General features: G+C 46.5%; 1 protein-coding gene across 1 annotated transcript; it reads left to right on the forward strand.

Annotated features, from left to right (window-relative positions):
* Positions 1-205406: 205406 nt before the first annotated feature.
* On the forward strand, positions 205407-724679 carry LOC141259035 (vertebrate ancient opsin-like). Its single transcript, XM_073674447.1, has 4 exons — positions 205407-205933; positions 272311-272639; positions 462420-462653; positions 720268-724679. Exons 1-4 carry the CDS (start codon positions 205576-205578, stop codon positions 720553-720555), a joined length of 1209 nt encoding a protein of 402 aa, XP_073530548.1. The 5' UTR covers positions 205407-205575; the 3' UTR covers positions 720556-724679.
* The last annotated feature ends 377938 nt before the right edge of the window (positions 724680-1102617 follow it).

Genomic DNA, 1102617 nt, shown 5'->3' on the forward strand with positions numbered 1-1102617 from the left:
GCCCGGCAGCTATCAAATCACGTGGTCTAGCGTAGACTATCAGGGGGTTATCTCAGGTTGTATAAAAAATAAGGGGCTTGACAAGGCGCACTATTTTATGCTTGTATAGTGTATGGATAGAGATCAGCTCACTCCACCTAGAGATAGAAAAACAAAAAAAAAGTCTAAACTGATGTTGGTATAATACTTTCAGTGCTCAAGCAGAATGAAAATCGTAGTGCTAGTTTCAGTTTGTGAATACTAATTCAAAGATTCAAGTGGTCTAGGAAAGTGCTCCACCGCTTTCGTCACTCACTGTGACTTTGAATTGATTGATCTGAAAAATGCTGCAGTAACATCACCTTAATAACAATTTTTTTTAAATTTTTCTATTCTTCGCAAACATGGAAGGAAGGACTAAACTTGTCAGTGCTATTTTTGCAACTAAAACAAAATCCTTAATCCTAGGCAGAGTTACAGAAAATGTGCTTTCTTCATTGTAAGTAGGGCAAGCCATTATATTTTTACATTTTAAAGAAAGATCTCCATAATCCAGAAATTTAACTGCTAGGCCTTGTTGGAAGATACTCCAGAGATTAAATTGATAAAATTGATAGGGGGAGATAGATAAGAGAAGTGCCAGTGGCAGTTCCAAACTCAGTGTGATTGATCAGTGATATTGTACAGGGTAGCTAGAATCTGTACAGCTGCATTTGAACTACACTTTTTTTTTTCATTCTTCATGCACTAAAGAGCTGCAAGCCAACTAAAAAAACTAAACTCAGTGCTAGGCCACAGCCCCACTATCAGTATTGGGTCAGTATTCAGTCAGTATTTTTTCTCAGGAGTAGGAGACAAAACCAGGTGAGGAACAATCAGAGAAAAGGTATAATAGAAACAAGTCACCAATTCTGCATTTATCACCAACTACTGGTTTTGGCTCCCACTCCTGAGAAAAAATACTGACCGAATACTGACCAAATAAAATGTGTTTTAGCAATTATTATGCCATTCTTTTGTGGACAGGGGGATTATTGGTTTTAAAAATAATATAAAGAAAACCAAAATCCAGACATTTGGAACTGTCTAAATGTGTGCACGTCATAAACTACTTATTTTTTTTCACACCTGTTTTACAAGTCAAATTTTGCATCCATACACTCTATTCGAATACACAGTGGAAATTTGCAGTTGCTAGCTGTTTTGATCTACCTACCTAGCATGCTGTGATGCATTCTTTTTGGGAATGGGAAGATAATCGTTAAAAAAAAAAGCAAAAATTAGATTTACATTTCAAAAATCTGCTTGCACTCTTTGCAGTATGTGCGATTCGCAATAGATCCCCAAAAAAAGTTAAAATTCATTCAATTCAGATTTCAAAATATTTGATCATCTCTACAACAAGGTGCCAGTTGCAGAGGGTCAGATTTGTATCATTTAGTTTTATGGCTCTTTAACCCCTTCACCCCCAAGCCTGTTTTCAGCTTCATGAGCAGGCCAAATTTTACAGTTCTGACCAGTGTCACTTTATATGGTAATAACTCTGGAACGCTTAAACGGATTCCACGGATTATGAGACTGTTTTTTCATGACATATTGTACTGCATGATAGTGGTAAAATATGTTCAATATGACTTGCGTTTATTTGTGAAAAAATCTGAATTTTTTTTATTTAGAAGGGTTAAAAGTTGACCATCGATTTCTCTTTTTTCTAACAAAATTGACAAAACCATTTTTTTAGGGACTACATCACATTTGAAGTGACTTTGAGGGGCCTATATGACAGAAATAGCCAAAATTTAAACCTTTCTAAAAACTGCTCCCCTCAAAGTGCTCAAAACCATATTCAAGAAGTTTATTAACGCTTAACGTGCTTCACAGGAATTAATGGAATTTGGAAGGAAAAAATGAACAATTAACATTTTTTTTCACAAAAATTTAAATTTAGACCACATTTTTTTTATTTTCACAAGGGTACCAGGAGAAAATGGACCTAAAAATTTGTTGTGCAATTTCTCCTGAAGACACCGATACCCCATATGTGGAGGAAAACTACTGTTTGGGCACACGGCAGGGCTTGGAAGGAAAGGAGCACCGCTTGACTTTTTCAATGCAAAATTAACAAAACAATGCAAAACAGTAGAAGCTCCACACAAGTGATGCCATTTTGGAAACTAGACCCCTCAAGCAATGTATCTAGATGTGTAGTGTGCACATTGAACCCCCGGGTACTTCACATAAGTTTATAACTTAGAGCCATGAAAAAAAAAATCACGTTTTTCCCACAAAAAAATTCTTTTAGCCCCAATATTATTATTTTCACAAGAGTAACAAGAGAAATTGCACCATACAATTTGTACACCGATATACAATATGTGGGGGAAAACTACTGTTTGGGCTCGGAAGGGAAGGTGCACAGTTTGATTTTTTGAATGCAAAATTTGCTGAAATCATTAGCGGACACCATGTCACAATTGGAGCCTAAATAGTGTAAACCCCCACAAGTGACCCCATTTTGGAAACTAGACCCCAATGATACCCCATATGTGGTCGAAAACTACTTTTGAGGCACAGTGCAAAGCTCAAAAGGGAAGAAGCGCCATATTAGAGTTGAGATTTTGCTAGAATGGTTTGAGAATGCCATGTCACATTGGCAATCAGTGAATATGAATAGCGGTTGTGTGTATTAATGAATCAGTCCTTTTAATATTTTTGCCCTGTTATTGGCGCTCTGGTACCGCTATTAATATTCACTGATTGTCCCTTTCCCCCTGTTGGGGTGCGGTAGAGCTGCCTTTAATCTATTGTTCTTTCACCTGTGGGAGGAATTTAATTAGAATTACTACCCTGGTTTTCTAAGCTGCGCTGCCCTAACCCCTTCGGAACGCTGCCGGGGGTGTTGGTGAAGCTGGGCGTCCATCTCGGCGTTACATGCTACTAACCTGACCACTTGATCCACCACCGAGAGATCAGGATCTGTGAACGCCGCTGGAAATAGATGACAGCCACCAACAGAGCGGAGCTTGTGGAGCTTTACACTGGGGTTGTGCAGAGGTGCACAACTTCATAAGGTTAGTAGCCATCCCCACACCCCTCTAACAATTGCAATACTGAGTCACCCATTGCGCCTTGTTCTCTCCTCTCTTTACATGTCACATTGGCAAAGCCCCTGAGGTGCCAGATCAGCAAAAAAAACATAAGTTGCGTCATTTTACAAAGTAAACCTCTCAATGAATTCATCAAAGGGTGCAGTGAGCATGTTAACACCACATGTGCCTCACAGAAATTTATTCCGTTGGGCAGCGAAAAAAGAATAATTACATTTTTACCACTAAAATGTTGTTTTAGCCCCAATTTTTTTATTTGTTGTGTAATTTGTCCTGGGTAAAAATGGCACCAAAATTTGTCCCACAATTTCTGCTGAACGTGGAAATACCCCATATGTGGCTGTATAGTGCTGCTTAGCCACACGGCGAGACTCGGGAAGGATGGAGCACTATTTGCCTCCCGGACTGCTATTTGCATTCTGGAGTGCAGCTTTTCCTAGAATAGAATACCAAGCCTTTAAGTGCTAGAAGAGCAGAATATCTCCCTCAAGTGAACCTATTTTGGAGATTATATCCCTTTGGGAATTTATCTACAAGTGTAATGATGATTTTGACTCCATGGGTGTTTTCCAAAAACAAGCAGTAGTGGATGTTGCTGAGTAAAAAAATTGCAAATTTGGTATTGTGGTTCCCATACATTGTAGTGCCCAGTATGTTGTAGGGCCCAGTTTGTTATGCCCAGCTTGTGCCTCTGGAGACATGCACCTGTAAATTAATTGGTAAATTTAGTGGACTCTCATTGCTACAGAAATGCCAAACATGTGGACGCTAAATGTGGGGCTCAGAAGGGTGGGGGGCATTTGGATTTGGGAGTACAGAATTCTCAGGATTTCTTTTGGGGGGCGAGGAGCCATAGCACTTTTTCAGAGCCTTTGTACTACCAGTAATGTGGAAGCCCCCTATATTCCCGTTAACAGATGACGAACCTGAATGGGGAATTGTTTTTTTGTGGATTGAGTTTAAGCTTTAATTGGGAACATTTTGCATAATGTTTGGGATCACATTTATCCCGCGCTCTACACTGAGCACTTGTATCGGGGTTTCCATCTAAATCTCTGAATGACGTGATTCAGTTGAAACCCCCGAGGTATCCATTCACTAGAATGAGACAGCAGAGTTACACTGGACTCCGTCTGGCCTCTGTTCAGCGGTGTCCTTCTTTTCAGAGGTGCACAAAACTGTGGCCGATGGCACTTTTATGCACGCCTAAAAAGACAGACACTGCCGAATCATAGGCCAGAGAACTCCCACAGTGCTTCCACTTGCCTCATTATAGGGAACCTTCCATCTGAAATTTCAGAGATTTACACGGAAACTCCAGTGTGAGCGCTCAGCGTAGACCACATGATAAATGTGAGCCGAGCCATACTGCGATCTTTGGGAGGCAAAACAAATCAACAGCAGGTCAAGAATTGGTTTTTATTTATTTTTAATGCCATTCCTCATGCAGTATAAGTGGTTAGATAACTTTATACTTCAGGTCGGTGCGACTATAGCGATACCAGAAATAAATAGTTTTTTTTATGTTTGGCTGCTGTGACACACACATTTTTCCATATTTCTGTCGACAGAGTCATATGAGGGCTTGTTTTTTGTGGGATGATTTGATGTTTTTATTGGTAACATTTTTGGGCAAATGTTTTTGGGCAAATGACTTTTTTTGATCGCTTTGTATTCCGATTTTTGGGAGACAGAATGAACAAAAACCAGCAATTTAGGAATTGTTTTTTTTTTTATGCCATGTTGTAAAATTGATAAGGCTGCTTTATTCTTTAGATCAGGACAATACCAATTTTTTTATGTTTTGGCGCTTTTACACAATAAAAACTATTTTATGGAAAAAAATAATTATTTTTGCATCGCTTTATTCTGAGTTCTATAACTTTTTTATTTTTCAGCTGATGGAGCTGTACAGTCATGGCCAAAAGTATTGAGAATGAGACAAATAGTAATTTTTCCAAAGTTTACTGCTTCATTTTTTGTAATGGCAATTTGCATATACTCCTGAATGTCAAAGAGTGATCAGCTTAACAGCAATTACTGTACTTGCAAAGTCAATATTTGCCCAGAAAATGAACTTTAACCCCCAAAACACATTTCAACATCATTGCAGTCCTGCCTTAAAAGGAGCAGCTAACATCGTTTTAGTGATTGATCCATTAACACAGGTGTGGGTGTTGATGAGGACAGGGCTGGCGATCAGTCAGTCATGATTAAGTAAGAATGACATCACTGGACACTTTAAAAGGAGGCTGGTTCTTGGTATCATTGTTTCTCTTCAGTTAACCATGATTATCTCTAAAGAAACACGTGCAGCCATCATTGCACTGCACAAAAATGGCCTAACCGGGAAGAGTATCGCAGCTACAAAGATTGCACCTTAGTCAACAATCTATCGCATCATCAAGAACTTCAAGGAGAGAGCTTCCATTGTTGTCAAAAAGGTTCAAGGGCGCCCAAGAAAGACCAGCAAGCACCAGGACCGTATCTTAAAACTGTTTCAGCTGCGGGATTGGACTACCAGCAGTGCCGAGCTTGCTCAGGAATGGCAGCAGGCTGGTGTGAGTGCTTCTGCACGCACTGTGAGGCGGAGACTCTTTGAGCAAGGGCTGGTTTCAAGGAGGGCAGCAAAGAAGCCACTTCTCTCCAGAAAAAAGATCAGGGACCGACAGATATTCTGCAAAAGGTACAGGCAGTGGACTGCTGAGGACTGGGGCAAAGTCATTTTCTCTGATGAATCCCCTTTTCGATTGTTTGGGACATCTGGAAAACAGCTTATTCGGAGAAGAAGACGTGAGCGCTACCACCAGTCTTGTCTCATGCCAACTGTAAAGCATCCTGAAACCATTCATGTGTGGGGTTGCTTCTCAGCCAAGGGAATCGGCTCACTCACAGTCTTGCCTAAAAACACAGCCATGAATAAAGAATGGTACCAGAATGTCCTCCAAGAGCAACTTCTCTCAACCGTCCAAGAGCAGTTTGGCGCCCAACAATGCCTTTTCCAGCATGATGGAGCACCTTGCCATAAAGCAAAGGTGATAACTAAATGGCTCATGGAACAAAACATAGAGATTTTGGGTCCATGGCCTGGAAACTCCCCAGATCTTAATCCCATTGAGAACTTGTGGTCAATCATCAAGAGCATGCCAGGGAGAATTACAGAGGTCTTGAAGAAGAAGGGGCAACACTGCAAATATTGACTTGCTGCATTAACTCATTCTGTCAATATAACCTATTGGTACTCATAATATGATTGCAATTATATTTCTGTATGTGATATAAACATCAGACAAACACTAATAGAAACCAGAGGCCAGCAGATCATGTGAAAATATAATTTTGGTGTCATTCTCAATACTTTTGGCCATGACTGTATAGTGGCTTTTTTCCTGCAGGACAAGATGACATTTTCAGCTATACTATTTTTGTTTACATTCATCTTTTTGATTTTGTTTTATTTTACTTATTGTTCTGCGGTATGATGAAAAAGCATAGTTTTTTCCATATTTATTTTTATTTTTTTACGTTGTTCACTAAAGGGGTTAACTAGTGGGACAGTTTTATAGATCAGGTCGTTCCGGACGCGGCGATACCAAATATGTGTACTTTTTTTTCTTTTCTTTTTTCAAAAAAATATTTAAATAATGGGTATAATATATATATATATATATATATATATATATATATATATATATATATATATATATATTTATTATTTTCTTTAATATTTTTATTTGTACAATTTTTTTTTACTTTTTTTCCTTAGTCCCACTATGGGACTTTCGCTTTTTGCAGCCTGATCTCAGTTCTAAAGCATAGCAATATCAATTGCAGCATTTAGAGGGTTAAACTGCCGGAAGGCACCACTCCTGGCAGTGAGTGCCGGGTGTCAGCAGTCATGTGAGCTGAACACCCGGTGGCGATCGCACGTACTCTGCTTCTGTGTGCGCAAAATCGCCTGGACGTATGTGCTCTGTATCACAAACAACTTGACCTCTGACCCTGACCAATATTATTTATTGGGGAGACTCAGTTGACATTATCAGGAGGCACTTTTCTAGCACAATTATAGTGAGTGGGAAGTAGGTGAAACTGCTGCAATATTTTTTTTGGGTGGACTGTATTTTTTGCTAGATGTTACACTAATGGGTGAAATTATGTGAAATTACATTTACACAGTTTCATTTCTAAAAATCATGTATTTTAAGTGATAGTTCTGTTTTTGAAAATTTCTTTAATTTATTGCATAACACGGGATGATTTTTGTAACTCTTATTGAGAACTGGAAACCAGAAAAGGTAAGACTTTGTTGCAAGATAACATTTCATGCTCAGTTTAGTGTGTGTGCACTCCTGAAAAGTATAGTTCAGAGAATGTTGCAATCTGTCAGATGAAACAATGCGCAACGTAAAAGCACACATAGAGAACATAACCTCTAAGGAAGCACACATTTTGGTTTTATTCTCACATAGTTTGTTCTTTGTGTTGCATTACATTATTCTCACTTTTTTTGTAATGGACACTCACGCAAGCGGTAAAGGGCATCTAAAAATTGTAATTCATTAACATGTACAATAGAAGGTGATGTACTGACAATGAATCAATCCAGTCAAGTGGAAGTAGTTTGCTTCACACGAAACACTATCCAACAAAAGAGGGGTAAAGGTTATTTCAGCAATACTGAGAAGTAGGTGTAGCACCCTGAGGACTCGGCTGCTACAGGGGTATTACACCTCAAGCCAGAGGTATGGTATTCCACTCCCGGGTAAGGATGGAGTGTGGAACTGAGCTAGTAGGCTGCATGCACTACATACATCCCATTTCCGGGGGACAGAACAATGGTACTCCCACCAGTTTATGTGCAGGTACGACAGCGTCTGTCCCTGGCTGGAGTGGGAGGGGGGTGGAACATCCCAGTAGTGTAGGGGCAGATAGGGGGAGTAGTCTGGGTAAATGTAGGAGCTCATTGGGTGCTGGTCACCTGAGCTCACACATAGAGGGAGTATATAAGGTGGGCACCATCTTAGGACAGGGTCAGTCAGTCAGTCAGTCTGTGAGTCAGCAGTAACTCCAGGAGAGGAGAAGGAAGAGGGACCCAGAGGCGCAGTACAAGAGGGGACCCCAAGATCCCAGAATAAGGACAAAAGGGTGAAGGGTCGGCAAAAGGGTACCGGATCCCAAGCTGGCGGAGGCCAAAGCAAACCTTAGCCAGGAACCGGAGGTCGTGGGCAGGATCTGCCATGACCCTCACCAAATCCACCAGAATGGCACACCGAGCATAGGGTCAGGGAGCCCAGAGGAGGCTTGACCAACAAGAGACCCGAGGGAGCCGGACATAAGTGGATCCCTGGTGAGAACGGCCAGAGGAGGGGAGAGTCAGAAAGGAGCTCAGGACCACGCTCCAGAATTGCCCGGGAGTTGACCGAGTCCCGCACCTGGTGGACGCAGCACGGCTTGGGTGGTCACTGCTGTACAGAGTGACCCGAGCAACACCAGTGAGTAAAAACCCTGAAACTGCATTTCATGCCTCTGAGTCTCCTTGCTGCACCTTCACAACCACCATCCTCCACGTCTGACCCCCTGAGGCTATACCCCTCCCGTTGGGGGTTATACTACCACAGCTGCACACACACCACCAGCCTCAGCGGACCATCCTGCAGCGGCGGCCTTTTGACCGCAAATCAACGGGTGGCGTAGTCGACACTAAGAACATCTGCAAGGACTGCCGCACACGGAGTTTGACACCCTGGGCACGGACCGGGTCACAGCCACTCGGAGACTACAACCCCCATCTGATCCGGCTCCGGGTATCCCTAACAACATGGCCCAGGGGGCGCGTCATAGGTGCTTATCCTTTAGAGCACTTTCATGATGACACATTTTAGCACATTTCAGAGAGCACTAGAGAGCAAATTCTTATGTAAAGTAGACAGCCCTACATTACAGATGTCCTGCTTATATAGAGGAAGACTTGACTATTTTCACTTAAAAGCATCCAGGAAAAAGCTATCCACAATCTTCGTTGTATGTTCATAATACCAAGAAATGGTTATGTTCAAAACCTATAATTTATCGAAATCTATAATGTTACTAGGTTTTCTCAGAATATAATAAAGCAATATTGGTGTTCGGGTACCTTTTAAGGTTATAAAGATTTTTATTAATAACTTATTCAGTTCTACACTCAATTCAAGAATAAGCTCCAGGTAAAACTATTCTTCAAATGAATCATAATTTTTTTAGGGTGTCTTCAGATGCAGGTTAAAGGGGTGTCCCCTACTCAGACAACTCCTTCTCAATCAGTATGTTTCCCCCTCAGTAAAATAATAACACTTATACTCATCTCCGGTGCCGACACAATTTCAGTGGTGTTGGCACTCACTCTCCCCGGGATTGCGTTATATTGTTATGTCACGTGAGCCCTGTGCCCAATCAGCATTGGATTCACTTTCACCACCTTCAGATGAATCATGAATCAAGAGGAATTGAGTGGCCAGTCGCAGCTCTGATTACCTCTTGATGCCTGATTCATCCAAAGGTGGAGAGAGTAAAACCAGCGTTGATTGGCTGCAGGGATCATGTGACATAATGTGATGCAAGCCCTGGGAAAGCGAATGCCAACATCACTGGAACGGCAATGGCACTGGAGGGGATTATAAGTGGTATTGTTATTTTACCATAAGAAAAAAATATTTGTCAGCTCACCTATATGGCCATGTAGTTCCCAGTGTAGACCAGAGCCTTGCACGGACCTGGGCGGCGGAGCAGCGGTAATCAGAACACATGTAGAGGTAGAAGATCCAGCGATGGAAGCTGTGAGACTTGTTATAATAAAATATAGCTTTTATTGAACTATTTTAAAAGCAAATTCAATCCACTTATTAGCACACATTGATGTACATCAGGTACTAGTGATAGGACCTAAGCGTTTCAACCTGCGTCTTACTCATGGTCTAACTTCCTAGTAAATAAAGTAAAATTATATACCTTTGAGGGCGTAACCTCATAGCAATGTGATTGGCTAGACAAAAGGGATCATTAAAATCAAATTAAAACAACAACTGTACCTAAACACAACATAGCATGCAGAGACAAAAAAAGTGTACCTAGAATGAAAAAATGTGATCAGTATTGTATGGTTCGGTCCTGCCTAAGGCCCCTTGCACACGTTCAGCATTTGGTCAGTATTTTATATCAGTATTTGTAAGCCAAAATCAGGAGTGGAAAATAGAGGTAATAGAAACACGTCAACACTTCTGCATTTTTCACCCACTCCTGGTTTTGACTGACAAATACTGATAGAAAATACTGAACGTGTGAACGTGGCCTTGAGTTGAGTCCGTGCATGAAAATCCAATAGGACTCTGTTTAGTAATTTGCGTTTGTAATCCCCCTGTGGTAAGGTTTATACACCTTTTCTGTGCCGCAGAATCTAAAGCCACTCACATCCCCTTTGGGTATACTGGCGAAATGTTTGGAAACCACAGATGCGGATACTGCATCAGACAGATGTCGTCTGATGCATATCTTCAAAGGACCCGTGGTGCACCCGTCGTACTGTATTTTACACAGTGTGCATTCTATGAGATACACAACATTTGTTGCATTAAAACTTAGGAAATGGTGAATTAAAAAACTCAACAAATTTTGTCTTGATTGAAATTTATCTCTTTTTTGTATACGATAGCACGCTTTACAGCGATTAGCCCCACATCTAAAAAATATATAAATTTTATATTTAACCAAGTTTTTGTTTGGAAAAAGAGCCTGAATTACTGCAGAAAAGACTTGGGAATAATATAGAACCCAATGTGGGTGCTTTTTTGGCCACAAAACGAATGTCATTTTTTAATACCCGTTTTAATTTTTCATTCTGATTAAGGAGAGGTACATATTTTTTGACAATGGAAATAATGCTATTATACTGAGGACAATATTCAGTTGAAAAAGTCACCAGAGGGTTTTGGTTTTTAAAGGTTTTCTTATTTCGTAGTAGTGTTTTGCGATCGATATTAGAGACTGCTGCTTTTGCTTTAGTCAAAGACCAATCTAGATATCCCCTTCTGTGTAATCTTGCACAGATTTTTTGGTATTTTTGTTGGAAAGTTTTTTCATCTGAACAATTTTCTTCGGTCCTAACAAGGTGCAGGGCCTCTCTGGCAAAACCAGACCTCAATGTATATTCAAAAAAAAGAGATGAAGGCAGCACTCCAAAATCCAAAAAAGATTATGTGATTTATTGATACAAATTCATAATGACGACATTTAATTCCAATATGTGGAACTTTCTCAAGCAGTGAAATGATCAAGTGGATTATAAACAGGTGCATCAATTACATATACAACAATTAAAAATACAATAAATTCATTCAAAATTCCATATATAAAATACATGATTCTCTGACAGTTCATCCATATGTGTTTAGTAGGTCATATCAATTCAATAATATTGGGCAAACCAGTGCCTAAAATGCTGATATTATCTTACAAATTTTAATTATCAATTTATCCCACATGTGTAAATATTTAGGTATTATAATGACTCACCCCACTAACACCATCATTAGATCTACTGTATAACCTCGCAGAGTTCAGCATCTCTGCACTATTACTGTGCATGTCCGCAATCAGTGTAAAACAAGAGACTAATTTTCTTGCGTTCAGGCATATTAAAGCACTATCGCCATATTTTCGTGGATTTACTGTTTTGGTACCCGAATCAAACTTTTAATAGATGTTCGGCCATCACTACATCTAACAGATCAAATCATCATTTAAAATGAGAAGTACACTTATAATCAATATACAGGCACTTTTTTTTCCGAACAAAACAATTCATCATTTAAGAAAGAATTACACCTCCATTCAATAGGTTATCACTACAATTAATAATAGAATGGGTATAGAGATACAACCAAAGATGTTCTTATTTTCATAAGATATAAAAAATACATTATAGTAACATCTATAACAATAATGTAGATATATTCATATATTCAATCCCCATATTATTCATTAATAGTTCAACTTGACAAGGTCCATTGAGTGCTGGGATGAGTCATATTATTCAACACTAATCTGTGAAAATAAAAATAATAAAGTGAAAATTGTGAAAAAAAATAATAAAAATAAAAATATGAATAAAAAGTTTTTTTCTATACAATCAAATTAGAAGAGAGTAAATGCAAATGGAGTATATTTAATTATGTTATTCTATGTAGGTTGAAATCAACGTTAAGACCATTTGGTTTCAAGTAATTTAACTAGTATGTCCATTCTAGTTCTTTCTTTTTTTCAATTCTTTCTCTATCCCTCCCCCACTTCTAGGCATAGGGATATGATTACCCTATATACTCAAGTATAATCCGACCCGAGTATAAGCCGAGGTACCTAATTTTACCACAAAAAACTGGGAAAAATTATTGACTTGAATATAAGACTAAGTTGGGAAATGCAGTAGCTAATGGTAAATTTCCCCATCCTGGTAAGTATTGCCCACTCATCACCAATCCTGGTATGCATGGCCCCTTCATCCCCAATCCTGGCATGCATGGCCCACTCATCCCAATCCTGGTATGCATGGCCCCCCTCATCCCCAATCCTGGTATACATGGCCCCCCTTATCCCCAATTCTGGTATGTATGGCACCCTTCATCCCCAATCCTGGTATGTATGGCACCCCTCATCCCCCATTCCTGGTATGTACGGCACCCCTCATCCCCCAATCTTGGTATGCATGGCCCCCTTATCCCCCAATCCTGGTATGTATGGCACCCTTCATCCCCCAATCCTGGTATGTATGGCACCCCTCATCCCCCAATCCTGGTATGCATGGCCCCCTCATCCCCCAATCTTGGTATGCATGGCCTCCTCATCCCCTAATCCTGGTATGTATGACACCCCTCATCCCCCAATCCTGGTATGTATGGCCCCATCATTGCACACATAAAAAAATAAACACTTATATTCACCTTCCTTCCTCACCTCCACTCCAGCTCTGCATCCTGTTCTCCTGCTGCAGCTCATGTCAGCATCTGAGCAATGCATGGCATCACAGCCATGCGCTCTCAAACACTGATGTGAGCTGCTGTCGGTATATTCACTCCTCTCCACGCCGGGACTATGTGCATGGAGAGGAGCGAATATGCATTCTCTTTAGTAGCAGGCACTGTGAGCGCTCCTCTGCCCGCCACTAAAGAGAATGAATATTCCCTCTTCTCCACGTACATAGGAGTGGAGAAGAGGGAATATTAATTTATCTTTAGCAGCGGGCACAAGTGGTAGCTGCAGCAGCGGCTGCGCTGCGTGTGCCCCTCTCCTCCGCCACAACTCCCCCCCCCCCTGCTATCCACCAACGGAATCAAGTATATACCCGAGTATAAGCCATGGGGGGCTTTTTCAGCACAAAAAATGTGCTGAAAAATGCGGCTTATACTAGAATATATATGGTAATTATGCAAAAACCTAAGGTCTCTTTCTTTATGTCCCATTTCTGTAAAATTTTTAGATACTGGCTAACGCATTTTCTTTTTTTTGGATTGTGTATCCGTGATGATTAATTTTTGTTTTGAAATCCCAAGTAGTTTCCCCCCACATAAATTAGTTTACATTGGCATTGTAAAACATAAACGACATATTAGATATCACATGTCATGTAACGTTTGATATCATAATTTCTTGGAAATAGGATTTTAAATTAAAAAATTCTCCTTTCAATGTGAGAGTACAATTTATGCATGCCAAGCATGGAAAACTACCCGTGCGTTTACGTCCAATTAGAGTACTCTGTGTTGACGATCTAAAAGATCCAATGTCTGAATGTACCACTTTATCTTTTAAATTATTCTCTCTTCTATGAGAAAACAATGGAAAAGTACAAAACTCCGGAAAAGTATAAAACATAACATTTTCCTAGCATTGGCCAGTGCTTTTTTTTTTTTTCAATTTTTGTGATCTCATTGTTCTCTGCACTATATGTTGTTACAATGGGGATTCTTTTAGCATTCACAATGTTGTTATTCTTATCAAGTTAAATATCTCGACCTATTCCCTTGGCTTTATTCTCATATCTTTTTAATACATTATTAGGGTAATTTCTCTCCATGAACTTATTTGTCAATTAAGCAAACTCTGGTTGTATTGTAGATTCATCTGTAATTATTTTTCTAAGTCTCAAATACTGGCTATATGGTAGAGATTCTACGAGTCGCCTTGGGTTTTGACTCTCAAATTTAAGAATGTTGTTTTATCCATTGGTTTAGTATATAATGTGGTAGACTATGAACAAGAGTAAACTTAATATTCACATCCATTCCATTCAAAAAAGTTCCAAAGTCCAATAGATCAGGAAGTGATCCTTCCCATAGGTAGAAGATGTCGTCTATGTACCTCCACCACTTCAACACATATCTAAAGTGGTGGGATACATAGACGAGATCCTCCTCCAGTGACATCATCACCAAATTCCCATAAGAGGGTGCCATATTGGTGCCCATATTTGGAGCACCAATATTTAAGCTTAATAAGTCTGTAAAATGTCTGCAATGAAATTTCTAATGCAAACAAGTTGACATGGAAGGTTGGACATGGTTGGTTGACATGGAGGTTCAAAATCAGTTTAGTATCTCTTTGATAAGTTTACCACAAGGTCTAAATTTATCAAAGAGATGCTTATCTGATATTAAGATTAAATTACTAAGTAAAGGCTTGTCATTCAGTTCAGTTTCTCACGGTGAACTGCAGTTAACTCACTGAGCTCAGCGCAGCACGTGAGATTTTGTGAGTGGTGATCTAACTGAGGTCATCATAGTTCATAAGCCCACTCACTCCAGCTCATTCTCCACTGCTTTTTAGCATGAACAGTTGCATTATACCTTCGTTTGTGCTGAAGATCACGTCACACAGATGGACTATGGCGTGGGACAGTATGAATACTTTCCATTTCGGACAGGTGAGGAATATGGTTGGTTTTTACTTTTGTTTTTCTTACAGGGCACAATGGCTTCAGTGGATTAGGCCTTAAGGTGAGTATACATTTACTTTTTTATTTTTGTTTTTTTACAGGGGACAATGGCTTCAATAGAATAGGTGTTAAGGTGAGTATAACCATGTTTTTTATTTTTTAATAAATGTGTAAAACAAAGTATTGACTTTTATTTCAAATAAAGGATTGTATTCAGACTGTGAGTTTATTTCCAAACTTACTATGGGGTTAGTAATTGGGGGTGTCTTATCTCTCTCCATTACTAACCCCTGGGTTTCATGTCAGCTGCCAATACAAGGCTGACATGAACCCCAACCCTATTACCCCACTTGCCACCGCACCAGGGCAAGTGGGAAGAGCCGAGGCTAAGCGCCAGATTGGGCGCATCTTATTGATGCACGATTTCTGGGGTTGCTGAAGGCTTATGTTAGCCTCAGAGGGGGCCAGTATCCATTGTCCCTTCCATGGCTATTAAAATCAGCCCATAGCTGTCTGTTTATCTGGTTAAAATTTATAGGGGGAGCCTATGTAAAAAAAAATTCTGGGGTCACCCTGTAATCTAGCCAGTGAACTCTAATCAAACAGCTGTGAGCTGATATTAATAGCCAAGGAACATTTTTGGCTAATGGCCCCTTTCACTGGCTAGTAAAATCAGCCCCCAGTGGGCGGCTTTCCCTCTGCTGGTTATGAATAATCGGCGAGAGCCCATGCCATTTATTTTATTCTTCATTTTACACAGTGGGTGCTGAATGCAACTTCCATTATCGTCTCCAGCTCACGCTGATCTCAGTGCGAGCAGGGGATCATGATGAGAGCTGCCTTCAGAAGCCTGCGCCTGGGACCAGCGCGAACTGTACTGCTTTTCCCATGCGCCGATATGTGTCACACGGACGGCACACTGATGAGTCACACGGACATATGGACACATGGATACACGAATGTCACACGTATGCCACACGGATGTCACATACGTACGGCACATGGACCACGGATCTCACCAGTATCGGTTTCTGCTGTACAGGAATCACCAGGACGTGTGAAAGAGGCCTTACATGATATGTGCCAACTGTGTTATATCCAGTCCTATAAATTCCATTAAGATGACTTGAATAATATTTAGTAAGAAAATGATAAATAGTTATTCAAAAGGCACAGATACAAGGTCCTTTAGATGCAGGACACAGATAAATTCTTCCTCACACCAGATTAAACATGGCAAGGTGATATCTAAATCATAGAAGATTGAAACCGCTTACATGTATTTACAGCATGTGGAAAAAAGATAAAGTAAGCTAGTAATAAACGTGGCAATGTCCTCTAGATGGTATATGGATAACACTTTATAGTTTATTTTCCAGGAGGGCAATTCAGATAGAAGTCATAAAAGTACAGCAATACGTGAAGATATCTGCAGGAATAGCTGATAACAGGGAAAGTTTTCAAACTTACACCAGGAAAGCTACAGATACAGCAGCTAAAGTTGAAGTCTAATCAAACATTTTAAGTATCTTATCTGCAATTGGTGCTAACTTTTTTACACATGTACGTTTACAACTGAATTTTAGACACAGTACATAATAAAAGTGAAGTTTTATCCACAGATGATTTTCTTATACCCGTTATGACTACTATGGGACTTCATCTTTGTCAGTATACAGTGTTCAATGTCATAAATGGAGTGAAAACAGTGTTTTGAAGACATAATAAAAGTGCAAAACCATGTGCTTCACTTATATATGCTGCACTACTAAAGATCACATTACAAAACTGCGGCAACAATAGACTCTAGGACTGCCTTGCATTAGGTTGCCTGTCAGATTGTCAGTAACATAGTAATAGACTGCAATACAGAATTTTTGCAATGTTTTATATGAGCAATCAGAGAATTGTATGTTTAGAGTGCAAATTAATGTTTTAACATTGTTTATATTTTCTAGGTCTCTCCGTCCTGCAAATACGTGGGAGTCTGGGTCTTGAGATCACCCAAGCGACTATTCAGGAGGTGCAACGCAGAAGGTCAAAACGCTCAGTTTTTGCCTAACTAGACTTTCTATTGATCCCATCCATTACTCTACACAGGCACTCAGGAAGGAGCTGAGATCCTTTGCTTCCAAAGCTGTGGACTTTTGTGCAATAGCCTTTTGAGCAATTAGCCCAGACCCATATCGAGCTGCAGAACAATTACAGAGGTTGTCCAGGTTTATCACAAAAGTCTGTAGTCATGATCTGTGACTGATGGAATGCGATATGCATACTCCTGGCCACATTCCAACTAGACGTGCACAAACTCGCTCAATACAAATGAATTGAGCGAGAATGCACACATCTAGTCGGACTGTAGCTGGGAGTATATATATATTGCATACTTACAGTGACATGAACACTCGGTACTGCTGCCAGCACCAGAAAATCCTCACAATGTGCAGGGCGCACGATATGAGGATTCACAAGTCTGCAGTCATATATCTTATCAGAGAAATCTGCTTTTGTTCCTCCTGGACTGATCAGTCATTCTCAAAATTCTCAGTTCACAGGTAAAATCTGTGTTCAGTGAAGAAAAACTTTCCCATTACTGATATAAGAGATTGCAATTACTATTTATAAGATTTTATGTAGACAGTAGGAGGAGGAAGCAGCTAGATGCACAGCTCCTCCCTTCTGCTCCCTCCTCCTCCCTCCTCCTCCCCCCTTTCTTCTACAAAAAATCTTATAAAAACCGATTGCCATCTCATATCTAAGTAATGTAATAATCTGTCTTCACTGAATACAGAATTTACCCGTGAATTGAGAATTTTTAAAATGAATGGTGTGCCCTGGCAGAAAATAACGCAGATTTCTCTGATAAGATATATTACAAAGTTCCTTATTTTCATGTGTAGTATTGATTTATGAAATAAAAATTAAAGCGACAAATACTCTTTAAATGTTAAGCTAGACATTATTTTGGGGATTAATACATATAAATAGTTGATGCTTATAAAAACATCCTTCCCTTCAAATAGCTTGAAGTTCTCGGAGGGTGGTAACACATTACATACCAACTGCGGCAGTCAGGCAGTCGCGTCTTCGCCCTCTGTACTTTGTATTTGTGCCTCTGACCCATTAGTTAGCTGCTGCAGGTCCGGGCCTTGCCCTCGAATGGCACCTGATGGCCACCCTAATGGCCCAAGCCTATCCTCACCATCAGAGGTACTAATGAAGAAGAGGCAGCCACTTAGTTATATCCCTATAGGGTAAGCTTGCAAAATAGAAGGCTAAGAGGAGACTTAATAGTTGCCTACAAATATCTGATGAAACGTCACAGTGTAGAGCAGGGGTGGGGAATCTGTTTTCTGCCATTTGGATATTTATACCATCCTTTGGGGGCTGTACAAATTGCATGCTAACTCAACCCACAAAGTACGTCCTGATGCTAGCACTGGTGTCAGGACATAATCTTTCATTGCAATAGCCTCAGCTCACAGAGAAGAAGAAATTAATGGGCCGGCTGCCGACAAAATACAGCTGCCGGCACAAGCACTGTGGTCCCTGGGAATCTGCCCGGGGGGCTGGGATAAAAAGTCATCGAGGGTCGTAAATGCCCCCCGTGCCTGAGGTACCTCACCCCAGGTGTAGAGGGATCATCCTTATTCTCATTTGCACATGGAAGCATGAGAAGCAATGGAATGAAACTGAAAGGGAGAAGATACAGATTAGATATTAGAAAAAACTTTTTGACAGTGAGGGTGATCAATGAGTGGAACAGGCATCCATGAGAGGTGGTGAGTTCTCTTTCAATGGAAGTCTTCAAACAGAGGCTGAACACACATCTGTCTGAGTTCATTTAGTGAATTCTGCATTGAGCAGGGAGTTGGACACAATAAACCTGGAGGTCCCTTCCAACTCTAACATTCTATGATTCTAAGCACGGCCAGTGGTGTAGTGGGTTCACACCCACCTTCGTCACAGTAAGTTCAGTCCATGGACTCCGCTGACAAATTGGGACCCAGAGACCCCAAGTCTAATATTCAAGGTCTTGCATGAGGTACTGCGTTTTCATCATGAGCATCAAGACCAGCTGATAGAGACAATTAGTGGAGTGGCAACTCAGCTTGAGGATTTGTCCACCTCAGTTTCCACCCTGTCCCAAGCCTCAACCGTGACAAGTCATCCTTTCCTGAAGAATTGCCTACGATTCCAGTTTCTGATGCAGCAGCTAATCTCCAGCTTCCACTCCCATCCCGCTATGATGGAGACCCCAAGGAGAGTCAAGGCTTTATGAACCAGTGCAAAATCCACTTCACTCTTCACATTCATATTTTATTGGACCAAACCAGGACTTCATTTAAGGTCTCTCTCCTGTCTTGACAAGCTTGAAGGTCCAGAGACCCGCAGTTTAGGAAAGTTTCTGGAGATGTTCTGAGTGGTATTCTAGGTACCAGGCTACACCTCCTCAGTCACCTCATCCCTTTTGACTAAGACAAGGCGTAGGCACCTTGACTTATTATGCCTTATGTTTCTGTACACTAATTGCGGAGTTGGCTTGGAATGAAGAAGCCCTAGTGGCAACCTTCTGGCAAGGTCTGTCCGGTTGTATTAAGGATGAATTAGCAGGCAGAGATCTACCATCTTCCCTGGATGCCCTTATACACCTGGCTACTAGGATCAATCTCAGTTTCCATGAGAAAGCTCTGGAACAAGCTCATGTTTCTTCTCACACCACCCAGGCTGGCTCCAACCTTCCAGTACTCCTTGCTGCTGAAGCCACACCTCCTGCTATAGAGCCGATGCAAGTGGAGTGAGCCAAACTTTCTGTACAGGAGCGATAGCGGAGGTATAGAGAGAATGAGTGCATGTATCGTGGAGGCAAAAAAATTGTGTTCGTCAGTGCCCAGTAAGGCCAGGAAATTCCAGCACCTAGGGCTTGTTGAAAAGATGATGTCACAGGTGTGTCAGAAGTGACAGACAGTCGCCCTGCAGTTGGTTGCAGGAGATCTCTTCCTTTAGCATTACAGACATCTTCTTGAAGCTGTCTCTCTAGGACCCAGCAGCTGCTATCTTCCTAGGCCTGGGTGTATAAATACCTGCTATGTGCCAGAGGGAGGTGTCGGTGATTTTCACATTATCCCTTGTGAAGGCTTGAGCAAGAGCAGTACTTTTACCTCTCTGGTGCTAGACTACGTGTGTGCATTTGTCTGGAGTCGTCTAAAGCTAAGCGATTTTCAATTATTTGTCCCCCCTTGTTGTCTGTAGTGGTCAGTGGGGATCGACTAGTGCTCATCTCCTCCCTTCCCTAGCCAGGCCCCAACGCCAGGGAAAGACATGGCGAGGTACGCATGCAGCGATTGGTGAAGAACCAATATAGGGACGTTAGTGGAGACAGGGTGAGATTAGATCTACCTATGAGGTCTCCAAGCTCCCCTTTCCCTAGAGTCTTGGCTCCCTTTCCCTCTTCCCTTTGTGTTGCACTAAGTCTTTCCTTCACCTTGCGTGACATTATCACTTGTCCGAGCACCAGGTCTGTCTCTGGAGGTGAATGAGGCTCAGCAACAACATCAGCGGCTACAGGTCGCTAATGTGAGGGTCTCTGCAGGTAGGCCTGTCCAGCCTGAACCCAAGGTTGCCCCCCCCGGACAGGTTTTCAGGAGGTAGAGACAAGTTTTTTGTATTCAAGGAGGCCAGCAAACTGTATTTTAAACTTAATCTCTACTCCTCCAGAAATGAGGAACAATGGGTTGGAATTGTGATCTCTTTTCTACAGGGAGTTCCTCAATCATGGGTGTTTTCTTTGCAACAGGATTCAGTTTGTCTCCATTCTTTTGAGGTTTTTTTTTGGTCTCTTACCCTCATCTATGGTGACCCTGACTGAGTCGCCTTGGCTAAGTAAAGGCTACATCGCCTTCAGCAGAGGAATTGGTCAGTGGTGATGTAAAGTTCTGAATTCCATAGATGGGAAACGGATTCTAAATGGAAAGACTCAGCCCTTAGAAGCCAATTTTGTGAGGGTCTTTCTGAAAGGTTGAAAGATGCCTTGGCAGTTTATGAAACCCCTCAGTCCTTGGAGGCTGCCATGTCTTTGGCCATACGTCTTGATAGACGCCTTCGGGATAGACTGGTGAGGCCACCTTTCCCAGGGCCTTCTTGTCGGGGTTATGTACCTCTGCTGGGGGAGCGGTCTTGCGGTGAACCAGTACTGGGGGAGGTGAAGGAACCCATGCAGTTAGGAGGTGCCTTCATATCATACATTCCCACAGAGATTCACAAGAAAAAGGGTGTATTTTTTGTGGGGAAAAAGGGACATTTTATTGGGGCCTGTCCTTTACTTCATAAACAAAAGGAGACTCGATTAACTCTTGGTAGTCTGGAATTGGATAAGCAATGGATACATTTGTTGCCAACTTGCAGTTCCCGGTTTGTCCTGACAGCAGAGGTGGTGCTAGAGAGCAAAACCGAGAAAATGTCTGTGTTTGTTGACAGTGGTGTTGGAGTCAGCATGATTGATGCTGAATTTGCGAAAGCTCATGGCCTTGCTTGCTGTTCTTTAGCTAAGCCTATTTCCATCTTCGCCATTGACTCAGCGCTACTTGCACAGAAAGCATTTACTCAGATTGTACATAATGTAAAACTGAGGGTGGGGTCATTTTATTGTGAAATAATCCCATGCTATGTCCTGGAGATCATTGAATGGGGACATTACTGGCATGAAAACTGTTTAGATATTTTCCCTGCTACTGTCTCTATGGAAATATTACCTACTTTTCTGTCTGGTTTTGAGGACGTTTTTTCTGAGAGGGGTTGTCAGGAATAGCCTCCTCATCGTGCATATGACTGTTCTATTAACTTGACCACTGGAGCTAAACTACCGAAGTCCAGACTGTATAATCTTTCTGGCCCTGAGAGACAAGCCATGAAGGATTTAATTGCGGAAAGTCTGGAAAAGCGACACATTAGGCCCTCATCTTTGCTTGTGGCGGCTGGGTTCTTCTTTGTGAAGAAAAAGATGGTGGTCTACGTCCCTGTTTAGATTTCCGGGAATTAAATCAAATTACTATCCGAGACCCATACCCTCTTCCTCTGATTTGTTCAGCCAGGTTGTAGGAGTTAAGGTATTTTCCAAGTTGGATTTTAGGGGGGCCTACAATCTGGTAAGAATCAGAGAAGAGGGGAACGGAAAACAGTGTTCAATACCCCTGAAGGGCATTTCGAGAGTCTTATTATGCCTTTCGGTTTGATCAATGCACCTGCGGTATTCCAGCATTTCATAAATTATATTTTCCATCATTTGGTGGGGAGGTTTGTTGTGGTCTAAATGGATGATATTTTGGATTGCTCACCTGATTTTGAGACACATCGGGGGCATGTTAAACAGGTGATCCAGCTATTAAGGGATAAACTCTATGCCAAACTGGAAAAATGTGTTTTTGCCGTTCAGGAGGTGCAGTTTTTGGGGTATTTGTTGTCATCTTCGAGTTTTCGAATGGATCCGGAGAAGATCCGTGCAGTCCTTGATTGGGACCATCCCGAGAACTTGAAAGCTCTACAACATTTTTTGGGCTTTACTAATTTTTACCAGAAATTCATCCAAAATTACTCAGAAATTGTGAAACCCTTTACTGACATGACTAAGAAGGGGTCTGATTTTTTCAAATGGTCGGAGGCCTCCCTCCAGGCTTTTACTTCCTTAAATAATTATTTTGCCACTGCACCTATACTCAGTCAACCCGATGTTTCCCAGCCCTTTATTGTGGAGTTTGATGCATCGGATATGGGGTTGGGGCTGTGTTGTCTCAAGGTCTGTCCACTGGTAAATGACGTCCATGCGCCTTCTTTTCTAAAAAATTGTCTTCAGCTGAGAGAAACTATGACGTGGGTAATAGGGAACTTTTGGCGATCAAATTGGCATTCGAAGAATGGCGACATTGGTTGGAGGGGGCTGTCCCTCCTATTACTCTTATTACTGTCCATAAAACCTGTCATATCTCCAGTCAGCTAAACATCTCAACCCTACGCAAGCTAGATGGTCCCTATTTTTTTACTAGGTTCAACTTTGTTGTCACTTTTCGCCCATGGGTCAAAAATGTCAAGGCTGATGCTTTTTCCCAGAGCTTCCCTGGTGGTGGTGACCATGAGAGCCCTGCCCCTATATTATAGAAGGGGGTAATCATTTGGGCATTATATCCTGAACTGGAGGGTGAAGTGATGGAGGCTCAGAGGGACGCCCCTGCCTCCAGCCCTCCAGGAAGGTTATTTGTACCATCCAATCTGCGCCATAAGGTTATTAAAGAACATCATAACTCTGTGCTTGCTGGTCATCTAGGTGGTAAGGCAACCGGGGACCTCCTCTCTCGTCGTTTTTGGTGGCCGGGGTTGCATCGGAATGTGATTGAACACGCAGCTGCTTGTAGTATTTGCCCGTGTTCTAAGGTTTCGCATACCCGTACATCTGGTACTCTTCTTCCGCTACCAATCTATAGTAGGCCATGGACACACTTGTCCATGGATTTTATTACTGACCTACAGGTTTCTGCGGGAAAAATGGTGGTTTTGGTGGTTGTAATTAGGTTCAGTAAAATGGTTCACTTCGTCGCATTACCTTCACTTCCAAATGCCAAGACACTTGCTCAGGTGTTCATAAATGAGGCAATGAAGCTTCACGGGGTTCCCTCTGATGTGGTGTCAGTATGTCTGACAGAAAACGCTTGCCAGGTCCGGACCTGAATGTGAAAGACTTTGTGTGTGTAACATCCCTAGCGGCGTGCTGGCATGGCTTACCATCTCCCACCATGCAAGACCACCAACTAACCTATCAGTCCAGGCTGCACACTTTGCTCCATTACTTGCTGTGTGCATGTCTCTTGTCTGATTGCTTAAGGCGGCGGCGCTGTTGCTTCCTGTTTCTTAAAGTTACAGTGTGCGCAGTCCTAATGCGTCCCCAGCCTATTGCTGTGAGTCACTGGATACTTAAACACCCTCCACCTAGTAGGAGGTGCCTGAGCAACACTTTCTTTCAGTGTGTTCTGTGCAACTGAGTTGCCAGGTCCTGTCCTGTATCTTGTCTGTTTCTGCCACCCTGGGGGCTGAGTACCCAGGCTCGTTCCTGTATCTTGTTCCATGCTCAGTTCCTGTCTGAACAGTGTCCTAGCCCGTTACCTGTTTGTCTCTATATCCGATACTTTCCTTTTCCTGCAGTGATTGAACCTGCACCTAACTCCAACTCGTTGTCTCTGTACTTCTGTTTGTGAGTTTTGTGTTCACTCGTTACTTCATTTCAAGTACCTTGTGTGTATCTGGTTCTGCTTGTCCCGTTTCCCTGCCTCCATTTCTACCTCCTGTGCTCTAGCTATCTTCCTGTGTTTCCCAGTCTGTTCCATGTGAACAGAGCCCTGTCCTGTCTGCCTGCACCTTCTGCTCTGCGGTTACGCTCTGCTCTGCCTTGCTTGCCCTCCGCACCTGTGGTTTCGCTCTGCTCTGCTTGCCCTCCACACCAGCGGTTTCGCTCTGCTCTGGTTGCCCTCCGCACCTGCGGTTTTGCTCTGCTCTGCTTGCCCTCCGCACCTGTGGTTTCGTTCTGCTCTGCTTGCCCTCCGCACCTGCGGTTTCACTGTGCTCTGCTTGCCCTCCGGAACTGTGATTTCACTCTGCTTGTCCTCCGCACCTGTGGTTTCGCTCTGCTCTGCTTGTCCTCCGCACCTGCGGTTTTGCTCTGCTCTGCTTGTCCTCTGCACCTGCGGCTTCGCTCTGCTCTGTTTATCCTCCGCACCTGCGGCTTCACTCTGCTCTGCTTGTCCTCCACACCTGCGGTTTCGCTCTGCTCTGCTTGTCCTCTGCACCTGTGGTTTCGCTCTGCTCTGCTTGTCCTCTGCACCTACGGTTTCACTCTGCTCGTCCTCCGCACCTGCGGTTTCGCTCTGCTCTGCTTGTCCTCCGCACCTGCAGTTTTCGCTCTGCTCCGCTTGTCCACCACACCTGCGGCTCTGTTCCTGTATCCCAGTCTGAACTTGTCCCGATCCAGCCTGCATTCCTACTTGCCAGTATCTGTCTGTCTGCATACTGGCCGTGCCTGCCAGTACCCACCTGTCTGCATACCAGCCGTGCCTGCCAGTACCTGCCTGTCTGTATACCAGTCGTGCCTGCCAGTACCCACCTGTCTACATACCAGCCGTGCCTGCCAGTACCCACCTGTCTGCATACCAGCCGTGCCTGCCCATTCCTTCATTCTCCGGTGTGGGTCAACAGCTGTGACAGGGGTCTGACCTGGAGTAGCACCTGGGCCACCTCCCATGTCCCTCCTCAGACCACGGAGTCGATTAAGCCGGCGTGTGTTCGTGGTCGGATCTGGTGAGGCCCCTAGTCACGCCCCTCCAGGCACTCCTCGGTTCGTGGCCCAGTGGGACCACTAACCACGCTCACGTCAGTCAGTCCAGGTGTGAGCGTAACAGTTTGCTCAAGCCATGGTCCCCGTTGAGCCCCACGGCCCTTCACTCTCGGAGACATTTGAATCCTTGTCTGGTGAATACGTGCACCAAGGAAAAATTTTTTCTCAAGCTGAGGTCCAGGCGATTTACGCACCAGCCCAAATGGAGCTATCAGCACTCAGTCCTGCAGATCCACCACGGTACTATGGGGATCCAAAACAAAGCCGTGAGTTTGTGGAGCAATGCATGCTGCATTTCAAATTCTATGGACACTATTTTCCCACCGATCGGGTTAAAGTAGCATTTCTGATGTACTACCTAGTGGGTGATGCCTTGAATTGGATCACCCCCCAATGGGAAGCATAGGATCCTATCGTCTCTGACCTGCAGGCCTTCCTGGTGGCCTTTCTAATGGTCTTGGATGACCCTAACCCTGAAGCTTCTGCTAAAGCTTCCCTTCCCAATATCCTGGAGCAGTCCCGATGGGTGATGCGTGTAGGTAGCCCACCAGTTTCCCAGCCTGAAGAGGCTGCTGCCCACACAGAATCCACACAGGATGACAATGCTCCGCAGAACACTTCTTTTCCCAACCTCAAGAGGCAGTCCAGACGTGCAAGCTGTAGAGGTAAACCATCACGCCAGGTTCTGTCCTCCCAAAGACTTCCTGTTCCCCAGCCTGTAGAGGCAGCTATCGGCACAGAATCCATGAAGGATGACCATGTTCTTCAGGCAAAGCAGAGGCCGGAACTCAGTCACAAAATCGGATTGCGGTCCCGCTGCGGTTGTTTGGGACACCCTGACGGTCTTTGTCCAGCGAAGGTTGGAGAATCCCAAGACATTAGGCCTGTAGGAGAGGCTGCCCTTGGCATTAGTGTTTCCTCTCCACAGACGACCATGACTGTCTCCGTGGCAAGTGAAGGCCTCGGATTAACCGGAAGTTTCGGGCTTAAAGCCTTGAAGAGTCGGTGTCTGATTACCGTCCGTCAACTCCAGAATCCGGTTTGGGCATTGTCAGCGGAAGGACGAGCCCTACTCAGAAACAGTCAAAATATGTCTGTACAAGTTAAGCTCCAGATTGGAGCATTACACATGAAGAAGTTCACATTCCAGGTGCTGTCTGGTTTACCCACAGGTCGTCCAGAGCCGAGAGATCTAGTGCCCACTCTGGTCTGGAGATCCTGCATGGTGTTTCCTGTAGGACTGCTTGCTAAGGTACAAGGGGTGTCCAGTCCCCATATCTTCAGGACAGTCAGCAATGTCTTCTTCTTCTTCTTCACCAGATTTGCTAGTCGCTGACTCGCTGTGCGCTGAAGTCTCCGAAGGAAGGGAAGCGGAGGCAATGTCCCCACACAGTCTCGACGATTGTACCAATGATCTGGCTTCAGGTACCGCCCCGCCTCGCAGACGTGTCATCTCAGAAACAAGACTGAAGATGGTCCCAAAGCAAGGATCCTTCATCTCTAATTAATCTGGCAATAAGTCCATCAAGGCGGTGGCTACCTCCAAGTCTCTGCACCCCTCCAACCAGGCAGAGGACCTCTAGTTGTCTCCTGAATCCTCCGGGGTGCTACCTGATAACAAATGGAGAGAGACTATCCTACACCCTGTACCTGGTACTTCACCCACTTCATCCAGTAAGCTTGGCAAAGTGTACATCAAGGCGGTAGTTACCCCCGAGTCTCTGCACCCCTCCAACCCGGTGGAGGATCTCCAGTTGTCCCGTGAATCCTTTGGGGTGCTACCCGATAATAACAAATGGAGAGAGAATTTCCTGAGTCCCGTTCCTGGTACCTCGCCCACTTCATCTGATGCTGAGGATGGCTCAATGGGAGGAAGCATCCTAGTCACCAAGATGGTGAGACCAGTCTCATTCCCTCTAGTGGACAGAAGAGGTAATCTTCCTGAAGAGAAGGATCGGCCTCCAAATTCTCTGCAGAAAATCCTTGCAGGCTTGTAGAAGAGGGGGCGTAAAGTGGGGGGGTAGTGTAACATCACTGGCGGCGTGCTGACATGGCTTACCATCTCCCACCATGCAAGACCGCCAACTTACCTATCAGTCCAGGCTGCACACTTTGCTCCATTACTTGCTGTGTGCATGTCTCTTGTCTGATTGCTTAGGGCAGTGGCGCTGTTGCTTCTTATTTCTTAAAGTTACAGTGTGCTCAATCCAAATGCGTCCCCAGCCTATTGCTGTGAGTCACTGGATACTTAAACCACCTGGAGTACAATTGGAGGAACTCACGGGTATATGGTTGTACAGATCTAGCAGGTCAGGTAGTAGGTCTGGCCACTGATTTCTCTCCTCTAGTGGTAAGGTCTTCAGCAGGTCGATGACGATGTTATTCATCTTTTCACAGAGACCGTTGGTTTGGGGGTGGTACGGTGTAGTTCGGATCTTTTTACACCCATACAGATGGCAGAACTCTTTGAACAGTTCGGCTTCAAAGGCTGGACCTTGATCCATCAGCACCTGCTCCGGGTATCCATGGGGCCTGCAGAAGTATGCCTGAAACGTCTTCGCCACAGTTTCTGCCGTCAGATCCTTGACGGGGGCGACCACCAGGAACCGGGAGTAGTGATCCACCATGGTCAGGGCATAGGAATATCCTGACCTGCTGGGTGACAGCTTGACATGATCCAGGGCCCCGATCTCCAAAGGTCGAGTTGTCTTAATGGGTTGCAGGGGTGCCTTCTGGCTGCTGTAGTCTTTTCATCGGTCTCTCAATGGAACTGCGCATTCCTACCCAATAAAACCGACACTTCAGCAGGGTTTCTAGCTTATTCCAGCCAAAGTGCCCCGCCTGATCGTGGTAGGCTTCCAACACCATCTGGATGTCTGTCTTGGGCACCACTATCTGCCATACCATCTCATGGGTTTTGGAGTTGACGTAGCTCCGGCACAGCTTCTCAACATAGATGAACAGCCGGCTCTTCTCATTCCACAGCTGCTTGGCTTGTAGAGACGCGTCCCTCTCCAGGGAGGAACCTTCCTGGGTTATCAGCTCTTTGAGACGGCTGACAACCGGGTTGCTGTCCTGGGTCTCTTTCCAGCTGTGGTGAGGCAGGGGGTGTAACGTCTTACCGCGATGCCTCCTGGAGGCTCGTTGCTCGTGGACCACTCCATTCCGATGAAAGGCAGGTAGTTCAATCTCCTCCAAGTCATCCACTTCTTCTTCAGTGTCCGACTGGTGAGGCATCCTGGACAGGGCATCGGCGTTGACATTTTTGCGGCCTGCCCGGTTCTTAATGGTGAACTGGTAGTTTGACAGCTGAGCCATCCATCGTTGTTCCATGGCTTCTAGCTTGGCTGTTTCCAGATGAGTCAAGGGGTTATTATCAGTGAAGGCAGTGAACTTACTGGAGGCTAGGTAGTGCTTGAACCGCTCGGTAAACTCCAACTTGAAGCTGCTATAGTTCTCTGGGTTCCTCTCGGTCGGGCGGAGCTTCCTGCTTGCATAGGCGATCATCTTCTCTCGGCCATTCTGCTTCTGACTTAGTACAGCTCCTAGTCCTTCGTTGCTGGCATCAGTGTACAGCAGGAATGGTTGGCTGTAGTCAGGGTAGGCTAGGATCTTTTCGCCGGTCAGGATCCCCTTCATCACCTCGAAGGATTCAGCTTGCTCCTTACCCCACTGGAACTGGGGGATTCTGCCTCTCCCAGACTGTCCTACCAGGAGATCTTGCAAAGGCGCCGCTTTCTTGGTATAGTCCTTCACAAACCTCCGGTAATACCCGACTAGTCCCAGGAACTGACGTACCTCCTTGAGGCTCTTCGGCTCCTGCCATTTCTGGATGGCAGGCGTAGGTGTACAACAAGAAAAGCTGGCTGTAATCAGGGTAAGCCAGGATTTCTTCACCGGTTAGGACTTCCTTCATTGATGCAAAGGACTCAGTCTGCACTTTGCCCCACTGGAATGGGGGACTTTTTCCTCTTTTGAACTGTCCTACCAGGAGATCTTGTAGAGGTGCTACCTTTTTGGTATAGTCCTTTATGAACCTCCTGTAGCACCAGACCAGTCCCAGAAACTGACGTACTTCCTTGTTTTTCGGTTCAGGCCACTTCTGGATGGCAGTGACCTTCTCCGGGTCTGGTGCTACTCCCTCTGGACTAACGATGTACCCCAAGTACTGTACCTTTCACTTGAGCAGGTGGCACTTTGAGGGCTTCAGCTTCATCCCATACTGGGACAGCGACTCAAATACCTCCGCCAGTTGTCCTCATACGCTTTGGAGTACACTATCACGTCGTCCAGGTATAGTAGTACAGTTTCGAAGTTGCGGTGTCCCAGGCAGTACTCGATCAATCTTTGGAACGTTCCAGGGGCGTTGCAGAGTCCAAACGGCATTCTATTGAACTCGCAGAGTCCCATCGGGGTGGTGAAGGCCGTCTTCTCCCGATCCTCCTCAGCAACAGCTACTTGCCAGTACCCACTAGTGAGGTCAAGGGTGGAGAAGTAATTTGCAGACTTTAAGGCAGCCAGGGATTTCTCTATACGTGGTAAATGGTATGCATCTTTATGTGTAATGCGATTTACTTGTCTGCAATCCACACACATTCTCATGCTTCCGTCCTTTTTCTTGACTAGAACTAGGGGCGCTGCCCAGGGACTACAACTATCCCTTACTACCCCTGCCTTCTTCATGTCGTGCAACATCTCCTTCGCCTTCTGGTAGTGTGCTGGTGGTATAGGCCTGTAACGTTCTTTGATGGGTGGATGGTCACCTGTGGGGATATGGTGTTGAACCCCCTTAATCCTCCCAAAGTCAAGTGGGTGCTTACTGAATACCTGCGCATATTCCTGAACCACCCGGTGAACACCCTGGTTCTGATGGGCAGGTGTGGTGTCTATCCCAACATGGAGCTGTTGACACCAATCCTCCACCTGGGTTGCCGGGTCATTATCTTCCACTTCGTCTGGTGAAGTTAAGGACTCCGCCGTGTGTATGGAGTTGTTATTTACTGTGTACAGTTTGGCAACAGTGGCGTAGCGTGGTAATCTAACCTCGTCCTCCCCATAGTTTAGGAGGCGTACGGGCACCCTCCCATTGCGTACATCTACTACCCCTCTGGCAGTCAAGAGTGTAGGCCTATGCTCCGAGCTAAGGGACTCTACTACCGCTCGGTAGCTCTGTCCTCTGAGACCTATTGCTGCTCTGCACCAAATCAGCATTTCACTCATCGGGGGAATCACAATGGGTACTGGGTCTGTCACCCGTACATTACTAATTTCACCGCCTGTTAGCTTTACCTGTTGCTGGTACATAAGGGCTCGGATCTCTTTCTGAAGCGCCCTTCTCTGCCCTGGTCTGGCAGTGTCAGATATCTGTTGGAGCAAGAACACCACTTCTCCCAAACAATTACTAACAATATTTGTGCCAAGTACCATATACAAGTCTGTATCATCAGGATTAGTCTCTACTACAATTAGTCCCTGGTCCTTCAGTTCCACTCTTCCCACCTTTACTGCCACATCCTTAACCCCGACTAGGTTAAGGGGGAGGCCGTTTGAGGCATACACGAAAAGATTTGGATCTGGTGGGTGACGTTCGTATATGGACCAGAAACTTTTGTAGAGGACATCAGGCATGATGGTTACCTGAGATCCTGTGTCCAGCAGGGCAGGTGTCGCGATGCCGTCCAGCACGATGGACAGGAATGGTCTTCCTCCCACGAACCTGCGGTACCAGTTTGATGGGGTGTCGGCCCTCGGACCCAGGGTTTGCTCGTTTAAAGGACAACTCTGGACGGCGTGACCTGTCTTGTGGCAGCGGTGGCAGAGAGGGGCGTTGGTCACTGGTCCTCCCAGGGGGTGGCGTTGTCCTCCTCCTCCTTCTCATCCAGGGGACATCCTCAGGGCTGTCGGCTAGCAGGATCCTTCCTTCCTCCACGGGCTCTGTCCGCAGCTGCAGGGCACTCAGTACAGTGGTCAGGGTTTTGCTCAACTGACGCACTTCAGAGTGCAGGCTGTCCAGCTCACTAGGGGATGTTGCTGGAACCTTGGTTTCAGCAACCACCGGGGAAAAGGTGGATGCTGCAGGTACTGGGGTGGCTGCACCCTGGTAAAATTGGATAGCAGTTGTTTCCAGGGGCTGCAGTCCTTTTATAGCCATGTCCTTAAGGGTGTCAAAGGTGGCATCTGGATGATCCAGGGACCACCAACGCACAGTCCTGCTCTCCTCTTGAGACCTCAGTCACCAGATAAACTGTTCCTTCAGCATTTTATTTTCATTATCGATGCTGGTTGGACTAACCTGTTTCAGAGCTCGCAGGGCCCCTTGTAAACGCCATGCATAGTCCCGAACACTGTCCTCCAGTTGCTGAGAGCAGTTGTAGAACCTCATCCGGAGGTCTGTCTCAGTACGATTCTCAAAGACAGTCTGTAACTTTTTAAAGATTGCGGACACTGACTCCTGGTCTGCGGCCGACAAGGTTTCTACTTCTCGCTCCGCAGCACCAGTCAATTGTCTCAATACAACAGTGGCTCTTTGCTTGCCTGTCATAGAGTACATGTCCAATATACCACATATTTTCCTTTTAAATCCAGACAGGGTATCTGGTTTGCCGCTGTACTGGGGGAGCCACTTCGCTCCAGGGATGTACAGTGGGGCCATGGGTATGACAGGGGTTACAAGCCCTGCTGGTGGAGCGGCTGCTTCGGCCTGCTCGGCGCCGAGCGCGGGTTGATGATCAGGGCAGTTAAACGGTACTCTGGCGTTGTGCTGTTCTTCGGACATTCTGGCGCCCCCCTAGTGAACCGTGGCCTACCTTCTTTTCTTTTCTTCCGGTAGGAAGCAGCTCAGCAGGAGCTTGCGTCGCTTGCGTCCTACGTCAGAGCGCTCACCGGGGCTCCTTCCAGGACCTGGCGCTTCCTGGTTTGACGTCGAGGCGTGGGACGTGTCCGGGGCTTCGCGCACTTCAGCAGGTATGCCTCTCAGTTTCCCGTGGTTATGCCCTTCTTCCCCCTCGGCGGCACAACAATGGCGGCGATCTTCGCCACAGTTTAATACACAGTTCTGATTAAAGGCGCACAGTTCCCGGTGGCAACGGGCACTACACTACGTCGTTGCAGCGGGCACGGAATCCTGTTCGTCATGCCAGGAAGAGATGACGCGCCCAGGGGATGGGGACGACTCTGCGCCCGGGCCTTGTTGTTGCCTGACCTTGGGGGAAGTCGCGGTGGTCGGCTCCCAGGCCCGTACCCTGGGGTCACTCTTAAAAAGAAGGGGGGAAGTTATATGGGATAGGGAAATGTTCGTGACGCCACCTGTGGTGTCTGGTGAGGACCACCAGCGCTGCGACAGTCCTCTGAGGCCGGTGTTCAGGCAGCTTAGTTGGTGCGGCTCCCCACAGGTGGAGCAGGGCCTCAGGGCAGCGTAGGAGAAGAGATGCAGGACAGAGGGGACCCAGCCGGGTCAGAGGAAGGATAGAAGAATAGGCACGCACACCGGAGTTCACTTCAGTACCTTTACTGGTGGTGTTTCAGGCATGATCCAGGGCACTGTAGGGTGAAGGGTGCATATCAGGACTCTCCCCAGTGAGCGGGTGTGGGGCCTCCTGTTCCTTGCTCTTCCTTGATAAGTTTCTGGCCTGCCTGGAGCTAGGCCTAACTTGGTCTCTGTCTTGCACCTGCTGACCTGGTGGTAGGGCCTTCTGTTAGAGATCACACTCCCCGGTCTCCTGGGCCTCTGTGACTCCTGACGCTGGCATAACAGTCAGCTTTTGGTGTTCCTAGGACATATAGTTCGCCAGGGGTTCCGGTTGTTTCTGCTGGGCCTAAGGAATCCCTGCAGACGTGGACCCGGTGTCTGGTAAATGGTTTTGGGGTGAGCTAGTTAAGCTCCTCTGCCCCCTATGTTGCTCTCTTTCCACTTGTCTTCGGCCACGGCTCGGGGCCCTCGCTAGGCTTCACACGGGCAGTAGGCCTCGCTACTCTTCACCGCTCTTTCGGCGTCGGCATGCCTTAGGCTCACTAATCTGAGCTCACTGAGTCTGGACTGACCTGACAACCTCTCTGGCTGCAGCAGACTGACTGCCTAGCTCCACCTTCCCTATTTATATCCCTAACGGGCTCCCTCTGCTGGTCTGAGGTGGAAGGCTATGAGGGCCTCCTGTTGAGGAATCCGTCCATGCACCCCTCTGGGATCTGTGGCACCAATGCACAGCAGGGCGCCACAGTTTGTCCGTCACACGGATCACATATAATTGCGCTGAAAATATTGCCATTTCTGACCTCCATTACAATTTTGTTTCAGTGTGTCAGTGAAGTTATTGACACCGATTTGATGTTAAAAATAGTTACCTACAGGCCAGCTATTTAAAACTGTGGTATGTCCAGCACACGGATCACATATAATTGCGCTAAAAATATTGCCATTTCTGGCCACCATTAAAATTTTGTTGCAGTGTGTCAGTGAAGTTATTGACACTGATTTGCTGTTAAAAATAGTTACCTACAGGCCAAACACTGGTTTGTCTGTCACACGGATCACATATAATTGCGCTAAAAATATTTCCATTTCTCGCCTTCATTTATATTTTGTTGCACTGTGTCAGTGAACTGATTGACACGAGGTCGGCGCTGTTAAAAATAGTTACCTACAGGCCAGCTATTTGGAACTATGGTTTATATGTCACACGGATCACATATAAGTTTGCTCCAAATTCAACCATTTGTAGTAAGCGTGGAAGATACTGTCCCCCATTTAAAATGGGCAAGGCACGTGGCAAGGGACAGGGAACTGGACTTGATGGTGATGGTGCATGCAGAGGCTGAGGCCGTGGACAAGCTGAAATTGTGCCACAACAAACACCCACATCTTCTCACTCGACCTTCCTGTCCCAAATATTAGGGGACCGCAGAACACCACTATTGAACACAAAGCAGTGTCAGAAGGTTATTGGTTGGACAGCAGATAATGCTTCCAGTCACTTAGCCACCACCACCACCACCACCACCCTGTCTTCCACATGGTCAAGCCTCAGTAGTCGTGAGTCTGGACCGCATATTCCTCACCCTGATCATCCTTCCTCCTACCATGCCAAATGCCCAGAGACAACTGATCCCAAACTTGGACACTCCGAAGAACTGTTCACTTTTCCATTTATAGATTCTGGCCTCTCGCCTGGTCCACTTGAAGCGGTGCAAGAGGAGATCGCATGTACCGATGCCCAAATATTTGAGCAGCCACGGTCATACGAAGGCGACGGTGGAAAGTGTCACAAGAGGTGGACGATGATGAGACACAATTGCCAGAAAGTCAGGAGGAGGACCAGGATACGGAAGTGGAAGACGAGGTGGTGGATGATATAGTAACTGACCCAACCTGGCAGGAGGACATGCAGAGCGAGGACAGCAGCACACAGGGAGAGGGAGGCAGAGCACCCCAACAGGCAGGAAGAAGCAGTGTGGTGGCCGCAGACAGAAGGCGAGCAACCATTCCCCATAAACCCAACAGGACGGACGTTGCTAGTACAACTGTTAGGTCTTCCCGAATCTGGTTGTTTTTTAAAGACTCTGCCGATAACCCCAAAAAGGCCATTTGCACTACCTGTCAGGCCAGCATCAGCAGGGGTAGCAAAACTACCAGCCTGACCACCACCAGCATGATCTGGCACATGGCAGCAAAGCACCCAACTTTGTGGGCCAAATCCCAGGGTCCAGGAACAGTGTCTGCGGGTGACACCACTGCTTCTTACGCTGTTGTGCATGCGAAGATGCCTCCTGCCCTGCAACTGTCATTGCACACTTTCAACTAGCACCATCAGCAAGCAAGTCCATGTCCCAGCGCAGCATTCAGATATCCTTCACCCACTCCTTGGAACGCAAGGGCAAATACGCAGCCAACGCCCCACAGACCACACTACTAAATTCCCACATTTCGCGACTGCTTGCGCTCGAAATGTTGCCTTTTAGGCTCTTGGAGATGGAAGCCTTCTGCAATGTGATGGCGGTGACCATCCCTTGGTACTCGGTCCCCAGCCGCCACTACTTTTCCTGGTGTGCCGTCCCCACATTACACAAGCACGTGTCCCACAACATTAGGCGTGCCCTTAACGATGCAGTTACAGGAGAAGTCCACCTAACCACAGACACATGGACAAGTTCTTGTGGGCAGGGATGGTACATCTCACTGACACCACACTGGGTCAACAAAGTGGAAGCCGGGACACAGTCGAACCTTGGGACGGAACACATCCTCCCGATGCCGAGGATTGCGGGCCCTGGGTCAATCAGGGTTGCCCTCACAGTCTACAGCTCCTGCACCTCATCCTCCTCAGCCTCCTCCTCCTCTTCAGCCTCCATCTCCGAAATGAGCACATCAGTCACAAGCTGGAAGCACTGCAGCACTGCCTCGGCCAAGCGGCAACAGGCTGTGCTGAAGCTAATATGCTTAGGTGACAAACCGCACAATCCTGAAGAGTTGTAACTGACACCGCTGAACCTACAGCCAGGTATGGTCGTGTGTGACAATGGCTGGAACCCGGTGGCGGCTCTGAGGTGAGGCGAGCTCACACATGTACCATGCCTCATGGTACAGCGGTTTCTCAAAAGCTACCCGGAGCTGCTGGATCTTCTTGTCAAAGTATGCCACCTGTGTGCCCATTTTAGAAAGTCAGCTACAGCTTTCGCCACACTTCAGCAGCGTTTGCAGGTCTGGCTCACCGAGTGGTGTGTGATGTCCCCACGTGTTGGAACTCTACACTGCAGTTGTTGGGAAGGATTTGTGAGCAGAAGAGGGCAGTTGTTGACTACCAGCATCAACAAGGCCGTCGGTATTCAGTTCAGACTCCACACATGAGACCTCAGGAGTGGACATGGACGTCAGACATCTGTACCATCCTCCAAATCTTTGAGGACTCCACCAAGATGGTGAGCGGCGATGATGCCATAATTAGCATCACCATCCCGCTTCTCTGTCTTCTGAAATGCTCTCTGCTCACAATCAAAGAGGATGCATTGCAGGCGGAGCATGATGAGATGGAGCAAGGAACCATACAGGGTGATTACACACAGCAGAGCCTCATCTCTTCCCAGCGTGGATTGGGTGACAATGAGGAAGAGGAGGAAGGACAGGAGCTAGTTTCATGCGTTATATATGGTACTACCTGCAGTTGTGTTCAGCGCGGATGGCCTGAGGGCAGGGAGGAGGAGAGCATGGTCAGTCGTCCTCTTGGTGAGGACACGGAAGTCTTGCCTGTTACCAGTCTGGCATGCATAGCTGAGTTTATGTTACGCTGCCTTTCCCATGACCTTCGCGTTCTCAAAATTTTGGGTGACAGTCATTACTGGTTGGTGACACTTCTATACCCAAGCTACAAGGAGACCTTTATATCTCTTATTCCTGAGGCGGATAAGTCTACAAAAATGGGGCTGTTTCTGAAGGTCCTTGTTGCGGAACTATTAAAGAAATTCCCATCGGAAAATGCTGGCGGCAGAGGTCACAGTTCGTACAGCCGAGAGAGACACAATTTCAATCCAGCAGAGAAAGGGGAACACTGTCAAAGTTCTGGGAGAGTTTTCTCAGCCCCTCACATCGCTTAGGCCCTGAGGCACGGGGTACTCTCACAAGGAGTTCAAAGTTTGGGAAGATGCTGAGGGAGTACCTTGCCTACCGTACCAACGTCCTCCGTGATTCCTCTGTGCCTTAAAATTATTGAATATCCTAGCTGGACACGTGGAATGAACTGGCTCTTTACGCCTTGGAGGTCCTGGCCTGCCCTGCCGCTAGCATTTTATCAGAGCAGGTTTTTAGTGCCGCTTGTGGAATTATAACTGATAAGCGCATCTGCCTGTCAACTGAAAATGCTGACAGGCTGACTCTTATAAAAATGAACAAGGGCTGGACTGGGCCAGACTTCTCAACACCACCAAATGATAGCAGCGTAACATAAACTCAAATCCAGAGTCTTTTTTTGGGAGATGTATTCCCATGTACCTTTTCTCATCCACACATGGGTATACGCTTCCTGATTTTGACTATTTGCTCTTGTCCTCCTCCTTCTCCTCATCCTCATCCTCTTCCACATCACCAGGGTGGCCGTGGTCCGTGATGTAACACCAGCATAATTTTTTTTAAGGGTGTTTATGATGCCCGTAAAAAAAAATATGTATACAGTATGTTCATGTATACCCCCCAGGCATAAATGTTTGTCAGCCCATACTCTTAGTGCATGGGCATTACAAGTATAGGAGACCCGCTCCTTTCTAATGGGAATATTTTTTATGAGGACCTCCTAAACGTCTTTACCAAGATGCATTGGAGTGCCTCCCAATTTTTGCCAGCCCTTGCATTCACTGCATAGGCCAACCCTATGGGAGACCCACTTCCTAATAAGGGGAACCTTTTTTCATGAGGCCCTCTACGTCTCTCCCAAGGGGCATTGGAGTGCCTCCCAATTTTTGGCAACCCTTGCATTCACTGCATAGGCCAACACTATTTGAGACCCACTTCCTAATAATGGGAACATTGTTTTCAGGAGGCCCTCCTCTATGTCTCTGCCAGGGGTCATTGGAGTAGGTCCAAATTTTTGGCAGCCCTTGCATTCACTGCATAGGCAAACCGTATGGGAGACCCACTTACTAATAATGGGAACATTGTTTTCAGGAGGCCCTCCTCTAAGTCTCTGCAAAGGGGTTTTGGGGTGCGTCCAAATTTTCAAAGGGGTATTGGGGTGCATCCAAATTTTGGGCAGACCTGCCACTCACTGCATACACAATAACAGTATAGGAAACCCAATCTTTAGTAATGGGAACAAAAAAGCATAGCCGGCTGATAGCTCTCTAAGAAATGCGAGGGTCGACTGCTGGCCCTTTAAGAATAGTAAATGCCACCTGATGGCCCTATAAAAATAGACTTTGTGACTTTTAGAGTCCCTCCGTCATAAATGAAACAGGATGTGTCTGATCATGTCTCACACACCACATGGCCAGATAAGGTTATAAAATGTTAAAATGACATTTCCCAGTGAATGCATTTGTGACGGTTAAAAGCAATGCAAAAGTGCAAAAATGCATCAAAAACGCTATGTGTGAACATAGCCGAAGGTGTGGAGGAGTATTTTTGGTTATTTATTTTGCCTTATATACAAGTCATTGCCCTGGAAAGGATGTTCCTTAACATATTTCCCAGGAAAATCCATTTGGTTTTGCTTTTGTATGTTTTATTGTGAGTCCGTAAAAGTGGTGTAATACCTCTGCTAACGTTGTTGACAACAGTGACCTATGAGTCATAAATGCTTCCAGGGGTCTTCCCCGTGCTGTTCCCATGTTCTTTGAGCACTGTTCCCATCGATTTGGCCAATTTTTAGGCCTCTGCAGACCACCGGGGGGAGCCGCCTGAAAAATGCTTGAGTTACCCCTGACTTACATTGGGCTCATTGCTCAGGTCGAGCACCCAAGCATCCCAATTTGCTCGACCCGAGCATCGAGCACTCGAGCATTTTAGTGCTCGCCCATCACTACAATTGAGTATCTCTGGGGAGACCTGAAAATGGCTGTTCACCAACGTTCACCATCCAACCTGACGGAACTGGAGAGGATGTACAAGGAACAATGGCAGAGGATCCCCAAATCCAGGTGTGAAAAACTTGTAGTCTCATTCCCAAGAAGACTCATGGCTGCACTAGCTCAAAAGGGTGCTTCTACTCAATACTGAGCAAAGGGTCTGAATACTTATAACCATTTGATATTTCAGTTTTTCTTTTTTAATAAATTTGCAAAAATGTCTTCATTTCTGTTTTTTTCAGTCAAGATGGGGTGCAGAGTGTACTTTAATGAGAAAAAAATGAACTTTATAGAATTTACCAAATGGCTGCAATGAAACAAAGAGTGAAACATTTAAAGCGGTCTGAATACATTCTGTACCCACTGTATATGGGATCAGTGTGACGGACAAACCACAGTTTTAAATAGCTGGCCTGTAGGTACCTATTTTTAACATCGACCTCGTGTTAATAACTTTGCTGACACACTGCAACAAAATTTCAATGGAGTCCAGAAATGGCAGAATTTTCAACACAATTATATGTGATCCGTGTGACGGACAAACCACAGTTTTAAATAGATGGATTTTTAACACTGTAATATGGAAAGAGTCTGGCTGTATTCTGCAGTGCGAACAAGCAAATGGAGCAGAAAAACTGTGTTCTCTGGATTGTTTTTTAAGCAAATAATCAGGATTAAGATCCAAAAAAAAATATTCCTGGCCCCTGATACCTGAGGCTATTTCTAGAAATATATGTAAAAGCACCAGCAGCAGACAGAACTGGAACTCTTTTTATTAGAAAAGTAGAAAACAAACCATAAATACACATTACAAAGAACAAAAATGCAAAAACCCCAACAAATCACAACCCAAAGGAAACCCCAACAAGTCCAAAATTATAATGTCCAGTAAAACTAACAAAAGCAAAAATGTCCTGCAATGTTCATAGAATAAAAATTGTCCATTTCCCAAAACACCCCCCACCCCCACCCCAGCAAGGGAAGACCTTAACCTTTTTTTTTTTTTTTTAAACAACCAAAATATCCCCATTCCAACAGTCACTCACATTCATACCCATACACTTATACCTAACCCCCAAAAGAAAACAACAAACTGGTCCACTGCCAAAAACTTAAAGAAATAGGCCACCTGGCCGAAAACTTAATACACAGAAAAAACATTTTTTTTTTTTTACAGTATATATATATTTTATTTATTTATTTTATTTTTTTCCCCACTACCATTTTTTAACACCCAAGGTCCCACAAAAGTCTGTGGCCTTACCACAACAAGGTCCCACTAAAGTTTGTTGCCATTTAACACAAAAAGGTCCTTTTGCCTTTTCTGGCATCCCGCAGGATGTCCAATTTCTCACACAAAACCACCACAACCCCTGCCCCCCACCCAACCTAAACTAACCCCCCCACACGCTCAATATACATACATAATTTATAAACAATACACAACATAACATAACAGTAACAACAATACACAACATAACAATAACAATGTAACAACGACTAACCATATATACATGACATAGCAACTTAACCATAAGACTACTAACCATAAACCAAAAGATCAGACCCAAGTTCAGTGCTTGCAAGCCCCATATTCAGATTCTGATACCGTAAAACAAGAAACTACAAATGTGAGGGGAGCAGCCCACCACCAGGAAACTGGAGACTACAGAGGCTCTCACCCTAATCTAACACACAACACCCTATTCCTCTCTAATAAAGAAAAAGAAAAAACTGTCCCTACCACCCTACCAATCTTTCCCTACCTGTCCCTACCTGTCCCTCACTGACCCTCACTACCAACCTAATACTAACTACCTGTCCCTAAAGACTGTCCCTATCTGTCCCTCCCTGTCCCTACACATCTATCTGACCCTACAAATAAATATAAAATATAGAAAGGGACTAAACTAACCCTACACAGACACACATACCCTAACTCTCCCTAGGGCACACTAAATGAGAACCCCCTCAATAGAAGGGAAGCCCTCCCTGCACCCAGTGTCTCATACTCCAGCGAGCGCACTTTTGCCAGGTCACCCAGGATGTTCCTAATCACCTCTTCCCGGGGGAGGGCTTTCTGCTGAGTGGACACTAAACACCGTGCATTCCACGTGTAAAACCTAGTCACTAAGCTAACCCGAAACCCTTCTTTTGAAGATCTCCCACCACTCAGACTTACTGCTACAGAGACCCAAGAGAGGTACCTGGCTCTGAAGAAATTCCTCAAAGGATTGTCTTACATCCGCTTCTTCCAACAGGGACAAATTCAGCTTCCATAGGCCTCTCCCTATCCGGGGAGTCTCTGTGTCCTGTCCTGACAATAAAGCCAGGCTATTGAAATACATGTCTATGTTCATTACACATTCTTATGTATTGAACTTTGTTTGTTTGGTAACAGCACCATCTGCTGACCATTTAATTTAAACGTTTTAGTTTCAGTTTGCAATGTATTTTGGGAGTTTCTGAGGCATTCTGGGAATATTGCAATGCATTGTGGACTTGATATTATGACACTGCAGAAATACCAGCAGCCATTTCCTGCATTCTCTTGAAGAGGTATCAGACCACTCATCTGCTGTCTTATGCTCCTCAAACAGCCTGTCCTAAGCATAGTTGGTAAGTTACTATCTATGTGTTAGTATGCAGTGTAAGAGGTACAATGCACATTAGAAGTATGTTGATGTATTAAATAGGTGTCATCAGTTTGTATTACCTCATGTTACACTGTATTGCAGATTACCTGTATCTATGTATTGTACAGTATATGTTCTGAATACCTTGTTATTACATCCTATAGTTTCACCCTTTCCTGTCAAATCTACAATCAATAAAAGAAGGTTACAAGTTCACAGCCTCTCTTTTTCTTAAAGAAGACAGGGGGTTTAGCTATATGTCTCACTGCACACCGTGCTATCGTGTGAGGACAGAATAGTAAAACAACTGCTAAGAATAATCTCAGATGATCTGACTATATGAAGCCCGCCATTATCCACGTGGAGCCCGCAACGGATATCGCAGCTGTCTACTAACGGTCACATCATGTCTGAAGGACGAGCATCCTCTACCAAGACGAGATCACGAGTTGGTTCCTCAAAGGCATCATCCATCAGCAATGCCGCCGCCATCGCCCGCGCAAAAGCAGAAGCAGCGAAAGCACGAGCCACTTTTGCTGAGGAAGAGATCCAACTGAAACTACAGCGAGCATCCCTGGAGGCAGAACGAGCATCCCTGGATGCACAAAGAGCAATAGAAAAGGCACGCTTAGAAGCGACGTTAGAGAAGCTTGCTATCGAGAAAGAAACAGCAGCAGCCATAGCAGAAGCTGAAGCGTTAGAGGATGCCATATTTTCTGACAGCGAACACAGCAGACGCAGCAGTGTATTAGGTCCACAGCAAGACCCTTACGATTCATTGCAGCGCACTTCAGAGTACGTCCAGCAACATTCCAAAGCAGACGGCCACCCTGACCTAAAGCCGCAGGGAGTACATTTTGTCAACAAGACAAGCCAGCCCGATTATCCGGACCACCAGAAAGCCAGCTATCAGTTGCCCTGCCATGGACAAGAGAGTACATATAGGGGTAAGACTGAATACAATAATCTTTCTCCAGAGCAGAGGATCCAGAATCGGCTCCAACTTAGAGAGTCTCCCTTTGCCTCAGAAAGGTACTACACCAGTTGGATTAAACCAGAGACGTCTAACAGGTATGACCGCACAGCACACATGCACTCTGACAACACACCATCAACTGGTATCAACGCCAACCGATCTACAATAGACTTTGCCAAGTTCCTTGCTCGACATGAGTTGGTCACTAAGGGACTTGTAAAGTTCAGTGATCGCGCTGAAAATTACAGAGCGTGGCGAGCCTCCTTCCAAAACGCCATCAGAGAGATAGGTCTATCAAGTAGCGAAGAAATGGATCTCCTGGTAAAATGGCTAGGAAGTGAGTCTGCCGAGCACGCAAAGAGAATCAGAGACATTGATGTAAATTGTCCAGATGTCGGACTCAAAAGAATTTGGAATAGACTTGATGAATGCTACGACTCTGTAGAGGTTATAGAAAGTGCCTTGTTTAAGAGAGTAGAAGACTTTCCTAAAATAGCTAGCAAGGATTATTCAAAGCTTAGAGAGTTAGCTGACTTGCTAATGGAGTTGTATGTAGCAAAAACACAAGGGGCTCTTATGGGGTTGACATTTCTTGACACTGCTAGAGGTGTGAACCCCATAGTTCAAAAGCTCCCAGACAACTTGCAAGACAAGTGGCTTATGCATGGTTCTAGGTATAAACAAATTAACAATGTACCATTTCCTCCATTCAATGTGTTTGTAGATTTTGTCTCTGAACAAGCAAGAATTAGGAATGATCCTAGCTTTGATTTCACGCTGTCATGTGCCAGTACCTCTGTAAGTAAACCTCGTAGAGCAACTATAGAGGTCCACAAAACTAACGTTTCCTCCACAGGTTCTGTTCACAAAGAGTTCAGTTCCCGTCAAGGAGAAGATAAATCCAAGGACCCAAGCAGACAGTGTCCCCTACACTAGAAGCCACATTCCTTACTTAAGTGCAGAGCTTTCAGAGAAAAGCCATTGGAAGAACGGAAGGCATTCCTGAAGTAGAACCACACCTGCTACAAATGCTGTTCTTCAATATCCCACTTCGCCAGGGACTGTGAGGTTAGTGCAAAGTTTGTCGAATGTGACAGCGCTGGACATAATACAGCTCTACACCCTGGGCCACCAACAGGGACTCTGCCCCAAGTCCAAGAGCATAGAGGGGAGCTAAAGGAAATGAATACCGATGCTCCAGCAATTACTTCTAAGTGTACAGAAGTTTGCGGAAACCTTATAGGAGGCAAGTCCTGCTCTAAAATTTCCTTAGTGAGAGTTTACCCAGCAAACAGAAAAGACAAAGCTGTCAAAGTATACGCGATTTTAGACGATCAGAGTAACAAGTCGTTAGCAAAGTCTGCCTTCTTTGATAGCTTTAACGTCAGAGGACCCAGTGTCCCCTACTCTCTGAAGACTTGTGCCGGTATTGTAGAGACAGCTGGTAGAAGAGCAACAGGTTACGTAGTCGAGTCTTTAGATGGCAAAATGTGTCTGCCCTTGCCAACCATACTGGAATGTAATCAGATTCCCGACAACAGGTCTGAAATACCTACGCCTCAAGTAGCATCGCATCATCCTCATCTGAAGGGTATAGAACGCCTGATCCCCAACCTTGATTCAGAGGCTCAGATAGTCTTACTCCTTGGGAGAGATATCCTACAAATTCACAAGGCTAGACAGCAGATCAATGGCCCTCACAACGCTCCATATGCCCAGAGACTTGACCTAGGATGGGTCATCGTAGGAGAAGTATGTTTAGGAGGTGCTCACAAACCAACAACGGTCAACAGCATGCTTACCAGTACGCTTGAGAATGGACGTCCATCTCTCCTTCAACCGTGTGAAAATCACTTCTTCATAAAAGAACTACAGCAAGGCACTTCAGCACCTAGTATCCTAGCAAGTCGTGCCTATCATGATTGCATTTGGGATGGCGACCAAGATCACCTTGGGTGTACAGTCTTCTGCAAAACGAAAGAAGACAATCATACAGCAATGTCGTTTGAAGATAGACTGTTCCTAGAGATGATGGAGCTAGGAATGGTGCAGGACGAAAATAAGTGCTGGATTGCACCACTACCCTTCAAGCCTCGAAGACATGCCTAACAACAGAAAACAAGTTTATAAACGATTTATCTCCCTCAGGCACAGCTTCCCTAATAAACCAGAGATGAAGGACCATTTCTTTACCTTCATGGAGAAGATATTTAAGAACGGTCATGCTGAATTAGCACCTACACTTCAAGACTCCGAAGAGCGCTGGTACGGCCTTTGTTTGGAGTGTATCACCCGAAGAAGCCAGGTCAGATCCGGGTAGTATTTGATTCGAGTGTCAAGCATGAAGGTGTCTCATTGAATGATTTCTTGCTATCAGGCCCAGACCTAAACAACAAGCTCCTGGGAGTGCTTCTCCGTTTCCGTAGAGACTCTATCGCATTCACAGCAGACATTCAACAGATGTTTCATTGCTTCTTTGTAAAAGAAGAACACAGAAATTTCTTGAGGTTCCTGTGGTTCAAAGATAATGATTAGTGTTGAGCGAGCACTAAAATGCTCGGGTGCTCGAAGCTCGGGCCGAGCTCGCCGTGATACTCGGGTGCTCGACCCGAGCAACGAGCCCAATGTTAGTCTATGGGAGACTCGAGCATTTTTGCGGCGGCTCCCCCGGCAGTCTTTTAAAAGCCTAACAAGTGCCCAAAACGATAGTGACAGTGCTCAAATGACATGGGGACAGCATGGGGAACGCCCCAGGAAGCATTTCTGACCCCCAGGTCACTGCTGTCAACAACGTGGTCAGAGGTATTAAGCCACTTTTACAGGCTCACAATAAAACGTTCAAAAACGAAAGTGAAAGTGCTTTCCTGTGAAATATGTTAAGGATAGTGTTGAGCGATACCTTCCGATATCAGGAAATATCGTATCGGATTGGATCGGACCGATACCCAAAAAGTATCGGATATCGCCGATTCCGATACCGGAAACCAATGCCAGTCAATGGGACACAAATATCGGAATGAAAATAAACCCTTTCTTTCCTTGTAGGTTAATTCTACATGAATTAAAAGAACTAAGAATAATGTAGAATGTATTACGCGAAAAGCCTGCAATTCATCAGCGGCATACACCGGTACCCGACAATTTACAACAGAAAGAATAGAGCTTCACACATAGATTAGATAGATAGAAACATGTCAGTCACATATATATGAATTACAATGACAGTGTTGCTTACTGTACTTGTCATTTAGTGTAAAGGATTTATTTAAAAAAATAATTGTGTTTTCATGCACTGTCTCTTTAAAAAAGCCGGCCGGCAATTCAGCTGCAGTACCCGACAATTTATAACAGACAGAATAGAGCTTCACACATAGATTAGATAGATAGAAACATGTCAGTCACATATATAAGAAGTACAGTGACAGTGTTGCTTACTGTACTTGTCATTTAGTGTAAAGGATTTATTTAAAAATATAATAGTGCTTTCATGCACCGTCTCTTTAAAAAAGCCGGCCGGCAATTCAGCATCTGTACCCGACAATTTAGAATAGAAGGAATAGAGAATCATACATAGATTAGATAGATAGAAACATGTCAGTTACATATATATGAAGTACAGTGACAGTGTTGATTACTGTACTTGTCATTTAGTGTTAAAATAAAGGATTTATTTAAAAAAAAATTGGCGTGGGGTTCCCCTTAATTTTAGTCTCTAGCGGAGGTTAAGCAGACGGCTGGGGCAGATGTTTGAAGCCTGGGAAGGGGGTAATACCCACGGAGCTTCCCAGGCTACTAATATCAGCCCCCAGCTGAATACCTAGCCTTTACTAGCTATTAAAATGGGGGACCCCCTCAAAAAAATGATGTGGGGTCCCCCCTAATTTAATAGCTAGCAAAGGCTAGGCAGACAGCTGGGGGCTGATATTAATAGCCCAGGAAGGGTGCCATGAATATTGGCCCCCTCCCAGGCTAGAAACACCAGCCGTCAGCCGCCCCAGAAATGGCGCATCCATAGGATGCGCCAATTCTGGCACTTAGCCTCGCTCTTCCCACTGCCCTGTAGCGGTGGCAGTGGGGTAATAGGGTTGGGGTTGATGTCAGCTTATAATGCCAGCTGACATCAAGCCCAGGTTAGTAATGGAGAGGCGTCTATAAGACACCCCCATTACTAACCCCATAGTCAAAGTTAAAAAAAAAACACAAACACCAAGAATAAAGTCCTTTAATTGAAATAAACGCACAATTCTTTATTGTTCTAAATTAAACTCTACTTACCATCACGCCCATTCCAGCTGAAGCCAACGATCTCCTGCAATAAAAGAAAAATAATAAAGCCACCTCATCCTTACCTTTCCATGGTTCCCAGGACAGCTTCAGCTCTGCTACATCGAGATGACAGGCTGGACCGCAGCAGAACGCTGCCATCCAGCCTGTCATCCCGCAGACATTGAGAAGCGCAGGCATGCTTGCGCTCCTCAGTGTCTCTCTGTGACGGCATCCAGATGAGCCGAGTTCATGTCCAATGAACTCAGCTCACCTCATGCACGTCACTGACAGCGTGAGAGAATTCTCCTGCACTCAGCACTTCAGCGTGAGAATTTTCCCATGCTGTCAGTGACGTGCATGAGGTGAGCTGAGTTCATTGGACTTGACCTCACCTCATTCACGTCACTGACAGCGTGGGAAAATTCTCACGCTGAAGCGCTGAGTGCAGGAGAATTTTCCCACGCTGTCAGTGACGTGCATGAGGTGAGCCGAGTTCATTGGACATGACCTCGGCTCATCTTTATGCTGTCACAGAAAGACACTGAGGAGCGCAAGCATGCCTGCGCTTCTCAGTGTCTGCGGGATGACAGGCTGGATGGCAGCGTTCTGCTGCGTTCCAGCCTGTCATCTCGATGTAGCAGAGCTGAAGCTGTCGTGGGAACCATGGAAAGGTAAGGATGAGGTTGCTTATTATTTTTCTTTTATTGCAGGAAATCGTTGGCTTCAGCTGGAATGGGCGTGATGGTAAGTAGAGTTTAATTTAGAACAATAAAGAATTGTGTGTTTATTTCAATTAAAGGACTTTTTTCTGGGTGTTGTGTTTTTTTAAAATGCTTTACTAGAAATTCATGGTGGTCATGTCTAATATTGGCGTGACCCCATGAATTTCGGGCTTAGGGCCAGCTGATAATGCCAAGCTGGCCTTAACCCCTTTATTACCCAGTGAGCCACCGCACCAGGGCCCTGGATGAGTTGGGTACAGCGCCAGAATATGGCGCTTCTATGAACGCGCCATTTTCCGGGGTGGCTGCGGACTGAGGTCACCGGAGTGCATTCAGGCAGCGCAGCTCCGGAGACCTCCTTTACGGCACTGCTGTACCGTGGGAATTTCTCACGATACAGCAGGGCCGTAAAGGAGCTAACCGGAGCAGCGCTGCCTGAACTCCGGCGAACCCGCTTATGCAATGACGGGGCTGCTTTACGGCCCCATCATTCTAGCGGCAGCAGCGGTTCAGAGCGGTCACATTCTATGTGGCTGCTCTAAACTGGAGATCATCGTGGGACACTCGTGGACTACTATGGAGGGGTAAGGATAAGGTTGTGTTTTATTATTTTATATTTTATTACAGGAGATCGATGGCTTCGGGGAATTAGGTGTCTAGGTGAGTATAGGTGTAGTTTTTTATTTTTTACTTTATTTTAGGTGGTGATCGGTGGGGACAGGTAATGTATGAACTAATTTATTGTAGGCAACCACTGGCCACCAATGACATGTATTTAAAATTTATTGGGGACACAGTAGGGCAGTTTAAATAGCAAGATCAGGCTGATGGGAATTACTGCTCCCATCGAGCTGATCCTGCTGGCACGAGTGGACCGGGGACAGACATAGGCCGATGGGAGTAGTAGTGTCACATCGGCCTATGTCTGCCTGCACGCACACACCCACAGACACCGCACACACTCGCAGACATCGCACAGACACCGCACACACCCGCAGACATCGCACAGACACCGCACACACTCGCAGACATCGCACAGACACCGCAGACATCGCACAGACACCGCGCACACCCGCACACACCCGCACACATCGCACAGACACCGCACACACCCGCAGACATCGCACAGACACCCCGCACACACTCGCAGACACACGCACAGACACCCCACACACACTCGCAGACACGCGCACAGACACCGCACACACTCGCAGACATCGCACAGACACCGCAGACATCGCACAGACACCGCGCACACCCGCACACATCGCACAGACACCGCACACACCCGCAGACATCGCACAGACACCGCACACACCCGCAGACATCGCACAGACACCGCACACACCCGCAGACATCGCACAGACACCGCACACACTCGCAGACATCGCACAGACACCGCAGACATCGCACAGACACCGCGCACACCCGCACACACCCGCACACATCGCACAGACACCGCACACACCCGCAGACATCGCACAGACACCCCGCACACACTCGCAGACACACGCACAGACTCCCCACACACACTCGCAGACACGCGCACAGACACCGCACACACTCGCAGACATCGCACAGACACCGCAGACATCGCACAGACACCGCGCACACCCGCACACATCGCACAGACACCGCACACACCCGCAGACATCGCACAGACACCGCACACACCCGCAGACATCGCACAGACACCGCACACACTCGCAGACATCGCACAGACACCGCAGACATCGCACAGACACCGCGCACACCCACACACATCGCACAGACACCACACACACCCGCAGACATCGCACACACCCGCAGACATCGCACAGACACCCCGCACACACTCGCAGACACAAGCACAGACACCCCGCATACACTCGTAGACACACGCACAGACACCCCGCACACACTCGCAGACACACGCACAGACACCCACACACACCAATCATGACGGTCTGATCGTCTGGGAGGTGACGCTGTGCGGCCAGCCAATCACTGTAATGCCCACAAACAACATGGCTGCGGCATTACAGTGACTGGCTGGCAATCCCTGCATGTTCATTGGCTCTGTAAAGAGCGCCAAACATGCAGGGCGGAGACCCGAGCTCCCGCCCGAGTAACCCGGAAATGCTCGGTGCTCGTCGAACATCCCGAGTAGCGTGATGCTCGGGCGAGTACCGAGCAGTGTCAAGCATGTTCGCTCAACACTAATAATGATCCTTCCAAAGAGGTTACAGAATATCGTATGAAAGTACATATTTTCGGTAACAGTCCTCCTCCTGCAGTGGCCATGTACGCTTTGAGACGCGCCGCTCAAGAGGTAGAAGCAAAGTACGGGACAGATGCCAGACTCTTTGTAGAGAAGGATTTCTACGTGGATGATTGCTTGAAATCGATGTGCACAAATGAGACCGCGATTAGTCTTCTTAAAAGAGCTCAGGACATGCTCGCTCTATCTAACCTGAAGTTACACAAGATCGCTTCTAACAGCAAAGAATTGATGGAAGCCTTTCCTCCTGAAGATCGCTCAAATGACTTGAAAAATTTAGATCTAGGCATAAACTCCCCACCAATGCAACGGAGCCTCGGCCTATTATGGGACATAAAAGCGGATACTTTCACCTTCCAGGTTAGCAGAGAAGATAAACCCTTTACTCGCAGAGGAGTGCTATCGACCATAAGCAGTTTATATGACCCACTGGGGTTTGCGGCTCCTGTAACCATCGAGGGCAAGGCCATGTTAAGAGACCTCACCAAAGAGGTGTCAAACTGGGATACTCCTCTTCCCACGAAAGAGAAAACCAAGTGGATAGCTTGGAGGAACTCCCTCACAGCCTTATCAAGTCTTCGCATAGCACGCTCATATGTATCTGTACCTACTACCAAGATAAAGACACAAACACTTTGTGTGTACTCCGATGCTTCGATCAAAGCAATTGCTGCGGTAGCTTATTTAAAGACTATAGACACCAGTGGGCAATGCTTTGTAGGGTTCATTATGACCAGAGCAAAACTAACACCGCTCCGTGAACACACTGTACCACGCCTAGAACTTTGTGCTGCAGTGTTAGCAGTCGAGTTGGCCGAACTCGTCACCATGGAAATGAACTTGGAGATTAAAAATGTCGAGTTCTACACTGATAGCAAGATAGTGTTAGGGTACATCCATAATGAAGTGAGACGCTTCTATGTCTACGTCAACAACCGAGTGCTCAGGATCAGGAGGTCTACTTCACCCGAACAATGGAAATACGTACCTACACATTTCAACCCTACGGACCAGGCAACCAGATTCGTTGCTGCTAATCGCCTCAAAGACACAATTTGGTTTACAGGCCCCGACCTTTTGTATAGACCATTGGCCAGCATGTCAGAAACAGCCTTGTTTGAACTAGTAGATCCACATGCTGATATAGAAATACGCCATCAAGTGTCTGCCTTCCATACGGAGACTTTGAACCGCCACATGGAATCCCAGCGATTCAGTAGGTTCTCTACCTGGAGTTCACTCATTCGTGCCATTGCCTGCCTGACCCACATAGCTCAGTCATACAAGAAAACCTCATCAGCAAAAAAGAGAAACTGCTCAGGTTGGCACCATTGTAAACTCGTTCACACAGCTCTTGATCTAGAGCAGTCAAAAAATGTAATTATCCGAGCTGTTCAACATGAAAACTACGCCAAAGAAATTGACTGTGTAAACAACCAAAGAACAATGCCAAAGGATAGCGTTGTGAGGAAACTCAACCCAGTCGTTGACTGCAATGGTCTCTTGAGAATAGGAGGACGGCTTAAAGAAGCAAAAATAGATTCCGCGGAGAAACATCCCGTGATCGTTCCTGGACAACACCACATAGCTACTCTGCTTGTTCAACATTACCATGAGCAGACGAAGCACCAAGGTCGTACGTTCACAGAGGGAGCCATACGAGTAGCTGGATTGTGGATAGTTGGAGCCAAGAGATGTGTGTGCAGATTCATCTTTAACTGTGTTACTTGCAAGAAACTTCGTGGAATGGCACAAGTTCCAAAGATGGCAGATCTTCCATACGACTGACTTAGTACGGATCCGCCTTTCACCAACGTCGGCCTAGATGTGTTTGGTCCTTGGTCTGTGGTTGTCAGACAAACCAGAGGAAGCCACGCCAGTGGGAAACGATGGGCGATTATGTTCACTTATCTATCCATTAGAGCCGTCCACATAGAGGTAATCGAATCTATGGATACTTCATGCTTCATAAACGCTCTCCGGCGTTTCATTGCCATCAGAGGACCTGTCAAACATATTCGTTCTGACCGAGGCACAAACTTTGTCGGAGCAGTAAGAGAACTGCAACTCTCTTCCAACTTGGATGTGAATGACGTGGAAAGATACCTAAGTGTACAAGGGTGTACTTGGACTTTCAACCCACAGCATTCTTCACACATGGGAGGTGTGTGGGAGAGAATGATAGGTGTCGCAAGGAGAATCCTCGACTCGATCTTCTTACAAGAGGGATCTACAAGACTGACGCACGAAAGCTTGACAACTTTCATGGCAGAGGTGTCGGCCATCATAAATGCCAGACCATTAACTCCGATGTCCAATGATCCTGATGACCCAACTGTTCTCACCCCAGCCATGTTGCTTACCCAAAAGACCGAACCTAATTGCTCTCCACCCAGAGAATTTAATGTTAAAGACCGTTACAAGAGTCAATGGAGACAAGTACAGAATCTCTCCAATGCCTTTTGGGACAAGTGGAGGAAACAGTACCTTCCTACTCTGCAATAGTGTTGAGCCACCCCCGTAGTGTTCGAGTTCGGTTCGGTTCGTCGAACACCCGTGTGTTCGCCGAACTGTTCGTCGAACTGTTCGTCGAATACCTTCGAACACCGTTAAAACCAATGGCAGGCAAACAAAAACACATAGAAACACATAGAAAACACCTTCAAAGGTGTCCAAAAGCTGACAAACTGCTCAGAAGACACAACTAACACATGGAAAAGTGACAAGTACATATAGTCATGCGAAAAGAAAAGAGGTGGAGGAGTAAAAGGAGGGGGAGACACAAATATAGGCATGTCATGCCCTTCTAAAATCCAAAAAGTGAGAAGCCGACACGTTCAGTCCGCTCCTGCCCGTGCCACCTCCGTGTCGCCGGGTTTGTGCCAGAGCCGCGGTGAACCCTGACGGCCAGCCCCCCTCTCCCAATACTGGTGCCTGTCCGCTGGTGGGTCGAGCGAGCCCCCCTGTGGTAGAGGCAGCTCTAAGCTTTTTAATTTAAATTGTCTCTCTAATTTGAATGAATACACTTTAAATCCATTTACAAGGATCTATTGGAGGGCAAGTCTCATGCCAGCAGCCGCGTAATTCCAGCTCCAGTAGCGTCCACTAAAGCTGCTGCAGTTAAAAAGCTTTTATAAGGATCGAGCCCGGCTGTCCACCGCAAGGCATCCTACTGCCAGTCCCAGCCCCTATGCCTTGGGGTGCCTCCTGATGCTCTTCACTGAGTATCCCGTGGTCCTGAAGCATTTCCTTTGAAAAAATTAAGTGTCCAAACTACAGGTGGTGTAGCTTGCTTAACAGCCGGGATAATCCACTGACTAGCAGACACTGCTACTAGGCACAAAGTATTTCCTGGGCTAGATGCAGTTAAAAATTTGTAATTAGATACTCTCGTTGGATGCTGAGAAAGCATTCCATAGAGTCTCCTGGCACGCCATATATGATTCTCTTAAAAAGCTTGGGGTAGGGGTCTAGGGGACCCTTTTATAGCCAAAATCACGGCCCTGTATCACAATACATCACCTAGGCTGAAGATAAATGGAACTGTAGCACCCTGAGGGCTCGGTTGCTACAGAGGTATTGCACCTCACCCAGAGGTGTGATATCTCACTCTCAGGTAAGGATGGAGTGTGGATCAGGACCCGACACCTGCATGCATTACACCACATTGCCGTGGGGCAGGGCGACCAATATGCCTCTGAGATGGGCACGACAGTCCCTGTCCCTGGCTGGAATGGGGGGAGGGAACACTGAGGAAGGGGAACCCTGTAGTGCAGGAGCAGGGAGGAAGCAGTTCCTGGGTGCATTGAGAAGGGAGTATAAATGGTGGGCACCATCTTAGTTCAGTGCAGAGAAGTCTGAGCAGAAGTGGCAGGGAGCAGGGGCTCTGCATGAGCTCTGCTCCGGAGGCGGGCCTAGTAACAGAGGCCCAGGCCTGGAAGAGGGAGAAGGAAGGAAGAGGAGCGGAGAAGGCTCCAGGAACAAGGAATGAAGGGATCCCAGGGGTGCGGACGGGCGAGTCGCCACCGCACGCCCGAATCCACCTGCGTGGAGGGGTCAGGCCAAAGGGGGAGACCGGTCCCCGAAACTAGTGGAGGCAGGAAACGACCCTCAGCTAGAAACCGGAGGCTCTGACATTTTATGTGGCGCAGCCCCTCGCTACACCCACTAGGAAGGCACCACATAGGGTCAGGGAAACTGGCGCCAAGTTTACCAAGAGGAGGCCCGAGGCAGCCGGACAAAAGGGTTGGTAAGAAAGGCCAGACAAAGGACACACAAAGGGGGTCCTGTGAAGCGCTCCAAAGTTATCTGGGAGTTGTCTGAGCCCCTCACCTGGTGAGCACAGTACGACGTGGGCAGCCGTTACCTGCAGACGTGGTCTGGATAATAAGAACTGTGAGTAAAGGCCCTGGACTGCATCACTGACTCCGTGTCGTTACTGCTGCTGCCCTGCACCATCACCCCCATCCTCCGCATACACTGCCCTGAGGCTATACTCCTCCCATGGGGAGTTATGCTACGCTCTGCTGCACCCACAACACCAGCCTCAGCGGTCTGCCCTGCAGCGGCGGTTCACTCTGACCGCAATCCACGGGTGGCGTAGTCGGACATTTAAACATCAAAACCACATAAATAGTTCCGCCACTGGTTTGACCACCCTGAGCCACGGAACCGGGTCGCCGCCACGAAGAATACAACCACCAGCATCCACCAAAAAGGGTCCGGCTCAGGGTGTCCCAAGGCCCAGGGGGTGCATCAGAACATTTTCATCACCTTTCACAATCACCAATGGGACAAGGCAGGGATGTCCTCTGTCCCCTCTCTTATACATCCAAGTGACGGAGCACCTGCTCTCATCAATTCGCCATAACCCCAATATTAGGTGGATTGAGGTGGGAGGCACAGAGTACAAGTGCTCTCTATTTGCTGATGTCCTAGTATATATCACTCAATCACATATATCCATCCATGCTGTTATGGCTGAAATAGATCACTTTGTTACATGGTCAAATTTTAAAATCAATGCAGCGAAGTCTGAGGCCCTCGATGTCTCCCTCCCCAAATCCATATAGGATTCCATCCAGTCCAACTTTCCCTTTGCCTGGCCCTCACAGGGTATCAAATACTTAAGAATTCCTATTCATAGAGACCTCTCCCATCTATGTTATCTTAATTTTGGGCCCTTTATTGAACAACTCCATACAGACCACGGTTGGCAAGTTAGAACTGTAAGATTCACTACGTGAACCACTGGTGTTTTGTGGAAAAGCACATGTACACTGTGTTCCAAATTATTATGCAAAAAGTGTTTAGGAGTGATAAGGGAAGAATTTGTTTGTTTGTCAGTTAAACTCATTGATGGTGATGTGTGTCAGGGCTCTTTATATCACTGTAAGCAATTGCAGACACCTGTGCTAATTAGTTTGGCAGGTGTGTCCAATGAAAGGCAAGACTACTTAAAAAGGCTGTCTCACATTATTAAGCAGCCTACATTTTCTGCCAAAATGGGAAAGAAAAAGGATGTGTCGGCTGCTGAGAAGCAAGAAATTGTGGAGTGTTTAGGTCAAGGCATGACTACAATCAACATTGTGCGATGATCAGGATGAAGTGTCTTGGCAATCAAGAAGTATGTAGCTGATTCACAGTACACACGTGTGCGTGCTGATAAGGGCAAATTGAGGACTCTTTCCTACAGGCAATTACGTCAGGTTAAAAAAGCAGCGGCAAAAAAGCCTTGTCATAGCAGCAGACAAGTTTTTGAAGCTGCTGGTGCCTCCAACGTCCCCCGAACAACAAGATGCAGGGTCCTTCAGAGGTTTGCAGCTGTGCATACGCCATCCTGTCAACCTCCTCTATCTACTTCACACAAGCAGAAACGGCTCCAGTGGGCTAAACATTACATGAAGACTGATTTCAAAACTGTTTTGTTCACGGATGAGTGCCATGCAGCGCTCGATGGTCCAGATGGATGGAGTGGAGGATGGCTGGTTGATGGACACCCCACGCAAACACGGCTACAGCGCCAACAAGGAGGAGGTGGAGTAATGTTTTGGGCTGGAATCATGGGGAGAGAGATTGTCGGCCCCTTTAGGATCCCTGAAGGCGCTAAAGATGAACTCCATAATGTATATGGATTTTCTCAAACAGCACTTCCTGCCATGGTTCAAGAAGAAGAACCGTGTATTTCACAGCAAGATCATTTTTTTGCATGATAATGCACCATCTCATGCTGCACATAAAACATCTGCATCTCTGGCTGATATGGGCATAAAAGGGGACAAACTTATGGTGTGACCCCCATGCTCCCCTGACCTCTACCCCATTCAGAACCTCTGGAGCATCATCAACAGGAGTGTCTATGATGGCGGGAGGCAGATTACATCTAAGCAACACCTCTGGGAGGGTATTCTGTCCTCATGCAAAACAATTGAAGCAGAAACCATCCAAAACCTGACAAATTCAATGGACGAGAGAGTTCAGAAGCTCCTTTCGAACAAGGGGTCCTATGTGAAAATGTAACATCACCTAGAATAAAGTTTTGAGTTGAAAACTGTTTGATTTCAGTTTCTAATAACCTGCTATTGCTTATAATTTCAAAAATGACCATTTTTTTGGTCTTTATTAAAATGAAAAGGTTGATCGAAAAGTTTGGGGGATCTAAGAGTGTGGCAACCCAGTAGTCATGATTACTTCGAATTCTGACAATATGAGGGTCATGTTGCAGGTAGTGCAGCAAGAAGGCACTTATGTGTCTTGCGCATCTCGGAGCCCCAAAATTATTTTCCGGGCTAGATGCAGTTAAAAATTATTATTAATTTTAAATCTGGTGGAGCTTAGTATAGATGGCCTAATAGGATCAGTGCTGCACACTGCTACAAAGCCCAAATTATTTTCCAGCCAAGATACAGATAAACATGATTAGTAATTTTAAATCTGGTGGAGCTTATTATAGATGGCCTAATAGAATCAGTGCTGCACACTGCTACAAAGCCCAAATTATTTTCCAGCCAAGATACAGGTAAACATGATTAGTAATTTTAAATCTGGTGGAGCTTATTATAGATGGCCTAATAGAATCAGTGCTGCACACTGCTACAAAGCCCAAATTATTTTCCAGCCAAGATACAGATAAACATGATTAGTAATTTGAAAGCTTAAAACGGTTGGTAGGGTGATTTTAACCAATCATCAAGCTTTTACTCTCCCCAGGATGACACAGGGGTAGAAAAGTCATTTCGGATCCATGATTTGTTCATCTTTATGAACGTGAGTCTGTCTACATTATCAGTGGAGAGCCACGTGCGCTTATCTGTCAGCACACCACCAGCAGCGCTGAACACACGTTCAGACAGAACGCTGGCTGCGGGGCATGACAAGATCTCCAAGGCGTAAGTGGCTAGCTCCGGCCATTTATCCAGATTGGAATCCCAAAAAGAGCAAGGGTCCAGTGACACAGTCATGGCTTCAATGTTTACTTGGAGATACTCCTGTACCATCGTCTCTAGGCGTTGACTATGTGTCAGACTTCTTGTCTCCTGTGGCCTTGCAAAGGATGGGCTAAAAAAGTGGTGAAATGATTCCGCAAAATTGATGTTACCAGCAGATACTGTGGTTCTGTTACGGTTTGAGTGCTGAACACTTGACGGTCCCACGGTTGGCAAGTTGGAACTGTGAGATTCACTACGTGCACCACTGGTGTTTTGTGGAAAAGCACATGTAAGATTCTGCAACAGTCTCTGCTGATACTCCTGCATGCGTGCATCCCTTTCTATGGCAGGAATAATTTCGGCAAATTTACTTTTGTACCGGGGATCTAACAGTGAGGCAACCCAGTAGTCAGGATTATTTCTAATTCTCACAATTCGAGGGTCATGTTGCAGGTAGTGCAGCAAGAAGGCACTCATGTGTGTTGCGCATCCAGGAGCACCAAGTCCCTGTTGTGTTGGTGGCGAGGTAACAATCATGCTTCCTTCCTCTGTCCTCTCCCCCCAACCTTGCACAACAGAAATGTGATCAAGGTCTCCCTCATCTGATGAGTCTTCCATCAGTTCGTCCTCCACTTCTTCCTGGGCTCCTGCACCTTCCTCACTAGTTTGGCTGCTACCATGCGCCCTGGTAAAACCATCTCCCCCACCCTCACATGCCTGCCGCCTTGGTGCTGCCGACCGTCTGGACCTTGCAGATGTTAGCCCTTCCGCATACAACTCCTCCTCCTCTACTTCCTCCACCTCCTCTTGTGCCACCACCTGACTCCGAATTCTGTTTATCATGTGCTCCAGCATGTAAATCACCAGAATAGTCATGCTGATAATGGCATCGTCAGCACTAAACATCTTCGTCGCCATTTCAAAACTGTGCAGAAGGGTGCATAGGTCCCTGATCTGAGACCACTCCTCCAGCGTGATTTGCCCCACCTCTGGATCTCGTTGGCCCAGGCTATACGTCAGAACGTATTGCACCAGGGCTTGTCGGTGCTGCCACAGTCGCTGCAACATGTGCAGAGTTGAATTCCACCGGGTAGGCACATCGCATTTTAGCCGGTGAAGTGGCAGGCCCAACGACTTCTGTAGAGATGTAAGTCGCTGAGCTGCGGGATGCGAACGGCGGAAGTGAGCACACAGCGACCGTGCCCTCTGCAGAAGGCCATCTAGTCTGGGATAGTGGGCTAAAAATTGCTGGACAACCAGGTTCAACACGTGAGCCATACAAGGCACGTGTGTGACATTGCCCCGGCGAAGGGCCGCACCCAGGTTTGCAGCATTGTCGCACACGGCCTTCCCTGGTTTCAGGTCCAGTGGAGACAACCATTCATGAAATTGGTTCTCCAGAGCTGACCACAACTCCTCAGCTGTGTGACTCACATTTCCCAGACATTTCAAAGTAAAAACCGCCTGATGACGTTGAGCCCTACTGCCAGCATAGTAAGGAGGTGTGCAGGATCCCTTCTGCGCAGTTAGAAAGCTTGTGGCATGACCAGACAGGCTTTGGGTGCAGGTGGAAGACCGAGAGGAGGTTGAGGAGGCAGAAGCAGTGGAGGAACTTTGACATAAAGAGGATTGACGCACAACTCGTGGGGACGGCAAGACTTGGACAGCAGCCCCTTGTCCTGCTGTCACCATAGTTACCCAGTGCCCAGTCAGCGACATGTAACGCCCCTGTCCATGCCTACTCATCCAAGTGTCTGTGGTGAAATGCACCCTGTCACACACAGAGTTTCTCAAAGAAGCGGTGATGTTGTGTGCGACATGCTGGTGGAGCGCAGGCACACCTTTCTTTGAGAAGTAGTGCCGACTGGGCATCTGGTACTGGGGCACTGCGACGGACATAAGGTCTCGAAAATCCTCTGTGTCCACCAGGCGGAAAGGCAGCATTTCTGTAGCCAAGAGCTTGCAGATGGTGAAATTCAACCTCTTAGCTTTCTCATGGCTAGGAGGAAATGGTCTTTTACTTGTCCACATCTGAGGGACCGAGGGCTGGCTATTGTGCTTAGACGGGGTTGATAAGGGTGTCCCCGGCAAACTGCCGGTCTGTGAGGAAGATGCAGGTGGACATGTTAGGTTGCCTTGATCCAAAGGTGGTGCTATCGATGTCGGACAGCGCTCAACACCAGCTGGTGTTACCACCTCCAAAGAAAATGATGACCTGCCAATCACGCTGGCTGTTGCGGGTAAAGAGGTGGCAGGTCTGCGCCCCAAAACAGGTGTGACTGCTGTCCCCCCAGTCACAGAGGATGAAGAGGCCGCGGATGCACAAGATATGGCAGACGGTGGTTGGCCCGGCCGGCTAGGCCGCATTGTAGCACACTGAGCTTCCCACTGCAACTTATGCTTCATGTCCATGTGCCGGTTCATGCATGAAGTACTCAAACTATGTATTTTTTGGCCTCTACTTAGCTTTTGCTGACAAGTGTTACAGATAACACGAGTTGGGTCATCTTTATCGATCTGAAAAAATGCCCAGGCTATGCAAGGCTTAGCACCCATGCGACCTGAAGAGCCACCACGACTTGTGGTGAGAGGCAGAGTTGTGTTTGAGGATGCAGTTGTTGACATGCTTCCAGTACTACGTCTCTGTCCAGGAAGGCGCAACCTGACCTCGTCGTCACTAGCATCTTCCTCCACCTCCTCTGCTGACCTCATCTCTTGGCTGACTGTGGGTTGACAGTAAGTGGGATCTCCAACCTCATCATCATCACCCTGTGCGTTATCACACCCGTCGTCCTCAGAGCCAACCTGTTCCTGCCCTGACAAAAAACTAAAGTTGTCGCTCCAATCAGGTATTTGAGTCTCATCATCGTCTTCCTCATTGTCTCCACCAACTGGAGTTACAGTTTGGGAATGAGGGTCTACATTATGGTCAGAACCTTCTGCGTCTGGTCCTGGATCCGACTCATAAAGATTCTGGGCATCAGTGCAGATCATTTCCTCGTCTGGATTCACAGAAGCGCTGGAGTCGACCTCTGATTCCCAGGCTATAGTATGAGTAAACAGCTCTGCAGACTCAACCATCTGTTCTACCTCATACTCAGACGGGCAGCTGGAGATTTGGGAGCTGTGAGGAAGCAAGTGCGATTGGGGTGACACCTTTGAGGACTGGAGTATTTGTGATGTTGAAGTTGATGTGAAGGAGAGCCCACTTAAAGGAGAACTTGATATCCGTTGAAGCACCTGCTGTTTTTGTGCCTCATCTGGAATTTGTAGCGATTGGCGTGGCCGTAAGAAAGGGATCTTATCACATTGTCCGCTAAAAGAAGTAGACATTTTAGTTTGGCTGGAAGATGGTCTTTCTTCTGCAGATGTTACTGTTGCTTTAACACCTACCCCACGGACACAACCTTTTTTCCCCTTCCCAACACGCCTATTCCCCTTTCCACCAGCAGCAGGCCTTTTTCCACTCATTTTGGTGGTTAACTAATTCACAACTCTGGAGTTGTTTGCACAAAAAAACAATGGATGGGAACCGAGCAGAGCTGAGTGGCCAAACTGTGGTATTAGGCCAAAACTATTGGCTGGGTTAGATGGAGAAAAAAATTATATTCGATTTGCAACCTGATGGAGGTCAGTATAGATGGACTAATAGAACAAGTCCCACACACAGCTAGAAGCCCAAATATTTTTTCAGAGGTAGATGCAGAAAAAAATATATTCAGTTTGCAACCTGATGGAGGTCAGTATAGATGGACTAATAGAGAAAGTACCACACACTGCTAGAAGGCCAAATATTTTTTCAGAGCTAGATGCAGACAAAAAATTATTTTGAATTTGCAACCTGATGGAGGTCAGTATAGGTGGACTAATAGAACAAGTCCCACACACTGCTAGAAGGCCAAATATTTTTTCAGAGCTAGATGCAGAAAAAAATTATATTCAGTTTGCAACCTGATGGAGGTCAGTATAGATGGACTAATAGAACAAGTCCCACACACAGCTAGAAGCCCAAATATTTTTTCAGAGGTAGATGCAGAAAAAAATTATATTCAGTTTGCAACCTGATGGAGGTCAGTATAGATGTATTAATAGAACAAGTCCCACACACAGCTAGAAGCCCAATATTTTTTCAGAGGTAGATGCAGAAAAAAAAATATTTTTAATTTGCAACCTGATGGAGGTCAGTATAGATGGATTAATAGAGAAAGTCCCACACACTGCTAGAAGGCCAAATATTTTTTCAGAGCTAGATGCAGAAAAAAATTATATTCAGTTTGCAACCTGATGGAGGTCAGTATAGATGGACTAATAGAACCAGTCCCACACATAGCTAGAAGCCCAAATATTTTTTCAGAGGTAAATGCAGATAAAAATTATTTTTAATTTGCAACCTGATGGAGGTCAGTATAGATGGACTAATAGAGAAAGTCCCACACACTGCTAGAAGGCCAAATATTTTTTCAGAGCTAGATGCAGATAAAAATTATTTTTAATTTGCAACCTGATGGAGGTCAGTAGAGATGGACTAATAGAGAAAGTCCCACACACTACTAGAAGGCCAAATATTTTTTCAGAGCTAGATGCAGAAAAAAATTATATTCAGTTTGCAACCTGATGGAGGTCAGTATAGATAGACTAATAGAACAAGTCCCACACACAGCTAGAAGCCCAAATATTTTTTCAGAGGTAGATGCAGAAAAAAATTATATTCCGTTTGCAACCTGATGGAGGTCTGTATAGATGGATTAATAGAACAAGTCCCACACACAGCTAGAAGCCCAATATTTTTTCAGAGGTAGATGCAGAAAAAAAATATATTCAGTTTGCAACCTGATGGAGGTCTGTATAGATGGATTAATAGAACAAGTCCCACACACAGCTAGAAGCCCAATATTTTTTCAGAGGTAGATGCAGAAAAAAAATATATTCAGTTTGCAACCTGATGGAGGTCAGTATAGATGGACTAATAGAGAAAGTCCCACACACTGCTAGAAGGCCAAATATTTTTTCAGAGCTAGATGCAGAAAAAAATTATATTCAGTTTGCAACCTGATGGAGGTCAGTATAGATGGACTAATAGAACAAGTCTCACACACTGCTAGAAGCCCAAATATTTTTTCAGAGCTAGATGCAGAAAAAAATTATATTCAATTTGCAACCTGATGGAGGTCAGTATAGATGGACTAATAGAATGATGCTATGCCCAAAAGATTTTACTTCACTAGGTGCAGTAAAAAAATTGGTATTCTATACACAGGTGGTATATCTTGCAACACAGATAGGCTACTCCACTGACTAACACACTCTGCAATAGGCCAAAAAGGAATAGCTTTGCTAGATTCAGCCAAATGCTGTGAAAAAAACTTTCACAGCACTGGCACAGACCTGCCTGGCAAAAACTGATAGGAACTGATGTAACCTAGTCCTGAAAAGGACTGCAATTACAATTAGTCTTTACTCCCACAATCTATCTATTTAAGAGCACAGACCTGCCTGATAAAAGTCGTAGGAAATGCTGTAACCTAGTCCTTAAAAGGACTGCAATCACAACTATTCCCTACTCCCAAGCTATCTGTAGATTTGTGCGAAAATTGGCTTGAAATTAACAAGGTATAGCGCACACAGCAACAGCGGTGCCGTCTAACACGCAGCTGCAGCAGTGAGAAAATGGTGTCGACGGGGAAAATGGCTTGGTCTTATAGGGCAAGGACATGTGACATACACTGCCAATGACACATGCCCTTGCTTGTGTGAAAAACAGCAGTTCGCTCCGTGTGTGCGCTGCTGATAGGCTGACAGACTGCACCTCCCCACTGCAAATGCGGGAAAGAGAAAAAAAAATGGAGATCTTCATTATTCCTGCAGAGATCCATCCCCTGCCCCTCCCCCCACCCCGCTGTACACTCAAACTGCGTATTAACATTAATTTTCATCATTACTGAGAAAAAATCCAGTTATGATTTTGGTGCACGAACAGTTATCGAACATAACCTCGAACAGCCGAATTTTTCTCAAATCGTTCGTGTTCGCCGAACGGCTCGAACACCGCCCAAAACAGCTCGAATTTGAGATTGGCGAACAGTTCGAGTAGAACAACGCTCATCTCTACTCTGCAACCGAGGAGAAAGTGGCAAACCAGCAAGCCTAACCCCCAGCCCGGCGATGTAGTACTAATGAAGGACTGTCAGTCTCGAAGAAACGAATGGCCGTTAGGTCTCATTACCCAAACGTTCCCGAGTAAAGACAGAGTTGTACGTAAAGTTGAAGTTAAAACAGGGAAACAAGGCGAGGCAAAATTGTTCCTCAGGCCAGTAGTTGAACTCGTCCTCTTGTTCTCGTCTGATAAACTCAATAGTGACGTCGTTTGACGTCAAACGGGGAGTGTCCTGTCCTGACAGTAAAGCCAGGCTATTGAAATACATGTCTATGTTCATTACACATTCTTATGTATTGAACTTTGTTTGTTTGGTAACAGCACCATCTGCTGACCATTTAATGTAAACGTTTTAGTTTCAGGTTGCAATGTATTTTGGGAGTTTCTGAGGCATTCTGGGAATATTGCAATGCATTGTGGACTTGATATTATGACACTGCAGAAATACCAGCAGCCATTTCCTGCATTCTCTTGAAGAGGTATCAGACCACTCATCTGCTGTCTTATGCTCCTCAAACAGCCTGTCCTAAGCATAGTTGGTAAGTTACTATCTATGTGTACGTATGCAGTGTAAGAGGTACAATGCACATTAGAAGTATGTTGATGTATTAAATAGGTGTCATCAGTTTGTATTACCATCAGTTTGAATTCCACCTCAACAGCAGACACTGCAGAAGAGGTGGCTTCCTCCTTTAAAAAAAACCTATCTATCCTAGACCTACAACTACCCCTATGAAACGTGAAACCCCCGTGACCTGGGGTGTGCCGGATGTGGACACCCACCAGGCGAGCTTCGCTTGCTATGCTATTAAGAGTATTACTATCAAAAGCCAGCCTTCGGTCTCCGGGGCCTCCCCTATCACGGGATCTAGTTATAGTATTAAAGTCCCCACCGAAGACCACCTGCCGGCTTGTAAAAAGATAGGGCTTGATCATCAGGAAGAGACATTTACGGTCCCACTTTGACTGTGGACCATAGATGTTAATGAGCCGGAGCTCCTGTCCCCTCATGAAGACGTCAAGGACCAAGCACCTCCCCATTTCTACCTCGATCACCCGTCTGCATTCCACCGAAGCGGCCTTAAAAAGGACCGCTACCCCGCTATATGGCTCGGCCGCAAGAGACCAGTATGAGGGCCCGCACCTCCACTCCCTCCTTGCTTTGTAAATGGCCCCCATGTCCGTTAGTCTGGTCTCCTGCAAAAATAAAATGTCAGCCTCAACTCGGTTGAAAAAATCAAAGGCCATAAATCTGGCCACATCTGACTTTATACTGGCGACATTAATCGACGCCAGAGTCAACGAGGTAGGTTCCGCCATCATAGGTGATTGAGTTAGACGGCCTTCTTTTTGACCGTACCCCCCCCCCGATTTTTTGTGCTCACCTTCAGAGGAGGAGCTAGACTCTCCTCTTCAGTGACCCAGAGGTGTCCATAGCCCCCGATACCTCCTTCCCCGTACTGGGTTCCTCACCTCTGGACCCCGGGGCAGTCCCCCCCCAGAGGAAAGTGAGCCCCCCGGAGGATGGACCCCGCCGCTCCCTGAAGGCACCTCAGATGTTACAGCTGGTCCCTCACCCCCGACTTCCGACACAGCAGAGTCATCGAGGGCATGGAACCGGTTGGAGAGGGGGATCAGAGGGGAGCCGGTGAGCCCTTCCATAGGCACCTTCATGGCCAGTGGGGGGGCCTTAGATGTTTTTGCCCCTTTTCGGTTCCTCCTCCTCCGACTCTTACCGGCCTTACTGTCACCTGATTTTTTAGGCTGCTCCACCACCTCCTCGTCCAGACTTTCATACTGGGAGGAGTCATCAGAAGCAGCCACCTCCTCCCTCTCCATCCTCCTGATCTCCTCGTTCACTGCCTCCTCCCCCAGGGCTTCAGGGGCTCCGGTTGCCGCTTCTGGGGTGGGGACAGACATCACCACAGTCGCCTGAGGCTTATCCTGCCCCCTACCCCCACGGCACCTCACCTGTTGCCACTGGTGGGCAGATGTACTGGTCTTGCCTTCCCTCACTGGCCCCTCAGCTCCTCTCCCGCCCCCACCTCCAGCTCCAGCAGAGGATGCACCGCCGGGGACCCCCCCACGGCTCTCCCTCACCTGACCAGAGATGGTGTTAGAAACGGAGCGGGGGCAGCAGCAAGATGACGTACCCCGCCACACAAGGCACATTTCTGCAACTTGCAGCCCGCGCTGAAGTGGCGGGGATCACCGCACCTGTGGCAGACCTTCGGTTGCCCCTGGTAGAAGATCAGGATCCTGTCCCTCCCCAGAAATGCTGAGGAGGGGATGTGGGTGACAGTACCGCCTGAGACCTTCAACCTCATCATGAAGGTCCAGCCCCCTGACCAAATACCAAACTCGTCCCTGTTTTTCTTTGGGACGTCCGTGACCTCCCCATAGCGAGAAAGCCACGTCACAATGTCAATACCAGAGAGTGACTCTTTATTGGTTAGAACGGTCACTCTCTTTACTCCGTTTTGGCGAGACTCCGCCTGCACGGCACAGTCTCGCCAGCTGGGCTCCCCCTTCACCAGTTCAAAATTCGACCAGAAAAGCTCTAGGCCCTCCAGCCGAACAAAACTGATGTCGAAGATGGGGGTACCAAAAGGATGGATCAGGGCAAAGATGTCAGTCGCCCTGAAGTTCATCTTCAGGAGGAGCTTCACGACCCTTGCTCTTGGCAGGCACGCTTCACTGCCCCTCCACCGACGGACCACATTCCTCCTGGCCACCCCCTGCCCGGCTGTCGGAAGGGACCACACTGTCTCCCCCTCCCTTTTATCTTGGAAGGCGGCCAGGCCATGTCTATCCAGCCAAAAGGCCAGGTCCACCTCTCTTCCCTCTACCTCGATCGTCCGTTCTCCCTTCTTGAGGGCCTCCAGGAAAAGGCATCGCAAGTCAAAATCCCTGAGGTCCAGAGGTGAGGAAGCCCCCCGAGAAGACCCCGAGTCCCCGACTACAACCCCCGCAAAACTCTGGGGACCAGCAGCCGGGGGGGAAGATGGACCAGCTCTGTCCCCACTCCCCCCACTATCAACAGACATACCCACACTCGCATCCTCAGCCACATCCATACCCACAGGCACCCCACTCCCACTCACATGCACACTGGGGTCACAGTTTTTTTTTCTCCACACATTTTTTACCAGCAGTTTATTCTCCCGCATTACCACTGCCGCCACCTGCTGGCAGCACCTTCCCTGCCGGGGGGGTTTGGGAGCCAGGTGCTGCTACACCCCCTCTGTTGTCAGCCGCTGCCGTGGCACTACTGCTCCCAGCAGCTGCCAGCGCTAAGCCCCGCCCCTTTTCAGGCAGAGCCACACCCACTTGGGCTGGTATTGCCTCCGAGGCCACGCCACCCGCAACAGGCAGCACGGTGGGGGCCCCAGAGGCCACTCCCACCGGCGCCGTGGATGACAGGGAGGCCACGACCCTCACACCACGCAGCACAGTAGGGGCCCCAGAGGCCACTCCCATCGGCACCATGGGTGACAGGGAGGCCACGCCCCCCCGCACCCGGCAGCACAGTAGGGGCCCCAGAGGCCACTCCTACCAGCGCCGTGGACGGCACTGGAGGCCACGCCCCCAAAAACCGGCAGCTCCCGGACCCCCGAAGCTGACCCAGAACCGGGTCTACTCACAGGGGCCCCTGCACCAGCTCTCGGGGGCATAGCACCCCCTACCGTCACACCCTTCACCACAAAAAGCCTGGCCACCCCAGCTCCGGCGGCCGGCCCCAGGCTAGGCCACTCCCCCTCGGCACCCACCAGCGGTGGAGCCCCCCGCGCTGACCCATTACTGGGCCCCTGCGCAGGGGGCCCCGACCTCGCCGCAGATTTTGCGAGGGGAGCAAGCCCCACCTTACCCTTATGAGCCGCCTCTGCCGGAGCCGCAGGCCCCGCGCCCTTTACCTTACCAGGTGTCTGGGTCCCTAAAAGTGATCCAGACTTAGCGGATCTGTGTGTGAGGGACCCAGACACCCCAGCACACGCCGCCAGAGATGCGGCCCCGGCTGTCGGTGCGCCGCCGGCAGCGCAGGAGGCAGCGGCAGATGTACACTCCGCCCCCCGCACATCAGCAGGCGCACCAGGTGCCAGGCCAGACGCCCCTCTTACAGGGGATACAGCCCGAGCACCACCACTGATGACACCCACTGTCAGGCCGCCCTCCGCGCCATGCTCCATATCAGACACCTCTGACTCACTGCCTCCATTACCACAAACAGAGGCAGCGCTCTGCGTGCCATAGCTTATATTCTCCCTGCTCCCTCGCTGTGGACCCACAACAGAATCCAAGCCAGGGTGGGTTGCGGGTGCCGCACAACGGGACAGGGGGGCCCCAGAGAGGGGGACATACACAAACTTGTGTGCAACCGATGTTTTCCTCCTCTTTTTTCTTGCTTTTCTCTTCATCCCCCTCCCAGGTGCCTCATCCTCGCAGATCTCATCCCCGAATGCAAGCTGACCAAAACGTATCGGGGACTCGATCTTTTGGATCTGCTGCATAATGAGGCAGCCCCCCTCACTATTGCTACTCCCATCCTCCTCATCCTCCCCCTCACTCCCGCTGCCCTCTGAAGGGCTAAAATCAGACGGGAGAGCCATCTGCTCAGGGGCTATCCCGCTATGCGATGCCTGGAGATCACTTACCAGGCCACCAGGCAGTGGGTAGGGTGCAACCTCCTCTACGCATACCTCTTCCTCCTCCACCGCCTGGCCGGGGCCCTGCGACCCCTCCAGAGCCCGACCGGTCATGGCTCTGAACCGGTCATCGTTCTCCAGCTTCTCCCGAAAGGGTCCACTGCCCGCCAAGATGGTGCCTCTGCGGTCCTCCAGCTCTTGAATGGCCCGCTTGATCTTCCGGACCGCGGCGGATAGCTCAGGCTTCTTGCTGCCAGAGGCCCTCTCGGACCTCTCCTGAGCTACCCTCAACTCCCCCCAGAGGGAACTTAGCTTCCTTGAGGCATCATCATACTCGCAGAGGTGCGCATGGATATGGGAGGCATAGGTGATGGTTGTCTCTCTCGCCACATTGGTACCCCAATCAAGGGGCACCACTGCAGCACCTCTGCTGGTACTCGACCTACCTCTGGAGGGAGGCGCTGCCGCGGTCGTAGTCTCGGGGGTCCTCCGGGTCCTCATGCCGGCTCCCTTGCTGCCTTGGCCTGATTTTGCAGCCTTAGCCGAGTTAGTGTTCCTCCCACCCCCCGTCGACTTAGACCGGGAGGTGGGAGCCGGGGGCCCAGCCCCGGAGGCCAGTCCCACCACAAGCTTTCTTCCCTGAGAAGGGGGCAGACAAAAAGTCCCAGATGGAAAAAATTACCTCCCTTCCCAGGAGCTCTCTCCAAGCAGCACACTCAGCACACAGCTCACAGCAGGCTCCGCCTCCACCTCTTCCTGACTGGAGCTGCAACAGACTGAACTGGAATGGACACTCTTGCTATATGCACTGCAGTCTGCCACATACACTGCCTGCCTGCCTAGCACTGATATGGATGCAGCTGGATTAGTCCTCAGAAGGACTGTTAGTTGAGATGGATATGTGTAGAATATGTTGTGGTATACCTACACTAACTAAGAAACAAGCGAATCTCTCCCTACACTGCCTGATTCTGGAGTAGACTGTGACGAGCATGGCGGCGCCAGGTCTTATATAGCCCTGATGACGCTGTGCGGCCAGCCAATCACTGTAATGCCACAACCAACATGGCTGCGGCATTACAGTGTGTGGCAGACAATCTCTCCATGTTCATTGGCATTCTAAAGAGCGCCAAACATGCAGGGAGGTGACCCGAGTTCCCGCAGAGCAACCCTGGAAATACTCAGCGAGCGCCGAGCATCTTGAGCAGTGAGATGTTCGGGCGAGCACCAAGCAGTAGCGAGCATGCTCGCTCATCACTAGTGATTACAGGTGCAGGAGTACAGCAGACCTGAGTGTAATTAAAGAAGCACTCCCATCAAAGTTGTTATCCTCTTAATATATTGCAATCATCATATTATATAGCACAGTGTACTTACAATTGCTCATTGTGCCTGTCTACTCAGTTAATTCTTTTTTCCATCAGGTCTATGACATCACGTGATTAAAACTGACAAGCTAAATCCTTCTAAGTCTCCTTTTTTGCATGAGTCATCCGCTCTTTAACTCCTGACCCAGCTGATCCTCTACTCCCTCCTTCCAGAGATTTTCAGTTATGTAAAATTGTAGATCTAATGATGACTCATACAGGGAAAAGAGATTACCTGTTTCTACATAGAGTTTAGAAGGATTCAGTTAGTCTGTTTATTTTAATCAAGTGATGTGATAGACCTAATAGAAAAGAGAAGGATTAACAGGGTAGAAGGGCAAAATGAGCAATTGTAAGTACACAGAACTATATGATATGATGACTGCAATATATTCAGAGGATAAAAATTTTGATGGGAGTACTTTTCTGAGCCCTTCATGACCTTGGCCATATCCATACGTCCAGGTTGGTAGGTACTTACCGACCTTGGACTTATGGATACAGCAAATCCATCCAGAGAATTCTGCACTCCCAAATCCAAATGCTGCCCCTCCCTTCTGAGCCTAAGTGAGCCTAAACCACAGTTAGCATCCACATGTTTGGCATTTCTGTTGTGATGAGAGCCTGCCTAATTTATGGTTGCATGTCTCCAAAAGCACGAGTTGAACACAATGTACTGGTCACTACAACATACTGGTCACTACAACGCACTGGTCACTACAATGGCAGTTTGCAATTTTCACTCAGCAACATCCACTGCTGCTTATGTCTGGAAAACACCCATAGAGTTAAAATCATCACTACACCTGTATATAAATTCCTAAAGGGATATAATTTGCAAAATGGCGTCACTTGAGGGGGAATTCTGCCCTTCTAGCACTTAGGGGCTCTGTATATGGAGTCTGCAAACTATTCTAGAAAAATCTCTGCTGCAGGAGGCAAATAGCGCTACATTCCTCCCGAGTCTTGCAATGTGGCTAAGCAGTACTGTACAGCCACATATGGGGTATTGCTACATTCAGCAGAAATTGTGGGACACATTTTGATGCCATTTTTACCCATTCTCAGTATGAAAATGTAAAATCTGACACCCTCAAACCAGTCTAGCAAAATCTGTGCCAATATGGCACTACTTCTCTTCTGAGCCTTGCATTGTGCATCAAAAATAGTTTTTGACCACATTTGGGGTATCGGCACACTCAGGAGAAATTGCACAACAAAGTTTGGGGTTCATTTTCTGCTGCTATCCTCATGCAAGTGAAAAACAATTGGAGCTAAAGCAACATTTTTATGGGAAAAATATATTTTTCCATTTTTTCATTTTCACAGATCAACATTGTAAAATTTGGTGAAGCAACTGTGGATTCAAGGTGCTCACTACAAATTTAGATCAATTCCTTGAGCGGTCTAGTTACCAAAATGGGGTCACATGTGGAGGTTTTCTTCTGTTTAGGCACAACAAGGGCTCTCCAAATATGACATGACACCCGCAGACCATTTCACCAAAGTCTGTGTTCCAAAATGTCACTCCTTCCTTTCTGAGCCCTGCTGTGCACCCAAACAGAAGTTTTTTTCTACATAGGGGGTTTCTACGTTATGTGGAAAATTGCACAACAATTTTGGGGTCCATTTTCTTCTGTTATCCTTGTAAAAATAAGTAATATTGGGCTAAAAATATTTTTTGTGGGAAAAATGTGATTTTTTTATTTTCACGGCTCAATGGTATAAACTTCTGTGAAGCACCTGGGGGTTCAAGGTGCTCACCTTACATATAGATAAGTTCCCTGGGGGGTACAGTTTCCAGAATGGTGTCACTTGTGCAGGTTTCCACTGTTTAGGCACATCAGGGGCTCTGCAAACGCGACAGGATGTCAGCTAATTATTACAGCAAATTTTGCATTTAAAAAGTCAAATAGCACTCCTTCCCTTCTGAGCCCTGCTGTGTACCCAATCATTAGTTTTTCCCCACATATGGGGTATCCGTGTACTCAGGAAAAATTGCACAACAAATTGTATGGTGCAATTTTGCCTGTTACCCTTGTAAAATTGCAAAATTTTGGGGAAAAAAACATTTTTTGTAAAAATGTGATGGTGTTTTTTTTTTCACGGCTCAACATGGCTTTAAGGTGCTCACCACTAGTGTTGAGCCACCCCCGTAGTGTTCGAGTTCGGTTCGGTTCGTCGAACACCCGTGTGTTCGCCGAACTGTTCGTTGAACTGTTCGTCGAACACCTTCGAACACCATTAAAACCAATGGCAGGCAAACAAAAACACATAGAAACACATAGAAAACACCTTCAAAGGTGTCCAAAAGCTGACAAACTGCTCAGAAGACACAACTAACACATGGAAAAGTGACAAGTACATATAGTCATGCGAAAAGAAAAGAGGTGGAGGAGTAAAAGGAGGGGGAGACACAGATATAGGCATTTCATGCCCTTCTAAAATCCAAAAAGTGAGAAGCCGACACGTTCAGTCCGCTCCTGCCCGTGCCACCTCCGTGTCGCCGGGTTTGTGCCAGAGCCGCGGTGAACCCTGACGGCCAGCCCCCCTCTCCCAATACTGGTGCCTGTCCACTGGTGGGTCGAGCGAGCCCCCCTGTGGTGGAGGCAGCTCTAAGCTTTTTAATTTAAATTGTCTCTCTAATTTGAATGAATACACTTTAAATCCATTTACAAGGATCTATTGGAGGGCAAGTCTCATGCCAGCAGCCGCGTAATTCCAGCTCCAGTAGCGTCCACTAAAGCTGCTGCAGTTAAAAAGCTTTTATAAGGATCGAGCTCGGCTGTCCACCGCAAGGCATCCTACTGCCAGTCCCAGCCCCTATGCCTTGGGGTGCCTCCTGATGCTCTTCACTGAGTATCCCGTGGTCCCGAAGCATTTCCTTTGAAAAAATTAAGTGTCCAAACTACAGGTGGTGTAGCTTGCTTAATAGCCGGGATAATCCGCTGACTAGCAGACACTGCTACTAGGCACAAAGTATTTCCTGGGCTAGATGCAGTTAAAAATTTGTAATTAGATACTCTCGCTGGATGCTGAGAAAGCATTCCATAGAGTCTCCTGGCACGCCATATATGATTCTCTTAAAAAGCTTGGGGTAGGGGTCTAGGGGACCCTTTTATAGCCAAAATCACGGCCCTGTATCACAATACGTCACCTAGGCTGAAGATAAATGGAACTGTAGCACCCTGAGGGCTCGGTTGCTACAGAGGTATTGCACCTCACCCAGAGGTGTGATATCTCACTCTCAGGTAAGGATGGAGTGTGGATCAGGACCCCGACACCTGCATGCATTACACCACATTGCCGTGGGGCAGGGCGAGCAATATGCCCCTGAGATGGGCACGACAGTCACTGACCCTGGCTGGAGTGGGGGGAGGGAACACTGAGGAAGGGGAACCCTGTAGTGCAGGAGCAGGGAGGAAGCAGTTCCTGGGTGCATTGATAAGGGAGTATAAAAGGTGGGCACCATATTAGTTCAGTGCAGAGAAGTCTGAGCAGAAGTGACAGGGAGCAGGGGCTCTGCATGAGCTCTGCTCCGGAGGCGGGCCTAGTAACACAGGCCCAGGCCTGGAAGAGGGAGAAGGAAGGAAGAGGAGCGGAGAAGGCTCCAGGAACGAGGAACAAAGGGATCCCAGGGTTGCGGACGCACGCCCGAATCCACCTGCGTAGAGGGGTCAGGCCAAAGGGGGAGACCGGTCCCTGAAACTAGTGGAGGCGGGAAACGACCCTCAGCTAGAAACCGGAGGCTGTGACATTTTATGTGGCGCAGCCCCTCGCTACACCCGCTAGGAAGGCACCACATAGGGTCAGGGAAACTGGTGCCAAGTTTACCAAGAGGAGGCCCGAGGCAGCCGGACAGAAGCGTTGGTAAGAAAGGCCAGACAAAGGACACACAAAGGGGGTCCTGTGAAGCGCTCCAAAGTTATCTGGGAGTTGTCTGAGCCCCTCACCTGGTGAGCACAGTACGACGTGGGCAGCCGTTACCTGCAGACGTGGTCTGGATAATAAGAACTGTGAGTAAAGGCCCTGGACTGCATCACTGACACCGTGTCGTTACTGCTGCTGCCCTGTACCATCACCCCCATCCTCCGCATACACTGCCCTGAGGCTATACTCCTCCCGTGGGGAGTTATGCTACGCTCTGCTGCACCCACAACACCAGCCTCAGCGGTCTGCCCTGCAGCAGCGGTTCACTCTGACCGCAATCCACGGGTGGCGTAGTCGGACATTTAAACATCAAAACCACATAAATAGTTCCGCCACTGGTTTGACCACCCTGAGCCACGGAACCGGGTCGCCGCCACGAAAACTACAACCACCAGCATCCACCAAAAAGGGTCCGGCTCCGGGTGTCCCAAGGCCCAGGGGGTGCATCAGAACATTTTCATCACCTTTCACAATCACCAATGGGACAAGGCAGGGATGTCCTCTGTCCCCTCTCTTATACATCCTAGTGACGGAGCACCTGCTCTCATCAATTCGCCATAACCCCAATATTAGGTGGATTGAGGTGGGAGGCACCGAGTACAAGTGCTCTCTATTTGCTGATGATGTCCTAGTATATATCACTCAATCACATATATCCATCCATGCTGTTATGGCTGAAATAGATCACTTTGTTACATGGTCAAATTTTAAAATCAATGCAGCGAAGTCTGAGGCCCTCGATGTCTCCCTCCCCAAATCCATATAGGATTCCATCCAGTCCAACTTTCCCTTTGCCTGGCCCTCACAGGGTATCAAATACTTAGGAATTCCTATTCATAGAGACCTCTCCCATCTATGTTATCTTAATTTTGGGCCCTTTATTGAACAACTCCATACAGACCACGGTTGGCAAGTTAGAACTGTAAGATTCACTACGTGAACCACTGGTGTTTTGTGGAAAAGCACATGTACACTGTGTTCCAAATTATTATGCAAAAAGTGTTTAGGAGTGATAAGGGAAGAATTTGTTTGTTTGTCAGTTAAACTCATTGATGGTGATGTGTGTCAGGGCTCTTTATATCACTGTAAGCAATTGCAGACACCTGTGCTACTTAGTTTGGCAGGTGTGTCCAATGAAAGGCAAGACTACTTAAGAAGGCTGTCTCACATTATTAAGCAGCCTACATTTTCTGCCAAAATGGGAAAGAAAAAGGATGTGTCGGCTGCTGAGAAGCAAGAAATTGTGGAGTGTTTAGGTCAAGGCATGACTACAATCAACATTGTGCGATGATCAGGATGAAGTGTCTTGGCAATCAAGAAGTATGTAGCTGATTCACAGTACACACGTGTGCGTGCTGATAAGGGCAAATTGAGGACTCTTTCCTACAGGCAATTACGTCAGGTTAAGAGAGCAGCGGCAAAAAAGCCTTGTCATAGCAGCAGACAAGTTTTTGAAGCTGCTGGTGCCTCCAACGTCGCCCGAACAACAAGATGCAGGGTCCTTCAGAGGTTTGCAGCTGTGCATACGCCATCCTGTCGACCTCCTCTATCCACTTCACACAAGCAGAAACGGCTCCAGTGGGCCAAACATTACATGAAGACTGATTTCAAAACTGTTTTGTTCACGGATGAGTGCCGTGCAGCACTCGATGGTCCAGATGGATGGAGTGGAGGATGGCTGGTTGATGGACACCCCACGCAAACACGGCTACAGCGCCAACAAGGAGGAGGTGGAGTAATGTTTTGGGCTGGAATCATGGGGAGAGAGATTGTCGGCCCCTTTAGGATCCCTGAAGGCGCTAAAGATGAACTCCATAATGTATGTGGATTTTCTCAAACAGCACTTCCTGCCATGGTTCAAGAAGAAGAACCGTGTATTTCACAGCAAGATCATTTTTTTGCATGATAATGCACCATCTCATGCTGCACATAAAACATCTGCATCTCTGGCTGATATGGGTATAAAAGGGGACAAACTTATGGTGTGACCCCCATGCTCCCCTGACCTCTACCCCATTCAGAACCTCTGGAGCATCATCAAAAGGACTGTCTATGATGGCGGGAGGCAGTTCACATCTAAGCAACAGCTCTGGGAGGGTATTCTGTCCTCATGCAAAACAATTGAAGCAGAAACCATCCAAAACCTGACAAATTCAATGGACGAGAGAGTTCAGAAGATCCTTTCGAACAAGGGGTCCTATGTGAAAATGTAACATCACCTAGAATAAAGTTTTGAGTTGAAAACTGTTTGATTCCAGTTTCTAATAACATGCTAATGCTTATAATTTCAAAAATGACCATTTTTTTGGTCTTTATTAAAATGAAAAGGTTGATCGAAAAGTTTGGGGGATCTAAGAGTGTGGCAACCCAGTAGTCATGATTACTTCGAATTCTGACAATATGAGGGTCATGTTGCAGGTAGTGCAGCAAGAAGGCACTTATGTGTCTTGCGCATCTCGGAGCCCCAAAATTATTTTCCGGGCTAGATGCAGCTAAAAATTATTATTAATTTTAAATCTGGTGGAGCTTAGTATAGATGGCCTAATAGGATCAGTGCTGCACACTGCTACAAAGCCCAAATTATTTTCCAGTCAAGATACAGATAAACATGATTAGTAATTTTAAATCTGGTGGAGCTTATTATAGATGGCCTAATAGAATCAGTGCTGCACACTGCTACTGACGCGCCCCTGGGCCTGAGTCGCGCAGCGTTGCGCACGCGGGAGCCTACCCGGAGCCGGATCTGATAGGGGTAGTAGTCTCGTGCCCAGGGAGTCAAGCTGAGTGGCAGAGTTTAGCAGAAGATGGTACGGTGTTCGACTACGCCACCCGTTGAATGCGGCTATGAGGCCGCCGCTGCAGGGCAGACCGCTGAGGCCGGTGGTACGATTGTGCAGCGTAGATGGTATAACCCCCAACGGGAGGGGTATGGCCTCAGGGCAGCCGACGTGTTTGAAGGGGGTAGCAGAATAGCATGCAGGTAGCAGGAACCACTCAGAGACGGTGCGGTGTAGTTCAGGGTCTTTACTGATGACAAAGGTAGACCCTCCTGGAGTACTGGCTAGCGATCGGGGCCTGGTCAGTCCGTGAGCAGATGGGATCTCCCCTGGCCAGGCGGAGTTGTAGGCCTCCCCAACTAAATGTACTCTTCTGGCTACCTTGCTAGAGGCGGGTAAAAGTAGCCCACGTCCCTGAGTGTACCGTGTGGTGCTCACCCGTATGGCCGGTGACTCGGGGCCTTCTGGTAGCTTCCGCTCCACGACGGCGGTGCTGGTCCCTTACGTGTGACCGTGCCTTCGGGTTTCTTGGCCAGAGGACCTGAAATCCCCTGCCGGTCGGTTTCTGCTGCTGGGTAAGGATTAGTCCCCACAGCCTCGAACTCCGGGTCCGGTGAGAACTCTTCAATCAGGGCGAGCTCTACACCTTCCAGCCCCTGACTCCTTTTAGCACTGCTCCCACTGAGCTCCTGATCTTTCTTTCCTATAGCTGCTCCTCTCCAGACCAGACTATGTCTCTGTCTGGGACTCTTCTTCTCCTCTTTCTCCCCTAACCCTGCCTCAGCCCCAGTCTTATATAGGGGAAGTTCTTCCCCTCCCAGGACTGGGCAGGAGGTGTGGCATGCATAGGATTCCTGGCCAGGAGACCTCCCACCTGCTCTCAGATGTAATATTGCTATTACTGTGGAAACCAGACCCCTGGGGTGCCACACTACAAAGCCCAAATTATTTTCCAGCCAAGATACAGATAAACATGATTAGTAATTTGAAAGCTTAAAACGATTGGTAGGGTGATTTTAACCAATCATCAAGCTTTTACTCTCCCCAGGATGACACAGGGGTAGAAAAGTCGTTTCGGATCCATGATTTGTTCATCTTTATGAACGTGAGTCTGTCTACATTATCAGTGGAGAGCCGCGTGCGCTTATCTGTCAGCACACCACCAGCAGCGCTGAACACACGTTCAGAAAGAACGCTGGCTGCGGGGCATGACAAGATCTCCAAGGCGTAAGTGGCTAGCTCCGGCCATTTCTCCAGATTGGAAGCCCAAAAAGAGCAAGGGTCCAGTGACACAGTCATGGCTTCAATGTTTACTTGGAGATACTCCTGTACCATCGTCTCTAGGCGTTGACTATGTGTCAGACTTCTTGTCTCCTGTGGCCTTGCAAAGGATGGGCTAAAAAAGTGGTGAAATGATTCCGCAAAATTGATGTTACCAGCAGATACTGTGGTTCTGTTACGGTTTGAGTGCTGAACACTTGACGGTCCCACGGTTGGCAAGTTGGAACTGTGAGATTCACTACGTGCACCACTGGTGTTTTGTGGAAAAGCACATGTAAGATTCTGCAACAGTCTCTGCTGATACTCCTGCATGCGTGCATCCCTTTCTATGGCAGGAATAATTTCTGCAAATTTACTTTTGTACCGGGGATCTAACAGTGTGGCAACTCAGTAGTCAGGATTATTTCTAATTCTCACAAATCGAGGGTCATGTTGCAGGTAGTGCAGCAAGAAGGCACTCATGTGTGTTGCGCATCCAGGAGCACCAAGTCCCTGTTGTGTTGGTGGCGAGGTAACAATCATGCTTCCTTCCTCTGTCCTCTCCCCCCAACCTCGCACAACAGAAATGTGATCAAGGTCTCCCTCATCTGATGAGTCTTCCATCAGTTCGTCCTCCACTTCTTCCTGGGCTCCTGCACCTTCCTCACTAGTTTGGCTGCTACCATGCGCCCTGGTAAAACCATCTACCCCACCGTCACATGCCTGCCGCCTTGGTGCTGCCGACAGTCTGGACCTTGCAGATGTTAGCCCTTCCGCATACAACTCCTCCTCCTCTACTTCCTCCACCTCCTCTTGTGCCACCACCTGACTCCGAATTCTGTTTAACATGTGCTCCAGCATGTAAATCACCGCAATAGTCATGCTGATAATGGCATCGTCAGCACTAAACATCTTCGTCGCCATTTCAAAACTGTGCAGAAGGGTGCATAGGTCCCTGATCTGAGACCACTCCTCCAGCGTGATTTGCCCCACCTCTGGATCTCGTTGGCCCAGGCTATACGTCAGAACGTATTGCACCAGGGCTTGTCGGTGCTGCCACAGTCGCTGCAACATGTGCAGAGTTGAATTCCACCGGGTAGGCACATCGCATTTTAGCCGGTGAAGTGGCAGGCCCAACGACTTCTGTAGAGATGTAAGTCGCTGAGCTGCGGGATGCGAACGGCGGAAGTGAGCACACAGCGACCGTGCCCTCTGCAGAAGGCCATCTAGTCTGGGATAGTGGGCTAAAAATTGCTGGACAACCAGGTTCAACACGTGAGCCATACAAGGCACGTGTGTGACATTGCCCCGGCGAAGGGCCGCACCCAGGTTTGCAGCATTGTCGCACACGGCCTTCCCTGGTTTCAGGTCCAGTGGAGACAACCATTCATGAAATTGGTTCTCCAGAGCTGACCACAACTCCTCAGCTGTGTGACTCACATTTCCCAGACATTTCAAAGTAAAAACCGCCTGATGACGTTGAGCCCTACTGCCAGCATAGTAAGGAGGTGTGAAGGATCCCTTCTGCGCAATTAGAAAGCTTGTGGCATGACCAGACAGGCTTTGGGTGCAGGTGGAAGACCGAGAGGAGGTTGAGGAGGCAGAAGCAGTGGAGGAACTTTGACATAAAGAGGATTGACGCACAACTCGTGGGGACGGCAAGACTTGGACAGCAGCCCCTTGTCCTGCTGTCACCATAGTTACCCAGTGCCCAGTCAGCGACATGTAACGCCACTGTCCATGCCTACTCATCCAAGTGTCTGTGGTGAAATGCACCCTGTCACACACAGAGTTTCTCAAAGAAGCGGTGATGTTGTGTGCGACATGCTGGTGGAGCGCAGGCACACCTTTCTTTGAGAAGTAGTGCCGACTGGGCATCTGGTACTGGGGCACTGCGACGGACAAAAGGTCTCGAAAATCCTCTGTGTCCACCAGGCGGAAAGGCAGCATTTCTGTAGCCAAGAGCTTGCAGATGGTGAAATTCAACCTCTTAGCTTTCTCATGGCTTGGAGGAAATGGTCTTTTACTTGTCCACATCTGAGGGACCGAGGGCTGGCTATTGTGCTTAGACGGGGTTGATAAGGGTGTCCCCGCCAAACTGCCGGTCTGTGAGGAAGATGCAGGCGGACATGTTAGGTTGCCTTGATCCAAAGGTGGTGCTATCGATGTCGGACAGCGCTCAACACCAGCTGGTGTTACCACCTCCAAAGAAAATGATGACCTGCCAATCACGCTGGCTGTTGCGGGTAAAGAGGTGGCAGGTCTGCGCCCCAAAACAGGTGTGACTGCTGTCCCCCCAGTCACAGAGGATGAAGAGGCCGCGGATGCACAAGATATGGCAGACGGTGGTTGGCCCGGCCGGCTAGGCCGCATTGTAGCACACTGAGCTTCCCACTGCAACTTATGCTTCATGTCCATGTGCCGGTTCATGCATGAAGTACTCAAACTATGTATTTTTTGGCCTCTACTTAGCTTTTGCTGACAAATGTTACAGATAACATGAGTTGGGTCATCTTTATCGATCTGAAAAAATGCCCAAGCTATGCAAGGCTTAGCACCCATGCGACCTGAAGAGCCACCACGACTTGTGGTGAGAGGCAGAGTTGTGTTTGAAGATGCAGTTCACAACTCTGGAGTTGTTTGCACAAAAAAACAATGGATGGGAACCGAGCAGAGCTGAGTGGCCAAACTGTGGTATTAGGCCAAAACTATTGGCTGGGTTAGATGCAGAAAAAAATTATATTCAGTTTGCAACCTGATGGAGGTCAGTATAGATGGACTAATAGAACAAGTCCCACACACAGCTAGAAGGCCAAATATTTTTTCAGAGGTAGATGCAGATGAAAATTATTTTTAATTTGCAGCCTGATGGAGGTCAGTATAGATGGACTAATAGAGAAAGTCCCACACACTGCTAGAAGGCCAAATATTTTTTCAGAGCTAGATGCAGACAAAAAATTATTTTTAATTTGCAACCTGATGGAGGTCAGTATAGATGGACTAATAGAGAAAGTCCCACACACTGCTAGAAGGCCAAATATTTTTTCAGAGCTAGATGCAGAAAAAAATTATATTCAGTTTGCAACCTGATGGAGGTCAGTATAGATGGACTAATAAAACAAGTCCCACACACAGCTAGAAGCCCAAATATTTTTTCAGAGGTAGATGCAGAAAAAAATTATATTCAGTTAGCAACCTGATGGAGGTCTGTATAGATGGATTAATAGAACAAGTCCCACACACAGCTAGAAGCCCAAATATTTCTTCAGAGGTAGATGCAGAAAAAAATTATATTCAGTTTGCAACCTGATGGAGGTCTGTATAGATGGATTAATAGAACAAGTCCCACACACAGCTAGAAGCCCAATATTTTTTCAGAGGTAGATGCAGAAAAAAAATATATTCAGTTTGCAACCTGATGGAGGTCAGTATAGATGGACTAATAGAGAAAGTCCCACACACTGCTAGAAGGCCAAATATTTTTTCAGAGCTAGATGCAGATATAAATTATTTTTAATTTGCAACCTGATGGAGGTCAGTATAGATGGACTAATAGAGAAAGTCCCACACACTGCTAGAAGGCCAAATATTTTTTCAGAGCTAGATGCAGACAAAAAATTATTTTTAATTTGCAACCTGATGGAGGTCAGTATAGATGGACTAATAGAGAAAGTCCCACACACTGCTAGAAGGCCAAATATTTTTTTCAGAGCTAGATGCAGATATAAATTATTTTTAATTTGCAACCTGATGGAGGTCAGTATAGATGGACTAATAGAGAAAGTTCCACACACTGCTAGAAGGCCAAATATTTTTTCAGAGCTAGATGCAGAAAAAAATTATATTCAGTTTGCAACCTGATGGAGGTCAGTATAGATGGACTAATAGAACAAGTCCCACACACAGCTAGAAGGCCAAATATTTTTTCAGAGGTAGATGCAGATAAAAATTATTTTTAATTTGCAGCTTGATGGAGGTCAGTATAGATGGACGAATAGAGAAAGTCCCACACACTGCTAGAAGGCCAAATATTTTTTCAGAGCTAGATGCAGACAAAAAATTATTTTGAATTTGCAACCTGATGGAGGTCAGTATAGATGGACTAATAGAGAAAGTCCCACACACTGCTAGAGGGCCAAATATTTTTTCAGAGCTAGATGCAGACAAAAAATTATTTTGAATTTGCAACCTGATGGAGGTCAGTATAGATGGACTAATAGAGAAAGTCCCACACACTGCTAGAAGGCCAAATATTTTTCAGAGCTAGATGCAGATAAAAATTATTTTTAATTTGCAACCTGATGGAGGTCAGTATAGATGGACTAATAGAGAAAGTCCCACACACTGCTAGAAGGCCAAATATTTTTTCAGAGCTAGATGCAGAAAAAAATTATATTCAGTTTGCAACCTGATGGAGGTCAGTATAGATGGACTAATAGAACAAGTCCCACACACAGCTAGAAGCCCAAATATTTTTTCAGAGGTAGATGCAGAAAAAAATTATATTCAGTTTGCAACCTGACGGAGGTCTGTATAGATGGATTAATAGAACAAGTCCCACACACAGCTAGAAGCCCAAATATTTTTTCAGAGGTAGATGCAGAAAAAAATTATATTCAGTTTGCAACCTGATGGAGGTCAGTATAGATGGACTAATAGAGAAAGTCCCACACACTGCTAGAAGGCCAAATATTTTTTCAGAGCTAGATGCAGACAAAAAATTATTTTGAATTTGCAACCTGATGGAGGTCAGTATAGATGGACTAATAGAGAAAGTCCCACACACTGCTAGAAGGCCAAATATTTTTTCAGAGCTATATGCAGACAAAAAATTATTTTTAATTTGCAACCTGATGGAGGTCAGTATAGATGGACTAATAGAGAAAGTCCCACACACTGCTAGAAGGCCAAATATTTTTTCAGAGCTAGATGCAGATATAAATTATTTTTAATTTGCAACCTGATGGAGGTCAGTATAGATGGACTAATAGAGAAAGTCCCACACACTGCTAGAAGGCCAAATATTTTTTCAGAGCTAGATGCAGACAAAAAATTATTTTTAATTTGCAACCTGATGGAGGTCAGTATAGATGGACTAATAGAGAAAGTCCCACACACTGCTAGAAGGCCAAATATTTTTTCAGAGCTAGATGCAGATATAAATTATTTTTAATTTGCAACCTGATGGAGGTCAGTATAGATGGACTAATAGAGAAAGTCCCACACACTGCTAGAAGGCCAAATATTTTTTCAGAGCTAGATGCAGAAAAAAATTATATTCAGTTTGCAACCTGATGGAGGTCAGTATAGATGGACTAATAGAACAAGTCCCACACACAGCTAGAAGGCCAAATATTTTTTCAGAGGTAGATGCAGATAAAAATTATTTTTAATTTGCAGCCTGATGGAGGTCAGTATAGATGGACTAATAGAGAAAGTCCCACACACTGCTAGAAGGCCAAATATTTTTTCAGAGCTAGATGCAGACAAAAAATTATTTTGAATTTGCAACCTGATGGAGGTCAGTATAGATGGACTAATAGAGAAAGTCCCACACACTGCTAGAAGTCCAAATATTTTTTCAGAGCTAGATGCAGACAAAAATTTATTTTTAATTTGCAACCTGATGGAGGTCAGTATAGATGGACTAATAGAGAAAGTCCCACAGACTGCTAGAAGGCCAAATATTTTTTCAGAGCTAGATGCAGAAAAAAATTATATTCAATTTGCAACATGATGGAGGTCAGTATAGATGGACTAATAGAATGCTGCTATGCCCAAAAGATTTTACTTCACTAGGTGCAGTAAAAAAATTGATATTCTATACACAGGTGGTATATCTTGCAACACAGATAGGCTACTCCACTGACTAACACACTCTGCAATAGGCCAAAAAGGATTAGCTTTGCTAGATTCAGCCAAATGCTGTGAAAAAAACTTGCACAGCACTGGCACAGACCTGCCTGGCAAAAACTGATAGGAACTGATGTAACCTAGTCCTGAAAAGGACTGCAATTACAATTAGTCTTTACTCCCACAATCTATCTATTTAAGAGCACAGACCTGCCTGATAAAAGTCGTAGGAAATGCTGTAACCTAGTCCTTAAAAGGACTGCAATCACAACTATTCCCTATCTGTAGATTTGTGCGAAAATTGGCTTGAAATTTACAAGGTATACCGCACACAGCAACAGCGGTGCCGTCTAACACGCAGCTGCAGCAGTGAGAAAATGGTGGCGACGGGGAAAATGGCTTGGTCTTATAGGGCAAGGACATGTGACATACACTGCCAATGACACATGCCCTTGCTTGTGTGAAAAAAAGCACTTCGCTCCGTGTGTGCGCTGCTGATAGGCTGACAGATTGCACCTCCCCACTGTAAATGCGGGAAAGAGAAAAAAAAATGGAGATCTTCATTATTCCTGCAGAGATCCATCCCCTGCCCCTCCCCCCACCCCGCTGTACACTCAAACTGCGTATTAACATTAATTTTCATAATTACTGAGAAAAAATCCAGTTATGATTTTGGTGCACGAACAGTTATCGAACATAACCTCGAACAGCCGAATTTTTCTCAAATAGTTCGTGTTCGCCGAACGGCTCGAACACCGCCCAAAACAGCTCGAATTTGAGATTGGCGAACAGTTCGAGTCGAACAACGCTCATCTCTACTCACCACAAATCTAAATAAGTTCCTTGAGGGGCATAGTTTCCAAAATGGGGTCACTTGTGGGAGTTTTCTACTGTTTAGGCACATTCGTGGCTCTTCAAATGTGACATGACATCCGCTAATTATTTCAGCAAATTTTACATTCAAAAAGTCAAATGGCGCTCCTTCCTTTCCAAGCCCTGCCGTGCGCCCAAACAGTGGTTTTCCCCCATGTATTGGGTATCGCCGTGCTCAGAAGAAATTGCACAACAAGTTTTGTTGTCCATTCTCCCCTGTTACTCTTGTGAAAATAAAAAAATTGGGTCTAAAATAACATTTTTGTGAAAAAAAGTTAAATGTTTATATTTTCCTTCCACATTCCATTAATTTGTGTGAAGCACGTGAAGGGTTAATAAACGTCTTGATTGTAGTTTTGAGCATATTGAGGGGTGCAGTTTTTAGAATGGTGTCACTTTTGGGCATTTTATGTCATAAAGTCCCCTCAAAGTCACTTCAAATGTGATTTGGTCCCAAAAAAAATGGTTTTGTAAATTTTGTTGGAAAAATTAGAAATCGCTAGTCAACTTTAAACCCTTATAACTTCCTAACAAAAAAATTATATTTCAAAAATTTTGCTGATGTAAAGTAGACATGTGTGAAATTTTATTTATGAACTATTTTATGTGATATAACTCTCTGATTTAAGGGCATAAAAATTAAACGTTTGAAAACTTCAAAATTTTCTATATTATTTGCCAAATTTCCATTTTTTTACAAATAAACACAAGTTATATCGAAGAAATTTTACCACTATCATAAAGTACAATATGTCATGAAAAAACAATCTCAGAATCAGTGGGATCCGTTGAAGCGTTCCGGAGTTATTACCTCAAAGTAACACTGGTCAGAATTGTAAAAATTGGCCTGGTCATGAAGGTGAAAACAGGCTTGATGGGTGAAGGAGTTAACAACTTTCAGCATTTATCTCCAGCTGTCATTGTTGGGTAGAGGCAGTACAGCAGAGATGGCAGTACTTCACTTGTTTTGACAATGCTAATGTATATTTGGTTCTATCAATAAAGCTCATTTGAATTTGAAAGGAAAAATATTAGAATTGTTTGAAATGAGAATTAACTATGTAACTCTGCCCCTCCCCCTACACTGACTGCCAGAAATGAAACCTGAAAGGCCTTAGTTAATCACACTCAGATCTGCTCCACTCCAGCACATGTCATCACCCTGCAGTGAGCAGAGCAGACTGTTTGTCCCTATGTAGCACCCTGAGGATTCGGCTGCTACAGGAGTATTGCACCTCAACCCAGAGGTGTGATATTCCACTCCCGGGCAAGGATGGAGTGTGGAACTGAGCTCGGTAGGCTGCATGCACTACACACATCCCATTTCCGGGGAACAGGCCGACGGTACTCCCACTTAGAAATGTGCAGGTACGACCGAGTCTGTTCCTGGCTGGAGTGGGAGGGGGGTGGTACATCCCATGTAGTGTAGGGGCAGATAGGGGGAGCAGCCTGGGTAAAGATAGGAGCTCATTGGGTGCTGGTCACCTGAGCTCACACATAGAGGGTGTATATAAGGTGGGCACCAACTAAGATCAGGGTCAGATGCAGAGGATCAGATGCAGAGAGTCAGTCAGCTGCAGAGAACAAGTCAGGAGCAGAGGAGAGAAGAAAGACAAAGACCCAGAGTGAGAGAGGAGAAAAGAGAGAGACCCAGAGCACAGAAGAGAAGGACTCTGAGATCCCAACTAAAAGCACCGGGTGAAGAGTCGGCATCAGGGTACCGGAACCCAAGCTGGTGGGGGTAAAAACATTCCCCAGCCAGAGACCGGAGACCGTGGGCAGCGTCTGCCACGGTCACCCATCACATCCACCCCGAAGGCACACCACATGAAGGGTCAGGGAACCCAGGGCCAAGGGTGTCCCAACAGAAGGCCCGAGGGAGCTGGACCTAGGTGGATTACTGGTGGGGACGGCCAGAGAACGGGACAGAAAGAGAGCTCAGGGCCACGCTCCGGACTTGTTTGGGGGTTGGCTGGATCCAGGACCTGGTGGACGCAGCACGGCTCGGGTGGTCACTAGCAGCTGGAGTGACCAGTACAACATCTGCAGTAAGTAAACACCCTTAACTGCACAACCCGACTCTGTCTTCACTGCCGTCTGCACTACACCACCACAACCCCCATCCTCTGCGCCTGTCCCCTCTGAGGCTATACCCCTCCCGTTGGGGGTTATCCCACCAAGCTGCGCACCCACCATCAGCCTCAGCGGACCCTGCTGCAGCGGCGGCCACAGTGACCGCATCACAACGGGTGGCGTAGTCGACACAAAAGAACTCTTAATAACATCTGTAGGACTGCCACATAACACTGAGCTTGACGCCCTGGGCACGGGCCGGGTCACAGCCGCTCGGAGACTACAACCCCCCATCTGATCCGGTGCCGGGTATTCCCCTCAAAAAGGAATATGTCCCAGGGGGCGCGTCAACTTCATGTCTCACACTGAGCATGATCAAAGCTGTTGTTGGCTAGAGATGAGCGGTGTTCGAATCGAACTGTTCGCCAATTTCAAATTCAAGCTGTTTTGGGCGGTGTTCGAGTCGTTCGACGAACGCGAACGATTTGCAAAAAAATTCGGCTGTTCGAGGTTATGTTCGATAACTGTTCGTGCACCAAAAGCGTAACTGGATTTTTTCACATCATGCAGGGATTGTCTGCCACTCACTGTAATGTCACAGCCATGGTGGTTGTGGCATTACAGTGCTGGGAACAGTGCTCACAGTGAAACATGAAAAGCCGTCAATTCAACAGCGGCATACACCGGTACCCGACAATTTAGAACAGAAAGAATAGAGCATCACACATAGATTAGATAGATAGAAACATGTCAGTCACATATATAAGAAGTACAGTGACAGTGTTGGTTACTGTACTTGTCATTTAGTGTTAAAGGATTTATTGAAAAAATAATAGTGTTTTCATGCACCGTCTCTTTAAAAAAGCCAGCCGGCAATTCAGCATCGGTACCCAACAATTTAGAACAGAAAGAATAGAGCATCACACATAGATTAGATAGATAGAAACATGTCAGTCACATATATAATAAGTACAGTGACAGTGTTGGTTACTGTACTTGTCATTTAGTGTTAAAGGATTTATTAAAAATAATAATAGTGTTTTCATGCACAGTCTCTTTACATAAGCCGGCCGGCAATTCATCATCGGTAACCGACACTTTAGAACAGAAAAAATAGAGCATCACACATACATTAGATAGATAGAAACATGTCAGTCACATATATAATAAGTACAGTGACAGTGTTGGTTACTGTACTTGTCATTTAGTGTTAAAGGATTTATTAAAAATAATAATAGTGTTTTCATGCACCGTCTCTTTAAAAAAGCCGGCCGGCAATTCAGCATCGGTACCCGACAATTTAGAACAGAAAGAATAGAGCATCACACATAGATTAGATAGATAGAAACATGTCAGTCACATATATAATAAGTACAGTGATAGTGTTGATTACTGTACTTGTCATTTAGTGTTAAAATAAAGAATTTATTAAAAAAAAAAATTGGCGTGGGGTTCCCCGTAATTTTAGTCTCTAGCGGAGGTTAAGCAGACGGCTGGGGGCAGATGTTTGAAGCCTGGGAAGGGGGTAATACCCACAGAGCTTCCCAGGCTACTAATATTAGCCCCCAGCTGAATACCTAGCCTTTGCTAGCTATTAAAATGGTTGGACCCCCCAAAAAAATGACATGGGGTCCCCCCTATTTTAATAGCTAGCAAATGCTAGGCAGACAGCTGGAGGCTGATATTAATACCCCAGGAAGGGTGCCATGAATATTGGCCCCCTCCCAGGCTAGAAACACCAGTCATCAGCTGCCCTAGAAATGGCGCATCCATAGGATGCGCCAATTCTGTCACTTAGCCTCGCTCTTCCCACTGCCCTGTAGCGGTGGCAGTGGGGTAATAGGGCTGGGGTTGATGTCAGCTTATAATGCCAGCTGACATCAAGCCCAGGTTAGTAATGGAGAGGTGTCTATAAGACACCCCCATTACTAACCCCATAGTCAAAGTTAAAAAAAAACACAAACACCCAGAATAAAGTCTTTTAAGTGAAATAAGCACACAATTCTTTATTGTTCTAAATTAAACCATACTTACCATCATGCCCATTCCAGCTGAAGCCAATGTCTTCTGCAATAAAAGTAAAATAATAAACCAATCTCATCCTTACCTTTCCATGGTTCCCAGGATGGCTACAGCTCTGCTACATTCACATGACAGGCTGGATCGCAGCCGAAAGCTGCCATCCAGCTTGCCATGCCACAGACACTGAGAAGCGCAGGCATGCTTGCGCTCCTCAGTGTCTGGCTGTGACGGCAACCAGATGAGCCGAGTTCATGTACAATGAACTCGGCTCACCTCATGCACGTCACTGACAGCGTGGGAAAATTCTCCTGCGCTTGCGGTGAGCGTGAGAGAATTCTCCTGCGCTCACGGCAGGAGAATTTAGAACAATAAAGAATTGTGTGTTTATTTCAATTAAAGGACTTTATTCTGGGTGTTTGTGTTTTTTTTTTAACTTTGACTATGGGGTTAGTAATGGGGGTGTCTTATAGACGACTCTCCATTACTAACCTGGGCTTGATGTCAGCTAGCATTATAAACTGACATCAACCCCAGCCCTATTACCCCACTGCCACTGCTACAGGGCAGTGGGAAGAGCGAGGCTAAATGCCAGAATTGGCGCATCCTATGGATGTGCCATTTCTGGGGCAGCTGACGGCTGGTGTTTCTAGCCTGGGAAGGGGCCAATATTCATGGCACCCTTCCTGTGCAATTAATATCAGCCTCCAGCTGTCTGCCTAGCCTTTGCTAGCTATTAAAATAGGGGGGACCCCACGTCATTTTTTTGGGGTCCCCCATTTTAATAGCTAGTAAAGGCTAGGTATTCAGCTGGGGGCTGATATTAGTAGCCTGGGAAGCTCCGTGGGTATTACCCCCTTCCCAGGCTTCAAACATCTTCCCCAGCTGTCTGCTTAACCTCCGCTAGAGACGAAAATTACGGGGAACCCCACGCCAATTTTTTTTTTAATAAATCCTTTATTTTAACTCTAAATGAAAAGTACAGTAATCAACACTATCACTGTACTTATTATATATGTGACTGACATGTTTCTATCTATCTAATCTATGTGTGATGCTCTATTCTTTCTGTTCTAAATTGTCGGGTACCAATACTGAATTGCCGGCCGGCTTTTTTAAAAAGACGGTGCACGAAAACGCTATTATTTTTTTTAATAAATCCTTTAACACTAAATGACAAGTACAATAGCCAACACTGTCACTGCACTTCTTATATATGTGACTGACATGTTTCTATCTATGTGTGATGCTCTATTCTTTCTGTTCTAAATTGTCGGGTACTGATGCTGAATTGCTGGTCGACTTTTTTAAAGAGAGTGTCTTCTGAGCAGTTTGTCAGCTTTTGGACACCTTTGAAGGTGTTTTATATGTGTTTTTAGTTGCTTGCCATTGGTTTTAACGGTGTTCGACAGTGTTCTAAGGTGTTCAACGAACAGTTCCACGAACATCCCGGTGTTCGACAAAGCGAACCAAACCCGAACACTGCGGGGGTGGCTCAACACTATTGTTCACATGTGTTCATTTTTCTATAGAGTGCTGTCTGCCTATGATTATCAGTCTCAAGCTAGGGTCCTGTTCTTCACCCAAGAAAATTGGTCCAATTATGTTGATTAGAGTTTGATCAGAGTGGGGTCCATTTTACTTAGATGAGGAGAATAAAAAAGCTAAATTTCTCCATCTTCTACATTCTGTCAGTTTGTGAAAATTAGACCGCACCTGGATGTCATCTGAGCACGGTCCAATTTTTTTCACGGACCCAAAGATTTGAATGGCCGAGTGCAATTTGATTATCGGAGGCAAATTGTGCATGCTACGATTTGTTTCCTCGGACTACTCGATTAAAAAAGTTTTATTCTGCTTTGCAGCCACTATTACATTGTGTATCTGGTTCAGCGTAAAAAATTTAGTGACAGGTTCTCTTTAAATAAAACACTTACACTCTCTTTTCTTAATATACACTGCTCAACAAAATAAAGGGAACATTTAAACAACAGAATATAACTTCAAGTAAATCAAACTTCTGTGAAATCAAACTGTCCACTTAGGAAGCAACACTGATTGACAATCAATTTCACATGCTGTTGTGCAAAAGGAATAGACAATAGATGGAAATTATTAGCAATTATCAAGACACACTCAATAAAGGAGTGGCTCTGCAGGTGGGCACCACAGACCACATCTCAGTACCAATGCTTTCGGGCTGATGTTTTGGTCACTTTTGAATGTTGGTTGTGCTTTCACACTCGTGGTAGCATGAGACGGACTCTCAACCCACAGAAGTTGCTCATCCAGGATGGCACATCAATGCGAGCTGTGGCAAGAAGGTTTGCTGTGTCTGTCAGCGTAGTGTCCAGAGGCTGGAGGCGCTACCAGGAGACAGGCCAGTACAACAGGATTCGTGGAGGGGGCCGTAGGAGGGCAACAACCCAGCAGCAGGACCGCTACCTCTGCCTTTGTGCAAGGAGGAACAGGAGGAGCACTGCCAGAGCCCTGCAAAATGACTTTCAGCAGGCCACAAATGTGCATGTGTCTGCACAAACGGTTAGAAACCGACTCCATGAGGGTGATATGAGGGCCCGACGTCCACAGATGGGGGTTGTGCTCACAGCTAAACACCGTGCAGGACATTACATCAAAGTTGGATCAGCCTGTAGTGTGTTTTTCCACTTTAATTTTAGGGGTGACTCCAAATCCAGGCCTCCATTGGTTAATAAATTTGATTTCCATTGATGATTTTTGTGTGATTTTGTTGGCAGCACATTCAACTTTGTACAGAACAAAGTATTCTATGAGAATATTTCATTCATTCAGATCTAGGATGTGTTATTTGAGTGTTCCCTTTATTTTTTTGAGCAGTGTATTTACTAAATGGAAGGAAGAAGAATAAAAAAAACTCTTCATTTTATGCATATTAAAATCATCTCTAACATCACCGTCAAGGTTCAACATAGAACGTTTAGTGCTAGTTACATTGGATGAACTGCTACTTATATAGAGTGAGGTTGAATTTAGCAAGATAAAATCTGGAAAGAATGTACTGTAGAAATGAGCACATGTATTTAGTCAATGACATGAGATTATGCCAAGCTGTAATTAAAATACAAAATTCCCTTTTAGCAACTCGTTTGTTACATGCTATTTTTCAATTTTACATTCAGAATTAGCATTTTGATTGACACAATATTTGTATTTTTTAAATTAAACTCTCCCTATATGACCAATGTGTTACAGGCAGCTGGGTGGCTCAGTGGTACTTATTATTTATTATTATAGCGCCATTTATTCCATGGCGTTTTACATGTGAAAAGGGGTATACACATAATAAAAACAAGTACAATAATTTTAAACAATACAAGTCGCCGACTGGTACAGGAGGAGAGAGGAACCTGCCCGCAAGAGCTCACAGACTACAAGGGATGGGTGAGGATACATTAGGTGATTGAGGGTAGAGCTGGTCATGCAGCGGTATGGTGGAGCGAGAGTTATTGCAGGTTGTAGGCTTGTCAGAAGAGGTGAGTCTTCAAGTTCCTTTTAAAGGTTTCCATGGTAGGTGAGAGTCTGATATGTTGGGGTAAAGAGAGAGTTCCAGAGTAGGTTGGATGCACAGGAGAAATCTAGTATATGACCAACGACCAATGTAGAACAGGTAGTAGGGTGGCTCAGTGGTTAGCACTTTTGCTTTGCAGCGCTGAGGTCTTGGGTTCAAATCCCACCAAGGACAACATCTGCAAAGAGTTTGTATGTGCTTCCTGTGTTTGCCTTGGTTTCCTCTATGTACTTTGGTTTACTCCAATAGTCCAAAGACATACTGATAGGGAGTTTAGATTGTGAGCCCCATTGGGGACAGTGATGATAATGTATGTATATCGCTGTGGAATATGAAGGCGCTAAATAAGCAAAACATAATAGTAGTGTAACGCTATAATGGTGACACTGACCAAGCGACCTACAGTAATGGTGTTGTAACGTGGTCTATCACAATGTCTTGCCGGCATTTTGCTATTATAAGGATTTAGGTTATAAAACTGCAGATCTCTCAGTAACCTAGAAAAAGGGCAGCATTGGCAAAGGCCCAAAAAAGCATTTAATAGAGATTTAACGGGTTATTGCAGGATAGAGGGAGGGCACAATTGTCAATAATATATGAATAGGATAGTATTCATGTGAACTAGTAGAGTGAAAGAATAGATCAGAGAATGCATATAAAGAGCTGTGAGGCTCCATTAGTGGCAGCAGGCAAAATGTTACGTATACAGGGCAATGTGACCCCAAGAAGCAGCAGCTTGTAGGACAGATGGAGAGGAAAGCTGATTAAAGTTACAGACAACTGTTTATACTAGAATTTACATTCTTACAAGCTCCTTGCATAAAGTTAGAACTATGTATGGCAATTATTGTTCTGATTTGTTTATTTCCAATTATTACATTTTGGCTACAGTCATGTGTGGCAGATTTATTGTGGGTTTTGAATGATTAGATTAGAAAACCTCATTCATATAGTGCAGGGGGGGATAAAGTGGACAAATGATTTTTCTCGAGGGCTACGTGAGAGAACGTCACTGTTGTAGAAGGCTAAACTAATAGGCTGAAAATAATTCTGGTCACTATTAACCCCTATCCCGACATGAACCGCACATATATGATGCAAGTTGGAAACAGATGTATGGAGCGGGCTCACAATGTGAGGCTGCCCCATACTCGGCAGGTGATGGTTGTGTGTTACAGCCAGGGCCTACCTCTAACAAACTCTGCCTGTGATTGTTAACCTGGAAAGGCGCTTTAAATGTAATTCGCCTGCCCCCTGTCTCATACTCACCCACCTGCCTCTGCCATCATAGTTTTCCAGCGTCACTCCCAGGGCTTGTGATGTAGCTTCTGACTTACGGTCAGTCAGAAGTTGCACTCAAAAGATGGTGCCGTGGGACTGGAGTGGCACCAAAAAACCATGAGGATGCCAGAGGGTGAGTATATGACTGGGGACAGGTTTAAATTTAAGGCTAAGTGCCCACGATGCAGAAATGGTGCAGATTTTTTCCGCATCTCCCTGACAGGAAAAACGCATGTGGATTTTACATGCGTTTTTCCTGCCAGGTAGAAGCGTTTGTCAAGCGTTTTTGCATGCATTTCCGCATGCGGGTTATCAAGCGCTTTTCCAAGCGATTTTAGCATCACTTGGAAAAGTGCTTGACAACTTGGTCACACTATATAAATCCATGCAACCGGCATGGATTTATATAGTGTGACCAAGTTAATAGTTAAAAAAAAGAATAAAAATGGTAAAAAATAAAAAATAAACATTATACTTACCTTCCGATGGTCCCCAGTCTCCTGTACGATGCGTCCTGTGTCTTGTACAGCTCGCGATGGTCTAAAAGGACCTTTCATGACGATCATTACCGCCGATCAAAGTCTGTGTTTCCTGTGCTGTCACGCAAATGACAGCGCAGGAAACCAGGTAAATTCGGGTTCCCCATTCAAATTAATGGGTTCCATGTTTGGGTTCGGAGTTCGAGAACTTTCTGGTACCTGAACCTGAACTTTTAAAAACCTGTTCGGTTAGCCGAACCCGAACAGTGACGAGTTCGCCCGTCACTACCCAGGACATTCAATCTTTACACTGCAATTGCCTGTGCTCTTTGGGACTTCATACCGGCATCCAAAACACCAATTAGAGGGATTCACACTTGCTGGTAACTACTATCATTCACACATACATTGTGGTTTGGTCCAAACATGTGAAGTTTTATTGCTTTCATAAAAACTCTAGTGGTTACAAAACACAAAACAGCCTCTTCTGGGCACAAAGGTATAACAGAAAATGATCAGTTCATGCACCAGCAGGTAATGACTACCAGTCCTTTTCTCACTGCAGGCTAAACAACGCCAGAGTCTTTCCCAGAAAACAGTTCAGGTTCCACCCCAAGCTCAGTGTGCTTCAGATTCACTGGTTATTCACCAGTTCCAACACTTCTCAGACTTTGGTAAACTGTCCAACAGTAAGTATATGTGCACACGGTGTGTTTTTTAAGTATTTTTGATGCGGTAAATCCGCTCGGATTTGGCCCCAAAAACGCTTTGCAAACCTTATCCCAGCATTTCCTATGAGATTTTGCAAGATCTGTTCACATGATCAGGATTTTTCCTTACATAATTTCATGTGCGTTAAAAGAAGCAACATGTCCATTCTTTGTGTATTTTTGCCTGCGTTTTTCCTATACAATACATTGGAAAAAACGCATCAAAAAACCACAGGCAAAAATGCCTCTCTAACACCAGACTGTGCTCAGCTCCCTAGCTGACTGACAATTGAATTCCCAGCCTGGCTCTTTACATATAGCTTAACCCAAACCTATCTGGCTCTTTTATACCAGCCTGTGGCCGGGCTTCAAAGGAGACAGAGATTTTTTAATATATACAATACTGCTATGGTATTTCTGTATATACAGGTGCATCTCACTAAATTAGAATATCATCAAAAAGTTAATTTATTTCAGTTCTTCAATACAAAAACTAAAACTCATATATTATATAGAGTCATTACAAACAGAGTGATCTATTTCAAGTGTTTATTTCTGTTAATGTTGATGATTATGGATTAACTTTTTGATGATATTCTAATTTAGTGAGATGCGCCTGTAGCACAAGCAATCAGATAATCGCAGCTTCAAGTCCCCTAAGGCAGGGTTCCCCAACTCCAGTCCTCAAGGCCCACCAACAGGTCATGTTTTCAGGATTTCCTTAGTATTGCTCAGGTGATAATTACATCTCCTGCACAGGCAATAATTCAATCACCTGTGCAATACTAAGGAAATTCTGAAAACATAATCTGTTGGGGAGCCTTGAGGACTGGAGGTGGGGAACCCTGCCCTAAGGCGACTAACAAGTACACTGAAAAGTGGAAAAAAAAATAAAAAAACATAAAAGTTCAAATCACCCTCCTTTTCCCCAATTAAAAATAAAGAAAATAAAAAAGTACACATACAGTACAGACCAAAAGTTTGGACACACCTTCTCATTTAAAGATTTTTCTGTATTTTCATGACTATGAAAATTGTACATTCACACTGAAGGCATCAAAACTATGAATTAACACATGTGGAATTATATACTTAACAAAAAAGTGTGAAACAACTGAAAATATGTCTTATATTCTAGGTTCTTCAAAGTAGCCACCTTTTGCTTTGATGACTGCTTTGCACACTCTTGGCATTCTCTTAGCTTAGATTAGCTGGGTTTCCGTGAATATGCCAGAGTGCAAGAACTGCACCTGTCAAGTGCTTGGGAAAGCTGGGAGTTTATGTATGTTAGTGTATTTCCAAGAGCAGGCATGTTGCTGGCCTATCAAAACAGCAAGTGGGGAGGCAGGGTGGTGAGGGTGTGTGAATTGGCTGTGGGGTGCTCTTAGCTCATTGCCAGCCAAATGCAATAGGTGAATAGACAAGGGAGTGTGAGAAGTGTGCCCTACTTTCAGGGCATATCCGAATCACACAGCTTTGGTACATCAACACATATAACTGCTATTTTCAACACACACATCTTTGTAACATCAACACACATATCACCTATGCAGTATCAACACACAGCTGTGCTACATCAACACACACATAACTCTGCCAGGTCAGTGTGAGATGTGTGTCGGTTCACCAGAGTGATATATTTGTGTAACTCTGTATCCACACCAGTATAACACTGTACTTGTCATATATAGAACTGCTTCTTTACAAAAATGTCGCTGTTGTCTAACTATCGCTGTAAGACTTACTAAACAGTAGAGATGAGCGTTGTTCTACTCGAACTGTTCGCCAATCTCAAATTCGAGCTGTTTTGGGCGGTGTTCGAGCCGTTCGGCGAACACGAACAATTTGAGAAAAATTCGGCAGTTCGAGGTTATGTTCGATAACTGTTCGTGCACCAAAATCATAACTGGATTTTTTCTCAGTAATGATGAAAATTATTGTTAATACGCAGTTTGAGTGCACAGCGGGGTGGGGGGAGGGGCAGGGGATGGATCTCTGCAGGAACAATGAAGATCTCCATTTTTTTTTCTCTTTCCCGCATTTACAGTGGGGAGGTGCAATCCGTCAGCCTATCAGCAGCGCACACACGGAGCGAAGTGCTTTTTTTCACACAAGCAAGGGCATGTGTCATTGGCAGTGTATGTCACATGTCCTTTCCCTATAAGACCAAGCCATTTTCCCCGTCGCCACCATTTTCTCACTGCTGCAGCTGCGTGTTAGACGGCACCGCTGTTGCTGTGTGCGCTATACCTTGTTAATTTCAAGCCAATTTTCGCACAAATATACAGATAGCTTGGGAGTAGGGAATAGTTGTGATTGCAGTCCTTTTAAGGACTAGGTTACAGCATTTCCTACGACTTTTATCAGGCAGGTCTGTGCTCTTAAATAGATAGGTTGTGGGAGTAAAGACTAATTGTAATTGGAGTCCTTTTCAGGACTAGGTTACATCAGTTCCTATCAGTTTTTGCCAGGCAGGTCTGTGCCAGTGCTGTGCAAGTTTTTTTCACAGCATTTGGCTGAATCTAGCAAAGCTAATCCTTTTTGGCCTATTGCAGAGTGTGTTAGTCAGTGGAGTAGCCTATCTGTGTTGCAAGATATACCACCTGTGTATAGAATACCAATTTTTTTACTGCACCTAGTGAAGTAAAATCTTTTGGGCATAGCATCATTCTATTAGTCCATCTATACTGACCTCCATCAGGTTGCAAACTGAATCTAATTTTTTTCTGCATCTAGCTCTGAAAAAATATTGGGCTTCTAGCTGTGTGTGGGTCTTGTTCTATTAATCCATCTATACTGACCTCCATCAGGTTGCAAACTGAATATAATTTTTTTCTGCATCTAGCTCTGAAAAAATATTGGGCCTTCTAGCAGTGTGTGGGACTTGTTCTATTAGTCCACCTATACTGACCTCCATCAGGTTGCAAACTGAATATATTTTTTTCTGCATCTACCTCTGAAAAAATATTGGGCTTCTAGCTGTGTGTGGGACTTGTTGTATTAGTCCATCTATACTGACCTCCATCAGGTTGCAAACTGAATATAATTTTTTTCTGCATCTAGCTCTGAAAAAATATTGGGCTTCTAGCTGTGTGTGGGTCTTGTTCTATTAATCCATCTATACTGAACTCCATCAGGTTGCAAACTGAATATAATTTTTTTCTGCATCTAGCTCTGAAAAAATATTGGGCTTCTAGCTGTGTGTGGGTCTTGTTCTATTAATCCATCTATACTGACCTCCATCAGGTTGCAAACTGAATATAATTTTTTTCTGCATCTAGCTCTGAAAAAATATTGGGCCTTCTAGCAGTGTGTGGGACTTGTTCTATTAGTCCACCTATACTGACCTCCATCAGGTTGCAAACTGAATATATTTTTTTCTGCATCTACCTCTGAAAAAATATTGGGCTTCTAGCTGTGTGTGGGACTTGTTGTATTAGTCCATCTATACTGACCTCCATCAGGTTGCAAACTGAATATAATTTTCTTCTGCATCTAGCTCTGAAAAAATATTGGGCTTCTAGCTGTGTGTGGGTCTTGTTCTATTAATCCATCTATACTGACCTCCATCAGGTTGCAAACTGAATATAATTTTTTTCTGCATCTAGCTCTGAAAAAATATTGGGCCTTCTAGCAGTGTGTGGGACTTGTTCTATTAGTCCACCTATACTGACCTCCATCAGGTTGCAAACTGAATATATTTTTTTCTGCATCTACCTCTGAAAAAATATTGGGCTTCTAGCTGTGTGTGGGACTTGTTGTATTAGTCCATCTATACTGACCTCCATCAGGTTGCAAACTGAATATAATTTTTTTCTGCATCTAGCTCTGAAAAAATATTGGGCTTCTAGCTGTGTGTGGGTCTTGTTCTATTAATCCATCTATACTGACCTCCATCAGGTTGCAAACTGAATATATTTTTTTCTGCATCTACCTCTGAAAAAATATTGGGCTTCTAGCTGTGTGTGGGACTTGTTCTATTAGTCCATCTATACTGACCTCCATCAGGTTGCAAATTGAATATAATTTTTTTCTGCATCTAACCCAGCCAATAGTTTTGGCCTAATACCACAGTTTGGCCACTCAGCTCTGCTCGGTTACCATCCATTGTTTTTTTGTGCAAACAACTCCAGAGTTGTGAATTAGTTAACCACTAAAATGAGTGGAAAAAGGCCTGCTGCTGGTGGAAAGGGGAATGGGCGTGTTGGGAAGGGGAAAAAAGGTTGTGTCCGTGGGGTAGGTGTTAAAGCAACAGTAATATCTGCAGAAGAAAGACCATCTTCCAGCCAAACTAAAATGTCTACTTCTTTTAGCGGACAATGTGATAAGATCCCTTTCTTACGGCCACGCCAATCGCTACAAATTCCAGATGAGGCACAAAAACAGCAGGTGCTTCAACGGATATCAAGTGCTCCTTTAAGTGGGCTCTCCTCCACATCAACTTCAACATCACAAATACTCCAGTCCTCAAAGGTGTCACCCAAATCGCACTTGCTTCCTCACAGCTCGCAAATCTCCAGCTGCCCGTCTGAGTATGAGGTAGAACAGATGGTTGAGTCTGCAGAGCTGTTTACTCATACTATAGCCTGGGAATCAGAGGTTGACTCCAGCGCTTCTGTGAATCCAGACGAGGAAATGATCTGCACTGATGCCCAGAATCTTTATGAGTCGGATCCAGGACCAGACGCAGAAGGTTCTGACCATAATGTAGACCCTCATTCCCAAACTGTAACTCCTGTTGGTGGAGACAATGAGGAAGACGATGATAAGACTCAAATACCTGATTGGAGCGACAACTTTAGTTTTTTGTCAGGGCAGGAACAGGTTGGCTCTGAGGACGACGGGTGTGATAACACACAGGGTGATGATGATGAGGTTGGAGATCCCACTTACTGTCAACCCACAGTCAGCCAAGAGATGAGGTCAGCAGAGGAGGTGGAGGAAGATGCTAGTGACGACGAGGTCAGGTTGCGCCTTCCTGGACAGAGACGTAGTACTGGAAGCACGTCAACAACTGCATCCTCAAACACAACTCTGCCTCTCACCACAAGTCGTGGTGGCTCTTCAGGTCGCATGGGTGCTAAGCCTTGCATAGCCTGGGCATTTTTTCAGATCGATAAAGATGACCCAACTCGTGTTATCTGTAACATTTGTCAGCAAAAGCTAAGTAGAGGCCAAAAAATACAGAGTTTGAGTACTTCATGCATGAACCGGCACATGGACATGAAGCATAAGTTGCAGTGGGAAGCTCAGTGTGCTACAATGCGGCCTAGCCGGCCGGGCCAACCACCGTCTGCCATATCTTGTGCATCCGCGGCCTCTTCATCCTCTCTGACTGGGGGGACAGCAGTCACACCTGTTTTGGGGCGCAGACCTGCCACCTCTTTACCCGCAACAGCCAGCGTGATTGGCAGGTCATCATTTTCTTTGGAGGTGGGAACACCAGCTGGTGTTGAGCGCTGTCCGACATCGATAGCACCACCTTTGGATCAAGGCAACCTAACATGTCCGCCTGCATCTTCCTCACAGACAGGCAGTTTGCCGGGGACACCCTTATCAACCCCGTCTAAGCACAATAGCCAGCCCTCGGTCCCTCAGATGTGGACAAGTAAAAGACCATTTCCTCCTAGCCATGAGAAAGCTAAGAGGTTGAATTTCACCATCTGCAAGCTCTTGGCTACAGAAATGCTGCCTTTCCGCCTGGTGGACACAGAGGATTTTCGAGACCTTATGTCCGTCGCAGTGCCCCAGTACCAGATGCCCAGTCGGCACTACTTCTCAAAGAAAGGTGTGCCTGCGCTCCACCAGCATGTCACACACAACATCACCGCTTCTTTGAGAACCTCTGTGTGTGACAGGGTGCATTTCACCACAGACACTTGGACGAGTAGGCATGGACAGGGGCGTTACATGTCGCTGACTGGGCACTGGGTAACTATGGTGACAGCAGGACAAGGGGCTGCTGTCCAAGTCTTGCCGTCCCCACGAGTTGTGCGTCAATCCTCTTTATGTCAAAGTTCCTCCACTGCTTCTGCCTCCTCAACCTCCTCTCGGTCTTCCACCTGCACCCAAAGCCTGTCTGGTCATGCCACAAGCTTTCTAACTGCGCAGAAGAGATCCTGCACACCTCCTTACTATGCTGGCAGTAGGGCTCAACGTCATCAGGTGGTTTTTACATTGAAATGTCTGGGAAATGTGAGTCACACAGCTGAGGAGTTGTGGTCAGCTCTGGAGAACCAATTTCATGAATGGTTGTCTCCACTGGACCTGAAACCAGGGAAGGCCGTGTGCGACAATGCTGCAAACCTGGGTGCGGCCCTTCGCCGGGGCAATGTCACACACGTGCCTTGTATGGCTCACGTGTTGAACCTGGTTGTCCAGCAATTTTTAGCCCACTATCCCAGACTAGATGGCCTTCTGCAGAGGGCACGGTTGCTGTGTGCTCACTTCCGCCGTTCGCATCCCGCAGCTCAGCGACTTACATCTCTACAGAAGTCGTTGGGCCTGCCACTTCACCGGCTAAAATGCGATGTGCCTACCCGGTGGAATTCAACTCTGCAAATGTTGCAGCGACTGTGGCAGCACCGACAAGCCCTGGTGCAATACGTTCTGACGTATAGCCTGGGCCAACGAGATTCAGAGGTGGGGCAAATCACGCTGGAGGAGTGGTCTCAGATCAGGGACCTATGCACCCTTCTGCACAGTTTTGAAATGGCGACGAAGATGTTTAGTGCTGACGATGCCATTATCAGCATGACTATTCCGGTGATTTACATGCTGGAGCACATGTTAAACAGAATTCGGATTCAGGTGGTGGCACAAGAGGAGGTGGAGGAAGTAGAGGAGGAGGAGTTGTATGCCGAAGGGCTAACATCTGCAAGGTCCAGACGGTCGGCAGCACCAAGGCGGCAGGCATGTGAGGGTGGGGGAGATGGTTTTACCAGGGCGCATGGTAGCAGCCAAACTAGTGAGGAAGGTGCAGGAGCCCAGGAAGAAGTGGAGGACGAACTGATGGAAGACTCATCAGATGAGGGAGACCTTGATCACATTTCTGTTGTGCGAGGTTGGGGGGAGAGGACAGAGGAAGGAAGCATGATTGTTACCTCGCCACCAACACAACAGGGACTTGGTGCTCCTGGATGCGCAACACACATGAGTGCCTTCTTGCTGCACTACCTGCAACATGACCCTCGAATTGTGAGAATTAGAAATAATCCTGACTACTGGGTTGCCACACTGTTAGATCCCCGGTACAAAAGTAAATTTGCAGAAATTATTCCTGCCATAGAAAGGGATGCACGCATGCAGGAGTATCAGCAGAGACTGTTGCAGAATCTTACATGTGCTTTTCCACAAAATACCAGTGGTGCACGTAGTGAATCTCACAGTTCCAACTTGCCAACCGTGGGACCGTCAAGTGTTCAGCACTCAAACCGTAACAGAACCACAGTATCTGCTGGTAACATCAATTTTGCGGAATCATTTCACCACTTTTTTAGCCCATCCTTTGCAAGGCCACAGGAGACAAGAAGTCTGACACATAGTCAACGCCTAGAGACGATGGTACAGGAGTATCTCCAAGTAAACATTGAAGCCACGACTGTGTCACTGGACCCTTGCTCTTTTTGGGCTTCCAATCTGGATAAATGGCCGGAGCTAGCCACTTACGCCTTGGAGATCTTGTCATGCCCCGCAGCCAGCGTTCTGTCTGAACGTGTGTTCAGCGCTGCTGGTGGTGTGCTGACAGATAAGCGCACGCGGCTCTCCACTGATAATGTAGACAGACTCACGTTCATAAAGATGAACAAATCATGGATCCGAAACGACTTTTCTACCCCTGTGTCATCCTGGGGAGAGTAAAAGCTTGATGATTGGTTAAAATCACCCTACCAACCGTTTTAAGCTTTCAAATTACTAATCATGTTTATCTGTATCTTGACTGGAAAATAATTTGGGCTTTGTAGCAGTGTGCAGCACTGATCCTATTAGGCCATCTATAATAAGCTCCACCAGATTTAAAATTAAAAATAATTTTTAGCTGCATCTAGCCCGGAAAATAATTTTGGGGCTCCGAGATGCGCAAGACACATAAGTGCCTTCTTGCTGCACTACCTGCAGCATGACCCTCATATTGTCAGAATTCGAAGTAATCATGACTACTGGGTTGCCACACTCTTAGATCCCCCAAACTTTTCGATCAACCTTTTCATTTTAATAAAGACCAAAAAAATGGTCATTTTTGAAATTATAAGCATTAGCAGGTTGTTAGAAACTGAAATCAAACAGTTTTCAACTCAAAACTTTATTCTAGGTGATGTTACATTTTCACATAGGACCCCTTGTTCGAAAGGAGCTTCTGAACTCTCTCGTCCATTGAATTTGTCAGGTTTTGGATGGTTTCTGCTTCAATTGTTTTGCATGAGGACAGAATACCCTCCCAGAGCTGTTGCTTAGATGTGAACTGCCTCCCGCCATCATAGACACTCCTTTTAATGATGCTCCAAAGGTTCTGAATGGGGTAGAGGTCAGGGGAGCATGGGGGTCACACCATAAGTTTGTCCCCTTTTATGCCCATATCAGCCAGAGATGCAGATGTTTTATGTGCAGCATGAGATGGTGCATTATCATGCAGAAAAATGATCTTGCTGTGAAATACACGGTTCTTCTTCTTGAACCATGGCAGGAAGTGCTGTTTGAGAAAATCCACATACATTATGGAGTTCATCTTTAGCGCCTTCAGGGATCCTAAAGGGGCCGACAATCTCTCTCCCCATGATTCCAGCCCAAAACATTACTCCACCTCCTCCTTGTTGGCGCTGTAGCCGTGTTTGCGTGGGGTGTCCATCAACCAGCCATCCTCCACTCCATCCATCTGGACCATCGAGCGCTGCACGGCACTCATCCGTGAACAAAACTGTTTTGAAATCAGTCTTCATGTAATGTTTGGCCCACTGGAGCCGTTTCTGCTTGTGTGAAGTGGATAGAGGAGGTCGACAGGATGGCGTATGCACAGCTGCAAACCTCTGAAGGACCCTGCATCTTGTTGTTCGGGGGACGTTGGAGGCACAAGCAGCTTCAAAAACTTGTCTGCTGCTATGACAAGGCTTTTTGGCCGCTGCTCTTTCAACCTGACGTAATTGCCTGTAGGAAAGAGTCCTCAATTTGACCTTATCAGCATGCACACGTGTGTACTGTGAATCAGCTACATACTTCTTGATTGCCAAGACACTTCATCCTGATCATCGCACAATGTTGATTGTAGTCATGCCTTGACCTAAACACTCCACAATTTGTTGCTTCTCAGCAGCCGACACATCCTTTTTCTTTCCCATTTTGGCAGAAAATGTAGGCTGCTTAATAATGTGAGACAGCCTTCTTAAGTAGTCTTGCCTTTCATTGGACACACCTGCCAAACTAATTAGCACAGGTGTCTGCAATTGCTTACAGTGATATAAAGAGCCCTGACACACATCACCATCAATGAGTTTAACTGACAAACAAACAAATTCTTCCCTTATCACTCCTAAACACTTTTTGCATAATAATTTGGAACGCAGTGTACATGTGCTTTTCCACAAAACACCAGCGGTTCACGTAGTGAATCTTACAGTTCTAACTTGCCAACCGTGGTCTGTATGGAGTTGTTCAATAAAGGGCCCAAAATTAAGATAACATAGATGGGAGAGGTCTCTATGAATAGGAATTCCTAAGTATTTGATACCCTGTGAGGGACAGGCAAAGGGAAAGTTGGACTGGATGGAATCCTATATGGATTTGGGGAGGGAGACATCGAGGGCCTCAGACTTCGCTGCATTGATTTTAAAATTTGACCTTGTAACAAAGTGATCTATTTCAGCCATAACAGCAGGGATGGATATATGTGATTGAGTGATATATACTAGGACATCATCAGCAAATAGAGAGCACTTGTACTCGGTGCCTCCCACCTCAATCCACCTAATATTGGGGTTATGGCGAATTGATGAGAGCAGGTGCTCCGTCACTAGGATGTATAAGAGAGGGGACAGAGGACATCCCTGCCTTGTCCCATTGGTGATTGTGAAAGGTGATGAAAATGTTCTGACGCACCCCCTGGGCCTTGGGACACCCGGAGCCGGACCCTTTTTGGTGGATGCTGGTGGTTGTAGTCTTCGTGGCGGCGACCCGGTTCCGTGGCTCAGGGCGGTCAAACCAGTGGCGGAACTATTTATGTGGTTTTGATGTTTAAATGTCCGACTACGCCACCCGTGGATTGCGGTCAGAGTGAACCGCTGCTACAGGGCAGACCGCTGAGGCTGGTGTTGTGGGTGCAGCAGAGCGTAGCATAACTCCCCACGGGAGGAGTATAGCCTCAGGGCAGTGTATGCGGAGGATGGGGGTGATGGTGCAGGGCAGCAGCAGTAACGACACGGAGTCAGTGATGCAGTCCAGGGCCTTTACTCACAGTTCTTATTATCCAGACCACGTCTGCAGGTAACGGCTGCCCACGTCGTACTGTGCTCACCAGGTGAGGGGCTCAGACAACTCCCAGATAACTTTGGAGCACTTCACAGGACCCCCTTTGTGTGTCCTTTGTCTGGCCTTTCTTACCAACACTTCTGTCCGGCTGCCTCGGGCCTCCTCTTGGTAAACTTGGCGCCAGTTTCCCTGACCCTATGTGGTGCCTTCCTAGCGGGTGTAGCGAGGGGCTGCGCCACATAAAATGTCAGAGCCTCCGGTTTCTAGCTGAGGGTCGTTTCCTGCCTCCACTAGTTCGGGGACCGGTCTCCCCCTTTGGCCTGACCCCTCCACGCAGGTGGATTCGGGCGTGCGGTGGCGACTCGCCCGTCCGCACCCCTGGGATCCCTTCATTCCTCGTTCCTGGAGCCTTCTCCGCTCCTCTTCCTTCCTTCTCCCTCTTCCAGGCCTGGGCCTCTGTTACTAGGGCCGCCTCCGGAGCAGAGCTCATGCAGAGCCCCTGCTCCCTGCCACTTCTGCTCAGACTTCTCTGCACTGAACTAAGATGGTGCCCACCTTTTATACTCCCTTCTCAATGCACCCAGGAACTGCTTCCTCCCTGCTCCTGCACTACAGGGTTCCCCTTCCTCAGTGTTCCCTCCCCCCACTCCAGCCAGGGACAGGGACTGTCGTGCCCATCTCAGGGGCATATTGGTCGCCCTGCCCCACGGCAATGTGGTGTAATGCATGCAGGTGTCGGGTCCTGATCCACACTCCATCCTTACCTGAGAGTGAGATATCACACCTCTGGGTGAAGTGCAATACGTCTGTAGCAACCGAGCCCTCCGGGTGCTACAGTTCCATTTATCTTCAGCCTAGGTGACGTATTGCGATACAGGGCCGTGATTTTGGCTATAAAAGGGTCCCCTAGACCCCTACCCCAAGCTTTTTAAGAGAATCATATATGGCGTGCCAGGAGACTCTATGGAATGCTTTCTCAGCATCCAACGAGAGTATCTAATTACAAATTTTTAACTGCATCTAGCCCAGGAAATACTTTGTGCCTAGTAGCAGTGTCTGCTAGTCAGCGGATTATCCCGGCTGTTAAGCAAGCTGCACCACCTGTAGTTTAGACACTTAATTTTTTCAAAGGAAATGCTTCGGGACCATGGGATACTTAGTGAAGAGCATCAGGAGGCACCCCAAGGCATAGGGGCTGGGACTGGCAGTAGGATGCCTTGCGGTGGACAGCCGAGCTCGATCCTTATAAAAGCTTTTTAACTGCAGCAGCTTTAGTGGATGCTACTGGAGCTGGAATTACCGCGGCTGCTGGCATGAGACTTGCCCTCCAATAGATCCTTGTAAATGGATTTAAAGTGTATTCATTCAAATTAGAGAGACAATTTAAATTAAAAAGCTTAGAGCTGCCTCCACCACAGGGGGGCTCGCTCGACCCACCAGCGGACAGGCACCAGTATTGGGAGAGGGGGGCTGGCCGTCAGGGTTCACCGCGGCTCTGGCACAAACCCGGCGACACGGAGGTGGCACGGGCAGGAGCGGACTGGCCATGTCGGCTTCTCACTTTTTGGATTTTAGAAGGGCATGACATGCCTATATCTGTGTCTCCCCCTCCTTTTACTCCTCCACCTCTTTTATTTTCGCATGACTATATGTACTTGTCACTTTTCCATGTGTTAGTTATGTCTTCTGAGCAGTTTGTCAGCTTTTGGACACCTTTGAAGGTGTTTTCTATGTGTTTCTATGTGTTTTTGTTTGCCTGCCATTGGTTTTAACGGTGTTCGAAGGTGTTCGACGAACAGTTCGACGAACAGTTCGGCGAACACACGGGTGTTCGACGAACCGAACCGAACTCGAACACTACGGGGGTGGCTCAACACTACTAAACAGGTAAGTAAAGATACAAGGAGCCATGGCTATGACCACTGATAATATGTGCTGACTTTGTGAGGTTGAATTTTGTCTAATCAACGGATATGTGATTGCACTTTATGTAATCAAGATCTTTGGGGATGTTTTAATGTGCAACATCATTGTATATTTACTTACCCGTTTAGTAAGATTAACCCTCTATATACCTAGCAATCATTTTCTTCTTTTTTATTGTTTTTTTCTGGTTTATTTGCATTTTTCTGTCTTTATTGTTGGTGTATTTTTGATCAACCACCCATTCTGGTCCATCAATGTTTTTAATATTTGATCCATTTTAAATATATGAATACATTTTTTTTACTTTTCCAATTAAACTCCTTTGTTTTTTCTCCATGTTAATATCAACACACAGGACTCTGTAGCATCAACACAAACACAGTTCTGCAGCATCAACAAGCAACTCAACTTAAGGAGTATTCCTGTTTCAGACATTCATGCATATCCATGTGCCTGATAGATGCACCTGGCTTGAGGATAGGGATCCCTCTGAGTTTGGTCCCACCTCATGAGATGCCCGCTGGAAGTCGCATTTTGGTAATGATGAATGAATGACCTGCAAATGTATGCAGCTTTCTTCATTCACTGCTGAGGGAGCAGCGAAAACAGCCAACAACTGAGGAGAATCAAGAGTCGACGACCCCGGTTCTCCACATAGGTGTGGGTCCAGAAGTGAGACTCACATCTATAAGATAATTATGACATATGCTAAGATGGGAACACTCCTTGATATCGAGCTGTGAACACAAATTTTGAAAGATTTTAAATTTTATGAAAACCTCTGAGCATCACTATATTAACCTCCTACCAACCATATATCAGAGGTTGCACTATTCTGAAAAGCAGAGTTACATGGATAATACTAGCGTCTATAGTCTCCCAAGAACAGAGATACTGTAAAACTTGGTTAAAGAATTCCTGAGGGGTTTGAATTAAGAAGTATTGTAAATATTGACCCTTCGGATAGATGCACTCTTTAAACAGTGAGACAAATACAAATATAATGTGTCAGTGTCTTCAGGCCGTGTTATGACACATTATGTCAGTGTAAAAAGTGTCAATGTCACTATACAATTATTTTTCCATTGTCACTTCAATTTAAAGGGAGTCTGTCAGTCCAAACTGTCAGTATAAACTAAGCACGTAGCTTTGTAGGGGATATAGTCCCTATAAAAATCAGACCAATAGTGCTTTAATTACTGACTCCTTTCTTCAGAAATTTAAGTTTAATCAAATATGCTAATTAGGGTATTCGGTGCACCCTTGGCATGGCCAAGAGGCTAACCACTGAGCATGATGGCTAAGTGGTTATCACTGTTGCTTTGCAGCACTGGGGTCTTGGGTTGAAATCTCATCAAGGACAACATCTGCAAGGAGTTTGTATGTTCTTCCTGTGTTTGCGTGGGTTTCCTCTGGGTACTCCGGTTTCCTCCCACACTCCAAAAACATACTGATTGGAAATTTAGATTGTGAGCCACAATGGGGACAGTGATAATGATGTCTGTAAAGCACTGCAGAATATGATGGCGTTATATAAGTGAGTAAAACAATAATAATAATAAGTAATATATTACTCCACTAGTTTTGAATGCCTCCGCCTCCCTCACTGGTGACTGATAGTCATGCCTTGCCTGTTGTGATCACTGTTTGCACAGAAAGATCAGGCAAGTCAGCGCTCTAAATCACAAATTCCAGTTGAGAGGTGTAAGAAGCTAGCTAATGGTTATAGGAAGTGATTGATTGCAGTTATTTATTCCAAAGAGTGTGCAACCAAATATTAAGTTGAAGATACCAACAATCTTGCCGGCCCATTTTTGGTGTTTTTTGTGGAATTATGTAGAAATTTACCTTTTTTTCTGTTGTTTTTTTTGCGTTGTTCCAATACACACAAATTAAATAAACATGTGTAGAGCAAAAGGTGTGTAATTGCAATAATTTTCTGGGAGAAATACTTCATTTTCTGGAACAATTTCAAGGGTGCCAACACTTACGGTCATGACTGTATATAATGCTGATCTTTGGTAAACTCGGCTCTTGCAGCACATGATGTTAAAAACTGCTTTTACACTCTAAATATGCTGCTGGAAGACAGGCTTTTTCATACCATAGTGCTATGGCGAGATTGTGGAGGATACTGAAAAGGGTTTTGTGGGACGACACAGAGTTTGCAGCCAGAATACAATCTCATAGCTTCCAATTTTAATATATGAAAAACAAGGACACGATTTTCTTTTACACTAAGCCAGTACCCTAATCTCACCCAGTCCTTTATATGTAACCATCCAGAAATATTTCTCCTATTGAAGCCCATTAGTATTTATAAACAGCATCGTAACCCTTTCATGGCCCCGACAGTGCCCCCCCTTCCCTACACAGTTGATACGCTCACAGTGTCTTCCCCATACAGTATGATTCTCCCACAGGAGATTTCTCCCCCCACACTCTATGATGCCTCTACAATACATTCCCGCACACATAGTATGATGCCTACAAATTACATTCTCCCAGAAATCGTATAATACCCCCAAAGTCTCCAACACATAGTTTTATGCCTCCATGGTACATTCCCTCGCAGTCCCATACACAGTTTTATGCCCCCAGTGTCCACCACATACAGTATAATGCCCCCTAGAGCTCCATACACAGTATTGTGCTTTCCAGAGCCACCTATGCATAGCATGATGCTTCCACAGACACTCACACAGACAGTATGATGAACCCACAGCCACTACAGAAGTATGATGGACTCCATAGCAGGATGCCCTCTATGCTCACCACATGCAGTATGATGCCCCGTCAGTATTTTCACACAGCTTGATGTCTCCAAAGATCCCCACACACAAAGATGCCCTATCACACAACACACAGTGTGATGCCTATGTATAAACAACAAGCCAACTGACACAACCAAGTGTCAGCCATAGTACATCCAAAACCCCAAAACCACACAATATGATATAAAAATACATGGCAAGTGCAGTTAAGGCAAGAAACCCCCCCCTCAAAAAAAGCAGGGTAAACCATAACCAGTATTAATGACAGTTCAAAATCATAGTGAGAGCTGGTAATTATCAGTGGAAAACAGTCAGGAAAGATTGAGCTTACCAGAGTGGAAATACAGACTGATAGGTAAGGTGGATGATAATAGACCAGACGTACGTTTCGCATGTTTGATTACTGCTTTCTCAAGGGACTGTGTGACAAACTGTGGGACAGTATGATGGACCCACAGCCACTACACAAGTGTGATGGACCCCACAGTAGGATGCCCTCTATGCCCACCACATGCAGTGTGATGCCCTCAGTGTCCATCCAACACAGTATGATGCCCCATACAAATATTCGACTTGCCTGCCTGATCTGATTCTCTGCTGAGATGGAATCTGCTGCCAATGGTGTGACCTGAGAACATCACATGACCTGAAAGTCCTTGCAGGTCTCTAAATAGATTGAATGGTGAAGTTGGGATCTGATGTTACACTGCTCCCCCATTAGATGAATGTTTATCTGTGTCCTGAGGGCACATATTCTCAACCTCCCAGATCAGCTATCAATATTTGGGACTGTCCCACTTTATCTGGGTTGGTTGGGAGATATGTAATCTGTAGTGATGAGCGAGCACTAAAATGCTCGGGTACTCGTTGCTTGGGTCGAGCAAACTGGAAAACTCGGGTGCTCGACCCAAGCAACGAGCCCAATGTAAGTCTATGAGAGACCCGAGCATTTTTCAGGCGACTCCCCCCGGCGATCTGCAGAGGGCCTAAAAATTGCCCAAATCGATGGGAACAGTGCTCGAATGACATGGGAACAGCATGGGGAAGACCCCTGGAAACATCTCGTGGTCAGAGTATTACGACACTTTTATGGACTCACAATAAAACATGCAAAAACGATACCAAAAAGGATTTTCCTGGGAAATATGTTAAGGAACATCCTTTCCAGGGTAATGACTTGTATATAAAGCAAAATAAATATCCAAAAACAAAAATACTCCTGCACACCTTGGGCTATGTTCACACGTAGAGTTTTTGATGCACTTTTGCATTGCTTTCAACCAAGACAAATGCATTCACCAGGAAATATTATTTTAACATTTTACAACCTTATCTGGCCATGTGGTGTGTGACACATCATGAGACACATGCATACAGTGCTCAAAAGACATGGGAACAGCATGGGGAAGAACTCTGGAAACATCTCTGACTCCCAGGTCACTGCCTAAAAGTGTGCCCATCATAAGTGATCCTTGGTGCATGCGAAGATGCCTCCCGCCATGAACCTGTCGTTGCAGACTTGCAACAATCACCGTCCATGTCCTTGTCCCACTGCAGCATTGTAACGGGTCTGGGAGGCGGAACCTCTGAGCTACTATACAAGGGGGCGGTCCTTGTAAGGGAGCGGGTGGCGACCAGGGAAGACGGGCAGGCAGTCACAGCAGGTGACCGGGACAGTCTCTGGGTGAACGGGCTGGAGGTCACGGCAAGTGACCGGGGTAGTCTCTGGATGAACGGGCAGGAGGTCACGGCAAGTGACCGGGGCAGTCTCTGGATGAACGGGCAGGAGGTCACGGCAAGTGACCGGGGCAGTCTCTGGGTAAAGGGTAGGTACGACCTGTGATGGCTGAGCCTCCAGGTAGGCTAGCAGGCAGATGGTAGATGTGTGCTCCCAGGTGAGCAAGCGAGAGTCTCTGGATAAACGGGTGGTCACAGCATGTGACGGCGGAGCCTCCAGGTAGGCCAACAGACAGGCAGCAGATGAGCACTCCCAGGTGAGCGGGCAGGAGTCTCTGGAATGGCAGGTGGTCACAGCACGTGACGGCGGAGCCTCCAGGTAGGCCAACAGACAGGCAGCAGATGAGCGCTCCCAGGTGAGCGGGCAGGAGTCTCTGGAATGGCAGGTGGTCACAGCACGTGACGGCGGAGCCTCCAGGTAGGCTAGCAGGCAGGTAGCAGATGTGCGCTCCCAGGTGAGCGGGCAAGCTGGTCCATAGACAGACTGACAGGAGTAGGAAGGCAGACCGTCGGACCTCAGGCTAGCAAGCAGGTAGGAGGAATGTCAGGCAGGAAACAGACAGCAAACTGGCAGGTTTCTGGCAGGTAACTGGCAGGTAACTGGCAACGGGACCTGAGGGCTGAAGCAGAGTAGTGAACAGTGCAACAACATTGCTCGGGCACCTCCATTTTGGAGGAGGTGCCTTATATATGGTGAAGTCCTCCGGGGACTCCTTAGGACGGCGCGCGCGGCCCCTTTAAGAGGGAGGGAGCGCGCGCGCCCTAAGCACCGTGGCCGGGAGGGAGTGCACGCTGCCAGCAGAGCGGGAGGAGGACGCCGGGCTCGGAGCAGAGGGGTGAGGGGAACAGCGTCCCTGCCTAGCAGAGGGCAGGGACGCCGGCGCTACAGTACCCCCCCTTTAGGCCCCCCCTTTTTTAGGCCAGAGAGAAATTTAGCTAGGATGAGAGGGGCATGGATGTTCTCCCGGGGCTCCCACGTTCTCTCTTCAGGACCAAACCCCTTCCAATCTACTAGAAAAAAGGTCTTCCCTCTTACCCTTTTGGTGGCCAGAATGTTCTCTACCTCAAATTCGTTTTCAGCGGAAACCGGAGCAGGAGGCGTACCTGTAGACTTGGAAAAAGAGTTAAGTACCACAGGTTTGAGGAGAGATACATGGAAGGAGTTAGGGATCCGCAAGTTGGCCGGGAGTTTCAATTTATAGGCCACCGGGTTGATCTGACTGATGACCTCCAGAGGACCGATGAACCGAGGCCCTAACTTATAGGAAGGAATCTTGAGCTGGACATACTTGGACGAGAGCCAGACCTTATCCCCTGGACGGAATAGAGGAGGATCCAGACGTTTTTTGTCAGCATGTCTTTTCATACGCTCGGATGACAGAAGGAGTGCGGACCGGGTACTCTCCCATATGGAGGAAAATTTGTTAACAAGAGATTCCGCAGCCGGATTATCCACCGAGGTGGAGACGGGAAATGGGATCCGAGGATGCTGACCGAAGACAAGAAAAAACGGGGATTTGGAGGAAGATTCGCTCTCGTGATTGTTGTAAGAAAATTCGGCCCATGGCAGGAGATCCACCCAGTCTGAATGGTGGGCATTAACGAAGTGCCGGAGGTAACTGGTCAGGTTCTGATTGATCCGCTCCACTTGACCATTAGACTGTGGGTGGTAAGCGGAGGAGAAGTCCAGGGTGACGTCTAGCAGTTTACAAGTGGCTCTCCAGAAGTGTGAGGTGAACTGTACCCCACGATCCGACACGATGTGGAGGGGCAGGCCATGAAGACGGAAGATGTGGCGGATAAAGTCTTTAGCCAGCTCGGGTGCAGACGGGAGGCCTGGCAGGGGAACGAAATGAGCCATCTTGGAAAAGCGGTCAGCGACCACCCAAATGACCGTACAACCGGCAGAGACGGGGAGATCAGTTATAAAGTCCATTGCTATATGCTGCCAGGGGGCAGCAGGTACTGGGAGCGGAAGGAGGCGACCGGCTGGCAGATGTCTCGGAACTTTGTTGCGGGCGCAGGACACACAGGCAGAAACAAAGTCTATTACGTCCTTGTGCAGGGTAGGCCACCAGTAGTGCCGGGTAATAAGCTGGAGGGTCTTTTTCTGACCGGCGTGGCCAGCTAGTTTAGACGAGTGACCCCAGTGTAGGATCTTCTCCCGATCAGGTACTGATACGAACGTCTTACCAGGAGGGAGACGATTTAGACTCACGGGAGCCACCTGCATTACTCTGGCGGGATCGATGATGTGTTTCGGTTCTTCCTCGAGATCAGACACCAGAAAGGATCGGGACAAGGCGTCCGCCTTGATGTTTTTGTCAGCCGGGCGAAAATGAAGAATAAAATCAAAGCGAGCAAAAAACAAGGACCACCGAGCTTGGCGCGGGTTAAGTCTCTGGGCATGCTGGAGGTAAGCCAAGTTCTTGTGGTCAGTGTAAATTATTACCGGGTGAAGAGCCCCTTCGAGCAGGTAACGCCACTCCTCCAATGCCAGCTTGATGGCCAATAACTCTCGATCTCCTATGGAATAGTTGCGCTCAGAAGAGGAGAAGAGTTTGGAGAAGAAGCCACAAGTTACCATTCTCCCGGAAGATGATTTTTGGGTAAGTACCGCTCCGGCTCCAGAGGAGGAGGCGTCAACCTCCAGGAAGAACTGCTTGTTGCCATCTGGGCGATGCAGCACCGGGGCGGAAGAGAAGGCCTGTTTTAAGGAAAGAAAGGCCTCCTCTGGTTCGGGCGGCCACTCTCTGGGATTAGTGCCCTTACGGGTGAGCGCGGAAATTGGGGCAGTCCGGGAAGAGAAGTGCGGTATGAAGAGGCGGTAGTAGTTGGCGAAGCCCAGGAACCGCTGAATGGCCTTCAACCCCTCCGGTCGAGGCCATTTCTCGATGGCAGACAGTTTCTCTGGATCCATTCGTAGGCCGGTCTGAGAAATAATGTAGCCCAAAAACGGAAGCGAGGTCTGCTCAAAGAGGCACTTCTCATATTTAGCGAAGAGGTGATTCTGCCTGAACCTGAGCAGGACCTGACGAACGTCTCTCCGGTGAGTCTGGAGATCCAGAGAGAAGACCAAGATGTCGTCCAGGTACACCACTACGCAGGAGTAGAGAAGGTCCCGGAAGATGTCATTGACCAACTCTTGAAAGACGGCAGGAGCGTTACAGAGACCAAAGGGCATTACCAGATATTCATAGTGGCCGTCCCGGGTGTTGAATGCAGTCTTCCATTCATCCCCTTGATGGATACGGACCAGGTTGTACCCCCCACGGAGGTCCAGTTTGGTGAAGATTCTAGCCCCCCTCAGACGATCAAATAATTCTGGAATGAGCGGAAGGGGGTACTTATTCTTCACCGTGATCTGGTTAAGGCCTCTATAGTCTATACAGGGACGGAGAGAGCCGTCCTTCTTTTTTACGAAAAAGAAGCCTGCTCCCGCCGGGGAGGTAGATTTCCGGATGAATCCCCTGGCCAAATTCTCCTCAATATATTCGGACATCGACCGGGTCTCAGCAGCGGACAATGGGTAAATACGCCCACGGGGAGGCGTAGTACCGGGTAACAGGTCGATAGGACAGTCGTATGGTCTATGAGGGGGTAATGTCTCTGCCTCCTCTTTATTAAAGACATCAGCAAATGACCAATAGGGAATCGGAAGTCCAGGTAGATTAGTTGGGGTAGGAGAAGGACGGGCGGGATGAACAGGAACCAAACAAGTCTTATGACAGTCCTGTCCCCAGCGAAGGACTTCTCCGGTCTGCCAGTCAAGCACGGGTGCATGTCTCTGGAGCCAAGGTAGACCTAGTAAGAGGGCGTGAGAGAGTCCAGGCAGAACATGAAAAGAGATGCTCTCAGAATGCAGCATTCCCACCTGCAGAGTTATGGATTCGGTGATGAGTTGGATGGGACGTGGTAAGAGGCCCCCATCCACAGCAGCGACAGATAATGGTATAGCCAGAGGTTTGGTGGGAATGCGGTATTTTTCTACCAGGGCCTGTGAAATAAGATTCCCGGCCGCTCCAGAGTCAAGTTGGGCTAGTTCGAAATAACGATTCTCCCCGCAGATAATTGAGACTGACAGCAGCAGAGATGGAAAGGATTTATTCTTGTCTAGGTCGACCTCTCTGAGCGAACCTAGACACAGGCGTTTCCCGACCTCTCCGGGCAGGTACGGATCCGGTGCTCCTTACTGCCACAGTAGAAGCAGCTCCCCTCGGCACGGCGTAAGTCCTGACGGGTTTTGACCATCTTGGTCTGGTCGACCTGCATAAGCTCAGGAGAGTGTACCTGGGGAGAAACGGAGGGAGTGACGGGTTTCTGAAAAGTAGGAGCTAGACGTGGAAACCTCCTCTCACGGGTGACTTCTTTGGCACGCTCCTGGAACCGTAGGTCAATCCGGGTGGCAAGAGTTATTAGGTCATCGAGAGTGGTAGGAATGTCTCGACCGGCGAGTTCATCTTTAATACGGCCGGACAGACCCTCCCAGAAGACAGATACCAGAGCGTCGTTATCCCAGGCCAGCTCCGAGGCAAGGGTACGGAACCATATGGCATTTTGGCCCACGGTGAGACTTCCCTGACGGAGGCGTAGCAGAGATGATGCGGATGAGGTCTTCTGTCCAGGTTCGTCTCCCCGGTGAGATGGGACATGATGAAGGCAATTTTGGCCCGGTCGGAGTTAAACTGGTGGGACAGGAGTTAAAAGTGCAGGGTGCACTGATTTATAAAGCCCCGAGCCTGAGCGGAGTCGCCTCCGAAGCGAGGAGGTGCAGAAAGCCGGGGTCCGGGGTAGGATACCATAGTATTGGTGGGCAGCGGAGCTGCCGGATTGCGAGTCATGGCACTGGCGGTGGTTGCTGGTGGAGCAGTCAGAGTGTCCAGGCGAGAATTGACATTCCGCAGGTGACCCAGGATGGACTCCTGTTGGGACCTCTGACGGGACAGTTCATGACACAGGTCCGAGAGTGAGGGAGCTTGGGTGCCACCGGGTTCCATGGCCCGAGCAAACTGTAACGGGTCTGGGAGGCGGAACCTCTGAGCTACTATACAAGGGGGCGGTCCTTGTAAGGGAGCGGGTGGCGACCAGGGAAGACGGGCAGGCAGTCACAGCAGGTGACCGGGACAGTCTCTGGGTGAACGGGCTGGAGGTCACGGCAAGTGACCGGGGTAGTCTCTGGATGAACGGGCAGGAGGTCACGGCAAGTGACCGGGGCAGTCTCTGGATGAACGGACAGGAGGTCACGGCAAGTGACCGGGGCAGTCTCTGGGTAAAAGGTAGGTATGACCTGTGATGGCTGAGCCTCCAGGTAGGCTAGCAGGCAGATGGTAGATGTGTGCTCCCAGGTGAGCAAACGAGAGTCTCTGGATAAACGGGTGGTCACAGCATGTGACGGCGGAGCCTCCAGGTAGGCCAACAGACAGGCAGCAGATGAGCGCTCCCAGGTGAGCGGGCAGGAGTCTCTGGAATGGCAGGTGGTCACAGCACGTGACGGCGGAGCCTCCAGGTAGGCCAACAGACAGGCAGCAGATGAGCGCTCCCAGGTGAGCGGGCAGGAGTCTCTGGAATGGCAGGTGGTCACAGCACGTGAGCGGGCAAGCTGGTCCATAGACAGACTGACAGGAGTAGGAAGGCAGACCGTCGGACCTCAGGCTAGCAAGCAGGTAGGAGGAATGTCAGGCAGGAAACAGACAGCAAACTGGCAGGTTTCTGGCAGGTAACTGGCAGGTAACTGGCAACGGGACCTGAGGGCTGAAGCAGAGTAGTGAACAGTGCAACAACATTGCTCGGGCACCTCCATTTTGGAGGAGGTGCCTTATATATGGTGAAGTCCTCCGGCCATTGGCCGGGGACTCCTTAGGACGGCGCGCGCGCCCCCTAAGCACAGTGGCCGGGAAGGAGCGCGCGCTGCCAGCAGAGCGGGAGGAGGATGCCGGGCTCGGAGCAGAGGGGTGAGGGGAACAGCGTCCCTGCCTAGCAGAGGGCAGGGACGCCGGCGCTACAAGCATTCAGTTGTCCCTACCCCATTCCTTGGAATGCAAGCGCAAGTATGCAGGCAGCCACCCACCCAGGCTGCAATACTAAACTGCCAAATTTTTGACAGCTGCTTGCACTTGAAATGTGGCCTTTTAGGCTTGTGGAGGTGGAAGCTTTTCATAACCTCATGCCCGCGGCGTCCGGGTGTCCATACTCGGTCCCCAGCCGCCACAATATTTCCCGGTATCGCCTCCGCCTTCCACAAGCACGGGTCCCACAACATTACCCGTGCCCTCGCCAGTGCACTTACTGGGAAGGACCACCTAACCACAAACACGTGTACAGGTGAATGTGGCCAGGAACGGTAGGGAGCCAGTCCACAACTTTTTTTGCTAAGAGTTGTATTTAGCTCGGTGAAAGGACTGGCATAGATGAAAACCGTATCTACCCTGCGTGTCATTTCTCCCAGGAAGTCTTGTAATTGAGCTTGTTGCAGAAGCAATGGCAGCCCACCCAACATCAACTCGCACTTGTCGGTGGTGCTTTGACACACACACATCTTTCTTTGCGCATTTAATTTCTTGAATACAGAGTTGGACAATGGCCAGATCTGTAATGCGTTTTGAGAAATAACATGCATAAGCATATCCGATCCACATTAAAAAAGCAGCCATAGAGTGTCCGGGAACCTTCCCCCACACTTTTCTTAGCCAGGGCTGCTTTTCGGCAGGGTTGGACGGGCCCAACAGAGAACCGGAGACTCCTCCGGCGGGCCCTGGCTTCCTCTTCAGGAGAGTTCATGGTGCCGAGGTAAGGCTATGATGATGATAGAGGCCACCATCTGCTTAGTTTTCTGTCACTTGGAATGCAAGCGCAAGTAAACAGCCCGCCACCCACCCACAGGCCACAACACTAAACTGCCAGATTTCTGGGCAGCTCTTTGCACTTGAAATGTGGCCTTTTAAGCTCGTGGAGGTGGAAGCTTTTCACAACCTCATGCCGGCGGCAGCCGGGTGTCCATACTTGGTCCCCAGCCGCCACTATATCTACCGGTATCGCCTCCGCATTCCACAAGCACGGGTCCCACAACATTACCGATGCCCTCCCCAGTGCACTTACTGGGAAGGACTGCCTAACCACAAACACGTGGATAGGTGATGTGGCCAGGGATGGTACGGAGCCAGTCCACAACTTTTTTTGCTGAGAGTTGTATTCAGCTCGGTGAAAGGACTGGCATAGAGGGAAACCGTATCTACCCTGCGTGTCATTTCTCCCAGGAAGTCCTGTAATTGAGCTTGTTGCAGAAGCAATGGCAGCCCGTCCAACATCAACTCGCACTTGTCGGTGGTGCTTTGACACACACACATCTTTCTTTGCGCATTTAATTTATTGAATACAGAGTTGGACAATGGCCTGATCTGTAATACGGTTTTAGAAATAACATGCATAAGCATGGCCGATCCACATTAAAAAAGCAGTCAAAGAGTGTCCGGGAACCTTCCCCCACACTTTTCTTAGCCAGGGCTGCTTTTCGGCAGGGTTGGACAGGCCCACCAGAGAACCGGAGACTCCTCCAGTGGGCCATGGCTTCTCCTTCAGGAGAGTTCATAGTGCCGAGGTGAGGCCATGATGATGATAGAGTCCACCATCTGCTTAGTTTTATGTTACTTGGAATGCAAGTGCAAGTAGGCAGCCAGCCACCCACCCACCCACAGGCCACAACACTAAACTGCCAGATTTCTGGGCAGCTCTTTGCACTTGAAATATGGCCTTTAAAGCTCGTGGAGGCGGAAGCTTTTCACAACCTCATGCCGGCCGGGTGTCCATACTCGGTCCCCAGCCGCCACTATATTTCCCGGTATCGCCTCCGCCTTCCACAAGCACGGGTCCAACAACATTACCCGTGTCCTCCCCAGTGCACTTACTGGGAAGGACCGCCTAACCACAAACACGTGGACAGGTGAATGTGGCCAGGGATGGTACGGAGCCAGTCCACAACTTTTTTTGCTGAGAGTTGCATTCGGCTCGGTGAAAGGACTGGCATAGAGGGAAACCGTATCTACCCTGCGTGTCATTTCTCCCAGGAAGTCCTCTAAAGCAGGGTTCCCCAACTCCAGTCCTCAAGGCCCACCAACAGGTCATGTTTTCAGGATTTCCTTAGTATTGCACAGGTGATGTAACTATTGCCTGTGCAGGTGATGTAATTATCACCTGTGCAATACTAAGGAAATCCTGAAAACATGACCTGTTGGTGGGCCTTGAGGACTGGAGTTGGGGAACCCTGCTCTAAAGCTGCTTGCACTTGAAATGCGGCCTGAACATTACTGCTGGAACTTTTCTGTGGGAATCTGCTTGCCTCCTACCAGCCTGGAATATTTCCAGCAAACTATGGTATGACCCCATGGTATTAGCACTGCCCCCAGTACCAGTAGCGAAGCCATCCACAATTTCCTTCTCAGGAATTTTATTTGGTAGACTGAGTGGCTGCCCAAATACATTTTCTCACAAAGAAGCTGAAGATATAGCGGCAGTAGGTGCAAGTTTCTCCAGTCTGTTAGATATTAGAGGGTGAACGGCAGCACATTGGATCAGTGGTTAGCACTGAAGCCTTGCAGCGCTGGGATCCTGGGTTCAATTCCCAGCAAGGATAACATCTGCAAGGACTTTGTATGTTCTCCCCGTGTTTGCGTGCGTTTCCTCCTCAGTAAAAATAGAGTGTCCGGGAAACTTCCCACACACTTTTCTTAGCCAGGACTGCTTCTTGGCAGGGTTGGACGGTCCCACCAGAGAATCCTCTGGTGTGCCTTGGCTTCTACCTCAGAAGAGTTCATGATAGCACAAACTTTGCAGCTGCTATGGGGCTCTTGAGCGGGTGAGAAAGGTTATCCCTCAGAATCAAATCCTCTGGTGGGCACAATGTTTTTCAATCTGAAACAGCTTCTCAGTGGGAGTTGTATTTCACCACAGCCATATTCTTTAGCTCGGTGAAAGGACTGGCATAGAGGGAAACCGTATCTACCCCGGCTGTCATTTCTCTGTCACCAGGTTCCGTCCATTGTCACACACGACCATGCCTGGCTGTATGTTCAGCGGTGAGAGACACAGATCAGGCTGCTGTGTTACAGCTTTCAACAACTCTGCAGCGCTGGGCGGTTTGTCAATTAAGCATTAAGCATGTTATCTTCAGCACAGCCTGTTGGCGCTTGGCCAAGGCACTGCTGCAGTGCTGTTAGCTTGTGACTGATGTGGTCATTTCGGAGATGGAGGAGGAGGTGCATGAGCTGAACAATGTGATTACATTGAGGTTAAATTGGTGACGCTGTTTTTTATACTAAAGAAAGATCCTATTGTTTTGTTTTTTTTTACTCCTCCACACCTTGGGCTATGTTCACACGTAGAGTTTTTGATGCGTTTTTGCACTTTTGCATTGCTTTCAACCAAGACAAATGCATTCACCGGGAAATGTCATTTATGATGGAGGGACTCTGAAAGTCATAAAGCCTATTTTTATAGGGCCATCAGACGACCCTTACTATTCTTAAAAGGCCAGAAGTCGGCCCTCGTATTGCTAGAGAGCCATCAGCCGGCTATGCTTTGTTGTTCCCATTATTAACAAATGGGTCGCCTATACTGTTATTGCGTATCCAGTGACTGCAAGGGCTGCCAAAAATTTGGACGCAACCCAATACCCCTTTGAAGAGACATAGACGAGGGTCTCAGCAAAAAAAATGTTCCCATTATAAAGGAGCGGGTCTCCTACAGTGGTAATGCCCATGCTGTGACTGCAAGGGCTGCCAAAATTTGGGAAAAACCCCAATAAGAATTTAAAGACACATAGAGCAGGGCCACAGTAACAAGGTACGACATGTTCCCATTAGAAAGGAGAGGGTCTGCTATACATTTATAGGGTATGCAGTGAGTCCAACAGCTGACCAAATTTAGGAAAAACCCCACTAAGAAATTAAAGACACATAGAGCAGGGCCACAGTAACGACAAATTCCCATTAGAATTGAGAGAGTCTGCTATACAGTTATAGGGTATGCAGTGAGTCCAACGGCTGACCAATTTTAGGAAAAACCCCACTAAGAATTTAAAGACATATAGAGCAGGGTCACAGTAATGAGGTATGACATGTTCCCATTAGAAAGGAGAGGGTCTGCTATACAGTTATAGGGTATGCAGTTGTGGCACCCTGCTGTTCACAGGTACCACAGGACCCAAAAGGGTGCATGGATGGACTTCTCCACAAGAGGCCCCCGTTACAATCCAACACCTCCACCCTTCCACCTCATACCACCAGAGGGAGAACGTTAGGGATATATATATGGAGGGTGCAGCCAGGCAGTTCAGTCTCAGTCTGAGAGAGAGTGTGCTGCCACTGAAAGCAGTGAAGATGCAGCACGTCTGCTGCTGTATTGAGGGCCCTGAGTATGGCCGGAGGCAAAGAGGAGAGGAGAGAGGAGTTGAGGGGGCAGAGGAGCATCATAGGCTTGCCCCAAGACACGAACCGGACACCGGGTCCGCGCCTACAGGGTCCTTTATACCCAGTAGGGATCATCGGCATACCAGGAGGACTACAAGTCCCTGGTCGACCTGAAGCTAGACCCTTGACAGGACTAGGAACTACGAAGGCCTCGGCGTCCAGGGATAGTGGTTGCCAGAAAAAGGTCCTACTACCAAGCGACAGGTGAAGGAACAGCACGACACAGAAGCTAGGCCCAGTTGCAGGCTAGCCAGGAGCTTAGCGAGAGGGAGACACGGACCAGGAGGCCTCATACCCTCTCACTGGGGAGAAGTCCTGAAGTGCACCTTTCCTACCGATTACCCTGGACCGTACCTGACATCCGCACCAGTAAAGGTACCGAAGTGAATCCCCTGTCTCTGTCAGTTACTCCTGCTGCGCCATCTCTCCTGCACTACAAGTCCCAGTATCACCACCATTTGCACCTACACTGCCCCGGGGCCCCGCTCCGCCTGTGGGGAGCAGAAACATCCCAGCTGCCATCCCATCACCCCCGGAGGTCTGCAGCAGCGCCGGTAACTATTACCGGAAACCACCCATTTTTAAAGAGTGACCCAGAGTACGCGCCCAGGAGCCGACTGCCGTGACCTCCTAAACAAGGTAAAAGGCCCGGGTACTGAGTCCCCTATATTTCCCCTGGGTGAAATGGAGTCACGAACAGGATTTCGTGCCCGTTGCCACCGGGTACTGTGTGCCGTAATTGAACTGTGTTTTAACTGTGGTGAACATCGCCGCCATTACCGGATCGCCGCGCTGGAAGAAGAGGGGCTTAACCACGGAAATTGGAGAGGCGTGACTGTTGGAAGCGCGCGAAGCTCAAGCCGGAGCACCGGTTAACGCTCCTGATGCTCAACTCACGCCCGGCGCTGATCAGGCCGGAGCGGGCGCCCCACCAGCAGGGGTCGTGACTCCGTTAATACCCATGGCCCTGCCGTATATCCCTGGAGCAAAATGGCTTCCCCAGTATGACGGCAAACCAGACACCCTGTCTGGATTAAAAAGGAAAATATGCGGTGTACTGGATATGTACTCAATGACTGGTAAGCAGAGAGCCGCTGTTGTGCTGGGACAATTGACTGGTGCCGCAGAGCGGGAAGTTGAAACCTGGCCAGCCGCAGACCAGTAAACAGTATCCATTATCTTTAAGAGACTGCAAACTGTCTTTGAAAACCGCACTGAGACAAATCTCCGGATGAGGTTCTACCACTGTACCCAGAAACCTGAGGACAGTATCCGGGACTATGCCTGGCGCTTACAGGAAGCCCTGCGGGCCCTGAAACAGGTTAATCCAGCCAGCATACATGGTGAGGACAAAATGCTGACAGAACAGCTCATCCAGGGGTTGAGGTCCCAGGTGGAGAGCAGAACCGTACGGTGGTGGGCCTTAGATCATCCAAATGCCACCTTTGACACCCTGAAGGACATGGCTATTAAGGGTCTGCAGCCCCTGGAACCATCAGATACTGCTATCCAGCATTACCCACTGCTCCTTCATTAACGGCTGAAACAAAGATGCAAACAGTGCCCCCTAGCGAGCTTGACTGCCTACGCTCTGAAGTGTGTCAGCTAAGTAAAACCCTGACCACTGTCCTGAGCACCCTGCAGCTACAGGCAGAGCCCGAGACGGAAGGAAGGATCGTACTCGCCGGCAGTACTGAGGATGTCCCCTGGATGAGGAGAAGAAGGAGGACAATGCCACCCCGTGGGAGGACCAACGACCAACGTCGACCTCCAGGAGACTTCATCTGCTACCGTTGCCACAAGGCAGGCCACACCGCGCAGAACTGTCCTTTAAACTGGCAAACCCTGTGGCCAAGTGTCGACACCCAGGAGCAGATCAACCAGGCCCATCAAGCTGGTATGACCGGTTTGTAGGAGGAAGGCCTTTCCTGTCCATCATGCTGGATGGCATAGCAACACCTGCATTACTGGACACAGGCTCACAGGTAACCATCATACCTAATGTCCTCTACAAAAGGTACTGGTCCATAGATGAACTCCACCCACCAGCCCTGAACCTCTCTGTGTATGCCTCTAACGGCCTTCCTCTTAACCTAGTAGGGGTTAAGGACGTGACAGTGAAGGTGGGGAGAGTGGAACTAAAGGACCCAAGACTAATTGTCATAGAATCTAACCCTGGTGATACCAATCCGTATATGATACTTGGTACAAATATTGTTGGTAACTGTTTGGGAGAAGTGTTGTTTTTACTCCAACAGATTGCTGACACTGCCAAACCAGGGCAGAGAAAGGTGCTCCAGAAAGAAATTTGAGCCCTCCTGTACCAGCAACAGGTAAAGCTAACAGGTGGTGAGATTGGTAATGTACGGGTGACAGACCCGATACCCATTGTGATTCCCCCAATGAGTGAAATGCTGATTTGGTGTAGGGCAGCAATAGGTCTCAAGGGACAGAACTACCAGGCAGTAGTGGAGCCCATTAGCTCAGAGCACAGACCTACACTCTTAACTGCTAGAGGGGTAGTTGATGTACGCAATGGAAGGGTACCTGTACGTCTCCTAAATTGTGGGGAGGAGGAAGTTAAATTGCCAAGATACGCCACTGTTGCCAGATTGTATACTGTGAATGATGATGCCATACACACAGTGGAATCCTTGACCCCACCAGACACAGTGGAGGACAATGACTCCGAAGCTCAGCTGGAGAATTGGTGTCAACAGCTCCATGTTGGAACTGACGCCACTCTTGTCCATCAAAAGCATGGTGTTTACAGAGTGGTTCAGGAATATGAACAAGTGTTTAGTAAACACCCACTTGATTTTGGAAGGGTTAAAGGGGTACAACACCACATACCCACCGGTAACCATCCACCCATTAAGCAGCGTTACAGACGCATACCACCAGCACATTACCAAAAAGCCAAGGAAATGTTGCATGACATGAAAAGGGCAGGGGTAATAAGGGATAGCTGTAGCCCCTGGGCACCTCCCCTGGTCCTGGTCAGGAAAAAAGACGGTAGCATGAGGATGTGTGTAGATTATAGACAAATTAATCGAATAACACATAAAGATGCTTACCCTTTGCCCCGTATAGAGGAATTCCTGGCTGCACTAAAATCTGGCAATTACTTCTCTACATTGGATCTCACTAGCGGGTACTGGCAAGTCTCTGTTGCTGAGGAAGACCGGGAGAAGACAGTCTTCACCACCCCGATGGGACTGTGCGAATTCAACAGCATGCCGTTTGGACTCTGCAACGCACCCGGAACGTTCCAGAAGTTGATGGAGTGTTGCTTGGGACACCGGAACTTTGAGACAGTGCTGCTGTACCTAGATGACGTTATCGTGTACTCGAGGACGTATGAAGACCATCTAAAGCACCTGGCGGAGGTATTTGAAGCATTGTCCCAGTATGGGATGAAACTAAAACCTTCTAAATGCCACTTGCTCAAGCAGAATGTTCAGTACCTGGGACACGTAGTCAGCTCAGAGGGAGTAGCACCAGACCCGGAGAAGGTCACTGCCATCCAGAAGTGGCCTGAACCGAAAAACATCAAGGAAGTACGTCAGTTTCTGGGACTGGTCGGGTACTACAGGAGGTTCATAAAGGACTATACCAAAAAGGTAGCACCTCTACAAGATCTCCTGGTAGGACAGTCGAAAAGAGGAAAAAGTCCCCCATTCCAGTGGGGAAAAGAGCAGACTGAGTACTTTGCATCAATGAAGGAAGTCCTAACCGGTGAAGAAATCCTGGCTTACCCTGACTACAGGCAGTCCTTCCTGTTGTACACCTACGCCAGCAACGAGGGACTGGGAGCTGTGTTGTCCCAGAAGCAAAATGGCAGAGAAAAGGTAATTGCGTATGCCAGTAGGAAGCTTCGCCCTACTGAGAGGAACCCGGAGAATTACAGTTCCTTCAAGCTGGAGTTCCTGGCCTTGGTCTGGGCTATCACCGAAAGATTCAAGCATTACCTAGCCTCAACTAAATTTACAGCCTTTACTGACAATAATCCCTTGACACACCTGGAGACAGCCAGGTTGGGAGCCATGGAACAGCGTTGGGTGGCCAGACTGTCGAATTATCAGTTCACAATCAAGTACCGGGAAGGTCACAAGAACACCAATGCAGATGCCCTGTCAAGGATGCCCCACCAGTCAGACACTGAGGATGAAGTGGATTACCTAGAAGAAGTTGAATTACCTGCCTTCCACAGAAGCGGAGTGGTCCACGAGCAACACGCCTCCAGAAGATGTCATGGTAGGACGCCAAACCCTCTACCTCATCACAGCTGGAAGGAGACCCAGGACAGTGACCCGGTTGTCAGCCTCATCAAAAGACTGATAACCCAAGAAGGTTCTCACCTGGAGAAGGATGCTCCCCCACAAGCCAAACACCTGTGAAATGAGAGAAGCCGGCTGTTCATCTACAGAGAGAAGCTGTGCAGAAGGTATGTCAACCCCAAGACCCATGAAATGGTGTGGCAGATTGTTGTACCCAGGACAGATATCCAGAGGGTGTTAGAGGCCTACCACGATCAAGCAGGTCACTTTGGCTGGAAGAAGCTGGAAACCCTGCTGAAGGACTGGTTCTATTTGGTTGGAATGCGGAGTTCCATAGAAAGGTGGTGCCGGAATTCTGGGCCCTGTAGCCTCAGAAGGAAAGACTACGGCAGCCAGAAAGCACCCTTGAAGTCCATCAAAACTACCCAACCCCTGGAGATTGTCGCTCTGGATCACGTCAAACTGTCACCCAGCAGATCAGGCTAATCCTATGCCCTGACCATGGTGGATCACTATTCCCGGTTGCTGGTGGTAGCCCCTGTCAAGGATCTGAAAGCAGAAACTGCAGCAAGAACATTCCAAGCCTACTTCTGCAGACCCCATGGATATCCGGAAAAGGTGCTCACAGATCAAGGTCCTGCTTTTGAAGCTGAGCTATTCAAGGAATTCTGCCACCTGTATTGATGCAAGAAGATCCGGACTACGCCATATCATCCGCAAACCAACGGTATGTGCGAGAAAATGAACAACATCGTTATAGACCTGTTGAAAACCCTACCTTTGGAAGAAAGGAACCAGTGGCCAGAAAAGCTACCTGACCTGGTGGACTTGTATAACCACATACCCATGAGTTCTACAAATTGTACCCCAGCGTACCTTATGAGAGCAAGACCTGTAAAATTGCCCATGGACCAGGAGCTCGGAGTGGTAGAACCTGCTGCAGATACGTCCACTGAAGATTGGGACACAAGTCGGCAAGAGCAGTACAGGAAGGTACAGGCCTGTGTCGAAGACAGTCTAAACAAGGGTAAGACAGGAAGAGCAGTACAATAAACATGCACCAGCAGAACCCTTGGCACCTGGAGAGATAGTGCTAAAGTGGAAAAGAAGAGGTCACATGCTCGATGACCAGTGGGAAAGAGAGCCCTACACTGTGCTAAACTCCTGATTTGACAACAGTAAAACCTGCCTGATTAGTAAGGATGGAGGTAAGACAACCGCAACAGTCTCAAGAGACCACTTGAAAGTGTGCCCATTTCTACTGAAGACAACGGAGGAAGAAGTACCTCCTATAGCACCGGAAGAACCCAAGGAAGATGTGCTTCACACAGTTCTAGGAGATTTCTCTGCGGACTGGCCTCAACTTGATGGAGCAGTTATTATACCAGTAATACACTTCTATCAACCACAAGAAGAACCTGTGAGCACCCTAGAGGAACCTGCTCAGGAACAGGAAGAGTCCCCAGTCAGAGGAGGATCACTCATTGAAGCAGAGCCTGAAGGCCCAGTAATCAGTGTGTGGCGCCCCTGAGGGTTCAGTCGCCACAGGGGTAGTGCACCTCAGATAGAGGTGTGGTATCTCCTCTTCCAGGTAAGGATGGAGCATCTCTCAGGACCCCACTTCACCATTCAACACTACACCACTCCTGTCCTGAAGGGGGCCTAAATGCACCAGGGTGCTGCCCCGGCCCGGGATAGAGGAGATGGGGGGAACCAAAGATAGGGGGAACCATGTAGTGGGTGAGGGTGGAGGACACACTTTTAGGAAACACTTATTGTTTCATATTTAATCTACGGCCATCTTAAGTTCAAGGTCTTTGATTGTGATCTTCGTCTTAGATTGTGGTCTTCGTCTTGGAATGTGGTCGTCTGACAGTATCCAGCAAAAGTCTGCAGCTGACTGAAGATACACGGTCCTCGTACTCTGGCCTTGAGACGAGAAGCGGGTCAGAGTTAACCACTGTTTCTACCCGGTCAAGGTCCTGACCTAAGAAGGCCTTGGAGGGGAGCGGAGGAGATAGGCTCCACAGGCAAAAGGATCCCAGGGGGATACGGACAGAGCAGAGTCGCTACCTGTATTCTTTACTCTGGCCTAGTCAGAGGGATTCCTGCTGCAAGAGGGGTAACCGGCCCCCGATATCTGACTTTGTCACTTCAAGTCTCAGTCAGAAAAGCCCGGAGGCTTAGTGGATCCCAAGGGGATACGGACGGAGTGGCCTACACCACCTGTATCTCTTACACTGCGTTTATCCAGTGGGACCCGGCCTTACACCACGTTCGTACCACACACAGTCAGGAGGAGACTTAGTGGGAGAACTTGCCAAGGAGAGGAACACACACCAGATGGGTCTCGACAGGTGCTCCTGATCTACCTGGGAAGTGCTGGACTCCCTTCCCGATGGCCGCAGTACGCCGTGAGTAGCAGAGAGAAGCTTTGCGGCTGAAAGTTCATCCCAAGTGAGTAAAGACCCGGATGACTTCATACACTGTCTCAGCTCGTTATTTCCTGCGCGTCACTGCACACACCATTCCTCCTCACACTGTCCTGAGTAGTGTTGAGCCACCCCCGTAGTGTTCGAGTTCGGTTCGGTTCGTCGAACACCCGTGTGTTCGCCGAACTGTTCGTCGAACTGTTCGTCGAACACCTTCGAACACCGTTAAAACCAATGGCAGGCAAACAAAAACACATAGAAACACATAGAAAACACCTTCAAAGGTGTCCAAAAGCTGACAAACTGCTCAGAAGACATAACTAACACATGGAAAAGTGACAAGTACATATAGTCATGCGAAAATAAAAGAGGTGGAGGAGTAAAAGGAGGGGGAGACACAGATATAGGCATGTCATGCCCTTCTAAAATCCAAAAAGTGAGAAGCCGACACGGCCAGTCCGCTCCTGCCCGTGCCACCTCCGTGTCGCCGGGTTTGTGCCAGAGCCGCGGTGAACCCTGACGGCCAGCCCCCCTCTCCCAATACTGGTGCCTGTCCGCTGGTGGGTCGAGCAAGCCCCCCTGTGGTGGAGGCAGCTCTAAGCTTTTTAATTTAAATTGTCTCTCTAATTTGAATGAATACACTTTAAATCCATTTACAAGGATCTATTGGAGGGCAAGTCTCATGCCAGCAGCCGCGTAATTCCAGCTCCAGTAGCGTCCACTAAAGCTGCTGCAGTTAAAAAGCTTTTATAAGGATCGAGCTCGGCTGTCCACCGCAAGGCATCCTACTGCCAGTCCCAGCCCCTATGCCTTGGGGTGCCTCCTGATGCTCTTCACTAAGTATCCCATGGTCCCGAATCATTTCCTTTGAAAAAATTAAGTGTCTAAACTACAGGTGGTGTAGCTTGCTTAACAGCCGGGATAATCCGCTGACTAGCAGACACTGCTACTAGGCACAAAGTATTTCCTGGGCTAGATGCAGTTAAAAATTTGTAATTAGATACTCTCGTTGGATGCTGAGAAAGCATTCCATAGAGTCTCCTGGCACGCCATATATGATTCTCTTAAAAAGCTTGGGGTAGGGGTCTAGGGGACCCTTTTATAGCCAAAATCACGGCCCTGTATCGCAATACGTCACCTAGGCTGAAGATAAATGGAACTGTAGCACCCTGAGGGCTCGGTTGCTACAGACGTATTGCACCTCACCCAGAGGTGTGATATCTCACTCTCAGGTAAGGATGGAGTGTGGATCAGGACCCGACACCTGCATGCATTACACCACATTGCCGTGGGGCAGGGCGACCAATATGCCCCTGAGATGGGCACGACAGTCCCTGTCCCTGGCTGGAGTGGGGGGAGGGAACACTGAGGAAGGGGAACCCTGTAGTGCAGGAGCAGGGAGGAAGCAGTTCCTGGGTGCATTGAGAAGGGAGTATAAAAGGTGGGCACCATCTTAGTTCAGTGCAGAGAAGTCTGAGCAGAAGTGGCAGGGAGCAGGGGCTCTGCATGAGCTCTGCTCCGGAGGCGGGCCTAGTAACAGAGGCCCAGGCCTGGAAGAGGGAGAAGGAAGGAAGAGGAGCGGAGAAGGCTCCAGGAACGAGGAATGAAGGGATCCCAGGGGTGCGGACGGGCGAGTCGCCACCGCACGCCCGAATCCACCTGCGTGGAGGGGTCAGGCCAAAGGGGGAGACCGGTCCCCGAACTAGTGGAGGCAGGAAACGACCCTCAGCTAGAAACCGGAGGCTCTGACATTTTATGTGGCGCAGCCCCTCGCTACACCCGCTAGGAAGGCACCACATACGGTCAGGGAAACTGGCGCCAAGTTTACCAAGAGGAGGCCCGAGGCAGCCGGACAGAAGTGTTGGTAAGAAAGGCCAGACAAAGGACACACAAAGGGGGTCCTGTGAAGTGCTCCAAAGTTATCTGGGAGTTGTCTGAGCCCCTCACCTGGTGAGCACAGTACGACGTGGGCAGCCGTTACCTGCAGACGTGGTCTGGATAATAAGAACTGTGAGTAAAGGCCCTGGACTGCATCACTGACTCCGTGTCGTTACTGCTGCTGCCCTGCACCATCACCCCCATCCTCCGCATACACTGCCCTGAGGCTATACTCCTCCCGTGGGGAGTTATGCTACGCTCTGCTGCACCCACAACACCAGCCTCAGCGGTCTGCCCTGTAGCAGCGGTTCACTCTGACCGCAATCCACGGGTGGCGTAGTCGGACATTTAAACATCAAAACCACATAAATAGTTCTGCCACTGGTTTGACCGCCCTGAGCCACGGAACCGGGTCGCCGCCACGAAGACTACAACCACCAGCATCCACCAAAAAGGGTCCGGCTCCGGGTGTCCCAAGGCCCAGGGGGTGCGTCAGAACATTTTCATCACCTTTCACAATCACCAATGGGACAAGGCAGGGATGTCCTCTGTCCCCTCTCTTATACATCCTAGTGACGGAGCACCTGCTCTCATCAATTCGCCATAACCCCAATATTAGGTGGATTGAGGTGGGAGGCACCGAGTACAAGTGCTCTCTATTTGCTGATGATGTCCTAGTATATATCACTCAATCACATATATCCATCCCTGCTGTTATGGCTGAAATAGATCACTTTGTTACATGGTCAAATTTTAAAATCAATGCAGCGAAGTCTGAGGCCCTCGATGTCTCCCTCCCCAAATCCATATAGGATTCCATCCAGTCCAACTTTCCCTTTGCCTGTCCCTCACAGGGTATCAAATACTTAGGAATTCCTATTCATAGAGACCTCTCCCATCTATGTTATCTTAATTTTGGGCCCTTTATTGAACAACTCCATACAGACCACGGTTGGCAAGTTAGAACTGTAAGATTCACTACGTGAACCGCTGGTGTTTTGTGGAAAAGCACATGTACACTGCGTTCCAAATTATTATGCAAAAAGTGTTTAGGAGTGATAAGGGAAGAATTTGTTTGTTTGTCAGTTAAACTCATTGATGGTGATGTGTGTCAGGGCTCTTTATATCACTGTAAGCAATTGCAGACACCTGTGCTAATTAGTTTGGCAGGTGTGTCCAATGAAAGGCAAGACTACTTAAGAAGGCTCTCTCACATTATTAAGCAGCCTACATTTTCTGCCAAAATGGGAAAGAAAAAGGATGTGTCGGCTGCTGAGAAGCAACAAATTGTGGAGTGTTTAGGTCAAGGCATGACTACAATCAACATTGTGCGATGATCAGGATGAAGTGTCTTGGCAATCAAGAAGTATGTAGCTGATTCACAGTACACACGTGTGCGTGCTGATAAGGGCAAATTGAGGACTCTTTCCTACAGGCAATTACGTCAGGTTGAAAGAGCAGCGGCAAAAAAGCCTTGTCATAGCAGCAGACAAGTTTTTGAAGCTGCTTGTGCCTCCAACGTCCCCCGAACAACAAGATGCAGGGTCCTTCAGAGGTTTGCAGCTGTGCATACGCCATCCTGTCGACCTCCTCTATCCACTGCACACAAGCAGAAACGGCTCCAGTGGGCCAAACATTACATGAAGACTGATTTCAAAACAGTTTTGTTCACGGATGAGTGCCGTGCAGCGCTCGATGGTCCAGATGGATGGAGTGGAGGATGGCTGGTTGATGGACACCCCACGCAAACACGGCTACAGCGCCAACAAGGAGGAGGTGGAGTAATGTTTTGGGCTGGAATCATGGGGAGAGAGATTGTCGGCCCCTTTAGGATCCCTGAAGGCGCTAAAGATGAACTCCATAATGTATGTGGATTTTCTCAAACAGCACTTCCTGCCATGGTTCAAGAAGAAGAACCGTGTATTTCACAGCAAGATCATTTTTCTGCATGATAATGCACCATCTCATGCTGCACATAAAACATCTGCATCTCTGGCTGATATGGGCATAAAAGGGGACAAACTTATGGTGTGACCCCCATGCTCCCCTGACCTCTACCCCATTCAGAACCTTTGGAGCATCATTAAAAGGAGTGTCTATGATGGCGGGAGGCAGTTCACATCTAAGCAACAGCTCTGGGAGGGTATTCTGTCCTCATGCAAAACAATTGAAGCAGAAACCATCCAAAACCTGACAAATTCAATGGACGAGAGAGTTCAGAAGCTCCTTTCGAACGAGGGGTCCTATGTGAAAATGTAACATCACCTAGAATAAAGTTTTGAGTTGAAAACTGTTTGATTTCAGTTTCTAACAACCTGCTAATGCTTATAATTTCAAAAATGACCATTTTTTTGGTCTTTATTAAAATGAAAAGGTTGATCGAAAAGTTTGGGGGATCTAAGAGTGTGGCAACCCAGTAGTCATGATTACTTCGAATTCTGACAATATGAGGGTCATGCTGCAGGTAGTGCAGCAAGAAGGCACTTATGTGTCTTGCGCATCTCGGAGCCCCAAAATTATTTTCCGGGCTAGATGCAGCTAAAAATTATTTTTAATTTTAAATCTGGTGGAGCTTATTATAGATGGCCTAATAGGATCAGTGCTGCACACTGCTACAAAGCCCAAATTATTTTCCAGTCAAGATACAGATAAACATGATTAGTAATTTGAAAGCTTAAAACAGACAGAACGCTGGCTGCGGGGCATGACAAGATCTCCAAGGCGTAAGTGGCTAGCTCCGGCCATTTATCCAGATTGGAAGCCCAAAAAGAGCAAGGGTCCAGTGACACAGTCGTGGCTTCAATGTTTACTTGGAGATACTCCTGTACCATCGTCTCTAGGCGTTGACTATGTGTCAGACTTCTTGTCTCCTGTGGCCTTGCAAAGGATGGGCTAAAAAAGTGGTGAAATGATTCCGCAAAATTGATGTTACCAGCAGATACTGTGGTTCTGTTACGGTTTGAGTGCTGAACACTTGACGGTCCCACGGTTGGCAAGTTGGAACTGTGAGATTCACTACGTGCACCACTGGTATTTTGTGGAAAAGCACATGTAAGATTCTGCAACAGTCTCTGCTGATACTCCTGCATGCGTGCATCCCTTTCTATGGCAGGAATAATTTCTGCAAATTTACTTTTGTACCGGGGATCTAACAGTGTGGCAACCCAGTAGTCAGGATTATTTCTAATTCTCACAATTCGAGGGTCATGTTGCAGGTAGTGCAGCAAGAAGGCACTCATGTGTGTTGCGCATCCAGGAGCACCAAGTCCCTGTTGTGTTGGTGGCGAGGTAAGAATCATGCTTCCTTCCTCTGTCCTCTCCCCCCAACCTCGCACAACAGAAATGTGATCAAGGTCTCCCTCATCTGATGAGTCTTCCATCAGTTCGTCCTCCACTTCTTCCTGGGCTCCTGCACCTTCCTCACTAGTTTGGCTGCTACCATGCGCCCTGGTAAAACCATCTCCCCCACCCTCACATGCCTGCCGCCTTGGTGCTGCCGACCGTCTGGACCTTGCATATGTTAGCCCTTCCGCATACAACTCCTCCTCCTCTACTTCCTCCACCTCCTCTTGTGCCACCACCTGACTCCGAATTCTGTTTAACATGTGCTCCAGCATGTAAATCACCGGAATAGTCATGCTGATAATGGCATCGTCAGCACTAAACATCTTCGTCGCCATTTCAAAACTGTGCAGAAGGGTGCATAGGTCCCTGATCTGAGACCACTCCTCCAGCGTGATTTGCCCCACCTCTGAATCTCGTTGGCCCAGGCTATACGTCAGAACGTATTGCACCAGGGCTTGTCGGTGCTGCCACAGTCGCTGCAACATGTGCAGAGTTGAATTCCACCGGGTAGGCACATCGCATTTTAGCCGGTGAAGTGGCAGGCCCAACGACTTCTGTAGAGATGTAAGTCGCTGAGCTGCGGGATGCGAACGGCGGAAGTGAGCACACAGCGACCGTGCCCTCTGCAGAAGGCCATCTAGTCTGGGATAGTGGGCTAAAAATTGCTGGACAACCAGGTTCAACACGTGAGCCATACAAGGCACATGTGTGACATTGCCCCGGCGAAGGGCCGCACCCAGGTTTGCAGCATTGTCGCACACGGCCTTCCCTGGTTTCAGGTCCAGTGGAGACAACCATTCATGAAATTGGTTCTCCAGAGCTGACCACAACTCCTCAGCTGTGTGACTCACATTTCCCAGACATTTCAATGTAAAAACCGCCTGATGACGTTGAGCCCTACTGCCAGCATAGTAAGGAGGTGTGCAGGATCCCTTCTGCGCAGTTAGAAAGCTTGTGGCATGACCAGACAGGCTTTGGGTGCAGGTGGAAGAAGCAGTGGAGGAACTTTGACATAAAGAGGATTGACGCACAACTCGTGGGGACGGCAAGACTTGGACAGCAGCCCCTTGTCCTGCTGTCACCATAGTTACCCAGTGCCCAGTCAGCGACATGTAACGCCCCTGTCCATGCCTACTCATCCAAGTGTCTGTGGTGAAATGCACCCTGTCACACACAGAGTTTCTCAAAGAAGCGGTGATGTTGTGTGCGACATGCTGGTGGAGCGCAGGCACACCTTTCTTTGAGAAGTAGTGCCGACTGGGCATCTGGTACTGGGGCACTGCGACGGACATAAGGTCTCGAAAATCCTCTGTGTCCACCAGGCGGAAAGGCAGCATTTCTGTAGCCAAGAGCTTGCAGATGGTGAAATTCAACCTCTTAGCTTTCTCATGGCTAGGAGGAAATGGTCTTTTACTTGTCCACATCTGAGGGACCGAGGGCTGGCTATTGTGCTTAGACGGGGTTGATAAGGGTGTCCCCGGCAAACTGCCGGTCTGTGAGGAAGATGCAGGCGGACATGTTAGGTTTCCTTGATCCAAAGGTGGTGCTATCGATGTCGGACAGCGCTCAACACCAGCTGGTGTTCCCACCTCCAAAGAAAATGATGACCTGCCAATCACGCTGGCTGTTGCGCGTAAAGAGGTGGCAGGTCTGCGCCCCAAAACAGGTGTGACTGCTGTCCCCCCAGTCACAGAGGATGAAGAGGCCGCGGATGCACAAGATATGGCAGACGGTGGTTGGCCCGGCCGGCTAGGCCGCATTGTAGCACACTGAGCTTCCCACTGCAACTTATGCTTCATGTCCATGTGCCGGTTCATGCATGAAGTACTCAAACTATGTATTTTTTGGCCTCTACTTAGCTTTTGCTGACAAATGTTACAGATAACACGAGTTGGGTCATCTTTATCGATCTGAAAAAATGCCCAGGCTATGCAAGGCTTAGCACCCATGCGACCTGAAGAGCCACCACGACTTGTGGTGAGAGGCAGAGTTGTGTTTGAGGATGCAGTTGTTGACGTGGTTCCAGTACTACGTCTCTGTCCAGGAAGGCGCAACCTGACCTCGTCGTCACTAGCATCTTCCTCCACCTCCTCTGCTGACCTCATCTCTTGGCTGACTGTGGGTTGACAGTAAGTGGGATCTCCAACCTCATCATCATCACCCTGTGTATTATCACACCCGTCGTCCTCAGAGCCAACCTGTTCCTGCCCTGACAAAAAACTAAAGTTGTCGCTCCAATCAGGTATTTGAGTCTTATCATCGTCTTCCTCATTGTCTCCACCAACAGGAGTTACAGTTTGGGAATGAGGGTCTACATTATGGTCAGAACCTTCTGCGTCTGGTCCTGGATCCGACTCATAAAGATTCTGGGCATCAGTGCAGATCATTTCCTCGTCTGGATTCACAGAAGCGCTGGAGTCGACCTCTGATTCCCAGGCTATAGTATGAGTAAACAGCTCTGCAGACTCAACCACCTGTTCTACCTCATACTCAGACGGGCAGCTGGAGATTTGGGAGCTGTGAGGAAGCAAGTGCGATTTGGGTGACACCTTTGAGGACTGGAGTATTTGTGATGTTGAAGTTGATGTGGAGGAGAGCTCACTTAAAGGAGCACTTGATATCCGTTGAAGCACCTGCTGTTTTTGTGCCTCATCTGGAATTTGTAGCGATTGGCGTGGCCGTAAGAAAGGGATCTTATCACATTGTCCGCTAAAAGAAGTAGACATTTTAGTTTGGCTGGAAGATGGTCTTTCTTCTGCACCTACCCCACGGACACAACCTTTTTTCCCCTTCCCATCACGCCTATTCCCCTTTCCACCAGCAGCAGGCCTTTTTCCACTCATTTTGGTGGTTAACTAATTCACAACTCTGGAGTTGTTTGCACAAAAAAACAATGGATGGTAACCGAGCAGAGCTGAGTGGCCAAACTGTGGTATTAGGCCAAAACTATTGGCTGGGTTAGATGCAGAAAAAAATTATATTCAATTTGCAACCTGATGGAGGTCAGTATAGATGGACTAATACAACAAGTCCCACACACAGCTAGAAGCCCAATATTTTTTCAGAGGTAGATGCAGAAAAAAATATATTCAGTTTGCAACCTGATGGAGGTCAGTATAGATGGACTAATACAACAAGTCCCCCACACAGCTAGAAGCCCAAATATTTTTTCAGAGGTACTGTAGATGCAGATAAAAATTATTTTTAATTTGCAACCTGATGGAGGTCAGTATAGATGGACTAATAGAGAAAGTCCGACACACTACTAGAAGGCCAAATATTTTTTCAGAGCTAGATGCAGAAAAAAATTATATTCAGTTTGCAACCTGATGGAGGTCTGTATAGATGGATTAATAGAACAAGACCCACACACAGCTAGAAGCCCAATATTTTTTCAGAGGTAGATGCAGAAAAAAATATATTCAGTTTGCAACCTGATGGAGGTCAGTATAGATGGACTAATACAACAAGTCCCACACACAGCTAGAAGCCCAATATTTTTTCAGAGGTAGATGCAGAAAAAAATATATTCAGTTTGCAACCTGATGGAGGTCAGTATAGATGGACTAATACAACAAGTCCCACACACAGCTAGAAGCCCAATATTTTTTCAGAGATAGATGCAGAAAAAAATATATTCAGTTTGCAACCTGATGGAGGTCAGTATAGGTGGACTAATAGAACAAGTCCCACACACTGCTAGAAGGCCAAATATTTTTTCAGAGCTAGATGCAGAAAAAAATTATATTCAGTTTGCAACCTGATGGAGGTCAGTATAGATGGATTAATAGAACAAGACCCACACACAGCTAGAAGCCCAATATTTTTTCAGAGGTAGATGCAGAAAAAAATTATATTCAGTTTGCAACCTGATGGAGGTCAGTATAGATGGATTAATAGAACAAGACCCACACACAGCTAGAAGCCCAATATTTTTTCAGAGCTAGATGCAGAAAAAAATTATATTCAGTTTGCAACCTGATGGAGGTCAGTATAGATGGATTAATAGAACAAGACCCACACACAGCTAGAAGCCCAATATTTTTTCAGAGGTAGATGCAGAAAAAAATATATTCAGTTTGCAACCTGATGGAGGTCAGTATAGATGGACTAATACAACAAGTCCCACACACAGCTAGAAGCCCAATATTTTTTCAGAGGTAGATGCAGAAAAAAATATATTCAGTTTGCAACCTGATGGAGGTCAGTATAGATGGACTAATACAACAAGTCCCACACACAGCTAGAAGCCCAATATTTTTTCAGAGGTAGATGCAGAAAAAAATATATTCAGTTTGCAACCTGATGGAGGTCAGTATAGATGGACTAATACAACAAGTCCCACACACAGCTAGAAGCCCAAATATTTTTTCAGAGGTACTGTAGATGCAGATAAAAATTATTTTTAATTTGCAACCTGATGGAGGTCAGTATAGATGGACTAATAGAGAAAGTCCGACACACTACTAGAAGGCCAAATATTTTTTCAGAGCTAGATGCAGAAAAAAATTATATTCAGTTTGCAACCTGATGGAGGTCAGTATAGATGGATTAATAGAACAAGACCCACACACAGCTAGAAGCCCAATATTTTTTCAGAGGTAGATGCAGAAAAAAATATATTCAGTTTGCAACCTGATGGAGGTTAGTATAGATGGACTAATACAACAAGTCCCACACACAGCTAGAAGCCCAATATTTTTTCAGAGGTAGATGCAGAAAAAAATATATTCAGTTTGCAACCTGATGGAGGTCAGTATAGGTGGACTAATAGAACAAGTCCCACACACTGCTAGAAGCCCAATATTTTTTCAGAGGTAGATGCAGAAAAAAATTAGATTCAGTTTGCAACCTGATGGAGGTCAGTATAGATGGATTAATAGAACAAGACCCACACACAGCTAGAAGCCCAATATTTTTTCAGAGGTAGATGCAGAAAAAAATTATATTCAGTTTGCAACCTGATGGAGGTCAGTATAGATGGATTAATAGAACAAGACCCACACACAGCTAGAAGCCCAATATTTTTTCAGAGCTAGATGCAGAAAAAAATTAGATTCAGTTTGCAACCTGATGGAGGTCAGTATAGATGGATTAATAGAACAAGACCCACACACAGCTAGAAGCCCAATATTTTTTCAGAGCTAGATGCAGAAAAAAATTAGATTCAGTTTGCAACCTGATGGAGGTCAGTATAGATGGACTAATAGAATGATGCTATGCCCAAAAGATTTTACTTCACTAGGTGCAGTAAAAAAATTGTTATTCTATACACAGGTGGTATATCTTGCAACACAGATAGGCTACTCCACTGACTAACACACTCTGCAATAGGCCAAAAAGGATTAGCTTTGCTAGATTCAGCCAAATGCTGTGAAAAAAACTTGCACAGCACTGGCACAGACCTGCCTGGCAAAAACTGATAGGAACTGATGTAACCTAGTCCTGAAAAGGACTCCAATTACAATTAGTCTTTACTCCCACAACCTATCTATTTAAGAGCACAGACCTGCCTGATAAAAGTCGTAGGAAATGCTGTAACCTAGTCCTTAAAAGGACTGCAATCACAACTATTCCCTACTCCCAAGCTATCTGTATATTTGTGCGAAAATTGGCTTGAAATTAACAAGGTATAGCGCACACAGCAACAGCGGTGCCGTCTAACACGCAGCTGCAGCAGTGAGAAAATGGTGGCGACGGGGAAAATGGCTTGGTCTTATAGGGCAAGGACATGTGACATACACTGCCAATGACACATGCCCTTGCTTGTGTGAAAAAAAGCACTTCGCTCCGTGTGTGCGCTGCTGATAGGCTGACAGATTGCACCTCCCCACTGTAAATGCGGGAAAGAGAAAAAAAAATGGAGATCTTCATTGTTCCTGCAGAGATCCATCCCCTGCCCCTCCCCCCACCCCGCTGTACACTCAAACTGCGTATTAACATTAATTTTCATCATTACTGAGAAAAAATCCAGTTATGATTTTGGTGCACGAACAGTTATCGAACATAACCTCGAACAGCCGAATTTTTCTCAAATTGTTCGTGTTCGCCGAACGGCTCGAACACCGCCCAAAACAGCTCGAATTTGAGATTGGCGAACAGTTCGAGTAGAACAACGCTCATCTCTAGTCCTGAGGCCTGCTCCGCCTGCGGGGAGCCGTTCCATCCTAGCTGCCCGTAACACCGGACTTAGTGGACTGAAGCAGTGCTGGTGCCTATCACCGGAAACCGCAGGTGGCGTAGTCGAAATACCACTCTTACTTGAAAGCTCATTATATCTTTTTTTTTTGTGACAGCCCTGGGCACGGAATGGCTCTAGGCCATGACTGCATCCCCCTCGACCCCTACACCGACCCGGCTCCGAGTAACCCCATTTCCCAGGGAGGGCTAGAGCGTCACAAGTGCACTTGCCAGTCCCATAGAGATACTGAGGCAGTTTTATAATCTACCAGCACGTACACCTGATAGGTTAGCAGAGAGTGCATGCACAGACACCAGTATCACCCCAGTGTTACGAAGGTCCGCACGCAGCACACAAGGCCAAATCCCTGCCAGGTTTAGGGATTAAAATACAAAATGCCTAAAGTATAAATAGTTACCCAGTTGCGTATTGCCTATTGTTTATTGTGTAAACTGAAATTAATGTGTGCCTGTAGTTACCCATCAGGGTACAGAGACTTATAGGCTGAGGACTGTGAGCAGCCAAAAACTGTCCTTGTAAATAGTTGCACTCATCAAAAGTGCCCCTTATTTGACCACTGAACAAAAACCCGTTTGGTGTGGCCGAAGACGTGGTCCAACACCTGTATCACTTATGCCCTGTAGCCACGCCCAGGGCCTACATTGAGGGTTTTCAGGCGGGTCCCTCATGTTACTCATTTTACACTTTCTTCGGTGAAATTGACACCGGGTTACGGGACTTACTGTAACTTAATTGTTATTATTATTATAATTATTGTTATTGTTGTAACCTGTTACAAAATGCTTCAGTCCAGGAGTACTGAATTGTACTAGGGGGGAATGTGGCACCCTGCTGTTCACAGGTACCACAGGACCCAAAAGGGTGCATGGATGGGCTTCTCCACAAGAGGCCCTCGTTACAAACAAACACCTCCACCCTTCCACCTCATACCACCAGAGGGAGCCCGTGAGGGATATATATATGGAGGGTGGAGCCAGGCAGTTCAGTCTCAGTCTGAGAGAGAGTGTGCTGCCACTGAGAGCAGTGAAGAAGCAGCATGTCTGCTTCTGTATTGAGGGCCCCGAGTGTGGCCGGAGGCAAAGAGGAGAGGAGAGAGGAGAGTAGGGATCACCGGCATACCAGGAGGACTACAAGTCCCTGGCCAACCTGAAGCTAAACCCTTGACAGGTCTAGGATAGTGGTTGCCAGAAAAAGGTCCTACTACCAAGCGACAGGTGAAGGAACAGCACGACACAGAAGCTAGGCCCAGTTGCAGGCTTGCCAGGGGCTTAGAGAGAGGGAGACACGGACCATGAGGCCTTATACCCGCTCACTGGGGAGAAGTCCTGAAGTGCACCCTTCCTACCGAGTACCCTGGACCGTACCTGACATCTGCACCAGTAAAGGTACTGAAGTGAATCCCCTGTCTCTGTCAGTTACTCCTGCTGTGCCATCTCTCCTGCACTACAAGTCCCAGCATCTCCACCATTTGCACCTACACTGCCCCGGGGGCCCGCTCCGCCTGCGGGGAGCAGAAACATCCCAGCTGTCATCCCATCACCCCCCGGAGGTCTGCAGCAGCGCCAGTAACCATTACCGGAAACCACAGGTGGCGTCACGAGACAAACTGTACACTAAAACCCCTTTTTAAAGAGAGACCCAGAGTACGGGCCCGGGAGCCGACTGCCGTGACCTCCTAAACAAGGTAAAAGGCCCGGGTACCGAGTCCCCTATATTCCCCCTGGGTGACACACAGTGAGTCCAATGGCTGACCAATTTTAGGAAAAACCCCACTAAGAATTTAAAGACACACGGAGCAGGGCCACAGTAACAAGGTACGACATGTTCCCATTAGAAAGGAGAGGGTCTGCTCGTACAGTTATAGGGTATGCAGTGAGTCCAACGGCTGACCAATTTTAGGAAAAACCCCACTAAGAATTTAAAGACACATAGAGCAGGGCCACAGTGTTAGGAGGGCGGTTGCAGACAACTTTATTATAATGGAACGCAACCGACCCCGGGGTCCGCGATGCAGCCTAGTGGACTGCTGCCGAACACTTTCCGGGTGAAAAGGAAAGCAACCAACTTAAATGATAAACCCTTCCGTGTTACTGCACACAGGAATGGGTATAGCGGTTCGCTCTATCTCCGTTAACTGCACGGGAGATGCGCAACCGGGGAAGTAGCTGTAGCCCTGTTAACTACACAGGGACTACACTGGCGGCGCTAGGATGCGTGTGTGACTAAGCCGACGGGTACACGTGCCTCCAGCCGTCGTGCTACCAGACTGAAGGGTACTACTCCACGTGACTGACAGGCGATAGCTGTGGATAGGACGTCTGCAGGCTGCTCGGGGTGTTAGGCGACCCCTTTGGCAGAGCCAGACTGCTAGACGAAGCTACCTGCCTATTTCCACTACACCTGCCTATGGAAACTACGTGGACCACAGTCGTCCACACATCAGCATCACTGCTCAATGATCAGAGCGCGCCGCCATGTTTGTGGGCGGACCTTTTAAAGACTAAGCCCTGCCCACCGTCGCGCCATTGGTGACGCCACCCGTGGACCAATCAAGTGGTGCCAGGTCACCGGGTCAGGTGGTTGCCAAACCACCAATCACGGTCCGCCAGGTCACGGGCATGCTCAGTACCGAGAATCCTGGACTTAGGCTCCAACAGCCCTGTCTCCCTCCGCAACCTATGCTTAACATTGCTAGGCACAAATACCCAAGAGACAATCTGTACATCTCGTGGACCAGCTAGGCATTGGGGCTGACGACAATGCTGAGCAGCATCAGCCCCGGCTGGACCGGAATCAGAGACCACAGAATGTTCTGGACCCATTTTGAATCCAGCAACAGCTCGACACCTAACACACAGTAACAAGGTACGACATGTCCACATTAGAAAGGAGAGGGTCTGCTATACAATTATAGGGTATGCAGTGAGTCCAACAGCTGACCAATTTTAGGAAAAACCCCACTAAGAATTTAAAGACACACGGAGCAGGGCCACAGTAACAAGGTACGACATGTTCCCATTAATAATAATAATCTTTATTTATATAGCGCCAACATATTCTGCAGCGCTTTACAATTCAGAGGTTCATATACAACAGTCATAAGTAACATAGCTAAAGATAATACAATAATTACAGCAAAAATAATGACGACCCTGCTCGTAAGATCTTACAATCTACAAATCTACAATCTACATTACAAAGAAGAGAGTCTCCCATAGTGTTGGTGACGCACCCAGGGGGATATTGGGGGAAACTCGGTTCCCGGGCCTTGGCCTTCTGTGGGATGTCACAGCAGTCGGCTCCTGGGCCCGTACCCTGGTCTCACTCTTTAAAAGGGGTTTTGTTAACAGTTTTTGTCTCGTGACGCCACCTGTGGCACCCGGTAATGAGTACCGGCGCTGCTGCAGACCTCCGGCGGTGATGGGATGGCAGCTGGGATGTTTCTGCTCCCCACAAGCGGAGCGGGCCCCCGGGGCAGGGTTGATGCAGATGGTGATGCTGGGTGTTGTAGTGCAGGAGCCATAGCGTGGTGGAAATAACTGACAGAGCCAGTGGAGTGCAGTCATCCGAGTTTACTCATAGTTCTTTAAGGTTCCTTAGGTACACTGTCCAGGTGTCAGACTCCCGCGTCTCACTGCGTTTGCCAGGCAGGGGTTCAGCACTCCTTCAGGTATATTAGAAGCACTTAACGGGACCCCCTTTCTTTATGTTCCTTCCTTGACCGAGTTCCCGCGCTGGGTCTTCTCCCTCATGCCCTGCGCTTCCCCACACACAGTCCCGATTGGGTACGCTGAGATCCCTCTGGGCAACCTGGAGTTCCCGGACCTACTTGGTGTCCTTCACGGCGGCTAGGGTGAGGTTGTGGCAACTGCACCATGGAAGTGCAGAAGCCTCCGGTTTTTCCAGCCAAGACCTGGAATAACACGGCTGGTCCAGGGACCGGTTCCCTTCTTGCGGCCTGACCCCTCGGACTCTTGGCAGATTCGGGCGTACGGATGCCATCCTGCACTCACCGTACCCCCTGGTATCCCTTCTGTTACCGGAGCCTTCCTCCCTGACTCCCCTCTCACTCCTGGGCCTCTCTTAATAGGCCCCACTAAGGAGCAGAGCTCCTGAAGAGACTCTGCTCCCCTCCTCTCCTTACTACTCAATGACTGAACCCCTCTAACTAAGATGGCTTCCCTTTTTATATCTATTTTCCAAGTGCTCCTCTGTTCTACGTCCTCCACCCACACCCACTACTGGTTCCCCCTCTCTTTGGTTCACCCCACTCCAGCCAGGGACAGGGCAGCAGAAGAAGTGCATAATGCCCTTCCAGCCGGCCTGGAGTAGTGTAGTGTTGAGTGCAGGTGTTGGGGTCCCGGGTCAGTACTCCATCCTTACCTGAAAGAAGGAGATGCCACACCTCTTGGTGAGGTGCAGTACCTCTGTGGCGACTGAACCCTCAGGGGCGCCACATTGGCCTATGCAGTGAATTCTGCCAAAAATTTGGAGCCACTTCAATGACCCTTGGAAGAGATGTGGAGGAGGGGCACATAAAAAAATGTTCCCATTAGAAAAGAGCGGGCCTCCTATACTTGTAATGCCCATGCACTAAGTGTATAGGCTTACAAACATTTACCCCTGGGGGGTATACATGAACATACTGTATGAAAAAAAATGTTTTACGGGCATCATAAACACAAAATTATGTGGGTGTTGCATCACGAACCACGGTCACACTGTGATATGGTGGTGGAGGATGAGGTGAAGGAGGAGGACAAGAGCAAATAGCCAAAATCAGGAAGCGTGTACCGATGTGTGGATGTGAAAAGGTGCATGGGAATACACCTCCCAAGAAAAGACACTGGATTTGAGTTTATGTTACGCTGCTATCATTCGGTGGTGTTGAGAAGTCTGGCCCAATCCAACCCTTGTTCATTTTTATAAGAGTCAGCCTGTCACCATTTTCAGTTAACAGGCGGATGCGCTTATCTGTTATAATTCCACCAGCGGCACTAAAAACCCGCTCTGATAAAACGCTGGCGGCAGGGCAGACCAGGACCTCCAAGGCATAGAGAGCCAGTTCATTCCAGGTATCCAGCTTGGATACCCAATAATTATAAGGCACAGCGGAATCACGGAGGACGTTGGTACGGTCGGCAAGGTACTCCCTCAGTATCTTCCCAAACTTTGCACTCCTTGTGAGAGTACCCCGTGCCTCAGGACCTGTGCGATGGGAGGGTCTGAGAAAACTCTCCCAGAACTTTGATAGTGTTCCCCTGCCTCTGCTGGATTGAAGTTGTGTCTCTCTCGCCAGTACTCCTTGGTTGTCCAATGAAGTGTTCCCTCTGCCGCCAGCGTTTTCAGATGGGAATTTCTTTAATAGTTCCACAACAAGGGCCTTCTGGTACAGCCCCATTTTTGTAGACCTGTCCGCCTCAGGAATAAGAGATAGAAAGTTCTTCTTGTAGAGTGAGTCTAGAAGTGTCACCAACCAGTAATGACTGTCAGCCAAAATTTTGAGAATGCGAGGGTCATTGGAAAGGCCGCGTAACATAAACTCAGCCATGCGTGCCAGACTACTAACAGGCAAGACTTCCGTGTCCTCACCAAGAGAATGACTGACCATGCTCTCCTCCTCCTCCTTCTCCTCTCTGTCCTCTGGCCATCCACGCTGAACAGACGGTATGACAGCTGTGCAGGTAGTACCATCTATAGTGCTGAAACTAGCTCCTGTCCTTCCTCCTCCTCTTCCTCAGTGTCACCCAATCCATGTTGGGATGAGATAAGGCTTGGCTGTGTGTAATCACCCTGTATGGTTCCTTGCTCCATCTCATCGTGCTCCGACTGCAATGCATCCTCTTTGATTGTCAGCAGACAGTGTTTCAGAAGACAGAGAAGTGGGATGGTGACGCCAATTATGGCGTCATCGCCGCTCACCATCTTGGTAGAGTCCTCAAAGTTTTAGAGGATGGTACATATGTCTGACATCCATGTCCACTCCTGAGGTCTTATGTGTGGAGTCTGAACTGAATACCGACGGCCTTGTTGATGCTGGTACTCAACAACTGCCCTCTTCTGCTCACAAATCCTTTCCAACATCTGCAGTGTAGAGTTCCAATGCGTGGGGACATCACACACCAGTCTGTGAGCCGGAATCTGCAAACGCTGCTGAAACACTGCAAGGGCAGCGGAAGCTGTAGCTGACTTTCTAAAATGGGCACACAGGTGGCGTACTTTAACAAGCAGATCCGGCAGCTCTGGGTAGGATTTGAGAAACCGCTGAGCCACGAGGTTAAGCACATGGGCTAGGCATGGTACGTGTGTGTGAGCTCGCCTCGCCTCAGAGCCGCCACCAGGTTCCGGCCATTGTCACACACGACCATGCCTGGCTGTAGGTTAAGCGGTGTGAGCCACAGATCATCCTGCTCTTTCAGAGCTATCCAGAACTCTTCAGCATTGTGCGATTTTTCACCTAAGCATATTAGCTTCAGCACAGCCTGTTGCCGCTTGGCCAAGGCAGTGCAGCAGTGCTTCCAGCTTGTGACTGATGTAGTCATTTTGGAGATGGAGGCTGAAGAAGAGGAGGAGGCTGAGGAGGATGAGGTGCAGGAGCTGTAGACCGTGGGGGCAACCCTGATTGACCTAGGGCCCGCAATTCTTGGCGTCGGGAGGACGTGTTCCGTCCCAAGGTCTGACTGGGTCCCGGGCTTCCACTATATTAACCTAGTGTGCCGTCAGTGAGATGTACCGTCCCTGCCCACAAGCACTTGTCCACGTGTCCGTGGTTAGGTGGACTTTACCGATAACTGCGTTGTTGAGAGCACGGCTAATGTTTTGGGACACGTGCTTGTGTAATGCGGGGACAGCACACCGGGAGAAATAGTGGCGGCTGGGGACTGAGTACCGAGGGACGGCCGCCGCCATCAGGTTGCGGAATGCTTCCGTCTCCACGAGCATAAAAGGCAACATTTTGAGCGCAAGCAGTCATGAAATGTGAGAATTTAGAAGTGTGGCCTGTGGGGTGTTGGCTGCATATTTGCACTTGCGTTCCAAGGACCGGGGTATGGACAACTAGACGCTGCGCTGGGACCAGGACATGGACGTGCTTCCTGATGCTGCTACTTGAGAGTGTGCAACGACACGTTCAGGGCAGGAGGCGTCTACGCATGCACCATGGACAGGGGATTGTCTTGCATGCACAAAAGCGGAAGAAGCAATGGTGCCACCCGCAGACACTGTTCCTGGACCCTGGGGTTTGGCCCACAAAGTCGGGTGCTTTGCTGCCATGTGCCTGATCATGCTGGTGGTGGTCGGGCTGGTCGTTTTGCCACCCCTGCTGATGCTGGCCGGGCAGGTGGTGCAAATGGCCTTTTTGGGGTTATCGGCAGAGTCTTTAAAAAACAACCAGACTCGGGAAGACCTAACAGTTGTACTGGCAACTTCCTTCGTGTTGGTGTTACGGGGAACTGTTGCCTGCCTTCTGTCTGCGGCCACCACACTGCTTCTTCCTGCCTGTTGGGGTGCTCTGCCTCCCTCCCTCTGTGTGCTGCTGTCCTCGCCCTGCATGTTCTCCTGCCAGGTTGGGTCAGTTACTATATCATCCACCACCTCGTCTTCCACTTCCGCACCTTGGTCCTCCTTCTGACTTTCTGGTAATTGTGTCTCATCTTAGTCCACCTCTTGTGACACTTTCCTACCGTCGCCTTCATGTGACTGTGGCTGCTCAAATATTTGGGTATCGCTACACGCGATCTCCTCTTGCACCGCTTCAAGTGGACCGTGCTAGATGCCCGAGTCTATAAATGGAAAAGTGAACAGCTCTTCAGAGTGTCCAAGTGTGGGATCAGTTGTCTCTGGGTTCCTCTGGTGGGAGGAAGGAGGATCAGGGTGAGGAATATGCGGTCTTGACTCACGGCTACTGAGACTTGACCGTGTGGAAGACAGGGTGGTGGTGGTGGCTAAGTGACTGGAAGCATTATCCGCTATCCAACCAACAACCTTTTGACACTGCTCTGGGTTAAATAGTGGTGTGCTGCGGTCCCCTAGAAATTGGGACAGGAAGGTCAAGCGAGAAGATGTGGGTGTTTGTTGTGGCACAATTTCGACTTGCCCACGACCTTGTCCTCGGCCTCTGCATGCACCATTACCATCACGTCCAGTTCCCCGTCCCTTGCCAAGTGCCTTGCCCATTTTAAATGGAGGACAGTATCTTCCACGCTCACTACAAATGACTGAGTTTGGAGCGAACTTATATGTGTTCCGTGTGATGGAGAAAACAGAGTTTTAAATACCTGGCCTGTAGGAAAGTAGTTTGAACAGAAAATTGCGGTGAATTGCTTCACTCACACACTAAAGGAAATTTTTAATGGAGGCCAGAAATGGCTGTATTTTCTGACAACGTATATGTGATCCATGTGACGGAGAAAACAGAGTTTTAAATACCTGGCCTGTAGGTGAGTAGTTTGAACAGCAAACTGCAGTGAATTTCTTAACTGACACACTAAAGGAAATTTTTAATGGAGGCCAGAAATGGCAGTATTTTCTGACAACGTATATGTGATCCGTTTGACGGAGAAAACAGAGTTTTGAATAGTTGGATTTCTAGCGCTCTAATATGAAATGGACCTAGCTGTATTCTGCAGTGCCAACAAGCAAATGGCGCAGAAAAAAACTGTGTTCTCTGGATTGCTTTTTAAGCAAATAATGAGGATTAAGATCCAAAGAAAAGTATTCCTGGCCCCTGAGACCTGGCCTTTGTATAGAAATATCTAACAGCAGCAGAAGGCAGAATTGGATTGGAGCCTCTTGTGCTATATACACTGCCTGCCTATACACCCTGCCTGCCTGATATCTCTGCAGATGGATTAGTCCTCAGAAGGACTGTTTGTTAAGATGGATATGTGTAATGTACGGTTTTTCTCCCTGCACTACCTAATACACAATCAAATCTCTCCCTGACGCAGCAGCACCTCTCCCTACACTGTCTGATCCGGAGTGACTGTGACGAGCATAGCGGCGCCAGGTCTGATATAGACCTGAAGACACTGTGCGGCCAGCCAATCACTGTAATGCCCACAACCAACATGGCTACGGCATTACAGTGCATGGCAGGCAATCCCTGCATGTTCATTGGCTCTCTAAAGAGCGCCAAACATGCAGGGAGGGGACCCGAGTTCCCGCCCGAGCAACCCAAAAATACTCGGCGAGCGCCGAGCATCTCGAGCAGTGAGATGTTCGGGCGAGCACTGAGCAGTAGCGAGCATGCTCGCTCATCACTAGTAATCTTGCAATGTACAGTTTGACTCATGAAATGCTGAGTATATGACTCGCCCCCTGGGCCTAGTGTGGTTGTGTGTGGGATACCCGGAGCCGGGTCTCTGGGGGTTGTAGAATCCGTGGCGGTGACCCGGTCCCGTGGCTCACGGTGGTCAGGCCGATGGCGGTATTTTGTGGGGGTTTTAGGTTAACTGTCCGACTACGCCACCCGTGGATTGCGGTCAGCGCGGACCACCGCTGCAAGGCAGACCGCTGGGGCTGATGGTATGTGCAGCTGAGGTAGTGTGACTCCCCACGGGAAGAGTGGAGCCCCAGGGCAGTGTAGTTGATGGTGAGGGTGATAGTGCACAGGAGTCCCAGCACTAGTAGTGCTGGTGCGGCGATGAAGCAGTAACGACTCAGAGTCTTTGCAGTGCAGTTCAGTGTCTTTACTGGTGATATTAAGGCAGACCCTCCCAGGAGTATTGGCTAACATAAGGGGCCTGGTCAGTCTGCGAGCAAACAGGAGTTCCCCTGGCCAGGTGGAGTTGTAGGCCTCCGCGTCTATCTGCATTCTTTCTGGCTACCTTGCTGTAAGCGGGTAGAAGTAGCCCACGTCCCTGAGTATACCGTGTGGTGCTCACCCGTATGGCTGGTGACTTGGGGCCTTCTGTTAGCCTCCGCTCCTGGATGGTGGTGCTGGTCCCTTCCTTGTGACTGAGCCTCCAGGCTTCTATGGTCAGAGGACCTGGAATCCCCTGCCGGTGGTTTCTGCTGCTGGGTGGATATCAGTCCCCACAGCCTCGGACTCCGGTGTGCGGTTATCAGATTCTTCTGCCAGGGCGAGCTATATCTCTGCTTAGCTTCCAGCCCCTGGTCTTCTGCTCCTAGCTCCTACAGAGCTCCTGCTGTAACACTCCCTGTGTCTGCAACTGTCCCCTGGCTCTGACTGAACTCTCTAATCCCGCCCCAGACCCAGTTTATAAGGGCAGATTCCTCCCCTCCCAGGTCTGGGCAGGAAGCGTTGCATGCTTAGGGCTCCTGACCAGAGAAACCTCCCACTTGCTCTCAGACGTAATATTTCTATTACTGTGGCAACCAGACCCCTGGGGTGCCACATTCCCCCCTAGTGAATTTTAGTACTCCGGGACTAAACACAATTTTAAGAAAACACAAATACAGGGTATAAACAATGATACAACAACATATATACAAGAAGCTTTAGTCTTTAGAGGTCACGGCGTGTCCGTAACTGGGTGTCCATATCACCCAACAAGGTGAAGTCTTGTCACAAAGTAGGGGACCTGTCCAAAGCAAACCCCAAGCGTTGGCCCTGGGCGTGGCTGCAAGGCTGAGGCTAGCTACTTTGGGCCCCAAGGAGGCCACGCCAGACAGGTTTTTCTCTTCCGTGGCCATCTTCGCAAGAGGCACCAAGGTGCAACTATCTACATGTAGTTCCGGTTATTCAGCGTCCATAACCTGTCAGTCCAAATAAACCTGAAGGGTAACTAGAGAAACATAATTAATAAACAGGTAACAAAAACATAAACCATTTTCAACATTTGCAGTTTACAGGTATCACAGTTTAGATTCTCCAGCGAGCGGGCATTTGTCCTCTAGTGCTCCTGGTGGACCTACGTAACCCACTATCTGGTTCTGCACTACAGGGTGTAGGAGGTGTTACGGGCAGGCCTGGGAGCTTTCTGCGTACTCTTTGGCTTAATAGGGGCACGGCAGGCTCACTACTAGCAGAGAGTTGATTCTCCTGGGCTGCTGGTATGGATTCTTCTGCCTCCTGGGCCGGCTGCTCTTCTGACACTACCTGTTCTTCTGTAGGTCCTTGAGGGGCTGGCTGGAGAAAGGTGAGGACGGGCACCACGACTGCGTTGCTGATCCGAGTCCAGGACCGGGGAAAGTCTCCGAGTATGGTACTGATCATTTCTTCCCTTTCCTCTGCGGGTTGAGGGTTTTCTTGATCTTCTTCAGGGCTTTGCAGCTGCTCGGGACACTTCTTCAGGTGGTCTCTGGAGACAATGTCTGTGGTCTCTCCTCCATCCTTACTGATGATACATACTTTTGGGTTCTCATGACTTGAGGGCAGTACGGTGTACGGGTCCTTCTCCCACTGGTCGTCCAACTTGTGGAGCCGCCTCTTTCTCTTCAAGACCTGCTCTCCAGGTACCAGGGGAACAGCGGGAGCATACTGGTTATAAGCCTTCTCTTGCCTTTCTCTTGCTTGAGACAGACTTCGCTCGACGCTCTCCTGTACTTTCCGATACTGCTGCTGCCGTTCTGTATCCCAGTCCGCCTCTGGCGAGGTGTCCTCAGGTGTCAGGACTCCCATATCCAGGTCAATAGGCAGCTTACCAGGTCTTGCTCTCATTAGGTAAGCCGGGGTACAGTTGGTGGAGCCTATGGGGATGTGATTGTACAAGTCCACCAAATCAGGCAGTTTTTCAGGCCACAGACTGCGTTCTTCCAGGGGCAACGTTTTTAGCAAGTCTATCACCACCTGGTTCATTTTCTCACATAGTCCGTTGGTCTGAGGGTGATAGGGCGTTGTTCTTATCTTCCTGCAGCCATACAGATTGCAGAACTCCTGGAAGACCTCCGCTTCGAAGGCTGGTCCTTGGTCCGTCAGCACTTGCTCCGGATACCCGTGTGGATGGCAGAAGTGCAGCTGGAAGGCCCTGGCTGCTGTTTGGGCTGTTAAGTCCTTGACAGGGACCACCACTAGGAACCGGGAGTAGTGATCTACGATGGTGATGGCGTAGACGTACCCAGATTTGCTTGGAGCCAGTTTCACATGGTCCAGGGCTACCAGTTCCAGTGGCTGCCTGGTGATGATGGGCTGCAGGGGACTCTTCTGGCTGGCACGGTCCTTTCTTCTTAGATTGCATGGGCCACAGTCTCTGCACCACCTCTCGATGGCTCCTCTCATGCCTACCCAGTAGAACCGTTCACGCAACAAGAACTCCAGCTTTTTTCATCCGAAGTGTCCTGCTCCGTCGTGGTACGCCTCCAGAACCATAGCCGCGTCTCGTCTTGGGACCACTATCTGACAGGTCAGCTCATGTGTTCTAGAGTTGACCATTCTCCGGCACAGCTTCTCCTTGTAAAGAAACAGCCTGCTTTTCTCCTTCCACAGTTTCTTGGTCTCCTCCGGAGCGTCTGGATCAAGGCGGGCATCAGCCTGTGTCAGCATTTCCTTCACCAGACGGACTGCGGGATCGCTGTCTTGTGTCTCTGCCCAGCTGTAGTGGGGTAAGGGGTTGAACGTAGCAGAGCACCTGTCCCTCACACGGTGGGAATACAGGGTAATCCCATGGCGGTGGAACGCAGGGAGTTCGATTTCTTCCAGTTCTTCTGGATCTTCCCCTACGTCCGGTAAGTTTGGCATTCTGGACAGGGCATCCGCATTGGCATTTGAGCGTCCCGCCCGGTATTTGATGGTGAATTCATTGTTGGACAGGCAGGCCATCCATTTCTGCTCCAGGGCACCAAGTCTTGCAGTGTCCAGGTGTGTCAACGGGTTGTTATCCGTGTACACGGTGAACTTGGAAGAGGCAAGGTAATGCTTGAAACGTTCGGTCACTGCCCACACCACTGCCAGGAACTGTAGCTTGAATGAGCTATAATTCTCAGGGTTCCTCTCCGTGGGCCGTAGTTTTCGGCTGGCGTAAGCGATTACCTGTTCTTTCCCCTGCTGGATCTGGGACAGTACGGCTCCTAGCCCGATGTTGCTCACGTCCGTGTGGAAGATAAAGGGCTGGCTCTCATGACGCTCTATGTCCACAATAATCAGTCCTTGTGCCGCCAGTTCGACTTTACCGACCTTAATGGTCACCTCCTTGAATCCCACCTGCGGCACGGGCTGACCATTGCTGGCGATGATACTCAGGTCGTCATCTGGGTAGCGGGTTATGTCCGAGTCATTCCAGTACTGCTTAAAGAGCACGTACGGGATGGTAGTCACTTGTGACCCAGTGTCCAGTAGGGCACTCATAGGAATGCCATCCAGTACCACAGGCAAGACCGGACGTCCCCCTACGTATTTATCACGCCAGTTTGATGGGCCTGATGATCTTATGCCTGGGGGTTGGCCCTCTACCCCAGGTTGTGCCCGTTTAATTGACAGTACGTTGCCATGTGTCCGGGTTGATTGCAGCGGCGGCAGATGGGTTGTCCGTCCTCGTTGTATCTGTCGCTGGGTCTTCCTCTGGACGATGGGATCCTCCTCTGTCGGTGCCACGGGACGTCCTCCGGACTGGTGGCCAGCTTGATCCTTCCTGGAGGAGAGACCTGTAAAGACTGCACAGTTCGGGTTAGCGCGGCTACGCTTTTAGTTAGCTCTTGGACCTGATGGTGCAGGTCTGTAGCCGGGTTGTTGTCCAAAGCCTGCGCACCAGCTCCTGCAGGCTCCGCAGACAAGGGCGCCGCCTCTTGATGATAGGTAATAGCAGGGCGCCGGTGGGTTACAGCGCTACCCGGTGCTGGTTCTCTGAGCACCCGGATGGCCCTGCCTTTGAACTTTGCAAAGTTTAAACCAGGGTTCTGCAAGGCCATTGCACGTAACAGGGTTCGGTGGGCGTTGGACAGCAGACCCTCAATGAATTGCTCAGTTAACAGTTCATCTCCATTCCGCACACTGTCAGGGTCTGCCTGTTTAATGGCTCCCAGGGCCTCTTGCAAATTCAAAGCATAGTCTCTTATACTGTCTTGGGCCCGCTGCTTGCACCCTTAAAATTTCATTTTGATCTCTGCTGAGGTACGAGTATCAAAAGTGTCCCTCAGACGGGTTAAGATTTCTTTTACAGTCTCCTTGTCCTGGACTGACCAGGACTTTACTTCACGCTGGGCTGCCCCGGTTAGCTGGCCTACCAATATGCTCACTTTTTGTCCTTCTGTCAGGGGGTACACCTTAAACAGGCTGTACAGTCTCTCTTTAAAGTTGCTTAGGGTATGCGACTCCCCTGAGTACTGGGGCAGCCAGGCCGCTCCGGGGATATAGGGCATTGTAAATGGCATTACTGCGGCAGCGGCCGCGCTGGTGGTTGAGGGTCCCTCCGTGTCCGTCATCTTCCTCCCCCCTAGTTAAGTGTGGCCTACCTTCTGTGGTTTCTTCTCCGTAGGCCGCAGCTCCGCAGACGATCGTCAGGGTGGAGGACCTTGCGTTGCGCTCTGGTGACGTCAGCGTCGCTCCCTCTCCCTTCCAGGACCTTGCGCAGCGTCAGTGCGTAGGGCGGAGCTTCAGGTCTCGCGCGCTTTCGGCGTCCACGCCCCTCTTCTTCCCGCGCGGCGTCCTGAAGATGGCGTCCGATGGCGGGAAAACGACTGTGGATGGCGGGAAACCGACTGAAGATGGCGGGAACCGGCTGAAGATGGCGGGAAACGGCTCCGGATGGCGGGGACCTTCACCATGGCAGGTATGATAGAAGGCGCACAGTACCCGGTGGTTGCAGGCACGAGATCCTGCCGACTACGCCAAAGCTGACTCGCCCCCTGGGCCTAGTGTGGACGTGTGTGGGATACCTGGAGCCGGGTCTCTGGGGGTTGTAGAATCCGTGGAGGTGACCCGGTCCCGTGGCACAGGGTGGTCAGGCCGATGGCGGTATTTTGTGGGGATTTTAGGTTAATTGTCCGACTACGTCACCCGTGGATTGCGGTCAGCGCGGACCACCGCTGCAAGGCAGACCGCTGGGGCTGATGGTGTGTGCAGCTGAGGTAGTGTGACTCCCCACGGGAAGAGTGGAGCCCCAGGGCAGTGTAGTTGATGGTGAGGGTGATAGTGCACGGGAGTCCCAGCACTAGTAGTGCTGGTGCAGCGATGAAGCAGGAACGACTCAGAGTCTTTGCAGTGCAGTTCAGGGTCTTTACTGGTGATATTAAGGCAGACCCTCCCGGGAGTACTGGCTAACATAAGGGGCCTGGTCAGTCTGCGAGCAAACAGGAGTTCCCCTGGCCAGGTGGAGTTGTAGGCCTCCCCGTCTATCTGCACTCTTTCTGGCTACCTTGCTGTAAGCGGGTAGAAGTAGCCCACGTCCCTGAGTATACGGTGTGGTGCTCACCCGTATGGCTGGTGACTTGGGGCCTTCTGTTAGCCTCCGCTCCTGGATGGCGGTGCTGGTCCCTTCCTTGTGACTGAGCCTCCGGGCTTCTATGGCCAGAGGACCTGGAATCCCCTGCCGGCTGGTTTCTGCTGCTGGGTGGATATCAGTCCCCACAGCCTCGGACTCCGGTGTCCGGTTATCAGATTCTTCTGCCAGGGCGAGCTATATCTCTGCTTAGCTTCCAGCCCCTGGTCTTCTGCTCCTAGCTCCTACAGAGCTCCTGCTGTAACTCTCCCTGTGTCTGGAACTGTCCCCTGGTTCTGACTGAACTCTCTAATCTCACCCCAGACCCAGTTTATAAGGACAGATTCCTCCCCTCCCAGGTCTGGGCAGGAAGTGTTGCATGCTTAGGGCTCCTGACCAGAGAAACCTCCCACTTGCTCTCAGACGTAATATTTCTATTACTGTGGCAACCAGACCCCTGGGGTGCCACATATACAGAAAGGATTACAGTCATTATGTGATGAATTTGCAAATTAAATACACAATCATCAGTTCTAGATGATCTACAGTATCCCATGCTGTATATAGATTATATTGTTATACTCGGTGTCAAATCTTTCTTTAAAGAATCTACCAGCCTTAAGTGGGGGTATAAACTAAGCACATAGCCCCCTATAAAAATTGTACATTTACTTATGCAATTGCTGCTCTGTATGGCAGAAACTGAAGTTTAATCAAGTATGGTTAAGTAGTATAGTTGGTGTGAATCAATTTGCACTTCCCATTCCATCAGCCATGACAGTGGCCATGACATACAGTCATATGAAAAAGTTTGGGCACCCCTATTAATCTTAAGCTTAATGTTTTATAAAAATTGGTGTTTTTGCAACAGCTATTTCAGTTTGATATATGTAATAACTGTTGGACACAGTAATGTTTCTGCCTTGAAATGAGGTTTATTGTGCTAACAGAAAATGTGCAATCTGCATTCAAACAAAATTTGACCGGTGCATAAGTATGGGCACCCTTATCATTTTCTTGTTTTAAATACTCCTGCCTACTTTTTACTGACTTACTAAAGCACTTTATTTGGTTTTGTAACCTCATTGAGCTTTGAACTTTATAGCCAGGTGTGTGCAATCATGAGAAAAGCTACTTAAAGTGGCCACTTGCAAGTTGTTCTCCTGTTTGAATCTCCTCTGAAGAGTGGCATCATGGGCTCCTCAAAACAACTGTCAAATGATCTGAAAACAAAGATTATTCAACGTAGTTGTTCAGGGGAAGGATACAAAAAGCTGTCTCAGAGATTTAACCTGTCAGTTTCCACTGTGAGGAACATAGTAAGGAAATGGAAGAACATAGGGACAGTTCTTGTTAAGGCCAGAAGTGTCAGGACAAGAAAAACATCAGAAAGGCAGAGAAGAAGAATGGTGAGATCAGTCAAGGACAATCCTCAGACCACCTCCAGAGAGCTGCAGCATCAACTTGCTGCAGATGGTGTCACTGTGCATCGGTCAACTATACAACGCACTTTGCACAAGGAGAAGCTGTATGAGAGAGTGATGCGAAAGAAGCCGTTTCTGCAAGTACGCACAAACAGAGTCGGCTGAGGTATGCAAAAGCACATTTGAAGAAGCCTATTTCTTTTTGGAAGAAGGTCCTGTGGACTGATGAAACCAAGATTGAGTTGTTTGGTCATACAAAAAGGCGTTATGCATGGTGGCAAAAAAACACAGCATTCCAAGAAAAACACTTGCTACCCACAGTAAAATTTGGTGGAGGTTCCATCATGCTTTGGGGCTGTGTGGTCAATGCCGGCACTGGGAATCTTGTTAAAGTTGAGGGACGCATGGATTCCACTCAGTATCAGCAGATTCTTGGCAATAGTGTTCAAGAATCAGTGATAAAGTTGAAGTTACGCAGTGGATGGATCTTTCAGCAAGACAATGATCCAAAACACCGCTCCAAATCTACTCAGGCATTCATGCAGAGGAACAATTACAATGTTCTGGAATGGCCATCCCAGTCCCCAGACCTGAATATCATTGAACATCTGTGGGATCATTTGAAGAGGCTGTCCATGCTCGGCGACCATCAAACTTAACTGAACTGGAATTGTTTTGTAAAGAGGAATGGTCAAAAATACCTTCATCCAGGATCCAGGAACTCATTAAAAGCTACAAGAAGCGACTAGAGGCTGTTATTTTTACAAAAGGAGGATCTACTAAATATTAATGTCACTTTTCTGGTGAGGTGCCCATACTTATGCACCTGTCAAATTTTGTTTGAATGCAGATTGCACATTTTCTGTTAGTACAATAAACCTCATTTCAAGGCAGAAACATTACTGTATCCAACAGTTATTACATATATCAAACTGAAATAGCTGTTGCAAAAACACCAATTTTTATAAAACATTAAGCTTAAGATTAATAGGGTTGCCCAAACTTTTTCATATAAAAAATTGCAACTTAAAGGGGTTTTCCCACGAACAAAAGTTCATTTTAAAAATTGGTTGTGTCTGACCGTGTACGGAACATACCACAGCTCCTGGGCAGAGGAGGAAGCAAAAGACAATACAGATATTACAGGAGGGAATCACAGAGGATTCATTTTGTGAGGTAAAACATTTCACTGCCTGTTTTTAAAAAATATTTTACCTCACAAAATGAATCCTCTGTGATTCCCTCCTGTAATATCTGTATTGTCTTTTGCTTCCTCCTCTGCCCAGGAGCTGTGGTATGTTCCGTACACGGTCAAACACAACCAATTTTTAAAATGAACTTTTGTTCGTGGGAAAACCCCTTTAAGTTGCAATTTTTATAAGTGCTACATCCCTTACAAGGTTATGCACTTAGTTCATAATGTCATTTGGGGCTGACAGACTTGCATTAAGCTGTTCAGTGTGTGACAGCATGTGACTAGGGATGAGCGGACCCATGGAAGTTCGGGTTCTGGTACCCGACCAAACTTTAGTCCAAGAACAGTACAAGAACCATACCCGAACTTGAACCTGAACCGAAACCTCATTGAAATCAATAGGGACCCCAAGTTTGCAGCTGGAAATCTCTCTCTCTCTTCCCTCCTCTCTCTTTCCGGTATGAACCCAGAACTTTACAATTCAGGTTCGCTTAGCTCTACATGTGATGTACAAGTTGATGTTACTTCAGTGAACTGCTAATTTGCAAATATTAAATTTTTGGTTCATGTTTACAGTGTTATTCATAAAAAATGAAGTTATTCATGGTGTTTACTTAGTCATATTTGCTGATCACTGAGGGTCTTTTGTTGAGATTCCAGTGTGACGCTCACAGCCCTACCCTGGGAGATGGGGATACTCAGAGCCTGGTCTGATGTTTGGTGGGTTGTAGCCGTGGCCTGGACCCGTTCCGTGCCCAGGGCCGTCACATTAAAAAAAGGATGTAATGGGCTGACAGGGTTCGTGTTCATCGAGTGGTGAAATTGACTACGCCACCTGTGGTGTCTGGCAGGGGCGGACCTACCGCCCGTGCAGCCAGTTCATTGAACGGGGGCCCCGAGGGAGAGGGGGCCCCTCCAGCCTCCAGCAGGGCCGCCATCAGGGCATGACTGCCCTGACTCCAGCATGGGGCCCGGGCTGTCGGGGCCCCCTCAAAGCCCCTTTGGGGCCCCCACCTTGTACGTCTCCTCATGGGGCCCCCCCGCAGGACCCCCCCGCCGTCACATGACCGGAGATGTCCCTGCGCTCAGCATGGGCCCCCGACTCCATGCTGAGCGCAGGGACATCTCCGGTCATGTGACGGCGCCGGCACAATACTTACCCCTCCGCGTGCCTCCGCAGCGTCTTCCGCGTCCTCTGACTGTGACGTCTCAGGTCAGAGGGCGTGGTGATATGTTTACAGCGCGCGCGATCTCTCCTGAGCTGTCACAGCGGGAAGACGCTGGCGACGCAGTGGAGTCCGGATCAGCATCAGGTAAGAAGTGAGGTGAGTATTTGATTTTTTTTTTTATGTATGGGGGCATGGGGCATTAAATGGTGGGGGGAGAGTGGGTGTGACGTCCTGCATGGGGCATTATATGGGGGGGGGGTGACATACCGCATCGGGCATTATATGGTGGGGGGAGAGTGGGTGTGACGTCCTGCATGGGGCATTATATGGGGGGGGTGACATACCGCATGGGGCATTATATGGGGTGTGTGTGACATACTGCATGGGGCATTATATGGGGGGGTGACATACCGCATGGGGCATTATATGGTGGGGGGAGAGAGGGTGTGACGTCCTGCATGGGGCATTATATGGGGGGGTGACATACCGCATGGGGCATTATATGGGGTGTGTGTGACATACTGCATGGGGCATTATATGGGGGGTGACATACTGCATGGGGCATTATATGGTGGGGGGAGAGTGGGCGTGACATCCTGCATGGGGCATTATAAGAGGGAAAGGGGGGAAGTGACATACTGCATGGGGCATTATATGGGGGGGTGACATCCTGCATGGGGCATTATAAGAGGGGGAGGGGGGAGTTGACATCCTGCATGGGGCATTATAAGAGGGGAAGGGGGGAAGTGACATCCTGCATGGGGCATTATAAGAAGGGGAGGGGGGAATTGACATTCTGCATGGGGCATTATAAGGAGGGTGTGTGTGTGACATACTGCATGGGGCATTATAAGGAGGGGGGGTGTGACCTCCTGCATGGGGCATTATAAGGGAGGGGGTGGTCTGACATATTGCATGGGGCATTGAAAAGGGGGGAAGTGACATCCTGCAAGGGGCATTATATGGGGGGGTGACATCCTGCATGGGGCATTTTATGGGGGGTAGAGGTGACATCCTGCATAGGGCATTAAAAGGGGGGTGTCATCCTGCATGGGGCATTATAAGGGGGGAACACCCAGTATGGAGCGTTACATGGGGGCCAATATTCTGTATGGAGTGTTATATGGGGGACAGTATCCTGTATGGAGCGTTATATGGGGACAGTATCCTGTATGGAGCATTATATGGGGACCAGTATCCTGTATGGAGCATTATAAGGGGGTCAGTATCCTGTATAGAGCATTATATGGTGCCCATAGTACTGTATGGAGGACTATACTGTCCGGTCTGCACTGTGTGCTGTGAGGATTCGCCGGTTTCTGAGCTATTGTAGAATTTACAATAGATATCGCTCGTGTAATGGGGCATTATAAGGGGGGAACAGCCTGCATGGAGCGTTATATGGGGGCCAATATTCTGTATGGTGCGTTATATGGGGGTTAGTATTCTGTATCGAACCTTATATGGGGGACAGTATTCTGTATGGAGCGTTATATGGGGGCCAGTATTCTGTATGCAGTGTTATATGGGGACCAGTATCTTGTATGGAGCATTATATGGGGACCAGTATCCTGTACTGAGCATTATATGGGGACCAGTATCCTGTATGGAGCATTATATGGGGACCAGTATCCTGTATGGAGCGTTATATGGGGGCCAATATTCTGTATGGAGCGGAGGGGTAAGTATTGTGCCGGCGCCGTCACATGACCGGAGATGTCCCTGCGCTCAGCATGGGCCCCCGTCTCCATGCTAAGCGCAGGGACATCTCCGGTCATGTGACGGTGCCGGCACAATACTTACCCCTCCGCGTGCCTCCGCAGCGTCTTCCGCGTCCTCTGACTGTGACGTCTCAGGTCAGAGGGCGTGGTGATATGTTTACAGCGCGCGCGATCTCTCCTGAGCTGTCACAGCGGGAAGACGCTGGCGACGCAGTGGAGTCCGGATCAGCATCAGGTAAGAAGTGAGGTGAGTATTTGATTTTTTTTTTTATGTATGGGGGCATGGGGCATTAAATGGTGGGGGGAGAGTGGGTGTGACGTCCTGCATGGGGCATTATATGGGGGGGGTGACATACCGCATGGGGCATTATATGGTGGGGGGAGAGTGGGTGTGACGTCCTGCATGGGGCATTATATGGGGGGGTGACATACCGCATGGGGCATTATATGGGGTGTGTGTGACATACTGCATGGGGCATTATATGGGGGGGTGACATACCGCATGGGGCATTATATGGTGGGGGGAGAGAGGGTGTGACGTCCTGCATGGGGCATTATATGGGGGGGTGACATACCGCATGGGGCATTATATGGGGTGTGTGTGACATACTGCATGGGGCATTATATTGGGGGTGACATACTGCATGGGGCATTATATGGTGGGGGGAGAGTGGGCGTGACATCCTGCATGGGGCATTATAAGAGGGAAAGGGGGGAAGTGACATACTGCATGGGGCATTATATGGGGGGGTGACATCCTGCATGGGGCATTATAAGAGGGGGAGGGGGGAGTTGACATCCTGCATGGGGCATTATAAGAGGGGAAGGGGGGAAGTGACATCCTGCATGGGGTATTATAAGAAGGGGAGGGGGGAATTGACATTCTGCATGGGGCATTATAAGGAGGGTGTGTGTGTGACATACTGCAAGGGGCATTATAAGGAGGGGGGTGTGACCTCCTGCATGGGGCATTATAAGGGAGGGGGTGGTCTGACATACTGCATGGGGCATTGAAAAGGGGGGAAGTGACATCCTGCAAGGGGCATTATATGGGGGGGTGACATCCTGCATGGGGCATTTTATGGGGGGTAGAGGTGACATCCTGCATAGGGCATTAAAAGGGGGGTGTCATCCTGCATGGGGCATTATAAGGGGGAACACCCAGTATGGAGCGTTACATGGGGGCCAATATTCTGTATGGAGTGTTATATGGGGGACAGTATCCTGTATGGAGCGTTATATGGGGACCAGTATCCTGTATGGAGCATTATATGGGGACCAGTATCCTGTATGGAGCATTATAAGGGGGTCAGTATCCTGTATAGAGCATTATATGGTGCCCATAGTACTGTATGGAGGACTATACTGTCCGGTCTGCACTGTGTGCTGTGAGGATTCGCCGGTTTCTGAGCTATTGTAGAATTTACAATAGATATCGCTCGTGTAATGGGGCATTATAAGGGGGGAACAGCCTGCATGGAGCGTTATATGGGGGCCAATATTCTGTATGGAGCGTTATATGGGGGTTAGCATTCTGTATCGAACGTTATATGGGGGACAGTATTCTGTATGGAGCGTTATATGGGGGCCAGTATTCTGTATGCAGTGTTATATGGGGACCAGTATCCTGTATGGAGCATTATATGGGGACCAGTATCCTGTATTGAGCATTATATGGGGACCAGTATCCTGTATGGAGCACTATATGGGGACCAGTATCCTGTATGGAGCGTTATATGGGGGCCAATATTCTGTATGGAGCGTTATATGGGGGACAGTATTCTGTATGGAGCGTTATATGGGGGTCAGTAATCTGTATGGAGCGTTATATGGGGGCCAGTATTCTGTATGGCGCGTTATATGGGGGCCAGTATTCTGCATGGAGCGTTATATGGGGGCCAGTATTCTGTATGGAGCGTTATATGGGGGCCAGTATTCTGTATGGAGCTTTATATGGGGGTCAGTATTCGGTATGGAGCAATTTATGGGGGTCAGTGTTCTGTATGGAGCGTTATATGGGAGCCAGTATCCTGTATGGAGCTTTATATGGGGACCAGTATCCTGTATGGAGCATTATAAGGGGGTCAGTATCCTGTATGGAGCATTATATGGTGCCCATAATACTGAAAGACTATACTGTCCGGTCTGCACTGTGCGCTGTGAAGATTCGCCGGTTTCTGAGCTATTGTAGAATTTACAATAGATATCGCTCATGTCATGTAGTAAGTGAAATCCTTGGCCTTGTACTATATATATATATTTCTCCGCGGTATCTGTGCATCATGAATCATGGTATGTGTTAAAGGGGCCCACTGAAACTCTGTTGCCCAGGGCCCACAAAAACCTGGAGCCATCCCTGGGGGTAAGTATAACAAGTTTTATTTTTTTTAAATACAATTAATTAACTAGGAGTGGAGGGAATCAGAGATGCACGGGGGATGAGAGATGCACGGGGGGGGGGGGGCCTTCATGCCCCCTATAAAGGGCAGGGGGGGGGCCCAAAAAAATTCTTGCACAGGGGCCCACTACAGTCTGTGTCCGCCCCTGGTGTCTGGTGATGGCCACCAGCGCTGCGGCAGTCCTCTGAGGCAGGATGTAGTGGCAGCAGGAGATGGTGCTACTCCCCACAGGCGGAGCAGGGCCTCAGGGCTGAGAGGCGGATAGAGGGAGTTGTAGTGGAGGAGTTCTGGTGCTGTGCTGTGCGGTGCAAAAATAAAGAGACCAGAGACCATAGGGGTAGACTTCCAGGGTTTTTACTCACGGTAGAGCATGCAGCTGCAAGGCTTCTCCTAGCTCCTCGTGGGGTTCTGCGGCCACCAGGACCGGGGGTCCAACAACCTCCGAGTAATTCAGGTGCTTTAATCAGGACCCCGCACCAAAGTGTTCCTAGACTTCAAATTAAGTCCTCTCCTATCCGCGTGTGTAGAAAGGCCGGGTCTCCCTCTGGACTATGCACAGAACAAGGGTATGGGTGGCGACTATGCTCCGTTACCCGGTGGGATCCACTGAGTCTCCGGGCTTCTCCGACTGAGACATAGAGTAGCAAAGTCAGATATCGGGGGCCGGTACCCCTTTTGCAGCAGGAATCCCTCTGACTAAGCCAGAGTAGCGAGGACAGGTGGCATATACCGCTCCGTCTGCATCCCCCTGGGATCCTTTTGCAGTGGAGCTAGACTCCTCTGCTCCAGGCCTTCTTGGATAGGGACCTTGACTAGGTAGAGACAACCGTTAACTCTTGCCCGCTCCTCAACTCAAGGCCAAAGTACGAGGACCGTGTCCCCATCAACTGCAGGTTCACACAGAAAGCCTCGTTCAGTGATGAAGATTACAATCAAAAGACCATAAGCCCAAGATGGCTGTTTATTAAATATGAATTATTAAGTGTAACCTACATGTGCGTCCTTCTCCCTCACCCACTACATGGTTCCCTCTATCTTTTGGTTCCCCCATCTCCACTTATCCTGGAAGGGGCAGCACTGTAGTGCCTATTAGCCCCCTCTGCAGGTGGGAGAAGTGTAGTGTTGGATGCAGAGGTGTGGTCCTGACAGTTGCACCATCCTTACCTCAAAGGAGAGATACCACACCCCATTAAAAAGGTGCAGTATCCCTGTGTCGATCGAACCCTCAGGGGCGCCACATTCCCCCCTGGTAAAACACAGCATGTCCGCGGGCTGCAAAGAGAGCAAAACCTGGTACAGACTTTTTATATTTTTGGTATAACATTTGAACAATCTTCCCTTTATGGGAGGCACCTTTTCTTAAACGTTACAAACTGTAAATATTATAAAAGTATAAAAATATAAAACTATCAAGAGACATTATGCATGAAGACAGACGGGTTAAAGTGCAATGAAGAAGAGTCACTTCAGAAGTGCGAGGGACCTGTCCCAAACCCTCAACGTAGGCCCTGGGGTGGCTGCAGGGCATGAAGATCCCGAATTGGACCTCCAAGAGAGCCACGCCAGGCAGGTTTTTCTTCCGAGGTCTGAGGTAGAAGTATACGCGGTTTCACATAAAACCAATAGGGAGCACCTAAAGAGATGCAAACTATATACAAAAGAAGAGTCTGTTTACTGCAAGTCCGCAGGGACAAATGTCTCTAGAATCTGGGAAGAAAACATAATGGAATAACAATCAAAACATTAACAAAACAATTTAACTCTAGAGGTTACAGCCGCCGGGGCCGCTTAATCCATAGGTCCCCACCGGGGGAAAGGCTCATTCCTCCCGACGGAGGCTGGTCGGTCTTCCACTGTCAAGCACGAGGGGGCGTCGTTCCTGGATACCTTGTGAACATCCAGGACGTACCACCCCCGCACCCCGTGGTGGCGGGTGTACGTAACCAAGTCACCCGGGAAGAGGTTCCGACCAGGTTGTCCCTTTTTCAGCCGCGGCTCGACGTCCTGCCGGCTGATGAAGACGTCTTGCTCAAACTGGGGAGTCCTGATGAAGCCCCATCCTGCCTCGTGGTGGAAGCGGATGACTTGCCCTTGCTCCCGGGAGCTTGGACGGGCTGCCTCCTCCTGGCGGGCCCTGGACTTTGCAGCCTTGGCGCACACCTCGAGCCGCTCGCAGCGGACCTCTCTCTGCCATCGCTCCCGATCAAGCTGGAGGATTTGCTGCCAAAACAGCTCGCTCCTCCTCCGTGCTTCAGCCCGGGTCTCCCGGGGGAAGCCCATCAGGTCCCCCCCCTGGTTGTCCCAGGCCCACTCTTCAGCTGCCAGCCAGGTAACTGGAGGTGCTGGCAGCGGTGACAGCAGGGGCTGCTGCAGGTCCTCAGACAGTGCGGACCAGTCCGGGTTGGGGTCAGTGGATACCCCAGCAAACACGGGTTCCTCCGAGATGGGAGGCGGGAGGCAATGCAGGTCCCCTCCGATGGCGGAGGCCTCTAGCTCCGGGGCAAAGACCTGCTCCCAGGTGACCGCGCCAGGTAGCAGATACTCAGTCATGAGGTCCAGGAGGGGCATGGTGGGCTCAGCAGCCGGGACGGGGTCATCACACTCACCCGCTCCTGGGCTGCATGCGACCTCTGTTGCTTCATCCTGCCGAGCTACTACTCCTTGGCGGCGGACCCAGATCCGCTGCAGCATTTCTTCCCGCCATGCGGCGGACGCCGCTTGCTGGGCCTCAGCTACCCTTCGAGCAAGGTCCGGGGTTTCCTTAGGGAGAAAGTCAAGATCTCCCGGGGTCAGGGATATGCCAGCCTCCTCACCGACTGGAGAAGGACCTGGGCCGGGTTCGGAAGGCTCCAGTAGACTCCCCTCAGGAGCGTCCATGTCTTCTCCTGAGGATAGTAAGTCTCAGACTGTTATGGCCACACCTGTTGGTTTTCCCCGTTCCCTCCTCTTTTTGGGGCGGCTCCAGGGCGGTAAGCTGACAGGCACACCTTCGGACATCTCATCCGTTTTGACGGGCACTACCCCGCGGATAGTCTCTAATGGAAGGGGCGGTCTGCTCTTTTGGCACCATGGGGGAGCCTGGCCCACGATAGGAGGTGCTAGGAAACAGTCCTTTCTGCACATTATGGCGTCCGTTCTTCTTGGGCGGGCGCCATTTTAAGTGGAAAACGACAGTCTAAGGTAAAAGGCGCACCGCATCCGGTAGCAATGGGCAATTTCCTTCCGTTGCTGCGGGCACGCAATCCTGCCGACTACGCCAAGTAATGCGACACTCACAGCCCTACCCTGGGAGATGGGGATACTCAGAGCCGGGTCTGATGTTTGGTGGGTTGTAGCCGTGGCCTGGACCCGTTCCGTGCCCAGGGCTGTCACATTAAAAAAGGATGTAATGGGCTGACAGGGTTCGTGTTCATCGAGTGGTGAAATTGACTACGCCACCTGTGGTGTCTAGTGATGGCCACCAGCGCTGCGGCAGTCCTCTGAGGCGGGATGTAGTGGCAGCAGGAGATGGTGCTACTCCCCACAGGCGGAGCAGGGCCTCAGGGAAGGGAGGCGGATAGAGGGAGTTGTAGTGGAGGAGTTCTGGTGCTGTGCTGTGCGGTGCAGAAATAAAGAGACCGGAGGCCATAGGGGTAGACTTCCAGGGTTTTTACTCACGGTAGAGCATGCAGCTGCAAGGCTTCGCCCTGCTCCTCGTGGGGCTCTGCGGCCACCAGGACCGGGGGTCCGACAACCTCCGAGTAATTCAGGTGCTTTAATCAGAACCCACACCAAAGTGTTCCTAGACTTCAAATTAAGTCCTCTCCTATCCGCGTGTGTAGAAAGGCCGGGTCTCCCTCTGGAATATGCACAGAGCAAGGGTACGGGTGGCGACTCCGCTCCGTTACCCGGTGGGATCCACTGAGCCTCCGGGCTTCTCCGACTGAGACATAGAGTAACAAAGTCAGATATCGGGGGCCGGTACCCCTTTTGCAGCAGGAATCCCTCTGACTAAGCCAGAGTAGCGAGGGCAGGTGGCATATACCGCTCCGTCTGCATCCCCCTGGGATTCTTTTGCGGTGGAGCTAGACTCCTCTACTCCAGGCCTTCTTGGGTAGGGACCTTGACCAGGTAGAGACAACCGTTAACTCTTGCCCGCTCCTCGACTCAAGGCCAGAGTACGAGGACCGTGTCCCCATCAACTGCAGGTTCACACAGAAAGCCATGTTCAGTGATGAAGATCACAATCAAAAGACCATAAGCCCAAGATGGCTGTTAACTAAATATGAGTTAATAAGTGTAACCTACATGTGCGTCCTCCACCCTCACCCACTATATGGTTCCCTCTATCTTTTGGTTCCCCCATCTAAACTTATCCTGGAAGGGGCAGCACTGAAGTGCCTATTAGCCCCCTCTGCAGGTGGGAGAAGTGTAGTGTGGGATGCAGAGGTGTGATCCTGACAGTTGCACCGTCCTTACCTCAAAGGAGAGATACCACACCCCATTAAAGAGGTGCAGTATCCCTGTGGCGATCGAACCCTCAGGGGCGCCACACCAACCATTCTGAGATTGATACTCTGGAACCCATATCCCATATATAGAAGAACTTGATTTTTTCGAAATAATCCTTTAATAAATTATTTTGGAAAGTAATTTTAGTGGTCTGTTGGGTAATGGCTTAATGGCTTATAGTTCCCATCTGTGGGAAAGCATTGTAAGTGATCATAACTAGTGATGAGCGAGCATGCTCGCTACTGCTCGGTGCTTGCCCGAGCATCTCACTGCTCGAGATGCTCGGCGCTCACCGAGTATTTCCGGGTTGCTCGGACGGGAACTCGGGTCCCCTCCCTGCATGTTTGGCGCTCTTTAGAGAGCCAATGAACATGCAGGGATTGCCTGCCATGCACTGTAATGCCGTATCCATGTTGGTTGTGGGCATTACAGTGATTGGCTGGCCACACAGCGTCATCAGGTGTATATCAGATCTGGCGCCGCCATGCTCGTCACAGTCACTCCATATCAGACAGTGTAGGGAGGGGTGCTGCTGAGTGTTATGATCTGCTACAAGCACTAAGGAAAGACAGGAGATCTGTCCCTACAATAGAACTAAACTGGATCCCTACGATGTAACGGGGAACCTGATCCTGCGATCAGACCTGCTAAAGTCCTCAGCTAGTCTGTACGAAGACCTATAGATGCAAGGGAGGGATCCCTACAAGAACTAGGGACTGGGATAAAGTTGGACACCTCCTAGCAGAAATTGTAGCAGTAAAAGACAAACACACAACATAGAACATAGAGGTCAGAAGACCTAGCAAAACTAACAGAGAAAGGTAACAGAGCACCAAGCTAGCTCAAGAGTAGAAATTACAATGAAGTCCAGCAAGGCCAGGAGGGCGGAGCTGGATTAAATAGGCAAAAAAGGTCATGTGACCAGCAAACTAGAAAAAAAACAACAGGAGAGTTCTAACAGTACCCCCTCTTCTAAGAGGATCCTCCGGATCCCCTAGGCCCGGGCTTATCAGGAAACCTCCTGTGAAACGCTCTGACAAGTCTGGAAGCAGAAACATCATCCGCTATCACCCATGAGTTATCCTCGGGTCCGAAACCCTTCCAAGCGACGAGATACTGCAAACTCCCTCTATACCGACTAGAATGTAGGATGCGGGAAATTTCATATTCCCCGTCCTCCACCACCGGATGAACAGTGGCAGATGCGACACCAACCGACACATCAGCTCTTTTCAACAGAGAAACATGAAACACCGGATTAATCTTCCAGGAGGTAGGAACCTCCAACCTAACAGCAGATTGGTTAACTACCTGAAGCACCTTAAAGGGCCCTACAAACTTGGGACCCAATTTTTTAGAAGGAATCCTCAATCGCAGATTCTTAGAGGACAACCAAACCATGTCACCAATAGCAAACGAAACCTCTTGCCGTTTCCTATCAAAGTACCTCTTAGATTTTTTGTTAGCCTCCTGAAGATTATCACGCACATCCGTCCAAACTCTCTCCAAATCACTGGAAAAACTCTCCTCCTCAGGCACAGCCGATACAAATTTGGAGAATGACCCAAAAGACGGATGTGTCCCAGAACAGCAAAAAAAAAGCAAACACCCAGCAGAAGAGGATGTATGGTTGTTAAGAGCAAATTCAGCAAGTGGCAGAAACTCAGACCACCCCTCTTGATTGTCTGCCACAAAGCAATGCAAGAACTGCTCAACATCCTGGTTCTTTCTTTCTGTCTGGCCATTAGAATCAGGATGATATCCGGATGAAAACGACAAATGAACTCCCAACCTGTCACAAAAGGCACGCCAAAAACGAGCCACGAACTGAGGTCCCCTATCAAAAACAATGTCAGTAGGAACGCCATGTAGTCTGACAATTTCCTTGACAAAGGCCTTAGCGAGTGTCTTAGCGCAAGGCAGTTTGATGAAGGGAACCAAGTGACACATCTTGCTAAAACGGTCCACGACCACCCAGATGACCGTGAAACCTTCAGAGGGGGGAAGGTCAGTAATAAAGTCCATAGCCAGATGTGTCCAAGGTGCACTAGGAACCTCCAGAGGGCAAAGCAACCCCGCAGCAGGAGCATGCGAAGACTTAGATCTAGCACGCACAGTACATTGACGCACCCACTTAATGACTTCCTTCTGCCATCCAGGTCACCAAAAACTGCGACCCACAAGTCTCTTGGTCTCAGAAATTCCTGGATGACCTGCCAACCGAGACTCATGACACTCAACAAACAAATCTCTCCTAAAGGTCCTAGGCACAAACAACCTCCCATGGGGAGTGTTAGATGGGGCATTCTCCTGAGCTTTAAGAATCTCATCCTCCAAAACGGAGTCCAAAGCAGCAATCACAACACCTTCTTGTAAAATGCTCTCCTCCTCCTCCTCAGCACTGACCATGGGAGAAAAGCTGCGAGACAAAGCATCCGCTTTAACATTCTTGGTATCCGGGATGTAAGTAACGGAAAAATTAAACCGCGAGAAAAAAAGTGCCCACCTAGCCTGACGGGCATTCAAGCACTTGGCAGCATCAAGATAGATCAGATTTTTATGATCAGTGAAAACCTGAATGGGAAATTCAGCACCTTCCAAGAGATGACGCCAGTGTTCAAATGCGAGTTTAATAGCCAGCAATTCCCGATTACCAATATCGTAATTAAGTTCAGTCTCAGAAAATTTTTTTGAAAAAAAGGCACAGGGATGTACTCCATCCTTGCTTTCCTGAGACAACAGCGCACCGACCCCCACAGAAGAAGCATCAACCTCAACCAAAAACGGCTTAGTCACATCAGGCTGCATAAGGATGGGAGCAGAGGTGAACCTCTCCTTTAGAAACACAAAAGCTTCAATGGCCTCAGAAGTCCACTGAACCGCATTAGCACCTTTCCTGGTGAGATCGGTCAGCGGTTTGACAATAATAGATACATTTTTTATGAATTTTCTGTAATAACTGGCGAAACCCAAAAACCTCTGTATCGATTTCAAACCAATAGGCCTAGGCCATTCCTGCACAGCTTGAACTTTAACCGGGTCCATCTCAAAACCTTCACTGGAGATAATGTAACCCAAAAAACTAATTCTCTGTACAGCGAACTCACATTTCTCTAGCTTAGCAAAAAGCAAATTGTCCATTAATAACTGTAAAACGTCACGTACGCTCCGCCAATGAGACTCCAGATCAGGCGAATAAATCAGAATGTCATCCAAATACACAACCACATTTTTGCCAATCAAAGGTCTAAGGATGTCATTAATAAGATTCTGAAAAAATGCTGGAGCATTGGTAAGACCAAAAGGCATAACCAGATTCTCAAAATGACCCACAGGAGTGTTAAAAGCAGTCTTCCATTCATCACCCTCCTTCATGCGCAACAAATTGTATGCCCCCCGGAGATCAATTTTAGAGAACCACTTGGCCCCAACTAACTGGTTAAACAAATCAGGAATCAATGGCAGTGGGTAAGGATTGCGTACAGTAATTTTATTAATCTCACGAAAGTCCAGACAAGGACGTAAACCGCCATCTTTTTTTTTTTACAAAAAAAATCCAACAGCCACAGGAGACTTGGAAGGCCTAATGTGACCGGCGGCCAAGCTTGTCTGTATGTATTCCTCCAAAGCCTTTCTCTCAGGAATAGTAAGATTAAATAAACGACTTTTAGGAAGAGTCGCTCCAGGGACAAATTCAATGGTACAATCATAGTCTCTATGGGGAGGCAAAATTTGTGACTCCTCCTCAGAAAAAACTCTCCAAAAATCCTGAATAGGTACAGGTAATTCCCCTTTTTCCACCGCAGCAATACGTCCGTTACAACACTTGTCATAACATTTAGGGCTCCAGGACTTAATTTCATTGGTAGACCAATCCAGTACAGGATTGTGCAATTTTAACCAGGGCAACCCCAAAATTACTGGAGAAGGCAAATTATTTAATACTACCAAATCCAAATTCTCTTGATGAATACCATTAATAGTGAGGGGAAATTCACAGACCTTGTGAGTAACACTCTTCAAGGGAGAGCCATCAACAGAAACCACAGCAATAGGGGATGACAAAGGTTTAGGTTTTAATTTAAGTTTTTCCAAGAATCCCCCATCAATCACATTCAGAGTAGAACCACAATCCACAAATACCCGAAATTCAATTAATTCATCCTGAGCAGCGGTAGTAGCAGATAGGAATACTCCCTTAAAATTTAAACAGGCTATACGTGCATGACTGACCATTTTTTTTTCTTTGTTCATACGAAGCACACAGTTCTTAATGAAATGACCAGAATTTCCGCAATAGAAGCACAAACCTCCGGAAAGCCTGTGGTCTTTTTCCTGAGAGCAGGGTGCCATCGCCCCAATCTCCATCGGCTCTCCTTTGTCAGCACAGACCCTCTCAAGACTCGGAGCTGACATGGCAGAGGATTTACTCTCATTAACCCTTGCACGCAGTCTCCTGTCCACCCGTATAGCTAATTGCATTGCCTCCTGCAAGTTTCCAGGTGTGGGATAAACAATCAGCAAATCCTTTACCCTTTCACCTAGCCCTGCAAGAAACAAACTTTTCAAAGCTGAATCGTTCCACCCCACCAGGGCAGACCACCGACGGAAGTGAGAACAATATTTTTCCACATTACCTGATCCCTGCCTCAGATGTCTCAATTCAGACTCAGCAGATGAGACACGATCAGGATCATCGTACAACAAACCCAAAGCATAAAAAAAACTATCCACTGATCTAAAGCACGGATCACTAGGTTGGAGAGAAAAGGCCCATCCCTGAGGATCTTTGCGCAAAAGTGACATTATGAACCCTATGCGCTGTGATTCATCACCAGAGGATCTGGGTCTTAAACAAAAATACAATAAACAAGCATTTTTAAAAGAAAAAAAATCTTGTTGTTCACCAAAAAATAGATCAGGCAGACGTACCTTTGGCTCCACAAAATGTGCTCCAGAACAGCTACTCACGTGTTGTTGGAGCTCGGCCACCTCCAGAGAGAGTCCGTGCAAGCGTTGAGCCAAATCTTGAACCGAGACCATGATGGAAACTGGAGGTCTTTCCTTAGAGAAATTTTTTTTTAGGCTGGACTTACTGTTATGATCTGCTACAAGCACTAAGGAAAGACAGGAGATCTGTCCCTACAATAGAACTAAACTGGATCCCTACGATGTAACGGGGAACCTGATCCTGCGATCAGACCCGCTAAAGTCCTCAGCTAGTCTGTACGAAGACCTATAGATACAAGGGAGGGATCCCTACAAGAACTAGGGACTGGGATAAAGTTGGACACCTCCTAGCAGAAATTGTAGCAGTAAAAGACAAACACACAACATAGAACATAGAGGTCAGAAGACCTAGCAAAACTAACAGAGAAAGGTAACAGAGCACCAAGCTAGCTCAAGAGTAGAAATTACAATGAAGTCCAGCAAGGCCAGGAGGGCCGAGCTGGATTAAATAGGCAAAAAAGGTCATGTGACCAGCAAACTAGAAAAAAAACAACAGGAGAGTTCTAACACTGAGCTAGGGAGAGATTTGATTGTGTATTAGGTAGTATAGGGAGAAAAAACATACATTACACATATCCATCTTAACAAACAGTCCTTCTGAGGACTAATCCATCTGCAGAGATATCAGACAGGGTGTATAGGCAGGCAGTGTATATAGCAGACTGCAGTGCATATAGCACAAAAGGCTCCATTCCAATTCTGCCTTCTGCAGCTGTTAGATATTTCTATACAAAGGCCCAGGTCTCAGGGGCCAGGAATACTTATCATTGGATCTTAATCCTCATTATTTACTTAAAAAGCAATCCAGAGAACACTGTTTTTTCTGCGCCATTTGCTTGTTGGCACTGCAGAATACAGCCAGGTCCTTTCCATATTAGAGCGCTAGAAATCCAGGTACTTAAAACTCTGTTTTTTCCGTCACACGGATAACATATACGTTGTCAGAAAATACTGCCATTTCTGGCCTCCATTAAAAATTTCCTTTAGCGTGTCAGTGAAGCAATTCACCGCAGTTTGCTGTTCAAACTACTTACCTACAGGCCAGGTATTTAAAACTCAGTTTTCTCCGTCACAAGGATCACATATATGACGCGCCCCCTGGGCTGTGGAGTACTCGGTGGCGGGCCGGTCGTTGCTAGGGGAGATGTCACAATGGCGGTGACCCTGTCCGTGACCCAGGGTGGTCAATAAAAGGGGTTATATTTACAGGGGATTTATAGTTTTTATATATAGTTCGTGACGCCACCTGTGGTATGCGGCTATATGGAGCCGCCGCTGCGGAGCAGGTCCTGTGGAGCGGGTGTAAATGCAGCAGAGTTGGTTTAGCTCCAGGGCCGTGCTGAGTTGTTATGGATGTTGCAGTGTAGTGCAGGGGGTGATGGCGCAGCAGTAATTCATGGAGACAGAGGGGTGCAGTCTTCAGAGTTTACTCACAGTTGTTAAGTTCCTCAGGTTGCACTGTACAGATTACAGCCTCCCACGTCGCACTGCGTTCACCAGGCAGGGGTTCAGCAATCCCTCAGATAATTCAAGAGCGCTTAACGGGACCTCTTTCTATGTGCCTTTCTCAGCAGTCTTCCTGCTCTGGCTCTCACCCTCCTGCCCTGTGCCTCACAATCTGTGTCCCAAGCCGGTAGCCTCGGATCTTGTCGGGCGACCTGCATTCCCCTGGACCCTCTGTGGCCACCTTTTCGGCGATGTAATTGTGGCTGTGGCAACTGCACCCTGAAAGTACAGAAGCCTCCGGTTTCTAGCTGAGCCTTGTAGTTCTCCACTAGTTTAGGGGCCAGTCCCCTCTGCGGCTTGATCCTTCCACACCTGGTAGATTCAGGCGTACGAGTGGCCTCCAGCACTGCCCGTACCCCTAGGATCCCCTTGTTCCTCCTGGAGCCTTCTCTTCTGCTCCTCTCTCCTTCTCAGTCTTGGGCCTCTCGCTAGGCCAACCTCCTGAGCAGAGCTCCTGCTGAGCTCCTGCTCCCCTCAACTCCACTGACTGACTGGCTTGTCTTTCCAAGATGGTTCCCTCTTTTATATCACTTCCTTTCCTGTGCTCCCCTGAACTACGTCCTCCACCCACACCCACTACATGGTTCCACCCTCCAGCTAGGTACTAGGGACTGTGCTCTCCCTTAGGAGCAATCTCGCCCTGCCCCCACTGAAGTGGAATGTGTTGAATGCAGGTGTTAGGGTCCCGGGCAGTACTCCATCCTTACCTGAGAGTGAGATACCACACCTCTGGGTGAGATGCAGTACCTCTGTGGCGACTGAACCCGCAGGGGCGCCACATATACGTTGTCAGAAAATACTGCCATTTCTGGCCTCCATTAAAATTTCCTTTAGTGTGTCAGTGAAGAAATTCACTGCAGTTTTCTGTTCAAACTACTTACCTACAGGCCAGGTATTTAAAACTCTGTTTTCTCCGTCACACGGATCATATATACGTTGTCAGAAAATACTGACATTTCTGGCCTCCATTAAAAATTTCTTTAGTGTGTCAGTGAAGCAATTCACCGCAGTTTGCTGTTCAAACTACTTACCTACAGGCCAGGTATTTAAAACTCTGTTTTCTCCGTCACATGGATCACATATGTGGCACCCCTGCGGGGGATCACCACAGGATCCATAGGTGCAGGGGGAGATGTATGCTTGGGCACACACAACACCTTCCACCCCAGGTCTGAGGGGAGGAGTCAGTTTCCAGGGAGACAGCAAAGCTCCAGTTAGTCTGGAAAACGGGGGTGAAGGACTGATGAAAAAGAGAGCTGCGTTGTGAAGCACCCTAGAGAGAGGGACGGAGGCTAGAAGGAGAAAGAAAGAGATAAAACGATTATCCCTCTAGCTCACCCGGACACCGGAGTCCAAGATTGCTATTAATTTAAGAATAGCATAGAAAACCCGGACAGATCAGGAGGATCTATTCCCCCTGAAGAAGAAGGGGAAAGAGGTGTCAAACTTGACCAAGTATAGGACCAGGGGCTCAAAAAGAGAATTAGTAGCCCCAAGGAAAGGTCCTCATTGTCAGTTGTGGAGAAGGACCCCAAAGAAAGTCAAGGTGGCATGTTCAGCTTAAGGCAGGACTGACCCCAAACAATGCACACAGTGTTAGAGGAGGCCTCACAAATCCCCAAGGTGAATAACTCTACCTGCACCAAAAACCTGGTTACCCTCCTGAACTGTACTTGTTACCGGACATCAGTAAAAAAAGAAGGTATTGAAACAAAGACTTAATGTGTGTGTGTGTGCCTACTTTGTGATTATTGCCTATAGCGTTCGGACAAGCCGTATGCCGATCACCTCAGCGACCATTCACAGCGCTGGTAACCGATATTACCAGTTACCACAGGAGGTGTCACGACACAGTACTCCCATGATCCTAACCCACATCACTTCACTGACGGTCCAGGGCACGGAACCGGGAACCGACCAACCGTGATCCCCACGGAAGTAGCCCATCCATCCCGGTATCCGAGTACCCCTACCCTGTCGATGAACAGGATACCGGGCCTGGTAGAACAGAGTACTGTGTGCTTAAATTGGACTTTATTGAATGTTTGTGTACTGTAAAAAGGGCCGTCATTACTGCGCCATAGAGAAATTAAACTGCGTCACAGAGTGGGGAGAGAGTCGCGAGGGCGCAGCTAAAGGAGCGCGAGGATAGCCCCGTTTTTTTAGAGTCACCGGTTACCGAAGGAGTTGATCGTAGCGGCTGGCAACGGTTAACTAGGGGGGCACCGTCATGAGTGAAGCAAACAATATCCGAGACCTTCAGGGAGGGGATGCCCAAGACGCAGCAGCAGCCAGTTCCTCAGCTGGTGAGGGAGCCGCAGCATCTGGAGCGATGGCCCCGATAATGCCAATTGCCTTGTCGTATGTACCGGGAGCCAAGTGGTTACCGACGTATGAAGGTAAACCCGGTACCTTAGCAGCTTTCAAACGTAAAATGTGTGTGGTGCTGGACATGTATGCGATGACAGGAAAGCAGCGAGCTAGAAGCTGAGACTTGGACCGATGCTGATGGAGACTCTATTGAAAATGTGTTTGATAAGCTTAAAGCTGCTTTTGAAAAATGCCCACAGTCTGAACTAAGGATGCTATTCTACCAATGCAAGCAGAGACCGCAAGATACCACCAGAGACTTTGCCCTACGTTTACAAGTGGCACTCCGGTCCATAAAACAGGTAGATCCAGCAAGTGTGCAAGATGAAGATAAATTGCTTGCAGAACAGTTTATGAATGGGTTGAGATCAGACTTTCACTGTCAGCAGGTGCACATGACGCGCCCCCAGGGCCGTGGGGTACTCGGCAGCCGGGCCTCTATGGATGCCGGTGGGGGATATCACGGTGGCTGACCCGGTCCGTGGCCCAGGGCGGTCACCCAAAAGGGGAATTATTTATAGGGGATTTGGAAAGTTTGTGACGCCACGTGTGGAATGAGGCTAAAGGGAGCCGCCGCTGCGGAGCAGTCCTCTGAGGCAGATGTTAGGGCAGCTTATGATGGAACAGCTCCCCACAGGTGGAGCGGGCCTCAGGGCAGTATGGAGTAATAGATGGTGGTTCGGGTGAGAGATGACCAGGACGGTTCAGGGGAAATGACAGATACTCACATGGGGGTTCGCTTCGATACCTTTACTGGACTTGATGCAGGTATGGTCCAGGGTACTCGGTACGCAGGGTGCATTTCTGGACTCTCCCCAGTGAGCGGGTATTGGGCCTCCTGATCCATTGCTTCCACTTACTAAGCTTCTGACCTGCCTGGAGCTAGGCTTGGCTTAATTACTGTCTCTCTCTCTTGCACCTGCTGACCTGGTGGTAGGGCCTTCTCTTGGAGATCACTCTCCTTGGACGCTGGGGCCTCCATGACTCCTAGCCCTGGTACAATAGTCAGCGTTGGTCGACCTGGGACTTGTAGTCCTCCAGGTATCCGGTGGTCCCTACTGGGTATAAAGGGTCCCTGTAGGCGTGGACCCGGTGTCCGGTGTATGGTTCGGGGTGAGCCTGGTACGCACCTCTGCCCCCTCAACTCCTCTCTCCTTCCCTCTTTGCTGTCGGCCACACTCAGGGCCCTCACTAGGCTTCAACTCGTGCTGTAGGCCTTGGCTCGCCTAAGAACTGCAGCCAGCGTGCTGCCTCTTCACTGGTCTAAGTGCCAGCACACTCTCTGAACTAACTTCTGACTTCTCACAGAACTCACTGAGCTGCCTAGCTCCACCCTCCATATATATATCCCTATCAGGGCTCCCTCTGGTAGTCTGAGGTGGTAGGGTGGAGGTGTGTGAATGTGTGAGGGCCTCTTGTGAAGAAGTCCATCCATGCACCCTGCTGGGTTCTGTGGCACCTGTGCGCAGCAGGGCGCCACACACATGTGGGTCCTAGATCATCCAGACATGGATTTTAATACCTTAAAGGACCGTGCTATAACTGTACTACGAGACCCATTAACTGCAAAACCTGCAATTCCATCCTGGCAGGTTAATACCTCTAACATGAACTTAGAGCCTACCCCTAAATACTCTGTAGAAGCGGTAGGACAAGCTGTCGCACCCGAATCTGTTGATGGCCTACGTAATCAGGTGTTACAACTAACCAAAAACATGGACTACGTGTTAAAACTCTTGCAAGACAGACCGAAGGCAAGCACCAAGCAAAATCCAGTTAGCTGAATCCCCTGAGGATGTTCCGTGGATGAGGAGAAAGCTCATGTCGCCCGTGCAGGGGACCAACGCACCATTCCGACGCAGAGCCATGTCGCCCGTGGAGGGGATCAACAAGTTGCCCGTTCAGGGGACCAACGCACCATTCCAACGCAGAGCCACTAACCACATGGATTCTTCAGGACAACCTGTTTGCCTTTGTTGCAACAAACCGGGCCACTTTGCAAGAGGATGTCGTTTAAACCCGAGATTCCTGGGTCCCCGGGCCAATCCCCAAAAATAAAATGGCAGGGCCCATATGACTGGCGTAGTCGGTATGTGGGAGGCCGTCCATACCTCAACATTACGCTAAAAGGAATCCCCACATCGGCCCTATTGGACACTGGGTCACAAGTCACCACCATCCCACATATCCTTTACAAGCAATTTTGGTCTGATGCTGATCTTATCCCCCCAGACTCTAGTCTTGTCATTTTAGCAGCTAATGGTTGACCACTGAATCAGGTGGGGTTTAGAGAAGTGACAATAAAGCTGGGGAGGGTGGAGTTAAGGGACCAAGGGTTATGTATGGTAGAAGATGACCCCAATAACAAATATCCTTACATGGTGCTTGGTACTAATGTGATTGAAAACTGCCTTGAAGAAGTGCTGTTTTTACTCCAACAGATTACAGAGACTGCTGGCATTGGGCTGAGGAGAGTCCTTCAAAGAGAAATCCGTGCCTTAATTCACAAGCAACAGGTAAATCTGTCTTTGGGGGGGAGATTGGTAGTGCGCGGGTAACAGACCCGTTTCCCATTGTATTACCACCAAACAGTGAAATGATGATATGGTGTCGAGCAGCTATGGGTATCAGAAGAAAGGAATATCAGGCAGTTGTAGAACCAATATATTCAAAGCATAGACCTACACTGCTGACAGCTAGAGGGGTGGTGGATGTACCTAGGGGAAGAGTACTAATCTGTGTGTTGAATTGCGGGGAGGAAGAAGTGAAACTACCCCGGTATGCTACTGTAGCAAAGATGTACCTTGCAGTAATAACAACATACACACACTAGAGCCCTTGCCCCCGTAAAGTCAGGCGAAGGACAACAACCCCATGGGACAGCTGGAGGAGTGGTGTCAGCAGTTGCACATAGGGACAGATGCCACTCCCTACCACCAGAAGCAAGGAGTTTACCGGGTGGTACAAGAGTTTAGCCAAGTATTCAGTAAGCATCCATTAGATTTTGGGAGGATAAAAGGGGTACGCCATCACATACCCACAGGAGATCACCCCCTGATTAAAGTGAGACATAGACCCATCCCACCAAAACACTACCAGTGTGCTAAAGAGATGCTGCAGGACATGAAGGAGGCCGGGGTTATAAGAGATAGCTGTAGTTCCTGGGCGGCCCCCTTAGTCTTAGTCAGAAAAAAGGATGGCACTATGAGGATGTGTGTGGATTACAGGAAGGTCAATAAGATCACTCACAAAGATGCTTACCCGTTAACCCGGATAGGGGAGTCTCTTGCTGCATTAAAGACTCCTAAGTATTTCTCCACATTAGATCTCACTTGTGGGTATTGGCAGGTCTCCGTTGCAGAAGAAGACCGGGAGAAAACAGCATTCACAATACCAATGGGCCTATGCGAATTCAATAGCATGCCATTTGGGATATGCAATGCACCGGGGACGTTTCAGAGACTCTCGGAGTGCTGCCTGGGACACCGGAATTTTGAGACGGTACTTTTATACCTGGATGACATCATCGTGTATTCCAAAATCTATGAAGAACATCTGGAACACCTGGTAGAGGTATTTACAGCTCTAACAAAGTATGGAATGAAACTCAAACCATATAAATGTTATCTGCTGAAGCCAAAAGTCCAATACCTAGGGTATGTGGTCAGCGCGGATGGCGTAGCACCAGATCCGGAAAAAGTGACAGCTGTCCAGGACTGGCAGAGGCCGACCACTGTCAGAGAGGTACGTCAGTTCTTAGGTTTGGTTGGGTATTACAAAAGATTTATTAAGGGCTACACGAAGATGGCAACGCCCCTACAAGATCTTCTAGTAGGCCAAGCTAAGAAGAGAAGGTCTTCAGAGCCGCCGTTGGAATGGGGAAAGAAACAAGAAGACTCCTTCCAACAAATGAAACAGGCCCTGACCGGTGAGGAAATCTTGGCATACCCAGATTATAACCTGCCATTTGTCCTCTACATGGATGCAAATAATGTAGGCCTGGGAGCAGTACTGTCCCAAATACAAGAAAGCAAGGAAAGAGTAATTGCCTATGCCAGTAGAAGACTTCGACCTACTGAGAGGAACCCGGAAAATTACAGCTCTTTTAAGTTGGAGTTTCTGGCCTTGGTCTGGGCAGTCACGGAGAGGTTCAAGCATTACTTAGCAGCTTCAAAATTTACCATCTTTACGGACAACAATCCGCTAACACACTTGGATACTGCAAAACTTGGTGCATTGGACCAGCTCTGGATGGCCCAGCTATCGAGTTACGACTTTACCATCAAGTAGCGAGCAGGCCGTGGAAATGCAAATGCTGATGCCCTCTCCAGAAACCCTCAAGTACATTTGCAAGGGCTTGAAGAAGAAGCAGATGGCTTGGAGGAAATAGAACTTCCAGCTTTCCATAAAAGTAGAAAATGGAAAATGACAGAAACCCATATCTACCAGAACCGTCAGGATGTTGCACTAAACCCGCTGCCTCATTATGGATGGAAAGAGACCCAAGATAGTGATCCGGCAGTGAGCCTAGTGAAGAGGCTGGTAACCCAACCGGATTCCAAACTAGAGAAGAATGCTCCCCCAGAGGCCCAATACCTGTGGAAAGAAAGAAGCAGGTTATTTATCTATAAAAAACAATTGGGCAGACGGTATATCAATCCAAGGACACATGAAATGGTATGGCAAGTTGTGGTTCCAAAGAGAGACGTCCAAATGGTATTGGAAGCGTACCATAATGGAGCAGGACACTTTGGATGGAGAAAACTGGAAATACTGTTATGTGAGAGGTTTTATTGGATTGGCGTGGGGTCTTCCATAGAAAAATGGTGTAAAAATTGTGGCCCATGCTCATTAAGAAGAGGACATCGTAACAACCAGAAAGCACCACTCCAGCCTATCATAACCAAACAGCCCTTGGAATTAGTAGCCTTGGATCATGTCAAACTCACACCCAGTAGATCAGGCTATACTTATGCTCTTACCATGGTGGACCACTATTCCAGATTCCTAGTGGTAGCTCCTGTGAAGGACTTGACAGCTAAGACAGCAGCAAGAACCTTTCAAGCTTATTTCTGCAGGCCACATGGATATCCAGAACAGGTATTGACAGATCAGGGTCCTGCCTTTGAAGCGGAAATATTGCAAGAGTTCTGTAGCTTGTATGGATGCAAGAAAATTCGTACCACGCCTTACCATCCTCAAACTAACGGAATGTGCGAAAAAATGAATCACGTGGTAATAGAATTGCTGAAGACTCTACCCTTGGAAGAAAGAAAAAGATGGCCAGAGAAATTACCAGATCTGATTGACATCTATAACAACATCCCAGTAAGCTCAACTAATTGTACCCCGGCATACTTGATGAGAGCGAAACCAGGAAAATTGCCAGTGGACTTTGAAATGGGCATTGTAGTTCCTGAGGAAGACCCCTCAAGTGCAGATTGGGATACTAGAAGAACAGAACAATACAAGAAAATACAGGAGTGTGTTGAGAAAAGTCTAGCAAAATCCAGAGAAAGACAAGAAACCAATTTCAATAAAAACGAACAAGGAATCCCGTTAACCCCCGGAGAATTGGTTTTGAAAAGGAAAAGGAGACTTCATAAGCTAGATACTCAATGGGAAGAAGAACAATACACTGTATCACCATCCAATTTTGACAAGCAGAAAACCTGTCTAATCAGCAAGGATAACGGAAAAACAGCAGCAACAGTGTCCCGAGACCACTTAAAGAAGTGTCCTCAACCCTTACAACAAAAAGAATATATCCCTTGTCCCATACCAGAAGAAGAGATGCTAAGGACAATTAAGACAATCTTAGGAGAGTTACCCACAGATTGGCCCCAAATAGAAGGAGCATATTTAATTCCCATGTTGACATTCCCACAACCAGTAGAAGGATCAAGAGCAGAAGAACCACCTGCTGCAGCCGAGCTAGGGAATCCTGCAATCGGTGTACCTGCCATTCCCACTAGGGGAGAGGGAAGACACTCCGGCATACCTGTGCTACATAGACCAACACAAGAGTCAGTAAGTAGTGTTCGCTCCACGCCAGGCTTACGCACCAGTGGGATACCAGTTTTACGGAGGTCATCACGTATTCATTTTGGACACCCACCACTCAGATACAGGGAGTAAACCATAACAAGTGGGAAATGTAAATAGGTTCAAAAATGTAAATATGTCATTAAAGTCAGTATATAGAAGGGTGACGAGTAGACCAAAACAGGTTACACCAGGTACACAACATAAAAAAAGGGGTGAGTAGAGTGGGTGTAAGAAGCTGTCTAGGGACAGCAAAATCTTGGCCAATAGGTGACCCCAGGGCCGAAAGGCCTGCAGTGCTTATGACCGGTAGAGGCCCCTGCAGTACCTAGGACTCTTGTGCCAAGGCACACGTAGTAAATGTTTTATTGAGTATTGCGAATTATTAAGTCTATTTGAATATTTAAGCCTACAGAGACTTTACCTGTTTGGACGTCTGAAACTTTTGCAAATTTTTAAGAATGCACTGAAGCCACAGAATTGGTGGTAGCAAAAACACATTCCCTTTAACAGCCTGCAGCAGATCGACTAGCATTGTATGTACTGGTTATCCATTTTTCTCATTTTCCTTGGTTATTGTAAATTTTAATTTTGGGACTCTGTTCAAATTACAAATGTAAATGTTAATGTTATGTTATCTTTGTTAAAAAAAAAAATGTTTCAGTCCCGGAGGACTGAAGTTGACTAGGGGGGAATGTGGCACCCCTGTGGGGGATCACCACAAGATCCATAGGTGCAGGGGGAGATGTACGCTTGGGCACACACAACACCTTCCACCCCAGGTCTGAGGGGAGGAGTCAGTTTCCAGGGAGACAGCAAAGCGGCAGTTAGTCTGGAAAACGGAGGTGACGGAAGGATGAAAAAGAGAGCTGTGTTGTGAAGCACCCTAGAGAGAGGGACGGAGGCTAGAAGGAGAAAGAAAGAGATAAAACGATTATCCCTTTAGCTCACCCGGACACCGAAGTCCGAGATTGCTATTAATTTAGGAATAGCATAGAAAACCCGGACAGATCAGGAGGATCTATTCCCCCTGAAGAAGAAGGGGAAAGAGGTGCCAAACTTGACCAAGTATAGGACCAGGGGCTCAAAAAGAGAATTGGTAGCCCCAAGGAAAGGTCCTCATTGTCAGTTGTGGAGAAGGACCCCAAAGAAAGTCAAGGTGGCATGTTCAGCTTAAGGCAGGACTGACCCCAAACAACGCACACAGTGTTAGAGGAGGCCTCATAAATCCCCAAGGTGAATAACTCTACCTGCACCGAAAACCTGGTTACCCTCCTGAACTGTACTTGTTACCGAACATCAGTAAAAAAAGAAGGTATTGAAACAAAGACTTAAAGTGTGTGTGTGTGCCTACTTTGTGATTATTGCCTATAGCGTTCGGACAAGCCGTATGCCGATCACCTCAAAAACCATTCACAGCGCTGGTAACCGATATTACCAGTTACCACGGGAGGTGTCACGACACAGTACTCCCATCATCCTAACCCCCATCACTTCACTGAGGGTTCAGGGCACGGAACCGGGAACCGACCAACCGTGATCCCCACGGAAGTAGCCCATCCATCCCGGTATCCGAGTACCCCTACCCTGTCGACCGAATAACATATACGTTGTCAGAAAATACTGCCATTTCTGGCCTCCATTAAAAATTTCCTTTAGTGTGTCAGTGAAGCAATTCAGAGCAGTTTGCTGTTCAAACTACTTACCTACAGGCCAGGTATTTAAAACTCTGTTTTCTCCATGACACAGATCACATATAAGTTCGCTCCAAACTCAGTCATTTGTAGTGAGCGTGGAAGATACTGTCCTCCATTTAAAATGGGCAAGGCACGTGGCAAGGGATGGGGAACTGGACGTTATGGTAATGGTGCATACAGAGGCCGAGGACAAGGCCGTAGGCAAGCCAAAATTGTGCCACAACAAACACCCACATCTTCTCGCCTGACCTTCCTGTCCCAATTTCTAGGGGACCGCAGCACACCCCTATTGAACCCAGAGCAGTGTCAAAATGTTGTTGGTTGGATAGCGGATAATGCTTCCAGTCACTTAGCCACCACCACCACCACCCTGTCTTCCACACGGTCAAGTCTCAGTAGCCGCGAGTCTGGACTGCATATTCCTCACCCTGATCCTCCTTCCTCCCACGATGCCGAGTACCCAGAGACAACTGATCCCACACTTGGACACTCTGAAGAGCTGTTCACTTTTCCATTTATAGATTCGGGCCTCTCGCATGGTCCACTTGAAGAGGGGCAAGAGGAGATTGCGTGTAGTGATGCCCAAATATTTGAGCAGTCACAGTCACACGAAGGTGTCACAAGAGGTGGACGATGATGAAACACAATTGCCAGAAAGTCAGGAGGGGGACCAGGGTGCGGAAGTGGAAGACGAGGTAGTGGATGATATAGTAAATGACCCAACCTGGCAGGAGGACATGCAGAGCGAGGACAGCAGCACACAGGGTGAGGGAGGCAGAGCACCCCAACAAGCAGGAAGAAGCAGTGTGGTGGCTGCAGACAGAAGGCAGGCAACTGTTCCCCTTAACACCAACACGAAGGAAGTTGCCAGTACAACTGTTAGGTGTTCCCGAATCTGGTTGTTTTTTAAAGACTCTGCCAATAACCCCAAAAAGGCCATTTGCACCACCTGCCAGGCCAGCATCAGCAGGGGTGCCAAAACGACCCGCCTGACCACCATCAGCATGATCAGGCACATGGCAGCAAAGCACCCGACTTTGTGGGTCGAACCCCAGTGTCCAGGAACAGTGTCTGCAGGTGATACCATTGCTTCTTCCGCTGTTGTGCATGCAAGCCAATCCCCTGTCCACGGTGCATGCGAAGATGCCTCCTGCCCTGCACCTGTCATTGCACACTCTCAAGTAGCAGCATCAGGAAGCACGTCCATGTCCTTGTCCCAGCGCAGCGTTCAGTTGTCCATAACCCAGTCCTTGGAACGCAACCGCAAATATGCAGCCAACGCCCCACAGGCCACATTACTAAATTCTCACATTTCACGACTGCTCGCGCTCGAAATGTTGCCTTTTAAGCTCGTGGAGACGGAAGCATTCTGCAACCTGATGGCGGCGGCCGTCCCTCGGTACTCGGTCCCCAGCCGCCACTATTTCTCCCGGTGTGCCGTTCCCGCATTACACAACCACGTGTCCCAAAACATTAGCCATGCCCTCAACAACGCAGTTACCGGGAAAGTCCACCTAACCATGGACACGTGGACAAGTGCTTGTGGGCAGGGATGGTACATCTTGCTGACGGCACACTGGGTTAACATAGTGGAAGCCGGGACCCAGTTGGACCTTGGGACGGAACACGTCCTCCCGACGCCAAGGATTGCGGGCCCTAGGTCAATCAGGGTTGCCCCCACGGTCTACAGCTCCTGCACCTCATCCTCCTCAGCCTCCTTCTCTTCTTCAGCCTCAATCTCCGAAATGACCACATCAGTCACAAGCTGGAAGCACTGCAGCACTGCCTCAGCCAAGCGGCAACAGGCTGTGCTGAAGCTAATATGCTTAGGTGACAAACCGCACAATGCTGAAGAGTTGTGGACAGCTCTGAAAGAGCAATCAGATCTGTGGCTCACACCGCTGAACCTACAGACAGGCATGGTCGTGTGTGACAATGGCCGGAACCTGGTGGCGGCTCTGAGGCATGGTGAGCTCACACACGTACCAGGCCCATGTGCTTAACCTCGTGGTTCAGCGGTTTCTCAAATCCTACACGGACCTCCCCGATCTGCTTGTTAAAGTACGCCGCTTGTGTGCCCATTTTAGAAAGTCAGCTACAGCTTCCACCGCCCTTGCCGTGTTTCAGCAGCGTTTGCAGCTTCTGGCTCACAGACTGGTGTGTGATGTCCCCACGCATTGGAACTCTACACTGCAGATGTTGGGAAGGAATTGTGAGCAGAAGAGGGCAGTTGTTGAGTACCAGCATCAACAAAGCCGTTGGTATTCAGTTCAGACTCCACACATAAGACCTCAGGAGTGGACATGGATGTCAGACAACCTCATCTCATCCCAACGTGGTTTGGGTGGCAATGAGGAAGAGGAGGAGGAGGAGGAAGGACAGGAGAAAGTTTCATGCACTATAGACGGTTCTACCTGCACAGCTGTTACACCGTCTGTTCAGCGTGGATGGCCAGAGGACAGAGAGGAGGAGGTGGAGGAGGAGAGCATGGTCAATCATCCTCTTGGTGAGGACACGGAAGTCTTGCCTGCTAGTAGTCTGGCATGCATGGCTGAGTTTATGTTACGCTGCCTTTCCTATGTCCCTCACATTCTCAAAATTTTGGGTGACAGTCATTACTGGTTGGTGACACTTCTAGACCCACGCTACAAGGAGAAATTTATATCTCTTATTCCTGAGGCGGACAGGTGTGCAAAAATGGGACAGTACCAGAAGGCCCTTGTTGCGGAACTATTAAAAAAATTCCCATCTGAAAACGCTGGCGGCAGAGGGCACACATCGTTGGACAACCAAGGAGTACAGGCGAGAGAGACACAACTTCAATCCAGCAGAGGCAGGGGAACACTGTCAAAGTTCTGGGAGAGTTTTCTCAGACCCTACCATCGCACAGGCCCTGAGGCGTGGGGTACTTTCACAAGGAGTGCAAAGTTTGGGAAGATGCTGATTGAGTACCTTGCCGACCGTACCAACGTCCTCCGTGATTCCTCTGTGCGTCATAATTATTGGGTATCCAAGCTGGATACGTGGAATGAACTGGCTCTCTATGCCTTGGAGGTCCTGGCCTGCCCTGCCGCCAGCGTTTTATCAGAGCAGGTTTTTAGTGCCACTGGTGGAATTATAACTGATAGGTGAATCAGCCTGTCAACTGAAAATGCTGACAGGCTAACTCTTATAAAAATGAACAAGGGCTCGATTGGGCCTGACTTCTCAACACTATGAATGATAGCAGCATAACATAAACTCAAATCCAGTGTCTTTTCTTGGGAGGTGTATTCCCATGCACCTTTTCACACCCACACATGGGTATACACTTCCTGATTTTGGCTATTTGCTCTTGTCCTCCTCCTTCTCCTCATCCTCCACCACCATATCACCAGGGTGAAGTGGTCCGTGATGCAACACCCACATAATTTTTTTAAAGGGTGTTTATGATGCCCGTTAAATTTTTTTTTTTTATATAGTATGTTTATGTATACCCCCCAGGGGTAAATGTTTGTCAGCCCATACACTTAGTGCATGGGCATTACAAGTATAGGAGGCCCGCTACTTTCTAATGGGAACATTTTTCTATGAGGCCCTTCTCCACGTCTCTTCCAAGGGTAATTGAAGTGCCTCCAAATTTTTGGCAGCATTCACTGCATAGGCCAACACTTTGGGAGACTCTCTCCTTTCTAATGGGAACATGTCGTACCTTGTTACTGTGGCCCTGCTCTGTGTGTCTTTAAATTCTTAGTGGAGTTCTTCCTAAAATTGGTCAGCTGTTGGACTCACTGCATACCCTATAACTGTATAGCAGACCCTCTCTTTTCTAATGGGAACATGTCGTACCTTGTTACTGTGGCCCTGCTCTATGTGTCTTTAAATTCTTAGTGGGGTTTTTCCTAAAATTGGTCAACCGTTGGACTCACTGCATACAGTATAACTGTATAGCAGACTCTCTTCTTTCTAATGGGAACATGTCGTACCTTGTTACTGAGGCCCTGCTCTGTGTGTCTTTAAATTCTTAGTGGGGTTTTTCCTAAAATTGGTCAGCCGTTGCACTCACTGCATACCCTATAACTGTATAGGAGACCCTCTCCTTTGTAATGGGAACATGTCGTACCTTGTTCCTGTGGCCCTGCTCTGTGTGTCTTTAAATTCTTAGTGGGGTTTTTCCTAAAATTGGTCAGCCGTTGGACTCACTGCATACCCTATAACTGTATAGCGGACTCTTTCCTTTCTAATGGGAACATGTCGTGCCTTGTTACTGTGGCCCTGCTCCGTGTGTCTTTAAATTCTTAGTGGGGTTTTTACTAAAATTGGTCAGCCATTGGACTCACTGCATACCCTATAACTGTATAGCAAACCCTCTCCTTTCTAATGGGAACATGTCGTACCTTGTTACTGTGGCCCTGCTCTATGTGTCTTTAAATTCTTAGTGGGGTTTTTCCCAAATTTGCAGTCATAGCATGGGCAGTACGACTATAGGAGACCCGCTCTTTATAATGGGAAATTTTTTTTTACTGAGACCCTCCTCTATGTCTCTTCAAAGGGGTATTCGGTTGCGTCCAAATTTTTGGCAGCCCTTGCAGTCACTGGATAAGCAATAACAGTATTGGAGACCCACTTGTTAATAATGGGAACAACAAAGCATAGCCGGCTGATGGCTCTCTAACAATAGCTGTGGCCGACTTCTGGCCTTTTAAGAATAGTAAGGGCCATCTGATATCCCTATAAAAATAGGCTTTATGACTTTCAGAGTCCCTCCATCATAAATAAAACAGGATGTGTCTGATGATGTGGCACACACCACATTGCCAAATAAGGTTGTAAAATGTTAAAATTACATTTTCCGGTGAATGCATTTGTCTTAAAAAATAACGTAAAAAACTCCCAAATAATAGGATTTTTCTTTAGTATAAAAAACAGCGTCACCAATTTAACCTCAATGTAATCACATGGTACAGCTCATGCACCTCCTCCTCCATCTCCGAAATGACCACATCAGTCACAAGCTGACAGCACTGCAGCACTGCCTTGGCCAAGCGGCAACAGGCTGTGCTGAAGATAACATGCTTAATGCTTAATTGGCAAACCGCCCAGCGCTGCAGAGTTGTTGAAAGCTGTAACACAGCAGCTTGATCTGTGGCTCTCCTTGCTGAACATACAGCTAGGCATGGTCGTGTGTGACAATGGGCGGAACCTGGTGACTGAGAAATGATAGCCAGGGTAGATACGGTTTTCCTCTATGCCAGTCCTTTCACCGAGCTAAAGAATATAGCTGTGGTGAAATACAACTCCCACTGAGAAGCTGTTTCAGATTGAAAAACATTGTGCCCACCAGAGGATTTGATTCTGAGGGCTAACCTTTCTCACCTGCTCCAGAGCCCCATAGCAGCTGCAAAGTTAGTGCTATAATGAACTCTCCTGAGGTAGAAGTCAAGGCACACCAGAGGATTCTCAGGTAGGACCGTCCAACCCTGCTGAGAAGTAGTCCTGACTAAGAAAAGTGTGTGGGAATGTCCCGGACACTCTATCGCTGCTTTTTTACTGAGGAGGAAACACACGCAAACACGGGGAGAACATACAAAGTCATTGCAGATGTTGTCCTTGCTGGGATTTGAAACCAGGACCCCAGCGCTGCAAGGCTTCAGTGCTAACCACTGATCCAATGTGCTGCCGTTCACCCTCTAATATTTAACAGGCTGGAGAAACTTGCACCTTCTGCCACTCTATCTTCAGCTCCTTTGTGAGAAAATGTATTTGGGCAGCCATTCAGTCTACCAAATAAAATTACTGAGAAGGAAATTGGGGACGGCTTCGCTACTGGTACTGGGGGCAGTGCTAATACCATGGCGTCGTACCATAGTTTGCATTCCAGGTTGGTAGGAGGCAAGCAAATTCCCACTGAAAAGTACCAGCAGTAATGTTCAGGCCACATTTCAAGTGCAAGCAGCTTTAGAGTATGTAGCGTCGGCGTCCCTGCCTCCTGCTAGGCAGGGACGCTGTTCCCCTCACCTCTCTGCTCCGTGCCCGGCGGCTTCCTCCCGCTCTGCCTGCAGCGCCGTCTCTCCCCCGGTCACTGTGCTTAGGGCGCGCGCGTGCTCCCCCTCTCTTAAAGGGGCCGCGCGCGTCGCCCTAAGGAGTCCCCGGCCAATGGCCGGAGTATCCCTCCATATATAAGGCACCTCCTCCAAAATGGAGGTGCCCGAGCAATGTTGTTGCACTGTTCACTACTCTGCTTCAGCCCTCAGGTCCCGTTGCCAGTTACCTGCCAGTTACCTGCCAGTTACCTGCCAGTCTCCTGCCAGTTTGCTGCCTGATTCCTGCCTGTCATCCGCTTTCCTGCTTGCTAGCCTGAGGTCCGACGGTCTGCCTTCCGACACCTGTCAGTCTGTCTATGTTATGATCTGCTACAGAGACTAAGGAAAGAGAGGAGATCTGTCCCTACAATAGAACTAAACTAGATCCCTACGATGTAACGGGGAACCTGATCCTGCGATCAGACCCGCTAAAGTCCTCGGCTAGTCTGAACGCAGACCTATAGATGTGAGGGAGGGATCCCTACAAGATCTAGGGACTGGGAAAAGTTGGACACCTCCTAGCAGAAATAGTAGCAGTCAAAGACAAACACACAACAAAAAGGCATAGGGGTCAGAAGACCTAGCAAAACAGAGAACGGCAAAAGAGCAACAAGCTAGCTCAACAGTAGTAAATACAAATGAAGTCCAGCAAAGCCAGGAGGGCGGAACCGGATTAAATAGGCAAAATGGTCATGTGACCAGCAAACTAAAAAAAACTTAACAGGAGAGTTGTAACAGTACCCCCTCTTCTAAGAGGATCCTCCGGATCCCATAGGCCCAGGCTTACCAGGAAACCTCCTGTGAAACGCTCGGACAAGTCTGGGAGCAGAAACATCATCCGCCCTCACCCATGAGTTATCCTCAGGTCCGAAACCCTTCCAAGCGACGAGATACTGCAAACTCCCTCTATACCGTCTAGAATTTAGGATGCGGGAAATTTCATATTCCCCGTCCTCCACCACCGGAGGAACAGTGGCAGAGGCGTCACCATCCGACACATCAGCTTTTTTCAACAGAGAAACATGAAACACCGGATTAATCCTCCAGCACGTAGGAACCTCCAGCCTAACAGCAGATTGGTTAACTATCTGAAGTACCTTAAAGGGCCCTACGAACTTGGGACCCAATTTTTTAGAAGGAATCCTCAATCGCAGATTCTTAGAGGACAACCAAACCATGTCACCAACAGCAAACAAAACCTCTTGCCGTTTCCTATCGTACCTCTTAGATTTCTTGTTAGCCTCCTGAAGATTACCACACACATCCGTCCAAACTCTCTCCAAATCACCGGAAAAACTCTCCTCCTCAGGCACAGCCGAAACCAATTTGGAAAATGACCCAAAAGACGGATGTCTCCCAGAACAACAAAAAAAAGGCGAACACCCAGCAGAAGAGGATGTATGGTTGTTAAGAGCAAATTCAGCAAGTGTCAGAAACTCAGACCACCCCTCTTGATTGTCTGCCACAAAACAACGCAAGAACTGCTCAACATCCTGGTTCTTCCTTTCTGTCTGGCCATTAGACTCAGGATGATATCCGGATGAAAACGACAAATGAACTCCCAACCTATCACAAAAGGCACGCCAAAAACGAGCCACGAACTGAGGTCGCCTATCAGAAACAATGTCAGTAGGAACACCATGTAGTCTGACAATTTCCTTGACAAAGGCCTTGGCGAGTGTCTTAGCGCAAGGCAGTTTGATGAAGGGAACCAAGTGACACATCTTGCTAAAACGGTCCACGACCACCCAGATGACCGTGAAACCTTCAGAGGGAGGAAGGTCAGTAATAATGTCCATAGCCAGATGTGTCCAAGGTGCACTAGGAACCTCCAGAGGGCAAAGCAACCCCCCAGCAGGAGCATGCGAAGACTTGGATCTTGCACGCACAGTACATTGGCGCACCCACTTAATGACTTCCTTCTGCCATCCAGGCCACCAAAAACTGCGACCCACAAGTCTCTTGGTCTCAGAAATTCCTGGATGACCTGCCAACCGAGACTCATGACACTCAACAAACAAATCTCTCCTAAAGGTCCTAGGCACAAACAACCTCCCATGGGGAGTGTTAGATGGGGCATTCTCCTGTGCTTTAAGAATCTCATCCTCCAAAACGGAGTCCAAAGCAGCAATCACAACACCTTCTTGTAAAATGGTCTCCTCTTCCTCCTCAACACCGACCATGGGAGAAAAGCTGCGAGACAAAGCATCCGCTTTAACATTCTTGGTACCCGGGATGTAAGTAACGGAAAAATTAAACCGCGAGAAAAAAAGTGCCCACCTAGCCTGACGGGCATTCAAGCGCTTGGCAGCATCAAGATAGATCAGATTTTTATGATCAGTGAAAACCTGAATGGGAAATTCAGCACCTTCCAAGCGATGACGCCAGTGTTCAAATGCGAGTTTAATCGCCAGCAATTCCCGATTACCAATATCGTAATTAAGTTCAGTCTCGGCAAATTTTTTTGAAAAAAAGGCACAGGGATGTACTCCATCCTTGTTTTCCTGAGACAACACCGCACCAACCCCCACCGAAGAAGCATCAACCTCAACCAAAAACGGCTTAGTCACATCAGGCTGCATAAGGATGGGAGCAGAGGTGAACCTCTCCTTTAGAAACACAAAAGCTTCAATGGCCTCAGAAGTCCACTGAACCGCATTAGCACCTTTCCTGGTGAGATCGGTCAGCGGTTTGACAATAATAGAAAATTTTTTTATGAATTTTCTGTAATAATTGGCGAAACCCAAAAACCTCTGTATCGATTTCAAACCAATAGGCCTAGGCCATTCCTGCACAGCTTGAACTTTAACCGGGTTCATATCAAAACCTTCACTGGAGATAATGTAGCCCAAAAAACTAATTCTCTGTACAGCGAACTCACATTTCTCCAGCTTAGCAAAAAGCGAATTGTCCATTAATAACTGTAATACCTCACGTACGCTCCGCCAATGAGACTCCATATCCGGCGAATAAATCAAAATGTCATCCAAATACACAACCACATTTTTGCCGATTAAAGGTCTAAGGATATCATTAATAAGATTCTGAAAAAATGCTGGAGCATTGGTGAGACCAAAAGGCATAACCAGATTCTCAAAATGACCCACAGGAGTGTTAAAAGCAGTCTTCCATTCATCACCCTCCTTCATGCGCAACAAATTGTATGCCCCCCGGAGATCAATTTTAGAGAACCACTTGGCCCCCACTAACTGGTTAAATAAATCAGGAATCAATGGCAGTGGGTAAGGATTGCGTACAGTAATTTTATTAATCTCACGAAAGTCCAGACAAGGACGTAAACCGCCATCTTTTTTTTTTACAAAAAAAAATCCAACAGCCACAGGAGACATGGAAGGCCTAATGTGACCGGCGGCCAAGCTTGTCTGTATGTATTCTTCCAAAGCCTTTCTTTCAGGAATAGTAAGATTAAATAAACGACTCTTAGGAAGAGTCGCGCCAGGGACAAATTCAATGGTACAATCATAGTCTCTATGGGGAGGCAAAACCTGCGACTCCTCCTCAGAAAAAACTCTCCAAAAATCCTGAATAGGTACAGGCAATTCCCCTCTATCCACAGCAGCAATGTGCCCGTTACAACACTTGTCATAACACTTAGGGCTCCAGGACTTAATTTCATTGGTAGACCAATCCAGTACAGGATTGTGCAATTTTAACCAGGGTAACCCCAAAATTACTGGAGAAGGCAAATTATCCAATACCACCAAATTCAAATTCTCTTGATGAATACCATTAATAGTGAGGGGAAATTCACAGACCTTGTGAGTAACACTCTTCAAGGGAGAGCCATCGACAGAAACCACAGCAAAAGGGGATGACAAAGTTTTAGGTTCTAATCTAAGTTTTTCCAAGAATCCCCCATCAATCACATTCAGAGTAGATCCACAATCCACAAATACCCGAAATTCAATTAATTCATCCTGTGCAGCAGTAGTGGCAGATAGGAATACTCCCTTAGAATTTAAACAGGCAATACGAGCATGACTGACCATTTTTTTTTCTTTCTTCTTACGAAGCACACAGCTCTTAATAAAATGACCAGAATTTCCGCAATAGAAACACAAGCCTTCAGAAAGTCGGCGGTCTTTTTCCTGAGAGCGGGGTGCCATCGCCCCAATTTCCATCGGCTCTCCATTGTCAGCACAGAACCTCTCAGGACTCGAAGCTGACATAGCAGAGGATTTGCTCTCATTAACCCTTTCACGCAGTCTCCTGTCCACCCGTATAGCTAATTGCATTGCCTCCTGCAAGTTTCCAGGTGTGGGATAAGCAATCAGTAAATCCTTTACCCTTTCACATAGCCCTGCAAGAAACAAGCTTTTCAAAGCAGAATCGTTCCACCCCACCTGGGCAGACCACCGACGGAAGTGAGAACAATATTTTTCCACATTACCTGATCCCTGCCTCAAACGTCTTAATTCAGACTCAGCAGATGAGACACGATCAGGATCATCGTACAACAAACCCAAAGCAGAAAAAAAACTATCCACTGATCTAAAGCACGGATCACTAGGTTGGAGAGAGAAGGCCCATCCCTGAGGATCTTTGCGCAAAAGTGACATTATGATCCCTATGCGCTGTGATTCATCACCAGAGGATCCGGGTCTCAAACGAAAATATAATAGACAAGCATTTTTAAAAGAAAAAAAATCTTGTTGTTCGCCAAAAAATAGATCAGGCAGACGTACCTTAGGTTCCACAAAATGCGCTCCAGAACAGCTACTCACGTGTTGTTGGAGCTTGGTCACCTCCAGTGAGAGTCACTGCAAGCGTTGAGCCAAATCTTGCACCGAGACCATGATGGAAAACTGGAGGTCTTTCCTTAGAGAAATTTTTTTTTTTTTATGGCTAGACTTACTGTTATGATCTGCTACAGAGACTAAGGAAAGAGAGGAGATCTGTCCCTACAATAGAACTAAACTAGATCCCTACGATGTAACGGGGAACCTGATCCTGCGATCAGACCCGCTAAAGTCCTCGGCTAGTCTGAACGCAGACCTATAGATGTGAGGGAGGGATCCCTACAAGATCTAGGGACTGGGAAAAGTTGGACACCTCCTAGCAGAAATAGTAGCAGTCAAAGACAAACACACAACAAAAAGGCATAGGGGTCAGAAGACCTAGCAAAACTAACAGAGAACGGCAAAAGAGCAACAAGCTAGCTCAACAGTAGTAAATACAAATGAAGTCCAGCAAAGCCAGGAGGGCGGAGCCGGATTAAATAGGCAAAATGGTCATGTGACCAGCAAACTAAAAAAAACCTAACAGGAGAGTTGTAACAGTCTATGGACCAGCTTGCCCACTCACCTGGGAGCGCTCACCTGCTACCTGCCTGATAGCCTACCTGGAGGCTCCGCCGTCACGTGCTGTGACCACCTGCCAGTCCAGAGACTCTTGCCCGCTCACCTGGGAGCGCTCATCTGCTTCCTGCCTGTTAGCCTACCTAGAGGCTCCGCCGTCACGTGCTGTGACCACCTGCCAGTCCAGAGACTCTTGCCCGCTCACATGGGAGCGCTCATCTGCTACCTGCCTGTTAGCCTACCTAGAGGCTCCGCCGTCACGTGCTGTGACCACCTGCCAGTCCAGAGACTCTTGCCCGCTCACCTGGGAGCGCTCATCTGCTACCTGCCTGTTAGCCTACCTGGAGGCTCAGTCGTCACAGGTCGTACCTGCCCATTTACCCAGAGACTGCCCCGGTCACTTGCCGTGACCTCCTGCCCGTTTACCCAGAGACTGCCCCGGTCACTTGCCGTGACCTCCTGCCCGTTTACCCAGAGACTGTCCCGGTCACTTGCTGTGACCTCCTGCCCGTTTACCGAGAGACTGTCCCGGTCACTTGCCGTGACCTCCTGCCCGTTTGCCCAGAGACTGTCCCGGTCACCTGCTGTGACCGCCTGCCTGTCTTCCCTGGTCGCCACCCGCTTCCTTACAAGGACTGCCCCCTTGTATAAGTTGCTCAGAGGTTCCGCCTCCCAGACCCGTTACAGAGTACTTCCTTGGAGAAATGACCCGCAGGGTAGATACGGTTTCCCTCTATGCCAGTCCTTTCACCGAGCTAAATACAACTCTTAGCAAAAAAAGTTGTGGACTGGCTCCGTACCATCCCTGGCCACATTCACCTGTCCACGTGTTTGTGGTTTGGCGGTCCTTCCCAGTAAATGCACTGGGGAGGGCATGGGTAATGTTGTGGGACCCGTGCTTGTGGAAAAGTAATCTGGCACTCAGAAGACTCATGGGTTCTTTTATAATTTTTAATAAAGTAGTGCAGAAAATAAACAACAGACATTTCGGTCACATTAGACCTTCATCGGTGTACTACAAAAATAAAAAATGGCAGTAAGTATCATATAGACATTTGTGAACAATACAGATGAGACCAAACATGATCAAACCAAACAAATTTGTCATGGAAAGTACTTAAAGGGAGTACAACATGGGAAAATAGGATGGGAAGGGGAGGAGGATTAGGAGAGGGAATGGTGGCAGATCCTGAAATCTTATGGAAAGGAACCTACCAGTTCGCAGCAGTGGGTATATTAAAGCAGTAGTCTATTAGGTTCTGTTAGCTGTGGAGATAATAATAAAGGCATGAGTGCCATAACCTAGGCTTTTACTAGTGTGGAGAGTGAGGGGATTGTCCCTATGAAGTTACCTGTAGATATGTGGTAGCCGGACATGGTGTCCACCGTTTGTCAGGAGGTGCTATTAGGGACTGAGGACCTTATGGGTCTTAAGTAGGTAGTGGAGAGGGTTAAAGGTCACTCTCTGGGCTAATCATTGGTGGCAGTGGGATTAGAGCATGCATATTATAACCAGAATAGGACCTGGGAAGCGGAAGTAGCGTCATTTGACGTTCTTTAAGGTCCTACAACGAGAAGGGCCGGTCACGTGACCGGAAGTGACGCGCGAGTGCGTTCCACGCTGTGTTGTATGCGTTCCACTGCGTATGGGGAGCGCTGGAGACAGTTTGATAGGATGGAGGGATGTTATCCGGGATGTTATCAGGATAGGAGTCCAGGAGGGATGTTATCCTACCCTCCTGGACTCCTATCCTGATCCTATAACATTCCTCCAAAAAGTTGTGGACTGGCTCCGTACCGTCCCTGGCCACATTCACCTGTCCACGTGTTTGTGGTTAGGCGGTCGTTCCCAGTAAGTGCACTGGGGAGGGCACCGGTAATGTTGTGGGACCCATGCTTGTGGAAGGCGGAGGCGATACCGGGAAATATAGTGGCGGTTGGGGACCGAGTATAGACACCAGGCCGCCAGCGGCATGAGGTTATGAAAAGCTTCCGCCTCCACGAGCTTAAAAGGCCACATTTCAAGTGCAAGCAGCTGTCAAAAATTTGGCAGTATAGTATTGCAGCCTGTGGGTGGGTGGTTGCCTGCATACTTGCGCTTGCATTCCAAGGAATGGGTTAGGGACAATTGACCACTGCAGTGGGACAAGGATGTGGACGGTGATTGTTGCAAGTCTGCAACGACAGGTGTATGGCGGGAGGCATCTTCGCATGTGCCAAGGATCACTTATGATGGGTACAGTTTTAGGCAGTGACCTGGGAGTCAGGGATGCTTCCAAAGGTCTTCCCCATACTGTTCCCATGTCTTTTCAGCACTGTATGCATGTGTCTGATGATGTGCCACACACCACATGGCTAGATAAGGTTGTAAAATGTTAAAATGACATTTCCTGGTGAATGCATTTGTCATGGTTGAAAGCAATGCAAAAGTGCAAAAATGCATCAAAAACGCTACGTGTGAACATAGCCCAAGGTGTGGAGGAGTATTTTTGTTTTTGGTTATTTATTTTGCCTTATATACAAGTCATTACCCTGGAAAGGATGTTCCTTAACATATTTCCCAGGAAAATTCATTTTGGTTTAGTTTTTGTATGTTTTATTGTGAGTCCGCAAAAGTGGCGCAATACTCTGACCACGTTGTTGACAGCAGTGATCTGGGAATCAGAGATGCTTCCAGGGGTCTTCCCCATGCTGTTCCCATGTCATTTGTGCACTGTTCCCATCGATTTGGGCAATTTTTAGGCACTCTGCAGACCGCCGGGGGAAAGCCGCCTGACAAATGCTCGAGTTTCCCATAGACTTACATTGGGCTCGTTGCTCGGGACGAGCAGCCAAGTGTTCCAATTTGCTCCACCCAAAATATGAGTATTTTAGTGCTCGCTCATCACTAATCATAACCATTCTAATTGTCTTCCCTTCCCTATAAGTCATGGATCCTAAATGTGTAGGTTAAATGATAATGTAGCGCAAAAGCTGTACAGTAAAGATACAGCATTGTGCCAAAATCAATCTGGTGACTGCCCGTGTCTCTTTTACTTCCATGCAGAAATGGGGTCATCTATCAAAGGTGTATACACAGATATCTCAAAGGTAAAATCTGGTGTGTAGAAGGTCATCCATATGTTGACATATTGTGAATGTCTAACCACTGTTGTGGACCATGATGGCACAGTATGTTTTTTTTTTCAATCACAACATTCAGAGAGCCATAACTTTAAAATCTTTCCATCTACATGGATGTATTTATCATTGACACGATTTTTGGGGTACAAATAATGGATTGAAACTTGAAATTGCAACGGGGAAAACGTAATAATACTGCAGTTGTGGCTACACTGAGCAATACACCTTTCTGGGAGGATGTCATAAGACAGCCCTTATGATTTCTATTCTGCTTTCACAATAAGCTTTTGCACTATATAAAACTTTTTTTTTTTTAAAAAAAAGCTGCAATTCTGCCCTTGTTTGTTGACCAGTCTGATCAAACTCTATTACCCTGGGTCAGAGTGTGATCAGTTTGAGGACCCCTGGGTCAAAGTGTGACCAGGGTGAAGACCCCTGGGTCAGAGTGCAACAAGTCTGAGGACCTCTTGTTTATATTGCTGCTGGTTTAGGGCATAAAGAGTTTATAACACCATCTCTAATGGTCAAGACCAATGAAAGAGTTAAAGAACCATCTCTTTAGCAAAGGTGAATTTCAGTATCAGGTGAATAGAACGGGACATCATTGTATGTGCCTTAAATTACTTTCTGAACCAGTCATCTGACTGTTGCTCATCTGACTGTTGCAGCCAACCACTGGCCTCAGTGTTTAGGTGACCAGAAATTAGGATGACATTGCTTCCTGTCCAGACAGAGGAGTGGAGCAGTGCCTTGCATGTGTAGCTTACTGTATTTGTAAATAAATAAATAAATGAAAAAAAATGGCGTGGGGTCCCCCCTATTTTTAATAATCAGCCAAGGGAAAGCGGACAGCTGTGAGCTGGTCTTATTATGCTGGGAAAGGGCCAATATCCATGGAGCTTCCAGCCTATTAATATCAGCCCACATCTGTCTACTTTGCCTTTGCTGGTTATTAAAAATGGGGAGACCCAAAAAAAATGATGTTACACAGCTGACATCAACCACAAATACTATTACCCCGATTGCTACCTCACCAGGGCAATCGGGAAGAGCCAAGGCTAAGCGCCAGAATACATCATAAAAGAACATTCATGAGTAGAATCTTTGGCAACACAGATAAATACATATAAGCCTACATACAAGCTCAAAGTTAGTTAATTACCTTTTCTCGGTTATGACAAAGTTCTAAGATTTTGACTGCTTAAGGACCTCCATAGGGTTTAATCTGCCACTGCACAGGTGCAAAACATTGATGAACATCCTCTCACACACCTATCATTAATAAGAGGGTGGATATATAGTATTTTAACAACTTCATCTTCCTGACCAGGCCAATTTTTTCAATTCTGACCAGTGTCACTTTCTGAGGTAATAACTATGAAACTCTTCTGAGATTCTTTTTTCGTGACACATTGTACTTCATGTTAGTGGTAAATTTAGGTCAATATAATTTGCATTTATTTATGAAAATATCGAAAATGTGACAAAAAATTGTAGCAATTTACAAACTTTGAATTTTTATGCTCTTAAACCAGATAGTTATACCACACAAAATAGACAATAAATAACATTTACCACATGTACATCACATCACCATCATTTTTTTGTTAGTAAGTTAGAAGGGTTAAAAGTTTATCAGAAATTTCTCATTTTTCCAACAAAATTTACAAAACCATTTTTTAGGGACCACGTCCCTTTGATGTGATTTTGAAGACCCTAACACCCAAAAGTGACACCATTTTAAAAACTACACCCCTCAAATAATAATTATAATTAATATGTTAATATTAATATTGAGAATAATTAATTTCAGCCTATTGGTTTGGCCCTCCACAACAGTCATGGTCTCTCATGTGGCCCCTTGGGAAAATTAATCACCCACCCCTGCTCTGCGCTGGACACTTACATCAGGGATTCAGATGAAACCCTGAAGGATCAATTCACTATAATGAAGAAACATGGTCACTCTGAACTCCGTCTGGCCTCTATTCAGCGGTTCCCTTCTTTTCAGAGGTTCACAAAACTGTGGTCGACTGCACTTTTATGCACTCTTAAAAAGATGGTCATAGAACAGACAAGAGTCCACAGTGCCTCCATCTGCCTCATTGTAGGGAATCTTCCATAGTTATTTCCGTCTAAATCACATATTTCAGAGATTTACACAGAAACCCCGGTGTAAGTGCTCAGTGTGGAGTGCAGGATAAATGTTAGCTAAGCCATTCTACGATCTTTGGAAGGCAGAATGAACAAATAAACAGCAGGTGAAGAAGCGTTTCTGTTTATTTTTTACGCTGTTAGTTGTGTGGTATAAGTGATTAGATGACTTTATTCTTTGGGTTGGTGCGATTAAAGCGATATCTGATTTATATCAGGTTTTTATGATTGGCAACTGTCACACACTGGAAGACGCTTTTTATTACAAAAGCAAGTTTTTGTATCACCATATTTTGAGAGCTATAATTTCTCCATATTTCTGCTGACTGTCGTTCGAGGGTTGTGTTTTGTGGGACGAGTTGACATTTTTATTAGTACCAATTTCAGACACATTTTTTGATCGCGTTGTATTCCGATTTTTGGGAGGCTGAATTAACAAATCCAGCAATTTATGAATTGTTTGAATTTTTTATTATGCCATTCACCATGTGGTAAAAGTGATCAGGCAACTTTTTTCTTTGGGTCAGAACGATTACAGTGATACCAGGTTTATATAATTTCTTTTATGTTTTGCCACTTTTACACAATAAAAACTATTTTATAGAAAAAATAATAGTTTCTGCATTGCTATATTCTGAGAGCTATAACTTTTTTATTTCTCTGCTGATGGAGCTGAATGGCAGATTGTTTTGTTGCGGGACAAGATGGCGTTTTCAGCGATACCAATTTTATTTCCATTTGACCTTTTTGATTGCATTTTATTCCACTTTTTGCTGCGTGGTTTGAGGAAAAAGCATAGTTTTTTGCCAGGTTTTTTTACGGTGTTCCCTGAAAAGATTAACTAGTGTGACAGTTTTATAGGTCGGGTCGTTCCACACGCAGCAATACCAAATATGTGTACAATTTTTTTTACTTTTTTTTGTTATTTTGCTACTTTTTTTAAAAAATATTTTCACAATTTTATGGGACTTTAACTCTTTTTACTTTGATCGCTGGTAGCGCCTGTCAGTGATGCACTGTCAGAAGCCTCTTAGACCATTCTATGAGCATGGTCTTACAGGCTTGCCATAGCTGACTGACCTGGAGGTCGTCATGATGACCTCAGGTTGTCATGGCAACGATCGGGACCTCGCAATGACATCGCGAGAGCGCTGATGGGACAGAAAAAGGAATCTCCTCCCTCTCCCTGCCTTTTAAATGCTGCTATCAATATCGGGTGTGTCATTTAGGAGGTTAAATGGCCCGATGAGGGCTGGCACCGCTCCTGGCACTGACAGGCAGTTCTCGGCTTTAACTTAAGCTGAGCCCCCGGCAGCGATCGCGCCATATGGGTATGTCAAAGGTCGTGGAAAGGTTTAATGCACACAGTTAAAGCTTGTATGAGGTGCCAGTCAGAAACTTACAACTAATGCACCATGCTATTACTAAAAGTAGCACACCATGCTTCCATTACAAGTAGTGCACTGTGATTCCATGACAAGTAGTACGTCGTGATTCCGTGACAAGTAGTGCACCACGTTTCCATGACAAGTAGTGCCACATACTCCCATGACAAGTAGTGCACCAAGCTTCCATTACAAGTAGCGCACCACGCTTCCATGACAAGTAGTGCACCAAGCTTACATTACAAGTAGCGAACCACGCTTCCATGACAAGTAGTGCACCAAGCTTCCATTACAAGTAGTGAACACTCTTCCACTAGAATCAGTGCACCATGTATACATTACAAACAGTGCACCATGCTTCCATGACAAGTAGTGCCACATACTTCCATGACAAGTAGTGCACCATACTCCCGTGACAAGTAGTGCACAAAGCTTCCATGACTAGTGAACCATGCCTCCATTACAGGTAGTACACGAAAACTGCCATTAAAAGTAGTGCAACATGGTTCCATTGCAAGCAGTGCACCAAGTTGCCACCACTACAAGTAGTGCACCACGATTCAAGACAAGTAGGGCACCATGCTTCCATTACAAGTAGCGCACCACACTTCCATGACAAGTAGTGCACCAAGCTTACATTACAAGTAGCGCACCACGCTTCCATGACAAGTAGTACACGACGCTTCCATGACAAGTAGTGCACCAAGCTTCCATTACAAGTAGTGAACACTCTTCCACTAGAATCAGTGCACCATGTATACATTACAAACAGTGCACCACGCTTCCATGACAAGTAGTGCCACATACTTCCATGACAAGTAATGCACCATACTCCCGTGACAAGTAGTGCACAAAGATTCCATGACTAGTGAACCATGCCTCCATTACAGGTAGTACACCAAACTGCCATTAAAAGTAGTACAATATGGTTCCATTGCAAGCAGTGCACCAAGCTGCCACTACAAGTAGTGCACCACGATTCATGACAAGTAGTGCACCATGCTTCCATGGCGAGTAGTGCACCATGCTTCCATGACGAGTAGTGCACCAAGCTTCCATTACAAGTCATGCACAATGCTATCATTACAAGTTATGCACCATGCTTTCATTACAAGCCATGCACCATGCTTTCATTACAAGTAGTGAACCACAACTTCCATGACAAGTAGTGCACCATGCTTCCATGACAAGTAGCGTACCATGCTTCCATGACAAGTAGTGCACCATGCTTCCATTACAAGTAGTGCACCAAGCTTCCATGACAAGTAGTGCGTGAGGAGGTGGACCAGCTGCCATGTTCTCGCCTGAGACATCAATGCTACTGTGGTATAGACTATATAAGATATATTGTAATGTTATTGTAGGAAAGTAATGCAAGCTGTGTGTTAGAATGAAGGTGAAAGGTTAAGTCTGCCCAGCAACAGACTGCTAGGGGGCAGACAGAGTTAATAATGGGACTAGTCCATAGGGGAGGAGCTAGCCTGCATAAAAAGGTGATTGTGGTCTTGTTAGAACTGACTGTGTGCAGAGATCTGGATAGGAAAATAATTAGTGTGGTGTGAGCTGTCAGGCATAAGGTAGCAAGAACCATTAAAGAACTTTAGAAGAGACTGAGATCCAGTTCAACACGCAAGAGGGCGAAACCTATTAATGGAAGAATAAATGAAAGAAGTGAGTCCAGTTTTAGCCAGACATGGGGGCCCTGGGAAGGAAGGGTGCTGCCTAGCTGAGGACTCTGAAAAGGGAAGCTGCTCTATGAGTGGCCTTCGTAAGGAATCAGACACTGCTGTTTGGGTGCAGGGTTCACAGCGTATCATATTGACGTGTGTCCCTGCACCGGAAAAATGGAGGTTTATCTGATTTCCTCTGCTTGCTTACAATCCACATGTAAAGGGCTGTTGCCCAAAACCAATAAGAATGTACCTGTGTATGAGACAGAAGAAACCATGAAGTGTGATGCCTGTGGCCCTGTGTACTAAAGTGCACCTTGTTTTTATGAACGTGTCTGGAGTCCTTGTCCTGGAGCACAATGAACCTGGTGAGGAGTGGAACGGGACCGGCCTGAAGGTGAAGGTACTCATAATAACACTGCCATCATGCACACACATCCAGAACTCTCAATTTACTGTAGCGTGCCGGGGTGCTAAATATACAACACACCGAGCTGGGTTACAACTTCACCATGCTTCCATGAGAAATAGTGAACCATGATTCCAGACAAATAGTGAACCACGCTTCAATGACAAATAGTGAACCACGCTTTCATGACAAGTAGTGCACCTTGATTCCATGACAAGTAGTGCACCACGCTTCCAAGACAAGTAGTGCACCTTGATTCCATAACAAATAGTGCACCATGCTTTCATGACAAGTTGTGCACCATGCTTCCATAACTAATAGTGCACCAAGCTTCCATTACTAGTAATGCACCATGCTTCCATTACTAGTAGGGCACCATGCTTCCATTACTAGTAGTGCACTATGCTTCCATGACAAATTGTGCACCTTGATTCCATAACAAGTAGTGCACTAAGTTTCCATGACAAGTAGTGCACTAAGCTTCCATGACAAGTAATGCACCAAGCTTCCATGACAAGTAGTGCACCAAGCTTCCATGACAAGTAGTGCACTAAGCTTCCATGACAAGTAGTGCAACAAGCTTCCATGACAAGTAGTGCACCAAGCTTCCATGACAAGTAGTGCAACAAGCTTCCTTCCAGCCTATTGATCACGCTTCTGAACATTTGTCCAACCACCTGGAATTAAGGGTGCTTTAAAATAAATAATGATAACCCCAAATAGATGGATAGACTTTTAGAGTGCAAAATATGGACATATGTCAGACTCTTAGATAAATGATAATAGTTGCATTTTTAAAATGTATATTTTGGGTTATAGGGAACTGCACTGTCAGGTAATAGACTATTAGTTTCTTTGGAAAGTCCTCTTCCCACATTAAACAGTGTCTGTGTATAGGTTGTCTTTCCATTCTAGAATAACTTCTTTATCTGTCTATAAAATCTGTAAATCTTTATCTAATCAATATTGTTTTTGTTTAGTGTCTTTATGTATTTTGCACCAATAAATCACTTTCTCAGAATGTTAGGTATACAACTGGGCTAATGCTCTGCATTCTGGATATGATATCTGCGCAGACCAAGGATGTTACAGCCTTCTGCAGCTGATTCTCTGCTCTCAGGCATCAATGCTTGTTTTAGCTCTGCCCCCACTACTGAATGACAGCCCCCCTGAGAGCTGCTTGCCTCACCCCCTTTAAATCCAGTACACATAAAAAGTCAGAGCTGATCCAGCTGCCAAATGGCCACATGGTGGAGCCTTGCAGGCACTGTGCTCTCTTACGCAGATGCCTTTAACCCCTTAGAGCCCAAAACTCTAAAAAAAAAAATCCCACAGAAAAAAAGTAGAATATATGAGAGGCTGGTGTTTGTGTTGCACTGCATGCCACTGCCACAATATACATGGCTTACCCGAGTTTCAGTCCCAGCTGCAGTAACAGCAGCAGTGTTACCTGCAGAATCAACCATCACTATGGGACAGATCAGGCAAACTTGTCCCCAACTGGCCACCTGCTGGTAGCCGTGTCCCTTGGAATCATTGGAAGTTTGGGCTTCTTCAATAACTTGCTGGTACTTGTCCTCTTCTGCCAATACAAGGTCCTGCGGTCACCCATTAATATGCTCTTGATGAACATTTCCTTGAGTGACTTAATGGTCTGCATCCTGGGCACTCCATTCAGCTTTGCAGCAAGTACACAGGGACGCTGGCTCATTGGCAAGGCTGGCTGTATTTGGTATGGATTTGTCAATACACTTTTTGGTGAGTCTCATTTTTTTATTAATCTTTGTAGAATAATTATGCCGTGTTTTGCTGAGCTGTTGATTTTCTTATGTAGTTGAAGATTAAAGCGCAATGTGCTCAGTAGTTTGAAATATAAAATGTCAGGGCTACATTTGTCCATGAAAATGACAAGTTTATTAAGTTAATGATCTAGTTTCTTTCTATTTGCCATAAATTAAACTTGTTCTATGCATCTTCTAACACTTCCCTGAATCATGAGCATGCATGAGCCGGCAATGAGTTTTTCTGGAGTTTCTCTAAGTTTTTCCTACTATGCATTTAATGTACTAAAAACATAAGTAAAAGTAATAACTTGCAAATATAACATGATAAAAGTTTTCCCAAGTTATTATCAACATCTTGTACCTTCAGGGCTCATTCAGACATCTGTGATTTTTTTGTACAAAAATTTCATAAGTGTTTTTTATTAGTTTCATCAGACTTTCAACAGAGTTTGGTCACAGTCTCATAAATGTTTTTGTCTGATGAGAAAAAAAAGAAAGTTTCTTCACCTTCTCCTATCAGTTCATGAAAAACGCACAGCACTCGGCATCTGAGTACGGTTGGATTTTTTTCACAGACCCATAGACTTTCATTGGCGAGTTTGATCCGACCCTCAGATCAAAATACGACATGTCTCCGCGATTTTGCACTGACCTCTCGGTCCTCAAAAATCACAGATGTGACGAGCCCCATAGACTATCATAGGTATGAGGGCTTTCTGTGAAAACCATGGATAGCACTCGTACTCGAAAAACTGACTTATAAATGAGCCATAAGGCTAAGTTCTGCTGCATTTTACATTACCAGCAAAGTGTATGATATTTTAAGAAATTTCATGCACATGCCGCAAAGTATATCTGCAGCGGGTATCAATGCGCCGCCGGTATCACAGTGGGACCTCCGCTGTGTGAAGTCCGCAGCTGATCCGTTCCATTGGAATATAGCCTAAAGGGTAACACACATAGCAAAGATATGAACACAGAGCCTTAATGGCTTATTGCATACAGACCGCTAGGAAGTCAAGATTGTATCTTTGTGATGGAGAGATACCGGTGTAATACTCCATGTCATTACTTTTATCCACAAAGCAATTTAGAGGTGCAGTGTAAGCCTGACTCAGGGGGTTCAATATGTGCCCATAACAGGTAATGGGACCATATTACATGCCCATAGTAGAAATTCATTAATGAGACAAAATAATGACAAAATGATGTTTCACATGTTTGCAGAAAGTTATGGTGCAACTCTAAATATTTAGAAAGATAAAGAAGCAGAAGTAAGAGACTTATACAATGACGCAGACACCTTCCTTCAGGATGCATAGCACTGGATGGACGTGTAAATTTGACAGGAGCACAGTATGGCATTGTCAGAATGTGTCACTGGTAATCAGCAGAGTGTGTGAGCAGGCAGTGGTGTGACATTCACTTAGCTGCGTAGACACGGCCGGTTAATGGCAGGAGATCTGTAGTTTTAGCTGACAGTTTACAAACTTATAAAGCCGTAGACCCAAAATCCAAAAATTAATGGATTAAAGGGGTTTTCCGCTTTATCAACTCAGGACCTAAGCTAAAATGAAAACAGTGGATACTGATACTCCCCAACCACAGTGGTGCTGTTCCAGCGTCGTTGACATTACTGTTCCCAGGGGTGACGTGATATTGTTGTGCCACATGCCGGCAGCAGCCAATGAATGGTCATTCATCAAGAATCTGTCTTAGTGGATGTCCGCTCTAATGTAGTATTAAAGGCTGCAACCAAATGACGACCACTCATTGGCTGCAGCCGGCACGTGACACAAATGAGCGGCTACTTGCTAGTTGTAGTTCATCAATAGCCTGTCAGGGCTGACATCCACTCTGATTCAATAGTAAAGCCCGCAGCTGATGAACCGCCTGTCATTGGCAACAGCCATCACATCACCGCCCAGAAAAGAGGCGTCGACATTACCAAAAGACTAATTTTTTTGTAAAATCTAGTTTTTGCATCGCCATATTTTGAGAGCTATAATTTTTCCATATTTTGGTCGAGTCATGTGACGGCTTGTTCTTTGCGGGATGAGTTGATGTTTTTATTGGTGCCATTTTCAGGCACGTGACATTTTTTGATCGCTTTCTATTCCGATTTTTGGGAGACAGAATTAACAAAAACCAACAATTCAGGAATTGTTTTTTTTTTATTTTTTTTTTATTCTGTTCCACGTGTGGTAAAATTGATAAGGCAGCATTATTCTTCGGGTCAGTACGATTACAGCTTTACCACATTTATATTGTTTTTCTATGTTTTGCCGCTTTTACGCAATAAAAGCTATTTTATAGAAAAAAATATTTTTTTGCATCGCTTTATTCTGAGAGCTATAACTTTTTTATTTTTGGCTGATGGTACCATTTTTATTTATATTCATCTTTTTGATTGTGTGTTATTCCATTTTTGCTTGGCGGTATGATGATAAAGCATTGTTTTTTGCTTCGTTTTTTATTTTTATTTTTTACCGTGTTCACTAAAGGGTTTAACTAGTGGGACAGTTTTATAGGTCAGGTTGTTCCGGACACGGCGATAACAAATATGCGTACTTTTATTTTTCTGTTGTTTTTTTTTCACAATAATATTTATTGATGGGTAAATTATATTTTTATTTTTGGTGGATTATTTTTTTTATTTATTTTTTAATCTTTTTACAGTTTTTTTTTTTTTTTTTTAACACTTTTTTTTACTTTTATTCTTTGTCCCACTATGGGGCTTTCACTTTTTTATTCTGATCGCCTGTATAGCATAGGGATGGAGAACCCCATCCCTGTGCTATACAGGCTGTCAGCGCTGCAGATGCAGAAGATACTTTGGTCATACACTGTGCATGACCAAAGTATCTTCCTGCTGTCTGGTGACCCGGATGTTGTCATTGTGACGCCTCTACTCGAAAAGTCCTTTTGTTTAGCATGGGAGATGGGGGACTCAGAGTCGGGTCCTGTGATGGAGAGTTGGGGTGCAGCCGTGGCCCGGACCCGACCCGTGCTCAGGGCCGTCACATTAAAAAGAATGGTGTGGGCTTATCCGGGTTGAGTGGCTGATTTATGACTACGCCACCTGTGGCACCTGGTGAAGGCCACTAGCTCTGCTGCAGCCCGCTGAGGCATGGTGGTATGGCGGCCATAGTTATTACTACTCCCCACAGGCGGAGCAGGGCCTCAGGGCAGAGAGGCAGGATGGAGGGGGTAGTAGTAGAGGAGAACGGATGCCGCGTCACGCGGTGTGGCGCATAATAAACAGTCCGGAGGCCATAGGGGTGAACTTCCAAGGCTTTACTCACTTTAGAGTTGGCAGAAGGAAGGCAACTCCCTGCTCCCCGCGGAGTCCTGCGGTCACCAGGGACGGGGGTCCGACAACCTCCGAGTAAGTCCAGCGTTCAATCGGGACCCTACACCAGAGTGTTGCTGAACTACAGACCGAATCCTTTCATGTCCGTGTGTGTGCGAATAGGCCGGGTCTCCCTCTGAGCTCTTCTCAGAACAAGGGTACTGGTGGCAGCTCCGCTCCGTCCGATACCCGGTGGGATCCTCATAGCCTACCGGGCTTTCCTGACCAGGACATGGAGTAGCAAGGTAAGGTGTCGGGGGCCGGTACCCCTCTTGCAGCCGGACTCCCTCTGAGTATATCAGGTGGTGAGGACAGGTGGCGTACACTGCTCCGTCGGCATCCTCCCCGGGATCCATTTGCTGTGGAGCTACACTCCTAAGCTCCGGGCCTTCTTGGTCGTGGTCCTTGACCGGGTTGAGACATTCCCCGTCTACAACCTACCCCTCGTCCCAAGGCCGGGGTACGAGGGCTGTGTCCCCCAACCGATGTAGGCCCACACAGGGTCTGCGCTGAGGGAGGTCACAGTGCCAGACTTGACTACACCGTCAGTCAGAGAACGATTAAAGACCCAAAACCAAAGATGGCTTTTTATTAAATATGAATTTTAAAGTGTCACTAAATTGTGAGTCCTCCACCCTCACCCACTAACTGGTTCCCCTAACTCTTGGTTCCCCAGTCTCCCTGTAACCAGTAGGGTGGCACCTAGTGCATACTAGCCCCCTCTGGTGGAGAAATGTGGTGGATGCTAAGGAAGGGTACCGATCATCACACTGTTCTTACCTCAGAGGAGGAACACTACACTCCATTAAAGAAGTGCAGCATCCCTGTGGCGGTCGAACCCTCAGGGGTGCCACATTCCCCCCTGGTAAAACACAGCACATCCGCGGGCTGCAAAAGAGTAACACCTAGGAAATTTTTTAATATAAACATGAACTATCTTCCCTTTATGGGAGGCACATCTTCTTAAACGTTGCAAAACAGGTTATACAGTACAAAATTACAAAAGTATAAAAGTATAAAATTATAAAAGTGCTAGCATTTTCCAGAGACATTTTGTGCAACAGACTAGTTAAGGTGCAAAGATGCAGAGTCAGTTCAGAAGTGCAAGGGACCTGTCCCAAACTCTCAACGTGGGCCCTGGGGTGGCTGCAGGACATGAAGATCCCGAGTTGGACCTCCCAGAGAGCCACCCTGACAGGTTTTCCTTCTGAGGTCTTGAGGTAGAAATGTCTGCGGTTTTGTATAAAACCAATATGGAGCACCTAAAAAGATGCAAACTATTTACAAGTGAAAGAGTCTGTCTGCTGCCAGTCCGCAGGGACACATGTCTCAAGAAACCGGGATATAAGAAAATTAAAACTTAAATGTCAACATTTCAACTTTTAAACAAACTACAACAGCCGGGGCTGCCTAAACCTCGGGTTCCCTCCTGTGAAAAGGCTCGTTCCTCCCGACGGAGGCTGACCGGTCCCCTGAGGCCGAGCGCGAGGGGGCGTCACTCCCGGACACTTTGTGTACATCCAGGGCGTACCACCCCCACACCCCCTGGTGGCGAGAAAAGGTCACTGTATCGCCTGGGAAGAGGTTCCGACCAGGGAGTCCCTTCCTCAGACGCGGCTCACCGTCCCGCCGGCTGACGAACACGTCGTCCGGGTACTGGGGACTTCGGATGAACCCCCACCACGCCTCATGGTGGAAGCGGACGACTTGCCCTTCCACTCGGGGACTGGGACGGGTGGCCTCTTCCTGACGAGCCTGGGATTTGACAGCTTTGGCCCGTACTTCGAGGCGCTCGCAGCGGAGCTCCCGTTGACGTTGCTCCCAAGCGAGCTGGAATATTTGGTCTCTGCACCACTGGCTCCTCCTGTGCGCTTCAGCCCGGGTCTCCCAGGGAAAGACCATCAGGTCCCCCCCTGGTTGTCACAGGCCCACTCTTCAGCCTCCGGCCAGGTTACTGCTGGTGCGGGTAGCGGGGTCATCAAGGGTTGCTGCGGGTCCTCTGAAAGCGCGGACCAATCCGGGATGGAACCGGTGGATACCTCTGCAGCTTCAGGCACTTCAGGTTCAGGGTTAGGGCGGCATCGCAGGTCCCCACTCATAGCTGCCGCTTGTAGCTCCGGAGCCAAGGCCTGCTCCCAGGTGGCCGAGTGGGGTATTAGATATTCGGCCATGAGGTCCAGGATAGGGACGGTAGGCTCTGCAGGCGGGGCAGGGGTAGCACACTCACCCACCGCTGGGCCGCTCACGACCTCTGTCACTGCGTCTCCTTGTCCTGGGACTTCAACTCCTTGGCGGCGGGCCCGGACATGTAGCAACATCTCTTCCCGCCACGCAGCCGTCGCCGCCTCCTGGGCCTCTCTCTGTCTCCGCAAGAGACCCGGGGCTTCCTGCCGGAGAAATTCAAAATCTCCCGAGGTTAACACGCTGCCGCCTCGCTCTCTGCCGGGTGAAGGGCCTGAACCGGGTTCAGAAGGTCCGTTGGTTTGCTCTCCAGAAGCGTCCATGTCTGCCTCTGACGAATGCCAACCTCTGGCTGCAATGGCCGCACCTTGTTGCTTTTCTTCTTCCTCCTCTTTCGGGGCGGTTCCTGGGCGGCTTGTTGACAGGCCCGCCTTCGTTCAGCCCATCCTGTTTGACGGGCATTACCCTGCGGACAGTCTCTGATGGAAGGGGCAGTCCACATTTTTGGCGCCAAATGGGAGCCCAGCCCACAATGGAAGGTGTTCAAAGACAGTCTTTTCACAACATTATGGCGCCTGTTCTTCTTGGGCGGGCGCCATTTTAAGTGTAAAATAACAGTTCAAGGTGTAAGGCACACAGTACCCGGTAGCAATGGGTACTTCCTTCCTTTGCTGCGGGCACGAGATCCTGCCGACTACGCCAGGTTGTGACGTCTCTACTCGAAAAGCCCTTTTGTTTACCCTGGGAGATGGGGGACTCGGAGTCGGGTCCTGTGATGGAGAGTTGGGGTGCAGCCGTGTCCCGGACCCGACTTATCCGGGTTGAGTGGCTGATTTACGACTACGCCACATGTGGCACCTGGTGAAGGCCACCAGCGCCGCTGCAGTCCGCTGAGGCATGGTGGTATGGCGGCCATAGTTATTACTACTCCCCACAGGCGGAGCAGGGCCTCAGGGCAGAGAGGCAGGATGGAGGGGGTAGCAGTAGAGGAGAACGGATGCCGCGTCGCGCGGTGTGGCGCATAATAAACAGTTCCGGAGGCCATAGGGGTGAACATCCAAGGCTTTACTCACTTTAGAGTTGGCAGAAGGAAGGCGACTCCCTGCTCCCCGCAGAGTCCTGCGGTCACCAGGGACGGGGGTCCGACAACCTCCGAGTAAGTCCAGCATTCAATCGGGACCCTACACCAGAGTGTTCCTGAACTACAGACCGAATCCTTTCCTGTCCGTGTGTGTGCGAATAGGCCGGGTCTCCCTCTGAGCTCTTCTCAGAACAGGGGTACGGGTGGCTGCTCCACTCTGTCCGATACCCGGTGGGATCCTCAGGGCCTACCGGGCTTTCCTGACCAGGACATGGAGTAGCAAGGTCCGGTGTCGGGGGCCGGTACCCCTCTTGCAGCCGGACTCCCTCTGAATATATCAGGTGGTGAGGACAGGTGGCGTACACCGCTCCGTCTGCATCCTCCCCGGGATCCATTTGCTGTGGAGCTACACTCCTAAGCTCCGGGCCTTCTTGGTCGTGGTCCTTGACCGGGTTGAGACATTCCCCGTCTACAACCTACCCCTCGTCCCAAGGCCGGGGTACGAGGGCTGTGTCCCCCACCCGATGCAGGCCCACACAGGGTCTGCGCTGAGGGAGGTCACAGTGCCAGACTTGGCTACACCGTCAGTCAGAGAACGATCAAAGACCCAAAACCAAAGATGGCTTTTTATTAAATATGGATTTTAAATTGTCACAAAATTGTGAGTCCTCCACCCTCACCCACTAACTGGTTCCCCTAACTCTTGGTTCCCCAGTCTCCCTGTAACCAGTAGGGCAGCACCTAGTGCATACTAGCCCCCTCTGGTGGAGAAATGTGGTGTTGGATGCTAAGGAATGGTCCCGATCATCACACTGTTCTTACCTCAGAGGAGGAACACTACACTCCATTAAAGAAGTGCAGCATCCCTGTGGCGGTCGAACCCTCAGGGGCGCCACATTATGACGACATCGGGTCGTCATGGCAACATCCGGTTAGCCGCGGCAGACAGCGTTGGATGCTGGCAGGAGAGGTGAGTATCGCGATCACCTCCCCTTGCTACCGCAATGCTGCAATCGACTTCGATCGCAGCATTGCGGGGATTCATGTGCTGGGAGCTGTGCGGGACCGCTTCCTGCACATAGCACCGGGTGTCAGCTGTGATAAACCTGGCTCTAAGTCCCAGGGTGCAGGTACGTATTAGTATTTCATGAGCTTTTAAGGGGTTAAAGAACATCCTTTCCAGGTTAATGACTTGTATATAAGGCAAAATAAATAACCAAAAACAAAAATGCTCCTTCACACCTTGGGCTATGTTCACACATAGCGTTTTTGATCGTTTTTTTGCACTTTTGCACTGCTTTCAACCATGACAAATGCATTCACTGGGAAATGTCATTTTAACATTTTACAACCTTACCTGGCCATGTGGTGTGTGACACATCATCAGACACATGCATACCGTGCTGAAAAGACATGGGAACAGCATGGGGAAGACCCCTGGAAGCATCTCTGACTCCCAGGTCACTGCCTAAAAGTGTGCCCATCATAAGTGATCCTTGACGCATGCGAAGATGCCTCCCGCTATGCACCTGTCGTTCCAGACTTACAACAATCACTGTCCACGTCCTTATCCCAGCGCAGCGTTCAGTTCTCCCTACCCCATTCCTTGGAATGCAAGCGCAAGTATGCAGCCCACCACCCACCCACAGGCCGCAATAGTAACCTGCCACATTTCTGGGCAGCTGTTGCACTTGAAATGCGGCCTTTTAGGCTCGTGGATGCGGAAGTTGTCCACAACCTCATGGCGGCGTCTGGGTGTCCATACTCGGTCATCAGCCACCACTATTTCTCCCGGTGTCATCTGCACCTTCCACAATCACGGGTCTCACAACATTACCCGTGCCCTCCCCACTGGACTTCAGTGGGAAGGACCATCTAACCACAAACATGTGGACAGGTAAATATGGCCAGGGACGGTACATCTCATTAGAGCCAAGTCCACAGTAAAAAAGCAGCCATAAAGTGTCTGGGAATCTTCCTACACACTTTTTCTTAGCCAGGGCTGCTTCTCAGCAGGGTTGGACGGGCCCACCAGAAAACCCAAGACTCCTCCGGTGGGCCCTGGCTTCTCCTTCAGGAGAGTTCATAGTGCTGAGGTGAGGTTGTGATGATGATAGAGGCCACCATCTGCTTTGTTTTCTGTTACTTGAAATGCAAGTGCAAGTATGCAGCCTGCCAGCCACCCACCCACAGGCCACAATACTAAACTGCCACATTTCTGGACTGCTTGCTTGCTTGCACTTGAAATGTTTCCTTTTAGGCTCATGGAGGCAGAAGCTTTTCACAACCTCATGCCGGCGGCGGCAGGGTGTCCATACTCGGTCCCCAGCCGCCACTATTTCTCCTGTTATCGTCTCCGCCTTCCACAAGCGCGGGACCCAGAACATTACCCATGCCCTCCCCACTGCACTTACTGGGAAGGACCGCCTAACCACAAACATGTGGACAGTTGAATGGGGCCAGAGACGGTACAGAGCCAGTCCACAGTAAAACAACAGCCATAGAGTGTCCGGGAACCTTCCCACACACTTTTCTTAGCCAGGGCTGCTGCTTGGCAGGGTTGGACGGTCCCACCAGAGAATTCTCGGGTGGGCCCTGGCTTCTCCATCAGGAGAGTTCATGATAGTGCAAACTTTGTAGTTGCTATGGGGCTCTTGAGCAGGGGAGAAAGGTGGACCCTCAGAATCAAATCCTCTGGTGGGCCCAATGTTTTTCAGTCTGACACTGCTTCTCAGTGAGAGTTGCCTGGCTATATGTTCAGCGGTGAGAGCCACAGATCAGGCTGCTGTGTTACAGATTTCAACAACTCTGCAGCAGTGGGCAGTTTGTCACCTAAGCATTAAGCATGTTATCTTCAGCACAGCCTGTTGCCGCCTGGCCAAGGCAGTGCTGCAGTGCTTTGAGCATGTGACTGATGTGTTCATTTCGGAGATGGAGGCCGTACTGGAGGAGGAGGAGGTTCAGGAGCTGAACAATGTGATTACATTGAGGTTACATTGGCAAGTCTGAAGAAAGATCCTACTGTGTTTTTATTTATTTATTTTTTTTAACGTCTCTTCAAATGTGTATTGGAGTGCGTTCTAATTTTAGGCAGACCTTAAAATTGTTGCATATGCAATAACAGTATAGGAGACACACTCCTTAATATTGGGAAGGACAATTACAATAGATTCTATATTCTAGAATATTATAATAATCTTTTTATTTATATAGCGCAAACATGTTCCGCAGCACTTTACAATTCACAGACATTATCGGTTCTGTCCCCATTGGGGCTCACATTCTACATTCCCTATCAGTATGTCTTTGGAGTGTGGGAGGAAACTGGAGAACCCGGAGGAAACCCACGCAAACACAGGGAGAACATACAAACTCCTTGCAAATGTTGTCCTTGGTGGGATTTGAACCGAGGACCCAGCACTGCAAGGCTACAGTGCTAACCGTGCTGCCCATTAAGACAGTTTCTTATCTGAAATTCTTTTATGGGGGAGGTATCTCAGTATGGATAGCGTATTACACCGATCCAGCTAGGTATTATTGCCTTATACTGCGTTCTGCTGGTGCTGCCCATAAAAATTTTAAATCTATTCTATTCCCTATTGATAACACTGTCAGATACATTTAGAATAGGAACAGGTGCTCCTGCTAGGTGGTATCATCACCAGCTACAGATGAGTGTTCATTCTGGTCACATAAATATCTTCCACAGACCATAACTTTCTTTTTTTTTATTTCTTTGGCCTTATATACAAGTCATTAACCTGGAAAGAATGTTTCTTAACATTTTTTTCCACTTTACCTTGTTTTTTGTATGTTTTCTTTTTCAGTCCGCAAAAGTGGCGTACTACTCTGAAAACATTGTTCACAGATATGCTATTTGCCAGCGGCCAACTGAGAATAGGTTTGAACCCTCAACTGCAATATTTTAAATGAAGTGTAATATTTGACACACTTACAATAATTGCTGGATTATTAGGGCAGTTATATGGGATAACGTCTGATGGCCACGGTTTCAGACAGTCGCCTAATAGTATGGTATTTGTCAGTAACTAAGTGTCAACTGCTTCAACAAAACACAGGTGTCTGACTTTAAAAGGAGTGGAATATTTGGCACGCTCCACAAAATTTCTGTATTATTATGGCAGTCATATGGTTAACGTGCGTCTGATCATTGAAAAAGTTCCTCTGCTTCCACAATACAGTAATATGAATAAAACCAAAAAAAATGGCTGTATTCTGCAAACAAGCAAATGGAGCTGTAAAATGATGTACACCGACACACTGGTACAATTTATAAATGGTGGACAATATTTTCCATGTTCACTACAAATGTCTTGATTTGAACCACAGTTATATGTGATACGTCTAACAGAGAACCACGTTTTTAAATAGTAGGCCTGTAATTTACTAATATTATTCTACACAGAGACCTAGTGTGAATAGCTTCACCAACACACTGCAATGAAATGAAAATGGAAGAAATGTATGATTTTGGAACAGTCTTATAGGTGATATGTCTGACAGAGAACCACAGTTTTAAATAGCAGGTCTGTGATTTACTAATATTATTCTACACAGAGACCTTGTGTGAATAGCTTCACCGACACACTGCAACGAAATGAAAATGGAAGATATGTATGATTTTGGAACAGTCTTATAGGTGATATGTCAGACAGAGAACCACGGTTTTAAGTAGAAGGCCTGTAATTTACAAATACTATTCTTCACAGACACCTAGTGTAAATAGCATCATCGACACAATGCAACTGAATGGAAAAGGTGGCCAATATTTTCCACGTTCAGTTCAAATTTCTGGATTTTTGTCACTGAACTATGGAACAGATCTGGCTTTATTCTGCAGTGAGAACAAGCAAATGGAGCAGAAAAATGGTGTACTCTGGATTGCTTTTTAAGCAAATAACGCGGATTATTATAAAAAAAAATTGCCCTGGCCCCTGATATCTATGTCTACAAATATCTGTAACTATTACAGCAGCAGCAGATAGGATGTTCAATGGACTCTCTTATGCTGTATCATACACTGCAGTCTGCCACATACACTGCCTGCATAGCACTGATTATATGCAGCTGGATTAGTCCTCAGAAGGACTGTTAGTTCAGATCAGATGGATATATATATGTGTATATATACAGTACAGACCAAAAGTTTGGACACACCTTCTCATTTAAAGATTTTTCTGTATTTTCATGACTTTGAAAATTGTACATTCACACTGAAGGCATCAAAACTATGAATTAACACATGTGGAATTATATACTTAACAAAAAAGTGTGAAACAACTGAAAATATGTCTTATATTCTAGGTTCTTCAAAGTAGCCACCTTTTGCTTTGATGACTGCTTTGCACACTCTTGGCATTCTCTTGATGAGCTTCAAGAGGTAGTCACCGGAAATGGTTTTCACTTCACAGGTGTGCCCTGTCAGGTTATTAAGTGGGATTTCTTGCCTTATAAATGGGGTTGGGACAATCAGTTGTGTTGTGCAGAAGTCAGGTGGATACCCAGCTGATAGTCCTACTGAATAGACTGTTAGAATTTGTATTATGGCAAGAAAAAAGCAGCTAAGTAAAGAAAAACGAGTGGCCATCATTACTTTAAGAAATGAAGGTCAGTCAGTCTGAAAAATTAGGAAAACTTTGAAAGTGTCCCCAAGTGCAGTTGCAAAAACCATCAAGCTCTACAAAGAAACTGGCTCACATGAGGACTGCCCCAGGAAAGGAAGACCAAGAGTCACCTCTGCTTCTGAGGATAAGTTTATCCAAGTCACCAGCCTCAGAAATCGCAGGTTAACAGCAGCTCAGATTAGAGACCAGGTCAATGCCACACAGAGTTCTAGCAGCAGACACATCTCTACAACAACTGTTAAGAGGAGACTTTGTGCTGCAGGCCTTCATGGTAAAATAGCTGCTAGGAAACCACTGATAAGGACAGGCAACAAGCAGAAAAGACTTGTTTGGGCTAAAGAACGCAAGGAATGGACATTAGACCAGTGGAAATCTGTGCTTTGGTCTGATGAGTCCAAATTTGAGATCTTTGGTTCCAACCACCGTGTCTTTGTGCGACGCAGAAAAGGTGAACAGATGGACTCTACATGCCTGGTTCCCACCGTGAAGCATGGAGGAGGACGTGTGATGGTGTGGGGGGGCTTTGCTGGTGACACTGTTGCGGATTTATTCAAAATTGAAGGCATACTGAACCAGCATGGCTACTACAGCGTCTTGCAGCGGCATGCTATTCCATCCGGTTTGCGTTTAGTTGGACCATCATTTATTTTTCAACAGGACAATGACCCCAAACACACCTCCAGGCTGTGTAAGGGCTATTTGACCAAGAAGGAGAGTGATGGGGTGCTACGCCAGATGACCTGGCCACCACAGTCACCAGACCTGAACCCAATCGAGATGGTTTGGGGTGAGCTGGACCGCAGAGTGAAGGCAAAAGGGCCAACAAGTGCTAAGCATCTCTGGGAACTCCTTCAAGATTGTTGGAAGACCATTTCCAGTGACTACCTCTTGAAGCTCATCAAGAGAATGCCAAGAGTGTGCAAAGCAGTCATCAAAGCAAAAGGTGGCTACTTTGAAGAACCTAGAATATAAGACATATTTTCAGTTGTTTCACACTTTTTTGTTAAGTATATAATTCCACATGTGTTAATTCATAGTTTTGATGCCTTCGGTGTGAATGTACAATTTTCAAAGTCATGAAAATACAGAAAAATCTTTAAATGAGAAGGTGTGTCCAAACTTTTGGCCTGTACTGTATATATATATATATATATATATATATATATATATATATATATATATACAGTACAGACCAAAAGTTTGGACACACCTTCTCATTTAAATATTTTTCTGTATTTTCATGACTAAAAAAGTGTGAAACAACTGAAAATATGTTTTATATTCTAGGTTCTTCAGAGTAGCCACCTTTTGCTTTGATGACTGCTTTGCACACTCTTGGCATTCTCTTGATGAGCTTCAAGAGGTAGTCACTGGAAATGGTCTTCCAACAATCTTGAAGGAGTTCCCAGAGATGCTTAGCACTTGTTGGCCCTTTTGCCTTCACTCTGCGGTCCAGCTCACCCCAAACCATCTTGATTGGTTTCAGGTCTGGTGACTGTGGAGGCCAGGTCATCTGGCGTAGCACCCCATCACTCTCCTACTTGGTCAAATAGCCCTTACACAGCCTGGAGGTGTGTTTGGGGTCATTGTCCTGTTGAAAAATAAATGATGGTCCAACTAAACGCAAACCGGATGGAATAGCATGCTGCTGCAAGATGCTGTGGTAGCCATGCTGGTTCAATATGCCTTCAATTTTGAATAAATCCCCAACAGTGTCACCAGCAAAGCACCCCCACACCATCACACCTCCTCCTCCATGCTTCACGGGGGGAACCAGGCATGTAGAGTCCATCCGTTCACCTTTTATGCGTCGCACAAAGACACGGTGGTTGGAACCAAAGATCTCAAATTTGGACTCATTAGACCAAAGCACAGATTTCCACTGGTCTAATGTCCATTCCTTGTGTCTTTAGCCCAAACAAGTCTCTTCTGCTTGTTGCCTGTCCTTAGCAGTGGTTTCCCAGCAGCTATTTTACCATGAAGGCCAGCTGCACAAAGTCTCCTCTTAACAGTTGTTGTAGAGATGTGACTACTGCTAGAACTCGCTGTGGCATTGACCTGGTCTCTAATCTGAGCTGCTGTTAACCTGCGATTTCTGAGGCTGGTGACTCGGATAAACTTATCCTCAGAAGCAGAGGTGACTGCTTGGTCTTCCTTTCCTAGGGCGGTCCTCATGTGAGCCAGTTTCTTTGTAGCGCTTGATGGTTTTTGCAATTGCACTTGGGGGCACTTTCAAAGTTTGCCCAATTTTTCAGCTGACTGACCTTCATTTCTTAAAGTAATGATGGCCACTCGTTTTTCTTTACGTAGCTGCTTTTTTCTTGCCATAATACAAATTCTAACAGTCTATTCAGTAGGACTATCAGCTGTGTATCCACCTGACTTCTGCACAACACAACTGATGGTCCCAACCCCATTTATAAGGCAAGAAATCCCACTTATTAAACCTGATAGGGCACACCTGTGAAGTGAAAACCATTTCCGGTGACTACCTCTTGAAGCTCATCAAAAGAATGCCAAGAGTGTGCAAAGCAGTCATCAAAGCAAAAGGTGGCTACTTTGAAGAACCTAGAATATAAGACATATTTTCAGTTGTTTCACACTTTTTTGTTAAGTATATAATTCCACATGTGTTAATTCATAGTGTTGATGCCTTCAGTGTGAATGTACAATTTTCAAAGTCATGAAAATGCAGAAAAATCTTTAAATGAGAAGGTGTGTCCAAACCTTTGGTCTGTACTGTATATATATGTTGTGGAATACCTATACTAACAGGACGTTCAATGGACCCTCTTGTGCTGTATCATGCACTGCAGTCTGTCACATACCCTGCCTGCCTAACTCCTGCTATCACCACTGAATATATGTAGCTGGATTAGTCCTCAGAAGGACTGTTAAGATGGATATAGATATATGTTGTGGAATACCTATACTAACTATAAACAACAAATTTCTCCCTGACGCAGCAGCAGCTCTCCCTACTCTGCCTGTTTCCGGGGTAGACTGTGACGAGCATGGCGGCACCTGGTCTTATGTAGTCCTGATGACGCTGTGCGGCCAGCCAATCACTGTAATGGCCACAACCAACATGCCTACTGCATTACAGTGCATGGCATTCAATCCTTGCATGTTCATTGGCTCTCTAAAGAGCGCAAAACATTTCGGGAGGAGACCCGAGCTCCCGCCGAGCAACCCAGAAATACTCGTCGAGCCCCGAGCTTTTCGAGCACAGTGATGCTTGGGTGAGTACTGAGCAGTGGCGAGAACGTTTGCTCATCACTAGTCATCATTAATAGATTGTAAACTAGCATAGAGCCTCAACCCTAACTGGGCGACTGTTACCCTATAGGATCCTTATCTATGTGCAGTTATAATGCTAAGTGTCTACCCCCTAAATAATATTAGATGTTTGAGTGGCATTAGATCGGTATTTTGCACCAGTAAATAGCACCTGTATAGCACTACCCCCAATGTGCATTCTGAGGAGAATCTGTGTTTGGACTTTTCATTGTAACAGTAAGTTTGGACATTTTCTGTGATTTTAAATATCCTGAAAGTTTAAGGGACACAGCGCAGTGTGTCTATGTCCACTTTACATTAACCTCAGAGGGGGCAACAGTAAGGGGATAACGGATCTCTCACTACAATTTTTTGAATATTTTCACAATCCTTTATTATAAGTAGAGGCGAGCAGATCTTTTGAAATTCAAATTGACTGCAAAATTGACCCCAAAAAATAATTTTGTGGCAAATAAATTTGAAACTCAATACTGGAAAGCTTGTACACTACAGCAGAGAGAGATGACCCTGCTGACCATAAGAGCTTCCACTCTACAGGAGAGAGAGAGGACCATTCTGACCATAAGAGCTTACACTCTACAGGAGAGAGAGGACCCTGCTGACCATAAGAGCTTACGCTCTACAGGAGAGAGAGAGGACACCGCTGACCATAAGAGCTTACAGTCTACAGTAGAGAGAGAGGACACCGCTGACCATAAGAGCTTACACTCTACAGGAGAGAGAGAGGACACGGTTTACCATAGGGGCTTACACTCTACAGGAGAGAGTGAGAGGACCCCGCTGATCATAAGAGCTTACGCTCTACAGGAGAGAGAGAGGACACCGCTGACCATAAGAGCTTACATGCTATAGGCAAGTGAGAGAGAACCCTGCTGACCATAGGGGCCTGCACTTTACAGGAGAGAGAGCGAGGACCCCTCTGACAATAAGACATTACCCTCTACAGCAGAGAGACTTCCCAATGACTTTGTAGATAGAAACTCACTCTGCTGTACAAACTGGTCTCCACTGGGAACCGCTGATCTCTGATGGCCCACCTCTGTACAAGGTATGAATCTACTAGATATCATAGCTGTAGGGCATTTTGGGGAGGCCCATGTGGCAAAGCAAAATGACATTAGCCCGTTCCATGATACTTTAGCAATGTGAGAAATGGTGCTGGGCAAGTTTTCTTTTATTTTGCAAATCGCAAGGCGAATCTCAAATGTTTGAATTTGCGTTAAACTGCAAATTTCAGGAAATTCATCTCACATTCGGTCCTCCACAGTTCGATCCGCTAATCTGTAATCATCTGTAATTATAAATTATTTATATCATGGTGGAAATCTTGTCTATCCTGATCCTACAGAATGGAGCTGAACTATTAAAATCTAATGCTGGGATTAGTTTATATTCCCTTTTACTAAGCACTGTGATTCCTTTATGCCCACTGGTAATATGTATTCTTAGTTCTCACAGCTCTCACCATGCAGTGTTAGCAGTCTAGGGTTCAGGTCATAAAAAGTTCCTAGAGGGAGCTTGTCGGCTTTGTTGGGTTTGTTGGCTTTTGTTGCACTTGTGACTGACATCAGACTCTTGTGATATGAAGGTGGATGTTTTCATCCAGTGCCATAACATATACTGACATTTTCAAAATCCAGCAGGAATTATTGAGTTCCTACTGACTTCGGCATCCAGGAGAAGGTGAGCAATAATTGGCCCATGGCTCTCCAAGTTTATATCATCAATGCAGCACAGGATGAAAGGATTTATGTAGTACACATCATTCATGATAAGTCATCTGCAGGAAAAGTCATGCGCAATCCATATTGACCTATAGGTAAGTGTCTGTGTGAAAGATGAACAGAATGTCAGCACTGTACGCCCTGCCATAGAGCTTGATTCACCCTTTACTGACTGAAAAACTTGTGGAATCACATAGAAATGCAGAGCAAAACTATGATCATAATGTAAGCTGGGCTACATTTTCAATATATTTTCTGGTAATGCTTCCAATTAAAGATGAGCAGATTGTTTGAAATTCAAATTTGTCAGTTTACCCAAATTTTCCCCCCAAAAATCAATTTGCAGTGAAAAAATTTGCTGTGAATAGCAATACTGCAAAACCTTTAGTAGTCTGGAAAATAAGTGAATAACATTCTGAGATATACTGTATTAAGTCCATTTTTAGCTCTTTAAAAGCAAACACAGCCCTAATACTGTCCAAGTGACCTCAACGTATCTAACTAGGGGAAAACTGATAGTAACTGGTGGTAACCAACATTAGTATTCTGGTGGGTGTAATATTGGACTATTCCAATAAGCAAGTGCTAAAATATATTTTTTTACAACAGGCACACTGTGCAAGGCAGACAGATGTGTATATAATTCAGTATTGTGGAGATTTTTCTTTTGTTTAATGAAAAAAAATATGACTTGACCTCACGATGCAGGAAGAACAGATTCTGTGACATGCAAGCCATGATTTTAGGATATTTGTTTAGTAGTGAAATTAGGGCAGTGGGGTATTAATCTGCTCTCATTGTTAGCAGAGTTAGAAGAATTAAAAAAGTTATTAAAGGGAATCTGTCAGTAGGATCAACCCTCCTAAGCCGTCTATATGGGCATGTAGGTCATAGGAAGCTGAATATCATCATACAGGTGCATCTCAATAAATTAGATTATCATCAAAAAGTTAATTTATTTCAGTTCTTCAATGCAAAAGTGAAACTCGTATATTATACAGAGTCATTACAAACAGAGTGATCTATTTCAAGTGTTTATTTCTGTTAATGTTGATGATTATGGTTTACAGCCAATCAAAACACAACAGTCATTATCTCAGAAAATTAAAATAATTAACAAAAAACACCTGCAAAAGCTTCCTAAGCATTTAAAAAGGTCCCTTAGTCTGTTTCAGTAGGCTCCATAATCATGGGGAAGACTGCTGACTTGACAGATGTCCAGAAGGCAGTCATTGACACACTCCACAAGGTCCCAGAGTTCCAATTTGATTTGGAAATCAAGGTCCCAGAGCCTGCAGGAAGAGTGGAGAGGCCACAATCCAAGCTGCTTGAAGTCTAGTGCGAAGTTTCCACAATCAGTGATGGTTTGGGGAGCCATGTAATCGGCTGGTGTAGGTCCACTGTGTTTTATCAAGACCAAAGTCAGCACAGCAGTCTACCAGGAAATTTTAGAGCATTTCATGCTTCCCTCTGCCGACAAGCTTTTTGGAGATGGAAATTTCATTCTCCAGCAGGACTTGGCACCTGTCCACACTGCCAAAAGTACCAATACCTGGTTTAAAAACAACAGTATCAGTCTGCTTGATTGGCCATCAAACTCGCCTGACCATAACCTCATAGAGAATCTATGGGGTATTGTCAAGAGGAAGATTTAAAATTGTAAAGTGCTGCGGAATATGTTGGCACTATAAAAAGAAAAAATATTATTATTATTATGAGAGACACCAGACCCAACAACGCAGACGAGCTGAAGGCTGCTATCAAAGCAACCTGGGCTTCCATAACACCTCAGCAGTGCCACAGGCTGATCGCCTCCATGCCATGCCACATTGATGCAGTAATTGATGCAAAAGGAACCCCGACCAAATATTGAGGGCATTTACTGAACATACATTTCAGTAGGCCAACATTTCGGATTTTAAAAACATTTTTCAAGCTGTTGTTATAAAGTATTCTAATTTACTGAGATAATGACTTTTGTGTTTTCATTGGCTGTAAGCCATAGTCATCAAGATTAACAGAAATAAACACTTGAAATCGATCACTCTGTGTGTAATGATTCTATATAATAAATGAGTTTCACTTTTTGTATTGAAGAACTGAAATAAATTAACTTTTTGATGATATTCTAATTTAGTGAGATGCACCTGTACCTTCATGTCTTAGTCCAGAGAAATCCATGTTTTTCTTTTATGTAAATGAGCTGTTAAAGACTATGGGCCGGACACTGATCTCCCTGAGAATCTATCTTCAGAGCTTATCTATAATATAATCGTAGATACGTCCCTCTGTCCGAAGCCTTTATAGACTGCGCAAGCGCGACGCACCTGTGCAGTCTGGCTCCAGACAGAAGAATGCATCGAGCCATTACAGGTAAGAGGAGTGTATGGCATCAGAGATCGCGGAATGCGTAGGCACTGAACGCATACCGCGATCTCCGGCGCCGTACTTACTGTACATACTTACCTGACCAGGAGGAGTGCTGCCGTGGCGCCTCTGTTCTGGCCGGAGACCGGGCAGGAGTGCGGCGTCAGAATCGGTACATGCGCATTTGCAGTGTGTCTTCAGCAAAATGGCGCTGGGAAGCGCGGCATGGGCATGCGCATACTATGGCGCCACACTCCTCCCCCGGCCTCCGGCAAAACGGGACATAGAACTGGAGCACAGGGAAGAAAGGTGAGTATAAGTGTTTATTTTTTGTGTGTGTGCAGCATGATAGGGATGAGGGGTGCCATACATACCAGGCTAGGGATGAGGGGGTACCATGCATACCAGGATGAGGGATGGGGTACCATGCATACCAGGATATGGATGAGGGGGTGCCATGCTTACCAGGATGAGGGATGGGGTACCATGCATTCCAGGATAGAGGTGGGGTACCATGCATACCAGGATAGGGATGAAGGGTGCCATACATACCAGTATTGGGATGAGGGGTACCATGCATACCAGGATAGGGATGAGGGGGTGTCATGCATACCAGGAGAGGGATGATGGGTACCATACATACCAGGATAGGGATGAGGGGTACCATACATACCAGGATAAGGATGAGGGGTACCATGAATACCAGGATAAGGTTGAGGGGTGCCATGCATACCAAGATAGGAATGAGGGATGGGGTACCATGCATACCAGGATAGGGATGAGGGGTGCCATACATACCAGGATAGGGATGAGGGGTACCATGCATAACAGGATAGGGATGAGAGGTATCATACATACCAGGATACGGATGAGGGGTGCCATGCATACCAGGATAGGGTTTAGGGTGTACCATGCATACCAGGATGAGGGATGGGGTGCCATGCATACTAGGATTGGGGGATGAGGAGTGCCATGCATACCAGGGTTGAGGATGAGGGGGCCATGCATACCAGGATGAGGGATGGGGTGCCATGCACACCAGGATTGGGATAAGGGGTGCCATGCATACAACATTGGGAATGAGGGGTGCCATATATAACAGGATTGGGGATGAGGGGAGCCATACATACCAGGATAGGGATGAGGGGTACCATGCATACTAGGATAGGGATGAGGGGTACCAAGCATACCAGGATAGGATGGGGGCAGCACATAACAGAATGGGGGAACAGGATTGGGTAGCACAAATACCAGGATGGGGGGCCACAAATACCAGGATGGGAGTAGCACAAATACCAGGATGGGGGCAGCACAAATATGAGGATGGGGGGAGCACAAATACCAGGATGGGGGAAGCACAAATACCTGGATGGAGACAGCACAAATACCAGGATGGGGGGAGCACAAATACCAGGATGGGGGCAGCACATAACAGGATGGGGGCAGCACAAATACCAGGATGGGGACAGCACATAATAGGATGGGGGCAGCACATAACAGGATGGGGACAGCACAAATACCAGGATGGGGACAGCACATAATAGGATGGGGGCAGCACATAACTGGATGGGGTCAACACATAACAGGATGGGGGCAGCACATAACAGGATGTGAGCCGCACATAACAGGATGGGGACCATATACCAATAAAACTGCTCGCCACCGTAGAACGGGTTCAATAGCTAGTTATAAATAATAGAAGGCGATACCTGTGTGAGATATGTAACTAATACAGAGAAGTAGAACTGAACTTTGTCTCATAACAAACACTTTAGCTGCTGCAGCTATCACAGTTCTGCATTACTGCAGCAATATTTCAACCTTGTCTGAGATGGAAACTGATTCTGAGAGGAACCTGCAGATGTGTCAGGTATAATCACACACAGCTCTGCAGTGTGATCAAGAGAGCAGAGACCAGCCATTACACATTACACTGGTAACCATTACATATGTCACACTGGTAACACCCCCTTTCATTTATAATAAGCTCTGGAGGAAGATTCTCAGGGAGATCAGTGTCCGGCTCATAGCCTGCAACAGCTCATTAACATATAAGAAAAACTTGGATTTATCTGCAATAAAATATTGGATTGCAGATATCAAGGTGTCATTTTATTCAGCTTCTTATGAACTTCATGCCCATATAGACAGCTTAGAAGGGCTGATCCTACTGGCAAATCTCCTTTTAACCCCTTCACGACATATGACATATTTTTGGCATGTCCCTGACTTTGATGCTGGCTCACATGCCAAGCCCGAATGTTTCCCGGCACATGATGGCGGATTTAATCAGCCATCATGTGCCTTGATCAGCTGTGGACTATAGTCTAGCTGTAACAGTAAAACTAAAAAATCCTGAGCCTTACTTACATCTGTAATGCCTGGTCTGGCTTCTTTATAGTTCAGCATTCCTGATAGAACTAGGTTATTTCAAATAACTGTCTGACTTCATGTATTGCACAATCCCATCAAATAACTTTTATGACATTGATTTATACTATATGCTATTTTTCATCTATATTGCCTTTCATGTGAGTCATAATATTCCTGCCACTGCTGTAACAACCTCTACTAGTGATCCTTGTGATATAGAAGTTCCTGTCACATCTTTCGATACTTATTTTGTTTCTGTTCCTTATATACACTGCTAGAAAAAATAAAGGGAACACTTAAACAATAGAATATAACTCCATGTAAATCAAACTTCTGTGAAATCAAACTGTCCACTTAGGAAGTGTGACACCCCAGGGGTCTGGTTGCCACAGTGATAGAGATATTACGTCTGAGAGCAGGTGGGAGGTCTCTTGGTCAGGAATCCTATGCATGCCACACCTCCTGCCCAGTCCTGGGAGGGGAAGAACTTCCCCTATATAAACCTAGGGCTGAGGCAGGGTTAGTGAGTAGAGAAGAAGTAGAGACAGAGAAAAGAAGCAAATATAGGAACAGAACATCAGGAGCTCTGTGGGAGCAGTGTTACAAGGAGTCAGGGGCTGGCAGCTGCAGAGCTTGCCCTGACTGAGAAGATTTCTTACCGGACCCGGAGTCCGAGGCTGTGGGGACTAACTCCTACCCAGCAGCAGAATCCGTCAGGCAGGGGATTCCAGGTCCTCTGGCCAAGAAACCTGAAGGCACGGTCACACGCATGGGACCAGCACCGCCGTCGTGGAGCGGAAGCTACTAGAAGGCCCCGAGTCACCGGCCATACGGGTGAGCACCACACGGTACACTCAGGGACGTGGGCTACTTATACCCGCCTCTAGCAAGGTAGCCAGAAGAGTACAGTTAGTTTGGGAGGCCTACAACTCCGCCTGGCCAGGGGAGATCCCATCTGCTCAAGGACTGACCAGGCCCCAATCGCTAGCCAGTACTCCGGGAGGGTCTATCTTTGTCACCAGTAAAGACCCTGAACTACACCGTACCGTCTCCGAGTGGTTCCTGCTACCCCCATCATCCACGTCGGCTGCCCTGAGGCCATACCCCTCCCGTTGGGGGTTATACTATCACGCTGCACAATCCTACCACCGGCCTCAGCGGTCTGCCCTGCAGCAGCAGCTCCTTAGCTGTACTAAACGGGTGGCGTAGTCGTCCAACATCTACCGCTGATACATGGCCGCTCAGTTTGACTCCCTGGGCACGGACCGGGTCACCGCCACGAGACTACAACCCTCAACAGATTCGGCTCCGGGTAAGCTCCCGCGTGCGCAACGCAGCGCGACACAGGCCCAGGGGCGCGTCAGAAGCAACACTGATTGACAATCAATTTCACATGCTGTTGTGCAAATGGAATAGACAATAGATGGAAATTATTGGCAATTATCAAGACACCCTCAATAATGGAGTGGTTCTGCAAGTGAGGACCACAGACCACATCTCAGTACCAATGCTTTCTGGCTGATGTTTTGGTCACTTTTGAAAGTTGGTTGTGCTTTCACACTCGTTGTAGCGTGAGACGGACTCTACAACCCACAGAAGTTGCTCAGGTAGTGCAGCTCATCCAGGATGGCACATCAATGCGAGCTGTGGCAAGAAGGATTGCTGTGTCTGTCAGAGTATTATACAGAGGCTGGAGGCGCTACCAGGAGATAGGCCAGTACACCAGGAGATGTGGAGGGGGCTGTAGGAGGGCAACAACCCAGCAGCAGTACTGCTACCTCCGATTTTGTGCAAGGAGGAACAGGAGGAGCACTGCCAGAGCCCTGCAAAATGACCTCCAGCAGGCCACAAATGTGCATGTGTCTGCACAAACGGTTAGAAACCGACTCCATGAGGGTGGTATGAGGGCCCGATGTCCACAGATGGGGGTGGTGCTCACAGCCCAACAACGTGCATGACGCTTGGCATTTGCCACAGAACACCAGGATTGGTAAAGTCACCACTGGCGTCCTGTGCTCTTCACAGATGAAAGCAGGTTCACACTGAGCACATGTGACAGATGTGACAGAGTCTGGAGACGCCGTGGAGAGCGATCTGCTGCCTGCACATCCTTCAGCATGACCGGTTTGGCAGTGGGTCAGAAATGGTGTGGGGTGGCATTTCTTTGGAGGACCGCACAGTCCTCCATGTGCTCGCCAGAGGTAGTCTGACTGCCATTAGGTACCGAGATGAGATCCTCAGACCCCTTGTGAGACCACATACTGGTGCGATTGGCCCTGGGTTCCTCCTAATGCAGGAAAATGCCAGACCTCATGTGGCTGGAGTGTGTCAGCAGTTCCTGCAAGATGAAGGCATTGAAGCTATGAACTGGCACGCCCGTTCCCCAGACCTGAATCCGATTGAGCACATCTGGGACATCATGTCTCGCTCCATCCACCAACGTCACGTTGCACCACAGACTGTCCAGGAGTTGGCGGATGCTTTAGTCCAGGTCTGAGAGGAGATCCCACAGGAGACCATCCGCAACCTCAGTAGGAGCATGCCCAGGCATTGTAGGGAGGTCATACAGGAACGTGGAGGTCACACACAATACTGAGCCTCATTTTGACTTGTTTTAAGGACATTACATCAAAGTTTGATCAGCCTGTAGTGTGTTTTTCTACTTTATTTTGGGGGTGACTCCAAATCCAGGCCTCCATTGGTTAATAAATTTGATTTCCATTGATGATTTGATGTGATTTTGTTGTCAGCACATTCAACTTTGTACAGGACAAAGTATTCAATGAGAATATTTCATTCATTCAGATCTAGGATGTGTTATTTGAGTGTTCCCTTTATTTTTTTGAGCAGTGTATATAGTGTAATTATATATATATATATATATATATATATATATATATATATATATATATATATATATACACAGTATACAGTGGTGGCCAAAAGTATTGGCGCCCCTGCAATTCAGTCAGATAATACTCAGTTTCTTCCTGAAAATGATTGCAATCACAAATTCTTTGGTATTATTATCTTCATTTAATTTGCTTGCAAGGAAAAAACACAAAAGAGAATGAAGCAAAAATCAAATCATTGATCATTTCACACAAAACTCCAAAAATGGGCCAGACAAAAGTATTGGCACCCTCAGCCTAATACTTGGTTGCACAACCTTTAGCCAAAATAACTGCGAACAACCGCTTCCGGTAACCATCAATGAGTTTCTTACAATGCTCTGCTGGAATTGTAGATCATTCTTCTTTGGCAAACTGCTCCAGGTCACTGATATTTGAAGGGTGCCTTCTCCAAACTGCCATTTTGAGATCTCTCCACAGGTGTTCTATGGGATTCAGGTCTGGACTCATTGCTGGCCACCTTAAAAGTCTCCAGTGCTTTCTCTCAAACCATTTTATAGTGCTTTTGGAAGTGTGTTTTGGGTCATTGTCCTGCTGGAAGACCCATGACCTCTGAGGGAGACCCAGCTTTCTCACACTGGGCCCTACATTATGCTGCAAAATTTGTTGGTAGTCTTCAGACTTCATAATGCCATGCACACGGTCAAGCAGTCCAATGCCAGAGGCAGCAAAGCAACCCCAAAACATCAGGGAACCTCCGCCATGTTTGACTGTAGGGACCGTGTTCTTTTCTTTGAATGCCTCTTTTTTTTCCCTGTACACTCTATGTTGATGCTTTTTCCCAAAAAGCTCTACTTTTGTCTCATCTGACCAGAGAACATTCTTCCAAAACGTTTTAGGCTTTCTCAGGTAAGTTTTGGCAAACTCCAGCCTGGCTTTTTTATGTCTCGGGGTAAGAAGTGGGGTCTTCCTGGGTATCCTACCATACAGTCCCTTTTCATTCAGACGCCGACGGATAGTACGGGTTGACACTGTTGTACCCTTGGACTGAAGGGCAGCTTGAACTTGTTTGGATGTTAGTCGAGGTTCTTTATCCATCATCCGCACAATCTTGCGCTGAAATCTCTCGTCAATTTTTTTTTTTCCGCCCACATCTAGGCAGGTTAGCCACAGTGCCATGGGCTTTAAACTTCTTGATGACACTGCGCACGGAAGACACAGGAACATTCAGGTCTTTGGAGATGGACTTGTAGCCTTGAGATTGCTCATGCTTCCTCACAATTTGGTTTCTCAAGTCCTCAGACAGTTCTTTGGTCTTCTTTCTTTTCTCCATGCTCAATGTGGTACACACAGGGACACAGGACAGAGGTTGAGTCAACTTTAATCCATGTTAACTGGCTGCAAGTGTGATTTAGTTATTGCCAACACCTGTTAGGTGCCACAGGTAAGTTACAGGTGCTGTTAATTACACGAATTAGAGAAGCATCACATGATTTTTCAAACAGTGCCAATACTTTTGTCCACCCCCTTTTTTAGGTTTAGTGTGGAATTATATGGCTTTAGGACAATTCTTTTTGTGTTTTTTCATTGAAGACAAATTAAATGAAGATAATAATACCAAAGAATTTGTGATTGCAATCATTTTCAGGAACAAACTGAGTATTATCTGACAGAATTGCAGGGGCGCCAATACTTTTCGCCGCCACTGTATATAATTTATTCCTGGACAATATGATTTCCAGAAATGTGGAATATTAAAGGAGTATTCCAAGTCTTTATACACTTAGGTTAAATATTAGTGATGAGTGAGCACTAAAATGCTCGGGTACTCCTTGCTCGGGTCAAGCAAATTGGAATACTCGGGTGCTCGACCCGAGCAACGAGCCCAATGTAAGTCTATGGGAAAGTTGAGCATTTTTCAGGCGCCTCCCCCCGGCGGTCTGCAGAGGGCCTAAATATTTCCCAAATTGATGGGAACAGTGCTCAAATGACATGGGAACAGCATGGGGAAGACCCCTGGAAGCATTTCTGACTCCCAGATCACTGCTGTCAACAACGTTGTCAGAGTATTACGCCACTTTTAGTTGTCCCTACCCCATTCCTTGGAATGCAAGCGCAAGTATGCACGCAGCCACCCACCCACCCACAGGCTGCAATACTATACTGCCAAATTTTTGACAGCTGCTTTCACTTGAAATGTGGCCTTTTAGGCTCGTGGAGGTGGAAGCTTTTCATAACCTCATGCCGGCGGCGGCCAGGTGTCCATACTCGGTCCCCAGCCGCCACTATATTTCCCGGTTTCACCTCCGCCTTCCACAAGCACGGGTCCCACAACATTACCCGTGCCCTCCCCAGTGCACTTACTGGGAAGTACCGCCTAACCACAAACACGTGGACAGGTGAATGTGGCCGGGAACGGTACGGAGCCAGTCCACAACTTTTTTTGCTAAGAGTTGTATTTAGCTCGGTGAAACGACTGGCATAGAGGGAAACCGTATCTACCCTGCGTGTCATTTCTCCCTGGAAGTCCTGTAATTGAGCTTGTTGCAGAAGCAATGGCAGCCCGTCCAACATCAGCTTGCAATTTTTGGATGGAACTTTGACACACACACATCTTTCTTTGCGCATTTAATTTCTTGAATACAGAGTTGGACAATGGCCTGATCTGTAATGCGTTTTGAGAAATAACATGCCTAAGCATGGCCGATCCACATTAAAAAAGCAGCCATAGAGTGTCCGGGAACCTTCCCCCACACTTTTCTTAGCCAGGGCTGCTTTTCGGCAGGGTTGGACGGGCCCACCAGAGAACCGGAGACTCCTCCGGTGGGCCCTGGCTTCTCCTTCAGGAGAGTTCATAGTGCCAAGGTGAGGCCATGATGATGATAGAGGCCCCCACCTGCTTAGTTTTCTGTTACTTTGAATGCAAGTGCAAGTATGCAGCCAGCCACCCACCACCCACAGGCCGCAACACTAAACTGCCAGATTTCTGGGCAGCTCTTTCCACTTGAAATATGGCCTTTTAAGCTCGTGGAGGCGGAAGCTTTTCACAACCTCATGCCGGCGGCGACCGGATATCCATACTCGGTCCCCAGCCGCCATTATTTTTCCCGGTATTGTCTCTGCCTTCCACAAGCATGGGTCCCACAACATTACCCGTGCCCTCCGGAGTAGACTTACTCGGAAGGACCGCCTGACCACAAACACGTGGACAGGTGAATGTGGCCAGGGACGGTACGGAGCCAGTCCACAACTTTTTTTGCTGAGAGTTGTATTTAGCTCGGTGAAAGGACTGGCATATTGGGAAACCGTATCTACCCTGTGTAGGGCCGCACTAGTCATCATAATGGGGGATACTCGCTGCACCGGGTAAATTAAGCACACGTGCAATGTCCTTCCGGTATTTCACGATACGGCCGTTTATTAATATCATAAACCGCAGTTCACACAGTCCATCTTAGCTTATCACCGGCATGTTTACACACTTCACATCCGGGAGTCTCTCAAGTAGCAGACAGGCCCTAGTGGCCCAAGTGACAGCCTTCAGCAAGGTAATAAAATAGCAATGTTCATATCACAATGTCCATATAACAAAGTGTATTACCTTTGCCGGGTTTAGCTGCTGCAGTCCATTACTCTGCCACCACTGTGGTTTTGCGGCTTCCCAGGTAGGGGTCTCCAGTCGTCGTCCCGTCTAAGGCTACTGGAATGTTTCACTCACACCCATCCAGTCTGCGCCTTACCGAACTCTTCACCAAGCCTCTGCCTTCCAAGGCCACTGGCATCTACTCAAGATCCAGGCTCGACTTTTCAGGTACCAGGCTTCACTCCAAAGCCGCTGCCTTCCAAGGCCACTTGTATCTACACAAGATCCAGCCTCGATCTTTCAGGCTGCCAGGCTTCACTCGGCCTCTCTAGGCCTCACACGGTCGGTGTCCCACACACACGGGAACAGGCCTCATGCCTCTCTCACAGAACACACCTGTCTCCCATCAAGCAGGGTTTATATATGCATCCCGTGCACACACACACACACATACTGACAGGACCTTGCTGATGTCACAGTCTTGTGATCAGACAGACATTGTGTGCACGCCGGACCTGTGCTATGTCACAGTCATGTGACCAGTCACCTGAGGGGGAAGGTACATGGTCAGGTAAAACACATCCTGGACCATTACCGTAATGACAGCAAGTCGCTGCATTACATATCCCCCCCCTCTGTTCAAACTTGTAGGGTTGAACACATAATATACACAATCACTGTAACCCCCCAGTTCACATAGAGACCATGTACTTTACAATTGTGCTACTCAGCCCCTGGAACCTTAGTCAATGACATTAGCCCATTCCTTAGGGACCTACCATTTGTCACTGTCACTGGCTTCGTCAGGTCACCTTTCCGGGTCGTAACCTTGTCAGAGCTCCCCCGCTCCCAGCGGTCAGTCATACAGCAGTGTGACTCACATGCCCTGGTATCTAAGGTCCGGTTCGACTCCGTAATGTCCTGTCCTCTATTGGGTCGTTTGTATGGGCTGCTCAAACCTGAGTTACTGGAGGTCTCACTACCTCTAAACCCACGCCCATTACTCTCTTGAAAGGTCCCTAACTCCAGCTATAACTGTTCTGTTATTCAGGGGGCCCTTTCTCTGTTTGGTCTCATAATCTCTAGACAGCTGCCATCTACTGCTACTCAGATGATGCTGTCTATCCACTCGCAGTCTAGCGAGATTCAACTGTTCTACCTCTCGCAGGTAGGTCACTCGGTACTCCAACAGCATGCGCATATATTCCAGGCTTTCTTCTGTTCCTTCAGCGGAGAATGATACCATGCCGTCTTCGTCTGGTATCCAGTCCTGATGATCACATGGTCTGCTTACTTTCCCCACACCAGACTTTTTGACCATCATCTGCATGGCTCGACCATTTCTCCCAATGAGCTTCCTCACCAGAACATGAGGCACCCGGATGACCTCTTCACGCATACTGTGAGCTTTCCTCAACAACTCCAGTGGTCTAACGGCTTGCTACGTCTTCAACCGGAGAAACCGCTTCGTGCGAATACATCGCCAGTGCATGTCACTTAGGATAGCCACCCTCTTCACTGTGACTTCGGTCGTGGACAGGACCACCAGCTGTTTAGCTTCTGAGGTCAAGTACACCTTACAGGCTCCCACGGCCTTCTTAAACTCCTCATGCACGGACTCACTGGTGCATTCTTCCCTCAAATCCTCGGGTACATCTACGAGGCACTTGTACCGAGACTTTTTGGTCTCACCAGTGGTTTCCAGACGATCAACCAGCTCAGGTTTCAGGGACCACTGCTTTCCAGCATCTTCACCCTGTATGCTTCCCCTGAGCTGACTCACAGCTACAACTTCACAACTTTTCGTCTTGACCACCTCCACTTCACCTTTATCTTCCAACACCATACTCTTAGCTCTCCTCAGGACCACCTTCTCATGGTCTAAGGGAGTAAGTGCAACTTGTTTGCCTTTTCCCTTCTCCAAGGAGACCTCGTCCACCGCGTGACACTTTGCTAGGCGACCTTTGAGCTCTAAAACTTCTCCTTCCAGCTCAGTTACTCGCCTCTCAGCAGTCCATCTCTGAAGCTCTTCCTGCTTCAACTGCTCTTCCCGCAGCAGAGCTCTCTCAGACTTCTTCGTCTCCAATGCGCCCACTCGGCTCTCAATAGCCAGTCTCTCACGCTTCTCTTGCGTCCACTGGGCTTGTAGCAATTCCTTGAGCTGCTTGATCTCGGCTCCGACATCCACCGAATCCTCCGAGCCCACATCACTCGAGGAGGTATCTGCTTCATACCTCCCATCACCAGCGGTCAACTCCTGGCCCTGGTCTGTGGTTTTTCCGATTTACTCCTCCATCCTCTCTCGCTCAGCTTCCATCTTGCTGACTGTTTCCTTAAGGTATGTCTCCGCCTTTTGGAGAGTATCACAGGACATCTGTAGCTCCTTCACCTGAGCTTCCAGATCTAGGATCTTTCCCCGGAGGTCATCATTCTCCTCAAGGGCGTCTTGCAGGGTGGTCTCAACCACTTGGCGCACTTGCTCTGCACCCGCCTTATCCTCCTCTAGTTTTTCCTTCACCTTGAGGAGATCCTCATAATCTCTCTTACTCTGTTGCAGTTCCCTACTGTGTTCACCACACTCCTTCTTGGAGTCACACAGCTCCTGGTTGAGCTGTTTGCGCAGTCGTTCTAGGATTTGTTCGCACCCAGAAACACCATCCTGCCGCGCCTCCTTCTCAAGCTTCAACTGCAAAACTTCTTCCTTGATTTTGCGGCGGTCCTCCTTAATTGCGTAGAACATTTCCTTCCACTGGTTAATTTCCTCATTGCTTCCCTTTAGATCTCGCTGTAAGTTCTTCACAAGCTGGTGTATTTTCTGCTGTTCAGACTCCAGGATCAACTGGTCTGAGGACACGTTCCCCAGGTTTCCACATTGTTGCTGCACGTCACTCTGACACTGCTAGCTGATAGGCTCCAGCTCTCGGTCATGACTGGCCGCCTCCTCTTTCAGGGCTGTTAGATCCTTCTGACTCGGTACCGTACCGGAGGTTGCTACTGGCAACGTCACCTCCTCTTCTACCTCTAATGGAGGATCCACACTTGAAGCAAAGGCACACAGTACTACACTCTCTTTATTTTCATTTTCAGCCAAGTCTACAGGAGCAACCTTTTTGTGGCCCTTGCGCCGTCTACGAGATGGGGACTTTCTCACCTCGTCTAGCCCCTCCTGACTGACCTCTCCTTCTACTTTCGTAGTGTCACCGTCAGCTACGGGGTCTGTGTCACTCCCCATGTTGTTGTGGACTAACAGGTCACCTCCCACTTTGACGTCACCCCCTTCGACTGGAGCTACCCCGTTATCAACGGTCACATTGTCATTTTTAGGAGGTACCAACCCACCACCAGTAAATTTTTTTAATTTTCTATCCTCCACGCTGTTTTGAACAACCGCCCCTTTTTTAGACTCCGCCCCCTTTTTAACAACCACACCGGCAGGGGAATTTTTACAAGAAAAATCAATAATAGTCTTAGGACTCAGTTCACAACAGCTCTTACCACCTCCCCGGGCACTCTGGGACAACACTGGCGCCCCCGGAGAGTTCATAGAATGGTCCACTGCCGCCATTCCATATGGTGCCCACAGCTCCTGTGGTTCCTGCACCATGTCCAGTAGACGTTTCTCAAATACCTGCTCCGGTTTTAACAGGCACTTTAATCGCTCTAATCGCTCAATAGCTTCAGACTCAGTTGCTGCTCCTTTCACAGCCATTTTTATCTGCTCCTGCATTTCCTCAGGACGGTATTCACACACCGCTCTCCCCGGAAAAATCTTCGTGGCCCCGCCGAGCCACAGCAAAACCGGATTTGAGTGCGATGAGAATCTTCGCAACCCCGCCGAGTTGCAGCAAAAAACGGATTGGAGTGCGACGACAATCTTCGCAACCCCGCCGAGTTGCAGCAAAAACCGGATTTGAGTGCGACGACAATCTTCGCAACCCCGCTGAGTTGCAGCAAGATGCCTGTATCCACACTCGTCGTCCTGTGCCGTTGCCCCTAGCAACCGGCTGTCATTGCCGCTAGCAACCGGGCTGCAGTTGCCCGCATTCTCCACCATATGTAGGGCCGCACTAGTCATCATAATGGGGGATACTCGCTGCACCGGGTAAATTAAGCACACGTGCAATGTCCTTCCGGTATTTCACGATACGGCCGTTTATTAATATCATAAACCGCAGTTCACACAGTCCATCTTAGCTTATCACCGGCATGTTTACACACTTCACATCCGGGAGTCTCTCAAGTAGCAGACAGGCCCTAGTGGCCCAAGTGACAGCCTTCAGCAAGGTAATAAAATAGCAATGTTCATATCACAATGTCCATATAACAAAGTGTATTACCTTTGCCGGGTTTAGCTGCTGCAGTCCATTACTCCACCACCACTGTGGCTTTGCGGCTTCCCAGGTAGGGGTCTCCAGCCGTCGTCCCGTCTAAGGCTACTGGAATGTTTCACTCACACCCATCCAGTCTGCGCCTTACCGGACTCTTCACCAAGTCTCTGCCTTCCAAGGCCACTGGCATCTACACAAGATCCAGGCTCGACCTTTCAGGTACCAGGCTTCACTCCAAAGCCGCTGCCTTCCAAGGCCACTGGTATCTACACAAGATCCAGCCTCGATCTTTCAGGCTGCCAGGCTTCACTCGGCCTCTCTAGGCCTCACACGGTCGGTGTCCCACACACACACGGGAACAGGCCTCATGCCTCTCTCACAGAACACACCTGTCTCCCATCAAGCAGGGTGTAATGCACACGCCCGGGCTGAGCGGCGTGTACGTGTGATTCCACTGGACCGTGCCGGAGAGTGAATGCCTGGAGGGGCGTAACTAGGTGTTCACCCGATCCGACCAGGGTCGCACGACGGCATGCGACGCCAGTGCACCAAGGAGGAACTGAGCAGAGGGACCAGGTGCTACTCCAGGACAGACCCCGGACACGGCTGTTGACCCACACGGGGTAATACAGGAACAGACAGGTTAGGCTGGCACACAGACTGGTGGGTATAGGCAGGCACGAATGGTATGCAGGCAGGTGGGTATGCAGGCAGGGGGGTACAGGCAAGCACGGCTAGAGTGCAGACAGGGAGGCGCTAGCAGGTAGGAACACAGGCGAGATAGGACCCAGTACACACTGGGACTCAGGAACAGAACCACAGATGTGGCGGACAAACACAGCAGAGTGAGGCCGCCCAGAGAGGTGAGCGAGAGCAGGGCAGGACGAGACCGCCTAGAGCGGTGAGTGAGAGTAGAGCAGGACGAGGCCGCCTGGAGCGGTGAGCAAGAGTAGGGCAGGACGAGGCCGCCTGGAGCGGTGAGCAAGAGTAGAGCAGGACAAGGCCGCCTGGCGCGGTGAGCAAGAGTAGAGCAGGACAAGGCCACCTGGAGCGGTGAGCAAGAGTAGAGCAGGACAAGACCGCCTGGAGCGGTGAGCAAGAGTAGAGCAGGACAAGGCCGCCTGGAGCGGTGAGCAAGAGTAGAGCAGGACAAGGCCGCCTGGAGCGGTGAGCAAGAGTAGAGGAGGACAAGGCCGCCTGGAGCGGTGAGCAAGAGTAGAGCAGGACAAGACCGCCGGAGCGGTGAGCAAGAGCAGAGCAGGCTAGAGCCGCCGGAGCGGTGAGCAAAGGCAGAGCAGGCTAGAACCGCCGGAGCGGTGAGCAAAGGCAGAGCAGGCTAGATCCGCCGGAACGGTGAGCAAAGGCAGAGCAGGCTAGAACCGCCGGAGCGGTGAGCAAAGGCAGAGCAGGCTAGAACCGCCGAAGCGGTGAGCAAAGGCAGAGCAGGCGAGAACCGCCGGAGCGGTGAACAAAGGCAGAGCAGGCTAGAACCGCCGGAGCGGTGAGCAAGGCAGAGCAGGGGGGACAGGGCTCTGTTCACACGGAACAGACAGGAAGGGAAAGGCAGAACCAGATACCCACAGGGTACTTGCAGTGAAGTAGCGAGTGGACCACAAACTCACAAACGGGAGTACAGTGACAACGAGCAGGAGTTAGGTACGAGTTCAGACTCTGCAGAAAAAGGAAAGGTACGGACATAGAGAAACACGGGAAAACAGGCTAGAAGAGTATACTGACAAGAACAGACACAGTAGCAAGATACAGGAGGGGGTCTAGGAATGCAGCCCCTAGAAGGCGGGAGGAACAGGCCAGGAGCGTGTTCAGACAGGACAGACTAGATACAGGAGCGGGTCTAGGAATGCAGCCCCTAGAAGGCGGGAGGAACAGGCTAGGAGCGTGTTCAGACAGGACAGACAAGATACAGGAGCGGGTCTAGGTATGCGTCCCCTAGAAGGCGAGACGAACAGGCAAAGAGCGTGTTCAGACAGGCCTGGAAATACAGCCTCCAGGATAGGCAGACAAGAGAACACAGAAGGGGACCTGGCACATTCAGAGTGAAAGACCACACTGAATGAAACACAATGCTCAGGCAAGGGTTAATTGGAACAGCTGGGTTAAATACCAGGTGACAGACAGCAATAGGCTGAGGACGCACAAGGGGTGTGCCTGCAGCAGGTACAAAAAGCAGGAAGTGATCGGGTGCCGCCCTTAAGCAGCAGAAAGAGAAGCAAACAGACAGCATGGAGGGAAGCCAGAGAGACATTCTGGATTGGAGATCAAGTGCGCGCTCTTGCACAGTGGGAGATGGACCACTATGCAAAGATGCTGCCAGGTATGTTACAGTACCCCCCCCTTACGCCCCCTCTTCTTTTGGCCTGCCAGAATCTTCCGCAGGGAATTCGAGGGCCAATCCTTCATTTCAAGGAGATCACTTCCACTGTCCACCGGAAAAACTGGTCTCCTCTGGGTAGCTAGGATGCTACCTCCTATCCAGCCATCCTCAGCAACAGACGAAATGGGTGGAGTACCAGGAACAGCACACAAGGAAGTCTCTCTCCATATATTTTCAGGTGGCACCCCAGAGGGTACAGGAGACAACTGGAAGTCCTCCACCGGGTTGGAGGGGAGCAGAGACTTGGGGGTAATCTCTGCTTCGAGGTACATCTTGTCAAACTCACAGGAAGAAATAGATGGGTTATCAGGTACAGGGTGAGAAAAAGTCACTGTCTCTTTGTTATCTGATGGTATACCGGAGGATTCAGGAAACACCTGGAGGTCCTCCGCCGGGTCAGAAGAGTGCAGAGGCTCGGGGAAAACATCTGCTTCAGAGTACACTAGGTCGGACTCACTGGACGAAGCAGGCGAGGTATCGGGTGCCGAGTATAGGAAAGTCTCTGTCCATTCACCACCAGGTGGCACCCCGAAGGGTTCTGGAGACAACTGGAGGTCCTCCGCCTGGTCAGAGGGGTGTAGAGACTCATGGGTAACCTCTGCTTCAGAGTACATTAGGTCGGACTCACTGGACGAAGCAAGCGAGGTATCAGATCCAGGATATAGGAAAGTCTCTGTCCATTCACCACCAGGTGGCACCCCGAAGGGTTCTGGAGACAACTGGTGGTCCTCTGCCTGGTCGGAGGGGTGTAGAGACTCGGGATTAACCTCTGCTTCGGAGTACACTAGGTTGGACTCACTGGACGAAGTGAGCGAGGTATCAGGTACAGAGTATAGGAGAGTCTCTGTCCTTTCGCTACCAGGTAGCACCCCGAAGGGTTCTGGTGACAACTGGAGGTCCTCCGCCTGGTCGGAGGGGTGTAGAGACTCGGGAGTAACTACCACTTTGGGGTACCCATTGTCAGGCTCACAGGACGGATCGGACAAAGTATCGAGTACCGGGTGTAGAGCAGTCTCTCTCCATTTGTCATCGAGTGGTATCCCGGAGGATTCAGGAGGCAACAGGGGGTCCTCTGCCAGGTAGTAGAGGTGCACAGACTCGGAGGTAATCACAGCTTCGGAGCATCCTTGGACATGCACACTGGTTAAAGTGGGTGAAGTATCTGATGCCGGGTGCAGGAAGTTCTCCTGTGTGGAGTCTGGATGGGCAGTAGTCTCTTCGGGCAGGAGAACTGGTGCACTACCCACGCACATTACCCGTTGGGGCTTCTCCGGGATACAGAGAGATGAAGCTTCAGTAGGGACTTCAAGGTTGGGGTCAGGAGGTCTCAGGGAGGACAGACCCTGGCGTGACGGCTTGCCTCTACGTCTAGCACGTCTGGACTGCCTCTTGAGGTTGGGAGAAGTATTCCGGAGAGCGTAGTCACCCTGTGAGGACTCTGGGTGGGCAGTAGTCTCATTGGGCTGGAGGACTATTGCGCTACCCACACACATTACCCATCGGGGCTGCCCCGGGATATTGGGAAGTGAAGCTTCAGCAGGAGCCTCCGGGATAGGATCATCGAAGACCATTAGAAAGGCCACCAGGAAGGCCATTATGTCCAGGACGATAGGATCCTGTGTTTCCCATAGGGGGTTGATCCATTCCAAGGCATCACCCGCTAGGTTAGACATAATGAATCCCACCTTAACCCGATCGGTGAGAAAACAAAGAGGGTAGAACTTGAAGTGTAGCAAGCATTGCTCCACAAATGCACGACTCTGTCTTGGATCCCCATAGTACCGTGGCGGATCCGCAGGAACGAGTGCAGAAAGATCCATCTGGACGGGTGCGTAATTCACCTGGAACTCAGCTAAAGAAAAAAATAAATATATATTTTTTATTTATTTTTAATGCACGTATTCGCTGGAAAACGTCTCAGAGAGCGAAGGCAGTGGGGCTCAACGGGAACCATGGCCTGAGCATGCTGTAATGCACACGCCCGGGCTGAGCGGCGTGTGCGTGTGATTTCACTGGACCGTGCCGCAGAGTGAATGCCTGGAGGGGCGTAACTAGGTACTCACCCGATCCGACCAGGGTCGCACGACGGCATACGACGCCAGTGCACCAAGGAGGAACCGAGCAGAGGGACCTGGTGCTACTCCAGGACAGACCCTGGACACGGCTGTTGACCCACACAGGGGAATACAGAAACAGACAGGTTAGGCTGGCACACAGACTGGTGGGTATAGGCAGGCACGACTGGTATGCAGGCAGGCGGGTATGCAGGCAGGGGGGTACAGGCAAGCACGGCTAGAGTGCAGACAGGGAGGCGCTAGCAGGTAGGAACACAGGCGGGATAGGACCCAGTACACACTTGGACTCAGGAACAGAACCACAGATGTGGCGGACAAACACAGCAGAGTGAGGCCGCCCAGAGAGGTGAGCGAGAGCAGGGCAGGACGAGACCGCCTAGAGCGGTGAGTGAGAGTAGAGCAGGACGAGGCCGCCTGGAGCGGTGAGCAAGAGTAGAGAAGGACGAGGCCGCCTGGAGCGGTGAGCAAGAGTAGAGCAGGACAAGGCCGCCTGGCGCGGTGAGCAAGAGTAGAGCAGGACAAGGCCGCCTGGAGCAGTGAGCAAGAGTAGAGCAGGACAAGACCGCCTGGAGCGGTGAGCAAGAGTAGAGCAGGACAAGGCCGCCTGGAGCGGTGAGCAAGAGGAGAGCAGGACAAGGCCGCCTGGAGCGGGGAGCAAGAGTAGAGCAGGACAAGACCGCCGGAGCGGTGAGCAAGGGCAGAGCAGGCTAGAACCGCCGGAGCGGTGAGCAAAGGCAGAGCAGGCTAGAACCGCCGGAGCGGTGGGCAAAGGCAGAGCAGGCTAGAACCGCCGGAGCGGTGAGCAAAGGCAGAGCAGGCTAGAACCGCCGGAGCGGTGAGCAAGGCAGAGCAGGGGGGACAGGGCTCTGTTCACACGGAACAGACAGGAAGGGAAAGGCAGAACCAGATACCCACAGGGTACTTGCAGTGAAGTAGCGATTGGACCACAAACTCACAAACGGGAGTACAGTGACAACGAGCAGGAGTTAGGTACGAGTTCAGACTCTGCAGAAAAAGGAAAGGTATGGACATAGAGAAACACGGGAAAACAGGCTAGAAGAGTATACAGACAAGAACAGACACAGTAGCAAGATACAGGAGCGGGTCTAGGAATGCAGCCCCTAGAAGGCGGGAGGAACAGGCTAGGAGCGTGTTGAGACAGGACAGACAAGATACAGGAGCGGGTCTAGGTATGCGGCCCCTAGAAGGCGAGACGAACAGGCAAGGAGCGTGTTCAGACAGGCCTGGAAATACAGCCTCCAGGATAGGCAGACAAGAGAACACAGAAGGGGACCTGGTACATTCAGAGTGAAAGACCACACTGAATGAAACACAATGCTCAGGCAAGGGTTAAGTGGAGCAGCTGGGTTAAATACCAGGTGACAGACAGTAATAGGCTGAGGACGCACAAGGGGTGTGCCTGCAGCAGGTACAAAAAGCAGGAAGTGATCGGGCGCCGCCCTTAAGCAGCAGAAAGAGAAGCAAACAGAGAGCATGGAGGGAAGCCAGAGAGACATTCTGGATTGGAGATCAAGTGCGCGCTCTTACACAGTGGGAGATGGACCACTATGCAAAGACGCCGCCAGGTATGTTACACAGGGTTTATATAAGCATCCCGTGCACACACACACACATACTGACAGGACCTTGCTGATGTCACAGTCATGTGATCAGACAGACATTCTGTGCACGCAGGACCTGTGCTATGTCACAGTCATGTGACCAGTCACCTGAGGGGGAAGGTACATGGTCAGGTGAAACACATCCTGGACCATTACCGTAATGACAGCAAGTCGCTGCATTACACCTGCTTGTCATTTCTCCCAGGAAGTCCTGTAATTGAGCTTGTTGCAGAAGCAATGGCAGCCTGTCCAACATCAACTCGCAATTTTTGGATGGAGCTTTGACACACACACATCTTTCTTTGCGCATTTAATTTCTTGAATACAGAGTTGGACAATGGCCTGATCTGTAATGCGATTTGAGAAATAACATGCCTAAGCATGGCCGATCCACATTAAAAAAGCAGCCATAGAGTGTTCGGGAACCTCCCCACACTTTTCTGAGCCAGGGCTGCTTTTCGGCAGGGTTGGACGGGCCCACCAGGAGTCTCCGGTGGGCCCTGGATTCTCCTTCAGGAGAGTTCATAGTGCCGAGGTGAGGCCATGATGGTGATAGAGGCCACCATCTGCTTAGTTTTCTGTTACTTTGAATGCAAGTGCAAGTATGCAGCCAGCCATCCACCCACCCACAGGCCGCAACACTAAACTGCCAGATTTCTGGGCAGCTCTTTGCACTTGAAAAATGGCCTTTTAAGCTCGTGGAGGCGGAAGCTTTTCACAACCTCATGCCTGCGGCGGCCGGGTGTCCATACTCGGTCCCCAGCCGCCACTATATTTCCCGGTAACGCCTCCGCCTTCCACAAGCACGGGTCCCACAACATTACCTGTGCCCTCCCCAGTGCATTTACTGGGAAGGACCGCCTAACCACAAACACGTGGACAGATGAATGGGGCCAGGGATGGTACAGAGCCAGTCCACAATTTTTTTTGCTAAGAGTTGTATTTAGCTCGGTGAAAGGACTGGCATAGAGGGAAACCGTATCTACCCTGCGTGTCATTTCTCCCAGGAAGTCCTCTAAAGCTGCTTGCACTTAAAATGTGGCCTGAACATTACTGCTGGTACCTTTCTGTGGGAATTTGCTTGCCTCCTACCAGCCTGGAATATTTCCAGCCATGGTATTAGCACTGCCCCCAGTACCAGTAGCGAAGCCATCCCCAATTTCCTTCTCAGGAATTTTATTTGGTAGATTGAGTGCCTGCCCAAATGCATTTTCTCACAAAGGAGCTGAAGATAGAGTGGCAGTAGGTTCAAGTTTCTGCAGCCTGTTAGATATTAGAGGGTGAACGGCAGTACATTGGATCAGTGGTTAGCACTGAAGCCTTGCAGCGCTGGGATCCTGGGTTCAAATCCTAGCAAGGACAACATCTGCAAGGACTTTGTATGTTCTCTCCGTGTTTGCATGTGTTTCCTCCTCAGTAAAAAAGCAGCCATAGAGTGTCCAGGAACCTTCCCACACACTTTTCTTAGCCAGGACTGCTTCTCGGCAGGCTTAGACGGTCCCACCAGAGAATCCTCTGGTGTGCCTTGGCTTCTACCTCAGGAGAGTTCATGATAGCGCTAACTATGCAGCTGCTATGGGGCTCTTGAGCGGGTGAGAAAAGTTAGCCCTCAGAATCAAATCCTCTGGTGGGCACAATGTTTTTCAATCTGAAACAGCTTCTCAGTGGGAGTTGTATTTCACCACAGCCATATTCTTTAGCTGGTTGAAAGGACTGGCATAGAGGGAAACCGTATCTACCCCGGCTGTCATTTCTCCATCACCAGGTTCCGCCCATTGTCACACACGACCATGCCTGGCTGTATGTTCAGCGGAGAGAGACACAGATCAGGCTACTGTGTTACAGCTTTCAACAACTCTGCTGTGCGGTTTGTCAATTAAGCATTAAGCATGTTATCTTCAGCACAGCCTGTTGCCGCTTCGCCAAGGCAGTGCTGCAGTGCTGTCAGCTTGTGACTGATGTGGTCATTTCGGAGATGGAGGAGGAGGTGCATGAGCTGAACAATTTTATTACATTGAGGTTAAATCGGTGACTCTGTTTTTTATGCTAAAGAAAGATCCTAAAGTTTTGTTTTTTTACGTCATTTTTTAAGACAAATGCATTCACCGGGAAATGTCATTTTAACATTTTACAACCTTATCTGGCAATGTGGTGTGTGACACATTATCAGACACATCCTGTTTTATTTATGAGGGAGGGACTCTGAAAGTCACAAAGCCTATTTTTATAGGGACATCAGACTATTCTTAAAAGGCTAGCAGTCGGCCCTAGCTATTGTTAGAGAGTCATCAGCCAGCTATGCTTTGTTACTCCCATTACTAACAAGTGGGTCTCCTATACTGTTATTGCGTATCCAGTGACTGCAAGGGCTGCCAAAAATTTGGACGCAACCCAATACCCCTTTGAAGAGACATAGAGGAGGGTCTCAGTAAAAAAATGTTCCCATTACAAAGGAGCGGGTCTCCTATAGTGGTGATGCCCATGCTGTGACTGCAAGGGCTGCCAAAATTTGGGAAAAACCCCACTAAGAATTTAAAGACACATAGAGCAGGGCCACAGTAACAAGGTACGACATGTTCCCATTAGAAAGGAGAAGGTCTGCTATACAGTTATAGGTTATGCAGTGAGTCCAACGGCTGACCAAATTTATGAAAAACCCCACGAAGAATTTAAAGACACACAGAACAGGGCCACAGTAAAAAGGTACGACAAGTTCCCATTAGAAAGGAGAGGGTCTGCTATACAGTTATAGGGTATACAGTGAGTCCAACGGCTGACCAATTTTAGGAAAAACCCCACTAAGAATTTAAAGACACACAGAGCAGGGCCTCAGTAACAAGGTACAACATGTTCCCATTAGAAAGGAGAGGGTCTGCTATACTGTTATAGGGTATGCAGTGAGTCCAACAGCTGACCAATTTTAGGAAAAACCCCACTAAGAATTTAAAGACACATAGAGCAAGCCCACAGTAATGACAAATTACCATTAGAAAGGAGAGAGTCTCCCATAGTGTTGGCCTATGCAATGAATGCATGGACTGCCAAAAATTTGGAGGCACTTTAATTACCCTTGAAAGAGACGTGGAGGAGGACCTCATAAAAAAATGTTCCCATTAGAAAGGAGTAGGCCTCCTATACTTGTAATGCCCATGCACTAAGTGTATGGACTGACAAACATTTACCCCTGGGGGGTATACATGAACATACTGTATAAAAAAAAATTTTAACGGGCATCATAAACACCCTTTAAAAAAATTATGTGGGTGTTGCATCACGGACCACGGCCACCCTGGTGATATGGTGGTGGAGGATGAGGAGAAGGAGGAGGACAAGAGCAAATAGCCAAAATCAGGAAGCGTATACCCATGTGTGGGTATGAAAAGGTGCATGGGAATACACCTCCCAAGAAAAGACACTGGATTTGAGTTTATGTTACGCTGCTATCATTCAGTGGTGTTAAGAAGTCTGGCCCAATCCAGCCCTTGTTCATTTTTATAAGAGTTAGCCTGTCAGCATTTTCAGTTGACAGGCGGATGCGCTTATCTGTTATAATTCCACCAGCGTCACTAAAAACCCGCTCTGATAAAACGTTGGTGGCAGGGCAGGCGAGGACCTCCAAGGCATAGAGAGCCAGTTCATTCCACGTATACAGCTTGGATACCCAATAATTATAAGGCACAGCGGAATCACAGAGGACGTTGGTACCGTCGGTAAGGTACTCCCTCAGCTTCTTCCCAAACTTTGCACTCCTTGTGAGAGTACCCCGCGCCTCAGGGCCTGTGCGATGGGACGGTCTGAGAAAACTCTCCCAGAACTTTGACAGTGTTCCCATGCCTCTGCTGGATTGAAGTTGTGTATCTCTCACCTGTACTCCTTGGTTGTCCAAGGAAGTGTGCCCTCGGCCGCCAGCGTTTTCAGATGGGAATTTTTTTAATTGTTCCGCAACAAGGGCCTTCTGGTACAGCCCCATTTTAGACCTGTCTGCCTCAGGAATAAGAGATATAAAGTTCTCCTTGTAGTGTGGGTCTAGAAGTGTCACCAAGCAGTAATGACTGTCACCCAAAATTTTGAGAACTCGAGGGTCATGGGAAAGCCATGCATGCCAGACTACTAACAGGCAAGACTTCCGTGTCCTCACCAAGAGGATGACTAACCATGCTATCGTCCTCCTCCTCCTCTCTATCCTCTGGCCATCCACACTGAACAGACGGTATGACAGCTGTGCAGGTAGTACCGTCTATAGTGCATGAAACTAGCTCCTGTCTTTCCTCCTCCTCCTCCTCTTCCTCATTGTCACCCAATCCACGTTGGGATGAGATGAGGCTTGGCTGTGTGAAATCACCCTGTATGGTTCCTTGCTCCATCTCATTGTGCTCCGCCTGCAATGCATCCTCTTTGATTGTGAGCTGAGAGCGTTTCAGAAGACAGAGAAGCGGGATGGTGATCCTTATTATGGCGTCATTTCCGCTCACCATCTTGGTGGGGTCCTCAAAGTTTTGGAGGATGGTACATATGTCTGACATCCATGTCTACTCCTGAGGTCTTATGTGTGGAATCTGAACTGAATACAGATGGCCTTGTTGATGCTGGTAATCAACAACTGCCCTCTTCTGCTCACAAATCCTTCAAAACATCTGCAGTGTAGAGTTCCAACATGTGGGGACATCACACACCAGTCTGTGAGCCGGAAGCTGCAAACTCTGCTGAAACACTGCAAGGGCGGCGGAAGCTGTAGTTGACTTTCTAAAATGGGCACACAGGCGGCGTACTTTAACAAGCTGATCCGGCAGCTCCGGGTAGGATTTGAGAAACCACTGAGCCATGAGGTTAAGCACATGGGCCAGGCATGGTACGTGTGTGAGCTCTCCTCACCTCAGAGCCGCCACCAGGTTCCGACCATTGTCACACACGACCATGCCTGGCTGTAGGTTCAGTGGTGTGAACCACAGATCTGCCTGCTCTTTTAGAGCTGTCCACAACTCTTCAGCATTGTGCGGTTTTTCGCATAAGCATATTAGCTTCAGCACAGCCTGTTGCCGCTTGGCTGAGGCAGTGCTGCAGTGCTTCCAGCTTGTGACTGATGTGGTCATTTCAGAGATGGAGGCTGAAGAGGAGGATGAGGTGCAGGAGCTGTAGACCGTGGGGGCAACCCTGAGTGACCTAGGGCCCGCAATCCTTGGCGTTGGGAGGACGTGTTCCATCCCAAGGTCCGATTGGGTCCCAGCTTCCACTATGTAAACCCAGTGTGCCATCAGCGAGATGTACCATCCCTGCCCACAAGCACTTGTCCACGTGTCTGTGGTTAGGTTGACTTTACCGGTAACTTCGTTATTGAGAGCACGGCTAATGTTTAGGGACACGTGCTTGTGTAATGCGGGGACGGAACACCGGGAGAAATAGTGGCGGCTGGGGACCCAGTACCGAGGGACGACCGCCGCCATTAGGTTGCGGAATGCTTCCGTCTCCACGAGCCAAAAAGGCAACATTTTGAGCGCAAGCAGTCGTAAAATGTGAGAATTTAGTAGTGTGGCCTGTGGGGCGTTGGTTGCATATTTGCGCTTGCGTTCCAAGGATTGGGGTATGGACAACTGAACGCTGTGCTGGGACAAGGACATGGACGTGCTTCTTGTTGCTGCTACTTGAGAGTATGCAACGACAGGTGCAGGGCTGGAGGCATCTTCGCATGCACCATGGATAGGGGATTGGCTTGCATGCACAACAGCGGAAGAAGCAATTTTGCCACCCGCAGACACTGTTCCTGGACCCTGGGTGTTAAGGGGACGGTTGCAACACTTTATTAAGATGGAAAGAAACCGAACCCGGGGTCCGCGATGCAGCCTAGAAGACTGGGGTCGAACACCCACCAGGAAAAAATGTAAAACAACCAACTAAAGTATAAATCTCTCCAGTGTTACTACACACCGAGACGGGAACGGATTCGCACTATCTCTGTTAACTGCACGGGAGATGTGCGACAAATAATGTAGCCGTAGCTCTGTTGACTGCACAGAGACTACGCAGCAGGCGCTAGGAAGTGTGTGTGACTCACAGCGGAGTGTACGTGCTCCCAGCCGGTGTGTGACCGGCCTGCGGAGTAACTCTCCAAGTGGCTAACAGGCGGTGCCAGGGATACGGAACCCCCAGTCTGCTCGGGGTGTATAGCAACCCCCTTGCTGGAGCCAGACTGCCAAACGGGAACTACCTGCCTAAGCACATCTAAGCCTGCCTAAGCGACCTGTGCTAATCAGCCGAGCGAACTCTGGCATCGGCAGGTCACGGAGAGAGCAGCTAGGGAGCACGGGGAGCCCAAACAGACAAGTGTCCACACAAGAACACAACCTAAACGGAATGATCAGAGTGCACCGCCATGCTTGTGGTCGGGCAATTTAAAGACTAAACCCTGCCCACAGTCGCATTATTGGTCGCACTACTGATGACGTCACCCACGGCCAATCTGGCGGTATCGGGTCACCAAATCAGCTGACACCAAACCACCAATCGCGGACTGCCATGTCACAGGCATGCTCAGGGCAGTGCACCCTGGACTTAGGCTGTAGCAGCCCTGTTCCCCTCTGCAACCTATGCTTAACACTACTAGGAACAAAGACCTGAGAGACAGCTTATACATCTCATGCACTAGCTAGGCGCTGGGACTGACGGTGATGCTGAGTAGCATCTGCCCTGGCTGGACCATAATGGGAAACCTCAGAATCCACTGATGATTCTGATCCAGTTTCAGATCCAGCCGACACCTAACATTATCCCCCTCCACTTGACGCTCATATTCCTCAATGAGCAAAGGAGCATGAATGTGGTCCACCAGTTCCCAGGAGCAATCCTTATATCCTTGACCCCTCCAGTGTACCAGGTAATTTTTTTTTCCCATGAACCATCTTAGACCTCACAATCGCCTGTACCTCGAGATCATCACCACTGGTGTCTGAAGCAGGTTGGGATTCAGAGCATTTTGTCAGGCAAACGGGCTTAAGGAGAGACACATGAAAAGTGTCGTGAATCTTCAGGTGTCGTGGAAACTGTAAACGGTACACTACGGGGTTTACTTGGGCCAAAATTTTGAATGAGCCAATAAAACGGGGGGCAAACTTAGCAGATTCCCCGCATCCTCTGCTATTGCGAGCTACGAGCTACACCCTGTCGCCCGGAGAGAATACGGGGGCTGGACGGCGATGAATGTCAGCCGACTCTCTCATCTGATTCTTGGAAGCCAATATAGCATCCTGGCTATGGTCCCAAACCTCCCACGCCTCCATAGCCTAATCTCTGACCCCAGGTTTCACAGAGGAAACTGGCATAAGAACTGAGATGTTGGCCATTATTCAGAAGAAACGGAGTCTGACCTGTGGAGTCCGCCACTGCGTTGTTTAGAGCAAACTCTGCCCAAGGAAGCAATATCGCCCAATCATTATGGATGGCAGAAACTAAATGGCGCAAGTATGTCACAAGCGTCTGGTTAGTGCGCTCCACCAGACCATTGGTCTCCGGGTGATAGGCCGTAGAAAGATTCAGTTCAATGCTAAGCAAATTACACTCTGGGTCGGGAGCCGCGTGTTTGGAAATAGGTCTAGAGAATGAAGGTGCCTGCCGAAACCGAGGTCTGGAGACCTCCAGCTCTAACTTGCGTTCTGCATGACGCAAATCTATTCGGTTAGCGAGAGTGATTAACTCTTCCAGAGAGGTTGGAATCTCTCTGGTAGCTAGAGCATCTTTAATATACCCAGCCAGACCCTTCCAGAACACCGGGATTAGCGACCGCTCAGACCAATCCAATTCTGCCGCTAAGGTTCTGAACTGGATGGCATAGTGGCTGGCGGTGGCCGAACCCTGGACCAACTCTAGAAGCTTAAGAGCCGTATCATGCGTGACCTGAGGACCTAGGAAAAGACTCTTTAGGGCTCTAAGAAAGAGACCCGCATTGGCCACTACCGGGTCATTCCGCTCCCACAGAGGGGTAGCCCACTCCAAAGCCCTGTGAGAAAGTAACGGGATGACAAAACCCACTTTGGCCCTTTCGGAGGGGAACTGTGCCTCCATCATCTCTAACTGAATGGAGCACAGATTAATAAAACCTCTGCAGGATCTGCTGTTGCCATAAAATTTTTCCGGGAGAGCAAAACGGGGTAATGGGGCAATAGCAGCTGCCGCAGCATTCACCGCAGCTGTGTTAACAAGATTAGCCGCCTGTGAAGCTGCCTGGGTAGCTACTGCAGTGAGATCAGCAACCGGGACAGTTGTTCCAGAGTCCTAATTCTGGCATCAAGTTTCTGTATATAGCGCTGCAGTTGCTGGTTGTCAGCCATGTTCGGCTAGACCCTGGCGCTCTGATACCGTTAAGGGGACGGTTGCAACAGCTTTATTAAAATGGAAAGCAACCGAACCCGGGGTCCGCGATGCAGCCTAGAAGACTGCGGCCGAACACCCACCAGGAAAGAATGTAAAACAACCAACTTAAGTATAAATCCCTCCAGTGTTACTACACACCGGGACGGGAATGGATTCACACTATCTCCGTTAACTGCAAACAAATAACGTAGCCGTAGCTCTGTTGACTGCACAGAGACTACGCAGCAGGCGCTAGGAAGTGTGTGTGACTCAAGCCGGAGTGTACGTGCTCCCAGCCGGTGTGTGACCGGCCTGCGGAGTAACTCTCCAAGTGGCTAACAGGCGGTGCCAGGGATATGGAACCCGCAGTCTGCTCGGGGTGTATAGCAACCCCCTTGCTGGAGCCAGACTGCCAAACGGGAACTACCTGCCTAAGCACATCTAAGCCTGCCTAAGCGACCTGTGCTAATCAGCCGAGCAAACTCTGGCATTGGCAGGTCACGGAGAGAGCAGCAAGGGAGCATGTGGAGTCTGCCTAAGCGACCTGTGCTAATCAGCCGAGCGAACTCTGGCATCGGCAGGTCACAGAGAGAGCTGCTAGAGAGCACGTGGAGCCCAGACAAGCATCCACACAAGAACACAACCTAAACAGAATGATCAGAGCGCACCGCCATGCTTGTGGTCGGGCTATTTAAAGACTAAACCCTGCCCACAGTCGCATTATTGGTCGCACTACTGATGACGTCTCCCGCGGCCAATCAGGCGGTACCGGGTCACCGGATCAGCTGACACCAAACCACCAATCACGGTCCGCCATGTCACTGGCATGCTCAGTACAGTGCACCCTGGACTTAGGCTGTAGCAGCCCTGTTCCCCTCCACAACCTATGCTTAACACTACTAGGAACAAAGACCTGAGAGACAGCTTATACATCTCGTGCACTAGCTAGGTGCTGGGACTGATGGTAATGCTGAGCTGCATCTGCCCTGGCTGGACCAGTATGGGAGACCACAAAATCCACTGATGATTCTGACCCAATTTCAGATCTAGCCAATGCCTAACACTGGGGTTTGGCCCACAAAGTCAGGTGCTTTGCTGCCATGTGCCTGGTCAGGCTGGTCATTTTGCCGCTGATGCTGGCCTGGAAGGTGGTGCAAATGGCTTTTTTGGGGTTATCGGCAGAGTCTTTAAAAAACAACCAGACTCAGGAAGACCTAACAGTTGTACTTTGCAACTTCCTTTGTGTTGGTGTTACAGGGAACGGTTGCCTGCCTTCTGTTTGTGGCCACCACACTGATTCTTCCTGCCTGTTGGGGTGCTCTGCCTCCCTCCCCCTGTGTGCTGCTGTCCTCGCTCTGCATGTCCTCCTGCCAGGTTGGGTCAGTTACTATATCATCCACCACCTCGTCTTCCACTTCCACACCCTGGTCCTCCTCCTGACTTTCTGGCAATTGTGTCTCATCATCGTCCACCTCTTGTGACAATTTCCCACCGTCGCTTTTGTGTGACCGTGGCTGCTCAAATATTTGGGCATTGCTACACGCGAACTCCTCTTGCCCCTCTTCAAGTGGACCGGAGGAGAGGCCCGAATCTATAAATGAAAAAGTGAACAGCTCTTCAGAGTGTCCAAGTGTGGAATCAGTTGTCTCTGGGTACTCGGCATGGTGGGAGGAAGGAGGATCAGGGTGAGGAATATGCGGTCCAGACTCACGGCTACTGAGACTTGACCGTGTGGAAGACAGGGTGGTGGTGGTGGTGGCTAAGTGATTGGAAGCATTATCCGCTATCCTACCAACAACCTTTTGACACTGCTCTGGGTTCAATAGTGGTGTGCTCCGGTCCCCTAGAAATTGGGACAGGAAGGACAGGCGAGAAGATGTGGGTGTTTGTTGTGGCACAATTTCGGCTTGCCCACTGTCTTGTCCTCGGCCTCTGCATGCACCATCACCATCACGTCCAGTTCCCTGTCCCTTGCCACGTGCATTGCCCATTTTAAATGGAGGACAGTATCTTCCACGCTCACTACAAATGACTGCGTTTGGAGCGAACTTATTATATGTGATCCGTGTGATGGAGAAAACAGAGTTTTAAATACCTGGCCTGTAGGTAAGTAGTTGACCAGCAAACTGCTGTGAATTGCTTCACTGACACACTAAAGGAAATTTTTAATGGAGGCCAGAAATGGCAGTATTTTCTGACAACGTATATGTGATCCGTTTGACGAAGAAAACACGGTTTTAAATAGCTAAATTTCTAGCGCTGTAGTATGGAAAGGACCTGGCTGTATTCTGCAGTGCCAACAAGCAAATGGCGCAGAAAAACGGTGTTCTCTGGATTGCTTTTTAAGCCAATAATGAGGATTAAGATCCAAAGAAAAGTATTCCTGGCCCCTGAGACCCGGCCTTTGTATAGAAATATCTAACAACAGCAGAAGGCAGAATTGGAATGGAGCCTCTTGTGCTATATGCACTGCAGTCTGCTATATACACTGCCTGCCTATACACCCTGCCTGCCTGATATCTCTGCAGATGGATTAGTCCTCAGAAGGACTGTTTGTTAAGATGGATATGTGTAATGCACGGTTTTTCTCCCTACACTACCTAATACACAAGCAAATCTCTCCCTAACGCAGCAGCAGCTCTCCCTACACTGTCTGATCCGGAGTGACTGTGACGAGCATGGCGGCGCCAGGTCTGATATAGATCTGATGACGCTGTGCGGCCAGCCATTCACTGTAATGCCCACAACCAACATGGCTGCGGCATTACAGTGCATAGCAGTCAATCCCTGCATGTTCATTGGCTCTCTAAAGAGCGCCAAACATGCAGGGAGGGGACCCGAGATCTCGCCCGAGCAACCCGTAAATACTCGGCAAGCGCTGAGCATCTCGAGCAGTAGCAAGCATGCTCGCTCATCACTATTAAATATAAAAAAATTGTCTGAGTTTCAACCAGAAATCTTGAACGATTTTCATCGATATTGTCACCTGTGTGTCCGTATTTTACATCTGTGTGGCATATGTTTTTATACATCACTTTAAAATGTACATGATTAAATACTGTCTCCATGGTTAATATTGACAATGTATGCGTAAAAATATGGTTATTATATGGATGATCCATATGGGATCCAATTTGTTTTTTGCATGCCGATAGACTTTAATAGTTTAGTCTCATCTGAAATACAGAAGAAACTACTACATGCTGTGATTTATTTTTCACATATACAATTAGGTCCATATATATTTGGACAGAGACAACATTTTTCTAATTTTGGTTCTAGAGTTTACCACAATGAATTTTAAGCAAAACAATTCAGATGCAGTTGAAGTTCAGACTTTCAACTTTCATTTGAGCGTATCCACATTAAAATTGGATGAAGGGTTTAGGAGTTTCAGCTCCTTAACATGTGCCACCCTGTTTTTAAAGGGACCAAAAGTAATTGGACAGATTAAATAATTGTAAATAAAATGTTTATTTCTAGTACTTGGTTGAAAACCCTTTGTTGGCAATGACTGCCTGAAGTCTTGAACTCATGGACATCACCAGACGCTGTGTTTCCTCCTTTTTGATGCTCTGCCAGGCCTTCACTGCGGTGGTTTTCAGTTGCTGTTTGTTTGTGGGCCTTTCTGTCTGAAGTTTAGTCTTTAACAAGTGAAATGCATGCTCAGGTGACTGACTTGGCCATTCAAGAATATTCCACTTCTTTGCTTTAATAAACTCCTGGGATCTGAGCACACAGTATGGCTCTGAATACATCAAAATTCATTCGGCTGCTTCTGTCCTGTGTCACGTCATCAATAAACACTAGTGACCCAGTGCCACTGGCAGCCATGCATGCCCAAGCCATCACACTGCCTCCTCCGTGTTTTACAGATGATGTGGTATGCTTTGGATCGTGAGCTGTACCACTCCTTTGCCATACTTTTCTCTTTCCATCATTCTAGTAGGGGTTGATCTTGGTTTCATCTGCCAAAGAATGTTCTTCCAGTACTGTGCTGGCTTTTTTAGATGTTTTTTAGCAAAGTCCAGTCTAGCCTTTTTATTCTTGATGCTTATGAGTGGCTTGCACCGTGCAGTGAACCCTCTGTATTTGCTTTCATGCAGTCTTCTCTTTATGGTAGATTTGGATATTGATACGCCTACCTCCTGGAGAGTGTTGTCCACTTGGTTGGCTGTTATGAAGGGGTTTCTCTTCACTATGGAGATTATTCTGCGATCATCCACCACTGTTGTCTTCCGTGGGTGCCCAGGTCTTTTTGCATGGATGAGTTCACCAGTGCTTTCTTTCTTTCTCAGGATGCACCAAACTGTAGATTTTGCCACTCCTAATATTGTAGCAATTTCTCAGATGTTTTTTTTCTGTTTTTGCAGCTTAAGGATGGCTTGTTTCACCTGCATGGAGCGCTCCTTTGACCGCATGTTTACTTCACAGCAAAACCTTCCAAATGCAAGCACCACACCTCAAATCAACTCCAGGCCTTTTATCTGCTTTATTGAGAATGACATAACGAAGGGATTGCCCACACCTGTCCATTAAATAGCCTTGGAGTCAATTGTCCAATTACTTTTGGTCCCTTTGAAAACAGGGTGGCACATGTTAAGGAGCTGAAACGGCTAAACCCTTCATCCAATTTTAATGTGGATACCCTCAAATGAAAGCTGAAAGTCTGAACTTCAACTGCATCTGAATTGTTTTGCTTAAAATTCATTGTGGTAATGTCTAGAACCAAAATTAGAAAAATGTTCTCTCTGTCCAAATATATATGGACCTAACTGTAAATTTGGTCCGTGAAAAAAAGCACGCCAATTTGAGTAGTCTAATTGAATAACATTGTTCCTAGTATTATTCACGTGATGTCAGTTTAACAGATAGCACTCAGACCGAAAATATGGTCGTGTGAACTTACTTTTGTGCTACTGTGCTTATTGTACAGCAATATTGTTTCTTTGATCTTTCTGTGTACTTACTTTGGACAATTACCATTACATTTGTCTTTTACAAAAATGTTTATACTATTTTCAATTATAAATATGCCTTTAGTGTGGTACTTCATAGATTGGATTTCCATCGCAAAGCAATTGCACACAAGTATGAAGGGGTTGTCCCCTTTCAGAAAATCACTGTGCCTGGGCACAGTTTGCTAGTTTGCTACACAAAAAAAAAAATCCAATCAGACTTTACTCACTCTCAGTGGATCCAGCGCTGAGTCTCTGTTGATGCTTCTGGTGTCTATTATTGGCTGCAGCGCTGACATACTATAAACAGTGTGACAGCCAATCACTGAGCCCAGCTGTTCTGCCCATGTTCATGAAATTTCCGGCTCAGAGCCGCTGAGATTATTGACCAGAATTTTGAAAGTTGAAGAGGGGGATGATAAATGCAGGGAAAGAGACTTACTGTGTAGAAAGGCAAAATAAGCAATTGTAAGTACACAGTGCTATGTAACATGATGTTTGCAACATTTTAAGAGGACTCTGATGGGAGTGCTTCTTTAAAATCTGCAATCCTTTTCACTCATTCCCCTAATCTGATTTATAATTACATCAAAGTCCAACTTTTAATTGGTTATTAAATGGATTTTACAATACTCATATACAGTATTAATTATCTATCCTTTGGATAGTTTACCAATCTCATATCATTAGAGATCCAACACCTAGCACCCCCACCAATCTACAACTTGCAGTAAACCGTGTACAGAGCTTGAACACAGTGTAGTGGCTGCCAGTGGAGATCAAGGTAATTCTGGCTGTTGGACCCCTACTGATTGTAATGGGCTGGATGGTGGAACCACTGTGCTGTGGACCGAGGAGAGCCTGGAGTGGCGTGAGTAATCAAACATCCGACTCATCGCTAGAGTCCTTGATGGTGGGCTTAGACAGGGCTCCTGATGGATGCCAAGTGCTACTCCAGGACAGACCTCGGACACACAGCAACTGACCCCCAAAGGGGTAGGAAGCTGTAACGGCAGGTGCAGGCAGGTATGGCAGGTATACAGGCATGCACGGTGGGTGCGAGCAGGAACAGCAGGTATACTGACTGGCATGGCTGATATACGGGCAGGTAGGTGCTGGCAGACACGACTGGTATACAGACAGGCTGGTACTGGTAGGCACGGCTGATATGTATGCAAGTACTGGCAGACACGGGTTGCATACAGGTAGGTGCTGACAAACACGGCTGAAATACAAGCATGCAGGTCCTGTCAGACACGGCTGATGTACAGGCAGGGAGGCGTTGGCAGACATGGCTGATATATAGGCAGTCAGGTTTCTGGCGGGCATGACTGATGTACAGGCAGGCATGTACTGGCAGACATGGCTGGTATACAGGCAGGTAGGTACTGGTAGGCACGGCTGTTATGCAGGTAGGTACTAGCAGACACGACTCGTATACAGGTAGATGTTGGCGAACACGGATGATATACAGGCAGTCAGGTTTCTGGCGGGCAGGCAGGTACTGGCAGACACGGCTGGTATACAGGCAGGCAGATGCTGGTAGACACGGCTGATGTACAGACTAGCAAGCATTGGCAGACACAGCTGATATACAGGGAGGCAAGTGCTGGCGGGCATGGCTGATATACAGGTAGGCAGGTGCTGGCGGGCACAACTGGAATACAGGCAGGTGCTTGCCAGCACAGCTGATGTGCAGTCAGGCAAGTGCTGGTGGGAATGGCTGGAATACAGGGAAAAATGGAAAGTACGGACAGACATGTAGAGGACAGGTAAACTGACTAACAGGTACAGGGGACCTGATAGCTAGCAAGCATGCAGACTAGACTACTGACATAACACATTGCTCAGGCACCTCCCAACAGGTGAATGAACTTCTCGGCAAGTACAGGAGCAGATGGGAGACTGGAAAGCAGAGTAAAATGGGCCTCCTTAGAGAAGCAATCCACAACTACCCAGACGATGGTACATCCGACCGATTATGGAAGATTGGTAATGAAGTACATCGCGATGTGCTGCCAGGGAGCGAATGGTATGGGCAAGGGAAGTAGCCGGCCAGTCGGAAGCTGTTTTGGAGTCTTATTCAGGAAGACGAAGACAAAATCCACAATGTCTCTGCATAGGGACAGCCAACAATAATGCCGTGAGATAAGAAGAGCCATTTTCTTTAGTTCGGCATGACCAGCCAATTTAGAGGAGTGGCCCCAGTGAAGAATCCGCTTCCAGTCCGATTCAGCATCGAAGGTCTTTCCGGATGGGACCCGAGACATGTCTAGCAGAGTGACAGTAACCAGGAGTACCAAATAGTGTGTTGAGGCTCCTCCTCCTGGTCGGAAGACAGAAAGGACCTTGAAAGGGCACCCGCCTTGACGTTTTTGTCCGCCGACCGGAAAAAACTAAAATTGAAATGAGCGAAGAACAGAGACGACCTGGCTCGATGTGGATTTAGCCACTGTGCGGGCTGCAGATAGGCTAGCTTCTTGTGGTCAGTGTAAATGACCACCGGATGCATCTCTCTTTCAAGCAAAATTCGCCACTCCTCCAGAGCCAGTGTTATCGCCAACAGTTCTCTATCGTCTATCGAGTTGTAGTGTTCTGGAGCCGAGAAGATTTTGGAAAGATACTGCAGGTCACCATATAGCCAGAAGGATGCTTCTGGGTAAGGACGACTTCTACCCCAGAAGAAGATGCATCCACTTCCAAAAGGAATTGCTTCTTATTGTCTGGTTGGTGCAGCACCAGTGCGGAGGAAAAGGCCTGTTTTATGGAGACAAAGACGCTTTCAGCCTTTGGAGTCCATACCTTAGGGTTAGCCCCCTTGCAGATCAGGGCAGATATAGAAGCCATCCAAGAGGAGAAATGCGGAATGAACTGGCGATAATAATTAGCAAATACGAGAAATCACTGGATTTCTTTCAGGCTGTCGGGACGGGACCACATCAGGACAGTGGACACCTTCTTGGGATCCATCCTCAGACCGATCTCAGAGTTGATGTACCCAAGGAATGGAAGAGAGGTTTGAATTAAGACTCACTTCTCAAACTTGGCGTATAAACGATTCTTACTCAATCTCTGCAGAACCTGGCGAATATCCCTCCTGTGTGTGGGTAGATCGGGAAAGAACACCAAGATGTTGTCCATTAATTACCACACACATGTAGAGAAGGTCCTGGAAGATATCGTTCACCAGTTCTTGGAAGACTACTGGGGCATTACAGAGCCCAAACAGCATTACGCGATGCTCATTATGGCCATCGCGAGTGTTAAAGGCAGTGTTTCACTTGTCCCCCTGGTGTATTCGGATCAGTTTTGCCTGATCAGAAGCCAACTGGTTGTCAAGGGTTCAAAATCCAACATGCATTGGTTAATGAACCCTCGACATCGATCAAGATCACTGTCATAATGTAGTGGAGCTGACAGACGGGGTCCAGAAGCAGGAACATAGGAGGTAGACTGGAGGGTCACAGCCGAGGTTGCCGCAGCTTGGGGAGGAGCAGATGTCAGTGTGTCCTGGCGGGTGCTAATTGTCTGCAGATAAGAGATGATCTTGTCCTGCTAGTCTTTCTGGTGGGAGACTTCCTGGTACAGGTCGAAGATAGAAGATGATTGAGAGCCAGCGGATTCCATGGCCTGAGCAAACTGAAAATGGGCTGGGTGGTGTAACCACTGTGCCTTGGACCGAGAAGAGCCTGGGGAAGGTGTGACTAAGCAAACACCCAACTCTTCATTAGAGCCTCTGATGGTGGGGTTAGACTTGGCTCCAGATGGACGCCATGACAGACCTTGGACACAAGGCAGCGGACCCCCCAAATGGGCAGGAAGCTGTAATGGCAGGTGCAGGCAGGTATACAGGCGGGCACGGTGGGTGCAAGCAAGAACAGCAGGTATACTGACTGGCATGGCTGATACTGGCAAACTTGGCAGGCATGTGCTGGTGGTCATGGCAGATTTGCAGTCAGGCAGGTGTTGGCAGGCACAGTTGATATACAGGCAGGAAGGTGCTGGTGAGCATGACTTATGTACAGGAAGGCAGGTGTTGGCAGACATGACTGATATACAGGCAGGCAGGTACTGGCAGTCAAGGTTGATATACAGGCAGGAAGGTGCCATGGGGGGTGGAGCGTTCAGAGACGCCAACACTACATTTATCTGATATTGCACATCTATACTAAGGGTATGTCTTTATTATCAAGGTATTGGACAACACCTTTAAATCAGCTTAGAAATGGTAATGGTACAGGAGAAAAGAGATAAGGGTTACAAACTCTGTGATCAGATAAGCTCACTGACCACAACAGCAACAGCACTGGAGAGTAGGAGATTGTAACTGGAAAGCTACACTTTCTTCTTTATTATACACTATTTGTTCATTTTGGCAGTTTATAAAAAGTCCTTGAAAACCACTTACTGACTCAGTGGGCTATGAACTATGATACATAGCAGCTATAAAAGCTAAATGGTTCAAAATATAAAACCACTGTGAACTGAATTTGCACTGGCAATTTTGTAAGCATGTTTCTCCAATTACAAATGGACAGTTTTTTTCATTATTGGCTGAGAAAATAGTTCAGCAATAGTATTTTACAACTAATATGGCTGCTCTTCCCTTTGTCTTTTGGCAAACTATGGCCACCTCAATACGGAGAAAAAAAAACAAATAGTCAAAAATACAAAAAATAATTAACTGGGAAACATAACCTGGTGCCTTAAATGGTCACTGTCGATCCAACAAACTTTTCATAAAGTCCAAGCAAATAGAACAAACTTTGTAATATATCTTATATACTGTAACTATACTTACATGCCGCTTCTTCCCTGCCCTTTGTCTTCTGATCTCATCTTGCACAATGCAGAAATCTAGATTAGTCAGAACTTCCTGTAATATTTGACTCGCCCCCTGGGCCTTGGGGCACCCGGAACCGGGCTTCTGTACGATGCTGGGGGTAGTAGTGGCAACCCGATCCCGTGGCTCAGGGTGGTCAGACCAAATGGCGACAGTCTATTTATCAGTGTTTTGAATGTCCGACTACGCCACCCGTGGATTGCGGTCAGGGATGACCGCCGCTGCAAGGCAGACCGCTGAGGCTGGTGTTGGTGTGCAGCACAGGGATAGGATAACTCCCCATGGGAAGAGTGTAGCCTCAGGGCAATGTAGGTGGATGCTGGGGGTGATGGTGCAGGCACAGCATAAATCACACAGAGTCCAATGGTGCAGTTCAGGCTTTTTACTCACAGTTGATATCCAAGTCACTTCTGTCAGCAATGACTGCCCAAGCCGTGCTGCGTCCACCAGGTGAGGGGCTCAGTCAACCCCCAGGCAACTCAGGAGTGTGGCACAGGACCCCCTTCTATCCTTTCTCTGGCCTCTCGTGCCCCACCAGTGACCACGCTTCTGTCCGGCTGCCTCAGGCCTTCTCTGGTAAAACTTGGCGCCAGTTTCCCTGACCCTATATGGTGCCTTCCTAGCGGGTGTAGCAAGGGGTCGCACCAATAAATGATCACGACCTCCGGTTCTTGGCTGAGGGATGATTTACCTCCACCAACTTGGGAACCCGGTACCCTTCCACGGCCTGACCCTTCACCCGATATAACGCGGGCTTGCAACGGCTGCTGTCCGTTCTGCTCTCTTAGAGTCCCTTCTACCTTCTTGTTTCTGGAGCCTTTCTACTCCTCTGTCTCTCCTCTTTCCTTCCTTCTCCTTCTCTTCTTCTCCTCTCTGGCCCCGGCCTTTTCTCTAGGCCTGCCTTCTGAGCAGAGCTCCTACAGAGCCTCTGCTCCCTGTCACCTCTCTACTGTACTGACCACTGAACTAAGATGGCTCCCACCTTTTATCTGCTTCTCTGTGTCTGAGCTCAGGTGACCTGCACCCAATGAGCTCCTTCCTGTGCTCCAGAAACCGTCACCTACTGCTCCTACATCACTGGGTTCTCTCCCCCCTCCCCACTCCAGCCAGGGACATGGTCAGTTGTGCCTGCATAAATGGGAGCACCATCGAGCCTAGTCAGTCGTGCCTGCATAAATGGGAGCACCGTCGAGCTGTCCCCCGGAAATGGGGTGAGTGTGTGTATGCAGCTAACTGAGCCCCGGTCCACACTCCATCCTTACCTGGGAGTGTAATATCACACCTCTGGTTGAGGTGCAATACCCCTGTAGCAACCGAACCCTCGGGGCGCTACATATTAAAGGGGTTTTCCCATGAACAAAAGTTCACTTTAATCAATAGATCTTTGAATAATAATAAGTTCCACAATTAAATGTATTTAAATAAAATGTTCCTGTGCTGAGATAATCTCATAAATGTTCCCCTTTGTAATGTTTGTGTTTGACCTTGCAGGAACATGGTCTGATCATACCACTTCTTCTGGGCAGGGGAGGAAGCAATAGAGTATACCAACATTTCAGCAGGGGATCACAGCTGATTCTTTCTTTGAAGTAAAACATTGTTTAAGAACAGGCAGTGAAACGTTTTACCTAAAAAAAAGAATCAGCTGTAACCCTATGCTGTAATATCTGTGTACTCTTTTACTTCCTTCCCTGCCCAGGAGCCGTGGTATGATCAGATAATGTTCCTGCACGGTCAGACACAGCCATTACACAGTACACAGCAGGGGCACATTTATAAGATTATCTCAGCACAGGAACATTTTGTTTAAACACATCCACTTGTGAAAGTTATTATTATTCCAAGATCTATTAATTAAAATCAACTTTTGTTCGTGGGAAAACCCCTTTAAATAAATACTAAGGTGCAAATACACTAAGACTAAAGTGCAAACATATTTCATAGTACCATATGTCACTCCGTGTGAGTTGTTGTGCCTGAATAACACAAATAGAGGGAAAACTCGGCACTCAGAGGTTGAGTCGTAGAATAGCAAAAATATTTTAATTGGACAATCCACTTGCGCAAAATATTAACGTTGGTTGGTTAATAGTTTCCTAAAGAAAAGTGTAGCAAAACTTAATGGGTACCTGTCATTTTGGGGGACTGGTCATTTTTATCACTTGTTAATCGAATGCTGTAGTTTCAAAGCCTGTCACATAAAATGTATGTTTTCAAGACTTTTGTGGCCTGATTTATCAAATCTGATTCTGGCGTAAAAGCTTTGAAAAGTCAGAAAATGTAGGTGCAACTCAGAGTTGCACCCGAATAGTCTGTTTTTTTTTTTTCTATTCATTTCTTGCCAGTCTTATTCCACATTTGGTTCATTACTAGTGTTGAGCGATACCTTCCGATATCAGGAAATATCGTATCGGATTGGATCGGGCCGATACCCAAAAAGTATCGGATATCGCCGATTCCGATACCGGAAACCAATGCAAGTCAATGGGACACAAATATCGGAATGAAAATAAACCCTTTCTTTCCTTGTAGGTTAATTCTACATGAAGTAAAACAACTAAGAATAATGTAGAATGACATGAAAAGCCGGCAATTCATCAGCGGCATACACCGGTACCCGACAATTTACAACAGAAAGAATAGAGCATCACACATAGATTAGATAGATATAAACATGTCAGTCACATATATATGAAGTACAGTGACAGTGTTGCTTACTGTACTTGTCATTTAGTGTAAAGGATTTATTAAAAAAAATATTAGTGTTTTCGTGCACCGTCTCTTTAAAAATGCCGGCCGGCAATTCAGCAGCGGTACCCGACAATTTATAACAGACAGAATAGAGCTTCACACATAGATTAGATAGATAGAAACATGTCAGCCACATATATATGAAGTACAGTGACAGTGTTGCTTACTGTACTTGTCATTTAGTGTAAAGGATTTATTTAAAAAAATAATAGTGTTTTCATGCACCGTCTCTTTAAGAAAGCCGGCCGGCAATTCAGCATCTGTACCCGACAATTTAGAATAGAAAGAATAGAGAATCACACATAGATTAGATAGATAGAAACATGTCAGTCACATATATATGAAGTACAGTGACAGTGTTGCTTACTGTACTTGTCATTTAGTGTAAAGGATTTATTTAAAAAAATAATAGTGTTTTCATGCACCGTCTCTTTAAGAAAGCCGGCCGGCAATTCAGCATCTGTACCCGACAATTTAGAATAGAAAGAATAGAGAATCACACATAGATTAGATAGATAGAAACATGTCAGTCACATATATATGAAGTACAGTGACAGTGTTGATTACTGTACTTGTCATTTAGTGTAAAGGATTTATTTAAAAAAATAATAGTGTTTTCATGCACCGTCTCTTTAAGAAAGCCGGCCGGCAATTCAGCATCTGTACCCGACAATTTAGAATAGAAAGAATAGAGAATCACACATAGATTAGATAGATAGAAACATGTCAGTCACATATATATGAAGTACAGTGACAGTGTTGATTACTGTACTTGTCATTTAGTGTAAAGGATTTATTTAAAAAAATAATAGTGTTTTCATGCACCGTCTCTTTAAGAAAGCCGGCCGGCAATTCAGCATCTGTACCCGACAATTTAGAATAGAAAGAATAGAGAATCACACATAGATTAGATAGATAGAAACATGTCAGTCACATATATATGAAGTACAGTGACAGTGTTGATTACTGTACTTGTCATTTAGTGTAAAGGATTTATTTAAAAAAATAATAGTGTTTTCATGCACCGTCTCTTTAAGAAAGCCGGCCGGCAATTCAGCATCTGTACCCGACAATTTAGAATAGAAAGAATAGAGAATCACACATAGATTAGATAGATAGAAACATGTCAGTCACATATATATGAAGTACAGTGACAGTGTTGATTACTGTACTTGTCATTTAGTGTTAAAATAAAGGATTTATTTAAAAAAAAATTGGCGTGGGGTTCCCCTTAATTTTAGGCTCTAGCGGAGGTTAAGCAGACAGCTGGGGCAAATGTTTGAAGCCTGGGAAGGGGGTAATACCCACGGAGCTTCCCAGGCTACTAATATCAGCCCCCAGCTGAATACATAGCCTTTACTAGCTATTAAAATGGGGGAACCCCCCAAAAAAATAACGTGGGGTCCCCCCTAATTTAATAGCTAGCACAGGCTAGGCAGACAGCTGGGGGCTGATATTAATAGCCCAGGAAGGGTGCCATGAATATTGGCCCCCTCCCAGGCTAGAAACACCAGCCGTCAGCCGCCCCAGAAATGGCGCATCCATAGGATGCGCCAATTCTGGCACTTAGCCTCGCTCTTCCACGCTGCCCTGGTGCGGTGGCAGGGGGTAATAGGGTTGGGGTTGGTGTCAGCTTATAATGCCAGCTGACATCAAGCCCAGGTTAGTAATGGAGAGGCGTCTATAAGACACCCCCATTACTAACCCCATAGTCAAAGTTAAAAGAAAACACAAACACCCAGAATAAAGTCCTTTAATTGAAATAAAGACACAATTCTTTATTGTTCTAAATTAAGCCATACTTACCATCACGCCCATTCCAGCTGAAGCCAACGATCTCCTGCAATAAAAGAAAAATAATAAAGCAACCTCATCCTTACCTTTCCATGGCTCCCACGACGGCTCCAGCTCTGCTACATCGAGATGACAGGCTGGACCGCAGCAGAACGCTGCCATCCAGCCTGTCATCCCGCAGACACTGAGAAGCGCAGGCATACTTCCACTCCTCAGTGTCTGGCTGTGACGGCATCCAGATGAGCCGACAATGAACTCGGCTCACCTCATGTACGTCACTGACAGCGTGGGAGAATTCTCCTGCACTCAGCACTTCAGCGTGAGAATTTTCCCACGCTGTCAGTGACGTGCATGAGGTGAGGTCATGTCCAATGAACTCGGCGCACCTCATGCACGTCACTGACAGCGTGGGAAAATTCTCACGCTGAAGCGCTGAGTGCAGGAGAATTTTCCCACGCTGTCAGTGACGTGCATGAGGTGAGCTGAGTTCATTGGACATTACCTCCGCTCATCTGGATGCCGTCACAGCGAGACACTGAGGAGCGCAAGCATGCCTGCGCTTCTCAGTGTCTGCGGGATGACAGGCTGGATGGCAGCGTTCTGCTGCGGTCCAGCCTGTCATCTCGATGTAGCAGAGCTGAAGCTGTCCTGGGAACCATGGAAAGGTAAGGATGAGGTTGCTTTATTATTTTACTTTTATTGCAGGAGATCGTTGGCTTCAGCTGGAATGGGCGTGACTGTAAGTATGGTTTAATTTAGAACAATAAAGAATTGTGTCTTTATTTCAATTAAAGGACTTTTTTCTGGGTGTTTGTGTTTTTTTTAAATACTTTACTAGAAATTCATGGTGGTCATGTCTAATATTGGCGTGACCCCATGAATTTCGGGCTTAGGGCCAGCTGATAATGCCAAGCTGGCCTTAACCCCTTTATTACCCAGTGAGCCACCGCACCAGGGCCCTGGATGAGTTGGGTACAGCGCCAGAAGATGGCGCTTCTATGAACGCGCCATTTTCCGGGGCGGCTGCGGACTGCAATTTGCAGCGGGTGGGGCCCAGAAAGCTTGGGCCTCCCTGCGCTGCGGATTCCAGCCCCCAGCTGCCTTGTTGTACCTGGCTGGACACAAAAATAGGGCGAAGCCCCACGTATTTTTTTTTAAAATTATTTCATGAAATTCATGGAATAATTAAGAAAAAAAGGGCTTCCCTATATTGTTGTGTCCGGCTAGGTACAAATAGGCAGCTGGTGGTTGGGGGCAGCCCGTTCCTGCCTGCTGTACCTGACTGGACACAAATATAGTGCGAAGCCCCACATAATTTTTTTTTAATTATTTCATGAATTTCCTGAAATAATTTAAAAAAAATTGACGTGGGGCTTTGCACTATATTTGGGTCCAGCCAGGTACAGCAGGCAGGAACGGGCTGCCCCCAACCACCAGCTGCCTATTTGTACCTGGTTGGACACAACAATATAGGGAAGCCCTTTTTTTCTTAATTATTCCATGAATTTCATGAAATAATTAAAAAAAAAAAAAACGTGGAGCTTCTCCCTATTTTTGTGTCCAGCCAGGTACAACTAGGCAGCTGGGGGCTGGAATCTGCAGCGCAGGGAGGCCCAAGCTTTCTGCCCCCCGCTGAAAATTGCAGTCCGCAGCCGCCCCGGAAAATGGCGCGTTCATAGAAGCTGGATGCTGTACCTGGCTGGCATACAAAAATATGGCGAAGCCCACGTCAAAAGTTTTGGGAAAAATTAATTAAAAAATAAATAATAATTTAGGGACTGCATCTTTATTAACTCCTCAAATGTCATTTAGTGTTAAAATAATGGATTTATTTTAAAAAAAATGGCGTGGGATCCCCCATAATTTTAGTCTCTAGCGGAGGTTAAGCAGACGGCTGGGGCAGATGTTTGAAGCCTGGGAAGGGGGTAAAACCCACGGAGCTTCCCAGGCTACTAATATCAGCCCCCAGCTGAATACCTAGCCTTTACTAGCTATTAAAATGGGGGACCCCCCCAAAAAAAATGACGTGGGGTCCCCCCTATTTTAATAGCTAGCAAAGGCTAGGCAGACAGCTGGGGGCTGATATTAATAGCCCAGGAAGGGTGCCATGAATATTGGCCCCCTCCCAGGCTAGAAACACCAGTCGTCAGCCGCCCCAGAAATGGCGCATCCATAGGATGCGCCAACTCTGGCACTTAGCCTCGCTCTTCCACGCTGCCCTGGTGCGGTGGCAGGGGGTAATAGTGGTGGGGTTCATGTCAGCGCCAGCTGCCATGAAGCCCAGGTTAGTAATGATGGGCGTCTATAAGACACCCCCATTACTAACCTACAAAGTGTTAAAAAGAAAAAACACACTACACCCAGAAAAAAATAATTTATTTGAAATAAAACACACAATTTTATTTAATTCTTAGTTTACTAAAAATAATAGTTACCTGTCCACGTTCCTGCGCTGATCTCCCATGCACAGCTGTCACATCTGGAGATGGTGACAGCTGTGCATGGCTGCTGTAAGCTCACGCTGCCGGGAACACGTCCGCTCCCGGCAGCGGGAGCCACTGACTGAGGTCACCGGAGTGCATTCAGGCAGCGCAGCTCCGGAGACCTCCTTTACGGCACTGTTGTACCGTGGGAATTTCTCACGATACAGCAGGGCCGTAAAGGAGCTAACCGGAGCAGCGCTGCCTGAACTCCGGTGAACCCTTACGGCCCCGTCATTCTAGCGGCGGCAGCGGTTCAGAGCGGTCACATTCTATGTGGCTGCTCTGAACTGGAGATCTTCGTGGGACACTCGTGGACTGCTACGGAGGGGTAAGGATAAGGTTGTGGTTTATTATTTTATATTTTATTACAGGAGATCGATGGCTTCGGGGAATTAGGTGTCTTGGTGAGTTTAGGTGTAGTTTTTTATTTTTTACTTTATTTTAGGTGGCGATCGGCGGGGACAGGTAATGTATGAACTAATTTCTTTTAGGTAACCACTGGCCACCAATGACATGTATTTAACATTTATTGGGGACACAGTAGGGCAATTTAAATAGCAGGATCAGTCTGATGGGAACTACTGCTCCCATCCAGCTGATCCTGCTGGCAGGAGTGGACGGGGGACAGACATAGGCCGATGGGAGTAGTAGTGTCACATCGGCCTATGTCTGCCTGCACGCACACACACCGCACACACCCGCACACATCGCACAGACACCGCGCACACCCGCACAAACATCGCGCACACACCCCGCACACACACCAATCATGACCGGTCTGGGAGGTGAGGCTGACCTGTGCGGCCGTGGGAAAGTTCATGTGAGTTCATGCAGTCAAGCATGAACTCACATGAACCCTCTGAGGGCAACGCGGCAACTTCAAATGAACAGCTGATCGGCATCACCTGATACCTCAGCTGTTCATTTGAAATAACCGGCGGGAAAGCGCAGCACAGAACGGGAAAGCCGGCGGTGAAGTCTTTTCACTGCCGGCTTCCCCGCCCGGGTCCTTCACTCCCCGCTCCTTGGAGCTGCGCTCCCCGCCCGGTCCTAACTTACGATCGGGATGGGAGGTGGCGAGGGGAGCGGAGATCGGGGTGGGAGGCTGCGGGGAAGCAGTATGGGGCTGCGTGATTGTTTAAAAGCCGGCGGCTTTATACCGCCCGCCGGCTTTTAAACAATCAGGAGAATTCTCCCCCGCTGGGATGGCATTCTGATGACAGGCTGGATCGCGCTGCCATCCAACTTGTCATCCTTCACAGACACTGCAGAGCGCAGACATTATGGGAACTTCCGATTCCGGTATCCGATATTGTAAAAGTATCGGAATTAAGTATCGGAATTCCGATACCGCGAATATCGGCCGATACCCGATATTACAGTATCGGAATGCTCAACACTATTCATTACGTATTCCATTTGGTTCATATTTATTCTATACAAAGGGGGATAGGGATTTTTTTGCCCCTTACATTAGTCATCATTGGTCCAGTTAGGACTACTATACCATCGTGATTATATTGATGTCGATCTTTTTACTCAGACCTCTCCCATGCCGCTGTTTATATATTTTTTGTATATATTTGTTAATAATCTTAATTTATTTATATTTTATTTATTTACTTGTTTGCCCCTAATTTTTCTTTTTTTGGGGGTACACCACTTACAATATTGTTATTATGCCAACTGAGATCTTTTTGGTTTTATACATTATCAAATAGTGACCTGCAAAAAATGAAAAAATCAGCTCTATTTGATCAGGAATCTTACATATTTTCCAATAAGCTTGACTTTTATTTCTATAGTGCACATGACTGTAACTTAAAGAGATTGGCCACTACTTTTATATTGATGCCTATCCTTAGAATCAATATCATCAATATCTGATCAGTGAAGGTGGAACACCCGGCATCCCGCCCGATCACATGTTACTGAGTCCTTCTGGAAGTTCTCAGATGCTGCACAGCACAGAAGCTTTTTCAAAACTATCGTGGCCATGACTGAAAACTGCAGATCCACCCCTTATTCGGAGGAGGTGGCTTTACAATAATCGGCCACAGCTACTATAGAAATGACAGAGCTGCTGTGTTCCAGCAGCATCCGAGAACTTCTGTCAGTCACTGGTAACAACTGATAGGTGGAGATTTCGGGTGTTGCACCCCACCAAACAGATATTGAAAAGTAGTGGTCAACTGCTTTAATTATGTGCTTTATGTTCTCATGTGTTATATAATAATATATATATATATATATATATAAAATTCTATTTGCTAAATCTATAATAACTATTTCTCTTTTAAACCGTAGGAACTGTATCTTTGGTGTCGCTGGCCGTGTTGTCGTATGAGCGTTATAGCACAATGCTTAGGAGTACAGAAGCAGATCCAACAAACTACAGGAAGGCTTGGCTGGGAATCCTGGTGTCTTGGTCCTACTCACTGTTTTGGACTTTGCCTCCACTTTTTGGGTGGAGCAGCTATGGACCAGAAGGGCCAGGTACTACTTGTTCTGTGAACTGGCACTCACGTGATGCCACAAACACATCTTACATTGTGTGCCTTTTTATCTTTTGCCTGGCCCTGCCTTTCTTCATGATTGTGTACTGCTATGGAAGACTCCTGGTTGCCATCAGACAGGTAAGGTGAATTTTGAAATAAAATGTGGTCAGATTGTTGAGCCACACACTGCAATAACTGCTAAATGCATTTGATAAAATAGTTTATCTAAGGGCTTATTGGCATCATTAGTTCCTCCTGATCTTTTCATTTTAGTGCAAGCATTTATTTCATGGTTGCCCTTTTAATCCACTATAAAGAAGCTAGACCACCAGAAATCAGTTGCTTTGCATATGAGAAGAATATATGACTGTAAAACTAAAATGTAGGTGAGTTATTGACTAAAAGCGGACCTCTCAACACCTCTTGCAAACTGTTGTTCTCCCAAAATACAGGTGGCGAGCTAGATGGATTAAATCTGTCCTATCTTTAATGCAGTTTATGTTATTAATAGTTTTTCAGTTGAGAGAATTGAAAACTATTATTATTATTATTGATTTTAAAGCACCATTAATTCTCATACTGTATGTCAGGGACATCACCAGGGGATCACACAATATCCCACCACTTTGACAGGTTTGTAAGGATTTGTCAGGGATTCATGCACACACGATCCCGATTGCTCACTACGTAGCTATCGGCAAGCGACCAGTGAATGCGGTGAAATTGCAAAAAAAGTGCCATACCACAGATGTTTTTTTTTTTTGCCACGCTCACTGAATGCTAAAACTGACCATTCTTATTCTCCAGGTCATTACAAGTTCGTAGATACCAAACATGTACAGGTTCTTTTTTATTTAAGTGGTGAAAAAAAATTCCAAAGTTTGCTAAAAAAAAAAATGGCGGCATATTCCAAGACCCGTAGCGTCTCTATTTTTCGGGATCTGGGGCCGGGAGGGGGCTTTTTTTTTTGCACGCCGAGCTGAAGTTTTTATTAATGCCATATTGTGGTATATCCGATGTTTTAATCGCCCGTTATTGCATTTTATTGCAATGTTGCTGCGATCAAAAAACATAATTCTGGCGTTTAGAATTTTTTTATCGTTACGCAGTTTACGGATCGGATTAATTATTTTTTATATTGATAGATTTGGCGATTCTGAACGCGGAGATACCAAATATGTGTATGTGGGTTTTTTTTTTATTATTTTATTTTGAATGGGGCGAAAGGGGGGTGATTTAAACTTTTATATTTTTTTAATTTTTTTAAAAACATATTTTTTCACTTTTTGCATGCTTCTATAGTCTCCATAGGAGACTAGAAGTAGCAACTGTCTGATTGCCTCTGCTACATAGAGGTGATGAGCAGATCACCTCTATGTAGCAGAAATGCTCCTGTGCTATTAGCACTGACCACTAGGTGACGCTCATAGCGATCAGCACATGACAACCACTGGGGTCTGCTGCAGACCCAGGGTTGTCATGCCCACCCATCAGTGACGGGGTCACCGATGGGCGGGGTAAGTAACGGGCTTTCGGCGCGGCCATGTTAAATGCCGCTGTCAGAGATTGACATGTTAACGATTCCACCCGCGGCTGTTGCGGGCACATGTCAGCTGTAACAATCAGCTGACATGTGCTCAGTTCAGTGTGGGCTCAGTGCCGGAGCCCGTGCTGAACAGGGGGTGACAGCCTGGTGCGTACTAATATGCCCCAGACTGTAAAGTGGTTAATGTTTAAAGGGGTTGTCCAGTACTATTGATAATTGGCCAATGTATTTTTATGTTGAAAAGAAGTTTCTTTGTAATTACATTGCGCTGCTGTTACTGCTTGTGAGTGGCGCTATCGCTGGCCACTCAAAGGCATCACATGACCCCCCGCTGATGTCACGTCAAGTGGATGCTGGGCTGTGGGCGAGGTTACCTTGTGCGTCACACCCTGCATCCACCACACGCTTTCACAATGAATGGGGAGAGGGAAAGCACGTGGTGGATGCTGGGTGTGACACGCGGGGTAACCCCACCCACAGCCCATCACTTACCGTCGAGCGCAGCACTGAGTCACACCCTGCTGCAGCTGGAACTTGACTTGACATCAGCGGATGTCAGAGCCGGCTGCAGCCGGGGATCACGTGATGTAACAGCAGCGCAAGGTATTTACAAAGAAACTTTATTTCAACATAAAAATAAATTGGCACATTATCATTGGTACTGGACAACCCCTTTAAGGTTATCCTCTGTGTAATTTAATTGAGAGACATTCATTTTACCATGATGTTGGTCACTCTCAGCAAGATTGGTCTATATTTTTCAATACTATCTATCTCCCAGACAGTTCATTCTGCCAGTGTAAAACTGACAAGTCTAGTCATTGTAATGCATGTCTATTGCAATGCATTAGACCAGTAAACAGATAAATAAAAGTTGAAGTCCCATTGAGGGACTAAGTCAAAAAGTAAAGTTTAAAATTGTATAACTACACAGATATGCAAAATTTGGGTTTATGGATTTTTTTTCAAATTCAATCACTGATTCTTATGTTTTCTTATGCCCTGATTTAAACAAACATTTCTATTTTTAACAATCACTTATGGATTTTGCACAAAACACATGTAAAAGTATGTACAAGAGTGATGAACAAGAAAAATCTTTATTGCAGGCAAAAATATACACAATATTATTTATAAAAAAATTATTGAACATTCGTTCTACAACTTAATTATTGCGCCTTTTCCTTTTCTGTTCAATAGCTTCTCTTATAGAAGGCCTGCGGATCCTCTCTTTGAAGAATCCAGCAGTAGTCCCCCTTCCTGTTCACGTTCCATCTACCTTGGCATCATTGCCATCACATTGATATCTTGATGAAATCTTGCTCTTTGCTAACAGCACCAAGGTTTTCAGGAAAGTAGTCCAAATGGTAATGTAAAAAATGTAACTTCAAATTCATCAGACAACCCAAGGCTTTGAAACGTTTCATCATGTTCTCCACGATGGACTTAAATTTTGGATCTTTGTTTTTACCTAGAAATTTCTTCATGACTTCTTTAAAAGAATAACAAGTTCATTTCTCAACAGCTTTCATTTTTGTTTCGAACACGTCGTCCTTCATGAGTTTCCAAATATCTGGACCCACAACAATGCATTTCTACAGTTTTGCTTCTGACAACTCTCTTCTTCTTTCGGTAGAGTATTCACAAACTGCTTAATCAGTCAAGCTTAATGTGGAGTGGTAGCAGGAGAGCTTTAGTGGGATCAACTAAACTTTCCGCAACTATGTTCTCATTAGCCAACTTTTTTGCCTTCAGTGATGAGTCCTATCCCAGCTGTCCCATTCACATAAAAAGCATGGGTACTTCATGTATCTTCCCTGCTGCCCAAGGAGCAAAGAGAGTACTTTCAGTTCTCCACATATTGACCATTCTTGATCCTCATTGTCGAGTTTGTTGAGAGTAAATTCTAAATTCTCATAGCTTTCCTTCAAGTGCACAGGCTGCTCTACAGGCACTGAAGCATACTTACTGTCATTGTGCAGTAGCATAGCTTTCTCCACTCGCTCACATTGCACTCAATGTTAAATTTTTCCATCAGCCCAGGAACATGACTGCAATACACTAGAGAACCGTCTTGAGAAAAGTAAGGAAGGGATTCTTTTTCTCTACTTCTGCACCTTGAAAAACAAGTACCAGGAGCTAGCAGGTTCTTTTCCTTTAGTCTAGAGCCTAAAACGTCTGCAGAATGTTTGGTAAGGTCCAAGTCCCTGACTAAATCATTACATTCACGTTGTTAGAAATAGAACTTAATCCACCAAAACCACTAAATACTGGAAGGAATCATTGTAAGCACACCACCACACTTTTATAAACTCTATCTAAAAGAAAATTTGCTCCCCATAACAACGAATCACAGAGCAGCTTTCATTTCTTATACTGCTGAGGTAAAATGAAATATATGCTATGGACACCATCACACTCTTTGACAGAAAAGATTTTCTTAACCCAGATTCTGTAACATAGCGTCCATTAATTTGTAAACAATCTAATGACATCAAAATCATCCACCCAAGTTCACGCAAAGGGGTCAAAGTATTGTCCTAGAAAAAGCCTATGGAGTTGTAAAAAAATTGTATGTGATAGAATTCTTTTTGATTTTTACGGAGTCCAGTGATTGAAGGAATATAAGAATCACCTGTTACTTTTCAAACAATTTCACCATTGCAGACCTGTGTTATTTGTTCGCGGTTTAACAGTATACCATATAGGAGTGTCAATTGAAGATATTACATAAGGAATCATCCTTTATGAGGCCGACACTTTCTACCAGAACACATACCTAATACTACTTGGTCATCAAGGCATTGTTGTTGCTGTGTAAATTACTGACCCTGTAGTTGAATTTTAATGGCTTTACTTAAAATTGTTCCTGACAGCATGGATGTCACAAAAGTACATCATCACTTCCAAAGTCTCTTTTAACACTTCCTTGCTGAGTACCTGTTTTCCACTGGGAGATAAAAATGTATCTGGCACTTAGAATCTTGTTATGTTTAGGTTTCACTATTTTTCGACCTTTATTTGAAGGTTGTGATGACTGACAGCATACTAATAACAAAGCGATAAACTTACATTACATTTGAAAATTGCAAAGTCAGTAATGTGCTGTCTATGGGTTCAAACCTCTAAATTCATGCACTGACACTTAGGCTAAGTTTACACCATATACAAATGTGCTGTCCCTTAACTTTTTTCAAATGACTTATTTAATTTATTTTACTCACTTATACTGCACCATTAATTCCACAGCGCTTTACAGACATTATCAGCACTGTCCCCATTGGGGCTCACAATCTATATTCCCTATCAGTATGATTTTGGAGTGTAGGAGGAACCAGAGGAAACCCACACAGACACAGAGAGAACAATCATACTCCTTGCAGATGTTGTCCTTAATGAGATTTGAACCTAGGACCTCAGCGCTGCAAGGCTGCAGTGCAAACCACTGAGCCACGGTGCTGTCCAATTAAATTGGGTTAAGAACTATAACTTCTTAACATACCAGTTCAAAAAATTATTGCAATAAGCTAAATTTATAACTACAGGCTGCAATTAGTGATGAGCGAGCACTAAAATGCTCAATGTAAGTGTATGGGAAACTTGAGCATTTTTCAGGCGGCTCCCCCCGGCGGTCTGCAGAGGGCCTAAAAATTGCCCAAATCGATGGGAACAGTGCTCAAATGACATGGGAACAGCATGGGGAAGACCCCTGGAAGCATCTCTGACTCCCAGATCACTGCTGTCAACAACATTGTCAGAGTATTGCGCCACTTTTACGGACTCACAATAAAACATACAAAACCGAATCCAAAATGGATTTTCCTGGGAAATATGTTAAGCAACATCCTTTCCAGGGTAATGACTTGTATATAAGGCAAAATAAATAACCAAAAACAAAAATACTCCTCCACACCTTGGGCTATGTTCACACGTAGCGTTTTTGATGCGTTTTTGCACTTTTGCATTGCTTTCAACCAAGACAAATACATTCACCAGGAAATGTCATTTTAACATTTTACAACCTTATCTGGCCATGTGGTGTGTGACACATCATCAGACACATGCATACAGTGCTGAAAAGACATGGGAACAGCATGGGGAAGACCTCTGGAAGCATCTCTGACTCCCAGGTCACTGCCTAAAAGTGTGCCCATCATAAGTTATCCTTGGTGCATGCGCAGATGCCTCCCGCCATGCACCTGTCATTGTAGACTTGCAACAATCACCGTCCACGTCCTTGTCCCAGTGCAGCGTTCAGTTGTCCCTACCCGATTCCTTGGAATGCAAGCGCAAGTATGCAGCCAGCCACCCACCAACCCACAGGCTGCAATACTATACTGCCAAATTTTTGACAGCTGCTTACACTTGAAATGTGGCCTTTTAGGCTCGTGGAGGTGGAAGCTTTCCACAACCTCATGCCGGCGGCGGCTGGGTGTCCATACTCGGTCCCCAGCCGCCACACTTTTTCTCCCGGTGTCGGCTCCGCCTTCCACAAGCACGGGTCCCACAACATTACCCGTGCCGTCCCCAGTGCACTTACTGGGAAGGACCGCCTAACCACAAACACGTGGACAGGACAGGTCAATGTGGCCAGGGACGGTACAGAGCCAGTCCACAGCTTTTTTTTTGCTGAGTTGTATTTCACCACAGCCATATTCTTTAGATTGGTGAAAGGACTTGGGAAACCATATCTTCCCAGCTGTCATTTCTCCCAGGAAGTCCTCTAAAGCTGCTTTCACTTGAAATGTGGCCTTTTAGGCTCGTGGAGGCGGAAGCTTTTAATAACCTCATGCCGGCGGCGGCAGGGTGTCCATACTCAGTCCCCAGCTGCCACTGTTTCTCCCGGTGTCGTCTCCGCCTTCCACAAGCATGGGTCCCACAACATTACCCGTGCCCTCCCAAGTGCAAATACTGGGAAGGACCGCCTAACCACAAACACGTGGACAGGTGAATGTGGCCAGGGATGGTAGGGAGCCAGTTTACAGGTTTTTTTGCTGAGTTGTATTTCACCATAGCCATATTCTTTAGCTTGGTGAAAGGACTTGGGAAACCATATCTACCCAACTGTCATTTCTCCCAGGAAGTCCTCTAAAGCTGCTTGCACTTGAACAGTGGCCTTTTAGGCTCGTGGAGGTGGAAGCTTTTCATAACCTCATGCCGGCAGCGGCTGGGTGTCCATACTCGGTCCCCAGCTGCCACTGTTTCTCCTGGTGTCGTCTCCTCCTTCCACAAGCATGGGTCCCACAACATTACCGTGCCCTCCCTAGTGAACTCACTGGGAAAGACCGCCTAACCACAAACACGTGGACAGGTGAATATGGCCAGGGACGTTACGGAGCCAGTCTACAGCTTTTTTTGCTGAGTTGTATTTCACCACAGCCATATTCTTTAGCTTGGTGAAAGGACTTGGGAAACCATATCTACTCCAGCTGTGATTTCTCCCAGGAAGTCCTCTAAAGCTGCTTTCACTTGAAATGTGGTCTTTTAGGCTCGTGGAGGCGGAAGCTTTTCACAACCTCATGCCTCGTGTCCATACTCTGTCCCCAGCCGCCACTATTTCTCCCGGTGTTGTCTCCTCCTTCTACAGCGCGGGTCCCTGAACATTACTGCTGGTACTTTTCTGTGGGAATCTGCTTGCCTCCTACCAGCCTGGAATATTTCCAGTAAACTATGGTACGACGCCATGGTATTAGCACTGCCCCCAGTAGCAGTAGCGGAGCCTTTTCCCAATTTCCTTCTCTGGAATTTTATTTGGTAGACTGAGTGCCTGCCCAAATACATTAGTTTCTCACAAAGGAGCTGAAGATAGAGTGGCAGTAGGTGCAAATTTCTCCAGCCTGTTAGATATCAGAGGGTGAACGCCAGCACATTGGATCAGTAGTTAGCACTGAATCCTTGCAGCGCTGGGATCCTGGGTTCTTATCCCAGCAAGGACAACATCTTCAAGGATTTTGTATGTTCTCCCTGTGTTTGCATGGGTTTCCACCTCAGTAAAAAAACAGCCATAGAGTGTCCGGGAACCTTCCCACACACTTTCCTTAGCCAGGACTGCTTCTCGGCAGGGTTGGACGGTCACACCAGCGAATCCTCTGGTGTTCCCTGGCTTCTACAGTCATGGCCAAAAGTATTGAGAATGAGACAAATAGTAATTTTTCCAAAGTTTACTGCGTCATTCTTTGTAATGGCAATTTGCATATACTCCTGAATGTCAAAAAGTGATCAGCTTAACACCAATTACTGTACTTGCAAAGTCAATATTTGCCCAGAAAATGAACTTTAACCCCCAAAACACATTTCAACATCATTGCAGTCCTGCCTTAAAAGGAGCAGCTAACATGGTTTTAGTGATTGATCCATTAACACAGGTGTGGGCGTTGATGAGGACAGGGCTGGCGATCAATCAGTCATGATTAAGTAAGAATGACATCACTGGACACTTTAAAAGGAGGCTGGTTCTTGGTATCATTGTTTCTCTTCAGTTAACCATGGTTATCTCTAAAGAAACACGTGCAGCCGTCATTGCACTGCACAAAAATGGCCTAACAGGGAAGAGTATCGCAGCTACAAAGATTGCACCTCAGTCAACAATCTATCGCATCATCAAGAACTTCAAGGAGAGAGCTTCCATTGTTGTCAAAAAGGCTCCAGGGCGCCCAAGAAAGACCAGCAAGCGCCAGGACCGTATCTTAAAACTGTTTCAGCTGCGGGATCGGACTACCAGCAGTGCCGAGCTTGCTCAGGAATAGCAGCAGGCTGGTGTGAGTGCTTCTGCACACACTGTGAGGCGGAGACTCTTTGAGCAAGGGCTGGTTTCAAGGAGGGCAGCAAAGAAGCCACTTCTCTCCAGAAAAAACATCAGGGACTGACTGATATTCTGCAAAAGATACAGGGAGTGGACTGCTGAGGACTGGGGCAAAGTCATTTTCTCTGATGAATCCCCTTTTCGATTGTTTGAGACATCTGGAAAACAGCTTATTCGGAGAAGAAGAGGTGAGCGCTACCACCAGTCTTGTCTCATGCCAACTGTAAAGCATCCTGAAACCATTCATGTGTGGGGTTGCTTCTCAGCCAAGGGAATCGGCTCACTCACAGTCTTGCCTAAAAACACAGCCATGAATAAAGAATGGTACCAGAATGTCCTCCAAGAGCAACTTCTCCCAGCCGTCCAAGAGCAGTTTGGCGCCCAACAATGCATTTTCCAGCATGATGGAGCACCTTGCCATAAAGCAAAGGTGATAACTAAATGGCTCATGGAACAAAACATAGAGATTTTGGGTCCATGGCCTGGAAACTCCCCAGATGTTAATCCCATTGAGAACTTGTGGTCAATCATCAAGAGACGGGTGGACAAACAAAAACCAACAAATTCTGGCAAAATGCAAGCATTGATTATGCAAGAATGGACTGCTATCAGTCAGGATTTGGTCCAAAAGTTGATTGAGAGCATGCCAGGGAGAATTACAGATGTCTTGATGAAGAAGGGGCAACACTGCAAATATTGACTTGCTGCATTAACTCATTCTAACTGTCAATATAACCTATTGGTACTCATAATATGATTGCAATTATATTTCTGTATGTGATATAAACATCAGACAAACACTAATAAAAACCAGAGGCCAGCAGATCATGTGAAAATATAATTTTGGTGTCATTCTCAAAACTTTTGGCCATGACTGTACATCAGGAGAGTTCATGATAGCGCTAACTTTGCAGCTGCTATGGGGATCTTTAGCGGGGGAGAAAGGTGAGCCCTCAGAATCAAATCCTCTGGTGGGCCCAATGTTTTTCAATCTGAAAGAGCTTCTCAGTGGGAGTTGTATTTCACCACAGCCATATTCTTTAGCTCAGTGAAAGGACTGGTATAGAGGGAAACCGTATGTACTCCCGCTGTCATTTCTTCATCACCTCGTTCCGCCCATTGTCACACACGACCATGCCTGGCTGTATGTTCAGGGGTGAGATCCACAGATCAAGCTGCTGTGTTACAGCTTTCAACAACTCTGCAGCGCTGGGCGGTTTGTCACCTAAGCATTAAGCATGTTATCTTCAGCACAGCCTGTTGCCTCTTGGCCAAGGCAGTGCTGCAGTGCTTTCAGCTTGTGACTGATGTGGTCATTTCGGAGATGGAGGAGGAGGTGCAGGAGCTGAACAATGTGATTACATTGAGGTTACATTGGCGACTCTGTTTTTATACTAAAGAAAGATCCTACTGGGGGTTTTTTTTTACGTTATTTTTTAAAGCAAATGCATTCACCGGGAAATGTCATTTTAACATTTTACAACCTTATCTGGAAATGTGGTGAGTGAAAAATCATCAGACACATCCTGTTTCATTGATGATGGAGGGACTCTGAAAGACACATAGAGTAGGGCCACAGTAACGAGTACAACATGTTCCCATTAGAAAGGAGAGAGTCTGCTATACAGTTATAGGGTATGCAGTGAGTCCAACGGCTGACCAAATTTAGGAAAAACCCCACTAAGAAATTAAAGACACATAGAGCAGGGCCACAGTAACGACAAATTCCCATTAGAAAGGAGAGAGTCTGCTATACAGTTATAAGGTATGCAGTGAGTCCAACTGCTGACCAAATTTAGGAAAAACCCCACTAACAATTTAAAGAAACAGAGCAGGGCCACAGTAACGACAAATTCCCATTAGAAAGGAGAGAGTCTCCCATAGTGTTGGCCTATGCAGTGAATGCAAGGTCTGCCAAAAATTTGGAGGCACTTCAATGCCCCTTGTAAGAGACGTGGAGGAGGGCCTCATAAAAAAATGTTCCCATTAGGAAGGAGCAGGCCTCCTATACTTGTAATGCCCATGCACTAAGTATATGCGCTGACAAACATTTACCCCTGGGGGGTATGCATGAATATACTGTATAAAAAATTTTTTTTACGGGCATCATAAACACCCTTTAAAAAAATTATGTGGGTGTTGCATCACGGACCACGGTCACCCTGGTGATATGGTGGTGGAGGATGAGGAGAAGGAGGAGGACAAGAGCAAATAGCTAAAATCAGGAAGCATATATCCATGTGTGGGTGTGAAAAGGAGCATGGGAATACACCTCCCAAGAAAAGACACTGTATTTGAGTTTATGTTACGCTGCTATCATTCGGTGGTGTTGAGAAGTCTGGCCCAATCCAGCCCTTGTTCATTTTTATAAGAGTCAGCCTGTCAGCATTTTCAGTTGACAAGCGGATGCGCTTATGAGGTATAATTCCACCAGTGGCACTAAAAACCCGCTCTGATAAAACGCTGGTGGCAGGGCAGGCCAGGACCTCCAAGGCATAGAGAGCCAGTTCATTCCACGTATCCAGCTTGGATACCCAATAATTATAAGGCACAGCGGAATCACGGAGGATGTTGGTACGGTCAGCAAGGTACTCCCTCAGGATCTTCCCAAACTTTGCACTCCTTGTGAGAGTACCCCGCACCTCAGGGCTTGTGCGATGAGAGGGGCTGAGAAAATTCTCCCAGAACTTTGAAAGTGTTATCCTGCCTCTGCTGGATTGAAGTTGTGTCTCTCTCGCCTGTACTCCTTGTTAGTCCAAGGAAGTGTGCCCTCTGCCGCCAGCGTTTTCAGATGGGAATTTTTTTAATAGTTCCGCAACAAGGGCCTTCTGGTACAGCCCCATTTTTGTACACCTGTCTGCCTTAGGAATAAGAGATATAAAGTTCTCCTTGTAGCGTGGGTCTAGAAGTGTCACCAACCAGTAATGACTGTCACCCAAAATTTTGAGAACGCGAGGGTCATGGGAAAGGCAGCGTAACATAAACTCAGCCATGTGTGCCAGACTACTAACAGGCAAGACTTCTGTGTCCTCACCAAGAGGATGACTGACCATGCTCTCCTCCTCCTCTTCCTCTCTGTCCTCTGGCCATCCATGGTGAACAGACGGTATGACAGCTGTGCAGGTAGTACCATCTATAGTGCATGAAACTAGCTCCTGTCATTACTCCTCCTCCTCTTCCTCATTGTCACCCAATCCACGTTGGGATGAGATGAGGCTTGGCTGTGTGTAATCACCCTGTATGGTTCCTTGCTCCATCTCATCATGCTCCGCCTGCAATGCATCCTCTTTGATTGTGAGCTGAGAGCGTTTCAGAAGACAGAGAAGCGGGATGGTGACGCTAATTATGGCATCATCGCCACTCACCATCTTGGTGGTGTCCTCAAAGTTTTGGAGGATGGTACATATGTCTGACATCCATGTCCACTCCTGAGGTCTTATGTGTGGAGTCTGACCTGAATATCGACGGCCTTGTTGATGCTGGTACTCAACAACTGCCCTCTTCTGCTCACAAATCCTTCCCAACATCTGCAGTGTAGAGTTCCAATGCGTGGGGACATCACACACCAGTCTGTGAGCCGGAAGCTGCAAACGCTGCTGAAACACGGCAAGGGCGGCGGAAGGTGTAGCTGACTTTCTAAAATGGGCCACAGGCGGCGTACTTTAACAAGCAGATCTGGCAGCTCTGGGTAGGATTTGAGAAACCACTGAACCACGAGGTTAAGCACATGGGCCAGGCATGATACATGTGTGTGAGCTCGCCTCACCTCAGAGCCGCCACCAGGTTCTGGCCATTGTCACACACGACCATGCCTGGCTGTAGGTTCAGCGGTGTCAGCCACAGATCTCCTGCTCTTTCAGAGTTGTTCACAACTCTTCAGCATTGTGCGGTTTGTCACCAAAGCATATGAGCTTCAACACAGCCAGTTGCCGCTTGTCCGAGGCAGTGCTGCAGTGCTTCCAGCTTGTGACTAATGTGTTCATTTTGGAGATGGAAACTGAAGAGGAGGACGAGTCTAAGGAGGATGAGGTGCAGGAGCTGTAGACCGTGGGAGCAACCCTGATTGACCTAGGGCCCGCAATCCTTGGTGTCGGGAGGACGTGTTCCGTCCCAAGGTCCGACTGGGTCCCGGCTTCGACTATGTTAACCCAGTGTGCCATCAGCGAGATGTACCGTCCCTTCCCACAAGTACTTGTCCACGTGTCCGTGGTTAGGTGGATTTTCCAGGTAACTGCGTTGTTGAGGGCACGGCTAATGTTTTGGGACACATGCTTGTGTAATGTGGGGACGGCACACCGGGAGAAATAGTGGCGGATGGGGACCTCCTGCCAGGTTGGGTCAGTTACTATATCATCCACCACCTCGTCTTCCACTTCCGCACCATGGTCCTCCTCCTGACTTTCTGGCAATTATGTCTCATCATCGTCCACCTCTTGTGACACTTTCCCACTGTCGCCTTCGTGTGACCATGTCTGCTCAAATATTTGGCATCGCTACATGCAATCTCGTCTTGCCCCTCTTAAAGTGGACCGGGCAAGAGGCCCGAGTCTATAAATGGAAAAGTGAACATCTCTTCAGAGTGTCCAAGTGTGGGATCAGTTGTCTCCGGGCACTCGGCATGGTGGGAGGAAGGAGGATCAGGGTGAGGAATATGCGGTCTAGACTCAAGGCTACTGAGACTTGACTGTGTGGAAGACAGGGTGGTGGTGATGGTGGTGGCTAAGTGACTGGAAGCATTATCCGCTATCCAACTAACAACCTTTTGACACTGCTCTGGGTTCAATAGTGGTGTGCTGCGGTCCCCTAGGAATTGGGACAGGAAGGTCAGGCGAGAAGATGTGGGTGTTTGTTGTGGCACAATTTCAGCTTGCCCACGGCCTTGTCCTCGGCCTCTGCATGCACCATCATGTCCAGTTCCCCGTCCCTTGCCACGTGTTTTGCCCATTTTAAATGGAGGACAGTATCTCCCACGCTCACTACAAATGACTGAGTTTGGAGCAAACTTATATGTGATCCGTGTGACGGAGAAAACCGAGTTTTAAATACCTGGCCTGTACGTAAGTAGTTTGAACAGCAAACTGGTGTGAATTGCTTCACTCACACACTAAAGGAAATTTTTAATGGAAGCCAGAAATGGCAGTATTTTCTGACAACGTATATGTGATCCGTGTGATGGAGAAAACAGAGTTTTAAATACCTGGCCTGTAGGTAAGTAGTTTGAACAGCAAACTGGTGTGAATTACTTCAGTGACACACTGAAGGAAATTTTTAATGGAGGCGAGAAATGGCTGTATTTTCTGACAACGTATATGTGATCCGTGTGATGGCGAAAACAGAGTTTTAAATACCTGGCCTGTAGGTAAGTAGTTTGAACAGCAAACTGGTGTGAATTACTTCACTGACACACTAAAGGAAATTTTTAATGGAGGCGAGAAATGGCAGTATTTTCTGACAACGTATATGTGATCCCCTGTGAGGGAGAAAGCAGAGTTTTAAATACCTGGCCTGTAGGTAAGTAGTTTGAACAGCAAACTGGTGTGAATTGCTTCACTGACACACTGAAGGAAATTTTTAATGGAGGCCAGAAATGGCAGTATTTTCTGACAACGTATATGTGATCCATTTGACGGAGAAAACACAGTTTTACATAGCTGGATTTCTTGCACTGTAATATGGAAAGGACCTGTCTGTATTCTACAGTGCCAACAAACAAATGGCGCAGAAAAATGGTGTTCTCTGGATTGCTTTTTAAGCAAATAATGAGGATTAAGATCCAAAAAAAAGTATTCCCGGCCCTTGAGACCTAGGCCTTTGTATAGAAATATCTAACAGCAGCAGAAGGCAGAATTAGAATGGAGCCTCTTGTGCTATATGCACTTCAGTCTGCTACATACCCTACCTGCCTGCCTATATACACTGCCTGCCTGATATCTCTGCAGATGGATTAGTTAGTCCTCAAAAGGACTGTTTGTTAAGATGGATATGTGTAATGTACGGTTTTTCTCCCTACGCTACCTAATACACAAACAAATCTCTCCCTGACGCAGCAGCACCTCTTCCTACTCTGCCTGATTCCGGAGTGACTGTGACAAGCACACCGGCGCCAGGTCTGATATAGACCTGATGGCGCTGTGCGGCCAGCCAATCACTGTAATGCCACAACCACCATGGCTGCGGCATTACAATGAGTGGCAGGCAATCCCTGCTTGTTGATTGGCGCTCTAAAGAGCATCAAATATGCAGGGAGGGCATCCGAGCTCCCGCCGAAAAACCCCGGAAATACTCGGCAAGCGCCGAGCATCTCGAGCAGTGAGATGCTCGGGCGAGCACCGAGCAGTAGCGAGCATGCTCGCTCATCACTAGCTGCAATCCATATGTTCTCACCAGCATTGGACACATTAGGTGGACACTAAGGTGCGCTATGACGAGTACAGTATTTTCCGGCGTATAAGACGACTTTTTAACCCTGAAAATCTTCTCCAAAGTCAGGAGTCATATTATACGCCGGGTGTCAACTTATAGGGCGTATACCCTTATAGTCCGAATGTTGGGGGAGGAGGGTGTATATATATATATATATGATGTGTGGGGTGTGGGGGGAGCGGTAGCCGCGGAGGAGCGTGGCACAGGAGGCAGCAGCCACCTGCTGCAGCCTACACTGCCCCCGCTGCTAGAGAAAATGAATATTCACTGCTCCCCACACCCATGGGGCATGGGGAGAACGGAATATTCATGCTCATTAATAGCGGCACGCAGTGTTGCCGCAGCACGGCTCCTGCTGCTGCCGGAATCGCCTGTGCCCGCTGTTAAAGGGCATGAATATTCAACCTCTCTCCACGCCCATGGGCACACGAGATTGCCCGGCAGCAGCAGGAGCCACTCTGCTGCTACTCTATGTGCCTGCTATTAAGGAGCATGAAGTCACTGCTCCCCGCGCACACTGTCCCGGCGTGGGGAGCAGTGACTTCCGGCAGCTGATCTCTCCTTGTGAGCCGCGCATGGTAGTGACGCCATGCTCGGCTCACATGGAGAGATCAGTGCGGTCAGGCAGGACACAGTGCTGGAGGAGAAAAGAAAGGTGTGTAGGAGTGTTTCTTTTTATGTGCAGCATGATGGGGATTAGGGGGACTATGCATACCAAAATAAGGATGAGGGGGCATACATAGGATAAAGGTGAGGGGGCCATACATACCAGAATAAGGCTGAGGGGGGCATACATAGCAGGATAAAGATGAGGGGGCCATACATACCAGAATAAGGATGAGGGGCCATACATACCAGGATAAGGATGAGGGGTGCCTTGCATACCAAGATAGGGATGAGGTGTGCCATGCATACCAGGACAAGGATGAGGGGTGCCATGTATACCAGGACAGGGATGAGGGGTGCCATGCATACCAGGATAGGGATGAGGGGTGCCATGCATACCAGGACAGGGATGAGGGGTGCCATGCATACCAGGACAGGGATGAGGGGTGCCATGCATACCAGACAGGGATGAGGGGTTCCATGCATACCAGGATGGGGATTGCTGTGCCATGCATACCAGGATAGGGATTAGGGGTGCCATGCATACCAGGATAGGGATGAGGGGTGCCATGCATACCAGGACAGGGATGAGGGGTGCCATGCAAACCAGGACAGGGATGAGGGGTGCCATGCATACCAGGACAGGGATGAGGGGTGCCATTCATACCAGGACAGGGATGAGGGGTGCCATGCATACCAGGATAGGGATTGCTGTGCCATGCATACCAGGATAGGGATTAGAGGTGCCATGCATACCAGGATAGGGATGAGGGGTGCCATGCATACCAGGATAGGGATGAAGGGTGCCATGCATACCAGGACAGGGATGAGGGGTGCCATACATACCAAGATAGGGATGAGGGGTGCCATGCATACCAGGATAAGGATGAGGGGTGCTATGCGTACCAGGATGGAGGGGTTCCATGCATACCAGGATGGAGAGATGCCAAGCATACCAGGATGGGGATAGGGGCCACGTATAAAAGGAAGGGGGGGGCATATATACCAAGGTGGGGGATATTGTCAGAATTGGGGGACATTACCCCTATACCAGTGTCAGCAGAAGACCCCCTCCCCCTTAAAAGTGCATCGTGAACACATTTTTTTCTTAAATTTTTTTTCTATGTTCCTCCTCTAAAACCTAGGTGCGTCTTATGGTCCGGTGCATCTTATAGTCCGAAAAATATGGTATTTATGGTAATTTATAAGCCCTCCCTGTCTCCAAGACTATTAGAGCGGTAGCACATCCCTCTGGCCCGCCCTTGTATCCTATTACTGGTACCTCCTTCTCTGCCTCTCTGATCTCGCTCCTGAGGACTGCAGTGACGAGGTGAGGGGGCGCCTCACCGGGAAAATGTAAGTGAAGCAAGCTGCAGGCGTCCGGGAAGCCCGAGGTATGGAAAAAAGAGAAAAAGCGGTGCTGAGCCCAGAAAAACACGCCTCTTTCACTCGTCTGGCCTGCCCTTGTATTACCTCCTTCTCTTCCTCTCAGATCTCGCTCCTGAGGACTGCAGTGAAGCGGCGCAGGCACGCATGTGCGAGATCTGAGAGGCATAGAAGGAGGTAATACAAGGGCGGGCCAGACGAGTGAAAGAGGTATTTTTTTCTGGGTACAGCACCGCTCTTTCTCTTTTTTCCATACCTCGGGCGTCCCGGATGCGTGCAGCTTGGTTCACTTACACTTTCCCGTTGAGGCGCCCCCTCACCTCGTCACTGCAGTCCTCAGGAGCGAGATCAGAGAGGCAGAGAAGGAGGTACCGGTAATAGGATAAAAGGGCTTGCCAGAGGGATGTGCTACCGCTCTGATAGTCTTGGAGACAGGGAGAGCTGGGCAGGCAGGGAGAGCTGACCAATCCAAGCAGAATTTGTATACAAGAACCAGCCAATCGCCGGTAAGGTTCATCACTTTAAAATTACCATATTGAAATCAAATCTGATTTTTTTTTTATTTTTACTGTATGTGCGTTAGAAGAGGGGTAGTCTTATACGGCGAGTATATCCCAAACTCTATATTTAGACTGGAAAAGTTGGGGGTCATCTTATACACCCAGTCGTCTTATACTCCGGAAAATACGGTATGTAACAACAATATGTAGACATAGGAGTTTTTTTTTAATAATCATAATTGAAAACTTTTTATATTTTATGAGCTTTAACAGAGAAACACTATATGGGCAAAACTACAGGGACATATTTACTATGACATCCCATTCTAAATCAATAAGTATTAATATCGAATTGGTTACAGTTTTCACTCTTTCAGAAGGCTGTCTAGAAGATTTTGAAGTGTGTGTCTAGTTATTTTTGCCCATTCATCCAGCAGAACATTTGTGAGGTCACTAATGTTGGATACGAAGTCCTGGCTTGCAATCCCCATTCTACTTCATCCCAAATATGTGGGGTGGGTGGATGTTAGGGCTACGTGTAGCCAGTCATGATCTACACCAGGGATGCACAACATTTTTTGGTCTGAGGGCCACAATATCATACGAAAGCAAACCCAGGGGTCACAAAAAAAAGGAAATAGGTACTTACATGAATACATCACCAAAACCACTGTCAGTGCATGGATACATCACAAGAACCAAGCTTTGAATATTTGAGGAAGATTTTGACAGTTTCTTCAAAGTTATTGCTTCAAAAAATCAGTGTCAACAAACTCTCACTTGCACTGAGTTTTTGGAGCAGAAACTCTTCAAATTCGCCTCATAATCTCAAAACTCCAAGTGAAAACATCACCAGAATACCCATCAGTACATGTATGCAGCATGAGAATCAACATAATTTCATGGTTCTATCATCAGAAACACCATCAGTACATGAATGCAGTACTAGAACCACTGTCAGTACATGACTCCATCACCAGAACCACAGTAAGTACTTGAATAAAACACCTGAACCATCATTGGTACATGTTTGCAACACCAAGCTTAGTAAAAATTACAGTGTCATCATATTGCTCCTGAATAAAAATATTTGCCCTACTCTGAGCACCTTAATAAACAATTGCCCCCTCCCACACATACGCACTGCTGCCAATACAGGCTGGGTATGTCTTAGTCAAAATTACGGTGTAGGGAAACCTTGTGTATCGAGAATCAATGATCAGTAACTACTGATGGTCATACACTAAGTATTATTATTAAAAGATAATACAATATTCTATTGAACCCCAAATTCTATGTATCTACTTGCATTAATGACATTTGCACCTTTTATGTCTAGCTTTTGGTGTTTTTTGCATGTTTTCATTTGCACCTAATTCTTTGTTTCATTTTCCCATTTTTTAAAAGCTATTTTATGTGTTCACCATTTTAGGTCCCTTGCACATGTCCATTTTTTGTGCCCGTATGCAGTTTGTTTTTTAAGGACCGCAAATACGGACACACGCACACCCATTGCATTAAATGGTGGTGCGCACATGTCATGTTTTTCACACGGACCGTGTGTCTATGTGAAAAAAACGCAGACATGTCAGTTTTTTACCAGGACTATGGACAAAAAATGTGCCGCACACATGCACACTGATGACACATGGATGACATCCGTGTGTGATCAGTGTGACGTGTACCGGCGCCTAGGAAAAGCCGTACAGTCTGTGCTGTTTCCAGGTGTCAGGTGCTGATGGCAGCTCTTCTCATTGTCGCCTGGTCTCCTTAAGATCAGCGCGACCAGGTGACAATGATGGGAGTTGTATTCAGCACCCGCCGTATACATCGTGTATTAAATAAATAACTTAAAAAAATGGCTTGGGCTCCCGTGTAATTTTCATAAACGGAAAGCTGACTGCTGGGGGCTGATGTTAAAAATCTGGGAAAGGGGCCCATAGCCCTAAATGTTACCAGGCTATTATTAACAGGTCATAGCTGTTTGGTTAGCCTTTATTGGTTAGTTTACATGGAGACCCCAGAAAAAAAATGATGTAGGGGACGCCAGATTATTAACATCAGCCCTCAGTAGTCGGCTTTCCCTGTTTTTGAAATTAGTCGGAAGACCACGCCATTTTTTTTTTATTATTTATTTTAAAAAACACAAAGCACTTATTAAACAGCCACTGACATATCTATCTATCTATTTATCTATCTATAACTGTAAGGCAGCGCTAGTCATCATACTGGGGGATACTCGCTGCACCGGGACAACTAAAGCACACCAGCCACGTTTTTCCAGTTTTCACACTCCAGCAGTTTATTATACATCATAACTGCTATAACCGAGTCCAACTCAGTGGCTCGCCGACATATTACACATCCAGCCTTTGCCTTCCAGGACTCTTGCCTTCCAAGCCTCTGGCCCTCCAAGGCTACTGGGATCACTTACATCTAAGGGTCCAGCCTCCGCCTTTCAGGCTTCACCAGGCTTCAATAGGCCTCACTAGGCCTCACACTCTAGCGGTGTCCCACACGGGAACAGGCCTCACGCCTTACACACCCTGTCTCAAAACTCCAAGGGGTTTATATATCTTCCAATGCACACAGGACCTGTGCTGATGTCACAGTCATGTGATCAGACATTCTGTGTGCACAGGACCTGTGCTATGTCACAGTCATGTGACCAGTCACCTGAGGGGGAGGTACATGGTCAGCCAAAACACATTCTGGACCATTACCGTAATGCCGCAAGTCGCTGCATTACATATCCCTCCCTCTGTTCAAACTTGTGGGGTTGAACACATGATATACACAATCACCCACAGTTCACACCAAGACCATGTACTTGACAACTGCGCTGCTCAGCCCCTGGAACATTAGTCAATGACATTAGCCCATTCCTTAGGGACCTACCAACTGTCATTGTCACTGACTTCCTCAAGTCACATTTCCGGGTCGTAACTTTGTCAGACCTCACCCGCTCCCAGTGGTCAGTCGTAACCTAGTCAGACCTCCCCCGCTCCCAGCGGTCAGTCGTAACCTTGTCAGACCTCCCCCGTTCCCAGCGGTCAATACAGCAGTGTGACTCACATGCCCTGGTATCTAAGGTCTGGTTTGACTCCGTACTGTCCAGTCCTCTATTGGGTCATTTGTATAGGCCACTCAGACCTGAGTTACTGGAGGTCTCACTACCTCTAAACCCACACCCACTACTCTCAGGACATCTTGAAAGGTCCCTAACTTCAGCTGTAGCTGTGCTGTTATTTAGGGGGCCCTTTCTCTGTCTGGTCTCACAATTTCTAGACGGCTGCCACCTTCTGCCGCTCAGGCGATTCTGTCTTTCCACTTGCAGTCTAGCGAGATTCAACTGTTCTACCTCTCGCAGGTAGGTCACTCGGTACTCCATCAGCATGCGTATATATGTAAGACTTTCTTCCGTTCCTGCAGCGGAGAATGACACCATGCCGTCTTCATCTGGTATCCAGTCCTGTCGATCACCTGGACTGCTTACTCTCATCACACCAGAGCTTTTCTCATAAGCTCCAGTTGTCTAACGGCTTGTTCCGTCTTCAACCGGAGAAACCGCTTTGTGCGAATATATCGCCAGTGCATGTCACTTAGGATAGCCACCCTCTTCACTGTGACTTCGGTTGTGGACAGGACCACCAGCTTCTGAGGTCGAGTACACCTTACAGGCTCCCACGGCCTTCTTAAATACTTCATGCACGGACTCACTGGTGCATTCTTCTCTCAAATCCTCGGGTACATCTATGAGGCATTTTTACCGAGACATTTCTGTCTCACCAGTGGTTTCCAGATGATCAACCAGCTCAGGTTTCAGGGACAACTGACTTTCAGCTTCTTCACCCTGTATGCTTCCCCTGAGCTGACTCACAGCTACAACTTCAAGAATTTTCATCTTGACCACTTCCAATTCATATTTATCTTCTGTTAACACTCTCTTAGCTCTCCTCAGGTCCACCTTCTCATGGTATAAGGGAGTGAGTGCAACTTGTTTGCCCTTTTCCTTCTCCAAGGAGGCCTCGTTCACTGAGTGATACTTTGCCAGGCGACTTTTGAGCTTGAAAACTTCTTCCTCTAGTTCAGCTACTCGCCTCTCAGCAGCCCATCTCTGAAGCTCTTCCTGCTTCAGCTGCTCCTTTAACAGTAGAGTTCTCTCAGACCTCTCTGTCTCCAATGCGCCCACTCGGCTCTCAACAGCCAGTCTCTCAAGCTTCTCTTGCTTCAAATGGGCTTGTAGCGACTCCTTGAGCTCCTTGATCTCGGCTCCTACATCCACGAATCATCCGAGCTTGCATAATTCGAGTAGGTATTTTTTATATACCTCCCATCTCCAGTGGCCAACTCCTGGCCCTGGTCTGTGGCTTCTCCGATAGACTCCTCCATCTTTTTCCGCTCAGCTTCCATCTTGCTGATTCTTTCCTTAAGGCACGTCTCTGCCCTCTGGAGATTATCACAGAACATCTGCAGCTCCTTTACCTGAGCTTCCAGACCTAGGGTCTTTCTTTTGAGATCACCATTTTTATCACGGGTGTCCTGCAGAGTGGTCTCAACCACTTGGCGCATGTGCTCTGCATTCGCCTTATCAACTTCTAGTTTTTCTTTAACCGTGAGGAGATCCTCATAGTCTCTCTTAATTTGTTGCAATTCCCCACTGTGTTCACCATATTCCTTCTTGGATTCACAGAGCTCCTGGTTGACCTGTTCGCGCAGTCGTTCTAGGTTTTGTTCACACCCAGAAACTTCATCCTGCAGCGCTTCCTTCTCAAGCTTCAACTGCAAAACCTCCTCCTTGGTTTTGCGGCGGTCTTCCTTAATTTCCTGGAACATTTTCTTCCAATGATTAATTTCCTCGTTGCTTCCCTCCAGGTCTCGCTGTAAGTTCCTCACAACCTGGTATATTTTCTGCCGTTCAGACTCCAGGCTCCGCTGGTCTGAGGACATGTCCTCCAGGTTTTCCCATAGTTGCTGCACGTCACTCTGACACTGCTGCCTGATAGGCTCCAGCTCTTGGTCGTGACTGGCCACCTCCTCTTTCAGATCCTGATCCTTCTGTCTCAGTACTGTACCGGAGGTTGCTACTGGCAATGTCACCTCCTCTTCTGCCTCTAAAGGAGGATCCACACTTGAAACAAAGGCACACAGTACTACATTTTCTTTATTTTCACTTTCAGCAAAGACTAGAGGAGCAACCTTTTTGTGGCCCTTGCGCCGTCGACGACGAGAGGGGGACTCTCCCCCCTCGTCTTGCCCATCCTGACTGACCCCTCTTTCTACTTTCATAGTATCACTGTCAGCTACGGGGTCTGCGTCACTCCCCATGGTTTTGTGGACTAACAGGTCACCTCCCACTTTGACGTCAACCCCTTCTACTGGAGCTACCCCGTTATCAACGGTCAAATCGTCATTTTTAAGCGGTACCAACCCACAACCAGTAACAAATTTTGGTTTTCTATACTCCACGCTCTTGTGAAAATCCACCCCCTTTTGAGAGTCCGCCCCCTTTTGGACACCCACACCTGTAGGGGGAATTTTACAAAAAAAATCAACAATAGTCTTAGGACCCAGTTCACAACATATCTTACTACCTCCCTGGGCACTCTGGGATAGCACTGGTGCCACAGGAGAACTCAAGGAATGGTCTGCTACCGCCATTCTGTAAAGGCCCCACAGTTCCTGCCCTTCCTGTACCAAGACCTGTTGTCGTTTCTCAAATGCCTGCTGTGAGTCCTGTTGTCGTTTCTCAAATGCCTGCTGCAAGTCCTGTTGTCGTTTCTCAAATGCCAGCTGTTGCTTCTCAAATGCCTGCTGCTGCGATTTTAACAGGCACTTTAATCGTTCAACAGCTTCAGTCTCATCTGCTGCTCCCTTCACAGCCATTTTTATCAGCTCCTGCATTTCTTCAGGACGCTCCATTTTGCTGCAGAACATTTGCAGCTGGACATTTAACCACTTCTCCATTCCGTCTGGGAATACTGCTCCATTCATAGCCATCGCGGTACATTATTCACACTAGACACTTCACCGCTTTCCCCGGAAAAATTTTCGTGGCCCCGCCGAGCCACAGCAAACCAGGTTTGAGTGCGAAGACAATTTTCGTAACCCCGCCAAGTTACAGCAAACCAGGTTTGAGTGCGAGGACAATTTTCGTAACCCCGCCGAGTTACAGCCAGATGCTTTAATTTTCGTGACCCCACCGAGCCACAGCAAACAAGGTTTGAGTGCGAAGACAACTTTCGTAAACCCGCCGAGTTACAGCAAGATGCTTTAATTTTCGTGACCCTGCCGAGTCACAGCAAGATGCTTGTATCCACACTCGTCGTCCTGTGCCGTTGCCCCTAGATACCGGGCTGCAGTTGCCCCTAGCAACCGGGCTGCAGTTGCCCCTAGCAACCGGGCTGCGGTTGCCCGCATTCTCCAACCACATGTAAGGCAGCTCTAGTCATCATACTGGGGGATACTTGCTGCACCGGGTCAACTAAAGCACACCAGCCACGTTTTTCCAGTTTTCACACTCCAGCAGTTTATTATACATCATAACTGCTATAACTGAGTCCAACTCAGTGGCTCGCCGACATATTACATATAATGTCCAGGAGCCCTTTCAAGTGGCAGACAGGCCCACTTGGCTCCAGTTACAGCCCCCAGCAAAGTCACTTATAGAAATGTCCACATCAAGCAGTGTTTTTACCTTTGCCGGGTTTTAGCTGCTTCAGACTTGTTCTGCCACCACTGTGCCTTTACGGCTTCCCAGATGAGGGTCTCCAGCCCTTATTCCTTCAAAGGCTACTGGTATGTGGTCTCATCTCACATCCAGCCTTTGCCTTCCAGGACTCTTGCCTTCCAAGCCTCTGGCCCTCCAAGGCTACTGGGATCACTTACACCTAAGGGTCCAGCCTCCGCCTTTCAGGCTTCACCAGGCTTCAATAGGCCTCACTAGGCCTCACACTCTAGCGGTGTCCCACAAGGGAACAGGCCTCACGCCTTACACACCCTGTCTCAAAACTTCCAGGGGTTTATATATCTTCCAAAGCACACAGGACCTGTGCTGATGTCACAGTCATGTGATCAGACATTCTGTGTGCACAGGACCTGTGCTATGTCACAGTCATGTGACCAGTCACCTGAGGGGGAGGTACATGGTCAGCCAAAACACATCCTGGACCATTACCGTAATGCCGCAAGTCGCTGCATTACAATACGTATCTATCATCTATCTATCATGTTTCTCATCGCTATCTACACGACTGTTCAAAAGTTTGGGGTCATTTAGAAATGTCATTATTTTTGAAAGAAAAGCACATTTTTTTTCAATGAAGCTAACATTAAATGAATCAGAAATACACTCTATACATTGTTAATGTGGTAAATGACTATTCTAGCTGCAAACGTCTTGTTTTTATTGCAATATCTACATAGGTGTATAGAGGCCCATTTTCAACAACCACCACTCCAGTGTTTTAATGGTACATTGTGTTTGCTAACTGTGGAAGAAGGCTAATGGATGTTTAGAAAACCCTAGAAAACCCTTACATAGTTACATAGTTTATAAGACCGAAAAAAGACAAGCGTCCATCCAGTTCAGCCTATTTCTTGTGCCCTGCAGCTATTCTGCAGCGTTGATCCAGGGGAAGGCCAAAAAAACCCATGCGGTATAGGCAAATTTACATCATTGAGGAAAAATTCACTTCCCGACTCCAATCTGGCAGTCAGATTAAATCCCTGGATTAATTAACTATCACTAAGCATAAGATGTAATTTTATTGTTCTCAAGAAAGGTGTCCAGGCCTCTCTTGAACTCATTAAGTGAGTTGGACATCACCACTTCCTCTCCCAGAGAGTTCCAGAGTCTCACGGCTCTGACCGTAAAGAATCCCCTTCTATGCTGGTGCAGGAACCTCCTTTCCTCCAGACGCATAGTGTGCCCCCTCGTTTTTGTCACCATCCTTGGTATAAGCAGGTTATGGGAGAGATCTCTGTACTGCCCCCTGATGTATTTATACATGTTTATGAGGTCTCCCCTAAGCCTTCTCTTTTCCAATGTAAATAGGCCTAATTTTGACAACCTCTCTGGGTATTCTAGTCCCTCCATTCCCTTTATTACCTTAGTCGCCCTCCTTTGTACCCTCTCTAGCTCCAATATGTCTTTCCTGAGCACCGGAGCCCAGAACTGTGCACAATATTCTAAGTGCGGCCTTACCAGCGCTTTATACAGAGGAAGAACAATGTTCTCATCATATGCCCCTATTCCTCTTCTGATGCATGCCATGACTCTATTTGCCTGACACTGGGCACTCCAATTTAATTTGCTGTTAACCAAGACGCCCAGGTCCTTCTCCATGTCAGATTTCCCCAACGGTTTCCCATTTAATATGTATGGGTGACTGCTGTTTTTCTTTCCCATGTGCATGACCTTACATTTATCGGCATTGATCCCCATTTGCCATTTTTTGGCCCAACTCCCCAATTTATCTAAATCCTCCTGTAGCTGTGCCCTATCCTCATCTGTATTAACTACTTTACAAAGTTTAGTATCATCTGCAAATATTGCTATTTTACTCTGCAACCCTTCTACTAGATCATTAATAAATATATTAAATAATATAGGGCCCAAGACAGACCCTTGAGGCACCCCGCTAGTAACCCTGACACACCCTGAGCTTACTCCATTGATAACCACCCTCTGCTTTCTATCACTCAGCCAGCTATTTACCCACTTGCACACATTATCCCCCAGACCAAGCATTCTCATTTTATATACCAACCTTTTGTGTGGCACGGTATCAAACGCTTTGGAGAAGTCAAGGTATAGAACATCCTCAGACTCTCCCCAGTCCAGCTGTGAGCTCACCTCCTCATAGAAGGCGATCAGGTTTGTTTGGCAGGAGCGATCCCTCATGAATCCATGTTGATATGGAGTTAGACAGTTATTATCATTAAGATATTCTACAATAGCATCTCTAAGAAATCCTTCAAACTATTTACCCACAACAGACGTTAAGCTTACTGGTCTATAGTTCCCAGGGTCACTTTTAGACCCCTTTTTGAATATTGGTACCACATTTGCTTGGCGCCAGTCTAGTGGGACAGTCCCTGTCCATAAAGAGTGCTTGAATATAAGATACAGCGGTCTGTCTATCACATTACTTAATTCTTTTAGTACCCGGGGGTGTATGCCATCTGGGCCTGGTAACTTGTCTATTTTGATATTATTTAGGCGTTTCTGAACTTCCTCCTGGGTTAGGTGGGTGATATTTAGCGGAGGGTTTACTTTATCACTCTGCATTTCCTCCGATAAATTGTTTTCTTTTGTGAAAACATTGGAGAAGAAGCTATTGAGTAGGTTTGCTTTACCCTCATCGCCCTCTATGATTTTACCCAGGTTATTTTTCAATGGGCCAACTCCATCAGTTTTAATCCTTTTACTGTTTATATAGTTAAAGAACAGTTTGGGATTCGTTTTACTTTCCTTGGCAATTAGTCTCTCTGTTTCCTCTTTTGCTATTCTTATTTGTTTCTTACAGATTTTGTTTTTTTCCCTATAAGATATTAGCGCTTCCTCGCTGCCTTCTTGTTTAATTTTACCGAAAGCCCTTTTTTTGTTTTTCATTGCCCTCTTGACTTCCTTATTTAGCCACATTGGCTTCCTCCTATTCCTAGCCCTTTTATTCCCATAAGGTATGTATATAACCCTTGCACAAGCATGTTAGCCCAGCTGAAAACGGTTTGGCTGATTTGAGAAGCTATAAAATTGACTTTCCTTTGAGCTAGTTGAGAATCTGGAGCATTACATTCGTTTGTTCTGTGAAACTCTCAAAATGGCCAGAAAAAGAGAACTTTCATGTGAAACTCGACAGTCTATTCTTGTTCTTAGAAATGAAGGCTATTCCATGCGAGAAATTGCCAAGAAACTGGAGATTTCCTACAACGGTGTATACTACTCCCTTCAGAGGAGAGCACAAACAGGCTCTAACCAGAGTTGAAAGAGAAGTGGGATGCCCCACTGCACAACTGAGCAACAAGACTAGTACATTAGAGTCTCTAGTTTGAGAAACTGACGCCTCACAGCCCTCAACTGGCAGCTTCGTATAATAGTACACGCAAAACGCCAGTGTCAACATCTACAGTGAAGAGGCGACTCCGGGATGCTGGCCGTCAGTGCAAAGTAGCAAAGAAAAAGCCATATCTGAGACTGGCTAATAAAAAGAAAAGATTAATATGGCAAAAGAACACAGACATTGGACAGAGGAAGGTGGGAAAAAAAGTTTTATGGACAGACAAAGCAAAGTTTGAGGTGTTTGGATCACACAGAAGAACATATGTGAGATGCAGAACAACTGAAAAGATGCTGGAAGAATGCCTGACGCCATCTGTCAAGCATGGTGGAGGTAATATGATGGTCTGGGGTTGCTTTGGTTCTGGTAAAGTGGGAGATTTGTACAAGGTAAATGGGATTTTGAATAAGGAAGGCTATCACTCCATTTTGCAACACCATGCCATACCCTGTGGACAGCGCTTGATTGGAGCCAATTTCATCCTACAACAGGACAATGACCCAAAGCACACCTCCAAATTATGCATGAACTATTTAGGGAAGAAGCAGGCAGCTGGTATTCTGTCTGTAATGGAGTGGCCAGCGCAGTCACCAGATCTCAACCCCATTGAGCTGTTGTGGGAGCAGCTTGACCGTATGGTACGCAAAAAGTGCCCATCAAGCCAATCCAACTTGTGGGAGGGGCTTAAGGAAGCAAGGGGTGAAATTTCTCAAGATTACCTCAGCAAATTAACAGCTAGAATGTCAAAGGTCTGCAATGCTGTAATTGCTTCAAAGGGAGCATTCTTTGATGAAAGCAAAGTTTGAAGGAGAAAATTATTCTTTCAAATAAAAATCATTATTTCTAACCTTGTCAATGTCTGGACTATATTTTCTAATCATTTTGCAGCTCATTTGATAAATAAAAGTATGAGTTTTCATGGAAAACACAGAATTGTCTGATTGACCCCAAACTTTTGAATGATAGTGTATATTTTTGAACATCTCATCTTTAATACCTAACACTGTAATTTCTATTCTGCATTTCATTCCATACATGTCACACTGACAGCACACAAACACACGGATAAGGACAGCACACGGATGTCACACTCACATACGTACACACAGATGGCACACTGACATGGACCACTGATTCCACCAGTACAATTTTTTCTTCTACAGGAATCACCAAGGTGTGTGAAGGAGGCCTTAGATGAAGTTTTTGTTTTACAGAGGTATTGAAAAAATAAAACTTTTTAATAAGTAGGAAAATTTGGGTCAAATATGCTTCATTTCCCATCTATCTTCCTATTTATATGCACCAGCTATTTTGTACAAATTTTGCAGTATTTAACGAAATATGTGACTTTTTTCTTCAAAAACGTACAAAATAGGTCAAAGTCAAAAATGAAAACAAAGCAAAAACAAAAAGCATTTTTTTTAAATTGTGTACAAAAATCATGAACCGCGTGTGCCCTTTGAAGAATTGGATGCAATAAAACTTCACCCAATACCACAAAACAAAAAAAGAAAATTGTGTTATGAGAGAATGCAAATTCTGAATCTGGCCCCAAGAGATTATTAACAAGAAGCATCTTTTCACATCATCACTTTCTCATTTATTGGTTGCAATTCCTAAAATTGTCATGTGGTGTCACCTGTGAATAACTGTCCTATATTTTACTGAGCTGTATACATTTCTGATCTTGCATTTCACTTAGAAGCAATATAAATAGCGATTTAATTGGTTTTATATGAAAAATGTTTGACGTGAAAATTAGGAAACAAAAGCCTTTGTAATCTGTATCTATTTGGTTTATACATTTTTGCGCAACTGTAGGAGCTATTTTATGAGCTAAAGTTTTAGATATAGAAATATCATCCTTTGCAGTAATTCAACAGCTTATACATAATAGTTGTGTAGTAATATCAGTGCAGTAGGCAGCATTAACATTTTTTGTGCTTTATGGGTCATGTTATCTAAAGGGTGTCTGTCAGCACAGAATGATGACTGTTCAAACCATGGCGTGGCCAAACACAAAGGGCTCATGCTCATGTGCGAGGAAAATGGAAGAGTGCAATTATTATTATTATTTATTATTATAGCGCCATTTATTCCATGGCACTTTACATGTGAAAAGGGGTATACATAGCAAAAACAAGTACAATAATCCTGAACACAATGTGACAGCGACTGGTACAGGAGGAGTGAGGACCCTGCCCGCGAGGGCTCACAATCTACAAGGGATGGGTGAGGATACATTAGGTCAGGGTAGAGGTGGTCATGCAGCGGTGGTTACTGCAGGTTATAGGCTTGTCGGAAGAGGTGGGTCTTCAGGCTCCTTTTGAAGGTTTCCACGGTCGACGAGAGTCTGATGTGTTGGGGTAGAGCGTTCCAGAGTAGGGGGGAAGCACGAGAGAAATCTTGCATGCGATTGTGGGAGGAGGAGATAAGAGGGGAGTAGAGAAGGAGATCTTGTGAGGATCGGAGGTTGCGTGCGGGTATGTAACGGGAGACTAGGTCAGAGATATATGGAGGAGACAGGTTGTGAATGGCTTTGTATGCCATGGTTAGGGTTTTGAACTGGATTCTCTGAGGAATGGGGAGCCAGTGAAGAGATTGACAGAGAGGAGAGTCTGGAGAATAGCGGGGGGACAGGTGGATTAGTCGAGCAGCAGAGTTTAGGATAGATTGGAGGGGTGCAAGAGTGGTAGAAGGGAGGCCACAGAGCAGGAGGTTGCAGTAGTCGAGGCGGGAGATGATGAGGGCGTGCACTAGTGGTTTTGCAGATTCATGGCTGAGGAATGTGCGGATCCGGGAGATATTTTTGAGTTGCAGTCGGCAGGAAGTGGAAAGGGCTTGGATATGTGGTTTGAAGGAGAGATCAGAGTCCAGGGTTACTCCAAGGCAGCGAGCTTGAGGGACTGGGGAGAGTGGAAAGCCATTGACATGGATAGATAGGTCAGTTGGGGGGGTTGAATGAGATGGCGGAAAGATGATGAATTCTGTTTTGTCCATGTTAAGTTTTAGAAATCTAGCAGAGAAGAAGGATGAAATAGCGGACAGACATTGTGGGATTTTGGTTAGTAGGGAGAAGATATCGGGTCCAGAGAGGTAGATCTGTGTGTCATCAGCATAGAGGTGATAATGAAAGCCATGAGACTCTATGAGCTGTCCCAGGCCTAAGGTGTAGATGGAGAAGAGCAGAGGTCCTAGGACTGAACCTTGGGGGACACCGACAGATAGGGGGCGAGATGAGGAGGTGGTGCGTGAGTGGGAGACACTGAATGTCTTGTCTGTTAGGTATGAGGAGATCCAGGACAGGGCTATGTCTGTGATGCCGAGAGATGAGAGAGTTTGTAGTAAGAGGGAATGGTCCACTGTTTCGAAGGCAGATGACAGGTCTAGGATTAGGAGGACGGAGTAGTGTCGCTTAGATTTGGCAGTTAGTAGGTCGTTGGTGACTTTAGTCAGTGCAGTTTCAGTAGAATGGTGCGGTCAGAAACCAGATTGTAGGCTGTCGAAGAGGGAGCAGGAGGAGAGGTGGGAGGACAGTTCAGAATGGACGTGTTGTTCCAGTAGTTTTGAGGCATAGGGGAGAAGTGATATGGGGCGATAGCTAGTCCGAGAGGATGGGTCAAGGGAGGGCTTTTTGAGGATGGGTGTGATTGAGGCATGTTTGAAGCATGAGGGGAAGACACCAGTTGTTAGTGACAGGTTAAAGAGGTAGGCTAGGGTTGGGATGAAGATAGTGGTAAGGTTTGGGATGAGGTGGGATGGGATTGGGTCAAGTTCACAGGTGGTGAGGTGTGATTTGGAGAGTAAAGAGGAAAGTTGATCTTCCGTAATGGTGGAGAAGGTGGGTTTGGAGGAGGAGGGTTGAGTAGGTGTGGGGAGGGGCTGTGGGGGCTTTAGGCAAAAGCTTTGTCTGATGGTGTCAATCTTCTGCTTGAAGAATGAGGCAAAGTCTTCGGCTGAAATAAGAGGAGAAGGAGGAGGCACTGGGGGACGGAGGAGAGAATTGAAGGTGTTGAATAGTTGTTTGGGGTTGTGAGACAGGGAGGATATGAGGGATGCGAAGTATGTTTGTTTTGCTGCAGTGAATGAAGACTTAAAGGTAGTGAGGGATTGTTTGAATGCAATGAAGTGCTCATTGGAGTGGGACTTTTTCCGTCTATGCTTGGCTACCCTGGAGGCCCGTCGCAGTTCTTTAGTTAGGCTGGTGTGCCAGGGTTGTCTGTTGATTGTGCGAGCTTTGGTATGTGTGAGGGGGGCGACCGAATCGAGAGCTGCAGCTGTTGTGGTGTTGTATAAAGTGGCAGCAACATCTGCATCATGTAAGGAACTAATGTCTGTAAGAGGGAGAAGGGATTCAGAGAGTGAGTGTAGGTCATGGTGTCTGAGATTTCTGCGAGGGTGTGCAAGTTTGTGGAGTGGAGATTGTTGACCTGGAGAGGAGAGGGAAGAGAATGTAAGTAGGTTGTGGTCAGAGAGAGGGAGAGGTGAGTTAGAGAGGTTAGATAGGGAACAGAGGCGGGTGAAGATGAGGTCCAGCGTGTGGCCATCTTTGTGGGTGGGTGTGGAAGACCACTGAGTAAGACCGAAGGAGGAAGTGAGGGATAGAAGCTTAGAGGCAGCTGAGAGGGAAGTGTCAATGGGGATGTTAAAGTCACCCATGAGGATAGTGGGGATGTCAACGGAGAGGAAATGAAGTAGCCAAGTGGTGAAGTGGTCAAAGAAAGTGGTGGTTGATCCTGGGGGGCGGTAGATGACAGCCAGTTGGAGGTTGGATGGGGAGTAGATGCGCATGCAGTGCATTTCAAAAGAGAGGAGAGTAATTGAGGGTGGCAGTGGGATATGGGTGAAGATCTTTCTTTCTTTCACTTCTCACATCGAATCACTTGCTCGTTCATATCATCTACACCTCAAAAATATCTCAAGAATCAGGACTTTTCTCACCTTTGACTTGGCAAAAACTCTTACTGTAGCTCTTATTCATTCTCGTCTTGACTATTGCAACGCTCTACTAATCGGTCTCCCTCTTACTAAACTCTCCACTCTCCAATCCGTCCTTAACGCAGCAGCCAGGATCATATTCCTTGCCAACCGCTACACTGATGCCTCTTCCCTGTGCCAGTCATTGCATTGGTTGCCCATCCAATATAGAGTTCAATTTAAACTTATCACGCTTACCCACAAAGCGCTCCATGCTTCAGTACCCCCCTACATCTCCTCTTTTGCCTCAGTCTACCACCCTACTCGTGCCCTCCGTTCTGCAAATGACTTAAAACTAAAATCCTCCATAATCCGAACTTCCCACTCCCGTCTCAAAGATTTCTCGCGTGCTGCGCCAGTTCTTTGGAATGCACTACCCAGGACAGTTTGATTAATTCCCAATACCCACAGTTTCAAGCGAACCCTAAAAACACATTTCTTTAGACTGGCGTATCGCCTAAACACACTCTGTTCGTCCCAGTTTTCCCCCATATTAAAATCTTCTTCAACTTCAGGTTCATACCAACCATGCACTTAATAGCCTCTGTCAGGACTGTACACATACTGGCTGGCGACCAGTCCATGTATTATTATTTATCCTATTTAGTATATCAAGGCTGCATTATACAATATATGTACTTTTTACCTTTTGTGTCTCCCCCATTTCCTCATAGACTGTAAGCTTGCGAGCAGGGCCCTCACTCCTTTCGATATGAGATATGCTTATTCTGTATTGTCTGTATATGTCCCCCCTAAAATTTGTAAAGTGCTGCAGAATATGTTGGCGCTATAAAAATAAAAACTATTATTATTATTATTGAAGGAGCAGTTATCTGAGAGGAGGAAACCTATTCCTCCACCGTGCTTGCCGGTGGGGCGGGGGGTATGGGAGAGGTGGAATCCGCCATACGAAAGTGCAGCAGGAGAGGCCGTGTCAGAGGGGGTGAGCCAGGTTTCAGTGATGCCGAGGAAGGAAAGTTTGTTAGTGATGAAGAGGTCGTGAATGTAGGAAAGTTTGTTGCAGACAGAGCGAGCGTTCCATAGAGCTCCTGTTAGTGGGACTGGGGATTGCACTCGGACCAATGTTATTCAATGTTAATCAATGAGTGCCATCTGATTTTCATGCACCCATCTCCTTGAAACCCGGCAATTCATCAGCCCTGTACAGTTACAACACAGTGGTACCCGACAATTTAGAATAGCAAGAATAGATCTACACACATACAATAGTTAGTAATAAAGATGTCAGCCGCATATATAATTAGTACAGTGACTGATTTGGTTAATGTACATGTAATGTACTGTAAAATGAAAGAATTTTTTTTAAAAATGGCGTGGGGTCCCCCGTAATTTTATACTCTAGCAGAGGTTAAGAAGACAGATGGGACAGATGTTTTTAGTCTGGGAAGGGAGTAATGCCCACAGAGCTTCCCAGGCTACTAATATCAGCCCCCAGCTGAATACTTAGTCTTTACTGGCTCTTAAAATGGGGACCTCCCCAAAAAAAATTGCGTTGGGTCCCCCTATTTAAACAGCAAGCAAAGGCTATGAAGACTGCTGGGGGCTGATATTAATAGCCTAGGAAGGGGCCATGAATATTGGCCCCCTCCGAGGCTACATACACCAGCCCTCAGCCGCCCCAGAAATAGCTTATCCATAGGATGCGCCAATTCTGGCACTTAGCCTCACTCTGCCCACTGCCCTGTAGCGGTGGCAAGTGGTGTTACAGCTGACATCAAGGCCAGGTTAGTAATGGAGAGGTGTCTATAAGATGTCCCCATTACAAACCCCATAGTGGAAGTGAAATGTGAAATAAATACACCCACACCGTGAATAAAATATTTTATTTGAAATAAACACACAGACTCCTTTAATATTCTAAATTAAACCCTACCGCCCATTCCATCTGAATCCAATGTCACCTGTAATAAAAATAAAATAATAAACCAACCTCATCCTTACCTTTCCAACGTGAATAACAGAATCCATGTGTCCCGAGATGGCTCCAGCTCTGCTACATCTAGATGGCAGGCTGCATAGTAGCTTAACGTGACCATCCAGTCTGCCATCCTACAGAGACACTGAGCAGCGCAAGCATGCTCGCGCTCCTCAATGACTCACTGTGATGGCATCAAGATGAGATGAGTTCATGTCAACGCAGTTCCCCTCATTGACGTCAGCATGAGCGTGGGAAATTTCCCATGCTCGCGCTGACGTCAATAAGGTGAATTGAATTCATTTGACATGAACTCAACGCTTATGTGCCTGGTTAACTGAGTACCCTATGTAATTTTCATGCACTATTACTATTTATTTACTGCAGCGTATTTGCTCATTTTGTTTTTATCTTAGATTTTGTCTGTTTAGTGGCTAGTGTGAACAGGCGCCTACATGCTGCATGCATACCAATTTATATTCCAGTTCATCTCCTAAGGTTCATGTGCCTTGTGTGCAGAATTCTGTGGTTGATACTTTATTTCAGTTCCAGTTTCAGGAGATGGTACTGGAGCAGCTGGGAATTCAGGGGCCATGTCGGCTGGGTGACCTTGTTTAACATTCAGCTTTGAATTTTTGAATTTGGTGATGGATTCTGTTACTTCTGTCACTCCTCTATTATCTGTTTTGTTGTTTTTGGGTCCTTATTACTTTATACATTGTTTTTCTGCATATGAAGTCTTCAAGAGGATTTCCCATCATAGAAATATCCACCGTATATGCCATGAATGTCTGAAAAAAATACATTCCACCAAAAAAGCTAGAGATGCCATATTTAGACTAAGCTTAATTATATAATATAATTATTATATATTTTAATTTGTTCTTGGCTTTTGATAAATGACTAAAAATCATAGACTGGTACAGAGGGAAGAAGACCCTGCCCTTACGGGCTTGCATTCTACAGGATGGTAAGGGAGACAATAGGTTGGGGGGTTGCAGCAGCTCTGGTGGTGGTGATGCGGCAGCGTGGTCATTGCAGGCTGTAAACTTTCTTGAAGACATGGATTTTCAGGTTCCACCTGAAGGATCCGAATGTGGCGGATAATCGGACATGTTGAGGCACAGAATTCCAGAGGATGGGGGATATTCGGGAGAAGTCTTGGAGGCGATTGGGTGGGGAACAAATAAGTGTAGAGGAGAGGAGGTGGTCTTGGGAGTTCCGGAGATTACGTGAGGGAATATATTGGGAGATTAGTTCAGAGATGTATGGAGGAGAAAGGTTATGGATGGTGTGAGAGAAAAGAATCCATTTTGAGTATGTGGTATCCATCTTATCTTGTAACTTCTGTATAATGGTGATCAAGTAACACTGATGGGCAGTGAGGTTTCACATTTCTATTCTCTCCCCTTATGGTTACTATTGGTTCATGGGTCAGAGGGAACTATTCCTTTGTCTCTGGCCCTATTTAAAGTGCCACATGTGTTAATAAAGCATAAGTCTTTTCTAGTACACCATACAAGGCTGTTCTGTATTGATTTCCCGAGTGCTCGTAAAACAAATCTTATTAATTTGGAGTTCGGAAGGCATAAAAGAGAGCGTATTTCGCTCACAATGGCTTTGTAGGTCAGTGTTAGTAGTTTGAACTGGATACGCTGGGCAATTGGGAGCCAGTGAAGAGATTTTCAAAGGGGGGTAGCAGAGGAGTAGCGAGGCAAGAGATGAACTAGTCATACAGCAGAGTTAAGGATGGACTGGAGGGGAGCGAGAGTGTTAGCAGGTAGGCCACAGAGGAGGATGTAGTAGTCCAGGTGGGAGATGATGAGGATATGTACAAGCAGTTTAGTAGATTGAGTGTTGTGGAAAGGACGGATTCTAGAAATATTTTTGAGCTGGAGGCGACAGGAGGTGGTGAGGGCTTGTATGTGTGGTTTGAAGGACAGGGCAGAGTTGAGGGTTACGCCAAGGCAGCAGATTTCTGGTACAGAGGGAAGAGTGATGTTATTTATTGAGATATATAGATCAGATTTGTCCACATTGAGTTTGAGAAAGCGAGAGAAGAAGAAGGAGGAGGTTATGTCTGATTGACATGCTGGGATTCTGGACAGCAGAGAGGTGACGTCTGGGCCAGAGAAGTAGATCTGAGTGTCATGGGCATACAGGTGGTACTGGAAACCATGGGACTTTTTGAGCTGTCCCAGGCCAAGGGTATAGATGGAGAAGAGTAGGGACCCTAGGACAGAGTCTTGAGGGACTCCAACAGAGAGAGGGTGGGATGAGGAAGGAGTGGGAGATGCTAAATGTGTAGTTGGAAAGGTATGAGGAGATCCAGGAAAGGGTAAGATCTTTGACACCAAAGGAAGAGAGGATCTGTAGTAGGAGGCAGTGGTCAACTGTGTCAAAGGCAGAGGACAGGTCTAGAAGGAGGAGTATGGAGAATTGTCTGTTAGCTTTGGCTGTAAGTAAGTCATTAGTCATTTTGGTAAGGGCAGTTTCGGTGGAATAATAGGGACAGAAGCCAGATTGTTGGTCGTTAGAGAGAGTTAGATGAGAGGTGAGAGGAGAGTTCAGTGTGAACATGTTGCTCAAGGAGTTTGGAGGCGAATGGGAGCAACGATATGGGGCGATAGCTGGACAAAGAGCTTGGGTCGAGGGATGGCTTTTTGAGGATGGGCGTGTTTGAAAGCTGAGGGAAAGGTACTAGAAGTTATTGATAGGTTGAAGAGATGGGTTAGGGATGAGATGACTGTAGGGGTGAGGTTGGGGAGGAGGTGGGATGGGATGGGGTCAAGTGCGCAAGTGGTGAGGTGTGATTTGGAAAAGAGACGAGTAAGCTCTCCTTCAGTGATGTTGGAGAGGGAGGTTATAGGGAAGGGCAGTGGTCTGAAAAACAAAGGGGTTGTGGTGGTCAGACAATGAAGTTTTGCCTTGATCAGTCTTGTTTTTGAAGTGTGTGACAAAGTCCTCAGTAGCAATAAGGGAGGTTGGAGGGGGCAGTGGAGGGCAGAGGAGGGAGTTAAAAGTGTTGAATAGTTGTTTGGGGTTGTAGGATAAGGAAGATATGAGGGTTGTGAAGTAGGCCTGTTTAATGAAGGTGAGGGATGATTTGAATGTGAGTGTTGCTTGTTTGAATGCAGTGAAGTCATCTTGCGAGGGTGTTTTCTTCCAATGCTGCTCTGCAACCCTGGACGCTTGCCGAAGCTCTTTAGTGAGGTTATTGTGTCAGAGTTTTCTATTGATTCATCGCACTCTGCCATGCACAAGATGGGCGACTGAATCAACAGCTGATGATATCGTGGCATTGTAGAAAGCTTTGGCGCTGTCTGGGTCGTGGAGTGAAGATATGGAAGTCAGTGGTAGAACAGAATCAGAGAGTCTGTGAGTGTCTAGATGTGCAAGGTTTCCAGCTAGTTGCTGGACATGGGTGACAGGTGAGGAGGACAGGGATGAGAAGTGAGGAAGGGGAAGTAAGGGGGGAAATTGAGAGGTTAGATAGGGAGCCGAGTCAGGTGAAGATAAGGTCCAGTGTATGTCCGTCTGTGTGAGTGGCTGAGGAGGACGGACCACAGAGTGAGTCCAAAAGATGAAGTGAGTGACAGGAGTTTGGAGGCTGCTGACTGGTGTGTGTCTGTGGGGATGTTGAAATCGCCCATGATGATCGTGGGAATGTCATCAGAGAGAAAATGAGGAAGCCAGGTGGAGAATTGGTCAATAAAAGGAGTGACTGGGCCCGGAGGTCTGTATATGACAGCCACTTGGAGGTTGGAGGGAGAGTAGATGCGGACAGAGTGAACTTCAAAAGAAGGGAGAAATAGGGAGGGTAGAAGTGGGATTGGGTTAAAGGTGCAGCTGGTAGAAAGGAGAATACCCACTCCTCCGCCATGTCTGTTTCCAGGGCGAGGAGTGTGGGTGACGTGCAAGCCACCGTAACACAGTGCAGCAGGAGAGGCAGTGTCGGAGGGTGTCAGCCATGTTTCAGTGATGCCCAGGAACAAGAGATTACGAGAGGTAAAGAGGTCATGAATAACATGTAGCTTATTGCAAACAGAGCGGGCGTTCCAGAGTGCTCAAGAGAGAGGGAGCAGGGGATGGGCGTCAACGGCACAGGTTTAACGTAGGAGAGATAGTGGTAGTTTGTATTTGGTTGGGAGCGATTGGGGGGGGGGTTTAGTGAGGGGTGTAAGCTGTGGGGGTACAGGATTGGGAGATATGTCACCAGCAGTGAGAAGAAGCAGAGAGAGGGAGAGCAGGTGGGAGGAGAGTGGGAAGCTTGTTTTATGTTTGAGTAGGATGGATCTAAAGTTGCGGAGCAGGTGTAAAAAAATACTTATTTCTGTATATTTTTCTATCGAGGACTTCTTATCAGATGTGATTGATCAAAGTATTAATATCACAATATTCTTATATAGAAAATGTATCGATTTATTCTCGGATTGTCCCTTAAAAAGAATGATTGCAGAAGGTACATAAAATAGTTAAATAGTTACAGAGTGATTGTCCATTTGTCCATAATTAGCTTAATAATTGCGATTCACCCATCTTTTCCTGGGATCCTGGATTGTAGACTGCATCTGTCTGTGTCCAGCACGTGTGTCAGGATGACACCATGTGTCCGGGTAAAGGACGTCTCCTTGGACCTACATCAGCAGCTGTTTTCTTCACACATAGATTCTAGTCCTGTATCCTGCAAAATGGCAAGAGCCCCCCTGTCTCTAACATGAGATTATATATAGGCCGGTCATATAGCACCTGTTCTTCTGCATATGGTACTGAACTAAAAATACTCAAATAGCGCATGTCATCTAGAAACCCTAGCACGATGGCTGATGCAATCTTATGCAATGTATGGAACAGAATTCAGAATTAAGAATAAAATGAATATCCGTTATTAATATTTAACAGCAGGTCAGCAGATGAGGTCAGGTGGGGAGGTAAGAGGGAAGGAGAGATGCTTATTTGGTTTGGGGGTGCTGGGGCTAAGCGATAGCGAAGAAGAGTGAGGATTAATGGAGCAAAAACTGTAAAGGCATAATATGTAAGTATAATGAAAGTTTAAGTTTGAGTAAGAAAGAGAAGTTAAGTGCAATTAGTAAATAGTTACTCGTATCTTCTTGTCACTTCTGGCCCATTTCTGAAGATTAGTTAAGAGACATACTTATGAGACAGACCACGGTGAATATCCGTTATTAATATTTAAGAATTCCCCTTTTTGAGGATGACAGACATCAACTGAAATCCTCAAAGTAGATAGGTTCATCATTAGGATAACAGGATAATTTTTCTTTCCTTCTTCCTTGGCAATATCATTTAATGTCAATAATAATAATAATAATATTAATAATATTAATAATAATATCAATATCGGATTATTGTTATATGTATCTAAATCGAAGTATTCACGGGTCCAGTCGTCATCATCTGATGTCATCGGGTCTTCGTCTCGTCTTCTTCTTGGTTCTTTTAAAACACAGTCTTTAGACGAAAACTCATTTGAAATAAACTATAGCATGTAGATATTGTACAGTCCATATTTGTATTCAATATTGATCAGTCCATAAACTGTGCTCTTTATTAGAAAGATCATGTGTCAATTGATAAGAAAACAAAGTCCATGGATGAAATGTAACTTTAATATTTGTGCAGTGTCACCTGGACTTACGTTGGATTGTCTTTGGATAATTCTGGAATCCTCCGTGTCATCCGCACTGGTCTCGTGTCACTTTTGGAACAGATGTGAAGTCTTTGGTCAGCAAAGCAAGGGTTAACTTGACACTTCTCTGCTTTATATTGCACCATAACCGGTACTCAGTCCTTAATGTACAGGACACATATGTCAGGCTGGCAGAATTCTGACACTCCTTCATTATTCACCAGCTTTCATGTGATAAGAAACCATTGGAACGTGATGAAACTTGAACACAACCCAGTTCATTTAGGATCATCGTCCTCTACGATCGTGGTTATCAGTGGTGTGAATGTATTGTAATTGACAGAGTCTATTATAACACTCAGCATTCACAACATCTTTACCTTCTGAGATTTCCGGATATCGGTTGCTTCTTCTTGTAACTTTTGAGAGTCTCTTTGATTTATAAATATAAAAAGTCTTTATTAAGATAGAATTCATAATTGCGATGTCTTGATTGAAGTCTTCATTCCCTAATCTGATACAAAATCTGGCAATTTTCCTAACTTATAGTATCACAGCGTAGCATAGCAATCAATAATATCCATCTAATTATTATCAAAATATTAAAATACATTATGTTTGTAATAATAAACAATAATAGATAGTAATTCATTATTAATCAAGTTCTTCATGTGATAGAATATTTTTATGTCATAGGTGTAATTACCTTTTCCAACCCATAGGTGTCAGTGTGTTTTGAAACAAGTGTTTATATTTTTATTAAACCAATAATACCAAAGAATGTATACTCATGAACCAAAATGAATAAATATATGAATGAATGAATGCAAGAATGATTTGTTGTGTTTACTCAGAAAATTGAAACATTTTCCTCTTATATTGGAACCATATCATTATATTTAATGAAGCAATATTCTTGTACTAGACATTACTTTATTAAATATTAATGTGTTTTCTCAATTGAGATAATAAACTGAAATAAAATCAAAAAATGAGAATGAAAAATGAAAAAAATAAGAAGAAAGTAAGAATAAAATGTAAAAATAAAAAATAAAATTAAGACTAAAAATAAGAATAATAATTAAAATAAGGCCTTTATATGTTAGTGACAAATGCAGAGTAATTATATTCTCCATAAAAATACCCTTATATTTCCATTTATCTGGATGATTTCATATTTGTCATAACCTTGTATTACCAAAAATGATTAAATTATGCAACTTTGCATGTAATACCCTTCTTAATTATACCATTGTACCTTATTAACCCCTTTACCCCCCCAGGATGGTTTGCACGTTAATGACCAGGCCAATTTTTACAATTCTGACCACTGTCACTTTATGAGGTAATTACTCTGAAACGCTGATTCTGAGATTGTTTTTTCGTGACATATTGTACTTCATGATAGTGGTAAAATTTCTTCGATATCACTTGCGTTTATTTGTGAAAAAATTGGAAATTTTGCAAAAATTTAGAAAATTTCACAATTGAATTTTTATTCCATTAAATCAGAAAGATATATTACACAAAATAGTTAATAAATAACATTTCCCACATGTCTACTTTACATCAGCACAATTTTGGAACCAAATTTTTTTTTAGTAGGGAGCTATAAGGGTTAAAAGTTGATCAGCGATTTCTCATTTTTCCAACAAAATTTACAAAACATTTTTTTAGGGACCACATCACATTTGAACTGACTTTGAGGGGCCTTTATGAAAGAAAATACCCAAAAATGACACCATTCTAAAAATGCACCCCTCAAGGTGCTCAAAACCACATTCAAGAAGTTTATTAACCCTTCACGTGCTTCACAGGAATTTTTGGAATGGGGAAGAAAAAAATGAACATTTAACTTTTTTCACAAAAATGTTACTTTAGATCCCAATTTTTTTTATTTTTGCAGAGGTAACAGGAAAAAATGGACCCCAAAATTTGTTGTGCAATTTCCCCTGAGAACGCAGATACCCCATACGTGGGGAAAAACACTGTTTGGGCGCACAGCAGGGCTCAGAAGGGAAGGAGCGCCATTTGACTTTTTGAATGTAAAATTTGCTTGAATAATTAGCGGACGCCATGTTGCGTTTGGAGAGCCCCTGATGTGCCCAAACAGTGGAAATCCCCCACAAGTGACACCACTTTGGAAACTAGACCCCTCAGGGAACATATCTAGATGTGTGGTGAGCATCTTGAACCCCCAGGTGCTTCACAGAAGTTTATAACATGGAGCCGTGAAAATAAAATTTTCACATTTTTCCCACAAAAGTGTTTTTCAGCCCCCAGTTTTGCATTTTCATAAGTGTAACAGGAGAAATTGCACCATGCAACTTGTTGTGCAATCTCTCCTGAGTAAGCCGATACACCATATGTGGGGGAAAACCACTGTTTGGGCGCACGGCAGGGTTTGGAATGGAAGGAGCGCCATTTGACTTTTTGAATGTAAAATTTGCTTGAATAATCAGCGGACGCCATGTTGCGTTTGGAGAGCTCCTGATGTGCCTAAACAGTGGAAACCTCCCACAAGTGACACCATTTTGGAAACTAGACCCCTCAAAGACCCCTCAGGGAACTTATCTAGATGTATGGTGAGCATCTTGAACCCCCAGGTGCTTCACAGAAGTTTATAACATGGAGCTGTGAAAATAAAATTTTCACATTTTTCCCACAAAAATGTTTTTCAGCCCCCAGTTTTCCATTTTCATAAGGGTAACAGGAGAAATTTCACCATGCAACTTGTTGTGCGATCTCTCCTGAGTAAGCCGATATGCCATATGTGGGGGAAAACCACTGTTTGGGCGCACGGCAGGGTTCGGAATAGAAGGAGCGCCATTTGACTTTTTGAATGTAAAATTTGCTTGAGTAATTAGCAGATATGCCCATGATGTGCCTAAACAGTGGAAACCCCCACAAGTGACACCATTTTGGAAACTAGACCCCTGAGGGAACTTATCTAGATGTGTGGTGAACACCCTTACCCCCTAGGTGCTTCACAGAAGTTTAGAACATGAAGCCGTGAAAATAAACAAAATCTAACTTTTTCCACAAAAATGATCTTTTTGTCCCAATTTTTTTAGTTTCACAATGGTAAGAGGAGAAAATAGAACCTAAAAACTGTTGTGCAATTTCTCCTGAGTACGCCAATACCCCATATGTGGGGAAAATACACTGTTTGGGCGCACGTCAGGGTTCAGAAGGGAATGAGCACTGTGTGACTTTTTGAACGCAAAATTGCCTGGAATCAAGAGTGGACGCCATGTCGCATTTCAGGAGCCCCTGATGTGCCGAAATAGTGGAAACCCCCCACAAGTGACCCCATTTTGGAAACTAGACCCCTCAAGAATTTTATCAAGGGGTATAGTGTACATTTTGAACCCAAAGCTACGACAGAATTTGATAACATTAGATCAACATATTGAATAAGTTGTCATTAGTCTAGAGCGCAATTGCTCGCTACTTGAGTTTGCATCGGGTACTCGGCTATGCACCAAGTATCGCGGGTGCTCGAATGACATGCTCGAGTCCCCGCCCCGCATGTTTCACGGTTGTTAGACACCCAAAAAAAACATGCGGGGATCGCTCGTGCATGGCAGGTGATCCCAGCAACGTTTTTTTTGGCCGCAAAGCATATGGGGCAGAGACTCGAGCATGTCACTCGAGCACCCGCGATACTCAGTGCATACCCGAGTACCCGATGCAAACTCAAGTAGCGAGCACTTGCGCTCAACACTGGTCGCCATATTGTCATCATTTTTTTTTCTTTACTTTTGAAAAAAACCCAACCCTAGCCCCAACCCTAATACAACCCCAACCCTAACCCTAGCCCAACCCTAACCCTAGCACAACCGTAACCCTAGAGTTTATTTTTTTACACCATTCCTCGCATGGTATAAGTGATTAGACTACTTTATTCTTCGGGTCGGTGTGATTACAGCAATACCAGATTCATATCGGGTTTTTATGACTGACAGCTGTTACACACTATAAGACGCTTTTTTTGCAAAGACTTGTGTTTGCATCACCATATTTTGAGAGCTCTAATTTTTCCAGATTTTGGCCGACAGAGTCACGTGATGGATTGATTTTTTGCGGGACTAGTTGACGTTTTTATTGGTACCATTTTCGGGCACGTGACATCTTTTGATCGCTTTCTATTCTGATTTTTGGGAGGCAGAATAAACAAAAACCAACAATTCAGGAATTGTTTTTTTGCGGGTTATTTTATGCCATTACACGTGTGGTAAAATTCATAATGCAGCGTTATTCTTCGGGTCAGTGCATTTACAGCGGTACCTCATTTATATAGTTTTTTTATGTTTTGCCGCTATTACATAATAAAAATGATTTTCTACACAAAAATATTTTTTTGTATCGCTTTATTCTGAGAGCTATAATTTTTTTTTTTTTTGGACAACGGAGCTGTGTGGTGGCTTGTTTTTTGCGGGACGAGATGACGTTTTTAGCGGTATGATTTTTATTTACATTCGTCTTTATGATCGCGTGTTATTCCATTTTTTGTTTGGCGGTATGATGATAAAGCATTGTTTTTTGCTTCGTTATTTTTTTTACCGTGTTCACTAAAAGGGTTAACTAGTGGGATAGTTTTATAGGTCAGGTCGTTCCGGACGCGGCGATACTAAATATGTGTACTTTTATTGGTTTAATTTTTTTCATAATAAATATTATGGGTTCAATATATTTTTATTTTTTGGCGATTATTTTTTATTTATTTTTTTTTTTTTTTACAATTTTTTTTAATTTTTTTTTCACTTTTCTACTTTTTTTTTTTACTTTTACACATTGTTCCACTATGGGACTTTCACTTTTTGCAGCCTGATCGGCTGCATTGCATAGAGAGCAGCAGCTCTCTTTGTCATGCAGCCTGTCAGCGCTGCACACAGGGGAGACATTACTTTGGTCGCACACTGTGCAAGACCAAAGGAACGTCCTGCCTCCTGGTGACCCGGATGTTGTCATGACGACATCGGGTCGTCATGGCAACATCCAGAAGCCGCCACAGACATCGCTGGACGCCGGCAGGAGAGGTGAGTATACCGATCACCTCCCCCCTTGCCACAGCAATGCTGCGATCGCAGAATTGCGGGGGTTAATGTGCCGGGAGCGGTGTGGGATCACTCCCAGCACATAGCACCGGGTGTCAGCTGTGACAATCAGCTGACACCCGGTGGCAATCGCCCCGTACCGCTTGTGTGCGGGCGCAATCGCAGCGCGCGTAATAATACGTAGCTGGTCCATAAGTCCCAGGGCACAGCTACGTACCATTACTGACAAGGTCGGAAAGGGGTTAATATTTTCTTCATTAAAATGTGTGAAAAATAAGTATTGATCAAAAGTGATTATGTAATCAGGGTAAAAAAACACTTTTTCCCCCTTTAATACCAAAAAATATTATTTTATAAAATAATTTATGTATCAGAACCAAATTAAAAATAATTATTCTTCTATAGATATTTTGCATACATTTCATATCAATGTGTAGCATAGATTTGTCTGAAGAGGTGTGTACCTATTTAGGTAACCATTAAAAAATAATAACCTTGAATACTAAAAAATATAATTTGGAAAAAATATTCTAAATGTAAATTTGCTTTATAAACCATTTTGATGTGTGGTTGCCCTTATCCACTATTAGCTAAATCAAGAAATAATAATTACTAAAGAAATATTGAAATATATACAGTACAGACCAGATTTTTCTGTATTTTCATGACTTTGAAAACTGTACATTCACAGTGAAGGCATCAAAACTATGAATTAACACATGTGGAATTATATACTTAACGAAAAAGTGTGAAACAACTGAAAATATGCCTTATATTCTAGGTTCTTCAAAGTAGCCATCTTTTGCTTTGATGACTGCTTTGCACACTCTTGGCATTCTCTTGAACATGGCTGTTCAAATATTTGGCCATCGCTACATGGGATCTCCTCTTCCACCACTTCAAGCGGAGCAGGCGAGGGGCCCAAATATGGAAATGGACCAGTGAACAGCTCTTCAGAGTTTCCAACTGTGGGATCAGTTGCTGTCTGACGACACTCGGCATGGTGGGAGGAAGGAGCATCAGGGTGAGGAGGAGTATGCGGTCGAGACTCACGGCTACTAAGACTTGACCGTGTGGAAGACAGACCGGAGGTGGTGGTGCCCAGGTGACTGGAAGTATTATCTGCTATCCAATTAATAACCTGTTCACACTGATCAGTTAGCAATACTGGTCTTGTTGTGTGCTTCCCTAGTAATTCGGTCAAGAACTGGGAGTGAGAAGATGTGGCTGTTGGTTGTGGCACATTTTCACCTTGGCCACGGCCCCGTCCTCTGCATGCACCATCACCAGAACGTCCAGTTCCACGTCCCTTGCCACGTACCTTGCCCATTGTAAATGAAGTAAAATAGCTTACACTCGCACTATCAATGGCAAAAGGGTAATAAAAAGGAGATTTGAACTGTGGAAGAGGAAAACCACAGTTCTATTTCTCTGGCCTACACCAGAATCTTTTAAACAGATATATTTGTGTCTGAACAGTCAGCGAGACACTCAAACAGTTTTTTTTATGTAAAAAATGCAAAAAGGTCGATTACACCCAGATTTGAACCGTGGAAGAGGAAAACCACAGTTCTAGTTCTCTGGCCTACACCAGAATCTTTTAAACAGATATATTTGTATCTGAACAGTCAGCGAGACACTCAAACTAGTTTTTTTTATGGAAAAAAGGCAAAAAGGTGGATAACACCCAGATTTGAACCGTGGAAGAGGAAAACCACAGTAATAATTTCCTGGCATATACCAGACTTTTTTAAATAGATATATTTGTGTCTGAACAGTCAGCGAGATACTCAAACTGTTTTCTTTATGTAAAAAAGGTAAAAAGGTGGATAACACCCAGATTTGAACCGTGGAAGAAGAAAACCACAGTTCTAGTTTTCTGGCCTACACCAGAATCTTTTAAACAGATATATTTGTGTCTGAACAGTCAGCGAGTCACTCAAACTGTTTTTTTTAATGGAAAAAAGGTGGATAACACCCAGATTTGAACCGTGGAAGAGGAAAACCACAGTTCTAATTTCCTGGCATATACCAGACTTCTTTAAATAGATATATTTGTGTCTGAACAGTCACCGAGATACTCAAACTGTTTTTTTTTATGGAAAAAAGGCAAAAAGGTGGATTACACCCAGATTTGAACTGTGGAAGAGGAAAACCACAGTTCTAATTTCTATGGCCTACATCAGAATCTTTTAAACAGATATATTTGTGTCTGAACAGTCAGCGAGACACTCAAACTGTTTTTTTTTTATGGAAAAAAGGCAAAAAGGTGGATTACACCCAGATTTGAACCGTGGAAGAGGAAAACCACAGTTCTAGTTCTCTGGCCTACAACAGAATCTTTTCAACAGATATATTTGTGTCTGAACAGTCAGCGAGACCTTCAAACTTTTTTTTTTTATGTAAAAAAGGCAAAAAGGTGGATTACACCCAGATTTGAACTGTGGAAGAGGAAAACCACAGTTCTAATTTCTATGGCCTACATCAGAATCTTTTAAACAGATATATTTGTGTCTGAACAGTCAGCGAGACACTCAAACTGTTTTTTTTTTTATGGAAAAAAGGCAAAAAGGTGGATTACACCCAGATTTGAACCGTGGAAGAGGAAAACCACAGTTCTAGTTCTCTGGCCTACAACAGAATCTTTTCAACAGATATATTTGTGTCTGAACAGTCAGCGAGACCTTCAAACTTTTTTTTTTTATGTAAAAAAGGCAAAAAGGTGGATTACACCCAGATTTGAACTGAGGAAGAGGAAAACCACAGTTCTAATTTCTATGGCCTACACTAGAATCTTTTAAACAGATATATTTGTGTCTGAACAGTCATCGATACACTCAAACTGTTTTTTTTTTTATGTAAAAATGGCAAAAAGGTGGATTACACCCAGATTTGACCCGTGGAAGAGGAAAACCACGTTCTAGTTCTCTGGCCTACACCAGAATCTTTTAAACAGATATATTTGTGCCTGAACAGTCAGCGAGACACTCAAACTGTTTTTTTTTATGGAAAAAAGGCAAAGAGGTGGATAACACCCAGATTTGAGCCGTGGAAGAGGAAAACCACAGTAATAATTTCCTGGAGTATACCAGACTTTTTTAAATAGATATATTTGTGTCTGAACAGTCACCGAGACACTCAAACTGTTTTTTTTTAAGGAAAAAAGGCAAAAAAGTGGATAATACAGAGATTTGAACAGTGGAACTGCAAAACCACAGTTCTAGTTATCTGGCCGAAACCAGACTCTTTTAAACAGATATATTTGTGTCTGAACACTCTCAGACACACTCAATTTTTTTTGGGGGGGGAAATACCAAAAGGTTAATAAGACGGGTATTTGTACAGTCTGACTGAGGAAAAAAAAAAGAGGATTTAGATGAAAAAAAAGGATTTTTCCTGGCCCCTGAGACCTGGGGCTAAGTCTAGCAATTTGAGCAGCAGCAGCACACAGGACTGTAATGCAGTGTTTGTTGGTATAACCACTGCGTCTCCTATAATGCCTGCCTGCCTGCCTGATATTTGGGATGGATATTAGTCCTCAGAAGGACTGTTTGTTTGATTTTGCAGAGACCCTACACTACCTATTTCACAGTATAAATCTCTCCCTAGCTCAGCAGCACTCTCCCTACACTGTCTGATGATGTTATATAAAGTGGCAGCAACATTTAAATCATGTAAGGAACTTATGTTTGTAAGAGGGATTCAGAGAGTGAGTGTAGTTCAAGGTGTTTGATATTTCTGCGAGAGTGTGCAAGTTTGTGAAGTGGGGATTGTGCACCTGGAGAGGAGAGGGAAGCTTGTTCTTTCATCACTCATATGTATGTCAGAAAATCCTGGGTCCAGTTGCTTTAGTTCAAGACAATCTGCAAATGACTGAATCAGTATAACAGTAATTTTGACTAGGGGTGAACAAGCTTTTGCATGCCACTGTAATTTTGTATTTAAAATAATTGATGACATAATCAATAATTATTAATATGAAATTAACAATCACACATTTCCTTGAAGTTTAAAGTTATAAAACACCCCCTTCATTTCGACTACTCCTGTTATCTACATAGTGGATAAGTCTTTATTTTCTAACGCAATTATTCTAGTGCGTAGTTTCTCAATAAACTTGTGAACAGAATGTAACCTTTCTCATTCAGCTGAATGATTTGTAAGCGTGTTCTTTTATCACTCATATGTATGTCAGAAAATCCTGGGTCCAGTTGCTTTAGTTCAAGACAATCTGCAAATGACTGAATCAGTAGTGTTCATCAGAGTTAAGATTACTTCTATAGACAGATGATGAAAACAACACTTAACCTGAGGTCAGAGTTTCCATTTCTGTTCTTGAGAGACAATAATTTATAGCCTTTCTTGTACTACCAATAGAGAAATATAATGAACAGTAGAGTTTTATCCACTGAAACTGCTATTCAATGTCTCGATGAATTAAATGTTCACGGGATAATCTATGTTTCTAGCACATTTTCTCTGTAATGGTTTTCTGCTTCCTCATTCATTCTGCTTACTCCTGTATTGTCTCTTTTTAAACCACTCTGCTATTTTAGTAAATTCCATTCCAAACACTTATTGTAGAGATTTTTGTGTTAATGAAAAACAAAATGTTATATTTTCATTTTTTTTTTGTCCTTTGTTCTATAAATAACGTCTTTTTCATTTAGGTCTTTTTTTTTTACTTTGGAAGTTACAAGAACTTAGCATCCATGTCATTTTATATCAGGTTACCAGGTTTAGTTCCCAATGCCTATGGAAAAGCCACCATCTAGGGACCAACTGCCCCAATAGCAGTGTTCTACTCAACCAGCAAAGTTCCAGATGAACATGGAACAGTAATAGGCAGGGGCTCTCATACAATAAGGCTAGATTCACATTAAAGGGAATCTGTCAAGTAAAATAATGCTATTAACCTGAATATATGGGGTTAATATTCAGGGTAATAGCGTTCTGGCCACGTGTGGCGGCCCCCTGAGAGCCCTGCTGCCGGGAGGAAATGAACTTTGTTGCAGTCAAAGAGGTGGCACCGGCGTAGTTTCAGTCACCGCTCTGTATATAGAGAGCGGTGGCTGTAACCGCTCCCCCGACACTGACTGACAGCAGGCTCAGCATTAGAGCTGACTGTCAGTCAGTGTCGGGGGCGCAGGTTACAGCAGCAAAAGCAACGTGTTCAATGTCTTCAGGAATCTGATTCACTTTCCTAGTATTAGGAAATGCTTCAACTTTTTTGACAGATCTGCCAAGAAAAAACGAGACAAAAATGCAGGAAATACTTTACGTGTGCCCTTAAATACGGTTTTTCTTCGTTTTACAACTTAAAAAATAAATATGTATGGCAAATAAAAAATAGGCTGGAGACACCATATGCTGAGAGCCATATTTTTTCTTTTCTTCAGTCGATAGAGTAGTACCGTGTTCAAAATAATAGCAGTGTGTTGAAAAGCATGAGTAAGCACAAAATCTTTATACTAGCTTTTATTTCCTTGCATTGGGAACATTGCACACTGTTCTCTAGTTCAAAACATGAAGAGAAATGTATATAATATTTAACTACTCTACAGAAAAGAACAAAAAATGAACATTTGGCTGTTCTAAAAAAAATAGCAGTGTCTGCATTTGACTTTAAAAACTCACAATGTGTACTCTCTTTTTTTGAGGATTTAGCATTCCTGTGATTCACTAACCTAACATTTAGTTGTTTACCAACAGTTTTTTAGAACTGCTTCACATCTATGTTTCATAGAGTCAACCAACTTCTGACTAGAGATGAGCGTTGTTCTACTCGAACTGTTCGCCAATCTCAAATTCGAGCTGTTTTGGGCGGTGTTCGAGCCGGTCGGCGAACACGAACAATTTGAGAAAAATTCGGCTGTTCGAGGTTATGTTCGATAACTGTTCGTGCACCAAAATCATAACTGGATTTTTTCTCAGTAATGATGAAAATTAATGTTAATACGCAGTTTGAGTGTACAGCGGGGCGGGGGGAGGGGCAGGGGATGGATCTCTGCAGGAACAATGAAGATCTCCATTTTTTTTTCTCTTTCCCGCATTTGCAGTGGGGAGGTGCAATCTGTCAGCCTATCAGCAGCGCACACACGGAGCGAAGTGCTTTTTTTCACACAAGCAAGGGCATGTGTGATTGGCAGTGTATGTCACATGTCCTTGCCCTATAAGACCAAGCCATTTTCCCCGTCGCCACCATTTTCTCACTGCTGCAGCTGCGTGTTAGACGGCACCGCTGTTGCTGTGTGCGCTATACCTTGTTAATTTCAAGCCAATTTTCGCACAAATATACAGATAGCTTGGGAGTAGGGAATAGTTGTGATTGCAGTCCTTTTAAGGACTAGGTTACAGCATTTCCTACGACTTTTATCAGGCAGGTCTGTGCTCTTAAATAGATAGATTGTGGGAGTAAAGACTAATTGTAATTGGAGTCCTTTTCAGGACTAGGTTACATCAGTTCCTATCAGTTTTTGCCAGGCAGGTCTGTGCCAGTGCTGTGCAAGTTTTTTTCACAGCATTTGGCTGAATCTAGCAAAGCTAATCCTTTTTGGCCTATTGCAGAGTGTGTTAGTCAGTGGAGTAGCCTATCTGTGTTGCAAGATATACCACCTGTGTATAGAATACCAATTTTTTTACTGCACCTAGTGAAGTAAAATCTTTTGGGCATAGCATCATTCTATTAGTCCATCTATACTGACCTCCATCAGGTTGCAAACTGAATATAATTTTTTTCTGCATCTAGCTCTGAAAAAATATTTGGGCTTCTAGCAGTGTGTGGGACTTGGTCTATTAGTCCATCTATACTGACCTCCATCAGGTTGCAAATTAAAAATAATTTTTTTCTTCATTTAGCTCTGAAAAAATATTTGGGCTTCTAGCAGTGTGTGGGACTTGTTCTATTAGTCCTTCTATACTGACGTCCAGCAGGTTGCAAATTGAATATAATTTTTTTCTGCATCTAGCTCTGAAAAAATATTTGGGCTTCTAGCGGTGTGTGGGACTTGGTCTATTAGTCCATCTATACTGACCTCCATCAGGTTGCAAATTAAAAATAATTTTTTTCTGCATCTAGCTCTGAAAAAATATTTGGGCTTCTAGCAGTGTGTGGGACTTGGTCTATTAGTCCATCTATACTGACCTCCATCAGGTTGCAAATTAAAAATAATTTTTTTCTGCATCTAGCTCTGAAAAAATATTTGGGCTTCTAGCAGTGTGTGGGACTTGGTCTATTAGTCCATCTATACTGACCTCCATCAGGTTGCAAATTAAAAATAATTTTTTTCTTCATTTAGCTCTGAAAAAATATTTGGGCTTCTAGCGGTGTGTGGGACTTGGTCTATTAGTCCATCTATACTGACCTCCATCAGGTTGCAAATTAAAAATAATTTTTTTCTGCATCTAGCTCTGAAAAAATATTTGGGCTTCTAGCGGTGTGTGGGACTTGGTCTATTAGTCCATCTATACTGACCTCCATCAGGTTGCAAATTAAAAATAATTTTTTTCTGCATCTAGCTCTGAAAAAATATTTGGGCTTCTAGCAGTGTGTGGGACTTGGTCTATTAGTCCATCTATACTGACCTCCATCAGGTTGCAAATTGAATAAAAAAATTTTCTGCATCTAGCTCTGAAAAAATATTTGGGCTTCTAGCGGTGTGTGGGACTTGGTCTATTAGTCCATCTATACTGACCTCCATCAGGTTGCAAATTAAAAATAATTTTTTTCTGCATCTAACCCAGCCAATAGTTTTGGCCTAATACCACAGTTTGGCCACTCAGCTCTGCTCGGTTACCATCCATTGTTTTTTTGTGCAAACAACTCCAGAGTTGTGAATTAGTTAACCACCAAAATGAGTGGAAAAAGGCCTGCTGCTGGTGGAAAGGGGAATAGGCGTGTTGGGAAGGGGAAAAAAGGTTGTGTCCGTGGGGTAGGTGCAGAAGAAAGACCATCTTCCAGCCAAACTAAAATGTCTACTTCTTTTAGCGGACAATGTGATAAGATCCCTTTCTTACGGCCACGCCAATCGCTACAAATTCCAGATGAGGCACAAAAACAGCAGGTGCTTCAACGGATATCAAGTGCTCCTTTAAGTGGGCTCTCCTCCACATCAACTTCAACATCACAAATACTCCAGTCCTCAAAGGTGTCACCCAAATCGCACTTGCTTCCTCACAGCTCCCAAATCTCCAGCTGCCCGTCTGAGTATGAGGTAGAACAGATGGTTGAGTCTGCAGAGCTGTTTACTCATACTATAGCCTGGGAATCAGAGGTCCACTCCAGCGCTTCTGTGAATCCAGACGAGGAAATGATCTGCACTGATGCCCAGAATCTTTATGAGTCGGATCCAGGACCAGACGCAGAAGGTTCTGACCATAATGTAGACCCTCATTCCCAAACTGTAACTCCTGTTGGTGGAGACAATGAGGAAGACGATGATAAGACTCAAATACCTGATTGGAGCGACAACTTTAGTTTTTTGTCAGGGCAGGAACAGGTTGGCTCTGAGGACGACGGGTGTGATAACGCACAGGGTGATGATGATGAGGTCGGAGATCCCACTTACTGTCAACCCACAGTCAGCCAAGAGATGAGGTCAGCAGAGGAGGTGGAGGAAGATGCTAGTGACGACGAGGTCAGGTTGCGCCTTCCTGGACAGAGACGTAGTACTGGAAGCACGTCAACAACTGCATCCTCAAACACAACTCTGCCTCTCACCACAAGTCGTGGTGGCTCTTCAGGTCGCATGGGTGCTAAGCCTTGCATAGCCTGGGCATTTTTTCAGATCGATAAAGATGACCCAACTCGTGTTATCTGTAACATTTGTCAGCAAAAGCTAAGTAGAGGCCAAAAAATACATAGTTTGAGTACTTCATGCATGAACCGGCACATGGACATGAAGCATAAGTTGCAGTGGGAAGCTCAGTGTGCTACAATGCGGTCTAGCCGGCCGGGCCAACCACCGTCTGCCATATCTTGTGCATCCGCGGCCTCTTCATCCTCTGTGACTGGGGGGACAGCAGTCACACCTGTTTTGGAGCGCAGACCTGCCACCTCTTTACCCGCAACAGCCAGCGTGATTGGCAGGTCATCATTTTCTTTGGAGGTGGTAACACCAGCTGGTCTTGAGCGCTGTCCGACATCGATAGCACCACCTTTGGATCAAGGCAACCTAACATGTCCGCCTGCATCTTCCTCACAGACCGGCAGTTTGCCGGGGACACCCTTATCAACCCTGTCTAAGCACAATAGCCAGCCCTCGGTCCCTCAGATGTGGACAAGAAAAAGACCATTTCCTCCTAGCCATGAGAAAGCTAAGAGGTTGAATTTCACCATCTGCAAGCTCTTGGCTACAGAAATGCTGCCTTTCCGCCTGGTGGACACAGAGGATTTTCGAGACCTTATGTCCGTCGCAGTGCCCCAGTACCAGATGCCCAGTCGGCACTACTTCTCAAAGAAAGGTGTGCCTGCGCTCCACCAGCATGTCGCACACAACATCACCGCTTCTTTGAGAAACTCTGTGTGTGACAGGGTGCATTTCACCACAGACACTTGGACGAGTAGGCATGGACAGGGGCGTTACATGTCGCTGACTGGGCACTGGGTAACTATGGTGACAGCAGGACAAGGGGCTGCTGTCCAAGTCTTGCCGTCCCCACGAGTTGTGCGTCAATCCTCTTTATGTCATTTTTCCTCCACTGCTTCTGCCTCCTCAACCTCCTCTCGGTCTTCCACCTGCACCCAAAGCCTGTCTGGTCATGCCACAAGCTTTCTAACTGCGCAGAAGGGATCCTGCACACCTCCTTACTATGCTGGCAGTAGGGCTCAACGTCATCAGGCGGTTTTTACATTGAAATGTCTGGGAAATGTGAGTCACACAGCTGAGGAGTTGTGGTCAGCTCTGGAGAACCAATTTCATGAATGGTTGTCTCCACTGGACCTGAAACCAGGGAAGGCCGTGTGCGACAATGCTGCAAACCTGGGTGCGGCCCTTCGCCGGGGCAATGTCACACACGTGCCTTGTATGGCTCACGTGTTGAACCTGGTTGTCCAGCAATTTTTAGCCCACTATCCCAGACTAGATGGCCTTTTGCAGAGGGCACGGTCGCTGTGTGCTCACTTCCGCCGTTCGCATCCCGCAGCTCAGCGACTTACATCTCTACAGAAGTCGTTGGGCCTGCCACTTCACCGGCTAAAATGCGATGTGCCTACCCGGTGGAATTCAACTCTGCACATGTTGCAGCGACTGTGGCAGCACCGACAAGCCCTGGTGCAATACGTTCTGACGTATAGCCTGGGCCAACGAGATTCAGAGGTGGGGCAAATCACGCTGGAGGAGTGGTCTCAGATCAGGGACCTATGCACCCTTCTGCACAGTTTTGAAATGGCGACGAAGATGTTTAGTGCTGACGATGCCATTATCAGCATGACTATTCTGGTGATTTACATGCTGGAGCACATGTTAAACAGAATTCGGAGTCAGGTGGTGGCACAAGAGGAGGTGGAGGAAGTAGAGGAGGAGGAGTTGTATGCGGAAGGGCTAACATCTGCAAGGTCCAGACGGTCGGCAGCACCAGGGTGGCAGGCATGTGAGGGTGGGGGAGATGATTTTACCAGGGCGCATGGTAGCAGCCAAACTAGTGAGGAAGGTGCAGGAGCCCAGGAAGAAGTGGAGGACGAACTGATGGAAGACTCATCAGATGAGGGAGACCTTGATCACATTTCTGTTGTGCGAGGTTGGGGGGAGAGGACAGAGGAAGGAAGCATGATTGTTACCTCGCCACCAACACAACAGGGACTTGGTGCTCCTGGATGCGCAACACACATGAGTGCCTTCTTGCTGCACTACCTGCAACATGACCCTCGAATTGTGAGAATTAGAAATAATCCTGACTAATGGGTTGCCACACTGTTAGATCCCCGGTACAAAAGTAAATTTGCAGAAATTATTCCTGCCATAGAAAGGGATGCACGCATGCAGGAGTATCAGCAGAGACTGTTGCAGAATCTTACATGTGCTTTTCCACAAAATACCAGTGGTGCACGTAGTGAATCTCACAGTTCCAACTTGCCAACCGTGGGACCGTCAAGTGTTCAGCACTCAAACCGTAACAGAACCACAGTATCTGCTGGTAACATCAATTTTGCGGAATCATTTCACCACTTTTTTAGCCCATCCTTTGCAAGGCCACAGGAGACAAGAAGTCTGACACATAGTCAACGCCTAGAGACGATGGTACAGGAGTATCTCCAAGTAAACATTGAAGCCACGACTGTGTCACTGGACCCTTGCTCTTTTTGGGCTTCCAATCTGGATAAATGGCCGGAGCTAGCCACTTACGCCTTGGAGATCTTGTCATGCCCCGCAGCCAGCGTTCTGTCTGAACGTGTGTTCAGCGCTGCTGGTGGTGTGCTGACAGATAAGCGCACGCGGCTCTCCACTGATAATGTAGACAGACTCACGTTCATAAAGATGAACAAATCATGGATCCGAAACGACTTTTCTACCCCTGTGTCATCCTGGGGAGAGTAAAAGCTTGATGATTGGTTAAAATCACCCTACCAACCGTTTTAAGCTTTCAAATTACTAATCATGTTTATCTGTATCTTGACTGGAAAATAATTTGGGCTTTGTAGCAGTGTGCAGCACTGATCCTATTAGGCCATCTATAATAAGCTTCACCAGATTTAAAATTAAAAATAATTTTTAGCTGCATCTAGCCCGGAAAATAATTTTGGGGCTCCGAGATGCGCAAGACACATAAGTGCCTTCTTGCTGCACTACCTGCAGCATGACCCTCATATTGTCAGAATTCGAAGTAATCATGACTACTGGGTTGCCACACTCTTAGATCCCCCAAACTTTTCGATCAACCTTTTCATTTTAATAAAGACCAAAAAAATGGTCATTTTTGAAATTATAAGCATTAGCAGGTTGTTAGAAACTGAAATCAAACAGTTTTCAACTCAAAACTTTATTCTAGGTGATGTTACATTTTCACATAGGACCCCTTGTTCGAAAGGAGCTTCTGAACTCTCTCGTCCATTGAATTTGTCAGGTTTTGGATGGTTTCTGCTTCAATTGTTTTGCATGAGGACAGAATACCCTCCCAGAGCTGTTGCTTAGATGTGAACTGCCTCCCGCCATCATAGACACTCCTTTTAATGATGCTCCAAAGGTTCTGAATGGGGTAGAGGTCAGGGGAGCATGGGGGTCACACCATAAGTTTGTCCCCTTTTATGCCCATATCAGCCAGAGATGCAGATGTTTTATGTGCAGCATGAGATGGTGCATTATCATGCAGAAAAATGATCTTGCTGTGAAATACACGGTTCTTCTTCTTGAACCATGGCAGGAAGTGCTGTTTGAGAAAATCCACATACATTATGGAGTTCATCTTTAGCGCCTTCAGGGATCCTAAAGGGGCCGACAATCTCTCTCCCCATGATTCCAGCCCAAAACATTACTCCACCTCCTCCTTGTTGGCGCTGTAGCCGTGTTTGCGTGGGGTGTCCATCAACCAGCCATCCTCCACTCCATTCATCTGGACCATCGAGCGCTGCACGGCACTCATCCGTGAACAAAACAGTTTTGAAATCAGTCTTCATGTAATGTTTGGCCCACTGGAGCCGTTTCTGCTTGTGTGAAGTGGATAGAGGAGGTCGACAGGATGGCGTATGCACAGCTGCAAACCTCTGAAGAACCCTGCATCTTGTTGTTCGGGGGACGTTGGAGGCACAAGCAGCTTCAAAAACTTGTCTGCTGCTATGACAAGGCTTTTTTGCCGCTGCTCTTTCAACCTGACGTAATTGCCTGTAGGAAAGAGTCCTCAATTTGCCCTTATCAGCACGCACACGTGTGTACTGTGAATCAGCTACATACTTCTTGATTGCCAAGACACTTCATCCTGATCATCGCACAATGTTGATTGTAGTCATGCCTTGACCTAAACACTCCACAATTTGTTGCTTCTCAGCAGCCGACACATCCTTTTTCTTTCCCATTTTGGCAGAAAATGTAGGCTGCTTAATAATGTGAGAGAGCCTTCTTAAGTAGTCTTGCCTTTCATTGGACACACCTGCCAAACTAATTAGCACAGGTGTCTGCAATTGCTTACAGTGATATAAAGAGCCCTGACACACATCACCATCAATGAGTTTAACTGACAAACAAACAAATTCTTCCCTTATCACTCCTAAACACTTTTTGCATAATAATTTGGAACGCGGTGTACATGTGCTTTTCCACAAAACACCAGTGGTTCACGTAGTGAATCTTACAGTTCTAACTTGCCAACCGTGGTCTGTATGGAATTGTTCAATAAAGGGCCCAAAATTAAGATAACATAGATGGGAGAGGTCTCTATGAATAGGAATTCCTAAGTATTTGATACCCTGTGAGGGCCAGGCAAAGGGAAAGTTGGACTGGATGGAATCCTATATGGATTTAGGGAGGGAGACATCGAGGGCCTCAGACTTCGCTGCATTGATTTTAAAATTTTACCATGTAACAAAGTGATCTATTTCAGCCATAACAGCAGGGATGGATATATGTGATTGAGTGATATATACTAGGACATCATCAGCAAATAGAGAGCACTTGTACTCGGTGCCTCCCACCTCAATCCACCTAATATTGGAGTTATGGCGAATTGATGAGAGCAGGTGCTCCGTCACTAGGATGTATAAGAGAGGGGACAGAGGACATCCCTGCCTTGTCCCATTGGTGATTGTGAAAGGTGATGAAAATGTTCTGACGCACCCCCTGGGCCTTGGGACACCCGGAGCCGGACCCTTTTTGGTGGATGCTGGTGGTTGTAGTCTTCGTGGCGGCGATCCGGTTCCGTGGCTCAGGGCGGTCAAACCAGTGGCGGAACTATTTATGTGGTTTTGATGTTTAAATGTCCGACTACGCCACCCGTGGATTGCGGTCAGAGTGAACCGCCGCTACAGGGCAGACCGCTAAGGCTGGTGTTGTGGGTGCAGCAGAGCGTAGCATAACTCCCCACGGGAGGAGTATAGCCTCAGGGCAGTGTATGCGGAGGATGGGGGTGATGGTGCAGGGCAGCAGCAGTAACGACACGGAGTCAGTGATGCAGTTCAGGGCCTTTACTCACAGTTCTTATTATCCAGACCACGTCTGCAGGTAACGGCTGCCCACGTCGTACTGTGCTCACCAGGTGAGGGGCTCAGACAACTCCCAGATAACTTTGGAGCGCTTCACAGGACCCCCTTTGTGTGTCCTTTGTCTGGCCTTTCTTACCAACACTTCTGTCCGGCTGCCTCGGGCCTCCTCTTGGTAAACTTGGCGCCAGTTTCCCTGACCCTATGTGGTGCCTTCCTAGCGGGTGGAGCAAGGGGCTGCGCCACATAAAATGTCAGAGCCTCCGGTTTCTAGCTGAGGGTCGTTTCCTGCCTCCACTAGTTCGGGGACCGGTCTCCCCCTTTGGCCTGACCCCTCCACGCAGGTGGATTCGGGCGTGCGGTGGCGACTCGCCCGTCCGCACCCCTGGGATCCCTTCATTCCTTGTTCCTGGAGCCTTCTCCGCTCCTCTTCCTTCCTTCTCCCTCTTGCAGGCCTGGGCCTCTGTTACTAGGCCCGCCTCCGGAGCAGAGCTCATGCAGAGCCCCTGCTCCCTGCCACTTCTGCTCAGACTTCTCTGCACTGAACTAAGATGGTGCCCACCTTTTATACTCCCTTCTCAATGCACCCAGGAACTGCTTCCTCCCTGCTCCTGCACTGCAGGGTTCCCCTTCCTCAGTGTTCCCTCCCCCCACTCCAGCCAGGGACAGGGACTGTCGTGCCCATCTCAGGGGCATATTGGTCGCCCTGCCCCACGGCAATGTGGTGTAATGCATGCAGGTGTCGGGTCCTGATCCACACTCCATCCTTATCTGAGAGTGAGATATCACACCTCTGGGTGAGGTGCAATACGTCTGTAGCAACCGAGCCCTCGGTGCTACAGTTCCATTTATCTTCAGCCTAGGTGACGTATTGTGATACAGGGCCGTGATTTTGGCTATAAAAGGGTCCCCTAGACCCCTACCCCAAGCTTTTTAAGAGAATCATATATGGCGTGCCAGGAGACTCTATGGAATGCTTTCTCAGCATCCAACGAGAGTATCTACTTACAAATTTTTAACTGCATCTAGCCCAGGAAATACTTTGTGCCTAGTAGCAGTGTCTGCTAGTCAGCGGATTATCCCGGCTGTTAAGCAAGCTACACCACCTGTAGTTTGGACACTTAATTTTTTCAAAGGAAATGCTTCGGGACCACGGGATACTTAGTGAAGAGCATCAGGAGGCACCCCAAGGCATAGGGGCTGGGACTGGCACTAGGATGCCTTGCGGTGGACAGCCGAGCTCGATCCTTATAAAAGCTTTTAACTGCAGCAGCTTTAGTGGACGCTACTGGAGCTGGAATTACGCGGCTGCTGGCATGAGACTTGCCCTCCAATAGATCCTTGTAAATGGATTTAAAGTGTATTCATTCAAATTAGAGGGACAATTTAAATTAAAAAGCTTAGAGCTGCCTCCACCACAGGGGGGCTCTCTCGACCCACCAGCGGACAGGCACCAGTATTGGGAGAGGGGGGCTCGCCGTCAGGGTTCACCGCGGCTCTGGCACAAACCCGGCGACACGGAGGTGGCACGGGCAGGAGCGGACTGGCCGTCTCGGCTTCTCACTTTTTGGATTTTAGAAGGGCATGACATGCCTATATCTGTGTCTCCCCCTCCTTTTACTCCTCCACCTCTTTTCTTTTCGCATGACTATATGTACTTGTCACTTTTCCATGTGTTAGTTGTGTCTTCTGAGCAGTTTGTCAGCTTTTGGACACCTTTGAAGGTGTTTTCTATGTGTTTCTATGTGTTTTTGTTTGCCTGCCATTGGTTTTAACGGTGTTCGAAGGTGTTCGACGAACAGTTCGACGAACAGTTCGGCGAACACACGGGTGTTCGACGAACCGAACCGAACTCGAACACTACGGGGGTGGCTCAACACTACTTCTGACACCTGTCAACTGTTATTCCAGTCCAGGATGCTTTGACTACATCCCACAATTTTTTGGCATTTGTTGGCTTTGCCTCTGAATCGGCATCTTTCATGTCACCCCACAAGTGTTCTATCGGATTAAGGTCTGGGGATTGGACAGGCCACTCCATAACCTCAATTTTGTTGGACTGGAACCAACATTTTGCTCATTTACTGGTGTTTTTAGGGTCATTGTCTTGTTGAAACACTCATTTCAAGGGCATATACCCTTCAGCTTAAGGCAACATTACCTCTTCAAGTATTTTAATATATACAAACTGGTCCATGATCCCTGGTATGGGGTAAATAGGTCTGGCACCATAGTAAGAGAAACATGCCCATTTCATGATGCTTGCAACACCATGCTTCACTGTCTCCAGAGTGTACAGTGGCTTGATTGCAGAGTTTGGTGGTTGTCTGATGAACTGTTTGCTGCCCTTGGACCTAAAAAGAACAATTTTACTTTCATCAGTCCACAAAATGTTTTTTTATTTCTCTTTAGGCCAGTTGATGTCTTTGGCAAATTGTATCCGCTTCAGTACATGTGTTTTTTTTTTTAACAATGGGACTTTGCGGGAATGTCTTGCTAAGAGATTAGCTTCGCACAGGCGTCTTCTAACTGTCCAACTGTTTTTTTCAACAATGGGACTTTGCGGGAATGTCTTGCTAAGAGATTAGCTTCACACAGGCATCTTCTAACTGTCACAGTACTCACAGGTAACTTGAGACTGTCTTTGGTCATCATGGAGCTGATCATTGGCTGAGCCTTTGCCATTCTTCGATCCATTCGAATGGTAGTCTTCCATTTTTTTCCACATCTTCCTGGTTTTGCATTCAATTTTAAAAGCATTGGAGATCATTTTAGCTGAACAGCCTATCATTGTATGCACTTCTGTATAAATTTTACCCTCTCTAATCAACTTATTAATCAAAGTACGCTGTTCTTCTGAACAATGTCTTGAACACTACATGTGCTGGCTTCACCCTTAAATAAGGGCCACCTGTTTCACACCTGTTTCTTCACAGAATGATTGACCTCACTAATTGAACTCCACACTGCTATTATTTTGAACATACCCCCTTTCAATTAATTATTCAAATATCCAGACTCAAGAACATGTAGATCATGAATGCTGAGTCTGTTGATTTTTTTAGAATCTACTGCACCAACTAGTAAATTGTTTGACATGTGGTAATATAATTTATACCAAAAACAGTGATTAATCTGGTTAGTCATATGGGACTGCTATTATGTTAAACACTACTGTATGAGGGATTGTTTTTTGTAGGGCAATGTGAAGTTATACTATAATTGGCTACCATTTCGGCCCATTCGACTTTCTGGTTTCTTTTTATTATTATTTTTTTTTGGAGGTGGAATGACCAAAAAAACATAGATTCTAATATTCTAGATTATGACATTCTAGATTGTGAACCCTCGCGGGCAGGGTCCTCTGGCCTCCTGTACCAGTCGGCGACTTGTTTTTGTTCAAACTATTGTACTTGTTGTTTGTTACGTATATCCCTTTTTCCCATGTAAAGGGCCATGGAATTAATGGCGCTATAATTATAAATAGTAATAATTATGATTTTTTTTTTGCCTTTTTCAGTGTATGAGATAATTATTTTTTATATTACGCACATAGTAATAGTAAATTTTTTTTAATTTAAGAATATGCTTTTTAGAATTGGAGAAAAGGGTAGTGATTTAAACTTTCATTTGTAATATATTTTTTAATGTTTTTCAAATTTCTAAGTAGTCACGGGGAACTTGAACTGCGATCATTTGATCTACACCATAAAATGAAATACACTAAAATTGCAGTGTTTGGTAAATTGAACTCCTATTAAGGCTGGGAGTAACAGAAGAAGTAACATGGCATACACGTTGGCCTTCAGTAGGCCACAGCAATCGTGACCACCTACTGGCACCCCTGTTAAATCAATGGGTGTCAAAAGCAACTGACCCGCTTTCATAATGTCTTCAATACCTGATTGACAGCGGTATCTAAGAGGTTATACCTGAAGCAGTCACTCTCAGATGAGAGCTGTATAGCACTGCTGGCACTTGTGCTATATGGCGTGAGCCAAAGGGTTATATAAACCGTACAGCTCGGGGACACTCTGGCCGAGGGTTGTTAACGTGTCTCTAAACACTACAGAAAAGGGTATCTGCCTGGGTGTGTATGTTGTTACCTTTTTTAGACTTGACTATATACTTATATTGCCAAGCACTGAGGCTAAAGGAAATATGATCGCTTGACAAATATTACTTGGGACATATAGTGGAGATCATTGGATGAGGAATGCTGGGGTCAAGGATTATGGACTTTTTGGGTTTCTCATTTTGTGGACCTTGGTGTCCATTGAGCATGATGGAATTTTAGATATGTATGTCTTGCATTGTCTCGGCCAGATATTTATCTTGTATATTTATTTTCTATTTTTAATTATATATTCAATAAAAGTTAATTTTTATGATTAAAACACCTGCTGAGTTGTTTCAATCGCATTTTTTTCTTTGTTGTATATCTATGGTTAAGCGATTCACCCGTATTTATGTCATTAGGTGCAAGCCATGGAGCTTTGATTATTATTGAAATATGCACTGGGAAGTGTCATTTTACAACTTTATCTGGCCATCTCTGACTCCCAGGTCACTGCTTAAAAGTGTGCCAATCATAAGTGATCCTTGGCGCATGCGAAGATGCCTCCCGCCATGCACCTGTCATTGCAGACTTGCAACAATCACCGTCCACGTCCTTGTCCCAGTGCAGCATTCAGTTGTCCCTACCCCATTCCTTGGAATGCAAGCGCAAGTACGCAGCCAGCCACCCACATGCTGCAATACTATACTGCTAAATTTTTGACAGCTGCTTGAACTTGAAATGTGGCCTTTTAGGCTCGTGGAGGCGGAAGCTGTCCACAATCTTATGTCGTCTCCGCCTTCCACAAGCATGAGTCCCACAACATTACCCGTGCCCTCCCCAGTGCACTTATTGGGAAGGACCACCTAACCACAAACACGTGGACAGGTGAATTTGGCCAGGGATGGTACGGAGCCAGTCCACAGGTTTTTTTGCTGAGAGTGTAATTTCACCACAGCCATATTCTTTAGCTTGGTGTAAGGACTTGGGAAACCACATCTACCCAGCTGTCATTTCTCCCAGGAAGTCCTCTAAAGCTGCTTTCACTTTAAATGTGGCCTTTTAGGCTCGTGGAGGCAGAAGCTTTTCATAACCTCATGCCGGCGTTGGCTAGATGTCCATACTCGGTCCCCAGCCGCCACTATTTCTCCCAGTATCGTCTCCACCTTCCACAAGCACGGGTCCCACAACATTACCTGTGCCCTCCCCAATGCACTTACTGGGAAGGATTGCCTATCCACAAACACGTGGACAGGTGAATTTGGCCAGGGACGGTACGGAGCCAGTCCACAGCTTTTTTTGCTGAGAGTTGTATTTCACCACAGCTATATTCTTTAGCTCGGTGAAAGGACTGGCATAGAGGGAAACCGCATCTACTCTGGGTGCCATTTCTCCTAGGAAGTCCTCTAATACAGCTTGTTGCAGAAGCTATGTCAGCCCATCCAACATCAACTCTCACTTGTCGGTGGTGCTTTGACACACAAACATCTTTCTTTGCGAATTTAATTTCATGACTACAGAGTTAGGCAATGGCCTGATCTGCAATGTGGTTTGAGAAATAACATGCATAAGCACGTCCAATCCACATTAAAAAGGCAGCCATAGAGTGTACAGGAATCTTCCCCCACACTTTTCTTAGCCAGAGCTGCTTCTCGGCAGGGATGGACAGACCCATCAGAAAACCGGAGACTCCTTCCGGTGGGCCCTGGCTTCTCCTTCAGGAGAGTTCATAGTGCCGAGGTGAGGCCATGATGATGATAGAGACCACCATCTGCTTAGTTTTCTGTTACTTGGAATGCAAGCGCAAGTATGCAGCCAGCCAGCCACCCACCCACAGGCCGCAATACTAAACTGCCAGATTTCTGGGCAGCTGCTTGCACTTGAAATGTGGCCTCATGGCTCGTGTCCATACTCGGTCCCCAGCCGTCACTATTTCTCCCAGTGTTGTCTCCGCCTCCTACAAGCGCGGGTCCCTGAACATTACTGCTGGTACTTTTCAGTGGGAATTTGCTTGCCTCCTACCAACCTGGAATATTTCCAGTAAATTATGGTACGACGCCATGATATTAGCACAGCCCCCAGTGCCGATAATGAAGCCATCCCCAATTTCCTTCTCAGGAATATTATTTGGTAGACTGAGTGGCTGCCCAAATACATTAGTTTCTCACAAAGGAACTGAAGATAGAATGGCAGTAGGTGCAAGTTTCTCCAGCCTGTTAGATATTAGAGGGTGAACGGCAGCACGTTGGATCAGTGGTTAGCACTGAAGCCTTGCAGCTCTGGGATCTTGGGTTCAAATCCCATCAAGGACAACATCTGCAAGGACTTTGTATGTTCTCCCTGTGTTTGCATGTGTTTCCACCTCAGTAAAAAAGCAGCCATAGAGTGATGTGGTAATTTCGGAGATGGAGGAGGAGGTGCATGAGCTGAACAATGTGATTACAATGAGATTAAATTGGTGATTCTGTTTTTTATACTAAAGAAAGATCCTATTGTTTTATTACATAATTTTTTAAGACAAATGCATTCACCGGAAAATTTCATTTTAACATTTTACAACAAGTGGGTCTCCTATACTGTTACTGCGTATGCAGTGACAGCAAGGGCTGCCAAAAAATCAGATGCAACCCAATACCCCTTTGAAGAGACATAGAGGAGGGTCTCAGTAAACAAAATGTTCCCATTTTAAAGGAGCGGGTTTCCTATAGTGGTAATGCCCATGCTGTGACTTCAAGGGATGCCAAAATTTGGGAAAAACCCCACTAACAATTTAAAGACACATAGAGCAGGGCCACAGTAACAAGTACGACATGTTCCTATTAGAAAGGAGAGTGTCTGCTATACAGTTATAGGGTATGCAGTGAGTCCAACGGCTGACCAAATTTGGGAAAAACCCCACTAACAATTTAAAGACACGTAGAGCAGGGCCACAGTAATGACAATTTCCCAATAGGGTCTCCCATACTGTTGGCCTATGCAGTGAATGCAAGGCCTGCCAAAAATTGGGGGGCACTCCAATGCTGCTTGGAAGAGACTTAGAGAGTCTCATAAAATAATGTTCCCATTAGAAAGGAGCGGGTCTCCTATACTTGTAATGCCCTTGCACTAAGTGTATGGGCTGACAAATATTTACCCCTGGGGGGTATACATGAACATAGTGTATACATTTTTTTACGAGCATCATAAACACCCTTTAAAAAAATTATGTGGGTGTTGCATCACGGACCACGGTCACCCTGGTGATTTGGTGGTGAAGGATGAGAATGAGGAGAAGGAGGAGGACAAGAGTAAATAGCCAAAATCAGGAAGCGTATACCCATGTGTGGGTGTGAAGAGGTGCATGGGTATACCTCCTAAGAAAATACACTGGATTTGAGTTTATGTTACGCTGCCTGCTATCTTTCGGTGGTGTTGAGAAGTCTGGCCCAATCCAACCCTTGTTAATTTTTATAAGAGTCAGCATGTCAACATTTTCAGTTGTCAGGCGGATGAGCTTATCAGTTATAATTCCACCAGTGGCACTAAAAACCCGCTCTGATAAAACGCTAGTGGCTGGGCAGCCCAGGACCTCCAAGGCACAGAGAGCCAGTTCATTCCAAGTATCCAGCTTGGATACCCAATAATTATAAGGAACAGCGGAATCACGGAGGACGTTGGTATGATCGGCAAGGTACTGTCTCAGCATCTTCCCAAATTTTGCACTCCTTGTGAGAGTACCCCACACCTCAGGGCCTGTGCGATGGGAGAGTCTGAGAAAACTGTCCCAGAACTTTGACAGTGTTTCCCTGCCTCTGCTGGATTGTATTTGCGTCTCTCTCGCCTGTACTCCTTGGTTGTCCAACGAACTGTGACCTCTGCCGCCAGTGTTTTCAGATAGGAATATTTTTAATAGTTCCGCAACAAAGGCCTTCTGGTACTGCCCCATTTTTGTAGACCTGTCCGCATCAGGAATAAGAGATATAAAGTTATCCTTGTAGCGTGGGTCTAGAAGTGTCACCAACCAGTAATGACTGTCACTCAAAATTTTGAGAACGCGAGGGTCATGGGAAAGGCAGCGTAACATAAACTCCGCCATGTGTGCCAGAATGCTAACAGGCAAGACTTCCGTGTCCTCACCAAGAGGATGACTGACCATGCTCTCCTCCTCCTCTCTGTCCTCTGGCCATCCACGTTGAACAGACGGTATGACAGTTGTGCAGGTAGTACTGTCTATAGCGCATGAAACTAGCTCCTGTTCTTCCTCCTCTTTCTCATTGTCACCTAATCCACGTTGGGATGAGAAGAGGCTTGGCTGTGTGTATTCACCCTGTATGGTTCCTTGCTCCATCTCTTCGTGCTCCGCCTGCAATGCATACTCTTTGATTGTGAGCAGAGAGCGTTTCAGAAGACAGAGAAGCGGGATGGTGATGCTAATTATGGCATCATGGCCGCTTACCATCTTGGTAGAGTCCCCAAAGTTTTGTAGGATGTTACATATGTCTGACATCCATGTCCACGTCTAAGGTCTTATGTGTGGAGTCTGAACTGAATACCAACGGCCTTGTTGATGCTGGTACTCAACAACTGCCTTCTTCTGCTCACAAATTCTTCCCAACATCCGCAGTGTAGACTTCCAACGCGTCAGGACATCACACACCAGTCTGTGAGCTGGAAGCTGCAAACGCTGCTGAAGCACGGCAAGGGCGGCGGAAGTTGTAGGCGACTTTCTAAAATAGGCAAACAGGCAGCGTACTTTAACAAGCCGATCTGGCAGCTCCGGGTAGGATTTGAGAAACCGCTGAACCACGAAGTTAAGCACATGGACCAGGCATGATACGTGTGTGAGCTCGCCTCGCATCAGAGCCCACACCAGGTTCCGGCAATTGTCACACATGACCATGCCTGGCTGTAGATTCAGTGGTGTGAGCCACAGATCTGCCTGCTCTTTCAGAGCTGTCCACAACGCTTCAGCATTGTGCGGTTTGTCACCTAAGAATATTAGCTTCAGCACAGCCTGTTGCCGCTTGGCCGAGGCAGTGCTGCAGTGCTTCCAGCTTGTGACTGATGTGGTCATTTCGGAGATGGAGGCTGAGGAAGATGAGGTGCAGGAGCTGTAGACTGTGGTGGCAACCGTGATTGACCTAGGGCCCGCAATCCTTGGCGTTGGGAGGACGTGTTCCGTCCCAAGGTCCGACTGGGTCCTGGCTTTCACTATGTTAACCCAGTGTGCCGTCAGCGGCCCACGAGCACTTGTCCACGTGTCCTTGGTTAGGTCGACTTTCCCGGTAACTATGTTGTTGAGGGCACGGCCAATGTTTTGGGACACGTGCTTGTGTAATGCGGGGACAGCACACCGTGAGAAATAGTGGCGGCTGGGGACCGAGTACCGAGGGACGGGCGCTGCCATCAGGTTGCGGAATGCTTCCGTCTCCACGAGCCTAAAAGGCAACCTTTCGAGCGCAAGCAGTCGTAAAATGTGGGAATTTAGTACTGTGGACTGTGGTGCGTTGGCTGCGTATTTACACTTGCGTTCCAAGGACTGAGTTATGGACAACTGAACGCTGCTCTGGGACAAGGACGTGGACATGCTTCCTGATACTGCTACTTGAGAGTGTGCAACGACACGTGCAGGGCAGGAGGCATCTTCGCATGCACCATGGACAGGGGGTTGGCTTGCATGCACAACAGCAGAAAAAGCAATGGTGCCACCCACAGACACTGTTCCTGGACCCTGGGGTTCGGCCCACAAATTCGGGTGCTTTGCTGCCATGTGCCTGATCATGCTGGTGGTGGTCAGGCTGGTCATTTTGCCACCCCTGCTGATGTTGGCCAGGCAGGTGGTGCAGATGGCCTTTTTGGGTTTAACGGCAGAGTCTTTAAAAAACAACCAGACTCAGGAAGACCTAACAGTTGTACTGGCAACTTCCTTCGTGTTGGTGTTACGGGGAACGGTTGCCCGCCTTCTTTCTGCGGCCACCACACTGCTTCTTCCTGCCTGTTGGGGTGCTCTGCTTCCCTCCCCGTGTGCTGCTCTCTTCGCTCTGCATGTCCTTCTGCCAGGTTGGGTCAGTTACTATATCATCCACCACCTCGTCTTCCACTTCCGCACTCTAGTCCTCCTCCTGACTTTCTGACAATTGTGTCTCATCATCGTCCACCTTTTGTGACACTTTCCCACCGTCGCCTTCATGTGACTGTGGCTGCTCAAATATTTGTGCATTGTTACATGTGATCTCCTCTTGCCTTGCTTCAAGTGGACCGGGCGAGAGGCCCGAATCTATAAATGGAAAAGTGAACAGCTCTTCGGAGTGTCCAAGTGTGGGATCAGTTGTCTCTAGGCACTCGGCATGGTAGGAGGAAGGAACTTCAGGGTGAGGAACATGCGGTCCAGACTCACAGCTGCTGAGACTTGACCGTGTGGAAGACAGGGTGGTGGTGGTGGTGGTGGCTAAGTGACTGGAAGCATTATCTGCTATCCAACTAATAACCTTTTCACACTGCTATGTGTTCAATAGTGGTGTTCTGCGGTCCCCTATTAATTGGGACAGGAAGGTCGAGCGAGAAGATGTGGGTGTTTGTTGTGGCACAATTCCAGCTTGCCCATGGCCTCGGCCTCTGCATGCACCATCATCACCTTCACGTCCAGTTCCCCGTTTCTTGCCACGTGCCTTGCCCATTTTAAATGGAGGACAATATCTTCCACGCTCACAATAAATGACTGAATTTGGAGCGAACTTATATGTGATCGTGTGACGGTTTAACCACAGTTTTAAATACCTTGTCTATAGGTAACTATTTTGAACAGCAAACTGGTGTCAATTGCTTCACTTACACAAATTTTTAATGGAGGTCAGAAATGGCAGTATTTTCTGAAAACGTATATGTGATCCGTGTGATGGAGAAAACACAGTTTTAAATACCTGGCCTGTAGGTAACTATTTTGAACAGCAAACTTGTGTCAAAAACTTTGCTGACACATTGAAATTTTTTTTTAATGGAGACCAGAAATGGCAGTATTTTCTGAAAACGTATATGTGATCCGTGTGACGGAGAAAACACAGTTTTAAATACCTGGCCGGTAGGTAACTATTTTGAACAGCAAACTGGTGTCAATTGCTTCACTGACACACTGAAATTTTTTTAATGGAGGCCAGAAATGGCAGTAGTTTCAGAGGAATTATATTTGATCCGTGTGACGGACAAACTAGTTTTAAATAGCTGGATTTTTAGCCAACAAGCAAATGGTGCAGAAAAACTGTGTTCTCTGGATTGCTTTTTAATCAAATAATAAGGATGAAGATTAAAAAAAATAATATTTCTGGCCCCTTAGACCTGGGCCTATTTCTAGAAATATCTAACAGCTGCAGCAGCAGACAGAACTGGAATGGAGTCTCTTGTCCTATGTGCACTGCAGTCTGCTATTGCTTGCCTATATACACTGCCTGTCTGATATCTCTGCAGATGGATTAGTCCTCAGAAGGACTGTTTGTTGAGATGGATATGTGTCTCTAATATAGTTTGGTACACCTACACTAACCATAAACAAGCAAATCTCTCCCTAGCTCAGCAGCACCTCTCCCTACACTGTCTGATTCCAGAGTGACTGTGACGAGCATGGCGGCGCTAGGTCTAATATAGACCTGATGACTCTGTGAGGCCAGTCAATCACTGTAATGCCACAACCAGCATGGCTACAGCATTACAGTGAGTGGCAGGCAATTCCTGCATGTTCATTGGCACTCTAAAGAGCGCCAAACATGCAGGGAGGAGACCCGAAGTGAAATGCTCGGGCAAGCACCGAGCAGTAGCGAACATGCTCGCTCATCACTACTGTGCTGTCCTGTACTACTGTGAAGACTGTGAAATGCTGTGCTGCTAAGGAAACTGTACTGTTTGTCACTGGAGCCTGTTGCTCATAAGACTTAACTTGCACTGGCTGTGCGGTTTCTTATTAAATGCTACTGTTCTACCGTTTAAGAGGACTCTTGCCAAGTGTGTCTGGTCAGCAAGTGAAACAACCTTTTTGTCTGTGCCTGAGGGTCAATACCCCTGTGTGACTGAGAGAAGCTGCAGCATATGGTCTATGGTCGCCAGAGTAATAGTTCCCCCAGGATTCCAAAGAATTCATTGTAGCCTGTCTCACCCCTATCTGAACCTAGCGGCATGCGTGTAACATTGGTGGCCCGTACAGGGAGTCCTGAGTGGGAATTAGCATGTAGAGGGAGAAGAGGAAAAGTGTCTGGAAAAAGACAGCGGCACAGCACCTCAGCTCAACTCTGCTACACCATTTAAAAGGGGACCAGTCCTAAAGAAAACTCACTAGCAGCAATGGATGTGGAAATACAAATGGACAGAATTAGTGAGCTGCTGCTTCAGTTAGCCTTGAGAACAGTAGCAGAACATATAAAGATGTCAGAAGAACAGATTTCTAAAGCACACAACCGCAGGCAACTGTTAGCTGACATTAATGCAAAAATGGATGAGCTGGGGGAGAAAGAAGCTGAAGACGTCATGGGGACATTCCTCCGGGAGCTAACACAGATTCTAACCAGGTTGAAGTTGGAGGACGGAGGGGCGGCACCAATTGCCAAAAGCGGGAATATCCATCCACAGACAGAACTACAGGAATTGAAAGAACAATTCAAAGCTTTTACAACAACCCTGCAGGAATCGACCAAAACCTCTGAATGGGTGATAGATAATTCAGGGAGACAGTCCTCTTTTGCACCATAAATCACCATAAGGAAAGAATTGAAGATCCTGGAACAGATTGGAGAGTGTGAACAGAAAGAGAAACAGTCGTATTGGAACTTATTGCACCAGATCGATTCAGGCTTACAGAAAGGCTACCGGCCAGATGATATCAGTGAGGGGGTGGTGAAAGCAATCAGCCCAGGACTGAACCTCCATAGTATGCTAGAAATGAAGTGTCAATTCACCTTGCAACAGCTGAAGATGATTTTAAAAGGGCACTATAAAGAAGAGAGTACTTCAGAATTGTTACACTGACTCATTAACCTCTCACAGAAAAATAATGAATCACCCCAAAGTTTCTTGTTCAGAGCAATTAAACTGAAAGATAGACTGTTGTTTGCAAACGGAGATGTAGAAGCGGAAGAAAAGTTTGATGCTGGACTAGTCCAGAAGAAGTTCTTGAGATCATTGGGAATGGGGTTAATCAGCAAAGACATCAAATTGCAACTGAAACAGTACCTAGAAGATCCTGGCATTCTGGATGAAGTCCTAATTGAAAAAAGGAATGAGGCAGCTACAGTGGTGGCCAAAAGTATTGGCACCCCTGCAATTCTTTCAGATAATACTCAGTTTCTTCCTGAAAATGATTGCAATCACAAATTCTTTGGTATTATTATCTTCATTTAATTTGTCTTCAATGAAAAAACACAAAAAGAATTGTCCTAAAGCCAAATTGGATACAATTCCACACCAAACCTAAAAAAGGGGGTGGACAAAAGTATTGGCACTGTTTGAAAAAATCATGTGATGCTTCTCTAATTCATGTAATTAACAGCACCTGTAACTTACCTGTGGCACCTAACTGGTGTTGGCAATAACTAAATCACACTTGCAGCCAGCTAACATGGATTAAAGTTGACTCAACCTCTGTCCTGTGTCCTTGTGTGTACCACATTGAGCATGGAGAAAAGAAAGAAGACCAAAGAACTGTCTGAGGACTTGAAAAACCAAATTGTGAGGAAGCATGAGCAATCTCAAGGCTACAAGTCCATCTCCAAAGACCTGAATGTTCCTGTGTCTTCCGTGCGCAGTGTCATCAAGAAGTTTAAAGCCCATGGCACTGTGGTTAACCTCCCTAGATGTGAACGGAAAAGAAAAATTGACGAGAGATTTCAACGCAAGATTGTGTGGATGGTGGATAAAGAACCTCGACTAACATCCAAACAAGTTCAAGCTGCCCTGCCGTCCGAGGGTTCAACAGTGTCAACCCGTACTATCCGTCGGCGTCTGAATGAAAAGGGACTGTATGGTAGGATACCCAGGAAGACCCCACTTCTTACCCCGAGACATAAAAAAGCCAGGCTGGAGTTTGCCAAAACTTACCTGAGAAAGCCTAAAACGTTTTGGAAGAATGTTCTCTGGTCAGATGAGACAAAAGTAGAGCTTTTAGGGAAAAAGCATCAACATAGAGTGTACAGGAAAAAAAAGAGGCATTCAAAGAAAAGAACACGGTCCCTACAGTCAAACATGGCGGAGGTTCCCTGATGTTTTGGGGTTGCTTTGCTGCCTCTGGCACTGGACTGCTTGACCGTGTGCATGGCATTATGAAGTCTGAAGACTACCAACAAATTTTGCAGCATAATGTAGGGCCCAGTGTGAGAAAGCTGGGTCTCCCTCAGAGGTCATGGGTCTTCCAGCAGGACAAGGAACCAAAACACACTTCCAAAAGCACTATAAAATGGTTTGAGAGAAAGCACTGGAGACTTCTAAGGTGGCCAGCAATGAGTCCAGACCTGAATCCCATAGAACACCTGTGGAGAGATCTTAAAATGGCAGTTTGGAGAAGGCACCCTTCAAATATCAGGGACCTGGAGCAGTTTGCCAAAGAAGAATGGTCTACACTTCCAGCAGAGCATTGTAAGAAACTCATTGATGGTTACCGGAAGCGGTTGTTCGCAATTATTTTAGCTAAAGGTTGTGCAACCAAGTATTAGGCTGAGGGTGCCAATACTTTTGTCCAGCCCATTTTTGGAGTTTTGTGTGAAATGATCAATGATTTGATTTTTGCTTCATTCTCTTTTGTGTTTTTTCCTTGCAAGCAAATTAAATGAAGATAATAATACCAAAGAATTTGTGATTGCAATCATTTTCAGGAAGAAACTGAGTATTATCTGACTGAATTGCAGGGGTGCCAATACTTTTGGCCACCACTGTAGTTTGGAGTCACAGAGCGAACAGAAGTTAAAGAAAGGCTCTGCTCCTAAAATCACCAAAATGAGTCAGCGGAAGTTGGAGACCCCCAGTGGCCAGTCTGAAGATCATCATGGAGACCCTCCAGTTCCACCTCCGAGAGGGAACCTTAAATCACCAACAAAAGAGAGAACCGCCAGCGCTGACTGGGAGGAAGTAATAGGAGAACTGCAAGCCGAGTTGATTAAGGTGAAAAAGTTGATTCGTTCTAGGCCAGAACCTGTATCTCTCAGACCCAGGAGCGGGTTCCAAAACAGAAGATACCCGGCTTGTGAAGCGTGTCGTTCATCAAATCAGAGTACAGTGTGTGTCCACTGTCTAAGATGTTGTGAGGAAAGACATTATGCCAAGGAATGCCAATGGTCACAGTAGTTTGCGTTAAAAGACAGGAGGTTACCAGTGTGGGGCGACTGGTAACCGTGACACGGAGGAGGCCCCAGAAGCAAATACAAATCTCACCAAACCCCAGAACGGCGCATGAGGTAAAACAGCTGCATCAGTACTATCCCCAAGTGTGTTACCATCTACAACAGCTGCAAGAGAGACAGGGGCATCAGATACTTAATGCCCAGTGTGGAGGTCAAAAGATGAACTTCTGGGAAGAGGATTCCACGGTCAGTAAAGATAGCCTCATCAGCCTAATCGGTGAAAGCTGCTTTATACAGTGCCAGCTAGATGGACTCCTAGTAAAAGCATTGTTTGACACAGGAGCCCAAGCTAGCCTTTCAAATGAAGAATGGAGAAGGCGCTACCTGCCCCATACCTGCCTTCAGTCGCTAAAAGAACTCTTAGGACCAGTGGAACTCCACGGCAAAGCTGTCAACCTGACCGAAATTCCTTCGTAGGCTGGTTGGAAGTGACTTTCCAACTGAGGGCCACGAAGAACAGCAACACCATTGAGCTCTTGGTATCTTTTCTCGTGACCAGTGATCAGAATGTGGCAGAGGATCCTATCCTGGGTTATAATGTAATCAGTGAGGTCATCACGAAACATAAGTCAGGGACACTGGTGGTGGATGCAATTGCAACATCGCTTGCCATACCCAAAGCCGTGACGAAAAATGTGATTCATAGAGTAAAGAAAGCACAGAATACAATGGACCTAAAATAAGTCAAGGTAGGCTGGCGCCCAGCCATCATCCTTGCAAAGCAAATGGTGGGAATGAGGTGTGGAGTCCTAGTAGAACTGGGAAGAAAAGTCCAGAAAAGACTGGATCCAAAGACTGTGTTAGGTTACATTGAAACTGTTAAAAAGGTGTATTCAGCCAGTGTGAGACCCACCCAGGGGTCTTCCGTGAATTCAGTCTCCCCACCAAGGAACAGGAGTTGCCCAGGGCAAGAAATTGCACGACCCTCCTCAGAGTCCTGGGATCCACCAGTACCCCTGGAACACTTGTGTGCTGAAGATTGAGCGGTAGCAAAACAGATGCTGAGAGAAGATCATCATGCATTCTCCAAAGATGACTCTAATATAGGCTGTATCCCGCTGTTGCAGTTGAAAATCAATTTGAAAGACACGACCCTAGTAACCAGAAGTTAAATGTCTGTGCCGAAACCATTACACCATTTAGTGAAAGAGTATTTACAAGACCTAATCAACAGTGGTTGGGTCCAAAAGTTGAAGTCGTCTTGTTCCTCTCCTATTGTTTGTGTTAGGAAGAAGGACGGTACATTGAGACTCTGCTGTGATTACCGGGAACTAAACCAAAAGTCAGTACCTGATCAGCACCCGATACCAAACATCCAAGATACGCTGGATAGCCTATCAGGAAGTACCTGGTTCTCTGTCCTCGATTAGGGTAAAGCATACTATCAAGGGTTTGTTGAAGAGTCTAGTAGACCTTTGACAGCATTTATCACACTGTGGGGATTATATGAGTGGATCCGCATACCGTTTGGGCTCAGTTCAGCTCCGGCAGAATTCCAGAGGAGCATGGAGACATGTTTAGAAGGATTGAAGGATGATATCTGCCAGCCGTACTTGGATGACAATGTGGTACACAGCAAAACCTTCCGGGAGCATCTTGAACACGTGAGGACCATACTCCAGCAGTATCAACAACATGGCATTAAGTTGATTCCAAAGAAGTGTGAACTGTTCAAAAGGCAAGTCCGATTCGTAGGGAAAATTGTGTTCAGATAAGGATATACCATGGACCCAGCAGAAATCGCTCCGGTACTGGCCTTTAAAGACAAGGGGCCCTCTACTATCGGGAAGTTGACGCAGATCTTGGGATTCCTCTCCTACTATCGTACTTACGTTCGGGACTTCTCCAGGATTGTCACCCCGCTACACCTCCTCTTGGGGACAACGACAGAGTCAACAACACACATGGAGAAAAAGAAGAACACGGGTAGGACCAGGCTGAAAAGAAACAACGCATTTTCATCCCAACAGCCCATTCTCTAGACAGCAGATCACCAGAAGGTGTTGGAAGAACTAGTAGATAACCTGGTAAAACCCCCCATCTTGGGATATCCTGATTTCAATTTACCATTTGTTCCTCATTGTGACGCTTCTCAAGTTGGACTGGGAGCTACCCTGTATCAGCATCAAGATGGAAAATTGAGAGTCATCGGTTATGGTTCTAGAACATTTAAAGATGCTGAGAAGAATTACCATCTTCATTCTGGAAAATTGGAGTTCCTGGCACTGAAATGGGCTATCTGTGAATGATTTAGAGATTATCTCTATTACAGCAAAGAGCTTGAGGTATACACTGACAACAACCCTTTGACCTATGTCCTCACTACAGCCAAACTGAATGCAACGGGTCAAAGATGGGTCGCTGAACTAGCTGACGTCATTTTCAGTATCAAGTACAGGCCGGGAAAATGCAATGCGGATGCTGATGGATTGTCGAGAATGCCACTAGAGCCTGAGGAGTTCATGCAAGAATGCTCAGAGGAAGTCAGTCTGGAAGCAATTGAGAGCACTACCCAAGCAGTACAAGCTTATTAGGAGGAAGACACATCATTGTGGTGTCCGTTGACGGTGGAAACTACCATAAGAGCGAGAGAATAAGATCACCCACCGTCTATTCAACAACTACCAAAAGTAAAAATCCATAGAGCACAACGGGAAGATCAGATAATTGGCAGAATACTACTTTATGTGAACCAAAATTGGTTGCCAAGTAAACGGGAGAAAGATAATGACTCACCAGCAGTATCTGTTTTAGTTAAAGAATGGATGAAAATGGTATCCTGTATTGTAAAGGACAAAACCGGCAGTTGGTACTACCCAGAGTATTCCGTAGGTTGGTCTTCAAAGAACTCCATAAAAACATGGGACACCTGGGAGTGGAAACACAACAAATTTGATCCGTGAACGTTTCTTCTGGCCGTACATGCAGAGAGATATTGAGAGGTACGTGACCAGGGAGTGTGGGTGTCTGAAAGATAAACGTCCCAACACATCAACCCGGGCACCTATGGGCAACATCTAAACTACGTATCTGTTTGAGATGGTCTCAATAGACTTTCTACATCTCGAGACGTGCAAGGGTGGTTACAAATACATCTTGGTGGTGATGGGCCATTTTACTCGACTTGCTCGAGCATATGCCACCACCAATAAATCGGGTCGAACAGCGGCAGAGAATATCTTCAATGATTTTGCTTTGAGGTTTGGGTTCCCTACGAGCTTACACCACGACCAAGGAAGAGAATTTGAGAACCAGCTCTTTGCCAAGCTAGGAAAGTACTGTAGAATTCAGAGATCCCACACAACGCCCTATCACCCAGAGGGTAATGGACAAGTGGAACGTTTTAACCGGACATTATTGTCGATGTTGCGCACTTTGACAGCTGATGAGAAGAAAGACTGGAAGAGTTCTATGTCAAAAGTGGTGCATGCCTATAACTGTACAAAGAGCAATGCATCGGGTTACTCACTCTTCTTCCTATTGTATGGACAATCGCCAAGACTGCCAATCGACATCATGATCGATACTCCAGTGTCAGGGACTTACAGAACGTATCCGGAGTATGTTCGGACATGGAAAGAACGGATGGCAGAGGCATACAACATAGCATCCAAACTGTTTACGCAAGAACAGAGCAAGAGTAAGGAGTACTGTGATCAAAAATGTTATGGAGCCGAATTGGCACCAGGAAGCCGGGTGCTAGTCAAGAACGTATATGAGAAAGGCGGTTCAGGAAAACTTTGTTCGTACTGGGAAGACAAGGTGTATGTGGTCGTAAGGAGGAAAGCCCAGTGTATGAAATCCGTTTGGAAATGGGAGACAAGAAAACCAGAATAGTCCATCGGAATTTACTACTACCCTGTGATTATCTTCCACCACAACAAGACATGCCAGAAGTAGGCCGACATCATCCTAGATCGACTAAGGGACCACCACAGACTGAAGCTTCAGAGGTAGATAGTGACCTGGAAAGTTCAGATGAAGAAGAACACACCATCGTATTTCTCGGACCGGCAAGGAGAGGAAAGTACCAACCTCAGGAGAGTGAACTAAGTCCCGAGGCTCCAGAGTTTGTACCAAGGAGTACAGATGAAGTCCAATTCAGATCTGATGATCGAACACTGGTCCCAGAAGAGACTGATCAACATTCAGGAGGAGCGGAATTACCAGACCGTGCTGACACAGGCGATTCAGGAGAAGTACAGGAACTTACAGTGGCATCTCCAAGAGCATCTGAGGAAGCACAGGAAATGAGTGTGGCGGAAGAAACTCCTGTAACCAAAGAACCCGTGGTATCTGAGGAACAACCCACCAGGAGGATGTCGACTCAAGAAGTGAGGAGGCCCATGATGCTGATGTACGAGAAACTTGGTGAACCAAGTCAAGTGCCAAGGACTGTCAACTGGAAACAGATATCTATGCCTAAGGACCAGGTAAGCCCACTGGAGTGGTATTCACCACCGAGAGGCAGTATGGAAGATGTTGCCTGGAGGAAAGACTTGTTTTCATGCTTTGATTTTCCTTAGAAAACTTTGTAGAAACAAAGAACTGTTAAGGCCTAGTGAGAGAGAAAGCTGGTTGAAGATGTATGAAAAGCTCCAACTGAAGAAACGCTGATTGTGTTATTTGTGTTAATTGTTTATTTCTTACAGGAGTACTACAAGAAAAAGGTCGTAGAATAGGTTGTTATAAATGTTTATAAATGTTATGCCAATTTGACAATGCCAATTTGTATATTAAGGTACTCAACTTTCACCACTGTCTCAGAATTGGTAAGATTGGCCAATTAAGAAGAATATCGAGGACCACATTCAAAAAGGGGGGAAGAGTGTGACATGCAGAAGTAGTGCTGTTTCTTCAAAAGCATCCAGCAAGTATTAGAAATAACACAAGCACAGGAGACAGGAAGTGTGATGCTTCAGAAGCATCCAGCAACTAGAGGCATTAACACAGTCACAGGAGACAGGGAGTGCCTTAGCAGAGCCCCTGGGGGATTGTGGGGAACTTGTTATTATAGTCTGGCTGGAGCCGAAGAGAAGGATGGTGTATGTGATCTGTATCTCACGGAACAGCCCCTGCAAGTGAAAATGATTCCAGTCATGAGTAAAGCTAAGCACAAGTCACGTAGAGTTCCTGAACTAGCAGTGCAGAATATTGTCAGGCAGAAAGATAAGGACTGGAGGACTGGAAGAAATGGTGTCACAGGGATCATCTCCCTCAGCAAAACCTCCCCCCTCCTCCATCTCACTGTGCTGTAAAGAATGCTGTGTTCAATAATGTGCCTGTGCATTAGAACTGTGCTTTCCTGTACTACTGGGAAGACTGTGAACTGCTGTCCTGCTAAGGAAACTGTACTGTTTGGCACTGGAGCCTGTTGCTCATAAGACTTTACTTGCACTGGCTGTGCGGCTTCTTATTAAATGCTACTGTTCTACCGTTTCTGAGGACTCTTGTCAAGTGTGTGTGGTCAGCAAGTGAAACAACCTTTTTGTCTGTGCCTGAGGGTCAATACCCCTGTGTACCTGAGAGAAGCTGCAGCATATGGTCTATGGTCGCACTGAGTAATGGTTCCCCCAGGATTCCAAAGAATTTATGTAACCTGTCTCGCCTCTATCTGAACCTAGCTGCATGCGTGTAACAAAACCAAAGTTCTTTAGGAAGTAAATGCTTCAGGACATGCTGGAATCTTTTGTCCTAAAGTGTCTTTTTTGTATCTTTTCGGTTGTTTCCTGTAGGGATAAGCGGACCCATAGAAGTTCAGGTTCGTCAGGTTCGACCGAACTTTAGCTCAAAGTTTGGTTCGGGTACCAGAAGTTGATCTGAACTTGACCCTGGAGCTCATATAAGTCAAGGAGGACCCGTACTTTGGTGATGTAAAATGGTCATAGTAAGAGCTAGGGGGCTAAAAATAGAATTAGACTTACCGGTAATTTGGTTTCTAAGACCCTACATGACAGCCTCCCCATCCTAATTAGGGACAGGAAACACAAGAGCTTAAATAGCCCCCTCCCCGATACCATCCACAGTGTTTTCAAAGGACCACACAGTATGAATGCTCTAAATATTTTATTAACACTAAGGATTTTTTCATCAATAAGGAAAGGGCGGGAATTACCCGTGCTGTTGTGGAGGGTCTTAGAAACCGAATTACCGGTAAGTCTAATTCTATTTTCTTCAATCCCCTCCATGACAGCACACCTGGAGTAATACCAAAGAATGAATCTTAGGGAGGGACAACAGCCTGAAGCACTGTCCTTCCAAATGTTAGGTCTTTATTTGACATTACATCTAATCTATAATGCTTAGCAAAGGTATGGACAAACGACCACATAGCTGCCCTGCAGATCTGCTCGATGGATGCACTAGCCTTTTCAGCCCAAGAGACAGATATAGCTCTAGTGGAATGAGCTTTCAAGGATTCTGGAGGAGGCAAATCCTGAATTATGTATGTTTCACAAATCGCTTTTTTAATCCAATTTGCTAGCGTATTTTTTGCAATTTTCTTCCCCTTTGTTGGGGCCTCCATATTGAACAAATAAGTTCTGATCCTTCCTCCAAATTTCAGTCTGACTTAAGTAGTGGATTATAGTCCTTCTTATGTCCAATGCATGGAATTCTTCTTCCTTGCTATTTGATGGATTTTGGCAAAAGGACGGGAGAATTATGGGCTGAGACATATGAAAATCAGACGACACCTCGGGAAGAAAAGAAGGTTCCAACTGGAGGATGATCCTGTCCTCCAAAATACGACAATAAGGTTTTCTAATGGAAAGGGCTTGGATTTCACCCACTCTCCTGGCTGTAGTCAGAGCTATAAGCAATGCTGCTTTCCATTACAATTTGTCTATGTGTGCCTCAGCTATTGGCTCGAAAGGATGCATAGCTAAGCCTCTAAGAACTATATTGAGATCCCAAGGTAGAATTATTTTAGCTCTTGTTGGATTTATCCGAGAAGGAGCTGACATGAATCTCCTAATCCCCCTGTTCTGGGCCAAATCAGTATCAAAATAGGAGCTTAAAGCCAAGACTTGGACCTTAAGTGTGCTTGGTCTCAATCCTTTAGACAGACCATTCTGCAGGAAATCCAAGATTCTGGCCATGTCCGGCCTAAAGGGATCTAATGGACCAGGTTCATACCATAGTTTGAAAGCTTTCCAGATTTTTTCATAGATGGAATTTGTGACCTGTTTTTTGCTTTTCTGCAGTGTATGGATCACCTCAACTGAGAAGTCTCTGGCTCTTAAGATGGTGGTCTCAGAAGCCAAGCTGCTAAAGACAAATTTTGAGGAACCGGATGGTAGATCGGGCACTGATGCTGCAGATCATGGATTTGAAGAAGCATCAACGGATCCTCCATTTTTAGATTGTTCAATGTTCCGAACCATGCTCTTTTCGGCTTCATCGGAGCTATAAGAAACGTCTTGAGTCTTTCGAACCTGATCTTCTGTAAGGTCCTTGGCAGCAACGGAATCGGGGGAAAAGCATATGCGTGTCCAACTTCCCAAAGGTGAGCGAATGCATCTATCCCTACTGCTGAATCCTCGGGGCACAAGGAGAAAAAAGCTCTTACTTTTGCGTTTTTGTGGTTCGCAAACAAATCCACTTCTGGATATCCCCACTTTTGTACAATCATATGAAATATCTTTGAGTTCAGACTCTACTCCCCTGGATGAATGTCTTTCCTGCTCAATAGATCTGCCTGATAGTTGTCGGATCCCCTCAGATGCAGAGCCGACAAGGATAGTAGATAATGCTCCTCCCAGTGGAACATCCTTTCTGAGATCATTTGCAATTTCCAGTTTTTTGTACTTCCCTGATGTCTCAAGTGGGCTACAGTTGTCATATTGTCCGAGTAGACCCTGACATGTCACTCCAGAAGTAGAGAATTGGCTGCCCATAGGGTTTCTTCCACCGCTTTCAACTCTCTTAGGTTCGAGGATTGTTCTGCGATTTCTTGTGACCAGATTCCTTGAAAGGCCACGTGGGAGACTACAGCTCCCCATCTCCTTTTGCTTACATCTGTTTTGACCGATATCAAGGGAAGTTGAATCCAGGTCGAACCTTTCTCCAGATTTCCCGGACAGACTCACCACCTTAAAGATGCTTTTACCTTCTCTGGCAGATGAATCTTGCTGGTGAGGGAACTTGGAGATCAGTCCCAACGGGAAAGGACTTAGTTTTAAAGGACCCTCGAATGCGCTTGAGTCCAAGGTACACCTTGAATAGATGAGGCCATGGTCCCGAGGACAGACATGGCGAATTTTATTGAGACTCTTCTCCGGTTCTTCAGGGCATAAACTTTCGATCTTAACTGAACTTGTTTCTGTTTTGGAAAAAAAGAGGCTTGCTGCTGAGAGTCGAGGAGAATTCCCAAGAAGGTCTTCCTGGTGGAGGGAATCAGATCTGACTTCTTGTAATTTATGAGCCATCCCAATGATTCCAGAATCCGGAGGGTCATCTGAAGGTCTTTTTCCAAACTTGGAACTAAGGGAGCCATTACCAAAAAATCGTCTAAATAGGGGACAATGCTGATATTTCGCCTTCTTAGACAAGCTACCACCTCTGCCATGAGCTTTGTGAGTAAACGGGGTGCCGATGAAATTCCGAAGGGGAGTAAATTGAACTTAAAATGGAGCACCCTTTGATTCTGACTTACGGCAAATCTGAGGAATTTCCTGTAGGCCGGGTGAATTGGCACATGGTAGTATTCCTCTTACAGGTCTATTGTTGCCATGACAAATCCTTCCCCAATCAGCGGGATCGTGGACCTTATTTACTCCATCTTGAACCTTCTGTATTTCACATATTGGTTGAGATGTTTTAGATTGAGGATTATCCTGTAGGAACCTGAAACCTTTTTCAACAGAAACACTCGAGAATAATGACCTTTTCCTTGTTCCACGCGAGGCACTGGTAATATAACTTCCGAATCTTGTAGATTCTGAAGACCTGTCATTAGGATCTTCTGTAATCTTTCAGAAGGTAAGGACGTTACTTCTACCCTTCTTGGAGGGTAGGTAGCAAAGTCTATTTCGGCTCCTACTGCCACCATGTCTAGGATCTTCCTGTCCATAGATATCAGCTGCCATTGTGGAAGAAAGCTTGCAATCCTACCTCCTACCTTCTTGGCATCATTGTCTGTCTTGCCTTGAACTTCGAAAGATATTCTTCCCTCTTCCCCCTTTTGGGTAACTCCAGCAACCGGTTTTACCCTTGCCTCTATAATGAAATGTTTGCTGCTGTTGCTGCTGAGGGGGAAGAAATGGTCTCTTTCTGAAGTTCCTTGAAATCTTCGGCTCTGGTAGAGATTTCTTCTTGTCAGATGCTTTCTCCAACAGCTAGTCCAAGACTGCCCCAAACATATACTCTTCTTTAAACGGGATGAAACAAAGCTTAGACTTTGATGCATTGTCCCCACTTCCACATCTTCAACCATAGAGCTCTTCTTGTGGAATTAGATAAGGCTGCCGATCTTGCCGCAATCTTGATAGACTCCGCTGAGACATCAGCTAGGAATCCAGTGGCTTTTTGTAGCAAAGGAAGAGATGCAAGGAGGTCCTCCCGAGGAGTACCCTTCCAGAGATGTTCTTCTAATTGTTATAGCCAGAGGAACATGGAACGTGCCACACAAGTCGAAGCGATACTCGTCTTCAGGGAAGCCACCAATGTTTCCCATGTCTTCCTCAGCAGACTGTACATCTTCCTATCCATTGGATCCTTCAGCTGGGAAGAGTCTTCAAAGGGAAGGGTTGTCTTCTTCGCTACCCTTGCCACTTGCACATCCACTTTCCGAATTTCCGTCCATAGTTTATGACTAGCCCAGGGGATGGGGATGACTCGGTACCCGGGCCTTTGCCTGGCCTTGGGGATGTCGCGGTGGTCGGCTCCTGGGCCCATACCCTGGGGACAGCTTTTAAAAGGGGATTGTTTGTTAATTTTCTGAAAGTTCGTGATGCCACCTGTGGTTTCTGGTAAGAATCACCAGCGCTGCGGCAGTCCACTGAGGCCGGTGATACGGCAGCTCGATAGTATAGCTCCCCACAGGTGAAGCTAGGCCTCAAGGCAGCGTACGGAGAGGGGGATGCAGGACAGGCGAGACCCGGGGACGGACACGGTAGTCACTTCAGTACCTTTTACTGATGGAAATTCAGGCACATCCTGGAGCACTGTAGGGTGAAGGGTGCATATCAGGATCCTCCCCAATGAGTGGGTGTAGGGCCTCCTGTTTCTTGCCTCTGCATAGTAAGTTTCTGACCTGCCTGGAGCTAGGCCTAACTTTATCTCTGTCCTGCACCGGCTGACGTTGTGGTAGGGCCTTTTCTTGGAGTGTACGCTTCCAGCTTACGGGGCCTATGTATCTCCTGGCTCTGTTACGTATCAGCTCTCTGGTGAACCTGGGACCTGTAGTTCTCCAGGGATTCCGGTTATGCCTTACTGGGTTGTAGAGATCCCGGTAAGCTCGGACCCGGTGTCCGCTAAAGGCTTTGGGGTGAGCTGGTTAAGCTCCTCTGCCCCCTATGTACTAACTCCACTCGCCTTCGGCCTACTCGGGCCCTCACTTGGCTATACACACTAATGGCAGCTCGCCGCGCTTCACCGATCTTATGGTTTCGCCACATCTAAAGCTCCCTATTCTGAGCTACAACTGAGTCTGGACTGTGCTCCACTGCAGCTGATTCCTCTCAGGTACGTTTACTGCAGGAACTCTCTCAACAGACTTGACTCTCTGTCGACTCCAGACTAACTGCTGCCTAGCTCCACCTTCCCTATTTATATCCCTAACGGGCTCGCTCTGCTGGTCTGAGGTGGAAGGTGGAGATGTGTGAATGTTTATGGGGGCCTCTTGTGGAGGAATCCGGTAATACACCCTTCTAGGATCTGTGGTACCGAGCGCAGCTGGGCGCCACATTCCCCCCTAGCAAAGCTCAGCACTCCCGGGCTGAAGTACATTTTAAAACAACAATAGTAAAACATGAACAATACAATAACAATCTTCCCTTTGTGGGAGGCACATTTCTAAAACATTGCATAACAATATAAACAAATACAAAGCGTGCTCAGAATTCAAGTCTCTTGTGGTGAGGTTCCCAGACAGGTAGAGTACTTGGTGGTTTTGAGGGACCTGTCCCAAACCCTCAACGTAGGCCCTGGGGTGGTTGCAGGGCATGGAGATCCCGTGTTGGACCTCAAGGAGAGCCACTCCAGACAGGTTTTCCTTCTGAGGTCACCTAAAGGGGCACTGCAGGGAATGCAATTATATACAAAAAGCAGTTTTTGGGCTGCACATAGTCCTCAGCCACAAAGTTCTTAGGTAAACAATAAAGGAAGTCATTAGGCAAAGTGTCCATAAGAAAGCAAACACAAAGTAATATACATATGCTAATGCACAATGTAATACAATTCAATTTAATACCCCAGGGGTAACTATCTACATTTGTCAGAGTTTAGCTATCTTACTGATTATATCTGACAGGGGGTTTACCTCGCGTGCTACGTGTTGATCTGCGTAGTGCGGTGGTCTGTGTGGTAACAGAGTCTGTATTGTCAGTTACCCTACCAGTTCTACGTGTGACTAAGTTGTAAAACTGCCTTAACCTCTCTCTGGGACTGGCATGTGTACCATTGGCTGGGCCCTCTAGCTCTTCTCCTGCCGGGGATCCTTCGTCCAGGGATTCTTCTTGAGCTGGCTCTTCTGCAGCACTAGGCTCTTCTGCAGCACTTACAGGTTCAACTTGCTGTGGAGGGTTTTCTGGCTGTTCGAAGAATTGGAGTGTTGGAATGATTACTGCTCCTCCTATTTGCGGCCAATCTGCCGGGAAGTCTCCTAAATCAGTATGTATTACTGCTTCTTCAGGTTCCTCCGGTACAGTGAGAGGCACTCCTTCTTGGGGTTTTAGTAGGTCTGGACACAACTTTAGGTGGTCCCTGGACACTGTTGCAGACGTTCTCCCTCCATCTCGACTAATTAAGCAGGTCTTATTATTATTATCAAATCTTGAATTCAACACAGTGTAGGTTTCTTTTTCCCACTGGTCATCAAGTTTATGATTTCGTCTTTTCCTTTTTAATACTACTTCACCAGGTGTGAAGGGTTCTGCGGGCGCACTTTTGTTGTAGTGGGTGTAGCATCGGCGTCTCTGCCCCCTGCTAGGCAGAGACCCTGTTCCCCTCACCTCTCTGCTCCGTGCTCGGCGTCCTCCTCCAGCGCTGCTGGCTGCGCGCGCTGCTTCCCAGGCACCGTGCTTAGGGCGCGCGCGCGCTCCCTCTCTCTTAAAGGGGCCGTCCCCGGCCAATTGCCGGAGGATCTCCCATATATAAGGCACCTCCTCCAAAATGGAGGTGCCCGAGCAAAGTTGTTTGCACTGTGTCTTCCTGTGCTTCAGCCCTCAGGTCCCGCTGCTAGCTTGACTTCTCGTCTTGCCTGCCAGCCTGTTATCCGCCAGTTACCTGCCTGTTACCTGCCTTGTCTGTCAGACCGCTCACCTGGGAGCGTCCACCAGTTACCTACCTGTCACCTGCCTCGTCTGTCAGACCGCTCACCTGGGAGCGTCCACCAGTTACCTGCCTGTCACCTGCCTCGTCTGTCAGATCGCTCACCTGGGAGCGTCCACCAGTTACCTGCCTGTTACCTGCTGTCTCCATCAGCCCGCTCACCTGGGAGCGCCCGCCAGTTACCTGTCAGGTATCTGCCTCGTCTGTTTGCCCGCTCTCCTGGGAGCACCTGCTTGTTTTCTGCCAGCCTGCCTGGAGATCCCCGTCACTTGCCGTGACCACCAGCCTGTCTACCCTGAGACTGTCCCCGTCACTTGCCGTGACCACCTGCCTGTCTACCCAGAGACTGTCCCCGTCACTTGCCGTGACCACCTGCCTGTCTACCCAGAGACTGTCCCCGTCACTTGCCGTGACCACCTGCCTGTCTACCCAGAGACTGTCCCCGTCACTTGCCGTGACCACCTGCCTGCTTACCCAGAGACTGTCCCCGTCACTTGCTGTGGCTACCTACTTGCCTTCCCTGGGAGTCACCCGCTTCCTTACAAGGACTTCCCCTTTGTATTGCAGCTCAGAGGTTCCACCTCACGGCCCCGCTACAGTTTGCTCGGGCCATGGAACCCGGTGGCACCCAAGCTCCCTCACTCTCGGACCTATGCCATGAACTATCCCGTCAGAGGTCCCAACAGGAGTCCTTCCTGAGTCACCTGCATAGTGTTAACTCCCGCCTGGACACACTGACTGCCTCATCGGGAGCTGCTTCCACTCGCACAACTACTACCCCGGCAGCGTCGCTGCCCATCAATACCATGGCATCCCTTCCCGGTCCCCGCCTTTCCGCCCCACCTCGTTTTGGTGGAGACCCCGGCCTGGCACGGGGCTTCATTAACCAGTGCACCCTGCACTTCCAACTTTTGGCACACCAGTTCACCACTGACCGGGCCAAGGTGGCCTTCATCATGTCCCATCTCACGGGGGAGGCACTGGCCTGGCTAAATCCTCTATGGGAGAGAGGAGACCCCCTGGTGTCCAACTTGCCAGCCTTTCTCACGGCTTTCCGGAAAGTCTTCGACGAACCAGGACGAAAGACCTCTTCTGTCTCCTCTCTGCTACGCCTCCGCCAAGGGAGTCTCACCATGGGCCAATATGCCATACGGTTCCGTACCCTTGCATCCAAGCTTGCCTGGGATAACGAGGCCCTGGTGTCCATCTTCTGGGAGGGCCTCTCTGGCCGGATTAAAGATGAACTTGCCGGTCGGGACATTCCAACCACCCTGGATGACTTGGTGACACTTGCCACCCGGATTGACATCTGGTTCCAGGAGCGTACCAAAGAGGTCACCCGTGAGAGGAAGTTTCCCCGCCTTGCTCCTACTTTCCAGAGACCCGTCTCTTCATCTGTAACTCCCCGGGCGCACTCGCCAGAGCCCATGCAGGTCGACCAGACCAAGATGGTCAAAACCCGTCAAGAGTCACGCCGTGCCGAGGGGAGCTGTTTCTACTGTGGCAGTAAGGAGCACCGGATCCGTTCCTGCCCAGAAAGGCCGGGAAACGCCTGTGTCTAGGATCGCTCAGAGAGGTCGTCCTAGACAAGAGTAAACCCTCTCCATCTCTGATGCTGTCAGTCTCTATCATCTGCAGAGAGAACCGTTACTTTGAACTAGCTCAACTTGATTCTGGAGATGCCGGAAATCTCATTTCTCAGTCCCTGGTAGAGAAATACCGCATTCCCACTAAACCTCTGGCTGAACCCTTATCTGTCGCCTCCGTGGATGGGGGCCTCTTACCGCAAACCATCCAACTCATCACCGAACCCATAACTCTGCAGGTGGGAATGCTGCACTCTGAGAGCATCTTCTTCCATGTTCTACCTGGACTCTCTCACGCCCTTTTGTTAGGCCTACCTTGGCTCCAGAGACATGCACCCGTGCTGAATTGGCAGACCGGAGAAGTCCTACGCTGGGGGCAGGACTGCCATAAGACTTGTTTAGTTCCTGTTCGTCCTGCTCGTCCCTCTCCTTCTCCAGCCAATCTACCCGGCCTACCGGTCCCTTATTGGTCTTATGCTGATGTTTTCAACAAGAAAGAAGCAGAGACATTACCCCCTCATAGACCATAAGATTGCCCAATCGACCTGGTACCCGGCGCTACTCCACCCCGTGGGCGTATTTACCCGTTGGCCGCTGCCGAGACCCAGGCCATGTATGAATATATCGAGGAAAATGTGGCCCGGGGATTTATCCGGAAATCTACCTCCCCGGCGGGAGCAGGCTTCTTCTTCGTTAAAAAAAAGGATGGTTCACTCCGTCCCTGTATTGACTATAGATTTCTTAACCGGATCACGGTGAAGAATAAATACCCCCTTCCGCTCATTCCTGAATTATTTGACCGTCTGAGGGGTGCCAGAATCTTCACCAAGCTGGATCTCCGTGGGGCGTATAGCCTGGTCCGTATATGTCGGGGGGATGAATGGAAGACGGCATTCAACACCCGGGACGGCCACTATGAATACCTCGTACTGCCCTTCGGCCACTGTAATGCTCCCGCCGTCTTTCAAGAGTTGGTCAATGACATCTTCCGTGACCTTCTCTACTCCTGCGTGGTGGTGTACCTGGACGACATCTTGATCTTCTCTCCGGATCTTCCCACACACCGGAGGGACGTTCGTCAAGTCCTGCTCAGGCTCAGGCAAAACCACCTCTACGCAATATTTGAGAAGTGCCTCTTTGAGCAGACCTCGCTTCCATTTCTGGGCTACATCATCTCCCAGACCGGCCTACGTATGGATCCTGAGAAACTTTCTGCCATCCTGAAGTGGCCCCAACCGGAGGGGTTGAAGGCTATTCAGCGGTTCCTGGGCTTCGCCAACTACTACCGCCTCTTCATTCCGCACTTCTCTTCCCGGACTGCCCCTTTCTCTGCGCTCACCCGTAAGGGCGCTAGTCCCAAAGAATAGCCGCCCGAGGCAGAGGAGGCCTTCCTTTCTTTGAAACAAGCTTTCTCCTCCGCTTCTGTGCTGCACCGTCCAGACTGCAACGAACAATTCTTCTTAGAAGTAGATGCTTCCTCCTCTGGAGCCGGAGCGGTACTCACCCAAAAGTCGTCATCCGGGAGAATGGTAACCTGCGGCTTCTTCTCCAAACTCTTCTCCTCGTCTGAGCGCAATTATTCTATAGGAGACTGAGAATTGTTAGTCGTTCAGTTGGCACTGGAGAAGTGGCGTTACTTGCTCGAGGGGGCTCTTCATCCGGTAATAATTTATACGGACCACAAAAACTTGGCTTACCTCCAGAGTGCCCAAAGACTTAACCCGCGCCAGGCCCGGTGGTCCTTGTTCTTCGCCCGCTTTGATTTCATTCTTTATTTCCGCCCGGCAGACAAAAATATCAAAGCCGATGCCTTGTCCCGATCCTTTCTGTCCTCCGATCTTGAGGAGGAGCCAAAGCACATCATCGACCCCGCCAAGGTAATGCAGGTGGCCCCCGTGGATCTGAATCGTCTTCCACCCGGTAAGACGTTCGTGACAGTACCTGATCGTGAGAAGGTTCTGCACTGGGGACATACGTCTAAGCTAGCCGGCCATGCTGGCCAAAAGAAGACCCTCCAGCTTATTACCCGGCATTACTGGTGGCCTACCCTGCGCAAGGAGGTAATAGACTTTGTCTCGGCCTGTGCGTCCTGCACTCGCAACAAGGTTCCTAGACATCTACCAGCCGGCCGCCTTCTGCCTCTTCCCATACCTGCTGCCGCGTGGCAGCATATAGCCATGGACTTTATAACGGATCTCCCTGTCTCTGCTGGTTGTACGGTCATTTGGGTGGTCGCTGACCGCTTCTCTAAGATGGCTCACTTCATTCCCCGGCCGGGTCTTCCGTCTGCATCTGAGTTGGCTAAGGACTTTATTCATCATATTTTCCGTCTCCATGGTCTTCCTCTCCACATCGTGTCCGATCGAGGGGTCCAGTTCACCTCGCTTCTGGACAGCCACGTGTAAACTGCTGGGGGTCACCTTGGACTTCTCTTCTGCTTATCACCCACAGTCCAATGGTCAAGTAGAGCGGATCAACCAAATTTTAACCAGTTACCTCCGGCACTTTGTTAATGCCCACCATTCCGACTGGGTGGATCTTTTACCGTGGGCCGAATTCTCCTATAATAATCACGAGAGTGAATCCTATTCCAAATCCCCGTTTTTTACAGTCTACGGTCAAAATCCCCGGATCCCGTTTCCCGTCTCCACCTCCGTGGACAACCCGGCCGCTTAGTCTCTTGTTAGCAAATTCTCCTCCATTTGGGAGAGTACCAGATCCACACTTTTTCAGTCCTCCGAGCGGATGAAGAAACAGGCTGACAAAAGACGTCTGGATACGCCCCAATTCCGTCCTGGAGATAAAGTCTGGCTCTCGTCCAAATTTGTCCGGCTCAAGATTCCTTCCTACAAGTTAGGGCCCCGGTTCATCGGCCCACTGGAAGTTATCAAGCAAATCAACTCGGTGGCCTATAAATTGAAACTCCCGGCCAACTTGCGGATGCCCAGCTCCTTCCATGTATCTCTCCTCAAACCCGTGGTACTTAACTCTTTTTCCAAGTCTACAGGTACGCCTCCTGCTCCGGTCTCCGCTGAAGATGAGTTTGAGGTAGAGAGCATTCTGGCCATCAAGAGGGTAAGAGGAAAGACCTTTTTTCTAGTGGATTGGAAGGGGTTTGGTCCTGAGGAGAGAACATGGGAGCCCCGGGAGAACATCCATGCCCCGCTCATCCTTGATAAATTTCTCTCTGGCCTAAGAAAGGGGGGGCCTAAAGGGGGGGATACTGCAGCATCGGCGTCTCTGCCCCCTGCTAGGCAGAGACGCCGTTCCCCTCACCTCTCTGCTCTGTGCTCGGCATCCTCCTCGCGCGCTGCTTCCCAGGCACTGTGCTTAGGGCGCGCGCGCGCTCCCTCTCTCTTAAAGGGGCCGCGCGCGCCGTAATAAGGAGTCCCCGGCCAATTGTCGGAGGATCTCCCATATATAAGGCACCTCCTCCAAAATGGAGGTGCCCGAGCAAAGTTGTTTGCACTGTGTCTTCCTGTGCTTCAGCCCTCAGGTCCCGCTGCTAGCCTGACTTCTCGTCTTGCCTGCCAGCCTGTTATCCGCCAGTTACCTGCCTGTTACCTGCCTTGTCTGTCAGACCGCTCACCTGGGAGCGTCCACCAGTTACCTACCTGTCACCTGCCTCGTCTGTCAGACCGCTCACCTGGGAGCGTCCACCAGTTACCTGCCTGTTACCTGCTGTCTCCGTCAGCCCGCTCACCTGGGAGCGCCCGCCAGTTACCTGTCAGGTATCTGCCTCGTCTGTTTGCCCGCTCTCCTGGGAGTACCTGCTTGCTTTCTGCCAGCCTGCCTGGAAATCCCCGTCACTTGCTGTGACCACCTGCCTGTCTACCCAGAGACTGTCCCCGTCACTTGCCGTGACCACCTGCCTGTCTACCCAGAGACTGTCCCCGTCACTTGCCGTGACCACCTGCCTGTCTACCCAGAGACTGTCCCCGTCACTTGCCGTGACCACCTGCCTGTCTACCCAGAGACTGTCCCCGTCACTTGCCGTGACCACCTGCCTGCTTACCCAGAGACTGTCCCCGTCACTTGCTGTGGCTACCTGCTTGCCTTCCCTGGGAGTCACCCGCTTCCTTACAAGGACTTCCCCTTTGTATTGCAGCTCAGAGGTTCCACCTCCCGGCCCCGTTACAGTGGGCCTCCTGCTTATCTCTCACCCGAGTGAGACTGTCCTCGACACAGGCCTGTACCCTCCTGTACTTCTCCTGTCTGGTCGTGTCCCAGTCCTCAGTGGTCATATCAGCTTCAGGCTCAACAACACCAAGCTCCAAATCCATGGGCAGCTTTCCTGGCCTCGCCCGCATGAGATATGCAGGAGTGCAATTGGTGGAACTTACTGGTATATGATTATACCGATCTACTAGGTCAGGTAGTAGGTCTGGCCACTGATTTCTCTCCTCAAGTGGTATGGTCTTTAGCAGGTTGATGATGATGTTATTCATCTTCTCACAGAGACCATTAGTTTGTGGGTGGTACGGTGTAGTTCTTATCTTCTTACACCCGTAGAGATGGCAGAACTCCTTGAACAACTCAGCCTCAAAGGCCGGGCCTTGGTCCATCAGCACCTGCTCAGGATAACCATGGGGTCTACAGAAATATGCTTGGAATGTCTTTGCTGCTGTCTCTGCCGTCAGGTCCTTGACGGGGGCGACCACCAGGAAACATGAGTAGTGATCCACCATGGTCAGAGCCTAAGAGTATCCTGACCTGCTGGGGGACAGCTTGACATGGTTCAGGGCCACAATCACCAGGGGTCGAGTCGTCTTGATGGGTTGCAGGGGTGCCTTCTGGCTGCTGTAGTCTTTTCTTCTAAGGCTACAGGGTCCACAGTCTCGGCATCACCGCTCAATGGAGCTGCGCATTCCTACCCAGTAGAATCAACACTTCAGCAGGGTCTCTAGCTTTTTCCTGCCAAAGTGCCCCGCCTGATCGTGGTAGGCCTCCAAAACCATTTGGATGTCTGTCTTGGGGACCACTATCTGCCATACCATCTCATGGGGTTTTGGATTGACGTACCTCCGGCACAGCTTCTCACGGTAGATCAACAGCCGGCTTCTCTCGTTCCACAGCTGCTTTGCTTGCAGAGACGCTTCTTATTCCAGGGAGGAACCTTCTTGGGTTATCAGCTCCTTAATGCGGATGACAACCGGGTCACTGTCCATCATTGTTCCAGTGCCCCTAGCTTAGCTGTTTCAAGATGGATCAAGGGGTTGTTATCAGTGAAGGCAGTGAACTTGCTGGAGGCTAGATAGTGCTTGAACCTTTCAGTGATGGCCCAGACCAAGGCCAGGAACTCCAACTTAAAACTGCTATAGTTCTCTGGGTTCCTCTCGGTCGGGCGGAGCTTCATACTTGCATATGCGATCACTTTCTCTTGGCCATTCTGCTTCTGACTTAGGACAGCTCCCAGCTTTTCGTTGCTGGCATCTGTATACCGCAGGAACGGTTGGCTGTAGTCAGGGTAGGCTAGGATCTCATCACCCGTCAGGATCTCCTTCATCTCCTGAAACGACTCGGCTTGCTCCCTACCCCAGTGGAATGGGGGATTTCTGCCTTTGGGGGACTGCCCTACCAGGAGGTCTTGCACAGGAGCTGCTTTCTTGGTGTAGTCTTTTACAAACCTCCGGTAGTATCCTACTAGTCCCAAGAACTGACGCACTTCCTTGAGGTTCTTCGGCTCCGGCCACTTCTGGATGGCATTGACCTTCTCCGAGTCTGGTGCTACCCCTTCCAGATTGACAATGTGCCCCAGGTACTGTACCTTTCTCTTAAGCAGGTGGCACTTTGAGGGCTTCAATTTCATCCCGTACCGGGGCAGTGACTCAAATACGTCTGCCTCAAGTGCTTCAAGTGGTCCTCGTACGTCTTGGAGTACACTATCACATCATCCAGGTAAAGTAACACAGTCTCGAAGTTGCGGTGTCCCAGGCAGCACTCCATCAATCTCTGGAATGTTCCGGGGGCATTGCAGAGTCCAAATGGCATACTATTGAACTCGCAGAGTCCCATCGGGGTGGTGAAGGCCATCTTCTCCCGATCCTCCTCAGCCACAGCTACTTGCCAGTACCCACAAGTGAGGTCAAGGGTGGAAAAGTAATTTGCAGACTTTAAGGCAGCTAGGGACTCCTCTATGCGTGGTAAAGGGTATGCATCTTTATGTGTAATGCGATTTACTTGTCGGTAATCTACACACATTCTCATGCTCCAGTCCTTTTTCCTAACTAGCACTAGGGGAGCTGCCCAGGGACTACAACTATCCCTTACTACCCCCGCCTTCTTCATGTTGTGCAACAACTCCTTAGCCTTCTGGTAGTGTGCTGGTGGTATAGGCCTGTAATGTTCTTTGATGGTTGGATGGTCACCTGTGGGGATATGGTGTTGAACCCCCTTAATCCTCCCGAAGTCAAGTGGATGTTTACTGAACACCTGCGCGTATTCTTGAACCACCTGGTGTACCCCCTGTTTCTGATGGGCAGGAGTGGTGTCTGTCCCCACATGGAGCTGTTGACACCAATCCTCCACCTGGGTTGCCGGGTCATTATCCTCCACTTCGTCTGGTGAGGCTAAGGACTCCGCTGTGTGAATGCAGTTGTTATTTACAGCATGTAATTTGGCAACAGTGGCATAATGTGGCAATCTGACCTCATCTTCCCCACAGTTGAGAAGTCGGACAGGCACCCTCCCATGGCGTACATCTACCACTCCTCTGGCGGTTAAGAGCATGGGTCTGTGCTCTGAGCAAAGGGGTTCTAATACCGCCTGGTAGCTCTGTCCTCTAAGACCTATGGCAGCACTACACCGGATAAGCATTTCACTCATTGGGGGGATCACAATGGGTATGGGGTCCATCACCCGCACATTACCGATTTCACCGTCTGTTAACCTTACTTGCTGTTGGTACATCAGGACTCGGATCTCCTTCTGCAGCGCCCTCCTCTGTCCTGGTCTGGCAGTGTCAGCTATCTGTTGGAGCAAGAACACAACTTCTCCCAAACAGTTACCAACAATGTTAGTGCCTAGTACCATATACGGATTGGTATCATCAGGATTAGTCTCCACTACAATTAGCCCCTGGTCCTTCAGCTCCATTCTCCCCACCTTTACAGTCACATTCTTAACCCCGATTAGGTTAAGGGGGAGTCCATTTGAGGCATATACAGAAAGGTTTGGAGCTGGCGGACTTAGGTCGTCCATGGACCAGAACCTCCTGTAGAGGACATCAGGCATTATGGTTACCTGAGATCCTGTGTCCAGCAGGGGGTGCGTCGGGATGCCGTCCAGCACAGTGGACAGGAAAGGTCTTCCTCCGACGAAACTGTTGTACCAGTCTGAAGGGCCTCTGGAATTTACTCCTGGGTGTCGGCCTTCGGCCCCAGGGTTTTCTCGTTTGAAGGACAATTCTGGGTGGTGTGTCCAGTCTTGCGGCAGCGGTAGCAGGTATGGTCCTTCTGTGGACGGCGCTGGTCACTGATCCTTGTAGAGGGTGGTGTTGTCCTCCTCCTCCTTCGCATCCAGGGGACATCCTCAGGGCTATCGGCTAACAGGATTTTCCCTTCTTCCTCGGGTTCCGTCCGCAGCTTCAGAGCACTCAGCACAGTGGTCAGGGTTTTGCTCAACTGGCGCACTTCAGAGTGCAAACTGTCCAGCTCTCTAAGGGACGTTGCTGGAACCTTGGCTTCAGCAGCTACTGGAGAAAAGGTGGGTGTAGCAGGCTCTGGGGTAGCCCCACCCTGGTAACATTGGATAGCATTTGTTTCCAGGGGCTGCAGTCCTTTTATAGCCATGTCCTTAAGATTGTCAAAGGTGGCATCTGGATGATCCAAGGACCACCAACGTACAGTCCTGCTCTCCTCTGGAGACCTAAGTGCCCGGACAAACTGTTCCTTCAGCATTTTGTTCTCATTTTCGATGCTGGTTGGTCTAACCTGTTTCAGAGCCCGCAGGGCCCCTTGTAGACGCCAGGCATAGTCCCGAACATTGTCCTCCGGCTGTTGGGAACAGTTGTAGAACCTCATCCAGAGGTCCGCCTCAGTATGATCCTCAGAAACAGTCTGTAGCTTTTTAAAGATTGCGGACAGGACTCCTGGTCTGCGGCCGACCATGTTTCCACTTCCCGTTCCGCAGCACCAGTCAGTTGTCCTAATACAACAGCGGCTCTTTGCTTGCCTGTCATAGAGTACATGTCCAAGATACCGCATATCTTCCGTTTGAATCCAGACAGGGTATCTGGTTTGCCGTTGTACTGGGGGAGCCACTTTGCTCCAGGAATGTATGGTAGAGTTATGGGAATGACAGGAGTTACCGGCGCTGCTGGTGGAGCGGCCGCTTCGGCCTGCTCGGCGTCGGGCGCGGGTTGAGCATCAGGGCCGTTAACCGGTATTCCGGCGTTGTGCTGTTCGTCGGACATTCTGGCGCCCCCCTAGCGAACCGTGGCCTACCTTCTTTTCTTTTCTTCCGGTAGGTCGCTGCTCCGCAGGTGACGGTCATCTTCAGGACCTTGCGTCGCTTGCATCCTACGTCAGAGCGTTCAGCGACGCTCCTTACAGGACCTGGCGCCTCTTGGTTTGACGTCGAAGCGTGGGGCGTGTCCGGGGCTTCACACGCTTTTGCAGGTACGCCCCTAAGTTTCCTGCAGTTACGCCCTTCTTCATGCTCGGCGGCCCAATAATGGCGCAAGCAAGCGACGCAAGGTCCTGAAGATGACCGTCACCTGCGGAGCAGCAACCTACCAGAGAAAAGAGAAGAAGGTAGGCCACGGTTCGCTAGGGGGGCACCAGAATTTCCGACGAACAGCACAACGCCGGAATACCAGTTAACAACTGAATGAACATCCTCCGAGCCCGGTGATTCCATAATTTTTGCCAGGGATTGTACAGGTGAACTTATCTAACTCACAGCAATCTCAGGACTACTAATAGGTCGGCATCACTATGGTTCCCAACTATGTTCTACTTCAGGCCTCTCCCAGCTTCCCACAAAGCTGTACTCCCAGGATAATGCTTTTGCTAGTTTCTTGTAGGATTCTTGGTTGATAGAACTTGTTTTCTGCATGCCTGAGGTTCATTTGAGTTGTAACTATAGGCACTCTGATAAACTAGGCCTCAACAGCTCCTTGTATAGCTGAAGCTCCTTCTTGAACTTCTAACTAATTGCTAACAATTTCTTTACAAAGAACTCCTGCTGCTAGCAATAGTTTTACAGTACACTGATTAAATCAATGCAACAGTTGAGAAATACATCACATAACACAATACAACTACTATATGATCTTCAGATATGACACATCCATCATAAGACGTTCCCTAAAATGTTGAGAGAAAAAAATATTGTCATATTTGTGTCTGGGAAGGATTACACTGCCATTTCTAAGACAGAGAGAGAAAGGACCACTCTGACCATAAGAGCTTACACTCTACAGAAGAGAGAGACTAAGGCTGGGGTCACACCAACATACAGTCATGGCCAAAAGTTTTGAGAATGACACCAAAATTATATTTTCACATGATCTGTTGGCCTCTGGTTTTTATTAGTGTTTGTCTGATGTTTATATCACATACAGAAATATAATTGCAATCATATTATTAGTACCAATAGGTTATATTGACAGTTAGAATGAGGTAATGCAGCAAGTCAATATTTGCAGTGTTGCCCCTTCTTCTTCAAGACCTCTGTAATTCTCCCTGGCATGCTCTCAATCAACTCAAATCCTGACTGATAGCAGTCCATTCTTGCATAATCAATGCTTGCATTTTGCCAGAATTTGTTGGTTTTTGTTTGTCCACCCGTCTCTTGATGATTGACCACAAGTTCTCAATGGGATTAAGATCTGGGGAGTTTCCAGGCCATGGACCCAAAATCTCTATGTTTTGTTCCATGAGCCATTTAGTTATCACCTTTGCTTTATGGCAAGGTGCTCCATCATGCTGGAAAATGCATTGTTGGGCGCCAAACTGCTCTTGGACGGTTGGGAGAAGTTGCTCTTGGAGGACATTCTGGTACCATTCTTTATTCATGGCTGTGTTTTTAGGCAAGACTGTGAGTGAGCCGATTCCCTTGGCTGAGAAGCAACCCCACACATGAATGGTTTCAGGATGCTTTACAGTTGGCATGAGACAAGACTGGTGGTAGCGCTCACCTCTTCTTCTCCGAATAAACTGTTTTCCAGATGTCCCAAACAATCGAAAAGGGGATTCATCAGAGAAAATGACTTTGCCCCAGTCCTCAGCAGTCCACTGCCTGTACCTTTTGCAGAATATCAGTCAGTCCCTGATGTTTTTTCTGGAGAGAAGTGGCTTCTTTGCTGCCCTCCTTGAAACCAGCCCTTGTTCAAAGAGTGTCCGCCTCACAGTGCGTGCAGAAGCACTCACACCAGCCTGCTGCCATTCCTGAGCAAGCTCGGCACTGCTGGTAGTCCGATCCCGCAGCTGAAACAGTTTTAAGATACGGTCCTGACGCTTGCTGGTCTTTCTTGGGCGCCCTGGAGCCTTTTTGACAACAATGGAAGCTCTCTCCTTGAAGTTCTTAATGATGCGATAGATTGTTGACTGAGGTGCAATCTTTGTAGCTGCGATACTCTTCCCTGTTAGGCCATTTTTGTGCAGTGCAATGACGGCTGCACGTGTTTCTTTAGAGATAACCATGGTTAACTGAAGAGAAACAATGATACCAAGAACCAGCCTCCTTTTAAAGTGTCCAGTGATGTCATTCTTACTTAATCATGACTGATTGATCGCCAGCCCTGTCCTCATCAACACCCACACCTGTGTTAATGGATCAATCACTAAAACGATGTTAGCTGCTCCTTTTAAGGCAGGACTGCAATTATGTTGAAATGTGTTTTGGGGGTTAAAGTTCATTTTCTGGGCAAATATTGACTTTGCAAGTACAGTAATTGCTGGTAAGCTGATCACTTTTTGACATTCAGGAGTATATGCAAATTGCCATTACAAAAAATGAAGCAGTAAACTTTGGAAAAATTACTATTTGTCTCATTCTCAATACTTTTGGCCATGACTATATAACACAGCCGAGTGCTATGCAATAAAACATTGCATCGCATTCGGCCCAGTGTTATACTATGGGACAGCTCACATCTGCGATTATTTTCTTTGCCGATTCGGCATGAGAGAACAATCGCAGCAGGGCATTATGGGGTGGGCCATATGGCCATGAAAAATAATGCTTACCTGCTCTCTGATGCTTCTGTAGTGTGTGAAATGCTGCCGGGCGAGTTTTTTTTTTTGCGAACGTTGAATTGAAATGCTCGAATTTGCATGAAACTGTGAATTTCAGGAAATTTGACTAGAACTCAGTCCTCCACAAAATGATCCCCTCAGCTAGCCCTTAGGTGAAGTTCCCAAGATGAGTTTTTGGTGCATTTTGAGCAGAAAAAATTCAGTCTTACTATTTTAGCAAAGTAGATGGGATATATAGAAATCTCATGCCCACTGTCCTTTTTTTACGCTCCGTAAACTGCGTTATTGAAATCTGTAACATGTCAATTTCTGCTGCGACTATGTTTTATGTGTGGATTTTCCCTTTAGAATTGCATTGGATGCAGAAAACCTGCAAATAAAAAGATGGATATGCGTATTTCGTTAGTTTGTCAATGCCAAATACCAGGAAGTTTAAAACACAAAGCAGCTTTATTTAAAAAGACATAAAAACCACAGCATGAAAAAATACGGTAAAAATGCATGTAAAAAACAAACAAACTGCAGTCTAAGGCTATGTGCCCACGATGCAGAAATGAAGCAGAAAATTTCTGCAGCATTTCTGCATCTCCCTGGCAGAAAAAACGCATGCAGATTGTGCATGCGTTTTTCCTGCAGAATACATGCGGATTCACATGCGTATCCATGAGTTAACCCATGTGTTTCCGCATGCGGACTGACAAGCACTTTCCAGGCGATAGCATCACTTGGAAAGTGCTTGACAATTAGGTCACACTGTATAAATCCATGCAACCGGCATGGATTTATACAGTGCGACCGTAAAAATAAAAAAAATAAAGCTATACTCACCCCCGATGCACCGGCGTGTGCTGCAGCGCTCGTCCTGGCTTCTTCCGGGTTGCCGGGCTATCGCGAGACAGCCTGCGGTCACATGACCGCGACGTCATCTCAGATCCTGGAAGGAGAAGCGCTGCCGGCAAGCAGAGAGAAGCCGCCGGACAGGTAAATATAACTTTATTTTTTATTTTATTCTTTTTTTTACAGGTACAATGGTACCCAGGTCTGGATGAGAGTCTCCTCTCCTCCAGAACTGGGTACCATCCGCACATTGAGATGCATGATATCCGCTTGTACAAATGCACAGACGTGGATATTATGCGTCTCAATGCAATTCAATCGTGGCGCTTCCGCAAAATTAATGAACATGCTGCGGATTTATGAGCGCTGCAGAAACGCTGCGGAAAAATCCGCAGCATGTGCATTGAGATTGCGGAATGCCATTGGGGACCATGGGGTGCGGATTACCATGCGCTTTTGATGCGTTTCCGCTGCGGAAATTCCGCAGCGGAAACGCATGGAAAACGCATCGTGTGCACGCAGCCTAAAGATATGTGCCCACGATGCAGATTTTAATCAGGAATTTCCTGAGTGTTTTTTCCTCTTCCTGGCAGAAAAAACGCATGTTGATTTTACATACGTTTTTTTCTGCCAGGGAAAAGCGTTTTTTTAAGCGATTTTGAGCATCACTTGGAAAAGGGCTTGACAAGTTGGTCACACAATATAAATCCATGCAACCGGCATGTATTTATATTGTGTGACCGAGATTTCTGCTTAAAATACTGCACCTATAGTAAAAAAAAAAAAAGAATTATAAAGTAAAAAAATATATATATATGTTCATACACACCTCTCTGGCGGCCCCGGTCTGCTCCCGGCGGCGTCCTCTCTCCTCGGCGGCCCGCGGTGTTCTGCCAGGACCTGCCGTGACGTCATTTAGTCAACTGATGGTCACACGGCCATCACCTGACCGCTGACGTCAGCGGTCGCGTGACCATCAGCTGACTAAATTACGTCACTGCAGGTCCTGGCAGAACACCGCGGGCCGCCGAGGAGAGAGAACGCCGCTGGGAGCAGACCGGGGGCCGGCGGAGAGGTACGTATGTGTTTTTTTTTTATTTTTTACTTTAGAATTTTTTAACTTGCAGGTACCATGGTACCCGGGTTGGAGGAGAGTCTTCTCTTCTCTAGACCCGGGAACAATCCGTGCATTGAACATGCATAACATCCGCATGTATACATGTATACATGCGGATGTTATGCAGTTCAATGCAAGTCAATGGCGGCGAAATCGCACAATAAATAGTTGTGCTGTGGATTTTCCCGCAATGATAATATGGCAGACATCTTAACAAGCGATTTTAATGCGTTTCCGCAGCGGAAATACCGCCGCGGAAACGCATTAAATCCGCACTGTGGGTACACAGCCTAGCACACAATGAAAAAAATGCAAGTAACCTAATTTACCTAATAGGTGCAGAAATGCTGTAAAAAATGTGCAACATGAAAAACTCACCAAATTCTGATTGTGGGAACTGAACCTGAATCTTAGAAGTGGACAGGTTAGCAAACAATTTCCAAGAACACATCAATGACTCTTCCAGCAAGCAGAGACGTTGATAACTATGATGAATTGATACAGAAAGTCGAATAGAAATTTGAATAAGTTTAATTACTAAATGAATAAGCTTAGCTTTATAATGACTAGAAATAAGAAGTTAACAAATTGCTCATTTATTGAAATTCTATTGCTTGTATTTTCCTTCATTTCTATTTTTTGCCGACTTCTCTTGCTGATATTTATAATTCTGAACAACCCAGATGAAAAATGAGCAGCATTATGTTCAGCTAAATATATTAATCAGCATTCTATATAACCTTGAAAACCAGCAGGGAATGAAAGTTAGTCACTGGAGAGAAATATGAGCAAAAATGAACTGCCTGTCGTGTCCGTGCCTGCCATAGTATTGTCATTCATTTGATTTGTTAGAATCTCTTTCTTCATTAACTGGACAAACTTTGTTTTTTTGTGCTTCTGTTTTTTTCTCCCTTTCTTCCAAGAGCCATATCTTTTGTCTCCATATTAGTGATGAGAGAGCATGCTCGCTACTGCTCGGTGCTCGCCTGAACATCTCACTGCTCGAGAAGCTCGGCGCTGGCAAAGTATTTCCCGGGTTGCTCGGCGGGAGCTCGGGTTCCCTCCCTGCATGTTTGGCGCTCTTTACAGAGCCAATGAACATGCAGGGATTGCCTGCCACTCACTGTAATGCCGTAATGCCGTAGCCATGTTGGTTGTGGCATTACAGTGATTGGCAGCACAGCGTCATCGGGTCTATATCAGACCTGGCGCCGCCGTGCTCGTCACAGTCACTCCGGAATCAGACAGTGTAGGGAGAGGTGCTGCTGAACTAGGGAGAGATTTACTTGCTTCTAGATAGTGCAGGTGTACCAAACTATATTAGAGACACATATCCATTTCAACAAACAGTTCTTCTGAGGACTAATCCATCTGCAGAGATATCAGGCAGGCAGTGTATATAGGCAGGCTGGCAGGGTATATAGCAGACTGCAGTGCACATAGCACAAGAGGCTCCATTCCAGTTTTGTCTGCTGCTGCTGTTAGATATTTCTAGAAATAGGCCCAGGTCTCAGGGGCCAGGAATAATTTTTTTTTGGATCTTAATCCTCATTATTTGCTTAAAAAGCAATCCAGAGAACACAGTTTTTCTGTGCCATTTGCTTGTTGGCACTGCAGAATACAACCAGGTCCTTTCCATATTACAGCACTAAAAATCCAGCTATTTAAAGCTGTGGTTTGTCCGTCAGACGGATCACATATAATTGCGCTGAAAATACTGCCATTTCTGGCCTCCATTAAAAATTTGTTTCAGTGTGTCAGAGAAGCAATTGACACCAGTTTGCTGTTCAAAATAGTTACCTACAGGCCAGGTATTTAAAACTATGTTTTCTCTGTCACACGGATCACATATACGTTCTCAGAAGATACTGCCATTTCTGACCTCCATTAAAAATATGTTTCAGTGTGTCAGTGAAGCAATTGACACCAGTTTGCTGTTCAAAATAGTTACCTACAGACCAGGTATTTAAAACTGTGTTTTCTCTGTCAAACGGATCACATATACGTTTTCAGAAAATACTGCCATTTCTGACCTCCATTAAAAATTTGTTTCAGTGTGTCAGTGAAGCAATTCACACCAGTTTGCTGTTCAAAATAGTTACCTACAGGCAAGGTATTTAAAACTATGGTTTGTCCGTCACACGGATCACATATAAGTTAGCTCTAAATTCAGTCATTTGTAGTGAGTGTGGAAGATATTGTCCTCCATTTAAAATGGGAAAGGCACGTGGCAAGGGACTTGGAACTGGACGTGATGGTGATGATAGTGCATGCAGAGTCCGAGGACAAGGCCGTGGGCAAGCTGAAATTGTGCCACAACAAACACCCACATCTTCTCGCTCGACCTTCCTGTCCCAATTAATAGGAGACCGCAGAACACCACTACTGAACACAGAGCAGTGTGAAAAGGTTATTGGTTGGATAGCAGATAATGCTTCAAGTCACTTAGCCACCACCACCTTGTCTTCCATATGGTCAAGTCTCAATGCTGTGAGTCTGGACCGCATATTCCTCACCCTGAACCTCCTTCCTCCCACCATGCCGAGTGCACCAGAGACAAATGATACCACACTTGGACACTCTGAAGAGCTGTTCACTTTTCCATTTATAGATTCGGGCCTCTCGCCCGGTACACTTGAAGCGGGGCAAGAGGAGATCACATGTAGTGATGCCCAAATAGTTGAGCAGCCACGGTCACATGAAGGCGATGGTGGGAAAGTGTCACAAGAGGTGGAAGATGATGAGACACAATTGCCAGAAAGTAAGGAGGAGGACCAGAGTGCGGAAATGGAAGACGAAATGGTGGATGATATAGTAACTGATCCAACCTGGCAGGAGTACATGCAGAGCGAGGACAGCAGCACACAGGGGGAGGGAGGCAGGGCACCCCAACAGGCAGGAAGAAGCAGTGTGGTGGCCGCAGAAAGAAGGCAGGCAACCGTTCCCCGTAACACCAACACGAAGGAAGTTGCCAGTAGCACTGTTAGGTCTTCCCGAGTCTGGTTGTTTTTTAAAGACTCTGCCGATAACCCCAAAAAGGCCATTTGCACCACCTGCTAGGCCAGCATCAGCAGGGGTGGCAAAACAACCAGCCTGACCACCATCAGCATGATCAGGCACATGGCAGCAAAGCATCCGACTTTGTGGGCTGTACCCCAGGGTCCAGGAACAGTGTCTGCGGGTGGCACCACTGCTTCTTCCGCTGTTGTGCATGCAAGCCAATCCCCTGTCCATGGTGCATGCGAAGATTCCTCCTGCCTTGCACCTGTCATTGCACACTCTCAAGTAGCACCATCAGGAAGCACATCCACATCATTGTTCCAGCGCAGAGTTCAGTTGTCCATACCCCAGTCCTTGGAGCGCAAGCGAAAATACGCAGCCAACGCCCCACAGGCCACACTACTATATTCCCGCATTTCGCGACTGCTTGCGCTAGAAATGTTGCCTTTTAGGCTCGTGGAGATGGAAGCATTCGCAACCTGATGGAGGTGGCTGTTCCTCGGTAATCAGTCCCCAGCCGCCACTATTTCTCCCGGTGTGCCGTCCCCGCATTACACAAGCATGTGTCCCAAAACATTAGCCGTGCCTTCAACAACGCACCTAACCACGGACATGTGGACAAGTGCTTGTGGGCTGGGATGGTACATCTCGTTGACGGCACACTGAGATAGCATAGTGGAAACCGGGACACAATCGGACCTTGGGACGGAACACGTCCTCCCGATGCCAAAGATTGCGGGCCCTAGGTCAATCAGGGTTGCCCCCACAGTCTACAGCTCCTGCACCTCATCCTCTTCAGCCTCCACCTCCTCTTCAGCCTCCATCTCTGAAATGACCACATCAGTCACAAGCTGGAAGCACTGCAGCACTGCCTCGGCCAAGCGGCAACAGGCTGTGCTGAAGCTAATATGCTTAGGTGACAAACCGCACAATCCTGAAGAGCTATAGACAGCGCTGAAAGAGCAGGCAGATCTGTGGCTCACACCCATGAACCTGCAGCCAGGCATGGTCGTGTGTGACAATGGCCGGAACATGGTGACGGCTCTGAGGCGAAGCGAGCTCACACACGTACCATGCCTGGCCCATGTGCTTAACCTCATGGTTCAGCAGTTCCTCAAATTCTACCCAGAGCTGCTGGATCTGCTTGTTAAAGTACGCCGCCTGTGTGCCCATTTTAGAAAGTTACCTACAGCTTCCATCGCCCTTGCCGTGTTTCAGCAGTGTTTGCAGCTTACGGCTCACAGACTGGTGTGTGATGTCCCGAAGCGTTGGAACTCTACACTGCAGATGTTGGGAAGGATTTGTGATCAGAAGAGGGCAGTTGTTGAGAACCAGCATCAACAAGGCCGTCGGTATTCAGTTCAGACTCCACACATAAGACCTCAGGAGTGGACATGGATGTCATATGTACATCCTCCAAAACTTTGAGAACTCCACCAAGATGGTGAGCGGCGATGATGCCATAATTAGCATCACCATCCCGCTTCTCTGTCTTCTGAAACGCTCTCTGCTCACAATCAAAGAGGATGCACTGCAGGCGGAGCACGGTGAGATGGAGCAAGTAACCATACAGGGTGATTACACACAGCCCAGCCTCATCTTATCTCAACGTGGATTGGGTGACAATGAGGAAGAGGAGGAGGAGGAGGAAGGACAGGAGCTAGTTTCATGGGCTATAGACGGTACTACCTGCACATCTGTCATACCGTCTGTTCAGCGTGGATGGCCAGAGGACAGAGAGGAGGAGAAGGAGAGCATGGTCAGTCATCCTCTTGGTGAGGACACGGAAGTCTTGCCTGTTAGCAATCTGGCATGCATGGCTGAGTTTATGTTACGCTGCCTTTCCCATGACTCTCGCATTCTCAAAATTTTGGGTAACAGTCATTACTGGTTGGTGACACTTCTAGACCCACGCTACAAGGAGAACTTTATATTTCTTATTCCTGAGGCGGACAAGTCTACAAAAATGGGGCAGTACCAGAAGGCCCTTTGCCGAACTATTAAAAAAATTCCCATCTGAAAAGCTGGAGGCAGAGGTCAGAGTTCGTGAGATATCTACTCCAGCTGTCATTTCTCCCTGGAAGTCCTCTAAAGCTGCTTTCACTTGAAATGTGGCCTTTTAGGCTCATGGAGGCGGAAGCTTTTCATAACCTCATGCGGGCGGCGGCCGGGTGTCCATACTCGGTTCCCAGCCAAAACTGTTTCTCCCGGTGTCGTTTCCGTCTTCCACAAGCACGGGTCCCACAACATTACCCGTGACCTCCCCCGTGCACTTACTGGGAAGGACCACCTAACCACAAACACGTGGACTGGTGAATGTGGCCAGGGACGGTACGGAGCCAGTCCACAGCTTTTTTTGCTGAGTTGTATTTCACCACAGCCATATTCTTTAGCTTGGTGAAAGGACTTGGGAAACCATATCTACCCAGCTTTCATTTCTCCCAGAAAGTCCTCTAAAGTTGCGTTCTCTTGAAATGTGGCCTTTTAGGCTCGTGGAGGTGGAAGCTTTTCATAACCTAGAAAGAGTCTGCTATACAGTTATAGGGTATGCAGTGAGTCCAACGGCTGACCAAAATTAGGAAAAACCCCACTAAGAAATTAAAGACACATAGAGCAGGGCCACAGTAACGACAAATTCCCATTAGAAAGGAGAGAGTCTGCTATACAGTTATAGGGTATGCAGTGAGTCCAACGGCTGACCAAATTTAGGAAAAACCCCACTAAGAAATTAAAGACACATAGAGCAGGGCCACAGTAACAAGTATGACATGTTCCCATTAGAAAGGAGAGGGTCTGCTATATAGTTATAGGGTATGCAGTGAGTCTAACGGCTGACCAAATTTAGGAAAAACCCCACTAAGAATTTAAAGACACATAGAGCAGGGCCACAGTGACAAGTATGACATGTTCCCATTAGAAAGGAGAGGGTCTGCTATACAGTTACAGGGTATTTAGTGAGTCCAACGGCTGTCAAAATTTAGGAAAAACCCCACTAAGAAATTAAAGACACATAGAGCGGGCCACAGTAACGTCAAATTCCCATTAGAAAGGAGAGAGTCTCCCATAGTGTTGGCCTATGCAGTGAATGCAAGGGCTGCTAAAAATTTGGAGGCACTTCAATGCCCCTTGCAAGAGACATGGAGGTCAGAGGGCCTCCTCAAAACAATGTTCCCATTATTAGGAAGTGGGTCTCCCATAGTGTTGGCCTATGCAGTGTATGCAAGGGTTGCCAAAAATTTGGAGGCACTCCAATGCCCCTGGTAAGAGACGTGGAGGAGGGCCTCATAAAAAAATGTTCCCATTAAAAAGGAGCGGGCCTCCTATACTTGTAATGCCCATGCATTAAGTGTATGGGCTGACAAACATTTACCCCTGGGGGGTATATATGAACATACTGTATAAAAATTTTTTTTATGTGCATCATAAACACCCTTTAAAAAAATTATGTGGGTGTTGTATCACGGACCACGGTCACCCTGTTGATATTGATGGTGGAGGATGAGGAGAAGTAAGAGGACAAGAGCATATAGCCAAAATCAGGAAGCGTACACCCATGTCTGGGTGTGAAAAGGTGCATGGGAATATACCTCCCAAGAAAAGACACTGGATTTGAGTTTATGTTACGCTGCCATCATTTGGTGGTGTTGAGAAGTCTGGCCCAATCCAGCCCTTGTTCATTTTTATAAGAGTCAGCCTGTCAGCATTTTCAGTTGACATGCGGATGCGCTTATCAGTTATAATTCCACCAGCGGCACTAAAAACCCGCTCTGATAAAATGCTGGCGGCATGTCAGGCCAGGACCTCCAAGGCATAGAGAGCCAGTTCATTCCACGCGTCCAGCTTAGATACCCAATAATTTTAAGGCACAGAGGAATCACGGAGGACTTTGGTACGGTCGGCAAGGTTCTCCCTCAGCATCTTCCCAAACTTTGCACTCCTTGTGAGAGTACCCTGCGCATCAGGGCCTGTGTGATGGGAGGGGCTGAGAAAACTCTCCCAAAACTTTGACAGTGTTCCCCTGCCTCTGCTGGATTGAAGTTGTGTCTCTCTTGCCTGTACTCCTTGGTTGTCCAACGAAGTGTGCCCTCTGCCGCCAGCGTTTTCAGATGGGAATTTTTTTAATAGTTCTGAAACAAGAACCTTTTGGTACAGCCCCATTTTTGTAGACCTGTCCGCCTCAGGAATAAGAGATATAAAGTTATCCTTGTAGCGTGGGTCTAAAAGTGTCACCAACCAATAATAACTGTCACCCAAAATTTTGAGAACGCGAGGGTCATGGGAAAAGCAGAGTAACATAAAGTCAGCTATGCGTGCCACTACTAACAGGCAAGAATTCCGTGTCCTCACCAAGAGGATGACTGATCATGCTCTCCTCCTCGTCTCTGTCCTCTGGCCTTCCACGCTGAACAGACGGTATGACAGCTGTGCAGGTAGTACCGGCTATAGCGCATGAAACTAGCTCCTGTCCTTCCTCCTCCTCTTCTTCCTCATTGTCACCCAATCCACGTTGGGATGAGATGAGGCTGGGCTGTGTGTAATCACCCTGTATGGATCCTTGATCCATCTCATCGTGCTCCGCTTGCAATGCATCCTCTTTGATTGTGAGCAGAGAGCATTTCAGAAGACAGAGAAGCGGGATGGTGATGCTAATTAAGGTGTCATCGCCGCTCACCATCTTGGTGGAGTCCTCAAAGTTTTGGAGGATGGTACATATGACTGACATCCATGTCCACTCCTGAGGTCTTATGTGTGGAGTCTGAACTGAATACCGACAGTCTTGTTGATGCTGGTGCTTAACAACGGCCCTCTTCTGCTCACAAATGCTTCCCAACATCTGCAGTTTACAGTTCCAACACATGGGTACATCACACACCAGTCTGTGAGCCGGAAGCTGCCAACGCTGCTGAAACACGGCAAGGGCGAATGAAGCTGTAACTGACTTTCTAAAATGGGCACACAGGCGGCGTACTTTAACAAGCAGATCTGGCAGCTCCAGGTAGGATTTGAGAAACCACTGAACCACGAGGTTAAGCTCATGGGTCAGGCATGGTACGTGTGTGAGCTCACCTCGCCTCAGAGCCTCCACCAGGTTCCAGCCATTGTCACACACGACCATGCCTGGCTGTAGGTTCAGCAGTGTGAGTCACAGATCTGCCTGCTCTTTCAGAGCTGTCCACAACTCTTCAGCATATTACGGTTTGTCACCTAAGCATATTAGCTTCAGCACAGCCTGTTGCCGCTTGGCCAAGGCAGCGCTGCAGTGCTTCCAGCTTGTGACTGATGTGGTCATTTCGGAGATGGAGGCTGAAAAGGAGGAGGCTGAGGAGTATGAGGTGCAGGAGCTGTGGACCGTGGGGGCAACTCTGATTGACCTAGGGCCCGCAATCCTTGCGTCGGGAGGACGTGTTCCGTCCCAAGATCTGACTGAGTCCCGGCTTCCACTATGTTAACCCAGTGTTCCGTCAGCTAGATGTACCATCCCTGCCTACAAGCAGTTGTCCACGTGTCCGTGGTTAGGTGGACTTTCCCGGTAACTGCGTTGTTGAGGGCATGGCTAATGTTTTGGGACACGTGCTTGTGTAATGCGGGGATGGCACACCGGGAGAAATAGTGGCGGCTGGGGACCGAGTACCGAGGGACGGCCGCCGCCATCAGGTTGCGAAATGCTTCAGTCTCCACAAGCCTAAAAGGCAACATTTCGAGCGCAATCAGTCGTAAAATGTGAGAATTTAGTAGTGTGGCCTGTTGGCTGCATATTTGCTCTTGCGTTCCAAGGACTGGGGTATGGACAACTGAACGCTGCGCTGGGACCAGGACATGGACGTGCTTCCTGATGCTGCTACTTGAGAGTGTGCAATAACAGGTGCAGGGCAGGAGGCATCTTCGCATGCACCATGGACAGGGGAAGCATGCACAACAGCGGAAGAAGCAATGGTGCCACCTGCAGACACTGTTCCTGGACCCTGGGATTGGGCCCACAAAGTCGGGTGCTTTGCTGCCATGTGCCTTATCATTTTGGTAGTGGTCAGGCTGGTCGTTTTGCCACCCCTCATGATGCTGGCAAGGCAGGTGGTGCAAATGGCCTTTTTGAGGTTATCGGCAAAGTCTTTAAAAAACAACCAGACTCGGGAAGACCTAACAGTTGTACTGGCAACTTCCTTCGTGTTGGTGTTACGGGGAATGGTTGCCTGCCTTCTGCCTTCTGTCTGCAGCCACCACACTGCTTCTTCCTGCCTGTTGGGGTGCTCTGCCTCCCTTCCCCTGTGTGCTGCTGTCCTCGCTCTGCATGTCCTCCTGCCAGGTTGGGTCAGTTACTATATCATCCACCACCTTGTCTTCCACTTCCGCACCCTGGTCTTCCTCCTGACTTTCTGGCAATTGTGTCTCATCATCGTCCACCTCTTGTGACACTTTCCCACCGTCGCCTTCTTGTGACTGTGGCTTCTCAAATATTTGGGCATCGCTACACGCGATCTTCTCTTGCCCCGCTTCAAGTGGACCGGGCGAGAGGCCCGAATCTATAAATGGAAAAGTGAACAGGTCTTCAGAGTGTCCAAGTGTGGGATCAGTTGTCTCCGGGCACTTGGCATGGTGGGAGGAAGGAGGATCATGGTGAGGAATATGCGGTCGAGACTCACGGCTACTGAGGAAGAAAGGGTGGGGGTGATAGTGGTGGCTAAGTGACTGGAAGCATTATCCGCTATCCAGCCCACAACCTTTTGACACTGCTCTGAGTTCAATAGTGGTGTGCTGCAGTCCCCTAGGAATTGGGACAGGAAGGTCGGGCGAGAAGATGTGGGTGTTTGTTGTGGCACAATTTCAGCTTGCCCACGGCCTTGTCCTCGGACTCTGCATGCACCATCACGTCCAGTTCCCTGTCCCTTGCCACGTCCCTTGCCCATTTTAAATGGAGGACAGTATCTTCCAAGCTCACTACAAATGACTGAGTTTGGAGCGAACTTATATGTGATCCGTGTCACGGAGAAAACAGAGTTTTAAATAACTGGCCTGTAGGTAGCTAGTTTGAACAGCAAACTGGTGTGAATTGCTTCACTGACACACTGAAAGAAACTTTTAATGGAGGCCAGAAATGGCAGTATTTTCTGACAAAGTATGTGTGATCCATGTGACGGAGAAAACACAGTTTTAAATAGTTGGATTTCTAGCACTGTAATATGGAAGGTACCTGGCTGTTTTATGCAGTGCCAACAAGCAAATGGCACAGAAAAACTGTGTTCTCTGTATTGCTTTTAAGCAAATAATGAGGATTAAGATCCAAAAGAAAGTATTCCTGGCCCCTTAAACCTGGTCCTTTGTATAGAAATATCTAACAGCAGCAGAAGGCAGAATTGGAATGGAGCCTCTTGTGCACTGCAGTCTGATATATACACTGCCTGCCTATATACCCAGCCTGCCTGATATCTCTGCAGATGAATTAGTTATTCCTCAAAAGGACTCTTTGTTAAGATGGATATGTGTAATGTACGGTTTTTCTCCCTACACTACCTAATACACAAGCAAATCTCTCCCTGACACAGCAGCACCTCTCCCTACACTGTCTGATTCCGGAGTGACTGTGACGAGCACAGCGGCGCCAGGTCTGATATAGACCTGATGACTCTGTGCGGCCATCCAATTACTGTAATGCCACAACCACCATGGCTGCGGCATTACAATGAGTGGCAGGAAATCACTGCATGTTGATTCGCGCTCATCACTAATAATAAACTCTTATATCTATAAATGTCATATCTCTTCACATGTAATGTTCAGACGGTTAGATAATGTACATGGTCATAAACAAGAATTCAAAAATAACAAAGAAGGAAAATGTGTGGCTCTCACCCATTTCACTGGTATGCATTTCTCAGGGATAGTTGTCCATGTTCATCATTTTTTTTTCCTGGACTATTCTGTCCTGTTGTTCCCCGGTAATGGCTCCTGTCCTTACAAGCACAGTACCCAAGTATACCTTCAACTTAGTCCAATAAAACCGTCCCAACGCGTTTTTTTCTACTTTTGGAGAAGTCATCATGGGAGTTTGTTAGGCATTTGGGAAGGCACTGGTATTATATAGAAAATAAGTGACTCCGTGCAGAAAAGTTGCAAAAGTGCTTAAAAACACCTAAAGAGCTTCCTCACAGTGGTGAGCGATCTCTCATAGTGGTGCAGAGTGCGTCCACCACTCTTTCCAGCAAAAAAGTCAGTGTAGAGCTTGTATAACAGTGTCAATTTGGTGTTACCTCTAAATAACTCAACACACCGCCATTAATGTTTAAAAACCCTGGAAACAAAAGTGAGAACATCCCTGAGTGAAAATGGCTAAATTGTGCCCAAAGTGACAATATTTTGTGTAGCCACCATTATTTTCAGTCACTGCCTTAACTCTCATGGCCATGAAGTTCACTAGAGCTTCACAGGTTGCCACTGCAATTCTCTTCCTCTCCTCCATGACAACATCACAGAACTGGTGGATGTTAGAGACCTTGCGCTCCTCCAACTTCCGTTTAAGGATGTCCCACAGATGCTCAATAGGATTTAGGTCTGGAAACCTGATTGGCCAATCCAGCACCTTTACCCTTAGTTTCTTTAGCAAGGCAGTGGCATTTTAGCTGGCATTTTCATGACAGTTTATTACAGCTCTGCCAAAATGGGCAAAGACAGAGCAGGATGGGGGTGTAGCCAAAGCATGACACCTCAGCTTGTTTAATTCATGATGAACTGTGGCATTTCCTATGCAAGAAATCTTACCCCAGTCAGTGACTGGAGTAAGGTTTGTGGTGAGGCACACAGAGGCACACATCACTCATCAGACATGGGCCTCTTAATGAATCAGGAGCATCTGACTCCTATATGACCCATCATCAAGACTGGTGAGAAAATCGCTGGTCTTGATGAATCGGGGCCAGAATTTGGAAAAAGAAAAACTGGAGAAAATTAAGGATACAAGTCATATAATGGACAGAAACAGTGTTATTCCTTGTGAACACATTTCCTCACAGCCTGGAATTTCACTGTTTGTTTTTTTGTTTTTTTAGGGTTTCCATCAGTTTGTGTAAAGAACATGCCTACACCTGTGAACATTTGGTGTTCTTTTTTATTGTAAAGCAAACAACAAATATGACAAAATAACTAAAAACTTCAGTTTGCATAACTATTCACCCCCCTAAAGTCAGTACTTTGCAGAGCCTCTTTTTGTGGCAATTACAGCTGCAAGTCCCTTTGGATAAGTCTCCATGAGCTTTCCACATCTTGCCACTTGGATTTTTGCCCATTCTTCAATGCAAAACTGCTCCAGCTCCTTCAAGTTACATGGTTTCCTCTGGTGAACCGCAATCTTCAAGTCTGACCACAGATTCTGCATTTGGATTAAGGTCTAGACTTTGCCTAGGCCGCTCCAAAACATTTACATGTTTCCCCTTAAACCACTCAAGTGTTGCTTTAGCAGTATGCTTTGGGTCATTGTCTTGGGTTATTGTCTTGTTAGAAAGTGAACCTATGTCCCAATCTCAAAACTCACTGAAACAGGTTTTGCTTAAGAATATCCCTGTATTTCACACCATCCATCTTCATTTCAACTCTGACCTTTTTACCTGTCCTTACTCCTAAAAAACATCCCCACAGCATGATGCTGCCACCACCATGTTTCACTGTGGGGATGATGTTCTTAGGGTGATGAGCTGTATTGGTTTGGCACAGGATATAGCATTTACTTTGGTGGCCAAAAAGTTCAATTTTGGTCTCATCTGACCACAGCACCTTCCGCCATACATTTGGGGAGTCTCCCACAAGTCTTTTGGCAAACTCAAAATGAACATTAGAATTTTTGTGTGTAAGTAAAGTTCTTTTTGCCCACTATTCCATAAAGGCCACCTCTATGGAGTGTACGACTTATTCTGGTCATACGTGTAGCGGTGTCCAAAGAACACCGCAAGGCAGGATTCAAGTACGGCATAGCAGATAACTTCCTAGTTTTTCTCCCTCCAACAGCTAACACCAAGAACAGAGGAGAAGGTGACTAGTCCAAAAGCAAAACCCAGAGGGGAGCATGGTCTCTTAAGGCCACAGTGTCATTCAATGTCCTGTAAGAGCTGACCCATGGGCGTACCCACCGTGGGGCAGGGGGGGCAGCTGCCCCCCCTAGAAGCAGGCACGCAAGGCGCACACCAGGGCCGGCGTCAGCACCCGGCGCACCCGGGCAAATGCCGGGGCCCTGAGCAGGCGGGGGGGCCCTCACCGTCAGCGCCCGCTCCCCCCCGCTTGCTCAGGGCCCCGGCACCCGCCACAATACTTACCCCTCCCCATGCCTCCGCAGCAGCTCCTGCATCCTCCGTGGCTGCTGCACTGTGACGTCTCAGGTCAGAGGGTGCAGTGACGTCTTTACGCCGCGCTCTCTCCTGAGCAGTCACAACGCAAATCGGAATGAGGCCGGCGATGCTGGAGTCTGGAGCAGCGGCAGCATGTGAGACGTGAGGTGAGTATTTGATTGTTTTTTATTATTATATTGCGGCCTGTGGCAATATAAGGGAGGGGGGTGAGGTGGGGGTGTGTGACATCCTGCATGGGGCATTATAAGGGGGGGTGACATCCTGCATGAGGCATTATAAGGGGGGGTGTGACATCCAGCATGGGGAATTATAAGGGGGGGGGTGACATCCTGCATGGGGCATTATAAGGGGGGGGGTGACATCCTGCATGGGGTATTATAAGGGGTGTGTGTGTGACATCCTGCATGGGGCATTATAAGGGAGGGGGTATGTGTGTGACATCCTGCATGGGGCATTATAAGGGAGGGGGGGTGTGACATCCTGCATGGGGCATTATAAGGGAGGGGGAGTGACATCCTGCATGGGGCATTATAAGGAAGGGGGGGTGTCATCCTGCATGGGGCATTATAAGGTGGGGTGACATCCTACATGGGGCATTATATGGGGGGGAACAGCCTGCATGGGGAATTATGTGGGGGGAACAGCCTGCGTGGGGCATTATGTGGGGGGAACAGCCTGCATGAAGCATTATGTGTGAGGAACAGCCTGCATGGAGCGTTATATGGGGGCCAGTATTCTGTATGGAGCGTTATATAGGGGCCAGTATTCTGTATGGAACGTTATATGGGGGCCAGTATCCTGCATGGAGCGTTATATGGGGGCCAGTATCCTGCATGGAGCATTATATGGGGGCCAGTATTATGCATGGAGCGTTATATGGGGGCCAATATTCCGTATGGAGCGTTATATGGGGGCCAGTATCCTGTATGGAGTGTTATATGGGGGCCAGTATTCCGTATGGAGCGTTATATGGGGGCCAGTATTCTGTAGGGAGCATTTTATGGGGACCAGTATCCTGTATGGAGCGTTATATGGGGGCCAGTATTCTGTATGGAGCGATATATGGGGGCCAGTATTCTGTATGGAGCATTATATGGGGGCCAGTATCCTGTATGGAGCGTTATATGTGAGCCAGTTTTCTGTATGGAGCGTTATATGGGAGCCAGTATCCTGCATGGAGCATTATATGGGGGCCAGTATCCTGCCTGGAGCATTATATGGGGGCCAGTATCCTGTATGGAGCATTATATGGGAGCCAGTATTCTGTATGGAGCGTTATATGGGGGCCAGTATTCTGTACGGAGCATTATATGGGGACCAGTATCCTGTATGGGGCATTTTATGGCGGCCAGTATACTGTATGGAGTGATTCACCGGTTTCTGAGCTATTGTGGAATTTACAATAGATATCACTCATGTAATGTAAGAAGTGAAATCTTTGCATTGTACTATATATATATTTCTCTTTGGTATCTGTGACCATGGCTTGCCCCCCCCCTCTAGTTTGATCCTGGATACGTCCATGAGCTGACCCCCTACATATGGACAGGTACTCCAGTCTCTGCTTGGAAACTCTACACCTCCTTCATGGTTACCTTTGGTCTCTGCTCTGCCTCTCTGATTAATGCCTTCCTTGCCTGAGCCGAGAATTTTGGTGGGCGGCCATCTCTTGGCAGGATTGTTGTGGTACAATGCTCTTTCCACGTGATGATAATGAATTTGATGGTGCTTTGGGGGTCATCAGAGATTGGGATTTTTTTTTTAACCTTGACTTCTCAACAACTTTGTCCGTGACTTGGTTAGTGGTGCCTCTTGTCTAATGGTGTTGCAGCCTCTATGGCCTTTCAGAAAAGGTGTGTGCATATACTGACAAACCATGTGACACTTAGATTGTACACAGGTGGACTTCCTTTCACTCAGCATGTGACTTATGAAGGTAATTGCTTGCACCAGAAATTTTTAGGGGCGTCATCGCAAAAGAGGTGAATACATATGCACATGCCAATTTTTAGTTACTTGATCCCATGAATTTAATTTATGCCTATATTTTTCACACTTCACCAATTTACACTGTTTAGTATTTAAACACAGGCTGTAATGTAACAAAATAGATAAAAAGCCAAGGGGGGAATACTTTTGCAATATACTGTACACTGTAATTCTTCTCCTTCTCACCAATCTTTCAATGTTCTGCCATTTTTATTTTTTTTTAAAGAATAAAAATCCTGTGACAAACACTCTGTGCAAATGTATCTCCATCTGTTTACTTTTAGCTTCATTTCTAGGTTTAGTGCTCAGAAACACATGGGCTGGGAGCAGTATTTACTCTGTAATATGAAGTATTTTTTAAGGTTTTGAGTGAATATTAAATACTTCTATTACAATCAGTGGCATAGATTAAAATATGAAGCAAAGGAACTTCACAGATCTTTTTTAAGTAAGGGATTAGACTGTGTTTGTTTAAAGTTTTAAGGCTTATCCCTTTGCAACAAGTGTCTGAATGGTCCCCCGCCATGAGCACAAGCCTACTGAACCTCATTTTGTGCGAGTTCAGACTGCAGGAGGTGCAAAGTCAGCTCAGCTTGGTATATTACTAGAGAAGGTTTATGGCATACAGCCGCTTAGCTCAAAACCATTTGGAAGAATAGTCACCTCAAATAACGCTGCTGCCAGCAAGGTCCAATCTTATTATAATGTGTGCCCTGGAGACGTTAACACATTCTTCATATAAGTATTTTTTATCCATTCATTGTCCAAATCTAATTTCTCCATTTCTTCTATGGTTATGTATTTTTGCATGTTTTGTATGATATTTATATAAAATAATCTCAAGTATTAATAGAAAATAATGTCTGTCAATGTGACTGAATGCTCTGGAAACTGCTCCTTTGTCAGATTAGTAGAGCTTGAACTATCTATATATATACTGTATATATAAGCAAATGTTAAAAAAAGCCAATTAATAGAAGTTGTGTCCTAATGACATTTAGACCCATATCTATGGTTTATATGAGAGTTATCACATGCTTGATTTTGTTTAATGCATGTAGAGAACCTATAACAACTCCTTTATCAGCTAAAGGCATTGTCGTATGAAAGCAACTCCATTCCATGTCCTTTTTTTAAGCACATCATTATCATAGAATAATGTCACCCCATGGGATCACCAACTAATAATCAAAGCAAAAGGCTACTTCTAAGGGGGAAACCATAACATTCCAAACATAGGGTAAAATTGTATGTTTCGGTTTAAATGTTATTGCTGCCATATTTGTGTACCCCAATGTTGCCTATATTATTTGGTGTAGGTCTCATGTTGTAAAAGGCTGGCAGTGTTGGCAGTCTCTATATGTATCCCTGTTTTCTTGGTTCCCAGATTGTAGGTGATAAGCTTTAGAAAGGATTACAAAGAGCCCTACTGTAGGTGGTACATTGCTCCAGAATGTTGGTAGGAAGGGGCAGAAGTGTAAAACCACCTTCACACAGCTGTGTGACACAACTTAGTGCTGACCTTTTTTTATTTTGGCCAGAGCACTAGCCCATAGAATTTTATTGATTCATACGCACATCAGTTTTAATAATGGAGCTATGTCTCCGGCGGTCCATGAGACTCGGAGCAATTTCTATTCTCATCCATTTTACAGATCAGACTCGGACATTAAAGTCTATGGAGATCCGGGTGAAACGAGGGACACGTGGGAAACATACTTTGTACTTCAGAGTTGCATCCTAGTTTCAACGGAAGCAACTAGGATACAACTATGAGAAAAAAATGAGTCCATTTCTCTTGGATGATAACACTCACATGAATATGTGAATGTAGCCTAAATCTGAGAAGATCTTGATACAGGTTTGAGCACATTACTTTAACCCACTACTGGTTCTCCCGCCACTCACTTATACTCAGGCAAGCGACCAATCTCCTCAGCTCTGCAAAGACCTCTGTAAAAAAATAAAAAACAATTTCATGTTTGCGACTTCCATAGTCTTCAGGCTCCTTCACCTCTACACAGAGGGATACACAAAGTCCTCACTACTGACCAGGCCTCTGCTTAATTGCAGCACAAATTCTCAGTATTTGAGGACCTCAGATTTCGAGCACCTCACTCAGTATCTACACATTGCCCCAGATTGGTGCCAAACCATCTACTGATAAGAGTTCTCTAGCATATCACCACAATTCCTAGCCAGCAACATTTTCTTCTTGGGTTAGCTAATTTTCCATACATCTGCTTAGACTGTAACCATGAGGATTCATATTCCTTGTCCTATAATATTAGTGGAAAGAAAGAAGGCATAATGGAAAAATGTTCATCACTTGTCTCAGTCACAGCAGGATGATGTTACCTCTGACAGTGATGTAGTAGAGGCGAGAGAGCCTTTAAGAGAACTCTTACATGATGCTTCAAAGATGGAGAGAGACTGCCATCTGCTCGCCAGACACAGTCAAACGGAACCAACATATACAAGAGAAGATGAAGGGAGAGCAGATTTAGATGCTGGACCCGGTCAGGTGACTTCCAAGAAGGAGTTCCAGGAGATAAGAGGCCAGCGTACCAAGCCTGAGGCGTTTTTGGCTCCAAGCAGCAGAGAGGATCAGATGTGCTGAGAAGCCCCGCGTGGCGGGCCTAAGCCAGAGGCCTGTGAGGTGCCACAGCCGGGTGCCGGTGGAAGAGCTCCGGATCCCTTACAGATGTGACCCAAGTGCTGTGCCTGCTGAGAAGACAAGGAACCTGCTTGCGGTGCTGAGTGAGTTCACGGAACCAGACGTCGCCCGCCGACAGACCAGGTCTGGACCCCCCTACCCAAGGCTTGAGAGATTGCCTCCAACAGTCAAGCAGACAGGAGTTGAGAGACGGCTGCCCCAGGAAAGTCACGCCAGTGAAGGCAGAGGAGCTGCATACGTGAACAGGGCCGTCACTGCTACTGTTCACTCACGGTACTGGGGCCAATTGGGTTTAGGTACTCAGGTTGGGAGGGGAATGGTTGGGGCTAAAGAAGCTCAACGTGATCTAATTGAACTTGTCCGGAAAAGACTTTCGGCCTAGCGGGAATAACCGGTGACCTCCGCTAGGGCCATATGCAGAGTTAAAGAACTCACGTGGAGTCTCCCATGATTTAGCGCAATACATCACTTTGAGATTATTCGTATTTTGCTAACATTTCAAATTACTGTTCATTACCCTTTTTGCCAATCCCTTGTTCAGAATACCTATTATATATATATAAACTGTTTATATTAATCTCTGACTGTTCTCGCCTTGTGTCTCTGTGCGTTGCATTCCGGCACCTGCATTACAGTGACACATCAGATTTTGTTCTGCTCAGTTCACACCCAATTGCAACCAGGTGAAGTTGTAGGCCTTCCCTCTGCGCTAATGTCTTTGGCCCTGCTGCTTCAAGCTATTCTGCGGCCCTCATCCCTGAGTAAAACGTCTTTTTCCTCACCCGTATGGCAGGCAACTCGGGCCTTCCTTAAGTGTTGCTCCCACGTGGCGGTGCTGGGCCCTATGGTGCTGCTGTGTCGCCGGGAGTCTGGTGGGGCCAGGAGACCTGCCCTCCAGATTCTGCTGCTGGGCCTTCAGTGCCTCACAACCACGGACTCCGGTGTCCGGTTCCTTTTCGCTTCTCTCCTCTGGGGCGAGCTTGTTCACAGCTCCCTTCCCCAGGTCCTTCCTCATCGCTCCTTGTCTCCAACTCTTCTCAACTCACTCTTACTAACCCAGCCTCCAGACTCCAGTTTGAAGGGAAGGAGCTCCCCTTTCCGGTCTGGAGCCAGGAAAGTGTTGTATGCTGGTAAACCTGATTAGGGGACCCCTCCATGCTTCCAGGCATGGCATCACCCCTTTGTGAGGGAGGCAATGCCACTGTGGCAACCGGACCCCTGGGGTGCCACATGAGCAAGACCTGGGAGGTGATGTCATCAGAGGAGAAGGGTGTTAGCTTTATTAATTGATTGCATAGACAACATGCGGGTGAAGGATCCTCCAAGGTAAAATCTTCGTCATCTGTGGTCATCTCTAGAACAGGTTATACCTCATGTGCTGTTGGTGGAGGAAGCTCAAAAGCTCTGATTGTAGTGGTGGCAAGTCATGTATGTGGTGCATTTGTGTGACTGTTCTTTTGCATGTTGCTGCCAGACGATTCTTTGGCATTTTACAGGTTTGCAGGAGAAAAATTAGCCATGCACATCCCAAATTGCATAGACTAAGAACTAAGGCTTTTCATCAGCAAATGAAGAAACATCACCTGCTTTATTTGGAAAAGCAAACCAGTCAGCAATTAGAGAAAGCCTCAGGTTGTCATCACACTCACCAATGACAAGAACTATCCAAGTTTTCTATGGTTGCAATGTCAAAGAGGGTATTCAACACAGCTGGTGGCTTTATCACACAAAAGCAGACCAGGTTATACTCAACAACCATAGAAAACATTACATTTGTCAAAATGAATCTGGCATGGCTTTCATTCACTTATGCCTGATACAAATGATTAGATCAGACAAACCATTTGTCTGTCTATCTCTTGTCATCTACATTGATCTGCTTCTTCCAGTGATAATTGTCTACGAAAAAATGGGCATCTACTCCCTGTCTATCACGTCACCTATACTGCCACTGCTAGAGCTGTTTGCTGTCTCAACACTGCCACATATCTCCTTGCCTGCCCAGTCATATTATTTACTTGAGTTCTTGTTGCCACTGCCACTAGACTCCTGAGCTTGTCAAGTGTGTTGTTTAGGTATATTATATTGGTGCTCAAAAGTTTACCCTCTTCAAAGTACACAAACATGGAACTGCTCCCAAAATATTAATTTTATAATATATATAATTTTCTCATGACTTGTTGACCCGACATTGATTTTTCACTTTGAAAACAGTCAATTTGTTACTGGTCCCAACTAAAGAGCTTGAAAAGAAGCCAATGTAATTGTTTAGTCATTTTGAGAATAGCAAACTTGTCAAAAGTAGATCCAAAAATAGATTTTTTTTTGACTATTGGTTGAGAAGCCATTTCTTCTTAACTTTCAAAACAGCACACCTGTTTCTGCTCCATAAATAAAGGGATAATTTTTGTGAAAAGCTATCACTTCCTCATGTAGCCAAGAACAAAGCTTTTGATACACTCCAAACAGAAATAATTTTCCCACCACTCTTTGTGAAAGCTACTGCTATTTCCGTTTGCACCACCTCTTTATAAACAACAGGCATTTTCCCTAAAGAGGGATAATTTAAGGACAAATTTTACAATTTAAGAAGCTTAAAAAGTCTGTTAGTGCAATATGTTATTAAACAGGTTGTTGGTTACGACTGGTTACGATCTGTTTACCTATACCCAGTTGTGTTTGCATTAAAAAGTTTGAAAGAAGTTTAATATAGTCCTAAAACCTCTCAGTGGTATGCACAATTTCCAGGTAATTAGTGACTAGCAATATTAAGTTTTGCAGCAAATCGAATTTTTAGGAAAATTCGTCAAACTTGGGGAATTTGATTTTCAAATATTTTATCATATCTACTGAGAGGAATAATTTTTGCGCTGTATGACCATGTGCTATGCTATTAAATGGTCTGTTGCGCTCACTTTGACACTACTAAAGCTGTTTGTGTTAAAGAGCTTTGAGGTTGGATATAGTCCTAAGAGATCTTAGAGTGTTACTGTCACGGTTCCACCCCTCACTGTGTCTTGGATGCAGTTACTGACAGCTCAGCCGTCCAATCTTGTACAGGGGCGTGCTGGAGCTGTAAGTACTGTGATTGACAGCTCTACCATCCCATCTGGTGCAGGGGCGTGCAATAGCGGTCATTGTGGTGATTGACAGCTCGGCTGTCTAATCTAAGACTGGAAGGCACTGGCTATCTTCAGGTGTTCCTTATCCCAGTTGAATGCCTGGCTACTTAACTGAGCTGTTTCCCCCAGATCTCTGCCAGACGTACATTCATTTAGTGTGTGGTTTGTTCTCTGTGCCTTGAGTTCTGTTTATTGATCTTCTGTTCCCTGACCTTGGACCTTGTTCTGACCATCTGTCTGTTTAACCCCTTCTGCTCCGCTCTGATCTGCTTTCCTCCTGGTATTCTGATCTATGGAACGTTACCTGACTACGCCTTTGCCTCTTCCCTCTGTTTGACGTACACTCCTGGCTTTGGCTTCGGACTTCTTGACTACCCCGTCTCACGGCCTGGCCATAAAAGTGACTCCGCGTCAGTTACCCACATCTTATAAGGGCAGTTGTTGGCTTTGAAGTATTGTGATTTGTGTTGAATCAAGTTGCTACAAAACACATTTTTGTGAAAAATGTGTCTAGGTTCCATCCATTTTATTGTAAAGACTTGTGTTTTTATTTGCTCTTAGTGAATAGTTTCTATTGAGTGATACATAACTTCAAGTTTCAAGTTAGTGCTCAGCTTTAGGCTATGTGCCCACGATGCAGAAATGAAGCAGAAAATTTCTGCAGCATTTCTGCATCTCCCTGGCAGAAAAAACGCATTCAGATTGTGCATGCGTTTTTCCTGCAGAATACATGCGGATTCACATGCGTATCCACATGCGTTAACGCATGTGTTTCCGCATGCGGACTGACAAGCACTTTCCAGGCGAAAGCATCACTTGGAAAGTGCTTGACAACTAGGTCACACTGTATAAATCCATGCAAACGGCATGGATTTATACAGTGTGACCGTAAAAATAAAAAATATAAAGCTATACTTACCTCCGATGTCGCCGCGTGTGCTGTCGTGCTCCTTCCTGGTTCCTTCCTGGCTTGCCAGCATCTCGCGAGACAGGCTGCGGTCACATGACCGCGACGTCATCTCAGGTCCTGGAAGGAGAAGAGCTGCAGGGGACAGGTGAATATAAACTTTATTTATTATTTTATTCTTTTTTTTACAGGTACAATGGTACCCAGGTCTGGATGAGAGTCTTCTCTCCTCCACACCCGGGTACCATCCGCACATTGAACCGCATATAATCCGCGTGTACAAATGTACAGACACGGATTCTATGCGTCTCAATGCAAGTCAATGACGGCGCTTCCGCAAAATTAATGAACATGCTGCGGATTTATGAGCGCTGCAGAAACGCTGCGGAAAAATCCGCAGCATGTGCATTGACATTGCGGAATGCCATTGGGGACAATGGGGTGCAGATTACCATGCGTTTTTGATGCGTTTCCGCTACGGAAAGTCCGCAGCAGAAACGCATGAAAAACGCATCGTGTGCACGCAGCCTTAGGATTGAACTGAGAATTCGCAGGAAGCACGTGCAGCCGAAATGCTATATATCTGATTAGCATTCCTATCTGAAGCAGTACTGCATAATATGAAGGCAATTAGTAAATACACACCATGATAAATGTATCTACTTTCTACTATTGTTTTACTGCAGATGTATTGTGTCCAAGGCCAGATGATGTTGCTGCATTTGTTAGGCTATGTGCCCACGATGCAGAAATGAAGCAGAAAATTTCTGCAGCATTTCTGCATCTCCCTGGCAGAAAAAACGCATGCAGATTGTGCATGCGTTTTTCCTGCAGAATACATGCGGAATACATGCGGATTCACATGCGTTTCCGCATGCAGATTGACAAGCGCTTTCCATGCGATTAGCATCACTTGGAAAGTGCTTGACAATTAGGTCACACTATGTAAATCCATGCAAACAGCATGGATTTATATAGTGTGACGGTAAAACAATGCTTAAAATAAAGCTATACTCACCCCCGATGTCCCGGCGTGTGCTGCAGCGCTCGTTCCTGTCTGGTTCCCGGCTGCCGGCATATCACGAGACACAGCGGCGAAGGGCCTGCGGTCACATGACTGTGACGTCACCGAAGGTACTTCAGCGCTGCCGGCATGCCGAGAGAAGACGTTGGACAGGTGAGTATAAACTTTATTTTTTATTTTATTCTTTTTTTACAGGTACAATGGTACCCAGGTCTGGATGAGAGTCTCCTCTCCTCCAGAACTGGGTACCATCCGCACATAGAGACGCATAGAATCCGCTTGTACAAATGTACAGACGCGCATTCTATGCGTCTCAATGCAAGTCAATGGCGGCGCTTCCGCTGCGCTTCCGCAAAATTAATGAACATGCTGCGGATTTATGAGCGCTGCTGAAACGCTGCAGAAAAATCCGCAGCATGTGCATTGACATTGCGGAATGCCATTGGGGACCATGGGGTGTGGATTACCATGCGTTTTTGATGCGTTTCCGCTGCGGAAATTCCGCAGCATAAACACATGAAAAATGCATCGTGTGCACGCAGCCTTATAAGGATGATTAAATCATTCTGACCTTTGCTGCACAATGATGACATTATACATTGTGTATTGTTGACAAGCGTTCCCATGTAGTTTTTTTCATAATTAATTTCCATTCACATTTCCATTAAATGTATAAAGTTCAAAACTTTACCTATACCCAGAATACAAATATACCAAGCAGCTCCCTTTTACTTTTCTATCCAAGTTCAGCTTCAAGTCTTGGAAATATTGTTCCTTTCCTTTCTATCCAGCCACTATTTAACAATCCATTTTGGTTCTTGGTATCGTATTTAAAATCAACTATCAATCAGTCATGAGTTTTGGACTAACCTGCTATGTAATATCATAAAGGAGATGTCATATCTATAATTGAGCCTTACCCTCATTGCACTAAATACAAATATAGTTTTCAAAGTATTACCTTTTCCCATATTTGACAATTCCATGGCTTTTCATGGCTTTTTCCCGCTTATGACATTGATTTACTGCACTGCAAAAAAATGGTGTTATGACTGTGCAAAAGGTTTTCAGCATGTCAAGTTTTACTCACTTATGACCTGAACAGCGGCCAGGGTTTAAAGGGAACCTGTCGCCAGTTTTTTCATGTCTGAACTAAGAATAGCACCTTAATCAGTGCCTGTGTTGCATTCCATAAAGGGGTATATAACCCCCTGACTCCCCCTCTATATCCTCCAAAAACCTTTTGAAATTCTCCCGCTCTCTATGTAGGTCAGATAGGCATCCTTCCTGAGGCGTCTATCCCTCATCCCAGCTTCTGATCGCCATCCTCCTGCTCTGATTAACTTGGATGGCGCCTCCTGCATCATCCACATAGCAGGGCAAAATCTCGCGCCTGGACAGACATTGCCGGCTCGTGCCGGCGCACTTTATTCTGCCATACTGTGGGCAGAGCCTAAAACATAAGGGCATATGCAAAGATTTCATCTGGCTATATGAGATGATGCAAAATACGTTATACACGTCTATCAGTGCAGGATGATGGCGATCAGAAGCCGGAAGGAGGCATAGATCCCTCAGCAAGGACACCTATCGGGCCGGACTGTTTACATAGTGTGGGAGAGTTTCAAAAGGTTTTTGGTGGTATACAGGGGAAGTCAGGGGGTTATATACCCCCTATAGAATGCACCACAAGTGCTGATTAATGTGCTAGTCTTAGTTCAGACCACTAGGACATCTAAGCATTTTCACAGACGAATAAAGAGGAATCAAGAAAATTAGTCTTTCTCTTTTTTAAAAAAATTACATGACATTGGCACCAGTTTAAAGCTATGTGCGAACGATCAGGATTTGAAGCAGAAATTTCCTGAGCATTTCTGCATCTCCTTGGCAGGAAAAATGCTGCAGAAATTCCACGCGGTTTTGGTGCATTTTTTGGTGCGTTTTTTGAAGCATTTTTGTACATCAATGAATGCTTTTTTGGAGCTAAATAAAGTTATTTGGTGGCACATTGCTTAAACCCTTGGATTACCTTCAGAACTGGGGTGAGTATATTGTTAATTTAAATGATTAAAGAATGTGTCTGACAAAAGAGCTAGGTGTCAGCTGATCCAATACACCCAATCTTCATTAGCATTTTTATTTATGTAATTTATGTGGCAGCTGTGAGCTGCTATTTTTAGCCTGGGAAGGTGCCATTTGCAAACATGGTCCCTGGCTATAATTAACAGCTCACAGCTGGTTCACAGCCGCTTCGTCCCCCGATCAGTACTTAACAGTGCTTTGGACACAGCTTATTTTTGTTGCGTCCAAAACGCGGTGTTCTGAAGCTGCACTTTTGATGTCGGTAAATGTGAATCCACTGCATATAATGACACTTCAATCGGTCAAGATCTGCAGTGGAGACTAGCGTGTCCGCTACAGAAATTGACATGTTGCGGGTGAGTTTGGGTACGTGGCCATGGTCAGGAGTCGCTGCAGGTTTGATGGTGCGTGTTTATACAGTGTCAAACCCGCAGCGTCTAGATGTTACAGCATAGTGGATGGGATCTCTAGAAATCCCATGTCCACTATGCGTGAATCAGAGGCTGCGAATCACCTGTGAACACTGACATGCAGCGCATCTTTCAGGACCACAGCATGTCAAATTCTCTTGCAGAGTCACTTATCTCCGCAACAGAAATTTGATCACTAGAAAGTATACAATGCGGTAACTCCGCATGGTTTGCATGTGGATTTACCTGTGTTCAATAGAATGTAACAAAAATATGCGTCCAAAGCGCTGCTACATCTGGATCATGGGCACAGAGCCTAAATTTTTTTTAAAAAAATGGTGTGTGCTCCTGCGTTATTTTTATAACCAGCAGAGGGAAAGTCGACCGCTGGGAGCTGATATTAGTAGCCAAGGAAGAGGCCATTAGCCAACAATGTTCCCTGGTTATTAATATCAGCCCACAGCTGTTTGTTTAACCTTTACTGGCTAGATTACAGGGGACACCAGAAACGCCACGTGGGAGCGACACTTAAGGAAGGCCCGAGCTGCCTGACACACAGGTGAGGAAAAAGACGTTTTACTTAGGGACGAGGGCCGGAGCATAGCTTCAAGCAGCAGGGCCAAAGAGATTAGTGCAGAGGGAAGGCCTACAACTTCACCTGGCAAGGTGGATCCCCAACTTGCTCCCAGGCCGCCCGGACCTCTACTACCAGCTAGTACCCGTGCCCCTGTCTGCCTAACAAACCGCAAGTAAAGATAAGAGGAAACCGCCATGAAGCTGTGGACTGGTGATTATCTGCGCCATCACCTGCATTACGCCGCACCAACAACATCTTCCTCATAAAATCACCATCTACTGCCCTGAAGCTAAGCTCCGCCTGTGGAGCGCTGATCCAACTCTGCTGCATCACCATCAGCTCCAGAGGATCTGCACCGCAGCGGCGGCCCCATATAGCCGCAGACCACAGGTGGCGTCACGAATATTATCTCTATAAAAACTTTATTCCCCTTTTCTTTTCCCTTTAATTGACCGCCCTGGGCCATGGACCGGGTCACTGCCACCGTGACATCCCCAGCACCGACCGGCCTGGCTACTGAGTACCCCACGGTCCCGTCAGTAAAGCTCTTCAGAATGTTTCCACGGGGAGGTCACGTGAGCGATCAACTGATTGCTCAATTGTCCGCAGGTCCTGGCTGCACCGTAAACTGCTGGGAGCCAGCGCGCTCCCTGCAGTATGCCGCTGGCTGCCGGGAGGAGAGGATCGTCGGGGACTAGGAGGACACCGGGGGCAGCGGACAGGTGAGTATGAAGTTTTATATTTTTACTTTTTTTTTTCTTTTTTTAACCGCTTGGTAGCCGGCTTGGTTGAGGAGAACTACTGTTCCCCCATCCAACCCCCCGCCCCAGCCACGCCGCTCTCGCTGTTATCAGCGGGAGCGGCGGTCAGATGAGAGGAGTAGTAGTCCTCCTCTCCCGACCTGGGTACCACCCGCACTGCGTTTCCGCCACAGATTCACGCCTGTTGGCTTTAATTGAAACACAGCAAATCCACAGGTATAAATATTATACCTGCGGTTTTGCTGCTGTTCAATTCAAGTCAATGGGTACTAATTCACGGCGGAAACACTCGACCAATAGCCATGCTACGTTTTTTTCCACAATGGTAATGCTGAGCGGAATCTTCCGCATCATGTGCACAGCATATCAGGATTACCATTGCTATAGCTGGCAGACATATTAACAAGCATTTTTGAAGCGTTTCTGCAGCAGTAAAAACGCAGCGAAAACTACAAAGCCTAAATATTAAATAAATTACTAAATAAATAAGTAACAGAGGTGGCCAACCATTTAAATAAATCATTTTGTATGCTATATAATATTTCAAGGTCGTTTCATCTGTTCTATCAGTTTGTTTTTCTGAGGATTCTGCTTTTGAAAAAGATCGCCCATTTGATACCTCTGTTAAGGTATTACATATTTGTTTCTATAGTCCATTTCCATCCAATAAATTAGAGCTGCTCCTCTGCCATTCTTTGCATACAATGGAGAATATGGGTATGTATTGATCACTACTATTGTTAACAGAAATTCTAAAATGTGCACAGCACAGGTTTATTGTTTCTCTCTATAAAGCACAGCTTTTATGCACATAATTCATTTTATACTTTTATATGGAAAAATGGCTAAATAAAATCTGTACATTTTGAATACCAAAATAGCTTTCATTCTTTTAACAATGTATTGGAAATGGAAATTTTACAATAAAGTCATAAATAGTCATTTCACATAAGTACATTTTCTTTCTGGTTTTGAACTAGAACCCCTAGTATGTATACGTCCTTGAGTCATCCTCTGTAAGTTTTAAACATTCTGATCAGCGATTTCATTCTTTAACCTATTTCCCTATTTCTGGGAATGAAGGATGAAATCTTCTAGGATTACTTTTTTAAGGAGTGTAAATAATTTGGGACTTTGTGAATGAACCTTAACCGCTTAGCAATACTTAACATATATTATCTGATGTGCATCACATGTCCTATTGTGACTTCATGATGGATATGAATGTCATACTAATCACATAGTACAGTTACTGTACTGGTGCGATCAGCTGGAAATTAATTGATATATATAGCTGGGATCCTGCTGTTATTAGTTTAGCTTAACCCCTTCTATGCCACTATAAATTTTGACAGCTGCACTTGAGAAGTTTAACAGAGGGAGAGCCTTGTCATAGCAGCAGACAAGTTTTTGAAGCTGCTGGTGCCTCCAACGTCCCCCGAACAACAAGATGCAGGGTCCTTCAGAGGTTTGCAGCTGTGCGTAAGCCATCCTGTCGACCTCCTCTATCCACTGTACACAAGCAGAAACGGCTCCAGTGGGCCAAACAATACATGAAGACTGACTTCAAAACTGTTTTGTTCACCGATGAGTGCCGTGCAACGCTCGATGGTCCAGATGGATGGAGTGGAGGATGGCTGGTTGATGGACACCCCATGCAAACACGGCTACGGCGCCAACAAGGAGGAGGTGGAGTAATGTTTTGGGCTGGAATCATGGGGAGAGAGATTGTCGGCCCCTTTAGGATCCCTGAAGGGGTAAAGATGAACTCCATAATGTATGTGGAGTTTCTCAAACAGCACTTCCTGCCATGGTTCAAGAAGAAGAACCGTGTATTCCGCAGCAAAATCATTTTCATGCATGATAATGCACCGTCTCATTCTGCACATAACACATCTGCATCTCTGGCTGATATGGGCATAAAAGGGGACAAACTTATAGTGTGACCCCCATGCTCCCCTGACCTCAACCCCATTGAGAACCTCTGGAGCATCATCAAAAGGAGTGTCTATGATGGCGGGAGGCAGTTCACATCTAAGCAACAGCTCTGGGAGGGTATTCTGTCCTCATGCAAAACAATTGAAGCAGAAACCATCCAAAACCTGACAAATTCAATGGACGAGAGAGTTCAGAAGCTCCTTTCGAACAAGGGGTCCTATGTGCAAATGTAACATCATCTAGAATAAAGGTTTGAGTTGAAAACTGTTTGATTTCAGTTTCTAATAACCTGCTAATGCTTATAATTTCAAAAATGACCATTTTTTTGTTCTTTATTAAAATGAAAAGGTTCCTGCATTCGTCAATACCTTTTTATGGCAGGAATTATTTCGGCAAATATACTTTTGTACCGGGGATCTAAGAGTGTGGCAACCCAGTAGTCAGGATTATTTCGAATTCTGACAATCTGAAGGTCACGTTGCAGGTAGTGCAGCAAGAAGGCACTCATGTGTCTTGCGTATCTATGAGCCCCAAAATTATTTTCTGGGCTAGATGCAGCTAAAAATTATTATTAATTTGAAAGCTGGTGGAGTTTAGTATAGATGGCCTAATAGAATCAGTACTGCAAACTGCTACAAGGCCCAAATTATTTTCCAGCCAAGATACAGATAAACATGATTAGTAATTTTAAATCTGGTGGAGTTTAGTATAGATGGCCTAATAGAATCAGTACTTCACACTGCTACAAGGCCCAAATTATTTTCCAGCCAAGATACAGATAAACATGATTAGTAATTTGAAAGCTTAAAACATTTGGTGAGGTGATTTTAACAAATAATCAAGCTTTTACTCTCCCCAGGATGACACAGGGGTAGAAAAGTAATTTCGGATCCATGATTTGTTTATCTTTATGAACGTGAGTCTATCTACATTATCAGTGGAGAGCCGCGTGCGCTTATCTGTGAGCACACCACCAGCAGCGCTGAATACACGTTCTGACAGAACGCTGGCTGCGGGGCATGACAAGATCTCCAAGGCGTAAGTCGCGAGCTCCGGCCATTTATCCATATTGGAAACCCAAAAAGAGCAAGGGTCCAGTCACACAGTCATGGCTTCAATGTTTACTTGGAGATACTCCTGTACCATCGTCTCTAGGCGTTGACTATGTGTCAGACTTCTTGTCTCCTGTGGCATTGCAAAGGATGGGCTAAAAAAGTGGTGAAATGATTCCAGCAAAATTGATGTTACCAGCAGATACTGTGTTTCTGTTACGTTATGAGTGCTGAACACTCGACGGTCCCACGGTTGGCAAGTTGGAACTGTGAGATTCACTACGTGCACCACTGGTGTTTTGTGGAAAAGCACATGTAAGATTCTGCAACAGTCTCTGCTGATACTCCTGCATGCGTGCATCTCTTTCTATGGCAGGAATAATTTCTGCAAATTTACTTTTGTACCGGGGATCTAACAGTGTGGCAACCCAGTTGTCAGGATAATTTCTAATTCTCACAATTCGAGGGTCATGTTGCAGGTAGTGCAGCAAGAAGGCACTCATGTGTCTTGCGCATCCAGGAGCACAAAGTCCCTGTTGTGTTGGTGGCGAGGTAACAATCATGCTTCCTTCCTCTGCCCTCTCCCTCCAACCTCGCACAACAGAAATGTGATCAAGGTCTCCCTCATCTGATGAGTCTTCCATCAGTTCGTCCTCCACTTCTTCCTGGGCTCCTGCACCTTCCTCACTAGTTTGGCTGCTACCATGCGCCCTGGTAAAACCATCTCCCCCACCCTCACATGCCTGCCGCCTTGGTGCTGCCGACCGTCTGGACTGTGCAGATGTTAGCCCTTCCGCATACAACTCCTCCTCCTCTACTTCCTCCACCTCCTCTTGTGCCACCACCTGACTCCGAATTCTGTTTAACATGAGCTCCAGCATGTAAATCACTGGAATAGTCATGCTGATAATGGCATTGTCAGCACTAAACATCTTCGTCGCCATTTCAAAACTGTGCAGAAGGGTGCATAGGTCCATGGTCTGAGACCACTCCTCCAGCGTGATTTGCCTCACCTCTGGATCTCATTGGCCCAGGCTATACGTCAGAACGTATTGCACCAGGGCTTGTCGGTTCTGCCACAGTCGCTGCAACATGTGCAGAGTTGAATTCCACCGGGTAGGCACATCGCATTTTAGCCGGTGAAGTGGCAGGCCCAACGACTTCTGTAGAGATGTAAGTCGCTGAGCTGCGGGATGCGAATGGCGGAAGTGAGCACACAGCGACCGTGCCCTCTGCAGAAGGCCATCTAGTCCTGGATAGTGGGCTAAAAATTGCTGGACAACCAGGTTCAACACGTGAGCCATACAAGGCATGTGTGTGACATTGCCCCGGCGAATGGCCGCACCCAGGTTTGCAGCATTGTCGCACACGGCCTTCCCTGGTTTCAGGTCCAGTGGAGACAACCATTCATGAAACTGGTTCTCCAGAGCTGACCACAACTCCTCAGCTGTGTGACACACATTTCCCAGACATTTCAAAGTAAAAACTGCCTGATGACGTTGAGCCCTGCTGCCAGCATAGTAAGGAGGTGTGCAGGATCCCTTCTGCGCAGTTAGAAAGCTTGTGGCATGACCAGACATGCTTTGGGTGCAGGTGGAGGACCGAGAGGAGGTTGAGGAGGCAGAAGCAGTGTAGGATTGACGCACAACTCGTGGGGACGGCAAGATTTGTCCTGCTGTCACCATAGTTACCCAGTGCCCAGTCAGCGACATGTAACGCCCCTATCCATGCCTACTCGTCCAAGTGTGTGTGGTGAAATGCACCCTGTCACACACAGAGTTTCTCAAAGAAGCGGTGATGTTGTGTGCGACATGCTGGTGGAGCGCAGGCACACCTTTCTTTGAGAAGTAGTGCCGACTGGGCATCTGGTACTGGGGCACTGCGACGGACATAAGGTCTCGAAAATGCTCTTTGTCCACCAGGCGGAAAGGCAGCATTTCTGTAGCCAAGAGCTTGCAGATGGTAAAATTCAACCTCTTAGCTTTCTCATGGCTAGGAGGAAATGGTCTTTTACTTTTCCACATCTGAGGGACCGAGGGCTGGCTGTTGTGCTTAGACGGGGTGGAGAAGGGTGTCCCCGGCAAACTGCCGGTCTGTGAGGAAGATGCAGGTGGACATGTTAGGTTGCCTTGATCCAAAGGTGGTGCTATCGATGTCGGACAGCGCTTAACACCAGCTGGTGTTTCCACCTCCAAAGAAAATGATGACCTGCCAATCACGCTGGCTGTTGCGGGTAAAGAGGTGGCAGGTCTGCGTCCCAAAACAGGTGTGACTGCTGTCCCCCCAGTCACAGCAGATGAAGAGGCCGCAGATGCACAAGATGTGGCAGACGGTGGCTGGCCCGGCCGGCTAGGCCGCATTGTAGCACAATGAGCTTCCCACTGCAACTTATGCTTCATATCCATGTGCCGGTTCATGCATGAAGTACTCAAACTATGTATTTTTTGGCCTCTACTTAGCTTTTGCTGACAAATGTTACAGATAACACGAGTTGGGTCATCCTTATTGATCTGAAAAAATGCCCAGGCTATGCAAGGCTTAGCACCCATGCGACCTGAAGAGCCACCACGACTTGTGGTCAGAGGCAGAGTTGTGTTTGAGGATGCAGTTGTTGACGTGCTTCCAGTACTACGTCTCTGTCCTGGAAGGCGCAACCTGACCTCGTCGTCACTAGCATCCTCCTCCACCTCCTCTGCTGACCTCATCGACTGGCTGAGTGTGGGTTGACAGTAAGTGGGATCTCCAACCTCGTCATCATCACCCTGTGTGTTATCACACCCGTCGTCCTCAGAGCAAACCTCTTCCTGCCCTGACAAAAAACTCAAGTTGTCGCTCCAATCAGGTATTTGAGTCTCATCATCATCTTCCTCATTGTCTCCACCAACAGGAGTTACAGTTTGGGAACGAGGATGGGAACCGAGCAGAGCTGAGTGGCCAAACTGTGGTATTAGCCCAAAAGTAATGGCTAGGTTAGATGCAGATAAAAATTATTTTGAATTTGCAACCTGGTGGAGGTTAGTATAGATGGACTAATAGAACAAGTCCCACACACTGCAACAAGCCTAAATATTTTTTCAGAGCTAGATGCAGATAAAAATTATATTGAATTTGCAACCTGGTGGAGGTTAGAATAGATGGACTAATAGAACAAGTCCCACACACTGCTACAAGCCTAAATATTTTTTCAGAGCTAGATGCAGATAAAAATTATATTGAATTTGCAACCTGGTGGAGGTTAGTATAGATGTACTAATAGAACAAGTCCCACACACTGCTACAAGCCGAAATATTTTTTCAGAGCTAGATGCAGATAAAAATTCTATTGAATTTGCAACCTGGTGGAGGTTAGTATAGATGGACTAATAGAACAAGTCCCACATACTGCTACAAGCCGAAATATTTTTTCAGAGCTAGATGCAGATAAAAATTATATTGAATTTGCAACCTGGTGGAGGTTAGTATAGATGGACTAATAGAACAAGTCCCACACACTGCTACAAGCCGAAATATTTTTTTAGAGCTAGATGCAGATAAAAATTATATTGAATTTGCAACCTGGTGGAGGTTAGTATAGATGGACTAATAGAACAAGTCCCACACACTGCTACAAGCCGAAATATTTTTTCAGAGCTAGATGCAGATAAAAATTATATTGAATTTGCAACCTGGTGGAGGTTAGTATTGATGGACTAATAGAAAAATTCCCACACACTGCTACAAGCCGAAATATTTTTTCAGAGCTAGATGCAGATAAAAATTATATTGAATTTGCAACCTGGTGGAGGTTAGTATAGATGGACTAATAGAACAAGTCCCACACACTGCTACAAGCCGAAATATTTTTTTAGAGCTAGATGCAGATAAAAATTATATTGAATTTGCAACCTGGTGGAGGTTAGTATAGATGGACTAATAGAACAAGTCCCACACATTGCTACAAGCCGAAATATTTTTTCAGAGCTAGATGCAGATAAAAATTATATTGAATTTGCAACCTGGTGGAGGTTAGTATAGATGGACTAATAGAAAAATTCCCACACACTGCTACAAGCCGAAATATTTTTTCAGAGCTAGATGCAGATAAAAATTATATTGAATTTGCAACCTGGTGGAGGTTAGTATAGATGGACTAATAGAACAAGTCCCACAAACTGCTACAAGCCGAAATATTTTTTCAGAGCTAGATGCAGATAAAAATTATATTGAATTTGCATCCTCGTGGAGGTTAGTATAGATGGACTAATAGAACAAGTCCCACACACTGCTGCAAGCCAAAATATTTTTTCAGAACTAGATGCAGATAAAAATTATATTGAATTTGCATCCTGGTGGAGGTTAGTATAGATGTACTAATAGAACAAGTCCCACACACTGCTACAAGCCGAAATATTTTTTCAGAGCTAGATGCAGATAAAAATTATATTGAATTTGCAACCTGGTGGAGGTTAGTATAGATGGACTAATAGAACAAGTCCCACACACTGCTACATGCCAAAATATTTTTTCAGAGCTAGATGCAGATAAAAATTATATTGAATTTGCAACCTGGTGGAGGTTAGTATAGATGGACTAATAGAACAAGTCCCACACACTGCTACAAGCCGAAATATTTTTTTAAGAGCTAGATGCAGATAAAAATTATATTGAATTTGCAACCTGGTGGAGGTTAGTATAGATGGACTAATAGAACAAGTCCCACACACTGCTACAAGCCGAAATATTTTTTCAAAGCTAGATGCAGATAAAAATTATTTTGAATTTGCAACCTGGTGGAGGTTTGTATAGATGGACTAATAGAATGATGCTATGCCCAAAAGGTTTTACTTGGCTAGGTGCAGTAAAAAAAATTGTATTATATACACAGATGGTGTAGCTTGCAACACAGATAGGCTACTGCACTGACTAACACACACTGCAAGAGGCCAAAAAGGATTTGCTTAGCTAGATTTAGTCAAATGCTGTGAAAAAAACATGCACAGCACTGGTACAGACCTGCCTGGCAAAAAGTGATAGGAACTGATGTAACCTAGCCCTCAAAAGGACTGCAATTACAATTAGTCTTTACTCCCAACCTATCTATTTTTAAGAGCACAGACCTGCCTGATAAAAGTGATAGGAACTGATGCAACCTAGCCCTCAAAAGGACTGCAATTACAATTAGTCTTTACTCCCAACCTATCTATTTAAGAGCACAGACCTGCCTGATAAAAGTCGTAGGAAATGATGTAAACTAGTCCTCAAAAGGACTGCAATCACAACTATTCCCTACTCCCAAGCTATCTGTAGATTTGTGCAAAAATTGGCTTGAAATTAACGCTGAAATTATAGCGCACACAGCAACAGCAGTGCCGTCTAACACGCAGCTGCAGCAGTGAGAAAATGGTGGCGACGGGGAAAATGGCTGGGTCTTATAGGGCAAGGACATGTGACATACACTGCCAATGACACATGCCCTTGCTTGTGTGAAAAAAAGCAGTTCGCTCCGTGTGTGCGCTGCTGATAGGCTGACAGATTGCACCTCCCTACTGTAAATGCGGGAAAGAGAAAAAAAAATGGAGATCTTCATTATTTCTGCAGAGATCTATGCCCTGCCTCTCCCCCACCCCGCTGTACACTCAAACTGCGTATTAACATTAATTTTCAGCATTACTGAGAAAAAATCCAGTTATGATTTTGGTACACGAACAGTTATCGAACATAACCTCGAACAGCCGAATTTTTTTCAAATTGTTCGTGTTCGCCGAATGGCTCGAACACCGCCCAAAACAGCTCGAATTTGAGATTGGCGAACAGTTCGAGTCGAACACCGCTCATCTCTAATAAACACCCTTTCCAAAATCCTAGTTTTCTCAATAAATAAACTTTTTAATCTAGAAAACACAAAGGCCCTTTCAAAAAGAAACATATTTGGTATTGCTGCATGCATAACACTATCAATATTTATTCTGGGAAAACTTTGCTACATAAGAACCCATGTTATAAATATACAAGAAAAGTAGCTCACAAAAACATACCTAAAAAGGTCAAGTTAAAAGGATTTTCCAGGTTTCAGAGCAAAGTCTGCAGTCACTCTGTGATTGCAGATTTCTGGATCGTGACAGATTGCAGTGCGCACGTTATTATGATTCCCCGGTATTGCAAGCAATCGGTCACATGACCTCATGTATGAGATTTGCATACATTTGGTAACATGCTGACTAGTCTCTTCTGTCTTTTCTCAATAAGAGACAAGCTGAAGGTGCCTAGTCGGCACATGACTGCATGAAGACAAGTAGCATGCATACAGTCATGTGACCGATTGCTCAATTTGGCAATAGTGGGGAATTGTTACAGCGTGCGCACCACAAACTGTCATGATTCAGAAGTTTGCAGTCACATAGAATGACTGCAAACTTTTCTCTTAAACCTGGACAATCCCTGTAAATGTTATATATGGAAATTTCTAAAATGTAATGATTTTGCATCATGGTTTGAATTCTTGGCAGCGGTAGCTATAAAACCTAAAATTTGTGTTTACCATCAGTGATAGAGTTACAAAGTGAAGAAACCTTGATTGAGGGGATTAAGGTAAGAATGATTTGTAGTGGGGAATTTACATTGGGGATACTAAGGAACATAGTAATAGATCTAGGCGCATATTGTTTATAAATGTGTAAAAGTGAAGCAATCAGAAAGTGACCTAAACCTTAAATCAGGGTTTTGTGTTTATGTATTTTTTATTTTGGCAATGTATTATTTTTCCATGTCACAGTCTTTATTAAAAAACAAAATTAGTAATCTTGATTTTTTAGACTCATAATTTCTGCCCTTTCAGAAAAAGTGTTCAGCAGGCTCATTATCTGCAGAGGCAGGATTTCAATGACAGGTAACGCCTCTATACCCAGCTGGTAACAAAGGATCCACCAATCACAGCAGGTAATGTCACAGCTCCCCTGCTCTCCTCCCTTCACAATGACCTTTGACCAGGCTCATTACATATCTCAATACAAAAGATAGAGTTAGAGTCTATTCATTCTGGCTAATATATATGATATCTGAAACAAAAGGAAGTGTGAAAACTACAAGATTTAATACTCGCATAAAAAGAACTTTATTTATAAATCATTAAAATATCATATAGATAAATACATAGTATAAAGTGAGGCCTCCTTGTATTCTTGGCACCCACCCTCTTGTGGTCCCTGCACCATCTGTGACACTATCTTTTGGGGTAAGCGACTATTGTTCTATGAATGCTATGTACGCTGGAAGCTAATATTGAACATTAGACTGTGTTGATACTATCCCAATTTTATCTGTGTCACATCCATTTAAACACCTTACCCCTTATCATTCTTATGTATCCTTATATTTCACTCCTCTCCTATTGTTTGATTTGATGTTAGGATGATCTAGGCACGTTCATATGTTGCCCTAGGTGATTGGTATATGTCTTCACATTTTTGGGCTGGAGACCTAATGGGGTTTTTTTGATCCGCATGTCTGCACTTTATACTATGTATTTATCTATATGATATTTTAATGATTTATAAATAAAGTTCTTTTTATGCCTGTACACTCGTTTCTCCTCTAGTTTTGTATTGCTCTATTTGAGTTGGCAACATGGATTTGGGGTGTGGATCATTTTTTCCACACCACTTCTCCATACTCTCTAATATGTAGGTTGCTGTGTTTTTCAAGATTTAATACTGATTATGATATAGCAAAAAAAACATTGCCAACATTAAAAAAAATACATGTAACACAAAAACCTGATTTTAACAATAGTTTATTTTTCAATAAAAACTTCCAATTAAAGGGAAGCATTTATTAATTACATTTTTAACTTTTTTTTCATTACAACATATATATCTGAAATATCGAAATGGATGTACTTTTAAAGCAGCGTATTCCAGTTTTATAAAGTGGCTTGCATAAATCTCCTTACGAGTGTGATCCAAGTCCTCACTGTGTGGTTGATCTTTTACAATCAAGAGGAAGTCCTATGCAGAAGGCCATGTCTATATAGCCTACTAGAAGCTTTAGCCCCGTGAAATGTCATTTAGAGCTCTTTTTAGCAACTGACAGCTTTTTTTAGTAATATTTTTTTGGTCTGGTACACTTATACTGTTAGTTTTCATACTGAATATACAGTATCTCTCTTATTCCTTCCAGGTGCCATAGTTGAAAACTAGTTTTTCCCAAGAAATAATTTTGATGGCCAGATTGACTCTGATGTATCTTTTTCTAGTGCCCGTTTGCCGGCACATAGAAAGCCTAGTAATATTAACCTGTCTCAGTTTTATAAGGATATAATTACTTTTTCTACACTTTTTGTGCTTTACAGTGCTCACTGTATGGGTTCATTAATTGTATTTTTTGACTGCTTAGACTTTTATGACACCAAATAAATTTTTTAAAGGAAGGAAAGGGGAAGTGATATATATTTTTTTACTTTACACTTTATTTTTTAGTCCTCCGGCTCTTAAACAGACTATTGAGCAGAGGAAATAAATATTATCGATCGGAACAAGCTCTGGGCACTGCTGTTAGGGTTTGGTGCTAGCTGTATAACACAGCTGTTACCAGCCATGTGTAGAGCGTGCGAATCAAGGCAGAATTGCTGTGATTATAGGCGGTACTGCATGACTCTTTACTACACCCGCACTGCCCAGATGGCTCTTGGTGAACAATTTTTCACAGTCTTCTTTTTATAAATAATATTGAAATCCATCATTTTCAATGAGATATTTAAAAGCATATTACTTCTTAAAGGTTCGCTTTACAAGCCTGTACATTTTCTTAGTGTTCCAATATCACAAAAGATTTGCTTGTAGTGCTCTCCACCTTGTAATCAGTGTACGAAAAGGACTGCTGACCATTACTGTTTCAAGTCTTTATTGTTTAGCACAGGAGCATTATAGTAGAATAAATCAGAACATCTTCATATAGATGATATGTTCCAGTTCAGTCACAAAGTATTTCGACTAAATTTTGCAAAATAAGAATGTAGCTTGTGGGCATTTGTTTGAATTAAACATAATCTGAATTATGAAATAGGTATTAGATGCACGAACGATCCTCTTTTTTGTAACATAGTATATATGTTCCTGTACTTCTATATTTACTTCCTTTGTTTCATTCCTCTGATCTGGATTTCTTTGCGTCTCTTGCAATCTGTTTTTGACATTGCTACGCTGTGAGGTCTTTGACTATTGCATTCTTTATTCTCTTTTTTACCTTGTTCAGCTTCCCACACAAGGCTGCGCTTCAAGTGATATCATATTTATTTTTCAATTTGAAAGGCAGATATCAACTTGTAAGGGGAATTGATTCTCCCTTATGATATTCCAAGCTTTATATTTGATAAATACCCAAATATCCCAACACTTTGTGCTGTATATATTAAGATAACCCATAAAGAGCGGTTCTCCAATTGCACACACTAGTTATACCATTAATAGGCAATATTATGTCATTTGTGCATGGACCCATAAGAATAGACTCTAGTTACAAGTGTTTGGCTTTAAAGTCCGCTCCAAATAGGGAAGACTTTTGTTGTCTTGTTGGGGTCCATTATCGTCTTCGACTCTAGACCCACTAGTGGATCCTTTGGTTATCTGGTATCCATTCTGGTGCTGTATTTGTTTTTTTCTGGCTTATTTTGGATTCTTGGTGGATATTAGGTGGCAAGGGCAATGGATATTAGGTGGCAAGGACAATTGTCAGGAAATATTAAAAATCTTGGCAGTCTCTCCCTCCAAACTCTTCACTCCCCCCCCCTCCCATATACCATTTGTCAAAGGAGAAGAGCTGGCCATCTAAAAAGGCTGCCTCTATGCAAATGGCAGGGTACAAAAGAAGTGACATAATTACCATACCAAATAGAGCTCCTGGTAACAGAGACATGAGATAACAAGTAAAGACACAGATTGAAAGGGATAAGAAACAACTCGTTAAGGCTTCAAAGGGAATCTACCTCACTCCGTACAATAGCCAGGACACTCCCAGCTGCACATTAGGCAGATGTTTCGGCACCAAAATGAAGTATGGAATATCGGAAGTTCTATAATTCCGATTGTGATGGGACACATATTTTTAGTGGTGGGACCAACTAAGGAACAGATGCATATTTTTCCGTATCTGTGCGCCCCACCGGTGAGCTGTAACGCAAGAGTACAAACATAACGGACGACAGTCATGTCATGTTTGGTCTCTAAAGAAAGGTAAAATCGCAATAAAAAATATGGTATTACTTGCTAACTTCTGCGATCATCGAGCAAGGAGAGATAACTGAAATTAGAGATTTAATAAAACTGTGAAGGGCGGAGACCAGCCCACGTGAGGTCACCACAGGGGGGGTGTGGGCAGGGCCCCTCCTTAGGCATAAAAGATCAATCTGGGAGATACATATTTGTGTAAGCAGGGGTCACATTCTATAATGGTCCATTGGAGTGCTGCGCTCCAGCTAAACTGCATAGTCTCTCTGATCTATTTAGTAAGTTTGTTCTATTAATCCCTTTTATTTTGTGTAACTGTATATGCTGTATTGTTTTGTCCCCCTGTTTCTTCTGTTCTGTAATCGCTCCTCCCCCGAAGCCACATGCTACCTATAAAGCGTCCAATCAGGCCTGTATTGTATTTTAAAACTGATTGGTGGTGGCAGCGAATAATCTTTCTTGGGTTATCGTGATTCTAGCAGTGATCGTACGAGGGTGTATACATATATTCCATGCGTTGGAAGGGGGTGTGATTGCCAGGCGCTCACTGTTAGCTTGCCGATAACTACCTAGTCAGAATCAGAACAGCCTGCAGCCCCCGGTATTGATCGTCAGCCAATCGTGCAGTTGTCCAGACGATAGGGGCACAATCGTGATTGTGTGCGAATCCCTGACAACAATGATTACAATGTCCTGTTAGTTTCCTCAGACTCGTGATTGTGTATAACTCTGGTTACATTATCTCTCTCATTCTTCTCAATCAGATCTGGGTAAATAGTCATACATTTAGCATTTATTTATCAATCCGAAACATTTTGTATAAATAATAGTAAACTGTACGTCCTACCTGCATAGGGCACTGTGGGAAGGTGTAGCCTTAAAGGGGTATTCCCATTTCCAAGATCCTATTCCAATATGTAGTAGGAATAATAATAATATTAATATTATTAATAATAATAATAATAATAATATTATTATTATATACCTCCAATTAGAAATATAGTAAAGTTTTTCTGATTCCCTATGTCTCTTTCCTAATGTGCAGGCGTTGCAGGATTGTAGGTATCCATGGTTATGTCTACTAGCAACTAGCTAAATCTCAGTATATGAGTGGTCATAACCATGGATACATAAGTAAGGTCCAGCAGTGGCTGCACATGAGGAAAGAGACATGGAGAATCAGAAAAATTATACTACATTTCTAATTTTAGGTATTTGTCAATATTTTAATATAACACATACTATATATTGGGATAGGATCTTGGAGATGGGAATACCCCTTTAAGGTGCAATAGATGTGCTGATTTTTCCCGGTAACAACTAGAATTGATCGATTATATACAAGTTGGTCACTGCTCGTTTACTAGTCTATTTACGCAGGATGATAATTACTTATGGCAACAGAACAATCATTAATATAATTTTTCTGTCCCCATATAACATCATGTTATTAGCAGCATATTCCCTGCTTACATTGGGTGATGTGCTGCTGATAATGATGATTTTCATTCCATGCATAATCTATGTTAGCATTAGTGCTGCAGCCAGCACGTCAGACAGAACACGTGATAAGGATCTGCCCTTTGCACCAACATGACATTCCGCACCCCCTCAGGGACACTAAGGTCAGATTGGTACAGTTCAACACAGACACCCCCTATCCACACGGGTACAGGAAGGTACCGGGAGTGAGAAGAGGTGGCCCACTCAGTCACTGATGTGGCACCACACTCGCTCACACCCATGACAGGCTGAGAGGCCCCTCTCACTTACTCCAGTGAAACAGAACCCTGTCAGCCTGGTAGAGCTGCCATCAGTTGCTATTAAATATAATTCCTGCTAGCGGACCGGGGGATTATATCGGGCCAGGAATCAGCCCCGGGAGCGTGTTCGTTGGACCGAACAATGGACGTGACAATTCGTGGATCAAGATAAGAGCAGCCCAAGGTTAAATTATATATTTAATCGCCTTAAGGGCACACTAGACAATACATTATATACATAAGGGTTATACATACATAATGGTCGGGGATGCAAACACTATAGTAGTGGTACAAAAGACATAAGCAGATAGTAAGAGTCAGTTACCAGTCAGATGGAAGGCCTGGCTTGCGGGGGAGGGGCTGCCACATGGGAGGCTTGTGGTCCCCTTTCTTGTGGACATGATGTGTCGTCGCGACCTCCCAGGAAAAAGACACTAGGCTCTAGCTGTAGGAGCTCTTAACCTCTCTGGGTCACTCCCCTTACTGCCCCCTTGGCTGGACCTAAATCTCCACCCCTGGCCTCTCTCAGCTATAAGCTCCAAAAACTAAAATGGGCTATATTTCCTTAATGGATGGTCGTAGGGAGCCGGTTCTGGTGTCGTCGGATCCACCAGGGCCCCTGCTACGCGTGGAGACCAAACACAGTGGCCCCAAAAGGCTGTGCTGTGTATCTACCTATCCCTATGCACTAGACTGTGCTGGAGGCCAGGGTGACTTTCCTCATGTTCGTGTGATTCCAAAAATCTAAAAAATGTATTTGGTGTATCCAAATACACCATGACGATGGCTTGACACCTCCAATCCCAGAGATGGTGAGAGTTTTCCCTGGTATCAAATCCTGGGGTGACACCAGTTCAGGCTGCACAAGAGTCATCTCAGCACCGGTGTCTCGCAGTCCCATGGCCCTGGCGTGACCTATGGTAATGCTCTGAAGGCTGTCAATGGACTTCCCACCACCCCTCTCACACACAAAACAGGGGATGGTTTCTGGGACGGGGACGGGCCCTTCTGGCGCTGGGGACACATGGCTTTGAAGTGGACCGGTTGTCTGTAAAGGTGACACAGTAGGGGTTCCCCTACCTGCGTGGAGAGTAGTGATGAGCGAGCACTAAAATGCTCAGGTACTCGTTGCTCGAGTCGAGCAAATTGGAATGCTTGAGTGTTTGGTCCGAGCAACGAGCCCAATGTAAGTCTATGGGAAACTCGAGCATTTTTCCTGCAAAGGACCTAAAAATTGCTCAAATCGATAGGAACAGTGCTCAAATGACATGGGAACAGAATGGAGAAGAACCTTGGAAGCATCTGACTCCCAGGTCACTGCTGTCAACAATGTTCTCAGAGTATTACGCCACTTTTACGGACTCATAATAAAACATACAAAAACAAAACCAAAATGGATTTTCCTGGGAAAAATGTTAAAGAACATCGTTACCAGGGTAATGACTTGTATATAAGACAAAATAAATAACCAAAAACAAAAATGCTCCTCCACACCTTGGGCTATGTTCACATGTAGCGTTTTTGATGCGTTTTTGCACTTTTGCATTGCTTTCAACGGTGAAAAATACATTCAACGATTAAATGTCATTTTAACATTTTACTACCTTACCTTGCCATGAGGTATGTGAGAAATGATCAGACACATCCTGTTTCATTTATGAAGACGGAACTCTGAAAGTCACAAAGACTATTTTTATAGGGTCATGAGGCGGCACTTACTATTTTTTTCCCTGGCTGAAGTGGGGGGAACCCAAAGGTAGGGGGAACCAGTAGTGGGTGTGGGTGGAGGAAGCAGTTTAGGGGAGCACCATAGAAGGAGGTATATAAAGGAAAGCCATCTTAGGTGGCAAGAGAGATCAGTCAAATCAGTGAGTGAGGACAGTCAGTCTGGGAGCAGAGTCTCCTCAGGAGCTCTGCTCCACAAGTGGGTCCTAGTGCTAGAGGCCCAGGAGGGGAGCAGAGGAGGAAGGCTCCGTTCTGTTAAAGGGATCCAGGGGGTACGGCGAGTGCAGGACGGCACCTGTACACCCCAAATCTGTCAGAAGACAGAGGGATCGTAGGCCACAAGAAGGGGACCGGCCCCTGGACCAGCCGTGTTGCTCCAGGTCTCAGCTGGAAAAACCGGAGGCTTCTGGCTTTCATAGTCTAGTTGCCAAAGCCTCATTCTAGCCACCGTGAGGGTCAAGCCGGTCCGGGAACTCCAGTTAGACAGGAGGGACTTCAGAGCACCCGAGCGGGACTGAGAGTGGGGAAGCGCAGGGCAGGAGGGAGAAGACCCAGCGTGAAGACGGTCTAGAGAGGAACACAAGAAAGCGGGGTTCCGTCAGGTGCTCCTAAATTACCTGAGGAAGAGCTGAACCCCCATTCTGGTGAACGCAGCACGACGTGGGAGGCTGTAAGCTGGACAGTACAACCTGAGGAACTTAACAACTGTGAGTAAAGACTCGGATGATTGCACCGCAATGCCTCCGTCCATTATTTCAGCTGCGCCATCTTCCCCCCTGCACTACAATGCCCAGCGCAACCAACAACACACCTACACTGCCCTGGAGCTAGCTCTTCCTGTGGAGAGCCACACCATCCCTGCTGCAGTAACATCAGCATTCCACAGGTGGCGTCACAAACTATTCCAAAACCCAAAACCCCTTCCTTTTTGTTGACCGCCCTGGGCCACGGACCGGGCCAGCCACCGTGATATCCCCCACCAGCATCCACCGGCCCGGCTGCCGAGTACCCCACTGCCCCGGGGGCGCGTCATCTCCATTATAAAAGAGTGGGTCTCCTATACTGTTATTGCACATGCAGTGACTGCAAGGGCTGCCAAAAATTGGGACGCACTCCAATACCCCTTTGAAGAGACATAGAAGAGGGCCTCAGTAAAAAAAATGTTCTCATTATAAAGGAGTGGGTCTCCTATAATGGTAATGCCCATGCAGTGACTGCAAGGGCTGCCAAAATTTGAGAAAAACCCCAATAACAATTTAGTACACATAGAGGTGGGCCTCAGTAACGACATGTTCCTTGAAAGGAGCGGTTATGCTATCCAGTTATAGGATATGCAGTGAGTACAACGGCTGCCAAAAATTTGGAGGAACTCCAATGCCCCTTGCAAGAGACGTATAGGTCAGAGGGCCTCCTGAAAACAATGTTCCGGTTAATATGAAGTGGGTCTCCCATATTGTTTGCCTATGCAGTGAATGCGACGGCTGCCAAAAACTTGGAAGAACTCCAATGCCCCTTGCAAGAGACGTAGATATAGTGGTATGGTAGATATGGTGATGGAGGATGAGGATGAGGAGAAGGAGCACAAGAGCAAATAGACAAAATCAGGAAGCGTTTACCCATGTCTGGGTGTGAAGGCAGAGGTGCAAGGGAATAAAGTTAGACCTCCCAAAAAAGACACTGTATTTGAGTTTGTTACACTGCTATCATTCGGTAGTGTTGAGAAGTCTGGCCCAATCCAGCCCTTGTTCATTTTTATAAGAGTCAGCCTGTCAGCATTTTCAGGTGACAGGCGGATGCGCTTCTCAGTTATAATTCCACCAGTGGAACTAAAAACCCACTCTGACAAAACGGTAGTGGCAGGGAAGGCCAGGACTTCCAAGGCGCAGAGAGATATTTCATGCCATGTGTCCAGCTTGGATACCCAATAATTTTAAGGCACAGAGGAATCACGGAGGACGGACGTTGGTACTGTCGGCAAAGTACTCCCTCAGCATCTTCCGAAACTTTTCCCTCCTTGTGAGAGTACCCCACCCCTCAGTGCCTGTGCGATGGGAGGGTCTACATTGACAGTGTTTGTGCATTTGTGTCTCTCTTGCCTGTACTCCTTGGTTGTCCAACAAACTGTGACCTCTGCCGCCAGAGTTGGGATGAGATGAGGCTGGGCTGTGTGGAATCATCCTGTATGGTTCCTTGTTCCATCTCATCGTGTTGAGCCTGCAATGCATCCTCTTTAATTGTGAGCAGAGCATTTCAGAAGACAGAGAAGAGGAATGGTGATGCTAATTATGGCGTCATCGCCGCTCACCATCTTGGTGGAGTCCTCAAAGTTTTGGAGGATGGTACATATGTCTGACATCCATGTCCACTCCTGACGTCTTATGTGTGGAGTCTGACCTGAATACCGACGGCCTTGTTGATGCTGGTAGTCAACAACTGCCCTCTTCTGATCACAAATCCTTCCCAACATCTGCAATATGGAATTCCAACGTGTGGGGACATCGCACACCAGTCGGTGAGCTGGAAGCTGCTAATGCTGCTGAAGCACGGCAAGAGCGGCAGAAGCTGTGTCTGACTTTCTAAAATGGGCACACACGCGGCATATTTGACAAGCAGATTCGGCAGATCTGGGTAGGTTTTGAGACACCGCTGAACCATGAGGTTAATCAAATGGGCCAGGCATGGTACGTGTGTTTGCTCGCCTCGCTTCAGAGCCACCACCAGGTTCAAGGCCATTGTCACATGAAAATGTCTGGCTGTAGGGTCTGCGGTGTCAGCCTGCTCTTTCAGAGCTGTCCACAACTCTTCAGCATTGTGCGGCTTGTTACCTAAGCATATTACTTCAGCAAAGCCTGTTGTCGCTTGGCCGAGGCAGTGCGGCAGTGTTTCCAGCTTGTGACTGATGTGGTCATTTCAGAAATGGAGGCTGAAGAGGAAGAGGATGAGGTGCAGGAGCTGTAGACTGTGGGGGAAACCCTGATTGACCTAGGGCCCGCTATCCTTGGCATTGGGAGGATGTGTTCCATGCCAAGGTCGGACTGGGACCCGGCTTCCACTATATTAACACAGTATGCCGTCAGCAAGATGTACCATCCCTGCCCACAAGCACTTGTGCACATGTCCGTGGTTAGGTGGACCTTCCCGGTAACTGCGTTGTTGAGAGCATGGCTAATATTGTGGGACACGTGGTCGTGTAGTGCAGGAACGGAACACCAGGAGAAATAGTGGCGGCTGGGGACCGAGTACCGCCATCAGGTTGCGGAAGGCTTCCATCTCCACGAGCCTAAAAGGCAACATTTCAAGCGCAGGCATTCGCGAAATGTGTGAATTTAGTAGTGTGGCTTGTGGGGCGCTGGCTGCGTATTAGTGCTTGCGTTCAAAGGACTGGGGTAGGGACAACTGAGCGCTGCGCTGAGACAAGGACGTGGACATGCTTGCTGATGGTGCTAGGTGAGAGTGTGCAACCACACGTGCAGGGCGGGAGGCATCTTGGCATGCGCCATGCACAGGGGATTAGTGTGCACGCACAACAGCGGAAGAGCCAGTGGTGTCACCCGCAGACACTGTTTCTGGACCCTTGGGTTCGGCCCACAAAGTCGAGTGCTTTGCTGCCATGTGCCTGATCATGCTGGTGGTGGTCAGGCTGCTAGCTTTACTACCCCTGCTGATGCTGGCCTGGCAGGTGGTGCAAATGGCCTTTTTGGGGTTATCTGCAGAGTCTTTAAAAAACAACCAGACTCTGGATGACCTAACAGTTATACTGGCAACTTCCGTCTTGTTGGCGTTACGGGGAGCGCTTTCCCACCTTGAGTCTGCGGCCACCACACTGCTTCTTCTTGCCTGTTGTGGTGCTATGCCTCCCTCCCCCTGTGTGCTGCTGTCCTCGCTTTGTATGTCTCCCTGCCAGGTTGGGTTAGTTACTATATCATCCAACACCTCGTCTTCCACTTCCGCACACTGGTCCTCCTTCTGACTTTCTGGCAATTGAGTCTCCATATCATCCACCTCTTGTGACAGTAATTGCATTTTCCCACCATTGCCTTCGTGTGACTGTGGCTGCTCAAATATTTTGGCATCGCTACAAGCATTCTCCTCTTCACCCGCTTGAAGCTGGCTGGGCGAGAGGCCCGAATCTATACATGGAAAAGAGAACAGCTCTTCTGAGTGTCCTAGTGTGGGAACAGATGTCTCCGGGCACTCGGCATGGTGAGAGGAAGGAGGATCAGGGTGAGGAATATATGGTCCTGTCTCACTGCTACTGAGACTTGACCGTGTGAAAGACAGGGTGGTGGTGGCAAAGTGACTGGAAGCATTATCTGCTATCCAACCAACAACCTTTTGACACTGCTCTGCGTTCAATAGTGGTGTTCTGCGGTCTCCTAGTAATTGGGACAGGAAGGTTGAGCGACAAGGGTGTTTGTTGTGGCACAATTTCAGCTTGCCCATGGCCATGGCCTCTGCATGCACCATCACCATCACGTCCACTTCCCCATCCCTTGCCACGCACCTTGCCCATTTTAAATGGAGGACAATATTTTCCACGTTCACTACAAATGGCTGGATTTGAACTGCAGTTATATGTGATACGTCTGACGGACAACCACTGTTTTAAATAGCGGGCCTTTAGGTTACTATTCTTCACAGCAACCTCGTGTGAATAGCTTGACTGATACACTGCAGCAAAATGTAAATGGAAGCCAGAATTGCCGATTTTGGAACGCAGTTATATGTGATACGTTTGACGGAGGACCACGGTTTTAAATTGCAGGCCTGTAGTTTACTAATACTATTCTTCACAGCGACCTCGTTTGAATAGCTTCGCTGACACAATGCAACAAAATGTAAATGGAAGCCAGAAATGGCTGATTTTGGAACACAGTTATATGCGATCCATGGTTTTTTCGTCAAACGTTTTTAAATTGCAGGCCTGTATTTTACTAATACCACTCTTCACAGTGACCTCGCTTGAATAGCTTGACCGACACACTGCAACAAAATGGAAATGGAGGCCAATATTTTCCACACTCACTACAAATTTCTGGATTTTTATCGCTGTAATATGGAAAAGATCTGTCTGTATTCTGCAGTGCTAACAAGCAAATGGAGCAGAAAAATTGTGTACTCTGGTTTGCTTTTTAAGCAAATAATCAGGATTAAGATCAAAAAATTAGCCCTGGCCCCTGATATCTGGGGCTATGTCTACAAATATCTGTCACATCAGCAGCAGACAGAACGTGCAATGAACCCTCTTGTGCTGTATCATGCACTGCAGTCTGCCACATACACTGCCTGCCTAACTCCTGCTATCACCACTGAATATACGCAGCTGGATTAGTCCTCAGAAGGACTATTAGTTCATATAGATAGAGAGATAGATATATATATATATATCTACAGTATATCTGTATGTATGTATATATGTATGTTGTGGTATACCTATACTAACTGTAAACAAGCAAATCTCTCCCTGACTTAGCAGAAGCTCTCCCTACTCTGCCTGTTTCCGGGGTAGACTGTGACGAGCATAGCGTCACCAGGTCTTATATAGACCTGATGACACTGTGCAGCCAGCCAATCACTGTAATGCCCACAACCAACATGGCTACGGCATTACAGTGCATGGAAAGCAATCCCTGCATGTTCATGCAGGGTGGGGACCCGAGCTCCCGCCCAAGCAACCTGGAAATACTCACCGAGCGCCGAGCTTGTCGAGCACCGTAGTTGTGGCGAGGGGCTGCTGCTGTGCTCCCACACCCTGACTCCCCACAAAGAGTAAATAATGTTCAGTCTGTCTTATAGTTTGTGTGTACTGAATAACACTCACAGTTTTCCTTGAGAGTCCCATCTGCTCCAGGGTTCTAACCTCAGCTGCAGGCTGACAATTAAGCACAGACTCTTGCTCCTTTTTCAACAGAATAACTTTGCTTAACTCTTCCAGTTCAGTTTCAGTCACAGCACATTGGGATACAGCAGTCACAGTTTCAATAGCAGATACAGTGCAGCACATGTTCTGTTGTTCATCCTGAGCTCTCCCTGCACTGTTACCTCAGGCTCTGTAATACCTTCCTCTTCCAATACAGTTTTCATGCTTCCTGACCCACTATTCTGCTGATTCAGCATCCCACTGAACAAAGTGGCAGATGTCCGCATACTTTATATCCTACCCTTTGGCGTGCTTCTCGTACTTTCTCAGACTCCTGGTCTAGCTTGTTCATTCTCTCTCTGCAGCAATGTTGACTTTCAGCCATAAGGCTCTGAACTTCTCTTCAATTACACGTCCTGCACAAGCTTGAACATTACAACTTCTTCCACTCTATTCCCCTATCTGACTAAACCAGGAAGTACTCCTTCTATTTATAACTTCACCCCCCTTCCCAACTGGGAAAACCCCTGGACCCAACAACTACAACTCTACCTACTCCTAACACTGCAGTGCTCCCTATTTTCTACTGAGCCCCCGGTATCTAGCTAACCTTATCTTATTCCTACACTTGTATCTTATTCTTTCCTTATATTACCTTATTATAGCACATTAACACACATTTTAAATATTACACATGCACCCATTTTGTCAGGGATTTATCCAGAGCGTGCACAGGCGTTTGCACACTCTTACATATCAGCCTACAGGCAAAACCAACCAGTTCATGATCACTTTGGTAGCCTGGCTTCCATACTTTATATCCTGTGACATTCTCATTTTAATCATGGGGGAACCCACTCTCTGCATCTACTCATCATCTTCTTTCTCTAATCTCCCATCTCGGCTTTTCACAGTTTGCTAACTCTCCTACACATGAAGACGGTAATTCACTGATCCCGGTTTTCCTCTGTCTTTGCTAAGTGTACAACTTTCCTAACTCCCCTCTCCCGGTTTCTGACCACAACTTTCTTTCTTTGTCACAAACTGTCACTGTCTCAGGACACTCCCATGTACCCCACATACAGAAATCTATGTGCCATCTTAAAACTAGTTTCTTTCTTCCCTGCACAGAGAGTGAGCCTGCACAGATAACACAATGAAGTGACATCATTGCACGGCCTGTATGAAGGCGCTTATGTTTTGGACAGTAGCCTAACTGGCGGAGAGTGGTGGCATAGAAGCCTATGCCTGCCCACTGCTCTACTATAGGGATCAACCATTTTGGTGTGATTTGATGCCTAAAGGGGTGGTCCAAAGACCAAACATTCCTATTTATTTAGTGCTATAATCTAAACTATTTTCTAATATATTCTAATATGCTTGCATTAAAAAATCTCTGCTATTCCCTAACTGCACTAACAGCTATTTTATTTTTTTCTCTACTTCCTGAGTGATGGGGGCAGAGGCTGTAGGCACTACCACAGCCCCTCCCTAAAATGAATCCTAATTAGTGACACTCGATTCAGTGGCTGGGCTAGTCCCTCCTCTGTCCCTATATGCTGTGCACTGTGTGATGTGCACAATCACAGCGCGTGCTCTGTGTTGCTAGCTCAGATCAGCAGTGATGAGCTAGCAACACAGAAAAGAGCACACTGTCAAAGCGTGGTGTTAAGGCACCTGGCGTGCAGAGAAGAGCGCCATCTCTGCAAGTGGCATCACTTATGGGGGCGGTGCTGTTATCTGCACGCCGCCAGGTATTCTTACACTGCACTCTGACAGTGCACTCTCCTACAGTATATGTTGCCGATATCACTGCTGATCTGAGTCGGCAACTGATTATGTTTCATTTCAGGGAGGTAGCAGGGAGGGGCTGTGGCAGTGCCTGCAGCCTCTGCTCCCTTATGACTAGTGTTGAGCGATACCTTCCGATATCGGGAAATATCGGATCGGATTGTATCGGACCGATAACGAAAAAGTATCGGATATCGCCGATTCCGATACCGGAAACCAATGCAAGTCAATGGGACAGAAATATCGGAATGAAAATAAACCCTTTCTTTCCTTGTAGGTTAGTTCTACATGAAGGAAAACAACTAAGAATAATGTAGCATGTATTGGGGGAGGTGGGGGCGACAATAAAGGCATAGAGGTTTAGCCCAATCAAATGGAATAGCAGGAATTAATATTTTTTTTAAGACGTTCTGAGTTACGGAAATATTGACTATGTTAAGTATTTTTATATTTTGTCAGATATTTATGTTTCACTACTTCCATGCTCTTCACCTTCTTTTTTACTTCTCCCACACTTTCTCCTTCATCATCCTCAGCATCTTTTTCATCCACTTCTTCTTCACCTTCTTCATCTTCTTCTTCTTCACCTTCTTCGTATTATTCTTTTTTTTTACATTCTTCATATTCTACTTCTTCATCTTCTTCATATTCTTCTTCTTCATCATATTCTTATTTGTGACAGGCATTCCTGTAGTTGTTATCTATAAAAGGTTGGACATTACACCTTTCGTTCTGCCCGTCACAAAAGATTTACAACAGGATTTGTCCGCGTTCAGTTTGGCCTGCAGCAGCAGGTCTTTTCCAGGGGCACCACGAGGAGGAACGGACTCACCCCCATACACTGCTTAGTCATCTTCTGCTTATAATTTAGATATTATCTTTTGCTCTGATTTTTAGTCTTATGCTTAATGTTCTTCCGCTTTTTGTTCTGCAGCTTCTTGTATTTCTGCTTCTTGGTTTTCTGTCTCTTGTTCTTCTGTATCTTAGTGCGTGTCTTCTCTTCTTTGTCCTCTTGGTCAACTTCTTCAGGGTCATCTTCTTGGTCTTCTTCGGGGTGGTCTTCAGGGTCGTCGTCTTCGGGGGTCATCGTCTTCGGGGTCCTCGTCTTCGTCGGGTTGGTCTTCTGGGTCCTCGTCTTCGGGGTCCTCGTCTTCTTCGGGGTGGTCTTCAGGGTCCTCGTCTTCAGGGTCGTCGTCTTCGGGGTCCTCATCTTCTTCGGGTTGGTCTTCAGGGTCCTCGTCTTCAGGGTCCTCGTCAGGGAGATCCAGAGTGGTTACCAAGAACCATTTCAAAAAGCTTGAACTTGGAAATGTAGCAGAAGGTACAAGAAGGCTGAGGAACTACCGAGGACCAGCTGACGGTACTGGAACCCGGATGGGTAGCAGAAGGTACAAGAGCCAATGGAACTACCGAGGACCAGCCGATGGTACTGGAACTCGGCTACTAAGCAGGAGGTACCTGTGCCAGAAAGCACTACCAAGGACCAGCAGACGTTGGTGGAACTTGGATACCGAGAAGGAGGCACCTAATCCAAAGGCACTGCCGAGAACCAGCTGACGGTACTGGAACCCGGATGGGTAGCAGAAGGTACCCATGTACAAAAAAGTTTCAAGGCCGCGAGCCGGCCGCAGTTACCAAAACCCACAGTCCTACAGGGGATGCTTGTCCTATTGGCACTATGGAACCAGCCTTCATTGCCAGATCCCACAGCCCACATAGGAGTCACCTAAATTGCAGGCACCATAGAGTCGGCTAACCCGACCGCAACACGACAGGACAACGCATTGGAGGCAAAGTGACGTTGACACTACCCGGAAACTGCTGGCGTGCTGGAACCAGGCTGGGCAGGAGGGAGTACCCGTGCCAAAGACACTGCAGAGAACCAGCTGACGGTACTGGAACCCGGATGGGTAGTAGAAGGTACAAGAGCAAATGGAACTACCGAGGACCAGCTGACGCTACTGGAACCCGGATGGGTAGCAGAAGGTACAAGAGCAAATGGAACTACCGAGGACCAGCTGACGGTACTGGAACCCGGATGGGTAGCAGAAGGTACAAGAGCCAATGGAACTGCCGAAGACCAGCTGACAGTACTGGAACTCGGTTACTAAGCAGGAGGTACCTGTGCCAGAAAGCACTACCAAGGACCAGCAGACGTTGGTGGAACTTGGATACCGAGAAGAAGGCACCTAATCCAAAGGCACTGCCGAGAACCAGCGGACGGTACTGGAACCCGGATGAGTAGTAGAAGGTATAAGAGCAAATGGAACTACCGAGAACCAGCTGACGGTACTGGAACCCGGATGGGTAGCAGAAGGTACCCATGTAAAAAAAAGTTTCAAGGCCGCGAGCCGGCCGCAGTTACCAAAACCCACAGTCCTACAGGGGGTGCTTGTCCTATTAGCACTATGGAACCAGCCTTCATTGCCAGATCCCGCAGCCCACATAGGAGTCACCTAAACTGCAGGCACCATAGAGTCGGCTAACCTGACCGCAACACGACAGGACAACGCATTGGAGGCAAAGTGACGTTGACACTACCCGGAAACAGCTGGCGTGCTGGAACCAGGCTGGGCAGGAGGGAGTACCCGTGCCAAAGACACTGCTAGGAAACAGCTGGCGGTGCTGGAACCCAGGGTAAATACTAAAAACAGAGTGGAGCCAGAGGCGTAATTGGAGCAACTTTAAAATCTGTAGTAGTATGAATGTGGACAGAGCAGGAGAATTTGCCGAACACACAGCTGGGGAACAGCTGACGTTACTGAACCCCAATAACACTGGAGCAAGCGTTGACTGTGCAGACGGCACTTCTGAGCAGCAACTAGCGGTATTGGAGCACAGGGTAAATACTAAAAACAGAGGAACCAGAGGTGTAATTGGAGCAAGTTTTAAATCAGTAGTACAGTGGATGTGGACAAAGCAGGAGAATTTGCCGGACACACAGCTGGGGAACAGCTGACGTTACTGAACCCCAATAACACTGGAGCAAGCGTTGACTGTGCAGACGGCACTTCTGAGCAGCAATTAGCGGTATTGGAGCCCAGGGTAAATACTAAAAACAGAAGAACCAGAGGTGTAACTGGAGCAAGTTTTAAATCAGTAGTACAGTGGATGTGGACAAAGGAGGAGAATTTGCCAGACACTCAGCTGGAGAACAGCTGACGTTACTGAACCCCAATAACACTGGAGCAAGCGTTGACTGTGCAGACGGCACTTCTGAGCAGCAACTAGCGGTATTGGAGCCCAGGGTAAATACTAAAAACAGAGGAACCAGAGGTGTAATTGGAGCAAGTTTTAAATCAGTAGTACAGTGGATGTGGACAAAGCAGGAGAATTTGCCGGACACACAGCTGGGGAACAGCTGACGTTACTGAACCCCAATAACACTGGAGCAAGCGTTGACTGTGCAGACGGCACTTCTGAGCAGCAACTAGCGGTATTGGAGCCCAGGGTAAATACTAAAAACAGAGGAACCAGAGGTGTAATTGGAGCAAGTTTTAAATCAGTAGTACAGTGGATGTGAACAAAGCAGGAGAAACTGCCGTCCGCATAGCAGAGGAACAGCTGACGTTACTGAACCCCAATAACACGGCAGCAAGTGTTGACTGTGCAGACGGCACTTCCGAGCGCCAACTGGCGGTGTTGGAGCTCAGGGATAATATTGAAAGCAGAGGAGCCAGAGGTGTAATTGGAGCAACTTTAAAATCTGTAGTAGTGAGAATGTGGACAGAGCAGGAGAAATTGCCGTCCGCACAGCAGGGGAACAGCTGACGTTACTGAACCCCAATAACACGGCAGCAAGTGTTGACTGTGCAGACGGCATTTCCGAGCGCCAACTGGCGGTGTTGGAGCTCAGGGATAATACTGAAAACAGAGGAGCCAGAGGTGTAATTGGAGCAACTTTAAAATCTGTAGTAGTGAGAATGTGGACAGAGCAGGAGAAATTGCCGTCCGCACAGCAGGGGAACAGCTGACGTTACTGAACCCCAATAACACGGCAGCAAGTGTTGACTGTGCAGACGGCACTTCCGAGCGCCAACTGGCGGTGTTGGAGCTCAGGGATAATACTGAAAACAGAGGAGCCAGAGGTGTAATTGGAGCAAGTTTTACATCAGTAGTACAGTGGATGTGGACAAAGCAGGAGAATTTGCCGGACACACAGCTGGGGAACAGCTGACGTTACTGAACCCCAATAACACTCGAGCAAGCGTTGACTGTGCAGACGGCACTTCTGAGCAGCAACTAGCGGTATTGGAGCCCAGGGTAAATACTAAAAACAGAGGAACCAGAGGTGTAATTGGAGCAAGTTTTAAATCAGTAGTACAGTGGATGTGGACAAAGCAGGAGAAATTGCCGTCCGCACAGCAGGGGAACAGCTGACGTTACTGAACCCCAATAACACGGCAGCAAGTGTTGATTGTGCAGACGGCACTTCCGAGCGCCAACTGGCGGTGTTGGAGCTCAGGGATAATACTGAAAACAGAGGAGCCAGAGGTGTAATTGGAGCAACTTTAAAATCTGTAGTAGTGAGAATGTGGACAGAGCAGGAGAAATTGCCGTCCGCACAGCAGGGGAACAGCTGACGTTACTGAACCCCAATAACACGGCAGCAATTGTTGACTTTGCAGACGGCACTTCCGAGCGCCAACTGGCGGTGTTGGAGCTCAGGGATAATACTGAAAACAGAGGAGCCAGAGGTGTAATTGGAGCAACTTTAAAATCTGTAGTAGTGAGAATGTGGACAGAGCAGGAGAAATTGCCATCCGCACAGCAGGGGAACAGCTGACGTTACTGAACCCCAATAACACGGCAGCAAGTGTTGACTGTGCAGATGGCACTTCCGAGCGCCAACTGGCGGTGTTGGAGCTCAGGGATAATACTGAAAACAGAGGAACCAGAGGTGTAATTGGAGCAACTTTAAAATCTGTAGTGGTGAGAATGTGGACAGAGCAGGAGAAATTGCCGTCCGCACAGCAGGGGAACAGCTGACGTTACTGAACCCCAATAACACGGCAGCAAGTGCTGACTTTGCAGACGGCACTTCCGAGCGCCAACTGGCAGTGTTGGAGCTCAGGGATAATACTGAAAACAGAGGAGCCAGAGGTGTAATTGGAGCAACTTTAAAATCTGTAGTAGTGAGAATGTGGACAGAGCAGGAGAAATTGCCGTCCGCACAGCAGGGGAACAGCTGACGTTACTGAACCCCAATAACACGGCAGCAAGTGTTGACTGTGCAGACGGCACTTCCGATCGCCAACTGGCGGTGTTGGAGCTCAGGGATAATACTGAAAACAGAGGAGTCAGAGGTGTAATTGGAGCAAGTTTTAAATCAGTAGTACAGTGGATGTGGACAAAGCAGGAGAATTTGCCGGACACACAGCTGGGGAACAGCTGACGTTACTGAACCCCAATAACACTGGAGCAAGCGTTGACAGTGCAGACGGCACTTCTGAGCAGCAACTAGCGCTATTGGAGCCCAGGGTAAATGCTAAAAACAGAGGAACCAGAGGTGTAATTGGAGCAAGTTTTAAATCAGTAGTACAGTGGATGTGGACAAAGCAGGAGAAATTGCCGTCCGCACAGCAGGGGAACAGCTGACCTTACTGAACCCCAATAACACGGCAGCAAGTGTTGACTGTGCAGACGGCACTTCCGAGCGCCAACTGGCGGTGTTGGAGCTCAGGGATAATACTGAAAACAGAGGAGCCAGAGGAGTAATTGGAGCAACTTTAAAATCTGTAGTAGTGAGAATGTGGACAGAGCAGGAGAAATTGCCGTCCGCACAGCAGGGGAACAGCTGACGTTACTGAACCCCAATAACACGGCAGCAAGTGTTGACTTTGCAGACGGCACTTCCGAGCGCCAACTGGCGGTGTTGGAGCTCAGGGATAATACTGAAAACAGAGGAGCCAGAGGTGTAATTGGAGCAACTTTAAAATCTGTAGTAGTGAGAATGTGGACAGAGCAGGAGAAATTGCCGTCCGCACAGCAGGGGAAGAGCTGACTTTACTGAACCCCAATAACACGGCAGCAAGTGTTGACTGTGCAGACGGCACTTCCGAGCGCCAACTGGCGGTGTTGGAGCTCAGGGATAATACTGAAAACAGAGGAACCAGAGGTGTAATTGGAGCAACTTTAAAATCTGTAGTGGTGAGAATGTAGACAGAGCAGGAGAAATTGCCGTCCGCACAGCAGGGGAACAGCTGACGTTACTGAACCCCAATAGCACGGCAGCAAGTGTTGACTGTGCAGACGGCACTTCTGAGCGCCAACTGGCGGTGTTGGAGCTCAGGGATAATACTGAAAACAGAGGAGCCAGAGGTGTAATTGGAGCAACTTTAAAATCTGTAGTAGTGATAATGTGGACAGAGCAGGAGAAATTGCCGTCCACACAGCAGGGGAACAGCTGACGTTACTGAACCCCAATAACACGGCAGCAAGTGCTGACTTTGCAGACGGCTCTTCCGAGCGCCAACTGGCAGTGTTGGAGCTCAGGGATAATACTGAAAACAGAGGAGCCAGAGGTGTAATTGGAGCAACTTTAAAATCTGTAGTAGTGAGAATGTGGACAGAGCAGGAGAAATTGCCGTCCACACAGCAGGGGAACAGCTGACGTTACTGAACCCCAATAACACGGCAGCAAGTGTTGACTGTGCAGACGGCACTTCCGACCGCCAACTGGCGGTGTTGGAGCTCAGGGATAATACTGAAAACAGAGGAGTCAGAGGTGTAATTGGAGCAAGTTTTTAATCAGTAGTACAGTGGATGTGGACAAAGCAGGAGAATTTGCCGGACACACAGCTGGGGAACAGCTGACGTTACTGAACCCCAATAACACTGGAGCAAGCGTTGACAGTGCAGACGGCACTTCTGAGCAGCAACTAGCGCTATTGGAGCCCAGGGTAAATACTAAAAACAGAGGAACCAGAGGTGTAATTGGAGCAAGTTTTAAATCAGTAGTACAGTGGATGTGGACAAAGCAGGAGAAATTGCCGTCCGCACAGCAGGGGAACAGCTGACGTTACTGAACCCCAATAACACGGCAGCAAGTGTTGACTGTGCAGACGGCACTTCCAAGCGCCAACTGGCGGTGTTGGAGCTCAGGGATAATACTGAAAACAGAGGAGCCAGAGGAGTAATTGGAGCAACTTTAAAATCTGTAGTAGTGAGAATGTGGACAGAGCAGGAGAAATTGCCGTCCGCACAGCAGGGGAACAGCTGACGTTACTGAACCCCAATAACACGGCAGCAAGTGTTGACTGTGCAGACGGCACTTCCGAGCGCCAACTGGCGGTGTTGGAGCTCAGGGATAATACTGAAAACAGAGGAGCCAGAGGTGTAATTGGAGCAACTTTAAAATCTGTAGTAGTGAGAATGTGGACAGAGCAGGAGAAATTGCCGTCCGCACAGCAGGGGAACAGCTGACGTTACTGAACCCCAATAACACGGCAGCAAGTGTTGACTGTGCAGACGGCACTTCCGAGCGCCAACTGGCGGTGTTGGAGCTCATGGATTACAGTTCAGGTGGTAGAAACATGAACACAACAGGAGACCTGGATACTGTTGCCAACCAATTATTTATTCTGGAAGAGGACTGGCAAATTCATGAGAGATCCAGGCCTTGTTCATTTTGAGAAAAGTAAGCCGGTCAACGTTATCGGAGGATAGTCGCATGCGACGGTCTGTTAGTACACCACCTGCGGCACTAAAGACGCGTTCCGATAATACACTAGCAGCAGGGCAAACTAGCACCTCCAATGCATACTGACTAAGCTCTGGCCATGTATCCAGCTTACAGACCCAAAACTTGAAGGGAGAAGAGCCGTCTGGGAGTACACTAAGAGCGCAAGACATGTAGTCTGTCACCATCTGACGGAAACGTTGCCTCCTGCTGACTGGAGCCGTCTGTGATGGTGTAGACATTTGTGGCGGCGGGGACACAAAACTTTGCCACATTTCGGCCATACTGGTCTTGCCTTGTGCTGAGGCGCTGCTTCTGCTCCCTCTTTGTGCAGAGCTTCCTCCACTGCCTCGACGCACTGAGCTGCTTTGTAAAGCACTAGCAGCACTGCTCTCGGTTGGAATGGAGAACATGATGGAATGCACCAGTGCGTCTTGGTACTCCCGCATTTTACGCTCCCGGTTCAACGGTGTTATGAGGTTTTGTAAGTTGTCCCGGTAGCGAGGATCTAGGAGGGTGGACACCCAATAATCAGCCGTGTTGAGAATGTGGGCGATGCGGCGGTCGTTTCTCAGGCACTGCAGCATGAAATCAACCATGTGCTGCAGACTGCCAACTGGCCAAGAAACGCTGTCCCCTGCTTGAGGCGTGATCTCTGCCTGCTCTGCATCACCCCACCCTCGCTCTAGATACTGACTACTAGACATTGTGTACCTCCCTCCTCTGGACAGATGTCTTCCTCATCCATTGACTCCTCCTCATGCTCCTCACAAAGTGTCCCCTGCCTAGGCCTTTGTGAGGAACCACGTTGCGCAGACTGTAGAGAAGCAGATGGCATTTGTGACTCCTCATCCTCCACCTCTTCCAAAACCTCGTCCCTTAGTGCTTGCAGTGTTTTTTCAAGCAGGCAGATAAGGGGGATAGTCATGCTGACTAGTGCATCATCTGCACTCGCCATCCGCGTGGAATAATCGAAGGCACGCAAAACGTGGCAAATGTCCTTCATAGAGGCCCACTCAGTGGTGGTGAAGTGTGAACGGCGCGCACTGCGACTTGTTTGCGCCTGCTGCAGCTGGTACTCCATTACTGCTGCCTGCTGCTCACACAACCTCTCCAACATATGTAACGTTGAATTCCACCTGGTGGGTAGGTCACATATGATGCGATGTTCCGGAAGACGTAATCGGCGCTGCAGAGCTGCAATGCGTGATCTTGTGTTGCTGGAACGCCGCAAGTGAGCGCACTCTATGCAGACCTTGTGAAGCAGTGCATCAAGATCCGGATAGTCCCTCAAAAAACTCTGCACGACCAAGTTGAGCACATGTGCCAGACATGGGATGTGAGTGAGGCTGCCTAGGCCCAGAGCTGCCACCAGATTTCGGCCATTGTCACACACTGCCATGCCTGGCTGGAGATTCGCTGGCACAAACCACACGTCGCTCTGCTGCTTGATGGCATTCCAGAGCTCCTGCGCTGTGTGGCTTCGATTCCCCAAAGAAATAAATTTTAATACGGCCTGTTGACGTTTGGCCACGGCTGTGCTCATATCGGTCATCATAACAGGTAACCGTTCACGGGTCGATGTGGAGGTAGACCGTGACGGCTCCTGCAGCGCTGATTCAGAGGAACTGGAGTATGAGGAGGAGTCAATGTGTACAGACTGGATTCCTGCAATCCTTGGAGTTGGCAGAACACGTACAGCGCCACTCTCAAGATCTGTACCCGGCTCCACAACATTTACCCAATGGGCAGTGAGGGAAAGGTATCATCCCTGTCAATGCTTACTGGTCCACGCATCGGTGGTCAGGTGGACCTTGCTACTAACGGCGTTTTGTAGCGCATGTTTAATTTTTCCCTCCACATGATGTTGCAGGGCAGGGACGGCTTGCCTGCTGAAATAAAAGCGGCTGGGCACGTTGTATTGTGGGACTGCCAATGCCATAAAGTTACGGAATGTGTCAGTCTCCACCAGCCTGAATGATAGCATTTCAAGGGCCAGTAGTTTAGCAATGCCAGCATTCAGAGCCTGTGCTCGGGGGTGGTTTGCCGAGTATGGGTGCCTTTTCTCCCATGCCTGTGCTAACGATGGCTGTAGACTGGCCTGGGAGTGTGAGGATGACTGGGAAAGTGGTGCTGTGGGTGGAATTACACTGTGTCTCTGTACAACAGTGTGAGCTGGAGGAAGAGGCTACAACACGAGCTGAAGAGGTGGTAGGTGGCGCTGTAGGTTGGCCTAGGTCTTCAGTGTGTTTTTGTAACTCCACCACGTGCTTGGTCCGCACATGTTTCCACATATTTGTGGTATTGAGGTTGCTGACACTTTTCCCTCTTTTCACCTTCTGATTACACAGCTTGCATTTGACAAAGCAAATGTCATCTGCAACTGTGTCAAAAAAGGACCAGGCACTACAAGTCTTGGGAGCGCCCGCTTTGGATTTTGGAAGAGCCATGCTCCTAATGGGTGCCGAAGTGGAGGCTACAGGCAACCAAGTCTGCCCTCTCCCTCTCCCTCCTTTTTGGGCTGTTCGGGGAATCTCTTCCTCAGAGCTGCTCCCACCACCTTCCTGTCCCTCACGCCATGATGGGTCAAGGACCTCATCATCTACACCACCCTCTTCAAACAACTGCTTCTCCTGGGTAGTCTCGACAGCACAGTACGCACCAGAAAGTGACACCTGAGTCTCATCATCAGATGCGTACTGAGGTGTGCTGCTGACCATAGGCACTGGCCCACCCGCCTCTTCAGATTCAGAGAGACAAAACGGATGCGCATCACTGCATACTACCTCTTCTTCAAATTCTCGAATTCTGCTTGGCTGGCCCCCCTCTTTCCAAGCCAAGAGATTCAGAGAACAGAAGTAGAGATGGCTCCTGTCCAGGGCTCTCTGACTGCCTGGGCAATTTGGCAGGTGGTGAAGAGACAGATGGGTGCTCTTCAGTGCTCAGGACCTGAGAGGATCTGGAACTAATTGAAGTCGATGCGTTAGCTGCCATCCATCCGACAATGGCTTCAATTTGGTCCTCCCGCAGCAGTGGGGTACGGCTAGCTCCTACAAAGCTGCGCATAAAGGACTGTTCCCTGGTAAAACTGGGGGATGCTGAGTCACTGGTGCCCGCAGCAGGCACAGAATCCCCACGTCCTCTCCCTGCAGGCACAGAATCCTCAAGTCCTCTCCCTGCAGAAACTCCACGCCCACGCCCACGCCCACGACCACATGCCTTACTCCCTGCCTTCTTCATCCTGGTAGACTGATAAAGATAGGCAGAAAAGTACTAAGGGCTTAGTGTGCTTATTCCTAAACAGCTGCTAACAGGTATAAGAAACACTAATTTTATAAAGTGTGGACTAGACTTTAATATGAGCTAATGTGGCCTACACAACTGTAAAGTGGAGTGTTTGGTGAACTTTATTTAGTTTTTTTTTGTCACAAAAAGACACTGGATGTGCCTAAAGATGTAATACCGATAGTATCCCAAACTTTTTGTAGCTATTACAATGTAGGAAGGTAACCTACAATGCAACAGATGAGGCTACAAAAAATAGGCTAATACTAATCTGGCTGGGGCTGCAGGGCCCAATGCTGCAGAAAGGCTCCTCTAACTACTCCTATATAGTGTGTTTGGAACCAATTTAGCTGAATACGGATGGAACCACCACACTAATAGGAGAAATCAGGAAAAATTATGAATTGTCAAAAAAGGACAATGTATGAGGCAGTGACACACACTGAGTGTACTACAACCAGATGTGGCTGAAGTGTAGCACCCTGAGGATTCGGCTGCTACAGGGGTATTGCACCTCAAGCCAGAGGTGTGATATTCCACTCCCGGGTAAGGATGGAGTGTGGAACTGAGCTCAGTAGGCTGCATACACTACATACATCCCATTTCCGGGGGACAGATCAACGGTACTCCCACCAGTTTATGTGCAGGTACGATAGTGTCTGTCCCTGGCTGGAGTGGGAGGGGGGTGGAACATCCCAGTAGTGTAGGGGCAGATAGGGGGAGCAGTCTGGGTAATGCTAGGAGCTCATTGGGAGCTGGTCACCTGAGCTCACACATAGAGGGAGTATATAAGGTGGGAACCATCTTAGATCAGGGTCAGACAGGCAGACAGTTACTAGTCAGTCTGTTGTAGAGGGTCAAGCAGTCCTGGAAGAAGAGAGAGAGGAGTCAGAAGGACCCAGAGGGGAAGAAGAGGGAACCCCAAGAGCCCAAATACAAGCAACAGGGTGAAGGGTTGGCACAAGGGTACCGGATCCCAAGCTGGTGGAGGGCACTAATCCTCAGCCAGAGACCGGAGGTTGTGGGCAGGATCTGCCACGACCCCCCCACTAAATCCACCAGGAAGGCAGACCAAGTATAGGGTCAGGGAACCCAGAAGAGGTGTACCCACCAAGAGACCCGAGGGAGCCGGACATAGGTGGATCCCTGGTGGGGAAGGCCAGAGAAAAGGAACGTCAGAAAGGGAGCTCAGGATCACGCTCCAGAATTACCTGGGGGTTGGCCGAGTCCAGGACCTGGTGGACGCAGCACGGCTCGGGCGGTCACTCAAGGCCGGAGTGACCAGAACAACAGCAGTAAGTAAACACCCTGAACTGCACAGCCCGACTCTGAGTCTTAATACCATCCTCACTGCACCACCACAACCACCACCCTCTACAACTGATCCCCTGAGGCTATACCCCTCCCGTTGGGGGTTATACTACCAGAAGCTGCACACACACCACCAGCCTCAGCGGACCCTGCTGCAGCGGCGGCCGTATTGACCGCAAATCAACGGGTGGCGTAGTCGACACTAAAGAACATCCAGCAACATCTGTAGGACTGCCACACACTGAGCTTGACACCCTGGGCACGGACCGGGTCACCGCCACTCGGAGACTACAACCCCCATCTGATCCGGCTCCGGGTATCCCCCAAACAACACTGGCCCAGGGGGCGCGTCAGAAGCACACACTACAGGGTGAGCTGCACTCACACACACAGACCTTGCAGACAGCGGTGAACAGTACAGATGCAGAGCACTGTGCACTAGCGCTGCAAGACCAAAAAAATTTCTCTATCTACTCCTATATAGTGTGTTTGGAACCAATTTAGCTGAATACGGATGGAACCACCACACTAATAGGAGATATCAGGAAAAATTATGAATTGGCAAAAAAGGACAATGTATGAGGCAGTGACTAGAGATGAGCGTTGTTCTACTCGAACTGTTCGCCAATCTCAAATTCGAGCTGTTTTGGGCGGTGTTCGAGCCGGTCGGCGAACACGAACAATTTGAGAAAAATTCGGCTGTTCGAGGTTATGTTCGATAACTGTTCGTGCACCAAAATCATAACTGGATTTTTTCTCAGTAATGATGAAAATTAATGTTAATACGCAGTTTGAGTGTACAGCGGGGCGGGGGGAGGGGCAGGGGATGGATCTCTGCAGGAACAATGAAGATCTCCATTTTTTTTTCTCTTTCCCGCATTTGCAGTGGGGAGGTGCAATCTGTCAACCTATCAGCAGCGCACACACGGAGCGAAGTGCTTTTTTTCACACAAGCAAGGGCATGTGTGATTGGCAGTGTATGTCACATGTCCTTGCCCTATAAGACCAAGCCATTTTTCCCGTCGCCACCATTTTCTCACTGCTGCAGCTGCGTGTTAGACGGCACCGCTGTTGCTGTGTGCGCTATACCTTGTTAATTTCAAGCCAATTTTCGCACAAATATACAGATAGCTTGGGAGTAGGGAATAGTTGTGATTGCAGTCCTTTTAAGGACTAGGTTACAGCATTTCCTACGACTTTTATCAGGCAGGTCTGTACTCTTAAATAGATAGATTGTGGGAGTAAAGACTAATTGTAATTGGAGTCCTTTTCAGGACTAGGTTACATCAGTTCCTATCAGTTTTTGCCAGGCAGGTCTGTGCCAGTGCTGTGCAAGTTTTTTTCACAGCATTTGGCTGAATCTAGCAAAGCTAATCCTTTTTGGCCTATTGCAGAGTGTGTTAGTCAGTGGAGTAGCCTATCTGTGTTGCAAGATATACCACCTGTGTATAGAATACCAATTTTTTTACTGCACCTAGTGAAGTAAAATCTTTTGGGCATAGCATCATTCTATTAGTCCATCTATACTGACCTCCATCAGGTTGCAAACTGAATATAATTTTTTTCTGCATCTAGCTCTGAAAAAATATTTGGGCTTCTAGCAGTGTGTGGGACTTGGTCTATAAGTCCATCTATACTGACCTCCATCAGGTTGCAAATTAAAAATAATTTTTTTCTTCATTTAGCTCTGAAAAAATATTTGGGCTTCTAGCAGTGTGTGGGACTTGTTCTATTAGTCCTTCTATACTGACCTCCAGCAGGTTGCAAATTGAATATCATTTTTTTCTGCATCTAGCTCTGAAAAAATATTTGGGCTTCTAGCGGTGTGTGGGACTTGGTCTATTAGTCCATCTATACTGACCTCCATCAGGTTGCAAATTAAAAATAATTTTTTTCTGCATCTAGCTCTGAAAAAATATTTGGGCTTCTAGCAGTGTGTGGGACTTGGTCTATTAGTCCATCTATACTGACCTCCATGAGGTTGCAAATTAAAAATAATTTTTTTCTTCATTTATCTCTGAAAAAATATTTGGGCTTCTAGCAGCGTGTGGGACTTGTTCTATTAGTCCATCTATACTGACCTCCATCAGGTTGCAAATTAAAAATATTTTTTTTCTGCATCTAGCTCTGAAAAAATATTTGGGCTTCTAGCAGTGTGTGGGACTTGGTCTATTAGTCCATCTATACTGACCTCCATCAGGTTGCAAATTGAATAAAAAAATTTTCTGCATCTAGCTCTGAAAAAATATTTGGGCTTCTAGCGGTGTGTGGGACTTGGTCTATTAGTCCATCTATACTGACCTCCATCAGGTTGCAAATTAAAAATAATTTTTTTCTGCATCTAGCTCTGAAAAAATATTTGGGCTTCTAGCAGTGTGTGGGACTTGGTCTATTAGTCCATCTATACTGACCTCCATCAGGTTGCAAATTAAAAATAATTTTTTTCTTCATTTAGCTCTGAAAAAATATTTGGGCTTCTAGCAGTGTGTGGGACTTGTTCTATTAGTCCTTCTATACTGACGTCCAGCAGGTTGCAAATTGAATATAATTTTTTTCTGCATCTAGCTCTGAAAAAATATTTGGGCTTCTAGCGGTGTGTGGGACTTGGTCTATTAGTCCATCTATACTGACCTCCATCAGGTTGCAAATTAAAAATAATTTTTTTCTGCATCTAGCTCTGAAAAAATATTTGGGCTTCTAGCAGTGTGTGGGACTTGGTCTATTAGTCCATCTATACTGACCTCCATCAGGTTGCAAATTAAAAATAATTTTTTTCTGCATCTAGCTCTGAAAAAATATTTGGGCTTCTAGCAGTGTGTGGGACTTGGTCTATTAGTCCATGTATACTGACCTCCATCAGGTTGCAAATTAAAAATAATTTTTTTCTTCATTTAGCTCTGAAAAAATATTTGGGCTTCTAGCAGTGTGTGGGACTTGTTCTATTAGTCCTTCTATACTGACCTCCATCAGGTTGCAAATTGAATATAATTTTTTTCTGCATCTAGCTCTGAAAAAATATTTGGGCTTCTAGCCGTGTGTGGGACTTGGTCTATTAGTCCATCTATACTGACCTCCATCAGGTTGCAAATTAAAAATAATTTTTTTCTGCATCTAGCTCTGAAAAAATATTTGGCCTTCTAGCAGTGTGTGGGACTTTCTCTATTAGTCCATCTATACTGACCTCCATCAGGTTGCAAATTAAAAATAATTTTTTTCTGCATCTAGCTCTGAAAAAATATTTGGGCTTCTAGCGGTGTGTGGGACTTGGTCTATTAGTCCATCTATACTGACCTCCATCAGGTTGCAAATTAAAAATAATTTTTTTCTGCATCTAGCTCTGAAAAAATATTTGGGCTTCTAGCAGTGTGTGGGACTTGGTCTATTAGTCCATCTATACTGACCTCCATCAGGTTGCAAATTGAATAAAAAAATTTTCTGCATCTAGCTCTGAAAAAATATTTGGGCTTCTAGTGGTGTGTGGGACTTGGTCTATTAGTCCATCTATACTGACCTCCATCAGGTTGCAAATTAAAAATAATTTTTTTCTGCATCTAGCTCTGAAAAAATATTTGGGCTTCTAGCAGTGTGTGGGACTTGGTCTATTAGTCCATCTATACTGACCTCCATCAGGTTGCAAATTAAAAATAATTTTTTTCTGCATCTAGCTCTGAAAAAATATTTGGGCTTCTAGCGGTGTGTGGGACTTGGTCTATTAGTCCATCTATACTGACCTCCATCAGGTTGCAAATTAAAAATAATTTTTTTCTGCATCTAGCTCTGAAAAAATATTTGGGCTTCTAGCAGTGTGTGGGACTTGGTCTATTAGTCCATCTATACTGACCTCCATCAGGTTGCAAATTAAAAATAATTTTTTTCTGCATCTAGCTCTGAAAAAATATTTGGGCTTCTAGCGGTGTGTGGGACTTGGTCTATTAGTCCATCTATACTGACCTCCATCAGGTTGCAAATTAAAAATAATTTTTTTCTGCATCTAGCTCTGAAAAAATATTTGGGCTTCTAGCAGTGTGTGGGACTTGGTCTATTAGTCCATCTATACTGACCTCCATCAGGTTGCAAATTGAATAAAAAAATTTTCTGCATCTAGCTCTGAAAAAATATTTGGGCTTCTAGCGGTGTGTGGGACTTGGTCTATTAGTCCATCTATACTGACCTCCATCAGGTTGCAAATTAAAAATAATTTTTTTCTGCATCTAGCTCTGAAAAAATATTTGGGCTTCTAGCAGTGTGTGGGACTTGGTCTATTAGTCCATCTATACTGACCTCCATCAGGTTGCAAATTAAAAATAATTTTTTTCTGCATCTAGCTCTGAAAAAATATTTGGGCTTCTAGCGGTGTGTGGGACTTGGTCTATTAGTCCATCTATACTGACCTCCATCAGGTTGCAAATTAAAAATAATTTTTTTCTGCATCTAGCTCTGAAAAAATATTTGGGCTTCTAGCAGTGTGTGGGACTTGGTCTATTAGTCCATCTATACTGACCTCCATCAGGTTGCAAATTGAATAAAAAAAATTTCTGCATCTAGCTCTGAAAAAATATTTGGGCTTCTAGCGGTGTGTGGGACTTGGTCTATTAGTCCATCTATACTGACCTCCATCAGGTTGCAAATTAAAAATATTTTTTTTTCTGCATCTAACCCAGCCAATAGTTTTGGCCTAATACCACAGTTTGGCCACTCAGCTCTGCTCGGTTACCATCCATTGTTTTTTTGTGCAAACAACTCCAGAGTTGTGAATTAGTTAACCACCAAAATGAGTGGAAAAAGGCCTGCTGCTGGTGGAAAGGGGAATAGGCGTGTTGGGAAGGGGAAAAAAGGTTGTGTCCGTGGGGTAGGTGCAGAAGAAAGACCATCTTCCAGCCAAACTAAAATGTCTACTTCTTTTAGCGGACAATGTGATAAGATCCCTTTCTTACGGCCACGCCAATCGCTACAAATTCCAGATGAGGCACAAAAACAGCAGGTGCTTCAACGGATATCAAGTGCTCCTTTAAGTGGGCTCTCCTCCACATCAACTTCAACATCACAAATACTCCAGTCCTCAAAGGTGTCACCCAAATCGCACTTGCTTCCTCACAGCTCCCAAATCTCCAGCTGCCCGTCTGAGTATGAGGTAGAACAGATGGTTGAGTCTGCAGAGCTGTTTACTCATACTATAGCCTGGGAATCAGAGGTCGACTCCAGCGCTTCTGTGAATCCAGACGAGGAAATGATCTGCACTGATGCCCAGAATCTTTATGAGTCGGATCCAGGACCAGACGCAGAAGGTTCTGACCATAATGTAGACCCTCATTCCCAAACTGTAACTCCTGTTGGTGGAGACAATGAGGAAGACGATGATAAGACTCAAATACCTGATTGGAGCGACAACTTTAGTTTTTTGTCAGGGCAGGAACAGGTTGGCTCTGAGGACGACGGGTGTGATAACGCACAGGGTGATGATGATGAGGTCGGAGATCCCACTTACTGTCAACCCACAGTCAGCCAAGAGATGAGGTCAGCAGAGGAGGTGGAGGAAGATGCTAGTGACGACGAGGTCAGGTTGCGCCTTCCTGGACAGAGACGTAGTACTGGAAGCACGTCAACAACTGCATCCTCAAACACAACTCTGCCTCTCACCACAAGTCGTGGTGGCTCTTCAGGTCGCATGGGTGCTAAGCCTTGCATAGCCTGGGCATTTTTTCAGATCGATAAAGATGACCCAACTCGTGTTATCTGTAACATTTGTCAGCAAAAGCTAAGTAGAGGCCAAAAAATACATAGTTTGAGTACTTCATGCATGAACCGGCACATGGACATGAAGCATAAGTTGCAGTGGGAAGCTCAGTGTGCTACAATGCGGTCTAGCCGGCCGGGCCAACCACCGTCTGCCATATCTTGTGCATCCGCGGCCTCTTCATCCTCTGTGACTGGGGGGACAGCAGTCACACCTGTTTTGGGGCGCAGACCTGCCACCTCTTTACCCGCAACAGCCAGCGTGATTGGCAGGTCATCATTTTCTTTGGAGGTGGTAACACCAGCTGGTCTTGAGCGCTGTCCGACATCGATAGCACCACCTTTGGATCAAGGCAACCTAACATGTCCGCCTGCATCTTCCTCACAGACCGGCAGTTTGCCGGGGACACCCTTATCAACCCCGTCTAAGCACAATAGCCAGCCCTCGGTCCCTCAGATGTGGACAAGTAAAAGACCATTTCCTCCTAGCCATGAGAAAGCTAAGAGGTTGAATTTCACCATCTGCAAGCTCTTGGCTACAGAAATGCTGCCTTTCCGCCTGGTGGACACAGAGGATTTTCGAGACCTTATGTCCGTCGCAGTGCCCCAGTACCAGATGCCCAGTCGGCACTACTTCTCAAAGAAAGGTGTGCCTGCGCTCCACCAGCATGTCGCACACAACATCACCGCTTCTTTGAGAAACTCTGTGTGTGACAGGGTGCATTTCACCACAGACACTTGGACGAGTAGGCATGGACAGGGGCGTTACATGTCGCTGACTGGGCACTGGGTAACTATGGTGACAGCAGGACAAGGGGTTGCTGTCCAAGTCTTGCCGTCCCCACGAGTTGTGCGTCAATCCTCTTTATGTAATTTTTCCTCCACTGCTTCTGCCTCCTCAACCTCCTCTCGGTCTTCCACCTGCACCCAAAGCCTGTCTGGTCATGCCACAAGCTTTCTAACTGCGCAGAAGGGATCCTGCACACCTCCTTACTATGCTGGCAGTAGGGCTCAACGTCATCAGGTGGTTTTTACATTGAAATGTCTGGGAAATGTGAGTCACACAGCTGAGGAGTTGTGGTCAGCTCTGGAGAACCAATTTCATGAATGGTTGTCTCCACTGGACCTGAAACCAGGGAAGGCCGTGTGCGACAATGCTGCAAACCTGGGTGCGGCCCTTCGCCGGGGCAATGTCACACACGTGCCTTGTATGGCTCACGTGTTGAACCTGGTTGTCCAGCAATTTTTAGCCCACTATCCCAGACTAGATGGCCTTCTGCAGAGGGCACGGTCGCTGTGTGCTCACTTCCGCCGTTCGCATCCCGCAGCTCAGCGACTTACATCTCTACAGAAGTCGTTGGGCCTGCCACTTCACCGGCTAAAATGCGATGTGCCTACCCGGTGGAATTCAACTCTGCACATGTTGCAGCGACTGTGGCAGCACCGACAAGCCCTGGTGCAATACGTTCTGACGTATAGCCTGGGCCAACGAGATTCAGAGGTGGGGCAAATCACGCTGGAGGAGTGGTCTCAGATCAGGGACCTATGCACCCTTCTGCACAGTTTTGAAATGGCGACGAAGATGTTTAGTGCTGACGATGCCATTATCAGCATGACTATTCCGGTGATTTACATGCTGGAGCACATGTTAAACAGAATTCGGAGTCAGGTGGTGGCACAAGAGGAGGTGGAGGAAGTAGAGGAGGAGGAGTTGTATGCGGAAGGGCTAACATCTGCAAGGTCCAGACGGTCGGCAGCACCAGGGCGGCAGGCATGTGAGGGTGGGGGAGATGATTTTACCAGGGCGCATGGTAGCAGCCAAACTAGTGAGGAAGGTGCAGGAGCCCAGGAAGAAGTGGAGGACGAACTGATGGAAGACTCATCAGATGAGGTTGACCTTGATCACATTTCTGTTGTGCGAGGTTGGGGGGAGAGGACAGAGGAAGGAAGCATGATTGTTACCTCGCCACCAACACAACAGGGACTTGGTGCTCCTGGATGCGCAACACACATGAGTGCCTTCTTGCTGCACTACCTGCAACATGACCCTCGAATTGTGAGAATTAGAAATAATCCTGACTACTGGGTTGCCACACTGTTAGATCCCCGGTACAAAAGTAAATTTGCAGAAATTATTCCTGCCATAGAAAGGGATGCACGCATGCAGGAGTATCAGCAGAGACTGTTGCAGAATCTTACATGTGCTTTTCCACAAAATACCAGTGGTGCACGTAGTGAATCTCACAGTTCCAATTTGCCAACCGTGGTCTGTATGGAATTGTTCAATAAAGGGCCCAAAATTAAGATAACATAGATGGGAGAGGTCTCTATGAATAGGAATTCCTAAGTATTTGATACCCTGTGAGGGCCAGGCAAAGGGAAAGTTGGACTGGATGGAATCCTATATGGATTTAGGGAGGGAGACATCGAGGGCCTCAGACTTCGCTGCATTGATTTTAAAATTTTACCATGTAACAAAGTGATCTATTTCAGCCATGACAGCAGGGATGGATATATGTGATTGAGTGATATATACTAGGACATCATCAGCAAATAGAGAGCACTTGTACTCGGTGCCTCCCACCTCAATCCACCTAATATTGGGGTTATGGCGAATTGATGAGAGCAGGTGCTCCGTCACTAGGATGTATAAGAGAGGGGACAGAGGACATCCCTGCCTTGTCCCATTGGTGATTGTGAAAGGTGATGAAAATGTTCTGACGCACCCCCTGGGCCTTGGGACACCCGGAGCCGGACCCTTTTTGGTGGATGCTGGTGGTTGTAGTCTTCGTGGCGGCGATCCGGTTCCGTGGCTCAGGGCGGTCAAACCAGTGGCGGAACTATTTATGTGGTTTTGATGTTTAAATGTCCGACTACGCCACCCGTGGATTGCGGTCAGAGTGAACCGCCGCTACAGGGCAGACCGCTAAGGCTGGTGTTGTGGGTGCAGCAGAGCGTAGCATAACTCCCCACGGGAGGAGTATAGCCTCAGGGCAGTGTATGCGGAGGATGGGGGTGATGGTGCAGGGCAGCAGCAGTAACGACACGGAGTCAGTGATGCAGTTCAGGGCCTTTACTCACAGTTCTTATTATCCAGACCACGTCTGCAGGTAACGGCTGCCCACGTCGTACTGTGCTCACCAGGTGAGGGGCTCAGACAACTCCCAGATAACTTTGGAGCGCTTCACAGGACCCCCTTTGTGTGTCCTTTGTCTGGCCTTTCTTACCAACACTACTGTCCGGCTGCCTCGGGCCTCCTCTTGGTAAACTTGGCGCCAGTTTCCCTGATCCTATGTAGTGCCTTCCTAGCGGGTGGAGCAAGGGGCTGCGCCACATAAAATGTCAGAGCCTCCGGTTTCTAGCTGAGGGTCGTTTCCTGCCTCCACTAGTTCGGGGACCGGTCTCCCCCTTTGGCCTGACCCCTCCACGCAGGTGGATTCGGGCGTGCGGTGGCGACTCGCCCGTCCGCACCCCTGGGATCCCTTCATTCCTCGTTCCTGGAGCCTTCTCCGCTCCTCTTCCTTCCTTCTCCCTCTTGCAGGCCTGGGCCTCTGTTACTAGGCCCGCCTCCGGAGCAGAGCTCATGCAGAGCCCCTGCTCCCTGCCACTTCTGCTCAGACTTCTCTGCACTGAACTAAGATGGTGCCCACCTTTTATACTCCCTTCTCAATGCACCCAGGAACTGCTTCCTCCCTGCTCCTGCACTGCAGGGTTCCCCTTCCTCAGTGTTCCCTCCCCCCACTCCAGCCAGGGACAGGGACTGTCGTGCCCATCTCAGGGGCATATTGGTCGCCCTGCCCCATGGCAATGTGGTGTAATGCATGCAGGTGTCGGGTCCTGATCCACACTCCATCCTTATCTGAGAGTGAGATATCACACCTCTGGGTGAGGTGCAATACGTCTGTAGCAACCGAGCCCTCGGTGCTACAGTTCCATTTATCTTCAGCCTAGGTGACGTATTGTGATACAGGGCCGTGATTTTGGCTATAAAAGGGTCCCCTAGACCCCTACCCCAAGCTTTTTAAGAGAATCATATATGGCGTGCCAGGAGACTCTATGAAATGCTTTCTCAGCATCCAACGAGAGTATCTACTTACAAATTTTTAACTGCATCTAGCCCAGGAAATACTTTGTGCCTAGTAGCAGTGTCTGCTAGTCAGCGGATTATCCCGGCTGTTAAGCAAGCTACACCACCTGTAGTTTGGACACTTAATTTTTTCAAAGGAAATGCTTCGGGACCACGGGATACTTAGTGAAGAGCATCAGGAGGCACCCCAAGGCATAGGGGCTGGGACTGGCACTAGGATGCCTTGCGGTGGACAGCCGAGCTCGATCCTTATAAAAGCTTTTTAACTGCAGCAGCTTTAGTGGACGCTACTGGAGCTGGAATTATGCGGCTGCTGGCATGAGACTTGCCCTCCAATAGATCCTTGTAAATGGATTTAAAGTGTATTCATTCAAATTAGAGGGACAATTTAAATTAAAAAGCTTAGAGCTGCCTCCACCACAGGGGGGCTCTCTCGACCCACCAGCAGACAGGCACCAGTATTGGGAGAGGGGGGCTGGCCGTCAGGGTTCACCGCGGCTCTGGCACAAACCCGGCGACACGGAGGTGGCACGGGCAGGAGCGGACTGGCCGTCTCGGCTTCTCACTTTTTGGATTATAGAAGGGCATGACATGCCTATATCTGTGTCTCCCCCTCCTTTTACTCCTCCACCTCTTTTCTTTTCGCATGACTATATGTACTTGTCACTTTTCCATGTGTTAGTTGTGTCTTCTGAGCAGTTTGTCAGCTTTTGGACACCTTTGAAGGTGTTTTCTATGTGTTTCTATGTGTTTTTGTTTGCCTGCCATTGGTTTTAACGGTGTTCGAAGGTGTTCGACGAACAGTTCGACGAACAGTTCGGCGAACACACGGGTGTTCGACGAACCGAACCGAACTCGAACACTACGGGGGTGGCTCAACACTAGCAGTGACACACACTGAGTGCACTACAACAAGACGTGGCTGAAGTACACACTACAGGGTGAGCTGCACTCACACACACAGACCTTGCAGACAGCGGTGAACAGTACAGATGCAGAGCACTGTGCACTAGCGCTGCAAGACCAAAAAAATTTCTCTATCTACTCCTATATAGTGTGTTTGGAACCAATTTAGCTGAATACAGATGGAACCACCACACTAATAGGAGATATCAGGAAAAATTATGTATTGGCAAAAAAGGACACTGTATGAGGCAGTGACACACACTGAGTGCACTACAACCAGATGTGGTTGAAGCACACACTACAGGGTGAGCTGCACTCACACACAGAGACCTTGCAGAAAGCGGTGAACAGCACAGAGAACTGTGCACTAGCACTGCAAGGCACAGCGATTTATAAAGTAGCTTGGGTAAAGCAGAATAGACCAAATAGGTAGCTAAAACTGTCCCTCAGAACAACAGCGTCCTATCCCTAACTGAATTCACAGCAGAGTGAGCTCAAAATGGCGGCGGCGGCTTTTATAGTGCATCATGACATCATTTCAGCAGTCAATCACAGCCATGCCATTAGTTAAGATGCCTACATGCCTAACAGGATGTGCCCACACTTCTTAGGATCCTCATTGGCTGAATAAAATGAAAATGGCTCATTGCATTATGGGAACTTCCGATTCCGGTATACGATATTGCAAGAGTATCGGAATTAAGTATCGGAATTCCGATACCGCGAATATCGGCCGATACCCGATATTTCAGTATCGGAATGCTCAACACTACTTATGACGCTTCATTTGAGCATCCCAGCATGCAGAGGGATTCTCAAACAAAGCATCATCACACAAGAAGTAGGGAAAAAAATACAGTAGCTGTTAGTGTAGTTAGGGAATTTTTAATGCAAGCATATTAGAAATTAGGTTAGTTAAGGCATTAAATAGTTAGGGACTTGGATAAAAATTTCTTTGGCCTTCAAATCACCCCTTTAATCAGTTCTAATTGTAGTTCACCTGGAGATCTGGGACCTCAGGCCAGAATCCTATGCACAGGATCTTCGGTACAAGGAGTGTTAGGCTATGTGCCCACGATGCAGAAATGCTGCATATTTTTTCCGCTTCTCCCTGGCAGGAAAAAACATGTGGATTTTACATGCGTTTTTCCTGCCAGGTAGAAGCGTTTGTCAAGCGTTTTTGCATGCATTTCTGCATGCGGGTTATCAAGCGCTTTTCCAAGCGATTTTAGCATCACTTGGAAAAGTGCTTGACAGCTTGATCACACTATACAGTATAAATCCTTGCAACCGGCATGGATTTATATAGTGTGACCAAGTAATAGCTAAAAAAAAAGAGTAAGAATGGTAAAAAATAAAAAACAAACATTATACTTACCTTCCGATGGCCCTCGGTCTCCTTCTCCGCTCCGTCCGGTGTGTTGGGCGGCTCGCGGTTGTGTAAAAGGACCTGCCATGACGTCATTGATTCATGTGACAGGTCACACGACTGCAGCGTCAGCGGTCGCGTGACCTGTCACATGACTAAATGACGTCATGTCAGGTCTTCACACCTCCGCGAGCCGTACAAGAGACCGGACGGAGCGGAGAAGGAGACCGAGGGCCATCGGAAGGTAAGTATAATCTTTATTTTTTATTTTAAATTCTATTTTTTACAGGTACCATGGTACCCGGGTCTGGAGGAGAGTCTCCTCCAGACCTGGGTACCGTCCGCACATTGAATGGCTTCATATCCGCATGTGCACATGTAGTGATGTGGATATCAAGCGTTTCAATGCAAGTCAATGACGGCAATTACGCTGCATGTCCGCAAAATTAATGGACATGCTGCGTATTTTTCCGCAATGATAATCCGCAGCGGAAATTTCCGCAGCATGTGCACAGCACATGCGGATTATCATTGGGGATCATGGGGCACGTATTACCAAGCGTTTTTTAAGCGTTTTCGCTGCGGAAATTCCGCGGCAAAAACGCTTGAAAAACGCATAGTGGGCACACAACCTTACATCACTGCTATTTTTTTTTTCTTTCACAATTGTGCCCTTCCTATTCTACGCCCTTTCAAGTGACCACCACTTTTTGCTGTCCTATCTAGATTTCCTTACACAAGACATTATTGAAACTATGCAGGACACTGTTATGCTCTTATGTCCTCTGTAGATTCTTCTACACAGGGGAGACCTGTGTATATTTAAGTAATTTTTCAGGTTCTTCTTTAACCTGACAGACATTTAGAAGCAGAAACAAAGATAATGAAGTCTATTTGTAGATAATATCACACATTAAAGAGCGATAAGAGGACAGTACTGTCAGATGAACACTTTTCTATTGCCCAGAACAGGGCTGTAAAAAAAATGAAGACACAAGGTATAATATATAAAAAATTGAATATATCAAGTGATATTAAAAAGCTAATCAGAACAAATAATCCCCCATATGAAGAGACAGAGTTGCAAACTTTACTTTTTATTTTTTCTGCACAGCTAATCAAAAAATCAGACATTTTTTATGGACACCATCGAAAACCATTGTAAATCATTATGATTATAAGTAGTGTTGAGCGATACCTTCCGATATCAGGAAATATCGTATCGGATTGGATCGGGCCGATACCCAAAAAGTATCGGATATCGCCGATTCCGATACCGGAAACCAATGCAAGTCAATGGGACACAAATATCGGAATGAAAATAAACCCTTTCTTTCCTTGTAGGTTAATTCTACATGAAGTAAAACAACTAAGAATAATGTAGAATGACATGAAAAGCCGGCAATTCATCAGCGGCATACACCGGTACCCGACAATTTACAACAGAAAGAATAGAGCTTCACACATAGATTAGATAGATAGAAACATGTCAGTCACATATATATGAAGTACAGTGACAGTGTTGCTTACTGTACTTGTCATTTAGTGTAAAGGATTTATTAAAAAAAATATTAGTGTTTTCGTGCACCGTCTCTTTAAAAAAGCCGGCCGGCAATTCAGCAGCGGTACCCGACAATTTATAACAGACAGAATAGAGAATCACACATAGATTAGATAGATAGAAACATGTCAGTCACATATATATGAAGTACAGTGACAGTGTTGCTTACTGTACTTGTCATTTAGTGTAAAGGATTTATTTAAAAAAATAATAGTGTTTTCATGCACCGTCTCTTTAAGAAAGCCGGCCGGCAATTCAGCATCTGTACCCGACAATTTAGAACAGAAAGAATAGAGAATCACACATAGATTAGATAGATAGAAACATGTCAGTCACATATATATGAAGTACAGTGACAGTGTTGATTACTGTACTTGTCATTTAGTGTTAAAATAAAGGATTTATTTAAAAAAAAATTGGCGTGGGGTTCCCCTTAATTTTAGGCTCTAGCGGAGGTTAAGCAGACAGCTGGGGCAAATGTTTGAAGCCTGGGAAGGGGGTAATACCCACGGAGCTTCCCAGGCTACTAATATCAGCCCCCAGCTGAATACCTAGCCTTTACTAGCTATTAAAATGGGGGAACCCCCCCAAAAAAATAACGTGGGGTCCCCCCTAATTTAATAGCTAGCACAGGCTAGGCAGACAGCTGGGGGCTGATATTAATAGCCCAGGAAGGGTGCCATGAATATTGGCCCCCTCCCAGGCTAGAAACACCAGCCGTCAGCCGCCCCAGAAATGGCGCATCCATAGGATGCGCCAATTCTGGCACTTAGCCTCGCTCTTCCACGCTGCCCTGGTGCGGTGGCAGGGGGTAATAGGGTTGGGGTTGATGTCAGCTTATAATGCCAGCTGACATCAAGCCCAGGTTAGTAATGGAGAGGCGTCTATAAGACACCTCCATTACTAACCCCATAGTCAAAGTTAAAAGAAAACACAAACACCCAGAGTAAAGTCCTTTAATTGAAATAAAGACACAATTCTTTATTGTTCTAAATTAAACCATACTTACCATCACGCCCATTCCAGCTGAAGCCAACGATCTCCTGCAATAAAAGAAAAATAATAAAGCAACCTCATACTTACCTTTCGATGGTTCCCAGGACAGCTCCAGCTCTGCTACATCGAGATGACAGGCTGGACCGCAGCAGAAAGCTGCCATCCAGCCTGTCATCCCGCAGACACTGAGAAGCGCAGGCATGCTTGCGCTCCTCAGTGTCTCTCTGTGACGTCATCCAGATGAGCCGAGTTCATGTCCAATGAACTCAGCTCACCTCATGCACGTCACTGACAGCGTGGGAAAGTTCTCCTGCACTCAGCGCTTCAGCGTGAGAATTCTCCCACGCTGTCAGTGACATACATGAGGTGAGGTCATGTCCAATGAACTCAGCTCACCTCATGCACGTCACTGACAGTGTGGGAAAATTCTCACGCTGAAGTGCTGAGTGCAGGAGAATTTTCCCACGCTGTCAGTGACGTACATGAGGTGAGCTGAGTTCATTGGACATGACCTCGGCTCATCTGGATGCCGTCACAGCCAGACACTGAGGAGTGGAAGTATGCCTGCGCTTCTCAGTGTCTGCGGGATGACAGGATGGATGGCAGCGTTCTGCTGCGGTCCAGCCTGTCATCTCGATGTAGCAGAGCTGAAGCTGTCGTGGGAGCCATGGAAAGGTAAGGATGATGTTGCTTTATTATTTTACTTTTATTGCAGGAGATCGTTGGCTTCAGCTGGAATGGGCGTGACGGTAAGTATGGTTTAATTTAGAACAATAAAGAATTGTGTGTTTATTTCAATTAAAGGACTTTTTTCTGGGTGTTGTGTTTTTTTAAATACTTTACTAGAAATTCATGGTGGTCATGTCTAATATTGGCGTGACCCCATGAATTTTGGGCTTAGGGCCAGCTGATAATGCCAAGCTGGCCTTAACCCCTTTATTACCCAGTGAGCCACCGAACCAGGGCCCTGGATGAGTTGGGTACAGCGCCAGAAGATGGCGCTTCTATGAACGCGCCATTTTCTGGGGCGGCTGCGGACTGCAATTTGCAGTGGGGGTGGCCCAGAAAGCTTGGGTCTCCCTGCGCTGCGGATTCCAGCCCCCAGCTGCCTAGTTGTATCTGGCTGGGCACAAAAATAGGGCGAAGCCCCACGCATTTTTTTTTTAAATTATTTCATGAAATTCATGGAATAATTAAGAAAAAAAGGGCTTCCCTATATTGTTGTGTCCAACCAGGTACAAATAGGCAGCTGGTGGTTGGGGGCAGCCCATTCCTGCCTGCTGTACCTGGCTGGACACAAATATAGTGCGAAGCCCCACGTCAATTTTTTTTTAATTATTTCATGAAATAATTTTTTTAAAAAAGGGCTTCCCTATATTGTTGTGTCCGGCCAGGTACAAATAGGCAGCTGGTGGTTGGGGGCAGCCTGTTCCTGCCTGCTGTACCTGGCTGGACACAAATATAGGGCGAAGCCCCACGTCAATTTTTTTTTAAATAAATCCTTTATTTTAACACTAAATGACATTTGAGGAGTTAATAAAGATGCAGTCCCTAAATTATTATTTATTTTTTAATTAATTTTTCCCAAAACTTTTGACGTGGGCTTCGCCATATTTTTGTATGCCAGCCAGGTACAGCATCCAGCTTCTATGAACGCGCCATTTTCCGGGGTGGCTGCGGACTGCAATTTTCAGCAGGGGGGGGGGGGGCAGAAAGCTTGGGCCTCCCTGCGCTGCAGATTCCATCCCCCAGCTGCCTAGTTGTACCTGGCTGGACACAAAAATAGGGAGAAGCTTCACGTATTTTTTTTTTTTAATTATTTCATGAAATTCATGAAATAATTAAGAAAAAAAGGGCTTCCCTATATTGTTGTGTCCAACCAGGTACAAATAGGCAGCTGGTGGTTGGGGGCAGCCCGTTCCTGCCTGCTGTACCTGGCTGGACACAAATATAGTGCGAAGCCCCACGTCAATTTTTTTTAAATCATTTCAGGAAATTCATGAAATAATTAAAAAAAATTGATGTGGGGCTTCGCCCTATATTTGTGTCCAGTCAGGTACAGCAGGCAGGAACGGACTGCCCCCAACCACCAGCTGCCTATTTGTACCTAGCCGGACACAACAATATAGGGAAGCCCTTTTTTTCTTAATTATTCCATGAATTTCATGAATTTAAAAAAAAAAAACGTGGAGCTTCGCCCTATTTTTGTGTCCAGCCAGGTACAACTAGGCAGCTGGGGGCTGGAATCTGCAGCGCAGGGAGGCCCAAGCTTTCTGGGCCCCACCCGCTGCAAATTGCAGTCCGCAGCCGCCCCGGAAAATGGCGCGTTCATAGAAGTGCCATCTTCTGGCGCTGTACCCAACTCATCCAGGGCCCTGGTGCGGTGGCTCACTGGGTAATAAAGGGGTTAAGGCCAGCTTGGCATTATCAGCTGGCCCTAAGCCCGAAATTCATGGGGTCACGCCAATATTAGACATGACCACCATGAATTTCTAGTAAAGTATTTAAAAAAAACACAAACACCCAGAAAAAAGTCCTTTAATTGAAATAAACACACAATTCTTTATTGTTCTAAATTAAACCATACTTACCATCACGCCCATTCCAGCTGAAGCCAACGATCTCCTGCAATAAAAGAAAAATAATAAAGCAACCTCATCCTTACCTTTCCATGGCTCCCACGACGGCTCCAGCTCTGCTACATCGAGATGACAGGCTGGACCGCAGCAGAACGCTGCCATCCAGCCTGTCATCCCGCAGACACTGAGAAGCGCAGGCATACTTCCACTCCTCAGTGTCTGGCTGTGACGGCACCCAGATGAGCCGACAATGAACTCGGCTCACCTCATGTACGTCACTGACAGCGTGGGAGAATTCTCCTGCACTCAGCACTTCAGCGTGAGAATTTTCCCACGCTGTCAGTGACGTGCATGAGGTGAGGTCATGTCCAATGAACTCGGCGCACCTCATGCACGTCACTGACAGCGTGGGAGAATTCTCACGCTGAAGCGCTGAGTGCAGGAGAATTTTCCCACGCTGTCAGTGACGTGCATGAGGTGAGCTGAGTTCATTGGACATGACCTCGGCTCATCTGGATGCCGTCACAGCGAGACACTGAGGAGCGCAAGCATGCCTGCGCTTCTCAGTGTCTGCGGGATGACAGGCTGGATGGCAGCGTTCTGCTGCGGTCCAGCCTGTCATCTCGATGTAGCAGAGCTGAAGCTGTCCTGGGAACCATGGAAAGGTAAGGATGAGGTTGCTTTATTATTTTACTTTTATTGCAGGAGATCGTTGGCTTCAGCTGGAATGGGCGTGACTGTAAGTATGGTTTAATTTAGAACCATAAAGAATTGTGTCTTTATTTCAATTAAAGGACTTTTTTCTGGGTGTTTGTGTTTTTTTTAAATACTTTACTAGAAATTCATGGCGGTCATGTCTAATATTGGCGTGACCCCATGAATTTCGGGCTTAGGGCCAGCTGATAATGCCAAGCTGGCCTTAACCCCTTTATTACCTAGTGAGCCACCGCACCAGGGCCCTGGATGAGTTGGGTACAGCGCCAGAAGATGGCGCTTCTATGAACGCGCCATTTTCCGGGGCGGCTGCGGACTGCAATTTGCAGCGGGTGGGGCCCAGAAAGCTTGGGTCTCCCTGCGCTGCAGATTCCAGCCCCCAGCTGCCTAGTTGTACCTGGCTGGACACAAAAATAGGGCGAAGCGCCACACATTTTTTTTTTTAATTATTTCATGAAATTCATGGAATAATTAAGAAAAAAAGGGCTTCCCTATATTGTTGTGTCCGGCTAGGTACAAATAGGCAGCTGGTGGTTGGGTGCAGCCCGTTCCTGCCTGCTGTACCTGGCTGGACACAAATATAGTGCGAAGCCCCACGTCAATTTTTTTTTAATTATTTCATGAAATAATTTAAAAAAAAAGGGCTTCCCTATATTGTTGTGTCCGGCCAGGTACAAATAGGCAGCTGGTGGTTGGGGGCAGCCCGTTCCTGCCTGCTGTACCTGACTGGACACAAATATAGGGCGAAGCCCCACATAATTTTTTTTTAATTATTTCATGAATTTCCTGAAATAATTAAAAAAAAATTGACGTGGGGCTTCACACTATATTTGTGTCCAGCCAGGTACAGCAGGCAGGAACGGGCTGCCCCCAACCACCAGCTGCCTATTTGTACCTGGCCAGACACAACAATATAGGGAAGCCCTTTTTTTCTTAATTATTCCATGAATTTCATGAAATAATTAAAAAAAAAAAAACGTGGAGCTTCTCCCTATTTTTGTGTCCAGCCAGGTACAACTAGGCAGCTGGGGGATGGAATCTGCAGCGCAGGGAGGCCCAAGCTTTCTGCCCCCCCCCCGCTGAAAATTGCAGTCCGCGGCCGCCCCGGAAAATGGCGCGTTCATAGAAGCTGGATGCTGTACCTGGCTGGCATACAAAAATATGGCGAAGCCCACGTCAAAAGTTTTGGGAAAAATTTATTAAAAAATAAATAATAATTTAGGGACTGCATCTTTATTAAGTCCTCAAATGTCATTTAGTGTTAAAATAAAGGATTTATTTTAAAAAAAAATGGCGTGGGATCCCCCATAATTTTAGTCTCTAGCGGAGGTTAAGCAGACGGCTGGTGCAGATGTTTGAAGCCTGGGAAGGGGGTAAAACCCACGGAGCTTCCCAGGCTACTAATATCAGCCCCCAGCTGAATACCTAGCCTTTACTAGCTATTAAAATGGGGGACCCCCCCAAAAAAAATGACGTGGGGTCCCCCCTATTTTAATAGCTAGCAAAGGCTAGGCAGACAGCTGGGGGCTGATATTAATAGCTCAGGAAGGGTGCCATGAATATTGGCCCCCTCCCAGGCTAGAAACACCAGCCGTCAGCCGCCCCAGAAATGGCGCATCCATAGGATGCGCCAATTCTGGCACTTAGCCTCGCTCTTCCACGCTGCCCTGGTACGGTGGCAGGGGGTAATAGTGGTGGGGTTCATGTCAGCGCCAGCTGCCATGAAGCCCAGGTTAGTAATGATGGGTGTCTATAAGACACCCCCATTACTAACCTACAAAGTGTTAAAAAGAAAAAACACACTACACCCAGAAAAAAATAATTTATTTGAAATAAAACACCATTTTATTTAATTCTTAGTTTACTAAAAAAAAATAGTTACCTGTCCACGTTCCTGCGCTGATCTCCCATGCACAGCTGTCACATCTGGAGATGGTGACAGCTGTGCATGGCTGCTGTAAGCTCACGCTGCCGGGAACACATCCGCTCCCGGCAGCGGGAGCCACTGACTGAGGTTACCGGAGTGCATTCAGGCAGCGCAGCTCCGGAGACCTCCTTTACGGCAGTGCTGTACCGTGGGAATTTCTCACGATACAGCAGTGCCGTAAAGCAGCTAACCGGAGCAGCGCTGCCTTAACTCTGGTGAACCCTTACGGCCCCGTCATTCTAGCGGCGGCAGCGGTTCAGAGCGGTCACATTCTATGTGGCTGCTCTGAACTGGAGATCTTCGTGGGACACTCGTGGACTGCTACGGAGGGGTAAGGATAAGGTTGTGGTTTATTATTTTATATTTTATTACAGGAGATCGATGGCTTCGGGGAATTAGGTGTCTAGGTGAGTATAGGTGTAGTTTTTTATTTTTTACTTTATTTTAGGTGGCGATCGGCGGGGACAGGTAATGTATGAACTAATTTCTTTTAGGTAACCACTGGCCACCAATGACATGTATCTAACATTTATTGGGGACACAGTAGGGCAATTTATATAGCAGGATCAGGCTGATGGGAACTACTGCTCCCATCGAGCTGATCCTGCTGGCACGAGTGGACGGGGGACAGACATAGGCCGATGGGAGTAGTAGTGTCACATCGGCCTATGTCTGCCTGCACGCACACACACCCCGCACACACACACACCCCGCACACACACACCCCGCACACACTAATCATGACGGGTCTGGGAGGAGTGGCTGACCTGTGCGGCCGTGGGAAAGTTCATGTGAGTTCATGCAATGCAGTCAAGCATGAACTCACATGAACCCTCTGAGGGCACCGCGGCTACTTCAAATGAACAGCTGATGGGCATCACCTGATACCTCAGCTGTTCATTTGAAATAACCGGCGGGAAAGCGCAGCACAGAACGGGAAAGCCGGCGGTGAAGTCTTTTCACTGCCGGCTTCCCCGCCCGGGTCCTTCGCTCCTTGGTGCTGCGCTCCCCGCCCGGTCCTAACTTACGATCGGGATGGGAGGTGGCGAGGGGAGCGGAGGATCGGGGTGGGAGGCTGCGGGGAAGCAGTATGGGGCTGTGTGATTGTTTAAAAGCCGGCGGCTTTTTACCGCCCGCCGGCTTTTAAACAATCAGGAGAATTCTCCCACGCTGGGATGGCATTCTGATGACAAGCTGGATCGCAGCTGAGCGCTGCCATCCAGCTTGTCATCCTTCACAGACACTGCAGAGCGCAGGCATTATGGGAACTTCCGATTCCGGTATTCGATATTATAAAAGTATCGGAATTAAGTATCGGAATTCCGATACAGTGAATATCGGCCGATACCCGATATTTCAGTATCGGAATGCTCAACACTAATTATAAGTGATCCATATCTACAGCCCATATTTCTGATTTGAAGGCATTAGTTGCATTCTCTGTAAACTGTAAATTGATGATAATTACATTCAAAATCTGTATAAGCTTCTTAAGCTTCAAAAAAATCACGGACACCTTACATTTTTTTTATGGACTGGGCAAAAAAGTGTCCTATTTTTACAGACTGTCCTGGAATTTCTGTACGGTTGGCGACCCTGGATCAAATTAAAATAAATGTATATTTAATATAATTAGAAATCTAAGTGATCCCACTGTGAGAATATTTAGGCCACATGAACCGTGTGTATTTTACATTCTGTTTTTTTTGTGCTGAAAATCTGCTGTTTTAACTGTTCAGGCAAATTAAATGTGATTTCATGAAAACTCATGCCTACTTTGCATTTAAAGATTCTTTTGAACTGTGCATTTTAGGTGTTTTTTTCCTATTTATCTTCTATGGGAAGTTTAAAAAAAACAAATGTACATGTTCAGTTGCATTTTTAATTGCAGAATCAAAGTTTTTCTGTAAAAAAAAAAAAAAAACACAATAAAAAATACTGCTTCAAATCTGCCCCAAAACTCATCAAATAATAGAAAAAATGCATAAAAAAACAGGAAAACGCTGTGATCAGAGAAGATTGTTTTTGCTTATTACACAGGTCTACAAAAAAATATTTTTTGTAATCATCGCAGTTGACATTGTACTTTACTGAATCATTTTTTGTTCTGATTTCAAAAATGTATATAGTTTTTCTGTAGCAGGTATAGTTTCCACGAAGCAGCATCATTATTATAAGGTATAGGAACTATACTGGCGACACTAAGGAAACAGTAATCTACATATCAGAAAAAAATACTTGACCTTACAAAACAGTTTTTATTGAACCAAAATTTCACATGCAAAATAGAAACCAAAATATGAGCAAAAATTAAAAGTGCTTGACATTAGACTGAGGTTGGTACGATTTTTCAGGGTTGTCCCTATATAACATCCAACTGTAATCTGCCATCATTGAGTCATTCCAAAAACCCTGGTAGCGCTGCTCCATTACTTTAATGTCCTGGTGAAACCGCTCGCCTTGTTCATCGCTTACATCCCCAAGATTTAGAGGGAAGAAATCTAAATGTCAATGCAAAAAGTGCATTTTCAGAGACATGCGACATTCAAGACACTGGCATGCATTTAGCAGTTCGTCAACACCTTCAACATATTCTGGAGATTTATTTTTTCCTAAGAAGTTTTCACAGATCCACTTGAAGCTTTTCCAAGCTCTCAATTCCTTATTTAGAGTTCCTTCAAACACATCATCTCTCATAAGCTCTCTGATGTGAGGACCAACAAATACCCCTTCCTTCACTTTTGCTGGTGAAATTCTGGAGAATTTCTGTGAAATGTACTGGAACCCTTGTGAATTTGTCTTTGCCATGGCTTTCACAAAGTTTTTAATCAATCCCAACTTTTTATGTAGTGAAGGAAGAAAGATTTTTGTTGGAGCAACTAAAGGATTATGCTATACATTGCGTCTACCTGGAGCATAGATATTTCTCTGTCCCCAATCAATGTCGAACATAATGCTCTACTGTATTTCTACTGTCCCATAAACACAAGAAGCAGACCAATCACTTTCAAATCTCCACTGATATTCCATTGATAATGCTTATATTGTATAGCATCCAAAACAACTGACAGATTTTCATAACTTTCCTTTAGATGACATGAGTGAGCAATAGAGAGTGATGGTTTCATACTTCCATTGTGAAGCAACAGTGCTTTCAAACTTTTCTGGAATGAATCAATAAACAATCGACAATCTGCAACAAAATACTCTTGATTCAATTCTTCAAAGAGGCCATTGTTACAGTACACCATTGGTTTATCAACTGTGAAAAATTGTGTTACAGTTATTTCTGTTTTGGTAATAACACACTTTGACATCATCATGAAGAAGATTCTTCTGTTTCAACCTAGATGCAAGACGTTCAGCTTTATCTTTTGACAATGACAGGTCTCTGATGAGATCATTTAATTCATGTTGAGTAAAGCATTCTGGCTGCTCAGCTGCTCCATCAGGTACATACTCATCTTGACTTGAGGTCTCCATGCTTTTGCTAGTAGCTTCAGCTCCATATTCTACTTCAATTTCCTCCAATCCAGACAACGGTGGTACAGGAACTGGCAAGGTATCATCATGTGGAACTGGCCTAATCGCAGATTCAAGTTCAGGGTAATTAATCTTATGTTTGTTCTTTGTAGAAAAGCCCTTCAGTTTGACAAAACAAAACTAGCTGTCATCACTATAATTTTTGGTTTCTCTCCAAATCATGGGAACAGCAAATGGCATAGCCACTTTCCTGATATTCAACCAGTCACAAAGACCATTTGAACAACTTGAGCATATCACATGAGGGGCTCAGCTTTTGTCTTGATCACCAGGTGGACAGTTATAGTACATCTAGTACATCATTTTAATATTATGAGTGATTGAACGTACTTGGCCCTTTGGTATAAAAGAACCACATACATAGCAGAATCTGTCTGGATGATTTATACATTGTCGGGGCATTTTTCTCCTTTAAATCAGATCAAACAGTAGAGTAAGTTCAGTTCAATGGTGGTGACAAACTCAAAAAAAAAAATGCGATGAGCCTGTATGTAGATATTTCCCCAGAGATGACAGAGGCAGCTTGTATTTAGAACTGATTTTACTGGAGGTAATCTGTTAGATAACTATATACAGGTGTGAGGTAAACAGGTCAGCCTATTGCTTACAGATGAACACTTGCAGACAGGCAGTTTCTCAGTGTGATATTGGCTGCTTTCAGGTTCTCTCTCTGTGGAGACCCTCACTCAGTTACACCTCAGTGTAAGAGGCCTGTAGAGGTCTGTCTCCTGTCACAGTCTCACATACCAGTCCTTGCTGCCATCACCATCCTTTTCTGACTGACTCAAATCTTACCACCTCATAACAGTTAGCTCCTCCCATAACATGTGACTTTCCGAGAAGCAGTCATTGGCTGACTGCACTGTCAATACTCCTTCCCATAAAACTCACTAAAAACGTTACTGATGTTGTCCCTGAAAGAAAATTCACAATTAAGTATGACAAGCAAAGAAATGGGAATAACAGAGAAAAACCACATACAATGAAAATGTAGAAATAACGTAATAGCAAAAATGCTTCTATATCAGAAACTTTATGTGATAGACCAAAACTAAGCATATTTTTGGAATCCGCACATCAAACGCCATAAAACAGACATATTACCTTTGTTGATGATTTTTTTGTGTTGACCAGTGTTATGTGAACACGGCATTATACATACCTAAATTGTTCAGGAAAGGGGCATGGGTCGCACTGCAAGAGGTTAAATGAATTTGTCACATATAGTGTTAGAAAAGTATAAGAAATGATTTAATATCTGTAAATTTCATGTGTAAGAAACTTCTAATGCTCTCTTGTATCCTGCAGGTAAGTGGAGTCACGAAAGTAGCAGCTCGTACCCGGGAACAAAGAGTTCTTATCATGGTGATTGTGATGGTTATTTGCTTTCTTCTCTGCTGGCTGCCCTATGGAATAATGGCTTTGATTGCCACATTTGGAAGACCTGGACTCATAACCCCTTCTGCTAGTATTATCCCTTCCATTCTTGCAAAGAGCAGCACTGTATACAACCCCATCATCTACATCTTCCTCAATAAACAGGTAAGTAATGCAACTGAACAGAAATTAACATTCTTCAGTATATTACAGTCATGGCCAAAAGTATTGAGAAAGACACCAAAATTATATTTTCACATGATCTGCTGGCCTCTGGTTTTTATTAGTGTTTGTCTGATGTTTATATCACATACAGAAATATAATTGCAATCATATTATGAGTACCAATAGGTTATATTGACAGTTAGAATGAGTTAATGCAGCAAGTCAATATTTGCAGTGTTGCCCCTTCTTCTTCAAGACCTCTGTAATTCTCCCTGGCATGCTCTCAATCAACTTTTGGATCAAATCCTGACTGATAGCAGTCCATTCTTGCATAATCAATGCTTGCATTTTGCCAGAATTTGTTGGTTTTTGTTTGTCCACCCGTCTCTTGATGATTGACCACAAGTTCTCAATGGGATTAAGATCTGGGGAGTTTCCAGGCCATGGACCCAAAATCTCTATGTTTTGTTCCATGAGCCATTTAGTTATCACCTTTGCTTTATGGCAAGGTGCTCCATCATGCTGGAAAAGGCATTGTTGGGCGCCAAACTGCTCTTGGACTGTTGGGAGAAGTTGCTCTTGGAGGACATTCTGGTACCATTCTTTATTCATGGCTGTGTTTTTAGGCAAGACTGTGAGTGAGCCGATTCCCTTGGCTGAGAAGCAACCCCACACATGAATGGTTTCAGGATGCTTTACAGTTGGCATGACACAAGACTGGTGGTAGCGCTCACCTCTTCTTCTCCGAATAAGCTGTTTTCCAGATGTCCCAAACAATCGAAAAGGGGATTCATCAGAGAAAATGACTTTGCCCCAGTCCTCAGCAGTCCACTCCCTGTACCTTTTGCAGAATATCAGTCGGTCCCTGATGTTTTTTCTGGAGAGAAGTGGCTTCTTTGCTTCCCTCCTTGAATCCAGCCCTTGCTCAAAGAGTCTCCGCCTCACAGTGCGTGCAGAAGCACTCACACCAGCCTGCTGCCATTCCTGAGCGAGCTCGGCACTGCTGGTAGTCCGATCCCGCAGCTGAAACAGTTTTAAGATACGGTCCTGGCGCTTGCTGGTCTTTCTTGGGCGCCCTGGAGCCTTTTTGACAACAATAGAAGCTCTCTCCTTGAAGTTCTTGATGATGTGATAGATTGTTGACTGAGGTGCAATCTTTGTAGCTGCGATACTCTTCCCTGTTAGGCCATTTTTGTGCAGTGCAATGATGGCTGCACGTGTTTCTTTAGAGATAACCATGGTTAACTGAAGAGAAACAATGATACCAAGAACCAGCCTCCTTTTAAAGTGTCAAGTGATGTCATTCTTACTTAATCATGACTGATTGATCGCCAGCCCTGTCCTCATCAACACCCACACCTGTGTTAATAGATCAATCACTAAAACGATGTTAGCTACTCCTTTTAAGGCAGGACTGCAATGATGTTGAAATGTGTTTTGGGGGTCAAAGTTCATTTTCTGGGCAAATATTGACTTTGCAAGTACAGTAATTGCTGTTAAGCTGATCACTCTTTGACATTCAGGAGTATATGCAAATTGCCATTACAAAAAATGAAGCAGTAAACTTTGGAAAAATTACTATTTGTCTCATTCTCAATACTTTTGGCCATGACTGTATATCTATTTAGAATATCTATTTAATCTATTTTTTATGTTTCAATTTAATGACCACTTTCACTATTAAAGCATGTAGTACCGTACTAAGAATTTATGTGTTCCGAAATAATTTCTTCAAAGGGGGAAAGATATTGTCCACTAAACATGAACAGCTTGCAAAGTTTTGTGAATAGGCTGATATATCAATAAACTACCTGTCTATGGCTATTCCCTCAAGTTATTAAATTATGGTGGGCAGTGCAAGTTAAAGATAGACAAGTGCAAATGGAAATGACTGTATTTTCGGTTCAACTGCGATCTGGCAAAATATCGGATCACACTCAGACCAATGGTATTCTATGGGGACGTGCACATACTTCATTTTTTTTCTCTGGACCGAGTCTGTTTGAGGAAAAATTGTAATATGAACGATTGCATCTGTAAATTGGATAACCATGCAAGTCAATGGGTCAGTCAAAAAAGTCAAACTGCACTCGGATGACATCTGACTGTAGTCCAATTTAAACAGATTGACAGAATGGAGAATTTTTTTTTTCACCTTTTCCACATCCGAGAAAATTTGATTACACTCTGATCAGAGTGTGATTAGCATAATCGGCCCGATTCTCTCGGATGATAGAAAATACGGTTGTGTGACCCTAGGCAAAGAGGTAAGAATTCCCAACTCGTAACGTAATCTTCTAGAGTAAAGTACAGCACTTATGATGCTCGTCAGAATGCTTTTATTAAGAAATCATTGATTAATCCAGAAATAGCTTATATTTTCTTGAATCCAATGTGTTTTTACAGGGGTCCAGTGAAAGAATACTTGAAAACACCACCAACATTTCAGTCCTCCCAGATCTTTATCATGGTGGTATTCTGTCAGCAAGAGATGAAGAAAATAAACCCATGCATCCAGCACTTATGAGTATGGGTTTTAGGGGAGCTGGTTGCTTTTCTTTATTTCTTGGCTGCAGTGATGCTAAAATACTGAACAAACCATTTCATATTAAAAAGTTTGATTTGCAGTGCCACAACATGTATTTGTCCTTCTAGTTATTGTATAAGTGCTCCTACATAGACCAATACAGAGAGAACTACTTCATATATAACCATGTGTTTGTCACAGACAGGTCCTCCTCTGCCTCCGTGATGTGTGTGTGACTATAACGCATCAATGCCAGTCTACAGCTCAATCTCACACTCACCCCTCACTCAGGCTACAGATTGAGCGCAAAACATACCGCTAACCAGTCCATACACTCAAGGCGAGCAATTCTGCCATCACTTATCGAAATGGCAATAAGTCACTATTTCACACATAGAACATGCTCACAGCACACAGGCCATATACAGGTCACATGTACACGCTATCATTTAATCTCTACACAGATACTTAGGTTCTTTAGGGCAACAAAGCAAAACTATTAAAAAAATGTGGAGTGCTTATTGTATAAAAAAATAAGGAAAGTTATTTGTCTCCTCCCAGATACATGGGTAGAAAGTGTACACTTGTGAGACTGTAAGAAGAACAGTCCATTGTTTAATTACATGCCAGCATTGGGGTTAATAATAATAATAAATTCCCCTCCTTGCTGGGTCTACCCATGGGAAGGGTGCTTAATTGCTCATGCATACCACATGTACATTACCCTCCTTGCTGGGTCTACCCATGGGGAGGGTGCTTCATTGCTCATGCATACCACATATACATTCCCCTCCTTCCTGGGTCTACCCATGGAGAGGGTGCTTCATTGCTCATGCATACCACATGTACATTCCCCTCCTTCCTGGGTCTACCCATGGGGAGGGTGCTTCATTGCTCATGCATACCACATGTACATCAGCCATCCAATATGAGATGTAAAAATTGACATAAAGTGTGCAAGAAAGGCATTTCTGTGACAATAATACCTTCATATCTCATATCACATTGTGTTGATCTTTTAGATAGTAAACACCATTTATGAAATTTTCACAGAAGCTCTAACATTTATATTAAAAGAGTCACCTCAGCAATATCTCTTGTAGCTATAGTCCCCAAAGCAAGATCCAAATAGAAGGAAGAAAGGAGACACAGGTAGGAAATCTCACCTGCGGCTGCCTTAATCCATCCTTTAGTTCCTCCTGTTTGGGTTGCTTTGCCAACGGGTCCGAGGCTGCTGGATATGCCCACATTCTCCATCAACTGACATTGAAATTTCTATTGCAAGCAAAACATCCGTCTGACTCTTCACAGGTATTTTGAATAAAAGGAAAATTTATGTAGAATAAAATTACAATTAAAAGAGATACAGTAGATACGGGACCCCTATGAATATGAGAGAGGGATCTGACGTGTTGCAAAATGGTGCAGTATTTAAATCAAAATTCTGGCTTACAGTTTTATGGTAGTAAAGAAACACAATTTAGCAACTCACATTAAAGGGATATCCTTCTTTTAGAAAATATTGGTCCCCAGTCACAGTTTATTATTAAAAAAAAAAAAACACTCTTTAGTCACCCCCTCTGGGGTCCAACGCCAAATCTCTGTTGCTGCTCTTGATGTTGGGTTTTGGCTATTGCGCTGATGTAATGTCTACAGCACAGCAACAAATCAATGAGGCATTTCATCTACATGGGCAGAGCGTCTGAGCTCACTGACTGGCCGCCTTGCTGTCAAGGTGATGTAAGCCCCACGGCCAATTTTGAACACCACGAGCATTGACAGGAACTCAACGGTGGACCCAAGGAGGATGAGTAAAACACAGGTTTTTTTTGTGGGAGGGACTCTTGGAAATTGTAACTTGCATATATCCAACATTTATACAGTTTAGTTACTATATTTTATAAATGTCCCAAATCATATTAGCACATTAAGTTTTATTTTTGTGTCCTTTGAAATTGGTTCAATTTGACAATGTGGCCTTAGACCAGAAAAGGTTGTTCATCGCTGGTGTGGAGCCATTTGCTTTCACTAAATTTGAACTTTGAATTACCAAAGTAAAGAGAGATGTGTAAGTAGTCAGAGGTAGAAGTCATAAAAATTCTGTTACTAACAGGCAGGTTTAGGGAGAAATTTACACATCACAGAGATCAGCAGACATTGGAAATTCTCAGTAGAAGATATACAGTTGTGCTCAAAAGTTTACATACCCCGGCAGAATTTTTGCTTTCTTGGCCTTGTTTCAGAGAATATGAATGATAACAAAAAAACTTTTTCTCCACTCATGGTTATTGGTTGGGTGAAGCCATTTATTGTCAAACTACTGTGTTTTCTCTTTTTAAATCTTAATGACAATCAAAAACATCCAAATGACCCTAATCAAAAGTTCACATACCCCTTATGTTCTTAATACTGTGTATTGCCCCCTCTAACATCAATGACAGCTTGAAGTCTTTTGTGGTAGTTGTGGATGAGGTTATTTATTTTCTCAGATGGTAAAGCTGCCCATTCTGCTTGGCAAAAAGCCTCCAGTTCCTGTAAATTCCTGGGTTGTCTAGCATGAACTGCGCGCTTGAGATCGCCCCAGAGTGGCTCAATGATATTGAGGTCAGGAGACTGAGATGGCCACTCCAGAACCTTCACTTTGTTCTGCTGTAGCCAATGATAGGTCGACTTGGCCTTGTGTTTTGGATCGTTGTCATGCTGGAGCGTACAAGTACGTCCCATGCGCGGCTTCTGGGCTGATTTACCCCCATATTTGCTGATAACGTTCTGCATTCATCTTTCCTTCAACTTTTACCAAGTTTCCTGTGCCTTTCTAGCTCACACATCCCCAAAACATCAGTGATCCACCTCCATGCTTTACAGTAGGAATGGTGTTCCTTTCATCATAGGCCTTGTTGATCTCTCTACAAATGTAATGTTTATGGTTGTGGCCAAAAAGTTCAATTTTGGGCTCATCACTCCAAATTACCTTGTTCCAGAAGTTTTGAGGCTTGTCTCTGAGCTGTTTGGCATATTGTAGGCGAGATACTTTGTGGCTTTCTTCTGTCAACTCGACTATGCAGCCCATTTTTCTTCAAGTGCCTCCTTATTGTGCATCTTGAAACAGCCACACTGCTAGTTTTCAGAGAGTCCTGAATTTCAGCTGATGTTATTTGTGGGTTTTTCTTTCCATCCCGAGCAATTTTCTTGGCAGTTGTGGCCGAATTTTTTGTTGGTTTACCTGACCATGATTTGGTTTTTACAGAGCCCTTGATTTTCCATTTGTTAATCACAGTTTGAATGCTGCTGACCGGCATTATCAATTTCATAGATATCTTTTTGTATCCCTTTCCTGAGTTATACAGTTCAACTAACTTTTCCCATAGATTCATTGACAATTCTTTTGCTTTCCCCATGACTCACAATCCAGAAATGTCAGTGGCTGGATGAAAGATGCAAGAGTCTGTCTGGATCCCAGAAACTCACTCACCTTTTATGCACACACACTGATTACAAGCAAACAGGTCACAGGTGAGGATGTTACCTTTAGTAGCCATTCAAACCCATTTGTGTTAAATTCTGTGCATGTTATCAGGCCAAAATAACCAGGGTATGTGAACTTTTGATCAGGGTCATTTGGATGTTTTTGGTTGTCATTAAGGTTTAAAAAGAGAAAACACAGTAGTTTGACAATAAATTGCTTTACCCAACCAATAACCATGAGTGGAGAAGGTTTTTTTGCTATCATTCATATTCTCTGAAATAAGGCCAAGAAAGCAAAAATTCTGCCGGGGTATGTAAAATTTTGAGCACAACTGTAAGTATTAGAAATAACTAACATTTCTATACAAGAAAACAAACCTGCATTAAAGCTGCCTCACTTCACTACACTGTTGGATCATCTTCTGTCTATAGTACAGAATCTTTGTATTAGAGAAGTACAGTAGTTTTATTGTACAAGCAGCATCAGTGTCATGAACATCATAAACAATCATGATCACAATGGAGAGAAATTCTATAGCTGCCACCTTATTTTTGAGCTTAGTACTCATGCACGATGAACAGTGAAGCCGTTCAACCTCATTGTACCACTGATGACTATTGCACAGGTAAATGTATTTGGTAGGGCCGGGATAAGGGGTAGGCAGGGAAGGCATTTGCCCAGAATGCCACCTCCTCCCTACTTAAGACAGGCGCACTTTTAAAAAAAAAATTGCTGAATGTCTTCGTCCGCCCGGCACCTTCCTCTGGCTGCAGAATTTCAGCACAGTGACAGCCGAGCCACAAGCACGGAAGTGCACAAAGCTTGGTTCAACTACTCTTGGTTCTGGTCACATATTCATGTACTTATTGTAGCGTCGGCGTCCCTGCCTCCTGCTAGGCAGGGACGCCGTTTCCCCCACCTCTCCGCTCCGTGCCCGGCGGCTTCCTCCCGCTCTGCTGGCAGTGCGCGCTGCTTCCCGGCCTCTGTGCTTAGGGCGCGCGCGCGCTCCCCCTCTTGTAAAGGGGCCGCGCGCGCCGTCCTAAGGAGTCCCCGGCCAATGGCCGGAGGACCTCACCATATATAAGGCACCTCATCCAAAATGGAGGTGCCCGAGCAATGATGTTGCAAAGCCTTTCAACTCTGCTTCAGCCCTCAGGTCCCGTTACCAGATACCTGCCAGTTACCTGCCAGATCTCTGCTTGATTCCTACCCAATTCCTGTCTATCTGCTTGCATTCCTGCGGTCCGACAGTCTGCCTACCAACACCTGTCAGTCTGTCTATGGATCTGCCTGCCCGCTCACCTGGGAGCGCTCACCTGCTACCTGCCTGCTAGCCTACCTGGAGGCTCAGCCGTCACTTGCCGTGACCACCTGCCTGTCCAGAGACTCTTGCCCGCTCACCTGGGAGCGTTCACCTGCTACCTGCCTGCTAGCCTACCTGGAGGCTCTGCCGTCACTTGCCGTGACCACCTGCCTGTCCAGTGACTCTTGACCGCTCACCTGGGAGCGCTCACCTGCTACCTGCCTGCTAGCCTACCTGGAGGCTCAGCCGTCACTTGCCGTAACCACCTGCCTGTCCAGAGACTCTTGCCCGCTCACCTGGGAGCGCTCACCTGCTACCTGCCTGCTAGCCTACCTGGAGGCTCTGCTATCACTTGCCGTGACCACCTGCCTGTCTAGAGACTCTTATCCTGCTGTCACTTGCCATGACCACCTGCCTGTCTAGAGACTCTTACCCTGCTGTCACTTGCCGTGACCATCTACCTGTCAAGAGACTGTCCCCGTCACTTGCCGTGACCTCCTGCCCTTCTACCCAGAGACTGTCCCTGTCACTTGCTGTGACTACCTGCCCGCCTTCCCTGGGAGCCACCCGCTTCCTTACAAGGACTTCCCCTTTGTATAGTTGCTCAGAGGTTCCACCTCCCAGACCCATTACAGTTTGCTCGGGCCATGGAACCCGGTGGCACCCAAGCTCCCTCGCTCTCGGACCTATGTCATGAACTTTCCCGTAAGAGGTCCCAACAGGACTCCATCCTGAGTCACCTGCGTAGTGTTAACTCCCGCCTGGACACATTGACTGCCTCATCGGGAGCGGACTCCACTCGCACACTTACTATCCTGGCGCCGCCGCTGCCCGTCAATACCATGGCATCTCTTCCCGGTCCCCGCCTCTCCGCCCCGCCTCGTTTTGGCGGAGATCCCGGCCAGGCACGGGGCTTCATTAACCAGTGCACTCTGCACTTCGAACTGTTGGCACCCCAGTTTTCCACCAACCGAGCCAAAGTAGCCTTCATCATGTCCCATCTCACGGGGGAGGCGCTGGCTTGGCTAAATCCTCTATGGGAGAGAGGAGACCCCCTGGTGTCCAACCTGCCAGCCTTTCTCACGGCTTTCCGGAAAGTTTTCGACGAACCGGGACGGAAGACCTCATCCGCCTCATCCCTGCTACGCCTCCGTCAAGGAAGTCTCACCGTGGGCCAATATGCCATACGGTTCCGTACCCTTGCCTCGGAGCTTGCCTGGGATAACGACGCCCTGGTGTCCGTCTTCTGGGAAGGTCTGTCCGGCCGTATTAAAGATGAACTCGCCTGTCGGGACATTCCTACCACTCTCGACGACTTAATAACACTTGCTACCCGGATTGACATCCGGTTCCAGGAGCGCACCAAAGAGGTCACCCGTGAGAGGAGGTTTCCACGCCTTGCCCCTACCTTCCAGAAACCCGTCACTTCCTCCGTTACTCCTCAGGCGCACTCACCCGAGCCTATGCAGGTTGACCAGACCAAGATGGTCAAAACCCATCAAGAATTACGCCGTGCCGAGGGGAGCTGCTTCTACTGTGGCAGTAAGGAGCACCGGATCTGTTCCTGCCCGGAGAGATTGGGAAACGCCTGTGTCTAGGATCGCTCAGAGAGGTCGTCCTAGACAAGAGTAAACCCTCTCCATCTCTGATGCTGTTGGTCTCTATCATCTGCGGGGAGAACCGTTATTTTGAATTGGCTCAACTTGACTCTGGAGCTGCCGGAAATCTCATTTCTCAGTCCCTGGTAGAGAAATACCGCATTCCCACCAAACCTCTGGCTGTACCCTTATCTGTCGCCGCCGTGGATGGGGGCCTCTTACCACATCCCATCCAACTCATCACCGAATCCATAACTCTGCAGGTGGGAATGCTGCACTCTGAGAGCATCTTCTTCCATGTTCTGCCTGGACTCTCTCAAGCCCTCTTGCTAGGCCTACCTTGGCTTCAGAAACATGCACCCGTGCTTGATTGGCAGACCGGAGAAGTCCTTTGCTGGGGACAGGACTGCCATAAGACTTGTTTAGTTCCCGTTCATCCTGCCCGTCCTTCTCCTACCCCAGCCAATCTACCCGGCCTACCGGTTCCCTATTGGTCTTATGCGGACGTCTTTAATAAAAAAGAAGCAGAAACATTACCCCCTCATAGACCATACGACTGCCCAATCGACCTGGTACCCAGCGCTATTCCTCCCCGTGGGCGTATTTACCCTTTGTTCGCTGCTGACACCCTTTCCATGTCTGAATATATTGAGGAGAATCTGGCCCGGGGATTTATCCGGAAATCTACCTCCCCGGCGGGAGCAGGCTTCTTCTTCGTCAAAAAGAAGGACGGCTCACTCCGTCCCTGTATTGACTATAGAGGCCTTAACCAGATCACGGTGAAGAATAAATACCCCTTCCGCTCATTCCTGAATTATTTGACCGTCTAAGGGGGGCTAGAATCTTCACCAAGCTGGACCTCCGTGGGGCGTATAACCTGGTCCGTATCCGTCAGGGGGATGAATGGAAGACGGCATTCAACACCCGGGACGGCCACTATGAATACCTTGTAATGCCCTTCAGTCTCTGTAACGCTCCCGCCGTCTTTCAAGAGTTGGTCAATGACATCTTCCGTGACCTTCTCTACTCCTGCGTGGTGGTGTACCTGGACGACATCTTGGTCTTCTCTCCGGATCTCCTCACTCACCGGAAGGACGTTCGTCAGGTCCTACTCAGGCTCAGGCAGAACCACCTCTACGCTAAATATGAGAAGTGCCTCTTTGAGCAGACCTCGCCTCCATTTCTGGGCTACTTAATCTCTCAGACCAGCCTACGAATGGATCCTGAGAAACTGTCTGCCATCCAGAAATGGCCCCGACCAGAGGGGTTGAAAGCTATTCAGCGGTTCCTGGGCTTCGCCAACTACTACCGCCTCTTCATTCCGCACTTCTCTTCCCGGACTGCCCCTATCTCGGTGCTCACCTGTAAGGGCGCTAATCCCAGAGAATGGCCGCCCGAAGCAGAGGAAGCATTCCTTTCCTTAAAACAAGCTTTTTCCTCCACCCCTGTGCTGCATCGTCTGGACGGCAACAAACAATTCTTCCTAGAAGTCGACGCTTCCTCCTCCGGAGCCGGAGCGGTACTCACCCAAAAGTCGTCTTCCGGAAAAATGGTAACCTGCGGCTTCTTCTCCAAACTCTTCTCCTCTTCTGAGCACAATTATTCTATAGGAGACCGAGAATTGTTGGCCATTAAGCTGGCGTTACCTGCTCGAGGGGGCTCTTCACCTGGTAATAATTTACACGGACCACAAGAACTTGGCTTAACTCCAGAGTGCCCAGAGACTTAACCCGCGCCAAGCCCGGTGGTCCTTGTTCTTCGCCCGCTTTAATTTCATTCTTCATTTTCGCCCGGCTGACAAAAACATCAAAGCTGATGCCTTGTCCCGATCCTTTTTGGTCTCTGATCTTGAGGAGGAGCCTAAACACATCATCGACCCCGCCAAAGTAATGCAGGTGGCCCCCGTGAATCTAAATCGTCTTCCACCCGGTAAGACGTTCGTAACTGTACCTGATCGTGAGAAGGTTCTACACTGGGGACACTCGTCCAAGCTAGCTGGCCACGCTGGTCAGAAAAAGACCCTCCAGCTTATTACCCGGCATTACTGGTGGCCTACCCTGCACAAGGACGTAATAGACTTTGTTTCAGCCTGTGTGTCCTGCGCCCGCAACAAGGTTCCGAGACATCTGCCAGCCGGTCGTCTCCTTCCTCTTCCTGTACCTGCTGCCCCATGGCAGCATATAGCTATGGACTTTATAACGGACCTCCCTGTATCTGCCGGTTGTACGGTCATTTGGGTGGTCGCTGACCTCTTTTCCAAAATGGCTCACTTTATTCCCCTGCCGGGTCTCCCGTCTGCATCAGAGTTAGCTAAAGGCTTTATCCATCATGTCTTCCGTCTTCATGGTCTTCCTCTCCACATCGTATCCGACCGAGGGGTTCAGTTCACCTCTCGCTTTTGGCGAGCCATGTGTAAACTGCTGGGGGTCACCTTGGACTTTTCTTCTGCTTATCACCCACAGTCCAATGGCCAAGTAGAACAGATCAACCAAATTTTAACCAGTTTGCTCCGACACTTTGTTAATGCTCACCATTCCGACTGGGTGGATCTTTTACCGTGGGCCAAATTTTCCTACAATAATCACGAGAGCGAATCTTCCTCCAAATCCCCATTTTTGTAGTCTTCGGTCAGCATCCTCGGATCCCGTTTCCCGTCTCCACCTCGGTGGACAATCCGGCTGCGGAATCTCTCGTTAACGAATTTTCCTCCATTTGGGAAAGTACCAGATCCGCACTTCTTCAGTCATCCGAGCGGATGAAAAAACAGGCTGATAAAAGACGTCTGGATCCACCACAATTCCGTCCTGGAGATAAGGTCTGGCTCTCGTCCAAATATGTCCGGCTCAAGATTCCTTCCTACAAGTTAGGGCCTCAGTTCATCGGTCCACTGGAAGTTATCAAACAAATCAACCCGGTGGCCTATAAATTGAAACTCCCGGCCAATTTGCGGATTCCTAACTCCTTCCATGTATCTCTACTCAAACCCGTGGTACTTAACTCTTTTTCCAAGTCTACAGGTATGCCTCCTGCTCCGGTTTCCGCTGAAAACGAGTTTGAGGTAGAGAACATTCTGGCCACCAAAAGGGTAAGAGGAAAGTCCTTTTTATCTAGTGGATTGGAAGGGGTTTGGTCCTGAGGAGAGAACATGGGAGTCCTGGGAGAACATCCATGCCCCTCTCATCCTTGATAAATTTCTCTCTGGCCAAAAAAAGGGGGGGCCTAAAGGGGGGGGTACTGTAGCGTCGGCGTCCCTGCCTCCTACTAGGCAGGGACGCCGTTTCCCTCACCTCTCCGCTCCGTGCCCGGCGGCTTCCTGCCGCTCTGCTGGCAAGATTATCTGCTTGATTCCTACCCGATTCCTGTCTTTCTGCTTGCATTCCTGCGGTCCGACAGTCTGCCTACCAACACCTGTCAGTCTGTCTATGGATCTGCCTGCCCGCTCACCTGGGAGTGCTCACCTGCTACCTGCCTGCTAGCCTACCTGGAGGCTCAGCCGTCACTTGCCGTGAGCACCTGCCTGTCAAGAGACTCTTGCCCGCTCACCTGGGAGCGTTCACCTGCTACCTGCCTGCTAGCCTACCTGGAGGCTTTGCCGTCACTTGCCGTGACCACCTGCCTGTCCAGAGACTCTTGACCGCTCACCTGGGAGTGCTCACCTGCTACCTGCCTGCTAGCCTACCTGGAGGCTCAGCCATCACTTGCCGTGACCACCTGCCTGTCCAGAGACTCTTGCCCGCTCACCTGGGAGCGCTCACCTGCTACCTGCCTGCTAGCCTACCTGGAGGCTCTGCTGTCACTTGCCGTGACCACCTGCCTGTCTAGAGACTCTTATCCTGCTGTCACTTGCCGTGACCACCTGCCTGTCTAGAGACTCTTACCCTGCTGTCACTTGCCGTGACCATCCGCCTGTCAAGAGACTGTCCCCGTCACTTGCCGTGACCTCCTGCCCTTCTACCCAGAGACTGTCCCTGTCACTTGCTGTGACTACCTGCCCGCCTTCCCTGGGAGCCACCCGCTTCCTTACAAGGACTTCCCCTTTGTATAGTTGCTCAGAGGTTCCACCTCCCAGACCCGTTACAGTTATGATGGTTGTTGTGACATATTCACGTACTAATGGTGGGTCTGTTGATGTATTCATGTATTGATTGTGGATCTAGTGATGAATTCATGTACTGGTGGTGGTTCTGGTGACATATTCATGTACTGATGGTGATTCTGGTGACATATTCATGTACTGATAGTGGCTCTGGTGATGTATGATTGGCTTCATTGGCTTCAAATGATTGGCTTCATTTGCCTAGGGCACTAAAATAGCTTGTCCCGGCTCTGGTATTTGGTATCTCCAAGTCTGTAAAAACCCGATATATCAAAATATAAGATTAATAATCTGTAAACGTAAATTAAAGAAAATAATGCAATAAGAAATGATAAAAACATTGTATCTACTCTAAAATTAAACTTAGCAGTAGTACATAAAACTAAAAGTAAAAGTTATGGCACTTGGAAGAAGGGGCAGAAATAAACAACAATTCAAAAAATTTGACCTGCCGCTAAACGGTAAAATTTCATTAATTACTCACCAAGTGAAATATTGGAAAGAATGACTTTCTTCCACAGTAAAATGAGTGATGGTAATAGTGATCCATGATTTCACCATACCAAAATTTCACTGGAGAGGCCAAAGCTAAAAATGACAGTGAATATCCACGGAATGTGGGAAATGAGTTCGAGTCAGCCACAATACCAAAAATCACAGGTTGTCTCAGGTTAAGTAACTTAAGTTTTTAATAAGTCAACAAAGTGGTGGACAGGGACAGAAGCCTCTGTGCAAGATCAGTATACTGTATGGGCCCTTTGCGGTCCAATAGCTCATCATAATGCACAATTCCATCTGCTTTGGATGTGGAAATGGGCCCCCTTTACCTCTGGGGCCCTTTGCTACTGCACAGGTTGCACCAATGGTATGTCCGCCCCTGAGTCAATCTGCAAAAGAGTTGTAGAAAATTATTCACTGGTCACCATCTACCGAGTTAAAAATCTTTAGATATTGTTGGTTGGTCACAGTTTAAAATTAGTGTTGAGCCACCCCCGTAGTGTTCGAGTTCGGTTCGGTTCGTCGAACACCCGTGTGTTCGCCGAACTGTTCGTCGAACTGTTCGTCGAACACCTTCGAACACCGTTAAAACCAATGGCAGGCAAACAAAAACACATAGAAACACATAGAAAACACCTTCAAAGGTGTCCAAAAGCTGACAAACTGCTCAGAAGACATAACTAACACATGGAAAAGTGACAAGTACATATAGTCATGCGAAAATAAAAGAGGTGGAGGAGTAAAAGGAGGGGGAGACACAGATATAGGCATGTCATGCCCTTCTAAAATCCAAAAAGTGAGAAGCCGACACGGCCAGTCCGTTCCTGCCCGTGCCACCTCCGTGTCGCCGGGTTTGTGCCAGAGCCGCGGTGGACCCTGACGGCCAGCCCCCCTCTCCTAATACTGGTGCCTGTCCGCTGGTGGGTCGAGCCCCCCGCGGTGGGGGGGGAGTAACATCTGCAGAAGAAAGACCATCTTCCAGCCAAACTAACATGTCGACTTCTTTTCGTGGACAATGTGATACGATCCCTTTGTTACGGACACGCCCATCTCTACAAATTCCAGATGAGGCACAAAAACAGCAGGTGCTTCAGCGGATATCAAGTGCTCCTTCAAGTGGGCTCTCCTCCACCTCAACTTCAACATCACAAATACTCCAGTCCTCAGAGGTGTCACCCCAATCGCACTTGCTTCCTCACAGCTCCCAAGTCTCCAGCTGCCCGTCTGAGTATGGGGTAACACAGATGGTTGAGTCTGCACAGCTGTTTACTCATACTATAGCCTGGGAAACGGAGGTCTGCTCCAGAGCTTCTGTTAATCCAGACGAGGAAATGATCTGCACTGATGCCCAGAATCTTTATAAGTCGTATCCAGGACCAGATGAAGAAGGTTCTGAGCATAATGTAGACCCTCATTCCCAAACTGTAACTCCTGTTGGTGGAGACAATGATGAAGACGATGATGAGACTCAAATACCTGATTGGAGCGACAACTTGACTTTTCGGTCAGGGCAGGAAGAGGTTGGCTTTGAGGACGACGGGTGTGATAACACACAGGGTGATGATGACAAGGTTGGAGATCCCACTTACTGTCAACCCACAGTCAGCCAGTCGATGAGGTCACCCGGACCTTTGCCTGGCCTTTGGGATGTCGCGGTGGTCGGCTCCCTGGCCCGTACCCTGGGGTCACTCTTTAAAAGGGTGGATAATTGTTAATTTTATAAGAGTTTGTGACACCACCTGTGGTATCTGGTGAGAAGCACCAGCGCTGCAGCAGTCCACTGAGGCCCGTGATAAGGCAGCTCGATGGTATAGCTCCCCACAGGTGGAGCTAGGTCTCAGGGCAGCGTATGCAGGGGGAATGCAGGACAGGCGAGACCCAGCTGGGTCAGAGCAAGAACGGAAACGGACACGGTAGTCACTTCAGTACCTTTTACTGGAGGAAATTCAGGCACATCCTGGAGCACTGTAGGGTGAAGGGTGCATATCAGGATCCTCCCCAATGAGCGGGTGTAGGGCCTCCTGTTTCTTGCCTCTGCGCAGTAAGTTTCTGACCTGCCTGGAGCTAGGCCTAACTTTGTCTCTGTCCTGCGCTGGCTGACCTTGTGGTAGGGCCTTCTCTTGAAGTTCACGCTCCCAGTATGCGGGGCCTAAGCGTCTCCTGGCTCTGTTACGTATCAGCACCTTAGCGATCCTGGGACTTGTAGTTCTCCAGGGATTCCGGTTATGCCTTACTGGGTCATAGAGATCCCGGTAAGCTCGGATCCGGTGTCCGGTAAATGCTTCGGGGTGAGCTGGTTAAGCTCCTCTGCCCCTTATGTACTAACTCGCCACTCGCCTTCGGCCTACTCGGGCCCTCAATAGGCTATACACACTAACGGCAGCTTGCCACACTTCACCGATCTTATGACGCCGGCACACCTTAAGCTCTATCTGGGCTCCCTGAATCTAGCTAGCAGGAGCCTCGTGCTCCACTGCTGAACTATTAACTGAGTTCTCTAGACTAGACTGAGCTCCACTGCAGACTGACCTCTCTTAGGCTTCTCTACTGCAGGAACTCTTCAGAGGAACTGAACTGCCTAGCTCCACCTTCCCTATTTATATCCCTAACGGGCTCCCTCTGCTGGTCTGAGGTGGAAGGTGGAGATGTGTGAATGTTTATGGGGGCCTCTTGTGGAGGATTCCATCAATACACTCTTCTAGGATCTGTGATACCAAGCGCAGCGGGGCGTCACAGATGCTATTGACGACGAGGTTAGGTTGCGCCTTCCTGGACAGAGACGGAGTACTGGAAGCACGTCAACAACTGCATCCTCAACCACAACTCCGCCTCTGACCACAAGTCGTAGTGGCTCTTCAGGTCGCATGGGCCTTGCATAGCCTGGGCATTTATTCAGATCGATAAGGATGACCCAACTCGTGTTATCTGTAATATTTGTCACCAAAAGCAAAGTAGAGGCCAAAAAATCCATAGTTTGAGTACTTCATGCATGTACCGTCACATGGATATGAAGCATAAGTTGCAGTGGGAAGCTCACTGTGCTACAATGCGGCCTAGCAGGCTGGGCCAACCACCGTCTGCCCCATCTTGTGCATCCGCGTCCTCTTCATCCTCTGTGACTGGGGGGACAGCAGTCACACCTGTTTTGGGGCGCAGACCTGCCACCTCTTTACCCGCAACAGCCAGCGTGATTGGCAGGTCATCATTTTCTTTGGAGGTGGGAACACCAGCTGGTGTTGAGCGCTGTCCGACATCGATAGCACCACCTTTGGATCAAGGCAACCTAACATGTCCGCCTGCATCTTCCTCACAGACCGGGAGTTTGCCGGGGACACCCTTATCAACCCCGTCTAAGCACAATAGCCAGCCCTCGGTCCCTCAGATGTGGACAAGTAAAAGACCATTTCCTCCTAGCCATGAGAAAGCTAAGAGGTTGAATTTCACCATCTGCAAGCTCTTGGCTACAGAAATGCTGCCTTTCCGCCTGGTGGACACAGAGGATTTTCGAGACCTTATGTCCGTCGCAGTGCCCCAGTACCAGATGCCCAGTCGGCACTACTTCTCAAAGAAAGGTGTGCCTGCGCTCCACCAGCATGTCGCACACAACATCACCGCTTCTTTGAGAAACTCTGTGTGTGACAGGGTGCATTTCACCACAGACACTTGGACGAGTAGGCATGGACAGGGGCGTTACATGTCGCTGACAGGGCACTGGGTAACTATGGTGACAGCAGGACAAGGGGCTGCTGTCCAAGTCTTGCCGTCCCCGCGAGTTGTACGTCAATCCTCTTTATCTAGAAGTTCCTCCACTGCTTCTGCCTCCTCAACCTCCTCTCGGTCCTCCACCTGCACCCAAAGCCTGTCTGGTAATGCCACCTGCTTTCTAACTGCGCACCTCCTTACTATGCTGGCAGCAGGGCTCAACGGCATCAGTGTTTACTTTGAAATGTCTGGGAAATGTGAGTCACACAGCTGAGGACTTGTGGTCAGCTCTGGAGACCCAGTTTCATGAATGGTTGTCTCCACTGGACCTGCAACCAGGGAAGGCCGTGTGCGACAATGCTGCAAACCTGGGTGCGGCCCTTCGCCGGGGCAATGTTACACACGTGCCTTGTATGGCTCACGTGTTGAACCTGGTTGTCCATAAATTTTTAGCCCACTATCCCGGACTAGATGGCCTTCTGCAGAGGGCACGGTCGCTGTGTGCTCACTTCCGCCGTTCGCATCCCGCAGCTCAACGACTTACATCTCTACAGAAGTCGTTGGGCCTGCCAGTTCACCGGCTGAAATGCGATGTGCCGACACGGTGGAATTCAACTCTGCACATGTTGCAGCGACTGTGGCAGCACCGACAAGCCCTGGTGCAATAGTTTCTGACATATAGCCTGGGCCAACGAGATCCAGAGGTGGGGCAAATCACACAGCAGGAGTGGTCTCAGATCAGGGACCTATGAAGTTGACGCGCCCCCTGGGCCATGGGGTACCCGGAGCCGGGCCGGTAGACGCTGGGGGTTGTAGTCACTGTGGCGGTGACCCGGTCCGTGACCCAGGGCGGTCAATCCAACGGTAATTTGTATATATGGATTTTATAATGTCCGACTACGCCACCTGTGGAGTGCGGCCAAAGGGGCCGCCGCTGCGGAACAGTCCTCTGAAGCTGGTGGTTTTGCTGCAATGGTATTATTACTCACCACAGGAAGAGTGTAGCTTCAGGGCAGTGTGGGTGGATGATGGTGGCTGTAGTGCAGGGAGTCAGTAATGAACACAGAGTCCGTGTGATGCAGTCCCAAGATCTTTACTCACAGTTGTTGCAGTCCAGATTACAGGTACCAGAGCTATCTCACCCGTCGTGCTGTGCGTACTCAGTGAGGGACTCAGTCCACCCCCAGATAGCTCCGGAGTACTTAGCAGGACCCCCTTCTGTGTGTCCTTTCTCTGGCCTTCTCCCTGCACCTCACACCCAGTGACACTTCTATCCGGTATCCTCGGGCCTTGGCGGGCGACTTGTGTTCCGTCCCCTGGGTCCTATGTGGCTACCTTCTTAGTGAGACTGGTGTGGACTTTTGCCTGCAGTACATGAAATGCTGCAGCCTCCGGTTTCTAGTTGAGCCTTGCTGTTTCTCCTCTAGTTGAGGGACCGGTTCCCCTTATCTGGCCTGACCCCTCTACCTCCTGATAGCAGCGGGAGTACAGGTGGCCTTCTGCACGGCCCGTAGCCCTAGGGTCCCTTCGGTTCCTGGAGCCTTCCTGCTCCCACTCCTCTCTTCTCTCCTTCAGTCCTGGGCCTCCCAGGCTAGGCCTGCCTCCGGAGCAGAGCTCATGCCGAGCCTCTGCTCCTGTCACTTTTCCTCCTCTGACTGGCTTGCTCTTTCTAAGATGGCTTCCTATTTATACTCTCCCTGTCATGTGCTCCCCTAAGCTGCTCCCCTAAGCACCCACTACATAGGATCCTCCCACCAGCTAGGGACCTGGGACTGTGCTCTCCCTTAGGAGCAATCTCGCCCTAACCCCACTGCGGGTATGTGTTGGATGCAGGTGTTAGGGTCCCGAGCCATACGCCTTCCTTACCTGAGGGTGAGATACCACACTTCTGGGTGAGATGCAGTAACTCTGTGGTGACTGCACCCTCAGGGGCGCCACACACCTTTCTGCACAGTTTTGAAATGGCGACGAAGATGTTTAGTGCTGACGACGATGCCATTATCAGCATAACTATTCCGGTGATTTACATGCTGGAGCACACATTAAACAGAATTCAGAGTCAGGTGGTCGGACAAGAGGAGGTGGAGGAAGTAGAGGAGGAGTCGTATGCGGAAGGGATAACATCTCCAAGGTCCAGACGGTTGGCAGCACCAAGGAGGCAGGCATGGGAGGGTGGGGGAGAGGGATTAAACAGGGCGCATGGTAGCAGCCAAACTGTTGAGGAAGGTGCAGGAGCCAAGGAAGAAGTGGAGGATGAACTGGCGATGGGCATGGAAGACTCATCAGATGAGGGAGACCTTGATCACATTTCTGTTGTGCGAGGTTGGGGGGAGAGGGCAGAGGAAAGAAGCATGATTCTTACCTCGCTACCAACACAACAAGGACTTGGTCCTCCTGGATGCGCAAGACACATGAGTGCCTTCTTGCTGCACTACCTGCAACATGACCCTCAGATTGCAGAATTCGAAGTAATCTCGACTACTGGGTTGCCACACTCTTAGATCCCCGGTACAAAAGTAAATTTGCCGAAATAATTCCTGCCATAAAAAGGGATTGACGCATGCAGGAGTATCTGCAGACGCTGTTGCAGAATCTTACATGTGCTTTTCCACAAAACACCAGTGGTGCACGAAGTGAATCTCACAGTTCTAACTTGCCAACCGCGGGACTGTCGAGTCTTCATCACTCAAACCGTAACAGTAACACAGTATCTGCTGGTAACAGCAATTTTGTGAAATCGTTTCACCACTTTTTTAGACCATCCTTTGCAAGGCCACAGGAGACAAGAAGTCTGACACATAGTCAATGCCTAGAGAGGATGGTGCAGGAGTATCTCCAAGTGAACATCGAAGCCATGACTGTGTCACTGGACCCTTGCTCATTTTGGTATTCCAATCTGGAAAAATGGCCGGAGCTCGCCACTCACGCCTTGGAGATCTTGTCATGCCCTGCAGCCAGTGTTCTCTCTGAACGTGTGTTCAGCGCTGCTGATGGTGTGCTGACAGATAAGCGCACGCGGCTGTCCACTGAGAATGTAGACAGACTCACGTTCATAAAGATGAACAAATCATGGATTCGCAAGGACTTTTCTAATCCTGTGTTATCCTTGGGAGGCTAAAAGCTTGAGGATTTGGTAATATCACCTCACCAACCGTTTTAAGCAACTGTGGGGCAATTGATGCCACTTAACCCTAGAACGCATGACCATAAAAATCTACACTTTCATATACCTGGGGCCTTTTAGGCCCGTGTGCAAATAACATTGAATAACTCAAACTCAAATGACAAACAACTATATACATGAAGAATACCTAGAGTTTCAAAATTCTAACTAAAGTAATCTTGCAGAAAATAGAAAACAATTAACAGGGCGGGACTGCGAGGCCCCAGGTATGCGTTCTAGGGTTAAGTGGTGTCTGCGCCACAATTTTGGGAAAAAATGGAAACTCTTTTTGGAGTCCCCTTGCTGTGTCTTACGTGACGTTGGCATCGTCAATTCCAGGTGGGTTGGGTCGCCCCCGCCCCCTCTTAACTGTAAGAAACTACATACACTATGGCTTGGGGTAACACAGATGATTGAGTCTGAAGAGCTGTTTACTCAGAGGTCTGCTCCAAATCTTCAGTGTCTGCTAGTCAGCGTAGAATTTTTAACTGCATCTAGCCTAGGCAATACTTTGGGCATAGTAGCCCAGCTGCGAAGCAAGCTGCACCGCCTGTGTATCTAATAAGAATTTTTAAATGCATCTAGCCTAGGCAGACTGTGGGGACCCCCAACCAAACCCAGACGCTCAGCCCCCCTACCGCCCCCCTTTCCTTGACAATACAATAATGTAACTCTTACAACTGGATGGGTGAGGATCGGTCACAGCTTTATTAACTCTTTATACTCATTCCATTAGAAAGACATTTTATTTCTAAAATAATTCAGCTTGTTGCAGCATGCCCTGGGTCTCCACTCCGGCAACTTGGCCAACAAGTGTAACTCTCCAACATGTCCTTTCTATTTCCAGGCCACGGAGGATCCTGCGTACTCGTATGCAGGACTCTGACCCCCACCCATCACTCTTAACGCTTGTTCCACTCCGTCCTGGTGTCCTGACAGGAATATGTCCAGTCCAATATCCATTAAGTGAACACCGTCGGGCCGTATGAGGCCTGCTTTATCTCCTTCCAGTTGTCGGTGTCGTACCACTACACCGCCTCTGTCTCTTCTAAATTTTGCCATCCGAATATTTATTACCCGCCTTGTCCGTTCGATGGCCGTGATGTCTCGCGCACCTTGCCATACCGCTATCGGCACAATCTCTGACCATACTATAGCTAGTTTTGTGAAAAATTCTCTGAAGCGCTCAGTGTCTAGTTTCATTATTGCCATTAGTTATGCGCTCTTGTGATGACCTAGGTTGTTTCCCCCGGCCTGTATAACTAAGATGACCAGACATCTTGCCTCTCTCCCTACCTTGATTACCTCCATTAGTACCTGTGGCCATAGCAGGCCTCTAATACCTCTCCAGTTGAAATATGTGTTATGAAACTCTAATTTCCTCCCGCCTGGGCGGACTTTCGCCCTTTAATCTGCCCAATATATATACGAGTGGCCTATCACCCACACTGTTGGCTTAGCGTCACCTGTAAAAGAAACAAACCACGTTAGGATAACAAGTCCGGTCTTATGTATCTTGCCAAACACGTGGATCACCATCTCTCTATCCTCTGAACTTCCGTTTCTGACAGTCCTGCTCTTGCTGCTTCTGTGGCCGCGCCTATGCGGAATGAGTGTGTCCCGTAATCTTTGGGGTGGTTCCCTGCCGATGTTATGCATTTATTAAATATAGCTTGGAACTGGTATCTTGATAATGGCGTCCCATCAATGTGTGATAGGAACAAATTACTTTGTGATCTGATGGTTAGATATGGTTTTACTATTGTTACCCGACTCAGTGTACCGTTTGTGGGTTGTAGAAGTACCCAAGTGCCCCTGCCCGCTGGAACCATTTTCGATTTGTGTATGCGTAGACGTATTGCATTATTGCCTATGACTACGTCCTGGTGTAATAAGCCTCCACTGGTGCTAACTTTGGATTGAGGGACTAATTCGCTTATGCATAGCGCCCCGAAGAAGGCGATCACAAATGCAGTAGACAGTAGTGTTGCTTCAAATTGTGAGTGTCATGTTAATGGTGTTAGGGATATGATGTGAGAAATCAGTTTTAGTGACACGGGACGGGACGTCTACACTCCTGACTTGGCTGACCCCTTTTCCACCCTTTTATGGATTGTCTGATGATGAATCTTTGTCACATCTCCCCAATTCAGTAGTTGGAAGTGAAATGCTACTCCGGTCAGACACCGCTGCGCTGACGCCCCTGATATGCCCCTCATCATTAGCTGGTGGAGAAATTCTATGGTGACTTGTGATCTGGCTTGTTCACATTGGTCAACCTGTCTGCCTGCTACTAGTCGTGTCCACTCTTCCCATGCCTTACCGTATGCTTGCCACGTCGACGGGGAAACTGACGCTCTGATTAATGGCATCAACTATTCGCCACTAGATCCCATAGGGAAGGTGGGCAACTGTTGTCCCGATGGGTGGGCATTGTGGAAGAGCTCTGTGAAAATCTGCCAATTGAATTGTTATAAAGCGTTAGCAGCAGCTTTAGACCCCTCAGCATAGTGGCTAGCGCGGACCCATACATTGTGTTTTAGGCACAGGAATGCTAGCCTGGGTAGTAGGCCTAGCACTGGGAGAGACGATGATGCCATCTTATTAATGCAGTGCGCTAAGCTGGTGTTTTTTGTTATGAAGCGTATATTTTTGTAAGCCAGGAGCGCGCCCCATATTTCTATTGCTACCACTATTGGGAAGAAAAATTATTTTCAGGGCTAGATGCAGCGAAAAATTATTATTAATTGAAAAGCTGGTGGAGCTTGGTATAGATGGCCTAATACAATGAGACCCACACACTGCTAGAAGGCCAAATATTTTTTCAGAGTTAGATGCAGAAGAAAATTATATTCAGTTTGCAACCTGATGGAGGTCAGTATAGATGGACTAATACAACAAGTCCCACACACAGCTAGAAGCCCAATATTTTTTCAGAGGTAGATGCAGAAAAAAATATATTCAGTTTGCAACCTGATGGAGGTCTGTATAGATGGATTAATAGAACAAGTCCCACACACAGCTAGAAGCCCAATATTTTTTCAGAGGTAGATGCAGAAAAAAATATATTCAGTTTGCAACCTGATGGAGGTCTGTATAGATGGATTAATAGAACAAGTCCCACACACAGCTAGAAGCCCAATATTTTTTCAGAGGTAGATGCAGAAAAAAATATATTCAGTTTGCAACCTGATGGAGGTCTGTATAGATGGATTAATAGAACAAGTCCCACACACAGCTAGAAGCCCAATATTTTTCAGCGCTAGATGCAGAAAAAAATATATTCAGTTTGCAACCTGATGGAGGTCAGTATAGATGGACTAATAGAATGATGCTATGCCCAAAAGATTTTACTTCACTAGGTGCAGTAAAAAAATTGGTATTCTATACACAGGTGGTATATCTTGCAACACAGATAGGCTACTCCACTGACTAACACACTCTGCAATAGGCCAAAAAGGATTAGCTTTGCTAGATTCAGCCAAATGCTGTGAAAAAAATTTGCACAGCACTGGCACAGACCTGCCTGGCAAAAACTGATAGGAACTGATGTAACCTAGTCCTGAAAAGGACTCCAATTACAATTAGTCTTTACTCCCACAATCTATCTATTTAAGAGCACAGACCTGCCTGATAAAAGTCGTAGGAAATGCTGTAACCTAGTCCTTAAAAGGACTGCAATCACAACTATTCCCTACTCCCAAGCTATCTGTAGATTTGTGCGAAAATTGGCTTGAAATTAACAAGGTATAGCGCACACAGCAACAGCGGTGCCGTCTAACACGCAGCTGCAGCAGTGAGAAAATGGTGGCGACGGGGAAAATGGCTTGGTCTTATAGGGCAAGGACATGTGACATACACTGCCAATGACACATGCCCTTGCTTGTGTGAAAAAAAGCACTTCGCTCCGTGTGTGCTCTGCTGATAGGCTGACAGATTACACCTCCCCACTGCAAATGCGGGAAAGAGAAAAAAAAATGGAGATCTTCATTGTTCCTGCAGAGATCCATCCCCTGCCTCTCCCCCCACCCCGCTGTACACTCAAACTGCGTATTAACATTAATTTTCATCATTACTGAGAAAATATCCAGTTATGATTTTGGTGCACGAACAGTTATCGAACATAACCTCGAACAGCCGAATTTTTCTCAAATTGTTCGTGTTCGCCGAACGGCTCGAACACCGCCCAAAACAGCTCGAATTTGAGATTGGCGAACAGTTCGAGTAGAACAACGCTCATCTCTATTTAAAATAACCTAATATCTCCTTGACAAAAAATGTTTTCTGGTTATTTACACCACAGTTTGTACCTGCTATACAGGCTTTGAAACAAAACATGTGCAGCAGTGTAACATACAGTTGATTACTGGAGAACCTGAGTTTCAAATATCTTATAATTAAAGCTCATTATTTTGATGAAGAAATATTGCACAGGTCCATGTTGATGGTAATTATCTTTTATTCTCTTAATTAACTCTAATAAACTGTTAGGATGGTCACAGGGGAATTGATGTACTGTACGCCAGGCATCACTGATTAGCTTGACTTGGGATTTACCTAGGAGGGTTTTCTATTTTCCTTTCCTATTGGGAATGATTAGTTTTTTCATTAAAACTCTGTTACTGATTAACGATATTCCCTTTTGCATGGTTTAAAAAGCACACTTTTAAATCAACTGTTCAGGCATTCTAAGAGTATTAATTATAAAGTCTCCAAATTTCTGTATACATCCAAATATTTATTTCTCTTTTAGTTTTCATGGGTCCTTAAACATTTTTTTCTAAAAAGTTTGAGTTAAAGAGGAACACAGCTCATGTACTTTAGTAAAAAATTGCATTTGATGCAATTTATCTCTTAGTCTATCCTACTGGAAACAAATGAATTTCTTGGTGTTACCATATTCCTTGCAAAGAGGTGTTTCGCCAGCTTCTCCTATCAAACAGTCCAATAGAGAGGAGATGATGAAAAGCTGCACTCACCATTTATGTAAAAATAAGAGTCCTTTATTTCATATTTGGATAAAATGAATGGAAAGCAGGGAGTGCGTGGAGGAGGTGGACGACACCTTGTGGGCACTGCAGGATTTTAAACCTTTAAGGCGTAATGTGTTACTAATGGTTTTCTTGGTGACTGTGGTCCCAGCTGCCTTGAGATCATTAACAAGATCCCCAAATGTAGTTTTAGGCTGATCTCTCACCTTCCTCATGATCAAGGATACCCTACAAGGTGAGATTTTGCATGGTGCCCCAGATGGATGTCGATTGACAGTCATTTTGTATTTCTTCCATTTTCTTACTATTACACCAACAGTTGTCTCCTTCTCACCCAGCATCTTACTTATGGTTTTGCAGCCCATTCCAGCTTTGTGCAGATATATGATCTTGTCCCTGACATCCTTAGAAAGCTCTTTGGTTTTGCCCATGTTGTAGAGGTTAGAGTCTGACTGATTGATTGAGTCTGTGGACAGGAGTCTTTTATACAGGTGACCATGTAAGACAGCTGTCTTTAATGCAGGTAACGAGTTGATTAGGAGTGTTTAACTGGTCTATAGGAGCCAGAACTCATAATGGTTTGTAGGGGATCAAATACGTATTTCCCACTGCAAAATGCAAATAAATTTATCTAATTTATACAATGTGATTTTCTTGATTTTTTTTTTGGATATTCTATCTCTCAATATTAAAATTAACCTACCCTTAAAATTATAGACTGTTCATGTCTTTGTCAGTGGGCAAACTTACAAAAACAGCAAGGGACCAAATACTTATTTCCCCCACTGCATACCTGGTGTGTCTGAGAGGGAATCGTCGGCTAAATTCATTTCTACTTGTGAGGCTTATCAGGAGCAGTACTTCTCCCTCTCTGGAGCTTGAGGCCATGTGCATATTTGGAGTCATCTAAAGCTAAGCAATTTCCCCTTGTTTTGTCTTCCCTTGTTGTCTATAGTGTTTAGTGGAGGTTGACTAGTGCTAATCTCCTTCCATCCGCAACCATACGCTAGGGAAAGTAGGGCGAGGCAAGCGTGCAGCGATTGCTGAAGAGGCAATGTAGGGATCGTAGTTGAGACAGGGTGACGGTAGACCAGACTAGGAGGTCTCCACTTCCCCCTTTCCCTAGTGTCTGGGCTCCCTTTCCCTTTGTCCTCTGTGTTTCACTAACACCTTGTGTGACATTTTTATGCAGATACCTGCAGATTTGCTCCGGACAGTGTGAACTTATCCTTAGGGTCAATGCACAATTGTAATGCTAATTTTGTGCACAAAATTGCTTGTGTAATACAATACAGGCTAAGTATATGACAATCTAACCACCTTATTTACATGATGCCAAATCTTTCTGCTCAAAAACTGGCCTGTGATGTAGTTTTTATAATGAAACTATCATCGGGAAAACGATATTTGCCTGCAACCCTAGAGCTAATATGTAAGTAAATACCATTCAAATATGCCACAGCCCAACTACAGTCTAACAAAATTAGTTACACTATGCATGAAATCAGCTCTGCTATGCATGAAATCAGCTCTGCTATACACACTGAGATGTTCCTCACACACACATCCAGGTATGTGACTGATAACATGACATGAAAGGTCCTTCAACTAATCAGAACTTGCAGGTACACAGAGCAAGCTCTTTAGTGCATGCTTGACCTGAAAAGTGAGAAGGGGCCTTGGGAGGAGGCGGAGGACTACAATTAAATTACATTCCCACGATCAGTATTTGGTGAGTTTTTGACGTTGCAGAATTTCTGCACCTATTCTGTAAATTAGGTTACTTGCGTTTTTCATTGCGTTTTTGTATGCATTTTCATTTCATTTTTGACACTGCATTTTTTGCCTCTTGTTGGTGTGTCATGCTTTAAATAAATGTAACACAGATGTCGGGATGCAACACACAGAGATCACAAGGCAGAAGCAGTCAGGGATTGATACAACTCAAATTATATACAGCAATGACTTTAAACAATTAGTGTTAGTAACAAGGCAAATCAATAGTAGAACTAATAACAGTAATCTTGGAATAGCAAAGAAAGTCTTTCACTAATTAATGGTAATGTTCTTTTCACAGAGGTGGTGTGCCCAGTTGTGGGAGTCACCACGTAAGTTCTGTATCCCGATATGGCCCTAGCGGGGGTCACTGGGATTTCCTGCTAGGCCACAAATCTCTCTCTGATGTAGTCTATCAAAGCCCATTGTGTTAGAACTCTCCTGTTAGGTTTTTTCAATCTTGCTGGTCACATGACCTTTTTTGCCTCTTTAATCCTGCTCCGCCCTCCTGGCCTTGCTGGACTTCATTGTAATTTCTACTCTTAAGTTAGCCTGGTGCTTAGCTACCTTTCTCAGTCAGTTTAGCTAGGTCTTCGGACCTTTATGTTCTATGTTGTGTGTTTGTCTTTTACTGCTACAATTTCTGCTAGGAGGTGTCCAACTTTATCCCAGTCCCTAGTTCTTGTAGGGATCCCTCCCTTGCATCTATAGGTCTTCGTACAGACTAGCCGAGGAATTTAGCGGGTCTGATCGCAGGATCAGGTTCCCCGTTACATCGTAGGGATCTAGCTTAGTTCTATTGTAGGGACAGATCTCCTTTCTTTCCTTAGTGCTTGTAGCAGATCATAACAGTAAGTCCAGCCCAAAAATATCTCTAAGGAAAGACTTCCAGTTTCCATCATGGTGTCGGTTCAGGATTTGGCTCAACGCCTGCAGGGACTCTCTCTGGAGGTGGCCGAGCTCCAACAACACGTGAGTAGCTGTTCTGGAGCACATTTTGTGGAGCCAAAGGTACGTTTGCCTGATTTATTTTTTGGTGATCAAGAAGAATTTTTTTCCTTTAAAAATGCTTGTTTGTTGTATTTTCGTTTGAGACCCAGATCCTCTGGTGATGAATCACAGCGCATAGGGTTCATAATGTCACTTTTGCGCAAAGAACCTCAGGGATGGGCCTTTTCTCTCCAACCTAGTGATCCATGCTTTAGATCAGTGGATAGTTTTTTTTCTGCTTTGGGTTTGTTGTATGATGATCCTGATCGTGTCTCATCAGCTGAGACTGAATTGAGACGTTTGAGGCAGGGATCAGGTAATGTGGAAAAATATTGTTCTCACTTCTGTCGGTGGTCTGCCCAGGTGGGGTGGAACGATTCAGCTTTGAAAAGTTTGTTTCTTGCGGGGCTAGGTGAAAGGGTTAAGGATTTGCTGATTGCTTATCCCACACCTGGAAACTTGCAGGAGGTAATGCAATTAGCTGTACGGGTGGACAGGAGACTGCGTGCAAGGGTTAATGAGAGTAAATCCTCTGCCATGTCAGCTCCGAGTCTTGAGAGGGTCTGTACTGACTTTGGAGAGCCGATGGAGATTGGGGCGATGGCACCCCGCTCTCAGGAAAAAGACCGTAGATCTTCTGAAGGTTTGTGCTTTTATTGTGGGAAATCTGACCATTTTATTAAGAACTGTGTGCTTCATATGAACAAAGAAAAAAAAAAGTCAGTTACGCCCGTATTGCCTGTTTAAATACTAAGGGGGTATTTCTTTCTGCTACTACTGCTGCTCAGGAAGAATTAATTGAATTTCGGGTATTTGTGGATTGTGGTTCTACTCTGAATGTGATTGATGGGGGATTATTGGAAAAACTTAAATTAAAACCCAAACCTTTGTCATCCCCTATTGCTGTGGTTTCTGTCGATGGCTCCCTCTTGAAGAGTGTTACTCACAAGGTCTGTGAATTTCCCCTCACTATTAATGGTATTCACCAAGAAAATTTGGATTTGGTAGTATTAAATAATTTGCCTTCTCCAGTAATTTTGGGGTTACCCTGGTTAAAATTGCACAATCCTGTACTGGATTGGTCTACCAATGAAATTAAGTCCTGGAGCCCTAAGTGTTATGACAAGTGTTGTAACGGACGTATTGCTGCGGTGGAAAAAGGGGAATTACCTGTACCTATTCAGGATTTTTGGAGAGTTTTTTCTGAGGAGGAGTTACAAATTTTGCCTCCCCATAGAGACTATGATTGTACCATTGAATTTGTCCCTGGAGCGACTCTTCCTAAAAGTCGTTTATTTAATCTTACTATTCCTGAGAGAAAGGCTTTGGAGGAATACATACAGACAAGCTTGGCCGCCGATCACATTAGGCCTTCCAAGTCTCCTGTGGCTGTTGGATTTTTTTTTGTTTAAAAAAAGGACGGCGGTTTACGTCCTTGTCTGGATTTTCGTGAGATTAATAAAATTACTGTACGCAATCCTTACCCACTGCCATTGATTCCTGATTTGTTTAACCAGTTAGTGGGGGCCAAGTGGTTCTCTAAAATTGATCTCCGGGGGGCATACAATTTGTGGCGCATGAAGGAGGGTGATGAATGGAAGACTGCTTTTAACACTCCTGTGGGTCATTTTGAGAACCTGGTTATGCCTTTTGGTCTTACCAATGCTCCAGCATTTTTTCAGAATCTTATTAATGACATCCTTAGACCTTTGATCGGCAAAAATGTGGTTGTGTATTTGGATGACATTTTGATTTATTCACCGGATCTGGAGTCTCATTGGCAGAGCGTACGTGAGGAATTACAGTTATTAATTGACAATTCGCTTTTTGCTAAGCTGGAGAAATGTGAGTTCGCTGTACAGAGAATTAGTTTTTTGGGCTACATTATCTCCAGTGAGGGCTTTGAGATGGACCCTGTGAAGGTTCAGGCGGTTCAGGAATGGCCTAGGCCTATTGGTTTGAAATCGATACAGAGGTTTTTGGGTTTCGCCAATTATTACAGAAAATTCATTAAAAAATTTTCTATTATTGTCAAACCACTGACCGATCTCACCAGGAAAGGTGCTAATGCGGTTCAGTGGACTACTGAGGCCATTGAAGCTTTTGTGTTTCTAAAGGAGAGGTTCAGCTCTGCTCCCATCCTTATGCAGCCTGATGTGACTAAGCCGTTTTTGGTTGAGGTTGATGCTTCTTCGGTGGGGGTCGGTGCGGTGTTGTCTCAGAAAAACAAGGATGGAGTACATCCCTGTGCTTTTTTTTTAAAAAAATTTTTTGAGACTGAACTTAATTACGATATTGGTAATCGGGAATTGCTGGCTATTAAACTCGCATTTGAACACTGGCGTCATCTCTTGGAAGGTGCTGAATTTCCCATTCAGGTTTTCACTGATCATAAAAATCTGATCTATCTTGATGCTGCCAAGCGCTTGAATGCCCGTCAGGCTAGGTGGGCACTTTTTTTCTCGCGGTTTAATTTTTCCGTTACTTACATCCCGGGTACCAAGAATGTTAAAGCTGATGCTTTGTCTCGCAGCTTTTCTCCCATAGTCGGTGCTGAGGAGGAGGGGAGCATTTTACAAGAAGGTGTTGTGATTGCTGCATTGGACTCCGTTTTGGAAGATGAGATTCTTAAAGCACAGGAGAATGCCCCATTTAACACTCCCCATGGGAGGTTGTTTGTGCCAAGGACCTTTAGGAGAGATTTGTTTGTTGAGTGTCATGAGTCTTGGTTGGCAGGTCATCCAGGAATTTCTGAGACCAAGAGACTTGTGGGTCGCAGTTTTTGGTGGCCTGGATAGCAGAATGAGGTCATTAAGTGGGTGCGTCAATGTACGGTGTGTGCTAGATCTAAGTCTTCACATACTCCTGCAGCGGGGTTGCTTTGCCCTCTGGAGGTTCCTAGTGCACCTTGGACACATCTGGCTATGGACTTTATTACTGACCTTCCCCCCTCTGAGGGTTTCACAGTCATCTGGGTGGTCGTGGACCGTTTTAGCAAGATGTGTCACTTGGTTCCTTTCATCAAACTGCCCTGCGCTAAGACACTCGCTAAGGCCTTTGTCAAGGAAATTGTCAGACTACATGGCGTTCCTACTGACATTGTTTCGGATAGGGGACCTCAGTTCGTGGCTCGTTTTTGGCGTGTTTTTTGTGACAGGTTGGGAGTTCATTTGTCGTTTTCATCCGGATATCATCCTGAGTCTAATGGCCAGACAGAAAGGAAGAATCAGGATGTTGAACAGTTCTTGCGTTGTTTTGTGGCAGACAATCAGGAGGGGTGGTCTGAGTTTCTGCCACTTGCTGAGTTTGCTCTTAACAACCATACATCCTCTTCTGCTGGTTGTTCGCCTTTTTTTTGTTGTTCTGGGAGACATCCCTCTTTTGGGTCATTCTCCAAATTGGTATCGGCTGTGCCTGAGGAGGAGAGTTTTTCCGGTGATTTGTAGAGAGTTTGGACGGATGTGCGTGGTAATCTTCAGGAGGCTAACAAAAAATCTAAGAGGTACTTTGATAGGAAACGGCAAGAGGTTTTGTTTGCTCTTGGTGACATGGTTTGGTTGTCCTCTAAGAATCTGCGGTTGAGGATTCCTTCTAAAAAATTGGGTCCCAAGTTTGTAGGGCCCTTTAAGGTGCTTCAGGTAGTTAACCAATCTGCTGTTAGGTTGGAGGTTCCTACTCCTGGAAGATTAATCCGGTGTTTCATGTTTCTCTGTTGAAAAGAGCTTATGTGTCGGATAGAGACGCCTCTGCCACTGTTCCTCCGGTGGTGGAGGACGGGGAATACGAAATTTCCCACATCCTAAATTCTAGACGGTATAGAGGGAGTTTGCAGTATCTCGTCGCTTGGAAGGGTTTTGGACCCGAGGATAACTCATGGGTGAGGGCGGATGATGTTTCTGCTTCCAGACTTGTCAGAGCGTTTCACAAGAGGTTTCCTGATAAGCCTGGGCCTAGGGGATCCGAAGGATCCTCATAGAAGAGGGGGTACTGTTAGAACTCTCCTGTTAGGTGTTTTCTATCTTGCTGGTCACATGACTTTTTTTGCCTATTTAATCCTGCTCCACCCTCCTGGCCTTGCTGGACTTCATTGTAATTTCTACTCTTAAGTTAGCCTGGTGCTTAGTTACCTTTCTCAGTCGGTTTAGCTAGGTCTTCGGACCTTTATGTTCTATGTTGTGTGTTTGTCTTTTATTGCTACAATTTCTGCAAGGAGGTGTCCAACTTTATCCCAGTCCCTAGTTCTTGTAGGGATCCCTCCCTTGCATCTATAGGTCTTCGTACAGACTAGCCGAGGACTTTAGCGGGTCTGATCGCAGGATCAGGTTCCCCGTTACATCGTAGGGATCTAGCTTAGTTCTATTGTAGGGACAGATCTCCTTTCTTTCCTTAGTGCTTGTAGCAGATCATAACACATTGAGCCTCCCATGCACCAACCTGAAATCCTAGTCCCAGCCGACCCCGGTACCGTAGGAGATAGCTGGAAGTAACTGCCCTGCTCACTCACGCTCTTCCTCCGCAATCGCATGTGTGACTCTCCTGTCGTAGTCTTCTCAGCTTGACTGTCAGCTTGGAGTGGAGAGGATTAGGCCTCGGCTCTTGACAGGCGATGCCGGGCCTTGGAGGCTTAACCAGCGCAGGGCGCTGATCCTGGTTCTAACCAGCATAGACAGAACTTGGAGTTCTCCTGTGGAGGATCTAGACTTTGCCATGGGGTGACCGGCACCTGGGTGGTACAGACTTCCCACTGAGGCCTGTCACACTGCACTCAGCGACGTCGCTGGAGCACGTCTGCCCCGCTCTCTTGCTTGGCACCAAATCCTCCTGTGCCGCAGGGCTTTTATATCAAGGAAGTCCTTCCAGTGGGTTACCTGATCAGGTCCAGCACCCGAAGTCACTCCACCTGCAAATCTTCCAGCACAATTTGGTTCCACATGATTTCACCTGGCTAGCAGATGGCAGTCTTTCCTCACTAATGCATCCTGCAAGGGTTCTTCAGGGAATCCACTGCTACTTGTTACATAAAGCTGCTTTGTTTTTGAAACCTCCTGGCATTTGACATTCTTAGGATTCCGCTGCAGAAATGCACTAAAGCACATGTGCGTTTTTTACCAGTGAATTTTCCGCATCTAATGCAAGTCTATGAAGAAATTCTGCACAGAAAACTGCCCGCAAGACACACTGAAATGCTGCAGATTGGAAAAACACACCCCAGGTCAGTTTACACAGCATAAAAAAGAAGCACAGTGGACATGAGATTTCTATAAGTCTCATCCACTTTGCTGGTACTGTGAAACGCTGCATTTTCGCAGCAGCGAAAATACGCAGCATCAAGAATGCAATGAAAGATCATTGTGGGCACACAGCCTAAATAACTGTGCAGATTTGACCTGTTAAAATTAGAACTCCCACAGGTCATATCCATGGACTACAACAGAACAGTAAAGGCTTGGCATGGCATTTTGGTGGAAATGGCAACTAAAGCATGTGGCCAACATGTAAATCTTGGGAAAACCCCTTCTATCACTGTTTATTTGATGGTGATCATGATGATAGATCTTTCAGAGATGTTAGAAATCTCTGTAGTTAAATCTGTATATTGTTCCAGATTCATATAAAGATAATAGCTCATAGTGATGCTCTTAGTTTGTGCAATTGCTAGTTTGGAATGTTGAAGAATCACATGATCCTTGAATTGACTTTTAATATACAGTATGATAGTACAGCAAGTAAATAAAAGTATATTCTTTATTATAGATCCGACTTACAAAGCCATTATTATCGTTAGTAGTTGGTAACTTTCTTTCTTCAGCTTTCCTCATCACATATTCATCTCTTACTACTTAATTCTTTTTCATCATTCTTGATACATGGTGATTTAACATTGCATCATGCTAATAACACCAAATTGTACTCAACGTCTAATAATCAATACTGATGTCATCAATAAAGCATAGCTCAACCACAGAATTAAATTTATACTAATGTACTAAATACACTCTAAAATAATGCAAGAGTGATTCAAACAATGAACAGGTCACACTAAGACAAACGGGAAAACAAACCACCGCTCAAAACAGGTAAGAGCAGTAGCAGAGTAAGCAAAGGAAGCAAGGCAAGTAAACATTATACACTGGGATGGAAAACAGTCCTGTAACATAATATCCAGCCAAACTGTCGCAGCCAAAGGGGTAGAGAAGTAATACAAACAATAACTCACCCTTAAGAACCTAAAAAGTGGTGTGTCCCCTGTACCACCTTGGCATTTAGATGTTACAGCAATGTTTTCCTTGTGAGCTTATTGCTTTTTGTCTGTGCAAACAAAGGAAGTTGGCATGCATAATAAACTGGCAAGAAAAACAGTGCTATTGCATATGAAACCTAAGTGTCACAGGGGACAGGACACTTTTTAGGTTCCTTAGGATAATTTACTGTTTGTATTGCTTCACTGCCCCTTTGGCTGCTAAATTTGGCTAGATGTTACAGGATTGTTTTTCTAGCCAGTTTATTATTCTGTCTTGCTAATTTGTTTGCTCACTCTGCTAGTGCTGTATTCCAATTTGTCTTTGTGATACATTCTGTTAATTATTTGAATCATTTTTGCATTATTTAAATAAATTTGTGAGGCAGCAACAACATGGATGTGGTTATAGTGCAGCACTGAGCAGTGTAGCTGTGATTCCAGAAATGGGGTGGGATTAGACACTTCCTAGAAAGCGGCAGGGCGATATGTGCTTCCTGATTTTCTCTCTCCTTCTGCTCCTCATTCCTCCTCCACTCTCTCAGTTAACTTTAACAGGTAGCTGTAATCTGATCCCTCATTGAGCTGGAAATCTGTCTTCATTTTAGCAGGTTTTCATATTCAATTATTAGCTTAGGAGCCATGGGAGGTGAGGAAGAATGTTTCTTTACATAACACAAAGTTTCCAATATTCACTGGTACTTGAGTCATGTAAAGCTTTTTGAAAGGACAATGGTAATTTCATTTATTTAATTCATTGTGGTGAAATATTAGACATTTTCTAGAATGTCTGCATTTCACACTTTACCACTAACAGATTAACTATCTGATGCAATTATGTGGATATTGCACCAGTGTGCATTTATTTAATCTATAATGATTGCAAACAAATGCATAGAATCAAGCACACTGTCATTAAAACACTAGTAGTTTTATGGGATGCACTGCAGAACTAAGGCCATGGCCCCACTATCAGTATTTGGTCAGTATTCGGTCAGTATTTTTTCTCAGGAGTGGGAGCCAAAACCAGGTGAGGAACAATCAGAGAAAAGGTATAGAAACAAGTCACCAATTCTGCATTTATCTCTTGGTTTTGCCTCCCACTCCTGGGAAAAAAATCCCGACCGAATACTGACCAAATACTGATAGTGGGGCCGGAGCCTAAGGGACATTAAACATATCATTAACATAGTATGCTACTAGAAATGATTGAATTTTTTGAAAATCAAATTTGTTTCGAGAATTTTTTTTGCCACAAAAATCAGCACTGCAATTGCCCGGAAAAGATGTGTTTAACGCTCGGAGGTCTCTTAGAATTGTATTGAACCCATTACAAGCTCTTTAATGCAAACACAGCCGATTATAAGCAAAAGCATGGTAAGTGTGTTTTCACTTTCATGACCAGGCCAAATTTTTCAAATATGACATGTTACTTTATGTGTTAATGACTCTGTAATGCTTCCATGTACATGTATGTATTTTATGTGATTCTGAGAATGTTTTTTCATTACACACTGTACTTTATGTTAGTGGTAAATTTAAGTCAATATGATTTGCATTTGTCTTTGAAAATATCAAAAATCAGACAAAAATGTAGAAAAATTTGGAATCTTTGAACTCTTAATTCTTATGTCCTTAAAACAGATAGTCATTAGTGATGAGCGAGCATGCTCGCTACTGCTTGGTGCTCGCCTGAGCATCTGACTGCTTGAGATGCTCAGCGTTCGCAGAGTATTTCTGGGGTTGCTCGGCGGGAGCTCCGGACCCCACCCTGCATGTTTGGCGCTCTTTAGAGTGCCAATCAACATGCAGGGATTGTCTGCCACACACTGTAATGCCGCAGCCATGTTGGTTGTAACATTACAGTGATTGGCTAGATGCACAGCACCACCAGGTCTATATCAGACCTGGCACCGCCGTAATCATCACAGTCTACTCTGCAATCAGGCAGTGTAGGGAGAGGTGCTGCTGAGCTAGGAGGAGATTTGGTTGTTTATTAGTTAGTGTAGGCATTCTACAAGATTCTCTACATATCCATCTCAACTAACAGACTGTCTGAAGACTAATCCAGCTGCAGAGATCAGTGCTAGGCAGGCAGGCAGGCAGGGTATATAGCAGACTGCAGTGCACATAGCAAGAGGGTCCATTCCAGTTCAGTCTGCTGGTGCTTTTACAGATATTTGTAGAAATAGCCCCAGGTACTAGGGGCTATTAATCCTGATTATGTGCTTAAAAAGCAATCCAGAGAACACTGTTATTCTGCGCCATTTGCTTGTTGGCACTGCAGAATACAATCAGGTTCTTTCCATATTACAGCACTAAAAATCCAGCTATTTAAAACTGTGGTTTGTCCGTCACACGGATCACATATAATTGTGCTGAAAATATTGCCATTTCTGGCCTCCATTGAAATTTTGTTGCACTGTGTCAGTGAACTTATTGACACGAGGTCGGCGCTGTTAAAAATAGTTACCTACAGGCCAGCTATTTAAAACTATGGTTTGTCCCTCACACGGATCACATATAATTTCGCTCCAAATTCAGCCATTTGTACTGAGCGTGGAAGATATTGTCCTCCATTTAAAATGGGCAAGGCACGTGGCAAGGGACAGGGAACTGGACGTGATGGTGATGGCACATGTAGAGGCCGAGGCTGTGGGCAAGCTGAAATTGTGCCACAACACCCACATCTTCTCGCTAGACCTTCCTGTCCCAATTAATAGGGGACCGGTGAACACCACTATTGAACACAGAGCAGTGTGAAAAGGTTATTGGTTGGATAGTAGATAATGCTTCCAGTCACTTTGCCACCACCACCACCACCCTGTCTTCCACACGGTCAAGTCTCAGTAGCCATGAGTCTGGACAGCATATTCCTCACCCTGATCCTCCTTCTTCCCACCATGCCGAGTGCCCAGAGACAACTGATCCCACACTTGGACACTCTGAAGAGCTGTTCACTTTTCCATTTATAGATTCGGGCCTCTCGCCTGGTCCACTTGAAGCGGGGCAAGAGGAGATCGCATGTAGCGATGCCCAAATGTTTGAGCAGCCACTGTCATATGAAGGCGACGGTGGGAAAGTGTCACAGGAGGTGGACGATAATGAGACACAATTGCCAGAAAGTCAGGAGGAGGACCAGGGTGCGGAAGTGGAAGACGAGGTGGTGGATGATATAGTAACTGACCCAACCTGGCAGGAGGATCAGCCACATGGCAGCATAGAACCCGATTTTGTGGGCCGAACCCCAGGGTCCAGGAACTGTGTCTGCGGGTGACACCACTTCTTCTTCCACTGTTGTGCGTACTAGCCAATCCCCTGTCCGTAGTGCATGCGAAGATGCCTTCTGCCCTGCACCTGTCGTTGCACACTCTCAAATAGCACCATCAGCAAGCACGTCCTTGTCCCAGCGCAGTGTTCAGTTGTCCATAGCCCAGTCCTTGGAATGCAAGTGCAAATACGCCGCCAATGCCCCACAGGCCACACTATTAAATTCCCACATTTCGCGACTGCTTGCACTCGAAGTGTTGCCTTTTAGGCTCGTAGAGACAGAAGATTTCTACAACCTGATGGTGGCGGCTGTCCCTCGGTACTCGGTCCCCAGCCATCACTATTTCTCCCGGTGTGCCATCCCCACATTACACAAGCACGTGTACCACAACATTAGCCATGCCCTCAACTGGGAAAATCCACCTAACTACGGACACGTGAACAAGTGCTTGTGGGCAGGGAGTGTACATCTCACTGACGGCACACTGGGTTAACACAGTGAAAGCTGGGACCCAGTCGGACCTTGGGATAGAACACATCCTCCCGACGCCGAGGAATGCGGGCCCTAGGTCAATCAGGGTTGCCCTCACAGTCTACAGCTCCTGCACCTCATCCTCCTCAGCCTCCTCCTCCTCTTCAGCCTCCATCTCTGAAATGACCACATCAGTCACAAGCTGGCAGCACTGCAGCACTACCTCAGCCAAGTGGTAACAGGCTGTGCTGAAGCTAATATACTTAGGTGACAAACCGCAGAATGCTGAAGTGTTGTGGACAGCTCTGAAAGAGCAGGCAGATCTGTGGCTCACACCCCTGAACCTACAGTCAGGTATGGTCGTTTGTCACAATGGCTGGAAACTGGTGGCGGCTCTGAGGCGAGGCAAGCTCACACATGTACCATGCCTGGCCCATGTGCTTAATCTCGTGGTTCAGCGGTTTCTCAAATCCTACCCGGAGCTGCCAGATCTGCTTGTCAAAGTATGCCACCTGGGTGCCCATTTTAGAAAGTCAGCTACAGCTTCCGCCGCCCTTGCCGTGCTTCAGCAGCATTTGAAGCTTCTGGGTCACAAACTGGTGTGTGATGTCCCCACACGTTGGAACTCTACACTGTAGATGTTGGGAAGGATTTGCGAGAAGAGGGCAGTTGTTGACTACCAGCATCAACAAGGCCGTCGATATTCAGTTCAGACTCCACACATAAGACCTCAGGAGAGAACATGGATGTCAGACATCTGTACCATCCTCCAAAACTTTAAGGACTCCACCAAAATGGTGAGTGGCGATGACGCCATAATTAAAGTCACCATCCCGCTTCTCTGTCTTCTGAAATGCTCTCTGTCCACAATCAAAGAGGATGCATTGCAGGCAGAGCATGATGAGATGGAGCAAGGAACCATACAGGGTGATTACACACAGCCCAGCCTCATCTCATCCCAATGTGGATTGGGTGACAATGACGAAGAGGAGGAGGAGGAGGAGGAAGAACAGGAGCTAGTTTCATGTGCTATAGACAGTACTACTTGCACAACTATCATACCGTCTGTTCAACAAGGATGGCCTGAGGAGGAGAGCATGATCAGTCATCCTCTTGGTGAGGAACGCATGACTGAGTTTGTTACGCTGCCTTTCCTGTGACCCTTGCTTTCTCAAAATTTTGGGTGACAGTCATTACTGGTTGGAGACACTTCTAGATCCATGCTACAAGGAGAACTTTATATCTCTTATTCCTGAGGCGGACAGGTCTACAAAAATGGGGCAGTACCAGAAGGCTGTTGTTGCGGAACTATTAAAAAAATTCCCATTTGAAAACACTGGTGGCAGAGGTCACAGTTCGTTGGACAAACAAGGAGCATAGGCGAGAGAGACACAAATGCTATCCAGCAGAGGCAGGGGAACACTGTCAAAGTTCTGGGAGAGTTTTCTCAGCCTCTCCCATTGCACAGGCCCTGAGGCGTGGGATACTCTCAAGAGGAGTGCAAAGTTTGGGAAGATGCTGAGGGAGTACCTTGCCAACTGTACCAACGTCCTCCGTGATTCCTCTGTGCCTTATAATTATTGGGTATCCAAGCTGGACGCGTGGAATGAACTGGCTCTCTATGCCTCGGAGGCCCTGGCCTGCCCTACCACTAGCGTTTTATCAGAGCAGATTTTTATTTCTGCTGGTGGAATTATAACTGATAAGCGCATCCGCCTGTCAACTGAAAATGCTGACAGGCAGACTCTTATAAAAATGAACAAGGGCTGAATTGGGCCAGACTTCTCAACACCACCGAATGATAGCAGTGTAACATAAACTCAAATCCAGTGTCTTTTTTTGGGAGGTGTATTCTCATGCACCTTTTCACACCCATGCATGAGTATATACTTCCTGATTTTGGCTATTTGCTCTTGTCCTCCTCCTTCTCCTCATCCTCCACCACAATATCATCAGGGTGACCGTGGTCCGTGATGCAACACCCACATAATTTTTTTAAAGGGTGTTTATGATGGCCGTAAAAAAAAAAAAAATTATACAGTATGTACAGTCATGGCCAAAAGTTTTGAGAATGACACCAAAATTATATTTTCACATGATCTGCTGGCCTCTGGTTTTTATTAGTGTTTGTCTGATGTTTATATCACATACAGAAATATAATTGCAATCATATTATGAGTACCAATAGGTTATATTGACAGTTAGAATGAGTTAATGCAGCAAGTCAATATTTGCAGTGTTGCCCCTTCTTCTTCAAGACCTCTGTAATTCTCCCTGGCATGCTCTCAATCAGCTTTTGGACCAAATCCTGACTGATAGCAGTCCATTCTTGCATAATCAATGCTTGCATTTTGCCAGAATTTGTTGGTTTTTGTTTGTCCACCCGTCTCTTGATGATTGACCACAAGTTCTCAATGGGATTAAGATCTGGGGAGTTTCCAGGCCATGGACCCAAAATCTCTATGTTTTGTTCCATGAGCCATTTAGTTATCACCTTTGCTTTATGGCAAGGTGCTCCATCATGCTGGAAAAGGCATTGTTGGGCGCCAAACTGCTCTTGGACGGTTGGGAGAAGTTGCTCTTGGAGGACATTCTGGTACCATTCTTTATTCATGGCTGTGTTTTTAGGCAAGACTGTGAGTTAGCCGATTCCCTTGGCTGAGAAGCAACCCCACACATGAATGGTTTCAGGATGCTTTACAGTTAGCATGAGACAAGACTGGTGGTAGCGCTCACCTCTTCTTCTCCGAATAAGCTGTTTTCCAGATGTCCCAAACAATCGAAAAGGGGATTCATCAGAGAAAATGACTTTGCCCCAGTCCTCAGCAGTCCACTCCCTGTACCTTTTGTAGAATATCAGTCGGTCCCTGATGTTTTTTCTGGAGAGAAGTGGCTTCTTTGCTGCCCTCCTTGAAACCAGCCCTTGCTCAAAGAGTCTCCGCCTCACAGTGCGTGCAGAAGCACTCACACCAGCCTGCTGCCATTCCTGAGCAAGCTCGGCACTGCTGGTAGTCCGATCCCGCAGCTGAAACAGTTTTAAGATACGGTCCTGGCGCTTGCTGGTCTTTCTTGGGCGCCCTGGAGCCTTTTTGACAACAATGGAAGCTCTCTCCTTGAAGTTCTTGATGATGCGATAGATTGTTGACTGAGGTGCAATCTTTGTAGCTGTGATACTCTTCCCTGTTAGGCCATTTTTGTGCAGTGCAATGATGGCTGCACGTGTTTCTTTAGAGATAACCATGGTTAACTGAAGAGAAACAATGATACCAAGAACCAGCCTCCTTTTAAAGTGTCCAGTGATGTCATTCTTACTTAATCATGACTGATTGATCGCCAGCCCTGTCCTCATCAACACCCACACCTGTGTTAATGGATCAATCACTAAAACGATGTTAGCTGCTCCTTTTAAGGCAGGACTGCAATGATGTTGAAATGTGTTTTGGGGGTTAAAGTTCATTTTCTGGGCAAATATTGACTTTGCAAGTACAGTAATTGCTGTTAAGCTGATCACTCTTTGACATTCAGGAGTATATGCAAATTGCCATTACAAAAAATGAAGCAGTAAACTTTGGAAAAATTACTATTTGTCTCATTCTCAATACTTTTGGCCATGACTGTATACCCCCCAGGGGTAAATGTTTGTCAGCCCATACACTTAGTGCATGGGCATTACAAGTATAGGAGACCCGCTCCTTTCTAATGGGAACATTTTTTTATGAGGCCCTCCTCCACGTCTTTTCCAAGGTGCATTGGAGTGCCTCCCAATTTTTGGCAACCCTTGCATTCACTGCATAGGAAAACACAATGTGAGACCCACTTCCTAATAATGGGAACATTGTTTTCAGGAGGCCCTACTCTAAGTCTCTTCAATGGGGCATTAAGGTGCGTCCAAATTTTTTTTAGAAGACCTGCCTCTCACTGCATACGCAATAATAGTATAGGAGACCCTCTATTTAGTAATGGGAACAACAAAGCATAGCCAGGTGATGGCTCTCTAAGAATAGCGAGGGCCGACTACTGGCCCTTTAAGAATAGTAAAGGACGCCTGATGGCCCTATAAAAATAGGCTTTATGACTTTCAGAGTCCCTTCTTCATAAATGAAACAGGATGTGTCTGATGATATCTCACACACCACATGGCCAGATAAGGTTGTAAAATGTTAAAATGACATTTCCCAGTGAATGCATTTGTCACAGATGAAAGCAATGCAAATGTGCAAAAATGCATAAAAAACGCTATGTGTGAACATAGCCCAAGGTGTGGAGGAGAATTTTTGGTTATTTATTTTGCATTGTATACAAGTCATTACCCTGGTAAGGATGTTCCTTAACATTTTTCCCAGGAAAATCCATTTTGGTTTTGTTTTTGTATGTTTTATTGTGAGTCCGTAAAAGTGGTGTAATACCTCTGACAATGTTGTTGACAACATTGACCTGGGAGTCAGAAATGCTTCCAGGAGTCTTCCCCATGCTGTTCCCATGTCATTTGAGCACTATTCCCATCGATTTGGGAAATTTTTAGGCCCTCTGCAGACCGCCGGGGAAGCCGCCTGAAAAATGCTCGAGTTTCCCATAGACTTACATTTGGGCTCGTTGCTCGGGTTGAGGACCGGAGCATTTCAATTTTCTCAACCCGAGTATCGAGCACCCGAGCATTTTAGTGCTTGCCTATCACTAATAGTCATACATCACAAAATAGTTAATAAATAATATTTATCATATGTCTACTTTATATCAGCATAATTTTTTAAGTGTATTTTTTTCTTAGGATGTTAGAAGGGTTAAAGGTTTATGCTGTAGATTTAAAGGGTCCTCTCCCCCTCTGTACCAGTCTGTTACTGTTAGTTGTTTACTCTACTTCTATATTATATGTGTAAAGCCTCTACACATGTACAGCACATTAGAATTAAGGGTGCTTCAAAAATAATAATAATAATGTATGGTTGCTTTAAAATAAAAAAGCTAGTTAGTTTCACACCCCATGGTATAATAAAAGACTATTAAAAGTGTGCAAAGAAAAAAAAAACAGATTTAGCTCATGGCTTGTCCTTCTCACAAGCCAGAAAGCACATTTTCTCAGACAATCCTTGGTTACAATTTTTTTTTTTTTCAGTAGTAAAATTAGTACTGAGGAGGTGTAAACTGCCCTCCTTGTTTGGAATGTGTCATGAATGAAAAATAAAATGGTTTTATTAAGGTTTTTATATCCGAGATGCAAGTACCTTCAACAGTCTTGCTAATATGAGTCAAAGTTGTTAATATAGTTGCTGCAAATGGAATTCTAACTCCCACACGCTTATACAGTAGGTATAATGGTCAGATGAGTTCTGTTAGTGCAGTGTGTAATATACACCAGCTACTATTTCAGCTGGATGTGCATCTGAGGATGCTCATTTACCTGAAATGTTGTGCGACACAGAGAACCTCAGGCTCCCTGCAACACAATTCACACTGATGGCCAATCAGACCTGACGTGGGCAGGTGGCGCGTTGCAGTAACATCATACGTTCTCCATAGCAGGCATACCTATGTCAGCTGCCAGCCAGCATCTGTGACAGCTACAGAAGAAGATGCCACGTGACACAGAAGCAGAAGAAGATGAGTAGAATTTTTTTTTATGCATTAGAGAACAGCGGGAGCTGGGGGCACATATATATCAGGATGGAACCCAGGATGGAGGACATATGTACCAGAATGCTGGACATATATACTAGGAAAAGGCCCAGGATGGTGGGGATGTAAATCAGGATGGGGGACATATATACCAGGATGGGGGACATATATGCCAGGAAGGGGTCCAGGTTGGTGGGGATGTAAACCAAGATGGGGGACATATATATCCAGGATGGGGGACATACAGTACAGACCAAAAGTTTGGACGCACCTTCTCATTTAAAGATTTTTCTGTATTTTCATGACTATGAAAATTGTACATTCACACTGAAGGCATCAAAACTATGAATTAACACATGTGGAACTATATACTTAACAAAAAAGTGTGAAACAACTGAAAATATGTCTTATATTATAGGTTCTTCAAAGTAGCCACCTTTTGCTTTGATGACTGCTTTGCACACTCTTGGTATTCTCTTGATGAGCTTCAAGAGGTAGTCACCGGAAATAATTTTCACTTCAAGCTGTCATTGATGTTAGATGGGGCAATACACGGTATTAAGATCTGGGGTATGTGAACTTTTGATCAGGGTCATTTGGATGTTTTGGTTGTCATTTAAAAAGAGAAAACACAGTAGTTTGATCATAAACGTCTTCACCCGACCAATAACTATGAGTGGAGAAAAAGTTTTTTGTTATCATTCAAATTCTCTGAAAACAAGGCCAGGAAATAATAATAATAATAATTTTTATTTATATAGCGCCAACATATTCCGCAGCACTTTAAAACTCAGTGGGGACATGTACAGATAATAAATTCAATACAAGGTAAAACAGTTTAAACAGGTACATTAGGAGTGAGGGTCCTGCTCGCAAGCTTACATTCTACAAGGAAATGGGGGGGACACAATAGGTGAAAAGTGCTTGTTATTTCAGGTCTGGCAATTATAATAAATAGGGATTTTCATATAAAGCTGCATACTCCGGTCATCAGCCCGTATGTTTAAGTGCAATACTCAAGTATCGAGTGCAGTCATCTTGTGCATGGAGGGTGTGGAGACAGATGAATAGTAGGGAGCAGATTCTGAATAATATTTAGAAGGAGGGAACAGAGGAAAGTTAGTTTACTGGGTAGTTAAGGTGGTAGGCTTATTTAAAGAGATTGGTTTTTAAAGCGCGCTTGAAGGCATGGGGGCTAGGCATCAGTCGGATCGCCTGGGGTAGAGCATTCCAGGAAAGGAAAAATTCTGCCGGGGTATGTAAACTTTTGAGCACAACTGTACCTGGAAGAGGCCCAGGATGGGGGACATGACTACATAATAGAGGGGCAACTGTATGTCCTTATAGGATTTAAAAAGCATCAAGGGCCCAGACATCTGACCAGCATGCAATGGATGGGGAGCAAATTTTGCATCGGGCCCTATCAGATTCTGGTTACGCCACTGCTCAGATGAAATAGATTCTATGTATGCTGACCACCTTTTGCCTGCAAATGTATTACCACCAAGAATGTCTAGATTAGTAGCAGCATTAATGGATTATATGGTGTTAAAACAATATGAGAGGCACTATATGGTTGTGAAGGTAATAATAATGTTAAAAAAGTCCAAAAATATTGCAATACTGTAATATGTATTATAAAATCAGAAAAAATCTTAAATTTAAGTTGAAAAATACAGAACAGACAAATAATAATTAGAAATAGCAAAAAGGTCCAAAGTAAAGAAAAATTTTAATCAAAATGACTTCATTTTTTACATATTATCTCTTGTACATCTACCCTAAAGGGGAAATTTTTAGCCATTGGAATGCAGCAATGCAAGAGCAAATAAAAAGATGACTCCATTCTGAAGGCTCCAAATATTTGCATTCTAAAAAATAATAAAATAAGTAGTCCATTTGTATAGTGCATAGAAAATCCTGCAATAAACAGTGGAATTGGTCATAGAAGCCTCTCATATCAACAAACTCTAATTGTATATAAAGAGTGGGGTAGCCTGTAGCAGGAAAAAAACGTAATTGGTTTTGGATTTTAAATGAAATAAAAAAATAGTATTACAGTATATTTCTGAAACACAAAATTCAATATTGGATTAACTTGGAATCTAGTTTTGGCTGCTTTATAATGAATAGCTCAAGTTAAAACTTTACAAAGCAAACTTCTGTGCAGCACATACAATAATTTGATTCAATCCTCAACACCACATGAGACCAACCTCAACACCACATTTTTCAATATTCAGTTTAAATATTTCATACCTTCTGAGAAGAAAGCACAATTTAATGATGTTCATATATGGGGCCAGATTAAGGCTGGTGGAGGCCCCTGGGAAAAAAAATCTAATGGGGACCCGCCTTAGTTTCACATTTTGTAAGGGTAATAAATGCTTACAAAAATACAAATTTTCAAAATATACAAACAATTAATGTAGACTGCTTCTGCCCTTCTCCAAAGCCCAATTAGTCTCCAAGTCTTTCTCTGTACAATTTTTTTCCTGGGCATGTGTTGTCCTACTCCTTTTATCTCACCACATGTGCAGTTAGAAGACCATAAACTTGGGAGCACATCACTAAATCAGCCATTCTCACTCTCACAAAGCTCTAGAGTCCGCACTGGTCTGCTCTCAATAATATAGACTTTGCTAACTGGTTGGCCCTCAGCAATGACATGTTGGGGTATGGATCCCTGATTAAAACTTTAAACTGGTGGAAAACATGCAAATAATAGTGCTTTATCCTATCAGTCACAGGCTAGTTTCACACGACCGTATATCAGGTGAAGATCACCTGATGAAGACAGCCTGCGTGCGGTCGAAACGCATTGTGGATTATACAAGGATTTCTAATAAAAGGTCTCAATTGACCATTTACCCCTGTCTTATTCAGCGGTTTTTTATCCCCATCCATCACCCTAGTGCTTAAGATCACTGGCATATTCGCATCTCTGTCCTATGTTTTGTCAGATCCCACTTGGACCGAAAATATGTTATTTGCACGAGCGCACGTACTGTGGAGTAGAAAACGTAGAATGGAGTAGGAGTGGTTGGGGAGAATCAGAGCTCAAAACAGTCTCCTAAATCAATTCAGACCTCAAATTGTGTCATTCCTATTTTCCTCCATCTTGTCGTTAGTCCTTCTCTGTGTCATATTGTCAACTGCAACTTTGGCTCACCGTGAAATTTCAGACCCAGTTTTATAACCTGATTGAACATTTCTATGGACAGAGCTATCTTTAGCTCCCTAATGTTTGTGACATGCAATTTTCTGTGCTGTAGCTGTGGATTGTGTCTCCTTTCAAAGTAAGTGGAGCATATAATTTCTGTATTCTGTCTATGACAGATCCTCTTATTGGTCACCCAAGAGCTATCTGCTGACACGCAAATCCTGCATCCGGAACATCACATTATCAAGCTATTGTTGTACATGATCTATGTCTTAGGCACATATTAGCTTATTCTATCACAGATATGCAGTTTGTACAACCATTCGCTTACACATTGTTACACCACTAATAGTCCCTTGAATTAAAGTAAAGAAAATGGAGACACAGACAGCTGTAACTTTATGATTATCATGACAAATCTTGAGTTTTTACAAAAATTTTATCCTACAGATCTTCACTGCTTCTCCTTTTTATTTCTTTCCCCTTTTTTTTCTTTTTTTTTTTTTTTTCTTTCTTTATGTGCATACATTTGCATTTCTTGCCTGAGGAAGGGACCTAAGGTGTCCCGAAAGCTTGCCTTGTAACATCATTTATTTCATTTTGTTAACCATTAAAAGGTATCATAACTACAAGATTATCTTGATTTTCCCACTGAGAGCAATCTTTTTTCAACTGGCTAACAGGGTACCAAACCCCCTTTTTTTCTCTTAGATATATATATATATATATATATATATATATATATATATATATATGCACACAATTGCTTCTCACTAAATTAGATATCATCGAAAAGTTAATTTATTTCAGTTCTTCAATACAAAAAGTGAAACTCAGTATATAGAGTCATTTCAAACAGAGTGATCTATTTCAAGTGTTTATTTCTGTTAATGTTGATGATTATGGCTTACAGCCAATGAAAGCACCAAAGTCATTATCTCAGTAAATTGGAATAATAAACAAAAAACACCTGCAAAGGCTTCCTATGTATTTACAAAGATCCCTTAGTCTGTTTCAGTAGTCTCCACAATCATGGGGAAGACTGCTGACTTGACAGATGTCCAGAAGGCAGTCATTGACACACTCCACAAGGAGGGTAAGTCACAAAAGGTCATTGCTAAAGAAGCTGGCTGTTCACAGAGTTCTGTATTCAAGCATATTAATGGAAAGTTGAGTGGAAGGAAAAAGTGTGGTAGAAAAAGGTGCACAAGCAACCGGGATAACCACAGCCTTGAAAGGATTGTTAAGAAAACGCCATTCAAAAATTTGGGGGAGATTCACAAGGAGTGGACTGCTGCTGGAGTCATTGCTTCAAGAGCCACCACACACAGACGTATCCAGGACATGGGCTACAAGTGTCGCATTCCTTGTGTCAAGCCACTCATGACCAATAGACAACGCCAGAAGCTTCTTACCTGGGCCAAGGAGAAAAAGACCTGGCCTGTTGCTCAGTGGTCCAAGGTGTTATTTTCAGATGAAAGTAAATTTTGTATTTCATTTGGAAATCAAGGTCCCAGAGTCTGGAGGAAGAGTGGAGTAGCACACAATGAAAGCTGCTTGAGGTCTAGTGTGAAGTTTCCACAATCAGTGATGGTTTGGGGAGCCAAGTCATCTGCTGGTGTAGGTCCACTGTGTTTTATCAAGACCAAAGTCAGCGCAGCCGTCTACCAGGAAGTTTAGAGCACTTCATGCTTCCCTCTGCCAACAAGCTTTTTGGAGATGGAAATTTCATTCTCCAGCAGGATTTGGCACTTGTCCACGCTGTCAAAAGTACCAATACCAGGTTTACAAACAACAGTATCACTGTGCTTGATTGGCCATCAAACTCGCCTGACCTTAACCCCATAGAGAATCTATGGGGTATTATCAAGAGGAAGATGGGAGACACCAGACCCCACAATGCAGATGAGCTGAAGGCTGCTATCAAAGCAACCTGGGCTTCCATAACACCTCAGCAGTGCCACAGACTGATCGCCTCCATGCCACGCCGCATTGATGTGGTAATTGATGCAAAAGGAGCCCCGACCAAGTATTGAGTGCATTTACTGAACATACATTTCAGTAGGCCAACATTTTGGATTTTAAAATCATTTTTCAAACTGGTGTTGTAAAGTATTCTAATATACTGAGATAATGACTTATGAGTTTTCATTGGCTGTAAGCTATAATCATAAACATTAACAGAAATAAACACTTGAAATAGATCACTTTGTTCCTAATGATTCTATATAGAATGAGTTTCACTTTTTGTACTGAAATAAATTAACATTTTGATGATATTCTAATTTAGTGAGAAGCACTTGTTTATACATCATGTATTACATTAGAACTTTATATTAAAAATTGTCATTTCAGACCGTCGTTCGGAATTAGCTTAGACAATGTTATAAAATGAATTGCAGAATAACAACTGCCATTTACATACATCCCTATGTAGAAACTGATGAATTGACTCAAACTACTGCACCACTCTTCATAGCTCAGATAAATTTACAGCAAGGCAATCACTAGAAAGTTTTTCTTTTCTTGGATGAAACTGCTGCATATGTAAAATAACAAGTTCCATTTCAAAAAGACACCCTCCTCACAACCCAGCACATGCCATTAAGAAGACTTCCTTTCTGCCTGCCGACAAGTAGCTGTAACCAGCTACTTACATTTTACGTGGGGTTAGATAAAATGTTCCCTTAAAGAGTATACATCATGAAAAATTACCCCTGAGTTTTTTCATTTAAGATTTAACATGTGGAAAAAAATAAACCAAATTCTCGATATATGTAGTTAAAAATCATTAAGGAAAGGGCTTTTGTGACATGCAGAAGTAGTGCTGTTGCTTCAGAAGCATCCAGCAACTAGAGGGGTTAACACAGTCACCGGAGACAGGGAGTATTGTAGCAGAGCCCCATGGGGATTGTGGGGAAGTTGTTTACTGTCTGGCTAGAGCCAAAGAGAAAGGTGGTGTATGATCTGCTTCTCACAGAAGGCAAAGGAACAGAATTCAGCTCAGGATGGAAGCTAAACACAGGTCAGATAGACTCCCTGAACTAACAGTGCAGAGTATTATTGGGCAGAAAAATAAGGACTGGAAGGGATCCTGTTATAGGGATCATCTCCCTCATCAAACCCTCCCCCCTCCATCTCCATGCAGGATAAAGAATTCTGTTTACTATTGATTCCTTGTGAAGGAAAAGCCTGTGGTTGTGTATGCATAGAAGTGTGCTGCTAAGAGATGTAATCTGTGCTGAATTATGCTACTGAAGAGACTGACGTTACTGTGCCTGCTTTATTAACCTGTACTGTAATGAAGATTGTTGCTGTGATATCCCTGAATTGCACTCGCCATGCTTCAGATTAAATTCCACTGTTAAAGACTCTTGTCAGATGTCTCTGGTCAGCAACTGAATCTATCGTGTACCTGAGAGAAGCTGCAGCCTATGGTCCCTGAGTGACGGTTCCCCCAGGATTCCAACGAATTCATGAAACCCATCTCACCCTATCTGAACCTAGCGGCGTGCGTGTAATAATGGTAGCCCGTACGGGGAATCCTGAGCAGGAATTAGCGTGTAGAGGAAGAATGTCTAGAAAAACATGGCACAGCACCTCAATTCAACTATGCTACAGCAGTTAAAGGGGACCAGCCCTAAAGGAAACTCACGAGCAGCAATGGATGTGGAAATACAAATGGACTGAATTAGTGAGCTGCTTCTTCAGTTAACCTGTGAAGAATTGAGAACAGTAGCAGAGCATATAAAGATGTCAGAAGAACAGATTTCTAAAGTACACAACCGCAGGCAACTGTTAGCTGCCATTAATGCAAAAATGGATGAGCTGGGTGAGAAAGAAGCTGAAGACATCATGGGGACGTTCCTCCAGGAGCTAACAGTTTCTAACCAGGTTGAAGTTGGAGGAGGGAGGGGCGGCACCAATTACTATAAGCGGGAATCTCCGTTCGCAGACAGAACTACAGGAATTGAAAGAGCAATTCAAAGCCCTAACAACAGCCCTGCAGGAATTGACCAAAACCTCTGCTCGGGTGACAGACTCAGACAGAACCTTTAACCTGCTCAGGTTAGATAAATCAGGAAGACAGTCCTCTCTAACACCACAAATCGCCATAAGGAAAGAATTCAAGATCCTGGAACAGATTGGAGAGTGTGAACAGAAAGAGAAACTGTCTTATATGAACTTGTTGCACCAGATCAATGGAGGCTTACAGAAAGGCTACCAGCCAGATGAGATCGTTGAGGGGGTGGTGAAAGCGATCAGCCCAGGACTGAACTTCCATAGTATGGTAGAAATGAAGTGTCAATTGACCTTGCAACAGCTGAAGATGATTTTAAAAGAGCACTATAAAGAAGAGAGTACTTCAGAATTGTTCCACCAACTCATTAACCACTCACAGAAAAATAATGAATCACCCAAAAGTTTCTTGTTCAGAGCAATTGAACTGAAGGTTAGACTGTTGTTTGCATCCAGAGATGTAGAAGCGGAGGAGAAGTTTGATGCTGGACTAGTCCAGAAGAAGTTCTTGAGATCATTGGAAATGGGTTTAATCAGCAGTGGCATCAAGTTGCAGCTGAAACAGTACCTACAAGATCCTGGCATTCTGGATGAAGTCCTAATTGAAAAAATGAATGAGGCAGCCAGTTAGGAGTCAGAGAGCGAACAGAAGTTAAAGAAAGACTCTGCTCCTAAAATCACCAAAATGAGTCAGCTGAAGTTGGAGACCCCCAGTGGCCAGACCAAAGATCATCAAGGAGACCCTCCAGTGCCATCTCCTAGAGGGAACCTTAAATCATCAGCAAAAGAGAGGACCACTAGTGCTGACTGGGAGGAAGTAATAGGAGAACTGAGAGCCGAGTTGATTGAGGTGAAAAAGTTGATTAGTTCCAGACCAGAACCTGTATCCCTCTGACCCAGGAATGGGTTTCAAAACAAAAGCTACCTGACTTGTGATGCGTGCCATTCATAAAATCAGAGTACGGTGTGTGTCCACTGTGTAAGATGTGGTGAGGAAGGACATTATGCCAATGGTCACGGTCGTTTGGGTTAGATAGGAGGTTGCCAGTGCGGGGCGACTGGTAACCGCGACACGGAGGAGGCCCCAGAAGCAAATCCAAATCTCACCAAACCCCAGAACGGTGCATGAGGTAAAACTGCTGTGTCAGTACTATCCCAAAGTGTGTTCCCATCTACAGCAGCTGCAAGAGAGAGAGGGACATCAGTTACTTAATGCCCAGTGCGGAGGTCAAACTATGTACTCATGGGAGGAGGATTCCTCAGTCAGTAAAGATAGCCTCATCAGCCTAACCGGTGAAAGGTGCTTTATACAGTGCCAGCTAGATGAACTCTTGGTAAAAGCACTGTGGAACACAGGAGCCCAAGCGAGCCTTTTAAAAGAAGAATGGAAAAGGCGCTACCTGCCACATACCTGCCTTCGGTCGCTAAAAACTCATAGGACCAATGGAACTCCACGGCAAAGCTGTCAACTAGACCGAAATCCGTTTCATAGACTGGGTGGAAGTGACTTTCCAACTGAGGGAAACGAAGAACAACAACACCATTGAGCGAAACCATCATCCCTGCAAACCAAATGGTGGGGGTGAGGTGTGGCGTCCGGGTAGAACCAGGAAGAAAAGTCCAGAAAAGACTGTTCGTGCCAAAAGACTCCTCAGAACTTCCGGAAGGCCTAGTTCAAGGTGAGACTGTGCTTACGATTCCTACTGGTGGGTTTGTTCGAGTGACAGTACTGGTGATGAATACTACGAAACACGAAATTAGACTGGATCCAAAGACTGTTAGGTCACATTGAAACCATTAAAACAGTATATCCAACCAGTGTGAGACCCGCCCAAGGGTCTACCCTGAATTCAGTCTCCCCACCAAGGAACAGGAGTTGCCCAGGGGAGAAAATTACACGACCCACCTCAGTGTTCTGGGATCCCCAGTATCCCTGGAACACTTGTGTGCTGAAGATATAGAAATAGCAAAACAGATGCTGAGAGAAGAGTGTCTTGCATTCTCTAAAGATGACTCTAATATAGGCTGTATCCAGTCAATGCAATTGACTATCAATTTGAAAGACATGACCCCAGTAACCAGAAGTTACATGTCTGTGCCGAAACCATTACACCGTGAAGTGAAAGAGTATTTACAAGATCTAATCAACAGAGGTTGGGTCCAAAAGTCAAAGTCGTCTTATTCCTCTCCTATTGTTTGTGTTAGGAAGAAGGACGATACGTTGATCCTTTGCTGTGATTACCGGAAACTAAACTGAAAGTCAATACCTAATCGGCACCCGATACCAAAGATTCAAGATATGCTGGATAGCCTATCAGGAAGTACCTGGTTCTCTGTCCTCGATCAGGGTAAAGCATATCATCAAGGGTTTGTTGAAGAGTTCAGTAGACCCTTGACAGCATTCATCACACTGTGGGGGTTATATGAGTGGATCCGCATATTGTTTGGGCTCAGTTCAGCTCCAGCAGAATTTCAGAGGAGCTTGGAGACCTGTTTGGAAGGATTGAGGGACGATATCTGCCAGCCGTACTTGGATGACAATGTGGTACACAGCAAAACCTTCCGGGAGCATGTTGAATACGTGAGGACCGTATTACAGTGGTATCAAGAACATGGAGTTAAGTTGACCCCAAAGAAGTGTGAACTGTTCAAAAGGCAAGTCCAATTTCTAGGGAAAATTGTGTCTGGAGAAGGATATACCATGGACCCAGCAGAAATCGCTCCAGTACTGGCCTTAAAAGACAAGCGACCCTCTGATGTTGGGAAGTTGAAGCAGATGTTAGGATTCCTCTCTTACTATTGTACTTACATTTGGAACTTCTCTAGGATTGCTGCCCCGCTATACCTCCTGTTGGGGATGACAACAGAGTCAACAACACCCACGGAGAATCAGAAGAATGCGGGTAGGACCGGGCTTAAAAGAAACAACGCCATTTCGTCCCAACAGCCCATTCTCTGGACAGCAGACCACCAGGTGGTATTGGAAGAACAAGTAGACTACCTGGTAAAACCACCCATCTTGGGATATCCTGATTTCAACTTACCATTTGTTCTTCATTGTGATGCTTCTCAAGTTGGACTGTGAGCTGTCCTGTATCAGCATCAAAATGGAAAAATGAGAGTCATCGGTTACGGTTCTAGAACGTTGACAGACGCCGAGAAGAATTACCATCTACATTCCGGAAAATTGGAATTCCTGGCATTGAATCTGTGAATGATTTAGAGATTATCTCTACTACAGTAAAGAGTTTGAGGTATACACTGTCAGCAACCCTTTAACCCATGTCCTTACTACAGCCAAACTGAATGGAATGGGTCAGAGATGGGTCACTGAACTAGCTGACTTCAATTTCAGCATCAGTACAGGCCAGGAAAATGCAATGCGGATGCTGATGGATTGTCGAGAATGCTACTAGAGCCTGAAGAGTTCATGCAAGAATTCTCAGAGGAAGTCAGTCTGGAAGCAATTGAGAGCACTACCCAAGCAGTGCAACCTTATCAAGAGGAAGATACACCATTGTGGTATCCGTTGACGGTGGAAACCACCATAAAATCTAGAGAACAAGATCACCCCCTGTCCATTCAACAACTACCAAAATGAAGAATCCATAGAGCACAACGGAAAGATCAGATAATTGGTAGAATGCTACTTTATGTTGACCAAAATTGGTTTCCAAGTAAACGGGAGAGAGATAATGAGTCACCATCAGTATCTGTTTTAGTTAAAGAATGGACGAAGCTCTACCTCAGTGAAGGCGGTATCCTGTATCGTAAAGGAGGACAAAACTGGCAGTTGGTACTACCAGAGTATTCCGTAGGTTGGTCTTCAAAGAACTCCATGAAAACGTGGGACACCTGGGAGTGGAAAGGACAACAAACTTGATCCGTGAACGTTTCTTCTGGCCGTACATGCAGAGAGATATTGAGAGGTACGTGACCAGGGAGTGTGGGTGTCTGAAGGATAAACGTCCCAACACATCAACCCGGGTACCTATGGGCAACATCTAAACTGCGTATCCGTTTGAGATGGTTTCAATAGACTTTCTACATCTCGAGACGTGCAAGGGTGGTTAGGAATACATTTTGGTGGTGATGGACCATTTTACTCGATTTGCTCAAGCATATGCCACCACCAATAAATCTGGTCGAACAGCGGCAGAGAAGATCTTCAATGGTTTTGCTTTGAGGTTTGGGTTCCCTACGAACTTACACCACGACCAAGGAAGAGAATTTGAGAACCAGCTCTTTGCCAAGCAAGGAAAGTACTTTAGAATTCAGAGATCCCACACAACGCCCTATCACCCAGAGGGTAATGGACAAGTGGAATGTTTTAACCGGACATTATTGTCGATGTTGTGCGCTTTGACAGCTGATGAGAAGAAAGACTGGAAGAGTTCTCTGTCAAAAGTGGTACATGCCTATAACTGTACAAAGAGCGATGCAACGGGTTTCTCACCCTTCTTCCTATTGTATGGACGATCGCCAAGACTGCCAATCGGCATCATGTTCGATACTCCGGTTTCAGAGACTTACAGAACGTATCCAGATTACGTTCAGAAATGGAAGGATCAGATGGCAGAGGCATACAACATAGCGTCCAAACTGGTTACGCAAGGACCGAGCAAGAGTAAGGAGTACTATGATCAAAAATGTTATGGAGCAGAATTGGCACAGGGAAGCCGGGTGCTAGTGAAGAACGTACGTAAGAAAGGCAGTCCAGGGAAACTTTATTCGTACTGGGAAGACAACGTGTATTTGGTCGTAAGGAGTAAAGCTGATAACAACCCAGTGTATGAAATCCGATTGGAAATGGGAGACAAGAAAACCAGAATAGTCCATCGGAATTTACTACTACCCTGTGATTATCTCCCACCACAACAAGACTTCCCAGAAGTAGACCGACATTGTCCGAGATCGACTAAGGGACCACCACAGACTGAAGCTCCGGAGGTAAATAGTGAACCTTGAAAGTTCCGATGAAGAAGAACACACCGTTGTATTTCTCGGATCGGCAAGGAGAGGGATGTACCATCAGGAGAGTGAACTAACTCCAAAGGCTCCAGAGTTTGTACCAAGAAGTACAGATGAAGTCCAATTCAGATCTGATGATCGAACACCGGTCCCTGAAGAGACCGATTTACATTCAGGAGGAGCGGAATTACCAGACCGTGCAGAAACAGGCGATTCAGGAGAAGTACAGAAACTTACAGAGGCAGCTCCAAGAGCAGCTGAGGAAACACAGGAAATGAGTGTAGTGGAAGAATCTCCTGTAACCGAAGAACCCGTGGTATCTGAGGAACTACCCACCAGGAAGATGTCGACTCGAAAAGTGAGGAGGCCCGTGTTGCTGACATATGAGACACTTGGTGACCCGAATCAAGTGCCAAGGACTGTCGACTGCAAACGGGTATCTCTGCCTACCAGGTAAGCCCTCTGGAGTGGTATTCACCACTGAGAGGCAGTATGGAAGATGTTGCCTACTGGAAAGACTTTTTTTCATGCTTTGATTTTCCTTAAAAGACTTTGTAGAAACAAAGAACTGTTAAAGCCTAGTGAGAGAGAGCTGGTTGAAGACGTACGAAAAGCTCCAGCTAAAGAGATGCTGATTGTTTTAATTGTGTTAATTGTTTATTTCTTACAGGCGTCCTACAAGAAAAAGGTCATAAGAATATGTTATCAATGGTTATGAACGTTATACCAATTTGACAATGCCAATCTGTATATATACTTATTCAAGTTTCACCATTGTCTCAGAATTGGTCAGATTGACCAATTAAGACGAATGTTGAGGACGACATCCAAAAAGAAGGGAAGAGTGTGCATGCAGAAGTAGTGCTGTTTCTTCAGAAGCATCCAGCAACTAGAAGGGTTAACACAGTCACAGGAGACAGGGAGTGTTTTAGCAGAGCCCCAGGGGGATTGTGGGAAAGTTGTTTACTATCTGGCTAGAGCCAAAGAGAAAGGTGGTGTATGATCTGCATCTCACAGAAGGCAAGGGAACAGAATTCAGGTCAGGAGGGAAGCTAAACACAGGTCAGATAGACTCCCTGAACTAACAGTGCAGAGTATTATCGGGCAGAAAGATAAGGACTGGAAGGAATCCTGTCATAGGGATCATCTCCCTCATCAAACCCTCCACCCCTCCATCTCCATGCAGGATAAAGAATGCTGTTTACTATTGAGTCCTTGTGAAGGAAAAGCCTGTGGTTGTGTATGCATGGAAGTGTGCTGCTAAGAGATCAGATCTGTGCTGAATTATGGTACTGAAGAGACTGACATTACGATGCCTGCTTTATTAACCTGTACTGTAATGAAGATCGCCGTGCTTCAGATTAAATTCCACTGTTAAAGACTCTTGTCTGATGTGTCTAGTCAGCAACTGAATCTATCGTGTGCCTGAGAGAAGCTGCAGCCTATGGTAACCCTGAGTGATGGTTACCCCAGAATTCCAACAAATTCATGAAACCCGTCTCGCCCTATCTGAACCTAGCGGCGTGTGTGTAACACTTTTAATATTCTGATAAAAGATATGCAAATTAATCCAACTACCAGTAAAAAGTAGTTGTAATTTCCTGACATTCTTAGTGGTATTAAGTCGCTCCATGGCACGGAAGTGACGTATCTGCTCTGAGTTTCGTGGTCTTGGGGACACACTACTGCTTTACTAGAAAATTTTTCCCTGTCGCTCCTCAGCTTCTCTATTTATCATTGTCACAATAGTCTGTGCTGCGAAAACGCTCCGATCATAGCAAAGACCAGTATGATAGTGATAGAAAAGCTGAAGAGTGTCAGGGACAACTGTAATAATATACTTCCTGCTGGTGAAGAGCGGCTGAGCATCAGTGAGCTTATTTCCCATAAAATGGAGTCACAAATATGGTAACAGGTCCTGGTCTCTCTCTTCACTTAAACAGTGAGATTTTGCAAGTTTTTGTGAGATCTCACACTATTTAGTGAGGAGAGAGACCAGGAAGTGTTATCTTACGCTCAGCTCCCAGGAAACCTGCTCCACCTTATTTGAAGACCACTTACCACTCCAACGCCCTTCATCAGCAGAAAATTTATATTATTGCAATATTTCTTGCCACTCTGCAGCTTCACTATATACCTATCCCAATGGTCTTCGCTATGATTGTGTAAGGAGATGAATATATTGGCCAGTGGTCCTCCTTGAAGAACACATACTATATATAGTGAAGTTGTGTAATGTGACTAATGTCAATAATGACTTGTGTTAATTGTAGCGCCCCGAGGGTTCGGCCGCTACAGGGGTATTGCACCTCTGCCAGAGGTGTGGTATTCCACTCCCAGGTAAGGATGGAGTATGGACCAGGGCTCAGTTAGCTGCATACAGCACACACACCCCATTTCCGAGGGACAGCTCAATGGTGCTCCCACTAGACAGAAGTGCAGGCACGACCGACTATGTCCCTGTCTGGAGTGGGGAGGGGGGTGGAACACCCAGTGCTCTAGGGGCAGATAGGGGTTGGTTCCTGAGCGTAGGAAGGAGCCCATTGGTTGCTGGTCACCTGGGCTCATGGTCAGAGGGAGGTATAAAAGGTGGGCACCATCTTAGTTCATGGTTCTGTCCAGAGAGGAGAAGACAGGGAGCAGAGGCTCTGTAGGAGCTCTGCTCAGAGGCAGGCCTAGAGAAAAGGCTGGAGCCTGAGAGGAGAAGGAGAAGTGAGCCTGGAGAAGAGGCCAAGGGAAGGAGGAGAAGACAGAACAGAAAAGGAGAAGAAGAGACAGAAACAGAAGGGCTCAGGAACAAGAAGGTGGAAGGGACCCTAAGAACCCACGAGAATCCAGGGTGCAGGGTCAGGCAGATTAAGGGTACCGGATCCCAAGTTGGTGGAGGAGAAACAACCCTCAGCCAAAGACCGGAGGTTGTGACCATTTATTGGTGCAGCACCTCATCAAACCTGCTAGGAAGGCACCATATAGGACAGCGGAGAACGGGGCCCAAGTTTACCCGCGCAAGTCTGTGGCAGCTAGATAAAAGTGGGTCACTGGTGAGGCAGGCCAGAGAAAGGATTGAAGGGGGTCCTGTGCCATGCTCCTGAACTGCCTGGGGGTTGACCGAGCCCCTCACCTGGTGGACACTGCACGGCTTGGGTGGTCACTGCTTGCGCAGAAGTGACCCGGAGCACCTGAACTGTGAGTAAAAGACATTGGACTGCAGTACGTTGTCTGTGTGCTCTTTTGCTCCTCCAGCACTAACGGTACTGGGACTCCCACCACCATCACTCCCACCATCCACTACACTGCCCTGGTGCTGCACTCTTCCCATGGGGAGTCACACCATCCCAGCTGCATCCATCATCGGCCCCAGCGGTCTGCCCTGCAGCGGCGGTTCCTAATAACCGCAATCCACGGGTGGCGTAGTCGGACATTATCTAAAACATCTAAAAGACTGCCACTGGTCTGACCACCCTGAGCCACGGGACCGGGTCACCACTACTACCCCCATCGTCTCCCTATTGCCCGGTTCCGGGTGCCCCACGGCCCAGGGAGCGAGTCATTAATGATGATAATGTTGTGTGCTGCCTGACAGTAGGGAAAGCCAGAGTTAATGTTTGGGACCAGCCCAGAGCGGCATGGGTTAAGCTGAAGGGACGAGACAGGTCCTTTTAAAATGTTAGAAAAGGGCCCAGTGTGTGTAAAGAAAAGACCTAAGGTCTAGTGTGAGCAGTGCCACATGACGTGGGTGTCCCTAATGAGAGAGGAGATAGAGACAGAGGATAGCTAGATCCTGAGCAGAGAAGTTGAAGAGAAGTGACTGAAGGAACAGAATAATCGATCAGAGATGGGTCCTGGGTCAGGATGCCTTGCAGTATGGCCTAGCGTTTACAACTTAGAGAGGTAACGGGCCTAACGGGACAGATTATGTAAAACGAAAAGAATGACCTGGGCGGGAATTCTAGAGCATCAGAGACAAAAGATGTACTAATCCAGTTCTCTGTGTGCTTTACTAAGCTGTTAGCAAGCAGTCACCACTCTAATGATGTCACCATTTGTGAGGAGCTGGCCTTTTTCTAAGACTATTGGACCAATGCACGTAGAACAGAGTCCGCGGCTCTAAGAGAAGCAGACTATTTCAGCACGGAGCACTGGTTACATCAATCTTATTGTTGTGTTTTATTAGTGTTTTGCTTGCTCGTCCGTTTAAGTGCACTAATTTCACTTGGCAAGTGATCAGCTTCAGGAATCAATGTTTACATTCTATGACAGTAAGCAGAGAAAGACATGCAGGACCTTATGCATTCTTAAGGCCAGATCCAAGATTGATAATAAAGGAAAGCCATCATTATTTCATTAATCTCATAAGTATCTCAGGGGCCTCAAGTCATTGTTCTAACAGCCATTAGTCCCATTGTGTTTATGGGGAAAGTAGAGCCAGAGGAGCTGTCACCACAGGGGGTCTCACATGCAGTCCCATGTGATGGGCTTGTGGAATACTGTTCATTCTTTCAGTTAAAAGCAAATATTTATGGGGGAGGGTGTGAACACTTCTGCCCATTCACGAGGCTGATCCCAGTTAGGGATAAAAAGAAGCCACATGTTTAGTCAGGGAGTTGGTGGAATGACATCAAAGGGTTAGGATCTAGGCTAAGGTCCTGGAGCCCCATGTATGGATGGCCTATGTAGTTTGGAGATCGGTTGCTGTATAAACGTGCTACAGTTGTAGGATCTGTTGTCTGGATTTGATGAACTTTCTTAAGGACTATTGCTACTGGATGCCTGTGCTTCTATCATTTTATCTGTCTTCTGGAGGAGCATGGAATGTGAATACAGAATATACTGGCTGGAGATATGAAATCTGTGGGCCAACCAAAAGTTGGGAGACAGTGAGTATCGCCTGGTACAAAGGCAGTGGAACTACCGCCCCTGGAGCTGTTGTAAAACCTTATGTAAGGAATAAAATATTGTTGCATCGTTAAGCTGCCTAGGTGATTATTACAACCACAACCTCAGATCTTCACACAATTCTGCAAAAGCATAGTAAATTACACAATAGCGCTGGTTTAGACCCCTTTCATGCAGCGGTACAGAAAAAAATGGTACCGGTATCTTCAGTGTTTTGGATCAGTTTGCCATCAGTGAGCCATTCGTGTGCCATCTGTTTTTTTCCGGTATGCTTAAGAGAAATCAATTCCAAAGCTTCTCCTATACTTTGCAATGTTAAACACGTACAGTAAACGGATGATACACGGATGACACACAGATTCTATCTGTGTGCTGTATGTGTTTTACATGGTCCCATAGACTTGTATTGGCCATTGTCATCCATGCTTCTGATAAAAACGGACATGTCTCCTTGTGGTTTGCATGGACACATAGTGTGCAGCACCATAGATTATAATGGCTATGTGAGGAATCAGTGAAAAAAATGGATGCTACACATACTGCTAACATGAACATGTGAAGGGGGCCTTAGGCAAAGAACAAGATCTTCCTCTTTCACTGCAGTAGGATCTACAGAGCATTGTGGGATCCAGCTCTGCATGCTGGGGTCGCACAACCCAGGCCTGACTTTTGCTAGAAAGTTGATTCCATTCGGGGGGTATTAGGGTTACCTCTAACAACTTTTATTAATAGGTGATAGAATAATCTCCAATTTTGGACCTGGCCATCCTTTTATTAAATACAGAGGGCAGCCTAAGATTGGTGACAGTTATTCTTTAGGCACACAATATGTCAATAAATTATCTGATTTTAACTGTGCATTTCACCCTTTGCAATGCATAGAGTGAAATCCACAGTATGCGGTGACATAACCAACCAAAATCAACAAGTTTTTAAACCATAAAACAGTTGTTATTTTTCAGCCTTTCCTAATTTACACTGGTAAATAATTGTCATTACTAGAGGATCACAACAATAATTTGCCAAGCTATATACAGCGGGTATGGAAACTATTCAGACGCCTTTAAAATTTTTACTCTTTGTTTCATTGCAGCCATTTGGTAAATTCTAAACTTCATTTTTTTCTCATTAAAGCACACTCTGCACCTCATCTTGACTGAAAAAAATAGAAATGTAGAAATTTTTGCAAATTTATTAAAAAAGAAAAACTGAAATATCACATGGTCATAAGTATTCAGACCCTTTGCTCAGTATTGAGTAGAAGCACCCTTTTGAACTAGTACAGCCATGAGTCTTCTTGGGAATGATGCAACAAGTTTTTCACACCTGGATTTGGGGATCCTCTGCCATTCTTCCTTGCAGATTCTCTCCTGTTCCGTCAGGTTTGATGGTGAACGTTGTTGGACAGCCATTTTCAGGTCTCTTCAGAGATGCTCATTTGGGTTTAGGTCAGGGCTCTGGCTGGGCTTGTCACAGAGTTGTTCTGAAGCCACTCCTTTGTTATTTTAGCTGTGTGCTTAGGGTCTGAGGTCCAGAGCTCTCTGGAAGAGGTTTTCATCCACGATATCTCTGTACTTGGCTGCATTCATGTTTCCTTCAATTGCAACCAGTCATCCTGTCCCTGCAGCTGAAAAACACCCCCATAGCATGATTCTGCCACCACCATGTTTCACTGTTGGGATTGTATTGGGCAGGTGATGAGCAGTGCCTGTTTTTCTCCACACATACCGCTTAGAATTATCACCAAAAAGTTCTATCTTCGTCTCTTCAGACCAGAGAATCTTATTTCTCATAGTCTGGGAGTCCTTCATGTGTTTTTCAGCAAACTCTATGCAGGCTTTCATATGTCTTGCACTGAGGAGAGGCTTCCGTCGGACCACTCTGCCCTAAATGGCCTGGTGGAGGGCTGCAGTGATAGTTGACTTTGTGGAACTTTCTCCCATCTCCCTACTGCATTTCTGAAGCTCAGCCACCGTGATCTTGAGGTTCTTCTTCACCAAGGCTCTTCTCCCACGATTGCTCAGTTTGGCTGGACGGCCAGGTCTAGGAAGACTTCTAGTAGTCCCAAACTTCTTCCATTTAAGGATTATGGAGGCCACTGTGCTCTTAGGAGCCTTGAGTAATGCAAAAAATCTTTTATAACCTTGGCCACATCTGTGCCTTGCCACAATTCTATCTCTGAACTCTTTGGGCAGTTCCTTTGAGCTCATGATTCTCATTTGGTCGGACATGCACTGTGAGCTGTGAGGTCTTATTATAGACAGGTGTGTGCCTTTCCAAATCAAGTCCTATCAGTTTAATTAAACACAGCTGGAATCCAATGAAAGAGTAGAACCATCTCAAGTAGGATCATAAGGAAATGGACAGCATGTGACTTAAATATGAGTGTCTGAGCAAAGGGTCTGAATACTTATGACCATGTGATAATTCAGTTTTTCTTTTTTAATAAATTTGCAAAAAAATTTTTTTTCAGTCAAGATGGGTTGCAGAGTGTACTTTAATGAGAAAAAATGAACTTTTTAGAATTTACCAAATGGCTGCAATGAAACAAAGAGTGAAAAGTTTAAAGGGGTCTGAATACTTTCCATACCCACTGTAAATTGCTATTTACTGTACAAAAAGTAGAACAGGACTTTTCAAACTTTTTATACTTAAAGCCTTGTGTGGTGATGCCATGTCCTTACGAGCAAATAAATTCTGTACTAGAGTGCAGCACCCATATTAGCTCTAGCAGCAGCAATCAGCTACCACTATGCCGCACAGATATACCCCTGGCAGCACCAAACACCACAGTGTAGTGCAAAATAACTTAGTAGTAGTGCCGAGCATATACTCAACAACACCAAATACCATTTTGCAGCACAAACAATTTCGACAGCAGTGCATTTGCATTTCATACATTTTTATAATCATTATACAATTATATCATCAAGTTTATATACAGTTTATATATTTTTTGCAATATTTATAGTGTTGACCCTTATTTTTCAAGACGTCTGCCCTTCGCCCTGGCCGCTGGATATCAGCTTCTGGGTCAGATCCTGACTAATGAAACTCATTGTTTAATCTGTGCTTGGATTTTGCTTGTCTACCTGCTTTTTTGAGGACAGACCACAGGTTTTCAATTCAGTTGAGATCTGGGGAGTTTTCCGTCCATGAACTCAAAGCACATTGTAATCCATCATACTGGAAAAACAATTGTTCATCACCAAATTGCTCCTGGATTGTTGGGAGCAGTTGCTCTTGGGAGGATATTTACATACCATTCTTTATTCATAGCAATGCTCTAGTCAAAAGTGCAAGTGAGCCCACTCCCTTGGTTGAACACAAACTCCACATATAAATAGTTTCAGGATGCTTTACTGTTGGCATGGCACAGTACTTATGGTAGTGCCCACCTTTTTCTTCTCCTAGCAATCATTCTTCCAGATGTCCCAAACCATCTAAAGGTGGCTTCATCAGAAAAAATAACTTGACCCCAGTTCTCTACAGTCGAATCCATGTAGCTCATGCAGAATGTCAGTCTGTCCTTTATGCTTTTCTTAGAGAGAAGTGGCTTCTTTGCTGCCCTTCTTCACACCTGGCCAGCCTACAGAAGACTTAACCTCAATGTGTGTACACTGATACCTGCCGACTGCCATTCCTGTGCAAGGTTTGTACTGATGTTGGACCAATCCTGTAGCTGGATCCTCTTTAGGAAATGGTCCTGGCACTTTTGGACTTTTGTGTGCACCCTCAATCCTTCACATAGCAATTGAACATCTCTTTTTTGAAATTCTTGAAGATTCGATAATTGGTTAATTTAAGGGCAATCTTACAAGCAGCAATGTCCTTGCCTGTAAAGCCATTTTGATGCCAAGTGATGATGAAGTGTTTCTTTGTAGTTAATCATGGTTAACAAAGGAAGACAATGTTTTTATGTTGGGTGAGCTGGTCTTTTTTCTATTTTTCAATGTTTTTATGTACCAGTCCCCTGTTAAGCCAACAAATCTGCTCTCATAATTAAAAGAGCATGCCAAACTGATATCAGCTGCTTTGTCCTCGTTAAAACTTTCTTCTGAGCTAACAAAAAGGTCACTCAAAAGATGTAAGCAGGTAATTTTGTAACAATGCTAAAATTCAATGGAAATTGATTTCTCGTGTTAATTTAATTGTTGTTAAGTGTTGTTATTGTTGGTAAGTGTTAAGTTAATTTCCATGGCAAGGAATTACTTTTTAAGTTTATACGAAAGTGTCATTATAAAAAGTGAAATAGGAAAATCTGTGAAAATTAAAATTTGTGTCATTCTTAATATATATATATATATATATATATATATATATATATATATACTCTAGAGAATAGCAGTGATATTAGCCCTCCAGTACTATCCTTTTCTCAGCCTGGCGGTGTGTCTGCAGACACCTCTCCCCCACCACATTCCATCCTCTATTCAGATTGCAGGGCACCATTTATCAGTCAGAGGAATCTTCTGCTGCTTTACTGGTCTTGTAGGTGAGCAAGATCTTTTCACTTTCCCCCTGTTGGCTTTGTTGGCATCTGCTCTGCAGAAACTAGATGGACCCCATCTTTTTTTAGGAAGCATGGGGCCCCATTGGCAGACACATTTTGAGAATGACCTCGGCACTCAAAACCATCAATTTATCAATTTCTGAAAAAATTTATTGCAGTCACAAAACAAACGTTTCGGACTAAACATATGGCCTTCATCAGTGTGGTCTACAAAACGAAAAAAAACATAATCAAAATTAAAAATAAAGTAAATAAAGTATATTACATTACAAAATTGGTGTCATACGTAAATATCTCATATTCATTTCAGAGAGACTACCTTTATATTGGTTATAAAAGAGACATACCAGACTGCTCAAGATCGAGTATGTAGGGGGAGAACGGGCGATGTGCCTCTAGGAATGTGCATCAGTAACCTATGGATATATGTGAAATGGCCCAATTAGATAAAAGTGGTGATCAAACGGTCAAGAGACAGGGGGATTGTGCTGGACAGCATATACCTGTGTATCCATGTGCTGAGGTCCTGACACTAGAACGTGGTATCCACCACTGGTTCAATGTGTTCCCAGTGTGTGTCATCCCTCTGCACTGTTTAAATGCATAAGAGGGTGGGACTAGTGAATCTGTGGGCCAATGATGTGTAATCACTATGGTGGGGGTGGCGCTCTAACATGAATGGTGGCATCTCATTGGTGGGGCCGGGGTGAGCTGTCCTGCAGTGTAGTGCGATGCGTATAGGTCCTTCTGGCCGTGACGTCACCGGATGTGACGTACGGCTCGTGCGTACCAGGAAGTCCTCAGAGCTCTGGGCGTGCATTCCATTGTCCCGGAAGTGCGCACCGTGTGCGTTCCACAGGCCTAAAAGGAGGTGGATCTATATCATGTGATAGTCTGCGTACCAAGGTCCCAGAAGTGCGCGCTCTGTGGCCAAAGGTGTGCACTCCAAGGGCTGTGAGATGGATATTCTATGTGATGGCCAAGTGATGAATCCATAGTGAATGTCCCACAGTTCAGTACGTTATCTGTAACACAAAATGAGTAGTCATAAACAAGCACATTTCTAAAAGTAATACACAGTCAACTGTTGTTGTAGCACATTTTGTATATTTCAGAATCTAAAATGAAAAATGTTTAAATATGAAAGCTCGGGCTTCCAATATAGTAACCTAAGGGGAAGAGGGTGGGAAAATCACGATTAAATAAAGGAAAGCAGGTCATAGTCTCTATTTAGACCTTTAGAGGCGAGAGATTGTAGTTCATGTATCCAATACGCCTCCCGACGTTTTAGGAGGCGTATCCGGTCACCACCCCTCCGTGGTGCGAGTGCCTGCTCTAAGACTTGAAACTTCAGTTGGGAGACATGGTATCCCGCTGTATTAAAATGGAAAGGCATGGGTAGTAATAAATTCTTGCATCTTATAGTAGACTTGTGTTTTGATATCCTGTCCCTAATGGGCTGGGTAGTTTCCCCTACATATACTAAGCCACAAGGGCATTTAATCAGGTATACTACAAAAGGTGTATCACAAGTAAAGACATTTTTAATTTGGTATTTCTTGCCTGACTGTGGATGATGTACAAGATCTCCCCTCAGTACATTGTTACACTGTCTACACTGGAGGCAGGGGAATGTTCCTGTTCTAGGATTCTGCAAGAATCTCTGTTGAGGTCCTAGTTTAGAGCTGCCAATATCGGCCCATACTAGAGAATCTCTCAGATTCGCTGGTCGTTTAAAGCAGGGTAAAAAAGGCGTTTGGAAGGTAGAGATGTCGGGATAGCCGGTCCCTAATATGTTCCAGTGCCTGCGTATGGCTTTATGGAGTATATATGTATGCGTAGGGATGAAACGTGTGCACAAATGGAATACGGTCCTTGGTGGAAATTCATTCGGTTCGGGATTCTGTTTGTTGATGGTCAAGAATGGCCGGGGGATAACCCCTCTCTAGGAATTTCGCTCTCATTTTGTGGGCTCTTAATTGCCTTAATTCCTTATTGGTGACTATTCTGTCAACTCTTTTGAGTTGTGATTTAGGGATGGAACATTTCATGGCCTTCGGGTGACTACTAGTGAAATGTAACAGACTATTGCGATCAGTCGGTTTCGTGAATAAGTCTGTGGATAGGACACCATATTCGTCCTTAATCACCATGGTGTCGAGAAAGCTTACTCGATATGTGTCATCAGTCATGGTAAAATTAAGGCCAGACCATGCTGAATTAATGTTGGAGAAGAACTCAATTAGAGAATCCCTGGGCCCACCCCATATGCAAAAGATGTCATCAATAAATCTCTTCCACATAATGGAATATCTCTGGAACAGAGGATGAGGGTAGATGATCTCATTCTCAAAAGCTGCCATATAGCAGTTTGCATAGGGGGGGGTGCCACATTCAATCCCATAGCGGTCCCTTTTACCTGAAGGTAATAAGTGTCCTGAAAAAGGAAAAAGATTTTTGTGAGCACTAATGTTAAGATGTCCATACAGAGGTCCGTGACTCTGGGATCTGTTTCTGAATGTATCAGTAGTCGTCGGACCGTGTCTATTCCTTGTTCGTGAGGTATGGAGGTATATAAATTTTTTACATCAAATTATACTAAAGTAGCTCCAGGAGGAACCTGTCCAATGTCGTTCAGTGCTGTCAAAAACAAAAAGGCCCGGTATCTAAGAGATAAGATGGGCTATGTTGAGTTAATAGTGTGAGGATTTTCTCCAAAAAGATAGAAAGTGGTGACAGTAATGAGTCAGTGAAGGCTACTATGGGTCTCCCGGGTGGTCGTTCTAGGCTTTTATGTATTTTTGGTAAAACATAAAAAACGGGGGTGATTGAATGTTTCTTGATTAAAAATTTACTTGTTTTGATATCTATGACTTCTGCTAGGAGGTACCGTTGAACTGTAGTTTGTATTAATGAGCTCAAATGTGGGGTGGGGTCATTAGGTAGTGGTCGATAGGTGGTGTTATCCCCTAATTGACGTTCTATTTCCCCAATGTAGTCGGTTTTATTCATCACTACAAGGGCTCCCCCGTTGTCGGCTGGCTTTATTATTAATGATTTATTGTCCCTAAGTTCTCTCAAGGCTTGTTGATCGAGTGGTGACAAGTTTTGTTGGTAATGTAGCTTGCCTCTCTCGCTATCTGAGCGGAGTTTTTGAAATGCACTATCAATAAAGCCAATAAATGTCTCTAATGCGTGAGTGCCGTGTGGTGGTCTATAAGGGCTTTTGTTCCTTAATCCTAGACTCTCTGCAGAAATGACTGTATTGGTATCTGTTTGGTGTCTATCATTAATAACCCCAGGTTTGGGTTCCTGGTACGCACGTGCCGTACGTCACATCCGGTGACGTCACGGCCAGAAGGACCTATGTGCATCGCACTACACTGCAGGACAGCTCACCCCGGCCCCACCAATGAGATACCACCATTCATGTTAGAGCGCCACCCCCACCATAGTGATTACACATCATTGGCCCACAGATTCACTAGTCCCACCCTCTTATGCATTTAAACAGTGCAGAGGGATGACACACACTGGGACCACATTGAACCAGTGGTGGATACCGCGTTCTAGCGTCAGGACCCCAGCACATGGATACACAGGTATATGCTGTCCAGCACAATCCCCCTGTCTCTTGACCGTTTGATCACCACTTTTATCTAGTAGGGCCATTTCACATATATCCATAGGTTACTGATGCACATTCCTAGAGGCACATCGCCCGTTCTCCCCCTACATACTCGATCTTGAGCAGTCTGGTATGTCTCTTTTATAACCAATATAAAGGTAGTCTCTCTGTAATGAATATGAGATATTTATGTATGACACCAATTTTGTAATGTAATATACTTTATTTACTTTATTTTTAATTTTGATTGTTTTTTTTTTCGTTTTGTAGACCACACTGATGAAGGCCATATGTTTAGGCCGAAAAGTTTGTTTTGTGATTGCAATAAATTTTTTCAAAAATTGATAAATTGATGGTTTTGAGTGCCGAGGTTATTCTCAAAAAGTATCTGGTTTTGGACCCTACTCGTGCACCTTTCCAGTAGTGCGGTGGTTTTTCTTTAGTCCATTGGCAGACGCAGACAGAAAAGAGCTTTTGTGCAATAACAATATATTGACCCTTAGCTCATCGCATTGCACAATTTCACCTGCTTTGGTCGTGCCAATGGTCCACCTTACCTCTTAGACCCCTGTGCAGCCACACAGGTTGCACCAGTAGTATGTCCGCCCTTGTGGGGCACCATACAGCAGTACCAGCTCTATTCCTCTAATGGCAGCTTTGGTTACAAGTAACAAAAAAACTACTGCTTCAGAAACTTTTACCATAAAACTGCTTTCTGAGAATCATAATAATAAAAGAATCATACTGCAAAAAAGTACATTAATGTTTATTTCTAGTCTGATTGACGATCAGGTAGGTTTTTTTTTTATGTTTTATTTTTGCCTTTTTTTGCATTAGTAGAGGGTAACAGATACTAATGTTTACCCATACCCCTTACCTTTATTTATATTAATTCACATCCCTTGATTGCACTTGATGAACATATGTATTTTTTTATCTGTACTAACAATGTAACTGGATTGTACTTTTTTTTTTGCAGTCAGTCTTGGTCGAAGACTAATATTTTTCAAGACGCGTCTTTACACTAGGCAATCAAGACCTTTAAAGTTCAAACCGAAAAGGCAAAACGACAAGCTAATTATCCAAAATCAGAATATGTACTGGATATGGTAGAATATGACAAGAATGTATAAGATTCAGATGACTACATTAGTGTCATGACAACAGCATTCAAAAAATACTAAATTCAATATAATTATGATTCAACTAATAATAATTCAACTAGTTCTTTGGAAGTTTCCATTCGAAAAATGCTTCACAGTAAGATATATCCAGAAAGTTGTACAGAGGCCCATGAAGTTGCACCATATATTGTTCTTTGTAGCAAAGTAATAGTTATTCTCACAAAGGAAATAGCTCTATAGGCAATGGACACAGCTCACCTCCTCCCTCTCCCTACCCAGTAAAATCTGCAGTGCTCGTAGAGCATTCCTAGAAAACTCTCCTATAAAAGTCAGAGCATATCAAATGTGGTGTACAATTCCTATGACGGCTGTAAATCGTATCTCTAGATTTTGTTAACAGATACTCAGACAAGGTAGCCTCCCCCATAATCATGTACTGTAAATAAACAGAAAAGAAAATACAATCAGAAAATTAAATGAAATTAAATATGTATGCATCAATAACTGTAGTTTGAATTATTAAAGTGAACCTCAGAAAAGGAATATTTGTGGATGATACTGGTTAACAATATAATAGATCCAAGTCCAGACAAGTGGCAATGGCGGTTTCGATATTCCTTTTTCATTGACAAATAAGTCATTGTATGGGGTTTTATTTACTTTCACAATTAAACTACCCAAAATGCTCCATATTGTTAACAATTACATTGTTAACCAGCAGCGCTGATCATCCAAAAATCTTCCTTTTCTGTGTTTCTTCAGTCTGATGACCCGCTTTCGCCCTGCCAGCTACCTTGGATGTCAGATCTCTTCCTATACGCACATGTAGGAAGAGACCTGTTGATCTAGGGCAGCGGGCGGGGAGAAGCCACTGGAGATCCACCTGTCAGACTAGTCTCCAGTGTGACTGGGTATCCAGCGTCTATTAAAGTATGTTTTCCTCTAAAGCGCCACAAGGTTTCTGAGTTAAACATATCTGGCTGAGTTCATACAGCCAGTGTCTGATACATGCTGCCCACTGATTGGACAACATGTATAAGGTGTCAGGTTCACTTTAAGGAAAATAATGGTGATACATTGCCTTTAAATCTAGAAAATACTGTATGCCCACTATGTGTATTTTACAACATTAGACATCATATACTGAAGTATTTTAGTGTCTCAAATACTTCTAAAACTAAGTTGTTCTTATTCTATTCTGATTTATGATGACAAATATGAATTTCTGCTCTTAGGAATTACTCAGACCTCTAAAAAGTGACCTTCATGCAGTATAATAAATATCCTGTGTAGGCAATGATAAGAGAGCACATCTTTCATGTCTTTATTTTTAAATTGCCTTAAAAACAAAACATTTCTCCTGCATATCTTTCACTATTCTTTCCCAAATCTGATGTTTTTTCTCCAGAAGCCAAGATCCCAAAGAACAGTTGATTAAAAGCAATAATTATCAAGATTGCTGGAACAGAGCTGTCTTCTGAGTAACTTGAGTCCTGGGGTTTGTAAATGAAATGAAATTCTGCTGAAGAATTATGATGACCCAAATTCATGCTGTACTACGTATCAGCCAATATTTAAAGTGGCAGATTTTAGATAGTGGGATGAAACAAATTTCACTGACCACTAATGTTTTTTTTATACATGTCCTATTTATTTTAAATTACTCTATTTAATGACAGCAAATCACAATACAAGACATAGCAACTAAATTGCTGCTCATCTTCCCACTTTGCTTGTTGTAAAAAGGGCTCAGCAGGGGGCACATCAGGGTGGTAATTGCTCAGGGGCAGATTCATAGGGAGAGAGGAAGATCTCTAATGCCTGACATTCACTCACAAGTCCCTATGCATTCCCATTTTATTATTTCGTGCAAGTATTCAAAGAGGAGCCCTAATCAATATGTCTTATTCACCACAAATACAATACGGCTGAATTAGAATAATTGTATCTCAGTGGGAGAAAGCAACATTATTTTTATTAAAAGTAATTTCAGAAATACAATAAGTGAAATGTTTTCTGTTGAAACGTTACCTTTTAACCCTATAAGCCATACAGAAAAAACAATTAAAAATATACAATTCATATCTCTTTTGATACCTCTGTGATTATGTTATATCAGTCGTGCTTTATATTAGAAGTGTTTGTCATATCCTCCATATACATTATTGCTTAATATATGATATATACAGTTTGAAATAAAAGTTCAACGCTCTTGATTATTTTACATGTCAGCAGGATCAGAGCTTGAGAATGGCTCAGGCATTTTCCCTGGCATTCAATGCCAGTATAGGGGTTATCCACTCTATGATGCCCTGGGTAGTTAAATAATGGACTAGGGCAGAAAATTAAAGTTTTGCACCAGGTGACAGAAAGCCCTGTTATGCCTGTATGGTGGCACCAGTTTTAAAGAAGCGCTCCCATCAAAGTTTTTATCCTCTTAACATATAATATATGTTATACAGTGGGGAAAATAAGTATTTGATACACTGCCGATTTTGCAAGTTTTCCCACCTACAAAGAATAAAGAGGTCTGTAATTTTTATCGTAGGTACACTTCACCTGTGAGAGACAGAATCTTAAAAAAAAATCCAGAAAATCACATTGTATGAATTTTACATAATTAATTTGCATTTCATTACATGAATTAAGTATTTGATACAATAGAAAAACAGAACTTAATATGTGGTACAGAAACCTTTGTTTGCAATTACAGAGATCAGACGTTTCCTGTAGTTCTTGACCAGGTTTGCACACACTGCAGCAGGGATTTTGGCCTACTCTTCCATACAGATCTTCTCCAGATCTTTCAGGTTTCGCGGCTGTCGTTGGGCAACATTGAGTTTCACCTCCCTCCAAATATTTTCTTTTGGGTTCGGGTCTGGAGACTGGCTAAGCCACTCCAGGACCTTGAAATGCTTCTTACGGAGCCACTCCTTAGTTGCCCTGGCTGTGTGTTTTCAGTCATTGTCATGCTGGAAGACCTAGCCACGACCCATCTTCAATGCTCTTACTGAGGGAAGGAGGTTGGTGGTCAAAATCTCACAATACATGACTCCATCCATCCTCCCTTCAATACGGTGGAGTCGTCCTGTCCCCTTTGCAGAAAAGCACTCCCAAAGTATGATGTTACCTCCACCATACTTCACAGTTGGGACGGTGTTCTTGGGGTTGTACTCATCCTTATTCTTCAAACACGGCAAGTGTAGTTGATACCCAAAAGTTCTATTTTGGTCTCATCTGACCATATGACCTTCTCCCATGCCTCCTCTGGATCATCCAGATGGTCATTTGTGAACTTCAAATGGGCCTCATCATGTGCTGGCATGAGCAGGGGGACCTTGCGTGCCCTGCAGGACTTTAATACATGATGGCGTACTGTGTTACTAATGGTAATGTTTGAGAATGTAGTCCAAGCTCTCTTCAGGTCATTTTTTTTCCATCCCTGCATTCCCATCAGTGGCATAACTAGGGGGACAGATGGGCCATGTGCCATGTTTTGCAGTTAGCTGGAAAGGAAGAAGAATTGTTAAGGAGACCATTTGGTTTGTCTCTGTCAGCAGTAATCAGTTTACTTCTTCAACAGCTGTAGGTGCTTTGTGTGTTGGATGGCTGCAGCCATGATAAGATGATTTGCAGCAGCCTTCCTTGCTCCTCATCAGTTGTGTCTAAACTGGACTTCCAGGGTTTACCCTGGAAGGGTGTGAATGAGTGACTACCTGGTTTTCACTAGAGCCTCTGGTGGTGAGAATAGGCTTGGCTGCAGGTAGTCACCAGGTGTCACTCCAGGGCAGTCGGGGATCTGCAGCAGCTGACCCATGGGTCAAAGCAAAAAAGCGGAGCATGGATGGGTGAAGACAGAAGCATAATCAGGCGGTCCAAGGTCGGTGCAGGCAGTACGGGTTCACAAAACTAAGCCAAAATCAGGTGTGGAGAGGTCATACAGAAAGGGTAAACAATGCGGGTCAGTAACAGGAGACATGAGACAAAAACACTAGTCTGAACGCTGGCAATGGACAGGAACAGGAGCTTAAGTTCAGGCAGGAAACAGGAGGAGGAGCAGCCTAATATAGCCCCTGCTTGGCTGGGGAACCCAAACCCTGCAGGACACAGCAGGGTTGAATTCCTGCAGGACCTATCCGTGCCTCCCTTAGGATGGGGTTGTTTATAAATGGGAGTGCTTTCTTTTTAACATGGAGGCAGGGTGTACATAGAAATCATGGGGTCCCATAGCAGAATATTATTTTCCCCAAAAAAATAAAAACAAAAATGAAACATCTGTTGGGGTCACAGAAGAGCATATCTCACAACTTTCCAGCCTTTACATAGTAATTTTCCTCCTGGTGAAGTTCTAGATTCCTCTTTCATTGCCCCCATAAATTATGTGTCCCCCAAATACAGTATGATACCCCCATGGTGAATTCCTCCGGATTAGCCTCCACATGCACAGTATAATAACCCTACTGTACCCCACTTAAACTCTCAAGGCAAAGTATGGTGACCCCCAACACAGTATGATCCCCAACTGTAACCCTCACACAGCCCTCCATGTAGTATAAAGGGCCTATATACTGTATAATGGCCCACACTAGCCCTCCAAAGAGTATGATGGACCCCACACAAACCTTCTCACTGTATAATGTGCCCCACATAATTCTCCATATTGTATAATGCACTCCACATGGTTCTCCATATAGTATAATGCGCTGCCCATGGTCCTCCATATAATATAATTCACTCCCCATGGTCCTCCATATAATAAAATGTTCTCCTCATGGTCCTCCATATAATAAAATGCTCTCCACATGGTCCTCCATATAATATAATGCACTCCCCATGGTCCTCCATATAATAAAATGCTCTCCTCATGGTCCTCCATATAATATAATGCACTCCCCATGGTCCTCCATATAATATAGTATAATGCACACCCCATAGTCCTCCACATAGTCCTCCACATAGTATAATATGCCCCATAATCCTCCATATAGGATAATGCACTCCCCATAATTTTCCATACAGTATAATGCAGCCCCCACAGAATATAAAGCAGCCCCCATAGAGTATAATGCAACCCCCATAGGGTAAAATGCAGCCCTCATATAGTATAATGCACCCCACAGTCCTCTAGTATTATGGGCAGCACGTATTCACTGATTTAAAAAAAATAAATACAATACTTACCTCTCCTCCCCGTTCCACCGCTGCTCCGGTTTCTGCAGTGCATCTCAGCAGCTCCACTGCCTGACAGTGTGGCGCACGATGAATTGACATCATCGTGCTCGCTGTGTCAGATGCAGAGGGGGAATGATGGGAGAGGGAGTGTCAATGATGCTCCCTCCTCCATCATTGCTTTCAACTGTATCGGCGTCTGCAGATACAATTGAATGTGAAGTGGCGCTGACTGACCGTAGGGGGGCCAGTGTGGGGTGGGCTGGCACTGAGCCCCCCCATAGCAGTCGTGTGGTCAGTGGTACGCCACTGTGTGGAGGAGACTGAAGGGAAGGGGGTGGTGTCATTTCTCCTGCAGCTGCAGAAATGTGGAGCCAACTGTAACACATACCCGTACACTCCATAGAGAAGGCGCATCTAATGTATTACAGTCTTTGCCTTCTCACTCGCTATATATGCTGAATAAGTGCTGAAGAAGTGCTGTATATATAGCTGTTAGGAAGGAACATAATCTGCTGGGTCTAAGGAGAACCAGTTAGTCCTGCTATGCAGCTAGGAGGCTCTATTTACTCTGTAACTAGGGCAAATATACCAGCGCCAGTTACAGTGGAAATCAAGTTTAAAAAAAGTATTTACATGTTGAATTGCCCCCCAAAGGTCCTTATGGGGGGCACAATATATGAAACCAAGGAAAAATCAATAAATAAAAAAATGTAAAAAGTATTAGGTAATAATTAAATAAAAAGACATTAGTAATCCAAATAGATGTTACTAGCCCAACCCTGGTGAAAAAAATAACATATCAAATATACAAAAATATGTTACAAAAAAATTAGGACTAATGAATATTTTTTTGGTACGCTATTTGTTAACCTACAGTCTGAATATATTGAGGTCACTACTTGGCAAGAGAGGCCACAGCAGGAAGTTGACACCATTTAATCTTGACAATTAATTTTTAAATATGTGAAAGTGACTGGAACACATCTTCTTATGCACCACAATCACCTGCTGATACAAGGAGGTAAAGATGACAACTATTGCCCAGTGTTGGCTCATTGATGTCTTCCTTTAAGCGTTTAAAAGCATTGTCCCAGTTACAGAAGTTTGTCTTTGACTAAACCCTCATTTAGTCGTCTTTGAAACACATTCTGTACATGGACCATTATGTACAGCCTGACAGTGGGTCTACTGACCCAAACTCAAATGCCTCAAACAGGACTGTGCAAAAGTTTTAGGCAGGTGTGGAAAAAAATGCTTAAAATATGAATGCTTTCAAAAATAGAAATGTTGATAGTTTATTTTTATCAATTAGAAAAATGCAAAATTAATGAATAAAAGGGAAATCTAAATGAAATCAATATTTTGTGTGACCGCCCTTTGCCTTCAAACTTTCAATTCTTCTAGATACACTTGTACACAGTTTTCTAAGGAACTTGGCAGGGAGGTTGTTTCAAACATCTTAGAGAATTAACCACATATTTTTTGTGTAAGTAGGCTTGCACAAATTCTTCTGCCTCTTCATATAATCTCACAAATATTTAAAGATGTTCAGATCAGGGATTTGTGGGGGCCATATCATCACTTCCACAACTCCCTGTGAAGAAAGTTCTTAATAACATTGGCTGTATATTTGGTGTTGTTATCCTACTGCAGAACTAATTTGGAGCCAATCAGATGCCTCTCTAATGGTATTATATGATGGATACGTATCTCAATAAATCGTCAATCTTTGCCAAATTCCCAACTCCATATGTTTAAATGAGGCCACGAATTTCAAAGGAATCTTGGCAATGCTACAATATTGCCTGCAGAAACTGATTATTGTATCGCTCTCCAGTTCTGCGACAAACAAACTGTCTCAAAGTTTGACTCATCAGTCTAGAGCAACCCAGTACCTATGTTTTCATGCATAGTTGAGGCATTTGGCCTTGTTTCCATATCATAGGTATGATTTTGGAGGTAATTCTTCCATGAAGATCAATTTTGGCCACACTTCTCAGTACAGTACATGGGTATAACACTATGGATAATACTGGTTGCTGCCATTTCTGACATGATGACACTACCAGACATCTGCCAGTTTTGAACGGAAGTAAACATTATATGCCTTTCATCTGCTGCACTAAGTTTCCCTGGCTGACCACTAATTATACGGTCCTCAATGTTTCCCATTTCTATTTTTGGTGTCCTTAATGCTGTGAAATACAGGCAAATATTTATCCACCATGCAATACCAGCAAAGAGGCGTCTGCTTGTCTCAAATTTATTTTGCAGCAGGACAACAACTCCAAATATACAGTCAATTTCATTAAGAACTATCTTCTGAGTAAAAAAGAACAAAGAGTTTTCGAAGTGATGATATGGTCCCCACAGAGCCCTGATCTCAACATCATCAAGTCTGTGTGGGAATACAAGAATATACAAAAACCTTTGCACAAGCCTACATCCACAGAATATCTGTGGCTTGTTCTCCAAGATGTTTGGAACAACCTCCATGCGAGTTCCTTCAAAAACAGTGTGCAAGTTTAACTAGAAGAATTGATGGTTTGATGCTGTTTGGAAGACAAAGTGTGCTCGCAAGAAATATTGATTCGATTCAGATTTCCCTATTAGTGATGAGCGAACATTCTCGGTGATACTCAGATATCACTTGAGCATATGGGTGCTTGGATGTGCTCGGCACTCGACGAGCATTGTCTGGTGCTGGGATGTAGTGCTCGAATCCCCGCCCGCATGTTTGGTGCCTTTTACACAGCCAAAAACATGTGGGGATTGCCTGCCAGTCACCGTAATGCTGTAGCCATCTTGGTAGTGGCATTACTGTGATTGGCTGACCAAATTATCTCTAGGCTCGGCATACTGACGCCGTTACACAGCTCAGGGACAGTTCTGAATGGAGGGAGAGAGAAGTTGTCCAGGCCTGTGTGCACAGTTTCAGTAATCAGAGTCCTCTAGTGGGGATACTGTTGCTGAATGACCTTACCAAAAGTCCTTTTAAGGGCTAACCATGTGTTTTCCCGTTTCTTTTCAATACATCCTGCATTTAGCCTAGGGACAGCTGCTGGAGCAGGGCGAATGGCTGAATACAGCCTGCATGCAAGGCTTAGGGCTTTGCAGTCTATTTCTAAATATATAGCTGCTGCAGGTGACCACATTTTTTTTTTTGTGAAAAAAATGACAGTGTTGTCCTCCATACAGTTTAACCTGCTTTGTGTTAAATTACCATGATTTTAAACAAAAAAAAAACGCTTTGCCTGTTGTAGGTGACAAAATCTATATTTTTTTGTGAAAAAATTTACTATATTGTCATCCATACTATTTAACCGGCTTTGTGTTAAATTACAGTGGCTTTAAACTAAAAAAAAAATGTTTTGCATGCCGCAAATGACTAAATTTTTTTTATTAAAATTTTTTTTTTTTCAGTTAATCATGGAAACTTGGTTTCCAGAGACCTAGCAATTAGAAAATGCATAAGGTGTGTGGTAAGGGCCAGGGAAGTGAAAGTGTTGATGGTGCACGCAGACACCAAGAATGGGAGGCAGGTGCGACTGCACCTGTTGCTGGAGCACAATAAACACACCCATTCATGACACATAGGTTCCTGTCTCACTTTGCTGGGAGGCACAGGTCATCACTTCTGAAGCCAGACCGATGCAAATAGGTAGTCGGTTGGATAGCAGATAAAGCTTCCAGCATGCTTGGCAGCACCACCCAGTCTTCCACACAGTTCAATCTCACTAGCTAAGAGTCTGGATCACTTAATCCTCAACCTAATCCTCTTTATTCCCACTATGTCGAGTCCCAGGAGACCAGTGATCCCACACTAGGTCACTCCGAGGAGCTCTTTACATCATTATTTCTTAATTGTGGCCTCCCGCTCTGCATGTTCCACGAAGGACAAAAGGACATGCTGTTTAGTGATGCAAAAAACTTAGAGCAGCCACGGTAACAAGAAGATGATGGTGGGAAACTGAAAATTTTGTCTAAGGAGGTAGATGATGATGAGACACAATTGCCAATAAGTCATGTTGTTAAGTCACCAAGTCAGGAGGACCAGGGTGCGGCGGTGGAAGATGAGGTGGTGGATGACAAAGTCATTGACACAACCGGAGAAGCTGGCATGCAAAGCGAGGACAGCAGTGTGGAGGGGGAGGGATCAGAAGCACCGAAACAGGCAGGTAGAGGCAGTGGGGTGACCAGAGGGAGAAGGTGGGCAACTTTTCCGCAGAGCACCGACACTCGTGAATTTCTCTGTCAAAGAGTTAGGTGTCCCACAATCTGGAAATTTTAAAGAGAGTTATGAGACAAAAAAATGTTAATTTGCAACCTGTGACATGCCAAGATCAGCAGGGCCCTGACCAATGAGAGCTCAACGACCACCAGCATGATCATCTAAGCACCCAACTCGGTGGCACGAACTCCTGGGTTTACAATTTGTGCCAGCGGGTGACACCACTTACTCTTCCCCTGTGCTCAGTATTTGCCAATCCCCTGTCCATGACACTGGCTCAGATACCTCCCACCCTGCACCTGTCCTTGCACATTCTGAGGCACCATCATCAGGCACTTCCAAATCCTTGTCCCAGCACAGCTTTCAGCTGTCCCTACTCCAGGCCTTGAAATGAAAATGAAAGTTAGAGCCACCCACCTACAGGCTCAAATGCTAAAAATGTATGCAGGCTGCTTGCCGTGAAAATGTTGCAGCTTAGGCTTGTGGACACACAGGATTATTGCCGACTCATGGCGTCAGACATCCCTCGGTACTCAGTCCCCAGTGGCCACTTTTTCTCCCAGTGTGGCATCCCCACTTTGTACCAGCTTGTGTCCGGGAACATCACCCGTGCCCTTACCAATGCAGTTACTGGGATGGTCCACTTAATGACCGACATGTGGACAAGCGCTTGTGGCCAGGGATGCTACATTTTCCTGACGGTACACTGGGAGGCCGGGGTTGAGTCTGACCCTGGAACGGTACATGTGTTACCGATGCTGAGGATCGCTGGCCCTACTTCTATCAGTGTTTCCTTCACCTCCTACACCAGTTCTTGCACCCCCTCATGCTTCTCCTCATCCTCCATCTCCGATTTGTCATCCCAGACTACATTGTCCACATCAGCCAGAAGCTGGAAGCTCTGCAGCACTGGCTCAGCGAAACGGCAACAGGCTCTGCTGAAGCTAATTTGTCTAGGAGACAAACAGCACACCGCCGCAGAGTTGTTGAAAGGAATAACAGACCAGACAGATCTGTGGCTCTCGCCATTGAACCTACAACCAGGCATGGCTGTGTGTGATAATGGCCCTAACCAAGTGGTGGCTGTGAAGCTTGGCAAGCTCACACACATACCATGCTTGACCCGCGTGCTTAACTTAGTGGTTCAGCGGTTTATGAAAACCTACCCAGATTTGCCAGAGTTACTTGTCAAGCTACGCCGTGTGAGTGCCCATTTCCACAAGTCAGCCATAGCTTCCACCGCTCTGGCAGTAATGCAGCAACGCACGCAAGTGCCAGCTCACTGACCGGTGTATGACATGACCACCTACTCCTGTGCAGCACATGCTGGCAAGGCTTTGTGAGAGGCAGAAGTCAGTTGTGGAATACGAGCTCCAATATGCCCGATGGTATTCTATTCAGCCTCTGCACATAACAACTGAAGAGTGGGCATGGATGTCTGTAATTTGTGTGGTTCTTCAAGACTTTGAGGACTCCACAAAGATGGTGGGTGGCAATGATGCCATAATGAGCACTACAATCTCACTTCTGTGCCTACTTAAACATTTGCTTCTGACAATTAAAAATGAAGCTTTGCATGCGGACCAGGTGGAGATGGAGGAAGACATGAGACAGTGAGATACTACCCAGCCCAGCCTCATCTCACCTGCTCAGCGTGGATTGGGTAAGAATGAGGAGATAAAGGCTAAGGAAGAGGAGGAGGAACATGTGCTGGATGACCTCATCCTGTCTCTCCTACGTGGATGGGCTGAGGAGGGGAATGAGGAGGAAAATATGGAGGAGCAAATGAAGAGTCGTCATCATGGTGCAGACAGGGAAGTGTCGGCTGTAGGGACCTTGGAAGACTTTATGTACTGCTTCCTTTCCCATGACCCTCATGTTACATTCATCTTGGCCAAAAAGATGACTGGTTGTTCACCCTGCTAGACCCATGCTACAAAGAGAACCTTGCAGCTCAGCTTCCTGAGGCGAAGAGGTCTACTAAAATAGTGCTATACCAGAAGGCAATTGTGGAAAATGTGTTGAAAAAATTCCCATCAGATAACGCCAGAAGCAGGCCGTAACCTTCCTTGCCCAATCAAGGAGGAGAGGTGAGGGAGACACACACCAGGTGCAGCAGAGGCAGAGGTACACTATCAAAGGCCTGGGTCAATTTCATGACACCCTCCCAACATCCAGTTTTTAAAGGTGGTCAAGCAATACCTGGCCAACCAAACAGTGTACTCCCTAATTCCTCTGAGACATTCAGCTATTGGGTCTTAAAGCTGGACACCTGGCATGATCTGTCTGCCTATGCCTTGGAGGAGTTCTGCTGCCCTGTCTCTAGCATCTTGTCTGAGCGAGTTTTTAATGCTGTCAAGCAGGTCATAACAGATAGACACTTTTGGCTGTCAACAGAACATGCTGACAGTCTCACTCTAATAAAAATGAACAAAGCCTGAATTAGCCTTAAATTTTCCACACCACCAGATGACAGCAGTACATAAAGTGTTTTTAATCCTCAATATTTAAATGAGGCCCTCCAATTGGTGCCTTCAGGGGACTTTGGATGACCCTGCTTGTAAGTTTTGTCTGGCTTTGCACTGTTTGTAGAGCCTTTATGAGTGTAGGAGTACCACAACTACACTTTGTTTACAATATTTGAATGAGGCACTACAGTTGGTGCCTTCAAGGGTCGATGGATGACCCTGCTTGTAATTTTTGGCTGGTTTTGCACTGTGTCTAGGAGTACCACTACATGACAATTTGAACAGAATGTGTATGAGGCTCTCCTTTATATCTAATACATCGTGTATCTGAGTCTTTCTTCCATCTAATTTTCGACAGTTGTTGCTTCATAAATTACACTGAAATTTCCAATTTTTTAATAAAAATTTAAATTTTGGCTTACTTAAATTTTATTATTTTTTTTAATGTTGTCTTATATACAAGTCATTATGCAGGAAATAATGTTTCTTATAATTTTTTTTCTTGTAAACTCCAATATCTCATTGATTTTGAATGTCTTATTGTCAGTCCTTAAAGTGGAATAAACGTGTGACACCATTGTTCTCTGTAGCGATCTTGGAGTCAGAGATGCTTCCAGGAGTCTTCCCCATGTTGTTCTCTTTCCATTCAGCACTTTTTCCATCCATTTCAAAATTTTCACTGCCACCCCAGACCTCCTTGTAGGGTCTGTCGGAAAAATGCTTGGATTTCCCATTGACTCCCATTATACTCTTTACGCAAAACAAGAATCTGAGCATTAGGAATTGCTCAGTTCGAGTAACGATCATCCGAGCATTTTAGTGCTTGCTCATCACTATTCCCTATTATTCATTCACTTTGTATTTTGTTAATTAATAAAACAAATACTATAAGCTATTAACGCTTCTAGTTTTTTAAAGCTTTCTTACTTTGCAGCAGTTTTTCCACTCCTTCCTAAAATATTTGCACAGTACTGAATATGCATTTGAGAATATCAAGATTTGGTCAGGAGATCCATTGCCAGCCGTGTTCAGACCTTGTTTCATGGACATTTGAATAAGACTGTAAGCTGCCAGAATGATATATTGACTGTCATTTCTATTTATGACCACTCATTAAGGTTTCCATTCATCCAATTTTAATGAATATGTGATCATATACACTGCTCAAAAAATTAAAGGGAACACTGAAATAACACATCCTAGATCTGAATGAATGAAATATTCTCATTGAATACTTTGTTCTGTACAAAGTTGAATGTGCTGCCAACAAAATCACACCAAAATCATCAATGGAAATCAAATTTATTAACCAGTGGAGGCCTGGATTTGGAGTCACCCCCAAAATTAAAGTGGAAAAACACACGACAGACTGATCCAACTTTGATGTAATGTCCTTAAAACAAGTCAAAATGAGGCTCAGTATTGTGTGTGGCCTCCACGTGCCTGTATGACCTCCCTACAATGCCTGGGCATGCTCCTGATGAGGTTGCGGATGGTCTCCTGTAGGATCTCCTCCCAGACCTGGACTAAAGCATCCGCCAACTCCTGGACAGTCTGTGGTGCACCTCTGGCGAGCACATGGAGGGCTGTGCGGCCTTCCAAAGAAATGCCACAGAACACCAGGATTGGCAAAGTCGCCACTGGCGCCCTGTGCTCTTCACAGATGAAAGCAGGTTCACACTGAGCACATGTGACAGACGTGACAGAGTCTGGAGACACCGTTGAGATCGATCTGCTGCCTGCAACCTTCTTCAGCATGACCGGTTTGGCAGTGGGACAGTAATGGTGTGAGGTGGCATTTCTTTGGAGGGCCGCACAGCCCTCCATGTGCTCGCCTGAGGTAGCCTGACTGCCATTAGGTACCGAGATGAGATCCTCAGACCCCTTGTGAGACAATATGCTGGTGCAGTTGGCCCTGGGTTCCTCCTAATGCAGGACAATGCCAGACCTCATGTGGCTGGAGTGTGTCAGCAGTTCCCTCAAGATGAAGGCATTGAAGCTATGGACTGGCCCGCCCGTTCCCCAGACCTGAATCCGAATGAGCACATCTGGGACATCATGTCTCGCTCCATCCACCAACGTCACATTGTAGGGAGGTCATACAGGCACGTGGAGGCCACACACAATACTGAGCCTCATTTTGACTTGTTTTAAGGACATTACATCAAAGTTGGATCAGCCTGTAGTGTGTTTTTCCACTTTAATTTTGGGGGTGACTCCAAATCCAGGCCTTTATTAGTTAATAAATTTGATTTCCATTGATGATTTTGGTGTGATTTTGTTGTCAGCACATTCAACTTTGTACAGAACAAAGTATTCAATGGGAATATTTCATTCATTCAGATCTAGGATGTGTTATTTGAGTGTTCCCTTTAATTTTTTGAGCAGTGTACTTCACTGTGGGCTTGATTCATCAAGACCGGCATTGTTCACCGATTTCAGGATCAGTAGCAGGGGATGAATGGTATGCCTCTCCGTGTGTAGCCCACCACAAATCCTACTGCAGCCCCAGCAGATGTAATATTTGTGGCATAGCGAATGTTGTCGCTCGCCATAAATTTGACGAGCAGTCGGCGGCTCTCCCCCTTCCTGTTACAGTTCTGCTCATTTCAGCGGAGCTGGGAGAAATTAGCATCAAGATGGCAAAAATCACAAAATTTAGGTGCAGCTCTGAGATGAGCCTAACTTTTGCAAATATTCAAAGCTTTTATGACCGAATTCTGACATGAAAGCTTTCCTGAATCGGGTCCTGTGTGCACAATTATTAGGCAATTTGTATTTTTGATTATTGATTTTATTATTGAACTACTACAGTGCTTTCAGTCAATCCAAATGGTTAATAAACCTTAAACCTAAATATTTAAGAAAGTAAAAGTGAGGTTTTGTCCTTCTTGGGGTTCGCTCGCATCAGCGTATTAAAAATCGCTCCAATGTTCCTCCCGAAAAGTTGGACGAGTGGAAGTCATATAGTTTACCTTTTATCATGCGAGTGCTGTGCGAGTGTGCATTTATTTTCTCGCCTAACATCCGTATGCAATCCATATGCAATGCATTTTTAACATCATCTTTTAGATAGATATCTTGCAGATGTATAATTTCACAAGCCCCCTACATATTATAAACATGCACCCCTTAGTGCCTTTCATGTGGAGTTTTTTCTCCAGCTATTTAGGCTTGTTTAACCTAATAAAGAAATGAAAACAATTACGTGGGGTCCCCTATATTTTATGAAACAGGCAAAGGAAAAGCAGACCTCTGTGAGCTGACATTATCAGGCTGGGAAAATCCATTGTATTTGAGCCTTTCCCAGCCTAATAGGACTAGCCCGCAGCCACTCCAGGAGTGGTGCATGATATTATATGTGCCAATTCTGGTGCTTTGCCTTCTCTCTTCCCAATTTCCCTGGTGCTTTGGAAATCGGAGTAATCTGATTACTAACCCAGTAATAAAAAAAAAAACTCACAAAACAATACTTTATCTGAATAAATATTCCCCGACACTTGCCCTGGTTCACCAATTTATTAAAAAAAAAAAAACATGCAGGTCCGACGTAGTCCAGGGAATCCAACATAGTCCATCGAATTTGACTTAGTCCACAAATGGAAACCTGAAAAACATAAAAAGAGAGAAATAAAAACAAGACACTGTCTCCTTTACCAATTTATTAGAAAATAAGATTCCCACGCAGGTCCGACGTAGTCAACATCCCTCGATGTTCCACAATTCCGTTTTTAAAAGCCTATGAAAACTCGTTCTGTGTCTCCATAGGCTTTTAGCAGCAGCCAGTCCTGGCTCACTCTGTATTCCGTGAAACCCAGCATCTCAGAACAGCGGTGATATCAGTAACAATAATGCTCATCAGAGTCGCCGAATCACCCTCATCTCAATTGTTTATTTTCATCTGCTATAGCAAGAATAATAACCAAACACACAATGTACAAAAATACATTTATGACATTAAAAAAAAACATCAGTGACCAATAAAGTTGCCCTTCTTATTAATAACTAGTGTTGAGCCACCCCCGTAGTGTTCGGGTTCGGTTTGGTTCGTCGAACACTGTCGAACACCGTTAAAACCAATGGCAGGCAAACAAAAACACATAGAAACACATAGAAAACACCTTCAAAGGTGTCCAAAAGCTGACAAACTGCTCAGAAGACACAACTAACACATGGAAAAGTGACAAGTACATATAGTCATGCGAAAAGAAAAGAGGTGGAGGAGTAAAAGGAGGGGGGGACACAAATATAGGCATGTCATGCCCTTCTAAAATCAAGAAAGGCTGGAGTAAAAATTTAAAATCAGCCTATCAACACCCAGACGTCGTGACAAGAAAATTAAAAAAATAAATATCTTTAGGTAGAATGAAGGTTCCATTCAGAACACTTTCCTTACAAGACGTAGTGGTATCCCCGTTGTGAGTTGTGCCAAAAACGGAACCCAATACATTCGGACTAATCCACCATTTGTCATATCCAAGGGGCAGGTCAGTAAACGACAACATCGACATGGAACCAAGTACAGTAGTATATACTGTACATCCTTTGACAAGGCAATCAGGCGGATCAAGAAGTTGGGAAGGGTCACCCTAATGGCCAAACAGACATTGATGCGGCGTTCCGGTTACTTACTAGCTGTGCCTCCGAATAGTGTCCACCTATTGGGCTGCTTCTGGGAAGGAGCATACTATATAGATCGCTGTTTGCCCATGGGGTGGTCCAGATCCTGCTCACTATTTGAGGCGTTTAGTTGCTTCCTCAAATGGGTTGTAATGGACATTTCTAAGGGGGCACATATTATCCATTACCTCGACAACTTCTTATGCCTGGGCCCAAAAGATTCGCCACAGTGTGAATACACGCGGTAGTCCACCTGTGAGAAGGAGAGAGCTGGAGGGAGAGCGGACACCACAGAGCCAAAGGGTTAGATGGAGAATGGAAGAAGGAAAGAGGGCAAGGGAGGTAAGGGAGTACAGTGGAAGGCCGACCTGAGCTCCCCCACGTTCCTGCTGGGCGGGGAACAGCCCTGGGAAGAAAAGCCGCTTGCGCATCCCTTTGAGGTTACGGGCGCGAGCGGGCAGAGGGACTACGCTGGAGTGCGAAGCCGACACGGCCAGTCCGTGTCTGCCCGTGCGACCTCCGTGTCGCCGGGTTTGTGCCAGAGCTGCGGTGGACCCTGACGGCCAGCCCCCCTCTCCCAATACTGGTGCCTGTCCGCTGGTGGGTCGAGCCCCCCCGCGGTGGGTGGGGGGTAACATCTGCAGAAGAAAGACCATCTTTCAGCCAAACTAAGATGTCTTCTTCTTTTCGTGGACAATGTGATACGATCCCTTTCTTACGTACACGCCCATCGCTACAAATGAGATGAGCTACAAAAACAGCAGGTGCTTCAACGGATATCAAGTGCTCCTTCAAGTGGGCTCTCCTCCACCTCAACTTCAACATCACAAATACTCCAGTCCTCAGAGGTGTCACCGCAAACGCACTTGCCTCCTCACAGCTCCCAAGTCTTCAGCTGCCCGTCTGAGTATGGGGTAACACAGATGGTTGAGTCTGCCCAGCTGTTTTCTCATACTATAGCCTGGGAAACGGAGGTTTGCTCCAGAGCTTCTGTTAATCCAAACGAGGAAATGATCTGCACTGATGCCCAGAATCTTTATGAGTCGGATCCAGGACCAGATGAAGAAGGTTCTGAGCATAATGTAGACCCTCGTTCCCAAACTGTAACTCCTGTTGGTGGAGACAATGATGAAGACGATGATGAGACTCAAATACCTGATTGGAGCGAAAACTTGACTTTTCGGTCAGGGCAGGAAGAGGTTGACTGTGAGAACGATGGGTGTGAGAGCACACAGGGTGATGATGACGAGGTTGGAGATCCCACTTACTGTCAACCCACAGTCAGCCAGTCGATGAGGTCAGCAGAGGAGGTAGAGGAGGATGCTATTGACGACGAGGTTAGGTTGCGCCTTCCTGGACAGAGACGGAGCACTGGAAGCACGTCAACAACTTCATCCTCAACCACAACTCAGCCTCTGACCACAAGTCGTGGTGGCTCTTCAGATCGCATGGGCTCTAAGCCTTGCATAGCCTGGGCATTTTTTCAGATCGATAAGGATGACCCAACTCATGTTATCTGTAATATTTGTCACCAAAAGCTAAGTAGAGGCCAAAAAATCCATAGTTTGAGTACTTCATTCATGAACCGTCACATTGATATGAAGCAAAATTGCAGTGGGAAGCTCACTGTCCTACAATGCGGCCTAGCGGGCCGGGCCAACCACCGTCTGCCCCATCTTGTGCATCCGCGACCTCTTCATCCTCTGTGACTGGGGGGACGGAAGTCACACATGTTTTTGGACGCAGACCTGCCACCTCTTTACCCGCAACAGCCTGTGTGATTGGCAGGTCATCATTTCATTTGGAAGTGGAAACACCAGCTGGTGTTGAGCGCTCTCCAACATCGAGAGCACCACCTTTGGATCAAGGCAACCTAACTTTTCTGCCTGCATCTTCCTCACTGACCGGCAGTTTGCCGGGGACACCCTACTCAACCCCGTCTAAGCACAACAGCCAACCCTCGGTCCCTCAGATGTGGACAAGTAAAAGACCATTTCCTCCTAGCCATGAGAAAGCTAAGAGGTTGAATTTCACCATCTGCAAGCTGTTGGCTACAGAAATGCTGCCTTTCCGCCTGGTGGACACAGAGGATTTTCGAGACCTTATGTCCGTCGCAGTGCCCCAGTACCAGATGTCCAGTCGGCACTACTTCTCAAAGAAAGGTGTGCCTGCGCTACACCAGCATGTCGCACACAACATCACCGCTTCTTTGAGAAACTCTGTGTGTGACAGGGTGCATTTCACCACAGACACTTGGATGAGTAGGCATGGACAGGGGCGTTACATGTCGCTGACTGGGCACTGGGTAACTATGGTGACAGCAGGACAAGGGGCTGCTGTCCAAGTCTTGCCATCCCCAAGAGTTGTGCGTCAATCCTCTTTATCTAGAAGTCCCTCCACTGCTTCTGCCTCCTCAACCTCCTCTCGGCCCTCCACCTGCACCCAAAGCCTGTCTGGTAATGCCACCCGCTTTCTAACTGCGCAGAAGGAATCCTGCACACCTCCTTACTATGCTGGCAGCAGGGCTCAACGGCATCAGGCGGTGTTTACCTTGAAATGTCTGGGAAATATGAGTCACACAGCTGAGGAGTTGTGGTCAGCTCTGGAGACCCAGTTTCATGAATGGTTGTCTCCACTGGACCTGCAACCAGGGAAGGCGGTGTGCGGCAATGCTGCAAACCTGGGTGCGGCCCTTCGCCGGGGCAATGTCACACACGTGCCTTGTATGGCTCACGTGTTAAACCTGGTTGTCCAGCAATTTTTAGCCCACTATCCTGGACTAGATGGCTTTCTGCAGAGGGCACGGTCGCTGTGTGCTCACTTCCGCCATTCGCATCCCGCAGCTCAACGACATACATCTCTACAGAAGTCGTTGGGCCTGCCAGTTCACCGGCTGAAATGCGATGTGCCGACACGGTGGAATTCAACTCTGCACATGTTGCAGCGACTGTGGCAGCACCGACAAGCCCTGGTGAAATACGTTCTGATGTATAGCCTGGGCCAACGAGATCCAGAGGTGGGGCAAATCACGCTGCAGGAGTAGTCTCAGATCAGGGACCTATGCACCCTTCTGCACAGTTTTGAAATGGCGACGAAGATGTTTAGTGCTGACGATGCCATTATCAGCATGACTATTCCGGTGATTTACATGCTGGAGCACACGTTAAACAGAATTTGGAGTCAGGTGGTGGGACAAGAGGAGGTGGAGGAAGTAGAGGAGGAGTCGTATGCGGAAGAGATAACATCTCCAAGGTCCAGACGGTCGGCAGCACCAATGCGGCAGGCATGGGAGGGTGGGGGAGAGGGATTAACCACGGCGCATGGTAGCAGCCAAACTGTTGAGGGAGGTGCAGGAGCCGAGGAAGAATTGGAGGACGAACTGGCGATGGGCATGGAAGGCTCATCAGATGAGGGAGACCTTGATCACATTTCTGTTGTGCGAGGTTGGGGGGAGAGGGCAGAGGAAGGAAGCATGATTCTTACCTCGCTACCAACATAACAAGGACTTGGTGCTCCTGGATGCGCAAGACACATGAGTGCCTTCTTGCTGCACTACCTGCAACATGACCCTCGGATTGTCAGAATTCGAAGTAATCCCCACTACTGGGTTGCCACACTCTTAGATCCCCGGTACAAAAGTAAATTTGCCAAAATAATTCCTGCCATAGAAAGGGATTCACGCATGCAGGAGTATCAGCAGAGGCAGTTGCAGAATCTTACATGTGCCTTTCCACAAAACACCAGTGGTGCACGTAGTGAATCTCACAGTTCTAACTTGCCAACCATGGGACTGTCGACTCTTCATCACTCAAACCGTAACAGTAACACAGTATCTGCTGATAACAGCAATTTTGTGGAATCGTTTCACCACTTTTTTAGACCATCCTTTTCAAGGCCACAGGAGACAAGAAGTCTGACACATAGTCAACGCCTAGAGAGGATGGTACAGGAGTATCTCCAAGTGAACATCGAAGCCATGACTCTGTCACTGGACCCTTGCTCATTTTGGGCTTCTAATCTGGAAAAATGTCCGGAGCTCGCCACTCACGCCTTGGAGATCTTGTCATGCCCTGCAGCCAGCGCTCTCTCTGAACGTGTGTTCAGTGCTGCTGGTGGTGTGCTGACAGATAAGTGCACGCGGCTGTCCACTGAGAATGTAGACAGACTCACGATAATAAAGATGAACAAATCATGGATCCGCCAGGACTTTTCTACCCTTGTGTCATCCTGGGGAGACTAAAAGCTTGAAGATTTGGTAAAATCACCTCACCAACCGTTTTAAGCAACTCTGGGGCAATTGATGCCACTTAAGTGGTGTCTGTGACACAATTTTTGGAAAAAATGGAGACTCCTTTTGGAGTCCCCTTGCTGTGTTTTACGTGACGTTGGCATCGTCAATTCCAGGTGGGTTGGGTCGCTCCCACCCCCCCTTTTAACCGTAAGAAACTACATACACTATGGCTTGCGGTAACACAGATGGTTGAGTCTGAAGAGCTGTTTACTCAGAGGTCTGCTCCAAAGCTTCAGTGTCTGCTAGTTAGCGTAGTAGCCCAGCTCTGAAGCAAGCTACACCACCTGTGTATCTAATAAGAATTTTTAACTGCATCTAGCCTAGGCAGACTGTGGGGACCCCCAACCAAACCCAGACGCTCAGCCCCCCTACCGCCCCATTTCCTTGACAATACAATAATGTAACTCTTACAACTGGATGGGTGAGGATCGGTCACAGCTTTATTAACTCTTTATACTCATTCCATTAGAAAGGCATTTTATTTCTAAAATAATTCAGCTTGTTGCAGCATGCCCTGTGTCTCCACACCGGCAAGTTGGGCAACAAGTGTAACTCTCCAACATGTCCTTTCTATTTCCAGGCCACGGAGGATCCTGCGTACTCGTATGCAGGACTCTGACCCCCATCCATCACTCTTAACACTTGTTCCACTCCGTCCTGGAGTCCTGACAGGAATATGTCCAGTCCAATATCCATTAAGTGTACACCGTCGGGCCGTATGAGGCCTGCTTTATCTCCTTCCAGTTGTCAGTGTTGTATCACTACACCGCCTCTGTCTCTTCTAAATTTTGCCATCCGGATATTTATTACCCGCCTTGTCCGTTCGATGGCCGTGATGTCTCGCGTACCTTGCCATACCGCTATCGGCACAATCTCTGACCATACTATAGTTAGTTTTGTGAAAAATTCTCTGAAGCGCTCAGTGTCTAGTTTCATTATTGCCATTAGTTATGCGCTCTTGTGATGACCTAGGTTGTTTCCCCCGGCCTGTATAACTAAGATGACCGGACCTCTTGCCTCTCTCCCTACCTTGATTACCTCCATTAGTACCTGTGGCCATTGCAGGCCTCTAATACCTCTCCAGTTGAAATATGTGTTATGAAACTCTAATTTCCTCCCGCCTGGGCGGACTTTCGCCCTTTTTTCTGCCCAATATATATACAAGTGGCCTATCACCCACACTGTTGGCTTAGCGTCACCTGTAAAAGAAACAAACCACGTTAGGATAACAAGTCCGGTCTTATGTATCTCGCCAAACACGTGGATCGCCATCTCCCTATCCTCTGAACTTCCGTTGCTGACAGTCGTGCTCTTGCTGCTTCCGTGGCCGCGCCTATGCGGAATGAGTGTGTCCCGTAATCTTTGGGGTGGTTCCCTGCCGATGTTAATCATTTATTAAATATAGCTTGGAACTGCTATCTTGATAATGGCGTTCCATCAATGTGTGATAGGAAGAAATTACTTTCTCATGGTTATATATGTTTTTACTATTGTTACCCAACTCAGTGTACCGTTTGTGGGTTGTAGAAGTACCCAAGTGCCCCTGCCCGCTGGAACCGTTTTCGATTTGCGTATGAGTAGACGTATTGCATTATTGGCTATGACTACGTCCTGGTGTAATAAGCCTCCACTGGTGGTAATTTTGGATTGAGTGACTAATTTGCTTATGCATAGCGCCCCGAAGAAAGCGATCGCAAATGCAGTAGACAGTAGTGTTGCTTCAAATTGTGAATGTCATGTTAATGGTGTTAGGGATATGATGTGAGAAATCAGTTTTAGTGACACGGGACGGGACGTCTACACTCCTGACTTGGCTGACCCCTTTTCCACCCTTTTATGGATTGTCTGATGATGAACCTCTTTGTCACATCTCCCCAATTCAGTAGTTGGAAGTGAAATGCTACTCCGGTCAGACACCGCTGCGCTGATGCCCTTGATATGCCCCTCATCATTAGCTGGTGGAGAAATTCTATGGTGACTTGTAATCTGGCTTGTTCACATTGGTCAACCCGTCTGCTTGCTACTAGTCGTGTCCACTCTTCCAATGCCTTACCGTATGCTTGCCACGTCGACGGGGCAACTGACGCTCTAATTAATGGCATCAACTATTCGCCACTAGATCCCATAGGGAGGGTGGGCAACTGTTGCCCGATGGGTGGGCGTTGGGGAGGAGCTCTGTGAAAATCTGCCAATTGAATTGTGATAAATCGTTAGCAGCAGCGTTAGACCCCTCAGCATCGTGGCTAGCGCGGACCCATACATTGTGTTTTAGGCACAGGAATTATAGCCGGCGTAGTAGGCCTAGCACTGGGAGAGACGATGATGCCATCTTATTAATGCAGTGTGCTAGGCTGGTGTTTTTTGTTATGAAGCGTATATTTTTGTTAGCCAGGCGCGCGCCCCATATTTCTATTGCTACCACTATTGGGAAGAAAAATTATTTTCCGAGCAAGATGCAGCTAAAAATTATTATTAATTTCAAAGCTGGTGGAGCTTGGTATAGATGGCCTAATACAATGAGTACAACACACTGCTACTATGCCCAAAATTATTTTCCGGGCTACATGCAGCTAAAAATTATTATTAATTTCAAAGCTGCTGGAGCTTGGTATAGATGGCCTAATACAATGAGTACCACACACTGCTACTATGCCCAAAATTATTTTCCGGGGAAGATGCAGCTAAAAATTATTATTAATTTCAAAGCTGGTGGAGCTTGGTATAGATGGCCTAATACAATGAGTACCTCACACTGCTACTATGCCCAAAATAATTTTCCGGGCTAGATGCAGCTAAAAATTATTATTAATTTCAAAGCTGGTGGAGCTTGGTATAGATGGCCTAATACAATGAGTACCACACACTGCTACTATGCCTAAAATTATTTTCCGGGCTAGATGCAGCTTAAAATTATTATTAATTTCAAAGCTGGTGGAGCTTAGTATAGATGGCCTAATAGAATGAGTACCACACACTGCTACAGGCCCAAAATTATTTTCCAGGCAAGATGCAGCTAAAAATTATTAGTAATTTGAAAGCTGGTGGAGCTTAGTATAGATAGTCTAATAGAATGAGTACCACACACTGCTACTATGCCCAAAATTATTTTACAGGCAAGATACAGCTAAAAATTATTAGTAATTTGAAAGCTGGTGGAGCTTAGTATAGATGGCCTAATAGAATGAGTACCACACGCTGCTAATATGCCCAAAATTATTTTCCAGGCAAGATGCAGCTAAAAATTATTAGTAATTTGAAAGCTGGTGGAGCTTAGTATAGATGGCCTAATAGAATTAGTACCACACACTGATAATATGCCCAAAAGGTTTTACTTGGCTAGGTGCAGTAAAAAATTTGTATTACATACACAGGTGGTGTAGCTTGCAACACAGAAAGGCTGCTCCACTGACTAACACACACTGCTAATATGCCCAAAAGGTTTTACTTGGCTAGGTGCAGTAAAAAATTTGTATTACATACACAGGTGGTGTAGCTTGCAACACAGATAGGCTACTCCACTGACTAACACACACTGCATGAGGCCCAAAAGGATTTGCTTAGCTAGATTTAGCCAAATGCTGTGAAAAACACTTGCACAGCACTAAAACAGACCTGCCTGGCAAAAAGTGATAGGAACTGATGTAACCTAGCCCTTAAAAGGGCTGCAATTACAACTAGTCACTACTCCCAACCTATCTGTCTATTTAAGAGCACAGACCTGCCTGCTAATAGTTGTAGGAAATGCTGTAACCTAGCCCTCAAAAGGGCTGCAATTAGAACTAGTCCCTACTCCCAAGCTATCTGTCTATTTCAGATAAAATTCGCTTGCAATTCACACAGTTATACTGTATAGCGCGCACACACAGCAGCGGTGCCGTCTAACACTCAGCTGCAGCAGTGAGAAAATGGTGGCGACAGGGAAAATGGCTGGGTCTTATAGGGCAAGGACATGTGACATACACTGCCAATGACACATGCCCTTGCTTGTGTGAAAAAAAGCACTTAGCTCAGTGTGTGCGCTGCTGATAGGCTGACAGACTGCACCTCCCCACTGTAAATGCGGGAAAGAGAAAAAAAAATGGAGATCTTCATTATTTCTGCAGAGATCCATCCCATGCCCCTATCCCTGCCCCTCTGTACACTCAAACTGTGTATTAACATTGATTATCAGCATTACTGTGAAAACATCCAGTTATGATTTTGGTGCACGTACAGTAATCGAACATAACCTCGAACAGCCGGATTTTTTTCAAATCGTTCGGGTTCGTCGAACGGCTCGAACACCGCCCAAAACAGCTCGAATTTGAGATTGGCGAACAGTTCGATTCGAACACTGCTCATCTCTATTAATAACAGTCATAAGTATTCCATCCATAGAGTCTGTCAGCTTCTTAATCTGTTGACAATCAACTGTTTTGGCAGCACCAACCACAGCCCCCCAGACACTGATCAGAGAGATGGACTGTTTTCTTTCACCATAAATCTCCCATTTAAGAGAGGCCCACAAGTTCTCTATAGTGTTTAGGTCAGGTGAGAAAAGGGCCACGTCATTATTCTTTCAAGTTCTTTTCTGGCAGCAAAGCTGTGGAGACTTCGATGCATACAATGCAGCATTGTCCTTCATAAAAATAATGCTTTTTTTAAAGATGCAACCTTTTTTTTCCTGTAGCACTGCTTAAAGAAAGTGTTTTCTAAAAACTGGCAGTAAGTTTGGGAGTTGATTTTGAGTCCGTATTACACCCGAAGAAGGTCCAACTAGTTCATCTTTAGTAATACCAGTCCATAGCAGTATCCACTTCCACATTGCTGGTGTCTCAGTCAGAGTAAAGGTCTGTGCCCGTTACCGATCTTAGCAATTTTTAAGAGTGCTGAATCCCTCTGTAAGACTTGTAACAATTTTTGACTTTTCAGAGTCAACTAAATTTCTTTTTTGGGACTATTTTGCCGAAGGAAAACAAGCTGCCTTAGAAGGACTTTCTCACATGATCGAATAAATCGGACAAGTCCCCAATGTACACTATGGGACAATGCACATCTGAAATTATTTTCTCATGCCAATTCTGCATTCAAAAACAATTGCAGCATGCTGCGAATGGCTGTGAAAATCGGATCGCACGCACCCATCCAAGTCTATGAGTGCGTGTGAAACATCGGACTGCACTCGGATGTCACTTTCTCCATCTTCTTCGCACCTGTGGTGCAATTCTCTCATGCTAGAGGATCGGAGCACAGAGCACTGACACTCTGCTCACGCTCACAGCAGGGTTTGAGCTGAGTGTTATTAGCATATCGCATCCCAGGCTCTCACATCGAATGATATACGCTAGTGTGACTCCAGCCTAATTCTGCACACCTTGATAAAGGGTGTTGATCTCCTTTATCCACACCCTCCCTCATTATACAAACACGTCCCCTGATCTTCTTTATCCAAAAGTATTCAAGTTTATAGTGTTCTCTCGAAGGCCGACTTGATTGCCAACAATTCACGATTACTAATATCGTAGTTTCTCTTGGCAAATGAAAATTTTCATGAAAAGTAGGCACACATGTGGAGGTAAGTGACAGATGGTGTATCTTTTTTTAAGCTGTTCTAACTTCAACCTCTGAGACATCATTCTTCACTATAAAAGTACACACTAGTTCTGGCCGATTCAGCATAAGGTCAGATGAGAAACATTTATTTAATTCCGTGAAGGCATAAACTGCTTGAGCATTCCAAATAACCACATCAGCCTTTTCTTAGTCCACTCAGTTAATGTTTTGGAAACCTTGGAAAATGTTTTAAGAATTTTACAATAATAGTTAGCGAATGCTAAAAAATGGTGCAAAGCTTTCAGAGATTTGGGTTACACCTAACTCTTATTAGCTTGGATCTTTCCTGGATCTACAGGTGCATCTCACTAAATTAGAATATCATCGAAAAGTTAATTTATTTCAGTTCTTCAATACAAAAAGTGAAACTCATATTATATAGAGTCATTACAAAAGAGTTGTCTATTTCAAGTGTTTATATCTGTTAATGTTGATGATTATGGCTTACAGCCAATGAAAACATAAAAGTCATTAGCTCAGTAAAGTAACAAAAAACACCTGCAAAGGCTTTCTAAGCATTTATAAAGGTCATTTAGTCTGTTTCAGTAGGCTCCACAATCATGGGGAAGACTGCTGACTTGACAGATGTCCAGAAGGCAGTCATTGACACACTCCACAAGGTCCCAGAGTTCCAATTTTCATTTGGAAATCAAGGTCCCAGAGTCTGGAGGAAGAGTGGAGAGGCCACAATCCAAGCTGCTTAAGGTCTAGTGTGAAGTTTCCACAATCAGTGATGGTTTGGGGAGCCATGTCATCTACTGGTGTAGGTCCACTGTGTTTTATGAAGACCAAAGTCAGCGCAGCCGTCTACCAGGAAATTTTAGAGCACTTCACACTTCCCTCTGCCGGCAAGCTTTTTGGAGATGGAAATTTCATTCTCCATCAGGACTTGGCACCTGTCCACACTGCCAAAAGTACAAAAAATCTGCATTAAAAACAACAGTATCACTGTGCTTGATTGGCAGCAAACTCGCCTGTCCTTATCCCCATAGAGAATCTATGGAGTATTGTCAAGAGGAAGATGAGAGACACCTGACCCAAAAATGCAGACAAGCTGAAGGCTGCTATCAAAGCAACCTGGGCTTCCATAACACCCCAGCAGTGCCACAGGCTGATCGCCTCCATGCCATGCCGCATTGATGTAGTAATTGATGCAAAAGGAGCCCCGACCAAGTATTGAGTGCATTTACTGAACATACATATCAGTAGTACAGTGTCCATTTTAAGACATGTTCAGATATCAAAATCAAACAACAAAATTATGTCAGTTTTAGGCTAAATACCTGTCCGAGAACTGATTTTGATAAGTGACTTTGACAAGTGATTTTTACAAGTAACTTTTACAACTGTAATAATAATAAAAAAGTCACTGTTCACTGATGGGACTTGAACCCAAAGCACTACATCTAGAAGCCAGTGCTCTAACCATTGAGCTAGAAACTCAGTTGATGAATTCTAGGCGTTCTATTTGGTTATGGGATTTTCAGTGCAAACCTGTCTGAAACTGATAGGGACTTTCAGAAATATCTCCTCCAAGCCAAATTTAAAGGATGTTTGATTTTGATGTGTGAGTCTGATGTGTGACTTTCTTTAAACATCAGAAACACAATGACTTTTAGTCACCCTGAATATTTTCATGGTTGATCTCATAAGACAAGAAAAGCTACAAGTTGCTATCACTTGAATGGATAGCTCAATGATAAGGCATCAGTCTCTGAAGCTACAGTGTCTGGGTTCAAATAGAACTAGGAATATTATTTTTTTTTAAATAATGCCTATTTAGCACACAAACTCACTTGTCAAAGTCACCTATCAAAGTCACCTATCAAAGTCACTAGCCAAAGTCACTTGTCAGAGTCACTTGTCAAAATCACTTATCAAAATCAGTTCTCAGACAGGGTATTTAGCCTCAAACTGACATCATTCTGATGTTTCATTTTCATATCTGATCATGTCCTAAAATGGACACTGTACAGTAGGTCAACATTTCAGATTTTAAAAACATTTCTCAAGCTGTTGTTTATTTATTTTACTCACTTATATAGCACCATTAATTCCACAGCAGTTTACAGACATTATAGGCACTGTCCCCATTGGGCCTCACAATCTAAATTCCCTATCAGTATGCCTTTGGAGTGTGGGAGGAAACCCACGCAAAAATAGGGAGAACGTAAAAACTCCTTGCAGATGTTGTCCTTGGTGGCATTTGAAACCAGGACCCCAGCGCTGTAAGATTGCTGTGCTAAGCACTGAGCCACCGTGCTATAAAGTATTCTAGCTTACTGAGATAATGATTTTTGTGTTTTCATTGGCTATAAGCCATAATCATCAACATTAACAGAAGTAAACACTTGATCACTCTGTTTGTAATGACTCTAATATAATATATGAGTTTCACTTTTTGTATTGAGGAACTAAAATAAATTAACTTTTTGATGATATTTTAATTTAGTGAGATGCACCTGTATTTGGAAACCTGTGGCAGACAATATATACCCCAGTAAGTTTACTTCCTGAACCAGTGAAACAAATTTTTCAAATTTAGCACATACGGAATTGTTTCGGGGTCTTTGACGTACAGTGCATGTCCAATGTGTGACTCATAGATGAATAAACCAAGATGGCATAGATAGGCAACCACATATCGACCACTTATATCTATGACTATGTCATTGACAAAATTTTAAAAATTAACTGGGGCATTACTTAAAGAAGCACTCCCATCAAAACTTTCAGCCTCCTAATATATTGCAATCATCATATTATATAGCACTAGGTACTTAAAATTGCTCATTTTGCTTTTTCTACCCAGTAAATTCTTCTATTTTGTCTGCTCTATGTAGAAACAGGAAGTCTCTAGTCCCTGCATTTATCATCCCCCTCTTCAACTCCTGATCCAGCTTCTCCCCCCTCCTCCCTGACAGGGACTTTTGCTGTGATTCATGACTCATACAGGGAAAATTGACCTCCTGTTTCTACATACTTAGAAGGATTCAGCTAGTCAGTTTTTAATCATGTGATGTCATAGACCTAATGGAAAAGAAAAAAATTAACTTGGTAGAAAGTCAAAATGAGCAATTGTAAGTACATAGTGCTATATAATATGTAATGTTATGATTGGAATATATTAAGAGGATAAAACATTTGATGGGAGTGCTTCTTTAACCCAAAAGGCATCACAATACACTCATATTGCCTCTCTGTTGGCTGCGTGAGAGGTGCCAGACTGTATAAGCCTCCTCACCTGACGTGCTTAGCATGTCACCCTCCGCAAGGAGAAACCTTACTTCTTGGATACGGTCAGACACCTCTCACCCAGCCAAACCAGAACTCACACTTTGCACTGACGAGGGGCAATACCCCGAAACACAGTGTCTGCAAATTGAGTTTCTGGTCTTGGCTTTTATCCTAAGTCATGTGACAAGGCTCGTTAAAGGGTCAATATTGACTTTTAGGATTGATACTTCCAATAGGTGGCACTAGAGTTCAAGTTCTCTTCCTCTCTGAAGAGACAATTTGCATATTTCCCAGAGGAGCATTGCGGCTTGAAAAGTCTCCTCACCTGATGTGCTTAGCATGTTGTTCTCCGCAAGGAGAAACGTTATTTCTTAGATACGGTCAGACACCTCTCACCCAGCCAAACCAGAACTCACACTTTGCACTGACGAGGGGCAGTACCCTGAAACACAGTGTCTGCAAATTGAGTTTCTGGTCTTGGCTTTTATCCTAAGCCATGTGACAAGGGTCAATATTGACTTTTAGGATTGCTACCTCAAATAGGTGGCACTAGAGTTCAAGCTCTCTTTCTCTCTGAAGAGACAATTTGCTCCATTTGATCACAATTTTTTCTTAGTGTGGACTAGTGACTAATGGAGTCCAAACTGTTTATAGTTTGTTTTCTAACCATTTCCAACCTGTTGAGCATTAACAACTCTTCTTTTGACCTTGAACCCCAACTCTACTGACTTTGGTTTTGGCTGACTTCTTGGTGTTTGACACTGGCTATTCTTTGGACTATGGTTTTGTTTCCTGATTCTGTCTGTGGTTCGGTCCCTGAGTTACTGACCCAGCTAGTTTTACTACTCTCGCCTCATACTCACTCCTCTGGCCAGCAGGTAATCTGTGTATGCATCCCAGGGTCTCTCTTTAAATGTCCAGATCTCTGTATAAGGGTTAACTTATGAAGGCCAGGTTTCCATGTGTGTCACCTGCTGGATGGAATAGCTACTGTCAAGTCTGCCTCAGGTTGCATTTTTGAACTACCGGCCTCTGAAAGACTTTATAGAATAACTGGCCAAAATGAATTGCTTCCAATCAAAAGCAAGGCCTGGCCCAATCAGTACAGGATCTTGAAGAATGGTTCAAATGTCAGAAAGCCATTTAGACCACTGCAACAGCTACCCTCCCAATTCCCAAACCAAAGGTTTAACCTTCCTAACCAATTTACAAGTGATCGTAATGACTTTCTTCTTTGGGAAAAGTGTCCCTTGTAATTCAGACTCTGCCCACAATCATCTGGTTCAGTATCAGTATGTAGAACTCATTATATTCCTACTGTAAATTGATGCCAAGACTTGAGCCTTCTCACTATCCAAGATGTGTCAGAACTCTCCAAAGTGGACTCATTCTTTACGGCCCTATGGCTCCTGTATATGACCTTGACCATGTAGTAGTAGCGAAAAGCAAAATATTTTCCCTTTGCTAAGGGTAATGCATTGCTGAAAAGTATTGTACTGAGTTTCGGCATTACAATGACCAGTACTTTCACCATCATTTTATTACTGGACTTTCTGAGTTAATCAAGGACATGTTAATACATGTCCATGGCAATCCATTTTGATAGGCAGATGCATGAACATAGACAGGAACGCACTGCTGCCTTGCACCTTTACCTAAGACTTGTGTACCTTCTACATTTGCTGAGAATTTCATGCAGATCTAACTGACACCCATTAGGTTGTGTCACATAAAGTGCAAATGGTCAAAAGATGAACGTTTGCAACTTTGACAAAATGTGAAATCAGGGGCCTGATCAAGATAACCACCACCATAAAAGCTCCAGTGTCTAGGTGGGCCCAGCGATGCCCACCTAAAATGATGGTTAAAAGATTGTCAATAGTGTTGAGCGAGCATGCTCGACACTGCTCGGTACTCGCCCGAGCATCACGCTACTTGGGATGTTCGGCGAGCACCGAGCATTTTCCGGGTTACTCGGACGGGAGCTCGGGTCTCCGCCCTGCATGTTTGGCGCTCTTTACAGAGCCAATGAACATGCAGGGATCGCCAGCCAGTCACTGTAATGCTACAGCCATGTTGGTTGTGGGCATTACAGTGATTGGCTGGCCGCACAGCGTCACCTCGAGTATTTAAAACCGGGCGCCGCCATCTTGGACACAGTCGCTCCGGATTAGACAGTGTAGGGACAGCGCTGCTGATTTAGGGAGAGATATAAACTGCGAAATAGTTAGTGTAGGGTCTGTAAAGGCTGCCAGAACAAACAAACAGTCCTTTTCAGGACTAATATCCATCCCAGATACCAGGCAGGCAGGCTGTATAGGAGACACAGTGGTTATACCAGCAAACGCTGCATTACAGTCCTGTGTGCTCCTGTTGCTGAAATTGCTGGACTTAGCACCAGGTGTCGGGGGCCAGAAAAAATCCTTTTTTTTTCATCTAAATCCTCCTTTTTTCCTCCTTCACACTGTACAAATACCCGTCTTATTAACCTTTTGGTGTGCCCCACCCCCCCAAAAAAAAGCGTGTCTCTGATTTTTCAGACACAAATATAACTGTTGAAAATAGTCTGGTGTAGGCTAGAGAAACAGAAGTGTTGTTTTCCACTTCCATGGTTCAGACCTCTGTATTATCCATTTTGGGCCATTTGTATCTAAAAAAAAAAACAGTTTGAGTGTGTCGCTCACTGTTCAGCCGCAAATATCTCTATTTAAAAAAGTCTGGTATACCCCAGTAAAAAATAACTGTGGTTTTGCCATCCCACGGTAAAAAATCTCTATTATTCAGCTTTTGGTAATTTTTTCCGTAAAGAAAAACAGTAGTGTCTCCTGACTGTTGTGACACAAAAATATATCTGTTGAAAATAGTCTTGTGTAGGCCCGACATCCCACAACCAACAGCCACATCTTCTCGCTCCCACTTCTTGACCGAATTACTAGGGAAGCACAGAACAACACCAGTATTGAGAACTGATCAGTGTGAACAGGTTATTAATTGGATAGCAGATAATACTTCCAGTTACCTGGGCACCACCACCTCCGGTCTGCCTTCCACACGGTCAACTCTTAGTAGCCGTGAGTCTCGACCGCATACTCCTCCTCACCCTGATGCTCCTTCCTCCCACCATGCCGAGTGTCGTCAGACAGCAAGTGATCCCACACTTGGACACTCTGAAGAGCTGTTCACTGGTCCATTTCCATATTTGGGCCCCTCGCCTGATACGCTTGAAGTGGTGGAAGAGGAGATCCCATGTTGCAATGCCCAAATATTTGAACAGCCACGGCCACAGGAAGTCGACGTTGGCAATCTGTCACAAGAGGTGGACGATGACGAGACACAATTGCCAGGAAGTGAGGAGGAGGATCTTGGTGCGCAAGTGGAAGAGGAGGAGGTGGTGGATGATCTAGTAACTGACCCAACGTGGAAGGAGGACATGCAGAGTGAGACCAGCAGCACACAGGGGGAGGGAGGCAGAGTACCCCAACAGGCAGGAAGAAGCAGTGTGGTGGCCGCAGACAGAAGGCAGGCAACCGTTCCCCATAACACCAACACGAGGGAAGTTGCCAGTACAAGCGGTAGGTCTTCCAGAGTCTGGAATTTTTTTAAAGACTCTGCTGATAACCCCAAAAAGGCCATATGTTCCACCTGCCATGCCAGCATCAGCAGGGGTGACAAAACTACCAGCCTGACCACCACCAGCATGATCAGGCACATGGCAGCAAAGCACCCGACTTTGTGGGGCGAAACCCAGGGTCCACGACCAGTGTCAGCGGGTGTCACCACTGCTTCTTCCACTGTGGTGCATGCAATAGAACCCCCTGTTGTGTGTGCAAGGCAATCCCCTGTCCATACTGCATGTAAAGATGCCCCCTCCTCTCAGTCTTCACTTGTTATGGCAGTTTCTCAAGAAACAGCATCAAATTCCACGTCCACGTCCCACCGCAGCGTTCAATTGTCCATATCCCAGACCTTTGAATGAAAGCAGAAATTCGCAGCTAACGCCCCACAGGCCACAGTCCTAAATTTGCACATTTCACGACTGCTTGCGTTGGAAATGCTGCCTTTTAGGCTGGTGGAGACGGAATCCTTCCGCAATCTTATGGCGGTGGCCGTCCCTCAGTACTCGGTCCCCAGCCGACACTATTTTGCCCGGTGTGCCATCCTCGCACTACACAAGCACGTGTCCCAAAGCATCTGCCGTGTCCTCAACAACGCAGTTACTGGGAGAGTCCACCTGACAACGGACACGTGGACAAGTGCGTGTGGCCAGGGACGGTACATCTCTCTGACGGCACACTGGGTAAACATAGTGGAAGCCGGGACCCAGTCGGACCTTGGGACGGAACACATCCTCCCCACACCGAGGATTGCGGGCCCTATGTCAGTCAGAGTTGCCCCCACAGTGTACAGCTCCTGCGCATCCTCCTCCTCCTCCTCCTCCTCATGTTCAGCCTCCATCTCAGATATCACCACATCAGTTACAAGCTGGAAGCATTGCAGTACTGCCTCTGCCAAGCAGCAACAGGCTGTGCTGAAACTCATAAGCTTAGGTGATAAACCTCACACTGCTTGTGGACAGCTGTGAAAGAGCAGACAGATCTGTGGCTGAGACCGCTGAACCTACATCCCGGCATGGTCGTGTGTGACAATGGCCGTAACCTGGTGGCGGCTCTGAGGCGAGGTGAGATCACACACGTACCATGCCTGTGCTTAACCTCGTGGTTCAGCGGTTTCTTAAATTGTACTGTAGAACGAGCTAAAAAGCTTGTAACAGAACTTCAACATGACGTTTCAAGGATGGAGCGAGACTGCCATCTACTGGCCAGAGACAGTCAAGCGGAACCAAAATACACAAAGGAAGTTGCAGGCAGGAGAGATTCAGAGGCTGGACCCGATCAGGTGACTTCCAGGAAGGAGTTCAGAGAGATAAGAGGCCAGCGCGCCAAACCTGAGGGGTCTTTGGCGCCAAGCAGCAGAGAGGAGCAGACGTGCTCCCTGCGTCCTGAGAAACCCCGTGTGACAGGCCAAATCCAGAGGCCTGAGAGGTGCTCCAGCCGGGCACCGGTAAAAGAGCTCCGGATCGAGTTGTGACTCGAGTGCTGTGCCTGCTGAGGATACTAGGTACCTGATCGCTGTGCTGAGTGAGTTCGCGGAACCCGATGTCGGCCGCCGACAGACGAGGCCTGGACCCCCCTATCCAAGGCTCGAGAGACTGCCCCCAACAGCCAAGCAGAGAGGAGCTGCATACGTGAGCAGGGCCGTCACTTCCACTGCTCACCCACGGTACCGGGGACAATTGGGTTTAAGTACTCAGGTTGGGAGGGGGACGGTTGGGGCTAAAGTAGCACAACGTGATTTAATTGAATTCATCCGGAAAGAGACTCACGGCCTAGCGGGAATAACCGGTGACCCCCGCTAGGGCCAAATTCACGGTTAAAGAACTTGTGTGGTGCTTCTCATGCTTGAGGGCATCACCTTACTTTAAGAGACTGCGCCTTATTTTAAGAGACTGCACCTTACTTTAAGAGACTGCGCCTTATTTTAAGAGACTGCGCCTTATTTTGAGGAATTTCGTATTTTTCTGATATTTCAAACCACTGTTCATTACCCTTGTTGCTAATCCCTTGTTTCAGTATACCTGTTGTATAAAACTGTTTACAAACATTTCTGACTGTTCTCGCCTTGTGTCTCTGTGCGTTGCATTCCGGCACCTGCATTACATTTGGCGTAGTCGGCAGGATGCAACATTCAGACGCAGAGATGGCGGATCAGTCTATGGCTGGGTCCGGCCGGAGCCATATACCCCTGGGGGCTATGCTCAGCCATCTTCCCAAGTTTACAGGGGATGGCATGTCACTTTGGGACTGGGCAGAAAGACTGAGAAGTATGCTACGTATGTATCCCCTTGACCCTCTAGCCCAGGCGGAGTTGGCCCTCCTAACCCTTGATGGAGAGGCCCGACAGACTGTGATGTACCGCCCACCTGGGGACCGTGACACCGTGGATAAAGTGATAAAAATTCTAGAGGACATGCACGGTGACACTACAGATTTGGGACACTTGCGCTTACGGTTGTTTCAGCGGGTCCAAGGGGAAAATGAGACAGTAAATCAGTATGTTAATGCATTACAGGAAGTGACGGCCCATATCACTAAGAAAACTCGAGATGGGAACCGAGGACTGGGACCATTGGATGAGGTGTTGCGTGACCAACTGATTGCTGGCTTGAAAGACCCTTCCCTGAGGCAGATCCTGAAGGAGCGGCTGCGATTGAGCCCTGATATGGGCTTCCTGGAGGTAGGGGCTGAAGCTAGAGTCCTGGAGAGAGAAGTTCCTGTTCTCAAAGCCACAGTTAGAAGTCATGAGGCAATTGCTCCTGGATTCACCAACCAAGAGCCTGATTGGGTATGGGAAATACGTCAGGAAATTCGAGACATTCGGGGTGAGCTGAATTCTATTAGGAAGACTCCTACTGCCCCCTTGCCGACGGACCGTACTGCTCAACGCGGACGGAGACCAGAACGAGAAAGACGTTCCTATCCGGCCCCAGCACGACATGTACCCGACCTATCGGCAGAACGAGGACCGGAGTGCTGGACCTGCGGAGGTAGGGGGCATATCTCCAAAGACTGTCCCAACCGAGAAAGGAGGAGGAGGGGACAGCCGTTAAACTAAAATGCCCCACGGTTGTGGAGCATACCGTGGGGTCTCGAGCTTCAGAGAGTAGAAGAGGGAGCTCTGAAGACATTGTCTCCGAGAGGCCCATTATCTGGGCTGAATTCAATGGGCAGCGGATCCGTTGTTTGATGGACACCGGGTCTCAAGTGACCACTATGCCTGAGACGTACTTCCAAAGTCACTTTCCTGAAGTCGTTCGTTCCTGCCGGGAACCCACTGTCAAACTGGTGGCGGCTAATCAACTACCTATCCCAGTAGCGGGAGTAGTATGGATGTCTGTGCGGGCATGTGGAAAGGACCTCGGTTGAAAAGGGATTGTACTGACCACCGGGCCCGGAGGCGATGGGCCCATTGTAACCCTGGGCATGAATGTGCTGAAAGAAGTCGGACAGTTCCTGGCTGAGGGCTGTAGCAAAAACAACTGGACCCGCGCCACTCGAGACCCAGCTAAAAAGAGAGTGTTCCAGCACCTCGTGCGGGTCAGTCAGATTCAAAAGTTGCCCACTACCTCCCAGTACCTTGGTAAGGTATCGATACCGCCCGAAGCCACAATAACACTGCCGGTGGGACAGACTGTACTCACTTTGCCGGTGCTGGCACATGTGTCCTTAGAGGGCGTGGACATTCAAGTTGAACCAATGGAGGGAGAAGAAGCGCCCTCTGGACTCCTGATTGCTCGAACTCTGGCCACCGTGCGGCACGGTCGAGTACCCGTGCGCTGCATCAATTTAAGTGGCACCAGTTTACAGTTGTTGCCCCGACAAGAGGTGGCGCGAGTGTGCGTAATGCCGGAGGCCCTTACTAGAGCTGACGCTATAGGGCTGGCACCTGTGGAAGGAAAGCCATGGACCCTAGAGGTGTCCCTCAATAGCCAGGAACATGGAAGAGAACCGTTGGCTGGACGCCACCTCCTGGAAGAAATGGAAGCTAACCTGGCTGAGTTTTCTGCTGGACAAGTGAGGCAGATCGAACAACTTCTACAGCGATATCAGGGAGTGTTTGCACAGCATGAAGATGATTTCGGGTGCACTCGGGACATTCAGCACGAAATACCCACCGGAAATACTGCTCCCATCCGAGAGAGATATCGGCAGATCCCGCCTCAAATGTACCAGGAGGTGAAAGAGCTATTGGCCCACATGTTGCGGAACGGTGTGATCCGTGAAAGCCAGAGCCCCTGGGCGGCTCCGATCGTGCTGGTCCGAAAGAAGGACGGTACCCTGAGATTCTGCGTAGACTATCGGAAGCTGAATGCCTGTACAGTACGGGACTCCTATCCACTCCCCCGAATCGAAGAGTCTCTATCTGCACTAGGGAGCGCCAAATTCTTCTCCTCCCTCGACCTGGCCAGTGGCTATTGGCAGGTCCCAGTAGCTGAGAAGGATCGTCCGAAGACAGCTTTTGTTCTCCCTATGGGCCTGTTTGAGTTCAATCGAATGCCGTTCGGACTAACAAATGCGCCAGGAACCTTCCAACGGCTGATAGAGAGATGCTTGGGGGACCTCAACTTTGAAGCCACTTTAATATATCTGGACGATATAATTATCTATTCCGCAACGTTTGAGGATCATCTCCGCCGATTGGAACAAGTGTTAGAACGGCTACAAAGGCACGGCCTGAAAATTAAGCCTCGTAAGTGTCGTCTCTTCAAACGAGAAATTGAATATCTGGGGCACACTGTGTCCAGTGCAGGGGTGCACCCCACTGCGGAGAAAGTAGCTGCCGTGCAGAAGTGGCCCACGCCCGCCAATCTAAGGGAACTAAGGGCATTTCTGGGGCTCGCTGGATACTACCGCAGATTCATTAAAGACTTCGCTAAGATTGCGAACCCGCTCAATGAATTGCTGAGAGGAACAGCCGGGGGAGCCAAGCGGCAGCCCATTCAGTGGGGCCCACGACAAGAAGAGGCATTCCGAGCATTGAAAATGGCGCTAACAGATGCCCCGATTCTGGCCTACGCTGACTTTTCGCAGCCGTTCATGTTGTACACTGATGGAAGCTTGCATGGGCTGGGAGCAGTGCTGGCTCAAGTACAAGGAGGGAAAGAGCGAGTGATCGCGTATGCCAGCAGGTCACTCCGAGATACGGAGAAGAATCCGGACAACTACAGTTCGTTTAAGCTGGAGCTACTGGCACTGGTGTGGGCCATGACCGAGAAGTTTGCTGAGTACCTGTCAGGGTCAGAAGTGCAAGTGCGGACAGATAACAACCCTTTGGCCCACTTGGAGAACGCCAAACTGGGCGCGTTAGAACAGCGGTGGGTCGCAAGGATGTCCAAATTCCAGTATAAAATCGCCTATCGGTCCAAGGCCCTGAACACACATGCAGATGCCCTGTCCCGGGTCACTCAGGCGGGGCCGAAGAAGGACAGAGATGAGGAGCTCGAAGGCGACGAGATCCCGGATTTCAGCCAGTTCGCCGCTGCTGTGGTCGACGCCCAAGAGACCAGAGGGGAGCCGAGGCCCACTCAGATTCTGGGACGTTCAAGAGACGAATGGATACATCTGCAGCAATCCGACCCGGAGCTAGCAAAGTTGAGAGAATGGGTCGCCCTTAATCAGAGACCCGACCAGGAAACCAGAGCCGCTTCACTTCCAACTACCCTACAAATCCTAGGCCAGTGGGAGAGGCTCCTCCTGAAGGATGGCTTGCTATGCCGAAGAATCCAGCTGCCTCGAGAGTTTGATGTTACCTGGCAAGTGGTAGTTCCAGGAGCACTAGTAACACAGCTAGCCCAAGAAGCTCATAGAAGAGGTGCTCACTTCGGAGTAGAAAAGACCTTCCGGTGGTTGCAACGGCTGGTGTATTGGCCTCAACTGCGACAAGAAGTCGAGGGGGTCTGCCGAACATGTCGCCAGTGTGAGTTGAACAAGCCCCCGGAGCAAAGAGCTCCCATTCAGACCATCCGAACTTCTGCCCCCTTGGAAGTCTTGATGATTGACTACTTGATGGTAGGAACTTCATACAACGGTTATGGACACTGTTTAGTCATGACTGATCACTTCACCAAGTTTGCAGTAGTGACGCCCACTAAAGATCAGACGGCAGAAGCCGCAGCCAAGGCCATCTGTCAAGATTTCATCCGGATTTATGGGTGCCCGAAGCGAATACATTCTGACCAGGGGGCCTGCTTCCAAGGACGAGTGATGGATGAGCTATACCGCATCTATGGGATCGACCGTTCCCGGACAACGCCCTACCACCCGCAAGGGAACGGGGCTTGCGAGCGCTTTAACCGAACCCTGTTGCAAATGTTGCGAACACTGGAAGCGGACAAAAAGATGAAGTGGCCCGAATTCGTGTCCGAGCTGGTGTGGGTGTATAATAATCGAGTTCATGCAACCACCGGCTACACCCCCTACATGTTGCTGTTTGGAAGAAGTGGCCGAGAAATCACCGAACTGGAGCTAGACTCAGAAGACCCCGGTCCGGGCAGTAGCCCAAGTACCTGGATTCGAGAACACCAGCGTCGACTCCATACCGTGAGAAGACTGGTTGCTCAGAAGTTTCAGGAAGTAGAGCATGCAGTTCGGCCCCCGACCACAGGTGGATCGCTTCAGCCAGGAGACCGAGTGCTGGTGAGGGCTAAACGATTTGGGAGTAAGCTGGACCATCGTTGGGAGGCAATACCATATCGGGTGGTGAAGAAGGTTCACCCAGACAACCCCATCTACGAGGTTAGGCCCGAAGGGGATGACACCGCGACATCCAGGGTGTTGCACCGTAATATGTTGCGACCTTGCTCCTCTGAAGCAGAAGTCTGTAACAGGGCTGGGCCCTCAGACGTGTTGGCTGAAGTGCCACATACAGGAACCTTGGGGGATGAAGAAGGGTGGGCCACAATGCAGTTGGGCCCGTCAGAACCGTTGGTGCCACTCCCGAGTGGAAGTCAGAATGAGTCAGGAAATGATTTGCAATCCCCAGTAGTTGATTCCTCGGATCTCCCGGAGTCTCCTCCGCAAGAAGAGCCCCGCAGAACTGAGCGGGCTAATGCCGGAATTCCTCCTAACCGGTATGCTCAGGAAGAGTTTATCTGGTCTCGAATCCAACAGAAAATGCAGGAGTGTGCCCAACTCCTGTCTGAGCTTGCACTGCGTGGAAGGAGACATCAATTCTGCGAGGAGTCCACTCGCCCGAGGACTGGCGAGCAAAAAGGAGGGAGGAATGTAGAACGAGCTAAAAAGCTTGTAACAGAACTTCAACATGACGTTTCAAGGATGGAGCGAGACTGCCATCTACTGGCCAGAGACAGTCAAGCGGAACCAAAATACACAAAGGAAGTTGCAGGCAGGAGAGATTCAGAGGCTGGACCCGATCAGGTGACTTCCAGGAAGGAGTTCAGAGAGATAAGAGGCCAGCGCGCCAAACCTGAGGGGTCTTTGGCGCCAAGCAGCAGAGAGGAGCAGACGTGCTCCCTGCGTCCTGAGAAACCCCGTATGACAGGCCAAATCCAGAGGCCTGAGAGGTGCTCCAGCCGGGCACCGGTAAAAGAGCTCCGGATCCCTCACAGTTGTGACTCGAGTGCTGTGCCTGCTGAGGATACTAGGAACCTGATCGCTGTGCTGAGTGAGTTTGCGGAACCCGACGTCGGCCGCCGACAGACGAGGCCTGGACCCCCCTATCCAAGGCTCGAGAGACTGCCCCCAACAGCCAAGCAGAGAGGAGCTGCATACGTGAGCAGGGCCGTCACTTCCACTGCTCACCCACCGGGGACAATTGGGTTTAAGTACTCAGGTTGGGAGGGGGACGGTTGGGGCTAAAGTAGCACAACGTGATTTAATTGAATTCATCCGGAAAGAGACTCACGGCCTAGCGGGAATAACCGGTGACCCCCGCTAGGGCCAAATTCACGGTTAAAGAACTTGTGTGGTGCTTCTCATGCTTGAGGGCATCACCTTACTTTAAGAGACTGCACCTTATTTTAAGAGACTGCGCCTTACTTTAAGAGACTGCGCCTTATTTTAAGAGACTGCGCCTTATTTTGAGAAATTTCGTATTTTTCTGATATTTCAAACCACTGTTCATTACCCTTGTTGCTAATCCCTTGTTTCAGTATACCTGTTGTATAAAACTGTTTACAAACATTTCTGACTGTTCTCGCCTTGTGTCTCTGTGCGTTGCATTCCGGCACCTGCATTACAGTACCCCGAGTTGCCAGATCTGCTCGTGAAAGTACGCCGTCTGTCAGCTCATTTTCGCAAGTCGGCTACAGCTTCTGCCGCCCTTGCAGTGTTGCAGCAGCGTTTGCAGCTTCCGGCACACCGACTTGTGTGTGATGTCCCCACACGTTGGAACTCTACCCTCCACATGTTGCAAAGGATTTGTGAGCAGAAGAGAGCAGTTGTGGAGTACCAGCTGCAACAAGGCCGTCGATATTCAGGTCAGACTCCACACATAAGACCTCAGGAGTGGATCTGGATGTCTGACATATGTACCATCCTGACAAACTTTGAGGAGGCCACCAAGATGGTGAGTGGCGATGACGCCATCATTTGTGTCAGCATCCCACTTGTCTGTCTTTTGCAACGCTCTCTGCAGAGAATTAAAGAGGAGGCATTGCAGTCAGAGTATGATGAGATGGATCAAGAAGCCGTAGCGGGCGATTACACACAGCCCAGCCTCATCTCATCCCAACGTGCATTGGGGGACAATGAGGGAGAGGAGGAGGAGGAGGAGGAAGAACAGGAGCTGCTATCATGCATTGTAGACGGTAGTACCTGTACAAGTGTCATACCGTCGGTTCAGCGTGGGTGGCCTGAGGACAGGGGGGAGGAGGAATAGGAGGAGGAGGAGGAGGAGGAGAGCATGGTAAGTCGTCATCTTGGTGAGGACATGGAAATCTTGCCCGTTACCAGTCTGGCACGCATGGCTGACTTTATGTTACGCTGCCTTAACCGTAACCCTCGCGTTGTCAAAATGTTGGGTGACAGTCATTACTGGTTGGTGACACTTGTAGACCCCCGCTACAAGGAGAACTTTCACTCTCTTATTCCTGAGGTGGAGAGGGCTACAAAAATGGGGCAGTACCAGAAGGCCCTTGCTGCAGAACTCTTAAAAAAATTCCCATCTGAACACGCTAGCGGCAGAGGTCACAGTTCGTTGCCCAACCAAGGCGTACAGGCGAGAGAGATGCAACTCCAATCCAGCAGAGGCAGGGGAACACTGTCAACGTTCTGGGCCAGTTTTCTGACACCCGCCCAGCTTACAGGCCCTCAGGCGCGGGGTACTCTCACAAGGAGTGGAAAGTTTCAAAAGATGGTGAGGGAGTACCTTGCCAACCGTACCAGCGTCCTCCGTGATTCCTCTGTGCCTTTTAATTATTGGTTATCCAAGCTGGACACTTGGAATGAACTCGCTCTGTACGCCTTGGAGGTCCTGGCCTGCCCTGCCGCTAGCGTGTTATCGGAGCGTATTTTTGGTGCTGCTGGGGGAATTATAACTGATAAGCACACTCGCCTGTCAACTGACAATGCTGACAAGCTGACCCTTATCAAAATGAACAAGGGCTGGATTGGGCCAGACTTCTCATCACCACCAAATGACAGCAGAGTAACATAAAGTCAAATCCACTGTGTTATTTCGGGAGGTGTATTCACATGCACCGCTTCACACCCACACATGGGTATACGCTTCCTCGTTTCGGCTGTTTTATCTTCTTCTCCGTATCCTCAGCCTCCACCACCACTGTACCACCAGGGTGCCAGCATTGCAAGTTCCTCCGTCCTAATTTTTGGCAGCTTTTGCTTGCAAGGCATGAGCAAATACTATGGGAGACCCACTCCCCAATAATGGGACTTATGTTTGTAATATGCTGTACTGCATGGCTCTTGTAAGGGGCATTGCAAGTTGCTCCGTCCTAATTTTTGGCAACTTTTGCTTGCAAGGCATAAGCAAATACAATGGGAGACCCACTCCCCAATAAGGTGACTTATGTTTGTAATATGCTGTACTGCATGGCTCTTGTAAGGGGCATTGCAAGTTGCTCCATCCTAATTTTTGGCAGCTTTTGCTTGCAAGGCATAAGCAAATACTATGGGAGACCCACTCCCCAATAATGGGACTTATGTTTGTAATATGCTATACTGCATGGCTCTTGTAAGGGGCATTGCAAGTTGCTCCGTCCTAATTTTTGGCAACTTTTGCTTGCAAGGCATAAGCAAATACTATGGGAGACCCACTCCCCAATAATGGGACTTATGTTTGTAATATGCTGTACTGCATGGCTCTTGTAAGGGGCATTGCAAGTTGCTCCATCCTAATTTTTGGCAGCTTTTGCTTGCAAGGCATAAGCAAATACTATGGGAGACCCACTCCCCAATAATGGGACTTATGTTTGTAATATGCTGTACTGCATGGCTCTTGTAAGGGGCATTGCAAGTTGCTCCATCCTAATTTTTGGCAGCTTTTGCTTGCAAGGCATAAGCAAATACTATGGGAGACCCACTCCCCAATAATGGGACTTATGTTTGTAATATGCTGTACTGCATGGCTCTTGCAAGGGGCATTGCAAGTTGCTCCGTCCTAATTTTTGGCAGCTTTTGCTTGCAAGGCATAAGCAAATACTATGGGACACGCACTCCCCAATAATGGGACTTATGTTTGTAATATGCTGTACTGCATGGCTCTTGTAAGGGGCATTGCAAGTTGCTCCGTCCTAATTTTTGGCAGCTTTTGCTTGCAAGGCATAAGCAAATACTATGGGACACCCACTCCCCAATAATGGGACTTATGTTTGTAATATGCTGTACTGCATGGCTCTTGTAAGGGGCATTGCAAGTTGCTCCATCCTAATTTTTGGCAGCTTTTGCTTGCAAGGCATAAGCAAATACTATGGGAGACCCACTCCCCAATAATGGGACTTATGTTTGTAATATGCTGTACTGCATGGCTCTTGCAAGGGGCATTGCAAGTTGCTCCGTCCTAATTTTTGGCAGCTTTTGCTTGCAAGGCATAAGCAAATACTATGGGACACGCACTCCCCAATAATGGGACTTATGTTTGTAATATGCTGTACTGCATGGCTCTTGTAAGGGGCATTGCAAGTTGCTCCGTCCTAATTTTTGGCAGCTTTTGCTTGCAAGGCATAAGCAAATACTATGGGACACCCACTCCCCAATAATGGGACTTATGTTTGTAATATGCTGTACTGCATGGCTCTTGTAAGGGGCATTGCAAGTTGCTCCGTCCTAATTTTTGGCAGCTTTTGCTTGGAAAGCATAAGCAAATACTATGGGAGACCCACTCCCCAATAATGGGACTTATGTTTTTAATATGCTGTACTGCATGGCTCTTGTAAGGGGCATTGCAAGTTGCTCCGTCCTAATTTTTGGCAGCTTTTGCTTGCAAGGCATAAGCAAATACTATGGGACACTCAATCCCCAATAATGGGACTTATGTTTGTAATATGCTGTACTGCATGGCTCTTGTAAGGGGCATTGCAAGTTGCTCAGTCCTAATTTTTGGCAGCTTTTGCTTGCAAGGCATAAGCAAATACTATGGGAGACCCACTCCCCAATAATGGGACTTATGTTTGTAATATGCTGTACTGCATGGCTCTTGTAAGGGGCATTGCAAGTTGCTCCGTCCTAATTTTTGGCAGCTTTTGCTTGCAAGGCATAAGCAAATACTATGGGAGACCCACTCCCCAATAATGGGACTTATGTTTGTAATATGCTGTACTGCATGGCTCTTGTAAGGGGCATTGCAAGTTGCTCCATCCTAATTTTTGGCAGCTTTTGCTTGCAAGGCATAAGCAAATACTATGGGAGACCCACTCCCCAATAATGGGACTTATGTTTGTAATATGCTGTACTGCATGGCTCTTGTAAGGGGCATTGCAAGTTGCTCCGTCCTAATTTTTGGCAGCTTTTGCTTGCAAGGCATAAGCAAATACTATGGGACACGCACTCCCCAATAATGGGACTTATGTTTGTAATATGCTGTACTGCATGGCTCTTGTAAGGGGCATTGCAAGTTGCTCCGTCCTAATTTTTGGCAGCTTTTGCTTGCAAGGCATAAGCAAATACTATGGGACACCCACTCCCCAATAATGGGACTTATGTTTGTAATATGCTGTACTGCATGGCTCTTGTAAGGGGCATTGCAAGTTGCTCCATCCTAATTTTTGGCAGCTTTTGCTTGCAAGGCATAAGCAAATACTATGGGAGACCCACTCCCCAATAATGGGACTTATGTTTGTAATATGCTGTACTGCATGGCTCTTGCAAGGGGCATTGCAAGTTGCTCCGTCCTAATTTTTGGCAGCTTTTGCTTGCAAGGCATAAGCAAATACTATGGGACACGCACTCCCCAATAATGGGACTTATGTTTGTAATATGCTGTACTGCATGGCTCTTGTAAGGGGCATTGCAAGTTGCTCCGTCCTAATTTTTGGCAGCTTTTGCTTGCAAGGCATAAGCAAATACTATGGGACACCCACTCCCCAATAATGGGACTTATGTTTGTAATATGCTGTACTGCATGGCTCTTGTAAGGGGCATTGCAAGTTGCTCCGTCCTAATTTTTGGCAGCTTTTGCTTGGAAAGCATAAGCAAATACTATGGGAGACCCACTCCCCAATAATGGGACTTATGTTTTTAATATGCTGTACTGCATGGCTCTTGTAAGGGGCATTGCAAGTTGCTCCGTCCTAATTTTTGGCAGCTTTTGCTTGCAAGGCATAAGCAAATACTATGGGACACTCAATCCCCAATAATGGGACTTATGTTTGTAATATGCTGTACTGCATGGCTCTTGTAAGGGGCATTGCAAGTTGCTCAGTCCTAATTTTTGGCAGCTTTTGCTTGCAAGGCATAAGCAAATACTATGGGAGACCCACTCCCCAATAATGGGACTTATGTTTGTAATATGCTGTACTGCATGGCTCTTGTAAGGGGCATTGCAAGTTGCTCCGTCCTAATTTTTGGCAGCTTTTGCTTGCAAGGCATAAGCAAATACTATGGGAGACCCACTCCCCAATAATGGGACTTATGTTTGTAATATGCTGTACTGCATGGCTCTTGTAAGGGGCATTGCAAGTTGCTCTGTCCTAATTTTTGGCAGCTTTTGCTTGCAAGGCATAAGCAAATACTATGGGACACCCACTCCCCAATAATGGGACTTATGTTTGTAATATGCTGTACTGCATGGCTCTTGTAAGGGGCATTGCAAGTTGCTCTGTCCTAATTTTTGGCAGCTTTTGCTTGGAAAGCATAAGCAAATACTATGGGAGACCCACTCCCCAATAATGGGACTTATGTTTGTAATATGCTGTTCTGCATGGCTCTTGTAAGGGGCATTGCAAGTTGCTCCGTCCTAATTTTTGGCAGCTTTTGCTGGCAAGGCATAAGCAAATGCTCTGGGACACCCACTCCCCAATAATGGGACTTATGTTTGTAATATGCTGTACTGCATGGCTCTTGTAAGGGGCATTGCAAGTTGCTCCATCCTAATTTTTGGCAGCTTTTGCTTGCAAGGCATAAGCAAATACTATGGGACACCCACTCCCCAATAATGGGACTTATGTTTGTAATATGCTGTACTGCATGTGACGCGCCCCCTGGGCCGTGTGTACACGTGTGTGGGATACCCGGAGCCGGGTCTCTGGGGTCTGTAGTCTCCGTGGCGGTGACCCGGTCCCGTGGCTCAGGCTGGTCAAACCAGTGGCAGTCTTTCTTAGGTTTTGAGGTTAATTGTCCGACTGCGCCACCCGTGGATTGCGGTCAGGGAGTACCACCGCTGCGAGGCAGACCGCTGAGGCTGGTGTTGTGTGCGCAGCAGAGAATGGGAGGAGTATAGCCTCAGGGCAGTGAGTGTGGATGATGGGGGTGATGGTGCACGAGCGCAGCAGGAATGACTCAGAGTCTTTGCAGTGCAGTTCAGGGTCTTTACTGATGATTATAAGGTAGACCCTCCCGGGAGTATTGGCTAGCATAAGAGGCCTGGTCAGTCTGTGAGCAAGCAGGAGTTCCCCTGGCCAGGTGGAGGTGTAGGCCTCCCCGTCTGTCTGCACTCTTCCTGGCTACCTTGCTGTAAGCGGGTAGAAGTAGCCCACGTCCCTGAGTGTACCGTGTAGTGCTCACCCGTATGGCTGGTGACTTGGGGCCTTCTGTTAGCCTCCGCTCCACGACGGCGGTGCTGATCCCTTGCTTGTGACTGAGCCTCCGGGCTTCTATGGCCAGAGGACCTGAAATCCCCTGCCGGCTGGTTTCTGCTGCTGGATATATAAGTCCTCACAGCCTCAGACTCCTGTGTCCGATTCCTATTGTCTTCTGCCAGGGCGAGCTCTGCTCACCTTCCAGCCCCTGGTCTTCAGCTCCTAGCTCGTACAGAGCTCCTTGCTGTTCCTTTCCATTGCTCTCACTCTGACTCTGACTGTTCTCTGTTCTCTGACTCACTCAACCCCGCCCCAGATCCAGTTTATAAGGGCAGAATTCTCCCCTCCCAGGACTGGAGCAGGAGGATGTTGCATGTTTAAGGGATCCTGACCAGGAAACCTCCCACTTGCTCTCCGACGTAATATCTCTATTACTGTGGTGACCAGACCCCTGGGGTGCCACACATGGCTCTTGTAAGGGGCATTGCAGTTCCTCATAATTTTTGAAAAGCCTTCCATTCACTGCTTAGGCCAACAGTGCACAGGAGACCCAGTTGCTATAAATGGAAAAAAAGGTTTAGTTAACGCCCTCTGACCTCCATGTCATTTCCAAGGGGCATTTTTGGTAGGCATTGCACTCACTGTATGCCCTATAACTGTGTAGCCGAACCGCTCCTTTTGTTACAGAAACATATCCTACAAGACATATCTGGTTGCCTGGCCTGATATTGATGTGAATGGTCCCTGTTCCTCCTGCTCTTTCTCCTTTGCCACTACCTCATCCATCAGTTATCACCTGAAGCTTTGTTTTAACGGGAGTCATAGAACTTGGATAGTAGCAGGAAACATCCAGCAATCCTCGGAGGAGGTAAGATATGCGCCAAAACGCTGACCACCTCAGGCCTAGCCGCTTCTACATACATGCGCTTGCATTACAACAAAACAAAGCAGATGCTAACTTCTATCATCCTCATCATGCTCCTCACCTTGGCACTCTCAACTCCCCTGATGGAGAAGCCAGGGCCCACCGGAGGAGTCTGATAGTCCGGTGGGCTCTGCCAATGCTGCCCTAAAGCAGGCCAGGCTAAGAAAAGTGTGGGAAAGGTTACCGGGACAAATAGGGGTTGCTGGGGACCGAGTAACGACACCCGGCCACCCCCTGGAGGCTGGGGAGCAAGCGGGGACACCCGGCCACCAGGCGGCTGGGGACTGAGTATGGATACCAGGCCGCCGACACAGCCATGGCGTGGTGGCCAGATTCCGCCTCCACATGCCTAAAAGGCCCAATTTAAAGTGCAAGCAAGCAAGCAGTATGGTATTGCAGCCTGGGGGTGGGTGGGTGGTAGGCTGCATACTTGCGCTTGCATTGCAAGGAATGGGAGAGGTACAATTGAACACTGCCCTGGGACAAGGACTTGAATGGGGATAGTTGCAAGTCTGCAACGACAGGTGCAAGGTGGGAGGCATCTTCGCATGTACCATGAACAAGGGTTTGGCATGCACACACTGCAGCGGAATAGGCTCTCCTTCCCACTAAATGCACTGGGGAGGGCACAGGTAATGTTTTGGTATACGCGCTTAATCTTATGTATAAGGCACACCAGGACAAATAGGGGCGGCTGGGGACTGAGTATGGATACCTCGCTGCGGAAGCAGCCATGAGGTAGTGGCCAGCTTCGGCCTCCTCCAAACTAAAAGGCCCCATTTCAAGTGCAAGCTAGCAGTATGGAATTGCAGTCTGGGGGTGGGTGGGTGGCAGGCTGCACACTTACACTTGCATTAAAAGAAAACATAGCAGATGCTAACTTCTGTCATCATCATCATGCTCCTCACCTTGTCACTCTCAACTCCACCGATGGAGAAGTCAGGGACCACCGGAGGAGTCTGTTTCTCTGGTGGGCTCGTCCAATGCTGCCTAAAGCAGGCCGGGATAAGAAAAGTGTGTGGGGGGATGTTCCAAGGAGAAATAGGGGCGGCTGGGGACCGTTTATGGACACCCGGCTGCCCCCAGGCGGCTGGGGACCGTGTGTGGACACCCGGCCGCGGGGCGGCTGGGGACCGAGTATGGACACCTGGCCGCCGGGCGGCTGGGGACTGAGTATGGATTCCAGGCCGCCAACACAGCCATGACGTGGTGGCCAGATTCTGCCTCCACATGCCTAAAAGGCCCAATTTCAAGTTCAAGAAAGCAAGCAGTATGGTATTGCAGCCTAGGGGTGGGTGGGTGGCAGGCTGCATACTTGCACTTGTATTGCAAGGAATGGGGGAGGTACAATTGAACAATGCCCTGGGACTAGAACTTGCACGGGGATAGTTGCAAGTCTGCATCTTCTGATGCGGCAAGGATCACTTATGATGGGCACACTTTTATGCAGTGACCTGGGTGTCAGAGATGCTTCCATGGGTCTGCACCATGCTGTTCCCATGTCTTTTCAGCACTGTATGCATGTGTCACATAGCACATGGCCAGATAAGGTTGTAAAATGTTAAAATGACATTTCCCGGTGAATGCATTTGTCACGGTTGAAAGCAATACAAAAGTGCAAAAACGCATAAAAAATGCTACTTGTGAACATAGCCCAAGGTGTGGAGGAGTATTTTTGTTTTTGGTTATTTTTTTTACCTTATACACAAGTCTTTACCCTGGAAAGGATGTTCCTTAACATATTTCACAGGAAAACAGGTTCAGTTTCGTTTTTGAACATTTTATTGTGAGCCCGTAAAAGTGGCTTAATACCTCTGACCACGTTGTTGACAGCAGTGACCTGGGGGTCAGAAATGCTTCCTGGGGCGATCCCCATGCTGTCCCCATGTCATTTGAGCACTGTCACTATCGTTTTGGGCACTTGTTAGGCTTTTAAAAGACTGCCGGGGGTGCCACCGCAAAAATGCTCGAGTCTCCCATAGACTAACATTGGGCTCGTTGCTCGGGTCGAGCACCCGAGTATCACGGCGAGCTCGGCCCGAGCTTCGACCACCCAAGCATTTTAGTGCTCGCTCAACACTAATTGTCAACCCTTCAAAATTAAATGTTCTATATTCCTGCATGAATTTGACCTAAAACTACATCAGATTTTCACACAAGTTCTAAAAGTAAATGCAGAGAACTGATGAAGATACGACAAGCAAGCAGGAGGCAATAATTTTGTAGAATCAAAGGAAAACTCGTGTGCACCTCCGGTGGTGCTTGATAGTTTGGAAATATGGAATAATTCAAATTATTCCATATTTCCAAAGTTTGATTTAAAACGACATCACATTTTCACTCATCCTATTAGTCTAATATTTTAGAATCAATTAATTTGGTTCTCATCTATTATCATTTTTTAAAATGAGAAAAATTATTCAATATCATATGTATGTGAGGATGGATTACAGCAGTCAAGACTAGAGATGAGCGGTGTTCGACTAGAACTGTTCGCCAATCTCAAATTCGAGCTGTTTTGGGCGGTGTTCGAGTTGTTCGACGAACCCGAACGATTTGCAAAAAATTCGGCTGTTCGAGGTTATGTTCGATAACTGTTCGTGCACCAAAAGCGTGTCCTGCATGTCTGGCGCTATTTAGAGCACCAATCATGCAGGGATTGTCTGCCACTCACTGTAATGCCACAGCCATGGTGGTTGTGGCATTACAGTGATTGCCCAAATCGATGGGAACAGTGCCAACAGTGAAACATGAAAAGCCGGCAATTCAGCAGCGGCATACACCTGTACCCGACAATTTAGAACCGAAAGAATAGAGCTTCACACATAGATTAGATAGATATAAACATGTCAGCCACATATATACGAAGTACAGTGAAAGTGCTGCTTACTGTACTTGTCATTTAGCGTAAAGGATTTATCAAAAAAAATAATAGTGTTTTCATGCACCGTCTCTTTAAAAAAGCCGGCCGGCAATTCAGCAGCGGTACCCGACAATTTATAACAGACAGAATAGAGCTTCACACATAGATTAGATAGATAGAAACATGTCAGTCACATATATATGAAGTACAGTGATAGTGTTGGTTACTGTACTTGTCATTTAGTATTAAAATAAAGGATTTATTATTAAAAAAATTGGCGTGGGGTTCCCCTTAATTTTAGGCTCTAGCGGAGGTTAAGCAGACGGCTGGGGCAGATGTTTGAAGCCTGGGAAGGGGGTAATACCCACGGAGCTTCCCAGGCTACTAATATCAGCCCCCAGCTGAATACATAGCCTTTACTAGCTATTAAAATGGGGGACCCCCCAAAAAAAATGACGTGGGGTCCCCCCTAATTTAATAGCTAGCAAAGGCTAGGCAGACAGCTGGGGGCTGATATTAATAGCCCAGGAAGGGAGCCATGAATATTGGCCCCCTCCCAGGCTAGAAACACCAGCCGTCAGCCGCCCCAGAAATGGCGCATTCATAGGATGCGCCAATTCTGGCACTTAGCCTCGCTCTTCCACGCTGCCCTGGTGCGGTGGCAGGGGGTAATAGGGTTGGGGTTGATGTCAGCTTATAATGCCAGCTGACATCAAGCCCAGGTTAGTAATGGAGAGGCGTCCATAAGACACCCCCATTACTAACCCCATAGTCAAAGTTAAAAAAAACACAAACACCCAGAATAAAGTCCTTTAATTGAAATAAAGACACAATCCTTTATTGTTCTAAATTAAACCATACTTACCGTCACGCCCATTCCAGCTGAAGCCAACGATCTCCTGCAATAAAAGAAAAATAATAAAGCAACCTCATCCTTACCTTTCCATGGTTCCCACGACAGCTTCAGCTCTGCTACATCGAGATGACAGGCTGGACCGCAGCAGAACGCTGCCATCCAGCCTCTCATCCCGCAGACACTGAGAAGCGCAGGCTTGCTTGCGCTGCTCAGCGTCTCTCTGTGACGACATCCAGATGAGCCGAGTTCATGTCCAATGAACTCGGCTCACCTCATGCACGTCACTGACAGCGTGGGAAAATTCTCACGCTGAAGCGGTGAGTGCAGGAGAATTCTCCCACGCTGTCAGTGACGTGCATAAGGTGAGCTGATGTCCAATGAACTCAGCTCACCTCCTGCACGTCACTGACAGCGTGGGAGAATTCTCCTGCACTCAGCCCTTCAGCGTGAGAATTCTCCCACGCTGAAGCGCTGAGTGCAGGAGAATTTTCCCACGCTGTCAGTGACGTACATAAGGTGAGCTCATGTCCAATGAACTCAGCTCACCTCCTGCACGTCACTGACAGCGTGGGAGAATTCTCCTGCACTCAGCGCTTCAGTGTGAGAATTCTCCCACGCTGAAGCGCTGAGTGCAGGAGAATTTTCCCACGCTGTCAGTGACGTGCATGAGGTGAGCCGAGTTCATTGGACATTAACTCGGCTCATCTGGATGCCCTCACAGAGAGACACTGTGGAGCGCAAGCAAGCCTGCGCTTCTCAGTGTCTGCGGGATGAGAGGCTGGATGGCAGCGTTCTGCTGCGGTCCAGCCTGTCATCTCGATGTAGCAGAGCTGATGCTGTCATGGGAACCATGGAAAGGTAAGGATGATGTTGCTTTATTATTTTTCTTTTATTTCAGGAGATCGTTGGCTTCAGCTGGAATGGGCATGATGGTAAGTATGGTTTAATTTAGAACAATAAAGAATTGTGTGTTTATTTCAATTAAAGGACTTTTTTCTGGGTGTTGTGTTTTTTTTAAATACTTTACTAGAAATTCATGGTGGTCATGTCTAATATTGGCGTGACCCCATGAATTTCGGGCTTAGGGCCAGCTGATAATGCCAAGCTGGCCCTAACCCCTTTATTACCCAGTGAGCCACCGCATCAGGGCCCTGGATGAGTTGGGTACAGCGCCAGAAGATGGCGCTTCTATGAACGCGCCATTTTCCGGGGTGGCTGCGGACTGCAATTTGCAGCGGGGGTGGCCCAGAAAGCTTGGGCCTCCCTGCGCTGCGGATTCCAGCCCCCAGCTGCCTAGTTGTACCTGGCTGGACACAAAAACAGGGCGAAGCCCCACGTCAATTTTCTTTAAATTATTTCATGAAATAATTAAGAAAAAAAGGGCTTCCCTATATTGTTGTGTCCGGCCAGGTACAAATAGGCAGCTGGTGGTTGGGGGCAGCCCGTTCCTGCCTGCTGTACCTGGCTGGACACAAATATAGTGCGAAGCCCCACGTCAATTTTTTTTAAATTATTTCATGAATTTCCTGAAATAATTTAAAAAAATTGAAGTGGGGCTTCGCACTATATTTGTGTCCAGCCAAGTACAGCAGGCAGGAACGGGCTGCCCCCATCCACCAGCTGCCTATTTGTACCTGGCCGGACACAACAATATAGGGAAGCCCTTTTTTTCTTAATTATTTCATGAATTTCATGAAATAATTAAAAAAAATTGAAGTGGGGCTTCACACTATATTTGTGTCCAGCCAGGTACAGCAGGCAGGAACGGGCTGCCCCCAACCACCAGCTGCCTATTTGTACCTGGCCGGACACAACAATATAGGGAAGCCCTTTTTTTCTTAATTATTTCATGAAATAATTTAAAGAAAATTGACGTGGGGCTTCGCCCTGTTTTTGTGTCCAGCCCAAGCTTTCTGGGCCACCCCCGCTGCAAATTGCAGTCCGCAGCCACCCCGGAAAATGGCGCGTTCATAGAAGCGCCATCTTCTGGCGCTGTACCCAACTCATCCAGGGCCCTGGTGCGGTGGCTCACTGGGTAATAAAGGGGTTAGGGCCAGCTTGGTATTATCAGCTGGCCCCAAGCCCAAAATTCATGGGGTCACGCCAGTATTAGACATGACCGCCATGAATTTCTAGTAAAGTATTTAAAAAAAACACAACACCCAGAATAAAGTCCTTTAATTGAAATAAAGACACAATTCTTTATTGTTCTAAATTAAACCATACTTACCATCACACCCATTCCAGCTGAAGCCAACGATCTCCTGCAATAAAAGAAAAATAATAAACCAACCTCATCCTTACCTTTCCATGGTTCCCATGACAGCTTCAGCTCTGCTACATCGAGATGACTGGCTGGACCGCAGCAGAACGCTGCCATCCAGTCTGTCATCCCGCAGACACTGAGAAGCGCAGGCATGCTTGCGCTCCTCACTGTCTCGCTGTGACGGCATCCAGATGAGCCGAGGTCATGTCCAATGAACTCGGCTCACCTCATGCACGTCACTGACAGCGTGGGAAAATTCTCACGCTGAAGTGCTGAGTGCAGGAGAATTCTCCCACGCTGTCAGTGATGTGCATGAGGTGAGCTCATGTCCAATGAACTCAGCTCACCTCCTGCACGTCACTGACAGCGTGGGAAAATTCTCCTGCAATCAGCGCTTCAGCGTGAGAATTTTCCCACGCTGTCAGTGACGTGCATGAGGTGAGCCGAGTTCATTGGACATGAACTCGGCTCATCTGGATGTCGTCACAGAGAGACGCTGAGCAGCGCAAGCAAGCCTGCGCTTCTCAGTGTCTGCGGGATGACAGACTGGATGGCAGCGTTCTGCTGCGGTCCAGCCTGTCATCTCGATGTAGCAGAGCTGAAGCTGTCGTGGGAACCATGGAAAGGTAAGGATGAGGTTGCTTTATTATTTTTCTTTTATTGCAGGAGATCGTTGGCTTCAGCTGGAATGGGCGTGATGGTAAGTATGGTTTAATTTAGAACAATAAAGGCTTGTGTCTTTATTTCAATTAAAGGACTTTATTCTGGGTGTTTGTGTTTTTTTTAACTTTGACTATGGGGTTAGTAATGGGGGTGTCTTATAGACGCCTCTCCATTACTAACCTGGGCTTGATGTCAGCTGGCATTATAAGCTGACATCAACCCCAACCCTATTACCCCCTGCCACCGCACCAGGGCAGCGTGGAAGAGCGAGGCTAAGTGCCAGAATTGGCGCATCCTATGAATGCGCCATTTCTGGGGCGGCTGACGGCTCGTGTTTCTAGCCTGGGAGGGGGCCAATATTCATGGCTCCCTTCCTGGGCTATTAATATCAGCCCCCAGCTGTCTGCCTAGCCTTTGCTAGCTATTAAATTAGGGGGGACCCCACGTCATTTTTTTTGGGGGGTCCCCCATTTTAATAGCTAGTAAAGGCTATGTATTCAGCTGGGGGCTGATATTAGTAGCCTGGGAAGCTCCGTGGGTATTACCCCCTTCCCAGGCTTCAAACATCTGCCCCAGCCGTCTGCTTAACCTCCGCTAGAGCCTAAAATTAAGGGGAACCCCACGCCAATTTTTTTAATAATAAATCCTTTATTTTAATACTAAATGACAAGTACAGTAACCAACACTATCACTGTACTTCATATATATGTGACTGACATGTTTCTATCTATCTAATCTATGTGTGATGCTCTATCTTTCTGTTCTAAATTGTCGGGTACCGCTGCTGAATTGCCGGCCGGCTTTTTTAAAGAGACAGTGCATGAAAACACTATTATTTTTTTAAATAAATCCTTTACACTAAATGACAAGTACAGTAAGCAACACTATCACTGTACTTATTATATATGTGACTGACATGTTTCTATCTATCTAATCTATGTGTGAAGCTCTATTCTGTCTGTTATAAATTGTCGGGTACAGATGCTGAATTGCCGGCCGGCTTTTTTAAAGAGACGGTGCATGAAAACACTAATATTTTTTTTAATAAATCCTTTACACTAAATGACAAGTGCAGTAACCAACACTGTCACTGTGCTTCTTATATGTGTGACTGACATGTTTCTATCTATCTAATCTATGTGTGATGCTCTATTCCTTCTTGTCTAAATTGTCGGGTACCGGTGTATGCCGCTGCTGAATTTGCCGGCCGGCTTTTTTAAAGAGAGTGTCTTCTGAGCAGTTTGTCAGCTTTTGGACACCTTTGAAGGTGTTTTCTATGTGTTTCTATGTGTTTTTGTTTGCCTGCCATTGGTTTTAACGGTGTTCGACGGTGTTCTAAGGTGTTCGACGAACAGTTCGACGAACAGTTCCTCGAACATCCCGGTGTTCGACGAACCGAACCGAACCCGAACACTACGGGGGTGGCTCAACACTAGTCAAGACCAGGATCAAGTCGAGTCAAAATTAGGATATCAGCAGATTTAAAAAGTAATATGTATAAGGTGAATAACCAAAATACTGGCAGCTCACAGCAGATTGCTGGGAGTTTAAATTGGGTGTGGTGCCACATAGGACACAGAATTACACCTGATGTCAAACAGGCAATCCCTTCAAGTGTCACAACTGTCTAACAGCCGTGACACTTGCAGCTGCAGCGACACTAACATAAATGCTGAGCACGCCGCAAATACTCGGCGAGCACCCGAAAGGATTAACAATACATACTCGCTCATCACTGATCAGCACTCAAACCCATTTTTGTCTGGGCAACATCTTGAGCCCCAGCAAGCCAGTATTCCTAGCTGGACAGCACCTTCATAGCCCAGTAATATTGTCAGTACTGCCTCCTCCCACACTTGCCTGGCTAGTGACAGAGACTGACAGGCACGGATCTAAGAAATGTAATCCTAATTCCTAATCACTTACCTTATATATTATTCAGTACTAGAGCTTTGCCACTTTAAGCATTATTGATTCATTGTTCAAGTTACTTGGATTTGATATTTTTAACTTTATGAAAACTGTAAAACATTATTTTCCCAACAGTACCTTTTCCTAACCTTATGGCCAGACTTGTCGTAGGCTGGCCTTCGGGGACTGTCATAGTTGCTGTCTTTGTATTTCAGGAAACAGCAAACAGCAGAGAAGACAATTTACCAATAATAACTAATTTTGTTTACTTTGCTTCCTACAACCCCATGACTTCTTTATATAATTCATAAATGCACTGGCAGTAGAGAATAAAATTATACATGATCCCAATGCAGAAAGAGCAAAATGAACTACTAGGCATTTTTGATTTTCTGATGGAGTTGTACTGGCTGATGCCTACTGAATTCTAGGTTGGTATCAATTATTCACATTTAGAGCTCGATTCATTAAGACTGGATTTGCAAACGTCAGTCTTTATATGGGGCATGCAGAAATAAGATATGCCTAATTCAATAAGAGGTGCACACCATTTAGTGAATTAGGTGCATACTATCACTGACATTAGCCTCCGTGCTCGTCACTAGAAATGTTACTCCACAGAAAAGAAGGAAGGCTGAATGAACTTCAACTTTTGAAATGCATCACCCTGGACTGGACGCTGTTTGGTGTAAGTTACGCCCCGTGCATCACCTAAAGTGCAGCACGTAGGTGTACTGCAGTGAATTAGACCAGAATTTAATATGATGTATACAGACTGCACCTTGTCATCTACCATCATTGCGCTCTAATCGTAATATCTATTTATCTGTTCTTCCTACAGGTATGTCACCCAGCTTTTCCATCCTATGATAATCATAAAATCTCCTGCTTCTTGTATTTACTTGGTACATTTTTAAACTGTTCACTGCACTACCCCCCTCCCCAATTTTCTTTGACCTCCTTGTTTACTCTGCCTGTGATATTTCTGTATCTGTCTCAGCTCTAATTATCTGATTAAGATGGGCACAGGCCCCTTCTCTCTGTTTCACACCTTAATGCATTTGTTAGCATATATATTGTGAGCAGTATGTCTGCATGATGTAGTCTGCCCCGTGCATCACCTAAAGTGCAGCACTTAAGTGTACTACAATGAATTAGACCAGAATTGAACCAGAAGGGAACTGAAGGGAACTGGATACTTAGTCACAGTAAACAATGTCTAAAGCCCAGACTAAGGGAAGATATAGGAGAGGGAGAAGAGGGGGTCAAGTCCATGTGGGTAGAGATAGAGGGGGTAAAAAATAATAATAAAATATTACTAGGGGTCTGCTATAAGCCACCCAATATAACAGAGGAGAATGAGAATCTGCTATTAGGACAATTAGACAAAGTAGCAAAACATAATGAAGTGATTGTTATGGGGGACTTCAACTACCCGGATATTAACTGGGAAACAGAAACCTGTAGATCTCAAAAAGGAAAAAGGTTCTTGACAAATATTAAGGATAATTATCTCTCCCAACTAGTGCAGGAACCAACGAGAGGGAAGGCCGTGTTGGACTTAATATTGACTAATAGGCCTGATAGAATAACTGAGGTACAGATAGGGGGGCACCTAGGTAATAGCGATCATAATATTATCAATTTCGAAATGCCCTTCAGTAGGGTTATCAATAAGGGAACAACAAAAACATTAGACTTTAGGAGGGCGAAGTTTGATCAGCTGAAAGAAAACCTTCAACTTATAGACTGGGACAAAGTTCTTAATCAAAGGACTATGAATAGTAAATGGGAAACCTTCAAAAGAATTCTGAATACTCAGAGCGAGAGGTATATACCGTATGGGAATAAAAGGGCCTGAAATAAGAGGAAACCAATATGGTTGAACAAGAACGTAAAAGGGGCGTTAAATAGCAAAAAAGAGGCATTCAAGAGATTAAAACAGGAAAACAGTAAGGAGGCACTAATGTGTTACAAGGAAAAAACGAGAACCTGTAAAAAACAAATAAAAATAGCGAAGGAGGAAACAGAGAGACATATTGCTAGGGAAAGTAGATCAAATCCCAAACTGTTCTTTACGTATATAAATAGTAAAAGGATTAAATCGGATAATATTGGACCGATAAAAAGTGATGAAGGCAAAATCATAGAGAAAGATGAGGATAAAGGTAATCTATTAAATAATTTTTTTTCGACAACTTTCACAAAGGAAATAGAACTAACAGGCGAAATGAGAAGTGACAAGCTTAATCCTCCACTAAGTATGACTGATCTAACCCAAGTTGGGGTACAGAAACGACTCAGTAACATTAAAATAAACAAATCACCAGGACCTGATGGCATACACCCACGGGTACTAAGGGAACTAAGTAATGTGATAGACCGTTATATCTTATATTTAAGGACTCTGTTGAGACTGGGTCTGTGCCACTTGATTGGCGACAGGCGAATGTAGTGCCAATATTCAAAAAGGGAGCGAAAAGTGACGCCGGAAACTATCGGCCGGTGAGTCTGACGTCCGTTGTGGGCAAAATTTTTGAGAGTTTCATTAAAGAGGCAATTACGGAGCATCTTGATGCTAATAATCTATTAACCCCGAACCAACATGGATTCATGAGGAATCGCTCCAACCAAACAAACCTGATTGACTTCTACGAGGAGGTTAGCTCTCGACTAGATCAGGGGGAACCAGTGGATGTCGTGTATCTCGACTTCTCAAAAGCGTTCGATAGCGTGCCACATAATAGGTTGGTATACAAAATGAGATTGATAGGTCTGGGGGGAAATGTCTGCAAGTGGGTAGCTAACTGGCTAAAGGATAGAAGGCAGAGGGTGGTTATAAATGAAATATACTCAGATTGGGTAAGCGTCATTAGTGGGGTACCACAGGGGTCTGTACTAGGCCCAATGTTATTTAATATCTTTATTAACGACATAGTCAATGGGATAAATAGTAAAATATCAATATTTGCAGATGACACAAAGTTATGTAAAACAATTAATACAAAAGAGGACAGTGCAGACCTACAGAGGGATTTGGATAAGCTGGGTAGGTGGAGCATTAAATGGCAAATGAGGTTTAACGAGGAGAAATGTAAGGTCATACATATGGGAAGGAAAAATGGAAGTCACCAGTACTCACTGAATGGGAAATTATTGGGGAATTCAGAGATGGAGAAGGACTTGGGCATCTTGATTGATAGCAAACTAAATTGGAGTGCCCAAAGTCAGGCCGCTGCTGTAAGGGCAAACAGGGTAATGGGATGTATCAGAAGAGGTATAGCTGCAAAGGATGAGAACATTGTTCTTCCACTGTACAAAGCACTGGTCAGACCACACTTGGAATACTGTGCTCAGTTATGGGCCCCAATATATAGAAAGGATATAAATGAGCTTGAAAAGGTACAAAGAAGGGCAACAAAATTAATAAAGGGAATGGAGGGACTGCAATACCCAGAGAGGTTGGCAAAACTAGGACTATTCAGCCTGGAAAAGAGAAGGTTGAGGGGGGACATAATAAATGTGTACAAATATGTTAGGGGACAGTATAGAGATCTTGCCCGGGATTTGTTCAAAAGGAGGGATATTACGGTAACAAGAGGGCATTCACTAAGACTGGAAGAGAAAAGGTTTCAGCACCAGCATAGGAAGGGGTTCTTTACGGTAAGAGCAGTGAGAATATGGAATTCACTGAGTGAGGAGACGGTAATGTCGGATTCACTAAACCAGTTCAAGCGGGGACTGGATGCATTTCTAGATACCAGGCAGATTTCAGCATATACTTAAAAATAGAATAAAATAGTATGTTGATACAGGGATTTATTCTGACTGCTGGTTTCAGAGTCGGGAGGGAATTTTTCCTCAGGTGAAGATTGGCTAAATCATTTGGGGTTTTTGCCCTCCTCTGGATCAACTTTAGGAATAGCAAAATTAACAGGTCGAACTTGATGGACGCAAGTCTTTATTCGGCTTTACAAACTATGTTACTATGTTAATGTTTCAGTTTGTCTTCAATCTCACCCTACTCACATCGCACATCTACTCCCCCTCCAACCTTCAACTGGCTGTCATTTTCCAGCCCCCAGGGCTAGCCACCGCCTTTTTTGACCACTTCACCAACTGGCTACTTCATTTCCTTTCTTAAGTAAAATGCAAACTCTTTATTGCACATATCAGAAACATATAAAAACCATTTAAAAAGAGAGTGTCATACAAAGGCAAACTATCCCAATAGGTCATATAGAAGCAGAAATGATCACTTATATATAGTAAATTTACATACAGAGGACAAATTCCAAGTCAGCCAGTTGCTCCAGATAATAGAATTATGGTGAACTAAAATCCTACCAAAGAAATAAATAAACCTGACAGAAGAGGAAACCAATATTTGAGGACAGAATGCCTGCTAGATGTCCCTGTATGAATGATATACAAAAAACAGAATGGATATTTTATTCCCACATCATATACATAAAAGCTACAGAATACCCAATGATGTAATACTTGACTGCCAGTATCTATAAACATGTATAGAAAAAGCCTATATAGCAAACAAAATAGTATATGGTATATACTTGGTAGCCACCAGCGTTGATGAACTGGTCAGGGTATGATCACAAATTAATCCAAAGATAGAGACAAGACCTGCAAAATAAGGTGAAATTGTCACCAGAATATAAGACCTGGATAGTAGCCAAAAGGAGCACCCCTAAAGGTCCAGGTATTATATTCTGGTGACAATTTCACCTTATTTTGCAGGTCTTGTCTCTATCTTTGGATTAATTTGTGATCATACCCTGACTAGCTTATCAACGCTGGTGGCTGCCATGTATATACCATATACTATTTGGTTTATAGGCTTTATCTATACATGTTTATAGATACTGGCAGTCAAGTTTATTAGGCTATGTCATTAGGCCATGTCATGTCACGCAGCACGTCATCTCTTTTCTTCTTAAGCACATAGCCCGGAGGTGTGCTTTGGGTCATTTTCCTGTTGCAACACAAATGATGGTCACACTAAGTGGAAACTTGATCGGATTTCATGTAGAGAATGTTGTGGTAGCCATGCTGGGTAAGTGTGGCACCCAACAACATCCCACTCCCTATCGCAGTATTCGGCTTTTATTTTGTTAGTCAACCCCATACTATTAGATGTGTGCTGCACTTACATAGTGCTATTCAGCCCACCTAACCTATTAATATGGACATGACCAATAGTCTGTAAGCTAAACATTGTGTACTAAATGTATCTTTATGACTGTTACCCTATACAAGTTGTATCCTTAGTCACTATGTGCCAATAGCGGTGCAGCACAAATCTGTACAACTATCGCACAAAAAAAGCCATCTGGTTGTAGTAGTAAATTAACCCAGTGGCCATAATTTGCCAAAATTACACTTATTTTCATTTTATTAATATATAGGGTGGAATTGATACATTTTACTTTGGATTCGTTATTTATAAGTTGGCCATGTTCAGACGTTCCGTATTTGGCCAGCATTTTACATCAGTATTTCTAAGCCAAAACCAGCAGTGGGAGAAAAATCCAGGAGTGGTGCACATGTTTCTATTAGACTTTTCTTTTGACTGTTCCACTGATTTTGTCTTATAAATACTGATGGAAAATACTGACTAAATAATGAACCTGTGAACTTGGCCTAACGATGCAAATTGAACCAAATTTATTTAACCTCTTAGTTTAACCTTGCTGTTCTGTTCGGGTCTACTATATACTTATAATGTTCAGGTCATTTTTGACCAGACCTATTAAAGTCTTGATTTTTAGCTAATTTAAGTGTTTTATTTGAATACCCGTTGCATTATTATACTGTATGTGAACATGGTTGTTCATAAACTAATGAAAAATTAAATCAAAAACTTAATTTTTATTTTTTTTGTATCAAAAAATGTTACATGGCCTTATTGCAATATTCATGCATATTGCATATTTGCACATAAAAAAAACTATTCTTTATATAACTGTAAACTATAACTAATAACATCAAACTGTATGTAAGTACCGGTATATTTTTTTCAAAAAATAAAAAAATAAAAAAAATAAATAGAAAGTTCAGTTTTTTTCTATATAAAATGGTAAATAAGGTTCATGGTGCTAAATTTACTGTTTGCATTTGTCACATGTATAATTTACATGTCTTTTGCATAAATACTTTGCAGAACTGCAACATATCCCATTTGTTTTGTGATTACTTGATGTTGGACAGAAGGCGCATCGTTTCCGTTTTAGGCTGGTTGCATTGCTGGTGGAGGCCGTGGGTATCGTACCAGTGCCGGTGGAAGCCGTTGGTTCACTTTCATTAGCATGCTGTTCAATCCTGTGGACAATGGCTGCTGCTCCATCATCTCTTGGTGTTACTTTTCTTTCTTCGATATATGGGCTAACCAGTGATTTTCCCAACTCCTCTATAAAAATTCTTCTTTTATATAGTTTATTTTTGTTCCAATTTGGGTGTATTTCACGCCATAACACGAATGCATTGTATGCCGACACATCAAGAATGTTGTAAAAAACAACCATTGGCCATCGATTTGTTTTGCGTTTACAGGTGTAAGTGCCTATGAGTTGATCTAGAGTATCAACTGCCGCTTTTGTTACATTGTAATGTAAAATCATGTCCGGCTTTCTGTCTTCTCGATTACTGATTGCACTATCATGGTGCATTGTGCTCATCAGAATGACCTGTTTGTGTTTTTTGGGAACGTAAGAAACTACCGTTTTATTGTATCCTTAGTAAAAATAAAACATAGAACTATAAAAGTCTCTCTTACTGAGGATACCTTGCGGCAGTTCTGGCTTATTTTTTCTAACAGTACCCAGCATGGTCATTTTTCTTTTCAGCAACATCTGCCCCAGTTGGAATGATGTGAAAAAATTGTCGCATGTAACATTTTGTCCTTTGAGTCCGTGTGTCAAATCAAAAACTACTCGCATACCTTGATTTTTTTTCAGCTTTCTCCAGTGTTTTTTCCAATGTATACCTGAGTGTTTACAGCATATGAACTTTTGCTGTCGCAGAGTCCATATTTTGATGCCATACTTTGCAGGCTTACCTGGAATATACTGTCTGAACGGGCACCTACCTCTGAATGACACCAGTTGTTCATCTACAGTCACATTTTCACTAGTATTATAAAATGTTGGTAAAATCTCTACCCATTTATTCCACAAATCTCTAATAGGGGCAAGTTTGTCTGTGGCTTCATTTACAATGTGGAATCTTGACAACTGAATTGAACTATTTCTATAGGAACAGCAGGGTACATAAGATACAGCGAAAAAATTTTGCACATAACTATACTGGAAGCGAATCCATCTGCTGTATTGTAATTTGAAAATGTATGTATGTGTAAATCTGCATGGACCAAAAGGACCTAGATAAATTGATAAATAGTAGTAGATGCAATATATAGTCCAAATTGAGATTATAACTCCTTTATTTCACTCAAAAAATGGCTGGAGATTAGTATAAAAGGCTATCTGTCATTTTTGACCGAACAGTACAAGTGTAAAAAAAAATGTGTAGCAAAAAGTAAACAAAAAAAAAAATACCCATAATAAGAACCCCTCAAATGAGGAAAAGTCAATTAATCACAAGTTTCAGAACCGCATAATGAACATTTTAAAAAATATCAAATTTCAAATTTGATAATTTTTGACTGAACAGAACAGCAGGGTTAAAAAAAATTGTACTTGGTCACTGTCGTGTCACTTTATGTGATTGTTGAAATATTACAGAGTTACTTATTCCTATTTCTTGTAAAAATATGTGAAATTTGACAAAATTTAAAAAATGTTGTAATTTTCAAACTTTCAAATGTTTACACCTAGGGATAATCGTACATGTTCGTTGATATTCGGATATCACTCGACTATCTGGGTGCTCGGATGTGCTTGGCACTTGACGAGCATTTGCTGGTTCTCGGATTTGACGCTCGAATCCCCGCCCCGCATGTTTGGCGCCTGTTAAACAGCCAATAAACAAGCGGGGATTGCCTGCAAGTCACTGTAATGCTGTAGCAATCTTCGTAGGGGCATTACTGTGATTGGCTGGCCGCATTACATCATCAGGGGTTATAAAAGGACAGGCGTCGCCATGCTCTGCACACTGATGCCATTGCGCAGCTGAGGGACAGTTGTGTTTGGAGGGAGTGAGCATTTATCCAGGCTTGTGTGTGCACAGTTTAATCTGAGTCCTCTAGTGTTGATACTGGTGGTGATATTGAACCATCATACTAACAGTCCTTCTAAGGGTTAATCCCGTGCTTTGCTGTTTGTACCAGATACATTCTGCATTTAACATAGGGACTTTTGCAGGAGCATGGAGAGTGCAGAATACAACCTCTGGCAAAAATTATGGAATCACTGGGTTCGGAGGATGTTCATTCAGTTGTTTAATGTTGTTGAAAAAAAGCAGATCACAGACATGGCACAAAACTAAAGTCATTTCAATTGGCAACTTTAGGGCTTTAAGAAACACTAAAAGAAATCAAGATTAAAAATGTGGTACTCAGTAAGGGTAATTTTTTTCAGACCAAGCAGAGGGAAAAAATTATGGAATCACTCAATTCTGAGGAAAAAATTATGGAATCATGAAAAACAAACACACAAAAGAACACTCCAATACATCACTAGTATTTTGTTGCACCACCACTGGCTTTAATAATAGCTTGCAGTCTCTGAGGCATGGACTTAATGAGTGACAAACAGTACTCTTCATCAATCTGGCTCCAACTTTCTCTGATTGCTGTTGCCAGATCAGCTTTGCAGGTTGGAGCCTTATCATGGACCATTTTCTTCAACTTCCAACAAAGATTTTCAATTCGATTGAGATCCGGACTATTTGCAGGCCATGACATTGACCTTATGTGTCTTCTTTCAAGGAATGTTTTCATAGTTGTTTTTGCTCTATGGCAGGATGCATTATCATCTTGAAAAATGATGTCATCATCCCCAAACATCCTTTCAATTGATGGGATAAGAAAACTGTCCAAAATATCAATGTAAACTTGGGCATTTATTGAAGATGTAATGACAGCCATCTCCCCAGTGCCTTTACCTGACATGCAGCCCCATATCATCAATGACTGTGGAAATTTGCATGCTCTCTTCATGCAGTCATCTTTATAAATCTCATTGGAACGGCACCAAACAAAAGTTCCAGCATCATAACCTGGCCCAATGCTGATTCGCGATTCATCAATGAATATGACTTTTATCCAGTCATCCACAGTCCACGATTGCTTTTCCTTAGCCCATTGTAACCTTGCTTTTTTCTGTTTAGGTGTTGATGGCTTATGTTTAGCTTTTCTGTAAGTAAATCCCATTTCCTTTAGGCGATTTCTTACAGTTCGGTCACAGACATTGACTCCAGTTTCCTCCCATTCGTTCCTCATTTGTTTTGTTGTGCATTTCCTGTTTTGGAGACATATTGCATTAAGTTTCTGGTCTTGACGCTTTGATGTCTTCCTTGGTCTACCAGTATGTTTGCCTTTAACAACCTTCCCATGTTGTTTGTATTTGGTCCAGATTTTAGACACAGCTGACTATGCACAACCAACATCATTTGCAACATTGCGTGATGATTTATCTTCTTTTAAGAGTTTGATAATCCTCTCCTTTGTTTTAATTGACATCTCTCATGTTGGAGCCACGATTCATGTCAGTCCACTTGGTGCAACAGCTCTCCAAGGTGTGATCACTCCTTTTTAGATGCAGACTAACGAGCAGATCTAATTTGATGCAGGTGTTACTTTTGGAAATTAAAATTTACAGGGTGATTCCATAATTGTTTCCTCAGAATTGAGTGATTCCATAATTTTTTCCCTCTGCTTGGTCTGAAAAAAATTACCCTTACTGACTACCACATTTTCAAACTTGATTTCTTTTAGTGTTTCTTAAAGCCCTAAAGTTGCCATTTGAAATGACTTTAGTTTTGTGCCATGTCTGTGATCTGCTTTTTTTCAACAACATTAAACAACTGAATGAACATCCTCCAAGCCCGGTGATTCCATAATTTTTGCCGGGGGTTGTACAGCCTCTAGGCAGGGCTTAGGGCTTTGCAGTCCGTTACTAAATATATAGTTTTCTGGATTCAATTAGTCTTCCCATCCATAGAGTATTTTGTGCTTTGTGTTACATTACGGTGGTATTAAACTCAGAAAAAACACTTTGCCTGCTGCATGTGACCAATTTTTTTTTTTTTATTAAAAATAAACTTGGTCTCCAGAGACTTAGCAGTTAGAACACGTGTAAGGCATGTGGTAAGGGAAGGGGAAGTGGAAGTGCTGATGATGGTGCACTCAGATGCCGAGGACGTGGGGCAGGTGCAACTACACCTATTGCTGGAGCATAAGAATCACGCCCATCCACAACACATAACCTTCTGCTCCACTTTGCAGGGAGGCACAATACACCACTTCTGAAGCCACAACAGTGCGAATATTTGGTCGGTTGGATAGCAGATAATGCTTCCAGCATGCTTGCCAGCACCACCCAGTCTTCCACACGGTCCAGTCTCACTCGCCAAGAGCCTGGATCACTTAATCCTCACCCTGATCCTTCTCCCTCCCACCATGTTGAGTCCCAGGAGACCAGTGGTCCCACACTAAGACACTACGAAGAGCTTTTTACAACATTAGTTCTTGATTGTGGAATCTCACCCTGCATGTTCCAAAAGGGACATGAGGAGATGCTGTTTAGTGATGTACAAAACTTAGAGCAGCCGTGCCCATAACAAGATGATGGTGGGGAATGGCAAATTTTGTCTAAGGAGGTAGATGATTGATAATGAGACACAGTTGCTGATAAGTCAGGTTGTTGTTAAGTCACCAAGTCAGGATGACCATGTACGGCGATAAAAGACGAGGTGGTGGATGACAAAGTCGCCAACCTAACCAGGAAAGCGGGCATGCAGAGCAAGGCCAGCAGTGCTGATTGGGAGGGATTGGCAGCACTAAAAAAGGCAGTGGGGTAACCAGAGGGAGAAGGCATCCAACTGTTCTGGAGAGCTCAGACACATGAATTTAACTGTCAAACAGTTAGGTGTTCGACAGTCTGGGACTTTTTTAAAGAGAGTTCTGAGACCAAAAAAAAATGGTCATTTGCAACCTGTGCCATGCAAAAGTCAACAGGGGCCTGACCACTAAGAACCTAACCTTTCACTAGCATGATCAGGCACATGTCATCTAAGCACCGATTCGTTGGGCGGAACACATTTGGTGCCAGTGGATGACACCACTGTCTTTTCCCCTTTGCTAGTTGTTTCCCAATCCCCTGTCCATGACACTGGCACAGATGCCTCCCACCCTGCACCTGTCCATGCACATTCTGAGGCACCATCATCAGTCACTAACAAAAACTTGTTCCAGCACAGCATTCAACTTTCCCTACCCCAGGCTTTGGAACGAAAAAGAAAGTTCCCATCCACTCACCCACAGGCCCAATTGCTAAATGGGCACATTTCCAGGCTACTTGCTGTGGAAATGTTGCCGTTTAGGCTTGTAGACACGGAGGATTTCCACCGACTCATGTCGGCAGCTGTCCCTTGGTACTCAGTCCCCAGCCACCACTTTTTTCCCAATGTGGCATTCCCGCTTTGTGCAGGAACATAACCCATTCCCTTACCCCCGCAATTACTGGGATTGTACACTTAAAGACCGACACATGGACAAGCGTTTGTGGCCAGGGATGCTACATTTCCCTGACCACACACTGAGTGACAATTGTGGAGGCTGTAGCCTAGTCCAACCCTGGCATGGCACATTTGCTGACGCCGAAGATTGCTAGCACTACTTCGATCAGGGTTTCCTCCACCTCCTACACCAGTTTCTGCACTCCCTCCTGCTCCTACTCATCCTCCATCTCTGATTTGTCATCCAGATCAGCAGGAAGCTGGAAGCTCTGTAGCACTGCCTTAGCGAAGCAGCAACATGTTTGGCTGCAACAAACTTGTCTAGGAGAAAAACTGCACAACGCGTCAGAGTTATTGTAAGGAATAATGGACCAGACAGATCTGTGGCACTCGCTCCTGAACCTCCAACCAGGCATGGTCGTGTGTGAAAATGGAAATAAACTGGTGGTGGCTGTGAAGCTTGGCAAGCTCACACACATACCATGCTTGGCCCACATATTCAACTTGGTGGTTCAGCAGTTTCTAAAAATCTACCCAGATTGGCCAGAGCTTCTGGTCAAGGTATGCCATGTCAGCGCCCATTTTCGCAAGTCGGCTACAGCTGTCGCCGCTCTAGCAGTGCTGCAGCAGCATATGCAAGTGTCAGATCACTGACTGGTGTGCGACGTCACCACGTGCTGGAACTCCACACTATATATGCTGGCAGAGTTTTATGAGCAGCAGAGGTCAGTTGTCAAATGCCAGCTCCAACATGACAGTCGGTATTTTGATCAGCCTCCGCATATAACAACTGAAGAGTGGGCATGGATGTCTGACATTTGTGCGGTTCTCCAAGACAAAGATCGTGAGCAGTGATGACGCCATAAAAGCTGCACTCCTCTCATTAGTCAAAACTGCTGTCAAGAAGTTTGTGTTAACTCATGTGAAGGACCTGAAGGGTTAACAAAGTGGAATGAATGGAATTAACCCCTTAATGACCGGGCCAAATTTTTTAAATCTGACATGTCACGTTATGTAGTAATAACTCTGGAATGCTTCAACATATCCCATTGATTTTGAGAATGTTTTTTCGTGACACATTATACTTTATGATAATGGTAAATTTAGATTGATATGTTTTGTGTTTATTTATAAAACTATCAAAAAATGTAACATAAATTACAAAAAATTAGCAATTTTCAAACTTTGAAGGATTTTCCCTTTAATCCGGATAGTCTTACCACACAAAAACATTAATAAATAACATTTCCCTCATGTCGTTTTACATCAGCACCATTTGTAAAATGTTTGTTTATTTTGTTAACATTTTAGAAGGTTTAAACATGTAGCAGCAATTTTTCATTTTTTCAAAAGGAAATTTACAAAACATATTTAGGAACCTATTCAGTTTTGAAATGACTTTGGTGTTATGATCTTCAACAAGTACTAAGGAAAGATAAGGGAAAACTGTCCCTACAGTAAGACTAAGCTGAATCCCTACGATGTAGCGGGCAGCCTGTTCCTAGCGAACAGACCCGCCTAAGTCCTCGGCTAGTCTGAACGAAGACGTATAGCATAAGGGGAGTGGTCCCTAAAAGAACTAAGGACTGGAACAAAAATGGGATACCTCCTAAACAGAGAAGTTGTTGCAGAACACAAAAAAGACAAACAGACAAAAAGGTACTAGAGGTCCCAGAAGGACCAAGCGAACTGACAGAGAAAGGCACAGAAGCACCTGGCTAGAGAAACAGACAAACACTAAAGTCCAGCACAGTCAAAAGGGCGGAGCTGGAATTTAAAGGCAGGTGGTCACATGACCGCAAAACACAAGAAGGAAAAAAAACAAACAGGAGGGTTCTAACAGTACCCCCTCTTTTATGAGGATCTTCCGGATCCTCCAGGCCCAGGCCTGTCCGGAAACCTCCTGTGGAAAGCTCTAACAAACCTAGGAGCAGAGACATCATTCGTCCTTACCCAGGAGTTATCTTCGGGACCGAAACCCTTCCAGGAGACAAGATACTGTAATCTCCCTCTATGCCATCTAGAATTCAAGATATGAGAAATTTCATATTTGCCGTCTTCCACCACAGGAGGAACTGTGACAGTGGAATCCCTATCTGATATATCAGCGTTTTTTAACAAGGAAACATGAAACACAGGATTAATTTTCCAGGAAGGAGGGACATCCAATCTAACCGCAGACGGGTTAACAACCTGAAGCACTTTAAATGGACCCACAAACTTAAGACCCAGTTTTTTAGAGGGAATCCTCAACCGCAGGTTCTTTGAGGACAACCAAACCATGTCACCCACAGTTAACAAAACCTTACGTTTCCTGTCAAAATACTTCTGGACTTCTTATTAGCCTCTTGAAGGTTGCAACATACATTAGTCCAAACCCTCTCCAAATCACCGGAAAAATTCTCCTCCTCCGGCACCGCCGACCCCAATTTGGAGAACGAACCAAAAGACGGATGTCTCCCAGTACAACAAAAAAAAGGAGAACACCCAGCAGAGGAGGATGTATGATTGTTAAGAGCAAATTCTGCGAGAGGCAGAAACTCAGACCACACCTCTTGATTGTCTGCCACAAAACAACGCAAAAACTGTTCAACATCCTGGTTCTTTCTTTCAGTCTGTCCATTAGACTCAGGATGATACCCAGACGAAAATGACAAATGGACTCCCAACCTGTCACAAAAAGCATGCCAAAAGCGAGCCACAAACTGAGGTCCTCTATCAGAAAAAATATCCGTGGGAACGCCATGAAGCTTGACAATCTCCTTAACAAACGCCTTAGCGAGTGTCTTGGCGCAGGGCAACTTAATGAATGGAACCAAATGACACATCTTACTAAAACGGTCCACGACCACCCAGATGACAGTAAAACCCTCGGACACAGGAAGATCAGTAATAAAATCCATTGTGAGATGCGTCCAAGGCGCACTAGAAACCTCCAGAGGGCAAAGCAACCCCGCAGCAGGAGTATGTGAAGCCTTTAGCCTAGCACACACAATACATTGACACACCCACTTGATGACTTCCTTCTGCCATCCAGGCCACCAAAAACTGCGACTGATAAGTCTATTAGTCTCCGAAATTCCTGGATGACCTGCCAACCGAGACTCATGACACTCCACAAACAAATCTCTCTTAAAGGCTCTAGGCACAAACAACCTCCCATGGGGAGTGTTAGATGGAGCATCATCTTGAGCTTTCAGAATCCCATTCTCCAAAACGGAGTCCAATGCCGCCACCACAACTCCTTTGTGTAAAATGCTCTCCTCCTCCTCGGCACCGACCGTAGGAGAGAAGCTGCGAGATAAAACATCAGCTTTAACATTCTTAGTACCAGGGATATAGGTAACAGAAAAATGAAACTGAGAAAAAAAAAGTGCCCACCTTGCTTGACGGGCATTCAAGCGCTTGGCAGCATCCAGATAGATCAAATTCTTATGATCTGTGAACACCTGAATAGGAAATCTAGTGCCTTCCAAAAAATGACGCCAATGTTCAAACGCGAGTTTAATAGCCAGCAACTCCCGATTTCCAACATCATAATTCAGTTCGGTTTCCGAAATTTTTTTCAAAAAGAAGGCACAAGGATGTACTCCATCCTTGTTCTCCTGAGACAAAACTGCTCCGACCCCCACCGATGAAGCATCGACCTCGACCAAAAAAGGCTTGGTCTCATCAGGCTGCCTAAGGATAGGGGCAGAACTGAACCTCTCTTTGAGATACTCAAATGCTTCAATGGCCTCAGTAGTCCACTGGACCGTATTCGCACCTTTTCTGGTGAGATCGGTCAGAGGCTTAACAATTACGATAAAATTCTTAATGCATTTCCTGTAACAATTGGCAAAACCCAAGAAGAAAAAACAAACAAACAGGAGGGTTCTAACATTTGGGGTTCCTATATATTGGAAACCCACAAAAATGATTCCATTTTAAAAACAGTGCCCCTCAATGTATTCAAGATTGCTTTCAGGTAGTTTATTAACCCTTCAGGTGCTTATCAGGAATTAATGCAAAGTGACATAACAGGAATGAGAATTTATTTTTGCCACCTAAATGTTTCTAAATTCTGAGCAGGCCGCTATGGCTGGAAGACTTTAAGGCCGCGATTTAGCCATGAATTGTCATGGCAAACATCAGGACCACACGATCAAGATCTCAGGGTGCCAATGGGGTTAAAGAGCCCCACACTCTATTAACCATCTAAATGCTGTAGTCAATATTGACAGAAGTATTTAAGAGGTTAAACAGCTATGGTTGGTGCCAACACAGCAATAGTGTACAGATGATAGCTGCGGGATTGTGACCCGTCAGAGGATGGTAGTCTCTTATATCGCAGGTCAGTTTTAAGTCATATTGGAGGTCATTAAGAGGTTAAAACTTACATTTTTCCACTAAAACATTGCTATCATTCAAACAGGCCACCATTACTGCCAATCCTGAAGAGCATTACTTGGCCTCTGGATGGCATGATATCCATTTGGGACTACACTATTGCAATTGCAGGGTGTCAAATAGTTAAAGAGGGGGCTCCCTTGCTCTGTTAACTATCTACAGTATTACATTGCATGTCTCTTCACAGTGGGAAATTCATCACTGCTCACTAGTGATGGGCAAGCACTAAAATGCTCGGGTGCTCAATGCTCGGGTCAAGCAAATTGGAATGCTCGGGTGCTTGACCTGAGCAATGAGCCCAATGTAAGTCTATGGGAAACTTGAGCATTTTTCAGGCGGCTCCCCCCGGCCTAAAAATTTCCCAAATCGATGGGAACAGTGCTCAAATGACATGGGAACAGCATGGGGAAGACGCCTGGAAGCATTTCTGACTCTCAGGTCAACGCTGTCAACAACATTGTCAGAGGTATTATGCCACTTTTACGGACTCACAATAGAACATACAAAAACAAAACCAAAATGGATTTTCCTGGGAAATATGTTAAGGAACATCCTTTCCAGTTTAATGACTTGTATATAAGGCAAAATAAATATACAAAAACAAAATTGCTCCTCCACACTTTGGGCTATGTTCACACGTAGCATTTTTGATGCATTGTTGCACTTTTGCATTACTTTCAACCAAGACAAATGCATTCACTGGTAAATGTAATTTTAAAATTTTATAACCTTATCTGGCCATGTGGTGTGTGACACATCGTCCGACATATCCTATTTCATTTATGATGGAGGGACTCTGAAAGTCACAAAGCCTATTTTTATAGGGCCATCAGGCAGCCCTTACCATTGTTAAAGGGCCAGCAGGCGGCCCTCGCTATTGTTAGAGAGCCATCAGTCGGCTATGCTTTGTTGTTCCTATTATTAACGACTGGGTCTCCTATACTGTTATTGCGTATGCAGTGACTGCAAGGGCTGCCAAAAATTTGGAGGCACTCCAATGCCCCTTGCAAGAGAAGTAGAGGTCAGAGAGCCTCCTAAAAACAATGCTCCCATTATTAGGAAGTGGGTCTCCCATAGTGTTTGCCTATGCAGTGGTGATATGGTAGATATGGTGGTGAATGATATGGTGATGGAGGATGAGGAGAATGAGGAGGACAAGAGCAAATAGACAAAATCAGAAAGCGTATACCCATATGTAGGTGTGAAGAGGTGCATGCGAATAGACCTCCCAAAAACCGTCACTGGATTTGAGTTACGCTGCTATCATTTGGTGGTGTTAAGAAGTCTGGTCCAATCCAGCACTTGTTCATTTTTCTAAGAGTCAAGCCTGTCAGCATTTTCAGTTGACAGGCGGATGCGCCTATCGGTTATAATTCCACCGGTGGCACTAAAAACCCGCTCTGACAAAACGCTAGCGGCATGGCAGGCCAGGATCTCCAAGGCGCAGAGAGCCAGTTCATTCCACGTGTCCAGCTTGGATATCCAGTAATTATAAGGCACAGAGGAATCTCAGAGGACGCTGGTACGGTCGGCAAGGTACTCCCTCACCATCTTTCCCAACTTTGCACTCCTTGTGAGAGTACCCCGCGCCTCAGGGCCTGTAATATGGGAGGGTCTGAGAAAACTGTCCCAGAATTTTGACAGTGTTCCCTTGCCTCTGCTGGATTAGAGTTGTGCCTCTCTCGCCTGTACTCCTTGGTTGTCCAATGAACTGTGACCTCTGCCGCCAGCGTTTTCAGATGGGAATTTTTTTAATAATTCCGCAACAAGGGCCTTCTGCTACTGCCCCATTTTAGTAGACCTGTCTGCCTCGGGAATAAGAGATAGAAACTTCTCCTTGTAGCGTGGGTCTAGAAGTGTCACCAACCAGTAATGACTGTCACCCAAAATTTGGAGAATGCGAGGGTCACAAGAAAGGCAGCGTAAGATAAACTCAGCTATGCGTGCCAGACAGCTAACAGGCAAGACTTCCGTGTCCTCACCAAGAGGATGACTAACCTTGCTCTCCTCCTCCTCCTACTCCTCCTCCGTGTCCTCAGGCCATCCACCCTGCACAGACGGTATAACAGTTGTGCAGGTAGTACCGTCTATAGCGCATGAAATTAGCTCCTCCTCCTCATCCTCTTCCTCATTGTCACCCAATCTACGTTGGGATGAGATGAGGCTGGACTGTGTGTAATCATCCTGTATGGTTCCTTTCTCCATCTCATCATGCTCCGCTTGCAATGCATCCTCTTTGATAGTGAGCAAAGAGCGTTTCAGAAGACAGAGAAGCGGGATGGTGACACTAGTTATGGCGTCATCGCCGCTCACCATCTTGGTGGAGTCCTCAAAGTTTTGGTGGATGGTACATATGTCTGACATCCATGACCACTCCTGAGGTCTTATGTGTGGAGTCTGAACTGAACACCAACGGCCTTGTTGATGCTGGTACGCAACAACTGCCCTCTTCTGCTTACAAATCCTTCCCAACATTTGCAATGTAGAGTTCCAATGCGTGGGGACATCACACAGCAGTCGGTGAGCCGGAAGCTGCAAACGCTACTGAAACACGGCAAGGGCGGCAGAAGCTGAAGGTGACTTTCTAAAATGGACACACAGGCGGCATACTTTGACAAGCAGATCTGGCAGCTGCTGGTAGGCTTTGAGAAACCGCTGAACCACGTGGTTAAGCACAAGGGCCAGGCATGGTATGTGTTTGAGCTCGCCTCGCCTCAGAGCCGCCACTGGGTTCTGGCCATTGTCACACACGACCATGCCTGGCTGTAAATTCAGCGGTGTCAGCCACAGATCTGCCTGCTCTTTCAGAGCTGTCCACAACTCTTCAGCGTTGTGTGGTTTGTCACCTAAGCATATTAGCTTCAGCACAGCCTGTTGCCGCTTGACCGAGGCAGTGCTGCAGTGCTTCCAGCTTGCGACTGATGTGGTAATTTCGTAGATGGATGCTGAAGAGGAGGAGGTGTAGGAGCTGTAGAATGTGGGGGCAACCCTGATTGACCCAGTGCCCGCAATCCTCGGCGTCGGGAGGACGTGTTCCGTCCCAAGGTTCGACTTGGTCCCGGCTTCCACTATGTTAATCCAGTGTGCCATCAGCGAGATGTACCATCCCTGCCCACAAGCACTTGTCCTCGTGTCCGTGGTTAGGTGGACTTTCCCAGTAACTGCATTGTTGAGGGCATGGCTAATATTGTGGGACATGTGCTCGTGTAATGCGGGGACTGCACACCTGGAGAAATTGTGGCGGCTGGAGACTGAGTACCGAGGGACGGCCACCGCTATCAAGTTGTGGAAAGCTTCCGTCTCCATGAGCCTAAAAGGCGACATTTCGAGCGCAAGCAGTTGCAAAATGTGTGAATTTAGTAGTGAGGCCTGTGGGGCGTTGGCTGTGTATTTGCGCTTGTGGTCCAAGGACTGGGGTAGGGACATTTGAACGCTGCTCTAGGACAAGGACGTGGACGTGCTTGCTGATGGTGCTATTTGAGAGTGTGCAACGACAGGTGCAGGGCAGGAGGCATCTTCGCATGCGCCATGGACAGAGGATTGGCTTTCATGCACAACAGCGGAAGAAGCAGTGGTGCCACCCGCAGACACTGTTCCTGGACCCTGGGATTCGGTCCACAAAGTCGGGTGCTTTGCTGCCATGTGCCTGATCATGCTGGTGGTGGTCAGGCTAGTCGTTTTGCCACCCTTACTGATGCTGGCCTGGCAGGTGGTTCAAATGGCCTTTTTGGGGTTATCGGCAGAGTCTTTAAAAAACAACCAGACTCGGGAAGACCTAACAGTTGTACTGGCAACTTCCTTCGTGTTGGTGTTACGGGGAACGGTTGCCTGCCTTCTTTCTGTGGCCACCACACTGCTTCTTCCTGCCTGTTGCTGTGCTACATCTCCCTCCCCCTGTGTGCTGCTGTCCTCGCTCTGTATGTCCCCCTGCTGCCAGATTGGGTCAGTTACTATATCATCCACCACCTCGTCTTCCTCTTCCACACCCTGGTCCTCCTCCTTCCTTTCTGGCAATTGTGTGTCATTATCGTCCACCTCTTGTGACAGTTTTCCACCATCACCTTCGTGTGACCGTGGCTGCCACAAGAGATCTACTCTTGTCCTGCTTCAAGTGGACCGGGCGAGAGGCCTGATCTATAAATTGAAAAGTGAACAGCTCTTCGCAGTGTCCAAGTGTGGGATCAGTTGTCTCCGGGCACTCTGCATGGTCGGAGGAAGGAGGATCAGGGTGAGAAATATGCGGTCCAGACTCACAGCTACTGAGACTTGACCATGTGGAAGACAGGGTGGTGGTGGTGGTGGCTAAGTGACTGGAAGCATTATCCGCTATCCAACCAATAACCTTTTCACACTGCTCTGTGTTCAATAGTGGAGTTCTGCGGTCCGCTATTAATTGGGACAGCAAAGTCGAACGAGAAGATGTGGGTGTTTGTTGTGGCACAATTTCAGCTAGCGCACGGCCTCGGCCTTGTCATCTGCATGCACCATCATCACCATCACGTCCACTTCCCCGTCCCTTGCCATGCACCTTGACCATTTTAAATGGAGGACAATATTTTCCACGCTCAGTACAAATGGCTGGATTTGAACCGCAGTGTTATGTGATACGTGTGACGGAAAACCAGTTTTAAATAGCTGGCCTGTAGGTAACTATTTTTAACAGTGACCTCATGTCAATAACTTTGGTGACACACTGCAACAAAATTTCAATGGAAGCCAGAAATGGCAGAAATTTCAGCGCAATTATATGTGATCCGTGTAACGGGCAAACCACAATTTTAAATAGCTGGCCTGTAGGTAACTATTTTTAACAGCGACCTTGTGTCAATAACTTTGCTGACAAACTGCAAAAAAATTTCAATGGAGGCCAGAAATGGCAGAATTTTCAGCGCAATTATATATGATCCGTGTGACGGGCAAACCACAGTTTTAAATAGATGGATTTTTAGCGCTGTAATATGGAAAGGATCTGGCTGTATTCTGCAGTGCCAAAAAGCAAATGGAGCAGAAAAATGGTGTTCTCTGGATTGCTTTTTAAGCAAATAATCAGGATAAAGATCCAAAAAAAATTATTCATCTCCCCTGATACCTGGGGCTATTTCTAGAAATATCTGTAAAAGCACCAGCAGACAGAACTGGAATGGACCCTCCTGCTATATGCACTGCAGTCTGCCACATACACTGCCTGCCTGCCTAGCACTGATATCTATGCAGTTGGATTAGTTCTCAGAAGGACTGTTAGTTGAGATTGATATGTATAGAATATGTTATGGAATACCTACACTAACTAAGAAACAAGCAAATCTCTCTCTAGCTCAGCAGCACCTCTCCCTACACTGCCTGATTGCGGAGTAGACTGTGACGAGCATGGTGGCGCCAGGTCTGATATAGACCTGATGACGCTGTGCGGCCAGCCAATCACTGTAATGCGACAACCAACATGGCTGCGGCATTACAGTGTGTGGCAGAAAATCCCTACATGTTCATTGGCACTCTGAAGAGCGCTAAACATGCAGGGAGGGGACCCGAGCTCCCGACAAGCAACCCCAGAAATACTCGGCGAGCGCCGAGCATCTCGAGCAGTAAGATGCTCGGGCGAGCACCGAGCATTTCGAGCATGCTCGCTCATCACTACTGCTCACTTTACATTTACAGAACTCAAGCAGTGGGAGGTCTGCTGTATACATAACATGGGAGACACCAAGACTGCTGTATACAAATCACATTGGAGATGCTGGGGCAGGAGCATATAAATCAAAAAGGAGATGCTATCACTACTGTATACATCACAAAGGAGACAGTGGGGCTGAAGCATTTACATTAAATAGGAGACACGGGCTGGAGCATATACATCACATAGGAGAAACTGAGGCTGAAGCATATACATCACATAAGAGAAACTGAGACTGCTTTATATACATCACATAGGATACACTTATACTGCCGTATACACATTGTCACGATTCCTCCGCTCAGTGAGTGATTGTTTTGCTGTCTTATGAAAACTGGGCCATGCTGAGTTGTAAGTGTTTGGATTGACAGCTCGGCTGTCCAAACTTCTGAAAGGCTTGCTGAGCTGTCGGTGCTTTGATTGACCTGTCCAATCTGGGACTGGGAGGTGTGGGACTTTCTCCAGGTGTTCTCTGTTCTTGAGATTGCCCAAGCTATTTAACGGAGCTGTTTGCCTCTGATCCCTGCCAGACGTAGTTTGTGCTTCCTGGTGAGTGTTTGCCTGATTTTGTTGTTCTGAGTTCTGATCTTCCAGTGCCAGATCTTTGGACCATGCTCTAACTATCCCTTTGTCTTGTCCTTTTGCTTTGATCCGCTATCTCCTGGTGTTTTGACCCTGGACTGTGACCTGACTTATGCCTTTGTCTTTTCCCTTGGTTTTCTACGTGCTCTCTTGCTACTGACCCCGGAACGTCTGACTTCTCTGCTCACTGTCTGTCAATGAGTAGTGACTAGCGTCACACACATCACAAAGAAGGGGCTGAAGAATATACATCAAATAGGAGACATTGGGGCTGAAGCATATACATTACATTGGAGGCAATGGGGTTGGAGCATGTACAGGTGCATCTCACTAAATTAGAATATCATCAAAAGGTTAATTTATTTCAGTTCTTCAATACAAAAAGTGAAACTCATATATTATATAGAATCATTACAAACAGAGAGATCTATTTCAAGTGTTTATTTGTATTAATGTTGATGATTATGGCTTATAGCCAATGAAAACACAATAGTCATTATCTCGCTAAATTAGAATAATTAACAAAAAACACCTGCAAAGGCTTCCTAAGTGTTTAAAAAAGGCTCTTAGTCTGTTTCAGTAGGCTCCACAATCATGGGGAAGACCGCTGACTTGACAGATGTCCAGAAGGCAGTCATTGACACACTCCACAAGGTCCCAGAGTTCCAATTCTCATTTGGAAATCAAGGTCCCAGAGTCTGGAGGAAGAGTGGAGAGGCACACAATCCAAGCTGCTTGAGGTCTAGTGTGAAGTTTCCACAATCAGTAATGGTTTGGGGAGCCGTGTCATCTGCTGGTGTAGGTCCACTGAGTTTTTTCAAGACCAAAATCAGCGCAGCCATCTACCAGCTAATTTTAGAGCACTTGATGCTTCCCTCTGACGACAAGCTTTTTGGAGTTGGAGATTTCATTCTCCAGCAGGACTTGGCACCTGTCCATACTGCCAAAAGTACCAATACCTGGTTTAAAAACAACAATATAACTGTGCTTGATTGGCCAGCAAACTCGCCTGACCTTAACCCCATAGAGAATCTATGGGGTATTGTCAAAGGGAAGATGAGAGATACCAGACCCAACAATGCAGACGAGCTGAAGGCTGCTATCAAAGCAACCTGGGCTTCCATAACACCTCAGCAGTGCCACAGCCTGATCGCCTCCATGCCACGCCACATTGATGCAGTAATTGATGCAAAAGGAGCCCCGACCAAGTATTGAGTGCATTTACTGAACATACATTTCAGTAGTACAGTGTCCATTTTAAGACATGTTCAGATATCAAAATCAAACATCAAAATTATGTCAGTTTTAGGCTAAATACCTGCATTTACTGAACGTACATTTCAGCAGGCCAACATTTCGGATTTTAAAAACATTTTTTAAGCTGGTGTTATGAAGTATTCTAATTTACTGAGATAATGACTTTTGTGTTTTCATTGGCTGTGAGCCAAAATCATCAACATTAACAGAAATAAACACTTGAAATAGATCACTCTGCTTGTAATGACTCTATATAATATATGATTTTCACTTTTTGTATTGAAGAACTGAAATAAATTAACCTTTTGATGATATTCTAATTTAGTGAGATGAACCTGTACATCATCAGGAGACGCTGAGATTGCTGTATATATATCATATAGGAGACTCTGGGACTGCAGCATATACATCATATAGGAGACACTGGGGCTGCAGAATATACATCACATAGGAGACAATGATGGTGGAGCATGCACGTCACAATAGACATTGGAGCTGGAGCACATACCTCACAGAAAATATTGGGCTGATGCATAAAGTATATCACATGAGACATTGGGCTGGAGCATATATCACAGGAGACAGTGGGGCAGGAGCATGTACATCACAGGAGACATGAGGGCTGCTGCTGCTGCTTCAGTCTTCATTTGTGTGATGGGAATGCATCATGCGCTAGCTCCGCCTCCATAGTATGTCGTGACACTGGCACTGGCCAGCATCAGGACGTGATGTGTTCAGTAATGAACGCTGTGTGTGCATGCTCGCAGTACAAGAAGAAACTAAAGCGACGGCCACCGGCAAGACGTGGCTGTCGATCTGCGCACTGCCAGCCTGAGCACTGCGGTCCCTGGGAATCTACCTGGGGGCCGAAAGAAAATTCATTGCGGGCATGAAATGGTCCGCAGGCCAGAGGTTCCCCGTCCCTGCCTTACAAATACAATAATTTTCTGAGATGTCACCATCCAACAGACACACACCAAGCCTAGAAATCCGAATTTATCATACAGAAAAGTCTTGTACACTTTGATTTATGTTGGACCGAATGTTAGAATGTGAAACCTAAACATGGTTGGACTTGAAAGGTGCTGCTTAGAGGCAGAGCAATCAGCATGAAATAGAAGCAGAGATCATGCAGATTGTGCCATCAATGTGTCCACACATCTTTGATACAATGTACTGTATTATCCCATAAAGATCACTATATCATTTCTTTTACAAAAACCCAGGATTTGGTTTTCATTTAACTTTCATCCTTTGGCTTGAATCTACTTATAACGTATGGGAAAATTCAAGACTATAAAGATGTAAGGTTTGCCTTATCTGTGTTATTCAGCTTATTTTCTGATATATTGTTTTTATCAAAGCAGTTGGCAGTTTTTTTTGCTTTATACACAGAACTCTTACAAATATAGTAGTACTTTCAATTAAGCTGAAAGCATGGATCCAAGAAAACAGCATATAAAGAAAAGCAGGCTAACAATGATGTTATGGATTATCCAATGCTGCTTTTTCAAAGAAACTATTATAATGATTGTTCATACTATTAATAGTGATGGGCGAGCACTAAAATGCTTGGGTACTTGTTGTTCGAGTCGAGCAAATTGGAATACTCGGGTGCTCGATCCGAGCAACGAGCCCAATGTAAGTCTATGGGAAACTAGAGCATTTTTCTGGCGGGCCCCCTGCCCACGGCTGTCTGCAGAGGCCCTAAAAATTGCCCAAATTGATGGGAACAGTGCTGAAATTACATGGGAACAGCATGGGGTAGAGCCCTGGAAGCATCTCTGACTCCCAGGTCACTGCTGTCAGCAATGATGTGAGAGTATTACGCCACTTTTAAGCACTCACAATAAAACATATAAAAACGAAACCAAAATGGATTTTCCTTGGAAAAATGTTAAGGAACATCCTTTCCAGGGTAATGACTTGTATCTTGTATGGTAAAAATAAATAACCAAAAATAAAAATGCTCCTCCACACCTTGGGCTATGTTCACACGTAGTGTTTTTGATGCGTTTTTGCACTTTTGCATTGCTTTCAACGGGGAAAAATGCATTCAACCGGAAATGTAATTTTAACATTTTACTACGTTATCTGGCCATGTGGTGAGTGAGACATGATCAGACACATTCATACAGTGCTGAAAAGACATGGGAACAGCATGGGGAAGATCCCTGGAAGCAACTCTAACTCCCAGGTCACTGCTGAAAACTGTGGTCATCAGACGTGATCCTATATTACTGCGGTAATAATACAGACATTTTTGGCAATGTGACAAATATTAAATTCCCTTTAAAATGGGCAAGGTGTGTGTCAAGGGACGGGGAAGTGGACATTATGGTGATGATTGTAGCATCGGCGTCTCTGCCCCTTGACAGGCAGAGACGCCATCCCCCTTACCGCCGCGCTCCTGGCCCGGCGTCTTCCGGCTCTACTGCTGCTGCTGCCAGCGCGCGCAGCTTCCCGGGCACTGTGCTTAGGGCGCGCGCTCCCTCCCTCTTAGAGAGGCCGTGCGCGCCGTCCTAAGGAGTCCCCGGCCAATGGCTGGAGGACCTCCCATATAAAAGGCACCTCCTCCAAAATGGAGGTGCCCGTGCAAGGTTGTAGCTCAGTGTACTAACTCTGCTTCAGCAGGTCCCACCGCTAGTCTGACTACCAGTCCAGTCCGCCAGCCTGACTACCAGTCCAGTCCGCCAGCCTGACTACCAGTCCAGTCCACCAACCTGACTACCAGTCCAGTCCGCCAGCCTGACTACCAGTCCAGCCCGATAGTCTGCTTACAGCCCAGCCCGCCAGTCTGTCTATGGGCTTGGCCAGTCCGCTTATCCGGAGCCTTTGCCTGCTACCTGTCTCCGCCAGCCAAGTACATTCTCCAGCCCGATGGTCTGCCTACGGTCCAAACCCGCCAGTCTGTCTATGGGCCAGGCTTGCCTGCCTACCCGGAGAACGTACCAGTTACCTGCCGTGCCTACCAGCCAGTCTACCTTGAGGTTCCTGCCAGTTACCTGTGGTTTCTGCCAGTCCGTCTACCCGGATCACCCGTCAGCCTGCCTGCCATGATCATCTGCTGTACCGGTCAGTCCCTGCCTTCTGACCCGTGGGAGTCACCTGCTCTCATACAAGGACTGGTCCAGAGTAGCACCTGGTCCCTCTGCTCGGTCCTTCCTTGGTTCACGGAGTCGATTGAGCTGCCTTGCGACCTTGGTCAGTCCGAGTTGATACCTAGTTACGCCCCTCTGGTCCCTCCTTGCAGAAGGTGCTGTACCGTCCGGATTGCAACAAACAGTTCTTTCTGGAGGTTCATGCCTCCTCTTCCGGAGCCGGAGCGGTGCTCACCCAGAAATCTCCGTCCGGGAGAATGGTAACCTGCGGCTTCTTCTCCAAGCTGTTCTCCTCATCCGAGCGCAACTACTCCATAGGAGACCGAGAACTGCTAGCCATCAAATTAGCGCTGGAGGAGTGGCGTTACCTGTTGGAGGGGGCTCTGCACCCGGTGGTCATCTACACTGACCACAAAAACCTGTCATATCTACAAAATGCCCAAAGACTCAATCCGCATCAGGCTCGGTGGTCTTTGTTCTTCGCCCGCTTCAACTTTACCGCCCTGCGGACAAGAACGTTAAAGCCGACGCTTTGTCCCGATCCTTCCTGTCTTCTGATCAAGAGGAGGAGCCTATGCATATCATCGATCCCTCCAAAGTGATGAATGTGGCTCCCTTGGACCTGTCTCGTCTCCCACCCTGTAAGACATTTGTAGCAGTTCCGGATTGTAAGAAGGTTCTTCACTGGGATCATTCATCTAAATTAGCCGGCCATGCTGGCCAGAAGAAGACCTTTCTGCTCATTAACCGGCATTACTGTGGCCTTCCCTGCGCAAGGATGTTGTGGACTTCGTCACGGCCTGTTCATCCTGTGCCCGCAACAAGGTTCCCAGACATCTTCCAGCCGGCCATCTCCTGCCTCTTCCCGTACCTGTTGCCCTGTGGCAACACATTGCTATGGACTTTATTACTGATCTCCCTGTTTCTGCCCGTTGTACTGTCATTTGGGTGGTCGCTGACTGCTTTTCTAAAATGGCCCACTTTATTCCTTTGCCTGGTCTCCCATCTGCATCTGTTCTGACTAAGGACTTCATCCATCACATCTTTCGTCTCCACTGCCTACCCCTCCACATTGCGTCTGATCGAGGGGTCCAGTTCACTTCGCGCTTCTGGAGAGCTACGTGTAAACTGCTGGATGTCTCCATGGATTTCTCCTCTGCTTATCATCCTCAGTCCAATGGCCAAGTGGAACGTATCAACCAGATCCTTACCAGCTTCCTCCGGCAATTCGTCAACGATCACCATACCAATTGGGTAGAGCTCCTACCATGGGCCGAGTTCTCCTATAACAACTATGAGAGCGAACCTTCTTCCAAGTCCCCGTTCTTTGTAGTCTACGGTCAACACCCCCAGATTCTGTTTCCCGTCTCCGCTTCAGTGGACAATCCTGCCGTGGAGTCTCTGGTCAGCGAATTTTCCACCATATGGGAGGACACTAGATCCGCACTTCTTCAATCCTCCGAGCGGATGAAGAGACATGCCGACAAGAGACGTCTGGACCCACCTCAATTCCATCCGGGAGACAAGGTTTGGCTCTCCTCCAAACATGTTCGTCTCAAAATACCCTCCTATAAGTTGGGTCTACGGTTCATCGGTCCATTTGAAGTCCTCAAGCAATTCAATCCAGTGGCCTATAAGTAAAAACTCCCGGCCACCTTACGGATTCCCAACTCCTTCCACGTATCTCTCCTGAAACCAGTTGTTCTTAATTCTTTTTCCGACGATCCAGGTACCTCCCCAGCTCCGGTCTCCACTGAGGATGTCTATGAGGTAGAGAACATTCTGGCCACCAAGAGGGTAAGAGGAAAAACCTTTTTTCTGGTGGATTGGAAGGGGTTAGTCCCAGAGGAGAGAACTTGGGAACCCAGGGAGAACATCCACCCCCCGCTTCTTCTTAAAAAATTTTTTTCAGGCCTAAAAAAGAGGGGGCGTAAAGGGGGGGATACTGCAGCATCGGCGTCTCTGCCCCCTGACAGGCAGAGATGCTGTAAGCCTTACCGCCGTGCTCCTGGCCCGGCGTCTTCTGGCTCCCTTGCTGCTGCTGCTGCCGGCGCGCACAGCTTCCCGGGCACTGTGCTTAGGTGGCGCGCGCGCGCTACCTCAATCTTAAAGGGGCCGCGCGCGCCATCCTAAGGAGTCCCCGGCCAATGGCCGGAGGACTTCCCATATAAAAGGCACTTCCTCCAAAATGGAGGTGCCCGTGCAAGGTTGTAGCTCAGTCTACTAACTCTGCTTCAGCCCTCAGGTCCCACTGCTAGTCTGACTACCAGTCCAGTCAACCAGCCTGACTACCAGTCCAGTCCGCCAGCCTGACTACCAGTTCAGTCCACCAGGCTGACTACCAGTCCAGTCCGCCAGCCTGACTACCAGTCCAGCCCGACAGTCTGCTTACAGCCCAGACCGCCAGTCTGCCTATGGGCTTGGCCAGTCCGCTTATCCAGAGCCTTTGCCTGCTACCTGTCTCCGCCAGCCAAGTACACTCTCCAGCCCAACGGTCTGCCTACGGGCCAAACCCGCCAGTCTGTCTATGGGCCAGGCTTGCCTGCCTACCCGGAGAACGTACCAGTTACCTGCCGTGCCTACCAGCCAGCCTACCTTGAGGTTCCTGCCAGTTATCTGTGGTGTCTGCCAGTCCGTCTACCCGGATCACCTGTCAGCCTGCCTGCCGTGCTCATCTGCTATACCGGTCAGTCCCTGCCTTCTGACCCGTGGGAGTCACCTGCTCTCATACAAGGACTGGTCCAGAGTAGCACCTGGTCCCTCTGCTCGGTCCTTCCCTGGTTCACAGAGTCGATTGAGCTGCCGTGCGACCTTGGTCAGTCCGAGTTGATACCTAGTTACGCCCCTCTGGTCCCTCCTTGCACCGCAGCACAGAGGTTTCACCACCCGGATCCATAACAATGATGATAGTGCACACAGAGGCCGTGGGCAAGATGAAACTGTGCCTGCTGAGGGAGCACAACAAACACCCACATTATGTCGAACTACCTTCCTGTCCCAATTTCTAAGGGGCCACGGAACACCACTATTGAAGCCAGAGCAGTGTGAAAAGGTTGTTGGTTGGTTAGCATATAAAGCTTCCAGTCAGTATGCCACCACTACCACCCTGTGTTCCACATGGTCCAGTCTCAGTGGCTGTGAGTCTGGCCCACATTATTATTACTTTATCGCCATTTATTCCATGGCACTTTAAATGTGAAAAAGGGGTATACATCGCAAAAACAATTACAATAATCTTGAACAAAAATGTGACAGCGACTGGTACAGGAGAGGAGAGGAGAGGACCCTGCTCGCGAGGGCTCACAGTCTACAAGGGATGGGTGAGGATACAGTAGGTGAGGATAGGGCTGGTCGTGCAGCGGTATGGTGGTGCGAAGGTTACTGCAGGTTGTACGCAGGTGCTATTAGAAGGTTTCAACAGTAGACGAGAGTCGGAAATGGTGGGGTAAAGAGTTCCAGAGAAAGGGGGATGCACGGGAGAAATCTTGTATGCGATTGTGGGAAGAGGGGAGTAGAGTAGAAGATCTTGTGAGTATCGGAGGTTGCGTGCAGCTAAGTACCGGGAGACTAGGTCACGGATGTATGGAGGAGACAGGTTGTGGATGGCTTTGCCTGCCAAGGTTAGGGTTTTGAACTGGAGTCTCTGGGCAATGGGGAGCCAGTGAAGGGATTGACAGAGAGGAAAAGCCAGGGAATAGCGAGGGGACAAGTGGATTAGTAGGGCAACAGAGTTTAGGATAGATTGGAGGAATGCGAGAGTGTTAGAAGGGTGGCCACAGAGCAGGAAGTTGCAGTCGTCAAGACGGGAGATGATGAGGGCGTGCACTAGTGTTTTGTAGATTCGTGGTTGAGGAATGTGCGGATCAGCTAGGGGCTGATGTTAGTAGCCTGGGAAGCTCCATGGGTATTACCCTCTTCTCAGGCTAAAAACATCTGCTCCAGCTGTCCGCTTTCCCTCTGCTAGTTAATAAAATCACGGGGGACCCCACGCCATTTTTTTTCCAGAAATTTACTTATTTATTAATAAATGACATAAACAGTAAGGTACACATGCAAAGCACTGATTATACAGTACAGACCAAAAGTTTGGACACACCTTCTCATTTAAAGATTTTTCTTATTTTCATGACTATGAAAATTGTACATTCACACTGAAAGCATCAAAACTATGAATTAACACATGTGGAATTATATACTTAACAAAAAAATGTGAAACAACTGAAAATATGTCTTATATTCTAGGTTCTTCAAAGTAGCCACCTTTTGCTTTGATGACTGCTTTGCACACTGTTGATGAGCTTCAAGAGGTAGTCACCGGAAATGGTCTTCCAACAATCTTGAAGGAGTTCCCAGAGATGCTTAGCACTTGTTGGCCCTTTTGCCTTCACTCTGCGGTCCAGCTCACCCCAAACCATCTTGATTGGGTTCAGGTCTGGTGACTGTGGAGGCCAGGTCATCTGGCGTAGCACCCCATCACTCTCCTTCTTGGTTACATAGCCCTTACACAGCCTGGAGGTGTGTTTGGGGTCATTGTCCTGTTGAAAAATAAATGATGGTCCAACTAAACGCAGACTGGATGGAATAGCATGCCGCTGCAAGATGCTGTGGTAGCCATGCTGGTTCAGTATGCCTTCAAGTTTGAATAAATCCCCAACAGTGTCACCAGCAAAGCACCCCCACACCATCACACCTCCTCCTCCATGCTTCACGGTGGGAACCAGGCATGTAGAGTCCATCCATTCACCTTTTCTGAGTCGCACAAAGACACGGTGGTTGGAACCAAAGATCTCAAATTTGGACTCATCAGACCAAAGCCCAGATTTCCACTGGTCTAATGTCCATTCCTTGTGTTCTTTAGCCCAAACATGTCTCTTCTGCTTGTTGCCTGTCCTTAGCAGTGGTTTCCTAGCAGCTATTTTACCATGAAGGCCTGCTGCACAAAGTCTCCTCTTAACAGTTGTTGTAGAGATGTGTCTGCTGCTAGAACTCTGTGTGGCATTGACCTGGTCTCTAATCTGAGCTGCTGTTAACCTGCGATTTCTGAGGCTGGTGACTCGAATAAACTTATCCTCAGAAGCAGAGGTGACTCTTGGTCTTCCTTTCCTGGTTCGGTCCTCATGTGAGCTAGTTTCTTTGTAGCGCTTGATGGTTTTTGCAACTGCACTTGGGGACACTTTCAAAGTTTTCCCAATTTTTTGCACTGACCAACCTTCATTTCTTAAAGTAATGATGGCCACTCGTTTTCCTTTACTTAGCTGCTTTTTTCTTGCCATAATACAAATTCTAACAGTCTATTCAGTAGGACTATCAGCTGTGTATCCACCAGACTTCTGCACAACACAACTGATGGTCCCAACCCCATTTATAAGGCAAGAAATCCCACTCATTAAACCTGACAGAGCACACCTGTGAAGTGAAAACCATTTCCGGTGACTACCTCTTGAAGCTCATCAAGGGAATGCCAAGAGTGTGCAAAGCAGTCATCAAAGCAAAAGGTGGCTACTTTGAAGAACCTAGAATATAAGACATATTTTCAGTTGTTTCACAATTTTTTGTTAAGTATATTATTCCACATGTGTTAATTCATAGTTTTGATGCCTTCAGTGTGAATGTACAATTTTCATAGTCATGAAAATACAGAAAAATCTTTAAATGAGAAGGTATGTCCAAACTTTTGGTCTGTACTGTATATATCACATATTTATATCTGTCTATCTATTATCTATATATCTAGCTATCCATATATCTGTCTATCGATCTATTATCTATTTATCTATCTATCCATATATCTATCCATCTATCTATCCATATATCTATTATATATCTATCAGTATATCCATATATCTAACTATTATCTATCTATAAATCTATTTATCTTTCCATATATCTATCCATATATCTATCGATCTATTATCTATTTATCTATCTATTATCTATCCATATATCTATCTATCCATATATCTATTATCTATCTATATATCTATCCATATATCTATTATCTATCTATCCATATATCTATTAATCTATTTATCTATCTATCCATATATATTATCTATCTATCTATCTATCCATCTATTATCTATTTATCTATCTATTATCTATCCATATATCTATCTATACATATATCTGTTATCTATCTATCTATCTATCTATCTATCTAAAAAGAAAGCACAGCAGCACTCCATTATGGCCAAAATACATAAAGACAATAAAAACGTTTGATTTAAACTGTGTTATTAGTCAATGAACTTTACTTACAAAAAACGGAGGTTCTTAGCGCATAAATTGGTCAATTCATGTGTGCCCATCAACTGCTGCAAGGTGACCTCCCATCTGATGGGTACTACTCTGCCTACGTGCCTCTCTTGGACTACAAGCCTATAACTCTGGACAGAACATGTCACTTCTGGGCTGAAACACCTACAATTTAAATGGGCTGGTAGAGTAGAATATACATCACCTGCTGGTTAAATGGGGGGAGTGCAAGGTCAAACAGGAGGCAGTTACCACCTCATATAGTAATATGTAAAAAGAACTGACCAAGAAAGGCATGTAGGCCTGAGGTAGACTGAGGTCCGTGTTCGGGGTTTGGTACTGTTCTGGTTACCGAACCCGAATTTTTAATAAACTGTTCGGCGTTCGGCTCAATTAGCCGAACCCGAACAGTCACGGGTTCGCCCATCACTACTTCTGAATAGAGTCAGTCAGAGTGGAGAGAAAAAGAGTGAAAGTGCTGGAAGGGGCCAGTTCAGGGCCAGTGGGCTGAGGGTCATTCAGGTAACAGAGCAACCTGAAAGGAACAGATAACAGCAGCAGAAAGCAGTATTGGGATGGCAGCGACAACATTCAGTGGGACATGCTTTAACTTCTGTGGCCTACGGCTGGAACAGGGTATGGAGGAGCCTACCTTGATTTCGTCTCCCAAGGGGAGAGCAGACGGGTATTCACAGAGACAAGCCAGGACAAAGTCCTGGGAAGCTGCGGTGCCAGGCGAGACATCCCTGGGGCAGGAAGGGCCATTAGAGCAAGGGATAACGCAGGTGACCAAAGCAGTAAATGCCAGGTTACACTGTGCTGTACCTATGATCAAGTCTGCACTGAGCCTACAGAATAAAGTTGAACTATTTAAAATGAATCAAGAGTCTGGAGTGAACTGTGTCATCGAGCCCAGATCTGGGACTGTGGGACAGATGGAGCCTCATAGAGCAAAAGTGAGTGTTGTACACTACACACAAACCACACAACAGATAGGACATTATCTTTTATTTGTGAGGAGCCAGGTTGAGGGAGAACAGCAGCCCCTCGCCCATGACTACTGCCCTGTGCACCTTACAGTTACACACACTACGTTCTATTCTCACAAGGGACTTAGGGGCCCCCTGTTCTAAAGATAACATCAGCAAGTGTCTCAGCAGCTGAAGAAGTCAGAAGTCATAGATCATCTATTCTGTGAATTGGTGATAAATGTTTTTAATGGAGCAACCCCTTTTAATTTACCTAACACATTTATTTGCAAAAAATGAATAAATACTAAATATTGAGTAGTTTGTTTTAGAAAATAGAGAACTGATATTAATTTCTATCCTATGCTGGATTCCTGCAATTTCTGAGCAGGAGTCTTACACATGGGGCTTTTTATGTTGTATAAATAGGTCCAAATTATGTATTAAGGAATAAGGGGCTTAAACCAAATGACAGTGCATTATTTGTACTGTCATGTGTTAGGCAAGGAGCAGAGGTAGAGCTCTGATGCACACATTAGTACATAATGTGCTGTCATGGCTTATTCTGCACAGCGCATGCACTGACGTGTGGATGAGCGCTCTGTCTCTGCTCCCTGCCTGACACATGACACTACATATTATGCACTTTCATGGTATGCTCTGCAGTGGATTGTAGCCTGTATTTGCTGCTTCTTTATGACATGTTCAGGAGAATTGAGGGAGCTATGACTGCAAACTTTTCTTCATGTTAATACAGTCATTGAGTATTCCTGCCTTGCTTAAAGTCTCAGAGGGCTGGATGCTTCAACAGAAAACAGGTGTAATAATTATGCAGTGCAAAGATAAAGATAAGACTAGTACACCTCACTTTACCGCACATGCAACAAATTCTGCCAAAGCTAAATAATGATGACGCGCCCCCTGGGCCTGTGCTGTGCAGGGGGATACCCGGAGCCGGATCGCTGGGGGTTGTAGTTCTCCGTGGCGGTGACCCGGTCCGTGCCCAGGGCGGTCAAACCAGTGGCAGTCTATAGGTAAGAACAATGTCCGACTACGCCACCCGTGGATTGCGGTCAGTGGGGACCGCCGCTGCCCTGCCGACCGCTGAGGCTGATGTTGTTTGCGCAGCCGAGTATGGGATAACTCCCCACGGGAGAAGTATTGCCTCAGGGCAGCTAAGGTGGATGATGGGAGTGATGGTGTGAGCGTCCCAGTAGTAATGGTGCTAGTGCGGCAAGGAATCACAGAGACGTGTGGTGCAGTTCAGGGCCTTTACTGATGGTATAAAGCAGACCCTCCCGGGAGTACTGGTTAGCAGTAGGGGCCTGGTCAGTCTGTGAGCAAGCAGGATCTCCCCTGGCCAGGTGGAGTTGTAGGCCTCCCCGACTATCTGCACTCTTTCCTGGCTACCTTGCTCTATGCGGGTAGAAGTAGCCCACGTCCCTGAGTATACCGTGTGGTGCTCACCCGTATGGCCGGTGACTTGGGGCCTTCCGTTAGCCTCCGCTTCACGATGGCGGTGCTGGTCCCTTGCTTGTGACCGTGCCTTCGGGTTTCTAAGGCCAGAGGACATGGAATCCCCTGCCGGTTGGATTCTGCTGCTGGACCTGGATGTCCCCACAGCCTCGGACTCCGTGTCCGGGTTAGTGTCTTCAGCCAAGGCGAGCTCTCTAGCTTCCAGCCTCTGGCACTCGCTCCTGCTCCTACAGAGCTCCTGGTTCTCACTTTCCCTCTCCAGGCTCTGACTGCTCTGCTTGTTCTGCAGGCTCTGTCTAACCTAATCCCGCCCCAGACCCAGTTTATAAGGGCAGATTCCTCCCCTCCCAGGTCTGGGCGGGCAGTGTTGCATGCTTAGGGCTCCTGACCAGAGAAACCTCCCACTTGCTCTCAGACATAATATCTATATTACTGTGGCAACCAGACCCCTGGGGTGTCACATTCCCCCCTAGTAAATTTTAGTACTCTGGGACTAAACACATTTTTTAAAGAAACATAAATACAAGGTATAACAATAACACAATAACATATTTACAAGAAGCTTTAGTTCTTTAAAGGTCACGGCGTGTCCGCAACCGGGTGTCCATATCACCCAAGGTGAAGCTTTAAGCAAAGTAGGGGACCTGTCCAAAGCAAACCCCTTGCGTTGTCCTTGGGCGTGGCTGCAAGGCTGGAGCTAGCTACTTTGGGCCGCAAGTAGGCCACGCCAGACAGGTTTTCTCTTCCGCGGCCGTCTTCACAAGAGGCACCAAGGTGCAACTATCTACAAAACTGTTCCGGTTATCCAGTGTCCATAACCTGTTAGTCCAAATAAATCTGCAGGGTAACTGAGAAACACAATTAATAACAGGCAACAAACATAAACCATAAACAGTTAAACAGATAAATTCACAGTGCATTAGTCTAGATTTTCCAGCGAGCGGGCATCTGACCTCTAGTGACTCTAGTGGACCTACGGAGCTCACTAACTGGTCCTGCACTACAGGGTGTAGGAGGTGTTATGGGTAAGCTGGGCAGCTGTCTGCGCACTCTTTGGCTCACTAGGGGCACGGCAGGCTCAATACTAGCAGAGGGTTGATTCTCCTGTGCTGCTGGTGTGGATTCTTCTGCTTCCTGGGCCGGCTGCTCTTCCAGCTCTACCTGGTCTTCTGTAGGCACTTGAAGGGCTGGCTGGAGAAAGGTGAGGACGGGCACCACGATAGCGTTGTTTACTTGCGTCCAGGACCGGGGAAAGTCTCCGAGTACGGTGGTGATCATTTCCTCCTTTTCCTCTACGGGTTGAGGGTCTTCTTGATCTTCATCCGTGCTTTGCAACTTCTCGGGGCACTTTTTCAGGTGGTCTCTGGAGACAGTGGCTGTGGTCTCTCCTCCATCCTTGCTGATGACGTACACCTTTGGGTTATTGTGGCTTGAGGGCAGTACGGTGTACGGGTCCTTTTCCCACTGGTCGTCCAACTTATGGAGCCGCCTTTTTCTTTTCAAGACCTGCTCTCCAGGTACCAGGGGAACAGCGGGAGCATGTTGGTTATAAGTCCTCTCCTGCCTTTCTCTTGATTGACAGAGACTTCGCTCGACGCTCTCCTGTACTTTCCGGTACTGCTGCTGCCGTTCTGTGTCCCAGTCTGTCTCTGGCGAGGTGTCCTCGGGTATCAGGACTCCCATATCCAGGTCGACAGGCAGCTTACCAGGTCTTGATCTCATTAGGTAAGCCGGGGTACAGTTGGTGGAACCTACCGGGATGTGGTTATACAGGTCCACCAGATCAGGCAGTTTCTCAGGCCACAGACTGCGTTCTTCCAGGGGCAATGTTTTTAGCAGATCTATCACCACCCGGTTCATCTTCTCGCAGAGTCCATTGGTTTGGGGGTGATAGGGCGTTGTTCTTATCTTCTTGCAGCCATACAGGTTGCAGAACTCCTGGAAGACCTCCGCTTCGAAGGCTGGCCCTTGGTCCGTCAGCACTTGGTCCGGGTACCCGTGTGGGCGGCAGAAGTGCAGCTGGAAGGCTCTAGCTGCTGTTTGTGCTGTTAAGTCTTTGACGGGGACCACTACTAGGAATCGGGAGTAGTGATCCACGATGGTTAGGGAGTAGACATACCCGCTTCTGCTTGGAGCCAGTTTAACATGGTCCAGAGCGACCAGTTCCAGCGGCTGCCTGGTGATGATGGGCTGCAGGGGAGTCCTCTGGCTGGCACGGTCCCTTCTTCTTAGATTGCACGGGCCACAGTCTCTACACCACCTCTCAATGGCTCCTCTCATGCCTATCCAGTAGAACCGTTCACGCAGCAGGAACTCCAGCTTCTTCCATCCGAAGTGCCCGGCTCCATTGTGGTAGGCCTCCAGCACCATAGCCGCGTCCCGTCTCGGTACCACCACCTGCCAGATCAGCTCATGTGTCCGGGAATTGACCATTCTGCGGCACAACTTCTCCTTGTAGAGGAACAGTCTGCTCTTCTCCGTCCACAGTTGCTTGGTCTCTTCCGGAGCGTCTGGGTCTAGGCGGGCGTCAGCCTGGGTCAGCATCTCCTTCACCAGACAGACTGCGGGGTCACTGTCTTGCGTCTCCGCCCAGTTGTAGTGGGGTAAGGGGTTGAACGTAGCGGGTCGCTGGCCCCTCACACGGTGGGAATACTGGGTAATCCCATGACGGTGAAACGCAGGGAGTTTTTTCTCTTCCAATTCTTCTGGATCCTCCCCTTCATCCGGTAGGTTTGGCATTCTGGACAGGGCGTCCGCGTTGGTATTGGAGCGTCCTGCCCGGTATTTGATTGTGAACTCAAAATTGGACAGGCGGGCCATCCATCTCTGCTCCAGGGCACCCAGTCTTGCAGTGTCCAGGTGTGTCAACGGGTTGTTGTCCGTGTACACGGTGAACCTGGAAGAGGCAAGGTAATGCTTGAAACGTTCGGTTACGGCCCACACCACTGCCAGGAACTCGAGCTTGAACGAGCTGTAATTCTCAGGGTTTCTTTCCGTGGGTCACAGTTTTCGGCTGGCGTAAGCAATTACCCGTTCTCTCCCCTGCTGGATCTGGGACAGTACGGCTCCTAGCCTGATGTTGCTTGCATCCGTGTAGAGGATAAAGGGCTGGCTGTAATCAGGGTACGCCAGGATTTCATCCCCCGTGAGGGCCATCTTCAGCTGGCGGAAGGACTCCTCTTCCAGCTTTTCCCATTTGAAGGGTGGCTTCTGGTTTTTGGCCTTCCTGGACTGGCCTATCAGGAGGTCCTGCATAGGAGCTGCCTTCTTGGTAAAACCGGGAATGAATCTTCGGTAGTAGCCTACCAACCCGAGGAACTGCCGCACTTCCTTTATGCTGGATGGTCTTGGCCAGTCCTTAATCACGGTGATCTTGTCAGGGTCGGGGGCTACTCCGTCAGCACTCACCACGTGTCCCAGGTATTGTACCTTTGGCTTCAGTAGATGACACTTTGAGGGTTTTACCTTTAGGCCATAGTTTGCCAGGGCTTCAAACACTTCTGCCAGGTGTTCCAGATGGTCCTCATAGGTCTTGGAATAGACGATGACGTCGTCCAGGTATAGTAGGACCGTCTCGAAGTTCCGGTGTCCCAGACAGCATTCCATCAACCGTTGGAAGGTTCCTGGTGCGTTGCAGAGCCCGAACGGCATACAGTTAAATTCGCTGAGTCCCATCGGGGTGGTGAATGCGGTTTTCTCCCGGTCCGCCTCTGCTACAGGAACCTGCCAGTACCCGCTAGTGAGATCCAAAGTAGAGAAGAAGTTAGCAGGTTTTAATGCAGCTAAGGACTCTTCTATCGTTGGTAACTGGTACGCATCTTTGTGTGTGATACGGTTGACCTTCCTGTAGTCTACACACATTCTCATGGTGTTGTCTTTCTTTTTCACTAAGACTAGTGGAGCTGCCCAGGGGCTACAGCTGTCCCTAATTACCCCAGCCTCCTTCATGTCTTTTAGCATCCCCTTGGCGTGTTGATAGTGTTCAGGGGGTACGGGTCGATATCTCTCCTTTATGGGAGGATGGTCTCCCGTTGGGATGTGATGTTCTACCCCCTTTACTCGCCCAAAGTCTAGCAGGTGTTTACTAAACACTCTCTCATACTCTTGAACTACCCGATAGACTCCCTGTTTTTGGTGTGAGGGAGTGGAGTCAGTACCCAAATGCAGTTGCTGACACCAGTCCTCCATTGGTTTCTTAGAGCCGTTACCTTCCTCCGGTTGAGATGGAGGCAAGGGTTTCACGGCCTGTACAGAGTTCTGGTTGATGGTGAACAATTTGGCTGGCGTGGCATACCGGGGCAGGTATACTTCTCTCTCCCCGATATTGATGATGCGGACGGGCACCCTCCCATGGCGTACATCGACCACCCCCCGTGCTGTCAAAATGGTGGGCCTACTGTCTGAGTAGATGGGTTCTACCATTGCTTGGTAGTCTCTACCTCTTAGACCAATAGCTGCCCGGCACCAAATCATCATCTCACTTTTTGGGGGCATGGCAATTGGGAACGGGTCACACATTCTCACGCTACCTATCTCACCACCAGATAGTTCCACCTGTTGCCGTTTCATCAGTGCCCGGATCTCTTTTTGGAGCACACGTTGCTGGCTGGAACTGGCGTTCTTAGCAACCTGCTGCAAAGTAAGAATCACCTCTGCAAGACAGTTTTCAATTACGTTAGTACCTAGGGTGATTTTTGGGTGACTCTTGCGACGGTCATTGTCCACAATGATAAGTCCTTGTGCCGGCTGTTCAACTTTACCGACCTTGATGGTCATTTCCTTAAATCCTATCTGTGGCACGGGCTGACCATTGCTGGCAATAATGCTCAGGTCGTCATCTGGGTAGCGGGTTATGTCCGAGTCATTCCAGTACTGCTTGAAGAGCACGTACGGGATGGTGGTGACCTGTGACCCGGTGTCTAGTAAGGCACTCATAGGAATGCCATCCAGTACCACAGGCAAGACCGGACGTCCCCCTACGTATTTGTCACACCAGTTTGATGGGCCTGATGATCTTATGCCTGGGGGTTGGCCCTCTACCCCAGGTTGTGCCCGTTTAAATGACAGTACCTTGCCATATGTCCGGGTTGATTGCAGCGGCGGCAGATTGGTCGTCCGTCCTCGTTGTACCGGTCGCTGGGTCTTCCTCTGGCCGGTGGGGTCCTCCTCAGTCGGTGCCACGGGACGTCCTCCGGTCCGGATGCCAGCTGGATCTTTTCTGGAGAAGAGACCTGTAAAGACTGCACAGTTCTGGTTAGCGCGGCAACACTCTTAGTCAGCTCTTGGACCTAATGGTGCAGGTCTGTTGCCGGGTCATTGTTCAAAGCCTGCGCATCAGCTCCCACAGGCCCTGCAGACAAGGGCACCTCGTCCTGGTGATAAGTGATAGCAGGGCGCCTGTGGGTCACAGCGCCACCTGGTGCTGGTTCTCGGAGCACCCGGATGGCTCTGTCCTTGAACTGTGCAAAGTCCAGGTCAGGGTCCTGTAAGGCCATTGCCCGCAACTGGGTTCGGTGGGCATTGCACAGTAGACCCTCTATAAATTGTTCGGTCAACAGCTTGTCTTCATTTCCCACGCTGCCAGGGTCTGCCTGCTTAATGGCTCTCAGGACCTCTTGTAGGTTTAGAGCATAGTCTCTTATACTTTCATGTGCCCGTGGTTTGCACCCATAAAATCTTAGTTTTATCTCGGCTGAGGTGCGGGTGTCAAACGTGTCTTTCAGCCGGGCTAGTATCTCTCTGACAGTCCTCTTCTTCCCAGGTGACCAGGACTTTACCTCCCTTTGGGCTGCCCCGATTAGCTGGGCCACCAGGATGCTCACTTTTTGCTCTTCCGTGAGGGGGTATACCTGGAAGAGGCTATCAAGTCTTTCCCTAAAGTCACTCAGGGTATGTGACTCCCCTGAGTACTGGGGTAGCCAGGTTGCCCCCGGGATATAGGGCATGGTGAAAGGCATGACCGCAGCTGCAGTTGCGCTGGCGGCCGGTGTGGCGGTGGAGCTCCCCTCGGTGTCCGACATCCTTCTTCCCCCCTAGTGGACCGTGGCCTACCTTACGATGCTCTTCTTCCGTAGGTCGCGGCTCCCCAGTCGATCGTCGGGGTTGAGGACCTGGCGTCGCGCTCCGATGACGTCAGCATCGCTCTTCCTTCCTTCCAGGACCTTACGCAGCGTCGGAGCGTGGGGCGGAGCGTGGGGCGGAGCTTCAAATCTCGCGCGCTTTCGGCATCCACGCCCCTCTTCTTCCTGCGCGGCGTCCCAAAGATGGCGTCCGAAGGCGGGAAGCAGCTGCGGATGGCGGGAAGGCAGAAGACGGCGGGAAATGGTCCAAGATGGCGTCCGATGGCGGGAAACAGCTCTGGACGGCGGGAAACTTCACCACAGGTAAGTATAAAAGTCTTTTTCAGGCACGCAGTACCCGGTGGTTGCGGGCACGAAATCCTGCCGACTACGCCAAAGTTGACGCGCCCCCTGGGCCTGTGCTGTGCAGGGGGATACCTGGAGCCGGATCGCTGGGGGTTGTAGTTCTCCGTGGCGGTGACCCGGTCCGTGCCCAGGGCAGTCAAACCAGTGGCAGTCTATAGGTAAGAACAATGTCCGACTACGCCACCCGTGGATTGCGGTCAGTGGGGACCGCCGCTGCGCTGCCAACCGCTGAGGCTGATGTTGTTTGCGCAGCCGAGTATGGGATAACTCCCCATGGGAGAAGTATTGCCTCAGGGCAGCTAAGGTGGATGATGGGAGTGATGGTGTGAGCGTCCCAGTAGTAATGGTGCTGGTGCAGCAAGGAATCACAGAGACGTGTGGTGCAGTTCAGGGCCTTTACTGATGGTATAAAGCAGACCCTCCCGGGAGTACTGGTTAGCAGTAGGGGCCTGGTCAGTCTGTGAGCAAGCAGGATCTCCCCTGGCCAGATGGAGTTGTAGGCCTCCCCGACTATCTGCACTCGTTCCTGGCTACCTTGCTCTATGCGGGTAGAAGTAGCCCACGTCCCTGAGTATACCGTGTGGTGCTCACCCGTATGGCCGGTGACTTGGGGCCTTCCGTTAGCCTCCGCTTCACGATGGCGGTGCTGGTCCCTTGCTTGTGACCGTGCCTTCGGGTTTCTAAGGCCAGAGGACATGGAATCCCCTGCCGGTTGGATTCTGCTGCTGGACCTGGATGTCCCCACAGCCTCGGACTCCGTGTCCGGGTTAGTGTCTTCAGCCAAGGCGAGCTCTCTAGCTTCCAGCCTCTGGCACTCGCTCCTGCTCCTACAGAGCTCCTGGTTCCCACTTTCCCTCTCCAGGCTCTGACTGCTCTGCTTGTTCTGCAGGCTCTGTCTAACCTAATCCCGCCCCAGACCCAGTTTATAAGGGCAGATTCCTCCCCTCCCAGGTCTGGGCGGGCAGTGTTGCATGCTTAGGGCTCCTGACCAGAGAAACCTCCCACTTGCTCTCAGACATAATATCTCTATTACTGTGGCAACCAGACCCCTGGAGTGTCACAATGACATATTCTGGCCTGTTAGGACTGCATACTCTTCAGGATATTTGGACTGCCCACATGACTCTTTCTAAGTAATTAACATACAGAATTCACTTCTTTAGAACATTTTATACTTAAAGGAAATCTGTCAGTAGTAACAATGAGTGAATCCGTGGATGTTCGGGTTTGCTGTGTTCGGCCGAATTAGAGTTTAAAGTTTAATTCGGTATTCGACCTTTACCATGAACTTGACCATGAATCGTCATAGTAAGGGCTAGGGGGCTGCTAAAGGAAGCTAAATGGGGGTAAGAGCAGGACAATTGCCTTGCAAATAAATGTGGGTAGAGAAGTGACTTAAAATAACAGAATAAAAAATTATAATCTTGAGCAAGGAGGTGGAAGTCCATAAAGAGGTTGAGGTTGAGGAGGAGGTGGAGGTGACTTTGTAGGTGGAAGAGATGTAGGAGGAGGAGGTAGCCAACACTGTCTGTTTTTTGGGGGGGTTTTCATTGATATTTTTGGGGGTACTCTGAAAATAGACAGCGTAATTATCTATTGGCCACTTTCTTTCTGTATACAGACCGTGTAATACTCTGCACTTTTTTGGAGTGAGACCAAAGAGGAAATCATAAAATAGGGGTCGTGGCCGTATTGCTGCTGGTGGTGTAGCTGTTGCAGGGAGAGAGAGGTCATGGTCGATCTATGCCTACTACACGCCCAAATGAAACAACTTCCTCTGGTGCAAGCAGGTGATAGGACATTCACAAACATTGTGGACAAAATCAGGTGTGCACTGCGCAATGCCAGCAGTGTAAAGGTTCATATGACTACTGAAACATGGAACAATAAGCATGGGCAGGGACGTTATATCTCTCTAACTGTCCACTGGGTAAATGTTGTGTCTGGGCCTTAGGCAGAAACCATTTTGGTGCATGTCCTACCACCACAGAGGATTGCTGAATTTTTTTTTATGTTTCTCTGTAAATGTTGCTGACGCGCCCCCTGGGGCCGTGTGGTACTCGGTGCCGGGCCAGTCGGTGCTAGGGATGTCACGGTGGCAGTGACCCGGTCCATGGCCCAGGGCGGTCAATTAAAGGAAAAGTAAAAGAGGAATAAAGTTTTTAGGATAATGTTCGTGACGCCACCCGTGGTATGTAGCTATATGGGGCCGCCGCTGTGGTGCAGATCCGCTGGAGCTGATGGTGACGCAGCAGAGTTGGTTCAGCTCTCCACGGGCAGAGCTTAGCTTCAGGGCAGTATATGGTGATTTTATGAGGTAGATGTTGTCGGTGCAGTGTAGTGCAGGGCAGGTTAGGCAGTAATTAGTCAAGGACACAGTGGGGTGCAGTCTTCAGGTTTTTCTCACAGTTCTTAAGTTCTCCAAGTTACAGTTACCAGTGTGTAACCGCTCACGTCGTCCTGTGTCCTCCGGGGTAGTGATCCAGCAAACTCTCAGGTATCTCAGGAGCACTTGGACGGGACCCCATTCTATGTACCTTTCCAGGTCGTCTCACTGCCCTGACTCTCACCCTCCTGCCCTGCGCCTCACACCCAGTGTCCCAAGCCAGTGGCTGCGGGCCTTGTCAGGTGACATCCTCTTAGTCCCCTTGGTCCTCTATGGCCACCTTTTCGGCGATTAGGTGTGGAGTGTGGCGGCGGCACCTGTAATGCTGCAGCCTCGTTTTTGCTAGCTGAGACCTAAAGTACTCCACTAGGCTGGGGCTGGTCCCCTACTGCGACCTGATCCCTCCACGTCTGCATGAATTCGGGCGCACGGGTGGCCTCTGCACTCGCCGTGCCCCTGGGATCCCCTCTGTCTCTGGAGCCTTTCCTCACTGCTCCTGTCTTCTTTCCTCACTTTCCTCCTGGGCCTCTCTCACTAGGCCCAACTCCTATCTTTCTTTCCTTGCTCTCCTGAGCGGAGCTCCTCCTGAGCTCCCAACTCCCAACTGACTCTCCTCTGAACAACCTCTCTAGAACTTTCTACCCTCCTTTTTATACTCTTACCCTCTGTGCTCCACTGATCTTCTTCCTCCTCCCACCTCTTCTACCTAGTTCCACACTCCAGCTAGGGACCAGGGACTGTTCTCTCCCTTAGGAGCAATCTCGCCCTTCCCTACTGAAGTGGAGTGTATTGGATGTGGGTGTGTGGGTCCCGGGTAGTACTTCGTCCTTATCTGAGAGTGGGGTACCACACCTCTGGGTTAGATGCAGTACCTCTGTGGCAACTGGACCCGCAGGGACGCTACATTGCCTCCTACTCCGCTTCCTCCTATGCCTCCTCATCCTGTCAGCGTAACACCCGCACCACCAACTTCAGCACAGCCAGGGGTAAACTACAGGCTGTTCTGAAACTCTTCCACGTTTGTGAAAAATCCCACACTATGCAGGAGCTGTGGAAGGGGATGAAAGAAAAGACAGATGTGTGGTTGGTGCCACTAAACCTCAAGGCCGGCCTGGTGGTGTGCGATAACGGTCGAAATCTCATAGCAGCCCTGGCAAAGCCAGTTTAACACACATCCCTTGCCTGGTGCATGTGCTGAATTTGGTGGTGCAGAGCTTCCTTAAAAGTTACACAGATATGTCAGAGCTGCTGCTGAAAGTGCAGGCCGTCTGTGAGCATTTTCGGCATTCTCACCCTGATCCTGCTCGCCTGTCTGCACTGAAGCTCCACTTCTGCCTTCCGGCTCACAGCCTCATATGCGACATACACACAAGGTGGAACTCCACTCCACCTTGCACCTGCTGGAGAGACTGTATGAGCAGCAGCCGGCGATACTGGAGCTTGAGCTGCAGCACGCACGGGTGAGTCGCTCTGTGGAACAACACCACTTCACAACCAACGAGTGGGCCTCCATGCAGGATGTGTGTGCCGTGTTGCGCTGCTTCGAGTACTCCATGAACAAGGCCAGCGCTGATGACGACATCATTGTTACTATCTCACTTCTATGCCTCCTAGAAAAACAAAGCTTCATGCGATGATGGATGAGGTGGTAACACAGGAGGAAAAGTTGGAGGAATAGGGACCAGTCAAACCATTATCAGGCCAGGTGTCCACACATGTCTTGGAGGATGGGTTCCTGTACCAACAGCGGCCAGATACACAAATGTCCAGCCAGGGGAAATTTTTGGAGGATGAGGAGGATTTGAAGGTAGAGGTGGAGGATTTGAATGTGGAGGAGGTGGAGGAGGAGGATGAACTGTGTTTACAGCAGGGTGGCATTCAAATAAGCTCACAGGCATCACTGTAGTGTGGCTGGAGGGATACAGAGGACTCAGACAATACACTTCCCACGAAGGACAGCTTGTCGTTGCCACTGAACAGCCTGGCACACATGAGGCAATGCATGCTGCTGTGCCTGTGCCATGACTGCCGAGTTGCACGGCCTGTTACAAGTGCTGATTACTGGGTGACTACCCTGCTGGATCCCCACTACGAGCACAATGTGCCATACTTACTGACGTCACTAGGGTGTGATTGAAAAATGCGGGAATACATGCGCACGCTGGTAGATGCACTACTGACAGTGGGGGCTCAGTGGAAGCACAAGGCACAGGAGGAGGAAGTCACCAACGCAACTAGGGCACCAGTACCACCTCAGAAGGGAGGGTTAGCATGACAGAAAAGTGGAAAACCTTACTCAGCACGTCTTAACATCCAGCACCACCATCTGATATGGTCCATATTAACAGGAGGCAGAGTTTAGGTTATGCCTGTGTAGCAACACAATAGGATAGACACAAAAAAAATGCAACTGAGCCTGCCAGTTCCTGTACAGACTAGATATCCTGACGGCACTAGTCCCTTTGGAAGTGCATTGAGGTGAAGGGTACATTGCTGGAAAAGGAAGAAAAAAAAAAAAAAAACTCTTTAAATCTCTTAGTTTGCGAGTGTGAACGAGCTGCGTGTGTTCGGAGCGTAAGTGCGAACGAAAGTAACTGTGTGACTTGTTTTTCAGTGAAGAGGTATTTGGGAATCCTGCAGAAAATACCTGTGTGAATTGCGTTTGCGAGTGTGAACGAGCTGCGTGTGTCCGGAGCATAAATGCGAACGAAAGTAAGTGTGTGACTTGTTTTTCAGTGACTTTGGATTCAGGGAGTTTGGAAGGGAGGACTTAGGACTGAATTGCTGACTGTATTTCATTCTTTCTTTACTTTACTTTTTACTTAATTAATCCACCTGACCTACTTATCTGATTCCCCCGTCCATACTTGATACTTAACTGATCCCCCGCCGATATCTAATTGATACACTTGCACATCCCTAATTGATCCCCGTCCATACACCTATATATAAATAATTGTGTTTTGTACTTGTATATATATACTGACTGTATCCCCATATTTAGAATGACGTCCATTTTGGCCGGAGCCGTGCAGTGTACATCTTGCGCAATGTATGCATTCCGTGAGCAACCGCTCGAGGATCCATACTGCTGCGAGAGATGTGAGCATATCGTGCACTTGGAAGCCCAAATTCTGGATCTAAGTGCTCAGATAGCGGTACTGAGGAGCATCGACAACATGGAACGGAGTTTGCTGCTCACCGAGCAGACACTCAATGGGTCAATACAGTGGGTGGAGCATAGAGGGGAAGTGCAGGCTGAACAGGCAGGGAGCTGGATAACAGTTAGGAGGGATAGAGGGAAGAAGTATAGGAAGGCTGGTTCAGAACCGGCATTATTGGAGCACGACAGATCCTCTGACCGCCGGGGGAGTGTATGCTCCAGTAATGAGGGGGAGGGGGGAAGTGTAGGGCAGGCAAGACAGGTTCTGGTAGTGGGTGACTCTATTATTAGGGGGACAGACAGGGCAATCTGTCACAAAGACCGGGATCGCCGAACGGTGTGCTGCCTCCCTGGCGCTCGAGTCCGGCACATCGCGGATCGGGTTGACAGGTTACTGGGTGGGGCTGGCGAAGACCCAGCGGTCATGGTCCACATCGGCACCAATGACAAAGTGAGTGGTAGATGGAGGGTCCTTAAAAATGATTTCAGGGACCTAGGTAGGAAGCTTAGGGAAGGACCTCCAAGGTAGTTTTCTCAGAAATACTACCAATCCCGCGAGCCACACAGGAGCGCCAACGGGAAGTTAGGGAGGTGAGTAAGTGGCTAAAGAGTTGGTGCAAGGCAGAAGGGTTTATGTTCATGGAGAACTGGGCCGACTTCGCGGTCGGCTACAGGCTCTACCGTAGGGACGGGCTGCACCTCAATGGGGAGGGTGCAGCGGTGCTGGGGAAGAAGATGGCTAATAGGTTGGAGGAGTTTTTAAACTAGAGACGGGGGGGGGAAACCAAGGAAATAGGTGGGATGTGAGGCAAGCAAGGGGGAAGGGGAGAAGTGAATATAATGAGGGTGGAGAGGGGGGTGTGGATAGTACAGTTAGATCGTTAGAGAAGAATAGGATGCTAAATAACCCCAAAGTTTTATCTTGCATGCTGACCAACGCAAGAAGCCTGACCAATAAGGCGGATGAGCTGCAGGCGCTTATATCGGAGGAGAGGTATGATATCGTAGGTATAACAGAGACTTGGCTAGACGATAGCTACGACTGGGCGGTAAATTTATTAGATTATAGTTTATTTAGAAGGGACCGGAAACAGGGGAAAGGCGGAGGAGTCTGCTTATATGTAAAGTCATGTCTAAAACCCAGACTAAGGGAAGATATAGGAGAGGGAGAAGAGGGGGTCGAGTCCATGTGGGTAGAGATAGAGGGAACTAAAAATAATAATAAAATATTACTGGGGGTCTGCTATAAGCCACCAAATATAACAGAGGAGAATGAGAATCTGCTATTAGGACAAATAGACAAAGTAGCAAAACATAATGAAGTGATTGTAATGGGGGATTTCAACTACCCGGATATTGACTGGGAAACAGAAACCTGTAGATCTCAGAAAGTAAAAAGGTTCTTGACAAATATTAAGGATAATTATCTCTCCCAACTAGTGCAGGAACCAACGAGAGGGAAGGCAGTGTTGGACTTAATATTGACTAATAGGCCTGATAGAATAACTGAGGTACAGATAGGGGGGCACCTAGGTAATAGCGACCATAATATTATCGTCTTCAAAATGCCCTTTAGTAGGGTTATCAATAAGGGAACAACAAAAACATTAAACTTTAGGAGGGCGAAGTTTGATCAGCTGAAAAAAAGCCTTCAACTTATTGACTGGGACAAAGTTCTTAATCAAAGGAATATGAATAGTAAATGGGAAACCTTCAAAAGAATTCTGAATACTCAGTGCGAGAGATATATACCGTATGGGAATAAAAGGGCCAGAAATAAGAGGAAACCAATATGGTTGAACAAGAACGTAAAAGGGGCGTTAAATAGCAAAAAAGAGGCATTCAAGAGATTAAAACAGGAAAACAGTAAGGAGGCACTAATGTGTTACAAGGAAAAAACGAGAACCTGCAAAAAACAAATAAAAATAGCGAAGGAGAAAACAGAGAAACGTATTGCTAGGGAAAGTAAATCAAATCCCAAACTGTTCTTTACGTATATAAATAGTAAAAGGATTAAATCGGATAATATTGGACCGATAAAAAGTGAGGAAGGCAAAATCATAGAGAAAGATCAGGATAAAGCTAATCTATTAAATCATTTTTTTTCGACAACTTTCACAAAGGAAAGAGAACTAACAGGAGAAATGAGAAGTGACAAGCTTAATCCTCCACTAAGTATGACTAATCTAACCCAAGCTGGGGTACAGAAACGCCTCAGTAACATTAAAATAAACAAATCACCAGGACCTGATGGCATACACCCACGGGTACTAAGGGAACTAAGTAATGTGATAGACAGACCGTTATATCTTATATTTAAGGACTCTGTTGAGACTGGGTCTGTGCCACTTGATTGGCGACAGGCGAATGTAGTGCCAATATTCAAAAAGGGAGCGAAAGTGACGCCGGAAACTATCGGCCGGTGAGTCTGACGTCCGTGTGGGCAAAATTTTTGAAAGCTTCATTAAAGAGGCAATTACGGAGCATTGATGCTAATAATCTTTTAATCCTGAACCAACATGGATTCATGAGGAATCGCTCCTGCCAAACAAACCTGATTGACTTCTACGAGGAGGTTAGCTCTCGAGTAGATCAGGGGGAACCAGTGGATGTCGTGTATCTCGACTTCTCAAAAGCGTTCGATAGCGTGCCACATAATAGGTTGGTATACAAAATGAGAATGATGGGGCTGGGGGAAAATGTCTGCAAGTGGGTAGCTAACTGGCTAAAGGATAGAAGGCAGAGGGTGGTTATAAATGGAATATACTCAGATTGGGTAAGCGTCACTAGTGGGGTACCACAGGGGTCTGTACTAGGCCCAATGTTATTTAATATCTTTATTAACGACATAGTCAACGGGATAAATAGTAAAATATCAATATTTGCAGATGACACAAAGTTATGTAAAACAATTAATACAAAAGAGGACAGTGCAGACCTACAGAGGGATTTGGATAAGCTGGGTAGGTGGAGCATTAAATGGCAAATGAGGTTTAACGAGGAGAAATGTAAGGTCATACATATGGGAAGGAAAAATGGAAGTCACCAGTACTCACTGAATGGGAAATAATTGGGGAATTCAGAGATGGAGAAGGACTTGGGCATCTTGATTGATAGCAAACTAAATTGGAGTGCCCAAAGTCAGGCCGCTGCTGTAAGGGCAAACAGGGTAATGGGATGTATCAGAAGAGGTATAGCTGCAAAGGATGATAACATTGTTCTTCCACTGTACAAAGCACTGGTCAGACCACACTTGGAATACTGTGCTCAGTTATGGGCCCCAATATATAGAAAGGATATAAATGAGCTTGAAAAGGTACAAAGGAGGGCAACAAAATTAATAAAGGGAATGGAGGGACTGCAATACCCAGAGAGGTTGGCAAAACTAGGACTATTCAGCCTGGAAAAGAGAAGGTTGAGGGGGGACATAATAAATGTGTACAAATATGTTAGGGGACAGTATAGAGATCTTGCCCGGGATTTGTTCAAAAGGAGGGATATTACGGTAACAAGGGGGCATTCACTAAGACTGGAAGAGAAAAGGTTTCAGCACCAGCATAGGAAGGGGTTCTTTACGGTAAGAGCAGTGAGAATATGGAATTCACTGAGTGAGGAGACGGTAATGTCAAATTCACTACACCACTTCAAGCGGGGACTGGATGCATTTCTAGATACCAGGCAGATTTCAGCATATACTTAAAAATAAAATAAAATAGTAGGTTGATACAGGGATTTATTCTGACTGCTGGTTTCAGAGTCGGGAGGGAATTTTTCCTCAGGTGAAGATTGGCTAAATCATTTGGGGTTTTTGCCCTCCTCTGGATCAACTTTAGCAATTACAGAACTAACAGGTCGAACTTGATGGACGCAAGTCTTTATTCGGCTTTACAAACTATGTTACTATGTTACTATGTTAGTGGTGACTGCCGGTCGAGAAATAGCCCTAACTGCGGAACTATTAGATGGCAACTTGGACCGAAACTCCCTAAAAGGTCTTAGAGTTGCTTCATTTTCCTCCTAAAGAACCAGAAGGCAGAGCTGAGTGTGAATTAAGTACAAGAGGAGAAGTGTGGTGATCGAAGGAAAAAACTCAATGTGAGTAAAATAAATAACGAAATACGAAACAACAAATAAACAATTACGCTTACCAGATATACAGCCTACTTACTAAAGTTAAACAGAAGAGAAGTGCAAAGTATAGCAAAGAAACAATCAAGCTCACAGACTGGCTCCAAACATCAGTACAATATCAGAAAATCTAAATCAATCTTTCACCAGCAGGAAACATCCGCTGGGGCACAGAATATAGAGCTGTATCCAAAAGGTGATAAGTGGACAAACGAAAACACCTGTACTAAACTACACAGACTGCAGCCAGAAAATGGAACCCAAACACCCAGGCAAAAGGTGTGTCTCCTGTGGCTTGGCAGAAAGAGAAGCCGGCCACAAAACAAGCTCAACACCATGTTTCAACAACATGGTGGAAGAGTACCTGTTCACACGTCTCCACAAATTGAGTGATGGGTCTGGCCCATTTAACCTCTGGATCTCCAAAGTAGACACATGGCCTGAACTTGCCCTTCACGGCAGGATATGTGACCACAGGCAGGCGCATGTCCACAGCCAATGTGGGCAAGCTCACATTCATTAAAATGAACCAGGTGTGGATCACACAGGACTTGTCCATACCTTTGGCTGAATTGAGAAGTATACCAGCCGCACCCAGCCAGTCCATCACAGTTTGTTTGTTTTATTTTCCATTCACAATGTTTTGGGGCCTCCCCTAAATTAAAATAAAACCACAAAAAAAGAAAAAAAGTGTGTTTTGCAGAGTACACCCTCACAGGCTGCTTTGTAGAGTACTCCCACAAAGGCTTTATTTAGAGTACTCCCACAGAGGCTTAATTTAGAGTACTCCAAAGGAGACGCGTGCAGAGTACACACACAAGTTTTTTGGCACAGTATTCCCACAGACACGGTTGCAGAGTGGAAAGTTTTGTTTTTACACACAGTATGCCCACAGACATGGGTGAAGAGTATATTGATTTTTTAGGCTCACAACTTGTACAGACATGGCTGCAGAGTACACAGAGGCTTAAAGACACAGTGCTCTCACAGGGAGGGTTGCATAGTACACACAAAGGCTTTTTGTCACAGTACACACATAAGTCTTAAAGTCACAGTACTCCCACAGGCAGGGGTATAAAGTACACACAGAGGCTTTTTGGCACATTACACACAGAGACAGGTTTGCAGAGGTTTGCACATTACACACAGAGGCTTAAAGACACAGTGCTACCATAGACAGGGGTAGAGAGTACACACAGAGACTTCTTGGCACAGTACTCAGAGAGACAGGGTTGCGGAGTACACACAGGGGCTTAAAGGCACAGTACTCGCAGAGGCAGAATTACAGACTGCACACAGAGACTTTTTGGCACAGTACTCCCAGAGGCAGGGTTGCAGAGTACACACAGACGCTTAAAGGAACAGTATTCCCACACGCAGGGGTGTAGAGTACACACAGAGGCTTAAAGTCAGTTATTTTAAACAACTCCTACAGATACAGCGGTAGAGTAAAATTATTTTTTAGACGCACTACTCTCAAAGAAACAACTGCAGAGTAGAATTATTTTTTTGGCACACTATGTAACAGACTAGGTGATGGAACCACTGTGTCAAGACCTGAGGAGAGCCTAGAGGGGTGTGACTAAGCTCCGCACCAAGGCTGACCCCCGATACAACTCATGGTGCCGTGGCCCGAGAGGAGCCCAGGAAGGCGAGACCAGGTGTTACACCAGGACTGATTCTGGGTACACAGCAGCTGACCCCCAGGGGACTGGTAGCTGGAACGACCCAGTAGGAGAGTACAGCTGATACAGACTGACATGACAGTGTAGCGCCCCGAGGGTTCGGCCGCTACAGGGGTATTGCACCTCAGACCAGAGGTGTGATATTCCACTCCCAGGTAAGGATGGAGTATGGACCAGGGCTCAGTTAGCTGCATACAGCACACACACCCCATTTCCGAGGGACAGCTCAACGGTGCTCCCACTAGACAGAAGTGCAGGCACGACCGACTATGTCCCTGCCTGGAGTGGGGAGGAGGGTGGAACACCCAGTGCTGTAGGGGCAGATAGGGGTTGGTTCCTGAGCATAGGAAGGAGCCCATTGGTTGCTGGTCACCTGGGCTCATGGTCAGAGGGAGGTATAAAAGATGGGCACCATCTTAGATCTAGGTTCGTTCGTTCGTTCGTTCAGTCAGAGGAGAAGACCGGGAGTGGAGGCTCTGTAGGAGCTCCACTCAGGAGCGGGCCTAGAGAGAGGCCGGAGAAGAGAGAGAGAGGAGGTGAAAGGGAGCTATGATTAAGTCTCATCCCAGCTCCACGAGAAAGGAACAGAAAGGAACAGAGAAAGAGAAGGAGAGACAGAGAAACAGAAGGGCTCAGGAACAAGAAGGTGGAAGGGACCCTAAGAACCCACGAGAATCCAGGGTGAAGGGTCAGGCAGATTAAGGGTACCGGATCCCAAGTTGGTGGAGGAGAAACTACCCTCAGCCAAAGACCGGTCGTCGTGATCATCTATTGGTGCGACACCTCATCAAACCTGCTAGGAAGGCGCCATATAGGACAGCGGAGGACGGGGCCCACGTTTAACCGCACAAGTCCGCGGCAGCTGGACAAAAGTGGGTCACTGGTGAGGCAGGCCAGAGAAAGGATTAAAGGGGGTCCTGTGCCATGCTCCTGAACTGCCTGGGAGTTGACCGAGCCCCACACCTGGTGGACGCAGCACGGCTCGGGCGGTCACTGCTGACAGAAGTGACCCGGAACAAATGAACTGTGAGTAAAGACCCTGGACTGTAACTTGCTGTTTGTGTGCTCCTTCGCGCCTCCAGCACTACCGGTACTGGGACTCTCACCACCATCACTCCCAACATCCACTACACTGCCCTGGGGCCGCACTCTTCCCGTGGGGAGTCACACCATTCCAGCTGCACACGTCATCGGCCCCGGCGGACTGCCTTGCAGCGGTGGTTCCTAATAACCGCAATCCACGGGTGGCATAGTCGGACATTATCTGAAGCACGTAGCAGACTACCATTGGTCTGACCACCCTGAGCCGCGGGACCGGGCCGCCACTACTACCCCCAACGTCTCCCTATTGCCCAGATCCGCGTGCCCCACGGCCCAGGGGGCGAGTCAACAGCAACACAGGAACCACAGATGAATAAGGGTCCTGATGATACACAGACTGGCAAGACTGATGCAGGCGGATCTGGCTGATATACAGACTGGCACGGCAAGTGCTGAGGAGTCTGGCTGACATGCAGATTGGTATGGCAGGTGCAGGCGGGTCTGAAAGGTATACTGATGGGCACTGCTGGTGTGGACGTGACTGGCAGATATACAGGCAGCAGGCAGGCGGGCATGGCTGATAAACAAGCAGACAGTTGCTGGCAGGCACTGCTGATATACAGGCAGACAGGTGAGCTGGAAGATATAACTGTAACACAGGCAAGCACGGCAGACATGGATATACAGGGCAGGTATACTGAAATACGAGTACTGGGGACCTGAGAACTAGCAAGCATGTTTGGAAACAGACTAACAATGTTGCACAGGCACCTCCACGCATATGCAGGTCCCTTAAATAATAAGTGTCTCCCAGCCATTGGCTACGGACACTTAACAATGTCACGCGTGACCCCTTTAAGAAGGAGGGAGCGTGCGTGCCCTTAGCACAATGCCCGGGGATCTGCATGGTGTGTGTGCACCCTGAACAGCAGGAGAAGAGAAAGGAGATGAAAGTTCTGCATGGGGGATGTGGCAGTAAGTGAGTCAGCATCTCCGCCGGGGGAGGCAGAGTGCAGAGACTCCGGCACTACGCACTACTCGTATAGACACAGCAGTAGAATAAAATTGTTTTTTTGGCTTATAAATGGGAAAGAGACTGAGAGCTGCATAGTAGAATTATTTTTTATACACATTACTCGCACAAAGATGGCTGCACAGTAGAATTAGTTTTTTGGCACAATACTCGTATAGACACAGCAGTAAAGTTAAAATTATTATTTTAACCCACAAATGGGAAAGAGACGGCTGCATAGTAGAATTATTTTTTAGGCACACTACTCTTCTAGACATAGCGGTAGAATAAAATTATTTTTTTGGCACACAAATGGGAAAGAGATGGCTGCAGAGTAGAATTATTTTTTAGGCACACTACTCATACAGACACAGCTGCAAAGTACACAGAGGCTTTTTGGAACAGTACCTCCACAGACAGAGGTGCAGCGTATTGTAATGCAGCGGCTTACTGCATTGCTAGAATGTCCAGGGGGTGTGCTCTAGCTGACCATTTACCTCCCCCTCAGGTGACTGATCACGTGACTGTGACATCATCACAGGTCCTGTGTGCACAAAAGGATATATAAACCCTGGTAGTTTTGAAACAGGGAGAGAAAGAGTGGCCTGGTGAGGCCTAGAGAGAGAGGCCTGGTGAAGCCTGAAAGGCAGAGGCTGGATCCCCCTGTGTTTAGGATACCAGTTGTTAGAACCTTGCTCTTAGGTTTTTTCCTTTGCTGGTCACATGACCTTGTTGGCCTATTTAATCCTGCTCCGCCCTTCTGGCTTTGCTGGACTTCATTGTATAACTACTTTCTAGCTAGCCTGTGCTCTGTATCTAACTCTGTTAGTTTGCTTGGTCTACGGACCTCAGTGTTCTATATATTTTGTTTGTTTGTCTGTCTGCTACTATTTCTGTTGGAGGTGTCCCATTTTCCTCCCAGTCCTTAGTACTTGTAGGGATTCCTTCCCCACATCTATAGGTCTCCGTACAGACTAGCTTAGGACTTTAGCAGGTCTGATCGCAGGATCAGGTCCCCTGTTACATCGTAGGGATAAAGCTGAGTTCTATCGTAGGGACAGATCTCCTCTCTTTCCTTAGCTCTGGTAGCAGAACATAACAGTCAGTCCAGCCTGCAAATTCTCTAAGGAAAGATTTTTCTGTTCCATCATGGTGTCGGTTCAGGATTTGGCTCATCGCCTGCAGGGACTCTCTCTGGAGGTGGCCGAGCTCCGTCAGCACGTGAGTAACTGTCCTGGAGCACATTTCTTGGAGCCTAAGGTATGTTTGCCGGATTTATTTTTTGGTGAACACCGAGAATTTTTTTCATTTAAAAATGCTTGCTTATTGTATTTTCGTTTGAGACCCAAGTCCTCTGGGGATGAATCCCAGCGCATAGGGTTCATAATGTCACTTTTGCGCAAAGAGCCTCAGGAGTGGGCCTTTTCTTTGCAACCTAGTGATACATGCTTCAGATCAGTGGATAGTTTTTTTTCTGCTTTGGGGCTATTATATGATGATCCTGACTGTGTCGCATCAGCTGAGACTGAGTTGAGACGTTTGAAACAGGGATCAGGTAATGTGGAAAAATATTGTACTCATTTCCGTCGTTGGTCTACTCAAACAGGGTGGAACGATTCTGCTCTGAAAAGTCTATTTCTTGCTGGGCTCAATGAAAGGGTTAAAGACCTGCTAATTGCTTATCCTACACCTGAAGATTTGCAACAGGCTATGCAATTAGCTATACGGGTGGATAGGAGACTGCGTGCAAGGGTTAATGAGAGCAAATCCTCTGCTATGTCAGTTTCTGGTTATGAGAATGTGTGTACTAACAGTGGTGAACCGATGGAGATTGGATCGGTGGCACCTCGCTCTCAAGAAAAAGATCGCAGATTTTCTGAAGGCTTGTGTTTCTATTGCGGAAAATCTGGTCATTTGATTAAAGGCTGTGAGCTTCGTATGAAGAAAGAAAAAAAATGGTCAGTCATGCCCGTATTGCCTGTTTAAATTCCAAGGGTGTATTTTTAGCTGCTTCCACGATTGCTCAGGAAAAATTAATGGAATTTCGGGTGTTTGTTGATTGTGGGTCTACTCTGAATGTAATTGATGGGGGATTCTTGGAAAGACTCAATTTAAAACCCGAACCTTTATCATCCCCCATTGCTGTGGTTTCTGTGGATGGTTCCCCTTTGAAGAATATTACTCTCAAGGTCTGTGAATTTCCTCTCACTATTAATGGTGTTCACCATGAGAAATTGGATTTGGTAGTTTTGAATAACTTGCCTTCTCCAGTAATATTGGGATTGCCCTGGTTAAAATTTCACAATCCTGTACTGGATTGGTCTACCAGTGAAATTAAATCCTGGAGCCATAAATGTTATGACAAGTGTTGTAACGGGCTTATTGCAGCTTTGGATAGGGGAGAATTGCCTGTTCCTATTCAGGATTTTTGGAGAGTTTTTTCTGAGAAGGAATCGCAGGTTTTGCCTCCCCATAGAGACTATGATTGTTCTATTGAATTTGTCCCTGGAGCGACTCTTCCTAAAAGTCGTTTATTTAACCTTACTATTCCTGAGAGGAAAGCTTTGGAGGAATACATACAGACAAGTTTGGCCGCCGGTCACATTGGGCCCTCTAAGTCTCCTGTGGCGGTTGGATTTTTTTTTGTAAAAAAAAAGGACGGCGGTTTACGTCCTTGTCTGGATTTTCATGAGATTAACAAAATTACTGTACGCAATCCTTACCCACTGCCATTGATTCCTGATCTGTTTAACCAGTTAATGGGGGCCAAGTGGTTCTCTAAAATTAACCTTAAGGGGGCATACAATCTGTTGCGCATGAAGGAGGGTGACGAATGGAAGACTGCTTTTAACACTCCTGTGGGTCATTTTGAGAATCTGGTTATGCCTTTTGGTCTTACTAATGCTCCTGCATTTTTTCAGAATCTTATTAATGACATCCTTAGACCTTTGATCGGCAAAAATGTGGTTGTGTATTTGGATGACATTTTGATTTATTCGCCGGATCTGGAGTCTCATTGGCGGAGCGTACGTGAGGTATTACAGTTGTTAAAGGACAATTCGCTTTTTGCTAAGCTGGAGAAATGTGAGTTCGCTGTACAGAGAATTAGTTTTTTGGGTTACATTATCTCCAGCGAAGGTTTTGAGATGGACCCGGTTAAAGTTCAAGCTGTACAGGAATGGCCTAGGCCTATTGGTTTGAAATCGATACAGAGGTTTTTAGGTTTCGCCAATTATTACAGAAAATTCATAAAAAAATTTTCTAGTATTGTCAAACCTCTGACCGATCTCACCAGGAAAGGTGCTGATGCGGTTCAGTGGTCTTCTGAGGCCATTGAAGCTTTTGTGTATCTCAAGGAGAGGTTCACCTCTGCTCCCATCCTTATGCAGCCTGATGTGACTAAGCCGTTTTTGGTTGAGGTTGATGCTTCCTCTGTGGGGGTTGGCGAAGTATTGTCTCAGGATAACGTGGATGGATTACATCCCTGTGCCTTTTTTTCAAAAAAATTTTCGGAGACTGAACTGAATTGCGATATTGGTAATCGGGAATTATTGGCTATTAAACTCGCATTTGAACACTGGCGCCACTTCTTGGAAGGTGCGGAATTTCCCGTTCAGGTTCTTACGGATCATAAAAATCTGATTTATCTTGATGCTGCCAAGCGCCTGAATGCCCGTCAGGCTAGGTGGGCTCTGTTTTTCTCGCGGTTTAATTTCTCCGTTACTTACATCCCTGGTACTAAGAATGTTAAGGCGGATGCCTTGTCTCGCAGTTTTTCTCCCATAGTCGGTGCTGAGAAAGAGGAGAACATTTTACAAGAAGGTGTTGTGATAGCTGCTTTGGACTCCGTTTTGGAAGATGAGATTCTTAAAGCACAGGAGAATGCTCCATCTAACACTCCTCATGGGAGGTTGTTTGTGCCTGGGACCTTTAGGAGAGATTTGTTTGTTGAGTGTCACGAATCTCGGTTGGCAGGTCATCCCGGAATCTCTGAGACCAAGAGACTGGTGGGTCGCAGTTTTTGGTGGCCTGGATGGCAGAAGGAAGTCATTAAGTGGGTGCGTCAATGTACTATATGTGCTAGATCTAAGTCCTCACATACTCCTGCTGCGGGGTTGCTTTGTCCTTTGGAGGTTCCCAGTGCTCCTTGGACACATTTGGCTATGGACTTTATAACTGACCTTCCCCCCTCTGAGGGTTTTACTGTCATCTGGGTGGTCGTGGACCGTTTTAGCAAGATGTGTCACTTGGTTCCCTTCGTCAAACTGCCCTGCGCTAAAACTCTCGCTAAGGCCTTTGTCAAGGAAATTGTCAGACTTCATGGCGTTCCTACTGACATTGTTTCTGATAGGGGTCCTCAGTTCGTGGCTCGTTTTTGGCGTGCCTTTTGTGACAGGTTGGGAGTTCATTTGTCGTTCTCGTCCGGATATCATCCTGAATCTAATGGCCAGACAGAAAGGAAAAACCAGGATGTTGAGCAGTTCTTGCGTTGTTTTGTGGCAGACAATCAAGAGGGGTGGTCTGAGTTTCTGCCACTTGCTGAATTTGCTCTGAACAATCATACATCTTCTTCTGCTGGTTGTTCGCCTTTTTTTTGTTGTTCTGGGAGACATCCGTCGTTTGGGTCGTTCTCCAAGTTGGGATCTGCCGTGCCTGAGGAGGATAATTTTTCCGGTGATTTGGAGAGAGTTTGGACGGATGTGCGTGGTAATCTTCAGGAGGCCAACAGAAAATCTAAAGACTACTTTGATAGGAAACGACAGGAGGTTTTGTTCGCTGTTGGTGACATGGTTTGGTTGTCCTCTAGGAATCTGCGGTTGAGGATTCCTTCTAAGAAATTGGGTCCCAAGTTTGTAGGGCCCTTTAAGGTGCTTCAGGTTGTCAACCAATCTGCTGATAGGTTGGAGGTTCCTACCTCCTGGAGAATTAATCCGGTATTTCATGTCTCTCTGTTAAAAAAAGCTGTTGTGTCGGATGGTGACGCCTCTGCCTCTGTTCCTCCGGTGGTGGAGGACGGGGAATATGAAATTTCTCGCATCCTTAACTCTAGACGGTATAGAGGTAGTTTGCAGTATCTTGTGGCCTGGAAAGGTTTCGGACCCGAGGATAACTCTTGGGTGAGGTCAGATGATGTTTCCGCGTCCAGACTTATCAGAGCGTTTCACAGGAGATTTCCTGATAAGCCTGGTCCTAGGGGATCCGGAGGATCCTCTTAGAAGGGGGGGTACTGTTAGAACCTTGCTCTTAGGTTTTTTCCTTTGCTGGTCACATGACCTTGTTGGCCTATTAAATCCTGCTCCGCCCTTCTGGCTTTGCTGGACTTCATTGTATAACTACTTTCTAGCTAGCCTGTGCTCTGTATCTAACTCTGTTAGTTTGCTTGGTCTACGGACCTCAGTGTTCTATATATTTTGTTTGTTTGTCTGTCTGCTACTATTTCTGTTAGGAGGTGTCCCATTTTCCTCCCAGTCCTTAGTACTTTTAGGGATTCCTTCCCCACATCTATAGGTCTCCGTACAGACTAGCTTAGGACTTTAGCAGGTCTGATCGCAGGATCAGGTCCCCTGTTACATCGTAGGGATAAAGCTGAGTTCTATTGTAGGGACAGATCTCCTCTCTTTCCTTAGCTCTGGTAGCAGAACATAACACCAGTAGCCTTGGAGGGCAAGAGGCCTGGTCCCTGTGTGGGACTCCACTAGCCTGGAAGGCAGAGGCTGGATCTCCTGTGTTTGATATACTGGTAGCCTTGGAAGGTACGTGGCCATCTGGGAAGCCTTAAAGCCACAGCTGTGGCAGAATCGAGCTGACTGAAGCAGCTACGACCCAGCAAAGGTAAAAACGCTGCTTGATGTGGACATTGATATTGTTACCTTGCTGAAGGCTGTATCTGGAGCCAAGTGGGCATGTCTGTCACTAGAAAGGCTCTGGGATATTATGAGTAACATTTCGGCGCGCCACTGAGATGGACTATGTTATGAGCGGTTTATGAGATGTAATAAACTGCTGTACTGTGAATACCGGAAAAACGTTGCATGTGTGCTTGACCCAGTGAAGCGAGTGCCCCCAGCGTGATGAATAGCCCTACCTTACAGTATACACAGAGGTTTAAAGACACAGTACTCCCACAGGCAGGTTGCAGAGCACACACATAGGCTTCAAGGCACAGCATTCCCACAGGTGGAGTTGCAGAGTACACACAGAAGCTTAAAGGCACAGAACTCCCATAGGCGAGGTTGCAGAGAACACACAGAGGCTTAAAGGCAGAGTACTCCCACAGGTGGGGGTGCAGTGTACACACAGGCTTAAAAGCACAGCACTCCCACAGATATGGGTGCAGAGTACACACAGTAGCTTTTTGACACAGTACTCCCACATATGTGGGTGCAGAGCGCACACTCTGGCTTTTTGGCACAGTACTCCCACTGAGACACGTCCAGAGTACACAAAGAGGTTTTTTTTGCAGAGTGCTTAGTCTAATTCTGTCCCTACACTAATCAGAGCAGAATGGCTGTGAAACTCGTGATCCGGCATTTATACAGGTCAGGTCACGTGGAGCGCCGGCCAATCACAGCTATGCCAATACTTGGCATGGCTGTGATGGCTCAGAAAGTGCCAAAAGCCTAAAAACTTATTGATTGGCTGCTCCTAGCCTTTTAACAATCTTTATTAGGCATTCGAACCCAAACAGTAAACCGTAAATCCTGTTAAAAGTCCTTGTTCAGGGTTTAATACAGTTCATTCATCCCTAGTCAGTAGGGTGAACCCTCCTAAGCCGTCTATATGGCCATGAAGGTCATAGGAAGCTGAATAAAATGACACATTGATATCTGTGATCTGATATCTTATTCCAGAGAAAGCTACATTTTTCTTATATGTAAATTAACTGTTCCAGCCTATGGGCCGGACACTGATCTGCATGAGAATCTGCCTCCAGAGCTCATTTTAAATGATTTGGGGAGTTACCAGTGTGACACATGTAATGGCCACTCTCTGCTCTCCTCATCTCCTTGCAGAGCTGTGTGTGATTATACCTGACACATCTGCAAGTTCCTCTCAGCTTCAGCCACAATCTCACAGGCAGACAGAGATGCAATACAGCAGAGCTTTAAGAGCTGCAACTGCTAATATGATTGCTATGAGGCAAAGTTCTGTTTTACTGTACCGTGTTAGTTACATGTCTCACACTGGTAGAACCCCCTTTCATTTATAATAAGCTCTGGAGGCAGATTCTCAGGGAGATCTGTGTCCAGCCCATAGATCTTAATAGCTCATTTACATATAAGAAAAACATGCATTTTTTTTAAATTAGACATTGGATTGCATATATTAAGGTATCATTTTATTTAGCTTCCTATGACCTACATGCCCATATAGATGGCCTTAGTAGGATCAACCCTCCCAAGCCATGTTCACACGTTCAGTATATGGTCAGTGTTTTAAATCAGTATTTGTAAGCCAAAAAACAGTGTGGAACAACCAGAGGAAAAGTATATTAGAAACATGTCACTACTTTTGCAATTTACATCCACTCTTGGTTTTGGCTTACAAAAACTGATGTAATTGTCTAATGAAGTTAGCCTTCTTTTGAGTAATATTGACAAAAAAGAATTCCCATATGAGTAAGTTGGAGAGTGATTTTAATGAATCCTATTCCTTGTCTCAGTGGGAAAATAGTCTAAGGCTGTGTGCCCACTATGCGTTTTTTAAGCCTTTCCGCAGCTGCAGTTCCACTGCAGAAACGCTTAAAAACGCTTGTTAGAAGGCCTGCCATGTTCCCCAATGATAATCCACATGTGCTGTGCACATGCTGCGGAAATTTCCGCTGATGATTATCACTAGAGATGAGCGGTGTTCGACTCGAACTGTTCGCCAGTCTCAAATTCGAGCTGTTTTGGGCGGTGTTCGAGTCGTTCGACGAACTTCAACGATTTGCAAAAAATTTGGCTGTTCGAGGTTATGTTCGATAACTGTTCGTGCACCAAAAGCGTAACTGGATTTTTTCACAGTAATACTGTTAATCAATGTTAATAGACAGTTTCAGTGTAGAGTGGGCAGGGGGAGGGGCATGGGATGGATCTCTGCAGAAATAATGCCAATCTCAATTTTTTTTTTCTTTCCCGCAGTGGGGCGGTGCAGTCTGTCAGCCTATCAGCAGCGCACACACGCAACGAAGTGCTTTTTTTTCACAAAAGCAAGGGCATGTGTCATTGGCTGTGTATGTCACATGTCCTTGCCCTATAAGACGTAGCCATTTTCCCCGTCGCCACCATTTTCTCACTGCTGCAGCTGAGTGTTAGACGGCACTACTGCTGTGGGCGCTATACAGTATAACTGTGTGAATTGCGAGCGAATTTCCAGTTACATAGAGAGATAGGTTTAGGGAGTAGGGACTAGTACTAATTGCAGCCCTTTTAAGGGCTAGGTTACAGCAGTTCAAAGCACTTTTTGCCAGGCATGTCTGTGCCAGTGCTGTGCAAGTGTTTTTCACAGCATTTGGCGAAATGTAGCTCAGCCAATCCTTTTGGGCCTGTAGCAGTGTCTGGTAGTCAGTGGAGTAGCCCATCTGAAGCAAGCTACACCACCTGTGTATCTAATAACAATTTTTTACTACATCTAACCCAGTAAATCCTTTTGGGCCTAGTAGCAGTGTCTGGTAGTCAGCGGAGTAGCCCACCTGTGAAGGAAACTACACCGCCTGTGTATCTAATTCTAATTTTTTACTCCATCTAACCCAGGAAATTTTTTTGGGCCTAGTAGCAGTGTCTGGTAGTCAGCGGAGTAGCCCACCTGTGAAGGAAGCTACACCGCCTGTGTATCTAATTCTAATTTTTTTTACTGCATCTAATCCAGGAAATCTTTTTGGGCCTAGTAGCAGTGTCTCGTAGTCAGCGGAGTAGCCCACCTGTGAAGGAAGCTACACCGCCTGTGTATCTAATTCAAATTTTTTACTGCATCTAACTCAGGAAATCCTTTTGGGTCTAGTAGCAGTGTCTAGTAGTCAGTGGAGTAGCCCATCTGAAGCAAGCTACACCACCTTTGTATCTAATAACAATTTTTTACTGCATCTAACCCAGTAAATCCTTTTGGGCCTAGTAGCAGTGTCTGGTAGTCAGCGGGTAGCCCACCTGTGAAGGAAACTACACCGCCTGTGTATCTAATTCTAATTTTTTACTGCATCTAACCCAGGAAATCTTTTTGGGCCTAGTAGCAGTGTCTGGTAGTCAGCGGAGTAGCCCACCTGTGAAGAAAGCTACACCGCCTGTGTATCTAATTCTAATTTTTTTTACTGCATCTAATCCAGGAAATCTTTTTGGCCTAGTAGCAGTGTCTCGTAGTCAGCGGAGTAGCCCACCTGTGAAGGAAGCTACACCGCCTGTGTATCTAATTCTAATTTTTTACTGCTTCTAACTCAGGAAATCCTTTTGGGCCTAGTAGCAGTGTCTCGTAGTCAGTGGAGTAGCCCATCTGAAGCAAGCTACACCACCTGTGTATCTAATAACAATTTTTTACTGCATCTAACCCAGTAAATCCTTTTGGGCCTAGTAGCAGTGTCTGGTAGTCAGCGGAGTAGCCCACCTGTGAAGGAAACTACACCGCCTGTGTATCTAATTCTAATTTTTTACTGCATCTAACCCAGGAAATCTTTTTGGGCCTAGTAGCAGTGTCTGGTAGTCAGCGGAGTAGTCCACCTGTGATGGAAGCTACACCGCCTGTGTATCTAATTCTAATTTTTTTTACTGCATCTAATCCAGGAAATCTTTTTGGGCCTAGTAGCAGTGTCTCGTAGTCAGCGGAGTAGCCCAACTGTGAAGGAAGCTACACCGCCTGTGTATGTAATTCTAATTTTTTACTGCATCTAACCCAGGAAATCTTTTTGGGCCTAGTAGCAGTGTCTGGTAGTCAGCGGAGTAGCCCACCTGTGAAGGAAGCTACACCGCCTGTGTATCTAATTCTAATTTTTTACTGCATCTAACCCAGGAAATAGTTTTGGGCCTAGTAGCAGTGTCTGGTAGTCAGTGGAGTAGCCCATCTGAAGCAAGCTACACCACCTGTGTATCTAATAACAATTTTTTACTGCATCTAACCCAGTAAATCCTTTTCGGCATAGTAGCAGTGTCTCGTAGTCAGCGGAGTAGTTCACCTGTGAAGGAAGCTACACCGCCTGTGTATCTAATTCTAATTTTTTACTGCAGCTAACCCAGGAAATAGTTTTGGGCCTAGTAGCAGTGTCTGGTAGTCAGTGGAGTAGCCCATCTGAAGCAAGCTACACCACCTGTGTATCTACTAACTATTTTTTACTGCATCTAAACCAGGAAATCCTTTTGGGCATAGTGGCAGGTTCTCGTAGTCAGCGGAGTAGTTCACCTGTGAAGGAAGCTACACCGCCTGTGTATCTAATTCTAATTTTTTACTGCATCTAACTCAGGAAATCCTTTTGGGCCTAGTAGCAGTGTCTGGTAGTCAGTGGAGTAGCCCATCTGAAGCAAGCTACACCACCTGTGTATCTAATAACAATTTTTTACTGCATCTAACCCAGGAAATCCTTTTGGGCCTAGTAGCAGTGTCTGGTAGTCAGCGGAGTAGCCCACCTGTGAAGGAAACTACACCGCCTGTGTATCTAATTCTAATTTTTTACTGCATCTAACCCAGGAAATCTTTTTGGGCCTAGTAGCAGTGTCTGGTAGTCAGCGGAGTAGCCCACCTGTGAAGGAAGCTACACCGCCTGTGTATCTAATTCTAATTTTTTTTACTGCATCTAATCCAGGAAATCTTTTTGGGCCTAGTAGCAGTGTCTCGTAGTCAGCGGAGTAGCCCACTTGTGAAGGAAGCTACACCGCCTGTGTATCTAATTCTAATTTTTTACTGCATCTAACCCAGGAAATAGTTTTGGGCCTAGTAGCAGTGTCTCGTAGTCAGTGGAGTAGCCCATCTGAAGCAAGCTACACCACCTGTGTATCTAATAACAATTTTTTACTGCATCTAACCCAGTAAATCCTTTTGGGCCTAGTAGCAGTGTCTGGTAGTCAGCGGAGTAGCCCACCTGTGATGGAAACTACACCGCCTGTGTATCTAATTCTATTTTTTTACTGCATCTAACCCAGGAAATCTTTTTGGGCCTAGTAGCAGTGTCTGGTAGTCAGCGGAGTAGTCCACCTGTGAAGGAAGCTACACCGCCTGTATCTAATTCAAATTTTTTTTACTGCATCTAACCCAGGAAATCTTTTTGGGCCTAGTAGCAGTGTCTGGTAGTCAGCGGAGTAGCCCACCTGTGAAGGAAGCTATACCGCCTGTGTATCTAATTCTAATTTTTTACTGCATCTAACCCAGGAAATAGTTTTGGGCCTAGTAGCAGTGTCTGGTAGTCAGTGGAGTAGCCCATCTGAAGCAAGCTACACCACCTGTGTATCTAATTCTAATTTTTTACTGCATCTAACCCAGTAAATCCTTTTGGGCATAGTAGCAGTGTCTCGTAGTCAGCGGAGTAGTTCACCCGTGAAGGAAGCTACACCGCCTGTGTATCTAATTCTAATTTTTTACTGCATCTAACCCAGGAAATCCTTTTGGGCCTAGTTGCAGTGTCTGGTAGTCAGTGGAGTAGCCCATCTGAAGCAAGCTACACCACCTGTGTATCTAATAACAATTTTTTACTGCATCTAACCCAGTAAATCCTTTTGGGCATAGTAGCAGTGTCTGGTAGTCAACGGAGTAGCCCACCTGTGAAGGAAGCTACACCGCCTGTGTATCTAATTCTAATTTTTTACTGCATCTAACTCAGGAAATCTTTTTGGGCCTAGTAGCAGTGTCTGGTAGTCAGCGGAGTAGCCCACCTGTGAAGGAAGCTACACCGCCTGTGTATCTAATTCAAATTTTTTACTGCATCTAACTCAGGAAATCCTTTTGGGCCTAGTAGCAGTGTCTGGTAGTCAGTGGAGTAGCCCATCTGAAGCAAGCTACACCACCTGTGTATCTAATAACAATTTTTTACTGCATCTAACCCAGGAAATCCTTTTGGGCCTAGTAGCAGTGTCTGGTAGTCAGCGGAGTAGCCCACCTGTGAAGGAAACTACACCGGCTGTGTATCTAATTCTAATTTTTTACTGCATCTAACCCAGGAAATCTTTTCGGGCCTAGTAGCAGTGTCTGGTAGTCAGCGGAGTAACCCACCTGTGAAGGAAGCTACACCGCCTGTGTATCTAATTCAAATTTTTTTTACTGCATCTAATCCAGGAAATCTTTTTGGGCCTAGTAGCAGTGTCTCGTAGTCAGCGGAGTAGCCCACCTGTGAAGAAAGCTACACCACCTGTGTATCTAATTCTAATTTTTTACTGCATCTAACCCAGGAAATCTTTTTGGGCCTAGTAGCAGTGTCTGGTAGTCAGCGGAGTAGCCCACCTGTGAAGGAAGCTACACCGCCTGTGTATCTAATTCTAATTTTTTTTACTGCATCTAATCCAGGAAATATTTATGGGCCTAGTAGCAGTGTCTCGTATTCAGCGGAGTAGCCCACCTGTGAAGGAAGCTCCACCGCCTGTGTATCTAATTCTAATTTTTTACTGCATCTAACCCAGGAAATCTTTTTGGACCTAGTAGCAGTGTCTCGTAGTCAACGGAGTACCCACCTGTGAAAAAAGCTACACCGCCTGTGTATCTAATTCTAATTTTTTACTGCATCTAACCCAGGAAATCTTTTTGGACCTAGTAGCAGTGTCTCGTAGTCAACGGACTACCCACCTGTGAAAAAAGCTACACCGCCTGTGTATCTAATTCTAATTTTTTACTGCATCTAACTCAGGAAATCTTTTTGGGCCTAGTAGCAGTGTCTGGTAGTCAGCGGAGTAGCCCACCTGTGAAGGAAGCTGGACCGCCTGTGTATCTAATTCTAATTTTTTGCTGCATCTAACTCAGGAAATCCTTTTGGGCCTAGTAGCAGTGTCTGGTAGTCAGTGGGGTAGCCCATCTGAATCAAGCTACACCACCTGTGTATCTAATAACAATTTTTTACTGCATCTAACCCAGGAAATCCTTTTGGGCCTAGTAGCAGTGTCTGTTAGTCAGCGGAGTAGCCCACCTGTGAAGGAAACTGCACTGCCTGTGTATCTAATTCTAATTTTTTACTGCATCTAACCCAGGAAATCTTTTTGGGCCTAGTAGCAGTGTCTGGTAGTCAGCGGAGTAGCCCACCTGTGAAGGAAGCTACACCGCCTGTGTATCTAATTCAAATTTTTTTTACTGCATCTAATCCAGAAAATCTTTTTGGGCCTAGTAGCAGTGTCTCGTAGTCAACGGAGTAGCCCACCTGTGAAGAAAGCTACACCGCCTGTGTATCTAATTCTAATTTTTTACTGCATGTAACCCAGGAAATCTTTTTGGGCCTAGTAGCAGTGTCTGGTAGTCAGCGGAGTAGCCCACCTGTGAAGGAAGCTACACCGCCTGTGTATCTAATTCTAATTTTTTTTACTGCATCTAATCCAGGAAATATTTATGGGCCTAGTAGCAGTGTCTCGTAGTCAACGGAGTAGCCCACCTGTGAAGGAAGCTCCACCGCCTGTGTATCTAATTCTAATTTTTTACTGCATCTAACCCAGGAAATCTTTTTGGACCTAGTAGCAGTGTCTCGTAGTCAGCGGAGTAGCCCACCTGTGAAGAAAGCTACACCTCTTGTGTATCTAATTCTAATTTTTTACTGCATCTAACCCAGGAAATCGTTTTGGGCCTAGTAGCAGTGTCTCGTAGTCACTGGAGTAGCCCTGCTGTGAAGCAAGCTATACCACCTGTGTATCTAATAAAATTGTTTTACTGCATCTAACCCAGCCACTCTTTTTGGGCTAGTACCACAATTTAGCCACTCAGCTCTGCTCGGTTTCCATCCATTGTTTTTTGTGCAAATAACTACAGAGTTGCCAATTAGTTAACCACCAAAATGAGTGGCAAAAGGCCTGCTGCTGGTGGAAAGGGGAATAGGCATGTTGGAAAGGGAAAAAAGGTTGTGTCCGTGGGGTAGGTGGTAAAGCAACAGTAACATCTGCAGAAGAAAGACCATCTTCCAGCCAAACTAAGATGTCTACTTCTTTTCGTGGACAATGTGATATGATCCCTTTCTTACGGACACGCCCATCGCTACAAATTCCAGATGAGGCACAAAAACAGCAGGTGCTTTAACGGATATCAAGTGCTCCTTCAAGTGGGCTCTCCTCCACCTCAACTTCAACATCACAAATACTCCAGTCCTCAGAGGTGTCACCCCAATCGCACTAGCTTCCTCACAGCTCCCAAGTCTCCAGCTGCCCATCTGAGTATGGGGTAACACAGATGGTTGAGTCTGCAGAGCTGTTTACTCATGCTATAGCCTGGGAATCAGAGGTCTGCTCCAGAGCTTCTGTGAATCCAGACGAGGAAATGATCTGCACTGATGCCCAGAATGTTTATGAGTCGGATCCAGGCCCAGATGAAGAAGGTTCTGAGCATAATGTAGACCCTCGTTCCCAAACTGTAACTCTTGTTGGTTGAGACAATGAGGAAGACGATGATGAGACTTAGATACCTGATTGGAGCGACAACTTGACTTTTCGGTCAGGGCAGGAAGAGGTTGGCTCTAAAGAAGACGGATGTGAGAACACACAGGGTGATGATGACGAGGTTGGAGATCCCACTTACTGTCAACCACAGTCAGCCAGTCGATGAGGTCAGCAGAGGAGGTGGAGGAGGATGCTAGTGACAACGAGGTTAGGTTGCGCCTTCCTGGACAGAGACGGAGTACTGGGAGCACGTCAACAACTGCATCCTCAACCACAACTCTGCCTCTGACCACAAGTCGTGGTGGCTGTAGAGATCGCATGGGCTCTAAGCCTTGCATAGCCTGGGCATTTTTTGAGATCGCAAAGGATGACCCAACTCATGTTATCTGTAACATTTGTCACCAAAGGCTAAGTAGAGGCCAAAAATCCATAGTTTGAGTACTTCATGCATGAACCGTCACATGGATATGAAGCATAAGTTGCAGTGGGAAGCTCACTGTGCTACAATGCGGCCTAGCGGGCCGGGCCAACCACCGTCTGCCCCATATTGTGCATCCACAGCCTCTTCATCCTCTGTGACTGGGGGGACAGCAGTCACACATGTTTTTGGACTCAGACCTGCCAGTGTGATTGGCAGGTCATCAGTTCATTTGGAAGTGGAAACACCTGCTGCTGTTGAGCGCTCTCCGACATCGAGAGCACCACATTTGGATCAAGGCAACATAACATGTCCGCCTGCATCTTCCTCACAGACCGGCAGTTTGCCGGGGACACCCTACTCAACCCTGTCTAAGCACAACAGCCAGCCCTCGGTCCCTCAGATGTGGACAAGTAAAAGACCATTTCCTCCTAGCCATGACAAAGCTAAGAGATTGAATTTCACCTTCTGCAAGCTGTTGGCTACAGAAATGCTGCCTTTCCACCTGGTGGACACAGAGGATTTTCGAGACCTTATGTCCGTCGCAGTGCCCCAGTACCAGATGCCCAGTCGCCACTACTTCTCAAAGAAAGCTGTGCCTGCGCTACACCAGCATGTCGCACACAACATCACCGCTTCCTTGAGAAACTCTGTGCGTGACAGACTCTTGGACGAGTAGGCATGGACAGGGGCATTACATGTCGCTGACTGGGCACTGGGTAACTATGGTGACAGCAGGACATGGGGCTGCTGTCCAAGTTTTGCCGTCCCCACGAGTTGTGCATCAATCCTCTTTATCTAGAAGTTCCTCCACTGCTTCTGCTTCCTCAACCTCCTGTCCGTCCTCCACCTGCACCCAAAGCCTGTCTGGTAATGCCACCTGCGTTCTAACTGCACAGAAGGAATCCTGCACACCTCCTTACTATGGCAGCAGGGCTCAATTGCATCAGGCGGTGTTTACTTTGAAATGTCTGGGAAATGTGAGTCACACAGCTGAGGAGTTATGGTCAGCTCTGGAGACCCAGTTTCATGAATGGTTGTCTCCACTGAACCTGCAGCCAGGGAAGGCCGTGTGTGACAATGCTGCAAACCTGGGTGCGGCCCTTCGCCGGGGCAATGTCACACACGTGCCTTGTATGACTCACGTGTTGAACCTGGTTGTCCAGCAATTTTTAGCCCACTATCCCGGACTAGATGGCCTTCTGCAGAGGGCACGGTCGCTGTGTGCTCACTTCTGCAGTTCGCATCCCGCAGCTCAACGACTTACATCTCTACAGAAGTCGTTCGGCCTGCCAGTTCACCAGCTGAAATGTGATGTGCCGGCACAATGGAATTCAACTCTGCACATGTTGCAGCGACTGTGGCAGCACCGATGAACCCTGGTGCAATACGTTATGACATATAGCCTGGGCCAACGAGATCCAGAGGTGGGGCAAATCACGCTGCAGGAGTAGTCTCAGATCAGGGATCTATGCACCCTTCTGCACAGTTTTGAAATGACGACGAAGATGTTTAGTGCTGACGATGCCATTATCAGCATGACTATTCCGGTCATTTACATGCTGGAGCACACTTTAAACAGTATTCGGAGTCAGGTGGTGGGAAAAGAGGAGGGGGAGGAAGAACAGGAGGAGTCGTATGCGGAAGGGATAACATCTCCAAGGTCCAGACGGTCGGCAGCACCAAGGCGGCATGCATGGGAGGGTGGGGGGAGAGGGATTAACGAGGGAGCATGGTAGCAGCCAAACTGTTGAGGAAGGTGCAGGACCGAGGAAGAAGTGGATGATGAACTGTCGATGGGCATGGAAGACTCATCAGATGAGGGAGACCTTGATCACATTTCTGTTGTGCGAGGTTGGGGGGAGAGGGCAGAGGAAGGAAGCATGATTCTTACCTCGCTACCAACACAACAAGGACTTGGTCCTCCTGGATGCTCAAGACACATGAGTCCCTTCTTGCTGCACTACCTGCAACATGACCCTCGGACTGTCAGAATTCGAAGTAATCCCCACTACTGGGTTGACACACTCTTAGATCCCCATACAAAAGTAAATTTGCCGAAATAATTCCTGCCATAGAAAGGGATTCACGCATGCAGGAGTATCAGCAGAGGCTGTTACAGAATCTTACATCTGCTTTTCCACAAAACACCAGTGGTGCACGTAGTGAATCTCACAGTTCTAACTTGCCAACCGTGCGACTGTTGAGTCTTCATCACTCAAACCATAACAGTACCACCTTATCTGCTGGTAGCAGCAATTTTGTGGAATCGTTTCACCAATTTTTTAGACCATCCTTTGCAAGGCCACAGGAGACAAGAAGTCTGACTCATAGTCAACGCCTAGAGAGGATGGTACAGGAGTATCTCCAAGTGAACATCGAAGCCATGACTGTGTCACTGGACCCTTGCTCATTTTGGGATTCCAATCTGGAAAAATGGCCTGAGCTCACCACTCACACCTTGGAGATCTTGTCATGCCCCGCAGCCAGCGTTCTCTCTGAACGTGTGTTCAGCGCTGCTTGTGGTGTGCTGACAGATAAGCGCACGTGGCTGTCCACTGACAATGTAGACAGACTCACGTTCATAAAGATGAACAAATCATGGATCCGCAAGGACTTTTCTACCCCTGTGTCATCCTGGGGAGACTAAAAGCTTGAGGATTTTGGAAAATCACCTCACCAACCATTTTAAGCAACTCTGGGGCAATTGATGCCACTTAAGTGGTGTCTGTGCCACAATTTTTGGAAAAAATGGAGACTCTTTTTGGAGTCCCCTTGCTGTGTTTTACATGATGTTGGCATCGTCAATTCCAGGTGGGTTCGGGTCGCCCCCCCCCCTTTTAACCGTAAGAAACTGCATACACTATGGCTTGGGGTAAGACAGATGGTTGAGTCTGCAGAGCTGCTTACTCATACTATAGCCTGGGAATCAGAGGTCTGCTCTAAAGCTTCAGTGTCTGCTAGTCAGCGTAGTAGCCCAGCTGTGAAGCAAGCTACACCGCCTGTGTATCTAATAACAATTTTTTACTGCATCTAACCCAGGCAATACTTTGGGCCTAGTAGCAGTGTCTGCTAGTCAGCGGAGTAGCCCAGCTGTTAAGCAAGCTACACCGCCTGTAGATCTAATTACAAATTTTTAACTTCATCTAGCCCAGGCAATACTTTGGGCCTAGTAGCAGTGTCTGCTAGTCAGCGGAGTAGCCCAGCTGTTAAGCAAGCTACACCGCCTGTAGATCTAATTACAAATTTTTAACTGCATCCAACCCAGGCAATACTTTGGGCCTAGTAGCAGTGTCTGCTAGTCAGCGGAGTAGCCCAGCTGTTAAGCAAGCTACACCGCCTGTAGATCTAATTACAAATTTTTAACTGCATCTAACCCAGGCAATACTTTGGTCTTAGTAGCAGTGTCTGCTAGTCAGCGGAGTAGCCCAGCTGTTAAGCAAGCTACACCACCTGTGCTTTGGACACTTAATTTTTTCAAAGGAAATGCTTCGAGCCCCCGGGACTCTCAGTTAAGAGCATCGGGGAGGCGCCCCAAGGCAAAGGGGCTGGGACTGGCGGTAGCATGCCTTGCGGCGGACCGCCAAGTTCGATCCTTATAAAAGCTTTTTAACTGCAGCAGCTTTAGTGGACACTACTGGAGCTGGAATTACTGCTGCTGCTGGCACCAGGCTTGCCCTCCAATAGATCCTTGTAAAAGGATTTAAAGTGCACTCATTCAAATTACAGAGCCAATTTAAATTACAGAGCTTAGACCTGCCTCCACCGCGGGGGGTCTCAACCCACCAGTGGACAGGCACCAGTATTGGGAGAGGGGGGCTGGCCGTCAGGGTGCACCGCGGCTCTGGCACAAACCCGGCGACACGGAGGTCGCACGGGCAGGAACGGCCTGGGCGTGTCGGCATCGCACTCCAGCGTAGTCCCTCTGCTCGCTCGCGCCCGTAACCTCAAAGGGATGCGCAAGCAGCTATTCTTCCCAGGGCTGTTCCCAGCCCAGCAGGAACGTGGGGGGCTCAGGTCGGCCTTCCACCATACTCCCTTACCTCCCTCGCACTCTTTCCTTCTTCCGTTCTCCATCTAACCCCTCAGCTCTGTGGTGTCCGCTTTCCCTTCAGCTCTCTCCTTCTCACACTCACAGGTGGACTACCGCGTGTATTCACACTGTGGCGAATCTTTTGGGCCCAGGCATAAGAAGTCATCGAGGTAATGGATAATATGTGCCCCCTTAGAAACGTCCATGATGACCCATTCGAGGAAGCAACTAAACGCCTCAAATAGTGAGCAGGATATGGAGCACCCCATGGGAAAACAGCGATCTATATAGTATGCTCCTTCCCAGAAGCAGCCCAATAGGCAGACACTATTCGGAGGCACAGGTAGTAAGTAACCAGAATGCCCCCTCAATGTCAGTTTTGGCCATTAGGGTGTCCCTTCCCAACTTCTTGACCCGCCTGATTGCCTTGTCAAAGGATGTACAGTATATACTACTGTACTTGGTTCCGCGTTGATGTTGTCATTTACTGACCTGCCCCTTGGATATGACAAATGGTGGATTAGTCCGAATGTATTGGGTTCCGTTTTTGGCATGACTACCAACGGGGATACCACTACATCTTGTAAGGAAAGTGTTCTGAATGGAGCCGCCATTCTACCTAAAGATATTTATTTTTTTAATTTTCTTGTCACGACGTCTGGGTGTTGGTAGGCTGATTTTAGATTTTTACTCCAGCCTTTCTTGATTTTAGAAGGGCATGACATGCCTATATCTGTGTCTCCCCCTCCTTTTACTCCTCCACCTCTTTTCTTTTCACATGACTATATGTACTTGTCACTTTTCCATGTGTTAGTTGTGTCTTCTGAGCAGTTTGTCAGCTTTGGACACCTTTGAAGGTGTTTTCTTTGTGTTTTCTATGTTTTTCTATGTGTTTTTGTTTGCCTGCCATTGGTTTTAACGGTGTTCGACGGTGTTCGACGAACCGTTCGATGAACCGTTTGGCAAACATGCCGGCGTTTGACGAACCGAACCCGAACACTACAGGGGTGGCTCAACACTAATTATCATTGCCGAAAAATCTGCAGCACTACCAATTATTTTGCGGGATCGTGGCGTTTTCGCCGCCATTGACTTGCATTGGACCGCATGACATCCGCATCACTGCATCTGTAGATGCGGATTCCATGCGTTTCAATGTGCGGATGGTACCTGGGTTTGGAGAAGAGGAGACTTCTAGCTATGCATCCTCGCTTGCCGGCAGCTCGCGATAGTCTAAAAAGGACCTTCCATGACGTCATTTAGTCATGTGACGGGTAACGCGACCGCTGACGTCGGAAGGTAAGTATCATATATATTTTTAATTTTATTCTTTTTTTTCCAGGTACTATGGTACCCTGGTCAGGAGGAGAGTCTCCTCTTGTCCAAACCCGGGTACCATTCTTTTACGGTCACACTATATAAATCCATGCCGGTTGTATGGATTTATATAGTGTGACCAAGTTGTCAAGCACTTTTCAAGTGATGCTAAAATGGCTTGGAAAGCGCTTGACAACCCGCATGCGGAAATGCAAGCAAACACACTTCACTTCCGCTTGTCCCTGGCAGGAAAAACGCATATAAGATCCGCATGCGTTTTTTCTGCCAGGGAGATGCAGAAACGCTCAGGAAAAATCCGGAGCATTTCTGCATCGTGAGCACATAGCCTAAAATACACTTACGCTTCAAATGTAGCCATGTCTCTTCATGAATCACACTATAAGTTATTCTCTAGGTGGTACTATACCCCTGTAAGACTTGCCCATATGGCTCCAGGTCAGTCTCCCTTATGTTGGAGAAATTGTGGATATAATGGGGACTTATTTCATGTCTATTGGAAATGTCCACAAATTAGAAAACTATGGAGTCAAATCTCCAAATTTATTAACAAAATACTTAAAAGAAATTTAGAAATCACTCCACAAATGGCTCTTCTCTCACTCAATATGGAAAACTTGGACCCCTCAGTTAGATCCAACTTGATTTATATCTTCTTGGTGGTGAAAATTTTGATTAGGTTCCTTCCCCTACTTAAAACTAGATAAAAATTATAATCTTTGTAAAACTATCTTACTTGGTTCTGTTTTAAAATGCCATGAAATAACTATTCATACATTTTTATTTTCTGTTTCTATTGTTAAATGTATTGTTTTTTTCTTTAATGTATCACACTTATTACTGTTTTAAATATGACTTTAATCTGAGTTCTCCAATCTTCCCACTCCCTTATTTTTCTCCTGTTCTCCCTTCTTAATAAATATTTACTCCCCCCCTTTTTTTTCTTAATCTTCCTCCCTTCCTTTTCCTCCCTCTAAATATTCTTTAAAATTCAACAAAAACATTGAAACACAAATACTGATGTAAAATACTGACCAAATACTGAACGTGTGAAGGTAGCCTCACAGATTACATTTAACTACTGCAAGGAAAGAAGGAAAGAACATGTGGTGAGATATTCTCATTAATTGGTAAAAGTGAAACTATATTCAGCCTCACTTGAGGAAACTTAGGAAAAAAATTGCATAAAACTACAGTGTACATTGAAATAAGTAACAACCCAGCATGAAGTAAGCTACCAATACAGTAAAAGCAGCCATAATTTTATCATGTACAGTAAGTCACTGAATATGTATGTAGAGGATTTTCAGCTCTGTGTCAGACAGCTTAACACAGAAGTTTTAATCAATTGTAGTCCAGGTCTTTAGATAAGATACTAACCGATTGTCAAGTTTTAAAAAAAGTACCTATTGAGGTTATATAAGATATGCCATGATCCTGCCGGTCCTTTTTCAAACTTACTTGAGAATGAAAGTTTGTCAGAACATTTACAGAACTGAAAAAAGTATAATAAGACCAAGAAGAACATAATGTATTACTGGGTCATAGTTTTTGGCAGCAGGTAGTTAGGCCAGTGGGAATCGTAATCCTTTAAATGTATCACTTTCGTCTTCTGTTGCTCTGTAACTTTGGCTTAAGGAGAAATGACTTTCAGATATTCTTAAAAATACGTTTAAATTGATTCAGTTCTTTAACCGGTTCAGGACCGCCCACTGTACATAAACGTCGGCGCTGCCCTGGCTCTGTGCAGCGCCGACGTTTAAAAACGGTGGGTGGTCCCGCAGCGCTCAGGACCCCCAGGGTGGTCGGCGATCGGGACCCCCCACATACCTCAGGAGCGGCGGGGATCCCGGTGCTGTGACCTTTGACATCATTGAGACCTGATTGGCTCAGGTCTCGATGATGTCAGCGTCACACCAGCCAATCAGAGAGATCACCAGGGAAGTTTGTTTTAGCTACAAACTTTCCCGGGCGATCTGCCTGATAAATACACTGTTTCTCCTCCGATCTCAGTGAGAGAGCAGAGGAGAAACAGTGTGACAAGAGCTGTGTCAGCCTTGCCACTGTGAAAGTAAAAAAAAAAAAATAAAATAAAAAAGAAAGTAAGAGTTAGGGTTAGTGAGTCTGTCAGATCAGTCAGTCCTGTCAGATCAGTCCTGTCAGATCTGTCAGTCAGTCAGTCCTGTCAGATCTATCAGTCAGTCAGTCCTGTCAGATCTATCAGTCAGTCAGTCCTGTCAGATCAGTCAGTCAGTCCTGTCAGATCTATCAGTCAGTCAGTCCTGTCAGATCAGTCAGTCCTGTCAGATCTGTCAGTCAGTCAGTCCTGTCAGATCTGTCAGTCAGTCAGTCCTGTCAGATCTGTCAGTCAGTCAGTCCTGTCAGATCTGTCCAGTCAGTCAGTCCTGTCAGATCAGTCCAGTCAGTCAGTCCTGTCAGATCAGTCCAGTCAGTCAGTCCTGTCAGATCTGTCAGTCAGTCAGTCCTGTCAGTCAGTCAGTCCTGTCAGATCAGTCAGTCAGTCCTGTCAGATCAGTCAGTCCTGTCAGGTCAGTCAGTCCTGTCAGATCAGTCCCGTCCGTTCAGTCCGGTCCGTTCAGTCCAGTCAAAAAATCTAAAAATAAAATGGCCCGTCAGACTTATACCGCAGAGGAGGTGTATGCCCTGCTGTGTTCTGACACTGATGACAGCGCAATCTCAGATGGAGATGTGGATTTTGAGGGCTTTAGTAGCGGCGACACTGAGAGCTCAGAAATGAGCAGTGATTCTGGTCCATCCTCAAGCCCAAGGACCAGTACAACAATAGGGGCAAATAGCGCTACTGGAGAAACGTCTCCAAATCAGGGAACACTGCCCAGTACAAGCGCTGTCCCTGCTACTAGTGAATTGGCGCACGCTGTAACGGGTCTGGGAGGCGGAACCTCTGAGCTACTATACAAGGGGGCGGTCCTTGTAAGGGAGCGGGTGGCGACCAGGCAGGCAGTCACAGCAGGTGACCGGGACAGTCTCTAGAAGAACGGGCAGGAGGTCACGGCAAGTGACCGGGGCAGTCTCTGGATGAACGGGCAGATGGTCACGGCAAGTGACCGGGGCAGTCTCTGGGTGAACGGGCAGATGGTCACGGCAAGTGACCGGGGCAGTCACTGGGTGAACGGGCAGATGGTCACGGCAAGTGACCGGGGCAGTCTCTGGGTAAAGGGTTGGTACGACCTGTGGCGGCTGATGGTAGACGTGAGCTCCCAGGTGAGCAGGCGAGAGTCTCTGGATAAACGGGTGGTCACAGCATGTGATGGCGGAGCCTCCAGGAAGACCAACAGACAGGCGGCAGATGAGCGCTCCCAGGTGAGCGGGCAGAAGTCTCTGGACAGGCGGGTGGTCACAGCACGTGACGGCAGAGCCTCCAGGTAGGCTTGCAGACAGGCAGCAGATGAGCGCTCCCAGGTGAGCGGGCAGGAGTCACTGGACAGGCAGGTGGTCACAGCACGTGACGGCAGAGCCTCCAGGTAGGCTAGCAGGCAGGTAGCAGATGTGCGCTCCCAGGTGAGCGGGCAAGCTGGTCCATAGACAGACTGACAAGAGTTGGAAGGCAGACCGTCGGACCTCAGGCAAGCAGGCAGGTAGTTGATGTGCGCTCCCAGGTGAGCGGGCAAGCTGGTCCTTAGACAGACTGACAGGAGTAGTAAGGCAGACCGTCGGACCTCAGGCTAGCAGGCAGGTAGCAGAATATCAGGCAGGAATAAGACAGCAAGCTGGCAGGAATCTGGCAGGTATCTGGCAGGTAACTGGCAACGGGACCTGAGGGCTGAAGCAGAGTAGTGAACAGTGCAACAACATTGCTCGGGCACCTCCATTTTGGAGGAGGTGCCTTATATATGGTGAAGTCCTCCGGCCATTGGCCGGGGACTCCTTAGGACGGCGCGCGCGGCCCCTTTAAGAGGGAGGGAGAGCGCGCGCGCGCGCCCTAAGCACAGTGGCCAGGAAGGAGCGCGCGCTGCCAGCAGAGCGGGAGGAGGACGCCGGGCACGGAGCAGAGAGGTGAGGGGAACAGCGTCCCTGCCTAGCAGAGGGCAGGGACGCCGGCGCTACAGTACCCCCCCCTTTAGGCCCCCCCTTTTTTAGGCCAGACAGAAATTTAGCAAGGATGAGCGGGGCATGGATGTTCTCCCGGGGCTCCCACGTTCTCTCCTCAGGACCAAACCCCTTCCAATCTACTAGAAAAAAGGTCTTTCCTCTTACCCTTTTGGTGGCAAGAATGTTCTCTACCTCAAACTCGTCCTCAGCAGAAACCGGAGCAGGAGGCGTACCTGTAGACTTGGAAAAAGAGTTAAGTACCACAGGTTTGAGGAGAGATACATGGAAGGAGTTAGGGATCCGTAAGTTGGCCGGGAGTTTCAATTTATAGGCCACCGGGTTGATCTGACTGATGACCTCCAGAGGACCGATGAACCGAGGCCCTAACTTGTAAGAAGGTATCTTGAGTCGGACATATTTAGATGAGAGCCAGACTTTATCTCCAGGACGAAATTGTGGAGGATCCAGGCGTTTTTTGTCAGCGTGTCTTTTCATCCGTTCGGACGACTGAAGGAGTGCGGATCGGGTACTCTCCCAAATGGAGGAAAATTTGCTAACGAGAGATTCCGCAGCCGGGTTGTCCACAGAGGTGGAGACAGGAAAAGGAATCCGAGGATGCTGACCGAAGACTACAAAAAACGGGGATTTGGAGGAGGATTCGCTCTCGTGATTGTTATAAGAGAACTCGGCCCATGGTAGGAGATCCACCCAGTCTGAATGATGGCATTAACGAAGTGCCGGAGGTAACTGGTCAGGTTCTGATTGATCCGCTCCACTTGACCATTGGACTGTGGGTGGTAAGCGGAAGAGAAGTCCAGGGTGACGTCTAGCAGTTTACAAGTGGCTCTCCAGAAGCGTGAGGTGAACTGTACCCCACGATCCGACACGATATGGAGGGGCAGGCCATGAAGACGAAAGATGTGACGAATAAAGTCTTTAGCTAGCTCGGGTGCAGACGGGAGGCCTGGCAGGGGAACGAAATGAGCCATCTTGGAGAAGCGGTCAGCGACCACCCAAATGACCGTACAACCGGCAGAGACTGGGAGGTCAGTTATAAAGTCCATTGCTATATGCTGCCAGGGGGCAGCAGGTACAGAAAGCGGAAGGAGGCGACCGGCTGGCAGATGTCTCGGAACCTTGTTGCGGGCGCAGGACACACAGGCAGAAACAAAGTCTATTACGTCCTTGTGCAGGGTAGGCCACCAGTAGTGCCGGGTAATAAGCTGGAGGGTCTTTTTCTGACCGGCGTGGCCAGCCAGTTTAGACGAGTGACCCCAGTGAAGGATCTTCTCCCGATCAGGTACTGATACGAACGTCTTTCCGGGAGGGAGACGATTTAGACTCACGGGAGCCACCTGCATTACTCTGGCGGGATCGATGATGTGTTTCGGATCTTCCTCGAGATCAGACACCAAAAAGGATCGAGACAAGGCGTCCGCCTTGACGTTTTTGTCAGCCGGGCGAAAATGAAGAACAAAATCAAAGCGAGCAAAAAACAAGGACCACCGGGCTTGGCGCGGGTTAAGTCTCTGGGCATGCTGGAGGTAAGCCAAGTTCTTGTGGTCAGTGTAAATTATTACCGGGTGAAGAGCCCCCTCGAGCAGGTAACGCCACTCCTCCAATGCCAGTTTGATGGCCAATAACTCTCGGTCTCCTATGGAATAATTGCGCTCTGAGGAGGAGAAGAGTTTAGAGAAGAAGCCGCAAGTTACCATCCTCCCGGAAGATGATTTTTGAGTAAGTACCGCTCCGGCTCCAGAGGAGGAGGCGTCAACTTCCAGGAAGAACTGCTTGTTGCCGTCCGGGCGATGCAGCACCGGGGCGGAAGAGAAGGCCTGTTTTAAGGAAAGAAAGGCCTCCTCTGCTTCGGGCGGCCACTCTTTGGGATTAGTACCCTTACGGGTGAGCGCGGAAATTGGGGCAGTCCGGGAAGAGAAGTGCGGTATGAAGAGGCGGTAGTAGTTGGCGAAGCCCAGGAACCGCTGAATGGCCTTCAACCCCTCCGGTCGAGGCCATTTCTCGATGGCAGACAGTTTCTCTGGATCCATTCGTAGGCCGGTCTGAGAAATAATGTAGCCCAAAAACGGAAGCGAGGTCTGCTCAAAGAGGCACTTCTCATATTTAGCGAAGAGGTGATTCTGCCTGAGCCTGAGCAGGACCTGACGAACGTCCCTCCGGTGAGTCTGGAGATCCGGAGAGAAGACCAAGATGTCGTCCAGGTACACCACTACGCAGGAGTAGAGAAGGTCCCGGAAGATGTCATTGACCAACTCTTGAAAGACGGCAGGAGCGTTACAGAGACCAAAGGGCATTACCAGATATTCATAGTGGCCGTCCCGGGTGTTGAATGCCGTCTTCCATTCATCCCCCTGACGGATACGAACCAGGTTGTACGCCCCACGGAGGTCCAGTTTGGTGAAGATTCTAGCCCCCCTCAGACGATCAAATAACTCCGGAATGAGCGGAAGGGGGTACTTATTCTTCACCGTGATCTGGTTAAGGCCTCTATAGTCTATACAGGGACGGAGAGAGCCGTCCTTCTTTTTGACGAAAAAGAAGCCTGCTCCCGCCGGGGAGGTAGATTTCCGGATGAATCCCCTGGCCAGATTCTCCTCAATATATTCGGACATCGACCGGGTCTCAGCAGCGGATAATGGATAAATACGTCCACGGGGAGGAGTAGTACCAGGTAACAGGTCGATAGGGCAGTCGTATGGTCTATGAGGGGGTAGTGTCTCTGCCTCCTTTTTATTAAAGACATCAGCATAAGACCAATAAGGAATCGGAAGTCCAGGTAGATTAGCTGGGGTAGGAGAAGGACGGACGGGATGGACGGGAACCAGACAGGTCTTATGGCAGTCCTGTCCCCAGCGAAGGACTTCTCCGGTCTGCCAGTCAAGCACGGGTGCATGTCTCTGGAGCCAAGGTAGACCTAGCAAGAGGGCGTGAGAGAGTCCACGCAGAACATGAAAGGAGATACTCTCAGAATGCAGCATTCCCACCTGCAGAGTAATGGATTCGGTGATGAGTTGGATGGGGCGTGGTAAGAGACCCCCATCCACGGCAGCAACAGACAAGGGTACAGCCAGAGGTTTGGTGGGGATGCGGTATTTCTCTATCAGGGACTGTGAAATAAGATTCCCGGCTGCTCCAGAGTCAAGTTGGGCTAGTTCGAAATAACGGTTCTCCCCGCAGACGATTGAGACTGACAGCAGCAGAGATGGAGAGGATTTATTCTTGTCTAGGTCGACCTCTCTGAGCGAACCTAGACACAGGCGTTTCCCGACCTCTCCGGGCAGGCACGGATCCGGTGCTCCTTACTGCCACAGTAGAAGCAGCTCCCCTCGGCACGGCGTAAGTCCTGACGGGTTTTGACCATCTTGGTCTGGTCGACCTGCATAGGCTCAGGAGAGTGTACCTGGGGAGAGACTGATTTCTGAAAAGTAGGAGCTAGACGTGGAAACCTCCTCTCACGGGTGACCTCTTTGGCACGCTCCTGGAACCGTAGGTCAATCCGGGTGGCAAGAGTTATTAGGTCATCGAGAGTGGTAGGAATGTCCCGACCGGCAAGTTCATCTTTAATACGGCCGGACAGACCCTCCCAGAAGACGGATACCAGAGCGTCGTTATCCCAGGCCAGCTCCGAGGCAAGGGTACGGAACCGTATGGCATATTGGCCCACGGTGAGACTTCCCTGACGGAGGCGTAGCAGTGATGATGCGGATGAGGTCTTCCGTCCGGGTTCGTCGAAGACTTTCCGGAAAGCCATGAGAAAGGCAGGCAAGTCGGACACCAGGGGGTCTCCTCTCTCCCATAGAGGATTTAGCCAGGCCAGGGCCTCCCCGGTGAGATGGGACATGATGAAGGCAATTTTGGCCCGGTCGGAGTTAAACTGGTGGGACAGGAGTTCAAAGTGCAGGGTGCACTGATTTATGAAGCCCCGAGCCTGAGCGGAGTCGCCTCCGAAGCGAGGAGGTGCAGAAAGCCGGGGTCCGGGGTAGGATACCATGGTATTAGTGGACAGCGGAGCTGCCGGATTGCGAGTCATGGCACTGGCGGAGGTTGCTGGCGGAGCAGTCAGAGTGTCCAGGCGAGAATTGACATTCCGCAGGTGACCCAGGATGGACTCCTGTTGGGACCTCTGACGGGACAGTTCATGACACAGGTCCGAGAGCGAGGGAGCTTGGGTGCCACCGGGTTCCATGGCCCGAGCAAACTGTAACGGGTCTGGGAGGCGGAACCTCTGAGCTACTATACAAGGGGGTGGTCCTTGTAAGGGAGCGGGTGGCGACCAGGCAGGCAGTCACAGCAGGTGACCGGGACAGTCTCTAGAAGAACGGGCAGGAGGTCACGGCAAGTGACCGGGGCAGTCTCTGGATGAACGGGCAGATGGTCACGGCAAGTGACCGGGGCAGTCTCTGGGTGAACGGGCAGATGGTCACGGCAAGTGACCGGGGCAGTCTCTGGGTGAACGGGCAGATGGTCACGGCAAGTGACCGGGGCAGTCTCTGGGTAAAGGGTTGGTACGACCTGTGGCGGCTGATGGTAGACGTGAGCTCCCAGGTGAGCAGGCGAGAGTCTCTGGATAAACGGGTGGTCACAGCATGTGACGGCGGAGCCTCCAGGAAGACCAACAGACAGGCGGCAGATGAGCGCTCCCAGGTGAGCGGGCAGAAGTCTCTGGACAGGCGGGTGGTCACAGCACGTGACGGCAGAGCCTCCAGGTAGGCTTGCAGACAGGCAGCAGATGAGCGCTCCCAGGTGAGCGGGCAGGAGTCACTGGACAGGCAGGTGGTCACAGCACGTGACGGCAGAGCCTCCAGGTAGGCTAGCAGGCAGGTAGCAGATGTGCGCTCCCAGGTGAGCGGGCAAGCTGGTCCATAGACAGACTGACAAGAGTTGGAAGGCAGACCGTCGGACCTCAGGCAAGCAGGCAGGTAGTTGATGTGCGCTCCCAGGTGAGCGGGCAAGCTGGTCCTTAGACAGACTGACAGGAGTAGTAAGGCAGACCGTCGGACCTCAGGCTAGCAGGCAGGTAGCAGAATATCAGGCAGGAATAAGACAGCAAGCTGGCAGGAATCTGGCAGGTATCTGGCAGGTAACTGGCAACGGGACCTGAGGGCTGAAGCAGAGTAGTGAACAGTGCAACAACATTGCTCGGGCACCTCCATTTTGGAGGAGGTGCCTTATATATGGTGAAGTCCTCCGGCCATTGGCCGGGGACTCCTTAGGACGGCGCGCGCGGCCCCTTTAAGAGGGAGGGAGAGCGCGCGCGCGCCCTAAGCACAGTGGCCGGGAAGGAGCGCGCGCTGCCAGCAGAGCGGGAGGAGGACGCCGGGCACGGAGCAGAGAGGTGAGGGGAACAGCGTCCCTGCCTAGCAGAGGGCAGGGACGCCGGCGCTACACACGCCAGTGTACAAGGGGCTTTGCCACATGATCTAGCATTTCCCAGATGGGAGGCTTCGGATTCGGCTGCTCCATTCAGCCCTGATTTCAACGCCACTCCTGGTATAAATGTGGAGGTGGAAGATTTTGGACCAATTCATTTTTTTAATTTGTTTTTTACAGACAGCTTGCTAGAGCATATTGTCGTGCAAACAAATTTATATGCATCCCAATTCATAAGCCAGAATCCCCGATCTTACTATGTTAGGGCAAATTTATGGACACCAACTAATGTCCTTGAAATAAAAAAATTTTTAGGACTTACATTTGCCATGGGGCTTGTTAAAAAACCGAGCATTCGAACCTACTGGTCCAACCACCCTGTTCAAGCCACCCCTATGTTTTCAGTCATTCTGCCTAGGACCCGTTATGAAATGCTCATGCGGTTTTGGCATTTTAACGACAATAGTCAATGCCTGCCCAGAAATGCCCCAGAACATGACAGGTTATATAAAATTAGACCCATCATTGAAAATTTGTCAGAAAAATTCTTAAGCCTCTACACCCCAACACAAAATATTTCTATAGATGAGTCCCTTGTAAAATTCAAAGGAAGACTGCACCTCAAGCAATTTATCCCATCTAAAAGGGCAAGGTTTGGAATAAAGATCTATAAAATGTGCGAAAGTTCAACCGGATACACATCCGCTTTCCGCATATATGAGGGGAAAGATAGCCAACTAAACCCACCAGGATGTCCTACTTATCTGGGGACATCTGCAAAAATTGTTTGGGAGCTGATAAGTCCATTTTTTCAAAAAGGCTACAATCTATATGTGGACAATTATTACACCAGCATACCCCTATTTAAAAGTCTGGTTGAACACAACATCGGGGCTTGTGGGACCATCCGTAAAAACCGTCAGGGGTTTCCACAACCATTGGTCAACCAAAAGTTCCAAAAGGGGCAGTCAGGGGCTGTACGCAACGGAGAGCTGCTTGCCCTGAAATATAGGGATAAGAGGGATATTTTTGTCCTCAGCTCGATCCACACAGATGCCACATGGGCCACTGTAGAACTAGGATCCACCACTCCGAAGCAAAAACCTGTGTCAGTCATTGACTACAACAAACATATGGGGGGTGTGGACCTTGCAGACCAGGTTCTACAGCCATACCAGGTATCAAGAAAGTCCTATACCTGGTATAAAACGTTGGTTATCTATTTGTTTCAGGTGGCCACATACAATTCTTTTGTGTTGTACAAAAAAGCAGGAAATTCAGATCCTTTTCTTGATTATCAAGAAAAGGTAATTGAAAATCTTGTCTTTCAAAGTGTTAGCCCCGCTCATCCATTAGAATCTGAGGATGTGAAAAGACTCACTGAGCGACATTTTATTGCACTTATTCCAGCAACGGAAACAAGAAGGAACCCCCAGAAAAGATGTCGTGTATGTACTAAGAGAGGAATGAGGCGTGATACCCGCTACTATTGCCCACAATGCCCATCATTGCCAGCCTTATGCGTCACTGACTGCTTTAAAATCTACCACACAGAACCACGTTTTTAAACTGTAAAAATGTATCCCAATTTGTCATTCAAACATTTGGTTCATTTAGTGAATGACATATTCGAGTAGAGCTCACTTAATTTCCAGGGGGGGTTCTCCAGAATCTAAACCTTCCATTGCGTGCTTGTTTCTGGAAATCATCCATCGAGTTAAAATGGTCACTAAACCCATAGATGAATTCCCAGAGGGGTGTCATTTCCAAAATGGGGTCACTTCAGGGGGGATTCTTTAGCTCTGGTACTCTGAAAAGTGCCAGAACAGCATAATCCCCCCTGAAGTGACCCCATTATGGAAATGACACCTCTGTGGGAATTCATCTATGGGTTTAGTGACCATTTACCTACTTATTTTCCCACCACTAGATTAATTTATACAGAGGAGTAGATTGTAAAATTCGGTCACTTGTTGTGGGTTTCCTCTGTTTAGGCACCTCAGGGGCTCTCCAAATGCAACATGGCGTCCGCTATCGATTCCAGTCAAATTTCCATTCCAAAAGTCAAATAGCGCTCCTTACCTTCCGAGCCATGCCGTGCGCCCAAACAGTGGCTTTGCACCACATATGGGGTATCAGCGTGCTCAGGAGAAATTGCACAACACATTTTGGGGTCCATTTTTTCTGGCTGCCCTTGTGAAAATTAAAAATTTGAGGCTAAAGTAGCAGTTTTGTGTTAAAAATGTGTTTTTTTATTTTCACCCTTCAACATTATAAAATTGTGTGAAGCCCCTGGGGGTTCAAGGTGCTCACCACACATCTAGATAAGTTCCTTGAGGGGTCTAGTTTCCAAAATGGGGTGACTTGTTGGGGGTTTCCTCTGTTTAGGCACCTCAGGGGCTCTCCAAATGCAACATGGCGTCCGCTATCGATTCCAGTCAAATTTCCATTCCAAAAGTCAAATGGCGCTCCTTACCTTCCGAGCCATGCCGTGCGCCCAAACAGTGGCTTTGCACCACATATGGGGTATCAGCGTGCTCAGGAGAAATTGCACAACACATTTTGGGGTCCATTTTTTCTGGCTGCCCTTGTGAAAATTAAAAATTTGAGGCTAAAGTAGCAGTTTTGTGATAAAAATGTGTTTTTTTATTTTCACCCTTCAACATTATAAAATTGTGTGAAGCCCCTGGGGGTTCAAGGTGCTCACCACACATCTAGATAAGTTCCTTGACTGGTCTAGTTTCCAAAATGGGGTGACTTGTTGGGGGTTTCCTCTGTTTAGGCACCTCAGGGGCTCTCCAAATGCAACATGGCGTCCGCTATCGATTCCAGTAAAATTTCCATTCCAAAAGTCAAATGGCGCTCCTTACCTTCCGAGCCATGCCGTGCGCCCAAACAGTGGCTTTGCACCACATATGGGGTATCAGCGTGCTCAGGAGAAATTGCACAACACATTTTGGGGTCCATTTTTTCTGGCTGCCCTTGTGAAAATTAAAAATTTGAGGCTAAATTAGCAGTTTTGTGAAAAAAAGTTAAATGTTCATTGTTTTCTTCCACATTCCAAAAATTCCTGTGAAGCACCTGAAGGGTTAATAAACTTCTTGAATGTGGTTTTGAGCACCTTGAGGGGTGCAGTTTTTAGAATGGTATCACTTTTGGGTATTTTCTGTCATAAAGGCTCCTCAAAGTCACTTCAAATAAGATGTGGTCCCTAAAAAAATGTTTTTGTAAATTTTGTTGTAAAAATGAGAAATCGCTGGTCAACTTTTAACCCTTATAGCTTCCTAACAGAAAAAAATTTTGGTTCCAAAATTGTGCTGATGTGAAGTATACATGTGGGAAATGTTATTCATTAACTATTTTGTGTGACATATCTCTCTGATTAAAGGACATGAAAATTCAAAGTTTGAAAATTGCAAAATTTTCAAAATTTTCGCCAAATTTCTGATTTTTTCACAAATAAACGCAAGTGATATCGAAGAAATTTTACCACTATCATGAAGTACAATATGTCACAAAAAAACATTCTCAGAATCAGGGGGATCCGTTGAAGCGTTCCAGAGTAATTACCTCATAAAGTGACAGTGGTCAGAATTGAAAAAATTGGCCCGGTCACGAAGGCAAAAACAGGCTCTGGCGCGAAGTGGTTAAAACAATAAAAATCTATATATTTCTAGTTCTGAAGCAAAGGACTAAATCACTGGATGAATGGAAACAAAATAAAGTTATAATGAAAAAAAAGTAATATTTAAAAATAAATAAAACTTACCCGAAAATCTAATAGTAGTCATGTATATATTAAATAATATTACAATAGCCCAGACAATGATAGGCTGTTCTGCTAAAATGATCTCCAATGTTTTAAAATGGAAAGCAAAACCAGAGAGACGTGGAAGAAAACGGAAGACTACCATTCGAATGGATCGAAGAATAGCCAGAATGGCAAAGGCTCAGCCAATGATCAGCTCCAGGATAATCAAAGACAGTCTCAAGTTACCTGTGAGTACTGTCACAGTTAGAAGATGCCTGTGTGAAGCTAATCTCTTAGCAAGAAGTCCCCGCAAAGTCCCACTGTTAAAAAAAGACATGTACTGAAGCGGATACAATTTACAAAAGAACACATCAACTGGCCTAAAGAGAAAAGGAGAAACAGTTTGTGGACTGCTAAGAGTAAAATTGTTCTTTTTGGGTCCAAGGGCCACAGACAGTTCATCAGATGACCCCCAACTCTGCATTCAAGCCACAGCACACTCTGAAGATAGTGAAGCATGGTGGTGCAAGCATCATGATATGGGCATGTTTCTCTTACTATGGTGCCAGACCTATTTACCGCATACCAGGGATCATGGACCAGTTTGCATCTATTAAAATACTTCAAGAGGTCATGTTGCCTTACGCTGAAGAGGATATGCCGTTGAAATGGATGTTTCAACAAGACAACGACCCTAAACACACCAGTAAATAAACAAATCCTTGGTCCCGATCCAACAAAATTGAAGTTATGGAGTGGCCAGCCCAATCCCTGGACCTTAATCTGATAGAACACTTGTAGGGTGACATCAAAAATGTTGTTTCTGAGGGAAAGCCAATGAATGCCAAAAAATTGTGGGATGTAGTCAAAGCTTCCTGGGCTGGAATAACAGTTCATAGGTGCCAGAAGTTGCTTGACTCTATGCAACATAGATGTGAAGCAGTTCTAAAAAACTGTGGGTATACAACTAAATATTAGGTTAGTAATTCACAGGAATGCTAAATCCTCAAAAAAGAGTACATATTGTGAGTTTGTAAAGACAAATGCAGACACTGCTATTTTTTAGAACTGCCCAATGTTCATTTTTTGCTATTTTCTGTAAAAACTGTAGTAGTTAGAAATGATATACATCTCTCTTCATGTTTTGAATTAGAAAACAATGTGCAATGTTCCCAATGCATGGAAATAAAAACTAGTATAAAGATTTTGTGCTTAACTCATGTTTTTGAACACACTGCCATTATTTTGAACACTACTGTATAATCAGCTTAACAATTAAGCAAAATTTATCACACCATATGAGCCATTTAACTCCTTAATGCCCGCCAATATGAATTTTTTACTGACCTGAGGAGTAAGAGAATAAGAGAGTATCGCTACCCGATAGGCAAAACTACAGTGGGTGTCAGCTTTATAGTGTAGCTGACATCCTTCTACATCGGCCACAAATGCTGTTAGTATAAATCATGACTGTTTAATCCCCTAGATGCTGCTGTCAATAGTGACAGAGGCATCTACAGTATACATCTATATTCAGTACAGCTTACTGCTGTGAGTTCTTTACAAAACTTATCACATAGAGTTGACTGCACTCCAGATTAACGCAAACCTGGAAAAGCAGTTCTGAGTAGCAAAATGAACAATTCCAGCCATCACAATATTGGTGAGTTAATTAATTGTCTGACCAAATATAGCAGGATAATTTTCAAATTGATAATTTTGTGGAGCCCCCGAATGAAGGTGTAAATATCCAAATGGCCCTTGGCAGAAAAAAGGCTTCCCACCCCTGTTGTAATGTATGAGGATGCACACAGTTACGTTCTGGTTTTCATTACAGTAAAAAGAGTTAATATGCTAGCGTTATGAAAGTCTTAGGGCCGGATTCATCAAGCAGTTCATTCCACTATTGTATGACAAATAAAACCATAGCTAAATTAGTTGCACAAAATTTGCTACTTTTGGAATTTTTTGTGGCATCTCTATTAACTCTTTGAAAAGTGGATAGAGTACACTCCTGATTTGGGAACACACCTTTTCCTGGCACATGACAGCTAAAAGAGTCACCAAATTCATTGAAGCATAAGTCTGTTAATTAATTTGGGAAATCTTTGTCAAGTGCACCTTTTATGAGGGCCTACTAATTGCAAGAGGTGTCCAGGATGTCAAGGTGAGGATGTTGGCCGCAAAAGTGAAGAGCCACTGACCACATTGGGCACTGGACAAGGGCAGCATAAATCTATTTTTTTTCAACTCTGTAGCATACCTATTTTTCTGGATATCACAGAAAAGGAACTAGGACAATTAATCCGTTGGGAATCTGTGCATTTGCCCTGGAAGCAGTTCCTTGAAAACTCTCCAAAAATAATCAGTCAAAGACTTTAAGGTCATCACTCATCATCTTTGCAATTTGATTTAGCTAATTTAATGGTGTATTTTTTTCTAATTTCACAATTTTTTCATGTAATTCACCCTTTCTTGTATAAAAATAAGATATGAGATTACTGTGTTGGTCTTTCAAAGGTATTGTTTTATTTTAAAGTGTTTCCGCTTGAGAATACCTCACAATAAACCAAGAGTAGGCTGATTGCTCAGGGTTCTGGCAGTGGGATTCTTTGCCAGCTGTTAAAACCATTCGTTGCCAATAGGGTAAGTATCTAGTGTTCATTTTTTTAGCAGCAACACTAAAGCTCTATTTACACGGATTGACCGGTGGCACAATACGACTGCTGATTGGTAAATTTTTACTTATTAGTAGTGTTGAGCCACCCTGGTAGTGTTCGGGTTCGGTTCGTCGAACACCGGGATGTTCGAGGAACTGTTCGTCGAACACCTTAGAACACCGTCGAACACCGTTAAAACCAATGGCAGGCAAACAAAAACACATAGAAACACATAGAAAACACCTTCAAAGGTGTCCAAAAGCTGACAAACTGCTCAGAAGACACTCTCTTTAAAAATGCCGGCCGGCAATTCAGCAGCGGCATACACCGGTACCCGACAATTTAGAACAGAAAGAATAAAGCATCACACATAGATTAGATAGATAGAAACATGTCAGTCACATATATAAGAAGTACAGTGACAGTGTTGCTTACTGTACTTGTCATTTAGTGTTAAAGGATTTATTTAAAAAAATAATAGTGTTTTCATGCACCGTCTCTTTAAAAAAAACGGCCGGCAATTCAGCATCGGTACCCGACAATTTATAACAGAAAGAATAGAGCATCACATATAGATTAGATAGATAGAAACATGTCAGTCACATATATAAGAAGTACAGTGATAGTGTTGATTACTGTACTTGTCATTTAGTGTTAAAATAAAGGATTTATTAAAAAAAAAATTGGCGTGGGGTTCCCCGTAATTTTAGTCTCTAGCGGAGGTTAAGCAGACGGCTGGGGCAGATGTTTGAAGCCTGGGAAGGGGGTAATACCCACGGAGCTTCCCAGGCTACTAATATCAGCCCCCAGCTGAATACCTAGCCTTTACTAGCTATTAATTAACCCTTAAGGACCAGAGCTTTTTCCGTTTTTGCTTTTTCGTTTTTTGCTCCCCTTGTTCCCAGAGCCATAGCGTTTTTATTTTTTGGTCAATATGGCCATGTGAGGGCTTATTTTTTGCGGGACGAGTTGTACTTTTCAACGCCATTACTAGTTTTACCATATCGTGTACGGGAAAACGGGAAAAAAATTCCAAGTGCGGTAAAATTGCAAAAAAAGTGCAATACCACAGTTGTTTTATTTTATTTTTTTACCACGTTCACTGAATGCTAAAACTGACCGACCATTCTTATTCTCCAGGTCATTATGAGTTCGTAGACACCAAACATGTATAGGTTCTTTTATATTTAAGTGGTGAAAAAAAATTCCATTTTCCGAGACCTGTAGCGTCTCCATTTTTCGGGATCTGGGGCTGGGTGAGGGCTTATTTTTTGCGAGCCGGGCTGTAGTTTTTATTGATAACATTTTGGGGTAGATCCGATGTTTTGATCGCCCGTTATTGCATTTTATTGCAATTTTGCGGCGACCAAAAAATGTAATTGTGGCGTTTAGAATTTTTTTCTCGTTACGCCGTTTACTGATCGGATTAATTCTTTTTTAAAATTGATAGATCGGGCGATTCTGAACTCGGCGATACCAAATATGTCTATGTAGGTTTTTTTTATATATATTTTATTTTGAATGGGGCGAAAGGGGGGTGATTTAAACTTTTATATTTTTTTAATTTTTTTAATATTTTTAAAAACGTTTTTTTTTCACTTGTTGCTTGCTTCAATAGTGTCCATAGGAGACTAGAAGCAGCAACTATCCGATCGGCTCTGCTACATACAGGGGACGAGCTCATAGCGACCAGATCATGACAACCACAGGCGTCTGCTGCAGACCCTGGGTTGTCATGCCCACCCATCGGTGACCCGCGATCACGTGACGGGGTCGCCGATGGGCGGGGCTTATGACGCGCTACCCGGAAGCGCTCGTTAAATGCCGCTGTCGGAGATTGACAGCGGCATTTAACATGTTAACAGCCGCGGGTGGATCGCGATTCCACCCGTGGCTGTTGCGGGCACATGTCAGCTGTAAGAATCAGCTGACATGTGCTCGGTTCAGTGAGGGCTCAGCGCAGCAGCCCTCACTGAACGGGGGGTACGCAAATGTGCGTACTAATAAGGCATGGGTTGCAAAGGGGTTAAAATAGGGGACCCCCAAAAGAATGACGTGGGGTCCCCCCTATTTTAATAGCTAGCAAAGGCTAGGCAGACAGCTGGGGGCTGATATTAATAGCCCAGGAAGGGTGCCATGAATATTGACCCCTCCCAGGCTAGAAACACCAGCCGTCAGCCGCCCCAGCCGTCAGCCGCATCCATAGGATGCGCCAATTCTGGCACTTAGCCTCACTCTTCCCACTGCCCTGTAGCGGTGGCAGTGGGGTAATATGGCTGGGGTTGATGTCAGCTTATAATGCCAGGTTAGTAATGGAGAGGCGTCTATAAGACACCCCCATTACTAACCCCATAGTCAAAGTTAAAAAAAACACAAACACCCAGAGTAAAGTCCTTTAATTGAAATAAACACACAATTCTTTATTGTTCTAAATTAAACCACACTTACCATCACGCCCATTCCAGCTGAAGCCAATGTCTTCTGCAATAAAAGTAAAATAATAAAGCAACATCATCCTTACCTTTCCATGGTTCCCACGACAGCTTCAGCTCTGCTACATTCACATGACAGGCTGGATCGCAGCCGAAAGCTGCCATCCAGCTTGCCATGCCACAGACACTGAGAAGCGCAGGCATGCTTGTGCTCCTCAGTGTCTCGCTGTGACGGCATAAAGATGAGCCGAGGTCATGTCCAATGAACTCAGCTCACCTCATGCACGTCACTGACAGCGTGGGAAAATTCTCCTGCGCTTGCAGTCAGCGTGAGAGAATTCTCCTGCTGAAGCGCTGAGCGCAGGAGAATTTTCCCACGCTGTCAGTGACGTGCATGAGGTTTTTTTAATAAATCCTTTATTTTAACACTAAATGACAAGTACAGTAATCAACACTATCACTGTACTTCTTATATATGTGACTGACATGTTTCTATCTATCTAATCTATGTGTGATGCTCTATTCTTTCCGTTCTAAATTGTCGGGTACCGATGCTGAATTGCCGGCCGGCTTTTTTAAAGAGACGGTGCATGAAAACACTAATATTTTTTTTAATAAATCCTTTAACGCTAAATGACAAGTACAGTAACCAACACTGTCACTGTACTTCTTATATATGTGACTGACATGTTTCTATCTATCTAATCTATGTGTGATACTCTATTCTTTCTGTTCTAAATTGTCGGGTACCAGTGTATGCCGCTGCTGAATTGCCGGCTTTTCATGTTTCACTGTGAGCACTGTTCCCATCGATTTGGGCAACCACTGTAATGCCACAACCACCATGGCTGTGGCATTACAGTGAGTGGCAGACAATCCCTGCATGATTGGTGCTCTAAATAGCGCCAGACATGCAGGACACGCTTTTGGTGCACGAACAGTTATCGAACATAACCTCAAACAGCCAAATTTTTTGCAAATCGTTCGCATTCGTCGAACGACTCGAACACCGCCCAAAACAGCTCGAATTTGAGATTGGCGAACAGTTCTAGTCGAACACCGCTCATCTCTACTTATCAGCAGTCGTTTAAATGCCAGTTTACACAGGCACACCAAAGTAAATGATGTGCACTGAGTGATCTATACTACATCGCTCAGTGCACATAGGCTGCTATAACTCTTGATATTGACTTTTAGGATTGCTACATTCAATAGGTAGTGCCAGAGTTCAAGTCCTCTTTCTTCTGAAGAGGCTATTTGCATTTTTAAATTCTCAGAGGAGCATTGAATTGACTGTAAGTCTCCTTACACCAGCTTGGTTCTCTCCATAAGGAGAAACGTCTCCCCTTAGATCCCTAGTCATAGGTCTCTCACTCAGCCAAATTAAATTTCCTGCCTTGCACTGAGGAGGGGAAACATCCTGCAACATGTGTGTGCAAATGGAGTGTCTGGTTTGGCTTCTGATCCTAAGTCATGAGGCAAGGCTCATTAAAGAGTCAATACTGACTTTTAGAATTGCTACATCTGATAGGTGACAGTAGATATCACGTACTCTTCCTTCTGAAAAGGCTATTTGCATATTTAAATTCCCGTGTTGGAAAAAAATTAATTTCATGTAATTTCTTTGAAGTGATTGTGATGGAATATGCTCCGAACTAGGCACTGTCTAATCAAAAGAATGCAAACAGTCACTTCTTGAAATAACACTTTCAAAATGTTTCAAAAACGTTTTAACACAGCTTCAGGTAACGAAAAACGCCACCAAAATCCCCCCAAAGAAGGAACATTTCCTGAAGCAGTTGCCAGTTTAAAACCTCAATCTGCATATGTGTGCACATAGGCTAAAATGGACAATTTGGCAATGCTAAATGGGGATGCGACAGTGGCATTCTATGGAGTAAGAAATAAATGAAGTCTAATAGTTTTTTTTGGTATCCTATTCATTGATAAAAATAAATATCTGTTTTTCACTTTGACTGAAAACTGGAGCATCAGAAAGGAATCTGATCAATGAGCTCTATTGTATTGTTACTCAGCTGTGTCCCATGACTGGCCAGTCAGCTGTCAGCATGTTAAAGAAGCTTCAAAATGTTTATGAGCAGCCTTTTTGATAATAGTAAGAAATTAGAAAGTTATTAAAAGAAAATGAAAAATAAATGTAATAAAAAAAATACTGTTCTATGTATTTATCAGCAAATATTTTATAATTAATATTAGTGACTCTGTATGATTGCGAATATATTGTGCTCTTTAAACAAGTTTTACCTTGTAAATATTTCATAACTTTTTGGTTTCAATGGTTATTATTAAATTTAAATGTATACATAGGGAAGAAAGAGGGAGAGGAAAGTTAAGGAAAAATGGAAGGAGAATTTATTAGTGGGGGGATAAGGTAAGGTGGTTGGAAGGGAGGCAAAGGAAAGAAAGGAGAACTTATATAACAAGTTCAAAGTTTCATAACTTTTTAATCTAACTGCCAGGACACCCACCAATCCTGATAATAAAGGGGATGAAGCGTTTCATCTAAATGAGGCTTTTTTGTAGTTCCATGCATAGCAAGTGTCTGAGATCATGGCCATTCAGCGAAAAAAAAATTGTGAAGGGGATGCAGCGCTAAGCCAGCATTAGAGGCCCATCATAATTGGCAGGGGTCCCTGCAGTCAGGTCAGAACTGCTACTCACCAGAAATCAATGACATATCTTATAGAATGGGCATATTTTTTATCCAAGCTAAAAGTTTTTCAGCTAAAGAAATAGAGATCATATCTCATTAGACTGCCATTCACTGGTGTACACCACCATAATTATGTCCAGTATAAAATGGGAAGGGAAAAGAGGAAAAGATGTGAATGGAAAATAAAATGTGACGTTTATTGAAAATTGCACTTAAAATGAATAAATTTGTGCAAAACGTGCATTAATAAATGCATGCAGGGTCACCATTTATCAAATAGTGACCCAAAAAAAAATAAATGTAAGCTATGTTCTGCACCTGATATCCAATTTGTATAGTCTGACACTGCCTGTTGTGATGCTCAATTAGGGATCATACTTTAATATATATACAGTACAGACCAAAAGTTTGGACACACCTTCTCATTTAAAGATTTTTCTGTATTTTCTTGACTATGAAAATTGTACATTCAAACTGAAGGCATCAAAACTATGAATTAACAAATGTGGAATTATATACTTAACAAAAAAGTGTGCAACAGCTGAAAATATGTCTTATATTCTAGGTTCTTCAAAGTAGCCACCTTTTGCTTTGATGACTGCTTTGCACACTCTTGGCAATCTCTTGATGAGCTTCAAGAGGTAGTCACCGGAAATGGTATTCCAACAATCTTGAAGGAGTTCCCAGAGATACTTAGCACTTATTGGCCCTTTTGCCTTCACTCTGTGGTGTGGCCCAGCTCACCCAAACCATCTCGATTGGGTTCAGGTCTGGTGACTGTGGAGGCCAGGTAATCTGGCGCAGCACCCCATCACTCTCCTTCTTGGTCAAATAGCCCTTACACAGCCTGGAGGTGTGCTTGGGGTCATTGTCCTGTTGAAAAATAAATGATGGTCCAACTAAACGCAAACCGGATGGAATAGCTTGCCGCTGCAAGATGCTGTGGTAGCCATGCTGGTTCAGTGTGCCTTCAATTTTGAATAAATCCCCAACAGTGTCACCAGCAAAGCACCCCCATACCATCACACCTCCTCCTCCATGCTTCACAGTGGGAACCAGGCATGTAGAGTCCATCCGTTCACCTTTTCTGCGTCGCACAAAGACACGGTGGTTGTAACCAAAGATCTCAAATTTGGACTCATCAGACCAAAGCAAAGATTTCCACTGGTCTAATGTCCATTCCTTGTGTTCTTTAGCCCAAACAAGTCTCTTCTGCTTGTTGCCTGTCCTTAGCAATGGTTTCCTAGCAGCTATTTTACCATGAAGGCCTGCTGCACAAAGTCTCCTCCTAACAGTTGTTGTAGAGATGTGTCTGCTGCTAGAACTCTGTGTGGCATTGACCTGGTCTCTAATTTGAGCTGCTGTTAAACTGCGATTTCTGAGGCTGGTGACTCGGATAAACTTATCCTCAGAAGCAGAGGTGACTCTTGGTCTTCCTTTCCTGGGGCGGTCCTCGTGTGAGCCAGTTTCTTTGTAGCGCTTGATGGTTTTTGCAACTGCACTTGGGGACACATTCAAAGTTTGCCCAATTTTTCGGACTGACTGACCTTCATTTCTTAAAGTAATGATGGCCACTCATTTTTCTTTACTTAGCTGCTTTTTTCTTGCCATAATACAAATTCTAACAGTCTATTCAGTAGAACTATCAGCTGTGTATCCACCAGAGTTCTGCACAACACAACTGATGGACCCAACCCCATTTATAAGGGAAGAAATCCCACTTATTAAACCTGACAGGGCACACCTGTGAAGTGAAAACCATTTCTGGTGACTACCTCTTGAAGCTCATCAAGAGAATGCCAAGAGTGTGCAAAGCAGTCATCAAAGCAAAAGGTGGCTACTTTGAAGAACCTAGAATATAAGACATATTTTCAGTTGTTTCACACTTTTTTGTTAAGTATATAATTCCACATGTGTTAATTCATAGTTTTAATGCCTTCAGTGTGAATGTACAATTTTCATAGTCATGAAAATGCAGAAAAATCTTTAAATGAGAAGGTGTGTCCAAACTTTTGGTCTGTACTTATATGTGTGCTCATGATCATGCTTAAAGTGTTGAACTCTGTGATTAAACGGTAAATGCTTTAACAGTTCACACCATCAAACCATAAATTTATGTTAGCACAGATTAAAGAGACTGACAGATTAATAGTGTAAAGAGTGGTCTCGGGATGGTATTCCCTAGCCTCACAATTTATCTTCAATCCCTCTCCTATGTATGCGATCGGTACGCCCGGCCGCACATGAATAGCTGGGCTGATGCCTGGACGTGCTTAATCATAAATCTCCGGGATAGCTCACATATGAGATTGCAGGGTCAGCATGCTGACCACAAGACCAAGACCACAAGACAGTCAATCACTGTACAGTACTGTAATGATTGTAGGTAAGTTAGATAATGCAGTCTCTAAGGTACCGCACACATGAGACTGCGGTCAGCATGCTAAACCACGCTAAGATCACAGAGCACCTGATCATTGCACGTGTGCTGTATGGATCACAAGCTAGCCAGAGCTTCAAAATCATTCATCCTCCAAATAGATATCATAATGCATAATTTCTATTTCATTTCACTCAATGAGACAAGAGTAATAACATTTGTAAATATGTCACTTTTCTCTTAGCTTTAACAGAAAGAACTTGATGAGTAGAGATGAGCGTTGTTCGACTCGAACTGTTCGCCAATCTCAAATTCGAGCTGTTTTGGGCGGTGTTCGAGCCGTTCGGAGAACATGAACGATTTGAAAAAAATTTGTCTGTTCGAGGTTATGTTCGATAACTGTTCGTGCACCAAAATCATAACTGGATTTTTTCTCAAGAATGCTGAAAATTAATGTTAATACGCAGTTTGAGTGTACAGTGGGGCGGGGGGAGGGGCAGGGGATGGATCTCTGCAGGAATAATGAAGATCTCCATTTTTTTTTCTCTTTCCCGCATTTACAGTGGGGAGGTGCAATCTGTCAGCCTATCAGCAGCGCACACACGGAGCGAACTGCTTTTTTTCACACAAGCAAGAGCATGTGTCATTGGCAGTGTATGTCACATGTCCTTGCCCTATAAGACCCAGCCATTTTCCCCGTCGCCACCATTTTCTCACTGCTGCAGCTGCATGTTAGACAGCACCGCTGTTGCTGTGTGCGCTATACCTTGTTAATTTAAAGCCAATTTTCGCACAAATCTACAGATAGCTGGGAGTAGGGAATAGTTGTGATTGCAGTCCTTTTAAGGACTAGGTTACAGCATTTCCTACGACTTTTATCAGGCAGGTATTGGCTCTTAAATAGATAGGTTGGGAGTAAAGACTAATTGTAATTGCAGTCCTTTTCAGGACTAAGTTACATCAGTTCCTATCAGTTTTTTCCAGGCAGGTCTGTGCCAGTGCTGTGCAAGTTTTTTTCACAGCATTTGGCTAAATCTAGCAAAGCTAATCCTTTTCGGCCTATTGCAGAGTGTGTTAGTCAGTGGAGTAGCCTATCTGTGTTGCAAGCTACACCACCTGTATATAGAATACCAATTTTTTTACTGCACCTAGTGAAGTAAAACCTTTTGGGCATAGCATCATTCTATTAGTCCATCTATACTGACCTCCATCAGGTTGCAAATTGAATATAATTTTTTTCTGCATCTAGCTCTGAAAAAATATTTGTGCTTCTAGCAGTGTGTGGGACTTGGTCTATTAGTCCATCTATACTGACCTCCATCAGGTTGCAAATTGAATATAATTTTTTTCTGCATCTAGCGCTGAAAAAATATTTGTGCTTCTAGCAGTGTGTGGTACTTGTTCTATTAGTCCATCTATACTGACCTCCATCAGGTTGCAAATTGAATATAATTTTTTTCTACATCTAGCTCTGAAAAAAATTTGGGCTTCTAGCAGTGTGTGGGACTTGTTCTATTAGTCCATCTATACTGACCTCCATCAGGTTGCAAATTCAATATAATTTTTTCTACATCTATCTCTGAAAAAAATTTGGGCTTCTAACAGTGTGTGGGAATTGGTCTATTAGTCCATCTATACTGACCTCCATCAGGTTGCAAATTGAATATAATTTTTTTCTGCATCTAGCTCTGAAAAAATATTTGTGCTTCTAGCAGTGTGTGGGACTTGGTCTATTAGTCCATCTATACTGACCTCCATCAGGTTGCAAATTGAATATAATTTTTTTCTGCATCTAGCTCTGAAAAAATATCTGTGCTTCTAGCAGTGTGTGGGACTTGTTCTATTAGTCCATCTATACTGACCTCCATCAGGTTGCAAATTGAATATAATTTTTTTATACATCTAGCTCTGAAAAAAATTTAGGCTTCTAGCAGTGTGTGGGACTTGTTCTATTAGTCCATCTATACTGACCTCCATCAGGTTGCAAATTCAATATAATTTTTTTCTACAACTAGCTCTGAAAAAAAATTGGGCTTCTAACAGTTTGTGGGACTTGGTCTATTAGTCCATCTATACTGACCTCCATCAGGTTGCAAATTGAATATAATTTTTTCTGCATCTAGCTCTGAAAAAATATTTGGGCTTCTAGCAGTGTGTGGGACTTGGTCTATTAGTCCATCTATACTAACCTCCACCAGGTTGCAAATTAAAAATAATTTTTATCTGCATCTACCTCTGAAAAAATATTTGTGCTTCTAGCAGTGTGTGGGACTTGTTCTATTAGTCCATCTATACTGACCTCCATCAGGTTGCAAATTGAATATGATTTTTTTCTACATCTAGCTCTAAAAAAAATTTGGGCTTCTAGCAGTGTGTGGGACTTGGTCTATTAGTCCATCTATACTGACCTCCATCAGGTTGCAAATTGAATATAATTTTTTTCTGCATCTAGCTCTGAAAAAATATTTGGGCTTCTAGCAGTGTGTGGGACTTGGTCTATTTGTCCATCTATAATGACCTCCACCAGGTTGCAAATTAAAAATAATTTTTATCTGCATCTACCTCTGAAAAAATATTTAGGCTTCTAGCAGTGTGTGGGCCTTGTTCTATTAGTCCATCTATACTGACCTCCATCAGGTTGCAAATTGAATATAATTTTTTTCTGCATCTAGCTCTGAAAAAATATTTGTGCTTCTAGCAGTGTGTGGGATTTGGTCTATTAGTCCATCTATACTGACCTCCATCAGGTTGCAAATTGAATATATTTTTTTTCTGCATCTAGCTCTGAAAAAATATTTGGGCTTCTAGCAGTGTGTGGGACTTGGTCTATTAATCCATCTATAAGGACCTCCATCAGGTTGCAAATTGAATATAATTTTTTCTGCATCTAGCTCTGAAAAAATATTTGGGCTTCTAGCAGTGTGTGGGACTTGGTCTATTTGTCCATCTATAATGACCTCCACCAGGTTGCAAATTAAAAATAATTTTTATCTGCATCTACCTCTGGAAAAATATTTAGGCTTCTAGCAGTGTGTGGGACTTGTTCTATTAGTCCATCTATACTGACCTCCATCAGGTTGCAAATTGAATATAATTTTTTTCTGCATCTAGCTCTGAAAAAATATTTGGGCTTCTAGCAGTGTGTGGGACTTGGTCTATTAGTCCATCTATACTGACCTCCATCAGGTTGCAAATTGAATATAATTTTTTTCTACATCTAGCTCTGAAAAATATTTGTGCTTCTAGCAGTGTGTGGGACTTGTTCTATTAGTCCATCTATACTGACCTCCATCAGGTTGCAAATTGAATATAATTTTTTTCTACATCTAGCTCTGAAAAAAATTTGGGCTTCTAGCAGTGTGTGGGACTTGTTATCTAAGTCCATCTATACTGACCTCCATCAGGTTGCAAATTGAATATAATTTTTTTCTACATCTAGCTCTGAAAAAAATTTGGGCTTCTAGCAGTGTGTGGAACTTGTTCTATTAGTCCATCTATACTGACCTCCATCAGGTTGGAAATTGAATATAATTTTTTTCTACATCTAGCTCTGAAAAAAATTTGGGCTTCTAGCAGTGTGTGGGACTTGGTCTATTAGTCCATCTATACTGACCTCCATCAGGTTGCAAATTGAATATAATTTTTTTCTGCATCTAGCTCTGAAAAAATATTTGGGCTTCTAGCAGTGTGTGGGACTTGGTCTATTAGTCCATCTATACTGACCTCCATCAGGTTGCAAATTGAATATAATTTTTTTCTGCATCTAGCTCTGAAAAAATATTTGGGCTTCTAGCAGTGTGTGGGACTTGGTCTATTAGTCCATATATACTGACCTCCATCAGGTTGCAAATTGAATATAATTTTTTCTGCATCTAGCTCTGAAAAAATATTTGGGCTTCTAGCAGTGTGTGGGAATTGGTCTATTAGTCCATCTATACTAACCTCCACCAGGTTGCAAATTAAAAATAATTTTTATCTGCATCTACCTCTGAAAAAATATTTGTGCTTCTAGCAGTGTGTGGGACTTGTTCTATTAGTCCATCTATACTGACCTCCATCAGGTTGCAAATTGAATATAATTTTTTCTGCATCTAGCTCTTAAAAAATATTTGTGCTTCTAGCAGTGTGTGGGACTTGGTCTATTAGTCCATCTATACTGACCTCCACCAGGTTGCAAATTGAATATAATTTTTTTCTGCATCTAGCTCTGAAAAAATATTTGGGCTTCTAGCAGTGTGTGGGACTTGTTCTATTAGTCCATCTATACTGATCTCCATCAGGTTGCAAATTGAATATAATTTTTTTCTGCATCTAACCCAGCCAATAGTTTTGGCCTAATACCACAGTTTGGCCACTCAGCTCTGCTTGGTTCCCATCCATTGTTTTTTTGTGCAAACAACTCCAGAGTTGTGAATTAGTTAACCACCAAAATGAGTGGAAAAAGGCCTGCTGCTGGTGGAAAGGGGAATAGGCGTGTTGGGAAGTGGAAAAAAGGTTGTGTCCGTGGGGTAGGTGTTAAAGCAACAGTAACATCTGCAGAAGAAAGACCATCTTCCAGCAAAACTAAAATGTCTACTTCTTTTAGCGGACAATGTGATAAGATCCCTTTCTTTCAGCCACGCCAATCGCTACAAATTCCAGATGAGGCACAAAAACAGCAGGTGCTACAACGGATATCAAGTGCTCCTTTAAGTGGGCTCTCCTCCACATCAACTTCAACATCACAAATACTCCAGTCCTCAGAGGTGTCACCCTAATCGCACTTGCTTCCTCACAGCTCCCAAATCTCCAGCTGCCCAACTGAGTATGAGGTAGAACAGATGGTTGAGTCTGCAGAGCTGTTTACTCATACTATAGCCTGGGAATCAGAGGTCGGCTCCAGCGCTTCTGTGAATCCAGACGAGAAAATGATCTGCACTGATGCCCAGAATCTTTATGAGTCGGATCCAGGACCAGACGCAGAAGGTTCTGACCATAATGTAGACCCTCATTCCCAAACTGTAACTCCTGTGGGTGGAGACAATGAGGAAGACGATGATGAGACTCAAATACCTGATTGGAGCGACAACTTTAGTTTTTTGTCAGGGCAGGAACAGGTTGGCTCTGAGGACGACGGGTGTGATAACACACAGGGTGATGATGATGAGGTTGGAGATCCCACTTACTGTCAACCCACAGTCAGCCAAGAGATGAGGTCAGCAGAGGAGGTGGAGGAGGATGCTAGTGACGACGAGGTCAGGTTGCACCTTCCTGGAAAGAGACGTAGTACTGGAAGCACGTCAATGACTGCATCCTCAAACACAACTCTGCCTCTGACCACAAGTCGTGGTGGCTCTTCAGGTCGCATGGGTGCTAAGCCTTGCATAGCCTGGGCATTTTTTCAGATCGATAAAGATGACACAACTCGTGTTATCTGTAACATTTGTCAGCAAAAGCTAAGTAGAGGCCAAAAAATACATAGTTTGAGTACTTCATGCATGAACCGGCACATGGACATGAAGCATAAGTTGCAGTGGGAAGCTCACTGTGCTACAATGCGGCCTAGCCGGCCGGGCCTACCACCGTCTGCCCCATCTTGTGCATCTGCGGCCTCTTCATCCTCTGTGACTGGGGGGACAGCAGTCACACCTGTTTTGGGACGCAGACCTGCCACCTCTTTACCCGCAACAGCCAGCGTGATTGGCAGGTCATCATTTTCTTTGGAGGTGGTAACACCAGCTGGTGTTGAGCGCTGTCCGACATCGATAGCACCACCTTTGGATCAAGGCAACCTAACATGTCCGCCTGCAAGTAAAAACCATTTCCTCCTAGCCATGAGAAAGCTAAGAGGTTGAATTTCACCATCTCCAAGCTCTTGGCTACAGAAATGCTGCCTTTCCGCCTGGTGGACACAGAGGATTTTGGAGACCTTATGTCCGTCGCAGTGCCCCAGTACCAGATGCCCAGTCGGCACTACTTCTCAAAGAAAGGTGTGCCTGCGCTCCACCAGCATGTCGCACAGAACATCACCGCTTCTTTGAGAAACTCTGTGTGTGACAGGGTGCATTTCAACACAGACACTTGGACAAGTAGGCATGGACAGGGGCGTTACATGTCGCTGACTGGGCACTGGGTAACTATGGTGACAGCAGGACAAGGGGCTGCTGTCCAAGTCTTGCCGTCCCCACGAGTTGTGCGTCAATCCTCTTTATCTCAAAGTTCCTCCACTGCTTCTGCCTCCTCAACCTCCTCTCGGTCCTCCACCTGCACCCAAAGCCTGTCTGATCATGCCACAAGCTTTCTAACTGCGCAAAAGGGATCCTGCACACCTCCTTACTATGCTGGCAGTAGGGCTCAACGTCATCAGGCGGTTTTTACTTTGAAATGTCTGGGAAATGTGAGTCACACAGCTGAGTAGTTGTGGTCAGCTCTGGAGAACCAATTTCATGAATGGTTGTCTCCACTGGACCTGAAACCAGGGAAGGCCGTGTGCGACAATACTGCAAACCTGGGTGCGGCCCTTCGCCGGGGCAATGTCACACACGTGCCTTGTATGGCTCACGTGTTGAACCTGGTTGTCCAGCAATTTTTAGCCCACTTTCCCAGACTAGATGGCCTTCTGCAGAGGGCACGGTTGCTGTGTGCTCACTTCCGCCGTTCGCATCCCGCAGCTCAGCGACTTACATCTCTACAGAAGTCGTTGGGCCTGCCACTTCACCGGCTAAAATGCGATGTGCCTACCCGGTGGAATTCAACTCTGCACATGTTGCAGCGACTGTGGCAGCACCGACAAGCCCTGGTGCAATACGTTCTGACGTATAGCCTGGGCCAACGAGATCCAGAGGTGGGGCAAATCACGCTGGAGGAGTGGTCTCAGATCAGGGACCTATGCACCCTTCTGCACAGTTTTGAAATGGCGACGAAGATGTTTAGTGCTAAACCATTTTAAGGTTTAAAATTACTAATCATGTTTATCTGTATCTTGTCTGGAAAGTAATTTGGGCTTTGTAGCAGTGTGCAAAACTGATTCTATTAGGCCATCTATACTAAGCTCCACCAGATTTAAAATTACTAATCATGTTTATCTGTATCTTGGCTGGAAAATAATTTGGGCATTGTAGCAATGTGCAGTACTGATTCTATTAGGCCATCTATACTAAGCTCCACCAGATTTAAAATTACTAATCATGTTTATCTGCATCTTGGCTGGAAAATAATTTGAGCTTTGTAGCAGTGTGCAGTACTGATTCTATTAGGCCATCTATACTAAGCTCCACCAGATTTAAAATTAATAATAATTTTTAGCTGCATCTAGCCTGGAAAATAATTTTGGGGCTCCGAGATGCGCAAGACACATAAGTGCCTTCTTGCTGCACTACCTGCAACATGACCCTAAGATTGTCAGAATTCGAAGTAATCCTGACTACTGGGTTGCCACACTCTTAGATCCCCCACACTCTTCGATCAACCTTTTCATTTTAATAAAGACCAAAAAAATGGTCATTTTTGAAATTATAAGCATTAGCAGGTTATTAGAAACTGAAATCAAACAGTTTTCAACTCAAAATTTATTCTAGGTTATGTTACATTTGCACATAGGACCCCTTGTTCGAAAGGAGCTTCTGAACTCTCTCATCGATTAAATTTGTCAGGTTTTGGATGGTTTCTGCTTCAATTGTTTTGCATGAGGACAGAATACCCTCCCAGAGCTGTTGCTTAGATGTGAACTGCCTCCCGCCATCATAGACACTCCTTTTGATTATGTTCCAGAGGTTCTGAATGGGGTAGAGGTCAGGGGAGCATGGGGGTCACACCATAAGTTTGTCCCCTTTTATGCCCATATCAGCCAGAGATGCAGATGTGTTATGTGCAGCATGAGACGGTGCATTATCATGCATGAAAATGATGTTGCTGTGGAATACACGGTTCTTCTTCTTGAACCATGGCAGGAAGTGCTGTTTGAGAAACTCCACATACATTATAGAGTTCATCTTTACCCCTTCAGGGATCCTAAAGGGGCCGACAATCTCTCTCCCCATGATTCCAGCCCAAAACATTACTCCACTTCCTCCTTGTTGGCGCTGTAGCCGTGTTTGCGTGGGGTGTCCATCAACCAGCCATCCTCCTCTCCATCCATCTGGACCATCCAGCGTTGCACGGCACTCATCCGTGAACAAAACAGTTTTGAAGTCAGTCTTCATGTATTGTTTGGCCCACTGGAGCCGTTTCTGCTTGTGTGCAGTGGATAGAGGAGGTCGACAGGATGGCGTACGCACAGCTGCAAACCTCTGAAGGACTCTGCATCTTGTTGTTCGGGGGACGTTGGAGGCACCAGCAGCTTCAAAAACTTGTCTGCTGCTATGACAAGGCTTTTTTGCCGCTGCTCTTTTAACCTGACGTAATTGCCTGTAGGAAAGAGTCCTCAATTTGCCCTTATCAGCACGCACACGTGTGTACTGTGAATCAGCTACATACTTCTTGATTGCCAAGACACTTCATCCTGATCATCGCACAATGTTGATTGTAGTCATGCCTTGACCTAAACACTCCACAATTTGTTGCTTCTCAGCAGCCGACACATCCTTTTTCTTTCCCATTTTGGCAGAAAATGTAGGCTGCTTAATAATGTGGGACAGCCTTCTTAAGTAGTCTTGCCGTTCATTGGACACACCTGCCAAACTAATTCGCACAGGTGTCTGCAATTGCTTACAGTGATATAAAGAGCCCTGACACACATCACCATCAATGAGTTTAACTGACAAACAAACAAATTCTTCCCTTATCACTCCTAAACACTTTTTGCATAATAATTTGGAACACAGTGTACATGTGCTTTTCCACAAAACACCAGTGGTTCACGTAGTGAATCTTACAGTTCTAACTTGCCAACCGTGGTCTGTATGGAGTTGTTCAATAAAGGGCCCAAAATTAAGATAACATAGACGGGAGACGTCTCTATGAATAGGAATTCCTAAGTATTTGATACCCTGTGAGGGCCAGGCAAAGGGAAAGTTGGACTGGATGTAATCCTGTATGGATTTGGGGAGGGGGACATCGAGGGCCTCAGACTTCGCTGCATTGATTTTAAAATTTGACCATGTAACAAAGTGATCTATTTCAGCCATAACAGCAGGGATGGATATATGTGATTGAGTGATATATACTAGGACATCATCTGCAAATAGAGAGCACTTGTACTCGGTGCCTCCCACCACTATCCACCTAATATTGGGGTTATGGCGAATTGATGAGAGCAGGTGCTCCGTCACTAGGATGTATAAGAGAGGGGACAGAGGACATCCCTGCCTTGTCCCATTGGTGATTATTAAAGGGGATGAAAATGTTCTGACGCGCCCCCTGGGCCTTGGGACACCCGGAGCCGGACCCGTTTTGGTGGATGCTGGTGGTTGTAGTCTACGTGGCGGCGACCCGGTTCCGTGGCTCAGTGCGGTCAAACCAGTGGTGGAATTATTTATGTGGTTTTGATGTTTAAATGTCTGACTACGCCACCCGTGGATTGCGGTCAGAGTGAACCGCCGCTGCAGGGCAGACCGCTGACGCTGGTGTTGTGGGTGCAGCAGAGCGTAGTATAACTCCCCACGGGAGGAGTATAGCCTCAGGGCAGTGTATGCGGAGGATGGGGGTGATGGTGCAGGCAGCATCAGTAACGACACGGAGTCAGTGATGCAGTCCAGGGCCTTTACTCACAGTTCTTATTATCCAGACCACTTCTGCAGGTAACGGCTGCCCACGTCGTACTGTGCTCACCACGTGAGGGGCTCAGACAACTCCCAGATAACTTTGGAGCACTTCACAGGACCCCCTTTGTGTGTCCTTTGTCTGGCCTTTCTTACCAACCCTTCTGTCCGGCTGCCTCGGGCCTCCTCTTGGTAAACTTGGCGCCAGTTTCCCTGACCCTATGTGGTGCCTTCCTAGCAGGTGTAGCGAGGGACTGTGCCACATAAAATGTCACAGCCTCCGGTTTCTAGCTGAGGGTCGTTTCCCACCTCTACTAGTTTCGAGGACCGGTCTCCCCCTTTGGCCTGACCCCTCCACGCAGGTGGATTTGGGCGTGCGGTGGCGACTCGCCCGTCCGCACCCCTGGGATCCCTTCGTTCCTCGTTCCTGGAGCCTTCTCCGCTCCTCTTCCTTCCTTCTCCCTCTTGCAGGCCTGGGCCTCTGTTACTAGGCCCGCCTCCGGCGCAGAGCTCATGCAGAGCCCCTGCTCCCTGTCACTTCTGCTCAGACTTCTCTGCACTGAACTAAGATGGTGCCCACCTTTTATACTCCCTTCTCAATGCACCCAGGAACTGCTTCCTCCCTGCTCCTGCACTACAGGGTTCCCCTTCCTCAGTTTTCCCTCCCCCCACTCCAGCCAGGGACAGGGACTGTCGTGCCCATCTCAGGGGCATATTAGTCGCCCTGCCCCATGGCAATGTGGTGTGATGCATGCAGGTGTCGGGTCCTGATCCACACTCCATCCTTACCTGAGAGTGAGATATCACACCTCTGGGTGAGGTGCAATACCTCTGTAGCAACCGAGCCCTCAGGGTGCTACAGTTCCATCTATCTTCAGCCTAGGTGACGTATTGCGATACAGGGCCGTGATTTTGGCTATAAAAGGGTCCCCTAGACCCCTACCCCAAGCTTTTGAAGAGAATAATATATGGCGTGCCAGGAGACTCTATGGAATGCTTTCTCAGCATCCAACGAGAGTATCTAATTACAAATTTTTAACTGCATCTAGCCAAGGAAATACTTTGTGCCTAGTAGCAGTGTCTGCTAGTCAGTGGATTATCCCGGCTGTTAAGCAAGCTACACCACCTGTAGTTTGGACACTTAATTTTTTCAAAGGAAATGCTTCGGGACCATGGGATACTCAGTGAAGAGCATCAGGAGGCACCCGAAGGCATAGGGGCTGGGACTGGTGGTAGGACGCCTTGCGGTGGACAGCCGAGCTCGATCCTTATAAAAGCTTTTTAACTGCAGCAGCTTTAGTGGACGCTAATGGAGCTGGAATTACGCGGCTGCTGGCATGAGACTTGCCCTCCAATAGATCCTTGTAAAAGGATTTAAAGTGTATTCATTCAAATTAGAGAGACAATTTAAATTAAAAAGCTTAGAGCTGCCTCCACCACAGGGGGGCTCGCTCGACTCACCAGCGGACAGGCACCAGTATTGGGAGAGGGGGGGCTGGCCGTCAGGGTCCACCGTGGCTCTGGCACAAACCCGGCGACACGGAGGTGGCACGGGCAGGAACGGACTGGCCGTGTCGGCTTCTCACTTTTTGGATTTTAGAAGGGCATGACATGCCTATATCTGTGTCTCCCCCTCCTTTTACTCCTCCACCTCTTTTCTTTTCGCATGACTATATGTACTTGTCACTTTTCCATGTGTTAGTTATGTCTTCTGAGCAGTTTGTCAGCTTTTGGACACCTTTGAAGGTGTTTTCTATGTGTTTCTATGTGTTTTTGTTTGCCTGCCATTGGTTTTAACGGTGTTCGAAGGTGTTCGACGAACAGTGCGACGAACAGTTCGGCGAATACACGGGTGTTCGACTAACCGAACCAAACACGAACACTACGGGGGTGGCTCAACACTATTGATGAGCACTGACATTAGCTTGATTTGATTGTCTTGTGATATTATATCTATGATGACTCGTACAGCACACGGCATCTCATCTTAGTCTATTACTCTTTATTATTGTTATTATTATTATTTATTATTATAGTGCCATTTATTCCACGGCACTTTACATGTGAAAAAGGGGTATACATACAAGAACAATTACAATAATCTTGAACACAATGTGACAGCGACTGGTACAGGAGGAGCGAGGTCCCTGCCCGCGAGGGCTCCCCACAAGGGATGGGTGAGGATACAGTAGGTGAGGGTAGAGCTGGTCGTGCAGCGGTGTGGTGGATCAGTGGTTACTGCAGGTTGCAGGCTTGTTGGGAGAGGTGGGTCTTCAGGCTCCTTTTGAAGGTTTCCACGGTAGGCGAGAGTCTGACGTGTAGGGGTAGAGAGTTCCAGAGTAGGGGAGAAGCACGGGAGAAACCTTGTATGCGATTGTGGGAGGAGGAGATAAGATGGGAGTAGAGAAGGAGATCTTGAGAGGATCGGAGGTTGCGTGCCGGTATGTAACGGGAGACTAGGTCAGAGATATATGGAGGAGATAGGTTGTGAATTGCTTTGTATGTCATGGTTAGGGTTTTGAACTGGAGTCTCTGAGCAATGGGGAGCCAGTGAAGAGATTGACAGAGAGGAGAGGCCGGGGAGTAGCGAGGGGACAGGTAGATTAGTCGGGCAGCAGAGTTTAGGATGGATTGGAGGGGTGCAAGAGTGTTGGAAGGGAGGCCACAGAGCAGGAGGTTGCAGTAGTCAAGGAGGGAGATGATGAGGGCGTGCACTAGTGTTTTTGCAGATTCATGGTTGAGGAATGTGCGGATCCGGGAGGTATTTTTGAGTTGGGGTTGGCAGGAAGTGGAAACGGCTTGGATATGTGGTTTGAAGGAGAGTTCAGAGTCCAGGGTTACCCCAAGGCAGTGAGCTTGATGGACTGGGGAGAGTGAACAGCCATTGACATTGATAGATAGGTCAGTTGGGGGGGTGAATGCAATGGCGGAAAGATGATGAATTCTGTTTTGTCCATGTTAAGTTTTAGAAATCTAGCAGAGAAGAACGATGAAATAGCAGAAAGACATTGTGGGGTTTTGGTTAGTAAGGAGGTGATATTGGGTCCAGAGAGGTAGATCTGTGTGTCATCAGCATAGAGGTGATAATGAAAGCCATGAGACTCTATGTGCCGTCCCAGGATGAAGTTGTAGATGGACAAGAGCAGGGGTCATAGAACTGAACCTTGAGGGACACCGACAGATAGAGGGCGAGATGAGGAGGTGGTGTGTGAGTGGGAGACACTGAATGTCCTGTCTGTTAGATATGAGGAGATCCAGGATAGGGCCAAGTCTGTGATGCCGAGAGATGAGAGAGTTTGTAGTAAGAGGGAATGGTCCACTGTGTCGAAAGCAGATGACAGGTCTAGGAGGAGGATAGAGTAGTGTCGCTTAGATTTGGCAGTTAGTAGGTCGTTGGTGACTTTAGTCAGTGCAGTTTCAGTAGAATGGTGAGGTCGGAAACCAGATTGTAGGCGGTCGAAGAGGGAGCAGGAGGAGAGGTGGGAGGACAGCTCAGAATGGACATGTTGTTTCAGTAGTTTTGAGGCATAGGGGAGAAGTGATATTGGGCGATAGCTAGTCAGAGAGGATGGGTCAAGGGAGGAATTTTTAAGGATGGGTGTGATTGAGGAATGTTTGAAGCATGAGGGGAAGACACCAGTTGTTAATGACAGTTTGAAGAGGTGGGCTAGGACTGGGATGAAGATAGTGGTAAGGTTTGGGATGAGGTGGGACGGGATTGGGTCAAGTTTACAGGAGGTGAGGTGTGATTTGGAGAGTAAAGAGGAAAGTTGTTCTTCCGTAATGGTGGAGAAGGTGCTTTTGGAGGAGGAGGGTTGAGTAGGTGTGGGGAGGGGCTGTGGGGGCTTTAGGCAAAAGCTTTGTCTGATGGTGTCAATTTTCTGCTTGAAGAATGAGGCAAAGTCTTCCGCTGAAATAAAAGGAGAGGGAGGAGGCACAGGGGGACGGAGGAGAGAATTGAAGGTGTAGAATAGTTGTTTGGGGTTGTGAGACAGGGAGGATATGAGAGATGCGAAGTATGTTTGTTTTGCTGCAGTGATTGTGGACTTGAAGGTAGTGAGGGACTCTTTGAATTCGATGAAGTGCTCATTGGAGTGGGACCTTTTCCATCTACGCTCAGCAACCCTGGTGGCCCGTTGCAGTTCTTTAGTTAGGCTGGCGTGCCAGGGTTGTCAGTTGATTGTGCGAGCTTTGGTATGTGTGAGGGGGACGACCGAATCAAGAGCTGCAGCTGTTATGGTGTTGTATAAAGTGGCAGCAACATCAGCATCATGTAAGGAACTAATGTCTGTAAGAGGGAGAAGGGATTCAGAGAGTGAGTGTAGGTCAAGGTGTTTGAGATTTCTGCGAGGGTATGCAAGTTTGTGGAGTGGGGATTGTTGCCCTGGAGAGGAGAGGGTGGAGAATGTAAGTAGGTTGTGGTCAGAGAGAGGGAGAGGTGAGTTAGAGAGGTCAGATAGGGAACAGAGGTGGGTGAAGATGAGGTCCAGTGTGTGGCTGTCTTTGTGGGTGGGTGTGGAAGACCACTGAGTAAGACCGAAGGAGGCAGTGAGGGTTTAGAAGCTTAGAGGCAGCTGATAGGGAAGTGTCAATGGGGATGTTAAAGTCGCCCATGAGGATAGTGGGAATGTCAACGGAGAGGAAATGAAGTAGCCAAGTGGTGAACTGGTCAAAGAAAGTGGTGGTTGATCCTGGGGGGCGGTAAATGACAGCCAGTTGGAGGTTGGAGGGGGAGAAGATGAGAACGCAGTGCACTTCAAAAGAGGGGAGAGTAATTGAGGGTGGCAGTGGGATAAGGGTGAAGGAGCAGTTATCTGAGAGAAGGAAACCTATTCCTCCACCGTGCTTGCTGGTGGAGTATGGGAAAGGTGGAATCCGCCATACGAAAGTGCAGCAGGAGAGGCTGTGTCAGAGGGGGTGAGCCAGGTTTCAGTAATGCCGAGGAAGGAAACTTGTTAGTGTTGAAGAGGTTGTGAATGTAGGAAAGTTTGTTGCAGACGGAGCGAGCATTCTATAGAGCTCCTGTTAGAGGGACTGGGGAAGTGGGGGCTGGGCGGATGGGCATAAGGTTAGCAGGGTTACGAGAGTTTGGGATAGATCGTGGGTAGGAGGTGGAAGTGATTGTAGGGATGTGGTGAGGAGGGTCGGGATGTGGAGAGATGTCGCCGGCAGTGAGGAGGAGCAGAGAAAGCGTTAGTAGGTGTGAGCAGGAGAGGGCATGAGGTGGCTGTCTGTGTTTGGAGACAAAGAATTGTATGTTGAGGAATATCTCTGAGGAGGAGGTGAGATAGGTGGGGAGAATGGAGGGAGAGATGAAGAGTTCATTACTTGGTGTAGGGATTAGGGGTGGTGGGAAAAAGTTAATGATTAAGTGGGTGAGAGTGAAAACAAACACAAACATTGTTTACTGTGACTTAGTATCCAGTTACCTTCAGTTCACTTCAGGTTCAATTAAAGGTTAATTCATAGATCTCACACTTAAGCAATTAACACTTAAGGTGATGGACACAGACTAAAGTCTAACAGACTCCAGGCCCACAATATATTTGTAACAGAATGCATTCAGCTGTGAACCAGAGTGGAGTGGTCTGTGCTCATCTTGATCAGCTGATTAAGGCTGATACAGATGCTGGATAGTGAAAGGCTAAGTAAACAAGGTCATAAATGAAAGTGGGGAGTAGCAGGTGTAACATGAAGAATGTACCATTAGTAAATAGGAGCAGAGAGTTATAGAGAAGTCTGCAAGGAATTCACGATCGGAAAGCTGAGTCACGTACCATTAGTAAATAGTAGCAGAGAGGTATAGAGAAGTCTGCATGGAAGTCAGGATGGGAAAGCTGAGTCACGTACCTGTAAGAGGAATTGATAAACAGAGATGCTGATTAGAGTGCGGTGGTGGCAGAGAAGGTACAGTCTGCATGCATCATATTATTCAGGATTAATTCATATTTCTCACACTTAAGCAATGGACACTTAAGGTGATGGACACAGACTAAAGTCTAACAGACACCTAGGCCACAATATATTTGTAACAGAATGCATTCAGCTGTGAACCAGAGGGGAGTGGTCTGTGCTCATCTTGATCAGCTGATTAAGGCTGAACCATATGCTGGATAGTCAAAGGCTAAGTAAACAAGGTCATAAATGAAAGTGAGGGGTAGCAGGTGTAAATTGAAGAACGTACCATTAGTAAATAGGAGCAGAGAGGAATAGAGAAGTCTGCATGGAAGTCAGGATTAGAGATGAGCGTTGTTCGACTCGAACTGTTCGCCAATCTCAAATTCGAGCTGTTTTGGGCCGCGTTCGAGCCGTTCGGCGAACACGAACGATTTGAAAAAAATTCGGCTGTTCGAGGTTATGTTCGATAACTGTTCGTGCACCAAAATCATAACTGGATTTTTTCTCAGTAATGCTGAAAATTAATGTTAATACGCAGTTTGAGTGTACAGCGGGGCGGGGGGAGGGGCAGGCGATGGATCTCTGCAGGAATAATGAAGATCTCCATTTTTTTTTTCTCTTTCCCGCATTTACAGTGGGGAGGTGCAATCTGACAGCCTATCAGCAGAGCACACACGGAGCGAACTGCTTTTTTTCACACAAGCAAGGGCATGTGTCATTGGCAGTGTATGTCACATGTCCTTGCCCTATAAGACCCAGCCATTTTCCCCGTCGCCACCATTTTCTCACTGCTGCAGCTGCGTGTTAGACGGCACCGCTGTTGCTGTGTGCGCTATACCTTGTTAATTTCAAGCCAATTTTCGCACAAATCTACAGAAAGCTTGGGAGTAGGGAATAGTTGTGATTGCAGTCCTTTTAAGGACTAGGTTACAGCATTTCCTACGACTTTTATCAGGCAGGTCTGTGCTCTTAAATAGATAGGTTGGGAGTAAAGACTAATTGTAATTGCAGTCCTTTTCAGGACTAAGTTACATCAGTTCTTATCAGTTTTTGCCAGGCAGGTCTGTGCCAGTGCTGTGCAAGTTTTTTTCACAGCATTTGGCTAAATCTAGCAAAGCTAATCCTTTTTGGCCTATTGCAGAGTGTGTTAGTCAGTGGAGTAGCCTATCTGTGTTGCAAGCTACACCACCTGTGTATAGAATACCAATTTTTTTACTGCACCTAGTGAAGTAAAACCTTTTGGGCATAGCATCATTCTATTAGTCCATCTATACTGACCTCCATCAGGTTGCAAATTGAATATAATTTTTTTCTGCATCTAGCTCTGAAAAAATATTTGGCCTTCTAGCAGTGTGTGGGACTTGTTCTATTAGTCCATCTATACTGACCTCCATCAGGTTGCAAATTAAAAATAATTTTTATCTGCATCTAGCTCTGAAAAAATATTTGCCCTTCTAGCAGTGTGTGGGACTTGGTCTATTAGTCCATCTATACTGACCTCCATCAGGTTGCAAATTAAAAATAATTTTTATCTGCATCTAGCTCTGAAAAAATATTTGGGCTTCTAGCAGTGTGTGGGACTTGGTCTATTAGTCCATCTATACTGACCTCCATCAGGTTGCAAATTGAATATAATTTTTATCTGCATCTAGCTCTGAAAAAATATTTGGGCTTCTAGCAGTGTGTGGGACTTGTTCTATTAGTCTATCTATACTGACCTCCATCAGGTTGCAAATTAAAAATAATTTTTTGTCTGCATCTAGCTCTGAAAAAATATTTGCCCTTCTAGCAGTGTGTGGGACTTGTTCTATCGGTTCATCTATACTGACCTCCATCAGGTTGCAAATTAAAAATAATTTTTATCTGCATCTAGCTCTGAAAAAATATTTGGCCTTCTAGCAGTGTGTGGGACTTGTTCTATTAGTCCATCTATACTGACCTCCGTCAGGTTGCAAATTAAAAATAATTTTTATCTGCATCTAGCTCTGAAAAAATATTTGGCCTTCTAGCAGTGTGTGGGACTTGTTCTATTAGTCCATCTATACTGACCTCCATCAGGTTGCAAATTAAAAATAATTTTTATCTACATCTAGCTCTGAAAAAATATTTGGGCTTCTAGCAGTGTGTGGGACTTGGTCTATTAGTCCATCTATACTGACCTCCATCAGGTTGCAAATTGAATATAATTTTTTTCTGCATCTAGCTCTGAAAAAATATTTGGGCTTCTAGCAGTGTGTGGGACTTGTTCTATTAGTCCATCTATACTGACCTCCATCAGGTTGCAAATTAAAAATAATTTTTATCTGCATCTAGCTCTGAAAAAATATTTGGGCTTCTAGCAGTGTGTGGGACTTGGTCTATTAGTCCATCTATACTGACCTCCATCAGGTTGCAAATTGAATATAATTTTTTTCTGCATCTAGCTCTGAAAAAATATTTGGGCTTCTAGCAGTGTGTGGGACTTGTTCTATTAGTCCATCTATACTGACCTCCATCAGGTTGCAAATTAAAAATAATTTTTATCTGCATCTAGCTCTGAAAAAATATTTGCCCTTCTAGCAGTGTGTGGGACTTGTTCTATTAGGCCATCAATACTGACCTCCATCAGGTTGCAAATTAAAAATAATTTTTATCTGCATCTAGCTCTGAAAAAATATTTGGCCTTCTAGCAGTGTGTGGGACTTGGTCTATTAGTCCATCTATACTGACCTCCATCAGGTTGCAAATTGAATATAATTTTTTTCTGCATCTAGCTCTGAAAAATATTTGGGCTTCTAGCAGTGTGTGGGACTTGTTCTATTAGTCCATCTATACTGACCTCCATCAGGTTGCAAATTGAATATAATTTTTATCTGCATCTAACCCAGACGATAGTTTTGGCCTAATACCACAGTTTAGCCACTCAGCTCTGATCAGTTCCCATCCATTGTTTTTTTGTGCAAACAACTCCAGAGTTGTGAATTAGTTAACCACCAAAATGAGTGGAAAAAGGCCTGCTGCTGGTGGAAAGGGGAATAGGCGTGTTGGGAAGGGGAAAAAAGGTTTGTCCGTGGGGTAGGTGTTAAAGCAACAGTAACATCTTCAGAAGAAAGACCATATTTCAGCCAAACTAAAATGTCTACTTCTTTTAGCGGACAATGTGATAAGATCCCTTTCTTACGGCCACGCCAATCGCTACAAATTCCAGATGAGGCACAAAAACAGCAGGTGCTTCAATGCATATCAAGTGCTCCTTTAAGTGGGCTCTCCTCCACATCAACTTCAACATCACAAATACTCCAGTCCTCAGAGGTGTCACCCCAATCGCACTTGCTTCCTCACAGCTCCCAAATCTCCAGCTGCTCGTCTGAGTATGAGGTAGAACAGATGGTTGAGTCTGCAGAGCTGTTTACTCATACTATAGCCTGGGAATCAGAGGTCGGCTCCAGCTCTTCTGTGAATCCAGACGAGAAGATGATCTGCACTGATGCCCAGAATCTTTATGAGTCGGATCCAGGACCAGACGCAGAAGGTTCTGAACATAATGTAGACCCTCATTCCCAAACTGTAACTCCTGTTGGTGGAGACAATGAGGAAGACGATGATGAGACTCAAATACCTGATTGGAGCGACAACTTTAGTTTTTTGTCAGGGCAGGAACAGGTTGGCTCTGAGGACGACGGGTGTGATAACACACAGGGTGATGATGATGAGGTTGGAGATCCCACTTACTGTCAACCCACAGTCAGCCAAGAGATGAGGTCAGCAGGGGAGGTGGAGGAGGATGCCAGTGACGACGAGGTCAGGTTGCGCCTTCCTGGACAGAGACGTAGTACTGGAAGCACGTCAACAACTGCATCCTCAAACACAACTCTGCCTCTGACCACAAGTCGTGGTGGCTCTTCAGGTCGCATGGGTGCTAAGCCTTGCATAGCCTGAACATTTTTTCAGATCGATAAAGATGACCCAACTCGTGTTATCTGTAACATTTGTCAACAAAAGCTAAGTAGAGGCCAAAAAATACATAGTATGAGTACTTCATGCATGAACCGGCACATGGACATGAAGCATAAGTTGCAGTGGGAAGCTCACTGTGCTACAATGCGGCCTAGCCGGCCGGGCCAACCGCCCTCTGCCCCATCTTGTGCATCTGCGGCCTCTTCATCCTCTGTGACTGGGGGGACAGCAGTCACACCTGCTTTGGGACGCAGACCTGCCACCTCTTTACCCGCAACAGCCAGCGTGATTGGCAGGTCATCATTTTCTTTGGAGGTGGTAACACCAGCTGGTGTTGAGCGCTGTCCGACATCGATAGCACCACCTTTGGATCAAGGCAACCTAACATGTCCGCCTGCATCTTCCTCACAGACCGGCAGTTTGCCGGGGACACCCTACTCAACCCCGTCTAAGCACAACAGCCAGCCCTCGGTCCCTCAGATGTGGACAAGTAAAAGACAATTTCCTCCTAGCCATGAGAAAGCTAAGAGGTTGAATTTCACCATCTGCAAGCTCTTGGCTACAGAAATGCTGCCTTTCCGCCTGGTGGACACAGAGGATTTTCGAGACCTTATGTCCGTCGCAGTGCCCCAGTACCAGATGCCCAGTCGGCACTACTTCTCAAAGAAAGGTGTGCCTGCGCTCCACCAGCATGTCGCACACAACATCACCGCTTCTTTGAGAAACTCTGTGTGTGACAGGGTGCATTTCACCACAGACACTTGGACGAGTAGGCATGGACAGGGGCGTTACATGTCGCTGACTGGGCACTGGGTAACTATGGTGACAGCAGGACAAGGGGCTGCTGTCCAAGTCTTGCCGTCCCCACGAGTTGTGCGTCAATCCTCTTTATCTCAAAGTTCCTCCACTGCTTCTGCCTCCTCAACCTCCTCTCGGTCCTCCACCTGCACCCAAAGCCTGTCTGGTCATGCCACAAGCTTTCTAACTGTGCAGAAGGGATCCTGCACACCTCCTTACTATGCTGGCAGTAGGGCTCAACGTCATCAGGAGGTTTTTACTTTGAAATGTCTGGGAAATGTGAGTCAGACAGCTGAGGAGTTGTGGCCAGCTCTGGAGAACCAATTTCATGAATGGTCGTCTCCACTGGACCTGAAACCAGGGAAGGCCGTGTGAGACAATGCTGCAAACCTGGGTGCGGCCCTTCGCCGGGTCAATGTCACACACGTGCCTTGTATGGCTCAAGTGTTGAACCTGGTTGTCCAGCAATTTTTAGCCCACTATCCAGGACTAGATGGCCTTCTGCAGAGGGCACGGTCGCTGTGTGCTCACTTCCGCCGTTCGCATTCCGCTGCTCGGCGACTTACATCTCTACAGAAGTCGTTGGGCCTGCCACTTCACCGGCTAAAATGCGATGTGCCTACCCGGTGGAATTCAACTCTGCACATGTTGCAGCGACTGTGGCAGCACTGACAAGCCCTGGTGCAATACGTTCTGACGTATAGCCTGGGCCAACGAGATCCAGAGGTGGGGCAAATCACGCTGGAGGAGTGATCTCATCAGGGACCTATGCACCCTTCTGCACAGTTTTGAAATGGCGACGAAGATGTTTAGTGCTGACGATGCCATTATCAGCATGACTATTCCGGTGATTTACATGCTGGAGCACATGTTAAACAGAATTCGGAGTCAGGTGGTGGCACAAGAGGAGGTGGAGGAAGTAGAGGAGGAGGAGTTGTATGCGGAAGGGCTAACATCTGCAAGGTCCAGACGGTCGGCAGCACCAAGGCGGCAGGCATGTGAGGGTGGGGGAGATGGTTTTACCAGGGCGCATGGTAGCAGCCAAACTAGTGAGGAAGGTGCAGGAGCCCAGGAAGAAGTGGAGGACGAACTGATGAAAGACTCATCAGATGAGGGAGACCTTGATCACATTTCTGTTGTGCGAGGTTGGGGGGAGAGGACAGAGGAAGGAAGCATGATTGTTACCTCGCCACCAACACAACAGGGACTTGGTGCTCCTGGATGCGCAAGACACATGAGTGCCTTCTTGCTGCACTACCTGCAACATGACCCTCGAATTGTGAGAATTAGAAATAATCCTGACTACTGGGTTGCCACACTGTTAGTTCCCCGGTACAAAAGTAAATTTGCAGAAATTATTCCTGCCATAGAAAGGGATGCACGCATGCAGGAGTATCAGCAGAGACTGTTACAGAATCTTACATGTGCTTTTCCACAAAACACCAGTGGTGCACGTAGTGAATCTCACAGTTCCAACTTGCCAACCGTGGGACCGTCGAGTGTTCAGCACTCAAACCGTAACAGAAACACAGTATCTGCTGGTAACATCAATTTTGCGGAATCATTTCACCACTTTTTTAGCCCATCCTTTGCAAGGCCACAGGAGACAAGAAGTCTGACACATAGTCAACGTCTAGAGTATCTCCAAGTAAACATTGAAGCCATGACTGTGTCACTGGACCCTTGCTCTTTTTGGGCTTCCAATCTGGATAAATGGCCGGAGCTCGCCACTTACGCCTTGGAGATCTTGTCATGCCCTGCAGCCAGCGTTCTGTCTGAACTTGTGTTCAGCGCTGCTGGTGGTGTGCTGACAGATAAGCGCACGCGGCTCTCCACTGATAATGTAGACAGACTCACGTTCATAAAGATGAACAAATCATGGATCCAAAACGACTTTTCTACCCCTGTGTCATCCTGGGGAGAGTAAAAGCTTGATGATTGGTTAAAATCACCTCACCAACCGTTTTAAGCTTTCAAATTACTAATCATGTTTATCTGTATCTGGGCTGGAAAATAATTTGGGCTTTGTAGCATTGTGCAGTACTGATTCTATTAGGCCATCTATACTAAGCTCCACCAGATTTAAAATTACTAATCATGTTTATCTGTATCTTGGCTGGAAAATAATTTGGGCTTTGTAGCAGTGTGCAGTACTGATTCTATTAGGCCATCTATACTAAGCTCCACCAGATTTAAAATTACTAATCATGTTTATCTGTATCTTGGCTGGAAAATAATTTGGGCTTTGTAGCAGTGTGCAGTACTGATTCTATTAGGCCATCTATACTAAGCTCCACCAGATTTAAAATTACTAATCATGTTTATCTGTATCTTGGCTGGAAAATAATTTGGGCTTTGTAGCAGTGTGCAGTACTGATTCTATTAGGCCATCTATACTAAGCTCCACCAGATTTAAAATTAATAATAATTTTTAGCTGCATCTAGCCTGGAAAATAATTTTGGGGCTCCGAGATGCGCAAGACACATAAGTGCCTTCTTGCTGCACTACCTGCAACATGACCGTCAGATTGTCAGAATTCGAAGTAATCCTGACTACTGGGTTGCCACACTCTTAGATCCCCCACACTCTTCGATCAACCTTTTCATTTTAATAAAGACCAAAAATATGGTCATTTTTGAAATTATAAGCATTAGCAGGTTATTAGAAACTGAAATCAAACAGTTTTCAACTCAAAACTTTATTCTAGGTTATGTTACATTTGCACATAGGACCCCTTGTTCGAAAGGAGCTTCTGAACTCTCTCATCGATTAAATTTGTCAGGTTTTGGATGGTTTCTGCTTCAATTGTTTTGCATGAGGACAGAATACCCTCCCAGAGCTGTTGCTTAGATGTGAACTGCCTCCCGCCATCATAGACACTTCTTTTGATGATGTTCCAGAGGTTCTGAATGGGGTAGAGGTCAGGGGAGCATGGGGGTCACACCATAAGTTTGTCCCTTTTATGCCCATATCAGCCAGAGATGCAGATGTGTTATGTGCAGCATGAGACGGTGCATTATCATGCATGAAAATGATGTTGCTGTGGAATACACGGTTCTTCTTCTTGAACCATGTCAGGAAGTGCTATTTGAGAAACTCCACATACATTATGGAGTTCATCTTTACCCCTTCAGGGATCCTAAAGGGGCCGACAATCTCTCTCCCCATGATTGCAGCCCAAAACATTACTCAACCTCCTCCTTGTTGGTGCTGTAGCCGTGTTTGTGTGGGGTGTCCATCAACCAGCCATCCTCCACTCCATCCATCTGGACCATCGAGCGTTGCACGGCACTCATCCGTGAACAAAACAGTTTTGAAGTCAGTCTTCATGTATTGTTTGGCCCAGGCAGGAACGGACTGGCCATGTCAGCTTCTCACTTTTTGGATTTTAGAAGGGCATGACATGCCTATATCTGTGTCTCCCCCTCCTTTTACTCCTCCACCTCTTTTCTTTTCGCATGACTATATGTACTTGTCACTTTTCCATGTGTTAGTTATGTCTTCTGAGCAGTTTGTCAGCTTTTGGACACCTTTGAAGGTCTTTTCTATGTGTTTCTATGTGTTTTTGTTTGCCTGCCATTGGTTTTAACGGTGTTCGAAGGTGTTCGACGAACAGTTCGACGAACAGTTCAGCAAACACAAGGGTGTTCGACGAACCAAACCGAACTCGAACACTACGGGGGTGGCTCAACACTAGTCAGGATGGGAAAGCTGAGTCATGTACCATTAGTAAATAGGAGCAGAGAGGTAAAGAGAAGTCTGCATGGAAGTCAGGATGGGAAAGCTGGAAAGCTGAATCACGTACCTGTAAGAGGAATTGATAAACAGAGATGCTGATTAGAGTGCAGTGGTGGCAGGGAAGGTGCAGTCTGCCTGCATCATATTATTCAGGATTAATTTATATTTATCACACTTAAGCAATGGACACTTAATGTGATGGACACAGACTAAAGTCTAACAGACTCCTGGCCCGCAATATATTTGTAACAGAGTGCATTCAGCTGTGAACCAGAGGGGAGTGGTCTGTGCTCATCTTGATCAGCTGATTAAGGCTGAACCAGATGCTGGATAGTCAAAGGCTAAGGAAACAAGGTCATAAATGAAAGTGGGGGGTAGCTGGTGTAACTTGAAGAATGTACCATTAGTAAATCGAAGCAGAGGGGTATAGAGAAGTCTGCATGGAAGTCAGGATGGGAAAGCTGAGTCATGTACCATTGGTAAATAGGAGCAGAGAGGTATAGAGAAGTCTGCATGGAAGTCAGGATGGGAAAGTTGAGTCACGTAACTGTAAGAGGAATTGATAAACAGAGATGCTGATTAGAGTGCGGTGGTGGCAGGGAAGGTACAGTCTGCATGCATCATATTATTCAGGATTAATTCATATTTCTCACACTTAAGCAATGGACACTTAAGGTCATGGACACAGACTAAAGTATAACAGACTCCTAGCCCAAAATATATTTGTAACAGAATGCATTCATCTGTGAAGCAGAGGGAAGAGGTCTCTGCTCATCTTGATCAGCTGATTAAGGCTGAACCAGATGCTGGATAGTCAAAGGCTATGTAAACAAGGTCATAAATGAAAGTGAGGGGTAGCTGGTGTAACTTGAAGAGCGTACCATTAGTAAATAGGAGCAGAGATTTATAGAGAAGTCTGTATGGAAGTCAGGATGGGAAAGCTGAGTCTCATATCATTAGTAAATATGAGCAGAGAGGTATAGAGAAGTCTGCATGGAAGTCAGGATGGGAAAGCTGAGTCACGTACCATTAGTACATAGTTGCAGAGAGGTATAGAGAAGTCTGCATGGAAGTGACGATGGGAAAGCTAAGTCACATACCATTAGTAAATAGGAGCAGAGAGGTATAGAGGAATCTGCATGGAAGTCAGGATGGGAAAGCTGGAAAGCTGAGTCACGCACCTGTAAGAGGAATTGATAAACAGAGATGCTGATTAGAGTGTGGTGGTGGCAGGGAAGGTAAAGTCTGCATGCATCATATTATTCAGGATTAATTCATTTTTCTCACACTTAAGCAATGGACACTTAAGGTGATGGACACAGACTAAAGTCTAACAGACACCTGGCCCACAATATATTTGTAACAGAATGCATTCAGCTGTGAACCAGAGGAGAGTGGTCTGTGCTCATCTTGATCAACTGATTAAGGCTGAACCAGATGCTGGATAGTCAAAGGCTAAGTAAACAAGGTCATAAATGAAAGTGGGGGGTAGCTGGTGTAACTTGAAGAACGCACCATTAGTAAATAGGAGCAGAGAAGTATAGAGAAGTCTGCATGGAAGTCAGGATGGGAAAGCTGAGTCGCGTACCATTAGTAAATAGGAGCAGAGTGGTATAGAGAAGTCTGCATGGAAGTCACGATGGGAAAGCTAAGTCACGTACCATTAGTAAATAGGAGCAGAGAGGTATAGAGAAGTCTGCATGGAAGTCACAATGGGAAAGCTGAGTCACGTACCTGTAAGAGGAATAGATAAACAGAGATGCTGATTAGAGTGTGGTGGTGGCAGGGAAGGTACAGTCTGCATGCATCATATTATTCAGGATTATTTCATATTTCTCACACTTAAACAATGGACACTTAAGGTGATAGACACAGACTAAAGTCTAACAGACTCCTGGCCCACAATATATTTGTAACAGAATGCATTCAGCTGTGAACCAGAGGGGAGTGGTCTGTGCTTATCTTGATCAGCTGATTAAGGCTGAACCAGATGCTGGATAGTCAAAGGCTAAGTAAACAAGGTCATAAATGAAAGTGGGGGTAGCTGGTGTAACTTGAAGACTGTACCATTAGTAAATAGGAGCAGAGAGGTATAGAGAAGTCTGCATGAAAGTCAGGATGGGAAAGCTGAGTCACATACCATTAGTAAATAAGAGCAGAGAGGTATAGAGAAGTCTGCATGGAAGTCAGGATGGGAAAGCTGAGTCACGTACCTCTAAGAGGAATTGATAAATAGAGATGCTGATTAGAGTGCGGTGGTGGCAGGGAAGGTACAGTCTGCATGCATCATATTATTCAGGATTAATTCATATTTCTCACACTTAAGCAATGGACACTTAAGGTGATGGACACAGACTAAAGTCTAACAGATTCCTGGCCCACAATATATTTCTAACAGAATGCATTCAGCTGTGAACCAGAGGGAAGTGGTCTGTGCTCATCTTGATCAGCTGATTAAGGCTGAACCAGATGCTGGATAGTCAAAGGTTAAGTAAGCAAGGTCATAAATGAAAGTGGGGGGTAGCTGGTGTAACTTGAAGAACGTACCATTAGTAAATAGGAGCAGATAGGTATAGAGAAGTCTGCATGGATGTCACGATGGGAAAGCTGGAAAGCTGAGTCACATACCTGTAAGAGGAATTGATAAACAGAGATGCTGATTAGAGTGCGGTGGTGGCAGGAAAGGTACAGTCTGCATGCATCATATTATTCAGGATTAATTCATATTTCTCACACTTAAGCAATGGACACTTAAGGTGATGGACACAGACTAAAGTCTAACAGACTCCTGGCCCACAATATATTTGTAACAGAATGCATTCAGCTGTGAACCAGAGGGGAGTGGTCTGTGCTCATCTTGATCAGCTGGTTAAGGCTTTACTAGATGCTGGATAGCCAAAGGCTAAGTAAACAAGGTCATAAATGAAAGTGGGGGGTAGCTGGTGTAAATTGAAGAACGTACCATTAGTAAATAGGAGCAGAGAGGTTTAGAGAAGTCTGCATGGAAGTCAGGATGGGAAAGCTGAGTCACATACCATTAGTAAATAGGAGGAGAGAGGTATAGAGAAGTCTGCATGGAAGTCACGATGGGAAAGCTGAGTCACGTACCTCTAAGAGGAATTGATAAATAGAGATGCTGATTAGAGTGCGGTGGTGGCAGGGAAGGTACAGTCTGCATGCATCATATTATTCAGGATTAATTCATATTTCTCACACTTAAGCAATGGACACTTAAGGTGATGGACACAGACTAAAGTCTAACAGATTCCTGGCCCACAATATATTTCTAACAGAATGCATTCAGCTGTGAACCAGAGGGAAGTGGTCTGTGCTCATCTTGATCAGCTGATTAAGGCTGAACCAGATGCTGGATAGTCAAAGGTTAAGTAAGCAAGGTCATAAATGAAAGTGGGGGGTAGCTGGTGTAACTTGAAGAACGTACCATTAGTAAATAGGAGCAGATAGGTATAGAGAAGTCTGCATGAATGTCACGATGGGAAAGCTGGAAAGCTGAGTCACATACCTGTAAGAGGAATTGATAAACAGAGATGCTGATTAGAGTGCGGTGGTGGCAGGAAAGGTACAGTCTGCTTGCATCATATTATTCAGGATTAATTCATATTTCTCACACTTAAGCAATGGACACTTAAGGTGATGGACACAGACTAAAGTCTAACAGACTCCTGGCCCACAATATATTTGTAACAGAATGCATTCAGCTGTGAACCAGAGGGGAGTGGTCTGTGCTCATCTTGATCAGCTGGTTAAGGCTTTACTAGATGCTGGATAGCCAAAGGCTAAGTAAACAAGGTCATAAATGAAAGTGGGGGGTAGCTGGTGTAAATTGAAGAACGTACCATTAGTAAATAGGAGCAGAGAGGTTTAGAGAAGTCTGCATGGAAGTCAGGATGGGAAAGCTGAGTCACATACCATTAGTAAATAGGAGGAGAGAGGTATAGAGAAGTCTGCATGGAAGTCACGATGGGAAAGCTGAGTCACGTACCTGTAAGAGGAATAGATAAACAGAGATGGTGATTAGAGTGCGGTGGTGGCAGGGAAGGTACAGTCTGCATGCATCATATTATTCAGGATTAGTTCATATTTCTCACACTTAAGCAATGGACACTTAAGGTGATGGACACAGACTAGTCTTTGAAATTAATGGCTATTTCTGAATACCTTCTCTTGACTCTGTGATAAAGTGATGGTGATAATTGTTTTTTTTTCTGTTTCTATTGTCATTACTCAGTAGAGGATCTTCTGTAGATGATGCAAAGTCAACATAAATCAGGTCAATAGGTAGGAGTAACAGAGCCTGTAGTCTGATATGTTGTGTTATATAGAACAAAATAAATACAAGACTTGATCACTTCTCTAAAGCCAGGATGAGTTGCTGTTTCCATCAGACCATTGTTTGGATAAATGAGAAATTCATTCTTTAATTATGTAAACAGATTTTCCACTGTTTTTGTATTTTGTAAAATTACGCTTAACGGAAATGGACCCCTTCAATGATATTTTTTTACTTAAAGAGGATATGTCACCAGGTCAAAAGTGGCCATTATTTCAGATTATTTTTGCTTTGTTTTTAAATTTATAATACAGTCCCATAGATACGGACCTTTTTATTTTGTGCTTATTTTTATGGTCTGTAACAAGTGGGTGTTGCTCATGGGGTAATAATGCAGAGCAGCCTGAGGCCTCATTCACACATCCATGCTACACGTACGTCTTGTATCCGATATTTTGAACTTACCTATTATAGTCTATGGTGCTATTCACATGTCAATGTCTTTTCACGCACTGTGTGTCCGTATAAAACTCATGGATACAAGTCCGTTTTTTTTCTTATATCACGGATGAAAAGGGACAATGCAAGTCTAATGCGTACAGCATATGGATGGCATCAGTGTACAATCCATGTGCAGTAAGTATTTAACATATGAAGTAAGTATTAAAAAGTATAGGAGAGTTAATCCATCCATGAAAAACACTGATGACACACTGATGATAAAAACGAACACACAGACCGTACACTGATGGTAAAAACGGACACTGATGACACACTGATGCAAAACACTAAAGACACCAGTACCATTTTTTTACATACGTGTTTAACCCCTTCACAAACTTGGCATTTTCTGTTTTTGCGTTTTAATTTTTTGCTTCCCTGCTTCCTGGAGCCATAACTCTTTTATTTTTCATTCAATATGGGCGTGTGAGAGCTTGTTTTTTGCGGGACAAGTTGTACTTTTGAACGGTACCATTGGTTTTACCATATAGTGTACTGGAACACAGGAAAAAAATTTAAAGTGTGGTGAAATTTCAAAAAAAAAGTGCAGTTCCACAATTACTTTTTTTTTTTTTTTTTTTTACCATGTTCACTAAATGCTAAAATTGACCTGCCATTATGATTCTCCAGGGCATTACTCAATTCGCAAATAAAATATTACCTATACATGTCGATTATTTAAGTGGTGAAAACAAAATTCCAAAGTTTGTAAAAAAAAAATGGCGCCATTTTCCGAGACCTGTAGCATCTCTGTTTTTCGGGATCTGGGGCTTGTGTGAGGGCTTATTTTTTGCGCACCAAGCTGTTGTTTTTTCTATACCAATCACGTGTATTTTTTATTTACTTTATTGATTTATTTTGAATGTGACAAAAGATGGGTGATTTGAAATTCTTTTTATTATTTTTTTTACATTTTTTAAAACATTTTTTTAAACTTTTTACTGGCTTCAATAGGAGAATTGAAGCTGCGATCATCCGATCGCTTGTGCTACACATAGCAGGGCTAGCAGAAATTATCATCTACTATGAACAACAGAGATTTCTTGTGGCATGTGCACTTTAAATGGATGCGTTTTGGGGTAAAAAAAAAATTCTCTTTGATTTTATTAGAAAAAACTTTGCACTGCCGGGCTTTTACATGCTTTTTTTTTTTAAGTTCATTGCCAGCTGCAGAATGAGTCAACTAAGATCAATTAATGAACCACTTCTGAGAGTGTTTGTAAGTCATGATTTACCTGTCTTTGTGTGAACCATTCTATGCTGATTTATGACCACAGACCACATTAAAGTTCAGCAGAACTTTGGTGCTATCATAAATCAGCTGACAGGAGCTTAGAAAAAGACCGATAAAAGCAGCTTGTAAAACCATTCCATTCACAATTGTAGGCGCTAAGATCTTTCTAAACATAAACTTTTCATAGAGAACTTCCTTAACTTTTTCACAAAACATATGTGTCCAAGTTCATTTCCACATTTGGATATATACTATACTTAGAAGTGTTTAGGTAAATCTATTAATAGTAGTAATAGTGATTATTAGCACTGTTGCTTTACAGTACAGGGATCTGACCAAGGACAACTCCATGTAGTTTGTATATGCTCCTTGTGCTTGTGCGAGCTTCCTACTCACAGTCCAATGGCATACTGATAGGGAATGTAGATTGTGAGCTCTATTTGTAATGTCTGTAAAGTGCTGGTGTATATAGGTAAGCACAATAAATAAATATCTGAGAAGGACACAAAAATTTGCTGTGGAATTTAAGTAAAACCGATAGATAACAATTAGGCTTTATTTCAGGCCAAAAGCTTTTCCTTTGAATAATGCATGTTGCTAAATTAGCCAATTTTATAAGGGGGAATTAGAGATGAATGGATCGGTCCATGGAGGATTGAGCTTGAGCCGGATTTCTTGAAATTCGTGGTTTCATGCAAATTCAAACATTTGGAGATTTGATTTGTTGTTCTAAAAAAAACATGTCCCGTACCATTTCCCACACTGCTGAAGCAATAGAGAGCAGGCTAATATTATTTTGCATTGCCATGCAGTACTGGCATAATGGCCTGCAGCTATGATATCTAGCGGATTTCATACCCTGTACAGTGGTGGTCGGTACCTGGGACATCACAGATCAGTGGTTCTCAGTGGAGCACAGTTAGTAGAGTTGTTTACTATCTCCAAAGTTTAAGTGTATCTCTCTTCTGTAGTATGTAAGCTCTTATGGTCAGCAAAGTCCTCCTCTCTCTTCTGTAGAGTGTTAGCTCTTAGGGTCAGCAGCGTCCTCTCTGTTTCCTTTAGAGGGTAAGCTCTTATAGTCAGCAGCATCCTCTCTCTCTCCTGTAAAGTGTAAGTTCTTATGGTCAGCAGGGTCCACTCTCTCCTGTAGACTGTAAGCTCTTATGGTCAGCAGGACCCGCTCTCTCCTGTTGAGTGTAAGCTCTTATGGTCAGCAAGGTCCTCTCTTTCTCTCCTGTAAATTGTAAGCTCTTATGGTCAGTGAGGTTCCTCTTCTCTCTCATGTAGAGTGTGAGCTCTTATGATCAGCAGGGTCCTCTCACTCTTTCCGGTAGAGTGTGAGCTCTTATGGTCAGCAGGATCCTCTCTCCTGTAAAGTGTGAGCTCTTATGTTCAGCAGGGTCCTCTCTCTCTCCTGTAGAGTGTGAGCTATTATGATCTCTTGTCTCCCCCATGTGTATTTTCCAAGGAATTACAAGCTTTCTGCATAGTGATTTTTTTGGGGGGAAAATTTAATGAAGTCAGCGAATTGGAATTCTCACCTCTAGTATTAGATAAGATTTTCTTTACTCTATAAAATGTTTTTTTTTCTTTACTGTAGATGTATGTTGTTTATTGTTACAAATAAAACCGTATCACTGGCGAGAGTACTCCCTCTCAGTTTATGTTTTAGAAAGTAGAATTTTTCCTGTGATTATATGATTGACCAGTTTTATGCATGGAAATGTACAACAATATCAAATACTAGATGTATTGACTGTGAATATTTAAGATAAATCTATAACAGTTCTCTTTTCTTTCTTCAGTTTCACAGATGCTTCATCGCCCTTCTTCATTGTAATAGTGCACCCCAATGTTCCAGTACTAAACTTTCATCAAAATCTACCAAGATTTGTTTGGCTACACGTAAACTACCAGATAACGTCACAATCAATGCTGCTTCCTCTAAACATCGTACCTCAGAAGAGGAAAATACTCAAGTCAACAATACAGAAACAAAGCAGGTCACCAGCTGCCAAAGCGACACTAGTCACCAAATGTGTACAGTGCCACAAAGTCCAACTGTGACTCTAGTAGTTCAATATATGGAATGATGCTTATCTTTCACGTAAAGCCAGGAGGACCCTGTGGGGCAGAGAAAGCTGTATCAATGTTTCCAGACATAAGTACAGTACCATACAGGTCAAAATCTGTTGAAGAAAACCCATCAGTTCTTCTGACATGTCTATTCTAGTAAATGCCTGTGTTTTTCCTTTTTTTCTTAGAACCCTGCGTGGTGCTGTTCCTATATTATTTACCAGAAATATCAACATAAATTCACAATTGCGTGTTACTAGTTGAGGTGTCTGAGTGTTACACACCTATCCTGGTTATCGCAGTCTCTGCTCCCTTCAACTCGATCCTCTGCCCTCTGTTGTTCTTCATGTTGGGTTTTGCAGGTTGCCTGTCTTAACTCAGTGACTTTATCTCCCAAAATCTTTTACAGCTCATTAGGGACACACTTGTGTCTTAGGATTGAGTTTCAAGACTTTAGTTTGGTGTACTCCACTTTCTGTGCACACTGTACTTAAAGAAGCACTCCTCTCATCAAAGTTTTTATCCTTTTAATATATTGCAATCATGATATCATACAGCATTGTGTACTTACAATTGCTCATTTTGCCTTTATATCCAGTTAATTCTCTTTTCTCTGCTCTATGTAGAAACAGGAAGTCTCTTGTCGCTGCATTTATCATTCTCCTTTTAAACTCCTGACCCAGCTGCTCCCTCCTCCCTACTGCCAGGGACTTTTGCATTGACTTATGACTCATAGAGGGAAAAGAGACTTCCTGTTTCTACATAGAGCTTAGAAGGATTCAGCTAGTCAGTTTTTAATCACGTGATTTCATAGATCTAATGGAAAAGAGAAGAATTAGCTGAGTAGAAGGGCAAAAGAGCAATTGTAAGTACACAGTGCAATATAATATGATTACTGCAATATATTAAGAGGTTAAAATTTTTGATGGGAGCGCTTCTTTATCCTGCTTCAATCCCTGCTGACTTTCACTTTATCTGTCCTGCTGCTCTGTGTGTGCCATTTCCTTACTCCCCACATGCCCCACTGCCAGCTTCCCTCTATGTCAGGGGTCCATGTACCCACCCGGATCTGGGGATTAGTGGGTCCACTTCGCAAAGTAAGCCTGACACTTAGTACATACTCCCAACTGGCAGCACTGATTGGACAGTGTCAGAGTGTGTAGTAACATACCCCTTCAGGAGGGGCCATGGTAACACCCAGTTGTCAGTTTATTGTCAAGAATTATAGAAGAAACAGTGAAATGAATGATGCACATTTTTACTAAAACAGACAAGTCAAAATTGATCACAGGTCATCTTTAATATATATTTGCCTATTTCTGTACATATATGCATGTACATGTCAAAATTCTACTGCAGCTCTTGGTTAAGTTCCCACAATGAGTTTTTTATGCTGTGAGTTTTCACTTACAGTTCCATCAAAGTGGATTGGATTGATAGAAACCTCATGCCCGTTGTACTTTTTATTTACGCTGCTTATCTGACCTGCGGTGAAATTTTTCAAATCTACAACATGTCTTTTCCTTGCTTTGTTGCAGGTTGGCTATGTTGTATGTGAGAATTTTCCACAGAGAATTGCATTACATGTGGAAACGTTACTGAAACACATTGAAAAAGTATTCAATCCGTACATGTGTGGCACCCCTGCGGGGGATTACCACAGGATCCATAGGTACAGGGGGAGATGTGCACTTGGGCACACACAACACCTTCCACCCCAGGTCTGAGGGGAGGAGTCAGTTTCCAGGGAGACAGCAAAGCCGCAGTTAGTCTAGAGACGGGTGAAGGAGGAGAGTCAGAGAGCTGTTGGCTGAGGACCAGTTAAGCCCTGAACTAGGAAACAGGTCTGTGTTGTGAAGCGCCCTAGAGAGAGGGACGGAGGCTAGAAGGAGAAAGAAAGAGATAAAACTATTATCCCTTTAGCTCACCCGGACACCGGAGTCCGAGATTGCTATTAATTCAGGAATAGCATAGAAAACCCGGACAGATCAGGAGGATCTACTCCCCCTGAAGAAGAAGGGGAAAGAGTTGCCAAATTTGACCAAGTATAGGACCAGGGGCCCAGAAAGAGAATTGGTAGCCCCAAGGAAAGGTCCTCATTGTCAGTTGTGGAGAAGGACCCCAAAGAAAGTAAAAGGTGGCAGGCTCAGCTTAAGGCAGGACTGATCCCAAACAATGCACACAGTATTAGAGGAGGCCTCACAAATCCCCAAGGTGAATAACTCTACCTGCACCGAAAACCTGGTTACCCTCCTGAACTGTACCTGTTACCGAACATCAGTAAAAGACAGGTACTGAAACAAAGACTTAATGTGTGTGTGTGCCTACTTTGACATTACTGCTTATAGCGTTCGTACAAGCCGTATGCCGATCACCTCAGCAACCATACACAGCGCTGGTAACCGATTTTACCAGTTACCACAAGAGGCGTCAGGACACAATACTCCCATCATCCTCACCCCCATCCCTTTACTGACGGTCCAGGGCACGGAACCGGGAACCGACCAACCGTGATCCCCACAGAAATAACCCATCCATCCCGGTATCCGAGTACCCCTACCCCTGTCGACCAATTCACATCATTGTATCAATAAAGTTTTGTCAAAACCAACAACCAGGAAGTATATAAAAAAACAGCTTTATTTAAAATCTGACATACCAAAAAGAGTCAAAAACTTCAGAGTCAAAAGCGCGATAAAAACGCAGGTAACCTAATTTAGCAGAAATGCTGCAGAACATCTTCAACCACAAAAACTCACCAAATACTCATTGTGGGAACATAGCCTTAACTATAACCATTCATCAGGATTACGCAAGTTGAAATAAAGGTATGGCCATAATGGCACTGTTATGCTGATTCAATAGGTACCTTCAGTAAAGCCTGGTTGTTTAATCATCATTAGAAGTTTTGATTTTCTAACCTTCCAGTGCATTGGGGCTGAACTTTGGGTAGGGCCTCTGGTGTCTGTATCTTCTTCCTGTTTTAAATTTTGCACCAGAGCCGTCCTAGCTGCGTGCGACGCTTTCGCAGATTGATCTAGCAGCAGGCTTCACTAAAATGACGCTGGTGGAGGCACATGTGCAGATTGACCTCTCCATGGTCTTCAGAAAAATGGATGTTATTGAGATCTAAATCTGCGTATGGGCTGCCACCAGCTCAGTTTTCCTGAAGACTGCCAAGAGATGAATCAACCCAAGCACCGCCCATGGCTAGAGCGGCGCAAAATTTAAAACAGGAAGAAGATACAGATACCAGAGGCAGCAGAGGGGTTGGGGCGGAGCCGAAGACCCAGTCCCGCCCTAATGCACTGAAAGCTTAGAAAACCAAAGCTTCTAATGATAATTAAACAAAAACCAGGCTATGGATTTCTTCGCTGAAGATATCTAGTAAATCAGTATGACAGCACCATTATGGATATATCTTTAATTTAACATGCATATTACTGATGACAGGGTCTCTTTAAGAGGCTTTTAGTCTAAGAAGGTAATTTCAGGTCTAGTTTTTGTAGGATTAGAGTCTACAGTATATCTCGCTTTCACTGCATGATTTTACCTACTTTGGGGCCTTCTATTAAGTACACCAAAGTATATGACATTGATAGCTAATGACTAAATACAAATGTAGAAGTGCTGATTTTTATCACAAAACTGGATTTGCCATCTGATAAAAGCCATAGCAATATCATAGCATGTTCTATGTGGCTGACGTTATGCCAACTACACCATCTTCAATCAGAAAGTTATCAAGATGAACAAAAAAACTCTAAAGAATAGAATAATGAGTGTGATTCTCCTAAAAACAAGTCTGTTACATTGGAAAACATTTTGTATGTGTTTGTTTTATTGTATACAATGCCCCAGCCAATATACAATGCCGAGGAAATCAAGAACACAATATATTGCATTGCTTGTAGAAGTCTAATAAATTTAGAATATTAAATACATTTTAGAAAATAAAGCTAATAAAAATTGTAAATTTCCGCCAATCTATTTTTGATAGGATGTCGTAGAGTTGTCACCTGTACAGAAAATGTGTTTGTTTGCCTAGAAGTCTATATGGAATGTGAAAATTTGTCCTAAAAACATGCAAAGATAACAATGCCTGTATTTATATATTTGTTCTCAGAAGTTATATGCAAAATGATTCCTTGTCTTTGTATGTAAAGTACTGACATGCATATGAATGTAGTTTATATGTCTTTGTTTCTGATTTCTTGTGGTCACACCTCAAAATATTTAAATGTTACACAAGCACATTATTTTGTGGCTAATTTTCTTAAAGGGGCTTTCCACTACTATGAAATTGATTACCCAACCTTACATGGGTCCTCAATATTAGATTGTTGGGCGACTAACATTCGGCACCCACTCTGGCTTCCCTATCAGCTGGTATCAGTCCGGCAGTGGCAAGATGTAAACTGTAAATGGAGTGGAACAGCACAGCTCCATGACACTGTGTAGTGGCTGCTCCGAGGTGCTGAAGTTCAGCTTCTCTACAAATGCATTGGGAGATGAATACTGAATCCTGATATTCATGAGCATTTGGCTCTTTTTTCGCTATCTCCAGGACAAGGGCAACTCATGAATATTTAAAGGGAATATGTTCTGAGGGCAGCATGGTGTAAGGACATAAATTCTGATTCCAGAGATGTGTCACTTACTGGGCTAATCTGACTATCTGACTAGCTGCCTCATGCTTGCTGGTCCAACCACGCCCCCACCACTGATTAGTAGCTGTCTGCTAACTCTTCAGCAGAGAAAACTGTGATTTTGTCACAACTGTTGCACCCAGTAAACTAAGTGATATATTGTTGGAATCAGAATCTGAGCTCCTACATCATGCTGCTGTCAGTTACATAGCAAACACCTGATGACAGATTAACTTTGGGACTCTGAAGCGTGCAAAAATTATTGAGAGCACTCCAGTTCTTGGCTCCCACAGAGCCGAGAACTGGTGATGGGGATTTTATGAAAATGGTGATTTTATGACAAAATGGTAATTTTATGACATGTTCAGCAGGACATCCAGTATGAAATGGAATCAGGATCTATTTATGGTGGCCTTATATAGACAGCATAAGCCTAGTGACAGATTCTCTTTAACGTAAACAAAATACTAGGCAACAATAAAACTTTTTATGAAGTACTCAACATTAACATCCAGACTGGCTGTTTGGATTGAGAATTAGAGATGAGCGGAACGTTTGAAATTTTAATTTGCTGACATTTCTGAATTTTCCCCCAAAAATTGATTTGCTTATTCATCATAAATCACGTAAGTAAAAAAATCTCTAATTGCAGTATATAACACTATGAATTCCCCTTGAAGTCTATTGAACACATTTTGAGCTTTGCAATCTAAACATAGTCTTTTTTAAAGTCCACATTACCTTAATCTATCCTATTTAAGCACACACAGCAGTTTCAGATTTTATAGGCTATTTATATTGTATAAATGGTGCAAAAAGTATTTCTTTATGGAGGAAGATGCAGGCCTTACTGTTATTTATACACAGATTGTGAGATCTGGAGAGCAAAGAGCAGTCATTACAAATCACACTGGTAACTGCCCCTTTCATGTAAACTAATCTCTGGAGGCAGAATCTCATGAAGATCAGTGTCTGGCCCATAACCTGTAACAGCTCATTTATATATAAGAAAAACATGGATTTCTCTGGAATAAGACATCAGATCACAGATATCAAGGTATAATTTTATTCAGCATTCTATGACCTGAGTGCCCATATAGACGGCTTAGGAGGGTTAATCCTACTGACAGTTATCTTTTAAAGAATTAGAACACAGCAGGAAAAGAGATGTGTGGCAGTTTAGCCAGCTACATAAGCCCTTACAACCAAGCAGTACTACAGTATAGGTAACATGAAGGACAAGGAGAAGATGCATAGCTGAGTGTTATCCTTCAGCACTGGCAGCAGCAGAATGGTGTAGAAGATAATCAATGCCTGTCAGGCAGATAGACAGATGGTATAGGGGATTTAATCATTGGTATCAGCCATCACTGCATGAAAGTCTGCACTGATCCAGGCCTGATTAATTTTGACAAATTTTAGGTTTTCTTTGCCTGTGGCAGATAGCGTGGTCTTCTTTGGTGTGGCAAATCCACTGATCACACTGAATACCCTGTCTCACCTGACACTGGAGGCTGAACACAACAGTACACCCATAACAAACTGGGCCAGTTGATGCTATTGGTTTAATTTGTTATACCAGAAGTCCATGGGATCAGGGCTCAGGATATATGCCTGAGAAAAGACACAGTCTTTGTATGACTGAACCTAGCTGTTAGGCCTGTGTGTGTTTGTGTTTGCAGACGCACACTAGATTATTGCAATAGCAAATAAAACATCTTGTCCATTTTGCCAAATATATTGTAAGTGTTGCTACTGCTGCCTTGGCTACTTGGAGTAGTCAAGTAACCTAGTGATGCTACAGACTCAGGAATGTGGTGTCTGTATGGATCGCAGGGAGGTCTACTGGTCGGTCGTACAACACCAGACATTTGCTCTGCAAAAGTTGTGATGGTTGTTTGTCATGGTGAGTGTTGTCGTCATCATCATCTTCACTCTGACTATCTGCCTCATCCCCTGCCTACCCAAGTCTATATACCCCTCCGCATCTACTGGCTGATGATCATCCTCCTCCTCTTCCTTCCTCCTGTTTAAAATCCTGCAACAATTGACATGGACCTTGATGGCCCCAAACAGGCACAGGACAGTTCTTAACACGTTCAAATTGGAGTTCTTCCTGAATCCCCTCTAGCATGCTGGTGAGTGTTTTTCCAGGATAAATTTTAGCACAATAACATCTCTCATTCCCCCATGTCCCTACTGACAAATTTTATTGCCTCCTCAAAGAGATTCAGTATGCAACACGCATCTCTCATTAGCTGCTAATGTCGAATCTTAAAGTCCCCCGTGGCCCGGTTTGACTGCTGCATGATTTAGTCTTTCACCACTTAATGCTGTTTGTACAAATACTACAAAATATAGAGAGTTGAAATCCAGCAGGTTGCAAGATCACAAACAAGGTAGTGCTCTAGCAGTCCATTTTTTTTGCAAGAAAGGGTGGGTGTGCTTTGCCACATTAGACTTATTGAAATGACAATTTTCTGGCCATAGCTTCCACCTTCCTCAAGAGTACATATTTATGAAAGAAATCTTGTACTATTAATTATAGGATGTGAGCCATGCATGGAGAGTGAGTTATTTTGTCTGACCATAAGGCAGATAGAATGTTCCAGGCATTGTCGCTCAAGACAATTACAAGTTATAATTCATGGAGAACCAGCCAGAAGGCAAATTATGCACAGTAGCAACTCGTCCACCGTATGGCTTTTCCACTACATTTTTTCAAGCTGTAAAACTGCTTGTTAGCACTTAGTCTTGCATGAGTGAAAAGAAAACGGTTGGTGTATGGTATCAATTATGTGCCTTGTGGCTGTTGGGGAAGAGGGGGAAAAGTCATACAGATATGTGTCTAGCACAATGTCTAGCACAATTTCTAGCTTACAGCTTAATATTCAGGTGGCCTGCCCAGCAATCCCACAGGGACTGGCATTCAAAATTCCCTCAGTCAATACTAAAGGGCCCGGCTGCACCATGCAAAAAAATATGAAACAAAGTACAACAAAAAAAAGATGAAAAAGATGTAAAAAATGCATGATGTATTGGTCGATATTTTGGCTAAAAAAAGCAAGCTTTAGACCCACTAGCTCCACCCCAGACAAAAAATATACCATATATTCAATATTTAAAAATAAATGTTATGAAAAGAGGAACTCTATTTAAAATCTATTTCAGCAGCCCTTTGTGGTTGTAAAAAAATAATTTTAAAATGTAAACAATAGACATATCTTTCCTTTTCTTTAGCATTTTCCCCCATATCAGCAAAAAAAAAATATATAAAAATGAGATAAAAATAACACCCGATGTTTAGTGAAAAAGAGATAAAAATAGTTTGAATAATTGAAATTGAGAACATTTTAGAGCTCATAAAACCGCATGTATGAAAAAACATGTAAATGTGCCTAGTCATGAACTGGTTAATAATATATGCCATTTGTATAGTGAGATCTGGCAACCATATTGCAGTAGACAAATGTGTTGCTGTTTCTTTACTGCTGCAGAGAATTCTGTGGTCCCAGTTGCCTGGTGAGGTTTACTAATATTGTGTTTCCCATTGCAACTGATGACCAGCTGAGTATAGTTTTCCAAATGCAAAACTTGTACGTTGAGGTAGAGGTAAACACAGGAACACTGTCTCTTTAAATCTTCTGTGGTTTATTAGGAGCACTGCATAAACCATGGCAGTGTTAGTAAAGCAAACACAGTCTTCCTGGCCGAAGAAGAAAAACAAAGCATAACGAATGTCACAGTCCTTGTTGCTATGGGAAACCACTCGCTTCAGGAACAAAACAACCCAAGATTTAGCTTTCCTTAACATGAACACCACAGCTCCAGAGCTTTCACCTCCAGGCCCTCCCCACACCAAATACTCCAAAAGGCTGGGATTTTATCCTCTGAGTTCCTCCCTTTCTACAGGTGTTTAATCACCTTAGCACTAAAGATGGCTGATTAATCCCTTTCTATACTTCGTGTGCTGGAACACTTTTTCTACATTTGTATTACTGGAGCTAACAATCTCAGTGCTACATATCTCCCTTCCAGTACTTTGCCAGTGACTTTATCACAATGTTCACACAATAACAATATACAAAAAACGATGGCACTAATTCATTAAGGGTGCTTTCATATTGCTTTCAGGCACCGTCTTAGTGTCTGTCTCCAGTAGACATATACACCCAAAAATGATGCACGTCAGAGCACACGTTTGCTCTGTCAGCACCATCATAGTCTATGGCCCTGTCGGCGCATACTTTATGTCCAAATCCCATTTTGCGGGGGGTTCGGACGTAAGCCTGACAGGATCAATGAATGGGTGCCTGAACGGAGTGTGAAATCACCTTAAGCAGTTTAAATCAGAAATCTGGTGTAAAACTGCTTTAATTGTCGCAAAATATTTGGGTAGCACGAAATTGTGCAAATATTTTATTGACTTTTTTGCCTGTTCCAGACAGTTTTGCCAACTTTTTTGAAAAATTAGTAGACCTGGGGTGGGACAAGGAATGACCAAATCCGTCAAAAGTCATCATAATTATGACAGAAATGTACAACAGCGTTGGTTGGCTAACATTTCTGGCAGAGACGCATGCATTTTAATGCATTTGACTCATCTCCCTTCAGCGCTCCCTACATTAGGCCTGGCATACAAAAAGCAATGTCTTAATGAATCGGGGCCTATATGTCTGTCATATACTGTACAGTCAAAGCCTTATGCACCAGTAGTATACTGCTACATAGCATAAGCGGCAGGTGTGTTTCAGGAGCACACATTAGTGTTGAGCGAATTTGTTCGGCGAATGTTCGAAAGTTTCAAATTCGGCATGAATATAGCACATTCGGATTCGTGATCGCAAAGGCGAGCAAATTTTCTTAAAATCGGAAAAGTTTTGACGAATTTGCATGGGACCGCGAATACAGAGCAACTACGGCGTTTTGTTAGCATAGTGCAAGTGTATGATGAGTGGTGGCATGTGCCAGGTGAGTGTGGGGGCTGTGGAGAGCTAAGAACAGATCAGATCAGCGGCGCACAGTTTTTTTTTTTTTTTACTGTGGGCGGTAACTTTAACTGAGGAAAGCGCGGCCAGCCAACCATAGCGCAGGAAGCATCTACACTGTCCAGACATAAGGGCTTCTGCAATTGGCTGCAGAAATCACATGTCCTCTCAATATAAAAAGTGGCCATGTTCCCTCAGCGCCATTATATCCATGTCACTGCTGGAGACTGAAGAAGCTCAGTGTTCTCCTGTGTAATGAGAGATATTAGCTAGATAGATGGGCGCTTGTGTGGTAGTCAGATAGTGTAGATAATTCCTGGCCTGTGTACCTCTGCAACCGCTGGTGCAGCACATTTTTGGTGTTCTTGTGCAAGTACTGAGATTGTGATATGAACAGAGGGCCCATGCCATACAATAGTGCTGTGCACCGCTGGTATAGAGCTCCATGTCTCAGTATACCTTGAATCTTTTTTTGCACTTGCTAATGTGATCAAGCAAGCGCAGTGCACCTTTTCATTTAATGGGGTAGAAATTGTGCTCTGCACAGTCTGCGGAGCTTGTTATTGCAGAGCACAAAATCTGTTTTTGTTTCTGTACCTATTGTGATATTGAAAGTTGTGTGCACTAAAGTTTTTTTTTGTGTCCGATACTATTTTAGTGGAGTTGAACTTCAGGTGGTTTCAGAGTAAAAAAATAAATTTTTTCTCTAACTACGCCCAGTCCAAAAAATATTTTTTCCTGTGCCAAAAGTCATACAGTGCTATAAGCCAGCTACTACGTCAGTGGCGATCAAATTCATCTTGTACGCACAGTTAAACCTATATATATTTTTGGTTGGCAGGCAGAGTCCACCAAAGGTTTTTTACTGTGGCAAAGCTGATCCAGTCTGCTAAAAGGCAGATCCTATTTTAGTGGCGTTGAACTTGTCATGGTTTTGTTAAGGTAGAATGTATATTATAGAAAATCAATTAGTTTCTTTTAGTAGATTACCTAATCAGTGTGAATCAATATAGAGATGATGGAATAATCTATGTGTATGTGACGCGCCCCTGGGCCTGCTGTGTCGCGCAGCGTCTCGCGCACGGGGGCTTACCCGGAACCGGATCAGATGAGGGTTGTAGTCTCCGAGTGGCGGGGACCCGGTCCGTGCCCAGGGAGTCAAACTCAGTGTGTGGCAGTCTTGATAGGTGTTATTTGAGTGTCGACTATGCCACCCGTTGATTTGCAGCTATGGAGCTGCCGCTGCAGGGCAGACCGCTGAGGCCGGTGTAGAATTGTGCAGCGTGATAGTATAACCCCCAACGGGAGAGGTATGGCCTCAGGGCAGCCGACGTGGAAGATGGGGGTAGCAGGAACCACTCAGAGACGGTGCGGTGTAATTCAGGGTCTTTACTGGTAACAACGATAGACCCTCCCGGAGCACTTGCTAGCGAACGGGGCCTGGTCAGTCCTTGAGCAGATGGGATCTCCCCTGGCCAGGCGGAGTTGTAGGCCTCCCAAACTGACTGTACTCTTCTGGCTACCTTGCTAGAAGCGGATATAAGTAGCCCACGTCCCTGAGTGTGCCGTGTGGTGCTCACCCGTATGGCCGGTGACTCGGGGCCTTCTAATGGCTTCCGCTCCACGATGGCGGTGCTGGTCCCACGCGTGTGACCTTGCCTTCGGGTTTCTGGGCCTGAGGACCTGAAATCCCCTGCCGGTCGGCTTCTGCTGCTGGGTAAGAGTTAGTCCCCACAGCCTCGGACGCCGGGTCCGGTAAGAAAGCTTCTCAGTCAGGGCGAGCTCTGCAGCTGCCAGCCCCTGACTCGTAGTAGTATTGCTCCCACTGAGCTTCTGCTGTTTCTTCCTATGACTGTTTCTCGTCTCTACTCTCCTTGACTCCTAACCCTGCCTCAGCCCCGGGTTTATATAGGGGAAGTTCTTCCCCTCCCAAGACTGGGCAGGAGGTGTGGCATGCACAGGATCCCTGACCAAAGGACCTCCCACCTGCTCTCAGACATAACATTACATTACTGTGGGAAACCAGACCCCTGGGGTGCCACATTCCCCCCTAGTGAAATTTAGTACTCCGGGACTAAACATATTTTAGAAAAACATAACAAGATATAACAACAATAACAGTACAATAAGAAGAAACACATAAAGGTGGTCACGGCATGTCTGTAACCGGGTGCAGCCTTTGAAGAAAAGCAAGGTGTCCATTTCACCAAAACAGGGAGACGTAACCAGGTAGGGGTTTGTCCTGCCCCGAGTCCTTAACAGTCTTTAGTCCATCCTGGGTTACGCTCCAACTATGTACAAGGGATTCCCGGTAAATCCACCAAGGACTCCTACAAATAACTAGAAACACAAAATTATACACAAGCAACAATACACAGGTAAACATAAATAAAACAATTTATACACTTCAAATCCTCCAACGTGCGGGTAACTGGCCTCTAGTGGCCCTAGTGGACCTACGGAGCTGACTGTCTAGCCCTGAACTACAGGGTGTAGGAGCTGTCAAGGGTAAACTGGGCAGCTGTCTACCGGCTCTTTGGCTCACTAGGGATATGGCAGGCTCACTGCAAGCAGAGGGTTGATCCTCCTGGTCTGCTGGTGTGGGGTCTTCTGCCTCCTGGACCGGCTGTTCTTCCAGCTCTACCTGTTGCTCCGTAGGTGCTTGGGATGCTGGTTGGAGGAAGGTGAGTACGGGTACCACAACTGCACCATTGACTTGAGTCCAAGACCGAGGGAAGTCCCCGAGCACAGTACTAACCATATCTTCCCTTTCCTCTACGGGTCGATGGTCTTCTTGTTCCTCTTCAGGGTTCCTCAGTTGTTCGGGACACTTTTTCAGGTGGTCCCGGGATACAATGGCTGTGGTTTCCCCTCCGTCTTTACTGATGGTACAAACCTTCGGGTTCTCGTGGCTTGAGGGCAGTACGGTGTACGGGTCCTTCTCCCACTGGTCGTCCAACTTGTGGAGCCGTCTCTTCCTCTTCAAGACCTGCTCTCCAGGTACCAGGGGAACAGCGGGAGCATACTGGTTGTAAGTTTTCTCTTGTCTTTCCCTAGCCTGACAGAGACTTCGCTCCACGCTCTCCTGTACTCTCCGGTACTGCTGCTGCCTCTCTGTGTCCCAGTCTGCTTCTGGTGAAGTGTCCTCGGGTGTCAGGACTCCCATTTCCAGGTCAACAGGTAACTTACCAGGTCTTGCCCTCATTAGGTAAGCCGGGGTACAGTTGGTGGAACCTACCGGGATGTGGTTGTATAGGTCCACCAGATCGGGCAGCTTCTCAGGCCACAGACTGCGTTCTTCCAGGGGCAACGTTTTCAGAAGATCCATTACCACCTGGTTCATTTTCTCACAAAGTCCATTAGTTTGCGGATGATAGGGTGTCGTCCTTATCTTCCGGCAGCCATACAGAGTGCAGAATTCTTGGAAGACCTCCGCTTCAAAGGCAGGTCCCTGGTCTGTCAACACTTGGTCCGGGTACCCGTGTGGACGGCAGAAATGCTGCTGGAAGGCTCTCGCTGCTGTTCGAGCTGTTAAGTCCTTGACGGGGGCGACAACCAAGAACCGGGAGTAGTGATCCACGATGGTTAGTGCGTAGACGTAGCCACTTCTGCTTGGGGTCAGTTTTACATGATCCAAGGCTACCAGTTCCAACGGCTGCCGGGTGACGATGGACTGCAGGGGAGTCTTCTGGCTGGCACGGTCCTTCCTTCTTAGGTTGCACGGTCCACAGTCTCTGCACCACTTCTCAATGGTTCCCCTCATGCCTACCCAGTGGAATCGCTCGCGCAGCAGGAACTCCAGCTTCTTCCACCCGAAGTGTCCAGCTCCGTCGTGGTATGCCTCCATCACCATGGCTGCGTCTCTTCGTGGCACCACTACTTGCCAGAGTAGTTCATGCGTCTGGGAGTTAACCATTCTGCGGCACAACTTCCCCTTGTAAAGGAACAGTCGACTCCTCTCTGCCCATAGTTGTTTGGCTTCCTCCGGAGCGTCTGGTTCAAGGCAAGCCACCGGGCGAGTCAGCATCTCCTTCACCAGTCGGACGGCAGGGTCGCTGTCTTGCGTTTCCGCCCAGTTGTAGTGAGGTAAGGGGTTCAACGTAGCAGCTTGCTTACTCCTTACCCGGTGGGAATACTGGATAGTCCCATGACGGTGGAACGCAGGGAGTTCAACTTCTTCCAGTCCCTCCGGATCTTCTCCTTCGTCCGGCAGGTTGGGCATCCTGGACAGGGCGTCCGCGTTGGTATTGGAGCGTCCGGCCCGGTATTTGATTGTGAACTCGTAGTTGGACAGACGGGCCATCCACCTCTGCTCCAGGGCACCGAGTCTTGCCGTGTCCAGGTGTGTCAACGGGTTGTTATCCGTGTACACGGTGAACCGGGAAGAAGCGAGGTAATGCTTAAAGCGCTCGGTGACTGCCCATACTACGGCCAGGAACTCTAGCTTAAATGAGCTGTAATTCTCGGGGTTCCTTTCGGTGGGTCGCAGCTTTCGGCTGGCGTAGGCGATTACTCGTTCCTTCCCTTGCTGGATCTGGGACAGTACGGCTCCTAGCCCGATGTTACTGGCGTCGGTGTAGAGGATAAAGGGCTGGCTATAATCCGGGTACGCCAGGATTTCGTCCCCCGTGAGGGCCATCTTCAGCTGGCGGAAGGACTCTTCTTCCAGCTCCTCCCATTTGAAGGGCGGCTTCTGGTTCTTGGCCTTCCGGGACTGGCCTATCAGGAGGTCCTGCATAGGTGCTGCCTTTTTGGTGAAACCGGGAATAAACCTTCGGTAGTAGCCTACCAACCCGAGGAACTGCCGCACTTCTTTTACGCTGGAGGGGCTTGGCCATTCCTTAATTGCGGTGATCTTATCAGGGTCGGGAGCCACTCCGTCAGCGCTCACCACGTGTCCCAGGTACTGCACCTTTGGTTTCAGGAGGTGACACTTGGAGGGTTTCACCTTTAGGCCGTAACTCGCCAGAGCTTCGAACACTTCTGCCAGGTGTTTCAGGTGGTCCTCATACGTCTTGGAATATACGATGACATCGTCCAGGTACAACAGGACCGTCTCGAAGTTTCAGTGGCCCAGACAACACTCCATTAGTCGTTGGAAGGTTCCTGGTGCGTTGCAGAGTCCGAACGGCATGCAGGTGAACTCGCTAAGTCCCATCGGGGTGGTGAATGCGGTCTTCTCCCGGTCCGCCTCTGCTACAGGAACCTGCCAGTACCCGCTAGTGAGATCCAAGGTAGAGAAGAAGTTAGCAGATCTTAAAGCAGCCAATGACTCCTCTATCCTTGGTAAGGGGTACGCATCCTTGTGTGTGATACGGTTGATTTTCCGGTAATCTACACACATCCTCATGGTGTTGTCTTTTTTTCTGACTAAGACTAGTGGAGCTGCCCAGGGGCTACAGCTATCCCTGATCACCCCAGCCTCCTTCATGTCTCTAAGCATCCCCTTGGCGTGTTGGTAGTGTGCAGGGGGTACGGGTCGATACCTCTCTTTTATGGGAGGATGGTCTCCCGTGGGGATGTGGTGTTCTACCCCCTTGACTCGCCCGAAGTCTAACGGGTGTTTACTAAACACTCTCTCGTACTCTTGAACCACCCGATAGACTCCCTGTTTCTGATGTGAGGGAGTGGAATCAGTACCCAAATGTAGTTGCTGACACCAGTCCTCCATTGTTTTCTTAGAGCCGTTACCTTCCTCCGGGTGAGATGGAGGCAAGGGTTCCACAGATTGTATAGCATTTTGGTTAATGGTATATAATTTGGCTAGCGTGGCATACCGGGGCAGGTACACTTCCCTCTTCCCGATATTGATTATGCGAACGGGCACCCTCCCATGGCGTACATTAACCACCCCCCGTGCTGTCAAGATGGTGGGCCTACTGTCTGAGTAAACTGGTTCTACCATTGCCTGGTAATCTCTACCTCTCAGACCAATAGCTGCCCGGCACCAAATCATCATTTCACTTTTTGGGGGCATGGCAATAGGAAAAGGGTCACACATTCTTACGCTACCAATCTCACCGCCGGAGAGTTCCACCTGTTGCCGTCGCATCAGTGCCCGGATCTCTTTCTGGAGCACCCGCTGCTCGCCGGAGCTGGCGTTCTTGGCAACCTGCTGTAAAAGGAAAATCACCTCTGCAAGACAATTTTCAATTACATTAGTTCCTAGCGTTATCTTTGGGTGACTCTCGTGTTTGTCAATGTCTACAATAATCAGTCCCTGTGCTGCTAGTTCGACTCTACCAATTTTAATGGTCGCCTCTTTAAATCCGATCTGTGGCACGGGCTGACCATTGCTGGCGATGATACTCAAGTCGTCGTCAGGGTAGCGGGTTATATCCGAGTCATTCCAGTACTGCTTGAAGAGCACGTACGGGATGGTGGTGACCTGTGACCCGGTGTCCAGTAGGGCACTCATAGGGATGCCATCCAGTACCACAGGCAAGACTGGACGTCCTCCGACATATTTGTCGCGCCAGTTCGATGGGCCTGGTGATCTTTTTCCTGGGGGTTGGCCCTCTACCCCCAGGTTGTGCCAGTTTAAAGGACAGTACCTTGCCATATGTCCGGGTTGATTGCAGCGGCGGCAGATGGGTCGTCCGTCCTCGTTGTACCGGTCACTGGGTCTTCCTCTGGCCGGTGGGGTCCTCCTTGGTCGACACCACGGGATGTTCTCCGGTCCGGATGCCAGCTGGATCTTCCCTGGAGTGGAAGCCTGTAAAGACTGCACAGTTCGGGTTAACGCAGCAACGCTTTTAGCTAGCTCTTGGACCTGATGGTGCAGGTCTGGAGCCGGGTCATTGTTCAAAGCCTGCGCATCAGCCCCTACAGGCCCTGCCGACAAGGGCGCCGCCTCCTGGTGGTAAGTGATAGCTGGGCGCCTGTGGGTCACAACGCCATCCGGTGCCGGTTCTCGGAGCACCCGGATGGCTCTGTCCTTGAACTGTGCAAATCCCAGATGAGGGTCCTGTAGGGCCATTGCCCGCAACTGGGTTTGGTGGGCATTGCAATGTAAACCCTCTATAAATTGTTCAGTCAACAGCCTGTCCTCGTCTCCCACGCCGTCAGGGTCGGTCTGCTTAACGGCTCTCAGGGCCTCTTGTAGGTTCAGGGCATAGTCCCTTATACTCTCATGGGCCCGCTGTTTGCACCCGTAGAATCTAAGCTTGATCTCGGCTGAGGTGCGGGTATCAAAGGTGTCCCTCAGCCGGGTTAGTATCCCTGCGACAGTCCTCCCCCCAGGTGGCCAGGACTTTACCTCCCTTCGGGCTGCTCCGGTTAATTGGGCCACCAGGATGCTCACTTTTTGCTCCTCTGTGAGGGGGTACACCTGGAAGAGGCTATCCAGCCTTTCTCTAAAGTCCTGCAGGGTATGTGACTCCCCTGAGTACTGGGGTAGCCAGGCTGCCCCCGGGATATAGGGCATGGTGAAAGGCATGACCGCGACAGCGGTGGCGCTGGCGGGGGTTGAAGCGGTGAAGCTCTCCTCCGTATCCGACATCCTTCTCCCCCCTAGTGGACCGTGGCCTACCTTGCGATGATCCTCTTCCGTAGGCCGCGGCTCCGCAGTGGATCGTCAGGGTTGAGGACCTTCCGTCGCGCTCCGGTGACGTCGGCGTCTGCTGGGCTCCTTCCAGGACCTTACGCAACGTCCGGACGTGAGGCGGGGCTTCAGTTCTTGCGGGCTTTTCGGAGTACACGCCCCTCTTCTTCCCGCGCGGCGTCCTCAAGATGGCGTCCAACGGCGGGAAAACTCCACGGATGGCGGGAAGAAGGCTGAAGATGGCGCCGGATGGCGGGAATCTTCACAGATGGCGGGAAGAAGGCTGAAAATGGCGCCGGATGGCGGGAATCTTCACCGATGGCGGGAAAACTTCACGAATGGTAAGTTTTAAAAGTCTCTTTTTCAGGCACGCAGTACCCGGTGGTTGCGGGCACGAAATCCTGCCGACTACGCCAAAGTTGACGCGCCCCTGGGCCTGCTGTGTCGCGCAGCGTCTCACGCACGGGGGCTTACCCGGAACCGGATCAGATGAGGGTTGTAGTCTCCGAGTGGCGGGGACCCGGTCCGTGCCCAGGGAGTCAAACTCAGTGTGTGGCAGTCTTGATAGGTGTTATTTGAGTGTCGACTACGCCACCCGTTGATTTGCAGCTATGGAGCTGCCGCTGCAGGGCAGACCGCTGAGGCCGGTGTAGAATTGTGCAGCGTGATAATATAACCCCCAACGGGAGGGGTATGGCCTCAGGGCAGCCGACGTGGAAGATGGGGGTAGCAGGAACCACTCAGAGACGGTGCGGTGTAATTCAGGGTCTTTACTGGTAACAACGATAGACCCTCCCGGAGTACTTGCTAGCGAACGGGGCCTGGTCAGTCCTTGAGCAGATGGGATCTCCCCTGGCCAGGCGGAGTTGTAGGCCTCCCAAACTGACTGTACTCTTCTGGCTACCTTGCTAGAAGCGGATATAAGTAGCCCACGTCCCTGAGTGTGCCGTGTGGTGCTCACCCGTATGGCCGGTGACTCGGGGCCTTCTAATGGCTTCCGCTCCACGATGGCGGTGCTGGTCCCACGCGTGTGACCTTGCCTTCGGGTTTCTGGGCCTGAGGACCTGAAATCCCCTGCCGGTCGGCTTCTGCTGCTGGGTAAGAGTTAGTCCCCACAGCCTCGGACGCCGGGTCCGGTAAGAAAGCTTCTCAGTCAGGGCGAGCTCTGCAGCTGCCAGCCCCTGACTCGTAGTAGTATTGCTCCCACTGAGCTTCTGCTGTTTCTTCCTATGACTGTTTCTCGTCTCTACTCTCCTTGACTCCTAACCCTGCCTCAGCCCCGGGTTTATATAGGGGAAGTTCTTCCCCTCCCAAGACTGGGCAGGAGGTGTGGCATGCACAGGATCCCTGACCAAAGGACCTCCCACCTGCTCTCAGACATAACATTACATTACTGTGGGAAACCAGACCCCTGGGGTGCCACATATGTATGTATGCAAATGTGTATATGCACATGGATTATGTTAATAGTTAATGAATATATAGCTAACATCTTCTGTTCTAATTTGTAGACACGAACAACTAAATGATTTCCTGGGAATGACGTATGCATATGCATGGCTGATAACAGAGAGATTCATGTCGAGTTGGCAAAGATGGCACTGAGAGACAAACTCACCCCTCCCATCGGAATTCCTAAAGGGTTACTAAGGTCAAAAGATACATGGATGAACAAATTACAGCGTGCCGAGTTATCAGAAAAGAGCGAGAAATTTTACTAATCTCACCTAGAAGGAGAATACTATATAACCCCATGTCTACGAAATAAAGCATGTCATTTGCGTGGTTCAGTCACTGAGTGAAGTTTTTCAACCAAATTAGCAGACTTGGTTAATTAGCTTCTCTGCATGTGACGCGCCCCCTGGGACGTGGGGTACTCGGTGCCGGGCCGGTCGTTGCTATGGGAGATGTCACAGTGGCGGTGACCCGGTCCGTGACCCAGGGCGGTCATGCAATAAGGGATTTTTATAGGAGATTATGTACAAAGTTCGTGACGCCACCTGTGGTATGCGGCTAAGGGAACTGCCGCTGCGGAGCAGGTCCTCTGGAGCTGATGTTACTGCAGCAGGGATGGTGTGGCTCTCCACAGGTAGAGCTTAGCTCCAGGGCAGTGTAGAAGTTATGGGTTATGCTGGGCGTTGTAGTTCAGGGGTTGATGGCGCAGCAATAATCACAGAGACAATGAAGTGCAGTCCTCAGGGTCTTTACTCACGGTTGTTGCAGTCCAAGTTACAGGTACTACAGTAACTTCCCTCGTCGTGCTGCACTTACTCAGGGAGGGGTTCAGTCCACCCTCAGATATCTCCGGAGTACTTAGCAGGACCACTTTCTGTGTCCTCTCTCTGGCCGTCTCCCTGCACCTCATACCTAGTGTCCCAATCCGGTACCTGCGGGCCTTGTCGGGCGACGTCTGTTCCGTCCCCTGGGTCCTCTATAGCTGCCTTCTTGGTGAGACTGATATGGACTGTTGGCTGCAGGACTTGAAATACTGCAGCCTCCAGTTTCTAGTTGAGACATAAAGTACTCTGCTAGTTGAGGGACCGGTCCCCTTTGTGTGGCCTGACCCCTCCACCTCCTGGTAGATTCGGGCGTACGGGTGGCCTCCAGCACTGCCCGTACCCCTGGGGTCCCTTCTTCCATTCCTGGAGCCCTTCTTGCTCCCTCTCCTCTTTCTTCAGTCCTGGGCCTCTCCTCAGGCCCTCTGCCTGAGTAGAGCTCCTGCAGAGCCCTGCTCCACTCCTCTCATTGTATACTGTTCTCTCTCTCTCTCCTCAGACTGAACTCACTTTCTAAGATGGCTTCCCTTTTTATACCTTCCTCTCATGTGCTCCCCTATGCTACTTCCTCCACCCACACCCACTACATAGTTCCTGTCAATCAGCTAGGCACCCGGGACTGTGCTCTCCCTTAGGAGCAATCTCGTCCGACCCCCACTGCGGGTATGTGTTGGATGCAGGTGTTAGGGTCCTGAGCTGTACTCCTTCCTTACCTGAGAGTGAGATACCACACCTCTGGGTGAGATGCAGTACATCTGTGGCGACCGAACCCTCAGGGGCGCCACACACCCACCTGGTAAAACACAGCACGTCGCGGGCTGGAATAGAGTAAAAACAGGGTACGTTACAGACATGCAAAATTTTAGATGCATCACATAGAAGATCATAAACATAACATTTCTTCCCTTTGTGGGAGGCACATTACCTCAATGTAACTGGTTTCTTTATCAAAACATTATAAGACTTTTTAAATAAAATTTTTCTTTACACTTATACAACATTTCTTCACCTAAAACATTTTTCATATAAAACATTCTTTAACAGGTCACAGCACGATCTGCAACCGCGTGTCCTTTTTCCCTATTAAGGTGCAAACTAGCAAACATGAGCATGAGGGACCCGTCCGAAAACCCTCAACGTAGGCCCTGGGCGTGGCTGCAGGGCATAGGTGATCCAGGTGTTGGACCATGTCTTTGGCGACGCCAAACGGGTTTTTGTTCTGAGGTCAGCTTTGTATATATAAAACCAATAAGGGGCACTTTAAGAAGTGCAATTATATACAATGGAAAGTTTTTAGGGAGATCACCGTCCTCTACCCTAATGTCTCTATACCCTTACCGGGTAACTAAAGGCATATATCATTTTTAGTTCACACAGAAACAAATTTTAAATTGTAAACTTTCCTGTACCCTTACGGGTAACTATTTACAGTTTCCACTCACTCTGACTCAGTGGTGGTGACCCCGCCGAGGGTATACCTGGTTCTTGCCGACTGACCCAGCCGGGTCATCAGCCTCAGGCTGCAGGGGCATGTCCTCCTCCTCGACCACACGATACACATGGAGGGCATATCACCCACGTTCCCCATGGTGCCTGGTGTAGGTGACACGGTCACCAGGGTAGAGGTTTCGGTCGGGATGGTGCTGTTCCAGGTGGGGCTCAACATCCCGCCGATTGACAAAGATGTCTCTGTCGAACTGCGGATCACGGATAAAGCCCCATCCGGCTTCCAGATTGAACTTTACTATTAGTCCCTCCGCACGGGGACTAGGCCGGATGGACTCCGTTTGACTGACGTGGGCTTTGGCGGCCTTGTTCCTGGCCTTCATCTGTTCCCAGCGCACCCACCGGGTGTGCCGTTCTTTTGCCAGCTGCAGGAGCTCCTGTCTGCAGTACTCCTCCCTCTGCAGAGCTTGAGCTTGGGTCTCCTGCGTGAACCCCATCAGGTACCCCCCCGGTTGTCCCACCTAAATTCTTCTCCTCCTTGGCGAACAGCCGGGGGTGCTGGTGCGGGGTCTTGAGGGAGTTGTTGCTGATCCTCATACCTTGCGGACGAGTCAAAAGAGGGCACTCTGTACACCCACTCGGGTGCCGGGGCTGGCGGTTCTGGGAGGGAGCCGAGCAGCAGGTCCGCAGAGTCGGCCCCCGGGGTTGGAGGTTCCGGGCTCAGGAGTTGCTCCAGGGCGTACGCGGCCGGGGACGGAGGGTACTGCAGGAGGCCCAGGAGCTGGTCGGCGCTTTCAGCGCCCGGGACAGGGGAACTTCTACCTGCTCCTGTACTGCACGCGGTCTCCTGGTGCTCATCGGGCTCTGCCGGGGCTGGGGCACCGCTGGTGACACACAGCGCTGGCTGCCGCCGGGCCGTGATCTTCACCAGCAGCTCCTCCTTCCATCGTGCGACCGCCGCTTGCTGGGCCTTCTCCACACGCTGGCTCATCTCTTGCACCTCAGCCTGGAGGAATTCGGCATCCTCCGGGGACAGCTTTGTTATCGCTCCCTCCAGGGTGAGTGGGGGCACTTGCTGCTGCAGGCCAAAGGCAGAGGCTTGGTCCTCGCTTCCGTCCATGCTGGCCGCCGGGTGCGGTCTGTCTAGACTGGTTAAGACCACACCCTGTTTCCACTGCTTTTCTCCTCCTCCTCTCCCCTTTCAGGGGTGGTTCCTTGGCAGCCTGTTGTCGGTCACTCCTTGGAGAGGCCCCCCCACTTTGAGAGACACATCTACACACATGGTCACTGTTGCTTGGGGCGGGCCTCGCTTTTGGCGCCATTCTGGGACCCAGCCCACTATGGGAGGTGATTCCTTGTTGTCTCTGAGTACGCACATTATGGCGCCCATTCTTCTGGGGCGGGCGCCAAATTCAGTGAAGAAAAACAGTTCAAACACGGCACACAGTACCCGGTGATAACGGGCACGAAATCCTGTTTGTGACGCCAAAGATGACGCGCCCCCTGGGCCGTGGGATACTCGGTGCCGGGCCGGTCGTTGCTATGGGAGATGTCACAGTGGCGGTGACCCGGTCCGTGACCCAGGGCCATCATTCAATAGGAGATTTTTATAGGGGATTATATACAAAGTTCGTGATGCCACCTGTGGTATGCGGCTAAGGGAACCGCCGCTGCGGAGCAGGTCCTCTGGAGCTGATGTTACTGCAGCAGGGATGGTGTGGCTCTCCATAGGTAGAGCTTAGTTCCAGGGCAGTGTAGAAGTTATGGGTTATGCTGGGTGTTGTAGTGCAGGGGTTGATGGCTCAGCAATAATCACAGAGACAATGAAGTGCAGTCCTCAGGGTCTTTACTCACGGTTGTTGCAGTCCAAGTTACAGGTACCACAGTAACTTCCCTCGTCGTGCTGTGCTTACTCAGGGAGGGGTTCAGTCCACCCTCAGATATCTCTGGAGTACTTAGCAGGACCCCTTTCTGTGTCCTCTCTCTGGCTGTCTCCCTGCACCTCATACCTAGTGTCCCAATCCGGTACCTGCGGGCCTTGTCGGGCGACGTCTGTTCCGTCCCCTGGGTCCTCTATAGCTACCTTCTTGGTGAGACTGATATGGACTGTTGGCTGCAGGACTTGAAATACTGCAGCCTCCGGTTTCTAGTTGAGACATAAAGTACTCTGCTAGTTGAGGGACCGGTCCCCTTTGTGTGGCCTGACCCCTCCACCTCCCGGTAGATTCGGGCGTACGAGTGGCCTCCAGCACTGCCCGTACCCCTGGGGTCCCTTCTTCCATTCCTGGAGCCCTTCTTGCTCCCTCTCCTCTTTCTTCAGTCCTGGGCCTCTCCTCAGGCCCTCTGCCTGAGCAGAGCTCCTGCAGAGCCCTGCTACACTCCTCTCACTGTAGACTGTTCTCTCTCTCTCTCCTCAGACTGAACTCACTTTCTAAGATGGCTTCCCTTTTATACCTTCCTCTCATGTGCTCCCCTATGCTACTTCCTCCACCCACACCCACTACATAGTTCCTGCCCGCCAGCTAGGGACCCGGGACTGTGCTCTCCCTTAGGAGCAATCTCGCCCTAACCCCACTGCGGGTATGTGTTGGATGCAGGTGTTAGGGTCCTGAGCTGTACTCCTTCCTTACCTGAGAGTGAGATACCACACCTCTGGGTGAGATGCAGTACCTCTGTGGCGACCGAACCCTCAGGGGCGCCACACATGCACTCGGACATCTTTCATTTGGAGGAGAGCAGTTACCTAGTGTATCTTAAATTGGTGAAACCTTCACAGTTTCACAGTAAAAAAAAAAAAAAAGCTTCTCTTACTAGGCCCAGTCCAAAAAATATATTTTCCTGTGCCAAAAGTCATACGGTGCTATAAACCAGCTACTACGTCAATGACAGTCAAAGTCAGCTGGACGCAGAGCTTTTGCAGAGTAACCCCAAAATATTTTTTGCTCAGAGTAAAGTGATACATCTGGCTAAATCTGAGTTTGTCATACTGGCCTCATCCACATTCAGAAAAAAAATTTCTTCTGTTCCTAAAGTAATACAGCAGGTGACATCTCAGATTGAAATTGTTTGGAGAATATCTCGTAGGTTTTATCGGCCTCATGCACACTAACAAATTTCTTTTGTCTGTTGTAACGTTATACCGCAGGCCATATCTTACATTGTCATTTAGTGTCGCTGAAATTCAGGTGTGTGCTGAGCTATTGCGCGGAAAAAAGCCATATTGTTCTTTAGGTAATTGCATGCTCCTTCCACTGTATCTAACCAACATGAGTGGGAAAAAGAGAGGGCGTGGTGGAAGGTGGAATAGGCTTGGTGTTCAAGATGTATGTGGGGTAAGTGGTAATGTTAGTAAAAGCACTAGTGAACCAACAACCAAACAGGTCCTATTTAAAGACAACTGACATCTTATGTTAGTGGATGGCCTACTGCACTCCCTTCCTTTGGCAGCCGCACAGCGATACGCCTAGTTGGTAAGGCCCAGAAAGAGCAGGTGCCCCAGTGGATGGCAAGCTCTGCTTCCAGTGCCCTCTCCTCTTCTTCCTCCACCTCAACATCACACGTAGTACAATCCACAGAGGTGGCCCGCAATTACCCATGCTCCCTCCCCCACGTCACAACTGGCCAACTGACTTTAGCGAACCACAGATGAACAAGTTTGTAGAACTCTTTACCCATTCTACACCATGGGCATCAGAAGTGTACTCCAAACAGTCACAGAGTCAAGGGGAGGAAAGCATCTGCACTGATGCCCAAATTTTTTTTAGCATGGATTCAGGGCAGGACGAAGTAGGGTCCGAGCAGGTTCCTGACCCTCGTCACCAGACGTTAACCACAGGGGAGGGAGGTGATCCCGATGAGACTCAGATACATGAGGCTCATGCAGACTGTACTGTGCTATCAGGGCAACAAGAGGAGAGGGGTCAATCTGCGGTCGAGGAATGGGATAACACATTGGATGATGGTTGAAGATCCTACTTCGTGTGAACCCAGAGTCACGCAGCTGAGTAGCTCATCTGAGGAGAAGGAAAACGAGGAGGTTACATTTCACCCTACGGCGCAGACACGGAGTGATGCAAGCGCGAGGAGCACTGCATCCTTAGCCACAACCGTGGCTGTAGCCAGCAGCGGTCACGGGTCTTCAGTTCGCAGGGGCAGCAAGGGTTGCCTAGCATGGGCCTTTTTTGTCACTACAAAGGATGAGCCAACTCACGTTATCTTAAAACTTTGCGATAAAAAACTCAGTAGAGGAAAAAACTGCAATAACTTGACTACTACATGCATGAACGTTCACATGCTCGAACAACATTCTTTACGCTGAGAATCTTATTGCGCTGAAATGGGGACCAGCGCACCTCAACAACCATCAGCTGCTGCATCAAACGCATCCGCTGCTTCTTCCTCCTCCTCTGTTACCGTGCCAAGTATTGTCACGCAGGTCTCCCATCGCAGAAACTCGGGTTCTTTAACCGCTTCAGTCAGGCTGAGTGACAGCCCGTCACCTGTAATGGAAGCGGACACGCCTGCTGTGTTTGTTTCATCGAGCATATCGCATGTTTCTCAATCCACCTTAACATCGGCACCTCACTCACGCTCCACCAGGTTTTCCGGTTCACCATACTCCGCCCTCTCTCAGCAACTTAACCAGCCTTCGGTCCTGCAGTTGTGGTCACGTAAAAGATTGTTTCACCCTACGCATGACAAAGCTAAGAGGTTGAACTCCACCATCTCCAAACTGTTGGCCACGGAAATGCTGCCTTTCCACCTGGTAGATACAGACGGTTTCCGAAAACTGATGGCTGTCGCAGTCCCCTATACCAGTTGCCCAGTCGCCATTACTTCTCTAAGAAAGCTGTGCCTGCACTACATTAGCATGTCGCAGACAACATCACCCATTCCTTGTCTAAATCTACGTGTGACAGGGTGCATTTCACCACAGACACCTGAACGAGTAAGCATGGCCAAGGGCGTTACATCTCTTTGACTGGGCACTGGGTGACTTTGGTGGCTGTGGGGGCAGGTGGGAAGGGGCTGCTCCACAAATCTTGGAATCTCCAAGGCTTGAAGAAGAAACTTCTGTATTCCCCACTTCCTCCACTGATTCTGCGTCCTCCACCTCCTCTTGGGCCTCCACCTGTGCACTCAACCTCTGCTTTAACGAGACACGCATTCAAAGGGTGCGGAGCGAATACACACCACCTCCGTACTGCACATTCAGGGCTCACCGTAATCAGGCAGTCTTCAAATTAATATTTGCATGGATTGCTTGTGACGCAACGGCATTATGTACCTCAATCCCCCGAGAAATTGCAGTGGAAGCACTCTCATATCATCTGAAAAAATATAGTGATTATACGGAAGACCTATGTACATTTATTATACAAGTGGTCAATTTTCTTATGACATGTAATTATTTTTCTTTTGATGGCCAATATTATTTACAATCGAGAGGCGTGTCAATGGGTGCTAAACACTCTCCATCATTAGCCAATCTAGTTATGGCCTATTGGGAGGAAGGTTATCTTTACAGTACTGATAATCCTTTTACCAAACACCTGGTTTGGTATGGCAGGTACATAGATGACCTACTGTTCGTTTGGTCGGGCGATGTGTCTGCCATACCCGACTTTGTGCAATATTTAGATGTCAATCATTGCAATCTGACATTTACGCATAGGGTTGAAATTTCTGCCATTTCATTTTTGGATTTGAATTTGCGGGGCATTCCAGATCAACACATATTGACTAGTACTTACTGTAAACCACAGTCTGGAAATACTATTTTGCATGCAAGTAGTAGTCATCCGCCCCATACTATCAAAACATTACCTGTGGGTGAATTTACACGTGTTGCAAGGAACTGCAATGATGAAAACACTCTATCTACAGAACTTACACATACATGGTCCAAACTTTCAGAAAGGGGGTATCCTAAATGGACCCTGAGTAGAGCCAAACATATAATAAAACACAAGAGACACCAAAATTTGGGACCACGTATTGTTCACAATAATTCTAATAGTCTAGTCCTGTCATTGCAGTATAGCCCTCAATTTAATATAATCAAATCTATTTTTTTCAAACACATATCCATTTTGTATGAGGATGCAACTTTATCTAAAATTTTACAATCCAATTGCTCTGTAGTAGCAAGGAGAGGTGTCACTATTGGTAACATCGTTTCACCTTCTTTTTTCTCCTCTAATAATTTAAAAAGTAATACTTGGCTAAATTACTCTGGTTTCTATAAGTGCGGCCAAAATAGATGTCGGACATGCAAATATACATCAGCTACTAAAGAATTTTTCAATTATAACCACACAGAAACTTTCAAAATCAAAGGACACATAAATTGTAACAGCACGAATGTGGTTTATATAATTCTATGCAAAATTTGTGATCTTATATATGTGGGTTGCACAACAAGAAATCTTAAAGTTCGCATTTCAGAACATTTAACTGATATATCTTCTCTTTCTAGTACCAACCGTAATATTTCACATGCCTCTAGGCATTTTATTCAATTTCACCAGAGATCGTGCAGTTCTCTACAGGTCATTGGTATAGAGAGGGTTAAACCTGCACATCGAGGAGGAGATTCCAGACACCGTTTACTCACCAGAGAAGCATTCTGGATTTACAACCTTGGATCCCGTTTCCCAGACGGACTCAATGCACGCCGTGAAATCATGTTTCATTATTGATTCTACTTCATGTTTCTGTCAGTTTATTTTATTCATTTCATGTAACATTCTATGTTAAAATGAATTTTATCTCTTTTTTTGTTCTTTCTCTCCATAATGGTTTTATTGTTTTTTCCATTTTATGTGATTGGCTCACACTAATTATGCACCCTATTCACACTCTCATGTGACCAAGCATATCGATCTGATTGGTTGTTATTGGATATAATACTATAGAGTGTCATATGCATGTTAGCTTTGACAAAGAACACAGCTCTGTGTTCGAAACGCGTTGCGTTTTTTCTATGTGAGATTCCCCGATGTAATTTGGAAATTTTTAAACTGCGTGGATTTGCTTCAATAAATATTTGCACTTTTGGAAGCTGGTTTCTTCAACTTTTTTTTCATTCAAATTAATATGCCTTGGAGATCTCAGTCATACAGGTGAAGCGCTGTCGGCAGCTCTCCAGGCTCAGTTTGAGCAATGGCTGTCTTTGCTGAATCTAGAGCCAGGGAAGGCAATGTGCCATAACGGTGCAAACCTGTTAGCGGCCCTAGGCCAAGGCAAGCTTGCACAAGTGCCTTGAATGGCTCACGTCCTCAACCTGGTGGTACAGCGATTTCTCTGCCACTATCCTGGCCTGGATGAGCTGCTTCACAAAGTACGGAAGCTGTGTGCGCACTTCTGCCGATGGCACCCCTCAGGTCATCGACTTGATCGATACAGAGGTCTTTGTCCGTGCCAGTTAACAGGTTGATCTGCGATGTGCCGACGCGGTGGAATTCCACTCTGCACATGTTGCATCAATTGTGCCAGCAGCAACGAGCTCTGACGCAGTATGTCATGACGTATAGCTTGGGGCAACGCAGTACGGACTTGGGGCATATCACGTTTGCGGAGTGGGAACAGATTAAGGACCTCTGCACTCTTCTGCACGATTTTGAAATGGCTACTAAACTGGTTAGCGCTGACGATGCCGTCATCAGCATCACTATTCTGGTCATATAGATGCTGGAGCAAACTTTGAATAACCTGCAGCATGAGGTGATGGCCCCAGAAGAAGAGGAGGATGGGGAAGGGATACTGTGTCACCCCAGGCCTGGATGCCACAAACTTGTAAGGCTGTGTCTGAGAGCAGGAGGGAAGTTCTCTGGTCATGGACCATTTGCATGCAGCACCTCCTGTCCCAGGCCAGTAGGGGGAGCAGGCTGCCCCTATAAAAACTGGTACTGAGGGCAGGGTTAGAGAGACCAGGACCCACTTCTGAAGTATCCAGAAGGGTTCCAAGAAGAGAGGGACAGGTCAGTCGCAGCTGAGGAGTCCAGGAGGCAAAGTAGGAGCAGAAAGCCAGGGACAGAGGCGACGAGAGCCGGTCCTGGCAGAGAGAAACTACATACCGGACACTGGGGTCCAAGGCTGTCAGGGTTGCAAGCCCTGCAGCAGAAAACCAACCCGCAAGGGATTTCAGGTCCCTTGGCCAAGAAGCCTGGAGGTTCCGCCACACAGAGGGACCGGTATAGCACGGAGAAGCTACAGGTTCCTAAGGCCCGAGTCGCAAGCCATACAGGCGTAGTACACGGCAAGCTCAGGGACGTGGGCTATCATACCACTAAAGGGGGAGATAGTCAGCAAGGGCAGAGAGAGAACGGTAGGCCTACCCACTCACCCTGACCAGTGGAGCTCACCCGAATGCCCTCAGACACCCAGGTCCATTCCTACCCTGTACTCCTGTTGGGTCTATGATAAGATCAGTAAAAGACCCTGGACTGCATTATTGGACTCTGTGTGGTTACTGCTGCGCTTGCACCATCACCCCCAGCATCCTATCACACTACCCTGAGGCTACACTCCTCCCGTGGGGAGTTGTACTATTCCCTGCTGCATCTCCAACACCAGCCTCAGCAGTCTGCCTTGCAGCGGTGGTCCTCCCTGACCGCAATCCACAGGTGGCGTAGTCGGACATTACCTAAAACACATCATAGACTACCACTGGTCTGACCACCCTCAGCCACGGGACCGGGTCGCCATTACTACTCCCAGCATTGCCCTGAAGTCCAGTCTCGAGTGCCCCACGGCCCAGGGGGCGAGTCAGTTTTGGCGTAGTCGGCAGGATGTCCCGTGGCGTCGACAGAGGAGGATCCCGCCATTCAGAGGGAGGGCCACCGACCGCTACGCTGAGGATGGACAGCCGATTTGCCGCCGTTGCAGTCAGCCAGGACACATAGCAAGGTACTTTAAATGGGTCCGACCTGGGACAGAGGGCCAACCCCCAGGCATAAGGTCATCAGGCCCGTCTAATTGGCGTGATAAGTATGTGGGAGGACGCCCGGTCTTACCCGTAGTGCTGGACGGTATCCCCATGAGTGCACTGCTGGACACCGGGTCTCAAGTGACTACCATCCCCTACATACTTTTCAAGCGGTACTGGAGTGACGCTGACATAACCCGCTACCCAGACGATGACTTAAGCATCATTGCCAGCAATGGCCAACCCGTGCCGCAGGTGGGGTTCAGAGAGATGACCATCAAGATTGGTAAGGTGGAACTGCCTGCACAGGGAGTGATCATTGTGGACATTGACCGTCGTGAGAGTCACCCTAAAATAACTGTGGGTACTAATATAATTGAAAACTGTCTTTCAGAAGTAATTGTGATTTTACAGCAGGTGGCGATGAATGCGAGCTCCAGACAAAAGAGGGTCCTCCAGAAAGAGATAAGAGCCCTGATGAGACGGCAGCAGGTAGAACTGTCTGGTGGTGAGATCGGTAGCGTAAGAATGAGTGACCCATTCCCCATTTCCATGCCTCCCAAAAGTGAAATGATGATCTGGTGTCGGACTGCAATTGGGCTGAGAGGCAGAGATTACCAAGCCATGGTAGAACCCGTGTACTCAGACAGCAGGCCCACCATTTTGACAGCCCGGGTGGTGGTTGATGTATGTCATGGGAGGGTGCCTGTTCGCATTCTCAACATTGGGGAGAGGGAGGTACACCTACCCAGGTACGCTACACTTGCCAAACTGTTTGCTGTTGAGCACAAAGCTATCAGGGCCGTGGAACCGTTGCCTCCATCTCCTCAGGCGGAGGGTAATGGCTCCCAGAAACAAAAGGAGGACTGGTGCCAGAAACTCCATGTGGGTGCTGACTCCACTCCCCTGCACCAAAAACAAGGAGTCTACTGGGTGGTTCAGGAGTACGAGAGAATTTTTAGTAAGCACCCGCTAGACTTCGGCAGAGTAAAAGGGATAGAACACCATATCCCCACGGGGAGCCACCCACCAATAAAAGAGAGACACAGGCCTGTACCCACAGCACATTATCAGAACGCCAAGGGTATGCTGAGAGAAATGAAAGAAGCTGGGGTCATTAGAGATAGCTGTAGCCCCTGGGCAGCTCCCTTAGTTTTGGTAAAAAAGAAAGACGGTACCATGAGAATGTGCGTGGACTATAGACAAATCAATCGTATCACCCATAAAGATGCGTACCCGTTACCTAGGATAGAGGAGTCTTTAGCAGCTCTAAAATCAGCTAATTTCTTCTCTACTTTGGACCTTACTAGCGGGTACTGGCAGGTTCCTGTGGCAGAGGCTGACAAGGAGAAGACCGCCTTCACCACCCCAATGGGACTGAGCGAGTTCAACTGTATGCCCTTCGGGCTCTGCAATGCACCAGGGACCTTCCAGAGGCTGATGGAATGCTGTCTAGGGCACCGAAACTTCGAGACGGTCCTCCTTTACCTGGACGGCGTGATCATCTATTCGAAGACTTACGAGGACCATCTAAAGCACCTGGCCAAGGTGTTCGAAGCCCTGGCAGGCTACGGCCTGAAAGTGAAGCCTTCAAAGTGCCACCTGTTAAAACCGAAGGTCCAATACCTAGGACATGTGGTGAGTGCAGAGGGAGTAGCCCCCGACCCCGACAAAGTTACAGCCATCAAGAGCTGGCCAAGCCCCTCTAACATCAAGGAAGTGAGGCAATTCCTCGGGTTGGTAGGCTACTACCGAAGGTTCATCCTCAGATTCACTAAGATGGCAGCCCCTATGCAGGACCTCCTGATAGGGCAATCTAAATCCAGAAGTCACAAACCACCCTTCAAGTGGGACAAGCCGGAAGAGGGGTCTTTCCGCCAGTTGAAGATGGCCCTCACGGGGGAAGAGATACTAGCCTACCCCGATTATGACCAGCCTTTTATCCTGCACACAGATGCCAGTAATGTGGGGCTGGGAGCCGTACTGTCACAGAACCAACAGGGCAGAGAAAAGGTGATCGCGTATGCCAGCCGGAAGCTGAGGCCCACTGAAAGAAACCCGGAGAATTACAGCTCCTTCAAGCTAGAATTCTTGGCAGTGGTGTGGGCCGTCACAGAACGGTTTAAGCATTACCTGGCCTCCGCAAAGTTCACCGTGTACACGGACAACAACCAGTTGACACATCTGGACAATGCAAGACTAGGTGCCCTAGAACAGCGGTGGATGGCCCGGCTATCCAATTATGACTTCACAATCAAATACCGGGCAGGCAGAACCAATGCCAACGCAGACGCCCTATCAAGAATGCCCCACCTACCTGAAGGAGAAGACGACTCGGAAGAGCTGGAGGAAATAGAGCTCCCTGCTTTCCACCGGTATGGGGCCACTCAGCTTTCTCACCGGGTAAGAGACAAGGACTTAATCACCGTCATGTTCAATCCCTTACCCCACCACGGCTGGGCTGAAACGCAAGATAGCGACCCTGCAATACGCCTGGTGAAAGACATGTTAACCCAGGAAGACGCTAGCCCTGGCCCGGACGCTCCAGAGGAAGCCAAGCAGATATGGAAGGAGAAAAGCAGGCTATTCCTCTACGAGGGTAAGCTGTGCAGAAGGCTTGTCAACCACGGGACGCACGAGCTGACCTGGCAGATAGTGGTCCCAAGGCGAGATGCAGCAATGGTCCTGGAGGCCTACCATGACAGAGCGGGACACTTCGGGTGGAAGAAACTGGAGTTCCTACTGAGAGAGCGGTTCTACTGGGTCGGCATGAGAAGGGCCATCGAGAAGTGGAGCAGGGACTGCGGCCCATGCCACCTCAGAAGGAAGGACTGTACCAGCCAGCAGACACCCTTGAGGCCCATCGTCACCAGGCAGCCTCTTGAGCTGGTAGCTCTGGACCATGTGAAATTGGCTCCAAGCTGGTCGGGCTACGTCTATGCCCTGACAATTGTGGACCATTACTCCCGGTTTCTGGTAGTGGTTCCTGTTAAAGACCTGACAGCCCAAACTGCGGCCAGAGCCTTCCAGCAACACTTCTGCCGTCCACATGGGTATCCGGAACAGGTCTTGACAGATCAAGGTCCGACGTTTGAGGCTGAAGTATTCCAGGAGTTCTGCAACCTCTACGGCTGTAGGAAGATTCGGACAACGCCTTACCACCCGCAAACCAACGGGCTGTGTGAGAAAATGAACAATATCATCATCGACCTCCTCAAGACGTTACCCCTGGAAGAACGCAGCCTGTGGCCGGAGAAGCTGCCAGATCTGATTGACTTGTACAACCATATCCCGGTGAATGCTACAAATTGCACCCCGGCTTACCTGATGCGAGCAAGACTAGGTAAGCTGCCGATCGACCTGGAAATGGGAGTCCTGACACCTGAGGACACCTCCCCAGACGCGGACTTGGATACGGAACGGTGGCTACAGTACAAGAAGGTACAGGAGAGTGTGGAGAGGAGTCTGGCTCAAGCGAGAGAAAAGCAAGAGAGACTCTTCAACCAACACGCCCCTGCTGGTCCCCTGGAACCTGGTGAGCAGGTCCTGAAGAGGAAGAGAAGGCTTCACAAGCTGGATGACCAGTGGGAGAGAGACCTGTACACAGTGCTGCAGTCCGACCATGACAACCCGAAGGTATGTGTGATTACCAAGGATGAAGGAGAAACCACTAGCACCGTCTCCAGAGACCACCTAAAACGGTGCCCCGGGCTACTACAGAGTCAAAGTGAAGATCAAGATGACCTTGAACCCGCAGAGGACAAGGAAGAGATGATCAGCACAGTTCTCGGAGAGTTCCCCCAGACCTGGACTCAGATAAATGGCGCAATAGTGGTACCCGTCCTACACTTCCTTCAGCCTACCCAGCAGGAGCCTACAGGAGGACAGGAAGAACCAGAAGAGCAAGAGGCCCCAGAGGCAGAAGAACCCAAGCCAGCAGCCCAGGAGAGTCAACCCTCTGCTGACAGTGAGCCTGCCATGCCTGTGGTAAGCCAAAGGACCCGCAGACAGCTGCCTGCCCTACCTGTACACCCAGCTAGTATCTGTACCCTCAATGATAGTGGGGAAAGCCAGGTTAGACCACCACCAGACAGTGGGCTACGGAGGTCAACCCGGAGCACTAGGGGTCAAATGCCAGCTCACTGGAAGATCTAAATGTAAAATTTATATATTTAATGTGTTATGTTTGTGCCCTGGTTATTAATACTGTTTTCCAGTTTTTTATAGTGACAAATGGACTAAAAGGTTATGAACTTTGAGTAACCGGGACTTCCTTGTAAATATGTTCGGAGCCTAACCAAAGGAAAGAATAAAGACTGTCAAGGACTCGGGGCAAGGACAGACCCCCACCTGGTTAAGGCTCCCGTTGTGTTGGTGAAATGGACACCCGGTCACGGATCATACTGTGACCCTCTTCTTTTGTTGGTGATATGGACACCCGGTCACAGGCCATACTGTGACCTAAAGAACTCAATATGTGGTGTTGTTTGTTGTTTTCTTCTCTGTTATGTTTATGTTATAATTTATACCCTGTATCATGTTTCTTGTTTAGTCCCGGAGTACTAAGCTTTCCTACGGGGGAATGTGTCACCCCAGGCCTGGATGCCACAAACTTGTAAGGCTGTGTCTGAGAGCAGGAGGGAAGTTCTCTGGTCATGGACCATTTGCATGCAGCACCTCCTGTCCCAGGCCAGTAGGGGGAGCAGGCTGCCCCTATAAAAACTGGTACTGAGGGCAGGGTTAGAGAGACCAGGACCCACTTCTGAAGTATCCAGAAGGGTTCCAAGAAGAGAGGGACAGGTCAGCCGCAGCTGAGGAGTCCAGGAGGCAAAGTAGGAGCAGAAAGCCAGGGACAGAGGCGACGAGAGCCGGTCCTGGCAGAGAGAAACTACATACCGGACACTGGGGTCCAAGGCTGTCAGGGTTGCAAGCCCTGCAGCAGAAAACCAACCCGCAAGGGATTTCAGGTCCCTTGGCTAAGAAGCCTGGAGGTTCCGCCACACAGAGGGACCGGTACAGCACGGAGAAGCTACAGGTACCTAAGGCCCAAGTCGCAAGCCATACAGGCATAGTACACGGCAAGCTCAGGGACGTGGGCTATCATACCACTAAAGGGGGAGATAGTCAGCAAGGGCAGAGAGAGAACAGTAGGCCTACCCACTCACCCTGACCAGTGGAGCTCGCCCGAATGCCCTCAGACACCCAGGTCCATTCCTACCCTGTACTCCTGTTGGGTCTATGATAAGATCAGTAAAAGACCCTGGACTGCATTATTGGACTCTGTGTGGTTACTGCTGCGCTTGCACCATCACCCCCAGCATCCTATCACACTGCCCTGAGGCTACACTCCTCCCGTGGGGAGTTGTACTATTCCCTGCTGCATCCCCAACACCAGCCTCAGTGGTCTGCCTTGCAGCGGCGGTCCTCCCTGACCGCAATCCACGGGTGGCGTAGTCGGACATTACCTAAAACACATCATAGACTACCACTGGTCTGACCACCCTGAGCCACGGGACCGGGTCGCCACTACTACTCCCAGCATTGCCCTGAAGTCTGGTCTCGAGTGCCCCACGGCCCAGGGGGCGAGTCAATACCAATGTCTCAAATTTCCAAACTGTCGTCACACAGGCGGATGCCAAGTGACAGTGGATTACAGAGATCGAGGGGGTTTGGTGATACCAGGCAAACTGTTAGTGAAGGTGCAAGAGCTGAGGAACTAATGGAGAAGGAAGAGGTGATGGGCGAGCAGCTGTCAGAGGATGAAGAGGATAATCATCCTCTCTTGTTTGAACGTGGTTGGCAGGAGGGGACGGAGGAAACAAGCATCAGTGTTACGCAGCCCACAATACAGCCTGGCTTTGGACCTCCTGGAAGAGCCCGACATATGAGTGCCTTCTTGATGTACTGCAAAATGATCCTCGTATAGTTAGGATTCGAAATAATGCTAACTACTGGGTTGCCACGTTATAAGAGTCAATTTTGCCAGATGCGTCCCACCCTGGAAAGGGACCCGCTAATGTTGGAGTATCGAAACAAGCTTTCAAGCAACCTTAATAGAGGTTTTCCCCAAGATAACAGTGAGGCACACAGTGTGCATCGCAGCTGTAGTCTTTCAACCTCCGGCACGTCAGTTCGTCAACGCCAAAACATTAGCAGCAGCAGCAGAGTACGTGGCAGACACAATTTCTGGGAGTCCTTTCGCACATTTTTTGCACCAGTTCGTGCACCAGCACAACAGAGTAAAAGTCTGACATGTGGTGAACGACTCGAGAGGGTGGTAGAGGTGTATCTAGAGCTCAATATCAATACCATCAGGGAGGGTTTGGACCCTTTTACATTTTGGTCTTCAAAAATGGATCATGCCCGGCAACCAGCATTCTCTCTGAACGTGCTTTCAGCGCTGCTGGTAGTGTCTTGACGGATAAGCGCACTCGGCTGTCCCCTGAAAGTGTAGACCGCTTAACTTTCATCAAGATGAACAATTCATGGATCTCCAAGGACTTTTGCACCCCAATTGCAGACTGTACAGAGTAGGCGATGTTGTCGTTTTGAGTGTGCTGCATTGATCTCTTGAAATTACAGTCTGTGATATGGCTTCTGTGCCTGCTCTTGCTGCTGCTACTACTGCAGATTTTAGGCCCTAATTTTGGTAAATGTGGAGAATTCTGATTGCGTCTCCATCCATTGGGTTGGCTGTAGAGGGATAGGTTTGGGTCTGCGTTAAACTACTTGTAGTCTGATGACATTGATGCCACTTAGGTGAAGTTAGGCCCTCATTTAGGACAATGTGAACACTCCTGGTTTGGTCTCCATCTCCTGCGTTGGCTGTATTGGAGGAGATGTGGGTCTCATTTCTACTGTAGTAAAATTGCTGTATTGGAGGAGATGTGGGTCTCATTTCTACTGTAGTGAAATTGATTACACTATGCTGGAGTCTGCCACTAATTTTTAGAAATGTGGGGAATGCTGAATGGGTCTCCATCCATTGGGTTGACTGTAGTGGAAAAGGTTTTGGTCTCCATGCATTTAAATCGTTATGCTGTAGTGAAATTGAGAATTTGGTGCAGATATTGTTCTCCCCAAAGGAGTACACAAATAAGATAAACTCTAAATTGATTTTCAATAAACAACCATCAGATGCCCCATCAAACACATCTGTGCTTCTTCCTCCTCCTCTGTTACCGTGCCAAGTTGTGTCATGCAGGTGTCCGACAGAACCTGCTGTGCACCCTCTGCAGTTAGGCTGTGTGACAGCCCGTCAGCTGTAAGTGAAACGGACAAGCCTGCTGAGTTTGCCTCTCTGAGCACATCACACATTTCTCAATCCACCGTAACATCTCCGCCTGCACCTCACTCACGGTCTATCGGTTTGTCCATTTCACCGTACTCTGCCCATTCTCAGCACTGCAGCCAGACCTCAGTGTTGTGGTTATGTAAAAGATTGTTTCATCCTACACAGGACAAAGCTAAGAGGTTGAACTCCACCATCTCCAATCTGTTGGGGTAGCATCGGCGTCTCTGCCTCCTGCCGGGCAGAGACGCCGTTCCCCTCACTGCCACAGCCTTGGTCCGGCGTCTTCCGGCTCCCGTCCTGCAGCTACTGTGGAGCGCACTGCGCGCAGTTTCCTGGGTGCTGTGCTTAGGGTCCGCGCTCCCTCCCTCTTAAAGGGGCCACGCGCGCCGTCCTAAAAAGTCCCCGGCCAATGGCTGGAGGACTTCCCTTATTTAAAGCACCTCCTCCAATTTGGAGGTGCCTGTGCAATGGCTGTTGTTCCGTGTGCCAACACTTGCTTCAGCCCTCAGGTCCCGCTGCCTGTCAGTCCTGCCCGCCAGTCTGCGTGTCAGTCCTGCCCACCAGTCTGCCTGTCAGTCCTGCTCGCCAGTCTGCTTGCCAGTTACCTTCCGTGCTCACCAGCCTGCTTACCTGGAAGCACCTGTCTGTTTCCTGTTGTGCCCGCCAGCCTGCTTACCTGGAAGCACCTGTCTGTTACCTGTTGTGCCCGTCTGCCTGCCTATCTGGAGCACCTGCCTGTTACCTGTCGTGCCCGCTAGGTTGTCTACCCGGACCACCCGTCAGCCTTCCAGCCGTGCTCATTCGCTGTACCAGTCAGTTCCTGCCATCTGACCCGTGGGAGTCACCTGCTCTCACACAAGGTCGGTCCCAGAGTAGCACCTGGTCGCTCTGCTCGGTCCCTCCCTGGTTCACGGAGTCGATTGAGCCGCCGTGCGACCTTGGTCAGGCCGAGTACTTACTTAGTCATGCCCCTCTGGTCCCTCCTTGCACTGAAGCACAGAGGTTCCACCACCCGGACCCCTAACAGTTGGCCACAGAAATGGTGGTCTTAGGCCCTATTTTTTTAAATGTAAACACTTCCGATTGAGTCAGCATCTCCTGGGTTGGCTGTAGTGGGACAGGTATGGGTCTGCATTAAACTACTTGTAGTCTGATGACATTGATGCCGCTTCGGCGGTGTTAGGTCCTCATTTAGGGCAATGTGAACACTCCTGGTTAGGGTCCTCTCTCCTGTTGTACCAGCCGGTGACCCCTTTAGACATGTAAAGCTCAACTGAATAAATGTCGCTGTCACAGTAATAATAATTATAGTACTTGTACTCTGGGTCAATTGGCACTTCCCTGGTATCTATACCTAATTTGATGTGTTTTGGCAGCTTTTGGTCCTGTTTCTAGGTGTTGTATATGCATTTTTTTGGTCCTCCCATTGACTCCTATGGGATTCGGAATTGTTCGACGAACATTTGGCGAATATCAATTTGTTCGGCAAACTTTTCCGAGCCGAACATTGAAATATTCGCTCATGCCTAACACATAGCATTGTGGAGCTGTAATGAACAGTGATGCCCTGGACAGTGCTGATCTCCTAGTACACTTCTCTGTGAAATGTTTTGGGCTGAACAGTGAAGGCTCCAAGGTCAGATTATCTTAATAGAGCCATCTAAATTATTTCTAACTCCAGAGGCATTTGACATGAAGATGAAAATAATTGTTTCTTCCCTGCTGTGCTTTAAACATTTGCCAAACACATTTGGACAGCTTTGAAAATATTTGCAAGCTCATGATAATTATGGGTGATTTTAACTTCTGAAATATAACACCAGTCAGGACATTGAACTTGTGCAGAGCTATGAGTCCTCGTAAGAGACCTTTTCCACTATTTCAATCTAATAGTAGAATGCACCCCTTCATATAATAACAATAGCCCCCCAATGTAATTAATTACATGACTAGAAAGGCTGCAAAGCCTAGAACTCATGCTCCTGGCAGCTGTTCATCTCATCTGGCCAAAAAGGTTGCTGTTCGGATGTACTCCTGCTAGGTTTTACTATACCCACGTGCTCTTGTTATATCCCCTCTTTCTGATGAAGATAATAGAGTCTCATGTGGCGATCCTGACATGCACAGCTGTTTGCTCTCTTACTGAATGAATTTGCAAATTATATTGCAATATGGTAGCATAAAAAGGACTATGTAGTGCATAGTAATAATAAAAGTTGCTCACACAGCTGCTATCCATATTGTATACTATGTATTATTGTGGACAGCATGGTATTTTTATAATGACTCAGCTTACTTCATGGATTTGCAGGAGCAGAAGTTCCCGCCAAGGTTGATCCTTCTATAAATATTTAGGGCCAAAATAGAAGATTTTAGTATAGACTCCTAGATGGTTTATGGCCATCTAAACTGACTACTTGAACAACATATGGCAGCCTAAACTGTGAAGCCATGGACCGTTAAATTGTTTAGCCTCTATCTGCATAATGTGCGAGACTGCACTCCGTGTTAATAGACGTCAAGGATCACGTCTTTGTAACTGAGCTTCCTATCAGGAAGTGGTGCCGAACCCCGAATTAACCACCTGTCTTTCCTCCTGATTTCTATTTCTGTGTGTGTGTATAAAGTGTACCTGTGTATGCCTCTGAGTATGCCTGTATGTAAAAGCAAGCCAAAGTGTGTGTGTGTATTCAAGTGTATATATCTGTTAGACTGGTGTGGATATGTGTGTGGGTGAAAGTATATTTTTATGTAAAAAATGATTCATTTATTTGCTCCTTATTTACTTAATTTGCAACTTAGTTTAGATGGCGAACTCAACATCTATTAAGTTCTTTGTGACAAAGCTAATATATGTCTTAATAACCCAGCCCCATTTTTTCAAATCCGACATGTGTTCCAATGATTCTATTTATTTTTTTTATTTTGACACACCCTGTACACTTTATTACTTTTAATTTAGGTCTACATAATTTGTATTTATTTATGAAAATATTGTATATTTAAGAAAAAAATAGAAATATCAGCAATAATAAAACTTTTAATGTTTATACCATTAAACCAGATAGTCATAAAAGTCATAAACTAATAATTGATAAATTACCTTTTTTGTGTGTCTATTTTACATCAGCATCACTTTTCAAGTGTCCTTTTATTTTGTAAGGATTAGGGATGCACGGAACCGTGGAATTTGGGGTTCGTCGGATTCAGCCAAACTTTAGTCCAAAGTTCGGTTTGGGTACCAAAACTTGATACGAACTTAACCCAGGACCCGAACCCCTTCAAGCAAATGTGGATAGGGAAATACTTAGAATAATATAGAATATAAAAATTAATAATCTTGAACCAGGAGGTGAAGGTCCAAGTGGAGGAGTGGAGCAGTGCCTTGCGTGTGTAGTTTACTATACTTGTTAATAAATAAATGAAAAAACGACGTGGCGTCCCAGCTATTTTTAATAACCAGCCAAGGCAAAGCAGGCAGCTGCGAGCTGGTCTTATTATGCTGGGAAAAGGACAATATCCATGGACCTTCCCAGCATATTAGTATCAGTCCCTAGCTGTCTGCTTTGCCTTTGCTGGTTATTAAAAATCAGGGGACCCCCAGAAAATTTAGGTGGGGTCCTCCCTATTTTTAATAACCAGCTCCGGTAAAGCAGACAACTGAGGACTGATATTAAAAGTCTGGGAAGGTCCATGGATATTTGCCCCTTCCCAGCCAAATAGGACCAGCCCTCAGTTGCCCAAGAAATGGTGCATCCATTAGATACACCGAGTCTGGCGATTAGACTCAACTGTTTCTGACTGCCCTGGTACAGTGGCAATCGAGGTAATAGTTCTTGGGGTTGATGTCCACTGTGTAATGTCCGCTGGCATCAAGCCCAGGGGTCAATATTAACCCCGTATTTAAAAATAAAAAGACACACACACACAGGAAAAAAAAAGTTTATTTGAATAAAGACTCCCCCACACATTTTCTGGTTTACCCATTTATTATTAAAATATAATCCCAGCAGCTCTGACATATCCCTGTCCTCCTCACCTGTCACCCATGTCCATAAACTAGTGCACACCTGCAGAAACCTTGCACTACTAGACACTCACACACTCTCTTACTCTATTCTACCACTGGCATTTATATCTTCACTCCACGACACAGATAGTGCTACTGCTTTCTACAATGCCACTCTCGCATCAGCTATTGATGAGGTCACCCATCTCATGCATGGCAGAGTACGTTGATTCAATAGACAACCCTGGCACAATAATCTTACTAAAACGTTTCGGCAAGTGACCCGGGTTGTGGCGCGACGTTGAAAGAAAACAGATTCGAATGATGACTTCACAGATTCAAACAAGCAACACTCACATTCAAATCAGTCCTCACCTCTGCTAAACAGAAATACTTTACAGCCCTTATGTTGTCCTTATCCTACAAACCCAATCAGTTATTCAACACTAGTGATCAGCGAGCATGCTCGCTACTGCGAGGTGCTCGCCCGAGCATCTCACTGCTCGAGATGCTCGACGCTCGCCTAGTATTTCCGGAGTGGCTCGGCGGGAGCTCGTGTCACCTCCCTGATGTTTGGCGCTCCTTAGAGCACCAATCAACATGCAGGGATTGTCTGCCACACACTGTAATGCCGGAGCCAAGTTGCTTGTGGCATTACAGTGATTGGCTGGCCGCACAGCATCATCAGGTCTATATCAGACCTGGTGCCGCCATGCTCGTCACAGTCACTCCGGAATCAGACAGTGTAGGGAGAGCTGCTGCTGAGCTAGGGAGAGATTTGCTTGTTTCTAGTTAGTGTAGGTATACCAGACTATAATAGAGACACATATCCATCTCAACTAACAGTCCTTCTGAGGACTAATCCATCTGCACAAATATCAGTGCTAGGCAGGCAGGCAGGGTATATAGTAGACTGCAGTGCACATAGCAAGAGGGTCCATTCCAATTCTGTCTGCTGGTGCTTTTACAGATATTTGTAGAAATAGGCCCATGTATCAGGGGCCAGGAATAATTTTTTCTATCTTAATCCTGATTATTTGCTTAAAAAGCAATCCAGAGAACACTGCTTATCTGCGCCATTTGCTTGTTGGCACTGCAGAATACAGCCAGATCATTTCCATATTACAGTGTTAAAAATCCAACTATTTAAAACTGTGGTTTGTCCATCACACGAATCACATATAATTACGCTGAAAATTCTGCCATTTCTGGCCTCCATTAAAATTTTGTTTCAATGTGCCAGTGAAGTTATTGACACCAGTTTTCTGTTAAAAATAGTTACCTACAGGCCAGCTATTTAAAACTGTAGTTTGTCCGTCACACGGATCATATATAATTGCGCTGAAAATATTGCCATTTCTGGCCTCCATTAAAATTTTGTTTCAGTGTGTGAGTGAACTTATTGATACGAGGTCGGCGCTGTTAAAAATAGTTACCTACAGGCCAGCTATTTAAAACTGGTTTGTCCGACACACGGATCACATATAAGTTCGCTCCAAATTCAGCCATTTGTAGTGAACGTGGAAGAAATTGTCCTCCATTTAAAATGGGCAAGGCACGTGGCAAGGGACGGGGAACTAGACGTGATGGTGACGGTGATAGTGCATGCAGAGGCCGAGGCCGTCGGCAAGCTGAAATTGTGCCACAGCAAACACCCACATCTTCTCGCTCGACCTTCCTGTCCCAATTAATAAGGGAACGCAGTACACCAGTATTGAACACAGAGCAGTGTGAAAAGGCTATTGGTTGGATAGCAGATAATGCTTCCAGTCACTTAGCCACCACCACCACCCTGTCTTCCACACGATCAAGTCTCAGTAGCCGTGAGTCTGGACCGCATATTCCTCACCCTGATCCTCCTTCCTCCCACCATGCCAAGTGCCCAGAGACAACTGATCCCACACTTGGACACTCTGAAGAGCTATCCACTTTTCCATTTATAGATTCGGGCCTCTCGCCCGGTCCACTTGAAGCGGGGCAAGAGGAGATCGTGTGTAGCGATGCCCAAATATTTGAGCAGCCACTGTCACACAAAGGCGACGGTGGGAAAGTGTCACAAGAGGTGGATTATGATGAGACAATTGCCAGAAAGTCAGGAGGAGGACCAGGGTGCGGAAGTGGAAGACGAGATGGTGGATGATATAGTAACTGACCCAACCTGGCAGGAGGACATGCAGAGCAAGGACAGCAGCACACAGGGGGAGGGAGGCAGAGCACCCCAACAGGCAGGAAGAAGCAGTGTGGTGGCCGCAGACAGAAGGCAGGCAACCATTCCCCGTAACACCAACACGACGGAAGTTGCCATACTTCACGAGTATGGTTGTTTTTTACAGACTCTGCCGATAACTCCAAAAAGGCCATTTGCACCACCTGCCAGGCCAGCATCAGCAGGGGTGGCAAAACGACCAGTCTGCCCACCACCAGCATGATCAGGCACATGGCAGCAAAGCACCCGACTTTGTGGGCCAAACCCCAGGGTCCAGGAACAGTGTCTGCAGATGGCACCATTGCTCCTTCCGCTGTTGTGCATGGAAGCCAATCCCCTGTCCAAGGTGCATGCGAAGATGCCTCCTGCCCTGCAACTGTCGTTGCGCACTCTCAAGAAGCAGCATCAGGAAGCACGTCCATGTCCTTGTCCCAGCGCAGCGTTCAGTTGTCTATACCCCAGTCCTTGGAACGCAAACACAAATATGCAGCCAACGCCCCACAGGCCACACTACTAAATTCTCACATTTCTTGACTGCTTGCGCTCAAAATGTTGCTTTTTAGGCTTGTGGACACGGAAACCTTCCGCAACCTGATGGCGGCGGCCGTCCCTCAGTACTCGGTCCCCAGCCGCCACTATTTCTCCCGGTGTGCCGTCCCCGCATTACACAAGCTGGTGTCCCAAAACATTAGCTGAGCCCTCAACAACACATTTACCGGGAAAGTCCACCAAACCACGGACACGTGGACAAGTGCTTGTGGGCAGGGACGGTACATCTCGCTGAAGGCACACTGGGTTAACATAGTGGAAGCCGGGACCCAGTCGAACCTTGGGACTGAACAGGTCCTCCCGACGCCAAGGATTGCGGGCCCTAGGTCAATCAGGGTTGTCCCCACGGTCTACAGCTCCTACACCTCATCCTCCTCAGTCTCCATCTCCGAAATGACCACATCAGTTACAGGCTGGAAGCACTGCAGCACTGTCTCGACCAAGCAGCAACAGGCTGTGCTGAAGCTAATATGCTTAGGTGACAAACCACACAATGCTGAAGAGTTATGGACAGCTCTGAAAGAGCAGTCAGATCTGTGGCTCACACCGCTGAACCTACAGCCAGGCATGGTCATGTGTGACATTGGCCGGAACCTGGTGGCAGCTCTGAGGTGAGGCGAGCTCACACACGTACCATGCCTGGCCCATGTGCTTAACCTTGAGGTTCAGAGGTTTCCGGATCTGCTTGTTAAAGTACGCCACCTGTGTGCCCATTTTAGAAAGTCAGCTACAGCTTCCGCCGCACTTGCTGTGTTTCAGCAGCGTTTGCAGCTCCTGGCTAACAAACTGGTGTGTGATGTCCCCAGGCATTGGAACTCTACACTGCAGATGTTGGGAAGGATTTGTGAGCAGAAGAGGGCAGTTGTTGAGTACCAGCATCAACAAGGCCGTCGGTATTCAATTCAGACTCCTCACATAAGACCTCAGGAGTGGACATGGATGTCAGACATATGTACCATCCTACAAAACTTTGAGGACTCCACCAAGATGGAGAGCGGCGATGACGCCAAAATTAGCATCACCATCCCGCTTCTCTGTCTTCTGAAATGCTCTCTGCTCACAATCAAAGAGGATGCATTGCAGGCAGAGCACGATGAGATGGAGCAAGGAACCATACAGGGTGATGACACACAGCCAAGCCTCATCTCATCCCAATGTGGATTGGGTGACAATGAGGAAGAGGAGGAGGAGGAAGGACAGGAGCTAGTTTCATGCACTATAGACGGTACTACCTGCACAGCTGTCATACCGTCTGTTCAGCGTGGATGGCCAGAGGACAGAGAGGAGGAAGAGGAGGAGAGCATGGTCAGTCTTCCTCTTGGTGAGGACACGGAAGTCTTGCCAGTTAGTAGTCTGGCACGCATGGCTGAGTTTATGTTACGCTGCCTTTCCCATGACCCTCGCGTTCTCAAAATTTTGGGTGACAGTCATTACTGGTTGGTGACACTTCTAGACCCACGCTACAAGGAGAACTTTATATCTCTTATTCCTGAGGAGGACAGGTCTACAAACATGGGTCTGTACCTGAAGGCCCTTGTTGCGGAACTATTAAAAAAATTCCCATCTGAAAACGCTGGCTGCAGAGGGCACACTTCGTTGGACAACCAAGGAGTACAGGCGAGAGAGATACAACTTCAATCCAGCAGAGGCAGGGGAACACTGTCAATTTTCTGGGAGAGTTTTCTCAGACCCTCCCATCGCACAGGCCCTGAGGCTCGGGGTACTCTCACAAGGAGTGCAAAGTTTTGGAAGATGCTGAGGGAGTACCTTGCCGACCGTACCAACGTCCTCTGTGATTCTTCTGTGCCTTATAATTATTGGGTATCCAAGCTGGATACGTGGAATGAACTGGCTCTCTACGCCTTGGAGGTCCTGGCCTGCCCTGCAGCCAGCATTTTATCAGAGCGGGTTTTTAGTTCCGCTGGTGGAATTATAACTGATAAGAGCATCCGCCTGTCAACTGAAAATGCTGACAGGCTGACTCTTACTTCTCAACACCACCGAATGATAGCAGCGTAACTTAAACTCAAATCCAGTGTCTTTTCTTGGGAGGTGTATTCCCATGCACCTATTTAAACCCACACATGAGTATACGCTTCCTGATTTTGGCTATTTTCTCTTGTCCTCCTCCTTCTCCTCATCCTCCACCACCATATCACCAGGGTGACCGTGGTCCATGATGCAACACCCACATAATTTTTTTAAAGGGTGTTTATGATACCTGTAAAAAAAATTTTTATACAGTATGTTCATATATACCACCCAGGGGTAAATGTTTGTCAGCCCATACACTTGTGCATGGGCATTACAGGTACAGGAGGCCCGCTCCTTTCTAATGGGAACATTTTTTTATGAGGCCCTCCTCCACGTCTCTTCCAAGGGGCATTGAAGTGCCTCCAAATTTTTGGCAACCCTTGCATTCACTGCATAGGCCAACACTATGGGAGACTCTCTCCTTTCTAATGGGAATGTGTCGTTACTGTGGCCCTGCTCTATGTCTCTTTAAATTGTTAGTGGGGTTTTTCCTAAATTTGGTCAGCCGTTGGACTCACTGCATACCCTATAACTGTATAGCAGACCCTCTCTTTTCTAATGGGAATATGTTGTACTTGTTACTGTGGCCCTGCTCTGTGTGTCTTTAAATTCTTAGTGGGGTTTTTCCTAAAATTGGTCAGCCGTTGGACTCACTGCATACTCTATAACTGTATAGCAGACTCTCTCCTTTCTGATGGGAATTTGTCATTACATTGGCCCTGCTCTTTGTGTCATTAAATTCTTAGTGGGGTTTTTCCTAAAATTGGTCAGCCGTTGGACTCACTGCATACCCTATAACTGTATAGCAGACTCTCTCCTTTCTAATGGGAATTTGTCGTTACATTGGCCCTGCTCTATGTGTCTTTAAATTCTTAGTGGGGTTTTTCCCAAATTTTGCCAGCCCTTGCAGTCACATCATGGGCATTACCACTATAGGAGACAAGCTTTTTTATAATGGGAACATTTTTTTACTGAGACCCTCCTCTATGTCTCTTCAAAGGGGTATTGGGTTGGGTCTAAATTTTTGGCAGCCCTTGCAGTCACTGGATACGCAATAACAGTATAGGAGACCCACTTGTTAATAATGGGAACAACAAAGCATAGCCGGCTGATGGCTCTCTAACAATAGCGAGGGCCGACAGCTGGCCTTTTAAGAATAGAAAGGGTCGTCTGATGGCCCTATAAAAATAGGCGTTATGACTTTCAGAGTCCCTCCATCATAAATAAAACAGGATGTGTCTGATGGTGTGTCACACACCACATTGCCAGATAAGGTTGTAAAATCTTAAAATTACATTTCCCGGTGAATGCATTTGTCTTATAAAATAACGTAAAAAAAACAAAACAATAGGATCTTTCTTTAGTATAAAAAACAGTGTCACCAATTTAACCTCAATGTAATCACATTGTTCAGCTCCTGAACCTCCTCCTCCATCTCCGAAATGACCACATCAGTCACAAGCTGACAGCACTGCAGCACTGCCTTGGCCAAGCGGCAACAGGCTGTGCTGAAGATAACATGCTTAATGCTTAATTGACAAACCGCCCAGCACTGCAGAGTTGTTGAAAGCTGTAACACAGCAGCATGATCTGTGGCTCTCACCGCTGAACATACAGCCAGGCATGGTCGTGTGTGACAATGGGCGGAACCTTGTGATGGAGAAATGACAGCCGGAGTAGATACGGTTTCCCTCTATGCCAGTCCTTTCACTGAACTAAAGAATATGGCTGTGGCAAAATACAACTTCCCCTGAGAAGCTGTTTCAGATTGAAAAACATTGTGCCCACCAGAGGATTTGATTCTGAGGGCTCACCTTTCTCCCCCGCTCAAGAGCCCTCAGAATCAAATCCTCTGGTAGGCACAATGTTTTTCATGATAGCAGCTGCAAAGTTAGCACTCTCATGAACTCTCCTGAGGTAGAAGCCAAGGCACACCAGAGGATTCTCTGGTGGGACCGTCCAACCCTGCCGAGAAGCAGTCCTGGCTAAGAAAAGTGTGGGGGAAGGTTCCCAGGCACTCTATGGCTGCTTTTTTTAATGCGGATCAGATGTGCTTATGCTTGTTATTTCCCAAACCGCATTGGAGATCAGGTCATTGCCCAACTCTGTAGTCATGTAATTAAATGCGCAAAGAAAGATGTGTGTGTGGCAAAGCACCACCGACAAGTGCGAGTTGATGTTGGATGGGCTGCCATTGCTTCTGCAACAAGCTGCATTAGAGGACTTCCTGGGAGAAATGACACCCAGGGTAGATATGGTTTCCCTCTATGCCAGTCCTTTCACCGAGCTAAATACAACTCTCAGCAAAAAAAAGTTGTGGACTGGCTCCGTACCATCCCTGGCCACATTCACCTGTCTACGTGTTTGTGTTTAGGTGGTCCTTCCCAGTAAGTGCACTGGGGAGGGCACGGGTAATGTTGTGGGACCCTTGCATGTGGAAGGCGGAGACGATACCGGGAGAAATAGTGGCGGCTGGGGACCGAGTATGGACACCCAGCCGCCGCCGGCATGAGGTTATGAAAAGCTTCCTCCTCCATGAGCCTAAAAGGCCACATTTCAAGTGAAAGCAGCTTTAGAGGACTTCCTGGGAGAAATGACAGCTGGGTAGATATGGTTTCCCAAGTCCTTTCACAAAGCTAAAGAATATGGCTGTGGTGAAATACAACTCAGCAAAAAAAGCTGTGGACTGGCTCCGTACCGTCCCTGGCCACATTCACCTATCCACCTCGTGTTTGTGGTTAAGTGGTCCTTCCCATTAAGTACACTGGGGAGGGCACGGGTAATGTTGTGGGACCCGTGCTTATGGAAGGCGGAGAAGACACCGGGAGAAACAGTGGCGGCTGGGAACCGAGTATGGACACCCGGCCACCGCTGGCATGAGGTTATGAAAAGCTTCTGCCTCCATGAGCCTAAAAGGCCACATTTCAAGTGCGAGCAGCTGTCAAAAATTAGGTAGTACAGTCTTGCAGCCTGTGGGTGGGTGGCTGGCTGCATACTTGCGCTTGCATTCCATGGAATGGGGTAGGGACAACTGAACGCTGCACTGCGACAAGGACGTGGACGGTGATTGTTGCAAGTCTGCAATGACAGGTGCATGGCGGGAGGCATCTTCGCATGCGCCAAGGATCACTTATGATGGGCACACTTTTAGGCAGTGACCTGGGAGTCAGAAATGCTTCCAGAGGTCTTCCCCATGCTGTTCCCATGTCTTTTCAGCACTGTATGCATGTGTCTGATGATGTGTCACACACCACATGGCCAGATAAGGTTGTAAAATGTAAAAATGACATTTCCCAGTGAATGCATTTGTCTTTGTTGAAAGCAATGCAAAAGCACATCAAAAACGCTACGTGTGAACATAGCCCAAGGTGTGGAGGAGTATTTTTGGTTTTGGTTATTTATTTTGCCTTACACACAAGTCATTACCCTGGAAAGGATGTTCCTTAATATATTTCCCAGGAAAATACATTTTGGTTTTGTTTTTGTATGCTTTATTGTGAATCCGTAAAAGTAGAGTAATACTCTGACAACGTTGTTGACAGCAGTGACCTGGGAGTCAGAAATGCTTCCAGGGGTCTTCCCCATGCTTTTCCCATGTCATTTGAGCACTGTTCCCATTGATTTGGGCAATTTTTAGGCCCTCCGCAGACCGTTGGGGGGAGCCGCCTGAAAAATGCTCGAGTTTCCCATAGACTTACATTGGGCTCGTTGATAGGGTCAAGCACCCGAGTATTCCAATTTGCTCGACCCGAGCAACGAGTACCCGAGCATTTTAGTGCTCGCTCATCACTAGTGATGAGACCAAAATTGAATTATTTAGTCAAAACCATAAATGTTACATTTGGAGAGAGATCAACAAGGCCTAGGATGAAAGGAACACCATTCCTACTGTAAAGCATGGAGGTGGATAGCTGATGTTTTGGGGATGTGTGAGCTACAAAGGCACAGGAAACTTGGTAAAAGTTGAAGGAAAGATGAATGCAGCACGTTATCAGCAAATACTAGAGGCAAATTTGCACTCATCAGCCCGGAAGCTGCGCATGGGACGTACTTGGACGTTCCAACATGACAATGATCCAAAACACAAGGCCAAGTCGACCTGTCATTGGCTACAGCAGAACAAAGTGAGGGTTCTGGAGTGGCTATCTCAGTCTCCTGACCTCAATATCATTGAGCCACTCTGGGGAAATCTCAAGCACGCAGTTCATGCTAGACAGCCCAGGAATTTACAGGAACTGAAGGCTTTTTGCCAAAAAGAATGGGCAGCTTTACCATCTGAGAAAATAAAGAACCTCATCCACAACTACCACAAAAGACTTCAAGCTGTCATTGATGTTAGAGCGGCAATACATGGTATTAAGAACTGGGGTATGTGAACTTTTGATCAGGGTCATTTGAATGTTTTTTGTTGTCATTAAGATTTAAAAAGATAAAACAGTAGTTTGACAATAAATGGCTACACCCAACCAATAACCATGAGTGGAAACAAATTTTTTTTGTTATCATTCATATTCTCTGAAATAAGGCCAAGAAAGGAAATATTCTGCCGGGGTATGTAAACTTTTGAGCACAACTGTATCTGTCACAAGAAATGACATTAACACTTTTCCTTATACCGGAAATCCGCTGCCTTGGAGCAACCCTTGACTCTGTCCTGTTCTTCAAACCACAAGTCCAAGCTCTCGCAATCTCCTGTTGCTTATAGGTCAAAAATGTTTCCAGAAATCATCCTTTCCTCAACCCATAATGTACTAAAATGTTTGTGCATGGCCTCATTATCTCCTGCCTCGACTACTGCAACATTCTCCTCTGTGGCCTTTCTGCTAATACTCTCGCACCTCTCCAGTCTGTCCTTAACTCTGCTGCCCGACAACGCTCTGTCAAATGACACATACGACATGGACGATAACTCCTGAGAAATATGATCATAAACTGAAACACCGGCCGGATATAATAAATGATTAATAAGCTGGAACTCAAGTTAGGCAACGGGGAGTCCTTGAATGGACCTGCCATATGACCCAATTCAACCTCCTTAGTCAATTTTTCCTTAACTATTCCAAGATGTTCCTTTGCCAATTTTAACTTACCAGGCAGGAATAACAGAGTTCCATGATCAAACGGGATCCTGAAACCCTCAGAAAAACCTGAATGAATCAACTCTGCCCTTTCCACGTCCGGGTACCTAATTAAAAATGGAACCATCACTGTGATTTTCACTGGAGTCCTCTCTTTTTCCAACACTTGTTCACTTGTCTTACCCTTTGATCGTTCAAAACACTTGGACAAGCCGTGACTGCCTCCACCGCATCCAGGCCAGACCACTGTACATCCTGTAGGCTTCCCCAATTGTGTCCATATAACCAAAGAGAGAGGAACAATGTTCCTGCTCTTTTTCCCCAATCACACTGGCTACAATCGTAAACGCCTTGTGGTAAAGTGACAAGCTTGGCTGTAGGCGGAGGTAGACACAGGACACTGTCTCTTAAATTTTGGATTAGTTTATTCAGCGTCATAAACTACCTGATAGTCCATAAAGAAAAACACAGCCCATTTGGCTAAAGTAGCAAGACAAAAATACAAAACTTGCAGCACAGTCTGTATATCGGCCAAGGTCTGGCCACTCACGTTTAAGCACACATGGTTCAGCACAGCACCTGTGAGCTCCTCTATGGAGCAGGTTTCCCTGGTACCAAACACACCTGAGTGTCAAGGCTGGCTAGTTAAAGCCCACAGCACTTCCTGGATTGGAGATATGGTGGATGACGTCCCACCCTGCATTTCGTCATCTTGTAAACCTGGGCCATTAACCCTCTTTGCACTTAATGTGCAGGAGAAACTTCCATGTTTTCACATCACTGAGGCTAACAGCCTCAGTGACACATATCTCCCATCCGACACGCTGCCAGTGACTTTGGCACCTTCACTCGTTAGACAGGGAAGTCTGGACAGGGTATCGGCATTAGCATGTAGTTTCCAGGGCCTGTGCGCCACCACAAAAATAAAGTCATGGAGGGCCAGGAACCACCTGGTCACCCAGGCATTTTTCTCAGTCTGAATTTGCGGCCCAACAGGTAGTACTTAAGGGTATCAACCACCCAATTGACGGCCAGGCACTCCTTTTCCACAATTGTATAGTTCGTTTGGCAGGCTGAGAGTTTTCTGCTTCGGGTACAGAATGGGGTGTTTCTCCCCATTTACCTCCTGTGATAAGACAGCTCCTATGCTGAAGTCTAAGGTGTCCATCTGGAGCACAAACTCTATATGGAAGTCAGGTGCTATCAAGACCGGCTGGTTACATAGGGAGCGTTTTAGCTCCTGGAACGCTATCTCTGTCTCAGAAGACCACTTAGCCATCACCATCTTCATACCTCTAAGTAGGTCAGTCAGGAGTGCCGCTATTGTGGTGAAATTCGGGATAAATCGTCGATAATATCCCATGATTCCCAGAAAGGACCATACCTGTTTCTTGGAGGCTAGTTGCAGGCCATTCTGGATTGCCTCCACCTTGTTCATTTGCGGTTTTATTTTGTCCCTTCCAACCACGTAGCCAAAGTATTTTGCCTCTTCCTTTCCTATGGTGCATTTTCTTGGGTTTAAGGTAAACCTGGCATTTATCAATGCATCCAGTACTGCCTGGACCTTCTACACGTGGGTTCCCCAATCTGGGCTGAAAATCATGATGTCGTCCAGGTAAACGGCAGAGTATTTCTTATGTGAGTCCAGAATCTGGTCCATGGCCCTCTGTAAGGTAGCTAATGCTCCCTGTAGTCCAACCTCATCCTGGTGTATTGAAAACACCCGTCGGGTGTAGAGAAGGCCATTTTCTCTTTGCACCTGTGGCCAGGCGAATTTGCCAGTATGTTAGGTCCAGGGTAGTTATGTACCTGGCAGACCCCAGCATCTCAATTAGCTCATTGACCCGGGGCATCGGTTAGGCGTCAAACTTGGACGCGTCATTTAGCTTCTCATTACAGAAACGCCACTCTCCATCCGGCTTGGGTACAAGAACAATCGGGCTGGACCAGCCGCTCTTAGACTCCTCGATAACACCAAGGCTCAACATTCTCCTAACCTCCTTGGAGATCACATCGCAGCGGGCTATGGGAATTTTATACGGCCTCTGGTTCACCCGTACGTGCGGTTCCGTCAGGATCTCATGCTCCACTACATGCGTACATCCGGGCAATTCTGAGAACAGGTCTCGGTTTTTCTGCAAGAGTTCTCAGCACTGTTGTTTTTTGGGCCAGTAACAGTGTCTCTGCCACTGTGACGTCCTCAACCTTGGCTTCAGGATTCCCTGTCCCGCCATGGCTTAAGTAAGTTGATGTAATAGATCTGGTACGGCTTCCTTCTACTTGGCTGGTGGACTTTGTAATTCACTTCACTCAGCTTCTCAACCACTTCGTACAGCCCTTGCCATTTAGCCAAGAGCTTACTCACGACCGTGGGCACCAACATTAACACCATATTTCCCAAGCTGAATTGTCTCAACCTTGCGGTCCAATTGTAGACCCTCGCATGGGCTTTTTATGCCTGTAGAAGGCTCTCCTTCACAATTGGCATCACCCTTTTGATCCGGTCCTGCATTTGGGCCACATGCTCGATGACACTCCAGTAGGGTGTAACCTCTGTTTACCAGGTGTCCTTTGCTATGTCCCCGAGAGGTCCCCAAGAAGTGCCCGAGGGTGTCGTCAATATAGCAGTTCAAGCAGCGAGAACCCTGTAGAGCTCTGGGGAACTTACCTAATGGAAAACAGCAGGTATGGCAACAGGCAATCCCAATCTCGCCCTTCCTTCTTCACAAGTTTCTTCAACATCGACTTCAAGGTCTTGGTGAAACGCTCTACCAGTCCGTCCATCTGCAGGTGGTATACAGACATTCGGAGGGCCTTACACAACTCCCTCATCACTTTTGACATAAACAGAGTTCACTGGTCCATCAGGATCTCCCTTGGCTGACCCGTCCGGGAGAAAATATGCACCAGTTCTCTGGCGATACTTCTGGCAGAGGAATTCCTTAATGGTATCGATTCCGGATACCGAGTTGCATAGTCCAATACAACCAGAATGTATTGGTGCCCCCGGGCGGATTTCACCAGGGGCCCAGCAAGGTTCATGGCAATCTGGTCAAATGGGACCTCTATGATAGGTAATGGCACTAGGTGACTGCGAAAATGGGACATGGAATCCGTTAGCTGACAGGTGAGACAGGACCAGCAGTAGTTCACAATCTCCTGGTGACATCCAGGCCAGTAAAACCTATGTAGGACCTGCTACCGAGTCTTGTCTGCCCCTAGATGCCCATCTAAGATGTGAGAATGGGCCAGGCCTAACACTCTACGCCTACAGGGTTCCGGCACTACCACCTGCTCTTCCCCTTTTGGGTTAATGACTCGATAAAGAAGCTCCCCATTAAGTGAAAAATGTGGGAGCCTCGTGTCAGCCCCCGGCTCTTGAGCAACCCCATTGATTACAGATACATTGTCAAAGGCATACTTCAAAGTAAGATCCTGCATCTGCGCAGTATCAAAGTTCCCCCCAGACACCTCCCAAGTCTGGAACCTCATCCTCAGGGGTCACCACCTTATCTTTGTCCCCCGCAAGGGTACCCAGGTGGAAGTCCACTGCCTCAGACTGAGACAGTGATGCATCTTGGTGTAACCAGCTCCCGGTTGAGACACTTGGCACCCCCGCTTTCCGCCACAAGTCCCAGAACAGACTAAGATCCCGCCCTATTATCACCGTGTGTTGCCGATCCCTAACCACCCCAACCTCATGGGACTTAGCGCCACAGTCAATGTGTACTGTCATTCTGGCAATAGGATAATCCTTTGCATCCCCGTGTATGCACCGCACACCCACGTTTTTCCTGGGGATCAACTGGTGTGGGAGCGTGGCCCTTATGAGAGTCAACAAACTCCCAGGAGTCCTGCCACCAGTACCCCATTAATGGTCACCGGACACGACTGTGGCTCCTCACCGGGCTGACAGTCCACACTGCAGGCGGGTTAGGCATAGTAGAAACAGCGTCCCCAGGCTACAGTTTATTTGTTCAGAGGGGACCTTGGGCACCACCTCCCCCACCCCTTTGAACCTTCGATGAGTCACCCCCTTTTGGGCCTTTGCCCCCAACTGGGACCCCCAATATGGAGTGGGCTGTTTTCCCACAGAACCCTCGACCCCCTGGTACCTCTCAACCAGTCTGACCAGTTCATCAGCATTCCGGGGATGACCCTGGGCAACCCAAGTCTGTACTGGCCTCGGTAAGGAGTGCACAAATCGATCCATCACTACTTGCTCTATGATTTGCAATGGGGTAGAAGATTCCGGTTGCAGACATTTTTGCAGCAGGCGTAACAGGTCAAACATTTGGGAGCACAGTGGTTTCTCGCAGTGATACGCCAAGCAGTGGACATGCTGTGCCCAGTCATTGTTACCCCCAAGCGTGCCAAAATTTCAGTATTTAATTTTGCATACTCTTTGCGTCCTGCAAGGCCAAGTCATAATATGCCCTCTGGGGTTCCCCTGTCAGGTATGGCGCCAACACCTCTGCCCATTGCTGTGGCGGAAGCCTTTCCCTCTCGGCGACCCTATCGAATACCGTCAGAAAAGCTTCTACATCATCACCCGGGGTCATTTTCTGCAGCACTCCCCTTACGGCCTTTCGGACAGCAAAGTCGTCCACTGACCTTATCGTTTGAGCTGTTGCCGATCCACGGATCGCCTCTGCGAGCAAATGGGTCTGCTGCTGCTGTTGTCAGTGCTGGTCCTTTTGCTGCTGCTGGAACTGCTGCATAAGCAACTTATTGGTCTCCTGTTGCGCCATCTGCTGTTGCTGTAGCATCTGCTGGTGCTGCGCTTGCTGCTGCTGGTGCTGCACCTGCAACAGATGCTTAAGGAGGTCCTCCATTTTGTCTTACGTCACTTGCTGACTTATGGCCGACACCCAGGATATGAAGCCCCTCCTGTAACTGTCACATGTGTTCACTGGAAGTTTTGCCCGCATTCTCCACCACTTGTGGTAAAGCGACAAACTCGGCTGTAGGCGGAGGTAGACACAGGACATTGTCTCTTTAAATCTCGGGTTAGTTTATTCAGCGTAGCAATACAGAAAGAAAAACACTGCCCTTTCGGCTAAAGTAGCAAGACAAAAATACAAAACTTGCATCACAGTCGGTATAACGGCCAAGGTCTGGCCACTCACGATTAAGCACACATGGTTCAGCACAGCACGTGTGAGCTCCTCTTTGGAGCAGGTTTCCCAGGTACCGAACACACCTGAGTGTCAAGGCTGGCTATTTAGAGCCCAGAGCACTCCCTGGATTGGAGATATGGTGGATGACGTCCAGCCCCGCACTTCATCATCCACTAAAAACATTCCCTTGTAAACCTGGGTCAATAACCCTCTCTGCACTTAATGTGCAGGAAAAAACTTCCATGTTTTCACATCCCTTCCGACACGTTGCCATTGACTTTGTCACAGCCTAGAACACGGTTAGGAAAAGTTCTCGGAATTAACCGATACCTCCATTTTTCTTCCTCATCCTTTTCCTTTTTAGAATCACTGCTCTTCATCTTGTCTAAATTGAACTTTTCCAATGGGAGTGACGAAAATATCTCCACATACTCTCCCTTCCAGGTCTTATCCCTCACTTTCTTTTATAAATGTGCCTCCAATGGGCCCTCAAAGCAAACATACACTTTGCTTTTTATCCTATCATCCAAACGCACCATCTCATACACTTTTCTTCTTTTTCTGCCTCCACCGTGGAAGCGCCCTTTAGCTCCTCAACCTCGACACTACCCTAATTACCTGCTGTAGCTTGCCTTACCCCAGACTCAGAACTCACCGGGCCCAACCAAGCTCCTATCGGGGAATGCAATTCACGATATCCCGTCTGCGCCGCCACTAAACCCTGTAACATGCGCAGTAACTGACCCCATAAAGTAGGTGCCCCCACATTAAGGCCCTGACTATCCTCGTGAAACTACCCCAACATTATTAACCCACACATCATTAGCAAAAATCCCCACATCAGTCAAATCATTTACATCACCAAGCTGCCTCAGAGCTAACCTCAGAACAGCCGTCACATCGCCAGCTAGGACTTGCATATCCTGGGAAATATCCACATCTTTGCCACTATCCTGTGGAGTTCTGCTGTTGTCATCAAGCACCGGAGGACTGAAGTAGGATCCGCTCTCTGCCTCCTGCAGTCAACACCCCCAGTCACAGCACCCAGCTCTTCACCTGCAGCTGGACAATTCCTTCCTCCTGCATGCCATGCTGAAGTCCCTCAGGATGAGGGAGCCCTACTGGCCCCCGATGGACCAAGGGATCCCCAGTACGCCCACCTGCAGCATCTATGCACAGAGGTAAAAAGTAATACTTGATTACAGCTCCCTTAACATATATTGTAAAAAAAATTCACATTTTACCATGTAGATGTTGTATAATGTCTAGGGAACTACATTGTCTATCAGATTCGATTGCCTACTCCAGGCAATGTTTCTTCCACTTTTGCAAAAGTTCTGTTAATTTTTATTCAACAGATGCATAGAAATGAAAAAGTTATAAAATAGTGGGTAAATCAATATTACTCAAAATAAGTTATCATAAACTCTCAATATTTCCTGCAGCGTTCAGGAAAGTGCATTGCCTGACATTCTCTCTGCACCAGCAATGATTTGATCATTTATTTAAAATGTAACTTTGTAAGAATTCTTCTTACAATTCTTCTCCTGAATTTTTCTCTCTGTAAGCTATGAGTGTGTTAAATAAAATATTTTGTATGCAGTTTTTCCTTTTAAAAAGGCCTGCTGCTGTTTATGGTTTGAAAAGCTGCAAAATATACACTCAGATTAAGTCCCTTGACAAGGTAGAATAAAATATAAATATCCTTAATAGCAATAAACCAATAAAAGGAATCTGTCAGCTGGTCTTTGCCATTTAATCTGAGAGCAGCATAATGTAGAGACAGAGGCCCTGATTCCAGGGATGTGTCACTTTTTAGGCTGTATTTTGTAGTTGCAATATAATCAATCAGCAAGAGATTATAACTGCTTGAATAGGTTTCACTTGCAGGCCAGTCAGTAACCTTGCCCCCACCATTGTTTGGCAGCTTTCTGAAAAATCACTGTGTAGACCGGAAGCTGCCAATCAGGGGTGTGGGCAGGTTTATACACAACGCCCAGAAATCTTAGCTCCGCTACATCTACATCAGACAAAACATCGATTTTATCGAAACTGCACCAAGCAGCCCAGTAAGTGATCGCTGGAATGAGGCACTCTGTCTCTACATCAGGGGTGTCAAATTCAAATGTACAGAGGGCCAAAATTAAAAGCTTGTGCAAAGTCGTGGGCCAACCTTGATATTAAAAAAATGTCTACAATTGAGGATGTTTTCTCTTATCATGAAATATAACAATGAACTTTTTCATGTAGAAACAACTTAAAGGGGTTGTTCCACAAAATACATTTTAATAGATCTTAGAATGAAATATTGGAATAATATATCATGTAAGAGCAGTAAAAAGAATAAGGCCCAATGGCCTAATTTAAATATGCAATAACAAAGGATAAATGATGTTACGCTGCCGTTAGCGTTTTGTCAGAGAGGGATTTTAGTGCTGCCAGTGGAATTATAACCGATAGGCGCATCCACCTGTCAACTGAAAATGCTGACAGGCTGACTCTTATAAAAATGAACAAGGGCTGGATTGGGCCAGACTTCTCAACACCACCAATGATAGCAGCATAACATAAACTCAAATACAGTGTCTTTTTTTTGGGAGGTCTATTCCAATGCACCTCTGTCTTCACACCCAGACAAGGGTATACGCTTCCTGATTTTGTCTATTTGCTCTTGTCCTCCTCCTTCTCCACATCCTCATCCTCCACGACCATATCATCACCATATGTACCATATCAGCATATCTATGTCTCTTACAAGGGGCATTGAAGTTCTTCCAAATTTTTGACAGCCGTTGCATTCACTGAATAGGCAAACAGTATGGGAGATACACTTACTAATAATGGGAACATTGTTTTCAGAAGGCCCTCTGACCTCTAGTTCTCTTGCAAGGGGCATTAGAGTTCCTCCAAATTTTTGGCAGCTGTTGCATTCACTGCATATGACGCGCACCCTGGGCCATGGGGTACACATATCATTAACTGTATGTGCTACAGTAATGGCTGCAGTTTATAGAGTTATACACAGTCTTTGTGGCACACAGGACCCGTTGCAACGGGTCGGTTCATCCTGTTCGTGACGCCAAGTATGACGCGCCCCCTGGGCCGTGGGGTACTCGGTAGCCGGGCCGATCAGTGCACTGGGATGTCACAGTGGCTGTGACCCGGTCCGTGACCCAGGGCGGTCAATAAAAAAGGGAATTATAGTTTTTATAGCTTAATGTTCGTTACGCCACCTGTGGTATGCGGCTATATGGAGCTGCCGCGGCGGTGCAGATCCTCTGGGGCTGATGGTGACGCAGCAGAGTTGGTTCAGCTCTCCACAGGCAGAGCTAAGCTCCAGGGCAGGAAATAGTGATGTTATGAGGTAGATGTTACTGGTGCTGTGTAGTGCAGGACTGGTGATGGCGTAGCAATTTTTCTAGGACACAGTGGGGTGCAGTCTTCAAGGTTTACTCACAGTTATCACGCTGCTGCAGGTTACAACTGCCAGATTATAACCACCCATGTCGTCCTGCGTTCACCAAGGAAGGGGTTCAGCAATCTCTCAAGTAACTCAGGAGTACTTAAACGGGACCCCGTTCTATGTGCCTTCCTCGGTTGTCTTCCTGCGCTGGCTCTCACCCTCCTGCCCTGCGTCTCACAATCAGTGTCCCAAGCCGGCAGCCTCAGATTTTGTTGGGCGACCTGCAGTCCCCTGGACCCTCTGTGGCCACCTTTTCGGCGATGTAATTGTGGTGGTTGGCAGCTGCACCTTGCAAGTACAGCAGCCTTCGGTTTCTAGCTGAGCCTTGTAGTTCTCCACTAGTTAGGGGCCGGTCCCCTCTGTGGCCTGATCCCTCCACGTTCTTGCAGATTCGGGCGCACGAGTGGCATCCGTACTTCCCATGCCCCTGGGATCCCCTCACTTCTGGAGCCTTCCTCTGCTCCCTTCCTCTCTCAGTCTTTCCTGGGCCTCCTACCAACTCCTGATCCAAACACTGGAGCGAGGAGCCTGGACTTCCTCCACTGCTCTCCTGAGCAGGACTGGCTGCTTCTATATGGTTCCGTTCCTTCTTATACTCCTTCTGAAGTGCCCCCCTAAACTACTTCCTCCACCCACACCCACTACATGGTTCCACCCTCCAGTAAGGGACCAGGGACTGTGCTCTCCCTTAGGAGCAATCTCGCCCTTCCCTCTGAAGTGGAGTGTAATGGATGCAAGTATGTGGGTCCCGGGCAGTACTCCATCCTTACCTGAGAGTGGGGCACCACACCTCTGGATGAGATGCAGTACCTCTGTGGCGACTGAACCCGCAGGGGCGCCACATACCAACCTGGTAAAACACAGCACGTCCGCGGGCTGGAACAGAGTAAAAACAAGGTACTTTAGACATACAAAAAGTTTTAGATGCATCACATAAAAGAATAATCAAAACTTTTTCTTCCCTTTATGGGAGGCACATTTTCTTGAACGTTACATGTTACTATATTAGCTTACAAAACATTATAAAACTTTTTCCAATTAAATTCTCTTCACATCAATATAACATTTTTCACATATAGAACACATTTTCAGTAACTACAGTCAGATCTGTAACCGGGTATCCATCTCACTGAAGAAGGTGCAATTGAGAGACCCGTCCGAAAACCCTCAACGTAGGCCCTGGGTGTGGCTGCAGAGCATAGGTGATCCAGGTGTTGGACCATGTCTTCGGCCACGCCAAACGGGTTTTTGTTCTATGATCTATATAAAACCAATAAGAAGCACTTTAAGAAGTGCAAACTATGTACAGTTTAAAAGTTTTTGGCTGCTCACAGTTCTCAGCCTGTCAGTCTTTATACCCTTACCGGGTAACTAAGTAAACACACACAAACATTTTCAGTTCACTCTAATAATGATGTATCCTTCCGGGTAACTATATACAGTTCAACTTTTCAATCAAACAGTTCAGTAGTGGGATACCCTCCGGGGGAACATTGACCCACCGCTAGATGGCCCAGCCGGGTCATCTTCTTCGGATGGCAAGGGTACACTCTCCTCCACCACCCTGTGAACATGGAGAGCATACCAGCCCCGCTCTCCTCTGTGCCTGGTGTAGATGACCCTGTCTCCAGGGTACTTAGCTGCAGCCGGAGCAGAAGCTGCTTGTGGACAGCCAGGGTCAGCGACACCAGAAGTCAGGGGCATGTCCTCCGCGCTTACCTTCTGTACATCAAGCACGTACCACCCCCTCTCTCCTGAGTATTGTGGTAACCAGCCCACTCCTGGGATGTATGGCATAGACAGTGGTATTATGAGGGCTGCGGCAGGACCCGCTGTTGGAGCTTCTCCTAAGGTGGCCATCTTTCTTCCCCCCTAGTTCACCCTTGCTGGGGTAGGACTCACCGCTCCGGATGCTTATGTCGTTGCTCCTTGCACAGCCTGTCACCGAGACTGCTCTGCTGGTCACTGTACAGCCGCACTCTTGCTGCACAGCTTCTCATACTTGTGTTGTATTCACAGAGCTGCAGCAGGTGGGATCACACAGCACAGGGCTGCAGCAGCTTGATGGATGGGATCACACAGCACAGAGCTGCAGCGGTTGGATGGATGGGATCACACAGCCCTCTGCAGGGGGAGGCGACAATCTCCCTCCTCAGTCTGATGCAAAGGGGAAGGCTGGCACCTTTCAGCCTGAGTGACAGACAACTCTGGTACAGTCTATGCAAGTGGGAGGGGCCTACTTTGGTGCCATTTTCGAGGCTCCGCCCCGATGGGACACCCCACATATCATTAACTCCGTATGTGCTACAGTAATGGCTGTGGTTTATACAGTTATACACAGTCTTTATGGCACACAGGACCCGTTGTAATGGGTCGGTTCATCCTGTTCGTGATGCCAAGTATGACACGCCCCCTGGGCCGTGGGGTACTCGGTAGCCGGGCCGGTCAGTGCACTGGGATGTCACAGTGGCTGTGACCCGGTCCGTGACCCAGGGCGGTCAATAAAAAAGAGAATTATAGTTTTTATAGTTTAATGTTCGTTACGCCACCTGTGGTATGCGGCTATATGGAGCTGCCGCGGCGGTGCAGATCCTCTGGGGCTGATGGTGACGCAGCAGAGTTGGTTCAGCTCTCCACAGGCAGAGCTAAGCTCCAGGGCAGGAAATAGTGATGTTATGAGGTAGATGTTACTGGTGCTGTGTAGTGCAGGGCTGGTGATGGCACAGCAATAATTCTAGGACACAGTGGGGTGCAGTCTTCAAGGTTTACTCACAGTTATCACGCTGCTGCAGGTTACAACTGCCAGATTATAACCACCCAGGTCATCCTGTGTTCACCAAGGAAGGGATTCAGCAATCTCTAAAGTAACTCAGGAGTACTTAAACGGGACCCGGTTCTATGTGCCTTCCTCAGTCATCTTCCTGCGCTGGCTCTCACCCTCCTGCCCTGCGCCTCACAATCAGTGTCCCAAGCCGGTAGCCTCGGATCTTGTCGGGTGTCCTGCAGTCCCCTGGACCCTCTGTGGCCACCTTTTCGGCGATGTAATTGTGGTGGCTGGCAGCTGCACCTTGCAAGTACAGCAGCCTCCGGTTTCTAGCTGAGCCTTGTAGTTCTCCACTAGTTAGGGGCCGGTCTCCTCTGTGGCCTGATCCCTCCACGTTCCTGCAGATTCGGGCGCACGGGTGGCATCTGCACTTCCAGTGCCCCTGGGATCCCCTCACTTCTGGAGCCTTCCTCTGCTCCCTTCCTTCCTCAGTCTTTCCTGGGCCTCTTTTACTAGGCCCCACTCCTCCCAACTCCTACTCCAAGCACTGGAGCCAGGAGCCTGGACTTCCTCCACTGCTCTCCTGAGCAGGACTGGCTGCTTCTATATGGTTCCATTACTTCTTATACTCCTTCTGAAGTGCTCCCCTAAACTACTTCCTCCACCCACACCCACTACTTGGTTCAACACTCCAGCTAGGGACCAGAGACTGTGCTCTCCCTTAGGAGCAATCTCGCCCTTCCCTCTGAAGTGGAGTGTAATGGATGCAAGTGTGTGGGTCCCGGGCAGTACTCCATCCTTACCTGAGAGTGGGGCACCACACCTCTAGATGAGATGCAGTACCTCTGTGGCGACTGAACCCGCAGGGGCGCCACACATACCCTTTAACTATATAGCAGACCCTCTCCTTTCTAATGGGAACATGTCGCACTCGTTAATGTGGCCCAGCTTTATGTGTCTTAAATTGTTAGTGGGGTTTTTCCCAAATTTTGTTAGCCCTTGCAGTCACAGCATGGGCATTACCACTATAGGAGACCCGCTCCTTTATAATGGGAACATTTTTTCTACTAAGACCCTCCCCCGTCTCTTCAAAGGGATATTGGGTTGCGTCCAAATTTTTGGCAGCCCTTGCAGTCACTGCATATGCAATAACAGTATAGGAGACCCACTCGTTAATAATGGGAACAACAAAGCATAGCTGGTTGATGGCTCTCTAACAATAGCGAGGGCCGATGGTGGCCCTTTAAGAATAGTAAGGGCCACCTGATGACCCTATAAAAATAGGCTTTGTGACTTTCAGAGTCCCTCCATCATAAATGAAACAGGATGTATCTGATGATGTCACACACCACATGGCCAGATAAGGTTGTAAAATCTTAAAATTACATTTCCCGGTGAATGCATTTGTCTTAAAAAATAATGTAAAACAAATAAATAAATGAAAAAAAAATAAAAACACGGTAGGATCTTTCTTTAGTATAAAAACCAGACTCACCAATGTAACCTCAATGTAATCACATTGTTCAGTTCCTGCACCTCCTCCTCCAGTTTGGCCTCCATCTCCAAAATGACCACATCAGTCACAAGCTGAAAGTACTGCAGCACTGCCTTGGCCAAGCGGCAACAGGCTGTGCTGAAGATAACATGCTTAATGCTTAGGTGACAAACCACCCAGTGTTGCAGAGTTGTTGAAAGCTGTAACACAGCAGACTGATCTGTGGCTCTCACCGCTGAACATACAGCCAGGCATGATTGTGTATGACAATGGGCGGAACCTGGTGACGGAGAAATGACACCCGGAGTAGATACAGTTTCTCTCTATGCCAGTCCTTTCACCGAGCTAAAGAATATGGCTGTGGTGAAATACAACTCTCACTGAGAAGCAGTGTCAGACTGAAAAACATTGGGCCCACCAGAGGATTTTATTCTGAGGGCTCACCTTTCTCATCCAGTCAAGAACCCAATAGCAGCTGCAAAGTTTGCACCTATCATAAACTCTCCTGATGGAGAAGCCAAGGCCCACCCGACGATTCTCTGGTGGGCCCGTCCAACCCTGCCGAGAAGCAGCCCTGGCTAAGAAAAGTGTGTGGGAAGGTACCCGGACACTCTATGGCTGCATTTTTAATGTGGACTGGCTTCGTACCGACCCTGGCCAGATTCACCTGTCCAACTATTTGTGGTTAGGCAGTCCTTCCCAGTAAGTGCACTGGGGAGGGCACGGGTAATGTTGTGGGACCCGTGCTTGTGGAAGGCGGAGACGATACCGGGAGAAATAGTGGCGGCTGGGGACCGAGTATGGACACCGGGCCGCCGCCACCATGGGGTTGTGGACAGCTTCACCTCCACGAGCCTAAAAGACCACATTTCAAGTGCAAGCAGCTGCCCAGAAATTTGGCAGTTTAGTAATGCGGCCTGTGGGTGGGTGTGTGGCTGGCTACATACTTGCGCTTGCATTCCAACGAATGGTGTAGGGACAACTGAATGCTGCGCTGGGACAAGGACGTGGACGGTGATTGTTACTCGGACCGAGCACTCGAGCATTCCAATTTGCTTGACTCGAACAACGAGTACCCGAGCATTTTAGTAGTCGCTCATCACTAATCTCCAGCTCAAGAAAGGGAGGCCACATCCTGGCTTGCACAGAATGCAAACATACAAAGAAAATAACATAAAAACTGAGCTTGGTTTAAGTTGGTATACATGCAGCACACAAATGCACATTTAAACTGGCCATAATTCAGAAAAAACCTACAAGAAGCAAAAATGAACAAAAACCTCGCTGTAAAAAATAAAACGCTACAGTGGATTTAAATAACATAGGGTTCTTAGTAAGGCTGTGTGCCCACGATGCATTTTTTAAGCATTTCCCCTGCGACAAAAACGCTGCAGAAATGCTTAAAAAACACATGGTAGAAGGCCTGCCATGTTCTCCAATGATAATCCGCATGTGCTGTGCACATGCTGCGGAAATTTCCGCTGCGTGTTATCATTGCAGAAAAAAAAGCAGCACTACCAATTATTTTGCGGAAGCGCTGCGTTTTTGCCGCCATTGACTTGCATTGGAACGCATGGATACTGCATCACTGCATCTGTACATGCGGAATCCATGCATTGCAATGTGCGGATGATACCCGAGTGTGGAGGAGAGGAGACTCTCCTCCAGACCCGGGTACCATAGAACCTGTGAAAAAAAGAATGAAATAAAAAATAAATATTATATTTACCTTCTGACGGCCCCCGCTCTCCTTGTCTTCACTTTCCGGCAACTCGCGGTGGACTGAAGGACCAGCGCTGACGTTATAGTCATGTGACGGCAGGTCCTTCAGTTTAGTGCACCGCGAGCTGCCGGCAAGCCAAGACGGAGCGAAGCAAGACTGCGGGGGCCATCGGAAAGTAAGTATAGATTTATTTTTTATTTTTTACCATTCTTTAAGGTCACAGTATATAAATCCATGCCTTTTGCAATATAATATAATTATATTACAATATAATGTAATATGATATAAATATTTACTAACCAGTTTATAAAACAAAGAAAGGCTATGTGCCCACGTTGCGGAAATGCTGCATATTTTTTACGCTTCTCCCTGGCGGGAAAATTGCATGCGGATTTTACATGCGGTTTTCCCGCCAGGTAGAAGCGTATGTGAGGCGTCTTTGCAGCGTCTTTGCATGCATTTCCGCATGCAAGCATCACTTGGAAAAGTGCTTGACAACTTGTTCACACTATATAAATCCATGCAACCGGCATGGATTTATATAGTGTGACCAAGTAATAGTTAAAAAAAAAGAATCAGAATGGTAAAAAATAAAAAAATAAAGTTTATACTCACCTACCGATGCATTCTGTGCCCCGTCCAGAGTCTTGAGCGGCTCACGCTGTTGTGTGCAGGACCTTCGGTGATGTCATTGAGTCATGTGATGGGTCACATGACTCAATGACGTGGCAGGTCCTTCACACACCTCGCGACGGCGGGAAAACACCGGGAAGACATCAGAAGATAAGTATAAACTTTATTTTATTCTTTTTTTTACAGGTTCTTTGGTACCTAGGTCTGGATGAGAGTCTCTTCTCCTCCAGACTTGGGTACCATCCGCATGCGGAAACGCTAAATTAATGAACATGCTGCAGATTTTTGACCGCAGCATATACGCTGCGGAAAATTCCGCAGCATGGGCATTCACATTGCGGAATGCCATTGGGGACCATGGGGTGCGGATATACATGCGTTTTACAAGCGTTTACGCTGCGGAAATTCCGCAGCATATACGCTTGTAATATGCAACGTGGGCACGCAGCCTAAAGGATGGTAGGTAAACCGTGTAAACAAATACAATGACAGGAGTTACTCTCAATAATATCAACTAAGAGTAAGCACAGGTACACTTAACATAATTAACAGTTATATGCAAGCAAAATACAACACGATTAATCCTTTCTATGCATAAATCCATAACAACAGGGCTGTGCCAGTATTTTTGTAATTGATTACTCAGAGCAGTTTTCAAAGTGTCTCTTAAAGAAGATGCCTTTTCTCCTAACTAACTAGACCTCTATAAAGCTATTTATATATGCGCATATATATTCAGATGTAAGATGGCACCGGTATGTCCTGAGTCTGAAGTAGAAGCTTCCTTGCTGGGCTGAGTCATGAATAATGATAAAATGCCACCCTGAAGCTCTTAGGGAATGCCGATCTCTCCAACGCAGGGCTTCCCTAAGTCCTTAGAAATATGGCCTCATGTGGTCTAGCTCAAGATGCTGTGTCTTTGGTTGTCCTCACCGATTCGGCTCATGTAATGCCGACAGTGTCACCAACAACAGATCCAGAGTCGCACCGCTCTGTCTAGACTTTTTCCAAGGACCTGCAGCTTCATTTTTCACACAGACTTAGCTTCGCCTCCCTCCAAAAACCCCCCATGCTCCCACTCATGCCTCATGCTGCTGCCCTCTACTGGCCAGATCACATATTTCATCACAAATCTCCAGCAATACAGTAAACTGTGATTAACTGTCATAAATCATTAAGGATTCATGGCAGCTCTGGACTGCTGGAGTTTAAATGTTGTTTTTCTCCTTTGGTCCTGCAAGAGTTAATGTCAATTTCTTGCTGGCAAGTTTTGTCTGGTCAGCTGATGTTGGTTTGTACCACTGTTACATAGTTACATAGTTTATAAGGCCGAAAAAAGACAAGCGTCCATCCAGTTCAGCCTATTTCTTGTGCACTGCAGCTATTCCGCTATTCCTATACCATGTGGTACAGGCCAATTTACATCATTGAGGAAAAATTCACTTCCCGACACCAATCTGGCAGTCAGATTAAATCCCTGGATTAATTAACTAAGCATAAGATGTAATTTTATTGTTCTCAAGAAAGGCGTCCAGGCCTCTCTTGAACTTTTTAAGTGAGTTGGACATCACCACTTCCTCTCCCAGAGAGTTCCAGAGTCTCACGGCTCTGACCGTAAAGAATGTAACCTCCCTTTAAATAGTCACATGACCCATCAGCTGATAATCGGTTATAGAGTTCTTCTATACAGACCAGCAAGGTGTTGGAGCCCTTCTGTGACTGTTGTGGAGCCACTGAAGGAGTTCTGTTTGCCTGTAGCCTTTTTTGAGTGTGCAGCAGATTAGTTTTCTGGTGCTAATCCTTGCTTTTTCTTTTGTCCTCTATATACCTTGCCGGCCATTGGACTAGCCAGGGTTTTTAGACATGACAGTTAGCGACTAGGCACGTGACAGCGGCGAGGGGAAGAACTCACATAGGGTGTTAGGTGAGCTTAGGTACAGGCACAGGTTGGTGTCAAAAGGGGACCAATTCCCCGCTCCCTACTATTAGGACCTTCTGCTCCCTTTATCATCCTGTTGTAACCGTGTGTTGTGCCATCTGCCGGACATTACCCGTGTCTGGTCGTGACATTAACCCTTACTTTCCACCCCACTAACATTTTGATGTCTCAGCAAAAATTGCAACAACTCAAACCTAGCCCCACTCAAAGTCAATTTGGAGGGACCTTTGTGGAGGGACGCCCGCTGTGGGACCCTCTGATCTAAGCAAGCCAGCAGGGTCCAAAGCTCTATAGGGCTCTTAGCTTCTCTCTTATTTTGTAGTTGCAGCTCTGGTTTGGGTGCCAGAGCTGTACTGTCTGTTAAGCTCAGAGTGACCAGTACAGTCCACCATTCATCACTATCATAATCTTCCACTAGGGGGTTTGTTATTCCTTCTAGACTCAGGCTGAGGTTGTCTCGGGAGTCGATGGAACGACAGGGGGTGAAGCATGTTCTGATGTAGTCGGCGTACCGGACCGGATCCGTCTTATCTCTTCACATTGTACACTGGTCCATTTGAAATTACCTTCTTCAACATCTTTTAGAGTTTCGACTCCCAGCGGACATCCAACTTTTCTGGTAGTCATTACATGGACCAGCGTTCTGTCTCCAGGTGTGAACAGTTCAGTATGAACTGAACCATGGTACTGGTGTAAATTATTTTGTTGCTTGTCTCCTACCAACTGGTGAATAGTTCTCAGCCTGATTTGGTGCTCCTGCACTTATGAATCTGGAGTGCGGTGTTTTTCTTCGGTTGGAATACACAAGTTGAGTTTGAACACTTTCCTTCCCGACTCTCCTAATAGTAACATGTAGGGAGTGTAACTAATAATGCTATGCACTAATTTATTTTAGGCCCAGATCAGTTCAGGCAAATAATCTGGCCATCGCGATTTCTTGTCTCCCTCCAGAGTTCGAAGCATCTACAGCAGTGTTCTATTAAATCACACACAGGCGCCATTTCCCTGTGGGTGATTCGACTCTCATAGATCTCATATAGCTTTTCCATGCATTTTTCCTTGAAAGCATGCTCCTTGATCAGAGTGAATCATCCGTATACCTGAATGAAGTGTCTACACGTGATCCTAGCCACTGTCTCTGCAGTCTGGTCGTGGGTTGGTACAGCCACTGCAAATTTTGAAAAGTGATCTGTTATTAATAGTGTTGAGCATTCCGATACTGTAATATCGGGTATCGGCCGATATTCGCGGTATCGGAATTCCGATACTTAATTCCGATACTTTTACAATATCGGATACCGGAATCGGAAGTTCCCATAATGCCTGCGCTCTGCAGTGTCTGTGAAGGATGACAAGTTGGATGGCAGCGCGATCCAGCCTGTCATCAGAATGCCATCCCAGCGGGGGAGAATTCTCCTGATTGCTTAAAAGCCGGCGGGCGGTATAAAGCCGCCGGCTTTTAAACAATCACACAGCCCCATACTGCTTCCCCGCAGCCTCCCACCCCGATCCTCCGCTCCCCTCGCCACCTCCCATCCCGATCGTAAGTTAGGACTGGGCGGGGAGCGCAGCTCCAAGGAGCGGGGAGTGAAGGACCCGGGCGGGGAAGCCGGCAGTGAAAAGACTTCACCGCCGGCTTTCCCGTTCTGTGCTGCGCTTTCCCGCCGGTTATTTCAAATGAACAGCTGAGGTATCAGGTGATGCCGATCAGCTGTTCATTTGAAGTCGCCGCGTTGCCCTCAGAGGGTTCATGTGAGTTCATGCTTGACTGCATGAACTCACATGAACTTTCCCACGGCCGCACAGGTCAGCCACACCTCCCAGACCCGTCATGATTAGTGTGTGTGCGGGGTGTGTGTGCGGGGTGTGTGCGCGATGTTTGTACGGGTGTGCGCGGTGTCTGTGCGATGTGTGCGGGTGTGTGCGGTGTGTGTGCGTGCAGGCAGACATAGGCCGATGTGACACTACTACTCCCATCGGCCTATGTCTGTCCCCCGTCCACTCCTGCCAGCAGGATCAGCTCGATGGGAGCAGTAGTTCCCATCAGACTGATCCTGCTATTTAAATTGCCCTACTGTGTCCCCAATAAATGTTAAATACATGTCATTGGTGGCCAGTGGTTACCTAAAAGAAATTAGTTCATACATTACCTGTCCCCGCCGATCGCCACCTAAAATAAAGTAAAAAATAAAAAACTACACCTATACTCACCTAGACACCTAATTCCCCGAAGCCATCGATCTCCTGTAATAAAATATAAAATAATAAACCACAACCTTATCCTTACCCCTCCGTAGTAGTCCACGAGTGTCCCACGAAGATCTCCAGTTCAGAACAGCCACATAGAATGTGACCGCTCTGAACCGCTGCCGCCGCTAGAATGACGGGGCCGTAAGGGTTCACCGGAGTTCAGGCAGCGCTGCTCCGGTTAGCTCCTTTACGGCCCTGCTGTATCGTGAGAAATTCCCACGGTACAGCAGTGCCGTAAAGGAGGTCTCCGGAGCTGCGCTGCCTGAATGCACTCCGGTGACCTCAGTCAGTGGCTCCCGCGGACGTGTTCCCGGCAGCGTGAGCTTACAGCAGCCATGCACAGCTGTCACCATCTCCAGATGTGACAGCTGTGCATGGGAGATCAGCGCAGGAACGTGGACAGGTAACTATTATTTTTAGTAAACTAAGAATTAAATAAAATTGTGTGTTTTATTTCAAATAAATTATTTTTTTCTGGGTGTAGTGTGTTTTTTCTTTTTAACACTTTGTAGGTTAGTAATGGGGGTGTCTTATAGACGCCCATCATTACTAACCTGGGCTTCATGGCAGCTGGCACTGACATGAACCCCACCACTATTACCCCCTGCCACCGCACCAGGGCAGCGTGGAAGAGCGAGGCTAAGTGCCAGAGTTGGCGCATCCTATGGATGCGCCATTTCTGGGGCGGCTGACGACTGGTGTTTCTAGCCTGGGAGGGGGCCAATATTCATGGCACCCTTCCTGGGCTATTAATATCAGCCCCCAGCTGTCTGCCTAGCCTTTGCTAGCTATTAAAATAGGGGGGACCCCACGTCATTTTTTTTGGGGGGGTCCCCCATTTTAATAGCTAGTAAAGGCTAGGTATTCAGCTGGGGGCTGATATTAGTAGCCTGGGAAGCTCCGTGGGTTTTACCCCCTTCCCAGGCTTCAAACATCTGCCCCAGCCGTCTGCTTAACCTCCGCTAGAGACTAAAATTATGGGGGATCCCACGCCATTTTTTTTTAAAATAAATCCATTATTTTAACACTAAATGACATTTGAGGAGTTAATAAAGATGCAGTCCCTAAATTATTATTTATTTTTTAATTAATTTTTCCCAAAACTTTTGACGTGGGCTTCACCATATTTTTGTATGCCAGCCAGGTACAGCATCCAGCTTCTATGAACGCGCCATTTTCCGGGGCGGCTGCGGACTGCAATTTTCAGCGGGGGGCAGAAAGCTTGGGCCTCCCTGCGTTGCAGATTCCATCCCTCAGCTGCCTAGTTGTACCTGGCTGGACACAAAAATAGGGAGAAGCTCCACATTTTTTTTTTTTTAATTATTTCATGAAATTCATGGAATAATTAAGAAAAAAAGGGCTTCCCTATATTGTTGTGTCCAACCAGGTACAAATAGGCAGCTGGTGGTTGGGGGCAGCCCGTTCCTGCCTGCTGTACCTGGCTGGACCCAAATATAGTGCAAAGCCCCACGTCAATTTTTTTTTAATTATTTCAGGAAATTCATGAAATAATTAAAAAAAAATTATGTGGGGCTTCGCCCTATATTTGTGTCCAGTCAGGTACAGCAGGCAGGAACGGGCTGCCCCCAACCACCAGCTGCCTATTTGTACCTAGCCGGACACAACAATATAGGGAAGCCCTTTTTTTCTTAATTATTCCATGAATTTCATGAAATAATTAAAAAAAAAAATACGTGGGGCTTCGCCCTATTTTTGTGTCCAGCCAGGTACAACAAGGCAGCTGGGGGCTGGAATCTGCAGCGCAGGGAGGCCCAAGCTTTCTGGGCCCCACCCGCTGCAAATTGCAGTCCGCAGCCGCCCCGGAAAATGGCGCGTTCATAGAAGCGCCATCTTCTGGCGCTGTACCCAACTCATCCAGGGCCCTGGTGCGGTGGCTCACTGGGTAATAAAGGGGTTAAGGCCAGCTTGGCATTATCAGCTGGCCCTAAGCCCGAAATTCATGGGGTCACGCCAATATTAGACATGACCACCATGAATTTCTAGTAAAGTATTTAAAAAAAACACAAACACCCAGAAAAAAGTCCTTTAATTGAAATAAAGACACAATTCTTTATTGTTCTAAATTAAACCATACTTACAGTCACGCCCATTCCAGCTGAAGCCAACGATCTCCTGCAATAAAAGTAAAATAATAAAGCAACCTCATCCTTACCTTTCCATGGTTCCCAGGACAGCTTCAGCTCTGCTACATCGAGATGACAGGCTGGACCGCAGCAGAACGCTGCCATCCAGCCTGTCATCCCGCAGACACTGAGAAGCGCAGGCATGCTTGCGCTCCTCAGTGTCTCGCTGTGACGGCATCCAGATGAGCGGAGCTCATGTCCAATGAACTCAGCTCACCTCATGCACGTCACTGACAGCGTGGGAAAATTCTCCTGCACTCAGCGCTTCAGCGTGAGAATTTTCCCACGCTGTCAGTGACGTGCATGAGGTGCGCCGAGTTCATTGGACATGACCTCACCTCATGCACGTCACTGACAGCGTGGGAAAATTCTCACGCTGAAGCGCTGAGTGCAGGAGAATTCTCCCACGCTGTCAGTGACGTACATGAGGTGAGCCGAGTTCATTGTCGGCTCATCTGGATGCCGTCACAGCCAGACACTGAGGAGTGGAAGTATGCCTGCGCTTCTCAGTGTCTGCGGGATGACAGGCTGGATGGCAGCGTTCTGCTGCGGTCCAGCCTGTCATCTCGATGTAGCAGAGCTGGAGCCGTCGTGGGAGCCATGGAAAGGTAAGGATGAGGTTGCTTTATTATTTTTCTTTTATTGCAGGAGATCGTTGGCTTCAGCTGGAATGGGCGTGATGGTAAGTATGGTTTAATTTAGAACAATAAAGAATTGTGTGTTTATTTCAATTAAAGGACTTTTTTCTGGGTGTTTGTGTTTTTTTTAAATACTTTACTAGAAATTCATGGTGGTCATGTCTAATATTGGCGTGACCCCATGAATTTCGGGCTTAGGGCCAGCTGATAATGCCAAGCTGGCCTTAACCCCTTTATTACCCAGTGAGCCACCGCACCAGGGCCCTGGATGAGTTGGGTACAGCGCCAGAAGATGGCGCTTCTATGAACGCGCCATTTTCCGGGGCGGCTGCGGACTGCAATTTGCAGCGGGTGGGGCCCAGAAAGCTTGGGCCTCCCTGCGCTGCAGATTCCAGCCCCCAGCTGCCTAGTTGTACCTGGCTGGACACAAAAATAGGGCGAAGCTCCACGTTTTTTTTTTTAAATTCATGAAATTCATGGAATAATTAAGAAAAAAAGGGCTTCCCTATATTGTTGTGTCCGGCTAGGTACAAATAGGCAGCTGGTGGTTGGGGGCAGCCCGTTCCTGCCTGCTGTACCTGACTGGACACAAATATAGGGCGAAGCCCCACATCAATTTTTTTTAATTATTTCATGAATTTCCTGAAATGATTTAAAAAAAATTGACGTGGGGCTTCGCACTATATTTGTGTCCAGCCAGGTACAGCAGGCAGGAACGGGCTGCCCCCAACCACCAGCTGCCTATTTGTACCTGGTTGGACACAACAATATAGGGAAGCCCTTTTTTTCTTAATTATTTCATGAATTTCATGAAATAATTAAAAAAAAAAAATACGTGAAGCTTCTCCCTATTTTTGTGTCCAGCCAGGTACAACTAGGCAGCTGGGGGATGGAATCTGCAGCGCAGGGAGGCCCAAGCTTTCTGACCCCCCCCCGCTGAAAATTGCAGTCCACAGCCACCCCGGAAAATGGCACGTTCATAGAAGCTGGATGCTGTACCTGGCTGGCATACAAAAATATGGCGAAGCCCACGTCAAAAGTTTTGGGAAAAATTAATTAAAAAATAAATAATAATTTAGGGACTGCATCTTTATTAACTCCTCAAATGTCATTTAGTGTTAAAATAAAGGATTTATTTTAAAAAAAATTGACGTGGGGCTTCGCCCTATATTTGTGTCCAGCCAGGTACAGCAGGCAGGAACAGGCTGCCCCCAACCACCAGCTGCCTATTTGTACCTGGCCGGACACAACAATATAGGGAAGCACTTTTTTAAAAAAATTATTTCATGAAATAATTAAAAAAAAATTGACGTGGGGCTTCGCACTATATTTGTGTCCAGCCAGGTACAGCAGGCAGGAATGGGCTGCCCCCAACCACCAGCTGCCTCTTTGTACCTGGTTGGACACAACAATATAGGGAAGCCCTTTTTTTCTTAATTATTCCATGAATTTCATGAAATAATTTAAAAAAAAAATGCGTGGGGCTTCGCCCTATTTTTGTGCCCAGCCAGATACAACTAGGCAGCTGGGGGCTGGAATCCGCAGCGCAGGGAGACCCAAGCTTTCTGGGCCACCCCCGCTGCAAATTGCAGTCCACAGCCGCCCCAGAAAATGGCGCGTTCATAGAAGTGCCATCTTCTGGCGCTGTACCCAACTCATCCAGGGCCCTGGTTCGGTGGCTCACTGGGTAATAAAGGGGTTAAGGCCAGCTTGGCATTATCAGCTGGCCCTAAGCCCGAAATTCATGGGGTCACGCCAATATTAGACATGACCACCATGAATTTCTAGTAAAGTATTTAAAAAAACACAACACCCAGAAAAAAGTCCTTTAATTGAAATAAACACACAATTCTTTATTGTTCTAAATTAAACCATACTTACCATCACGCCCATTCCAGCTGAAGCCAACGATCTCCTGCAATAAAAGTAAAATAATAAAGCAACATCATCCTTACCTTTCCATGGCTCCCACGACAGCTTCAGCTCTGCTACATCGAGATGACAGGCTGGACCGCAGCAGAACGCTGCCATCCATCCTGTCATCCCGCAGACACTGAGAAGCGCAGGCATACTTCCACTCCTCAGTGTCTGGCTGTGACGGCATCCAGATGAGCCGAGGTCATGTCCAATGAACTCAGCTCACCTCATGTACGTCACTGACAGCGTGGGAAAATTCTCCTGCACTCAGCACTTCAGCGTGAGAATTTTCCCACGCTGTCAGTGACGTGCATGAGGTGAGCTGAGTTCATTGGACATGACCTCACCTCATGTATGTCACTGACAGCGTGGGAGAATTCTCACGCTGAAGCGCTGAGTGCAGGAGAATTTTCCCACGCTGTCAGTGACGTGCATGAGGTGAGCTGAGTTCATTGGACATGAACTCGGCTCATCTGGATGACGTCACAGAGAGACACTGAGGAGCGCAAGCATGCCTGCGCTTCTCAGTGTCTGCGGGATGACAGGCTGGATGGCAGCGTTCTGCTGCGGTCCAGCCTGTCATCTCGATGTAGCAGAGCTGAAGCTGTCGTGGGAACCATGGAAAGGTAAGGATGAGGTTGCTTTATTATTTTACTTTTATTGCAGGAGATCGTTGGCTTCAGCTGGAATGGGCGTGATGGTAAGTATGGTTTAATTTAGAACAATAAAGAATTGTGTCTTTATTTCAATTAAAGGACTTTATTCTGGGTGTTTGTGTTTTCTTTTAACTTTGACTATGGGGTTAGTAATGGGGGTGTCTTATAGACGCCTCTCCATTACTAACCTGGGCTTGATGTCAGCTGGCATTATAAGCTGACATCAACCCCAGCCCTATTACCCCCTGCCACCGCACCAGGGCAGCGTGGAAGAGCGAGGCTAAGTGCCAGAATTGGCGCATCCTATGGATGCGCCATTTCTGGGGCGGCTGACGGCTGGTGTTTCTAGCCTGGGAGGGGGCCAATATTCATGGCACCCTTCCTGGGCTATTAATATCAGCCCCCAGCTGTCTGCCTAGCCTGTGCTAGCTATTAAATTAGGGGGGACCCCACGTTATTTTTTTGGGGGGGTTCCCCCATTTTAATAGCTAGTAAAGGCTAGGTATTCAGCTGGGGGCTGATATTAGTAGCCTGTGAAGCTCCGTGGGTATTACCCCCTTCCCAGGCTTCAAACATTTGCCCCAGCTGTCTGCTTAACCTCCGCTAGAGCCTAAAATTAAGGGGAACCCCACGCCAATTTTTTTTTAAATAAATCCTTTATTTTAACACTAAATGACAAGTACAGTAATCAACACTGTCACTGTACTTCATATATATGTGACTGACATGTTTCTATCTATCTAATCTATGTGTGAAGCTCTATTCTGTCTGTTATAAATTGTCGGGTACAGATGCTGAATTGCCGGCCGGCTTTCTTAAAGAGACGGTGCATGAAAACACTATTATTTTTTTAAATAAATCCTTTACACTAAATGACAAGTACAGTAAGCAACACTGTCACTGTACTTCTTATATATGTGGCTGACATGTTTCTATCTATCTAATCTATGTGTGAAGCTCTATTCTGTCTGTTATAAATTGTCGGGTACCGCTGCTGAATTGCCGGCCGGCTTTTTTAAAGAGACGGTGCACGAAAACACTAATATTTTTTTTAATAAATCCTTTACACTAAATGACAAGTACAGTAAGCAACACTGTCACTGTACTTCATATATATGTGACTGACATGTTTCTATCTATCTAATCTATGTGTGATGCTCTATTCTTTCTGTTGTAAATTGTCGGGTACCGGTGTATGCCGCTGCTGAATTGCCGGCTTTTCATGTCATTCTACATTATTCTTAGTTGTTTTACTTCATGTAGAATTAACCTACAAGGAAAGAAAGGGTTTATTTTCATTCCGATATTTGTGTCCCATTGACTTGCATTGGTTTCCGGTATCGGAATCGGCGATATCCGATACTTTTTGGGTATCGGCCCGATCCAATCCGATACGATATTTCCTGATATCGGAAGGTATCGCTCAACACTAGTTATTAATAAACAGTACTGTAGCCCTCCTGCAGCAGGCCCGACCAGTAGATAATCGATCAAGAAGATCTCCAGGGGTGCTGTTGACTGGATGACTTGAGACAGCGCCCTCTGCTCTGGTCTGCCAGCTCACACGCTCTGCATTGCTAGCACACTTCTCTGCCGATCTGCTCCAACTGAGGACAGTACATGACGCGCCCCCTGGGCCGTGTGTGGGGGAATACCCGGAGCCGGGTCTCTGTGTAATGCTGGGGGTTTGTAGTCTCCATGGTGGCGACCCGGTCCCGTGGCTCAGGGTGGTCAAACCAGTGGCGGATCTGTTTATTTGGTTTTTAATGTTTAAATGTCTGACTACGCCACCCGTGGATTGCGGTCACTGAGAACCGCCGCTGCGGGGCAGGCCGCTGAGGCTGATGTTGGGTGCACAGCAGAGGGTAGTATAACTCCCCATGGGAGAAGTATAGCCTCAGGGCAGCGTGTGTAGATGGTGAGGGTTGTGGTGCATGGGTGCAGCAGAAATGACTCAGAGTCCGTGCAGTGCAGTTCAGGGTCTTTACTGTTGGTAATGGAGAAGGCCCTGCCGGGAGTACTGGCTAACATTAGAGGCCTGGTCAGTCTGTGACAGAACAAGAGTCCCCCTGGCCAGGTGGAGGTGTAGGCCTTCCCGTCTGACTGCACTCTTCCTGGCTACCTTGCTGTAGTCGTGTAGTAGCCCACGTCCCTGAGTGTACCGTGTGGTGCTCACCCGTATGGCTGGTGACTTGGGGCCTTAGGTACCTTCCGCTCCTCGATGGTGGTGCCGTTCCCTTGCGTGTGACTGAGCCTCCGGGCTTTCTATGGCCAGAGGACCTGAAATCCCCTGCCAGGTGGTTTCTGCTGCTGGATGTGGATATCCTCACAGCCTCGGACTCCGGTGTCCGGTTCTCTGCGTCTTCTGCCAGGATGAGCTCTATCAGCTCCAATCCCTGGCCTTCAGCTCCTGTCTCCTACAGAGCTCGTTGCTTGCTGCTCTGTCCCTTCCTCTGGAACTAACTAACTAACCCCGCCCCAGATCCAGTTTATAAAGGGCAGGTTCCTCCCCTCCCTGGACTGGAGCAGGAGGCGTTGCATGCAATAGTGCTCCTGGCCAGGAAAGCCCATGCTCGCTCTCAGACATGGTATTTCTACCATTGTGGCAACCAGACCCCCTGGGGTGCCACATTCCCCCCTGGTAAATTTTAGTACTCCGGACTAAACACATTTTATGAAAACATACATAACAGGGTATAAGCAATAACACAACAACATATGTACAAGGAGTTCAGTCTTAATAGGTCACGGCGCTTCCGTAACCATGTGTTCATGTCACCCAAGATGTATTTTGAGGGACCCGTCCCAAACCCTCCACGTAGGCCCTGGGGTGGCTACAGGGCATAGATGATCCGGCGTTGGACCACGTCTTCAGCCACCTCCACGGGTTTTTGTTCTGTGGTCTGGCACAAAAGGGGCATTTAACAGGTGCAACTATTTACAAGGTACAGTTCCGGTTATTCATTGTCCACAACCTGTCAGTCCATAAACCCTGTCGGGTAACTTGAGAAACATAATTATTATTCATGCAACAAACATAAAACATTTCAACATTTGCAATATACAGGTATATATCATTTTTTTTCTAGATTCTCCAGCGAGCGGGCTTCTGACCTCTAGTGCTCCTGGTGGACCTACGTAACACACTATCTGGTGGTGTTCTTTCTGGGTCCCCTGTTTCCACCCCTTGTGTAGTGGGCTCGCTAGTGTCTGCACTACAGGTGTTTGGAGATGTTACAGATAGGTTGGGCAGCTTTCTGCGTACTCTTTGGCTTACCACGGGCACGGCAGGCTCACTACTAGCAGAGGGTTGATTCTCCTGGGCTGCTGGTATGAAATCTTCTGCCTCCGGGGCCGGTTGCTCTTTCAACACTACTTGCTCTTCTGTAGGCCCTTGAGGGGCTGGCTGGAGAAAGGTAAGGACGGGTACCACAATAGCGTTGTTAATTTGTGTCCAGGACCGGCCAAATTCTCCGAGTACTGTACTGACCATTTCTTCCCTTTCCTCTGCGGGTTGCGGGCTATCTTGGTCTTCATCAGTGCTTTGCAGCTGCTCGGGACACTTCTTCAGGTGGTCTCTGGAGACAGTGGCTGTGGTCTCTCCTCCATCCTTACTGATAACGCATACTTTCGGATTTTCATGACTTGAGGGCAGTACTGTGTACGGGTCTTTCTCCCACTGGTCATCCAACTTATGGAGCCGCCTCTTCCTCTTCAAGACCTGTTCTCCAGGTGCCAGGGGAACAGCGGGAGCATGCTGGTTGTAAGTCCTCTCTTGCCTTTCTCTTGCTTGACTTCTCTCAACAATCTCCTGCACTTTCCGGTACTGCTGCTGCCGTTCTGTATCCCAGTCTGCCTCTGGCGAGGTGTCCTCGGGTGTCAGGACTCCCATATCCAGGTCAATAGGCAGCTTACCAGGTCTTGCTCTCATTAGGTAAGCCGGGGTGCAGTTGGTGGAATTTACTGGGATGTGGTTATACAAGTCCACCAGATCAGGCAGTTTTTCAGGCCACAGACTGCGTTCTTCCAGGGGCAACGCATTCAGCAAGTCTATCACCACCTGGTTCATCTTCTCGCACAATCCGTTGGTTTGGGGGCGATAGGTAGTGTTGAGCCACCCCCGTAGTGTTCGAGTTCGGTTCGGTTCGTCGAACACCCATGTGTTCGCCGAACTGTTCGTGGAACTGTTCGTCGAACACCTTCGAACACCGTTAAAACCAATGGCAGGCAAACAAAAACACATAGAAACACATAGAAAACACCTTCAAAGGTGTCCAAAAGCTGACAAACTGCTCAGAAGACATAACTAACACATGGAAAAGTGACAAGTACATATAGTCATGCGAAAAGAAAAGAGGTGGAGGAGTAAAAGGAGGGGGAGACACAGATATAGGCATGTCATGCCCTTCTAAAATCCAAAAAGTGAGAAGCCGACACGGCCAGTCCGTTCCTGCCCGTGCCACCTCCGTGTCGCCGGGTTTGTGCCAGAGCCGCGGTGGACCCTGACGGCCAGCCCCCCTCTCCCAATACTGGTGCCTGTCCGCTGGTGGGTCGAGCGAGCCCCCTGTGGTGGAGGCAGGTCTAAGCTTTTTAATTTAAATTGTCTCTCTAATTTGAATGAATACACTTTAAATCCTTTTACAAGGATCTATTGGAGGGCAAGTCTCATGCCAGCAGCCGCGTAATTCCAGCTCCAGTAGCGTCCACTAAAGCTGCTGCAGTTAAAAAGCTTTCATAAGGATCGAGCTCGGCGGTCCACCGCAAGGCGTCCTACCGCCAGTCCCAGCCCCTATGCCTTGGGGTGCCTCCTGATGCTCTTCACTGAGTATCCCGGGGTCCCGAAGCATTTCCTTTGAAAAACTTAAGCGTCCAAACTACAGGTGGTGTAGCTTGCTTAACAGCTGGGATAATCCGCTGACTAGCAGACACTGCTACTAGGCACAAAGTATTTCCTGGGCTAGATGCACTTAAAAATTTGTAATTAGATACTCTCATTGGATGCTGAGAAAGCATTCCATAGAGTCTCCTGGCACGCCATATATTATTCTCTTAAAAAGCTTGGGGTAGGGGTCTAGGGGACCCTTTTATAGCCAAAATCACGGCCCTGTATCGCAATACGTCACCTTGGCTGAAGATAAATGGAACTGTAGCACCCCAAGGGCTTGGTTGCTACAGAGGTATTGCACCTCACCCAGAGGTGTGATATCTCACTCTCAGGTAAGGATGGAGTGTGGATCAGGACCCCGACACCTGCATGCATTACACCACATTGCCGTGGGGCAGGGCGACCAATATGCCTCTGAGATGGGCATGACAGTCCCTGTCCCTGGCTGGAGTGGGGGGAGGGAACACTGAGGAAGGGGAACCCTGTAGTGCAGGAGCAGGGAGGAAGCAGTTCCTGGGTGCATTGAGAAGGAAGTATAAAAGTTGGGCACCATCTTAGTTCAGTGCAGAGAATTCTGAGCAGAAGTGACAGGGAGCAGGGGCTCTGCATGAGCTCTGCTCCGGAGGCGGGCCTAGTAACAGAGGCCCAGGCCTGGAAGAGGGAGAAGGAAGGAAGAGGAGCGGAGAAGGCTCCAGGAACGAGGAACGAAGGGATCCCAGGGGTGCGGACCGGCGAGTCGCCACCGCACGCCCGAATCCACCTGCGTGGAGGGGTCAGGCCAAAGGGGGAGACCGGTCCCCGAAACTAGTGGAGGTGGGAAACGACCCTCAGCTAGAAACCGGAGGCTGTGACATTTTATGTGGCGCAGCCCCTCGTTACACCCGCTAGGAAGGCACCACATAGGGTCAGGGAAACTGGCGCCAAGTTTACCAAGAGGAGGCCCAAGGCAGCCGGACAGAAGCGTTGGTAAGAAAGGCCAGACAAAGGACACACAAAGGGAGTCCTGTGAAGCGCTCCAAAGTTATCTGGGAGTTGTCTGAGCCCCTCACCTGGTAAGCACAGTACGACGTGGGCAGCCGTTACCGGCAGAAGTGGTCTGGATAATAAGAACTGTGAGTAAAGGCCCTGGACTGCATCACTGACTCCGTGTCGTTACTGCTGCTGCCCTGCACCATCACCCCTATCCTCCGCATACACTGCCCTGAGGCTATACTCCTCCCGTGGGGAGTTATGCTACACTCTGCTGCAACCACAAAACCAGCCTCAGCGGTCAGCCCTGCAGCGGCGGTTCACTCTGACCGCAATCCACGGGTGGCATAGTCGGACATTTAAACATCAAAACCACATAAATAGTTCCGCCACTGGTTTGACCGCCCTGAGCCACGGAACCGGGTCGCCGCCACGGAGACTACAACCACCAGCATCCACCAAAAAGGGTCCGGCTCCGGGTGTCCCAAGGCCCAGGGGGCGCGTCAGAACATTTTCATCACCTTTCATAATCACCAATGAGACAAGGCAGGGATGTCCTCTGTCCCCTTTCTTATACATCCTAGTGACAGAGCACCTGCTCTCATCAATTCGCCATAACCCCAATATTAGGTGGATTGAGGTGGGAGGAACCGAGTTCAAGTGCTCTCTATTTGCTGATGATGTCCTAGTATATATCACTCCATCACATATATCCATCCCTGCTGTTATGGCTGAAATAGATCACTTTGTTACATGGTCAAATTTTAAAATCAATGCAGCGAAGTCTGAAGCCCTCGATGTCTCCCTCCCAAAATCCATACAGGATTCCATCCAGTCCAACTTTCCCTTTGCCTGGCCCTCACAGGGTATCAAATACTTAGGAATTCCTATTCATAGAGACCTCTCCCATCTATGTTATCTTAATTTTGGACCCTTTATTGAACAACTCCATACAGACCACGGTTGGCAAGTTAGAACTGTAAGATTCACTACGTGAACCACTGGTGTTTTGTGGAAAAGCACAAGTATACTGTGTTCCAAATTATTATGCAAAAAGTGTTTAGGAGTGATAAGGGAAGAATTTGTTTGTTTGTCAGTTAAACTCATTGATGGTGATGTGTCTCAGGGCTCTTTATATCACTGTAAGCAATTGCAGACACCTGTGCTAATTGGTTTGGCAGGTGTGTCCAATGAACGGCAAAACTACTTAAGAAGGCTTTCCCACATTATTAAGCAGCCTACATTTTCTGCCAAAATGGGAAAGAAAAAGGATGTGTCGGCTGCTGAGAAGCAACAAATTGTGGAGTGTTTAGGTCAAGGCATGACTACAATCAACATTGTGCGATGATCAGGATGAAGTGTCTTGGCAATCAAGAAGTATGTAGCTGATTCACAGTACACACGTGTGCGTGCTGATAAGGGCAAATTGAGGACTCTTTCCTACAGGCAATTACGTCAAGTTAAAAGAGCAGCGGCAAAAAAGCCTTGTCATAGCAGCAGACAAGTTTTTGAAGCTGCTGGTGCCTCCAACATCCCCCGAACAACAAGATGCAGGGTCCTTCAGAGGTTTGCAGCTGTGCGTACGCCATCCTGTCGACCTCTTCTAACCACTTCACACAAGCAGAAACGGCTCCAGTGGGCCAAACATTACATGAAGACTGATTTCAAAACTGTTTTGTTCACGGATGAGTGCCGTGCAACGCTCGATGGTCCAGATGGATGGAGTGGAGGATGGCTGGTTGATGGACACCCCACGCAAACACGGCTACAGCGCCAACAAGGAGGAGGTGGAGTAATGTTTTGGGCTGGAATCATGGGGAGAGAGATTGTCGGCCCCTTTAGGATCCCTGAAGGGGTAAAGATGAACTCCATAATGTATGTGGAGTTTCTCAAACAGCACTTCCTGCCATGGTTCAAGAAGAACAATGCACCGTCTCATGCTGCACATAACACATCTGCATCTCTGGCTGATATGGGCATAAAAGAGGACAAACTTATGCTGTGACCCCCATGCTCCCCTGACCTCTACCCCATTCAGAACCTCTGGAGCATCATCAAAAGGAGTGTCTATGATGGCGGGAGGCAGTTCACATCTAAGCAACAGCTCTGGGAGGGTATTCTGTCCTCATGCAAAACAATTGAAGCAGAAACCATCCAAAACCTGACAAATTCAATGGACGAGAGAGTTCAGAAGCTCCTTTCGAACAAGGGGTCCTATGTGCAAATGTAACATCACCTAGAATAAAGTTTTGAGTTGAAAACTGTTTGATTTCAGTTTCTAATAACCTGCTAATGCTTATAATTTCAAAAATGACCATTTTTTTGGTCTTTATTAAAATGAAAAGGTTGATCGAAGAGTGTGGGGGATCTAAGAGTGTGGCAACCCAGTAGTCAGGATTACTTTGAATTCGGACAATCTGAGGGTCATGTTGCAGGTAGTGCAGCAAGAAGGCACTTATGTGTCTTGCTCATCTCGGAGCCCCAAAATTATTTTCCGGGCTAGATGCAGCTAAAAATTATTATTAATTTTAAATCTGGTGGAGCTTAGTATAGATGGCCTAATAGAATCAGTACTGCACACTGCTACAAAGCCCAAATTATTTTCCAGCCAAGATACAGATAAACATGATTAGTAATTTTAAATCTGGTGGAGCTTAGTATAGATGGCCTATTAGAATCAATGCTGCACACTGCTACAAAGCCCAAATTATTTTCCAGCCAAGATACAGATAAACATGATTAGTAATTTGAAAGCTTAAAACGGTTGGTGAGGTGATTTTAATCAATCATCAAGCTTTTACTCTCCCCAGGATGACACAGGGGTGGAAAAGTCGTTTCGGATCCATGATTTGTTCATCTTATGCGCTTATCTGTCAGCACACCACCAGCAGTGCTGAACACGCGTTCAGACAGAATGCTGGCTGCGGGGCATGACAAGATCTCCAAGGCGTAAGTGGCTAGCTCCGGCCATTTATCCAGATTGGAAGCCCAAAAAGAGCAAGGGTCCAGTGACACAGTCATGGCTTCAATGTTTACTTGGAGATACTCCTGTACCATCGTCTCTAGGCGTTGACTATGTGTCAGACTTCTTGTCTCCTGTGGCCTTGCAAAGGATGGGCTAAAAAAGTGGTGAAATGATTCCGCAAAATTGATGTTACCAGCAGATACTGTGTTTCTGTTACGGTTTGAGTGCTGAACACTCGACAGTCCCACGGTTGGCAAGTTGGAACTGTGAGATTCACTACGTGCACCACTGGTGTTTTGTGGAAAAGCACATGTAAGATTCTGCAACAGTCTCTGCTGATACTCTTGCATGCGTGCATCCCTTTCTATGGCAGGAATAATTTCTGCAAATTTACTTTTGTACCGGGGATCTAACAGTGTGGCAACCCAGTAGTCAGGATTATTTCTAATTCTCACAATTCGAGTGTCATGTTGCAGGTAGTGCAGCAAGAAGGCACTCATGTGTCTTGCGCATCCAGGAGCACCAAGTCCCTGTTGTGTTGGTGGCGAGGTAACAATCATGCTTCCTTCCTCTGTCCTCTCCCCCCAACCTCGCACAACAGAAATGTGATCAAGGTCTCCCTCATCTGATGAGTCTTCCATCATTTCGTCCTCCACTTCTTCCTGGGCTCCTGCACCTTCCTCACTAGTTTGGCTGCTACCATATGCCCTGGTAAAACCATCATAATGTATTGCACCAGGGCTTGTCGGTGCTGCCACAGTCGCTGCAACATGTGCAGAGTTGAATTCCACCGGGTAGGCACATCGCATTTTAGCCGGTGAAGTGGCAGGCCCAACGACTTCTGTAGAGATGTAAGTCGCTGAGCTGCGGGATGCGAACGGCGTAAGTGAACACACAGCGACCGTGCCCTCTGCAGAAGGCCATCTAGTCCGGGATAGTGGGCTAAAAATTGCTGGACAACCAGGTTCAACACGTGAGCCATGCAAGGCACGTGTGTGACATTGCCCCAGCGAAGGGCCGCACCCAGGTTTGCAGCATTGTCGCACACAGCCTTCCCTGGTTTCAGGTCCAGTGGAGACAACCATTCATGAAATTGGTTCTCCAGAGCTGACCACAATTCCTCAGCTGTGTGACTCACATTTCCCAGACATTTCAAAGTAAAAACCGCCTGATGACGTTGAGCCCTACTGCCAGCAAAGTAAGGAGGTGTGCAGGATCCCTTCTGCGCAGTTAGAAAGCTTGTGGCATGACCAGACAGGCTTTGGGTGCAGGTGGGGGACCGAGAGGAGGTTGAGGAGGCAGAAGCAGTGGAGGAACTTTGAGATAAAGAGGATTGACGCACAACTCGTGGGGACGGCAAGACTTGGACAGCAGCCCCTTGTCCTGCTGTCACCATAGTTACCCAGTGCCCAGTCAGCGACATGTAACGCCCCTGTCCATGCCTACTCGTCCAAGTGTCTGTGGTGAAATGCACCCTGTCACACACAGAGTTTCTCAAAGAAGCGGTGATGTTGTGTGCGACATGCTGGTGGAGCGCAGGCACACCTTTCTTTGAGAAGTAGTGCCGACTGGGCATCTGTTACGGGGGCACTGCGACGGACATAAGGTCTCGAAAATCCTCTGTGTCCACCAGGCGGAAAGGCAGCATTTCTGTAGCCAAGAGCTTGCAGATGGTGAAATTCAACCTCTTAGCTTTCTCATGGCTAGGAGGAAATGGTCTTTTACTTGTCCACATCTGACGGACCGAGGGCTGGCTATTGTGCTTAGACGTGGTTGATAAGGGTGTCCCCGGCAAACTGCCGGTCTGTGAGGAAGATGCAGGCGGACATGTTAGGTTGCCTTGATCCAAAGGTGGTGCTATCGATGTCAGACAGCGCTCAACACCAGCTGGTGTTACCACCTCCAAAGAAAATGATGACCTGCCAATCACGCTGGCTGTTGCGGGTAAAGAGGTGGCAGGTCTGTGTCCCAAAACAGGTGTGACTGCTGTCCCCCCAGTCACAGAGGATGAAGAGGCCGCGGATGCACAAGATATGGCAGACGGTGGTTGGCCCGGCCGGCTAGGCCGCATTGTAGCACAGTGAGCTTCCCACTGCAACTTATGCTTCATGTCCATGTGCCGGTTCATGCATGAAGTACTCAAACTATGTATTTTTTGGCCTCTACTTAGCTTTTGCTGACAAATGTTACAGATAACATGAGTTGGGTCATCTTTATCGATCTGAAAAAATGCCCAGGCTATGCAAGGCTTAGCACCCATGCGACCTGAAGAGCCACCACGACTTGTGGTGAGAGGCAGAGTTGTGTTTGAGGATGCTGTTGTTGACGTGCTTCCAGCACTACGTCTCTGTCCAGGAAGGCGCAACCTGACCTCGTCGTCACTAGCATTCTCCTCCACCTCCTCTGCTGACCTCATATCTTGGCTGACTGTGGGTTGACAGTAAGTGGGATCTCCAACCTCATCATCATCACCCTGTGCGTTATCACACCCGTCGTTCTCAGAGCCAACCTGTTCCTGCCCTGACAAAAAACTAAAGTTGTCGCTCCAATCAGGTATTTGAGTCTCATCATCGTCTTCCTCATTGTCTCCACCAACAGGAGTTACAGTTTGGGAATGAGGGTCTACATTATGGTCAGAACCTTCAGCGTCTGGTCCTGGATCTGACTCATAAAGATTCTGGGCATCAGTGCAGATCATTTCCTCGTCTGGATTCACAGAAGCTCTGGAGCCGACCTCTGATTCCCAGGCTATAGTATGAGTAAACAGCTCTGCAGACTCAACCATCTGTTCTACCTCATACTCAGACGGGCAGCTGGAGATTTGGGAGCTGTGAGGAAGCAAGTGCGATTGGGGTGACACCTTTGAGGACTGGAGTATTTGTGATGTTGAAGTTGATGTGGAGGAGAGCCCACTTAAAGGAGCACTTGATATCCGTTGAAGCACCTGCTGTTTTTGTGCCTCATCTGGAATTTGTAGCGATTGGCGTGGCCGTAAGAAAGGGATCTTATCACATTGTCCGCTAAAAGAAGTAGACATTTTAGTTTGGCTGGAAGATGGTCTTTCTTCTGCAGATGTTACTGTTGCTTTAACACCTACCCCACGGACACAACCTTTTTTCCCCTTCCCAACACGCCTATTCCCCTTTCCACCAGCAGCATGCCTTTTTCCACTCATTTTGGTGGTTAACTAATTCACAACTCTGGAGTTGTTTGCACAAAAAAACAATGGATGGGAACCGAGCAGAGCTGAGTGGCCAAACTGTGGTATTAGGCCAAAACTATTGGCTGGGTTAGATGCAGAAAAAAATTATATTCAATTTGCAACCTGATGGAGGTCAGTATAGATGGACTAATAGACCAAGTCCCACACACTGCGAGAAGCTCAAATATTTTTTCAGAGCTAGATGCAGAAAAAAATTATATTCAATTTGCAACCTGATGGAGGTCAGTATAGATGAACTAATAGACCAAGTCACACACACTGCTAGAAGCCCAAATATTTTTTCAGAGCTAGATGCAGAAAAAAATTATTTTTAATTTGCAACCTGATGGAGGTCAGTATAGATGGACTAATAGACCAAGTCCCACACACTGCTAGAAGCCCAAATATTTTTTCAGAGGTAGATGCAGAAAAAAATTATATTCAATTTGCAACCTGATGGAGGTCAGTATAGATGGACTAATAGAACAAGTCCCACACACTGCTAGAAGCCCAAATATTTTTTCAGAGCTAGATGCAGAAAAAAATTATATTCAATTTGCAACCTGATGGAGGTCAGTATAGATGGACTAATAGACCAAGTCCCACACACTGCTAGAAGCCCAAATATTTTTTCAGAGCTAGATGCAGAAAAAAATTATATTGAATTTGCAACCTGATGGAGGTCAGTATAGATGGACTAATAGACCAAGTCCCACACACTGCTAGAAGCCCAAATATTTTTTCAGAGCTAGATGCAGAAAAAAATTATTTTTAATTTGCAACCTGATGGAGGTCAGTATAGATGGACTAATAGACCAAGTCCCACACACTGCTAGAAGCCCAAATATTTTTTCAGAGCTAGATGCAGAAAAAAATTATATTCAATTTGCAACCTGATGGAGGTCAGTATAGATGGACTAATAGAACAAGTCGCACACACTGCTAGAAGCCCAAATATTTTTTCAGAGCTAGATGCAGAAAAAAAATATTTTTAATTTGCAACCTGATGGAGGTCAGTATAGATGGACTAATAGACCAAGTCCCACACACTGCTAGAAGCCCAAATATTTTTTTAGAGCTAGATGCAGAAAAAAATTATATTCAATTTGCAACCTGATGGAGGTCAGTATAGATGGACTAATAGAATGATGCTATGCCCAAAAGGTTTTACTTCACTAGGTGCAGTAAAAAAATTGGTATTCTATACACGGGTGGTGTAGCTTGCAACACAGATAGGCTACTCCACTGACTAACACACTCTGCAATAGGCCAAAAAGGATTAGCTTTGCTAGATTTAGCCAAATGCTGTGAAAAAAACTTGCACAGCACTGGCACAGACCTGCCTGGCGAAAACTGATAGGAACTGATGTGACTTAGTCCTGGAAAGGACTGCAATTACAATTAGTCTTTACTTCCAACCTATCTATTTAAGAGCACAGACCTGCCTGATAAAAGTCATAGGAAATGCTGTAACCTAGTCCTTAAAAGGACTGCAATCACAACTCTTCCCTACTCCCAAGCTATCTGTAGATTTGTGCGAAAATTGTCTTTAAATTAACAAGGTATAGCGCACACAGCAACAGCGGTGCCATCTAACACGCAGCTGCAGCAGTGAGAAAATGGTGGCGACGGGGAAAATGGCTGGGTCTTATAGGGCAAGGACATGTGACATACACTGCCAATGACACATGCCCTTGCGTGTGTGAAAAAAAGCAGTTCGCTCCGTGTGTGCTCTGCTGATAGGCTGACAGATTGCACCTCCCCACTGTAAATGCGGGAAAGAGAAAAAAAAAAATGCAGATCTTCATTATTCCGGCAGAGATCCATCCCCTGCCCCTCCCCCCGCCCCGCTGAACACTCAAACTTCGTATTAACATTAATTTTCAGCATTACTGAGAAAAAATCCAGTTATGATTTTGGTGCACGAACAGTTATCGAACATAACCTCGAACAGCCGAATTTTTTTCAAATTGTTCGTGTTCGTCGAACGGCTCGAACACCGCCCAAAACAGTTCGAATTTGAGATTGGCGAACAGTTCGAGTCGAACAACGCTCATCGCTAGTGATAGGGCATTGTCCTTATCTTCTTGCAGCCATACAGGTTGCAGAACTCCTGGAAGACCTCCGCTTCGAAGGCTGGACCTTGGTCAGTCAACACTTGCTCCGGATACCCGTGTGGATGGCAGAAATGCTGCTGGAAGGCTCTAGCTGCTGTCTGAGCTGTTAAGTCCTTGACAGGGACCACCACCAGGAACCGCGAGTAGTGGTCTACAATGGTGAGGGCGTAGACGTACCCGGACCTACTTGGAGCCAGCTTACATCCTCCAGGGCTACCAGTTCTAGTGGCTGCTTGGTGATGATGGGCTGCAGGGGAGTCTTCTGGCTGGCACGGTCCTTTCTTCTCAGTTGCACAGGCCGCAGTCTCTGCACCATCTCTCAATGGCCCCTCTCATGCCTACCCAGAAGAACCGTTCACGCAACAGGAACTTCTTCCATCCAAAGTGCCCTGCTCTGTCGTGGTATGCCTCCAGGACCATAGCCGTGTCTCGTCTCGGGATCACTACCTGCCAGGTCAGCTCATGTATCCGGGAGTTGACAATTCTCCGGCACAGCTTCCCCTTGTAGAGAAACAGTTTACTCTTCTCCTTCCACAGCTGTTTGGTCTCTTCTGGAGCATCTGGGTCAAGGCGGGCATCAGCCTGTGTCAGCATCTCTTTTACCAGGCGGATGGCTGGGTCACTGTCTTGCGTCTCCGCCCAGCTGTAGTGGAGTAAGGGATTTAACGTGGCAGAGTGCTTGTCCCTTACACAGTGGGAACACTGGGTAATCCCATGACGGTGGAACGCAGGGAGTTCAATCTCTTCCAGTTCTTCTGGATCTTCCCCTCCGTCCGGCAAGTTCGGCATCCTGGACAGGGCGCCTGCGTTGGCATTTGTGCGTCCCACCCAGTATTTGATGGTAAACTCATAGTTGGACAGCCGGGCCATCCATCTTTGCTCCAGGGCACCAAGTCTTGCAGTGTCCAGGTGTGTCAACGGGTTGTTGTTCGTGTACACAGTGAACTTGGCAGAGGCAAGGTAATGTTTGAAACGTTCCGTCACTGCGCACACCACTGCCAGGAACTCTAGCTTGAAGGAGCTATAATTCTCAGGGTTTCTCTCTGTGGGCAGTAGTTTTCGGCTGGCATAAGCAACTACCCGTTCTCTGCCCTGTTGGATCTGGGACAGCACCGTCCCTAGCCCGATGTTGCTCGCATCCGTGTGGAGAATAAAAGGCTGGCCGTAATCAGGGTAAGCCAGGATCTCATCTCCCGTGAGGGCCATCTTCAGCTGGCGGAAAGACTCCTCTTCCAGCTTGTCCCACCTGAAGGGCGGCTTCTGATTCTTGGTCTTTGACTGACATAACAGGAGGTCTTGCATAGGGGCTGCCATTTTGGTGAACCTGGGGATGAATCTTCAGTAGTAGCCTACCAACTCGAGGAACTGCCGCACTTCCTTTATGCTGGAGGGTCTTGGCCAGTCGTTAATCACTGTGATCTTAACAGGGTCTTGAGCTACTCCGTCAGCACTCACCACGTGTCCCAGGTACTGTACCTTTGGTTTCAGTAGATGACACTTGGAGGGTTTCACCTCTAGGCCGTAGCCTGCCAGGGCGTCAAACACCTCTGCCAGGTGTTTCAGATGGTCCTCATATGTTTTGGAATACACGATGACATCGTCCAGGTATAGCAGGACTGTCTCGAAATTCCTGTGCCCCAGGCAGCACTCCATCAACCGCTGGGAGGTTCCTGGTGCGTTGCAGAGCCCGAACGCCATACAGTTGAATTTGCTGAGACCCATCGGGGTGGTGAACGCAGTCTTCTCCTTGTCTGCCTCTGCTACAGAAACTTGCTAATAAGATCCAAAGTGGAGAAGAAGTTAGCAGACTTTAATGCAGCTAAAGATTCCTCTATCCTAGGTAACGGGTACTCATCTTTGTGTGTGATACGGTTGACCTTTCTGTAATCTACACACATTCTCATAGTGCCATCTTTCTTTTTCACAAGAACTAGTGGAGCTTCTCAGGGGCTACAGCTGTCCCTGATTACCCCAGCCTCCTTCATTTCTCGCAACATTCCCTTGGCATTCTGATAGTGTGCAGGGGGTACAGGTCGGTATCTTTCCTTTATGGGTGGATGGTCTCCTGTGGGGATGTGGTGTTCTACCCCCTTTACTTGCCCAAAGTCTAGCGGGTGGTTGCTAAAGACTCTTTCGTACTCCTGCACCACCCGATAGACTCCCTGTTTTTGTTGTGAGGGAGTGGAGTCGGTGCCCACATGCAGCTTCTGACACCAGTCCTCCATTTGTTTCTTGGAGCCATTACCCTCCGCTGGTTGAGATGGAGGCAAGGGTTCCACAGCCTTTACAGAGTTTTGGTTAACGGTTAACAATTTGGCTAGAGTGGCATACCGGGGCAAGTATACTTCTCTTTCCCCAATGTTTAGGATGCGGCCGGGTACCCTCCCATGGTGTACATCGACCACCCCCCGTGCTGTCAAAATGGTGGGCCTACTGTCTGAGTAGACGGGTTCTACCATGGCTTGGTAGTCCCTTCCTCTTAACCTGATTGCAGTCCGGCACCAGATCATCATCTCACTTTTTGGGGGCATGGCGATAGGGAACGGGTCACTCATCCTAACACTACCAATCTCACCACCAGACAGTTCTACCTGTTGCCTTTTTATCAGGGCTCTGATCTCTTTTTGTAGGACACGCCGCTGGCTGGAGCTGGCGTTCACCACAACCTGCTGTAATATGACAATTATCTCTGCAAGACAATTTTCAATAACATTAGTACCCAAGGTTATCTTAGGGTGGCTTTCACGACGGTCAATGTCCACAATAATCAGTCCTTGCGCTGGCAGTTCAACTTTACCAATTTTTATGGTCACCTCCTTGAATCCCACCTGCGGCACGGGCTGACCATTGCTTGCGATGATGCTCAAATCGTCATCTGGGTAGCGGGTAATATCTTAGTCATTCCAGTACCGCTTAAAAAGCACATAGGGGATGGTGGTTACCTGTGACCCGGTGTCCAGTAGTGCACTCATAGGAATGCCAACCAACACCACAGGCAAGACCGGTAATCCCCCTACGTACTTATCACGCCAGCTCGATGGGCCTGATGGTCTTATGCCTGGGGGGTCGGCCCTCTGCCCCAGGTTGGGCCCGTTTAAATGACAGTACCTTGCCATATGTCCTGGTTGGTTGCAGCGGCGGCAGATGGGTTGTCCGTCCTGGTCGTAGCGGTCGCAAGGCCTTCCTCTGGACAATGGGATCCTCCTCTGTAGGCGCCAAGGGACGTCCTCCGAACTGGAAGCCAGCTGGATCTTTCCTGGGGGGGACACCTGCAAAGACTGCACAGTTCTGGTTAGTGCTGCAACTCTTTTGGTCAGCTCTTGGACCTGATAGTGCAGGTCTGCAGCCAGGGCTTTGTCCAAAGCCTGTGCATCAGCTCCCACAGGCTCTGCAGACAAGGGCGCCGCCTCCTGGTGATAGGTGATAGCAGGGCGCCTGTGGGTTACAGCGCCACCTGGTGCCGGTTCTCGGAGAACCCGGATGGCCCTGTCTTTAAACTGCACAAAGTCCAAATCAGGGTTCTGCAAGGCCATTACAGGCAACTGGGTTCGGTGGGCACTGGACTGTAGACCCTCAATGAACTGTTCAGTCAACAGCTTATCCTCATTCCGCATGCTGTCAGGGTCTGCCTGCTTAATGGCTCTCAGGGCCTCCTGCAAATTCAAAGCATAGTCCCGTATACTGTCTTGTTCCCGCTGTTTGCATCCATATAATTTTAGCTTGATCTCTGCTGAGGTGCGGGTATCAAAAGTGTCCATTAGACGGGCCAGTATTTCCTTTACAGTCCCCTTTTCCTTTCACTTCTCTTTGGGCTGCTCCGATTAACTGGCTCACTTTTTGTTCCTCGGACAGAGGGTATACTTTGAATAGGCTATACAGTCTTTCTTTAAAGTCGCTCAGGGTATGCGACTCCCCTGAGTACTGGGGTAACCATGCCGCTCCGGGGATATATGGCATCGTGAACGGCATCACTGCGGCAGCAGCCGCGCTGGCGGTGAGAGCTCCCTCCATTCCTGGTGTCTTCCTCCCCCCTAGTTAACCGTGGCCTACCTTCCGTTGCTTCTTCTCCGTAGGCCGCGGCTCCGCAGGCGATCGTCGGGGTCGAGGACCTTGCATCGCGCGCTGGTGACGTAGGCGTCCGCTGGGCTCCTTCCAGGACCTTGCGCAGCGTCAATACGTAAGGCAGGGCTTCAGCTCTCGCTCGCTTTTGGCGTCCACGCCCCTCTTCTTCCCGCGCGCCGTCCCAAAAATGGCGCCCAATGGCGGGAAAATGGCTGCGGATGGCAGGAAAACTGCTGCGGATGGTGGGAAACTTCACCACGGTAAGTATCACAGTCTTTCTTCAGGCACGCAGTACCCGGTGGTTGCGGGCACGAAATCCTGCCGACTACGCCAAAGTTGACGCGCCCCCTGGGCCGTGTGTGGTGGAATACCCGGAGCCGGGTCTCTGTGTAATGCTGTGGGCTTGTAGTCTCCGTGGTGGCGACCCGGTCCCGTGGCTCAGGGTGGTCAAACCAGTGGCGGATCTGTTTATTTGGTTTTTAATGTTTAAATGTCCGACTACGCCACCCGTGGATTGCGGTCACTGAGAACCGCCGCTGCGGGGCAGGCCGCTGAGGCTGATGTTGGGTGCACAGCAGAGGATAGTATAACTCCCCACGGGAGGAGTATAGCCTCAGGGCAGCGTGTGTAGATGGTGAGGGTTGTGGTGCATGGGTGCAGCAGAAATGACTCAGAGTCCGTGCAGTGCAGTTCAGGGTCTTTACTGTTGGTAATGGAGAAGGCCGTACCGGGAGTACTGGCTAACATTAGAGGCCTGGTCAGTCTGTGAGCGAACAAGAGTCCCCCTGGCCAGGTGGAGGTGTAGGCCTTCCCGTCTGACTGCACTCTTCCTGGCTACCTTGCTTTAGTTGTGTAGTAGCCCACGTCCCTGAGTGTACCGTGTGGTGCTCACCCATATGGCTGGTGACTTGGGGCCTTTGGTACCTTCCGCTCCTCGATGGCGGTGCCGGTCCCATGCGTGTGACTGAGCCTACGGGCTTTCTATGGCCAGAGGACCTGAAATCCCCTGCCAGGTGGTTTCTGCTGCTGGATGTGGATATCCTCACAGCCTCGGACTCCGGTGTCCGGTTCTCTACGTCTTCTGCCAGGATGAGCTCTATCAGCTCCAATCCCTGGCCTTCAGCTCCTGTCTCCTACAGAGCTCCTTGCTTGCTGCTCTATCCCTTCCTCTGGAACTAACTAACTAACCCCGCCCCAGATCCAGTTTATAAAGGGCAGGTTCCTCCCCTCCCTGGACTGGGGCAGGAGGCGTTGCATGCAATAGTGCTCCTGGCCAGAAAAGCCCATGCTCGCTCTCAGACATGGTATTTCTACCACTGTGGCAACCAAACCCCCTGGGGTGCCACATACACAGATTGTTGATTCCATTTGTAAATTTTCTCTGGACTAAAATGGGTACTTTTCTCATGGCCTTCAAAAGGCATCCTATTGAACTCGTACAGGCCCATTGGTACAATATAAGATGTGTTGGGCTTGACTCTTTCAGCCACCAAAACCCGCCAGTAGCCACTTAACAGATATAAAGTTGAGAAATACTTGGTCTGTCGAAGCACCATTAGGGACTTTTCCACTTTAGGCAAAGGGTATGCGTCTCGTACGGTGACACTATTCAACTTACGATAGTCAACACAGAATCTCAAGCCTCCATCCCTCTTTCGGATGAACACTATAGGTGCAGCCGATGGACTCTCTTGCACTACTCTACTACTCAGCATCTGTGATATCATGGCTTTTACTTCCTGGTACAGCTTAGGGGGAATTTGTCAATATCGCTCACGGATTGGAGGTGTGTCTTCCGTTGGAATCTTGTGTTCAATACCCGTTGTACATCCAAAATCATCTTAATTTCTAGAGAAAGCAGCTTGAAACTCCCATAACAGGTCTTCTATCAGCTGAATTTGTTCAGAGGAGAACTGACTGGTGTCCAGTTGTATTATTTTGAGGATCTTTGGCCATTCCACTCCAGGGTTGGCCCTGTCCTCGCAGCTTTGGACACAGTCACAGTCCACAGTTCCTGTTCCTCAGCAATCAGGGCCAGTTGGATTTTGCGGACTGTCTCTTCTCCGTACACCTACAAATCTGCAACTTTTTCTCTTGCATGAAGCACGACAGGAGAATCATGTACATTGGCACACCGGATGGCCACTTGTCTATCCACCACTCTTGCCATACTACGTGAAATTATCAGGCCTTGTCCAGTTCTTGATGGCTTCTAGCGCTCAATAATCACCTCTTTTCCATTGAATCTTTGGTGGTTACCCTCATCCACCTGAATTATCTGCTCTTGACGAGGGGAGATAATATTTTGACGTCCTGTGGAATGGTGGCAATTCCTACCACATTATCTTCCGGAACACTTTAGTAAATCCCACATACCCAGCTCAGTCTCTGGAATGCCTTCTATGTAGGCCAATGTTTGGTGACTCTCTGCCAGTTTCCCGGGCCATCTTTGTGGAACATCAACTGGTCCAGAACATGCAGGATATTCTTTCCTAATATAATCAAGGTTCCTAACCGTCCATCAGTACAACCCCTTTTTGTACCACATCCAAGTCTCCAATCTGCACATGCATCCATGCTACCCTGTGGACAGTAATCTTTGTCTGGTTAACGGCTGTCAGCCGAAATGTGTTTGAAAATACTCAAGTTGAATTGTGGAGACTTCAGCTCCTGTCTCCACTAGGCCGCACACAGTCTTCTCTTCAATCAGTACGTCCATAACTTGACTTCTAGACACCCGGTTTTTAGGTCATTTGAGGACTTGCCTACATGGTGCATTCCCTTCAGTGTGACCTACCACTGGAGGTGATCTTCGTTTAAATGTACTGGCTCGCACGCTACCATCCGTTGTCTGAGCTGGGGGCAGTTCTGGGAGATATGCCCTCTTTCTCGGCACCTCCAGCATATTGGGCCCCAGGGTAGAGAGTGTTCAAATTTTCTCGGGTTTGGTCCTGGTTTGGACAAGATTGTCCTTGGGGGTGGGAAAGGCCGCATTGGAGACATCCGATCCAATTTATGAGAAGCAAATTGCAAAAAAATCTGCATTCTGGAGAATATCAATTTTATTTAAATTCAAGGAGAATTCAACATCACATATAAATGTATCTATATTATTGAGCATTATGTGAAACCTTATTTTTCCACATAATGAACAGCACAAGATTTAAAATGTGAAATCTTTAGTCGTATTATTTTTATCCCATTCCACACTACAAATAGTTATGAGCAGTCTAAAATTGTAGAAAAAGAAACAGCCTTACCAACACCAAGTCAGATTAGAAATGCACTAGCAGGATGCTTAAAAGTTCAGGGTTTGTACCGGACAGTTAGTGTTCCGTGCTAAACGCATAACATGGACTTTTTCTGTGTGCCGCGGCCTAAACTTGTACTATAGAAAAATAAAACTAATCTTGCAAAAAAAAACAAGCCGTGATAAAGCTGTATTATAAAGTATAAACTATATTTTGGAATGTAATATTGAAAACAATGATAAAAAATGCATGTAAAATAGATGTCCGTCAAATATAGCAAGCATTTAAAGGAACCACCACGTTACTCCATTAATTTGCACAGAGCATCATTCATACAGTCTGCATTGATACAAACGCACTACAAAAATAAAGTTCCTTTAAAGTTTCCAACAGCTATAATTACTTTTTCTTTTCTTTTGCTTTTGTTGTAATTGTTTGAAAATCCGTATAATATATGGACTGTATAATGTAGTGAATGGCTAGCACTCAATAATGTCTGTTCCGGTGCCCGTGAATGGATCAAATACAGTTATATGAAAAATTTGGGCACCCCTATTAATCTTAAGCTTAATGTTTTATAAAAATTGGTGTTTTTGCAACAGCTATTTCAGTTTGATATATGTAATAACTGTTGGACACAGTAATGTTTCTGCCTTGAAACGAGGTTTATTGTACTAACAGAAAATGTGCAATCTGCATTCAAACAAAATTTGACAGGTGCATAAGTATGGGCACCTCACCAGAAAAGTGACATTAATATTTAGTAGATCCTCCTTTTGCAAAAATAACAGCCTCTAGTCACTTCCTGTAGCTTTTAATGATTTCCTGGATCCTGTATGAAGGTATTTTTGACCATTCCTCTTTACAAAACAATTCCAGTTCAGTTAAGTTTGATGGTCGCCGAGCATGGACAGCCCTCTTCAAATGATCCCACAGATGTTCAATGATATTCAGGTCTGGGGACTGGGATGGCCATTCTAGAACATTGTAATTGTTCCTCTGCATGAATGCCTGAGTAGATTTGGAGCGGTGTTTTGGATCATTGTCTTGCTGAAAGATCCATCCCCTGCGTAACTTCAACTTTGTCACTGATTCTTGAACATTATTGTCAAGAATCTGCTGATACTGAGTGGAATCCATGCGTCCCTCAACTTTAACAAGATTCCTGGTGCCGGCATTGGCCACACAGCCCCAAAGCATGATGGAACCTCCACCAAATTTTACTGTGGGTAGCAAGTGTTTTTCTTGGAATGCTGTGTTTTTTTGCCGCCATGCATAACGCCTTTTTGTATGACCAAACAACTCAATCTTGGTTTCATCAGTCCACAGGACGTTCTTCCAAAAAGAAATTGGCTTCTCCAAATGTGCTTTTGCATACCTCAGCCGACTCTGTTTGTGGAGTGCTTGCAGAAACGGCTTCTTTCTCATCACTCTCCCATACAGCTTCTCCTTGTGCAAAGTGCTTTGCATAGTTGACCGATGCACAGTGACACAATCTGCAGCAAGTTGATTCTGCAGCTCTCTGGAGGTGGTCTGAGGATTGTCCTTGACTGATCTCACCATTCTTCTTCTCTGCCTTTCTGATGTTTTTCTTGGCCTGCCACTTCTGGCCTTAACAAGAACTGACCCTGTGTTCTTCCATTTCCTTACTATGTTCCTCACAGTGGAAACTGACAGGTTAAATCTCTGAGACAGCTTTTTGTATCCTTCCCCTGAACAACTATGTTGAATAATCTTTGTTTTCTGATCATTTGACAGTTGTTTTGAGGAGCCCGTGATGCCACTCTTCAGAGGAGATTCAAACAGGAGAACAACTTGCAAGTGGCCCCTTTAAGTAGCTTTTCTCATGATTGCATACACCTGGCTATGAAGTTCAAAGCTCAAAGAGGTTACAAAACCAAAAAAAGTGCTTTAGTAAGTCAGTAAAAAGTAGGTAGGAGTATTTAAAACAAGAAAATTATAAGGGTGCCCATACTTATGCACCTGTCAAATTTTGTTTGAATGCAGATTGCACATTTTCTGTTAAAACAATAAACCTCATTTCAAGGCAGAAACATTACTGTGTCCAACAGTTATTACATATATCAAACTGAAATAGCTGTTGCAAAAACACCAATTTTTATAAAACATTAAGCTTAAGATTAATAGGGGTGCCCAAACTTTTTCATATAACTGTATATGTCAGGAGTAATAATCACTGCACTCGGTATTGAACAATTCTGCTTCAAGTGAAATTTATTCCAATATAATAGCAGGAATGATAAAGTAAAAGCTGATGTTTCGGCCACTGTTTGGCCTTGATTGCAGTGTCACTAGAATAAATGAGAACAATCCAATTAAGTACAAAAATTCATACATTATTTACAAGAAAAAATGCATATTCTGTGAACTCTTGTCAAATGATCATTTGCAGTAGAGGAAGATCTAAAATAATCTATGTTCATCAGGTCAACTAACCCTCAGTAATCACAAAGCAGTTCAAAGGTAGGAAGAAACTATATGTAGATTGTTATATAAAAGATCTAGTTAAAAGTAGGTGATAGTACCTGTTGGGTCTTGTACCACAGTAGTTATAAGGATCCCCCTATGGTTGCAAGGAGGTATTGGGAACTTAAAGAGGCGTAATCAGGTCCCGAGTGTAGATTATGGTTCCTTGTGGCAGAGTGGGTTCCTGCTCAATTGTGACAATATAAGTACTAAGGTTCCCCTGACTTAATGTACAATTTGTATAGAAAGATTAAGTCATACCACTGTGCCAAATGAATTCTGCATGTAATGGCCCGTTCCTCATCACAAGTATGCAATATACAGTATGGTATATGGACACCTATATAATGAAGAATTTGTGGAAATATATATTATTATCTGTATATGTGCCATCACCAACAATGCCTGTGCTTGAATGACCAACCTATTTTACCTTAGGGTAGTATTTAGTAAAAGGCAAAAGATTCCCAGATACTGGTCCCTACTTTGCTATAGAGAGTATTGTCAAAGTTTCAAAAAAGAAAGCATAGATCTGTTGATAAAGTAGAAGAAATCCGATTATAAAGTACATAAGAATGGTAATGAGGTTAACTTATCTTATATCTCCATGAATGTAGACGGCTTATTACTGTGTCTGTAGCCGGCACGGTCCGTGCCCTGGCGGTGTGGGGTATGTAATGTGGAGCAGCGCTCCATAATAAAGGACTTGCCGGTCATGTGACTGGAAGTGGGGTAGCCATGGAGATGCTGTAATGTTTCTCACTGCGCATGCGTGCCCCATGCTATCCATTAGGCAAGAGACTACGGGATATAATTAACTTCCATGGAGATCACAGAGCCCTAGGAGATAAGCGCTGGAGTATAATACAGGGGAAGAGGGGAAAAAAGGGGGAAGAGGGGAAAAAGGACTCATTTAGTGAAATAAGGTCATCTGACACAAGAGCAATATGGCAGAATGGCTATATTGTGTGTCAATCTTGTTCTATATCTTGAGATGGTATATGTATATGTTCTTCAGTCATTGGTGAAAATGTATACCCTATAAGGGTAGATATATGGAATAAAGGGCACCTCCACCTACAATATGGCTGAGAATGTACATTATCATTGGTGAAAATTGTATAACCTTATAAGGGTAAATATAGGGATTAGAAAGCACCTATGAAAATGTATAACCCTGTAGGGGTAGATATATGGAATAAAGGGCACTTCCATCTACACTATGGCTGAGAGTGTGCATTTTCATTGGTGAAAAATGTACAACCCTATAAGGGCAAATATATGGAACAAAGGGCACCTCCACCTATGTAGATGTATAACGCTATAAGGGTAGAATATGAAAATCAAGGGCACCTCCACCTACAAAATGGCTGAGAATGTACATTTTCATTGGTGAAAAATGTATAGTCTTATAAGCATAGATATATGGATTAGAAAGCACCACCACTTATGAAAATGTATAACCCTACAAGGGTAGATATATGGAGTAAAGGGCACCTCCACCTATGCAAATGTATAACGCTGTAAGAGTAAAAATATGGAATCAAGGGCACCTCTACCTACAGTATGGATGAGGGTGTACATTGCCGGTATATGTAAAAGATCACAATAAGATCCAATATTATCAATCATTATGGATTAAATTTTACATTTCCATCTCCATATAGCTCAACCGTGTATCATATTCATATAGACAAGATAAATCACGCTCACACACAGGTAGAAGTCCAAACCAAAGTAATCAGAAAATTGTATAAAATCACCCCAACCTTCTATTTATATGACTGTACTTTACCATGTTAGAAGGGATAGTACCAGGAACCTCGTATATTAGAATCATGGAATCTGAAAAAAGAACAAATTATGTTAGCCACTCAATTTCCCTATTCAAGCCTTTAGGGTACAAAGTATCCAAAGTATAAATCCAGAAAGTTTCACGTTGCTTTAAAAGCTTGATATGATTGCCCCCTCTACGAGGTCTAGGGACCCTTTCTATTACTTGAAATCTCACTTGTGCCACATTATGTTTTGCTTCTTTAAAGTGATGCGGAAGTGGCAACCAAGTGTTTTCACACCTAATTGTGGACTTATGGCTCGAAACCCTATCTCTTATTGATTTTGTGGTTTCCCCTATATATAATAGGCCGCAGGGGCATTTAATGAGATAAACCACAAAATTGGTCTTATACGTATAGAAGTCTCGAATGGGATATGATTTGCCGGTGCATGGATGAATAATTTTATTGCCCTTAATTACATTTGAACAGCTCATGCAGCCCAGGCACGGGAAGGCTCCTGTCCTACGTTGTCCTGTAAGTGTCCGGGTAGATATTTGTTTTTGAGGGCCTAGATCAGCCCTCACCAACTGATCTTTGATATTTCTTGGTCGTCTTGTACACATGAGCGGTGGATTTTTGAATATTTGAATATTCGGGTAAGCCTTAGTTAGTAAAGGCCAATGTTTATGAATAACATTATATATTTTTGGTATAGTTGGGTGAAAACAATGAACAAAAGGTAGTCTCTCTAGACGTGTTGGCCTGTCCATAGGTGTTTCTGTATTTGTTGTTACTCTAGATAGTTCATCCCTAAGTAATTTCTCCGGACAATCCTTAGCTTGAAATTTACTGGACATTTCTCTAAGTCTGATGTCCCTAACCGTAGTGTTGGATACAATACATGTCACTCTCTTAAATCGTGAACGTGGAAGGCTATTTTTGGTAGCCTTTGGATGACAACTCCCATACAAGAGCAAACCATTGCAGTCTGTTGGTTTATTGTAAATGCCAGTCGTTAATTGGCCATATATGTCTTTTTGTACTTTAGTATCCAGGAATGTAACTTCCTTGGTGTCATGATTTAATGTAAACGTGAGTTCAGGTCTAACTGTGTTAATAGTATTAAAAAAGCCTAATAGATTCATCTCATCCGCTAGCCAAATACAGAAAATGTCATCAATATACCAATACCATGTAATGGCATGTTTTTGAAATAGAGAATTGTAATAGACAAAGTCTTTCTCAAAACGATCCATGTAGAGATTTGCGTATGCTGGGGCTACATTCGAGCCCATGACTGAGCCACAGGTCTGTACAAAAAACTCGTCCTCAAAGAGAAAATAATTCTCCCTTAGGACTAAGTTTAGTAATTCCCCACAGAATTCTTTGAACTTGTGGTCCAAATTAGCCTCATTGAGGGTATGAGATACCGCTTCCAGACCTTTATCATGTGAAATAGATGTATACAAGCTATTGACATCTAATGTGCAAAGTATGCTATCTGGTGGTATTTGGCCAATAGTTTTTAATTTATTTAGAAAGTCACCTGTGTCCAGAATAAATGATCTAGTCTGACGAGTATAGGGTGTTTCTTTTTCAAGAACAATATATAGTGGATTCAAATCAAATCAGTTGAGGCCACTATGGGGCGGCCAGGTGGATTGTGCAGATCTTTATGGATTTTGGGTAAAAATATATAGAATTGGTGTTATGGGATGTTCATTAAACAAAAAGGTCTTTGTCTTTTTATCTATAATCTTTTGCTGCCAATATTTCTCAAGGATTATACTGATTTTTTTCCGTATATTATTGACTGGGTCTATGGATATTTTTTTATATGTCTTGTCTGCTAGTTGTCGCCTGATCTCCTTCAGATATTGGTTTGTATTCATGACAACTATGGCTCCACCCTTGTCGGCTGGCTTTATTGTAATGTTTTTATTACTTTTTAGTGATAATAGGGCCTGTTTCTCTAAAGGTGTCAAATTGTTGCGAACAGGGAGTAAACTAATACGCTGTTTGTGTATAACTTGTTTGATGTCTCTATCAAGTAGGTCAATAAATGTTTAGACCACATGATACGTTTGTGGGGAATAAAATTGCTAGAGTTTCTCAGACCCAATGATTCCAGTGTAATTATAGGCCCCGGATCTTGATTAGGCATTAAGCCTTGGATACCATTCCTAACTTGTGTATTATGTTCAAAATGTATTTTAAGTCTCACATTCCGATAGAAACACTTTAAATCTTTTTCTAGCTGAAAAGGATCCCATCTGGGTGTAGGGCAAAATGATAAACCCTTATTAAGTACAGTAAGTTCAAGAGGGGAAAGAGAATAATCTGAAATATTAACAACTAGGTTTGGACTCCTACCTGTGATTTAGTGATCATATGACGATCCGAGTCTCTTCCTCGTTGACCGCCTGATTGGTGTCTGTTTGGTCCTAAAAAAGTGGATCTCTGGTTGGATGCTATACCAAAGTCGCTTCCGGATCCCGGTGATGAACCTCCTGCAGGTGATGAATCTCCAGAAGGCGGAGCACCCCTTGCTTATAAGTCTTATAAGACTACACATTTTTCACCAATGAAAATGTACATTCTCAGCCATTTTGTAGGTGGAGGTGCCCTTGATTTTCATATTCTACCCTTATAGCGTTATACATCTTCATGGGTGGAGGTGCCCTTTGTTCCATATATTTGCCCTTATAGGGTTGTACATTTTTCACCAATGAAAATGTACACTCTCAGCCATAGTGTAGATGGAGGTGCCCTTTATTCCATATACAGTTATATGAAAAAGTTTGGGCACCCCTATTAATCTTAAGCTTAATGTTTTATAAAAATTGGTGTTTTTGCAACAGCTATTTCAGTTTGATATGTGTAATAACTGTTGGACACAGTAATGTTTCTGCCTTGAAATGAGGTTTATTGTACTAACAGAAAATGTGCAATCTGCATTCAAACAAAATTTGACAGGTGCATAAGTATGGGCACCCTTATCATTTTCTTGTTTTAAATACTCCTACCTACTTTATACTGACTTACTAAAGCACTTTTTTTGGTTTTGTAACCTCATTGAGCTTTGAACTTCATAGCCAGGTGTATGCAATCATGAGAAAAGCTACTTAAAGTGGCCACTTGCAAGCTGTTCTCCTGTTTGAATCTCCTCTGAAGAGTGGCATCACGGGCTCCTCAAAACAACTGTCAAATGATCTGAAAACAAAGATTATTCAACATAGTTGTTCACGGGAAAGATACATAAAGCTGTCTCAGAGATTTAACCTGTCAGTTTCCACTGTGAGGAACATAGTAAGGAAATGGAAGAACACTGGGACAGTTCTTGTTAAGGCCAGAAGTGGCAGGCCAAGAAAAACATCAGAAAAGCAGAGAAGAAGAATGGTGAGATCAGTCAAGGACAATCCTCAGACCACCTCCAGAGAGCTGCAGCATCAACTTGCTGCAGATGGTGTCACTGTGCATCGGTCAACTATACAAAGCACTTTGCACAAGGAGAAGCTGTATGGGAGAGTGATGTGAAAGAAGCCGTTTCTGCAAGCACGCCACAAACAAAGTCGGCTGAGGTATGCAAAAGCACATTTGGAGAAGCCAATTTCTTTTTGGAAGAAGGTCCTGTGGACTGATGAAACCAAGATTGAGATGTTTGGTCATACAAAAAGGCGTTATGCATGGCGGCAAAAAAACACAGCATTCCATGAAAAACACTTGCTACCCACAGTAAAATTTGGTGGAGGTTCCATCATGGTTTGGGGCTGTGTGGCCAATGCCGGCACCGGGAATCTTGTTAAAGTTGAGGGACGCATGGATTCCACTCAGTATCAGCAGATTCTTGACAGTAATGTTCAAGAATCAGTGACAAAGTTGAAGTTACGCAGGGGATGGATCTTTCAGCAAGACAATGATCCAAAACACCGCTCCAAATCTACTCAGGCATTCATGCAGTGGAACAATTACAATGTTCTGGAATGGCCATCCCAGTCCCCAGACCTGAATATCATTGAACATCTGCGGGATCAATTGAAGAGGGCTGTCCATGCTCGGCGACCATCAAACTTAACTGAACTGGAATTGTTTTGTAAAGAGGAATGGTCAAAAATACCTTCATCCAGGATCCAGGAACTCATTAAAAGCTACAGGAAGTGACTAGAGGCTGCTATTTTGGCAAAAGGAGGATCTACTAAATATTAATGCCACTTTTCTGGTGAGGTGCCCATACTTATGCACCTGTCAAATTTTGTTTGAATGCAGATTGCACATTTTCTGTTAGTACAATAAACCTCATTTCAAGGCAGAAACATTACTGTGTCCAACAGTTATTACATGTATCAAACTGAAATAGCTGTTGCAAAAACACCAATTTTTATAAAACATTAAGCTTAAGATTAATAGGGGTGCCCAAACTTTTTCATATAACTGTATCTACCCCTACAGGGTTATACATTTTCATAGGTGCTTTCTAATCCCTATATTTACCCTTATAAGGTTATACAATTTTCACCAATGATAATGTACATTCTCAGCCATATTGTAGGTGGAGGTGCCCTTTATTTCGTATATCTAACCTTCTAGGGTATACATTTTTACCAATGACTGATGAACATATACATATACCATCTCAAGATATAGAACAAGATTGACACACAATATAGCCATTCTGCCATATTGCTCTTGTGTCAGATGACCTTATTTTACTCAATGAGTCCTTTTTCCCCTCTTCCCCCTTTTTTCCTCTCTTTCCCTGTATTATACTCCAGCGCTTATCTCCTAGGGCTCTGTGATCTCCATGGCAGTTAAATATATCGTCGTAGTCTCTTGCATAATACATAGCATGGAGCACGCATGCGCAGTGAGAAGCATTACAGCATCTCCATGGCTACCCCACACATAGAAGCAATGCCGTATTGTGACAGAGCACCGCAGATGTCCGCGATGTCTGTGCAAGCGTCGGTGTCTGACGCCACTTCCTGTCACATGACCGGCAAGTCCTTTATTATGGAGCGCTGCTCAATATTACATACCGCACACCGCCAGGACACGGACCATGCCGGCTGCAGACACAGTAATAAGCCGTCTACATTCATGGAGATCTGAGATAAGGTAACCTCATTACTAGTGTTGAGCATTCCGATACTGAAATATCGGGTATCGGCCGATATTCGCGGTATCGGAATTCCGATACTTAATTCCGATACTTTTACAATATCGAATACCGGAATCGGAAGTTCCCATAATGCCTGCGCTCTGCAGTGTCTCTGAAGTATGACAAGCTGGATGGCAGCGCTCAGCTGAGATCCAGCCTGTCATCAGAATGCCATCCCAGCGTGGGAGAATTCTCCTGATCGTTTAAAAGCCGGCGGGCGGTAAAAAGCCGCTGGCTTTTAAACAATCACACAGCCCCATACTGCTTCCCCGCAGCCTCCCACCCCGATCCTCCGCTCCCCTCGCCACCTCCCATCCCGATCGTAAGTTAGGACCGGGCGGGGAGCGCAGCACCAAGGAGCGGGGAGCGAAGGACCCGGGCGGGGAAGCCGGCAGTGAAAAGACTTCACCGCCGGCTTTCCCGTTCTGTGCTGCGCTTTCCCGCCGGTTATTTCAAATGAACAGCTGAGGTATCAGGTGATGCTGATCAGCTGTTCATTTGAAGGAGCCGTGGTGCCCTCAGAGGGTTCATGTGAGTTCATGCTTGACTGCATTGCATGAACTCACATGAACTTTCCCACGGCCGCACAGGTCAGCCTCACCTCCCAGACGATCAGCCCGTCATGATTGGTGTGTGGGTGTCTGTGCGTGTGTCTGCGAGTGTGTGCGGGGTGTCTGTGCGATGTCTGCGGGTGTGTGCGGTGTCTGTGCGATGTCTGCGGGTGTGTGCGGTGTCTGTGCGATGTCTGCGAGTGTGTGCGGTGTCTGTGCGATGTCTGCGGGTGTGTGCGTGCAGGCAGACATAGGCCGATGTGACACTACTACTCCCATCGGCCTATGTCTGTCCCCCGTCCACTCGTGCCAGCAGGATCAGCTCGATGGGAGCAGTAGTTCCCATCAGCCTGATCCTGCTATTTAAATTGCCCTACTGTGTCCCCAATAAATGTTAAATACATGTCATTGGTGGTCAGTGGTTGCCTACAATAAATTAGTTCATACATTACCTGTCCCCGCCGATCGCCACCTAAAATAAAGTAAAAAATAAAAAACTACACCTATACTCACCTAGACACCTAATTCCCCAAAGCCATCGATCTCCTGTAATAAAATATAAAATAATAAACCACAACCTTATCCTTACCCCTCCGTAGTAGTCCACGAGTGTCCCACGATGATCTCCAGTTTAGAGCAGCCACATAGAATGTGACCGCTCTGAACCGCTGCCGCCGCTAGAATGATGGGGCCGTAAAGCAGCCCCTTCATTGCATAAGCGGGTTCGCCGGAGTTCAGGCAGCGCTGCTCCGGTTAGCTCCTTTACGGACCTGCTGTATCGTGAGAAATTCCCACGGTACAGCAGTGCCGTAAAGGAGCTCTCCGGAGCTGCGCTGCCTGAATGCACTCCGGTGACCTCAGTCAGTGGCTCCCGCTGCCGGGAGCGGACGTGTTCCCGGCAGTGTGAGCTTACAGCAGCCATGACAGCTGTCACATCTCCAGATGTGACAGCTGTGCATGGGAGATCAGCGCAGGAACGTGGACAGGAAACTATTTTTTTTTAGTAAACTAAGAATTAAATAAAATGGTGTGTTTTATTTCAAATAAATTATTTTTTTCTGGGTGTAGTGTGTTTTTTCTTTTTAACACTTTGTAGGTTAGTAATGGGGGTGTCTTATAGACGCCCATCATTACTAACCTGGGCTTCATGGCAGCTGGCGCTGACATGAACCCCAACCCTATTACCCCCTGCCACCGCACCAGGGCAGCGTGGAAGAGCGAGGCTAAGTGCCAGAGTTGGCGCATCCTATGGATGCGCCATTTCTGGGGCGGCTGACGGCTGGTGTTTCTAGCCTGGGAGGGGGCCAATATTCATGGCACCCTTCCTGGGCTATTAATATCAGCCCCCAGCTGTCTGCCTAGCCTTTGCTAGCTATTAAATAGGGGGTACCCCACGTAATTTTTTTGGGGGGGTCCCCCATTTTAATAGCTAGTAAAGGCTAGGTATTCAGCTGGGGGCTGATATTAGTAGTCTGGGAAGCTCAGTGGGTATTACCCACTTCCCAGGCTTCAAACATCTGCCCCAGCCGTCTGCTTAACCTCCGCTAGAGACTAAAATTATGGGGGATCCCACGCCAATTTTTTTTTAAATAAATCATTTATTTTAACACTAAATGACATTTGAGGAGTTAATAAAGATGCAGTCCCTAAATTATTATTTATTTTTTAATTAATTTTTCCCAAAAATTTTGACGTGGGCTTTGCCATATTTTTGTATGCCAGCCAGGTACAGCATCCAGCTTCTATGAATGCGCTATTTTCCGGGGTGGCTGCGGACTGCAATTTGCACCAGGGGGGGGGGTGGGCAGAAAGCTTGGGCCTCCCTGCGCTGCAGATTCCATCCCCCAGCTGCCTAGTTGTACCTGGCTGGACACACAAATAGGGAGAAGCCCCACGTATTTTTTTTTTTAATTATATCATGAAATTCATGAAATAATAAAGAAAAAAGGGCTTCCCTATATTGTTGTGTCCGGCCAGGTACAAATAGGCAGCTGGTGGTTGGGCGCAGCCCCTTCCTGCCTGCTGTACCTGGCTGGACACAAATATAGTGCGAAGCCCCACGTCAATTTTTTTTTAATTATTTCAGGAAATTCATGAAATAATTAAAAAAAAATTGATGTGGGGCTTTTCCCTATATTTGTGTCCAGCCAGGTACAGCAGGCAGGAACGGGCTGCCCCCAACCACCAGCTGCCTATTTGTACCTGGTTGGACACAACAATATAGGGAAGCCCTTTTTTTCTTAATTATTTCATGAATTTCATGAAATAATAAAAAAAAAAAATACGTGGGGCTTCGCCCTATTTTTGTGTCCAGCCAGGTACAACTAGGCAGCTGGGGGCTGGAATCCGCAGCGCAGGGAGGCCCAAGCCTCCTGGGCCCCACCCGCTGCAAATTGCAGTCCGCAGCCACCCCGGAAAATAGCGCGTTCATAGAAGCGCCATCTTCTGGCACTGTACCCAACTCATCCAGGGCCCTGGTGCGGTGGCTCACTGGGTAATAAAGGGGTTAAGGCCAGCTTGGCATTATCAGCTGGCCCTAAGCCCGAAATTCATGGGGTCACGCCAATATTAGACATGACCACCATGAATTTCAAGTAAAGTATTTAAAAAAAACACAACACCCAGAATAAAGTTCTTTAATTGAAATAAACACACAATTCTTTATTATTCTAAATTAAACTCTACTTACCATCACGCCCATTCCAGCTGAAGCCAATGATCTCCTGCAATGAAAGAAAAATAATAAAGCAACCTCATCCTTACCTTTCCATGGTTCCCATGACAGCTTCAGCTCTGCTACATCGAGATGACAGGTTGGACCGCAGCAGAACGCTGCCATCCAGCCTGTCATCCCGCAGACACTGAGAAGCGCAGGCTTGCTTGCGCTCCTCAGTGTCTCTCTGTGACGGCATAAAGATGAGCCGAGGTCATGTCCAATGAACTCGGCTCACCTCATGCACGTCACTGACAGCGTGGGAAAATTCTCCTGCACTCAGCGCTTCAGCGTGAAAATTTTCCCAAGCTGTCAGTGACGTGAATGATGTGAGGTCATGTCCAATGAACTCAGCTCACCTCATGCACGTCACGCTGAAGCGCTGAGTGCAGGAGAATTCTCCCACGCTGTCAGTGACGTGCATGAGGTGAGCCGAGTTTATTGGACATGAACTCGGCTCATCTGGATGCCGTCACAGAGAGACACTGAGGAGCGCAAGCATGCCTGCGCTTCTCAGTGTCTGCGGGATGACAGACTGGATGGCAGCGTTCTGCTGCGGTCCAGCCTGTCATCTCGATGTAGCAGAGCTGAAGCTGTCCTGGGAACCATGGAAAGGTAAGGATGAGGTTGCTTTATTATTTTTCTTTTATTGCAGGAGATCGTTGGCTTCAGCTGGAATGGGCGTGATGGTAAGTAGAGTTTAATTTAGAACAATAAAGAATTGTGTGTTTATTTCAATTAAAGGACTTTATTCTGGGTGTTTGTGTTTTTTTTTTAACTTTGACTATGGGGTTAGTAATGGGGGTGTCTTATAGACGCCTCTCCATTACTAACCTGGGCTTGATGTCAGCTGGCATTATAAGCTGACATCAACCCCAACCTTATTACCCCTCTGCCACCGCTACAGGGCAGTGGGAAGAGCGAGGCTAAGTGCCAGAATTGGCGCATCCTATGGATGCGCCATTTCTGGGGCGACTGACGGCTGGTGTTTCTAGCCTGGGAGGGGGCCAATATTCATGGCACCCTTCCTGGGCTATTAATATCAGCCCCCAGCTGTCTGCCTAGCCTTTGCTAGCTATTAAATTAGGGCTGACCCCACGTCATTTTTTTGGGGGGGGTCCCCCATTTTAATAGCTAGTAAAGGCTAGGTATTCAGCTGGGGGCTGATATTAGTAGCCTGGGAAGCTCCGTGGGTATTACCCCCTTCCCAGGCTTCAAACATCTGCCCCAGCCGTCTGCTTAACCTCCGCTAGAGACTAAAATTAAGGGGAACCCCACGCCAATTTTTTTTTAAATAAATCCTTTATTTTAACACTAAATGATAAGTACAGTAATCAACACTATCACTGTACTTCATATATATGTGACTGACATGTTTCTATCTATCTAATCTATGTATGATTCTCTATTCCTTCTATTCTAAATTGTCGGGTACAGATGCTGAATTGCCGGCCGGCTTTTTTAAAGAGACGGTGCATGAAAACACTATTATATTTTTAAATAAATCCTTTACACTAAATGACAAGTACAGTAAGCAACACTGTCACTGTACTTCATATATATGTGACTGACATGTTTCTATCTATCTAATCTATGTGTGAAGCTCTATTCTGTCTGTTATAAATTGTCGGGTACCGCTGCTGAATTACCGGCCGGCTTTTTTAAAGAGACAGTGCATGAAAACACAATTATTTTTTTAAATAAATCCTTTACACTAAATGACAAGTACAGTAAGCAACACTGTCACTGTACTTCATATATATGTGACTGACATGTTTCTATCTAATCTATGTGTGAAGCTCTATTCTTTCTGTTGTAAATTGTCGGGTACCGGTGTATGCCGCTGCTGAATTGCCGGCTTTTCGCGTAATACATTCTACATTATTCTTAGTTGTTTTACTTCATGTAGAATTAACCTACAAGGAAAGAAAGGGTTTATTTTCATTCCGATATTTGTGTCCCATTGACTTGCATTGGTTTCCGGTATCGGAATCGGCGATATCCGATACTTTTTGGGTATCGGTCCGATCCAATCCGATACGATATTTCCTGATATCGGAAGGTATCGCTCAACACTACTCATTACCATTCTTATGTACTTTATAATCGGATTTCTTCTACTTTATCAACAGATCTATGCTTTCTTTTTTGAAACTTTGACAATACTCTCTATAGCAAAGTAGGGACCAGTACCTGGGAATCTTTTGCCTTTTACTAAATACTACACTAAGGTAAAATAGGTTGTTCATTTAAGCACAGGCATTGTTGGTGATGGCACATATACAGATAATCCTACTAATATTATAAATGCGAAAGTTTGTGAGGATGTATGTTTGTTACTCTTTCACGAAAAAACTACTGGATGGATTTGCATGAAACTTTACAGTAATATAGATTATACATCGGAATAACATATAGGCTACAATTTGTAATGATTTTATGTAATTTTGGTCGTAATATACACACATACACAGGTGATATTTAAATGGCTGATTTACAGCAGTCAGAAGAGATTGATAATACAATAATTTGCCCATAGTGGATCATTGTATAGTGAGGTCACAGTTGCCGCCTGTCCACAGTCAGAATACAGGGGTGATCATATACCGTGGCCAGGTACAAGTGTGGCACAAGGGGTTCACACACGACCCCCAGGGACTGACATTTCCTAGAAACTTTGGCAGCTGTCAGTCATGAGCTCACCCTGATACATTACACTCTGGAAACAGCTGAAGGGAGAAGAATAATTTATGACATTTTCTCAGACTTAAAAAAAAAAAAAAAAAAAAAATAGCCCAGAAAACAGCCCATATGTCAGGAGCAGGTTACTAGGGAACTACACGTCCCAGCATGGCCTGCCCACGCCCACAGCCCGGGGGGAGTTTGAGGATTCCTCCTGCAGGTTGCCCGGGGGCACTGGCCGTCATTGTCCTCACACAGGGGGTTCCCACCGCCATTGTCCCTCCACATAACACCGTGTAATAAAACATGCGGTCACCTGCGCCAGCTGCTGCAGCCGGGAAAGTTCCGAGCGCCTCACCTGGGCGGAGGGGAAGTGACTCACACACGGGGAGGGGCAGTAACCTGAGCGCGGCTCCATGGAGGATGCACACACTGCAGCCTGACAGCACCAGCAGCAGCGCTACACAAATGGCGTCCTCCCCTCCTGTGTGCAGCACAGCCCTGTGTGTGTGTGACGTGCCCCCTGGGCCTGTGCTGTGCAGGGGAATACCCGGAGCCGGATCGCTGAGATGCTGGGGGTTGTAGTCCTCGTGGCGACGATCCGGTCCGTGTCCAGGGTGTCAAACCAAGTGGCAGAATTTAGTAGAAGATGTTATAGTGTTCGACTACACCACCCGTTGAATGCGGTTATGAAGCCGCCGCTGCAGGGCAGACCGCTGAGGCCGGTGGTACAGTTGTGCAGCATGGATAGTATAACCCCCAATGGGAGGGGTATGGCATCAGGGCAGCGGACGTGGATGATGGGGATAGCAGAATTGCACGCAGGCACCAGGAACCACTCAGAGACGGTGCGGTGTAGTTCAGGGTCTTTACTGGTGGCAAAGGTAGACCCTCCCGAGAGTACTGGCTAGCGATCGGGGCCTGGTCAGTCCGTGAGCAGATAGGATCTCCCCCGGCCAGGCGGAGTTGTAGGCCTCCCCAACTTATTGTACTCTCCCTGGCTACCTTGCTAGAAGTAGCCCACGTCCCTGAGTGTACCGTGTGGTGCTCACCCGTATGGCCGGTGACTCGGGGCCTTCTGGTAGCCTCCGCTCCACAACGGCGGTGCTGGTCCCTTGTGTGTGACCATGCCTTCGGGTTTCTTGGCCAGAGGACCTGAAATACCCTGCCGGTCGGTTTCTGCTGCTGGGTATGGATCAGTCCCCACTGCCTCGGACTCCGTGTCCGGTGAGATCTCTTCAGTCAGGACGAGCTCTATAGCTTCCAGTCTCTGACCCCTTTTATCACTGCTCCCACATAGCTCCTGATCTTGCTCTCCCTGTATCTGCTCCACTCCAGACCAGACTGTGTCTCTGTCTGGGACTCCTCTTCTTCTCCTCTAACCCCGCCTCAGCCCCAGTTTATATAGGGGAAGTTCTTCCCCTCCCAGGACTGGGCAGGAAGTGTTGCATGCTTAGGGTTCCTGACCAGGAGACCTCCCACCTGCTCTCAGACGTAATATTGCTATTACTGTGGTAACCAGACCCCTGGGGTGCCACATTCCCCCCTAGTAAAATTTAGTACTCCGGGACTAAACATATTTTTGAAAACATAACAGAGTATAAACAGGAACAATACAATAAGGGAAAACACGTTAGGGCGGTCACAGCGTGTCCGCAACCGGGTGCAGTTTTTGAAGCAATAAGGGTGTCCATTTCACCAAAGAACAGGGAGCCGTAACCAGGTGGGGGTCTGTCCTACCCCGAGTCTTTAGCAGTCTTAGTCCATTCCTGGGTTACGCTCCAAACATATATACAAAGAATTCCGGTTAATCCACAAAAGACACCTATAAAATAACTGGAAAAACATAATTATTTACAAGCAACAGTAAACAGGTAAATACCAATAAAACAGTCTGAACACTTTAGATCCTCCAACGTACTGGCAACTGGCCTCTAGTGGCCCTAGTAGACCTACGGAGCTTACTGACCGGTCCTAAGCTACAGGGTGTAGGAGCTGTCAAAGGTAAGCTGGGCAGCTGTCTACGGATTCTTTGGCTCACTAGGGGCACGGCAGGCTCACTATAAGCAGAGGGTCGATTCTCCTGGTCTGCTTGTGTGGGGTCTTCTGCCTCCTGGACCGGTTGCTCTTCCAGCTCTACCTGTTTTTCCGTAGGCACTTGGGATGCTGGCTGGAGGAAGGTGAGGACGGGTACCACAACAGCGCCATTTACTTGTGTCCAAGACCGAGGGAAGTCTCCGAGTACAGTACTGACCATTTCTTCCCTTTCCTCTGCGGGTCGAGGTTTTTCTTGATCTTCTTCAGGGTTTCGTAGCTGCTCGGGACACTTCTTCAGGTGATCTCGGGAGACAATGGCTGTGGTTTCTCCTCCATCCTTACTGATTGTGCAGATTTTTGGGTTTTCATGGCTTGATGGCAGTACGGTGTACGGGTCCTTCTCCCACTGGTCGTCCAACTTGTGGAGCCGTCTCTTCCTTTTCAAGACCTGCTCTCCAGGTACCAGGGGAACAGCGGGAGCATACTGGTTGTAAGTCTTCTCCTGTCTTTCTCTTGCTTGACAGAGACTTCGCTCAACGCTCTCCTGTACTTTCCGGTACTGCTGCTGCCTCTCTGTGTCCCAGTCTGCTTCTGGTGAAGTGTCCTCGGGTGTCAGGACTCCCATATCCAGATCAACAGGCAGCTTACCAGGTCTTGCTCTCATTAGGTAAGCCGGGGTACAGTTGGTAGAACCTACAGGGATGTGGTTGTATAGGTCCACCAGATCAGGCAGTTTCTCAGGCCACAGACTGCGTTCTTCCAGGGGCAACGTTTTCAGAAGGTCTATCACCACCTGGTTCATCTTCTCGCAGAGTCCATTGGTTTGCGGATGATAGGGTGTTGTTCTTATCTTCCGGCAGCCATACAGAGTGCAGAACTCCTGGAAGACTTCCGCTTCAAAGGCAGGTCCCTGGTCCGTCAGCACCTGCTCTGGGTATCCGTGTGGACGGCAGAAGTGCTGCTGAAAGGCTCTAGCTGCTGTTTGAGCCGTTAAGTCCTTGACGGGGACTACAACCAGGAACTGGGAGTAGTGATCCACGATGGTTAACGCATAGACATAGCCACTTCTGCTGGGGGTCAGTTTTACATGATCCAAGGCTACCAGTTCCAACGGCTGCCTGGTGACGATGGACTGCAGGGGAGTCTTCTGACTGGCACGGTCCTTCCTTCTTAGGTTGCATGGGCCACAGTCTCTGCACCACCTCTCGATGGTTCCTCTCATGCCTACCCAGTGGAACCGCCCGCGCAGCAGGAACTCCAGCTTCTTCCATCCGAAGTGCCCAGCTCCGTCGTGGTATGCCTCCAGTACCATAGCCGCGTCTCTTCTTGGCACCACTACTTGCCAGATCAGTTCATGCGTCCGGGAGTTAACCATTCTACGGCACAACTTCCCCTTGTAAAGGAACAGTCGACTCTTCTCAGCCCACAGTTGCTTGGTTTCCTCCGGAGCGTCTGGGTCAAGGCGAGCATCTGGCTGAGTCAGCATCTCCTTCACCAGTCGGACGGCGGGGTCACTGTCTTGCGTTTCCGCCCAGTTGTAATGAGGTAAGGGGTTGAACGTAGCGGATTGCTTACCCCTTACACGGTGGGAATACTGGGTAGTCCCATGACGGTGGAACGCGGGGAGTTCAACTTCTTCCAGTTCCTCTGGATCTTCCCCTACGTCCGGTAGGTTTGGCATTCTGGACAAGGCATCCGCGTTGGTATTGGAGCGTCCTGCTCGGTATTTGATCGTGAATTCATAGTTGGACAGGCGGGCCATCCATCTCTGCTCCAGGGCACCGAGTCTTGCAGTGTCCAGGTGTGTCAACGGGTTGTTATCCGTGTACACGGTGAACCGGGAAGAGGCGAGGTAGTGCTTAAAGCGTTCGGTGACTGCCCACACCACTGCCAGGAACTCTAGCTTGAATGAGCTGTAATTCTCAGGGTTTCTTTCGGTGGGTCGCAGTTTTCGGCTGGCGTAAGCAATTACCCGTTCTCTCCCCTGCTGGATCTGGGACAGTACGGCTCCTAGCCCGATGTTACTTGCGTCGGTGTAGAGGATAAAGGGCTGGCTGTAATCAGGGTATGCCAGGATTTCATCCCCCGTGAGGGCCATCTTCAGCTGGCGGAAGGACTCTTCTTCCAGCTTCTCCCATCTGAAGGGCGGCTTCTGGTTCTTGGCCTTCCTGGACTGGCCTATCAGGAGGTCCTGCATAGGAGCTGCCTTTTTGGTGAAACCAGGAATGAATCTTCGGTAGTAGCCTACCAACCCGAGGAACTGCCGTACTTCCCTTACGCTAGAGGGTCTTGGCCATTCCTTAATCGCGGTGATCTTATCAGGGTCGGGAGCCACTCCGTCAGCACTCACCACGTGTCCCAGGTACTGCACTTTTGGTTTTAGCAGGTGACACTTCGACGGTTTCACCTTCAGACCGTAGTTTGCCAGGGCTTCAAACACTTCCGCCAGGTGTTTCAGGTGGTCCTCGTAGGTTTTGGAATAAACTATAACATCGTCCAGGTACAGCAGGACCGTCTCAAAGTTCCGGTGTCCCAGACAGCATTCCATCAATCGTTGTAAGGTTCCTGGTGCGTTGCAGAGTCCGAACGGCATGCAGGTAAACTCGCTAAGTCCCATCGGGGTGGTGAATGCGGTCTTCTCCCGGTCCGCCTCTGCTACAGGAACCTGCCAGTACCCGCTAGTGAGATCCAAAGTGGAGAAGAAGTTAGCAGATTTTAAAGCAGCCAAAGACTCCTCTATCCTTGGTAAGGGGTACGCATCTTTGTGTGTGATACGGTTGATTTTCCGGTAGTCTACACACATTCTCATGGTGTTGTCTTTTTTTTTAACCAAGACTAGTGGAGCTGCCCAGGGGCTACAGCTATCCCTGATTACCCCAGCCTCCTTCATGTCTCTAAGCATCCCCTTGGCGCGTTGGTAGTGTGCAGGGGGTACGGGTCGGTATCTCTCCTTTATGGGAGGATGGTCTCCCGTGGGGATGTGGTGTTCTACCCCCTTTACTCGCCCGAAGTCTAACGGGTGTTTACTAAACACTCTCTCGTACTCTTGAACCACCCGATAGACTCCTTGTTTCTGGTGTGAGGGAGTGGAGTCAGTACCCAAATGTAGTTGCTGACACCAGTCCTCCATTTGTTGCTTAGAGCCGTTACCTTCCTCTGGTTGAGATGGAGGCAAGGGTTCCATGGCCTGTACAGAATTCTGGTTTATGGTGAACAATTTGGCTAGCGTGGCATACCGGGGCAGGTGTACTTCTCTCTCCCCGATATTTATGATGCGAACGGGCACCCTCCCATGGCGTACATCGACCACCCCCCGTGCTGTCAAAATGGTGGGCCTACTGTCTGAGTAGACTGGTTCCACCATTGCCTGGTAATCTCTACCTCTCAGACCAATAGCTGCCCGGCACCAAATCATCATTTCACTTTTCGGGGGCATGGCAATAGGGAAAGGGTCACACATTCTCACGCTACCAATTTCACCACCGGAGAGTTCCACCTGTTGCCATCGCATCAGTGCCCGGATCTCTTTTTGGGGCACTCGCTGCTGGCCGGAACTGGTGTTCTTGGCAACCTGCTGTAAAATTAGAATCACCTCTGCAAGACAATTTTCAATCACATTAGTTCCTAGAGTTATCTTTGGGTGACTCTCGCGCTTGTCAATGTCCACAATGATCAGTCCCTGTGCTGCCAGTTCGACTTTACCGATTTTAATGGTCATCTCTTTAAATCCGATCTGTGGCACGGGCTGACCATTGCTGGCGATGATACTCAAGTCGTCGTCAGGGTAGCGGGTTATATCCAAGTCATTCCAGTACTGCTTGAAGAGCACGTACGGGATGGTGGTGACCTGTGACCCGGTGTCCAGTAGGGCATTCATAGGAATGCCATCCAGTACCACAGGCAAGACTGGACGTCCTCCCACGTATTTGTCACGCCAGTTTGATGGGCCTGATGGTCTTATGCCTGGGGGTTGGCCCTCTACCCCAGGTTGTGCCAGTTTAAAGGACAGTACCTTGCCATATGTCCGGGTTGATTGCAGCGGCGGCAGATGGGTTGTCCGTCCTCGTTGTATCGGTCGCTGGGTTGTCCTCTGGCCGGTGGGGTCCTCCTTGGTCGGCGCCACGGGATGTCCTCCGGTCCGGATGCCAGCTGGATCTTCCCTGGAGTAGAAACCTGTAAAGACTGCACAGTTCGGGTTAGCGCAGCAACGCTTTTAGTTAGCTCTTGGACCTGATGGTGCAGGTCTGTAGCCAGGTCATTGTTTAAAGCCTGCGCATCAGCTCCCACAGGCCCTGCCGACAAGGGCGCCGTCTCCTGGTGGTAAGTGGTAGTAGGGCGTCTGTGGGTCACAGCGCCACCTGGTGCCGGTTCTCGGAGCACCCGGATGGCTCTGTCCTTGAACTGTGCAAAGTCCAGATGAGGGTCCTGTAAGGCCATTGCCCGCAACTGGGTTCGGTGGGCATTGCAATGTAGACCCTCTATAAATTGTTCAGTCAACAGCTTGTCTTCGTTTCCCACGCCGTCAGGGTCGGCCTGCTTAATGGCTCTCAGGGCCTCTTGTAGGTTTAGTGCATAGTCCCTTATATTCTCATGTGCTCGCTGCTTGCACCCGTAGAATCTAAGCTTGATCTCGGCTGAGGTACGGGTATCAAAGGTGTCCTTCAGCCGGGCTAGTATCCCTGCGACAGTCCTCCTCCTCCCGAGTGGCCAGGACTTTACCTCCCTTTGGGCTGCCCCTGTTAATTGAGCCACCAGGATGCTCACTTTTTGCTCCTCTGTGAGGGGGTACACCTGGAAGAGGCTATCCAGCCTTTCTCTGAAGTCATTTAGGGTATGTGACTCCCCTGAGTACTGGGGTAGCCAGGCTGCCCCCGGGATATAGGGCATAGTGAAAGGCATGACCGCAGCAGCGGTGGCGCTGGCGGTGGCTGTGGCAGTGAAGCTCTCCTCTGTATCCGACATCCTCCTCCTCCCTAGTGGACCGTGGCCTACCTTGCGATGATCCTCTTCCGTAGGACGCGGCTCCGCAGTGGATCGTCAGGGTTGAGGACCTTCCGTCGCGCTCCTGTGACGTCGGCGTCTACTGGGCTCCTTCCAGGACCTTACGCAACGTCCGGACGTGAGGCGGAGCTTCAGTTCTCGCGCGCTTTCGGAGTCCACGCCCCTCTTTTTCCCGCGCGGCGTCCTCAAGATGGCGTCCAATGGCGGGAAAACTCCACGGATGGCGGGAAGAAGGCAGAAGATGGCGTCGGATGGCGGGAAAACTCCACGGATGGCGGGAAGAAGGCAGAAGATGGCGTCGGATGGCGGGAATCCTCACCACAGGTAAGTTTAAAAGTCTCTTTTTCAGGCACGCAGTACCCGGTGGTTGCGGGCACGGTATCCTGCCGACTACGCCAAAGTTGACGTGCCCCCTGGGCCTGTGCTGTGCAGGGAAATACCCGGAGCCGGATCGCTGAGATGCTGGGGGTTGTAGTCCTCGTGGCGACGATCCGGTCCGTGCCCAGGGTGTCAAACCAAGTGGCAGAATTTAGTAGAAGATGTTATAGTGTTCGACTACGCCACCCGTTGAATGCGGTTATGAAGCCGCCGCTGCAGGGCAGACCGCTGAGGCCGGTGGTACAGTTGTGCAGCATGGATAGTATAACCCCCAACGGGAGGGGTATGGCCTCAGGGCAGCGGACGTGGATGATGGGGATAGCAGAATTGCACGCAGGCACCAGGAACCACTCAGAGACGGTGCGGTATAGTTCAGGGTCTTTACTGGTGGCAAAGGTAGACCCTCCCGGGAGTACTGGCTAGCGATCGGGGCCTGGTCAGTCCGTGAGCAGATAGGATCTCCCCCGGCCAGGCGGAGTTGTAGGCCTCCCCAACTTATTGTACTCTCCCTGGCTACCTTGCTAGAAGCGGGTAAAAGTAGCCCACGTCCCTGAGTGTACCGTGTGGTGCTCACCCGTATGGCCGGTGACTCGGGGCCTTCTGGTAGCCTCCGCTCCACAACGGCGGTGCTGGTCCCTTGCGTGTGACCGTGCCTTCGGGTTTCTTGGCCAGAGGACCTGAAATCCCCTGCCGGTCGGTTTCTGCTGCTGGGTATGGATCAGTCCCCACTGCCTCGGACTCCGTGTCCGGTGAGATCTCTTCAGTCAGGACGAGCTCTATAGCTTCCAGTCTCTGACCCCTTTTATCACTGCTCCCACATAGCTCCTGATCTTGCTCTCCCTGTATCTGCTCCACTCCAGACCAGACTGTGTCTCTGTCTGGGACTCCTCTTCTCCTCTAACCCCGCCTCAGCCCCAGTTTATATAGGGGAAGTTCTTCCCCTCCCAGGACTGGGCAGGAAGTGTTGCATGCTTAGTGTTCCTGACCAGGAGACCTCCCACCTGCTCTCAGACGTAATATTGCTATTACTGTGGTAACCAGACCCCTGGGGTGCCACATGTGCAGCGCAGCATGTCACCCACAGCACCAGCAGGCTGCTCTCAGCTCCCACAGAGCACTGGGAATGGTTGCTATGGGTAACCGCGCCACAGCTGCTCCTCATAGACCATGTCACCCACAGCACCAGCAGGCTGCTCTCAGCTCCCACAGAGCACTGGGAATGGTTGCTATGGGTAACCGCGCCACAGCTGCTCCTCATAGACCAGTCATATACAACTGATATCGTCTGTACAGCGATCGTAATTTAACTAATTACATTGTTTTAGTATTTTGTTTGAACTTTACTAAGTACCTATTTTGTAATTAGTACTTATAAAAATGCCTCGAAAGCGTAAGTCTAACATTTCACAAAGCTCTAATAAAGCCCGAGCTATGAAAATAATTAGACGTGATGAGACGTCTCAACAAGCCGAGCAACGAAGGCTTGAGCAGGCGGTGCGTTGTGCGGCACATGGAGCTGCAGAGACTCCAGAACAGTCCCACACCCGACGTGAACGGAATGCGGAGTATCTGGCATCTCAACGGGCTGCTGAAACTCCAGAACAGTCCCAAGCTCGACGTCAGCAGCAAGCGACTTACATGGCGTCCCAAAGAGCCACTGAAACTTATGAAATGGCCGAATCTCACAGACGCACTGTTGCTGAAAGGGCAGCACAGCGACGTCAAACATTTACAAGAAATACATGGATATTGTTTAATAAAGCTGCATTTGAGTATGACGAGACTCTTGATTATGAAACTCACAAGCTTATAAAAATAGAAGCAATGACCATAGATTGCAAATATTGCGGAGCTCTTAAGTGGAAAGAGGAAGCAGCAGGTATGTGTTGTTTGGGCGGGAAAGTAGCTCTTCCTTATATAGACGAGCCAGTTCAACCTTTAAAAGAGCTTTTCTCTAATGAAACTGATGAATCTCGCCTTTTTCTAAATAATATAAGAAAATACAACATGTGCTTTCGTATGACGTCTTTTGGAGCAGATCAAATTGTCTCAATGCCAGGGTTTTGCCCGACCTTTACAATACAAGGACAAGTATACCACCGTATCGGTTCTTTAATTCCTACGTCCATTTCGCAACCACAATTTTTACAAGTTTATTTCATAGGTGACGAAGAAGAACAAATCAACAGGCGTACTGAGTGCGTGCAAAGCGTAGATAGAAACATAGTTAAAAAATTACAACGAGTACTTCACGACCACAACATTTTGGTGCATGAATTTAAAACGGCTAGAGACAGAATGATCAATGACGATCATTTCAAAGTAGTGATTCACCCAGACCGTGTACCACGTGGTCAACATGAGAGACGATTCAATGCCCCTACTACAAATGAAATAGCTGCTGTAATAGTTAGTAGCGAACAAACTATGTCTCGGGACATCGTTGTGCAGCCGCGTGATGGCATGCTCACTAGGGTTCCCGATACACATAGATTCTATGACGCTCTCGAGTAACCAATAATTTTTTGGAAAGGACAAGAGGGGTACAGCATTGATATTCCTCAGATAAATCCAATTACCAAACAAGCAATGCCAAGCAAAAAGGTGTCCTGCAAAGATTTTTATGCCTTTCACTTGATGGTCCGTCGCAGCGATTTTAATTTGATGCTTAAGTGTAGGCTCCTACTTCATCAGTTTCTGGTCGACATGTATGTGAAGATGGAAAGTGAGTGCTTAAGGTTCATTTCTTTAAATAAAAAAAAACTGCGCGCAGAAAATTATATTCACTTGCAAGATGCAATAAGAAATGATGCGGATTTGGATCCAAATAACTTAGGTCAGATGGTGATTCTCCCGTCATCATTTGTAAATACCCTGAGATACCTACACGAATATACACAAGATGCTTTCACATACGTACGTAATTATGGGAGGCCTGATTTATTTATTACAATGACTTGCAACCCCGCTTGGCCAGAAATCACCAAAGAGCTTATGGCTGGTCAAAATTCAACGGACAGACATGACTTAACAGCCCGAGTATTTAGAATAAAAGTACAGAAGTTGGTAGCTCTACTTACAAAAGGTAACATATTTGGTGATATGCAATGCTTCATGTACTCGATCGAGTGGCAAAAGCGAGGTTTGCCTCATGTGCACTTACTGCTGTGGTTAAAGGAAAAATTGCATCCGAACCAAATTGACGAAATCATATGTGCTGAGATACCAAACCCAGAAACCGATCAAAAGCTCTATGATACAGTGACAAAGAATATGATTCACGGGCCATGTGGTACATTCAATTCTTCATCGCCATGCATGAAGGAAGGAAAATGTACCAAAAAATATCCGAGGAAGCTTTTAAAAGATACTCAAACCAATGACAAAGGTTATCCTTTGTACAGGCGCAGAGCACCAGAGAATGGTGGACGCACGAAGATTATAAAAACCCATAGAGGAACACAGGAAATATTGGTGGACAATAGCTGGGTGGTCCCATATTCTCCACTCTTATCAAAAATTTTTAATTCTCATTTAAATGTAGAGTTCTGTAATACGGTACAGGCGATAAAATATATTTGTAAATATATTAATAAGGGTAGCGACCAGGCTATTTTTAACATCCGCCAGCAAGGGAATGTTAACATTGACCCAAGAGATGAGGTGCAGACCTTTAGAACCGGCCGATATGTTAGTAGTAACGAAGCAGCGTGGCGGATCTTAGGTCTGCCTCTGCACGAGAGACACCCAACCGTCACTCATCTCGCGATTCATTTACCCAATGGCGAGAGGGTTTACTTTACGAAAAATAATTTTAGAGAGAGATTAGAAGCACCACCTAAAACTACACTAACTGCATTTTTCCTGTTGTGCCAAAGTGATACGTTTGCAAAAACATTACTTTACATTGACGTGCCTCGCTACTATACTTGGAATGTGGCACGGAAGCAATGGAAACGTCGTTTACAAGGAACACCTGTCGATGGCTGGCCAGGTGTGAAGGCAGGAGACGCTCTAGGTCGCATTTACACGGTGCACGTTAGCAATTTTGAATGTTATTGCTTGCGTATGCTGCTGAATGTAATAAGGGGTCCAACCAACTTCTCGGATTTAAAAACATTTGAAGGTCAAGAACTTGCAACTTTTCGGCAGGTGTGTGAGAAGATGGGGTTGTTGGAAGATGATAACCACTGGGATACCACCTTAGAAGAGGCCGTGCTATGTCGCTCCCCTGCGCAAATAAGAGAGCTGTTTGCCATATTGATATGCACTTGCGGTTTATCCAATCCTCTACAACTCTGGCACAAGTATAAAACTGCGTTATCAGAGGATATCATGCACAGATTTGAAAGAATGGATCACGTTAACGATGATCTCTGTTTTAATGAGGCATTGGGGCTTATCGAGGACAAAATATTAATAATTTCTGGAAAGAAATTGTCCGATTTTGGTCTACCCTCACCGCGGCGTAGAGGAGAGCTGTCGAACGAGTTGATAAAAGAGCTAAGCTATGATACCAACCAGTAAGACGCTCACGTTTGCGAAACTGAGCCACGTTTGCTACCTAATCAAAGAGAGATTTATCACAAAATAGTAGGACGAGTTGAGAATGGTGAAGGCGGACTTTTTTTCCTTGATGCCCCGGGTGGTACAGGAAAAACTTTCTTGCTTAATTTACTTTTAGCAAAAATTCGTAGCGGTCATAACGTTGCATTAGCTGTGGCTTCCTCTGGAATTGCTGCAACATTGCTAAGCGGTGGACGGACGGCACATTCAGTCTTTAAATTACCTCTTAATCTGGTGAACGAAGAAACCCCATCGTGTAATATCAGCAAGAGCAGCGCCCGTGGCCTCCTGTTGCAACAGTGCAAACTAATCGTGTGGGACGAGTGCACAAAGTCACACAAACGCGCCATCGAAGCTCTTGATCGTTGTCTACAAGACTTACACAGTAAACAAACAATAATGGGTGGTGTGGTTGTTTTATTGGCTGGGGACTTTAGGCAAACTTTGCCTGTCAACGAGCGAGGCACTGCAGAAGACAAAATTAACGCATGTCTGAAATCCTCATATTTATGGACCAAAGTTGAAAAGCTGCACCTCACCACCAACATGCGTGTCCAGTTATTCAGTTATCTAGAGTCGGGCACGTACGCTGAGAAACTGCTCGAGATCGGTGAAGGTCGAATCGAAACTGACGAAGAAGGTATGGTTCTATTCACTAACCAATTTTGTCATGTTGTGGATTCGAAAGACGCACTTATTGCTCAAGTTTTTCCAAATTTGCAACAAAACATCCACGAAGAAAATTGGCTATGTGAAAGAACTATACTAGCACCAAGAAATGAAACAGTTGCGAAAATCAATAAAATTATCTTGGACCAAGTAACCAGCGATGCAACAACCTACAACTCCATCGACACAGTCATGTCATCTGAAGACTGTACGAGCTACCCCGTGGAGTTTCTTAACTCTTTGGTGCTATTCGGGGTCCCATTTCATAAGCTCGAATTAAAGGTCGGTATACCCGTTTTGTTAATGCGCAACTTGGACGCCCCGAGATTATGTAATGGCACTAGATTGCGAGTCACTGTACTAGGCAGGCACATTGTAAAGGCCACAATTTTAACTGGAGAAGCTAAAGGTGAAAATATTCTTATACCACGCATCCCAATAATACCCAATAACTTACCCTTTAATTTCAAACGTTTGCAGTTCCCACTTAAAGTTGCATTTTCAATGACCATCAATAAATCGCAAGGGCAAACTTTGAAGGTAGCGGGGATACATTTAGGCATGCCCTGTTTTTCCCACGGTCAGTTATACGTAGCTTGCTCACGTGTTTCTAAATCGTAAAATCTACATATTTTCGCTGAACGAAAGAAATCAAATAACATAGTTTATAGGAGTATATTGCAGTAAAAACACATAGATAAATTACCTGCAGATGTCCATTATTCCAATTACATACTAATTCTTTACTAACACGAACAATATTAAACGCAAGTAACTTCAGTCCGTCCTGTTTATTAATCAGTGTTTAGTAATCCGTTTGTGATGAAATTTGATATGGATAATTTCAAGCCTGGGGAAGGACATAGGGCTACTTTTTATAAACACACCATACAGGCGAAGATTATATAAAACTGTAAACCTGATTGACTGACACACCTAGCGGTCAACGCACAGCCGAAACCACTGAACTTAGCATCTTGAAATTTGCAGATAGGTTCTTTTATAGCTTAAATAAGCACTAAGAAAGGAATTTTGATAATTCCACCCTCAAGAGTTTCCCAGTTAATATTATAGGGGTTCAAAGATTGTATGGAATCCGTAAGTTTTGAAGTTAGACATCTGAAATTTTGGATGTACGAGTAACTAAATAAGATTATTTTTTTTTAATATTAAGATTATTTTTTTTTACTATTAAAATGATCTGTCACGAAACTTAATGTGGCAGACCAAATTCCACGCGAGCGAAGCCGCGGGTAGAAGCTAGTAAGATATATTTCCACAAATTCTTCATTATATAGGTGTCCATATACCACATATTGCATACTTGTGATGAGGAACGGGCCATTATATGCAGAATTCATTTGGCACAGTGGTATGACTTAATCTTTCCATGCAAATTGTACATTAGGTCAGGGGGACCTTAGTACTTATATTGTCACAATTGAACAGGAACCCACTCTGCCACTAGTGAACCATAATCAACACCCGGGACCTGATTACTCCGCTCTGAGTTCCCAATAACTCCTTGCAACCATAGGGTGATCCTTATAACTACTGTGGTACAAGACCCAACAGGTACTATCACCTACTTTTAACTAGATCTTTTATATAACAATCTACATATAGTTTCTTCCTACCTTTGAACTGCTCTCTGATTACTGAGGGTTAGTTGACCTGATGAACATAGATTATTTTAGATCTTCCTCTACTGCAAATGATCATTTGACAAGAGTTCACAGGATATGTATTTTTTCTTGAAAATAATGTATGAATTTTTGTATTTAATTGGATTGTTCTCATTTATTCTAGTGACACTGTGATCAAGGCCACACAGTGGCCGAAACGTCAGCTTTTACTTTGTCATTCCTGATATTATATTGGAATATATTTCACTTGAAGCAGAATTGTTCAATACCGTGTGCAGTGATTATTACTCCTGTAATATATGGACTGAACGTACAAGAATGAACTATGCTGATTTGATAAACGATTTCTCTATGACACACATACATAAAATTTACCAGCGCACAAGTCAATACTGATGTCAGCATGTGTGAAATAAAGGCTTACTGAAAATGCATTAACTGCTCTGATTACATTTACATTAATGAATTCTATGCTGTCATGTTCAATATTTCTTGTAAAAATGATGTTGTCTTGTTGTGAAAATAGGTATTCAATGTGCTCAATAAAATGTCCTCTGGTGCCTGTCCAAAAAATAAAACCAATGATCTGTACACGTGTCTGCAAACACATTAACGGATGTTACTATACTTATCCTTCATCACGAGGGTAGCCAGATCTACAAAAGAATATAAAATACACCAAACCAAATTTTAAATATTCTGAATATTCATTACACCAAAAAATATTTTAATCATATTTGTATTTTTGAGAGGCATAAAAAATTAAAAATATATTTTAAGATATATACTTAAGCTAACTCCTTGAGAGGAATACTGTGAGGTAGGAAAGGCTGTAGTTTAGTTTGACCCTAAATCCTGGACTAGACATCATTTTATGTTTCAAGGGATCTAAAGTTAAAGGAGGGGTTATAAGTAGTGATGAGCGAGCACTAAAATGCTCGGGCGCTCGACCCAAGCAACGAGTTCAATGTAAGTCAATGGAAACTGGAGCATTTTTCCGGCGGCCGTTCCCCTTCCCCGGAGGTCTAAAGGGGTCTAAAAATTGGCCAAATTGATGGAAACAGTGTGCAACAGTATGCAGCAAGTTCAAGGGCTGCCACAAATTTGGACGCACTCCAATACCCCTTTGAAGAGAGATAGAGGAGGGCCTCATTAAAAAAATTGTTCCCATTATTAAGGAGTGGGTCTCCTATAGTGGTAATTCCCAACTAAGTGCATGGGCTGAAAAACATTTACCCCTGGGGGGTATACATGAACATACTGTATGACCAACAAAATGTTATGGGTAGGCCTCTAAAAAAATTCCTACGGGCATCATAAGCACCATTAAAAAAAATCATGTGGTAGTTGCATGATGGTCACCCTGTTGATATGGTGGTGGAGGATGAGGAGAAGTAGGAGAATGACATAAAATAGGCAAAATCAGGAAGAGTATACCCATGTTTGGGTGTGAAGAGGTAAATGGGAATAGACCCCACCAACAAAAAAACCCACTGGATTTGACTTTATGTTCCACTGCTATCATCCAGTGGTGTTGAGGAGTCTGGCCCAATCCAGCACTTGTTCATTTTTATAAGAGTCAGCGTGTCAGCATTTTCAGCTGAAAGGCGGATGCGCCTATCAGTTATAATACCCCCGGCGGCACTAAAAACCCGCTCTGACAAAATGCTAACGGCAGGGCAGGCCAGGACCTCCAAGGCGTAGAGAGCCAGTTCATGCCACGTGTCCAGCTTGGATACCCAAAAGTTATAAGACATAGAGGAATCACAGAGGACATTGGTACGATCGGCAAGGTACTCCTTCAGCAACAAACAGCACAGCCAAAACAATAAATGGAATCTTTTTAAAAAATTCAATAAAAAAATAGCAAAAAGGCAATGGTAGTTACCAGCTAAGGATCAAGGAAAATGCAGAAACCGGATGCAGCAAGCCCCCTCTTGTTAGAAGGAGGTAACACAGGTGCAGAATGCTGATGAACAACCACTCTCACCCTCTGACTCCAAGGAGGGGGTGATTTCCTAGCAATAAAACTGCACACAGATGAAGCTTGCAATAGGGCGCAATTCACACTCATGTAGCACCGTGCCTAGCCAGCAAACTATTACACGCCCCTACTATTCGATTAGGTGGGATGCCCAGCACCCTATCAGTGCATAACAGAGGTGAAAGCACCTAATTTACAAGGTCACCATTGATGGGCCTGGCTGCCCCCTGTAACATGAAAAAAGTGCATAAAAATATAATATTATGTATTGGTTAATATTTTAGCCAAAATAAGAAAGCTCGCAATCCGTGTCAAGAGTCCTCATTTTTTGCGAGTCCCTACTCTATAATTAAAAACAAACAGCACAGCCAAAGCAATAAACGGAATTTTAAAAAAAAAAATCCAAAATTAATTAGAAAATAGCAAAAAGTAGTTACCAGCCAAGTTGTCAAGGAAAATGCACAAACAGGATGCAGCAAGCCTTGCACAAGGCTGGTAACTACCATTGCCATTTTGCTATTTTCTAGTACTCCTTCAGCATCTTTCAAAACTTTTCCCACCTCATCAGAGAACCCCGAGCATCATGGCCTGGGCACTTGGAGGGGCTGAGAAAACTATCCCAGACCTTTGACAGTGTCCCCCTGCCTCTGCTGCATCATATTTGTGTCTCCCTCGCCTGTTCTCTTTAGTTGTCCAAACTGTAACCTCTGCCGCCAGCATTTTCAGATGGGAATTTTTAAATAATTCTTCAACAAGGATGTTCTGGTACTGCAACATTTTCTGCCACAGAGAGGAGAGATAGAAAGTTCTCCTTGTAGCTTGGGTCTAAAAGTGTGACCATCCAGTAATTACTGTCACCCAAAATGTGTATAACGCGAGGGTCACAGGAAAGCTAGCGGAATATAAAGTTAGCCATGTGTGCCAGACTACGAACAGCCAAGGCTTCCCTGTTCTGACCAAGAGGACGACTGTCCATACTCTCCTCCTCATCCTCCTCCTGGTCCTCCTCATCATTTTCCCTCTCCTCAGGACATTCATGCTGAACAGATGGTATGACTGTTGTGTAGGTAGTACCGTCTGTAGCGCAGGAAAACAGCTCCTGTTCCTTCTCTTCCTCCTCCTTCTCATTATCACCCAATCCGCGTTGAGATGAGATGAAGCTGGGCTGTGTGACATCACCCTGTATGGTTCCTTGCTCCATCTCATAGTGCTCCACCTCCAATGCCTCCTCTTTAATTGTGAGCAGCAAGCTTTTCAGAAGACAGAGAAGCGGGATGGAGACACTAATTATGGTGTCTTCACTGCTCACCATCTTGATGAAGTCCTCAAAGTTTTAGAGGATTGCACAGATGTCAGACATCCATGCCCACACATCAGCTCTTATGTGCGGAGGCGGACCTGAATTCCAACGGGCGTGCTGAAGCTGGTACTCAACAATTGCCCTCTGCTGCTCACAAATCCTTCCCAACATCTGCAACGTTGATTTCCAATATGTGGTGACATCGCACACCAGTCGGTGAGCTGAAAGCTGAAAACGCTGCTGAAGCCCTGCCAGCAGCCGTGTTTGAGGTTGCCAAGCTTCAGAGCCGCCACCAGGTTCTGACCATTGTCACACAATGCCAGGCATGGTTGTATGTTTAGCGTTGAGAGCCACAGATCTGCCTGCTCTGTTACAGCTTTCAATAACTCTGCAGCAGTGTGCTGTTTGTCACCTAAGCATAATATCTTCAGTACAGCCTGTTGCCGCTTGGCCGAAGCAGTGCTGCAATACTTCCAGCTTGCGACTGATGTCGTCATTTTGGAGATGGAGGCCAAAGAAGAGGAGGAGGTGCAGGAGCTGTAGAATGTAGAAGCAACCCTGACTGACCCAGGTCCCGCAATTCTCTGCGTCAGGAGGACATGTGCCATCCCAGCATCTGACTGGGTCCCGGCTTCCACAATATTAACCCAGTATGCCTTCAGTGAGATGTACCATCCCTGGCCACAAGCACTTGTCCACGTGTCTGTAGTTAGGTGGTCCTTCCCAGTAACTTCATTGGTGAGGGTACAGGTAATGTTCTGAGACAGTGCTTGTATAAGGAGGGGGCGGCACACCCAGAATAATAGTGGCGGCTGGAGACCGAGAACCAAGGGAAAGACTCCACCATGAGGTGGCAGAAAGCTTCCGCGTCCACGAGCCGAAAAGGCAAAATTTCTAGTGCAAGCAGTCGAGAAATTTGGCAGTTTAGTATTGTGGCCTGTGGTTGGCTGCGTATTTGCATTTGGGTTCCAAGGACTGGGGTAGTGACAACTGAACGCTGCGCTGGGACAAGGACGTGGACAAAATTGCTGACTCTGATGGTTGCAAGTGTGTAATGACAGGTGCAGGGTGGGGAGCATCTTCACCTGCATCATGGACGGAGGCTTGGTGTACGACGAACAACAGGGAAAGAGGCAGTCGCATCACCCACAGACACTGTTTCTGGACCTTGGCGTTTGGCCAAACTAGTCTGGTGCTTTCCTGTCATGTCCCTGAGCATGCTGGTGGTGGTCAGGCTGGTAGTTATGCTGCCCTGCTGATGCTGACATAGCATGCTGCAAATGGCTTTTTTCGGGTTAACTGGGTAGCCTATGAAAAAGAGCCAGACTCTGGAAGACCTACTCTGGAACTCTCTACCCCAACATATCAGGCTCTCGCCTACCGTGTAATTCTTCAAAATGAACCTGAATACATACCTCTTCTGACAAGCCTACAACCTGCAGTAACCACCGCTCCACCATACCACTGCACAACCATCTATACCCTCACCTACTGTATCCTCACCGATTCCTTGTAGACTGTGAGCCCTCGCGGCCAGGGTCCTTTCTCCTCCTGTACCAGTCGTCATCACGTTTTTGTTCAAGATTATTGTAATTGTTTTTGCTATGTATATTCCTTTTTCACACGTAAAGCGCCATGGAATAAATGGTGCTATAATAATGTGGCACAGACTCATGGCTACTGAGACTGGACTGTGTAGAAGACAGGGTGGTGGTGGTGGTTGTAAACTGACTGGAAGCATTATTTATTTACCTGTTATGCAACCAACAACCTTTTCACACTGGTCTGACTTCAAGAGTGGTATTCCGCGACCCTAGAAAGTGGGACAGGAAGCTAGGTCGACATAATGTGGGTGCTTGTTGTACTCCCTCAGCAGGCACAGTTTCATCTTAGTAGAAAAAGGGAAAAGCTCCAGCCACAGGTAAGTCCCAAAAAGTCTTCTTTATTGAATTAAAATACAAATGCTACAGCACATGTCCAAAAAAGCCCATAAGAGCAACGCGTTTCGAACGTCGATGGTGCGTTCTTTGTTCAAGCTACATACATATGGCAAGTGCCTGGTATATACAGTGCTGGCCAAAAGTATTGGCACCCCTGCAATTCTGTCAGATAATACTCAGTTTCTTCCTGAAAATGATTGCAATCACAAATTCTTTGGTATTATTCTCTTCATTTAATTTGTCTTCAATGAAAAAAACACAAAAAGAATTGTCCTAAAGCCAAATTGGATATAATTCCACACCAAACCTAAAAAAGTGGGTGGACAAAAGTATTGGCACCCTTTGAAAAATCATGTGATGCTTCTCTAATTCGTGTAATTAACAGCACCTGTAACTTACCTGTGGCACCTAACAGGTGTTGGCAATAACTAAATCACACTTGCAGCCAGTTAACATGGATTAAAGTTGACTCAACCTCTGTCCTGTGTCCTTGTGTGTACCACATTGAGCATGGAGAAAAGAAAGAAAACCAAAGAACTGTCTGAGGACTTGAGAAACCAAATTGTGGGGAAGCATGAGCAATCTCAAGGCTACAAGTCCATCTCCAAAGACCTGAATGTTCCTGTGTCTTCTGTGCGCAGTGTCATCAAGAAGTTTAAAGCCCATGGCACTGTGGCTAATCTCCCTAGATGTGGACGTAAAAGAAAAATTGACGAGAGATTTCAACGCAAGATTGTGCGGATGGTGGATAAAGAACCTCGACTAACATCCAAACAAGTTTAAGCTGCCCTGCAGTCCGAGGGTACAACAGTGTCAACCCGTACTATCTGTCGGCGTCTGAATGAAAAGGGACTGTATGGTAGGATGCCCAGGAAGACCCCACTTCTTACCCCGATACATAAAAAAGCCAGGCTGTAGTTTGCCAAAACTTACCTGAGAAAGCCTAAAACGTTTTGGAAGAATGTTCTTTGGTCAGATGAGAAAAAAAGTAGAGCTTTTTGGGAAAAAAGCATCAACATAGAGTGTACAGGAAAAAAAAAGAGGCATTCAAAGAAAAGAACACGGTCCCTACAGTCAAACATGGCGGAGGTTCCCTGATGTTTTGGGGTTGCTTTGCTGCCTCTGGCACTGGACTGCTTGACCGTGTGCATGGCATTATGAAGCCTGAAGACTACCAACAAATTTTGCAGCATAATGTAGGGCCCAGTGTGAGAAAGCTGGGTCTCCCTCAGAGGTCATGGGTCTTCCAGCAGGACAATGACCCAAAACACACTTCCAAAAGCACTATAAAATGGTTTTAGAGAAAGCACTGGAGACTTCTAAGGTCGCCAGCAATGAGTCCAGACCTGAATCCCATAGAACACCTGTGGAGAGATCTCAAAATGGCAGTTTGGAGAAGGCACCCTTCAAATATCAGGGACCTGGAGCAGTTTGCCAAAGAAGAATGATCTACAATTCCAGCAGAGCATTGTAAGAAACTCATTGATGGTTACCGGAAGCGGTTGTTCGCAGTTATTTTGGCTAAAGGTTGTGCAACCAAGTATTAGGCTGAGGGTGCCAATACTTTTGTCCGGCCCTTTTTTGGAGTTTTGTGTGAAATGATCAATGATTTGATTTTTGCTTCATTCTCTTTTGTGTTTTTTCCTTGCAAGCAAATTAAATGAGATAATAAGACCAAAGAATTTGTGATTGCAATCATTTTCAGGAAGAAACTGAGTATTATCTGACAGAATTGCAGGGGTGCCAATACTTTTGGCCAGCACTGTATATGTGGCCCGACCAATAAAACAAAAATATACAAATCACGTGACAATTAAAAACACACCCTACAATAGGGTGTTAACCCTGGCGGAATGGGGGGTTGAATAATACAGAAAGAAACATATGATGGTAATCAAATGCAGGAGAACATAATAAAAGAAATTATGCATATAACAATTATTCATGGTAATGAAAAAGAAGCTCTATTCGCATATTTAACCCTGCCGGATGACACGTATCAAGGAAATACATCTAAAAGACTTCACGATCCAGAAGGCGTCTCCGATTATCGCCTCCTCTTGGATTCAGTGACAAGCATTCGATTCCAAATATTTGAAGGGAAGAAATATTTCTATTGTGGGATTGTATGAAATGCCTGGAAGCGCAAGATATGTTGCGGTTAGTAACATTAACAATATCTCTGACATGCTCTGCGATGCGCTTCGTATTGTAGAACCCACATAGAGTAGATTGCAAATTGTGCACTCTATTACATATACAAGATATTCACTATTGCAATTAATAAATTGTTTTATCTCATGTTGTTGTGTTTTTCTGTGTTAAAAAATACTTTTGTGACTTTGGCATATCAGCATATTCCACAACGATTTTGGCCACATCTAAAAAAAACCTTTCAATTGAGCCACGTAAGGCGTAGTTCTGGATCATGAAGCCTTTTGGATGTATTTCCTTAATACGTGTCATCCGGCTGGGTTAAATATGCGAAGAGAGCTTCTTTTTCATTACTATGAATAATTGTTATATGCATAATTTCTTTTATTATGTTCTCCTGCATTTGATTACCATCATATGTTTCTTTCTGTATTATTCAACCCCCCATTCCGTCAGGTTTAACACCCTATTGTAGGGTGTGTTTTTAATTATCACGTGATTTGTAGATTTTTGTTTTATTGGTAGGGCCACATATGTATACCAGGCTTTTGCCATATCTATGTAGCTTGGACAAAGAACGCACTATCTGCGTTCGAAACGCGCTGCTCCTATGGGCTTTATTGGACATGTGCTCTAGCATTTGTATTTTAATTCAATAAAGAAGACTATTTGGGACTTACCTGTGGCTGGAGCCTTTCCCTTTTTCTACTTGCATGAGTTTCGAGGTGGTTCTTCATACTCCATGCCCCAGGACGCTTACACTCAGGTGAGCTGGTGTTCCTTTTTTCTTTTCCACATACAGTTTGAACCATACACCATGCTCACCTGTAGTTAGCTTATCAGCAAAAACTTTTATGTATGGACCTGCTTAAGTATGCTACCTTGCTTATACGGGTTACCCAAAACCCACAAGGGAATTATACCTCCACCTATGAGACCCATTATGTCCAGTATTCAATCAGTCACGGAAGATCTGGGGGATTGGCTCAACTCACTGCTGCAACCGCTAGCACAAAGATCTGCGGGTTTCCTCAAGGATTCTAGGGACGTATTAGACGAGTTGGCACAAATGGAATGGAAAAATGAATATATATGGCTCAGCTGTGATGTGGTTTCGTTGTACACTAGTATACCTTACCACATCGCAATGCAAGCATTAGAGTTTCATCTGCAAAAATATAGTAAATATACTCCTGAGCTGTCCAATTATTTACTTACTGTTGCAGAATTTTTAATGAGTCATAATTTTTTCATGTATGGGCAGCAATATTATCTTCAATCTAGAGGAGTTTCCATGGGAGACAAATATTCTCCGTCTATTGCCAACATGGTCATGTCCTTTTGGGAGGATGAAATGCTGTATGTTGTCTCTAACCCTTGGTCTGGTCACCTTTTCTGGTATGGCAGATACATCGACGATCTGATGTTCATTTGGAGGGGCGATGTGTCTGCCATACCGGAATTTGTGGCATATCTTAATAATAATGCCTTCAATTTGTCTTTCACACATTTTTTTGATCCTACCTGTATTTCCTTTTTAGATCTAAAATTGAAGATTATTGAGGGTAAAATTACTACATCCACATTTGTGAAACCCATGGCAGGTAACAGTATTCTTCATGCCAATAGTGGTCATCCACTTTCCACCATCAAAGCCATCCCAGTGGGGGAATTTACCCGCATAAAAAGAAATTGTGGTAACGCTGTTAAATTATATAGTGAAATTGAGGCATGCAAAAATAAACTCACTAAAATGGGGTATCCACTATGGACACTTAAGAGAGATGAAGCCATAGTCAGAAATAAACCCAGAGCTAATCTCATTCAGCCACCACACAGGAACACTTTATCTGAATCTATTTCCATTGGCAAACAGGGCAATAAACCAATTATCTCTTTAAAGTTTAGTCCCCAATTTTTTTCAAATCAAGCAGATTATTCTAAAACATATACCAATGTTGTATGATGACGCTATATTAGCTAACATACTACAATCAGGATGTAGAGTAGTGGCCAAACGGGCTCAAACCTTAGGTAATTTACTATCTCCCAGCTTCACTAACCCAAAAAAACAATGCCTTACGTGGCTCAATTGTAAGGGTTTTTTTAGATGTGGCCAAAATCGTTGTGGAATATGCCGATATGCCAAAGTCACAAAAGAATTTTTAACACAGAAAAAACACAACATGAGATAAAACAATTTATTAATTGCAATAGTGAATATCTTGTATATGTAATAGAGTGCACAATTTGCAATTTACTCTATGTGGGTTCAACAATACGAAAATTGAAGAAGCGCATCGCAGAGCATGTCAGAGATATTGTTAATGTTACTAACCGCAACATATCTTGCGCTTCTTGGCATTTCATACAATCCCACAATAGAAATATTTCTTCCCTTCAAATATTTGGAATCGAATGCTTGTCACTAGAGATGAGCGTTGTTCTACTCGAACTGTTCGCCAATCTCAAATTCGAGCTGTTTTGGGCGGTGTTCGAGCCGTTCGGCGAACACGAACGATTTGAGAAAAATTCGGCTGTTCGAGGTTATGTTCGATAACTGTTCGTGCACCAAAATCATAACTGGATTTTTTCTCAGTAATGATGAAAATTAATGTTAATACGCAGTTTGAGTGTACAGCGGCGTGGGGGGAGGGGCAGGGGATGGATCTCTGCAGGAATAATGAAGATCTCCATTTTTTTTTCTCTTTCCCGCATTTGCAGTGGGGAGGTGCAGTCTGTCAGCCTATCAGCAGCGCACACACGGAGCGAACTGCTGTTTTTCACACAAGCAAGGGCATGTGTCATTGGCAGTGTATGTCACATGTCCTTGCCCTATAAGACCAAGCCATTTTCCCCGTCGCCACCATTTTCTCACTGCTGCAGCTGCGTGTTAGACGGCACCGCTGTTGCTGTGTGCACTATACCTTGTTAATTTCAAGCCAATTTTCGCACAAATCTACAGATAGCTTGGGAGTAGGGAATAGTTGTGATTGCAGTCCTTTTAAGGACTAGGTTACAGCATTTCCTACGACTTTTATCAGGCAGGTCTGTGCTCTTAAATAGATAGATTGTGGGAGTAAAGACTAATTGTAATTGCAGTCCTTTTCAGGACTAGGTTACATCAGTTCCTATCAGTTTTTGCCAGGCAGGTCTGTGCCAGTGCTGTGCAAGTTTTTTTCACAGCATTTGGCTGAATCTAGCAAAGCTAATCCTTTTTGGCCTATTGCAGAGTGTGTTAGTCAGTGGAGTAGCCTATCTGTGTTGCAAGATATACCACCTGTGTATAGAATACCAATTTTTTTACTGCACCTAGTGAAGTAAAATCTTTTGGGCATAGCATCATTCTATTAGTCCATCTATACTGACCTCCATCAGGTTGCAAATTGAATATAATTTTTTTCTGCATCTAGCTCTAAAAAAATATTTGGGCTTCTAGCAGTGTGTGGGACTTGTTCTATTAGTCCATCTATACTGACCTCCATCAGGTTGCAAACTGAATATAATTTTTTTCTGCATCTAGCTCTGAAAAAATATTTGGCCTTCTAGCAGTGTGTGGGACTTTCTCTATTAGTCCATCTATACTGACCTCCATCAGGTTGCAAATTAAAAATAATTTTTATCTGCATCTAGATCTGAAAAAATATTTGGCCTTCTAGCAGTGTGTGGGACTTTCTCTATTAGTCCATCTATACTGACCTCCATCAGGTTGCAAATTAAAAATAATTTTTATCTGCATCTACCTCTGAAAAAATATTTGGGCTTCTAGCTGTGTGTGGGACTTGTTCTATTAGTCCATCTATACTGACCTCCATCAGGTTGCAAACTGAATATATTTTTTTTCTGCATCTACCTCTGAAAAAATATTGGGCTTCTAGCTGTGTGTGGGACTTGTTCTATTAATCCATCTATACAGACCTCCATCAGGTTGCAAACTGAATATATTTTTTTTCTGCATCTACCTCTGAAAAAATATTGGGCTTCTAGCTGTGTGTGGGACTTGTTCTATTAATCCATCTATACAGACCTCCATCAGGTTGCAAACTGAATATAATTTTTTTCTGCATCTAGCTCTGAAAAAATAGTTGGCCTTCTAGCAGTGTGTGGGACTTTCTCTATTAGTCCATCTATACTGACCTCCGTCAGGTTGCAAATTAAAAATAATTTTTATCTGCATCTAGCTCTGAAAAAATATTTGGCCTTCTAGCAGTGTGTGGGACTTTCTCTATTAGTCCATCTATACTGACCTCCATCAGGTTGCAAACTGAATATAATTTTTTCTGCATCTAGCTCTGAAAAAATATTTGGCCTTCTAGTAGTGTGTGGGACTTTCTCTATTAGTCCATCTATACTGACCTCCACCAGGTTGCAAATTAAAAATAATTTTTTTCTGCATCTAGCTCTGAAAAAATATTTGGCCTTCTAGCAGTGTGTGGGACTTTCTCTGTTAGTCCATCTATACTGACCTCCATCAGGTTGCAAATTAAAAATAATTTTTTTTCTGCATCTACCTCTGAAAAAATATTGGGCTTCTAGCTGTGTGTGGGACTTGTTCTATTAATCCATCTATACAGACCTCCATCAGGTTGCAAACTGAATATAATTTTTTTCTGCATCTACCTCTGAAAAAATATTTGGGCTTCTAGCTGTGTGTGGGACTTGTTCTATTAGTCCATCTATACTGACCTCCATCAGGTTGCAAACTGAATATAATTTTTTTCTGCATCTATCTCTGAAAAAATATTTGGCCTTCTAGCAGTGTGTGGGACTTGTTCTATTAGTCCACCTATACTGACCTCCATCAGGTTGCAAATTCAAAATAATTTTTTGTCTGCATCTAGCTCTGAAAAAATATTTGGCCTTCTAGCAGTGTGTGGGACTTTCTCTATTAGTCCATCTATACTGACCTCCATCAGGTTGCAAACTGAATATATTTTTTTTTCTGCATCTACCTCTGAAAAAATATTTGGGCTTCTAGCTGTGTGTGGGACTTGTTCTATTAGTCCATCTATACTGACCTCCATCAGGTTGCAAATCGAATATAATTTTTTTCTCCATCTAACTCAGCCAATAGTTTTGGCCTAATACCACAGTTTGGCCACTCAGCTCTGCTCGGTTCCCATCCATTGTTTTTTTGTGCAAACAACTCCAGAGTTGTGAATTAGTTAACCACCAAAATGAGTGGAAAAAGGCCTGCTGCTGGTGGAAAGGGGAATAGGCGTGTTGGGAAGGGGAAAAAAGGTTGTGTCCGTGGGGTAGGTGTTAAAGCAACAGTAACATCTGCAGAAGAAAGACCATCTTCCAGCCAAACTAAAATGTCTACTTCTTTTAGCGGACAATGTGATAAGATCCCTTTCTTACGGCCACGCCAATCGCTACAAATTTCAGATGAGGCACAAAAACAGCAGGTGCTTCAACGGATATCAAGTGCTCCTTTAAGTGGGCTCTCCTCCACATCAACTTCAACATCACAAATACTCCAGTCCTCAAAGGTGTCACCCCAATCGCACTTGCTTCTTCACAGCTCCCAAATCTCCAGCTGCCCGTCTGAGTATGAGGTAGAACAGATGGTTGAGTCTGCAGAGCTGTTTACTCATACTATAGCCTGGGAATCAGAGGTCGACTCCAGCGCTTCTGTGAATCCAGACGAGGAAATGATCTGCACTGATGCCCAGAATCTTTATGAGTCGGATCCAGGACCAGACGCAGAAGGTTCTGACCATAATGTAGACCCTCATTCCCAAACTGTAACTGTTAGAACCTTGCTCTTAGGTTTTTTTTCCTTTGCTGGTCACATGACCTTGTTGGCCTATTTAATCCTGCTCCGCCCTTCTGGCTTTGCTGGACTTCATTGTATATCTACTTTCTAGCTAGCCTGTGCTCTGTGTCTTGCTCTGTTAGTTTGCTTGGTCTACTGACCTCTATGTTCTATATATTTTGTTTGTTCGTCTGTCTGCTACTATTTCTGTTAGGAGGTGTCCCATATTCCTCCCAGTCCTTAGTACTTGTAGGGATTCCTTCCCCACATCTATAGGTCTCCGTACAGACTAGCTTAGGACTTTAGCAGGTCTGATCGCAGGATCAGGTTCCCTGTTACATCGTAGGGATTAAGCTGAGTTCTATCGTAGGGACAGATCTCCTCTCTTTCCTTAGCTCTGGTAGCAGAACATAACAGTAAGTCCAGCCAGCAAATTCTCTAAGGAAAGATTTTTCTGTTCCATCATGGTGTCGGTTCAGGATTTGGTTCATCGACTGCAGGGACTCTCTCTGGAGGTGGCCGAGCTCTGTCAGCACGTGAGTAACTGTCCTGGAGCACATTTCTTGGAGCCTAAGGTATGTTTGCCGGATTTATTTTTTGGTGAACACCGAGAATTTTTTTCATTCAAAAATGCTTGCTTATTGTATTTTCGTTTGAGACCTAAGTCCTCTGGGGATGAATCCCAGCGCGTAGGGTTCATAATGTCACTTTTGCGCAAAGAGCCTCAGGAGTGGGCCTTTTCTTTGCAACCTAGTGATACATGCTTCAGATCAGTGGATAGTTTTTTTTCTGCTTTGGGACTATTATATGATGATCCTGACTGTGTCGCATCAGCTGAGACTGAGTTGAGACGTTTAAAACAAGGATCAGGTAATGTGGAAAAATATTGTACTCATTTCCGTCGTTGGTCTACTCAAACAGGGTGGAACGATTCTGCTCTGAAAAGTCTATTTCTTGCTGGGCTCAGTGAAAGGGTTAAAGACCTGCTAATTGCTTATCCTACACCTGAAGATTTGCAACAGGCTATGCAATTAGCTATACGGGTGGATAGAAGACTGCGTGCAAGGGATAATGAGAGCAAATCCTCTGCTATGTCAGTTTCTGGTTATGAGAATGTGTGTACTAACAGTGGTGAACCGATGGAGAATGGATCGGTGGCACCTCGCTCTCAAGAAAAAGACCGTCGATTTTTTGAAGGCTTGTGTTTCTATTGCGGAAAATCTGGTCATTTGATTAAAGGCTGTGAGCTTCGTATGAAGAAAGAAAAAAAAATGGTCAGTCATGCCCGTATTGCCTGTTTAAATTCCAAGGGTGTATTTTTAGCTGCTTCCACGATTGCTCAGGAAAAATTAATGGAATTTCGGGTGTTTGTCGATTGTGGGTCTACTCTGAATGTTATTGATGGGGGATTCGTGGAAAGACTCAATTTAAAACCTGAACCTTTATCATCCCCCATTGCTGTGGTTTCTGTGGATGGTTCCCCTTTGAAGAATATTACTCTCAAGGTCTGTGAATTTCCTCTCACTATTAATGGTGTTCACCATGAGAAATTGGATTTGGTAGTGTTGAATAACTTGCCTTCTCCAGTAATATTGGGATTGCCCTGGTTAAAATTTCACAATCCTGTACTGGATTGGTCTACCAGTGAAATTAAATCCTGGAGCCATAAATGTTATGACAAGTGTTGTAATGGGCGTATTGCAGCTTTGGATAGGGGAGAATTGCCTGTTCCTATTCAGGATTTTTGGAGAGTTTTTTCTGAGAAGGAATCGCAGGTTTTGCCTCCCCATAGAGACTATGATTGTTCTATTGAATTTGTCCCTGGAGCGACTCTTCCTAAAAGTCGTTTATTTAACCTTACTATTCCTGAGAGGAAGGCTTTGGAGGAATACATACAGACAAGTTTGGCCGCCGGTCACATTAGGCCCTCTAAGTCTCCTGTGGCGGTTGGATTTTTTTTTGTAAAAAAAAAGGACGGCGGTTTACGTCCTTGTCTGGATTTTCGTGAGATTAACAAAATTACTGTACGCAATCCTTACCCACTGCCATTGATTCCTGATCTGTTTAACCAGTTAATGGGGGCCAAGTGGTTCTCTAAAATTGACCTTAAGGGGGCATACAATCTGTTGCGCATGAAGGAGGGTGACGAATGGAAGACTGCTTTTAACACTCCTGTGGGTCATTTTGAGAATCTGGTTATGCCTTTTGGTCTTACTAATGCTCCTGCATTTTTTCAGAATCTGATTAATGACATCCTTAGACCTTTGATCGGTAAAAATGTGGTTGTGTATTTGGATGACATTTTGATTTATTCGCCGGATCTGGAGTCTCATTGGCGGAGCGTGCGTGAGGTATTACAGTTATTAATGGACAATTCGCTTTTTGCTAAGCTGGAGAAATGTGAGTTCGCTGTACAGAGAATTAGTTTTTTGGACTACATTATCTCCAGCAAAGGTTTTGAGATGGATCCAGTTAAGGTTCAGGCTGTGCAGGAATGGCCTAGGCCTATTGGTTTGAAATCGATACAGAGGTTTTTGGGTTTCGCCAATTACTATAGAAAATTCATAAAAAATTTTTCTAGTATTGTCAAACCTCTGACTGATCTCACCAGGAAAGGTGCTGATGCGGTTCAGTGGTCTTCTGAGGCCATTGAAGCTTTTGTGTATCTCAAGGAGAGGTTCACCTCTGCTCCCATCCTTATGCAGCCTGATGTTACTAGGCCGTTTTTGGTTGAGGTTGATGCTTCCTCTGTGGGGGTTGGCGCAGTATTGTCTCAGGATAACGGGGATGGATTACATCCCTGTGCCTTTTTTTCAAAAAAATTTTCGGAGACTGAACTGAATTACGATATTGGTAATCGGGAATTATTGGCTATTAAACTCGCATTTGAACACTGGCGCCACTTCTTGGAAGGTGCGGAATTTCCCGTTCAGGTTCTTACGGATCATAAAAATCTGATATATCTTGATGCTGCCAAGCGCCTGAATGCCCGTCAGGCTAGGTGGGCACTGTTTTTCTCGCGGTTTAATTTCTCCGTTACTTACATCCCTGGTACTAAGAATGTTAAGGCGGATGCCTTGTCTCGCAGTTTTTCTCCCATAGTCGGTGCTGAGAAAGAGGAGAACATTTTACAAGAAGGTGTTGTGATAGCTGCTTTGGACTCCGTTTTGGAAAATGAGATTCTTAAAGCACAGGAGAATGCCCCTTCTAACACTCCTCATGGGAGGTTGTTTGTGCCTGGGACCTTTAGGAGAGATTTGTTTGTTGAGTGTCACGAATCTCGGTTGGCAGGTCATCCCAGAATCTCTGAGACCAAGAGACTGGTGGGTCGCAGTTTTTGGTGGCCTGGATGGCAGAAGGAAGTCATTAAGTGGGTGCGTCAATGTACTATATGTGCTAGATCTAAGTCCTCACATACTCCTGCTGCGGGGTTGCTTTGTCCTTTGGAGGTTCCCAGTGCTCCTTGGACACATTTGGCTATGGACTTTATAACTGACCTTCCCCCCTCTGAGGGTTTTACTGTCATCTGGGTGGTCGTGGACCGTTTTAGCAAGATGTGTCACTTGGTTCCTTTCGTCAAACTGCCCTGCGCTAAAACTCTCGCTAAGGCCTTTGTCAAGGAAATTGTCAGACTTCATGGCGTTCCTACTGACATTGTTTCTGATAGGGGTCCTCAGTTCGTGGCTCGTTTTTGGCATGCCTTTTGTGATAGGTTGGGAGTTCATTTGTCGTTCTCGTCCGGATATCATCCTGAATCTAATGGCCAGACAGAAAGGAAAAACCAGGATGTTGAGCAGTTCTTGCGTTGTTTTGTGGCAGACAATCAAGAGGGGTGGTCTGAGTTTCTGCCACTTGCTGAATTTGCTCTGAACAATCATACATCTTCTTCTGCTGGTTGTTCGCCTTTTTTTTGTTGTTCTGGGAGACATCCGTCGTTTGGGTCGTTCTCCAAGTTGGGATCTGCCGTGCCTGAGGAGGAGAATTTTTCCAGTGATTTGGAGAGAGTTTGGACGGATGTGCGTGGTAATCTTCAGGAGGCCAACAGAAAATCTAAAGACTACTTTGATAGGAAACGACAGGAGGTTTTGTTCGCTGTTGGTGACATGGTTTGGTTGTCCTCTAGGAATCTGCGGTTGAGGATTCCTTCAAAGAAATTGGGTCCCAAGTTTGTAGGGCCCTTTAAGGTGCTTCAGGTTGTCAACCAATCTGCTGTTAGGTTGGAGGTTCCTACCTCCTGGAGAATGAATCCGGTATTTCATGTCTCTCTGTTGAACAAAAGCTGTTGTATCGGATTGTGACGCCTCTGCCTCTGTTCCTCCGGTGGTGGAGGACGGGGAATATGAAATTTCTCGCATCCTTAACTCTAGACGGTATAGAGGTAGTTTGCAGTATCTTGTGGCCTGGAAAGGTTTCGGTCCCGAGGATAACTCTTGGGTGAGGTCGGATGATGTTTCCGCGTCCAGACTTATCAGAGCGTTTCACAGGAGATTTCCTGATAAGCCTGGTCCTAGGGGATCCGGAGGATCCTCTTAGAAGGGGGGGTACTGTTAGAACCTTGCTCTTAGGTTTTTTTTCCTTTGCTGGTCACATGACCTTGTTGGCCTATTTAATCCTGCTCCGCCCTTCTGGCTTTGCTGGACTTCATTGTATATCTACTTTCTAGCTAGCCTGTGCTCTGTGTCTTGCTCTGTTAGTTTGCTTGGTCTACTGACCTCTATGTTCTATATATTTTGTTTGTTCGTCTGTCTGCTACTATTTCTGTTAGGAGGTGTCCCATATTCCTCCCAGTCCTTAGTACTTGTAGGGATTCCTTCCCCACATCTATAGGTCTCCGTACAGACTAGCTTAGGACTTTAGCAGGTCTGATCGCAGGATCAGGTTCCCTGTTACATCGTAGGGATTAAGCTGAGTTCTATCGTAGGGACAGATCTCCTCTCTTTCCTTAGCTCTGGTAGCAGAACATAACAGTAACTCCTGTTGGTAGAGACAATGAGGAAGACGATGATGAGACTCAAATACCTGATTGGAGCGACAACTTTAGTTTTTTGTCAGGGCAGGAACAGGTTGGCTCTGAGGACGACGGGTGTGATAACGCACAGGGTGATGATGATGAGGTTGGAGATCCCACTTACTGTCAACCCACAGTCAGCCAAGAGATGAGGTCAGCAGAGGAGGTGGAGGAAGATGCTAGTGACGACGAGGTCAGGTTGCGCCTTCCTGGACAGAGACGTAGTACTGGAAGCACGTCAACAACTGCATCCTCAAACACAACTCTGCCTCTCACCACAAGTCGTGGTGGCTCTTCAGGTCGCATGGGTGCTAAGCCTTGCATAGTCTGGGCATTTTTTCAGATCGATAAAGATGACCCAACTCGTGTTATCTGTAACATTTGTCAGCAAAAGCTAAGTAGAGGCCAAAAAATACATAGTTTGAGTACTTCATGCATGAACCGGCACATGGACATGAAGCATAAGTTGCAGTGGGAAGCTCAGTGTGCTACAATGCGGCCTAGCCGGCCGGGCCAACCACTGTCTGCCATATCTTGTGCATCCGCGGCCTCTTCATCCTCTGTGACTGGGGGGACAGCAGTCACACCTGTTTTGGGGCGTAGACCTGCCACCTCTTTACCCGCAACAGCCAGCGTGATTGGCAGGTCATCATTTTCTTTGGAGGTGGTAACACCAGCTGGTGTTGAGCGCTGTCCGACATCGATAGCACCACCTTTGGATCAAGGCAACCTAACATGTCCGCCTGCATCTTCCTCACAGACCGGCAGTTTGCCCGGGGACACCCTTATCAACCCCGTCTAAGCACAATAGCCAGCCCTAGGTCCCTCAGATGTGGACAAGTAAAAGACCATTTTCTCCTAGCCATGAGAAAGCTAAGAGGTTGAATTTCACCATCTGCAAGCTCTTGGCTACAGAAATGCTGCCTTTCCACCTGGTGGACACAGAGGATTTTCGAGACCTTATGTCCGTCGCTGTGCCCCAGTACCAGATGCCCAGTCGGCACTACTTCTCAAAGAAAGGTGTGCCTGCGCTCCACCAGCATGTCGCACACAACATCACCGCTTCTTTGAGAAACTCTGTGTGTGACAGGGTGCATTTCACCACAGACACTTGGACGAGTAGGCATGGACAGGGGCGTTACATGTCGCTGACTGGGCACTGGGTAACTATGGTGACAGCAGGACAAGGGGCTGCTGTCCAAGTCTTGCCGTCCCCACGAGTTGTGCGTCAATCCTCTTTATGTCAAAGTTCCTCCACTGCTTCTGCCTCCTCAACCTCCTCTCGGTCTTCCACCTGCACCCAAAGCCTGTCTGGTCATGCCACAAGCTTTCTAACTGCGCAGAAAGGATCCTGCACACCTCCTTGCTATGCTGGCAGTAGGGCTCAACGTCATCAGGCGGTTTTTACTTTGAAATGTCTGGGAAATGTGAGTCACACAGCTGAGGAGTTGTGGTCAGCTCTGGAGAACCAATTTCATGAATGGTTGTCTCCACTGGACCTGAAACCAGGGAAGGCCGTGTGCGACAATGCTGCAAAGCTGGGTGCGGCCCTTCGCCGGGGCAATGTCACACACGTGCCTTGTATGGCTCACGTGTTGAACCTGGTTGTCCAGCAATTTTTAGCCCACTATCCCAGACTAGATGGCCTTCTGCAGAGGGCACGGTCGCTGTGTGCTCACTTCCGCCGTTCGCATCCCGCAGCTCAGCGACTTACATCTCTACAGAAGTCGTTGGGCCTGCCACTTCACCGGCTAAAATGCGATGTGCCTACCCGGTGGAATTCAACTCTGCACATGTTGCAGCGACTGTGGCAGCACCGACAAGCCCTGGTGCAATACGTTCTGACGTATAGCCTGGGCCAAGGAGATCCAGAGGTGGGGCAAATCACGCTGGAGGAGTGGTCTCAGATCAGGGACCTATGCACCCTTCTGCACAGTTTTGAAATGGCGACGAAGATGTTTAGTGCTGACGATGCCATTATCAGCATGACTATTCCGGTGATTTACATGCTGGAGCACATGTTAAACAGAATTCGGAGTCAGGTGGTGGCACAAGAGGAGGCGGAGGAAGTAGAGGAGGAGGAGTTGTATGCGGAAGGGCTAACATCTGCAAGGTCCAGACGGTCGGCAGCACCAAGGCGGCAGGCATGTGAGGGTGGGGGAGATGGTTTTACCAGGGCGCATGGTAGCAGCCAAACTAGTGAGGAAGGTGCAGGAGCCCAGGAAGAAGTGGAGGACGAACTGATGGAAGACTCATCAGATGAGGGAGACCTTGATCACATTTCTGTTGTGCGAGGTTGGGGGGAGAGGACAGAGGAAGGAAGCATGATTGTTACCTCGCCACCAACACAACAGGGACTTGGTGCTCCTGGATGCGCAACACACATGAGTGCCTTCTTGCTGCACTACCTGCAACATGACCCTCGAATTGTGAGAATTAGAAATAATCCTGACTACTGGGTTGCCACACTGTTAGATCCCCGGTACAAAAGTAAATTTGCCGAAATTATTCCTGCCATAGAAAGGGATGCACGCATGCAGGAGTATCAGCAGAGACTGTTGCAGAATCTTACATGTGCTTTTCCACAAAACACCAGTGGTGCATGTAGTGAATCTCACAGTTCCAACTTGCCAACCGTGGGACCGTCAAGTGTTCAGCACTCAAACCGTAACAGAACCACAGTATCTGCTGGTAACATCAATTTTGCGGAATCATTTCACCACTTTTTTAGCCCATCCTTTGCAAGGCCACAGGAGACAAGAAGTCTGACACATAGTCAACGCCTAGAGACGATGGTACAGGAGTACACATTGAAGCCATGACTGTGTCACTGGACCCTTGCTCTTTTTGGGCTTCCAATCTGGATAAATGGCCGGAGCTAGCCACTTACGCCTTGGAGATCTTGTCATGCCCCGCAGCCAGCGTTCTGTCTGAACGTGTGTTCAGCGTTGCTGGTGGTGTGCTGACAGATAAGCGCACGCGGCTCTCCACTGATAATGTAGACAGACTCACGTTCATAAAGATGAACAAATCATGGATCCGAAACGACTTTTCTACCCCTGTGTCATCCTGGGGAGAGTAAAAGCTTGATGATTGGTTAAAATCACCCTACCAACCATTTTAAGCTTTCAAATTACTAATCATGTTTATCTGTATCTTGGCTGGAAAATAATTTGGGCTTTGTAGCAGTGTGCAGCACTGATTCTATTAGGCCATCTATAATAAGCTCCACCAGATTTAAAATTACTAATCATGTTTATCTGTATCTTGGCTGGAAAATAATTTGGGCTTTGTAGCAGTGTGCAGCACTGATCCTATTAGGCCATCTATACTAAGCTCCACCAGATTTAAAATTAATAATAATTTTTAGCTGCATCTAGCCCGGAAAATAACTTTGGGGCTCCGAGATGCGCAAGACACATAAGTGCCTTCTTGCCAGGTGGCACCTGCAACATGACCCTCATATTGTCAGAATTCAAAGTAATCATGACTACTGGGTTGCCACACTCTTAGATCCCCCAAACTTTTCGATCAACCTTTTCATTTTAATAAAGACCAAAAAAATGGTCATTTTTGAAATTATAAGCATTAGCAGGTTATTAGAAACTGAAATCAACAGTTTTCAACTCAAAACTTTATTCTAGGTGATGTTACATTTTCACATAGGACCCCTTGTTCGAAAGCAGCTTCTGAACTCTCTCTCGTCCATTGAATTTGTCAGGTTTTGGATGGTTTCTGCTTCAATTGTTTTGCATGAGGACAGAATACCCTCCCAGAGGTGTTGCTTAGATGTGAACTGCCTCCCGCCATCATAGACACTCCTTTTGATGATGCTCCAGAGGTTCTGAATGGGGTAGAGGTCAGGGGAGCATGGGGGTCACACCATAAGTTTGTCCCCTTTTATGCCCATATCAGCCAGAGATGCAGATGTTTTATGTGCAGCATGAGATGGTGCATTATCATGCAAAAAAATGATCTTGCTGTGAAATACACGGTTCTTCTTCTTGAACCATGGCAGGAAGTGCTGTTTGAGAAAATCCACATACATTATGGAGTTCATCTTTAGCACCTTCAGGGATCCTAAAGGGGCCGACAATCTCTCTCCCCATGATTCCAGCCCAAAACATTACTCCACCTCCTCCTTGTTGGCGCTGTAGCCGTGTTTGCGTGGTGTGTCCATCAACCAGCCATCCTCCACTCCATCCATCTGGACCATCGAGCGCTGCACGGCACTCATCCGTGAACAAAACAGTTTTGAAATCAGTCTTCATGTAATGTTTAGCCCACTGGAGCCGTTTCTGCTTGTGTGAAGTGGATAGAGGAGGTCGACAGGATGGCGTATGCACAGCTGCAAACCTCTGAAGGACCATGCATCTTGTTGTTCGGGGGACGTTGGAGGCACCAGCAGCTTCAAAAACTTGTCTGCTGCTATGACAAGGCTTTTTTGCCGCTGCTCTTTTAACCTGACGTAATTACCTGTTGGAAAGAGTCCTCAATTTGCCCTTATCAGCACGCACACGTGTGTACTGTGAATCAGCTACATACTTCTTGATTGCCAAGACACTTCATCCTGATCATCGCACAATGTTGATTGTAGTCATGCCTTGACCTAAACACTCCACAATTTGTTGCTTCTCAGCAGCCGACACATCCTTTTTCTTTCCCATTTTGGCAGAAAATGTAGGCTGCTTAATAATGTGAGACAACCTTCTTAAGTAGTCTTGCCTTTCATTGGACACACCTGCCAAACTAATTAGCACAGGTGTCTGCAATTGCTTACAGTGATATAAAGAGCCCTGACACACATCACCATCAATGAGTTTAACTGACAAACAAACAAATTCTTCCCTTATCACTCCTAAACACTTTTTGCATAATAATTTGGAACACAGTGTACATGTGCTTTTCCACAAAACACCAGTGGTTCACGTAGTGAATCTTACAGTTCTAACTTGCCAACCGTGGTCTGTATGGAGTTGTTCAATAAAGGGCCCAAAATTAAGATAACATAGATGGGAGAGGTTTCTATGAATAGGAATTCCTAAGTATTTGATACCCTGTGAGGGCCAGGCAAAGGGAAAGTTGGACTGGATGGAATCCTATATGGATTTGGGGAGGGAGATATCGAGGGCCTCAGACTTCGCTGCATTGAATTTAAAATTTGACCATGTAACAAAGTGATCTATTTCAGCCATAACAGCATGGATGGATATATGTGATTGAGTGATATATACTAGGACATCATCAGCAAATAGAGAGCACTTGTACTCGGTGCCTCCCACCTCAATCCACCTAATATTGGGGTTATGGCGAATTGATGAGAGCAGGTGCTCCGTCACTAGGATGTATAAGAGAGGGGACAGAGGACATCCCTGCCTTGTCCCATTGGTGATTGTGAAAGGTGATGAAAATGTTCTGATGCACCCCCTGGGCCTTGGGACACCCGGAGCCGGACCCTTTTTGGTGGATGCTGGTGGTTGTAGTCTTCGTGGCGGCGACCCGGTTCCGTGGCTCAGGGTGGTCAAACCAGTGGCGGAACTATTTATGTGGTTTTGATGTTTAAATGTCCGACTACGCCACCCGTGGATTGCGGTCAGAGTGAACCGCCGCTGCAGGGCAGACCGCTGAGGCTGGTGTTGTGGGTGCAGCAGAGCGTAGCATAACTCCCCACGGGAGGAGTATAGCCTCAGGGCAGTGTATGCGGAGGATGGGGGTGATGGTGCAGGGCAGCAGCAGTAACGACACGGAGTCAGTGATGCAGTCCAGGGCCTTTACTCACAGTTCTTATTATCCAGACCACGTCTGCAGGTAACGGCTGCCCACGTCGTACTGTGCTCACCAGGTGAGGGGCTCAGACAACTCCCAGATAACTTTGGAGCGCTTCACAGGACCCCCTTTGTGTGTCCTTTGTCTGGCCTTTCTTACCAACCCTTCTGTCCGGCTGCCTCGGGCCCCCTCTTGGTAAACTTGGCGCCAGTTTCCCTGACCCTATGTGGTGCCTTCCTAGCGGGTGTAGCGAGGGGCTGCGCCACATAAAATGTCAGAGCCTCCGGTTTCTAGCTGAGGGTCGTTTCCTGCCTCCACTAGTTTCGGGGACCGGTCTCCCCCTTTGGCCTGACCCCTCCACGCAGGTGGATTCGGGCGTGCGGTGGCGACTCGCCCGTCCGCACCCCTGGGATCCCTTCATTCCTCGTTCCTGGAGCCTTCTCCGCTCCTCTTCCTTCCTTCTCCCTCTTCCTGGCCTGGGCCTCTGTTACTAGGCCCGCCTCCGGAGCAGAGCTCATGCAGAGCCCCTGCTCCCTGCCACTTCTGCTCAGACTTCTCTGCACTGAACTAAGATGGTGCCCACCTTTTATACTCCCTTCTCAATGAACCCAGGAACTGCTTCCTCCCTGCTCCTGCACTACAGGGTTCCCCTTCCTCAGTGTTCCCTCCCCCCACTCCAGCCAGGGACAGGGACTGTCGTGCCCATCTCAGAGGCATATTGGTCGCCCTGCCCCACGGCAATGTGGTGTAATGCATGCAGGTGTCGGGTCCTGATCCACACTCCATCCTTACCTGAGAGTGAGATATCACACCTCTGGGTGAGGTGCAATACCTCTGTAGCAACCGAGCCCTCAGGGTGCTACAGTTCCATTTATCTTCAGCCTAGGTGACGTATTGTGATACAGGGCCGTGATTTTGGCTATAAAAGGGTCCCCTAGACCCCTACCCCAAGCTTTTTAAGAGAATCATATATGGCGTGCCAGGAGACTCTATGGAATGCTTTCTCAGCATCCAATGAGAGTATCTAATTACAAATTTTTAACTGCATCTAGCCCAGGAAATACTTTGTGCCTAGTAGAAGTGTCTGCTAGTCAGCGGATTATCCCGGCTGTTAAGCAAGCTACACCACCTGTAGTTTGGACACTTAATTTTTTCAAAGGAAATGCTTCGGGACCACGGGATACTCAGTGAAGAGCATCAGGAGGCACCCCAAGGGATAGGGGCTGGGACTGGCAGTAGGATGCCTTGCGGTGGACAGCTGAGCTCGATCCTTATAAAAGCTTTTTAACTGCAGCAGCTTTAGTGGACGCTACTGGAGCTGGAATTACGCGGCTGCTGGCATGAGACTTGCCCTCCAATAGATTCTTGTAAATGGATTTAAAGTGTATTCATTCAAATTAGAGAGACAACTTAAATTAAAAAGCTTAGAGCTGCCTCCACCACAGGGGGGCTCGCTCGACCCACCAGCAGACAGGCACCAGTATTGGGAGAGGGGGGCTGGCCGTCAGGGTTTACCGCGGCTCTGGCACAAACCCGGCGACACGGAGGTGGCACGGGCAGGAGCGGACTGAACGTGTCGGCTTCTCACTTTTTGGATTTTAGAAGGGCATGACATGCCTATATTTGTGTCTCCCCCTCCTTTTACTCCTCCACCTCTTTTCTTTTCGCATGACTATATGTACTTGTCACTTTTCCATGTGTTAGTTGTGTCTTCTGAGCAGTTTGTCAGCTTTTGGACACCTTTGAAGGTGTTTTCTATGTGTTTCTATGTGTTTTTGTTTGCCTGCCATTGGTTTTAACGGTGTTCGAAGGTGTTCGACGAACAGTTCGACGAACAGTTCGGCGAACACACGGGTGTTCGACGAACCGAACCGAACTCGAACACTACGGGGGTGGCTCAACACTACTTGTCACTGAATCCAAGAGGAGGTGATAATCGGAGACGCCTTCTGGATCGTGAAGCCTTTTAGATGTATTTCCTTGATACGTGTCATCCGGCTGGGTTAACTATGCGAAGAGAGCTTCTTTTTCATTACCATGAATAATTCTTATATGCATAATTTCTTTTATTATGTTCTCCAGCATTTAATTACCATCATATGTTTCTTTCTGTATTATTCAACCCCCCATTCCGTCAGGGTTAACACCCTATTGTAGGGTGTGTTTTTAATTGTCACGTGATTTGTATATTTTTGTTTTATTGGTCGGGCCACATATATATACCAGGCACTTGCCATATGTATGTAGCTTGGACAAAGAACGCACCATCGGCGTTCGAAACGCGTTGCTCTTATAGGCTTTATTGGACATGTGCTGTAGCATTTGTATTTTAATTCAATAAAGAAGACTTTTGGGACTTACCTGTGGCTGGAGCCTTTCCCCTTTTTCTACTTGCATGAGTTTCGAGGTGGTTTTTCGTACTCTGTGCCCCTGGATGCTTACACTCAGGTGAGCTGGTGTTCCTTTTTTCTTTTCCACATACAGTTTCATCTTGCCCACAGCCTCGACCTGTGTTTGCACCATCACCATCACGTCCACTTTCCTGTCTTTTACCACTCGCCTTTTCCATTTTAGATGAAGTTTAATATTTGTCACGTTGCCAAAAATGTTTGTATTATTACCAAAGTAATATAGGATCACGTCTGATGACCACGGATTTAGGCAGTGACCTGGAAGTCAGAGATGCTTCCAGGGGTCTTCCCCATGCTGTTCCCATGTCATTTCAGCACTGTATGGATGTGCCTGATCATGTCTCACACACCACATGACTAGATAAGGTAGTAAAATGTTAAAATTACATTTACTGGTGAATGTATTTTTCACCGTTGAAAGCTGTGCAAAAATGCATGAAAAACTATACGTGTGAACATAGGCCAAGGTGTGGAGGAGCATTTTTGTTTTTGGTTATTTATTTTGCCTTATACACAAGTCATTATCCTGGAAAGAATGTTCCTAAACATTTTTTCCAGGAAAATCCATTTTGCCTTCGTTTTTGTATGTTTTATTATGAGTCCGTAAAAGTGGCGTAATACTCTGACAACATTGTTCACAGCAGTGACCTGGGAGTCAGAGATGCTACCACGGATCTTCCCCATGCTGTTCCCATATAATTTTAGTACTGTTCCCATCGATTTGGCCAATTTTTAGGCCGCCTCCAGAACTCTGGGGAAGCCACGGGAAAAATGCTAGAGTTTCCCATTGACTTACAATTGGGCTCTTACTCGGGTCGAGCACCCAAGCATTACAATTTGCTCGACACAAGCATTTTAGTGTTTGCTCATCACTAATGACTATATTATATATCATCGGATCTAATCACTTTGTGTCATATAGTATTTGGTCTTTCTAGCTAGATGTTTCATTATTGGTCTATACTATATACATGATTTTATGCAGGATTGCACAACTATGTTGTATTAAATTATATTTGTATCATCTGCCTATTGAAAGGTGATCTGTTTTTAAGGGGTCTATGCACCCTGCGTTATACTATACACCGCGTGCAGAATTATTATCACTTTGATACATTTTATACATGTTGTCCGACTCCAAGCTGCATAGGCTTGAGAGCCAACTACCAATTAAGTAAATCTGGTGACGTGCATCTCTGTAATGAGGAGGGGTGTTGTCTAATGACATCAACACCCTATATAAGGTGTGCTTAATTATTAGGCAACTTCCTTTCTTTTGGCAAAATGGGTTAGAAGAGAGATTTGACAGGCTCTGAAAAGTCCAAAATTGTGAGATGTCTTGCAGAGGGATGCAGCAGTCTTGAAATTTCCAAACTTTTGAAGCGTGATCACCGAACAATCAAGTGTTTCATGGCAAATAGGCAACAGGTTCGCAAGAAGCGTGTTGGCCAAAAAAGGCGCAAAATAACTGCCCATGAATTGAAGAAAATTAAGCGTGAAGCTGCCAAGATGCCATTCGCAACCAGTTTTGCCATATTTCAAAGCTGCAACGTTACTGGAGTATCAAAAAGCACAAGGTGTGCGATTCTCAGGGACATGGCCAAGGTAAGGAAGGCTGAAAAACGATCACCTTTGAACAAGAAACATAAGATAAAACGTTAAGAATGGGTCAAGAAATATCTTAAGACTGATTTTTCAAAGGTTTTATGGACTGATGAAATGAGAGTGACTCTTGATGGGCCAGATGGATGGGCCAGTGGCTGGATCAATAAAGGTAAGAGCTCTAATCCGACTCAGGCGCCAGCAAGGTGGAGGTGGGGTACTGGTATGGGCTGGTATCATCAAAGATGAACTTGTGGGACCTTTTCGGGTTGAGGATGGAGTGAAGCTCAACTCCCAGACCTACTGCCAGTTTCTGGAAGACAACTTCTTCAAGCAGTGGTAGAGGAAGAAGTCGGCATCATTCAAGAAAAACATGATTTTCATGCAGGACAATGCTCCATCACATGCATCCAACTACTCCACAGCATGGCTGGCCAGTAAAGGTCTAAAAGAAGAAAAAATAATGACATGGTCCCCTTGTTCACCTGATCTGAACCTCATAGAGAACCTGTAGTCCATCATAAAATGTGAGATCTACAGGGAGGGAAAACAGTACACCTCTCGGAACAGTTTCTGGGAGGCTGTGGTGGCTGCTGCACGCAATGTTGATCGAAAACAGATCAAGCAACTGAGAGAATCTATGGATGGAAGGCTGTTGAGCATCATCATAAAGAAAGGTGGCTATATTCATCACTAATTTTTTTGGTTTTTGTTTTTGCATGTCAGAAATATTTATTTCTAAATTGTGTGCACTGATATTGGTTTACCTGGTGAAAATAAACAAGTGAGATGGGAATATATTTGGTTTTTATTAAGTTGCCTAATAATTCTGCACAGTAATAGTTACCTGCAAAAACAGATATCCTCCTAAGATAGCCAAATCTAAAAAAAAAACACTCCAACTTCTAAAAATATTAAGCTTGGATATTTATGAGTCTTTTGGGTTGATTGAGAACATAGTTGTTGATCAATAATAAAAATAATCCTCTAAAATACAATTTTTCTGCACACAGTGTACATTTGACCATATTGTGGCTTTTTGCTTGCCTGTCTACTGTGTGTCTATATGGCATAATGGTCCTGTGCCTCACTATGGAACCTTGTCCTGCGTTCCAATGTGACACACAGGATGCTTTTCCACTCCCTTACTCATCTTGTATGTGAGTCAGGATTATCAAGAAAACAACCTCGTCATTTCCGGTCATGTCATGTGTTTGATTACGTCACATCTGGTGGTGCGTTCTACAGCAGTGACACCCACACTACCGATACACATGCTGCCGATTTACTAGCATACTTGGGGGAAACTTCTGATGAGTTCTATGCTTATGACAGCTTTCTGGGTCATTATTATCTGATGATTTGCAAATGGGATATTCTTATTTAAACTTCTCTGCACAAAGCAGTAGCACTTTACCCTTGAGGAAGCCACATGGATATGGCGTAACGTGTAGGGTCTGCTATTCCCTCTCTCTGCCATGCAGGTTCACGTTGTGGGCTAACATTGGTGGTTTGCATAGATATTTTATTATTCTAATTAACCAATCGAATGCTATTGTGGTCAGTTTTTCATGCATATAATATGTCCAGCAGCTTCATGGTCAGATTGATATAATATATATATATATATATATATATATATATATATAGTACAGACCAAAAGTTTGGACTCACCTTCTCATTTAGAGATTTTTCTGTATTTTCATGACTTTGAAAATTGTACATTCACACTGAAGGCATCAAAACTATGAATTAACACGTTTTTCTTTACTTAGAATTTGTATTATGGAAAGAAAAAAGCAGCTAACAATCTATTCAGTAGGACTATCAGCTGTGTATCCACCTGACTTCTGCACAACACAACTGATGGTCCCATCCCCATTTATGAGGCAATAAATCCCACTTATTAAACCTGACAGGGCACACCTGTGAAGTGAAAACCATTTCCGGTGACTACCTCTTGAAGCTCATCAAGAGAATGCCAAGAGTGTGCAAAGCAGTCATCAAAGCAAAAGGTGGCTACTTTGAAGAACCTAGAATATAAGACATATTTTCAGTTGTTTCACACTTTTTTATTAAGTATATAATTCCACATGTGTTAATTCATAGTTTTGATGCCTTCGGTGTGAATGTACAATTTTCAAAGTCATGAAAATACAGAAAAATCTTTAAATGAGAAGGTGTGTCCAAACTTTTTGTCTGTACTGTATATATAAATATATATATATACACACTTATAGTGCCCAACTCGAATTTAACTTTATAGACATAGTTTTACTGTAATTATATATGCATTTCTACATTTAAACTGATCTATGATGTTGCGTTTATAATTGTTTGGTTTCCATGCCACCTACTCTTATCCTATATGGGGATCTTTTTGACTTTATAATCTTGTTAGTTTTGAAATGATAATAATGCCTAATTTCAAAGGATTAGCCTTTGCACATTTTGTATGTTTTTGTGTTGTCTTTAAATGATTTTATGTAGGTACACTAGTGCATGTGTGTAGAATTAAAAAAAATTGTGCATAAATACATTTCCTTGTTTTTTGGGGGTATTTTGGATGACTGGTGACTGATATACACCCCCTTCTACTTTCCTATATATACTGCTCCTTTGGTGTATGGCACAGCAATGGTTAATATATTGTTCATAGTGTTGGTTTACCATAGTCACCGTGCTTAGCCCAGCCATGATGTATGGCCTGTGACTAGAAACTGTCTTCCACTGACCTCACCTTTGTAGAAATGATTGGCTGTTACTAGTGTTGAGCGAGCATGCTCGACACTGCTCGGTGCTCGCCCGAGCATCACGCTACTCGGGATGTTCGGCGAGCACGAAGCATTTCCGGGTTACTCGGGCGGGAGCTTGGGTCTCCGCCTTGCATGTTTGGTGCTCTTTACAAAGCCAATGAACATGCAGGGATTGCCAGCCAGTCACTGTAATGCCGCAGCCATGTTGTTTGTGGGCATTACAGTGATTGGCTGGCCACACAGCGTCACCTCGAGTATTTAAAACCGGGCGCCGCTGTCTTGGACACAGTTGCTCCGGATCAAACAGTGTAGGGACAGCACTGCTGATTTAGGGAGAGATATATCCTGCGAAATAGTTAGTGTAGGGTCTATAAAGGCTGCCAGATCAAACAAACAGTCCTTCTCAGGACTAATATCCATCCCAGATATTAGGCAGGCAGGCTGTATAGGAGATGCAGTGGTTATACCAGCAAATGCTTCATTACAGTCCTTTTGTGTGTCTCTGATTTTTCAGACACAACTATATCTGTTGAAAATAGTCTGGTGTAGGCTAGAGAAATAGAAGTGTGGTTTTGCAGTTCCACGGTTCAATCCTCTGTATTATCCACTTTTGGGCCATTTGTATCTAAAAAAAAAGTTTGAGTGTGTCGCTCACTGTTCAGCCGCAAGTATATATATTTAAAAAAGTCTGGTATACACCAGTAAATTATAACTGTGGTTTTGGTGTTCCACGGTAAAAAATCTCTATTATTCTACTTTTGGCATTTTTTGCTGTAAAAAAAAAAATAATAGTGTCTCCCTGATTTTTCAGATACAAATATATCTGTTAAAAATTGTCTGGTGTAGGCCAGATTACTAGAACTGTGGTTTTGCAGTTCCACGGGTCAAATCTCTGTATTATCCTGCTTTTTTGCATTTTTTGCTGTAAAGAAAAACAGTAGTGTCTCCTGATTGTTCAGACACAAATATATCTGTTGAAAATTGTCTGGTGTAGGCCCGAGAAATACAAGTGTAGTTTTGTAGTTCCACGGGTCAAATCTCTGTATTATCCTGCTTTTTTGTATTTTTTGCCGTAAAGAAAAACAGTAGTGTCTCCTGATTGTTCAGACACAAATATATCTGTTGAAAATAGTCTGATGTAGGCCCGAGAAATACAAGTGTGGTTTTGCAGTTCCACGGGTCAAATCTCTGTATTATCCTGCTTTTTTGCATTTTTTGCTGTAAAGGAAAACAGTAGTGTCTCCTGATTGTTCAGACACAAATATATCTGTTGAAAATAGTCTGGTGTAGGCCCGAGAAATACAAGTGTGGTTTTGCAGTTCCACGGGTCAAATCTCTGTATTATCCTGCTTTTTTGTATTTTTTGCCGTAAAGAAAAACAGTAGTGTCTTCTGATTTTTAAGACACAAATATATCTGTTGAAAATAGTCTGGTGTAGGCCCAAGAAATACAAGTGTGGTTTTGCAGTTCCTCGGGTCAAATCTCTGTATTATCCTGCTTTTTTGCATTTTTTGCCATAAAGAAAAACAGTAGTGTCTCCTGATAGTTCAGACACAAATATATCTGTTGAAAATAGTCTGGTGTAAGCCTGAGAAATACAAGGGTGGTTTTGCAGTTCCACGGGTCAAATCTCTGCATTATCCAGCTTTTTTGCATTTTTTGCCATAAAGAAAAATAGTAGTGTCTCCTGATTATTCAGACACAAATATATCTGTTGAAAATAGTCTGGTGTAGGCCCGAGAAATACAAGTGTGGTTTTACAGTTCCACGGTTCAAACTTCTGTATTATCCACTTTTGGACCATTTTTACCTAAAAAAAAACAGTTTGAGTGTGTCGCTCACAGTTCAGCCGCAAATATATCTATGTAAAATTTTCTGGCATACCCCAGTAAACATTAACTGTGGTTTTGCCATTCCACGGTAAAAAATCTCTATTATTCAGCTTTTGATATTTTTTCCGTAAAGAAAAACAGTAATAGTTTCTCCCTGATTGTTCAGATTGTTTAAAAGAGTCAGGTGTAGGCCAGAGAAATAGAACTGTGGTTTTCCTCTTCCACGGTTCTAATCTACTTTTTAATACCCTTTTTCCATTGATAGTGCGAGTGTAAGCTGTTTTACTTCCTTTACAATGGGCAAGGCGCGTGGCAAGGGACGTGGAACGGGACGTTCTGGTGATGGTGCGTGCAGAGGACGGGGCCGTGGCCAAGGTGAAAATGTGCCACAACCAACAGCCACATCTTCTCGCTCCCACTTCTTGACCGAATTACTAGGGAAGCACAGAACAACAACAGTATTGCGAACTGATCAGTGTGAACAGGTTATTAATTGGATAGCAGATAATACTTCCAGTTACCTGGGCACCACCACCACCGGCCTGTCTTCCACACGGTGAACTCTTAGTAGCCGTGAGTCTCGACTGCATACTCCTCCTCACCCTGATGCTCCTTCCTCCCACCATGCCGAGTGTCGTCAGACAGCAACTGATCCCACACTTGGACACTCTGAAGAGCTGTTCACCGGTCCATTTCCAGATTTGTGCCCCTCGCCTGCTCCGCTTGAAGTGGTGGAAGAGGAGATGCCATGTAGCGATGTCCAAATATTTGAACAGCCACGGCCACAGGAAGTCGACGCTGGCAATTTGTCACAAGAGGTGGACGATGACGAGACACAATTGCCAGGAGGTGAGGAGGAGGATGATCGTGGTGCGCAAGTGGAAGAGGAGGAGGTGGTGGATGATCTAGTAACTGACCCAGCGTGGCAGGAGGGCATGCAGGGCGAGGCCAGTAGCACACAGGGTGAGAGAGGCAGAGTACCCCAACAGGCAGGACGAAGCAGTGTGGTGGCCGCAGACAGAAGGCAGGCACCCATTCCCCGTGACACCAACACGACGGAAGTTGCCAGTACAACTGTTAGGTCTTCACGAGCCTGGTTGTTTTTTAAAGACTCTGCTGATAACCCCAAAAAGGCCATTTGTACCACCTGCCATACCAGCATCAGCAGGGGTGTCAAAACTACTAGCCTGACCACCACCAGCATGATCTGGCACATGGCAGCAAAGCACCTGACTTTGTGGGGCGAACCCCAGGGTCCACGACCAGTGTCAGTGGGTGTCACCACTGCTTCTTCCTGTAATGCACACGCCCGGACTGACTGGCGTGTGCATGTTTAGTGGTTCCACTGTGCCTTGAACCGGAGAGTGTCTGGAGGGGCGTAACTAAGTATCTGCCCGATCCGACCAAGGTCGCACGACGGCATACAACGCCAGTGCACCAGGGAGGAACCGAGCAGAGGGACCAGGGTCTACTCCAGGTCAGACTCCGGACACGGCTGTTGACCCACACCGGGGAATACAGGAACAGGCAGACTAGAGCGCAGGCTGGGTAGGGTCCAGTACAGACTGGGAGACAAACTCGGAGCTGCAGATGCGGTAAACAAACAGAGTAAAGCGAAACCGCAGGTGCGGTAGTCAAGGCCGAGCAGAGCAGAACCGCAGATGCGGTAGACAAGGCACAGCAGAGCAGAACCGCAGACGCGGTAGACAAGGCTGAGCAGAGCAAAACCACAGACGCGGTAGACAAGGCTGAGCAGAGCAAAACCGCATACGCGGTAGACAAAGCTGAGCAAAGCGAAACCGCAGACGCGGTGGACAGGGCTGAGCAAAGCGAAACCGCAGACGCGGTGGACAGGGCTGAGCAAAGCGAAACCACAGACGCGGTGGACAGGGCTGAGCGAAGCGAAACTGCAGACGCGGCGGACAGGGCTGAGCGAAGCGAAACCACAGACGCGGTGGACAGGGCTGAGCAAAGCGAAACCACAGACGCAGTGGACAGGGCTGAGCGAAGCGAAACTGCAGACGCGGCGGACAGGGCTGAGCGAAGCGAAACCGCAGACGCGGTGGACAGGGATGAGCGAAGCGAAACCGCAGACGCGGTGGACAGGGCTGAGCAAAGCGAAACCGCAGACGCGGTGGACAGGGCTGAGCAAAGCGAAACCGCAGACGCGGTGGACAGGGCTGAGCGAAGCGAAACCGCAGACGCGGTGGACAGGGCAGAGCGAAGCGAAACCACAGACGCTGTGGACAGGGCTGAGCAAAGCGAAACCACAGACGCGGTGGACAGGGCTGAGCAAAGCGAAAAAGCAGACGTGGTGGACAGAGCTGAGCAAAGCGAAACCACAGACGCGGTGGACAGGGCTGAGCAAAGCGAAACCGCAGACCCGGTGGACAGGGCTGAGCAAAGCGAAACTGCAGACGTGGTGGACAGGGCTGAGCAAAGCGAAACCGCAGACGCGGTGGACAGGGCTGAGCAAAGCGAAACCGCAGACCCGGTGGACAGGGCTGAGCAAAGCGAAACTGCAGACGTGGTGGACAGGGCTGAGCAAAGCGAAACCGCAGACGCGGTGGACAGGGCTGAGCAAAGCGAATCCGCAGATGCGGTGGACAGGGCTGAGCAAAGCGAAACCGCAGACGCGGTGGACAGGGCTGAGCAAAGCGAAAAAGCAGACGTGGTGGACAGAGCTGAGCAAAGCGAAACCACAGACGCGGTGGACAGGGCTGAGCAAAGCGAAACCGCAGACCCGGTGGACAGGGCTGAGCAAAGCGAAACTGCAGACGTGGTGGACAGGGCTGAGCAAAGCGAAACCGCAGACGCGGTGGACAGGGCTGAGCAAAGCGAATCCGCAGATGCGGTGGACAGGGCTGAGCAAAGCGAAACCGCAGATGCGGTGGACAGGGCTGAGCAAAGCGAAACCGCAGACGCGGCGGACAGGGCTGAGCAAAGCGAAACCGCAGACCCGGTGGACAGGGCTGAGCAAAGTTGAACCACAGACGTGGTGGACAGGGCTGAGCAAAGCGAAACCGCAGACGCGGTGGACAAGGCTGAGCAAAGCGAAACCACAGACGCGGTGGACAGGGCTGAGCGAAGCGAAACTGCAGACGCGGCGGACAGGGCTGAGCGAAGCGAAACCGCAGACGCGGTGGACAGGGAAGAGCGAAGCGAAACCGCAGACGCGGTGGACAGGGCTGAGCAAAGCGAAACCGCAGACGCGGTGGACAGGGCTGAGCAAAGCGAAACCGCAGACGCGGTGGACAGGGCTGAGCAAAGCGAAACCGCAGACGCGGTGGACAGGGCAGAGCGAAGCGAAACCGCAGACACTGTGGACAGGGCTGAGCAAAGCGAAACCGCAGACGCGGTGGACAGGGCTGAGCAAAGCGAAACCGCAGACGCGGTGGACAGGGCTGAGCAAAGCGAAAAAGCAGACGTGGTGGACAGAGCTGAGCAAAGCGAAACCACAGACGCGGTGGACAGGGCTGAGCAAAGCGAAACCGCAGACCCGGTGGACAGGGCTGAGCAAAGCGAAACTGCAGACATGGTGGACAGGGCTGAGCAAAGCGAAACCGCAGACGCGGTGGACAGGGCTGAGCAAAGCGAAACCGCAGACCCGGTGGACAGGGCTGAGCAAAGCGAAACTGCAGACGTGGTGGACAGGGCTGAGCAAAGCGAAACCGCAGACGCGGTGGACAGGGCTGAGCAAAGCGAATCCGCAGATGCGGTGGACAGGGCTGAGCAAAGCGAAACCGCAGACACGGTGGACAGGGCTGAGCAAAGCGAAAAAGCAGACGTGGTGGACAGAGCTGAGCAAAGCGAAACCACAGACGCGGTGGACAGGGCTGAGCAAAGCGAAACCGCAGACCCGGTGGACAGGGCTGAGCAAAGCGAAACTGCAGACGTGGTGGACAGGGCTGAGCAAAGCGAAACCGCAGACGCGGTGGACAGGGCTGAGCAAAGCGAATCCGCAGATGCGGTGGACAGGGCTGAGCAAAGCGAAACCGCAGATGCGGTGGACAGGGCTGAGCAAAGCGAAACCGCAGACGCGGCGGACAGGGCTGAGCAAAGCGAAACCGCAGACCCGGTGGACAGGGCTGAGCAAAGTTGAACCACAGACGTGGTGGACAGGGCTGAGCAAAGCGAAACCGCAGACGCGGTGGACAAGGCTGAGCAAAGCGAAACCACAGACGCGGTGGACAGGGCTGAGCGAAGCGAAACTGCAGACGCGGCGGACAGGGCTGAGCGAAGCGAAACCGCAGACGCGGTGGACAGGGAAGAGCGAAGCGAAACCGCAGACGCGGTGGACAGGGCTGAGCAAAGCGAAACCGCAGACGCGGTGGACAGGGCTGAGCAAAGCGAAACCGCAGACGCGGTGGACAGGGCTGAGCAAAGCGAAACCGCAGACGCGGTGGACAGGGCAGAGCGAAGCGAAACCGCAGACGCTGTGGACAGGGCTGAGCAAAGCGAAACCGCAGACGCGGTGGACAGGGCTGAGCAAAGCGAAACCGCAGACGCGGTGGACAGGGCTGAGCAAAGCGAAAAAGCAGACGTGGTGGACAGAGCTGAGCAAAGCGAAACCGCAGACGCGGTGGACAGGGCTGAGCAAAGCGAAACAGCAGACCCGGTGGACAGGGCTGAGCAAAGCGAAACTGCAGATGTGGTGGACAGGGCTGAGCAAAGCGAAACCGCAGACGCGGTGGACAGGGCTGAGCAAAGCGAATCCGCAGATGCGGTGGACAGGGCTGAGCAAAGCGAAACCGCAGATGCGGTGGACAGGGCTGAGCAAACCGAAACCGCAGACGCTGTGGACAGGGCTGAGCAAAGCGAAACCGCAGACCCGGTGGACAGGGCTGAGCAAAGCTGAACCACAGACGTGGTGGACAGGGCTGAGCAAAGCGAAACCGCAGACGCGGTGGACAAGGCTGAGCAAAGCGAAACCACAGACGCGGTGGACAGGGCTGAGCAAAGCGAAACCGCAGACCCGGTTTACAGGGCTGAGCAAAGCGAAACTGCAGACGTGGTGGACAGGGCTGAGCAAAGCGAAACCGCAGACGCGGTGGACAGGGCTGAGCAAAGCGAATCCGCAGATGCGGTGGACAGGGCTGAGCAAAGCGAAACCGCAGATGCGGTGGACAGGGCTGAGCAAAGCGAAACCGCAGACGCGGTGGACAGGGCTGAGCAAAGCGAAACCGCAGACCCGGTGGACAGGGCTGAGCAAAGTTGAACCACAGACGTGGTGGACAGGGCTGAGCAAAGCGAAACCGCAGACGCGGTGGACAAGGCTGAGCAAAGCGAAACCACAGACGCGGTGGACAGGGCTGAGCGAAGCGAAACTGCAGACGCGGCGGACAGGGCTGAGCGAAGCGAAACCGCAGACGCGGTGGACAGGGAAGAGCGAAGCGAAACCGCAGACGCGGTGGACAGGGCTGAGCAAAGCGAAACCGCAGACGCGGTGGACAGGGCTGAGCAAAGCGAAACCGCAGACGCGGTGGACAGGGCTGAGCAAAGCGAAACCGCAGACGCGGTGGACAGGGCAGAGCGAAGCGAAACCGCAGACGCTGTGGACAGGGCTGAGCAAAGCGAAACCGCAGACGCGGTGGACAGGGCTGAGCAAAGCGAAACCGCAGACGCGGTGGACAGGGCTGAGCAAAGCGAAAAAGCAGACGTGGTGGACAGAGCTGAGCAAAGCGAAACCACAGACGCGTGGACAGGGCTGAGCAAAGCAAAACCGCAGACCCGGTGGACAGGGCTGAGCAAAGCGAAACTGCAGACGTGGTGGACAGGGCTGAGCAAAGCGAAACCGCAGACGCGGTGGACAGGGCTGAGCAAAGCGAATCCGCAGATGCGGTGGACAGGGCTGAGCAAAGCGAAACCGCAGATGCGGTGGACAGGGCTGAGCAAAGCGAAACCGCAGACGCTGTGGACAGGGCTGAGCAAAGCGAAACCGCAGACCCGATGGACAGGGCTGAGCAAAGCTGAACCACAGACGTGGTGGACAGGGCTGAGCAAAGCGAAACCGCAGACGCGGTGGACAAGGCTGAGCAAAGCGAAACCACAGACGCAGTGGACAGGGCTGAGCGAAGCGAAACAGCAGACGCGGTGGACAGGGCTGAGCAAAGCGAAACCGCAGACGTGGTGGACAGGGCTGAGCAAGCAAGAACCGCCGAAGCGGCAAGCAAGGCAGAGAGGAGGGGACAGGGCTCAGTACACACGGAACAGACAGAAAGGGAAAGGCAGAACCAGATACCCACAGGGTACTTGCAGTGAAGTAGCGAGTGGACCACAAACTCACAAACGGAAGTACAGTGACAACAAGCAGGAGTTAGGTACGAGTTCAGACTCTGCAGAAGAAGGGAAGGTACGGACATAGAGAAAAACAGGAAACAAGCGAGAAGAGTATTCAGACAAGAACAGACACAGCAGCAAGATACAGGAGCGGGTCTAGGTATGCGGCCCCTAGAAGGCGGAAAGAACAGGCTAGGAGCTTGTTCACACAGGTCAGGAAATACAGCCTCCAGGATAGGCAGAAGACAACAGGCTAGAAGATAATACAGACAGGACACAGTTCAGACACGGGAACTGATACCGAAGGCAGGAAACATAAACGGGACCTGGCATATCAGTGACCAGAAGCCAACTGACAGAACACAATGCTCAGGCATGGGTTAATTGGAGCAGCTGGTTTAAATACCAGGTGACAGACAGCAATAGGCTGAGGACGCACAAGGGGTGTGCCTGCAGCAGGTGCAAAAAGCAGGAAGTGATCGGGCACCGCCCTTAAGCAGCAGAAACAGAAGCAAACAGACAGCATGGAGGGAAGCCAGAGAGACATTCTGGATTGGAGATCAAGTGCGCGCTCTTGCACAGTGGGAGATGGACCACTATGCAAGGATGCCGCCAGGTATGTTACACTTCCACTGTTGTGCGTGCAATAGAACCCCCTGTTCTGTGTGCAAGGCAATCCCCTGTCCATACTGCATGCAAAGATGCCTCCTCCTCTCAGTCTTCACTTGTTATTGCAGTTTCTCAAGAAACAGCATCAACGTCCAAGTCCACGTCCCACCGTTCAATTGTCCATATCCCAGAGCTTTGAACGAAAGCAGAAATTTGCAGCTAATGCCCCACAGGCCACAGTCCTAAATTTGCACATTTCACGACTGCTTGCGTTGGAAATGCTGCCTTTTAGGCTGGTGGAGACGGAATCCTTCGGCAACCTTATGGCGGTGGCCGTCCCTCGGTACTCGGTCCCCAGCTGACACTATTTTGCCCGGTGTGCCATCCCCGCACTACACAAGCACGTGTTCCAAAACATCTGCCGTGCCCTCAACAACGCAGTTACTGGGAGAGTCCACCTGACAACGGACACGTGGACAAGTGCTTGTGTCCAGGGACGGTACATCTCCCTGACGGCACACTGGGTAAACATAGAGGAAGCCGGGACCCAGTCGGACCTTGGGACGGAAAACATCCTCCCCACACCGAGGATTGCGGGCCCTATGTGAGTTGCCCCCACAGTGTACAGCTCCAGCGCATCATCCTCCTCCTCCTCCTCATGTTCAGCCTCCATCTCAGATATCACCACATCAGTTACAAGCTGGAAGCACTGCAGTACTGCCTCCGCCAAGGGGCAACAGGCTGTGCTGAAACTCATAAGCTTAGGTGAGAAACCTCACACTGCTTGTGAGTTGTGGACAGCTGTGAAAGAGCAGGCAGATCTGTGGCTGAAACCGCTGAGCCTACATCCAGGCATGCTCGTGTGTGACAATGGCCGTAACCTGGTGGCGGCTCTGAGGCGAGGCGAGATCACACACGTACCATGCCTGGCTCATGTGCTTAACCTCGTGGTTCAGCGGTTTCTTAAATCGTAACCCGAGTTGCCCGATCTGCTCGTCAAAGTACGCCGCCTGTCATCTCATTTTCGTAGGTCGGCTACAGCTTCCACCGCCCTTGCTGTGTTGCAGCAGCGTTTGCAGCTTCCGTCACACCGACTGGTGTCTGATGTCCCCACACGTTGGAACTCTACCCTCCACATGTTGCAAAGGATTTGTGAGCAGAAGAGAGCAGTTGTGGAGTACCAGCTGCAACAAGGCCGTCGATATTCAGGTCAGACTTCACACATAAGACCTCAGGAGTGGACCTGGATGTCTGACATATGTACCATCTTGACAAACTTTGAGGAGTCCACCAAGATGGTGAGTGGCGATGACGCCATCATTAGCATCAGCATTCCACTTGTCTGTCTTTTGCAACGCTCTCTGCAGAGAATTAAAGAGGAGGCATTGCAGCCAGAGTATGATGAGATTGATGAAGAAGCCATAGCGGTCGATTACACATAGCCCAGCCTCATTTCATCCCAACGTGCATTGGGGGACAATGAGGGAGAGGAGGAGGAGGAGGAGGAAGAACAGGAGCTTGTATTATGCGCTGTAGACGGTAGTACCTGTACAACTGTCATACCGTACAGCGTGGGTGGCCTGAGGACAGGGGGAAGGAGGAGGAGGAGGAGAGCACGGTCAGTCGTCATCTTGGTGAGGACACGGAAGTCTTGCCCGTTACCAGTCTGGCACACATGGCTGACTTTATGTTACGCTGCCTTAACCGTGACCCTCACGTTGCCAAAATGTTGGGTGACAGTCATTACTGGTTGGTGACACTTTTAGACCCCCGCTACAAGGAGAACTTTCACTCTCTTATTCCTGAGGTGGAGAGGTCTACAAAAATGGGGCAGTACCAGAAGGCCCTTGCTGCAGAACTGTTAAAAAAATTCCCATCTGAACACGCTAGCGGCAGAAGTCACAGTTCGTTGACCAACCAAGGCGTACAAGCGAGAGAGAGGCAACTCCAATCCAGCAGAGACAGGGGAACACTGTCAACGTTGTGGGCCAGTTTTCTGAGACCCGCCCAGCTTACAGGCCCTGAGGCGCGGGGTACTCTCACAAGGAGTGGAAAGTTTCAAAAGATGGTGAGGGAGTACCTTGCCAACCGTACCAGCGTCCTCCGTGATTCCTCTTTGCCTTTTAATTATTGAGTGTCCAAGCTGGACACTTGGAATGAACTCGCTCTGTACGCCTTGGAGGTCCTGGCCTGCCCTGCCGCTAGCGAGTTATTGGAGCGTGTTTTTAGTGCCGCTGGGGGAATTGTAACTGATAAGCACACTCGCCTGTCAACTGACAATGCTGACAAGCTGACCCTTATCAAAATGAACAAGGGCTGGATTGGGCCAGACTTCTCATCACCACCAAATGACAGCAGAGTAACATAAAGTCAAATCCACTGTGTTATTTCGGGAGGTGTATTCACATGCACCGCTTCACACCCACACATGGGTATACACTTTCTCATTTCGGCTGTTTTATGTTCTTCTCTTTATCCTCAGCCTCCACCACCACTATACCACCAGGGTGACCGTGGTCTGTGTTGCCATTATTGAAAGTTCCTCCGTCCTTATTTTTGTCAGCTTTTGCTTGGAAGGCATAAGCAAAGACTGTGGGAGACCCACTCCCCAATAATGGGAATAATATTTTTAAGATGCTGTACTGTTTGGCTCTTGTAAGGGGCATTAAAAGCGTCTTGTTAAGCTACTGTGACCTCCACCACTTTTCCGAGGAGCATTAAAAGCATCTTGTTAAGCTACTGGGACCTCCACCACTTTTCCGAGGGGCATTAAAACCGTCTTGTTAAGCTACTGGGACCTCCACGTCTCTTCTAAAGGGCACTAAAAGCGTCTTGTTAAGCTACTGTGACCTCCACCACTTTTCTGAGGGGCATTAAAACCGTCTTATTAAGCTACTGGGACCTCCACGTCTTTTCTGAGGGGCATTAAAACCGTCTTGTTAAACCACTCTGAACTCCACAGCTCTTCCAAGGGGCATTGAAATGTTGTTTTTAATTAATTCTAACCTCCACGACTCTTCGAACGGGCATTGCATTTCCTCCTAACTTTTGGCAGCTTTTGCTTGGAAGGCATAAGCAAAGACTATGGGAGACCCACTCCTCAATAATGGGAATAATGTTTGTAATATGCTGTACTGCATGGCTCTTGTAAGGGGCATTGCAAGTTCCTCCATCCTAATTTTTGGCAGCTTTTGCTTGGAAGGCATAAGTAAAGACTATGGGAGACACTCTCCCCAATAATGGGAATAATGTTTGTAATATGCTGCACTGCATGGCTCTTGTAAGGGGCATTGCAAGTTCCTCCGTCCTAATTTTTGGCAGCTTTTGCTTGGAAGGCAGAAGCAAAGACTATGGGAGGCACACTCCCCAATAATGGGAATAATGTTTGTAATATGCTGTACTGCATGGCTCTTGTAAGGGGCATTGCAAGTTCCTCCATCCTAATTTTTGGCAGCTTTTGCTTGGAAGGCATAAGCAAATACTATGGGAGACCCACTCCCCAATAATGAGAATAATGTTTGTAATATGCTGTACTGCATGGCTCTTGTAAGGGGCATTAAAACCATCTTGTTAAGCTACTGCGACCTCCACCACTTTTCCGAGAGGCATTAAAATCGTCTTGTTAAGCTACTGGGACCTCCACGTCTTTTCCGAGGGGCATTAAAACCGTCTTGTTAAGCTACTGTGACCTCCACGTCTCTTCAAAGGGGCATTAAAGCGTCTTCTTAAGCCACTCTGAACTCCACAGCTCTTCCAAGGGGCATTGAAATGTTGTTTTAAATTACCTCTAACCTCCACGACTCTTCCAATGGGCATTGCATTTCCTCCTAATTTTAGTCAGCTTTTGCTTTTCAATGCAAAGGCGAAAACTAAGGGAGACCCACTCCCCAATAATGGGTAGAAGGTTTTAAGTACACTGTAATCCACATCTGTTTCAAGGGGTCATTGCAGTTCTTCATAATTTTTGGAAAGCCTTCCATTCACTACTTAGGCCAACAGTGTACAGGAGACCCAGTTGCTATAAATGGAAAAAATGGTTTAGTTAAGGCCCTCTGACCTCCTTGTCATTTCCAAGGGGCATTGGAGTGCCTCAAAATTTTTGGTAGGCATTGCACTCACTGTATGCCCTATAACTGTGTTGCCGGACCGCTCCTTTTGTTACAGAAACATATCCTACAAGACATATGTGGTTGATTGGCCTGATATTGATGTGAATGGTCCCTGTTCCTCCTGCTCTTTCTCCTTTGCCACTACCTCATCCATCATTTATCACCTGAAGCTTTGTTTTAACTGGAGTCATAGAACTGGGATAGTAGCAGGAAAACATCCAGCAATCCTCGGAGGAGGTAGGATATGCGCCAAAACGCTGACCACCTCAGGCCTAACCGCTACTACATACATGCGCTTGCATTCCAAGAAATCAAAGCAGATGCTAACTTCTATCCTCATAATCATGCTCCTCACCGTGGCACTCTCAACTCCCCTGTTGGAGAAGCCATGGCCCACCGGAGGAGTCTCGTTCTCTGGTGGGCTCGTCCAATGCTGCCCTAAAGCAGGCCGGGCTAAGTAAAGTGTGTGGGGGGAAGTTGACAGGAGAAATAGGGGCGGCTGGGGACCGTTTATGGACACACGGCTGCCCCAGGCAGCTGGGGAACGTGTGCGGACACCCGGCCACGGGGCGGCTGGGGACCGAGTATGGACACCTGGCCGCCCCCTGGCGGCTGGGGACCGAGCGTGGACACCCAGCCACCGGGCGGCTGGGGACTGATTATGGATTCCAGGCCGCCAACGCAGCCATGACGTGGTGGCCAGATTCCACCTCCACATGCCTAAAAGGCCCAATTTCAAGTGCAAGCAAGCAAGCAGTATGGTTTTGCAGCCTGGGGGTGGGTGGGTGGAAGGCTGCACACTTACGCTTGCATTCCAAGAAAACAAAGCAGTTGCTAACTTCTATCATCATCATCATACTCCTCACCTTGGCATTCTCAACTCCCCTGACGGAGAAGCCAGGGCCCACCGAAGGAGTCTGGTTCTCTGGTGGGCTCGTCCAATGCTGCCCTAAAGCAGGCCGGGCTATGAAAAGTGTGTGGGGGGAAGTTGACAAGAGAAATAGGGGCGTCTGGGGACCGTTTATGGACACCCGGCTGCCTCCAGGCGGCTGCGGACCGTGTGTGGACACCCGTCCGCGGGGCGGCTGGGGACCGAGTATGGACACCCGGCCGCCCCCTGGTGGCTGGGGACTGAGTGTGGACACCCGGCCGCCGGGCGGCTGGGGACTGAGTATGGATTCCAGGCCTCCAACGCAGCCATGACGTGGTGGCCAGATTCCGCCTCCACATGCCTAAAAGGCCCAATTTCAAGTGCAAGCAAGCAGTATGGTATTGCAGCCTGGGGGTGGGTGGTTGGTTGGCTGCATATTTGCACTTGCATTGCAAGGAATGGGGGAGGTACAATTGAACAGTGCCCAGGGACAAGAACTTGCATGGGGATAGTTGCAAGTCTGCATCTTCTGATGCGGCAAGGATGACTTCTGAAGGGCACACTTTTAGGCAGTGACCTGGGTGTCAGAGATGCTTCCAGGGGTCTTCCCCATGCTGTTCCCATGTCTTTTCAGCACTGTATGCATGTGTCACACAGCACATGGCCAGATAAGATTGTAAAATGTTAAAATGACATTTCCCGGTGAATGCATTTGTCACGGTTGAAAGCAATACAAAAGTGCAAAAACGCATAAAAAATGCTACTTGTGAACATAGCCCAAGGTGTGGAGGAGTATCTTTTGGGGGGGTTATTTATTTTTCCTTTTACACATGTCTTTACCCTGGAAAGGAACTTCCTTAACATATTTCACAGGAAAGCAGTTTCAGTTTTGTTTTTGAACGTTTTATTGTGAGCCCTTAAAAGTGGCTTAATACCTCTGACCACGTTGTTGACAGCAGTGACCTGGGGGTCAGTAATGCTTCCTGGGGCGATCCCCATGCTGTCCCCATGTCATTTGAGCACTGTCACTATCGTTTTGGGCACTTGTTAGGCTTTTAAAAGACTGCCGGTGGTGCCGCCGCAAAAATCCTCGGGTCTCCCATAGACTAACATTGGGCTCGTTGCTCGGGTCGAGCACCCGAGTATCACGGCGAGCTCGGCCCAAGCTACGAGCACCCGAGCATTTTAGTGCTCGCTCAACACTAGCTGTTACCATTTCAATTCTTGGCTGTGTTTCAACCTACATAGAAAATCGATGATCATCATCACCATTTTTTCCACACCTGCCTTAAACTTTTGCACAGTACTGTTTATTTATAAAAAAAATTTACGGTATTTATTATTTACCAGAAGGGAGTTAGAGTTCGAGCCTTTGACCAAGCAACAGGGAGAAAAAAAAGGCTGTAGCAATGGCCTAGGCCATTAGGGCGGAAGCCGGCATGACCGGAGAACAGCATAGGTGGGGACAGAATAGAGAAGGTGGGGGCTAGTAGGAGCAGCTTATAAGGCTACCGGGGAGTGGCCTGGTCTTTCTTCCCATCTTCAGGACACAACACAAGTCCCTTACCTGAATCATGTCGGCCGAGCAGCCCTGCGCACAGCGGCCCCGGAACACCCTTCTGGCCAGTTGGAGAAGCAAGTGGTCTGGATCGTAAGTGGAGGATCAGGCGCTTCATCTTCAATGGTGTGATTTCCTCGTTGATCGAGGCCGCCTGTGAGATTATCCCCGGACTGGGCACTAGGAGCCCCTCCATGGAGCCCCAGGCGTCTCATTCACAACCAAGCCCCGTGCCTTCGTTGATCCTGTGCAAAACCCCTAACTAGGCACTCCCCCTCCCGCAGAGTCTTTCCAGGGCCCCCCCACTATAAAATGGCCCCCGTTCCCGGGGCCACGCCATGAAGAGGAAGCCGGTCTGGCCCAAGGCTGCAGCTAAAAGCAGGCATCTGCCTGCCAGGTGGGTGGAGCCTGCACCTTGCGACGAAGATGGGGCCTGGAACACTCAGGCGCCGGCAGGCCACGGCAGTCTAAGGTCAGCCGGGCAGCCTTGTGCGCCTGGCGCTGAGGAATGGGCAAAGTGCGGCAGGGGGAGGCAGGCCCACCTTCACCTTCAGCAGCGGCAGATCCCGCGGTCACATGGCCTTGAGGACCTGCGGTCACGTGGCCGTGGGGAGGAGCTACAGCTCCCTTGTCCAATGGAAGTAGAATGTAGTCTCCTACAGGACCTGCAGTCATGTGGCCCACAGGGAGGAGCTACAGCGCCCTGGTCCTCCAGAAGTAGAAGGTCCTGGGCCACGGAAATGGAATCCCGGTGGCCTGGCACTGCAGCCAGGGCCGACACATGGCCTCTGGACCCATCGGACAGCGCTGGTTACAGCAAGGGGCAAGCCATAGCCCCCACCCTGCCCCTATCGAGGTCCTGCACCCTCACCCCAGCCAGCATCTTTCATGCCCCTGCATAGCTCCTACCATGGAAAAAGAGAACCACCGAATGATAGGTCCAATCAAACAAAAAGGATTTAAATAAATAACCTTTATTAGTGATATGGTTAAAGTGGCACTACATGCACAAGAAGAGCCGCACTGTAGTGACCAAACATAATATATAAAGAATCATTGTACTTAGATTCTATACTGGACTATAGAATGTACTAGTAAGTAAAATGGCAGGTGTATACAGAACTGATGACCAAAATTATCAATCATACATAATTATGCAGAAAACAATTGTAGTGGAAAAACATAATTGCCAAATAATCCAAGGCAGGTGGCAGATGAATAGCCAAGTATATATATATATATATATATATATATAAAGTAGATACTATGGAGAAATAATTGCCATATACTCCATACTTGTAATCATTCATGTGCCCCATATGCCTGAGTTGGTAATAGTCATAGTGACTCCAAGATAATGAATCCATCAGTTGAAGAGATTAAAGTTCTTACCTGCACACTGGTCCAGTATATGTGAGTGGCACCACACGGCTAAGCCCCGACGCGCGTTTCGGACTCACGTCCTTCGTCAGGAGGTAGCATCCATATGAACCAACACGTATAAAAGTACTGATGTAGCCAATCAATTAACACCGGACCGCCTATACACTCGGAGCGTGCCCCAATCGTTGACCCGATGGGGGCGGGCACGCACAGCTGTGTGTCATCCAATGTAAACAGGCAGCGCTCTGTACTCACGCATGCGCCATCAAGAGGGACTGGAAGCTGCGAGCGCCGCGTTATACATCAGCTGACATCGGGAACACCACGTTACCCAGGTCACCAGATGCATAGAGACACGTGCCCCGCAGCCCCTCGGAGCACAGACAGCGCATGCGTGCAACGCTGGCCAGTAGCCATGGGCAACAAAATATACTATATGGTGTCTATCCTGTATCTGCAACCGGATGCATAAGGAAAAGAAGAAGGAAGCAAAGAAAAGTGAAAAAAAGCATTATTAGAAAGAGGGTGAGAGAAAGTAATAAAAAGTGAGTGATATAAAAAATGTTATGTAGCATGATTGTAGTGAAGTACATGCTATGGTGAGCATAGTGTTCATGTGTGAATATAATAATTAGTTCACATAAAAGGAAGAAAGAGTGGAAAAAAGGCACTATTAGAAAGAGTATGAGAGAGAGTAATAAAAGGTGAGTGATATAAAAAATGTGTTATATAAAAGATTGTAATAAATTACATATTATAGTGAGCATAATGTTCATGTGTAAATATAATAATTAGTCTACATAAAAGTAAACTACATAGTATAAAAATATAAAAAGATGAAAAAATATATATATATGCGTGTATGGTGAAATAAATACTCATAGTGATAATCCAAATGTGCATGGATAAATGTAGTTATTATTTAAAACCAATGTTAAAGGACAGTTTAAAAGAAATGAAGAGTGCAAAGAAAAAGAGAAAAGAAAGACTTGTGTGATAAATGTGTATCAGTATGTGGAACTCATATCCAAGTTGTATACATTAATATATACACATGTTCGCACATCTCTGTGTATATATAAGTACATACAGGGATTGTATAAAAAGAGCGAAGAAAGAGTATACTAGTGTACAGATATACATATAAATGAGACACCCATCCCCGTGCATACTCATATACCTATAGGGAATTATGTAGAAGAAAAAAATATATAGAATACACAGTGTGCAACAAAATATCTATAATGTGACGTATTATGAGTGAATGAATACGGAAGAATATCAAGCATTGTAAAACATTGTACACTAGTCTCTACATGTAACCAATGCACATATCTAAAAAACTCTAATATATATAGAAGTAGCACACTGTATGCACATAATTTATAATAGTCATACAACACACATGTAAAAGAAAACACAAATGTAGAAAAGACACATAAAACGACATGATGACTGCTTCCAATCTTCAGTTTCAGATATGCATCACGGCAATGAAACCAGGATCCAGTAAATAACATCAGACGCAACATCAGAAACAAACTACGAACAAAAAAGTGATAAAATTAATATAAAATAAAGCTAAAACTCATAAAAACAAGAACAGGTTCAAGGACTATATCGGTCACAGGAATGAAACATAACTAATATTTTCGTTGAGCCCCAGAGGACAAACAGTTTTTAATGTCCAGATCCATCTCGTTTCCAACTGGGCCAAAGATTTGCCTATCTTACCCCCTCTGATGTTTATTGGAGCCATATCGATACCAATTACTTTAAGTAATGAAGCATCACATCCATGTAATAATTTAAAATGTCTCGGTAGTGTCTTCAAGAGGGATAAATCATTAATTTCTTTTGCTGCTGTGATACCAAGGACATGCTCACGTACCCTTACTTTCAATTGGCGGGTTGTTAACCCCACATAGATAAGTGAGCATGGACATGTGGCATAGTACACCACTGCAGTTGAAGTACATGTGATATGATGTTGGATGTTGTACACTTTTAGTCCGTCAGAACTGCAGAATGCGTCAGATCGCCCCACATTGGGGCAGGCCACACATTTACCACAGGGTCGACAGCCTTTGGACAGTTTTGCTTTGGATAGAAATTATGTTAATTCGTTAGTGTAGTGACTTTTCACTAGATCATCCCGTAAATTACGTGACCAACGAAACGTAATATTGGGTTTCGGGCTCAGATACTTAGAGAGCACAGGATCAAATTGTAGAATGGGCCAAGATTTATCCAAAAAATGGCGCATCAAATTCATTTGACCATGATGTTGTGTGATACATCTAACGGTCCTGTTTGTTGTTCTTGTCTTCGTTGAATAAAGTGCCATGTGCCTAGAGGTATGTTTGGCCCTATTAAATGCCCTTTTGATGGAACGATGACTATAACCTCTTTCCAAAAACTCATCTTTAGTGTGTCGGCCTGTTGTATAAAATCTGCATCATTAGAGCAGATTCTCCTTATTCTGAGAAATTGGCCCACTGGTATCGACCGAATCATTGCTGGGGGATGTGACGAGGATGCCAACAGCAGGGAATTAACCGCTCTATCTTTGCGGAAAAGAGAGGATTGTAGACAATTCTGGGCATCCCTGTAAATCCAAACATCCAAGAAATCAATGGAATCCAAGTCACATTGATAAGTAACATGAATGTTCAAGTGATTCCGATTCAGACACTTCATAAATTGGTGTAACTCCTCAATAGTCCCATGCCAGATCAAAAATATATCATCGATGTACTGCGTCCAAAAGAGAACGCGGTCCATCGATGGATACCGATCAGACAAGAACAGGTCCCTCTCCCACAGCCCCAGGAACAGATTGGCATACGCTGGTGCAAATGCTGCACCCATGGCGGTGCCCTGGAGCTGTAGGTAGAAGGATTCTTTGAATAAAAAGAAATTATGGGATAAGGTAAAATGTAATAGTTGACTAATGAAATTACCCATATTCAATGCCATGGATGAGGAGTGTAGAAAAAATTGGGTAGCCCATATCCCATCCTCATGTCGGATATTGGTAAACAACGATTCCACATCACGTCACCAGGATGGTATCCATGTCTATGTGGAGCCCATCTTTTTTCCTCAAAAAATCAGAAGTGTCCTTTGTAAAAGAAGGTAGCGATTCCACGAGGGGCTGTAGTTCGGTATCAATAAACCTATTTACATTTTCCAGGTAATTCCCTCTCCCAGAAATGATTGGTCTCCCCGGTGGCACTTGACAATTTTTGTGTACCTTTGGTAGAAGATACAGGGTGGGAATGGAGGGTTCACTGACCAGAAGCGCTAGATGTAATTCCTTGGAAATAACTCCATTGTCCCTAGCTGTAAAATGGAAGATAGTTCCGTCTGAAATTTTATTACCATTACCATTGATGTGTTTGTTGAAATGGTGAGTAAGGATTTTGAAAAAATTCCACGATATCCAGCTTTGGATAATCTCACCAGGGAGGAGAGACAGTGTCTCCAGCGGCTGCGGAAGCTGTCAGATGTGGTGTTTAAACCAGCTGATAAGGGTGGGAATGTGGTGATCTGGCCTAAGTCAATGTATGAGGAGGAAGCATTCCGTCAATTTAAAAATATGGAGTGTTATAAAAAATTAACCTTCAACCCGATAATAAAATTTCAGACGCGTTCTCTTTTGGATGCAGTACATCGATGATATATTTTTGATCTGGCATGGGACTATTGAGGAGTTACACCAATTTATGAAGTGTCTGAATCGGAATCACTTGAGCATTCATCTTACTTATCAATGTGACTTGGATTCCATTGATTTCTTGGATGTTTGGATTTACAGGGATGCCCAGAATTGTCTACAATCCTCTCTTTTCCGCAAAGATACAGCGGTTAATTCCCTGCTGTTGGCATCCTCGTCACATCCCCCAGCAATGATTCGGTCGATACCAGTGGGCCAATTTCTCAGATTAAGGAGAACCTGCTCTAATGATGCAGATTTTATACAACAGGCCAACAAACTAAAGATGAGGTTTTTGGAAAGAGGTTATAGTCGTTGTTCCATCAAAAGGGCATTTAATAGGGCCAAACATACCTCTAGGCACATGGCACTTTATTCAACGAAGACAAGAACAACAAACAGGACCATTAGATTTATCACACAACATCAAGGTCAAATGAATTTGATGCGCCATTTTTTGGATAAATCTTGGCCCATTCTACAATCTGATCCTGTGCTCTCTAAGTTTCTGAGCACGAAACCCAATATTACGTTTCGTCAGTCACGTAATTTACGGGATGATCTAGTGAAAAGTCACTACACTAACGAATTAACATCATTTCTATCCAAAGCAAAACTGTCCAAAGGCGGTCGACCCTGCGGTAAATGTGTGGCCTGCCCCAATGTGGGGCGATCTGACACATTCTGTAGTTCTGACGGACTAAAAGTGTACAACATCCAACATCATATCACATGTACTTCAACTGCAGTGGTGTACTATGCCACATGTCCATGCTCACTTATCTATGTGGGGTTAACAACCTGCCAATTGAAAGCAAGGGTACGTGAGCATGTCTTTGGTATCACAGCAGCAAAAGAAATTAATGATTTATCCCTCTTGAAGACACTACCGAGACATTTTAAATTATTACATGGATGTGATGCTTCATTACTTAAAGTAATTGGTATCGATATGGTTCCAATAAACATCAGAGGGGGTAAGATAGGCAAATCTTTGGCCCAGTTGGAAACGAGATGGATCTGAACATTAAAAACTGTTTGTCCTCTGGGGCTCAACGAAAATATTAGTTATGTTGCATTCCTGTGACCGATATAGTCCTTGAACCTGTTCTTGTTTTTATGAGTTTTAGATTTATTTTATATTAATTTTATCACTTTTTTGTTCGTAGTTTGTTTCTGATGTGGCGTCTGATGTTATTTACTGGATCCGAGTTCCATTGCCGTGATGCATATCTGAGACTGAAGATTGGAAGCAGTCATCATGTCGTTTTATGTGTCTTTTCTACATTTGTGTTTTCTTTTACATGTGTGTTGTATGACTATTATAAATTATGTGCATACAGTGTGCTACTTCTACTGTATATATATTAGAGTTTTTTAGATATATGCATTGGTTGCATGTAGAGACTAGTGTACTATGTTTTACAATGCTTGATATTCTTCCGTATTCATTCACTCATAATACATCACATTATAGATATTTTGTTGCACACTGTGTATTCTATATATTTTTTTTCTTCTACATAATTCCCTATAGGTATATGAGTATGCACGGGGATGGGTATCTCATTTATATGCATATCTGTACACTATTATACTCTTTCTTTCGCTCTTTTTATACAATCCCTGTATGTACTTATATATACACAGAGATGTGCGAACATGTGTATATATTAATGTATACAACTTGGATATGAGTTCCACATATTGATACACATTTATCACACAAGTCTTTCTTTTCTCTTTTTCTTTGCACTCTTCATTTCTTTTAAACTGTCCTTTAACATTGGTTTTAAATAATAACTACATTTATCCATGCACATTTGGATTATCACTATGAGTATTTATTTCACCATACACACACATATATATATATATTTTCAACTTTTATATTTTTATACTATGTAGTTTACTTTTATGTAGACTAATTATTATATTTACACATGAACATTATGCTCACTATAATATGTAATTTATTACAATCTTTTATATAACACATTTTTTATATCACTCACCTTTTATTACTCTCTCTCATACTCTTTCTAATAGTGCCTTTTTTCCACTCTTTCTTCTTTTTATGTGGACTAATTATTATATTCACACATGAACACTATGCTCACCATAGCATGTACTTCACTACAATCATTCTACATAACAATTTTTATATCACTCACTTTTTATTACTCTCTCTCACCCTCTTTCTAACAATGCTTTTTTTCACTTTTCTTTGCTTCCTTCTTCTTTTCCTTATGCATCCGGTTGCAGACTCAGGATAGACACCATATAGTATATTTTGTTGCCCATGGCTACTGGCCGGCGTTGCACGCATGCGCTGTCTGTGCTCCGAGGGGCTGCGGGGCACGTGTCTCTATGCATCAGGTGACCTGGGTAACATGGTGTTCCCGATGTCAGCTGATGCATGACGCGGCGCTCGCAGCTTCCGGTCCCTCCTGATGGCGCATGCGTGAGTACAGAGCGCTGCCTGTTTACACTGGATGACACATAGCTGTGCGTGCCCGCCCCAGTCGGGTCAACGATTGAACTCTTTATGTATCAAATGACCAAGTTCTCCAAAAAATATGACGTAGTGGTCATGGGAGATTTCAACTATCCAGACATTTGTTGGGAATCTCTCTCAAGTAAAACTAACAGGTCAAGCAAATTCTTATCCTCTCTTGCTGACAACTTTATCTTCCAAAAGGTAGGGGAGAAAACAAGGGGATCTGCTACTTTGCATCTAATCCTTATAAACAGGGAGGAAATGGTTGAGGAGGTAAAGGTGGCTGGGACCCTAGGAGGCAGCGATCATGCTATTATAGAATTTTGGATAACTAGAGGAGGAAGACATGTGAAGACTCAAACTTCAAGGTTAGATTTTAGAAAGGCAGATTTTAAGAGACTCAGAAAGAGAATAGGAGGGATCCAATGGCTGGATGTCCTTAAGGACAAAAATGTCCAGGAAGGATGGGAAATTTTTAAAAATGAGATTCTCAAAGCACAATCGTTAACAATCCCGAAAAGTAGGAAGAATGGGAAGCATTTAAGGAAACCAGGATGGATGAACACAGAACTTAAACACATGCTAAAAAGAAAGAAAGAAATGTTTATTAAATGGAAAGAGGGAGGCATATCTAAAGAAGATTATAATGCAGTCTGCAGATCCTTCAGGGCACGTATCAGGTTAGCTAAAGCTGACAATGAATTAAGGCTTGCAAGAGATGTCAAAAGCAATAAAAAAGGATTTTGGGGGTATGTCAAAAGTAAAAGAAAAGTCAAAGATGCTATAGGATTTTTACAGGATGAAAATGGAGAAATGGTAAGAGAGGATGTTGAGAAGGCCGAACTTTTTAATTCCTATTTTGCATCTGTTTTCTCTCAGAAAGAAAATGTAACATCAACTGATTTTCACTGTCCTTTTAAAGGAATAGAAGAATCCAAGTTATCTGTAAACAGAAAGATTGTGAGGGAATATTTAGCTAACATAAATGAGTTCAAGTCTCCAGGTCCAGATGAATTACACCCCAGAGTACTGAAGGAGATTGTAGAAGAATAATCTTTGAAAATTCTTGGAGAACAGGAGAAGTCCCAGAAGACTGGAGAAGAGCAAATGTTGTTCCTATCTTCAAAAAGGGGAAGAAGGTGGACCCAGGGAACTATAGGCCGGTGAGTCTGACTTCTATACCAGGAAAGATCTTTGAACAAATTATTAAACATCATGTATGTAAGTACCTGGATAAGAATGAAGTGATTAACCAGAGTCAGCATGGGTTTGTAACTAACAAGTCATGTCAGACTAACTTAATTTCCTTCTATGACAGAATCACTGACTGGGTGGATCAGGGAAATGCTGTAGATATAGTATATCTTGACTTCAGCAAAGCATTTGACAAAGTATCTCACACCATCCTTATTGAAAAAATGACCAAGTATGCAATGGACCAGGCAACTGTTAGGTGGATTCATAACTGGCTTAGTGATCGGACTCAAAGGGTGGTTGTAAATGGCTTCACATCCAGCTGGATGAATGTCTCAAGTGGGATACCACAGGGCTCTGTCCTGGGACCTGTATTGTTCAACATCTTCATCAATGATTTAGATGAAGGAATTGAGGGTAAACTGATTAAATTTGCTGATGACACAAAGCTAGGAGGGATAGCTAATACTAGAGAAGAGAGAGAGAGGATTCAAAAAGACCTAAATAAACTGGAGCAGTGGGCAGCAACCAACAGAATGGTTTTTAACAGGGAAAAATGCAAAGTACTACATCTGGGCAATAAAAATGAAAAAAGCATATACAGAATGGGAGGAATAGAGCTAAGCAACAGTACATGTGAAAAAGACTTGGGTATACTAATAGATCATAGACTGAACATGAGTCAACAGTGTGATGCAGCAGCAAAAAAGGCAAATACAATTCCTGGATGTATTAACAGAAGCATACAGTCTAGATCACGTGAAGTCATTATCGGTCTTTACTCCTCTTTGGTCAGACCTCATCTGGAATACTGTGTACAGTTTTGGGCACCACATTTTAAAAAAGACATAGACAAACTGGAACAAGTTCAGAGAAGAGCGACCAGAATGGTGACTGGTCTGCAAACCATGTCCTATGAGGAACGGTTGCAGGATTTGGGAATGTTTAGCTTGCAAAAAAGAAGACTGAGAGGAGACTTAACAGCTGTCTACAAATATGTCAAGGGCTGTCACATTGTAGAAGGATCATCTTTATTCTCATTTGCACAAGGAAAGACTAGAAGCAACGGGATGAAACTAAATGGGAGGAGACACAGATTAGATATTAGAAAAAACTTTTTGACAGTTAGGGTGATTAATGAGTGGAACAGGCTGCCACGAGAGGTGGTGAGTTCCCCTTCAATGGACGTCTTCAAACAGAGGCTGGACAGACATCTGTCTGAGATGATTTAGTGAATCCTGCTTTGAGCAGGGGGTTGGACCAGATGACCCAGGAGGTCCCTTCCAACTCTACCATTCTATGATTCTATGATTCTATGATTGGGGCACGCTCCGAGTGTATAGGCAGTCCGGTGTTAATTGATTGGCTACATCAGTACTTTTATACGTGTTGGTTCATATGGATGCTACCCCCTGACGAAGGACGTGAGTCCGAAACGCGCGTCGGGGCTTAGCCGCGTGGTGCCACTCACATGTACTGGACCAGTGTGCAGGTATAGAACTTTAATCTCTTCAACTGATGGATTCATTATCTTGGAGTCACTATGACTATTACCAACTCAGGCATATGGGGCACATGAATGATTACAAGTATGGAGTATATGGCAATTATTTCTCCATAGTATCTACTATATATATATATACTTGGCTATTCATCTGCCACCTGCCTTGGATTATTTGGTAATTATGTTTTTTTGACACTACAATTGTTTTCTGCATAATTATGTATGATTGATAATTTTGGTCATCAGTTCTGTATACACTTGCCATTTTACTTACTAGTACATTCTATAGTCCAGTATAGAATCTAAGTACAATGATTCTGTATATATTATGTTTGGTCACTACAGTGCGGCTCTTCTTGTGCATGTAGTGCCACTTTAACCATATCACTAATAAAGGTTATTTATTTAAATCCTTTTTGTTTGATTGGACCTATCATTCGGTGGTTCTCCTTTTCCATGTGTCTTACCGAATGGTCTGCCATTCTCCACTGGTCCATATAGTATGCACACGATGATTGATAGGCCTGGTGATCTACGGGTCTGAGTATGGTCAGTGGCCTGTGCTGCTATTTTCAGTGTTGTTTGAATCTCATAGCTCCTACCATGTCGAGTGGGCCAGAGGAGGTTGTCTGCAAGACCTGGCCATGAGGACCTGCGGTCACGTGACCGTGGGCAGGAAGCTGTGTGACGGTGGCCTAGCGCTGCAGCCAGGGCCGGTACATGCCCCGAAGAAACTGGGATCAGCGTTGGACACAGAGACACAGCGGGGGGCAAGTTATAATATCACTCCACCCCTTGCCCTCCATAATGTTGACTTTCTTCTCTCTCTCTCTTTTGTCCCTCCCTGCTCCTGTCTCTCAGCCTCACCTCATCTCTGTCTCTCTCCTGCTCCCTGCCCGTGTCTCCCCCTTGCCCTTTAACCCTTCCACGCCCTTGCTCACCACGAGCTCAAACCCCCTTCCCCCTCCGCTTGCATCCCTGCTCCTGGCTCCCAGTCCCACTGTTGCAGTAGTCTCTGTGTCACTCTGATGCTGCGTCCCCTTCCAGCCCCATCCCATTGCCCATGTCCTCTCAACCCCCTGCCCTGCTCACATCCCTACTCCTGACTTCCAGACCCACTGTCCTGGAGCACAAGTCAGGAGCATCATCTGCAGCCTCAGGGAAGTATAAGACTAGGACATCACCCTCACATTACTATTATTGGTATGTCCACATTCACTTCAGTCACCATGTACTAGTGGAATATTATCTCCTACATCATACAGGGTCTGCCATAACTATACTGAGCAGCCACATTTATGATAGACTGGGGAGAGAGGGGTGGGGGGTGTATGTCTAAGAATGCATGTAAAGGGACAAGCTGCATTCCTTTCAAGACAATGTACTTGGACCCTGCTGTGTGCTGTATATATAGACCCCCCCTTTCCTTTTCCCATGTATGAAGTCTGGGTGCGCAAAAAACAAACAAAACAAAAACACCATGCTATGCGTGCAGATCCTGTGTATGACAATGATCATTGCTCACTATATATGCTTAATCTGTTATATATGGACCATGCTATGCGGGCAAATCCTGTGGATGAAAGTGATCATTTCACTATATATGTTTAATCTGTTACTGTATATACAGACCATGCGGTGTGTTCAGATCCTGTGTAGGACAGTTATCATTGTTTATATATACGCATGATCTGTATTTAGTACCCCGGGACAGATCCGTATTCAAGTCCCCTGTGCAGTTTACTGATGTATACTGGTCGAGTAGATCCAGAGTATTAGCCTCAATATATATATATATATATATATATATATATATATATGTATTATTGTTCTCACTATAAAGGGATGATGTGGCTACATGCTCCTTTCCTGTCCAATATACACGCTTTACTATATGAGGGTAATCGGTATACAAGCTCCATCCCTGTGATGTATACTTATGTGTACAGAACTGGTATATCTAGAGTATTGTTGCTATCAAGGGTATTATCACTGTATACTATACAGTATACTTATGTACACAAAGCCAATAAATCAAGGGTGCTCTCACTCAATCCAGGCTCAACCCCTGTATACATATCATGTATACACAGCCAGTACATCAAGGGTATTGTCACTATCAAGGGTATTATCATGATATACCATGCAGTATACTTATGTATACAGAGCTAGTACATCAAGGGTATTGTCACTATCAAGGATATTATCAGGTTACACTATGTAGTATACTTATGTATACAGAGCCGGTATATCAAGGGTGCTCTCACTATAAAATATATATGGGTAATATGGGTACAGGCTCCACTCTGGTGCGGTATACTTATGGCTCCATTCCAGTCCTGTATGTGTGGCACCCATGTCTATAGCACCAAATTTGTTCACAATCCCTTAGAGGGGAGGAGGTGCTTAGTTGTAGTTTCTAGTGTGTGAGAAAGAAGCAGCATCATGAAGTTCACTGTGCAAGAGAGAGAAGTCTGCTCTCTGCATGTTTAAGTGGCACAAGGCAGGGTCCAGTCCCTAGAGCACAGAGACTTCCAGAGTCTGTGCTAAACTGTGAGTCTGCTCAGTCTTCATATAAAGAGCAGTGAAGTGTTTTCCCGGGAGCTCAGCAACCGCATGGAGTCAAAGACACTGCTGCAAGAGAAAGTAAGTGTTCTGACAAGATTCATGTTGCCTGCTCGCTGGAAGGGATCACAGATCCAGTAACTGTTTACCTTGAACCCCTGGGGATCCAATAAATCGTCTAACAGAGGTAAAATTAACAGCAGGAAGGCTATACAACCTCACAGCAGAGAAACTGAACCCTCACCATGCAGGCCGGTCCAAACCCCTGTATGTGAACTATACAGAAGCTGTTGGAGCTGTGTGCTGGATTCCAGTAAAAGGTACAAATTGATTATCACCCTGTCTCAAACTGATTATTTCCTGCTGCGCCATTCCTGCTCCATCTCCCCTGGTAGCCAGCCCTGGTTGCCAGCCCTGGTTGGGAAGGGTTAATCATCTGGCACTGCTCATCACCACCAAACTCCCAGGGGCCCTCATCAGTGCCCGGCCATACCAGGTCAAACATCCCAACTGGCATCACAGCAGTTATGTACCATCAGGGGGCTGTGTCCTCCTCCCAAGTGGCTGAGGTACAGTATACCCAGACCAAAGTTGGTGATCCTTCTGCGGATTGACGACTTCAAGTGCAGGAACTGACTAAGAGTGTGGTTGCTTTATGTAAAACTGTGCAGACTCTCCAGGATTCTTCACGTACAGAGAGGATCCAATTAGCCTAAAGCCCGGATGATCTTCCATGGCAACAGCAGAGGAGAATCCCACCACGGCAGCAACGGTTTACACGCACTGGCAGGAGATCTTCTGATCAATTTGACCCCGCAGGACGACCCATCTGCAAACGATGCGACAAGGTTGGTCATATCGAGAGAGTGTCCTTTAAATGGGCGACCCCTGGAGGAGCAGACCAACCCCCGGGATTAAGACAATCTGGTCCAATGAACTGGAGAAACAAGTATGTCAGCGGACGTCCATTTATACCAGTTGTGATTGACGGCATCCCCTTCACCGTTCTTCTGGACACTGATTCACAGGTAACCACAATGCCCCACACACTGTACCAGAGATATTGGGCTGATGCTGATTTCATCCGACGCCCTGATGGAGACTTGTCATTAATAACAAGTAATGGTCAGCCATTGACACAAGTGGGGTACAAAGAGGTTCTCATTAAAGTGGGGAGGATGGAGCTTAAATCTCAAGGCACTGTGGTAGTAGATGTGGAAAGAGGGGAGTGTACTCCTACCATAACCCTGGGTACAAATGTGATAAAAATTTGTGTGAGGTCATCGCCATTTTGTAAGACATAGCAGATTAAGCCCCTTTCAAAGAGAAGTATGCCCTCAATAAAGAAATCAAGGGTCTCGTGGAGCAACAGTGTGTCACCCAGGGGGATATAGGGGACTCGGTACCCTGGCCTTTTACCTTGTTTAAGAGGTCACGGCAGTCGGCTCCCGGGCCCGTACGCTGGGTCTCTCTTTAAAAAGGGGTTTTAGTATACAGTTTGTCTCATGACGCCACCTGTGGTTTCCGGTAATGGTTACCGGCTCTGCTGCAGACCTCCGGGGGATGATGGGATGGCAGCTGGGATGTTTCTGCTCCCCACAGGTGGAGCGGGCCCCCGGGGCAGTGTAAGTGCAAATGATGGTGATGCTGGGGCTTGCAGTGCAGGAGAGATGGCGCAGCAGGAGTAACTGACAGAGACAGGAGATCCACTTCAGTACCTTTACTGGTGCGGATGTCAGGTACGGTCTAGGGTACTCGGTAGGAAGGGTGCACTTCAGGACTTCTCCCCAGTGAGCGGGTATAAGGCCTCCTGGTCTGTGTCTCCCTCTCTCTAATCTCCTGGCCAGCCTGCAACTGGGCCTAGCTTCTGTGTCGTGCTGTTCCTTCACCTTTCGCTTGGTAGTAGGACCTTTTTCTGGCAACCACTATCCCTGGATTCCAGGGCCTTCATGGTTCCTAGTCCTGTCAAGGGTTTAGCTTCAGGTTGACCAGGGACTTGTAGTCCTCCTGGTATGCCGGTGATCCCTACTGGGTATAAAGGACCCTGTAGGCACGGACCCGGTTCATGTCTTGGAGTGAGCCTATGATGCTCCTCTGCCCCCTCAACTTTTCTCTCCTCTCCTCCTTGCCTCCGGCCACACTTGGGGCCCTCAATACAGCAGAAGACGTGCTGCGTCTTCGCTGCTCTCAGTGGCAGCACACTCTCTGACTAAACTCACTAACTCCTGGCTTCCCCCTCCATATATATATCCCTAACGGGCTCCCTCTGGTGGTATGAGGTGGAAGGGTGGAGGTGTTTGTTTGTAACTTCTCTTGTGGAGAAGTACATCCATGCACCCTTTTGGGTCCTGTGGTACTTGTGAACAGCAGGGTGCCACAACAGCAGGTAGAGATAGCAGGTGGAGAGATCGGTAACGTAAGGGTGAGCGATCCCAACTCCATTATGCTTCTCCCCAGGAGTGAGACACTCATCGGGTGCAGAGCAGCCATAGGTATCAGGGGCCAGGATTACCAGGCTCTGCTAGAACCAGTCTATTCGGATAGCCGACCTACTTTTATGACAGCCATGGGGATTGTTGATGTTAAAAAGGGCCGGGTTCGGGGGCGTGGCCTGCTGCTGAGGAAGAGAGACACACTTCACAGAAGCTCCCTGAATAAGACTGATTTTAGCCCATTTAAAGGCTTTTTTCTTCACTATCTCAACTGTCCAGAGTCATAGTAGAGGTCTCTGGACCCCTTGGTTGCGGATCGGTCCTTGGGGGAAGTACGTCTTACTACCCGGTGAACCCGGGCCTTCCTGGAGGCCTGAAGCCGCGGGCTCTCCTCCCTGTGGATCCCACGGCGTGTCCTGCTGTGACGACTGAAGAGTGCCGTGGTCCTGCCCTGCTGCTGCGGCCACGGACTAGGACGGAGGCGCAGAGGCACACGGTGGGAGCCACCGCCGCCCCCGTGGTCTGGAGACCGGCAGCTGCAGAGGTCCAGGTACTAGTGCGGCAGTCTGAAGGGCCAGCCGTGGTCACACACAAACACAGAGAACTTACCGGCCGGGACTCTGTGCTCGGTGCTCGCAGCCCGCTGCGCTGCAGCCTTCGGGACCGCGGTCTTTTCTGGAGGGTGTCGCGGTGACCCTGGGGGGCGCTGGGCCCATGACGGGGAGAGACCTGCCAGAGCCGCTTCGACCGCCCTGTCTCTGTCACCAGGGGCTTTCCTGCCACGGGAGCAGCCGCCATCTTGCCAAATCTACGCTTCCCATGTGGAGACACTGAAGCAGGAGCTTCAAGCTGATTACATTTCTACTAAATCTATCCAAAGTATGCTAAACACTAGTGTTGAGCCACCCCCGTAGTGTTCGGGTTCGGTTCGGTTCGTCGAACACCGGGATGTTCGAGGAACTGTTCGTCGAACTGTTCGTCGAACACCTTAGAACACCGTCGAACACCGTTAAAACCAATGGCAGGCAAACAAAAACACATAGGAACACATAGAAAACACCTTCAAAGGTGTCCAAAAGCTGACAAACTGCTCAGAAGACGCTTTCTTTAAAAAAGCCGGCCGGCAATTCAGCAGCGGCATACACCGGTACCCGACAATTTAGACATGAAGGAATAGAGCATCACACATAGATTAGATAGATAGAAACATGTCAGTCACATATATAAGTACAGTGACAGTGTTGCTTACTGTACTTGTCATTTAGTGTAAAGGATTTATTAAAAAATATAATAGTGTTTTCGTGCACCGTCTCTTTAAAAAAGCCGGCCGGCAATTCAGCAGCGGTACCCGACAATTTATAACAGACAGAATAGAGCTTCACACATAGATTAGATAGATAGAAACATGTCAGTCACATATATATGAAGTACTGTGACAGTGTTGCTTACTGTACTTGTCATTTACTGCAAAGAATTTATTTAAAAAAATAATAGTGTTTTCATGCACCGTCTCTTTAAAAAAGCCGGCCGGCAATTCAGCATCTGTACCCGACAATTTAGAATAGAAGGAATAGAGAATCACACATAGATTAGATAGATAGAAACATGTCAGCCACATATATACGAAGTACAGTGACAGTGTTGCTTACTGTACTTGTCATTTAGTGTAAAGGATTTATTAAAAAATATAATAGTGTTTTCGTGCACCGTCTCTTTAAAAAAGCCGGCCGGCAATTCAGCAGCGGTACCCGACAATTTATAACAGACAGAATAGAGCTTCACACATAGATTAGATAGATAGAAATATCTCAGTCACATATATATGAAGTACTGTGACAGTGTTGATTACTGTACTTGTCATTTACTGCAAAGGATTTATTAAAAAAAATAATAGTGTTTTCATGCACCGTCTCTTTAAAAAAGCCGGCCGGCAATTCAGCATCTGTACCCGACAATTTATAACAGACAGAATAGAGCTTCACACATAGATTAGATAGATAGAAACATGTCAGTCACATATATAATAAGTACAGTGACAGTGTTGGTTACTGTACTTGTCATTTAGTATTAAAATAAAGGATTTATTATTAAAAAAAATTGGCGTGGGGTTCCCCGTAATTTTAGTCTCTAGCGGAGGTTAAGCAGACAGCTGGGGCAGATGTTTGAAGCCTGGGAAGGGGGTAATACCCACGGAGCTTCCCAGGCTACTAATATCAGCCCCCAGCTGAATACCTAGCCTTTACTAGCTATTAAAATGGAGGACCCCCCCAAAAAAATGACGTGGGGTCCCCCCTAATTTAATAGCTAGCAAAGGCTAGGCAGACAGCTGGGGGCTGATATTAATAGCCCAGGAAGGGAGCCATGAATATTGGCCCCCTCCCAGGCTAGAAACACCAGCCCTCAGCCGCCCCAGAAATGGCGCATCCATAGGATGCGCCAATTCTGGCACTTAGCCTCGCTCTTCCACGCTGCCCTGGTGCGGTGGCAGGGGGTAATAGGGTTGGGGTTGATGTCAGCTTATAATGCCAGCTGACATCAAGCCCAGGTTAGTAATGGAGAGGCGTCTATAAGACACCCCCATTACTAACCCCATAGTCAAAGTTAAAAAAAAAACACAAACACCCAGAATAAAGTCCTTTAATTGAAATAAAGACACAATTCTTTATTGTTCTAAATTAAACCATACTTACCATCACGCCCATTCCAGCTGAAGCCAACGATCTCCTGCAATAAAAGAAAAATAATAAAGCAACCTCATCCTTACCTTTCCATGGTTCCCAGGACAGCTCCAGCTCTGCTACATCGAGATGACAGGCTGGACCGCAGCAGAACGCTGCCATCCAGCTTGCCATGCCGCACACACTGAGAAGCGCAGGCATGCTTGCGCTCCTCAGTGTCTGACTGTGACGGCATCCAGATGAGCCGACAATGAACTCGGCTCACCTCATGTACGTCACTGACAGCGTGGGAAAATTCTCCTGCACTCAGCGCTTCAGCGTGAGAATTTTCCCACGCTGTCAGTGACGTGCATGAGGTGAGCCGAGTTCATTGGACATGACCTCGGCTCATCTGGATGCCGTCACAACCAGACACTGAGTAGCGCAAGCATGCCTGCACTTCTCAGTGTCTGCGGGATGACAGGCTGGATGGCAGCGTTCTGCTGCGGTCCAGCCTGTCATCTCGATGTAGCAGAGCTGAAGCTGTCGTGGGAGCCATGGAAAGGTAAGGATGATGTTGCTTTATTATTTTACTTTTATTGCAGGAGATCATTGGCTTCAGCTGGAATGGGCTTGGCGGTAAGTATGGTTTAATTTAGAACAATAAAGAATTGTGTGTTTATTTCAATTAAAGGACTTTTTTCTGGGTGTTTGTGTTTTTTTTAAATACTTTACTAGAAATTCATGGTGGTCATGTCTAATATTGGCGTGACCCCATGAATTTCGGGCTTAGGGCCAGCTGATAATGCCAAGCTGGCCTTAACCCCTTTATTACCCAGTGAGCCACCGCACCAGGGCCCTGGATGAGTTGGGTACAGCGCCAGAAGATGGCGCTTCTATGAACGCGCCATTTTCCGGGGCGGCTGCGGACTGCAATTTGCAGCGGGTGGGGCCCAGAAAGCTTGGGCCTCCCTGCGCTGCAGATTCCAGCCCCCAGCTGCCTAGTTGTACCTGGCTGGACACAAAAATAGGGCGAAGCTCCACGTATTTTTTTTTTAAATTCATGAAATTCATGGAATAATTAAGAAAAAAAGGGCTTCCCTATATTGTTGTGTCCGGCTAGGTACAAATAGGCAGCTGGTGGTTGGGAGCAGCCCGTTCCTGCCTGCTGTACCTGACTGGACACAAATATAGGGCGAAGCCCCACATCAATTTTTTTTTCATTATTTCATGAATTTCCTGAAATAATTAAAAAAAAATTGACGTGGGGCTTCGCCCTATATTTGTGTCCAGTCAGGTACAGCAGGCAGGAACGGGCTGCCCCCAACCACCAGCTGCCTATTTGTACCTGGCCAGACACAACAATATAGGGAAGCCCTTTTTTAAAAAAATTATTTCATGAAATAATTAAAAAAAAATTGACGTGGGGCTTCGCACTATATTTGTGTCCAGCCAGGTACAGCAGGCAGGGACGGGCTGCCCCCAACCACCAGCTGCCTATTTGTACCTGGTTGGACACAACAATATAGGGAAGCCCTTTTTTTCTTAATTATTCCATGAATTTCATGAAATAATTTAAAAAAAAAATGCGTGGGGCTTCGCCCTATTTTTGTGCCCAGCCAGGTACAACTAGGCAGCTGGGGGCTGGAATCTGCAGCGCAGGGAGGCCCAAGCTTTCTGGACCCCACCCGCTGCATATTGCAGTCCGCAGCCGCCCCGGAAAATGGCGCGTTCATAGAAGCGCCATCTTCTGGCGCTGTACCCAACTCATCCAGGGCCCTGGTGCGGTGGCTCACTGGGTAATAAAGGGGTTAAGGCCAGCTTGGCATTATCAGCTGGCCCTAAGCCCGAAATTCATGGGGTCACGCCAATATTAGACATGACCACCATGAATTTCTAGTAAAGTATTTAAAAAAACACAACACCCAGAATAAAGTCCTTTAATTGAAATAAACACACAATTCTTTATTGTTCTAAATTAAACCATACTTACCGTCACGCCCATTCCAGCTGAAGCCAATGTCTTCTGCAATAAAAGTAAAATAATAAAGCAACCTCATCCTTACCTTTCCATGGTTCCCACGACAGCTTCAGCTCTGCTACATCGAGATGACAGGCTGGACCGCAGCAGAACGCTGCCATCCAGCCTGTCATCCCGCGGACACTCAGAAGCGCAGGCATGCTTGCGCTCCTCAGTGTCTCGCTGTGACGGCATAAAGATGAGACAAGCTCATGTCCAATGAACTCGGCGCACCTCATGCACGTCACTGACAGCGTGGGAGAATTCTCCTGCACTCAGCACTTCAGCGTGAAAATTCTCCCACGCTGTCAGTGACGTACATGAGGTCAGCTGAGTTCATTGGACATGAATGAGCTCACCTCATGCACGTCACTGACAGCGTGGGAAAATTCTCACGCTGAAGCGCTGAGTGCAGGAGAATTTTCCCACGCTGTCAGTGACGTGCATGAGGTGAGCTCATTCATGTCCAATGATCTCAGCTCACCTCATGCACGTCACTGACAGCGTGGGAAAATTCTCCTGCACTCAGCGCTACAGCGTGAGAATTCTCCCACGCTGTCAGTGACGTGCATGAGGTGAGCTCATTCATGTCCAATGAACTCAGCTGACCTCATGCACGTCACTGACAGCGCGGGAGAATTCTCACGCTGAAGTGCTGAGTGCAGGAGAATTCTCCCACGCTGTCAGTGACGTGCATGAGGTGCGCCGAGTTCATTGGACATGAACTCGTCTCATCTTTATGCCGTCACAGCCAGACACTGCAGAGCGCAAGCATGCCTGCGCTTCTCAGTGTCTGCGGGATGACAGGCTGGATGGCAGCGTTCTGCTGCGGTCCAGCCTGTTATCTCGATGTAGCAGAGCTGAAGCTGTCGTGGGAACCATGGAAAGGTAAGGATGAGGTTGCTTTATTATTTTTCTTTTATTGCAGGAGATCGTTGGCTTCAGCTGGAATGGGCGTGACGGTAAGTATGGTTTAATTTAGAACAATAAAGGAATGTGTCTTTATTTCAATTAAAGGACTTTATTCTGGGTGTTTGTGTTTTCTTTTAACTTTGACTATGGGGTTAGTAATGGGGGTGTCTTATAGACGCCTCTCCATTACTAACCTGGGCTTGATGTCAGCTGGCATTATAAGCTGACATCAACCCCAGCCCTATTACCCCCTGCCACCGCACCAGGGCAGCGTGGAAGAGCGAGGCTAAGTGCCAGAATTGGCGCATCCTATGGATGCGCCATTTCTGGGGCGGCTGAGGGCTGGTGTTTCTAGCCTGGGAGGGGGCCAATATTCATGGTTCCCTTCCTGGGCTATTAATATCAGCCCCCAGCTGTCTGCCTAGCCTTTGCTAGCTATTAAATTAGGGGGGACCCCACGTCATTTTTTTGGGGGGTCCCCCATTTTAATAGCTAGTAAAGGCTAGGTATTCAGCTGGGGGCTGATATTAGTAGTCTGGGAAGCTCCGTGGGTATTACCCCCTTCCCAGGCTTCAAACATCTGCCCCAGCTGTCTGCTTAACCTCCGCTAGAGACTAAAATTACGGGGAACCCCACGCCAATTTTTTTTAATAATAAATCCTTTATTTTAATACTAAATGACAAGTACAGTAACCAACACTGTCACTGTACTTATTATATATGTGACTGACATGTTTCTATCTATCTAATCTATGTGTGAAGCTCTATTCTGTCTGTTATAAATTGTCGGGTACAGATGCTGAATTGCCGGACGGCTTTTTTAAAGAGACGGTGCATGAAAACACTATTATTTTTTTTAATAAATCCTTTGCAGTAAATGACAAGTACAGTAAGCAACACTGTCACAGTACTTCATATATATGTGACTGACATGTTTCTATCTATCTAATCTATGTGTTAAGCTCTATTCTGTCTGTTATAAATTGTCGGGTACCGCTGCTGAATTGCCGGCCGGCTTTTTTAAAGAGACGGTGCACGAAAACACTATTATATTTTTTAATAAATCCTTTACACTAAATGACAAGTACAGTAAGCAACACTGTCACTGTACTTCGTATATATGTGGCTGACATGTTTCTATCTATCTAATCTATGTGTGATTCTCTATTCCTTCTATTCTAAATTGTCGGGTACAGATGCTGAATTGCCGGCCGGCTTTTTTAAAGAGACGGTGCATGAAAACACTATTATTTTTTTTGATAAATCCTTTACACTAAATGACAAGTACAGTAAGCAACACTGTCACTGTGCTTCTTATATGTGTGACTGACATGTTTCTATCTATCTAATCTATGTGTGATTCTCTATTCTTTCTGTTCTAAATTGTCGGGTACCGGTGTATGCCGCTGCTGAATTGCCGGCTTTTCATGTTTCACTGTGAGCACTGTTCCCATCGATTTGGGCAATCACTGTAATGCCACAACCACCATGGCTGTGGCATTACAGTGAGTGGCAGACAATCCCTGCATGATTGGTGCTCTAAATAGCGCCAGACATGCAGGACACGCTTTTGGTGCACGAACAATTATCGAACATAACCTCGAACAGCCGAATTTTTTGCAAATCGTTCGGGTTCGTCGAACAACTCGAACACCGCCCAAAACAGCTCGAATTTGAGATTGGCGAACAGTTCTAGTCGAACACCGCTCATCTCTACTAAACACTTCTCCCTTCCTCAGCATTTTTATCTAACACCTACTGAGAGCCACAGATCTCTAACCCTGTAGAAAATCACTTGTTTTTCCACTGATTCACAGTAAATGCCAAAATTCTCTTTTAAAGTCCCCAATTTGATCTTTTTGTCCATATTAACAAGGAATAAGAGGAGCAACGTATAAGAAAAAAGGAAAAAAAAAAGGTGATTCATCTTTATCTGAAAAGCAATTCCTAACTTTACATCTAAACTCCATCCAGTGGTCATTTATATTATAACAGCTACTTTTCACTATCCACTTCAAACGCCACCTTGGGGACCACAAGGACATTACTGCTTTAATTTGTTATATCATCCAACACTTAATAGCCATTTAATAACCAGCTTTGCCGCACATGTCCGGTCTACTACCGATCAACAGATGGTCTGCTCTGGTGATCTCTCCATTTCTCATCATGAAGCAGCTGCACTCTATGAACTATGAATCTGTGAGTCTTCCGGTTCAGGCGCCGGCCATGTGAGTTCTATTCAGCCTTTCATGTTCACCCCCTTGCACATCTACTCCGGTCCCCTAATTCTTAATTCCTGCAACTCAGCGATTCTTCGAAACTCTCACACAGCTGAAGGACTTCTTCAAACAATATCATTGGCGTATATGGACCGCTATCTTCTCTGCAGCGGGCAAAAACAATCTTCCTTTTCCAATCACTCCGACCTCTCCAATCTTCATAATATGGCTCCTACTTTTGATCAAGAGGAACATCCCGCCCACTCTGAGGGCGGAGAGGAGCTAAGTCAACCCCCTAAAATGCTCCGCAATTCTTCTTCAAGGAAAGGGGAGACACAAATGGACCCTTCAGAACTAGTGGCTGAGATTACTGCTAGGCTATTACCTGAAATCAAAACCATAATACAATCCACTCTAAACACTGCCCTGCTGGATCTACAAACAACACAAGACGAACAAACCGAACAGCTTACCGAGTTAGAATCATGAATATATAACATCGAGGATGATTCAAAAGAGGACCATTACAAAATATCTGCTATTGTTTGTGAAAACATAATTTTGAGAGACCGTATAGATGACCTTGAGAATCGCTCTCGCAGAAGCAATCTACGTCTGGAGGGCCTACCTGAATCGTATCTTCAGAGCACCCTGAAACCTCTATGCGAAAATGAAGTCCCAAAAGCCCTAAAACTACTGACGGTAAAAAGTTGGAAAGGGTTCACAGAATTGGTTCTCCACCTGCTATCTCAGGGGCCAAAAATACAATAAGGCTTAGACAGGTCATCGTAAAATTCCTGGACTTCAATGATAAAGCGGACATTATCAGAGCATACAAACAACTAAACCACCCATTGATCATTCAAGGCCACAAAATCTTGCTTTTCGAAGACTACTCTATCAAAGTAACCAGGAAAAGGAAGTCCTTCAGCTCCATATGCACCAGACTGTACAAAGAAAAAATTCGCTTTCGACTCCGCTACCCGGCTACTCTACGCTTGAAGGACACAGATGGCTCTTTCTGGGAATTTACTTCACCTACTAAAGCAGAGTAGTTCAGAGTAATTCAAGAGCCTAAAGCAAGCACTCACCTGATCATAAATTTTGGCTTATCCAGACTATGATCATCCTCCACACCGATGCTAGCAACACTGGTCTAGGGGCTGTTCTATCTCAAGAACAGCATGGTAAAGAGAAAGTCATTGCCTATGCGAGTCGGAAGCTTCGTCTTACTGAGAGGAACTCTGCCAATTATAGCTCCTTCAAACTAGAATTCTTGGCAATCGTCTGGGCAGTGACCGAGAGGTTTAAACACTATTTGGCCTCTTCTAAATTCACCATCTACACAGACAACAATCCCTTGACATATCTTGATACCGCCAGGCTCGGTGCCTTGGAACAAAGATGGATGGCTCGGTTATCCAACTACGAGTTCGTCATTAAATACAGAGCTGGGGTCAAAAACACAAACGCAGATGCCTTTTCCCACATGCCGAATCCTCCTGACTCAGAAGAAGATCTGGCGGGCCTGGAGGAGATAGAGATGCCGGCATTCCACAGCCAGGATATTTTCCAGGGTTCAACCGTGTAACAGGGAGGAATCTAGCCATCCAAGAAGTGTCCCTTAATCCGCTACCCCACCATGGTTGGGAAGAGACACAGATCAGTGACCCTGCTATATGCATTGTCAAAGAACTCCTTGGTGCAGAAAATTCATCTCCAGCTCCCGATTCACCTGCAAACGCCCAACAGTTGTGGAAAGAGAGAAAGAAGCTGTTCACTTATGAAGGCAAATTTGGTCCGAAGAGCCATTAACCCACGTACACATGACCTGGTATGGCAGATTGTGGTCCCAAGAAGAGATGTGCCCATGGTCCTAGAAGCTTATCACAATCAAGCTGGACACTTTGGGTTGAAAAAGCTAGAAGTTCTCATCCGCGACCGCTTCTTCTGGATAGGCATGAGATGGTCCATTGAAGAGTGGTGCAGGGAGTGGGGCCCATGTAATCTTAGAAGGAAGAATCCCACCAGTCAAAAGACCCCTTTGCAGCCCATTGTCACTAAGCAACCTCTGGAGCTAGTGGCCCTAGACCATATGCAACTATGTCCAAGCCGATCAGGGTATAACTATGCTCTAACAATAGTAGACAATTATTCCCGCTTCCTAGTGGTCGTTCCAGTGAAAGACCAAACATCAAGAACAGCTGCAAAGGCATTCCAAGAGTATTTCTGTAGACCCCATGGATACCCAGATCAAGTGCTGACAGACAGAGGTCCAGCCTTTGAGGCAGAAGTCTTCCAGGAATTTTGCTCCATGTACGGGTGTAAAAAGATCAGAACCATGCCATACCACCCACAAGGCAACGGTCTTTGCGAAACATTGAATCATCTGGTCATCAATTTATTACAGATCTTACTGTTGGAAGAAAGGAACCAATGGCCTGAGAAATTGCCTGATTTGATAGAAATGTACAATCATATCTCAACCAGCTCAACAGGCTATGCCCCAGCCTACCTGATGCGTGCACTGCAAGATAAACTCCCCATTGACCTGGAAATGGGAGTCCTAACTCCTGAAACTATATCCAGCCAATTAGACACGGATTGGAACACAGAAAGACAACTGCAGCATCAAAAGGTTCAGCAATGTGTAGAACAGTGTCTTGCCCAAGCTAGACCAAGACAGGTGAGAGACTTTAATTGGCACGCGCTGGCAAACCCCTATCACCAGGTGAACAAGTGTTGAAGAAAATAGATGAAACCACAAGTTGGACGACCAATGAGAGGCCCAGCCTTACACTATTCTACCATCTAACCATGATAACAGCAAAGTGTGTACCAACTCCAAAGACGGCGGAAAAACGTGTACTACTGTATCCTGAGACAATCTAAAAGTATGTCCAGCCCAATTGCGTGAAAGAGTTGAAACTAATGAAGTTCCTAAGCAAATTCCAGAGACTGCCACAAAGATTCGCACCATCCTAGGTGAATTTCCCCATTCTTGGCTGCAAGTCGACAGTGCGGTAGTAGTCCCAGTGATGTTGTTTCCACAACGGTCCTTACCAGAAACACCAAACCCTTCTGAAGGAGAGCAGCAGCTGACACCAGCCCCTGATGCTTTGCATGCTCAAACACCAGAAAACTTGCCCTCTGCTAGCTGTCAGCCTGCCATACCTGTGGTAAGTTCAAAAAGTGGTAGAAAGTTGACTAGCCTTCCTATTTTGCACAAATCTCAGCGTAGTACACAGGGACATACCCATTCTCGCTATAGGAATGATTGATAGAGCAAGGAAAACCAATAAGTAGATTTGAGTTGTATATATGTTAAACTATGCTTTATGAGACAAGAGGGGATTATAGGGAGAGAAAATAGGAAGCACAGGCTTCTAAGTGTAGTAGTTAGATTCCAAGGGTATATACTCAGTATAAATCCACTCACCTATTTGGTGTCTTGAGGTTCTGCATGTGAATCCAATCAGTGGATCACTCCATTCCTCTTTCCATTCAGTTTGCAGCAAAAATCTGGGAGCTGATGAGAGCACTGGACAGTGCTTTCATGGGCGATACCACTTAGTAAATGTTTTTCCCAGCAATATGCGCTCCTGAAGGATGATGATGGAACTTGATATTCAGATTCAAAGATAATTTTTATTTCAAACTAAAATACAACTGGTTTCGACTTCTTTGAGCTTTCCTCAGGTATAATATCATGCATATAAACAGATCTATCTACACACATTTTATGGCAGATATCCCTGCTTGTCATTTTGGGTGGGGACTGAAAGATCTGTTTTTCAGACACACCCAGATACTCAGATATGCAGGATTTTGCACTCCGAGGAATCTAACAAAATACATATAACAAATGGCTTTTATACAATTTTTTTTCTTCAAAAATTTTTTTTCACACAACAAATTTTTTAACACAGACAGTATTTCCTTTTCTAAAAACACTAAAAATATAATTTTACTATATATATATTTATATATATATATATATAAAATGTCTTTTAAAATGTTATTAAACATACTAAAAGTGTGATTTCATACAAAGATGTAAAATCCTACAAACATGCATTATGAAAAAATTTAAGACCCTTTCTTTCTTCATATTATAGCCATTTTCAAATACAATTTTTCGATATTTCATTCATATATGTAAAAAAAAATAAAAAAATAATAATACTAAAAATAAATAAATATATATACCTGTCAATATTTATTTTACATGTCATATACCCTCTATAATATCATTTAATCCATTTGGGTATAACGTACCCAGACGGTAGATCCAATATGATTCTTTCCAATTTAACTTTTGTACCCTATTAGTACAATTCTCAGGTATTTGCTCCAACGGGGTCACGGAAATATTGAATGGTTTATTATGCTTCAAACATAAATGCCGAGATAAGCTCTGTTTTAAAAACCCATTTTTGTGCCTGTGTCTATTTATACGGGATCGTAGGGACTGGATGGTCCGACCCACGTATTGCAGGCCACAGGCATAGGTAATGAGATATATCACAAAATCACTATCACACGTTAATTTTTGTGTGATTGCTATGGTTTCACCCGTACTATACGACGTAATGCACTGAGTCATAGGATTAATGATTTTGCAGGTACAACATTTTCGGGAACCACATCAATGGACACCCAGTTTGAAAGCATCCATTTTATTTATCATAGTTTTTTCTTTTTTCATTATACTTTCCCGTTCCCCATCTTTGATCATTCTGAGATTACTAGGGGCAATTATACCCTTCACTGTTTGGCCCCTACGAAAGGTAATATTGGGCCTATCTGTGTGGGCGGTGAGACCAGAGGCATTAGTCAACTTGCGATAAATGTGTATGGGGGTGTTCTAATATACATATTGTCTTCTGCTTTGGCCCCCCTCCTACTGATTTGGGTAATGGGCCACTCTTATATCCACTGGGGCGCGTTGTGAGAAGATGTGAGGCCTTTATATCCTGCTGGCCGGGGGTTTAGAAGGCTGGGGTGGAACAGGGTATTGCGGGAGATAAAAAAAAAACAAAAAACTTGTGCGTTCATATCGCCCCCCCAACCCTCTCCCGGATGTACTGCTGCGGCACGTAGGCGGCAATAAAGTAGGAGTTCGGCCAGGTAAGGAGCTAAGTAGAGATGTCAAGCACGATTTTCACGGCAGTCTGGTCAGAAATTGTTTACGTAACAGTTGGCAATACGCCAGGTCAATAGACAATCTAAACAAAGCACGGAAAAAGGGAATAAGGCAGTCGCAAAAAATATTTGTTGCGGAAAACGGGGGAGTATCAGACAGGCATTTCAGATTAGAAATGGCTTTGATGAAGTTTGGAGAAGCGACGGAGTTCATTTGAACAATAATGGGATTGACATACACTACCATTCAAAAGTTTGGGGTCACCCAGACAATTTTGTGTTTTCCTTGAAAACTCATACTTTTATTTATCAAATGAGTTGCAAAATGAATAGAAAATATAGTCCAGACATTGACAAGGTTAGAAATAATGATTTTTATTTGAAAGAATAGTTTTCTCCTTCAAACTTTGCTTTCGTCAAAGAATGCTCCCTTTGCAGCAATTACAGCATTGCAGACCTTTGGCATTCTAGCTGTTAATTTGCTGAGGTAATCTAGAGAAATTTCACCCCATGCTTCCTGAAGCCCCTCCCACAAATTGGATTGGCTTGATGGGCACTTTTTGCATACCATACGGTCAAGCTGCTCCCACAACAGCTCAATGGGGTTGAGATCTGGTGACTGGCCACTCCATTACAGATAGAATACTAGCTGCCTGCTTCTTCCCTAAATAGTTCATGCATAATTTGGAGGTGTGCTTTGAGTCATTGTCCTGTTGTAGGATGAAATTGGCTCAAATCAAGCTCTGTCCACAGGGTATGGCATGGCGTTGCCAAATGGAGTGATAGCCTTCCTTATTCAAAATCCCATTTACCTTGTACAAATCTCCCACTTTACCAGCACCAAAGCAACCCCAGACTATCACATTACCTCCACCATGCTTGACAGATAGCGTCAGGCACTCTTCCAGCGTCTTTTCAGTTGTTCTGCATCTCACAAATGTTCTTCTGTGTGATCTAAACACCTCAAACTTTGATTCGTCTGTCCATAAAACTTTTTTCCAATCTTCCACTGTCCAATGCCTGTGTTCTTTTGCCCATATTAATCTTTTTATTTTATTAGCCAGTCTCATATATGGCTTTTTCTTTGCCACTTTGCCCTGAAGGCCAGCATCCTGGAGTCGCGTCTTCACTGTAGAGGTTGACACTGGCATTTTGCGTGTACTATTTAATGAAGCTGCCAGTTGAGGAGCTGTGAGTCGTCGATTTCTCAAACTAGAGACTCTAATGTAGTTGCCTTGTTGCTCAGTTGTGCAGCGGGGCCTCCTGCTTCTCTTTCTACTCTGGTTAGAGCCTGTTTGTGCTCTCCTCTGAAGGGAGTAGTACACACCGTTGTAGGAAATCTTCAGTTTATTGGCAAATTCTAGCATGGAATAGCCTTCATTTCTAAGAACAAGAATAGACTGTCGAGTTTCACATGAAAGTTCTCTTTTTCTGGCCATTTTGAGAGTTTCATAGAACAAACAAATGTAATGCTCCAGATTCTCGACTAGCTCAAAGGAAGGTCAATTTTATAGCTTCTCAAATCAGCCAAACCGTTTTCAGCTGGGCTAACATACTTGTGCAAGGGTTTTCTAGGGTTTTCTAAACATCCATTAGCCTTCTTACACAGTTAGCAAACACAATGTACCATTAAAACACTGCAGTGGTGGTTGTTGGAAATTGGCCTCTATACACCTATGTAGATATTGCAATAAAACCTAGAAGTTTGCAGCTAGAATAGTCATTTACCACATTAACAATGTATAGAGTGTATTTCTGATTCTTTTAATGTTAGCTTCATTGAAATAAAAAGTGCTTTTCTTTCAAAAATAATTAAATTTCTAAATGACCCCAAACTTTTGAACGGTAGTGTATGGGCATCAGCATTGCAGAGAGGCATTGAACAGGTGAATTTTATAAAAGGAAGGGGGGTCTCGAGTACCTAAGGTGTCAAGTACTCTCATGGTGGCGTGCATAGGGGCCTTGACGTTGGTTATAAATTGTTATGGGAGTGTCCACAGGACATGGATCCCTCGATTATAGGGGTGGTATTGGGGTCTGGTGAATTTCGGTACTTACAACAAAGGAATGTCGAGTCCCGGGTTTGGCGGTTTCAAATCGTTTTGAACCCCCCCAGGTTTGGAGCATTCGTGGTGCTCCCGAGCTGATAGTGCATGGCTGGGAGGAAGTGGAGTTGTGTCATTGGCATCACCAGACCCTTCTTAGATTCAAGGACTTAAAGGACCTTACTGCGTCTTTATGTATGTATACAAATGTGGTCAAAATTGTTGGTACCCCTTGTTTAATGAAAGAAAAACCCACAATGGTCACAGAAATAACTTGAATCTGACAAAAGTAATAATAAATTAAAAATCTATGAAAATAAACAAATGAAAGTCAGTCATTGCTTTTCAACCCTGCTTGCACAGCATTTTAAAAAAAAATTAAACTTATGAAATAGGCCTGGACAGAAATGATGGTACCCCTGAAAATAATGTGACAAAAGGGACATGTTAAATCAAGTTGCGTCCACTAATTAGCATCACAGGTGTCTACAATCTTGTAATCAGTCAGTGGGCCTGTATATAGGGCTACAGATACTCACTGTGCTGTTTGATGACATGGTGTGTACCACACTCAACATGCACCAGAGGTAGCAAAGGAAAGAGTTGTCTCAGGAGATTAGAAAGAAAATTATAGACAAGCATGTTAAAGGTAAAGGTTATAAGACCATCTCCAAGCAGCTTGATGTTCCCGTGACTACAGTTGCATATATTATTCAGAAATTTAAGATCCATGGAACTGTAGCCAACATCCGTGGACGTGGCCACAGGAGGAAAATTGATGACAAATCAAAGAGACGGATAATACAAATGGTAACAAAAGAGCACAGGAAAACTTCTAAAGAGATTAAAGGTGAACTTCAAGCTCAAGGAACATTAGTGTCAGATCGCACCATCCGTCGTTGTTTGATCCAAAGTGGACTTCATGGGAGACAACTAAGGAGATCACCATTGTTGATAAAAAATCCTAAAAACGCCAGACTTCAATTGCCAAACTACATGTTGAAAAGCCACAAAGCTTCTGGGAGAATGTCCCATGGACAGATGAGACAAAAATGCATATAAAGAAAAGAACACTGTCCCTACTGTGAAACATGGAGGAGGCTCTGTTATGTTCTGGGGCTGCTTTGCTGCATCTGGCACAGGGTGTCTTGAATCTGTGCAGGGTACAATGAAATCTCAAGACTATCAAGGGATTCTAGAGAGAAATGTGCTGGCCAGTGTCAGAAAGCTTGGTCTCAGTTGCAGGTCATGGGTCTAGCAACAGGATAATGATGCAAAACACACAGATAAAAATACCCAAGAATGGCTAAGAGGAAAACATTGGACTATTCTGAAGTGGCCTTCTATGAGGCCTGACCTAAATCCTATTGAGCATCTTTGGAAAGAGCTGAAACATGCCGTCTGGAAAAGGCAACCTTTAAACACGAGACAACTGGAGCAGTTTGCTCATGAAGAGTGGGCCAAAATACCTGTCGAGAGGTGCAGAAGTCCCATTGACAGTTACAGGAATAGATTGATTGCAGTGATTGCCTCAAAAGGTTGTTCAATAAAATATTAAGTGAAGAGTACCATCATTTCTGTCCAGGCCTATTTCATGAGTTTAATTTTTTTTTTAATTCTGTGGAAGTAGGGTTGAAAAGCAATGGCTGACTTTCATTTCTTCATTTTCATAGATTTTTAATTTATTATTACTTTTGTCAGATTCAAGTTATTTCTGTGACTTTCATTAAACGAGGTGTACCAACAATTTTGACCACGTGTGTATATATTGTACATACACTGTTCAAAAAAATAAAGGGAACACTTAAACAACAGAATATAACTCCAAGCAAATCAAACTTCTGTGAAATCAAACTGTCCACTTAGGAAGCAACACTGATTGACAATCAATTTCACATGCTGTTGTGCAAATGGAATAGACAATAGATAGAAATTATTGGCAATTATCAAGACACCCTCAATAAAGGAGTGGTTCTGCAGGTGGGGACCACAGACCACATCTCAGTACCAATGCTTTCTGGCTGATGTTTTGGTCACTTTTGAATGTTGGTTGTGCTTTCACACTCGTGGTAGCATGAGACGGACTCTACAACCCACAGAAGTTGCTCAGGTAGTGCAGCTCATCCAGGATGGCACATCAATGCGAGCTGTGTCAAGAAGGTTTGCTGTGTCTGTCAGGGTAGTGTCCAGAGGCTGGAGGCGTTACAAGGAGACAGGCCAGAACACCAGGAGACGTGGAGGGGGCCGTAGGAGGGCAACAACCCAGCAGTAGGACCGCTACCTCTGCCTTTGTGCAAGGAGGAACAGTAGGAGCACTGCCAGAGCCCTGCAAAATGACCTCCAGCAGGCCACAAATGTGCATGTGTCTGCACAAACAGTTAGAAACCGACTCCATGAAGGTGGTATGAGGGCCCGACGTCCACAGATTGGGGTTGTGCTCACAGCCCAACACCGTGCAGGATGCTTGGCATTTGCCACAGAACACCAGGATTGGCAAAGTCACCACTGGCGCCCTGTGCTCTTCACAGATGAAAGCAGGTTCACACTGAGCACATGTGACAGACGTGAAAGAGTCTGGAGACGCCGTGGAGAGCGATCTGCTGCCTGCCTGCTGCACAGCATGACCGATTTGGCAGTGGGTCAGTAATGTTATGGGGTGGAATTTCTTTGGAGGGCTGCACAGCCCTCCATGTGCTTGCCAGAGATAGCCTGACTGCCATTAGGTAGCGAGATGAGATTCTCAGAACCCTTGTGAGACCATATGCTGGTGCGGTTGGCCCTGGGATCCTCCTAATGCGGGACAATGCCAGACATCATGTGGCTGGAATGTGTCAGCAGTTCCTGCAAGATGAAGGCATCGAAGCTATGGACTGGCCTGCCCATTCCCCAGACCTGAATCCGATTGAGCACATCTGGGACATCATGTCTCGGTCCATCCACCACAGACTGTCCAGGAGTTGGCAGATGCTTTAGTCCAGGTCTGGGAGGAGATCCCACAGGAGACCATCCGCAACCTCATCAGGAGCATGCCCAGGCATTGTAGGGAGGTCATATATGCACGTGGAGGCCACACACAATAATGACGTGACATTTTGACTTGTTTTAAGGACATTACATCAAAGTTGGATCAGCCTGTAGTGTGTTGTTCCACTTTAATTTTGGGGGTGACTCCAAATCCAGGCCTCCATTAGTTAATAAATTTGATTTCCATTGATGATTTTTGTGTGATTTTGTTGTCAGCACATTCAACTTTGTGCAGAACAAAATATTCAATGAGAATATTTAATTCATTCTAGGATGTGTTATTTGAGTGTTCCTTTATTTTTTTGAGGAGTTTATATACAGTACAGACCAAAAGTTTGGACACACCTTCTCATTTAAAGATTTTTCTGTGTTTTCATGATTATGAAAATTGTACATTCACACTGAAGGCATTAAAACTATGAATTAATACATGTGAAATTATATACTTAACAAAAAATTATGAACCAACTGAAAATCCGTCTTATATTCTAGGTTCTTCAAAGTAGCCACCTTTTGCTTTGATGACTGCTTTGCACACTCTTGGCATTCTCTTGATGAGCTTCAAGAGGTAGTCACCAAAATTGGTTTTCACTTCACAGGTGTGCCCTGTCAGGTTTAATAAGTGGGATTTCTTGCCTTATAAATTGGGTTGGGACCATCAGTTGTGTTGTGCAGAAGTCTGGTGGATACAACAGCTGATAGTCCTACTGAATAGACTGTTAGAATTTGTATTATGGCAAGAAAAAAGCAGCTAAGTAAAGAAAAACGAGTGGCCATCATTACTTTAAGAAATGAAGGTCAGTCAGTCCGAAAAATTGGGCAAACTTTGAAAGTGTCCCCAAGTGCAGTTGCAAAAACCATCAAGAGCTACAAAGAAACTGGCTCACATGAGGACCGCCCCAGGAAAGGAAGACCAAGAGTCACCTCTGCTTCTGAGGATAAGTTTATCCGAGTCACCAGCCTCAGAAATCGCAGGTTAACAGCAGCTCAGATTAGAGACCAGGTCAATGCCACACAGAGTTCTAGCAGCAGACACATCTCTACAACAACTGTTAAGAGGAGACTTTGTGCAGCAGGCCTTCATGGTAAAATAGCTGCTAGGAAACCACTGCTCAGGACAGGCAACAAGCAGAAGAGACTTGTTTGAGCTAAAGAACACAAGGAATGGACATTAGACCAGTGGAAATCTGTGCTTTGGTCTGATGAGTCCAAATTTGAGATCTTTGGTTCCAACCACCGTGTCTTTGTGCGACACAGAAAAGGTGACCGGATGGACTCTACATGCCTGGTTCCCACCGTGAAGCATGGAGTAGGAGGTGTGATGGTGTGGGGGTGCTTTTCTGGTGACACTGTTGGGGATTTATTCAAAATTGAAGGCATACTGAACCAGCATGGCTACCACAGCATCTTGCAGCGGCATGCTATTCCATCCGGTTTGCGTTTAGTTGAACCATCATTTATTTTTCAACAGGACAATGACCCCAAACACACCTCCAGGCTGTGTAAGGGCTATTTTACCAAGAAGGAGAGTGATGGGGTGCTACGCCAGATGACCTGGCCTCCACAGTCACCAGACCTGAACCCAATTGAGATGGTTTGGGGTGAGCTGGACCACAGAGTGAAGGCAAAAGGGCCAACAAGTGCCAAGCATCTCTGGGAACTCCTTCAAGATTGTTGAAAGACCATTTCCGGTGACTACTACTTGAAGCTCATCAAGAGAATGCCAAGAGTGTGCAAAGCAGTCATCAAAGCAAAATGTGGCTACTTTGAAGACCCTAGAATATAAGACATATTTTCAGTTGTTTCACACTTTTTTGTTAAGTATTTAATTCCACATGTGTTAATTCATAGTTTTGATGCCTTCATTGTGAATGTACAATTTTCAAAGTCATGAAAATACAGAAAAATCTTTAAATGAGAAGGTGTGTCCAAACTTTTGGTCTGTACTGTATATATATATATATATATATATATATATATATATATATATATATATATATATACAACACGTTTATTATTGCATTCATAAAGGCCACTGCGGCCAATTACGCCCAAGCCATGGTGTCTTTTTGGGGGGGAAGAGGGTTAGTAGTAAGATAGGTGGGAGCCAACCCACCTGGAATTGACGATACCTACGTCAGGAGCATAGGTGATGATACTGTGATATGCTCTTCTCCTGCAGCTGAAAATGTGAGAGGGAGAAAATCTTGGACCAGCAGGGGACAATGGTGGGCATAGGCAAAATACAAGTGAGCAGACTGATCTGCTGTCCCGATGCTGTTGACGAGTGGGGAGCTGAAGAACGAGTCATCCTTATGACCGGGAGGAGAACAGTGGTAAAGACTTACACTGACTGTGCTTACTGCAGCTGAAAGGAGAAGTTCAGCACTGCAATGCTGTACCTCAGTATTCTACAGAGGCCTGTCTGCTGCTTAAAAGAGTCAACACAGACCAGGAGCACATGTGCATACTCTTAAATGTGCACTCCCGAGACGTCTCTTTGCTATAACGTAATGTTTGGCACCTTTACTGGTGGTCAATCTCCTAGGTCAGTGATGGCGAAACTTTTAGAGACAGAATGCCCAAACTGAAACCCAAAACTCACTTATTTATTGCCAAGTGAAAACATGGCAAATTAACCCGAATACTGAGGTTTTAGTTTAGAAAAAAACAACTCATACAGAGAGCAGGCAGGGGGGGAGGGAGCAGAGAGCAGGCTGAGGCACCATAGAGCTGCTACAGACAGGAGCAGGGTATGAGACTGCAGATATAAAGAATATGCTCACCCCCATCCTGCTATATGCCCCCATCCTTGTATATATGTTGCCCCCAATCCTTGCATATGCTCCCCCAATCCTTGTATATGCCCTTCATCCTTGGATATGCTCCACCTATCCTGGTATTTGCCCAATCCTGGTATATGCACCTCCATCCATGTATATATTCCTCCAATTCATGTATATGCCTCCCCAATCCTTGTATATGCCTCCTCAATCCTTGCATATGCCTCCCCAAACCTTGTATATACCTCCCCAATCCTTGTATATGTTACCCCATCCTGGTATATGGCCCCAGCCTTGTATATGTTCCCCCAATCCTTGTATATGTACCCACATCCTGGTATATGTCATCAAACCATGTATGTGATGATACAGCCTAAAATCTTATTAAGCCAGATGTTTAGATTTGTTAATCCAAGAGAAATACCCTATTATCTTTGTGTATTTGTGTCTGGTCAATAAGAACAGACCAGTATTTGTATAATCCTGAATCTTGAATTCTATTGCTTTGGAAACAATCATGTTTGCTATGCTAATGACAAATTGTACTTAAAGTAAGCTAGATGTTTATTTACAACAGCCCCCTGTGATACCAACTATGTAAATAGATTAGCTAAAACAATTATAGCCCTGCACCTTTACCTCTGACATGTGACTAATGACCCTTGACCTGTGGATGTGTACTTAAAAAGGACATGTGCTTCTGTAGAAGAGAGACTTGGGACAGAGAATCAAGGAACATCAGAAAGACTGTAGAAGGAGAATGAGAGACATCCTTCAGGACAGCAGATGGATTGCATGGCATTACCCAAAGACACACAGATTTGAATTCTATATGATCCTAGTCTACGGGTATCCACCCTGACTGGAAAGATTTGAATCTGCTCCATTAACCATCAGGGAGACCATGGATACATTTTGGGGAGACTAGGGTGCAACGAGAAAGTCACCTGGCCCCATTTATATGTTGTTTGGAGTTGCCAGGAGGAACCCACAGGTCTCCTGATCCGATGGAAACTCTCAGAGAGGCCAGGTTGGGACCCTCGGGTCTCCTGGCCTTGTACCTCGATGGACTGCTGGCTTCCTAAGCTTGCCGCTACCTTCTCTCTGTGGGGGCCTGCCAGAAGCAGGGGGCCACTGGTTGAGATAGTCGGCTCTGGAAGCCTCCAAAGTCGCAGCTGTTCTATCCCAGGCTGGCGGAGATGGAAGGATGAGACGGTGTAATGTTGTACCATCTTGGGTATTTGCTGGGACTGTTCTGTGTGTTTATTGTCTGCTTTGTGGTTCAATAAAGTATTGCCACACTGTTTTACCATCACCCTGTGTTGTCTGAGTAGTGTTACGCCCATGGAAGACCCCGGGTCTTCACAATGTACAGTACAGACCAAAAGTTTGGACACACCTTCTCATTTAAAGATTTTTCTGTATTTTCATTACTATGAAAATTGTACATTCACACTGAAGGCATCAAAACTATGAATTAACACATGTGGAATTATATACTTAACAAAAGAGTGTGAAACAACTGAAATTATGTCTTATATTCTAGGTTCTTCAAAATAGCCAACTTTTGCTTTGATGACTGCTTTGCACACTCTTGGCATTCTCTTGATGAGCTTCAAGAGGTAGTCACCCGAAATGGTTTTCACTTCACAGGTGTGCCCTGCCAGGTTTAATAAGTGGGATTTCTTGCCTTATAAATGGGGTTGGGACCATCAGTTGTGTTGTGCTGTAGTCAGGTGGATACACAGCTGATAGTCCTACTGAATAGACTGTTAGAATTTGTATTATGGCAAGAAAAAAGCAGCTAAGTAAAGAAAAACGAGTGGCCATCAGTACTTTAAGAAATGAAGGTCTGTCAGTCCGAAAAATTGGGGAAACTTTGAAAGTGTCCCCAAGTGCAGTTGCAAAAACCATCAAGCGCTACAAAGAAACTGGCTCACATGAGGACCGACCCAGGAAAGGAAGACCAAGAGTCACCTCTGCTTCTGAGGATAAGTTTATCCGAGTCACCAGCCTCAGAAATCGCAGGTTAACAGCAGCTCCGATTAGAGACCAGGTCAATGCCACACAGAGTTCTAGCAGCAGCCACCTCTCTTCAACAACTGTTAAGAGGAGACTTTGTGCAGCAGGCCTTCATGGTAAAATAGCTGCTAGGAAACCACTGCTAAGGACAGGCAACAAGCAGAAGAGACTTGTTTGGGCTAAAGAACACAAGGAATGGACATTAGACCAGTGGAAATCTGTGCTTTGGTCTGATGAGTCCAAATTTGAGATCTTTGGTTCCAACCACCGTGTCTTTGTGCGACGCAGAAAAGGTGAACGGATGGACTCTACATGCCTGGTTCCCACCGTGAAGCATGGAGGAGGAGGTGTGATGGTGTGGGGGTGATTTGCTGGTGACACTGTTGGGGATTTATTCATCTTGCAGCAGCATGCTATTCCATCCGGTTTGCGTTTAGTTGGACCATCATTTATTTTTCAACAGGACAATGACCCATAACACACCTCCAGGCTGTGTAAGGGCTATTTGACCAAGATGGAGAGTGATGGGGTGTTACGCCAGATGACCTGGCCTCCACATTCACCAGACCTGAACCCAATCGAGATGGTTTGGGGTGAGCTGGACCGCAGAGTGAAGGCAAAAGGGCCAACAAGTGCTAAGCATCTCTGGGAACTCCTTCAAGATTGTTGGAAAACCATTTCCGGTGACTACCTCTTGAAGCTCATCAAGAGAATGCCAAGAGTGTGCAAAGCAGTCATCAAAGCAAAAGGTGGCTACTTTGAAGAACCTAGAATATAAGACATATTTTCAGTTGTTTCACACTTTTTTGTTAAGTATATAATTCCACATGTGTTAATTCATAGTTTTGATGCCTTCAGTGTGAATGTACAATTTTCATAGTCATGAAAATACAGAAAAATCTTTAAATGAGAAGGTGTGTCCAAACTTTTGGTCTGTACTGTATGTTCCCCCAATCCATGAATATGCTCCTGCTGACACCCCTGTTGATCGTATATAAAAAAAATACAATAAACACTCCTTCCTACTCACATTCCTTCCTCTCCCGCGCCGCATCTTCTCCTGTAACTGGCAGCTGACTTCAGTGTCCTAGCGATGGGGGCGCATGACGTTACTGCCATGCACCCAGACAAGTGTACACTGACGTCAGCTGCTGGCCTCTGATTGGCCAGCAGCATGTATTGCGGCATATGGGCCTGGCAAGTTCATGAGGTGCGATACTCTTCAGCTCGATGTGCATCCGAGAACACACATGTAGTTGAAATATTAGCTGGCATCATCAGCCTCTGAGTCCTCACCCGCCGAGCCTGGTCCAGGAGCACTAGTGCTGAGTTGATGATGCTCGTGCCCTTAGGGAGGGCTCTGCGTGCCCCCTCTGGCATGTGTGCCATAGTTTCGCCATCACTGTCCTATGCAATGAGCCATACACAATGAAACACAGAAACTGTAATATCAGGAGAATGGTGCAACCTAGACACACGATACACTGTTCTACATATTTTCAAAAATTGTCAGGTTCAGTTATAAAATTAAACATTTCTTAATAATTTTGACCTCCTGAATTCAAATCTGACAATGAAAATTTTTAGTTGGTTCTTGTTTCTATGATATCAAAGTGTTTTCCTACTGTTACACGCACACCGCTAGGTTTAGATAGGGCGAGACGGGTTTCATTAATTCTTTGGAATCCTGGGGGAACCGTTACTCAGGGCGACCATAGGCTGCAGCTTCTCTCAGGCACACTAATAGATTTAATTGCTGACCAGACATATCTGACAAGAGTCTTTTTCAACAGTTTAACAGTGAAATTTAATCTGAAGCACGGCCAGTGCAATTCAGGGATATCACAGCAACAATCTTCATTACAGTACAGTCTATTAAAGCAGGCACAGTACCGTCAGTCTCTTCAGTAGCATAATTCAGCACAGATTAGATCTCTTAGCAGCACACTTCTAGGCATACACAACCACAGGCTTTTCCTTCACAAGGACTCAATAGTACACAACATTTTTTTCCGGCATGGAGTTGGAGGGGGGGGGGATTTGATGAGGGAGATGATCCCTGTGACACAATTCCTTCCATTCCTTCCATTTTCTATCTTCCTGCCCAATAATATTCTGCACTGTTAGTTCAGGGAGTTTATCTGACCTGTGTTTAGCTTCTCTCCTGATCTGAATCCTGTTCAGTTGATTTCTGTCAGATACAGATAACACACCACCTTTCTCTTCGGCTTCAGCCACACTGCAATAAACAACTTCCCCAGAATCCCCCTGGGTCTCTGCTAAAACACTCCCTGTCTCCTGAGACTGTGTTAACCCCTTTAGTTGCTGGATGTTTTTGAAGCACAACATTTCCTGTCTCATGTGACTGTGTTAACTCTTATAGTTGCTGGATGCTTTTGAAGCAACAGCACTACTTCTGCAAGTCCCACTACTGCTGCATATAACTAATGCATAAAAGTTTAAGTACAGGGTGGGCCATTTATATGGATACACCTAAATAAAATGGGAATGGTTGGGGATATCAACTTCCTGTTTGTGTTACATTAGTATATGGGAGGGGGAAAACTTTTCCAGATAGGTGGTGACCATGGTGGCCATTTTGAAGTCGGCCATTTTGGATCCAACTTTATTTTTTTCAATGGGAAGAGGGTCATGTGACACATCAAAACTATTGAGAATTTCATAAGAAAAGCAATGGTGTGCTTGGTTTTAACGTAACATTCTTTCATGAGTTATTTACAAGTTTTTCTTTGTTTACAGCCATTGACATGTTGCAGAGGTTAACACGTGAGGAGCGGATAGAAATTGTGTTGATCTTTGGTGAACGCAGTACCTGGGTCATTGTAGCAGATTTCAATGCAAGACACCCTAAAGAGCACCCATCTCCCATGCTACAGTTATCAAACTGCTTGCCAAATTTCGTGAAACAGGTTCAGTGTTGGATTTGCCAAAATGTGGATGCAAGAAATCTGTCACTAATGAAGAAACATCAGTGGCTGTCCTAGCTTCATTCAGCAAGAGCCCACAGCGTAGCACTCGCCGCATGTCACTGGAGAGTGGCATCAGTCGAACATCCCTTCGGCGGATATTAGCTACTCACAAATGGCACCCTTACAAAATCCAGCTGCTGCAGCATCTCAACGAGGATGACCCAGATCGGCGCACTGAATTTGCAGGATGGGCAAAACAAAAATTGGAACAGGACCCTCAGTTTACACAGAACATTATGTTCAGTGATGAGGCAAACTTTTTTGTGATGGGTGAAGTTAACAACAAAACCACTGCTGTTGGTCTGACACTAACCCACAGTGGATAGATCCCTCCCAGACTGTTGGAACACAAAAATTTATGGTATGGTGTTGTAAATGGGGTACAAAGAGAGTGGGGCCATTCTTCATCAATGGAAACCTCAATGCCACTGGATATCTGAAATTGCTACATGATGATGTGTTGCCATCTTTATGCACTGAAGATGGCACGTTCCCTGAGCTTTTCCAAGAAGATGGTGCACCACTACATTATGGGTGTGAAGTCCGAGTATTCCTACATGAACACTTTCCTGGAAAGTGCATTGGTCATCGTGGGCCAGTTGAAAGGCCACCAAGGTCTTTCGATCTTACCCCCTTAGACTTTTATCTTTGGGGTCATCTAAAGGCAATTGTCTATGCAGTGAAGATACGAGATGTGCAGCATCTGAAACAATGGAAGCCTGTGCTAGCATTTCTTCTGCGGTGTTGCTATCAGTGTGTCAAGAGTGGGAGAAGAGGGTTGCATTGACAATCCAACACAATGGGCAGCACTTTGAAAACATTTTATAAGTGGTCATAAACTTGTAAATAACTCATGAAAGAATAAAGTTACGTTAAAACCAAGCACACCATTGTTTTTCTTATGAAATTCTCAATAAGTTTGATGTGTCACATGAACCTCTTCCCATTGAAAAAAATAAAGTTGGATCCAAAATGGTCGACTTCAATATGGCCGCCATGGTCACCACCCATATGGAAAAGTTTTCCCTCTCCCATATACTAATGTGCCACGAACAGGAAGTTGATATCACCAACCATTCCCATTTTATTTAGGTGTATCCACATAAATGGCCCACCCTGTACTTTAAGGTTGCGTGCCCACTATGCGTTTTTCAAGCGTTCTTGATGCGGAATTTCCGCAGCATAAACGCTTGAAAAATGCTTGGTAATTCGTGTCCCATGGTCCCCAATGAAAATCTGCATGTTCTGTGCACATGCTGCGGAATTTTCCGCAGCGGATTTTCCTTGCGGAAAAATCCGCAGCATGTCCATTATTTGTGCGATGCCACATGCGGATTTAAGGTCAAAATGCATTTGAAAAACGCAAGTAAAATCCGCATGTAAAACGCTGCAAAAACGCTTAAAACGCGTGTAAAATCCGCAAGTGTTTTTATTGCCAAGAACTTGCAGAAACGCTACGGAAATTTTCTGCTTCAATTCTGCATCGTGGGCACATAGCCAAAAACATTATTATTTTGGAAAATATAGAGATGCTGAATAGTTTGTTATGCAAATTTTCTAATATTTATTTAGTGGAAACTTGGCAACAATTCAAATAGCTAAAAGGTGACTAAACACTATTGTGAATTATAAACAGTTATAGAAATTTCACTACAAAATGTGGTCGTCATTCAGTGACAACTCTTTTTTGCTTGTCTCTTGTACTCCTGCATTGGATCATCTCTTACAATTGTCCAACAGTAATCTGCAAGCATTGCTGGATTACATTTTCCGTGATATCTTTTCTCCATAGCTGCTATATCTTGGTGAAATCTCTCACCGTGCTCGTCACTCACTGCTCCATAGTTTGGTCGAAAAAAATCTAGATGCGAATGTAAGAAATGAATCTTTAAGGACATGTTACAGCCAAGATCCTATTATGTTTAGAAGAAATTTTTCACCAACTCTTCATATTTATCTGCTCTTGAGTTTACCAAAATTTAGTTACCACTTATGTGAATGCTAACCTTGCAGCCTTTTCCTTGCCCTGCAACAAAAGGAGAAACTCTTCATCTTGAAGATTACGAATCTGAGGTCCAATAAAGACTCCTTCCTGTTTTGTGGCTTCACTCAACCTTAGAAATGTATCAATGAGATACTTGTATGCTTTTGCATTTTTATTTGTTGTCTTTACAAAGTAAAGTAGGCCCAAGGTGATATGCAATGGTGATAACAAAATCTTATGTAGGTCAATATGTTCTGGATACAGGACATTTTTATTCCCTGGCTGAAGTGAATGTTGGAGAGGACAGTCTCTTTTACTGCAGTGATATTCTCTTTCACAACTATTCCACTCACACAGAAAGTAGCAGTACTTTGTGTATCTACCCTGGAGACCAAGTAAGAGGGCAACCACCTATAAGTCACCACGGAGGGACCACAAATGTTGGTCATAGTTCAGGCACTTCAACAGCTGAGTCATTGTATCATAGGTTTCTTTCATGTGGACTGCATAACCAACTGGAATTGAAGGAAGCGCATTGCTATTATACATCAAGATGGCTTTTAAGCTTGTTTTGGGCTAATCGATAAAGAGCCTCCATTTCTCTGGATTATCATTTATCTTCAGAGCTTCCATTAAACTGTTGATGTTGTTGCAGGCCACAAGACTGCCCTCCATGAAGAAGTTTTGGACAAGATCTTTATCATGGTTGTGAAGCAAAGAAATCCGAACATCTCAACAACAACGTTTGAGTACTGCAATCTATAATATATTCGTAGATGCGTCCCTCTGTCCGAAGCCTCTATTGACTGCGCAAGCGCGACGTGTCTGCGTAGTCTGGCTTCAGACAGAAGAACGCATCCAGCCGTTACAGGTAAGAGAAGTATATGGCGCCAGAGATCGCAGTATGCGTAATCACTGAATGCATACCGTGATCTCCGGCGCCCTAAGGACATACTTATCTGACCCGGAGGAGTGTTGCCATGGCGCCTCTGTTCTGCCCGTAGGCTGGGGGTGGAGTATGACGTCGGAATCGGCGCATGCGCATAGCGCGCTATCTGGCGCAATTTTACTGAAGACACATTTGCAGTGTGTCTTCATCAAAGTGGCGCCGGACAGCGCGGTATGGGCACGCGCATGCTCCGGAGCCACACTCCTCCTCCAGCCTCCTGCAGAACGGGACTCAGTGCTGGAGCACAGGGAAAAAATGTGAGTAGAAGTGTTTTTTTTTGTGTGTGCAGTGTGATGGAGATGAGAGGTACCATGCTTACCAGGATAGGGATGAGGAGGTCACACATACCAGGATTGGATATGAGGGTGCCATGCATAGCATGATAGGAATGAGGGGCCATGCATACCAGGATAGAGATGAGGGCCATACATTCCAGAATTGGGGGATGAGGGTTGCCATACATACCAGGATTGGGGGATGAGGGGTACCATACATACCAGGTTTGGGGGATGAGGGTTACCATACATAGCAGAATAGGGATGGGGGATATCACACGTACCAGGAAAGTGATGAGGGGGTACCATACATACCAGGATAGGGATGAGGGGGACCATACATACCAGGATTGGGATGAGGGGGTACCATGCATACCAGGATATGGATGAGGGGCCATACATACCAGGATAGGGATGAGGGGAATCATACATACCAGGATTGGGGGAAGGGGGGTGACATACATACCAGAATAGGGATGAGGGGGGCCATACATACCAGGATTGGGATGAGGGGGTACCATGCATACCAGGATATGGATGAGGGGCCATACATACCAGGATAGGGATGAGGGGAGCCATACATACCAGGATTGGGGGAAGGGGGTGCCTTACATACCAGGATAGGGATGAGGAGGCCACACATACCAAAGTAGGGATGAGGGGTCATACATACCAAGATATGGATGAGAGGTACCATACATATCAGGATACGGATGAGGGGCCATATATACCAGGATAGGGATGAGGGGTACCATACATACCAGGATACGGATGAGGGGCCATACATACCAGGATAGGGATGAGGGGTACCATACATACCAGGATATGGATGAGGGGCCATACATTCCAGGATTGGGGGATGAGGGGTGCCATACATACCAGGATACGGATGAGGGGCCATACATACCAAGATTGGGGGATGAAGGGTGCAATACATACCAGGATAGGGATAAGGGGTGCCATACATACCAGGATATGAATGAGGGGTACCATATATACCAGGATACGGGTGAGGGGGTACCATACATACCAGGATTGGTGGATGAGGGGGGCCATACATACCAGAATTGGTGGATGAGGGGTACTATGCTTACCAGGATAGGGATGAGGGGTACCATGTTTACCAGGATATGGATGAGGGGCCATACATAACAGAATAGGGATGAGGATGCCATACATACCAGGATTGGGGAATGAGGGGTGCCATACATACCAGGATATGACGAAAACCTCAGCACACCAAATGGTAAAATTTGATATTTTATTTGCAGTCCACAGTAATAAACGTTTCGGTCGGCAAGACCTTCATCAGTGTACTGCATGTGAAAAAAAGTGAACAAATAAAGAATACAGGATATAAATCATGACAATACATTTACAAGACATTACAGAGCAATAGGTCTAAGTGTCAATATTCTCTAATATTCTACAGAGAAGCAGATTAAATTAACCTACCCAATTACTGGGAAGAGAGGGCAAGGATAAGGAAGGAGAGGTGTCCCAGTGCAGGGATTCCTATAGAAAAAAAGCGCAGGTTGTAAAGTGGTGGGATGAGGACATGGGCTGCAATTGGGTAAGATCTATAGAAGAAGTGAACATACCTTATATGCCAGAACATAGGGGATAGTGCTGCATGGACCGCAGTATCCACCGCTGGTAATGTGTAGTGTGTATTAATTAGTGGTGGGTTTATATAGCCCTTGGGTGTGTAGGGTTAGTTCTGGCTGTTAGCCAATGAGAGGAACTGTACGCGCGAAATTCGAGCACTGGAGACGGTGACGTCACCGGAAGTGACGTGAAAGCAAAGGGTGCTTGCATTCGATTGGTCCGGAGTCGCGCATGCGCGCGTGCATGCGTGTCCCCCGGCGTGCCTGTGTGTTCCAGGGACCAGGAATTGGCATTCTGCATTAGTAGGATGCGTTCCACTGCGGGAATAGGCTGACCACAGTGCGTTCCACCGTCAGGGAATGTAACGAAGTGCACGAGAGATATGAGGAGATGGGGATGGGTAAAATCCTTTTATCTGGAACATGAAATACAGTATTAGAATAGGATACAAATCATAGAATATGGTATAGAGCAAATAACCTTGGGGTTAACGGTGCACCCCACATTGATATCTTAGCGCTAGAAAATGAAATATCATACAGAGACCGTAGATCTTACTAAAGGAGAATATAAATAAAAGTTTTCACATAAATGAATGTAAATCATAGTCCCTATTCAGTCCTTTTGGGGATAGGGACTGCAGTTCATGAATCCAGAATGCCTCTCTTTGTTTGAGAGTCTGGATCCGATTACCCCCACGACGAGGGGGGGGGGGGGGTTATTTGTTCAATAACTTGAAAACGCAATTGGGAAATGTTGTGTCCTGCTGCAATGAAGTGCTGGGGGATGGGTAACAGTAAATTCTTGCATTTGATGGTGGATTTATGTTTGGAAATTCTGTCTTTAATGGGCTGAGTCGTTTCACCTATATAGATGAGGCCACAAGGGCACTTGATCAGGTATACGACATAGTTCGTGTCGCAGGTGTAATAACCCTTGATCATGTATTTACTGCCTGTTTGGGGATGATAGATGGTGTCTCCCTTAAGAATATTGTGACACTGATGACATTGGAGGCATGGAAAAGTCCCTTTCTTAGGGGTTTGTAAAAATCTTTGCTGGGATCCAAGAGAAGTGGTCCCTATATCTGCTCGAACCAAGGAGTCCTTAAGATTCGGTGCTCTTTTGAAGCATGGTAAGAAAGGTTGGTGAAATGATGTAATGGTGGGATAACCTGTTTGTAGAATGTTTCCGTATTGTGCGCTGTAAGATATATGCCAGAGGGTGATACATATGGACAAATAGAATACGATCAGATGTGTCTAGTCGTGGTCGTGTATGACTGACCTGTGAGTCTTGCAGAAGGTCCTAGGGGTATGCTCTTTCCTCAAATTTCTGTGTCATTTCTTGTAGTCGAACATTACAAAGAGTTGTGTCGGTCACTATATGTCTGACTCTCTGGAATTGGGATTTCAGAATAGCGCGCTTAATGGGGGCTGGATGGTTACTGGAAAAATGTAATAGCGTATTGCGATCTGGAGGTTTCCTATAGATGTCTGTGGTTAGAAGTCCAGAACTATCTTTGATCACTAGAGTGTCCAGAAAGTTGACCTGATGGGAATGATAACTCATGGTGAAGTGTAAGTCGGGCCATGCTGAATTGAGGGAACTACAGAATTCATTTAGAGTGTCTTGAGAGCCCGCCCAGATGCAAAATATATCATCTATATAACGTTTCCATAATATGGAATGATCTTGAAACAGTTGATTGTTGTAAACCATTTGGGCCTCAAATGTGGCCATGTAACAATTTGCATAAGGGGGGGCTACATTTGAGCCCATTGCCATCCCTTTGATTTGAAGGTAGAACGAGTCCTGGAAAAGGAAGTAGTTATGTGTCAGGACTATCGTTAACAGTTCTACAGCAAGGTCTACAATGGGTGGATTGATGTCTGAGTCCTTCAGCATTTGTTCAACCGCTTGAATGCCTCAGTCATGGGGGATAGAGGTGTAGAGACTTTTTACGTCAAAGGACACTAGGATGGCTTCAGGGGGAACTTGTTTCAGTTCTTTTATGGTTTCTAAAAAGGCCCCTGTGTCTAATAAATATGATGGACTTTTTTGAGTGAGTGGTGTGAGAATTTTTTCTAAAAAGATGGACAAAGGGGATAGAATTGAATCCGTGGAGGCCACTATAGGACGACCAGGAGGTTGGGTGAGACTTTTATGGATTTTTGGTAGAATGTAAAATACTGGTATAATCGGATGTTGATTAATTAAGTACTCATATGTTTTTATATCAATCACATTTGCTGTCAAGAACCGCTGTAGTGTGGAGACAATATGTGATTGGGTCTCTGTTGTGGAATCTTTGGGGAGTTGCCTTAAGATTTCTGTGATGTAGTCGCATTTGTTCATGACTACAATGGCTCCACCTTTATACGCTGGCTTTATGACCAAATCTTTGTCATCCTGAAGGCTATGTAGGGCCTGTCGGTCAAGGGGAGTTAGATTAGTTTGGTAGTGTACCCTTCCCTTGTCGATGTTGGAGCATAGTTGTTGGAATGCCCCATCTACGAATCCAATGAAGGTCTCTAATGGATGTGTGCCTCGGGGGGCCTGTATTTGCTCTTGGATCTGAGGCCTAGACTTTGGGCTGTAATGTCTACTGTGGATTCCAAAGGGGTAATGAAAGGAGGAGTGTTGGCAAAATGGGTTTTCAAGTGTAGGGTGCGATAGTAACGTTGTAGTTCCATGTCCAATTTGAAGGTGTTACAGTCATATGAAAAAGTTTGGGCACCCCTATTAATCTTAAGCTTAATGTTTTATAAAAATTGGTGTTTTTGCAACAGCTATTTCAGTTTGATATATGTAATAACTGTTGGACACAGTAATGTTTCTGCCTTGAAATGAGGTTTATTGTACTAACAGAAAATGTGCAATCTGCATTCAAACAAAATTTGACAGGTGCATAAGTATGGGCACCTCACCGGAAAAGTGACATTAATATTTAGTAGATCCTCCTTTTGCAAAAATAGCAGCCTCTAGTCGCTTCCTGTAGCTTTTAATGAGTTCCTGGATCCTGGATGAAGGTATTTTTTACCATTCCTCTTTACAAAACAATTCCAGTTCAGTTAAGTTTGATGGTCGCCGAGCATGGACAGCCCTCTTCAAATGATCCCACTGATGTTCAATGAAATTCAGGTCTGGGGACTGGGATGGCCATTCCAGAACATTGTAATTGTTCCTCTGCATGAATGCCTGAGTAGATTGGGAGCGGTGTTTTGGATCATTGTCTTGATGAAGATCCATCCCCTGCGTTACTTCAACTTTGTCACTGATTCTTGAACATTATTGTCAAGAATCTGCTGATACTGAGTGGAATCCATGCATCCCTCAACTTTAACAAGAGTCCCAGTGCCGGCATTGGCCACACAGCCCCAAATCATGATGGAACCTCCACCAAATTTTACTGTGGGTAGCAAGTGTTTTTCTTGGAATGCTGTGTTTTTTTGACACCATGCATAACGCCTTTTTGTATGACCAAACAACTCAATCTTGGTTTCATCAGTCCACAGGACCTTCTTCCAAAAGGAAATTGGCTTCTCCAAATGTGCTTTTGCATACCTCAGCCGACTCTGTTTGTGGCGTGCTTGTAGAAGCGGCTTCTTTCGCATCACTCTCCCATACAGTTTCTCCTTGTGCAAAGTGCATTGTATAGTTGACCGATGCACAGTGACACCATCTGCAGCAAGTTGATGCTGCAGCTCTCTGGAGGTGGTCTGAGGATTGTCCTTGACTGATCTCACCATTCTGCTTCTCTGCCTTTCTGATGTTTTTCTTGGCCTGCCACTTCTGGCCTTAACAAGAACTGTCCCTGTGTTCTTCCATTTCCTTACTATGTTCCTCACAGCGGAAACTGACAGGTTAAATCTCTGAGACAGCTTTTTGTATCCTTCCCCTGAACAACTATGTTGAATAATCTTTGTTTTCAGATCATTTGACAGTTGTTTGGAGGAGCCCATGATGCCACTCTTCGGAGGAGATTCAAACAGGAGAACAACTTGCAAGTGGCCACTTTAAGTAGCTTTTCTCATTATTGCATACACCTGGCTATGAAGTTCAAAGCTCAATGAGGTTACAAAACCAAAAAAAGTGCTTTAGCAAGTCAGTAAAAAGTAGGTAGGAGTATTTAAAACAAGAAAATGATAAGGGTGCCCATACTTATGCACCTGTCAAATTTTGTTTGAATGCAGATTGCACATTTTCTGTTAGTACAATAAACCTCATTTCAAGGCAGAAACATTACTGTGTCCAACAGTTATTACATATATCAAACTGAAATAGCTGTTGCAAAAACACCAATTTTTATAAAACATTAAGCTTAAGATTAATAGGGGTGCCCAAACTTTTTCATATGACTGTATATTTATATGTGGGACAAAAAGATAGTCCCTTCTGTAGGACTGATGTTTGTACAACGCTTAAAGTTTTAGAGGAGATATTTACCACCAATGCTGTGTCTGGGACCGGGTAATCCGTGTGAAGTCCATGTTTACTCTTGTTCCTGTTGCCTCGCCTCGTCTTCTTCTGTTTGGTCATCGTTGTGGTTGACCTAAAAAAGGAGCAGATTGGATAAGAGGTTCTCTTTGGTCCGTTTCGGATTCGGAGGATGAAAAGTCGGTAGATGACTTGGCTGAGGTGTGGGTATATCTGTTGGTAGAGAGATTGTCCCGCCATCTATAGACTCGATTTTGTTTGTAGTCCTCAAGATCCCTTGCAAATTTATTTCTCTTTCTGGTTTCGGTATCACGTTTGTGTAGGTCAATGTTGGTCTGGATTTTACTTTGAAGTGCCTGGAAATCCTCTGGGCTAATGGAAGCTGTCAGTTGAGATTCAATATTCTTGATTTGCTCTTTCGTTGTGATGATTGCCTTATGTAGAAAGTCTACTGTTAGTAACATCAGATCAAAAGAACATTTATTCAGAATGAGTTCAAATTTGGTGCAATAATCAGGAATATCAGAAAAAAGGGTAGGACGTATCGGTACCCTCAATCCCCTAGGGATCCTCTGAACTCTTAGGTACTCGGTGAGAGTTGCGCAGTGTAACTCAATATTAGTGAGGTGTCTGCGTTCCTTCTCTAAGTCCCGCCCACGTGTTTCCTTAGGTGGAACCTTCAGAAACTCACTGGAGAGGTTAGTCTGGGCAATAATGCTCGACGCTTCATCTGCATTATAGGAAAATGTTAATGATGACATGACACAACAGTGTGCTTGCGGAAAGGGGTAAACAGTAATAATAGAAAACGCAGCACTACTGGACCTGGGTGCATGAGCAGGGTCCAAAGCCGTGAAGATATGACGAAAACCTTAGCACACCAAATGGTAAAATTTGATATTTTATTTGCAGTCCACAGTAATAAACGTTTCGGTCGGCAAGACCTTCATCAGTGTACTGCATGTGAAAAAAAGTGAACAGTCAGAACTAACCCTACCCACCCAAGGGGTATATAAACCCACCACTAATTAATACACTCTGCACATTACCAGCGGTGGATACCACGGTCCATGCAGCACTATCCCCTATGTTCTGGCATATAAGGTATGTTCACTTCTTCTATAGATCTTACCCAATTGCAGCCCATGTCCTCATCCCACCACTTTACAACCTGCGCTTTTTTTCTATAGGAATCCCTGCACTGGGACACCTCTCCTTCCTTATCCTTGCCCTCTCTTCACAGTAATTGGGTAGGTTAATTTAATCTGCTTCTCTGTAGAATATTAGAGAATATTGACACTTAGACCTTTTGCTCTGTAATGTCTTGTAAATGTATTGTCATGATTTATATCCTGTATTCTTTATTTGTTCACTTTTTTCCACATGCAGTACACTGATGAAGGTCTTGCCGACCGAAACGTTTATTACTGTGGACTGCAAATAAAATATCAAATTTTACCATTTGGTGTACTGAGGTTTTCGTCATATCTGCACGGCTTTGGACCCTACTCATGCACCCAGGTCCAGTAGTGCTGCGTTTTCTATTAATACATACCAGGATACGGATGAGGGGCCATACATACCAGGATAGGGATGATGGGTACCATACATACCAGGATACGGATGAGGGGACATTCATTCCAGGATTGGGGGATGAGGGGTGCCATACTTACCAGGATTGAGGAATGAGGGGTGCCATACATACCAGGATAGGGATGAGGGGTGCCATACATACCACAATATGGATGAGGGGTACCACACATACCAGGATACAGATGAGGGGCCATACATACTAGGATTGGGGGATGAGGGGTGCCATACATACCATGATAGGGATGAGGGGTGCCATACATACCAGGATACGGATGAGCAGCCATACATACCAGGATAGGGATGAGGGGTACCATATATACCAGGATACGGGTGCCATACATAGCAGGATTGGGGGATGAGGGTTGCCATACATATCAGGATAGGGATGAGGGGGCACCATACACACCAGGATAGGGATGAGGGGGTACCATACATACCAGGATAGGGATGAGGGGGTACCATACATACCAGGATAGAGATGAGGGGGTACCATATATGCCAAGATAGGGATAAGGGGGTACCATGCATACCAGGATAGGGATGAGGGGGTACCATACATACTAGGATTGGGGGATAAGGGGTACCATGCTTACCAGGATACCTATGAGGAGTCATACATACCAGAATAGGGATGAGGGGGGTGAAACATACCAGCATTGGGGGATAAGGGGTACCATGCTTACCACGATATGGATGAGGGGCCATACATTCCAGGATTGGGGGATGAGGGGTGCCATACATACCAAGATTGGGGGATGACAGGTGCCATACATACCAGGATTGGGGAATGAGGTGCCATGCATACCGGGATGGAGGGGTGCTATATACCAGGATGGGGGATATTAACAGAATTGGGGGAAATCTATAATATAACCAGGGATGTGTCCTCATGTCCGAAGCCTCTATAGGCCGCACATGCGCGACGCGCCTGCGCAGTCTGGCTCCAGACAGAAGAAAGCATCCAGCCATTACAGGTAAGAGAAGTACAGTTGTGCTCAAAAGTTTACATACCCCGGCAGAATTTTTCAGAGAATATGAATTATAACAAAAAACTTTTTCTCCACTCATAGTTATTGGTTGGGTGAAGCCATTTATTGTCAAACTACTGTGTTTCTCTTTTTAAATCTTAATGACAACTAAAAACATCCAAATGACCCTGATCAAAAGTTCACATACCCTGGTGATTTTGGCCTGATAAACATGCACAGAATTTGACACAAATGGGTTTGAATGGCTACATCCTCACCTGTCACCTGTTTGCTTGTAATAAGTGTGTGTGCATAAAAGCTGAGTGAGTTTCTGGGATGCAGACAGACTCTTGCATCTTTCATCCAGCCACTGACGTTTCTGGATTGTGAGTCATGGGGAAAGCAAAAGTATTGTCAACGGATCTATGGGAAAAGGTAGTTGAAGTGTATAACACAGGAAAGGGATACAAAAAGATATCCAAGGAATTGATAATGCCAGTCAGCAGAGTTCAAACTGTGATTAACAAATAGAAAATCAGGGGCCATGTGAAAACCAAACCACGGTCAGGTAGACCAACAAGGATTTCGGCCACAACTGCCAAGAAAATTGTTCGGGATGCAAAGGAAAACCCACAAATCACATCAGCTGAAATTCAAGACTCTCTGAAAACTAGTGGTGTGGCTGTTTCAAATGCACAATAAGGGGGCAATACACGGTAATAAAAACTGGGGTATGTGAACTTTTGATCTGGGTCATTTGGATGTATTTGGTTGTCATTAAGATTTAAAAAGAGAAAACAGAGTAGCTTGACAATAAATGACTTCACCCAACCAATAACCATGAGTGGAGAAAAAGTTTTTTTGTGATCATTTCATATTCTCTGAGACAAGGCAAAAAAAAGCAAAAATTCTGCCGGGGTATGTAAACCTTTAAGCACAACTGTATATGGCGCCGGAGATTGCGATATGCATAGACACTGAATGCATACCGCGAGCTCTGGCGCCATAAAAGCATACCTGACCCGGAGGAGTGTTGCTGCTCTGTTTTGGCTGGAGGCAAGAGGAGGAGTGCGACGTCGGAATCGGCACATGCTCCTAGCGCGATATCCGGCGCCATTTTAGTGAAGACACATTGGCGCCGGACAGCGCGGTATGGGCACACGCATACTCTGGCATTGAATACCTCCCAATCATCCCCAGACAACCACTTCCTGCTAACTTGCACAGAAAAAATGTACTCAATCCCACCACTTCCCAGTGCCCGACACAACAGTGTCCTGCGTTGCATGGCAACCGGGGAACACAGCGTCCCATGTTTCACGGTTAGTGAAATCTGTGGGAAACACGGCGTCCCGTGTCCTCACGCATCCTAAAACTCCAGAATGCAATGCTCCATAAGATTGAGACAGTTTCCATGCACGTATGGTCAGAAAAATGGTGGTGCTTGCAACCGGAATAGTGTGGCACCGAACCTGATCTATTCCAGGTGGGAGCACAGACCCACAATTCTTAACAGTTCTGCCTTCCCTAGGAGAGACCTCCAGGTTCTCACAACCCACCTTGTCCAGAAACCTTTCATGGAACTCAGCGATGAGATGGTTGGCATGTATATTACCTCTCGAGACCCAGGACCTCTCCTCAGAACCTTATCCCTTCCAATGAATGACATACTGAATGGAGTTCCGAACTCTACGAGAATCCCCAATACTTTCTATCTCAAATTCTGCCATATTATCTACCAGAATAAGAGGAGTAGGATTCTGGGTCACAAGCGGAGTAACCACCTTTTTTTTAATAAAGTCTTGTGAAAAACATTAGGAACCCACATAGAAGAAGGCAGATCTTCCCACAAAGCCAACTTATTGTCAACCTCGATAATGGAAAATGGTCCTATAAACCTGGGTGCGGGATTAGGAGATGATACTTTAATCTTGAGACTTTTAGTAGACACCCAAACTCTGTCCCTCACTCTTAGTTTGGAATATTGCTGATGACAGTTACTGGCCTGCCTCTTCATACCCTCCTCTGCTTTCTTGAGATGAATACTGGCCTCTCCCTAGACCTTCTATCCAGTGGTGGATAGTTATAGAGACCACCGGAAGTATATTGTACCCTCCCTCAAAACATGGAGACCTACGATGAAATCCTAGGTTACACAAAAAGAGAGACATTCCCAAGCCTTCATGGTGTCTAATTTTAGGGTGCTGGCTTTGGAAGCAAAAACATCTTAGATAGCACTCAAGACACTGGTTGGTTTGCTCTGTTTGACAATTAGATTGAGGATTATATGTGAATGAAAACGAGAGTTCTGACCTGAGGCATTCATAGAAAGCCCTCCAGAATCTGGAGATAAACTGGGACCTGCGATCGGAAACAATATTCATGGGTTCCCAATGTAATCTTACCACCTGAACAAGGAACATATCTTCCGCATTGGGCAACTGAGCCAAGGGAACCAAATGGCATTGTTAAGAAAATCGGTCCACAATATTTCACATCGTAGTCATACCTTTGAAATAAGGGAGATCTGTAATGAAGTCCATGGATATGTGGGACCAATGACGAACAGAAATGGGCAAAGGGAGAAGTTTCTCTGCCGGGGCGACACAATATGCCTTGTTCCTGGCAGAGATTTCGCATGCCTTAACATAAGCCTCTGTATCTTTACCCAGGGACTGCCACCAATACTTTCTGCTCAACAGGTGACAAAGTCCCATTAATGCCCGGGTAGCCCGATGTGACCGAGTCATGAAACCCTGAATAAGCCCAACCGTAACTGCACCGGAACGAATAATTTATTGTAAGGTGTGCTGGATGGAGCCATCTCCTTACCTTTAACCACCTCCCAAGTTAAATTGACAGAAGAGACTACAATGCCCCTTGAAAGAATGAAATCAGATTCCGTAATTTCAGACTCACTAGGACAAAGACTCTGAGATAGCATCTGCATTAGCATTCTTGGTCCCATGGAGGTAAGAGATCGAAAAATTAAATTTGGTAAAGAACAAGGCCCATCGGGCTTGTCTCAAGTTCAGTCTCTTATAATTCTCTAAAAAAAACTATTTTTTTATGGTCAGTGACGCGCCCCTGGGCCTGCTTTCTGGTGTAGCGTTGCGCACGCAGGGGTTACCCGGAGCCGGATCTATTAGGGGTGGTAGTCCTTGTGGCGGTGACCCGGTCCGTGCCCAGGGAGTCAGACTGAGTGGCGGTGTACGTAGCAGTAGATATTGGACGACTACGCCACCCGTTGAATGCAGCTATGGAGCCGCCGCTGCAGGGCAGACCGCTGAGGCCGGTGACACAGTTGTGCAGCGGAGATGGTATAACCCCCAATGGGAGGGGTATGGCCTCAGGGCAGCCGACGTGGATGATGGGGGTAGCAGGAACCACTCGGAGACGGTACGGTGTAGTTCAGGGTCTTTACTGGTGACAAAGACAGACCCTCCCGGACTACTGGCTAGCGAATGGGGCCTGGTCAGTCCTTGAGCAGATGGGATTTCCCCTGGCCAGGCAGAGCTGTAGGCCTTCCCAACTAACTGTACTCTTCTGGCTACCTTGCTAGAGGCGGGTAAAAGTAGCCCACGTCCCTGAGTGTACCGTGTGGTGCTCACCCGTATGGCCGGTGACTCGGGGCCTTCTATTTGCTTCCGCTCCACGACGGCGGTGCTGGTCCCACGCGTGTGACCGTGCCTTCGGGTTTCTTGGCCAGAGGACCGGAAATCCCCTGCCTGACGGATTCTGCTGCTGGGTAAAAGTTAGTCCCCACAGCCTCGGACTCCGGGTCCGGTGAGAAAGCTTCGATCAGGGCGAGCTCTACAGCTACCAGCCCCTGACCTCTTCTTAGCACGATTCCCACAGAGCTCCTCGTCTTTCTTTCCTATTACTGCTTCTCTTCTTCTCTCTACTCTTCTTCCTAACCCTGCCTCAGCCCCAGGTTTATATAGGGGAAGTTCTTCCCCTCCCAGGACTGGGCAGGAGGTGTGGCATGCATAGGATCCCTGACCAAGAGACCTCCCACCTGCTCTCAGACATAACATTGCTGTTACTGTGGAAACCAGACCCCTGGGGTGCCACATTCCCCCCTAGTGAAATTTAGTACTCCGGGACTAAACATATTTTTAGAAAAACATAACAAGGTATAAACAATAATAATACAATAAGAAAAACACATAAAGATGGTTACGGCGTGTCCGCAACCGGGTGCAGTTTTGAAGAAAAGCAAGGTGTCCATTTCACCAAACAGGGAGACGTAACCAGGTAGGGGTTTGTCCTGCCCCGAGTCCTTAACAGTCTTTAGTCCATTCCTAGGTTACGCTCCAACCAATTGTACAAGGATTCCCGGTAAATCCACCAAGGACTCCTAAAAATAACTAGAAACACATAATTATTTACAAGTAACAGACAGGTGACCACAAATAAAACTATTTAAACACTTCAAATCCTCCAACGTGCGGGTAACTGGCCTCTAGTGGCCCTAGTGGACCTACGGAGCTGACTGTCTGGCCCTGAACTACAGGGTGTAGGAGCTGTCAAGGGTAAACTGGGCAGCTGTCTACGGGCTCTTTGGCTCACTAGGGGTACGGCAGGCTCACTATAAGCAGAGGGTTGATCCTCCTGTTCTGCTTGTGTGGAGTCTCTTGCCTCCTGGACCGGCTGCTCTCCCAGCTCTACCTGTTGCTCCGTAGGCACTTGGGATGCTGGTTGGAGGAACGTGAGGACGGGTACCACAACTGCACCATTGACTTGAGTCCAGGACCGAGGGAAGTCTCCGAGCACAGTACTAACCATATCTTCCCTTTCCTCTACGGGTCGAGGGTCTTCTTGTTCCGCTTCTGGGTTCCGTAGCTGTTCGGGACACTTCTTCAGGTGATCCCGGGATACAATGGCTGTGGTTTCCCCTCCGTCTTTACTGATGGTACAAACCTTTGGGTTGTCGTGGCTTGAGGGCAGTACGATGTACGGGTCCTTCTCCCACTGGTCGTCCAACTTGTGGAGCCGTCTCTTCCTCTTCAAGACCTGCTCTCCGGGTACGAGGGGAACAGCGGGAGCATACTGGTTGTAAGTTTTCTCTTGTCTTTCCCTAGCCAGACAGAGACTTCGCTCCACGCTCTCCTGTACTTTCCGGTACTGCTGCTGCCTCTCTGTGTCCCAGTCTGCTTCCGGTGAAGTGTCCTCGGGTGTCAGGACTCCCATCTCCAGGTCAACAGGTAGCTTACCAGGCCTTGCCCTCATTAGGTAAGCCGGGGTACAGTTGGTGGAACCTACAGGGATGTAGTTGTATAGGTCCACCAGGTCGGGCAGCTTCTCAGGCCACAGACTGCGTTCTTCCAGGGGCAATGTTTTTAGAAGATCTATCACCACCTGGTTCATTTTCTCACAAAGTCCATTAGTTTGCGGATGATAGGGTGTCGTCCTGATCTTCTGGCAGCCATACAGAGTGCAGAATTCTTGGAAGACCTCCGCTTCAAAGGCAGGTCCCTGGTCCGTCAGCACCTGCTCTGGGTAGCCGTGTGGACGGCAGAAGTGCTGCTGGAAGGCTCTAGCTGCTGTTTGAGCCGTTAAGTCCTTGACGGGGACGACAACCAAGAACCGGGAGTAGTGATCCACGATGGTTAATGCGTAGACGTAGCCACTTCTGCTTGGGGTCAGTTTTACATGATCCAAGGCCACCAGTTCCAACGGCTGCCGGGTGACGATGGACTGAAGGGGGGTCTTCTGGCTGGCACGGTCCTTCATTCTTAGGTTGCATGGGCCACTGTCCCTGCACCACCTCTCGATGGTTCCTCTCATGCCTACCCAATGGAACCGCCCGCGCAGCAGGAACTCCAGCTTCTTCCATCCGAAGTGCCCAGCCCCGTCGTGGTATGCCTCCATCACCATAGCTGCGTCCCTTCTTGGCACCACTACTTGCCAGACCAGTTCATGCGTCCGGGAGTTAACCATTCTGCGGCACAACTTCCCCTTGTAAAGGAACAGTCGACTCTTCTCAGCCCACAGTTGCTTTGTCTCCTCCGGAGCGTCCGGGTCAAGGCGAGCTTCTGGCTGAGTCAGCATCTCCTTCACCAGCCGGACGGCAGGGTCACTGTCTTGCGTTTCCGCCCAGTTGTAGTGAGGTAAGGGGTTGAACGTAGCGGCTTGCTTACCCCTTACACGGTGGGAATACTGGACAGTCCCATGACGGTGGAACGCAGGGAGTTCGACCTCTTCCAAATCTTCTGAATCCTCACCCTCGTCTGGTAGGTTTGGCATCCTAGACAGGGCGTCCGCGTTGGTATTGGAGCGTCCTGCCCGGTATTTGATTGTGAACTCATAGTTGGACAGGCGGGCCATCCATCTCTGCTCCAGGGCACCGAGCCTTGCCGTGTCCAGATGCGTCAACGGGTTGTTATCCGTGTACACGGTGAACCGGGAAGAGGCGAGGTAGTGCTTAAAGCGTTCGGTGACTGCCCACACCACTGCCAGGAACTCCAGCTTGAATGAGCTGTAATTCTCAGGGTTTCTTTCGGTGGGTCTCAGTTTTCGGCTGGCGTAAGCAATTACCCGTTCTTTCCCCTGCTGGGTCTGGGACAGTACGGCTCCTAGCCCAATGTTACTGGCGTCGGTGTAGAGGATAAAGGGCTGGCTGTAATCAGGGTATGCCAGGATTTCATCCCCCGTGAGGGCCATCTTCAGCTGGCGGAAGGACTCTTCTTCTAACTTCTCCCATCTGAAGGGCGGCTTCTGGTTCTTGGCCTTCCGGGACTGGCCTATCAGGAGGTCCTGCATAGGAGCTGCCTTTTTGGTGAAACCGGGAATGAATCTGCGGTAGTAGCCTACCAACCCTAGGAACTGCCGCACTTCCTTTACACTGGAGGGACTTGGCCATTCCTTAATTGCGGTGATCTTATCAGGGTCGGGAGCCACTCCGTCAGCGCTCACCACGTGTCCCAGGTACTGCACCTTTGGTTTCAGGAGGTGACACTTGGAGGGTTTCACCTTTAGGCCGTAGTTTGCCAGAGCTTCGAACACTTCCGCCAGGTGTTTCAGGTGATCCTCGTAGGTTTTGGAATAGACGATGATATCGTCCAGGTATAGCAGGACCGTCTCGAAGTTTCGGTGTCCCAGACAGCATTCCATCAACCGTTGGAAGGTTCCTGGTACGTTGCAGAGTCCGAACGGCATGCAGATAAACTCGCTAAGTCCCATCGGGGTGGTGAATGCGGTCTTCTCCCGGTCCGCCTCTGCTACAGGAACCTGCCAGTACCCGCTAGTAAGATCCAAAGTGGAGAAGAAATTAGCAGATCTTAAAGCAGCCAAAGACTCCTCTATCCTTGGTAAAGGGTACGCATCTTTGTGGGTGATATGGTTGATTTTCCGGTAATCTACACACATTCTCATGGTGTTGTCTTTTTTTTTTAACCAAGACTAGTGGAGCTGCCCAGGGGCTACAGCTATCCCTGATTACCCCAGCCTCCTTCATGTCTCTGAGCATCCCCTTGGCGTGTTGGTAATGTGCAGGGGGTACGGGTCGGTATCTCTCCTTTATGGGAGGATGATCTCCCGTGGGGATGTGGTGTTCTACCCCCTTGACTCGCCCGAAGTCTAACGGGTGTTTACTAAACACTCTCTCATACTCTTGAACCACCCGATAGACTCCCTGTTTCTGGTGTGAGGGAGTGGAGTCAGTACCCAAATGTAGTTGCTGACACCAGTCCTCCATTGTCTTCTCAGAGCCGTTACCTTCCTCCGGAGAAGATGGAGGCAAGGGTTCTATGGACTGTATGGAATTTCGATTGATGGTATACAATTTGGCCAGCGTGGCATACCTGGGCAGGTACACTTCCCTCTTCCCGATATTCACTACGCGAACGGGCACCCTCCCATGGCGTACATTGACCACCCCCCGTGCTGTCAAAATGGTGGGCCTACTGTCTGAGTAAACTGGTTCTACCATTGCCTGGTAATCTCTACCTCTCAGACCAATAGCTGCCCGGCACCAAATCATCATTTCACTTTTTGGGGGCATGTTAATAGGGAAAGGGTCACACATTCTCACGCTACCAATCTCACCACCGGAGAGTTCCAGCTGTTGCTGTCGCATCAGTGCCCGGATCTCTTTCTGGAGCACTCGCTGCTCGCCGGAGCTGGCGTTCTTGGCAACCTGCTGTAAAATGAAAATCACTTCTGCAAGACAATTTTCAATCACATTAGTTCCTAGAGTTATCTTTGGGTGACTCTCGTGTTTGTCAATGTCTACAATGATCAGTCCCTGTGCTGCCAGTTCGACTCTACCGATTTTAATGGTCACCTCTTTAAATCCGATCTGTGGCACGGGCTGACCATTGCTGGTGGGTTATATCCGAGTCATTCCAGTACTGCTTGAAGAGCACGTACGGGATGGTGGTGACCTGTGACCCGGTGTCCAGTAGGGCACTCATAGGAATGCCATCCAGTACCACGGGCAAGACTGGACGTCCTCCCACGTATTTGTCACGCCAGTTCGATGGGCCTGATGATCTTTTTCCTAGGGGTTGGCCCTCTACCCTAGTTTGGGCCAGTTTAAAGGACAGTACCTTGCCATATGTCCGGGTTGATTGCAGCGGCGGCAGATGGGTTGTCCGTCCTCGTTGTATCGGTCGCTGGGTCTTCCTCTGGCCGGTGGGGTCCTCCTTGGTCGACGCCACGGGATGTCCTCCGGTCCGGATGCCAGCTGGATCTTCCCCGAAGTGGAAACCTGTAAAGACTGCACAGTTCGGGTTAGCGCAGCAACGCTTTTAGCTAGCTCTTGGACCTGATGGTGCAGGTCTGGAGCCGAGTCATTGCTCAAAGCCTGCGCATCAGTTCCCACAGGCCCTGCCGACAAGGGCGCCGCCTCCTGGTGGTAAGTGGTAGTGGGGCGTCTGTGGGTCACAACGCCACCTGGTGCTGGTTCTCGGAGCACCCGGATGGCTCTGTCCTTGAACTGTGCAAATCCCAGATGAGGGTCCTGTAAGGCCATTGCCCGCAACTGAGTTCGGTGGGCATTGCAATATAAACCCTCTATAAATTGTTCAGTCAACAGCCTGTCCTCGTCTCCCACGCCGTCAGGGTCGGTCTGCTTAATGGCTCTCAGGGCCTCTTGTAGGTTCAGAGCATAGTCCCTTATACTCTCTTGTGCTCGCTGCTTGCACCCGTAGAATCTAAGCTTGATCTCGGCTGAGGTGCGGGTATCAAAGGTGTCCCTCAGCCGGGTTAGTATCCCTGCGACAGTCCTCCCCCCAGGTGGCCAGGACTTTACCTCCCTTTGGGCTGCCCCGGTTAATTGGGCCACCAGAATGCTCACTTTTTGCTCTTCTGTGAGGGGGTACACCTGGAAGAGGCTATCCAGCTTTTCTCTAAAGTCATGCAGGGTATGTGACTCCCCTGAGTACTGGGGTAGCCAGGCTGCCCCCGGGATATAGGGCATGGTGAAAGGCATGACCGCAACAGCGGTGGCGCTGGCGGGGGTTGGAGCGGTGAAGCTCTCCTCCGTATCCGACATCCTTCTCCCCCCTAGTGGACCGTGGCCTACCTTGCGATGATCCTCTTCCGTAGGCCGCGGCTCCGCAGTGGATCGTCAGGGTTGAGGACCTTCCGTCGCGCTCCTGTGACGTCGGCGTCGGCTGGGCTCCTTCCAGGACCTTACGCAGCGTCCGGACGTGAGGCGGGGCTTCAGTTCTCGCGCGCTTTCGGAGTCCACGCCCCTCTTCTTCCCGCGCGGCGTCCTCAAGATGGCGTCCAATGGCGGGAAAACTCCACGGATGGCGGGAAGAAGGCCGAAGATGGCGCCGGATGGCGGGAATCTTCACCACAGGTAAGTTAAAAAGTCTCTTTTTCAGGCACGCAGTACCCGGTGGTTGTGGGCACGAGATCCTGCCGACTACGCCAAAAGCTGACGCGCCCCTGGGCCTGCTTTCTGGTGTAGCGTTGCGCACGCAGGGGTTACCCGGAGCCGGATCTATTAGGGGTGGTAGTCCTTGTGGCGGTGACCCGGTCCGTGCCCAGGGAGTCAGACTGAGTGGCGGTGTACGTAGCAGTAGATATTGGACGACTACGCCACCCGTTGAATGCAGCTATGGAGCCGCCGCTGCAGGGCAGACCGCTGAGGCCGGTGACACAGTTGTGCAGCGAAGATGGTATAACTCCCAACGGGAGGGGTATGGCCTCAGGGCAACCGACGTGGATGATGGGGGTAGCAGGAACCACTCGGAGACGGTACGGTGTAGTTCAGGGTCTTTACTGGTGACAAAGACAGACCCTCCCGGACTACTGGCTAGCGAATGGGGCCTGGTCAGTCCTTGAGCAGATGGGATTTCCCCTGGCCAGGCGGAGCTGTAGGCCTTCCCAACTAACTGTACTCTTCTGGCTACCTTGCTAGAGGCGGGTAAAAGTAGCCCACGTCCCTGAGTGTACCGTGTGGTGCTCACCCGTATGGCCGGTGACTCGGGGCCTTCTATTTGCTTCCGCTTCACGACGGCGGTGCTGGTCCCACGCGTGTGACCGTGCCTTCAGGTTTCTTGGCCAGAGGACCGGAAATCCCCTGCCTGACGGATTCTGCTGCTGGGTAAAAGTTAGTCCCCACAGCCTCGGACTCCGGGTCCGGTGAGAAAGCTTCGATCAGGGCGAGCTCTACAGCTACCAGCCCCTGACCTCTTCTTAGCACGATTCCCACAGAGCTTCTCGTCTTTCTTTCCTATTACTGCTTCTCTTCTTCTCTCTACTCTTCTTCCTAACCCTGCCTCAGCCCCAGGTTTATATAGGGGAAGTTCTTCCCCTCCCAGGACTGGGCAGGAGGTGTGGCATGCATAGGATCCCTGACCAAGAGACCTCCCACCAGCTCTCAGACATAACATTGCTGTTACTGTGGAAACCAGACCCCTGGGGTGCCACATCAGTAAGCACCATAAATGAATGCTTAGCTCCCTCAAGGAGATGCCTCCACTCCTCCAGAGCTAACTCTATGGCAAGAAGTTCACGATTGTCATAGCTGAGCTCTGAAGGAGAGAATTTTAGAGAAAAAAAAATCCCAAGGCCTCAAATGTGTTAGAGTGGTGGATCCCTGGGAGAGCACCGCTCCTACCCCTACCTCAGAGGTGTCCTCTTCCACCACAAAAGGATTATTGACATTAGGCTGGTCCAAAACTTGAGCGGAGGAAAAGGCTTTCTTAAGTGTATTGAAGGCCTTAATGGCCTCCAGTCCACAATTAGACACATCTGCCCCCTTCTGGGTAAGATAGGTAAGAGGTTTTACCACCTTGGAAAAACCCTTAATAAACCTCCAGTAATAATTGGCAAAATAAAAAAAAACGCCGCAATCCCTTGAGGTTAACAGGTTGTGCCCACTCCAACACCACCCTCACCTTCTCGGGGTCCATCCAAAACCCTGTGGGGAACAGAATGAGTCCCAGGAACCCAAACTCCTGCACTTCGAATACACATTTTTCTTTTTTAACATAAAGATAATGATCCTCCAATCTTTTCAGGACAGTGTGCACATGGTCTTCTATGAGCAAACAGGTCGCTGGAGAAGATGAGGACATCATCGATGTAAACAATACCCAAAAGATCATGGAAAATATCATTTACAAGCGTCTGAAACACAGCTGGAGTGTTACAGAGCCCAAGGGCATGACACAATACTCATAATGAAGGACGTTCTCCACTCATCCCCCTCCTTAATTCGAACAAGATTATAAGCCGCTCTGAGATCCAGCTTGGTAAACCAACTTGCCACCACCAGTTGGGTAAAGAGGTCAGTGATGAGTGGGAGGGGGTGCTCATTACGTTCAGTTATGCGTTTGAGCTCACGATAGTCACGGTCTCAAACCGCCATCCTTTATGGCCACAAAAAAGAACCTTGCTCCAACTGGGGATTTAAAAGGGCGGATAAACCCATTACTCAAATTCTCCCGAATATATTCCCTCATGGCTTGCATCTCAGGTTCTGGTAGTTTAAAAATTCTGCCTTTAGGAAACTTTGCTTCCTTAATGAGCTGGATGCAATAGTCATAAGTAGTGTTGAGCGATACCTTCCGATATCGGGAAATATCGGATCGGATTGGATCAGACCGATACCCAAAAAGTATCGGATATCGCCGATTCCGATACCGGAAACCAATGCAAGTCAATGGGACACAAATATCGGAATGAAAATAAACCCTTTCTTTCCTTGTAGGTTAATTCTACATGAAGGAAAACAACTAAGAATAATGTAGAATGTATTACATGAAAAGCCGGCAATTCAGCAGCGGCATACACCGGTACCCGACAATTTAGAACAGAAAGAATAGAACATCACACATAGATTAGATAGATAGAAACATGTCAGTCACATATATATGAAGTACAGTGACAGTGTTGCTTACTGTACTTGTCATTTAGTGTAAAGGATTTATTAAAAAAAATAACAGTGTTTTCATGCACCGTCTCTTTAAAAAAGCCGGCCAATTCAGCAGCGGTACCCTACAATTTAGAATAGAAAAAATAGAGAATCACACATAGATTAGATAGATAGAAACATGTCAATCACATATATAAGAAGTACAGTGATAGTGTTGATTACTGTACTTGTCATTTAGTGTTAAAATAAAGGATTTATTAAAAAAAAAATTGGCGTGGGGTTCCTCGTAATTTTAGGCTCTAGCGGAGGTTAAGCAGACATCTGGGGCAGATGTTTGAAGCCTGGGAAGGGGGTAATATCCACGGAGCTTCCCAGGCTACTAATATCAGCCCCCAGCTGAATACCTAGCCTTTACTAGCTATTAAAATGGGGGTCCCCCCTATTTTAATAGCTAGCAAAGGCTAGGCAGACAGCTGGGGGCTGATATTAATAGCCCAGGAAGTGTGCCATGAATATTGGCCCCCTCCCAGGCTAGAAACACCAGCCGTCAGCCGCCCCAGAAATGGCACATCCATAGGATGTGTCAATTCTGGCACTTAGCCTCGCTCTTCCCACTGCCCTCTAGCGGTGGCAGTGGGGTAATAAAGTTGGGGTTGATGTCAGCTTATAAATAAATAATAATAATAATCTTTATTTTTATATAGCGCTAACATATTCCGCAGTGCTTTACATACATTATCGTCGCTGTCCCCATCAGGGCTCACAATCTAGATTCCCTATCAGTATGTCTTTAGAGTGTGGGAGGAAACTGAAGAACCTGGAGGAAACCCACACAAACACAGGGAAAACATACAAACTCCTTGCAGATATTGTCCTTGGTGGGATTTGAACCCAGGACCCCAGCGCTGCAAGGATGCAGTGCTAACCACTGCGCCACCGTGCCGCTTATAATGCCAGCTGACATCAAGCCCAGGTTAGTAATGGAGAGGCGTCTATAAGACACCCCCATTACTAACCCCATAGTCAAAGTTAAAAAAAAAACCTCAAACACCCAGAATAAAGTCCTTTAATTGAAATAAAGACACAATTCTTTATTGTTCTAAACTAAATCATACTTACCATCACGCCCATTCCAGCTGAAGCCAACGATCTCCTGCAATAAAAGTAAAATAATAAAGCAACCTCATCCTTACCTTTCCATGGTTCCCACGACGGCTCCAGCTCTGCTACATTCACATGACAGGCTGGATCGCAGCCGAAAGTTGCAATCCCGCTTGCCATGCCACAGAGACTGAGAAGCGCAGGCATGCTTGTGCTCCTCAGTGTCTCGCTGTGACGGCATCCAGATGAGCCGAGTTCATGTCCAATGAACTCAGCTCACATCATGCCCGTCACTGACACCGTGGGAAAATTCTCCTGCTCAAGCGCTGAGCACAGGAGAATTTTCCCACGCTGTCAGTGACGTGCATGAGGTGAGCTGAGTTCATTGGACATGAGCTCACCTCATGCACATTACTGACAGGGTGGGAAAATTCTCCTGCGCTTGCAGTGATCGTGAGAGAATTCTCCTGCTGAAGCGCTGAGCGCAGGAGAATTTTCCCACGCTGTCAGTGACGTGCATGAGGTGAGCTGAGTTCATTGGACATGAACTCGGCTCATCTTTATGCCGTCACAGCGAGACACTGTGGAGCGCAAGCATGCCTGCGCTTCTCAGTCTCTGCGGCATGGCAAGCTGGATGGCAGCGTTCTGTTGTGATCCAGCCTGTCATGTCAATGTAGCAGAGCTGAAGCTGTCGTGGGAACCATGGAAAGGTAAGGATGATGTTGCTTTATTATTTTACTTTTATTGCAGAAGACATTGGCTTCAGCTGGAATGGGCGGGATGGTAAGTATGGTTTAATTTAGAACATTAAAAAATTGTGTGTTTATTTCAATTAAAGGACTTTATTCTGTGTGTTTGTGGCTTTTTTTTTAACTTTGACTTTGGGGTTAGTAATGGGGGTGTCTAATAGACGCCTCTCCATTACTAACCTGGGCTTGATGTCAGCTGGCATTATAAGCTGACATCAACCCCAGCCCTATTACCCCACTGCCACTGCTACAGGGCAGTGGGAAGAGCGAGGCTAAGTGCCAGAATTGGCGCATCCTATGGATGCGCCATTTCTGAGGCGGCTGACGGCTGGTGTTTCTAGCCTGGGAGGGGGCCAATATTCATGGCACCCTTCCTGGGCTATTAATATCAGCCCCCAGCTGTCTGCCTAGCCTTTGCTAGCTATTAAAATAGAGCGGACCCCACGTCATTTTTTTGGGGGGTCCCCCATTTTAATAGCTAGTAAGCTGGGGGCTGATATTAGTAGCCTGGGAAGCTCCGTGGGTATTACCCCCTTCCCAGGCTTCAAACATCTGCCCCAGCCATCAGCTTAACCTCTGCTAGAGTCTAAAATTACGGGGAACCCCACGCCAATTTTTTTTTAAATAAATCCTTTATTTTAACACTAAATGAAAAGTGCAGTAATCAACACTATCACTGTACTTCTTATATATGTGACTGACATGTTTCTATCTATCTAATCTCTGTGTGATGCTCTATTCCTTCTATTCTAAATTGTCAGGTACCGCTGCTGAATTGCCGGCCGGCTTTTTTAAAGAGACGGTGCATGAAAACATTATTATTTTTTTTTAATAAATCCTTTACACTAAATGACAAGTACAGTAAGCAACACTGTCACTGTACTTCTTATATATGTGACTGACATGTTTCTATCTATCTAATCTATGTGTGATGCTCTATTCTTTCTGTTGTAAATTGTCGGGTACCGGTGTATGCCGCTGCTGAATTGCCGGCCGGATTTTTTAAAGAGACGGTGCATGAAAACACTATTATTTTTTTTAATAAATCCTTTAACACTAAATGACAAGTACAGTAAGCTGAGCGCTGCCATCCAGCTTGTCATCCTACAGAGAAACTGCAGAGCGCAGGCATTATATGAACTTCCGATTTCGGTATTCAATATTCTAAAAGTATCGGAACTCAGTATCGGAACTCCGATACAGCGAATATCGGTCGATACCCGATATTTCAGTATCGGAATGCTTAACACTAGTCGTAAGTTTTATGTGGAGGTAATTATTTGGAGGTCTCTTCAGAGAACACCTGTGCAAACTCTGCCACATACCACAGGCAGGAGTCTTGATAATACAAAAGGAAGGGCAGTTGGAGGACCACTTAACAATACTCCCTCTTTGCAAGTCAAGAATAGTTTTATGAGCCAAGGGAGACCTAACACCGCAGCGGTGTGTGCAGACAACCTGTGGTGATAGATACTGATTCGGTGGTACGATACCCAATACTCTGGGCAAGGAGAGAATTATCAAGAGAAGATAATGTTATATAACCATCCAAGTAGATAAGAGGAACCTCCAACTCCTTGGACACGGCAGCATTCAAAAAACTTCCTAGCCCCGCAATCAAGAAAAGCATAACCCTCCACACTCCTACTGCTAAACGTGACAACAATAGGTACAAGTATTTTTTTTTGCTATGGGTACCTGAGCACCTAACCGGGAATCCCCGAACCCAGCTAGGCGCAGTCGTTTCTCGCTGGCTCCAGATGTGGACATTCACGAACCAGGTGGCGCAAGGAACTGCATAGAAGACTCTGATGTCAACGTCATCTTTGCTGCCTTGACTCCCGAGAGGCACCAACACCACAAATCTACATGGCTTCTCCCTCAACTTCAGGACTGGTGGAGGGTATGGATGAACTCAGCTCGAGGGACAATTTCTCCCAACATCTCTCCCGTCTTCTCCAATCAAGTCACACAGCTATTGTCATGGCGGCCTCCAAAGACCATGGAGGAGAGTGGTACACTAGCATATCTTTAATATGGTCATTGAGCCCAGACAGGAAGGTACTACAAAGAGCGGCATCATTATACCCAGTCTCTATGGCCCACCTACGAAACTCAGAGCAGTAGTCCTCCGCAGTGAGGTTCTGCTGACACAATGCCTTAAGATGGTATTCAGCTAACCCAAGGGTAATAAAAATGCCAAGGACTGGGGATCTTCTCTAAGAAAGGAAATAACAAGACTCACCTGTGTACCTTCATTCCCGGAGGAAACAGAGCTAAGTTGGAAATATAATTTGGACCCCTCATTGAATTTATAAGATTGCTTCTGATCTCCCCCCAAAAAATCAGGAAGGGGCACCTTAGGTTCTATGGGAATAAATCTCGCTGCAGGACTAGGGTTTGAAATTGCCTTTGAACCACCTGAACCAAGCTCTGGCTGTGTTGGTTCACAGTGCCTGCCAAATAATGGAACATTCCCAGAAGACCCAGCATCTGTTCAGTAAGCTGCTTGAAAGATCCATTTTTTATATATGTAATATATATACAGTACAGACCAAAAGTTTAGACACACCTTCTCATTTAAAGATTTTTCTGCATTTTCATAACTATGAAAATTGTACATTCACACTGAAGGCATCAAAACTATGAATTAACACATGTGGAATTATGTACTTAACAAAAAAGTGTGAAACAACTGAAAATATGTCTTATATTCTAGGTTGTTCAAAGTAGCCACCTTTTGCTTTGATGACTGCTTTGCACACTCTTGGCATTCTCTAGATGAGCTTTAAGTGGCAGTCACCGGAAATGGTTTTCACTTCACAGGTGGGCCCTGTCAGGTTTAATAAGTGGTATTTCTTGCCTTATAAATGGGGTTGGCACCATCAATTGTGTTGTGCAGAAGTCTGGTGGATACACAGCTGATAGTCCTACTGAATAGACTGTTAGAATTTGTATTATGGCAAGAAAAAAGCAGCTAAGTAAAGAAAAACGAGTGGCCATCATTACTTTAAAAAATGAAGGTCAGTCAGTGCGAGAAATTGGGCAAACTTTGAAAGTGACCCCAAGTGCAGTTGCAAAAACCATCAAGCGCTACAAAGAAACTGGCTCACATGAGGACCACCCCAGGAAAGGAAGACCAAGAGTCACCTCTGCTTCTGAGGATAAGTTTATCTGAGTCACCAGCCTCAGAAATCGCAGGTTAGCAGCAGCTCAGATTAGAGACCAGGTCAATGCCACACAGAGTTCTAGCAGCAGACACATCTCTACAACAACTATTAAGAGGAGACTTTGTGCAGCAGGCCTTCATGGTAAAATAGCTGCTAGGAAACCACTGCTAAGGACAGGCAACAAGCAGAAGAGACTTCTTTGGGCTAAAGAGCACAAGGAATGGACATTAGACCAGTGGAAATCTGTGCTTTGGTCTGATGAGTCCAAATTTGAGATCTTTGGTTCCAACCACCGTGTCTTTGGGCGACGCAGAAAAGGTGAACGGATGGAGTCTACATGCCTGGTTCCCACCGTGAAGCATGGAGGAGGAGGTGTGATGGTGTGGGGGTGCTTTGCTGGTGACACTGTTGGGGATTTATTCAAAATTGAAGGCATACTGAACCAGCATGGCTACCACAGCATCTTGCAGCGGAATGCTATTCCATCCGGTTTGCGTTTAGTTGGACCATCATTTATTTTTCAACAGGACAATGACCCCAAACACACCTCCAGGCTGTGTAAGGGCTATTTGACTAAGAAGGAGAGTGATGGGGTGCTACGCCAGATGACCTGGCCTCCACAGTCACTAGACCTGAACCCAATCGAGATGGTTTGGGGTGAGCTGGACCGCAGAGTGAAGGCAAATGGTCCAACAAGTGCTAAGCATCTCTGGGAACTCCTTCAAGATTGTTGGAAGACCATTTCCGGTAACTACCTCTTGAAGCTCATCAAGAGAATGCCAAGAGTGTGCAAAGCAGTCATCAAAGCAAAAGGTGGCTACTTTGAAGAACCTAGAATATAAGACATATTTTCAGTTGTTTCACACTTTTTTGTTAAGTATATAATTCCACATGTGTTAATTCATAGTTTTGGTGCCTTCAGTGTGAATGTACAATTTTCAAAGTCATGAAAATTCAGAGAATTCTTTAAATGAGAAGGTGTGTCCAAACTTTATATACAGTACAGACCAAAAGTTTGGACATTCTCTTGATGAGCTTCAAGAGGTAGTCATCGGAAATGGTCTTCCAACAATCTTGAAGGAGTTCCTAGAGATGCTTAGCACTTGTTGGCCCTTTTGCCTTCACTCTGCAGTCCAGCTCTCCACAAACCATCTCGATTGGGTTCAGGTCTGGTGACTGTGGAGGCCAGGTCATCTGGCGTAGCACCCCATCACTCTCCTTCTTGGTCAAATAGCCCTTACACAGCCTGGAGGTGTGTTTGGGGTCATTGTCCTGTTGAAAAATAAATGATGGTCCAACTAAACGCAAACCGGATGGAATAGCATGCCACTGCAAGATTCTGTGGTAGCCACGCTGGTTCAGTATGCCTTCAATTTTGAATAAATCCCCAACAGTGTCACCAGCAAAGTACCCCCACACCATCACACCTCCTCCTCCATGCTTCACGGTGGGAACCAGGCATGTAGAGTCCATCCGTTCACCTTTTCTGCGTCGCACAAAGACATGGTGGTTGGAACCAAAGATCTCAAATTTGGACTCATCAGACCTAAGCTCAGATTTCCACTGGTCTAATGTCCATTCCTTGTGTTCTTTAGCCCAAACAAGTCTCTTCTGCTTGTTGCCTGTCCTTAGCAGTGGTTTCCTAGCAGCTATTTTACCATGAAGGCCTGCTGCACAAAGTCTCCTCTTAACAGTTGTTGTAGAGATGTGTCTGCTTCTAGAGCTCTGTGTGGCATTGACCTGGTCTCTAATCTGAGCTGCTGTTAACCTGAAATTTCTGAGGCTGGTGACTCGGATAAACTTATCCTCAGAAGCAGAGGTGACTCTTGGTCTTCCTTTCTTGGGGCGGTCCTCATGTGAGCCAGTTTCTTTGTAGCGCTTGATGGTTTTTGCATCATGATGGCCACTCGTTGTTCTTTACTTGTATTATGGCAAAAAAAAGCAGCTAAGTAAAGAACAACGAGTGGCCATCATTACTTTAAGAAATGAAGGTCAGTCAGTGCGAAAAATCGGGAAAACTTTGAAAGTTTCCCCAAGTGCAGTTGCAAAAACCATCAAGCGCTACAAAGAAACTGGCTCACATGAGGACCGCCCCAGGAAAGGAAGACCAAGAGTCACCTCTGCTTCTGAGGATAAGTTTATCCGAGTCACCAGCTGTTAAGAGGATACTTTGTGCAGCAGGCCTTCATGGTAAAATAGCTGCTAGGAAACCACTGCTAAGTAGAGATGAGCGTTGTTCTACTCGAACTGTTCGCCAATCTCAAATTCGAGCTGTTTTGGGCGGTGTTCGAGCCATTCAGCGAACACGAACAATTTGAGAAAAATTCGGCTGTTCGAGGTTATGTTCGATAACTGTTCGTGCACCAAAATCATAACTGGATTTTTTCTCAGTAATGATGAAAATTAATGTTAATACGCAGTTTGAGTGTACAGCGGGGTGGGGGGAGGGGCAGGGGATGGATCTCTGCAGGAACAAAGAAGATCTCCATTTTTTTTTTCTCTTTCCCGCATTTACAGTGGGGAAGTGCAATCTGTCAGCCTATCAGCAGCGCACACATGGAGCGAAGTGTTTTTTTTCACACAAGCAAGGGCATGTGTCATTGGCAGTGTATGTCACATGTCCTTGCCCTATAAGACCAAGCCATTTTCCCCGTCGCCACCATTTTCTCACTGCTGCAGCTGCGTGTTAGACGGCACCGCTGTTGCTGTCTGCGCTATACCTTGTTAATTTCAAGCCAATTTTCGCACAAATCTACAGATAGCTTGGGAGTAGGGAATAGTTGTGATTGCAGTCCTTTTAAGGACTAGGTTACAGCATTTCCTATGACTTTTATCAGGCAGGTCTGTGCTCTTAAATAGATAGATTGTGGGAGTAAAGACTAATTGTAATTGGAGTCCTTTTCAGGACTAGGTTACATCAGTTCCTATCAGTTTTTGCCAGGCAGGTCTGTGCCAGTGCTGTGCAAGTTTTTTTCACAGCATTTGGCTGAATCTAGCAAAGCTAATCCTTTTTGGCCTATTGCAGAGTGTGTTAGTCAGTGGAGTAGCCTATCTGTGTTGCAAGATATACCACCTGTGTATAGAATACCAATTTTTTTACTGCACCTAGTGAAGTAAAATCTTTTGGGCATAGCATCATTCTATTAGTCCATCTATACTGACCTCCATCAGGTTGCAAATTGAATATAATTTTTTTCTGCATCTAGCTCTGAAAAAATATTGGGCTTCTAGCTGTGTGTGGGACTTGTTGTATTAGTCCATCTATACTGACCTCCATCAGGTTGCAAACTGAATATATTTTTTTCTGCATCTACCTCTGAAAAAATATTGGGCTTCTAGCTGTGTGTGGGACTTGTTCTATTAATCCATCTATACAGACCTCCATCAGGTTGCAAACTGAATATATTTTTTTCTGCATCTACCTCTGAAAAAATATTGGGCTTCTAGCTGTGTGTGGGACTTGTTGTATTAGTCCATCTATACTGACCTCCATCAGGTTGCAAATTAAAAATAATTTTTATCTGCATCTACAGTACTTCTGAAAAAATATTTGGCCTTCTAGCTGTGTGTGGGACTTGTTCTATTAGTCCATCTATACTGACCTCCATCAGGTTGCAAATTGAATATAATTTTTATCTGCATCTAGCTCTGAAAAAATATTTGGCCTTCTAGCAGTGTGTGGGACTTTCTCTATTAGTCCATCTATACTGACCTCCATCAGGTTGCAAATTCAAAATAATTTTTTGTCTGCATCTAGCTCTGAAAAAATATTGGGCTTCTAGCTGTGTGTGGGACTTGTTGTATTAGTCCATCTATACTGACCTCCATCAGGTTGCAAATTAAAAATAATTTTTATCTGCATCTACAGTACCTCTGAAAAAATATTTGGGCTTCTAGCTGTGTGTGGGACTTGTTCTATTAGTCCATCTATACTGACCTCCGTCAGGTTGCAAATTGAATATAATTTTTATCTGCATCTAGCTCTGAAAAAATATTTGGCCTTCTAGCAGTGTGTGGGACTTTCTCTATTAGTCCATCTATACTGACCTCCATCAGGTTGCAAATTAAAAATAATTTTTATCTGCATCTACCTCTGAAAAAATATTTGGGCTTCTAGCTGTGTGTGGGACTTGTTCTATTAATCCATCTATACAGACCTCCATCAGGTTGCAAACTGAATATATTTTTTTCTGCATCTACCTCTGAAAAAATATTGGGCTTCTAGCTGTGTGTGGGACTTGTTGTATTTGTCCATCTATACTGACCTCCATCAGGTAGCAAACTGAATATATTTTTTTCTGCATCTACCTCTGAAAAAATATTGGGCTTCTAGCTGTGTGTGGGACTTGTTCTATTAATCCATCTATACAGACCTCCATCAGGTTGCAAACTGAATATATTTTTTTCTGCATCTACCTCTGAAAAAATATGTGGCCTTCTAGCAGTGTGTGGGACTTTCTCTATTAGTCCATCTATACTGACCTCCATCAGGTTGCAAATTGAAAATAATTTTTTGTCTGCATCTAGCTCTGAAAAAATATTGGGCTTCTAGCTGTGTGTGGGACTTGTTGTATTAGTCCATCTATACTGACCTCCATCAGGTTGCAAACTGAATATATTTTTTTCTGCATCTACCTCTGAAAAAATATTGGGCTTCTAGCTGTGTGTGGGACTTGTTCTATTAATCCATCTATACAGACCTCCATCAGGTTGCAAACTGAATATATTTTTTTCTGCATCTACCTCTGAAAAAATATTGGGCTTCTAGCTGTGTGTGGGACTTGTTCTATTAGTCCATCTATACTGACCTCCATCAGGTTGCAAATTGAATATAATTTTTATCTGCATCTAGCTCTGAAAAAATATTTGGCCTTCTAGCAGTGTGTGGGACTTTCTCTATTAGTCCATCTATACTGACCTCCATCAGGTTGCAAATTAAAAATAATTTTTATCTGCATCTACCTCTGAAAAAATATTTGGGCTTCTAGCAGTGTGTGGGACTCATTGTATTAGGCCATCTATACCAAGCTCCACCAGCTTTGAAATTAATAATAATTTTTAGCTGCCTCTAGCCCTGAAAATAATTTTTCCCAATAGTGGTAGCAATAGAAATATGGGGCGCGCGCCTGGCTAACAAAAATATACGCTTCATAACACAAAACACCAGCCTAGCGCACTGCATTAATAAGATGGCATCATCGTCTCTCCCAGTGCTAGGCCTACTACGCAGGCTAGTATTCCTGTGCCTAAAACACAATGTATGGGTCCACGCTAGCCACTATGCTGAGGGGTATAAAGCTGCTGCTAACGCTTTATAACAATTCAATTGGCAGATTTTCACAGAGCTCTTCCACAACGCCCACCCATCGGGCAACAGTTGCCCACCCTCCCTATGGGATCTAGTGGCGAATAGTTGATGCCATTAATCAGAGCGTCAGTTGCCCCGTCAACGTGGCAAGCATACGGTAAGGCATGGGAAGAGTGGACACGACTAGTAGCAGGCAGATGGGTTGACCACTGTGAACAAGCCAGATCACAAGTCACCATAGAATTTCTCCACCAGCTAATGATGAGGGGCATATCAGGGGCGTCAGCGCAGCGGTGTCTGACCGGAGTAGCATTTCACTTCCAACTACTGAATTGGGGAGATGTGACAAAGGTTCATCATCAGACAATCCATAAAAGGGTGGAAAAGGGGTCAGCCAAGTCAGGAATGTAGACGTCCCGTCCCGTGTCACTAAAACTGATTTCTCACATCTTATCCCTAACACCATTAACATGACACTCACAATTTGAAGCAACACTAATGTCTACTGCATTTGTGATCGCCTTCTTCGGGGCGCTATGTATAAGCGAATTAGTCCCTCAATCCAAAATTACCACCAGTGGACGCTTATTACACCAGGAAGTAGTCATAGCTAATAATGCAATACGTGTACGCATACACCAATCGAAAACGGTTCCAGCGGGCAGGGGTACTTGGGTACTTCTACAACCCACAAACGGTACACTGAGTCGGGTAACAATAGTAAAAACATATCTAACCATCAGATCACAAAGTAATTTCTTCGTATCACACATTGATGGAACGCCATTATCAAGATACCTGTTCCAAGCTATATTTAATAAATGCATAACATCGGCAGGGAACCACCCCAAAGATTACGGGACACACTCATTCCGCATAGGTGCGGCCACGGAAGCAGCAAGAGCAGGACTGTCAGAAACGGAAGTTCAGAGGATAGGGAGATGGCGATCCACGTGTTTGGCGAGATACATAAGACCGGACTTGTTATCCTAACGTGGTTTGTTTCTTTTACAGGTGACGCTAAGCCAACAGTGTGAGTGATAGGCCACTCGTATATATATTGGGCACAAAAAAGGGCGAAAGTCCGCCCAGGCGGGAGGAAATTAGAGTTTCATAACACATATTTCAACTGGAGAGGTATTAGAGGCCTGCTATGGCCACAGGTACTAATGGAGGTAATCAAGGTAGGGAGAGAGGCAAGAGGTCCGGTCATCTTAGTTATACAGGCCGGGGGAAACAACCTAGGTCATCACAAGAGCGCATAACTAATGGCAATAATGAAACTAGACACTGAGCGCTTCAGAGAATTTTTCACAAAATTAGCTATAGTATGGTCAGAGATTGTGCCGATAGCGGTATGGCAAGGTGCGCGAGACATCACGGCCATCGAATGGACAAGGCGGGTAATAAATATTCGGATGGCAAAATTTAGAAGAGACAGAGGCGGTGTAGTGATACGACACCGACAACTGGAAGGAGATAAAGCAGGCCTCATACGGCCCGACGGTGTTCACTTAATAGATATTGGACTGGACATATTCCTGTCAGGACTCCAGGACGGAGTGGAACAAGCGTTAAGAGTGATGGGTGGGGGTCAGAGTCCTGCATACGAGTACGCTGGATCCTCCATGGCCTGGAAATAGAAAGGACATGTTGGAGAGTTACACTTGTTGGCCAACTTGCCGGAGTGGGGACCCAGGGCATGCTGCAACAAGCTGAATTATTTTAGAAATAAAATGCCTTTCTAATGGAATGAGTATAAAGAGTTAATAAAGCTGTGACCGATCCTCACCCATCCAGTTGTAAGAGTTACATTATTGGGTTGTCCATGAAAGGGGGGCGGTAGGGGGGCTGAGCATCTGGGTTTGGTTGGGGGTCCCCACAGTCTGCCTAGGCTAGATTAATTTAAAAATTCTTATTAGATACACAGGCGGTGCAGCTTGCTTCGCAGCTAGGCTACTACGCCCAAAGTATTGCCTAGGCTAGATGCAGTTAAAAATTCTACGCTGACTAGCAGACACTGAAGATTTGGAGCAGACCTCTGAGTAAACAGCTCTTCAGACTCAACCATCTGTGTTACCCCAAGCCATAGTGTATGTAGTTTCTTACAGTTAAAAGGGGGGGTGCGACCCAACCCACCTGGAATTGACGATGCCAACGTCACGTAAGACACAGCAAGGGGACTCCCAAAATTGTGGCACAGACACCACTTAACCCTAGAACGCATACCTGTGGCCTTGCAGACCCGCCCAGTTAATTGTTTTCTATTTTCTGCAAGATTGCTTTAGTTAGAATTTTGAAACTCTAGGTATTCTTCATGTATATAGTTGTTTGTTATTTGAGTTTGAGTTATTCCATGTTATTTGCACACGGGCCTAAAGGGCCCCAGGTATGTGAAAGTGTAGATTTTTATGGTCATGCGTTCTAGGGTTAAGTGGCATCAATTGCCCCACTGTTGCTTAAAACGGTTGGTGAGGTGATTTTACCAAATCCCCAAGCTTTTAGTCTCCCAAGGATGACACAGGGGTAGAAATGTCCTTGCGAATCCATGATTTGATCATCTTTATGAACGTGAGTCTGTCTACATTCTCAGTGGACAGCCGCGTGCGCTTATCTGTCAGCACACCACCAGCAGCGCTGAACACACGTTCAGAGAGAACGCTGGCTGCATGGCATGACAAGATCTCCAAGGCGTGAGAGGCGAGCTCCGGTGATTTTTCAAGATTGGAATACCAAAATGAGCAAGGGTCCAGTGACACAGTCATGGCTTCGATGTGAAACGATTCCACAAAATTGCTGTTACCAGCAGATAATGTGTTACTGTTACTGTTTGAGTGATGAAGACTCGACAGTCCCACCGTTGGCAAGTTAGAACTGTGAGATTCACTACGTGCACCACTGGTGTTTTGTGGAAAAGCACATGTAAGATTCTGCAACAGATACTCCTGCATTCGTCAATACCTTTTTATGGCAGGAATTATTTCGGCAAATATACTTTTGTACCGGGTATCTAAGAGTGTGGCAACCCAGTAGTCGGGATTACTTCGAATTCTGACAATCCGGGGGTCATGTTGCAGGTAGTGCAGCAAGAAGGCACTCATGTGTCTTGCGCATCCAGAAGGACCAAGTCCTTGTTGTGTTGGTAGCGAGGTAAGAATCATGCTTCCTTCCTCTGCCCTCTCCCTCCAACCTCGCACAACAGAAATGTGATCAAGGTCTCCCTCATCTGATGAGTCTTCCATGCCCATTGCCAGTTTGTCCTCCACTTCTTCCTCGGCTCCTGCACCTTCCTCAACAGTTTGGCTGCTACCATGCGCCCTGGTTAATCCCTCTCCCCCACCCTCCCATGCCTGCCGCCTTGGTGCTGCCAACCGTCTGGACCTTGGAGATGTTATCCCTTCCGCATACGACTCCTCCTCTACTTCCTCCACCTCCTCTTGTCCCATCACCTGACTCCGAATTCTGTTTAACATGTGCTCCAGCATGTAAATCACCGTAATAGTCATGCTGATAATGGCATCGTCAGCACTAAACATCTTCGTCGCCATTTCAAGACTGTGCAGAAGGGTGCATAGGTCCCTGATCTGAGACCACTCCTCCAGCGTGATTTGCCCCACCTCTGGATCTCGTTGGCCCAGGCTATACGTCAGAACGTATTGCACCAGGGCTTGTCGGTGCTGCCACAGTCGCTGCAACATGTGCAGAGTTGAATTCCACCGTGTCGGCACATCGCATTTCAGCCGGTGAACTGGCAGGCCCAATGACTTCTGTAGAGATGTAAGTCGTTGAACTGCGGGATGCGAACGGCGGAAGTGAGCACACAGCGACCGTGCACTCTGCAGAAGGCCATCTAGTCCGGGATAGTGGGCTAAAAATTGCTGGACAACCAGGTTCAACACGTGAGCCATACAAGGCACGTGTGTGACATTGCCCCGGCGAAGTGCCGCACCCAGGTTTGCAGCATTGTCGCACATGGCCTTCCCTGGTTGCAGGTCCAGTGGAGACAACCTTTCATGAAACTGGGTCTCCAGAGCTGACCAAAACTCCTCAGCTGTGTGACTCACATTTCCCAGACATTTCAAAGTAAACACTGATGCGTTGAGCCCTGCTGCCAGCATAGTAAGGAGGTGTGCAGGATTCCTTCTGCGCAGTTAGAAAGCAGGTGGCATTACCAGACAGGCTTTGGGTGCAGGTGGAGGACCGAGAGGAGGTTGAGGAGGCAGAAGCAGTGGAGGAAGTTCGAGATAAAGAGGATTAACACACAACTCGTGGGGACGGTAAGACTTGGACAGCAGCCCCTTGTCCTGCTGTCACCATAGTTACCCAGTGCCCAGTCAGCGACATGTAACGCCCCTGTCCATGCCTTCTCGTCCAAGTGTCTGTGGTGAAGTGCACCCTGTCACACACAGAGTTTCTCAAAGAAGCGGTGATGTTGTGTGCGACATGCTAGTTGAGCGCAGGCACACCTTTCTTTGAGAAGTAGTACCGACTGGGCATCTGGTACTGGGGCACTTTGACGGACATAAGGTCTTGAAAATCCTCTGTGTCCTCCACGTGGAAAGGCAGCATTTCTGTAGCCAACAGCTTGCAGATGGTGAAATTCAACCTCTTAGCTTTCTCATGGCTAGGAGGAAATGGTCTTTTACTTTTCCACATCTGAGGGACCGAGGGCTGGCTGTTGTGCTTAGACGGTGTTGAGTAGGGTGTCCCCGGCAACTGCCGGTCTGTGAGGAAGATGCAGGCGGACATGTTAGGTTGCCTTGATCCAAAGGTGGTGCTCTCGATGTCGGAGAGCGCTCAACACTAGCAGGTGTTTCCACTTCCCAATGAACTGACGACCTGCCAATCACACTAGCTGTTGCGGGTAAAGAGGTGGCAGGTCTGCGTCCAAAAACATGTGTGACTGCTGTCCCCCCAGTCACAGAGGATGAAGAGGCTGCGGATGCACAAGATGGGGCAGACGGTGGTTGGCCCAGCCGGCTAGGCCGCATTGTAGCACAGTGAGCTTCCCACTGCAACTTATGCTTCATATCCATGTGACGGTACATGCATGAAGTACTCAAACTATGTATTTTTTGGCCTCTACTTAGCTTTTGCTGACAAATATTACAGATAACACGAGTTGGGTCATCCTTATCGATCTGAATAAATGCCCAGGCTATGCAAGGCTTAGAGCCCATGTGACCTGAAGAGCCACTACGACTTGTGGTCAGAGGCAGAGTTGTGGTTGAGGATGCAGTTGTTGACGTGCTTCCAGTACTCCGTCTCTGTTCAGGAAGGCGCAACCTAACCTCTTCATCAATAGCATCTGTGATGCCCCGCTGCGCTTGGTATCACAGATCCTACAAGAGTGCATTGATGGAATCCTCCACAAGAGGCCCCCATAAACATTCACACATCTCCACCTTCCACCTCAGACCAGCAGAGGGAGCCCGTTAGGGATATAAATAGGGAAGGTGGAGCTAGGCAGTTCAGTTCCTCTGAAGAGTTCCTGCAGTAGAGAAGCCTAAGAGAGGTCAGTCTGCAGTGGAGCTCAGTCTAGTCTAGAGAACGCAGTTAATAGTTCAGCAGTGGAGCACGAGGCTCCTGCTTGCTAGATTCAGGGAGCCCAGATAGAGCTTAAGGTGTGCCGGTGCCGTAAGATCAGTGAAGCGCGGCAAGCTGCCGTTAGTGTGTATAGCCTAGTGAGGGCCCGAGTAGGCCGAAGGCGAGTGGCGAGTTAGTACATAAGGGGCAGAGGAGCTTAACCAGCTCACCCCGAAGCATTTACCGGACACAGGATCCGAGCTTACCGGTATCTCTATGACCCAGTAAGGCATAACCGGAATTCCTGGAGAACCACAAGTCCCAGGATCGCTAAGGTGCTGATATGTAACAGAGCCAGGAGACGCTTAGGCCCCGCATACTGGGAGCGTGAACTCCAAGAGAAGGCCCTACCACAAGGTCAGCCAGCGCAGGACAGAGACAAAGTTAGGCCTAGCTCCAGGCAGGTCAGAAACTTACTACGCAGAGGCAAGAAACAGGAGGCCCTACACCCGCTCATTGGGGAGGATCCTGATATGCACCCTTCACCCTACAGTGCTCCTGGATGTGCCTGAATTTCCACCAGTAAAAGGTACTGAAGTGACTACCGTGTCCGTTCCCGTTCTTGCTCTGACCCAGCTGGGTCTCGCCTGTCCTGCATTCCCCCTGCATACGCTGCCCTGAGACCTAGCTCCACCTGTGGGGAGCTATACCATCGAGCTGCCTTATCACCGGCCTCAGTGGACTGCTGCAGCGCTGGTGCTTGTCACCAGATACCACAGGTGGCGTCATGAACTCTTATAAAATTAACAATTATCCACCCTTTTAAAGAGAGACCCCAGGGTATGGGCCAGGGAGCCGACCACCGCGACATCCCCAAGGCCAGGCAAATGCCCGGGTACCGAGTCATCCCCATCCCCAGGGCTAGTCACATCCTCCTCCACCTCCTCTGCTGACCTCATCGACTGTCTGACTGTGGGTTGACAGTAAGTGGGATCTCCAACCTCGTCATCATCACCCTGTGTGTTATCACACCCGTCGCCCTCAGAGCCAACCTCTTCCTGCCCTGACCGAAAAGTCAAGTTGTCGCTCCAATCAGGTATTTGAGTCTCATCATCGTCTTCATCATTGTCTCCACCAACAGGAGTTACAGTTTGGGAACAAGGGTCTACATTATGCTCAGAACCTTCTTCATCTGGTCCTGGATCCAACTTATAAAGATTCTGGGCATCGGATCAGATCATTTCCTCATCTGGATTAACAGAAGCTCTGGAGCAGACCTCCGTTTCCCAGGCTATAGTATGAGTAAACAGCTGGGCAGACTCAGCCATCTGTGTTACCCCATACTCAGACGGGCAGCTGGAGACTTGGGAGCTGTGAGGAAGCAAGTGCGATTGGGGTGACACCTCTGAGGACTGGAGTATTTGTGATGTTGAAATTGAGGTGATGGAGAGCCCACTTGAAGGAGCACTTGATATCCGTTGAAGCACCTGCTGTTTTTGTGCCTCATCTAGAATTTGTAGCGATGGTCGTGTCCGTAAGAATGGGATCGTATCACATTGTCCACGAAAAGAAGTCGACATCTTAGTTTGGCTGGAAGATGGTCTTTCTTCTGCAGATGTTACTCCCCCCCCCCACCGTGGGGGGCCTCGACCCACCGGCGGACAGGCACCAGTATTGGGATAGGGGGGCTGGCCGTCAGGGTCCACCGCGGCTCTGGCACAAACCCGGCGACACAGAGGTGGCACAGGCAGGAACGGATTGGCCGTGTCGGCTTCTCACTTTTTGGATTTTAGAAGGGCATGACATGCCTATATCTGTGTCTCCCCCTCCTTTTACTCCTCCACCTCTTTTCTTTTCGCATGACTATATGTACTTGTCACTTTTCCATGTGTTAGTTGTGTCTTCTGAGCAGTTTGTCAGCTTTTGGACACCTTTGAAGGTGTTTTCTATGTGTTTCTATGTGTTTTTGTTTGCCTGCCATTGGTTTTAACGGTGTTCGAAGGTGTTCGACGAACAGTTCGACGAACAGTTCGGCGAACACACGGGTGTTCGACAAACCGAACCGAACTCGAACACTACGGGGGTGGCTCAACACTACTGCTAAGAACAGGCAACAAGCAGAAGAGACTTGTTTGGGCTAAAGAACACAAGGAATGGACATTAGACCAGTGGAAATCTGTGCTTTGGTCTGATGAGTCCAAATTTGAGATCTTTGGTTCTGTAAAGGACATATTGCTATTCATGCTAGAGAAACTCCATTTTGTCTGCTCGCTTTAAAATCATGTTATTATCACTCCTTGCATAGCATACATTCTTTCTTTCTCTTCCCATAGAACTTATCTCACATTAACCTTTTCTCAAGAGAACATTTTGTCAGACACTCTTATCTAACTTGTTTAGGCCAGGTATGACCTTGTAAAATTTCCATAGTGCTTCAAACTAACAATGATAATATGACCATATATGTGTTTCTGTAATAATTGTACTCACATCAGTTAGCCTATAGTATTGTAGTATGGCTGTAGAGTTGATTGGCTATTTGATATACTCAAAACAATATAAAATGCTAAGCAAAATAAATGGGATCAGAGATTCTTTGAATCCTCCCAATACAGAACATTGTTTCCGTTTGGTTTTCTGTGGATTGCAATCAACATAATAATTTGACACTCACTTGGTCAACCGTGAAGGGTTATTGCCCTCACTTAACAGTTGGTGCCGTGACTCGGATCCCTAACCAGGGACGCCCCTCCACCTCTGGATGTCCACAAAGAGAGACTTGCTTTCAGCCTCCCCCACTGGAATTGGGACTGATCATCCCCCACAAAAAGCCACGGTAAGTGCACAAGTTCTTTACTAGTGACACTGACCGTTTGGCGTGGTTTCCACGTGGTGTGTGGTTGTTTGCAGTATCTCCGGACGTCCTGGTTGGATGTAGTCAAAGGTGAGACTATAAGGGGTGTAGTCCCATTAGGGGTCTGATATTATTTAACTTCAAAGCAGTATCACCTCGGATTGACAAGTGAATATTGTGTGAATCTTCCCTTCTTTAACTTCCAACAAAGATTCTTAGAAAAGACTGGACATTGTTAGTTAGTAGGACTCGCAAGTAGATATACATATATCGAGTGTCCGGAGCAGTTAGCAGGTAGCAGGTAGCAGTTAGCAGTTAGCAGGTAGCAGTTAGCAGTTAGCAGGTAGTAGTTAGTAGGTAGTAGTACAACAGCTGGGAGCTCTGTCCAGACTCCGCTGTGCACAAGAATTAAGAATCTTTGTTGGTTGTAAAGCGGCAGTAGTGATTAATCAATGTTTCCGTGCAGCAGAAAGTATTTTGTCTCCCCTGCAGGAGGGGGAGGATGTGATGAATATCATGATTAGTCTCGAGAAGGAAAAAGATCATTTAAGAATGCAAGAATGCACCAAAAGTGTTAAATTTTCCTGAGGAGGGGAGGAGGCTTCAGCCTGTGTTGTGGGATGAAGGCATCCGGCAGCAAAAGGGTAGATTAGTTGACTGTGGATTGTTGGAAGACGCTGAGAAGTTTAGGAAAGTGGCACGAGATTTGTGATGAAGGATATGTTGAAAAAGTACAGGAGAAAGTACTTATGTGTCCACAATACAAATCTAAAGCCCCTAAAGAAGCATCTCCCACAAATGTAGCAGTACCCCAGCCTCTGAATCCGGAAACTGAGCAATTTATACCTTATGAGATTAAATACCCTGCACTTCCCACTGAGAGCCAGCCACCATCATATAACCCAGACGGTTGGCTCTGTAATGTGTGTTGGGTCACTAATTCAGTATGGCGCAAGACATGCTATAATGGTGGAGCACGTAAACCCGGTGTTGTAGCACCAACCTGCCCATTACTTAATGTAGACGGGGGGGTATTATAAACCACTACCCCCACCTGCCCCTGCCATGGTCCATACTCCATTCAGAGAGACCCAGGGTCCTCTGAACTCTTCCCTATTCACCCTCTCCCAAACTGGGGAAATAGAACATGGACGCGAGTATCAGGAAGTGGCGTCTGTTTTACTGAATAGTCCTTCAAATTTCTCCACTATACTGAGAATAGGCATGGGGAGTATACCACAACAGCAGGTTGGGATCATTGTAAACGCAGCAAATGCGAAACTGCAGCATTGGTGGGGGCTAGCTGCAGAGATATGTCGTATTGGGGGACCTACAATACAAGCTGCATCTAATGATTACATCCGTGACCATGGTCCGTTAATTTACCCAGGTCACAACACCTGCTTAAAGAAACGATCCAAAACACCCTGGCATACGCATCACAGCTTCATGCGGCCCCAACCCTAGCCCTGCCATTCATTTCCACTGGTATCTTTGGATACCCAAAAGAGGTTGCGGCCAAAATAATAGTCGGGGCTATAAAGCAGTGTATTGCCATGCATCCAACTAAATTGAGAGAGATAAGACTCTTGGCCATCGACAGGGATCTTGTTGATTATGCTGCTCAATTAATCAAACCCGATATCTGGTCTCCTCCAGTATTCCCCTACCTCCAAGATCTCCCCACAATCAGTACAATGGTAATTGCTGCACCCGCAGTACCCATAGCACAGTATCCCCCCTTGCTCCCCCCTCCTTCTCCCTTACAGCCCCACTATTACCCCATGGTGGTACCTGATCAGCAAGTAATGTATCCCGAGAGAAGACCAGTAGTGAATTCCCGTCTTCAGTGTTGGAGGTGTCGCCAAGCAGGACACTTCCAAAGGGACTGTCACACCCCTGCTGGTCAGTGCACCACACAAGTCCCCGTATTCAGAAATAGGACACCCGGCCCACGGGACTTGTCAGAGTCTGCCATCACGATGCCCGTAATCACCCCCGGGCTCTGTTCATCTGTAGTTCTCCCAGTGGGAGGGAATCCATCCGGTAAAGTTCATGGTAGACACTGGGGCGGCCAACTCCATTTTAAAATCAATCCACTGAACTGACCCAGTCCAATTTTCTAACGACAATCTAATATTGATCGGTGTAGATGGCAGACCTAACAAACACACTTTCACCAAACCTATTCCAATTGGCCTATTTCCAGAAGTAATGGCATATTCCCGATCTGCCCGGTAAATCTTTTAGGAGCAGACCTCTTGTCTAAATTCCGATCCCGAATCCAATTCCATGACAAAGGTCAGATGATCCTTACTTTAAAAGATCCAAACTCTGATGCACACATAGAGGAGGTTTGCATCTTACGGGCACTACCCACGGTTATGATTAACATATCAGATACCAATGGAATGTTGAAATGTTGGAAAGTGGTGAATACATGTGAGGAAAGGTTGCGCTGAGTTTGTATGTAGATATGTGGAGGAACTTCAATGGTTAACTTAAATATGCGCGCTGCCAGATAAGCGCCCAGTTACAGCTGCTAGTATAGCAAAACAGCCTTGGCTTGATACAGAGCAGAGGGGAAAAAAATGGTGAATGGAGGAAGAAAATGCAGACAATAAGGGAAAGACTCTATGTTATGTGTATTACAAAGATACTGCTCTCCGATAATGGCGGAGTAATGAATTGTTGGAAATGTTCTAATTGTGGCCAGCAGAATCCATTGTCAGCAAATTATTGTGTTGCATGTCACGTGCCCCGTCCAGGAGACACACCCCTTGCCACTACCCAAGCCACTCCTAGTGCCCCATCCTCATCTGTTATACCTATGTCCACCCAAAGTTCCAACCCTTCCTGCAGCGGCCATGTTGCTACACCCATTGCATCACCTCCAGCCTCTGACCACATGTCCCTTTGGTGGTGGCCATCTTGGTGCACCCTTCCTGTAGTATGCTTCCTTCTGGTGGTAGCCATCTTAGCACACCCGGAATACAGGCCGCAATACACACTACACCCAGAATCCCAGAATGTGTATGAGGAAGATCATTATGATCAGTGTGTGACAGAGCATTATATGTGTTTATGTAAATTAATTTTCTAGATGGTCATATATCCTTAAGCTTCTAATAGATGCACATACACGTTGTCTGGTTTACAGTAATTGATTTAGCAACCTTTTTTTTTTTTTTTTTTTTATTAACATTCCACCACACAAAGACTGTCAGTTTCTGTTTGCATTTACATATCAGGGCAGGCAAATGACTTGGACGGTGCGGTGGTCATGCCGCAGACTGCGCAAAATAGCCCTAATCAGTTTGCAAAGAACATGTCTAGCTGTCTGCTTCCGTGGCAGCTGGACAACCCTGAGGTAGTGCTATTACAATATGTGGATGATCTTCTTTTGTGTGCCCCCCCACGGAGCAAATGTCCATCAGGGCGAGTGTTAGTCTCCTCAAGCATCTAGCAAAACTGAATTGTCGAGTCTCAGCCTCGAAGCTTCAGTTTTGCCTTGGTCAAGTGGTCTTCTTAGGCCATTGCCTTACTCAGGGTGCCAGACATCTAACAGAAGAAAGGAAGACGGCCATCTACCTGCTACCATTCCCAAAAGATTCCATAGAGCTGCAACGGTTCCTCGGACTATGTACACATTGCAGACAATGGATCCCAAACGCCTCACGTCTGATGCAGCCCTTATATGACGCATTAAAAGAAGACAGACACTCTGGCTGATGTAAACAACAAGGACCACCAAGAACAGCTGCAACAAGCCTTTGAGCAACTAAAGTCAAGGAAAATGACAGCCCCTGCCCTTGGAAATCCGGACTATGCTCAACCTTTCCAATTGTATGTTTCTGATACAGGAGGCATGTAGCCGGGGTACTCACACAGATACACTGTACAAAGCAGCGCCCAGTCGGTTATTACCCAGCGTATCTCTCCCCCAGCTGTGTACGAGCGGTTCACGCCACACAGCAACCTAAACATCTGTCCACACAGAGACACCTGCGGTTGCAGTGTTCGTTGATGTTGCCAGAAAATGTGAAATTACATCAGTGCACCACCATCAACCCAGCTACCCTGCTACCAGCACCTGAAGGAGAGGGGAAAGAGGCTCCACGCATGATTGTCTGGAACAAATTACTGCGGAGTCAACTCCACTTGTTCTAGTGGGGGAAGTACCCTTGGATGACCCAGAACTTACGTTATATACGGATGGATCCAGATATGCTGAGACCTCTGGCAGGTTTCATACTGGATATGCTGTCACAACTGAAGATACATTGGTAGAGGCTGCAGTCTTACCTCCCAGTATGTCAGCACAGGAAGCAGAGCTCAAAGCTCTGACTGCAGGTTCTCCTGTGAAAAATGCTGAAAGCGTCAGACAATTGATGGAAGTGGTGCAACTACCAAGACAGTTGGCTGTCGTAAAGGTAAAAGCTCGTACCCGACCAGCCAGATGCCTCTGAAGCAAGAGGTAATACACTTGCTGATCTCCATGCTAAGCGAGCAGCTCTTCTTCTGACATCCATGTCCATGGCTCTTACGCGGCAACAGACCAAACAGCTAAATTCCGTGCCAACCCAGGATCAACCTGCAGAAGAGCATAAACCGGTCCCTCCAATCACAAAGCTATGCTCCACATGCTCTACGCTCTAAAGAAGAACGCCAGTCGTGGAAGGAGGCGGGTGCTAAGTTGATAGATGGGCTATGGAAGAAGAAACAACTGTACTGTTTGCCTCGACTCCTGTATCCAGCCGTTGCGGCCTGGGCCCATGGACTGCTTAGTGGTAGTGAATATGTTTTCCAGTTGGCTAGAAGCATTCGCCGTTCCAAACATGACTGCCAAGACTACCGCCAAGAAGCTTGTCTCTGAAGTTGTTTGCCGGTATGGAGTCCCAGAAGTTATCAAAAGTGATCAAGGACCAGTCTTTCCCTCATGCGTATATCAAGAAATACTTACCATGATTGGATCAACAGTGACGTTACATACTCCTTACCATCCACAGTCAAGTGGCAAGGTGGAGAGATTGAATGGCACACTGAAAAGGCAGTTAACCAAAATGATGCAGGAAACTACGGCCTAGTGGCCTGAGCTCCTTCCCATTGCACCATATCACATACGCACCACACCCATAGGGAAACACAAACTGTCACCCTATGAGATACTGTTTGGGTCACAACCAGCCATAGCTAGATTTACCCCACAACAATTATCAGAAGAAACAGATTATGTTGTGTAATATGTGATTCAGCTTACCAAAGCCTTAACTAACACCCATGCGTTAGTATCATCTTTTATTCCAGATCCAGCTGATGCAGAAGGTTGTCATACTTTCAGGCCTGGAGATTATGTGTATGTGAAGAGGCATGTTCGGAAACACGGACTAGAACCATTGTATGACGGACCATACCAAGTGCTCCTGACAATCCCAACAGCTGAGATATTTTATGATAATATATATGGTTAAACTAGTCAATACCTGGAATAGCCTACAACAGAGTACTTTAATAATAAGTTCATTACTCACCATCAGATTTTGGTACAAGAATTAAGACAATTAGAAAACAACCAGATCAGTGACTGTTGGATATGTACTCACTCACCAGTTTCAGCCGCTAGTATGCCCTTTCTGGCGGTCCGTCCCAGACCGTCATTATTGGAAAGATACATTCATAATCACTCATGGGTACATGCAAATCTGTTTATAAAAGGCACCAATGACACGTTATAAAATATCTGGTAACGTCCCTTGTAATGAATTTTCTGAATATAAGCCTAGTAATCCAACATGTGGTAATCCAAATGTTGGATATTGTAGCCCCCTGGGACAAATGCCTTCATGGTGTATGTTATCAAATAACACCGTTTTTATTGATTTGGTACATAAATTAGTATTACAGCACTCTGCTTTATGGGATGGATTTACCATCAGCCACATATTGGATCTGTGGGAATAATGCGTACAAATGGCTCCCAGTCGGAGTAGGGGGGACTTGTACGTTGGCCCGGCTAACTTCAGCCACTTATCTTATTCCCCATAGTAAAGTAGATTTGAAAACCATCCCTCTTCATACCATTTATAAATGTGCCAAGGACAACACCCCACGCCCATCAGGAAGACCTCATTTAGTACAAATGAGTATACCCAATAAGATAGCCAGTACTGCCTTCCTCTACCCTATGGTTACATAAATGTGGGACAAATTAGTGGAAGTCATTGATTACTTAGATGACCCGATTTAGAATATTTTGGAAGTAATTAATACTACTGTTGCAGTTCAGAATCAGCTTATCATAGTGGCTAATCAACAGACCTTAGTGCTGGACTATTTGACAACAGCTCAAGAAGGGATGTGTCAGGTTATAGGCCCAGCCTGCCAGCCTGTTGTCACTATGTTGACCCCGACTCTACTATATGGTTAAAAACTAAAATGGAAGACATTAGGAAACTCAGGGAAGAGTATAACAAGCATATCGAATTGACCAGAGAGTGTTGCATATTGTTGCTTGCTTGTTAATATATGTTTTACTAAAACTAGTCTTTTATTGTATTCCATTTTGCATGAGGAAAGCCTGCCAGTCATCAGAGAGCAAGGAGGACGCTGCCAACCAACATCCATGCTACTATACACAGACTATACACGGACATGTAACCAGCATTGAGGACCTGGATGACAAGGGAATGATGACCTTTACCCGTCTTGCCCCGACCAACCTCAGATCTGAGCTTATGATTATATCAACTAACAAGGGGGGATGGACATGCCGCGACAGCCTCAATTGGTAACAAGGGCACTAATTGAGTGAAGACCAATGTCCCTCAGGCTCAAAGCATGACCCTGGGATAGCACCTCTATTGTTGATAATAACATAATTTTTAGGGGGGAATGTAAAGGACATATTGATACTCATGCTAGAGAAACTCTATTTTGTCTGCTCGCTTTAAAATCATGTTGTTATCACTCCTTGCATAACATACATTCTTTCTTTCTCTTCCCATAGAACTTATCTCACACTAACCCAATACAGCACATTGTTTCCGTCTGGTTTTCTGTGGATTGCAATCAACATAAAAATTTGACACTGACTTGGTCAACCGTGAAGGGTTATTGCCCTCCCTTAACAGTTCCAACCACTGTATCTTTGTGCGACGCAGAGAAGGTGAACGGATAGACTCTGCCTGCCTGGTTCCCACCGTGAAGCATGGAGGAGGAAGTGTGATGGTGTGGGGGTGCTTTGCTGGTGACACTGTTGGGGATTTATTCAAAATTGAAGGCATACTGAACCAGCATAGCTACCACAGCATCTTGCAGCGGCATGCTATTCCATCCGGTTTGCGTTTCGTTGGACCATTATTTATTTTTCAACAGGACAATGACCCCAAACACACCTCCAAGCTGTGTAAGGGCTATTTGACCAAGAAGGAGAGTGATGGGGTGGTACGCCAAATGACCTGGCCTCCACAGTCACCAGACCTGAACCCAATCGAGATGGTTTGGGGTGAGCTGTACCGCAGAGTGAAGGCAAAAGGTCCAACAAGTGCTAAGCATCTCTGGGAACTCCATCAAGATTGTTGGAAGACCATTTCCAGTGACTACCTCTTGAAGCTCATCAAGAGAATGCCAAGAGTGTGCAAAGCAGTCATCAAAGCAAAAGGTGGCTACTTTGAAGAACCTAGAATATAAGACATATTTTCAGTGGTTTCACACTTTTTTGTTAAGTATATAATTCCACATGTGTTAATTCATAGTTTTGATGCCTTCAGTGTGAATGCACAATTTTCATAGTCATGAAAATACAGAAAAATCTTTAAATGAGAAGGTGTGTCCAAACTTTTGGTCTGTACTGTATACAGTATATATCGCAGAGAGACCCAGCAAGACTGGCACCAACCCAGCAAAGGCGCAGCCACAGAAGCACTTGGCACAAGCTGCCCAGCTAGATGAGCCATTGAGGGTCAGGAATACTATTCACCCAGCTCCCAGTAAATGGAAAGGGGACTTTGGCAGAGCCCTTCCCAGGCCCACTGTCGCCGAACAGCTGGTGTCTGGTGATGCGGCCAGTGCCCAGTCAAGAACCAGATGAGTACCACTGCAAGAACCGCAGGAAAAGTAACAAGAAGTTAGAAGAAGAAAATCCCTAAGAAAACCTCTGAAAATATTGCAACCACTACTTTTAGCGTCACTCACCACCACAGCACATAGTAACTGCAATAAAATAGCAAAGGCCAGAACTGGGAACAAGGTTAAATAGCCTGCCTGATGCTGAAGGAAATGATCAGATGTTGAATACCTCTCAATCATACACAGACAATCACTCCCTGCTAACTTGCACAGCAGAATGGACCAAATCCCACCACTGCCTAGTGCCAGACACAGCAGTGTCCTTGCACTGCCTAGCAACCGGGAACACATCTTCCAATGTTTCCCGGGCAGTGAAATCCGTGGGAGACACGTCGTTCTGCATCCCAAACATCCGACTACTCCAGAACGCAATGCGCCATAAGATTGGAACAATTTCCATGCGAACATAGTAGCTCCGCCTCCAGGATTAGGACAATGGCAGCGCTTGCGACCAGAGTAGTGTTGCAGCGGACCCAATCTATTTCCAGGTGGGAGCACAGAACCACAATTCCTAACAACTAGCAGTTAACCCTTACCTAGCCTCATAGTTTCAAACCCCTGTCATGTCTGGGCCTACTCGAGCTGCACCTGTTCTGGCCCTTGGATGTGATGGAGTCCCCTGGTTACATGGCTATTTTATACACAATAGCTGCTTTAAGTGTAATGATATGAATTTGCACAATAAGCGAAGTCTCACTTATTGTTGTTACATAACCAGTTATGAGTACGCTTCATCCGATAATACAGTACCTTAATGGTTAAGAAGTTAATATATGAAGTGAAAAAGTGCTAGCGATGCTGAATGAGTCAAATCTAGCAATTGCAGCTGCTTCATTATTTTGCAGAAAAGCCCAGTGGTATGCCGACTTTTATCTGGAGGTTCAATATGAGAAATGCACTATGCCATCATTTTTCACTTTCTTAACTCAAAAGAGTCTATTACACTTTGGCTGCAAATGATTAGGGAAACTTTTCCATTGCTGCAGTTTGAGATGAACTCCCTTTATCAATAGTTGGCTCATATCTGTTTAAAACGCCTGGTGTTTTATGATACAAAACTGTATTTTTCATGCTCTATAACCTTGCCATAGGTCTCCCCTGGGGTTGAACTAATAAAAGCTTGTGAGATACTGACAAAGAACAACGAATGTTATCAGCACTTAGATCCAATATTCTGAAGCCCCCAAACACTAAAAGTCTCCAGAGACCTATCCAGTGCAAGAGGAAAGATCATCTTCTTTTCCCTTTGCTGCCATCATAACCAGCAAAAAGCTTGTGTTAAAAGGCTTCAATTTGATGATTTTTATGGTTTCCAATATGACATTATTACTGACAGTGAAAAGCGGTGGGATCCCCTGTCACTCGCATTTTCTAGTGCTAAGAGCTAAATTGTGTCACTGTTGACCTTATGAACGCTACCTAGAATACTGGTGTGAAAAACTTATGACCTTGCACGTCCTCTGCATCACACCCAGGTATGTGTACCTTAGAACATGTTCCTGACATCTAGCTACAAGGTGAAAGTTTTCTTAACCTTACTGATAACACAAAAAAAACATCTTATAAGACTGAGGAGTCCCTGATCAGTTGTCAGTATCTGACTAGCCATTACAGTGTATTTTGTTGCAAAAATAAAATTAAAAACGTTGTACTTTGACTATTATAAAGGTAGAAGATGTGATAAAGTATATTCACGACCAGACTTATATTTGTTAGGGTCTTATACAGGGCCTTATGTCATAGTCATCATTGGACATCATTGGAGCAGGCCAAAATCAAATTCATCTATTCTCACATATTTTCCCGTGAAATTTGATGAGTCGACTTCTCTGCAAATTTATTGTACCTTTTTAGGCCCTGGCTTCTCTCTAGAACCCAGTGTATAATAAATATAAGGTGTTAAAATAAAAAAGTCCTTAAACTCACCCCATCTTTCACCTCTCTAGTTCCTCCGCTCCTCATCATCACTTGTCTGGTCATCTATGCTTCTTCTGACCACCGCCAATTGCACAGAATACCTTGGGCCTCTCAGGCTAAGTCAGGACTTCTCGCTCTGACGAGGTGCAGGAGATCACAAAGTCATAACATCACATTCATTGTGAACTTATGTGAGCATGCACTGATTGTCCCTAATCAGAGCTTGATGTCCTGAGACACCTGGATATTTTAGAGCGAGTGGCTGTGATCAGAAAATGCGGCGCTATCTGGGCTGGTGATGAGTAGCTGAAGGGGCTGAGAGATGATCAGTAAAATGAGTGTAAGTATTTTTTGTTTTTTAACTTTTAACCCTTCTGAACATTCATGGTTCTGAAAAATAGAGGCCAGTGCCGCCATTTAGCTAAAACTGCACGGAAGCGCATTACAAAAAAATCCTAATTTTTGTAAAATTCAAGTAGAATTAAATTCTGGTAACTGCTCATCTGTAGCCACTATATAAGGCCACGGCCCACTATCAGTATTTGGTCAGTATTTAGTCAGTATTTTTTCTCAGGAGTGGGAGCCAAAACCAGGTGAGGAACAGGTATAATAGAAACAAATGCACCAATTCTGCATTTATCACCCACTCCTGGTTTTGGCTCCTACTCCTGAGAAAAAATACTGACTGAATACTGACCAAATACTGATAGTGGGGATGTGGCCTAAGGTGTGCTGTCATTCAGCTTACAAACAACCACACATTGCAAAAATCCCACAATGTCTGTCCGCTATTTCATCCTTCTTTTCTGCTAGATTTCTAAAACTTAACATGGACAAAACAGAATTCATGATCTTTCCGCCATCTCATTCACCCCCCCAAACTGACCTATCTATCAACGTCAATGGCTGTCCACTCTCCCCAGTCCCTTAAGCTCGCTGCCTTGGGGTAACCCTGGACTCTGAACTCTCCTTCAGGCCACATGTCCAAGCCCTTTCCACTTCCTGCCGACTCCAACTCAAAAATATCTCCCGGATCTGCACATTCCTCAACCATGAATCCGCAAAAACACTAGTGCACGCCCTCATCATCTCCCACCTTGACTACTGCAACCTCCTGCTCTGTGGCCTACCTTTCAACACTCTCGCACCCCTCCAATCCATCCTAAACTCTGCTGCCCGACTTATCCACCTGTCCCCCCGCTATTCCCCGGCCTCTCCTCTCTGCCAATCTCTTCACTGGCTCCCCATTGCTCAGAGACTCCAGTTCAAAACCCTAACCATGACATACAAAGCCATTCACAACCTATCTCCTCCATATATCTCTGACCTAGTCTTCCGTTACATACCCGCACGCAACCTCCGATCCTCACGGGATCTCCTTCTCTGCTCCCCTCTTGTCTCCTCCTCCCACAATCACATACAAGATTTCTCCCGTGCTTCCCCCCTTCTCTGGAACTCTCTACCCCAGCACATCAGACTCTCATAGACCGTGGAAACCTTCAGGGGGAGCCTGAGGACCCACCTCTTCAGACGAGCCTACAACCTGCAGTAACCACCGCTGCACGACTAGCTCTACCTTCACCTACTGTATCCTCACCCATCCCTTGTAGATTGTGAGCCCTCGCGGGCAGGGTCCTCGCTCCTCCTGTACCGGTCGCTGTCACGTTGTGTTCAAGATTATTGTAATTGTTCTTGTATGTATACCCCTTTTTCACATGTAAAGTGCCATGGAATAAATGGCGCTATAATAATAAATAATAATAATAATTATTACTCCAATGCAATATGGTGTTCAAATAACAGTGCCATTCTTTAGCAATGTAACATTATCATACACTGCATTTTTCACACTTGGGAATTGTGTGTATATAACTTATAAGTTGCGAGCAAAGTAAACTTCCTATTAAGAAGGTGAGAAGCTATGACAGGTAAGGGCCTGTAGCAGGAAAACTTGGTGAAGCTTCATATATGCTGATGCTCGGTGGTGTCGCAGTATTATGAAAAAGGTTGTTCACTACTCAGACAACTACTTCTAAATTACTATGTTCCCCCCTTCTAAAATAATATCAGCTATACTCACCTCCAGTAAAGGTGACTTACCAGCTGTGTCGGCACTGACTATCCTGGGACTTGTGTAAACAGGAATGCAGATGCCACAGCGCAGAAGATGAGGACACAGCAGTAACTTAACTAAAGAAATTAATTATTATTGTAACACAACAGTTTGAATAATTGGAAACAACATTAAGGATAGATTGACAAATTATGCAACTCAGTGAAGTATTTTTACAATTGAAATGTACCCCACTTTTGAGGGTGGAAATTGCTTTAACAATTCAAGCAACAAAACTCTATTATGCAAGGCAATAAACAATTACAATGGATTTGTGAGGCCTAGTCCCAGTAAGTTAGTAAGTTAGTGCAGGGAGTACAGTTGGGGGAGAAAGGTTGACTGGATGGACCTAGGTCTTTATTCAACCTATGTTACTATTTTAATGGTGTCTCTATCTTAATACCCTTGTCTGTAGTGCATCACAGTCAGCATTGTGCTTGTCCCCAATGTCACTAAGTCAGTATAGCTGCAGTAATAATAACAGTACATGCCCTAATGGGATTCAATAGTAGTACTCTGTTAGGCCGTAAGTCTCTTCCTGATTATTCTCTACCGTAATGCGTTTACTCCGGCTGCCTCCATCCCCTGAAGCAGGGCCTCGGGTCCCCTCTATACCGTAATCAACACCGTGATTGTCTGGTTTCCATCTGGATATCCGCTCATGTCGTCTCCATCTTCTCTCTGGCCTGCTCACACAGTTCTGTTTCGGGTCACCTGGTTATGGTTATGGTCACTCTTGTCTGGTTCTGGTTCTGGTCACATGACTTTGGCTCTGGTTTCTGGTCATATGGCTTTGGTTTGGTCACACGGCACTGGGTCTGGTTCTGGTCACACGGCTCTGGTTCTCGTACTCTCAGTCACTCTGCCTTTCTCCAGACTGAGGTCACCCTTCATTAATCTCTTCAGCACTGTTAATTATGTCTTCAAGCCAGCGCAGCGGCTTCCATTCATCTGTCCTGCTACAGGTTCAGCCATCGACTCATTCCCTTCTCTGCCCTCCTGGGCCTTTTATAATTACGAACTGCAACACAGCTATCACCTGACCTGGTGTCATCTCCAATCTCTTCCCCCAGGGAGCATGCACTTCTCTCTACAGTTCCTGCTAATGTAATTCTCTCTGCTTTCCCTTTTTCTATAATCTCTGGCCAGCAGATGGCGGTGTTCACTTGCAGTTACACTGTTATGCATTAAAGGGAATCTGTCACCCCCCATGAGCGATATCAGACCTCTGCTATAGGTATACAGGGTATAGAAAATTAAATCTATACATACCTGTATGGCCCATAGCAGAAGTTTCATTGCAGAGAAAAGCGTTTTAATCTATTTTACTTTGTACAGGCTTGGCGTCCGCTCACATAGAGTGCGCATTGCTTCATTCCGGCCCCGTCTGCCTGTGGACTGAGCCGCAGGTTTCTATTGCGCAGGCGCTGGGGAGTCACTGTCACTTCCCGACACCTGCGCAATAGAAACCTGCAGCGCAGAGCACAGGCAGACGGGGCTGGGATGAAGCAAAGCGTGCTCTATGTGAGCGAGCCCTGTGACGTGCAGGGGAGGGGGGCAATATGATAATTAAGAATATAGGTGGGTATTTGAGAGGGAATAATAAACAAATGGGTGGGGTTTCTTGGCATCCCCTGGACGCCAAGCCTATACAGGATAGAATTGATTAAAACACCTTTGTCTGCAATCAAACCTCTGCTATGGGCCATACTGGAATGTATAGATTTACTTTTCTATGCCTTGTATGCCCATAGAAGAGGTCTGATATCACCCAGGGGGGTGACAGATTCCCTTTAACTGTGTGGGTCATCTCCCTTCTCTATCTCCTTACACTAGTGTGACATTGTTATGTCAAACGATCCCTGCGGCAAACCGTGGCAGCTTCACTCTTCCCTCCTCAGACGTAACTGACATCCAGAGGAGGTGACAGAGCAGCCAAAATTCTGACTTCTTCCAGACGTCTGATTTGCAAAAGGCAAAGCTTCAGGAGAGCCAGTGCCGACACCACTGGAACAGCACCTCCATCAGAAATGAGTAGAGCTGCTATTATTTTATAAAAGGGAGAATATGGTGATTGAGAAGGGGTTGTCTGAGTAGCGAACAACCCCTTTAAAGATGTCCAAATGTTGATGTAATATTACAATATTCACTACATTTATATCTTTAAATAGATCTTTCTTGAATATACCACATCGCATTTCACATCTATGGAAGAGATGGCACCATAAGGCATAATGGAAAGAAAGAAAGCTGGTGGAGGCAATGTTTACATCTGGGCACTGGTCTGCTGAGTTACTGTGCCATGTATACCATATATCTAAACATTATACAAAGTACACCTCCTCATGGCAGCATTATTCCCTAAGGTCAGTGGCTTCATGTAGCATGATAATGCATCCTGCTGTATTTCAAAAAAGTTTTGGACTGATTCAAGGAAAAAGAAAATTTACAAAGAGCTCAAAGTGGTGACTTTGCCTCAAAAATCCCAAGTCGTCAATAAAATTAACCATCTCTAGGTTGTGCTGGAAAAAGAAGCCTAATACATAGAAGCCCCAGCTCACGTCTTACAGGACTTAAAGGAACTGCTGGTAATGGCTTAGTGCCATATACCACAGTAAACCTTATGAGGTCTTGAGGAGTCCATGGCTTGATGGAACAGTGCTAGTTTGTTGGCACAAGAGAGACCTATACTATTTACTACAAACTCATCTCTCTCACCCACAAAGCTCTCCACAGTTCTGCACAGCCATACATCTTATCCCTCATTTCTGTCTATCGCCCCTCCAGTGCCCTCCATTCTGCAATTGATCTAAGACTGACATCCTCCTTAATCCGAACCTCACACCTCCGGCTCCAAGACTTCTCTCGTGCCGTGCCAGTTTTCTGGAATGCACTGCCCGAAATGATCTGACTGATATCTAGCCCCATGTCTTCAAACGTGCTTTAAAGACACATCTGTTTAGACAAGCCTATCACTTCAACTCACCAACCTAACTCTCCCCTGTTCCCTCCTAAATATTAATCTTAATCCGCCCCTGCATATTCATCTGTCTCCACATCTGCCATGCACCAAATACCACACGGTGCCACACTGCCCTTAGACGGATACTGGCTACTGATCATATTCTTCCTATTGTGTCCCTTTCATTTCCATATAGATTGTAAGCTTGCGAGCAGGGCCCTCACTCCTCGTGTAACTGTTGAAATGTGATTCATTGTATTGTTTATATTGTCTGTACATGTCCCTACTTAATTGTAAAGTGCTGCGGAATATGTTGGCGCTATATAAATAAAAATTATTATTATTTATTATTATTAAGGCAGATAGCTTTAATTTTCTGACACATAGAAGAAAAATGAAACTTAAATTGAAGTGATAAATCAACCAGCCTTTAAGTTCCTGAAAACTATTAAAGAGCATCCTATACATTTTGGAATATTACAACTGTCTCTCAGAGGAAAAAAAGAATGGGCATGATAAATTTCATTTCACATCAGGTGGAAAAAAAGGCACTGCAAGAAGTATTAAGCAGTGGCCAAGCATGGCCATACACATTAGACAAAGATTACCCAAATCTGCCAATATCTGTGGGACAGGCTGACTATCTAATGAGAATAACACTCTATCAATGCAGCAGCAATAGTGATCACCATGCCCACAACGTATCACCTCAGTTTAAATATCTTCTTCCTATTATTCTCCTTGCAATCTGTGTCTAAAGAAGGTCAGAAACTAGAAGTGAAGAGTAATGCACTAAATTGGATTGCTTCAATAAAAATACAAATCCATTGAACAGCATTAGTGATGAGCGAACGTGCTCGCCACTGCTCGGTACTCGCCCAAGCATCACTGTGCTCGACAAGCTCGGCGCTCAGAGTGTATTTCCGAGTTGCTCGGGCGGGAACTTGACTCCCCTCCCTGCATGTTTGGCGCTCTTTAGAGAGCCAATGAACATACAGGGATTGCCATAGCCATGTTGGTTGTGGGCATTACAGTGATTGGCTGGCCGCACAGCATCATCAGGTCTATATAAGACCTGGTCCGCTTTGGTCGTCACAGTCTACCCCGGAAACAGGCAGAGTGGGGAGAGGTGCTGCTGAGTCAGGGAGAGATTTGCTGTTTTATAGTTAGTATAGGTCAGTGGTGTACTGCCAATGGCGGCAGGCCACACGACTGCTATGGGGCCCGTGAGCCGGGGGGGCCCCATAGCAGTCCAGGGGCAGACATACCGGCCTGTGAGCCAGGGGGCCCGCTGAGGCAGCTGCTCCCTGCACGCGGCTGGCAGGTAGCGATCTCTGCAGCTCCTCTGCTGACAGGAGAAAAATAGCAGCGGAGCTGGAGGGATCCGTCGCGTCCTCTGCTTCCTCCCTGACACAGACGCACACAGCTTGATGATGTCATCATGCAGGGCGCACCTGGGTCAGGAAGAAAGCTGCCAGCAACTATGAGGATGCTGCAGAGGAACGAGCTGAGAGGTAGGTAATTTTTTTTACTGAAACGCTGGGGAGGGGAGGTGGATGGGAGCTGGAGGAAAGCAATGAGGGGAACGGTGGGGCTTGGGAGAGCAATAATGGGGCTGATGGTGCTGGTGAGAGCAATAATGGGGCTGATGGAGCTGGGGAGAGCAATTATGGGGTTGATGTCGCTGGGGAGAGCAATGATGGGGCTGGGGAGAGCAATGATGGGGATGGGGGCTGGGAGAGCAATGATGGGTTGGTAAGAGCAGTGATGGGGATGGCGGGGCTGGGGAGAGCAATGGTGGGGCTGGAGAGAGCAATGATGGGGCTGATGGGGCTGGGAAGAGCAATGATTGGGATGGGGGGCTGGTGAGAGAAATAATGGGGCTGTTGGGGCTGGGGAGAGCAATAATGGGGCTTATGGGGCTGGGGAGAGCAATGATGGAGCTGATGGGACTGTGGAGTGCAATTCTGGGGTTGATGGGGCTGGGGAATGCAATGATGGGGCTGATGGGGCTGGAAAGAGCAATGATGGGGCTGGGGAGAGCAATTATTGGGCTGTGGAGAGCAATGATGGGGCTGGGGAGAGCAATGATGGGGCTTACGGGGCTTGGGAGAGCAATGATGGGGTGGTGGTGCTGGGGAGAGCAATGATGGGGCTGATGGGGCTGGGGAGAGCAATGATGGGGCTGATGGGGCTCGGGAAAGCAATGATAGGACTGGGAAGAGCAATGATGGGGATGGGGGCTTGGGTGAACAATGATGGGGATGGGAACTGGGGAGAGCAATGATGGGGCTGGGGAGAGCAATGATAGGAATGGTGGGCCTGGGGAGAGCAATGATGGGTCTGGTGGGCCTGGGGAAAGCAATGATGGGGATGGTGGAGATGGGGAGAGCAATGATGAGGATGGTGGGGCTGGGGAGAGCAATGATGGGGATGGTGGAGATGGGGAGAGCATTGATGGGGGTGCTGGGAGACAGAAATGATGGGGGTGCTGGGAGAGAGTAATGATGGAGGTGCTTGGAGAGAGCAATGATGGGGGTGCTGGGAGAGAGCAATGACCGGGGTGCAGTGAGAGAGCAATTACGGGGTGCTGATAGAGAGCAATGACCAGGGTGCTGGGACAGAGCAATGATGGGGGTGCTGGGAGAGAGCAATGATGGAGGTGCTGGGACAGAGCAATGATGGGGGTGCTGGGAGAGAGCAATGATGGGGGTGCTGGGAAAGAGCAAAGATGGGGGTGCTGGGAGAGAGCTATGATGGGGGTGCTGGGACAGAGCAATGATGGAGTGCTGGGAGAGAGCAATGATGGGGATGCTGGGACAGAGCAATGACAAGGGGAGCTGGGAGAGAGCAATGATGGAGGTGCTGGGACAGAGCAATGATGGGGGTGCTGGGGGAGAGCAATGATGGGGGTGCTGGGAGAGAGCAATGATGGGGTGCTGGGAGAGAGAAATGATGGGGGTGCTAGGAGAGAGCAATGATGGAGGTGCTGGAACAGAGCAATTATGGGGGTGCTGGGAGAGAGCAATGATCGGAGTTTCACTCTGCTTGTACTGTAAAGCCTTGTATATTTTCCGTGTGCACATAGTCTTACAGATAATTGGGGAGAGTCATAGAGACTGAATAATTTTTATTATTGGGCGATGGGGATTATAATTAATGAGGGGACACAGTGCTGCTTATCACTTAATATTTTGATTACTAAGTGGCTAATAGTATATTAATGCGGGGATACATATCTGTATTCAGGGTCGCAGTGTGAGGGAGACACATGTATGTATATGACGCGCCCCCTGGGCCATGTGTGGGGGAATACCTGGAGCCGGGTCTCTGTGTAATGTCAGGGGTTGTAGTCTCCTTGGCGGCGACCCCGTCCCGTGGCTCAGGGTGGTCAAACCAGTGGCGGATCTGTTTACTTGGTTTTTAATGTTGAAATGTCCGACTACGCCACCCGTGGATTGCGGTCACTGAGAACCGCCGCTGCAGGGCAGACCGCTGAGGCTGATGTTGTGTGCGCAGCAAAGGGTAGTATAACTCCCACGGGAGGAGTATAGCCTCAGGGCAGTGAGTGCAGATGGTGGGGGTGATGGTGCGCGGGAGCAACAGTAATGACTCAGAGTCCAGTGATGCAGTCCAGGGTCTTTACTCACAGTTTTACACTCCAAGCCACTTCTGCAGGTAATGGCTGCCCACGTCATACTGTGCTCACCAGGTGAGGGGCTCGGCCAACTCCCAGGTACCTTTGGAATGCTTTTCTGGACCCCCTTCGTGTGTCGTACCCCACAATTGACCACGTTTCTGTCCAGCTGCCTCGGGTCTTGGCGGGCAAACGTATGTTCCGTTTCCCTGGGCCCTATATTGTGCCTTCCTAACGGGTGTAGTGAGGAGCCGTAACACGTGCAATGCCACGGCCTCCGGTTACTAGCTGAGGGTAGTTGCTCTCCTCCACTAGATGAGGGATCCGGTTCCCTTTCTTGGCCTGACCCCCCTACTCTGGTAGCGGCGGGCGTACGGTGGCGACTGGCCGGTCCGCACCCCTGGGGTCCCTTCACTCCACTCCTGGAGCCTCCTCCGTTCCTCTCCTCCCTGTTTTCCCTCTCTTCTCCAGGCTCAGGCCTTGAGGCTTGGCCTGCCTGCGGAGCAGAGCCCGCACAGAGCCCCTGCTCCCAGCCTTCTTCTCTCTCTGCTCTCTTCCTTCTCTCTCTCTTGACTCTAAGATGGTGCCCACCTTATCTACTACTCCTTCTAGTGCACCCTGGATCTACTCTCCCCACCCACACACCACCGGGTTCCCCCTTTCTAGGTGTTCCCTCCCCCCACTCCAGCCAGAGACAGGGGCAGTTGTGCTCACTCTTGGGAGCATTGTCGCCTTGCCCCCCGGAAATGTGGTGTAGTGCATGTGGGTGTTAGGGTCCTGAGCCACACTCCATCCTTACCTGGAAGTGAGATATCACACCTCTGGGTGAGATGCAACACCTCTGTAGCGACCGAACCCTCGGGGCGCTACATATACAATATATGTGACCTTGTTATTTTCTAGGCTAGAGATCATAGTGATAAGACGAGTCGTGGCTGGGAGATGTCGACATGTAAAAGCGGGCGGCACACCGACACTGCATAGAGATGCAGGAATGTAGCCGTATTATGTATAGCATACTCCCTTAGTATATAGTGTACTCGCTTATTATGTATAGCATACTCCCTAAGTATATAGTTTACTCACTTATTATGTATAGCGCCGTCCTTAGTTGTATCGTTTCAACATTTATTATGTATAACAGTCTCCCTTATAAAGCACCATCCTCTCTAGCTCTAGGGGGTCACAGTTGGGGGATCATACTGTGTTAGGGTCAGCATACTTTGCCCTGGGAGTTGAGGTGGGCTACAGTAGGGTCATTATACTGTGCATGTGGAGGAATTCACTATGGGGGTATCATACTGTGTTTGGAGGACAGTGTTGTTGTCATCATACCTTATGGGGCAATAAAAGAGGAATTTAGGACTTCAGCAGGAGGAAAATTACTATGTAAAGTATGGAAAATTGTGAGATCTTCTCTTCTGTGACCCCAACAATTATCTACATTTTTTTTTGGGGGGGGGGGCCCAATTAGAACTTCTGCTATGGCGATCCATGGTATAGGTATTCCACAACATATATATATATCTGGACTAACAGTCCTTCTGAGGACTAATCCAGCTGCATATAATCAGTGCTAGGCAGGCAGGCAGTGCATGTGGCAGACTACAGTGTATGATACAGCACAAGAGGGTCCATTGAACGTCCTGTCTGCTGCTGCTGTAATAATTACAGACATTTTGTAAACATAGTCCCAGATATCAGGGGCCATGGCAAATTTTTTTTTTATCTTAATCCTGGTTATTTGCTTAAAGAGCAATTCAGAATATTCAATTTTTCTGCTCCATTTGCTTGTTATCACTGCAGAAAAAAAGCGAGATCTGTTCCATATTTCAGCGATAAAAATCTAGAAATTTGAACTGAACATGGAAAATATTGGCCTCCTTTTCCATTCTGTTACAGGGTGTCGGTCAAGCTATTCACACTAGGTCTCTATGTAGAATAATATTAGTAAATTACAGGCCTGCTACTTAAAACCGTAGTTCTCTGTCAGACATATCACCTATAAGACTGTTCCAAAATCAGACATTTCTTTCATGTCCATTCTGTTGCAGTGTGTCAGTCAAGCTATTCACACTAGGTCACTGTGTAGAATAATATTATTAAATTTCAGGCCTACTATTTAAAACCGTGGTTCTCTGTCCGACATATCACCTATAAGACTGTTTGAAAATCAGACATTTCTTCCATTTACATTCTGTTGCAGTGTGTCGGTCAAGCTATTCACACTAGGTCTCTGTATAGAATAATATTAGTAAATTACAGGCCTGTTATTTAAAACCGTGGTTCTCTGTCAGATGTATCACATATAACTGCGGTTCAAATCCAGCCATTTATAGTAAACTAGATGGTGGCCCAATTCTAACGCATCGGGTATTCTAGAATATGTATGCAGCCGACCGGGCGCGACTAATCAGCGAAGCAGTATTTACATGGGTTGTGCACTACTTTAAATTAACCCCCCAATTTATCCCCCCGGGGCCCCTAATGAATTTTGGAGGACCGGGGAGCGAGGCCACCGGTCGGGGTACTTTTGCTGCGAGCAGCCGGGAGATGACCGGCTAGCACAGGGTGAGTGGGTGAGCGTGTGAGGGAGATGACCGGCTAGCACAGGGTGAGCGGGTGAGGGTGAGCATGTGAGGGTGAGCGTGTGAGGGTGAGCGGGTGAGCTCGTGCATGTGAGGGTGAGAGTGTGGAGGTGTGCATGTGAGCATGTGAGGGTGAGCGTGTGAGCATGTGAGGATGACTGTGTGAGGGTGTGAGGGTGAGCGTGTGAACGTGTGAGGGTGAGCATGTGCGGGTGTGAGGGTGAGAGTGTGAGGGTGAGCATGTGAGGGTGAGCGTGTGAGGGTGTGCGTGTGAGGGTGAGCGTGTGTGCGGGTGTGTGTGTGAGGGTGAGCGTGGGAGCATGTGAGGGTGAGCGTGGGAGCGTGCGAGGGTGAGCGTGGGAGCGTGTGAGGGTGAGTGGGTGAGGGTGAGCGTGTGGTCGTGAGCGTGTGAGGGTGAGCGTGTGAGTGTGTGAGGTGAGATTGTGAGGGTGAGCATGTGAGGGTGAGTGTGTGAGGGTGAGCGTGTGAGGATGAGGGTGAGTGTGAGAGGATGAGTGTGTGGGGGTGAGCATGTGAGGGTGAGCGTGTGGTCGTGAGCGTGTGAGGGTGAGCGTGTAAGCACATGAGGGTGAGCATGTGAGGATGAGCGTGTGAGGGTGACGGTGTGAGCGTCTGAGGGTGTGCAGGTGAGGGTGAACGTGTGAGAGTGTGAGCGTCTGTGGGTGTGCGTGTGAGGGTGAGCGTGTGAGGGTGAGCGTGTGAGGGTGAGAGCGTCTGAGGGTGAGCGTGTGAGGGTGTGAGCGTCTGAGGGTGTGCGTGTGAGCGGGTGAGGGTGAGCTGGTGAGGGTGAGAGTGTGAGGGTGAGCGTGAGAGGGTGAGCGTGTGAGGGTGAGCGTGTGCGTCTGAGGGTGAGCGGGTGAGGGTGAGCGGGTGAGGGTGAGCATGTGAGGGTGAGCGTGTGAGGGTGAGAGCGTCTGAGGGTGAGCGTGTGAGGGTGTGAGCGTCTGAGGGTGTGCGTGTGAGCGGGTGAGGGTGAGCTGGTGAGGGTGAGAGTGTGAGGGTGAGCGTGAGAGGGTGAGCGTGTGAGGGTGAGCGTGTGCGTCTGAGGGTGAGCGGGTGAGGGTGAGCGGGTGAGGGTGAGCATGTGAGGGTGAGCGTGTGAGGGTGAGCATTTGAGGGTGAGCGGGTGAGTGTGTGAGGGTGAGCGTGTGAGGGTGAGCGGGTGAGGGTGTGCGTGTGAGGGTGAGCGTGTGCGTGTGGAGGTGTGCGTGTGAGCGTGTGCATGTGAGCATGTGAGGGTGACGGTGTGAGGGTGTGTGGGTGTAAGGGTGAGCGTGTGAGGGTGAGCGTGTGAGAGTGTGCGTGTGAGGGTGAGCGTCTGAGGGTGAGCGGGTGAGGTTGAGCGTCTGAGGGTGAGCGTCTGAGGGTGAACATTTGAGGGTGAGCGTCTGAGGGTGAGGGTGAGCGTGAGAGGGTGAGCGTGAGAGGGTGAGCGTCTGAGGGTGAGCGTCTGAGGGTGAGCATCTGAGGGTGAGCGTCTGAGGGTGAGCATCTGAGGGTGAGCATCTGAGGGTGAGCGTGGGTGTGTGGGGGTGAACGTGTGAGGGTGAGCGTGTGAGGGTGAGCGCGTGAGGGTGAGCGTGTGAGGATGAGCGTGTGAGGGTGACTGTGAGCGTGAGTGGGTGAGGGTGAGAGTGTGAGCGTCTGTAGGTGTGCGTGTAAGCGGGTGAGCGTGTGAGGACGAGAGTGTAAATTTGGCGCCAATATCGCTGATTGGTTGACCTCCATGCGGCTACCGTCGAGAGATCAGCGGCTAGGGCCGCTGATCTCCCGACGGCAAGTGTGAAGGGAGGACCGGGGAGCAGCGCCACCTAGGCCGCCGGTCGGGGTACTTCTGCTGTGAGCAGCCGGGAGATGACCGACTAGCGCCGGTCATCTCCTGGCTGCATCGCCGCTGACCTCCGTGCGGCAGATGAGCCGCTAACAGCCGCCATCTTGTTCTGAAATCCCACGTTGCTGATTGACCGCGGCCGGACCAATCAGCGACGTGGGATTTCCTGGACAGAAGGACAGACAGACGGGATAAGAAAATTATATATATTAGATGTGGAAAATATTGTCATCCATTTATAGATTATAGTAGTGTGTCAGTGTACACCATTTTACAGCTCCATTTGCTTTCATATTACTGTATTGTGGAAGCAGAGGAACTTTTTTCAGTGATCAGATGCACGTTATCCATATGACTGCCGTAATAATATAGAAATTTTGTGGAGCGTGCCAAATATTCCATTCCTTTTAAAATAAGCCACCTGTGTTTTGTTGAAGCAATTGACATTTGGTCGCTGACAAATAACATGCTATTAGGCGACTGTCTGAAACCGTGGCCATCAGACGTTATATCATATGACTGCCCTAATAATCCAGCAATTCTTGTGAGCATGTCAAATATTACACTCCATTTAAAGTATTGCAGTAGAGGGTTCAAACCTATTCTCAGTTGGCCGCTGACAACCTGCATATCTGTGAACAATGTTGTCAGAGTATTATGCCACTTTTGCGGACTGACAAAAAAAAAACATACAAAAAACAAGCTGAAATGGAAAAAATGTTAAGAAACATTCTTTCCAGGGTAATGACTTGTATATAAGGCCAAAGAAATAAAAAAAATTAAAGTTATGGACTGTGGAAGACATTTATGCGACCAGAATGAACACTCATCTGTAGCTGGTGATGATACCATCTAGCAGCAGCACCTGTTTCTATTGTAAATGCATCTAATAGCGTTATCGATAGGGAATAGAATAGATTTTAATTTTTTTGGGGCAGCACCGGCAGCACGCAGTATAAGGCAATAATACCTGGCTAGATCGGTGTAATACGCTATCCATACTGCGATACCTCACCCGTAAAAGAATTTCAGAAAGGACAGTTAATATTCTAGAATATAGAATCTATTTGAATTGTCCTTCCCGTTATTAAGGAGTGTGTCTCCTATACTGTTATTGCATATGCCACAATTTCAAGGGCTGCCAAAAATTAGGATGCACACCAATACACATTTGAAGAGACATAAAAAAATAAATAAATAAAAGCACAGTAGGATCTTTCTTTAGTATAAAAACAAAGGTCGCTGATGTAACCTCAATGTAATCATATTGTTCACCTCCTGCACCTCCTCCACCAGTTTGGCCTCCATTTCCGAAATGACCACATCAGTCACAAGCTGAAAGCACTGCAGCACTGCCTTGGCCAAGCGGCAACAGACTGTGCTGAAGATAACATGCTTAATGCTTAGGTGGCAAACCACCCACTGCTGCAGAGTTGTTGAAAGCTGTAACACAGCAGCCTGATCTGTGGCTATCACCGCTGAACATACAGCCAGGCATGGTCGTGTGTGACAACGGGCAGAACCTAGTGGCAGAGAAATGCCGGAGTAGATACAGTTTTCCTCTATGCCAGTCCTTTCACCAAGCTTAAGAATATGGCTGTGGTGAACTACAACTCTCACTGAGAAACATTGGGCCCACCAGAGGATTTGATTTTGAGGGTCCACCTTTCTCCCCTGCTCAAGAGCCTCATAGCAGCTACAAAGTTTGCCCTATCATGAACTCTCCTGATGGAGAAGCCAGGGCTCAACCCTGCCAAGAAGCAGCCCTGGCTAAGAAAAGAAAAGTCTGCGGGAAGGTTCCTGGACACTCTATGGCTGCTTTTTTATTGAGGGGAAAACACGCGCAAATACGGGGAGAACATACAAAATCCTTGCAGATGTTGTCCTTTCTGAGATTTGATCCCAGGATTCCAGCGCTGCAAGGCTTCAGTGATAACCACTGAGTCACTGTGCTGCCGTTCAACCTCTGATATCTAACAGGCTGGAGAAACTTGCACTTACAGCCACTCTATCTTCAGCTCCTTTGTGAGAAATGAATGTATTTGGGCAGCCACTAAGTCTACCAAATAAAATTCCTGTGAAGGAAATTGGGGATGGCTTCGCTACTGTTACTGGGGGCAGTGCTATTACCATGGCGTCGTACCATAGTTCACTGGAAATATTCCAGGCTGGTAGGAGGCAAGCAGATTCCCATGTTCTGCGACCGTGCTTGTGGAAGGCAGGGACGACACTGGGAGAAATAGTGGTGGCTGGGGACCGAGTATGGACACCTGGCCGCCGCCGGCATGAGGTTGTGAAAAGCTTCCGCCTCCACGAGCCTAAAAGGCAACATTTCAATTATAAGCAAGCAGTCTAGAAATGTGGCAGTTTAGTATTGTGGCCTGTAGATGGGTGGCTGGCTGCATACTTACGCATGCATTCCAAGTAACAGAAAACTAAGCAGATGATGGCTTCTATCATCATCACGACCTCACCTCGGCATTATGAACTCTCCTGATGGAGAAGCCAGGGCCCACTGGAGGATTCTCCGGTTCTCTGGTGGACCCATCTAACCCTGCCGAGAAGCAGCCCTGGCTAAGCAAAGTGTGTGGGAAGGTTCCCAGACCCTCTATGGCTGTTTGTGTAGGTCACTCAGGATCTTCAGCTCCTTTTTGAGAAACTATGTATTTGGGCGGAAGAAAAGGAAATTGTGGATGGCTTCTCTACTGGTACTGGGGGCACTGCTAATACCATTGTGTCGTGCCATAGTTCATTGGAAATATTCCAGGCTGCTTGGAGCCAAGCTGATTCCCATAGAAAAGTACCAGCAGCAAGCTAAGGAGATGGTGGCCTCTATCATCATCACGACCTCACCTCAGCACTATGAACTTTCCTGATGGAGAAGCCAGGGCCCACCCGAGGATTCTCCTGTTCTCTGGTGGGCACGTCTAACCCTGCCGAGAAGCAGCCCCGGCTAAGAAAAGTGTGTGGGAAGGTTCCTGAACACTTTATGGCTGCTTTTTTACTGTGGACTTGTCTCTAGTGAGAGGTACCGTCCCTGGCCACATTCACTTGTCCACGTGTTTGTGGTTAGGCGGTGCTTCCCAGTAAGTGCACTGGGGAGGGCACTGGTAATGTTCTAGGACCCGCGCTTTTGGAAGGCGAAGATGATACTGGGAGAAATAGTGGCAGACTGGGACCGAGTATAGACACCCGGCCTGAAGTTGTGGACAGCTGCCGCCTCTATGAGCCTAAAAGGCAACATTTCAAGTGCAAGCAAGCAAGCAGTCCAGAAATGTGGCAGTTTAGTATTGCGGCCTGTGGGTGGGTGCCTGGCTGGCTGCATATTTGCTCTCGCATTCCAAGTAACTGAAAACTAAGCAGATGGTGGTCTCTATCATCATCATGACCTCACCTCAGCACTATGAACTATCCTGAAGGAGAAGCCAGGACCCACCGGAGGATTCTCCAGTTCTCTGGTGGGCCCGTCCAACCCTGCCGAGAAGCAGCCCTGGCTAAGAAAAGTGTGTGGAAAGGTTCCTGGACACGTTATGGCTGCTTTTTTACTGTGGACTAGTGAGATGTACCGTCCCTTGCCACATTCACCTGTCCACGTGTATGTGGTTAAGCGGTCCTTCCCACTTAAGTCCACTGGGGAGGGCACGGGTACTGTTGTGAGACTCGTGCTTGTGGAAGGTGGAGACGACACCGGGAGAAATAGTAGCGGCTGGGGACCGAGTATGGACACCCGGCCGCCACCATGAGGTTGTAGACAGCTTCTGCCTCCACAAGCCTAAAAGGCAACATTTCAAGTGCAAGCAAGCAGTTAAGAAATCTGGAAGTTTACTATTGCGGCCTGTGGGTGGGTGGCTGGCTGCATACTTGCGCTTGCATTCCAAGGAATGGGGTAGGGACAACTGAACGCTGTGCTGGGACAAGGACGTGGACGGTGATTGTTGCAAGTCTGCAATGACACATGCATGGCGGGAGGCATCTCTGCATGCGCCAAGGATCACTTCTGATGGGCACACTTTTAGGCAGTGACCTGGGAGTCAGAGAAGCTTCCAGGGGTCTTCCCCATGCTGTTTCCATGTCTTTTCAGCACTGTATGCATGTGTCTGACCATGTCTCACACACCACATAGCCAGATATGGTTGTAAAATGTTAAAATGACATTTCCAGGAGAATGCATTTGTCTTGGTTGAAAGCAATGCAAAAGTGCAAAAACGCATCAAAAACGTTACGTGTGAACATAGTCCAAGGTGTGGAGGAGAATTTTTGTTTTTGTATATTTATTTTGCCTTATATACAAGTCATTACCCTGGAAAGAATGTTCCTTAACATATTTCCCTGGAAAATCCATTTTGGTTTTGTTTTTGTATGTTTTATTGTGAGTCCGTAAAAATGGCATAATACCTCTGACAACATTGTTGACAGCAGTGACCTGGGAGTCAGAAATCCTTCCAGGGTTCTTTCCCATGCTGGTTCCATGCCATTTGAGCACTGTTACCATCTATTTGGGTAATTTTTAGGCCCTCTGCAGACCGCCGGGGGGAGGGAAGGGAGGCGCGGCAGAAAAATGCTTGAGTTTCCCATACACTTACATTGTGCTCGTCACTCGAGCATTCCAATTTGCTCGACTCGAACAACAAGTACGCGAGCCTTTTAGTGCTCACTCATCACTAAACAGCATCAATATCAGAGTACTTCTTAATATTTTGTTGAACAACCTTTTGAGGCAGTCACTGCAATCAAATGATTCCTGTAACTGTCAATGAGACTTCTGCACCTCTCGATAGGTATTTTGGCCCACTCCTCATGAGCAAACTGCTCCAGTTGTCTCGTGTTTGAAGGTTGCCTTTTCCAGACTGCATGTTTCAGCTCTTTCCAAAGATGCTAAATAGGATTTAGGTTAGGGCTCATAGAAGGCCACTTCAGAATAGTCCAATGTTTTCCTCTTAGCTAGTGATGAGCGAGCATGCTCGCTACTGCTCGGTGCTCGCCTGAGCATCTCTTTGCTCGAGAAGCTCGGCGCTTGTCGAGTATTTCCGGTGTTGCTCGGTGGGAGCTCGAGCCTCCTCCCTGCATGTTCTTTAGAGCACCAATCAACATGCAGGGATTGTCTGCCACACACTGTAATGCCGAAGCCATGTTGGTTATGGCATTACAGTGATTGTAAGTTAGTGTAGGTATACAGACTATATTAGAGCAACATATCCATCTCAACTAACAGTCCTTCTGAGGACTAATCCAGCTGCAGAGATATCAGTGCTTGGCAGGCAGGCAGCGTATATAGCAGACTGCAAAGCACATAGCAAGAGGGTCCATTTCAATTCTGTCTGCTGGTGCTTTTACAGATATTTGTAGAAATAGGCCAGGTATCAGGGGCCAGGAATATTTTTTTTTTATCTTAATCCTGATTATTTGCTTAAAAAGCAATCCAGTGACCACCATTTACCTGGGCCATTTGCTTGTTGGCATTACAGAATACAGCCATGTCCTTTCCATATTACAGTGCTAAAAATTCAGCTATTTAAAACTGTGGTTTGTCCATCACACGCATCATATATAATTGCGCTGAAAATATTGCCATTTCTGGCCTCCATTGAAATTTTGTTGCAGTGTGTCAGTGAAGCTATTGACACCAGTTTGCTGTTAAAAATAGTTACCTACAGGCCAGCTATTTAAAACTGTGGTTTGTCTGTCACACGGATCACATATAATTGCGCTGAAAATATTGCCATTTCTGGCCTCCATTTAAATTTTGTTGCAGTGTGTCAGTGAACTGATTGACTTGAGGTTGGCGCTGTTAAAAATAGTTACCTACAGGCCAGGTATTTAAAACTGTGGTTTGTCCGTCACACGGATCACATATAAGTTCGCTCCAAATTTAGCCATTTGTAGTGAGCGTGGAAGATATTGTCCTCTATTTAAAATGGGCAAGGCACGTGGCAAGGGATGGGGAACTAGATGTGGGCAAGCTGAAATTGTGCCACAACAAACACCCACATCTTGTCACTCGACCTTCCTGTCCCAATTAAGAGGGGACCACAGAACACCAATATTGAACACAGAGCAGTGTGAAAAGGTTATTGGTTGGATAGCAGATAATGCTTCCAGTCACTTAGCCACCACCACTACCACCCTGTCTTCCACACGGTCAAGTCTCAGTAGCCGTGAGTCTGGACTGCATATCCTCACCCAGATTCTCCTTCCTCCCACCATGCCGAGTGCCCAGAGACAACTGATCGTACACTTGGACACTCCGAAGAGCTGTTCACTTTTCCATTTATAGATTTGGGCCTCTCGTCTGGTCTACTTGAAGTGGGGCAAGAGGAGATCGCATGTAGCGATGCCCAAATATTTGAGTAGCCACGGTCATTCGAAGGCGATGGTGGGAAAGTGTCACAAGAGGTGGATGATGATAAGACACAATTGCCAGAAAGTCAGGAGGAGGACCAGGTGGGGTGCGGAAGTGGAAGATGAGGTGGTGGATGATATAGTACTGACCTAACCTGGCAAGAGGACATGCAGAGCGAGGACAGCAGCACACAGGGGGAGGGAGGTGTAGCACCCTGAGGACTCGGCTGCTACAGGGGTATTACACCTCAAGCCAGAGGTGTGGTATTCCACTCCCGGGTAAGGATGGAGTGTGGAACTGAGCTTAGTAGGCTGCATGCACTACATACATCCCATTTCCGGGGGACAGAACAACGGTACTCCCACCAGTATATGTGCAGGTACGACAGAGTCTGTCCCTGGCTGGAGTGGGAGGGGGGTGGAACATCCCAGTAGTGTAGGGGCAGATAGGGGGAGTAGTCTGGGTAAAGCTAGGAGCTCATTGGGTGCTGGTCACCTGGGCTCACACATAGAGGGAGTATATAAGGTGGGCACCATCTTAGATCAGGGTCAGTCTTTGCAGAGGAGTCTTTTGCAGAAGGCTGGTCAGTCTGTCAGTCTTTTGCAGAGCAGTGGAGGAAAGCAGAGGAGCAGAGCAGCCCCAAGGCCAAGAGTGAGAGAGGAGAAAGAAAGACCCAGAGGGGGAGAAAGAAGGAACTCCAAGAGCCCAAATTAGACCAGAGGGTGAAGAGTTGGCAACAGGGTACCGGATCCCAAGCTGGCAGAGGCTACAGCACACCTTAGCCAGGAACCGGAGGTCATGGGCAGGATCGATCTGCCACGATCACCCACTAAATCCACCCGGAAGGCAGACCACGCATAGGGTCAGGGAACCCAGAGACAAGGGTTTACCACCAAGAGGCCCGAGGGAGCCGGACATAGGTGGATCCCTGGTGGGGAAGGCCAGAGACGAGGACAGGACAGAAAGGGAGCTCAGAACCACGCTCCAGAACTACTTGGGGGTTGGCCGAGTCCAGGACCTGGTGGACGCAGCGCGGCTCGGGTGGTCACTCAAGGCCGGAGTGACCGGTACAAGAACAGCAGTAAGTAAAGAACCCTGAACTGCACAACCCGACTCTGACTCTCATTACCATCTTCACTGCACTTCCACAACCACCATCCTCTGCACCTGACCCCCTGAGGCTATACCCCTCCCGTTGGGGGTTATACTACCTAAGCTGCACTCACATCATCAGCCTCAGTGGACCCTGCTGCAGCGGCGGCCGTATTGACCGCAATTAAACGGGTGGCGTAGTCGACATAAAGAACTTTAGTAACATCAGTAAGGACTGCCACACACTGAGCTTGACACCCTGGGCACGGACCGGGTCACAGCCACTCGGAGACTACAACCCCCATCTGATCCGGCTCCGGGTATCCCCAACAACACTGGCCCAGGGGGCGCGTCAACTTTGGCGTAGTCGGCAGGATAACGTGCCCGCAACAACCGGGTACTGCGTGCCTGAAGAAAAGTTCATCGTTACCTTAAAAAGAAGTCTCCCGCCGGTTCCGGAGGGTCCCCGCCATCGGACCCCATCACAGGTCGTTTCCCGCCGGTTGTCCGCCATTTGCAGCTTTTTCCCGCCATCCATGGAGTTTCCCTCCACTGGGAGACGATTCCCGCCATTTCCGAAGATTTCCCGCCTTGGAAGAGCGGACGCCATTATGGGCGTGCCAGAGGGTGGCAAGAGGCCACCTCCCATCGTGGGCCAGGTCGAAGAATGGCGCCAAAAGCGGAAACCGCCCCCACCAACAGAGACTGTGATGCTGGAAGTGTCCATCAGCGTAAGAGAACTGCCCCTGGAACTGAAGTTGCCCCGGGACCACCCTCGATGTGGGCGGAGACAGAAGAAGAGAACAAAGATGGGTGTCGCCTGGAGCAGTCTGGAGAGAGCGCACCCGGAGACAAGACGTCTGGAGGAGAGTCCAGAGAGAGCCTACCCGGAGATGGAGGGAGAGTCAGGCAGCACCGACCCAGTGGTCAGGAGCCTGATGCGGGCCGCCACTCCAGGCAGCACCGACCCAGTGGTCAGGAGCCTGTTGCAGGTCGCCACTCCAGAAGGCCTGCTGGAGATCCTAACACAGCTCCCCCGAGATCGGGAGTGTGCACAGACTGCGCTGGAGGGCCTCGCACAGAGGTTGGCTCGGGTGCAGCGAGAGACGTTGGCGGAGTGGAGCCGAGAGATGGCCCAGCAGACCGAAACTCGTCAGCGGAGCACGCCACCCGAGACGAGGAGACAGACCGCCTCTGAGGATGGCGCAGGAGGACTGAAAGCCGGAGACGGCGCCGAGAAGGGAGCCGAACGAATGGAGGCAGGTAAAGGGGACGTCACTACCCCGAGCCGGGAAACCGCGTGCCTGCCCCAGCTCCCCGTCGCAGAGCCCGAAGTACCCCCTGCCGTGCCCGTCGCTGCAACGTCACCGCCGCAGACTAGGCCTCAAACGGAAGCCGCGACCCCTGTGACGTCACACGCCTCGACCCCGAGCGTGGCCAAGCAGGAAGTACCATCGGCCTGGTCGCAAGGCCTAGTACCCCTGGGCGACGCAATACCAACAGCGCCCCCTACCTCCGCGGAGCCCCCGGCCTGGTCGCAGGGCCAAGTAACACAGGGCGCCGCCGTTCTTACGGTGCCCTTTACTTTCAAGGTGCCCCAGGCCTGGTCGCAAGGCCTGGTTAACCCGGGCGCCGCTACCACCACGGCGCCCATAACACCTAAAGTACCGCACCTGGGTGAGGACTTGTTCGCCCAGCATACGTGCCCGGATGGGCAGCCCTTCGTATGGCCCCAGGAATACATCCAGCTGGAGCTGCAAAAAGCAAGGGCCATGTGCGAACCCCTGATCCCGGCTCCAAAGCCCATGAAGAGGATCTCGCCCCCGCTAGAAGAGACCCAGTTTGAGTGGGATCCCACCGGAGAAGACCTCATGGGGTTCACTCAGGAGACTCGGGCAGCCGCAGCGGAGCGTGCAGAGTGCTGCCGCCAGCAGCTCGAGGTCTTTGAGAGGGAGCGGAGAGAGAGGCGGGTCCGGGAACAACAAGCCCAAATAGGGAGCGCGGAGCAGAAGAGCCGGACCAGGAGAGACCCCCGTGCAGCGCATGGTCCCCGTACCATCGGGACTGTGATAAAGTTCAATCTGCAGCATGGGTGGGGTTTCATCAGGGATCACCGCACCCCAGGCGACGTCTTCGTGACCAGGAGAGACGTTGAGTCCCACCTACCGGAGGGACACAGAGGTCGTGACCTGTATTTAGGGGACGAGGTCACCTTCACCCGGCACAAGTGTGCCAAAGGACCCTACGCCCTCCATGTGCATCGCCTGACGGAGGAGGAGCTGCGGTGTGAGGAGGAGCAAGAGGACCCGGACGGGTCTGAAACTGAAACTGTCCACAAAGAAAGAGCAGGAGGACGCCGTCGTTGAGTACGGTAGTGAAGAGACTGTATAAAGTTACCCGTCAGGGTATAAGAACTGTTACTGCTGCTAGTTAAAATATAGTCCCCGTTGGGACCAGCAAATTGAACTGTTAACCCCGTGTGTCCCTATTCCCACTGACCGAGGACTGAGAGCGGTCATTCCTCCCTAATACCTGGCCGAGGACTGAGAGCGGCCATATTTCCCTTGTATATAGTTGCGCTTCCTAAAGCGCCCCCTACCGGTTTTATAGGGAACTGTTTTATTCCAAAAGAGACTGTCGCACTTTACCCGGTCACAAGTTGCACAGTGACCGGAGGAACCAGAAACAAGAATGTTTTTATGAAAAAGTTTTATTGCTGATATATATATGATGTTTTCTATGTTTATGTTTATGAAAAAAATGTATGTTTGTGGATGTTTTTGTATCTTACAGCCCGAGGACGTGCTGTGGTTTACCAGGGGGGAATGTAGCACCCTGAGGACTCGGCTGCTACAGGGGTATTACACCTCAAGCCAGAGGTGTGGTATTCCACTCCCGGGTAAGGATGGAGTGTGGAACTGAGCTTAGTAGGCTGCATGCACTACATACATCCCATTTCCGGGGGACAGAACAACGGTACTCCCACCAGTATATGTGCAGGTACGACAGAGTCTGTCCCTGGCTGGAGTGGGAGGGGGGTGGAACATCCCAGTAGTGTAGGGGCAGATAGGGGGAGTAGTCTGGGTAAAGCTAGGAGCTCATTGGGTGCTGGTCACCTGGGCTCACACATAGAGGGAGTATATAAGGTGGGCACCATCTTAGATCAGGGTCAGTCTTTGCAGAGGAGTCTTTTGCAGAAGGCTGGTCAGTCTGTCAGTCTTTTGCAGAGCAGTGGAGGAAAGCAGAGGAGCAGAGCAGCCCCAAGGCCAAGAGTGAGAGAGGAGAAAGAAAGACCCAGAGGGGGAGAAAGAAGGAACTCCAAGAGCCCAAATTAGACCAGAGGGTGAAGAGTTGGCAACAGGGTACCGGATCCCAAGCTGGCAGAGGCTACAGCACACCTTAGCCAGGAACCGGAGGTCGTGGGCAGGATCAATCTGCCACAATCACCCACTAAATCCACCCGGAAGGCAGACCACGCATAGGGTCAGGGAACCCAGAGACAAGGGTTTACCACCAAGAGGCCCGAGGGAGCCGGACATAGGTGGATCCCTGGTGGGGAAGGCCAGAGACGAGGACAGGACAGAAAGGGAGCTCAGAACCACGCTCCAGAACTACTTGGGGGTTGGCCGAGTCCAGGACCTGGTGGACGCAGCGCGGCTCGGGTGGTCACTCAAGGCCGGAGTGACCGGTACAAGAACAGCAGTAAGTAAAGAACCCTGAACTGCACAACCCGACTCTGACTCTCATTACCATCTTCACTGCACTTCCACAACCACCATCCTCTGCACCTGACCCCCTGAGGCTATACCCCTCCCGTTGGGGGTTATACTACCTAAGCTGCACTCACATCATCAGCCTCAGTGGACCCTGCTGCAGCGGCGGCCGTATTGACCGCAATTCAACGGGTGGCATAGTCGACATAAAGAACTTTAGTAACATCAGTAAGGACTGCCACACACTGAGCTTGACACCCTGGGCACGGACCGGGTCACAGCCACTCGGAGACTACAACCCCCATCTGATCCGGCTCCGGGTATCCCCAACAACACTGGCCCAGGGGGCGCGTCAGAGGCAGAGCACCCCAACAGGCAGGAAGAAGCAGTGTGGTGGCCACAGACAGAAGGTGGGCAACCGTTCCCTGTAACACCAACACAACGGAAGCTTCCAGTACAACTGTTGGGTCTTCCCAAGGTTGTTTTTTAAACACTCTGCCGATAACCCCAAAAAGGCCATTTGCACCACCTGCCAGGCCAGCATCATCAGGGGTAGCAAAACTACCAGCCTACCCACCACCAGCATGATCAGGCACATGGCAGCAAAACACCCCACTTTGTAGGCCGAACCCCAGGGTCCAGAAATAGTTTCTGTGGATGACACCACTGCTTCTTCCGCTGTTGTGCGTGCAAGCCAATCCCCTGTCCATAATACATGCAAAGATGCCTCCTGCCCTGCACCTGTCACTGCACACTCTCAAGTAGCAGCATTAGCAAGGATGTCCTTGTCCTAGCGCAGCGTTAAGTTGTCAATAACCCAGTCCTTGGAACGCAAGCGCAAATACGCAGCCAACGCCCCACAGGTCACAATGCTAAACTCCCACATTTCGCGACTGCTTGCGCTCGAAATGTTGCCTTTTAGGCTCGTGGAGACGGAAGCTTTCTGCAACCTGATGGTGGCGGCCATCCCTCGGTACTCGGTCCCCAGCTGCCACTATTTCTCCCTGTGTGCCTTCCCCGCATTACAAAAGCACGTGTCCCACAACATTAGCCGTGCCCTCAACAATGCAGTTACAGGGAAAGTCCACCTAATCACAGAGACGTGGACAAGTGCTTGTGGGCTGGGACGGTACATCTCGCTGACGGCACACTGGGTTCACATAGTGGAGGCCGGGACCCACTCGGACCTTGGGACGGAACACATCCTCCCGATGCCGAGGATTGCGGGCCCTCAGTCAATCAGTTTTGCCCCCACAGTCTACAGCTCCTGCACCTCATCCTCCTCAGCCTCCTCCTCCTCCTCTTCAGCCTCCATCTCCGAAATGACCACATCAGTCACAAGCTGGAAGCAATGCAGCACTGCCTCAGCCAAGCGGCAGCAGGCTGTGCTGAAGCTACTATGCTTAGGTGACAAACCGCACAATGCTGAAGAGTTGTGGACAGCTCTGAAGGAGCAGGCAGATCTGTGGCTCACACCGCTGAACCTACAGCCAGGCATGGTTGTGTGTGACAATGGCCGGAACCTGGTGGCGGCTCTGAGGCGAGGCGAGCTCACACGTGTACCATGCCTGGCCCATGTGCTTAACATCGTGGTTCAGCGGTTTCTCAAAAGCTACATGGAGCTGCCAGATCTGCTTGTCAAAGTACGCCACCTGTGTGCCCATTTTAGAAAGTCAGCTACAGCTTCCGCTGTGCTTCAGCAGATTCCAGCTCACAGACTGGTGTGTGATGTCCCCTCGCATTGGAACTCTATACTGCAAATGTTGGGAAGGATTTGTGAGCAGAAGAGGGCAGTTGTTGACTTCCAGCATCAACAAGGCCGTCGGTAATCTGTTCAGACTCCACACATAAGACCTCAGGAGTGGACATGGATGTCAGACATCTGTACCATTCTCCAAAACTTTGAGGACTCCACCAAGATGTTGAGCAGCGATGACGCCATAATTAGCGTCACCATCCCGCTTCTATGTCTTCTGAAACGCTCTCTGCTCACAATCAAAGAGGATGCATTACAGGCGGAGCACGATGAGATGGACCAATGAACCATACAGGGTGATTACACACAGCCCAGCCTCATCTTATCCCAATGTGTATTGGGTGACAATGAGGAAGAGGAGTAGGAGGAAGAGGAAAAACAGGAGCTAGTTTCATGCACCATAGAAGGTAATACCTGCCTGAGGACAGGGATGAGGAGGAGAGCATGGTCAGTCATCCTCTTGGTGAGGACACGGAAGTCTAGCCTGTTAGTAGTCTGGCATGCATGACTGAGTTTATATTACGCTGCCTTTTCCATGACCCTCGCGTTCTCAAAATTTTGGGTGATAGTCATTACTGGTTGTTGACACTTCTAGATCCACGCTACAAGGAGAACTTTCTATCTCTTATTCCTGAGGCGGACAGGTCTACAAAAATTGGACAGTACCAGAAGACCCTTGTTGCAGAACTATTAAAAAAATTCCCATCTGAAAACGTTGGTGGCAGGTAACAGTTCGTTGGACAATCAAGGAGTACAACGGAGAGAGACACAACTCCAATCCAGCAGAGGCAGGGGAACACTGTCAAAGTTCTGAGAGGTTTCTCGGCCCCTCCCATCGCACAGACCCTGAGGCGCGGGGTACTCCCACAAGGAGTGCAAAGTTTGGGAAGATGCTGAGGGAGTACCTTGCCCACCGTACCAACGTCGGCCGCGATTCCTCTGTGCCTTATAATTATCCAAGTATCCAAGCTGGACTCGTGGAATGAACTGGCTCTGTACGCCTTATCAGTTTTATAAGTTTGATACGTTTTATCAGAGCGGGTTTTTAGTGCCGCTGGTGTAATCATAACTGATAAGCGCATCCGCCTGTCAACTGAAAATGCTGACAGGCTGACATTATATAAAAATGAACAAGGGCTGGATAGGGCCAGACTTCTCAACACCACCAAATGATAGCAGCGTAAGATAAACTCAAATCCAGGGTCATTTTTTGGGAGGTGTATTCCCATGCACCTTTTCACACCCACACATGGGTGTACGCTTCCTGATTTTGGCTATTTGCTCTTGCCCTCTTCCTTCTTCTCATCCTCATCCTCCACCATCATATCACCAGGGTGACCGTGGTCCGTGATGCAACACCCACATAATTTTTTTAAAGGGTGTTTATGGTGCCCTTAAATTTTTTTTTTAGTAAGTATGTTCATGTATACCCCTCAGGGGTAAATTTTTGTCAGCCCATACACTTAGAGCATGGGCATTACAAATATAGGAGACCCGCCACTTTCTAATGGGAACATTTTTTTTTACGCTCGCCTCCATGTCTTTTCCAAGGTGCATTAGAGTGCCTCCAAATTTTTGGCAGCCCTTGCATTCACTGCATAGGCCAACACTATGGGAGACCCACTTCCTAATAATGGGAACATTTTTTCATGAGGCCCTCTATGTCTCTTACAAGGGGCATTAGAGTGCCTCCAAATTTTTGGAAACCCATGCATTCAATGCATAGGCAAACACAATGGGAGACCCATTTCCTGATAATGGGAACATTGTTTTCAGGAGGCCCTCTGACCTCCATGTCTCTTCCAAGGGGCATTAGAGTGCCTCCAAATTTTTGGAAACCCTTGCATTCATTGCATAGGCAAACACAATGGGAGACCCACTTCCTAATAATGGGAACATAATTTTCAGGAGACTCTCTGACCTCCACGTCTCTTCCAAGGGGCATTGGAGTGCCTCCAAATTTTTGGCAACCCTTGCATTCACTGCATAGGCAAACACAATGGGAGACCCACTTCCTAATAATGGGAACATTTTTTTTCAGGAGGCCCTCCTCTACGTCTCGTCCAAGGGACATTGGAGCAGGTCCAAATTTTTGGAAGCCCTTGCATTCACTGCATAGGCAGACAGTATGGGAGACCCACTTCCTAGTAATGGAAACATTGTTTTCAGGAGGCCCTCCTCTAAATCTCTTCAAAGGGGTATTGGGTGCGTCCAAATTTTCAAAGGGGTATTGGGTACGTCAAATTTTTGGCAGCCATTGCATTCACTGCATATGCAATAACAGTATAGGAGACCCACTCTTTAGTAATGGGAATAACAAAGCATAGCCGGCTGATGGCTTTCTAAGAATAGCGAGGGCTGACTGCTGGCCAAATGCTGCCTGATGGCCCTATAAAAATAGGCTTTGTGACTTTCCAGAGTCCGTCCTTCATCAATGAAAAATGATGTGTCTGATCATGTCTCACACACCTCATGGCCAGATAAGGTTGTAAAATGTTAAAATGACATTTCCCAGTGAATGCATTTTTCACGGTTGAAAGAAATGCAAAAGTGCAAAAACGCATCAAAAACACTACGTGTGAACATAGCCCAAGGTGCGGAGGAGTATCTTTGTTTTTGGTTATTTATTTTGCCTTATATACAGGTCATTACCTTGGAAAGGATGTTCCTTAACATATTTCCCAAGAAAATCCATTGTGGTTTCGTTTTTGTATGTTTTATTGTGAGTCTGTAAAAGTGGCGTAATACCTCTGACAACGTTGTTGACAGCAGTGACCTGGGAGTCAGAAATGCTTCCAGGGGTCTTCCCCATGCTGTTCTCATGTCATTTGAGCACTGTTGCCATCGATTTGGACAATTTTTAGGCCTCTGCAGACCACCGGGGTGAGCCGCCTGAAAAATGCAAGAGTTTCCCATAGACTTACATTGGGTTCGTTGCTCGGGTCGAGCACCCGAGCATCCCAATTTGATTGACCCGAGCATCGAGCACCCAAACATTTTAGTGCTCGCCCATCACTACTCTTAGCCATTCTTGGGTGTTTTTAGCTGTGTGTTTTGGGTCATTATCCTTTTGCAAGAGCCATGACCTGCGACTAAGATCAAGCTTTCTGACACTGGGCAGCACATTTCTCTCTAGAATCCCTTGATAGTCTTGAGATTTCATTGTACCCTGCACAGATTCAAGACACCCTGTGCCAGATGCAGCAAATTGGCCCCAGAACATTACAGAGCCTCCTCCATGTTTCACAGTAGGGACAGTGTTCTTTTCTTGATATGCTTCATTTTTACGTCTGTGAATATAGAGCCGATGTGCCTTGCCAAAAACTTCCATTTTTGTCTCAACTGTCCATAGGACAGTTTGTGGCTTGTCAACATGTAAGTTGGAAAATTCCAGTCTGGCTTTTTTATGTTTTTTTTTTAAAAATGGTGTTCTCCTTGGTCGTCTCCCATGAAGTCCACTTTGGATCAAACAACGACGGATGGTGTGATCTGACACTGATGTTCCTTGAGCTTGAAATTCACCTTTAATCTCGTTAGAAGTTATCCTGGGCTCTTTTGTTACCATTTGTATTATCCGTCTCTTTGATTTGTTATCAATTTTACTCCTGCGGCCACAACCAGGGAGGTTGCTACAGTCCCATGGATCTTAAATTTCTGAATAAAATGTGCAACTGTAGTCACAGGAACATCAAGCTGCTTGGAGATGGTCTTATAACCTTTAACTTTAACATGCTTGTCTATAATTTTCTTTCTAATCTTCTGAAACAACTCTTTCCATTGCTTCCTCTAGTCCATGTTGAGTGTGGTACACACGATGTCACCAAACAGCACAGTGAGTATCTGTAGCTCTATATATAGGTCCACTGACTGATTACAAGTAGAGATGAGCGTTGTTCTACTCGAACTGTTCGCCAATCTCAAATTCGAGCTGTTTTGGGCGGTGTTCGAGCCGGTCGGCGAACACGAACAATTTGAGAAAAATTCGGCTGTTCGAGGTTATGTTCGATAACTGTTCGTGCACCAAAATCATAACTGGATTTTTTCTCAGTAATGATGAAAATTAATGTTAATACGCAGTTTGAGTGTACAGCGGGGCGGGGGGAGGGGCAGGAGATGGATCTCTGCAGGAACAATGAAGATCTCCATTTTTTTTTCTCTTTCCCGCATTTGCAGTGGGGAGGTGCAATCTGTCAGCCTATCAGCAGCGCACACACGGAGCGAAGTGCTTTTTTTCACACAAGCAAGGGCATGTGTGATTGGCAGTGTATGTCACATGTCCTTGCCCTATAAGACCAAGCCATTTTCCCCGTCGCCACCATTTTCTCACTGCTGCAGCTGCGTGTTAGACGGCACCGCTGTTGCTGTCTGCGCTATACCTTGTTAATTTCAAGCCAATTTTCGCACAAATATACAGATAGCTTGGGAGTAGGGAATAGTTGTGATTGCAGTCCTTTTAAGGACTAGGTTACAGCATTTCCTACGACTTTTATCAGGCAGGTCTGTGCTCTTAAATAGATAGATTGTGGGAGTAAAGACTAATTGTAATTGGAGTCCTTTTCAGGACTAGGTTACATCAGTTCCTATCAGTTTTTGCCAGGCAGGTCTGTGCCAGTGCTGTGCAAGTTTTTTTCACAGCATTTGGCTGAATCTAGCAAAGCTAATCCTTTTTGGCCTATTGCAGAGTGTGTTAGTCAGTGGAGTAGCCTATCTGTGTTGCAAGATATACCACCTGTGTATAGAATACCAATTTTTTTACTGCACCTAGTGAAGTAAAATCTTTTGGGCATAGCATCATTCTATTAGTCCATCTATACTGACCTCCATCAGGTTGCAAACTGAATATAATTTTTTTCTGCATCTAGCTCTGAAAAAATATTTGGGCTTCTAGCGGTGTGTGGGACTTGGTCTATTAGTCCATCTATACTGACCTCCATCAGGTTGCAAATTAAAAATAATTTTTTTCTGCATCTAGCTCTGAAAAAATATTTGGGCTTCTAGCAGTGTGTGGGACTTGGTCTATTAGTCCATCTATACTGACCTCCATCAGGTTGCAAATTAAAAATAATTTTTTTCTTCATTTATCTCTGAAAAAATATTTGGGCTTCTAGCAGCGTGTGGGACTTGTTCTATTAGTCCATCTATACTGACCTCCATCAGGTTGCAAATTAAAAATAATTTTTTTCTGCATCTAGCTCTGAAAAAATATTTGGGCTTCTAGCAGTGTGTGGGACTTGGTCTATTAGTCCATCTATACTGACCTCCATCAGGTTGCAAATTAAAAATAATTTTTTTCTGCATCTAGCTCTGAAAAAATATTTGGGCTTCTAGCAGTGTGTGGGACTTGGTCTATTAGTCCATCTATACTGACCTCCATCAGGTTGCAAATTGAATAAAAACATTTTCTGCATCTAGCTCTGAAAAAATATTTGGGCTTCTAGCGGTGTGTGGGACTTGGTCTATTAGTCCATCTATACTGACCTCCATCAGGTTGCAAATTAAAAATAATTTTTTTCTTCATTTATCTCTGAAAAAATATTTGGGCTTCTAGCAGCGTGTGGGACTTGTTCTATTAGTCCATCTATACTGACCTCCATCAGGTTGCAAATTAAAAATAATTTTTTTCTGCATCTAGCTCTGAAAAAATATTTGGGCTTCTAGCAGTGTGTGGGACTTGGTCTATTAGTCCATCTATACTGACCTCCATCAGGTTGCAAATTAAAAATAATTTTTTTCTGCATCTAGCTCTGAAAAAATATTTGGGCTTCTAGCAGTGTGTGGGACTTGGTCTATTAGTCCATCTATACTGACCTCCATCAGGTTGCAAATTAAAAATAATTTTTTTCTTCATTTAGCTCTGAAAAAATATTTGGGCTTCTAGCAGTGTGTGGGACTTGTTCTATTAGTCCTTCTATACTGACGTCCAGCAGGTTGCAAATTGAATATAATTTTTTTCTGCATCTAGCTCTGAAAAAATATTTGGGCTTCTAGCGGTGTGTGGGACTTGGTCTATTAGTCCATCTATACTGACCTCCATCAGGTTGCAAATTAAAAATAATTTTTTTCTGCATCTAGCTCTGAAAAAATATTTGGGCTTCTAGCAGTGTGTGGGACTTGGTCTATTAGTCCATCTATACCGACCTCCATCAGGTTGCAAATTAAAAATATTTTTTTTCTGCATCTAGCTCTGAAAAAATATTTGGGCTTCTAGCAGTGTGTGGGACTTGGTCTATTAGTCCATCTATACTGACCTCCATCAGGTTGCAAATTGAATAAAAAAAATTTCTGCATCTAGCTCTGAAAAAATATTTGGGCTTCTAGCGGTGTGTGGGACTTGGTCTATTAGTCCATCTATACTGACCTCCATCAGGTTGCAAATTAAAAATAATTTTTTTCTGCATCTAGCTCTGAAAAAATATTTGGGCTTCTAGCAGTGTGTGGGACTTTGTCTATTAGTCCATCTATACTGACCTCCATCAGGTTGCAAATTAAAAATAATTTTTTTCTTCATTTAGCTCTGAAAAAATATTTGGGCTTCTAGCAGTGTGTGGGACTTGTTCTATTAGTCCTTCTATACTGACGTCCAGCAGGTTGCAAATTGAATATAATTTTTTTCTGCATCTAGCTCTGAAAAAATATTTGGGCTTCTAGCGGTGTGTGGGACTTGGTCTATTAGTCCATCTATACTGACCTCCATCAGGTTGCAAATTAAAAATAATTTTTTTCTGCATCTAGCTCTGAAAAAATATTTGGGCTTCTAGCAGTGTGTGGGACTTGGTCTATTAGTCCATCTATACTGACCTCCATCAGGTTGCAAATTAAAAATAATTTTTTTCTGCATCTAGCTCTGAAAAAATATTTGGGCTTCTAGCAGTGTGTGGGACTTGGTCTATTAGTCCATCTATACTGACCTCCATCAGGTTGCAAATTAAAAATAATTTTTTTCTGCATCTAGCTCTGAAAAAATATTTGGGCTTCTAGCAGTGTGTGGGACTTGGTCTATTAGTCCATCTATACTGACCTCCATCAGGTTGCAAATTGAATAAAAAAATTTTCTGCATCTAGCTCTGAAAAAATATTTGGGCTTCTAGCGGTGTGTGGGACTTGGTCTATTAGTCCATCTATACTGACCTCCATCAGGTTGCAAATTAAAAATAATTTTTTTCTGCATCTAACCCAGCCAATAGTTTTGGCCTAATACCACAGTTTGGCCACTCAGCTCTGCTCGGTTACCATCCATTGTTTTTTTGTGCAAACAACTCCAGAGTTGTGAATTAGTTAACCACCAAAATGAGTGGAAAAAGGCCTGCTGCTGGTGGAAAGGGGAATAGGCTTGTTGGGAAGGGGAAAAAAGGTTGTGTCCGTGGGGTAGGTGCAGAAGAAAGACCATCTTCCAGCCAAACTAAAATGTCTACTTCTTTTAGCGGACAATGTGATAAGATCCCTTTCTTACGGCCACGCCAATCGCTACAAATTCCAGATGAGGCACAAAAACAGCAGGTGCTTCAACGGATATCAAGTGCTCCTTTAAGTGGGCTCTCCTCCACATCAACTTCAACATCACAAATACTCCAGTCCTCAAAGGTGTCACCCAAATCGCACTTGCTTCCTCACAGCTCCCAAATCTCCAGCTGCCCGTCTGAGTATGAGGTAGAACAGATGGTTGAGTCTGCAGAGCTGTTTACTCATACTATAGCCTGGGAATCAGAGGTCGACTCCAGCGCTTCTGTGAATCCAGACGAGGAAATGATCTGCACTGATGCCCAGAATCTTTATGAGTCGGATCCAGGACCAGACGCAGAAGGTTCTGACCATAATGTAGACCCTCATTCCCAAACTGTAACTCCTGTTGGTGGAGACAATGAGGAAGACGATGATAAGACTCAAATACCTGATTGGAGCGACAACTTTAGTTTTTTGTCAGGGCAGGAACAGGTTGGCTCTGAGGACGACGGGTGTGATAACGCACAGGGTGATGATGATGAGGTCGGAGATCCCACTTACTGTCAACCCACAGTCAGCCAAGAGATGAGGTCAGCAGAGGAGGTGGAGGAAGATGCTAGTGACGACGAGGTCAGGTTGCGCCTTCCTGGACAGAGACGTAGTACTGGAAGCACGTCAACAACTGCATCCTCAAACACAACTCTGCCTCTCACCACAAGTCGTGGTGGCTCTTCAGGTCGCATGGGTGCTAAGCCTTGCATAGCCTGGGCATTTTTTCAGATCGATAAAGATGACCCAACTCGTGTTATCTGTAACATTTGTCAGCAAAAGCTAAGTAGAGGCCAAAAAATACATAGTTTGAGTACTTCATGCATGAACCGGCACATGGACATGAAGCATAAGTTGCAGTGGGAAGCTCAGTGTGCTACAATGCGGTCTAGCCGGCCGGGCCAACCACCGTCTGCCATATCTTGTGCATCCGCGGCCTCTTCATCCTCTGTGACTGGGGGGACAGCAGTCACACCTGTTTTGGGGCGCAGACCTGCCACCTCTTTACCCGCAACAGCCAGCGTGATTGGCAGGTCATCATTTTCTTTGGAGGTGGGAACACCAGCTGGTCTTGAGCGCTGTCCGACATCGATAGCACCACCTTTGGATCAAGGCAACCTAACATGTCCGCCTGCATCTTCCTCACAGACCGGCAGTTTGCCGGGGACACCCTTATCAACCCCGTCTAAGCACAATAGCCAGCCCTCGGTCCCTCAGATGTGGACAAGTAAAAGACCATTTCCTCCTAGCCATGAGAAAGCTAAGAGGTTGAATTTCACCATCTGCAAGCTCTTGGCTACAGAAATGCTGCCTTTCCGCCTGGTGGACACAGAGGATTTTCGAGACCTTATGTCCATCGCAGTGCCCCAGTACCAGATGCCCAGTCGGCACTACTTCTCAAAGAAAGGTGTGCCTGCGCTCCACCAGCATGTCGCACACAACATCACCGCTTCTTTGAGAAACTCTGTGTGTGACAGGGTGCATTTCACCACAGACACTTGGACGAGTAGGCATGGACAGGGGCGTTACATGTCGCTGACTGGGCACTGGGTAACTATGGTGACAGCAGGACAAGGGGCTGCTGTCCAAGTCTTGCCGTCCCCACGAGTTGTGCGTCAATCCTCTTTATGTCATTTTTCCTCCACTGCTTCTGCCTCCTCAACCTCCTCTCGGTCTTCCACCTGCACCCAAAGCCTGTCTGGTCATGCCACAAGCTTTCTAACTGCGCAGAAGGGATCCTGCACACCTCCTTACTATGCTGGCAGTAGGGCTCAACGTCATCAGGCGGTTTTTACATTGAAATGTCTGGGAAATGTGAGTCACACAGCTGAGGAGTTGTGGTCAGCTCTGGAGAACCAATTTCATGAATGGTTGTCTCCACTGGACCTGAAACCAGGGAAGGCCGTGTGCGACAATGCTGCAAACCTGGGTGCGGCCCTTCGCCGGGGCAATGTCACACACGTGCCTTGTATGGCTCACGTGTTGAACCTGGTTGTCCAGCAATTTTTAGCCCACTATCCCAGACTAGATGGCCTTCTGCAGAGGGCACGGTCGCTGTGTGCTCACTTCCGCCGTTCGCATCCCGCAGCTCAGCGACTTACATCTCTACAGAAGTCGTTGGGCCTGCCACTTCACCGGCTAAAATGCGATGTGCCTACCCGGTGGAATTCAACTCTGCACATGTTGCAGCGACTGTGGCAGCACCGACAAGCCCTGGTGCAATACGTTCTGACGTATAGCCTGGGCCAACGAGATTCAGAGGTGGGGCAAATCACGCTGGAGGAGTGGTCTCAGATCAGGGACCTATGCACCCTTCTGCACAGTTTTGAAATGGCGACGAAGATGTTTAGTGCTGACGATGCCATTATCAGCATGACTATTCCGGTGATTTACATGCTGGAGCACATGTTAAACAGAATTCGGAGTCAGGTGGTGGCACAAGAGGAGGTGGAGGAAGTAGAGGAGGAGGAGTTGTATGCGGAAGGGCTAACATCTGCAAGGTCCAGACGGTCGGCAGCACCAAGGCGGCAGGCATGTGAGGGTGGGGGAGATGGTTTAACCAGGGCGCATGGTAGCAGCCAAACTAGTGAGGAAGGTGCAGGAGCCCAGGAAGAAGTGGAGGACGAACTGATGGAAGACTCATCAGATGAGGGAGACCTTGATCACATTTCTGTTGTGCGAGGTTGGGGGGAGAGGACAGAGGAAGGAAGCATGATTGTTACCTCGCCACCAACACAACAGGGACTTGGTGCTCCTGGATGCGCAACACACATGAGTGCCTTCTTGCTGCACTACCTGCAACATGACCCTCGAATTGTGAGAATTAGAAATAATCCTGACTACTGGGTTGCCACACTGTTAGATCCCCGGTACAAAAGTAAATTTGCAGAAATTATTCCTGCCATAGAAAGGGATGCACGCATGCAGGAGTATCAGCAGAGACTGTTGCAGAATCTTACATGTGCTTTTCCACAAAATACCAGTGGTGCACGTAGTGAATCTCACAGTTCCAACTTGCCAACCGTGGGACCGTCAAGTGTTCAGCACTCAAACCGTAACAGAACCACAGTATCTGCTGGTAACATCAATTTTGCGGAATCATTTCACCACTTTTTTAGCCCATCCTTTGCAAGGCCACAGGAGACAAGAAGTCTGACACATAGTCAACGCCTAGAGACGATGGTACAGGAGTATCTCCAAGTAAACATTGAAGCCACGACTGTGTCACTGGACCCTTGCTCTTTTTGGGCTTCCAATCTGGATAAATGGCCGGAGCTAGCCACTTACGCCTTGGAGATCTTGTCATGCCCCGCAGCCAGCGTTCTGTCTGAACGTGTGTTCAGCGCTGCTGGTGGTGTGCTGACAGATAAGCGCATGCGGCTCTCCACTGATAATGTAGACAGACTCACGTTCATAAAGATGAACAAATCATGGATCCGAAACGACTTTTCTACCCCTGTGTCATCCTGGGGAGAGTAAAAGCTTGATGATTGGTTAAAATCACCCTACCAACCGTTTTAAGCTTTCAAATTACTAATCATGTTTATCTGTATCTTGACTGGAAAATAATTTGGGCTTTGTAGCAGTGTGCAGCACTGATCCTATTAGGCCATCTATAATAAGCTTCACCAGATTTAAAATTAAAAATAATTTTTAGCTGCATCTAGCCCGGAAAATAATTTTGGGGCTCCGAGATGCGCAAGACACATAAGTGCCTTCTTGCTGCACTACCTGCAGCATGACCCTCATATTGTCAGAATTCGAAGTAATCATGACTACTGGGTTGCCACACTCTTAGATCCCCCAAACTTTTCGATCAACCTTTTCATTTTAATAAAGACCAAAAAAATGGTCATTTTTGAAATTATAAGCATTAGCAGGTTGTTAGAAACTGAAATCAAACAGTTTTCAACTCAAAACTTTATTCTAGGTGATGTTACATTTTCACATAGGACCCCTTGTTCGAAAGGAGCTTCTGAACTCTCTCGTCCATTGAATTTGTCAGGTTTTGGATGGTTTCTGCTTCAATTGTTTTGCATGAGGACAGAATACCCTCCCAGAGCTGTTGCTTAGATGTGAACTGCCTCCCGCCATCATAGACACTCCTTTTAATGATGCTCCAAAGGTTCTGAATGGGGTAGAGGTCAGGGGAGCATGGGGGTCACACCATAAGTTTGTCCCCTTTTATGCCCATATCAGCCAGAGATGCAGATGTTTTATGTGCAGCATGAGATGGTGCATTATCATGCAGAAAAATGATCTTGCTGTGAAATACACGGTTCTTCTTCTTGAACCATGGCAGGAAGTGCTGTTTGAGAAAATCCACATACATTATGGAGTTCATCTTTAGCGCCTTCAGGGATCCTAAAGGGGCCGACAATCTCTCTCCCCATGATTCCAGCCCAAAACATTACTCCACCTCCTCCTTGTTGGCGCTGTAACCGTGTTTGCGTGGGGTGTCCATCAACCAGCCATCCTCCACTCCATTCATCTGGACCATCGAGCGCTTTACGGCACTCATCCGTGAACAAAACAGTTTTGAAATCAGTCTTCATGTAATGTTTGGCCCACTGGAGCCGTTTCTGCTTGTGTGAAGTGGATAGAGGAGGTCGACAGGATGGCGTATGCACAGCTGCAAACCTCTGAAGGACCCTGCATCTTGTTGTTCGGGGGACGTTGGAGGCACAAGCAGCTTCAAAAACTTGTCTGCTGCTATGACAAGGCTTTTTTGCCGCTGCTCTTTCAACCTGACGTAATTGCCTGTAGGAAAGAGTCCTCAATTTGCCCTTATCAGCACGCACACGTGTGTACTGTGAATCAGCTACATACTTCTTGATTGCCAAGACACTTCATCCTGATCATCGCACAATGTTGATTGTAGTCATGCCTTGACCTAAACACTCCACAATTTGTTGCTTCTCAGCAGCCGACACATCCTTTTTCTTTCCCATTTTGGCAGAAAATGTAGGCTGCTTAATAATGTGAGAGAGCCTTCTTAAGTAGTCTTGCCTTTCATTGGACACACCTGCCAAACTAATTAGCACAGGTGTCTGCAATTGCTTACAGTGATATAAAGAGCCCTGACACACATCACCATCAATGAGTTTAACTGACAAACAAACAAATTCTTCCCTTATCACTCCTAAACACTTTTTGCATAATAATTTGGAACGCGGTGTACATGTGCTTTTCCACAAAACACCAGTGGTTCACGTAGTGAATCTTACAGTTCTAACTTGCCAACCGTGGTCTGTATGGAATTGTTCAATAAAGGGCCCAAAATTAAGATAACATAGATGGGAGAGGTCTCTATGAATAGGAATTCCTAAGTATTTGATACCCTGTGAGGGCCAGGCAAAGGGAAAGTTGGACTGGATGGAATCCTATATGGATTTAGGGAGGGAGACATCGAGGGCCTCAGACTTCGCTGCATTGATTTTAAAATTTTACCATGTAACAAAGTGATCTATTTCAGCCATAACAGCAGGGATGGATATATGTGATTGAGTGATATATACTAGGACATCATCAGCAAATAGAGAGCACTTGTACTCGGTGCCTCCCACCTCAATCCACCTAATATTGGGGTTATGGCGAATTGATGAGAGCAGGTGCTCCGTCACTAGGATGTATAAGAGAGGGGACAGAGGACATCCCTGCCTTGTCCCATTGGTGATTGTGAAAGGTGATGAAAATGTTCTGACGCACCCCCTGGGCCTTGGGACACCCGGAGCCGGACCCTTTTTGGTGGATGCTGGTGGTTGTAGTCTTCGTGGCGGCGATCCGGTTCCGTGGCTCAGGGCGGTCAAACCAGTGGCGGAACTATTTATGTGGTTTTGATGTTTAAATGTCCGACTACGCCACCCGTGGATTGCGGTCAGAGTGAACCGCCGCTACAGGGCAGACCGCTAAGGCTGGTGTTGTGGGTGCAGCAGAGCGTAGCATAACTCCCCACGGGAGGAGTATAGCCTCAGGGCAGTGTATGCGGAGGATGGGGGTGATGGTGCAGGGCAGCAGCAGTAACGACACGGAGTCAGTGATGCAGTTCAGGGCCTTTACTCACAGTTCTTATTATCCAGACCACGTCTGCAGGTAACGGCTGCCCACGTCGTACTGTGCTCACCAGGTGAGGGGCTCAGACAACTCCCAGATAACTTTGGAGCGCTTCACAGGACCCCCTTTGTGTGTCCTTTGTCTGGCCTTTCTTACCAACACTTCTGTCCGGCTGCCTCGGGCCTCCTCTTGGTAAACTTGGCGCCAGTTTCCCTGACCCTATGTGGTGCCTTCCTAGCGGGTGGAGCAAGGGGCTGCGCCACATAAAATGTCAGAGCCTCCGGTTTCTAGCTGAGGGTCGTTTCCTGCCTCCACTAGTTCGGGGACCGGTCTCCCCCTTTGGCCTGACCCCTCCACGCAGGTGGATTCGGGCGTGCGGTGGCGACTCGCCCGTCCGCACCCCTGGGATCCCTTCATTCCTCGTTCCTGGAGCCTTCTGCGCTCCTCTTCCTTCCTTCTCCCTCTTGCAGGCCTGGGCCTCTGTTACTAGGCCCGCCTCCGGAGCAGAGCTCATGCAGAGCCCCTGCTCCCTGCCACTTCTGCTCAGACTTCTCTGCACTGAACTAAGATGGTGCCCACCTTTTATACTCCCTTCTCAATGCACCCAGGAACTGCTTCCTCCCTGCTCCTGCACTGCAGGGTTCCCCTTCCTCAGTGTTCCCTCCCCCCACTCCAGCCAGGGACAGGGACTGTCGTGCCCATCTCAGGGGCATATTGGTCGCCCTGCCCCACGGCAATGTGGTGTAATGCATGCAGGTGTCGGGTCCTGATCCACACTCCATCCTTATCTGAGAGTGAGATATCACACCTCTGGGTGAGGTGCAATACGTCTGTAGCAACCAAGCCCTTGGTGCTACAGTTCCATTTATCTTCAGCCTAGGTGACGTATTGTGATACAGGGCCGTGATTTTGGCTATAAAAGGGTCCCCTAGACCCCTACCCCAAGCTTTTTAAGAGAATCATATATGGCGTGCCAGGAGACTCTATGGAATGCTTTCTCAGCATCCAACGAGAGTATCTACTTACAAATTTTTAACTGCATCTAGCCCAGGAAATACTTTGTGCCTAGTAGCAGTGTCTGCTAGTCAGCGGATTATCCCGGCTGTTAAGCAAGCTACACCACCTGTAGTTTGGACACTTAATTTTTTCAAAGGAAATGCTTCGGGACCACGGGATACTTAGTGAAGAGCATCAGGAGGCACCCCAAGGCATAGGGGCTGGGACTGGCACTAGGATGCCTTGCGGTGGACAGCCGAGCTCGATCCTTATAAAAGCTTTTTAACTGCAGCAGCTTTAGTGGACGCTACTGGAGCTGGAATTACGCGGCTGCTGGCATGAGACTTGCCCTCCAATAGATCCTTGTAAATGGATTTAAAGTGTATTCATTCAAATTAGAGGGACAATTTAAATTAAAAAGCTTAGAGCTGCCTCCACCACAGGGGGGCTCTCTCGACCCACCAGCGGACAGGCACCAGTATTGGGAGAGGGGGGCTGGCCGTCAGGGTTCACCGCGGCTCTGGCACAAACCCGGCGACACGGAGGTGGCACGGGCAGGAGCGGACTGGCCGTCTCGGCTTCTCACTTTTTGGATTTTAGAAGGGCATGACATGCCTATATCTGTGTCTCCCCCTCCTTTTACTCCTCCACCTCTTTTCTTTTCGCATGACTATATGTACTTGTCACTTTTCCATGTGTTAGTTGTGTCTTCTGAGCAGTTTGTCAGCTTTTGGACACCTTTGAAGGTGTTTTCTATGTGTTTCTATGTGTTTTTGTTTGCCTGCCATTGGTTTTAACGGTGTTCGAAGGTGTTCGACGAACAGTTCGACGAACAGTTCGGCGAACACACGGGTGTTCGACGAACCGAACCGAACTCGAACACTACGGGGGTGGCTCAACACTAATTACAAGTTTGTAGACACCTGTGATGCTAATTTGTGGACACAACTTGATTTAACATGTCCCTTTTTGTCACATTATTTTCAGGGGTACCATCATTTCTGTCCAGGCCTATTTCATGAGTTAAATTTTTTTTTAAATTCTGTGGAAGCAGGGTTGAAAAGCAATGACTGACTTTCATTTGTTAATTTTCATAGATTTTTAATTTATTATTACCTTTGTCAGATTCAAGTTATTTCTGTGACCATTGTGGGTTTTTCTTTCATTAAATGAGGGGTACCAACAATTTTCACGACGTGTGTAGCTTCTTTCATACAGTTATAAACTAAAAGATGACAGTTCATCATTCCTGACTGTATACTAATAATCTATTTCTTATAATCTTATTTATGAGAATATAAAGAGAATATGATTAGTGATGAGCGAGCACTAAAATGCTCAGGTACTCATTGCTCGGGTCGAGCAAATTGGAATACTCGGGTGCTCGACCCGAGCAACGAGCCCAATGTAAGTCTATGGGAAACTCTTGCATTTTTCAGGCGGCTCCCCCCGGCGGCCGGCAGAGGGCCTAAAAAATTGCCCAAATTGATGGGAACAGTGCTCAAATGACATGGGGACAGCATGGGAAAGACCCCTAGAAGCATTTCTGACTCCCAGGTCACTGCTGTCAACAACGTTGTCAGAGGTATTACGCCACTTTTACGGACTCACAATAAAACATACCAAAACAAAACCAAAATGGATTTTCCAGGGAAATATGTTAAGGAACATCCTTTCCATGACATGTACAATGTATATAAAGCAAAATAAATAACCAAAAACAAAAATACTTCTCCACACCTTGGGCTATGTTCACACGTAGCGTTTTTGATGCGTTTTTGCACTTTTGCATTGCTTTCAACAAAGACAAATGCAGTCAATGGGAAATGTCATTTTAACATTTTACAACCTTATCTGGCCATGTGGTGCTTGACACATCATCAGACCCATGCATACAGTGCTGAAAAGACATGGGAACAGCATCGAGAAGACCTCTGGAAGCATTTCTGACTCCCAGGTCACTGCCTAAAAGTGTGCCCATCATAAGTGATCCTTGGCGCATGCGAAGATGCCTCCCGCCATGCACCTGTCATTGCAGACTTGCAACAATGACCGTCCACGTCCTTGTCCCAGTGCAGCGCTCAGTTGTCCCTACCCCATTCCTTGGAATGCAAGCGCAAGTATGCAGCCAGCCACCCACCCACAGGCTGCAATACTATACTGCCAAATTTTTGAAAGCTGCTTGCACTTGAAATATGGCCTTTTAGGCTCATGGAGGCGGAAGCTTTTCACATACTAGGTCCCCAGCCGCCACTGTTTCTCCCTGTGTCGCCTCCACCTTCCACAAGCAAGGGTCCCACAACATTACCTGTGCCCTCCCCAGTGCACTTACTGGGAAGGACCGCCTAACCACAAACACGTGGACAGGTGAATGTGGCCAGGGATGGTACAGAGCCAGTCCACAACTTTTTTTTGCTGAGAGTTGTATTTAGCTCGGTGAAAGGACTGGCATAGAGAGAAACCGTATCTACCCTGGGTGTCATTTCTCCCAGGAAGTCCTCTAATGCAGCTTGTTGCAGAAGCAATGGCAGCCCATCAAATATCAACTCGCACTTGTCGGTGGTGCATTGACACACACAAATCTTTCTTTGCGCATTTAATTTCTTGAATACAGAGTTGGACAATGGCCTGATCTGTAATGCGGCTTAAGAAATAACATGCATAAGCATGGCTGATCCACATTAAAAAAGCAGCCATAGAGTGCCCGGGAACCTTCCGCCACACTTTTCTTAGCCAGGGCTGTTTCTAGGCAGGGTTGGACAGGCCCACCAGAGAACCGGAGACTCCTCCGGCGGGCCCTGGCTTCTCCTTCAGGAGAATTCATATTGCCAAGGTGAGGCCATGATGATTATAGAGGCCACCATCTGCTTATTTTTCTGTTACTTGGAATGCAAGTGCAAGTATGCAGCCAGCCACCCACCCACCCACAGGCCACAACACTAAACTGCCAGATTTCTGGGCAGCTGCTTACACTTGAAATATGGCCTTTTAAGCTCGTGGAGGCTGAAGCTTTTCACAAACGCATACCGGCGGCAGACAGGTGTCCATACTCGGTCCCCAGCCACCACTATTTCTCCCGGTATCGTCTCCGCTTTCCACAAGCATGGGTCTCACAACATTACTCATGCCCTGCCCAGTGCACTTACTGGGAAGACCGCCTAACCACAAACACGTGGATAGGTGAATGTGGCCATTGACAGTACGAAGCCAGTCCACAGCTTTTTTTGCTTAGAGTTGTATTTAGCTCGGTGAAAGGACTGGCATAGAGGGAAAACGTATCTTATCCGGCTGTCATTTCTCCGTCACCAGGTTCCGCCCATTGTCACACACGACCATGCCTGGCTGTATGTTCAGCGGTCAGAGCCACAAATCAGGCTGCTGTGTTGCAGCTTTCAACAACTCTGCAGCGCTGGGCGGTTTGTAATTTAAGCATTAAGCATGTTATCTTCAGCACAGCCTGTTGCCGCTTGGCCAAGGCAGTGCTGCAGTGCTGTCAGCTTGTGACTGATGTGGTCATTTCGGAGACGGAAGAGGAGGTGCATGAGCTGAACAATGTGATTACATTGAGGTTAAATTGGTGACGCTGTTTTTTATACTAAAGAAAGATCCTATTGTTTTGTTTTTTTTACGTTATTTTTTAAGACAAATGCATTCACCGGGAAATGTCATTTTAACATTTTACAACCTTATCTAGCAATGTGGTGTGTGACACATCATCAGACACATTCTGTTTTATTTATGATGGAGGGACTCTGAAAGTGATAAAGCCTATATTTATAGGGATATCAGACGGCCGTTACTATTCTTAAAAGGCCAGCAGTCGGCCCTCGCTATTGTTAGAGAGCCATCAGCCGGCTATGCTTTGTTGTTCCCATTATTAACAAGTGGGTCTCCTATACTGTTATTGCGTATCCAATGACTGCAAGGGCTGCCAAAAATTTAGACGCAACCCAATACCCCTTTGAAGAGACATAGAGGAGGGTCTCAGTAAAAAAATGTTCCCATTATAAAGGAGCTTGTCTCCTATAGTGGTAATGCTCATGATGTGACTGCAAGGGCTGGCAAAATTTGGGAAAAACCCCACTAACAATTTAAAGACACATAGAGCAGGGCCAATGTAACGACAAATTCCCATTAGAAAGGAGAGAGTCTGCTATACAGTTATAGGGTATGCATTGAGTCCAACGACTGACCAATTTTAGGAAAAACCACACTAAGAATTTAAAGACACATAGAGCAGGGCCACAGTAACGACAAATTCCCATTAGAAAGGAGAGAGTCTCCCATAGTGTTGGCCTATGCAGTGAATGCAAGGGCTGCCAAAAATTTGGAGGCACTTCAATGCCCCTTGGAAGAGACATGGAGGAGGGCCTCATAAAAAAATGTTCCTATTACAAAGGAGCGGGCCTCTTATACTTGTAATGCCCATGCACTAAGTGTATGGGCAGACAAACATTTACCCCTGGGGGGTATACATGAACATACTGTATAAATTTTTTTTTTTTACGGGCATCATAAACACCCTTTACAAAAATTATGTGGGTGTTGCATGACGGACCACGGTCACCCTGGTGATATGATGGTGGAGGATGAGGAGAAGGTGGAGGACAAGAGCAAATAGCCAAAATCAGGAAGCATATACCCATGTGTGGGTGTGAAAAGGTGCATGGGAATACACCTCCCAAGAAAAGACACTGGATTTGAGTTTATGTTATGCTGCTATCATTCGGTGGTGTTGAGAAGTCTGGCCCAATCCAGCCCTTGTTCATTTTTATAAGAGTCAGCCTGTCAGCATTTTCAGTTGACAGGCAGATGCGCTTATCAGTTATAATTCCACCAGCGGCACTAAAAACCTGCTCTGATAAAACACTGGCGGTAGGGCAGGCCAGGACCTCCAAGGCACAGACAGCCAGTTCATTCTATATACCCAGCTTGGATACCCAATAATTATAAGACACAGCGGAATCACGGAGGACGTTGGTACTGTCGGCAAGGTACACCCTCAGCATCTTCCCAAACTTTCCCTCCTTGTGTGAGTACCCCGCGCCTCAGGGCCTGTGCGATGGGAGGGTCTGAGAAAACTCTCCCAGAACTGTGACAGTGTTCCCCTGCCTCTGCTGGACTGAAGTTGTGTCTCTCTCGTCTGTACTCCTTGGTTGTCCAACGAAGTGTGCCCTCTGCCGCCAGCATTTTCAGATGGAAATTTTTTTAATAGTTCCGCAACAAGGGCCTTCTGGTACTGCCCCATTTTTGTAGACCTGTCCGCCTCAGGAATAAGAGATATAAAGTTCTCCTTGTAGCGTAGGGTCTAGAAGTGTCACCAACCAGTAATGACTGTCACCCAAAATTTGAGAACGCGGTCATGGGAAAGGCAGCGTAACATAAACTCAGCCATGCGTGCTAGACTACTAACAGGCAAGACTTCCGTGCTGACCATGCTCTCCTCCTCATCCTCTCTGTCCTCTGGCCATCCACGCTGGACAGATGGTATGACAGCTGTGCAGGTAGTACCATCTATAGTGCATGAAAGTAACTCCTGTCCATCCTCCTCCTCCCCCTCTTCCTCATTGTCACCCAATCCACGTTGGGATGAGATGCGGCTTGACTGTTTATAATCACCCTGTATGGTTCCTTGCTCCATCTCATCGTGCTCCGCCTGCAGTGCATCCTCTTTGATTGTGAGCAGAGAGCGTTTCAGAAGACATAGAAGTGGGATGGTGACGCTAATTATGGCATCATCGCCGCTCACCATCTTCGTGGACTCCTCAAAGTTTTGGAGGATGGTACAGATGTCTGACATCCATGTCCACTCCTGAGGTCTTATGTGTGGAGCCTGAACTGAATACCGACGGCCTTGTTGATGCTGGTACTCAACAACTGCCCTCTTCTGCTCACAAATCCTTCCCAACATCTGCAGTGTAGAGTTCCAACACGTGGGGACATCACACACCAGTCTGTGAGCCGGAAGATTGAAACACTGCAAGGGCGGAAGAAGCTGTAGCTGACTTTCTAAAATGGGCACACAGGCGTGTACTTTAACAAGCAGATTCGGCAGCTCCGGTTAGGATTTGAAAAACTGCTGAACCATGAGGTTAAGCACATGGGCCAGGAATGGTACCTATGTGAGCTCGCCTCGCCTCAGAGACGCCATCAGGTTCCGGCCATTGTCACACACGACCATACATGGCTGTAGGATCAGCGGTGTGAGCCACAGATCTTCCTGCTCTTTCAGAGCTGTCCACATCTCTTCAGCATTGTGCGGTTTGTCACCAAGCATATTAGCTTCAGCACAGCCTGTTGCCGCTTGGCCGAGGCAGTGCTGCCGTGCTTCCAGCTTGTGACTGATGTCGTCATTTCGGAGATGGAGACTGAAGAGGAGGAGGAGGCTGAGGAGAATGAGGTGCAGGAGCTGTAGACTGTGGGGCAACCCTGATTGACCTAGGGCCCGCAATCCTTGGTGTCGGGAGGATGTGTTCCGTCCCAAGGTCCGAGTGGGTCCCAGCTTCCTCTATGTTAACCCAGTGTGCAGTCAGCGAGATGTACTGTCCCTGCCCACAAGCACCTGTCCAGGTGGACTTTACCGATAGCTGCGTTGTTGAGGGAACGGCTAATGTTTTGGGACACGTGCTTGTGTAATGCGGGGATGGCACACAGGGAGAAATAGTGGCGGCTTGGGACCGAGTACCGAGGGATGGCCGCCGCCATCTGGTTGCGGTTGGCTTCCATCTCCACGAGCCTAAAAGGCAACATTTGGAGCTTAAGCAGTCGTGAAATGTGAGAATTTAGTAGTGTGGCCTGTGGGGTGTTGGCGGCATATTTGTGCTTGCATTCCAAGGACTGGGGTATGGACAACTGAATGCTGCGCTGGGACAAGGACATGGATGTGCTTCCTGATGCTGCTACTTGAGAGTGTGCAACGACAGGTGCAGGGCAGGAGGCATCTTCACATGCACCATGGACAGGGGATTGGCTTGCATGCACAACAGTGAAAGAAGCAAAGGTGCCACCCGCATACACTGTTCCTGGACCCTGGGGTTCGGCCCACAAAGTTGGGTACTTTGCTGCCATGTACCTGATCATGCTGGTGGTGGTCAGGCTGGTCGTTTTGCCACACCTGCTGATGCTGGCCTGGCAGGTGGTGCAAATGGCCTTTTTGGGGTTATCGGCAGAGTCTTTAAAATCAACCAGACTCGGGAAGACCTAACAGTTGTACAGGCAACTTCCTTCGTGTTGGTGTTACTGGGAACGGTTGCCTGCCTTCTGTCTGCGGCCATCACACTGCTTCTTCCTGCCTGTTGGGGTGCTCTGCCTCCCTCCCCCTGTGTGCTGCTGTCCTCGCTCTGCATGTCCTCCTGCCAGGTTGGGTCAGTTACTATATCATCCACCACCTCGTCTTCCACTTCCGCACCCTGGTCCTCCTCCTGACTTTCTGGCAATTGTGTCTCATCATCGTCCACCTCTTGTGACACTTTCCCACCTTCGCCTTCATGTGACTGTGGCTGCTCAAATATTTGGGCATCTCTACACGCGATCTCCTCTTGCCCCGCTTCAACTGGACCAGACGAGAGGCCCGAATCTATAAATGGAAAAGTGAACAGGTCTTCAGAGCATCCAAGTGTGGGATCAGTTGTCTCTGGGTACTCAGCATGGTGGGAGGAAGGAGGATCAGGGTGAGGAATATGCAGTCCAGACTCACGGCTACTGAGACTTGACCAAGTGGAAGACAGGGTGTTGGTGGCGGTGGTGGAAAAGTGACTGGAAGCATTATCCGCTATCCAACCAACCTTTTGACACTGCTCTTGATTCAATAGTGGTGTGCTGCGGTCCCCTAGAAATTGGGACAGGAAAGTCAGGCGAGATGATGTGGGTGTTTGTTGTGGCACAATTTCGGCTTGCCCACGGCCTTGTCCTCGGCCTCTGCATGCACCATTACCATCACGTCCAGTTCCCCGTCCCTTGCCACGTGCCTTACCCATTTTAAATGGAGGACAGTATCTTCCACGCTCACTACAAATGACTGAGTTTGGAGTGAACTTATATGTGATCCGTGTGACGGAGAAAACAAAGTTTTAAATACCTGGCCTGTAGGTAAGTAGTTTCAACAGCAAACTGCTGTGAATTGCTTCACTGACACACTGAAAGAAATTTTTAATAGAGGCCAGAAATGGCAGTTTTTTCTGACAATGTATATGTGATCCGTGTGACGGAGAAAACACAGTTTTAAATACCTTGACTGTAGGTAAGTAGTTTGAACAGCAAACTGCTGTGAATTGCTTCACTGACACACTAAAGGAGATTTTTAGTGGAGGCCTGAAATGGCAGTATTTTCTGACAACACCTATGTGATCCATTTGACGGAGAAAACTTAGTTTTAAATACCTGGCCAGTAGGTAGGTAGTTTGAACAGCAAACTGCTGTGAATTGCTTCACTGACACACTAAAGGAGATTTTTAGTGGAGGCCTGAAATGGCAGTATTTTCTGACAACATATATGTGATCCGTGTGACGGAGAAAACACAGTTTTAAATAGCTGGATTTCTAGCACTGTAATATGGAAAGGACCTGGCTGTATTCTGCAGTGCCAACAAGCAAATGGTGCAGAAAAAGGTGTTCTCTGGATTGCTTTTTAAGCAAATAATGAGGATTAAGATCTAAAAAAAAGTATTCCTGGCCCCTGAGACCTGGGCCTTTGTATAGAAATATCTAACAGCAGCAGAAGGCAGAATTGGAATGGAGCCTCTTGTGCTATATGCACTGCAGTCTGCTATATACACTGTCTGCCTATACACCCTGCCTGATATCTCTGCAGATGGATTAGTCCTCAGATGGACTGTTTGTTAAGATGGACATGTGTAATGTACGGTTTTTCTCCCTACACTACCTAATACACAAGCAAATCTCTCCCTGACGCAGCAGCACCTCTCCCTACACTGTCTGATTCCGGAGTGACTGTGACGAGCATGGCGGCGCCAGGTCTGATATAGATCTGATGACGCTGTGCAGCCAGCCAAACACTGTAATGCCCACAACCAACATGGCTATGGCCTTACAGTACATGGCAGGCAATCTGTTATGTTCTGCTACCAGAGCTAAGGAAAGAGAGGAGATCTGTCCCTACGATAGAACTCAGCTTGATCCCTACGATGTAACAGGGAACCTGATCCTGCGATCAGACCTGCTAAAGTCCTCAGCTAGTCTGTACGGAGACCTATAGATGTGGGGGAGGAATCCCTACAAGTACTAGGGACTGGGAGCAAAATGGACACCTCCTAACAGAAATAGTAGCAGACAGACGAACAAACAAACAAACAATATAGAACACAGAGGTCCGAAGACCAAGCAAACTAACAGAGTTAGATACTGAGCACTGGCTAGCTAAAGAGTAGTAATACAATGAAGTCCAGCAAAGCCAGAAGGGCGGAGCAAGACTAAATAGGCCAACAAGGTCATGTGACCAGCAATAGAAAAAACCTAAGAGCAAGGTTCTAACACAATCCCTGCATGTTCATTGGCTCTCTAAAGAGCGCCAAACATGCAGGGAGGGGACCCGAGTTCCCGCCCGAGCAACCAGGAAATACTCCGCGAGCGCCGAGCATCTCAAGCAGTGAGATGCTCGGGCGAGCACCGAGCAGTAGCGAGCATGCTCACTCATCACTAAATATGATGTAAGATGAGATTTGGAAATGTTTGTAATGATACATAACTCAGCTCGGCTGTATTTCTATACAGTAGCTGCAGAGATCAGTAAGGAGAAGCGATCGTGTTCCTTCCTCTCCTGCATGACGCTACCTGCTTACAATTGGTTAACATCCTATAGGGGAAGAAGTACACACCTCCAGGGAAAAATCTATAGTAATGCGCAGATGAACTATAGCATAAATGATAAACTAAGCTTTACGAGCTTATGTCTCTGTATTGGGGAGGAGAAATTATAAAATAAAAACTAGCTTTTACTCACTCTACCTGTGCTCTACATTCTGCTAATGATGTAAGACTAACATCTTCCATAATCTGAACTTCCCATTCCCATCTCCAAGACTTTACTCATGCTGTGCCTGTTCTCTGGAACATTATATCTAGTAAAATCTGGGTAATTCTCAGCTTTCAGGTTTAAGCTCATCTCTTTAGGCTAGCCTGTCACATCAGCTTGCTAATATAACTTTTCTCCATTCTCTTTCCCAACAATTTCCTCACAACCTAATCCTTTCTATTATTTTTCTCACACATTACAATAGCACTTTGTATCTGGACATAGATAAACCTTGTGTGGTGACTGGTTCACTTTTTACCTTTTGTGTTATCTGTATTTTCCTAGATTGTAAGTTTGTGAGCAGGGCCTTCACGCCTCATACTTACATTGGTGAGCTACGTGTGTTCTATAATGTCTCGGAGTTGTAAAGTGCTACCAAACATGTTGTTGCTATATAACGAAAATGATTATTATTGTATTCTTGCCCTCTATTACTGGTCTACTATTGATACTTCTTCCTCCTCTGCAACAAACTCAAAAATGTGTCAACATTATATATTAAGTTGTTAACAGGGGTGTAACTCTAAGGCCCCAATTCATCAAAGGCCATTATGGTACATCAGAATTCTGGCATAAATTGCTTTGAAAAGTTGCAGGTTTTTTTGTGTAATGTAAAATTGGCATTTTCCTGAGCCTTGCCATAATGAGCGGAGCTGATGTGGGACGGAGGCATAATAAGGGCATGATGCCACAGATAGTCTAATTCACTACGATCTGAAACATTCCTTACGCCAGAAATCTTACGTAACGGAGGTGCATGTCGATTGTCTGATGCTCCTGATTTGTGCACCACTTAATGAATCAGTAGCGTCTGACTCCAACACCCCACCTCATCAAGACCATTGTTGTTCACGCTGATCTTGATGAATCATGACCGATATGTAGAATACTGGAGTTGTTGTCAGTGTTTGCTGGTGTGAACCCCAAGGGGGCTCATTGAAAAGATAAAACTTGTATGAAGCAATATTATAGGGCTTTGAGCTGTTTTCATTAAATATTGAAATATGCCAACATAAAAGTGCTTATTGAGGAGGCTTGTTCAAGTCCCCTATTTAGATTTCATGATTACATAGAAATAGGGCTCTCCACACGGGACTTTCATTGTTCATGCAGCAATCTTGTATAATAAGAAATGTATTAGTTTAACAAATCCAGTTACAACAGACTCTCCACATGAGGTGTTTTCAATCTGGGCTGCAGCCTTACCAGAAACACTCTTGTTTACTCAAAAAGCAATCATACTGCCTCCAAAAACTCTCTAGGAAACAAATATTTGTACTGTGTCCTACATAATTGACAAATCACTTCATTGTTTATCAGGCTTCTTATAAAGTGTTTTTTCTTTTAATTCTCACACAGCATATCACTCCATTCTATGTGCTTCTGTTGGAGTTCCTTGTCATCTCCAGAAGCTTTAGGAAGGTATTAATGTAATTGTTTTGTATTGTTAAAGGCACAACAACCACCCTAGCGCCAAAACTCATTAGTCACTGTACATGAATTATTACAGCTTTTTTGTTCATAAGAAATCTTCATTAACGCAAACAAATTAATGTTTAATATGCATGTTGTGACAATAATAGTTGCATCCCTTTGCGTAATTATAACAAGAAAACTTTGACAACTAAATGAAATGAAAATGGCAACTTTTATGATTATATATATACTAAAAATGTTGGATATCTAAAAAATGTACAGTTCATGAAGTTTTCGACAAGCTATTCTACATGATATATAGTCAATGGAAAATACTTTAGAACCCCCAAGAAACTGGACAAAAATATCATGGAAGAACATTAGATATAATGTATATAGTGTAATATAATGTATAGATGTTCATAATATATTGTTAGAAGAAACTACTCTCCAATTGCATAACATACATCATTCCTATGACAGTGTTATTATTTAACCCCTTTACCCCGGAGGGTGGTTTGCACGTTAATGAACGGGCCAATTTTTACAATTCTGACCACTGTCACTTTATGAGGTAATTACTCTGGAACGCTTCAACGGATCCCGCTGATTCTGAGACTGTTTTTTCGGGACATATTACACTTCATGATAGTGGTAAAATTTCTTCGATATAACTTGCGTTTATTTGTGAAAAAAACAGAAATTTGGCGAAAATTTAGAAAATTTTGTAATTTTAAAAATTATTATTTTTATGCCCTTAAATCATAAAGATATGTCACACAAAATAGTTAATAAATAACATTTACCACATGTCTACTTTATATAAGCACAATTTTGAAACCAACATATTTTTTTATTAGGGAGCTATAAGGTTTAAAAGATGACCAGCGATTTCTCATTTTTCCAACAAAATTTACAAAACCATTTTTTTAGGGACCACATCACATTTGAAGTCACTTTGAGGGGTCTTTATCACAGATAATACCCAAAAGTGACACCATTCTAAAAACTGCACCCCTCAAGGTGCTCAAAACCACATTCAAGAACTTTATTAACCCTTCAGGTGCTTCACAGGAATTTTTGGAATGTGGAAGAAAAAAATGAACATTTAACTTTTTTCACAAAAATGTTACTTTAGACCCAATTTTTTTTATTTTTGCAGGGGAAAAAGGACAAAATGGACCACAAAATTTGTTGTGCAATTTTCCCTGAGCACGCAGATACCCCACACGTGGGGAAAAACCACTGTTTGGGCGCACGGCAGAGCTCAGAAGAGAAGGAGCACCATTTGACTTTTTGAATGTAAAATTTGCTTGAATAATTAGAGGACGCCATGTTGCGTTTGGAAAGCCCCTGATGTGCCTAAACAGTGGAATCCCCCAAAAGTGACACCATTTTGGAAACTAGACCCCTCAGGGAACTTATCTAGATGTGTGGTGAGCACAAGTTTATAACATTGAGCCGTAAAAATAAAATTTTCACATTTTTCCCACAAAAATGTTTTTCAGCCCCCAATTTTGCATTTTCATAAGGGTAACAGAAGAAATTGCACCATGCAGTTTGTTGTGCAATGTCTCCTGAGTAAGCAGATACCCCATATGTGGGGGAAAACCACTGTTTGGGTGCACGACAGGGTTCGGAAGGTAAGGAGCACCATTTGAGTTTTTGAATGTAAAATTTACTTGAATACTTAGCCGATGTGCCCCTGATGTGCATAAACAGTGGAAAACCCCAACAAGTGACACCATTTTGGAAACTAGACCCTCAGGGAACTTATCTACATGTGTGGTGAGCACCCTGAACCCCCAAGTGCTTTGCAGAAGTTTATAACATGGATCATGAAAATAAAAAAATCTAACTTTTTCCACAAAAATAATGTTTTAGCCCAAATTTTTTTATTTTAATAAGGGTAAGAGGAGAAAATGGACACCAAAAACTGTTGTGAAATTTCAGAAGGGAAGGAGCATTGTGTGACTTTTTGAACGCAAAATTGGCTGGAATTGAGATCGGACGCCATGTTGCGTTTGGAGAGCCCCTGATGTGCCTAAACAGTGGAAACCCCCCCACAAGTGACACCATTTTGGAAACTACACCCCCAAGGATTTTATCAAGGGTTATAGTGAAAATTTTGAACCCAGAAGTACGACACAGAATTTGATAACATTAGGTCATCATATTGAATGAGTTGTCATTAGTCTCGAGCGCAAGTGCTCGCTACTTGAGTTTGCATCAGGTACACGGGTATGCACCATGTATTGCGGGTGCTCAAGTGACATGCTCGAGTTCCCGCTCGCATGTTTCATGGTTATTAGACACCCAAAAAAAACATGCGGGGATCGTTCGTGCATAGCAGGCAATTCCCGTGAGGTTTTTTTGGCCACGAAGCATATGAGGCAGAGACTCGAGCATGTCACTTGAGCACCCACGATACTCAGTGCATTCCTGAGCACCCGATGAAAACTCAAGTAGCGAGCACTTGCGCTTAACACTAGTCGCCATATCATCATCTTCTTTTTTTTTACTTTTGAAAAAAATCCCTAGCCCAACACTAACCCTAGCCCAGCCCTAACCCTAACACAACCTTAACCCTAGCACAAAAGACTCATTTTTTTGCAAAATCTAGTTTTTGCATCGCTATATTTTGAGAGCTATAACTTTTCCATATTTTGGCCGACAGAGTCATATGATGACTTGTTTTTTGCAGGATGACTTGACGTTTTTATTGGTGCCATTTTCAGGCACTTGACATTTTTTTATCGCTTTCTATTCCGATTTTTGGGAGGCAGAATAAACAAAAACCAGCAATTCCAGAATTTTTTATGAGGTTTTTTTATGCTGTTCCGCGTGTGGTAAAATTGATAAGGCAGTGCTATTCTTTGGGTCAGTACTTTCACAGCGGTACCACATTTATATCGTTTTTCTATGTTTTGGCGCTTTTACACAATAAAAGCTATTTTATATAAAAAAATATTTTTTTGCATCGCTTTATTCTGAGAGCTATAACTTTTTTATTTTTTGGCTGATGGAGCTGTATGGCGGCTTGTTTTTTGTGAGACAAGATGACATTTTCAGCGGTACCATTTTTATTTATATTCGTCTTTTTGATCGCGTGTTATTTCATTTTTTGTTTGGCGGTATGATGATAAAGCATTGTTGTTTTTTTTCAATCGTGTTCACTAAAGGGGTTAACTAGTGGGACAGTTTTATAGGTCAAGTCGTTCCGGATGTGGTGATACCAAATATGTGTACTTTTATTTTTTTGTTGTTTTTTTTTCATAATAATATTTATTGATGGGTACATTATATTTTTATTTTTTGTGGATTATTTTTTTTATTTTTTTTTATATTTTTACAATTTTTTTTTTTGGACTTTTTGGACTTTCATTCTGTGTCCCACTCTGGGACTTTTACTTTTTTTATTCTGATCGCCTGTATAGCACAGGAATGCAGCACCATCCCTGTGCTATACAGGCAGTCAGTGCTGCAAAGGGAGAAGATAGTTTGGTCATGCGCATGATCAAAATATCTTCCTGCTGTCTGGTGGCTTCGGGTCATCATGGCAACATCCGGGAAGCCGCGGCAGACAGCGCTGGAGGCCGGCAGGAGAGGTGAGTATCCTGATCACCTCCCCTTGCCATCGCAATGCTGCGATCGATTTCAATTGCAGCATTGAGGGGGTTAATGTGCCGGGACCACTCCCTGCACATAGCACCGGGTGTCAGCTGTGACTATGTGTGCGGGCGCGATCGCCATATGACCTAATAATACGTCATTAGTCCAATTGGCCCAGGTCACCATTACGTACTATTAGGTCATACGTCAGAAAGGGGTTAAAAAATGGCCTTTTGAGGAAACACAGCTATTTATTAGTGATGAGCGAACATGCGCGCCGCTATTCGGTACTCGGGCAGGAGCTCAAGTCCCCACCCCGCATTTTTGGTGCTGTTTAGAATGTGGGGATTGCCTGCCACTCACTGTAACGCTGCAGCCATGTTGGTTGTGGCATTACAGTGATTGTCTGGTTGCATAGCGTCATCGAGCCTATATAAGACCCGGGACCCTATGCTCGTCACAGTGTACCCCGGAAATAGGTAGAGTAGGGAGAGGTGCTGCAGAGTGAGGGGGATAATTGGCTGTTGTTTTAGTGAGGCATTCAACAGCATTACAAATCTAAACTAACAGTCCTTCTAAGGACTAATTCTGATGCATATTAATCCTTGTGATAGCAGGAGTTAGGCAGGCACAGTTTGTCGAGAGGGCATACAAAAGAATAGGGTCCATTGCATGTTCTTTCTGCTGCTACTGTTACTGATATCCATAGCCCTAGATATCAGGGCTAATAATCTTTTTGAAGCCTGGACACTGGCTGTGTTTCAAGGGAGCTCTATGATGACAAAGCAACCCGTCGGCGATCCGCGGTCATGTATCGGGTGCATCGATTGGCACATGGATTGACTTGTCCCCATGATGGTGGTACATGTTAAATGCCATTGTCAGAGTTTGACAGTAACACTTAACAGGTTAACAATCATAGGCGGAGTTCCATTCCATCCTCGATTGATATAGGCAGGTCCTGGCTGTAACACAAAGCCATTACCTGCCAAGTATGGGGTGGGTTCAGTAGGTGTCGATTAATATACATTTTTTGTTCCTATTAGATTATGCAGAGCCCATTTTCAGAAAAAAATGCAAAGATCTAGACAACTCTTTAAAGAAGTTGTCATAAAAATATTAAGAAAATATTAGGATTTCCCTCCCCCCCCGAAACCTCCCTTCCCCCGTCCATACCATTTGTCAAAAGAGAGGAGCTGACACTCCATGCAGCTGTCCCCATGCAAATTAAGCCCACATAGCAGAAATAGCTTGTAAGCAAATGCTAGCACAAAAGGTGCTAATGACCCAGTTAGCATACGAGTGTGTTTTCCAGTGACACAGGCTTGCGATAAATCTACATCTAGTTGAGTAGGTTGTATTCCCAGGACTTCAAAAGACTTCAACAGAAATCTATAGTCTTTTCGGTGCCGACACAAAATATGGAATATCTGGAGTTCTATACTTCCGATAACAATGGGGCCCATATTTTTAGTGGCGGAGACAGCTAAGGAACAATATGCTTATTTTTCCGTAGATGTAAGCCCCTCCGGGGAGCTGTGGCGCACAAGTACCAGAATAACACACCGCAGCCAGGTCATGTGTGGTCTGTGGAGAAAGGTAAATTCATAATAGAAAATATGGCATCACTTTCAAGCTTTTGCGATCAACCAGTGATAAGTTATCCCAGAAATTAGAGATAATAATAAAAATATGAAGGCTGGGGCCCAGCCCATGTGATGTCATCACAGGGGAGTGTGTGGGCAGGTCCCCCTTCGACATAAAAGACTCAGCGGAAGAGGGGGTCGGTATTCATTGCCGGGGAATATAGAGACTATAAGCAAAGGATCATGTTCGATAACGGTCAAATCAAAGTGGGGTGCCCCTCCTCCAGCTATACTGAATCATGCCTGCAATCTTATAGTAAGTTCTTCTTTAATCCCTTTTATTTTATGTAACTGCATATTTATTGTATTGTCTCCATTTGTAAAACCTTTTGTAGATTTTTCCTAAACACTGCCTCCCTTTTGGATTAAATATAAAATTTAATAGTCCTGTTTCTTTTGTTCAGTAATCGTTCCCTCCCTCGAAGCCATATACGCTACCAGAACGCAGACGTCCGACCCGACCTGTCTTATATTTCAAATTGGGTCAGTGGTGGCAGCGATTAATAATAATTGGGCTATCGTGAAGTTGGCAGTAACCTACGGGGGCGTATACACATATTTCATGCGTTGGAATCCGGAGGTGAATACGCCGTACGCTTTCTACTCGCTTGCCGATAGCTACCGATAGCTACATAGTGAGTAATAATGATCGTAACAGAGTGACAGCAGCGATGGGATATTGTGTGATCTTCCTGGTGTCGTCACTAACGTCCCTGACAGAAATGTTCTGCAGAGGAGTACAGAGTTCCACTTTAGTGCCATATTACAGACATCTGAATGCAGACTTATGTCAACAGGAAAATTGTACACCCATGTTGAGCAGTGTTTTTCAGATATAACACCCACTAGACCCCCAAAGGCATCTCTGATGATATAAGGTTGGATCAGTAAATCTTTTATATCCTTATATGTAGTTGAACAATAGTACAATGCACTTATCTAAATAAGGAATATTATTGATTTGCTCCTATCTTAGAGAGCACCAACAAAAGGTAATTATCGTTGGGGGGGGGGGGATTAATTGCGGTTTGCTTAAATAAAGCATCAGCTTCACAAGCTCGGTCTAGATAATGTTCTGACACTAATTTGAGATGAACTAAGGGCTCTCGCTTTCAATACAAACTTGTCATATGGAAACCATTTAACTTCAATTGATTTTCATTTCAAGACTCTTTTAAGATAAACTACATTTGGAAATAAAACTGTGATTGTTTGGGAAGAAAAGGAATTTCACATAATTGTTTTGGCTCAGTGTTTGCCAATCAATTTAGTTTCTTACATCTGTGTTTTGCATACAATAATTTAACTGTCCTGCCAGTGGGTAGGATTGATGCCCAGAAAACTGTAGCAACTATTGACTGTCTGAGATAATTGCCTGATTGGGCAATTATCAGAGAGAGAGATTTGTTTATCTGCTTTACTTTAATTACCCTAATATACGATTTCTTTGATTTTGGCTCATCTCAGTCTTTAGCATCTCCAAATGTGGCAATAGCAACAATTGTCTCTATTCACATTCAAGATTTTCTGCCATTCAACATTTCCAAATGACCTTAACGAATAATAGCAAACCCTACAGTGTGGGAATTCATTGATTTTCTTTACTCAATAAACAACTACAAACAGTAAAATAATCCAAACCTTCTGTAACATAAACACGTACAGAGTCCAATATTAAACCTTTCTTTTTAATTGCACTGCTTAGCTGTTTGAAAATAAAATTCTTTAGTGGTTTTGACTTGTATATGGAATATAAATAGAACGTATATGTGTATGGTATACAATGTACATGTGATATTGTGTTATGTGCTTTTTGGTCCTGGAGAATGTTTGTTTGGTTTATCAACTGTCGTCCAACAGGAAAAGGTGCCTGGGTTGGCGTAGACCCAGGAAGAACCTGACGCTGTTGCTGGAGCACTGGGACATAAAGCTGAATATTGTGACTCATTGCTGATATAAATGTGTTTTTCGGTGCCATAGAATGGATGGACTTGAAGTGGTGTTAAGTTGGCCAGTAGTTGGCCTCTGTAAACTGCTATTTCTGGGTTCTGTTTATTGAAGGAAAGTGTTTAAAGGGTTGTCCACTACTCTGACAATCCTCATGTTTCCCCTTTGTAAAATAATGACATCTATACTCACCTCCGGTACCGGCGCTGTTTCAGCGATGTCGGTATTGGCTCTCCCATGGATCACGTAACATTGCTATGTTATGTGATCCCCTCGGCCAATCAGCGCTGTAGTAGACAGTAACCCCATGAATGGTGGAAGCGTGGGGCTTTTTCTCCGAATTATCATTTTACTTGTCCATGTTTTTGATTGGTGTCCAAAACTTTTGCGGCGCTTAATAGCCCACATTGTGCTGGCAGTATATCTATATTGTGGTTCACATTCAATGAAATTGTTGTTCTTAGATATGTTTAAATAGGCACTTTATGCTGTGATTTTTTCTATTTATTTATATATCTTTTTCCTATTTGTCATTGCTAAGATATTGATGTTATGGTTGCATATTGTTTGCTAATAACACTGCTTAGTTTATGATCCAAGATTTAATATGCCACATTGGATACCGTTGTTGATACACAACTAAAAAAATATACTGTATATCATATACATAGGAGATTGATTGACATTAAGGGTTTATTACCTGTAGGGGGTATTGGAGATTTTAACATTAGCTCTGTTATGAGTAGGTCAAGAATTGTGTCTTTGTAACCCCCCTTTTGTGAGTTTTTAATTGTTTTTATATTATGTGTTTGTCTGTCTTTTCATATTTGTCAGTTCTACTTAATTCAATAATTGTTAATTTTAAGGTGATTCCTTTTTGTTATGCCTCTTGTCTTTTCATTAGTTTTGATTACAGCGTCCTTATGACACTGTGAGTGGTGAAATCGTGACATACAGTGCTGGCCAAAAGTATTGGCACCCCTGCAATTCTGTCAGATAATACTCAGTTTCTTCCTGAAAATGATTGCAATCACAAATTCTTTGGTATTATTATCTTCATTTAATTTGTCTTCAATGAAAAAAACACAAAAAGAATTGTCCTAAAGCCAAATTGGATATAATTCCACACCAAACCTAAAAAAGGGGGTGGACAAAAGTATTGGCACCCTTTGAAAAATCATGTGATGCTTCTCTAATTTGTGTAATTAACAGCACCTGTAACCGTATTATATTCAGTACTGATGCTGGTTTTTGTAATGAATTCATGTACTGTTAATGTTTCAGGTGCAGTATTAATGTACTGATTGTGGTTCTGGTGATATATTCCTTTACTTATGTTTTTTTCTTGTGCTGTATTCATGTTTTGATGGTGGTTCTGGTGCTGTATAAATGTACTGATGATAATTCTGGTGATGTTTTCCTGTACTTATTGTGGTTCTGATGCTGTATTAATGTACTGATGGTTGTGTGGACAGGGCTGCAGCCAATCAGTGAGCTCAGCATCTCATGCTATCTACACAGACAAAGTCACTGAGCTCACTGATTGGCTGCAGTGTTGTCAACATAATGTGTAAGGGGTAACGTTTCTCCTTGTGGAGAGTGACATACCGGCTCTGGCATGCCAAGGTAAGGAGGCTTATTTGCCTTGCAATGCTCCACTGGGAAATTTAATATGCAAATTGCCTCTTCAAAGAAAAAGTTAGAGTTCAAGTCCTCTTTTTCTCTGAAGAGGCAATTTTCATATTACCGTAAATTTCTTAGAGGAGCATTTCACAGTGAATAAGCCTCCTTACCTTGGCATGCCAGAGCAGGTATGTCACTCTCTACAAGGAGAAATGTTACCCCTTAGACCTCAGTCCAGCGCATTTCACCTTGCTAAATCAGTTCTCATACTTTGCACTGACGAGGGCCAACAACCCGAAACATAGTGTCTGCAAATTGAGATTCTGAATTGGCTATTATCCTAAGTCACATTGCAAGACTCGTTAAAGGATCGATTGTGACTTGTAGGATTGCTGCTTCCAATAGGTGGCGCTCTAGAGTTCAAGTCTTCTTTTTCTCTGAAGAGCCAATTTGCAACATAATGTGAGTACTGAAAACAATAACAGACAATGCAAGAAGCGGGTGAGACTCAGAATTGGACCCATGGAGGGTAATAGAGCATAGTTTTTTTTAACAATAAATTGCACCCGGGAAACAACTTTTCTAAAAACAGAAAACAACTGTATCTTTTAGTCGAATTATCAGTTAAAGAAGATCTGTCAGCAGGATTTTAACCCCCCCCCCCCCTTTTCCCAAACTAATTATATTGGGAAGCTAGCTCTTTCAAAGATAAGTCCAGCAATATCTTTATCCGTTTCTCCAGTAATGGGAAATCATTGTTTAAATTCATATGAAAATGAGGCTGTAGGACTATGGTAGATTTGAAGCCTCTGTCACCTCAGCTCTGTTCCTTATCAATTCTACCGCCTCCTCCTTGACTGACAGCTTTTATGCTGTGTCACATCAGGTAATGGAAGAATTGACTTGCCATATAAAAGTATTGCTGTATTTGTCTTTGAAAGAGCTACGTAAACATATAAACATTTTTTGGGGGAGGGGATGAAACCTAATTTTACAGATTTCCTCAATGCTGCACAGTAACGCCTCAGCCATAGACTACAATGGATTTGTGTCTTATCCATGTGAAACACAGATATTACACATATGTGAAATACAGATCTGTGAATTGAGTCTAAGGGAGGGGGTCTTAAATTATTTCACATCAGGGTCTATGGAAAGCTGTGAGATAATAATTATGGACAGTGTAATGACCAATGCATGTTACAAATAGCAGAAAGTAAATATTATATTCATGATAGGTCATCAATATCTGTCTAGCGTCACCCTGTCTCAACTGCCGTCCCTATATTGCCTCTTCAGCAATTGCTGCACGCGTGCCTCACCCTACTTTCCCTGGTGTATGGCTATGGCTAGGGATGGAAGGAGATGAGCACTTGTCAACCTCCACTAAACACTATGGACAACAAGGGAAGACAAAACGGGGAAATTGCTTAGCTTTAGATGACTCCAAATATGCACATGTCCTCAAGCTCTAGAGAGGACGAAGTACTGCTCCTGCTTAGCCTCACAAGTAGAAATGAATATAGCCAGCGACTCCCTCTCAGACATATCAGGTATATATACACCCAGGCCAGAGAGCTAATTAGTAAGAGGGAGGTAGCCGCTCGGTCCTAAAGACAGCCTCTTATCTAAGAAGCTATCTGCAATGCCAAACGTAGAGATCTCCTGCAACCAACTTCAGGGTGACTGTCTGTCACCTCTGACACACGCGTGACAGTACCCCCCCCCCCCCTCTATGAGTGGCCTCCGGACACTCAGGACTGGGTTTCTCGGGAAAAAAGGTGTGGAATGAACAAACTATTCTGGGAGTGTTCACCTCTGATGCTGAAACCCACATCCTCTCCTCTGGACCATAGCCTTTCCAGTGCACCAAATAATGTAGAGAACGAGGTTGGAGACGAGAATCTACAATCCTTGAAATCTGGAACTCCAGATTACCATCAACCATTACTGGGGGCGGTGGTAGAGGTGAGGGCTAAAGAGGTTCCACATACCTTTTGAGTAAGGATCTGTGGAACACATTGTGGACCTTAAGGGCCTGAGGAAGATCAAGACGAAAAGCTGCTGGGTTAATGACGGCGGTTATTTTATAGGGACCAATAAACCTAGGTCCCAGCTTCCAAGAAGGAATCTTCAATCTTATATTCCTGGTAGACAACCACACAAAGTCATTCACATTCAGGTCCGGACCTGGCAAGCATTTTCTGTCAGCCATACGTTTATACCTGTCTCAAATGGTCTTTAAATTACACAGAACACCCTGCCATACCGAGGAGAGCAACGAAGCAAACCGTTCTTCCTCAGGAACTCCTGAAGCTCCTCCCCTACTGAAGGTACCAAAGGTACTGAAGGTACTGTGGATGATAACCGTATGCACCGAAGAATGGTGACCTGCCAGTGGATTCTTGACGATGATTATTGATGGCAAATTCTGCCAGTGGTAAGTAGGATGCCCAATCCTCCTGATTTTCGGAGACGAAACACCTGAGGTATGTCTCTAAGCTCTGATTGACACGCTCGGTTTGACCATTCAACTGAAGATGGGAAGGCAAAGGAAAAGGACAACTGCACCCCCAGTTGAGAACAGAATGCCTTCCAGAACTTGGAAACAAACTGGGTCCCCCCGATCAGATACCACATCAGAGGGAACCCCGTGAAGCTTCACAATCTCATTTATGAACACCTGAGCAAGTGTCTTGGCATTGGAAAGTGCAGGTAATGCGACGAAGTGAACCATTTTACTGAACCTTTCTACTACCACCAAAATCACCATTTTGCCTGCAGAAACCAGTAGGTCAGTAATAAAATCCATGGACAAGTGTGTCCATGGCCTACTAGGGATAGGTAGCGGAAGAAGACTACCAGACGGACGGGTATGTTAAACCTTAGAACGTGCGCAAATACTACAAGCAGCTACGTGTTCAATTACATCCCAATGCAACCCAGGCCACCAAAAACGATGAGAGAGGAGGTCCACGGTTGCCTTACCACCTGGATTCCCACCAAGCACAGAGTTATGATGTTCCTTGATTACTTTGCGGCGCAGATCAGATGGTACAAATAACTTTCCTGAAGGGAGGCAGGAGGCAGGGGCATCCCCCTGAGTCTCCAACACCTCACCCTCCAGTTCAGGATAACGAGCCAAAATGATTACCCCTATCTGTAATATCAGGGCAGGGTTCTCATGGTCACCACCACCAGAGATGCTCTGAGACAAAGCATCAGCCTTGACATTTTTGACCCCTGGATGAAAAGTGACAACAAAATTGAACCTAGTAAAAAACAGGGACTATCTGGCTTGCCTAGGGTTGAGCCGTTTAGCTGACTGGAGATATGACAGGTTCTTATGGTCAGTAATAACAGTAATAGGATGGACAGCCCCCTCCAACCAATGTTGCCATTCCTCGAACGCCAATTTGATTGCCAAAAGTTCCCTGTTACCCACGTCATAATTTCTCTCAGCCGAAGACAATTTTTTAGAAAAGATAGCGCATGGACGCCATTTACCAGGGGACGAACCCTGAGACAACACAGTCCCAACCCCGACATCCGAAGTATCGACCTCCACAATAAAGGGTTGAAAAACATGGGGTTGACTGAGTATAGGTGCAGTGGCAAAATCATTCTTTAAGGAAGAAAAAGCCTGGAGGGAAGCATCCGACCATTTGCAAAAATCAGACCCCTTCTTAGTCATGTTAGTAAGGGGTTTCACTATAGCAGAGTAATTTTGGATGAATTTCCTGTAAAAATTTGTAAAGCCCAGAAAACATAGAACCTTCAGGTTCTGGGGATGTTCCCAGTCAAGAACTGCATGGATCTTCTCCGGATCCATCCGAAAATCTGAAGATGACAACAAGTACCCCAAAAACTGCACCTTAATATCTGGAGCACCTGCTTAACATGCCCCCGATGAGTCTCGAAATCAGGTGAATAAACCAAAATATTGTCCAGATAGATTACCACAAAGCTTCCCACCAAATGATGGAAAATATCATTTATGAAATGCTGGAATACCGCAGGTGCATTGGTCAAACCAAAAGGCATAACCAGACTCTAGAAATGTCCTTCCGGGGTATTGAACGCTGTCTTCCATTCACCCCCCTCTCTTATTCTAACAAGATTGTAGGCTCCCCTTAAATCCAATTTGGAGAATACCTTAGCTCCTACAACCTGGCTGAACAAATCAGGAATCAATGGAAGAGGGTATGGATCACGGATGGTAATTTGATTTAATTCCCGAAAATCTAAACAGGGACGTAGACCGCCATCTTTTTTCTTCACAAAGAAGAACCCTGCTGCCATGGGCGAAGATGAGGGTCTGATATGTCCCTTCTCCAGACTTTCCGCAATGAAATCCTTCATGACTTGTCTCTCAGGGACAGAAAGATTATACAGTCTGGACTTCGGTAGTTTAGCTCCGTGAGTCAGGTTAAAAGGACAGTCATAAGCATGATGAGGAGGTAAATCCTGACACCCCTTCTCAGAAAAAACATCCACAAAACCAGACAGAAAAGCAGGTAATATTTCCATAGAGACAGTAGCAATGGAAATATCTAGACAGTTCTCATGACAGTAATCTCCCCATTCAATTATCTCCCCGGCTTGCCAATCCACCAACAGATTATGTTTAACAAGCCAAGGTATACCCAAGACAATCGGAGTGGGAAGATTGTCCAGAACATAGCAAGGGATGATTTCACAATGAACTGACCCCACCCTCAGTTTTACATTATGTACAATTTGAGTAAATGCTTTCTGTGCAAGTGGCGCTGAGTCAATGGCAAAGATGGGAATAGATTCAGCTAAAGCACAAAGCAAGACCATAAGTTTTCACAAACTCAGCATCAACCATGCTGACTCTGGCTCCACTGTCAACACAGAAATTTTTTCGGTTTTGCTCTCTGCACCACTTCTGCTGTCAGAACAAAGAGGGAACTGCAGTTTGGCCACAAATGCACCCCGTGTTTATCCAACTCGAGACTACTAAGAGTTAATCGAATCTTCTTTTGTTTAGGAATTGAAGGACAGGTCCCAACAAAATGTCTCTTTTTCCCACAAAAAAATGCCTTTTTTCTTGCGAATCTCCAGGGTGATGTACAGCCATTGCAGCCATTTGTTTCATTTCAGCCATTTGGTAAATTCTAAAAAGTTAATTTTTTAACTCATTAAATTACACTCTGCACCCCATCTTGACTGAAAAAAAACAGAAATGTAGAAATTTTTTCAAATTTATTAAAAAAGAAAAACCGAAATATCACATGGTCATAAGTATTCAGACCCTTTGCTCAGACACTCATATTTAAGTCACATGCTGTCCATTTGCTTGAGATGGTTCTACGCCTTCATTGGAGTCCAGCTGTGTTTAATTAAATTAATAGGACATGATTTGGAGAGGCACACACCTGTCTATATAAGAACTCACAGCTCACAGTGCATGTCAGACCAAATGAGAATCATGAGCTCAAAGGAACTGCCCAAGGAGCTCAGAGACAGAATTGTGGCAAGGCACAGATCTGGCCAAGGTTACAAAAGAATTTCTGCATTGCTCAAGGTTCCTAAGAGCATAGTGGCCTCCATAATCCTTAAATGGAAGAAGTTTGGGACCACCAGAAGTCTTCCTAGACATGGCCGTCCAGACAAACTGAGCAATCATGGGAGAAGACCCTTGGTGAGAGAGGTAAAGAAGAACCCCAAGATCACTGTGGCTGAGCTCCAGAGATGCAGTAGGGAGATGGGAGAAAGTTCCACAAAGTCAACTATCACTGCAGCCCTCCACCAGTTGGGCCTTTATGGCAGAGTGGCCCGACGGAAGCCTCTCCTCAGTGCAAGACACATGAAAGTCCGCATAGAGTTTGCTCAAAAACACATGAAGGACTCCCAGACTATGAGAAATAAGATTCTCTGGTCTGATGAGACAAAGATACAACTTTTTGGTGATAACTCTAAGCGGTATGTGTGGCAAAAACCAGGCACTGCTCATCACTTGTCCAATACAATCCCAACAGTGAAACATGGTGGTGGCAGCATCATGCTATGGGGGTGATTTTCAGCTGCAGGGACAGAACGACTGGTTGCAATTGAAGGAAACATGAACGCGGCCAAGTACAGAGATATCCTGAATGAAAACCTCTTCCAGAGTGCTCTGGACCTCAGACTTGGCCGTAGGTTCATCTTCCAACAAGACAATGACCCTAAGCACACAGCAAAAATAACAAAGGAGTGGCTTTAGAACAACTCTGTGACAATTCTTGACTGGCCCAGCCAGAGCCCTGACCTAAACCCAATTGAGCATCTCTGAAGAGACCTGAAAATGGCTGTCCACCAACGTTCACCATCCAACCTAACGGAACTGGAGAGGATCTGTAAGAAAGAATGGCAGAGGATCCCCAAATCCAGGTGTGAATAACTTGTTGCATCAATCCCAAGAAGACTCAAGGCTATACTAGCTCAAAAGGGTGCTTCTACTCAATGCTGAGCCAAGAGTCTGAATACTTATGACCATGTGATATTTCAGTTTTCCTTTTTTAATAAATTTGCAAAAAATTCTACATTTCGTTTTTTTTCAGTCAAGATGGGGTGCAGAGTGTACTTTAATGATAAAAAAATTAACTTTTCAGAATTTACTAAATGACTGCAATGAAACAAAGAGTGAAACATTTAAAGGGGTCTGAATACTTTCCGTACCCACTGTATGATGTAGAGACACCACCTAACTGCATGGGTTCCTCCAACTCCCCCTGTACTGATTCACCCCCAGACTGCTCCCCTGGCAGAGGTACACAACCCTGACAAGAAGGCCCCAGAGATGGTGGTCGCACCCGTTTATCCCGAAGGCATCTAGCAAGACGTATGGCCAAAGACATGGCAGCCTCCAAGGACTGCGGGGTTTCATATACAGCCAAGGCATCGTTCAACCTTTCAGTAAGCCTCTCACAAAATTGACTTCTAAGGGCTGAGTCATTCCATTTGGAATCTGTTGCCCATCTATGGAATTCCGAATTGTATGTTTCCACTGACTGGAGACAAACCGAGTCCTGCAGTAACGAAAACGCCCATGACTGAGGATCGCCCTGCAATAGAGAGATCACAATTGCTCCTCATTACTAGAGGAGTAGGGACGAAGTTTGAAATGCAATTTGCATGCCTCCTTAAATACAAAAAACTTGTCCCGAAAACCTGTCTGGGAGGGCAACCTTGGTTTCAGGCTGGACAGGCCTACCTGCAGAGACCCCCACATTGGTGACCTGTTACCGCTGATGCTGCTGCTGTACCTCACCACGGAGGTCATTCACCTCCAGAGACAGCCTGTGTAGCCGCTCTGCAAGCTCTGCAACTGAACCCATACCAAAGGGAGAAAGGAAAAAAAAAAGTGAACGCCCAAAAACACACACACACAAAAAAAAATGTCAGTACTTTTTTTTTTTTCCTTTTCAAAATGCGCTTTGCTTGCTCTAATGTCACGCCAGGTGCAACACAGAGGGAAAAGAGCAAGGGAGCCCAGACACTAGTGAAAGGGGGAAGTTGAGACCTCTTAGTCTGGTCTAGCGTCACCCTGTCTCAACTGCCTTCCCTATATTGCCTCTTCAGCAATCGCGTGCCTCGCCCTACTTTCCCTAGTGTATGGCTATGGCTAGCGATGGAAGGAGATGAGCACTAGTCAACCCCCACTAAACACTATAGAACACAAGGGAAGACAAAACAGGGGGAAATTGTTTAGCTTTAGATGACTCCAAATATGCACACAGCCTCAAGCTCCAGAGAGGACGAAGTACTGCTCCTGCTAAGCCTCACAAGTAGAAATGAATATAGCCGGTGACTCCCTCTCAGACATACCAGGTATATATACCAGGTATATATACACCCAGGCCAGAGAGCTAATTAAAATGCATCACAAATTACTGTATTGATCCAGAGAAGCATATTCCATATTTGCTTCCATTGTTTCAAGTCTCCACAAGTTAACTGATTATTGACTGCTGCGGCCACCATGGCGTCCAGTAGAGGAGCCCTAGTAACAGTGGGACAGCTGGCATGTTATGATCAAGCAAAGCAGCTGGTCCTGAACACGGGTTTAATGTCTGACAACATATTCACGCACTTTTTGGCCAGTTCTATTGCAGGCGGATGTGCTACATTCCTATGTCAGCCCCTGGACGTCCTAAAAACACGACTGATGAATTCCAAGGGGGAGTACAGGGGTGTTGCACATTGCGCAATGGAGACTGCAAAGCTGGGGCCTCTGGCCTTTTATAAGGGTCTTGTTCCAGCCAGCATCAGACTTGTCCCTCACACTGTTCTGACGTTCGTGTTCTTGGAGCAGCTGCGGAAATATTTTGGAGTCCGTGTTCCTGCGTAATATTGGATGTGGGATCGAGACTGATCCTACGTACTCACCATCCTGCAGCCACTACTTAGCAGGACATGTGGACCAACAATGTCCCCCATATCATTGTTTTCGTGTGGGAAGATGGGATCTGTGTCAGTGAAGTCGGTCCCCAAGAAATCAAGAAATGGAACAGATGGGTTTATAACAGCACTGTTCTTGTGAAAGAGAAGACCTCCAACCAACTAGAGCTTAGATTAAATACAATGTGATCATCAATGTTCTATATGAAACAAGGTTGGCATGAGCCAATGTGGCACCCCAGGGGTCTGGTTTCCACAGTAACAGCAATGTTATGTCTGAGAGCAGGTGGGAGGTCTCTTGGTCAGGAATCCTATGCATGCCACACCTCCTGCCCAGTCCTGGGAGGGGAAGAACTTCCCCTATATAAACCTGGGGCTGAGGCAGGGTTAGGAAGTTCAGAGGGAGAGTTCAGCCAGGAGGGCTGACAGGGAGCTGTGGCTCCGGCTGGGCCCAGCTCCTGGGCCATGCCAGAAGTAGAGACAGAGAAGAGAAGCAGCTATGGGAAGAAACAACAGGAGCTCTGTGGGAGCAGTGTTACAAGGAGTCAGGGGCTGGCAGCTGCAGAGCTCGCCCTGACTGAGAAGATTTCTTACCGGACCCGGAGTCCGAGGCTGTGGGGACTAACTCCTACCCAGCAGCAGAATCCGTCAGGCAGGGGATTTCAGGTCCTCTGGCCAAGAAACCCGAAGGCACGGTCACACGCATGGGACCAGCACCGCCGTCGTGGAGCGGAAGCTACTAGAAGGCCCCGAGTCACCGGCCATACGGGTGAGCACCACACGGTACACTCAGGGACGTGGGCTACTTATACCCGCCTCTAGCAAGGTAGCCAGAAGAGTACAGTTAGTTTGGGAGGCCTACAACTCCGCCTGGCCAGGGGAGATCCCATCTGCTCAAGGACTGACCAGGCCCCAATCGCTAGCCAGTACTCCGGGAGGGTCTATCTTTGTCACCAGTAAAGACCCTGAACTACACCGTACCGTCTCCGAGTGGTTCCTGCTACACCCATCATCCACGTCGGCTGCCCTGAGGCCATACCCCTCCCGTTGGGGGTGATACTATCACGCTGCACAATCCTACCACCGGCCTCAGCGGTCTGCCCTGCAGCGGCAGCTCCTTCGCTGCATTCAACGGGTGGCGTAGTCGTCCAACATCTACCACTAATACAACGCCACTTAGTCTGACTCCCTGGGCACGGACCGGGTCACCGCCACGAGACTACAACCCTCAACAGATCCGGCTCCGGGTAAGCTCCTGCATGCGCAACGCTGTGCGACACAGGCCCAGGGGTGCGTCACCAACAACTCAGACCTGGTTACTAGACCTGTATTTAGGTGCCGTAGACACACAAAGCCGCAGCAGTCAATAATCAGTTAACTTGTGGAGACTTGAAACAATGGAAGCAGAGAGCTAATTAGCAAGAGGGAGGTAGCCGCTTGTTCCTAAAGACAGTCATTTATCTAAGAAGCTGTCTGCAATGCCAAACGTAGAGATCTCCTGCAACCAACTGCAGGGCGTCTGTCTGTCACCTCTGACACACCTGTGACACTGACATGACAGGGTTGGGGCGGGAAGTGAAGTGAGAAGGTGGATGAGGTGTAAATAAAGGGTTAATGTAAGAGGAGAGGCTATTGTGAGGCCCAGTGTGGGAGGAAGAATTTTTAGGGGAGGGGATAACATGGAGAGCGTATGTAGTGGGATGTCTGGAAGAAGGCAGCCATCTTAGGCACATCCTTGAGAGAAAACAACAATCTCTCACCCATCCTCCTTTTTTTTATATCGGTTATTCTGAGTATGAGAATCAGAATGTGGTATAAGGGGTTATGGAATTTAAAATGTTATTAATTATGTAATGTCTTTTTTAATAAGTGTATTATGTCACAGCCATTTGGCAAAAGGCGGGGAGGGTCCTCGAAGTTGGTGGATGTGGTATGTGGTGGATCGGACGGGGGGACCTACAAGGTTCTGGATCCCCCAAGAGAAATCTATTAAGTGGCGGCAAGAAGTGGAACCCCTGAGTTAAACGGGGTGGAAGGGCTCGTTTGTAGTGGACTATGCTAAGAAAGCCAGGTTGGTTAACAGCTGCCTCTGGGCTGGTGCTAAATGGCTAGAGGTAAAATATTGAACCTGAGCAGTTGGTTTATATTGTCTATATACTGTCTGTCATAGGACAGGGGTTTCAATGACCATCCTCCAAGTTTTCATCTGTTATACTTGTTGTTTGTTATAATAAAGGCTGATGTGGACATTTAAATCCACCCTGGTCTGTAGTTTGCTGATTTTCGGGAAATGTTATGGAACGAGGGTAATGGTATGTTTAGAGGTGACATCACACATGACTTGCAAATACCCTTTGTCAAGCAACAGCGCAGGCAATGAGGAGACAATGGTTCTTAACAAACAACTATTTATTTGACTTACTCAAGTATCTATATATAAGTAGGAACGGTCTTATGAGTAACAGTAAACAATAACAGTATATACACTGCTCTAAAAAATAAAGGGAACACTCAAATAACACATCCTAGATCTGAATGAATGAAATATTCTCATTGAATACTTTGTTCTGTACAAAGTTGAATGTGCTGACAACAAAATCACACAAAAATCATCAATGGCAATCACATTTATTAACCAATGGAGGCCTGGATTTGGAGTCACCCCCAAAATTAAAGTGGAAAAACACACTACAGGCTGATCCAACTTTGATGTAATGTCCTTAAAACAAGTCAAAATGAGGCTCAGTATTGTGTGTGGCCTCCACGTGCCTGTATGACCTCCCTACAATGCCTGGGCATGCTCCTGATCTGGTTGCGGATGGTCTCCTGTGGGATCTCCTCCCAGACCTGGACTAAAGCATTCGCCAACTCCTGGACAGTCTGTGGTGCAACATGACGTTGGTGGATGGAGCAAGACATGATGTCCCAGATGTACTCAATCGGATTCAGGTCTGGGGAACGGGCGGGCCAGTCTATAGCTTCAATGCCTTCATCTTTCAGGAACTGCTGACACACTCCAGACACATGAGGTCTGGCATTATCCTGCATTAGTAGGAACCCAGGGCCAACCGCACCAGCATATGGTCTCACAAGGGGTCTGAGGATCTCATCTCGGTACCTAATGGCAGTGAGGCTACCTCTGGCGAGCACATGGAGGGCTGTGCGGCCCTCCAAAGAAATTCCACCCCATAACATTACTGACCTACTGCCAAATCGGTCATGCTGTGCAGCAGGCGTCTCCAGAATCCACGGCGTCTCCAGACTCTGTCAAGTCTGTCACATGTGCTCGGTGTGAACCTGCTTTCATCTGTGAAGACCACAGGGAACCAGTGGCGATTTTACCGATCCTGGTGTTCTGTGGCAAATGCCAAGTGTCCTGCATGGTGTTGGGCTGTGAGCACAACCCCCATGTGGGGACGTCAGGCGCTCATACCACCCTCATGGAGTTGGTTTCTAACCATTTGTGCAGACACATGCACATTTGTGGCCTGCTGGAGGTCATTTTGCAGGGCTCTGGCAGTGATCCTCCAGTTCCTCCTTGCACAAAGGCAGAGGTATCGGTCCTGCTGCTTGGTTGTTGTCCTCCTACGGCCCCCTCCACATCTCCTGGTGTACTGGCCTGTCTCCTGGTAGTGCCTCCGGCCTCTGGACACTACGCTGACAGACACAGCAAACCTTCTTGCCACAGCTCGCATTGATGTGCCATCCTGGATGAGCTGCACTACCTGAGCAACTTCTGTGGGTTGTAGAGTCGGTCTCATGCTACCACGAGTGTGAAAGCACAACCAACATTCAAAAGTGATCAAAACATCTTCCAGAAAGCATTGGTACTGAAATGTGGTCTGTGGTCCCCACCGGCAGAACCACTCCTTTATTGAGGGTATCTTGATAATTGCCAATAATTTCCATCTATTATATATTCTATTTGCACAACAGCATGTGAAATTGATTGTCAATCAGTGTTGCTTCCTAAGTGGACAGTTTCATTTCACAGAAGTTTGATTTACTTGGAGTTATATTCTGTTGTTTAAGTGTTCCCTTTATTTTTTTGAGCAGTGTATATATATATTGCGGTAAAGCAACTTGCACGGCTCTCCAGAGGCAGACACAGGCACACGATTTGGGTTAAACTTCTATTCTGTAGCATAAACTCCAGCAGTGTCCCATAAAAATAAACAGACCCTCTCAGGGTTACCGGTAAAACAAAAGATAAGGTATAACAGAGTCCAATATCAAGCGAGGCTTGGCTCGCTCCGGGTAGCACGATAAAGTCCCAGCAAACACCAGTCCTCCGGTGCTGCTCTCTGGCTTCACCCAAACACAACCTGGAGACTTCACTCTCCAGACCACACACTACTCAGAGAAAAAAAAACTGACTGAACATTTAAACCTTGCTCAGCCACACCCTGAGGGGAGGTAGGGGAATGGCCTGCCACCCTCTTTGCCATTCCCATAAAACTACACCCTTTAAGGGAGTTAACCCCTTGCATATAACATGCTGGCAGAAATGTATTAGGTTTTAGTTCACACAGGAGAGCAACCTGAGTGACACATATCTTCCGTCGTATATCATACCAGTGACTCTGTCACATACTTCCCCCCTGCCCTAGAGAGGGCATCCACATTCCCGTGTAACTTCCTGGGCCTATTTCTACGTGAAAGTTAAAGTCCTGAAGACCTAATAACCATCTAGTTACCCTTGCATTTTTACCCGTCTTTTCCCTTAACCATCTCAAAGGGTCATGGTCTGACACCAACTTAAACTTACGGCCTAGTAGTTAATATCTTAGAGTATCTATGGCCCACTTTATGGCTAAACACTCTTTTACCACTATTACGTAGTTCTTCTCACAGGACGAAAGTTTCTGGCTCAAGTAGAGAATGGGAAGTTCTTCCCCATTTATCTCTCAGGTGAGTACTGCTCCTAGACCAACCTCTGAAGCGTCTGTCTGTACCACAAACTCTTAAAGTCTGGTGCGACCATGACTGGCTGCTTTCACAGTGCTAGTTTCAACTGTTGAAACGAGGTCTCTGTTTCCTCCGTCCACTTCACCATGGTTGATCTTGTGCCTTTTAGTAGATCCGTCAATGGCATGGCCATCATGTAAAATGTAGGTATAAACTGCTGGTAATATCCCAGCATTCCCAGGAATGCTCTTACTTGCTTCTTGGAGAGCGGTTGCGGCCAGGTCTGGATTGCCTTCACTTTATGGAATTGCGGCTTTATTTCGCCTCTCCCGATGACATAGCCCAAGTACTTGGCTTCCTCTCTCCCAATGGCACATTTTCTCAGATTTATAGTAAATCAGACCTTTCTCAACGCATCCAGAATGGCCTGCAGTGTAGGTAGAAGACTAGCCCAGTCTGGGCTAAAGACTACAATCTCGTCAAGGTAGGCTGCGGCATACTTCTTATGAAGAGCTAGGATCTGATCCATAGCCCTCTGGAAGGTGGCTGGGGCCCCCTGTAGTCCGAACGGCATCCAAGTGTATTGAAAGCATCCATCAGATGTCAAGAAAGCTGTCTACTCCTTGGCCGTCTGGGACATGGGGATCTGCCAGTAGCCCTTCGTCAGGTCAAGAGTGGTGATGAACCATGCCGGTCCAAGCCTCTCGTTTGAGTTTGTCGGAGCAGGGCATCGGGTATGTATCACACTTGGATACCTCATTCAGCCGGGGGTAGTCATTACAAAACCTCCACTAACCGTTGGGTTTTGGCATGAGGACGATTGGGCTCAACCACCCACTCTTTGACTCCTCCATCACCTCAAGGTCTAGCATCCTCTACACCTCGTCGGAGATCACCTCCCGGCGTGCTTCCAGAATCCGGTACTGCCTCAGATTCACTCTTACGTATGGCTCTGTCAGCATGTCATGCTCTACCACCTGAATTTGCCCCAGCAATGAGAACAACCCCCAATTTCTTTCGCTGTAGTAGTTCTCGACACTGTTGCTTCTGGGCCAGCGATAGAGTCTCTGCTATAGTGACCTCTTCCACCTTGCCTTCGGGATTGGCTCCCAGGCAAGGAGTTTTCACAGGTTCCCGGTCCCGCCACGGCTTAAGCAAGATCACTTGTTATACTTTGTGTGGCTTTCTTCGGACAGGCTGGTGGACTTTATAATTAACTTCGCTGATTTTCTCCACCACCTTGTACGGACCTTGCCATTTGACCAGGAACTTGCTCTCGACTGTAGGGATTAGCACCAAAAATGGTCCCTGGGCTGGAACTGCCTCAGCCTCGCAGTGTACCATAAAAATAAACAGACCCTCTCAGGGTAAACGGGAAAGCAAAAGATAAGGTATAACAGAGTCCGATATCTAGCGAGGCTTGGCCCTCTCCGGGTAGCACAATAAAGTCCCAGCAAACACCAGTCCTCTGGTGTTGCTCTATGGCTTCACCCAAACACAGCCTGGAGACTTCACTCTCCAGACTACACAGGAGAGCAACCTGAGTGACACATACCTCCCCTGTATATCATACCAGTGACTCTGTCACAATATACATATATACAGTGGCAACAATAAGTATTTGATACACTGACAATTTTGCAAGTTTTCCCGCCTACAAAGAATGGAGAGGTCTGCAATTTTTATCATAGGTACACTTCAACTGTGAGAGACAGAATCTAAAAAAAAACAGAAAATCACATTGTACAATTTTTACATAATTAATTTGCATTTTATTGCAAGAAATAGGTATTTGATACAATAGAAAAACAGTACTTAATATCTGGTACAGAAACCTTTGTTTGCAATTACAGAGGTCAGTTCTTGACTAAGTTTGAACACACTGCAGGAGATATTTTGGCCCACTCCTTCATACAGATCTTTTCTAGACCTTTCAGGTTTCAAAGGCTGTCACTGGGCAACAATGAGTTTCAGCTCCCTCCAAAGATTTTCTATTGGGTTCAGGTCTGGAGACTGGCTAGGCCACTCCAGGACCTTGAAATGCTTCTTACAAAGCCACTCCTTAGTTGCCCTGGCTGTGTGTTTCGAGTCATTGTTATGCTGGAGGACCAAGCCATGACCAATCTTCAATGCTCTTACTGAGAGAAAGAAGTTGGTGGCCAAAATCTCATGATACATGATCTCAATCATCATCCCTTCAATACAGTGCACTCGTCCTGTCACCTTTGCAGAAAAGCACCTCCCAGTATGATGTTTCCCTCACCATGCTTCATAATTGGGATTGGTGTTCTTGTTTGCACTCATCCATCTTCGTCCAAACACGGCGAGTGGAGTTGATACAAAAAAGTTCTAATTTGGTCTCATCTGATCACATGATCTTCTCTCATGCCTCCTCTGGATCATCCAGATGCTCATTGGTGATCTTCAAATAGACCTGGACATGTGCTTTAGTGAGCAGGGGAACCTCACGTGCCCTGGAGGATTTTAATCCAGGACAGTGTAGTGTGCTACTAATGGCAGTGTTTGAGACTGTGGTCCCAGCTCTACTCAGGTCATTGACCAGGTCGTCCTGTGTAGTTCTGTGCTGATTCCTGACCTTTCTCAGAATCATCCTAACCCCATAAGGCAAGATCTTGAATAGAGCCCCAGACTGAGGAAGATTGACAGTCATCTTGTATGTCTAGCATTTTCTAATAATTGCGCCAACAGTTGCTGCTTTCTCAATAAGCTGCTTGCCTATTGTCCTGTAGCCCATCCCAGTCTTGCGCAGGACTACAATTTTGTCCCCGGTGTCCTTAGACAGCTCTTTGACCTTGGCTATGGTGGAGAGGTTGGAGTGTGATTGATTGAGTGTGTGGATAGGTATCATTTATACAGGGAACGAGTTCCAACAGGTGCAATTAACACAGGTAATGAGTGCAGTGTAAGAGGGCCTTTTTTTTTAAAAAAAACTAACAGGTCTGTGAGAGCCAGATTTCTTGCTGATTGGTAGGTGATCAAAAACTTATTTCAATCAATTAAATGCAATTTAATTATTTAAAAATCATACAATGTGATTTTCTGTGTTTTCTCTTTAGATTCTGTCTCTCGCAGTTGAAGTGTACCTACGATAAAAATGACAGACGTCTCCATTCTTTGTAGGTGGGAAAACCTGCAAAATAGTCAGTGTATCAAATACTTATTTTCCCCACTATATATATACAGTGCCTACAAGTAGTATTCAACCCCCTGCAGATTTAGCTGGTTGACACATGCGGAATTAACTTGGCATTGTGACATTTGTACTGTAGATCAGCCTGGAAGTGGGAAATGCACTGCAGCAAATTTTTTTTTTTTTTTTTTTTTTAAACGTTAAAAGTTAATTCAGAGTGTCATTTATTATTCAACCCCTCAAACCACAAGAATCCTGTTTGGTCCCACTAAAGTATTAAGAAGTAGTTCAGGCACCAAGAATAATGAGCTTCACATGTGTGGATTAAAGATCTCTTTTGCCAGCCTTTTCTGACTATTTAAGACCCTCCCCAAACTTGTGAACAGCACTCAGACATGGTCAACATGGGAAAGACAAAGGAGCATTCCAAGGCCATCAGAGACAAGATCGTGGAGGGTCACAAGGCTGGCAAGGGGTACAAAACCCTTTCCAAGGAGTTGGGCCTACCTGTCTCCACTGTTGGGAGCATCATCCGTAAGTGGAAGGCTTATGGAACTACTGTTAGCCTTCCACGGCCTGGACAGCCTTTGAAAGTGTCCTCCCGTGCCGAGGCCAGGCTTGTCCGAAGAGTCAAGGCTAACCCAAGGACAACAAGGAAGGAGCTCCGGGAAGATCTCATGGCAGTGGGGACATTGGTTTCAGTCAATACCATAAGTAACGTACTCCACCGCAATGGTCTCCGTTCCAGACGAGCCCGTCAGGTACCTTTATTTTCAAAGCGTCATGTCAAGGCTCGTCTACAGTTTGCTCATGATCACTTGGAGGACTCTGAGACAGACTGGTTCAAGGTTCTATGGTCTGATGAGACCAAGATTGAGATCTTTGGTGCCAACCACACACGTGACGTTTGGAGACTGGATGGCACTGCATACGACCCCAAGAATACCATCCCTACAGTCAAGCATGGTGGTGGCAGCATCATGCTGTGGGGCTGTTTCTCAGCCAAGGGGCCTGGCCATCTGGTACGCATCCATGGGAAGATGGATAGCACGGCCTACCTGGAGATTTTGGCCAAGAACCTCCGCTCCTCCATCAAGGATCTTAAGATGGGTCGTAATTTCATCTTCCAACAAGACAACGACCCAAAGCACACAGCCAAGAAAACCAAGGCCTGGTTCAAGAGGGAAAAAGTCAAGGTGTTGGAGTGGCCTAGTCAGTCTCCTGACCTTAACCCAATTGAAAACTTGTGGAAGGAGCTCAAGAATAAAGTCCACATGAGACACCCAAAGAACCTAGATAACTTGGAGAAGATCTGCATGGAGGAGTGGGCCAAGATAACTCCACAGACCTGTGCCGGCCTGATCAGGTCTTATAAAAGACAATTATTAGCTGTAATTGCAAACAAGGGTTATTCCACAAAATATTAAACATAGGGGTTGTATAATAATTGACCCACACTTTTATGTTTAAAATTTAATAAAATTCAACTGAGCAACATAACTTTTTGGTTTGTAAGATTTATGCTTCTGTTCATAAAACCTACTCTCGTTTGCAGTTTGAAGGCTCTTACTTATTTGCATCTTATCAAACCAGCAAAATCTGCAGGGGGCTGAATACTACTTGTAGGCACTGTATGTACACTGTCTATATCTTGCAGTTAAGGGACTGTTTATTGGTAATGCCTAGCACTAATGCCCCAGCATAACAGGTGTCACACTCACTACTGAGCCGTCACCATTCTCCTTTCTTTAAGTGGCTTCAAACCTCACACAGGCCCTAATGGGGTGAAAGTCCCAGATAGCTGAGATACTTGGTATGCGGTATACTAGTCACACTGGTCATCTTCGTTCACTGAAACACAGCCACGGCCCACACTTTGTATCGTACATCTATGCTAGAAGTAACGACCCACATCAAAATTAATCTGTTGCATAGTCGTCTTGTTCGGCACTGGCTTGGCTCACTCGGTTCGGATCTCTTGGCTCTGGTCACATGAATATGGTTACTCAGTCCTTCACCCGGATCAGGTTATTCAATCTAATTGCTCAGTCCTGCTCTTGTAATGTCGGCTATCAGTCAATTCTACTGCATCGCACATCTGTCCTTTTACAGGTTCAGGCGTCTACTCCACCCCTTCTTCCCTCCATTCAGAGGTCTATGTAAATAAACACTAACTAGAGATCTACTGTATATTACATCAACAGTGATCTGAGATATTAGTTATGGTTGCTGTATTTTATGGTCATCTCAAGTAGTGTTCTGGAACTTTTATGTAATAGTGGCAACCAGAGTCACAGTGTAAATGATTTTGCTAGCATGTCACAATATTGTCTTGAATTTGTATTGTAAGAAATTGGAGTCCTGTACCAAGTTTCAGCCAAGGAAAGGGTGGAAAAAACTATATAATGCACGTGGCAAATCAGTGTCCATGGAGCCCATATGGTGGCAAATAGTGTCTTGCTAGTCAATATTCCACCCTATTGTGCCGGGCAAGGTTTATTATTTTTGCAAACCGCAAAATGAATCTCAAAATGTTCAAATTCACGCGAAACCGTGAATTTTAGGAAATCCGACTTGAACTCAATCCTCCGTGATTTGATCCGCTCATCTCTACCTCTGAGAGTTATATACCTACTGCCATGGATTTAATTATTATTTGGTAAAACCAGTGAATTTGAATTTCAAATGGTTTGATCATTTCTACACCCTGTACAAAGTATGATGGTCTCCCAAATTTATAATATGATACCGCCACCATCCCTATAAACAATATGATGGCCCTACAGCCCCCTATACACATTGTGATGCCCACACATCTCCCTATACACAGTGTGATGGCCCCCACAGCTACATAATCACACTATGATAGCCCCACAGCTCCGCTAAACTCTATGATCCCTCTACATCCCCCTATACACATTATCGCTGCCAATGTCATTCTGATAGACAGCCAGTTCCCGCTGGCTAACTGTGGGACTCTTTTTGGGGTAATTTACATGTAATACAGGCACAATACTTTGGTACTTCCCTTTTTAAGGCAGGAGTCATCACGTGGGGCATGACAAGGGGGCATCAGATTTCCAGCATGTACCCCTAATTTCAAGCTCCAGTCACCTGGTTGATCCATCTCCAGTACAACACTTGGGTGAGATCTGACCTTATTTTTCTGCACTGGCTATATTGGGCACCTTGTTTATATATACGGTCCCATTTTATCTATTTGTGTGTGTTTAATAATTTGTGCATAACTGGGTATAACTCTTTTAATGGTGTTTATTAAAAGTTAGGTTTTAACATGTCCCTGCACGTTGCTCTCCTGCTCTTTTAAACTGTCTGTCAATCAGCATGATGTTGGCAGTGACTTCCCTTAAGACAGAGCAGATAGGAATGGAAAGAGCTGCTCCGTTGACGTGAGGTCAAAGAAAGCAGGGGAGTCACCACCTGAGCCGGGAAAGATCATCACTGGGCAGAACAGGCAAATAGCTAGTAACTACCTGCTGGTAAGTTCTTGGCCACCTATGAAAAAAAAAAGTCCCTTATAAGAGCTTTAGTGCATTTAGATATGTACTTGACAGACAACTAGATTTAAAGCACAGATGGAGATCTCTGTACTCTATGCTCTGAGTGGACAGTAGCAAGTAGTAATGAGCTGGACGTCACTTGATCTCATGAGACAGTTAAAGCATATTAACAGCAATGAGGCTGCGTGCCCACGATGTGGATTTAATGTGTTTCTGCATTAAAATCGCTTGGTAAGAGGTCTGGGATGTATCCCAATGATAATCCACATGTGCTGTGCACATGCTGCGGAAATTTCGGCTGCGGATTATCATTGCGGAAAAATCCGCAGTACAACCAATTCGCAGTGAAATCACGTCCATTGACTTGCATTTGTGGCACCCTGCTGTTCACAGGTACCACAGGACCCAGGGTGCATGGATGGACTTCTCCACAAGAGGCCCTCATTACATACAAACACCTCCACCCTTCCATCTCATACCACCAGAGGGAGCCCGTTAGGGATATATATATGGAGGGTGGAGCCAGGCAGTCAGAGAGAGTCAGAAGTTAGTCTGAGGAGAGCGTGCTGATGCTGAGAGCAGCGAAGACGCAGCACGTCTGCTGCCGTACTGAGGGCCCCGAGTGTGGCCGACGGTGAGGAGGAGAGAGGAGTTGAGGGGGCAGAGGATCATCATAGGCTCACCCCGAATATACAAACCGGACACCGGGTCTGCGCCTACAGGGTCCTTTATACCCAGTAGGGATCACCGGCATACCAGGAGGACTACAAGTCCCTGGCTGACCTGAAGCTAAACCCTTAACAGGATCAGGAACCACGAAGGCACCAGCGTTACCAAGGATAGTGGTTGCCAGCAGAAGGTCCTACTACCAAGCGACAGGTGAAGGAACAGCACGACACATAAGCTAGGCCCAGTTGCAGGCTGGCCAGGAGCATACAGAGAGGCAGACACGGATCAGGAGACCTTATACCCGCTCACTAGGGAGAAGTCTTGAAGTGCACCCATCCTACTGAGTACCCTGGACCGTACCTGACATCCTCACCAGTAAAGGTATTGAAGCGAGTCCCCTGTCTCTGTCAGTTACTCCTGCTGCGCCATTCGCAGGTCCCACTACAGGTCCCAGCATCACCACCCACCATCAAATTCTACCCTGCCCTGAGGCCTGCTCCACCTGTGGGAAGCCGTTCCATCCCAGCCTCCTTATCAACTGCCTCAGAGGTCTGCAGTAGCGCTGGTACAAATTACCAGAAACCACAGGTGGCGTCACGATCGAACTATAAACCCCATATAAACTCCCCCCCCCCTTTTAGTTGACCGCCCTGGGCCACGGACCGGGCCAGCCACCGTGACATATCCCTTTCCCCCAGCATCTATCGGCCCGGACTCCGAGTACCCCATTGCCCTGGGGGCGCTACAACTTCTGGCGTCACGAACAGGATTTCATGCCCGTTGCCACCGGGTACTGTGTGCCATAATTGAACTGTATTTTAACTGTGGTGAACATCGCCGCCATTACCGTGTCACTGCGCGGGAAGAAGAGGGGCGTAACCGCGGGAATCGGAGAGGCGTGACTGCTAGAAGCGTGCGAAGCTCAAGCCCCGCCTTGCGCTCTGACGCAGCACCTGGAAGCGTCAGGTCCTGGAAGGAGACCGTCGTCTGCGGAGCTGCGGCCTACCCGATTAAAGAAACAGGAAGTAGGCTACGGTTCACTAGGAGGGTGCAACCATGGCCAATGACCAGCGAGACGCCGGAGCACCGGATAACGCTCCTGATGCTCAACTTGCGCCCGGCGCTGCACAGGCCGGAGCGGCCGCCCCACCAGCAGGGGTCGTGACTCCGTTGATACCCATGGCCCTGCCATATATCCATGGAGCAAAATGGCTTCCCCAGTATGATGGCAAACCAGACACCCTGCCTGGATTCAAAAGGAAAATATGCGGTGTACTGGATATGTACTCAATGACTGGTAAACAGAGAGCTGCTGTTGTGCTGGGACAATTGACTGGTGCCGCAGAGCAGGAAGTTGAAACCTGGCCAGCCGCAGACCAGGAATCAGTATCCATTATCTTTAAGAGACTGCAAACTGTCTTTGAAAACCACACTGAGACAGATCTCCGGATGAGGTTCTACCACTGTACCCAGAAACCCGAGGACAGTATCCGGGACTATGCCTGGCGCTTACAGGAAGCCCTGCGGGCCCTGAAACAGGTTAGTCCAGCCAGCGTACAAGATGAGAATAAAATGCTGACAGAACAATTCATCTGGGGGTTGAGGTCCCAGGAGGAGATCAGAACCGTACGGTGGTGGGCCTTAGATCATCCAAATGCCACCTTTGACACCCTGAAGGACATGGCCATTAAGGGCCTTCAGCCCCTGGAAACATCAGGGACTGCTATCCAGCGTTAACAGGGTGGGGCCACCCCAGTGCCCGCAGCACCCACTGCTCCTTCATTAACACCTGAAACAAAGATGCAAACAGTGCCCCCTAGCGAGCTGGACAGCCTGCGTTCTGAAGTGCGTCAGCTAAGTAAAACCCTGGCCACTGTCCTGAGCATCCTGCAGCTACGGACTGAGCCTGAGCCGGAAGGAAGGATCCTACTCGCCGACAGTCCTGAGGATGTCTCCTGAATGAGGAGAAGAAGGAGGACAACGCCACCCCGTGGGAGGACCAACAACCAACGTCGCCCTCCAGGAGATTTCATCTGCTACCGTTGCCACAAGGCAGGCCACACCGCGTGGAACTGTCCTTTAAACGGGCAAACCCTGGGGCAGAGGGCCGACACTCAGGAGTAAATCAACCAGGCCCATCAAGCTGGTACCACCGGTTCGTAGGAGGAAGGCCTTTTCTGTCCATCGTGCTGGACTGCATAGCAACACCAGCGTTACTGGACACCGGCTCACAGGTAACGATCATACCTGATGTCCTCTACAAAAGGTACTGGTCCTTAGATGAACTCCACCCGCCAGCCCCGAACCTCTCTATGTATGCCTCTAACGGCCTTCCTCTTAACCTAGTAGGGGTTAAGGACGTGACAGTGAAGGTGGGGAGAGTGGAACTAAAGGACCAAGGACTAATTGTCATAGAATCTAACCCTGGTGATACCAATCCGTATATGATACTTGGTACAAATATTGTTGGTAACTGTTGGGGAGAAGTGTTGTTTTTACTCCAACAGATTGCTGACACTGCCAAACCAGGGCAGAGGAAGGTGCTCCAGTGAAAGATTCGAGCCCTCCAGTACCAGCAACAGGTAAAGCTAACAGGTGTGATTCCCCCAATGAGTGAAATGCTGATTTGGTGTAGGGCAGCAATAGGTCTCAAGGGACAGAACTACCAGGCGGTAGTGGAGCCCCTTAGCTCAGAGCACAGACCTACACTCTGAACTGCTAGAGGGGTAGTTGATGTACGCAATGGGAGGGTACCTGTACGTCTCCTAAATTGTGGGGAGGAGGAAGTTAAATTGCCACGATACGCCACTGTTGCCAGATTGTATACTGTAAATAATGATGCCATACACACAGTTGAATCCTTGACCCCACCAGATACAGTGAAGGACAATGACTCCGAAGCTCAGTTGGAGGATTGGTGTCAACAGCTCCATGTTGGGACAGACGCCACTCCTGTTCATCAGAAACACGGTGTTTACAGAGTGGTTGAGGAATATGAACAAGTGTTTAGTAAGCACCCACTTGATTTTGGAAAGGTTAAAGGGGTACAACATCACATACCCACCGGTAACCATCCACCCATTAAAGAGCGTTACAGACCCGTACCACCAGCACATTACCAAAAATCCAAGGCAATGTTGCATGATATGAAAAAGGCAGGGGTAGTAAGGGATAGCAGTAGACCCTGGGCAGCTCCCCTGGTCCTGGTCAGAAAGAAGGACGGTAGCATGAGGATGTGTGTAGATTATAGACAAATTAATCGCATAACACATAAAGATGCATACCCTTTGCCCCATATAGAGGAATCCCTGGCTGCACTCAAATCTGCCAATTACTTCTCTACACTGGATCTCACTAGCGGGTACTGGCAAATGGGACTGTGCAAATTCAACAGTATGCCGTTTGGGCTCTGTAACGCCCCCGGAACGTTCCAGAGGCTGATGGAGTGTTGCTTAGGACACCGGAACTTCGAGACAGTGCTGCTGTACCTGGATGACGTTATCGTGTACTCGAGGACGTATGAAGACCATCTGGAGCACCTGGCGGAGGTATTTGAAGCATTGTCCCGGTATGGGATGAAACTAAAACCTTCTAAATGCCACTTGCTCAAGCAGAAGGTTCAGTACCTGGGACACGTAGTCAGCTCAGAGGGAGTTGTGCTAGACCCGGAGAAGGTCACTGCCATCCAGAAGTGGCCTAAACCGAGAAGCATCAAAGAGGTATGGCAATTCCTGGGACTGGTCGGGTACTACAGGAGGTTCATAAAGGACTATACCAAAAAGGTAGCATCTCTACAAGACCTCCTGTTAGGACAGTCCAAAAGAGGAAAGAGTCCCCCATTCCAGTGGGGCAAAGAGCAGGCTGAATCCTTTGCAGTAATGAAGGAAATCCTGACTGGTGAAGAAATACTGGCTTACCCTGACTACAGCCAGCCTTTTCTGCTGTACACCGACGCCAGAAATGAGGGACTGGGAGCTGTGTTGTCCCAGTAGCAAAATGGTAGAGAGAAGGTAATTGCGTATGCCAGTAGGAAGCTTCGCCCTACTGAGAGGAACAGTAGAATTACAGCTCCTTCAAACTGGAGTTCCTGGCCTTGGTCTGGGCTATCACTGAGCAATTCAAGCATTACCTAGCCTCAACTAAGTTTACAGCTTTTACTGACAACAATCCCTTGACACACCTGGAAACAGCCAGGTTGGGAGCCATGGAACAGCGTTGGGTGGCCAGACTGTCAAATTATCAGCTCACCATCAAGTATCGGGCAGGTCACAAGAACACCAATGCTGATGCCCTGTCAAGGATGCCTCACCAGTCAGACACCGAGGATGAAGTGGATGATTTAGAGGAAGTTGAATTACCTGCTTTCCACCGAAGCGGAGTGGTCCACGAGCAACACGCCACCAGAAGACGTCATGGAAGGATGCTGAATCCTCTACCCCACCACAGTTGGAAGGAGACCCAGGACAGTGACCCAGTTGTCAGCCTCATCAAAAGACTGATCACCCAGGAAGGTTCTCACCCGGAGAAAGATGCTCCCCCACAAGCCCAACACCTGTGGAATGAAAGAAGCCAGCTGTTCATCTACAGAGAGAAGCTGTGCAGAAGATATGTCAATCCCAAGACCCATGAAATGGTGTGGCAGATCGTAGTACCCAGGACGGATATCCAGATGGTGTTAGAGGCCTACCACGATCAAGCTGGTCACTTTGGCTGGAAGAAGCTGGAAACCCTGCTGAAGGACCGGTTCTATTGGGTTGGAATGCGAAGTTCCATAGAGAGGTGGTGCCGGAATTGTGGGCCCTGTGGCCTCAGAAGAAAAGACTACGGCAGCCAGAAAGCACCCTTGCAGTCCATCAAAACGACCCAGCCCCTGGAGATTGTCGCTCTGGATCACGTCAAGCTGTCACCCAGCAGGTCAGGCTATTCCTATGCACTGACCATGGTGGATCATTATTCCCGGTTCCTGGTGGTAGCCCCTGTCAAGGATCTGACAGCAGAAACTGCAGCAAGAACGTTTCAAGCATACTTCTGCAGGCCCCATGGATACCCGGACAAAGTGCTGACGGATCAAGGCCCTGTCTGTCATCTGTATGGGTGCAAGAAGATCCAGACTACGCTGTATCACCCTCAGACCAATGGTTTGTGTGGGAAAATGAACAACATCCTCATAGACCTGCTGAAAACCTTACCCTTGGAAGAAAGGAACCAGTGGCCAGATAAACTATCTGACCTGGTAGATCTGTACAATAACATACCTGTGAGTTCTACTAATTGTACCCCAGCGTACCTCATGAGAGCAAGACCCAGAAAGTTGCCCATGGACCTGGAACTCGGAGTGGTAGAACCAGAAGCAGATATGTCCACTGAAGACTGGGATACAAATCGGCAAGAGCAGTACAGGAGAGTACAGGCCTGTGTCGAAGACAGTCTGAACAGAGTAAGGGAAAGACAGGAAGAGCAGTACAATAAACATACACCAGCAGAACCCTTGGCACCTGTAGAGATAGTGCTAAAGCAGAAGAGAAGAAGTCACAAGCTCGATGACCAGTGGGAAAGAGAGCCCTATAAATGTAAGAAAAAACTGTCTTCTAGGGAAAAATTTCCAAAATCCTGGATCCTATGATGTGATTTATCCATTGAATTACCTGAACTGATCTGAACTATTTTTCTATCAATAAAAAAATAAATAAATAAATAAAAAAAATTTGGGAAATTTTTCCCTGGAAGCCAGTTTTTTCTTGCATTTATACTGCTTCTACTACGTGAGACCACACGTTTCTAGGCTTCCCTGCACCAGGAGCATGTGAGAACCAGGTGAGCTGAATTTATTTTATTTTTTATCTCGCAAAGAGAGCCCTACACAGTGTTGAACTCCAAGTTTGACAACAGTAAAACCTGCCTGATTAGCAAAGATGGAGGTAAAACAACTACAACAGTCTCAAGAGACCACCTGAAAGTGTGCCCAAGTCTACTGAAGACAACGGAAGAAGAAGTACCTCCTATAGCACCGGAAGAACCCAAAGAAGACGTGCTTCACACAGTTCTAGGAGATTTCCCTGCGGACTGGCCTCAACTTAATGGAGCAGTGATTATACCCGTACTACACTTCTATCAGCCACAAGAAGAACCTGTGAGCGCTCTAGAAGAAACTGCTCAGGAACAGGAAGAGTCCCCAGTAAGAGGAGGATCACCCGTTGAGACAGAGCCTGAAGGCCCAGTGGACAGTGTACTGGCCAGTCCCATAGAGAGATTAAGGCAGTTCTATAATCTACCAGCACATACACCTGCTAGATTAACAGAGAGGGCATGCATAGACACTAGTGACACCCCAGTGCTACGAAGGTCCACACGCAGCACACAAGGACAAATCCCTGCCAGGTTTAGGGAATAAACACGAAGTGTCTACCATGTAAATAGTTACCCAGTTGGGTATTGCCTATTGTTTTCTATGTAAACTGTCAATAATACGTGTGCATTTAGCTACCCGTAAGGGTACAAAGACTTGTAGGCTGAGGACTGTGAGCAGCCAAAATCTGTCCATGTATATAGTTTGCACTTATCAAAGTGCCCCTTATTTGACCACAGAACAAAAACCCGTTTGGCGTGGCCGAAGACGTGGTCCAGCACCTGGATCACCTATGCCCTGTAGCCACGCCCAGGGCCTACGTTGAGGATTTTCAGGCGGGTCCCTCATGTTACCCTTGTTACACCTTCACCCGTGGAATGGACACCTGGTGACGGGACTTACTGTAACTCTATTATTATTGTTGTTGTTATTGTTGCTAACCTATTTTACAAAATGCTTCAGTCCGGGAGTACTGAATTGAACTGGGGGGAGAATGTGGCACCCTGCCGTTCACAGGTACCACAGGACCCAGGGTGCATGGATGGACTTCTCCACAAGAGGCCCTCATTACATACAAACACCTCCACCCTTCCACCTCATACCACCAGAGGGAGCCCGTTAGGGATATATATATTAGGAGGGTGGAGCCATGCAGTCAGAGAGAGTCAGAAGTTAGTCTGAGGAGAGCGTGCTGACTCTGAGAGCAGCGAAGACTCAGCACGTCTACTGCCGCACTGAGGGCCCCGAGTGTGGCCGACTGCGAGGAGGAGAGAAGAGAGGAGTTGAGGGGGCAGAGGAGCATCATAGGCTCACCCCGAATATACAAACCGGACACAGGGTCCGCGCCTACAGGGTCCTTTATACCCAGTAGGGATCACCGGCATACCAGGAGGACTACAAGTCCCTGGCCGACCTGAAGCTAAACCCTTAACAGGATCAGGAACCACGAATGCCCCAGGGATAGTGGTTGCCAGCAGAAGGTCCTACTACCAAGCGACAGGTGAAGGAACAGCACGACACATAAGGCTAGGCCCAGTTTCAGGCTGGCCAGGAGCATACAGAGAGGCAGACACGGACCAGGAGGCCTTATACCCGCTCACTGGGGAGAAGTCCTGAAGTGCACCCATCCTACTGAGTACCCTGGACCGTACCTGACATCCGCACCAGTAAAGGTATTGAAGCGAATCCCCTGTCTCTGTCAGTTACTCCTGCTACACCATTCCGCCTGCACTACAGGTCCCAGCATCACCACCCACCATCAAACTCTACCCTGCCCTGAGGCCCGCTCCACCTGTGGGGAGCCGTTCCATCCCAGCTGCCTTATCAACTGCCTCAGAGGTCTGCAGCAGCGCTGGTACAAATTACCAGAAACCACAGGTGTCGTCACGATCGAACTATAAACCCCATATAAACTCCCCCCCCTTTTAGTTGACCGCCCTGGGCCACGAACCGGGCCAGCCACCGTGACATATCCCTTTCCCCCAGCATCTATCGGCCCGGACTCCGAGTACCCCATTGCCCTGAGGGCGCGACACATTGAACCGCATAATATCCGCAAGTATACATGTATACATGCGGATGTTATGCGGTTCAATGCGCGGATCGTCTCCGGGTCTGGAGAAGAGGAGACTCTCATCCAACCCGGGTACTATGGTACCTGCAAGTTAAAAAAGTATAAAGTAAATAATAAAAAAAAATATTCATACACACCTCTCCGGCAACCCACGATCTCCTCCCGGCCGCGTCGTCGCTCCTCGGCGTCCCGCGGTGTACTTGCAGAGTAGTAATCTCATGTGGTGTATGGCAGGGTGCTGTACTCCTCGCAGTATACAATGTATCTCGCTGTGGCCAGTTTTCTGTCAGGAGGAGAGTCCTCTCTTCTCAAATTACAGATCCAACTCCACAATATGTTTTTCCAGTAAATGCCTTCAAATAAAGGGTGATGATGGTGGTAGTAGTCTGTGCACCCGAGCCCCAGTCATAAAGAAGCCTTAAGAACTTAAACAGAAGTCTCTTTACTGAGGATAATGGGGAAAATTCTTATTCACAAACGGTAGGAAACTGAGGTACAGGATTACACTCTGGTTGCAAGCTGCTGTGCACCTGCAGACAGGCAGATCTTGGTAACCTCTGATTTCATCAAATCTGAATATTTCTTCCTCAGCACTGTGCTCTCTTTCTGCCCTGAGGTAATTCTTCCTCCTAGAGGAGCAATTGTAATCTCCCTAATATGTAGACTACTAGATGGTGGCCCAATTCTAATGCATCGGGTATTCTAGAATATGTATGCCGCCGACCGGGCGCAATCAGCAGAGCGTTGTTTAAATTTGGCGCCAAAATCGCTGATTGGTCGCGGCCGGCAACCGTGACCAATCAGCAAAGCGGTGTTTAAATTTGGCGGCATTATCGGTGATTGGTCGCGGGCGGCGGCCACGACCAATCAGCGAACCGTGTTAGTGAGGACGGGAGAGCATTGTTTAAATTTGGCGCCAAATTCGCTGATTGGTCGCGGCCGGCGACCAATCAGCAAAGCAGTGTTTAAATTTGGCGGCAATATCGCTGATTGGTCGCGCCCGGCGGCTGCGACCAATCAGCGAACTGTTTTAGTGAGGACCGGAAAGCTTGTTTAAATTTGGCGCCAAAATCGCTGATTAGTTGCGACCGCGACCAATCAGCAAAGCGGTGTTTAAATTTGGCGCCAATATCGCTGATTGGTCGTGACTGGCGGTCGCGACCAATCAGCAGAGCGGGGTTTAAATTTGGCGCCAATAATGCTGATTGGTCGCGGCCAACGACCGCGACCAATCAGCAGAGCGGTGTTGAAATTTGGCGCCAATGTCGCTAATTGGTCGCGGCCGGCGGTCGCGATCAATCAGCAGAGCGGGGTTTGCATTTGGCGCCAATAATGCTGATTGGTCCCGGCCGACGACCGCGACCAATCAGCAGAGCGGTGTTTAAATTTGGCGCCAATAATGCTGATTGGTCGCGGCCTGCGATCCCGACCAATCAGCAAAGCGGTGTTTAAATTTGGCGCCAATATCGCTGATTGGTCGCGGCCAGCAACCGCGACCAATCAGCAAAGCGGTGTTTAATTTTGGCGCCAATAATGCTGATTGGTTGAGGCCGGAGGCCGCGACCAATCAGCGAATCCTATTAGTGAGGACCGGGGAGTGGCGCTGCCTGTGCGGGTACTTCCTCTGCGAGCAGCCGGGAGATGACCGACTGCTCGCAGCAGGAGTATCCCGACCGGCGGCGCCGCTTCCCGGTCCTCCCTTCACACTTGCCGTCGGGAGATCAGCGGCCCTAGGCGCTGATCTCCCGACGGAAGCCTCATGGAGGGCAGCGGCGCCGCCGGTCGGGATCCTTCTGCTGCTAGCAGCCGGGAGATGACCGGCTAGTGCCGGTCATCTCCCGGCTGCATCGCCACTGACCTCTGTGCGGCAGATGAGCCGCTAACGGCCGCCATCTTTTTCTGAAATACCGCGTCGCTGATTGGCTGCGGCCGGACCAATCAGCGACGCGGGATTTCCTGGACAGAAGGACAGACAGGCAGACGGGATAAGACGATTATATATATTAGATTAGTTCCCTTTATTGTGTTTGTCCCCTTTTTAAGCACAGCAGTCAGGGAGAAGGTAGGTAACTCCTTCACCTACAAAATAGCTTCCTCTTCTCAAAATGTCTGACCACCAACTGCCACTTCTGTCCTTAACTACCTCACAGGATTTTACTCCTCCCACTCCCATGTGACTGTTAGAGCTGCAGTCATTGGCTGATTGCCGAGAGGCGTTTTTCCAGAAGCTTCTACATATTAAACAGAGCTGGGTCACATGATCAAGCCTGTGAGAGTAAGATTAACCCTTTTTGTGCTGCCTGTCAGCAGGTCTCACAATGTATTTAAAATGCACAGTTTACACAAAAAAACAGCATTTATATGAAACACACTACATATCCAGTACATATCCCAAGAAATAGCCACTTCTTGGGATACCACAGCAGGACCTGCGGTGACGTCATTTAGTCAGCTGATGGTCACGTGACCTCTGACGTCAGCAGTTAGGTGATAGTCGCGTGACCATCAGCTGACTAAATTACGTCACCGCAGGTCCTGCCAGTACACCGCGGGACACCGAGGAGAGAGGATGCTACCGGGAGGAGATCGGGGGCCACCGGAGAGGTGAATATAAGATTTTTTATTTCTTTTTACTTTTTAATTCTTTTTTTTTTATTTTAGATGCCGCATTTGAAGTAGAAATTTCTTCCAATTTGGTCACACAATATAAATCCATGCCAGTTGCATGGATTTATATTGTGTGACCAACTTGTCAAGCCCTTTTCCAAGTGATGCTCAAAATCACTTGGAAAAACGCTTGAAAAAAGTGCATGCATAAACGCATGTAAAATTGCTGAAAAAACGCATGTAAAATCCGCATGCGTTTTTTCTGCCAAGGAGATGCAGAAATGCTCAGGAAATTTCTGCTTCAAATCTGCATCGTGGGCACATAGCCTTAAAGTTTTTTTTCCATTTGTTATAGGTTTTACAATGTTTTAATAATTTGTGTGCCTAGAAAACCACTTTAACAATTAACCTATTTTAGTAGATCAGATTTCACATTGAATCATTTATTTCTTATATTGCTGTTTGTATTTGGCAGTGTATACTATTATGGTTGCACAAATGCATGCATTTGGTAAGGAAGCGTGAAGACACAATTCGTATTAGCACGCTACATAGAATGAAAAATCCAAACATGCTGTAGATAATTATCCAGGGTGAAAACAAATTATAATTAAAATAAAGTTCTTGATAGTTAAGGTATTATTAGAAAAACAACACCAACCAGAGTGAGAAGATGGTAATACAATGTGACAGGTCACTGACAATTAGTGACCATCTTTTCCTGCAGCCAGTTTGTCATGTGCTTGGGTGTTAATTAATTTCTATTAGATGATAAACTTCTGGTTAATTCATAGTACTTGTTCACACTGCAGGCAGTTAGTGTAATAAGGACATAAGATCCCCATGGTGTTGAATTTATGATTTCTACTGTATGCTGTATTACCAGCTGTGACCTGCCTTAAATTCTGAGTACCTTACTTTCTTACCAGCAACTGTGGGAAAATATTATCAAGGGGCAAGGTTGTGAAAGGGCAACCTAATCTATAAATTCAGATTTTTAAAGGGAAATATTATATTAATTGACTGGCAGTAAGTAGAATAACAATTTGAAATGCTAAAATGTGTAGGTAAATTGAGAAAATAATAGGTCACTAAAAGCCTCATATACATTACATTTAATAAAGACAAAACCCATCAAAATAATTGGGACTGTGCGATGATCTAATGTGTATATGTAAGGAGTGGTGAAGAGAAGATTCATCTAGTTGACGTCCCACAGCACTTGCAAGTGACTCGCCCCCAGGGCCGTGGGGTACTCGGCAGCGGGGCCTTATGGCTGCTTTTTGGGGGGGGATATCACGGTGGCTGGCCCGGCCCGTGACCCAGGGCGATCAGTGCAAAAAGGGGTTATTTATAGGGGATTTGTCGTGACGCTACCTGTGGTGTCTGGTGAGGATCACCAGCGCTGCAACAGTCCTCTGAGGCAGATGATAGGGCAGCTTGAGATGGAACGGCTCCCCACAGGTGGAGCAGGCCTCAGGGCACTGTAGATATATGGAGGTGCGCTGGGCATTGTAGCGCAGGGAGGGAAATGGCACCGGCGAAAGAAAGGAGCAGAGGCAGCTCAGTGCAGTCATCCAAGATTTACTCACAGTTCTTAGAAAGTCCACAGGAGCAAGCCTCCCGAGTCACACTGCGTTCACCGGGCAGGGGTTCAGTCCTTCCTCAGGCAGTTCGGGTGTACCTGGCGGAACCCCACTTTCTTATGTACCTCTCTAGACCGACTTCACGCTGGGTCTTACTCCCTCCTGCCCTGCGTTTCCCACTGTGAATCCTGTTCGGATGCTGCGAGGTCCCCCCTGTCCGTCGGAGTTGCACAGACCTGCTTGACCTTACTAGGACTGGAGCGGGGGTTCGGCTTCTGGCTATAGAAGTCAGAAGCCTCCGGTTTTTCCAGCCGAGGCTTGAAGCTGTATGACTGGGCCAGGGGCCGGTCCCCTTCTTGCGGCCTAGATCCTCCTGACACTTGGCAGGTTCGGGGTGTACGGGTGCCACCTGCACTCGCCGTACTCCCCTAGGATCCCTTCTACAGAACGGAGCTTACTCCCTGCTCCCCTCCTGGGCCACAGTCCTAGGCCCTTGTAGTGGAGCAGAGCTCCTACAGAGACTCTGCTCCCAGACTGTTCCTCTGAACCACACTTCCCTCTCGTTAAGATGTCTGCCTTTTATATATCGACTAAATGAGTGCTTCCCTTAACTACTTCCTCCACCCACACTCACTACTGGTTCCCCCTAACTTTGGGTTCCCCCCACCCCAGCCAGGGTCAGGGCTCAGCAGAAAACTACATTGCGTCTTGCCCCTCCTGCTGGCCTGGGGTAGTGTAGTGTTGGATGTAGGTGTCGGGGTCCCGTGCAGCACTTCCTCCTTACCTGAGAGAAGGGAGACACCACACCTCTGGGTGAGGTGCAGTACCTCTGTGGCGACCGAACCCTCAGGGGCTCCACACAAGTAACTGCCGCCATCTGCTCATTGGACTCGGCAAGCTGGAAGTGAAGGCCGGAAAGTGTGTTCCTGGAGGAAAGAGGTTGAAAGGGGACACCGGGTCACGTGACAGTTGTGTCGCAGTTACTAAATATAAAAAGGCCTTTTCGGACTGAGAAGGAGCAGTTTGGCGTCAGAGTATGAACCAGGCGGGTCATGTGGCTGCAAAGTAGGTATACAGCCACCATCGCCACAGAAGGGCCCGAGAGCGGCCAGATCCTGGAGAAGGCCTGAGCTGAGAGGAAGATTGATGCCCTGCGCTAAGAGGAAGATCCGTGGCTCAAGCAGAGAGGAAGATCCATGACCTGAGCTGAGAGGAAGACTGGCATCCACTCCAGTACAAGACAGAGATCCATGCCAGTAGAAGACCAGGATCCACACGAGTAAAAGACCATGCCCCACGCCAGTCCTGCATCAGTAGAAGACCAGGATCCATGCCAGTAGAAGACCGGGATCCACGTCAGTAGAAGACCGTGCCCCATGCCAGTAGAAGACCGCGCCCAGGTCCGAAGCAGGTCCGATAAACAATCTGGCTGTAGTGGAGGACCGTTTCTGTGGGCCGTTACTTTCCTGCCCAGACATACAGTACATTACTGGGAGTGGAATGGGACCGCGCTTCAAGTAGCAAAGTCGGCCAGCGAGTTGAATGAGAGAACTCGCCCTTGAATTGAACTTGTGGACTAGCAGGTATGTCATGACCTCGTTAGGTACTGTGTACGGATTAGTGTTGTTCAGATAGCTAGCGTTAGTGACGAGTGGAGTGACACTGACATAAAATAACGTTACCGCTACTCAGAGATGGGGATAATAACATGTGAATAATATTGTGATTATATTCTGGATATCTGTGTTGCTAAATATTGTGTTGTAATATAATCCGTTTATTTATCTTTGCTCGTGCCACTTTCTGATCTAATACTCAAGACCCTAATCCTTAATCTGTATATATATTAAACAAATTGTTATTGGTTTAACTCCCACTGATTCCTCATTGTCTGCGCTGTTGCATTCAAGTAACCTGTATATACTTGGCGTAGTTGTCAGGATGCAACATTTCAGTGCAGAAATGGCGAACTAGTCAGTGACGAGTCTACCAAGGGCAGCATTCCCCTGGGGGCTATGCTTAGCAACCTATCAAAATTTACAGGGAGTAATTTGCTGCTATGGGACTGTATAGAATGAAGGAAAAGCATGCTGCGCATGCACCCCATCACACCTGCCTTACAGGAGGAAATGGACCTGCTGACTGTAGATGGAGAAAGACTTTTATGTCCATGCAACCACAAGACCATAATATGGTAGACAAAGTGATTAAAATCCTAGAGGACATGCATGGCGATACTACCGACTTGGGCAATTTGCATATCCGCTTACTTTGTTGGCTTCAGAGGGAAGGGGAGACGGTGGCCCAGTATGTGAATGCTCTGCAGGAGGTAATGGCCAACATCACCAAGAAGACTAATGAAGAGTATCGGGGACCAGGACCGCTGGACGAGGTGCTGAGAGACCAGCTAGTTGTGGGTTTAAGAGACCCCTACCTGAGACAGGCTCTGAAGGAAAGTTTACGTTATAATCCCAATATGAGCTTCCTGAAGTTCAGAGCTGAAGCTAGGCTTTGATAGCGAGAGGTGCCAGCTTTGAGAGGTGTGGTCCAAAGCCATGAAGTAACAGTGTCCAAGTTGTCTAATGCTGAGCCGGACTAGGCTCTGGATTTGTGGCAAAAAATGTGAGAAATCAGGGGAGAACTGCGCAGTATTAGGGGAATCCCTGTAAATAGGGCAGAGCTAAATGTCACACCCCGGTATGAAGAAAAACCAGTACGCGTGTATCCCCCATCCAGAGACCAGCAGTACCGGCTGCATCACACACCCGGAGAATGCTGGGCCTGTGGCAGAAGGGGGCACATCCCCAGGAATTGCCCAACTTGAGACAACCAACAGAGAGAGTGACCGATAAACTGATGCATCCCAAGGTCAAGGAGCACACCGTGGGGCTCTGTACTCCTAGTTTATGAGAGACCCACAACATGGGCCGAATTTAATGGACAAAGAATTCTTTGTTTAATGGACACAGGATCTCAGGTGACCATGATGCCCAAAGAATACTTTCGACGGCACTTTCCAGACATTGCCCGCTTCAGAGAAGAGCTGTCACGGGTGTGTCAGAGGTGACAGACAGTCGCCCTGCAGTTGGTTGCAGATCTCTACGTTTGGCATTACAGACATCTTTTTAAAAGCTGTCTCTAAGACCCAGCGGCTACCTCCCTCTGGCTAATTAACACCCTGCCTGGGTGTATAAATAACTGCTGTGTTTCAGAGGGAGGTGACTAGCCCAGGGGGATGGGGACAACTCGGTACCCGGGCCTTTGCCTTGCCTTGGGGATGTCGCGGTGGTCGGCTCCCGGGCCCATACCCTGGGGTCAGCTTTTAAAAGGGGATTATTTGTTAATTTTATGGAAGTTCGTGACGCCACCTGTGGTTTCTGGTGAGAATCACCAGCGCTGCGGCAGTCCACTGAGGCCGGTGATAAGGCAGCTCAATGGTATAGCTCCCCACAGTAGGAGCTAGGCCTCAGGGCAGCGTACGGAGAGGGGGATGCAGGACAGAGGGGAATCAGCCAGGTCAGAGCAAGAATAGGAGCACACACGAAAGTCACTTCAGTACCTTTTACTGATGAAAATTCAGGCACGTCCCGGAGCACTGTAGGGTGAGGGGTGCACGTTCGGATCCTCCCCAGTGAGCGGGTGTAGGGCCTCCTGTCTCTTGCCTTTGTAGTAAGTTTCTGACCTGCCTGGAGCTAGGCCTAACTTGGTTTCTGTTCTGCACCTGCTGACTTGGTGATAGGGCCTTCTCTTGGAGTGCACGCTCCCAGTTTACGGGGCCTATGTGTCTCCTGGCTCAGTTACGTATCAGCTTTTGGTGATCCTGGGACATGTAGTTCGCCAGGGGTTCCGGTTGTTTTATACTGGTCATGAAGATCCACGTAGACTCTCGGACCTGGTGTCCGGTATATGCTTCGGGGTGAGCTGGTTAAGCTCCTCTGCCCCCTATGTTACTCACTTTCCACTCACCTTCGGACCCGCTCGGGCCCTCACTAGGCTACACACACTGCAGCCGGGACGCTGCTCTTCTTCGCCGCTCTCAGAGTGTCGGCACACTCCTAGCTCTCTATCCTGAGCTCTGTGAGTTCTAGTCTGGACTCACTCTACAGACTGTTCTGAACTCTTTCTTCAGGAACTGCTAGGCTCTGGCTCGACTGCACTGACTCCTTCTGTGTCTGAGCAGGAACTGCTGAATCACTCAGCTGCCTAGCTCCACCTTCCCTATTTATATCCCTAACGGGCTCCCTCTGGTGGTCTGAGGTGGAAGGTGGAGGTATGTGTATGCTGTGGGGGCCTCTTGTGGAGAAATCCGGTAATACACCCCTCTAGGATCTGTGGTACCAAGCGCAGCTGGGCGCCATATTCCCCCCTAGCAAAGCTCAGCACTCCCGGGCTGAAGTACTTTTTATAAAACAATAAACATTAACAATATTCCCTTTATGGGAGGCACATTTCTTAAACGTTGCATAACAAAAACATTATAAACATATAAAACATTTTCAGCAGTTCAATAATGGTCTCCTTCCGGGGAAGCACCTGTCCATGATAGGCTGGCCCAGCCGAGTCATCAGCCGTAGATGGTGGGGGTTTGCTCTCCTCCCCCACCTTGTGGACATTCAGGGCCATGGGTATGACAGGGGTTACAGGTCCTGTTGATGGGGCAGCCGCTTCAGCCTGCTCGGTGCCGAGCTCGGGTTGAACATCAGGGCGGTGAACCAGTGCTCTGGCGCTGTGCTGTTCTTCGGACATCTTGGCGCCCCCCTAGCGAACCGTGGCCTACCTTCTTTTCTTTCCTTCTGGTAGGCCACAGCTCCGCAGGTGACGGTCGTCTTCAGGACCTTGCGTCGCTTGCGTCCTATGTCAGAGCGTTCGGCAACGCTCCTTCCAGGACCTGGCGCTTCCTGGTTTGACGCCGAGGCGTCTGGCATGTCCGGGGTTTTGCGCGCTTTTGCAGGTACGCCCCTCAGTTTCCCGTGGTTACGCCCTTCTTCTCGCTCGGCGGCCCAACAATGGCGGCAATCTTCACCACAGTTTAACGTACACAGTTTTTTTGATTAAAGGCGCACAGTACCCGGTAGCAACGGGCATAACACTCCGTCGTTGCAGCGGGCACGCAATCCTGTTCGTGACGCCAGGGAAGATGACTAGCCCAGGGGGATGGAGACGACTCGGTACCCGGGCCTTTGCCTGGCCTTGAGGATGTCGCGGTGGTCGGCTCCGGGGCCCGTACCCTGGGGTCAACTTTTAAAATGGGATTATTTGTTAATTTTATGAAAGTTCGTGATGCCACCTGTGGTTTCTGGGGAGAATCACCAGCTCTGCGGCAGTCCACTGAGGCCGGTGATAAGGCAGCTCGATGGTATAGCTCCCCACAGGTGGAGCTAGGCCTCAGGGCAGTGTACGGAGAGGGGGATGCACGACAGAGGGGACCCAGCCGGGTCAGAGCAATAATAGGAGCACACACGAAAGTCACTTCAGTACCTTTTACTGATGGAAATTCAGGCACGTCCCGGAGCACTGTAGGGTGAGGGGTGCACATCCGAATTCTCCCCAGTGAGAGGGTGTAGGGCCTCCTGTCTCTTGCCTCTGTAGTAAGTTTCTGACCTGCCTGGAGCTAGGCCTAACTTGGTTTCTGTTCTTCAACTGCTGACTTGGTGATAGGGCCTTCTCTTGGAGTGAACGCTCCCAGTTTACGGGGCCTATGTGTCTCCTGGCTCTGTTACATATCAGCTTTTGGTGATCCTGGGACATGTAGTTCACCAGGGGTTCCGGTTGTTTTATACTGGTCATGAAGATCCACGTAGACTCTCGGACCCGGTGTCCGGTATATGCTTCGGGGTGAGCTGGTTAAGCTCCTCTGCCCCCTATGTTACTCACTTTCCACTCGCCTTCGGCCCCGCTTGGGCCCTCACTAGGCTACACACACTGCAGCCGGGACGCTGCTCTTCTTCGCCGCTCTCAGAGTGTCGGCACACTCCTAGCTCTCTATCCTGAGCTCTGTGAGTTCTAGTCTGGACTCACTCTACAGACTGTACTGAACTCTTTCTTCAGGAACTGCTAGGCTCTGGCTCGACTGCACTGACTCCTTCTGTGTCTGAGCAGGAACTGCTGAATCACTCAGCTGCCTAGCTCCACCTTCCCTATTTATATCCCTAACGGGCTCCCTCTGGTGGTCTGAGGTGGAAGGTGGAGGTGTGTGTATGCTGTGGGGGCCTCTTGTGGAGAAATCTAGTAATACACCCCTCTAGGATCTGTGGTACCAAGCGCAGCTGGGCGCCACAGAGGTGCCGGCGATATTCATTACTACTTGTGAAAGCTTTAGCAAGAGCAGTACTTCGTCCTCTCTGGAGCTTGAGGACGTGTGCTCATTTGTCTGGAGTTTGTCTAAAGCTAAGCAATTTCCCCCTCTTTGTCCACCTCTGTTGCCTGTAGTGTTTAGTGGAGATCAACTAGTGTTCATCTCCTCCCTTCCCTAGCCTTAGCCAAATGCCAGAGAAAGACAGGGTGAGACAGGGCGAGGCACGCGTGCGGCGATTGGTGAAGAGAATTGTTGAGCGAGTATGTTCTATTAACCCTTTCGCCGAGTATGCTCGGGCCGAGCTCCGAGTATTTACAGCTGCTCGGTGGTAAGGTTAAATCGCTCCTGTGTGCATGATTTGCAACTGTTTGACAGCTTTATTACATGTGAGGAATGTCAAACAGTTGCAAATCATGCACACGGGAGCGATTTAATCTTATCACCGAGCAGCTGTAAATACTCGGAGCTCGGCCCGAGCATACTCGGCGAAAGGGTTAATACTCGGACAGAACATACTCACTCAACCCTAGTGAAGAGCCAATACAGGGACGTTAGGGGAGACAGGGTGACCCTAGATCAACCTAGGAGGTCTCTACTTCCCCCTTTCCTTAAAGTCTTGGCTCCCTTTCTCTCTTCCCTTTGTGTTGCACTAAGTCTTTCCCACACCTTGCGTGACAAGAGCAGACCATACGGCTGATGGTTGCCAACCACCTGCCAATTCCCATAGCAGGCGTAGTGTGGATGAAGGTACAAGTGTGTGGAAAGAATCTCAGAAAGAGGGGATTGTGCTAGTGAAAGACCCCATCGGAGGAGGACCCATCGTGACTCTGGGGATGAGCATCCTGAGAGAGGTGGGACAGTTCCTACTAGACAGTCTACGAGGAAGTAGTTGGGCCCACGCAATTTGTCATCACCAGAGCAAAAAAATATTCCAACAGCTCATCTGGGTTAGTCAGATCCAGAAACTGCCTGCTACATCAAAACATCTAGGGAAAATGGTGGTACCTCCCAACACTGCCTTGACTTTGCTCCTGGGAAAGTCAGTACTCCCAATGCCGGTCCAGGCCAGATCGAACCCACAGAAAGGGTGAAGTGATGCCGGGTCTATTGGTTGCCCACACTCTGATGAACGTGCAGCAGGGATATATGCTGGTGAGGTGCATTAACCTGAGTGGGATGAGCCTGCAGCTGATTTCCAAGAAGTGTACGTGATGCCGGAGGATCTCACACGGTCCGACACTATTGAACTAACTCCTGTCAAGTGGGACCTGTGGATCCTGTCGGTGTCTCTCAACACAAGTTTGTCAGAGTTTGCTCAACACAATGATGACTTCGCGTGCACTGAGGCCATTCAACATGAGATACCTATGGGAAGTACAGCCTCCATCCGAGAAAGATAATGTCAGATTCCACCCCAAATGTATCAAGAAGTAAAGGACCTACTGTCACACATGCTATTAAATGGGGTGATACGGGAAAGCCAGAGTCATTGGGCTGCACCTATTGTATTGGTCTGGAAGAAGGACCGAACGCTGAGATTCTGCATGGACTACCGGTGGTTAAATGCCTGCACCATTCAAGACTCATACCCTTTGCCAAGGATAGAAGAGTCTCTGTTCGCTTTAGGAAAAGCCAAATATTTCTCTTCCCTTGATCTGGTCAACTGGTACTGACAGGTTTCCATGGCTGAGCAAGATCGGCTGAAGACGGCTTTCATTTTTCCCATGGGACTAATTGAGTTCAACTGGAGGCTGTTCGGACTAACCAATGCTCCGGGAACATTTTAGCGTCTGATGGAAAGATATTTTGGGGATTTAAACTTCAAGGCAACACTAATATACCTCAACGACATTAGAAGGTCTGAGGGTGGACTGGGACTGAGTTTCAAGTAGCAAAGGCAGCCACTAAGTTGAGGGATAGAAACTGCCCCTGAATTAAACTTACGGCCTAGTGTTGTGACCTGGTTAGAGCCTGTGTACTGTTTTAGTGTGTTCAGATATGATGGTTGCCTCTACTCATAGACAGGGATTAGTGATGATCGAGCGTGTATTGTTAACTCTTTCGGCGAGCCGAGTATTTTCGGCGTACTCGGCATCTATGTTAGTGTCGCTGCAGCTGCATGTGTCGCAGCTGTTAGACAGCTGTAACACATACAGGAATTGCTTGTTTGTTAGGCAATCCCTGCAGGGGGAAACTGAGACGACAGAGGGGACAGAAGTCTGGAAAAGGGGACACAGCTGTCTGGAGGAGGAGACAGAAGTTTCTGGAGGAGGAATTCAAAAACTCTGTAAGGGATGTCTGAAGGAGGAATAGAGGTGTCTGGAGGAGGAAATAGAAAAATCTGTGTCAGATACACAGGTATCTGAATGAAGGCACAGAGGTGTTTGGAGGAGGAGACACATGATTCTTGTGGAGGAGAAAATGGTGTTTGAGGAAGGGAAAAATAATTCTAGAGGCGCAAACTTTGGTATCTAAACAAAGGTGTCTGAAGGAAGACACAGAGGTGTCTGGAGGAGGAGAAAGGTGCCTGTAGGAGGAAATACAACAATCTGAAGAAGGGGACAAAGATATCTAAAAAAGGAAATAGAAAGGTCTGGAAAAGGAAACAGATGAATATGGAGAATGTAACATTCCTGGCGGCGTGCTTGCATGGTGCACCACCTCCCACCATGCAAAACCGCAATCTTACCTGTCAGTCCATGCTGCACTCTTTGTTTCAGTTCCTGCTGTGTCCACGTCTCTTGTCTGATTGCTTAGGGCATCGGCACGGCTTTCTGCTTGTTTCTCATAGCTACCGTGTGCAAAGTCCTAATGCGCCCCTAGCCTATTGCTGTGAGTCACTGAATACTTAAACCCCCTCCACCCAGTAGGAGGTGCCTGAGCAACATTTTCACTCAGTTTATCTTTTTCAACTGAGGTGCCAGGTCCTGTCCTGACTCTAGTCTGTCCGCCACCCTGGGGGCTGAGTATCCAGGGCCTTTTCCTGTACCTGTGACTTCTAGTCTGTTTCCGCCACCCTGGGGGCCGAGTACCCAGGGCCGCTACCTGTATCTTTGACTTCTAGTCTGTTTCCGCCACCCTGGGGGCTGAGTTCCCAGGCTCGCTCCTGTATCTTATTCCTAGTTCAGTTCCTGTCTGAACAGTGTCCTAGCCCGTTACTTGTTTCTCTCTATGTCCGTACCTTCCCTTTGCCTGCAGTGTCTGAACTTGCACCTAACTCCAACTCGTTGTCTCTGTACTTCTGTTTGTGAGTTTTGTGTCCACTCGCTACTTCATTGTAAGTACCTTGTGTGTATCTGGTTCTGCTTGTCCCCTTTCCCTGCCTCCGTATCTACCTCCTGTGTTTTAACCATCTTCCTGTATTTTCCAGTCTGTTCCATGTGAACAGAGCCCTGTCCTGTCTGCCTTCACCTTCTGCTCTGCTTGTTCACTGCTCCGGCGGTTCCGCTCTGCTTCGCTTGTTTGCCGCACCTGCGGTTTTGCTCTGCTCTGCTTGTTCTACCGCATCTGCGGGTTTTGCTCTGCTCTGCTTGTCTACAGCATCTGCTGGATTTGCTCTGCTCTGCTTGTCTACTGCTTCTGCGGGTATTGCTCTGCTCTGCTTGTCTACTGCATCTGCGGGTTTTGCTCTGCTCTGCTTGTCTACCACATCTGCGGGTTTTGCTCTACTCAGCTTGTCTACCGCATCTGCGGGTTTTGTTCTGCTCAGCTTGTCTACCACATCTGCGGATTTTGCTCTGCTCAGCTTGTCTACCGCATCTGCGGGTTTTGCTCTGCTCAGCTTGTCTGCCGCATCTGCGGGTTTTGCTCTGCTCAGCTTGTCTACCGCATCTGCGGGTTTTGCTCTGCTCTGCTTGTCTACCGCATCTGTGGGTTTTGCTCTGCTCTGCTTGTCTACCGCATCGGCAGGTTTTGCTCTGCTCTGCTTGTCTACCGCATCTGCGGGTTTTGCTCTGCTCAGCTTGTCTGCTGCATCTGCGGGTTTTGCTCTGCTCAACTTGTCTACCGCATCTGCGGGTTTTGCTCTGCTCTGCTCATCTACCGCACCTGCGGCTCCAGTCTGTACAGGTCCCTATCCTGCCTGCGTTTCTACCTGCCAGTACCCGCCTCTCTGCATGTCAGCCGTGCCTGCCTGTGCCCACCTGTCTGCACGCCAGCTGTGCCTGCCAGTGCCCACCTGTCTGCATACCAGCTGTGCCTGTCAATATCCACCTGTCTGCATACCAGCTGTGTTTGCTAGTACCCACCTGTCTACATGCCAGTCTAACCTGCCTGTTCCTGCATTCCCCGGTGTGGGTCAACAGCTGTGACTGGGGTCTGACCTGGAGTAGCACCTGGTCCCTCTGCTCAGTTCCTCCTTGGTTCACGGAGTCGACTGAGCCGCCGTGCGACTTTGGTCGGATCGGGTTGATACTTAGTTACGCCCCTCCAGGCACTCCTTGGTTCATGGTACAGTGGGATCACTAATCACGCTCACGCCAGTCAGTCCGGGTGCGAGCGTAGCAGTTTGCTCAGGCCATGGTTCCCGTTGAGCCCCATGGCCCTTCGCTCTCAGATACATTTTGAATCCTTGTCTGGCGAATACGTGCACCAAGAAATTTTTTTTTTTCTCAAGCTGTGGCCCAGGCGATTTCCGCACCAGCCCAAATGGATCTATCAGCACTCGTTCCTGCGGATCCGCCACGGTACTATGGGGATCCAAAACAAAGCCGTGCATTTGTGGAGCAATGCATGCTGCATTTCAAATTCTATGCTCACTATTTTCCTACTGATCGGGTTAAAGTAGCATTCATGATGTCTTACCTAGCGGGTGATGCCTTGAAATGGATCACCCCCCTATGGGAAGCATGGGATCCTATCGTCTCTGACCTGCAGGCCTTCCTGGTGGCCTTTCTAATGGTCTTCGATAACCCTAACCCTGAGGCTTCTGCTAAAGCTTCCCTTCCCAGTATCCCGGAGCAGCCCCGATGGGTAATGTGTGTAGGTAGCCTACCAGTTCTCCAGCCTGAAGAGACTGCTGCCCACACAGAATCCACACAGGATGACAATACTCCACAGAATACTTTCCTTCCCAACCTCAAGAGGCAGTCCAGACGTGCAAGGCATAGAGGTAAATCGTCACGCCAGGTTCTGTCCTCCCAAAGACCTCCTGTTCCCCAGCCTGTAGAGGCAGCTCTCCGCACAGAATCCATGAAGGATGACTATGTTCGTCAGGCAAAGCTGAGGCCAGAATTCAGTCACAAAATCGAATTGCGGCCCCACTGGGGTTGTTTGGGACCCCCTGATGGTCTTTGTCCAGCGAAGGTTGGAGAATCCCAAGACATTAGGCCTGTAGGAGAGGCTGCCCTTGGCGTTAGTGTTTCCTCTCCACAGATGACCATGACTGTCTCCGTGGCAAGTGAAGGCCTCGGATTATCCGGAAGTTTCGGGCTTAAAGCCTTGAAGAGTCGGTGTTTGATTCCCAACAACTGCAGAAGCTGGTTTGGGCATTGTCAGCAGAAGGATGAGCCCTACTCAGAAACAGTCAAAATATGTCTGTACAAATTAAGCTCCAGATTGGAGCATTACACATGAAGAAGTTCACATTCCAGGTGCTGTCTGGTTTACCCACTGGTCGTCCAGAGCCGAGAGATCTAGTGCCCGCTCAGGTCTGGAGATCCTGTATGGTGTTTCCTGGGGGACTGCTGAGGTGCAAGAGGTGTCCAGTCCCCATATCTTCAGGACAGTCAGCAGTTTCTTCTTCACCAGATCTGCTAGTCGCTGACTTGCTGTGCGCTGAAGTCTCCGAAGGAAGGGAAGCGCAGGCATTGTCCCCACACAGTGTCGACGATTGTACCAATGATCTGGCTTTAGGCACCGCCCCGCCTCGCAGACGTGTCATCTCAGAAACCAGACTGAAGTTGGTCCCTAATCAAGGATCCTCCATCTCTAACAAATCTGGCAATAAGTCCATCAAGGCGGTGGCTACCTCCAAGTCTCTGCACCCCTCCAACCAGGCGGAGGACCTCCAGTTGCCTCCTGAATCCTCCGAGGTGCTATTTGATAACAAATGGAGAGAGACTTTTGTGCATCCTGTACCTGGTCCTTCGCTCACTTCATTCAGTAAGCTTGGCAAAGTGTACGTCAAGGCGGTGGTTACCCCCGAGTCTCTGCACCCCTCCAACAGGCGGAGGACTTCCAGTTGTCTCCTGTATACCCCGGGGTGCTACCTGAAAACAAATGGAGAGAGACTTTTCTGCACCCTGTACCTGGTACTTCGCCCACTTCATCCAATAAGCTTGGCAAAGTGTACGTCAAAGCGATGGTTAACCCCGAGTCTCTGCATCCCTCCAACCTGGTGGAGGACCTCCAGTTGTCCCATGAATCCTTTGGGGTACTTCCCAATGATAACAAATGGAAAGAGACTTTTCTGCACTCTGTACCTGGTACTTCGCCCACTTCATCCAGTAACCTTGGCAAAGTGCACGTCAAGGTGGTGGTTTCCCCCGAGTTTTTGCACCCCTCCAACCCGGTACAGGATTTCCAGTTGTCCCGTGAATCCTTTGGGGTGCTACCCGCTACTAATAAGTGAAGAGAGACTTTCTTGTGTCCTGTTCCTGGTACCTTGCCCACTTCATCTGTTGCTGAGGATGGCCCAATGGAAGGAAACTTCCTAGTTACCAAGATGATGAGACCAGCTTTGTTCCCTCTAGTGGACAGAAGAGGAAATCTTCTTGAGGAGAAGGATCGGCCTCCAAATTCTCTGCAGAAAATCCTTGCTAGCTGGAGGAAGAGGGGGCATAAAGGGGGGGTACTGTAATATTCCTGGTGGCGTGCTTGCATGGTGCACCACCTCCCACCATGCAAGACCGCAATCTTACCTGTCAGTCCATGCTGCACTCTTTGTTTCAGTTCCTGCTGTGTCCATGTCTCTTGTCTGATTGCTTAGGGCGTCAGCACGGCTTTCTGCTTGTTTCTTATAGCTACCGTGTGCACAGTCCTAATGCGTCCCTAGCCTATTGCTGTGAGTCACTGGATACTTAAACCCCCTCCACCCAGTAGGAGGTGCCTGAGCAACACTTTCACTCAGTTTGTCTTTTTCAACTGAGGTGCCAGGTCCTGTCCTGACTCTAGTCTGTCCGCCACCCTGGGGGCTGAGTATCCAGGGCCTTTTCCTGTACCTGTGACTTCTAGTCTGTTCCGCCACCCTGGGGGCCGAGTACCCAGGGCCGCTACCTGTATCTTTGACTTCTAGTCTGTTTCCGCCACCCTGGGGGCTGAGTTCCCAGGCTTGTTCCTGTATCTTATTCCCGGTTCAGTTCCTGTCTGAGCAGAGTCCTAGCCTGTTACTTGTTTCTCTCTATGTCCGTACCTTCCCTTTGCCTGCAGTGTCTGAACTTGCACCTAACTCCAACTCGTTGTCTCTGTACTTCTGTTTGTGAGTTTTGTGTCCACTCGCTACTTCATTGTAAGTATCTTGTGGGTATCTGGTTCTGCTTGTCCCCTTTCCCTGCCTCTGTATCTACCTCCTGTGTTTTAACCATCTTCCTGTATTTTCCAGTCTGTTCCATGTGAACAGAGCCCTGTCCTGTCTGCCTTCACCTTCTGCTCTGCTTGTTCACTGCTCCGGCGGTTCCGCTCTGCTTCGCTTGTTTGCCGCACCTGCAGTTTTGCTCCGCTCTGCTTGTTCTACCGCATCTGCGGGTTTTGCTCTGCTCTGCTTGTCTACCGCATCTGCGGGTTTTGCTCTACTCTGCTTGTCTACCGCATCTGCTGGTTTTGCTCTGCTCTGCTTGTCTACCGCATCTGCGGGTTTTGCTCTGCTCTGCTTGTCTACCGCATCTGCAGGTTTTGCTCTGCTCTGCTTGTCTACCGCATCTGCGGGTTTTGCTCTGCTCTGCTTGTCTACCGCATCTGCGGGTTTTGCTCTGCTCAGCTTGTCTACCACATCTGCGGGTTTTGCTTTGCTCTGCTTGTCTACCGCATCTGCGGGTTTTGCTCTGCTCAGCTTGTCTACCGCATCTGCGGGTTTTGCTCTGCTCTGCTCATCTACCGCACCTGCGGCTCCGTTCCTGTGTCCCAGTCTGTACAAGTCCCTATCCTGCCTGCGTTTCTACCTGCCAGTACCCTCCTCTCTGCATGTCAGCCATGCCTGCCTGTGCCCACCTGTCTGCACGCCAGCCGTGCCTGCCAGTGCCCACCTGTCTGCATACCAGCTGTGCCTGTCAATATCCACCTGTCTGCATACCAGCCGTGTTTGCCAGTACCCACCTGTCTACATGCCAGTCTAACCTGCCTGTTCCTGCATTCCCCGGTGTGGGTCAACAGCTGTGACTGGCGTCTAACCTGGAGTAGCACCTGGTCCCTCTGCTCGGTTCCTCCTTGGTTCATGGAGTCGACTGAGCCGCCGTGTGACCTTGGTCGGATCAGGTTGATACTTAGTTACGCCCCTCCAGGCACTCCTCGGTTCATGGTACAGTGGGATCACTAATCACGCTCACGCCAGTCAGTCCGGGCGCGAGCGTAACAGAGAAGAGTTAAAGATGTCTTGAAGAATGGACAAAGCTGTCTTGAAGAAAGGATAAAGGTATCTGAAGAAAGAGATTAAGGCTTCTGAAGGAGGTAACAGAGGAATCTGGAGAAAGAGGCAAGGTGTCTTGAGGAATGAACATAGGATTCTGGAGGATTGGATAGAGAATTTTGGAGAAACAGGGAAGGGTATCTGGAGGAGGGGAGACATGACTCTTGAGAAGGAGACAAAGGTATCTGGAGGAGGTGACAGAGAAGTTTGAAGAGGTCCATTGGTGTGAGGAGGAGATATTGGAGCCTGGAGCAGGAGACAGCCATATCTGGATGAGGTGAGAGATATATAAGGTGAAAACAGAGTTGTTTGGATGAAGAAACAAAGGTGTCTTGAGAGGGGGAGCAAAGGTGACTGATGGAGAGGTCAAAGTTGTCTGGAGGAGAAGAGAGAGGAGTCTGAAGAAGGAAACAGAAGAAACTTTAGGTGGAGACAAATTTTCTTTTTGGTATACTGAATATTCTGTAAAGTTTGAAATTTGGATGTTGAGCAGACGGCCCTCACAATTTATGGATATTCAGCAGGTGGCCCTCACAATTTATAGAGTGCCATCAGAGAGCCTCCACTATTTTTAGAGGGCCAGCAGGCATGTTGGGGTCAGATGAGACCAAGATAGAGCTTTTTGGTATAGCACATCATTCAATTGTTTACTGTAAATTGAATGATGCCTGCAAATAAAAGAACACAGTGTAGTCAAATGTGGTGGAAATTCAAAGATATTTAGGGGTTGCTTTGCTGCCTCTGGCACAGGGTGCCTTGACTGTGTGCAAGTCATCATGAAATGTGAATATTCTCAAAGGATTTTGGGTCGCAATGTAGTGCCCAGTGTCATAAAGCTAGATTTGCATCCTATGTCATGGGTCTTCCAGCAGGACAATGACCTCAAACATGCTTCAAGAAGCACCCATAAATAGATGGAAACAAAGCACTGGAGAGTTCTGAAGTGGTAATTACAGCTCCAGTAGCGTCAAGTCTCCCACCACTACCCTCTTACATACAGAAGCTACAGAGAAACTGCAAATGGACTTATTAAATCATTACATTTTGTTAACTTTGATTAATTTCTGTCAAATTTAAAAAATTTCTGACAATTTCGATGATTTTCTGTCAACTTTGATAAATTTGTGAGTACAGATCACCATAAAAATTATGAATCGGTCAATGAGTGTATGGAGTACATCAATCTAGCTATGGACTGTGGAAAAGATCTATGCGACCAGAATGAACACTCATTTCCAGCAGATATTGCCACCTAGCACCTGTCTGTATTCTAAATGCAGCTAACAGCAATATCAATGGGAGATATAGAATCTATTTTTTTTTGTTTGATTGTAGAAGCAAGGAGTATAAGGCAATAATTCCTGTCTGGATGCATGTAATATGCTATCCATAGTGCAATAGCTCACCCGTACATGAATCACAGATAAGAGAGGTAATATTGTAGAATAAAAAATAGTTTTTTACCGGCTCCAAATAGTTTTTTTTAATACAAGGCAGCACCAAACTGTGGAGGAACACAAGCAACAATGCCTGCTTTGATGAATTTCTGAGTCCAGACTATATTAAAAAACATGAATCTGTCAATGATTTTTTGAGAAAAACAATCCAGTTATGCACTGTGGAAGAGATGTATGCGACCAGAATAAACACTCATTTCCAGGTGATGATACCTAGCACCGGTAGAATAGTATAATTTTTTTTTGGTTTGGTTGCAGCATCAAGGAGTATAAGGCAATAATCCCTGGCTGGATGTGTGTAATACGCTATGCTTAGTGCGATCGCTCACCCGTACACAAATTGAAGATAAGAGAGGTAATATTGTAGAATATAGAATCGATTTGAATTGGCCTTCCCATTATTAAGGAGTGGGTCTCTATACTGTTATTGCATAGGCAGCAAGTTCAAGGGTTGGTAAAAATTAGGATGCACTCCAATACCGCTTTGAAGAGACGTAGTGGAGGGCCTCAGTCAAAAAATGTTTTTCCATTATTAATGAGTGGGTCTCCTAGGCTGGAAATGTCCATGCACTAAGTGCATGAGTTAAAAATCATTTACCCCTGTGGGGTATACATATATGTGGGTGTTGCATGATGGTCACCCTGTTGATATGGTAATGAAGGATGAGGAGAAGGAAAAGGAGGAGGATGACATAAAATAGTCGAAATCCGGAAGAGTATACTCATGGCTGGGTGTGAAATGCTTTGCCCAAAATGCGTAAATCGCGAGGGTCATGGGAAATGCAGCGGAACATAAACTCAGCCATGTGTGCCAGACTGCCAACAGCCAAGACTTCCCTGTCCCCACCAAGAGGACTACTGTCCATATTCTCCTACTCCTACTCCTGGTCCTCCTCCTCTTCCTCCCCCTCCTCCACCTCTTCAGGCCATCCACACTGAACAGACAGAATGAATGTGGTGTGGGTAGTAGGGCAGGAAAACCTCCTCCTCCTCCTTATTATCTCCCAATCCACGTTGAGATGAGACAAGGCTGGGCTGTGTAGCATCACCCTGTATAGTTCCTTGCTCCATCTCATCGTGCTCTGCCTGCAATGCCTCCTCTTTAGTTGTGAGCAGCGAACGTTTCAGTAGGCAGAGAAGTGGGATGGTGATGCTAATTATGCCGTCATTGCCGCTCACCATCTTATTGGAGTCTTCAAAGTTTTTGAGAACCACACAGGTGTCAGACATCCATGCCCACTTATCATCTCTCATGTGTGGAGGCTGACCTGAATACCGACGGGCGTGTTGAAGCTGGTACTCAACAACTGCCCTCTGCTGCTCACAAATCCTTCCCAACATATGCAATGTTGAGTTCCAACTCATGGTGACATCGCACACCAGTCAGTGAGCTAGAAGCTGCAAACGCTGCTGAAGCACTGCCAGGGCAGCGGAAGATATAGCTGACTTTTTGAAATGGGCACAAGCAGCTCAGGCAGATTAGGATAGGTTTTGAGAAACTGCTGAACCACTAAGTTGAGCTGCCACCAAGTTCCGGCAATTGTCACACCCGACCATGTCTGGTTGTAGGTTCAGCGGTGAGAGCCACAGATCTGCCTGCTCTGTTACAGTTTTAAACAACTCTGCAACGGTGTGCGGTTTGTCACCAAAGCAGATTAGCTTCAGCAGATCCTGTTGCCACTTGGCCGAGGCATTGCTGAAGTGCTTCTAGCTTGCGACTGATGTGGTTCATCGGAGGTAGAGGCTGAAGAGGAGGAGAAGGTGCAGGAGCTGCTGTAGAATGTGGGAGGAACCCTGATTGAACCAGGGCCTGCAATCCTCATTGTTGATAGGACGTGCTCCGTCCCAGGGTTCGACTGGGTCCCGGCTTACACAATATTCACCCAGTGTGCGATTAGTGACATGTACCATCCCTGGCCACAAGCACTTGTCCACATGTCTGTGGTTAGGTGGACCTTTCCAGTAACTGTGTTGGTGAGGGCACAGGTAATGTTCTGGGACACGTGCTTATGTAAGGCGGGGATAGCACAATGGGAGAAATAGTGGCAGCTGAGGACCAAGTACTGAGGGGCAGCCACCGCCATGACATTATGGAAAGCTTCCATCTCCACAAGGTTAAAAGTCAACATTTCAAGTGCAAGCAGTCTTGAAATGTGGCAGTTTAGTATTGTGGCCTGTGGGTGGGTGGCTGCGTATTTGCACTTGCGTTCCAAGGACTGGGGTAGGGACAACTGAATGCTGAGCTATGACAAGGACGTGGACGTGGTTGCTGACGGTGGTGGTTACAAGTGTGTGACGACAGGTGCACGGTGGTAGACATCTTATCTTCGCCTGCATCATGGACAGGAGATTGGCATGCACGCACAAGAGTGGAACAGTCAGTGGTGTCACCGACAGACATTGTTTCTGGAGTCTGGCATTCGGCTCAACTAGTCGGTGCTTTGCTGTCATATGCCTGAGAGCCAGAAAAAAGAAGACCTAATAGTTGGACTGGAAACTTCCCTCGTATTGGTGTTTTGGGGAACAGTTGTCTGCCTTGTGTCTGTGGCCACCCCACTGCTTCTTCCTGCCTGTTGTGGCGCTACAGCTCTCCCCCCTCTGCACTTCTGTCTTTGCTATGCATGTCACCTTCCCAGGTTGGGTCAGTGACTTCATGGTCCACCACCTCATCTTCCACTTACGCATCCTGGTCCTTCTCCTGACTTTCTGGCAATTGTGTCTCATCATCATCATCAACCTCTTGCACTTTCCCACTATCGCCTCCTTGTCACTGTAGCTGCTCAAATAGCTATGCATGTCACCTTCCCAGGTTGGGTCAGTGACTTCATCGTCCACCACATCATCTTCCACTTACGCATCCTAGTCCTTCTCCTGACTTTCTGACAATTGCGTCTCATCATCATCAACCTCTTACACTTTCCCACTATCGCCTTCTTGTGACTGTAGCTGCTCAAATATTTGGGCATCACTACATCCGATATCCTCATGACCTGCTTGAAGCGGACAGAGCAAGAGGCCAGAATCTATAAATGGAAATGTGAACAGCTCTACGGAGTTTCCAAGTGTGGGATCCCTTGTCTGTGGGCACTCAGCATGGTGGGAGGATTGAGGATCATGGTGAGGAATATGTGGCCCAGACTCACGGCTACTGAGACTGGACCGTGTGGAAGACAGAGTGGTGGTGGTGGCAAATTGACTGGAAGCATTATCTGCTATCCAACCAACAACCTTTTCATACTGGTTTGGCTTCAAGAGAGGTGTTCCGCGGCCCCCTAGAAAGTGGGACAGGAAGGTAGGTCGACATGATGTGGGTGGTTGTTGTGCTACCTCAGCAGGCACAGTTTCATCTTGCCCACTGCCTCGGCATCTGCGTGCACCATCAGCATCACGTCCACTTCCCGTCCCTTACTACGCTCCTTGCCCATTTTAAATGGAGTATAATATTTTGCAGCTTGCAAAAAATTTCAGGATTATTACCGCAGTAATATTTGATCACATCTGATGACAAAGTTTTTATGCAGTGGTGATATAGTGATGCTATTGGTCAGCGGCCAAGTCGGGGTATGTTTTCAATGCACAACTGCCACACTTTAAATGGAGTATAATATTTGGCAGCTTTAAAAAAAATTCAGGATTATTACCGCAGTAATATTTGACCACCTGAGATGATGGACAAGTTTCTCTGCTTGCACAATACTGCAATGCTATTCAAATCAACCAAATCTGGCTGTATGCTGTTAACAAGCAAATGGAGCAGTATAAATGGTGTATTATGTTGCTTTTCACCAAAATTATCAGGATTCAGAGCAAAAAGAATATTTTCAGCCCTGATATCTAGGGCTATTGATAGGAGTTCCAGCAGCAGAAAGAACGTGTAATGGACCCTATTCTGTATTATACTAGCTCTCCTCAAGTCTAACTACTGTTATCAGCAGTATTAATATTCATCAGAATGAGCCCATACAAGAATTGTTAGTGTAGATGAAATTAATAATAGTGGTGTGGAATGCTTAAAATAAGCGCCAATGCTCTCCCTCGCTCAGCTGCACCCCTCCCTATTCTGTCTGTTTGGCTGGTAGACTGTGACGATCATAGGGTCCCGGGTCTTATATAGACCCGATGATCATATGAAGCCAGTCAATCACTGTAATGCCACAACCAACATGGCTACGGCATTACAGTGACTGTCAGGCAATCCTTGCATGTTAATTGGCTGCCTAAGATGCGCTAATCATGCGGGGCGGGGACTCGAGCTCCCTCCCAAACATTCAAAAAATACTCGTCAAGTAACGAGCATCTCGAGCACTGTGATGCCCGGGGGAGTGATGAATAGTGACGAGCATGCTCACTCATCACTATGTGTAATGACTCAAAGTGGTTGGTGAAAGAGTGAAACATTGTATTTTACAATTACAAAACTCATGTACATTTTGCTGCTTTTATGTCATTCAGTTTTAGACAGTAAATGTTTCGATTCTCTGTCAGTAATTTGGAAATATGACCCAAAGTTTGTCTGTCAACAAATTTTAGAAAGCAAATGTCTTACATTAATTAATAGAACTCTTAGACCTTATGAGGATGGTTCACTTAATTTGAAATTCCAAATCAGAATGGCTGTACAGTACTTTTGGAATGTTTTCCTACCTTTTAATATTGTGATTAAACAGTCATTCTGACATGAATTTTCTAAGTATACCATCCTCATCATATTTGAGAGATCTTTTTACAGATGTATGGAAATTGCACTGTGAAATCTGGGGACAGATCTGTTTTAAAGCTTAGAAAGTACAGAGCATATTTGAATAAAGTATTTGTAAAGTACTGTGCAATTTAACTTAGTATAAGGCATAGTACATGAGCGCATAGTTACATACAAATATTCTTCAATTCATATTTATCTTTTACCTTTGTAAGCAAATTACTCTTTTTTCATTATTGGTTTCAAAGTAGCGATATAGAAAGTATAGCACTGCCATCTAGTGTTTTATAATAATATGACAACAATTTTATTATATGATTCTTGCTGTGACATTAAACATAGCGGAGTTTTAAATAAGATTGTATTAAGATGCTCAAGTCCAACTTTTCTTACATAAATCAAAGCATTTCGTAGTGTAGCAAATTCTTTGATTGTGCACAGTATTTCTTTCTTTACATTCAGTTTACTTGGACAAATATCAACATAGAAAAATAAACTTAAAGTTACATTGCTTGATGACAAAAATATAATACTTTACGTATGCATACATTTTAAATCATAAGAATACCAAACACAGCTCTCTAATTACACCCAAAGCTAATATATATCCAGCGCT

Source organism: Phyllobates terribilis, unplaced genomic scaffold (genome assembly GCF_046119375.1).
Source record: "Phyllobates terribilis strain yellow unplaced genomic scaffold, ASM4611937v1 Scaffold_3__8_contigs__length_932513732, whole genome shotgun sequence".
In the NCBI taxonomy this organism is placed as follows: domain Eukaryota; kingdom Metazoa; phylum Chordata; class Amphibia; order Anura; family Dendrobatidae; genus Phyllobates; species Phyllobates terribilis.

Bases quoted from the DNA above. Each gene is read 5' to 3' on its own strand.
- LOC141259035 (XM_073674447.1), top strand. From the start codon at position 205,576: ATGGCTTACCCGAGTTTCAGTCCCAGCTGCAGTAACAGCAGCAGTGTT. The intron at 205,934-272,310 runs GTGAGTCTCATT...TTTAAACCGTAG, and splicing joins ATTTGTCAATACACTTTTTG to GAACTGTATCTTTGGTGTCG. The intron at 462,654-720,267 runs GTAAGTAATGCA...TTCTTTCTTCAG, and splicing joins ACATCTTCCTCAATAAACAG to TTTCACAGATGCTTCATCGC.